Source organism: Schistocerca serialis, chromosome 2 (assembly GCF_023864345.2).
Source record: "Schistocerca serialis cubense isolate TAMUIC-IGC-003099 chromosome 2, iqSchSeri2.2, whole genome shotgun sequence".
Classification (NCBI taxonomy): domain Eukaryota; kingdom Metazoa; phylum Arthropoda; class Insecta; order Orthoptera; family Acrididae; genus Schistocerca; species Schistocerca serialis.
This window is the reverse complement of record NC_064639.1, coordinates 462,610,063-463,542,366: the sequence shown is the minus strand read 5'-3', so window position 1 is coordinate 463,542,366 and position 932,304 is coordinate 462,610,063. Positions and strand designations below refer to the sequence as shown.

Here is a 932,304-nt window from a genome sequence, read left to right as displayed (position 1 = left end):
GCGCTTCTGGATGGTCATGTAAACACTTCAAAATCGATTCTGGAAATCTGCTTCTGGTTGCCGGTTTTCCAATTCCGCAATCGATTTTCGCTCCCATGTAAACGAAACCGGTTTTGAAAGGTGCCTGGGCTATCAGGTTTCGTCTAGGTTTTAAAAATTTTCGGCTAATATGGACGGAGTCGCACTTTGTGCAGTGAAGGATGAGTAGAAATATTAGACTGAAGCTGTTTATACCTCGTCTAATTGAAGATAAATAGCGATTGTGCTGACTAAATCACGAACTGAAACAGCTGTTTTCCAGGCACCACATTTAACTGGGCTAGCAAATCCACTTCAGACCTTCACATGTAAACGCGACAGCGAGCAACTGTTTCCGAAATTCGGTTTTCGTCTTCTGGAAGATGTGTCGCATGTAAACGCAGTGAGGGGCACTCAAACATTGCATCAAAGTATTCGCAGTTCGCACAACTTGACTGTGCACGAAGATAATACCGATAATGATTTTCTTATAGAAGTGGAAAAAAGACAGACGCTTGTCGACAAAAAGTTGGATTATTCGGATATAACTATGAAAATTAAAGGACTGGATGAATAATGTTTTCAATTTCTTGTGTTCATCTGGCACAGACAATCTCATGTTCGTATTTTCCTGTCTTAATGCAGGTAAAATGAGAAGTAAGCCATCAAAAATTTCAACACACATTTGAAAAGGACTCATGACCATAGATGTTAAGTCCTATAGTGCTCAAAGCCATTTGAAAATAATGAAAACGTTCCTCTGTACGTTGTTAAAGTTTATGAAATATTGTGTAAAACTTTCCACAAATTAGCCTGTCACTCGAAAGGTGTTGTACCCACTATTCTTTGTTATGATACATCTTATCAGTTAGCAAATAATGACCATCTCTTCAAAATGCACATCAATGAATTACGCTTGGATTTTGAAAAAAAGTTTAGTTATTGCCACCTTTTGTGGGTGCAGTTCACTTTGATGGCGTGACGTGAGAGTGATAGAAGCATTTTTTTCACTATGACAGGACTCACCCATGCGCGTTAGCCCTGAGGTGACATCACAGTTAGATGGTGGAGCGATCACACCAGTAGTAAAATTGACACGTCGCAAATTCGCTTAGTCCTGTACCGAATGGTGAAAGTGAGGATATGGGATACAAAAACCAGAATACAGTGCCAGAATTAAAAAAACTTGCAATAATAAAGTTTATTAATGGCAAAAACAGAATTTCATAAAAGATGTTCTTGTTCAGTTTTGCAAGGTAAATTTCTGAGAAATGAAACAACATTTCAAACAGTCAATTGCTAGCAGGTGGCTGCAGAACATAAAATAGCCTACATCTCAGTACAAATGTATCCTGTGTTAAAACAGTCCTCCATCAGATCAGCAGAAGAGGGTGGTTTATTATTTAGATTACTGGTATGGCTTACATAGATTTGGCATAATATATAAAAATAATATTTAGAAAAAACTGATATGATTTTCCTGTGTAGTCACAAAGATAAAGCAAATCATACAAACAGTGTACATATAAAATGAAATGTTAAAGTTGGGTCTATTAATTCAATCAGACTCTTTAGTCTGATACTTCGAAGAAATCACATTCTTCTCTTGGTTGTGCTGTAAGAGTGCATTTGTTGACAATGTGGTGAACAGCCTGACAAGGTGCTCACACTTGCAGGTCGGTAATTCGGTTATTTCCCATTTATAAAATAAATTACGATAGATTCCATGTGACACTCTGTTTCTGTTGATTGGTTTCCATGTGTGGCGAAGCAGTTCCATTCCTGGCTGTAGTGAAGGTGTCGATAATGGAGTCTGAGTAGGTTTCAAGGCTTTCAGTGTTCTCTTCACATATCATTAACTTTTGAAATGGTCCCTCAAAAGTTCTGTTGATCGTAGTGGGGGAGATCTAGACTTATGCCTCTGCAGAGTATCATCCGCCTTGTCACTGTGCAGTGGAAGGTGGGGATTGGCTAAAATTTTGTTCTATTCCTTATCTCATTTTTCCTGTTTGCGAATATGAGGAGGAGCAATATGACTCAAAACAGGTATCCAAGGTAGGTGAGTGCTTTTAAGACAGCCATTAATATTATCATGGTCTCATTCAGTTTGTGTCACTGTTCTTCACATGCTCGCTGTTTGACTAGACTGTAGAGCAGTATTTGTCAATCAATTGCATAAGACTAAATGCTGGTGTTCTGAGGCTGGTTGCGTTTGTACCTCAAGTGTCACCACACAGTTTATGGATTTCACTGTTCCTGGTGTTGAGTTTTGCTAGTGTCTTTTCTAGATCTTTTTTAAACGATGATGTTCAGTCCATCGTTATCCCTAAATATTTTGGGAAAGGCTTATAGCAAATTAAGTAGTTCTGGAATATACTTGGAACGCTAGATGTGCTTGTTTATTATTGAGGTGTAAGCACGACATTTCTTGTTTAGAATTAGTCTCCAGCCGGAAAAGTATCTCCCCAGCACTGTAGGGTCTTCCAATACGATATTGCTGCCTTCCTCTATCAACTCACTGCACGTGGCAAGGACAAGTCTGTCATCTAGTATAAATACTGTAGATGTCATATTTGGTATACCACACACACACACACACACACACACACACACACACACACACACAGTGTGGTGAGTACTGAGCTTTAAGGTAGCCCATCACGCCCATCATGATTTACATGTCTCATTTTACTCTTACTGTTTCCTGTATTAATTGAAAAGGCATGCCGCAACCACATCATATGCCACAGTAAAGTCAAATACTGTAGTTTTCAACTGTTCCTGAAACCTAGCCGCAATGTATGTTAGTAAACTGAGTACCTGTACGGCACAATTGCGATGGGGATCTGAATCCAGCCTGTTAATTGGAAATGTGTTCTAGTATTAATGGCTTATTCGCTCTAGAATCATTCTTTCTAGGACTTTGAAACATGAACTTAGTAGGGCTATAGGCTGGTAGCTTTCAGGTTGGTTCTTTGTTATGTTCAGCTTCAGTACTGAAACGAATTTATTGAGCTCTCAGGGATATATCCTGTTACCAGGATCATCATCATCATCATTTAAAACTAATTATGCCTTTCAGTGTTCAGTCTGGAGCATAGCCCCTCTTATAAAATTCCTCCATGATCCCCTATTCACTGCTAACATTGGTGCCTCTTCTGATGTTAAGCCTATTACTTCAAAATCATTCTTAACCGAATCCAGGTACCTTCTCCTTGGTCTGCCCCGATTCCTCCTACCCTCTACTGCTGAAACCATGAGTCTCTTGGGTAACCTTGCTTCTCCCATGCGTGTAACATGACCCCACCATCTAAGCCTGTTCGCCCTGACTGCTACATCTATAGAATTCATTCCCAGTTTTTCTTTGATTTCCTCATTGTGGACACCCTCCTGCCATTGTTCCCATCTGCTAGTACCTGCAATCATCCTAGCTACTTTCATATCCGTAACCTTAACCTTGTTGATAAGGTAACCTGAATCCACCCAGCTTTCGCTCCCATACAACAAAGTTGGTCGAAAGATTGAACAGTGCACAGATAACTTAGTCTTGGTACTGACTTCCTTCTTGCAGAAGAGAGTAGATCGTAGCTGAGCGCTCACTGCATTAGCTTTGCTACACCTCGCTTACAGTTCTTTCACTATTTTGCCATCCTGTGAGAATATGCATCCTAAGTACTTGAAACCGTCCACCTGTTCTAACTTTGTTCCTCCTATTTGACACTCAACCGGTTTATATTTCTTTCCCACTGACATTACTTTCGTTTTGGAGATGCTAATCTTCATACCATAATCCTTACATTTCTGATCTAGCTCTGAAATATTACTTTGCAAACTTTCAATCGAATTCGCCATCACAAATAAGTCATCCGCATATGCAAGACTGCTTATTTTGTGTTCACATATCTTAATCTCACCCAGCCAGTCTATTGTTTTCAACATATGATCCATAAATAATATGAACAACAGTGGAGACAGGTTGCAGCCTTGTCTTACCCCTGAAACTATTCTGAACCATGAACTCAATTTACCGTCAACTCTAACTGCTGCCTGACTATCCACGTAAAGACCTTTAATTGCTTGCAAAAGTTTGCCTCCTATTCCACAATCTCGTAGAACAGACAATAACTTCCTCCTAGGAACCCAGTCATATGCCTTTTCTAGATCTATAAAGCATAGATACAATTCCCTGTTCCACTCATAACATTTCTCCATTATTTGCCGTAAGCTAAAGATCTGGTCCTGACAACCTCTAAGAGGCCTAAACCCACACTGATTTTCATCCAATTGGTCCTCAACTAATACTCGCACTTTCCTTTCAACAATACCTGAGAAGATTTTACCCACAATGCTGATTAAAGAGATACCTCTGTAGTTGTTACAATCTTTTCTGTTTCCATGTTTAAAGACTGGTGTGATTACCAGGATGCCAGAAAAAATTTGCTTAGCCTTGTTTTGTATGTTTTCTTGAGTTTTGGAGGAATCTGGGGCGGATTCGATCAAATCCAGGAACTTAGTCAGGGTTAGTGTTTCCTAGAGATTTATTTACATGACAGAAAATACCCTGGAGCACACAGAATGAGCTGTTGTTGCTTGGCGGCATACTTTCAGTTGTATCGAATATCTTTCTTACACTGCTCAGTACTTGGAATCTTAGAGAGCATTGCAACTCGCATTACAACTTGGTCGATCAATATTTCTTGAGGTTGCTGTTCAGGTGGGCTACACAGCTGCGTAAGGAGGCTCCAAGCATTCCTACTTGATTTTTTGAAGTTCCATTTACTGATTGTTTGTTCCCATTTTTTGGGATGTTGTACATCTGGATGCTTGAGGACTTTGTCAGGTATTTCAGAGTCTCCAGTGTTCTAAAACTGTTGGTAAAGTATCTCTGTATCATCATTACAACCTGAAACACATTCCGTTCGGAAACCATGGGGTACATGCCTTTTAGCTATTTTTGTAACAGCCTTGACATATCTGTCATAGTTCGTATCTTTTGGAGGATCTATCGTACGATTGTGTCTAACTGTGCAGCCAATGTGTCCCACTGAACTTTCTCAAAATTTCACCTTATCCTCGAGTGCATAATGGATGATCCAGATTTGAATTCCAATTTCAATGCTAATGAGACGGTGTTGGCGTGAGTAAAATCGTCCAGAACTCTCCTTGAACCTGGACTCAGTCAGTTTTGAGAAACCTCTGAGGCAAAGCACAGGTCCGGATTCGATTCCAACTTCCACTCACACGATTTGAACGAATTACATTGCTTGGCACAAAATTTAATTAAGATCATTGTAATCAGCTTAGTTTATAAGGTGTTGGCCATTTTCGTCTGCAGTTCAGTATACCCAGGCAGTGTGGTGACTATTAAAATTGCTGGAATATATTGCGGGGTGTGTGTTTATTTCTAACACATTGTCAGGTCGAGATATTTGAGGTGGCTTATAAACTTTGACAATGATGACATCAGCTATTTTTGTTGTTATTGTTCAACATTTGAGTTTATTCTGGAGCTTAGTTTATCGCTACTGACGTCTCTAGAGATGTTGTGACTCCATATGAATGATGGTAGATGGCTCCCAGCAGGTCATATCCATGTATTTTGCATCTTTGAAATTACTGGTTTATGTTTTGTGTGTGGGTTTCCTGGATAATAGCCACGTCTATATTTTTGTCTAATATGAGCTTTGATATGTAAAATCTGCTAAGACCTTCAACATTTAATTGAAAGATATGGACAATGCCTACGAGATTTTTTGTCATTCGGCCCTGAGAATGGCTGGTGTGAGAACCCATGTTTATAATAAAGCCAGGAGATCTTAAGATATTATCTGGCTGCCGAAGGCCGCTCGGACTCATTTAGCATTATCCAGGCTGCACGTGTGGCGTTCTTGCATGATCGTGAGGCAATCTACATTTCAAAGAAGACGATTAGAAAAAACAACGAATCATTAAACATATTACAATCGAATGCCAGAAGATGTCTTAAACTAAAAAATATTAACTAGTCTTAGGTCTTTCAGTGCTCTGTCAAACTCTTCACGCATTATTATATCTCCCATTTCATCTTCATCTACATCCTCTTCCATTTCCATAATATTGCCCTCAAGTACCTCGCCTTTGTTTAGACCCTCTATATACTCCTTCCACCTTTCTGTTTCCCTTCTTTGTTTAGAACTGGGTTTCCATCTGAGCTCTTGATATTCAGACCAGTGGTTCTCTTTTCTCCAAAGGTCTCTTTAATTTTCCTGTAGACAGTATCTATCTTAACCCTAGTGAGATAAGCTTCTACATCCTTACATTTGTCCTCTAGCCATCCCTGCTTAGCCATTTTGCACTTCCTGTCTATCTCATTTTTGAGACGTTTGTATTCCTTTTTGCCTGCTACATTTTCTGCATTTTTATATTTCCTCCTTTCATCAATTAAATTCAATATTTCTTCTGTCACTCAAGGATTTCTACTAGCCATCGTCTTTTTACCTAGTTGATCGTCTGCTGCCTTCACTACTTCATCCCTCAAAGCTACCCATTCTTCTTCTACTGTATTTGTTTCCCCCATTCTTGCCAATTGTTCCCTTATGCTCTCCCTGAAATTCTGTACAACCTCTGGTTTAGTCAGTTTATCCAGGTCCCATCTCCGTAAATTCCCACCTTTTTGCAGTTTCTTCAGTTTTAATCTATAGTTCATAACCACTAGATGGTGGTCAGAGCCCACATCTGTCCCTGGAAATGTCTTACAATTTAAAACCTGGTTCTTAAATCTCTGTCTTACCATTATATAATCTGTCTGGAACAAGTTATGCTCTATGCAAAATTCTACCAGGCGGCTTCCTCTTTCATTTCTTACCCCCAATCCATATTCACCTGCTACGTTTCCTTCTCTTCCTTTTCCTACTATCGAATTCCAGTCACCCATGACTATTAACTGCAAATTAAATCGACGATTTCCTAACTATGTGAGAATGTTCTGTGACTCTTATCTGAATAGGGAAAGATGGGCAATCGCAAACGTAAATTACGTCCTATGATCGAGGTGCTAGAAATATGTAGATCGGTATATATATCTCTCTCTCGCTCTCTCTCTCTCTCTCTCTCTCTCTCTCTCTCTCTCTCTCTGTGTGTGTGTGTGTGTGTGTGTGTGTGTGTGTGTGTGTGTGTGTGTGTGTTCGAGAAATGAATGGATGTACTGCACAGTCATCTGTCTACATTCAAAATCTAGTATATGGTACTTACCAAGTAGTAGAATGGCGGTTTAGTGATGACACAGAAATTGGGAAGCATTCTGCTATGTCAGTGGTCAGGGCTGAAAAACTGGTAAAACTGCTAAAATCGATTGCACTATCAACTGTGATGCTTATTACAGTACGTCGACAGTATCTCTTCCATCTCCCCTGGCCACTGGTACGATGGTGATTGTCATATAATGACTGACTGAAACCACTTGTTTGAGATGGGGAAAGAGTTTTGGTGGAGGGGCAACAGCTTCCAGGAATGGCTAGCACTGAAACAGTGATTGCATTGTTAGGAATCAGTCGAAACAGAACACTGAGCCAAGCACTACCCTATCACCGTGAAAGATTAGTTTAAATGTAGAGGTCATCAATCATCTTCAGACAACTGTTTGGAAACGCCCAACAATGCGAGTAAACTCTTACAGTTTCCTTATATTGTGACTGTCTTTTATTTCAATCATCACCATGTGATGTCCAGTTTTCTGTGAGAGTCATTTTATCGAAACTCGTTAACGTCAGTTTAGAACCAGACACTTATCTCAAAGTCATGGTGGAGAAAACAAAATTATGTCTGTGTGCAAAGCTGTAGCAATACAGTGCTTGGACTTGTTACAGCAGAAAAACAACGTAGTATCAGACAGCAAAACAGGGACCCTCTCTTGCAACTGATAGTCAGTGGGATAGGGTCCTCCTACAGCACAGGCGATGAAACTTCACACTGGTCTGTGCAAGCTACTTTAATCACTGGCCAACTGCTCCAGTGGACCAATACTTGTATATTTACTACGATCGCCACACACACTCAATGCCAGCACACAGACGGTATGTGTTTTCGATATCTATATGAGAAGACAGGAACCCAGAAAAACCTTATCGAGTTCTCTGCCAGATGACGTTAACAGGGCTTTTATAGTTCGTAACTTTTCTCTGGTGGATGGTACAAAATAACGATGATAGAATGTTTGGGTGACAAACGTGAATGCACCCTGAGGAATGCTGATCTTTGGACTGCAGTACCTGTATGTAGTTTGGAGACACACAGCAATGCAAGTTGCAAAACCGCCGTCCTTCTTCCAGTTCCCATACTGTCTTTTATACTACGTCGTGTTGCAGGAGAAAGCTTCGTTTTGGCGCTGACCTTACACAATATAGGTCGTTGGTGGAACTACGACAAAAGTCCTCATTTCCACCGAGTGGTCAAAAAAGACGGTCCTGTCGCATTAATTCAGCTCAACCACTATCTCCACAGGATGCAGAATATGGTAGATATGGTGCTGTCCGACTTTTGGGCAGTTCCAATTTAAATTGGAATGGTCAGGCCAAGCTGACTAAGCTGCAGGAAGGGCAAGGCAGAGACTGAGGAACAGTTACAAGATGCAGAAGGACTGTCTAAAGCCACATTAGAGTCTTGCTATTGCAGATAAGTTCGAAAAAGGTGAGTCTATTCGTGACATGAGAGTGACATGTATATAATTCACCAGTGGTTGTAATCATAAAGGACATTTCCATAGTGTGCTTCTCAATACATTGCAGTGAAGTCTGTTTTGCAGTGGTATTTGTTGTTGACTCTGTTCTATCACACAGAGAGAACCTTCTTCCCTCCTTCTGAATGTAGTGGAGAGAAGTAACGTAAGAAGTCTATAGCACTTTTAAAAATCCAACCGTGACATCCAAGTGGTCCATTCATTATTTAAAATAATTGTACTGCATTCATGCATGCGTTCGGTATGGGCAGGTGTGGCTAGTGCAGGTGTGGGTCTCTCTCTCCCAGACAGTGTGGACGAGGCTACCCTGCAGTCAGTGGACAGTGAGCATTTGTGATCCCGAGTTTGTGTGATCATCAGGACTCTTTTTTACCGGATATGTTTAGTGGCAACATTGTGGTGGAAAAGAGTAGTACGACAAACTATATATGGCCCAACTCTGCATTGTTGCCAGATTTATGCAAGATGGCGGATCCAAGATGGCGGAGATAGATGTGACAACGTCGCAATGACATCATGGTGGGAGGTTCAAATTTTGGCAGGAAAATAGGTCAACTGGGCTACTTCCACTAACCTGACACATTCCCCTCACCCCTTCCCCCCTTGGCGGGAAGCTCAAACTTAAGTGAAAAAAAGGTCAGTTGGGCCACCTACACTAACCTAAGAAAATGGCGGGAGAGATCACTTGAGCTACCTCCACTAACCTAAGTCTTCCGATCACCATCTCTTCCTTGGAATAGGGGGAAAAGAATTCAGCCTGTGCTACGCTGCTGGAGAGGAAGGACTGTACTTGATTTATTTTCAGTGTGAAGTTGGAGCAATTTATCTAGCGATGGATTTCACAACTTCATTTATTACACTGATGCAAAACACTCACTCTGACGAGCTTGGGATCACAATACACAGCCGACAGACCAGCAAACCACTCGTAAATCACCGAAATAATGCACTATACTGATGTACAGACACACAAACAACTCGTAAATTACCAAAATAATGCAGTACAGACAATGATGTACAGACAAGTTCACTAGGAGTAAAATTGGCGAGATAATGCATGTATAACGATCTGCAAACACACTCACAATGCTTAAACAGCCAAAATAATGCAGTGCACAAACACTTATTGTATGTAAAAACGGTTAGTGTTCTGCTATTTACCTGTGTTCTGCTTCATGTCAGCCACTCACCAACCCCCTCCCATTAACTATTGTACCACTAACACCACGTTGATATAAAAAATTCATGCTAATTAACTGTGCACATTAATTAAATTGATATCCTTCATGTGTGTGAAGTAGTTTTTTCCCAGCATCTCATTGGTGGGAGAAATCGATGGAATATAGTTTAGACACAAATCGTATAGTTTAAACACAAATCGCTAGCAAAAAACACATACTGCCATTCGACGCCTGACACCGTCTCTGCCAACTCCCCACACATGCTTTGTAGGGCCAGCCGGACTCGAGCCTCCGCCGAAGAGGCAAAAGCCAGGGCGCGAGCCAACGCTCTCACGACACTGCTACCTTCAGCCAGCAGGTGAAAGTCGTGTCAATTTTTGGGTATACAGTTAGAATTCTTCAAGTGTTACATTGACATCACATCTCTATGTAAATAACAGCCAAGTCTTCCGTTGGCAATCGTAAATTTTCGTAGAAATAGTTAACGGTCGCTTTTATTGCTATAGGCGCCTCCATGATGTCTCAGTTTGTCTGCATGGAAATTCGCGCCCTACCAGGACACGCTTACGAAAACAGTCCAGAATAACACCGAACACATTCTTTGTGATGGTCCTAACGAGGCATCCCATGCTACCCTTCCTGGAAATCGAGACATCCTGCTTTCAACATATGTTCATCATGTATGTGCACGCTTAGGAAAATAAGATTAATCATAAAAGCATTCTTGTTGTTTAGAAAGAGAGGACTGTCTAAGCACAGACGGGAAAATCAGAACAATTTTACACAAATATAATTCCAAGCACTGCCCTGCAGAAGAGAAAAATGGCCGGAATTGTGAGTGCCCTACAGCTGCTGGAGATGTCACAATGCCACAATGGCGGATGAGGAATGGCATCTCACCATAGATCCTTGTCCCCACCTTGCTAGAACCAGTCTGTAGAGCCTCCTATATCACACCACAAAGGATGTTTTATGAATGAATAGAGCACTCTGATTGGCTCTTACTGAATTTATTTTTTATTTATTTACACGTCTAGTTCCTTAGGATCAAACTGAGGAGCAAATCTCCAGGGTCATGATATGTGTCAGTACATGAAATTATAACATAAAAGTAATAACAAATAAAAATAAATGTTCATGAACCCGAAAAAAGTCAGTCCATAAGTTCACATAAACACAATCACCAATACAATAACAATCAGCTTAATTTTTCAAGGAAGTCCTCGACAGAATAGTAGGAGTGACCCATGAAGAAACTCTTCAGTTTAGATTTGAAAGCGTGTGGATTACTGCTAAGATTTTGAAAATCGAATGGTAGCTTATTAAAAACAGATGCAGCAGTATACTGCACACCTTTTTGCATGAGAGTTACGGAAGTCCGATCCAAATGCAGGTTTGATTTCTGCAAAGTATTAACCGAGTGAAAGCTGCTTATTCTTGGGAATAAGCTAACATTGTTATCCAGAAATGACAGTAAGAAACGTATATATTGAGAGACCAATGTCAAAATACCCAGACTCGTGAACAGGGGTCGACAAGAGGTTTGTGAACTTATTCCACTTATTGCCCAAACCGCCCGTTCTTGAGCCAAAATATCCTTTTAGAATGGTAAGTGTTACCCCAAAATATAATACCATATGACATAAAGAGAATTAAAATAAGCAAAGTAGAAAAATTTTCGTGTCCAACGATCACTCACTTCTGATACTGTGCGAATAGTAAAAATGGCAGTATTAAATCTTTGAACAAGATCCTGAATGTGGGCTATCCACAACAGCTTACTATCTATCTGATCACCTAGAAATTTGAACTGTTTAGTTTCACTAATCATATGACCGTTCTGTGAAATTAGAATGTAAGGTTTTGTTGAATTGTGTGTTAGAAACTGTAAAAACTGAGTCTTACTGTGATTTAGCATTAGTTTATTTTCTACAAGCCCTGAACTGAGGTCATGTACTGCACTATTTGAAACCGAGCCAATGTTGCACACAACATCCTTTACTACCAAGCTAGTGTCATCAGCAAACAGAAATATTTCAGAGTTACCCGTAATACTAGAGGGCGTATCATTTATATGTATAAGGAACAGGAGTGGCCCCAACACTGATCCCTGGGCTGCCCCCCCCCCTCCCCCACTTGACAGTACCCCACTCAGACCCCACATCACAGCCGTTATCAACATTGTGAATAATGACGTTTTGATGCCTCTTGCTAAAGTAAGAGGTGAACCATGTGTAAGCTACTCTCCATATTCCGTATTGGTCCAACTTCTGGAGCAATATTTTGTGATCAGCACAATCAAATGCCTTAGTTAAATCAAAAAATATGCCAAGCGTTCGAAACCTTTTATTTGGCCCATCCAGAACCTCACAGAGAAAAGAAAATATAGCATTTTCAATTCTTAAATAGCTTCTAGAGTCGAACTGTACATTTGATAGCAAATCGTGTGATATAATATGATCAATTATCCTTACATACAAAGCCTTTTCAATGACTTTAGCAAACACTTATGGTATAGAAATAGGTCTAAAATTATCTACATTATCCCTTGCTCCCTTTTTACAAAGTGGCTTTACTACGGAGTACTTTAATAGCTCAGGAAACTGACCATCCCTAAAGGAAAAATTACAAATATGGCTAAATACAGGGCTAACATGTGCAGCACTGTACTTTAATATTCTACTAGAAACTCCATCACAACCATGAGAGTCCTTAGTCTTCAATGATTTAATTATTGACTCAATCTCCCTCTTGCTTGTATCACAGAAGAGTATTTCAGACATCAATCTCGGAAAGGCATTTGCCAATAAAGTTATACGATTTCCTTTAGAAACTAAATTTTTATTTAATTCACCAGCAATGCTCAGAAAATTATTGTTAAGTACTGTACATACATCTGATTTATCAGTAACAGAAATATTTGTGCTGTGAGCTGACTATATTGTCGATCTTGTGCCACTGACCAGACACTTCCTTCACAACTGACGATATGGCTTTAATTTTATCCTGTGAATTAGCTATTCTATTTGCATACCACATGCTCTTTGCCTTCCTAATAACATTTTAAGCACCTTACAATACTGTTTGTAATGAGCTACTGTAACTTGATTGTGACTGCTTCTAAGATTTTGATATAATTCCTGCTTTGTTCTTCAAGATACCCTTATCCCACTAGTTAGCCACCCAGACTGCCTATTACTGCTAGTGCCCCGTTTAGAACGTTCTAATGGAAAGCAACTCTCAAAGAGAATGAAAAATGTGTTAAGAAAAGTATTATATTTAATATATATGTTATTGGCAATATAAACGTCCTGCCACTCTTGATCCTTGATAAGGCTTAAAAACTCTCTATTGCTGTTGGATTAACTTTCCTACATAGTTTGTAATTAAATATGACATTGTTTTGAGTAAAAAAGCCTTTTAGTGTTAAAATTTGTGCATCATGGTCTGAAAGGCCATTCACCCTTTTACCAACATAATGCCCATCTAGTAATGAAGAATGAATAAAAATATTGTCTATGGCTGTGCTACTTTTCCCCTGGAGCCTAGTTGGAAAAAACTCAATCTGCATCAGATCATATGAATTTAGGAGATCTACCAACATCCTTTTTCTTGCACCATCATATACAAAATTTATATTGAAGTCACCACATATAACTAGTTTCTGGTACATCCTACAAAGTGAATCAAGAACCCACTCTAGCTTGAGCAAAAACTCTCTGAAGCCAGAGTTAGGGGACCTATAAACAACAACAATTACAAGTTTAATTTCACTAAATTCAACTGCCCCAGAACAACATTCAAAGATCTGTTCAGTGCAGTGTCGTGATACGTCTATGGACTCAAATGGAATACTTTTATGTTCATAGCCACTCCCCCACCCTGCAAGGAATTCCTTGAGAAACACCCAGCTAATCTGTATCCTGGTAAAGGGAGCCTCTGAATTCTCAAATTATTTAAGTGATGCTCTTATATACCAATAATTTCACAGTCAAGATCTATAAGCAGTTCACTAACTTTATCTCTAATACCTCTTATATTTTGATGAAATGTGCTAATTCCTTCTCTACGTGGAAACATTACATCTTTGGAATGTGAACATTTAGTTAGAGGGACTTCCTTTAAGCAGGTATACCTATCAGCTGACTTCAGTCTAAAAAAGGTACAGCTCAAACAACAACTACTACAGGAATTTTTCCATGAGTAACCCCACCACCACCACCATCACCCATTACACTGTCACCTATAAGCTTAGCCAGCCTCCCCTTCCCATACCTATTGAAGTGCAGGCCATGCCTAGTGTGAAACCTGATCAACTGATAGACCCAACTGGCACCACTGAGATGTGACCCATGCCCTCCGCCATTAGCACCCTCCCCAGCCCCATGTTGACGTGCCCAACAGTCACATTAAGGTGAGGTCGATCATGACACTGAAACACTTGCACAAAATGTACATTAGTGCCACCAGTTTGAGTAGCTATCTTTACCAGGTTACCACCTACACCATATTCCCCATCCCTATCAAGACTGTTCCCTGCTCCACCCACTATCACTACCTGATCCTCCTTCGTAAAATTCCTATGTAACTCCCCTATGCAGTCAGTCACCTGAGCCAACCCTGCACTAGAATTCGCAATGCTGGCGACCTGGTACTCACTCCCCAACACTTCCTGCAACTGCTGGCCCGCACTTCTACCATGCGAACTACCTAGCAGCAGAACCTTCTCTCTGTTAGACTTTGCAACTGACCTAGGCCTCATAACTGCTAAGAACTGCTGCATGTTCCCTACATCTACAGTTACACGAGGCTCCTCTCCACTCAACTCTGACAGTTGGTCAAATCTATTGCATATACACAAAGTAAAACTGTCTGAATACCTCCTCTTCCTACCTGCCTTCTCGCCAACTGCCACTTCCCATTCCCCACCACCCTTCACCCTCCTCAACCTATCTAGTTCCTCCATTGTGCGTTGTAAATGCACCCGAAGGGCACAGATCTTACGCCCTATTCCTGTATCAATTTACTTCTACTACAGATTCTGCATTCCCAGGAGAGAATCTCACTTAAATGACCACTGGCATCCCCACTGCATTCCCACCAGTGAAAATACTTTCAACAAATCCCACTCCATAACTGACTACTCACAAACCTATGACAGAGCCCACACTTCTCACTCATAGTAAAATTTTACAGTTACTGAAATAAACTATATATCTACATTACCAAAGTTCAGTTACACCAGTAGAACTATTTATAGAACTGACAATAATGGTCTCGAAATTCACTGCCTACTAAGAAAGCAACTATTTGTATTGATACTACTACACCACAGGTAATGCCAATACCAACAAAATTTCACAAAATTATTAGCTAAAACAAAAAATTCAAACGGGCACTGGAACGCTAATCGAAGTTAAAACACTGAATGAAAATTTGACTGAAATATTTCACTAGAAACAATAAGAAACGTCAGTTGAAAACTAAAGCACGAAATTTACTAAACGACTTCAATGCACAGAATACTCTAAAAAACACAGCGAGCAAACGATTCAAAAAGTTTATTAAATCGTTATTTCGCCAAAACGGCACGAAACACCACTGAAAACTATTAAATTTACTAACTGTATAACATTGCACAAATAAGTTTGTCATAACTTAGCTTTATAACCACTACAGTTCCAGTGCATGTCGCAAAATGTAAACAAACTACTGAAGCCCATTTTACCTGCCAAATTACTAATGCTGCCAGTGTGGGAGCACTGCCTAACTTTTTTTCTGCAGACGAGACTTTCAGCTATTTTGTACAGATCACCATACTGCATTGACAGTTAAACCTTGCAAAAGTGGTCGACAGATCGTCAAATATGGGAAGACACTTCCTCAATTACACTGCTCGGGCATTGACGATGGAACTTGAATATTACAGTGTGAAACCGATCTCCAACCCACCTAAATATCACCAAATATTTTATCGATGTATTATACATGCAATTTCTATCCATCGCAATAGAAAATCATCACTTCTACATGCTACATATAGCTAGCGACCACCAGACACTCGCACATATGCCGTGAAGATTGTTGTACAAAGGCTGGGTCGGTTCCCCTCGGCACAAGGGCGTCACTGTTTCTGGCCCCAAACTGCTTTTCTTGCTTTCTTTCTACCCCACCTCTAGACTCTGGGGTTACCACAACATAAGCATTTTAACAAGGTTTGCCAGAATATTATAACATTTATGTGATACTTCTCGATATCAAGCACATAGAAATATCGCTTGGATAGCGGTATCACTTTCACTGTATAATTCCGAAGATATAGACTCGAAATTATTTCTTTAGAAATCCAAAACTTTAGCGAGGTGCTGCGTGCTGTAAACCATTGAGTAGCTAGAAACTTACCCCATCTGCTAAGATCCTTACGTGAAAACACAAAAAAATAGAGGAAATTGATATTTCCACTCGCGAATACTGATGTCGGTGTGTAACAGATTCGGAATCATCCTTATAATTTATGAAAACTAAGGTGTTTCTCATGTCTAGAGAACCAGCAAAGGTGTCTTCCACCTGTATTTCACCTACAAGATGCGCACACCACAGTCTATGTTCTCTCAACCAAATAAAGGCAGGAAATGGGCAGAAGCAGTCAGTCAGACAATTTACATGTGAGGCAATAATGGTCCAGCGCAATCACAAGTCCACATTGAATCTTCTCGAATTTCCACGGAGAACACACGCGATCACGAAGGCTGTCCAACACATACTGAGTATTAGTGCACTATTCACCCTTCTAGAGGGCGACATGGTTAGGTCAGCTACGTTCCTGTACCCCAATCGGTCTCTCCATTTGGAGGGCTCCTACCTTTAGCGGAAAAAGTGAATCATTCCCGCCACAGGCCACTATCACTGCACGTCACGCCCCCTCCTAGACAGCATCCCCTAGGAAACCGTGTATATATGAGCGAAGTATCGCAAATACCCCCTGCTGACGGCAGTCTCTCTGGAATTAGATATATGTACCATTCTTCTGACCTGACATACTTTTACAAGTAAAAAAAATCTTTCCTTGCCTTTACTATCACAGTATCCCACATCAAATCCATACCTTCCTTATGACTGGACATAATCATTTTCTTTGCAAATGTAGGAACAGACACACAGATACTTTATAAACCTGATGCTCAAGGCGAACCTACCATGCATCCCCTACTACTAAGTACAATACTTCGCCAATAACTGATTGCTGGCGTTACGAAACCATACTGAGCGAAAAATCAGCGATGGGTGGACATGTTTCATAAGTTTTTCCTGCGATTGATAACCACTGTATCTTAGAAAGAGAGATGTAATCGTCTTACAAGCCACCAGATGTTAAAAACACAATTACAACGACCATGTTACTGTCACAATCGGTCTTCGTTCTACCAGAGTGCACAAGTATCCATGTTAAAAGCTATAGTGGCTTTATAAATCGAAATACTGCATTACCTCTGAATAAAGCGGTATCTCCAGACGAAAACAGCAACACTGAATATAGACAGTGATCGCCAGAGTGTAAATTATCAGACCAACAGTGTGGTTACACGACGACGACGGTGCAACCTTGTAATAAAATCACCATATTTAGAAAGTGGTTCGGCTAAGGAACGTGGTATGAAGCCAGTATTTGCAACTCCCTCATGCTGCCACTAGATACGAGGGTTGGAACTTGAATAGTGGCAACTATTTTCTTACAGTTCGTACAAAACAGATACGTATTTCAAAGTTTTACTGACCTTCAGAGTAGTCACCAGCATTGTGTATATCCCATTGCCAGCGATGTAGAAGTCGTAGGATACTCTTAGCAGTGCCAGTTGTGTTGACAGATCGAGCGGCGTAGTCTATTACGCGACGAATTTGTAGCAGTACTGAAGCGAATACCATGAAGTATTTCCTTCAGTTTAGAAATCGAGTTGAACTCACAAGAGCTTACGTCAGGGGAGTGTTGTAGATGGTATAGCACTTAGCATCAGTAACAGCTTGCACTGTACGTGCTTGAGAATTATCCTACAAAATGATGGCCAAGTCCTGCAGAAAGTGTCATTACTTCTGTCTCTATGCCATTCATTTTTGGAACACAACCTACGACCAGCTTAGAGACAGAAGTGATGATACTTTCTGCAGGGCCTGACCATCATTTTGCAGGGCAATGCCCAACCACGTACAGTGCAAGCTGTTACTGATTTGTTTGACTGATGGGGATGCTAGGTGAGAAAACTCAATGTGGACGCGTGTTTGCGATGGACCCTTATTACCTCCTGTGTGAATTGTCCGACTGACTGCTTCTGCGCATTTCCCAGCTTTATTTGGTTAAGAGATCATCGATTGTGGTGAGCACATCTTGCAGGTGAAAGACAGATGGAAGACATGTTTGCTAGTTCTCTAGACATGACAAACACTTTAGATGACTTTGTAAATTATAAGGATGATTTTGAATCTGTTATACATCGACATCGGTATTCGCGAGTGGAAATATCGGTTTCCTCTATTTTTTTCGAGTGTTCACATAATGATCTTAACAGATGGGGTAAGTTTCTAGCTAATCAGTGGTTTACAGCACGCTGCACCTCGCTGAGGTCTCGGGTCTCTAAGGAAACAATTTCGAGTCTATATCTTCGCAATTATACTGTGCAAGCAATACTGCTATGCAAGCAATATTGGAATGTCCTTAATATTGAGAAGTATCACGTAAATGTTATATTATTCTGGCAAACCTTGTTAAAATAACATGTGTTTTCGTAATCCCAGTGTCCTGAGATGGGGCTGGAAAGCAAGAAAGCAAACAAGCAGGTCGGGACAGAAACAGTGACGCCCTTGTGCTGAGGGGAACCGACCCAGCCTGTGTACAACAGTCTTTGCGGTATATGTACGAGTGTCTGGTTTCCGCTAGCTATATACAGGATCCAGAAGTGTTGATTTTGTATGGCGCAGGATACGAATTGCATGTTTACTACATTGCTACAGTATGTGGGGATATATAGCTAGTTTGGAGATCGGTTGCACGTTGAAATATTCAAGCTTTCATCATCAGTGGCCAAGCAGTGTAATTGAGGAAGTGACTTCACATATTTGACAATCTGTCGACCACTTTTGCAAGGTTTAACTGTCAGTGCAATATGGCGATCTGTACAAAATAGTAGTGCCACTGATAGTCTCGTCTGCAGGAAATAAAGGTAGTCAGTGCTCCCACACTGACAGCATTAGTAATTTGGCGGGTAAATGCAGTAAGAGCCAATCAGAGTGCTCCATTCATTCACAAGACATCCTTTGTGCTAGGAGTTCCTACAGACTGGTTCTAGCAATGTGTGGGCAAGGTATCTGAGAAGAATGCTTTTATGATTAATCTTATTTTCCTAAGCGTCCACATACATGATGAAGGCTTTTAGTGGTGAGAACGTTTACCATTTCCAAGATGCCTTGGTAGGACGATCACAAAGAATGTGTTCGGCGTCATCCTGGACTGTTTTCGTAAATAGGTCCTGGTAGGGCGAGAATTTCCATGCAGACAAACAGAGACATCACGAAAGCTCCTACAGCAACAAAAGTGACCATTAACTATTTCTGCGACACTTTACGATTTCCGACAGGTAGACTTGGATGTTATTTACATAGACATGTGACGTCAGTATAACACTTGAAGAATTCTAACTGTATACCCGAAAACTGACGCGATTTTCACCTGCTGGCTGCAGGCGGCAGTGCCGTGAGGGCAATGGCTCGAGCCCCGGCTTTTGTCTCTTCAGCGGAGGCTCGAGTCCAGCTGGCCCTACAAAGCATGTGTGCGGAGTTGGCAGAGACGGTTTTTTGCTAGCGATTTGTGTTTAAACTACACTCCTGGAAATGGAAAAAAGAACACATTGACACCGGTGTGTCAGACCCACCATACTTGCTCCGGACACTGCGAGAGGGCTGTACAAGCAATGATCACACGCACGGCACAGCGGACACACCAGGAACCGCGGTGTTGGCTGTCGAATGGCGCTAGCTGCGCAGCATTTGTGCACCGCCGCCGTCAGTGTCAGCCAGTTTGCCGTGGCATACGGAGCTCTATCGCAGTCTTTAACACTGGTAGCATGCTGCGACAGCGTGGACGTGAACCGTATGTGCAGTTGACGGACTTTGAGCGAGGGCATATAGTGGGCATGCGGGAGGCCGGGTGGACGTACCGCCGAATTGCTCAACACGTGGGGCGTGAGGTCTCCACAGTACATCGATGTTGTCGCCAGTGGTCGGCGGAAGGTGCACGTGCCCGTCGACCTGGGACCGGACCGCAGCGACGCACGGATGCACGCCAAGACCGTAGGATCCTACGCAGTGCCGTAGGAGACCGCACCGCCACGTCCCAGCAAATTAGGGACACTGTTGCTCCTGGGGTATCGGCGAGGACCATTTGCAACCGTCTCCATGAAGCTGGGCTACGGTCCCGCACACCGTTAGGCCGTCTTCCGCTCACGCCCCAACATCATGCAGCCCGCCTCCAGTGGTGTCGCGACAGGCGTGAATCGAGGGACGAATGGAGACGTGTCGTCTTCAGTGATGAGAGTCGCTTCTGCCTTGGTGCCAATGATGGTCGTATGCGTGTTTGGCGCCGTGCAGGTGAGCGCCACAATCAGGACTGCATACGACCGAGGCACACAGGGCCAACACCCGGCATCATGGTGTGGGGAGCGATCTCCTACACTGGCCGTACACCACTGGTGATCGTCGAGGGGACACTGAATAGTGCACGGTACATCCAAACCGTCGTCGAACCCATCGTTCTACCATTCCTAGACCGGCAAGGGAACTTGCTGTTCCAACAGGACAATGCACGTCCGCATGTATCCCGTGCCACCCAACGTGCTCTAGAAGATGTAAGTCAACTACCCTGGCCAGCAAGATCTCCGGATCTGTCCCCCATTGAGCATGTTTGGGACTGGATGAAGCGTCGTCTCACGCGGTCTGCACGTCCAGCACGAACGCTGGTCCAACTGAGGCGCCAGGTGGAAATGGCATGGCAAGCCGTTCCACAGGACTACATCCAGCATCTCTACGATCGTCTCCATGGGAGAATAGCAGCCTGCATTGCTGCGAAAGGTGGATATACACTGTACTAGTGCCGACATTGCGCATGCTCTGTTGCCTGTGTCTATGTGCCTGTGGTTCTGTCAGTGTGATCATGTGATGTATCTGACCCCAGGAATGTGTCAATAAAGTTTCCCCTTCCTGGGACAACGATTTCACGGTGTTCTTATTTCAATTTCCAGGAGTGTATATTCCATTTATTTCCCCCACCAATAGGATTCTGGGAAATAAAAATACTACTCCACACACATGATGGATATTAATTTAATTAATGTGCATAATTGACGTTCATGAATTTTTTATTTCAACATGGTGTTAGTGGTACAATAGTTAATGGGATGGGGTTGGTGAGTGGCTGACATGAAGCAGAACACAGGTAAATAGCAGGACACTAACCGTTTTTACATACAATAAGTGTTTCTGGACTGCATTATTTTGGCTGTTTAAGCATTGTGAGTGTGTTTGCAGATCGTTATACATGCATTATCTCGCCAATTTTACTCCTAGTGAACTTGTCTGTACATCATTGTCTGAAGTGCATTATTTCGGTGATTTACGAGTAGTTTGCAGGACTGTCGGCTGTGTATTGTGATCCCGAGCTCGTCAGAGTGAGTGTTTTGTATCAGTGTAATAAATGAAGTATGTGAAATCCATCGCTAGATAAATTGCTCCAACTTCACACTGAAAATAAATCAAGTACAGTCCTTCCTCTCCAGCAGCGTAGCACAGGCTGAGTTCTTTTCCCCCTATTCCAAGGAAGAGATGGTGATCGGAAGACTTAGGTTAGTGGAGGTAGCTCAAGTGATCTCTCCCACCATTTTCTTAGGTTAGTGTAGGTGGCCCAATTGACATTTTTTCCGCTAAAATTTGAACTTCCGCCAATTTCTTGGGGAGAGGGGAGGAGGGAGGGGGGGGGGGGGTGTTAGGTTAGTGGAGGTATCCCAATTGACCTATTTTCCCACCAAAATTTGAAATTCCCACCATGATGTCATTGCGACTTTGCTACATCTATTGCCGCAATCTTGGATCCGCCATCTTGAATAAATCTAGCAACAATGCAGATTGGGGTCATACATTGTATTGTATTTATTGTATTGTATGTCAACTGGGGGCCTAGAAACGATGGAGAGGATCCGCCCCTGCCACAGCCGCATTGGTCCACAATCCCACGATGTAGGTGTAATGAAGGTGTACGTGTACATGGAGAACTTGTTTGCACAGCAATCGCCGACACGGTATAGCTGAGGCGCAGTAAGGGGAACCAGCCACATTCACTGAGGCAGATGGAAAACTGCCTAAAAACCATCCACACACTGGCCGGCTCACGGGACCTCGACACAAGTCCGCCGGGCGGATTCATGCCAGGGACCAGGCACTCCTTCCCAATACAGAAAGCTGTGCATTAGACTGCATGGCTACCTCGGCGGGCAGAGCCATACATAGTTTGCTCTGCTACTGAGGAGGGTGTTTAAGCTCTCAAACGTCAGTACACACAAGACTTCAGATATATTTAGCGCTACAATCTATTTGTGACACAAATTTCATTATTTGATTTGCATACTGTTTCCTTGTGATACTCAAGTATTGAAAATATATATATATTTTTTATATATGATGAAGGTGGAAGTGAGCGTTTTAGCGACGTATTTGAGTCCTGTAATTTGCTGTACAATTAATTTTTACAGGTAGTACAAATGGATTATTTCACTCTATTTTTGATATCGAAATTGCGTCAGCTGGCCCTTTGTCTCCAGTATTCTGAGGAGAGATGAAAAACTGCATCTTCATGTTTGAAGATGTTGGTTCACACAGAAGTGACCTGTTGAGAGAGACAGAGACTGGAAGCAAGTCTGAAATTTGTCGATCAACAGAATGCCTCCACTTGATACTTTGTTTGGGGGGAGGGGGGGGGGGCAGGAGATCTAAGGAGGCCGAGATATCCAGTCCGTGGTCAGTGGTATTCAGTAACATGATCTGTAATTAGGAAACTGGGCTGTTTTGACGTTCGTAGCGGCGCCATGATGACGGACATACACGTGGAAGATCCCAAACGGTGGCTACTGTACCGCACATCATTCCATTCCGCGGTGATTACAGTTATTATCTTATGCGGAACAAAGGGGGGGGGGGTGCTGTCATGATGCCTACCCAAGTGGATAAACCCTGTCTCCCACAAATTGACTAAGTAAAGAATATGTATCAATATGTTGCTGACTTTGATTTCAATTCCGCCTGTTGTGAGATCCTTCTTCTCCAGCACAGAGTGAGTCATTTCCCTACCAATTTTTCTGGAATGGGTGGGTGTGGGAGAGGTCGAGGGGTAGCAGGTGGGATGTGTTTGGATGGTGGCATTGTGCACTAGCTCAGTCGATCCTTGCATGTCAAGGTGAGCGCACAGATGAAAATTTTCCAATAAGACGACACCTCCAGTCTGCAGCAATGTAATTACATAATTAGAACATCTAGTTGCTGGATATGAGCTTTTATGACCACATAAATGTAAGATACAGCCCCTGCAAATTGAATTTAATAAATAAATATTATATCCTATGCTATATAATTGAATTTCCTGTCGTGAGACCGATCCTCCCTAGCACAGACGGCAGCTTAGAGCCCACGGCAGAAGCCATTCTCATTCGGGCGTTTGCCTTGGAAGGAGTTCTCGCGTGTGTCAGTATTCTGCAGGGGTTTACCAGGTAAATGCTGCTGCTTTGTTTGTGGTTCAATCCGACGGTGCGTGCAGGCCCGACAGTGGGATGCTACAGGACGAGAGAGAGAGAGAGAGCAAGAGCATGTATTCCGAGAGGAATTTCTCAAGTATCAAGTGTCAAAGGCTTACCGCCACCCGATGCTACTGTTCAGAGATTAGCATGGCATCCAGGCTTTCAGTTGCGGGGCCCTAGCGGACACTCTTGGAAGTGGCGTGTGGGGCAGCCACAAATATACACGTCGCTTTGCAAGACCCTGAGCAATCTTCCTGTGTGAAGCGAGCCGGCACTAAGTGCAGCACGGCGTACGACGAGTGCTTCGCGATCGAACGACTTTTAACGGTATAATTACGTGTAATGGATGTTTCATGATGGTGTTCCTTGCGCAATCGGGATGGAAAAGCATCGCCAGTGTTTAAGTATTTCATATATAACCTTCTATCGTGTAAACTGTTTAAATAAGCAATATTCCACACATTTTCTAAATTGATTAAACAATATTCCATACATTGCAAACGATTTCCCACCCAAGTTCTTACATAAATAAATAAACTACAATATATGCCATACACAGTCTCGTATCCCATAAATTGATGAAATAAACAATATGCCACACGTTGTCTAAATTGTTTAAATAATATTCTATACACTGCAATCGATTCCCACCAAATTCTTTAAATTTATAATTAAACTATATTGTCTAATTTGTTTAAATAATATTCCATACACTGCAATCGATTTCCCTCCAAATGGCAGATCAGCTGCGTCTTTTTCTCGCCAATTTTCAGGCTGGAGGGTCTCCTGAGGTGGGATTTAATTAATTGATAGATTTAATCAATTAGTCAATCAAATTTATATCAAACGTGGTGCCAGATTTCCGATAGAGTGGGCGGCGGAGGAGGACGGAGAGGGGTGGGGGAACAACAGGTTGAAGACCTGTCAATCATAAGGATGCATTATCCCCAGTGGGTCATTATCGTCTTAGCAGAACGATAAGTTAAGGACCTGTTAATCAAATGAGAACAATAGGTTTGCCCCTGAATGTATGCTTGCCTCTGACGTATGCAACCCACAATGTGGGATGATGCTCTCTTTGTCCCCCTTCTGTCGTTAACAGTTCTTCCAGAACACTGATAACTGGTGATTTTAATGCTCAATTTCGTTCCATTAGTTATCAAAATGTTAAGGGAACTGAGAAAGTTGGTGAAAAGTACATTTGTTCAAATGGGATACAACTTACACTTACATGACCACCAACTTTTTGTACATATAAGCCCGTCCACGCTGTAGCAACGTCACCTTGTGAGGAATGACTGGTAATCAGTCACACACAGTGTATGTAGTATCAGAGAGCGTGCTGTCCATGTGTAGAATGGTGAAGGCGCGCGATCTGAGTTTGACTGAGGACAGATTTTGATGGCCCATACGCTTGGCAAAAGCATTTCGGAAACTACACGACTTGTCACGCTTCTAGGAGTGCTGTGGTTGAGTGTCTTCAGCACGTGGCGAAACCAAGATGAAATCACATCCATACGACATGGGGTTGAAGACAAGATGGTGCGGCTCCTTTATGCTCTGGGGAACATTCGTGTGGGAATCCATGTGTCCAGTAGAGCTCATGCAAGGTACTATGATGGCCAAGGAGTGTCGTACACTGTTCGCAGACTACGTGCACCCCTTCGTGATGATCATATTTCCCAACAGTAGTGGCATTTTTCAACTAGAGAATGTGTCATGTTGCAAGGTCAGGAGTCTGATGGAATGTTTTGAGGAACACAGTGGCGAATTTCAGTTGATGTGCTGACCCTCCCCCCTCCCCCAACTCGCCATATCTGAACCAGATCGAACACATCTGCGATGTGATTGACTGTGGCGTCAGTGCTCATTACCCCTCCCCAGAATGGTGACTTGTGTGTGCAGATGTGGTGCCAACTCCCTCCAGCGACTTGCAAAGGCCTCAGTGCTTCTATGCCATGATGCGCTGCTGCTGTTATCCATGCCAAAGTTGGACATACAGGGTATTAGGTATGTGGTAATAATGTTCTGGCTGATCATTGTATATATAACTCCACTGACATACACTCCTATGTATCCTGCAATTGTACTATAACAAACCCAGATTTAACTTCGACATCTTCTGAGATTGCTGCTAAAATAACCGGAAAAATAATAATTGATCCTGGTAATAGGCACAATATGGTAGTACAAAATAAAGCAAAAACTAGACTAAGTGTTGTACTGATACAAAAAACCGTAATATTGTATAGTTTGTACATATGATATCGTACAAGCCAAGTATACATGTTTTACAAGTAAAGTTTTGCAGTTTAATCTGTTCTGTGAAAGTCTGTGCAATGTTACAAGAGTGTAACAGGAATCACATTCACTTTCACTAGTTTGGCAGGTCTCAACTTGTTTTACAGTAAGTTGAAATAGTCTATGATAGAATGGAAAATAAAGGAATGAAAAAAAACGGAATAAATACAGATCAATATATTATGTACATTAAGTAAATATACCCTATACACAATTCATCAGGCATAAGTGAATCTTATTAAGGGATTAGTTAATATTTATAACCTTTGCCAAAAGTCATTTACTCTATAAAAGCTTTGCCCCAATATTTTTTTATTTATATGTCAAAGCCCTTGGTGCTTCTGTTCCTTTAATTTCGTCTGGTAAATTAGTATACATCCATATCTCAACACATAGAAAAAAATAACCAGTAACAAGTTATTCTAAACTAAACCATATGTATGACAGACTGCAGCCTCATTTCATTATTACGAATATGTTCATTTAATATTAATGAGCTGCCTTTGTTTAATAGGTAGCTCTTAAGGAACGATATCATATTGTAAATATAAACAGATGGCAGAGTCATACAACCTATTTTTCTGTAATATTGCCCCCGCAATTCATAAGGTCTCAGGTAGCATATTACCAGAATTATCATATTTTGCATTCTGAGATTATCTCTGCTGCAGGATGAGTGTCCCCAAATTAGGATTCCATGATCTAATACGAAGTGAAAGTAAGAATAATACCATTGTAGTAGAACTAAATTGGTGACTGATTTTCTGAGTACCATGAGAAGATAACATACAGTGACAGCATATCTGAGATGTAGCTGACAAGAATATTTCATTTAAATTTCTTCAATACATATACATATACAATTAACAGTACTTGCATTAGACATTCATGTTGACTTTGTTCATATTCAATAACTCACATATACCGGGCAGCTACCATGCAACAAATGCCAGGTCGCTGATTATGTCAGCTGTGGAAATCAAAATATCGTAGTAACAAAGTCTGTAAATAATGTTGATATTGGTGTTGTTATTTCGCTTACTTTTCTGTAAGTGTAACTTTGTGGTCATTTGCCACCGTTATCAGAAAATCTGAAGTAAGTTCCTAATTTTTAATTTCCTCATTTCCAATAACTATGTCTTCAAACTTCCCTTATTATATGCAAACTATGTATATTTTAGGGTATGACTCGAAGGAGAACGTAAACAGGCCAGAGTAATAGACGCAGAGCTAATAGGCACATTTTTGTGTACAGAAAGGAAGAGGAATGTGGAAATTCATTATGATAACACACCATTTTTAATTGACCAATTATTTTATTAATAAGCAAACATCGCAAATTGCAGTATCGATTTGTAAAATTAATTGTACGTGGAGGACAATGCATCTTATATAATTTGAAAGGTACTTTGCAATAGTTGTGCACAAAAAAATCAAGTGCATACATAGCCACCAGGAGAGATAAAAGGAAGTAGACATATGCAAATGATAGAAGTTTTCCTCTGTCTCTCACATTGCTACCAATTTCTACCATGCCTACCGATCAGTTGCTATGATAGAATTGACATACGAAAGTAACAAGGTTTCGTGAAAAAGCATTATAAGGACGTTCATATTTAAATGTTGCATACATTATGTTTCCAGTAACATATGCAATGCTACAGCTGCTACATCATTGATGTTGTCAGGAGAGGAAAATGAAATTTAGTAATGAAGTCGTTGGGAACAACAAACGTTCTTCATTAGCTTCGTTTTTAGGATTCCGTGCCTCACCCTGTGAAAACGGAACCGTTATAGGGTCGCTTTGTTGTCCATCTGAGTGTCTGTCTGTCTGTCTGACTGTTAAGAAACCTTTTTCTCAGGAATGAGTAGATGTATGAAGTTCAAATTTATATATTAAGTGTATGGTCCCTTGGGACTGGAAAAATTGTAAGCTTGTAAGTCAGTTCGGTCAAAAGATCCTAGCCATTTGTGTCACACATTTTGATAGTCTACTCGAAAACTTGTTCATCAAAACTTTTAGAGGACTTTCTGCTGACCTAGAATCGTGAAATTTGGCAAGAAGCAAGGTTTCACATTAAAGTAAAGGAAAAATTCCCAAATATCTTGATTTGTAATTATGTGACACGAAAAAATATTTATTATTTTTTTATCCTTATGTTTGTTTGTCTATCAAGACCCTTTTTCTCTGGAACAGGTTGTCGAATTAAATTCATATTTATATCACATAAAGTCTTTAGTCCCTTGGCCGTTTAAGAATTTTAAGCTTCTAAGTCAATTCAGTCAAAAAATATGGTCATTTGTGACACACATTTTGACACTCGAAAACTAACTTATGAAAACCTATGGCATACTTCCAATTGACAAAGAATTATGAGATTTGGCAAGAAACTAAGTTTCACAGTAAAAGTAAAGGCAAAAATCTGAAATTGTTAATCTTTAATTATATCACACGAAAAATTACTTCTTTTGTCATTTGTTATTCGACATCAAACCTGAAATTAAAACATTCTCGATGTTCTTGTAATTTCTGAAGTCAGATAACCCGCCAGTATCAACGTCGATAACACGCAAAAATCGGAAATATCCTCGATTCCTGGAATGGGTAAACTGCCTATGTGCATAATTAAGTTTGTATGAACCACTGAGCGTGTGAGCTCTACTTGCACCTGGCCAAATATTTCCCTATCTTTCGTCTAAGAGTAAAACAGAGGTAGCTGTGTTCGTTTGCCCCCATCACCACAAAATGCGAAGTGTTTCTAATTTTCATTCATTTTGAATAGCTACAACTTTCATTGCCATAGGGAAACCATATTTGTCTTAGGCTTTTCCTGAAAGAGGAACAGTTCGGACTGAAAGCCGAAAAGCTACAGAGACAATTTTTGCATAGACAATATTATAGGAATAATGTGGACATTTATAACTATAAGCGTATTGTTGTTTTGAAAGATATATTTAAGTGTGCATTGAACTTAATTCCAAATAATTTTGAGACTTACAACTGCAGTTTGATTAATTTTAGGTCCAGATTTTGAAATGCAAATCATTTCACATCTGAGGTTACTTTACACGATACAACAAAATTCACATTGTGCTGTCATTAGCTAATTTCCAACTGTTACCACAAAATTTATTTTTCAACGCACTGTATCAAGAACTTACTTCAAACGATAGAACAGTTAAAGGTAAATCAAAGAATTATTTCAAGAATACTCACAGCTACAGTGCAGCATTTGCTATGGATCAGTTTTGAGGATAAAATTTCGGTTTAATGTAGAGTGTATCTCGTTAAGATGGGTGATATTTCTTATCACAGATCAGATTCACAGACTCAATTGGTCGAATTTCGACCACAGGCGATACTAGTCAATACAAAGCAGAAACAGTATGGGACTAAGGATTAAATTTTGTGATGCACCACACACAACAGGCATTACCACAGAGAAATACACAGTACACTGATGAAGATCATATTCTCTTTTCTTCAAATTTCATTTTGACTTCTTTTTAAGGAGTTTAATGCGGTCAATAACACCAAAGGGTTTTGACAGATCTAAAAAAAATGCAGGTAGTAATTTTTTTTATTACACAACACTTTGTACTTTTGGTAGTCACAACTGAGAAAATATATCTTAATAAATGAAGAACCGCAACAGCTGTTAAATGATACTTCATTGAAAAAAACGATTTTACATGTTATTGCTGCATCCTCAGATTTGGATCTGAGTAGAAAATTGGGAGAAAAAATAAAATGAAGTGTTGTCTACAGCTCAAGATGAAAAACAATGTAACAAATATCGGATAAGAGTACTCAAAATCAGATCGTATAAGATCCAGACCGAGGTTAGATGGATGACCCAATATTCTCAGTCAAATCAAAACAAAACCTCCATTGAAGGAACAGTAGTCACACAATAAAATCATCAGAACAATGGAGTAGACCACCACAGATAACAAGGGAGCCTAAAATTTAAAAGTCAAGAGAACTGTTGAGCTCTGAAATTCACAGAATGAAAATGTGGAATTAAAATAAAGATATTTGATAAAACGGGAATTTAATTACATAAACTCACCATTGGGAGAGCGACATAATGCGGAATAGACTCATGTGACAGTAACATACGGTGTTATTCAGGCAGAAGAACAGACCAGATAAAAACCACAGTAAAATAGGAAACCTAAAATAAAAATAGAACGTTGACAGCCATTAGAGAAAGGATGGGGAGAAAATAAGTACAGAGAAACACACTAACCCAAGGATGCTGAAAAATAGAAGAATGAAGGTATTAGGGATTTTACCAGAGTGTTTCATGTAGACAGAACAAACATAGGCGAGAACCAATGGAACACTGATCTTGCAGGAACAAAGAATTAACCGGAAAGTCGCTTGAGACGTCCCAGGTGTCGCTTGCTGCGTCCGCTGACTCAGCCGCCGAGGCACCTTCTAGTGTACCCGGCCCGTTGAGGCCGCCCTCACCTCAGGGTGAGTGGCGGACTGCAACGCGTTCGCGTCGCTCCAGGTGGAGGGCCAATGTGGAGGCTGGCCGGCTGGCCTCGCCCATTCATCCTGTCAGTGGGCAGGTGGCCGCCCCTTCAGCAGGGCCCGAGCAGACAGACGGGGGCAAAGGCTTGGTGGTTATTGGGAGCTCCAACAGTAGGCAGGTGATCGTACCCCTTAGGGAAATAGCGTACAGGGCTGGAAAGAAATCCAACGTGCACTCGGTTTGTCTGCCGGGGGCCTCAACCTAGATGTGGAGGCGGCCTTGCCTGCGGCTACCGAGCGTACGAGGTGCAGTCATCTGCAAGTAGTTGCTCATGTCGGCACCAATGATACCTGTCGCTTGGGTTCTGAGGTGATTCTCAGTTCGTACAGGCGGCTGGTGGATTTGGTGAAGACCGCTGGCCTCGCACGCAGGGTGCAAGCAGACCTCTCTATTTGCAGCATCGTTCCCAGAGTGGATCAGGGTGCTTTGGTTTGGAACCAAGCGGAGGGTCTCAACCAGAGACTTCATCGACTCTGTGACGGTCTTGGCTGCAGATTTCTAGACTTGTGCTATTGGGTGGAGAATTGTAGGACGCCCCTAGATAGGTCAGGGGTGTACTACACAAAGGAAGCGGCTACTCGGGTAGCAGAATACTTGTGGCGTGCACATGGGGGTTTTTTAGGCTAGGCAGTAGTGCGAGGTGTCCTGATGAACACTCACCAGTCGACGTGCAGGCTGGGAAATCAGGATGCGCTCTGTGTAAAGACACTTCAGCTATCAAGATATTAGCAGTAAATTTTCAGAGTGTTCGGAATAAAGTTCCTGAGTTTACTGCCCTCCAGGAAGCGTGTGGCGCGCAAATTATTCTCGGGACTGAGACCTGGCTGAACCCTGAGATAGGAAGTTCTGAAATATTTAGTGAGGTTTGGAACGTGTATCGGAAAGACAGATTAGACAACGTAGGAGGTGGTGTCTTCATTGCAGTTGACAAAAATATGGTGTCTACTGAGGTCGAATTAGAGTGTGATTGTGATGTTATTTGGACACGTTTAACAGGGCTAGGGGAAATAAAGTTAATTGTGGGGTGTTATTACCGGCCACCACGTTCCATCGTGACAGTTCTAGAATCATTCAGAGGGAGTCTACATTCTGTATCGCAGAAGTACCCGGATCATGCTATATTAGTCGGAGGCGACTTCAACCTACCTAGTATAGACTGGGATGTCTTTGGATTCATTACAGGTGGTACATACAAGCCGTATGAATTACTTTTGAACACATTATCCGGAAACTGTCTTGAGCAGCTAAATCGACAACCGACGCGTAATGGAAATGTTTTAGATCTGGTAGCAACTAACAGACCAGACCTCTCGACGGTGTCAGTGTTGAGACACGGATTAGTGATCATGATGTTGTCATTACGACTATGGTTACGAAAGTTAAAAAGTAGGTCAAGAAGGCTAGGACAGTATTCTTACTAGAAAGAGCAGATAAGCAGTTGTTAGCATCCCACTTAGTAAATGAATCGACTTCATTTACTTCCGGTACGATGGACGTGGAAGAATTATGGGCAAATTTTAAACACATTGTAAATCACGCATTGGACAAGTATGTGCCGAAAAAGTGGGTTACGGACGGAAAAGACCCACCGGGGTTTTAACAGCGCAATTCGGAGAATGCTCAGGAAGCAAAGGCAGTTGCACTCGCGGTACAAGAAAGATGAGGACAGGCAAAAGCTAGAAGAGATTCGTGCTGCTGTAAAAAGAGCGATGTGCGAAGCATTCAACCACTACCACTGCCATACCTTAGCAAAAGATCTTGCTAAAACCCAAGGAAATTTTGGTCTTACGTAAAATCGGTAAGCGGGTCGAAGGCTTCCATCCAGTCACTCACTGATCAGTCTGGCCTGGCAACCGAAGACAGCAATACGAAAGCTGAAATTTTAAATTTAGCATTTGAGAAATTTTTCACGCAGGAGGATCGTACAAACATACCGCCGTTTGAGTCGCGTACAGATTCCCGTATGGAGGACATAGTGATAGACATCCCTGGGGTTGTGAAGCAGCTGAATGGGTTGAAAATAAATAAATCGCCAGGTCCTGATGGGATTCCAATTCGGTTTTACAGAGAGTACTCTACTGCATTGACTCCTTACTTAGCTTGCATTTATCGCGAATCTCTTGCCCAACGTAAAGTCCTGGGCGACTGGAGAAAAGCGCAGGTGACGCCTGTATATAAGAAGGGTAGAAGGACGGATCCTCAAAATTACAGACCAATATCCTTAACATCAGTTGTTGCAGGATTCTCGAGCATATTCTCAGTTCGAATATAATGAATTTCCTTGAGACAGAGAAGTTGCTGTCCATGCATCAGCACGGCTTTAGAAAGCATCGCTCCTGCGAAACGCAACTCGCACTTTCTTCACATGACATCTTGCGAACCATGGATGAAGGGTGTCAGACGGATGCCATATTCCTTGATTTCCGGAAAGCGTTTGACCCGGTGCTCCACTGCAGACTCCTAACTAAGGTACTAGCATATGGGATTGGTTCCCAAATATGTGACTGGCTATAAGACTTCTTACGTAATAGAACCCAGTACGTTGTCCTCCATGGTGAGTGTTCATCGGAGGTGAGGGTATCATCTGGAGTGCCCCAGGGAAGTGTGGTAGGTCCGCTGTTGTTTCCTATCAACATAAATGATCTTTTGGATAGGGTGGATAGCAATGTGCGGCTGTTTGCTGATGATGCTGTGGTGCACGGGAAGGTGTCGTCGTTGAGTGACTGTAGGAATATACAAGATGACTTGGACAGGATTTGTGATTCGTGTAAAGAATGGCAGCTAACTCTAAATATAGATAAATGTAAATTAATGCAGATGAATAGGAAAAAGAATCCTGTAATGTTTGAATACTCCATTGGTAGTATAGCGCTTGGCACAGTCGCGTCTATTAAATATTTGGGCGTAACATTGCAGAGCGATATGAAGTGGGACAAGCATGTAATGGAAGTTGTGGGGAAGGCGGATTGTCGTCTTCGGTTCATGTGTAAAGGAGACCGCTTATAAAACACTAATACGACCTATTCTTGAGTACTGCTCGAGCGTTTGGGATCCCTATCAGGTCGGATTGAGGGAGGACGTGGAAGCAATTCAGAGGCGGGCTGCTAGATTTGTTACTGGTAGGTTTGATCATCACGCGAGTGTTACGGAAATGCTTCAGGAACTCGGGTGGGAGTCTCTAGAGGAAAGGAGGCGTTCTTTTCGTGAATCGCTACTGAGGAAATTTAGAGAACCAGCATTTGAGGCTGACTGCAGTACAATTTTACTGCCACCAAGTTACATTTCGCGGAAAGATCGCAAAGATAAGATAAGAGAGATTAGGGCTCGTACAGAGGCATATAGGCAGTCATTCTTCCCTCGTTCTGTTTGGGAGTGGAACAGGGAGAGAAGATGCTAGTTGTGGTACGAGGCACCCTCGGCCACGCACTGTATGGTGGATTGCGGAGTATGTATGTAGATGTAGATGTAGAAGACGCGCAGATTAGCTAATAAGTGACATCACATGAGCCTAACGGAAGCAATTAAGTAAATGTTTTCATCATTATTCCAAGCCAATGATTAGTGGCTGCAGTTAATGTCTTCTTTTTTCTATAAAGATTATTTCATGTTCCAGGCTTTAGTTTACTTTGCGTCTTTGTATTAATCATCTGTGTAAGGACTACCGCTGTCCTGATAATTCATGGCATTTGTTGCTGCTGTTACGTTCATGTGGTGTCGCTTATTACCTAGTCTGCATGTGGTGGTCTTTCGAGTCTATTCCTTGCCCCTCCACACTCGGTGTTCCACTGGCTCTCTATTTCTTATGGCTAGATGACTACCAAGTTTCACTTCCTGGTAATTTCCATAATACTGCTCTTCTTCCACTTTTCAGATTTTCTTTGTTAGTCTGTTTCTCTATGTCTGTTTTCTCCCCATCCTTTCTTTATTGGCTATCGATATTCTTTTTTTTAATTTTAGGTTTCGTATTTTATCGTACTTTTAATCTGATGTGTTTTTCAGTCTGAACCACTCTATACTCCTGCCACATCAGTCTATTTTGCATTACTGCTCCCCCAACAGTGAGTTTACTTCCTAAAATCCCATTTATCGATTACCTTCATTCTAATTCGAAATTTTCAAACGTTAATTGCAGTTCTATTTCTTATTGTAGGATCCCTTGTTATCTGGGGTGGTCAGTCGATTCAGTTGTTCTGCCAGTTTCGTTACCTGCCTACCATTCCTTCAACGAAGGTTTTATATGGATCTGACTGACAATACTGTGTCTTCCATTTATATCCAGCCTTGATTTTATATGAATTGATTGTGAGTGTTCTTATCTATTATTTTTATTACACCATTTTTCAACTTGAAGTACTGACGACATTGTTTATTTTATTTTTTCCCATTTCAGCTATAAGCTCTTAAACTGGTTGTTTCAATCAATTATTGCGTAACAGCTGTTTGTGTTCTTCATTTATCAACATGAATTTCCTTATCAACTAAAGATTTTAGGGTTGTGTTGAGACAGTCATATAATACTATGGTTGTCATTTCTGATTTATAAGTCCATGCTGGTGCTTTTATATCAATGAAAAAGTTGCCAGTAAAGCTTTCCAGTTTTGTGTAAAACAATTTCTCAAATATTTTTGAATCTGTTCTCTGTTGTGCTCATGGCCTATAATTACCTACATCATTTTCAGTTCCTTCTGTGTGGAATGATGTAACTTTAGCAACTTTTAGGACGTCAAGGAAAACTCCATTACTAAACGATGCATCAACTGCATGAGTTAGTGGATCTGCAGTGTGTTCCCTATATTTCTTTACTATCAAATCTGGTATGTTATCATCGCCACAGAAGTGTTTATTTGTTACTTTTTATAACTGTGAGCACTTCAGTTTTCGAGGCTTTGTGGAGAAGCAATGATGCTTTATGGCTTCCATATATGTTGCATTCTCAGTGCTCACTCTATGGCAGAGCTCCTTTATCAAGTCTCCATTCATTTTCTGAAGCAGCCATTGAAAGCATTTACTACTTCTTCTGGCTCTCAAGTCAACTCATCAGCTGGGATTTTGTTTCAAAGTTTTTTTATAGCATTTTGCTTGTTATTAGTTTCATTATTCACAGCTCTCTCCCTTTCATTTTATTGTTAGTTTATTTTATTAACTTATCATTACATATTTTTTCCTTGTTAAATTGTGTTTTTGTAGACTGTACAGTAAGACCTACGGTATGTTCTAAACTTGTCATCAACTTCATGGTGTTTCATGTAGTTATTCAAATGGCGCCTTTTTTGGCTAGAGATTTTCTCTCTTTTGTCCCCTATGAATTTGCGCATTTATTTCCAATTTTCCATGATGTCAGTCGAAATGCAGTATTGCAGTAGCGGAGAAATATGTTGTGAAATGAAATAAACAACTGTTAATGTCTCTTTCTTCATATACCTCTGTCCAGTTCTCATTACTTAAAAAAAAATTAAAAACTCTTATGCTTTCATCATTAAATTGCCTTTGGATTGCAGTTTTTGTAGGACATTGGTTTTTGCTGTTCAGATTCATTGTTAATATTTGGGCTTCAAGGTCAATGTAATCTGTATTAATGATTTCAACTGAGTGGTTTTGCTTAGGTATATTTACTGAAATCTGATCAAGAACTTATTTTGAATTTTCGAAATCCCAACTGGAGAATCAGCAGTTGCGGTCAAGTTGAATGAATTAGTAATATTTAACCACTCGTCTTCGATTTTCACAGGTTTAAGAATGTCAGTATTAAAATTTCCACATATTAACAATATTTTGTTGAGTGTGTGAAGTTTATTTAGTTCTATTTCAAGGGAGAAGTTGAAAGTTTAGAGATTTGCAATGGAGGACCTGTACACATTAAAAATTTGTTAAGTCAATCAAACAAAATTTAAATTCATTTTCTGTTAGATATTCTTGTACTTTGTGAACCATTTATAATTCACTTTTTAATTTATTTAATTTATAGTTATTTCATTTTATTAATTTAATTTATAATTCACTTTATCTTTTCTATACCACCTCTCATACTATAATTTTTAGAATGATGACTAGCAAGGACATGATCTCCACAGGGGTGTAGAGTTTTTCCTTGGGGGTGGGGGTTCAGTTCTGTTCACGTACAAGATGGTCATTCAGATCAGTATCCCAAAACGTTAGCAGCCAAACTTTCATAATTTCAACATTTAGAGTTGGAACACAAATTGCAGGTACTGAAAGTTCTGATACAAGTGATTGGGAATGAAAGTAGTGTAGTAAAAAACTGTGATGCTTATTAGAGGTGCATCGTTCAAGAAAGAGCAGGTCCAAAGGATTGCTTAACTACAGTGAATGGAAGGACTGAGGAAAGAGTTATAAGGACTGGTCGTTCACTGTTCTATTTGGTCGCGACCAGTCTCATTCCAGGATCAGTCACAGCCAGTCTTGATCCTTGAATGGTTGCAGCTGGTCCTAGTTCACAGAACCATCACTCCATCTTCCAGGAATGGTAGCAGCCAGTCTCGCTGACACCTTGTACCTTTTTGGGTGGTCATATAAGTTATATAACAATGAAGTTGTATATAATGTACACATTTTTTCAGCCAGCAGACAAAGAAGTCTCCTTCATTGTCGTTCTGATCAACTGTAGAAAACACAATTATCACAAAAAAGTTTTGTTTTCTATTCAAACATTTTCTGGTATCATTTGCTTGATTTAACAACTTGTTTTTAAGGAAAGTTTTTATAATTTTTTTATTGTAGTGAAATAAAGTTCACATAAAACCAAGACACTTAGGGAGGCTCTTATTTTTTACATTTGGTTGTTTACTTTTGCTACCCCATAGTCTGGCTTCTTTGCACATAAAAATGACGAACTTCCAACATGCTGGAATAATTGCAAGTAGGCAATAACTGTTAGTCAGTACATCGAACAGGCAGACAAAGTTGCAAATTTCACTTTATTTATTTACTTGGTATCGAGTTTTGGGCCAGGACCCATTTCAAGTCATCATAACAGATACTCAAAATAGTGTTTCTGAAAATGCAAAATCCATGTCAAAGATATATCTGCATTATGAAGTGCAAATGAACAGTTACAGTGCACACAGTTATCTGTATGCACACTAAATATTCATTTACACTTCATAATATGTATCCATGCAGAAACTTTTCACCCTTGCAATCTATGGCCAGTTTTGGACAGCGCAATTTTGCAATGCATGGTATACTTACAATGCTCACATGCAAACAGTTTACAGACTTAGCTGTTTCTGAAATGATTGCACCCTTGGCCGAAAAGCCAACGACTGTCCCTTTTTGACGTCAGATAAATCGTTCCATTTCCACATTAAGACAATGACTGCACTATTTTCCGTGAACCACTCCCCTCTTCCCTTCCCCCTCCCCCCGCCCCCACCTGACATGCTTTAAGTACCGACTACTGTTAGTGCTGCCATCTAGCATCTATGAGTTTTTATTGCACATTGACACTGCCAACATATTTATGTAGTTGCTAATACAAACCTTCTATGTAATATAAGCATGCAGTTTTCATCTTCTGTACCAGGTCGTTAATTTTCTAAATAAATCTTCATTTCCCACAATGTGTGATATTTTCACACATAGCTATTTTACATACCCACAAACTGGTAAAGAAAACTAATATTGTTGCTTTGACATTATATTTTACTTCCAGTTATTTCATGCTAATAATGCCCACACAAATACATATAATTTTCTGTAAACGAAATGAAAACCATGATATTATACTTGCTACGACTATAAATTTCCTTCAAAAGTGTGAAACGATTGGGGGGGGGGATGCAGTTGGTCGTAAACAGGTTTCATAATTCCATTCAGCTGTGGCCATGGCCTGTCACATCATCTGTTTAATGTGATACATTCTGAGATAACATTCAGCTAAGGAAATCGAAGTAAACAACCTATCTGTATAAGGTAATCATAACTTGCAGAACTAATGCTTATTTTACATTTCTTCATGAAGTTTTTCTGAAATCCATATAACAGACGATTAGATAAAAAAAGGAACTGTGAATGAGTAAAAATTAACAGTTACCAAAAAGGAACCAGCACCTGTGAATTAGTTCCCAAAGATGATCAAGTCTGGCCATCTCCAATGTTTTTTTTTTTTTTTATATATCAATGTAAATCACTCCATAAATCGCAAATATTTTGAGCCTATTAACTGCATGTTATGCGACAATCTACTTCAAATGCTTTACTTCTCAAAATGGTTACCTATTTATTGGTTCATATTTCGAATCAGTTAGCATCATTTAAGTTACTTCTGTCAATAAACGAAGAAATGGCATTTTTTACGGATGGAGATGGAAATGGAGAACTATTAACACCACCATACCTATCTTCTTAAGTGACTACATCACACTGAGAATAAGAAATTAAACTAGAGCTAACTTCCTGCATTTCTAACATATCTGTATCATTTTCTTTAAAGTCTTCATTGGGTCATTACAGTTTTCCTACTTTACTTTGAAATAATGATTTAACTGATACTTGCGAAGGACATTCTTTTCTTTTTTTGAGCTGTTCAATCTGTGATAGTTCCTAAAAAGAGTCAATAAACATGTGAAATGTTAGGAGTTGAAATATTGTCAAACTACAGGCCTGAAACAATCATAGCTACTCTGTGTTAAAGTAAAAGAATGAAAGTAGTTCAAGTAAGGTGATTTACTAGTATATGTGTCTTCTAATGCATAATGTTTAAAGTGAGAACTTATATTAAATGAAATGTTTAAAAATTCCACAAATGGATTTTTATAATATTCCACAAAATTCGAAAAAAGCATATCAGCGCAACTTTTTAATTCGTTGCAACAAGATACCTAGTAATTTTTAAGGTATTAGTGTGGCAGGCAGTAGATTATCATTTTTTTTCATTGATTAGCTCTGTCGGGGTGTGCCGAGTTGTATTTCTGTGACTTACACTTCTAGAGAAAGTCTGATTGCCGTATCACTGTTCATGGGTAACTCCCTGAGTTTTTCTTTCTTTATTTAAAATCGTAAAACTTCCATACCTAAGTGAAAGCAGCAGGCATGTAGCATACCATTCCCATTTCTTTCACACTCATGCTGCAGCTATCCGCATCATTGGCCCTCATCATCATATGTAAATGTCTGCATCAAGTAACCTTGCAATTTCTTACTTTGTACGCTAAGGGCCATTGCATCTGCGTAATGTGGCCAAACTATATAATTTGTCTAACTTTTCTTGAGGCAATGACTCTTAGTAGTGCTCAGAGATCGTCGACAGAATTCGGAAGTTTTCGTGACACTTGCCATCTTACTCGCTAGCCTGCACAACTTGAGGCTAAATGGCACCCACTAGCCTTTACACAGTGAACTGCTTCACCTTGAACCGTGCCAGTCTTTTGATTCCATTTCATATTCAAAACTGCAAATAAGTACCAGAACATGAACATAGCTGTAATGCGCTTTCACAAAACCTTGTTACTTCCTTGTGTTGTTTCCTACACAGGAAGTGGTCAGATCGTAACATGAGCTGCAAATAGTTTCAGCTCTGCGGGAGATTTCCCCCAATAATATTTCATTGAACAAGCTATACTGCTATTGGTTTATCTCAGATAAACAGGTCCACCATAGTGAACTTACATGATATCGCTGTGTTTAACAGTTTTCAGTTTTCTTCGCCATCTTATCAATTTTTGCTGTTTTCTGTATGAACATAATTTGAAAGTATTCCGAAAACTGCGCGTTTTAAGGCGTAATTTATAAGTGTAGCACATCAGGGAAAGGATCGGCAGCCATTTGGAGCTATTACCGAAATGTAATATGAACCGAAGCAAAATATTAGATTTAGTTATACCAGCTGTGGGATGGCATCTTTGTGTCCTCACCATTTCTCCATACAGCAGATGCTGTGGGTGTGGTAATTACATTCCTGCAATTAAGTGAATAATGAAACATTTTTCACTCGTTTATAAACATTACTCTGTAAGTTTAAGTACATATAAAGAAACATTTCCACCCTTAAACTTTTTTTTTCAGCGAGTCTGTCTTCTGGAGCATTACCCTAATTTGTAATGCATTTCAGAGACCACTAGGAACAGACTATTTATGGTTTATTTAAGTGGTAGCCCCATAACCTTAACACCAAAAGAATCATAGGAAAGTTACATTTATTGTCATATAAGGTTAACATGGTTAAATTAACACAATTATTTAATGACACTCTTCCAAAATATAAATAAAAAACTTACCATCAAATGTCACTTCAGTTGAAGTGGACAAGCAACACAATCACCATTACACTAAGTGTATACTAGAGTCTTTTACCTCTTCTTATAATCTCATTTACTTTGTACAGCTTCCAACCAAGGTTATGGGTACCACCAGCATTGCTATTGAACATTTTCATTGGTAGTATCACGCTTGCAAATCATAGTTTAAATCCAATATTTAATTGCCTTTCAGATCATGATGCCCAGTTGCTTACACTTAATATAGTGGGGTCTGATTCAACTAATAACAGGAAGTGAGGAACTATACAAATAATACATGAAACAAGAATTGAAGGTATAAAAAACTGTTTGAGGAATACAGACTGGAAAGGTGTATACAATTCACCCAGGATAAATGAAAAATATAACTGTTTCTCTAATATGGTCATAGGTCACATTTAAAATTGCTGCCCTAAGAAAGTAATTAAGGCAAATAGATTAAATGTTTCAAAACCTTGGATTACAAATAGAATAAAAGTATCTTGCAAAACAAAAAGGAGATTGTACTTAATGTCAAGGGAAAACGATGACTACAGAGCTAAATCACATTACAAAATATATTGTAAAATTCTAAACAAAGTAATGAGCTCCTCAAAATGTATTTATTTTCAAGACAAAATAAATGCCTCTAATAACAAGACAAAAACTATATGGAACATAATAAAAAAATGAAACAGGAAAAACTAATCAGGCAAATGAGGAAATTATGTTAAATGTAAATAATGAGTTGATTAGAGATACCTCTAAAATTGCAGAATCTTTCGACAACTTTTTCCTTTCAGTAGCTGACAGCTTGGGTTTGCATAGTTCCTCAGAATACAGCTTAAAATATTTAAAAAATGCATTTCCACAGAAGTTTGACGAAATTCAACTATATCCTATCTCACCAAAAGAGATTTCTAATATTGATAGCTCGCATAAAACAAATGTTCCAGTGATTATGATGAAATCAGCACTACTATAATTAAATGTTGCTCCTCAGAACTTTGTGACATATTGAGTTACTTATGTAATGAATCCCTCCACAGTGGTACTTTTCCAGAGACTTAAATATGCTACTGTCAAACCATTACACAAAAAGGGAGACAAATCATCAGTGGAAACCCTCTGCCCAATTTCATTATTGGCAATATTTTCAAAAGTGTTTGAAAGGGTTATGTACAATAGACTTTATAAACACTTAGTACAGTAAATATTCTCATTCATGATCAGTTGGGATTTCAGAAAGGATTGTCAATCGATCAAGCTATATTCACTTTTACAGATGATATATTAGAATCAATAAATCAAAAGTTATTACCACTTCGAATAGTCTGTGATCTGGCGAAAGGTTTTGATTGTGTTAAGCATGATATCCTTATACAAAAGTTAAAATATTATGACATAACAGGAGTAACAGGCTCATGGTTCTCATTCTATCTTTTTAATAGAAAACAGTGTGTGTCTGTATCAGGCTTACCGCATAACAATAGTCATTCAAAATATAAAACCATCAGACAAGGGCCACCCCAGGGCTCTATTTTAGGTCCCTTGTTGGTTCTATTTCGTATGAATGACCTTCCATATGCCGTGTCACAAAATGCAAATTTTGTCTTATTCGCAGACGATACAAGTATTGGTATAAAAACAGTACCCATGATCTCTCACTGAGTAATCAGCTAATGAAATATTTGTAAGTATCAATGGGTGGTTCACAGAAAATGGATTGTCACTGAATTTTGACAAGACCCAGTACATACAGTTTAGTACCTCACAGAGAATACCTGACCCTATAAGTATCCTTATACAAAAGTTAAAATATTATGGGATAACAGGAAACAATGAAATTAAAGCTGTAGATAGCGTCAAATTTTTAGGGCTAAAAATGGAGCACAACCTAAATTGGAAAACTCACACTCTAGACTTAATGAAACGCCTTAGTTCAGCTACATTTGCAATATGCATGATAGCAGAAATAGGTGATTCAAAAATGAAGAAGTTAGTTTATTCAGCCTACTTCCATTCACTAACGAGTTGAGGCATCATCTTTTGGGAAAACTCCTCTCACAAAGCTAACATTTTCAAAATTCAGAAACAAGTCATTAGAATTATATTTGGTATCAGTCCTAGATCACCATGCTGAGACCTCTTTAGGAACCTTGGTATTTTAACTACTACTTCTCAGTACATATACTTGTTTATGTCCTTTGCCATTTCCAATACGTCTCTTTATACCCAAAATAGTGCAAAACACGATTATAATACCAGAACCAAAAACAATCTGTATAAGGACTATAAAAGCTTAACATTAGTACAAAAAGAAGCCAAATACATGGGTACTCATATATTCAATAACTTACCAGAGCATATCAAAGGTCTTGTTAGTGATAAAGATCGGTTTCAGAGTGAATTAAAGAACTTCTTGTTGGCTAACTCCTTCTACTCCATCGATGAATATCTTCACAAGGATTATAGCTCATAACTCTGTCTGCATATTACACAATATCCATGTATTTGAGTAAAAAAAAAGTATCTAAAAAAAAACTTTGACTCTTTCCACATCCCAGAGACTCCTCTCCTAGGGATCTATGGACAACGATAAATGTAATGAAATGACCCTAGGACACAGCCACAGCACGAGACGTTGTTACACAATTGGGAATTTCCGACTTAAGTATCTGGTATACTCATGGGCAAGACTTAAGAATTCTAATTTTGTTGTATAAATGAGTTGGTCAGTTTCCAGATATGTCATGCTATAACAACTAAACTGAATATGTGACACAAAAACCACGCACGAAATTGTCTACTATTAGCTCAATATTTGAAGAGAGAAAAAAAGCCCTGTGTTCCTGATTCTGGGGGGGGGGGGGGGGGGGGGGGGGAAGTGGACCAAGGGCATTCTATTGTCTCCCCTTGCCGACACCTATCGGAGTAGGCCTACTGCTATTACAACACTACGAATTAAACTCTTGAGATAGTCTATAAAGTCTAAAACTTTAAAAGTTTTCAAGTTTTTCGTAATCGTTATCTTACGTAACTCACCTTTTTTTTAATTTCAAGTTTTAGTGATCTTGGACGCCATAGTTCCACTCTACAGACAGAGACAGAAGTCGTTTTAAGTTGTTGGTGCTATGTCAAACTTCAGCCTCAGTGGAGTGTGAGGTGCGAAGAAAGCAGGAAAGAGAATTTTGTCCCCACATTGAGGAACGACGTAAGAGAGTGAATGTTATCTGTCTGATATACAATGGTGCCACATTATGCATGCAGGTGATCATCAGCTATGAAATAAATTACACAGGAAAGTAAAAAGGTTATGTGAAAGCATATCATAGAGTTGTTCATGTTCGAACATACTCGTTACACTATTTATTTTTCAAAGTGACACACACAAAACGAGTTCCTTGCTCTGGTATTGTGCTACGTCTGTTAGAGCACTAGAGTTGGCAGCAGTTGTAACCTAACCCTAGTTCGTTTAAAACTGATTGAGGACAACAAATTTCTAATTTTTTGTCTTAAATTTTGGAAATTTCCCAACATAACTGAAGTAGCGGGAATGTTATAAACATTCTAGATCTCAACTGAGTGCAGTCAAATCTGGGATCAATTATTTATTTTATGTAACTGTAAGAAAATGTACTAATAAAGATGTGAAATTATTTTCTGGTGCAAATGAGTTGTTCCTTGAATTCAGAAATTAAGCTGTACTGATGGGACACATGCCAAAGCAGCAAACTATGTCATCTGAATAATCATGGTGTTATTTCGTTCCTGTGTTAACTGAAATAGCTTTATAATGAGAAATAAATCTCATATTTTCCAGCATCTACTTTCGTCAAAATAAGTAAATACTTGTTAACTAACTATTCTGTGTGCTTTTGAAAACGGTTTTGTGTTGTAGTTTTTCCGGTTTTTTTTCGTTTTTCTCCCCATTTGCTTAATGTTTTTACTGTTTGATTTGAAATTATTATTATTTTTTTATTATTATTATTATTTACTTTTGCCGTCCCTAAAATTTCGCCGCCCTAAGCGGCCGCCTAGTCTTGCGTAATGGTAGAAACGGCCCTTGGTAGCACGCCTGGTTCCGTTGACTTTTCGGACCGGGAACTAACATCACATGACTCGCTGTTGTACACACCTGGCTGTAACGACAGATGAACTGATGATGCAGAGTTCTGTGCTCGAGTGGAGTATTATTATATATTCGCATAAATGAAAAAGTTTCACGATGATCTCTCCGTTGGCAAAAGATTCCGGAATAAGGAGGAGGAGATAGTTTTTAACGTCCCGTCGGCAACGAGGACATTAGAGACGGAGCACAAGCTCGAATTAGGGAAGGATGAGGAAGGAAATCGGCCGTGCCCTTTCAAAGGAACCATCCCGGCATTTGCCTGAAGTGATTTAGGGAAATCACGGAAAACCTAACCCAGGATGGCCGGACGCGGGATTGAACGATCATCCTCCCGAATGCGAGTCCAGTGTGGTAACCACTGCGAAACCTCGCTCTATGATTCCGGAATAGTGACCCGATTCGGATATCTGGGAAAGAATTGCCAAGGGGAAAGAGACCAAGAGGAAACGACTGAATATCTAACGAAAGGATGACGTACTCCGAATCGGGGAGTGGAATATCAAAAATTTAAACGTGGTATAAAAGCTAGAAAATCTGAAAACGGAAATGGTGAGGCTCAGCCTCGACATAGTGGGGGTCAGTGAGGTGAAATGGAAAGGAGAAAAGGATTTCTGGTCAGACGAGTGTAGGGTAATACCAACAGCAGCGGAAAATGGTATAATGGGAGTAGGATTTGTTATGAATAGGAAGATAGAACAGAGATTAAGTTACTGTGAACTGTTCAGTGACAGCGTAGTTCTCATCAGAATTGACAGCAATTGACTGATTGAGTTCTGCAATAAATTTCAGATGGTAACAGCGAATACTCTATTCAAAAATCACAAGAGGAATAGGGATACGAAGAAAACGCCGGGAGATACGGGAAGATTTCAATGAGATTACATCATGGTCAGGCAGAGATTCCGAAATCAGATATTGTTTCAGAATGGTTCAAATGGCTCTAAGCACTATGGGACTTAACATCTGAGGTAATCAGTCCCCTAGACTTAGAACTAAGTAAACCTAACTAACCTAAGGACATCACACACATCCATGCCCGAGGCAGGATTCGAACCTGCGACCGTAACAGTCATGTGGTTCCGGACTGAAGGGCCTAGAACCGCTCGGCCAGAGCGGCCGACGCAGATACTGGATTGTAAGGCGTATACCCAGATCATAATTTAGATGTGATGAAGAGTAGGCTGAAGTTTAAGGGATTAGTCAGGAAGAATCAATGTGCAGAGTGGGATACGAAAGTACCAAGCAATGAAGAGGTACACCTGAAGTTCTCTGAGTCTGTAGATACTGCAATAAGGATTAGTTCAGTAGGCAGTTCAGTTGAAGATGATGAATATCTCTGAAAAGGACAACCACTGAAGTTGGAGAGAAAAACTAGGTACAGGGAAGGTAATTGCGATGAGACCATGGTTAACAGAAAAAATACTTTAGTTAATTGACGAAAGAAGGAAATACAAAAATGTTCAGGGAAATTCAGGAATACAGAAATACGAGTCACTTACGAATGAAATGATCAGGAATTGCACGGAAGCTAAGGAGAAGTGGCTACATGAAAAATGCGTGGAAATCGTAAAAGAAGAGATTGTCAGAAGGACTGAATCAGCATATACAGGGTGTTACAAAAAGGTACGGCCAAACTTTCGGGAAACATTGCTCACACACAAATAAAGAAAAGATGTTAGGTGGACATGTGTCCGGAAACGCTTAATTTCCATGTTAGAGCTCAATTTAGTTTCGTCAGTATGTACTGTACTTCCTCGGTTCACCGCCAGTTGACCCAATTGAAGGAAGGCAATGTTGACTTCGGTGCTTGTGTTGACATGCGACTCATTGCTCTACAGTACTAGCATCAAGCACATCAGTACGTAGCATCAAAAGGTTAGTGTTCATCACAAACGTGGTTTTGGAGTCAGTGCAACGTTTACAAATGCGGAGTTGGCAGATGCCCATTTGAGGTATGGATTAGCACGGGGCAATAGCCGTGGCGCGGTACGTTTCTATCGAGACAGATTTCCAGAACGAAGGTGTTCCGACAGGGAGACCTTCGAAGCAATTGATCGGCGTCTTAGGGAGCACGGAACATTCCAGCCTATGACTCGCGACTGGGGAAGACCTAGAACGACGAGGACACCTGCAATGGACAAGGCAATTCTTCTTGTAGTTGACGATAGCCCTAATGTCAGCGTCAGAGAAGTTGCTGCTGTAAAAGGTAACGTTGACCACCTCACTGTATGGAGAGTGCTACGGGAGAACCAGTTGTTTCCGTACCATGTACAGCGTGTGCAGGCACTATCAGCAGCTGATTGGCCTCCACGAGTACACTTCTGCGAATGGTTCATCCAACAATGTGTCAATCCGCATTTCAGTGCAAATGTTCTTTTTACGGATGAGGCTTCATTCCAACGTGATCTAATTGTAAATTTTCACAATCAACGTGTGTGGGCCGACGAGAATCCGCACGCAATTGTGCAATCACGTCATCGACACAGATTTTCTGTGAACGTTTGGGCAGGCACTGTTGGTGATGTCTTGATTGGGCCCCATGTTCTTTCACCTACGCTGAATGGAGCACGTTATCATGATTTCATACGGGATACTCTACCTGTGCTGCTAGAACATGTGCCTTTACAAGTACGACACAACATGTGGTTCATGCACGATGGAGCTCCTGCACATTTCAGTCGAAGTGTTCGTACGCTTCTCAACAACAGATTCGGTGACCGATGGATTGGTAGAGGCGGACCAATTCCATGGCCTCCACGCTCTCTTGACCTCAACCTTCTTGACTTTCATTTATAGGGGCATTTGAAAGCTCTTGTCTACGCAACCCTGGTATCAAATGTAGAGACTCTTCGTGCTCGTATTGTGGACGGCTGTGATATAATACGCCATTCTCCAGGGCTGCATCAGCGCATCAGGGAATCCATGCGACGGAGGGTGGATGCATGTATCCTTGCTAACGGAGGACATTTTGAACATTTCCTGTAACAAAGTGTTTGAAGTCACGCGGGTACGTTCTGTTGCTGTGTGTTTCCATTCCATGATTAATGTGATTTGAAGAGAAGTAATAAAATGAGCACTAACATGGAAAGTAAGCGTTTCCGGGCACATGTCCACATAACATATTTTCTTTCTTTGTGTGTGAGGAATGTTTCCTGAAAGTTTGGCCGTACCTTTTTGTAGCACCCTGTAGAAAAAACAAACTTTGGTGTAATTAAAAGCAAGGGCTGTGACATTAAGACTCCAATGGGAATTCCACTATTAAATGCAGAGGAGAGAGCGATCAGTTGGAAAGAGTACACTGAGAGCTTCTATGGGGTGGAGGACTTACCCGCTCACGTGATAGAAGAAGAAACAGGAGTCGACAGGGAATAGTTAGTGGATCTAGTATTAAAAAATGACTCTGAGCACTATGGGACTTAACATCTGAGGTCATCAGTCCCCTAGAACTTAGAACCACTTAAACCTGACCAACCTATGGACATCACACACATGCATGCCCGGGGCAGGATGCGAACCTGCGACCGTAGCAGTCGCGCGGTTCCTGACTGAAGCGCATAGAACCGCTCGGCCACCGCGACCGGCTCTAGTATTAGAATCAGAATTTAAAAGAGCTTTGGAGGACTTAAAATAAAAAAAGGAAGAAGGGGTGGATAACATTCCATCGGATTTCTAAAATGATTCAGGGAAGCGGCAACAAATCGGTCATTTATATGATGTGTAGAACGTATGAGACTGCCGATATATCAACATACTTCTGGGAAAACTTCATCCACACAATTCCGGAGACTGCAAGTGCGAAAATTATCGTACAATTGGCTTAATAGCTCCTGCGTCCAAGTTGCTCAAAAATGGCTCTGAGCACTATGCGACTTAACTTCTGAGGTCATCAGTCGCCTAGAACTTAGAATTAAACCTATGGACATCACACACATCCATGCCCGAGGCAGGATTCGAACCTGCGACCGTAGCGGTCACGCGGTTCCAGACTGAAGCGCCTTTAACCGCACGGCCACACCGGCCGGCTCCAAGTTGCTGACGAGACTAATACACAGAAGAATGCACAAGAAAATTGAATATCTGTTACATGACGATCAGATTGTCTTTAGGAAAGATAAAGGCACCAGAGAGGCAGTTATGACGCTGTGGTTTATAACGGAAGCAAGACTGACGAAAAATGAGTACATCCTCATACGCTCTAAGAAGGAAAAATATTCGACAGTGAAAAATGGTGCGAGATGTTCGAAAACCTGAGAAAAATGGGGGGGGGGGGGGGTAAGTTGTAGAGACAGACATGTAAAATATAAGATGTACAAGAACCAAGAGCGAACAATAAGAGAGGAAGACCATGAACGAAGTATACTGATTAAAAAGGATGTAGCCCTTCACCCCTGCTGTTCAATCTGTATGTCGAAGAAGTAATGACGCAAATAAAAGAAACGTTCAAGAGTGGGGTTTTAAAAAAATCAAGGTGACAGGATATGACTATTAAGACTCGCTGATGACGTTGCTGCCCTCTGTGAAAGTGAAGAAGAATTACAGGGTCTTCTGAATGGAATAAACAGTCTAATGAGTACACAGTATGGATTAAGAGTAAATCGAAGAAAGGCGAATGTAATGAGAGGTAGTAGAAATGAACACAGCGAGAAACTTAACCTCGTAATTGGTGGTCACGAAGTAGATGAAGTCCAGGAATTCTGCTACCTAGGCAGCAAAATCATCCATGACGGAGGATCAAGGAGGACATAAAAAGCAGACTAGCACTGGCAAAAAGAGCATCCCTAGCGAAGAAAAATTTACTAGTGTCAAATACAGGTCCTAATTTGAGGAAGAAATTTCTTAGAATGTACGTTTGGAACACAGAACTGTGTGGTAGTGAGACATGGATATTTGGAAAATTGGAACGGAAGAAAACAGAAGCGTCTAAGATGTGGTGCTACAGGAGAACATTGGAAATTAGGTGCAATGATAAGCAAGGAATGAGGAGGTTCTCTACAGTATTGGCGAGGAAAGGAATATATGGATTTGTGACAAGAAGAAGGGACATGATAACAGACATCTGTTAAGGCATCAGGAAGTAACTTCCATGGTACTAGAGAGAGCTGTAAAGGGTAAACACTATAGAGGAAGACAGAGACTGGGATACACACAGCGAATAATGGGGGACATAGTTTTCAATTGCTGCTCTGACGTGGAATTGTTGGCCTAGGAGAGCAATTCGTGGTGGGCCGCATCAGACCAATCAGAAGACAAATGATTTCAAAATAGGCATAGCTATGAAAGTCGTGTACGTTTCCTCTTTTTGATCCCTCAGTTATCCATATGCACTGAACAAATTAGCGATTATGCGAAAATGACAGACTGCTATTAAATTGAAAAATATGGTGCTAATTACTTTTCAGTTGTGCTTAAGAACTTTCGCCTGCAGAAAGGAAGTGTGTGTTCGCTATTTTTGTAACACATGTGTGTTACTCTGTTGTAGAAGTAGACCAACGATTAAACAGTAGACAGCATCTGTTGTAACATACGTGGCCAAGTTAATTACCATTGTGTGTTAAATATTCAGCAATGTACTACAATACTGAAGCTTTTCTCGGAAAATTAATACAACAAGATCACACCATACACTACTGGTAACACATCTCTGTTAGCGCTTGGTATATGACACGAAACTCCCCCCCCCCCCTCCCCCACCCCCACAGGAATACTGTTAGAGGACAGCATAGTCGCTAAGAGACTACTACAAACAAGATAACTTTAACAGTTCTTTCTTTTAAGATTGTAACTGTTTTTCGCCTACAATAGTTCCTAATTTGTGAAGGGTGGAACCACTTTTAATAGCTTGCTATGTACCTGCTGAGTGTGTGCGTGTCTACCACGTCAATTTGAGATCTAAGTGTATGACTAGCCATTTGACTGAGCACACTTATTAACTGTGTTACTGAGTTTGTGATTGAAAATGCGAGTAGCATCAGCTTCAGTGGCATTTAATATATGGATCTCATATGAAAAAATAATGAATAGTGCCTGTTGTGCCCACTTTCTATCTCACTTTAACTATAGGCTCATATTTTGGGGTCATTCGGCAGCAGATAAGAATACAAAAAAAGGGCATTAGACTCATAAAGGATGCAAACCTACAAACTAGTAAGCCCCTGTTCAAGAATTTAAGTTTTGTTGAAAGTATTTGTATGGAGTGTAGCCATGTATGGAAGTGAAACATGGACGATAAATAGTTTGGACAAGAAGAGAATAGAAGCTTTCGAAATGTGGTGCTACAGAAGAATGCTGAAGATTAGATGGGTAGATCACACAACTAATGAGGAGGTATTGAATAGAATTGGGGAGAAGAGGAGTTTGTGGCACAACTTGACAAGAAGAAGGGATCGGTTGATAGGACATGTTCTGAGGCATCAAGGGATCACAAATTTAGCATTGGAGGGCAGCGTGGAGGGTAAAAATCGTAGAGGGAGACCAAGAGGCGAATACACTAAGCAGATTCAGAAGGATGTAGGCTGCAGTAAGTGCTGGGAGATCAAGAAGCTTGCAAAGGATAGAGTAGCAAGGAGAGCTGCATCAAACCAGTCTCAGGACTGAAGACCACAACAACAACAACAACAACAACCGTTACCATATATTGACAATATGAAGAATCTTATTTTTAAAAGTAATTGTGGTGAAACAAGCGCTGTATCATTTAAGAGATACAGAGACGAGCAAGTGCGCCGGGACTTACCCCAGTTCACTGCTACTAGCGCTACGAAATCACAACGCACCTGTGCTTAGCATACAAAGAATTGGGCCATAATCTAAGAATGAAACTAAAAATTGAAATGCCTTTTACAAACTTTGTCAGTATGTGCTTCAGTATATTAAGGTTAACATTTTTAAATCTCAGAATGATCAGATGAATACGTTTCGCTAAAAATATTTGTTTTAAGAAAAAAAAGTGGTGCTAAATAATGCAGTTGCCAAAAACTGTTCAGAATGTGCATATGCATATCACAATCAACTGTTACAAACCATAGTTTGCTCAAAATCGACGTTTTTACGAATATTTGAAGGCGCTAAATATTAAACTCAAAAACCTGGAAATTCGTATGTAGCCTCAGTTTGATATAAAAAATTAACTATGTTACTCCATTAAGCTACCTCTAATAGTATTCAAGTAATTTACTAAAAACCAAATTTGGAACAGAAAAGTTCCTATTCGTATTTGATTAAGTATCGTTTGTATTTATGAGAGAAAGTTATAATTACAGCACTCGGTTACATTTATTAGATATGCATCTGTTCCAAGTTTCAAGACTTTAGTATAAATAATAATTAATGCAAGGAATCCTAAAGAAATAGTTCAGAGATCGTGTTCTACTGCCAGTTGCGTTATAAAAATTCTAGCCGGCAAAGTTTAAATGCAGTTGAGCTGAAACTTTTTCAGCAACTAAAGCCTACTAAACTTCATTCATATAAAAAATATGAAGATTGTAAATTGAGACCCAACAGAGTTATTAAAAAACATGTGTCCAAAGAAGCGGCCATGTAGTTGCTGCTGACTGTGCCTAGAGCGGTTGACAGCAGATGTTCTGTTTAGCCGTCCGCTACGCCCATATATAAATATGGCCAGACGGGCAGTTGAGAGATACACTTCATACCGAGCTATCAATCTGTCCACGTCAGTCAAACGCCGACATACGCACTGCCTCGGATGACGTCAGAGCTAGGCAGCTACCACATGTGTTCAGTAAAAATAGGAAGTGAACTCGCAAGGACTGTACACCGTCCTGGATCGCTTAGATTTCATGGAAGTAACTGTTTATGTGCCTCCCGTAATGTTGAAAAAGCTGTGTGGCAAGTGGTGAGATTATTTTTCACTTTGGTGATGAGCAATTGACTTTGATGATTAGAAGTCAGGGCGATAGACCATTTTAAATGTAACTAACCATACAGGTCGCCTCAGAGCCGCTAATAGTACTGTTTCTGACGGGGGCAGCAATGTTGATATATTTGTGTGTGGGAAATTTTGCTGGATATATTAATCAGTTAAAACTCAGAGCTTTTATTTATAATCATAGTTCCTGATCCTGCTAAGCAATTAGCAAGTAGGAACATTTTCTTTTAGTGAGCACAAGAAGAATGTGGATTCGCAGATGGAAATTATGGTCAGTATGTTCTCCAGCACTTTCTGGCTGACCGCAAAAATAATTTTCAGGCCCTTGTAAAGACGACGAAGATAATTATTTAACACACCGCCCCACTTACTTGATGGACAAGGACTAGTATACTATTTAAAAAGTGACAGTCGTGTTGTTGTTGTTGTTGTTGTGATCTTCACTCTGAAGACTGGCTTGATGCAGCTCTCGACACTACTTCGTTCCGTCCAAGCCTCTTCGTCACCGAACAACTACATCATTTTGGACCTGCTTGCTGTATTCACCTCTTTAATATCATAAACTATGTTAAAAATAAGTAGATCACAGCAGTAAATGTAAAACAACAAACAAAAAGTAACAAAGAAAGCAAGCAAAATGTTGAATAAGCAAGCCATATGGATGCAGGCAAGCGTAGCAAACATCTTAGAAGCTACTTTCGGAATGGTTTCCGGTATGAAATGTCAGCACTGCGAGGCGTTTTGGTGGTACAAGACACTCTCGGTGGGCAAGCAGGCTGACCTGGCATCGGCATTTGTGCCTTTCTGCGGCGAGAGGCGGGGGAAGCTGAGGCGACGTCACGCTGCATCACGGTCAACGGACTGACGTGTAGTGGTCTTCTGTTGATACCCCTGGCAAGGGCAGAGACGGCTGGATCCTCACGTTGTGTTCCCGGGACAATGGCAAGGCGTGGGGGCTGCCCTGGTGCCCAGATCTTCGGCGGCTGGCAGCGATTTGTGTCCGGGTGGTGGTAGATGCTTCCACATCATCTGCGTGGCGCTGAACAGCACAGTCTCCACGTCGCATAATTGTCCACTGGTTCGACGATGACGAGCTGTTTCAGCCACATTTAATTATTGCTGATCTGTGCTAATTTCGTGGTAACAGCAGTGTTAGTGTGCCATGTCAAATAGTCTGGAACGGGGCGTCGACTTAGTTGTAATCAGGCTCCAAAGCTCCCTGCAGGCTGACCTGGCATCGGCATTTGAGACGCGTCATTATAAGACACGATTGCAAAGTTGCTGACAATCCAGTCCACTGGCCAGCACTGGCTGACTTCTGCGGTGGCCTGATTTCGTCCTGGTGCAGCACTGCTTGGTTCTAAGTCTCGTTTTTAATTTTACCCTTTACAGTTTCCTCGCTTCTATAAAGAAAAGTCTCCTCGAATTTTGTTAAAAGACTGACACTTGTTTATTTACAATTCACATTTCCACCTCCACTCATGGTATCATTAGTTCTTTGCCACTATTTATATTATATGTCCAACTTCACTAGCATTTTGCTCTGCACAGAGGGCTTTGTTCACGGTTCACTTGCTCTTCATTTAACTATTTATCATTGGTGAGCAGCTCTTGATTCAATTATGTGGGAGAGAACATGTTACTAGGCTGCATACTATCAGTGCTATCTGATTTGTTCTTATCTACTCTTTTGCATATCATGTTCTACTAGTGTAGATTAGATTAATACTTATTCCACACATAATGAGTACGCTGCTTCGTTGATATGTGGAACATGTCAGTTTAACAAAAGTTTCTTTACATATCATAATTCAATGCTGATTTTTTAAAAATCGTGTGATTGCTAATTCACATCTAAAACATCATCTGCTGAGTACAGGGGTTTCATTCAGGAAGTCTTTTACTGTGTTCTTTAATGCTGATTGGTATCTGTCAGACATTAGATGCTATTTGTTAAGTGACCAAAGACTTCTTTGGCAGCATAATTCACCCCTTTGTGTGCCAAAGTCAAATTTGACTCACAGTAGTAAATATTATCCTTTGTCTAGTGCTGTAGCTATGCACACTGATATTTCTGTTCAAACTCTGTATTTATTAATGGTGTTGTGCTATTTAGTGTACAGAACTCGTATATCATTTTTATTAAAATTTAATGAGAGTTATTTGCAGAGAACCACTTAATAATTTACTGAAACACATTATTTACAATTTCCTCAGCCGAGTCTTGTTTATTGGGTGTGATTGCTGTACTTGGATCTTTGGAATATAGTGAGACAAGTCATTAATATGTATATTAAAAACATTAAAGGACCCAGGACTGAACTCTGTGGGACAGCATTCTTGGCATGTCCCCAGCTTTTTTTGTGCTTTATCTGAACCTTCTGCATTCTTCCAGTTAAATATGAATTGAACCATTTGTGCACTGTGTTTAAACTCATAGGAGTGTTACTGGAGCCACTCTGCAGCAATTCTATATGTGTGCGGTGTCGCATTGTCCTGCTGCAATTACCCAAGTCCTTCGGAATGCGCAATGGACATGAATGGATGTAGGTGACCAGACAGGATGTGTCACCTGTCACAGTTGTTTCTAAACGTATCAGGGGTCCCATACCAATCCAACTGCACACGCTCCATACCCTTACAGAGCCTCCTCCAGCTTGACATGCAGGGTCCACGGATTCATGAGGTTGTCCCCATACTCGTACACGTCCATCCGCTCGATACAATTTGAAACGTGACTCTTCTGACCAGGCAGCACGTTTCCAGTTAGCAACAGTCCATTATCAGTGTTGGAGGGCCCAGGCGAGGTGTAAAGCTTTGTGTCTTGGAGTCATAAAGGGTGCACAAGTGGGCCTTCAGCTACGAAAGCCCATATAGATGATGTTTAGCCGAAAGGTTCGCACGTTGACAATTATTGATGGCCAGCATTGAAATCTGCAGCAATTTGCAGAAGGGTTGCACTTCTGTCACGCTGAACGATTCTCTTCAGTCGTCGTCGGTCCCACTCTTGCAGGATGATTTCCTGGCCGAAGCGATGTCGGAGATTTGATGTTTTACCGGATTCTTTATATTCACGGTACACTCGTGAAATGGTCGTCCGCAGTTCATCGCTACCTTGGAGATACTGTGTCCCATCGCTCGTGCGCCGACTACAGCACCACGTTCAGACTTACTTAAATCTTTATAACCTGCCATTGTAGCAGAAGTAGCCGATCTAACAACTGTGTCAAACACTTTTTGTCTTATATAGGAGTTGCCGACAGCAGCGCCATATTCTGCTGTTTATAGATATCTCTGTATTTGAATACGTATGCGTATACCAGTCTCTTTGGACCTTCAGAGTCAAGTCAGGACCAGGGTTAAGATGGTACCTCAGGAGAAATTCTTGTTACCATGATGCTGTGCTGGTACCTGCTGCGGTATCGCTGAATATGTTCGAACCCCTAAAGTCTCCCATCTTACACGATAGGGATGAATCTCATAGCATTTGTACCTGGCGTTGGTACCCGCTCCTGGTACATGTATGTGGAGGTGCGTGGTCGTCACTGACCTCCGCTGCTGCAAAATATTAGTACACTGACTACGGAATTTCCTCTGGAAGTACAATGAATTTCAGTATAGTTATCACTTCAGCTTGTGCCTGGCATAGACCGGCCAGAAATCGACTCATCAGTAGCAGGGTATGAGTTAGCTGTCTGCACTCTGTATGGAATATGGCTTCCCATAACTTGGCTACCTCTATGCAAGCACTTCATGTACAATAAGCAAGAGCTGCAGAAGCCTTGCCGTGGGTAACCAGCTATCTAACAGGTCTATTCAGGCCTCCAATATACGCAGATCTCGATTCATTGCACTGGTTGCCAACCTTACATAGTTACTCAGCTCAGTCGTTAACCACTGCAACAGTTTAGTATTAACACCATGGTTGGGAAGTATGCCATTCCGCCAGGACTCTGGTGCCTTCTGCTTCCATTTGCATCCGAATAAACAAGTCATTTATCTGTCAGTGTCAACTGTACCAAACACAACTTTTAACAACCCAACTCCCGCAGATATCCAGCCCCATTTATGCTTATCAGAGTGTATAGAATCAAATCCATGGCCTGCTGCAACTGATTCTGAAGATGATAATAAGAGATTTGCAGCACCTTTTACTCCCCATGCACCTCTCTGAATACCCCTTCTCACTGGCTTCCCGATGCTTCTCTGAGGAGGCTTTATCCAGCCTGCAAAGTTCATTCCTTAATACCCAAGTGCTGTATGTCAGTTTCAGAATCCATCATGATGACATGCTTTTCTTGGGTGGAAAGTATTCCAACTTATAGTGGTCATACCAGTACGGTACCTACCCCTGAACGGCTGTAGAGGTGCAGCAGCACCAATAACACAATGCTCTTCACGGTCATCATTGCTGCTGGTGTTACCCGAAGCCTCAATCAGTCACACTTTTCCTCCACTTCTCCTTGGCTTAAGCCTACGTCTTCATGCATAAGGCAACGCCCGTAAATAGTGCACGAGTGGTCTTCTCCACTTGTTGTGTCATCTTCCCCTTTCTGCCATCTGTCCCCTTTTCTTGGGACTGATGCTGGTAATGATGGTGAAGAATCCAGTATGTCCTGAAAGGGATGAACATGTCCAAAGTGGATGATTTTTGGGTCAGTAGGAAGTTGTAGCTTCACTTTCACCAATGACGTCATCTCAGTCATTTGGTACGTACACTGATAAATAGTGAAGAAGTTTCTTTCGTCTTCCTCTTCTGGGTTTATGGGCTCATTAACATGGTATCCAGGTAACTTAGCATTCCGTCACCCCATCCATTCCTGCCATTCAAGGGCCTTCGTATCTGCTCTTTGTACATGATTCCATACCTTTCATAAAGTTCTTGCGAAATTCTATACTGATTCTCCATTCCTCCCTACTTTAGGCTTCACTACCCCAAATGGCATGACATTTTCGAGCCATGTACTATGTCATGTAGTGACAGAATTTCCTGTTGTTCCGTGAACTCACTACGTTCCCCAATTTGCTCTTGGGTGTAACGTACTTGTCCTTAATTTACGCACCCATAACAAGTGACAAAGTTGCTCCGTTAACTCTGACATGAATTTGTCGCCCAGATCCATAATAAACGTTTCTGAAGCATCTTCGACAATCAATAGTTCCTCATGTACTTTTTCACATACCACTCCTCTGTTCACCAACACTATTGTCCAGCTACATACTGCCCCGTGGTTCTTTGACGACTACGGTCTGCTAACACGTTATCATGTGCCTGTGTCATTATTTCCTCCAGTAGCGTGGCCGGAACCACAACACAGGTTCGAATTTTATTTTGTTACATAACAGTCCGTCATCCACAACGAAATACGGCTGCATTGCAAATAGCTTGCAGTCTTCATCAGCTGCTTGTGCTTTCTGTCACTCTGCAGCTGTGTGGTCCACTCTCTCTAACACCTAAACCTTTCAACTGAGGCCATCCCTATTCCTGTGTGTTCTGCCTGTTCGATGAATTACCTCAAAATCAAACTCACTAAGTCGCAGTGCCCAACACGTTAATCTGCTTCATGGATGCTTCAAGCCTAATAGCCATTTCAGTGCCGTATGGCCAATTAGTGCTTTAAATGCCCTTCCATGTAAATAACATCGAAGATACAGAATGGCTATAATTAAACATTCGCTACATGAGTCAATGTAGACGGAGAATTATTTACTGTATGGGCACAAATTTTATAGGAATGATGTTCAGACTGTGCGCTGCAGGATTTGCGCTGTTAGTAATGTTAGTGTCATGGCTTGCCATTAGGCGCCGGAACTGGTACGGAGATGTAGAGTTGTTGAAACATAAGCACCAGTGTGCGTGACAGCTGCAGACAGTCATCATGGGTCTGGACAAGGTGAGCAGGGCTGCACACGTAAAGCTTTTTTTTATCAAAACAGCGGTAATAGTGTTACTACTCTTCCGGATTTAGGGAGTGATCCTCTTTCCTCTCCAGGTTTGAAGAATATGATTCTGAAGATCATGAAGTTTGGATTAACAGGAGAATTGGGAAGTGCTGCTGGGAGATGTCGACGGCCAGTTGCGCCACAAATTACTGAATAAGTTAATGTCATGGCTGACAAAGCTGGACACAATATGCGATATTCAAGCTCTGCATCAGCTGTGTCACAACACCTGAACATTCCATGGTCTACCTGAGATGTTCCAGGAAACAGTAGAGCAAATTATAGTGCAGTTACAGTCTATTGTGGACCCAGATGGTCATCAAATTGACCAAAGTTTGTAGCCTGGAACATAAATATGGTACGCAGTTAACAACTGTTAGCCTCGCATGTGGAAATTAAAATATGTTTCTTTCAATGATCAGTCGTTATTTCTCTTCCGCATGACCTTACAAATGTTTGCACAATATTTCATTGACTGCGGTCTCTCATTTTTCATGGGGACCCCTCTCAAGTAGCAAAGTATTAATTATAACCCCCCGCATTGTAAGCCCACATAAGAGGCTCAACACTTCCATCTTTGTTGTAGAGTAATTTCTTTCCACTTTATTCAGTTGACGTGAGCCATAGGTTACTGGATGCTGTGCTCCATCGATTTCTTGTCTCAGTACGCAGCCAAGCACATGACTGCTTGCATTGCAGTGCAATACGAATTCCTTTTCATAGTTCGGGAAAACCAAGAATGGTTCAATTGTGAACAGCTCTTTTTTTCTCTGTATGCGGTGTCAGAAAACCTTTTGCAGTTTTTACAAAAGTAGGGTCTGATAGGACTCTTTTGTGACTAATCACGCGTCCCACATAGTGACAATTCTCTATACTGTGGTAGGTGCACTGCACACAACCGCCTAAAAACCTCTCTTAGCTGTAACGCATGTTCTTCCATATATTCTGCAATGGCTGTTATGTCATTCAAATACGTCATACACTGCTTTGTTTTAACCCTCGCAAAACTCTGTCTAACAAATCCTGGGATGTGACTGGAACATTCTTTAATCCAAATGGCACATGACAATATAGATAGTGTCCCAAAGGAACCATAAACACCGTTTTTGGCCAAATTTCTGCTACTACTTTTAGCTGACGATAGCCATGCCTTGGATACATAGTGGAGAAATACGTGCACTGTCCCAGATTATTCATTGTTTCTGTAATACAACGTATTTCGGATCGGATAAGCCTCTGCAATCATACGACAATTGAGATATCTATAATCACAACAAAACTGATGTTTTCATGCCATTCATACTCTTTTTTTTTATGATCATTCATGTTCCTTTTGAAGGACTGGTACTCTATGCTGTGTCACTGGGGCCACTGGCAAAGGCTCATGAGGATTAAACAGATCCTGAAATTACACTAACAATTCTTCCATTGCTAACTCTTCCATTCCTTACAAACGTTTTACCTTCTCCTGGAACGCACTTAAACTGGCGGCTTGCTTATGCTTAGCGTCCAAATTTATTCTGGCCAGATCATCTTCTCTAAAACCTCAGAATTGGCGACCATCAACCCCTTAGATTAGCGCATGTCTTTGTACCAAAGTTACCTATTTCAACGAACACTACCTGCTTATTGTGTATCTCCTGCTCTTGTTGCACACTCCTGCATACAAAACACTGAGCCTAGTCTAACTTTTTATTCTCCTCAACCACAAACAATACATTTGTTGGCAAATCAGCTCACCCACAGCAATTTCCCTTGAGGTCCCTTATCACGTGAATTAAACTTTAGTGGCATTGCACACAGTCTAACTGGGCCGCTAAAGCGATGTACCTTGTGACAGTGTGGCATTGACCTGTTTCCTCCAGGTGAAACGATGTCCCATCGGCTACACTATACACGTCGTCGAATTTAGTGTGATGTTCACGTAGGAAATCTAACCCTAAGATTGCGCAGTAATCAACACCCATACGAAGCAGCATCTGCATACATCCCTGAAAATGTTTCACCACCATCTGAAAACAATATCGCATATGATGTGGCTGCACACCACTATTACCAACTCCACATAACCTATATCATGGTGGACCCAACTCCTCTTTCCCAATGGGTGTAAAATTGTGAGATACTTGAAAACCTGTGTCCAGTAAAAATTTATGTTCACTTGCATTCACTAGGCCAGTTAAGCAAAATATCGTCTCCGCATATGTTTTAATTGTGTTAAAATTTATTTCGAGCGCCATTCGACTTCCCTGAGATCCCTAGTGCCGTGTAGCGGTGGGTTATCAGTCCCATCCTGTGTCTTTTTGTCAGACCCTTTATTCTGTCCACAATCTCGTTCTCGATGCTCTGATCTTACATATTTCCTACACTGCGGCTCTACTCTCGTCATATGTGTGGTCCAACTGCCCACAACAGTAACAATACCCCTTCTATTGTGGACTCGAGTCCCTGGGTCTGCTTCATTCAAACTGTTGCTGTTCTTGTGTCTCCAGCCTCTACCCACACGTTTCGTGATATGTCAGTTGGAAACTCCCAAAAAACTGGGTTCTACGCTCTCTGCTCTGCCTCTAGCAGGAGAACCCAGTTAATGACATCACTTCCCATCAGTTCATATGGACTGATGTTAACTCTTCTAATCTTGTTCACAAAGCTCTTGATGAAATCACCTTGCTTTTGTGATACACTGTTGAATTGCTCCCAATAGCCGCCCGCTGTGACCGAGCGGTTCTAGGCGCTACAGTCGTAGATTCGAATCCTGCCTCGGGCTTGGATGTGTGTGGTGTCCTTATGTTAGTTAGGTTTAAGTAGTTCTAAGTTCTAGGGGACTGATGACCTCAGATGTTAAGTCCCATAGCGCTCAGAGCCATTTTGCTCCCAGTAGAATCTACAGGGTGTTACAAAAAGGTACGACCAAACTTTCATGAAACATTCCTCACACACAAAGAAAGAAAATATGTTACGTGTACATGTGTCCGGAAACGCTTACTTTCCATGTTAGAGCTCATTTTATTACTTCTCTTCAAATCACATTAATCATGGAATGGAAACACACAGCAACAGAACGTACCAGCGTGACTTCAAACACTTTGTTACAGGAAATGTTCAAAATGTCCTCCGTTAGCAAGGATACATGCATCCACCCTCCGTCGCATGGAATCCCTGATGCGCTGATGCAGCCCTGGAGAATGGCGTATTGTATCACAGCCGTCCACAATACGAGCACGAAGAGTCTTTACATTTGGTGCCGGGGTTGCGTAGACAAGAGCTCTCAAATGCCCCCATAAATGAAAGACAAGAGGGTTGACGTCAGGAGAGCGACCGAGCGAGGTGGCGCAGTGGTTAGACACTGGACTCGCATTCGGGAGGACGACGGTTCAATCCCGCGTCCGGCCATCCTGATTTAGGTTTTCCGTGATTTCCCTAAATCACTCCAGGCAAATGCCGGGATGGTTCCTCTGAAAGGGCACGGCCGACGTCCCTCCCCATCCTTCTCTAATCCGATGAGACCGATGACCACGCTGTCTGGTCTCCTTCCCCGAAACAACCAACCAACCAATCAGGAGAGCGTAGAGGCCATGGAATTGGTCCGCCTCTACCAATCCATCGGTCACCGAATCTGTTGTTGAGAAGCGTACGAACACTTCGACTGAAATGTGCAGGAGCTCCATCGTGCATGAACCACATGTTGTGTCGTACTTGTAAAGGCACGTGTTCTAGCAGCACAGGTAGAGTATCCCGTAGGAAATCATGAAACTAAAATGAGCTCTAACATGGAAATTAAGCGTTTCCCGACACATGTCCACATAGCATCTTTTCTTTATTTGTGTGTGAGGAATGTTTCCTGAAAGTTTGGCCGTACCTTTTTGTAACACCCTGTATAACTATTCGTCTTCCCATATCGCTATAACAAGCCAGTCCTCAGAATTTCAAATGTTAGGGCATTCCTCAACTCCTTGAAGTGCACCATGTATGTTTTAGCATCTCCCACAAAACATAATTTGGCCATATGCCACAATGTTCCCTCTGATCAGCCGGCCAGTGTGGCCGTGCGGTTCTAGGCGCTTCAGTCTGGAACTGCGTGACCACTACGGTCGCAGGTTCGAATCCTGCCTCGGGCATGGATGTGTGTAAAGTCCTTAGGTTAGTTAGGTTTAAGTAGTTCTAAGTTCTAGGGGACTGATGACCACAGATGTTAAGTCCCATAGTGCTCAGAGCCATTTGAACCATCCCTCTGATGAACATCGCACCTTGATAGATGTTAATAGCTTTGCGTAAACGCTCACACATCTGCCATTTTACCTGAAAAGGAGAAACTGGGTTAGTGGCACTAGCTTCTAAGATTGGTGCTGACATCCTGGACGAGAACCTATTCTCTCTCAATGCATTAATATCTTATAAAAGTACATGTTGTCTTCCAGCATTTGCGCTGTTTGGTTCAGCATGGTCTGGATAGCCTCCTTAGTGGTAACGCCCTCTACCCCTGGTTGGCAAGGCAACAAAAGAAAAAAATACAACAGGAGAGGACTTAATTTCACCATTACTATTCTTACTGAAGACACTTCTAATCCTTAATTCTAATGTCACAATTACTATTCTTACTGATGACATTTCTAATACTTACTACTCAGCACCAACCATGTGCATTCTCTACTGGCGTAATGCAACCGTCTCATACATTTAAAGCAAAACACTGCTGATGATGTGACACTTGGAGCACTGACCCCAACAAGTTACACTGGCCACACCTAAGTCCACGTTCACTAGTCCCACCTTCCATTCAGCCCTCCAATCCACGCGATTAGTCGTTGTCGATGTAAATGCATGGAAGAAATTCAAAAAACGGTTCGTTACCGCTCACTGCATTGAAATGATACTGCTAGTCGCTGTCCATACTTCGCCCATTATTATCGGCTTTGTTCTGACGCTAAATATGTTGAGTGTGCGGACACCATTACCAGCCAGGACAGACGCCACTGCCCCAGAACGGCGCGTGTGGCAGCTGTGGGTTACATTCCACGGAGCACACGAAATGGGGAGAGCATGATCAGTAACAGCATTCTTTATTCTGTAAGTCCTCCATACTGAGGTTGGTGACGGTGTCTCGGTGGCTTGTGTGGTCACCCGTACAGTGATTGCTACCTCATTATAACTCCCAGCCACGTGCTCGGCTCGTGGAAGTGTGTGTGTGTACAAAAGGCCGTGGTGTTTGCCTTAGCAGAAGGCTGTAGCCAGTGTGGTAGTTGTACTGATGTACTACAAGTGCCGCTGGTGACCAGTGGGCTTACATTGCTGTGGTAGTGGACATGAACAGCAGACCTGATGCACAGATGTCCAGTGCTGAACCCAGGATCCGTGCTAAATCCCAGATTGCTGGATGAGTACACCTTAGAGCGAGGGTGCTAAACTCGCAGTATGCAGCTGGCAAAGTCTATCTGTGTGGACCGTCCCAACAGTATAACAGTATCTAAATGGCGTGTCACCTGAAGGGTAGGCACATGAGACCCGACCTGCAGTGAATGTTTTGAAGGGAGTACCAAGTGACAAACGAAAGGAGTATAAAAAATTCTATTCACATGTTTTGTCTTCAGAATGCCCTGCAGTTGAACCCACGGAGCAACAGGTCTTTGAAAAACTGCAGTCCACTGCCGCGCATTCAAGCACAAATAATAAACCAATCTCGACCAAAGCCTTTGTCAGTACAGTTTATCGTCATTTCTGTCACAGCTATTTTCAATTACGGACGGAAATAAATGACCTATCTGGTCCAAAATTTCACGCATTCGCCTTGGGTCAGCTTTGAAAGTAATTATTGTGGATAAGTTTCCTCCATGAACAGGGAAGATAGTAGCAGAAAAGAGATGTCAAGTGTCAGGAAGAAAATACTAATAGTATTGTTATTCTTGTGATTTCTATTTATTTTTTTTTCTAAATAAATTTACGTCTGTAAGGAAATTGTATTTGAACCTTTTTTATTTTGTGGTCTGCCTAAACTTAAACCCTGTGTGTTTCATTCATGTCAGCCTCTGAATTTGACATCCTTGCTGTAGAGTAAGTCTCCCCTCGGTGGCACCAGCTCTAAACCCAGAACCCTCATGTCTAGTGGCAGCTTGTAGGCCAGAGACTAGCTGATGACACTGCTAGGCGAAGCTGAAGCTGTTTGGACTCACATAGGACTATTGGCTAGTGTGGAGATGGTTTCGGCTGTAGCAGAAGTTCCTGGACCAGTCACAGAATACAAGCATTTCTAGGGACTGAGTGATGAGTATTGCTTGTCGCTCTGCCCGGCTGTGTTGAGACAGGACCGTGGCTCTAGCACAAAGGTGACTGTGGAAGTGCAGCACTGTATCATGGCATGTAGAAATTCAGCCCACCACGGCTGTGGACTGTGATCTTGCAGCACTCTGTGCCAGTAGTATCGTAGCACGTGGCAGCAACATTTCGTAGGGAGCTCGCCAGCCCGCCTCTCAAAAGGTTGTGAAGTCTGGACTGTGGTTGTTGCCTTATCACTCCTGCCCCCTTAGGAAGTTTCGGTTCTCCAAATCTCAGGCAGCTGTTAAACCTGTGAATCATTGGTTGTTGCCACAATACATAAAAACCTTACGAAAACAGTTCTTCAGAAAACCTGCCATCTAGTATTTTCTTTACATCACTCTTACCTAACAGTAACTCTAAAAATTGATGTTAAATATTTACAGCATAATGAACACCCGAAATATTTACGGTTATACACACATAAAAAGCTGCCAAATCAACATAAATACCGTTTTTGAGAAAGCAAAAAAAAAAAAAAAAAAATTTAAATAAATGGTTCAGCATTTTGACGAGATTAGCTGGTAGCAAATGGGATGTTCAATAACTGTGTTCAACAATATCTACAAAACCTACATATGGTCAATTTTAACATATAGTAGTGAAACATTTGGTACTGTTACTACCTGAAATTTCAACAGGTTAGAGACAGTCCAGGACCAAGCATTACGAATGGTTGTGCCTCACCTATATTCCTCTGCTCAAACATTAAGGTTGCTTGTACCTCGCCTATATTTACCTGAATACAACATTCCTCTCTGCTTCTCGCCATAATCGTGAAAATACACCTCCAATCTCGTCACTTCGTTTCTCATCTTCTACATATTAAAAGTTAGTCTCAGCATCCAATGGTGATTGGTGAGAAGCACATCCTCTTGGATGGTGAAAAGTACTCCACTTTCCAACTGCTGATTCCACAATACTCCCACTCCAACCTCGATGAAAACGTGAAGCACTGCTATGACTAGGATTCCTTCAGCCTTCCCTCTAGTGTATAGCAACATGGGAACAGGGAACCGCAGTTATCCTCCCCTTCCCCCCCTCCCTTTTCCCTTCCCCCCTTCGAGAAGGTCTTCTGTCACCCGATTTAATTATCTCAACCACACCGATAATGAGCCTTTAACATAAAAACTACATTAATTGCAGCAAACAAAACTCTGATTCCCTACATTCTTTTTACAACAAATTGTTGCCTTCTGATAATCGCTCACCTTAACTAACGCTACTACTAAACCTGATTGCATAATTAGGTTACAAAATAATAAAAAGTAAAATATTCCGCCCTGTTTCCTCGACCTTATTCCATATGGTGTTTGAAGCACGGGTTGGGCATAATCCTATCACTCACCATTTTTGTTATTTACCTTTACCTTATTCTTAGCAGCGGATGGCGATACTTGTGGCGATTAATCTAGAGCTCCTTGAAATGCTTGTAGACGTCCGATGTGAATTACTGTTGTTCTAGTTGGCAACAGAAGCTTGACAATGTCCAGTGATGTTGTCTCTGTTACCTGGCACAATCCGTGGTATCTTGTAACAAACTTTTTGTTTTATTCTTTGGGGTATTCGAGCTTGATAATATTACCCATTGCCCTATCCTGTACTGCTTGCGTCTTCCTACTAACTGCTGGCGTTCCATGGCCTTAATGCTTGATCTCTGTAAATGCCTCCATACATATTTTAGTGTATGTCCAAATTTCGAATTGACTTCTCATCCTAGCCTATTCTATATATGGAGATGATGGAGATGGTATCTGTTCTTTCGGACATGTCCGAAATAACAGATACCATCGGTGACCATGCAGCTCTCTAGAATGTCGCAGATTATGAAACTAGTGCCATGTCTGGCTTACGACAGAGTCAAAAGGCTCTGTAAACTGAAGCAGCAAATCAGTACCGAGGTAATGCTGCAGATCTGATGATGGTCATTAAGGACCGAAACCGGTAATCTGTCAAACAGAACAAAATTGTGACCATAGACGGAAATTAAAGGAAACTTATGTTCTACTGTTTATTAACCGGGGTGCTGAACATTGGGGAAGGGACTATGTTTATGTGAACAACCCTGGCATGATATTAGCATTTATAACATCTCTTGAGTGGTCTGAAGAACCTGAATAAAGTAAAATATCTTCAATTCCTAGTGCTGTATCGCTGAAATCATTAGGACTATACTATCCATTGGTGGCACACTGTTAGTTTATACGCTTGTTATTTATTACATCTTAAGATTGAACACTTAGATTGTACAAGATCACACTGGGTTAGTATATAAATGACGGAAGACGCAAGCATGAATCCAGTATCTTATGGGACTGCTGGTACAATTCATCATATCTCGATTGTGGGGCCACAAGGAGAAGGAGGTGTGAGAAAAGAATTTGACCGTAGCGCTTCTGAAAGTGGAGTCACAAGGCTTTTTATAATTTGGCGGCTACAAGAGACAGTTGCTTCGATCAATCACATATCAAGAACAACTGTTCTGCCAGTATTAAATTACAAAATGGGTTAACTTGTAAGTAGGCTGTTTAGGTTTTTATGTTGGTAACGCCACGTAGTGCTCTGAATGAAAATCGCTGACTGTGCTGTGTGCAGTCTGTGGCTGGTTGGACTCATTGTTGGAATATTCGCTATTGTAGTGTTGGGCAGTGGGATGTGAACAGCGCGTAGCGTTGGGCAGTTGGAGGTGAGCCGCCACCAGTGGTGGATGTGTAGAGAGAGATGCCAGAGTTTTGAGCGGACGATCTGGACCTGTGTCCGTCAGTAAAAGGAAATTTGTGTAATTGGTTGTCACAAAATTATATATGTATTACGACTGTTGAACATTATTAAGGTAAATACATTGTTTGTTCTCTATCAAAATCTTTCAGTTGCTAACTATGCCTATCAGTAGTTATTGCCTTCAGTAATTAGAATCTTTTTATTTAGCTGGCAGTATTGGCGCTCGCTGTATTACAGTAGTTCGACTAACGAAGATTTTTGTGAAGTAAGTTATTCGTGAAAGGTATAGGTTATTGTTAGTCAGAGCCATTCTTTTGTAGGGATTATTGAAATCCAGATTGCGTTGCGGTAAAATATTGTGTCAGTTTACTGATGATCAGAATAAGTAAAGAGAAAACTGTTTGCGGCCTTTGAGTTTTGCTCAGCTGTTTTAAAATCAAATAACGTAGAAGTTTACCAGCACAGTAGTCATAATTTTCAAAGGGAACGTTTCATAAACTCATTCATTCAAAAAGGAAACCAACATCACCCAGTCAGCATTATGTGAGCAGTTCCTTCAAAGTAAGCATATAGACACGATCAATTAAGCTGTGGTTCATTCATGAACTCAAGATACAGAATTCAGCGAATTAACTGAAATTAAACTGAATAAACAATCCTTACCATCATTTCACTTCACCAAGCACCGGTTACCATCTGAAGAATCGATGCTACATCTCAGGTTTGTGTCTGCCTTCTTCTGAATTGGAAACAATGATGCGTCACGTCTGCTTTCTTCTGCGACCAACACCAGAGCTAGAATAAGTACTTTTACTTCCTCCTTGAGATCAGCTTAGGCTCTGCGGAAGAAAATGCGTACGTTTGTTTACTAGTCAATCACATAACAAGAACAACGGTTCCTCCAATTGGTCGAGAGGCTGTTTTAAGATCACCTCTCCTCTACGTTAATTTTTGGAGACTATACAGGACAATCCGAATTTCTGACCTCTCCTCCCAGTAAGCTCGAGAGGAAAATTACCACGTAAGGCCAGAGAGAGCAACATGTTAAGGAGCAAGAGAAAGAATGTATGTCTACACAGCCAACACCCTGGCCCCTCGTTGTCGTGGAATTCGTCTTTTAGAAAATATTATGTTGTTACATTTGCATCGAACCTACAATGAGGGCTTCTCCTTTTTCCAAAAAGAGTGGGGAATAATGTGGTGTACTGTAATCCTGAATGAAACCAACCTACATTCAGAAAAAAACTGTGTCACGTTACGTATTGAACTCTATCAGGAGAACTGAAAGATTGATCATTTTACAAAATAAAACATTTTTTAATTATACTGGTCCAATTGTTAATGGTAAAGCGTTACAATGGATGCACTTCCACTTATATCATGCTGCTGCCAGAAAGGAAAGAAGGAAACAATCTAGTGTCGCTTTTTTCATATATAATACGACTATACGTTCGTGAACCGAAATTTAGTAAAACATCAGAAGTTTACAGATGTTAATTTTCCAAAAGACTTTGCCTTTTAATAATTCACTTATAATACATACTTCTTTAGTGTCCACTGGTCCGCAGCTCGTGGTCGTGCGGTAGCGTTCTCGCTTCCCGCGCCCGGGTTCGATTCCCGGCGGGAACAGGGATTTTCTCTGCCTCGTGATGACTGGGCAGAGCTGTCCTTAGGTTAGTTAGGTTTAAGTAGTTCTAAGTTCTAGGGAACTGCTGACCATATATGTTAAGTCCCATAGTGCTCAGAGCCATTTGAACCATTTTTTTTAGTATCCACTCAATGCAGTTACCATAATTTTGTAAATATTTTAACTGAAATGACATCAGAATTGTTACATAGCAGTGTATAAGCAGGAATATCATCTGGAATTAATGTTATTATTACGCCTACTCAGTAAGGCACAGGAGTTCTCTTTTGTGGTTTTATCAAAATGTATGTTATAGCAGGTTTCTTGGGCATCAATATTCTCGAGGGCAGACTTAACTATCAGCTACTGGACTGCCAGCTGGCTGTCGCATCACACCACTTGCCATCCAAGGCGCAGGCCAAAGGGGAAGTGGCTGTCACACTAAGTGCTACGACTGCATTTGCAGGAACCTCAACAAAATATTTGAGTCCTGATGTTGTTTCCCTGAGCTGCCAATGGCCTGCACTCTTGCCACGTACCCACCGATGCAACCCAACCCTGCACAGGAGCGGCTCTTCACCAAGCTACTTCAGTTGGTTTCAGATAAGTCGAGCTACACACAGCCCGATGTCACAGTCGCAGCTCGAACGAACTGTTTGTTTCTGCTTTCGTGTGCAGAGGAGATGGGGTATCTGCAAGAAATTCACCAAAATTTAAAGCTCAAGCTAATGAAGCCGTTAGAACTGGCCTACATGTCACAATTTTGGAATAATACCAGAGAAGAGTATTTGCAATCTGTAAGGTGTTCTCAATTTGATTTGTTAGAGCACGCTGTACCCTGTGCTGAGTCAGTGCCAGTAGTGTGGTTTAGTTATATGGCCTTATGACTGGGCAAGGCACTGAGTTTACGTGGCTCATGATGAGACGTAAAATACTGTTTAATATTTAATAATTGTGAGCCTGTGAGCTATTGTCGATTTTGCTGTATTATATTTATTTGTGTACTCGGGACGAAGGTTCCACAATTACAGGGTCTGGTATACACAGTTTTGCCCCGCAAGAAGCGCTGCGGTTTTTACTTAATGAGGTAGCACAGCTGAGAGTAGAGAAGACGGAATTACTAGGACAAATTGCGGAAAAGGATGATCAGTTAGTATCACCGGAAAAACCTAGTCCTCCAATAGATCCATCTACTGCCAATTTGGTCCCTTCCTTTTCTGAAAAGGAAACTGAGGCTGTAACGTCGCTGGAGGATGTCCAGAAGATCAGTTAGTGCAAGTAATAAATTACGGTACGTATGAGAGTCAAAAACCTTTTCCAGATGTACGAAGGGGTTGATAAACACATGAAGCGTCCCCATATGTATTTTTCACGAACATTTTTATGTTTGTTACGAATTAATGAACTGAATTACTTAATAAAAGAAACTCTGTATAATGTAATAACTAGTGAAAAACAAAATCAATGGACAAGGAATATAAGAGTGTTAGTTCTAGGAAATGCTACTTTGGAGAAAACTAGTGACAATAGAGACTCGATATAGTGTGCTACCAAACAGTATATTAATATTTGTGACTCTTACAATTTAGTATACGTATAGAAGCGCTATTGTGATAGCGTCTCCCTCCTTCACATTCCCTCTCTGCCGCCCTTTCTCTGACAGTGTTGTTATAAGATCGCTCTGCGTCTTCCTGGTCTGTAGGACTGTACAATGTGTTGTTAACTGTGAAATAGGTTTTTAACTTAAACTGTTATTTAATACTTTCAATCGCGCTGCGTCAGATAACTAAACATTTACAGCAATCCTGACGCTGGGCTTTCGAGGCAACGTAGCAACGCAGGAGCTATACAAGTTGTCTCTTTACAGCAGCACTACAGCTCGCGCATCTAGTATAACATTTCTCTTTCAGCCTGCCGACCTGGAGAAGATTTTATTTACTTCGAAACAAATAGATGTTCAATAAATGATTGATTTTTCAGCTGGCCTGGTTACGAACCAACAAAGACGTAACTTCAAGTTCTGTTATAAAGGAGGAGTCTGAGACTATGCTCTGTTAAACCATTATAATGAGAAATATTTACAATGATAGTCGTTTACAGTAGCGTAGTTGATTTTGTGGTGCGAAATTAGGTACTTTACATAGACGTAGTTACGGACGCGCATCGTCACGAGATTGGTTTTTTGTTGGTCATTACTTATAACAGCATTTATGAGATGTAATAGCAATAATTCGATGCAAGGCTCAATTCGTGATGATTAAAGTAAATGTGGCTAAGAACTGCCCTATAATTTACGTCGCAAACAGAAGTACTAGGCTCAGAACCCATGCAATATTTTACGAGATACATCTTTATTCAAAGAAAACCATAAAAGCATATCATTACAAAAAACGAAAATAATCTTCAATCATGATACACCACACACACAGAGATTTGATCAACTAAAACAAGGCCTCCAGCAACAGCATACAAAACGAAGTAGCATGAGGTTTTCCTGTGAACAATTAAGTAGCGTTACAAAGAGGGACCATGAGAAAGTAGAAAGTTTTGCGGAGAGGATATACAATATTAATGTGCAAACGTATAAGTTGGGAGACAGTGACGAGGCAGATATGACTATATGCCAAGAAGTCGAACATAGGGCACTAAAGCGCTTCCTGAGGGGCCTGTCACCTGATTGTCTAGAAGGGTTCACAAAAGTACTCCTGAAAGATCTGTATGCTATGGTCAGGTTGGCTACAGAGTTTGGAGAAAATGACATGGCAACAAGGCTTTGTCATATCCAAACGGTGTTTTTCGCTAACTTAAGATGTACAGGTATGGATGGTTACGGTATATCCACAGACTCTGCCAGCAGTCTCAGTGAGGTAAGAATGGTGTGGGTGGACACCAGATTGTAGGAATAATGGTTGGGACAGACAAGGGGAAATGGACAAGCGTTAAACATGGGAGGAAACCCCAAGTCCGCCAAGTGGTGTTCCCATTAAATTTTGATATTACAGATGCAGGTGCAGAATGCAGTATAGTGGGAATGGTGGGAGGCAGTTTTTAATGAATACAGAGGCGCATGTGTCAGTAGGTTGGAAGCAACTGAACCCACCTCGCTATAGTATGTGAAGGGTGGGAGATAGTGGTGTGACTCGTTAGATTCAGTGATATTAAATTTTCAGGTTGAGGCGGTTCAGTTTAGGCAATGTGTGGAGGTGATGCCTCATGTTAGGTAAGATTACTATATGATCTGGAGCTAGACTTTACATTAGAACATCATGCCAAAATTGACCTTTGATGCCATACCATAGACCTTAGCGAACAACGTTCCAGCTAAGGGAAACTGTTTCCCGAGAAGTACTGTCATAGGCTCTGTCTGACTTAAGGGATAAACCAGTTAAATTGCGAACAAATATGCTGATACTGTGCTGGAAGCAATCAGAAAGTTCCTTTTAGTGAGTGTAGAACTGGAGCTGCTTGTTGATTGTTATAAGTATTAGATTCATTAGAGGAGAGCAATGTATTGCACAGTTCACATTGTTGTGTGAGAAGAAGCATTGTGTGTATACAGGAGAGAGATTGTGGGACAGTGGTTCTATGAGTATGGATAATACTGGTGCCGATGAGGTAAAACTAAGAAAGCTGCTGATAGTATCCAATTCAGACATCCTAGAGGAGAATGACTGGAACATAACGAATGTGGAACATGGTCAGATGCAGGCCATCACTAAAACTCCATTATGTAAGCAGGTAGGGTATCTGAAACGAACAGAAAGGTTGGGGATGGAGAAACTACTATTAGAGTGTGAGGATTAATTTTTTCCTCTGGATCTATTTGCAAGCCACGCTTGTGACACAAGATTGAATACTGACAGCGAATGAAGTGCTTGTGTATCAGAACCCGTATAACATAGCTAGGAATTTATGATCAGTTATGGAGGATTTCATTAACCATCAGCTAGCTGATGGAATAATGGAGAAGAGCACTAGTCCATGGAAGACCAGGATTGTGATCATGTTGAAGAATGCAGCAACATCTTAATAGTAAAATGGTAAACAAGTAACCAATATGCAAAATCATGGAGGCCATCGATAGCATGAGACAATGCTGATACTTCTTTATTATGGATTTAAGGACTGGGTAACATCATTCAGAGGTGGTTCCAGAGGACTGACTGAAGGCGGCATTCTCAGTCCCCTAGAGACATCAGCAATACCAGAGAATGGCATTCAGATTAAAGAATGCACCAGCAACATTTCAACAGTTGCTGGATGCAGTACTGAGGTTGTCATAACCTTGACAATGTTTGGTGTAGCTTGATGATATAATTGTGTTCTCAAGGGATATGAGTGAACATATACAATGGTTAAGAGACTTTTTAAAAGGTTACCTGCTGCACATCTTACTTTAATTAAGCACATAGCAGTGTCATTTTGCCTTGGAGGAAGTTGCTTACTTAGGATGCATAATTAGTAACAAAGGAGTAAAGATGTACCCAAGGTTGGTACAAGCAACACAGCATTTTCCATTCCTAAAACGAATAAAAAGCTACAATAGTTTTGGGGCTTGCCTGCTATTAAAGGAAATTCATAAAGGGGTTTACAGATGTTACATGGCCACTCACGGGAACTATTAAAAAAGAATATGTAATTTGAGTGGACAATGGAGTGTCAAGCTGCATTCGAGGGGTTACAAAAAGCTTTGACACTGAGCCCAGTTTTGATTTCCCTGTACTATCAGATCGAGTTTGAGTTGTCATGTGATATTTGCAGTGAGGCATTGGGGTGTGTTTCAAGTCAGATGGTAGATGATGAGAATTCTGCAGCTTATGCTTGTGACAGATTATTAAGATGGCAATAAATTATTCCACAACAAAAAGAATAGCTTAGCTTGATATATGGAATTACATATTTTCAATGCCATTTGTATGGAAACAAAATTCAAGTTGGGAACCAATCATCCAGCTCTAAAATGGCTATTAGGTTAAAGGACCCTCCTAGCAGGCTCATAAGGATGGTGTTGAGACTGAGCAAATTTGATTATGAAGTTCTGTGTACACCAAGAAAGAAGCATGGAGATGAAAATGGTTTGAGCAGTAAAGTAACAGTGTTACAATCACTGACCATGTTGAGTGGCAAGCAGGGCAAACTGATAATGCCAGCTGCAAACTGTACATAACACAACTTCTGTTCAGTTGGTGTGATGGTCTGTTATGTATGTCATCTTGGTTGACCCTGGATGGGATGGTGCCAGCCAAGCTCAAGGAGAAGTATTAAACGAAAAACATGGTAACGTACTGTCTGAGCATGGAGGTCGTAGTGCAACAAACTGGAATGTAACTGAATGGTACAGGTGGAAGCTGACATAAGTTCACTTTGAATAAATATGCTGTACTCGACTTGTGGATGAAGAAATTTTACACTATTGACAACTTGTGGCAGACATAGCTAACTATAATCAGAGACCCAACACAGGCATATGTCTAAGTTCACTGAATGTTTGCTAGTAGAACTAACTACCAACAAATTGGTGTAACGTCCGGCACCAACTGGCAAATGGAAGCACTCTCGCCTAGAAGACTGGTGACCAAGTGCCCGTCACTTACAACGTCGTCTAAGCAGTCTTCGTTGGTCGGCAGCATGGAGGTTCTTCATTGGTAGCGCCCACAGGAATCTTTGAGGCACTGGCTACAATATAGAGTGAAACTAGAAAAATATGTAATAATGTCACCAAATGTTGTGAGTAGGAGATCAAAAGTAAAGAGATGCTCCACACTCTCTCTTAGTCAATGAGACAAACAGTGGCATATGCGTACACAGGAGAAAGGTTCGGCACTGTGAGAAGAATTCGGAATCTAGATGTGACCTGACGAAATGGGATCAGACCCTTGAACACAATGACCAATAGCTTATCATGCTGTGTTGCTTGAGATTTATGTATATACAAGTGGTTTAATGAAGATGAGTACGAAAACAAACACATAATGTTCGAATACATTTGTAAGTAGCCTGTTTATGTGTTTGTATGTTGGCAGTGTGGTATCGATAGCTACAATGCCATGGCGTAGGTGCAAGTTCGTAGGATGACACTACGACACCAACACCGACGACAGCGCCCTCTAGCAGGCGCTGTCCAGATCTACGAGCTCCACTCCAGATTCTGCCCATTTCATCAAGAGCAGACGGCCTGGAAACCGCTTGAACTTCAGAGGGTGTTGGCTTGCTATTGAGACTTTGTAATACTTACGATGGGAGTACGGTTTTGCACCTACGGGCTCTTCAGCTGCAAAGTTACGTATGTCATTGACTAATATTCTCTATAAAATGTACTTTCAAGTAAAAAGCTGTACCGAGAATCTTATTTCACCTACTCAAACTCACTTCCTACATTCGACCTACCCATACAGTTTACAGGAGCAGACCCACGCGCCGCCTTCTAGGCGGGATAAAAAAGGCAGCGCTATGTAGCGCACTGTGCACACTCTATAAGAGACTCTGTAGCAGGTCGGACTCGCACTTGGAGGTGAACAGCCAGCAGTGATGGAAGTTGGGAGTGAGAGTCAGCAGTGATGGAGGTTAGAGGTTAATAATTAGCAGTGTTGGAGGTTTGCAGTATCAGCGCGAGTGGACGGTCTGAATGTGTATCCGTCATGGAGATTTTTTACTGATGATTATATAATTTTTTGAACTGGTTGTCACTTGATTAAGGTAAAAATCTGGTAAATACGTTGTTTGCTCTGCAACAAAATCTTTCTTTTACTAACCACATGCCTATTAGTAGTTAGAGCCTACACTGGTTAGAATCTTTTATTCAGCTGACTTTATTGGTGTTTGCTGCATTGCTGTAGTTCGTGTAATGAAGCGTTTCCGTGAGGTAAGTGAATTACGATATGTATAGGTTATTGTTGGGATTTCTTCTAATTCAGGGCCATTCTTTTGTATTAATTATTTGAAGTCAGGTTATCATTTATGAGCAGTCAGATTGCGTTGCGCTAGAATATTGTGAGTCAGTGTTGAAATGATAAGAATAAGTAAAGAGAAAGTAGGCTCAGTACGTTCAGTTTCACTCAGCAGTTTCAGAATTAAGTAACGTAGAAGTTTCACCTTCTCAGTGATTTCTATTTAAGTAAAAATTTAAATAAAGAAGTTTCACAGTATTAGTAGTGTACTGCTTGACACAGTTATAGATTAAATATCTAGGCATAAAGCTGGAAAGCAATATGAAATGGAATTCTCTCGAAAACTGTATTTCTATGTATTATTATCATTTATTATTTATTCAAAATCTCCTATTTTCTCGGTGAGAAAGCCATTCTCCTTACATCCATAACAAAAATCTATCACAAGTTCAAATCCCCGACACCATAATTGATCACATGTACGAGCTTTCTCCGTCACTTATCTTTTTCACTGGTAGCCTATCATAATCGCGTCAAATAATAAATTGCACTTATAGTAACGTAATTCACGTCCTTTGATTTTACATGGGGGGAGGGGGGGGGGGGGGGGGAGGGACTGAAGACTTTATTTCAAGCAGTACGGTCATCACTTGTTCTCCAACACAGTCAGCACACAGATCTTTGATATCGCAGTGCAGTCACCATGACGTCCGCGCTCCAACTGAATTAGTTCAAATCCTCGCCACCCCCTGGCCAGCACGCAGAGACACTGCCTACGCCTGTCACGTGAGGTGTCCGGCCACTAGCGCGGGGGGCGAGCCCAGCGATCGCTCCCACGTCGTAAACATGTTTTCGCTGGACACGCTGGAACTTGTCGAGTTTGACGTCACAGCGGCCCCTTGCCCGCTCACCACGTGCATTCGTCGCCTCCACACGTTTTCCGCCAAAATTGACTCCCTCGGAGCTGAATCACGCAACGGTTGGCCGTTTCCCTGCAACACTTCCGGCACCACGTTCAAACTCTACCGCCGGTCCTGGGAGCCGTCCGCGAGGCGTGCATGTCCAAAGAGATACAGAAAACAGAGCAAGCGCTCTCCGAATGTGGAGGTGACTGGATACGCCTTGGTTACATTTAGAGACAATTTTAGAACACAGAACGATAACTTATGTCGTGGTCGCATGGATGGATCTGACGTAAAATCGAAAGAAATGCGAAAACTGATTAGCGCTTAGATATAAACTAACCTAATATACACCGAAATGTGGTGAAAATGAGAACGTACTAGCTTATATTCTGGTTCGCAGGGGGGAATTTGTACATGGAGTCAAGTATGCTGCGACTAGAGGAACGCAGGAAAACGACGACATCGAAGGGAGCGAACTAAGGAAGGTAGTCAATTTTTTCTCGTTGAGTTCGTATTATAGTGTACATCTACTGAGGTAGCAATGATACACGCGAGTTGAATACTGTATTTGATGCTTTTGAGGAGGGCAGAGAATCATTCACGTCTAAACTTACTCACCTCTGTGTTAAAGGATAACAGAGAGTGTACGGGATGATCGATTGAGACAGAGCTGTAACTAGGTAGGATTTAAACGTTGACTCATTTATTCTGGAGAAATACAAGTTGCTGAAGGTCGATTTTTTTCCAGTGTTCTATCTGGATGCTTTAGTCACGTGATATAACCTGCGTTCTAGCAATATGCGGCTACAGTGCTTTACACATGATAGATTGGATGATTTACGTAAATATGTGTTGAACTACGTTATGTATAAATATCACTCCGTTCTTGTTCTTCTTAACCGTATGCTATTAAATTAAGGCACTTTGAGATCTGTTACTATAGATCGATATGGTGTGCTAAGCTCCAATACTTGGGCACATCTCGAGAAATGTGGTGCACTTGGAGGGGTTAGGTCTAGGAAAGCTCTATTCAGACAAGAGAGGTGAAGTGTAGCTATATTCCTCTGCTCGGTTGACGATTAATTGGGTAGCGACGTTGCGGGGTAGAGTGGTCAATGCCGAAGTGAGGATGGTCTTTTAACGTAAGAGGGCGAGATTGCTCTGTGACCGCCATAGGCAGAGAGATTGATCGAGTACTATGTGCGAGGTCTTAGAAATATGTATATCGTTGTCTGGTATACTTTGGTCATTTTTATGTGTTCGAGAATTAAGTGTGAATGGACGTACTGAGCAGTCATCTATCAATGCTCGCAATGATACTTGCAAAGTAGAGGAGGTATGGTTTAGCTATGACACTGAAATTAGGAAAACATGCTGTCACATGAGTGGCCAGTGTGCTTTATTACGAGGACAAGGTGCGCGTCAGAATATGGTTATCATTGGTTTGTGTTTAAGTATATAATATTAAATGCCCTATCCTCAGTGAGAGGTGTGTGTATGTCGGTAAAAGTATTTGCTTATTTGATTACATGTATGCGTAATTTAGTACATTTAAGTGTTCACCGAATATGGCTGTCTGTGTAAAAAGGAATTATTATGTTCTATTGAGCTGGGTTGTATGTGGGGGCGTAAATGCTTGTTCAAAATTATTATAACAGGGTGGGTGGCATATAAGTAGGACAAGTTCTGCGAAAGCGTGTGCAGAAGGAGTGAGCGAGTGGATGACATGACTCGTCTACGACTGTTTCATTAGGACATGTAAATAAATGTCGGATGATCTAAATTGAGGTCATTTTTTTTTCTTTTTAATCATATTGGAGTTATGTTTGTCTATTTGTTCTAAATGTATACTCATCTTTGCTTAGAAAGTGAGTGTTGACAGAATTTTCGGTGCAACGTGAATGACGACGGGTTCACTGGCTGGGGGAGACACTGTTTACATGTCGAATTGGAGATGCAGGGGAGGATAGAGATCTGCGCTATTCAGGAATCCGTCTGTGCAGTGTATGTCGTTAGACAATAGCTGGAGAGCAGGTATAGAGAGAGAGCCCACTACGGCATGCTGGTCCTGGGGCTTAGTGGACGGGTGTTTAAATGGACAGATATGTGGCTTTGACATGCCGCCAGTGGCGCTTGAATTTCAGGCGACTGGTCAAGACAAGGTCCTGTTGCAGTAACTGAGGTCATTCTGCTTGTAGACAGGCTGCAGAAGGTAACTGATATGTCTTTCTCCGACTTAAATTGCATATATCAGATGCGCAAAGATCTGGAAATGGGATCAGTTGAACGATGTGTAGGGTGTGACTAAAGCCAATTTGGAATTTTAATGTAGCATGCAGGTTCGGGAAAGGTGACACGTTTCGCACTGGGTGCAGCCGTCTTGAATAATGGTAATTGCGTAATCAACTGACGTGATGACAGAGCACTCTGGTGGTTGTCATAGGAGCTAATCATAGTTGAACTTGGAGCCATTTTTGTTAGGTAAAATGATATAAATAATAATAAATAATACATCGTAATAAATAATAATAAATGATAATAAATAACTGGAGCAGCTGTCCGAATGCAGAGACCTGTTGGGTTGTATGGATCTGTAAGAGCAAACTTTGATGTCCTCTAGACGACCGAATAGCAAAGTAATATTATGTGTTGGGCAGCTTTGGTGATCAAGTCAGAATTTGAGAAGATGATTGATTTGGGTTGGAGTGTTATTAGATGGGATGTAGATTGTTCCGTTGGCTACTTCTGCACATTTGCTTCCTTTATTTAGCTGAGTGAAGTTCGATTGTGGTGTGTTGGATACATGCTTGTCTGTTCTCTAGACCTGGGACAGACCTTAGTTGACGTGTAAATTATAGCCAAGATCTCGAAAATGTTACATGACTGAGACCGGTATTCGAGAGTGGAAATATCATTTTGCGTATGTTTGTTTCTAGTTAGTCAGTGGTTTACAGCATGCTGCACATAGATAAAGTTCGGCGTTTGTATACAATTAATTTGAAGTCTATATCTTGGGAATTATGATGAACTAGTGATCGGTAGGGTGTAGCTTAGTGCATGATATTGTGAAGTACAGCTAAAATGGTGTAATATTATGGAGAAAGTACATGTGTTCTTGCAGTCTATGAGTCTGAGGATGTTTGAAGAAAAGCGAACAGATAAGGAAGGAGAGACAGTAAGGCGTTTGTGCTGAGGAGGGGACGATACCGAGTTTGTAAAAAAGAGTTCTGAGGGTGACTTAGGTCCGCTGATGTAAGAGGGAAGATTAGCTCTGAGTGTCAGGTCTGTAGAGAGAAGAACAGGTTGACGGTGCTTTCCTAGGATTGGGGAGCATTGCTGTATATAGACACTATAGGGATAGAATATTTTTTTCGCATGCTGTAGAGATATACTGGATAAGTGCACTGTTTGGTGTCAAATGTGTATATACTGTATTGTGAAGTTAATGTGGTTTACATTGTGTAGCGTTTGTATATACTGCACTGTAAAGTTAATATTGATTATGTTATGTGACGAGTAGAGAGGAAGTCGTAAGGACGGTAGAGATATTTCCAGAGTAACAGCGGTCAAGAGAGTGTATTTCCGATACTTAGCTCATTGTGGAATGCCAATCAAATGAGACAGCGATCGTAAGATTTAACTGTATAAGTATAATGAGATCAACGACTTCGGTATTCGAGAGTGCGAATATAATTTTTTGGTCTGTTTGTTTCTAGTTATTGAGTGGTTTAAAGGATACTGTACTTAGAAAAAAAATGGTGTGTTCTTGTAGTCTATGAGTCTGGATAAGTTTGTAGAAAAAAAGCGAGCAGGCAAGGAAGAAGAAGAGAGAGTAACGCATTTGTGTTGAGGGGAAGCGATCGCCGAATTTGTGGAACAGTTCTGAGAGGGACTTCCGTCCGTTGATGCAGAAGGGCTGATTACCGCTGAGTGTGGCGTGTGTAGAAAGAAAGAGCAGGTTCACTGTGCTTCCTTAGGAATTGAGAGAATTGGGGCATGTAGTGGGTATTGTAAAGTTAATGTGGTTTACATTGTGTAGGGTTTGTATATAATGGATTGTAAAGTTACTAATGCTTATGTTATGGGATGAGTAGAGAGGATGATAGTATGTGTGTGTGTGTGTTTGTGTGTGTGTGTGTGTGTGTGTGTGTGTGTGTGTGTAGATTGAGGGAGGCTGTGGAGGTAATTTAGCGATCTCTGTAAAAGTAAGCACAGGAAGCATCAGAAAGAAAAGCAGGATGGTACTTCGATAACGGGTCCTTAGGAAATTAGACCAGTAAATTCGATAATAAGGAATAAGAATGATTAATCGGTTGTGCTGGGATATAGGAGGGTTGAGAACATTTGCGTATGTTGAGAGCTGGAAGGTAGGAGGTGGGGAGCGCATTCAGTATTATTTTGGTGAAAAAGTTCTGTTAGGGTAAGAATTTGAATTTACAAATAAGCTTGGAAAACACGAAAGCGAGCGTTAACTATTTTTGGGGGCACTATACAATTTCGGAGAGGTTGACTGGGCTCTTATTTTTTTTTTTTTTTTTTTAATTTTCAAATGATCGTTTTAGATTGAGAGGGGAGAGAAGCGCTGGGATGTGTGCGGACGATGTGTGTGTGAACTCGCTCTCGGCTATTCTGACAACCGACGTGAAGGTGGAAATGTGTCGCATATAGGCCGGCGAGCAATGGAATGCGGCCTTAACATGTGTGTTGGACCGCACTGAGTTAGGACGGTGACAAACGACTCGCGTGGCCTGGCTTGGATAGTCGTGTTCGGCGTGTAGGTGATATGAATTTCTCAGGTGTTCGATGTCAATACGATTGTCATCAAGTCATGTTTGAAGGGTCGAACAGAGGCCTTTGAGCGAATTGAGAGCTGTCGGACGTGTGACTTAATGTGGGATAGGTTGATTGCGCGCGTCTGTTGAGTTAACTTTGCTGTGCGTTATTTGGACAGATTACGAGTACCGATGGTGTTTACAGTTATGTGTACTACATTATTTAGGAGCTGTTTGATATTGTGCACTGAAATTTGGAGCTGTTTGCGTGTCTGTCGCCTGTGGAACATGACACCAGGTATATCAGGACGAGTGTTTTTTGTATGCGAGTGATAGGTATACTCGATGCGTAAATAAAATGTACGTTAAGTATTTGTGGGACGATATAGAATATGAGAGAGTTCGAGTTGGTTGTTATTTTTTCTCCTTGGAAGGTTTGTTAGATCGAATTGCTGAGGTGAGTAGCTACGAGAGCGCGAGGGATGTGATTGCAGCATATCTCCGTCTCTCAGCGGTTAACTAAAGATGGGGCGAGCAATGTTCTCAGCTTAGGTACTGGGGGTGTGCTCTGGCCATGTGCAGCCATGTGCTGGATTGAATAACAGTATTAGGGTCATAGTTTAGCTAGAATATTTATACAGGAGTATGTCCGACGCTAGTATAAAGGTCCAGACTGTGATGTGGGCGGTCTCGCGCTCGTGGTGTGTGAGAGAGGCAAAGCAGACGATTTTGAGTCATCACAGGTGACTTAGGTTAGTGGCTTCGTTTGCCACAATTTTCTTGTGTTTGTTAGCGAAACACGAACTGGCCATCAGAATTGAAGCTTGGCTTATTTGTATAGACAGAATGTGATATAAGTTAATATGGGTTAGTATGCGTTAGTGCACATTAGTAAACGGAAGCAAGCAGTAGTACATGTTAGCCAACGAACATGGGTTGGTAAAAGGACGTGGTGGTCGGTAGGGGCTTTAACCATTTCAAGTCCAGGTGGGTTTGGCAGTGGCGAAAATTGATTCCAGGTCTAGGTGGACGTGGCAGTTTTCGGCATCAGAGAGGTTAATTAATTGATCAGATTAATTAAATAGTCATGTGGACTCTGTTACATTCACTTGCGGAGGTACTAAGCTAGGTGCGCGCAATGGCTCATATGTATGGACGTGTGTTTTCGCCAAGATCCTGGATTAGATAATCGAAGCATTTGGGCTGAATAATGAGAATCAGGTGATCAGTTAACTTAGTGAGAGCGTTCTTTGTCTGACAGAGCCACGTGGTCGATCGCGTGTTGTGACGTCAAGGAAGTTTCCAACTCGGTAGAAAAAACATTCCGTTTACCAGAAACGTGTAGGAAGAGGTTGAGTGCTGGTGGCTTAGTTTGAAACAATTTTCTTAAGTTGGTGGCGGAAGTGCAAGTGAGCTTCATTTACTGGCAGATTTCAAACTTGGCGCTGGTTCCTAGGAGGGGGAGATGGCGTTCTGGTCCTCGAAAAGTAGTTGATATTAGGGAGTTGAACACGTTTGAATATGTATATGAAATTGTAAATGGAATTATTTAATACAGCGGGGTGGTGAGAGTGAATTAGCGAGCGTTCGCGCGACGAGCAAATACGCACGGCATGCGGTCGGCAGGAAACATCGTGTCCGGTGTTAAGTGCTCGCAGCCGACTGTTGGTGGCGCCGCTCGCCGCCGCGACCTGGCGCCCTACCGGTTGGGGTGTGCTTGACGTCAGCCGGCCAGGGAGCGGGCTCAGCCGGCCTCGCGTATGTCAGCCGCGCTCTGGAGTTTCGCTGTGTGAGCATGGAGAAGTCAGTTGGGACACACCTGCATGACCATAATGTCTGAAATAAAGAGTCATTTTCGAGGTATTTACAGTAGCCTATGTCCGTCGAGTGTATGGTGGGTGTGTGACGTAAGCGGGGCGACAGTGCAGCGATTGTACAGTTATTATGCGCGCGCGAGTTAATTAGCGGGCATTCTAGTGCGGTCCAAACGTGCTGTTATATAGTCATGTCGGATTCCACTGTCGAGCAAACTTTGCCGCCAAAACTGTAGCACAGCGCTCTTGATCGCACAAGGACACGTGGCAAACGGCTGTGTGAGGTCGGTATCTGCAGGTTTGAACGTGGTGCCAGAAGTATTGCAGGGAAACGGCCGACCGTTGTGTGATTCATCTCCGAGGGAGTCAATTTTGGCGGGAAACGTGTGGCCGGACGCCTCACGGGACAGGCGAAGGCAGTGTCTCCGCGTGCTGGCCAGGGGGTGGCGAGGATTTGAACTAATTCAGTTGGAGCGCAGACGTCATGGTGACAGCACTGCGATATCAAAGATGTGTGTACTGACTATGTTGGAGTACAAGTGATGACCGTACTGCTTGAAATAAAGTCTTCATTCCATCCCCCCCTGTAAAATCAGAAGATGTGAATTATGTTACTATAAGTGCAGTTTATTATTTGACGCGATTATCAGACCAGCTGTGTGGCTGGATTGAGGAGTTTTTGGCAAACAGAACACAGCATGTTGTTATCAATGGAGAGACGTCTACAGACGTTAAAGTAACCTCTGGCGTGCCACAGGGGAGTGTTATGGGACCATTGCTTTTCACAATATATATAAATGACTTAGTAGATAGTGTCGGAAGTTCCATGCGGCTTTTCGCGGATGATGCTGTAGTATACAGAGAAGTTGCTGCATTAGAAAATTGTAGCGAAATACAGGAAGATCTGCAGCGGATAGGCACTTGGTGCAGGGAGTGGCAACTGACCCTTAACATAGACAAATGTAATGTATTGCGAATACATAGAAAGAACGATCCTTTATTGTATGATTATATGATAGCGGAACAAACACTGGTAGCAGTTACTTCTGTAAAATATCTGGGAGTATGCGTACGGAACGATTTGAAGTGGAATGATCATATAAAACTAATTGTTGGTAAGGCGGGTACCAGGTTGAGATTCATTGGGAGAGTGCTTAGAAAATGTAGTCCATCAACAAAGGAGGTGGCTTACAAAACACTCGTTCGACCTATACTTGAGTATTGCTCATCAGTGTGGGATCCGTACCAGGTCGGGTTGACGGAGGAGATAGAGAAGATCCAAAGAAGAGCGTTTCGTCACTGGGTTATTTGGTAACCGTGATAGCGTTACGGAGATGTTTAATAAACTCAAGTGGCAGACTCTGCAAGAGAGGCGCTCTGCATCGCGGTGTAGCTTGCTCGCCAGGTTTCGAGAGGATGCGTTTCTGGATGAGGTATCGAATATATTGCTTCCCCCTACTTATACTTCCCGAGGAGATCACGAATGTAAAATTAGAGAGATTAGAGCGCGCACGGAGGCTTTCAGACAGTCGTTCTTCCCGCGAACCATACGCGACTGGAACAGGAAAGGGAGGTAATGACAGTGGCACGTAAGGTGCCCTCCGCCATACACCGTTGGGTGGCTTGCGGAGTATCAATGTAGATGTAGATTATGATAGGCTACCAGTGAAAAAAGATAAGTGACGGAGAAAGCTCGTACATGTGATCAGTTATGGTGTTGGGGATTTGAACTTGTGATAGATTTTTGTTATGGATGTAAGGAGAATGACTTTCTCACCGAGAAAATCGGACATCTTGAATAAATAATAAATGATAATAATACATAGAAGTACAGTTTTAGAGAGAATATTGTGTTGGAATTTGCATTTGGCGCAATTTTCTAGTGGAGGTAGGCCTGTAATAATAAATGATAATGAATGATAATAAATGTAAGTGAATGATAATGGCCGGCCGCGGTGGTCTCGCGGTTAAGGCGCTCAGTCCGGAACCGCGCGATTGCTACGGTCGCAGGTTCGAATCCTGCCTTGGGCATGGATGTGTGTGATGTCCTTAGGTTAGTTAGGTTTAAGTAGTTCTAAGTTCTAGGGGACTGATGACCACAGAAGTTAAGTCCCATAGTGCTCAGAACCATTTGCACCATTTTTTTGAATGATAATGAATGTTAATAAATGATAATGAATGACAATGAATGTTAATGAATGATAATCAATAATAATAATAAAGACAAGTACGGTCTTTACATGCTTTATCCTGTTGGAATTCAAACTGCCCGCCATTTTTTTCTACTGGAGGCTTAGGTTAGTGCATGTAGCACAATTGGACTATTTTCCCGCCAAAATTCTAACTTCCTGCCATTTTTTTCTGAAGGTTAGGTTAGTAGACATAGCACAATTGACCTATTTTCCCGCCAAAAGCCGCCATCTTGGATGACGTCATGCGCCGTTGCCACTTCAAGTGGTCATCGTTCATTAGGACTTAAGTGGTAGCGTTGTTGAGTTTTACATATTTACAGATTTCACTGTTACGTTATTACAAACTGTATTCTCCTTTCTCAGATACAGATACATAAATGATGAGAAAATCTAATGCGGAGAAATGAAATAATAAGAGAGAAGGTCTAGAAACCAAGAAAAAAAAAAAAATTGGCAAGATAAAATTTTCTGACACAAATATTTTTCCATTGATCTAAACTGCACCGCCTCACATAAAGTAAAGCTATCATTCCTCTGCCTATGCGTGTGATAAAAGATTTTGTCAGTCAAGCAGATAGTTCATATCCCACAGTTTACCTCTAATCTAGTGTAGAAATTTGTAAATTAATTACTTTATTCATGAGCTTAGCGTCAACATATGGTTAACTTTGCGCACAGCATGGACGATATGCAATAGCATACAATCTTATTTCTGCAGAGTGATAATTTCTTGTTGACAGTTCATCCTTTGAGTCAATATCGCTTTTCGGATACACGAAATTAATTAAAACAATTTCTGTCATTGGTGGCAGGATAAAGTTAGGTAACATTATTAAGGGAACCCGGAACCTAAAAATGATGAAATTTTGGATTTTCAGTTTATTGTGAAATAAAATACTACAGATCTTCCTCTTTAAAATGACATATTAATCTTACCTGTAGCTCAACTCCAAGTATTGAAAATATTATTTTCAATGATGTGCTGTAGAGGGCATGTCGCGACATTGAATTTCCATGGATACATGTTCACTGAAAACATCGTTTTTCAAAACTTCCGGTCTTTCCAAAGACTTTATATTATGTTGGCAACACGATGTGATAGGCAATTGTTTTTTCTATGTATTGTAGTTTTTGGATACTGTTGTTTACATTGAGCATTTGGTGGTTATTGCACGATTTGCGTTGTATTTCTGCTGCGTAACTGGAACTTATCAAATATGCCTCGATTTAGTAACAGAGTTTACAGGAGGAAGAAGCCTCCTCCGAGGTACACTAGTGGAACTGTGACAATTTCTCCGACCTTGGGAAATGATTCTGAAAATAGTGAGGTTATTCATGAAGTGAAATCTACTCCTGTCTCTAGCACAAGCAAGAAGTTGCATGGATGAACTGAAAAACACTGCAGTTTATCGGAGAAGTGTAGTAAGGATAATGTGAACGAAATAATTAACATTTCATTGCCCTCAAAGGTGATTGAGAGTTCAGTACTGTGTAAGGAATGTTGCAAATTGAGTATGTCAGTAAATATCAAGCGACACATAGGACTTGCAGCAGAAATCTGCCTCCATTGTACTAGTTGTCATTACAATGTTTCATTTTGGAACTCAGAATATGTCGAAATAGGCCAAGGTGAAACTGATAGTGAGAAAAGCAAGTACTATGGTGTACATATTAGATGTGTTTATGCTCTAAGGCCAATCGATAAGGGATACTCTGCTGGTCAAATGTTTTGTGGTGTAATGACTCTACCACCACCAACAACGAAATTCTCAAAATATAACTCGGTTGTAGGATCCTGTGTTGAAGATATTGGCCAAGAATCCATGAAAGAAGCAGTTGAGGAGGCTGTGGCGGTGAATGAAGAAATTCCAGATGTTCAGAATCCTCGGGACCTGACTGTCGCACTAGATGGTATGTGGCAGAAGCGCGGGCACACTTCACATAATGGGGTAATAACGGCGACAAGTACGTATACTACAAAAGTTATAGATGTTGTAATTAAATCCAAGCACTGTAGGTGTCCTAAAAGAGTGAAGGATGAGCATGCAGAAAACTGTGGAAGGAATTACAGTGGGTCTAGTGGGGCCATGGAAGTCTCCAGTGTGAAAGACAAATCAAATGGTTCAAATGGCTCTGAGCACTATGGGACTCAACTGCTGAGGTCATTAGTCCCCTAGAACTTAGAACTAGTTAAACCTAACTAACCTAAGGACATCACAAACATCCATGCCCAAGGCAGGATTCGAACCTGCGACCGTAGCGGTCTTGCGGTTCCAGACTGGAGCGCCTTTAACCGCACGGCCACTTCGGCCGGCTTGTGAAAGACATTTTCAGTCGCTCTCATCTGTGGTACAAGGTCAGATACCTACAGTTCCTGGGTGATGGTGATTCGAAGTCCTTTGCTGCTGTATCTGAGCTGAAACCTTGTGGAAATGATGTTACCATTCCTAAACAGGAGTGCATAGGTCACGTTCAGAAACGTATGGGAACAAGGCTGCGTCGACTGAAGACCACAATGAAAGGCCAAGTACTCAGTGATAGAAAACCTTTGGGTGGAGCTAAAAGATTGACAGACGAGGTAATCAACAGATTTCAGAGAGACTACAGACTGGCAATAAGACAAAATACTCACAGTGTTGATGCAATGGAAAAGGCTGTAATGGCACTTTACTACCACACCTTATTGACTGACGCAGAACCACTATATGGACTATGCCCACAGGGACCCAATTCCTGGTGCAAGTACAACAATATCAGGGATCTGAACGTGTATACAAGCATCATCACAGTCTACCAGAAACTGTCATTAAGGCTATAAAACCAATTTTCAGAGATCTTTCTGCAACTGAACTTTTGAAGAAATGTCCCCATGGACGTACACAAAATCAAAATGAGAGTGTGATTAATGTAATTTGGACCAGAATCCCAAAAAATGTGTTTGTGGAAATTCATACTCTTCATTTTGGAGTATATGATGCCATTGCTACATACAACAAAGGTAACATTATAAAGTGCAATGTGCTGCAGAAGTTGGATGTGATGCCCGGAAAGTACATGGTGAGTGCAATGATGTCGATAGACAATGAGAGGAAACGGGATGCTGAAAGAAAAGAAAAGGAGTGTGAGAGGCAAGTCAGACAAAGAATGAAAGGTGTGAAAAGCAGGCTAGTTGGGGAGATGTCTAGTGACAGTGAAAACCCCTCCTATGTTGCTGGACTCCACTAAAATGTTAGTGAAACTTTGAAACTCGTTTTCCACAAGTTCACTTTTTTGCCATATAAGGAACATTTTCTGCTAAACTATTAGAGATAAAGACTTAAAATTTTCAAGGAATGTAAACAGTAGCAATATACACCTTATAACATAGCCTTTTTGTGATACATAATTGATAACAGATTTTATTTCAAAGATACTATGCCAAAAAATGTGTCAGTTATTTTCAGTAACAAAATAATTAATATCTTCCCAACAAAACCAATAAACTAAAATCCATATGGTACATGGTATTAAATATATGTAATAGTATACTGTAAAAGTTCATAAGAAAATTTTCCTTACATTTAACATTGGAGGTATAGGACGTTCTGGGTCCCCTTAATATGGTATCTGTGAAAAACAGTGATCGGAAAGCACATGCCGATGGCAGCAAATTTATTGATCTGGCAATTGATAATGTAGAGCATTCAGCTGGTGAAATCGATTCATAAGTTGAAGGCGAGAAGTTAATTCCTCACGATGGCCATACAGTGGGTCCATTTGTGGAGTTATGCAAAAGAACTGAAACAATGATTCAATAAAAAACAGGCAAATTTCAATTGCTTATCATTAAAACAGGACATCATTTAGCCCAAACTGGAAGATAGTCAGTCTAAACAGTCTCCTTTGAAACCAAACTGAACACCACCCCTGATGCTATAAGGAAATTCCAGAATGAAATTTCATTCTGCAGCGGAATGTGCGCTGATATGAAACTTCCTGACAGATTAAAACTGTGTGCCAGACCGAGACTCAAACTCGGGACTTTGCCTTTCGTGGGCAAGTGCTCGTCCTCACAGATTTAATTCTGCCTGTGTCTTATCTTCTACTTTCTAAACTTCAGAGAAGCTCTCCTGCGAACCTTGCAGAACTAGCACTCCTGGAAGGAAGGATATATTGGAGCCATGGCTTCTATAAAGAAATCAACAGTTGAGGTGAGATACATACAATTGGAACAATCCAATCAAAAGGGACTGTCTAGGAAATAAGAGAAAGAGTGAATAACTTAACTGCTGAACAGGAGATAAAATTAAGAGAAAAGTTTGATGTATAGAGCCAGAATTTTTTTCATGAATTTACGAGATAGATTTCTGAGAAAGTCTCATAGATTAATGAAAAGCTGGACTCTGAATTAAAAGTTTCTGTACAACAGTCTGGTGCTAGAGCATCACTGGAATGAGATGCTTCAGAACTAATTCAATCAGAGTTGCACCAAATTAAAGGACTAAGTAAGGACCTTTGTGAGTTAGTTTACTAAAACATAAACAGTTCTGAGTCTTTTCGTGTGATAAAAAGAACACATATCCAGTCGTTTTTATAAAAAATCATTTACATGAGTTTTACCAAAGACATGGACTTCTTGAAAAAAATTCCAGTTGACTACAAGATTCATGTAGGTTTGAGCATCAGAAACTGCCAAATGTCATACATATGAAAAATATGAGAGGCTTTCTTGTCCAAGTGTTAGGTCTACCTGTGTACTGGAAAGGCTCAGAAAAGCAAGTTTTAATCCAGAGCTATTCTACAGCCAACAGTCAAGCTTACGTAAATACTTCGGAAAATATTTCAGCAAGACACTGTTTTATATCGATATTGGACTCAGTTGACTTAGTACATGAAGATTCTAAAATGAATAATGTTGAAAAAATGATTCCTTCAACAGCTGTGTAGTGCTGCCAGTAAGACCTCTGATGAATAACCATGTGCAAGGAAATCAGAGTCGTCTGAACCTAAATAAGAAAAGAAGATGTGATAGTAGGTACAAACACACATACCAGGGTAATAGGTGAAGTCAATGGCATAGCAACAACGACATTAATAATAATAATAGTAATAAGAATTGGTGGAATCGTAATTTAGGAAATAATCAACAAGTTATAGTATATAATGGTGTCTCTGCAACGGAGCAGTAGAAAGTGGACTTGACTACCTCTGGTCTTTGTCACTCGTACTACATCAAAGTCAGGTCATACTCAAGCTATTTTATATAATACTGAAGAAATACACGGAATAAAATCGTATCACAAAATTTCTGGTGGGGCCGGACCCCTCTGGCCCTTAAGAACGAGCTGTCCCTAACAGAATGAAAATCTGCTTCAGCCTGCTGTTAATGTGTGGTGGGAAATGTAGCAACTATGATTGTACTAGATACTGGAGCTGCTACCAATGTATTCTCCGTTGTCCTAGTAAGTAGAATTAGTGAGGTTAGAAAAGTGTCTACCTTGCCAGTTCAGAATTGTAAGATTTATTAGGTCGCACAATATGAAGGTGCAAACACAAGTGCCTGTAATTCTTGGAAATGTAACCATTAGACACGTAGAAAGTTTAACTGTAATTTGAATTCTTGGTATTGAATTTTTACGAGAGAGGGATGCAAAATTAGAACATTCTAATGGTAAATGCCACCTGTGTATTGATGGGAAGAGTATTACTGTAGATTTATTGAAAACAAAATCTGAAGATGGCAAATATTACACTATTCATTTATGTTTAATTTAATATTTCAGTTCAATTTATTAATTCGCAATTTTAGCCAGTAAATAGACTATGTGACTGCAGGATCATAGATACATGTTATTATTTGCAGCAAGTTTAGCTACAGAGCAAGAAAGCAGACATGTGTAACTCCACCCTACAATTTTATTCAGCCATCCTTCTCAAACAGACATGTCCAACTGAACAGACACTACTTATATGTCTGTGATATCCTGACAGTTCTATTGCATTTGCTTTGGTGTGGATTCATTAATATTGTCTAGACTTCTATGGGAATCAATAATCTGTGATTAGAGGTTAATGAATTAAAATAAATGAGTTCTTTTTACCTCACATTCTGTGCTTTTTCTTATTCCTTTTCCTTGTTCCACTATGATATTGTTTTATCCAGATACATCTATGGTTCTCCTCAAGAACTGATGATATAATTTACATATATTTGCTATATGTCTTTGGAAGCAGACACAGTCATATGCCTCCTGCTCCCAAAAACCTATATGAGCCACCCGATATGCAAATCTCTAGGCAACAGTTACAAGTACTTTGTTTTATCCAGCTCCAACCGTAGTCTTTTCATACTATTACTATTCCCTCAGCACTCATATTCAACTGATACTGCATTTAAGTTTCGCGATGTTTATGTGTAATGCCTGTGACTATCCCCTTTCGTACATACCTGCATCTCTGGTGATGAACCCCTCTCTACAGTGAAGTATCTGAAAATGGTGGTAAAAGCATGTCTTACCTAGATATCTGTGTACAATGCAGATGTAACTGCTCATTGTAAGAGAGAAATACGTTTATGTGTGTCTCAATATGTCCCTTCTTATGGAGAGGGCATGTGCAATGCAGATGTAGATGCACATTGTAAGAAAAATACATTTATGATTCCCTCTTTATAGAAAGGATCCACTTTACAGAAAAATTTGCAAAATAAACTATCAGGATGATGACTGGGGTTTTGTGAAATAACAGCCACAAAAAATGATGTATGGTTAACAAATAACGATTTTTTTGTTCAGACATAAATATTAACAGTATTAATACCGATTTACCTCCACAAATATTGTTGTTTTTAGAAATAATAGTAGTACTGATTTTTAAAAAAACTTTATGTTGGAATATTGATTATAGATATTGCAGAGGTACAGTTTTTCTTGCACTAATACTATTACTATTCCTATTACGAGTGAAATTCCACCCAAACAGAAAACTTAATTTATACACTGAACTGAGTGGCTCTAAATATTTTCCACTTCAAGCAGCTGAAATAATTTAGTAATACAATGAAGTGGGTGGCTGTAAGATGTCCATCACAAACAGCTGCACTAAAATGAACTGGATGGAATTCACACTTAAAACTAGTATGACTTGGAAGGCTAGCAGTAGGTGAAACTTAAAAACTATTCTATTTACGCATGTTCTCACACAATCACAAACATGCGTAAAGTGCAAAAGAGAGAAATACTGTAAAACTATATTTTTTCCATCTTTTCATTAACAATTTTTTATCTTTTTTGATGATTTTTCTACAATTTTTAAACTTTTTGTATATACTTTAAACAATTTTTTAACTTTTTAAATAATTTTTATAATGTTCTAAAACCTTTTTTCAGCATATGGTGCTTACATATATTCGTGCATACATAGGAGTGTTGCTTATTGAGAAAGCTGACTGTATTAACATATTTACACACAGGCATACATATTTGGAGTCCCCACCCCTTCTCACACTTCAAGTAAGTAGAGTGAGTACAGGAGGGTTTCGATCCTCTCATCACAAATGGTTCTTTTGTTGTCATGAGGTGACAATACAACTTTAGACTGCAGCAATATGTGCACCTCATGACACAGTGATCGAATACTAGTTCGCCTTACCATATGTGCAGATTACTGTGGAGCACTACAAACACCACCATTCAGGCTCTGCAAGTAGTCTTTGATCGTGAGGACACGTGATACTGCATGTCGCATACCCTTTGTCTGACTCTGGGTGGCCCCATCCATTGTAAGATATGCTATCATACCCACAAATTCCACAATCGGTAGTTCTGTACCAGAATGAGTCCCTGTTTAGCATTCGTAATAATCTGCTGCATGTCCTCAAAGTAGCCCATAAGCATTTTCAGACACACACTAAATCGTTGGTACTCTGCAACTGCTCTGTCCACCGGATTGTCTGTGAACCATCCTGCATTTTCTAAATCATTCAGATGGTTCAGATGGCTCTAAGCACTATGGGACTTAACATCTGAAGTCGTCAGTCCCCTAGATGAATAACTACTTAAACCTAACTAACCTAAGGACATCACACCCATGCATGCCCGAGACAGGAATCGAACCTGCGACTGTAGTAGCAGCACGGTTCCAGACTGAAGTACCTAGAACCGCTTGGCCACAGCGGCCGGCTAAACCGTTCAGCTCCATGGGTCAAGCAGAGGCATATGATTTAGATGTTGATGTTATGCTGACACCGTGTGTATGGTCAGTCTCAGACCCACTGAGTTAATAGCGTATCTCTTGAAACAGGAATAATAAAACATTGAGTGTAATCTTGGATCACGCTGTAATGTTACCATCGGTTTTCATTAGTGATACTTCCAAATATATGATACTCTTGCATGGAGGGGTCGGCGCATCTTGGTGCTGGATGACAGTCCTAATTTCGTCATTCTTGTTAAATGTGGTTAAAGCATAAGGTTTATGCAAGAAGTATTCCTGACGAATAATTCGCTGATCATACTCTACTGGACTGGCAATACTGAGTCATAGCGAGGTTTCAAGCCAACTGATTTAAGAAACTCATAGTTCGCACGTGTTATCACTTTGTATTTGGCGGCAAAGCGGCATGCTATGAACTGTATGCACTGGTTGTACACCGTACATCCTTCCTACCTTACATGTAATTATACAATGATTTCCTCACCGTGATAGTCAACAAGTTAATTATTCTGATTTACAATACACAACTCCAAATAGTCCAATGTCTGAACTGTCACTGGAAGATGAGAGTCGCAGCAATCTTATACCCTGCGACAACTGAGAGGAAGAATCTGTAAATAGTACAAATCAGTTTGTCGTTGAGGTAGGAGTTCGTTGTAATGATACGCTCGACGTGGATTATACTGACAGGCAGTCTGATCTGACTTGTAAAATTTACTAGAATCCTTCTTCAAAAACCTCTCCTTTTATGAAAGCCAATAGTCGCCCTTTTGAAACTTTTTGGTTAAAGTCAGACGTTGTGTTGAAATGAATCTTATTATTTTTTGTCGTTCTTTTCTTTTGATATATAGTTATTTTGTACCAGCGATAATCTTGTGATACAAACAAAATAAGTAGAGATACGGTCTTCAGTTGATTAATTTCTGTATCTTCACCTGTTTGTCTCTATAAGTGGTAGCGGGCGGACGTATGAAGAGTTCCGCCGCATTAATATTGTTCAAAAATGTGTGTTGTAACCATACACTAAAGAAGTGTTACAGAGTTATTAGGGAGACGAAATTTATTAATAAGCATATATGTTCATCATTTCGTTCGCCCCAAGAATCCTGCATCAAGAGGATCGAAGCAGACAAGAAGAATTTGCGGGAGTAGAGGAGGGGCGACCCGGAACCAGTATTGTCATACCAAGCTCTGTCCACAACATTTAGGTGACAAATATGAATCTAGAAATGTATTGACTTTAAAGGTCCTTTGACATTATTGTCAGTTAAAGTTCACTCAGGATATGTGTACCTTCCAATTTCTTTCAATTATTCTTTCCAATTTTTTTTGATTATTCAAGCAGCAATTATTAATCAGTTTCCATTACATATTATATTTTTATCCCCGCCCCCCGCATCTGTGCCCCTATTCAGTATTCACAGTTCTTATTTCAGATTTAAGTGTATTGATGTTTGCACATAGCTCAATACCTTTTCCAGACTGTTGTAAGACAATGTTTAAATGGTAGCTATCATATGTACCAGGTTCTATTTCCACAATGTCGTTTTTACTATTAATATACAGAAGCAGTTTGTTGTTAGCCTTGGTGATGTTTGGGATGATGTTGTATGTCTCCAGTCCCATCAATGTAATACTCTATTCGCCAATGCTCAAATCAATTGGCGGAAAGTAATTTGTACGCAATACAGGTGATCATTCTTTTAAAGTCAAAGTGTACGACATTTGAACCTCAACTGATGAAGGAATGTTTAAGGCTCCTCCTTATATATTCTTCTTTGTAAACGTCAAGATAAACATAATGCATAGATGCCCACAGAAGTGTGTATTAAACTTTTCTATTGTAGAACACACGTCTTCTGCGAGTGAAGTATCGCTGTAATTCTTCTGGTGGTTGCAGGTCACCAAACGAGTCGAAATAGTACACGGTATTTGCATTTTTCATAACGTATGACACACAATGGGTGCTGGGACCTCCAGCAACATCTAATTTCACAATAACACATTCACCAGTTTTCCACGTAGTCTTCTCGTAACGTATCCCGCATAAACACACCACAGAATCTTGAAATGTTTAATTTTTTTCCAACAAATTTAAGTAGATTAGCATTTGTTAGTGCTCGATCTGGTAGGACAACTGAAGGGCCCTTTTTTATTTGTGAATAGACCAAGCCTTTTCCTGTATGGTTTCAATTATAGTCCTTTTCTGGTGGCTGCGACTTCCATCATGCGATTATGTCTTCTCGGTTCTTCCGAGCTTGGGACTTTTAGTGCGTTCGTGACTGCTCGAACAATAGTTTCAGCACCATCAGCGTGGACTGGGATGAGGAATGGTAGAACTCGAGGTGTTTTATTAACCGATCCTCTTGTTCGTTTTCCTGCTCCTTTGTTCTTCAGAGAGTTTTTACGTGCATAAATCGCTGCCAGGATACAGTTCTTCAAACACCTTTGCCTCTCATTCTTTTTCTTCTTTAGTGCACAACATGCAGTGTTCATAACTCGTTTGAAATTCATCACTGGTAAACCCAAGCTAATTTTTCCACTCATGGTTTTATCAACTGTAAGGACCGCAATCCATTGACATACACCAGTATCCTTTCTTCTGCATATCCTCTCAGCCTTATCTGCTACAATCAGGTCTACAATGTGACGATATGGGACGTCTTTATTTGCAGCATATGCAGTGTCGTGTTCCATACACGCTTCGTCGAGCAGACTAATCCCCTATCACCTCGTGCCAAGCGTTTTTGAAGCTTTATTCCAGGTCCACAGTAATTATATCCTGGAATGTGTAATTTCACTGGGAGTTTGTCTGGAAACCCGCCATCTCCTCTGATGCTTCTTCTAGCACGTATTTTATGGTAATGCGGTGGTTTTGGACTGCGCACCCCCATTATAAAGCATATTGTTAGCATCAATCAAACGGTTTTGTGATGCAAGAAAACCAAACCATTTGACTAGCGCTCTATTTCCTCGACGTCTTATGACTCTCTCCACGAGTAACACATCCGGTTCTGAGTTTTTCTGCTAGTCTTGAGTGTAGAAGCAACCTACAATTACTCCACTCTTACTGTCCGTTAAGATATAAGTTCTAGGATTCGTTCTTTTCTCCTTAGAACCCGTACCTATCTCTGGCAGGTATGTTTTCTCAAAGGCAGTCTTATACTTTGAAATCCGCACTAAATCACCCATAGCAAATTTTTGTTTGATTGGAGCCACCATTTTACTCTATTCAGAAGCTCACTTTTATCGTATTTTGTTGAGTTCGGATATACTGGTCAATTATTTGTGGGAGAATATCTATCCATTTGTATGATCCACGAAGATTAAAACACATCCACATTTGACCTTTTATTGTTCAGTCCAGCAGTTCAACGACGCTATCCATCAGGTGGATGAACGTTGTGAAGTGGTGAATCCCCTACAGTTTTGAAATATCTGTTGTAAAGCTCTCCACCAATATCTGTTTGAATATTGTCAGGGCATCGATTCATACCCGTCTGTAGCAATTGTTCAAACACCCTGGCACGTTCACTCCAGCTTTTGTTTTCACAGGTAAAGCCCAAGCAAATTTAGAGTATGTGTCAATAACCATTAAAATATATTTGAAGCCATTATTCGCACGTGATTTCTCCTGGATGTTTGCAAGATCCGCCTGACATAAGTCATTCTAACTTTTAATCATAACATGGCCGCGAGGGTATGTTTTTCCTGTTGGTTTGTGTAGCTCACGAACCACCGCCTCCATAATTATTCGATGGTACCTCTCTCTCTAAGCTCAGAGACTACTGAAAAACCTCATGTTATTCACATTTCTTTTGTTGTTATTGATCTGGTGAATCTCATAAAACATGTCCCAGACGTGTATCTGCAGTAGTTTTCCGGCATCCCTATTTCATAAATAATCTACAAACTACAACAGTTACTTTGTGGTTTCAGTTAAATACGCTGTTGTTATTGTGTTCTTTCACTGTACAATACACAACACTAACCCGTTTCATGGTTAGGAAACGACTGAAACAACTCACTAACGGTTGCCAAGAATGACGTAAACTTTCTACATTCTTAATGGAAAGTAAGCAAATTTACATGTAATAATCTATGCTTTCCTGGGTGTTCTGGGAAGCTACTGCAGACGCACGTCTGGGACATATTTTATTAGATTCACCAGCCCAATAACAACCAAATAAATGGAAATCGTGCTTTTCTTTAACATCGTACAGTTTTGCGATAACTTCATATCAGCGAAGTTGCTAAATTTCAGGCAAAATATTTTATTAGCCGTAACTCCGTAACTAAACATTTGCGGACCTATATTTGTATGCACTTTTTCTTTAGTTTTACTTGTAGAATAACATATTAAAATATTTGCATATCTTCTTGAATCGCCCTGTATATATTGCAGGTTTCGATTGTTCACTGCTTTATGCTCAGTGTCCATAACATCACCCCTGCTGCCGTTATTGTTTTCACTATCGAGTAATGGTTTTATAGCGGTTTTGTATTTCTGGGTGCTCTGGATTTTTGCGATCTTAGGTACATCAGTCAAATGTAGTACTTCACGATACATTTCCCTGCCATTACCTGAATAATTTCTGTTTTTTTTTCGTGGTTCTTAGAAAAATAAGGCTGATTAAGCTAGTTGTTCTCTCAAACTACCTATCACCAGTCTGTATTGTACCATTAGTTACATTTATAAGCTGCGTGCCCAGCATAAACGGTCTTCCCCTTCTAATGTTCCATCTATTTGGTCATGGGCGTGAGGGTTAATGAATTCGTCAATGGCCACACCATCGTTATCATGTGGTATTGTGTTTGCTGAGAGCTGCCCGAAAGATTCGCTAACCGACTTAAATGTCTGTCTTAGTGTTTGCTGTCGATCCATATGCCCTAACCCTAGCAATCGTAGTTTCCCTTTAACGGCTTTCCGCACCTGAATGACTTTGCAGGCCGGTGTTACCGAGCGGTTCTAGGCGCTTCAGCCCGGAACCGCGCTGCTGCTACGGTCGCAGGTTCGACTCCTGCCTTGGGCATGGATGTGTGTTAGTTAGGTTTAAGTAGTTATAAGTTCTAGGGGACTGATGAGCTCAGATGTTAAGTCCCATAGTGCTCAGAGCCATTTTGAACCTGAATGACTTTCTGCTTCAAAAAAATGGCTCTGAGCACTATGGGACTCAACTGCTTAGGTCATTAGTCCCCTAGAACTTAGAACTAGTGAAACCTAACTAACCTAAGGACATCGCACACATCCACGCCCGAGGCAGGATTCGAACCTGCGACCGTAGCGGTCTCGCGGTTCCGGACTGCAGCGCCCAGAACCGCACGGCCACTTCGGCCGGCTGACTTTCTGCTTCGTCGACATCTCGATGTATACTTACTAATCAGGCTTCTCTGCAGCGTGAGGCTTTATACACTGAAGAGCCAAAGAAACTGGTACACCTGCCTAATATCGTGTAGGGTCCCCGCGAGCACTCATAAGTGCCGCGCCAGCATTCATTCAGTTTGACAATGACTGGTGAGGAGGTGTTTGAGTCAACCGTCTGCTGCTGTGTATAATACGTGTAGCACTGAAAATAATGATATTAATTAGTTCAATACTTGGACTATAATGAGATAGGTATGAAATTAAACACAAACAGAGTTTGAGATTATATATACACTTTATTTAAATACTGTACATCAGATGCAGTATTTCAGAAAAATCATCAGACTCTTTTTTTACCTTCTTTGCACCTTTAGAATATTTACCAAATAAAGCTTTTTGAAATGCAACGAATTCCAGGCATATCTCCTTCAAACCGATGATCACCTCACAGTACTCTGGTGTTTCACATGTTCATTTAACCTGTTTCTCTTTTCGCTCTGCGTTGATGCAGAAACAAAGGTACTGTTCCAAATCATCAGCATGAATGCTATGCAAAAGTAGAAAGTTTACATCACTGTTGCGGCTTCTATACTTGGCAACCACCTACGCAATCTCTCCCATGCAAGGTGTAACACAGTATCCACATAGTGTAAGTTCTTAACTGTGATGTACCATAGATAAAGACACGTGTCATTCACAGTGATCACCATACACTGTTGTAACACGCTGGTGTCCAAAATTAAGGCAACAAACCGCTATTTGCCTGTCCTGTGTCTAATTCATGATGTAACCGTACAAACTATCAACAGATGTCTGTACGGTCGTGTTCTGCATGGAAGAAAGCATTCCAGTCAATGTACAACCACGTCAACGTCTTCGTCAGGGCACCTATCAAACAGGGTAGTGCTTGCCAGGTAGTCCTATACCAACAATCGCTTTGTTGACAGTCACAGAAGGTGCAGTATGGCACAGAAAAGACACCTACCAGACTCTCTGCAGTAGAGGGCCAAAGGAAGAGTCGAAAACTGATGTGAACCAATGGCTTAATCTGAATAAAATGATGTGACCCAATGGCTTAATGTGAATCGTTTTGCTGTTCCTTGGACGTGGCGACAGGATGTGGCAACAGTTTATAGAGACGAAACTGTATCCTGAAGTCCAGGAGAGGGCCGACCATGTGTGACATCCAAACGGGAGAACCGTTATTTGGTTGCAGGGCACGACGGTACCGCCTTAATATTGGGCGACAACTGGCATTTGATCTCGTAGCATCCACTGGATGTGTTGTATCGAGGCAAACGGTGTACGAAAGGCTTTGGCAGAGTGGCCTTTATTGTCAGAGACCTGCTGTGTGTCTACCTCTGAAGTGTCTTCACAGAAAGGAACGAGTAGACTAGAGTAGTCAATATGCCACCTGGACGGTGGAATAGTGGGCTGATGCTCTTTTCACAGATGAGTCCCGATTTGGTCTGAAGAGGGGTTCTCAACGGATTCGCATCTGGAGGAAACGTGGAACACAAACATTCGGGACACAAACATTGTGGAAAGAAACTGATATTGAGGAGGATCCTTAATGGTGTGGGCAGGGACTACGTTGACCACTAGAACACCTGTTAAAGAAATTGTATGGGTTAATCGGGAAGGTTAACTGCTGTCAGGCATCGTGACGAGCTCTCGAGATCTCATATGCAGTTGTCGCGAGATGCTATGAGCCCAGACTTGGCACTGATGGACCACAATACCCGACTTCATGGATCACAACTAGTTGATGTTTTCTTGGAAATGGAAGATATCGCATGTATGGCGTGGCCTACTCACTCTCCCAATTTGAATCCCATAGAGCATGTCTGAAATCATGTAACAGTATTCAGCATTCCTACTGGTTCCCACCCATTTTTCTGGACCGCCATCTTGGACTACGTCACGGAAGGGGGTGGTTCATTATGCTAATTAATTAATTTGATAACAATTTGTATCAAACTTGGCACACTACTCTCATCACACAACTACTTTGTAGTGCTTCTGAATTTCTTTGTGCAACCTGTTTACACTCTGCATGGTTGTGAATTTCCTCCCGTAATTTAGTGTGCTATTTTTCTCATTGGAGGGCTCTCTATTTAGTCAGTGATGGATGGAGGACTATACATCCTTCTAACTATGAAACAGTGCTGCCACAACGTGATGGGATTTCGAGAGCATTAGCAGCGGTCTATAACTTGGTTGGAGGTAACAGTACTTCCTGCTCTGGCATACGCCGACTATTGTGCAAGAAAGTACATACATAAGTAAGAGATGCGAGAGCTTGTGACTTGTAACTATGTTCCTTATCCCTCAACAAATGTGAGATAATGACGATGTGGCGAAGAGTTTCGCTACTGGGAAGCTACGGTAGGCCCTGAAAAACAACACTCAGCTGATGTGTGTGTGCACATACCCTAATTTTTCGGACACTATACACTTATGAATGATGATCATACTACTTATTGGGAGCGTTATGTTGTTGGAACTTAAGATTACTGTGGTTATTGTTCCGACGTATCCCCAGATACTATTCCTGTAAAAAATTATGTATGTCCAGCCGTCTGGGACGACAGATTTGACGTGGGGAATTGTGATTTCAATGCATTGACGAGTATATCCGACCGTAAGAGATGATAGATTCACTTCATAAACAGCTGCACAATATAGCAACGCAAGGATTCAACAGGATCTGCTATATTGTACGAACAGGTTAGGCAATACGGCTGTAACATCGTGGATACACAGAATGTCCTCTCATTGGCTACCCTAAGCAGATCATCACAAGTTTTTTGTCGCACTACCGACTGCGCTCTTTTTTACAGTACACTGACCCATACTGATGATGTCTTTCCAACCCTTTCGTCCACTGTAGCTCTACTGACTGTCACAAAGTGCCAGACACCTGTGCTTTATAACACTTGTTTGTTTCGTGATCGCTTGTGTTGCGAGTGTTCTAGGATTCTTACGTGGAAATTTGAGAAGATTCAGTATGGTGAGTGTTTGTGCTGGACGATTACCGCCCCTCCCCCCCCCCCACCCCCCACCCCCCATCCAAGTAAACTGACTGGTTGAGGCTTGGTGATCATGGCAATAGTCTCTCCAGCCTCTCAGCGTCTGGTATGACCGGTATGTGGATGCCAGGGGATGTGTGTGCAAAGACGACTGATGGCGGTGGCCCATGGAAATTTCCGCGATCTCTGACATCTAACGTGGCAACTACTATGGAATGGATCGTAGTTTAAGTGTATGTGATTACCAAGGGTTCTGTCCATGTGTTGATGGCCGGCGTGTGTGGCGTTGAGTATTACTCAGTACATCCCAGTGGACTCTGTCTTGCAGCAGAAAGCTGGAAATAAATAAATGTGGATTTGTTGGTGTTACTATCCAATGATGCGGTAGGCCCTTTCCCCTCCTCCTTCTTCTGTTGTAAACATAGAACAAACTACTGAATTCTATAACCCTTTAAAAAATAAACTTAGCAGACCTGTAGGTATTCAGTAATTACACAACCATGACGTCACAAATCCCCTCTAAAATTTGAAATTAAAACTACAGTTTTATACAGCACTGTTTCCAGTCACGATGTCAGTCTCGTAATTGATCAATTTATTGTTTCCAATAGTGATATTGTGAGCACGCTCCAGTCAGACCCCTGCCATGTCTCCAGCACATTGTTTAAGGACATAGCTCAATTGAGGTGACATTTGAAATTCCTACTACCATTCTCAACTACCTCCAACATAACGGATTACAGCCAAACGACCTAACTGTGCCAGTATCCACCAATAGGAGGAAAGGAAAATCCAGAAGTGGAAACCATGCAGCTGTGGGATCGACTCCTAGACAGCCCCAGAATTTCCTGCCAAATATGCTAGTCCCAGTATCCACGACTAGGAAGCAAGGGAAAACCGTTCCACACAGAGGGTATCGATTTAATTAATTAATCAATCAATTCAATAGAGTGGGAATATCGCAAATGGAGTATTTCCAAGACATCCACAGCCTGTGGGTACCAGGTACCCTCTGCTTCGTTCAGGATAAAAGAGGGGCTAGTGTGGTTTGCAGTGGCATGCGACAGATGCTCGGTGGTCAGGAAGTAGCCACTTGAGGTAGAGAGAGAGAGCATGGGTGTCGACAGGAACTTGCCATGTATCAATATCAAAAGGTTGCTGCCACCTCATGCATTATCCAATAGGAAGTAATAATGAGGGTGAGGGTGGGTAGATTCCTTCTCCCATCGTCCTCTGCTGGTAGTATTGTGAACTAACTCAGCTAGTGTCTGCATAGCAGGGTGAGCACACAGAGCAGCTGCATCCACTGACCTGATATAGAAGGTGTGTCTTTGGGAGCAAAACAGGAAGTGCATCTGATATTATATTTCAGAGGAAGCCGACATATGGTATCACACATTCGTCCACAGGCTTGTGGTGAGTCCCAGTACAGTGATCGGGATTCAAAGGGTTGCTGGTGCTCTGTCACATGTGATGTGTTATGGCATGTATGAAGACGCGATTGGAGTTTGTCTTTCCACCAGTATGGGTTGTGGTGGGTGAGGAGGGCACATATTTAATCACACAAGACCTGGGGTATATGATGAATGTTTTTCCTGCAAATTGCAATATTCCACACAATCAATCAATCTGATGAGGTATTTCCCACCAAATATGCAAGTGATCAGTCAAAAGTGCCAAAGTATATCCGAGGAACTATTGGATTGAGTGATCGCTATAGTAAGGTTTTTGACCTATCTACACCAGTATCAACCAACAGATGTAAAGTGATGTCTTAAGAGTGAGGTACCACAACTGAGTTATTTTCCATCGATTTTTTATATCAAAAGTGGCAGTGTTTCTGAGAGGAGAGATGGACAGGTGGGGAAGGAGGAAGACTGGGGGTAATTATGTCAATTGACATTGATTTCAATTTCGTGTCATGAGGTCATTCCTCTCCAGCAGAGACTGAGTCTTTTTACCAACAATTTCCAGTTGGGAAAGTGGGGGAAGGGAGGGGAAGCTTGGGTGATTTTCCAGAGGGAAGAGGTTAATTAATCAATCGATTTTTATTAATTAGTAAATTAATATGATTTCAAAAGCGTGCTTGTATTGGCCAGGGGGAGGGGGGATTAGTAGGGTATTTTCCAGAGGGTTGGAGAAGGAGGTGGAGGAGGGGGAGGGATAGGAGATTTCTCAGAGGGATGGATTATTCCCAGGGGGCCATAAATCAATTAGAATAACAATAGGTTAAGTGGATGGGTAGAGGGACAGTGTGCCCTAGAATGTATCCTTGCTTCTGAATGTATGGAGCTCACACAAAAAGTGCTGTAGCACTCTCTCTATCCTACTACTACCATGTCTGGATAGCCAAACCCGTTAAGGCAACTACTCATGAGAAGCGGAAAATCTGGGTTTGAGTCCCAGTCCAGCATAAATTTTCAACTTTCGCCATTGCATTTCTACAATGCCCTATGCAGCTGGAAGTCACTAGATTCCCTTTCCTTCCCATTCCTCCATGCCATTTGTGTAACATTACATACATTTGACAAGCTACTGTCTATGTTTCAGAGTGATGAGTTTCTGTCCACGTACAGCTATTGTAACAAGCATTTTCAATTGGATGGAGATTGCTAGTTTGATAGCCCACCTCCTATTAAACTGTGATGTGAAGGTTGTAAGCAAAGGGATTGAATGAAAAACAAATGGATTTCTTAATGTATGTACTTATTATTTTCATATGAAATGTGCAACTGATTTGGCACAGTTGGCTGGTAATCATGGTGGCCACTCCCTTTTCTCTATATGCAGGCACCTCACTGACTGCCCCAAACCATTTACATGTCTGTATGCTCTTTGAAGAAAGTGTACACACTACAGCAGGGATTGAGTGTTCACTCTATAGACCGGCCTGGAGGAGGAGCTGCTGCATAACCCCATCAGGTTCATGCCGATGCACCGCCACAGCACCCACGATTCATGCGCTTCGCCTCCATCACCCATCCACCAGCCCACTGCTGCTCGAGCACAGTATCAGGATATGAATAAAATAAAGTTTGTAGCTAACATACCACAGTGTTATTTGCTGTGATATTAGAGCAACAACGGCATATAGATGTGCCACGAAATTTTAACCCTGGTCAGCTGATGCCAGTAGGAACCAAAATTACTAATATTGTGTAGGTCGACAACGCACAATTTTTAAACTATGGAAACTTGGCGCCACGCTTTCCAGTTGGCGGCGGGATTGCCTCGTTGCTGGATGCTCTGGACAACGCATGACCGCAAATCCTTTGCCTGCTGGAGACCACGATGTATCCAAGACGGCCTGCACGCTCAGTGGTAGCGTGCCAGCCTTCCACTCTGGCAGCAAATCCGCAGTGGTCCCGACACATCCACTGTAGTTTCATGATAAGACGTACCGGGAACAAACCCATCAACAGCTGTTAGGTCGCGTACAAATTGTGTTGGCCCTGAAAAGGGCCTTTTTTTGTAGCTAAGATTTTGTTTGCTTAAAGCAAGTGCTCGAAGTGGCGACCCTCTGACGCGATACAAGCTTGGCAACGTCGAACGGTGTTTTGCCGAACTCTTTCAAAGATTGATGGCATTACCCTGATGTGATTGGCGGCATGTTGAATGCGATCCATTAATTCCTCTTCGTTTCTAGGTGGTTCGCGTCCGGTTGGGTGAACTAGAACGTTGAAGAATCCGCACAGGAAAAAGTCTGGTGGCGTGAGGTCTGTTGATCACGGTTGCCGTGTCCTACGAGCACCTCTGCCAATTACCCCGCCGTCAAAGAGTTCATTTAAATATAGGCACACAGCGCGACTGTTATGTGCGGGTGCCCCATCATGCTGCAACCACATGTGCAACCGTATGTCCAGGGGAACATCTACCAGCAGGCTGGGTAGAGTTTCTTGCAAAAAGTAAGTAAAGAAACACACGAGTTTCAACACGTCGTTAAATACGATAAAAAATTGTTAATCTGCACCCTTCAAAAAAATTTTTTGTAACACGTAATGAGTTTCATGGCATTTTGACCTGCTATATTATGACATACATTGTATAATTACATTTATGTATTTGACTTTTTCGTTTCAATGTAACATTTTACGTAAATGGCGGTTACTGTGTTATAACAAATCTGTTATATTTGATGTCATGTTTTTTGTATATTTTTCTTCATTTCTAGTCTTGTAATCTGACACCATATGACTTCACCTGCTGATTTTTATTCTGATATGTTTTTTAAGTTGTTTGAAAATAACACGCCAGCGTATGTAGGCAAGATGTGCATTTGGCCCCTGTCTTTTCTTTTCTAAGCGTTTTTTAATGTACAATTTTAAAATTGAAATATTCAATTAATGATTTGCAGGTGCACGTTGTTATTTTGTGGTAATCTCTTGGGCAAATAAAGAATTGTTAAGTCCTCACGTGACACACTCGACATAGAGGGTGTTCCAAGACCCTGTCTCACCGAGGTCTGCTGTATAGGTGAATGTAAACAGCGGCTTCAGTTATTGTGATCGCTTCTCAGTTTTGGTTATTGATAACTTGATAGCAGTGTCTGAGTTTAATTTCTACACCACAGGTATGTTCTTTCCAACAGTTAGTTTATAGTCAGGTGTATTTGTGGTATTTTGTTTTTTACTCATTGATCGCTATGTAAAATTTTTAACTTCCAGCACTGAAGATGATCACTGTTGTTGTTGTTCCGGTCTTCAGTCCCGAGTCTGGTTTGATGCAGCTCTCCATGCTACTCTATCCTGTGCAAGCTTCTTCATCTCCCAGTACCTACTGCAACCTACATCCTTCTGAATCTGCTTAGTGTGTTCATCTCTTGGTCTCCCTCTACGATTTTTACCCTCCACGCTGCCCTCCAATACTAAATTGGTGATCCCTTGATGCCTCAGAACATGTCCTACCAACCGATCCCTTCTTCTAGTCAAGTTGTGCCACAAACTCCTCTTCTCCCCAGTCCTATTCAATACCTCCTCATTAGTTATGTGATCTACCCATCTAATCTTCAGCATTCTTCTGTAGCACCACATTTCGAAAGCTTCTGTTCTCTTCTTGTCTAAACTATTTATCGTCCACCTTTCACTTCCATACATGGCTACACTCCATACAAATACTTTCAGAAACAACTTCCCGACACTTAAAACTACACTCGATGTTAACAAATTTTTCTTCTTCAGAAACGCTTTCGTTGCCATTGCCAGTCTACATTTTATATCCTCTCTACTCTGACCATCATCAGTTATTTTGCTCCCCAAATAGCAAAACTCCTTTACTACTTTAAGTGTCTCCTTTCCTAATCTAACTCCCTCAGCATCACCAGACTTAATTCGACTACATTCCATTATCCTCGTTTTGCTTTTGTTGATGTTCATCTTATATCCTCCTTTCAAGACACTGTCCATTCCGTTCAACTGTTCTTCCAAGTCCTTTGCTGTCTCTGACAGAATTACAATGTCATCAGCGAACCTCAAAGTTTTTATTTCTTCTCCATGGATTTTAATACCTACTCCAAATTTTTCTTTTCTTTCCTTTACTACTTGCTCAATATACAGATTGAATAACATCGAGGATAGGCTACAACCCTGTCTCACTCCCTTCCCAACCACTGCTTCCCTTTCATGCCCCTCGACTCTTATAATTGCCATCTGGTTTCGGTACAAAATGTAAATAGCCTTTCGCTCCCTGTATTTTACCTCTGCCACCTTTAGAATTTGAAAGAGAGTATTCCAGTCAACATTGTCAAAAGCTTTCTCTAAGACTACAAATGCTAGAAACGTAGGTTTGTCTTTCCTTAATGTATTTTCCAAGATAAGTCAAGATAAGTCGTAAGGTCAGTATTGCCTCACGTGTTCCAATATTTCTACGGAATCCAAACTGATCTTCTCCGAGGTCGGCTTCTACCAGTTTTTCCATTCGTCTGTAAAGAATTGGCGTTAGTATTTTGCAGCTGTGACTTATTGAACTGATAGTTCGGTAATTTTCGCATCTGTCAACACCTGCTTTCTTTGGGATTGGAATTACTATATTCTTCTTGAAGTCTGACGGTATTTCGCCTGTCTCATACATCTTGCTCACCAGATGGAAGAGTTTTGTCAGGGCTGGCTCTCCCAAGGCTATCAGTAGTTCTACTCCCGGGGCCTTGTTTCGACTCAGGCCGTTCAGTGCTCTGTCAAACTCTTCACGCAGTATCATACCTCCCATTTCATCCTCGTCTGCATCCTCTTCGTTTTCCATAATACTGTCCTCAAGTACATCACCCTTGTATAGACCCTCTATATACTCCTTCCACCTTTCTGCTTTCCCTTCTTTGCTTAGAACTGGATTTCCATCTGAGCTCTTGATATTCATACGAGTGGTTCTCTTTTCTCCAAAAGTCTCTTTAATTTTCCTGTAGGCAGTATCTATCTTACCCCTAGTGAGATAAGCCTCTACATCCTTACATTTGTCCTCTAGCCATCCCTGCTTAGCCATTTTGCAACTTCCTGTCGATCTCATTTTTTAGACGTTTGTATTCCTTTTTGCCTGCTTCATTTATTGTATTTTTATATTTTCTCCTTTCATCAATTAAATTCAATATTTCTTCTGTTACGTTAGTTTTCTACCAGCCCTCGTCTTTTTACCTACTTGATCCTCTGCAGCCTTCACTATTTCATCTCTCAATGCTACCCATTCTTCTTCTACTGTATTTCTTTCACCTATTCTTGTCAATCGTTCCCTAATGCTGTCTCTGAAACTCTCTACAACCTCTGGTTCTGTCAATTTATCCAGGTCCCATCTCCTTAAATTCCCACCTTTTTGCAGTTTCTTTAGTTTTAATCTACAGTTCATAACCAATAGATTGTGGTCAGAGTCCACATCTGCCCCTGGAAATGTCTTACAATTTAAAACCTGGTTCCTAAATCTGTCTCTTACCATTATATAATCTATCAGAAACCTGTCAGTATCTCCAGGCTTCTTTCATGTACACAGCCTTCTTTTGTGATTCTTGAACCAAGTGTTAGCTATGATTAAGTTATGCTCTGTGCAAAATTCTACCAGGCGGCTTCCTCTTTCATTTCTTCCCCCCAATCCACAATCACCTACTACGTTTCCTTCTCTTCCTTTTCCTACTACCGAATTCCAGTCACCCATGACTATTAAATTTTCGTCTCCCTTCACGATTTGAATAATTTCCTCATACATTTCTTCAATTTCTTCGTCATCTGCAGAGCTATTTGGCATATAAACTTGTACTACTGTAGTAGGCGTGGGCTTCGTGTCTATCTTGGCCACAATAATGCGTTCACTATGCTGTTTGTAGTAGCTTACCCGCACTCCTATTTTTTATTCATTATTAAACCTACTCCTGCATTACCTCTATTTAATTTTGTATTTATAACCCTGTATTCACCTGACCAAAAGTCTTGTTCCTCCTGCCGCCGAACTTCACTAATTCTCACTATATCTAACTTTAAACTATCCATTTCCGTTTTTAAATTTTCTAACCTACCTGTCCGATTAAGCGATCTGACATTCCACGCTCCGATCCGTAGAACGCCAGTTTTCCTTTTCCTGATAACGACGTCCTCTTGAGTAGTCCCCTCTCGGAGATCCGAATGGGGGATTATTTTACCTCCGGAATATTTTACCCAAGAGGACGCCATCATCATTTAATCATACAAGAAAGCTGCATGCCCTCGGAAAAAATTACGGCTGTAGTATGCCCTTGCTTTCAGCCGTTCGCAGTACCAGCACAGTAAGGCCGTTTTGGTTAGTGTTACAAAGCCAGATCAGTTAATCATCCAGACTGTTGCCGCTGCAACTACTGAAAAGGCTGCTGTCCCTCTTCAGGAACCACACGTTTGTCTGACCTGTCAACAGATTCCCCTCCGTTGTGGTTGCACCTACGTTACGGCCATCTGTGTCGCTGAGGCACGCAAGCCTCCCCACCAACGGCAAGGTCCATGGTTCATGGGGGAGGAGATGATCACTATGTGATCGAAAATCGTTTCTGCTATCAAAATGGTTCAAATGACTCTGAGCACTATGGGACTTAACTGCTGAGGTCATCAGTCCCCTAGAACTTAGAATTACTTAAACCTGACTAACCTAAGGACATCACACACATCCATGCCCGGGGTAGGATTCGAACCTGCGACCAGAGCGGTCGCGCGGTTCCAGACTGTAGCGCCTAGAACCGCTCAGCCACTCCGGCCGGCGATTCTGCTATCAATAAAACATCAATAGTATGGCCAACGCTGACCTTCCTTTTAATTTAACGTATATTATTATTATTATTATTATTACAAGCGTTTATTTTTTCTTTAAAAGTCCATTGCACGCCAAAACCTGATGTAGTCAGTATCATGGCCAGGTGGGTGAAGCATCAGGACTTTGTTGTGAGTGACTGGTCCTGTGACGGTGCGGAAGAAGACCGGAAGAAAAAGAAGAAGAAGAAGAAGAAGAAGAAGAAGGAGATACTCGTACCCGATAATGTAAGAGTTATAATTATAGGTTCATCCAACTGTGGCAACACTAATGTTCTGTAGTCACTACTAACACTCCCAGATGGAGTCCACCTTGAACATGTATGTGGATTTTCAAAAACGCCGTTTGAACCCAAGTAACAGCTACTGCAAAAGATATTGCAGTGTGTTGATGGTGTAAATACAAGACATTCAGTCAAAGCAGTCAAATCCCCCTCACCAGAAAAATTAAAGCTAAACACAGTGTTCGTGTTTGACGATGTTGCTGTGGAAACCCAAGATTAAATTCTACGATATTTCTGTTTTGGTTGTGATATACGTATTGCTGTATTTCATTTGAGTCAGACATGTTCCAGAATCCCGAAACAGTTGATAAGGGATAATGCAATGCTCATTATAGCTTTCAGACAAGAAAATTTGAATCTAAAAAACATTTGCCTGGCACATGTAGTATCCAACACGTCATTCAATGATTTTGTAAAGGTATGTGCACATTGCTGGAATCACACACTGTGGGTTTCTTGTTACTGATAAGCCAAAAAATCGGAATGACGCTAGGTATGGATGGAACTTACAGGAGTTTCTGTCTATGTAGCTATGAAATACGTGATGAGTATATTAATACACATCACACCATGGACAGTTTGCACTTGTGTCAGCCTGAGTGGATAGGTCTCTTAAACAGAGAATACGTCTGTACACAGATGGAAAATTTCAATCTCTCGAACTTAAAATTAAGAAGCTAGGGACGTACGCCCAGATCCTTGTGAGACTGATCAGTGAATTAGGCGCTATGGTGAAGGAAATAGAGATGTTCCCGCATCCTTCTGAGAAAGAAAGCAGATAATTTAGCTGTAAAAGCTGGGGGAGCTCAAAAGAAAGTACATAACTTAACTGTAAAGCTTGCAGCCTGTGAAGCGCCCCGCTTAGTACATAGCAAGATGTCAATAAAGCATAAGGTCATCACTGTACGGAAGGCCGTTCGAGAGACGTTATAGTTGCTGAGGTTAGGACATTTGGGTCGAGAGCAGACACCGCGAGAAATAGTTGAACCAGATACTGAATCTCTCGATGAACTCCCTGCGAAATTACACAGCGACAACGATGATGCTATTGCTAGTTTCATTAACCATCATAGCATTGCTAGGATAGACAAAACATTCGGTGTCAGTGTTGAAAAGCTGTTTGGCACGCAGCCTATAACCTTAAATGAAAAAACAACACAGATAGGGGATAGGGAATTCCAAAGAACACTAGGTCTACGGATCCTCATTTTCCTAAAACCCTGAAAAACAGTAAAATTTTCACCCAAAGATCTGGGGATGTATGGTGAAATACTACAAGTGACTAGTGTACAGAGGAAAGTAAGAAACCAGTGCAGTGCGAAATGCAGAGACATTATAAAACCATTATCATTAGTCGGCCGGTACAGCAATGGTGATGGTACTGACATTCAGCATAAAAGTGTCAACAATGTCTCCTCAGTATATGTACTACGACGTCCCCAGCAAGATCGACTACGACTGCTCATGGCATCAGCTGCTGCAGCCACTACAGTTCATTCGAATGAGGTTGTCTCAACAATTTCAGAGCTTAGGGAGAGATACATAATTGAATAAGTATGGACGCAGTAGTTCGAGAATAGCACAAACCAGCTCGCAAAATAGAGTGTCGCGGGCATGTTACGATTAAAGATTTGGATAACTTATGGCAGGCTGATCTTGTAGTTACAAGAAGTTATTCACACGAGAATAATGAATTCAATAATATTTTAATGGTTACTGATACATACTCCAAATTTGCCTAGGCATTACTTGTTAAAACAAAAATGTGCAGAAATGTTCTAGATGTGTTTGAGCGTTTGTTGCAGACAGGGAGGAGTTGATACCCAGACAACCTCCAAACCAGTCACGGTGGAGAGTGTTACAATAGGTATTTCAGGACTGTGATGCAATAGTATGGGATACATTACTACTCAACATTCACCTGCATGAAGGCAAGTGTCGTGGAACGTCTGAACATGACAATAAAAGTACGAATGTGAATGCGTTTTCATCTTTGCGGCGCATACAAATGGACAGATATCCGCCCAGAAATAACTGCACAGTATGATCGAGTCAAATATAGCAAAATAAATACAAGGCCAATCGATGTTCGCAATGATGGAGTGATGTATACGGCATACTATGGTATAAAAATGATGGACCCGCGTAAACAGAAATTTAGTGTAGGTGATTTGGTACGTCTCTCAAAACACAAGGCAGCATTTGAGATGCTATACCTCTCGAACTGGTCGAGTGAGATATTCACAGTTTCCAAAGTGCAGAGAAAAAAATCTCAGAACTTACATCTTAAAGGATAGGAATGACACTGAAATTTCGGGACGCTTTTACACCGATGAAATGCATAAGAGCTCAGAACCACAAGTGTTTCTCATGTAGCGGCTCATAAGACGTCGAGGGAAAAGAGTACGAGTTAAATGGCTTGGTTTTCTCGCCACACAAAACAGATGACTTGACGCTGATGATTTGCTGTATAATGGGGTGCACAGAGTACAACCAGAACAGTGGTATAACTTGTGTGGTAGAAGGCGAATTAAAGGAGGCGGTGGTATTTTAGACAGACTATCAGTGGAATTGCACATTCCGGGGTATAACTGCTGTGGACCTGGTAGAAAGCTCGAAAAACGTTTGGCCCTTGGTGATAAGAGGATTAACTTTCTTGACGAGGCGTGTTTGGAACGCGACATTGCATACGCAAAAAATAAAGATCTCCCAGGACGTCACGTCGCGAATCGAGTTTAGATGATAAGGCTAAGGCGATACGCAATAGAAAGGATATTGGTATAGAATAGCGCGTTGTGGCACTTGCAGTTGATAAAACCATGTGTGGTAAAATGAGTTGGGCTTGGAGGTGATGAATTTCAAGCAAGTTATGAATGCTGCACGTCGTGCACTGAAGAAGAAGAAGAAGAAGAAGACAACGACGAAGAAGAAGAAGGGGTGTTTGTAAAACTGTATCCTGACAGAGTTGTATGCAGCTAAATGTGCCCTGAAGCATAAAGGACCGGTTAAAGCACCCAGGGTCCTACCGATGCCCAAGACATAAGGTGGAATTATCCCCTTCATCATTTCTGCCCTCGCAGGACTCTCAGCTATGGGTTCACTGGCTGGTGGCGCTGCGGCCATTGCCACAACAGTGAAGAACGCACAACACCCAGGAACAGCTAGAAGAAGCAAGAAGACATAACCGCACAATGAAAACAGCAGCTACTGGAAAAGGACTATAACTGAAACCATACAAGAAAGGACTAGGACAAATAAAAAAAAGGCCCCTTAGCTGTTCTACCGGACAGACCGCTTACAAATACAGATCTGTTCAAGTTTGTCAGGAAAAATTTCAGCATTCCAAGATTCCTTGGAGTGTATATGCGGGATACGTTACCGAAGACTATGTGAAAATACAGAGAATGTAGAATTGTGGATTTAGATTTTGCTGGGGGACGAGAAACCCATTGGGTGCCGTATTTTAAGAAAAAATATAAATAGCGTCTACTCTTTCGACTCATTTGGTGATCTGCAACCTCTGGAAGAGTCACAACGATACTTCACCGACAGAAGACTTGTGTTCTACAATTCTGATCGCTACTAAGTCCTCAATACATGCTTATGCGGGCATCTGTGCATCATGTTCCTGCTAAGGTTTACGAAGGAGCATATATGTAAGGAAACGCATTAAGCATCCATCCGTCAGTTGAAGTTCCTATACAATGTCGTGCACTCTGACTTCAAAATAACGATCATCAGTATTACCTGTGAATTACTTACCACCGATTGATTTACGCAACGGGGAGTGGAGTATAGCTCTTATTGGACTGGAGACTTACAACAGCATTCCAAATATCACAGAGGCTAACGATAAACTTCATCTGGAAATTAATGGTAGAAAAGAAATTGTGGAAATAGAACCTGGGGCACACGATATTGACGATTCAACGAAGTTTTCAAACGGTCTGTACAAAGGATTACACTACGTGCAAACATAAACACACTTAAATCTGAAATAAAGACAATGAGTACAACGACTGAGTTAACCGGAAAGGATCAATAGGAAGGCTACTGAGTTTCACAAATCACAAGTTTTGAAGAAGGATCCTAATAAATTCTACAGATCCGACCAGTCAGTGGATGTACTTCCTGTCAGTACAATTCGCGTCGAAAGTAACGTAGCGACAAACTCTTATCTCAACAACAGACTGATTCATACAATTTACGGACTCTTCCCGTCAGTAGAGACAGGATATAAGATCGTTGAGAGCCCTACCAACGATCCAAATAGCAGTTCAGGGTTTGAACTATCTGGACCTGCGTATTGTGGACCAGGATAACCAACTTACCGATTTTCGCGGCGAGGAAATCATTGCGCGGTTACATCTAAAGCGGAACCACATTTATTAAAAACTGCCATAATTTCAAGAACATTGACATTAATAAATTCTGTTTAGAGCAGCATCTAGAAGCATGTGCAACAGAAGTAGAGTTCCATAACAGATCCTATATAATAGTAACTATTTACCAAGCACCTGCAGGAAATTATAATCTATTCATAAATCATCAAGAAGCTCTTTTGGGTTATTTAACAGAAAGAAGCAAAGAAATTTTGATTGCTGGTGACTTTAATAGAGATTTTCTAATGAAATCTTCCAGTAAACATTTACTGCAGTTAGTAATGTTGTCTTTCAATCTAACTCAAACTGCAAACTTTCCAACTAGGATCACTAAATCCTCCAGGACAGCCATTGATAACATTTTATAGACAAATCAAAGGAACAAAATCATATCATAAAACTTGTAAGAAATGGACTATCAGATCATGACATGCAGCTCCTTGTTTTAGATGTAAATTCTAAGCAGATTATCAAGACTGCTAAGTCTGAGTGCAGGAGAGTAGTCAATCAACCAAAAATTGAGTGTTTTAGAAAACTGCTCAAAGAAGTTTATAGTGCTCATGACATGAATGAAATATATAACATATTCATGAACAATGTCAGTACCATGTTTGAAAACTGTTTTCCTCTAAAAGTTACTCAAATTAAACAGAAGTCTATAATAAAACCACAGATTACACAAGGAATAAAGATTTCCTGTAAGACAAAAAGGAAAATGTATCTGTCGACCAAGAATAGCTCCAATGCTGCTGGTTTAACTAACTACAAGGAATACTGTAAAATATTTTAAAAAGTAATTCAGACATCTAAACAAATGCACTACGAGAAGAAGATAGCAATGTCAGGGAACAAAATAAAAACAATATGGGATATAGTGAAAGAGGAGACTGGTAGAACCAGAAAGGAACAGGAGCTAATAGCATGAAGGTTAGAGGACACATTAGTATCTGATGGGCATAGTGTGGCAAATCTATTTAACAAGTACTTTATATCAGTTACTGATAAAATGGGATTGTCAGGATCAGTAAATAATGCCCTTGAATATCTGAAACTAGCCTTTACAGATAGCTTCAGATACATGAAAATGTGATTCACTTCACCAAAAGAAATAACTTCCACAACAAAATCTTTCAAAACAAAGCATTCTAGTGGTTATGATGAAATATCAACAAAGTTAATTAAGGCATGTTCTTGTGAGTTAAGTACAATTCTAAGTTACTTGTGTAACAAGTCAATTATAACTGGGACATTTCCTGACTGGCTAAAATATGCAGATGTTAAGCCTCTATTCATGAAAGGGGATAAAGAGATACCATCAAACTACAGACCGATTTCACTTTTACCAGCATTCTCAAAAATTTTAGAAAAAGTAATGTACAGGCAGCTTCTCAAACATCTGACCAAAAATAACATATTATTTGTATTTCTAAAGGGTTCTGATATCGAGAAGGCCATTTACACCTACAGTGAAAATGTACTTAATTCATTAAATAACAAATTTCAAGCAGCAGGTATTTTCTGTGATTTGTTAAAGGCATTTGATTGTGTGAACCACAACATCCTTTTAAATAAATTAGAATTCTATGGTGTCACGGGCAATGCTGCCAAATGGTTCAAGTCATGCCTCACTAACAGGAAACAAAGGGTGTCAGTGCAAGAGACTAGTAAATTAAGTCATCAGTCATCATCAGAATGGGAAGAAATTACATGTGGTGTCCTACAAGGATCCATCTTAGGGCCATTGCTTTTTCTTGTGTGCATTAATGATTTCTCATCAGATACACTGCCAGAAGCAGAGTTCGTCATGTTTGCAGATGACACAAGTATTGCAATAAATAGTATGTCAAGTGTAGCTCTAGAAAGATTTGCTAATGATATTTTCATGGACATTAATAAATGATTTAAAGCCAACTCACTGACATTAAACTTCGAAAAGACTCACTATATGCAATTCAGAGCTTGTAAGAGGTTTCCACCCAGCATATGCATAAAGTATGAAGAAGAGCAGATAGAAGAGGTTGACAGTCTTAAATTCCTGGGATTACAACTTGATAATAAATTCAGCTGAGAGGAGCACACCACAGAACTGCAGAAACGCCTTAACAAATCTGTATTTGCAATTCGAGTGTTAGCTGACATAGGCGACATAAAAATGAAAAAGCTTGCATACTTTGCCTATTTGCATTCCATAATGTCATATGGTATAATATTTTTGGGTATCTCTTCAAGTCAAACAAAAGTTTTCAGAGTCCAAAAGCGTGTAATACGTATTATTTGTGGAGTAAATTCATGGACGTCCTGTAGAAATCTCTTTAAAGAACTGGGTATACTAACTACTGCCTCTCAGTATATTTACTCCATAATGAAATTTGTCCTAAATAATATATTTCTTTTTCCAACAAACAGCTCAGTTCATACATACAATACCAGGAACTAAAATGATCTGCACAAGAACTTAGAAGCACTTACTTTAGTTCAAAAAGGGGTCCACTACTCAGGAACACTCATCTTCAATAATTTGCCAGCAAACATAAAAAATTAGTTACAAATAAATATCTTTTTAAAAGGAGCCTGAAAGACTTACTAGTGGCCAACTCCTTCTACTCCATTGACGAATTTTTTAATAGAAACAAATGATGTATTGTATATATTCGTACTATTAGTATTGTTATTTCAGCTTAAAAAAATTGACATGTTCCACATCCCCGAGGATCTCCTCAGCACGGATCTATGGAACGAAAAACTAATCTAATCTAAACCAGTGACCTCGAAAGTGCAGAGGTCCAGAATCGGTGGCGGAGAACTTCAACCAGTCAGGGGATCGCAGCAGCCCTGTATTATCAAGGAAGACAGGATGGGAGTAAGATATAAAATCAAAGTGCATATCATGCAGTGCGGCACTTCACAACAGAACAGCAAGGTGATAACACATGCAAACTACGAGTTTCTTAAATCAGTGGCTGAAGTCTCGCAATTATGTCGTTCGATATAACTACCCCGGTGGAATATTATGAGAGAACCGTAAACCAAGAATACTTCTTCCATAAACGTTATGCCTCAACCACATTTGACAAGGACAGTGAAATTAGGATTGTCATCCAACACCAGACACTTTAACCTTCCCATGCAAGAGTTTCATATGTCTTGATGGATCATTTCCGAAAAGGGATGGTACTGCTAGAATGGCATCGAATCCTACACATAATGCTTTAGCGTTCCCGTTTCATGAGATACGATATGAACTTAACGGGGCCGAGATTGACCGTACACGCAATGTAGGCAAAACGTCAACTCTTGAAACATATGTCTCTGCTTCTCCTCGGATTTGAACGATTTAGAAAATGATGGATGGTTCATTGACGAGACAGCCGATAGAACAGTGGAAGAATAGAAGAGCTTTACTACGTGTATATCTTTCAAATTGCTTATAGGGTACTTTGGGGACAAGCGGCGAATTGTTCTGAATGCTAAACAGGAACTCATTCTGGTATGGAGTGCAACGGATAACAACTCAAACATTCAAGAACTAAATAGGAGAACGAGATCACCATCAATAAACTAATATGGAAAATGTCACACAACACAGTACCGGATGAGCAGCGTTTGAAGCTTTTAAAAGTTCTGAATGGCAGTTTATTTCTACCGCTATCTTTCCGTTCATGGGAGGTTTTCGAGTACCCAGTGCTATGCTGTGGCCTGTTATGGGGTTGTGTACCACTGAGGGCTACGGCGGGACGAAGCCTCTCCATCGTTTCTAGGTCCCCAGTTCAATACACAATACACACACCCAGTGCTGCCGACGGCAAGCAGACAAACGGGATCTATTAAAACCTCCTCTCAGCTGGAGACGCCCAGATTCATCATACTTGTGTTTCAGACCAGTATAAGAGGTAATATAGGAAATGATTCCAATAAATTTGAAAATTGCAAGTTAACTAATGCTGGAGTTTACCTAAACTCTGAGTTCTGCCCATATGATAATTTACTCCTGCGGTGGAATGAAAATGAGTACTGTCTAGCATATGACATGTATGAGAGGTTCTGTGCTTCATACTGTGAAGTGGAGGAGTGTCTACTTAGTCCACGGAAATTCAAGGAGCTGACGCAGTCATCGTAATAGACTGCTGAAAGCAGAACGAGATAATTAAATCTGGACCTGCAGATGCACGAATCGAATTTGAATCTTTGGCAAATTTCCCGAAACGCACTGCAACGTATGCTCTAGTCCTACATGACCTTATGGTCAGTTACTGCCCGATCATTGGTGTTGTGCAATGAGCTGTATAAATGGAAAGGTGCTGCGCCATACCCAGAGCAATCCACAATGTTGTCTCAAGGTGTGAACATTATTGCAGGCGTTCAGGATTTCTATGATGATGAGCGTAAGCAGTCAATATTTAAAGATGTTGCATTCTTAGCGTACACAGAAGATGCCGTAATAATATAGACATTCTCAGCAAAAATTGCATCACCTTGGGCTTGCAAACATGTGAGGTGCGCTAAAACATGGAAGAGTGCAAAGTGATTAACACATTTTCTAGTATGGAATTTACTGGGAAGATCCTGGTATACGAATTTACTGGGATGATCCTGGTATACCCTACAACGATATGGTGACTTTGTTTCGAGTATTCGACCACACAGATACCATCATCGACGTTAAGAGGATGTAGAAGATCTCATGGATGTGTCCAATCTTCAAGTTTGCTGCTATTCAAGACCTGGAATTCTATGGGTGTCTTGTTCTCCAGCGACTCAAGAAGAAGATGTGTGAAAATATTTTTTCTGTGTCTGCTTATCGATAAGCAAAATTACTTTTAAGCTTTATGGGAAATAAATGTATTTTTACCTCACAGTCCGTGTGTATTTTTTCCCACCATATTCCCCCTTTGATAGTATACAGTTTTACTCAGATACTATGCCTGTGGATTTCTTCAAACACAGGAGATATAATTTTAGATATGTTTGTTATATGTTTTTGGAAGCAGACACTGTCGCTCGCCTCCTGCTCCCATAAGCCAATCTGTGTTGCACGATAGGGGTAATCCCATGGGACCGTTCTATTTACTTTGTTATCTTCGATCTTAAACTTCACCTCGCTAATAGCACCCATCTTCAGAAAAGTAATGTCATTTGTAGAATGAGAATTTCACTCTGCAGCGCAGTATGCGCTGACATGAAACTTCCTGGAAGATTAAAACAGTGTGCTGGACCAAGACTGGAAGTCGGTAGCTTTGCCTTTCGCGGGCAAGTGCTCTACCATCTGAGCAACCCAAGCACGACTCACACCCCTTCCTCACAGCTTTACTTCCGTCAGTACCTCGTCTTCTTCTTTCCAAACTTCACAGAAGCTCTCCTGCATACCTTTCAGAACTAGCACTCCTGGAAGAAAGGATATTGCGGAGCCAAAGGCATAGGTCCCAAGTTCGAGTCTCGGTCTGGCACACAATTTTTACCTGCCAGCAAGTTTCATATCAGCGCACACTCCGCTGCAATGTGAATTTCTCATTCTGGAAACATCGTCTAGGCTGTGGCTAAGCAATGTCTACACAATATCCTTTCTTCCAGGAGTGCTCGTTCAGCAAGGTATGCAGGAGAGCTTCTGTGAAGTTTGGAAAGTAGGAGACGAGGTACTGGCGGACTTAAAGCTGTGAGGACGGGGCGTGAGTCGTGCTTGGGTAGCTCAGATGGTGAGCACTTGCCCGAGAAAGGCAAAGGTCCCGAGTTCGAGTCTCGGTCCTGCACACAGTTTTAATCTGCCAGGAAGTTTCAACGTCATCTGTGTCATACACATTCTTTTTATATACACAAAGCAATAGGGGATAAGTTGCCTTTGTAAACAACAACGACAATGACACATGGTAACGAATTTTTCATTTTATCAATTCACACAGATACCATTTGATTTTTGAGATACAGTTCAGTTCTTGAGATACAGTTCAGATCTTGAGGTAGAGTTCAGTTCTTGAGATGCAATTAGACTCTGATATTTCAATGCAGAAATACTTCTTACGCACTATAATGGTAACACTGGATGGGAATATTTCTTAGAACTTTTTTTTCCAGTAGTACAGGATGAGAATGTTTTATACAATTTTTTGTTATAAGTCTGCATTACAAATTAATGCGGAGATACTTTTTCTTTTCCACAGTCCCAATATCATAGGTGGCACAGTAATTCTGATGGACTGTGTATACTTAGAAACTAATCAGTCTTGGACAGCTAGCGGCAGGTGAAACATAAAAATTATTCTGTTTACATGTCGCACATGGGGCGTAGATATATATATTACACGGTACACATACGCAGTGTATGAATAAATAAATATACAAATATGTTTGGCTTGTTTATGTTTTTGTTTACATATTTTAACTTTTTTTGTCACGAGGCGACAGGCCTATTTTAGACTGCAGCACAGTGTACACCTCGTATCCTCTCAATCGCATACTACACTGAAGAGCCAAAGAAACTGGTACATCTGCCTAATACCGTGTAGGGCCCCCGCGTGCATGCAGAAATGCCGCAACACGACATGGCATGGACTCGATTAATGTCTGAAGTAGTGCTGGAGGGAATTGACACCATGAATCCTGCAGGGCTGTCCATAAACCCCTAGGAGTGCGAGGGGGTGGAGATCTCTTCTGAACAGTACGTTGCAAGGCATCCCAGATATGCTCAGTAATGTTCATGTCTGGTGAGTCTGGTGGCCATCAGAAGTGTTTAAACTCGGAAGAGTGTTCCTGGAGCCACTCTGTAGCGATTCTGGACGTGTGGGGTGTCCTGCTGGAATTGCCCAAGTCCGTCGGAATACACAATGGACATCGATGCAGGTGATCAGAGAGGCTGCTCATGTACATGTCACCTGTCACAGTCGTATCTAGACGTATCGGGAGTCGCATATCACTCCAACTGCACATGCCCCACACCACTACAAAGCCTCCACCAGCTTGAACAGTCTCCTGATGACATGCAGGAACTATGAATTCATGAGGTTGTCTCCTTACCCGTACACGCCCATCCGCTCGATACAATTTGAAACAAGACTCGTCCGGCCAGGCAACATGTTTTCAGTCATCAATAGTACAATGTCAATGTTGACGGGCCCAGGTGAGGCATAAAGCTTTGTGACCAGCAGTCATCAAGGGTACGCGAGTGGGCCTTTGGCTCCGAAAGCCCATATCGATATTTTGTTAAATACGCTGACACTTGTTGATGGCCCACCACTGAAATAAGCAGCAATTTGCGGAAGGGTTGCTCTTCTGTCAAGATGAAAGATCATCTTCAGTCGCCCTTGGCCCTGTTCTTGACCATCTTTCTCCAGCCGTAGTATTGTCCGAGATGTGATGTTTACCAGATTCCTCACATTCACTGTACACTCGTGAAACGGTCGTACGGGCAAATCCCCACTTCATCGGTACCTTGAAGATGTTGTGACCGCCAAGTGCTCAGCAGCCGGCCGAAGTGGCCGTGCGGTTAAAGGCGCTGCAGTCTGGAACCGCAAGACCGCTACGGTCGCAGGTTCGAATCCTGCCTCGGGCATGGATGTTTGTGATGTCCTTAGGTTAGTTAGGGTTAACTAGTTGTAAGTTCTAGGGAATTAATGACCTCAGCAGTTGAGTCCCATAGTGCTCAGAGCCATTTGACCCAAGTGCTCAGCAAGAAAGTGAGCGTGAATAATGTCTGATAGAATAGTGGGGCGTGCATAAAATATAATATGTAATGGTAACTGATAAAAAATTACTGCTAAAATAATTAAGAAAGAGATTTTGAAAGAATAATTGAAAGAAATTGGAAAGTACTCATATCCTGAGTGAACTTTAGCTGGCACTAATATCAACAGTCCTTCAATATTCAATGCATTATTAGATTAACATTCGTAAATTTACGTACATCCTTTCCCCGGTACCGCTATTGTGCATAGCGATTGGTATGACAATATTGGTTCCAGATTGCCTCTCCTCTGCTCACGCAAATTCTTGTTTGCTTCGATTCACTTGATGCAGGATTCCCGGCACGGGCGAAATGATCAACAGAATATGAATGTACGAATAGAAAGTGCTTTCGTAACTTTCTATAACATTTCTTTAATATACGGTTGGAATACGCATTTTTTTAACGATATTAACTCGGCAGAACTCGTAGTGCGTCCGCCAGCTACCACTTAACAGAGACAAACAGGTGAAGATTTAATCAGTTGAAGGGCGTATCTATCCTTGTTTCGTTTGTATACCAATATTATCTATGGTACAAAATTATTATTATCATATACACTCCTGGAAATTGAAATAAGAACACCGTGAATTCATTGTCCCAGGAAGGGGAAACTTTATTGACACATTCCTGGGGTCAGATACATCACATGATCACACTGACAGAACCACAGGCACATACACACAGGCAACAGAGCATGCACAATGTCGGCACTAGTACAGTGTATATCCACCTTTCGCAGCAATGCAGGCTGCTATTTTCCCATGGAGACGATCGTAGAGATGCTGGATGTAGTCCTGTGGAACGGCTTGCCATGCCATTTCCACCTGGCGCCTCAGTTGGACCAGCGTTCGTGCTGGACGTGCAGACCGCGTGAGACGACGCTTCATCCAGTCCCAAACATGCTCAATGGGGGACAGATCCGGAGATCTTGCTGGCCAGGGTAGTTGACTTACACCTTCTAGAGCACGTTGGGTGGCACGGGATACATGCGGACGTGCATTGTCCTGTTGGAACAGCAAGTTCCCTTGCCGGTCTAGGAATGGTAGAACGATGGGTTCGACGACGGTTTGGATGTACCGTGCACTATTCAGTGTCCCCTCGACGATCACCAGTGGTGTACGGCCAGTGTAGGAGATCGCTCCCCACACCATGATGCCGGGTGTTGGCCCTGTGTGCCTCGGTCGTATGCAGTCCTGATTGTGGCGCTCACCTGCACGGCGCCAAACACGCATACGACCATCATTGGCACCAAGGCAGAAGCGACTCTCATCGCTGAAGACGACACGTCTCCATTCGTCCCTCCATTCACGCCTGTCGCGACATCACTGGAGGCGGGCTGCACGATGTTGGGGCGTGAGCGGAAGACGGCCTAACGGTGTGCGGGACCGTAGCCCAGCTTCATGGAGACGGTTGCGAATGGTCCTCGCCGATACCCCAGGAGCAACAGTGTCCCTAATTTGCTGGGAAGTGGCGGTGCGGTCCCCTACGGCACTGCGTAGGATCCTACGGTCTTGGGGTGCATCCGTGCGTCGCTGCGGTCCGGTCCCAGGTCGACGGGCACGTGCACCTTCCGCCGACCACTGGCGACAACATCGATGTACTGTGGAGACCTCACGCCCCACGTGTTGAGCAATTCGGCGGTACGTCCACCCGGCCTCCCGCATGCCCACTATACGCCCTCGCTCAAAGTCCGTCAACTGCACATACGGTTCACGTCCACGCTGTCGCGGCATGCTACCAGTGTTAAAGACTGCGATGGAGCTCCGTATGCCACGGCAAACTGGCTGACACTGACGGCGGCGGTGCACAAATGCTGCGCAGCTAGCGCCATTCGACGGCCAACACCGCGGTTCCTGGTGTGTCCGCTGTGCCGTGCGTGTGATCATTGCTTGTACAGCCCTCTCGCAGTGTCCGGAGCAAGAATGGTGGGTCTGACACACCGGTGTCAATGTGTTCTTTTTTCCATTTCCAGGAGTGTATAAAAAGAAAAGAACGACAGCAAAAAATAATATGATTCTTTACAATTTCCCCCATACGGGTTGATAACTCTGGCCGGTATGGGGCATAGCTTTTATGTTTCAGCCATTGTAGTTATCCTATATGGTTTTCAGTTTATATAGGCATGTCAGCTCCCTTAACACATACATACATACATAAGTTTACTTTCTTAACAAAGTGCTTGCTGTCACAGCAAAGTCCCATTATTGTCAGTCAGTATCTGCCCAGTGTTTAGCTTGCGAAGCATGCGCACGCAGCTCTACGTCCGTTACCGCCCCAGCTCGCTTTCACATGTTTAATACAAAGTCAGAGTGCCCGTGTCGTGCGTTCACATACCCTTCACTGCACAAATTCGTGAAGGTCGTGTTCAGCGGCATGATCCCTTGTGAAATCTTCGATGCGGTGACAACTGGTTTCCATATCGCTCGCACTTATTCAGTGGGGATTCCAGCCGTACATCCGACATTCGCCTACAAGGTGTTTCTTGCCGCTTGTACGAAGTTGTCTAGCACAAAAAATCATGTTTTTACGAGGTTGTAGAGCACAGGAAATCCATGTTACGCGAAGTATTGTCCTTTTTAGTTCATCACGCGCACACTTAACACTTTGCAGACAGGTTTCGTATGTTTTCATGCTTTGTTTTTGAGCGTCTTTCATTCCATTGCATTACACATTGTAGTTGTAGTATAGTTTCTCCCTTAATTTTCTGTGTCCCCGTTTATGCAATAGGCTTTAAAAAATGCTAGTGCAGGCTGCAGCTCACAGGGTTTGTTTGCTTTGGGTGCTCCAACACTTCCAGTTGTGGTTGTCTGGCGCGCACGCGCTTGCAGTTTGTTGACTAGCTTCGGCGGGTTGTGTAGTGCATTGCGCGCTACCGTGCGTATCACAAGTTCGTTTATTCATTTACAACTGGGCTACGCGCAAGGTGAAGCGTTGTGTTTAAAGTATCATCGTATTTAGACACATTAAAGTAAAATTCTTCCTTGTTACATCCACTAACCACATCATTTACACATTTGACGTACAAGAAAAAAACACAAACAAAAATTTTCCTTATCAACTAACAACATAAATTCTAGAATATGATTTTCCAGCATCCTAAATCTAATATTATTATACAAATATACAGCTTAGAGGGTATACCTACCTTGATCATATCTGATAAAGCAAGTGTTGAACAAGCTCGTGCCCCCGCTCCCCTCCAAGGTCATAGAACGGAGGCCTACCGTGACCGGTTCAAGCTTTCCGGCGTCGCGGTGGCATCGGTCTCTGTATTCGGCGTAACTTCCACTATGTGGACTGTTGGTGTTTGATTACGCCAATTACTATCCTGCGAGGCTCTCGACTGAAATTCTCTATGCCTCTGCGTGTTATTCGGCATATGTGTGTTACTTTGCTGGCCGAATTCCGCTGTCTGTGGGTTATCCGGTTGTTTGTTATTGTTTTGCGTTTGCCAAGCGATCGAATGATTAATGCCGGTAGCTTGTGTCTGTACATATTGTACAGGCTGGCCATACCTACTCGCCCGTTGTAGTTGTTTTTGTTAGATCTTTGCGCATTTCTTTTATATTCACCTTCGTATTTACGGCTTTCTCCATCGCCGTTGTGATTACCGTCACCATTACCGTAGGCTTGTGTGAGGTTAAGATTGCCATCCGTGTTGTACTACGAATACCTTGTCTACTTGTTGGTCCGTAAATCTCTTTGTCGCTATCGGCGTATTAACAGGCTTGGGTTGTACTGGTCTCGCTGCCTATATCAAATCTATTGAGTCCAGTACAGATAGAAAGTATTCGGAGTCGTGTTCCGGGATGATAATGAGTTTTTCCCTAATGTGGAAAAGAAGATGGCTCTCTAAAATTTTCAGCACGTCTACTTGAGATACCGGGTTCGCCCAGTACCTGGTTTTATTCAAATATTTTTCAAAATAACCCCTTAAGCTTCCATACTTGCTATTGAACGAAGCTGGGTTGAATACTTCACGTCTGAGCCTCTGTTGTACGGCCTCAGACCAATACTTATCCAGAAATGCTCTCTCAAACTGTTCATAAAAAAAAAAGTGTGTGAAATCTTATGGGACTTAACTGCTGTGGTCATCAGTCCCTAAGCTTACGCACTACTTAACCTAAATTATCCTAAGGACAAACACACACACCCATGCCCGAGGGAGGACTCGAACCTCCGCTGGGACCAGCCGCACAGTCCATGACTGCAGCGCCTAAGACCGCTCGGCTAATCCCGCGCGGCAACTGTTCATAATAGTAGCAACGTTCCGCCATGTCCGTAGCCCATAGCAGAGCGTCACCCTGTGTACGCCCAACAACAAACCTAATTTTTTGGGCTTCGATCCAGGTACGAGGTAAAACATTTCGAAATGCTCTGATAAAGAGAACAGGGTGTGTTCTTTTACCTTCAGAGGTAAATATCGGAAATTGTCGATGCCTAAGTAATCCCTGCAAGTAATGTTGACAAACACGCCGCGCTGTCGGTGACAGGCGTTTTTGTGCTCGCCCGTGGCGTAGCGAATGGCAGCTACGCTTGCTCGACAGGTGCAACTGTCGACAAGTGTTGTTGCATTGTGCAAACTTCGTTATTTTCCTTCGACGGGCTCACCCCGTATTGTGGGTAACCAGTGAAGGTATCTAACTTCTCCAAAAGCATGGGTTTGTTTTCTGTCATATGTTGTATTGGAATGTCAGTAGTTTTATCAGCACTGCCTCGAAACCTTTCCTCTGCTTCCTTTAAACCCGAATCTACACTCCTGGAAATGGAAAAAAGAACACATTGACACCGGTGTGTCAGACCCACCATACTTGCTCCGGACACTGCGAGAGGGCTGTACGAGCAATGATCACACGCACGGCACAGCGGACACACCAGGAACCGCGGTGTTGGCCGTCGAATGGCGCTAGCTGCGCAGCATTTGTGCACCGCCGCCGTCAGTGTCAGCCAGTTTGCCGTGGCAAACGGAGCTCCATCGCAGTCTTTAACACTGGTAGCATGCCGCGACAGCGTGGGCGTGAACCGTATGTGCAGTTGACGGACTTTGAGCGAGGGCGTATAGTGGGCATGCGGGAGGCCGGGTGGACGTACCGCCTAATTGCTCAACACGTGGGGCGTGAGGTCTCCACAGTACATCGATGTTGTCGCCAGTGGTAGGCGGAAGGTGCACGTGCCCGTCGACCTGGGACCGGACCGCAGCGACGCACGGATGCACCCCAAGACCGTAGGATACTGCGCAGTGCCGTAGGGGACAGCACCGCCACTTACCAGCAAATTAGGGACACTGTTGCTCCTGGGGTATCGGCGAGGACCATTCGCAACCGTCTCCATGAAGCTGGGCTACGGTCCCGCACACCGTTAGGCCGTCTTCCGCTCACGCCCCAACATCGTGCAGCCCGCCTCCAGTGGTGTCGCGACAGGCGTGAATGGAGGGACGAATGGAGACGTGTCGTCTTCAGCGATGAGAGTCGCTTCTGCCTTGGTGCCAATGATGGTCGTATGCGTGTTTGGCGCCGTGCAGGTGAGCGCCACAATCAGGACTGCATAAGACCGAGGCACACATGGCCAACACCCGGCATCATGGTGTGGGGAGCGATCTCCTACACTGGCCGTACACCACTGGTGATCGTCGAGGGGACACTGAATAGTGCACGGTACATCCAAACCGTCGTCGAACCCATCGTTCTACCATTCCTAGACCGGCAAGGGAACTTGCTGTTCCAACAGGACAATGCACGTCCGCATGTATCCCGTGCCTCCCAACGTGCTCTAGAAGGTGTAAGTCAACTACCCTGGCCAGCAAGATCTCCGGATCTGTCCCCCATTGAGCATGTTTGGGACTGGATGAAGCGTCGTCTCACGCGGTCTGCACGTCCAGCACGAACGCTGGTCCAACTGAGGCGCCAGGTGGAAATGGCATGGCAAGCCGTTCCACATGACTACATCCAGCATCTCTACGATCGTCTCCATGGGAGAATAGCAGCCTGCATTGCTGCGAAAGGTGGATACACACTGTACTAGTGCCGACATTGTGCATGCTCTGTTGCCTGTGTGTATGTGCCTGTGGTTCTGTCAGTGTGATCATGTGATGTATCTGACCCCAGGAATGTGTCAATAAAGTTTCCCCTTCCTGGGACAATGAATTCACGGTGTTCTTATTTCAATTTCCAGGAGTGTATTTTAGCTGGAAGTCGACTTTCTCTTTTAAAGCTTCTTCTACAGTATCTACATTAATTTTGGATTCTGACACTATCTTTTCAGCAAGGGTGCTGCCCTTATCCAGTATCCTGGCTTCAGCTTTTTCAGTTATTTCCTTTACATCTTTAACTTATCTCTCTGTTTTTTGGCACATTCTGACTCTAAACGTAACTGATCTACTCTTACACTCAACTTGTGTATTTCTGTAGGTAGGTTTTTGTATACGTCTTGCAGCTCGCTGACTCCGTTCGTCGCATTTTTACTGACGCATCCACTTCGGATTGCGTCTCCTGAATTTGAGAATATGCTTCAGTAGGGTCTTGTAACTCACCTACAAGTTGTTCCTGTTTATAGTCTACGGATGTTACTTTTTCCGTTAATGTATTTATATTGCGGGACATGTCGATAATTATTTCTTGTCTTAGTTGTTTACCGAGTTCTGTGAACTTGCCGGATAATTCGTCAGTGCGTACAGTTTTGGCCACCCCACTGAACTGTTGATTAATCCTATTCTTGAAATCCTTAAATGCCTGATTTTTCGGTGCAAACTGTTGTGTTATTAGTTGCATGAGATGTATCAAAGTGTGTGTCTCACTAGTATTAGCACTGCTTTTGTGAACTGTTTCGTGTTCTTGCGTTCTCGTCGTCGTGAGCAAATAATCAAAGGAAGTCTCGCTGTCGCGCGCTTCAGTTTCACTATATGAAAAAATGTTCCCCGGAGAGATCTGAGAAACTGTCTCATCGAGCGTCATATAAGTGGCATAATGTTTAGTTATATTACCAGTGTCATCATTTTTCGATAGTGGGACACCAACCTCGTTGTTTTGGTAGCCATCGGCCAGTTCACGAGTTGGCGCATTACCTTCAACTGTTGACAAGCTCGGATTTCCGACATCTTGGCATATTGCATTTTGTAATGAGTTTTCAACCATGGCCATTCCCTTTGACTCCATTGTGAAGAATGTTTAACAAAATTATGAAAAAATATTTTCAAAAACGAAATTTTGTTTGTATAAGTACCTTTCAATTAAAGCAGTTTTAGATGCATATTCATTAATGAACCTGATTATTCTCTGATACAGTCTTATAGAATTTTAATAAATTATTTTGCGCTTTAATGTTCACTTTACACAAATTTTCGTCTTTCCTATAGAAATGAACTTTCTGTAAAGGATATTAATTATAAGCAAAAGAGTTTATTTACGTCGAGAGAGACGCCGCCAAGCTCGGCCATTTAAGCATACAGCATAGCAGCTTCCTACCTTTACTACTGAATCAGCAATCCTGGCGCGTCTTGTTTGCAGGCTGAATTTAATTTTAGTTTGCTCCTTCAAGTTTTTGTTAGTCCCAGTCTCACGGACATTTAACAAATGCAACAAAGGCCTCATTAGTTTCTTATAACGATAGAATGGACCATTTATCTCTAAAATATTTATCTCAACAATTGAAAGGGCTGTTCCTTTGAAAATGGTTCAAATGGCTCTGAGCACTATGGGACTCAACTGCTGAGGTCATTAGTCCCATAGAACTTAGAACTAGTTAAACCTAACTAACCTAAGGACATCACAAACATCCATGCCCGAGGCAGGATTCGAACCTGCGACCGTAGCGGTCTCGCGGTTCCAGACTGCAGCGCCTTTAACCGCACGGCCACTTCGGCCGGCGTTCCTTTGAACGGTCGCCATTGAATAGTGTCTAGAGAGAATAGGGGGGCGTGCATAAAATATTATATATAATGGAAACTGATTAAAAATTGCTGCTTGAATAATTAAAAAAGAAATTTTGAAAGAATAATTGAAAGAAATTGTAAAGTACTCATAACCTGAGTGAACTTTAGCTGGCATTAATATCAACAGTCCTTCAATATTCAATACATTATTAGATTAACATTTGTAAATTTACGTACATCCTTTTCCTGTTACCGCTATTGTGCATGGAGATTGGTAATACAATACTGGTTCCGGATGGCCTCTCCTCTGCTCACGCAAATTCTCGTTTGCTTCGATCCTCTTGATGCAGGATTCTCGACGCGGGCGAAATGATGAACAGAATATAAATGTACGAATAAACTTTGCTTTCCTAATAACTTTCTACAACACTTCTTTAATGTACGGTTGGAATTCACATTTTTTTTAAAAAACAATATTAACTCGGCGGAACTCGTAGTACGTCCGCCCGCTATCACTTACAGAGACAAACAGGTGGCGATTGATCAATTGAAGAGCATATCTCTCCTTGTTTTGTTTGTATGCCAATATTATCTATGGTACATAATTGTTATTATATTATATAAAAGAAAAGATCTAGAGAAAACAAACAATATGATTCTTTACTTGCTTAAATTATGGAAGAAAACTGTTATGTGCCTTCGCAACTGGTACTTCAAACTGCATGTGTTGTGAGTTGTGCCACAGAACTTACCCATAAAATGGCAGTGCTACGAGTTTCCTTTTTCCAACCTAACGGAAACCCACAAATATGACTGTCCACAGCTTTATTGTACAGATCTTCATTCTGCTTCGATTTGGTCATGGGAACGTTCTCGCTATAAAGCTTATTAACCTCCCATGAAAGTTTTCCAAGCTCAGTGAGCAGCCAAACCGCAGGATTAACCCCGACATAAGATTTGTAGCTATTAAGACTTGAATCCTAGGACGATACAATTTGATACGTTGTCGCATATGGTCCATGTTTTTCTGTAAGGATGGTATGTAAGGCCCTAGGGTCACCTTCACAGCGGGTCACAGCAGCGAGGAGACATTCAAAGTGGGCTTACACTACGAACGGGCATCTCTCATAGCCGTGAGCATTTTTAAACTTCATGAATTTCTATTCCTCGGTAGGCATAATTACATGTACCAGGCCCTTGAAAGTGCAGTCTACTAAATGTGCTGCTAGTAACTTGTCTGGGGAAAAATAATTGTGACACTTTAAGCAAATATGCCTTTTTCACTTGTAGTTACTCAGTTGAGAGAACCGAAGTCTAGACGTGTCTTTAATCCAAACATAATGATAATTATTACTCTCAGAGGGAAGCAACATGTTTACATGCATCTTTTGCTCACCAGCAAATTTTGAGGACTGGAGGGGGCGGACGACAATATGCTCGTCTTGCTCATTTGGCTTTCTTTCCTTCCCCAGGTCATAAACATGAACCTGTATTCCGGTGTACTTGGCCTCAAATTTAGGTATGTCCTGGATCTTGACGGAGAGCTCAATATCGTCAATTTTATAACACTCATAAATGTCAAGTTATCTGCCGTACTGAGATGTGCGTTGCGGATTTTTCTCGTAATTTCTCTCTCAAGCCAGGACTGCCCATGCAAAACGTGCCTGATCCTTTTTATTTTCGACATTAATGCATGCCCTCTGATCATTGTACCTTTAGGAAGCTCTATATAACTAGACCTTTCATTTATTGGGTCATCACATGCACTGTTACAAAACCAGCAGGGTCGCGGTACCCTCCAACGAATTCTCTATCCTCGTGAACGACATTCGCTCCTCAAAGGCATCTACAATCACCGAGTATTCTAACTATGGAACTTGTCTATACAATCACCAAGGCTATGATCAAATTAGAACTACGGAAGTGGCTTAGGAAACAGCACGTAGGATATTGGACCAAGGTCCATAAACAAAAACATGGTAAGGTAATGATGCCCAAGCCATGTTTTAAAAGAAGCTCTGTAATCCTGGGATTGAGCAGGAAAGAGATCAAACTCATGACTGGACTGATGCCCGGCCATGGGAACTTCAAAAAACACCTACACACAATGGGTGTAATGGAAGAGGACCCTAAATGTAAGATCTGTGACGAGGATGAAGAAACTGCACACACCTCTTTCAATACATGGCATTGGAGAGAAAAAGATACAGAATCTTCAGGACAACTAGACCTGAAGAAATTGTGTCTAACAAAAAACTGGTAGAGGGACTCCTTTTTTTAAAAAAAATCTTTATTTCCAGAATCTTAATAATTATACAATTTTAACCCACTACCTTATATGATTAGTGGGTCCAGATAATGATACAATGCTTACAATTGCAGCTAAATCCTAAGTTATATTTAAGTAACCAATTAGTAGAGTAAGCTGCAGGATAATTGCAATAGGCAAAACTAGTTGATTTTGATTTTATAGGAATTACTTAATAAACCTAACTATTAACTAGTTACTACTGCCTACAGTGTTACATATGTATCAGTCAAAATATAAACCTACTTGTAGAGCCTTGCTCATTGAGCTAAACCCAATGAGCGTGCCCCTGACACTGGGCAGGCCAAATTGTTAGTCTCTGCAGGTTTCTAGAGATAAGTACCAAAAAACTAAGTCCTGCAACTAATTCTATCCTAAAGTCAAGTTCGGTGCTTGTCATTGATTGGTAGTGTTGCACCCCACTCCCCCTAGTCCCGAAACGCGGCGGATTCGACTGTAGAAGTCGGCCTGTCCACGCTCAGGCGGTATGGGAATAGGGTACTGGACTCAGTAGGTGTTACGTATTTCTCAAGTTCTTGCTTAGAGGGACTCCTTGCACTATTTAACGGCACTGGTTGGCTTTGCTAGATATACAGGGAGCGATAGCGCACAATAAACCTAGTTTAGGTGCGGACAGTGGCGGGTCAGACCTAAGCTGTTTTAGCTCTCCTGTTAAAATCAGTCAATCAATCAATCAATTCTAACTATGGTATGGTGTCACTGATCTGATGTCCTTCACTGAATGACAGGAGAGGGAACTACCACTAGCCACAGGATCTTTGCTATTTCAAACACTATAACTACAACTAGATTACGAAGTCGCTTGTTATGATGTGTTGTGGGGTATGTGTCGTAAATTGCGAGATCAGCAAGGACGAGATGGAGGAGGAGGAGGAGGAGGAGGAGATGCTGTAGTACCAAGCCAGTACGATCAGCCTCGTTGCTGCAGCCCTGACCCACTCGCCAGAGGCAGGGTGGCCCATGGACGCCAGAGCGGACCTGTGGCGTCGGCGGGGGCGAGGGTGGCAGCGGCGGTGGCGACAGCGACTTCTAGCGGCGGCGCCCTTGTCGGCGAGGCGTGTCTTTCTTCGCCGCCCCGGTACCCACAGCACGTCGTATTGCAAGGACGGTGGTGCTGTAGAGAAAGAGAAACTAACACAGTTAAGCACAATGTTTCAGACATCGCCAGCGGCTGCAAAGAAAGAAAGAATACGTACGGTTCATTTGTAAGCAGAGTGAGTATGTATTACCTATTTCGCTCTGGCTCCTTGGCATCTCCCTCGTCTCCTCAAGTCGATGAAGGTCTTTCTCCGTCTCCTCCAACCAAGGTGGCATTTCGTCCTCGCCTGAATTGGGGAAGACCCATCTTTCCAGCTCCGTAAATCAGCTGCAACATAATTATCGAACAATAAACAGATACACACGCAAAACATTAAACTTACAGGAGTATAGCAATGGCTCCAGCTTATCCACAACACATATCCCTCTCTGTTTATATTCTTCTGTCACGAAGTCATCTGCAACAAAGAATGTGTGATATATTTTATTAATACGATGAAAGTTTTGTCATACAGCAACATGCCAGGTACACACAGTATCACGAAGAAGAAAAATGTATATACTACTGTTGCTGCTGCTGGCTTTCAACAGCCAGGTTGTCAGTTATCCGCTGGACATGCACTGAAACAAAACAAATTCTTAGTGAAAATAAAAGAAGTAACGTTTTATCGATCCTCGTAATTATTTACAACAACAACAACGTATTATGTATATGATGAAATTTTTAGAACGAAATTACGTACACGCAGTACTACTATGAAAAAAAAATTAATGGAGATGTACGGAAAAAAAGAAGTAACATTTATCGATTTTGATTCTCAAAATCATCTACAATAAGATACTGTGTAAATGTTGATTTTTTTTTAGAAAGAAATTACGTATGCAAGATACTATGATGAAAAAAATTAATGGGCATGTAAGTATTGTGGCCCCAAAGTACCGTTGGCGGCGATGACGTCATCCAACATGGCAGTGATGACGTCAACCAAGGCGGATTTTGGCGGGAAGTTTCAATTTTGGTGGGAAAGTGCCACGCCCCCCTTGTCCAGAAAAATTGCGCAAAGTTCAAATTCCAGCATAATAATGCACCACACCTCACTTATCTCTACTATGCAAAGAAAATGGGGGGCAAAAATTACTCGTCTTTATAACTTAACCAGTTTCAAGCAGATGTGTTTGTCACTAGTTCTGGACACCAACTGGCTTAGTTGATATCGGCGTCATCAGAGGATGCCAATGTGATGCCAGGTTATGACGCAAGTAGCATTACTCAAGATAGCGGTACCTAGTGTGTTCACAACGAGCTCCAGAGCCCAACTGGCTTAGTTCATATCGATGCCACCAGAGGGCGCTCTCCTGACGTCAGATCATGACACAAGTACTGGTATTCAAGATGACTTCACCCAGTGTGTTCAATGCGAGCTCCAGAGCCCAACTGACATAGTTCATATCGTGACCACCAGAGGGCGCTACCGTGACGTCAAGTGATGACACAAGATCCTCTGCTCTCTCTCGCACCACACCACCGGCCCGCGGGTGTCTGACCACTTATGTCAAACACCCTCGACCGCCACCTCAACATACACGCTGGATATAATCTTCTGCAAATATGCTAACTTAAGTAACACCCGCATCACGCATCTAACCTATCAATTACCGAAGTACTTAATTCCACTTCAATTTTAATCATATTCAATAAGTCAATTTACAATTTCAATATTCAATGATCAAATGAGAAGTTCCTCATTTTCCCACTATCAGCGTGGTGTTCATTCATGACCTAGCACCCCCCCCCCCTCCTCGAATGCCCCACTTCTATTGGCTACTGCATTAGTCACGTGATTCGACTTCGTAGAACCTAGGACTTGGAATCAATTTTCACCAATGCCACACCCACCTGGACTTGAAATCAAATAATTAAATTTTCCACCACGATCCTCAGCCCAGCACCACACCACCTTAGCCACCCATGTTGGTAGGCTAACGTGTACTAATGTGCACTAAAGCGCACTAATGTGCACAGCACATGACGTCATCCAATATGATGGAGCGAAATGACGGGAAAACAGATCTGAACACAAGTCGTTATTTTACAGGCCATGTCTTCACCATTACATATACTGTCCAATTGACATAGTACACATTACTGCCATCAGATCGTACTGTCATCCCTCCTATGACCTAATCCAAGATAGTGGTCTGTAGGGGCGAGAATTATGCTAAAATTTCTCAGGCTGCGCTACGTTGCTGGGGAGAGTAAGGAAGGAGTCCACTCTATTTACTTTCGAACATTTTATTTAGAGATGAGATATATTTATCACACTGAGGCAAAACACTCTCCATTTTATCCTTGCGCTCACAATACACGCTCTGCAGACAAGCAAAAAACTCCTAATTTACGCAAATAATTTAATTACAGACATTCACACTCCTCCTAAATAATTCAGCACAGGTGTGTCTAGACACGCTCAGTAGTCGTAAACTGTTCAAATAACTCATAGCACAGCCTACACACCTGCTCCCAAAATAATTCAATCAACGCCCGCAAGCACCCGCCGCCAACCCCTATCCAGTACAGCGTACAGCCAGCCCCAACGACGTGGTGCTGCCGTCAACTGTCAAACCATGCACAGGCCCCTGCCCGTGTACTGCAAGCGGCGACATCTCATTCATACTTCATTTCTTTGAAATTCCTATCCAAATACGTGTTGAAAGGTGGCTACACTGAGCCACTGCGCCAGAGATTGCGCCAAAGAGTATTATTCAGCCGCCTCCACAGTGCTTGGGGAGAGCTCGTAGTAGTCAGTGCCTGTTAAGAACTCGTAGCAGTCAGTGTTTGTAGGCAGTGCTTGCTGAGATGTGATATTGGAGAGTTCTGGTTGAGATGTGATAGTAACGAGTCGGTGTGGAGAGATTGTAATGATTAGAGTGCTTTTCATCAATATAAATTAAGGTAACAAACTACTTTTCTTTTTTTTCTCATTATTTCAGTGTCCTAAAGAATGCGTCATTACAGGTTCAGTCAACAAAGCATCTGGCTTGTGTTCTTGTATTAGAGTGTAATCCTGGTTTTCTTGAGCAATTATAGTATTTCTATTTTTTTATCAGTTCAGTATAAATGGTATTTGAAATTTCTTGTCTTATTGAAGAAGAACCGTGCCAGATGTGTACGTTGAGTCATACTTCCACACACAGAACAGTTACTCTTGCGCTTGTTGTTGCGTTGGTTTTATAGTTGCTGGGGACTTAATTAATTAATTGTGTTAACGAAAACTTCATTTCATTCTTCGTTGTTGTTCTTTGCAGTCAGATAGCGTAATAATACTAGTCAGGGCCAACCGTTTACGAGACAGCGTAATCGGACACACAGCTACTAAAAATTTAAATGATTTTCAAAATTATTTAATTAAGCCCCCATGCACGTGGCGACCGCTGCTTCGGATCGTCCCTTGGAATTCTTCTGATTGCAAAAATAGTAGACAGTAGTATTGTTGTAGTAATTTGTAGTTTAGTAATTGTAGTCTATTTTGCATGTGTAGATTTGGTAATTGGCATTCTTCTAATGGTATTTTTTTTGTAGAATTTAAATGTGTTGTCTTGTCTACGGGTTTGACAATTTAGTGCAATTATTTCAATTGTTCGATTAATCGTGTTTGAAGGAAACATTTCGTGTGAATGGTATTGTTGGAGATAAAGTGTCATTGTGTGCAAGTTTCATATAGTGACGAGTTTTGTATATTTTGTAAATGATTACGCGATCAATGAAAAAGGCAAAAATGATGAATAGTGAGAATGACGAAATTGTTAACATGGCGAACTCGCCAACACAGGAGAACAGTATGATGAATAATGAAGTGGGAAACAATTTAATAAATCGGGAAAATAGTCCGGAACCATTTCAAAATTTTTCTCAATCAGAAAATTCACAGAATACGAGATTAACGATAGAAGATTCTGAAATAGTATCGAACACAGATAGCCTTACAGCTATGACCAAGGAAGCTGGTTTTGTGGGAAATGTTAGGGGTGAAAAGAATTTTGAAACAGTTACTATGGAGCAGTTGATGAGTGCTATATTAAATATGGGAACAATGGAAACACGGTTTAGATCTGAGTTAAAAACACAGGTGGGAACAATGGAAACACGGTTAGACTCACTGGGATCACAAATAGGAACAATTAAAACCGAGATGGGAACTTTGGGATCTGAATTAAAAACTGATATGGGAACACTGGAAACACGGTTAGACTCACGAATAGGGACATGTTTCAAAAATATGAAAGATGAATTAAAGAAAGAAATCAGAGAAGAAGTACAACCGATTTTGAATTCTCACAATAATAGATTAATTGCAGTAGAGATTAGACAAAGGGAACAGGATAGAGAACAGGAAGAAAGAGATCACGTGATAGTACAGAAATTTTCAGAGTTAAATTTAGAACGTGCAAAAGATAAGGAAGAAATATTTGAGAGAATCGAGAAATCCGTACCAAATGACAGATTAAATAACCTAACACAACAGTATGAACAGTTAACTACTAAATGTGTTAATACTGAATTCCGAGTCGCGACACTTACGGAATACGTAAATAAACAGAAAGAACAAATAGGTGATTTATCGGAAAGAGTTGAGGAGATTTCAGACAAATTGACAAATCTTAGTTTAAATGGGGACAGAGATTCAGATGATACAGCACCATTGCCATTTGCAGAAACCGAAGAGTACCAGAACATAAATAAGCATGTTGAAAATCAGGGAAAATTTAATGAACGTGTTAAAAGGGAAGTTGAGGCATTACGAAAGCAAGTCAAACAAATCGAAGGCGAAGTTGTAGGAAAAGACAGGAAAAGAAATTTCGAATCATAGATAGCAGAGGGGTTTGAAGAAAATAATTTGTTTCATTTACGGGATGCGACAAGAGAGCGCCAGGCGCGCGAACTTGACAATAATCGTCATTGGGACTGGGACAGACGCGGTAGGTCTTTGTCGCCACGAGGCGAAAACTTTCACTATAAACACTTTTTGACTGTTCGGAAATTTAACATCTTCCGCAATTCTAAGAATGACATACATCCATGTTCATGGTCAGGTCAATTTACGTACGCACTTCCGCCAAATTGGCCACTAAGTCACAAACTAGAAATTATGTGCAGCTATTAAAGTCCTCAGGGGATTCACTACTCTAAGTGAATATGTGCCGTAGGGCCCCGAGCTGTAGTGGTGCTATTTCCCTTTTAGTTTTCTGCACCGCTGCCTACTCTTTTACTATTCTTTGCATCTGTCAAAACAACTCTTCGACTATCAATCTATCTAGACAGTAGATAAACAATAACCGGATATGACTATTTACCCAAAAGAGATTTCGGAAATTACCGTTTGGACTTACTGTATCTTCATCAGCATTCATTCCTAGTTTAAACGAAATTTTACCTGTTTATCTTCGTGACAATATTACTTCATATGTTGACGATATTCTTATTGCTAAACGTTCTTGGAGTGAGCACAACAAAATTTTGGATTCATTATTACGAATTTTTGCACGAGTTGGCATTACAGTAAACTTAGAAAAATCTGAATTTGGTCGTTCTCAGGTGAAATTTCTCGGTCACATTATTTCTACAGAAGGTATTCTTCCTGATCCAGAAAAATTAGACGCTGTTCGTAATTATGCTGTTCCTACCACACAACGTGAGGTTCGTAATTTCCAAAATTTTTGTGGAATGATATACTTTTAAAAAAATTTTGTGGAATGACATACTTTAGAGAAACTAACAGCTACATGTAAACATGCGGAGAGTACAAGGATACCGCGCTGTGTTTTGGCGGCGGCATATACTCAAAGCAACAGTCAAGTCTGCGCGCCGCACAAGGCAGTCGTTGACCGCAAACAATTGGTTCCTACGTCACACGCCTACAGCTGATCGAGCGCTCAGTGCGAATGCACTGACAGCCGTAAACAAATACACAGTCTAATTTCTCCGATTAAATTCAGTATAAAGCTATAGTGACTTGATGAATTATGTTATTAACATTTAGTATTTTTCAGGATACGGTTCTATAAAATATTTAAGAACTTCAGGTAAATTCTGTGCGTGTCCGACGTTAAGACGACTTGCTATCGAGAAATTTTCAGGAAGAATGTAATTTCGAAGAAGAAACTAATAAACTAAAAAGGTATCTATTAATTGAGTTCATTTTTCAGGTAACATATTTTAACTTAGGTACGTACTTTAGACGTAATTTGCTGCTCGCGATTACGTGATTCATACTTTGTGCTAATTTCATGTTCTATGAAATTACTTGTGAAGCGACGTGCTTGCGTACATTAACTGATTTTGACAATGATTATTAATGAACAGGGTTGTTATTTGTATATATTATGCATCGCTTGGCTGCACTGCTCTTTCGCTGATGTTATATTTTTTTTATTATTTGCTTGCTGTGCTTATTTATTTAAATTATAATTGTCACCTGATTAGTTGTGCTGATATGTATGTAAGTGATACTTTGTGATTTATCTGCTTGCGCCTTCATGTTTACTTATTAAGATGACAGATGAACATTTATTTGCTTATGCTGATATGATGCTAATGACCTGTTTATTACGTAAGATATATGTTTACTGCTGTGCGTATGGATTGCATATTTATACATTTCTGTTTGTCGTCACAACTACTCTTTAATTTGGTATATAGAAATGCTGATATACTGTGTATGAACATAGAGTGTAGATCACACTATTGTATTAATTATAGATTGTTCGCTTGGCAGAGCCTCGTTGTAAGAATTGTGCTGCATCCACTTGTTGACATTCTGTTCTCTACTGGTATATTTACTCGCTATTGCATGTTTTGCTTACGCTCAGTGCCTTATATTTTTAAGATAAGAAAATGAACTGCTATAATTCGACGAACGACATTAGTACAAGAAACTTCATAGAAGTCACATGAGCTGGAGGTTTTATGAAAGCTGTATAAATGTATGCTAATAGGAAGGAAGCTAACGACATGACATACCGTTACTAGGTTTAGACCATTAACAATTATTACACTGCATTTTTCGTGAGCAATTGAAATAGCAAGTGACACTTGACACAAGAAATACTCCACATGTTTGCTTCTGTTTGCCATGATTCTCGAAGTGGTGTACACACTGTGAAATATTATGATCATTCACACTACGTAATCGTACTTAATTACTGAGAGTTATTCGAACTAAGTCTGTTAGAGGTCATGTATGCATTTCTTTTGTTTATAATTTATAATGAGTAGAAGATTTGGTAGGTAGGTAGGTGGTTAGTGTTTAACGTCCCGTCGACAACGAGGTCATTAGAGACGGAGCCCAAGCTCGGGTTAGGGAAGGATTGGGAAGGAAATCGGCCGTGCCCTTTCAAAGGAACCATCCCGGCATTTGCCTGAAACGATTTAGGGAAATCACGGAAAACCCAAATCAGGATGGTTGGAGACGGGATTGAACCGTCGTCCTCCCGAATGCGAGTCCAGAAGATTTGGGTCAGATGGATTACACAGAGGTTGTGTGTTGACAGTGTGTCTTCGGATTGTATAGGATGATGAGGTTTGCATTAGGATTTTATCTGTACTTGTCCGAGGAGACTGACTAGAGGAAAGAGTTGTTTTGGAAGTGAAATGATATTGGTAATAAGGCTTATATGTATCAACGTATTGAAGAGGTATTATTGAGGTATTATTGAGATTATGTGAAGTTGATGATTATTGGAGTTTTGGTGGACAAGAGGTAAGGTAAATGCTATTAATGATAAGATTTATATGTATCGACATAAGAGGTATTATTGAAGTATTGAGATTATGTGATGCTGATGATTATTGGAGGTTTGGTGGATAAGAGGTAAAGTAAGTGAGGAGCATATTTTTTTTTGTTGGTCTATATGGAACAAGGAGGATGAAGATAGCAGACTAGAACACTAAAGTGGAAGGAAGATTGTCTACACACACTTTGTTAAATCACTAAGCAGTATATACTTTTTTTGGAGAGAGGAAGTAATTGCATATCTTGGCTCACTGACAGTTGTTCAGCAACAGTACATTTGATCTGGCTTGGCAAACATTGATTTGACATGATGACTATGACACTGACTTAACTATTATTGACTGTTATACATTGCTGCCACTACTACTTGATACACATGATGAACATCAAATTTTGACAGAATTGCATTTACACAGTTAACACTATTTAATTACACAGTAGTACTTAATGTGGATGAAAGATGAGTGAGTGTGTTTTGTGTGTTTTCATTTCCTAATCCTACCCACCTATCTCCTAAATATTATTTTATTTGTTTGTAGTGGCTTGCACTGACACCCATAAATATTATAGGTTTACTGATATTTGAGTATTTGTAATAGTTAATATGACAATTATCTGATATCATTTGTGTGTTTATTAGAATTTGTATGTTTAGTGTAAGAGCGTTGTAAAAGCATTTGTATGTGTATTCAAACTATTGTTCATGCTTGAACTGTCTGATTAGTGATGGTGAATATTATGAACTGTTACCTGCACTTTTCAACATAATGGGTGCCACTTAGGAATGATTAATTTCTGCTGATGAACTGTGTGATTAGGATAGTGAATAATATGGACTGTTACTTGTACTTTTTCTACATGATTGGTGCCACTAGGACATGTTTAATTTCTGCTGATAAACTCTGATGAACAGTGTGATCAGTGATAGTGAATATTATGGACTGCTCTCTGGACCTGCTCATCATTGCTAGGTGCAACTGATGGACTGCTTCTGCTGAAATAATGACTTGTTGGTGTCTGTACCTGCTCAACATTGCTGGGTGCCACTGATGGACTGCTTGTACTGAAATAATGTCACTTGTTGGGGTCTGCACCTGTTCAACATTGCTGGGTGCCACTAATGGAACTGCTTCTGCTGAGAAATGTGACTTGTTGCTGTGTGTACCTCTTCAACATTGCTAGGTGCCACTAATGGACTGTTTCTACTGAAATAACGTCACTTGTTGGTGTCTGCACCTACTCAACATTGCTGGGTGCCACAGATGGAACTGCTTCTACTGACATAATGTCACTTGTTGGTGTCTGCACCTGTCAACATTACTGAGTGCCACTGATGGATTGCTTCTACTGAAATAATGTCACTTGTTGGTGTCTGCACCTATTCAACATTGCTGGGTGCCACTAATGAACTGCTTTTACTGAAATAATGTGACTTGTTGCTGTCTGCACCTGTTCAACATTGCTGGGTGCCACTGATGGACTGCTTCTACTGAAAAGATGTCATCTGTTGGTGTCTGCACCTGTTCAACATTGCTGGGTGCCACAGATGGAACTGTTTCTACTGAGATAATGTCACTTGTTGGTGTCTGCACCTGTTCAACATTACTGGGTGCCACTGATGAACTGTTTCTACTGAAATAATGTCACTGTTGCTGTCTGCACCTGCTCAACATTACTGGGTGCCACTGATGGACTGTTTTTTACTGAAATAATGTGACTTGTTGCTGTCTGCACCTGCTCAACATTACTGGGTGCCACTGATGGACTGTTTTTTACTGAAATAATGTGACTTGTTGCTGTGTGTACCTGCTCAACTTTACTGGGTGCCATTGATAAACTGCTTCTACTGAAATAATGTCACTTGTTGCTGTGTGTACCTGCTCAACACTACTGGGTGCCACTGATGAACTGCTTCTACTGAAATAATGTGACTTGTTGCTGTGTGTACCTGCTCAACACTACTGGGTGCCACAGATGGAACTGCTTTTACTAAAATGATGTCACTTGTTGGTGTTTGCACCTGTTGACCATTGCTGGGCTGGAATTATCAACTATTTGTTTTTTTTTTAATAATTAAAAGTATTTTATGTGAACCTTTGTATAAACTGATTTTTTGTGTATTGTGTAAACTATTATGTAAAGCCATATGTATGAAAGAATTTGTATTGCCTACTGTATTTTATATATTAGGTTATTGAAAGGTCAGTGCAAAGCCAAAATTTTAACTAATTATGTGATAGTTACGTATTAATATTATCTTTTATTTTTGTCTGTATTTTTGTGTACGAATTTGGTGGTATTTTCACCACCAATGCTGGCAAAAATACCATCAAATTCTGGCCTGTGGAGGAGGGGCATATGAAAGGTGGCTACACTGAGCCACTGCGCCACAGATTGCGCCAAAGAGTATTATTCAGCCGCCTCCACAGTGCTTGGGGAGAGCTCGTAGTAGTCAGTGCCTGTTAAGAACTCGTAGCAGAGAGTGTTTGTAGGCAGTGCTTGCTGAGATGTGATATAGGAGAGTTCTGGTTGAGATGTGATAGTAACGAGTCAGTGTGGAGAGATTGTAATGATTAGAGTGCTTTTCATCAATATAAATTAAGGTAACAAACTACTTTTCTTTTTTTTCTCATTATTTCAGTGTCCTAAATAATGCGTCATTACAGGTTCAGTCAACAAAGCATCTGGCTTGTGTTCTTGTATTAGCGTGTAATCCTGGTTTTCTTGAGCAATTATAGTATTTCTATTTTTTTATCACTTCAGTATAAATGGTATTTGAAATTTCTTGTCTTATTGAAGAAGAACCGTGCCAGATGTGTACGTTGAGTCATACTTCCACACACAGAACAGTTACTCTTGTGCTTGTTGTTGCGTTGGTTTTATAGTTGCTGTGGACTTAATTAATTGATTGTGTTATCGAAAATTTCATTTCATTCTTCGTTGTTGTTCTTTGCAGTCAGATAGCGTAATAATACTAGTCAGGGCCAACCGTTTACGAGACAGCGTAATCGGACACACAGCTACTAAAAATTTAAATGATTTTCAAAATTATTTAATTAAGCCCCCATGCAGTGTTCACCTAGACACGCATGCTTACGTGGTCGGGCGGGAGCACGGCCACGAGCTGCCCCTGAATGCTGGCGAAAGTTGCGTGTATACAGTGTCCCTTATACCCATGTCACAGAACTCCAAGGCGCAGCCCCATACTCGAGACACCTCAGGCCAGTATTGTCTTTACCGTGGATGGAAGAATTGCTTCCATCTGACGGAACATACGTGACGTGTTCAACTGTGCTTGCCCGCCACAGCATGGCTCACACCGTGTCTCCTCGCGAAATGTCTGCGCCGCGGCTCGCCATGTATGAACGGTCCCTATCTTATTCTTGCATCACATTGCCTTGTAAAAAAAAAAAAAAAAAAAAAAAAAAAAAAAAAAAAAAAAAAAAAAAAAAACCTCCTCCACCTCTCCGGAATGTATATTCTTCCAGATATAGTTAACTCTAGCTTTCTATATGTCCCAGCTTGTATGCACGGAAATTCCTACTCTAACAGAACCTCCTTACGAAAATAACATCGAATGCACTCATCCCAGCGTTCCTAACGTCTTTTCCCTCCAGATTTCAACATACGCAAACGTTCCCTCCGCTATGTACAGACCCCTATATCCCAGCACAAACGATGCAGCATTCTGATTTGCTCTTATCGAATTTACAGGCCCAATTACTTATGAAGCCGGTATCGAAGCATGATCCACCTATTCTTTCTGGTGCTTTCAGTCGTTATATTACACAGAACGCTAAATTTCATTCACAGTTAAACCCACAAAATTGTCTCCCCATTATCAAATACATACCAGACTCACAAGAATATTGCAAGCCAGGAATATATTTACCACTGTAACTACAATTAAATATTACTGTTCCTGCTACAGTCCGACACCTATCAATGTACAAGTAATCTCTCCTCTTGACGACTGTACTTCAGTATTTATAGCGAATATACTTTTCCACTTAAAAATTCTCACTCATACCCTCGTCGTTATCAACCTCCTCAATCTATACGTCCCTCGTGATAGGACACGCAGTCATACACCCTAGTCATGCCATAACATTATCCATACTATCTTTACAATGCAATATATACACAGTTTAGACAGTGTAAGACACAGTAGCTTTACAATACAATACACATACATTTTAGACAAACAGTGCAGTTGTCTTTTATATCTGTACAGCACCCGAAAAAATTTTGTCTACAGATCATGAAACATATAACAGACTCGCAAGAATATTGGAGCACGAAACCGATCAACATCCCAGCGATATATCACTGAGTACCTTGTCGATCTAGTAAACATACAGTTCACATCGCCCGTCGTACAAAATCACCCTTTTACATCAGTGAACCAAAGTCACTCTCAGAACTGTTCCACAAATTCGCGATCGTTTCCCCTCGACACAAATGCGTTACTGTCTCTGCTTCCTTGCCATCTCGCTTTTCTATGCACATCTCCAGACTTGGGGATTACAAGAACACACGTATGTTCGCCATAATAGTATACCATTTTCGCTATACATCTCGATATCAAGTACACAGCAGTTGCCTCTCAATAGCTAACGCAACATAATTCCCGACATATAGACTCGAAATCATTTCTCTACAAACACGAAATTTTAGCTACGTGGAGCATCCTCTAGACCACTGAGTAACTAGAAACAAACATATGAAAAATCATATTTCCATCTGCGAAAACCAATCTCGCTGATCTAACATACTCCAAATCGTCCATATAATTTACAAGCCAACTAAGGTCCTTCTCATGTCTAGAGAACAGGCAAACGTATCTTCCACACACCACGTTTGATCTTCTCTCAACTAAATAAAGATGCGAAATGTGCACAAACAGTCAACGGAACAATTTACATGGGCTGGAATAACACTCCATCGCAATAATACCATCTTCTCCAAGTTCCACTTGATCACGAAAGCTGCCCAACACATACTAAGTATTAGTTCGTTATCTGGCCGTCTAGACAAGGGCAAAGTTAACTCATATACATTCCAGCAATCCAACAGACCTTTACATTCGCACAGGAAACGTGAATCATTACCACCACGGACTTTACATACACTGATTCATTCCAGAAAATCGGTACTTACAATTAAATGTTACAATCGCGGTCTCATCTGAACGGTATTCGGCATTGAGCGAAGCATGTGAAATACACTCTGTTGATTGCTGTGTCTGTGGAAGTACCTGTACCTTCCTTACGACTAGACATACTCTTCCCTTCTCTATCGCAGTACTCCAAGTAAAATTCATACACCTCCCCCCCCCCCCCCCCCCCCCCCGCCTACAACAGGACATAGACATTTCCTTTACACAAAGACATATACTTTATAAACCTGATGCTCAAATGCGAACATATCACACATTCAGCAGTAATACTAAATATAATATTACCTCATCAATAACTGGATGCATATGATACGAAATAATACTGACCGAAAATCAACGATGGGTGTGCACGTCTCTTACATTTTCCTGCGAGTCATACCACCGTGTCATAGACGTAATCGCGCAAATGTTAAAGAAAAAACACGATCCCAACAACTACTGCACGTTACTGTCACAATCAGTCTTGGTTCAACAGGTGCACCAAGTATACATGTTAAAACCTATACCCGCGTTTCGAATGGAGGTAAGACATTACCTCTGAATGAGGTGGTGTTTTCCGGACAAATACCATAACGGTGATCGTAGAAATGTGTCTATTAATAGCAACCTCAGGATAAAATCACTGAACTATGAAAGTGATTCGGCTAAGGAACGTGGTATGTACGCGCTATTTGCGACTCCATCACACTACACCGAACTAGATAATTCTTTACTATTTGTAACGCACTCTGTCTCGACATCATATCAGAGGTTCCGCGATATATCCACCGAGTTATAGGTGGTGACAGGCAGTAGTAGTAGTTGATGTGCTGATCGAGGTCATAAGAAGAAAAACATACACTATCTTCTCAGATCTATAGCGTTATGTTATATGTTAGAAATTACGTCCGTTCAAATACGTACTTGCATAGGCTCACACCCACAAGTCAATCATATTTCACGCACTCTCATATCTCTAAACGAGTCACCTTCCTCGAACCTGTCTACTACAGTAAAATTACAACCTGGTTTTAATCACACCCTACACATCTTGCAGTCACACCCATTTCTACAGCTTCCCACAAGTGCTCGTTCCAACTAAAGTCCGAACTGAGCAGAAGTCGGAGAAAGACATACCCAACACCTTCTGCAACACGTGTAGAAACAAATCGAGCTGAGTTACTGCAGCAGGACCGTGTTTTGAGCATTCGGTGGAAATGCGCGCAATGTGGTACGTCCCCAAACTAGATACAAGTACTACAGATCCCAAACATGCTATCTTCGTTATTCTATACCCACCCCAACATAGAACAATTACGAACTATAAAAGCTCATCCTATTTACAAGTCACCTAGGCATCGATGCGGGCGCAGTGATATATGGCTGTGGTCGGCCTCCAGCGCGAAAAAAGAAATTTCACAATACTTCCCCAGAATAGCGTAGCGTGTAGCCATCCAGGAACTCCTAACAGTTCACCAAGTCCCACACCTCAAGCTGCAGCTGCCTATGTGGACACGATCATATTAAATATACAGGCACCGCAGAGACCACTTTAAAGTTTTATCACCTATACTCTAAGCGAATTATCGTAGGAGACGCTCCCTCTGGTCCTGATTCAAACACTGTTTTCTAACATGCTTTTGTACATTGTCAAACATTTCGTTTTCTACCACGCCTTCGAGGTCTATGTCACATTTTAAACTGACATTAAGACGCTCTGATCCACGACCTCTCACAGAAAACTAGACACCGCATGGTGTAAATCATATTCTTATGGCGAATAGCACAACACTGGATGATTTTTAAATAAAAGACAATTACAACATAAGGAAACTAGAACAGTTTGGCAGCGTCGTGGAGAGTTTCCAAACTACTGTCCAAAAGTGATTGAAGACCTCCACATTTAAACTCGTATGTCAGAGTGACGGAATAGATGATGGCTCCGCGTTCCATTTCGAGTTATTCCTAATTTTGCACTCATGTACGCGATCACTGTTTAGCTGCTAGCAACCCCCAGAAATTGTCACCCATCCACAAAACTTCTTCCCCAACTCAAACAAGGGATCTCACTCAATCATTATGTGATAACCATCGGCGCACCAATGCACGGATGTGATGGAAAAGACACCGCTGATGTACTGTAATATTAAGCAACACACTTCATAGCGCGAAGAAATTTACATTAAATCCAACACTGGCCAATCATGTGACAGCATGTTACCTCAATTTCAGTATCATAGCTAAACAATCTCTTCTCTATTTGCAAGTATCATTACGAACATGGATATATGACTGCTCAGCACGCCCATTCACAGTTAATTCTCGAACACATTAATCATCAAAGTATACCAGACGGCGCTCTACATATTTATAAGACCTTGAGTATAGTACTTAATTTACGATCCATCTCTCTGCGTGTGGGAGTCACAGAGCATTCTCGCCGTCTTAGGCTAAAAGACCATCCTCACACTGTCATTGACCAACCCGCCCTGCAGCACCATTACCGAATTAACATGCAACCGATCAGAAGAAGACCATTACACTGCACGTCTCGTGTATGAATAAAGCTTTCCGAGTCCTAACCAATCCAAGTGCATGAGATTTCTCGAGATGCGGCCATGTCAAGGAGTTAAGCACTCCTTACTGCTGTATAGTAACAGATCTCAAACTGCCGTCATGTAACAGCATACAGTTAAGAAGAACAAGAACCGACTGATTTTTATATGCAATCGAATTCCAGACGAATGGAGTTCGATACATTTTTACTTAAATCATCCAAGCTATCAATTCTAAAGTATTGTTCTAGAGTCTAGGATCGATACCAAGAAGGTATTGGCAAGAGAGAGAGGACATAAACACACGCACTCCTATGACTACAACGTTCTGCACTTAAAAACTGGCTATAATGTTAGATCGCATACGTTTCCGACATATCAGACACACATCCTTCTTCCTGGTTTCTCTATGCTGAACTATCTTATTGAATCGTAAAACATTTGCGTTGCATGATACGAACACAATATAGTTTTGCGGAGACGTACAATGTCCACTGTTCACATCCGATCACGGTTCAGAAATTATACGATGCCGGCATCGGGTCTATATATAAAATGTATGTTAGTAGCGGGGGATACATCCTACAAGGAAACAGATAAACGCATACCAGCAGCGTCCGACATGTGAAAATTACAACTCATTCCATCACTGACTCTGTAAACAGCACACCAGTCGGGCAAATGTGTACACAGGGATTGCAGCGAATCACAAGCTCTTACCGCTAAGTTAGTTATGACCCTGAAGTCTCGATTTTACACACAAGATGCGACAGGGGGATTGCATAAAATCAAAATTCGTTTAGAGGAATGTGTCAAGTTTCATCACACATCTGATGGAAGTACTCTGATGACCGAAAGGTTTACCGTTAACGATTGCAAGTAGACACTACTTTAAACCACATACTAAACACGTAGCTGTATACGAGTAGAATGCAGGCTGTCACGTGACTCACGCATCCGGTTAGAACACTGGAAAAAAAATTGACCTGCACCAACTTCTCCTTCTCTAGAATGAATTAGTCAACCTTTAAATCGTACCTCGTTATAACCCTTTCTCTATCGATCAACCCCTCCACTCTCTGTTATCCTATAACGCAGATGCAAGGAAGTTTAGAGGTGAACCGATCTCCGTACTCTTCAAAAGCACCAAATACAGTAGTCAACTCGCTTGTGTCACTGATACCTCAATGAAATGTAATGTCGTGTGACGAGGGCCTCCCGTCGGGGATATCGCTCGTCTGGTGCAAGTCTTTCGATTTGACGCCACTTCGGCGACTTGCGCGTCGATGAGGATGAAATAATGGTGATCAGAACAACACAACACCCAGTCCCTGAGTGGAGAAAATCTCCGACCCAGCCGGGAATCGAACCCGAGCCCTTAGGATTGACAGCCTGTCGCCCTGACCACTCAGCTACCGGGGGCGAACGATAATTCAATAAATATACAGTGTAATACTGACTCAATGGGAAAAAAATGACTACCTCCCTGATTCCCCTTCGTTTCGATGTCAACGTTTTCTCGCATTCCTCTTGTTGGCGCATACTTTATCCCATGTACAAACTGTTCGGCGCGATCCGGAACATACACAAATACTTCCTCAATTTCCCCACATTTCGGTGTATATTTGATCAATTTATTCATATTCCCTAGACATTTTTCGCAACTCTATCGATTTTATGTCAGATTTGTCCATGCGATCACGACGTAACCGCTCGTTCTGGGTTCTAAGGTTTATAAAGTATATGTGTTTGTGTAAACGAAATGTCTATGTCCTATTGCAGGGAGGGTATGGATTTTACTTGGAGTACTGCGATAGCGAATGGCAGAGTATCTCTGGTCGTAAGGAAGGTACAGGTATTTCCAGAGCCACAGCGGTCAACCGAGTGTATTTCCCAAACTTGGCTCATTGCCGAATACCGTTCAGTTGAGACCACGATTGTAACATTTAATTGTAAGTATAATTATAAACATATATGCGACCGGTTTTCCGGAATGAATCCGTGTATGAATAGTCCCTGGTGGTAATGATTCACGTTTCCTGTTAACAACAGCATCCGTGTGTATGTAGGGGTCCGTTGGATTGTAGGCATGTATATGAGTTGACTTTGTCCTTGTCTAGACGGCCAAATAGCGAACTAATACTTAGTATGTGCTGGGCTCCTTACGTGATCAAGTGGAACTATGAGAAAATGGTATGATTGCGATGGAGTGTTATTACTTCCCAAGCAAATTGTTTGGTTGACTGTTTCTGCACATTTCGCGTCTTTATTTAGTTGAGAGAAGATCGAATGTAGTGTGTGGAAGATATGTGTGGAAGATACGTTTGCCTGTTCTCTAGACTTGAGAAGGACCTTAGTTGATTTGTAAATTATATGGACGATTTGGAGTATGTTAGATCAGCGAGATCGGTATTCGCGGATGTAAATATGATTTTTCATATGTTTGTTTCTAGTTACTCAGTGGTCCAGAGGACGCTCCACGTAGCTAAAGTTTCGTGTTTGTAGAGAAATGATTTCGAGTCTATATGTCGGGAATTGTGTTGCGTTAGCTATTGAGAGGCTACTGCTATGTACTTGATATCGAGATGTTTAGCGAAAATGGTATACTATTATGGCGAACATACGTGTGTTCTTGTAATCCCCAAGTTTGGAGATGTGCATAGAAAAGCGAGATGGCAAGGAAGCAGAGGGGAAACGATCGCGAATTTGTGGAACAGTGACTTTGGTTCATTGATGTAAAAGGGGTGATTTTGTATGATGGGGGATGTGAACTATATGTTTGCTAGATCGACAAGGTACTCAGTGATATATCGCTGGAATGGTGATAGGTTTCATGCTCCAATATTCTTGCGAGTCTGTTATATGTTTGATGATCTGTAGACAAAATTTTTTCGGGTGCTGTACAGATATAAAAGATAACTGCACTGTTTGTCAAAAATGTCTATATATTGCATTGTAAAATTACTGTGGTTTACACTGTGTAAATTATTTGCGTAAATTAGGAGTTTTTTGCTTGTCTGCAGAGTGTGTATTGTGAGCGCAAGGATAAAATGGAGAGTATTTTGCCTCAGTGTGATAAATATATTCGATCTCTAAATAAAATGTTCGAAAGTAAATAGATTGGACTCCTTCCTTACACTCCCCAGCAACGTAGCGCAGCCTCAGTTATTTTAGTATAATTCTCGCCCCTACAGCCCACTATCTGGGATTAGGCCATAGGAGGGATGACAGTACGATCTGATGGCAGTATTGTGTACTATGTCAATTGGACAATAAATGTAATGGTGAAGACATGGACTGCAAAATAACGACTTGTGTTCAGATCTGTTTTCCCGTCATTTCGCTCCATCATATTGGATGACGTCATGTGCTGTGCACATTAGTGCGCTTTAGTGCACATTAGTACACGTTAGCCTACCAACATGGGTGGCTAAGGTGGTGTGGTGCTGGGCTGAGGATCGTGGTGGAAAATTTAATTATTTGATTTCAAGTCCAGGTGGGTGTGGCATTGGTGAAAATTGATTCCAAGTCCTAGGTTCTACGAAGTCGAATCACGTGACTAATGCAGTTGCCAATAGGAGTGCAGCATTCGAGGGGTGGGGGTGTGCTAGGTCATGAATGAACACCGTGCTGATAGTGGGAAAATGAGGAACTTCTCATTTGTTCATTGAATATTGAAATTGTAAATTGACTTACTGAATATGATTAAAATTGAAATGGAATTAAGTGCTTTGGTAATTGATAGGTTAGATGCGCGATGCGGGTGTTACTTTAGTAGCATATTTGCAGAAGACTATGTCCAGTGTGTGTATTGAGGTTGCGGCCGAGGGTGAGTGACATAAGTGGTCAGACGCCCGCAGGCCAGTGGTGTGGTGCGAGATAGAGCAGAGGATCTTGTGTCAACACGCGACTTCACGGTAGCGCCCTCTGATGGTCACAATATGAACTAAGTCAGTTGGGCTCTGGAGCTCGCATTGAACACACTGGGTGAAGTCATCTTGAACACCAGTACTTGCGTCATGATCTGATGTCAGGAGAGCGTCCTCTGGTGACGCCGATATCAACTAAGCCAGTTGGAGTCCAGAACTAGTGACAAACACATATCCTTGAAATTGCTTAAATAATAAAGACAAGTAATTCTTTCCCGCCATTTTCTTTGCCTAGTAGAGATAAGTGAGGTGTGGTGCATTATCATGCTGGAATTTGAACTTTGCGCTATTTTTCTGGGCGAGGGGGGCCTGGCACTTTCCCACCAAAATTGAAACTTCCCGCCAAAATCCGCCTTCTTGAGTGATGTCATCGCCGCCATCTTGGATGACGTATCGCCGCCATCTTGGATAACGGCTCTTTGGGGCTGTATTGGCCTATCCCCAATACTCATATACAAACTTCTTATGAAAAAGTAACATTTATGGACTATTATACACGTAATCATGTACAACAGCAAAGACTCGTTGTGTGACCGTTAAATAATAGCAACATATTACATATAAGAAGAAAAATATACGTATACTACTTATGACAATATTGCTGCTGGTGCCACTGTTGGACCTCTGCCTCCAACTCTTCCGTGACTTGGTGGTTTTATGCTGAAATAATAACAAAAAAAATTTACGCCTAAATCTGAACACACATGCTACAAAACTTTTCTTAACTTCGAAATCTGAAAGCATGAGGGTTTGATACTATGCTTTTTTACGAAAATCTATTTCGAAATCTGAATAGGCAGTGACTTGATACTGCAAAACGTTTTACAAAAATATGCACTGTGAAATCCGATCTCACGCTGTTGTTGTTGTGGTCTTCAGTCCTGAGACTGGTTTGATGCAGCTCTCCATGCTACTCTATTTTGTGCAAGCTTCTTCATCTCCCAGTACCTACTGCAACCTATATCCTTCTGAATATGCTCAGTGTATTCATCTCTTGGTCTCCCTCTACGATTTTTATCCTCCACGCTGCCCTCCAATACTAAATTGGTGATCCCTTGATGCCTCAAAACATGTCCTACCAACCGATTCCTTCTTCTAGTCAAGTTGTGCCACAAACTTCTCTTCTCCCCAATCCTATTCAATACCTCCTCATTAGTTACTTGATCTACCCACCTTATCTTCAGCATTCTTCTGTAGCACCACATTTCGAAAGCTTCTATTCTCTTCTTGTCCAAACTAGTTATCGTCCATGTTTCACTTCCATACATGGCTACACTCCATACAAATACTTTCAGAAACGACTTCCTGGCACTTAAATCTATACTCGATGTTAACAAATTTCTCTTCTTCAGAAACGATTTCCTTGCCATTGCCAGTCTACATTTCATATCCTCTCTACTTCGACCATCATCAGTTATTTTACTCACTAAATAGCAAAACTCCTTTACTACTTAAGCGTCTCATTTCCTAATCTAATTCCCTCAGCATCACGACTACATTCCATAATCCTCGTTTTGCTTTTGTTGATGTTCATCTTATATCCTCCTTTCAAGACACTGTCCATTCCGTTCAACTGTTCTTCCAAGTCCTTTGCTGTCTCTGACAGAATTACAATGTCATCGGCGAACCTCAAAGTTTTTATTTCTTCTCCATGAATTTTAATACCTACTCCGAATTTTTCTTTTGTTTCCTTTACTGCTTGCTCAATATACAGATTGAATAACATCGTGGAGAGGCTACAACCCTGTCTCACTCCTTTCCCAACCACTGCTTCCCTTTCATGCCCCTCGACTCTTATAACAGCCATCTGGTTTCTGTACAAATTGTAAATAGCCTTTCGCTCCCTGTATTTTACCCCTGCCACCTTGAGAATTTGAAAGAGAGTATTCCAGTTAACATTGTCAAAAGCTTTCTCTAAGTCTACAAATGCTAGAATGTAGGTTTGCCTTTTCTTAATCTTTCTTCTCAGATAAGTCGTAAGGTTAGTATTGCCTCACGTGTTCCAACATTTCTACGGAATCCAAACTGATCTTCCCCGAGGTCGGCTTCTACCAGTTTTTCCATTCGTCTGTAAAGAATTCGCGTTAGTATTTTGCAGCTGTGACTTACTAAACTGATAGTTCGGTAATTTTCACATCTGTCAACACCTGCTTTCTTTGGGATTGGAATTACTATATTCTTCTTGAAGTCTGAGGGTGTTTCGCCTGTCTCATACATCTTGCTCACCAGATGGTAGAGTTTTGTCATGACTGGCTCTCCCAAGGCCACCAGTAGTTCTCATGGAATGTTGTCTACTCCCGGGGCCTTGTTTCGACTCAGGTCTTTCAGTGCTCTGTCAAACTCTTCACGCAGTGTCATATCTCCCATTTCATCTTCATCTACATCCTCTTCCATTTCCATAATATTATCCTCAAGTACATCGCACTTGTATAAACCCTCTATATACTCCTTCCACCTTTCTGCTTTCCCTTTTTTGCTTAGAACTGGATTTCCATCTGAGCTCTTGATATTCATACGAGTGGTTCTCTTTTCTCCAAAAGTCTCTTTAATTTTCCTATAGGCAGTATCTATCTTACCCCTAGTGAGATAAGCCTCTACGTCCTTACATTTGTCCTCTAGCCATCCCTGCTTAGCCATTTTGCAACTTCATGTCGATCTCATTTTTTAGACGTTTGTATTCCTTTTTGCCAGCTTCATTTATTGCATTTTTATATTTTCTCCTTTCATCAATTAAATTCAATATTTCTTCTGTTACGTAAGTTTTCTACCAGCCCTCGTCTTTTTACCTACTTGATCCTCTGCTGCCTTCACTATTTCATCTCTCAATGCTACCCATTCTTCTTCTACTGTATTTCTTTCATCTATTCGTGTCAATCGTTCCCTAATGCTCTCTCTGAAACTCTCTACAACCTCTGGTTCTGTCAATTTATCCAGGTCCCATCTCCTTAAATTCCCACATTTTTGCAGTTTCTTTAGTTTTAATCTACAGTTCATAACCAATAGATTGTGGTCAGAGTCCACATCTGCCCCTGGAAATGTCTTACAATTTAAAACCTGGTTCCTAAATCTGTGTCTTACCATTATATAATCTATCTGATACCCTGTAGTATCTCCAGGATTCTTCCAGGTATACAACCTTCTTTTATGATTCTGGAACCAAGTGTTAGCTATGATTAAGTTATGCTCTGTGCAAAATTCTACAAGGCGGCTTCCTCTTTCATTTCTTCCCCCCAATCCATATTCACCTACTATGTTTCCTTCTCTCCCTTTTCCTACTGGCGAATTCCAGTCACCCATGACTATTAAATTTTCGTCTCCCTTCACTACCTGAATAATTTCTTTTATCTCGTCATACATTTCATCAATTTCCTCATCATCTGCAGAGCTAGTTGGCATATAAACTTGTACTACTGTAGTAGGCATGGGCTTTGTGTCTATCTTGGCCACAATAATGCGTTCACTATGCTGTTTGTAGTGGCTAACCCGCACTCCTATTTTTTTATTCATTATTAAACCTACCCCTGCATTACCTCTATTTGATTTTGTATTTATAACCCTGTATTCACCTGACCAAAAGTCTTTTTCCTCCTGCCACCGAACTTCACTAATTCCCACTATGTCTAACTTTAACCTATCCATTTCCCTTTTTAAATTTTCTAACCTACCTGCCCGATTAAGGGATCTGACATTCCACGCTCCGATCCGTAGAACACCAGTTATCTTTCTCCTGATAACGACATGCTCTTGAGTAGTCCCCGTCCGGAGATCCGAATGGGGGACTATTTTACCTCCGGAATATTTTACCCGAGGGGGCGCCATCATCATTTAATCATACAGTAAAGCTGCATGTCCTCAGGAAAAATTACGGCTGTAGTTTCCCCTTGCTTTCAGCCGTTCGCAGTACCAGCACATCAAGGCCGTTTTGGTTAATGTTACAAGGCCAGATCAGTCAATCATCCAGACTGTTGCCCCTGCAACTACTGAAAAGGCTGCTGCCCTTCTTCAGGAACCACATGTTTGTCTGGCCTCTCAACAGATACCCCTCCGTTGTGGTTGCACCTACGGTACGGCTATCTGTATCGCTGAGGCACGCAAGCCTCCCCACCAATGGCAAGGTCCATGGTTCATGGGGGGGGGGGGGGGATCTCACGCTATGAAATTAAATATATGCTTATCTGGTAATTCTGGATGCCTCAGGCATTTGCCACCTAATGCAACTGATCGCTTCATTTTTTTCCCGAAGTAAACCATAGCACATGCACCCACCATTACACTCAGGGTGTCAGTAGGAGTGTGGCACATTTCACACACTTTCGCATGCGGTTTCTGGCACATTCTGGAAATACCACGTTCTTCCACTGATCCAGTCTTTGTGCTGGACGTGCTCTTCAGTTCAACCAGGAAGACTCCTGTTCACTCTGCGGCGAGCTGCGGCCACTGACGGACGTGTCGCTATTCAGCGCACGAGGCAACTGGCTCTGTGGCAGCCAACATGACATCGGCTGTGGGGTCCCGAGCTGGCTTAGTGCCTTCTCTTGGGTGACAGCGAACGGTGCGTGCTTCACGATCTAAAGATTTTTAACAGTGTAATTACATGTGATGAGTGTTTCATGATGGTTTTCCTTGTGCGATCAGAATAAGAAATAGCGATCGAATTAATTAATTCTTTTCGATGTATTTTACAAGTCCTGCATCTTCCCAAACAGCAAAGAATGATTAGCAAGAGAGATCCAACCCCTGAAAAATAAATTTTATAAATAAACGATATACCCTTTGCTGTGTGGTTGAATTTCTTGTCATGAGATCCCTCCTCTCCAGCACAGCCCCGCCAGTTCCCAGGTGAGAGTTTGGGAGGGTGGGTTGAGGGATTTACCAGAGGGTGAGGGGTTAATTAATTGATCAATTTAATTAATTAATCAATCAAATTGATAGAGTGGGAGGGGCTATTCGAATAAGTCAGCCTGAAGGTGTACTTATATTGGCGTGTGGGAGGGTTGGAGGCTTCTGGAGAGGTTGATAGGAGGAGGGGGAGGGTTAGAGGCAGGTTTCTGAGGACAAATTATCCCCAGGGGGTCATAATCCAAGCAATAGGTGAAGGACCTGTCAGTCAAAAGAGAACAATAGGTTTGCTCTTGAATGTATACTTGCCCCTGATGTAGGTAACCTGCTGATGCCTCTGTTGTCCTACTGCTACTAGGTTATTCTTTACAATATACACACAATCTACATTATGGCTATATACAAAATAAATTAAGCGCTATAGTATAGGAAATCTGTATATACCATGAAAGAATGAATAATTCTAGAAACATGCTCACACTCTGAATAAGTTGCAAGAGGGGATAATGACACTGTACCCTATCTAGGTAGATACTTATTACTTTTATGTGCACCTATTGTATGAATATGAAAGAGATTGAAAAAGTAAGGTAAAATGATAGACATGCTATTAATATTTGCAGTCTCACTAAGAAAGGCTGAAATCTGAGAATCAATCAGAAAATAATGAATTAAAAACATTTGCATTATATATATATATATATATATATATATATATATATATATATATATATATATATATGTGTGTGTGTGTGTGTGTGTGTGTGTGTGTGTGTATAACACTAAAACTTACCACATGGAAATTCCCCAGCGGAAAGCAAGAACTACAAATCGACCATGTAATAGTCCAGAAAGACTCACAAAAAGAAATTTTGAACATAGGCACACGTAAAGGCTACTTCGACTCAGACCACCACCTACTACTGATCAGGATTCGTCTTTTGCGCAAGAAAAAGCTCCAGAAGAACAAAATTGTTGGATCAGATCCAGAATACCTTACTTTAAACCAGACACAAATATTACACAAAATTAAAATGGAGAAAACGACAGACTGGACACAACTTTCACAAAGAATCCGAGAGGCTATGAAACTAGCACAAGCACCACGCACAAGGTAACACCATTGGTGGAACCACACATGTGACCTAGCTATTGAACAACGAATCAGTGCATCGAAAAAATTTAGTAGCCATAAATCCCAAGAGAATTGGATGAACTTCTTGAAAACACAGAAGCAATCAAGCAAAATCATTCGTAGTGAAAAACGACAGTATGATAAACGGCGACTGACGGAGATCGAATCGGACTTCATGAAGAACAATACAAGAAACTTCTACAGAACGTTCAGAGAAAATATGACTGGATATCAATTACTCAACTTGTGCTTCAGAAGACTGGATGTAACCCTAGAAACCAATACCAAAAACAATTGTGGCATTCTGGCAAAGTACTTTGAAAAACTGCTGAATACGGACCCCCTATGGAAGAAATGATGACAGAAACGAACACATACAATCCAGATAGTGAACCTCCAACTCTAGAAGAAGTTAAAGAAATAATCAAGTCACCCAAGAATCGTAGAGGACCAGGAGAAGACGGCATCATCGTGGAAATCTGGAAGTTACAAGACCCAGAACTCACCAGAGACGTCCATAGGATCTTGGAAGACATCTGGAAGACCATGAAAATTCCTGATGACTGGAAAACTGCCCTGATACACCCACTACACAAAAAAGGTGACAAGACTGACCCGAACAACTAAAGAGGAATATCCCTACTACTGGTCACATACAAGATCCTCTCTAAAGCTTTACTGAACAGACTAGAATGCCAGACCGACCACTTGATTGGGGAATACCAAGCAGGCTTCCGTAAATGGCGGTCTTGTGCAGAACAAATTTGGAACCTGAAAATGATTTTACAACACAAAGAGAACATGATCATTACCTTTGTCGACTTCAAAAAGGCGTACGACTCTATCGACCGCAAACCTCTTTTCAAAATTCTAGCAGAATACAAAGTAGACAACAAAACACGGGCTATCGTAGATCAAACTTTAACCAACACGACCTCCAAAGTAAAGTTCTGTGGGGAACTATCAGAGCCCTTTGAAATTCGCACAGGTGTCTGACAAGGCAATGGCCTCTCCTTTTCAATCTGGTGTTAGATAAGGTAATAAAGGAATGGGAAACATCACAACAGGCGATAACCTTAGGAAACCTACAGATTAAATGCCTGGCTTTTGTAGACGATTTGGCGATTGTCACGAAAGATATAAAGGAAACAAAAGAGGCTATTGAAAAACTGCACGAAATCGCTTCCAAAACTGGACTACAGATCTCTTACGAAAAGACACAGTTTATGAGCACAAAGAAACTCTCATCTCTGAACACAAAGTATGGCACGATTTACAAAATGGCAAACTTCAAATACCTCAGTGAAACACTACAAATGAGTGGACATAACAGAGACTCAAACGAAGAAAGAAAGACTAAACTGGACAAGGCATTCAAAGTAGTGGGGAACCATTACAACAAGAAGTCTATCTCACAAAAAGCCAAATTACGCCACTACGACACCGTGGTGCTCCCCGAGGCACTATATGCAGCAGAGGCCACACTAACCCTACGGCATACACGTATCAGACAATTAGAAAAAGTAGAACGGAAAATACTAGGAAAATATTTGGTGCAACTAACAACAATGGAATATGGATCAAGAAACCTACAGAGGAACTATACAAACATATGGAGACAATCACAGAAAAGATTAGAAAACGCAGACTACAATTCTATGGACACCTATACAGAATGCCATCACACAGGCTGACCAAACAGATCTTTGACTGTGTAACCACTAGAAACAACAAATGGGTGGCAGAGGTAGAAAACGACCTGAACCAACTCAACATAACAGCAGACACAATAAACGACAGAATAAAATTCAGAAACATCATTAAGAAAAGTAAACTACATGAGATACAATGTGACAAACGAACAGGCGTAAAATGGACCAAAGATCGCAAGCAAGATCACAGCTGGAAGATGGGAGAAATATGGATAACCAAAAAGGCAATCAAGATGAAGCCGAAGACACAAAGCCGACAAGAAGCATAGACAGAGGACTGGAAACAGAAACACAGCGAACGAATGAGGGAAGTTTGGACAGCAAGGAAGGCAGCAAAAGGAACTGGCCATGTAGTTGAGTCCAAATGCGCTCTTTAAGGGCAAAACACCAATAATATATATATATATATATATATATATATATATATATATATATATATATAGAAAAACTCATAAAGTTTTGTTCGGCTGAAGCCGCACTTCAGGTTTCTGCCGCCAGAGTGCTCGAGAGCACAGTGAGACAAAATGGCGACAGGAGCCGAGAAAGCGTATGTCGTGCTTGATATGCACTCACATCAGTCAGTCATAACAGTGCAACGACACTTCTGGACGAAGTTCAACAAAGATCCACCAACTGCTAACTCCATTCGGCGATGGTATGCGCAGTTTAGAGCTTCTGGATGCCTGTGTAAGGGGAAGTCAACGGGTCGGCCTGCAGTGAGCGAAGAAACGGTTGAACGCGTGCGGGCAAGTTTCACGCGTAGCACGCGGAAGTAGACAATTAAACCAAACAGGAAGCTAAACGTACCACAGCCGACGGTTTGGAAGATCTTACGGAAAAGGCTAAAGCAGAAGCCTTACCGTTTACAATTGCTACAAGCCCTGACACCCGATGACAAAGTCAAACGCTTTGAATTTTCGGCGCGGTTGCAACAGCTCATGGAAGAGGATGCGTTCAGTGCGAAACTTGTTTTCAGTGATGAAGCAACATTTTTTCTTAATGGTGAAGTGAACAGACACAATGTGCGAATCTGGGTGGTAGAGAATCCTCACGCATTCGTGCAGCAAATTCGCAATTCACCAAAAGTTAACGTGTTTTGTGCATTCTCACAGTTTAAAGTTTATGGTCCCTTTTCCTTCTGCGAAAAAAACATCACAGGACACGTGTATCTGGACATGCTGGAAAACTGGCTCATGCCACAACTGGAGACCGACAGCGCCGACTTCATCTTTCAACAGGATGGTGCTCCACCACACTTCCATCATGATGTTCGGCATTTCTTAAACAGGAGATTGGAAAACCGATGGATCGGTCGTGGTGGAGATCATGATCAGCAATTCATGTCATGACCTCCACACTCTCCCGACTTAACCCCATGTGATTTCTTTCTGTGGGGTTTTGTGAAAGATTCAGTGTTTAAACCTCCTCTACCAAGAAACGAGCCAGAACTGCGAGCTCGCATCAACGATGCTTTCGAACTCATTGATGGGGACATGCTGTGCCGAGTGTGGGAGGAACTTGATTATAGACTTGATGTCTGCCGAATCACTAAAGGGGCACATATCGAACATTTGTGAATGGCTAAAAAACTTTTTGAGTTTTTGTATGTGTGTGCAAAGCATTGTGAAAATATCTCAAATAATAAAGTTATTGTAGACCTGTGAAATCGCTTCAATCATTTGTAATAATCCTGTATATATATATATATATATATATATATATATATATATATATATATATGTGTGTGTGTGTGTGTGATAAGTGTTAATGATAGATTAGTTGGCCTTACAGCAACTATGTACTTACTTTATAAGTTAATATTAATTTTTTTACAGGGAACGATGCAAGGATGCATCTGTGTGATGCGAAGAAAAAGAATTTACGTAGCTGGTACCAAAAGAAACAGGCCATGCAGCAATATGAGTAATATTTATATATAGATTTGTGTATGAATGTGACAGTTTGAATGTTATGTGTGAATATAAAGAAGTGAAAGGAAGCAAAATGTTATGAAATGGAGTCTTGTACTACTGAAGGATAAAAATAAGGTGTTGGACTGTACATTGAAGAATGCTAGTGTCACATATGAACACCAAATACAAGAGTTCCAAGTCACAATTACACATGATTATAGCTCATCTGAATGTCTTTCCACAAACGTTTCTTTTGACACAATTTTCATTGTAAAGTATTTACACATACACATTTTATAGTTTACACAGCAGCTATACGCCACAGCAAAAAGTACAAATTTAGTACATGGAAGTACAATCATTACAAGTACTTATAAGGAAACGACATTAATAAACTTATATGACACAATGATGTTAGAATTTTATCAATAGCACTGCAAACACTGAATAAATAGTTTGTTGCAAAACACAAAGAATCGTTCACGGAGAATTTTCTCAATTATTGTGTGATGTGTAAATGATGGATTTCAACATTCTTTATCAGAAGTCCCTGTAGATTTGTACACCACATCCTGGTAGAATTGAGAGAGGTGTGGCTAAGCACAGTTTTGCTTGTTTGTGCTGGAAACGTGACAGTGAAGTTCTGTTTTACTTTCGTTAGTTATCTTCAATTAGAAATCCTTGAGTTAAATGAGATGATGTAGTAGTTCACACATGTCATCAGATTGCAGATATGTATATTATTTTTTCCATCCTGACATAAACATGTTTTGCAAATTATTCATGTAAATAAAGATTACATCATAAGTTTATAAGTGAAAGGAAGTACTAGCTCATCATAAAAGTTTTAAACATAAATTATGTGTGAGGATAAATATGAAATAACTTATCACTGCAACGTTGCCTCACGACTTTTGAAGGTGAAAATGACTTTTTAAATGTTATTAACTCGTACTTAAATATTGTCATGCAAATATCGAAAATGATATGACAAATTCACATATAAACTTGCATATTAGTGAAATTTATTAGACCTCACATGCCATCTAATTTTAAAAGGACATGTATGTGTAGTTACAAGAGCAAATTTACATCATGTTTTAATTTCTTTATGTAAGTCATGTAAAATTTTATGGACTTGTATAAAGATATGTAAGGAAAAATGTATATGAAAAGGGTGTTTAACATATGTGAAACGAAAGGGAGCTTCAATAGACATATCACATATTTATCATGTGTTAAATGAAGGAGACACACTTGTGTGAAACAGTGATCAAACTTGTATGTGCCTACAATGATGAAAACATTCTAAGTGTCCTTTGTAGTGGAGTTGGACGGCAAACTTTACTACACTAGTGGAATTAAAACATTTGTGGACTTACCTGGAAAATCATTTAGGACACTGAAATATATGATGGATGACGTGTTCTATATAAACATGGTTGGAACTTTCTGGCTTGTCTATCAAGGCGTTGAACTTTTTAACCAAACACATATCAACATGCACTCATTCTATGGAGTTACCCTCTGGACACTATAGCAACTTGCAGTTCGTCATCATCTACAAAGTTACAGACCTGAAGCTGAACTGTTCTCTGTAGATGCACTGATGGTACCACAAGGCATGTGCACAAAGAACACCACTTAACATGTGGATTTGTGGTTGCAGAAACTATGGGTAGCGGTCAAGCCCCAATAATGGAGCAAAAGTTTTGTAAATTTCGTGTAAACTAATTGCAGTATAAATAAAACTGACATGTGCAATGTATAAATAAAATATAAACTTGGCCATAAATAATTGGTGTGATCCCCAGCCAGGCAAAAAAATAATTTAAGTGGTACTTTCATATGAAATTTGATTATTTATATTAGGTATGTTTGTAAAATGCACCACTACTATATAATGTCGTCCAGAAATCATGGACAACGCCAGCATACATTAGGGGGGCAGTTGTAATACACTCCTGGAAATTGAAATAAGAACACCGTGAATTCATTGTCCCAGGAAGGGGAAACTTTATTGACACATTCCTGGGGTCAGATACATCACATGATCACACTGACAGAACCACAGGCACATAGACACAGGCAACAGAGCATGCACAATATCGGCACTAGTACAGTGTATATCCACCTTTCGCAGCAATGCAGGCTGCTATTCTCCCATGGAGACGATCGTAGAGATGCTGGATGTAGTCCTGCGGAACGGCTTGCCATGCCATTTCCACCTGGCGCCTCAGTTGGACCAGCGTTCGTGCTGGACGTGCAGACCGCGTGAGACGACGCTTCATCCAGTCCCAAACATGCTCAATGGGGGATTGATCCGGAGATCTTGCTGGCCAGGGTAGTTGACTTACACCTTCTACAGCACGTTGGGTGGCACGGGATACATGCGGACGTGCATTGTCCTGTTGGAACAGCAAGTTCCCTTGCCGGTCTAGGAATGGTAGAACGATGGGTTCGATGACGGTTTGGATGTACCGTGCACTATTCAGTGTCCCCTCGACGATCACCAGTGGTGTGCGGCCAGTGTAGGAGATCGCTCCCCACACCATGATGCCGGGTGTTGGCCCTGTGTGCCTCGGTCGTATACAGTCCTGATTGTGGCGCTCACCTGCACGGCGCCAAACACGCATACGACCATCATTGACACCAAGGCAGAAGCGACTCTCATCGCTGAAGACGACACGTCTCCATTCGTCCCTCCATTCACGCCTGTCGCGACTCCACTGGAGGCGGGCTGCACGATGTTGGGGCGTGAGCGGAAGACGGCCTAACGGTGTGCGGGACCGTAGCCCAGCTTCATGGAGACGGTTGCGAATGGTTCTCGCCGATACCCCAGGAGCAACAGTGTCCCTAATTTGCTGGGAAGTGGCGGTGCGGTCCCCTACGGCACTGCGTAGGATCCTACGGTCTTGGCGTGCATCCGTGCGTCGCTGCGGTCCGGTCCCAGGTCGACGGGCACGTGCACCTTCCGCCGACCACTGGCGACAACATCGACGTACTGTGGAGACCTCACGCCCCACGTGTTGAGCAATTAGGCGGTACGTCCACCCGGACTCCCGCATGCCCACTATATGCCCTCGCTCAAAGTCCGTCAACTGCACATACGGTTCACGTCCACGCTGACGCGGCATGCTACCAGTGTTAAAGACTGCGATGGAGCTCCGTATGCCACAGCAAACTGGCTGACACTGACGGCGGCGGTGCACAAATGCTGCGCAGCTAGCGCCATTCGACGGCCAACACCGCGGTTCCTGGTGTGTCCGCTGTGCCGTGCGTGTGATCATTGCTTGTACAGCCCTCTCGCAGTGTCCGGAGCAAGTATGGTGGGTCTGACACACCGGTGTCAATGTGTTCTTTTTTCCATTTCCAGGAGTGTAGATTTTGTTTTGTTTTACTCATAAAGCATAAGTCATTGAATGAATATCGAAATACTATGCAAAAGATGCAATATAAACATGCCCATGGCAAAAAGAGATATGTACGAAAAGAAAGACGAACATATATTTGTATTCTCATGTTTCCTCAAACTGACATCAAATTTCTCATGCTTCAAGTATCTATCACTTCCCGTCTGTGATTCTGGGTGGATGTGTTGTGTGTGTGAAGGACAGTTATGTGTATTTGTGTAAAAGTGTTTACAATATATCTTCTGGAAAGGGAGGCAGTTTCTTTCATTTCTAAAGTGTTCACAACGAAAATGATAGCTGAATGCACCACAGCCTGCGATTTTCAGATGTAATGGCGACATTATTTATGACCATATTATATTGCATTCTCAAATACGGCGATGAATGGCGCTCCCTTTTATTCAAGAAACAAGCGGTAAATATCACTCTGTTAGGAGAGTTAATATATTAATCAATTTTGACTGTTTGAGAGGTAATCATAACGAGAGATCGTGGAGGTGCAAACTTAGACCTGTGAATTGCTGATGGTGAAAGTATCCACCAGTCACACACCTCGAAATAATCCGCATTATTCTCACTTCCCTTATGGCGCCAGTATGTAAATGCCCATATATTGGGAATGTTAATGAACTGGCATGTGGCATCGCTAGAAAAATTTCGGATAGAATACGGAAAAGCAATGGTATCTAATTTTCAGCAGAATGCTTTGGTGAATGAACTAACTTTATGGAAGGCTGACAACGCGTATTTGATGCATTTTTAAGAGGATTAACTTTAGAGATGTCGAGACTACGAACAGGGGTTCCAAAGGATTTGCTTGCAGCTGTTAGACTGGCAGTAGAATGCAAGGAAATTAACATGTCAACCGGATTGCAAGCTACACAGACACTGTCTTCAGTGAATAAAAGGTGTTATGGATTGGGCATGTACAGAAGAAATGTCACCAGCCTCAGGTCAGTGGAAGTAGAAGCAGAGGTTAGCATAGTGGGAACAGTAGTTTCAGAGATAGGTTACCAGGAAAGTGGTAGATGATAAACGCCAAAGGGAATCAAGGTGCACCTATCTGCATTTCCAGTAAACGTAGATACCACTTAGTCATATGCAGAGATAGATTATGCAATCAGGGGAATAGTAGGAAAAAAGAATTGCAATGTATTGGTGGACACAGGGGGTGTATGCATGTGTCAGTTTCCAATGGAGAACTGGTGGAACAAGGCAATGGAACCCACTATGGTATAGGCTGTGTGGAATGGGTGAGAGAGACATCACACCGTAAGGATTTCCTAGAGGAGAATGAATGAGACACAAGGAGTGTTGGCCAATGACATTCGCCAAACTCCTTTGGAACTATATTATGAGCGAAAGTGAAGTTCTTAAAGGGAAGTGATAATGAATATATGGAAGAGTCGCTGTTGGAATTTAGGGATTTGCATTTCCAAAAGAACTCTTGCCAGCAACATACAGTGTGAATATAATTATAGTTAAACTTTCAAAAGACAATAGAAATGACACCACTGGTCAGAAGGACGTCAAGTTGCAACGGAATATTATCGAAGGAGTGGAATAACTTACGGTAGAAGAAAAAAAATAGTGTGAAAATTGATCAATAGATGGTGCTGTATGTGTCAGAATACGTAAATGAAAACACCTGGTCATGTGCACGACCCATTGAAGTTGGTATAAACACGCCGGCCACTCGGCATTTCTCATTTCGCGTCTGCGACGTTCGCCATGACTGCCTCAATACAGGATCGCGCTCTGCTTGTAAGCCTGTATTACAAGAATAATGACTGTGCAGACGTGGCTCTGCATAAGTTCTGTACACTGAAGGGTTTGAAAAAATTACTATCTCTGTCACTTGAAATAAGACATGAAAATGAAGAAGGGAAGAGAGTTCAACGAGCAGTATCAGTGTCAAGCGTTGTGGGTAAGTGAAAAACAGTTCCCCCTCTCCATCTAAACGATTTTTTAGTCGAAGGCAGCAAGGAGAAGAAGCCCATAAGGTAAATAGTGCAGGAGATTTAATAATAATGGTACATTGATCTTAAAATATGCTATCTTAACATTCAAGGAGTGAGGAATAAGGAACGTATTGTATATAATCGGAATAGAAAATGGGGTTGATATTTTGTGTTTGAGTGAACACTGGGCTACTGAGAGTGACCTAACATTTGTTAAATTTGATAATTATAATATAGCCAATAGCTACTGCAGAAAATTGCATTTAAGAGATGGTGTAGCAATCTATGTTAACAAGTCATTTAGATGTTCACTCAGTAGATTGGAAGTAGATTTTTTTGTATGATGAACTGAACTTTGAAGTTGCTGGTATAGTTTTAGACTGTTTTACGTTATTGGTATATCCCTGTACAGAGAGCCTAAGGGGATCATCAGTCTATTTCTAGAGAAACTGGACCAGCTGTTACATGTATTTGGCGAAACTAGATGGATAAATTATTATATTGTAATAGGTGGTGATCTGAATTCAGATTTTGATTTAACAACACACAAACGTAGTGTCACTGAACTTGAAAATCTTCTAAACAATCCAACTCACACTGTGTCAATAATAGGCCCACAAGAGAACAAGCATGTCTTGACAATATTTTTGTGAATTTTAAAACAATAGACGAATCATGTGATGTGTCAGAGTTTGCATTTTCTGATCGTAGTTCTGTAACCTTAAATTATAATAGTAGGTTCTCTCCTGATAAGACTAGTATAACTAAGCCTGTCCTACAAAATTGTGATCACCAGACCTGTCTCAGATGAAAAAATTCATAGATTTTGTAATTCCCTTCCTGACAGAGACTGGTTTGGCCAGTATTATGGAGATACACATTATACTTAAAGTAACGATTTGCCAGCAAATATACTATTTGATAGGTTTTTAAAGTATTTTTGGCACACTTTAATGACTGCATTCCAAAGAAAAAATTCAAAGTAGCCGTAACTGATTGAGTCCTGAAAACTAAAGTTCCAAAAAGACAAAATATGTAGTATACAGAACAGTTGACCACTCTGAAAAACCAAGTTATGTTGTTGCACAATGGTTATTGTAGATTGAAGTGTAATCAAGCTAAACTAGCCTATGTTACACGTAGGAATGATTATAAAAAATTATCATAGAAGCCAAAAAACCACACAATCTCAGAAGTATTGAGAAATCCATCAACAAGTGCAAAGCTGCTTGGAAGCTAATAAATAGTTTTGCTAAAGATGAATGAAGTGTTACAGTTAATATCTCTCCCCAACAAGTCAATGATTATTTTGTTAAGTCAGTTGAAGAAGTAGGAAGTAGTATTGCTAAACCCGAAATCAGCTCATCACAGTTACTGCAAAAAAAAATAGTTGTAGATCATCAACAAATACAAGTATCTTCAGTTTCTCTGATGTCTCACCAGATTTTGTATTAAGAATAGTGAAACAGTTAAAATCATCAGACAGTGTAGACATATATGACTTATCCTGTAACATACTAAAGAAAGTCATAGGCAATATAGTGTACCCTCTATCACATTGTATAAACAAATGTCTAGCTGAAGGATATTTTCCTGATGAGCTTAAACTATCTAGGTTGGTTTCAGTTTATAAAAAAAGGGGATAAGGACTCTGCCTCAAGTTACCAGCCAGTTTCCAAAGTCCCATCTTTTCTAAATTTCTGGAATGCACAATTTACAAACAATTATCTGAATACTTTGTTAATATAGGAATTATTAGTGGATCTCAATATGGTTTAAGGAAAAGCATGTCAACAATCAATGTGATAGATGCTGTTGTAAAATACATCCATCAAGTATTTGAGAATAAAGACTTTGCCCAAGTCACTTTTTGTGACCTAAGCAAAGCCTATGACTGTGTAGAACATACACTACTACTTGAAAAATTGAACTTCTATGGTGTTAGAGGTAGTAGTCTTAAACTATTAAGATCGGTTTTACAGAACTGTAAGCAAGTTGTCTGTGTTGGCAAAGAATTGTCCAGTGTAGAACTAGTTAAGGTAGGTGTCCCACAGGGATCTGTACTGGACCCTTTCCTGTTCCTAATAATGATTAACGACCTGCTGTTCTGCATTGAATCAAAAACTGTACTATAAGCAGATGATACAAATTTTCTGAACAGCAGTAATGAGCTCCATAGCCTTAAAACTTGTGTTAGAGAGACATTTGCTCAAGCATCATACTGGTTTAAAGCAAATGGATTTTTGCTTAGTGAAAATAAAACTCATCAGATAAATGCAGAGAAAATATACATTGCTACAACACTAGGATGAATAGATGTATTTATACTCCATTCCACAGACTCTCAAAATCATTGAACAGTTATGAACTAATGAGGGCACGAATTATTTAATAAACTTCCACTAGCTATGCAAGATTTACCAGAGCAACCATTCAAACAAGCACTGTATGACTGGTTAGTTGCCCAACCATTCTACAACAAAGGATTTCATCAATTGTAATATTATACTGCAATAACAATCCGATTACTCTTTTGCCACAAGAATTATATCGTATTATAAGTATGACTTTGTAGGATTTCACCAACCGTAATATTACACCGTAATAACAAACCTATTGATTTATTGTAACATGAATTATTTTGTATTATATGTATGACTTTCATCATTGCCTTAATGGCCTCACAACAAAATTATTCTATTCTATTCTATTCCAACTCTGTACTCTCATACTTTCAGTTCAGATCACGTGTATTTTCATTTCCACAAGTTTCATTTAAGCATACAAACTCTTGCAAGTCAGCTACACCAATACCCATTAGATACAATTAAATATAATCACAATTGCCTGGTTTTAACAACCAAATAATTTATAGACATCCCAAGCATCATGCTTCGTTCAGAGCTAAGAAATGAAGTAAGTTAAAAGTCTTTAGTCCAATGTTCATTTTTTTTCAACGATCACATTCACTAACACAGCAGAGAATAGCATTTAATTATTTTGTGTCCTCTCACACAGCGTCTATGGCTCTTGAGGCAAACACTTATCAGCGTCGTTCGACTGCCCCACTTATCGTCTTCTCATTACAAACTTCCAACCTGCACACAGAAACCGGAGGCGCAGTAGATACGTTTCTGCTCTCTTACTTACTTTTAAAATATCGGGTGTTCGAGACGGTGGAAGGCCGAGTGTCTCTAGAATTTACACCGAAATTCTCGAGTCACTACAATATACTCCTCCCACCTATACACTTTCCCTTCTGTGCTTACTACCAGTCTTCCCTCTCAACTCTTGATATTCATGCAGTTGCTTTTCTTTCCTCCAAACGTCTATTTAATTGTCCTATGCGTAGCATCTATCTTTCCCCTAGTTACATGTGTTTCTAGACCAGGACTTCCAGGGTATTTGCACCAACGTATCGTGCAGTGCATAGTGCAGGTGATGGCTTTGCTATGTTGTGACAGTGCAACCCCCGACTCCTCGACTTTGCACAGTAGCGCTGTCTCTTTCCTTAAGTTTACTCGCTTGCTCCACCTGTGTTGACGTTCTCCAAGACTTCACCTCTGTTTTCTTCGTCATTGCCAAATGTTTATGTGCAGAGGGCGGAGCGTTTAGTTTGGTAGGACATGACCGCTAGTGCAAAAGATATTTAAATAATAATAATAACTTTAAATTTTTTTTAGAAGATAATTCTCTTCCATTTTCTTCTTTGTGTATTTGCAATTATGATACTAAGATCTGAAACAAGGGGTCGGCTGACAAAACTTCATAGAGAATTTTTTAATTACAATCAGAAATACTTGTATGCAATCTTGTTTGTGTACAGGACAAAACAGCAAAACCCCTAATCATCGCTGCTTCTGTATGCACCAAAGGAAATTCTTCCTTCAACAACGTCTGATAGAATCCGAGCTAACTTTTCATATCGTAAAATAAATCCCGTCAGTGATCACTGGTTTGCAAATCAGTTAGTACAAAAACTAAATCAGGAGGCGCACTTTCAGTTGACATCTATAAGGCCTTTATGAACACATCATGTATTTGCTGCAAGTTAATAATTTCCTGCAATAAAACAAAACCAAATGTTAGTAAATGAAGGTAATGTGTAAAGTTACTTCGAAAAACTAAAAGGCGATATATTTTAATATACAGGTACTGTGGTCTCTTATTTTTAATGTAGTGTTACAATTGTACATTTAACAAAATCGGTTTTATTTTCCTGTTAATGATATATCAGTTATTACCTTGCGCCAGTCGCTAAACTCATTTTAACTCAGTTTGACTGATTGTAGGACCTTGATATATTTTTCAAAGTGCATTCCTTCCCACACAGATCCCGTCAAACAAAACCATAGTACTATTTGGAATAAAGCACTTCAAAAATGTGTGCACCTTATTAAAGGTAAAATTTATATATCACTTGCCTAGCTCACAAAAGTGTTACGTACTTTTCTCTGAGCGACTGTTTTTGAAGGGCTGAAGATTATTTTGAAGAGCTTGTATTTTGTTGACCCTATTGTTGATGAGATTATTTTCTTTTTGAAGTTTCAGTGTACAACTTTTTAGGAGAGTCATATTGTCAGCTAAAAATCCTGAATCAGCTGCCAATTCAGGGCCATGGAAAAGTGGCTCCAGACTTCCTTTGTCCTCCAGAAACTGGGCCACAGAGTGGTGTAGTCGAAAAACTCGGGAAATCACTTTTCCTTTGCTCAACCAGTTTATTTCAGCATGACAGGGAATATCTGGATACTCTTCTTCAAATGAAATCAAAAATTCTTTGAACAGATGTTGAATGATCCCATGAAAACGAATATACTCGTAGTTCACAATACGCATCACTACGTTCATCACGTCTTGTAGACCAACAACTTTTTCACAAAGAGCCCGTTGGTGAGCAAAACAATGAAGAAAAGGTAAATTTGGCGTGTAAACTTTTTCTGCAGCTGATCAATAAACCCTTTTACTGCACTGCACTTGCTGGCACCCCATGTGTGGTTATGGAAACAGCTTTTCCCATGTAAGTCCTATTGCTTCAGCTGCCACTTCAACTGCTTATAAAATATCCGCTCCTGTAGCAGGGTCCATCGAAATCAGATCCAGGAGATCCTCCGTTGCATGTATGTCGTCATCCATGCCATATAAAAAAAAATGGTTAACTGATCTCTGGACTCATCAAGTTCTGTGGTGTACACTACCAGTTTTTGATTTTGGCTGCCCATTGTTCGTGCAAATTCCAGTCTATGCCACTGATTCGCAGAGATAGTGTTATACTGGAAAGTGGTATTCTGCCTTATGCTGGAACTAATGTGTGATTCATTGTCTTTACTATGTCTAAAAAGATATTCTTTATTAATAGCCCTTTGTAAATGGCTTCCTAGCTGTTGGTAAACATAGAGCAATTTTATAACTAGCTCTAAGAATCCTTTCACAGCATCCCTCAACTTCTTCACCCTAAACTAGTGAAAAATATTGTTTTAGGAATAATACAAGCGAAAATGAATACACGTTATTGAGAGGATTATACACAAACTTCACTTCATTTTGAAAGACCTTTAACAAATGTAAACATGTTTAAGTACTTGTGCAAACCTCACTTATGGATACAGAATTATTTTGAGTTTGCAACTTCCTTAAGTCTTCTTCTCTGGTGTCCCCTATCGTTACACTACATTTTCCTATGTGCAGTCTGCAGTAGTCTCTTTCAATAGACGATTTTCTTACAACATAATTACTGTACTACAGATCAGACATTTGGAATTTCTGTCAAAACCAACAAAAGAAAAAAGGAAAATTCACACCCTGATTTAAATGGATGTTCAGAAATCTTTTCTTTCTTTGGAAAAGGTTGTTCCATTGTTCTAGTAATTGTCTTGCCCTTATCTATTTCAGTGTTGAGACAAATTAAGCTGAATTGCACTGATGCACTGCACAAATATTTTCTACACTTCACTTCGTGTGTGTGCAAATTTACATGTGCTTAAGGCCCTGTTCTAGACACTTACATTTGTCCTCTAGCCAATCCTGCTTAGCGACTTTGTACTTTCTGTCAATCTCGTTTTCTAGACATCTGTATTCCCTTTCACCTGCTTCATTTTCTTCATTTTTGCAGTTTCTTCTTCTATCACTTAAATTCCGTATTGTGTGTAATATCCAAGGATTTCTACTTGGTCTTGTCTTTATGCCTATTTGATCCATTGCTGCCTTCACTGTTTCGTATCTTGTCTTCTACTGTGTTCCATTCTACTGTTTCAATCAATCATTAATAATTACACAGTACAAGTTCAAGACAAAAACAGGTTGTAACTGGTTGTATCTGGTTCAACCAACTGATAAGGATGGTATGAGGTTGCAGTTATAAGAGAAGGACTTCTGGTGCTTGGTTACACTTGTTTTTGAGAGGACTATCATGTTACAGCTGACGCAATTGTGCAAGGTACATTCAAGATCAACCCCCATTCCCTCCCACACTTAGGCTGCACCACAATCATGATAAGGACTTCCAGAGTCAGCTTGCACAATTGCGCAACTCATATTCTAGGTCATCCAGCTTCCCCCTCCTCCCAAAACAGTAAGGGTACTGCCTGTTCAAGCAAAGGACCAATAATTATTGGTTTGGATAAGGACTTCCATGATCCTGCCTCCCCTCCCCCCCCCCACACACACACACACGTGTGTGTGTGTGTGTGTGTGTGTGTGTGTGTGTGTGTGTGTGTGTGTGTGTGTGTGTGCGGTATATTCGAAGTCAGGATGTAGCCTGATATATCACCCATGCCTGCAGGGTGGCAAAACTGGTGGAGAAATGAAGGTCAGTCCTGCAACAATGGGACTGAGGTTCCAACTTCTTTGCCCCTCCTGCTTTTATAACTAGAGCACTTGAGTGGGTGAGTTCATTTTTTAGCTGCACACTGTAGGGAGAGGTCAGGGTGTTGGTATTTGTTATAAATAATAATGCATTATAGTTATTCTAATTACGTAAGTTTCATCATTCGAGGTCTAGGGAGATAACAAGAGTGTGGATATTTGTTATGAATTATTATTATTATTATTAATATAATTATGTAAGTTTTATCACTTGACATCTAGTGAGAAAACCAGTGTGCATGTATTTTTTAATAACGAATTAAATTTAATGTTATTGCAATCGAGCGAATTTCATCATTTGAGGCGCCAGCAGAGAGTAATCATCACCCCCCTCCCACAAACAGACATGTAAGTACTCTCGTTTTCCATTTTTTCCGTATTGTTTTGCTCTTTCATTGTTTTTCGTTGTTTCGATATTTTCTACATTTTTCATTTTTTTGTGCTTTTCTCTATTTTCATCATTTTTCGTGTTTTTCGATTTTTCCACAATTTCGCCACTCTTACACATTATTCTACATAGTTCCACATTTTCCATAGTCTAAAGGCAGATGTATAAGAACACATATGTTCTTAATGAACTGTTGATGGTGTACTGCAACCAGGCACAAATTGGTTTAATGTTACTTTATTCAAAAAGTACCATTACTGGTTTCGAATTTTTCACAATTCGTCATCAGACAGTTTTTTCATCATTTCATCAATAGAGATTATACACTGATTTCCTGTGAGTTTCCCTAGAATGAACAATAATTCATAAATTACAAACATATAACCAAAATGGTTCCACTACATGTTTGAGTTGGAATACAACTTACGTTAGATGCCTGCTGGTACATTTCTTTTAGCATTTTCTTGCAATGAAATACATTCTCAAGGATGTATATGTTTTCACAATCACAAACGTTGTACTGCATTGTAAACTACTTTCGTTCGGTCACAAAACGAATGTGCACCAAATGTTTTGGTCTACAGCATATGAAAACAAATACACAGCTTTCAAATCACATAAGTGTCATAGATGTTACTATTCAATGATACAAAGAGATGGAATTTTTTGGGGGGAGGGGGGGCAGGATAATTAAATTACTGTTATGAAAGATTGAAACAGTGTGTTATGTTAAATCTAAGGCATTAAATGCAGACAGAAACGATAAATACATGGGATGTCGAAAATTACAGCATTAAAAACTTATTTTATACAACAATAGAGATACAAGTGTGAGCTAGAAGTGTGTGAAACTCTTACATGCTTTGAACATCGATGATGATAGTATATTAGAATTTATTAGTATTTACTGCCGTAAATAGTACTGACTATTGTACGTACATACAATATTGAAAGATTTGTTACTTGATCTGCAGACAGCTGTACAAATGTTATTTATATTGATGCATAGAAAGTACTTTCTGGAAGTTTTTCAGGAAAGGAGTATTAGCCAATTCAGTCTGCTCATTTTCGATATTATGACATGAAGTGCTTTTGTGTGTATATATTTCTATTTCCTCTAATATATTCACAGTGTCTCCTTTTTCCCTGAAGTGCAACATTTTCATATTGCTTTCAGTATCTTACTGACTGGTTTTCTTCTGCAATGGAGGCTACAAATATAGATTTATTCAAGTTTGCGAGCCTTAAGGCCAAAGTGGTGTTCTTTGTACCTATTCTCAAAACTTCTCACTGTCTGGCCAGTGTAGAATTTCGGGCTGAATCACATTGGAGCTTATTTACTGTAGGGAGCCTTGGAAAATGTTACATTGTCGATCACTTTTTGCTGGAGTTTACTGTTGGTAGAGAAAATTATATTAATATTCTCCCTTTTAAATAAGTTGCAGTTTAACATGATACTGGGCATGTGTATTGGATAACACTATATTCAGATTTGGCTTCTGCAGGAGACTGATTTAATTTGGATTGAATACGCCTAATGTGTGAACTGCTGTTCTATGGAGTTGTGGTTTTGTTTTTATTTTGTTGTGGAGTTTATCAACTATTATAGGATTATAGCCATTAATGTGAGCAATCGTTTTAATTAAACAGATTTCATTTTGTTGTTTTCGCATTTGGTGCACCATGGCTCTGAAATATGACATTTTGTGCTGGTTGAGATTACATGAAGACTTGTCAGTGATGACATCTGTGGTGGTGGGTTTTCTGTGTATGCTAAACCGACGTTTATGGATAATGTTACAGATTTTAAGATCAAGAAAATTTATGCTCTTCTTGCTTCATGCTCATTTGCGAATTTAATAGTTTTATACATTTTCCTGAGTTCTGTTGCCAGTGTACCAATTTTATTGTTTGCACCATCAAAAAGCAGGATTGTAGCATCAACATACTTTTTTAGTATATTAATTTGTTAGTGATTTATTGATTAGTTGAGAAATATTTTTGTTCTGTGTGGTTGATGGGAATGTCTGCTAATATCCCAGCTAAGCTACTTTTCATTGCCAAACAATAATGCTGTTGGTAAACCTTATTGTTGAAGCTAAAATAATGTTGCTTCAGGATGAGTGTGAGTATTTCTGTGTTCAGAGGTCTCTGCAGTACTAATTGTCTTTTAGTTAAGCAGATTTTTTTTATAATGCTAATAGTCTCTTTAACAGGTTTATTTGTGTATCGATCAATTAAATCAAGTGATGCAAGTTTAGCTGTGGGTGGGATGTGGATGTCTTCATTAGAGGCTATGAGTTCATGTGTGTTGTGTATGGGGAAGCTATTTTCAAAGGTATAATATTTAGTAATGATGTCTTTCAGTCACAGGCTATAAAATAAACAGGATTGTTTCTTGAGTTCATGATTGCGTGATTAGAGCAGCTTTCTTTATATATCTTTAGCTGTGCACATAGTTTTGGTGCTGATGGATTCATTGTTGGACAGCTGCACACTTTATATGTGTTCAATAAAGAATTGCAGTTATTTAGAAGCTTACTGAGTTTATTTTGGAATTTCATTGTGGGATCTGACTTTATTGCAGCAGTGTTGTTACTATGGAAAAATTGTAGTGCATCACATATTTCAATATAACATAACAGTAATTTACGTTTCGTTCCACCCTCCTCTAAAACAATGCCATATCTTTGTATCATCAGTTTCAGCATCTTTGATACTCATGTACAATGCAAACTGTGTATCTGCTTTCATATGTCATAAGTCAAAACATTTGGCACAAATTGAAAATTCGTTTTGTGACTGTACAAAAGTGGTTTACAATGCAGTCCAACGTTTCTGACTGAAAATACAAACCTGCTTGAGAACGCATTTAATTACAGGAAAACTGCTAATACAAATGCCCCAGATGGACATTTCATGTAAATTACGTTCCAACACAAATACATAAAGAAACCATTTTGGTAACACATTTATAATTCGTAAATTATTGATTATCCTAAGGCAACTCATAGGAAACCAGTGTATAATCTGTATTTATGAAAGCATGAAAAAACCGTGTGACAATGAATGGTGAAAAATTCCAAACCTGTTAACATTCTCTTTAAATAAAGTGACTAATTTGTAGCTGGTTGCTGTACACCATCAACAATTTATTTTGATACCCCCAAACCATATATATGGTTTGGGAGTATATATACATACACACACACACACACACACACACACACACACACACACACACACACACACACACACATATATATATATATATATATATATGGTTTCGAATTTTTCACCATTCATTGTCACACGGTTTTTTCATGCTTTCATATATATATATATATATATATATGAGGCATGTTTTTTAAGTAGGTACTGTTTTCAAATTTAAAAAAAATGTGCTAAGATATGTCAATAATTTTATTTTTACATGAAAGCCTGTACCTTAATCTACTTTTATACATCATTTCCGTCAATATTGAGGCACTTTTCATAACGTTGTACCAGTTTTTGAATACCCTCCTCATAAAAGTCTGCTGGCTGACTTGTTAACCACTGCATGACCCCTGTTTTGACTTCGTCATCGTCTTGAAGACGCTGACTGCCCAGCTGTTACTTCAAGTGCAGGAACAGATGGCAGCCATTGGGGGCAAGATCGGGGCTGTACGGTGGATGATCTAGAGTTTCCCATCGAAAATATATGATGAGATTTTTGGTCTGATTCGCCACATGCGGACGTTCATTGTCTTGCAGCAAAACGATGCCCTTGCTCAACTTCCATGGACTGTTGCTTTGATTCTCGTATGACGTAGGCCACCCAGGTTCCATTGCCCGTAACAATCTGTCTTAAGAAATCATCACCGTTTTGTGGTACTGCTCAAGGAAAGTCAATGCACTGTCTAAACGTTTGGTTTCGTGTACATCCGTCAACAATTTCGGTACCCAACATGCACACAATTTTTGGTAATTCAAGTTCTCGATCACAATGGCATACGAAACAGTATGAGAAACATTAGGAAAGTCATCCCACAAGGAGGAAATCATAAAGTGTCTGCTTTCTCTCACCTTATTGTCCACTTCCTGCACCAAACTTTCATTATCGACTGAAGGACGCCCACTCCGGTTTCATCATGCACATTTGTGCAGCCATCTTTAAATGCTCTCACCAACTTTCTTACCATTCCATCACTCATAATGTTTTCTCCGTACACTGCACAGATCTCACGATGAATATCGACTGCTTTTAGGCCTTTAGCACTATGAAGTCTTATAACAGCCCATACTTCACAGTCGGCGGGACTCAAGATTATTGGAGGCATCTTAAACACTCAGTACACAACATAAACAACGAAGAATCAGACTGTAATGGCGTCAGTGTGTAGATTTAAGTGCAGGCTTTCATGTAAAAATAAAATTATTGAGATATCTTAACACAGGGTGGTCCATCTGAAGTTTTGGATGAGATTATCTCGAAATCTATACATCGGGTAAAAGTAGTGGGTAAGACAAGTTCGTAAGCTCAAAGGGGGACATCAAATAATACTACACGTATCATTTGAATGATTATTTAGAATGATCCGAGAAAGACACCTCAAATCGATACAAAATGTGCATCAATTCTTTCATTATGCCAAATTAAGCTATTTTTTTACAAAATTTATCCTATCTGCCACAGTTTTTGATGGAGGGATTCGGAATGGTATTAAAATCTCGTTAGAGAACTTTTCACAATTGCATTACTTAACCCAATTGGTGCTGCTGTGGCCAAACTGTGAACTAGGGCTCAGTATAAAGGGCGGTGCAATGCGACCAGACGTCACTTCACGTTCAGATTGTGAATTGTAAACATCAACTGAGGAAAGTAAATTATTCTTTATCGAAACATGGCTCACTATCCACCTACAGAGATTGTTGATGTGATGTTAATATTAGGTGAATGCCATAATAATTACGCTGCAGCTGCACAATTGTACGCTGATCGTTTCCCAAACAGACGACATCCAAGCGAAAACATTATTCGAAATTGCACTCATCGAGCTCGAAATGGATACATGCACCGTCCACCTCGTCATCGCGAATACAATGAAAATGAGGTTTGTACCCGTACTGTGCTTGTCTGTGTTCAACTGGATCCTGAAATGAGTAGTCATGCGATTAAGAGACAAACTGGAATACCGATTTTGAAGGCACATAACTATCATGTGTATCATATCATACTGACACAGGCATCACGCCGAAAGATATGCAAATACGTGTGCATTTCTGCCAATGGACCTTGGAAATGATAAAAGGTGACAATGAATTCTTTACATACGTTATGTTCACTGATGAAGCCACATTCAAAAACAATGGCGAATTAAATCGTCATGATTGTCATTATTGGTCCCCTGTCAATCCACACTAGTACAGACACGTTGACAATCAACACAAATGGTCGTTAATTGTCTGGTGTGGAATTTTAAACGGTTACTTGATAGGACCGTGTTTTTTGACCGAAATGTTACTGGGGAATCTTATTAATAACATCTCTGCATGATTTGTTGGAGCTAATGGTAGATGTTGATTTAGAAACTAGGAACGAATGTTGTTCCAACAGGACAGAGCAGCTCCCCATTATGCTAAAAATGTGTGGAACATTTTAAATTTACAGTACCCTGGTCGGTGGATATTACGCGGCAGACCAATTCAGTGGCCTCAACGTTCACCAGACCTAACATCTCCTGATTTTTTTTCTTGTGAGGTTATTTAAAAAGTATTGTTTATGAAAGACAGTCCACAATCCGAAACGATATGGAGCAATGCATTCGAAGAGCGTGTGCAGCCATACCATGGGATGTGCTACTCAAAACGGTGGACAACTTTCGCAGACGATTGACTTTATGCACTGAAGCAAATGGGGATAATTTTGAACAATTTCTTCGTGGCTAATTTCATTAATTAAGCACCCAAATTGTGAGAGGCAAGGTGATTCACACTAATGAATCAATCCAACATGTGAGAGGCGAGGGACTCACGCTAATGAAGCACCCTATGGCAACGTCATTCTACTAAGTTCATGCCATTGCTCCTGGGCAGCGCTAAAACTAGGATACAGTAGTAGTAGAGTAGTAGTAGAGGGGTTTTTGGGTGCACGACAGCAAGGTCTTCAGCGCCCGTTCAGTAACATAGGGAGACGGGTGTCAAGAAAAATCCCAGAACAGGAATATAAAACGGAACATAAAACACGGGTAACAATCGTTGAAAAATATGTGCTCATCCACACCGAAGCGTGGGATGAAGCAGGGTGTCAACAGTAAAACATGGACAACACAGGAAGAAAATGATAGAGGGAGCTAAAACAATGTAGCAGATGGAAGTGGCTGGCTGACCACAAAGAAAAAAGGGGAGGAGCAGCCACTCTGCAATACACTAAAACCTCCAGCCTAAAAGTTGAGGCCAGAGTCCAGACACGTCACAAAACTTAAAAACCCTAGACACACACGACTCATCATTAGCTAAAACAGAAGGCAGATCCCCATCAACTTGTGCTTCTGCCCGTGCGTCACAATATAAAATGCAGTCTGTTAAAACGTGCCGGACAGAGATGTGCACACCACAAGCATCACAAAACGGAGGATCCTCCCGCCATAATAAAAAGCTATGTGTGAGAGGACAGTGCCCGATCCGAAGACGTGTGAGGGCCACCTCTTTCCGCCTGAGCAACCGGTAGGAGGAACGCCACGGCCGAGTGGTGGACTTTACCAACCGCAGTTTATTGGCCGTCACTGCCAGCCATTCGTCTTCCCACAACTCCATGCACTTCCTGTGGAGTGCAGCAATGACCGACTGCAAGGGGATAGGACACTGGACCACATCCTGCTCTCTGCAGGCCTCCTTGGCAGCCCAATCGGCCTGTTCATTGCCCCATATGCCAACATGACCAGGCACCCAGCAGAAGGATACCTCTTTACTCCGCCGTTGGAGCAAGTACAGTTGGTCATATATCAGCTGGACCATCTCCTCAGTCGGGTATAAGTTCTGCAGTGATTGTAAGGCACTAAGAGAATCGGAGCAGAGAAGAAATCGATCGCCCCGAACACGATGCATCGGCTCCAGTGCCTTCAGGATCGCGTGGAGCTCCGCTGCGAAAACGGTATATTCAGCAGGGAGGCGAATCCGGGTAACATGATCAGAGAACACCACAGAACAGCCAAGGAAATTCTCCTGTTTGGAGCCATCAGTGTAAACGACAGTGAAACCGTGATGCACATCAACAATGTTAAAAAACAGTGACTGGAATGTAAAATCTGGCGTGCCATCCTTCTTAAAACGAGTCAAATCTAAAATAAGTTTGGGTATCCGGAGGAGCCAAGGTGGAGATCTGCTCCAACCGCGACGTAAAACACGAAGACCAGCCATAGACATCGCAGCGAGCCAATCCTGTGTGCGAATCCCATAGGGCTGCGTCGCACGTTGCCGGTTATGAAATAACCGTGCCAGAGGAGGCTGAGCAACGGTATGGTATGCAGGTGTGTATAGTGTGGACAAAGTTTTATACGCCTGGCGTACCGTAAGTAGCCGTCGCCGCATATGAAGTGGCGGTTCACCTGCCTCTGCACAGAGGCTTGGTATGGGGCTAGTTCGGAATGCCCCAGTGGCCAACCGAAGCCCTTCATGGTGGACAACGTCTAAAATCTTTAAGTAAGAAGGCCTCGCGGACCCATACACCGTGCACCCATAATCGAGCCGAGATCACACAAACGCCCTGTAAAACTGGAGCAGACAAGTCCTGTCAGCTCCCCATGTACTGTGGCTAAGACATTTTAAAATACTTAAAGCCTGAAGCGACCGCCGTTTCAGGTCTTTAAGATGAGGTAACCACGTGAGCTTCGAGTCAAAAATGAGCCCCAGAAATCTCACCGTGTCTTTAAAAGTAAGAATAGTGTCCCTCAACCGCAACTCAGGAAAGGTTAAAATCGAACGAGAACGGTTAAAAAGAACACATACAGACTTCTCGGTGGAAAACTTAAAACCATTCTTCTTCGCCCAGTCATCCAAACGCCTAATCGTAAGTTGCAACTGATGAGTTGTCGTTGCAAGGCTTGAAGAAGAGCAGAACAAAGAGAAATCATCCACAAACAAAGAACACTGGACAGGACTTTTCACTATGGACGTAATGCTATTAATAGCGATGGCAAAGAGAGTCACACTTAAAACGCTACCCTGAGGGACACCGTTCTCCTGCTCAAAGCGATCAGACAGGACGTCACCAATTCGGTATCTAAAATATCGTGGCGAGAGGAAAGACTGAATAAAAAGAGGAAGACAACCACGAAAACCCCATTCGTGAAGCTGCTCCAGGATGAGACGCCTCCAAGTGGTATCGTAGGCCTTCTCGATGTCGAAAAATACACCCAGAAGGTGATGACGGCGTAGGAAAGCTTGTTGTATAGCCACCTCCAGGAGGGCAAGGTTATCGAAGGTGGAACGAAACCTCCTGAACCCACACTGAAAGCAACTAAGGAGTTGCCGGGATTCTAACATCCAGACAAGGCGGCGGTTGACCATCCGCTCCAAGGTCTTCCCTATGCAACTAGTGAGGGCAATACTACGGTAGCTACTTGGGCTCGTGCGGTCTTTCCCAGGTTTTAAAAAAGGGATTAAAACTGCCTCACGCCACGCGTCAGGAAAGCGACCCGACGCCCAAATGTCATTAAAAAGTGCGAGGAGGAGTTCTTTGTTGCGCATTGTGGGGTGCCATAGCATACTGTAATGGATCCTGTCGTGACCAGGGGATGTGTCACGAGCTCCAGACAATGCAGAATCCAGCTCCCACATAGAAAATGGGCAGTTGTAAACTTCATGAGAGGTGGACTGGAAGTTCAGACTACATCTCTCAGCAACCGCTCTATGGTGCTAGAAACCTGGATCCTGACTGGTTGTTGCAGTAACTGTGGCAAAATACGCTGCCATAGTCTGGGCAATGTCTCGCGGATCCGTGTGGAGAGTGCCGTTAGCCATTACAGCAGCTATGGGGCACCTCCCTCCTCTGCCAGAAATTCTCCTGATGGTCTCCCACACAATGGAACTTTCGGGTGGCGAGAGCAAGATGTCGCCGCATTATTCGTGAGAGCAAGAAGAGGTCGTGGCAAACGTTCCTGAACACCATTAAGTAGGATACAGTACATTTTGTACAAAAATAGCTTAACTTAGCGTAACGAAAGGACTGGTGCACATTTTTATCGATTTGATACGTCTTTCTCGGATAATTCTAAATAAATCAGAGTTCTTCCCCAATTTTACTTTTTTCTCGATTTCAGTACCATCTGTCAATGGTTTAAAAAATGTTTCAAACAAAACTTGAGTGCTATTTTGTGGAGAATCCGAATCTGCAATAAAAAATGAGGGTTTCCATTTAACATCTAAAAGTTACCCCCCATCCCACCCAAGGTGGCGAGGGTTGGGGGTCATGTGTAGTATCATTTGATGTCCCCCTTTGAGTTTACGAACTTGTCTTACCCACTATTTTTACCCGATGTATAGTGTTTGAGATAATCTCATCCGAAACTTCAGATGTACCATGACAAATTGGCAAATATGTTCTTATTGCAAATTACTGCAACACATTATTTAATGAGAACTACACTCTCAAGAGAATGTAGATGTTAAACAATTATCACAGTATGATTTATAAACTAATAATGTAATATTTAACGATAAATACACTCTTGCAAAGAGCGTAAATATTAACAAATATCATTGTGCTACATATTAACAAGTGAGCTCTTGCTACATCATCCTTACATTACTAGTGTGTATGTGTGTATACATGTGTGTGTGTGTCTGTGTGTGAGTGGGTGAGTGTGTGTATGTGTGTGTGTGTGTGTGTGTGTGTGTGTGTGTGTGTGTGTGTGTGTGTGTGTGATGGCAGTGTGTGCATTAAAATGAGAGTGTTCTCCTAATGGCAGAAATAATGACATCACAACATATTGTGCAAATATTCACAAAATTTATGGTGTCATAGCAAAATTCTGAGGTTTATCTACGAGACATGTGAATACAGTATACACCACCACTGCCAACTGCAGGAGCTGCTATGACTCTACTGTGATAAGTGAGGTCTGTATAGGATATGCAGCACTTTGAGCACTCGTGTGTACAGAGCTGTGATCAACAGAGGACTGCAAACCTAAGCTATCTGACCACCCAGCAAAGACAAAACATTGGAAACATTTTAACAATGCATGTGTAGTCATCCCTGACAGACTGACCTGGTTGCTAGTAGAGAATACACTGATATGGAAGCACGCACTCGAGGAGGACCATCCCACCCATGTGATTATTGGAAAAGAGTTCTGAAAAGCTAGTGTAAAAATTTGGCACCTATGCATATAACTGCAAAGCACTCCCCTCCCCTCCTCCTTTTCTCTCTGGACCAACAAGAAACAAGCTTCCCAACCATCCTGCTTTTAATACTAGGGAAACTGTGTGTGGGCTAGTCAGACAACATTCCCAGGTGGAATAAAAAAGAGCAAGAAAATGATTAGCCTAACACAACATAATATTTTAAACAAATATTTCATGCATTATTAGTGCATGAGGTCAGAATAAGGCTCATGAATAACTATGGAAAAATTCAAAGTGTATAGACATCTCTGCTTCCCAAATGAGACTGAGCAATGACCACAGTGCAGCAAAAATAAACTATTTCTACATACTACGTCTATGACTCTTCAAGGTTACAACACCTCTGCCAATGTAAAATAGATGTGGCCATAGAGATATGCAGTATTCTCATGCTGACGGTTGATAAGCTGAGACAACTCAGTTAATACTGATCACATGCTGTCAATACTGTATATGAGATGTTTGATGCAAAAATCCGAATATGTATACTTTCAACACATCAGTACAAACAAGTGCCACAGCTCATTATTTCAACAAATTGTATCGATATCATACATTAAACAATTTACACAATGCGGTATTTTACCAAGAAAGACATTCTTGCTTGTATCTTCCATAAGCATACACTGACAAAGAGCTCATCCCTCCATTACTAATAAAAGTTTGTACCAGTTCTACAAAGACACACTTGGAACTGAACAATTAGCCACGTACTAAGAGTGGAAGGAACTATACACCACAACACCGCCATGTCACTGACATCTCTGGTAATATATTCCAGTGGTCGCTATGTAGTGTTGTTTGAGACGATCCTATCTGACAAGTGCAATGGTGCTGTATCTAACTTATATGGTAATTGTCTAGCTGGGGGAAGTACCGCCAACTTTTGCCAGCATGAAGCACACCTCTTAAAAGATGATGTAATTTGTAGAGACATTTGCACAGAGAGTTTGTTGCATCTGGACACGCCTTAACACTCATGAAGCCATAGAGGTACCCACATATGAGCAACATATCAATATCTCTAGTAGTATACTTAGCCAAGTGCAAGGATAAAAGCTGATTCACAGTAGATGTCAACAGATCATTACATCATGTCATGTCACTGTCACATCAGGATATATTTACAGTGTACATCACATCACGTCATGTTAGTCAGCTTAGCAAAGTACTGAGTGGTTAAAATGAGACTATGAGCAACCACAAGTTAGAGTATACTGTATTATTGGAACTGTATAACTAGCAATGGTAAAGTTTGTTAATGGTCAGAGTTAACGTCTTAACAGTTGTTTTTGATCAGTTTTGTGTGGTGAAGTGCTGTGGTGCGAAAGAAAACTGCAAAACATCAACATTTATTTGTTAGAAACAAATATATTAATACAACTACAACAAACAATATTCGTAAGGCAAGAAATAAAGTTTGTTTACCTTAACCATCATATCAAAGCAGCCATTTACAGCTTCAGTGGCAATGTAGGAATGTGGCTTAGATCGTACCTAACTGATGGAAAACAGAGGGTATCACTTAATCATGGAGACAGTACATTATCTTCATCTGAATTGGGAACTGTAACTCTACATGTGTCTCAAGGTTCAGTGCTGGGTCCCTTGCTCTTTTTGTTGAAAAAACATCAGAAAACGACGTTTCAAGATCTGCAACAATGGTTTCTCTGATCTGGTTCAGAAGTAATGGTCAAACTTTAAATGTTGAAAAAATCAGTACATTCATTTTTATGGGTCTCAAAAATTTCAGAAGGATATAAGTTAAAATGCAATTATCAAAACTTTTTAGGCCTCCACATCGACCATAAATAAAACTGGTTGTGCTATACCCTGGATTTGACAAAAAGACTTAGTACAGTGACTTATGCAACAATCAACTGTTATAATGGCACTGTTATGGCTGCTTATTTTATTTAGGCTTCTGTCATCATTTTTGGTATTTTCATTCATTGTTGTCCTTATGGCATTATATTTTGGGGTAACCAACTAGTGGCGAAAAAGCATTTGTTGCTCAGAAGACAACAGAGTTAATATAAATCATTAATGAAGAAATCTTAAAAAAACACTAAATGTTATCAATGGTCTCACAGTATATGTCTCATGTGATATCTAATTCAGAACAACTCCACGTACAAAGCCAACAGTGCCAGCATGACTACTGTCATGACCAAAACACAATTTGCATGCTGGCCGTAAAAATTGTAATCTTATGCAAGAGACCATAAGGTCGCACATTATTCAAGCACTAAGGTGTTCAATGTACTTCCCTCTGACACAAAAAGCCTTCCCAGTGTAATGCCAGAATTTAAAAATAAACTGAATAAATATCCACTGGAAAGCTCTTTTTACTCTCTTGATGAATTTTTAATGTTCTTCACTGTAGTTTAGGAATGGCAGAATGTCCATGTAATACTTGTAATTACCATAATGTAAATGAAAACTATAGCCTATCTTTTCACTGAAATTTTTTGAACTCATTATCAGTTTAATGGTTTACTATAATTTTAGCGGATTTATATTTTACACTGTGGAATAAGAGTAATGTGGGATTTTATTGTTTTATAATTACGTTTCAGTGTAGTAAATGATCAAGTTTGTAATTTTTAGCGTATTTTGTTCCTGTGCACATGTTATGTTACAATTTGTAATTATTAACACATTTAGTGGAGAGACACTCAATGGGAAAAATATCCTTGCCGTAATCGAACATTTGCAAACTGACACGAAAACAAATCACAATAATAAAATAAAGATTACAAAGAAACAAAACCACAAAATCCACTACTGTAACATGTGTCAGCTTGATGAAACAGTTTAACTACCCGACGTTAGCAGGCGTACAAGATAATCTGCCTCCTCACCCCTACCATCTCAAGCTCCAGCAATCTTCCATTGACGTTACAATCCAAACTGTCTTCCCGAGAAATCTAGACGGTAACGTGACGTGACGCTTCGTCTCGTTCACGGTCTATGTGAATGCCTCATTGGAAAAGCATTGTAGGACGTTTTGACGTGACGGAAAGTGTGAATTTGCCTTAAAAAGTTGAAATATTGTATGACATTTCTTTCTTTTTACAAATGACAGAATTACAATTTCATTATCGTAATGTGCGTAAAAAAGTTTTCGATTGTGTTGAGCCATAGTCATGCAAAAATTTTAAAAGAGCTAAACCGCCACTTGACTGTGCATTATTATATTTGTCTCTTCTACTACGCAGATTTCGTTTTTTTGTGCTACTATAAAGTACAATTCTAAAAGTTGTTAGACCATTATTAAGTCATGTCTGTTAAGGCAGTCCAAAGCCTTTTGGACTGCTTTAACAGACGTGGCTTAGTAATGGTACAACAACTTTTAGCGTTGGACTTATTATTATATATTTTAAAAAATCAATAAAAATAAAAACCTGATAAATTATTTTTTCCTTCTTCCCTCTTTTTACCTAGAAAGTGCGATGCAGTACTGTCAGGAGACAGTTACCTCCATGGTGTCTCCGACTCTTAAAATTATCTGTGGACGTCGTGTTGTATTAGGGAATATCTTTGACAATTTGTATAATGGTCGTCTGCTGGCGTAGTGTGAAAATGTTATCATGTGGGCTCAAGTAATAGATATTTAATGAAATAAATTTTGCAATGCGATTCGTTTGCTATTGAGGACACATTAGGGACTAATATGCAAAAATATTGGCTGGCTACTCTTCTGTATTTGAAACCGATTGTCGGAGTCTGACAGATATTGCTGGACATGTACGTCTATCGAGTAATGACTGACAGATGTCAAGGGAAGCGCGTCTTTGAAAGACCGAAATGAGAAGCGAATGAAGTGATTTTTCTGAACAGAATATTTGTGCTACACCATGGCGGGGCTGTTCGGTTATGGCCGTGAAGCAATAAGAGTGAAAGTGACGGTACGGCTGTTCATTATTAGGGCAATCCATATTTTGTCAGCGAATAATACGATCATTTAAGTTGCCAATACGAATGTGTAATATTTGTTGCATGTTTTTATTTCACATTCGCTTACGTAAAATAATCTATTTCAGAAATGTGAAGGAGTCATGCCCAGGGAACACAGGAAATTTAGTGTTGATCCCCAAATAACATCATTTGAAGTACTTCAGAGTATCTTGGCGAAAGCATTTGATATTAAAGGGTAAGCGAGCTTTGCAGTGCGGGCCGCATAATGAAATAGTTGTAATTTAACTTCAGCATTCTTAAATACGATCGCTTTTTACCAATTTCATGCGAGGTACATGGGCAGATTCTAGTAAAGCTTTTAATCACTGCATAATGTGTCCCTACAAAAAGTTGTTTATTTTCCCACATTTAATTGGTTAATGTACTACTTGTTTTGACAAGAAATGTAAAACATTCAGGAGACATTTATTTAATGTGAAGCTCCAGAGAAAATAATTATCTAGGGAGAAACCATTATTCAAATGAATCGTTAGCCTAACTGAAATGGGTCACAGACTTTCATGTACACATCAGTACAGAAGTTATCAAAGTTGAATTAGTGTACATACATACTTTGCAAAGCACTGTGCAATAGTATTGGACACGTCAGTTTTAGATGACATTTAAACACAAACAAGTCTATGAATATATTAATAAAATGAATGATAATCTTAATATAAATATCAAAAACTGATGATACATGCAAAGACTTTTTAGCTCCTTACATGAAGTTACTCAAATATATCTCAATAGAAGGCATGCTTGTTTGTTGCGGTCTTCAGTCCGAACACTGGTTTGACACAGCTCTCTGTGCTACTTTTTCCTGTGGTAGACTCTTCATCTCCAAATGACTAATGCAACCTACTATCTTTCAAACCTGCTTGCTGTATTCATCTCTTTGTCTCATTTTACAATTTTTGTCCCCTACGCTTCCCTGTAGTACTAAACTAGTGATTCCTTGATGTCTCAGAATGTGTCGTATCAACTGAGCCCTTTTTATGGTCAAGCTATGCCTCAAATGTCATTTTCCCCAAGTTGCGTTCAGTACTTTCTCATTTGTTATGTAATGTATCCGTCTAATCTTCAGAATTCCTCTGTAGCACTGCATTTCAAAAGCTTCTATTCCCCTTTTGTCTAAGCTGTTTGTTGCCCACATTTCACTTCCGTATGAGGCTACACCCCAAACACCTCCAAAAAAGACTTCCTGATGCTTAAAGCTATGTTTCACATTAACAGATTTCTCTGATATGTTTTTCTTTCCATTGCTGGTACATTTTATATACCATCTAATTTTACTGGCAAAATAACTCTCTCGTGAGTTAAGCCAATTGCTTCAGCATCACCTGATTTAATTCGCTTCCATTCCATTCCCCTTGTTTTGCTTGTTTTGATGTTCGTGTTATATCCTCATTTCAAGACATTAACCATTCCATCCAACTACTCTTCAAAGTCCTTTGCTGTTTCTGGCAGAACTGCAAAGTCATTGGCAAACATCAGTGGTTTTATTCCTTCTCCCTGAACTTAAATTCCTTCTCCAAATTTTTCTTCGGTTTCCTTCACTGCATATTCATTGTACGGATTGAGTAACATTGAGGATAGGCAACAACCCTATCTCACTCCCCTCACAACCACCACTTCCCTTTCATGCTCCTTGACTCTTATAACTGCTGCAGGTTTCTGTACAAATTGTAAATAGCCTTTGATGGCAAATTAACTGTGGCAGCTTGTATTTTATCCCTAATATGCTCAAAATTTCTGAGTTTAGTTCAATCAGCATTGTCAAAAGCTTCTCCTGGCTCCACAGGTGCGATAAATGTAGGTTTATCTTCAACCTGTCTTCTGAGATAAAATTCTGGGGCAATACTGATTCACATTTCATACCTATCCCTGGAACCCAAATTGATCTGCCCTGGGATTAGGTTCAACCCATTTTCTGTTCAGTAAATTCATGTCAAAATTTTGCAATCATGACTTTTTAAACTGACATTTTGGCAATTTTCACATCTGTCAGTGTGCTTATTTATCTTAAGGTAACTACTTTAAAACAGTGATTACACAGAGATGAATTATCACAGGATACAGTGAATTGTTACAACCTGCAACAATTCCAGATTTTTGAACTCATTATGTTTGAACACACCACTTTAGTGTTTAGCTTCATGATATTCTTTAACATCATATGGACAAGTTTTTACTAAATGACATTTGAATTTCATTCTGGAAATATCAATGTTTTCTGTCATCTTTGTAAGGTGGCAAACAATGTATAGAAGTCTTCTTGCATTTACAGGCTCTTTATCAGTCAATAATGAGCCAGTTTCCTGAAATTTGATGATAATTCTTACTTCTTGGGTTTTAATCATGGATATACCTGATTAATGATGCATATGTACATAAATAATTGTTTCAATATAATAGAGGGAAACATTCCACATGGGAAAAATATATTTATAAACAAAGATGATGTGACTTACCATACGAAAGCGCTGGCAGGTCGATAAAACACAAACAGACACATGTTTGTTGTTGTTGTGGTCTTCAGTCCTGAGACTGGTTTGATGCAGCTCTCCATGCTACTCTATCCTGTGCAAGCTTTTTCATCATATATGTGTGGATGGGTGTGTGTGTGTGTGTGTGTGTGTGTGTGTGTGTGTGTGTGTGTGTGAGTGAGTGTATGTGTATACCCGTCCTTTTTTCCCCCTAAGGTAAGTCTTTCTGCTCCCGGGATTGGAATGACTCCTTACCCTCTCCCTTAAAACCCACTTCCTTTCGTCTTTCCTACTCTTTCCCTCTTTCCTGATGAGGCAACAGTTTGTTGCGAAAGCTTGAATTTTGTGTGTATGTATGTGTCTGTTTGTGTTTCTATCGACCTGCCAGCGATTTCGTATGGTAAGTCACATCATCTTTGTTTTTAAATAAATAATTGTTTCATTATGTGTAGTGATGATGCAGTTGATATGCCTAGTTCCCTGGAGGTATTTTTGTTCAAATTATTGGGACAATTTTGCTGCACATCTCACAGATTCCTTTTGAAGTTTTAGTAATATTTGTATGCGCACATCAGCACCACTTCACCGGATCAGGATTCCGTATGATAGTTGTTAAAGGATTATACCATAGTACACTCTTCATATTGTGTGTGTATGTATTGTCCCCAGCATTGTTCTCATCAGAAATAATGTTTAACTCATTTTGCAACAGACATTGTTTATATGATTCTCCCATGTCCAGTACCGATCCACCATCACACCCAGGAATTCATAATTTTTTCTCTGTCAGATCTAAGCCTCCAAGCTTGTTGATAATTTTGTTCAAGTTATGGTTTTGGTTGCATGTATATGCATATATTTGGTTTGATTAACATTTATAAAAATATTATTTTCACTGAAGTAATTGTTTCCAATTTTCATATTTAGAGAAGACTTTAGTCGTCTGTTGAACACTGTTGATGATAAATGAAATGTCATTTGCAAACATGACAAAATAACTGTACCATCCAGTACCAGTGACATCATCAAGATGATGGTCACTGCCATTTCAGCCTCATGCAATATGCCTACCATGACGCCGTGCATTCAGGATCGGAACAGACGAAGACAATCTCATTATACAAAATGTAATGAAAGTGATTCTAATAACTACATGGAACTAACAGGAATTGGCAGATTCAGGGCAAGAACAATGAAAATTTAAAACAATGTATTCACAAAATTAGTGGTAGAAGTTTCACTTGAGCCATATAGTTCAGACGAAGACCACAATACCGCAAAACCTTAATTTGTTCCAAAACTTGATATCAAAAACATCACTTGACCTACCCAGTTCAAGTGAAGTCCATGTGACCACAACTTGCTCCAAAAACCAAACAATAGTCTAGAAAACTCCACTTGCCCTCAGCTAGAACAAAGTCCACAGTACCCAGAAACAACTCCTCATTGCAAGATCTGGTACTGAAATCTTCACTCCACCTAAATAGCTAGAACAAACTCCAAGCTTGCTGAACTACTATCAAAGATCTCACTGAATCAAACAAGACCATGATAGCAATAAACCGAAACTCACTGATCTATCAATAGTTGAAAATCTAACTTGATCAAAATAGCTAGAACAATCTCCACTACCTAAATCAAACTTTATTTTAACAACAATGAAAATGCCTGGGTGGAGCAATACATGAAATAAGGCAAGGGCAATCACTCACCTGTAGTGGATTGATGTGCAGAGCACAGTAACTCATAATAGAAAACAGCATTCATGCTAGTTTTTGAGCTCTAGCTTTTTTTCCAGCAGTAGTACACACATGAACACATGCAATCAAATACACCAAAACACACACACTCGTGGGCGTGGCAAGACAGTCTTGACAAGGCTATGGAAGTGTGCATTTCTGTGTATGTAGTTGTGTGTACTGTTGCTGGAAAAATAGCTAGTGCTGGAAAGTTAGTGTAATTGCTGTTTTCTGTTGTTGTTGTGTTTCACACACCGATCTGCTGTAGTTGAATGGTTGTCTTTCTCCTTTTTACATATTAATCTTAATTTTATTTGTCATTCACAGCAACTAATAACACAACATACAAATTCATTAAAATAAGTTCCATTGACTTAAATTTCCACATACAAACAAAACAATCATGCACATTAAGCACAATTACCATAGTTCTTACAAAAAACATAAACCTACATACCAACCGGAATCAAAGATTGTCATGATGGCGGTACAGTGCCTGATCTGAAGGCAACAACTTTGGGGTCGACAGAAGCGTCCGATCCAACGCGTCGGCTTTGACCCGTGACGTAAGGGTGTTGTCGTGTGTGACGTCATGACGGCGCGGAGTTTGGTTTGAGTGTGGCTGTCTCCAGTTCTGTTTTATCTTATTTTATTTACTTTTCTGATCTGTTCGTTCTATCTCATGAGATTTTCTTTTTTTTTTAATTTAAAAACACTTATTACTTATTTTAATTATCTGTTTCCTCGAATTCCTGTTTTAGTTTATTATATTTATCTTTCTGATCTGTTCGTTCTATCCCGTGAGATTTTTTTTTAAAAAAAGACAAAAAACACTAATCAGCTACTGAAGCATCTTTATCTTCTATGGGTTGCAGGGGTTACGACCCCTGGGGAGGTGGGTGGGTATTCATGCATGGCTGTCTTCACTTACACGTTGTAGCTACGCAAGGCGTCTAAATTTGTTTATATTTAGTTTGCCCCCCCACCCAAAACACCCCATTTCCCGCGCTTGTCCCGTTACTGTCATTAGGCTTCTTGTGGAAAGTGTGTGTGTTTGTTTTCGTTTCCGCCATATTTGTGACGTCATGGGTCAAAGCAGACGGGTGGGATCGGACGCTTCCGTATTTCCCACAACTTTGGTTAGCTTCATAAATTCCCTGGAAACATGTTACATGACGTATTTGAACACCAGACCATATAACTTCTGTATTTTTATGTACTACAAGACATAAAAGATTTGTGTAGGAGGCTAATGTTTTGCTAAGGGCTTCCTATGTCTTATTTATCTTTCCTGTTAAGTATATATCACTCCAGTCTTCAGAATACAATAATCTTTGTTGGTTTTGTTTGTTGCATTCTTTAAAGATTTTTTCTGAGCTTTTTATCTTGTCTGATACTCCAGTTAATACCTGTTAGTGAGCTGCATTGGCTGAATTTAAGACCTGTACTTTTTGTCTGTGATGTGGTGTATTGGCCATTACATGATCTGTTAATGTTTTATTTTTTTTTATTGCACAGTTTGGAACTATTTTTACTGCTAGATTAGAATCTTAATTGTTGATTAGATAATTGCATCTCCTTGGATAACAGTGGTCTTTCAGTGTGTTAATATTTATATCAGCTGCTACTGTTTTACCTGACTCATAATGATCTGCATAGCCCTAATATCAAACATTTTCCCCCTTTGAACATTGTATTGCTGCTGATTCAAATAACATTTATAAACAGTTGTCCACTGATCATGGAATGTAATTCTTTATTTCATTGCATAAATGTACTGTAACTTCTCCACCTATATGTTCAGTCATACAGAAGTAAGCAAATTTTTTATAGTTCTGTAGTAAACACTAATTTCATTTTCTTTTAACCCGTGTTCTGTCACAATAAAAGTGTGTGCTAGTTCTGCGGCTACTGGAACTTTCCTCTCTTCTAGTTTACTTGATGTGTACTGTACATTCTGGTGTAAAATTCTTAATATGGAAACATTTATATCTAAATTTTATATTTCACCTTTTTTCCCAGATACTGGTACAAAAAAACACTGTCCTTAAGATGTTTTGGTTGTTTCTACTCTCCCCAGTTTTTCTTGTGGCGTCTTGCTGGTGACAATGTTTCTTCTGGTAGGGTCATTGGCATGTCTTCTTGTTCTACAAGGCAGAGTGAAGTATCTTTTTTTTTTTTTTTTTTTTTTTTTTTTTGCTTCGGCCTGAATCTGTGAGGATTCTTTTTCTGGAGGACACAATGATGTTTCTTCCTTTTCTCTAAGGCACATCAATGTTTCTTCTTCTAGTTCTTTGTCATTAATCTGTGATGGTCCTTCTTTTCCTGGAGATAGTGATATCACTACTTCTTCTTTCATTGTTGACAGTTGTATTGGTTTGTCAATTTATCTCACGCTGGTTATGCTTACACCTATGCGAGAAACATGGAACATCGTTCCTTGCCAGATGGCTGTAGTGTTTGTACTGCAGAATTGGTAGCCATCTTGTGTGCCCTGGACCATGTCCGCTTCTGCTCAGGACTGTCCTTCACTATCTGTAGTGACTCCTTGAGCAGCTTGCAGCTATCGGCCAGTGCCTCCCTTGCCACTTATTGGTCATAGCTATCCAGGACTCCCTTTCTCTCCTTAATCAACATGGATGCTCATTGGTTTTAATTTGGACCCCAGGCCATGTTGGGATCCCTGGCAATGAACTTGCCAATCAACTGGCTAAATTGGCTACCCACAGGCCATCTCTTGCTATTGGCATTCTGGAAATAGACCTTCGCTTTGCATTATGTTGTCAGTTTTTGGGACTTTGGAATGAAGAATGGCACACTCTTTCTTCGCCGAACAAGCTCTGGGCGATAAAGGATTCTACAACTATGTGGTGGTCCTCCTTACGGGCCTCTTGTAAGGCCTCTGTCGTCCTTTGCTGGCTCCGTATCGCCCATACTTGGCTGATTCACGGTTATTTCCTCCGTCTTGAGGAACCCCCTCTCTGTCGTTGTAGATCAATGTTGACTGTGGTTCACCTCTCACTGGATTGTCCCAACTTAGCCACCCTGCGACGAACTTCTAGCTTTCCTGACTCACTACCCTTGCCATTAGCTGACAACGCCTCAGCGGCTGATCTAGTTTTATGATTTCTTTGTGATGGGGGGTTTTTATCGCTTTATTTAAGGGTGGGACCTTCAACCTTATCAGTGGGTGGAGGGGATGGCAGGCCGTCTTGCTCCCCCCTCTGCCCCGATTGGACTGGCTTCGACTAGGCTTGGTGGTTCACACCCCCGCCCTCTGCCTTCCCACTCCTTTCCTTATGGGGTCTGTTTTATCTTGAGTGTCTATCTTGTCTACCTATGCTTCTTCCTTCATGCCCCTGTCATTACTTTCTTTCCCTCCTCTCTTCTTCTGCCTTCTTCCTTCCTTCTCTGTCAATAGTTTGTAATTTTATGGCCATTGTATTTCTCTCTTATAGTGTGAGGTTTTATAGGTTTTAGTTATTCCATGGTCAGAGGGACTGATGACCACGTAGTTTGGTCCCTTTCTCCAATCCAACCAACCACCCAAAAACACATTTTGAACCCTTTTTAAATTGAAGTCTCCCACTTTTGAGCACTTCAAATAGAGGGCAATAGGCTTGGTAATATTAGTTACTTGAATTTTATTTGTTTGTTTGTCATACAACCTGCTGAACCTCTTCCATGGCTGTCTGAAAATGTGTAAATTTCTCACTTATTATTTTTCATATTTAAAGACTCACTTTGCAAGTACTTAGGTATATTCTTGCAACTTCAAAAGACTTCATGCTGTTGAAAATCATTTTTACTTGTTTGGGTGCAGCTTCAACAGTTGTTAGCATCTAAGATTTGGTTGGTATTTAGAGTTCAAATTTTTTCCGGTTGTGTTTTGGGTACGGGGGTAGGAAGAATAACTCTTGGTTTTACAGTGCCTGTGAAAGTGCTGCATGTGGTGTTGAAGTATATTCCCAGACTTTTAACATAATAAGAGTTCTTCTAACTTTGCCAGTAGCCATTTTCAGGATAACTTGAATAAGTCTTCAAGCATCTTATAATTCATATTGTTGAGCATTTCTCTGTTGCTTGCATGTGAGTCATACAAACCTGTCGCCATTCATGCTTCTTTGTATGTTCAATACCTCCCGTTATTTTATATGGGTCCATTACCCATGTGTAATACTCTAAGATGGGATGAACAACTGTTTTGTAAGCTGTCTCCTATGTAGACAGATGCGTTTTCCGTCTCCTGCCAATGGACTAAAGTCTGTCACCTGCTTTAGCTGCAACTGAGCCTGTGTGATCATTTCATTTCATATCCTCACAGATTGTTACACACAGGTATTTGTGTTAGTGACTGATTCCAAGTGTGTTTTGGGGATATTTTAGTCATAGGATACTACTTTAATGCATTTTTTAAAGTGCAGAATTTTGTATTTCTCTTTGTAGACTGACTGCATCTTCCTAGTATCTTGCAATAAACTGAAGTGTGCTATCTGCTTTACCTGGAATTGAGCTTATGTTATCATTCCATTTCCTATTCCTAAAAATTGTCACATACAGGGAGAGATCCATATTTTGTGATGTATGGCAGCATGTGTTGGTTTCAATTAGAACATTGTGCATCTTACAGTAATCCATGCTTGTAACTCTTTTCAGAAGGATAATATTTTGTGGTTCATCCCCAAGTACTTTTTGATTGTAAATAGGACTGGAAAAAAATGATTTTTGTTAATGGCAGTATTTTGAAAAGGCTAGTTGCTACTCACAAGGCTGAGGCACAAAACACACACACACACACACACACACACACACACACACACACACACACACACAAAAACCACAGTCCCGGCAGCCAGAGACTGTGGTTTTGTTTGCTTGTGTGTGTTGTCTAATTCCGATGAAGACGATGTTGGCTGAAAGATAACTTGTTTGACAGTCTTTTTGTTGCACCTATCTGCGACACAACATCTCTGCAATATGGTGAGTAGCAACTATACTTTTCACCATGCTGTCAGTATTCCATCCTGGATTTTCCATTGTAAGATTTTTATTAGCTCTGTATCCATGTGCCACATGGGTATAGAAACAGAGAAATAAGTGTGTTTACCATCTAATGTACAACCAGCATTTTTCATATCTTGCTACCTCTATTTGTTTGTGAAAGGAGTGAGAGTTTTCTTTGAACTTGATGACACACAGGTAGGCATATTGATTTCTGTTATAGTGGATAGAGAAGTGAAGAGTGATTTTTATGTAAATGCTGAATTTACAAATGTTGCCCACCACTTGCTCTTAATTTTCATTGGATCATAAGACAGTCAGTTGTTCCATTTTCTACCAGATTACAATTCATATCTAGGTTCTTTTGATTTTTATCCAAGAACAATGTCACTTGTTTTGCTGCATGATGGAGTGTTTCCTCATTCGTGTTTCTGTTTAGTTTTTGTGTACCCGTTATTAAAGCAAATTCATCTGGCAACTATCCACCCAACATAATACTAAAAATTATCAACAAAAAGTTAAAAAAAACTTTTCTTAATAAAATCTTTTAATAGTTAAAATTGCAAGTAAATAATGTTAAGTGATTTAATTTTATTTACTTGTGACTTTGACTGATAAGAGTTTTAATGATTTTCTAACTGTTTGTAAAATATTAGATTGCTTGTCTTCATCCTATCAGGAACTAACAAAAGATATCAGGATTTTATTCTTGCCACCATCCAAAAAGACCTCACATCAAAACCAATCTGTACATACAGTGCTGTCTGATGCAACATTTACCATAGGCCAACATCTCCTCATTTCTATATTATCAATTCAATTCATTGTTAAAATGTCTGACATAGTTTTGTTGTGATTTAGTTACTGCATTTGTGCATTTCTCATCTTCATTTCACCTAGATGTTTGTTCAGTATTTTATTAGTCTTTTCTGACCTTTTTCTGTCAGTTTTGATAGTGATGGCAGGACACAAACATATCCATGATATTTTCTACCTTAAACATTGTCATACTTCACCAGATGCACAATGCTTATTTCAAGCACCATGAAAAACTATCAGATTGAAACAGTTTTTTATGCTTAATATGGGAGCTGGCTATCAAGATTTATGATACAATGTAATGGGTGATAATGACATAGAGTGTAATGTGTGATAAGTGTTGCTTAAAAAAAGTTGTATTTTATTGCAATGGTGGAAGCAATAATCATTTAAAAATTCAATTATTTCTATGAATTATTTTTGGTATTGCTGAAACCGTACTTAACTTTTGATGTTTTTACACCAGGGGTAATTTAAGGACCTTTATGTGAGATTGCAACTCAAAACAATTCAATTGGAAATAACTGATGGAACTAATTAATATTATGTGATTCCACTGTGACAGTTTTAGAGTCATTCATGGAAGTCTACTGACAGCATTGTGGAAGTACCCAGATCGTGCAATATTAGTTTGAGGTATCTTTAACTTACCGAGTGTAGGCTGCAATGTGTGTGGATTCACTGCAGATGGTACAATCAGTTTGTCTTTTGTAGTACTTCTGAACACATTTTCTGAGAACTGCCACAAACAACTAGTTACACAAACCACACTCAATGGAAACATTTTAGAACTTACAGCTACAAACTGGTCTGGCCTTATTAACAGTGACAGTATAGAAACAAAGATTAATGATCCTAATGTTGTCATAGCAGCAATGGCTACTAAATTAATAAATCCATCAAAGACATCAGAGAGCATCTATGCTAGAAAAAGCAGATAAGCAGTTGTTAGCACCCCACTTCGATAACGTATGGGCATCAGTTAGCTCGAGTATGATGGGCTTAAAAGGATATGACCAAAGTTTAAAACGATTGTGAATTGCGCTCTGGAGACTTGTATGCTAAGTAACCAGATTAAGAATGGAAAGCACTCTCCATGGTTTAATAATTCAATTGAGAAAATTCTGAGGAAGTGAACTGTTGCACTCTTGGTTCAAAAAAAGTGTGCAAATGTTGACAGGCCAAAGTTAGTAGAAATTTGTGCATCATTAAGAACTTCAATGCATGAAGAATGCAACAATTTTTCTACTGTCGTGCATTAGTCAAAAATTGTGCACAGAATTTAAAAAACAAATTCTGGTTGTATGTAAGATCATGAAGCGGGTTGAAGGCTTCTATCCAGCCACTAGTTGACCAGTCTAGGATGGCAATAGAAGATATCAATAGATAAGCTGAAATCTTAAAATTCACATTTAAAAAATCATACATGCAAGAGGATCATACAAATGTACTGTCGTTTGACTGTTGTGCAGGTTTCCACATGGAGGACATAGAAATTGGCACCCATGGTGCAGTGAAACAACTGAAAGAATTGAAAACAAATAAGTCATCAGGTCCAGATGGAATTCCAGTTCGATTTTATAGGGAGTACTCTGCAGCATTGGCCCCTAAATTAGCCTGTATTCATTGTGAATTTCTTGCCCAGCAAAAAGTCCCAAGTGAATGGAAGAGAACAGGTGACCCTGTATTTAAGAAAGCTACACAACTGGCCATTAAAATTGCTACACCAAGAAGAAATGCAGATGATAAACTGGTATTCATTTGACAAATATACTAGAACTGACATGATTACATTTTCACACAATTGGGGGGCATAGATCTTGAGAAATCAGTATCCAGAACAACCACCTCTGGCCGTAATAATGGCCTTGATATGCCTGGGCATTGAGTCAAACAGAGCTTGGATGGCGTGTACAGGTACAGCTGCCCATGCAGCTTCAACATGATACCACAGTTCATCAAGAGTGGTGACTGGCGTATTGTGACGAGCCAGTTCCTCGGCCACCATTGACCAGACTTTTCAATTGGTGAGAGATCTGAAGAATGTGCTGGCCAGGGCAGCAGTCGAACGTTTTCTATATCCAGAAAGGCCCGTACAGGACCTGCAACATGCGGTCGTGCATTATCCTGCTGAAATGTAGGGTTTCGCAGGGATCGAATGAAGGGTAGGGCCACGGGTCGTAACACATCTGAAATGTAACGTCCACTGTTCAAAGTGCCGTCAATGCGAACAAGAGGTGACCGAGACGTGTAACCAGTGGCACCCCATACCATCACGCCGGGTGATAAGCCAGTATGGTGATGACAAATACACGCTTCCAATGTGCATTCACCGCAATGTCGCCAAACACAGATGTGGCTCTGATGATGCTGTAAACAGAACCTGGATTCATCCGAAAAAATGACGTTTTGCCATTCGTGCACCCAGGTTCATCGTTGATTACACCATCGCAGGCGCTCCTGTCTGTGATGCAGCGTCGAGGGTAACCGCAGCCACGGTCTCCGAGCTGATAGTCCGTGCTGCTGCAAACGTCGTCAACCTGTTCGTGCAGATGGTTGTTGTCTTGCAAATGTCCCCATCTATTGACGCAGGGATCAAGATGTGGCTGCATGATCCGTTACAGCCATGTGGATAAGATACCTGTCATCTCGACTGCTAGTGATATGAGGCTGTTGGGATCCAGCACGGTGTTCTGTATTACCCTCCTGAACCCACCGATTCCATATTCTGCTAACAATCAGTGGATCTCGACCAACGCGAGCAGCAATGTCGCGATACGATAAACCGCTATCGCGATAGGCTACAATCCAACCTTTATCAAAGTTGGAAACGTAATGGTACGCATTTCTCCTCCTTATACGAGGCATCACAATAATGTTTCACCAGGGAACGCCGGTCAACTGCTGTTTGTGTATGAGAAATTGGTTGGAAACTTTCCTCATGTCAGCACGTTGTAGGTGTCGCCACCGGCGCCAACCTTGTGTGAATGCTCTGAAAAGCTAATCATTTGCATATCACAGCATCTTCTTCATGTCAGTTAAATTTCGTGTCTGTAGCACGTCATCTTCGTGGTGTAGCAATTTTAATGCCCAGTAGTGTAAATGAAGTGACCCAAATAATTACAACCAATATCCTTAGCATCATTTTGCTGCAGAATTCCCGAACACATTCTGAGTCTGAATATAATAAATTTCTTCGATACAGAAAGGCTTCTGTCTAGAAATCAGCAAGAATTTAAAATCATCAGTCATGTGAAACTCAGCTTAACCTTTTCTCACATGGTACCCTACAAACGGATGGAGGGGAACTGGCAGATTCCATATTCCTATATTTCTGGAAAGCATTTATGAGATCTATCGTACAGGATGAGCAGCAATGTATGGCTGATTATGGTGTGATGTACAGGAAGTGTCACCACTGAGTGACTGCAAAAGGCCACAAGATGACATAGACAAAATTTGTATTTAATGTGATGAATGGCAGCATGCAAATATAGAAAAATGTGAGTGAGTGCAAATGAGTATGGAAAACTGTCCTGTTATGTTCAAATATGGCATTAGTAGCATGCAGCTTTACACAGTCACTTTGATTAAATATCGAGGCATAATGTTGAAAACTGGTATGAAATGGAATGGGCATGTCAGGTTGATAATAGAGATGGTGAACCCTCGACTACGTTTTATTCAGAGAATTTTATGAAAGTTTAGCCCATCCACGAAGGAGATGATGTATAGAAAGTTAGTGTGAGCCATTTTTGATTACTCTGTGTGTGTTTTTGATCCCCAACAGACCAGATTAAAGGAAGACATTGAAGCATTTCAAAGATGTACTGCTGGATTTGTTGCTGGTAGGTTCAGTGTGCTTCCAAGTATTATGGAGATGGTTTGTGAACTCAAATGGGAGTCCCTAGAGGGAAGACAATGCTCTTTCCACAAGGCACTATAGCACAAATTTAGAGAACCAATTCCAGATTGATGCCACTGCTACCAACATATATATCATGTAAGGACCATGAAGATAAGATGCAAGAAATTTGGGTTCATACGGATGCGTTTGGAGCGTTGTTTTTCCCTTGCTCTATTTCCGAGTGGAACAGGAAAGAAAATGCATAGTAGTGGTACAAGGTGCCCTTCCCATGCACTGTTCTGTGGTTTGTGGTGTTTGTATGTAGGTAGGTGTAGACATGTTGTCTGAAACATAACCAAAGGACTGAAGGAAAATATATTGCCCAGAAGAGAAGGTGAAATGAAACGTGAAAATTTCCAGAGAGCACCTTCATATGCACAAAGTTGTAAAATACAAGGGTAATTTGATAATTAATGCAACATCTTATTTTTCTCAGCCAGTTTTGGTTGAAAAGTGCAGAATTTCTTGTGGGACATTGTGGAATTTTTATGCCTCAACACCTATAGTTTCATGAATTTCTAATAGGTGCCAGCACTTTATGTAACCTTCAAAATGGTGTCTGTAATGGAGGTGTGCTCAAAACAAAGAGCTGTCATTGAGCTGCTTCTGTCAAAACCAGAGCATAATATATATTTGTAGGCACTTGTAGAAGTTTCATGGAGACCTGATAGAGAACAAAAGCACATTGAATCATTGGGCGAGGCATCTGTCATCATCGCAACAAGGTCATGCAAACCTGTCCGATCTCCTGCGTGCCAGCCAGGTGCACACAGCTGTGACTCCTGCAGTGTTGGAACTTGGGGACACTCTCATTTGAGGTGGTTAACAGATGAGAATCAAACACATCACTGCACAACTTGATGATGTGGAGGTTATTGATACAGTAAGACATTAGCTCAGACGTCAAGCAGTAGAGTGGTACCATGCAGGCAGACAGACCCTCCCATTAAGGTGATGTATGGCTGTCACATTGAGTATAGATTGTTGAAAAATGAGTTTTGTAGCCAAAAGAGTGGGGAATAATGTGATGTATTGGAATCCTGAATAAAACCCACTGGCTTTTAGAAAAAAATGTGTTGCATTACTTATTGAGTGCCCTTTTTATATCAGTCAACACATCAAATAATTGTTACGTACAGATGACTGGACATATCAAAAATACCTAAAACCTTTTATTCTATAACTGCAGAATTTTACCTGCACCGGCAAAAAAGAACTGTGCACCTTATCTCTGTAAAACATTAACTTACACCATGCTTTGCACCCTTCCAACACCATGAGAAATGATTTTCTGTGCACACAATGTTTGTGATTTATATGAATGAAGTTTGAGGTATCTTAGGTCTACACATTCTTTAAGTATATCATCAAGAGAGGGACAAATAAAAAGGTACGTGTCTTTCAATGAACTTTGTAGGGTTGTATCTTAAAATGCACAACTGAACAGTTTATCATGTGCGTAAACTGCAAACATGCTGGCCCCTACTGGAAACCCTGTGTTAAACAAATATTTCTGACTCAAACATTGAATACCATAATTACCATGTGTTATGGGAAGACTTTGGTCACATGACTGCCATAAGTTAAACAGTGACAGTCACAAATGTATCCCTAAGTAGGTTCAAAAAGAGGTTGTCACATTATTAATACGGTGTGAGACAGAGTATTCCATAAGAGTGACTGTCACCCAAGAAGTAGTGTAGTAATAAATTGACATTACCCACCTTACACCTCACCTCACGAGTGCCTCATTATGCCAACTGGACAGTGCTTGCTTACATAAGGAGCTATCAGAATTGACATGTGGCAGTGAGTTGGAGTGCAGGAAATACTTCATTAAAATGTGATGATTGGAGAGGCAGTTCATTATTGTACAGAAGATGGTAAATCCTAGAATTTGAGTGCAGACACTGCTGCTTCATTGAGAAGAAACCTTCACTCTTATTTATGTGTGTGCAGTTACAAGATCTAGCCACTAATTCCAGCAATTCTCTGAACAGAAAAGAGAAAATATGTAAACTGTTTCAAAGGCAGTAGCAAAAACTGTCTCATCGCCCTCATAATATTTGATAAAGACTGTGGAATCTTCTCATCTGTTTTGGTATTAGTGTCCAAATGTCCAATGTGCAAACCCCTAAAATGACTTCTTTTATTGGTGTTGTTCCATTTCTACTGCTAATAAAGTGCAATGTGTTGTAAAACTTGATGATGGTTGACATGATCACTTTGAAGGGAATAGCGATCCGAAGTGCAAATTAAAGATAAGATTGTTTTGGTTTTCTCATATGTTGCCAATGTAGAATTCATGTAAGAACCATGAAATTAAGATAAGAGAAATTAGGGCTCCTAGAGAGATATATAGATAGTTGTCTTTCCCTTCACCTGTTTGCAAGTGTAACAGGAAAGGAAATTACTAGCATTGGTACATGGTATCCTCCACCACAACCGTACGGTGGCTTGCAGAGTATTTATGTAGATGTAAATCTGAAACTGATGTAAATTAAAGATATTAATCATCGATCTTTAATGAAATTGTATATTTGATATATCTCTGAGTAACAATAGTGAAATAGATAATCTTTTATTTGTCTTATAAATGTTTACAACTATGAGGCTCATTTTAAAAATAAAGTATATGAACTGAACTGACCTTGCGGTCAAATGGTAAGTGTAAACTCCCACAATTCAAAATATTGATTGATGCTGTGTGCAACATTAAATTCGGCATACAAAGAATAGCTGTCCCATAAGAAAAAGGTAGTGGAGGTCTTGTTGACAAAGATATTCAAAATATAAACTATATCGGATTATTTCATAAACAAGACAATGCGTTGCACTTTCTGAATATTATTTCAAATGTGGAGAGCAGTTGACACTCTGAAACCTGTCAATTTTTACTCCATGATGTCAGACTGACTAAGCTACAGATAGTGAATGATAAGCTTTATAGTTATTAGGGAACTTTTTATTGCTGTAATAGCTTCAGTTAACATGGAATTGCCAGATATTTTGTTATCCATATATTATATATTTGCACCCAAAACCCAAACTTCATACTGTTACTGAAGACTGAAATGCATTCATTAAGACACCAAAGCAACAAGGAAAAAATACCCAAGTTTTTGAACGGACAATTTTGAAAGTTGCAATGCAACCCACAAAACAATCAGTGCTTCTACAGTGAAGCAGACCCAGATTCAATTGCTGATCCAGCACAGCAGTTTCATTCAGTGCTGTAATTCTTGGCTTTAACTGCTTGCCGTACATATCAGATTTTGCAGACAGAACTAGATTATAAACACAAAATATTGGCAGATTGTGAAAACTACAGAGAAAAAGATCGCTACATGTAATAATTGATTTACATATCCTACGATGTGACCTCCAACCACCCCGCCCCCTGCCCAAATGCATTAAAAAAAAAAAATCTTGGGATTGTACAGTTACGTAAACAGAGGGTGACACCATCGGTGACCTGTGTAGACAGTGAGCAAAGCTGTGTTGTATACCACGAGGCCTCCCGGTGTAAAACACAGCTTTGTTAGTCCTGTATGCAGGTCAGTAGTGGTGCCCCCTCTGGTCTGAAGATGATCTACATAGACTAAAGCCGGTCACAAGTAATGAAATAAATCATCATTTGCAATCATGACTGTTTATTTTCATTAAAATAAGATATAAATCAGTGCTGTTCCTGACATGCTTTCAGAAATTATCCTCCAGCTCTACTTATTCTGTGAATCATGTTTTAAATTTGTGTAAGACATATGTGTACCACATTGTGTGTCAATGTTTTGAGCCCAATATTGGCAAACTACACATCTCTTGTAGTGATGTGTTGAGTATTGACCTACATTTTAGGCTGATTTAAGCAACCCAGTACTTTACTGGGCATGGACTTATTGGAGGTGATATGCCTTTCCCTTCCAATTTTGAACTGTCTGACCCAGCCAGGTATAGAAAGACCTATAGTTTAACACAGACTCAGAACTGTGGTGTGTTGCTTTGGCAGTTTTCCCTCTGGCAAACATTGCAAGAGGTGAAAGAAGTAATAGTGTACAAATTGCCGAGGACTTCACTGGCTGGTGAACAAGCCTTGGCCCTTTGGATATGTAGACTGTCACTTAACTATTTAGCCACACAATCTGAATTTTTAATTTTACAACCCATTACACCTGATTTCTCTATTTCTTATATCTTGCCACTCCAGCAATATGGAGGCAGACTCGGAGAACGGCAGCAATATTATTTGTATGGTGCAAAACTGTACCTTTGACATTTGTGGCTCTAGGTATCATAGCAAACACATGAAATGGGACTGTCTGTTAGCTGTATACAAAAAATAAGCAAGTGGATTGACAGTTCATATCTCTTCACCAAAAACCTTTGTTATGCTGATTCTCAAATATAACTCTCACCTCACTTTTCTGGACCTGGTCTGGTCTTTGCTTTGGAATTCCATTGAGTGTGTGTTCCTGTGCATGATAATTCTGGCTTTGTTTGTGAGTGCTATTGGTGCTGACAGTTGTAACATTATGTGGCATCTTCAGCCATTGTCTGTGTCGATTTTTGTTTTGACAGTGTATGCAGTTCATGGTAGTGACCTGTTTACTTGGGGTTAGTTTAAGACACAAAAGTACTGACCATTCCAAGGATTATTGTAGTGTGAAACATTGACATGCAGATCATATTTCTGGAACAAATTTATGGTGAAGACGGATGAAATATAACTGGTGGATGACTTCTTGTTACTGATTGTATGACAATTAAATTTCCTCATAACACTATAGTAATACAAACAGAATACACACATAATTTACAAATTTAAAGACATGTTATTTGTATAATTGATCACTCTGCTGTAGTATCCAAAAAGTCTGAGAGGTTTCCATGGTACAAATTTTGAGGGAACTTTTCAACAATATGGTTGACAGTCTGTCTTCAAAAGCCACGGGTCCACTCCACATTGGTAATCTCTGCCCATCTGTAAAATAGGTCACTGCATTTGCCATGATTATTTCAAATCCTGTTGAGTGTACGCTGTGTCCTAAGGCAGCAGATCATTTGCATGGTTTGTTGCTGACTTGGAGAAAGCTATGGAGCTCTGGTGTATAGTCGTTATACCATTCTTGCATCCAAAATTCATGGAGGTTGAAGTTGTGGTCCACAGGTTGCTACCTGTTCTAAGAGGGGTGTGTGTGGAACAGAGTCTGTTAATTTGGCATGTTCTCATGAATTTGGAGTTGTTGGTTGTCCAGATTTTCTTGTGTTCTCTCTGAAGGATATTCTTTCTTCTCAAGTTAGATGATGGAATGTGGCTCAGGACAGGTAACAAGAATACTGGAGTGGACTTAATTGTATCAGTAACAATCCACTTTGTTGTAGTTGCGAATCTACCAGCTTCATGTGGCTGCTGTTTATCCAGAGTGGGCTGCAATATTTAGCTGCTGACAAGACAAGGCCAAGGGTAGATGATAGGAAGGTCAATGGTGCAGAACGCCATATTGTACCATATCATTTTTGCAGCTTATTATTTCTGAACTTCAATTTAGCTGCAGTCTTTGTCATGTGCTGTTTAAATGACAAAGTTCTATCAACTGTAGCTCCAAGGTACCATGGATGTAGATGTGGTTGCTATCAAAAATTATGTCCAGTTCACAGTTGGCTGGGATTTTTCTCTCAATCAGATTTGGTTAAAAAATTCAAAATTTGTTGTGGGACATAGTGAAATATTCCCACGTCAGTCCCTATAGTTTCATGAACTTCCGTTAGGTGGTTGGTGCTATATGTAACCTTTAAAATGGCATATATAATGTAGGTGGGTTCCAAGCAGAGAGCTGCCATTGAGTTTTTTTGGCAGGTATTTGTAGATACTTGTAGAATGTCTACAGACACCTGGCAATCAACAAAAACACGGTCAATCAGTGGGCAAGGCATCAGTTGTCATTGCAACAAGGTCACGCGAACCTGTTCAGCCGCCCGCATGCTGGCCGACCGCTCACAGCTGTGACTTGTGCAGTGTTGAAATGTGCGAACTTTCTCATTTGAGGTGATCAACAGATCACAAACCAACATTTCACTGCTCAACTGGACACTTGTCCACCAGTTGGGGTACTCAAAGGTGTGTGCCTGCTGGTTTCTCGCCACGTAACAGGAGACTTTAAAGAGCAATGGAGGACCATTTGTGCGGAATTGCTTGTACTGATCATGGACAGTGTTTTGTCGAACATTGTCATAGGTGATGAAACATGGTTTCATCACTGTAAAACAGAACCATAATGGCAATCAATGAGATGGTACCACACCACCTCTCCTCTAGAGAAAAAGTTCAGAGTTGCAGTCTGTCAGAAGGGTCATGGCAATGGCCTTGTGAGACTCTGAAGGGGTTATTCTGTTTGATGGCCTCCCTCATGGTGCAACAATCAACTCTGCAGTGTATGGTGCTGCCCTCAGGAAGTTGAAGAAACATCATCAGTGTGTTTGTTCCCACAAAAATGCAAACTAACTTATCCTTCTCCATGATAATGAAAGGTCTCATGCAAGTCTGCACACTCGAGAGGAGCTAACAAAACTTCGTTGGACTATTCTTTCTGATCTGCCCTACAAAATGGATCTCTCACTTCCTGACTTCAGTCTGTTTAGCCAATGAAGACTGCACTCAGTGGGAAGCAGTAACGGGGTGATGGGGAGGTTATTGGTGCAGCAAGATGTTGGCTCCAACATTGACTATTAGAGTGGTACCATTCAGGCCCAGAAGCCCTTACAGTAAGGTGGCATAAGGCTGTCACATTGATCAGAGATTATATTGAAAAGTAGATTTTATAGACAAAAGAGTGGGGAATAATATAGTGTTTTGGAATCCTGAATAAAATGACATGCTTTCACAAATAAAATGTGTTACGATAATTATTGAACGGCCCTCATACTGAGATGAAAGCATGTGGATTCAGTTTCATTAGGGCTGGAATCCCCAGTCATCAGTATAACCAAACTTCCTGAACTGAGTGGCTGGCATATATGCAGTGTACAAGCTAAATAGTAGCAGAGCTAGGACAAAGGCTTGAGGTAAGCCATTGTTAACAGTCTTCTGATCGCTAGTGGCATTGCCTATAATTACTTTAAATGTTCTGGCAATCAACCAATTGTTGAGTAGTTGTGCTATTCTTCTGCAGGGTAGTACACAGAGCAACTGACAGACAACTCTCTGCCACCACATGGAATCATAAGCTGCAGACAGATCAATAAGTACAGCAGGGGTCTTTAGCTGTTTCTGGATATGGCGACCTCACAAGTAATTTGTACATCATACTCAGAAGGGCAATAGGACAGTACCTTTGTGATTTTTTTGTTGGGTTTTCCTGGTTTTAAGATACAAATGAGCTTTCTGTGTTTCATAAGTTGTGGAATGGATTCTGTTTGCAGAAGATTGGTGAGCTGCCCACATTTTAACATACTTGACACAATGCAGGAGGGATTCTGGGCATATGCCATCATAGCTTGGAGCTTTACCAGATTTATTATCTTCAAAGACTATTGAAACATCTTCAGGAGTGAATGGGAAAGAATATGGACTACGGTGTGAACAATCTGCCACAATGCATCTCAGGTTTCACTTCACTTGTATGGCGTTGAGGTCCGAAATAAATGGTTTATATGTTGAGACAATGTGGGCATCAAATGTATTTGGTTTCACAAGATTGTTATTGCATGTTACTAGCTTTCCACTTCCCAAGTTGCGTAATGGAGACCAGTCTTTTCTGCTTAATTGTTTGAAGTCAAGTTTTTCAACTGTTGTTTGGTTGGTTGGTTGGTTAGTTCATTTGTGGGGGTTGAAGGGACCAGACTACAAAGGCTATTGATCCCTTTTCAACTGTGTCCAGTCATTTCTGGTGGGGCTCAACATCAAGACTGTGCATCAGTTAGCATGCTATTTCTTGTGCTACAGTTGTGAGGAAGTCCTTATACAGGTTCTCACCAATCTCAAGCCACCCAGAAATGTTCTCCTTTTGGTATCCTCTGGGAGTAGACTTTCTTGCTGTGCTGTGAGTGCACACATGAATCTGTCACAGTTATTGATCATGGGCAAATCCATCCCAAGATCGTATCCAGGTTTTTAGAGTAGTTGGACCAGTCTGTTTTCTGAAAGTTTCAGTGTTGAGGGGGGATGGAATTTACCAGAAGGATCTGCATGCCTGCTTCCTGTATTACCGGGTAGTACTGAATTTGGAAAGTCAGACAGGACTTATTGTGATTGCTACTTCTTGGATGACCTAATAACTGCCTTGATAAATAGTGATATCTGGCAGTCTCCTTAATTCTCTTGCAAAGAAAACATTGTAATGTAGTGATGTCTAATAGCAACACATTGTTTTACACATTGTTTCACAGTGTTAAACATATTGACTGCTTATAAACGTAGGCTTCTGTAACCATTTACACAGTCAATAAAATTTTTCTGGGTTTGTGATCGCATTGTCAGCATGTAAAACTACCGATGTTTCAGTCATTGTTGCAAGTGATCTTCTTCAAGGTGGTTTTGTTTGACTGCGTGTTTCAAGGGGTGGTAACCTTAATAACAGAATATCACATGTTACTTGGATTACAATGTTAATGTTTTATACATGTGTTTTCTTGTAGACTGAATGTACAACTAAAATGCCATAGTCCTTACTGAGACAATAGATTTGAACTCAAAATATAAATACAAGATATGCAGTGACGAATTTTATCTTTGAGAAAAACCAGAAATTTCATATTGTTTTATAGAGTAAACTCTGTCATCCGTTGATACAGGCTTTGTGTGTAAACATTCAGTATAGTTGAAGTGAGAGGTAGGAAATTAGCCAATGCCTTATTGGAGAAACTTTGTGCTCATGTGAAGTGAATTAGGGAAAAATTCCTTTCACAGTTTGGAATAGTTGGCTTGGCTGTATCCCTCCCTTGCTGCCTCAATAGTTTAGAGACTAAGTAGATGCAAAATAAATGTAAATAAATGGGGCAGCCTTGATCAGTATGTGTTCTGCAAGTACTGCAAGATCCATAATGTAATCCATATGTAAACAGCTGCATCTCTTAGCTCACTAGCTGAATTCTGAGAAATCAACTCTGCTATAACAGTAATGCCATGTTATCTGATGTAGTGACTAAGACACTGAACTTAAATTTGGGAGGAGGACTGACATCCTCGTCCTGCCATCCTTATTTAGTTATTCCAGTGTTCTTCCCCTACATTGGTTAAGGGGAATATCAGAGTAGCTCATTTGAAAATGACATGGCTGATTACCTCATCATCAAAAGGACATTACAGCCCAATCTTATTCCCATTTACAACATAAATGCTAATGGCACAGCCAGTTTCTGAATCATGCATTTAAGGAATCCATTGGTGTAAATTTTTGCAAATTTGCTTTACATAGGTTGATTTTTCCCAAATTATTTTTTGTTATGATTATGACAATGAGGATGACGATTTTGTTTGTGAGCATTATTACTGAAATGAATAAATAAGGCAGAAAATGATTTTGTGTCTTGCATACAAAAGTAAGTTAAGACAAAATAATTTTTTTTTGTAGAGAAATAGGTCATTTGGTTGAATAACACACACATTCTGTCATCAAATTTGAGAGATAATTTTATCCAACACAAGATTTGGGATGCACTATATTTCAATAGAAATCATATTGACGTTATGATGGATTTTCCATTTTCATTACTTTTGAGTGCGCTGACAATGATTTTGTCTTGAGCTCTGCTGCATTCCTGTTATTCATGGCAAATGTACACCATATATAGTCTTTGTATTTGCTCCTGTTAATCCTAACTCTGAATTAAGTTGTATTTTGTATCTACCTTCAGGGATTTCACAGTGTGCTACAGAGCATATGATGACTGTGGCGAGGAGACCTATTTACCTTTGCTTTCTGACTGGGATCTAGATGCTGCATTTATCAGGTTTGTTTCTTTGGTATTTTAAAATGGCTATTTATGTTAAATTAAAAGGAAAAGTATTTCCAGCTGTTATTCATTCAGATCATAATATGATGCAAATTTGCTGGTAAATATGTCTGCAAACTGATATTAATTTAAACTGTATAATGTGTGCTGTAAATGTGAATAATTAACATTCTCATCAGTCAGAAGGATTGGTAGGAACTCCACAGTGTTTAGCATGCAATGTCCCAATGATAAATAGTGCCCCTCTTGCCTTTATTCATGTACGTGATTTTTCTACTTATCCTGCACTATGGCAAAATTTATTTAGTTAGTGTAGGCTGTTCTGATTTTGGTGCCAATTTTTCTACTTACTACTTTCTACTTGATTTTTCTACTTATCCTGCACTATGGCAAAATTTATTTAGTTAGTGTAGGCTGTTCTGATTTTGGTGCCAACTGGTCCTGCAACTTTTCCCATGGGTACCCACTTTAAAAGGATATCAAAGTTGTGGTTCACTCATTTTCTTTTCTTTCTTTTCAGATCTATCATTTCTTCACTTTAGGATAAGATGACCTGTTATTTTTGAAAATGTTGCTAACCGTCCCCCAACACTCTGGCCGTGCCCTGGCTCTCTGGCCGTGCCCTGCCATTCTGCCCCGCCACCTGCGGGTTCGGGGGTAAGAATAGGCCTGCGATATTCCTGCCTGTTGTAAGAGGTGACTAAAAGGAGTCTCAAATGTTCCGGCCCTTATGTGATGGCCCTCTCTCGGGTTTGACCTCCATATTTCAAAATTATTCCGAGGAGCAACCCAATTGGGGAATGGCACTTTACATGGTGCATTGTGTCCCTCATGCATTGATACTAGCCAGTTTTCTCGTCGCCACATTGCAGTCCCGCTCGTTCTTCATCTCTTAGGTGAGGATACATTCCTGGGAGCTATTTCTGCCATGTACTACAGTGTTGCTTTCTGCGGAGGTGATGACCATGGACTTCCTTGCACCTAATATCCAGCCCGTTAGCCAGTCCATTATGGTGGGGCCTCCATGTACCCTGTTGGTTGCAGCCCCCTGACAACTCAGGGATCGCTCTGCTGATGCGTGTGCCGTTAACTCCCCATGTATGCCAAGGAGTAGATGCCTATCTCCCTGGGGCATCGGGACTCCTGGCAATAGCCTTCCTGCCAAGTGGCCCTTGATGTGTCTGGATGGTGCCCGTGGGGAGGTCCCTCGGTCGGAGTGGGTGGCATCAGGGCAATGAAGTGTGGTACATCATCGCTTGGTGGTGGCCAGCCACCAGCAGTTTCTAAGCATTCAAGGGCTCAATTTAATGCAAATACGGAAGACCCCAAATTGTTCCCCTCCTTGGCCACACCATGGGAGGAACAAAGGGCTAAGGCTGATAGTGAGACTTATTCACCCCAGTATCTAGTATGTACGAGAGCTGATGGGGAATCCTCTGTGTCTGTGAAGCCTCAGTTCTTTGTAGAGCATTTAGAGGACAAGTTTGGGGAGGTAGAGGGCTTGTCCAAAATGCGCTCTGGGTCAGTATTGATAAAAACGGCATCCTCTGCCCAGTCACAATGGTTACTCAGTCATGAGAAGTTGAGGGATGTTGCAGTTGCCATCACGCCCCATAAGAGTTTAAGTATGGTCCAGGGTATTATTTTCCATAGGGACCTTCTTTTGCAGTCTGATGATGAGCTGCGCGCCAGTTTAGAGGTGTGGTGTACATTTTGTCCGACATGTTCATCGGGTTCTGAGGGATAATCAGGTTGCTACTGGTGCCTTCATCTTGGCCTTTGAGGGTGATACATTACCCGAGAAGGTCAAGGTGATAGTCTACCGCCGTGACATCAAGCCCTATATCCCTCCCCCGAGCCGGCGGGGTGGCCAAGTGGTTCTAGGTGCTACAGTCTGGAACCACGTGTCTGCTACGGTTGCAGGTTTGAATCCTGCCTTGGGCATGGATGTGTGTGATGTCCTTAGGTTGGTTAGGTTTAAGTAGTTCTAAGTTCTAGGGGACTGATGACCTCAGAATTTAAGTTCCATAGTGCTCAGAGCCATTTGAACCATTTTGAACTTCCCTCAATGTGGTTCTTTAAGTGCTGGAAGTTTGGCCATATGTTTTCCCGCTGTACTTACAGCCTCCCATGTCGAGATTGCAGACGCTCATCACATCCCAATACTCCGCCTCCAATCTGTGTCAATTGCGCAGAGCATCATTCACCTTGCTCGCCAGACTGCAGGATCTTACAGAAAGAGTGGAAAATCATGGAATAAGACACTGGACCGAATGTCCTACACTGAGGCTAAAAGGAAATATGAACGACTCCATCCAATGCGTATGACTTCCTCATACGTCGCCACTATGACAACAGTATTAGCCCCAACAGTTCAGCGCATTCCATTCGGCTCCTCGAGCCGTAAGACTACACGTACCCCCTTGACTGTGGGGGGCACTACCCTCTCTGTTGCTGCTGTGCCACCTACCTCAGGAGCAACACCCCCCCCCCCCCCCCCCCCTCCTTCCCATCGGGGACGTCTGTCCCTGCTTCTAAGCCGGAGAGGCGCCCAACTTTATCAGCTCCTTTCACTCGCAAGGGGTCTGTTGGGTCCCTCTCCTCTCAGGTTTCCACCAGTGGGAAGGATGATGCCCGCCAGTGGCACAAGTGCCTACAAGCAACTGGTCGTAGGGCTCCACGATCCTCTTCAGTCCCGGAGACTGAATCAGTGAAGCCCTCCCAGCCAGTGAAACCCAAGGAGCAGTGAGAAATGTCAAAGAAGAAGACCACAAAGCCCAAGGAACTTGTGGTGGCACCCACCCCACCACAACCTACAAGCTCTGCATCTGAGGATGAGCTGGAGATTCTGGCATTCACTGAGGACTTAGATCTCGCTGGACCCTCAGACTCAATTGATGTCACTCGCACAGGTACTCAGTTGGTGGCAGCAGGTGACCCTGAGTTGTAACGTGCCTTCTTGAGCACTTTGTCTTTCCAGCCTAATCATGATGTCATCCTCCAGTGGAATTGCAGTGTTTTTTTCCACCACTTGACTGAACCAAGACAGATTTTGAGCTCAACACCTGCTCTCTGTATTGCCCTCCAAGAAACCTGGTTCCCAGAAACATGGACCCCTGCCCTTTGTGGCTATTGGGGTTTTTATAGAAATCAGACTGACTGTAACAGGGCGTTAGGTGTCATGTGTCTGTGTGTCCTTACCTCTGTTTACTCTGAATCGGTGCCTCTTCATACAGCTTTAGAGGCTGTTGCTGTGAGGATAAGGACAACCTTGGATATTACCGTCTGCAATGTCTACCTTCCTCTGGATAGTGAAGTACCTCTTAATGAATTGGCTGCTCTGATTTCTCAACTACCCCCACCATTCCTACTTTTGGGGGACTTCAATGCCCATAACCCCTTGTGGGGTGCTGCCATGATTACTGGCCGGGATAGAGATGTCGAGAATCATCTCTCTCAGCTCGACGTCTGCCTCTTAAATACAGGAGACCCCGCACAGTTCAGAGTGGTTCATGACACTTATTTGGCCATTGACCTCTTGCTTTGCAGCCCAGGATATTCACCATCCATCCATTGGAGGTTTCATGACGACTTGTGTGGTAGTGACCACTTTCCGATCTTCCTGTCACTACCCCAACGTCACACTTCTGAACGTGTACCACGGTGGGCCCTTAATAGGGCAGATTGGCTGGCTTTCACATCTGCTGTCATTGTGACACTCTCGCTCATGGTGCTATTAATGTGGTGGTCGAGCAGATCACTGCATCGATCGTATTGGCTGCAGAACGCGTGGTTCCTCTTTCTTCCGGGTGCCCTCGGCGTAAAAATGTGTCTTATTGGTCGCCGGATATTGCTGAGGCCATCAAAGAGTGTAGGCGGGCCCTCCAACGACATAAGCGGCATCCATCGTTAGGGACTCTATTCTTTTTAAGCTGCTCCATGCCCATCACTTGATACAATGGTGGAAGCAAGAGTGCGAGGAACAATGTTTCCTCCATTGGTTCTTGTATCCCTGCCTCCCAGGTGTGGACTTGGATTTGCCGCCTTTATGGTTACCCGATCCCACTGTGGGTGCCTGGGATTTCAGTCAATGAGGCAGTGTGCACCAACTGAGGTGAAATCGCCGAGTATTTTGCTCGGAGTTCTGCATCTGCCAATTGTCACTTGGCTCTTCTTTCCTTGAAAGAGTGGGTAGAACGACAGCATTTGTATTTTACATCGCACCACCCTGAGCCATACAATGCTCCTTTTACTGAGTAGGAATTCCTCAGTATCCTTGCCCATTGTCCTGACACTGCTCCAGGCCCTGACAGAATTCACTCCCATTTTCTCAAACATCTGTCTGTGGCCTCACTGCGACAGATTCTGTATGTCTTAAATCGTATCTGGGGTGAGGGAGTGTTCCTGTTCCAGGGGAAAGACAGCATCTTCATCCCAGTGTTGAAACCTGGGAAGAACCCTGCAGCGTTGGACAGCTACCGCCCCTTTAGCCTCACCAACATTCTCTGCAAATTACACGAACGAATGGTGAGCCGAAGGTTGTGTTGGCTCCTGGAGTCTCGGGGCCTTCGGGCTCCATTCCAGGGTGGTTTCTACCGAGGCCGCTCAACAACAGATAATTTGGTATGCCTTGAGTCTGCCGTCCGAATAGCTTTTTCCAGACACCAACATCTGGTAGCCATCTTTTTTTATTTACGGAGGGCCTAAGAGACGACCTGGTGCCACTACATCCTTGCCATGCTGCATGAGTGGGGCCTCCGTGGCTCACTCCCGATTTTTATATGGAACTTTCTCTCCCTGCGTACCTTCCGTGTTCAAGTTGGAGGCTCCTTTAGCTCCTCCCATATCCAAGAAAATGGGGATCCTGCAGGGCTCTGTATTGAGCATTCCACTGTTTTTAGTCACTATAAATGGCCTAGCAGCAGCTTAGGGCCGTCAGTGTCGCCCTCCTTATATGCTGACGATTTCTGCATTTACTTCAGTTCCTTCACCATTGGTGTTGCTGAACGCCGACTACAGTGATCCATTTAGAATGCGCTGTCATGAGCTCTTGCCCACGGGTTCCACTTCTCTGCCGACAAGACCTGTGTTTTGCACTTCTGTCGGCAATGGACAGTCCATCCTGACCCTGCACTTTTTTGTGATGGCCATCCACTACGAGTAGTCTTCAAGGTTTTATAAAGACTGATGAGAAGAGAGAAACAGAAAAATTATCATCTTTGTTATTTTTTAGGACTGGTTTTCGAAGCTCGCCTAACATGGCTTCCACAAATTCGTCAGTTTAAGCAAAAGTGCTGGCGGCATCTTAACACGCTCTGCTGCCTGAGCAACACCACTTGGGGGGCAGATAGCTCTACATTGCTATGGCTTTACAAAGCCCTAGTTCAGTCACAACTTGACTTTGGGAGTGTAGCATATGGTTCGTCAGCGCCCTCAGCATTGAAGTTGCTTGATCCTGTGCACTACTGCGGGGCCCGTCTAGCGAAGGGCGCTTTTTGAACGAGTCCAGTGGCCAGTCTACTAGTGGAGGCTGGAGTCCCTCCATTGCACATCAGGAGCTGACAATTGCTCGCCCACTATGCAGCACATGTCCGTAGCTCGCCTCAGAATCTGAATTACTGTGTTTTGTTTCGAAACACAGTGGTTCATCTCCTGGAACGGTGGCCTCAGTCAAGGATAACAATCGCTGTACGTGTCCGTTCCCTGTTGCCTGAACACGAATCATTTCCTTCACAGTGTTTCGTGCGGGGCCATACACATATGCCTCCGCGGTATATGCCTCAGCCGAAACTACGGCAGGACCTTTTGCAATTCCATAAGGACTGTGTTCCTCCTGAGGCACTCTGCAGTCACTTATTATCAGTCCTTGACACGTCCCAGGTTTCTGGAGTCATCTACACCGATGGCTCACTGGTTGATGGGTGCGTAGGCTTTACCTATGCTCACTCGGCGCATATCGAACAGCGCTCCTTGCCGAATAGCTGCAGTGTCTTCACTGCTGTGCTGGTGGCCATTTCTCGTGCCCTCGCCATCTCTCCGTGATCCTCTGCCACACTTGGCTGACGCATGGCTTTCTTCTGCGGCATGAGACCTCACCATGTTGTCACTCCGGTCCCCGTTTAACAGTGGTCCACCTTTTGGTGGACTGTCCACATCTAGCTGCTCTAAGACGGAATTTTAATATCCCTGACTCTCTTCCTTTGGTTGTAGGAGATGATGTCTCCACAGCTAAATTTGTTTTACATTTTCTACGTGATGCTGGTTTTTATTCTTCAGTTTAAGTTTTAGTTCCTATCCTTTGTCTCCCTGTGCTCTCTACCCTAGTACTTTTATGTTAAGAGATTTTAATATGTTGCAGAGTGTCTGGCTCATCTTTTTATATCCTCGTGATCAGCCAGCCCAGGACATCTGCTGTACTGTTTTAATCTCTTCTGCCTGTTTCTTGTATGTCTGTGCTTTTCTTGTCTTCTGTTGTCCCTAGTGTGTTCAGCTTTGTGTTTTTTGTCCATCTAGAACTCCTGTGGTGTGTCTTGTTTGTTTTCCGTTTTATCCCATGGACTTAGTTCAATGGAACAACGGACTGATGACCACTTAGCTTGGTCCATTTCAACATCAAACCATCCATCCATCCCTGACTCTCCGCCCGTCCCCCTCGTCCTCTGCCCGTCCCCCTTGCCCTCGCCCCACAAAACGCACTTTCCTGGTCCACCCAATATTCCTTGTGAGCCGATGCATGCAGAAATTTATTCTCATCTAACCATCACAAATAATGGCACTGAAACTTCAGTAGTGTTGTCTGTAGTAAGGTAACGTAGAAAACCTATTGTAGCAGGATCTAGCTTAGTAATGAAAAAAATATTAGTTCAGAACTCACGATATGAAAAGTGCTTGGTGATGGGCAAATACCTGAGAGGACTTGTTTGTTGTTTATTGCATAAATGTACAATTTGTTAATAGTTGGGATGCAGTAACTAAGATGGAGCATATATTAGTGAGTTAATTGTGTATATTATTCAAACTATAAAAACTCATATTTTCTGAATTACAAGTAATGGTTTGTTCTTTGTATAAAGTCCACCACAGAGTTAAAATTCCCTTTGGGCAGAATTATTTGTTGCCTGTATCAGTGACATATATTATAAATTTTGCTGGCAGATTCAGAAAAGGGTAGGCAACTCACTGAAGACATACAGCAAAAGATAAAGAATAGAAACTAGAAAATATTTGGTAACAATTCAGACTTGTGAGATAGTTTTTAAAATGTGTTTCACAAATAACAGTTTAAGGCATAAATAAATGTCGAAAAATTGACAACTAGTTCTTGATGACTTTCCAATTTTGAATGCTTGTAAAGTATTTTCTGTTTTAGTCTATCAGTTACAGAATTTAGAGCTTCAGCTCTTCCTCATTGTTTGCCATGTATCATGTCTTTACCAACTAGATCCTGCTGGAACTTTTTCATTGTTTGAATTTATTTCTGATTTATCTAAACTTTCATCTATGATACCCTCAGTATTTTCTTTGAGTTGGTTTTCATTCATGATTTTTTGAAACTTCTTGGTTATTATTGATTTCACATTTATGTGGAATAGGCTTGGCTAGAGTTAGCTGAAGTATTTTGGTATTACGAATTTTCTCATTTTGACATTCTGCTACTGATAATGAATTACAAGAACTTTCACCAACTTCTCACCAAATTTCTTTTGACAATGTCACTATCTCTCAAGTTTTATATCCTTTCTAGGGAAAAATTGTGCATTGATTCCATCTGCATTACGCATGAAATCAAAGCCAACCAAGGGCTATCTCCTGTTAACACTACATTTCACACATCTGGTGATTATCATCAACTGCATTTTTGTTTTTGTTGTGGTACACAGTATTATAATTTTGTTTGTTTTCTCCCTATCATTATTAATCATAACATAATTACACATTGTACAAATGAGTGTGACTTTTTTTTTCTTTCATGAGAGATGAAGACTTGTGTGGGTTTTTCAGTGTTAAGGGAAATCAAAAGTGCTCAGTTTTACATTCTGGTCTTTGACATTGCTGAAAGCTGTAGAAATTTATAATATGTAATTTTCAATATTACAACGATGCTGAGGTTCTTGTCAAACATTTCTTCTAGCAGTGCGACATATGAGAACTAATTGTTCATACTTAGATTACCATATGTGTTGACCTATGTTGCAGAGAGCTTTCTAACCACAATAGGTGAACTGCTGACTTCAAATGGCAGTCCTGCTTGTTATTTACCAGCATATATTTTCAAGTTATGTTCATAGAAAATATAATAGTCAGGCAATGTATAAGTTGTTATCACATACTTTTGAGAGTCCAATGATAAATATTGTACTAAGGGGATAACTTCTCAGGAAATCTAGTTTTTCATCAGCTCCAGGAGAGTAAACCTTGCAAAAACTTTTGATGAAATTTTGAAAAATTTATTAAAAATGACAAAGATGATAATTTTTCTGTTTTCTCCTTTCTCATCAGTCTGTTATAAAACCTTGAAGATGCTAGTAGAGATACAAAGTAGTATCTGCTCATTATGATCGTAAAAGTTTCAATACCATGGCTTTTGGTTTACCACGCAAGTAGGATGCTGAGGCATTGCTCTCAAAGATGTTCGGTGAACTGCAAAGTTTGTTATATTTCATTTAAAATAACTTTGTGATTGATGATTCAGGGAGTCAAATGGTATGATTGGCCACCAACCCTTCTTAGTTCTTTCTCAAGTGCCACGTACTCAGTGTGTTGCTTGTTCCACTGGTATGTGCAGTGTCTTGTCAAATGTGGCTGGCTGGATGGTGTCAGCATTGATCTTCTTCCACTGGAATCTATCACAATTTTTTTTGTCAGGCTATAGATCTTTGATACTTGTTACATTTTTAAAATGTGTATCTTGTCCTCACTGAGGATTTGTACACTGTTATAATGTAATAAACTTAATTTTGTATTTCACAATCACCTGGGGACTATGTTCCATCGACAGCTGTTAGTGTTACTCTCCATGTCATCTAAAGTGACAAATAAAGGCTGACTTCATCATGTGAGTCAAGAGAATTGAAAGACAAACGACCATCTGAATCCTTGCTCTGGTCTCATTCCTCGAAAACCTGTTCTACATCTTTGACAATACTGTGAGAAGGGTAGTTTACTACTCACCATGTAGAGGTGACAATGAGTCAGACACAACAAAAGGACTGATATACACTTGATCTTTTGGTCAAAAGGCCTTCTTGTCGTTGGCTGATGAGGCCAGACTGTGAACAGCAACAGTGCCTGTTGGGAGAAGCAACTTGTGGTTTTGCAAGTAAGGAGGAGGCTGGGGTAGGGCAGTGGAGGGATAGTAGGGTAGGGGGTGAGAAGTGGTGTATTGTTACTTGGGGGAGCATGCAGAGATGTGGCAGGGACAGGGTAGAGCTGATAGGTGCAGTTGGAAGGTTTGAGGGAGGGGATGGGGGAAGGGAGTGGAGAGAGTGGAAGAGGGAAAAAAGTAATGAGAGTTTTGGTGAACTAGAAGGCTGTGTAGTGCTGAACTGGGAGCAGGGAAGGGGATAGGTGGATGAAGGACACGAACTAGGGAAGATTGAGGCCATGGGGTTGTGGGAATGTGGGATATATTTTAGGGAGAGGTCCCATCTGCACAATTCAGAAAATGTGGTCTTGATAGGAAAGATTCATATGGCACAGACTGTGAAGCAGTCATTGAAATCCAGCATGTTGTGTTTGACAGAATGTTCAGCAATTGGCTGGTCCATCTGTGTCTTGGCCGCAGTTTGTCAATGGCCATTCATGTGGACAGATGGATTGTTGGTTGTCGTGCTCATGTAGAAGATAGCACAGAGGATGCAGCTTACTTTGTAGATCACATGACTGCTTTCACAGTTAGACCTACCACTGATATGATAGGTGATGCCTGTGACCAGACTGGATTAGGTGGTGGTAGGAGGATCTGTGGGACAGGTCTGGCATCTAGGTCTATTGCAGGGATGTGAACCATGACGCATGGGGTTGGGAACAGGTGTGGAGTATTGATAGAAAAGGATATTATGTAGATTCAGTGGATGGCAGATTACCACTGTGGGAGGTTTGAGAAGGATAGTGGGTAAGATATCCCACATTTCAGGGCACAATCAGATGTAGTTGAAACCATGGCGGAGAATGTGATTCAGTTGCTCCAGTGCTGGGTGATACTGAGTCATGAGGAGAGTACTCACTTGTGGCTGAATGGTGGAAATTTCGGAGGTGGTAGGTGACTGGAGGCTAAGGCTTTCTGATTCTATACAAGGGTGGGAGGGTAATTTCAGCCTGTGAAGGCCTCAGTTAGACCCTTGATATATTTGGAGAGGGACTGCTCATCACTACAAGTACAATGGTCATGGGTGGTTAGACTGTGTGGAAGGGACATCTTGGTATGGAATGGGTGGCTACTGTCCAAGTGGAGGTGTTGCTGGTGGTTGGTTGGTGTGATATGGATGGCAGTACTGATGTAGCTATCTTTGAGGTGGAGTTCAACATTAAAGAAAGGCTTGTTGGGTTTAGGAGGACCAGGTGAAGCAAATAGGAGAGAACATGTTGAGTTTCTGGTAGACTTTGGATAGGGTGGCCTCACCTTTATTCCAGACCACAAATATGTCAGTGAATCTGAACCAGAGTCTGGTAATTAGGAAGGAATCCTCTAGGTGGCCCATGCATAGGTTGGATAGGGTGGTGCCATGCCTGTGTCAATTGTCGTACCACAGATTTGTTATAGGTGGTACCTTCAAAGGTGAAGTAATTGTGGGTGAGGATATAGTTGGTCATTGTGACCAGCAAGGAGATAGTAGGCTTGGGGTCAATTAGGCATTGGGAGAGGTAGTATTCAATAGCAGCAAGGCCATGGGAATTAGTAATTGTAGTGTAGAAAGAGGTGGCATCAACTGTAATGAGCAGGGGGCCGCGTAAAAATGATTTATACATTTTTTATGTGAGGATAGGTGTTTCTCCATGAGAGCACTGATTCTCTCTGGGGGGGGGGGGGGGGGGGGGGCACAGTAACCGGCCACAATGGTGCATCCTGGGTGGTTTGTTTCCTGAACTTCAGGAGGCATATAGAAAATAGGAGTACGAGGAGAGGTTGGAGAGGGGGGAGGGAGAGGGAGGGGGGGGAGAGAGAGGGGGGGGGAGGGGGGATTCTGGGATGGTTCTAAGGATTTGAAGGAGGACTTGAAATCCTGTTGGATTTCTGGAATGAAGTCACTGTGGAAAGGTTTGTAAGTGGATGAATCTGACAGATGGCAGTGTCCCTCCACCAGGTGATTCCTGTTGTTGAAAACCATAGTGAGGAAGCCTTTTTCAGCACTCGAGATTATAAGATCAGGATCAGTTTTTAGATGATGGTTTGTGGTTCTTTCTGCAGATGGAAGGTTAGTTTCCATGCTGAGATATTTGGGAAATGATGATGCAAGGTTTGAGGTTAAGTAATTCTCGAATGTGAACAGGGGGCAATTTGCAAGCATTGGGTGTGGATCACAGTTGGATGGAGGAGTGAAGTGTGTCAGACAAGGTTCAACATTAGCTTTGGGTGGGTTGAGTGTTGTTGGTAGGGTTTGTGGTGAAAACGTGTTTCCATTGTAGGGTCTGTGAGGAGGAGGGAAGGTCTTTAAGAAGTTCAGCATATAGAATTTGGGTGTGGGGCAAAAGGTAAGGGCTTTCCAAAGGACTGTTACTTCTGTGGGACTAAGGCTTTTATAGGGAAGGTTCATGGCTATGTTTCAGGTCTACTTATGTTCTGGATTCTGAATGGTAGTGTGATAATGTGGTTGGTCTGCGAGGTAGGGTTTGTCAGCTATGAGTGGATGTGGGGGAAGTTTGGAGGCTGTTCTAGGAGGTGGATAGTGCGAGTCCAAGACAGATGTAGGAGGTCAACGGGTTGGAGAAGCTATTGAGGTGGAAGTGTGCATGCTGCTTTAGTTCCTGGAGGGCAAGAGTTTCTATGTGAAATATGGGATGCAGGGATTTGGAATAGCAGAACAGAGGAATTTTACAGATGTAGAGGTGGTGTTGCAAGGGAGTTTGGGGCTGATTGACATGAATTTGCAGGACTAGTTTGATGAAGGCTGAACAGATAGAAGTCATTGTGGAAGTGGGATCTACAGCTAGAGAGTGGTTATGTGATGGTATGACCATTTGGGGCAGGGGGAATCCCATGAGTTAAGTAATAACACAGGAAGCACTATTTTGGAATGGTTCTGGCAAGTGATTAAAAAAAAAAAAAAATTCTGTATCGGCACAGGTGGAAGGTGCAAGGCTCCATGGTGGAGGATAAAAAACACACAAAAATAAAAAATAGTCTTCACCTTTTTGTTGTCTGAGGGTATTTCAGCTGTCTCGTACATCTTGCTCACCAGATGGAAGAGTTTTGTCAGGGCTGGCTCTCCCAAGACTATCAGTAGTCCTACTCCCAGGGCCTTGTTTCGACGTAGGTCTTTCAGTGCTCTGTCAAATTCTTCACACACTATCATATCTCCCATTCCATCTTTACGTACATTCTCTTCCATTTCTGTAATATTGCCCTCAAGTACATCACCCTTGTATAGACCCTTTATATACTCCCACCTCTCTGCTTTCCCTTCTTTGCTTAGAATTGGTTTCTATCTGAGCTCTTGATATTCATACAAGTGGTTCTCTTTTCTCCAAAGGTCCCTTTAATTTTCCTTTAGGCAGTATGTGTCTGACCCCTAGTGATATATGCATCTACATCCTTACATTTTTTCTGTAGCCATCCTTGCTTGGACTTTTTGCACTTCCTGTCGATCTCATTTTTGAGTCGTTAGTATTCCTTTTTCCCTGTTTCATTTACTGCATTTTTATATTTTCTCCTTTCATCCCTTCTGTTACTCAAGGATTTCTACTATCCCTCGTCTTTTTACGTACTTGATCCTCTGCTGCCTTCACTATTTCATCTCTCAAAGCTACCCATTCTTCTTCTACTGTATTTCCTTCTCCTGTCAATTATTCCCTAATGCTTTGTCTGAAACTCTCCACAACAATTGGTTCTTTCAGTTTATCCAGGACCCATCTCCTTAAATTCCTATGTTTTTGCAGTTATTCAGTTTTAGTCTACAGTTCATAACCAATAAATTGTGGTCAGTGTCCACATCTGCCCCTGCAAATATTTTACAATTTGAACTGGTTCCTAAACCTCTGTCTTACCATTATATAATCTATCTGTCTCCAGGCCTCTTCCATGTGTTCAACATTCTTTCATGATTCTTAAACAAAGTATTATTGAGTTACGCTTTGTGCAAAATTTTACCAGGTGGCTTCTTCTTTCATTCCTTACCTCCATTCCATATTCACCTGCTACTTTTCCTTCTCTTCCTTTTCCTACTATTGAATTCCAGTCTCTCATGACTAATAAATTTTCGTCTCCCTTCACTGTCTGAAAACTTTCTTTTATCTTATCATACATTTCTTCAATCTGTTCATCATCTGCAGAGCTAGTTGGCATATAAGGTTGTACTACTGTGGTAGGCGTGGGCTTCATGTCTATCTTGGCTACAATAATGTGTTCACTATGCTGTGTGTAGTAGGTTACCCTCGATCCTATTTTTTTATTCACTATTAAACCTACTTCTCCATTACCCCTATTTGATTTTGTATTTATAACCCTGTATTCACCTGACCAAAAGTCTTGTTCCTCCTGCCACCATACTTCATTAATTCCCACCACATCTGACTTTAACCTATCTATTTCCCTTTTTAAATTTTGTAACCTACCTGCCCGATTAAAGGATCTGAGATTCCATGCTCTGATCTGTAGAATGCCAGTTTTCTTTCTCCTGATAATGACGTTGTCCTGAGTCGTCCCCGCCCAGAGATCTGAAAAGAGGACTATTTTACCTCCGGAATATTTTACCCAAGAAGATGCCATCATCATTTAACCATACAGTAAAGCTGCATGCCCTCAGGAAAAATAGCAGCTGTAGTTTCCCCTTGCTTTCAGCCATTTTCAGTACCAGCACAAGAAGGCCATTTTGATTAATGTTACAAGGCCAGGTCAGTCAGTCATCCAGACTGTTGCCCCTGCAACTACTGAAAAGGCTGCTGCCTCTCTTCAGGAACGACTCGTATGCCTGGCCTCTCAACAGGCTGAGTGGTTCTAGGCACTTCAGTCTGTAACCGCACTGCTGCTACGGTTGCAGGTTCGAATCCTGCCTTGGCCATGGTTGTGTGTGATGTCCTTAGGTTAGTGAGGTTTAAGTAAGTCTAGGGGACTAATGACCTCAGATATTAAGGCCCATAGTGCTTAGAGCCATTTGTGCCTCTCAACAGATACCCCTCCATTGCCGTTGCACCTACGGTACGGCTATCTGTATTGCTGAGGCATGCACGCCTCCCCACCAATGTCAAGGTTATTGGTTCATTGGGGGAATTGGTTCACAAATAAAGAAATTATCTCTCTTTAAAAATAGGGAGTGACATATCAGACACCCTGTACAACAGCCTCCAAGCTTTCCCCACATCCACGCATAGCTGACAAACCCTGCCTCGCAGATGTACCACACTTATCACACCCTCAGAAACTCACTCCCATCACAATACAGAATTCAGAACCCAAGCAGTTTTGAAACACAGCCATGATCTTTTCCTCCAAAATCCTTAGTCCCACAGAAGTAATAGTCTTTTGCAAAGACCTTACCTTTTGCCCCACACCCAAATTCAGTCATGCTGGACATCTTAAAGACCTTCCCCTCCTCCTCCTGATCCCTCCCTCCCACAGTGGTATTCTGCCACAAACCAAACTTATGCAATATTCTTGTCCATGCCTACTCCACCCCTGCTACTGACCCATTGCCTCATGGCTCATATCCCTGCAACAGATGTAGATGCAAGACCTGCCCCATGCATCTTCCTATCACCACCTACTCCAGTCCGGTCACTGGCATAACCTGTTCCCTTATATGCAGGACTGCCTCAAAAGCAATCATGTGATCGAACTGTCTGTCCACATGAATGGCCACTAACAAACAGCGACCAAGAGACAGATGACCAGCTAGTTGGTGAATGTGCTGCCCAACACATTGTGATTCACTTCAATGGCTGCTTTGCAGAATGTGCCATCTGAATCCTTTCTACCAAGGCCATCTTTTATGATTTGCACAGATGGGAACTCTACCTGCAATATATCCTGCATTTGTGGAACCCTCTGGCCTCAACCTTCACTAGTCCCCATCCTTCAACTGCCTAGCCCCTTCCCTGCTCACGCTGCATCACTACACAGCCTTGTATTCCACCAGCGTGCCCACTAGATTTCTTTCCTGTGCTCTACTTCTTTTCTTTCCTACTCCCATTTGCATGACCCCCTCCCACTGACTTCTTCCCCTCCCTTAAACCTCGTGACTGCACCTAAAAGCTTACCCCTGTGTTCTCCTGTAAGCAAAACTACACATTCCCCCTCCCCTACCCTGCTGTACCTTCCCCTCACTGCCCCAGCTTCCTCCTTACCTCAACCATCCACAAATTGCTTCTCCCATCAGGCACATTGCTGACCTCAATAGCCAGAGACAATGATCATGCAAATGTGAGTTGTGCTTCTGTGTGTGTGCGTGTGTGTGTGTGTGTGTGTGTGTGTGTGTGTGTGTTTGTGTGTGTGTTTGTTTTCAACTTTAGAAGAATGCCTTTTGACCGGAAACTCAGATATATAGCAGTTTGTCAGTTGTGCCTGTCTGCAGCTCATTGTCGCCTCTGTGTGTTGAATAACAATCTATCTTTTTGAATATTGTTCATATTCCATCCTCGATTTTCCATAGTTCTAATCGTCTTCACCTAGAGCTTGATCAGTGCTTCCTAATTTATCTAACAGTAGCATCACGTTATAGGAACTATTCAAACTGTACACTTGTTGCTGTGGCATTTTTACCTGGGGGGGGGGGGGGGGGGGAATAAATATCATGACTATGGAACTCTAATTGGCACCTCAAAGCATGAGATTTTTTACAATGTTGTAAGATTCAGGACCATGAACACATGCTGATAAAAGAAATTTGCTGTATATTATCTCATATCAGTTCTGGCAACAAAAGAAACTGCAGAATTACCTTATGGTACACATTAGCCCTATCAGGTCTTCCAGCAACCACAAATGCACACATGTCAAATGAGTGCTGAATATATACTGGAGATTAGTGGCATAACTTGAGTCATCTTGAGGCCTCCATCCCCTCTCCTCCCCAAGATCAGTGCACAAACAAAGAGTTAAGGAAAATAAAAGTAAATTATGAATGAGGCCTACAGACCACACATTCCATAGTTTACATATTACTATATCAGCTACTAAAAATAGGGATGGCTGAAAGCTGCTACCTTCATTCATGTTCAGGTAGCTTTAGATCCAATATCTTTCTTCAGCTTTCTTATTTAAAGTTGATTTTTTCTTTAAGTCTGTGTGATGTTTGTTAATTTATTTGCTTAAATGCATGTAGAACATTTTCAAGCAATCCTGGCCTATCTGTTTGTGTTCTCCAATATTGTGATGTGGGAACATGTCATGGCTGAGCCTGTGACCCATAGCACTTGAATCTGAAGTAACAGATGTTGCCAGAGAGTGGGAATGTATCCTTACTTCCTCCTTGCCTTGCCATGGGTGATAGCTACACCATGTAAAAACATGTTCCAACTGAAACCCCATTGAAACAGACATAAAAGTTGGTCTAAAGGGCATAAAATAGCTTATGCATGGGAGCAGAAACTCTTACTTATCCTATCCCACCAACTCCACTGCTCCTTTCCTTTTTTGTGACCCACTTTTCATGTACTTAGCTCTTCACATAGTACACTGACATAGATCCCTGCCAATTTCCTTAAATTACCTTTGACCTCTTGCCACATATTCTCTCATTCAGTCATCTTGACATCCTTTTTTGTTCTTTCTTCCTTCCGTTGCTCTTGCGTTGTGTCTGCCTCCCTCCCTCTCTCTCTCTCTCTCTCTCTCTCTCTCTCTCTCTCTCTCTCTCTCTCTCTCTCTCTCTCTCTCTGTGTGTGTCTGCCCACAACATTTTATACAAATCATCTGTCCACCCAAATTATTGATGGTCACTGCCAAACTGCACGCAAGAGCAGCCATGACAGAAAAACTACTGAAGAATGCTCGTTTCACTACCTGTGCCATCTGGATCCTTCCCCCCAACACCATTTTATCTGAATTCCATAGATTGGAATAATCCTTGCAACACATCCATAGAGACTGTGATCATCCTGGCCTCAATCTCTCGCAGGCCTTGCCCCATCTCAGCCTTCACTCCTGCCCCACAGGCTTAACAGCCCTTACCCTACACTCACACCCTCCTCTCCTCAGTATCCCCCCTCCTTTGTTGTGTACCCTCCTTCGTCCAGATCCATTTCTCCATGCCAGTGGTACACTCTGCACAATGTGCCACATTTTTATCCATGTGCATGCTGCCTCTTCCTCCCTCCCCTCCTCCCCTCCCCCTCCCCCCCTGTTAGTCACACTTCCCAAACCCTCCCACCTGCTATAGCTATTGGCCTCCTTTCTCCACCCACTCAACCTGTCACAAATCCTTTCTAAGTTGTGAGGCAGTGTAGTGCTTATATGATGCAGTCATCCAGGGAACACAGTCACTGTACAGGGGGTGGGAGAGAGAGAGAGAGAGAGAGAGAGAGAGAGAGAGAGAGAGAGAGAGAGAGAGTACTTCTTAATTTTTTATATTTCACCAAGGAATTTCCTAACATAATAATTATTTTATTTATTTAGATCATTTGCATGTTGACTGCACGTATGATAGCTCTAAGTCCATAATTTCACTGTGTGGCTTGTCATTTACAGTGCCTCTGAACCATGCTTGGTACTTCAAGTGGATATGAAACCATTTGAGGAAAGTTCAGATGAATGGGAGACCCCTGGGTCAGCTGACACTAATCGTGTTGCTCTCTCAGAAACAAAATTGCAAAACAGGCTACCAGGCATAATAATGAACCAAGTGGAAAGAACATTTAATATGGTGCAACGTGCTTTAAATTTAGTTGAAGATCAACAACCAGCATTCCTGAACACTCCACCAAGGCCCCCATTGACAGACGCTGAATTTCGCAAATTTCTTGACCCAATAGGGCAGGTTATCCAGACCCGTGAACTACGTACAGTCATCTACCTTGGCGGTATAGAACCAAGCTTGAGGTACGTCTGTGTGAAGAATTATATGATATTGTTTGTGCGTGATTTTTCATCAAATGAACTGATGTTTTTCAAGGATGAATTAATTATTATTTGAATTCAGTTTTTCATTTTTGTAGTAAATGATTATTTCAGTTGCAAATGACTTGTTTTACATATTCAACAGTAGTTCATGTGCTCTTGTTCAGATCCTAATTACTGCTTCTTTTTCCACATAATTTCACATCACTGCTGCATAGATGTAACCCTCACCTTCTGTCGGTATCTGTGCATCTCTGTTTTCCCCCCTCCACTTCCTTCATCCATTGCCTTCACAACCTTCATACCTGGCTTTTGTCACTAAATGTGAATATTTTATGAGCAGGGTATTGCATAATCATATTACATAATAACCAATTTGTGTAGCACTGATGTTGAATGAAATTGAAGTTATCCATAGCTTTAATATGAAAGGTGTTGACTGGCAAGATACAAATTACGCAATTATGATTAGATGTAGAATTATTGGTATATCTGATATGTGGACCAAATGTAAATATTCATTTCATAATCAGAAAAAATTAAAGTCCTCCAAAATAGGTTGTATGTTCAAGCTCATTTTTAATTTTTACAAATAGTGCAAAAACACCACTTACATAAGTCTTGTGCGCAAATAAAAAATTTCACAAGGTTGGGGCAGGTAGTTGACCATGGCTTTGTAGTAGCAACCTTACCAGCATTTTTTTCAAGTAATTAGAGAAAACACAGAAAACATGAATCAGAATGGCAGAATGGGAATTAAAGCCTCCATCCTTCCTAACAAAAGGCCAATCTGCTTAAAATAGCACGTCATCTTCATTTAGTCCTAGTGCACAATATTGTTTTGTTTAGACATTCTTCCAAAGAAGTCATTTCTTGATGTAAAAATCTAGTGCTACACTTTCATTCATGTCTCAACACCAATCACTCCTGCACACACTACACAACCTCCTGAAATCAGGCCATGAAGAAGAAGAAGAAGGTGATGGTGGTGGTGATGGTGGTGGTGGTGGTGGTGGTGGTGGTGATTGGTTTCCACTTTGTAGACTGCAACTTCATTTTCCTTGCCTGATAAACTGAGTCAACATCCGTCCATAATGAGTGAGATACTAAGCATATATAAAGGATAAGATATTATTACCACACAACAAAAAGCTTTAGTGTATGATTTTTGAGAAAAAATAGGTGAAAATTGTTACAGTTTTTGTCAAACTCCTGTTCTGTAATATCTAAGTAATCCTTCACTACGTAAAAGTTGTTGCTTGATAAGTACTTTTCACTGTCTGTTTAACCCTCCAGTCATGGGCAATGAGAACATGTACATTCAGCTCTTTTCGGACAATTTCATGGGGCCTGTGATTATTGTGTTGCACATAACTTCTGCTCTGTTCGCATATTAGAAGTCATAATTTTCTTGTCAAATACTTTTCTGTTTCTCTGGATCATAGCAAGCTGCTATTTTCCTGTCAACTCTTTTACTCTGGAATGTCGTAGGAAGTATTTTGCCGTCTGAAACAGCAAGAGTTACATTTTACACATTCTGCAGTCTCTCTCACATACTTACACATATACGTTCTGATGGCAGCAGTTTTGTAACCATATTCCCAAGCTTGTGTATTGAACACAATTTAAGATACATAACACTTAGAAAGTTTATCAATAAGCTTATTCTTATTTCATAATGTTGAATGCAATTTTAGTGTTTCCCATATCATTTGCATTAAATGTCACTTAAAAATAAACTCTAAAGTAAGTTTTCAGTTCTCTTCTTGTATTTCCATAATCCTATCCTAACTACTATTTGTACTATTGAATAAAAATGTCTTTTGATTTTATACAAAAAAGTAGGAAGATCACCCATGGTTAGAGGGTTAAATAAGATCGTTTTAATAATCTCTGTAATCTCTTCAAGAAATTTATTGTATAATCTTAATTTCTTGCAGCCCTTTTCTCTAGTCTGAAAATTGTCTTCGTATTTTATGCATTTGTTCCTCATAAAAGAATTCCATAGCTAACAACTGAGAGTATGTACAGATAGTATGAAACTAAAAGGTAGTGGCAGCATCCTGATGTAACACTATGTCATCACTCAAATGGACACCTATGCAGATATTGTAGACCAACTATAGACTGAAAGTACCTAAGAATTAGAGATTAAACTGTGAAATGTCTCAAATGATATTAAAAAAATAGTTTATGAAATGTAGATGTGTCTGTGGATGCTGCAACTATTTTCAGTATCATGCAGAAATACAGACTCCAACTGGGTCACTTTTTTGGTTTATTTGGATTATCAGTTTTGACCTTTCTTATGGGCCATTGTCAGGTCCATATCTGAAACAGGAGAAGATTGCACTATAATATAAACCTGATCATATAGTGGCTGTACTCAAATAAAAAAATAAAAAATCATAAAGCAAATCATACCTAATCACTGTGAATTGCAATGTATCAGCAAGGTGAAGAATCTGTTAAGTTTACCATACTGAACTATAAGGAAAGTTGTTCACATCTGAAGACAGGCTGTAGCAAAAGTATTTGTATAAGCATAAAAATTTACCCAGACAGAGTGTATCTTTATTACATCTGATTCCTATTGTATTACAACACAATGTTAATGTACTTTGAGATGTGCAAACAATATGGAATTTAATGCAACCAAAACCATGCATAACCAACATTTCCTTCAGTGTTTCTTACCTTTTCTAGTAGTAAAACAATCCTATATCAACAAAAATCTTAAATTTTGAAGTGAACCATTGTTATGCAACTGGTGTATAATAAAAAATGTGCCCGTCAGGAGTTTTGCAACAGAAAGCCTGGATGGTTGTTTGCAGGTTTGAAGAATAAAAACAATTGTGATAAAAATTTTCAACCAAAATCCATTACTCTGATTGTAGCAATAGTGACACGTGGCAATTTTGATAACACTAAGGTAACTGTTCGGCATTTGGCGTGGTACAGATGTCTACATTTGGTTGTTGGTACAGATGTCTAAGTTTGGTTGTTGGTACAGATGTCTACATTTGGTTGTTGGTACAGTTTGTTCAACTTTGTTGAGAAGAAGCATGCATTTAATGTTTTAGCTAGGTTCCAGACCATTGTACTGGTTGTTACCTTTCTGGTTTCTTAAATAACTGAAGAATTGTTTATAGAACCTTACGCGGTATAGTGTGGTAGGGCGGCACTTTCACCACTTGCAAAAGTAAGAGAAGGAAACATAGTAGGTGAATATGGATTGGGGCTAAGAAATGAAAGAGGAAGACGTCTGGTAGAATTTTGCACAGAGCATAACTTAATCATAGCTAACACTTGGTTCAAGAATCACAAAAGTAGGTTGTATACATGGAAGAATCCTGGATATACTAAAAGGTATCAGATAGATTATATAATGGTAAGACAGAGATTTAGGAACCAGGTTTTAAATTGTAAGACATTTCAGGGGCAGATGTGGACTCTGACCACAATGTATTGGTTATAAACTGTAAATTAAAACTGAAGAAGCTGCAAAAAGGTGGGAATTTAAGGAGATGGGACCTGGATAAACTGAAAGAACCAAATGTTGTGGAGAGTTTCAGACAGAGCATTAGGGAATGATTGACAAGAATGGGGGAAAGAAATACAGTAGAAGAAGAATGGGTAGCTTTGAGAGATGAAATAGTGAAGGCAGTAGAGGATCAAGTAGGTAAAAAGATGAGGGCTAATAGAAATCCTCGGGTAACAGAAGAGATATTGAATTTAATTGATGAAAGGAGAAAACACAAAAATGCAGTAAATGAAGCAGCCAAAAAGAAATACAAATGTCTCAAAAATGAGATCGACAGGAAGTGCAAAATGACTAAGCAGGGATGGCTAGAGGACAAATGTAAGGATGTGGAGGCACATATGACTAGGGGTAAGATAGATACTGACTACAGCAAAATTAAGGAGACCTTTGGAGAAAAGAGAACCACTTGCATGACTATCAAGAGCTCAGATGGAAACCCAGTTCTAAGATACTGTGTGAAGAGTTTGACAGAGCACTGAAAGACCTAAGTCGAAACAGGGCCCCAGGAGGAGACAACATTCCATTAGAACTGCTGACAGCCTTGGGAGAACCAGGCCTAACAAAACTCTACCATCTAGTGAGCAAGTTGTATGAGACAGGTGAAATACCCTCAGACTTCAAGAAGAATATAATAATTCCAATCCCAAAGAAAGCAGGTGATGACAGATGTGAAAATTACCGAACTATCAGTTTAATAAGCCACAGCTGCAAAATACTAACACACATTGTTTACAGACAAATAAAAAACTGGTAGAAGCTGACCTTGGGGAAGATCAGTTTGGATTCCGTAGAAATGTTGGGACACATGAGGCAATACTAACCCACGACTTATCTTAGAAAATAGATTAATGAAAGGCAAACCTACATTTCTAGCATGTGTAGACTTGGAGAAAGCTTTTGACAATGTTGACTGGAATACTCTCTTTCAAATTCTGAATGTGGCAGGGGTAAAATACAGGGAGCAAAAGGCTATTTACAATTTGTGCAGAAACCAGATGGCAGTTATAAGGGTTGAGGGACATGAAAGGGAAGCAGTGGTTGGGAAGGGAGTGAGACAGGGGTGTAGCCTATCCCCGATTTTATTCAATCTGTATATTGAGTTAGCAGTAAAGGAAACAAAAGAAAAATTCAAAGTAGGAATTAAAATCCATATAGAAGAAATAAAAACTTTGAGGTTCGCCGATGACGTTGTAATTCTGTCAGAGACAGCAAATGACCTGGAAGAGCAGCTGAATGGAATGGACAGTGTCTTGAAAGGAGGATATAAGATGAACATCAACAAAAGCAAAACGAGGATAATGGAATGTAGTCCAATTAAATCGGGTGATGCTGAGGGAATTAGATTAGGAAATGAAACGCTTTAAGTAGTAATTGAGTTTTGCTATTTGGGGAGCAAAATAACTGATGATGACTGACATAGAGAGGATATAAAATGTAGACTGGCAATGGCAAGGAAAGCGTTTCTGGACAAGAGAAATTTGTTAACATCAAGTATAGATTTAAGTGTCAGGAAGTCGTTTCTGAAAGTATTTGTATGGAGTGTAGACATGTATGGAAGTGAAACGTGGACGATAAATAGTTTGGACAAGAAGAGTAGTAGCTTTCGAAATGTGGTGCTACAGAAGAATGCTGAGGTTAGATGGGTAGATCACATAACTAATGAGGAGGTAGTGAATAGAATTGGGGAGAAGAGGAGCTCATGGCACAGCTTGACTAGAAGAAGGGATCGGTTGGTAGGACATGTTCTGAGACATCGAGGGATCACCAATTTAGTATTGGAGGGCAGCGTGGAGGGTAAAAATCGTAGAGGGAGACAAAGAGATGAATACACTAAGCAGATTCAGAAGGATGTAGGCTGCAGTATGTACTGGGAGATGAAGAAGCTTGCACAGGATAGAGTAGCATGGAGAGCTGCATCAAACCAGTCTCAGGACTGAAGACCACAGCATGAAATAAAACTTCTGCATTAGGCTTAATGATCTCACTTATTACTTCTTTACTACAAACTGTATTTGTGACACACTTTGTTTATAGTATTGAACACTTCTCTGGCTGCTCTTCTTACACTCATTCTTCACATAGTTCAGCTTTCATTTGACTTCTCTTGAATCTGTGATGAACCTGTCTTAGTTTACTTATGTTTTCTAACATGGATGTCAAACCACGGTGGGTCTTTCATATGCCTTATGGCCTTGCTCAGAACACACTTGTCTAAGGCAATTCTTCGTATTTTTCCCATCTGTGTTACAAATCTTGATCCTCAGTGCCAAATATATGATTCTCCCTACTCAGATACTGTGCAATTTGTTTCCTGTCAGCCACGCTGAGCAAAAATATTCTCCTACCTTTCTTAACATTCCTTGTAAAACCCTTAGTTATAATTGGTTTCACAGCCCTATGATCACCAATGCCTACCTATAAGTTAACTGATTCAATAAGTTCAGGTCTATTTGTACTAGATGATCTAAGACATAACCTTCACAATTTGGTTCTCTAATTATATGCTCAAAGTAATTTTCGGACAAGACATTCAGAATAATGTTTCAAAAATCCCTGTCTCTGGCACCTGTTTTGGTAGTATGACTCTAAATGGGACACTGTAGTCGCCTCCTATCACTGTAGCATGATTGGGAAAATCACTAACAATATTCTGTAAGTCTTCTCTGAAATATTTTACCGCTACAGCTCCTGACATGACTAACCTAGCCTTATGAATAAAAATTCCAATTTTGACTTACGATTTTGTTGCTCTTTACTTCTGGTTTCAACCAGTTTTCTGTTCCTAACACTATTTGAGCATTATAACTTTCAGTAATCGCTGTTAATTCTGGATCTCTCCTTGGATGATCCTACAGATTACTGATGTCATATTAACCTTTCCTATATTCAGTCTGAAAGGGTGAGCATTCTCTGAGATGATTGTGGCTGATGTAACTTTGATTTTGATGCACAGTTTGTCTCTGACCTCAGGTACGAGTTTCTTTAATCTATAAAAAAAAAAGAAAGAAAGAAAGAAAAAGAAAAAACTTTATGCAAGCTACACATACTCTACTACTCTAGTAGCCACTTCCTGTGTGTCGTTCACACCCAACCTTTTAATGGGAACCCAGCAACTCTTCACCTGATAGCAGAGGGGAGAGGAGGGGAGGGGGGAAGGGGGAGGGAGGGTCTAGCTGTAGTGTCTTTAAATGATGCTGTAGGTGATATTAATAATCAGAGCTACAAAATGAAAAGTGCAAGATGCTATATAAACACTGACTCACAGAAAACAACTGTGTAGCACACAGGATTGCCTTATTGTGAATATTTTACAAGTTCATTAATATTATGAGTAGTAAATATCACAGCACTCTCTCAGAATTTCACCTCTATGAACGTGCAAGGTTGCATCAGATAATTCTTAACAATGTTTCTCTGAGATGCCTGGCACTGTGATGTTTGTCATAAGTAACTCTACATTGTAACTATGGATGACATTTACCATAAGGTAAACATTCGTTTGCTTATGTTAAATTTCCCAGATATGTGAGTGGCTCAAAGACTTCTTAGGTAATAGAGCCCAGTACATTGTCTTCGAGTGTGTGTGTGTTCATCAGAGACTAGGATATCATCATGAGAGCTCTAGGAAGAGTGAAAGGACTGCTCTCTCTCTCTCTCTCTCTCTCTCTCTCTCTCTCTCATATATATATATATATATATAATAGAGGGAAACATTCCACGTGGGAAACATATATCTAAAAACAAAGATGCTGTAACTTACCAAACGAAAGCATTGGTATGTTGACAGGAGACAATAAAAAACACACAAACAAATTTCAAACTTTCGCAACCCTAGGTTGCTTCATCAGGAAAGAGGGAAGGAGAGGGAAAGACAAAATGATGTGGGTTTTGAGGGAGAGGGTAAGGAGTCATTCCAATCCCGGGAGCGGAAAGACTTACCTTAGGGGGAAAAAAGGACAGGGATACACTCGTCCGCACACACACATATCCATCCACACATATACAGACACAGGCAGACATATGTAAATGCAAAGAGCTTGGGTAGAGATGACAGTCGAGGCGGATGTACAGGGGCAAAGATGTTGTTGAATGACAGATGAGGTACGAGGGGCGGCAAATTGAAATTAGTGGAGGTTGAGGCCTGGTGGGTAACGGGAGGAGAGAATATATTGAAGGGCAAGTTCCCATCTCCGGAGTTCTGATAGGTTGGTGTCAGTGGGAAGTTTCCAGATAACCCGGACGGTGTAACACTGTGCCAAGATGTGCTGGCCGTGCACCAAGGCATGTTTAGCCACAGGGTGATCCTCATTACCAACAAACACTGTCTGCCTGTGTCCGTTCATGCGAATGGGCAGTTTGTTGCTGGTCATTCCCACATAGATCGCTTCACAGTGTAGGCATGTCAGTTGGTAAATCACATGGGTGCTTTCACATGTGGCTCTGCCTCTGCTCGTGTACAACTTACGGGTTACAGGACTGGAGTAGGTGGTGGTGGGAGGGTGCATGGGACAGGCCTTACACTGGGGGCGGTTACAAGGGTAGGAGCCAGAGGGTAGGGAAGGTGGTTTGGGGATTTCATAGGGACGAACCAAGAGGTTACAAAGGTTAGGTGGATGGCGGAAACATTGTTAAAAGTTAACTACAGGAATTGCAATTAAAACTTAACTCATTCGATTAACATGTTTTCAAGTAGAGCCAAATAGATACTTTAAGATTACTAGTATTTTGTCTTCCAAATGTTCATAATTAGTACAGAATTTATATTTGTTTATATGTCAACAATACAATTTGTTATGAAACAATTACTGATTTCGCCGTATGTTGAAAGAAACTAACTAGGAATAGTCAAAATAAATTAGAAAATTAATTACATACATAAAACTAAGCATGAAATTAGATCTGGTGTTATATTCTTTAAAACTGCAGGCTAACCTTTCTCTTTTATGGAAATGCAGATAATATTCACTTATGCTAATGGTAAATAGTTAAAACTAACAAAACGAATTTAAGGAGGCAGATATGGCAAAACAAGAGGGGAATTGAAATTTTACCAGCTTGCTTTGTCACAGATTGACTTTGGTTTAGTGAGAGAGTTTTAGAAAAGTGTAGCTTACCTACAAGGGAGACTGCATATAAAATACTTGTGCAACCCATTCTTGAGTACAGCTTAAGTGTTTGGAATTCCCACCACACTAGATTGAAGGAAGACAACAAAGCAATCTAGAGCCATGCTGCTAGATTCGGTATCAGTGGGTTTGATCAATGCACAGCTGTTACAGAGATGCTTTGTGAACTCAGATGGGAATCCCTGGAGGGAAGATGGCATTCTTTTCACAGAACACTATTGAGATATTTATACCATTAAGATAATTTAGACAACAGGCATTTTGCAGGTAACTGCAGAATAATTCTATTGCCAGAGGTCCATGGGCACAGGAGAAGAGAAATTAGGGCGCTCATGGAGGCACATAGACAGTCATTTTTCCCTCCCTCCACTTGTAAGTGAAACAGGAAAGGAAATGAATAGTAGTTGTACATGGTACCCTCTGCCAAACACCACATGGTGTTTTGCAGAGTATATTTGTAGATATAAATGTAGATGTATGAAATCAGCGTTCTATCTTGCTCTATGCATCTTGGAAAAAATTCTGTGAAATTAAATTCTTTTCAGTGTATGCTTTCTGTTTAATATATGGCGTACTGAAGAAGAAGGGGGTTGTGAAAGTAACAGCTCAAATGTTCTCCCTTTTATGACTAAATTTTTATTCTTCATTATCAGCCCTGAAGCAAATTGCAATATTTCTGAAATTTTCCTTGGTTTTGGTTTTTTCTAGATTTCTCATCTTCTGCTATTCCCGGAGTACCCTTCAGACTTTTTGATAAATTTACCCAGCAGATAAACAAAATCTGAACATTTATGATTTCTTTGTCCATCAGATGATGGAAACCCTGCAATAACTTGTTGACGAGAGATGTATGAGAAATATGTATTGGCCTACCACCTCTGATGAAAGTAGACCACAATGCCTAGACCCATGTTTAATGTGACTCTTTTCTTCAATAATATCTATCTTTTCTTACTTCTCATAATTATCATAGCTTTATTAGTAGATGAACTGCAACTATTTGCCAAGTAGAGAAGTAATAGTGTTGTCCATATTACTTCCATCAGTTACTTTGAGCGCATCAAGAATCTCAAACCTTCTGTTTCTGAACTCTGCCAGCCATTAGTCCTTTAGACAGACTGTTATGCATATCTATCGATTAGCCTGAGACGATCTAATAATCTTTGTTGTCTAAGTTCTGTAGAAATGATTCCTTCCATTTTTGGTGGTTCAAACTAAATTTTGCAGGACAGTTATCTTATGGTGATTTTATTATTCTCCTCTCATGACCTATTCTGCTCTTCTATGCTTATGGACACACTCATGGAAACTGGGTGGTAATCTTCAGTTAGGTGATCCTTTTCTTCTCTGAACCTGTCGAGCAGTTCTCAAAGAGGAAATCCCAAATATGTGACAGTACCCAGGATACAAGTGACATTTCTTGTGTAGAATAATAGTTTGAACATGTATTATAAAGTGATGTTATTGTGGTCCTCAGTCCAGAAATTTGTTAGATGCATCTCTCCACACTAGTCTAATGTGTGCAAGTCTCTTCACCTCTGCATAATTACTGCAGCCTACACCCACTTGAACCTGGTCACTACAGTCAAGCCTTGGTCTTCCTCAAGAAGACTAAACCCCTCTCCCATTCTATCCATTACCAAATTAACTAATCTTTGATGCATGTGTCCCATTAAGCAGACCCTTCTTTTAGTCAACTGACACCCACAAATTTGTTTTCTCATTTCAATTCAGTACCTCTTCATTAGTTATCCAATCTACCCATGTAATTGGTAGCACCACATTCTGTTTTCTGCTTCACTGAACTCTTTATCATCCACATTTCATTTCCATAAAAGGCTATACCCTATATAAATACTTGCAGGAAAAACTTTCTAACACTTAAATTTATATCCAGTGTTAACAAATTTCTCGTTTTCAGAAACCCTTTTCTTGCTGTCTGCATTTTATGCCCTCTTTACTTCAACCATTGCTAGTTATTTTTCTGTCCAAACAGAAAAACATATCTACGATTTTTAGTTTCTAATTTCTTGTCTTATTCCCTCAGCATCACATAATTTAATTTGATTACTCTCCATTAGTCCTGTTTTACTTTTATGTTTGTCTTATAACTTCATTTCAAGGCACTATACATTCCATTCAGCTGATCTTCCAAGATCATTTCAGTTCCTGACATAATTATGATGTTATTGGCAAACTTAAATTTTTTTATTTCTTCTCTCTGGATTTTAATTCCCTCTCAAAATTTCTTGTTGGTTTCCTGTCCTGCTTGATTAATGTACAGATTGAATAAAATGGGGATAGCTTCACTCCAGTCTGAACTACTGCCTCTCTTTCATGTCTTGTTACTCATATAACAGTAATCTGCTTCGTATGTAAGTTGCAGCTAGCCTTCCCCCCCCCCCCCCCCCCCCCCCCCTTTATGTTATCCATGATAATTTCAAAATACCAAAGAGTGTATTCAATTCAACATTGTCCAAAACTTACTTTCTTTTGAATTTACAAAAAATATAAATGTGGTTTTTACTTCACTCTTTATCTCCTAAGGTAAGTCATAAGGTTAGTATTGCTTTTCCTGTTTCTAGATTTATGTGGAACCCAAAGTGATCTTCTCCCAGGTCCCCTTCTACCTGTTTATTATGTAGATGAGAATCTTCATGTGTTAATGTTTCTAGACAAATATGTTGGAAGAAGATACCAATATGGGCTCTTCAACTTCCATTATAATGCACATTATGCTGACCAAGAGATTGTATTCACCTCTTAATTTGACTCATACATATTGAGAAGAAATAAAGTAAAATTTACCATTACTCCAGTGACTGTTGTAGCTATTTCATAAGATAAACCTTCTGTTAAAGCTTGTACTTTCCAGCTTTTGAGTAAGTTATGCAGTAATTTTCTAGTGGTGTTTCTGTATCTAGAGAGGGAATAGCTGTTATTAGTCAGGAAGATAGTTACTTATGTGGACTATGAATTTTTGCCTTTACAGGAAAGTTGTGTGGAAGCATATATTAAATGTTTATCCAGAAGGAATGTCTGGGAAGGAGAGAATGGACTATATGAAGAAGAAGTCTTATGAATACCAGTCGTTGCGTGATTGTTGGAAAAACATGGTGCAGAATGGACAGGTATAATTTATTACTACTACATGCATATGACAGTATAATTTTATTTATTAGTAATATTTATATTTTCTGACATCCTCCACTGCTTATTATGCGTATGGACTATCTTACAATACTTACCTGACACGTCTAATTTTTACATACTTAGTAATCATAAAATCAATTTATGACATTCAAAGAAGATAGGAATAGGTTAGATGTGTAATGACTGTACATAGAAAAAGTGAGGGGGAGAGGGCAGTTGGATTTTACTTCAGCAAAAGAACAAGCTGGGTTTCAGGAGAGGAAAAAGAGTAGCAATTAGTGTTAATGGAAAATGCCAGTACTGCCACATTTTTGATGACGAAATTTTCCTACAGTGTTGATAAACTTCAACAATGAATGGAAGTACAAAATACAGTAAGTTTCAAATAAATAATAAGACTGAGATAATCAATAGTCAAAATTTTAGAAAGAAAATTGTGTAGTTAATGGTGAATTCATAGAACAATTTGCCTTTTTTAATGTAGGGCAGTTGGAAACAATCAGTAGACTGACAACAAAATAAATAAAATTAGTAAAAATGACATGGAGCAGTAAGCAAAATAGAGATTTTTTAAACTAAACTTCTGCTGTATCTGCAACAGAAAGTTTATTTTGCTCTGTAGATGCCAACAGTTGAGAGATTGTTATTGGCTACACCATGCCATGCTCACCTGACTGCCTCCAAACTACTATGGTAACACGCTGTCAACATTTTTACTATGCTGCACACATGGGGAGTGAATAGATAATCTTAAAACTTCAATTGACTTTGAAATGGATGTAAGTGGGACATTGAGCTCAGCCAGTGGTTGGCAGATGGACCAGAGAAGTTCTTAGTTGGATTGCAAGAGATAATAAAAGGCCAAGATGATGTGCACTTATGGAAGGAAGTAGATTACATTAACATGAAACTGTAAGAATAGAAAATGTGGAGGGAATCATTATCCAGCAGTTGGTTGTAAAATATATGTAATCAGCTATATGACACCAACTGATGGGAAAATTCCTTCATTAGTAATGGGGACAGCCAATTTTCTTTTGGTTTGAAGCAGTATATATAATTTCATAGTCTGCGAAATGGTGCCATTTGGACCTTCTGAGGAGACTGATGACCTCTGTATCAGATTAGATTAGAAAAGTCAGTGTCTTAATCACACACCTCTTTCTTTCTTTCTTTCTTACTTTATTTATTTATTAATGTATGGTACTACACATGAAGTACAGTCAAAAATATGTAGAAGATACATAGACACACGAATACAGGTAATACATAAAAAACTGGTGTTATATTCTAATGTCCAGTCAGCTTATCTTGTCAAGGCATGATATTGTGGCCATGAAAGTGATTTGTATCACACAGGTAAGCTCTCAGCGTATACTCCTCGACAATGTGCCAGATGGTCTGCTTCAGTGCTCCAGTCTCAGCTTGGGATGAGCAGCTTTACCCCATTTGTGCAGGTTGTACGCACACACTCCACTTCCTATTTGAATGCGATTTATGTTCTCCCAGTGATACTGTGGAAGTTCAAAGCCCTTGGAGAGAGCCCGTGAGAGATCACACTTCAAATGGAGCATGTGTAGTCCAGATTTCATGCCATTTGCTGTCAACGTTGAAGTTGTTATCAGCAAGCTGCTGAGAGTCAGTCTCAGAGGTGGATTTCTGGAAGTTGGTTTGTTCTCAACCTAGGAATATTTTCATGGTTGGGAAGTTGAAGATTATTCATTATTTTAGAATATTCTTTCAGCAGGGTTCCTGCCTTCTTAACAAGGAGGAACTATGTGGCTGAGTGTTGGAAGCTAGCATAAGGGAATAGTTATTAAACAAATGGAAATTATTCTTTACTGAGCTGAGTGTCAATCTTATTTATGTGAGGACTCTTCAACAAGCACAATAATCAGCTGCAGAAAACACTAAACTGACCACCAAAGTTTAAAGTGTATCTGCTGTTGCTTCCCAGCTAGTACAGCAGAGTTTTTGGATAAGGCTGTTTCGTGTGCTTAATTTCCAAGAAGTTTTTCTAGATACTTCCTGAAAGACAGCATCTTGTCAGCAGTCATTCCAAGATAATTTGAGTGACTCTGGTAGGGAAGCAATGTGTCATTTATATTGATCACCAGTTTATAACATGCTACTTCATTGTTTAAGTAGAAACTGATGGTTTCAGTTTTAGAGAGATGGGGTACGGGTCTCCACATGGTGAAATATTTACATATTTTGTTGAGATTGTAATTTAGAGTGCTTTCATCACTCTTTGTGTTGAACCACAAGTCCTAGATCGTCACCATAGCCAAACTTCTTTGTGCTGGTTTCAGATATGTCAGAAATATAAAGGTTGAAAAGAATAGAGGGATAATACCAACCCTCCAGGTAGTCCATTATTTTCCTTCTTCGCGTATGAGATTACCCTGCACTATTCATAAGTGACAGTCTGATGAGAGCATTTTATTGATTAGTCTCTATATTGTTTGGCAGGGGATGACTGTGATCAGCTTATATAAGAGCCCTTCTTTCCACTCTGTATTGTTAGCAGCAGTCAAGTCTATGAAGACTTCTGTTGTTTCTGAAATCCAGCTTTTATATGTGTAGTTAGGCTTAGAATTTGGTCTGTGCAGTTTCTGTTCGGGATGAAACCTGCTTGTTTCCCAGTATTCTTGTGGTTACCCAGTCTTATGGAGGTGTGTCCACAAGTTTGTCGCAACAACTAAAAAGTGCTATTGGACGATAAGTTTCTACTCTATCTGAGAGATTTTTTGGTTTCAGGGTAGCAATAGTTTTAGTAATTTGAGTGCATCCCATCAAAACCATATTACTTGTCTGTCTTTACATCCTGAAAGGCTGTTTGTAGTTTCTTCGGTGTGAAGTCCCGAGAGAATTGTGTACCGGCAGATGTTGTTTGTCAAATGCTATGAATTTCCTTTTTTATTTTTCTTGTATGTTTTTTGTTTCATGGGGCTTTCAAGAGTGAAACAATTCTGTTTGCTATTTGGTCTGATGTCACTGAGTAATCTGCATGAATTGTTGGGCTACTTCCACCGAACTTCTTCACCATTCTCCAGGACTGTCAACTTGGTTTCTTAAAATCCAACTCAGTTGTTGTTTTGATCCCCTTCTCTCTTCTTGATTCATTCAGTTTTTGCTTCAGTTCATGAGCTAGACCAGGATCTCGCCATCCACGGTATATGACACACAAAGTTCTTTGAATTCATAACTCCGCCCCGATATATGTTCGTTATGGTATCCAGTTGGTATAAATTTCTTTGCAGATAAGATTACAGCACCAACAAATCATTCATAATTTTCAAATGAAACTGGTATCCAGCTGATAGCTTTATCAATCCTTTGCCAGTTTGCTCATTCGAAATTTCATTTTCATTTAGAAACGGATCGAATAACCAAAATCTTAAACTTCACTTCATAAATGACTGGTTGGTGTTGGCTGTTTGGAAAGTCATGTAGAACTATTCTGCACATATTTAGAGGCTGGTTTTGAGAATTTTGTGATAAGAAGTAGCGATCTGCGTTGTAATCTCTGCTCCATGCAGCAGACCTGAATGTACCCGTATCTTTTGCATAAAAAAATGAGGCTTAAACTGTTTTCTTCAGCCAATTCTGCAAGTACAATAACATTCTGATCATGGGTGGTAGCTTTTCACATTGCACGATACCTGTTAAAATTGTCTGTACAAGTGGCAGGGTGAGGGGAGTGTGGTGGTAGATATTCAGGTGGCCACTGAACTTCGGGTGGCTTATATGTATGCTTCTTTATTAAAACTGATAAGTTTCTGGCTTTGCAGCCATCGTCAAATAACACAAATACAGCAGTGACTTGTAAGCACATCATCAGCACAGTCATATACTGACTATACACCTTTGTATTGGTGCAGTAATTGTTAGATTTGATGATGGCTGCAAAACCAAAACCGGTATCAGTTTAATAAAGAAGCATGCGACCAAGATGTAGACTTTTATAATCTAATGTTATAGTGTGTAGTGTTCTGTGAGAAAAAACTATATACCATAGCTAATCTCATTTCAGTAAGTTGTCTTAGTATGTTTGCATGGTATTTTTAACTAGCTAAGATACCATCAGCAAATACACGTTTTTTTGTGTGTTCCAGTTTGTCTGCTTGAGATCTATTACTGCATTTTAGGTGTGAGAACTACAGTTATAACACATAATTAAGGAAACTGTAGGTTATAGAACTGTGTGTGTGGTGTTGTTTTTTTTTTTCCTTCAAGTAGTGATTCTAAAGTCGGTAGGGTAGGTCGGAGTGATTTACATTTATCGCCTGGCAATTTATGTCGCGTGCTGAGGTATGCAGTCGCACCACTCTGTATGAAATAGAAGCTTCTAAGTTGATGCAATCGGCAAGTACCATGGGTAGGGAAGGAGGGGGAGGGGGAGGAGATGAAAAGCAAACAGATGGTAGTTGATCCTAGTATCATGACAAATTGAAAAGTTTAGAGTGTCATATTACAAGGATATCATTAGAGCTTGAACGAGCCATCAATATGACAGTCAAGTGCAGGATGGCACAAGGTGCCCAATATAAGCTCAGTTGAACTAATATTTAGGGCCATCTGTGAAGTCATGCAAGCACTGGCTTTTACATGGCTGTAGTATGATATAGGTAAAATACCTGCCTCTGGTGTAAAGTGCTGTGGGCAATTACATTTTAATTAGAGGAGCTTCCATCAAGTATTATGAATTGTGACAGTGAATAGATAAGCCACAGTACATCAGAGCACCAATTCAACAACTGAGGAGCAGTTATACAATCCAGCACTACTACTTTGTTAGAGGTTCTAGAGCTACTGCCTCACTTGGGTATCTATGCACTCTGCACATCGTAGAGTACTCTTCAGACAATTCATGAAAGTATTTGTGGATAGGGAGGGTGTTTACAGAGGATAAATGGGCCTCTGATATATCTGCCTTTTTCTCACACCAATGAATATTACAGAAACCTACTGCCTGACAATGTATCCCATACCGTGCACGTGACTTGTGCCTTCCCATTTGCCACGTTCTCTCAGTTTGTGTCAGAAATGTTTGAGGAAGAATCCACAGTCATTTGAGGGCTTCCATCGTATCCACCTTCCCCTGCCCTCCTCTCCTCCCATTGGAGACAACACAGTGTCGTGTGGAGACTCCTAAGGAAAGCTATCCCATGTGTGCTGGTAACAAAGACTTCACAATAAATGCACCAAGGAAATATAATATGCTTTTAGCAGTGGTGGAGCCTGAAGATGACAGTAATGTGCCGCTGAAACTAGTCCTGTGAGACAATAAAGACATTGTCAAGATACAGCAGTGGTGGTACTTTTTCTCTTACATGATCCCATTTGAGTTCCCGAAGCATCTCCGTAACACTGGTATGTTGTTCAAACCTACTGATAACAAATCTAGCAGCTCACCTCTGAATTGCTTCGATGTCTTCCTTTAATCTGCCCTGATGTGGATCCCAAACACTCAATCAGTACTCAAGAATAGGTCAGACTAGCATCCTGTATGTGGTCTCCTTTACAGGTGAACGCTACTTTCCCAAAACTCTCACAATAAACTGTACATCTTCTCTGCCATAATTTCTTACATGCTTGTTCCGTTTCATATTGCTTTATAGTATTACACCCAGATATTTAAAGAACGTGACTGTTTGAAGCAAGACACCACTAATGCTCTGGCCGAACATTATGAGTTTGTTTTTCTTGTTCATCCATGTTAACTGACATTTTTCTAAATTTAGAACCAGCTTTCATTCATCATACCAACTAGAAATTTTGTCTAAATAGTCTTGTAATATCCTACAGTTACTAAACTTTGACATCTTCCTGAACACTACAGTGTCATCAACAGACAACTGGAGCTCTCTGCCCACCCAGTTCACCAGATCATTTATGTATAGAAAATATAATAGTGCTCCTACTACATTTTTAATTCTTTGCTACAGAGCTTTTCATTAATGTTACCCTGTCAAGGAAAATATTGGAATATTTCAGAAGATATATAATGTAAAACATAAAATTACTGTTGATATTGGTAAAAATTTTAAAAATGTTCCTAATGACACTGACCTGGTGTTACAGGTAACCGATGAACTGGCTTACGTTACGAGTATGGTTCGTAAGGATGTGCTTAGGACTGACCGACATCACAAATTTTATGCTGGTAGTGATGATAATCAGAATATTGCCTCATTATTTAATATACTAACAACGTAAGCATTACTGTGAAAATTATATAATTTGCTAAGTTCTAAGTTGTCATATTGGTTTATGTACAACAAAATAATGTTTACCATATACTAATATGCTTGAATTTTTTAATGTGTTGCTAATGTGCTTCTCACAAAATATAACAATGTCAGTTTTTTCTCCAACTAATAATACAGGGTGTCCCACTCAAACCTCCCTTATTTCAAGGACCCAGGAGAGAAAAATGACAGTAGATAACACAATGAAAAATACACCTCATTGTAGAGCATCTCAAAGAATTTATATTCCCACGTCAGAAGTAGCATGTATCGTCGCCAGACTACAGAATGGTCTCATGAAGTGAAAATGGTGACTCCACAGCAGCGCGCGCATCCAGTAGTGTGGTTTGCAGAAACAAAATCGTCGATTGCTGTGCAAAGAAATTATCGTCGTGTGTGAATGTGATCCACTTGATGTGAAAACAATTAAGGAATGATATAGGAAGTTTCTGGCAACAGGAAGTGTTCTGAAATATTCTGGCGGTGCACGTTATGGAGTTTCAGAAGGGACAGTGGAGGACATCAGACAAACGTTTCTCAGAAGCCCACGTAAGTCAATTCGTCAAGCATCTAGGCAACTTGATGTACCTCGATCAACATTGCATCAGGTAGTTCACCAGCATCTTCATATGTGTGCTTACAAAGTGCAAATTCTACAACATTTGATGCCAAACGACAAACCACACCAACAACAATTTGCTGTGGATATGCTGCAGCATATTGATAGGGATGCCTGGAAATATGTTTATTCTCAGATGAGGCAACCTTTCATCTATCAGGAAGGGTTAGTAGGCATAATGTTTGGATTTGGGGTTCGCCAAATCTGCACATTGTCATTAAAGATGTTCGTGATAGCCCTTAAACTAAACATCTGGTGCGGGTAATGCATGACAATTGCTGGACCGTTCTTCTTTGCAAAACAAACAGTGAATGGATCAGTGTATCTGGACATGTTGGAGCAGTTTGTGTACCCTCAGAGACAAGACTTGCAACCCAACATCATTTTACGACAAGTTGGAGCTACGCCGCAATGGTCAACGGCTGTTCACAAGTTACTGGATAGGAAATTTGCCAATAGTTGGATTGGACATGGATGACCCATTGCCTGGCCATCGCGTTCACCTGACATTACGCCGCTTGATTTGTTCATGTGGGGATTCATGAAGGACTGCATGTATGCGACCAAAGTGGACAATATTCCTACATTGCGACATCATATCACTAATGCAATTGCAACAATAACAGAGGAAATGTTACAAAGAACTTGGCAAGATATTGAATATAGACTCGATATTCTTTGTGCTACAAATGGTTCACATGTAGAGGTATAATGATGATAAATAAATAAATTCTTTGAGATGCTCTACAGTGTGGTGCATTTTTCATTGTCGTGTCTACTGTGTCTTTGAAATCAGGGGCTTTTGAATGGGACACCTTGTACTATGAAGATACTGCATGTTTTTAATTTCCCAAGGAGCTAAAAACATGTGATTTGTAAATTTTTCTCCCACTGTTCATTTCAGTAGACTAAATTTCATCTTTTGCTGTCTGTCTGTAATAATATCAGCAAAAGATTATTATCTGGATTAGAAACAATATTACTCTATTTTTGGTTATGAATTTAAAGAGCATATTGGATGAAGCCAAAAAAAGCCATTTGACTCTCTTCAGTGTGATTTTGACAGTATCCTCCTTCATTATCATCCAGTTATCTCTGGATGTAAAGAAACCAGACTGATACAGTATGGTTAAAATATTGTCACTTTTAAATATTCAACACCACTCAATTTTCTTACAATTCCATAAATATTATTAATATTAATTAATATTTTGTGGTTCAATGGTCAAATGCAAGACTTTCAGTTGGATTCTGCTTTGGCCATGATGTGTCCCTAATCTACTCCAGTTATCCATCTGGAGAAAAAGGGAATGTACAATTTACTGTGGAATCTGAATCAAGTCATTCCTGGTGACTCCTCACACAATTGAGAGTTGAAGGTTAGATTAAAGGCAGACTGCAAATTTCCGTAGCCTGGGCAGGGTTTGGTCTGATGATATCCTGGTTTCTGGTCAAGTGCTTTACCACTAGACCACCATACCTGACAACTATGTGAATTATTCAGCATTAAAGAGAGGGAAAATTTTATAATGAAAAGGCAGTAAGGAACTTCATATGTCCTGAACATCCGGGAAAGGTCATAAGTACAATAAGTGGGTAAACATTTTAAATTAATGAACTGCACTCAACCTTTGTATGAAATGTCTAGCCAACTGACAAAACCTGTCAGAATTTTACAAAATTCTCTCCTGGGAGCTCTTCTACAGTAATTGTTTTGATGTAGATCCTTTTATTTGAATACATAACATCAATGTGTGCTTTATGTAGATACTTTTGTCTGATATAGGCACAGACTGATTTGTTTTAGGAGAGAAGGTGCACACAATATATTCATGTTCAGAATGTTTATTTCTACTTTCACATGTCCAGGAGAACCAAAGTTGTCTAGTCTGTCACACATATAAAGTTGAGTTACTTGCTATTCCTTGTTGTGTATATTTTGATCACTATAAAGGATTTCCTCTCTGTTTAGTGCTCGTATAAACCCAGAAAAAAATATTTATGTATTGAGATTCTGTAACTCATATGGAGCATTCTTTCATTTAAGGGGAGACGGAACAATCCATCTCCTCTATGTTAATTTTAGCAAATAGAAGGAACATTTTTTCTAAAACCATTAAACATATTGCTCTGAAATTTGGACTACATGTTCAGTGAATATTTCTCTACAAAGTTATAATGACATGTTAAGAAATATTTATTGGTTTTTGATTTACAATTTTTTCAAACAGATGCTTATTTTTTTCTCTAAAATTTTGCACTTTTTCTTCTATATCTCTTGAATTGTACAATATTTTTTACAATTTGTTATAAAAATGAAGGAAAAGTAATAAACAATATTGTGTATAAATTTCTTTGATATTCTGTTAGCAGTTTTTGAGAAAATGTTCCTCAAAGATGAAAATTTTAAAGTTACGGGAAATGGCTTCCAAAGTTTTTTAAGGGGGGATAGGACGTCAAGCGGGCCGACTTGGAGCACGAGAGGCACCACAGGACATTTTATTTTCTACTGTCTATACTTTTACAAATAAATTCAGAAAACTTTGTCAGCATGACAAGGAAGGAGTCAGGATTCACACTCATAGCAGTGGAAGTGCAAAAACATAACAAAACAGATTTTTTTTAGATATGAAATTTCATCATTTTTTCACTTACTGTTGGCTGCATTTGTTGCTATAGTAACATTTTTCTTCACAAGTAAGAGAGATTCTTTGATGAATTTTGCACAGCATACAAACCATACTTACAGGTGTCTGAAACTCCAGAATTTCCCAAGTCTATTAAAAACTGTGGTAAAAATTGAGATAATTAACTACAAAATTAGATTTTTTTCTAAACATAAAGTTCAAAACGTAACAGCTCATTCATTTTTTCATAAATTAAATAGGTTCTAGAGTTTGACACCTATAAGTATGGTTTGTATGCTGTGCAAAATTCATCGAACAGTCTCTCTTACTTATGAAGAAAAGTGTACCTATAGTAACAAATGCAGCCAATAGTAAGTGAAAAAATGATGAAATTTCACATGTAAAAAAAAAAAATTGTTATGTTTTTGAACTTCCGCTGCTACGGGTGTGAATCCTGAATCTTTCCTGGTCATGCTGACAAAGTTTTATGAATTTACTTGTAAAAGTATATACAGTGGAAATTAAAATGTCCTGTGGTGCCTCTCCTGCTCCAAGTCGGCCCATTTGACGTCCTACCCCCCTTAATACATTTCTGCCCCATATGATGGATTATCAGCATCCTCTTCTTTCTCCAGCATTAGTTTCCTTTTCACTGGTCTTTTCTTTCCTTTTGCTGCATGTTGTAGGCTTTTGTCTCTTCTTCCTGCACCTCTTCGTCTTTCTTCATCAATTAGGCACATTGTGGAAATGGTGTTGTGTCCTGGTTGTAAGCCTAAACGTTTCAGCACATCACATTTGATAATGTTTCCTTCATTGCATGTTGCCACTGCATCATACACTCCAAAATGCAATGTTTTTATCTGTACAAACACTCTTTTGGGAATCCTAATCCAAATTAAATTATTTACACTTTCATTTGGATTTTGTATTTTCCCATGTAAACACTTTTTAAATAAACTTGGCTGTGATAAGTCTCTGAATATGGGCTTAATTACATCAATTACAGCATTTGGCAAACTGTTTTTATGGGCATATTCCTTTCCTGATTGGTACTTAAACCATGAGACATCACCTGTGGGGCACAGTGCATATTTTATGTGCTCATTTGTTGATGTAGTATGAAAAAATAATGCACATACTGCTCTCCTCATATGCTCAATGCTTCTTGTATTTTGCCTAATTGCACACCCACAATACCTCTGCAATCTACCAATTGCTTCATCTGTCAATCTTTCTCTTCTTCCAGGGGTCTTACCATCACTAAGCTTCTGGGATCCTAATGTCAGCTTTAGTTTGCGCAAGCAAGCCCCCATGCGCTTCTGCACATGTCCAATGCACTCCTGTTTTTTAATGTGAATATGATTGCCATACGGTTTCAATTCCTCTACAGCTTTATATCCCTTAGAATCACCATCTGTTAGATAGTATATCATGCATTATACCACTCTTGTGATCTGGAAAAATTGCTTTCACTCCCTCTACTTCCATTGCTCCACTCGTGCTGTGAAAATTTGTTTCACAACTTTCACTGTCTTCGTCTTTGGTATTGACCATACATCTGCAATATTTTTAGAGAACAGCAACATCAATTACTTTGTAACTCTCTCCACTGGTAGCTGTCACAACTCCATTTAGAGATTTATGACCTCTATGTTGCTGTGATCCATCTAAAGCAACAGTTAAATCTCTACAATTCTCATTATCTGTCACAGCTTCTTCAACTGCTTTCTTCATTGTTGCTTGAGCAATATCTTCAGCAGAAGATCCCTCCAATTCATTATAAAATCCAAATTTGGTTGGTGGTTTTGGCAAGTTCATAATTCCACATAACATTGTCCCTGCAGCATTGCCCTTGCCAATGCAACACAGGGCAATACACTAGCCTAACATTTATATCATACACCTTCTTTCCACTATTACCACTACAAGGAATACTGTTAGAATTAGAAAACGAAATTTCTGCAGCACATTTGTTACACTTCAGTAACATTTTACGTGCCAAACCAATGTGTAAAGTTATTTTCAATTCCAGTCCTCTTTCTTTGCAAACTTGGCATAATACATCATGTTTCAAAATATTAGAGAGCAAGGAAATGTTAATTATTTCATTCACATCATTATTGTCACTTTCATAGTTTTCAAATTTTTCTCTGCTGTCACAAAGTTTCTTGCTGGGAGAAGTTCTATCACATTCATTTGGAGTAGTCGGTGAAGCAGTCTGAGCAGCATCTCCCTTCGAAACAACAAAAGATTTCTTCTTCCACTCATTGTGCCTTTTCTTAAACACTCGATTGCTGAAACAGGGCATACTGATATCCACAAACCAAATACATAAAACAGGTACGAGCAAAATTCGTCAAATGCACAAATTGAACAGCTAAACAACACAAAACAAACTCCACAAGTCAACACCCATGGTATGGCGTTTATGTTTATTGGTATGAACAGTCACTTGTCACAGAGATAAAGCCATACAACATAGGAAAACAAAACACTGTCTAATTCCGCAAAGATACCCTGCTTGCAGCCAGTGAGTGGTGCTGTCAGAGGTGACACACCAAGTGACTACAACCACTACAGTGCGTCAACTTTGCACTGATAAAAAACACACTTAGAATTCAGTTAGAAGGGTGAAACTTGATTTGTTTTATTCAGAAAACTCCAAATAATTTTATAATGAAAAAATGTTAATCTTGTCATTTTCATCCTTCCATCTCCCCTTAACATAAAAAAATTGCCGTTATAACTTTATTTACACCTTCATACCTAGAGCAGCATCTGCTTTTAGATCTTACCTTATTCAGTTCCTATTTTAGTTCTTTGTGTTCTGACCCATTTTACTTCACCTGTTTCTGATAAGTGTATATGAATAAGATACTGGAAAATCTTTTGTGAAATACAAACAGTGGAAGGAGTTAAGAGAACCACTTTCCATATAATTGAGGCATTAATTGACAAGAGATTGAGATTATCAGTAATCGTTGGGCAGTGATCTTCCTTAGAGTTAACAGACAACAAATGACATGAAATCTTGAAATTATTACGTCATGAATGGTGAGCACCATGTGGTTCCCAAGTTGTGCAGCGACAGTAACCAGTCGGAAAATCACTTTTGCAAAAGTGAATAAATAAAACATGATTTTGCGACTGGTTGCTGCATATTTGGTAATCCCTCTCTTCCCCTCCCACCTTCCTTGTTCCTCTTCCTCACTCAACCCTACTTAACCTCTGACAGCAGTTGAACTGTGCATGTAATGTACAAGGTGTGATCAGAAATTAATGGGAATTTTTGTTTTTTGTAAAGATTCTTTATTTATTCATCATCATTGTCAACATTTGTGCCAAACTTTTTCCAATCTTGGAAGCACTTCTGGACCTCACTGTTCTTCATGGTGTACAGTTAATCCAGTGATTCTGTTTTTATCTCATCAGTGGTGGCGAAATGACGTACTTTCATAGTTCTCTTCAGCCTTAGGAACAGAAAGTCATCGCAGTGGGCCATGTCCTGTGAATGTTGTGACTGACTTAACATAATGGTCTTGTCTTTTGCCAAAAAACAATGAAGAAGCATTGAGGTGTGAGCAGGACCATTGTCATGATAAATTTCCACATGTGGTTTCACCACAATTCTGGTTGTTTTCTTCGGACTGCTTTGTGCAAATGGTGCATAACTTTCAGGTAGTATTTCTTATTGACTATGTCAGTATAATGCAGGACTCATGATGCACTATCTCATTGTAATTGAAGAAACCAGTGAGAACAACCTTCATATGTGATTGAATTTGTTCAATTTTTTTTTTGGTCTTGGCTCTTCAGGCAGTTTCTGTTGGGACGACTGGGCCTTGGTTTTGATGTCGGATCTGTTTACACATTTTGTCACCTGTTAAAACCTTTCTTAGAAGTTCTGGATCATTGTTGGCTTCATTCAGCAATTTCTGAGTGATGTCTATGTGACATTGTTTTTGGTCAAAAATCAACAATTTTGGAACAAACTTCGCTGCTACACATTTCTCGCCCAAAAAAAAAAAAAAAAAAAAAAAATGCTTGGCATAAGCCAAAGTATATGCCAACATCAGCAACCTCTCTGGTGGTCGATTTGGTGAATTCCCAGAACCATTTTCTTTACCACTTCCACAATGCCAGCAGTAATTGATGTGCTAGGGCATCCAGGTTAGTCATTGTCTTCAGTGACTTCGTGACCCTCTTTGAAACTTTATACCTCTCATAAACCCTTTTGTTACTCATAGTAGATTGGCCAAACATCATAGTCAACATTTCAAATGTTGTGCTGCTCTTTATATGTCATTTTTCAAACAAAATTTGATGCAGATTCTTTGATCCACCTTTTTCAAAAGTAAAAATTCGCTGAACACTTGAAAACAGGTATAACCTTTCCAACCGTCAACAGTAAACTAGATATTCAAAGCAGCTGAAAATACATATATACATCAGGAACAAGTGCATCAACAAGATTTTTAAAAAATTTGAAAATTGGATTTATGAACCCTGTGAAATTAAAAAAATCCCATTACTTTTTGATCACACCTTGTATATGTGTGTTCATCTCCATGCATGCACGCATACATGCATGCATGCATTTTTTAGTCTGTTAGTTCTGAGGAAGAATGTTTCCCAACACCTTAATGATGATCTCTGTCTTCTTTATGTGCCGTCATTGGGTTGCTGAGTAGTTAACTTTACTCCTTCAGTTATTTATATTGCACTTGTGACTTTCCAATATTCTGCAACAGGTCAGTCATATTAATAATTTAGGAAGTTATTATATGCTACCTCCTTTGTTTTAACACTCATTAATGAGCATATATTTGTTACTAATATTTAAACTGGTATCTGCCAGCATAATGTTCACAGCTCAAATGTATAACAGCTAAAAGAATTTAAAGAGGAAGAATTCATCAATACAGAGTTATTCACAGTTGATGATTATAATAGTTGCTAGTGGACTCTACACTAAAAACTAAACTGAAGGTGTCATTACAACTTATTGCTGGAAACCTCTATGAAATATGGTAATGTTGTTGGTACTGTGTTTACTAATACAGCATATTGCTGCAGTGCACTGTCGTAGACTGTAAGCACTCAGTCATTTAGATGCTATGGTTAACGTAAAACAATGGAGTATAAAAATGATAAATTGACCAATATGGTTTTTATTTATGGTCAAGAACATCAGAATTTTGCTGCTGCTGCTCATGTGTGTGCCACATGTTTTCCTGACGGAAAATTTGTCACTAGCTTGTCATTTGAAAGAGACAGGTGACTTTACATCTGTGATCATCAATGCTCATAAGTTGCAATGTTGCAGGACAGTTTCAGTGGCTGGCACAGTTCCGTATTCTATGGGATGCTCACCAAGTGCAAATACTCTGATATTAGCTGCACACCAACTGTCACGGTGGTTTGTGTGGAGTACAGTATGTGAACAATTACTGTATCCCTTCCATGTACAGCCTCTGCAGAAACTGAAGCCAGATCTTAATTTTCAATGCCGTAGAGCATTATGAACCAACAAGCCACAGCTCAACAATTCCTCAGTAGAGTACAGGCAATAGACAAAGAAACATTTACCATAAGTGGAATTTTCAGTCAATGCAATTGCCATATTTAGGCTGGCAAAACTCCACACTTCATCTTAAAGGTTGCCTACATGGACCATTTGAGCTGCCAGGATGTCAGACTGTTCTTCCTGATTTGCTAGAGGATTTACTCCTGGCAATATGAAAGAATATGTGGCTGCTTAATGACAGTGCCACAGCACATCATATGGCTCGCTACTTGAATGGATATTGCCCTGGGAGGTGGACTGGATGTAATGGAGCCATTTTATGCCAAGCCTAATCTCCTGATCTCACACCCTGTAACTTCTGATTATGGAGCCAAATGAAAGACCACGTGTATTCCCAGTGACATAACCCAAGAAAGAATGTGGTAGTAGCTGTTGCAAATATGATCCAGGGTATCTGCAGATTTTCGAACACATGCAACTGTCACAGTTTAGAAGGACAGAGCTATGTTCTGAATGCAATGGTGGACACTTTGAACATCTCCTTTAGATGCTTTGAACATCACATAAATGTGAAAAGTAATCTATATTCAGTATGAAGAATAGAATATCTTTATAACTGCCTCCTGTTTGTAAGTGTTCATAGCAATAAGTTGTAATGACACTGCTAGTTTATGTTTAGCATAGATTCCATTATTATTCTTTGTGGTCAGAAATTAAGGATAACCCTGTTTTAAAATATTTGTTTGTTTGGTTAGATTTCTGTGCTAAAGTGGCTTGAATTACATGAAGTTCTCTGCTTTGAAATAGTCAGAATTTTATTTTTAACTGTCACTAGATTGAGTTTTAGTAGTGTTACACTCGAGTCATGTCCACAAAGGAAACCGAAGTGTTAGCAAAAGGTTTCAGATTTGTTCCTCATCATAAACCTTCCACTAAGCAGTTAGATGTATTAGAAGTTGATATAGAACACAATATAAATAACGACATTGCAACCAGACACATAGCAAGGCTTGAAACACAAAAATGGTTAGAGTGTAACACTACTAAAACTCAATCTAGTGACCACAACACACTGAATAACCTAAAGAAGAAAATCACCCCAAACAAAACAATTACTACAAGAGCAAATAAAAGTAATACCTTGGTCCTCCTGGACAAAAGTAAATATGTTGTAAAAGTGATACTACTACTCACACCCAATATCTACTGTGTCCTTAACAAAGACCATACAAAAACCTTTAATGAAGAAATTAAAAACTTAACCAAGTCCTGCAAAAGTATAATACACGATTATGAAGCTAAATATTTGATCAACATGAATCCAATAGCTCCTAAACTGTCTGGACTCCCTAAACTACACAAAAAAGATCATCCTCTAAGATCACTTGTCTCAACCTACACTGCACCAAACTACAAAACTGCCAAAGAATTACATTCCTGTATCAAAACCAAAACAAATTTCAAATCTAAGTTTGGAATTGTAAACTCAGTGGACCTTGTCAACAAAATTAAAGACCTTCCAATACCAAATAGTGCAAAATTAGTATCCTTTAACATAAGCAGCTTATTTATAAACATACGTACACAAGAATGCCTTGATATTTTGACAGAACTATTATAGAGAGTAGGTGTCAAGCCAGTACAAGTAGAAGACATAAATTTTGCCACCTAAACATGTCTGAAACAAAATTATTTCCAATTTGAAGGTACCCTTTACAAACAGCTACAAGGATTGGCAATGGGGTCCCCTCTTAGTCCCCTCTTAGCTGTAATATTCATGGACAATTTCAGAAAACAGTTCCTAGAAAATGAACCCCTCAGTAATAATATTAAATACTGGTACAGATATGTAGGTGATGTACTGTGTATGTGGGCAGACAACTGAACACACTCCTAGAACATCTAAATTCACAACACAAAAATATACAGTTCAACATGGAGATAGGTGAAAAATCAATTAACTTTTTAGACCTTAACGTAGATATCACCAAAAATACACATACTTTCCAAATTTGTAGAAAATCCACAACAACAGACGTGCCCCTCATGTTAACAACACTCAGTAATACACAAACATGCAGCCTTCCATTCCGTGGTACATCGCCTCACATCCATACCAATGCCAAAATAGAATTTCCAAACAGAAGTAGACACCACTAAATATATTGAATATAACAATGGCTACGACCCTGAATTAGTTGACAAAATCCTGCTCAAGAAACAAAGAAGAAACATCTTGCCCTACATTGATGCCTCCTCTGCAATAAAAACCACACCAAAAACCAACTGGTGTACTATTCCATATCTAGGTAAGCTATCAGACAAACTAGCCAAAACACTGAAATCCCAAAACTATAAAACATCATTTTATGTACAAGGCACTACAGTTAATCTCCTATTCAACAGCAAGGACAAAACAGATAAACTAAGCTACAGTGGGGTCTACAAAATAACCTGCACAGACTGCAATAAACTGTACATTAGTCAAACAGGCCAGGCCATATCAACAAGGATGACTGAACGTTAACACAGCTGGAGGGAGATTACATAAATCAGACTCCACCTTTGCTGAACATGTGCCCAAAGGAGGACACAAATATCTAACACACACAGAAGTGCTACATATAGCCAACAAAGGCAGAAAACTCAGCCTACTAGAACCACTTGAAATTAATAAACACTTAGCCCTAAATCCCCAGCTGGTTCTAAATGACCAATTGCGACTGAGCACATCACTCTTAAACTTTACACAATACAGTAAACCTGCTACTAACCACAAAGTGTCCCAATAGTAAACAAATTCACACCCCTAAATAATGTAATATCCCTTATGTGTTTACATTCCTAACTGTAACTCAACTGTAACTATGTAATATTTGGTATTTATTAATGCACAATTTTTCTAATAACAAAATGTAACCCCCAAAGAAAACATCCCTGTTGTACAACCAACAATTAGTGTCCAGTGCAACTGTTCACAACAAATACCAAAAAATTGTAATTCAGTAATTAAGTGTATTTTAAATAATTCTAATTGTTGTCATACATTGTACTGACAAACTATAAAATGTGATTTATTATGTTAAAGAACAGTTTTACAGAACAAAAAGTCAGAAGACCCATTTGACAATTCCAAAGACAATACCACAACTAAAGATCGTATGTAAGTGCATTGTACCTTAGTTCAGAATGTTTGGTTCTTATGAACACAATCTCCATGTAAACAATAGCCAGTAGTTATCTGAAGATAAAATCGGTAGAACAAAAAACCACCTAAGTGTTATTCAACCCTCAATATGGAATTGTTCTATCAAGAAGTGATGGAAGAATCCATAAATAATACATTCTGACACTTTGTAAGGAGAATGTCTGTAGGCAAATCTGTATAAGACCAGTTTTTCTTTTAAAACTTATACACTTGTGAGACTGTAGTGCTACCAAAGCAGGAAACTACAAAATTCATTGAAAACTTCATCACATGAACGTTTTATTAATTATTTTCTATGCAAGCTTGTTGTACAGTGTACTGACCTAGTGAAAACACTAGCTAGAAAACCCTTATAAGCCTACTCCTTCCTGCCTTTTTGTTGGAGAAAAATTTGTTTTCTGCGTGTCACAATGTCGTATGATATACAAAACAAAAATGTGCTCATCCATTTAGAGGCCTTGTCTGCTAACTGTTCACCAGCTCACCTATGGCTGCATGTACACACCATAAAATATATGGCCCAGCCACCATGCATATAAATAAAGACAGAAATCACTTTCAGTGCTTTATATATTAATTACCTGATTTGATCTTCAAGCATATACTAATATCTTCTCTGTGTAGCTTATGAAAAAACTCCCATAATTTGGTACATGTGTAATGTTACATGGATAGAAGAGTGGCAAACAATGACTTTTTCCTCATAAGCTCATTCACAATTAAATGAAATTGTCATCCTGCTTCCTGTATTTTTTCTTATCTGCCCACCTGAGATATTTCATAACAAAGCCCACAATGACATAACCCATAAGAAGCAGAGACACAAAAATATAGTTAGACATTAAAAACAACAGATTTGTGAAAAGCTGAGTTTCAATATCTCAGTTTTTACTTCTGATGGTGTGGACACACTTGTACAGCAGCCTCATTTTACTTGAAAAATAAAACAAAACATTATCTTTGCAGGTGGGGAAATTGGGAATTTATGTCAAATATGATGTTTCTTTCATAAAATAGTGACTCACAAAAACATAGTGCAAAACATATAATTGAGAATTGTGCAAATGTTTTCAAATTCTCAAGGGCGTTTTTTTTTTTTTATTTTCCCCATACTGAAGAACTGACACTAAGCTGAACTCTGATGTTAAAAATAACATCAAATTAATTTAGTGGGGCAATTTCTTTGGCTATGTTAATTGATCTACCTGACTTTTACAATTTGAATGCTGGGAAACAGTAGCATGGTTATGGATGCTATCTTCTCATTAGTTGTGGAGCACACTGTGAGTAAAGTTAGTAATGGCTTGATGGATCATGATGCAAAAATATTAATACCGAAAGAAATTGCCACAGTCATCTTTGAAGGTAGTAAACAATGTATTGTGTGATATGAGTAGACTTGCAATACAGATATTTAAAGTCAATTTCCAAAGTCACAAGAGACAAGAAGTCTCAGAGACAAGAAACAGTCAAGGAAGCATTTGAATCAATTACTGAATCACTGAAGAGTAAAGACAAACATAGATATGATGACATATTAAGTAAGTATACTGAAGGGCAGTGAACCATACATTAGCTCTGTTCTAATGCACCTGTGCAAATGTGTCTTTCGGATGTGCTTACTTTTTAGATAGATTAAAATGCTTGTACTAACAATTTAAAATGGATAAGAAAGCAATGTAGACAATTACAGACTAGCTTCCTTGCTGCCAGTCTTTCCAAATGTTTTCAAGAAAGCAAGGTATATGTGAATAGTAAACGCAGCTCAGTACAAACAGATTTTTGCTGGACTCCTCACATACCTTAAATGTAGTAGCCTGACAACCAATTAGCTGCCAGTCCATACTATCTGGATTATTATGTCATAAATTGCTAATGTTCCTATTACATTCAGTTTTTTTACATTTAGTAACAGAGGGATACGAACAATTTTTGTCACACTATTATATGTGGAATTATCTGCTGTTCAGAAGTACCTGTAAGATGTATTTTTGCACTTAATAGATTCTGGGCCATGGCTGGTAAGAAATGTGAACCCACAGAAGTTGTTTATTCTATTGACACTGAATTTGGAAATAGTGCAGCATTCAGAAAACTCAGGGAGGAAATTGCTAGGAGCTTCAGTGTTGGACACAGACCAGAGGCTCTCAGAAATGCATTTGGTAAATTTGGAATGAAAAAAATTGCAGGTGTTTGAAATTTGTAATTCATCTCAGCTTCATTACTTGTGTTGTATTATTCTGAGACCGCTTTCTGTTAACTCTGCTAACTGGCTGCATAGGAGAAGATTGGTAGCTTTTAGGCGACTGATGACCTCAGCAGTTGAGTCGCACAGTGCTCAGAGCCATTTGAACCATTGGTAGCTTTTCTTGTGATTTGGAAGCACAGTTCACAGTTTGAGTGAGAAAAATGAACCAAAGACGTTGCCCCTGAATATGTTTCGTTGGGTTCAGATTGAGATTATGAGCTTGCCAGTTCATTTCAGGAACATAATTGCTCACAAACTGTTGCTTCACAGATACTGCTATATGACAGGATGTATTGTCATGATAATACAATCACTGTCTGGTGAACTGTTCCTCTACAGTAAGCAAGGCACAATGCTGTAAAATACGTTCATATCCTTCCACATTTATTGGTTTCTTAAGTGCATTAAGGGGCCGCGCCCTAAACACAAAAAATACCCTATACTGTAACACGAACTCCTCCGTACTTCATTGTTGGCACCACACACGATGCAACGTAGTTTTCTCTTGGCATTTGCTGAAACCAAACCCTTCCATCAGACTGCCACAGCTCACACCTTTCCACTCATTCAACATCCTGGGGCATCACACTGTACACCCTCTTAAGCTTCACTTAGCACTGATTACAAAATGTGTTGCTTATGAGAAGCTACTCAACCATTGTACCTCATTCTTTTTAACTTCCTATGCACAGTCATTGTGCTAGCTGAACTTCTAGTAGCACTTTGGAACTTAGGAGTGCTTCTTTCCACTGATTCCTAGCAATTTCTTGCAAGGACCCTCCGCAATGGAAGACTATCTCTGTCTGCCAGAACATGAGATCTGCCTGGTATTCGTGTAACTGTGGTTGCTTCTTCACATTTCCACTTAACAATCAGATCACGAACATTCAACTTCAGCAGCTTTAGGAGGGGTCTGAAGTTGCTGACCCCTCCTAACTGAGCCATTTTTTTATTTATTTACATGTCAAGTTCTGTAGGACCAAATTGAGGAGCAAATCTCCAAGGTCATGGAACATGTAGTACATGAAATTACAATATAAAAGTAATAACAGATACAAATAAAATGTTTATGAACCTGAAAAAAGTCAGGCCATAAGTTTAGGTAAATGCACTCAAGAATTAGCTTAATTATTCAAGTAACTCTTTGAAAGAATAGAAGGATTGGCTATGAGGAAACTCTTCAGTTTTGATTTGAAAGTGTGTGGATTACTGCTAACATTTTTGAATTCTAGTGGTGGTAGCTTATTGAAAGTGGATGCAGCAGTATACTGCACACCTTTCTGCACAAGAGTTACGGAAGTCTGATCCATATGTAGGTTTGATTTCTGCTGAATATTAACTGAGTGAAAGCTACTTATTCTTGGGAATAAGCTAATCTTGTTAAAGAGAAACGACAGTAAGGAATATATGTATTGAGATGCCAGTGTCAAAATACCCAGACTCATGAACAGGGGTCGACAAGAGGTTCATGAACTTGCATCGCTTATGCCCAAACCGCCCATTTCTGAGCAAAAATATCCTTTTAGAATGGGAAGAGTTACCCCAGACTATAATACAGTACAACATAAGTGAATGAAAATAAGCAAAGTAGACTAATTTTCGTGTCAAACTATCACTCAGTTTTGATACCATTCGAATAGTAAAAATGGCAGCATTAAGTCTTTGAACAAGATCCTGAACACGGGCTTTCCACAAGTTTATTATCTATCTGAACACCTAGAAATTTGAACTGTTCAGTTTCACTAATCATATGCCCATTCTGAGAAATTAAAACATCAGGTTTTGTTGAATTGTGTGTTAGAAACTGTAAAAACTGAGTCTTACTGTGATTTAGTATTAGATAATTTTCTAAAAGCCATGAACTTGCATAATGAACTGCACTACTTGAAACCAAGCCAGTGTTGCACACAACATCCTTTACTGCCATGCTAGTGTCATCAGCAAACAGAAATATTTTAGGGTTACCCATAATACTAGAGGGCATATCACTTATATAAATAAGGAACAGGAGTGTCCCAAACACTGATCCCTGGGGCACCTACCACTTGACTGTACCCCACTCAGACCCCACAACACAGCCATTGTCAACACTGTGAATAATGACCTTTCTAATCTTCAGCATTCTTCTGTATCACCATATTTCGAAAGCTTCTATTCTCTTCTTGTCTAAACTACTTATTGTCCATGATTCACTTCCATACGTGGCTACACACCATACAAATGCTTTCAGAAGAGACTTCCTGACATTTAAATGTTTACTCGCTGTTAACAAATTTCTCTTCTTCAGAAACGCTTTCCTTGCTGTAGCCAGCCTACATTTTATGTACTCCCTACTTTGACACTCATCAGTTATTTTGCCTCTCAAAAAGCAAAACTCATTTACTACTTTGTGTCTCATATCCTAATGTAATTCCCTCAGCATCACCCAATTTAATTTGACTACATTCCATTATCCTCGTACTACATTCCATTATCCCCGTTTTGATCCTCCTCTCAAGACACTGTCCATTCCGTTCAACTGTTCTTCCAAGTCCTTTGCTGTATCTGACAGAATTACAATGTCATCGGCAAACCTCAAAGTTTTTATTTCTTCTCATAGATTTTAATTCCTACTTCAAATTTTTCTTTTGTTTCCTTTACTGCTTGCTCAATATACAGATTGAATAACATTGGGGAGAGGCTACAACCCTGTCTCACTCCCTTCCCAACCACTGCTTCCCTTTCATGCCCCTCGACTCTTATAACTGCCATCTGGTTTCTGTACAAATTGTAAATAGCATTTCACTCCCTGTATTTTACCCCTGCCACCTTCAGAATTTGAAAGAGAGTATTCCAGTCAACATTGTCAAAAGCTTTGTCTAAGTCTACAAATGCTTAATCTATCTTCTAAGATAAGTCGTAGGGTCTGTATTGCCTCCCGTGTTCCAACATTTCTGTGGAATCCAAACTGATCTTCCCCAAGGTCGGCTTCTACCAGTTTTTCCATTTGTCTGTAAAGAATTCATGTCAGTATTTTGCATCTGTGACTTATTAAGCTGATAGGTCAGTAATTTTCACATCTGTCAACACCTGCTTTCTTTGGGATTGGAATTATTACACTCCTGGAAATTGAAATAAGAACACCGTGAATTCATTGTCCCAGGAAGGGGAAACTTTATTGACACATTCCTGGGGTCATTCCTGGGGCACATCACATGATCACACTGACAGAACCACAGGCACATAGACACAGGCAACAGAGCATGCACAATGTCGGCACTAGTACAGTGTATATCCACCTTTCGCAGCAATGCAGGCTGCTATTCTCCCATGGAGACGATCGTAGAGATGCTGGATGTAGTCCTGCGGAACGGCTTGCCATGCCATTTCCACCTGGCGCCTCAGTTGGACCAGCGTTCGTGCTGGACGTGCAGACCGCGTGAGACGACGCTTCATCCAGTCCCAAACATGCTCAATGGAGGACAGATCCAGAGATCTTGCTGGCCAGGGTAGTTGACTTACACCTTCTAGAGCATGTTGGGTGGCACGGGATACATGCGGACGTGCATTGTCCTGTTGGAACAGCAAGTTCCCTTGCCGGTCTAGGAATGGTAGAACGATGGGTTCGATGACGGTTTGGATGTACCGTGCACTATTCAGTGTCCCCTCGACGATCACCAGTGGTGTACGGCCAGTGTAGGAGATCGCTCCCCACACCATGATGCCGGGTGTTGGCCCTGTGTGCCTCGGTCGTATGCAGTCCTGATTGTGGCGCTCACCTGCACGGCGCCAAACACGCATACGACCATCATTGGCACCAAGGCAATTACTTATTCTTGGGAATAAGCTAATCTTGTTAAAGAGAAATGACAGTAAGGAATATATGTATTGAGATGCCAGTGTCAAAATACCCAGACTCATGAACAGGGGTCGACAAGAGGTTCATGAACTTGCATTGCTTATGCCCAAACCGCCCATTTCTTAGCAAAAATATCCTTTTAGAATGGGAAGAGTTACCCCAGACTATAATACAGTACAACATAAGTGAATGAAAATAAGCAAAGTAGACTAATTTTCGTGTCAAACTATCACTCAGTTTTGATACCATTCGAATAGTAAAAATGGCAGCATTAAGTCTTTGAACAAGATCCTGAACACGGGCTTTCCACAAGTTTATTATCTATCTGAACACCTAGAAATTTGAACTGTTCAGTTTCACTAATCATATGCCCATTCTGAGAAATTAAAACATCAGGTTTTGTTGAATTGTGTGTTAGAAACTGTAAAAACTGAGTCTTACTGTGATTTAGTATTAGATAATTTTCTAAAAGCCATGAACTTACATAATGAACTGCACTACTTGAAACCAAGCCAGTGTTGCACACAACATCCTTTACTGCCATGCTAGTGTCATCAGCAAACAGAAATATTTTAGGGTTACCCATAATACTAGAGGGCATATCACTTATATAAATAAGGAACAGGAGTGTCCCAAACACTGATCCCTGGGGCACCTACCACTTGACTGTACCCCACTCAGACCCCACAACACAGCCATTGTCAACACTGTGAATAATGACCTTTCTAATCTTCAGCATTCTTCTGTATCACCATATTTCGAAAGCTTCTATTCTCTTCTTGTCTAAACTACTTATTGTCCATGATTCACTTCCATACGTGGCTACACACCATACAAATGCTTTCAGAAGAGACTTCCTGACATTTAAATGTTTACTCGCTGTTAACAAATTTCTCTTCTTCAGAAACGCTTTCCTTGCTGTAGCCAGCCTACATTTTATGTACTCCCTACTTTGACACTCATCAGTTATTTTGCCTCTCAAAAAGCAAAACTCATTTACTACTTTGTGTCTCATATCCTAATGTAATTCCCTCAGCATCACCCAATTTAATTTGACTACATTCCATTATCCTCGTACTACATTCCATTATCCCCGTTTTGATCCTCCTTATACACTCGCGCTCTCTCTCCCTCCCTCCCTCCCTCTCTCTCTCTCTCTCTCTCTCTCTCTCTCTCCCTCTCTCTCCTTCTCTACCTGTCCTTTTTTCCCCCTAAGGTAAGTCTTTCTGCTCCCGGGATTGGAATGACTCCTTACCCTCTCCCTTAAAACCCACATCCTCTCATCTTTCCCTCTCCTTCCCTCTTTCCTGATGAAGCAACCGTTGGTTGCGAAAGCTTGAATTTTGTGTGTATGTTTGTGTTTGTTTGTGTGTCTATCAACCTGCCAGCGCTTTCGTTTGGTAAGTCACATCATCTTTGTTTTTAGATATATTTTTCCCATGTGGAATGTTTCCCTCTATTATATTCATATCATTAATTTGACTGGTGAAAACATAGACAAGTTATTATTTTAGCTTACAACATAAAACTATTTAACTTTGATTATTAATTCATTTTTGTTGATAGATATCTAAACACTAATGGAAATTTAAGTTTCATTCACTATTATTGTGTGTTTTCTAATTGTAACTGTTCAAGTATTCTTTTAAGTAAATAAATATTATAATTCACTTTATTCCAAGGTGGTGTTATTTCTGAGAGGTTGCAAGACAATTTTAACCATCTCATTAAATTGTTTGGATTATATATTTTATAAAAATCATTATTTTATTCACATTTTGCCATTCTTGAATGTAATTTCTTGGGGCTATTAAACCTTCAACTTCAGCCGAAGGTTAGGACAATAGCTGATTAATTGGTGTTGGCCAGAGATCGACCTTTGCTTGGACACTACCCAGAGTACATACACCATGCTAATAATATTTCAGGACAGGTTAGTCTTTATGAGTCTTCGTTGGCTCACTTGAGGTGGACTGACAGGTGCCCAGTCAAAGTATCGTGCAATGATATGAACAAGGCCCAGCTGCAAGCCCAAAGTTTCATTCAGTAATCAGTTCAGTGGGGAGTTTTGAAAATTCACATTTGTATAGGTGTCCATCTGCCAACTACCACCAGTAAATCTGTGACCTTCAAACGTCCTTTTCTTCATAACCGATTTTCTGTTGAGCATTATGATCATGTCCTTAGCATCAAATTGTGTCTCAATCCGTGTAGCTGTGGCTACGAAACAAAGTATTACAATATATGTCACATAATGCTTTTGTGTTCACCCTCAGCTTCTCTGCCATCACCAACTTGTATAAACTGCATGTGATTAAGGCTGATTAGTATTAATGATACATTTGGGTGCAGTCCAAAGAATGTATGTTCTGGCTCCTAGAGTATACCTGTCTTAACAGGTTGCACATATCTTTAACATCAGTTGGTAAATAGTGATATCAAAACAGGGTGCAGTCTAAATCTTCAAACAGTGGTAAAACTATTTGACTGTTCATAACTTGAGTTAAAATTACAAGAAGGTGTAGTGCTGTATGAGGTGTAGTAACATCGTGCACTTACAAATCCTAGATTTAATGCTGTTTCTTTGTGTAGATTTCCTGGGCCACTGTCCATACCTCAGTTTGAGTAAAAATACCATTGTCAGAGTGAGCTACCATGGCCAGTAACATGTGAATGACAGAGTATGAGATGTTCTGCGCCACAAATATTTACGGTCTTGGGTTTGGGGAATTCTTGTAAATTACGCAGAGCTGCAGCTGGAAGGTAGTAGTTATGGGACCGATTGTCAGATCATATGACCAGTGCGGTTTATGTTGATATTTAGCAAACTATTCCGCGAGGCAGGTTTATGAGACCACTCACAAGAAAGAAGGCATGGCCCGGTGGGCACTGTATATGAGTGTGAAGTAATCAGGGCAGCACCGGGCACTGGCATTCTGTGAAGAACCCATACGTTGCAGTTACAACAGCACCTAGTCCCTGTGTCTAGGGGTCAAAGCAGACTGAGAAAAGCTAGCATTGTAATTATTAAAGAGCATTCCACTTGTGCCCTCCAGAGGAGCTAAGTTAAAGGCATATGGGAAAGACATATAAATAAGCAAGCCCAGAGGCTCAAATGAGGCAGTCGTGTCACCATTCTGTCCATGTCTGTAACTGGACAGAATGACGATTGTTTAAGTTGCAGGTCATGGTGATGTCTGATGATGGATATCAGTAGCCAACCAGCCTGCTGAAACTACCAACAACTTCTGCTGCATGGATGTGCCATAGCTATGGTGGGGTAGGCCATATCTTGGAGCTGCACTGGCATGACGAGTGAGAGGGCTGCTGACCTCCAATCTCTGGGTGACACCATGCAGTGTATTGCAAGCTGCTGTCCACAGGGGTGGGGCTGGGGTGCAAAATTGTGGCCTCCTGGGTGCAGAGCTGCCTGTGGTCACTGACTGAGCTGCTCTGGGCAGATGGCTGGAGTTGATAAGGCTCACGGCAGCAATTTTGGTTGGCTGTTTCCCTTTGATGCTCCACATAGGGTCCACAAATTGCCCTTGAGGAAGGAGTAAGCCATCCCCCAGGCTAATGGTGCAGCCAACACATGCAGCAGTCGCATAACCACGGTGTGAGTAGGAGTGCTACGTCTGCAAGGCTGGGCGACCAGATGCTAACGCAGTAGATTCTGGCATTGACACACACACACACACACACACACACACACACACACACACACACACACACACACACAAAAACAAAATCAAAATGGCAATCACCCACCGCCGTCACCAGGATCATTGAAAGGCCAGCTGTGTACGTTCAATGCAATAAGTCAGTGACACAGTTGCTAGTGTTTCTCTGCACACTTTGGTGTAAGTCACCACTCTCTTCCAAGTCATACCTCTTGGTCATTCTGACATAATACGACCCCTGAGCTTGGAAGGATTGTAACACTTTGGTGTCAGAAGCAGTTGTTTGCTTTCCAACGTGATATGTTGAGTTTAAGTTTTATTGATGTTATTTTTGATGTTTCGTCTCATTGTTACAGTTAGTTCAGTGAGCTAGGGTACAAGATGTTAAATTTACTTTTGTGAAGCCAAGGGAACCTGTGGACTTAGCTTTATTTAGAGCTAATGGTGGATGTGATAATTTAGTGCCAGTGAGATGTTCATTTTGCAGTTTGTCTGGGCATAAGTTACCTTGTACCAGAGCTGTAGCAGTTGTTTGTTCTGCATGTGGGCATATTGGTTATCTGTCTAGTAGTGTACTGAGTGTAGATAGGTGGTGATTCGCCGTAGGAATTAATTTATGATTACTTTTTTTTTTTTTTTTTTTTTTTTTTTTTTTTTTTTTTAGGATTAAATCAGAGTTTGTATTTAGTCTTTCTTTTTCTTTTCTTTCCTTCTTCAGGTGAATTAAGAATATGCAAAATGGTGGAAACATGTGCTACTACCTCAGATGCAGTTGCTGCTTTAACTCAGTGAGTGCAAGTGTTAACAAAACAGTTTGAGAGCATGAAACAGAGAAATTTTGAACTTAATCATGACTTAGAGGCTCTTCAAGAGAGTCACAGTCAGTCACAATCAGAGCCACAGGAAAGTGAGTCTGGATTGAGAGTGCCTTCTATTCCGTATGATGCGGCGATGATCGCACTGATTAATTCCTTCTTGGATAAGGCAATGGAGGACGTGACAGTTTTCATTAAGGATGTTAGGAATGATGTGGAAGCATATGGGTAGTCAGATGAAGTAACCCTGTATGTTGCTAATATGCATTTGAGGAAGACACCAAAGGATATGTTGTCTACCATGAGACATTTAGTAAAGCTCATACATTCTGGGAGTGGGCCACTGGATTGTGTCAGGAGCACCAAAAGCAGAAGAGTGCATGATTTTTTTCAGGCGATATTAAGTATGTTTAGATGGAGCGCAACGAGTCTGTGGGAGCTTCTGAAGTCAAGTGTTATAGATGTTGTCAGGAGTGGCATGTAAGGAAACAGTGTAAGCAACCATAATTCTATGCATGTGGTGTAGTGGGCCTCCAGGCATTTGAGTGTGGAGGTATGAAGGGTGAAAATCACTGGCAAGGAAAGCAGCCATCAATGGAAGGCAGTCTCAGTAGCCAGTAACAAGGCACAAGTTAGTGCACAGATGGATTGCTGCATAGTGGGCTTATTGGGTGGCAGATTTCTGGTGGACAGCGGTGTGAATTTTTCTGTTATCATTCTGGACATAGTGGCAAAGAGGAGACTGCGGCCACCATGGTATAGGTTGCATAGTGTTGGCAATAATGGGGTGGAATCATTGGGTTTGGCAGTATTGGAGTTTTTGGTTGAGAAAACTAAGTTCAGTTAATGCATGGAGGCGTTGCCATGCATAGGTGAAGGTTATTCAGTGATTCTTAGGCTAGACTTTTTCGACAAACATCACACTAAGATTGATCATTTGCAATATGCAGTTGAACTCAATGGGACTTTAACGGGGGGAAACAGTTGCAACTGAGACAATGGTGCACGGTTCACCTGTCATGAGGGCGAGACCAACTAAACTGTGAAAGTTTTCAGTAAAGATCAATCAGCTGGATAAAATACCAGCAGGTACAGGAAAGATACTATGGGTTTCAGTGGATACTGATTTGCCAAGGGAAACATTATTTGTGGTTGAACTGCTCTTAAGCAATGAAGAGACAGATAGTTTGCATTGTTTTATCCGAGGAAAGCCGCAAGTAAACTGTCAGTGTGGAAGTGTTACAAGGAAAAGTAGGTCATTTGAAGGGCTGTGATCGAACGGCCATGGAGAACTTGTTATTGAGATTTAGTGACTTATTTTGTGTGAACAGAGGGTTACCGGCAATCTCTCTGGCACAACTTCACGTACTGAAAGGCAATAGTGCATCAACTTGTAGGAAGCCGTTCTGTATAACAAAGCAGCTGCAACCATTGTTAGAAGAATTTATTGAACAACTTCTATGGGGTGGGATCATAGAACTGAGTGACAGTCCCTTGAGCACAGATACTGTCGTGATGCCAAAGAAATCAGCGGATACGACACGGAAATACAGATTTTGCTGTGACTACAGATATCTGTCTTGGCTTCACAAAAGTAAATTTAACATCTTGTACCCTAGCTCACTCACCTAACTGTAACAATGAGACGAAGCATCAGAAATAACATCAATCCAGACTCCTCCCCCCATGAACCATGGACCTTGCCGTTGGTGGGGAGGCTTGCGTGCCTCAACGATACAGATAGCCGTACCGTAGGTGCAACCACAACGGAGGGCTGTTGAGAGGCCAGACAAACATGTGGTTCCTGAAGAGAAGCAGCAGCCTTTTCAGTAGTTGCAGGGGCAACAGTCTGGATGATTGACTGAACTGGCCTTTTAACACTAACTAAAACGGCCTTGCTGTGCTGGTACTGCGAACGGCTGAAAGCAAGGGGAAACTACAGCCGTAATTTTTCCCGAGGGCATGCAGCTTTACTGTATGGTTAAATGATGATGGCGTCCTCTTGGGTAAAATATTCCGGAGGTAAAATAGTCCCCCATTCAGATCTCCAGGCGGGGACTACTCAAGAGGACGTCGTTATCAGGAGAAAGAAAACTGGCATTCTACGGATCGGAGCGTGGAATGTCAGATCCCTTAATCGGGCAGATAGGTTCGGAAATTTGAAGAGGGAAATGGATAGGTTAAAGTTAGATATAGTGGCAATTAGTGAAGTTCGGTGGGAACAAGACTTCTGGTCAGGTGAATACAGGATTATAAATACAAATCAAATAGGGGTAATGCAGGAGTAGGTTTAATAATGAATAAAAAAATAGGAGTGTGGGTAAGCTACTACAAACGGCATAGTGAACGTATTATAGTGGCCAAGATAGACACGAAACCCATGCCTACTACAGTAGTACAAGTTAATATGCCAACTAGCTCTGCAGATGATGAAGAAGTTGAAGAAATGTATGATGAGATAAAAGAAATTATTCAGGTAGTGAAGGGAGACGAAAATTTAATAGTCATGGGTGACTGGAATTTGTCAGTAGGAAAAGGGAGAGAAGGAAACATAGTAGGTGAATATGGATTGGGGCTAAGAAATGAAAGAGGAAGCCGTCTGGTAGAATTTTGCACAGAGCATAACTTAATCATAGCTAACACTTGGTTCAAGAATCATAAAAGAAGGTTGTATACATGGAAGAATCCTGGATATACTAAAAGGTATCAGATAGATTATATAATGGTAAGACAGAGATTTAGGAACCAGGTTTTAAATTGTAGGACATTCCAGGGGCAGATGTGGACTCTGACCACAATCTATTGGTTATGAACTGTAGATTAAAACTGAAGAAATTGCAAAAAGGTGGGAATTTAAGGAGATGGGACTTGGATAAACTGACTAAACCAGAGGTTGTACAGGAATGGGGGAAAGAAATACAGTAGAAGGCGAATGGGTAGCTCTGAGGGATGAAGTAGTGAAGGCAGCAGAGGATCAAGTAGGTAAAAAGAGAAGGGCTAGTAGAAATCCTTGGGTAACAGAAGAAATATTGAATTTAATTGATGAAAGGAGAAAATATAAAAATGCAGTAAATGAAGCAGGTGAAAAGGAATACAAACGTCTCAAAAATGAGATCGACAGGAAGTGCAAAATGGCTAAGCAGGGATGGCTAGAGGACAAATGTAAGGATGTAGAGGCTTATCTCACTGGGGTAAGATAGATACTGGCTACAGGAAAATTAAAGAGACTTTTGGAGAAAGGAGAACCACTTGTATGAATATCAAGAGCTCAGATGGAAACCCATTTCTAAGCAAAGAGGGGAAAGCAGAAAGGTGGAAGGAGTATATAGAGGGTCTATACAAGGGCGATGTACTTGAGGACAATATTATGGAAATGGAAGAGGATGTAGATGAAGATGAAATGGGAGATACGATACTGCGTGAAGAGTTTGACAGAGCACTGAAAGACCTGAGTCTAAACAAGGCCCCGGGAGTAGACAACATTCCATTAGAACTACTGACGGCCTTGGGAGAGCCAGTCCTGACAAAACTCTACCATCTGGTGAGCAAGATGTATGAGACAGGTGAAATACCCTCAGACTTCAAGGAGAATATAATAATTCCAATCCCAAAGAAAGCAGGTGTTGACAGATGTGAAAATTACCGAACTATCAGTTTAATAAGCCACAGCTGCAAAATACTAAAGGTAATTCTTTACAGACGAAGGGAAAAACTGGTAGAAGCGGCCCTCGGGGAAGATCAGTTTGGATTCCGTAAAAATGTTGGAACACGTGAGGCAATACTGACCTTACGACTTATCTTAGAAGAAAGATTAAGGAAAGGCAAACCTACATTTCTAGCATTTGTAGACTTAGAGAAAGTTTTTGACAATGTTGACTGGTATACTCTCTTTCAAATTCTAAGGGTGGCAGGGGTAAAATACAGGGAGCAAAAGGCTATTTACAATTTATACAGAAACCAGATGGCAGTTACAAGAGTCAAGGGGCATGAAAGGGAACCAGTGGTTGGGAAGGGAGTGAGACAGGGTTGTAGCCTCTCCCCAATGTTATTCAATCTGTATATTGAGCAAGCAGTAAAGGAAACAAAAGAAAAATTTGGAGTAGGTATTAAAATCCAGGGAGAAGAAATAAAAACTTTGAGGTTCGCCGATGACATTGTAATTCTGTCAGAGACAGCAAAGGACTTGGAAGAACAGTTGAACAGAATGGACAGTGTCTTGAAAGGAGGATATAAGATGAACATCAACAAAAGCAAAATGAGGATAATGGAATGTAGTTGAATTAAGTCGGGTGATGCTGAGGGAATTAGGTTAGGAAATGAGTCACTTGAAGTAGTAAAGGAGTTTTGCTATTTGGGGAGCAAAATAACTGATGATGGTCAGAGTAGAGAGGATATAAAATATAGACTGGCAATGGCAAGGAAAGCGTTTCTGAAGAAGAGAAATTTTTTAACATCAAGTATAGATTTAAGTGTGAGGAAGTCGTTTCTGAAAGTATTTGTATGGAGTGTAGCCATGTATGGAAGTGAAACATGGACAATAAATAGTTTGGACAAGAAGAAAATAGAAGCTTTCGAAATGTGGTGCTACAGAAGAATGTTGAAGATTAGGTGGGTAGATCACGTAACTAATGAGGAGGTACTGAGTAGGATTGGGGAGAAGAGAAGTTTGTGGCACAACTTGTGTAGAAGAAGGGATCGGTTGGTAGAACATATTCTGAGACATCAAGGGATCACAAATTTAGCATTGGAGGGCAGCGTGGAGGGTAAAAATTGTATAGGGAGACCAAGAGATGAATACACTAAGCAGATTCAGAAGGATGTAGGTTGCAGTAGGTACTGGGAGATGAAGGAGCTTGCACAGGATAGATTAGAATGGAGAGCTGCATCAAACCAGTCTCAGGACTGAAGACCACAACAACAACAACAACAACAACAACAACATACAGGTATCTAAGGTTGCAAACCATTTCAGATGCTGATCCAATTCCAAATGTCACAAAAACTTTGGATAATCTGGGTCAACATCTGTTCTTTACAACTATGGACCTCAGAAGTTAATACCATCAATTGGAGGTGGTGCCTGAAGATAGACCGAAAACCGTGTTTATCATCCCAGCAGAACATTTTCATTACAAACGTATTGGATTAAAGAACGCACCTGCAACTCACAGCGGTTGTTGGATGGTGTACTGAGAGGATTAAAGGCAAAAACTTGTCTGGTCTATCTCAATGACATAACTGTCTATTCAAAGGATTTACCAGAGCTTTTTAGACGTTTGGAGGATGACTTTAGTAGACTATGATTGGTGTGTTTGACATAAAGTGTGTAGAAGCGCGACATGAGAAGGCTACCATAGGTGCCCAGTCCAGTTTCTATGTAGAGTTACCTGCAGGAAATAGGTACATTCTCATGATCATCAATCACTTTTCTTAATTTTTGGCAATGGTATTGATGCCTGACCAGCAGGCTAGTAGTGTAGTGCAAGCATTAGTAAACAACTGGATATCAAAGTTTGGGATGCTTGAGACCATAATTGTGGACCAGGGTACAAATTTAATGAAACAGCTGTGTCACATGTTGCATATATGGAACTTATAGGTAAGTTCATTTCATCCGCAGACCAGTGGAAGAATGGGACACATACATGGGGCAATTGCAAGGATGTTGAGCTATTACGTAGGTTCCAGGCATGACATTTGGGATAGCTGTTTCTTATCTGCAGTGCAACTATAATTTGAAGGTTCATACTGCAATTGGCTTGTTGCCACTTGAGATGGTGTACAGCAGGAAAATGCTATCTCCCTTTGGCATTTTGATTCCTAACTTATGACTGGGTAGTTAGGCAGTGAGGAACTTTACAAGAAGAGTTGGGAAAGCTTGGAGGAACGTGCAAAAGGGAAACACAAAGGTTCTAGAATGTCAGGAATGACTGAACAAATGCTGGGGCAAATTGCTGCAATACTGCATGGGGCAGTGGGTAATGGTCACTAGTCCCTATAAATCACAGAAGAAAACAAAGAAATTTTTAACAAAATACCAGGGACCATACCAGATCATGTAAATGACCTCACCGGCCAATGTGAAGATACAGTTCCTCACAAAAACATCTGTTATATATGTCAGTCATATACAACCATTTAAAGAGATGGTAGAGAGGACCGTACAGTTATTGGCAACCAACCAGAAGGTGGAAGTTACAAAGGGTAAAAAGAATAAACCTGGGATTGGTGAGCAATGTAAGGTGCAGAATGTGCCGTGTAGGTTAAGGTCACACAAGTAAGCTGTAAAATTATGTGTTTTTTGTGTAAAGTGTGTCATGGAGTGTGTGTTTTTATTGCCACAGGGATTTTTTGCTTTTTTGTGGAGTTGTTAGTTTTTCATGTTGTTGTTGCTGATTCTGTTTTTTCTTTATTTTTTGCTTTCTTGGAAGGAGGAATGGGTGGTAGAGTAATTTGTGACCTGTCTGGGTGGCCAAGTAGGGACTGATATGCGGACATGTGAAGGGACTTTGTTCTGGGGGGAAGTAATGGGACAAGTTGTACGAAGGAGCTTCTACCAGCCCGAACTTGCCTCCAGAGTGTGGTGGGTATCATTGTATATATCCATATTCATGCTGGAATCGGTATGGTTGAATTGCTACAAAGGAGGCAAACTGGTATGGTTGAAAAAACTCAAGATTTGAGAAAGTGGAATAATAATTAATTGCATGACTTGTGAGGTAGTCGGAATGGATTTTTATCTTCTGGTTACACTTATGGGCTCAACTGTTATGACATTGTCTCAGGACATGTTGTAAAGGCCAGAAGGATCGCTGAGGGTGTTGTGTTGTATTGAACTGGGGACCTAAAAACGATGGAGAGGCTTCATCCCCGCCATAACCCTCAGTGGTACACAAACCCACAACAGGCTACAGCAGTCCACTCACCCCACCACCGCCCCACACCAAACCCAGGGTTATTGTGCAGTTCGGACCCCGGTGGACCCTCCCCCCATCCCCAGGAATGTCTCACACCAGACGGGTATAACCCTGCAATGTTTGCATGGTAGTGTAATGTTGGTGTACTCTTACATGGAGACAATGTTTGCGCAGCAATCACCAACATAATGTAATTGAGGCAGAATGAGGGGAACCAGCCCACATTCGCTGAGACAGATGGAAAACTGCCTTAAAAACCATCCACAGACTGGCCAGCACACTGGACCTTGACACTTAATCTGCTGGGTGGATTTGTGCTGGGGACCGGCATGCCTTCCTGCCCAGAAAGCAGTGCGTTAGACCACACAGCTAACCAGATGAGGGTGATGCTCATTCAAAATTTTAACATATTTAAATGACACACACTATCCAGAAGCTTTGCAGTCCTTGGACAGATTGTGTCCTAGCAAGGGGAAATTTTGATGGAACAAATGTGACAACGGTACATCATGTCCAGGAAGAACCGGAGCACAAAGTATTAGTGGTGAGTGTATCAGCTGCTATCTGTAGCTTGTTTCCAGCAGGCTTTTGTGTACTGTATTTCTGGGTAAGATATAAGAAGGCACAGACTGTAGACGTGCAACACACCAATTACTAGTAAAATGGTTGACTGCCATTGTTCGGGGAAGCAATTAGTTTTGAAGTCTTCATTTGTATATGAGGGCATGATAAGAGTGCGTGGTAGTAGCAAAGAGTGAGCAGAAGTCCTGTATGGTGAATTCGGGAGATTGTCCTCAATATGTAAGTTATTAGAGTTAAGCTGATTTAATGGGAGTACTATGTTCAAGATTTGGGATGAATACTCTCTGAAGGGAGGGGGTATGCAGCGCCATGGATAAGTATAGGTGTGGATTTGGGGAATTCTTGTAAATTCCGTGCAGCTATGGTTGGAAAGTAGTAGTTAAGGGACCAATTGTCACATCAGATGGCAGACGTGGACGATGTTGATATTCAGCAAACAATTCTGCGAGGCAGGTTTACAACACCACTCACAGATGAGAAGGCCCAGCCTGGTGGGCACTGTATACAAGTTTGAAGTAATGAGGGCAGGACAGGGCACTGACGTGTTATGAAGAACCCATATGTTGCATTTACAACAATGCCTAGTAACCTGTTTGTAGGGGCGAAGTGGGCTGAGGGAACTGAAGCTGTAATTATTAAAGAGCACTCCACTTGTCCTCTACAGAGGAACTTCATTAGAGGCATGGGGAAAAATGTATAAATAAGTGAGGCCAGAGGCTCAAATTGGACAGTTGTGCCTCCATTCTGTCGGTGTCTAGAACGGGATAGAATGATGATAGTTTAAACTGCAGGCTAACCGCAACATCTGGTGATGGATATCAGTGCCAAACCTGCCCACTGAAACTACCACCAACCTCCACTGCATAGATGCACCATAGCTGTGGCAGGGCAGGCCACACTTTAGAGTGCACTGGCATGAGGTGCAAGAGGGCTTCCTGGGTGACATTTTCCAGTGGACTGCAAGCTGCTGTCAGCAGAAGAGGGGTTGGGGCAAGAAATTGCAGCCTCCTGGGAGCAGAGCTGCCTGCGCTCACTGACCAAGCTGCTCCAGGTGGACAGTCGAAGCTTAGTAAGGCTCACTACAACGACAATGGTCAGCTGTTTCCTTTGGTGCTGTATATGGGGTCCACGAGTTGCTGTTGAGGGAACATTCAGCCATCCCCCAGGCTACTGGTGCAGCCAACATAGTTGATTGCCACTTAGCCATGGCATGAGTAGGAGCATTGCATCTGCAAGGTTGGGTGGCTGGATGCTGAACCAGCAGATTCCGGCATTGGCTTTTGCACTGACCCACACATGCAAGCAGCATGGTGCCATTATCGGGATCATCAAAAGGCCAGCAGTGTACCTTCGATGCAATAGTCAGTGACACAGTTGCTGGTGTCTCTCTGTACACTTTGGCATGAATAACTCCTCTCTCCCAAACCATACCTTATGGTCGTTCTGACATATTACAACCCCTCAGTTTGGGGGGTTGTAACAGCTGTTTTGGATATTAACAGTGAGTAGATGAATCACAGTGGAGTTGATCTCTCCCCAATTTAATGCTGGATGGTAAAAGCATGCAAAAAGCTATGGTGTTCAGAACAGTGTTCCCACTAGGGGCTACAGAAACCACCATCTCATACAAGTAAGTTCACTAAATCCATGTGAAGGGCATAAAAATCTACATAAGTGCAGTGGCGTTACTGCTAGACCCTTACACTATGGGGAAAAGTTAGTTGGATAGCAAAGTTGTGATATATATTGATACACAGTGATAACAGTGCCCAAGTGTGCATGACTAAATAGATCTCAAATTCTCAGTATAGTACATTTTAGGATGTGAATGGAATGATAGTGTTTATAAGTGATGTTTCAAATCACTGTTAAGAAATATCAGTTTTTACTGAGCACATCTGATATGCTATTGCAACGATTGTATAAATGTCACACACTACTCTGATCCACCTCTGAGTTATGGATCTGATGCTGATTAGTCTTGGATCAAAATGTAATTTTGCTGGAAGCAAATTTAAGGAATTCCATCTATTTCTTGATTCCCATTGTTCCTCCACATCAATTGTGCATATAGTATTTACCCACAGTTAACAAATTTTGGCTGTAAGCCATTTTTGTATGGTCAGAAAAGATGTCAAGCATCATAGTGATATTCTTTTATGGCCATGTGCATCCAACTTGTAATGGCAATGTCAATGTACAGAGATAAAACCTGGTGTCATCATAAAATGAGACCAAAGTTTTGTGACACCCACTTTTATCAATCAAATTACTTTCACTAAAATTAATGAATCAATAGATAATCAAGTAAAGATGTAATGACATGAAATATAATCATGAAAAACCTCTCAAAAATGTAATGAATATGTTGTGTCTACTGAAAATTTGTGCCAGACTGAGATTTCAAACCAGGTTATATGAATGTGGCCATTATAAACGTATGCACTGAAAGTATGCCATCTCTCCACTGCTTGACACACATCTTCTGTCCATCTGAAAATTAGGTTTAGCCTAATCGGCTGATTTTAGCTAAAACAGTGCTGATTCCTCAGTCAGTACATGTGAGGTGGAAAATGAATGTCATTTAAAAAAATTATGCCTGTGGTATCAAAATGCAAAATCTTAATCAAATTAACTCAACAGAGGAGACACTAAGCAGTGCTCAGGCTGGACAGGCTTGTAGAAAAATCTGACTAGCAGCTGAGTTGCTTTTGCCTGAAAGCCATCTAACACAAATATGTGACTGTCTACACTCTCTCTCTCTCTCTCTCTCTCTCTCTCTCTCTCTCTGTGTGTGTGTGTGTGTGTGTGTGTGTGTGTGTGTGTGTGTGTCCCTCCCCCTCCCCAGTCCCTCCCCTTTTTCTGAGAATGCAGCTCAAACAGACCAATCAGACCACAGCATAAGAATGGGACAGAATGTTTGTTTATCCTAATGTGGATATTAAATTCATCATTAATTTTTTAAGCTGCAAGCTTTCAAGGTACAGAATTTGTTTGCAAAAATACCAGTGTAATTCTTCAGACTGATAGTTTTGTAAACATCCTATCAATTTTCAGCGTTTCTTGCCATATTTTAACCTTCATCTATAGTGTGAAAGCCAGTTGGCTTTATTACAATTATAATTAAGCACCTGCTGTAGTAGTCTAATTATTAATGTAGAATGACAATTGTGATGCAGCTTAATTCTTGGAACAAGAAATTGTCTTGTTCATTTTTATGGAAGATCAATGTTGGTCTGATATTATATAAGAATTCCCATTTTTCTTTTCTTTTATATATGTATTAAAATTCAATGCTGTTTCATTTCTTCCTGTGTTCCAGATATGCTCTGAATCACCCAACTGTAAGTTACTGCCAAGGAATGAGTGATTTGGCATCACCACTTCTGGTCACTATGGGAGATGAAGCACATGCTTACATATGTTTCTGTGCTTTAATGAGACGATTACAGTCAAATTTTATGCTGGATGGTGTGACAATGACTTTAAAATTTCAACACTTAGCAGAAGGACTGATGTATTATGATCCTGAATTTTACGCCTATCTCAAAATGCATCAGGTTAGTTTCCCCAGTCACAATTGAAGAGTTGGAAGGAAGAAAGTGCTAAATTGCAAGTGCATATTTTGAGTTATGCCATGTTTGTTTAAACTCAAAGACAAGACTATAAATACAAAAAGAGAAACCAATTTATATAGTAAACAGTGTTTTCTAGCAGTTGTGAGGGTTTCTGCCCATGAAGTGCAAATTCTTGCAGATTGGACAACAGAACTGCAAAGTCACAAAAAATCTTTTGCAATGGTTTGCAAGCTACTAAAAGAGAATCTGTGTGCTGGTTAATGACTTGGTTTATCATCAGTGCATTAAATCATAAAATTTCAGAGCATTAGTTTGACAACTTGGATATATTTTCCAGGCTGAGTCAACCTCAAGTCTGAACTAAATGAACCATTTCACATTGAATCTCCAATATTCTTCAGTTGTTGATGAAGACCATAGCAAAGAACTTCCCCAGGAGGGGCTCCAGGACACAGTGCACAGCATTGCAGAGTCTGAGCGGACATTGTATGATGAAATACACACGTCAAATGGAGGCCTTGTGTCACCACACAATGCCCTGGGGAGTACATCAAACATTAAAATTCTCACTAAATGAAAACAGCAACATCAATATCTTTAAATAATAATAATAAAAAACCAGCTGTACCCTCACACAGTATATATGAAACCAAATGCTACCACTACATAGTTTATTTGGAAATACGACAGATAATGTTATCAGACTAATCTTTACTTAATTATGGCTTAGCCCTTTCTTCCACTGATCAATTTAATTATATTGTTTCATTCTTAAAAATATATTTGCATAATAATTAAATATGTGTCTTTTTTTAAATTACAGGCAGATGATCTATTATTCTGTTACCGTTGGCTACTTTTGGAGATGAAGCGTGAATTTGCATTTGATGATGCTCTTCGAATGCTGGAGGTATTATGGAGTTCCCTCTCACAGATGCCCCCTGAAAAGGAATTGCCATTATTTGAGAGAAGATTCTGTGAAAAGTCTCCTGGGGAATCACCACCACCAATAAGTCCTCTGCTGAAGACACCTCGAGAAAACGCTTACACCAAAGTGTGTGCTCTTCGACGTCAGAGTTCAGCTGCATCTCTGCATACATTTGGAAATGGTGTACCTGTCTCCAGAATATGGCATAGACCTGGATTAGCAGTTCGACAGAACCAGAGTTTGGATGAAACTGTTATAGGTCAACGCAACAGCAAAGTTAAGCATCAGGGTCAAGTGAAACTATTTGCTAGTCTCGATGACAGCAATTTACAGTTAACAAAAGCCAATAAATCCCATTCTACATCCCCAAATGAAGCTCTTTCTGAATCAGAAAATGATCATGTGAACAACAGAATAAACAACAGACTCTTGGAAAGAACAAATGAAGTTTTATCTGGCAGCACGGGAAACTTACTTTCTCCCCAAATGAATGAGAAAAAAAGTTACATAAATGACAAGAAACAGAAATTGTTGGGAGATAAAATTATTTTCTCTTCCTTTGAAAAAATCAACACAAGTCCTTCAAAAGATGAAATTGACAGAGCATCTGGTAAAAGGATTGTGAAAAATCTGAATGAATTTTTAAGCTTTGCATCACTTAGCAAAAATCGGAGTCATCCAGAAAAAGTTCCTGATGTTAAACAGTCAAAGTTAGTATGTCACAGTCTTCAGGAAATCTCACCAGAAGGTAAAGAAGCTAGAAATGATGTACCAAGTAATGACATATCGCACTTTACTACTAGAGAAGTGGAAGAACTTACAGACACTGATGAATTGTTGAAACATGAAGGACTACCAGCTCAGGTAAATGGCCTAAATAGTGATACATTTTGTGAAAGTAGTTCTCCAGATGATTCAACAGAGTACTTCCCAATGACAACATCAATGACACGAGAACTAAGACTAGAACTTGAGAATTTGGACCGCCAGGTCTTTGGTTCTACTTATAATCACTGTGCATTGAATTTAGAAGATTCTGAAGACTTGGAGTCTCCCTGCAGTGAGTCTTTCAGATCAATGGAAGCAAAAGTGGGAGGAGAAGAACTCGATCAAAGATGTGACTGTGTGGTATCAAAACAAGAATCAGAACTTCCAAGTGATGACACAACTACTGAAGTTGCTGAAATATGCAGTATTCCTGCTACTCCAGCTTTGAAACTGGATCTTGATATTCGTTCAAAAGTCAGTTCTATAGTAACACCTACATTGTGTGAAAATAGAAAAACAGTTGATATTGAGTGCGCAATACATAATCTGGACATTTCTTCAACAAAAAGCCATCATTTCTCACAAGCATGTAGCCCAACAATGGGAACAGGGGAGGAAATCTTTGTCTGGGAGAACCCTCTTCAGTGTCCTACCACACCAGATGAGCAGGCAGACTTGGAATTTGATGGTGTGGTTGTTAATGCAAATGACTCTGATAACTGTTTTTCATCTGTAAGTGCTGGTGAAATTTTTGAGAATGAAGGACAGTGTATTAAATCAATAACACCAATAAGATTACTACGTAATAGCTCTAGTCCTTTGAATTATCAGAAAAAAGAGGAAACACAATCGGATGATGCAAGTGATAGTTCAGATGGTTGGGTAGGTTCTACAAACAGCACATCTCATCGCCAGCAGCAAAAATCATTGTGTACTGACCTAAGACTTACAGATAGAGTTTCTGAATCAGAACGACAAAATTTGGAAATAGTTCCAGAATCCAAAGAAAAGGGAAGTAGGGAATCATTCCTGCCTGCAGCTAATTCAACAACAAATTCTCTTGCAGAATCACAGGAACAGTCCAGTCTTACAGCACACAAGAACTCCTCCAATGCTACATGTGTTAACAGTTCGTCTGTGCTACCCACTGTAAGCAACTTAACAAAACAAAGTTCTCCAGTCACTAAACAAGCACAATTTGTTGGATCACAGTTACCTCCTCCACATAAATTTGGTGATGGTAATCCGTTCTTAATGTTTCTCTGTCTCACTGTCCTCCAACAACACCGTGATTTTATAATACGTAGTGCTATGGACTATAATGAAATGGCCATGCATTTTGATAAAATGGTAAGAAAACATAATGTTACGAGAGTTCTAAACCACGCTAGACAAATGTATGCTGCATATCTTAGACAGCAAGCTACTCTCAACAATAATGCTGATAGTGGAGTTGATTTAAATGTGTAAAAAGATTATTGTTATTGTGTGTGTTTGGGGGGTGGGGATGGGGGGGAGGGTTTAATTTATTATTTAGTTTGCCGTACCCTGCTCGTATGGCATGTTAAGGTATTTTTTGTCTTATTACTATAGCCTGCTCCCTCTTTTGTTTCTTTCTAAATGGATTTTGGCCTGAGTGACAATGTAGTGAGCTGCCATTTGCAAAAACCATTACACATTTGAATTCAAATACAAAATAAGATTAACATTACAAAGTTGCCTTTATGAGTAACACTGACATGAAATTAACTACACATTTGCTGGCATTCTCACTGTGGCCTCCAGCAGTAAGAATACCTGCTTCTACTACTTCAGACATTTTTAAATTCATGTGTAACAATTTTCAGTGTCTCCAATACATAATAACCACACGCACAGTGTAGCAGGAAAGAAAGAAAATCTAAATTTTAACATAAAATAGGTGAAAGAAGACTAACACCAATGTAAATAGAAAATTAATTTATTGTTAGCAAGATTTATATCAAGTTTTTAACTATATATTAAGAACTCTCAGCAGAATGATGATGATCTTTGAAGCATAAATGCATATTCAAAAAGTATAAAAAATGATAAACAATGTGAGACATATTGTGAAATAATTGCAAGACATTAATGTAATTCTTCACAATTTGCAGAAAACAATTTACAATCCTAGTTTCATTTCCTTCAATGAAAAATAAATAACACTTACTGTTTTAATTATCTACTTACCTTGTATTCTGTCATATCATAGCATCTGGTAATGATCTGATGAAACTTGCTGCCAATTTTTTCCGCTTCTCTCAGTCAAAAAATTATTATATAAAAAGGTGACAATATTGTAGAAATCTTTGAGCGTCATACTATTATAGCTTTTGTAATATGTGGCTGGGATTTGTATATATAAGGATTGTACTTAAAACATAATTGTAAGTTACTTTATTTATGTATATGCTCCGTAAGCATGTTTAAAGAGGCGTTGTAGATGAAAGTGAAAGAAATGTAAGCGTCCTACATTTCTAATGTAATAAATAATTATTTATGTGGCACTTGTGTTAACAGTTAAAATTTGTTGTTATAAATGGTACACATTTATTTGATTTATTGGTGTAAATTTACATTTATTGACTTCTATAATTTATTTTGGACTACTGTATATATTTGATAGTAATGTCCTGTAAATGCATTTTTCTCTCTGTAGCTCAAAAAATAATTTCAGATTAAGGCAGTGGCAATAAATTAACCTTATTCTCCTTGACAGGTTCCTTCTCGGAAGATGCTAGTGGTGAGAAAGTGTGTACACATGATCATATGACTCACTTCATTTTGCTTAATGAGTTAAAATATTTGGCATTACCACTATTGATGATTTGAATCCACCTACTATATATTTTTGTAATGAACAGTTGTGTATTAACTTTATTATCTCCATAGTATGATGCACATTTTCATGCACTGTGTTTATACCTAGAGACCATGTGAACTTCCCACAACAAAGCTGCCCCCCTTTTTTTTTAAGCGATACTGATTAGCATTTCTCTTGCACCTTATAACCACACTTTCTCTAAGATGTGGCCACAAAATTATTTTGTGAACAGAGATCAAACATAGCACAGCCTGTCAATCATGAACCACATTGTTCTGCGGAGGCTATATCCTGTGTTAGGTGATGAGTTGAGTTTTTAAGTAAGTATGCAATTTATACACAGTGGGCATGTATTGTTGTTATAGCAACATTGTTGTGTAGACTTTACAGACATTGCACAGATGTGCACTGAAGTCCACCTGTAGGACATATCATTGGGAAACAATAGTTTAAAGTACTCCTTTGGGGTATTTAGTTTTGTTGCCAAGGATGGTTAAGACTGAAGCTGACAAGGTGTTACCAAGAGAATTACTTAGACAATTTACAGGTAACTTGTAAGACTTAAAGATTGAGGAATCTCTTCTTCTATTAACCATATCTTATTTTTTTCCAGTTAAATGGAGTAAGCTATCTTTAGGGTTGTCAAATGCAAAACCTTTGCCTTCTGAATCTTGAAAGCTTTAATTTTCTACATGAGGTCTGATACCCTACCAAATGGGGGCATTCCAGTTATATAATAAACATTATGGAATCAAAAGCAGGGCAGGTAAAACTAGGCCATAAGAAAAATAATCTCAGAAAGTAAAGGAAAGACTGTGTCACAAAAGACTGTGTGGAAGTGAGAAGGGTAGAGGGAACTGTCCTCACACTACAGAGTATTGAATCTGTAAAATACATATGTATATCCATGTCATTTGCTCTTTACTTCTTCTCCTATAATGTTTCTAATCTTTCATCTTTTCACCATATCTCTCTTTCCTTCTTCAGATCGGGGTGGCGATGGGGAAAAGGGGGGGGGGGGGGGGAGAGAGAGAGAGAGAGAGAGAGAGAGAGAGAGAGAGAGAGAGAGAGAGAGAGAGAGATTGACATGCAGCTAGAGAATGTCTTTGCAGATCAAAGCTGGGCGTCAGTAACCTGAGTTGACTGCAACATACGACACTTCATTCTTTCCCCAGAATCTTTATTTCCTAATTTGTGACTTTACCTCACATCCCTTTAAGTGTTAGCCTGCCGTGTACCACATGACAATTTGTTTCTTCTCATTTGCTCTTTCCTTCTTCTCCCGTAAGGTTTTTAATCTTTCATCTTTTCACCATATCTCTCTTTCTTTCTTCAGAATACTAAATTTAACACTTTTCTTCTAAAAATCTCATTTCTTGCTTCTTCTATGTTACATGAACTTAAAATTGTTTGACTTCTCAGATCCAGCTTTTCGTTCATTTATTTTCCCAGAAATATGTGAAGAGCTCTTTTGTCAGCCTATTGTCATCCATGCTGTATGGATGTCCAAGATATTTATCAGTCTTTTTGTCCTTATTGTTTTTGTTTTTATATGTGTTTATTGATTGATTCTTAATTTCCAATCTTCTTTACTTTTTACTGGACTTAACATTGTCTTCATTCTTCTCTCTAATATTTCTAATTTACAATTCAGTTCTAAGCATTCATTTGCAAAGAGACTTTCTGGTTGCACTGACATCATGCAACACATTTTTTCCATTTATTGACATCCACTTTTTGTTGTAAATATTTTTTGTTATTCCATGTGTGATTTCCACTTTGTATATCCTTTCACTGATGGCAGGTTTTTTCCTTGAATTCCCTCTCCTAGATACTTGAATGAACATTTTGACTTTGTTTGTTGTATCAATGTCTGTCTCTAAAAATTTGTATGTATTTTTTATGTTTGTGATAAATTTGGTTTTCTCTGTAGAGATTCTTAAACATGCTCTAATGTTTGTCTGTTCCAAGAGTGACACCTATTTCCACATATACTAGATTTTTAGACATTACAAGAAAATTATCTTCAAATGCAGATAGTTTACTTCAATACACTGTTTCTTTTGTCCCTGTTTTATTGATGCTATGGTAGGGCATCAATTATCTGAAACAATTGGGCGTGAGAGTAGGGGAAAAAGGAGGTGTGGATAACAAATTTTTTGGTAACCAATCATTTACATAAACTACTGTACCAGTGTTCATAGTGATATGAAACACAGGAATACTCTGGATGTCTAATTCTCCAACTCCGTGCTTAGATCAGAAATGCGTAAGCCATCCAGCAATGTTGTCCCTGTATTTGCTGTTCATTTCAAGAATTTGTAGGCAAATCAAATGGCCGATTTTTGCTTGTCTTTGGCTATGTACCTGCATGAGCTATGTGTAAACTGCAGTGTCTAAATCCTGGTTTCCTGTCATTTTCTATGTTTTTCTGTGCAATCTTCCATCTTCACTGTAAGTACACTTGCAAATTTTGTTGCAGCATCATTTTTATTTTACATCTGATACTGTTGCATTTCCAACTCCCATATTCCTGAGCTAAAATTGATTCACTAGCACATTTCTTGAACTGGTCTATTATTGTTCCATAAAATTTTTGGCAAACATCGGCCTGTAACTCGCTACCATGATATTTCAGTGTAAAATCTACTGGCCATCTTCAGGTGTATACAGACAGAATTATGAGATACACCAAGAATAATACATTTTCATTTAGCACTATTGAAAATGACACAACAGCACAATCTGTTACAAGTAAAAGTTCACATATCAACATGGAACAGCAATAGCGACGGTTTGCAGTCAAGGGTAAACTGCTGAACTGGCCACCCTAGTGCCAGAGAAATTTCTGTTCTGTGCAAGTGAAATTTTTTGTTTGTTGACCTGAATGTTGTTGGATAGCCAATCTTTTAATTGACTGGTGTTCATATAACGTATGCTCTATAGTACTTCATATTTTTTAACTTTTCACTAAAAATTCAATTTTTTTCTAATACATAGTTGAAGAGATTGGAGGGAAGCCATCACACTGCCTTACATTTATATTTATTTTAAAGTACTTTGAAATTTCAGCCATGAAGTTTAATTTTGAGACTGTGTGTGTAATGTTTCAAGGACTAGATTTGTTAGTTTAGTATTAACATCAAATTCTGAGATTTTTTGTTCAATAGCCTGTGACAGGTCAAAAAATTTTGAATTGAATACCTGTTCTGCGCAGAAGCAGCGTTTTAGGCTAGGAGAAAGATTTCTCTGTAGTTATTGGCATATTTTTGTCGTCTTTCTTATGTGGAGGTGCTTTATGTCAACAATCCAACAGGCTACCTGGTTCTTGTTAAATCTGTTTATTACACATCACCAACTCGACTCGTCTGCAAATGGCCATAGGACGAAACTGCTCAATGTTGTCACATATAGACATGGAACAATGAAGGCATATTGTATAATAAAAATTGACAGCCATGGTGCCCTGTGTTTTTTTAAGTTTTGTCATTAAGAAGTTACATTAAGTCAGAAGTTACATTAAGGCTGTGAACCCACATGTGAAGTCATTTGCAGATCTTTGATAATCTTTTTCAGAATTTTAATAGTTTCTGAAATTTTTTCAGTGGTTCTAGATTCTCACAGAAGTCTGATAAGTTTAATTTATGTCTTCACAATTTTTATCATCGGTTAAGACAACAATAAATCTTTCATTCTTGAAGCTAATACTTGGTACTTGGTAGGCCATTAATTTGTTATTGAAGGTGTAATGAGAATCTCTGAAATTATTTGTTGTGAAATTTTCTTGCATTTGAGTACATTGTGATATTCCGGTTCATCTTTTGATTCTCTTTATTATCCTAGAAGTATTTTTTTCCTTTGCTGTGACTTGGTTTATGCTGGCGCTTATTACTGCTTTCTACCACTCTATTCCTGGAATTCATTAGGACTGCTGGTGATTATTAAAAATATCAAAAATATTGCTTGATAATTGTTTAAAATAAAATGTGTTGTTTTTGATTTACTTGTGCTAATGTACAAATAAACAGGCAAAGTGCAGGTTGTAACAGCTATACTCATGAAAAATAATACTCTGGTACTTTTGTGTACCTCCTTTTTCACAGCTACAGCCAAAGAACTCGGTAGAATTCTTTGTTCATTTTAGTAAGTTAATGTTCATAGGTTTTTGGAATTAAAACATAAAAATTCAATAATAATTTAATTGACATCCTTGCTTAAAATGGTATAGAGAGGAATATGAACAGAAATAAATTATATGTATCAAAGCTACAATTGTTTAATTGCTGTTGTATAAGCAACAGGTTTGATTGTTTAGTAACATACACTACAGGGTGTACTAGAAGAGATCTGAGTAATCTTGTCAGGAGTGGTGACCATTCGGGAGAGAAAGAATTACTTGTGCATCTTTACGTAAGTCATATTTACTCAGTCTGTGCTAGTGTATGGCTATGGGTTATTGTTAGACTCAGAGAGAAAATTCACACAAATTTTTACACGAGGTAGATACGACTTTTCTTTCAGATGTTCTGTGTAAAGCATTTGATATTTCCATCATGCCCTTCCCATATTTTCTTTGTATGCCACCTTCTTTTACCCCTTAACACTGTTTTATCTCTATGAGTATTGGTGGTATTTTATTCTCATTTTAATTGTAATCATACTTCTGTGAGAAAAATCATAGAAGTTAAGGTAGCTGGAGACAATAGATTACATAAGAATCTTTTGAACAGACTGTGTGTTGCCAGTTGTCCAATGGGGTTAATTATTCTGTTTTTACGAATAATAGTTAAATAACTTGTTGGCTGTGCCAGGTGCTGCAAATATTGATTTTAAATGGTGTTATGTGCATTCATTACATAGACTCAGTCTGGCTGTTGCCCAGGTAGTGAGCACAGAGCACAAGTTAAACCTTCCATTGAAGGGTATCAGCACCCACGTTTTATGAAAACAGGCTAGTTATCAAAACACTGTGCATAAAAGTAGAAATGTCAACCTGCATTGTGGCAAAAAAAAAAAAAAAAAACTGTCAATCACTCTTTAAAAGTCCCTAAAATAATATCTTTTACATACCTTTCATTATATACTAAATACTGCCCAACTCTTGTGAAATTGAGTCATATATCGGTTTTCCCTTGGTTAAATAACATGACACATTCTTTTAGACACTCTGTATGATGTTACTCTGAAGTATTTAATGATTGTAAATAAAATCTCTAATGCATCATGATTGCCATTACGAGTATTGAAGCTTATTTTGTTTTAACTGTAGAACTCTTGTTTTTTGCTGTGTTCAGTCAGAGCCCCCTTTCATTTGATGCAATAATCTTATCAAGGCCAGTTTAGGTATGGGGCCTAGTTTTACAGGAAACATTTTACAAAAGTTGTTGCCATGTCACTTGCTAACAAATAGTTACTACTATGGAGATTCAAAGTATGAGATACATTCCAAGAGTAAATTCCAATTGTTTATGAAGAATACAGTCCATCCAGTTTTGTGATGTGAAGATTGTTAACTCTCTCTCTCTCTCTCTCTCTCTCTCTCCCTCCCCACCTCCCTCCCTCCCTCCCAACCCCTCTCCCTCTCCTTCCATCTCTTGCCCTCTTCCACTCACTCTTCACCTCCCTCTGTTCTGTTATCTATTCTTCCTTTCTGTCCCCTTCTTTTCCCCACTCGCACATGTTTAGTAATTCTCTCAGACCAAATACTATGTCATCATGAATGTTCCTAAATCCTCACCAACAATGCCTCACTAAGTCATATCACCCAACAGTACTTACTGCCTCACAAAATAAATTTGTATCATGTTTGAGACAGATTAGTTGAAGTGGCTTAGTATTTGCTGTCTTACTGTATTACCAGTTTTGAAAATAACCCTTGCAGTTAACTGGTTCCTAAATTTAAAATATGCTTTCATATTTGTGAAAACCATGAACAGAGTACATGTATCACTAATGTAATATGGTGTCGAGTGTGTGTTACATTCACTAAATACCAACAAATAATAAACTTACTGCACTATCTTAAGATATACCTCAGTTTATTACACAGTTATTGTCACTTTTTCCACTACATATTGTCCAATTATGTATCACCGTAAGTGGCAATTAACAGGAACACACTAAACACTTGCTGAAAACTATGGACTACTTTCTGACATATGAGTTTCATATTATTGTGTATAGAGCCAGTTCTAGTGTTTCACAACATAAGAGATTTGTTTTTGAGAAATAGATCAAATGGGTAGTGATAACACACACAACATTCTCTTTGTCAGTATTATGTCTGCATGCAAACTAACTGTACAAAGGAATCTAAGTTTCAAGCCTGCAATGGTGAGGACATTGAAGTAAATGTCTTTGTGCACCTTGTTCTCATAAGCATGGTATTACAAATCGTTCTCTTCCTAAGAAAAATGTGATTGAGGAACCTTCTGAGCTACATTAAAATTTATGCTTTTCCACTGACTTGTCCTCTTCCAGTATATATTTAGTAACAGCCTCACTCAAGTTTGTAATGTAGCCTAAAATGGAAAGCAACATGCATAAAATTTGTGTTTTTACTTGGGAAAATTGACTTAGATGTCAGGTATGGAGAACATGAAGCATATCATAAATTCAACCAGTTTGCAGTCATTTGATGCTTTGCTTTCAGTACTGAGATGCTATTCATTCATTCATTATGTTCTGCAGTCCCCATCAAAGAGGAAACGTGCCAGCATATGGAATAAGTCAACAAAGTGAAGCAGTTGTTAGAAACTGCATTAATTATTACTAACAAAACTTTGACTTATCTGTGATCTATTTCAGCTTACTCAAGCTAAATTTAACACTGTAAAACTAACAGGAAATATACTGTTATTTTGAAAGGAAACTAAAATAAACTGCTGCTTCCTCAGTTACATTAAATTCCTGCAAAATGCAATAACTTAAATGAAGGCATGCTGTAATTGATTTTTTGGAATTCCTATTAATCATATAGCCAGTTTCTCTGTTCTGCTTTTTAACACTGGTGCCATTTTGTGCAGTGTTCTTGATGGCACAGCGAATCACCTTCATCTCCTATTAAGAAATGTGTATAAGTATATGTTTATGTTACAGAGCTTTTAAGATAATTTAAACTGTTCATAACTAAGTATTACAGGGAAAAAATTTTGGAACTCCTGTGAAAGTGATAGGCAGGAGTTCACCAAATATGTGTATAACTCTAGCATAATTATCACCTGTATTTCTTTAAAATTGATCTCAAAACCAAAGCTAACAGTTGCCACCTTTTATTTTTACTATGTCGTTTTTGTAAATTTGATCTCTTTTGAAAGTAATGATGTTTATTATTTTAGATGAGCAGACTGTTGTTTGTTTGGCACTATTTATTACCAATATTATTGTGATTATTATTACTGTGTATAGAGAATCTCTCATTGTCTTCTTCTGTGTTTTAAAATTATGACCTTAAAACTGATCTGAAAACTGTGCAGACACACATCATGACTTTCCAACCCAAGAAATAAACTTAATTTATTACCTTGGATGATGTACTGAAAAAATAATGTAATGCTTTCTTTTCAAAGAATCATGTAGTAATTTTTTTAGTCAGTGAAACACCAAAGAATACCATTGAAATAAAGCCACAAAATTTATGATTTTTGTGTGAAAAGATAAAATATATGTTGCGTGTATTTTGTTTATAAAGTTTACTGAATTTTAATTTATTTGGTGTTGTTATACTAAAAATTGAGAGCTGTCACATTTGTGAGGAAAAAAGACTGTTTTGAAATTAAAACTGGTAAATAAACTGTAAAAAGTCTCTTTTGAATAATACAATAGATGTGGCACTTCTAGTTGAGTTCATCCCAAGGTTCAGATCTTGTTTGGGACATATTATTCTGTTGCTGTCCACAATTTTGGTTTCTTACTTTCCCCTTGTTCCTCCCTTATCCACATCTAGTTCCAGAAACAGTCCTACCATGGTCACTGCAAATAGTGCAAAATATGCTTCCTTGTGTAATAATACTATTCCATGTTGATTCAAAGTATCCTAAAAGTACATAATGTTTCTTGGAAAAGCATTAATCTCATAATTTTAGTTCAAACGAAACATATGAGAAACATAAACGGCAGTTTAGGTGGTTGCTTGAAAGAGTGCAGAAAATTCACACATATAGGAGATTGAGTATAACCCTCACTCAAGTGGTTCCAAGTATTATTTAAGCTGGGCTGACATGGTTTGCAGTCTTATGAGACACTAGGTAAGGAGTCTACTTATTGTCTACAGTCACATAAGTAACTTCAACATTGTGACTTTTCAGGTTTTCCTGATGGATCTGTTCCAAATACACTGCTCATATTTGCCACCAGATTGTACTGTGTAAATCTCATGATATTTCATTTATGCAACTGCTTGACATCTTTAGGTGGTGATAGCTGCTGCAATCAGTGCTGATGTTGCGTCTTGCAGCAGTGACAGCATTAACTACCACCAACAGAAGATGTCGATTAGTTGCATCAGTGAAATATTGTGGAATTTACACAATACGATATGGCAGCAAACCCAAGAAGTGTATTTGCAACTGCAAAATTGTTGCAGATTAACTAAAGTAGTAACAGTATATAATAATAATAATAATAATAATAATAATAATAATAATAATAATAATACACCCCGTGGAGGCCCGGGAAAAGAATCGGCCTCCGGTATGTTCTGCCAGTCGTAAAAGGCGACGAAAAGAACAAACCAATAATAGGGCTAACCCCCCTTTTAGTGTGATTAGTTGGTTCAGGACAGAACTAAAGAAGCCTCGGACAAGCGCCGTCATGGTCGGGGACGACGCTTGAACCCTATGCCCGCCCACAATGGTAACGACACTGCTAGCCAACTGGAAAATGATTTAAATCCAAATAGAGGTGTTTTGCAGGATATGCTTCCTGCAGCCATCCTAGAAGGAAAACAAAGACAGAGGATGAGATGGTCAGATGAAGTTAATCGACACCTCATGTTCTGTTATTACCAAGCAACAAACCTAGGAACCAACACAACTGGATACAGATCACAAGTATACACAACATTTATTACCAGATACCCAGAATTAAAATTTTTAACAGAACAACGATTAGCTGATCAGATCCGTGTAATAATAAAAAATAACAGGATACCCCAGTCAGAATTAGAAAACATCAAACATCAAGTACAACAAATACTGGAACAAAATAATGTGCAATCAGAAGAAGAAGAAAATACAGTAATGGACTCAAACATCCCAGAGCAAACAAAGAAAGAACAACATGCACCAATTAAACAATCAGAGGAAAACGAAATCTTAAGACAGCCACCAGAACAAGCACAAATAGAACACGAAGTGACACAGATGTTAGATATAGAAGAAAAATTTCAGCTAACATATATAGAATACAAAGACACAAATACAGACATTAGACCATTCTTGCGTAGACCACCAAATAACCCAAAGTCGAAACAACAATAAAAACTATCAACACAGTCATACACAACAAAATAAATGAAAATACAACTATGGAAGAGTTACAACTACTGGTTTATATAGGACGACTCACTACACTAAATATACACACTAGGCAGAGATCAGAACCAACCAACACACAGAAGAAACCCACAAAACCAGCATGGCAACACAGGCTACAGATCAAAATAGAAAAACTGAGAAAAGACATCGGACAGCTAACACAATTTATAAGAAATGAAATCTCGGAAAAAAAACGAAAAAGGTTAGGTAAAATCTCACAACAAGAAGCGACAGAGCAATTAGACGAAAAGAAGCAGAAATTACAAGCATTAGCCAAACGACTCAGAAGATACAAAAAAAGTGAAAATAGAAGGAAACAAAACCAAACATTCAACACAAACCAAAAGAAATTTTACCAGACAATAGATAACACACACATTAAAATAAACAATCCACCAAACATAACAGACATGGAACACTTCTGGAGCAACATATGGTCAAACCCAGTACAACATAACAGGCATGCACGGTGGATACAAGCAGAAACAGACACATACAAGATGATACCACAAATGCCTGAAGTGATAATTTTGCAACATGAAGTCACCCAAGCAATTAATTCTACTCACAATTGGAAAGCCCCTGGAAATGACAAAATAGAAAATTTCTGCTTAAAGAAGTTCACCTCAACACATTCACATCTAACTAAATTATTTAACAGTTACATTGCAGACCCATACACATTCCCTGATACTCTTACACACGGAATAACATATCTGAAACCTAAAGATCAAGCAGACACAGCAAACCCAGCAAAATATCGCCCCATAACATGCCTACCAACAATATACAAAATATTAACTTCAGTCCTTACACAGAAATTAATGACACATACAACACACAACAAAATTATAAATGAAGAACAAAAAGGCTGCTGCAAAGGAGCACGAGGATGTAAAGAGCAACTGATAATAGATACAGAGGTGACATATCAAGCTAAAACTAAACAAAGGTCGCTGCACTACGCATACATTGATTACCAAAAAGCTTTTGATAGTGTACCCCACTCGTGGTTACTACAGGTATTGGAAATATACGAAGTAGATCCTAAATTAATACAGTTCCTACACGTAGTACTGAAAAATTGGAAAACCACACTTAATATCCAAACAAATTCAAATAATATCACATCACAGCCAATACAGATTAAGTGTGGAATATACCAAGGAGACTCATTAAGTCCTTTCTGGTTCTGCCTTGCTCTGAACCCACTATCCAACATGCTAAATAATACAAATTATGGCTATATTATTACTGGAACATACCCACACAAAATAACACATTTGCTATACATGGATGATCTAAAACTACTGGCAGCAACAACTCAACCAATTACTAAAGATAACAGAAGTATTCAGCAATGATATAAATATGGCTTTTGGAACAGACAAATGTAAGAAAAATAGCATAGTCAAGGGAAAACACACTAAACAAGAAGATTACATATTGGATAACCACAGCGACTGCATAGAAGCGATTGAAAAAACAGATGCCTATAAATATATCTAGGATACAGACAAAAAATAGGAATAGATAATACAAATATTAAAGAAGAACAGAAAGAAAAATATAGACAAAGACTAACAAAAATACTGAAAACTGAACTGACAGCAAGAAACAAGACAAAAGCTATAAATACGTATGCTATACCAATATTGACCTACTCATTTGGAGTAGTGAAATGGAGTAACACAGACCTAGAAGCACTCAATACACTTACACGATCACAATGCCACAAATATAGAATACATCACATACATTCAGCAACAGAAAGATTTGCATTAAGCAGAAAGGAAGGAGGTAGGGGATTTGTTGACATAAAAAAAAACCTACATTATGGACAGGTAGACAATTTAAGAAAATTCTTTATAGAACGAGCAGAAACTAGCAAAATACACAAAGCAATCACACATATAAATACATCGGCTACACCATTGCAATTTCATAACCACTTCTACAACCCTTTAGATCACATAACATCAACAGATATGAAGAAAGTAAATTGGAAAAAGAAAACACTACATGGCAAGCACCCGTATCATCTAATACAGCCACACATCGATCAAGACGCATCCAACACATGGCTAAGAAAAGGCAATATATACAGTGAGACGGAAGGATTCATGATTGCAATACAGGATCAAACAATAAACACCAGATATTACAGCAAGCATATTATTAAAGATCCCAATACCACAACAGATAAATGCCGACTTTGCAAACAACAAATAGAAACAGTAGATCACATCACAAGCGGATGTACAATACTAGCAAATACAGAATACCCCAGAAGACATGACAATGTATCAAAAATAATACATCAACAACTTGCCATACAACATAAACTAATAAAACATGTTCCCACATACAAGTATGCACCACAAAATGTACTGGAGAATGATGAATACAAATTATACTGGAACAGAACCATTATAACAGATAAAACAACACCACATAACAAACCTGACATCATACTCACCAATAAAAAGAAGAAATTAACACAACTAATCGAAATATCCATACCCAATACAACAAATATACAGAAGAAAACAGAAGAAAAAATTGAAAAATACATCCAACTGGCTGAGGAAGTCAAGGACATGTGGCATCAGTATAAAGTTGACATTATACCAATTATACTATCAACTACAGGAGTCATACCACACAATATCCAACAGTACATCAACACAATACAGCTACATCCAAACATATATATACAACTACAGAAATCTGTAATTATTGATACATGTTCAATTACCCGAAAGTTCCTAAATGCAATGTAACATATACCGTACAGTTAAAAGGAAGTCACGCTTAATCAAGGTCCGCGTCGCTTTCCATTTTTAACCACACATAACGTCTGAGAAAGGAAAGAAATAATAATAATTTTCTATAAACCCTGTTTAAGATTCTTATCTACTGAACTATTTACAGTTTCAATAACTGGTCATGAATACACAGTGTTTTTCTAGAAGTTTATCTTCTTTAATTTTGCAGAACTGTATTACATGAATGAATTATTATCTCTCTGAATTATAAATTGTTTTAACAGAATGAGAATGTGTATACATCAAATTACAAATGTTTGTAATTTTGCAAATAAAATAGTTTAATTTGACAAATTATTTTCAGAACACTCAATTATTCCAAATCATTTTATGTTTGAATAATAACGGGTAAAGAAATAAACAGAAATATAAATATAGGATAACATAATAAAAGATAGAATGTATTGAGTAATTCTCTAAATATCATGTATTATCTCTTCCTGTATGGAATCTAAGAGTCTTGCATTTTAGGAGACACTGCAAGAGAAATGAAGACCAAGAATGCAGTGTTTGCATTGATGTATCAACTGCATGATAGTTTGATGCTCAAACTACACAGGATAGTAACAGCCATGTAAATAAAAAAATTAAAGCATAAGCGGAAACTTGAAGCTTATGTTATTTCTGAATTCTAACTGTAAATGGAGCAGGCAGGCTGGAAGATGAGTCTTTAATATAATTTAAAACGTCATGAACCTGTACATATGAAACTTGCGTAGTGTTTAAAGTTGAATAAAATATTTAAGTGATTAGAATAACAAAGTGATAATATAAGCTGGGCTTAGCAATATACTTTGAATGACTATATGTACACTTAATACGACAAAAACAGCTCAGCAGAAATCAGCCAGAGTTTCTCTGTCCTGCACAGTACTGATGTAAATATAATGCCATAGGTCAATATTTTGGCTATGTAAGGCACTCTTATGAGGAAATTCCACATGAAATATTATGAAAGAATGCTCCTAACCATATTCTAGACCTGTAACAAAAACACACAAAAATTTCATATTTATAGGATACACTGCCATCATTGAAAGTTATGTCATACAGTAACTGAGAAGAAAATTTTGGTAGCCTCTACAGCTGAATAAGCACTGTTAAAACTATCTGAGAAGAAGTTCACAAGTTTGATTTCAGCTTTATTTGCTTTTTTTCATTTTGTAAAAGATACATTCTTGTAGCTCAACAATTAAGTGTTTGTGATGTTTTCCATTATCCTACATGAAACACATTTGTCAAAGAAGGTGATCATGGTTAATATACCACACTAGACACACCAGTGAATATTGGTAGGCTACAAATTTAAGAGGATCAATTCATGTGGCAAGAATAATAAAACTGAGAACAACACTGAATTTCACTGGCAGCAACTACTGATAGCCCATCAAAGTGAGATGATTTTGACATCTACAACAAATAATAAAGAAAAGAATTTCACTGGCAGCAACTACTGATAGCCCATTAGAGTGAGATGGTTTTGACATCTATAATAAATAATAAAGAAAAGAATATGCTAGTAGTGAATTTATTTTGTCACAGTTATGCAGGTGATTTGTGATTAAAGCTAATATCCAGCAACTGGACAACTGCAGGGGTTTTCTGACTTCATTACTGGATTTAATTCCCACCTTTTACAGCAGAAATAAAGGAACAGAGAAAAGAACTGGCTTAAATATACTAGTTCAGAAGTGAAACTTCAATTGACTGTGATAGTAGCCCTCACAGTGAGAGATAAGCGCTGGACCAGATCACTAACAGAATGCCGTGGCAGCATCCTCAGATTCACAGCTTGTGTTAATTATTTAGAATATTTCATCAATTTGGCAAAAGAATATCAAGTGCATTTTATCAGATACTGCAGCTAAACACGAGGAAAACAGTGAATGCTGATAAAGTTGCCACGTGTCCCATCTTCTCTAAATAACACTTGACAATAGGAATACTCTGTTTCCATCTGATCCATGTGTTGAGCATATCTGAACATTTTACACTGGCATGCACAGCCCTTGCTGTCAGAAGGTGTGTTCAGGTACAAGACTGAAGAATTTCTAAGTGAAAACTCCAGGATGGAATGTAACAATATTATGAAAAGGGAAGTAGCTACTCACCATATACCAGAGGTGCTGTGTTGCAGATAGGCACAGTAAAAAAACTGCCAGAAATAAATGAAGCTTTTGGTCCATAAGGCCTTCATCAAAAAATAGACTCTCTCCTCCCCCCCCCCCCCCCCACACACACACAACTGCAGTCTCAGGCAGCTGTAGCCACACTGCAAGAGCAGCAGCACCGGTACATGATGTGAGTGGTGACTGGGTGGGGGTAAGGAGGAGGCTGGGGTGGGGAGGAGGAGGGATAGTAGGGGGGCAGTGGACAGTGCAGTGATGCTTCTTGCTGGGCAGTGCGGAGAGATGCGGTGGAGAGAGTAGGGCAGCTATGTGCTATCGGAAGCTTAGACAGAGAGCAGGGAAGAGGTGGAGAGTGGGGGTAGCAGAAAAGGAGAGAAATGAAAAGACTGTGTGCGATGGTTGAATGAGGACTGTTTAGTGCTGGAATGGGAACAGGTAGGCTGGACAAGTGAAGACAATGACTAACGAAGGTTGAGGCCAGGAGGGTTATAGGAATGTAGGATATATTGCAGGGGAAGTTCCCACCTGCACAATTCAAGTGTTGGTGGGAAGGATCCATATGGCAGAGGCTGTGAAGCAGACATTGAAATGAAGGATGTCACGTTTGGCAGCATGCTCAGCAACCGGGTAGTCCACTTGTTATTTGGCCACAGTTTGTCGGTGGCAATTCATGCAGACAGACAGTATGTCGTTTCTCATTCCCTCATAGAATGCATCACAGTGGTTGCAGCTTAGCTTGTAGATCACATGACTGGTTTCACAGGTAGCCTTGCCGTTGATGGGATAGGTGATGTTTGTGACTGGACTGGCGTAGGTGCTGGTGGGAGGATGTATGGGACAGGTCTTGCATCTGTGTCTATTACTGGGGTTGGGAGCAGGCGTTGTGTAGGGATGGATGAGTATATTGTGTAGGTTTGAGGATGGCAGAATACCACTGTGGGAGAGGTGGGAAGGATAGTGGGCAGCTGAACACAGATCAAGCATGAAAATAGGAAGAAGGTGTAATCAACTGTGAAAAAAGAAGCAAAATAGAAACATTGAACAGAACAAGCTCATGTGCAACATCAAGCAAAGTTGAAGGGCTGTGGAGTCGTGGTTGTATGGTCACAGGGTTTTACTGTGAAAAGGGAGATCTGTGTTCAAACCTCCTTCATACCCATTAGTTTTTTTTTTTTTTTTTCACAAAATTATGAACTTTCCATCCGGCTGCTGACGTGTCTGTCTGGTGTATTCAGATTTGTGTCTGTGTTGAGGTTTAATATCTGTCTGTAACAGCGAGATGTAATGAAGCCCCCCCCCCCCCCCCCCCCCCCCGACGTACGTACCTCTTATTTGTTCTACATGTTATGACTCTCACGTCCCGTTTTGGAAGTTCTGTCTCTTGCATTCCTTTGTTGCAAAAGAGTTTAGATCTGTTTATTTGTTGTTTTCGTTACTGTTAGAGGTCTGCGCAGCATCTCACCTACTCTCACTATTTACAATAGGGTGCGAGGGTGGTTGAACACAGATTTGCCCCTTCGCAGTCGAACACCGTGACCATACAACCACGACGATGTGGTTCTTGCAGTTCAGTCAATGTTGCACATCTTGAGCTCGGACCGTTCACTGTCTCTACTTTGCTTCTTTTTTCTCAGTTCAGTATGCCTTTTTCATGTTTCCGTGATTGATCTGTGTTCAGTATTTGAAGGGCTATCCACTAGGCCATTTTACGACAAAATCTGAGGGGGACATGATGGGGAGTTTCCCTTGCTAGTAAATACAGTAGACCCTCACATAACGAGCATAATTCATTTCAGAATCTTACTTGTGCGAAACACTCATTAAGCAAAACAATTTATCCTATATATATTAATGCAAAATACGATAATGTGTTTCATGCAGAAAAAGTACTAAAAGTTTTATCTTACTCATTCCATTTATTCAAAGAAAATTATATATACAGTATTAAGTACTTTATTATTCATGGTACATAACTAATTCTGTTTTACTAGGAAGCTATCTATATAGTAATTTGTTTCTGCCAATGCTTCAACACTTCGCAAAAATGCGATGCACCATATTCTCATAAAATAAATTTGTAGTGTGCGTAGTCACTGCTCCAGTGGGGTGACGATTTTTAGTGTATGATGCAATTGATTCCTATGCTTTCAGAGTTTCTCTTATTGTGCCAAAGGATGGCTGGTTTGCTGTTATAGCCTCCTCCTCTGAAGAACTTGTCTTCACAACTTCCTGCTGTGAAATACACTGCTACTCCATAAGCTCTTCTGTGGTCAATTCTTGGGTGTTATTTTCCACAAGCTTTTCAATATCATTGTTATCCATTTCTAGTCCCATGCTCTCAGCCAAAATGCCTCAGAGTCACGTTTGACAACACACTCTGGCCAAAGCTTCTTCCAAGCAGAAGTGAGAGTTCTCTTGGGAGCTCCAGGCGAACGGTCTACCTGACGTGAGGCCCTAGCCACACGACATTTCATTTCATTTCAGTACCTTCCTATGCCTTTTTGGTCATCTTGATGCAGACAATTATGTTGAAGTAACATTTTCAAAACTCTCTGAGAGTGAGATTAGTAGCTCAGTCAATGCAAAGCAATGCTTGAAGAGTGTTTTAGTATAGAGCTTCTTAAAGTTAGAAATAATGTGCTAGTCCATAAGGTGGAATAATGGAATGGTGTTGCGACGCAAAAGTTGCATGTCGATAAATTGAAATTGTTCAAGGAGGTGGTCTTGTAGGTCTAGAGAATGGGCAGGAGCATAGCTCATAACAAGCAAGACATGGAGTCACGTGTTTTCACTGAAGGACCAAACACTTTGTTGAGCCAATCACAAAAAAATATCGTGTCACCAAGCCTTGTTGTTTGATCTCCACATCTTATTTAACCTGCTCTTCTGGGCTTTACACTTCTTGAAGGCTCATGGGGTTTCTGAATAGTAAACAAACTGTGGTTTAATTTTCAAATTGCCACTGGACAGAATAGCAACGTGAAATGGTCTTTCATTGGTTTGTGACCAGGCAATGCATTCTCCTCTGTTGTTATAAAGGTATGCTTCGGCATCCTTTTCCAGAATAGACCTGCCTCATCACAATTAAAAGACTGTTGCAGCAGATAACTCTCAGAATGTAAGAGCATCTTGAAACTGCTGATGAAGTTCTCTGCTGCCTATGTGTTGGAACTGGTGGCATCCCCATGCCTGAAAACACTGTCGATGACGGTTCTTCTCTTAGAATGTCTTGAACCACCCACGGCTTCCCTCAAACATTTCTTCAGCCCCTGATGGTCATGACTACTTCTTAATGAGGTCAATGAAAATCATTCTTGCCTTCTCACAAATACTGTTCTTGTTCATAGTGTCACCTTGCAATTGCTTTTCGTTTATCCATATAAGGAGCAACCTTTCGACATGCTAAATCAGCAAAACACACACCACCTTTGCATTTTTCAGTGACTTTATGTTTCATTTGCAAGATCATTTTCATTCTCTTATGGTCGTCTTCCTGCAGCTTTAACTCCGAGGACTTTATAGAAATGTTATTAAAATTTGCACAAAAAACACTATGTGAACAGAAGTTTAGAAAAATGTGTGATCACAAGCTGCACTAAGATGGTAGCAGAAAGAGCACTAAACCAGACTGCAGTACATACTAAAGACATTGTTCATATGCCACTGCCGATGATGAAAGGTGTTCATATTTTTGAACGTTTCTCCTGCCATTGCGAATGACTGGTGACAACACACAAAATCTTGCCACACGTTATGCAAAATGTTGCTTGTTAACTGAGTCATTTTTTTACAATTTGTTTTGCTTGGAGTACTGAAGTTGTGTCACATCCACTTACGGCGTGAGAAATATGAATGGCCTTCTGATGCTGTCTGCCAGTTTTAAGCTGTTGGTGTTGTTGTTTGTTGTTGTGGTCTTCAGTCCTGAGACTGGTTTGATGCAGCTCTCCATGCTACTCTATCCTGTGCAAGCATCTTCATCTCCCAGTACTTATTGCAACCTACATCCTTCTGAATCTGCTTAGTGTATTCATCTCTTGGTCTCCCTCTACGATTTTTACCCTCCATGCTGCCCTCCAATGCTAAATTTGTGATCCCTTGATGCCTCAAAACATGTCCTACCAACCGGTCCCTTCTTTTTGTCAAGTTGTGCCACAAACTCCTCTTCTCCCCAATTCTATTCAATACCTCCTCATTAGTTATGTGATCTACCCATCTAATCTTCAGCATTCTTCTGTAGCACCACATTTCGAAAGCTTCTATTCTCTTCTTGTCCAAACTAGTTATTGTCCATATTTCACTTCAATACATGGCTACACTACATACAAATACTTTCAGAAACGACTTCCTGACACTTAAATCTATACTCGATGTTAACAAATTTCTCTTCTTCAGAAACGCTTTTCTTGCCATTGCCAGTCTACATTTTATATCCTCACTACTTCGACCATCATCAGTTATTTTACTCCCTAAATAGCAAAACTCCTTTACTACTTTAAGTGTCTCATTTCCTAATCTAATTCCCTCAGCATCAATTGATTTAATTTGACTACATCCCATTATCCACGTTTTGCTTTTGTTGATGTTCATCTTATATCCTCCTTTCAAGACACTGTCCATTCCGTTCAACTGCTCTTCCAAGTCCTTTGCTGTCTCTGACAGAATTACAATGTCATCAGTGAACCTTAAAGTTTTTATGTCTTCTCCATGGATTTTAATACCTACTCCGAATTTTTCTTTTGTTTCCTTTACTGCTTGCTTAATATACAGATTGAATAACACTGGGGAGAGGATGCAACCCTGTCTCACTCCCTTCCCAACCACTGCTTCCCTTTCATGCCCCTTGACTCTTATAACTGCCATCTGGTTTCTGTACAAATTGTAAATAGCCTTTCGCTCCCTGTATTTTACCCCTGCCACCTTCAGAATTTGAAAGAGAGTATTCCAGTTAACATTGTCAAAAGCTTTGTCTAAGTCTACAAATGCTAGAAACGTAGGTTTGCCTTTTCTTAACCTTTCTTCTAAGATAAGTCGTAAGGTTAGTATTGCCTCACGTGTTCCAACATTACTACGGAATCCAAACTGATCTTCCCCGAGGGCCGCTTCTACCAGTATTTCCATTCGTCTGTAAAGAATTCATGTTAGTATTTTGCAGCCAGACTTATTAAACTGATAGTTCAGTAATTTTCACATCTGTCAACACCTGCTTTCTTTGGGATTGGAATTATTATAGTCTTCTTGAAGTCTGAGGGTATTTCGCCTGTCTCATACATCTTGCTCACCAGATGGTAGAGTTTTGTCATGACTGGCTTTCCCAAGGCCATCAGTAGTTCTAATGGTATGTTGTCTACTCCCGGGGCCTTGTTTCGACTCAGGTCTTTCAGTGCTCTGTCAAACTCTTCACGCAATATCATATCTCCCATTTCGTCTTCATCTACATCCTCTTCCATTTCCATAATATTGTCCTCAAGTACATCGCCCTTGTATAAACCCTCTATATACTCCTTCCACCTTTCTGCCTTCCCTTCTTTGCTTAGAACTGGGTTTCCATTTGAGCTCTTGATATTCATGCAAGTGGTTCTCCTTTCTCCAAAGGTCTCTTTAATTTTCCTGTAGGCAGTATCTATCTTACCCCTAGTGAGATAAGCCTCTACATCCTTACATTTGTCCTCTCGGCATCCCTGCTTAGCCATTTTGCACTTCCTGTCAATCTCATTTTTGAGACATTTGTATTCCTTTTTTCCTGCTTCATTTACTGTATTTTTATATTTTCTCCTTTCATCAATTAAATTCAATATTTATTCTTTTACCCAAGGATGTCTATTAGCCCTCGTCATTTTTCCTACTTGATCATCTGCTGCCTTCACTACTTCATCACTCAGAGCTACCCATTCTTCTTCTACTGTATTTCTTTCCCTCATTCCTGTCAATTGTTCCCTTATGCTCTCCCTGAAACTCTCTACAACCTCTGGTTTATTCAGTTTATCCAGGTCCCATCTCCTTAAATTAGCACCTTTTTGTAGTTTCTTCAGTTTTAATCTACAGCTCATAACCAATAGATTGTGGTCAGAGTCCACATCTGCCCCTGGTTCCTAAATCTCTGTCTTACCATTATATAATCTGTTTGATACCTTTTAGTATATCCAGGATTCTTCCATGTATACAACCTTCTTTTATGATTCTTGAACCAAGTGTTAGCTATGATTAAGTTATGCTCTGTGCAAAATTCTACCAGACGGCTTCCACTTTCATTTCTTCCCCCCAATCCATATTCACCTACTATGTTTCCTTCTCTCCCTTTTCTTACTATCAATTCCAGTCACCCATGACTATTAAATTTTCGTCTCCCTTCACTATCTGAATAATTTCTTTTATCTCATCATACACTTCATCAATTTCTTCATCATTTGCAGAGCTAGTTGGCATATAAACTTGTACTACTGTAGTAGGCATGGGCTTTGTGTCTATCTTGGCCACAATAATGCGTTCACTATGCTGTTTGTAGTAGCTTACCTGCACTCCTATTTTTTTTATTCATTATTAAACCTACTCCTGCATTACCCCTATTTGATTTTGTATTTATAACCCTGTATTCACCTGACAAAACGTGTCGTTCCTCCTACCACCAAACTTCACTAATTCCCACTATATCTAACTTTAACCTATGCATTTCCCTTTTTAAATTTTCTAACCTACCTGCCCGATTAAGGGATCTGACATTCCACACTCTGATCCGTAGAACGCCAGTTTTCTTTCTCCTGATAATGACGTCGTCTTGAGTAGTCCCCGCACGGAGATCTGAATGGGGACTATTTTACCTCCGGAATATTTTACCCAAGAGGACACTATCATCATTTAATCAAACAGTAAAGCTGCATGTCCTCGGGAAAAATTACAGCTGTAGTTTCCCCTTGCTTTCAGCCGTTCGCAGTACCAGCACAGCAAGGCCATTGTGGTTTACGTTACAAGGCCAGATCAGTCAATCATTCAGAATGTTGCCCCTGAAACTACTGAAAAGGCTGCTGCCCCTCTTCAGGAACCACACGTTTGTCTGGCCTATCAACAGATACCCCTCCGTTGTGGTTGCACCCACGGTACGGCCATCTGTATCGCTGAGGCACGCAAGCCTCCCCACCAACGGCAAGGTCCATGGTTCATAGGGGGGGGGGGAAGCTGTTGGTACCAAATACTTTTGAAGGGGTTGTTCCTCTTTCATGTTTTGAGAAATGTATGTTTGCTGGTGGTGTGGCAAGGACATTGAGCATGATGAGAAGCTCCATATCCTTATCCACTCTACAACCTTCTAATGCTCCTGTCATACCTCAAGGGCAACAATCAGTTGGGCTGCAGATTCATTAGCTTGCTTTACACACGAGCCTTCACCTTCAAGCCTCTTAGTATTCAAGCTATTGAGATGTGCTGTACGATTTCTGTCAATGGCAAGGAATTGCTCCTGAGTGACTGTCACCACCATTAGCTTGGTAAAGGTGACCTCAGGAGTAGTGTGTCTTTCGCTCTGGCAGAGGCGCTCACATATTTGATGCTCTTGGTGGGCAGCTATCAAACACCACACTTATAGCACTTTGGTTGTACCCCACAAACTCTTTAAACCTGTAGCGTCACTACAGTAACAGTTGGCATTGTCAAAATCCATCTACTCAAGAGTACTGTCTGAAATACCACGACCATAACTGAGTCCCCCGGTACTTTTCAATGAGTGCGTTAAGGTCTGTGCAATCGTCACATCAGACCATAACCTGCTCCAAAACTTATCAAATGTTCTGATAGTAAACCATACATTGGGTGCAAATGTTATTTAACAACATATTACTGTATGCACTAGGTACAAGACTAGTACTATGGTGTGCTACAGTGCTAAGTTTTACCCTTTATCTGACTGCAATACAAAACAGGCTGCAACAAAAAAATTCGCTACTCTTCACCACAGCCTACATAATCAATATAGGCTGGTCCAACTTTAAGGTGGAGCTGTACAGAAATGAGTGGTCCAAAAAATTGACTTTTGGTCTTATTGAACACAAAATTTATTCCTCTATATCTTTTGTATTGGCCATTTCATTACTAGATGGGTTGGTTTAGATGATATTATCAAAAAGTCCAAGTTAAAAAAACAATTATTTATAGATATGTAAAATTTGTCCAACTTTGTTGAGCATTAGTAAGAGAACAAGTGGTCCAAAAAATGTTTGTATGGTCTCATTCAATGCAGAATTTAATCCCCTACAATTTTTAATGGCGCCATGTTTTTGATATTGTGAGTTCGTTATGAGATATAACTGTAAAACCACAAAAATATCCCCTCTGGGGATACATTTTTATCCCACACCATTTAAGCACAACTCTGCCAGAGGGGAAAACCTAGGACAGTCATATTGGGCCCCACGTGAAGCCATTAAAACAATAAAATCTTTTGTAGCAATTATTTACGATTTGGACTCTAAGCTTACTGGTCTAAAGGAGAAATTTAGAAAGGAATTTCTAGTTCAGGCAGGAGAAATAAATACTTTGAGGTCAGCAGATGACATTTTAATTCTGACAGAGAAAGCAAAAGACTTGGAAGAACAGTTGAACGCTATGGATAGCATTCTGAAAATATGTTACAAAATAAACAGGAACATGAGTAATACAAAAGTAATGGAATGTAGTCAAATTAATTCAGTCAATACTGAGGGAATTAGTTTAGGAAATGAGACACTGAAGTCCGTAGATCAATAGCTTTATGCACTTAGTGAGCACAGGGCCGTAGGCTGCAATCTCCATTTTCCTTTCATCTGGGCTGCATCATTTCTTTAGTTCTTTTTTGTCTATTTGTCTCAATCATCTTATCCTATTTCTTCTATGCAAAGATGTGACTGCAGCAACAAAGGCCGGGCAGTTTACCTACCTGTGACATTAATGATTGTCAATTATTACTTCATCTTTTATGAACATATGATGCTTTTCTATTTTGTAAATGCCCTTATTTTATTATTTTACCACTATTAATTTAATTTTATTTGCTTTATACTTATATTTTCATTCTTTTGCCTGATGCGTATGAATTGCCAGAATGTATTTTTATATCCGTGACTTTCTGCATGCCACTTCCTAAATATCTGTCACTATCAAGAAAAGACCAGAAGAGATACACACAGATGCATATTGTTTCCATAAGAAGCGACTACTGAAGTTCTTTCTCCACATGTAACATACAACAGATGCCTCTCAGCTATCACAGAGACTGCGCCTACTCATCATCACCAATTTTGTCCAGATTTATGTTTTACACAGGCCTTGACGTGAAACTGACAGAAGTAGAGTGCCAGATAGCAAAGGGTTAAAAGACTCAGATTTTTGGTGCAAGACCCAGTCACGAGCCATTTATGTATTTTCATATTTTGCATTACTAACACTGCAAATAAACCAAAATAATGCTCAATGTATTGTGTTTACTAATATTTTCATAAAACGAATGAATGAAAAGGCAAAAGAAAAACTGGGATTGCAAATACATTTCCAAGAAAGGACTGAATTTGCAGCAATCACGAGGCTCTGCAAATAATTTTCCAAGAAGGCATTGTAATTAATGTGTGCATAACTTCATATTCTGTTAGTTTCATTTTGAACTATGGGCAGCCCTCAGCAACTACACATGAACAATCGGTTGCCAGTACAGGTAAAAGTGGCCCATTGGCTTTTGGGAACAACGGCTATAGAGCTCATTTGCTTGCTAACTCTCGACTGATAACATTGTAAGAACTCAATGAGAACTTTGTTTTTCTATAGAAATTTCAAAATAACCGTGTGATTTTAAAAATGCTGCATTTATAACATATGCAAGATGCCAACAAAAGTACTCTTTTCCCTGCTTTTACAATGTGTATCACCCCAGCACATGTAAATCATCAAATAATAAAGAGTATCTAATTTTATATGTGGTGTTCTTGTATATGCCTTACGCTTTCTTCCTGGAAATTTATTAGCAATTCCAAATTTTCCTTTGCCTCTGATTTTCTTACCTTTTATGAAAATATTAATAAATGCAATATATTTAGCATTATTTTGGTTTATTTGTGGTGTGAATAAAGTAAAAATAAAAAATAAAATAACATGTCCCCAAAGGACTCGACCCCATGACCCTCTGATTACTGTTCTGTACCCATTCCACTGCACGAAGCATTGTGCGGAATCTATGTTAGCATGAATGCCTCATACCTCTCCTGACCCGCACCAAATTTTTTCTAAATGCTTGGCCATCTGGAGCTCTCACTTCCGTTACTTTCATTTCTGGCCATGCCCTGCATATACCATAGTACTCCCTATTCAGGCCACAAGTGGCCCATCGGGACCATCCAACTGCAATATCTTCCTCAGCTGAGGATGTGGATAGGAGCAGCACACCGCTCACAGTCATTATGATGGTTTTCTTTGACCGGAGCCGCTAGTATTCGATCGAGTAGCTCCTCAACTGGCATCACATGGCTGAGTGCACCCCGGAAAATGGCAACAGCGCATGGTGGCCCGGATGGTCACCCATCCAAGTGCCGGCCTTGCCCGACAGTGCTTAACATTGGTGATGGGAACTGGCAAATCCACTGTGGAAAGGCTGTTGCCGCATAGCGTCAGACAAAATTGGTGATAAAAAGTAGTCTTGGTCCCCTTGTAAGTTTTCGAAATAGTAAAGATCACTGCCTTCAATTAACCACTTAATTTGCATTCATTATCAGAATTAGTGTTCTTATTGCATTAACATGGGAGAGATGGGAGCAATATGTGCATAGTGGATAGAAAAGAATGCAATAATAAATAATTATGTTAGAAAAGTAGATCTGACATTTAGTTAGAAAGCTCAGCAGTACAAAAACAGGTGCTGCCATCTTTTGACGATTATTAGAAATACAGTTCCATGACAGATCTGGCAAACTAAACAATCTACTGGTCATCATCAGAGAGACCACAATATCAAGCAACATGCAAACAACTAATGGTTTCCCTAAACTGAAACGCAGACTAGCAACACGACATTACAATGCCACAAACCTTGTTATAGGACACTGACTAATCTAATTACACTAAGTGATGCTATTCAAGATTTCTGGATGACATGGAGTACAAAGCTGATGTCCCAGCATATGAAGTCTACATAGACTCTATGAAGTGGGCAATTTTTAATGAGGAAAAAAGTTTCAGATGCCGCAGTCGACAAGATGCCAGAGTGATTTTCTACCCCATTTTTTAGTCATATTGTTCAATTATCTCTCATCAAATGAGAGTCGTTTATTAGTAACATTGAGTAATAGAGCCATTTTTAAACAGTTCAAATAATCTATTGATACCGATACAAACTTGTCAATGAGAGAGAGAGAGAGAGAGAGAGAGAGAGAGAGAGAGAGAGAGAGAGAGAGAAATGTACGACTACTTGTGATGAAGCAAGCTGGGATATTTTTTTACTTCCCCTCTTGTTTTGCCATCTGCCTCCTTAAAATTCATTTGTTCATTTTGACTAATTACCATTAAGATACGCAAGTATAATCTGCATTTTCATAAAAAAGAAAGTTTGGCCCTTAAGTCTTAAAATTCATCAAAAGTATTGTTTGTGTAACTATATCTGTTAATTTCATCATTTAAACAAATAATTCGGACTAAACCTTGTAGTAGAAGAACCTGTTAAAAGGAATGTATTTTTTGATGTATTCAGTTAATTTAATGAGTTAAGTTTTAATTGTAATTTCTGTAAATTTAACTTCAAACAATGTGTAGTTTCAGCACCTATTATTGTGAAGATATAAAAGGGCCCGATTATTGGTCCTGAGACAGTCAGTCCATAGCCGAGTTTCAGATGAGAAACTTGTGTTAGTTGAAACAACAATGCATCAACGTAACTGTGAAATAAGTGTAACACGATTAGGCCATGTGTTAAAACAATGACAGTGTGTGTTCCATACGTACTTGATTAGTCCGAAAGAACTGTGAATTATGTGGTTATGTTTTTACTGCTCATAGATCTTCAACAGTAAACTATAGTACCAGTATGTGGATGTTCACCTGAAAAAATTTAATGAGGCTTATTGAAAGTTAAACAATAGTGCACTGGTCATATTAAATGTGTATATGGGGGGTTGTGAAGAGTGAAAGTAAACAACTGTGAAACACAAATGTGTACCTGTCGGCTACATGACTTACAGTATGAGCTCCACCCCCTATTTTTTCAGCCAATATGTCGGCTCCGAGGAGAGGGGGGGAAAAAAATTTAACCTTCAAGTACACGCGCTGTTTCTGGTAACATACAGTCATGTGTGGGGTCTAGAAGTACCCCAACAGTGTTTAGGTGTGCTTACAAGTAATTACTGGAAATAACTTGGATATTTTTATATTTACATAATAAAAGACAATGTATTTATTATTTCAGTCATTTATTGTGCTTATATTAATCAGTCTTATCAGAAACTTCAAGCCATTTACAATAACATATCATTTTGGTTTTCTGTTTGTATAGCTCAGTCAAAATGACATAAAAATCAACAAATACTAACTTCTAACTAAACTTTTTTTTTTATTTTGTACGGAATTGGAGCATAAAATCAAATGAAAATTATAACACAGAAAAACCTAACAAGACAAAAAAATGACGCCACATTATGTGCCTACAAAATCATTTGTTTCCTTTGGCTTCACAGGACAAACAAAAATTGATTGCCTTTGAATGAGGCTTACAAATACATTGTTTGCAAGAGTTACATGTTAGAGAGCTCTTTTTATCTTTCGACCTTGGGCAAATATAACACCTTCGCTTTTTAGAAGCACTAGGACCAGACTTATCAGCATTAGGCGTTGAAAACATTTCTTCTCTGCCAACCAATTTGTACATAATTTCCCGTACATCTTTGTAATCTCCTGCAAACGTATGGCTTTACAAGACTCATTCCAGTGGACTTTATGTATTCTCTCCTGCTGACTTTTTTATATGGATTAGAACTGACCCAAAGAACATATCCGTTAGCAAGAGAAATATTCAACATTGCAGCAAAGATTGCGTTCGGCCACCTTCTTGTTCTGCGTGAGCAAGAATAATTTGAGCATTTCAAATCCAAGGCATCAATCGCATTGTGAAAGTCTATAATTGCAGGTTTCTTCGATTGTTGATTTACAGACACTTTGTGATGCATGGAAGACAGTAAAACTACACTTTTATACTTCTTTGGAATGAATTATACCAAGGTCTTGTCCCGAACAAATCCAAATAATGATGATTCAGTGGGTCTTCTTTTATCAGGCAAAAACTGTCGAGGAATTTCTCGTTTGCTTTTTCGTACAGTACCCACGTATGTTAGTCCTCATTTCAATAATTCGTCTACTAACTCAACAGACGTAAACCAACTGTCTCCATTGATATTGCTATTAGTTCAATAAAATGGCTCTGCGAGTTTTAGCACATCCTGTGTTGGCACTGTGAAAGGGATATTTCTTTGGGTAAGTGGTTTTCCAGAGTATATAAATGCATTACGTAAGTAATGAATTTTTGCATCGCAAATACACTGCATTTTCAGGCCATATTTTCCACGTTTACTTTTGATAAACATTCTGAATGCGCACCTTCCTCAAAATTTTACCAACATTTCATCAACACACAAATATTCTGAACCTACAATTACTAATAAACTTTTCAAAAATTCCTCGTATCAAACCCAGTTTATCTGTAGATTTTCTTTCTTCTCATGTGCTGATGTCATCAAATGAAATGAATGAAAAAAAGCTCTTTATCCTCATTACACCTCGAAAAATGTCTCTTCCAGTAAAATCAGTCGCCCATAGTGATCTAACATTTTCATGATTTGACTTGAATATTGACATAAACAGAAGAAATCCAAGGTAAGCTCGTAACTCACAGCAATCAATGATGTTGGCATAATACAGCCGTAATAATGGAGGTGAATATTTGTCCTCAAGTTTTTTGTTGGTACAGTGCACGATAGTCTCAATCACATCATCAGTAAACAATACTTCCCAACTCACTACAGGCGACATTTCACATTTACAAGCAGTAGGTCCTTTTAGTCCCGCGCATTCTTGTACAATATTGTGCTGTCGCACACGAGATAAATGTGTGGCAGATTTACTGCATTTGAATTTGTTCTTACCATAAAAATAGTTCCCTGAGCTTTCTTCGTCTTCTTCACTAGAAGAAGAGCCTTCACTTAGCTCCATCTCTGAACCAGAAAGGTGTTCACTGTGTATCGAATCACGATCACTGATGTCATCAACATCTTCGTCTGGGTCATTTAGTTCTGTGTCTTCACTTTCTGAGTCAGTGCCTTCTTCCAACAGTCGTGCAATATCCTCATCATGAAGAAAGTCAGTCATTGTTGTAAATATACTGAAATAAGAGGAAATTACTGTATTAGCATATTGTAAATAAATACTATGTAAAAGCACACTTTGGGTCTACAGGTACCCCAACAATAAAAACAGGCACTTACTGGTGCGAGAGCACGACGCACGTCCACTTATTGCAAACGTCAGCGGCACACTGAGAATACCTACAATGATGAGGCTGTAGTGCGCCAACAATGGAAATTATAAACAAAAAATGTAGCGTGGGGTCTGCTGAGACCCCAGCCGTGTAGTTAAAGGTTAAATATTAGGCAAATCGTCGCACATTGGGCAGAAATGTAATATATCTAAAAACAAAGATGATGTAACTTACCAAACGAAAGCGCTGGCAGGTTGATAGATACACGAACATACACAAACATACACACAAAATTCAAGCTTTCGCAACCAACGGTTGCTTCATCAGGAAAGAGGGAAGGAGAGGGAAAGACGAAAGGATGTGGGTTTTAAGGGAGAGAGTAAGGAGTCATTCCAATCCCGGGAGCGGAAAGACTTACCTTAGGGGGAAAAAAGGATAGGTATACACTCGCGCACACACACACACACATACCCATCTGCGCATACACAGTCACAAGCAGACATTTGTAAACGCAAAGAGTTTGGGCAGAGATGTCAGTCGAGGCGGAAGTACAGAGGCAAAGATGTTGTTGAAAGACAGGTGAGGTATGAGCGGCGGCAACTTGAAATTAGTGGAGGTTGAGGTCTGGCGGATAACGAGAAGAGAGGATATACTGAAGGGCAAGTTCCCATCTCCGGAGTTCTGACAGGTTGGTGTTAGTGGGAAGCATCCAGATAACCCGGACGGTGTAACACTGTGCCAAGATGTGCTGGCCGTGCACCAAGGCATGTTTAGCCACAGTGTGATCCTCATTACCAACAAACACTGTCTGCCTGTGTCCATTCATGTGAATGGACAGTTTGTTGCTGGTCCTTCCCACATAGAAAGCTATGTCATCCTTCATAAGATGACAGAAAAGATTTCGAAATGCAACAGTGACAATAACAAACGTAATTGTTGGGTTCAAATTAATGATACGAATATAATAGAGGGAAACATTCCATGTGGGAAAAATATATCTAAAAACAAAGATGATGTGACTTACCAAACGAAAGCACTGGCAGGTTGATAGATACACAAACAAACAAAAAATTCAAGTTTTCGCAACAAATGGTTGCTTCATCAGGAAAGAGGGAAGGAGAGGGAAAGACGAAAGGATGTGGGTTTTAAGGGAGAGGGTAAGGAGTCATTCCAATCCCGGGAGCGGAAAGACTTACCTTAGGGGGGAAAAAAGGACATGTATACACTCGCACACACACATATCCATCCGCACATACACAGTCACAAGCAGACATTTGTAAACACAAAGAGTTTGGGCAGAGATGTCAGTTGAGGCGGAAGTACAGATGTTGTTGAAAGACAGGTGAGGTATGAGCGGCGGCAACTTGAAATTAGCGGAGGTTGAGGCCTGGCGTATAACGAGAAGAGAGGATATACTGAAGGGCAAGTTCCCATCTCCGGAGTTCTGACAGGTTGGTGTTAGTGGGAAGTATCCAGATAACCCGGACGGTGTAACACTGTGCCAAGATGTGCTGGCCGTGCATCAAGGCATGTTTAGCCACAGGGTGATGCTCATTACCAACAAACACTGCGCCTGTGTCCATTCATGCGAATGGACAGTATGTTGCTGGGTGCATGGGTGGGAGGGTGCATGGGACAGGTTTTACACCGGAGGCGGTTACAAGGGTAAGGGCCAGAGTGCAGCGAAGGTGGTTTGGGGATTTCATAGGGTTGAACTAAGAGGTTACGAAGGGTAGGTGGACAGCGGAAAGACACTCCTGGTGGGGTGGGGAGGATTTCATGAAGGATGGATCTCATTTCAGGGCAGGATTTGAGAAAGTCGTATCCCTGCTGGAGAGCCACATTCAGAGTCTGATCCAGTCCCGGAAAGTATCCTGTCACAAGGGGGGCACTTTTGTGGTTCTTCTGTGGGAGGTTCTGGGTTTGAGGGGATGAGGAAGTGGCTCTGGTTATTTGCTTCTGTACCAGGTCAGGAGGGTAGTTGCGGGATGCAAAAACTGTTTTCAGGTTGTTGGTGTAATGGTTCAGGGATTCCAGACTGGAGCAGATTCGCTTGCCACGAAGACCTAGGCTGCAAGGAAGGGACCGTTTGATGTGGAATGGGTGGCAGCTGTCATAATGGAGGTACTGTTGCTTGTTGGTGGGTTTGATGTGGACGGATGTGTGAAGCTGGCCATTGGACAGATGGAGGTCAACGTCAAGGAAAGTGGCATGGGATTTGGAGTAGGACCAGTTGAATCTGATGGAACCAAAGGAGTGTCGGTTGGAGAGGATATTCTGGAGTTCTTCTTCACTGTGAGTCCAGATCATGAAGATGTCATCAATAAATCTGTACGAAACTTTGGATTGGCAGGCTTGGGTAACGAAGAAGGCTTCCTCTAAGCGACCCATGAATAGGTTGGCGTACGAGGGGGCCATCCTGGTACCCATGGCTGTTCCCTTTAATTGTTGGTATGTCTGGCCTTCGAAAGTGAAGTAGTTGCGGGTCAGGATGAAGCTGGCTAAGGTAATGAGGAAAGAGGTTTTAGATAGGGTGGCAGGTGATCGGCATGAAAAGAAGTGCTCCATTGCAGCGAGGCCCTGGACGTGCGGAATATTTGTGTATAAGGAAGTGGCATCAATGGTTACAAGGATGGTTTCTGGGGGTAACAGATTGGGTAAGGATTCGAGGCGTTCGAGAAAGTGGTTGGTGTCTTTGATGAAGGATGGGAGACTGCATGTAATGGGTTGAAGGTGTTGATCTACGTAGGCAGAGATACGTTCTGTGGGGGCTTGGTAACCAGCTACAATGGGGCGGCCGGGATGATTGGGTTTGTGAATTTTAGGAAGAACCTCTGTCCTATCCAAAGGCCTCACCTTCAGGCCCACTCCCACATAGCTGTCTATGTGGGAATGACCAGCAACAAACTGTCCATTCGCATGAATGGACACAGGCAGACAGTGTTTGTTGGTAATGAGGATCACCCTGTGGCTAAACATGCCTTGGTGCACGGCCAGCACATCTTGGCACAGTGTTACACCGTCCGGGTTATCTGGATACTTCCCACTAACACCAACCTATCCGAACTCCGGAGATGGAAACTTGCTCTTCAATATATCCTCTCTTCTCGTTATCCGCCAGACCTCAACCTCCACTAATTTCAAGTTGCCGCCGCTCGTACCTCACCTGTCATTCAACAACATCTTTGCCTCTGTACTTCCGCCTCGACTGACATCTCTGCCCAAACTCTTTGTGTTTACAAATGTCTGCTTGTGACTGTGTATGCGCGGATGGGTATGTGTGTGTGTGTGCGCGAGTGTATACCTGTCCTTTTTTTCCCCCTAAGGTAAGTCTTTCCGCTCCCGGGATTGGAATGACTCATTACCCTCTCCCTTAAAACCCACATCGTTTTGTCTTTCCCTCTCCTTCCCTCTTTCCTGATGAAGCAACCGTTGGTTGCGAAAGCTTGAATTGTGTGTGTATGTTTGTGTATCTATCAACCTGCCAGTGCTTTCGTTTGGTAAGTCACATCATCTTTATATATATCAATATAATGGAAGGAAACATTCCACGTGGGAAAAATTATATATAAAAACAAAGATGAGGTGACTTACCGAACAAAAGCGCTGGCAGGTCGATAGACACACAAACAAACACAAACATACACACAAAATTCAAGCTTTCGCAACAAACTGTTGCCTCATCAGGAAAGAGGGAAGGAGAGGGGAAGACGAAAGGATGTGGGTTTTAAGGGAGAGGGTAAGGAGTTATTCCAATCCCGGGAGCGGAAAGACTTACCTTAGGGGGAAAAAAGGATGGGTATACACTCGCTCGCACACACACACACACACACACACACACACACACACACACACACACACACACACACACACACACACATGCTGCTTGTGTCTGTATGTGTGGATGGATATGTGTGTGTGTGTGCGAGTGTATACCTGTCCTTTTTTCCCCCTAAGGTAAGTCTTTCCGCTCCCGGGATTGGAATGACTCCTTATCCTCTCCCTTAAAACCCACTTCCTTTCGTCTTCCCCTCTCCTTCCCTCTTTCCTGATGAGGCAACAGTTTGTTGCGAAAGCTTGAATTTTGTGTGTATGTTTGTGTGTCTATCGACCTGCCAGCGCTTTTGTTCGGTAAGTCACCTCATCTTTGTTTTTATATATATATATATATATATATATATATATATATATATATATATATATATATTATATATAAAAACAAAGATGAGGTGACTTACCGAACAAAAACGCTGGCAGGTCGATAGACACACAAACAAACACAAACATACACACAAAATTCAAGCTTTCGCAACAAATTGTTGCCTCATCAGGAAAGAGGGAAGGAGAGGGGAAGACGAAAGGAAGTGGGTTTTAAAGGAGAGGGTAAGGAGTCATTCCAATCCCGGGAGCGGAAAGACTTACCTTAGGGGGAAAAAAGGACAGGTATACACTCGCACACACGCACATATCCATCCACACATACAGACACAAGCAGATGTCTGCTTGTGTCTGTATGTGTGGATGGATATGTGCGTGTGTGCGAGTGTATACCTGTCCTTTTTTCCCCCTAAGGTAAGTCTTTCCGCTCCCGGGATTGGAATGACTCCTTACCCTCTCCTTTAAAACCCACTTCCTTTCGTCTTCCCCTCTCCTTCCCTCTTTCCTGATGAGGCAACAATTTGTTGCGAAAGCTTGAATTTTGTGTGTATGTTTGTGTTTGTTTGTGTGTCTATCGACCTGCCAGCGTTTTTGTTCGGTAAGTCACCTCATCTTTGTTTTTATATATAATTTTTCCCACGTGGAATGTTTCCTTCCATTATATATATATATATATATATATATATATATATATATATATATATATATATACTAAGACAGAATATGATTCCAATTTGTTCAAATAAAAATTGCTCACCTAGACAGAAAAACTGCATGAATATGGATTACAAAAGGTCCTACCAGTCTGGGAAAATTAAGCAAATGTGTATCAGATGGCAGCAGCCCAATAAACTTAAATGCAGTATCCCTGATAAAAGAGCTGCAGCTGGAACTCCAATAACTCAAAGTTGACATTTACCTATAAGCACCTTGGTAACACCATCACCTGCTTCGTATCAGCACAGGGTAGCTACAATTCACTATACAGAGTATTTCAAAAACTTCAGGTCATCCATCACAGCACTTGAGACATGCCACTGGTTTCTACCTCACCTAACCGTGCCATACATTACTACACTAGAGATGTCAATACTACAGGTCACTGATCCCATAATCTGATTACAATACTTTCCCACTGAGATCCTCATAGGTGATGATCATTACTGGAGAATAAAGAGAGACTCGCTCCAATATGACATTCCAAATCATTGTGTGTATTGATGCTGAGTGAAAAATGTTCAGCTAGTGCTGTAGAAACAGAAATTATAAATTACATTCACCAGGATGGCACTCCCCCTCCTGGGGATAAAAGGGTTTGACATTTCCGGGAATTACAGATCAACAATCATGCCACCCCAGGGACAATTGTTAATGAACGAAGATTAATTAAAATAAAGCTTTGCTATCTTCCACCGGTCTTTGAGCCATGTAGCACTTTTTTTCTTTTTCACCTTTCTGCTCAGTGCTAGAATGTTATTATGATCATAAGAAAATTACACATATTAAGCTGCTAAATTTGATTCAGAGCTCTTTTTAATTTTTTAGCCTGAATGCGACCCAGGATGTACACTTAAACAATCTTAGTGACTAAGCGTAGTCCTACCTTCTACATATTCAAGACGAGTATGCAAGACCGCAAATAAATATATGTTTAGTATGACATACATTCAGGAACACTACTGCATCTTGACTGGACCAGTACATCACTTGACCTTAATGCCACAAAAAATGTCAGACTCTTTGGAGTAGCGGGGCTCTACGTTCAGCCGAAATTTTTTCAAATAATCTAACAGTGTTCAGAAAGGATAGATTAAATACAGTTGGTGGTGGAGTACTTGTTGCTGTCAGAAGATTTTGCCTTATTGTGAAACTGAAGTAGATAGTTCCTGCGAAAAAGTATGGGTAGAGGTTATACTTGAGAATCCAACTAAACTTTGGATCATTTTACCGACCCCCCAGCTCAGAAGATATAGCTGCTGAACAGTTCAAAGAAAATTTGAGCCTCATTTCATTTCATACATGTACCCCACTCATACAATTATAGTCGGTGGTGACTTCAATCTACCCTCAATATTCTAGAAGAATTATACATTTAAAGCAGGTGGCAGGCCTAAAACGTCATCCGAAATTGTACTGAATGCTTTCTCAGAAAATTATTTTCAATAACTAGTTCATGAGCCCACTCGAAGCGTAAATGGTTCCGAAAACATACTTGACCTGTTAGCAACAAATAATCCTTGACATATAGTGAGATTGTGACGAATACAGGGATTAGCAACCACAAGGCAGTTGCTGCTAGGCTTTCTATCATAACACCAAAAACCATCAAAAAGACACGCAAAATATATCTATTTAAAAAAGCAGATACAAATGCTTTTATCGCATTTTTAAGAGACAGTCCTCACTCCTTCCGATCTGATTATGTAAGTGTAGAAAAGTTGTGGAATGGTTTCAGGGATATAGTAACAGCAGCAATTGAGAGAGATATTTATACCACATAGTACTGATGCCCCATGGTACACAAAATGGGTCAGATCGCTGTTGCAGAAGTAGCGAAAAAAGCATGCCAAATTTAAAAGAATCCAAAATCCCCAAAACTGGCAAGGTTTTGCGGAATTTCAAAATAAACCGCGTACTTCAATGTGAGATACTTTTAACAATTTCCACAACGAAACTCTGTCCTGAAATCTGACAGAAAACCCAAAGAGATTCTGGTCATACATAAAGCACACCAGTGGCAAGACGCAATCAAGACCTTCACTGCACGGTAACAACGGTGAAGTCACTGATGACAGTGCCACTAAAACAGAGTTATTAAACACGGTTTTCCAAAACTCCTTCACCTAAGAAGATGAAGTAAAAATTCCTGAATTCCAAATGGCTGGCTCTGAACACTACGGGACTTAACTTCTAAGGTCATCAGTCCCCTAGAACTTAGAACTAATTAAACCTAACTAACCTAAGGACAACACACACATCCATGCCCGAGGCAGGATTTGAACCTGCGACCGTAGCGGTTCCAGACTGTAGCGCCTAGAACTGCTGGGCCACTCCGGCCGGCCTGAATTCCAGTCACAAACAACTGCCAAGATGAGAAACATAGAAGTAGATATCCTCGGTGTAGCAGAGCAGCTTAAATCACTTCATAAAGGCAAGGCCTCCGGTCCAGATTGTATACCAGTCAGGGTTCCTCTCAGAGCATGCTGATAAAATAGGCCCATATTTAGCAATTACATACAATAGCTCACTCGCAGAAAGATCCATACCTAAAGACTGGAAAATTGCTCAAGTCACACCAATACCCAAAGAGGGAAGTAGGCGTAATCCACTAAACTATAGGCCCATGTCACTAGTGTTGATTTACAGTAGGGTTTTGGAACATATACTGTGTTCGAAAATTATGAATATTGACACATAGTCAACATGGATTCAGAAAACATAGCTCTTGTGAAACACAACTCGCTCTTTATACTCATGAAGTAATGAGTGCTATCGTAGGGGATGTCAAATTGATTCTATATTTTTAGATTTCCAGAAGGCTTTCGACACCATTCCTCACAAGCATCTTCTAACCAAACTGTGTGCTTATGGAATATCACCTCAATTGTGCGATTGGATTCGTGATTTCCTGTCAGATAGGTCACAATTCGTAGTAACAGACGGAAAGTCATCGAGTAAAACAGAAGTAATATCGGGCGTTCCACAAGGAAATGTTATAGGCCCTATATTGTTCCTGATCTATAGGAGACAATCTGAGTAGCCGTCTTGGATTGTTCGCAGATGATGCTGTAATTTACCGTCTTGTAAAGTCATCATATGACCAAAACGAATTGCAAAATGATATAGTTAAGGTATCTGTATGGCGTACAGTTATTCACATGAGTACTAAAAGAAATCCGCTAAATATCGATTACGCGATAAGTCACACAAATCTGAATGCTGTAAATTCAACTAAATACTTAGGGATTATGATTACCAATAACCTAAATTGCAACAATCACATAGATATTGTTGTGTGTAGAGCAAACCAAAGACTGTGATTCATTGGCTTAGAAGGTGCAACAGGTCTACTAAAGAGACTGCTTATACCACACTTGTCCATCCTATACTAGAGTACTGCTGTGTGCTGTGGGATCCGCATCAGGCTGGACTGACGGACGACATCAAAAAAGGATAAAGAAGGGCAATTCATTTTGTATTATCGCGAAATGGGGGAGATAGTGCCACAGACACGATATGTGAATTGCAATGGCAATCATTAAAACAAAGGCGTTTTTTGTTGCGATGGGATCTTCTCATGAAATTTCAATTACCAGTTTTCTCCTCCGATTGCAAAAACATTCCATTGGCATCCACTTACATAGGGAGAAATGATCATCATGATAAAATAACAGAAATCAGGGCTCGCACAGAAAAATTTAAGTGCTCATTTTTCCTGCATGCCGTTTGAGAGTGGAACAGTAGAGAGACAGCTTGAAGGTGGTTCATTGAACCCTCTTCCAGGTACTTTATTGTGAATAGCAGAGTAATCACATAGATGTAGATCTATCAAAACATCATGCAACTTGAGCAGGATATGGCATACCTGAAGAAACCCTCTTCACTGAATGTTGTTGTTATCAAGGCAAGATTTTACATAATATTATGAAAAGGAAAGTTGCTACTCACCATATAGTGGAGATGCTGAGTCGCAGATAGGCACAATAAAAAGACTGTCACAAATAAATGAAGCTTTTGGCCCGTAAGGCCTTCGTCAAAAATAGGCGACGCGCGTGCATACACGCACATGAGAATGCAACTCACACATATGACTGCAGTCTCAGACAATGCCTGAAACAGTCGCAGCTCCGCTATATGGTGAGGGGCAACTTTCCTTTTCACAGTATTGTTACATTCCATCCTGGATTTTCCATTGTTCAAGATTTTATATAGTATTATAGTGTGAGGTCACTTGGGGTTGATTATTTCCATAAGTTGTGATTATATGTGTTATGCTCAAGATCTTTGAAAGGTACTTGCTAAATTATCTTAATCTTCCGCTATCTGTCCCTGCAAACAAGTTATACACACTTCTTTTTTTTTTTTTTTTTTTTTTTGAATCATCAGTCGTTGGCTGGTTTGATGCAGCCTGCCATGAATTCCTTTCCTGTGCAAACCTCTTCATATCAGAGTAGCACTTGCAACCTATGTCCTGTATTTGCTGGATGTATTCCAATCCATGTGTTCTCTACAGTTCTTGTCCTCTACAGCTCCCTCTAGTATCATGGAAGTCATTCCCCCATATCTTAACAGGTATCCTATAATCTGTCCCTACTCCGTATCAGTATTTTCCACATATTCCTTTTCTCACCAATTCTGCGCAGCACCTCATTTCTTACCTTATCAGTCCAGCTAATATTCAACATTTGTCTGTAGTGCCACATCTCAAATGCTTTGATTCTCTTCTGTCCTGGTTTTCCCCCACAGTCCATGTTTCACTACCATACAATGCTGTACTCCAGACATACATTCTCAGAAATTTGTTCCTCAAAGTAAGGCCTACGTTTGATACCAGTAGACTTCTCTTTGCCAGGAATCCCCTTTTTTGCAATTGCTAGTCTGCTTTTGATGTCCTCCTTACTTCGCCCATCATTGGTTAGTTTGCTGCTTAGGTAGCAGAATTCCTTAACTTCATCTACTTCGTGACCGTCAATCCTGGCATTAAGTTTCTTGCTGTTCTCATTTCTGCAACTTATTGCTTTCATCCTTCTTAGATTTACTCTCAATCCATATTCTGTATTCATTAGATTGTTCATTCCATTCAGCAGATCATGTAATTCTTCTTTGCTTTTGTTCAGGATAGCAATGTGATCAGCAAATCATATAATCGATAACCTTTCTCCTTTAATTTTAATTCCACCCCTAAAACTTTCTTATATTTTCCATCATTGCTTTTTCAATGTACAAATTGAACATTAGGGATGAAAGACTAAATCCCTGTCTTACACCTCTTTTAGCCCGAGCACTTTGTTCATGGTTATTCACTCTTACTATTCCCTCTTTGTTCTTGTACATATTGTATATTACCCGTTCCTCCCTATGGTTTACCTCCATTTTTCCCAGAATTTTGAACATCTTGCATCATTTTACATGGGCGAATACTTTTTCCAGGTCAACAAATCCTATAAATGAGTCTTAGTTTTTCTTTAGTCTTGCTTCCATTATTAACCACCATGTGAGAATTGCCTCTCTCATGCCTTTGCCTTTTCTAAAGCCAATCTAATCATCATCTTGCACACGTCCTCAACTTTATTTTCCATTCTTCTGTACATTATTCTTGTCAGCAAATTGGATGCATGAGCTGTTAAGAGGATTGTGTGATAATTCTTGCACTTGGCAGCTCTAGCGGTCTTTGGAATTGTGCGGATGATATTTTTTCGGAAGTCAGATGGTATGTCACCAGACTTAAACATTCTATACATCAACGTGAATAGTTGTTTTGTTGCCACTTCTTCCAATAATTTTAGAAATTCTATGGGATGTTATCTATCCATTCTGCTTTATATGATATTGAGTCCTCCAAAGCTCTTTTAAATTCTGACTAATACTGTAACGAGATGTATGACAAAGGGGAATGGCCTGAGGACTTCGCTGCAACAGTTATGATACCAATACAGAAAAAGAGAAATACTAAAAAATGTGAAGAGCAACGGACCATCAGTCTAATTTCTCATGCAGCTAAATAAAGTCTAGCTGAGAGTGTTGAACAGGAGGTTATATGACAAGCTAGATAGAGGGATTGCAGAGGAGCAGTTCGGATTTAGTAGAGGAAAAGGAACAAGAGATGCTATTGGCCTGCTAAGAACTATAGGGGAAAGATATATGGAAAAGGGTAGAGAAATCTTTGCTGTTTTTATAGATTTAGAAAAGGCTCTTGACAGAGTTCAGTGGCACAAGCTGATGTATATCTTGAAGAGGAAAGGAGTAGATTGGAAAGAGAGACGACTGATACAGAATCTATATTTACACCAGAAAGTAAGGATAAGGATTGGAAATGAAATGTCAGAAGGAAGCATCATTGGACGAGGTGTTATACAAGGTTGTTTCCTTTCCCCACTGCTGTTTAACGTATACCTTGAAGAGATTATTGCGAAAAGTTTAGATGGGAAAAGAGGAATATGTATTGGTGGAAAGAGAATAGAATGTATAAGATTTGCAGATGACATGGTATTAGTGGCAGAAAGTGAGCGGACAGTGAATAACGTGCTCAAAGATCTGAATGAAGCTTGTGTGGAATATGGGATGCAAATAAACACAGCAAAAACAGAGTATGATCATCAGTACAAGACACAGACGGTCCAATATTAAAATAGGACAATCTACCATTAACCAAGTAAGTCAATTTAAATATCTCGGAAGCACAATAACTGAAGACTTGAGATGTCACCAGGAGGTGAAAACCCGAATTGCCATAGCGAAGGAGGCATTCAACAGAAAGATGAGACTTATGTGGCAAATTAGATAAAGGACTAAGGAAAAGGCTTGGCAAACATTTTGTCTGGAGTGTGGCACTATATAGGGCAGAAACATGGACACTGAGACGAGCGGATGAAAAAAGGTTAGAATCATTTGAGATGTGGATGTGGAGGAGAATGGAGAGAATAGGCTGAATGGAAAGAGTGAGTAATGAAAGAGTATTGGAAAGGGTTGGTGAGAGAAGATGTCTGCTGAAGGTTGTAAGAGAAAGGAAAAAGAACTGGTTGGGACATTCATTGAGAAGGGAGTGCTTGCTAGTAGATGCTTTGGAAGGATTGGTTTGTGGGAGAAGACAGAGGAAGAAGGAGATACAAGGTGATAGACAACAAAGGGAAGAGGAAATTATGCAGACCTGAAGAGGATGGCAGAAGACCAGACAGCCTGGCGAACTACCATGTGAAAACCTGCCTTTAGGCAGAACACTGATGATAAATACTGGATCCTGTGCCTCTTCTAAATTGACTCTTGCTTCTTCTTCACTGTTATCAGATTAGCCTTTACTGCAGCTATAGCTTCTTAGAGTTCTACTTGCTCTAGAATTATGGAGTATTATACATTGTTCACATTTTGTTATCGAGTATACAGGAAATCGGATACACTAACTTGTTCAACATTCTCCAGGAGCCAACAAAGTTTACCACAATCTCATGATCCAACATCAGGAAATAGAACAGGCCATTGCCCTACAGTTACATAAGGAAAAGATAGTGGGAAAAGTGAGAAAGATATGCCAAGAATGTTTTGTGAAGATTTCTGAACCTCATGGAATATCTAAAGCTTAAAAAACTAACTTTTTGGTGATTACTAACTAGGACACCTAGGACAGCTCTGCCCATCTTTGTATTTAAACATGTACTTACCGTACACACCTGCATCCTCAATTCTATTTGCCTATTCCAATAAATTTTGTACAATACAAGTGATAGCTTTCCTTTATTTTCATTTGTAGTACAACTATAGTTCATAAGTTTTTTACGTCTAATTCTCATTGAGAGATGACTAATCTGCAGCAGTCAGCATCCTCATGGTGCGAAGTTTGCATGTTGCACTGAGATATGATTTATCTGCATGGTAGATTTTTCCCTTCAGAATGTTATCCTGTAAGAGTCTTGTACAAATAAGGATGAGGTAAAATAATTTTATTCGTTTTCCAAATTTTTTTTGTTGTTGTTAAGATGAACTGGCAGGCACACTGACAAGTATGATGCTCATGGTAGCCAATGGATTAAGAGGCCAACTCTCGGGGTGTGCACAGCACCAGCTCCAAAGAAAAAAAATTAAATTGCTGGAATTGACACATGATTAATTTTTGGGATCAAATACAATTTTTCAACCAATAGGCACATGTACACATTATTCAGAATCTTCTGAAAATCCATCTTATCTAAAAAGGGTTCACTGTCATAACAGACAAACTACAGAAGGTTAAAGAGGGAAGGTGACAAAGGATAGAACATGTAGACTGTCTACAAAATGAAAAATTTAAGAATATAACTGTCTGGGGAACAAAGTGTCAAAAGACTGCCAAGAAAGAGTGACAAAACATGTATTGACACACATTCATTATTGACATTATAACAACTGTTAAAACCTGATTATATTGTTGACTTAATTCACCAAATACTGTAGCGGTAGCCAACACTTCAAGTGCAGACTAGATAAATCTATAAATCAAATTTTATAATACTTTTAACAAATGGGAAAAGGTAATAGGAAAAAAAATTAAACAAAAAAAATCAGTAATAAAGTATTTCTGTAGTTCATCCTAAATAACCACAAAATAATTCTTATCTTGTCATTCTTAGCTTTTTTTAAGCATATAATAAAAGGGTTTCTAATTTACTAACAACCAAAATAATATTACAGTTTGAATTGTCCTGTTGCAATTTTTAAGTTTTTATTAGGTAATAAGAAGTTACACAATAACTTAAGGAAATGAAGTACCAATTTAAATCAATTACAAAGATTATTTTACATAGAATTTAGTTTGATCTTCATTATTTCCTTCTGTTGCTTCCTGAACCAGCTAGAATCATAGCAATTCGTATGAAGATGTTCACTGTATCTAGATAAATAGAGATTGACCTGAAATTAAAAAAAAAGCAGCACAATTAAACCACAGCTGAAAACTGCATTACACTAACCATAACAGTAATCATTCTCTCTGCAGCAGGTATGTGCCAGCAACAAACTTTTTGCTAGATTAAAACTGCTTGTCTAGCATGAAAAATTCATTTTGGAAATACCCCAGTGACTGTGACTAAGCAAATTTCAACTAATAACTTTCTTCCAGGGCTGCTAGTATATCAAGGTATGCAACAGATCTTTTCTAGGGGTTTTGCAAATACGGGGAGAGATCCTGGCAGAATTGAAGATTTAACGACAGGTTTTGAGTCATTCCTGGATAGCTCAGCCAGTAAGAGAATAATTAAGATAGTTTTTTTACAAAGAGACATTACACAAAAAATACACGAAAGAAACAAAACTTTTCATGTTCCTGAGAAATTATTGGATGTGTCATGTTATGTAGTGAAAATTTTCATTAAAATTTATGAACTCTGTAGCAAAGGATGAGCAGTTACCACAGAAGTGTTCTCACTTAGCTGTAGAACGGTATGTACGAGGCCCGACACAAAAGTAACAATATCAATGATAAAAATTTCTATAGTTTGTGTGTATATTGAATTGGTGGTGGATTTATTTTAGGTCCACATACCTCTTTATCAGCTTCTTTTATAGCTCAAAACATTTCTGCAGTTAATTTTCTACGAGGCCACACATGAACATTGGCATTTTTGATTTCTAGTGTAGTAGTATTAATCCACTGCCACTGAGTTGACCAATTTTGACGGAACTTGTCACAGCATAAGAGCACAGTTCAACATTGAAAAGTAACATTTGCTTAATACTGAAAGCAGTCTTCTACTTCTATCGGTTCTATCAATGTTGAAATTACTGATAAAAATAAGCATGTTAATATATAATAGTTGTTTTTAAGAGAGGTAAGCAGGCAGTTAGTTAGTTCTTACTGAATACATCAGCTAGGTACCAAATTACATTGCATTATAAAATATGAAAAACACATACTAACTAACAAACATAAAATTTCAACTCACTGACACATTCTTAAAAACAGATGATTGAGCAATAGTTCAAAATAAACTGTTGGCACAAAGTGTGATGGCCCAGACAGCCACTGCGTCTTCAGGGCAGTGAGGGCAACAGGGAGTCCTGCCAGTCACTCGATGGGCTGGGGTTCCCTCAGAGAGAGAGAGAGAGAGAGAGAGAGAGAGAGAGAGAGGGGGGGGGGATAAAAAAATCCCCTTAATGAATAAACTGTAAAACCAGATCAGCTACTGAGGCATCGTCCCATCGTCCGCTAACATCATAGGTAGCGAGTCAGAAGATTCCACTGCAAGGCGCCTGGGTTAGGATAGTCCAGCAAAATGTGAACAACTGTCAAATGGGCAATGCAACAACACTGAGGTGGATCCTCACAATGGAGGAGACAACCATGAGTCAGCCAAGTATGGCCAATGCATATATTCCAGATTCCAACTCCTCAGAACTTCACGGCGATTAACAATATGATTCTGGACGTGTATACGGCCTGGAACAACCAGGAGATCCGTGAAAAACCTGGGAATTTTTTCATCCGGGGAATCTTTTAGAATTCCAGAAATTTTTCGTTGTTTTAGTTTTCAGTTATATTTTTGTAATTTCGACTGGTAAGAACTGATACTCTAACAAAGGATATTACTGTAGCCCACTACTGCAGAATAATACTGCAGCATTAAAACATGAACGTGCCATATAAAATAGCACAGTGCACATGCAAGCATCTGCCAACAGCAAAATGTGTCTTCCTAGACTATGCAATGCTTCATAACAACAATTTGCCTCCAATGAGTGTGACGTCACAACTGTTTACATTAGATTCATTCAAGCAGATATGAGTGGGCTCATCCACACGCGCAGTGGAGTCGCGTATGAGTACACCTTCTCCCTCTTCTGGCTACAGAAGTGTGGCTGTTGGCTGTGTAAGCAGCAGTAGCAGCAACCAGCCACATGGGGTACCCGGAAAAATGTTACTGGCACGTCCAAGCAGCCAGATTCACACGTGTGCAGCAGGCCCAGCTCTAGTGGAGGGAGGGCGGCAAACTGCAGTATCTGAACCAGGTGGCAATTTTGGGGGGAGGGGAAAATTCATATTCTTGAGGAAAAAAACTGTTTCACAAAGCACCTAGCATCCAGCGCACGTAGGACTATCGATTATTCAATGATTGTGGAACACACCCCCTGCTGGTTTTGGACATTTTTGAACACAGTCTAAGTTGATTTCTGAATGAATTATAAGTTGATTTTTGAATGCGTGCATGATGTGTCTGCCAAGGCTATCCTCGTCGCATCTAGAAATGAATTTTCCTGCAGACAAAACGGGATGGGGCTATACAAGCTGAGCGGAATAAAGCCAAACCAGTGTATGCCAACTGCTGCTTGTTTATGCGATTGATTTGGTTTGCAAATGCTCAGCAATGTTATAATTACTAGTGAAATCCATAGATTCAGACTATCTGAGTAGAAATACACGACTAACAGGAATAACAGGTAGAAAGATTATGTATTATCTTCAAGGTGTATCCAAGAAAGTGAAATGACAAAATTTTTGGCCAGATTGCAACACTAGACAGGGCTAGTTGTAGTCCCCAGCTAGCAGTCACTTAAATTCCATTCTGGGAGTAGTGCGGAAAACGCATTGCACAAACACCTACTAACACCTAACTGGAGAATAATCACTGTATAACTTAACCGGTGATTGTGGCAGGGTTAGTAAAGTTAACCGGAGAATGAGTTTTGACAATGGTAGGAATAGTTACAGAATTAGTGATGACAATATTGTTTGTTAGAACTAGTAAGGAGAAGAAACGGGGACATCACACAAATTATGGAAGAATATGAAGATTCCAAATTTATACAAAAATCTCGTTCTACTACTTTTCGGTCTCGTGCATGAGAAACTGGAGCGTATGAATGAAATGTGAAACTATTTCCTTTTGATTGTAGTAGGCCAAATAGGTACTCCGTGAATTATATTGTCGTACCATAAAAATGGTCGTTATTGCCAAAACAGCCTCGCTTATTTGGTGTGTGTTACAATTGCTGCAATGTTAGAAAGGCCTATTTTCTGTTATCTAGCAGATAGTGACAAAATAGACATAATCAGATCGAGAAACCACACCAGTCTTTGGTACTATTTGTATTAACAGCTTTTTCGGTATTAGATGAGTAATAGTTCTTTTGCAGAAAGGAAAGCATGCCATGTACAGTTGTAGCAAGATTAGAGAGAAAAATCCCTAGGACCTAAGGACTGAAGAAATGTGTACTGTCTGCCTGCGTCTTGTCTATACTGGCTTTAGGTATCCTATATTTAATTTTATGTCACACAGTAGAGCAATTTAGATAATAGGCAATAAAGAGTCCAGATTTTCTGAAGAGTTCTTGTTCTCCCGGTTACAAATAATCCCACACAGTATTAATTGCAATTTTTAAATTTTTTTATATTTTTAAACGGGGCAAATGTCAAACTGGACGACTGGGAGCAGGAGAGGCACTACAGGACTTTTTAATTTCCACTGTCCTGAAATAGTTTGATGGCATCCATTACAAAATACGCATGTTCGAGTTCCACAGAGCGAAATACAGAGACATGTGGTACAAGAATGTTGTTTGAAGAGGCGTGGCATTGCACTTCGGCACGCTTAAGACCAAATAACATGTCTTACATTTCCTCGAAGATATATGTTTTATGCATCAGACTCTTCAGAAAGATGTGCACTACAAAATGAACTTATTTTTGAAAAGTCTTTAATATTTGACGTTCTGATGCGCAGAGCAGTCCAAGTTATATTGCGGTGCGGGGTGGTCTCCATGAGACCCGTGTTTATGTTTATTGATTTTTCTGTTTCCTCTTCGTTTACTGCTCCAACATCACATGAAAACAAGATGGATTTCTGTGGCTGGGAGCTATCAAGTGAATTAAAATACATTCACATAATTACAGAAGGCTAAAATGTGGTACTGGTCTCAGATTTTATTTTATTTTATTTCCACCTTTCCGACAGTCAAGCATTAATCGCCTTGCAGAATGAAGCTATTTTTGTTGGTTTGCTAAAGAAATTTGGCTTTTATTAAGCTTTCCTGCTGAGGCAGTAAATTTATTTGAAACAAAGTGTTTAATTCCACACTATTGGCTAGTTTCAACTGTTCACTGCATTTCAAGGGCACGTTTTCATGTTCTAGCACATATGGCATTATGCCATAATAAAGAACCAAGCATGAGATAATACAGTATGGTACTCTGAGAAAATTTAAGTCCCGAAAATCACACCGAAAAGCTTAATATCAGGTCGAGGCCTACGTCATTGGGAATATGGACATACAAACGTGCGCTTTAAGGCAAACTATGCATTTTAGTATGGTTCACGAAATTCCGATGCTCTTGAAGTATCCTAAGATGTCTTGTTTCTTTTATGACATAATGTAAGTAAGATTTTTTAATGTTTTACACATATTAACATAAGAGCTTCCTACATCACCGTAGCTGCACAAGCACGCCTCTTATCTGGCACTCTCTGGCAACTGCTGAAATGAATGTAACAAGTCGCGGGAAAATATTGCGAATTGGGGTTCGAAAAACGTTATTTTCAAAGTAAATTTCCTTTCATGCAAGATGAACAATGTGCAAGAATGTACGATGAATTTCTTAAATCACAGGGCACTTGCACTCATTTAAAAATCAACTCTTTGATGACAAGCCATTTAGAAGAATTTCGAGCCCAGAAGATCAGAGATTTATGTCGGTATTAAAACTTTTACTGGCGTTTTGTGTAATTTATCTTAAAGTGTAACATGTGCTGAACAGATCAACATTATATGTGAAAGCTTAGCTTCTCTTGTATCTTATTAATCTTCCTGATGAATATGATACGAAAAAGCTTTTCTTTTCTTTTCTTGTAGCAATACTATGTACGAGGGCAGTTCAATAAGTAATGCAACACATTTTTTTTCTCAGCCAATTTTGGTTGAAAAAACCGGAAATTTCTTGTGGAATGTTTTCAAACATTCCCGCTCCGTCTCGTATAGTTTCATTGACTTCCGACAGGTGGCAGCGCTGTACGGAGCTGTTAAAATGGCGTCTGTAACGGATGTGCGTTGCAAACAACGGGCAGTGATTGAGTTTCTTTTGGCGGAAAACCAGGGCATCTCAGATATTCATAGGCGCTTGCAGAATGTCTACGGTGATCTGGCAGTGGACAAAAGCACGGTGAGTCGTTGGGCAAAGCGTGTGTCATCATCACTGCAAGGTCAAGCAAGACTGTCTGATCTCGCGCGTGCGGGCCAGCCGTGCACAGCTGTGACTCCTGCAATGGCGGAGCGTGCGAACACACTCGTTCGAGATGATCGACGGATCACCATCAAACAACTCAGTGCTCAACTTGACATCTCTGTTGGTAGTGCTGTCACAATTGTTCACCAGTTGGGATATTCAAAGGTTTGTTCCCGCTGGGTCCCTCGTTGTCTAACCGAACACCATAAAGAGCAAAGGAGAACCATCTGTGCGGAATTGCTTGCTCGTCATGTGGCTGAGGGTGACAATTTCTTGTCAAAGATTGTTACAGGCGATGAAACATGGGTTCATCACTTCGAACCTGAAACAAAACGGCAATCAATGGAGTGGCGCCACACCCACTCCCCTACCAAGAAAAAGTTTAAAGCCATACCCTCAGCCGGTAAAGTCATGGTTACAGTCTTCTGGGACGCTGAAGGGGTTATTCTGTTCGATGTCCCTCCCCATGGTCAAACGATCAACTCTGAAGTGTATTGTGCTACTCTTCAGAAATTGAAGAAACGACTTCACTGTGTTCGTAGGCACAAAAATCTGAACGAACTTCTCCTTCTTCATGACAACGCAAGACCTCACACAAGTCTTCGCACCCGAGAGGAGCTCACAAAACTTCAGTGGACTGTTCTTCCTCATGCACCCTACAGCCCCGATCTCTCATCGGATTTCCATATGTTTGGCCCAATGAAGGACGCAATCCGTGGGAGGCACTACGCGGATGATGAAGAAGTTATTGATGCAGTACGACGTTGGCTCCGACATCGACCAGTGGAATGGTACCGTGCAGGCATACAGGCCCTCATTTCATTTCAAGGTGGCGTAAGGCCGTAGCATTGAATGGAGATTACGTTGAAAAATAGTGTTGTGTAGCTAAAAGATTGGGGAATAACCTGGTGTATTTCAATGCTGAATAAAACAACCCCTGTTTCAGAAAAAAAATGTGTTGCATTACTTATTGAACTGCCCTCATATATTAACTTAAACCATTAACTTTTCCTGTTGGTGGAATTTGAATTCATACTTTCGTAATACGAAAATATGCAATGTACATGTTGCTACACATCAAAGATCTTTCCAAAACTTGTTTTTCCCCCTGAGTTTTGTTTTCTAAAGTGCTGAGAAATTCTATGCTGCTGTATAAAACCATATCCATTCAAAGGATTGATAAGTTTTACCGTTCCGACGGAAAGTATACTGTCACTTAACATGGAAAAAGTGTATTTTCACCCAGGAGCAAATTTATTTTTAACCGGGAGATCCGGAATTTTTTGCCCTTGTTCGCATATTCACCCTGCTGGAATACTGATCAGAAAGTGGTAGCCGATTTGGCCAGCCTGTCTGAGAGTTCATTCCTCGAGATACTAACGTAAGTGTCCAGACGAAGACCACCAAGCATCCACACTGCTAGAGGGCAAAAAGGGAAGCCCGGATAGCCAGGAACAAGGGATGGCAAACGTAACACTGATAAAGAGCTTGTAAACTGCTCAAAGGGTTGCTACAGATGGGGAAGCACTCACTGGTGCAGGAACGGACACACTTAAGAGCACGAGAGATAGCCATGAACTCCACAGTGAAAAAACTGCAGCCATCTGCCAAGGAGTGGACTTCGTTACATCACACGAATGTAAGCAAAGCCAGGGTAACTGACAACTATTGAGCCATCAGTATAGACAACTTCTAAACCATGAAAAATGCTGAGAATTGAGAGTAATTGGTGACGGAGGGCTTCAGGATGAACCGACTCTTTCGGACTTTGTGACATGTTAAGCAAGAGCTGCAGACAGGGGAGGCACCATGAAGGTGTACATGAACGGGCCAAGAGGAGAAGTGGTAGATGGTAAAGATAGCGTTTAGAAAAAAAAAATGACCTGGGCTGCCACTGCAGGAGGTGGATCCTTGTATCTGGAAAGACCAGATGGTAGTTTGGGTACTCCAGGGAGCAATGGACACACAATGCATAAGCGATCAACTGCACAGAAACCACAATGATGGAACCCCTGCCTCCGGTAGGAGGCTGGTGTCTGGGCAAGTCTGAAAGGTACCAGTTGCCAGTGATACCCCACAATAGACTATATGGTCCCGCAATTGTAATTTCGAAGGTGATGCTGAGCCATATGTGTAATCCAGAAGGGAATGAGCCAATGCTCTGTAGAGTCTTAACGGAGTATAGCAATCTATGCCCCAGTTGGTGTGGCTGAGGCATTGAAGAGCATTGAGGTGCCATCCAAATGTACCGTTTAGTTGATGAAGATGCAGAAGTCATGTCAACCAGGCATCAAAGACCAGTCCCAAAAAATGATGAGAACCCACCACATTGAGATACTGGGCAACAAGGTCCGGATGGGGATGGTTTGTATGGCGATGACAGAAATGCCTCACACTGGTCTTGGCAGCAGAAAAATGGAAGCCATTACTGACAGCCAAAGACTTCACTCTGTGCATTGCTCCTTGCAGTCTACATTCAGCAATTCCCTTCATGGACAAAGAAAATCATCATCAGCATACTACGAGGGGAACACTTTAGGCCCTGCAGCCACCACCAGGCCACTGATAGCCACTAAAGAGACAGACCCTCAAAACAGAACCCTGTGGAACCCCATTTTTCTGCAGAGTGGAGGTGCCACAGGAAACACCAGCCTCTACCTTAAAAGTGCGGCATGGAAGGAAGTTCCAAATAAAAATCAGGAGTGAGCCACAGAGGTCCCACGCATGTAAGGTGGCAAGCATATGGTGGCATCTTTGGTAACTTAAACTTTATGCAGATTGAAGAGAACTCCAACAAAAGATGCCAAGCAAAAGATGTTTGGCTGGCAAATTCCAGGTGGACCACATTATCTGCAGTAGAGTGGCCTCGGCAAAGGACACCCTGGTCGAAGCCACAATGTCCCGGGATTCAACGAACCAATACAGCCTTTGACTCGCCATACATTCAAGTAACTTGCAGAAGACATTAGTTAAACAGATTTGATGATAGCTGTCTATCTGAAATGGCAGTTTACTCAATTTCAAACCTGGAATAACAACCCATTTCTCACCACTGGGAAGAGCGTTCCCCCTCATTGTAGATACAGTTAAAATGGGCAAGTATATGACATTAGCTAGTCCCTGATAAGTGTTCAAGCACTTGGTTGTGCACACAGACCAATTCATGAGCCATCTAGGGACAGAGAGCAAGTGTGCTAGCGAATTCCCACTTGGTAAACTGGGCATTATAAGCCTCAAGGCATTGTGAAACAAAACATAAACAGAAACACAGTGTTTGAGAAGATAGAGCACGGGCAGATGGTGGACCAACACTGAGGCCTGGGCAAAATGTCGAGCAAAGTGCTCTGTGACAGACCAGGCTGATGAAGATATCATTATTCAAGGAAATTCCTGGGACACATGTAGGAGGATGGCGGTCAAAAGCATCCCTGATCTTTATCCATACCTGTAGGGAGGGTGGGAGGGAGGGAGGGAGGGAGATATATATTGGTACCATCTGTAGTGTTGGAGGGCATGACAGTGGTCTTTCATAACTGCAGCAATTTCAGGGTCCACCAAGGGACAGCCTTTGCTTCGGGAGAACCCGAGGAGCAAGGATTCGCCATGCACCAGCCGAAACGATGATGTTGGCCAAATTCTTTAATGGCTCATCAAGCCATTGTGTGGTGGAATAGTTTGGATGGCAGCCAAGGAAAAGGCATCCCAATCAGTAATAGTAAAGGCTCACCTGGAAAGGTGTCCAGGTGAGTGATGCTGAAGAAAATATAAGATTATTGCTGTCACACAACTCATGACTCCCCACTGAATGGAGGGTATGGATACAGGACCACAGACAGAAAGATCAATGGCCAAGAAAGTGCCATGTGCCACACTAAAGTGTGTAGAGACTCCAGTATTGAGGAGGCAGAGATGAAGCCCTGCCAGTTGATCTTCAATAACCTTGCCCTACTTAGTGGTTGCACTACCACCTCACAGACAGTTACGGGTGTTAAAATCCCCAAGCAGAAGAAATGTGGGAGGGAGCTCTAAATGGACCTGAACAGCTGTCACTTCCAGTGCAGTATGAAGAGAAGCACATGATCTAATAATGTCCATGCAGACTGATGTACAGACAACACTGGAGACTCGTAAAGGGCCAGCTTGGTTCTGGCAGAAGGCCTGAAAACCATGAAGAGATGGCGAATGAATATCCATAAAATGAGATACCTGCAATACAACACAAGCTACAGAGCAGAGAGAAAGAAGAGACTCCAATTCCAGAAGGTTACAACAGTAACCGTAGCGGTTCCATCGGATGAGAGTAATACAAGAGGCTGATTGGACAACAAACAGGCCAGAATTGGTCATACTGAGTCAGTGTCCATCACCAGTAACGATGGAGCAACTTCTACGAATGTAAACCATCATGCTCTAAAAGAGAACGAGTGTCCTTGAGGCCCACAGAGTGTGGGTCCTGTGTCTGACTAAGTAACAGACTTCTTGTCCTGGAGACAATTGGTTGGAGGGTTCCTAGAGGAAGCCCCAGCCCTGGCAGATGCCAGAGAAGATAGTTTCTTCTCCAGCCAAGGAGTGGTTCCATGAGGGGAGGGAACAGGAACCACCAGGGAGGAGGAAAGGGAAAGGGGGACAGAACTGAGGTAAGGAGAAAGATGAAAAGACGCAACAGAAGCAAAGGCAGTGGTTACAGGTACCGGATAGAGACAGTTGAATTTCTATGGGGCATCAGTGGGGGACATATGCTTGAGAGTTTTGAATTCATGAACCTTCCCTTCCTTTTTATATATCAGGCAATTCAGCGTGGGAATGATATCCCCCACAAAAACCAGGATGAGGGAACCAGTATCAACGCAATTCCCTTAGGACCTATCTGAACTCACTAGATGAAATGAACACCATAGCGTTCCAGTTTAATTCAGAGTTCTTCATCAGATTAAAGGAGCATAGCCTTGTGGAAAATAACACCTTCAGTCATATTTAAGGACTGGTGAGGAGTAATGGTCACTGAGGGATGTTTCTTAAATATTTGCAAGCACAAAGGGAAGCTGACTGACAGGCAGAAGAGGGTTTAATCAGTAGGGAACCTGGATCCATCCTGGTATCATCAGGGGCTCACCCCTTGGGCACCACCCAGCTGCAGCAAGGGCCACCTGGCACAGTTGCACTGCTGGGAGTTCTGATGCACCGAAAGACAAGTGAACATTCCTAAGCACATAAAAGGTGATGATAGCTCAGGTACCAGAAGTGTGATCCCTGTGTCTTCAGAAGGCTCAGTCAGATGGATACATAAGCAGTTTCACCACACGGGGTGGCTGTATGTGCTGGTGATCTATTGCAGCATTGATTGGTTGGTTGATTTGGTGGAGGGAACCAAACAGCGAGGTCACTGATCTAGAATGGCAGAAATCAAAAGAAACAACAGAAATGGCACAGTTCAGTTAAGGGGAAGGGATAACGTGCAAACAAACAGGGGAGAAGGGGTATCAGGGCAGCACAAAGAAGAACAGGAGGGGGGAGGGGGAAAGGGGGGTGAAAACTGTGAGAACAGGAATGTTCCAAAAATAGTACAGGCGGTAGGGTGCCAGCACCACCACCAATCTGTCCTGACATCTACACCGTACCATTATGATGGTTCAACAGGGATAACAACAGGGGAAGACGACACAAGAAACAGGAAAACAAAATAGCGCAACAGGCCACACAAAATGCAGGGAAAAGGTTGGTATAACCTGGTCAGTGTGGAGGTATGGTCAAGACCTCCATAACCAACACCCACGCTAACTGAGGGACTAAAATTCAGGAGGAAAGTTCAAGGACTTATACCTAAGAGGACAAACCATTTCACGAAGAAAACTGAGGACAGACGTAATCACGTGAGGATCGTCCGCTAACACTCCAGGACAAGGAAGGTGGGAAGGCGTATTTAGTGCAAAGGACCAAAAGGGACAAGCAGTCCAGCAAAATATGGAATATGGATCACTGTGACAGGAGCCACACACCTAAAAAGGGTGTGGCATGGATCACTGTAGAGTAAAAAAACCATGAGTCAACCTAGTATGCCCAATATGAAGACAGTAGAGGACAGCAGGTTCCCGCTGGGAGAGGCAGAGGGAAGATCACCACTTGTCTGGAGTCTTCTAGATGGTGCGAAGTTTATGACATAGGGATGTCATCTCCCAAGAGTTGGCAAAAAGGATTTGATGTAAAGCCGCAAACCTGTCCCCACAGTGAGGTCACGGAGAACAGGTGCCCACAACCCCCAGCCAGATCAGCAGGTTCATTCCCTGAGTTGCCTATGTGGTCAAGAACCCAAATTAAATCAACTGGACATGCAGCATCACCAAGAACAGTGAGAAAGTCATGGATGGCAGATACCAAGGGATGGCAGAATAAACTCCAAGCAATAGCCTGAAGGCCACTCATTGAGTCCATACCTAATAAAACTCTGGTGAGGAGAACCATTTAATAAAGCCGAGGACCCGATAGACGAATACCAGTTCTGCTGTGAACACCCCACATGTGGCAAGCATGAGATGATGATCCATGCCAACAGAGGCTGTGAAGGCATATCCTGCTTGACTGGCAGAGTTTGACGTAAAAAACAATGGCATCTCGTAAATCCCGTAAGAGTGTTTGGAACAAACAGTGGAACACCATTAGACTGATGGAGTCTTTATACCCCCCCCCGAAGAGAACCATCTAAATCTGTGGGCGAGGGGTTATCCAAGCGGATGGCGGTGGGAGTCAGGAGTGAACATGGAGAAGAGGACAAGGAAGGGAGATGGAAGTCACGGCAGAGAGAAGAGGGGCAGAGCCCAATTGGTAAACCTACCTGATGATGGGCAGTGGGTGGGCAACAGCCCGAAGCCATGAAAAGAATATGACAGAGGGGGTAGGCAGGGGAAGAGCAGATACTAACGGCATAGGAAACCAAGAACTCGGACCACCAAATCGAAGAGGAGGGCTCCCCATGTCAACCAGACGACCACGTACAGGGCTGGTGAGAAATGCACCGATGGTTAAACGGATACCACGATAGTGAAGTGGGTCCAAGAGGAGCAGCTGATCCGGAAGCTTGACAACCACATCCACACTGCAAGAGCTGTGGGCAAAGAAGCAAAGAATATTGAATTTACGCAAACAGCCAATCTTCAGATGAAGATATGGGGGCAACCATGTAAGCTTGTTAAAAGAAGACCCAAGAAATGCACATGGAGGACCATGGTCAGGCACTGGGCATCCAGGTACAGCTCCATATCAGGACGAACCATAGTACGACAATAAAAATGGACCACCTTTGACTTAAGGAAGAGAATTGAAAACCATGTGCGAGTGTCGACATGGAAGATTGTCAGATGGCACCCTGCAGCCGCTGTTCTGCAGAGGCCACCGAGTGGGAACTAGCACAGAAATCATCCACATACAGGGAGAGGCAGAAAGTTCATTAATAGCAATGAAAGAAAGGTGAACACTTAATACGGAGCCCTGTGGAATGCCATCCTCCTGAGTTCTCAGAGAGCTGAGAAAAGTGCCAACATGAACTCTGAACAATTGGTGGGACAGAAACAGTGAATAATAATTGGTAGGTTGAGGAGGGCAAGGCATGGAGGGAGAGCAGGCTTCTGGAAGCAAGATCCAAAACTGGATGAAGATGCAAATACCACCGTAAGCCCTCAAAGAGCCAACCTGGTTCCGACAACACACAGAACCCACAAATGGTTGGCGAGTGAGCATCATCAGTAAGATGAGATTCCTCTCGTTGGTAGGTTGAGGAGGGCAAGGCACGGAGGGAGAGCAGGCTTCTGGAAGCAAGATCCAAAACTGAAAGAGAATGGGCAACATTTGTGTGCACAGACTATGTACCCCTGGCAGAGTTGTGGGAGCGAGCCTCCAGCCTGACAGATGCCGTGAGAAGTGTCCTGGGAGGGAGCCCCAATGCCAACAGGTGCTGAAGAAGGGGGGCATTTCTTCAGCCAGGGAGTGGGAACATTACCCTGAGAGGAGGGTGTGGGAACTGCAGGGGAGGGGGAGAGGAGAAAGGGACAGGACTGGAGTAAAGAAGAGGGAGGAGGGGAAAGGCTGTAACAGCGGCAAAAGTAGAAGTCATTGACCAAGGATGAAGTCTTCCAATTTTTTGGGGAACCTCAGTGTAAGATAAACGATCCAGTGACTTATACTCTTGTATCTTCTTTTCTTTCTTATAAGCTGAGCTATCTGCTGAGCATGGAGAGTGACAGTCATGACAACATGCACGGGTGGTGGAACAGAAGGACTCCTTTCATGGAGTCGGTGTCCACAGCCACCACAGAGAGTTCACCGTACATCGGGAAGATATTCCAAAATCCAAGCACTGAAAGCACCTTTTGAGTGACAGGATGCACAGCTTCACGCTACACTGATTACACAACCTTGACATTCTTTGGGAGCGTATATCCCTCAAAAGCCAGAATAAAGGCACCACTATAGATGTGATTGTCCTAGTTTTCTGCACATGCTGAACAAAATGAACACCCTGTCATTCCCGATTGCCCCAGAGTTACTCATCAACTTGAAGTACGAGATCCCTATGAAAAAAGGATCCCTGGACCATGTTCATACACTAGTGAGGTGTAACTGACACCAGGGCACCACCACGATGATCACAAGCATGAAGAGCTGCAGACTGGGTGACAGAAGACATTCTGATCAACAGCGAAAACTATCGCATCTTACTGAGATACTATTTTGCTAAACTTGTCTTTGGTATTTACCACAAAAAATGGTGGCGGTGACTATGTCACATCCATTCTAGAGCAGACCACATTGCGAAGAAAGTGTTTCAATGTAAGCTGGCGAGCCTGGCCCTCCTTCCACTGTGTAACCGTGGAAAGGAAGGCCGCGAGGTCATAAAAAGCAGCATTCAATGATCCTTCCATTGATGGGAGTACTGATTCACCGGAATGACAAGCAACCACTCCTAAGTGTACGTGAAGAGGAAACAGCTCAGGAATTAGAAGTGTGATACCTGTGTTGTCAGGGGACTCTGCCAAATGGGTTCATAACAGGCCCACCACAGGGAATGATTTTGCATGCTGGCAACCTCGCAGAGCAGAGGGGAGCTACAGTGGGGAAGAGAGGAAAGAAGGGGATTTCTTTGAGAGGGGGGGGGGGGGGGGGGGAGGAATGAAAGAAAGGAGTTCTTCCTAAAATTGTTCACAATACAGAAACAGAATTTTGAAAGGGAGGTCAAGTGCCATGGGGGACAAGAAAAAGCTGAGAAAAAGGGGGAGTGGAAACATACAAGACAAGACCGAAAATGAGTAGCAGAACCTAGGTAATAGCTGAGTCGTCATAAAGTGAGTAAATGATGGAGAAAGGGGGTGCAGGAGGAGGAGCTAGAATGGGAATGAGTGGATATGGGGAAGGGAATGCAGCCTTGGAGAGAAGAAAGGCTGCAATAGCTTGGGGCCCCGTGTGAGCCACACACTACCCACAAAAAGAGTTGTGGGCCCCCGGAGGGGGGGGGGGGGGCCTCTTTATGTCGCTGTCAACTTAACCTATCTCTGTTAACAGACAGGACGAAGTTTGTAATGTAGTCCAATTTTGCAGGCTTGATACGAGGGCTATCCACAAAGTACATTAGGTTTTGGAATTAAAATAATTAAAGTATTGGAATTTTTTTTAATTATATACAGATGAAAGCCACACTTAAATACTACTTTTCTACATAGTTGCCATTTAAATGAAGGCACTTATCGTAGCGATGGACGAGCTTGGAAATTCCTTCGTCGTAAAATTCGGCCGCCTGCGCCTTCAACCACGTGGTTACCTCTTCTTGAAGCTGTGCGACTCATTACTCGATCGCATCATTACTGGTGACGAAACATGGGTTAAGCATGTGAACTGCGAGACAAAATTGCAGTCAACGCAGTGGGGCCACACAAATTCCCCCCCAAAACCCAAGAAATGCATGCAGACAATGTCGGCAAGGAAGGTGACGGCAACTGTCTTTTGGGACAGAAAAGGTGTGATTTTTGTGGATTTCCTGCAAAGAGGCACTACAATAAACTCTCGAAGGTATTGCCAAACTCTGCACAACCTCAGAAGAGCAATACAAAACAAGTGCAGGGGAAAGTTGGGCTCATAGATCTTGCTGATTCACGACAACACCTGGGCCCACACGACAAATACCACTCGTGAAGTTCTCGAATCTTTTAAGTGGGAGTTGTTTCCTCATCCGCCGTACAGTCCTGACCTGGCACTGAGCGACTTCCACTTATTTCCAGCAATGAAGAAGTGGTTGGCTATGCAGCGTTTTGATGACGACGCACAGCTTCAGGAAGAGAGAACCACGTGGTTGAAGGCGCAGGCGGCCGAATTTTACGACAAAGGAATTTCCGAGCTCGTCCATCGCTACGGTAAGTGCCTTAATTTAAATGGCAACTATGTAGAATAGTAGCATTTAAGTGTGGCTTTCATCTGCATATAATTAAAAAAAAATTATAGTACTTTATTTTTAATTCCAAAACGTAATGTACTTTGTGGATAGCCCTCGTACATGAATCGAATGACTGCTTAATCTGTCTCTTCACTCATGAAACTGCGCACTCAAAATCCAAGTTATTAGCACCCATAAAGATTTGCTTTGGACAAGTAATCTTAAAAAACTAAGTCTGCCTCAAACTTTCGTTAGAACAGCAATAACTGCACTGAATTAAATAACTTTCAAAGACAGCTTCAGTAAGGTAGAAGCCCAACAAATGTTAAAACCTGTGATTGTATTTTTGGTAGATAACATTTATACTACTGTACAATGACACGACACTGTTGAATGCTGTTTCTAAAAATCTCCAAGAGTTGGTTGGGTGGTTGGTTGAATTAAAAGAGGGGGAAAGGGACCAAACTATGAGGTCATAAGTCCCTTGTTCCGAATAAAACAATGCCACAAGTGTGAGAATAAAACAAACGAGACTGACAACTCAAAATGGAATGAAAGGAAAAATGGAATGAAAGGAAAAATTACAAGAACGATGAAGGGCAACAAACATGTAAATGGACTAAAGGGGACAAGAAAACCACAAAAACGCAAGAAACGGTATGAAGAGATTAAAACAACAAAGCAGATTACATGGCTGGCTGACCATAAGAATAAAAAAGGAGAATCCACCAACTCTGCAACACATTAAAACCTCCACCCTAGAAGCACTAAGGTGGAGGACACACAGGGACAAAGGACATGTGCTAAAACTTAGATCAAATGATAAAACCCACCCTCACAAATAAAACTTAAAACTAAATGGGCCGATGAGGCATTGTCAGATAAAATTAGTGGCAACAAGCCCAGTAACCCAAGATTTCGTCACTGGGCAGTCAAAGTGGGACAGTGCACCAGAATATGGGTCACTGTCAACCGGGTGCCGAACCGACACTCAGGCAGGTCTTCACGGCACAGGACGTAACCGTGGGTCACCCAAGTGTGGCCAATGCGGAGCCGGTAGAGGACAACAGATTTCCTGCGAGAGGTCCACATGGAAGTCTTCACACATTCTTAGTCTCCTTAAAGACACGCAGTTTGTTGTGTGTACTGTTATGCCATTCCGTCTCCCAAAGCCAAAAAACCCCACTGCGTAAGTCAGAATGCAGGTCAGGTTCAGAGATGTCCATCTCCAGAAGCGGTTACTGCATAGCCTGTTTGGCCAGCGTGACGGCAAGTTCATTGCCTGGGATACCGACGCGTCCTGGGGTCCACACAAACACCACTGAACGACAGGATCAGTCCAGGGCATAGATGGACTCCTGGATGGATGCTACCAAAGGATAGCGAGGGTAGCACTGCTCAATAACTTTTAGGCTGCTCAAGGAGTCAGTATACAGAAGAAACGATTCCTCGGGGCATGAACAGACAGATGGCCACCAGCTCTGCAGTGAATACACTGTGGCCATCAGGCAAGGAATGCTGTTCAAAATGGCCTCTGTGGACGTAGGCAAAACCAACATGACCATCAGCTATCAAGCCGTTGGTGTAAACCACTTCAGAGCCCTAGGAAATGTCAAGAATCGAGAGGTAGTGACAGCGGAGTGCGGCAGGAGTAACCGAGTCCATAGGTTCATGCGAAAGGTTCAGACAAATCTGCGGCCTAGGTGTACACCATGGAGGTGCATGCGGACGGACCTGGATGGGAGGTGGTAAAGGGAAGGACTCCAGTTCAGACAGAAGGGATCGCACATGAACAGCAACTGAGAACCCTGACCTGGGCCGCCGATGCGGGAGATAAACTGCCGAGGGTGGAGAAATGAGATGGTAATTCGGATGCTCAGGAGAACTACGAATGTCTGCAACCTAACTGGCGAGCAGTTGTGCACGTCAGATCTGCAATCGAGCGACTCCAGCCTCCACCAGGACACTGGTTACTGGACTCATTCTAAAAGCTCCTGTCGCTAGGCAAACACCACAGTGATGTCCTAGGTCGAGTACATGCAATGCTGAGGGCACTGCTGAACCATAAACCAGACTCCCATAGTCAACGCAGGATTGAACAAGGGCTTTGTAGAGCCGCAGCAGAGTAGAGCTATCTGCACCCCAGTTGGTGTAGCTCATGCAGCGGAGGGCATTGAGGTGCTGCCAGCACTTCCGATTGACTTGGCTACCTCACCTTCTTCAGCATTAAGCAGGTGTCGGGAACCAGTCCTAAGAAATGATATGTCACAACTACAGTGAGTGCATCATCATGAAGGTGAAGTTCTGGTTCCAGAGGAATGGTATGATGCTGACTGAACTGCATGACACACAACTTAGCGGCCCAAAACTGGAAGCCGTGGGCGAGAGCCCATGACTGCCTGCACCTTGTGGATGGCTCCCTGTAGGTGCCGCTCAGCAACACCAGTACTGGTGGAGAAGTATGAAATGAGGAAATTGTCTGCATACAGAGAGGGTGAGAGGGACGGCCCAACAGCTGCTGCTAGACCGTTAATGGTCACTAAAAATAGTGATACACTCAATACAGAGCCCTGTGGGACTCCATTCTCCTGGATATGAGGGAAGGGGGGGAGACTATGGCAGCAGGCACCAACTTGGGCACTGAAAGTATGGAGCCACAGGAAATGCTGGATAAAAATCAGGAGCAGGCGTCAGAGAGCCCACCCGTATAATGTGGCAAGGATATGATGTCGCCAGGTTGCGTAGATCAAAAAAGATGGCAACAAGGTGTTTGCTTCTGGAAAAAGGCTGTTCAGATGGCAGACTCGAGGGACACAAGACTATCAGTGGTAGAGCGACCCTGCCGGAAGCCGCCCTGACAACGAGCCAGTAGGCCACATTCCTCCAGGACCCAACCCAAACACCAACACACCATACATTCCAGCAGCTTACAAACAACGTTGGTCGGGCTGATGGGCCGATAGCTATCCACACCAAGTGGGTTTTGGCTGGGTTTGAGCACCGGAACGATGGTGCTCTCCCGCCATTGCAATGGAAAGACACCATCACACTAGATTCAGTTGAAGGTGACGAGGAGATGTTGCTCGTAGTCAGAAAAGAGATGTTTAATCATCTGACTGTGGATCTGATCCGGCCCAGGAGCTGTGTTGGGGCAATGTGCAAGTGCGCCCCATAAATGGGGCATTATAGGGTTCACTATGGCGTGTAGTGAACGAGAGGACTTTCCTTTCCATCTGTCGTTTGAGGGTGCGAAAGGCTGGGGGGTAGTTCTCCAATGCAGAGGCTTGAGCATAGTGCTCAGTAATCGCATTTGTATTGGTACATAGCACACCACTGATGGTAATGACAGGGACACCTGAAGTCTGATCGTCCAGACTTCGGAAGGTGACGTATGGCACCCAATGGTCGACAAGTACCTCTCCCAAAACTCCTGTTTCTTTCGTTTTATAACCTGGCGTACATGGGCACAGAGCCGCTTCAAGGCTATCAGATGCTTTAGGGAAGGGTGTCACTTATGTGTCTGTAGAGCTCGCCAACGCTCTGTAACTGACTCAGCGACTTCCGGCGACCACCAAGGGACTGGCGTTCGCCGGGGGCACACTGAAGAGAGAGGGATCATGTTTCCTGCTGCAGAAACGATTGTGGTAGTCACCTGCTCAACCATCACATCAATGTTACATGTGGGGAGAGTCAACAGTGACATCAGAGGTGAAATTTTCCCAGTCCGCCTTGTTTAAAGCCCATATGGGGAGGCATCCACGGGCCTGATGCTGGGGCAGTGACAGGAAGATGGGGAAGTGGTCACTACCACACAGGTCATCATGTGCTCTCCAGTGGATAGATGGGAGAAGTCCTAGTCTGCAAATTAATAAATCAATGGCCGAGTAACTACCATGAGCTACACTGAAATCTGTGGCGGCCCCAGTGTTTAAGAGGCACAGGCCAAACTGAGACAGTAAAGTTTCGACATCTCTGCCTCAGCCAGTAAGCATGGTGTCACCCCACAAGGGGTTATGGGTGTTAAAATCCCCCAAAAAGTAGGAAAGGTTTACGGAGTTGATCAATCAGTGCACCTAATACATTCAGGGGTACTACACCATCTGGAGGAAGATATACATTGCAGACAGTTATATCCTGTGTCGTCCATATTCTGACAGCCACAGCTTCAATAGGGGTCTGAAGGGGCACAGTTTCACTACAGACCGAGTTTCGGACATAAACGCAAACTACACCTGACACTCTATTATAGTCGCTACGTTTCCTGTAATAACCTTTATAGCCACGGAGGGCAGGGGTCCGCACTGCTGGGAACCAGGTTTCCTGGAGGGGAATGCAGAAAGCAGGTGTAAAGCTTAACAGTTGCCTTAGCTCAGCCAGGCGGTGGAAAAAACTGCCGCAATTCCACCAGAGGATGACATCATCTTGAGACTGGGAGGGCATGGAACATTCAATGAGGCAGTTTACACCTCAGGGTCACCTGGTGCCACAGACTTTTTGCCTGAGCAGTCTATATCCATTGTGTCTGAGGGTCTGGCAAGATCCATGTCCTCAGCAGATGCCAGAATCTCCACCCCATCCGCAGACGCAGAGCTTGTAGGTAGAGGTCGTGTGGGTGCCACTGCAATTTCCTTGGTCATAGGGGTTTTCTTTTTGGGTTTCTCTCTCTGCTCCTTGGGTTTCCCTGGCTAGGAGGACTTCACTGGCTCAGTCTCTGGGACTGAGGACGAGCGTGAAGCCCTATGACCAGCTGCTTTTGGGCTCTTCAGCCACTGGCGTTTGTCGTCTTTCCCAATAGCAGAAACCTGTAAAGGGAGTGACCCAAGGGACCCATTCCTAGTGAGAGGAGCTGAGGAAGCCTTATGCTTCTCTAGCTCAGAAGTGGGGACTGAAATCCCCAATGGTTGGGGGGAGGGGGGGGGGGGGGGTAGCTCCTGAAGTAGGTGGTGCGGGAGCAACAGGGAGGGAAGTGCCCCCCCCAAATCGGCTCGCTCTTTGGGAAATTTTGAAAAATGGAGGTCAAACCCTACAGGGGACCATCACATACAGGCCGAAATGTGTGAGACTCCTTTTAGTTGCCTCTTACGACAGGCAGGAATACCTTGAGCCTATTCTAACCCCCGGACCCGCAGAGCGATCTCCAAGAGTTCCTGACTGATTTACTGCAACTCTATACTTGACAAGATGGTCCACCAAGACTGTTGATGCAGATATGAGTATATGGAATAGGTTCCCGATATGCACGTAGCTCGAAGACATCTTAAGTGATAGGACATGGCACATTGTCCTCTATGGCAAGTGTTCATCAGAGACAGGGGTATGACCAGGAGTGCCCCCAGGAAAGAGGATCAGACTGCTATTATTTTATCTATACACAGATGATCTGACAGACACAATGAGGAGCAATTTGCAGCTGTTTTCTGACTCTTCTGTGGTGTACGGGAAGGTGTCACCATTGAGTGACTGGAGGAGGATAGAAGATGACTTTGACAAAATTTCTAGCCGGTCTGATGAACAGCAACAATCTCTAAATGTAGAGGAAAGTAAGTAAGTAAGTGCAGACGAGTACGAAAAACAATCCCATAATGTTCATATACAACACTAGTAGTGTGCTACATGACACAGTTTGGCTGATTAAGTATCTAGGCACAATGTTGCACAGTGATATGAAATGGTACAATCACTTAAGGACACTAGGAAGCATGGCAATTAGTCTGCTTCAGTTTATTCTGCTAGTTTTAGGAAAATGTTGTTCATCTGCAAAGGAAACCACATACAGAACACTAGTGCAACCAGCTGTTGAGTTCTGTTCAAGTGTTTGGGATTCCCACCCGTTAGGGTTAAAGGAAGACATTGAAGCCCTTCAGAAGTGTAACGATAGATTTGTTATCGCAAAACACAAATATTGCGAATATGCTTGGGAACTCAAATGGGAATCCCTGGAAGAAAAGTTGTGTTCCATTCAAGGTATGCAACTGGGAAAAAAGATATGTTCTATTTGAGGAATGCAACCGGGAAAATTCAGAGAACTGGCATTTGAAGCTGACTGTAGAACAACAACTGCTACCAACATACAGTTTGCGTAAGGACCACAAGATAAGAAAAATTAGGGCTCGTACAGAGGCATAAGGACAGTCTTTTTCCCTCGCTCTGTTTGTGAGTGACACAGGATGGTAAGTTACCAGTAGTGGTACAACGTATCTTCCGCCACACACGGAGTAGGACGCAAGAAAATACTAGGCCATGTGGTTTCGTTTTCTTTCTTGCAGTCACTTTAACTACAATGGAAGGGCTGTGCAGTGCTGGAATGGGAACAGGGAGGGGCTGGATGGGTGAGGACAGTGACTAACAAAGGTTGAGGCCAGGAGGGTTACGGGAATGTAGGATGTATTGCAGGGAAAGTTCCCACCTGCGCATTTCAGAAAAGCTGGTGTTGGTAGGAAAGATCTGTATGATTAAGATGAGGGATATCATGTTAGACAGCGTGTTCGGCAACAGGGTGGTCCACTTGTTTCTTGGCCACAGAGTCTTGGTGGCCGTTCGTGCGGACAGACAGCTTGTTGGTTGTCATGCCTACATAGAATGCAGCACAGAGGTTGTAGCTTAGCTTGTAAATCACATGACTGGTTTCACAGGGCTACCATGCCTTTCACAGGGCTACCTGTGAAATCAGTCATATGATTTACAAGCTAAGCTACAAGCTAAGCTGCAACCTCTGTGCTGCATTCTATGTAGGAATGACAACCAACAAGCTGTCTGTCCGCATGAACGGCCACTGACAAACTGCAACCAAAAAACAAGTGGACCACCCCGTAGCTGAACATGTTGCCAAACGTGATACCCCTCATCTCAATGACTGCTTCAAAGCCTGTGCCATATGGATCTTTCCCACCAACACCAGCTTTTCTGAATTGCACAGGTGGGAACTTTCCCTGCAATACATCCTATGTACTCTTAACCCTCCTGGTCTCAACCTTCGTTAGCCACTGTCCTCACCCATCCAGCCCCCCCCCCCCCCTTTCCCATTCCAGCACTACACAGCCGTCATTTCACCGTCACACCCAGCCTTTTAATTTCTTTTATTTCTCTCCTTTCTGCTACTTACCCCCTCCCCCCTCCACATCTTCTCTCTTTCCCTCCATCTAAACTGCAACACTTGACTATCTGCCACTCCCACCGTACTATCCCTCCCCTTCCCCACCCCAGCCTCCTCCTTACCCCCACCCAGTCACCACTCTCATCATGTACTGGTGCTGCTATTCGCAGTTGGTCTCAGCTCTCCGAGACTGCAGGCGTGTGTGCAAGTTGCGTTTGTGTGTGTGTGTGTGTGTGTGTGTGTGTGTGTGTGTGTGTGTGTGTGTGCTGCTGACAAAGGCCTTAATGGCCGAAAGCTTTAATTGCGTGAATCTTTTTATTGTGCCTATTGTGACTCAGCATCTCCACCATATGGTGAGCAGCAACTTTCCTTATCTGGTATTGTTACATCCCATCCTGGATTTTCCATTTTTTCATTTAACAACAAATTTAATACTGCAATGAAACTCCAAAAGCTGAAAACCCGAGACTAACTTACGCTTCTGCCTTTTGCATTGACTAGCACATCACATCAAACCCAAGAACGGGACAAAAATACTGAGTTCAACCAACACAGACATGGCAGGTTTAATTCTGTATGTATTTGCCTCCCATAATTAAATACTTTATCTACTTTTCTAAACTGTGTGTGGGTGACTTTATTCACAACATTTATATCCCAACCAGAATCTTTATATCATAGATACACGCATACTTACGCATTTACTGGGTCATATGGACGAGCTGAATTTATGGGGTAAACTTCAGCAAGTTTTATTATTCGCTGAGTATCATACAGCAAAAATCCAGAAAAGAGAAGTAAACCACCATACATGCTGATGGCATACAAGCCTGCACCCAGTGCAGTAGATGGTGGTAGAAACATGGTACCTGCAGAAAAATGGAAAATGCATTAATTTAACATTGGCTTCACAAAATCAATAATTTCAACTGGAAGTAGCCCTTATCACAAAAATGCATTGAGAGTTGTAAAAGAATTAAATACCATACTAAATACACAGGGACATTGAAAATATTCATTTGTGTGACAGTAAAATGGATATGAAACAAGCTTAATATATGTCTTTCAATAGGGATGTGGTAATTTGAATTTGTAAGAGTCAGACTACCTGATAAGGAAAGTGCAAGAATTCAAATATGTGTACAAATCTCATTCTAACTAAAGAGCTTCACACTGCATAGGTTACTTCTGAAGGGAAGATTTTCGTTTTATTTAAAGTAGCAGCATCTCTTAACCCATTTCTTAGTAAAAACAATCCTGTTTTCAAGCATCACAACATTTTTTTAAAGTAGACCTTTCTACAACTAAAGAAAAGAAGCCAATACAGATTTGGGAGAAGCAACTAGACATGACTGTCTAGAATACTGTTAAAAAGTTACTTTTCAACATTATGAGAACATGTAAAAAGAGGCCAACACCTCTTACACAACTTGTTAAATATCAAACACAAAAACTCCACTGTTACAATTCTGTGATACTACCTAGTTATTAGCTAAGTTTCATTTGTCAATTGTCCGCCCCTGATAGCTAAGTGGTCAGCACGACAGAATGTCAAACCTAAGGGCCAGGGTTCGATTCCTGGCTGGGTCGGAGATTTTCTCCGCTCAAGGACTGGGTGTTGTGTTGTCCTAATCATCATCATTTCATCCCCATCGACGTGCAAGTCATCGATGGGAGGCCCTAGTCACACAACATTTACATTTTACTGTCAATTAGATAACAGACAGCAATACTCCTGACATGTATGAACTGATTGGGAAAGTAACTCATTAACTGAAATTTAAAAGTTATGGTGGACAGTTGATACTAATTTTGTGGCAGAAGACATCCAGTAATGACACTTTCCATCCTATAAAACCCGTAACAGTTTTCAGTTTTATTTGTCTCTTGTATTTTAGTACCTTTAGTTTCAAAAGATCAGTGTAAATTATAATGGATGAAAGGACCGACAGAAAAAAAGGCCTTAAAACACACACACACACACACACACACACACACACACACACACACACACACACACACAGATATATACACTACTGGCCATTAAAATTGCTACACCAAGAAGAAATGCAGATGATAAACGGGTATTCATTGGACAAATATATTATACTAGAACTGACATGTGATTATATTTTCATGCAATTTGGGTGCATAGATCCTGAGAAATCAGTACCCATAACAACCACCTCTGGCCATAATAACGGCCTTGATACGCCTGGGCATTGAGTCAAACAGAGCTTGGACGGCGTGTACAATTACAGCTGCCCATGCAGCTTCAACACGATATCACAGTCCACTGGCGTATTGTGACGAGCCAGTTGGTTGGCCACCATTGGCCAGACGTTTGCAATTTGTGAGACATCTGGAGAATGTGTTGGCCAGGGCAGCAGTCAACATTTTTCTGTATCCAGATAGGCCCGTACAGGACCTGCAACATGCGGTCATGCATTATCCCGCTGAAACGTAGGGTTTCGCAGGGATCAAATGAAGGGTAGAGCCACAGGTCGTAACACATCTGAAATGTAATGTCGACTGTTCAAAGTGCCGTCAATGCGTACAAGAGGTGACTGAGACATGTAACCAATGGCACCCCATACCATCATGCTGGGTGATACGCCAGTATGATGATGATGATGATGATGATGATGATGATGATAACACGCTTCCAATGTGCGTTCACCGCAATGTCGCCAAACACGGATGCGACAATCAAAACGCTGTAAACAGAACCTGGATTCACCCGCAAAAAAAAAAAAAAAAAAAAAAAAAAAAGTTTTGCCATTTGTGCACCCAGGTTCGTCGTTGATTACACCATCGCAGGCACTCCTGTCTGTGATGCAGCATCGAGGGTAACCACAGCCATGGTCTCCGAGCTGATAGTCCATGCTGCTGCAAACGTCGTCTAACTGTTTGTGCAGATGGTTGTTGTCATGCAAATGTTCCCATCTGCTGACTCAGGGATCGAGACGTGGCTGCACGATCCGTTACAGCCATTCAGATAAGATGCCCGTCATCTCGACTGATAGTGATACGAGGCCATTGGGATCCAGTACAGCGTTCCGTATTACCCTCCTGAACCCACCGATTCCATATTCTGCTAACAGTCATTGGATCTCGACCAACGCGAGCAGCAATGTCGCGATACGATAAACCGCAATCGCGATAGACTATAATCCGATCTTTATCAAAGTCGGAAACGTGATGGTACGCATTATTTCTCCTTACACGAGGCATCACAACAACGTTTCACCAGGCAACGTCGGTCGACTGCTGTTTGTGTATGAGAAATCGGTTGGAAACTTTATTCATGTCAGCACGTTGTAGGTGTCACCACCGGCGCCAACCTTGTGTGAATGCTCTGAAAAGCTAAACATTTGCATATAACAGCATCTTCTTCCTGTAGGTTAAATTTCATGTCTGTAGCACGTCATCTTTGTGGTGTAGCAATTTTAATGGCCAGTAGTGTGTGTGATTATTTTTCTGTAGTAGCATATTATACCTAATGATGATGCAAACACTACTCCAAGACCAATGGCCAAGGGACCTCCCATCATCAAGAACTTTTCACTTGGTGCACAAACCGCCACGGTAGAGAGTCCGCCAACCACACCTGCTGTGTACCTGTAATGAAAATCATTTTAACTAGATGGTCAACCATAATGCAATGTATAAATTGTTTTAATATATGTGAGGCAAATCTATCTCTCAAGTGACTAAAGAAACAACAAATCACCCAACGTTCAGGCAAATAATATGCGATTTAAAGAGTCTTTTTTGACATTCATAATTATTACAACCCACACAAGACAGATTGCATGGTAATTATTTGCAACTTATGAAAGCCATTTATATTACACTTCTTAGACCAGGGCCATCATACCAGCAACCTGATCTCATCGATAAATAAACGACTTCATTTATCTTATTCATAATCTACACTGCTGTCTTGTTCTTATAGATTACTATTAATTTTAAGTACAAGCTAGAAGTACATATTCAGTATTACAGAATGAAAAATTTCCCGAAGTGCTGTTACAGTCACGAATCCACATAAAGCTTCCTGAAACTACTGTTATCTACAGACAGACATCTTGCTGGAAATAATGCCAGTTTTAGGGACCCAAGTTGCTCAAACATTAGCAGCACAAGAATTTATTGCATTGAAGTTTATAATTACAAATTCTTCTCTGTGCTGGCATCAAAGTCAGTGCCAGTGCAGCACACTGACTCTGAACATGATGATGCCATCTCACCAGTCTGCAGAGGATATGATCCTGCAGCATTCGACTCGTGTAATTATGGTATTGGGCACACAGCATGCCTCACTAGCAGCCAGCGTAGTCCATACAACACGCATTGCTGCTTAGGATAGAGACTGCATATCACTAGAGCACTCTTGCAGAAATCTATGGGTTGTGCTCGGGTAATCTCTCATCAGATATCCACAGTGTGGAGATGAACAGCATAGCCCTTCCACCACAGAAGGCTGGGGATGTCTGTCTGCTTACAGGTACCAGTGCAGGGCAGTAGCAGTTAACACACCTCCTGGTTACAACAACAGAAGGGCAATGCACCAAACACCACCAGTTTGACTTAGCAAGCCAAGTCTTATCATCTGTTGGTTCAAGGTCGGCAGCTCACAGCAACCAAGTAAGTATTACTGTCTGAGGCAACGACGTTATGCCTGGCCAGCGATGACCAAATGTGGCCTCCTTTTCTGGGCTCATCAGCAGGTCTTCACTACCCCTCTATTTTGCAAGAATGGCTTTCAGGCCTTAAGCTTGTTGCCTTTCCATCACATAGGCATGCTGGTAGTTGATCTTTCTGAAACTTTCATTCTCTCTTAGAAAATCAAACTGTGCTATTAAAACAACACAATGTCTTCTCATGCCAAGTTTATGATTTCGGCCTCTCGCTCCCACAAGATAAGGCAGTATCTTCTGTATTTGTTCTGTTTTAAACAATGTTGGCTCTCTGTCTGTTTGTCTTTTGACTGTGACATTGTGTGGGCCTGTTTTGGCTTGATGCTGGCTGGAGAGGATGTTGAGGAAATTTTACATTTGCCTGTAATACTTTTCTGCCGTGTAACATTCCCTCTCCTTTAACAAATATTTTCTGAATTTCTCTTAGTTTGCCTGTGAAATTCATGTTGCATAGGTAACTACACTGTACAATATTCTTTTATTTAAACATCTGAAAGCTTGTTCACAAAGTTTTTGGTCTGTTCTTAATCCTACATTGGTTCTGTTGAGTCAATATTTTCTAATATAAGTTTACAGTCTTATTCTACACTGCACTGCACTTTTTTACTCCTTTTTGCTATTATTTAGCCACTTGACATGTATTTGATGGCTTGACATTTAGGTTTTAGATCTCAAACAAAACAGAATGCATAAACTTTTAGTAGAACCATGGCAGCACTTTAGTGAAGTTATACCACCGTATATACCTAAAATTTTGATTATGCTGGAACATTTGTTCTGACAAAATTCATCTGTTTCATGATGCTGCCAGTTCATTTAGTGAGTGCAAGTTGGGGTTTAAGACATTTTTGAGGAATTTTATGTTTTGTGTGGGTAACACTTCTAATCGTTTTTCTGGCCAATACAATGTAGGTTGTGAGAACTGGATCATGGCCGTACCTGTAATAGTAGCTGGAAAGACGAAACTGCGCTCTTGTTTTATCATTATTAAAATACCACTGTATCACAGTTCTACTGTGGTCAAGACCACGAGATTTCCATTTCGATAACAGTTTACGTTGACAACTTCCAGTGAAAAAACTTAAAAAATACAATGTGCTACCACTCTGGAAATGTGGTTTTGGGGATAGACTTTCCTCTGAAACTCCAATAAATCTGTTTTCTATAATAACCGTACCTTACATGCCTCTACATTAGCCTGTATCACACAAGAGAACAAACTTCCATGCTTTCTCTTATATATACTTTTAACTCTGCTAATGACATGAGGACATAAGCCTCTCTCTGTTCCGAGATTAAACAATATTTCTTGCATCTGTATTTATATCCACTTATTTACAGTTCCTTATTTTATCTGATAAGGGTGAATGGTACAATGCAGGTATTGTGCATTCCTGCCCTTTATCGGAAAGTGAATGGATCACACAGTTTGGCCTATCTTCTGGAGCAACTTCTACTTTGTAATACCTGCTTCTTAGATCCACTGTTTAAAGTATCTACATTGCCCATATTGTCTTATGTGTCTGAATTAATGGGCACAGGATATGCATCAGGGGCAATTTTGGTGTTCAAATATCTCTAATCACAACAAAATACGAGGTGTGGCTAGAAAAAAACCGGACTAGTACTGGTGAAACAATAAAATGAATGCAATAAGGCTGAAAGTCGCGTGGCCTGTCACGTGACTCTCGCTCCGCCTACTGCTCGAGTTTCATCTGCCTCCTGCACTCAGTCTGCCCGTGGCGTCTGTTTTAAGTAGTTGACGTTTTGTCTGTGCGTCGGAAAATGTTGAGTGTACAGAAAGAATGGCGTGTTAACATCAAATTTTGTTTCAAACTAGGAAAATCTGCAAGTGAAACGTTTGTAATGTTACAACAAGTGTACGGCGATGATTGTTTATCGCGAACACAAGTGTTTGAGTGGTTTAAACGATTTAAAGATGGCCGCGAAGACACCAGTGATGACACTCGCACTGGCAGACCATTGTCAGCAAAAACTGATGCAAACATTGAAAAAAATCGGTAAACTTGTTCGACAAGATCGCCATTTAACAATCAGAGCAGTGTCTGAGTTAACAGGAGTTGACAAGGAAAGTGTTAGGCAGATTCTTCATGAAAGTTTCAACATGAACAAAGTATGTTCAAAAATGGTTCCAAAGTGTCTCACAATTGAACACAAGGAACGCCGAAGAATGATTTGTTTTGACATCCTGGAAAACATTGAAAGTGATCCCACCTTCTTACAAAATGTTATTACTTGCGATGAATCGTGGTTTTTTTACTTACGATCCCGAAACTAAACGCCAATCGATGCATTGGAAAACTCCTGGTTCTCCACGACAAAAAAAAAAGCACGAATGTCAAAATCGAAATTCAAGGCAATGATGATTGTTTTTTTGACATCAAAGGGATTCTGCACATTGATCGGGTACTAGAGGGACAAACAGTGAATCAGCATTACTACATTAGCGTCCTGGCTACCTTATGTGAGCGAGTATGGAGAAAACGGAATGATTTGTGGAGAAAAAAGTCATGGATCCTTCACCAAGACAATGCCCCAGCTCACAGTGCGTTGTCAGTGAAGACGTTTTTGGCAAAACACAACATTCCCATCTTAGATCATCCACCCTACTCACCTGATTTGGCCCCCTGTGACTCTTTTCTTTTCCCTAAGGTCAAGTCAGCTTTGAAAGGAACTAGATTTGAGACTGTTGAAGCAGTAAAAGAAAAAGCGACGGAAGTAATGTATGGGCTTACCGAAAATGATCTGCAGCATTGCTATGAACAGTGGAAAATTCGTATGGAGCGGTGTAGAGACCGAGGAGGAGAGTACATTGAAGGAGATAACATGAAATTGTAAATAATTGTAAATAAATGTTTTTTCCAGCATCAGTCCGGTTTTTTTCCTAGCCGCACCTCGTATGTACTACTTAGTACCATCAAGTGATTTTTTCAGGGTGATGACAACATTTGCACTTCCTGGACTATTACTATGTTCTATTATTCCTTCTGACAGCTGTTGGTCAATAAAGTCTTTCATCAATAATTGTGAATGCTAGGATACACAGTACGGTTTCCTACAGACTGGAGCATTGTAACCTATGGGTCTATGATGGTATTATTATGTGTAACAGGTATCACTGGTAAGGGCTTTTTGTGTCAAATCAAAATTATAGTAACAAAGCTTGTTGATCATTTCTTTGCAAGTGATCAATTTTCGAACATAATTGAGAAACACTAATGGTTTCACTGTGGCTCCGATCATTACACATGACCTATCAATGTCTTCATCCAGAACGTCTAAATTAGCAGCCATCCAAACCACCTTTCCTTTACCTAGAGGTACATTATCATGGGAATCCGTCTCTTATCATATGTGTTAGTTAACAGCCTAGTTGGTAACACCTCCACAATAAGTGTACCTTGCAACATTACCTCACTTGCAGTTGTTCTCATTAGAATCAAGAGTTCCACTGAACTCAATCCTTGGATAACAGAAGAAATATTGAATTTAATTGATGAAAGGAGAAAATATAAAAATGCAGTAAATGAAGCAGGAAAAAAAGGAATACAAACGTCTCAAAAATGAGATCGACAGGAAGTGCAAAATGGCTATGCAGGGATGGCTAGAGGACAAATGTAAGGATGTAGAGGCATATATCACTAGGGGTAAGATAGATACTGCCTACAGGAAAATTAGAGAGATCTTTGGAGAGAAGAGAACCACTTGTATGAATATCAAGAGCTCAGATGGAAACCCAGTTCTAAGCAAAGAAGGGAAAGCAGAAAGGTGGAAGGAGTATATAGAGGGTCTATACAAGGGCGATGTTCTTGTGGACAATGTCATGGAAATAAAAGAGGAGGTAGATGAAGATGAAATGAGAGATATGATAATGCAAGAAGAGTTTGACAGAGCACTGAAAGACCTAAGTCGAAACAAGGCCCCGGGAGTAGGAAACATTCCATTAGAACTTCTGACGGCCTTGGGAGAGCCAGTCCTGACAAAACTCTACCATATGGTGAGCAAGATGTATGAGACAGGCAAAATACCTTCAGACTTCAAAAAGAATATAATAATTCAAATCCCAAAGAAAGCAGGTGTTGACAGATATGAAAATTATTGAACTATCAGTTTAATAAGTCACAGCTGCAAAACTAACACAAATTCTTTACAGACGAATGGAAAAACTGATAGAAGCCGACCTCGGTGAAGATCTGTTTGGATTCCACAGAAATGTTGGAACACGTGAGGCAATACTGACCCTACGACTTATCTTAGAAGAAAGATTAAGGAAAGGCAAACCTACGTTTCTAGCATTTGTAGACTTAGAGAAAGCTTTTGACAATGTTGACTGGAATACTCTCTTTCAAATTCTGAAGGTGGCAGGGGTAAAATACAGGGAGCGAAAGGCTATTTACAATTTGTACAGAAACCAGGTGGCAGTTACAAGAGTCAAGGGGCATGAAAGGGAAGCCAGTGGTTGGGAAGGGAGTGAGACAGGGCTGTAGCCTCTCCCCGATGTTATTCAATCTGTATATTGAGCAAGCAGTAAAGGAAACAAAAGAAAAATTCGGAGTAGGTATTGAAATCCATGGAGAATAAATAAAAACTTTGAGGTTTGCCAATGACATTGTAATTCTATCAGAGACAGCAAAGGACTTGGAAGAGCAGTTGAATTGAATGAACAGTGTCTTGAAAGGAGGATATAAGATGAACATCAACAAAAGCAAAATGGGGATAATGGGATGTAGTCGAATTAAGTTGGGTGATGCTGAGGGAATTAGATTAGGAAATGAGACACTTAAAGTAGTAAAGGAGTTTTGCTATTTGGGGGGCAAAATAACTGATGATGGTCGAAGTAGAGAAGATATAAAATGTAGACTGGCAATGGCAAGGAAAGAGTTTCTGAAGAGGAGAAATTTGTTAACATCGAGTATAGATTTAAGTGTCAGGAAGTCGTTTCTGGAAGTATTTGTATGGAGTGTAGCCATGTATCGAAGTGAAACATGGATGATAAATAGTTTGGACAAGAAGAGAATAGAAGCTTTCGAAATGTGGTACTATAGAAGAATGCTGAAGATTAGATGGGTAGATAACACAACTAATGATGAAGTATTGAACAGAATTGGGGAGAAGAGGAATTTGTGGCGCAACTTGACAAAAAGAAGGGATCGGTTAGTAGGACATGTTCTGAGCCATCAAGGGATCACAAATTTGGCATTGGAGGGCAGCGTGGAGGGTAAAAAATCGTAGAGGGAGACCAAGAGATGAATACACTAAGCAGATTCAGAAGGATGTAGGTTGCAGTAAGTACTGGGAGATGAAGCAGCTTGCACAGGATAGGGTAGCATGGAGAGCTGCATCAAACCAGTCTCAGGACTGAAGACAACAACAACAACAACAACAACAACAACAAAAGATAAATTTTGGCATGATGTTTCCAAAGAAAGACAATTCCAAAAATCATAGAATAATCTTAATTAACATTTGACAACACTTCCCTGTATCCTCGAAAACACTTGGCTCCAATGCTAAAGTTGAGCAGTGTTGTGCCTAATGACTTCACGTCATTGCCACTTGCTTCACATAACCTGTACTGTGGAAACCCAAGTCTCTTTCTGCCTCATGGTTCTAGACTAGCTAACGGCATGTGTGTGCCAGTGATCACTAAAAACTTATGTTTCTTTCCCTGCACTACGGCTGATAAACAGCATTTTGTCTCTGCATACATATGTACAGTGTTCCCTTCTACTGGGAATGCCTCCTGACAGGTAATGCCGTCCCGTTTCAGTTTCATGGACACTTTTTTGGTAATATTTTCCTTGTTTCTTATTCCTGCACTCTTGTGCCTTATGACCAACTTGATCAGACTCTTAACAATCTGGTTGGCAAAACTGCTTTTGCAGATGATCCTTACATCCATATCCCTACGGCTACTTCAGAGGCGAAGATTCCATGGTTATTACGCACTTTCATACCAATATCAATTTCCTCCTACAGTGTGGCAATCCTAATAGCTTCGGTCAGGTCAGATCAGTTCTCCACCCTGACTGCATGACATGTCAGCTAGGACACCCTGTAAGGAAACATGGAGCCCCTATTTTCAGCTTCCTGCACAGTAACTGCACCAGCTTCTTCCTGTAGTGTCAGCTTGTATGTTTGTGCATTAATCTTCCAGATTCTATCCCAAAATATTCTGCTGACTCATTAAGATTCTACTCAATTTCCCTCTAAAAATCTCTCACTGTTTTGCACCTGATAGCACTGGTGCAAACCATCATCCAGCTCCTGGAACATTACTACCTTGCTAAGAACATCGCAATACATTACATATGCTCTAGCTTCGCACATTAATTGTAAGTTAGTCATACGCATAACTTTCATTTGTCCAAATGCACCTTTCAGCAGTAGCTAATACATCTCTAATGAACATAGTGATGTCACCATTTCAGGCCTCCAGGTTGTTGCCTTTCCACTATATTGGAAGGCTGATAGGTGATCTTGTGAAACTTTCACTCTCTCTTACAAAATCAAGTTGTGCTATTACAAAGACATGACGTATTATCCTCGCTGAGGTCACATTGCTGAGTTAACGATTGCGGCCCCTCTCTTGCATGAAACGAGGCAATATCTTCTGGTTTGTTCTACATCATGCACTGTCAGCTTTCTGCTCATTTGCCATTTTGATTGTGGCAAGGGGTCTTTGCCTGGCTTGGCTTGATGCTAGACGGAGAGGACTTTGAGGAAATTTTAAATTTGCCCATAATACATTTCTGCTGTGTATGACAATGCACACTGCTAATGGTGTTATTACTCCAGGAGCATAAACATGTACAAATAGCATTTACTTTTAGTCCATGGCAGAGTCCAGAATTATAAGGTTTTTAGCAAATAACTAATTAAAAGGAATAGAGTGAAAAAAATAATTAGAAGGCGAATGCTAGTTGGAAGCAATTATTAAAGGATCCAGAAGAGTTTATAAGAATAGGGTAAAAAGGACTTGCTTAAAAGAAATGCCAGAAATAAAACAGCTGAGCTGATGGCAGTTCTCACAACAAGGACTGAAAATGAATTTTACAGTTTTGGAGGGAAGCCAGTGAGAGTTAATGTAAAAATCTCAAACCCCAGGAAAAACAAATTGGATGTTTGGGTAGCACATCCAACAAAATTGGACAAACAGGGTTTGGCTAGGTTGTAAATATTCAACATGTGCATTTTTATTAGATGACTCTCACCAAAAATAAGATTAAAAAGAAAATTAAATAATTGAACAAGAAAAGACTTATTGAATTTAAAGATTCAAGCATCACATCACATCAAATCATATTCTGAGAGCAAAAAGATGGAAGAAAGTCCTGTAAGCTAATGCAATCATCGTTAAGTCATAATTTTTATGGCTAGGTGTAGTGACTAATTCAATACAATTAGCCTACACGAGATAACTGGTAAGAGTTGTCTTCTGTTTACTTTACTGTTTTCCAGTAATATCAACAACTCTTCATGAACACACAGATCCTGTGACTTTATATTCTAGTTTTTAAATCAAGGTTCCTGAGGCAGCACACATGCAAAGACAACATCTAAGCAACACTACATGTCAAAACTAGGATGCTGTTTTACTAATAGACATTTCCATATTTGTAATAGTATTAATAACAACAGATTTAAAATCATGAGATGAATCAACACATCCTTACCAAGCAGCCCTTATGAGCACTGGCCCACCAACAAAACAAATAGGAGCGATGAAAGCACCCAACACAGCAGAATGTGCAAGCCAAGCCATCTGCTTCACTCCGAAACCTTTCTGATAAGGGATGCTTTGAACAATTACGTTGGTTCCAATAAGTGCTGCAAATGACAAAGCAATTGCCTGGAAATAAATAAATAAATAAATAATAACAACAATAAAATAATAATAATAAAAATAATAACAGTGGTAAAAATGCCACAAGAAATCAATTTCACAGCACAAACTGAGTAATTTTCAGTGCAGCATTATTAACAGAGTGTTAAATTTAAAAGCGAACTACAATTTGCAAGTGTATGCATAAAGATAAATCATTTAACTTACACCAAATGAATTCTTTGTGACCAAACTCATGACTCTGGGAGACCGCAGAGCTGCAGCAGCACTTGCAGCAGTCACCACTATAGAACCACCAAAATACATGTATGTATCTCTAATTCTCTGCTTCACATATTCTGGCCAAAATCTGAAAACAAATGAAGTAATTATAGCAGTACAAAAGCAAATAAAACCTTGCAAATACAGGTAAACAGAGAGAACTTACGTAGCATGGTCAATAGCTCCAGTTTGTTTCGATAGTCCCAAGCCATAGAAACAGAGTGCTCCTAACCCCAGTGCCGCTCCTCCTGCTACAGCTCCTTTGCCAATATTGAAAGCTAAAAATTAAGCACAATGTTTTCTGGGATTTATCAAATGAAGTGGAGCACACTAAGATGTGTTAAACATAACTATGAAAAAGAAGTTAAATTAAAAATCTTAGCTAATTAGTACACCATCACTTTTTAGTGGTCTTTAGTACACATTAGATATGGAGAATATATAGATTTTGTTATTAAAGAACTATTGAGAGTAGGTATGAATGGAAGGAAACTGAATGATATTTTTAGAATTATCAGAACCTGTAACATGTCAAAATAATATTGCACAGTATCTTACGGTACATGTGTTGCCTCAACTCATTACAGATAGAATTGCAGCCACATCTGAAATTAAAAGGAATGGATATGCTAGCCTAATGTTTCACGTGTTGTGTGTGTTGCATGTGTATTGTTGTAGAGGAAGGCAGATTCAGGAGAAAGTGAGAATGCTGCCATGCCTGGTGGAATCAGAGAAACTTGTATAACTATGCATGAGCAGCAAAGATGCAACACAGGCAGCTGGAATGGGCTGCTATTTCACACTGAAGTGGCTGAATTCACTAATCCTTACATTATTAAAAGCAGCCTCATGTTCTTCATTTGTTAGTGTTATTGGTTCCACTATGATTTTACATGTTGGTAAGAGTAGTATAATTCTGAACAGAGATGAATACAGTGTTAGAAGAAATATATGTTGCTCCGTACCAAATCAGGTTGTAGAGGTATTGGTTAGCCAAGTTCAACCTAGATGTTGATTTACTGATGATATTAACAGTTCAGTCATTATAAATCAGGAATTTGGTGACATTTCCTATGGTTCCAGAGGAAAACTTGTGTGAGGAAGCTTGTTATAAAGGGAGTGCATTCAAGTTGGATCCTGTGCAGCTTCAGAGAGCTGCTAAGGCATAGTTATTCAATTCTGATCCAGAAGAGATTCAAATGAGAAGTTGCATTATGACAAGCTGCCTATAGTGGTGTAGGAAGTTTGGGTATTTGTTATTTAGAGCTGGTTTGGTTTCCAGTTCTGTTCCAGTTTTCAAGCTAGTGTCCTGTTGTGACATTCTCGTAGGGAGTGTGTTTCAGTTTCTGACGACCTGTGGTACATGGTGCCCAGAAGATCAAAAGGTGACTCTTTGTGCTCAGTTCGCAGGGCAGGCATTAGATAAGTTGCTCTAGAACTTTTCGATTTTGTGATACCAGACTCTTAGCCCACAAGCACACAAATTAACTCCTTAGTTGACAACGTAATATCTGTATACAGTTACTGACTTGTTATTTTGTCTTTCCAAGTAATGAGATATTTCAATAACACAATTTTTACTATCTGAAATAAAATACAAAGAGAAAAGGCAATAAAAAAGAAAAAGAATATAGTATTTGCTGAATACTTTATTACTCATGATTTAGTTTGCTTTCAACAATGTAGTAACAAAAAAATCAGAACTCAAAAGATGACCACATATATAAAGAAATTACATGTGCTTATATGCACATATAATCAGATATTTTAAGTTATCACTGGTATAACTAATGAGTTCATATTCTAAAATTTATGAAGAAAGGAAAAAAGTGGACATATTATGGAAGGTATTTCGTTTTGCTTACAAGTAACAAATTATTGGGACAGTTGATGCTATATCACTGACTAATCCATAGCCAAAATTTGTTTATGAGAGATATTAAACTTAGATTAGCAGAAGGATTTTCGGAAATATATGCTATTGTAAGTAAATCTGCAAAGGAATTTGCTTGCTTTTAAATACAAAATAAACACTGGGCACATTTCACCTACGATAATCACAGATTACTAGAATTTTTCTACTGTTACGTATTTGTTTGGGAAGGGCTACAGACAGTGATATTTTGATTTTTGTATGCCTTTTGCAAAAGGTTCAAGAATACTACAAATATTTAATATTATAGAATATGATTTTTTAGTAAATAATCAATTGCACTGGAGAACAGAAAATGTTTAATTAAACTAGTAAAGTACACAAAGTAGGACATTTGAATAGTCTGGTACAGTTTTTAAGGCTAAGACAAGGTAGCTGAGAGACTGGTCCTAGTTTTACTATCCAAACTAAGACAAACAGTGGTAGAACAGATAAAAAAATCTGCTGACCAAGTGGCGGCAGAATACGCACATCGAAGGAGGTTATAATTTTGCAAGCTTTTGGAGCCAGTGGCTTCTCCTTCCAGTGGAATGGTTGAAGGGGAAGGAAGACGGCTGAAGGAAAAGGACAGGAGAAGTCTAGGAAAAGAAGCAGCAGATTTCAGAAAAGTCACCCAGGTCAGGGGAGACTTACTAAACAGGATGAGGAGGAAAGACTGATTGTTGGGAACTGCTCCAGATGAGATTTGAAAACCTGAGAGCTTGAAGGTCGAAGACAGAGTAATATGCAAGACAAATTACAGCTAAAACACTGTGCACGAGTTAATAAGAGTGAACAGCTATATACATTGTATGTAACATAGGTGGGAGGGTGCAGCAAAAAGTAGACAAGTCAGAAAATGAAATATGTAGAAAACTAGAGTGAAGAAAGGAGTAGTTACTGTGAAGAAATGCTAATACAGAAGAAATTAACGTAAATTAAGGCCAAGTGGGCGGTGAGAAACAAGGACATGGTGTAGCGTTCGTTCCCACCCTCGGTGTTCTGAGAAGCTAGTGTCTGGGCGAGGACTCCAGATGGCATGTGGGATCTTCATTGCAGATGCAGAGGTGTCAGGTAGCTGGCGTACAGCTTTCCTAACATACTCCTTTTGGTCAAGCACTACAGTGGTAGATCCTTTGCCTGCTGCAAGGATAATGATGGAGTCATCAGCTTCTAGGGAACACTGAGCCTGGAGTTCTGTAAAGGACAGGTTAGGGTCATGTTGTAGGGACCTGAGGAAGGGTTGTAAAGCAATACTGGTTGTGAGGAATTCTTAGCAGGCTTGTAAGGGATGATTTTGAGGTAGTAATGGTGGATCAAGTTGAGATGGTGGCTGGAAGTGTTCAAGGCAGGGTTCAATGTCAAGTTTGCTGTTGGAATGGTTTTTGGATTGGCTTGCAAAGTGATATTTCCACTTGACATTACATGTGAAAAAAGATGGGTCCTTCACCAAGGCAGCATGATTAAATGCAGGTTTAGAGCTGGAAGTGAGACCCTTGGATAATACAGATAATTAAGGAGGGGAGAGTGCTTTAGATTAGAGGTTGAGAATACGCTGCTGTTGTGACTGGTTCTTGTAATTATGGGTTACTCTTGGTCTGGGAGGCAGTGGTGAAGGCTGTGGGATGTTAAGGAGGTTGGCCAAGCTCTGTTTATAGGAGAGGAGTAGTGGTTGATGGTGTGACTGTTTAGGGAGCTGCATAGGGACAGGAAGGGAAACAACTGTTCAAGTAGTTTAGAAGGTGGGATAACTCATTGAGGTGAAGTCTGGAATGTTATTGCAGTTTAAAGTCGACTTGGCAGATGATACCATCCGAGGAAACATAAGGACAGATCACTGTAGGATTTAGTAGGAGAAAAGTGTGGTGAGTGTGAATTGGCAGATGAGGCATGTAGTTCACAGATTAGCCGGATAAGAACAAGAGATTGTAAAAGAACCTGGTCTAGAGTAGGATTACATCCTGGAATGGGGTCTTTCAATGTTATGCATTTTGGAGTAACTCCAAGGGACAAGTGAACCTGTGCCACTGAAGGCCAGCTAACACACTTCTGTCCACATTAAACCTACTGACAAACAACAGTACTTAAATTTGTCAGTTGCCCTCCTTTCCATGTCAAAATTCCCTCCCATACATCCCTGGCATTTAAGACAAACACAATTATTCAGATGCAGACTCTTTACAGCAATACACCACACTCACCTTAGCCTTCACTGGACATAATTATCCCACCAACTTAGATCAAAAACATTTTCTGGGCCCTCACATCCAATCCTGGTACTGGTGATCCCTTCAAAAAAACATCTTTGGAGCACACACTTGTCACACGCTATTATGCTGGCCTTGAATGTATTAATCAGCTATTTTGACAAGGCCATGACTTCCTAAAATCATGCCCTGAAATGAGATCCATTCTGTCAGATTTTGCCCACCAGACCTAGAATAGTTTTTCCATTGTCCTGCGCACACAGCTTAAATCTGCGCACACAGCTCAACACTGCTAGAGGTGAAACCGATTCTTACTCATCACACATGACAGCTGTAGATACTCCCATGAAGCTCAACTTTCCCCACCACAAAGATTTTTCACTTTTCAGTTTACGGACAGGTTACAGTTCCCCGTATTTCCTGTACAGTTTCCTTATACGAGTAGACAAAATAATGTCACCGAATTTGAGTCTATATACTGGAGTTATTTTCAGCTTATTAAATGAGTATTTATTTGCAGCTGTTGAATGAACTTACTGTAAAATATGTTCCTATCAACTATGGCTAAGAGGTGTCTAACTTCAGGGAGGATGTAATGGATTTTGGTCCAAAAAAATCAATTTTTCAAAAACATCATTGTTTTGATCTACACAGTTTAATCTATGTTGTGTGTGAATTTTACGGTGATAGCAGCTTTAGAAATGCCTTTAAATTGTCAAACTGATTAACTCTGTACTGGTGGCACTTCCACCTTTTATGACATTTGGGAAACTGCTTGCTTCGGTGGAGTTTTTGTCAGTGTGAAGCCTATCTTCATTCTATATATTTGCCTGACATCTATATCTCTGGCTAACATCTTTGCTGTAAAACTTTCTTAGATGTGCTTTATTTATGTTTTGGCAATACTAACACACATTAGTAGGTGGAAGACTGAATTCGCAAATCTTTACGTGGAAATCAAGATTTATGCATAATGGGTGGTGGAAAAGCTGTATTAAGGAAACAGAGGTTTCACAGAAATCAATTTACCAACAAAAAAGAGAAAGCAGCTCGAAATGAAGAACATAAGCTCTCGGCTTCAGTGTCGAAACTTGGGACAGGAAAATTGTACAGGTTCGTGAATGATGTTGGTATGGGTACCACTGGAGTCAGACTTATTGATTTAGAGCTTCTCTGCCAGGCTATAAAGGTTTCATGTTCATGGGTTAGCTGTAAAAATATGAAATGCATGATTATTTTTGAAGAAAAAAAAAGTGGGTAGCTTGTGATTTTAAACTGGTGGGTGGATATGAATTTTTATTTCCCTCCTCCAAAGAAAACTGACACTGGTACCTACTATAGCAATTTTAGGTTAGCATATGCTCAGATGCCTTGGACAGGACAGGGAAGGAGGCAATTTATTGTGTGGTTTTCTGAGCATGCCTCCACCCTTGTGCAAAGTTTGAAAAAATAAATAAAGAAATGTCTGATGCCATATGTGATACTGCCAAAGTTTCTATGAAGAAAGCAGTGGAGGAATTGGTGGAAATAGACCAAAAAGAAATGTATCCTGGGGTAGATATTCATGACAGTGAATCTCCTGCATATGTTACTGACCTGTGCTTGTCTGTAGATGGAACCTGGATGTAAAGGGGTCTCACATCTGTTATTGGTATTGACTCTGGCAAAGTTTTAGATGTAGAAATTATGTTTAAATACTGCCACCAGTGTGCAACAAGGAAAATGTTCAACAATGAAGACAGTGAGAAACTGTAGCAAGAAAAGCATGCAGCAGCATGCTCTAAAAATTATAGTGGCTCTAGTGTGGACATGGAGGCTACTGCAGTTGTGAGGATATTCTCCAGATCTGAGGACCAGTACAGTGTTAGATATACTAAATATTTTGGTGATGGGGACTGTTCTTCGTTCAAAGCTGTAACAGATAAAAATCCATACAACACAACAATAGAACAGCTGGAATGAGTTGGCCACATCCAAAAGAGGCTTGGTGGTAGGCTTCTTCGCTTGCTGAAAGAAAGGAAAGGTGAATTACTTGAGGATGGAAAACCACTAGGAGGAAATGGCAGGTTTACTCTAAAATAAATGGATTCTCTTCAATTATCCACTAGGAGGAAAAGGCAGGTTTACTCTAAAATAAATGGATTCTCTTCAATTATTTTATGGGAGAGCTATCAGGAAAAATCACACAATTTAGAGGCAATAAGGCATGCTCTGTAGGCAGTTTTCCCCCACAAACTATCCACTGACCAAACACCAATGCACAATCTGTGTCCGAAAGACAATTGGTTTAAGTTCAACAACAGAAATGAGATGCATTCACATAAACACTCATTCACCCTGATTTACTGAGGAAGTGTCTTCACGGAAAGACAAAAAATGCAAATGAAAGCCTCCATAATTTACTTCGGATTAGATGCTCAAAAAGGACATTTTGTCGACTAAGTACTCAAAATAGGTGTCTATGATGCAGTTTTATGTTAACAATAATGGACATAACGGCAGAACTGAAGTGCTGAAGAGAGTTGGTATAGATCAAGAAAGCTAAGAGATCAGTGTTTTACCTGCAAATGCAGGCCAGGCAGATTTGAAGAGGCGAGAAGAGAAACCTGGAGGGTGAGGTGTATCAGTATGGAGGATTTTAAAATTGAGGTAAGCTTATTACAAGTAGAAGTATGAGAAGAAAAATCTTTGAACATGCACATTTTTATGTTATTAGAAATCTTTTCTCAAAAAGTATACGCGTTAATGCTATGAAATTTTCAGGAACTGTTTGGAATGTGTTGCTGTCTCCCTCTAACTAAAAAACACGAGATCCTCCAATTACATTCTGATTTTTAGATGGTTTTATGTAGATAAGGTTAATTTTGGATGTACAAAATTAAAAACTCTGTTAATGATACAATTTGTACCATCAATTAATAACCGTAGTTCAGTGGTCTTATAACCTTCTCAGGACACTACATTAAAATTTTCAGATTAATTGCATGATTAGAATTTGAATTATGACTTTTTATAAAAAGACAATAAAAAATTAAAAATTCAAGTTTTTGGCAGGATATTAATCCTGCATATTTTTATTATATTTATCCGTTAAAACACATCTCTTTTGCTTTACACATGCAAAATTTTAGATTTGTACATTAATAAATATGGCTATGCGATTTTTTAAATAAATGCTTACATTTTCCATTACATTCCCCCTCCCCATTTATGTGTGATGTTAGTGACCTTTGCAATTTTGAAAGGGGGGGGGGAGGGGGGGGGAGAGATTTGATTGCTACATGTGGCACTTTGCTGCCATCTGTCTTCAACAGGGTATTGTAAAGCTGTGCATTTGTGTTGTCACTCTGTGGTAAATTAATGAACGACCAGAAAGTTAATGAACTTATCTCACTATTAATTACACTACTGGTAGACTGCATAAATCTCTTCCATTCAGTAATTGCCGACACCCGAGTGGGCTGCACTGAGAGGAGCCCCTTACCACAAATCCACAGTATATCTTGCAAAATTGGTGTGAATATGTCTGGTGGAATTAAAAATCTGAAGTTCCAATACACGTAGGACACCTTCCTGTGTTTGAGAGGAGAGATCTACTTGTGTTGCAGAAGCATAAAGAATTTAAGCCTCTGGTCCTCTTCAAACATTTGGCAATACATTTGATATCCCAAATGCTGTGGAGTATTTCAGTCAGTGATAGCAGAGAATGAAATTGACATCGTAAAATATACAGGGTGGTCCACTGATAGTGACTGGGCCAAATATCTCATGAAATAAGCATCAAACGAAAAAAAACTACAAAGAACAAAACTCGTCTAGCTTGAAGGTGGAAACCAGATGGCGCTGCCATAGGCCAAACGGATATCAACTGCATTTTTTAAAATAGGAACCCCCATTTCTTATTACATATTTGTGTAGTATGTAAAGAAATAGGTATGTTTTAGTTGGACCACTTTTTTCGCTTTCTGATAGATGGCGTTGTAATAGTCATGATACTAGAAGCAAAAAAGTCGCAATAAACATACGATTGAAAATGTATACCTTAAGAGCTACTAGCAGTTTTCCCCATCTTCAATCTGTGAAACAAATCTATTTTACTTCAAGTTCTTTGCTTTACATATTTTTGGAAGCTGGTAATATGGGGGGGGGGGGGGGGGGGGGGAAAATCCTATAAGCATGTGCTATCAAATGCATTCCTTAAGAGCTATGAGCACTTGTTCATATTTTTTTACTTTGAAACACAACTCTTCTAATGATCAAGTGCTCGTAACATTTGAGATATGCATTTTAGAGCACATGTTTGCTGGTCTTTTTTTTTCTTGTTTTAGTCCTTACTACCAATTCCCAAAATATGGAAAGCAAACAACTTGCAGTTAAAGATATTTGTTTCACCGTATCAAAGATGAAAAATTGCTCGTAGCTCTTAAGGTATGCATTTTCAACCCTATATTTACCGAGACTTTTTTGTTTCTAGACTCAAGTACGAAGTACTTTCAACTGTATCCATTTATGCCATTAATTATGATAGACCCTGTAAAACACAGGTTCAGTGAAGTCATTTTGTCTACTCATGCGAGACAACTGGACAGGAAATATTGCAAAATGGAAAGTGCACAGTGCTCAAAGTTGCCTTTCCTGAAAGAATGCTACAGCTGCTGTACAGGACAACTGAGAATCAGTTTTCCCTCTAGCAGTGTAGAACAGTGTGCCCAAATTACGTAGTTTCTGTCCATTTGTTTTTCTTGAATTTGTATTATTAATAACTCTTATCTATATTCCATTTATTGCTAATGCACTTTGTACAAAGTTAACAACTGCTAGACACATCTTAGCACTGTGTCGCAAGTGTTTCGTACGCTGTGCTCTGGAGGCTTTGTGTCACTTTGAGCAACACCCTGTAGTTGCTTCTTGTGGTGTAATGAAGTAGACAGAGTGGGGAAGCAAATGCTTACTGTTCAGTTATCAGACCTGTGAAGGAGGGAAGTGCAAGACCACAACGCAGTGACCTACTTTCTCTACCTTCTAACCTTCACCGCGACCCTTCACCGTTCTATAACCTCAGAACACAATTTATCCCGTAATACGGTGTAGTGTAGTTTATCGCTTTGATGAAGTGATGTGTGGTACATGAATTTTTCTAACTTACAATGACTGTCATTATAAAAAGTTTATTTTCGTAATGTATTAGCTAATCTACTGTTTGGATATGTTTTATTTATGCACACACATCGCAAGATAGATGGATGCAGTATACCTGCAAGCTGGGATGACAATAAACATCGTATTTCGTTTGCAATACCTGCTGGCTGGGTAGTTAATTCCGTGACGTCAGTTCCTGTGTTTGAGGTAGGGAGTGAGACAGATGAAGAGCAGCCCTGGCAAAGCTCGAGACATCAAGGGAAAAAGAGAAAATGTGTTATATGGACACTCTTAATTGAAATCTGTAGATTAAGATGGGGCATTGGTGAATTCTTCTCAGGTTATCAGCCGAGTGGTGGCATCGTCTTGTCGCAACCACTCAGCTGATAACCCGAGAAGAATTCATCAGTGGAATACGCTGAGAAAGACTGCAATCACGTAAGATGGACCATTTTTGGACTTCTTCCTTGTCAATGTTTTTGGTTGTTCTGAATAGTTTAACAACTTCGTAACACACAGTTATTTATAAAAAAGTACAGTATATGAGGTGTTGTTAATAAGCAGCCCTGCCTTATTTCAAGAGCTGGATGTTTGTCTTAACTTCCAGCTGTAAATGCACCACTTTGAGGAAAGTGGTTCAACCAGAACAGACTTGTGAGTGTGCTGAAATAGTAAAGTGAGCAAGCTAGAACAACAGGAAGGTTTAGTTCCCGATCAGACTTTACTTCATCACTTGATGGCATGGTAAAATACCAGGGGAGCATCACATGTGACTGTCGACAACGCACCAGATCAAATATGGCTTTGCTGGAAGTAAATAAGATTAATGAAGAGCAAGACTAGTAACAAGAAATTTGAAATTTCAAGGAGAATTGGTGAATTCTAAGTATGCAGATTTGTGGAAATTGACACCTGTTGGCAATGATAACAAAGATGAACAGCAAAGATTACGTTGCAGTGGAAAATCAACTGCTAGCATTGAGGAGCAAGAATTCTGGAGACATATGGGTAGCTAGTGGCATGTCAACCTACAGCAGTGACAATATCTACTGCGCAATCACTTTCGGTGATACAGCATGACCTACACAACGATACAGCTTCCTGCTGGCATCTAGTCATGCTAAAATCCTGGTAAGTTCTTGTTCTTGTTCTTGTTCTTCTTCTTCGGGGGAAAGAGGGGGGAGGGGGGGGGGAAGGGTGTATTGAGTTCGCAGAAATGATGAACACCATACGAGAACAACACCGCGTCACATAAAAAAAAAAAAAAAAAAAAAAAAAAAAAAAAAAAAATAATAAAGTACAAGAAAGAACTGAATCATCTATAGGTATACTACTTCTAACATAGAAAGAGAGAACAGAGAGATAACTACAGAAAATTTGTAATGGGTTAACTAAGACTGAAAAGGAATTATATACATTTGACACTGCATGAGTTTGGAAGGGGGGGGATTTGAAAGAAGTATAAATTTAGCCAAGATCACTAGCAATTTTTGTTACTACTATGATTGGTTGACTGATCTACACTGTCATCATCGGATTTTTTAACGTTATTGGTTGTACATGCATGTTACATAACTGAAAGTAACAGTGATGTTGTATCAAATAAAATCTGGAAGGTAACATCAGCATGTCATAAAATAACACACAATCAAAACATACAACATGTTGTGCCGATGGCCCAGCACACACTAATCACTTGACACCACAATGGTGACCTTACTAGTCGCCACTGCAGTGTCAAGCCATTAGCATATGCTGGGACATCAGCACATGTTGTATGTTTTGATTATGTGTTACTTTATGCAACATCACTACATGACTCAGTACTTTAAGAAGCACGTACAACTAATAATGATACACGATCCAATGATGGCAACACAGATCTGTCAAAACCATAGTAATAAAGAGAACTGCTAGCGATCTTGGACTGTTAGCTGAGCTGATCGAGGGATAGCAACTGCGAAATGGAACTACTCTATTCAAACGGTTCCATAGATTTAAACCAGATGGGGTGGTTAACTAAGCCTTTACCCAGGAGATGGGATTGATTCGAGGAGTATCGATTTCACATCAAAGCAGCAGGGTGGGGAACAGCTCTTGTTCAAGAATTTGCGTTCCTGGAACTATTTTTAGGAAAAATTTAAAAAGAAGTACTGATCTCTTAATGCTCCACAAAAATGGACACTTGAGCTTCTTGATCCAAGGTATTATAATAGCTGAGGAGTATATTTACAAGTAATTTATGTTTCTAATCATGGAGGAAGGTGTAGTACTTAGTCCAGGGGCATCCTGAAGCATTACTAATAAGGTATCTCTCCTCCAACCTCATGCAGGACCACAGAAACTTACAATTAGTAACAGGAGTTTGTATTAATTGGCATTACATTTAGAGTAAATTTTTAGCTACAAATTACACGGACAATAAAAAAAGGATATTGGCAAAGAAAATAAAAAGATGATCTGAAAACTGATCAATATTTTGGAAAAGAAATTTGTATACATTATACATATTGCTCTACAAAACACATGAGCTGAGTGCGAATAATTACAGAGTTTCAAGTTATCCTTAATGAATTACTTTACCTGTCAAGTAGACTTTCTCCAGAAGTAGTACTGAATAAAAAGTTCACAGGAGAATCAGTGTGTGCGTGTGTGCATGTGCTTGTGCATGCTTGTTCCCTTGATGTTGGGAATGGAGCGAACATAACAGGCAATACACTGTGGTGAAACAGAAGTATCATTTTTTTGAAACCCCCATAATTTTCTTCCATTGTGATATTCAAGTTAAAAATTTGGCTCAAAGGTGCCTACAACCTTCCTCTGTAATGGTTCAAAAGTATTGTGGCCTGCGACATCATTCTTGGGTTGGGCAATGGTTCAAATAGCAATGTGACAAAACGTGCGAAAAAAGGCCACATCTCATATTTTCATGTGAGGTGTTAAATAGGTTAATGGTATCTCATTGGCACCACAACTCCACCCAATGCCATCATGGATTGTCACAATGACAAGGCTGTTATACCTGATCTAATCCACATTTCACCCCTTCTTTTGAAAACTCTGCAATGGAAGTCAGAATCTCAACACCCAGTATTGAAATCATGCTGTTTTCTTACAGGTGGCTGAGGAAAACAATTTAGACACACCACAGCACAGAAACCAACACAAAAAGCTCTCAGGAAGTGGCATAAAGAGTGTCAATGAAACCACCCCTTCCGTTGAGGCACTGATTTGCACACTTTTCGCAGTAAAAAATGACAGTTCTCAATGCGATGAGCGACAGGACAATGTTCTTGACAACATTCGACACTGCAGATGATTCAGTCCTCCTCTAAGAAGATTGTGGAGCTGCAACCCTAATGAACATAATATAATCCCTTTGGAGTGTAGTGCAACAGCAATATTTGGTCTATTATTTAGGGTGGAACCATCAGGGCCCATTCAAAACCAATCAGCAAAATTTGAACATGATCTGAAGCAGTAAAGGGTGTTTAAGCCCTTTGGGGGGGAGGGGGGGGGGCTGCAACGTTGATATATGCGCCAATAAAATATAAAATCACAAAAATCTAAGACTCCCAAGTTCGCAACATTCTCTGTGCCACCAATGCACCTTCGTTGAGTAAAGACTTCAACATGCATTCTGTGGACAGTTCCTCGCAGCTGCAACCCCTTTGGTGAGGGTCACTGAAGGGTGCCACGCTTTCGTGCAATTACAGCGGAAGGTTGTAGGCACCTTTCTTCCAAATTTCAAACTTATACGTGGCAATGGGACACAATTGCTGTAGGGTTTTGAAAAAGACTCTTGTAGTGATTAATTTTAGTTGAGATGACATTTTATAAACCCTTCTTTTTTTTTTTAATTTATCTAACACAAACATCTGCCATGGCATGATTTTATGAAACTTCTTTTGAGATCTTAGTTGGCCACGGGTGGCAGTGGGATGCAGCAGCCGATGTTTTGACATTGGGGCAAGTGCAGAGAGACCTCATTGCCAAACTGCAGCGCCAAGGAATACACCAGACTGAAGATTCCATGAACGCCAAATGAAAAATGCCAAACAACAGAATACCAATCTTGGATGTACATTTTTAGGCAGTCTCCTATCTGAAGCCATGAGACGATACACATTGTGTAACCGAAGTCTGAGGGGGGGATATATATATATATATATATATATATATATATATATATATATATATATATATATATATATAAAAAAATAAAACAAAGATGATGTGACTTACCAAATGAAAGTGCTGGCAGGTCGACAGACACACAAACAAACACAAACATACACACAAAATTCAAGCTTTCGCAACAAACTGTTGCCTCATCAGGAAAGAGGGAAGGAGAGGGAAAGACGAAAGGATGTGGGTTTTAAGGGAGAGGGTAAGGAGTTATTCCAATCCCGGGAGCGGAAAGACTTACCTTAGGGGGAAAAAAGGATGGGTATACACTCGCTCGCACACACACACACACACACACACACACACACACACACACACACACATACATATACAGACACAAGCAGACATATTTAAAGACAAAGAGTTTGGGCAGAGTTGTCAGTCGAGGCAGAAGTGCAGAGGCAAAGACGTTGTTGAATGACAGGTGAGGTATGAGTGGCGGCAACTTGAAATTAGCGGAGATTGAGGCCTGGTGGATAACGGGAAGAGAGGATATATTGAAGAGCAAGTTGCTATCTCCAGAGTTCGGATAGGTTGGTGTTAGTGGGAAGTATCCAGATAACCCGGACGGTGTAACACTGTGCCAAGATGTGCTGGCCGTGCACCAAGGCATGTTTAGCCACAGGGTGATCCTCATTACCAACAAACACTGTCTGCCTGTGTCCATTCATGCGAATGGACAGTTTGTTGCTGGTCATTCCCACATAGAATGGCAGGTCAGTTGGTAGATCACGTGGGTGCTTTCACATGTGGCTCTGCCTTTGATCGTGTACACCTTCCAGGTTACAGGACTGGAGTAGGTGGTGGTGGGAGGGTGCATGGGACAGGTTTTACACCAGGGGCAGTTACAAGGGTAGGAGCCAGAGGGTAGGGAAGGTGGTTTGGGGATTTCATAGGGATGAACTAAGAGGTTACGAAGGTTAGGTGGATGGCGGAAAGACACTCTTGGTGGAGTGGGGAGGATTTCATGAAGGATGGATCTCATTTCAGGGCAGGATTTGAGGAAGTCGTATCCCTGCTGGAGAGCCACATTCAGAATCTGATCCAGTCCTGGAAAGTACCCAGTCACAAATGGGGCACTTTTGTGGTGGTTCTGTGGGAGGTTCTGGGTTTGAGAGGATGAGGAAGTGGCTCTGGCTATTTGCTTCTGTACCAGGTCGGGAGGGTAGTTGCGGGATGCGAAAGCTGTTGTCAGGTTGTTGGTGTAATGCTTCAGGGATTCCGGACTGGAGCAGATTCGTTTGCCACGAAGACCTAGGCTGTAGGGAAGGGACCGTTTGATGTGGAATGGGTGGCTGCTGTCATAATGGAGGTACTGTTGCTTGTTGGTGGGTTTGATGTGGACGGATGTGTGAAGCTGGCCATTGGACAGTTGGAGGTCAACATCAAGGAAAGTGGCATGGGATTTGGAGTAGGACCAGGTGAATCTGATGGAACCAAAGGAGTTTAGGTTGGAGAGGAAATTCTGGAGTTCTTCTTCACTGTGAGTCCAGATCATGAAGATGTCATCAATAAATCTGTACCAAACTTTGGGTTGGCAGGCCTGGGTAACCAAGAAGGCTTCCTCTAAGCAATCCATGAATAGGTTGGCGTACGAAGGGGCCATCCTTGTACCCATGGCTGTTCCCTTTAATTGTTGGTATGTCTGGCCTTCAAAAGTGAAGAAGTTGTGGGTCAGGATGAAGCTGGCTAAGGAAGCCCTGGACGTGCGGGATATTTGTGTCTAAGGAAGTGGCATCAATGGTTACAAGGATGGTTTCTGGGGGTAACGGATTGGGTAAGGATTCCAGGCGTTCGAGAAAGTGGTTGGTGTCTTTGATGAAGGATGGGAGACTGCATGTAATGGGCTGAAGGTGTTGAGATGGGAACTTGCTCTTCAATATATCCTCTCTTCCCGTTATCCACCAGGCCTCAATCTCCGCTAATTTCAAGTTGCCGCCACTCATACCTCACCTGTCATTCAATAACATCTTTGCCTCTGCACTTCTGCCTCGACTGACATCTCTGCCCAAACTCTTTTTGTCTTTAAATATGTCTGTGTGTGTGTGTGTGTGTGTGTGTGTGTGTGTGTGTGTGTGTGTGTGTGTGTACGCGTGCGCGCCCCCCAACTAAACAGCAAAATGGATAAACTAGGAAAAGCAATGGAATTAGGCTTTAAACACGAGAACAACACAGATGATTATTTAAACTTTAATGTGAAATATTCAACAGCAGTGTTGAAAATTTTGATTATTAGTTCAGTGAAGGATACTCGAGGGAGTGAGCATGAAATATTAGAAACAGAAAGAATTCAGAACAAGTTATGATTAAGAACGTAGAAACATTTACATTATTTACAAATGAAAGGAAATCACAATCGGAGAAAGCAGAAGCTAGTGTGGAATGCTCTGGCAGTGGAGGAACTGAACATAATACATATTTATTGTCTAATATGTTAATATATTTTATTACCATTGCAAATTTATCGTCATCTGTAACTACGGGTATGTTACTATCACCTGATACTACTAGTAAGCAACATTATTATTTTAATATTATTTTTGTTATTCTATGGAAAATATTGACAACCTACAGCACGCATCACAAGAAGAAAGCAATTACTTCAGGTGAATATATTATTTTTTATATAATACCAGAGGCTCATTGGGGTTTTGTGGCAGTGAACCATGCAAGTCAACCACTTGGGAGGAATGACATATGTTCTTGTAGTTACTGAATGCTGGTCAATCTAGTAACATTATATCCGATTATGAAAGATACAACCTGCACAGAATAAGATAAAACAGGAAGGAGATGGGAAATAGGAACACTAGAGCAATTCAATGTAGAGGAGACCTTATGTTGTTAGAAAGTGACAAAATAAGTCTAAAAAGTGATAAAGTAACAAAGAAGTTCTATTCTTTATATGTGCGATCATTTGTAAACAAAAAATGTGCCTCATCCGAAGGCGGCTGTGCTCACCAAAGATCTGCAAAAGGAAAAATGAAATGTACAGTACTCAGGATAAAAGTTTTTCATACCTGACAGGAAACTCCCCATCGCACCACCTCCAGATTTAGTGGTAAGATGGCCCTGTGGTAAGCCTATCAAAAACTGTACACAGATCAAGCATGAAAACAGAAAGACGGTATACTGAGCTGGAAAAAAAAAAGAAGAAAACTCGAAACAGTGAATGGTACAAGCTGAAGATGAGCAACATCTAGCAAATGTTAACAGCTGCAGCACTGTGCTTACAGGGTCACGGTGTTGGACTGTGAAGCGGGAGGCCCACGGTAAAACCTCCCTTGGTCCAATATTTTCTTTTTTCCCCCCCTTTTTTTCTCCCACAAAATTATGAACTGTCCATCCGGTCATTGATGTGTCTAGAATGAGATTTTCACTCTGCAGCGGAGTGTGCGCTGATATGAAACTTCCTGGCACATTAAAACTGTGTGCCCGACCGAGACTCGAACTCGGGACCTTTGCCTTTCGCGGCCAAGTGCTCTACCAGTGCTCTACCAGGTAGTTTGGAAGGTAGGAGACGAGGTACTGGCAGAAGTAAAGCTGTGAGTACCGGGTGTGAGTCGTGCTTCGGTAGCTCAGTTGGTAGAGCACTTGCCCGCGAAAGGCAAAGGTCCCGAGTTCGAGTCTCGGCCGGGTACACAGTTTTAATCTGCCAGGAAGTTTCATTGATGTGTCTGTTTGCTATATTCAAATTTGTGTCTATGTTATGGTGTAACGTCTATTTGCAACAGCGAGATGTAAGGAAGGGGCCTACAGGCGTATATACCTCCTGTTTGTTCTACACAAGTACCACAAATTACGACCCTTGCGTTACGTTTTGGAAGTTTTTACTCTTTAATTGCTTTGTTGTAACACAGTCCACATTCGACTATTTGTCATTTTCATTTCTGTGAGAGGTCTATGCGACATCTCGCCTGCTTTCACTATTCATCACATTAACTTGTGACAGTAATATATTCTTACCACATGACTCATACTCTATAACCAATGTACAGTGTGACAATTGCCAAGACTACAGAAGGAGAACAGACATTTCAGAGACCACACGGAAAGTTCATTATTTTTTTTTTTGTAGAGAGGGATGGATGATGATGATGAGGAGGAGGAGGAGGAGGAGGAGGAGGAGGAGTGGACACAAGCAAGATTTGAACACTGATCTACCACTTCGCAACCCAACAACGCGATCATACAACCACGACACCATGATTCTTGCACATCTCAAGCTTGGGCCATTCACTGTTTCTACTTTGCTTCTTTCTTCACAGATCAGTAGACCTCCTTCCTGCTTTCATGTCTGATTTGTGTTCAGTTTTTGACAGGTTCTCCACTGGGCCATTTTGTCACAAAATATGAGGGGGATGTGATGGGGAATTTCCCTTGTGAGTAACTCGAAGTTAAGGTTAAGGTTGATTTATAAACTTTTAAAATTTACAGCACAGGAAATGTCAACTGAAACTTCCAGAGACATATTGGACATTTTGTGAGATAACATTTGGGTCTTTTCGTAGATGTAAAAGAATGATGCATACCTGGCATTTTTGGGCATTATGAGACAAGCATCGAATCCACTCTGGCATAGTGGGAGATGGTTGGTTGGTTTAAATGAGGGGGCAAAGGGAACAATCTACGAGGTCATCATTCCTTGTTCCTAATAAAATAATGTCACAGGTGTGAGAATAAAATAGACGAGACATATAACACAAAGTGGAAACAAAGGAAAGACCACAAGAATGAACGAAAGGCAACGAACACTAAAAGGAACTAAAGAGGACAAGAGAACAACAACAGAGAGATACAAAAAACAGTTAGAAGAGTGTAAAACAAGGAAGCAAATTACAGTGGCTGGCCGACCACGAAAGTAAAAAGGAAAAGCCACCCACCCTGCAACACATTAAAACTTTCCTCTAAAAGCACTAGGGTGGAGGACACAGAAGGACAAAGGACAGGCGCTAAAACTCAGATCGAATGATAAAAACCCACCCTCACAGATGAAACGTAAAACCAAATCAATAAATGAGGTGTTGTCTGCTAAAATCAATGATAAGGAGTCCGGCAACCAAAGATGAAGTGGCAGGGCAGCCAAAGAAGGACATAGCAGAAGAATATGGGCCACTGTCAACTGGGCACTGCACCGACACTGAGGTGGGTCTTCACAGCACAGGAGGTAGTCGTGGGTCGCCCATGCATGGCCAATGCGGAGCCTGCAGAGAACCACAGAGTCCCTGTGAGATGCCCTCATCGAGGACTTCCACACATTCGTGGTCCCCTTAATGGCTCGCAATTTGTTGTGCGGACTGAAATTTAGCCATTCTATCTCCCAAAGCTGAAAAACCTAGTGGCGCAATACCGAACACAGGTCAGTTGTGGGGATGCCGATCTCCGGAAGTGGTTTCTGTGTAGCCTTTTTGGCCAGCCTGTCTGCAAGTTCATTTCCTGAGATTCCGACATGACCAGGTGTCCAGATGAACACCACTGAACGACTGGACCATTCCAGGGCATAGATGGACTCCCGGATGGACGTTACCAAAGGATGACGAGGGTAGCACTGGTCAATCAATAGTTTACAGGCTGCTCAAGGAGTCAGTACATAAAAGAAAAGACTCCCCAGGGCATGAATAGAGAAACTGAAGTGCACGAGAAACGGCCACCTGCTCTACAGTAAATACACCCATCTGGTAAGGAATGCCGTTCAATATGGCCACCGTGCACGGAGGCAAAGCCAATGCGACCATCGACAATCGAGCCATCGGTGTAAACCACTTCACAGCCCCGAAACATGCCAAGAAAAGAGTGGAAGTGACAGCAGAGAGCCGCAGGATGAATGGGGTCCTTATGGCCACGTGAAAGGTCCAGACGAAGCTGCGGCCGAGGTGTACACCGTGGAGGCATACACGAACGGACCGCAAGTAGAGGTGGTAAAGGGAAGGACTCCAGTTTGGAGAGAAGGAACCGCAAGCGAACCGCAATCGTTAGCCAGGACCTGGGCCACCGACGTGGGAGATGGACTGCCATGGGCAGGTAAAGGAGACGGTAATTCGGATGCTCAGGGGAACTACGAATGTGTGCTTCATAACTGGCGAGCAGTTGCACACTTCTGATCTCCAATGGAGGGACACCAGCCTCCACCAGTACGCTGGTCACTGGAATCGTCCTAAAAGCTCCTGTCGCTTGTCGAACCCAACAGTGGTGCACAGGGTCAAGTAAATGCAACGCTGAAGGCACTGCTGAACCATAAACCACACTCCCATAGTCAATTCAGGATTGGACAAGGGCTCTGTAGAGCTGCAGCAGTGTAGAGTGATCTGCACCCCAATTAATGTTGCTCAGGCAATGGAGGGCATTGAGGTGCTGCCAGCACTTCTGCTTAAGCTGACGAAGATGAGGAGCCAAGTTAATCGAGCATCAAAAGCCAGTCCTAGGAATCGATTTGTCTCCACTACAGTGAGTGGATCGTCATTAAGGTAAAGTGCTGGTTCCGGATGAACGGTAAGACGCTGACAAAAGTGCACGACAACAACTTTGCGGCTGAAAACTGGAAGCCATGGGCTAAAGCCCATGACTCCGCCTTGTGGATGGCTCCCTGTAGGTGCAGCTCAGCAACACCAGTACTGGAGCAGCAGTACGAAATGCAGAAATCATCTGCATACAGAGGAGGTGAGACCGAGGGCCCAACAGCTGGTGCTAGACCGTTAATGGTTACTAAAAATAGACACTTAATACAGAGCCCTGCAAGACTCCATTCTCCTGGATATAGATGGAACAATGGGAAGCACCAACTTGGACAGAGAAAGTACGGAGCAACAGGAAGTTTTGGATAAAAATTGCAAGTGGGCCCCGGAGACCCTACTCATAGGATGTGGCAAGGATATGATGTCACAAGGTCATGTCGTATGCTTTACATAAGTAAAAAAAGATCGCAACCAGGTGTTGCCGATAACTATCCACATCAAGCAGGTTTTTACCGGGTTTTAGCAACGGAATGACGGTGCACTCCCATCACTGTGATGGAAAGACGCCATCGCACCACAGATCCGGTTGAAGATGACGAGGAAATGGTGCTTGTAGTCAGATGAGAGATGTTTAATCACCTGGCTGTGGATCCGATCAGGCCCAAGAACTGTGTCAGGGCAATTTACAAGGGCACTGAGGAGCTCCCACTATGTAAATGAGGGTGTTATAGGATTCACTGCAATGTGTAGGGAATGAGAGGATGTTGGCTTCCACCCGCCGTTTGAGAGTGCCAAAGGCTGGGGCATAATTCTCAGACATAGAGGCTCGAGCAAAGTGCTCAGCAATCGCATTTGCGTCAGTAGATAACACACCATTTATGATAACACCAGGGACACCTGTTGGTGCCTGGGACCCGAAAAGACCTTTGATGTTTGCCCAGACTTGGGAAGGTGACATATGACACCCAATGGTTGAGACGTATCTCTCCCAACACTCCTGCTTCCATTGTTTTATAAGGCGGCAAACACGGGCACGGAGCCATTTAAAAGCTATGAGGTGCTCCTTTGCCGCATATGCTGTAGAGCTGGTCAATGATGCTCCTTAATTGCTTCCAGCGACCACCAAGGGACTGCCTTACACCTGGGGCACCCTTAGAGAACAAGGGATCGCATTTTCTGCCACAGAAACAATTGTTATAGTCACCTGCTTAACCATCACATCGATGTTACCATGTGGGGGAGAGTCAACGGTGACAGCAGAGGTGAAAGTTTCCAAGTCTGCCTTGTTTAAAGCCCATCTGGGCAGGCGTCCATGGACCTGACGCTGGGGCAGTGACAGGAAGATGGGGAAGTGGTCACTACCACACAGGTCATCATGTGCTCTCCAGTGGATAGACAGGAGAAGTCCTGGGCTGCAAATTGATAAATCAATGGCTGAGTAACTACCATGAGCTACACTGAAATTTGTGGCGGCCCCAGTGTTTAAGAGACAGAGGTCGAACTGAGACAGTAAAATTTCGACATCTCTGCCTCGGCCAGTAAGCATGGTGTCACCCCACAAGGGGTTATGGGTGTTAAAATCTCCCAAATGTAGGAAAGGTTTAGGGAGTTGATCAATCAGTGCACCTAATACATTCAGGGGTACTGCACCATCTGGAGGAAGATATACTTTGCAGACAGTTATTTCCTCCGTCATCCATATTCTGACAGCCACAGCTTCAATAGGGGTCTGAAGGGGCACAGTTTCACTACAGACTGAGTTTAGGACATAAACGGAAACTACACCCGACACTCAATTATAGTCGCTATGTTTCCTGTAATATCCTTTACAGCCGCAGAGGGAAGGGGTCCACATTGCCGGGAACCAGGTTTCATGGAGGGCAATGCAGATAGCAGATGTGAAGCTTAACAGCTGCTATAGGGGACAGGTGTAGTCTTCCGGCTCAGAGGTGACTTGGGTTGTCAGAACTGCTGGTGCCAGAACTGTTGTAGCAGGGGCATAAGATGATGTCATACGCACAGGATGCAGGCGTTCAAATTTTCTCTTAGTCTCAGTGTAGGTCAGTCAGTCCAGGGTCTTGTACTCCACGATTTTCCTTTCTGGAGAATCCTGCAGTCTGGCGAGCAAAGCGCATGGTGCTCTTTGCAGTTGATACAGATGGGATGCGGGAGCGAGTAACTCCCATGACTGGGCAAAGGATGCCGTTTTGATCAAGACGGACCCAGATCTCATTTTGGACAAGCCCTCCACCTCCCCAAACTTGTCCTCTAAATGCTCAACAAAAAACTGAGGCTTCATTGTCATGAAAGATTCCCTATCAGCTCTCTAACATACAAGGTACCGGGGCGAATAAGATCCACTGCCATCCTTAGCCTGATGTATCTCCCATGGTGTGGCCAGGGAGGGGAAAGATTTGGGGTTGTACTTCTGCGTGTTGAATTAAGCTCATGATTGCTTAGAGATTGCTGGTGTTTCACCACCAGCAAGAGATGATGGACTACGTTTCACCGCGCATCATCCGCCCTGATGCCACCCACTCCAACCAGGGGCCCCTCCCCACGGGCGCCACCCAGCCGCAGCAAAGGCCACCTGGCAGGATGGCCATTGCCAGGTGTCCCGATGCCCCAGGGGGATTGGTATCTACTCCTTGGCATACGTGGGGAGTTAATGGCGCAGGCATCAGCAGAGTGATCCCTGTGTGGTCAGGGAGCTACAAACAACAGGGAACATGGCGGCCTCACCTCAACGGACTAGCTACCATGCTGGATATCAGGTGCAAAGAAGTCCACAGCCATCATCTATGCAGAAAGTGACACTGCATAGTGCATGGTAGAAAACGCACCCAGGAAGGTGTCCTCGCTCAAGAAATGGAGGATGGGCGGGACTGCAATGCGATGATGAGAAAGTGGGCTAAAGATCTCAATGCACGTTGGACACTATGCACCATGTAAGGCACCCTTCCCCAATTGGCTCACTCTTCGGGAAAATTTTGAAAAATGGAGGTCAAACCCTACAGGGGCCCATGACAAAGGATGAAACCTGTGAAACTCCTTTTGAGTCACCTCTTACGACAGGCAGGAATACCTCTGGCCTATTCTAACCTCCCAGCCCCGCAGGGGGGCATAGTGGGAGAGTATTTCTCTCATTTTATAAGACCATAGTATGTTGTAGTTAGGCAAATGTTGTATACGTTCCCTGGTTGAGGGGCGGCAATTAGACTGATATTGCACGAGGTATTTTGGTATTACGAATCAAAATTAACCGTAACATGCAATTTTAGGATGATCCCGTAACATGCAATTTTAGGATGATCAGGGAAATAACCCATTTCAGTACTGATGGTGGTGTTTTATGGTTTATCTGTTCCAGTTGTCTATAAGAAACAGCTCCTAGAGTGTTTGCTCATTTTCGGGAGACCAGCGTATATTTTAGGAGCTGAGGAAGGAATTAGAAAGTATCCATTATAAGAAAGAACTTTGTTTTCATAGATAATGACTTGGATAGTAGAGGCTATCGGGATGATTATAGCCGTAAGATGCAAAGGAGCACAAATCCTTCCCTAGTGTCTCCTCTATGTCAGCCATTTTTGAGGCAACAATAAACTTCCCTAAAATGATGTTAACAATTCATGTATCCTCTCTCAAATAAAATTTGTGGGGCAGTTTACATTTTTCTACAGGGTGGCTTCGTGAAGTATAGTTTATGTAAAATTTTTAGGGCAATGTATCCATAGATGACTTCCAGTCTGTTTAGCAAACAATCAGATTTACTTATATTAATACTCTGTATGTGTAGAAGAGAAAGAAGAAAAGTAGCAATGAGTTTATGCATGCCCATTAAGTAATATGATATATGTCTATGTATTGTTAGCATGTAAGAATCTTACATTCTTCTGAACTTTCTCGCAAACTAACTGTCAGCCTAGGATGATAAATAGCTGTCAGATTCTTGCAAGACACTGGATGTTCAAATCAGTAACCTCTTCTCCTAACACTCTCCTCAACAGATAACTGTAATAATTTCTTGCACATGGATAGGCAGATAATTTTGCAGAGCTTTGCACTCAGCTTAACATGGAATACACAGTGTGAAGAATGATAGCACACTGACACTGCTAAAGAACTGCAAGGGATGGATGCCGAAAGATCGGAGGGGTGACAAACTTTATGTCCTTGAAATAGATCAGTCCTTGTGCACTACTTGGCTATAAACAAACGAGGGGTGTGTGGGGAAAACACAGCGACATATTCTAAGGAGGGGTGGGCGGAGGTCCCAGCGGAGTGTCTGAAAGCACATTCCAGTTTGGTAATCCCATCTGAGGGTGAATGTCTATGAGTTATGGAAACAATCCAATGAAAACAATCTAGTTAGTAGATGAAGAACAGTCAACTCATTCAGTTGTAGTTCCACATATCGGTTGGAATATTCAGTCATTCTTAAGAGTAACCAGTCTCTGGGAGCAACCAAAAGATAACAGACGATGCAGTCCAGAGCATTAAGTTCTGAGCAGGAACATTCATTCAATCATTTTATGTGAGCGTAGGCTTCTAAGGCCATTGTCACTGTCAAAATTTTTTTGGGTTGTTGACCACGTTGTCAATACGTAAAACATTCAGACATTTTGGCCACTGTTGCAAGTGGCCTTCCTCATATTAACAATGTGGTCAACAACCCAGAAGAATTTTACTGACAATTCCACTGTTTTTTCATAGTTAAATCATTATAATTGACTATACTCTGTTACTGCCCATTTTCACTGTTTCCCCCATTCTGATATTTATTTTTTATTGAATGACATTAAGTAGCTTTTAGTTCAGTTCTTCGTACACATTTACTAATAGAGTTTTCTTAATAGTCAACTTTGTGTCTGTATCAGAATGCCAAAATGGTCAGGGGCATGGGAATGGAAGGAATCACATCACTGTGCAGAAAGTGATCTTCAAGATGAAATCAATGTTATATACAGAATCGTCAAGGATGATAAATATTTGAGACTATTAAAGAAACTCAGAGACATTATTTATTGTACAGGGTGAAGCGAAATTTACACACTTGGGCTTCACAGTGTGACTCCTCAAATGCCAGCAATAAAAGAGGTCTCTCACAAAATTTCACCTGGAGATTACATCCGGCAGAAAAAGGACATTAAAGAGTGGCAATCTGGCAACACTGTAACAATACGTATGGTAACCAACTGACAGCACATTTCAATCGTGCTGTACCGTTGGCGACGTGGACAGAGTTTTGGGTTAGCATGCAGAAGGTTGAGGGTTCAATCCTGGGTTGGGTTGCATTTTTTAATTTGTTAATTTCATTCTGACATTTCATACTGTAATATACACCATTTCTTATGTCACATTTATCCTAAATTCACAACATTTTGTAATGTTGAACACAACAAATACGTGGTTAGACAAATAAGAAACAGACAGTTTAAACAATTAATGGGACCAAGGTGATAACACATACAAATAGTAACAGAGTTTGGACATTATTCACAAAGCACATTGCTAGTCCTACTGATAACGTTAAGGCCCTAATGAAATGGAATGGAATGGACCTGAACGAGGCAAGAATAATAGTTGGTACTAATCTATGTGACCATTACAGGAGGGTACAAAGAAAACAGGTTTCTCTTCTAGTAGAGGAAATGGTGCAAATAAATTCGAGCCCACGACATGGAAAGTGCATCTTTCAAAGCTGACCACGCTTCCATTTCTAAGATTGTCGTATGTAAGTGCAAATGTTTTCCAGAGGACATGCTGCAATCATTGTTGACGAATAAGATGCCAGATACTGTACCACTTGAGACTACATTTACCACATAAAAAACATATGCTTTAACCAGGATCGAACCCTCAACCTCCTACATGCTAACCCAAAACTTTATCCACTGCACCAACTGTACAGCACAACTACTATGTATTGACAGAGGTAGTTACTATACATGTGATTATAGTGTTGCCAGACTGCCACTCTTTAACGTCCTTTTTCTGCTGAATGTACTCGCCGGACAAAATTTTGTGACAACCTTTTTTATCACTGGCATGTGAAGAGTCGCGCTGCGAAGCCCGAGTGCACGAATTTCGCTTCACCCTGTATAATATATCAAAATCTTTATTCTGATGACAGTACATATGATGCTTGTCGGCTGAACATTTGCTGCCATCACGACATTTCTTCTACTTCACCTAGCTCAAGACCATGGACATCAGGATACGATACACTTACCTGTGGAGTAATGGTGTTGCACTCATTTTGCAGTATAGCCTAATTTGTCTTCTGTTTAATTATTTATTGTGAATAACCCTTTCCTGACTCCCTGATTTCATGTATTTGTATCACATATTGATGGTCAAATACATTTTTTACATAATTCACTTGTATGCATATATTTTTGCATACTTTCTTATGTTACGATGTTAAGTAGATAATACTTAATTCCTTCTTTTATCCACTGTTTACTTGTTGTATTTTATTACATATATTATATGTTCTTATTTATTTTGTGCATACTTGTGCACCACCTATTGACATATTGCCTTTCCCTTGTGGGCCTGCACACTGATTGGTTTGCTTACAACTTTGCATTGGTCACATACTTCTAAATCTACTAGCACTCCTGTACAAAATATGGTTTCCTTGACAAATTTCTGGTGTAACAATATTGTATGCAAAATACTGTAGATCAGCGTGGCCTGTTCAGCTGAGTTTGTACTCTACATATTTTTGCTGGGTTTACTGCATTTTCATATATGATTTTGTGTTGACACTTCTGTTTATTTCTTAGGCATTTAATAAATAATATTTTATCTTAATGGTACATGCATTTATTTTATTGAATCTGTCTCTCACAAGAGTATCCACTAAGATGAAAACTGTGCCTTAGCCTCATTTTATGAGCAGACACTCATGCCTTTGTAACAGTTATGCAACTGACTTTTCATGCTTGTATTATTAACGTTTGTGTAATCTATTCTAGTACTCTACCTTAGTACCATTTTCTGTTATTCTGGACACGAAATTCTGTTCATTTGCAATTTTTACTAGTAAAAGATAAAATCCATATTTAATGTCAAAACTACGAAAAATTTGTATTTAAGTAAATAAGTACATAAATTTTGGAAAAACTTTTTATTCACCTCTCCTTGAAGTAAGATAGATACATTAAATGAAACTATATGGTTCCAGGGACCGTTTCAAATCTCACAAATCTATGCTGTATATATGCAGACTGAAGCGGCAAATGAGGATTTGTACCAAGGCTGGGATTCAAACTCAATCTCCTGCTCACTAGGCAGATGTGCTAACCACTACACCTCCCTGGCACATTGGCTTTACACAACTGCACAGACCAACTTAGCATTCTCCCCCCTCATGTGAATTGGAATTTGGATTGAGAAGGGAGGCATGCTATGATAATCTGTGTAGGTGTGAAAACCTACAATGCCAGGGTGGTTGATTTTTTGTAATTGAATGAAAATTAAATCAACTGACCAATCAGTTGTTAAAAAGCAGTCGATTGTGCCATCATTAGTGTCAGTGGCTCACTATTTTTTTTTGCATGAAAAAGGAACTTGATAAGTGGGATGAATAGGAAATTGTAGTATGGTGATTGCGCAAGTGAGCATGGTAATATTGGAAATCAGGAGGTAAGATCCCCACTTCAGTGGGGGACTGTCTAGAGGAATAGCCCAGAATGTGTCATCAATTTTACTTCATCATGAAGTAGTGGGTTCAATAATTTCAAAGGCAAAGGTTCCGCTGAGCCGTAAATGTGGCAACCACAGCCCAGTATGAATGAATCCACGGCACAATAAATATTGAGTAGAAAAGTGTAGTGTGCACCCAAAGAGGTGTGGGAGAGGAAGCAGATAGTGTTAAACATTCACATCCAGCTGGTCTTTAGTTGATTAATATGGTACGCAACAACATGTTGGCCTTTTATATCAATGAAAGTCCCAGAAATCACGACTGCACAACAACATCAGAGTACCAGGTACCCAAGTAGAGTTATGGGTCAGGATGCTCCGTAGTGTGACGGAACGGGCTGTGTGCATTTTCATGGTAGAGAACTGCAAGCCATGGGGAAGGGTTCAAGCTGAGAGTTTTCAGATAGCTCTTTGCAGCTGGTATTCAGCTGAGGTTACAGATTGATAGCTACAATGAATGCAAAGGTTGTCATCACACAGCACAAGGATTAAGGATGGGGAAGACCACGGTTTAAGAACAAAATTCAGCAAATGCTGCGGAACCAAAGAATGTTGCACTATCGGTTCAAATGAGGATGCACAGAATAACACTAGGCAAAAATCAGTAGTGATTCGTACATCTGTAAAAAGACTTGATACATACAGCATACATTCTTAGTAAAAGATGTTGAGAAGAACTCGAGAAAATTGTGGTCCTATGTAAAATCGCTACGTGTGTCTATCCTGTTGCTCAAACTGTCTGGGGTGGCAATAGAAGACGCAAAAGGAAAGGTGAAGTTTTAAATTTTGTGCTTAATTAATTCACTAAGGACAATCAGCCAAACTGTTGTTTGGCTAAGGCACGGACACTCATACAGTAGACATAGTAATAGGTATCCCTGGTGTAGACAACAACTGAAAGAGATGAAAGCAAATAAGTTGCCAGGTCTGGATCAAATTCCAATTCGGCTTTACGAAGAGTATGCTATGACACTGGCCCCTTACTTAGCTTGTATTTATCTTTAATATCTTGCCCAGCACAAAGTGCCAAGTGACAAGGATAAAGTGCAGGTGACAGTTGTGGTAAAAGAACGGACCTACAAAATTACAAACCAATATCCTTAACAATGGTTTGCTGCAGAATTCTTGAACATAACATGAATATAACAAATTTTCTTGAGGTGGAAAAGTTTCTGTCCACAAATCAGCACAGGTTTAGAAAGCATCACTCATGTGAAACTCAGATTGGCTTTTTCTCACACGATATCCTGTGAGCTGTTGAATGGTAACAGGTAAATTCCGTATTTCTACATTTCCAAAAATCGTTTGACATGGTGCCCTTCTCCCATTTTCAGGCTGTTAAAGGTATGAGAATACAGAATATGCTTCTAGATACATGAGTAGCTTTAAGACTTAGGTATGTTGTCGCTGATGACGAGTGTTCGAAGACATCAAGAGTGCCCCAGGGAAGTGTGACATGACAACTGTAACTTATGTATCCAAATGATCAGACACACAAGGCGAGCAGCAATCTGCGGCTGTTTGCTGATGATGCTGTGGCATGCAGAGAGGTGTCAGAGTGACTGTAGAACAACAGAAGGTGTCTTAGACAAGATTTCTAGTTCATGTGATGAATGGCAACTAGCTCTAAAAGTAGAAAAATGTAATATTCAACCACGGCATTAATAGTGAGCTACTTGACAGTCAAGTTGATTAAATATCTAGATGTAACACTGCAAAGTGATATGAAATGGAATGAGAATATAAGGATTGTAGGAGGGAAGGTGAATGGCCAACTTTGGTTCATTGGGAAAATTTTAGGAAAGTGTGGCTCATCTGTAAAGGAGACCACATATATAACACTAATTCAACCCATTCTTGAGTACTGTTTAAGGATTTGGTATCTCCACTAGGTGGAATTAAAGGAAGATATTGAAGCTTCACAGAGGGACTGCTAGATTTGTTACCCTTAAGATTGAACAACATGCACGTATTATGGAAATGTTTCATGACTCAAATGGAAATCCCTGGAGGGAAGGCAATGTTCTTTTCAAGGAACACTACTGAGGAAATTTCGAAAACCGGTATTTGGAGCTGACCCAAAACAATTCTACTGCCACCAACACACATTTCGTGTAAGGACCATGAAGATAAGATGCGAGAAATTAAGACTTTTACAAAGGCATATAGACAGTTGTTTTTACTCAACATTTGTGAGTGTGAAGTTACTAGCAGTGGTACATTGTATCCTTTGTCACTGACCATACAGTAGCTTTCAGACTATGAAATTCTATGTTTGTAGAACAACGGTCTGACAGAGTACACTAGCTCACAGATGGCAAACAGTAAGAGTGTAACTTTACTCAGCACAGAGCTCTGAGCAATGCCATTTCTTTGGGACATTTATGGAGCTGCATTACGTAATAAATCTAATTTTAAGCAACTGGTGAGATGAAAGCTAACATATGAAACAGCCAGGAGACTTAAAAACCCATATTGGAGGGTAAGTAAAACCAGGTGGTGGTACCAAGTGGCATCATATGTCTTAAACAAGTCTAAAAAACCTGCAAAGAGAAGTTGGTGTTTAAGAACAGACTGCAGATTGCTGTTTCCAGTCTAACCATATGGTCAGTTGGATTGGATGACAACATTTGTGCATTGCAAAGGGAAAACACCTTCTAGCCAAATATGACTGAAGATCCTGAGTAGATGAAGTCTTTGAGTAACATTCAGATGCTGACTCATTTGACTATGAATTGAATCCAGTTTAGAGACTTGTTGTGGACCAAGTCAACAGCTTGAAGCAGTTCTCGGGCACTGAAAAGTTTAGATAATTTACGGTTATGGGGTGCAAAATATAGGGAATGTCACATCTGGTGTTTTATGCATTTGAAAGGTAGTCTGCTAAGACGATGATGCCAGAAATGGCACAAAGTGAGTCGTGAGGTGTTCACCAAGAACTAACGCACTGGTAGAAATACCACCATGAAGAAGGGGACCTGGAACAGTTGCTGATCTTTAGTTGCCCAATACACTACTGAGCTTGACCAACACCAGGAATGAAGAGTTGTATGTTCTCAAGCACTTCCAGCATTTGATTAGGTAGCAAGCCTTTGCAGAGCGCCACTTAAAAGTGATTACCGTGGTCTGTGAAGGATGTCCCTTAAGATCTTTACCTGACCCTGTAACAGTTATGAATAGCTGTCACAGCTGGTTCATCATGTTAGTGGGTGGCTGTAGAGGGTGTCTGTAGAAAGGGAGACAGCAATTCCAGTGGTGTGGGTGATCATATTGGAGAAGTCTCCTAAAAACTCATTGATGTCATTCGACAGAGGGGATGAAGGTGATGGTGACATATACAACTGCCAGTTGGCTCTTCGGAGAGCCCAAAGTGGCGAGTGGTCCATCTGGCAGTGACACGATCACTGGCCATCGCAGGAGAGCAATGACACTGGGGAAGGAAATACAAATAGTCGAAAAGGTGACACGAATGGCAGTAGAGTCAGTAGGAGTACAGTCATTAAGGATATACAGAGCAAGGTCAGGAAGAAGTTGACCAATCAGAAGGCCTCTACCAGATGACTTGCTACTTCAAGAGGGAGGTGCATATGGTAATCCTCGAGTAGGAGAAAAAGGGGGAGAGTTGTTGGAGTAAGGTGGCAATCTCAAGGTAAGTAACTGCCCTTCCTGAGTGGCAAATAATGTTGGAACCGCTCGCACCCACACTGATGTGTGTCCAATGAGGCATGTACAGGAACTCACTCACTTATGACATCTGTGCTAGCCAATGTACAGATCATTCTAGATGCTGCCTTGAGACCAATATTGTTCTGACAGAATGCACAGCAAGTTCTAAAGAGTTGGAGAATGTCCATCAGTGAAATAAGTTTCTTGGAGAGCAACACAGATCACAGTACAGGACAATGTTGTTGTTGTTGTTGTTGTTGTTGGTAGACAACTGTAATAACCATTGCAGTTCCTTTGAATTATCAAGTTTAGGGTCTCTTGGTAAGGTTTGAAATGGCAAAGGGCAAAGAAGGAAGTTCATACACCAGAATCACTGGGTCACTGGTGGGGATGGACTAACAAACAAGATAGGTTTTGAGTCCGATGGTGTGTATGTGTGTGTGTGTGTGTGTGTGTGTGTGGGGGGGGGGGGGGGGGGGGGGGGGGGGGGGAAATCTGGCACCTCCAGGATGAGTGGAACGGCTTTGTCCAGAGATTTCTCCTTTTTCTGTTTAACCACTTTAGGCAGTCAGGACAGATGTGGGCTTACCCTCTGTGGGGATAGGAAATGATGAGGGCGCAGCACCACGACTTGCAATTAATGACTCCTTTAATTACTAGATGGCATCATTTCACTGGCCTTTAGATTGTCAAGGAAAGAGTTAATGAAAGGGATCCCAATCAGTGGTACATACTGGAGGCGGATGCTGCTCTTCCAGCTGTGTATTGAGAGTCGATGACCCTGAATATAGTCTAATTTGCTTGCACAACCTGAGCCAGTTCAAGAACATTTTTCCAAACCAACTTATCATTTGGTACCTTGAGTCCTGGTGAAAAATTATACACCATACCATGTTTAGACTCTTAGGAGGCTTATGGTAAAACTTATGCTAAAAGGAACACCACCAACTTTTTTTAACAGGCAAGTAAAGCCTGTGACAGGGTATGACTCACTGTTTTCATGAAGTTTGAATCATTTTGTAATTTACTAAAGGAAGGGATTTCTTCACATTTTCAGTATTTCCCAGACAGAGCATTGGCTTAGTAACTAGAAAGGACCCTTTGTCTGGGTGCAAACATCGAACTGAAGGGTACAAGTTACTGTATTTTGCTTCGGTTTGCTCTCTAAACATGGTGCATGCAAGGAGGGAAGTTCTCAGGCTCATAACAGTCTGCAATGAAGAATTCCAGTCTATCTGAAAAGACCGTTTCCACCATCTGATCATAAAGTCTTTTCACGGTGCCAGATATTTGCCATTATGTCACCTCTGAATGAGTAGTGTCCCATGGGGCACCACCTAGCCACAGCAATGATTGCCCCCCCCCCCCCCCCCCCCCCCCCCCCCCCCCCCCCCCCCCCCCCCGGTTTGATAGCCAGGTCCAGAGTCTCAATACCCTCAAATGGTTAGGCACTTATTCCTCAGTTTGGACAACATTTCAACATGCCCCACACTTCCGTAAAGTTAAAAAAAAATTGGGACTGAATGTAACTGATGTCCTACAAGAAAGCTGGTTGGAGTCCAGCCAGTGGCCAGTGAGTACACATAAAAGCAAAAACTGCAACACCTGAAAACAACAGCAGGGATCAGTTGTCAAAATATTGTGCAGAAAATGGAAACAACAAATCTGCTGAACACCAGGAAGCTCACTATTACTCACTCATGCCAAGAAAATCAGAGATAACAAACCAAGCTACGCCATCATTAGAGAATCTGTTCTACATACCAAGTGCGAGGAAAGATATAATTAAGACTGCAGCACAGGAAAAGGAGAAGTACTGCAATGGCTTTGGAACCAGTGCTCATTACACACAACTCTTAAAAGGTGTAGAGCCCTCTGGGGCGTGTTGTTGGGCACAGACTGTTTTCAGACCTGAGGGAGAAGGGCATACCGCTTACTGCATTGCTGGCAGAGTACTATCCTTAGCCAAATTTATCTTTATAAACTGAAAAAAACCAACAACAAGGAAAAAAAAATCTACATTTAATTCAGGGCATAGATAGAAAGAAAGCTATATTCACAAATGCCTTCGCAGGAGGAGATGACAAGTGAACATCTAATTACACATATATGTACACATCACATTTTCACTATGAACAGTTACAGTTTATTAGCAACACAATATGATTGCTTATTGCATATATTACCCAATTCATTTTCTTCCTTACAGATATGGGTTTTCTATCTGTCAACTGGTTGGCTACATTGGTCACCTCATATTTCCTGCACCAGATTATTAATCTGGAGAATCTATCACCGTCCTTTCATTAAGTACGTTGAAGTTGTAAATAAATGGGAGTTTTATCACTTATGATTACGAAGTTCTACACCTGTGTCATATTTCATGCAATCTTATCTCATAACCATTAAGCTTGTACATTCCCTCAATTTGAAGCCCTAGCTTGTTCAGGTCACATTTAATGTGCTAATCCAGCACCCTTCACATATAAGCTCAATCCCTAAATTTCTAATGGGACCCACTTTATTCTTTGGAAACAAGACAGGAGTACTTACAAACTGCTATGAAACTAGAAATCCCTGAGAATGGATACAACAGGTAGTCTGACAACCCCAAGGCAGCAGTGAAGTCTTATCAAATCCTTTACCTCATACCACCAGATTATACACTCCTGGAAATGGAAAAAAGAACACATTGACACCGGTGTGTCAGACCCACCATACTTGCTCCGGACACTGCGAGAGGGCTGTACAAGCAATGATCACACGCACGGCACAGCGGACACACCAGGAACCGTGGTGTTGGCCGTCGAATGGCGCTAGCTGCCCAGCATTTGCGCACCGCCGCCGTCAGTGTCAGCCAGTTTGCCGTGGCATACGGAGCTCCATCGCAGTCTAACACTGGTAGCATGCCGCGACAGCGTGGACGTGAACCGTATGTGCAGTTGACGGACTTTGAGCGAGGGCGTATAGTGGGCATGCGGGAGGCCGGGTGGACGTACCGCCGAATTGCTCAACACGTGGGGCGTGAGGTCTCCACAGTACATCGATGTTGTCGCCAGTGGTCGGCGGAAGGTGCACGTGCCCGTCGACCTGGGACCGGACCGCAGCGACGCACGGATGCACGCCAAGACCGTAGGATCCTACGCAGTGCCGTACGGGACCGCACCGCCACTTCCCAGCAAATTAGGGACACTGTTGCTCCTGGGTTATCGGCGAGGACCATTCGCAACCGTCTCCATGAAGCTGGGCTGCGGTCCCGCACACCGTTAGGCCGTCTTCCGCTCACGCCCCAACATCGTGCAGCCCGCCTCCAGTGGTGTCGCGACAGACGTGAATGGAGGGACGAATGGAGACGTGTCGTCTTCAGCGATGAGAGTCGCTTCTGCCTTGGTGCCAATGATGGTCGTATGCGTGTTTGGCGCCGTGCAGGTGAGCGCCACAATCAGGACTGCATACGACCGAGGCACACAGGGCCAACACCCGGCATCATGGTGTGGGGAGCGATCTCCTACACTGGCCGTACACCACTGGTGATCGTCGAGGGGACACTGAATAGTGCACGGTACATCCAAACCGTCATCGAACCCATCGTTCTACCATTCCTAGACCGGCAAGGGAACTTGCTGTTCCAACAGGACAATGCACGTCCGCATGTATCCCGTGCCACCCAACGTGCTCTAGAAGGTGTAAGTCAACTACCCTGGCCAGCAAGATCTCCGGATCTGTCCCCCATTGAGCATGTTTGGGACTGGATGAAGCGTCGTCTCACGCGGTCTGCACGTCCAGCACGAACGCTGGTCCAACTGAAGCGCCAGGTGGAAATGGCATGGCAAGCCGTTCCACAGGACTACATCCAGCATCTCTACGATCGTCTCCATGGGAGAATAGCAGCCTGCATTGCTGCGAAAGGTGGATATACACTGTACTAGTGCCGACATTGTGCATGCTCTGTTGCCTGTGTCTATGTGCCTGTGGTTCTGCCAGTGTGATCATGTGATGTATCTGACCCCAGGAATGTGTCAATAAAGTTTCCCCTTCCTGGGACAATGAATTCACGGTGTTCTTATTTCAATTTCCAGGAGTGTATGAAGTGTGTAGTAGTTGCAAAAGTTTAAAACTGCATGCATGGTCAAAACACACTTACACTTACTTTACTTTATGCAGAAAAAAGAAGCTGCCCTGGATGTTCCACACCTTTTTCTGATGGAAAACACAATGAATGTGTCTATAGTCAAGGCAGTGTAAGAATATCAACAGCTTGCCGCACTGTTGCCAGCTTTCAACTGCGAAGCACTAACAGCTACAGGCAAAAACAGTAGTCTTCTACAGAACTGTGACAACACCAAGGCAATCCCACAGAGACATTTACAAAAACGCATTATGCTATTGGTTGAGATAGCACCGCAATCAGCTTACACCAAATCAACTATAGCACATAGTGGAAATGAAAGAAATTTTCTGTTTTAGTCAAATCACTCCTCATTATGATTAAACAGCTTGACAAAGTCAATTTCCACAGAGGCCAGGTAACTAAGCAGCAAGTTCCACAGACTTTGAGACATACTGTCATGACATCCAATAACTCAACAGGCTATTGCACTAAGCATAGGATGAGGTAGTTGTGCAAGAACTTTAATTATGCTTCCGCTGCCTTAACCATGTCAACCCCCCTTTTTTTCTGTTTATCTGTAGGTACTTCTATTGGATTATTATTTGTCACTAAATTGAACACCTTATTTCGAAACACATTTTACTGAATAGAGCCTCCATTCTTACAACTTTATTGAAGATAAATTGTTCCAAGAGAGGATGCAAGGGTAGGGTTTCACACTTCACCATTCAAGAGGTCCAAAGAGACTGAGCACGAAGTCAGACTGGAGGAGAATACAGAGGAAAATCTTTCAGACATTTCTTGTTCTTTTGTATGGAAGCTGAAATAGTTCTATATACATATTCTTCATTGTGTACTATTTCTGTTTAAACCAAGTGCTCATGTGCATGGTGGTACTACATTCAGAGTTCTGTATAACTTCCACTTTTCAGTCATCTATGAGAGTTTACAAAAGAGCTAATATTTATATGGGGTGCTATGGAATTTGCATTTTTTTTACACTAATTATGGATGGCTAGTCCCATACCAGTGGCAATGTAAAGAAATAAAAGGTTTTATACCTGTGAAAGTTGTTTTATCTTGAGAGTTGTATAAAGTTAATGTCCCAAAAAGGACCCATTCCATAATTTATATGAAGTGACTTGGGAAAACTACCAAAAATCAACATATGGAAGATGAAATGGAAGATCTGCTCTCCACTCACCATGAACAAGAGTCCAGTACATAACTAATGTACCACCTCACTTGATGGTTTGAAAGATGATAAAATCAGTGCATAATGAGATGTGTTCTAAATGAACATCATTTGGTGCCACAATAATATGAATTTGTGTGTTTTGTGGCACCATTATCATTGCATTTCAGTATGACTTTCAGACAACACTATCCTAACACAATTAAGATTATTTATGCCCAGTCACTTGAGTGATATTGGGGCTTCAGCCTGAACTCATGCCTTTTAGAAGCCATACCCTATAAACTTTGTCCCACAAGCCAACTAACCTCCAACTTGTTCTTTGAGCTTCTCCATGGCACTTAAACTAAGCCAGAACATAGATCTAATATGGCATAAACATTTATCTCAGCACACAATCCACTAAAGAGCAGAAAAGTGATCCCTGAATCAATTATTCTGTCCTCCTTAAGACCAAGTTCACTTTTGCCCATCTTTTTTTCCTTGCCTAAAAAAGTACCTTAGTGAGAATATATCATGTTGTAATGTCACCTTACACTTCAGTTGCAGAAAGTGTGAAATCACTTTATTATCAATCACAGTACTAATTTCAACCACAAGATGACTTTAAAAAAACATTTAAAGTTTTAGAGCTAGTAATAATAATACCCCCACCCCCCTCTCTCCCTGTGTCTGTCTGACTAACTTTTGTTAGTGTGTGTGTGTGTGTGTGTGTGTGTGTGTGTGTGTGTGTGTGGTGGTGGGGGGGGGGGGGGGTTTGCACTAAAGATCGCTTTAACTCATTTTAGTAATACTTATTAAAATAATACTTACACCACACATTCTTATGTTCATACAATATTAACAATGGCTACTCACCAGTTTCTCCAGCTGGCGCCAGTAATTTCTCTTTTAACGACCGCCTCCTTGCAAGGCGTTCACTAAATGTATTTCGACTCTCATTTGAAAAACAGCGTACAATTTGAATCTTTGGTGAACACTGTTTCATTGACAGGCATCTCTTACGCAGAGGTTGCAAAGAAGGTGCCACAGACACCCGGCAGACGGTTGTGATTAACATTGTTCCTGCAATAAAAGTATTTTTACTGCATATCAAATATCTCAAATGCATAAAGCACACCCTAAACACAGCTTGTGAAAATGACATCCCAGACAAAAAGTGGTTAAATGTTTTCGAAAGGGCAGAGAAACTGTTAGATAAAATTTAGCTATGGACTAAGCTCATCAGATGCACACAACAGAAGTGTCACACATCCACAAGCACACAGAGACAACAGTGGCCGTGTTTGTGAGAATGTGTGCACATCTGATTGCTTTACCTGTTTCAACCCCCTATCTGTTTATCTTCAGGTACCCATAGTTGCCATACAAACTGCTACTGAGGGTAGAAAAGTAAAATAAAAAAAGCTGAACTTTATTTTCATGTGTTTTATAAGGGAAATTCCAAGAGCATTGCCCCAGTGCTACAAATATGAGCAAAATAGATACTAGCACTGAAATGTTGCAAAACAATGAAAATCATTAAAATTAAAGAAGGCTCCAGAGCCCAATGAAATCTCTACCAGATACCACATAGAATTTGCAACAAAGTTAACTCAACTTTTAATTATCACATAAAGTAGACCCCTTGAATAGAAAACTGTGTCCAGTGGTTGAAAGAAAGCACAGTTTATACGCAACTACCAGAAGGATAGAGGAAGCCTTCCACAAAACATATTCTGATCTCGAAAATAATTATGTATCTCCAACAGAATAACCCCACGGTGACCTGTATTGTGTACAAGATCGTGGGTCACACAACACCTAACTCAAGTTTTTCCACAATACCTCTTGATACCCTTGGATCAAGGCAATAAGGTAAATGTAGGATTTACTGTCTTTGGAAAAGCATTAGACTCAGTACCATAGTAACACTTGTGAGCAAAAAGTATGATAATGTGTGTGAGTGTGTGGGTGTGTGAGTGTGTGTGCGCGCGCATTAGACTCAGTACCATAGTAACACTTGTGAGCAAAAAGTATGATAATGTGTGTGTGTGTGTGTGTGTGTGTGTGTGTGTGTGTGTGCGCGCGCGCGCGCGCGCGCGCGCGCGCGCGCGGGGGTGAGCGCGCGGGTGGGCGCGTGTGTGTGTGCGGGTGGGCGCGTGTGTGTGCGCGGGTGGGCGCGTGTGTGTGCGCGGGTGGGCGCGCGTGTGTGCGCGTGTGTGTGCGCGTGTGGGTGGGTGTGTGTGCGCGTGTGGGTGGGTGTGTGTGCGCGTGTGGGTGGGTGTGTGTGCGCGTGTGGGTGGGTGTGTGTGCGCGTGTGGGTGGGTGTGTGTGCGCGTGTGGGTGGGTGTGTGTGCGCGTGTGGGTGGGTGTGTGTGCGCGTGTGGGTGGGTGTGTGTGCGCGTGTGGGTGGGTGTGTGTGCGCGTGTGGGTGGGTGGGTGTGCGCGTGTGGGTGGGTGTGTGTGCGCGTGTGGGTGGGTGGGTGTGTGGGTGTGCGTGTGGGTGTGGGTGTGTGTGTGTGTGGGTGTGTGTGGGGGGGGGGGGGGGGAATTAATGGTAATTTGTGACTGGATGGAAGACTTCTCGATAGGATGGACACAGTGTACTTCAGGCACGTTCCCATGAAGTACTTTTTTTGTGGGGGTGAGGTGTCTTCTTTCTCTTGGTGTTGTATGTTAATAACATGGCTGACTATTTTAATAGTAACAGCTTACTTTTTAAAAAAAGATGCAGCCGTTTGTAATGGAGTAGCACTTCTTGAAGGAAAGGCTGCAGAAAAAGCCAGTCAGCTCTTGATAAAATCTCAAAGCAGTGCAAAAGTTGGAAACTTGCTTTAAAAGTTCTGAAATGTAAAATTGCACACTTCACAATATGCATAAATGTAGTATGTCATGGCCACAATACCAATGAATCAGCCAATTCATATAAATAACATACTGTAATAATTTGTAGGAATATGAAATAGAAGCATAACATAGGCAAAACAACTGGGGAAAACACTGTTAGTCTACAAAGGGGACTGCTTACAAAATGTTCATCCATTCCATACTAGCCCTTTCAGTCCTGGTGAACTAAATAAAGCATGTCACATCACTTACACAGTTTTACTTTGTGCTACATTCTAAGACACTTTAGCTTGCGTACTCTAAATACAGCAACACTTCCACTTGACAGCTGCCATCTAGTGCCTGTGTTGCAACCTGCAGTGGAAATCAAGACAGAGGACACAAACATAGTTCCTCATAGGTAGTGTATATTAAAGTATATGTTGTTTTTATTGGCAGTTTTATCATTCATAAATAGAGTTTAAATAGTGTAAGTATAGCTAGCACAATAATTATGTCAGGAAAGCACTATAAGACTATTTATGTTCATACAAACCTGGTGTAATAAATATAACACACTGTTACAAAAAATTAGGGGAGCATGTGTCTCAACGTCTGGTATATTAAATCTATTTTGATACAGGTGGTATCTGTGATATTGCATGACCTGAGATTTTTGTTTTCAATATACGCAACAATTAAAAATCATTCTCCATCTACTGGCTTCATAAGCATTAAGGTGTCAGTTGGTGCCTCAGAAGGAAGTCAATAACACCATTCCAGTGTTTTCTATTTAGGTACATAGATGGCAGTTGGCATTTTTGGAAATTGTATTCAACCAAGCAGATGCAATGCAACATCTTAATGTGGTGCAATTTTCATTATGTTGCTGCAGATGCCAATGCCTCTCCATGTGTCATCCAAAGGTGGGAGACACACTACAGGGACACAGGCCGCGACACAATGCAAGTTGGACAAGGTTGCCAATGTATCAATCTCTGTCTTGTGGTGTCATATGGATACTGCCAGATCACTGCAACAAGACCTCAGAAGGTCCGCTGGAGTCAATGTGTCCGGTCAGACTGTAATGAACTGATTACAAGAAAGGACATTATGACCCAGATGCCCTATTGAAGTATCTCACTTGACATATCATTTTTCAATTAACCTTCAGTTCTGCCATCCCCTTGTCAACAGGCAACTTCATCTTGGGCGAAACTTGCTATTTGCAGACTAGTCTGGATAATGTCTGATGGCCAGGTTAGTGTGCAGACACCTGTGGTGAGCGGTACCTGCCACCTTGTTAAGCCTGGACATTAAAGTAATGGAATGACAGGCAGTGAGTGACAACCTAACTCTCACTGAGCATGTGCAAAACATGCTTGACGTATTTACGATTATCTTGTTCCATCACAGACACTCCGAGTTTGCTCATGGGCTCTCATTGAAGAATGGGAATGGTTTGTTTTCAAGACCTATAGGATGTTTCAGCTACTTTTATGTAAATGATGTAGGATGTAATGATTTTTTGAGTACTTAATTTGTGAAAGATAACACTAAAATTTAGTTGCATATCCAGTCCTAAATTATTGCTCAAATGAGTACAGGACACCCGTCATGTTCCTCTAATTATTTCGAGCAGTGTATAATTCTCACCAAGTGGCGGCAGGAGGAAACACATATAAAGGTCAAAGAACTGTGCAAGCTTTCGGAACCAGTGGCTCCCTCTTCTGGCAGAAGCACTAAGGGGAAAGAAGGAAAAGGACTGGCAAGGCTTAGGGGAAATGGGGAGAGACCAAAAAAGCCATTCTGAAACCTGGATCAGGAGAGACTTACCACATTGGATGAGAAGGAAAGCTGGATTGTTGTGAACTACACTGAATGAGATTTGGAAACCTGAGAGCTGGTGTGCAGGAGTTAATGAGAGTGGGAAGCTAAGTGCATAGTATTTATGAAGGCGTGGAAAAATAAATAAATAAAAAAAATAAGAAAAAAAGGACACAGAAAAGTAAAAGGGAGTGAAGAAAGGAATATTTACTGAGAAGAAATTCTGAGACTGAAGAAATTAACATAAATTAAGGCCAGGTGGGAGGCGAGAACAAAGGTCATGTTGTAATGCCAGTTACCACCTGTCGAGTTCTGGGATGCTGGTGTCTGGGGAAGAACCAAGATGGTATGCATGGTGAAATAGGCACAGAGGTCACAACTGCCCTGTCGTACAGTATGCTCTGCAAAAGGATATTGTGTTGCCAGTATAAATCCCTGTCTATGCCCGCTCGCGCTAACTGATGACTTGGTGGTAGCCATACCACTGCAGAAGGCCAAATAGTGTTTACGTAATAGCTGGTACATGATACTTATTGCTTTACACGCGGCTCTCCATTTGATAGTACAAGTTTTGTCAGTTACAGCACTTATATAGGTAGTGCTAGGAGGGTGCAAATGGTGAGCCACAGGGTAGTGAAATGGTTGCAGAAGCAGTATGACGTCAGACCAGGACATAGCGAAGATCGGAGGTGACAAAAAGCTATACCAGGTATGGTGGGAAAAATCTCTGGCAGGAGGGACCTCAGTTCAGGGCACAATGTTAGCAAGACATAGCCTTGCCGAAGTACCTGATTAATGCAGTCGAAACCAGGATAATACTGATCGACAAGAGGTGTACTCCTAAACTGTTTGTTGGGGAGATCAGTAGTTTCAAGAATGGATGCAATAGCCCAGGAAATCTTGCTTTTGAACTAGGCTCATAGTGTAATTACTTTCAATGAAGGCTGAAGTGAGAATGGTGGTGTACTGCTGTAGAAAGTCTGCATCTGAACAAATACATTTGCCTCTAATGCCCACGCTGTATGGGAGGGAATGTTTGACAAGGAAAGAATGGCAACTGTCAAAATGTAAGTAATGTAGTTTGTTAGTAGGTTTAATGGGAACAGAAGTGTGTAGCTTACCCTTGGAGAGGATGAGGTCAACACCAAGGGAAAAGGTGAGGACTTTGGAAACAGGCTATTTAAAATTTAATTGGGAGATTGTATTAACAGATTAAAAAAATTAACAAGTCAACTTCACCATGAGTACGTATGACAAAGGTGTATTTAACAATACCAGAGAAGGAAAGTTGCTACTCATCATATAGCAGAGATGCTGAGTCGCAATAGGCACAACAAAAAGATTTAATGTGCCTAAACCAAACCAGGGGCTGAAGGCTTATGGACTGCAGGAAAGTCACCCCCTCCAAGCGACCCATGGAACATTTAGCACAGGAACGAGTCATTCTTGTTCCAATGGGCATGTCCTTTTTCTTTTTGTATGTTGTCACTCAAAGGTAAAGTAGTAGTTGGCAAATATAAGATTGGTGAGCAGAAAGAATGTCAAAAGTTTGTAATCATGTGGGTGCAGGTTGAGTTAATGTTCAGCAGCAGACACATCATGTACATGGTGGACGTTGGCATAAAGAGAGGTGGTATCAATGGCGACAGGCAATGTGTGTGATGGAAGTGGGGCAGGCACATATTTCAGATGATCTAGGAAATGGTTGGTGTCTTTAATATGTTCAACATTTTGTAGGTGCTTTGAAACCAGCAATTATGGGATTGCTCAGGGTGACTGGTTGTGTTCTATACGGCTCATTTGCCAATTTCCACTTCAACACACTTCTTTCTTTCTACAATATTCTGCAGTTATCTGCCACTTGTGTCCTCAGATGGTATCAGCTGCAAAGTCAACTTCAAACTGTAACAACAGGTCATACGTCAGTCCAAAAAGCTATTCTATCTTTTCCTGAACTACCTCAATAGTGATGTTTCCCTTCCTGTCACACCCCAATTCCCTTAACAGCAACACTGTCAACCACCACTTCTCTCCTACAAACTGAGCTTGGTCAACCTTATTAACAGCCCTCAGTCTTCACCACTGCCTCCCCCACAGCAATGGCAACTCATTATCAGAAAAACAAGCCACAGTTTTCTCAATCTTTCAGCTAAGGCCTCTCTCCTCCTGAATTACTTGTGTTATCCAAGGGTCCCACTTCCTACTTTCCTTCACATGTAATGTCAAATCAAAATATGACTTTGCAAGCCAATTCCACAACCTTTCCAATAGCAAACTTGGCACTGATCCCTGCCTTGAACAGTTCCAACCATGATCCCATCTTGACCCACCACCACTACCTCAAAGTCACCGCTTACAAGCCTTCCAAGAAATTCCTAACACCCAGTATTGCTTCACAACCCTTTCTCAGGTTCCTGCAACATGATCCTAACCCGTTCTCTGCAGAAATCCAGGCTCTTCATTCGCTAAAAACCGGTAGCTATCATTATCCTCCTGGTAGGCAAGGGTTCTACCACTGTGGTACTAGACCAACAGGAGTGTATAAGCAAGGGCCATGCCACCTGTCAGACACCTCTATGTACAGCATCTGCCATCAAGATCTGTCTCTCTTTCATATAAACTGATCTATAGTTCCTCCTTAGAACCTCTGGCCCCACTCAAGGACTAACATCTCAGTCAACAGATCATCTTAACCCAGCCAAATCCCACACTCTGATCTTTTACCTTCTTCCTAAGATCCACAAACCCAATCACCCTGGGCCATCCCATAGTTGCTGGCTTTAGAGCATCCATCGAACTTTTATCTGCCTTAGCTGATCAGCACCTGCAACCAATGGTACAAATATTCCACTTCTATATTAATTACACATTTTACTTGTCACCACTGATGTCACATCCTCCATGTACACAATCTCTCTGCTGCTGAAAAGTTTTTCAGTCACCACCCACCTGATATAAAACCTATGATATCCTTCCCACTCACATTAATCAACTTCCTACTTATCAACAACTAGTTTACCTCTGAGGGGCAGACATACAAACAGATTGGGGTACAGCCATGAGAAGCAGCGTGCCTCCTTTCTATGCCAATTTTTTCATAGGTCACTTGTGAAGGGCTTTTCTGGAATCCATAAGCCTTCAGCCTCTGGTTTCATTTAGATACATTGATGACATCTTTGCCATATGGACTCATGATGAGGCTGCTCTGTTAAAATTTTTCAGATCCTTTTAATACACTCTTCACCTGAATTTCACACAGTCCTATTCCAAATACCATGTTACTTTCTTTTGATGTTGACATCATCACCTAAGAGCAGTACTTACCTATTGACAGTTGCCATCCTTTCCATGTCAAATGATGCCTCTCAAACATTTTTGTCATTCGATGTAAAGGGATTCATTTGGTTGCAGACTCTTTATCGCAATATATCACCATTCTCACTTCAGCCTTTACTGTATGTAATTACCCCACCAGACTACATCAAAACCAGATTTCCTAGGCCATCACATCCAATCCTGGTACTGCTGATGCCTCTAAACAAATGACTTCGGAGCACACTATGTGTCACTCAGTATTGTCCTGGTCTTTAATATATTACAGTGCTACTCTGACAAGGCTACGACTTCCTAAAATCAAGCCCTGAAATTAGGTCCATTCTGTGACATTTTTTCCATCACGCCTTTCTCGTCAGACCCCATGCTCCTTCTGCAACCATTTCCCTACCCTGTGGCTCCTACCCCAGTGACCATCCCTGATGTAAGGTTTGCCATATGTGCCCTCCTAATAATACCTATATCAGCCCTGTAACTGGCAAACATATACTCTCAAAGGATGCGACGCCTGTGAAACACGAAGTGTTGTGTACCAGCTGTTATATGAACACCATTGAGTCTTTTACATTAAGAGAACTCCCACCAGGTTTTCACTTAAGATGAAATGGCATAGATTGTGTAAATTGGCAATGCACAGTATCGTGTTGGACAGCTTGCTCTTCAACAGGAGGGTTGCCACCTCAGTGCCTGTTTCACCACATGTGCCATCTGGATTCTTCAAACAGACACTAGCTTCTCAGGATTCTACAGGTGGGAATTGGCAATACAATATGTCATTGGTTCTCGCCACCCACCTGGCACATTAATTAGTTTCTTTAATTTCCTTTGTTTCAGCATTTTCTCTCAGCAACTATTTCTTCATTCGTTTTAGTTTTCTGTATCTTATTTTCTGACACAGCCAGTTTTACCTGCCCCTACTTCTAGCACATATAAAGCACTTAGCTTTCCACTCTTATTAACACTTTCACAGTGATATGTTTTACTTATTAGCCTACCTTCCACTTTTCAGCTCTCATGCGTTTGAATCTCATTTAGTGCAGTCCCCAACAATCTGTCTTTCTTTTCTCCCCATGCATTAAGTCACCCCTGACATGGTGTTCTGGGTGTCATTTCCAAACTCTCCCGATTTTCCAAGCCTTGCCAGTTCTTTTCTTTCATTCTTCTTCCTTCCCTTTCGGCCCTCCTGGCAGAAGGAGGCACTGGCTTCAAAAGCTTGCATATTTCTTTATCCTCTGAATTTTCTCCTGTCACCACTCAGTGAGTTGATTTTTTGATCTACACAATTACATTATATTTTCAAAACTAGATTATTTTCATTGACGTACTAAATGTTGCAAACAGGTCTAGAGGGTTACAATTTGTGAATGTGTACTGTACATAGTACATATTAAATCTCCCTCATATGAAACCTTCTTTGTCAAACAACGGAAAATCCAGGATGGAATAATGACAATATTATGAGCAGGATAAATTGCTGCTCACCATATAGTGGAGTTGGGTCACAAACAGGCACATCAAAAAGACTGCTAAGCAACTAAGCTTTTGGCCGAAAGACCTTACTCTTGAGCCCACACACACACACACACACACACACACACACACACACACACACAAAAAAAAAAAAAAAAAATCACGAAGACCTTGTGGCCAGAAGCTTACTTGCTTAGAAGTCTTTGTTGTGCCCATCTGCTGTTCAGTATCTCGCCATGTGGCAAGTAGCAATCTATCCTTTTCATAATACCGTCTGAACCTTATTTGTGATTATCAGACAAATGTTTGCTGATATTTACTCTGTTTTCATAATGTCAGGCATTTATGGAGCAATTCCAACAGAATACTGAATGAAAACAAAGAGCGTGTCATGTTTCTAAATGGATACTGTCAAAGACATTACTGCTGATTCCATCACTATTTTCAAGTGTTGTGGAAACTAATGACTACTTTTTCACATTTCCGAATATTCTTTTTTTTTTTTTTTAGGAGTGCACACTGTAAGAACATGTCATTGTCAGAAGCTGAACTTTTAAGATCTGCTGCAGCAATTAGAAAACGGTGATGTATCTGACCTGGACTATATCACTGATTGAGAAAAAAAAAAAAAGTCAGAAACAATTTGGTCTGTGTTTTGTCCAGTTGTTGGAACTGATGGTACTACAGTTACTGGAACTTCCCCCCCGAGACAGAAGAAAATATCAGAAGTGACAGTTCTGATGACAAAACTTCGCAATAGAGGAATTATGTGACGCATGCATCTGTGCGCAGTACATTGAAAGTAAAAGACTGAGAACCCATCTAACAATCTTTGCCTTAGAACACCACACCAAGACAATGGGGAAGATGTCTGCACACCATATGAATATTTTTGAGGGTTTATTCCAGAGGATCTTTATGCAACTACTGCTTTTCATAAAAACCAACTACTGTAAATATAATAGAGGGAAACATTCCACGTGGGAAAAATATATCTAAAAACAAAGATGATGTGACTTACCAAACGAAATTGCTGGCAGGTCGATAGACACACAAACGAACACAAACATACACACAAAATTCAAGCTTTCGCAACCAATGGTTGCTTCATCAGGAAAGAGGGAAGGAGAGGGAAAGACGAAAGGATGTGGGTTTTAAGGGAGAGGGTAAGGTAAGTCTTTCTGCTCCCGGGATTGGAATGACTCCTTACCCTCTCCCTTAAAACCCACATCCTTTCGTCTTTCCCTCTCCTTCCCTCTTTCCTGATGAAGCAACCGTTGGTTGCGAAAGCTTGAATTGTGTGTGTATGTTTGTGTGTCTATCAACCTGCCAGCACTTTCGTTTGGTAAGTCACATCATCTTTGTTTTTAGATATAAACCAACTACTGTGTTAAGAGACATGGGCAATAGTAAGCTTACCAGATAAAAAATTAATCACCTATAGAAAAATCATTACAAGCATCATTTACTACCACGTAATCTGCCCCTGGAACCTGCCTGGAATCTGTTTGAAAGTGAATCCACAAGATAGTTCAGGTATCTACACCCACATTAAGCCACTCACTGAGGATTAAATGGTGCAATTACACTAAATTGCAGGGGGGCTGAGGTCAGCATTTTAGCCACTGTTCCAGCATGTCCCACAGATTTTCTATGGGGTTCCATTCAGGTGATATTGCAGGCCAATTAAGATGTAATAGGGTGGCGGAGTGTTCAAAAAACTAGTCACATATTCTTCCAGCCTGATTAACTTTGATATTACTGTCTTTATATGGCTCTGTGAGCAATGGCCTCTTGCAAGAGGGCCGATTCCAAAAATTCATTGCATGCCATTCCCATTGCAATGTTCCCTCACTAACAGGTTGGGATGGACCTTCATTCACTGCCTGCAGCAATTCCTGTCTGGTTTGGAAGTAATTTTGATTCAAAAGCAGTGAAACAGATCTTAGATCCCCATCAATCAGGATCTTTCTCCAATTGCAACTGTAATGTGTTTCGTGGACATGTGTATTAGACCACTGCTTGCAGAGATGTCCAATACTCCACCATTAAACACCAAGAAATCTAGCAGCATCGCATCATATGGCCATGGGCACAGCCAAACACAATTGCCCCTGTCATGTCCTTACATTTACCCATGTTTACATACAATGTCCACTTTAAACGTAAGTGTCTCACTGGCTACTACTGATTTATGCTCATAGAGGCAGTGCGTGCACGTGGCTGAGCATGCGAGTAATATCACTGCGCCATCTGTAGAGGTTCAACAATTCATCTGTGTGTGCACATTGTGGTGAGTAATCTTTCATCCAGTGAGCTTATTTCAACTGATTCCATAGAAATTTATGAATGTTCTATATTTTTTTCTGGTTGAGGCTGTTTTGGAACCTGTTGACATGCATTCCGTAAGTTGATGACCCAATTTGAAAAATCATGGAACAATCTACATTTGGCAACTGACAAACCAAGCAATAGTAATGGAAGACTACGGAAGGCTAGATCTATCACTGACTGTGTCAAGTCAAAATGCTATGATTGTCACCTTGAAGCAAATTTGAGTACTGATGAGCAAATTATTCCTTTTGGGGGATCTTTGAAGGTAAAGCAATCTATAACAGATAAGGGGTATCCTTAGGGAAAGGGGAGAGGACCAGGAGGAATGTTACCTTCCATATGACAAGAGGGCTGATTCATGATTTCATTGCCTATCAAGGGAAAGAAACTACTCTCAAACCTGAAATGACAAACTTTTGGTGTAACTCGAGCTGCAGTGTAACAATTATGTATTATTACTGTTTAGATGGTACAGATGATATTATATATGACAATGTGAGACAGTGACCAGAAACAGTGGACAATTACGTAAGGTGCACGGAAAATGTGCACCCTTAAGTCAAAAATCAGAAGTAAAAAGTGTGATATTGACTCATATCTGACAAACCATAACAGCTTCAAGTCCTTCCACAATCACCAGGTCCAGTAGCTGAACAATTAATGAAATTAGTGACAACGTAAATAATATCCACATTTTACCAAGATTTTAATAAGATATTTCAACACAGATATTGTTGTGCAGAAAATATTTACTTTATTTCAACATGCTTTCTAATGAAAAATCCAAGTTATTAAATATCTCTATCTCTCTCTCTCTCTCCCCCCCCCACCCCCCCGTGTGTGTGTGTGTGTGTGTGTGTGTGTGTGTGTGTGTGTGTGTGTGTGTGTGTGTAGGGGGGTGGGTGGCTGAAAGAGCTTGAATATTTCTCAAGTGCGTTATATCCATACCAAACAGAACAGACAGCGTAATTAGATGTATGCAAATAAGGGTAGCATGAAAGGTTGCAGGTTTGTTCTACTTATGGGAGGTGAGCAAGGGAATAGTGAAAAATCTGAATTGGCAGGTACTTTAAAATGGATGCCTAATACCATTTGCAAGCCTACTTACCAAGTTTCAAGTACCAGTATGCTGTGAAAAATCTAGGAATATACAACAGCCCTTATGTATTTTCCCAAAACATGCTGAAAAGATGAGATTCAACTCATTACAGCATGCACAGAGATATTTGAAATATCATTTTTCCCAGGGGCCCCACCACACAAATGAAATGGCAATTAAATCTGCAAAAGTTGCAGAATAAAAAGCGTCCTTCACCATTAACTCCACAATGATTTGTAAAGTATAGATACTGATGCAGAGGCACACCATTTTCCCATTGAACAGTCTCAATTTCACAAGTTATTGTCATCTCTGTACACAAAATAATACAAGGAAAGAATGGAATGACAGGATATTGGGCACCCCATTCATGGAGCTATTGATCGATTTTATGTCTCAAAGCAGTGTATTAAACTTAAAGGTTGAACAAAATAGCTATATACAGACCCAAATCTAAAACTGAATATTTCTGTCACTTAAATTGAAATGGAAGAAGGAGATCGTTAGTGTTTTGAAGAGTGATCATTTTACTTCTGAACTGTATGGCCAATTATTTCAATCACATAGAGGAAATGGTTGAATTTCATATTTGATGATTCCATAGGCTTCATAAAGATTCACAACATTTTTGTGGTACCACAGTATGAGCAAAACAGGGAGTTTTTACACTTTGGATGACAAACTAGTAATACCCCACATCCATACAGGGCTGAAGCAACGGGTGCTTTGAGAATTCTGAATGGAACATTGACTAAAGTTGAAACAAGGGCCGTAGGTATTTTCTGCAGGTGGCTACTGTTGTCAGCGTGTACAGGACCTAGTAAATACATCAGGGAAGAGGAATCGCAAATGTTCCTGCCAAATTAGTACAGGTGGTGGACCCTTGCCGAGTATGAATTTTCGTTAGATGTATGTTTTGAGATGAACAAGGATGTCTCCTTAATGTTAAAGGAAAATGTGGCACTCTTAACATAAATTATTGCTTTGTGAATTGAAGATAATATTGTAAAGACACTAAAAATATTTGCTAGTGGTACAAGGACAGTTGAACTAAAAAGTGGAGATCCAGCCTCAATAATGACATTTGTTTAACTTTCCAGAATTTATTTTCCCCATCCATTCTCTTTTTCACATAATTCTCACTTTAAACTTCATATGTAATTTAGGTTAAGATATCTGCAAACATAGCCTATATTATAGCAAATGTAACATTATGTGTCATATTCTATTTGTATTTGTCTTCATAAGAAGTTGTAACATTTCTTTTATAATATATTACATCATGTTTCCACAATTAGTAACTGTGCAGATAAATTCTCATAGAATTCTTGAAATTTTAAGGATGTGAAGGTTGTACCCCATTTTTGCAAATTATACATTTTCTTGCTCTTACTTTATAAAGCTTTTAACAAACTTTGCAGCCATTAAAGTTCTCTCTTCAAACAATATACTTTTGAGGGCACGGCTGTTTTTGGTGGTAGAGAAGTGTAATAATTATCAGCATTTGATACCTTCAGAGTGAAATGACTTTGATAAATGCACTTCAATAAGTACAAATACACATCCTTCCCTCAAATTACAATTTTAATATAAAAGTTTTATTTCTTGGCCTTCAGATCCAGTCATTCCATGAGGATTATTCTTTTAGTAACACTGATTATAATAATTGTCACTTCCAAAATGGCTGCTGGTTCCCAAATATAGCATGCATGCATGCCTCCCATCCATCCCCCCACCCCCCTTCTGCAGTTCTCCTCCAGTATGAGCTCATACAAGTTTGCTCATTCCTTGGGTTACTAATAACTTGATCCAGTCAAGCTATTAATTACATAAAATTGAGAATTGTTAACATTCCGGACAAATGTTCATAGTTACACAGTGTAACACCTTCAACAGACCACAAAACATGCAATTGTTATTCTTGTTACACAAGATTAAAAGTACACAAATTTTCTACACGAAAAAAAGCGCGCTTAGCAATTTCACATAGGTCTAATTGCACAAACTATCTGTACTTGATTACAAACCGTTTCTGTCTAGTCATAAAATGAAAATATTGTTCACCAACTTTTCACATTCTTATAGTGTGTGTTGTGGGCATCGAAATGGGCTTGTTCTCTCTACGATCATTTCTCTATAGTAAATGTGTAGAAGGTGGATTATATGTCTTTTACAGTAGGCATACAATTAAACACAGTTCTACGGTATTCTACGAAGCGAAACAATCTACTAATGACGCATTGGTAAGCTATAATTCTCTCTCTAGATCTTACATTTCCAGAACAATATTTTTTTATTATTATTATTAGCAACATGTAGATTGTTGTAGTAACGCGTATACTTACAAATGAAGGATTTCACAGAGGCTCGAAAATTACAAAAAGGCAGCTAACAATTCTAAGTAGTACCTACAGCACACTATACATTGCAGTAAATTTCGCGGAGTTGCCTCACCTTTATACTCGATGTTTCTCTGATCGAACAACTGCCGCACTCTGTTGTGTCAGACAAAATCACAGTATTATACATAGGAAGCACTGCAGCGTAATATCGCAGAGTCCTTGCGTGTGTTTACACTCTGGAGGACGCTTGGCGGTGTAATTAAAATGTGTTCGCGTGTTGTCATGGATACGGTTGTGTTTTGGTGTCGTGTGAAGTCCTTGTGTAATTCAAAGGGAAGAATGCGAGCAGCGTCAACAGCAATATTCATGAAAAAAATAAAGTAGAGTGACAACCGATGCGGAATAGGTACATTTCTTGCAGCAGTTCCTTTTCTTTTTTTTTTTTTAAAAAAAAAGAAAAGCTCCACTGCTCCTAAGAGTCCGGGAGTATCGGCAGTATCATGCGTTTTCAAACTTCTCTTGCAAATGAGCCACAACATAAGGACGTAGTGACATGTGTTACGTGGAATACTACCGAGGAAATTTATTCCTGTGGGTCAGTATAAATCTGTAACATAGATTTGTATCATCAAATTTATTTACGTGAATTTGCCTTTTTGAGAAAAACGGAATTAAGGAAAATGATAGATCAATTAGATCTAAGGAAAGTGGTAAATAAATTACATCTCTCTTCATTTACAATTAGCTAAATAAGTTGGACGATGGAAACAAAAAAATTACTGAAAATTTCTGTGCGCGGATGAAACAATTTTATGGTTGCCTCTACGTTTGAGTGCGATCTGTTACTTATCACAGTTTTGATAATGGTATATAGGACCTATGTACCCTGCGTAATAATAGTAACTACCAATAGAGCTCGAAAGTTTTATATTTTGCTAGTAGCCATTCTTGAAGTTTTTGCATCTAGAATGCCAGTTTAGTCACAAACAAGCCAACTTTAATTATCTGCTGTAACAGTCGAGCTGATTAAGATTGGAAAATTCTCATGCAGATGAGATTTTGTATTGTATGGAAACACTAATAAGCATAGAGAAAATTTAGATTTATGATAAGATGACGAAAAATGAGCCGCAAACGGTTTATGTAAGTTGTGTAATTAGCTTTCAGCCTGCCTGTCAGACTGCTGCTGATATAGCGAGGAGTAATCTCCATCGTAAAGCAGAACCAACTTGATAAAACTGCTTGGATATGTATATTTTGGTTAATGTTATACATTAGATTAAGTGCCTCAATGTCTCTACATATTTTGAATGTTTGTGACCCACAGTGCATAAAATGCTATTTGTATTTCATAGAAGGATTGCATCTGATGATGATCATGGCATTTATCCAGTTTACATTGTGACAGTAACATGAAAATAAAAAACAGATATGCCTGAACTCAACTCAATGTACAGCGATGGTTTGATGATGCAAGCTGTGCTGATGTGCCACTAAACAAAGGAACAGTAAGCGTCACAGACATAATAAAACATTCACTTTTCCCGCAATGATCCATAAACAATTCATGACTAAATAAGAAAATACAGTCAATTATGCTGTTTTAGCAAGAATCGTGGATTGAATCAAAGCTTCAATTTGCCAATAGTACCTTTCTATATCTTTTAAATTCCACAGAGGCTATGCCGCTGGACAACCATCCCCAGGAGAATATGATATAATGGAAATTTTGACGCAAACAATGCCATAACACACTACCAGCTAAGGACAAAGATTCAAGTTCAAGTACCAGTTAAGTAGACAGTTGTAATCCTTTAAAGCTTATCTTCAGGCATAATGGATATACTGCTCAAATACGTGAAGTCACACAGTGTTAGCCTATCTGTTTCTCATTCAGCAATTGTCAAGGTGTCTGATCCTTGTTTTTAAACAATTTTGTGTAAAACATACCACATAAAGAACTCCATTTTTCACATAATTTATATCAACATCCACATATAAGTTGCATCTAAGTTACTATCCTTCATGAAAGAGAAACTGCATGCTCTATATATCTCTTGATTATCTTTTGACGAAATAGCAGAGATGTTGAGTCACATATAGGTACAAGCAAAAGTTTGTCCAACAAGTAAGCTTTTGGCCAAAATGGCCTTCATCTGAAGACTGCCATCTAATTCAGATTAAGTCCTTTTTGTTGCTCATTTGACAGTCTTTTGTTAGTGTCTGCATTTAACATTTCCATTATATGGTGAGTAGCAATCTATCTTATTCATAATATTGTCATTATTCCATCCTGCATTTTCCATTTCTTTATTAACTTTCATGAATATGTAATGAGCTGAACTGTATAAGAACTTGGATTGCTGAAACAAAGTCACAATCCATGGACATTGGCCACAGCTGGCCATTGCCTCTGTTTGATCAGCACCCCTCAGCAGCAGCAGCAAGACATCTGTGACCCTTTTCTGAGTGTCAGTGATCTGCGGATAGTGGGGCTAGTCTTTGAGAAGTCGCTCTGGCTTGACCGATTTTCATGACATTGATGTGTGCTGCCAATTATGCCAGACACTAGCTATTTCCCTGTACCAAATGGTTCATGGTGGCCCACAAAGGCAACCCTTCTGCAAAATCAGTGCTGAGGACCAACATCTAAATGCCAGTCCTGCTGAGTGTACATCATGTTCGGCACAGCAGGGCTATGCAAGGTGCCTGACATATGCCAGCCTTCTCTATGACTTCTATCGATGCATCCATGGAGTCTTCTCCATAAACTGTACTGCCACCAGACTGTGACCTACATACCTATGCCTGACTGGCCTGAACCTGACAGCCAGTGACTGCGTCCCTCTGCGCAGGATTGCTTGTCATCACCAGATTCCAGCCAGTAAATTGGATTTAGATTTTGGGCAGCACCGCAACCTTCCTGTGTACTGGCTGACATCAGTCACTGTCCATGCTGCGCTGCAGCCGAGCCATGTGCTGTGCTCGAGCTGTCGTCATCGAGTCAGCTCACTTTTTTGGGATTCCTCTGTGTAAGCAGCTTGCCTCCCTGTGCTCTGCCATTGCTATACCTGCCACTGAGCACCAGAATATTACATGAATATGGAAATGCACTTGAATGGCTGTGTGAGATCGCTGGCTTAATGAAAGACTTGTCATGCTCATTGTGAAGCTTATCCACAGCCACTTCAGACCAGTTACATGGTGGGATCCAAACTGTACAAATTATTGAAGAAGCAATAAAGAAGATATTGTATCTTACCAGAACCTCCTTGTTGTTCAATATGTAAGTTGTAGGCCTGAGGATCGAACCTCTAACACCAGTAACTTGTGTGTATTGTAATTTGCAAGGACATTCAACCCCATGCAGTGAGTCACACAATGTGATTCGTTAGCTTTGCCATCAAAAGGTCATTACGCAAACCAGTGCCAGGAATACACTTGGCTAAGATATGGGAAACTGTGGGTGCAGAGAGGATTTAGAAATAGGCCAAAATAACCATAAGTTTTTCTTTTGTAAAACAGACTGAGAACTGTAAATTGTTAAAGTTTAGGTAATAAGTTTGAGAATCTTTTAGATTAGAACCAGATTATAGGGCATATGTGAATAATTGGAATTTGGTGTATTTAATAATAAGGACATGTAGGCCTAACTGGTTGTGGTTCAGCACTGACCATGTATGGTAAGTTTTAAAAGGTGCAATGGAACTGGATGGTTCAGATTTTCTGTCTTTACGATATGAGTGACTGATCCAAAGCAGAAGTATCCTGAGACCCCACATGGATGCCAGGAAAGTCACTGGCCCTGACACATTGTCAATTAAACCGCTCCGGGTTGCTGGGACACAGTCCACTAATGGCAGTAAATCCAACAATGATGTCCATAGAAACCCATTTCTAAGGTAGAACATGATGGAAGTATTTCACAAAATTATTTTAAAAGTGTATTGTGAGCACAGGGGGTAGCTGGAAAGTGACTGTGACCCAGGAAGTAAGTCCATGGTATTGGAGAGCTCAGTTAAATGGACTACTTGTTTTCTCTTTGAATGAGAGATATTTGTTTGTGAAGATATTGATGTTTATTTTGAAGTATTGGAGTTTTGTGTGTGTGTGTGTGTGTGTGTGTGTGTGTGTGTGTGTGTAGAGAGAGATAAGTTAGAATTGTGAGTGTCAAGAAGTATTACATACATTTATTGATGTATTGTGAGGATGAAGTTTGTGAATTGTGTTTGTTAAGGAGTTCTACATGGTCAATACAATTAAGAATGCACTAATTGAAATGCTACCACTGACCTATTTATGCTGTAATAAGTTTTCGTTACTGGGTTGGATCATAAAGTTAAGATAATAAGGTATTGTGCATATAGATAAACGTAAACGAATGCCTGGTCTCTTTCAGGTGTAGTTGCAGAAAAAAGTACACTACTGTTTTGTAAATCCAGGATGCAGCTTAACATGACATTGTAAATGCAGGATGTATCTTAAAATGTCGAACGAATTTTTTTTTATTTTTCTTGTTAATTATTAGATGTACCTGATGTTTATAATGGGAGACAGTGGGAGATGAGAATTTCAGCATGTAAATATTAAGTGGAAAGAAAAGCAAGTTTACACAAATTGGCTATCTTTCCTTAATCCCATTCCTTTCCGATGATGTGAAATGATGTGGCTGCTAATGGAACTCAGTAAATGAGCAGAAATGAAGATCGTGCAAATGAATACATACAGAGTCAGGGGTGAAGCAAGTGCTGATGTGAACAATAAGGGAAACAAGTGCAAATGGTAATAAATGACACCAGAAATAGAAACTTTAATTATAATTATACTTTAATTATAATTCAACTCTAATTATATGTAAATAAGTGACTACATTTCAGCCAAAATTCAAGGGCGAATTTTCTTTGTAGAAGGGCAGAATTGTAACAAGATGAACTGTAGCAGAACTTGCAGTGCTGAAATCAGGCCACGAGCCACAAATATCAGTCAAAGCTGGCTTGTACCTGTGCTTGATCAGCATCCCTCAACAGCAGCAATACTTCTAGGACACCATTACACGTGTCAGTTCCCTGGGACCAGCTTTCTGCCATAAACTCTGCCACTGTGACCTATGAATCTCTGCCTCAGTACCCCAACCATGGCAGCTAGTACACTGCTGCCCCTCTATGGGATCAGTTGCCATTGCCAGAGTCCAGCCAGTAGTTCAGAGGTTGATTCTGGGCACCCCCATGACCTCCTGCTACGACAGGTGACGTCACTTCCTGCCTTGCCAGGCTGCAGCTGAGCACCATGGTGTGCCCTGGACCATCACAATTGATTCTGCATTACTCTGTGTAAGCAGCTCACCTCCCTCTTCTCTGGAATTGCTATGCCTACCACTCAGCATCAGATTATTATCTGAATATGGAAATGAATTGTATGATTTGGCTGGCTTAATTAAAGACTTGTGTTCATTCTCAAGCCTGTCCACAGCCATTTCTAGCCAGTTACCTAGTGGAATCCAAGCTGTATAAGTTAGTGAAGAAATAATAAAGAAGTTATAGTACCCTTGCTAGAACCTCCTTTCTGCTGCTGCTCACATCCATACTTTCTTCAGCAGAGAACCGTTACGCCCACACCCAATGAAGCCACTTTCCTCTCTAACAAATAAGTAAATGTTTGCTGCATGTATTCCCTGTGCTAATTTAAACTAATATTCATAAATAATATTTCACAAATGTAAGGTGTTGCTGACCTGAAGTAGTTGTTTGCTCTTATTAACCTGCTATGGAGCTTCAACACCCTGTTCATTTTGCTGATTGCTGCTCTGGAACTTCACTGGATGTCATAAAGAATTTCATATCTCAGTACAGACAATACTGTGTAATGTTGTTAGTGTTAGTCGTGATCAATAGGTCATAATCTCTTTTTTTAGTATCCTGTTAATAACCAATGTCAAACTGTATGTTGGGTTATTATCTGTGCACAAGCCCATTTATTTCTTTTACAGGGATGATCACGTTCTTCTGAAGTGGAATCTCATCACAAATGAAACAACAAAAGTAACCAACTTTCCAAATGACTTTTATCCAACTGATCTACATTATTTTCCAAAACTGCAGTCATCTATCAAAAAACAAGGACTGGACATTTTACTTATAAGTACAGCAGATGGTAAGTACTTTTTCTTATCGCTTCATGAGCTAGTGCAGATGGTTACTTTATCTTTTGATGGCATTGTGTAAAATGTTGTAAGATATATAAATTGCTCTCAGGGTTAGGATTGTTTTTTTTCTGTACTCTGCCTCTTTATGGAGAACTCAGCTTTCTTCAAATGATATTTAAGTTATATGTAAGATGTTTGTACATGTTCGTTTGTCAGGTTCTGCTCTGTGACTGACTCTTGCTGCTTGTGCTGTAAGTGTTTCCATGGTTTCTTTGTCTTTTATAGTTATAATTAAATACAGCATCCAGTACTTTGTAAATAAACCAAATATAATTTATATGTAGACCAGAAATACACAGTCCCATTATTGGAACATTACTGGTCACACCTAGACACTTTCTGGAAAAAGAGGAGCCAAGTACATAGAAGAAACTCACTTATTCAACCACTCATATATCTTATTCTGTAAATGAGAGAGTAAAGGAGGGCCTTCAGAGTTGTGGAGCAAGTGAAGATATACATGGCTAAGAAAACCAGCTATAGTGATGAGGGCAAATGGAGCAGATATGGTGTGGAGCTGTTGGAGTGGCAGGTTGTGGAGGCAGTGGTGCTAGCCAGGGATGGCTAGGAAAACTCCACAGCAAGATACAGCATATCTCATTTTGTCTTGAGCTACAGTGTCAATGTGCTGAGACACTCCTGGATACTCCCTATGTAGGTGTGTGGTCTGCCAGTGGTGCCGATGATGTCAGAGGGTCAGTGCAGCATGATGGCTGCTTGCCATCCACATTCTGCTTCATTGATACTGTTTACCTCACTCAGCAGCATGTGCCTGAGTTATCACAAGTGGCCCTGAGTGAGCAGTGCCAATGATGTGTATGTCCACTGACTCCTCACAGGTGGCCATTTCTACCAGATTAGAAACTCGCCCTGGTGCAGAAGGATGGAAGCAATACTTCCCTGGCTGTGAACTGCTACCCTTAAAGGCAGAAGTTTGGTGGTGCCATGGAGTCTGGGGGATGGAGCATCTGTTGTGTTGGTCCAAGTCCACAGGTTGGAACTTAGCACTGAGAGCTGGTTTGGTTGAGCTGGCTTCCGAGACCAGTGTTGACTGTTGGGTGGTCCATAGTGTGTTGGAGACTTCCATGGACCCGATGACATGAGAAGGTGCTGTCAGACTGCACACAACTGTGCTAGAAACAGAGGGTATATACAGTAATTAATAGCACACTTGTTGTGCCATTACTCTGCAATCGGCCACATACAGATCAACACCTCTGTGTCTCAACAGTGTGGTAATATCCTACAGGCCGGCTTGTAGTTGCATGGACTTTCCGCAGTGTCATCACAATTCTGTGGCTTGCCCCAGCCACCTCGCAGTGTACAAACAGGTTTGCTTGTGAAATTACATGTCAGCATTTCTGAGCTCACCTGCTTGCTTCACATATGGCCACAAAGGAGCTGCTTTTAATTTAGTAATACCCTAAATCTGGTGATGGCATTACATACCTCATCTCTCTGACCAAGTTTGAACCCATGACCAGTTGGGAACTGAAGACATCACATACAATGTTATGACATAGATAAATAAATTTTCATCTTACATTACACAACAAAACTTCAAAAGTGGGACACAATCTGTCTACGATTTCTAGCCCATTGGTTTCACTGGACCTTACACAATTACATAAAATTTCTGTCCCCATTTTAGAGGCCTCTTAAACATTAACTTGTTCAAAATATTAAACTACTACGTACATGAATATTCCCTTATTGTCCCATTACGGTGTCTGATACTGTAAGCAACAATGCTCATTTCAACACCACTCAAAGTTCCTTGTCTTTTGTACCAGAATCAGTTATGTACCATAATACAACTCTCTTATTACCATATTTAGCTTTTTGCACCCCTTGTACCTTCTCATGTATCAATGGTTACCCAGTCCAGTGGTATCAGATGTACTGCAGGCTTAAATCAAACAATGGAAACTCCAGGTAGGAATATCAATAATGTAGGAAAAGACAGATTGCTACTTACTGTAATGAAAACATGTCAAGCTGCAGACAGGCATGGTTAAAAGACACTCAAGCATAGCTTTCATCCACAGCCTTTGTCATTAAAGACACACACACACACACACACACACACACACACGCACACACACACACACACACACACACACACACACACACACCTCATGCACACATGACCACCAACTCCAACACCTTGGGCTGGAATGCAACATCATGTGGGATGCAAGTAGCAGTCTGGAGGGGGTGGGGAAGGGGAAGGGATAGTAGTATACGTGTGGGGAGAGAAACGAATGCTATCTGGTGGGGTGTGTAGGGACTGGACTGTCAGCAGGTGCAGCGTCAGGAGGTTGTGGGGCAGAGAGATGGGGGAAAAAAGGAACAAAAAAGGAGAGGAGTGGGGAAAGATGGGTGGGTGCTTTGGCAGAGGATTGCAAATAAACAGGGTGGGAGATGAGAATGGGAAGGAGATGACACGACAGAGGGGGTGGAATCTGTTGGGTGAAGGGTGTGGGGACAGTATGTTGAGGTCAGAATAGTTATGGGAGCAGAGAATATGTTATAAGGATAACTCCCATCTGCACAGTTCAGAAAAGCTGGTGATGGAGGAAGGATACAGTTTGCTCGAGTAGTGAAGCAGCCATTGAAATTAACTGTGTTATGTTCAGCTGCACGTTGTGCTCATTATTGTGGACAGCTGGTTGGTAGCCATACCAATGTAAAAAGCTGTGCAATGACTGCTGCAGAGCTGGTAAATGACATGGCTGCTTTCACAGGTGGCCCAGCCCCTGGTGGAGTAGGATAAACCTGTTGCAGACGTGCACAATATGTGAGTGTCTTTTAATTGTGCCTGTCTGAAACCTGATGTGTCTTCTTTACTGTAGTGTCACATTGATTAGTGGCCCTCTGCTTAAGGTAGATGAAGGCTGTGCAAAACAGGATCAACATGGACACAGTGCCTGTGGTTGTGGTGCCTATGGTCTTGACCATGTGCTGCTGCTTCTCATGATATTTCTGTAACATGAAAGCATTTGCTCTATTGAAACCTGTTCCTCTTGTGAGCATATTAGCCAGTTTAGGTATAGGATTAGGTTAGGGTCCAACATTTCATTCCAGTAGTTCAAATTTCTGATTGTAAGGATTGTTAGTTGCTTCTCTGACCAGTACAACTGTGGCTGCATAGTGTTCAACTTGGTTTCCTCTGTGACAGAGGCTGACAATGAAAAGTCTGCTGTTTTTTGTCACAATCTGTCCTGTAAATAATTATTCCACTCCCCTGCAGTTCCAAACATTTAGTTTCCGCAAGCTTACCCTGCTCATAGCAGTTCACTGCTACAACTTTGGTACTGTTAACAGAATAAAACCGGTCCAAACCTGCTGGCTGGAAATAGGGTTGCGGCTCCAGAACATCCTGTGGACAGTCCTGACCATCTGCGTTACCTCAATGCAACTACATCTTGCATGTGTCAGTGCCTGTTTTTTGTTCCTTACCCCTTGCCCCAAACTGTTTAACTGTTTAGTGTGCCATTCTATGGTGGCCTTATTCCTCCTTGCTACATAACTCACTTTATCATACCATTCAGTTCCCAGATGTCCCTGACATCCATAGTCCTGAAAACCTTTTTAATAGCCTACCTCCTGCATCTAACCAAGCTGGCCGGTGTGGCCGTGTGGTTCTAGGCACTTCAGTCTGGAACCGCGTGGCCACTATGGTCGCAGGTTCCAGTCCTGCCTCGGGCATGGATGTGTGTGATGTCCTTAGGTTAGTTAGGTTTAATTAGTTCTAAGTTCTAGGCAACTGATGACCTCAGAAGTTAAGTTGCATAGTGCTCAGAGCCATTTGAACCATTTGAACCGTCTAACCAACCTCACATACAATGCTATAGCATGCATGGCACTACCTCCACTATCTGCTACATTTGCCCCCGCAATTGCTCGTATGACTGATGCAACTTTCTGTACTCACTCTTAATTTCCTTCATCGTGTCTTTCCCTTCAATAATCCTCCTTAATCCCATAAACACATCTTCCAAACACCTCACCTTATGACTCATTTCCCAAATCTTCATAGTCAGCTTCTGTGCCCAACGATGACTTGTGAGTACTGCATCCTCTAACGGAAGTCACTCCATTTTGGAATGGTAGTACTCACAATGCCTCCACTTCACTCTTGACTAAGAGTTGCTAAAATAAGAACCACCCTCATTTTTACTTCAATGTGTGGGATGCTAGGAACAGGAAACTTCCATCACTCCCCTTCCCCCCTTAAAAGGTCTACTGTCTCATAGACATACGAAAATAAAACTTGGCCCTGAAATACCTACTTTATGCACAAATGAACATAGATAGTAAATATAACGTGAACAAAACTCCTCCCTCCTGCCTTCATCCTCTGCTGGTCTATTAATCGTTTATGCCTCTAAATAACATGTATTCTCTGACACAAATGTAAACTATTCTTTCCTACTTCCTTGGCCTTATCTCCTGTACAGATCGTGCAAGGTTCTGTCACATCTTCTTCTTTCTACTAGCCATAGCTTTACCCTCAATGGATTGATAAAATTTGCATCAACACATCTGGAGCTCCTCAAAATTGCTTCAGAAGCCCAACATGAACCATAGTTATGTCAGTTGGTAATTGAAGCTTAATGTTTACCGGCAGTGTTGTTTTAACTACCTGATATGGCCCTTGACAACGAGCTACAAATTTCTTGATCTTACCTTTTGGAACGTACAAGTTTGATAACATTACCCACTAACCAACTTTACACTGTGGTAATAAGCCCACACGATTTCCGAGTTACTCTTGGCTTTCCAGGTCTCTGGTGTTTGCTCATCAAACATGCCTCCAAATTTCCTTCACTGTTTCAGCAAAATACTTGATGAGCTCCCCATCCTTGCCAACTCATAGCTTTACTTCGTCAAACAGCAATGGCATGTGCCTCCTGTAAACTGCCTCATGTGATGATAATCCTGTTGCAAAATGGACTTTTTAATTAAATGTGTGTACAACAAAAGATAAATAAACATCCAAACCATCACGTTGTATGTTCATGTAATTACTCTGCATCTTTCCTACTCTGCTATGCACGCTGTTCATACTACCATTAGCCTGAGAGTGCAATGGACTTGTGCTAAGTTAAACAGCTGCTTTAACAAATCAAATATGAAGTTTGTCCCCGGATCAGTGATCATAATTTTTGGCTCTCCACATCTGAGTGCCCAGCTGTTGACCAATGCTTGCACTAAAGTTGCTGCTCATTGGTTGGGTATTGCAATCATTTCCACATGTCTAGAAAAAAATGATCAGTAATAGTTAATACAAATCAGTTCCCAGCAGAGCCCTGTTGAATAATCCAGTTTCATACAACCCAATCACGTTAACCCTTTCAGACCCTCTGGCTACAGTTGTGTACATTAACTTTTACCGTATCTTCACTGCAACATTAGTATTTCTTCCCAGTGGAAACCTAAGGTACACAATTGTGAATGTTTAATCTTTTCATCATGCGCAAGTGCTGCCAACTGTTGGGCATCACTGTGAAAGTACCAGCAAGTCAATGCAGCAGTGTGTAGAAACTCGTGACTACTAGAATACATGGATGTGGATGGTTTGCAATATTCTACTGTTTACCATACGTACTCAAATAATCTTTGCCCTCAAATATTCCTCACACCCTAATTTTGAGAAAGAGAAATTTTTTTAAACTTTAATTTATTTTATGTACAAAAAAGAAAATGTTTTAATGTAATGATGTGTTCAAAATTACATGTAATATCAATCGGTTTCTTCACATGCTGCCGCACAGGTTAATAAATCATCAAAATGCAACTGATTCAGTGGCTTGCAGCTTGGCTGGCTGGCCGGTCTGCTGGGTGGTCTATTAGCTGGGTGGCCGGCCGGGAGAACATAACCCTCTCCAGCTGAGACTCTAGGCCCACCTACGATAGCCATCACTAGCGAGAGAATAATTGTTGTCGTCACCATCTTCCCATAGAGAGTTCTGTCCCTTCCAGTGAATTTTGAAGCATTTTTCCACAGTGGTTGTGGAATGGTATCCAATGCACTTTTCACCCACTCACAAGTCTGGGACAAATCCGGCCGATTGATTTTTGCACTTCATGTGACCTTGTGGTTTTCATCAACCATCCATTATGTATATCACTGTTTAAGTGCAACTTTGAATGGCCAGTTTATACACAAAGAAACATCTAGTAATTGTAGTATGGATGTTAGGCCTCCTGGAATAATGACCAAGTCAGTTTTCCATTTTTGTAATCGCACTTCCTTAGTTGTATGTCCGCAGAAGTTGTCCAGGACCAACAAGTTATGTAAATTCAGTAACACACCGGGATGGTGTTGCCAAACGTGCATCACTCAGTCAATTACAAGGTCATTGTCCATCTACCCTTAGGGATTTGCTCACTAATATGCCTTTCACTAATATTTTCAGAATAGTTTTCCTTTTAAATATCACGTAAGGTGGTAGTTTTCGTCCCTCGCCAGTTATACACAATATTACTGTACATTTTAGCTTCTCACTGCCACCATTTCATATCATGATGCTGGATTCTCCTTTCCTGTTTACGGTCTTCTTGAGTGGCATCTCAAAATAGACTGGCATTTGATCCATGTTACCAATTTGCGATTATATATAGGACTGTTTGTGTGACAGATTTATCATGTAATGATGAAAATACAATCCCTTTTCTTAGTAATCAACTGGAAGCCATTGAGCGATGGTAGTTTTGCTCTGGAATCCTAATCCATTTCGGTTGAGAAATCTTGATAGCTAGCCCCAGCTAGCTTTGAAAGTGGTAAAGCCTAGTTCTTTAGCTAAAGTCAATGCTTTAAGTTGGCACATTTCACTCGTCACCATGCATCCATGTTGTTGCTTCTCATCTACATATTTGCATAGCCTTTTATCGAGGTTTGGATGCTTTGCTTGTTGGCCGCAAAATGCCCAACAGTTGCTGTGAGTGTTTTGAAGCCGCATTTTGTTTTTTTGCCAGTCGTGAATACAAATCTTGCTCAAGTCATACTTTCTTCCTGCTGCACAGTTTCCAGTGCTCTCAGCATCTTTAATATTTTTTCTGTTTTTCTTTAGCAGTGTACAAGCGATAACAAGAACTTGTCGCCATAATTAGCAAGTTTGAAGACATTGTTAATACTTCACTTCTAATGTGCTACAGATGTGTCACAGACTGAGGCCACAGCAATGCAGTATTATAGTGGGATCTATTTTTGTAGATGGAGCAGTACCAACCTTGCTTAGAATAATCTGCGCATCCCAGTTTTTTGTCCTTAAGTTCAGGAAAAAACATGCGCGGGTTATTCGAGTAGAAATGGCAATTGAATATTGTTATTCTTATTTTGCAAGATAGCTATTGAATGATCATATTACTATTTGTAACAACAGATATTTTTTTGTAAATAATTATTTTTGTTCATAAAATGAAGCCAAGTGTACACAGTAGGTTTTCAAAACAGGTGCATCATTATAGAATCACCCAAGAGCATTATTACACAAAGAAACATTTTCTTTCCTCCAGGAAAATTTCATGCCTGAAAGGATAAAAGTTTCTTTTGCATCTGGTAACCCCTGCAAAGGTATTAACTTCTGGCTCATAACAGCCACTGTGCCCAATTTATACAACCCCTTATGTACTGATCGACATTTTCTTTCCTAGATCCACCTACTACTCGCCAGTTCATTGGTCCACAACTCCCATGTCATGACAGTACCTAGTCATGTGTTTGTTTCAACACTTCCTCTTATAGCCAAGTGTGTGGTACTACCCGCATCCCCAACCTCGTTGTCTTACACAATAATTTGTCCCACAGAGTGAACTGCAGCTTTGATGCACACTGTTTACATTAGGCATCAGCCTATTGTACTACTTACCATTGTGCAATGTTGTGACCCGGTGTGTGTATCACTGCTATGGTTTTACTCAAACTATCTGCTTTTGTGTGTTTCTGTGTAACTTCATACTTGAATTCACTTAACCTTATTGCCCATCTAATCAGGCTACTCAAAGGTTCCTTAAGCCCCAACAACCATGTAAGAGCAGCAGGGTCAGTTACCACTGTAAGTCTCTTTTCATACAAATAATATCTGAAATATATGATTCCATGTAGCACACTAACCATCTCCTTTTCTGTTGTTGGGTAATTTGTCTCTGTTCTGTTCAGCTGCCCCGAAATGGGCTCTCTTTAACTCATTGAGCGCGTCTTGGCATTCATTTGCCCATTCAAACTTAAATCTCTTTTTCAGCAGTTGCATAAGTGGTCCAGCTCTATCTGCAAACCTCTTTATGAACGTTCCATAACAATTCCCTGATCCCGAGAAAGACTATAAGTCATTGATATTGCTAGGAATCAAAAATTTCTGAACTGCCTGTTTCAACCTCAGATCCATCTTAACCCCTTTGCCGCTAACAGCGTGCCCTAAATATGTGATTTCTTCTGATGCGAAGTGACATTTTTCCATGATTTATGTTATATTTGCTGCTTGTAATCTTCTAAAAACCTATCTCAAACGTTACTCTGTGTTATCCTTCATGAAAATCATCTAAATAAACTGGCAAGGTTTCAGTGGCCTCAGCATTGCATTGCAAAAATGCTGAAATGTTGTCAGAGCATTTTGTAACCAAAACGCCAACCTACAATACTGAAAATGACCCCAGGGGACTGAGAATACTGTTTTCAGATGGTCGCTTGGTTATACCTCTTTCTGGTGCTACCCACTCCTCAGATCTAAGGTAGAGAAGTAGTGCACTGCCCCAAACTGTCAAGAGTTTCAGTGATGCTCATGATTAGTTATGGTCTTACTGTAAGGGTTTCTGTAGTCATAACAGAATCTATATCTGTAGGTTCTATCTAGTAACTTTTCCAGTACAAGGTTGCAAACATCACTGTATACTGTAAGGTCTATAATATACCAGTGACTCAGTTACTGTAGAAATACAATGCTGTTCTCTACCTCAAATTGATACAATGGTTTCTCCATCTCTGATCTGTCGATACCGCTAAGATGCTCCAACTTCCTACACACTACAGTTCTATCGGTGGTTTGCACACTGCACTGATGCATGTTGACTGAGACCCTATCCACATCACCCAGGACTTTCAAATTAACTACTAACATTCCTTTGGTGAGCTGTACTCCATTGGCACCAAAATTATCTAAATTCACAAGCATTACTTTCCTGTCAAATTTATTGTGTATGCATGTTATGCTTCTTCTTACAAAGCAACATGATGTGTCTGATACATCATTTTCTGCCAGTGGTTCTACCAAGTACAAAGCATTTGCTCACACTTTCTCCCAGACCAACTTCCCAGTACCTTGCGGCACAATAACATGCTAATTAATCCTTACAAGGGAACTGTCGTATATGACATGTTGAAACCTGCCCTGTAACTTTTTTATACAGGAAGAATACACTGAAAGAAATATAATGATACAATTTTATCTGCTGAGACATACTACAATATTGAGTTGCACACCATATAGTGGAGATACTGAGTCACATACTACACATATTTAAAAAAATTAAAATGCCAGTTGGCAGGCGAAATGTACACTCCTGTCGTAGCTGTAGCAGACAGTGCACCTTCAACAAGGCAGGCACATGTACTTGGTTGACAACACATCGATAAACAAACAACACAACACACTGCTATCTTAATTTTAAAACAAATTTCAAGCAAATTTCAGTTTCTATTGATAGTTTCTCTGACATAACTTTCCAAAATTACTATTCTCTCACATTTGTAGCTCATTTAATGTCCATAACAATTAGCAGTTGCCTTTATGGTATCTCTAAGTGTTAACAATGGAGATAAAACCGAATTAATTTTCTTTCTAGTTTCTTGGTGTATGCTTGCTAATAGAATCTGTCTTTGTGCAGGTTCTGGAGTTTGATAGTGATATGGAATCCAATTAATGGTTACAATTTTGCAAAGATGAAATACAAAGTACATGGTATGCAATTAAAATCACCTACTTCTCCTGGAGACCTACAAATGTGTTACTTATTAGTTAATTTCTTAGACATTCATTTCAATGATGTTAACATTTTGTTAGTAATTGTGGAAACTATGGATGGGAAAAGTTGACTGGTTAAAATAGATACCATTATTTTAGTTCTGAATAACGGGTATTTTTCGGTATTTGTTTTGTCTCATTTATAACAGGTATTTCTTATTTTTTACTAATAACTGAGTAAAAAAGCTGAAATATCAGTCAGCCTTAGCAGCAATGCTAAAACTTTTCATTTTTGAATAAACCTTTTTTTTTATTTGTAAAATTTGCATTGCTTTGAAACATTTTATTATTATAGAAAATGGGAAAAGCAATCAGTGCTATTTTCCAGAATGAGATTTTCACTCTGCAGCGGAGTGTGCACTGATATGAAACTTCCTGGCAGATTAAAACTGTGTGCCCGACCGAGACTCGAACTCGGGACCTTTGCCTTTCGCAGGCAAGTGCTCTACCATCTGAGCTACCGAAGCACGACTCACGCCCGGTCTACACAGGTTCACTTCTGCCAGTATCTCGTCTCCTTAATCTGCCAGGAAGTTTCAAGTTTCAGTGCTATTTTAATAACAGTGCCGATAGAAACAAGCAACAAACACATGACATGAGAGCTGATACACCATTACTGAGACAATACTGCCCCTATTGTTGTGTGTCATGGCTTAAGGTACATGTATACATGCAGTGTGCAAGACTTGACACCATGTGGCCTGTATGGTAGTTTCTTGCTGTCATTGCTGGTTATCTGTTGTATTGCAGAATGGCACCAACGTTAGTCTGGAAATAGTTTTATGAAGTGATGTAGCAATGAAGTACAGGAATTCATTTGCTTTAAAATGTTAAAGATTTGTCTGCCATTTCTATTATGTAATAAATGAGAAACAAAATTATGGTAAGGGTTATAAAATACACTCCTGGAAATTGAAATAAGAACACCGTGAATTCATTGTCCCAGGAAGGGGAACCTTTATTGACACATTCCTGGGGTCAGATACACCACATGATCACACTGACAGAACCACAGGCACATAGACACAGGCAACAGAGCATGCACAATGTCGGCACTAGTACAGTGTATATCCACCTTTCGCAGCAATGCAGGCTGCTATTCTCCCATGGAGACGATCGTAGAGATGCTGGATGTAGTCCTGTGGAACGGCTTGCCATGCCATTTCCACCTGGCGCCTCAGTTGGACCAGCGTTCGTGCTGGACGTGCAGACCGCGTGAGACGACGCTTCATCCAGTCCCACACATGCTCAATGGTGGACAGATCCGGAGATCTTGCTGGCCAGGGTAGTTGACTTACACCTTCTAGAGCACGTTGGGTGGCACGGGATACATGCGGACGTGCATTGTCCTGTTGGAACAGCAAGTTCCCTTGCCGGTCTAGGAATGGTAGAACGATGGGTTCGATGACGGTTTGGATGTACCGTGCACTATTCAGTGTCCCCTCGACGATCACCAGTGGTGTACGGCCAGTGTAGGAGATCGCTCCCCACACCATGATGCCGGGTGTTGGCTCTGTGTGCCTCGGTCGTATGCAGTCCTGATTGTGGCGCTCACCTGCACGGCGCCAAACACGCATACGACCATCATTGGCACCAAGGCAGAAGCGACTCTCATCGCTGAAGACGACACGTCTCCATTCGTCCCTCCATTCACGCCTGTCGCGACACCACTGGAGGCGGGCTGCACGATGTTGGGGCGTGAGCGGAATACGGCCTAACGGTGTGCGGGACCGTAGCCCAGCTTCATGGAGACAGTTGCGAATGGTCCTCGCCGATACCCCAGGAGCAACAGTGTTCCTAATTTGCTGGGAAGTGGCGGTGCAGTCCCCTACGGCACTGCGTAGGATCCTACGGTCTTGGCGTGCAACCGTGCGTCGCTGCGGTCCGGTCCCAGGTCGACGGGCACGTGCACCTTCCGCCGACCACTGGCGACAACATCGATGTACTGTGGAGACCTCACGCCCCATGTGTTGAGCAATTCGGCGGTACGTCCACCCGGCCTCCCGCATGCCCACTATACGCCCTCGCTCAAAGTCCGTCAACTGCACATACGGTTCACATCCATGCTGTCGCGACATGCTACCAGTGTTAAAGACTGCGATGGAGCTCCGTATGCCACGGCAAACTGGCTGACACTGACGGCGGCGGCGCACAAATGCTGCGCAGCTAGCGCCATTCAACGGCCAACAGCGCTGTTCCTGGTGTGTCCGCTGTGCCGTGCGTGTGATCATTGCTTGTACAGCCCTCTCGCAGTGTCCGGAGCAAGTATGGTGGGTCTGACACACCGGTGTCAATGTGTTCTTTTTTCCATTTCCAGGAGTGTATAAGCTTAACGACAGTTCATTCATAATATACATTTAAAATAGAAAGTAGCTGGTCTGCTGCCTGTGTCTACGTAACATGTCTTTATCTGGTTGTAGCCCTCGAAAATTGACAGAGTTGATCGGCCTCAGTTTTCACCTTTTAGCATTGACTATTCGTAATGCCCAAGTAGTGATATGGCCCCCGATTACAACATAATTTTTGAGCAGAGTTACAAAAAATTAAGATCAATAGGAGAATAGTGCTGATTTTTTGTAGTATTCGGCCACTTATCAGTTTTCAAGAAAGCAAGGAATGACGGATGGACTAAGTTTTCTTTTATTTCCCCAAATAGTTATATGGCCCCCGATTACAACATAAGTTTTGAGCAGAGTTGCAAAAAATTAGGATCAATAGGAGAATAGTGCTGGTTTTTTGTAGTATTCAGCCACTTATCAGTTTTCAAGAAAGCAAGGAATGATGGATGGACTAAGTTTTCTTTTATTTGCCCATTTAATTTTATATTTTGTTGCTGTGTATCTTGAAACCAAGAGAGTCATAATTTTTCATCTTTGTTTGATTTCTTTCTTTATTGCAGGAATAATAGGAATAAGGAACCAAAAATCGATTATTTCGGAAACAGGTTATTTTGAGCAGTTTTAACTGTTAGTTTAAACTGGAAAAAAAACCCTGATATAACTGAAATCCAGTTGTTTCAGCGGTAACTGCCATCCAAAGAAAAAACAGGAAATAACTGAAACAGTTCCATGATTTGTGGTTCAAGTGATGATTTCTGTGCTAAGTAAAATCCACAACAAAATAGAGTACCTTCCAAGCCCCCCCCCCACCCCCCAAAAAAAAAAAGCATGGACAGTAATAAGTAGATTCTAGTGAGGAAGGAAAGGCTGTACATTTTTTGATTCTACAAAGAAAGGGAAAAACACTTCAACGTAAGCAATGTGGAAAGCCGCTTTTGTTTTGTAAAATCTGAACATGAATTATATAAACGGAAGAAAGGTTGACACAAGTGTGAAATGAGCTTGGAAGTGAAAATTGCAAAAATGTGAAAGAAATACTATTTGAAAGCTTTAGAACTGAACATGAAAGTCAGGAGCTATTGAATTGCAGACAGGTACAATGAAAGAGACTGCTAAATTATTGAGCTTTCAGACAAATTCCTTCATCTGAAACACAAAACACACACACATCCTAGCAGCCCTATCCTGTCCCTGCATGCTCCCACAGGCAGCACAGCCTCTTCCCCAACTCACCTGCTAAACCTTCTCATTTCATTCCTCCTTCTTACCCCCACTGCCCACCCCAGCAGATTGCTGCTCACATCAAACACATTTGCAGTCAGGCTCTGGCACCCAAAGACAGCGGCCACTTACGTGCAATATATAAAAAGTCAAAACAGTCCAATACTAAAAAAAGCCTCTAGATATAGTATCCCTGGACATAGCTGGTCCATATCCAAGAAGTAAAGGAGGTGTAAGATACATAGTAGCACTAGATGATATTGTCACATAGAAGAAGGTGTAATTAGATGAATGACAAACACTAACTTCACTTGTTGTTGTTGTTGTGGTCTTCAGTCCTGAGACTGGTTTGATGCAGCTCTCCATGCTACTCTATCCGGTGCAAGATTCTTCATCTCCCAGCACTTACTGCAAACTACGTCCTTCTGAATCTGCTAAGTGTATTCATCTCTTGGTCTCCCTCTACAATTTTTACCCTTCACGCTGCCCTCCAGTACTAAATTGGTGATCCCTTGATGCCTCAGAACATGTCCTACCAACTGATCCCTTCTTCTAGTTAAGTTGTGCCACAAACTTCTCTTCTCCCCAATCCTATTCAATACCTCCTCATTAGTTATGTGATCTACCCATCTAATCTTCAACATTCTTCTGTAGCACCACATTTCAAAAGCTTCTATTCTCTTCTTGTCCAAAATAGTTATTGTCCATATTTCACTTCCATACATGGCTACGCTCCATACAAATACTTTCAGAGATGACTTCCTGACACTTAAATCAATACTCGATGTTAACAAATTTCTCTTCTTCAGAATCGCTTTCCTTGCCATTGCCAGTCTACATTTAATGAAGGTTTATTCAGCACTTGCACATACAAGAGCGTGGAGCGAACTGCCTCCGACCAGAACACATATGATATATATACAGTTACAGAACATTCCAGTACAATGATTCTTGACATTTGTGGATACTTCTAGAATGTACTTGAACTGAATATAGAAATTAAAATTTTACAGTTCAGGTGAGTTTTGGACTCGCGACCTTCCATGCAACAGTCTAGTATCATAACCACTACACTACGGTTACTGTGCTACTCAGCTTCTTCTGCGACATTGCTCCCTCCTTAAGAGAACAGCGTCTCGGTGTTACGTCCTCCTAGTCTGGGAACGAGTCATCGGTCCTGCATACTCTGACTCCCGATGTCGCCCTGGCAGTTATCTTAGAACGTCCTTTGCCGTTATGCTCTTTGTCATCTTTCTGCTTGTTACCTGTCACTGGAGCTTTGAATTTACCCTGGATTGCAGGATCCTTATGGGACTTCATTCAAAGGACGTGGACCGTATCTCTGATCTTTTGTCTTCTTGTGTCAAGGTCGAAATCTTCAACTTCAAAAGTTACATCAGACAACTCTCTTACAACCTTATAAGATCAAAAGTAGCGTCTGAGGAGCTTCTCAGAGAGACCAACCTTCCGAACAGGAGTGAAGATCCAAACGAGGTCACCAGGCTGGTAGACAACAGGGCGGTGGCTTGCATCATACCTTCGGCAGTCATTTTCTTGAGCCTGCAGCTTGTGGAGTCGAGCTAACTGCCAAGCTTCCTCAGCTCTGGTTAACACCTGGTCGATGTAGTCGCCGTCCACGTCATCAGGATGTAACGGAAACACAGTGTCCATCGTCGTAGTCGCCTCACGCCCGTACACCAGGAAAAATGGCATAAATCCTGTGGTGTCTTGTTTGGCAGTGTTGTTGGCAAATGTCATGAAAGGTAGCACCTCATCCCAGTTGCTCTGCTCAACGTTGACAAACATTGATAGCATGTAGGCCAAGGTCTTATTAAGGCATTCAGTAAGCCCGTTAGTTTGCGGATGGTAGGCAGTCATCATGTGATGAGTAATGTTCCACCGATGGTTTATCTCTGTCACAAGATTCAATTGAAAAACTTTCCCTTGATTTGTAATTATTGACCTTGGGGCACCGTGTTTTAATACAATGTCTTCTATGATGAATTTGGGTACCTCAAATGCTTTTGCTGTTTTCATGGCTTTTTTAATGGCATAGCGTGTCAGATAATCAGTGCAAACAATCATCCATCTATTGCCGCTAGCAGATGTTGGAAATTGTCCAAGGAGGTCAATGCCAACATGCTGGAAAGGCGTTTAGGCTGGTGGAATTGGTGTGAGTCGGCCAGGTGGTTTCTGAGGAACTGCCTTTCTCCTCTGGCACTCTCAACAGTGCGACACATAGTGACGGACACTCGTAAATAAATCTGGCTAGAAAAATCTCTTGCAGATCCTATCATGTGTCTTAATAAATCCTAAATATCCAGACTCAGGTGTGTCATGGAATCTGTGTAGAACATCTAGGCGCATGTGTTGTTTAGGAATCACTGGTAGCCACCTCTTTCCAAACGGATCAAAGTTTTTCTTGCAAAGTAATCCATTAACTACCTTAAATTGTCTTTTCACATCCTCTGATCGATTTAAGGCAAGCATTGTTTGAGATATCTTGGCATCCTTCTTCTGCTCAGCAGAGAGATCCTGGAGTGCAGCAAGACAGTCACTATCTTCATCAAAGTCTTGATGGTCTTGCACAGGGTTTCTTGAGAGACAGTTGGCATCTTGGTGTTTTCTTCCACTTTTGCACTCTATGGTAATGTCATACTCTTGAAGACGTAGTGCCCACCTGGCAAGTCTACCTGTTGGATCCTTAAGACCTGTCAACCAACAAACTGAATGATGGTCTGTAACAACTGTGAACGGCCTTCCATAGAGATACTGTCAAAATTTGCACATGGCCCAGATCACAGCAAGACATTCTCTTTCTGTAGTTGGATAGTTTCTATCGGCTTTTGTAAGTGTCCTAGAAGCTTAGGCTATAACCTTCTCTTTTCCATCCGAAATTTGCACCAGAACAGCAATGATCCCATACCCACTGGCATCTGTGTGTAGTTCTGTAGGTGCTCTCTCATCATACAGACCAAGTACAGGGCCAGTCGTCAAAGCTTTTTGCAGCACATCGAAAGAATCTTGTTGAGCACCACCCCAGATAAATTTAGCATCAGCTTTTAACAACTAGTGGAGTGGCCTGGCTTTGACATAAAAGTCTTTGATAAAATGACGGTAATAAGAACATAATCTGAGGAAGCTTCTCACTTCTCTAATACTTTTAGGAATAGGAAATTACATTATAGATCTCACCTTTTCTGGGTCTGGCCGCACATCTTCATTTGACACAAGGTGTCAAAGTGTTTTGATTTCTTTTGCCCCAAAGAGACACTTTATTGGATTAAGTTTCGGTCCACCTTGTTGGAGACGCTTAAGAATGGCCCTCAGTCTTTTTGTATGTTCATCAAATGTCTCTAAGAACACTGCAATGTCATTTAAATAACAAAGACACATCGTCCACTTCAGATGACTTAGAAGATTATCCATCCGTTCAAAAGTTGCTGGTGCATTACACAAACCAAACGGCATTACCTTAAAATCATGCAGACCTTCAGGGGTGATGAATGCAGTGTTCTCATGATCAGCTTCATCTACTTCGATTTGCCAGTACCCCGAGTACATGTCCATGGTTGAGAAAATCTTGGCCCCCTTCAGACAGTCCAATGTATCGTCAATTCGTGGAAGAGGGTAAACATCCTTTCTAGTTATCTTGTTAAGCTTCCTGTAAGCAACACAAAAGCGCCAACTGTCATCCTTCTTCCTGACAAGAACCACTGGTGACGACCATGGGCTCTGCAAAGGCTGAATGATGTCATTCTTCATCATTTTCTCTACCACGTCATGAATTATTCAGTGTTCCGTTGCTGACACACGGTATGCTCTCTGGCTTATTGGTTGATGGTCTCCAGTGCTAATCCAGTGCTTCACTGTCAATTTGTCTAATGTGCTTTTCACCTGTGGATTGCAGCATTCAGAGAACTCTTGAAGAATGGCAAGTAGCTTCTTCTGTTGCTCCTTAGTGAGATATGATGATAGTTGAGCTAGAAAATCTTGTCTTGTAGTGGTAGCACTAATTTCGTCCACAGACTTGGCACGGGAGGTTGCTATGATGCTCAGCTGTTCTGCAATTAATGGCTCAGCGTTTGTTGCGCACATGCGTCTTGGAAGGTTCTGCAATTTTGGGCAACAGTTAACTATCCACAATTCACCGAATCCATTCTTAAATGAGATGACAAAGGCTGGTATGACCAAGTTATTCTTCAGTGGTATGCTTCTCTTACATACTACTACAAGATCCATGGGTCGATGCATGGCATGACACATGACAATTACCTTTCTGGCACTGACTGCAGGAATGATCACTTCATCCAGCACACTTAGTCTCCACACACTCAGATGCACATCTTCCTGTCCATAGTATCTCATCTCATCTAGGATAGTCTTCGAGCGACCACAATCCATAATTGCCTGAGAAGCTTTCAAAAAGTCCCATCTGAGAATGACATTATGACTACACTCTTGTAAGATGGCGAATTCTAAGGGCTGTGTGTGGCCACTTATACCCACACTAATGGTAATCTTCATGTAGGTTTTACATATTTCCCATTAGCCACCCTCAGCAGAGATGTTTTGTTGTCGATGAATACAGTTTTCTGCAACTGGTGACGGTGCTTCTCCAAAATGATTGAATATAATGCTCCAGAGTCCACAAGAGCTTGGGCTGGTTGGCCATCCATGAGGATATCAATGTAGTTTCCTATCATTTTTGTAGTGATTGACGGCAGAGGATTTTTTTCTTCGGCATCCTCACCTCCAAGGAAGGTTGCACCCTTTAGTTTTCCAGGTTGTGGCGGCTAGGTCAGCTGGAGCTACTAAATGGTGATGGAGACCTTGATTGACATGTTGGGGAGCGTCCTCTCCAGCGGCTAGCTTGCGCCGATTGTGACCTACGTCGTCCTACACCCACATCGTCTTTTTCATCTTCATCGTCCCAGAGTTGGCGTCAGCTAAGATCGGTCTGCTGTCTTCTGGTGCAGGCGTCGTCAAATATCCGCCGCCTTTCTCGACAATAGCGCACCACATGTCCCGGTCGTCCACAGTGAAAACATATGGGTTGGTTATCCTGGGTCCTCCAGACATCAGGTTCCTCATGCAGCATTGTAGGAACGTAACTTCACCTGGGTCTCGACTTTCTCACAGTTTTAAAGGGAGATGAAGGACAAGTGACTGGGTTCAATGCCTGTTCCACTTCCTCCCTTATGACCTCTTGAAGTGTCTCGGTTTTGTGCTCGCCATGCAATCCAGGTGCCTTCTGAACTTCCTCTCTCACTATCTGATGAAGAACACTCGTGAAATCGGTTCCTTCCTCCATCACAGACATCGATACGACATTTGGAAGCCATTCGAACTTCTTGCATGTAATCCTTTTTTGATGCATTGTCTCGATATACTGGCACCATTTTATGAAGTCTTCTGCTATCGAAACCTCCTTCAGGAGTAGGGCTTGATACATCTCCTCAGCAACACCCCTCATGAGATGTGCAACCTTATCTTCCTCCTTCATTCTAGGATCCACTATTTTACATAGCTCCAAGACATCTTGACTGTAGGATGCTGTAGTTTCTCCTGGACGCTGTGCCCTGCACTTTAATTTATCTTCAGCCTTGCACTTCTGTCATTGTGTTTTGCCGAAATACTTGCACACTTCCACCTGGAATATTTCCCAGCTTGTGAACTTCTCCTCGTTGTTCTCATACCATTGCTTGGCAGTGCCCTCCAAGTAGAAAAATACGTTAGCCAAACACATGGTGTCATCCCATTTGTTAAATTTTTCTATATGCTCATATACCTTCAGCCACTTGTTTGGATCTTGGTCATTGTCACCAGAGTGCCCAGAAGAATGTCTCATGCGATGGCACACAGTTGCTGTCATCGTAACATCCTCTTCTTCTTCTGTCTTCGATGGATTGTGATCTGTTGAGTATGGCTCGAACTCGGGTTTATGCCATGTAAACAGCGGCTCTGTCGTGGCATGATGGGAGCCACTGTGTCGTTGGTAATGTGCACTATCGTAAGTCCCAGTGCCTGGCACCTCCACAAGAATAATGTCATGTAGAAGAAGGTGTAATTAGGTGAATGGCGAACACTAACTTCACTTAACGAAGGTTTATTCAGTGCTTGCACATACAAGAGCGTGAAACGTACTGCCTCCAGCCAGAAAAAATACGGTATATATACAGTTACAGAACATTCCAGTACAATGGTTCTTGACATTTGGGTCATTCCATGTCAGTTCAAGCAGGGGTTCCAGCTCATTGTCTCAGATTTGACTGAAATTCAGTACACTAATTCTTCCATGTGTGGAACTTTCGTGTACAAAGTATTAGTTTCCCCTTCCAATTAGTTCCAGAATTATGACTTGTGAAAGAAGGTGACATGACCCGGAAATTGCAACCCACATCTGGCAATCTTATCTTCAGACCCAACTTCAGGTCTTAATAACTTTGGTACTATTCCACACAGTCCAGTGAAATTTTTACAACCCAGTAACATCCATTTAGAGAACACACACTATGAATCGAAACACCAACAACATATTTCTGAGGGAAAATAAAAAATTCCAAAATGTTATTTAAAAAATGTAATACGTTAAAAGGTACATATTGTAGGTGCCCTCTATGCCAAATATAATTCACCCAAAAAGGGTATAAATTTTTTGTGGTAAGCTTAATGTGGCCTAAACACACACAGAACTCATCATGCCCATACCAGTCACAAAAACTGAGTTACATGCACACAAAAATACAAAAATTTGAAAAATTACCTGAAAAACATGGATTTTTGAAGTGTGGTAGCGCAAAACGGACAAATGGTATCCAAGCCAAATTTCACACACTGCATAAGTAGACCATAATGATATATATCTCAAAATTTCAGCATGTTATTGCAAGACATTTGTGTACAATGAAGTTGACAGATGTATTTGGTGATGTGGCCATTGTTCCACAACACAATTTTTTAAAAACATATCATAAACTGTTCTGCCTCTTCTTATCCACTCCCACAACTGTTTAATCACTAAGCAACAACATATAGACCGATTAACACAACCTGTCATTAATGTTTACTGCACTTTAACTGCTAGAAACCAGTCGATTGTGCTTCAAACATAAGTTCTCCCACACTTTAGCTACTGTACTCTGTACGTTGAGTGGCAAATTGTACTGTCCTTCCTGACACTGTGGTAGGAACTGGAACTGTCATAAGAATATGTTCAAAAGGAATCCAACACCTGTCTGCCAACTGTGGCCAATGAAATGACCTTGCTGGTGCCATGAAGTTCACAAATAACATCACCTTCTGCTTCACAGCACTCGGCAACACATTCTAAGTACCATTTGTCATCATAAACAGCAATAACATAGCAACCTGGTTGTACCGTATGTTGCTGCTTTTGCTTCTGAATCCTGAGTCAGACACACTGTGAAGACACATGTTGTGCGTGAACCTATAGTTATAACTGGACAGTCTGCTCATCTGCACATTGTTAGAGTCCGCTGGCGAGATGTGATGATGGCTCCTTGTGCCTGCAACAGTTTTAACACGTTCTAGTCTGCTTTTTAGCAACTCTTCGACTGATTTCACCTCATCTTTCAAAGCATAGAATGATTGTATGCCAGAGACATTTTTCTGTGCCCAGGTAAATAATTGAAGAGATGTTAGAATGTGACCTTCTGTAGGGTGCTGCAGACTATCTCGTGATGCCATGCGCTTAATGGTAGCACCTATACCATTTTTACCATGACTTGTTGTGAAAAAATTCCATTCTGCACGAATCTGAAAATCATGGTAAAGCATGCATAAATTTTTGAGATTTTTACAGTTTCTGTACTGACTAGCTGCACCATCACTGAAGTATTTTGTGCAAAATGTATGCGAGGCAGCTTGTTTTTCACATATGCCATGACAGTGCAAATGTGGGCATGAACTGCAATGGCATCATGAGTTAAACAGTCACTAAAAACGCACAGGTTCATAACGGACACATCACCTGATTCACCTCTATAGTAAATCACAAGTGGCTGGAGAGTTGCTTGACTGTTGTGCCAATGGTATCCTTGGATGGCACCTTGAACTATAAATGCATAATTTTCAGGAAAGTCTAGTATTACTATAATTTCATCTTGTTTCAAATTATCCTTACAAAACTGGAGAGAAGCCGATTGTGCTGTTGCTGTGAAGCTGTGTGTGGTTAGTTTGTCCGTTTTTTGACAACACATTTCAACAAAATCTTCCTCTGTCTTTGCTTTGTTTCAAGACTTGTGCGATCCATGTGTGTCCATTGTTTATAAGAAACAAGTTCATTGTCATCCATAAGGAGTTCACCATACAGTTTGTTATTCATGTGTTCTTCAAGATTTGCCTTACCAGGACACTTTTCACACCTGTGTATCATGCACTGGTAGGAACTGATGTCACGCACTAGCAGCTTCATTGCACCTTTGTAATTCAGACGAGAATCCTTTATAGCAGCAAACATCAGCTTAGCGTTTTGATGGGTCTCACATACACAAACATTGTGTGTGCCCCTTGCACTTACAGGCACAACCCATTTTGGCCGAAGATTGAAAAACGATGATAAACCTACTTTGGTATTGGGATATTTTTCCTTGAATTCTACATATAGTTCTGGTATGTTGCATAGCAACAGTCTTTTTTGCATCTGTACACATAAATTTCCCATTCTCACCATTACACAGTCTTTTTTTCCAGGCATTATTCGGCTGTAGTCATTGTTTTCATGAAACTCCAACACTAGCACCTTTATTTCTGAACTCAATTGCTTACCCAGAGCCTGCTGAAGTGGTGGAACCACTCCTTGTGTTGCTTTTATTTTCCTAGTTTGCTTTACCATATATATAGAAACATTGAATTCCTTTACAGTGTAGTCAATGGACCAGCTGGAAGGTGCAAGGGTAAGAACAGCTACTTTTTCTGGCGTGTGGATGTGGCACATTTTTCTTTCATATCATGCAAAATTTTGTCCAAATCAGAGCATTTCTGGCATGATTTCTATTCCTTTTGAGCAGATAGTTCTTCCTCTTCCACCATTATGTGTCAGCTATTTTGTGTTTTAATTCCATTTGAGCTTCTTGTAGTTTTCTTCTACCATAGCTGGGCCTGTCTCTTTTCCCAACTTTGTGTGTCTTCATGGGAGACAAACCAAGAGCAGTCACTGAAGTATTTAATTGCTCATCCGCTGTGGTTGTAGGTGGCTGATACTCTCATCACTGTCATGTAAATTATCAGAATATTCTTCACTTTTTAGCAGTGTAACACCTGTAATATAATTTTGTCCTGGTTTCATGTTAAGTCCCATGCACTGATTCACTTTCAATACTGATTTTATATCAATTTCTCTGAGGCTACCCTTCACTGTCTTCTTATGAATCCGAAATGGATCAAAACAACTTCTTTGTAGGAAAGAATACTTTTCCAGAAACACTTTCATATGATGACAACAAACACTAAAGTTTCCGGGAACTGTACTGCTTGTGCCCACAGGGTGTGTCCCAGATCTCCATAGCAACAAATCTTGGTCTGATTCATCCAGATCATACAGTACAAAGTGAATGCCACATTTTGTTCCGTATGTTGTTTTATGACATTCAGATGCTTGTGCTCTACCAACACTGCAACTTGTTTGAACAAAAGCACCACTAGTACACTCTTCTGCCTCCATACTGACTTTCCACAACAGTACTGACCAGTCTGAACTGGAATCTTAAAAACATGAGTAACCTGTAATTGTTGCATGTTTCCTTTGTTGTTCCTGCCTAACAATGACTCATTCTGTCCCTGAAAACTACCATTGTTTAACTTTCTGTTGCCTAATGGTTCCCAACAATTGCTGCAGCTTTATCTGAAACAAGCCGTCTGCATCATCACTATTACTTGCTAAATCATGTTAAAAGAAACGTGACCAAATACATCTGTGTCAACTTTTATTGTACACAAATGCCTTGCAATAACAAGTTGAAATTTTGCCACATATTATATTATGGTCTACTTATGCAGTGTTTGAAATTTGGCTTGGATATCACTTGTCCCCTTGCTACTTGCTACCACACTTAGAAAATCCATGTTTTTCAGGTGATTTTTCAATTTTTTTTATTTTTGTGTGCATGTAACTCTGTTTGTGTGACCGATATGGGCAAGATGAGTTCGGTATGTGTTTAGACCACATTAAGCTTACCACAAAAAAAAAAAAAAAAAAAAAAAAAAAACGTTTTTGAGTGAATTATATTTGGCATAGAAGGCACCAACAATATGTACCTTTAAACGTATTACATTTTTTAAATAACATTTTGGAATTTTTTATTTTCCCTCAGAAATATGTTGTTGGTGTTTCGATTCATAGTGTGTGTTCTCTAAGTGGATGTTGCTGGGTTGTAAAAATTCCACTGGACTGTGCGGAATAGTTCCAAAGTTATTAAGACCTGAAGTTGCCAGATGCGGGTTGCAATTTCTGGATCACGCCACCTTCTTTCACAAGCCATAGTTCTGGAACTAATTGGCAGGGGAACTTAAAATTTTGTACGTGAGTGTTCCACACTTGGTAGCATTGGTGTGCTAAATTTCAGCCAAATCTGAAACTATCAGCTGGAACATTTTCTCAAATTGTTTGAATTGACATGGAGTGACCCATTTGTGGATACTTCTAGAATGTACTTGAACCGAGTATAGAAATTAAAGTTTTACAGTTCAAGTGAGTTTGGAACTCACGACCCTCCATGCAACCATAACCACTACACCATGGTGACTGTGGTACTCAGCTTCTTCTACGACAATACTTTCTCGAAACATTTCAAAATGTATACCATTAAAAATGCAACAGCCACAGATATCAGAAAAAGAATTGTGGAAGACTATTCGAGAAGAGTAGGTAAACCAAATGGACTACTAACCGATAATGTTTCGTATTTCGTTGGGCAAAAGTGGAAACAATTTATGATCTCATAGGGCATAAAACATGTATTAGCAAGCCTTTTCCACACAGAAACAAGCCCAATAGAAAGAGTCTTTAAAGAATTTAACCAGTTTATTAGGACGTACACCCCTCACACACACACCTAATGGGTAGAGTACGTAACTCACTTCATGCAAGTTGTCAATAACCTTCCACACTCTTCAACAGGATTCATACCTAATGAACTGATGTTCTGGGCAAAACAAACTAATGAGTGGTAGTCACCCATACTAAAGGTACACACTACAGAGATGACACTACAAGACAAAATCAACATGCCATGGTTACACTAGAAAACAGGGCTGATTATAGAAAGAAAATTTATAGTAAGAAACTGAAATGTGTTACACGATTTTTTGAAGGGCAAGGAGATCTTACAGAAGCATTCTAAAAAAAAATGACAAACTGAATAAGAAGTGGCAATTCCTCTATTCAGGACAATATCTAATTTCCAAAATACCATACCATGGGATGTACAGGTTAGTTTAAGATAAAACGGAAGAGACAAGGTTCTCCACCCCCACAAAGACATAAAAGCTTTTATGGAAGAATGAAGCTAGGTAGCATTTTTTCTTTCTATCACAAGATCATTGTACATTGTGTACATGACTCTAAGTCTAATTTTTCTTCTGGAGATATGGATATAATAGAGGGAAACATTCCACGTGGGAAAAATGATGTGTTGGCAGAAGAGCCAACCCCGTGTTGCTAGAGGAGGCCAAAAGGCACGCGTTTAAGCTCACGCAAACTGGCGTGAGGTCTGGAACAGGACAATGTAATTAATATAGCCAATAAGGTACGTTGCTGCTGGAATACTTAACTTTAATCCATAATTGGTGTACATCGCTCTTGACGGTACATGTTTTACAATCTCAATATTAACTGGTAATGGCGCCTTGCTAGGTCGTAGCAATTGACGTAGCTGAAGGCAATGCTAACTATCATCTCGGCAAATGAGAGCATAATTGTCAGTGAACCATTCCTATCAACGTCGGCTGTACAACTGGGGCGAGTGCTAGGACGTCTCTTTAGACCTGCCGTGTGGTGGCGCTCGGTCTGCAATCACTGACAGTGGCGACACGCGGGTCCGACGTATACTAACGGACCGCGGCCGATTTAAAGGCTACCACCTAGCAAGTGTGGTGTCTGGCGGTGACACCACATTCCTCCCCCACAAATCGGCGTACGGTTGTGTTATAAGGCTTCTGCCTGCCGTGGGGAGGACCCCATGTTGACGTATGCGACAAGGTGGGGAGCCTAACAACAGGCGAGGCTGTGCCACCCGCACCCTGCCATTCGGTCCGAGGGGAGCTAGGAAACGCCTGAAAACCTAGTCCAGGGTGCACACCAACATGCGGTGTATGCGCCCTTAGAGAGACAGGAGGGGCTGAAGGGTCGACCTCCATGAGAATGGGGCACCTGACGGGCGAAGACGACATTTGGTCCGGAGCGGGCAAGAGGTCCATGTTGGAGGACAGCTGGTCACGGGAAGCGATCGGCAGCGTGTGACCCAGGGAGGCGCTTAGCGGCTGCAGTGAAGTGTCCACTGCGGGCGTCGCCGGCGGGAGAACAGGCGGCGGCGGCTGCGGTGCGTTGCCATGTGGCAAGATGGAAGGCATCGTCGGTAACACCTGGGGATGAGGCGAGCCAGTAGATGGGTCCCCAGGGCACTGACCGGATGGCACTGTCGCTGACAGCAGACGGGGAGCGGCAGAACCCGTGCGACGACAGAGGCACAGCTGATTGAGATGCCGACGCACCTCACCAGAGGCCCCCAAAACCAGATACATAGCGCGGCTGAGGCAGCGAAGAATGCACCCTGCAAGCCAACGCCGTGAACCTCGATAGTTACGATAGTATACAACGTCGCCCAGAGCAAAAGCAGGTGTCTGCCGCTGCACAGGAACCTGATGCGGCAGATGCAGCAAAGACATCAAGGTTCGATGAGGACGACCGTGGAGCAACTCAGCCGGCGAGCGACCATCTCGGGGCTGAGAGCGATACGAAGACAAAAAGAGCAATAACACGTCCTCCCGAGAATGCAACTCTTTCAACTTCAACATCTGTGACTTGAAAGTCCGGACCAATCATTCAGCGGCACCGTTTGACTGAGGCGAAAACAGCGCGGATGGCAGATGTTGAATACCATTGGCCTTGCAGAATGACTGAAATTCTGCGGACATGAATTGTGGGCCATTGTCGGAAACAATAGTCTGTGGAAGACCTTCAATACAAAAGATAGCGGATAACGCTTGGATGGTGGCAGATGACGTCGTGGAAGACATCCAGGCAACAAAAGGAAAATTACTGAAGGAATCTACCACAACCAACCATCGAGCATTCCAGAATGGACCAGCAAAATCGATGTGTAAGCGTTGCCAAGGGGAAGTGGCTTTTGGCCATGCAAAGAATTTCCGCGGCGGTGCGGATTGTTGTTCGGCACAAGCCATGCAAGAAGAGCATACATTCGTAATCGCAGCATCGATTCCGAACCAAGTACAGTGCTGACGAGCAAGTTGTTTCGTTCGCACTATACCCCAATGTCCTTGGTGGAGAAGTCGTAAGACAGAGGACTGTAACGAACATGGGACTACGACCCTGGACTGATCATTATCATAACGCAACAACAAAACACCACGTCGAACAAAAAGTCTCTCCTTGTGAGCAAAAAATCGGCGAACCAACGGATCCTTGATCCGTGACTTTGACAAGGGCCATTGCGTAGCAACAAAACGCAAAATGGTAGCAAGGGCAGGGTCAGCAGCTGAGGCCGTAGCTACACGACGAAAATCAATCAGAAACGATTCGACCACGTCATCGGTTTCCGCATCAATGAACATGCAAGCAAGTTCGGAAGAATCGAATGCTCTATCCTGAGCAACAGGCAAACGGGACAACGCATCGGCGTTTCCGTGCTTAGCAGTGGACCGATACAAGATATCGTAGCAGTACTGCGAGAGGAAAATAGACCAGAGAATGAATTTCTGCGCTGTATGTGGAGGTACAGGCTTGGTCGGATGAAAAAGCGATGTCAAAGGTTTGTGGTCTGTGATGATGGTAAAGTGACGACCATACAAGAAATCATGAAACTTAGTAACACCAAATACGAGAGCCAAAGCTTCTTTCTCGATCTGTGAATAATTTCTTTGCGCAGACGAGAGCAAGTTGGACACAAAGGCAATAGGGCGATCGTGCGAACCATCTTTGTGCGCAAGCACAGCACCGATCCCGAAATCTGATGCATCTACCATCAACAATAGGGGTTTCCGGGGATCGAATGGCGTAAGGCAAGTATTAGAAAGCAACACCGATTTCAACTGGCGAACGGCGCGTTCGCATTCTGTCGTCCAGATGAACGGAACACCTTTACGGCGTAAGCGATGAAGCGGAGCTGAAATGGAAGAGGCGTGGCACACATATCTGTTATAGTAATTGATTTTTCCCAGCACACTCTGTAGCCGCTTCAAATTCTGCGGCGAAGGCAAGTCTTGTATGGCACGGAGGTGCTCGGGACTGGGATGTATGCCTTGGGCGTTGAGTACATGGCCCAGGTAGGGTAAGTCCCGAGCAAAAAACACACATTTGTCCTTCCGCAAGCGAAGACCATTTTGTCGCAAGACCTGAAATAGTGTTCTGAGATTGGCTAAATGTTCGTCTTCTGTCTTTCCGGAGATCACAATATCGTCCAGATAGTTTGCTGCAGTAGGGACTGATGCACAGACAGTTTGTAAATAGTGCTGAAACAATGCAGGAGCGGAGGCACACCCAAATGGTAGTCTTTTGAATCAATACAAACCCAGATGCATGTTAACCACCAAAACGCTGGGATTCGTCATCCACCGGTATTTGCAAGTACGCATCCGCGAGGTCCAACTTCGAAAAATATTTACCCGGGCACAGTTTGTCAAAAAGATCTTCCGGGCGGGGTAAAGGAAAAGTTGCAGTCACTAGCTGGGGATTCACTGTTGCCTTGAAGTCCATACAAAGTCTCAATTTTCCGGAAGGTTTTGGCAAAATTACTAAGGGTGATGCCCAGAGAGAAGCCTGCACACGTTCAATCACACCTTGCGATTCCAAATCGTGTAATGTTCTTGCGACCTCATCACGCAATGCGCGGGGAACTTTGCGCGCTCGGAAAAATTTCGGTTGCGCATTTACTTTCAGTTCCAAATGTGCTTTATAGTTCTTAGCGCAACCAAGGCCCGGTGCAAAATTGTCTGCAAACTCTTCACATAGACGAGAAACACCGGCTGAAGGCACAGTCTGGTTCACCGATAGGACCTGATTGACTATAGACAAGTTAAACAACTGAAATAAATCCAAACCAAACAAGTTCACAGCAGAAGAAGAACGAAGGACGTAAAATGACTCAAGTTTTGTTTGTCCCTTGTATGTTGCAAGAAGGCTGCACTGTCCTAACACAGGGATAGCTTGTCCTGAATAACTATTTAACTGAACATTTGCGGCACGCAACGGAGGTGTGCCCAGCTGTTTGTACGTGTCGTGATTGATCAGAGAAACTGCAGCTCCGGTATCGAGCTGGAATGGTATCACGTTGCCATTTATGACCAAATCTCCAAAAAGTTTATTGTCCTGCTGACGACAAGAGCGACTGTCTCGTGCAACGTGAACTGACACTGGTACAGAATCACTTGCGACTTGACGGGATTTCCGTCGACGTCGATGCACACTATTTGTGGGACGAACACAGTCACTGTTAGAGAAAGTGGCACTGGGCGGAGTGGAATGAACTACATGAATTTCCATGGGCAAAGGTTCACGAGCCTGAGTATTCTTGGTTCGATTCCGATTCTGGCGCGATGCAAAGGGCCTGGAATGGTTGTGAGTGTCCGATCTGAGCTTTTTCTGGCAAACGCTCTGAACATGTCCTTTTTTATGACAGAAAAAGCAAATAGCTTGGCGTGACGGGCAATTGTCACGCGAATGTCTGGTAGCACACCGCGGGCATGATTTTAGCACTGCATTTGCTTGCTTGCACGGCACACATAGCGGAGAGCTTGGCGGCAGCTGCGCGGACGGGCGCGAGGGCTGTTTACTGTTCCGTGCAGCTCGCCCGGCGGGCCGGTTAACCTGACACACGGGTGGCGAAGTTTCAAAAGATTCCTGAGCAAAGTCAAGTATGTCCTGCCAATCCAATATGTCCATCACTTGTAGAGGGGAGGGATTGACCAGTTTCAAAATCTGTTCCCGTATACGAACATCAGAAACGTTCTGTGCAATTGCATCACACACCATAGTACCTGAATAAGGGAGTCCACATTCACACTCAAAAGCACAATCCCTAGTAAGGCCTTGCAAAGTTGCAACCCACTCCCGATTAGTTTGACCGGCCGTACGTTTTGTACGAAAGAAGGTATACCTTTTTGTAACTACATTGACTGATTCTTTGAAATATGCATCTAATGCAGACAAAATTTTGTCGTAGGACAGAGTTGCTACATCGTATCGGGGAAACAATTTCACTATCACACGGTAGGTGGACACTCCTACACAAGAAAGCAAAAAAGGCTGCTGCTTAATACCTTGAATTCTGTAGGCGGCGAGATGGAATCCAAATTGGCGTGACCACTCCATCCAGCTTTCCAGTGCCTCATCAAAAGGACGAAAAGGTGGTGCAACTGCATATTGTGGCTGCGGTAGCGGTGGAGCGGGGGCTGCCGCATTGTTTTGCATTGCACGTTGACCCTGGACGAGCTGTCCAAGGGCTTCCAATAAGGCCTGCGTCTGCTGAGTCTGCAAGCGATAAAATTCGGACAGTACATCTGGAGATTGTGGCGAAGCCATAACACAAGTAAATTAGTGCATCAGTTGGTACAAACGCGATTTAGCTTGTCGCCATGTGATGTGTTGGCAGAAGAGCCAACACCGTGTTGCTAGAGGAGGCCGAAAGGCACGCGTTTAAGCTCACGCAAACTGGCGTGAGGTCTGGAACAGGACAATGTAATTAATATAGCCAATAAGGTATGTTGCTGCTGGAATACTTAACTTTAATCCATAATTGGTGTGCATCGCTCTTGACGGTACATGTTTTACAATCTCAATATTAACTGGTAATGGCGCCTTGCTAGGTCGTAGCAATTGACGTTGCTGAAGGCTATGCTAACTATTGTCTCGGCAAATGAGAGCCTAATTGTCAGTGAACCATTCCTATCAACGTTGGCTGTACAACTGGGGCGAGTGCTAGGACGTCTCTTTAGACCTGCCGTGTGGTGGCGCTCATTCTGCAATCACTGACAGTGGCGACACGCGGGTCCGACGTATACTAACGGACCGCAGCCGATTTAAAGGCTACCACCTAGCAAGTGTGGTGTCAGGTGGTGACACCACAAAAAATATATCTAACAACAAAGATGATGTAACTTACCAAACGAAAGCGTTGGTATGTTGATACACACACAAACAAACACAAACACACACACAAAATATAAGCTTTTGCAACCCACGGTTGCTTCATCAGGAAAGAGGGAAGGAGAGGGAAAGACGAAAGGATGTGGGTTTTAAGGGAGAGGGTAAGGAGTCATTGCAATCCCGGGAGAGGAAAGATTTACCTTAGGGGGAAAAAAGGACAGGTATACACTCACGTGCACACACACACACACACACACACACACACACACACACATATACAGACATTTTGTGTTTGTGTTTGTTTTTCTTCTGGAGAGTATTTTAAGATAAAGTAATGTGTATGGGCATAAGCAATTCTTCTGATTTGTACACGTTGGCAGAAAATTAACAGCAATGAAAGGTGACACACCACTTCATGCGAAGCAAAAGTATAAACAAAATTAGCTTGTGGCTCAGCTGTCTGTGCTCAACAATATGCGCTGACGTCAGTAGTAAGAGAGGAGGCATTGACTTGTGCACATGTGCGACAGGGTGACAGAAGGCGCAACCAAATAGGAGTGCTATATATACAAGTACTTAACATTTGCATACCAATGGGTGGGGTCAGTAACTGACCCTAACGAAGTTTTTAGGCTAAAACTCCTGTCGTGTTCAGTAGTTTATTTAATAAATACATGACATTTATCGCAATTATAATTGCTACAATCGACAATAAGAACAGCTTTTGGTTTATACACATTGTTGAGTTATAGCGATTGTTATAACTGAAGGTGTAGCATGTCAACAATCACCACTCGCAGTCAACCGGTAAACAGTGTGGTGAGTTGAAGGTAATATCTTTGTGGCATTTCACAGAATGTACAAGAAGATGAAATTGACAGAAGACGAAATTAGAAATTTGCTGGAGAGTTCAGACAATGAATTTAGTGGTGAACTATCCTAAAGCTCAAAGAGTTCTGGAAGAAAGAAATACCTGAAAGATCTTGCTCGTGAACTTTGTGACCTCAACATGAAAAGACGTGCTCTAAATGCAGTAGGTCTACACTCAAAATACACTACAGCGTTATCAACTTTTGGGTATGAGTGTAATCAAAATCAAGGTGCTGTGAGCAGAGGAAACAACGTTACAGAGCAGCGACGGAAAGTAATATGCAGCTGTGCATAATCTACCAAAGAAAGGATGCTGTTACTTATGCGCCAGAAGCAAAGACCGTAAGTACATGAAGGCTTGCACTTCTTGCAGGAAGTGTATCTGCCCTGCACACACCAAGAAAGAAGTAGTAATTCGTATTGTAAAGTGTTCTGAATGTGAATCTAAGTAATCCATGTAATTGTGAAATTAATACAAATAAATGTAAAAAAAAAAAAAAAATATTTTTTACTAAAAATGTCCCAGAAACCCTAATAATAATCAACATTTTAATCTTCTAATGTGCCAAAATTATGGAAATACATAAGTAATGTGATTTATCCTAGATAGAGAATGTATAATGGTTGTGGGGTCAGTCGCTGACCCCTCCCATTGGCGTTGGCCAATGCAACATACAGCATTGGTATGCAACTGTTAACTTAGATACAGAATAAACAGAAATACTACACAATTACATCTACTATTTAAGAACTAAGGAACCTATTAATATATGTACACAGAGATTTAATTAAATACAAAGCTATATACAATGTATACACAGGCAAATGGAAATATTATGAAAATCCGTACAAGACGTGTAAGCTAAGGACTAATGGCAAAACACCGTGAGAAATTTCAAATAATTTTCTTTGCAGAGTAAATGATCGTAATGGATAACAGAAAAAAGAATGTCTATGAATTTAAACAAAGTATGGAAATATCTGCAGACGTATGCAATGACCAAATGTATCAGTTGGCACCGAGCTACAAAATGCAATTAGTGTTAAGTTAGCTTTAAATTTTTTCTTTCAGTGAGCAGTGCATCATCATGGCATGAAGAGAATTACGCTGAGAGTGGCAGGTACCGAATGGAGAAGTGGGCCACACCTCGAGTAAACAATTTATAAGGATAGTTATACAAAGGTCATAAGGCAAATGAAAAATTAAATATGCATCATCACAATGTATCTACATGACAGTTATCAGTATCTGTTCAGTGCAGAGTACACACAAACATTTAAGCGTTTGATTTTACAATAACCAATTAACTTTATTGTGTCACCTGAATGCTTGAATAATGACATTTCTAGGTATCGAGAAATATAAGTCTACGTTGATTAAAATATCATGTTTCAATCTAAGCTACACATGAATTAAAGTAAATAACACTAACACATGAAGAAACAACATGATACTACATGGATGATTAGTCAGTACACATTATTTCAATGAAACTAAGTTCCTTGGCAACTAGTCCATCATTGTACGAGTAACATTTCATTATAAATCCTTGAACCAGTGGATGAGTATTTCCTTTCTTCCCTCGCAAACAAGGAGACAGCGCCAAACATAGTTAGACCAGCAATGCACAGTGTTTTAGTCCTATTTCCAATGTTTTTCTCCCTCCTCTACCCAAGTAAGAAATGAGCTCTCATAAATGATAAAAGCCTATGTATAAAATGAAGCATAAATGTATCATATGCTTGTATTGTGTCATAATAATGTGATATGTAATTAACTTGTACATGTGATGTGAATGAAGAGAAGTTGAAACTAACAAACACACTGTAGTAACAGAACCCAGTTAATGAAAATTTATGATGTTTTAAAACTTAAGAAATTTATGTTCATTGCGTAAGCGATGGATGGAATGATAGCCATAGGTATAAGCTGTCATGCTTTGTATATTGTTGAAACTCAATACTTCTATGAATTTTCATTGGAAAACAAAATCTATATGAGAAAATGAACTTTAAGGACAAGTAATTTATACTATGACTTGGATGGCTATATGTCTCTTTCAACAAGTGAATGGTCAAGTGTGGTGACATGAACATGCGTGTGCATCAAAATAATTTCTGAGTATTGTGGCTCACAACGCTTGACACTTTAACAAGTGCACTAAAGTGGCTCGAGCAGGTACTTACCTCATCAACAGATGCTGTTGGTTGGTCTTCTCTTCACTGAAAATGCGAGTACAATGGGTAATAATGATGCCTGGGCCATAAAAATGGAGATCTTCTGCCACAGAATTGGATTTTGAACAATAAGCACACACCCACTGCATCCAGAATGAAGACGAATGCCATGACAATTCATCAGTATGTGACACTCAGGTGAAAGTATGACACTCAATGTGAAATCAACACTAAGAAAACAAGTGCACGCATGTGTGATGGTTGCACAAGGTGAATATGACCCGGGAAAAACTCGGGAATTTTTTCATCCAAGTGAAAACAGGGAAGAACCTGGGAATTTTTCGTAATTCCGGGTATTTTTCATTGTTTTAGCTTTCAGTTAAATTTTTGTACTTTTGACTGGTAAGAATTGATTCTCTAGCAAAGAATGTTACTGTATCATGCCACTGGAGAATAATACTGCAGCAATAAAATACAAACAAGAGGAAAAAAAATAAAAAATAAAACTTTAGTGGCAAAGGAAATACGTCATTTACAACAATAAAACATCATGCACGGACAAGCGTCTGCAAATAGCAAAAATATGTCAAAGGCCGTAGGGCGAAGACTATGTAATACTTCGTAACAATAAACTGCTTGTATGAGCATGATGTCACAACTGTTCCCATTAGGTTCGTTTGACCAGTTGCCAGCAGGCTCATGTGCATGCACAGTTGACTCATGTATGAGCAGTACCTTTTCCCACTTCCTGCCACTTGAAGTGTGGCTGTTAGCTGTATCGGCAGAAGCAGCAAGCAGCCAGATGCAAATGAAAGAAATTTTTCTCACGTGCCCTAGCTTCCAGATTTGCACATGGGAGGGAGTTAGTCTCCACATGACCTGTGTTTGCGTTAAGTGATTTCGTTGCTTCTCTTTGTTTACAGCTCCTACGTCAAATGAAAACAAAATGGATTTCTGTGGCTGGGAGCTATCGAGTGAATTAAAATACATTCACATAATTACAGAGGGCAAAAATATATTATTAGTTTCAGTTTTCTGAGTTTATTTTATTTCCAAGTTATTAGCAATCAAGCATTAATCGCCTTGCAGAACAATGAAGTTATTTTTGCAAGTTTGCTGAAGAAATTTGGCTTTATTAATCTTTCCACGAAGGCAATCATTTTATTTATTCACTGAATTTCAGGTGCACGTTATCATCTCCTGACATGTACGAAATTATGTCATAATAAAGAACCGAAAATGAGATCGTACAATACTGGTACTTCAAGAAAATTTACATCCCAAAAACCACACTGAAAAGCTTAATATCAGATGGGATCTACTTCCTTGTGAATCTGGAAAATATGAATGTGCAGTTCAAACCGAATTATGAATTTTAGTATGGTTTACGAAATTCTGATGCTCTAGGAGTATCCTCTGACGTCCTGTTTCTTTTATGGCGTAATGTAAGATCTCTTTATGCTTTATACATACAAACATGTGGGCTTCCTACACCACTGCAGCTGCGCACGCGCAATAATGCCTGTTTTCTGGCATTTCTGGCAACTGCTAAATCGAACCTATTTGCAACATTCTCCAGATAGTATTGCGAACAGTGGATTGAAAAGTGTTACTTTCAAAGTAAATTTCTTTTTACGCAAGATGAATTATGTTACGTGTGAGAAAGTGTGATGAATTTCTTAATCACAGACCGCTTAAAACTGAACACTTTGAGGCCCAGCCACTTACAAGAATTTTGAGCTCAGAAGACCAGACATTTATGTCATAATTTTAAATTTACTGGCATATTTGTGTGATGTATCTTAAAGTATAACACACACAAAAAAAGATCAATATTACATGTGAAAGCTTAGCTTCTCTTGTAGCTTGTTAATCTTAGAGACCAATATTATATGTGAAAGCTTAGCTTTTCGTGTAGCTATACTATGTATATTAATGTAAACCGTCAACTTTTCCTCTGTGTGTTCATGGTATGTAACAGTGACCATGCTATTGGCTGACTATAACACATGTCCTATGCTCGGAATATCTGCTGTCATCAGCTGGCAAGATCACATGGCGTGAGATACGACTGGCTTACAAAAGGATATCGGAATCTTGATTTCAATGCTCCGGAAACTAATGCACTTTGTTTGGTGCAATTCGAATTTATACTTTCATAATAAGAAAATCAAAGGTCTTTCCAAAACTTCTCTCCCCCATCTTTTCTTCTTTTTTTTTCTGGAAGTTCTACACCAGTGTATAAAACGTTAACCATTCAAAGGATTGATAAGTTTTACAGTTCCGAGGGAAATATAATTAAAACCTACTGACACTTAGCACAGAAAAAGTGTATTTTCACCCGGAAAAAAGCATATTTTTTAAATGGGATACCCGGGAAAAATACGGTTATAATCCGGAAATTTTTTTCTCTTGTTCCCGTACACACCCTGCAGCATCTAACATGTGACCGTTAGTGTCTAGGTCTTAGTCGCCAAATCGGCCAGTGCGCCAGTGTAGAACCTGGCAGTGAGAATGAAGCATACTGAACATTATTGTTAGCTCGCTAAATTCAAATATGTGCTATCATATTATTATTATTATTATTATTATTATTATTATTATAACGATTGCCGGCCAAAGTGGCCGAGCGGTTCTGGGGGCTACAGTCTAGAGCCGCGCGACCGCTACGGTCGCAGGTTCGAATCCTGCCTCAGGCATGGATGTGTGTGTTGTCCTTAGGTTAGTTAGGTTTAAGTAGTTCTAGGGGACTGATGGCCACAGCAGTGAAGTCCCATAGTGCTCAGAGCCATTTTTTTATAACGATTGTTCCCCTTTAGGAGAGCGATTGAACTTGAATTCATAATTTCATCTTCGGATGTTTTTGTTCTTTGCTTCCCAAAACCTCCTCATCCTCTCAGAATGCTCCTTCTTCTGTTCCTCTGTCCATTTTTTACCAGGCTGACGCGATGTTCTTTCCCCAAACTTCACACTTGTGATTTTATGCCGGCACTCAGTGCGATCTTCAAGATTTTTTATGTTGATCTGCTGTAGATCCCTCTGGACTTCTTTCAGCCATTCTGTGCCACATTTACTCCTTGTTATAATATTGAATAATTTCTTTGCTGTTCTGGAGTCTTCCATCCTGTAGATGTGTGTATAAAATTTGGCTTGGCGCTTTCTGATTTCATCTAATACTATGTTGATCTTTCTATAGAGTTCGTTTTGTGGTCTCTTCATCCAAATGCCATTTTTGTTGATTGGACCGTAAATCTTCCTGAGAATTTTTCTTTCCTGCTTTTCTATTTCCTTAATTTTTGAATGACCATCAATCACCATTGTTTCAGCTGCATAGATTGCTTCTGGAAGAATCACTGTTGTATAGTGCCTTAATTTTGCGTCTGTCGAAATGCACTTCTTGTTGTAATGCATCCATGTTAGCTTGAAGGCCTTCTGGAGCTTGGTGATTCTTTGTTCATTGGCAATTCGGTTTAATCCTGAGGACTGTATAGTTACACCGAGGTATTTAAAATGGCAGACTTGTGCTATTTTACCATATTTTGTTATTAAAGGGGATTTATTTTCTGGCTGCCTTTCCATATATTGGGTTTTTTCATAAGATATCTGTAGTCCGGTTTTTTGTGAAATTTCATGTAGTTTTTCCACTGCGTGAATCGCTTCTGTTCTGTTATTGGCGATAATTGCAATATCGTCAGTGAAAGCAAGGCACTTGACTTTAATTCGGTTCTCTTTCTTGATACCAATTTGGATACCCTTTACGTGAGGTTCCCATTCCCTGATTATCTTTTCTAGAACAATATTGAAAAGGATTGGGGATAGTCCGTCCCCCTGTCGGACTCCAGATTTGATTTCGAAGGGTTCTGATACTTCGCCCATGAATTTCACTTTGGCCATTGTTCCTGTAAGTGTCTGTTCTGTGATTTTTCATGTCTTTTGGTCGATCCCAAATTCTTCCATGATTTTAAACGGGGTTCCATGGTGCACTGAATCATATGCTTTCCTGAAGTCGATGAATGTAACTATTGTATTTCTGTATTTCCTCATTTGTAATATTGTCTTTAAGCACCAGATCTGTTCCGCACATGAGTGTCCTTTTCTGAATCCAGCCCGGTATTCACCAATTAGTGTATCTGCTTGGGATTCTATCCTGTTTAAAGGCGCTTTGGAAAGGATTCTGTAAGCGACTGGGAGCAGGGAAATTCCTCTGTAATTGTTCATGTCTGTCTTGTCGCCCTTTTTGTGTAGCAGGTGAATTAGAGCGCATTTCCAGTCCTCTGGTATCTGCTCCGTTATCCATATGTCTGACATTATATGGTGTAATTTCTGCATAAGTATAGGATCGTTTAGTTTCCAGAACTCAGCAATGATCCCATCTTCTCCTAGTGCTTTGTTATTTTTCAACTACTTGACTATCTCCATAATTTCTTCAAGATCCGGGGCATGTGAGTCTGGGTGTGTGAATACTGGAGAAGAGAAGACAAGTTTTTCTTGGGGTGGTTCGCAGTTGAGGAGGGAACTGAAATATTGGACTAAGATTTTGCAGTTTTTTTTGTGTTGGTTTCCAAAGAGCCATCGGGTTTCTTGAAGCACAAGCTAGGTGCTTAGTATCCCTGTAAGTTTTCTCTGAAAGTCTTATAAAAAATTCTTGTATTATTTTTGATGAAATCCTGCTGGATTTCAGAGAGTCTGTTGTTGTCATATCCCCGTTTTTCTTTTCTAATTATTTTTGAGGTCTGTTTTTGAGTTTTAAGAAAGTTCTCCCAGTTTTCTTCAGTTTTGTGACAGCTAAATTTTTTCCATCCAGTTATTCGGTTGTTGACTGCCTCATCACAGGTTGCATTCCACCAGCGATGTTTCCTGTTGCGAGGGGGTTGTCCTAATTTGAGGGCTTCCTGAATTTTCTCTGTTAGTTTCTTCCAGTCTGTTGATTTTTCCTGATTAATTTGCATGATGATTTTTTCTTTGTTGAGTTGCAGATATTCCGGATCTGGTTTGGTACTTTTGGGTGGCCTTTTTAGCTTTCTGTTGGGTTGGAATTTTGTTTTTATTTAGAGAAGATGATGATCTGATTCAAAGACACCTTTGCGGGTTCTGATGTTTTGAATTTCTTTTATGTATATAATCTTTTAATTTCTTGTAGAAATTTAACATACATAGGATAAGCTGACATATCTATTACATTAAATAAAAGAGAAGCTGACAAATAAAGGGCATCGACCCCTAACGGCAAATGTACAGTTTGAGGGCAATTGTATGAGTACATGGTGAAAGGCCCCCAGGATATTGTAAAATTAAGATTTATTAAAAAACAAAAAACTGAAACACCTATAGATCTTAAGTGTTGGCAAAGACGTAATTATGAATACGTGGTAAGGTGCAGACAAATGGAGTAAAAAAAAACATTCATTCAATTTTTTGTACATGTTGTTTTTTTGCTCACTCTCCTGTAAGGAGAAATTCTATTAAGTACTCCCCTGTGGGTCCGAGGGTTAGAATAGGCCCACGGTATTCCTGCCTGTCGTAAGAGGCGACTAAAAGGAGTCTCACATGTTTCAGTCTTTATGTGATGGTCCCCTGTAGGGTTTGACCTCCATATTTCCAATTTTTTCCGAAGAGCTAGCCAACTGTGGAAGCAAACCTCACATGGTGCATCGTGCCCCTAGTGCATTGAGATCTTAAGCCCCCCTTTCTTGTCATCACATTGCAGCCCTGCTCATTCTCCATCTCTTGGGTGAGGATACATTCCTCTGTGCGGTTTCCCCCGTGCACTATGCAGTGACGATTTCTGCGCTGACGACGACCATGGACTTCTTTGCCTGTTGGTTGTAGCCCCCGCACAACACAGGGACCGCTCTGCTGATGCCTGTGCCGTTAACTCCTCACGTATGCCAAGGAGTAGATGCCTATCTCCCTGGGGCATCGGGTCTCCCAACAATGGCCATGCTACCAAGTGGCCCTTGCTGAGGCTGGGTGGCACCCATGGGGAGGACCCTTGGTGAGAGTGGGTGTCATCAGGGCAGATGATCTGCAATGAAGCATGGTACATCATCTCTTGCTGGTGGCCAGCCACCAACAGTCTCTAAGTGTTCCAGGGTTCAATTCAATGCACAGAAGTACTACCTCAAATTGTTCCCCTCCCTGACCACACCATGGGAGGAGCGAAAGGCTAAGGATGGCAGCGAGACTTATTTACCCCAGTACATGGTTTGTATGAGAGCTGATGGGGAGTCTTTCATGAAGATGAAGCCTCAGTTCTTTGTAGAGCATTTAGAGGACAAGTTTGGGGAGCTGGAGGGCTTGTCCAAAATGCGTTCTGGGGCAGTTTTGATAAAAACAGCATCCTCTGCCCAGTCAGGGGCATTACTCACTTGTGACAGATTGGGGGATGTTTCTGTTACCATCACGCGCCATAAGAGCTTAAATATGGTCCAGGGCGTTATATTCCACAGGGACCTTGTTTTGCAGTCTGATGATGAGCTACATGCCAATTTGGAGCGGCAAGGTGTTCATTGCATCTGGCGCATTCATTGGGTCCAAGGGATAATCACGTTGCCATCACTGCCTTCATCTTGGCCTCCGAGGGTGATACATTGCCTGAGAAGGTCAAGGTGATGGTCTACCACTGTGACGTCAAGCCCTATATGCCTCCTCTGATGCGATCCTTTAAGTGCTGGAAGCTTGGCCATATTGTCTTCCCACTGTACTTCCAGCCTCACATGTCAAGATTGCGGATGCCAATCACATCCCAATAATCCATGTGCCCCGCCTCCCATCTATGTCAAATGCGGAGAGCGTCATTCACCTTGTTTGCCAGACTGCAGGATTTTACAGAAAGAAAGAAAAATGATGGAGTACAAGACCCAGGACTGATTGACCTACACTGAGGCTTAGAGGAAATTTGAACGACTCCATCCTGTGCGACTGACTTCCTCTTATGCTGCCGCTACGACAACAGTGATAGCCCCATCAGTTCAGCAAATTCCAGTACGCTCTCCGAGCCATAAGACTACGCTTGCCCCCTTGACCATGGGGGGCACTACCCTTCCTGTTGCTCCTACAGCACCTACTTCAGGAGCAACATCCGCCCCCCCTCCCTCCCCTCCCCCCAACCATTGGGGATGACAGTGTCCACTTCTAAGCCAGAGAAGTGTACAACTTGTTTGCCTGGTCTCGTTAGGAGGGGGTCCCTTGGGTCACTCCCTTCCCAGGATCTTACCAGTGGTACAGCTGACACCCGCCAGTGGCTGAAGCCACCACAGGTAGCTGGTTGTAGGGCTTCATGGTCCTCCTCAGTCCCTGAGACTGAATCAGTGAAGCCCTCCCAGCGGGACAAACCTAAGGGGCAGCAAGAGAAACCAAAAAAGCAAAATACCCCAAAGAGCCAAGGCACTGTGGTGGCACCCACACCACTGCTACCTACAAGCTCTGCATCTGAGGATGAGGTGGAGATTCTGGCTGAGGACCTAGATCTTACCGGACCCTCAGACACGATAGATATAGACTGCTAAGGCAATAAGTCAGTGGCAGCGGGTGACCCTGAGGCGTAAACCACCTCACTGAATGTTCAACGCCTTCCCAGCCTCACAATCCTACTATTCTACAGTGAAAATGTGGCGTTTTTTTCCATCACCTTGCTGATGGATGAGGTGAGCTCCAACAACTTCTCAGCCTTCACCCTTACATCTGCATTGCTCTCCAGGAAACTTTGTTTCTGGCGATGCGAACCCCCACCTTCTGTGGCTATCGGGATTATTATAAGAGATTATGAGATGGTATTTGGTGGAGTCTGCGTCTACATCCTTAACTCTCTTTACAGCAAGTGTGTCCCTCTTCAAACACCTTTATAGGCTGTCGCTGTTAAGGTGTGGATGCCTCATGCTGTATTGTCTGCAGTCTCTATCTTCCACTGGATGGTGATGTCCCACAGCATGTAATGGCTGCGCTGATAGCCCAACTGCCGCGACCTTTTCTGTTACTGGGCGACTTTAATGCTCATAACCCTTTGTGGTGTGGATTGGTGGCAACAGGCCGAGGCACTGTTGTTGAGCAAGTGTTGGCACAGCTTGACCTTTCTCTCTTAAATAATGGTGCCTCCACACATTTCAGTGTATTGCATGGCATGTACTCAGCAATCGACCTTTCGGTCTGCAGCCCTGGCCTTCTACCCTCTATCCAAAGAAGTGTGCATGATGACTTGTGCATTAGTGACCACTCTCCGATCTTTCTGTCACTGCTGCAGCGTCACTCTTCTGGGCACCTCCCCAGATGGGCTTTGAATAAGACGGACTGGGCCTCGTTTGCCCCCATTGCCACTATTGAGCTTCTTTCTCACGACGCCATTGATGTGGTGGTTCGAACGATGATTACCGGCATTGTTTCTGCAGCGGAATCTGCAATTCCCTGTTATTCTGGATCTCCCTGGTGGAGGACTGTGCCTTGGTGGTCACTTGAGATTGCTGAGGCAATTAGTGATCGCAGGCAGGCCCTCCAGCGTCATAAGCGGCACCCATCACTGGGACACCCCATAACCTTTAAACGCCTCCGTGCCCAAGCCTGCCGCCTTATTCGCTGATGCACACAAGAGTGCTGGGAAAGGTATGTCTCCACCATTGTCATCCGTACCTCTCCATCGCAGGTTTGGGCCAAGATTAGGCAGCTCTACGGCTATCGGACCCATGTCAGCGTACCTCTGCTTTCCCTGAATGGAGCAGTCTTTACTGACTCCGACATGATTGCAGAACTCTCAGCGGAGCATTATGCTCAGAGTTCCGCTTCTACCAGCTGGCCTTCTGCTCCCTGAAAGAGCGGTTGGAATGTCGGAGTCTTTCATTCCATATGCGCCACCCTGAATCGTTCAATGCTCCATTCAGTGAGTGGGAATTCCAAAGTGCCCTAGCTGTTTGCCCTGATACGGCTCCCAGGCCAGATCGCATCCACTGTCAGATGCTCAAACACCTCTTGGTGAACTGCCAGCAACGCCTCCTAGACCTTTTCAACTGTATCTGGGTTGAGGGTGAGTTCCCATCACAATGGCAGGAAAGCATCATCATCCCCATGTTGAAACCTGGCAAGAACCCACTGGAGGTGGACAGCTACCACCCCATTAGCCTCACTAACGATCCCTGCAAGTTGCTCGAATCCATGGTGGGCCAGAGGTTGAGTTGGCTACTTGAGTCTTGGGGCCTTCTGGTTCCATCCCAGGGTGGATTCTGTAAGGGCTGCTCTGCCACTGATAATCTGGTCTACCTGGAGTCTGCCATGCGTATGGCATTTGCTTGCCGATAGCATCTGGTTGCCGTCTTTTTTGACATGCAGAAGGCATATGATACAACATGGTGACATCACATCCTCACCACACTTCATGGATGGGGTCTTAGGGGCCCGCTCCCTATTTTTATTCAAGATTTGCTGTTGCTTCGTTCCTTCTGCGTGCAAGTTGGTCCCTCCCATAGTTCCTCCCGAGTCCAGGAGAATGGGGTCCCACAAGGCTCTGTCTTGTGTGTCTGCCTCTTTTTAGTCGCTATCATTGAGCTCACTGCAGCTGCGGGAACGTCTGTATTGCCTTCTTTGTATGCTGATGACTTTTGTCTGTACTGTAGCTCCAGTGGCATTGCAGCTGCTGAATGGCAGCTGCAGGGTGCTGTTCGCAAGGCGCAGTCTTGGGCCTTATCGCACGGCTTCCAGTTTTCGGCTGCCAAGACTTGCGTCATGCATTTCTGCCGGCATCTCACTGTTCACCTTGAACCATGGCATCATCTTGATGGCGAACCTCTTGCTGTGGTGGAGATGCATCGGTTTTTGGGATTGCTTTTTGATGCCTGGTTGACTTGGCTTCTTCATATTTGGCAGCTTAAACAGACATGCTGACGGCATCTTAACGCTCTTCATTGCTTGAGTCACACCAGCTGGGGTGCCGATCGGTCTACCCTTCTACAGCTGTATCAGGCACTGATTCAGTCTTGTCTTGATTATGGGAGCCTGGCTTACGGTGTGGCATCGCCTTCCATGTTGCGAGATCCGCCTTGCATCTGGAGCTTTCCACACAAGTCCTGTAACCAGCATACTTGTGGAGGCTGGTGTCCCTCCATTGCAAATCTGGTGCCAATGACTACTGGCCACTTTTGCTGCACATGTTTGTAGCTTGCCCACGCATCTGAATTACTGTCTCTTGTTCCCCAACTCGGGCGTCCATCTTCCAGAACGGCGGCCCCAGTGAGGGTGTACGATCGGGGTTCACGTCTGGGCTCTTCTCTCTGGGCTTCAATTTTTCCTCTTTGACCTCTTTTCTGGGCCCATATACATATACCCCCATGATGTGTGCCCTGCCCATGCCTTCGGCTGGATCTGGCACAGGGCCCGAAGGACTCAGTCCCTCCTGAGACCCTCCGCCACCGCTTTCTTTCATTTCACGGCTCTGATGTGGTCTATACCGACGGTTCAATGGTTGCTGGTCAAGTTGGTTATGCTATTACTCTTGGGGATCATTCTGAACAACACTCATTGCTGGCTGGCTGCAGTGTTTTTACTGCAGAGCTGGTAGCCATCTCTCATGCCCTAGAGTATATCCGCTCCTGCTCAGGTGAGTCCTTCGTCATCTGTAATGACTCCCTGAGTGGTTTACGAGCTATCGACCAGTGTTTTCCTCGCTTTTGTCTGGTGATGGCTATCCAGGAGTCCATCCACACTCTTGCCCGTTGCGGCTGCTCCGTGGTTTTTGTGTGGACCCTGGGTCGTGTCGGCGTCCTGGGTAATTAATGTATTGACATACTGGACAAACAGGCTATCAGTGCCCCGGCCCTGGAGATTGGCCTTCTGGAATGTGATCTCCAGTCGGTGTCATGGCAAAAAGTCATTGGTGCTTGAGGTACTGAATGGTGCACACTGCCTTCTCCCAACAAACTTCGGGTCATCAGGGAGACTACAGGTGTGTGGTGCTCATCCATGCAAGCCTCTTGCAAGGACTCTGTTGTCCTCTGCCGGCTACACATTGGCCATACCTGGCTGATGCATGGTTATTTATTGCGCCGTGAGGACCCACCTCTATGTCGCTGTGGATCAGCGTTGACAGTGGTCCACATCTTATTGGGCTGTCTGCTTTTAATTGTGCTCAGGCAGACGTTTGCACTACCTGATACACTCCCTGCTCTTTTAACGGATGCTGCTGCAATGGCAGGCTTTAGTTTGAGTTTTATTCAAACAGGGAGCTTTTATTGCTCAATCTGAGGGTTTGTCCCTTTTGTGTGTTGCCTCTGGCCTTTGGCCTACGGTTTTAGATTGGGGGTTTAAGTGTGTCTCTTGGTGGTTGGCTTTTCCTTTTTTGTTTCCATGGTTGGCCAACCACTTGAAAACTCTGGTTGCTTTTTATTCCTTGTTTTCTGGTCTTTGTCTGTGTCTTTCTTGTTCTGTGTCGTCCCTTGTTACCTCAGTTGATGTTTTATTCCTTGTGGGTTTTCATGGTCGTGGAAAAAGGGACCGATGGCCTTTGTAGTCTGGTCCTTTCAACCCCCACAAACCAACCAAACCATCTCTTAAGCAGTGCCGTGCAGAGGATGATGGGCTACGAGTATTTTGTATCACACGTGTTTGAAATAAGAAAGAAATTTAATAGCAGTATTAAGTATTTCTTATTCAAGTGATGTGAAACCAAGTAGGGAGGTTTTTCTTAATTATGACAAACACTGGTGTACTTGGAGTCTGCTGCCAGCAGCTACAATTGAAAAAGTGAGAAACGAAGTCCAATAGCCTAAAGATTCATTAAAGCACAGAACATTTCTAATAATGCAATCATGTTATATCAATTAAAAAAACGTTTTCACATGCATATTTAATAATATTTAGTAATATTTATTTATTTTTATTACAACACACACTTACCATCGTGTTATATGAAACAATTAAGGGCTCTCTAGGGGCAGAAGGGTGCAGTTGTGTAGACAAGAAGCATAAAAATGTAGAATTTTAATAACATTTGTTTCATTTAGAAAGACATAAGTTTTCACATTAAAAAAATTGGAGGCATTACTTTTTGGCATATCCTCGTATGTCTAAGACTACTCACAATTTTCTGGTAGATGGGCAGACAAATTTGTATCTTTGAATTTGGTGAATCCTTCACACGTGGCTCTCTTTATGCTAATTTTGGCTTTATTCAGTTTTAATTTGGCTATGAGGCTTTGGTTACCTTTAAATCTGTGGTGAAGTTCTATTTGCTTCAAGAGCAGCTTTATAATATGGCTTTTGAACCATGATGGGTCTTTCCTTACGTCACATATTTGGTTGTCACGTACCTATTTAATGCATTTTGTTGAGTACTCTTTAAACATTGCCCATTTGTACTCAACATTGTCAGTCTCAGAGATGAATGTTTCATGTTGACTGCTCAGGTAATCTGAAATCTAATTCTTATATCACTTTCTAAGCAGATACATCTTCCTTTACAATTATATTTACACTCACAGTCAAAATGACCTAATGATCACTGATTCCCTGCTGCACGTCAACTGAGTCCAATATTTTGGGCTATGTTGTAAACAGGAGATCTACATCTATTCTCTGAAAACTGCTTTGAAGAGCATGCCAGAGGGTACTCCCATTGTACCAAACCCTCTTCCCATTCCATTCACTTGTCGAGCATGATGGAAAGCATGTTTTCCAGTAGGAGGGGGACGGGAGGACTATAACGAGCTGCACTTTTGATTCCTTTTACCATTTATGGTGAAACTAATCATTCACAAAAAGTCTGTCTGGTTGCAGCTTTCCCTCCGGTGATATTTACAAAACAGCTACAGTGTTGAGACTTGAGTTCCCCCGCCATAGACAGTGTTCAGGTAACTTTCTGGAATGCAGCTGGGTGATGTCATCAGCAACTGCTGATGTTTGGACAGGGGTACACCTTCCATTTTCAATGCATAACTGCAGTGAGTGAGTGCTGTGCAAGGGAATTTAAAACCTGAGTTTTCAGAGAAACCCCTGAAAGGGAAAACACACACATGTGCACACTGTAAACACTAGTGTCATCACAAATCAAAGATGACCAAAGTCAGAAGTTATTGATAGTGAAATTAGTAATCAATAGGTGCAATAGTATTAATTGTGTCCCTCCATTTTTTTTTGACAAGGAAACGGGCAGGGTTCCATGCAGAATTTAAACAAAAACCACCATCTCTATTTATAAGGTTACTTGCTGATTTAATTTGAACTGCTTCCTTAATCCTTTCACTGCTCTGTGTACACATCCCACTACACTGTTTCCCATGTGCTGTGGATGTGTATACATGCACCACTTGGGTCTTTCTGCAGTACTATGGATGTCTGAAAGTGTCCTGAGTTGCCAACCCCTCATTGCTGCAGACGAGTTACTTCCAAACAATGGTGAATTACAATGTGTTTAGCATTTATTGTACAAATTATGTACCTCATTGCATGCTGTCATTTGCAGAAAACCTTGTTTCAGTATCATGAATCGTTGATAAAATACAACCATTGTTGTGACTACATGATTCATGATGCGCAAGGATGTGAATGGGCAAGTCTCATGCAGCCATCGTTTGTATATAAAACCCAATAATTTGAGAATGGAATGAGACATCCTTTAGCTCTCAGTTTTAAGTAAAATTTTACTATCTTACCTACATTTCATTAACTGCAGTGTGTGAGCTAAAATCAACCATATGCAAAAATTCATGACAGTTTACACCAGAGTGCCAGGCCAGAATACAAACTCAGGACCTTTTCCTTTTGCAGGTAGGTGCTTTACCAACTGAGCTACCCAAGTATGACTGACAACCCATTTTCACAGCTTTACTTCCACCAGTACCTTTCCTCCTACCTTCCAAACTTCACAGAAGATCTCCTGCAAAACTTGCAAGACTAACACTCATAGAAGAAAGGATATCATAGAGACATGGCTTAGCCACAGCCTGGGGTGTGATTCCAGAATAAAATTTCACTCTGTGGTGGAGTATGTGCTGGTAAGAAACTTCTTCGCAGTCTAAAACTCTGTGCTGGACCAAGCCTCTAAATCAGGACCTTTGCTGTTCATGGGCACCCAAATATTTATTTCTTGATGGACGTGGAAAAGGATGGCTCTCTTGCCTCCTTTGATGTGTTGGTCAGGAGGAAGGTTGGTGGTACATTGGGTCATGTCATTTACAAGAAGCCTACTCACACTGACTTGCATCCGCAGGCTAATATTTATCACCATCTGGCTCAATGTGAAGAGGTACTTCATACTTTGGTTCACAGGGCCCATGTCATCTTGGACACTGAGAGTTGTCAGCTGAGTTAGCCCATCTCAAAGTCACCTTTCACCAGAACCATTGTAGTGAAAGACAGGTCAGATGTGCACTGTGCTGTCAGCCAACTGTGCACCAGGTGAGTGATGAAAATACTGAGGTCACACCAAAGTCTACGGCCAATTTGTCTTACACAGGGAGCATTTCAAACAGGACTGGTTGCATTTTGCAGAAATATGATGTGATATGTATTTTTTGACCACCATCTACCATCTTGTGGTTTCTGTAAAGGATGATCTGGATTTGCATAAGGCATGTGTCTATCACATACTCTGCAGGTATGACGTATTGTATATTGGTCAGAGTATGAGGACTGAGGAGGACAACTGTACTGGGATTAAGAGTCACACATGCTTACAACACCCAAGCAAATCCACCATTGCAGATCACTGTATTGGTATCGGTCATCCTATGAAATATAACAACATGGAGACTCTGGCATGCACTTGCAAGTACTGGGATAGTGTATTAAGGATGGAGCTGAAATAAAATTAGCAAGTAATATTATAAATAGAGATAGTGGTTTTGTTTAAATTCTGCAGGGAATCCTGCTCTTTCCCTTTTCAAAAAGCAGAGAGACAGATTTAACTCTAAGTCATCCATTCATTATGAATATCGCTATTAGTGGCACTGGTGTTTACGATGTTATGTGTATGTGTGTTCCCTTTCTGCAGTTTCTCTGAAAACTGAAGTTTTAAATTCCCTTGTGCAGCACTTACTTGCTGTAGTTATGCCTTAAAATGGCAGGGTTTGCTCCTGTTGAAATATCAGTGGTTCTCATCAACATCACTCTGCTGCATTCCTGTAAGTTATTTCAGCAGGTACAGCGTTCTTAAACCATCATGGATAAAATAATGGAGGAATGATTGCTTATATGCCAATCCATGAATTCTAATGAGGCAAACTTTGTCTTTATGATCACTAGGAGAACCGTATGAGGGTGTTTGATTTATGTTCTTAGATTCATCTCTTAAAGCTAGTTCCTAGACTTTTGTCGAATACTTGGTGTCTGTCTTCTAGTGTGTGCTACTTTAGGGTTTACAGCATCTCCATGATAATGTCTTATAGTTAAGACAAACTTGAGACCATTTGTACTGCCTTTCTTTGTATAAGTTCAATATCCCTTGTTAGCCATATCTAGTACAGGACCCCACATACTTGAGCAGTATTCTACGATGAGTCACATGAGTGGTTTGTAAGCAGTCTTCTTTGTAGATTGATTGCAGTTTTCTAGTATACTATGAGTGAACTGAAATCTGCCACCTTCTTTATCCATGACTGAGCCTATGTGATCGTTGACTTTCATATCCTAGAACTTTTTACACTCAGGTATTTGTGTCAGTTGACTAATACCAACTATGACTTACTGCTGTTGATAATATATTTTTTGTTTTGTTTTGTGGAGCACACAATTTTACAGTTTGAACACATAGAATGAGTTGCCAATTTCTGCACTGCCCTGAAATCTTATAAAGACCTGACAGGATATTTGTGCAGATTTCTTCAGACAGTACTGTATCATCTGAAAAAAATGACGTTATTATTATTATTATTATTATTATTATTATCTTTGTCTGTGAGGTTATTAACATGAACAGCAAGTATTCTAACACACTTACCTGGGGCATGCGAGAAGTTACTTCTACAACTGTCAATGACTTTCCACCCAAATTAAGACATTCATCATCCCTACTAAGAAGAGCCCAATGTAGTCACATATTTCATTTGATACCCTGTATGATAGGATGCAAGCATCAGAGATGAAATTTCTTTGATCCACCATCCAGAAGACCAAGATGGACAAGTTAAGGAATGAGGAGGTGAGGAAAGAAGCCGGAATAAAGACATCCCTATTAGACTGAATTGACGCATCTAGATTTCGATAATACAGGCATGTGATGAGAATGGAGCCAAGTAGAACAGCCAAAATAAATTTGGGAAGACATTTGGAAGGAAAAGACTTCAAGGAAGACCTCAAACCCTATGGATGGACTTGATTATGGCTGATATAGTGACCAGAGGATGAACAGTGAATGATGTCCTTCGTGAACAGGTGTATTTGGACAGGACAAAGTGGAAGAGGCTCATTACCAGTACCCAGGAAACTGGAACTGTTGAATAATGATGATGATGATGATGACCCTGTATGATCATATTTTTGTAAATAAGCATTGGTGTGGTACTGAGTCAAGTGCTGTATATAACTCAAGAAATATTGCACCCACCTGATTGCCTCGGCCCCTGGATTTAAGAATGTGATATTAGAAAAAAGTGAGCTTTGGGTTTTGTGCAAATGATGTTCTCGTAATCTGTATTGGTTGGCTTGGAGGAGGTAACTGTGTTCAAGATATCTTATTGTGCTTAGAATAAGTTCTAAGATTCTAGAACAGATGGATGTCAATGATACTGAACAGTACTCTGGTGGCTTACTTCTGGTATCCTTGTGGATGGGTGTAACCTGTGTTTCCCTTTAACTACTGGGCACGGTTTTTTGTTTGAGGGATCTGTGATAAATCAAGGCTATAAAACTGGCTTACTAAGCTGCAAATTCTGTATAGAATCTAATAGGATTCCCATCAGGCCCTCAAGATTTCTTCATTATTTTTTATTACAGTTGTTTCCCAGTGTCTGTGACACTACATTACTCATCTTTGGAATGTTGTGAACAATGGACTGGGACAATTCTCCTTGAATTTCATTTGTGAAGGAATATTTGAAAATGAAGTTCAGCATTTCTGATTTCACTTTGCTACTCTTATATTTGGTTCTAGTGTTATCTGTAGGTGTCTGGACACTTACTTTGGTACCACTGATGGCCTTCACATATTACCAGAATTTCTTTAGGTTTTGTCAAAAGTCTTTTGACATGATTGTGTTACGGTACTCATTGAAGCCTGCACACATTGTTTTTCTGTTTTAGCATTTCTCTGTCTTAACCCATAGCTTTATTTGGCACCTATTGTGGAGCAGTCAATGATTCCTTAAAAGTTTTTTTACAGGAACTACATCCAGTGGAGACTTCCTTGTATGATGAACTGGATGAAGTCATTATTTAAATCTGAACATTTAATGTATTGTTTAGTGTAAATATGATTGTGAGACGCAACATAATTATGTAACCGTTTGAAAATGGACACAAGAGGATTGTTTATGTAATATTACTTTATGAAATTTTTGTTTATAAAGTACTTGTACAATTATTTTGGTGACATCTATAATATAACATGGCAGCACAGAGATGATGAGTAACAGAGAAAGCATGCAGTTGCTAGAGGCTACGAGACTTCGTATAGAAGCAAATAAAAACAACTGGGGCAGTGAACACATGGTACAGTATGTCATGGCATAGTAAAATTCTGCTTTGCTTTTTGTGTATTGAGTCTGTTCTGATTGACCCCAGTCAGAATTATTCTGGCATTTCTAAAAGATTCATCTGATTTCATGAGACACTATTTTCTACATGAATGAAAATGGAAACTGAGGTTTGACTGTTAGTGATGTATCGAGTCTAAACGTTTACCTTGGCACCCTGTCCACCAGTGCAGCATAATTTGTCTTAAGAGTACAGAACTATACATTCAGAGCTCAAACCATTCAACGATGGCAACAATAGTTTCAAGACACTGGTTTAAACCATTCAACAATGGCAACAGTAGTTTCAAGACACTTTTTTTCTCTAAGTGGAAATCCACAAGCTGGCCCTGAATGCTTGCTCAAGAGGTAGAATTGATTTAGCAGAATTTTTGCGTGTAGGCCATAGAAGTACATTCATCTTGCCAGCTGGGAATTAACCATTTCTCATGTTGGAGATCTGGCTTCTTCCACAGTTGTGAGACCATACCAAAAATTTCATTTTTCTTTAGGACGGCTCCAAGTCATCCAATCTCACAGTACTTTTTTTGAGTGGGGAGGGGTGAGAGAGAGGATGTTGTGAATTTCTCCATCTATGTGCCTCTTTTTCCAACAGTTTTGGGTTAATTGTGATGCTGCATAGCAACAACAGTAAATACAGTAACTCCAGACATGCTTGTAAAAGTATGGAATGAGTCTTACTGTCATTTGGTTGTTCATCATGCATCCATTGGACAACAGATTGAACATTTGTGAAAAGCAAATGAAAACTATGATCCTAAACATAATTGTAAATAGTACTCCAAGTTTGTACCTTTGCACCTGTAAAATACATGACCTTGTAAAATCAAATGGTTCTTTTGAAAATAAAAACTTTATTGTCCTATGCATAAGTTGAAATCCACCCAAAGTTTCTATCTTCATTCGTGTAAAAGATATAATCTTGTGCAATCAGATGAATCTTTCTAAAATAACTTGTACTTTATGTTAATAAACAGGTATTTTGGAATACTGTATTTAACTTCTTGAGATGCCAGAATCAGCATATGATTTCTGATTTCCAACCCCTATGTGGATGACTAATTACCTCAGGGACTTCATGTCAAATATATTAATTTGCTGAAATGTTTTTCATAAATCTCTACTAACATTATAATATTCTAATACTTCCATTATGATTATGGTTCATATTGGTACCATATATAATTCTATTATCATCAATATATTTTATTTTTTCCCAGGCAAATTCCATTTGGTCAACAAAAATGGAAGAATAGAGAAATCAGTTGATGCTCACAAAGGAGCCATTTTTAGTGCTCGTTGGAGCTATGATGGTGCAGGGCTTCTAACAGGTAACTGAATCTCCCTCTGAATTACATGGTCTCAGCAACTACACTGTGCTTGAAACTTGTCAAATAGATAGTCACTGTTATTTTTTCTATAGATCATATATTATGATTCAAATATATAATAAATAATAATAGTAATTATACTAATCTATTCAAAACTTAATGTCATTTCATAATACTATTAAAACAGTTGGTATTATACATATGGTTTTTGGATCATCTTATGTTTTCTGTGAACTTACAGCCATTGTACTGTACATTGCTCAATTAAACAGTTCTAATAGAAAAAATGTATTGAATTTATATTTGCTGATCATTATGTATAAATTTCTATTTGTTTAGCATTATCATATAGAATTCTGTTAGCAGATAAAATGAGTTTTGTTAAAGTCATTCTTTTTATAGTTTTTATTAATTTATTGGATTATTGGAAGGGTTATGGCTACTGGAAACAATGGACTGGCTAACTTAAGGGTGGACGGAGGGGGATACCATTTTGTATACACAATTTTTAATCAAACTCTATTCATTTACATTGGTTTCATCAAAATGTTGGACTATTTTGTCAGTACATTAAACAAAAGTAAGGATATGTCATCGATGCAGGGCACATAAACATGTGTTCAGTCAATTTCTTTAGCTTTCAGTGAGAGGCTGTTTCTAAAGTTTAAGCCCAGCATCTCACACATACCCATACAACTCCTCCTGCGGTGTTGTGGACTAGAATAGACCCACAATAATTATTTGCCTGTCATAAGAGGTGTCTAAAAGGAGTCTTAAACCTAGTCAGACTTTAACATTGACATCTTGGTTATTATCTGGGCAATCATCAGTTTTAGCCCATTTCACCTTTCCTTCAACCTTTTTGGCATAGTTACATATACTCTTGTGGTTTGACCTCCTTGTTCTATAAACTTTTACAAGAGTGCAGGCCATTTGGAGAAGGACACCTAATGTGCTTTGAATGATGACATAATCAAGTAGCTTGAGGACCAAAATCAGTGTATGGAAGCAGACATGTATACATCTTGTTATATTGTCTATACTATTAGATGTCTTCCACACTATTTGCCAATTGTCCATACAAACTAACCCACATTCACGAAGGCCTATAGGACTCATTTACAGTTCATTAAAAAAAAAAAGTGATTTAAAGTTACATTATGTATTGGGAAGTCAATGCCCCTACTTGACAGTCTTGGCTAACAATTTACAAATCTCAGTCACAATACTGATGTAGGTGACAGATGCTTGAGTACATTACCCAGCACCTAAAATCTCTTGTAATTTGACTGGTCCAGCAGGGTACAGCCATGCAGCAATGTGGGGAGTGGATACACCCACATCTCTCAGTTTGCTCCCTAGAGTTCTCATCACACACTCCAATGGACAGGTAACTTCCTGTCTAGCATTCACATCAAATCCTGAAACATTATTTTGTGTACTAAATGTGATTTAGCCCGCCCAGATAGCCACACGGTCTAAGGCGCTGCTTCCCAAGCGGGAAAGTGAGCCAGTCCCTGGCACAAATCCGCCAGGCGTATTAGCGTCTAGGTGCAGTGTGCAGGTCTGCCTGTGGATGGTTTTCAAGACAGTTTTCCATCTACCTTGGCGAATGCAGACTGGTTCCCCTTATTCCGCCTCAGTTTCATTGTGTCGGCGATTGCTGTGCACCATTTCCATGTATGTGTACCAGGGGGGGGGGGGGGGGGGAGGGGGGCAGTTGTGTGGTTGGGGGGTCAACGGGGGCCACACCACACAATAACCCTGGGTTTGGAGTGGGGTGGCGGTGGATGGGTGGGCTGCTGTGGCTTGTTGTGGGGTTGTGAACTACTGAGGGCTACAGCGGGAAAAAGCTTCTCTGTCATTTATAGGTCCCCAGTTTAATGCAATACAATACAATACAAATATGGTGTTGAATACCTTCTTCACATCACACGGCATATGCTCTCCCTATTTATATTGCAAAAGCAATTATGTAGGATTTACATCAGATAGGATTAAAAAGCATTCACATTTTAAACATTAATAAATAGAGTTAAATGCAATGAAAGAAAAAATGAACTAGCAAGGTGATACACACAGATACACTAAGATACTATTCCTAATTTTTTCAGTACAAAATATGAACATCATCCCATTTCAAAATTGCAAAAGGATATACTTATTTAGTCTCATGGCATATATGTATCAAATTCTGAAGCACAAATCTATTACAGAGCATAATTATGTAGTGTATCATAGATTTTAACTCAGTCAATAGATAAGACAGAACTTTAAAATTTACATCATCTTACATACTAAATTCATGACAAACAAAACACAATCATATAGTCATGGAAATCTGCAAATACATTTAAACTCAGTCAATAGATGAGACAGTACTCTGGAAATCACATCATCTTACATATTAAATTCATCACAATGGAAAAAAATAGGTCCTTATGGATCATGTGTAAATGCTTTCAGTTTAGTGATATTGCATAATCCAAACATCTTCTTAGATTTAGGATACACGAGTCTGTATGCATTAGGATGTGGATTTTCAAGAATTTCGAATGGTCCAATATAAATATCGAAAAAAAATTTATCTCAGATGTTAACACTTTAGATTTTTCTTTGGCTTTCACCGTCACAAGATCTCCTACCTCAGACTTAGAAAATCTGCCTTTACCATCATGTCTCTGCTTTCTCCTATCCCCCTGTTTTTTCATCATTTCCCTAACACACTCTTCCCTGTCATGTGGTGACAGAATTTTACATGGTGGAAACTCAGTATTCTCAGAAATAGTGTTAGCTGGTCTGCGATTAAACACGATTTCAAATGGTGAAAAACTTATTGAAGAATGTTGTAAGCTGTTCATAATATCTTCAAAATCACTGACATAATCAATCCAACTGGTATGATTCCTGCTATAATATGTTCTAAACAGCCTTCCAATGCCTCTCATGTATCTTTCTGCAGTTTGCTCGAAGGATGGCACACCAAGATTAGGATGTGCCTTATTTTGGTGTGATCAACGAAACCTTTCCAAGCTTGTGATTTAAACTGAGAACCATTATCAGATAAAATCACTTTTGGAATACCCACCTGATGAAAATATGCTTTTTCAAACTTAGAGATGATGTGCTTACTGGTAGCTTTCTTAGGAAGAAACAGCTTTATGAATTTTGAAAATATATCAAACACGACAAAAACATAACAGAATCCATTCTTGCACTAAGGCAAAGGCCCATAAAGAGCCACAGACATGAGATCTAGGTTGGTATTTGGCCTCTGCTTGTTTGGTTACTTACCTTTACTCTTTGACATCTGTCACAGCTGGCAATCTTCTTCTTGGCTCTCCTTCCTATGTTATAAAAATACATGTTTTCTTGAATCTTTTGTGTGAATTTGGTTGATCCACAAAGACCAAAGCTCTCATGTGTATAAGTAATTAAAGTATCAATACACTGTTCCGGCCAACATAGTTTTCAATCCTCTGAGTCAGTCTTAAGTCTCCTGAAACTAATGCAAGAGATTTATGTTCAATAACACCTTCAACTTCAATCTCCAGAAATAAATGAGCACCCAAACCAACATCACTATTCTCTGTCATAATACAGAAAAGGAAGAGACAAATCTGGTCTGAACAATATCTGACTTTGACACAACTGTCCTTTGATCTCATTGAAAGCATCCTGACACTCTTGATTCCAAAACTAAATGGTATTCTCTTTCAAAAGTTTGCACAAGCATAGAGCATTCAAAGCTTGGCTACCACAAAATTTTCTGTAAAATCCAGTTAATGCAAAAAAAGGACTCGAGCTTTTTTTTGTTGCGAGGAGTAGGAAAATTACCAATAGCATCAAGTTTCTCTTTATCAGGTGCAGTTTCTTTCTAAGATATAACATGTCCTAAAAATTTAACTTCTTCCACACCACATTTACACTTAGCTATTTTCAAAATCATACCTCCTGAGTCTAATTTTGAAAACACATCTCTTAACAGATCCAAATGTTGCTCCAGAGTCTTTCCAGTGACCAGAAGGTCGTCAACATAAACAATTAATTTTGAACTCACTTCACTTCGCAAGATAGAATCCAGAGCTCTTATGAATTCAGCTACAGATACATTTAGCCTTAATGGCACCACACAGTATTGAAAACACTTACCTACACTCAAAAATGCTGTACACTTTCTAGAATTAATTTCTAGTGGGATCTTGTGAAATCCAGAGGTCAAGTCCAAACTAATCATGTATTTTACATAATAAAATTTGTGTAACAGCTCGTCCATGTTCTCAGGATCGTTATTCTCTCTAATAAGAAATTTATTAAGATGTGTAGAGTCCAAAACAATTCTCACTCCACCATTTCTCTTAATTACCACAACTAAAGGATTATTGTAAGCACTCCTACTTCTCTCAATTACACCCCATGTTTCTGTTTTCTGATTTTCTTTTTCTACATCTTTCCTTTTTGAAAATGGTATATTATATGGCATGAGAAAAAAAGGTTGATGATCTCTAAGGTAAATCATGTACTGATAGCCTTTGACTTTCCCTCGTTTTTCACTAAGCACATTTCTGAATTCCAATAACAAATTCCTAAGTTGTTCCTTTTGTAGGTCATTAAGAGTCGTAGCTTCCCTTACTTTAGGATATACTACACATTCAAAATCTTGATCCTCTGTGTCATCAACATCTATATCATCATCAAACACCTGGCACTCCCCTTGGTTCACAATGTTTTGCAAATAGTTACAACTTTTCCCACAGAAATACAGAAATTAGTTTTCACATAAATATTACTTTTATGTTCCAAAATAAACAATTTTTTCGCACTCCATCCAAAACAAGCCTCAACTTTCACTATCGAATCCATACAGAGAGTTATATTTTCTTCCAGTGTAGGGGTCACCAAGCATCCATGTTCAAAGGTTTTGTCTTCTATACTAAATATTAGGAGTACCTGAAATTTTACCAATTTGCTTTGCTTACCTGTAGCTCCTCTGATCTTTACACCTACTATGAATATTTCCACAAAATTCTGACTGTACTTGATCTTGTCTCTAAATTGTTCAGATATGCCACGAATCTGGGTACCTGTATCAATTAAACAGTTTCCTTCCCACTGATCAATTTTAATCTTAATGTAATGACACTCAAAATGTGAATCATCTCTGTTATTAGACACTTCTTGTAAAAGATCGCCTTCTGTTTCGTCAAATGCTACATCCACACTGTCTTTACAGGGTTTTATCAACTTTACTGGTATCATAGCGTTACTTTGGTTACTCATCTTGTCAGATAAAGGTTGAACACAGTGAGTGAATTCCATAACACACTTAACATCACTTATCCACAACACAACTAACATTACTTATCACAGAAGGACCACATAATATATTTATGTAAAAATTATATTTCCTACTTAGATCTTCTTTCACTTCATTCCATCAATTCGGATACAAATTTTGACTAACCACAGATAACTTATTCCAGAATGCACATTTATCTATGTTATCATCAATCTTGTCCCAAACAAACTTCAAAAAGTTTTCACCTTTATCCTCCAGGCTCATAGATAACTTACATTTACTGTTTGGATCATTGCTCTGCATGACATTAATGAAAAACTACTTTGACTGGACTGGTATACCATGACTGTCACCTCCATCATCACATATATCGTTTACCATATCTGTATCGTCAACATCATTCACAAATAACTCTGAAACTTCATTATTCTCAAACTCCACAAGTACCTCATATCGTCATCATCATCGTATTCTTCCAAAATTACTTCATCAACAACATCATTAACAATGTAAGTCTCATCTCCATCAAAGTCACTTACCTCGCCTACATTCATTTGCAGTGAGCCATCAGTCTCAGACTTACCAACCTCAGTTATTTTACAGCTCTCATTCATATCTACATAAAAAATACCACCTTGTTCACTTCCAATACAGTCATCACCTGATTTACATACATAAATAACACTGTTTTCTGACCAAGAGAAGAAATTATTAGTTCATACTGCATTGAAATTCTCACTACTCTCATGTTCTGGTTTGTGTTTAACACCTACAGCACTATAATTAAACATAGTATCACAAAACTTTTGGTCAAAACATAAATGAAAAACCTGATATTCTTTCTGTTCAACTTCAGATACCTGTGCCATATCATTAACACTGTTATTACTTATTACTTATTGTGTAATTGCAAGTGTAAATTGGGGGTCCTGTGCTTTTTGTGTTTCCTCGTCTAAAAACTGTGGACCTTTATTGAGGCGGACTGCCATTTCTCAAGTAGTTACTTCTATGATTGTTTCTTCTATTAAATTGCCCATGGTTATCCCCATTATTGATGTCCTGCTGATGTTCAAAATTCCTGTCGCTATTAACATTTTGACCCTGATAGAAGTTACCATTATCTCTGTTTCTGTAGTTATTCACATTGTGATCTCTATCATTCCGATTGTTATGGTACATACTTCTTTCTACTACCCTACCCAGCCTGTCAACATGTCATAAAAATTGTTCAAGACGATTGTCAGGTCTGTGTACTAAATCCCACTGCAGCCTTTCCTTTAATCTCCTTTGGAGTGCATCAATCAATGTCATTTCTTCAAATAGTTTGTCAAGGTTGTTAATTTCTTAAGTTGGTTCTTACAAAACTCAATCAAAGTACTGTCCCTATTCCTATAATTAGGACTATTCAAAAATTCACTTTTAATTCTCCCCTGTTCAGCTTCTGACCAAAATTTATTTAAAAACTCTTCTCGAAACTTTGATATGTTTCCCACTGACTTAAATTTAAATTTATCCAAGACAGAGCTTTGCCTACAAGACATTTTTTAACAAATTTAATTTTTTGATTGTCACTCATGCCTGACACAAAACTATTTGTACAGTGGTGCAGAAAATCCGCTGATGGAAAACTTTTGATAGGAATGTTGGACCACACTATACCATTGCTTGAATACAGATTTTTGTGAATGCAATTTTCCTGAACAGCTGAAATTTTTTGATCTAAAACATTTACATTAGTGTGCATATTGTTTTCAACACTTAAAATGTTTTGATCTTAGCTATTAAAGTTTTGTTCCATTTTTTCCTCTACGGCCTTCTGTTGAACTCTAAAATGTGATTAACATTCTTCTCCTGATCTGCAGATTTTCCAAAACAATAAATTTATTTTCCAAGACATCAACTTTTTCATTCAACACCTTGTAAACTCTCTGACAACTTGTTTTTTAACTCTGAAACCTGATTGCTTAGTCAGTCTATTTAGTATTGTACCCTATCCGGTTTCAATTTTTGGGTCATTTAATTGTCCTTTTAGTGCAGTAAATTTTTCTATTAACTATTCATTAACTACACTAAATTTGCTATTGTTATGTCTTCATTTCCTCTAGTTTTGCCAAAATTAATACAAAATATCAGCTTTTACTGTCTTTGCTGCTTACGTTTTCACTCAGCTCAAACATGTCCTGCCTAGATCCCACATCTTTCACTTCTGCATCACTACCACCATTATCTCTGTTCATTTTGTTAACAAGCATATGAGTCCACAAGCAAATTAATTTCACAAATTGTTTGTACGTATCTTTCCTTTTTGATGTCCTTGGTTCTAGTTATAAAGTTCTCTTTCAATTGATCTGGTCTGTCGTTGGTAGTTCCTCGTCACTGTTGATGCGACTTTGTTGGGCAGCTCTCAGTCTTCTTTCTTTGTGTGATCGGAAATTCATTTATATATAAACTGCAAATGACACAAATCACTGTCCCTTCTTCTGCAACAGACAAAACTTCATTATCAGTCAATTGATTCGCGACAACACCTACGCTTATAATCTTTCCCACCCTCACATCACTTGTTGATTGTCACTCTCTTCCAAATTGCCTCTTTTAATAAGCTTCAAGAGGAGTAAGACTTACAATAAACTTTTTTACTTATCTTCTTTTCTCGTAGTTGGCTCCAGTTCTTCAAGTCTAGGGATGGTTGTTGAGGCTGAAATTTTTGACATTGTATGTTACAAATGACATCATAATGCTGAAGTAAGCCTGCTCTGTAATTTCTGTTTCTGTAATTTTTATTATATCACATTTTTCTATATCGCACTGTCTTTACACTCTCCACTTTTAAATCTAAAATTACATTGTTATTGCCAAAATTGAAAACATGTCTGATCACATCAGAGACATGCCCACTACTACCTCATTCTGTGGTACTAACAATTTCCCAAAGAGTTTACAAATTTTTTTCACACATGACTTTCTATTATTATTTTATAAATGAATCCAGAACTAAATTTAATAATCAGCATCAGTTTGTGCAATTAATAGTAGGAATTTTAAGTGTGCTGAATATTTCATAATTTCCAATGTTTCTAAAAGAAGGGTAATTTTAACTGTATATACGGGGTGTATATTAAGTCCATGAACACTTTCAATTATTTATTGCACAAGAACTAAACATTGTACAGATGTCATACATATTGCATTTTGAAGAGAAACTCTGTTTTTTTTTTTAATTTTTTTTAATTACAAACATTCAATATGTGAACCACGAGTGACCCAGCAGATGTCAATACGGTAATCGAACTCTTGGCATACCCGTCCTTGCATGGCATCGTCGCTGTGGCAGTCACTTCCGGTAATCTCTCCTGGGGCTCTGCTACATCACATGGTGAGGGCAGTACATACACCAGATCTTTAATGTGTCCCCACAGAAAAAAGTCACACAGAGTGAGATCTGGTGATCAGGGAGGCCATTTCCTATAGTTTGGATGGACCCTCTTCCATGACCCTAAGGAATGTGCTGACACCACATTTTTCCAATGTAAATTCCTTTAGTATCTCCATGTTTCGCCCAATTCAACAAGCATCTGCACAGTGGATCAAAGTCAACAGCAGATTTGTTTATACATTTGCACACACAAAGGGGCAGGTGAAGTATTCTCTGCCTAACACATATATGTAGCCAAAAAAACAACTTCTTTGTTTTTAGAGACTCCATGACCTGCTTAAAAGTCATATTTCAGAGCTATCCTGGAAATGTTTTGGTTTCTGACAGCTAAGACCTGTTAACTGACTTGCAGCTCCAGAATAGTCATCTGGACACCGAGCTACAGGGGTATTTTGGGAAATGAACTTGCTGACAAATTACCTAAAGAGGCAACGGCAATAGACAAACTTAAACTCAGAGTGTTGGCCACATACCTACAACTGCCACTGTGATGCCAAATTTTGAAAATCTGTGATATGAACGACAGGCTACTACAACTCTAAACAGGCCGAGGGCAATCGAGGGTACCACGAAGGCATGGCATGCTTCACTCCAAACATCTCAAAAAATGCCATCTCACTTTGCTGATTATGTCTTAGCCACATCAGACTTACCTACAAGTTTCCTGTGTGTCAAGAGGAGTGACCCCATTGCAACTATGGGAGTCACTTTACAATAGCCCATTTTTTTCACAGTGTGTGCCCTGCTGGCTGATCTGGGACAAGCTATCGACTTGTCTACCTCTCGACTCCAGATACTTGTGGGTGATGGGACAGCAGCTGAAAAAGACATAAATTGCTTGAGGGGAAGCAGATTATATAAAGAATTAAATGCACCTCAATGTTCAGTGTCAGATCAGAGGTGGATGTGGGGGAAGTACTCCTCACTGCGGTGTGTGCCATGGCTGGCCTCAGGATACTTTCCACCACTGAAGTTTCATGTATTTTAAATTTTTTATTGCATATTGTATTTATTTAACTGTTTAAGCTAATTAGCACTCTAATCTGTACAGTCTTCATTTTCTCACCTCACTTTAATTGTACTGACTATGATGATCCTTCTTGGGTGTTCTTCAGAGACCAGCTACGGTTCTTAGCTGCCTGAGTTTTACCTCACTTTTAACCATTTGACATTTTCAGCCATGACAACAAGGTCACAGACCCTAGAGCTGATGGTCCTGCTTTTCAAATTTCACATATTTGACATGAATTTCCAGTACAATGAAAGGCTAATAACTCAGTCTCTTTAAACCCATCGTCATCATTATCATCATTCAATCACCAAACAACACACGCTGGCCATGTCAACATTGACTGTTTTTGAGTGGTTGCCAAGGCAGATGAATGTAGGAGGAGAGGAAGAAAATAGAGTAAATGACTTGAAAGGGGCAAGATGTAAGGTGGTGGGGGCGGGAAATAATGGACACTGTTTATTCAGTCAAATGTCTTCACTTGAAAGTTTGTACAAGTACTGTGAACACGAATGGAGACATGATAGAAATGCTACTCTTCATTGGAGAATATAAGTTAGTAGAACAGTAATGATCAGGTTGCACATTGCTTGTGTTTCTATTTGTTTACTATCAGCCCCAACAAATGGACGAGTTGTGTTATCCCAGGTACCTGTACAGAGTGCTAGTGCACGAGAATCAAAATCAATTTATGTTAACTTTTTGATAATGTTATGTTTATGTGAGTGGTACATTGTGATATACTTTTTGAACAGGTCTTGAGAAAAAGATGGGGATTACCGATTAAAAAATATAGGGTATTTTTAAAAAAATATATTATGTTTGCATAGCAAACAAAGTTACAAGAAAGACAGTCATGCTGGTGAATGTTCCCCAGGTAGCTATACATAAACTTGATATAGTATTTATTTTGCTTATGGGCAAACAGTTATGTGGGGTGGTCAAGGTAAATGGAACACTCCGTGTGTTGGATATGTAATAAGAAGTTTTATGATTAATCACACTTTTATGTGTATGAATGCATATTAGTCATGATAGCTATATATTTTCCATTTCATGCCAATAAGCTGGAGAAGATGGCCAAGTTAAAGTGTGGTCACGTAGTGGAATGCTTAGGTCAACTGTCGTGCATACTGACTGCCCTGTTTACTGTGCCTTATGGAGTCCAGATTCAAATCAGATTTTATACACCTCAGGCAAGAACTTAACCATTAAACCACTGGCACCAAACAACAAGCCCCTCAAGGTAAGTTTATGAGCTAATCATTTTACAGGGACTTTAAATTTTTTTCTCACTACCTAGTGTTTCCTGTTTTTTATATGGAAACTTCTAAATGTTATGTAACAGCACAAAAGAGTTTGGTCTTTTCTTCATCTCTCATTTCACCTTAGACTTTAAAGATGATGAGAACACAATAATATATCTACAGCAGCAGAATAATGATACTATTATGTACAGCAAAGGAATTTGTGCATACCATTTATGAAGTAGGATCAATAGAATGGTGGCCATTTGTAAAATAATTACATTCTTTTTCAATAGAACTGGGTGGATGTGAACTAGGAATAACTAAGTGCTGGAGGAAAGGAAAAATCAGTCAGATTCCTGTTTTAGTCAGAACTGGGTAATACTAATAGAACCAGTTGTGGTACTATCAGCATCACACCCTACAAAATGAATAATTTCTTTATTAATTCTGGTAACAAAGGACACCCAGCTCAACAAAATGACAACTATAAATCAGACATTAATAAATATTTAGAAAAAAAGCAATGTTATTCGTACTGCACAACAAACCTGCAGCATCTATATTCAAGTGGACACAAATTGCTGTCACTTATATTGCTGTAGCTATGCCAAAATTCAGCAACTCAAAATCAGAAGACTTGTACAGTCTATTAAATTTTGTTGTTAAAATGATTGTGGACATTATACTATGATCATTTGGCATGCTAATAAATTGGATTTTTATGAGTTGTTCTTTTCCAGCCTGCTTAAAGGAGACAAGTTATTTGTTGATGACTACTGTCCTATTTCTCTTGTACCAATACTTTTAAAAAAAGAAGAACATTGCCTGTACCAACAAATTTTCAAACATTTCACCTGCAATAGAACACTGACAAGCACTTCAGGGAAAACTCATCCACACTGAAAGCTGTTGAAAATGTTGTTTCAACAATATTCACTGCCTTTGAAGCAAAGTCATATGTTGATGCTCTACTGATTGACATGAGCAATGCATTTGACTCTGTGAACAATTGGACTGTAATAGATAAACTGAGGTGCTATGACATCAGAGATACAGAACTCACTCTTATAGGATTGTATCTTAATAATAGGAAGCAGAAGGTACACTTTAATAGTATGAGCTCTTGGTTCTTAGATGTTCAAGAGGTGTGCCTCAAGGTTCCATACTGGGATCCTTATTGTTTATAATATATATTGATGACCTACCTAGTATCATGCCGTCTAAATCTGTTCTGTATGCTGATGAAACCACTTTCATTGCAAGTGGAAACAATGTAGAGGGGCTAAGGGAACAAAGCAAAGCCATCCTCAGAATTTCTAGTACCTAGTTTAAAGGAAATGAATTAACTGTAAACCAGAATTAAACTGAAAATGTAATTTTTAGTTTACACAATACCAACAACAATTGTATTTCTATTAATCTTCTAGGTGTCCACTTGGATTCCAAAATAACCTGGAAACTCCACACAGATTCTATGTGCACTAAATTATCTAGAGTAATGTTAATATACCTTTTACAGAAATTTTGAACATTTGTGAGTGAAAACATGATACTCAGCTCCTATTATGCATTTCCTGATAGCCGCATAACATGCTGCTTTGGGGCAACTCCCATGTATTTTAAAAAACAATGTATCTTGTAGGCTGCTTTTCAAGAAAGTAGGCGATAGTCACAACAGTCCACACAAACCAAGAGAGCTACACATTAAGGCAATAATTTAATTGTCACAATATATGTCACAAAGAAAAGATTGACCAACCCTTTACAAGAGTTACCAAAACTCACAACAACTATAAATACCTTTGAGTCAGACTGTTCAATCCATTGCTACCAGAAGCACACACTATCTCATTTAAATCCTTCAGAAATGTTCTGCAAAACTGACACAAAAAGAAGGCTTTATATGCCACAGAGGAATATTTTGTTTGTGCAAAAGAAGATCTAAAATTGTAACTTAAACTCCTTCTATGTTTGTGGGGAAAGCTAACTGTTTTCTGTATTATTATTATATGTATCATTTGTATTGTTCAAGCTGTACAAACTGTTAACATCTATAGCATGCAAAGTGCTCAAAGATGAAAAATAAATAAATAAATAAAATTAAAAAAAAATTAGCAGTCACAATATGTTAATAGAAGTAAAATCAGTTGCTGATTATCTTTACTAGTTGAGTGTGGTGAGAATTTAAGATTTCACATATTGTTCGCTTCCCAAGGTCCTAGTATGGAAGCTGCGCCTTTCTCCATCCTCTGTGTACTCTGCAAAAGAATTAAATTTAATCCATTACATTCATGCCAACTGCTATGTAACTCTCTTGCATGTCATGTTAAGAATTTTATACTTGTTTGGGATTATAATTAGATGACCTTGAGTTGAATGTCATCATGAAACTCAGTTCAGTAATGTTTGACTGGATGACAAGTGCAGTGAGAGACATCCTTTCTATTCAGTTTTTAAACGTTAATAATGTTCATGATCATTTTGTAAGATTACCAAATGTGCTCAAGAAAGCTCACAGCATTAAAGGAAAGGTGACGGCTGCAGTGTTCCTGAAAACAGGAGAATAGCAATAAATGACAACTGAAAGTGGATCATGAATAATTAAAAGAAAACAAAGAACTTTCAGAAAGATTTCGTTCAGAATGCTTTAAAGAAGTGCAAAATGATAAAAATTTTTGGAGGAAGCAGATGAGAACTCAAACAGACTGCACAGAACCAGAGTGAGGACTAACAATAAAGAGCAAGTTCAGAGATAAAATATTAAAGTGCTAGCACTGGAGTATAAATAAATTATTTACATGATGCAAAGGTCTAAGGACCTAAATCCATATATATTATAAAAATGTATGTATGTATTTATGTTCCACATGTATTCATAAACTACTGGACCAGTTTCAACTAAATTTGGTATACATGTCTCTTATTGTCTGGAAAGAGTTGCTATGGCTTGAGAATCACTGACCTATCAAAGGAGTTATGGGTGAGATAGAAGTGCTGCCCATGACACACGGATACTCAGACTTTATTCGTCTAGTATCTGAGAATAAGAGCACTCGGTGACTTACAATGAAGTTTACACATAATTTCAAACTTTAAACTTTTTCTCACTGATAACCCCCACAAGAAGGTAAAAAGGAAAAAGCTTATTGCTCACTATATTTTTGCAGTACATGAAATAAAACTGCTGCATTAGGCTTAATGATCTCACTTATTACTTCTTTACTACAAACTGTATTTGTGACACACTTTGTCAATAGTATTCACATACATCACTGAATATACCTCCAAAACTATGTTGTTGTCTGTCACATAGTTCAGGGGGTATGACATCATAAACAGTTGAGATGCATCAAATGCTGCCACACCATGCAAGACATTTAAATTTACTGCTTCTTTGCTACTAACACTATTTGCAACACATTTAACAGCCAGTATCCATGCATGCCACTGAATCTACCTTCAAAATTAAATCATTGTATGACATACAGATCAGGAGATATGACATAATAAACAATAAACTTTGTGAAAACAAAACTGCAGGATAAAATTGGTTGGAGATACAGGCAAAATATGGCATAAATTTGTGTGAAGTATACTAAACGTATGTGAAATATATGTGACTGATAGTTTGCAGGCAAAGCAGTTGGTAAAAAACTCCACTGAACCCATGGATCAGTTTCAACCAATTTGCTACATGTGTAACTTACTATCTGGAAAGAAATACTGTGGGGGCAAAAATCAACAACCTACTATTGGGGTGGGGGTGATAATGTGGAGAGAGAAGGGGTGGGAAGAGATGGACAGGCAAAGAGGGGGGGGAGGGTGGAGGAAGAGGACATGGACACATTCTGACGGAGGAGGCGATGGACAGAGAGAGGGGATGGGGAAATGAACAGAGAGAGGAAGGAGGAGAAGATGGACAGAGGAAGGAAAGAGGAGATGGACAGAGAGAGGTTGGAGGATGGAATGGACCAAAAGAGGGTGGAGGAGGAGATAGATGGAGAGAAGAGGAGGAGGAAATAAACAGAGAAAGGGAAGAATTCATAGGCAAAGAGAGAGGGGGGAGGGGGAGGGAGGAGGATATGGGCAGAGAAATGCAGGAGAAAATAAAAAGAGTGAGGGGGAGATAGAGGGGGCAGAAGAAGATGGACTCAGAAGGGGAGGAGGAAATGGACAGAGGAGGAAGTAGCAGATGGGCTGAGAGGGAAGGAATAGATGGACAGAGAGAGTGGGGAGGAGCAGATGGACGTAGAGAGGGTGAGTAGCAGCTGGACAGAGAGAGGGGTAGGAGGAGATAGAAAGAGAGTGGGGGCTGGAGATGGTGGTCAGAGAGAGAGGGGAGGAAAGAGATGGACAGAGAGGAAGATAGAGGAGTTGGGCAGAGAGACACAGGGTAGGAGTAGATGGCCTAATAGACTTGAAGTAAATATGTAACCAAGTGATGCCATGTACCCAGCTAGTTGATAATACAAATGGACAAAGGTCAAAAAAGTGTGGAGATGACAGGTGTAAAAAGAAAGAGAATTTCCTTTTTTTGTGTGTAAAATTTATGAGTTTTGTAGGTAGTGGTATTACTGGCCATAGTCAGTAACCAATGTGCTTCAAATTTGACATTGACTTTAGAATAAACAACTGTAAAGACAGTATGTGGAATTTATCTTGAATTTTCCACTCATCTCACTGTCTTGGTTTAGCAAAAAAGCCACTATGCCTAGCATAGTGAAAACATTCAATAACGTTGATACATGGGAATGAACTCCTTAATAAATAGTCTTCCTGACCATGATGGTCAAATGGCAGCAACAAAACAACAAGAAGGATAAAGCACAGTTCACAGAGTTATAACTAATGACTCAGTCACGTTATCCAGGGAGAACTTACTTGGTGAAGAATGTGAAGAAGTTTACTAAGGGCACGGAATAAATAAGATATTTAATTATTTCCTAACAACACTATGAACTTAGTTTTCCTTTACAGTGGGTTAGAGACAAATAAATTTTGAGTTGAGAGAAAGAAGGCTAACATATCGGATTGTAATATTTTGTGCCAAGAAGAGAAAGCCTTGTTTAATGCAAAGGAATAGCTTTAAATACTGCAATCTTCCTCTCTGTGTCATAACAAAAAGATACTTTAAAAAATTTAAAATTCCAAGAAAAAGGCAATGCAATTTACTGATTGTTACACACAAAATGATTAAACTGCTAAATAAATTATGCAGTGTTAAGCTCCCCAATGACAACGGCTGCAAAACAGATGATGTTAGAATCAATTCACTACTCACAGAATTCACTGAATTATTTCTGTCGGTACCAGGAAACATAGGGCAATAAAAGCCCACTGGGTGTATTTAGATAGGTACTGCATACTGTGTTAGTGAACTTCAGTTTTGGCAACCCAAGCATTAAACAGATTGTAGAAATCATTAGATAACTGAAAAGCATCAACTATTCTAAATATGATGGAATTTTGAAAGTACTCATATGAATGCTGTGCCTGTTGCCAAAATTAGGAGATAGGGTCATGCTAGGCACAGCGTACATCTGGACAAGAGAGTGAAGGCTTCTTCCAGAGAATATATGGAGGACCACTGTCCCTATGGTAAGTGACGTAATGTAACAGGTCACTTTGCTAAAGAGAAGTGTTGCATGACATGTACTAAATTGTCTAATGATGATTGGCACCATGAATGTTTATTTTAGTAAAGAGTTTAGAATGATTTGCTTTGTGGAAATTTGCTTTCTTGTTTTTAGATGTAATCTGTTGTGGAATGGACACAGGTCTCTGCAAGCTAGGATGATGCTAGCTATTTTATCATGCTCCATAACACCTGCTGCCTGGCAGTTTATACCATGTCATTGGATCCTGCCTTGGAGATACTGCATGCTCAAGAAGTAGGTCATCGGTGATAATTGCAGTGATGTCACTATCCAGAGTGTCCTAGAGGTCATTCATCAGCTTTCATTTGAGAGAGAATGAACATCAGTTACTATCAAGTGAACTGATATTGAGCATATGCACTACCGCTCATTTTTCATAAACTACTGTGTGAACTGCTGAAATGTTGTAATGAAAAGGTCATTGTATTGATATTAATGAAGAAAAGCCTTTGCAATATTTGTTGGAAAGTTGAGTTTTGCAAGAGACCATTTCAGCATCCCAGCACAGAAGAAGTTGCAGAAGGAGAATAAGTTTACATTGATGAAGACATCCACAGTTATTCTGGCCTTTGCAGTTAAAGTATAAGAAGTCAGAATTATTAATTAACAGTGACTGGAAACGTATCCATGAGTATATCACATCACATAACATACGAAAAACACCTCACTGGTGTCAGATATTTGCCATTTATAGTTTAGAATCAGGACTCAGGCACCCTGTTGTGAAAGAAGTTAAAATAGAAGAGCCCCATTAAATGTTTAAGAATGAACAGCAAAGTAAAGTTACCTTATTTCATCAGAATATTAGGGCACTGAGTATTAACTAAGGTCTTGTCTGTTTCAAAATTTAGAGGGCTCTGAAAAAGTAGACACCCTCTGCCTATCTGAGTACCACATAACCGCAGGCTAGAGAAATTAAATATAAAAGATTACAACATGGCATATTACTCATGCAGAACTAGTATGAGAAAAGGAGTTGTTATATATATTAAGACAGAACACAAGATTGGTTGGTTGGTTGATTGGTTGGTTGGTTGATTGATTTGGGGGAGGGGATCAAACAGCAAGGTCATTGGTCCCATCATATTAGGGAAGGATGGGGAAGGAAGTTGGCTGTGCCCTTTCAAAGGAAGCATCACGGCATTTGCCTGAAGCAATTTAGGGAAATCATGGAAAACCTGTCTGTCCCCGTTAGCTGAGTGGTCAGTGTGACAGAATGTCAATCCTAAAGGTCCGAGCTTAATTCCTGGCTGCGTCAGAGATTTTCTGCAGTCAGGGACTGGGTGTTGTTGTCCTAATCATCATCATTTCATCCCCATCGACACACAAGTCGTCAAAGTGGCGTCAAATCAAAAGACTTGCACCCGGCGAACGGTCTACCCGACGGGAGGCCCTATTCACACGACATTTACATTTATGGAAAACCTAAATCAGGATGGCCGGATGCGGGTTTAAACCATCATCCTTCTGAAACTGAGTCCTGTATGCTAACCACTACACCACCTCTCCTGGAATACAAGGTCAAAAAGATTGAAACAAGTAAACTTTTGTAGTGATCAGCACACAGAAGTAAGTGTTTATTAATTAATACTGAAAAGTTATCCACTTTTAATTGCAACTGCATATTGATCCCCACTGGCAAATTTTGAACTATTTGTAAGGCATGTGGGTTCCTTAGTGTGCTATCTGTCAGATAGCAATGTGCACTTAATAATCTGTGGTGATTTCAGTGTAGATTCTCTAAAGGATTGTGATAGGAAAAATGATCTGGAAACCATATTTGGATCCTAAAATTTGATCTCACAATTGGTAATAACACTTCCACATTGGTGGATGAAGGTAGTAGGACTCTGATTGATAATAATTTATAAATTTATAAATGATAGAGCACAGCAATCAGACGTCCTTTTTTTTTTTTTTTTTTTTTTTTTTTGCAAGTTTTATTATGCAAATCCAGATTTCGGCTAGTGCCTAGCCATTATCAATGCACTATTTTTTTTAATCTTGATGCATGTTAGTTTCCTGTTGTTTGGGCATCATTGATGAAGCTCAAAGCAAGAAAATAACTTTATGCCACATAGCAAGACCTCTCTATGATCATGATGCACAGTTAGTTAGAGTAAATAAGATAGTGTCTTACAGAATAGAAACTCAATGGATATCAGTTAGAATAATTTACTCTAGAATCAAAATAATGATGTACACAAGTCAGTCATTGATTTAAAGTACAGGAGACTCGACAATATAGATAATGTACCAGAGACACATACAATGTGTCAAACAAAGAACAAAAACAATCTTCATTTACAAAAATCATCACAGATTTGTTTCATTACTCTACAAAGAAATCTTCATCACCATTTAAAAATTCTTTGTGTAAATAATAAGATTATTGCATTAGGATGGTACATAATGTTATCTTCAGTAAACCTAGTTTCATGCTGTGAAAGCTTTTCATTTTTAATGTATTATAAATTTTCATAGACAAGTATTGAGGAGTCAGGAGCAGAGTTTTAGCCTATGATATGGCAACGTGAAATTATGTTTCTTGTGTCACACATATGTTGAAAATGGTTTTCTACAGATAATTCTGGATACGTATGGATAAAGACAAACATTTCATAAATTTAAATACATTGATGGAGAAAAAGTCACAACAGCCAAAACATATTAATGTATATTAATGAAATTTCGGGAATACATTTGTCTAGGTGACATACACTCCTGGAAATGGAAAAAAGAACACATTGACACCGGTGTGTCAGACCCACCATACTTGCTCCGGACACTGCGAGAGGGCTGTACAAGCAATGATCACACGCACGGCACAGCGGACACACCAGGAACCGCGGTGTTGGCCGTCGAATGGCGCTAGCTGTGCAGCATTTGTGCACCGCCGCCGTCAGTGTCAGCCAGTTTGCCGTGGCATACGGAGCTCCATCGCAGTCTTTAACACTGGTAGCATGCCGCGACAGCGTGGACGTGAACCGTATGTGCAGTTGACGGACCTTGAGCGAGGGTGTATAGTGGGCATGCGGGAGGCCGGGTGGACGTACCGCCGAATTGCTCAACACGTGGGGCGTGAGGTCTCCACAGTACATCGATGTTGTCGCCAGTGGTCGGCGGAAGGTGCACGTGCCCGTTGACCTGGGACCGGACCGCAGCGACGCACGGATGCACGCCAAGACCGTAGGATCCTACGCAGTGCCGTAGGGGACCACACCGCCACTTCCCAGCAAATTAGGGACACTGTTGCTCCTGGGGTATCGGCGAGGACCATTCGCAACCGTCTCCATGAAGCTGGGCTACGGTCCCGCACACCGTTAGGCCATCTTCCGCTCACGCCCCAACATCGTGCAGCCCGCCTCCAGTGGTGTCGCGACAGGCGTGAATGGAGGGACGAATGGAGACGTGTCGTCTTCAGCGATGAGAGTCGCTTCTGCCTTGGTGCCAATGATGGTCGTATGCGTGTTTGGCTCCGTGCAGGTGAGCGCCACAATCAGGACTGCATACGACCGAGGCACACAGGGCCAACACCCGGCATCATGGTGTGGGGAGCGATCTCCTACACTGGCCGTACACCACTGGTGATCGTCGAGGGGACACTGAATAGTGCACGGTACATCCAAACCGTCATCGAACCCATCGTTCTACCATTCCTAGACCGGCAAGGGAACTTGCTGTTCCAACAGGACAATGCACGTCCGCATGTATCACGTGCCACCCAACGTGCTCTAGAAGGTGTAAGTCAACTACCCTGGCCAGCAAGATCTCCGGATCTGTCCCCCATTGAGCATGTTTGGGACTGGATGAAGCGTCGTCTCACGCGGTCTGCACGTCCAGCACGAACGCTGGTCCAACTGAGGCGCCAGGTGGAAATGGCATGGCAAGCCGTTCCACAGGACTACATCCAGCATCTCTACGATCGTCTCCATGGGAGAATAGCAGCCTGCATTGCTGCGAAAGGTGGATATACACTGTACTAGTGCCGACATTGTGCATGCTCTGTTGCCTGTGTCTATGTGCCTGTGGTTCTGTCAGTGTGATCATGTGATGTATCTGACCCCAGGAATGTGTCAATAAAGTTTCCCCTTCCTGGGACAATGAATTCACGGTGTTCTTATTTCAATTTCCAGGAGTGTATTTAAGTATTAACATATGGTACATTAATACCCAGTGTAATCACAAGAATGTTGAATACAAACATGCATGTGTTGTGTTCTACAGGTGCCATATGTCAGTTTGTGAGCTGAAGTTCCATGCCCGTTGTATTTGGTCAGTCATTATGAAGACAGTTAATCCTGTTTGTGGCTGAGGCTGAAGCTGTTGTCTGATGACGCCCCATATATGCTTGACTGGAGACAGATCTGATGATCAAGCAGACCAAAGCAACATGCTGACACTGTAGAGTGTGTTGGGTTACAACACTGGTACATGGACGAATGTTATCCTGTTGGAAAACACCCCCTGCAATGCTGTGGCAGCACAACACATCAAATCACCAGACTGACATGCAGATTTCCAGTCAGGGTGCATGGGATAACTATGAGAGTGCTTCTGCTGTCATATGATATTGCACCCCAAATGCAAGTCCAGTGTGTCTAGCAAGCAGACAAGTTGTTTGCAGGCCCTCGACTGGCCTCCTCCTAATCAACACACAGCCATCCTCAGCACTGAGGCAGAAGCAGATTCCATCAGAAAACACAGCAGAATGAGCTCTTATTGACACCAATGAAGATGCAAGTGGCAGTGGTTTGTGGTCAGTGGGATGTTTCTGCAGGGCGTCTGGCTCAGAGCTATCCTTGAAGTAACCAATTTGTAACACTTTTTGTGTTGCTGTGGTGCCAACTGCTGCTCAAATTATTGTTACAGATGCAGTATGTTGCACCAGAGCCATAGGCCAAACACAATGGCCTTCCCTCTCAGTAGTTCCATGTGACCGTCCAGAGCCCGGTCTTCTTGTGACCATACATTCTCATGACTACCATTGCCAGCACTCATGCACAGTATCTACATTCCTGCCAAGTCTTTCTGCAGTATCACAGAAGGAACATTCAGCTTCTCATAGTTTTATTACACAACCTTGTTCAAACTCAGTGAGTTGCTGATGTGACGTCTTTGTTGGCTTAAAAGCATTCTTGACTAACATAAACTCACCATCTCCAGTCTCCAATCAGATGTAACCATTATGGCATGTATTTAAACCAAACCTGATTTGCATCCTCTTAGTGGCACAACCAGCACAAATCTTATGCGACTGGTGCTAAATTTTAGTAGGCTTCATCTTTTGGATGTAGAAACATGCCTACCGACTTCTGTTTATGTCACAGTACTCCTTCTTGGTGTTGCGATTTTTTTCCCCATCAATGTACTGGGAATACAAATTGTTAGATCTCTGAATAAAGGTCGGCATGACTATCTAGGCTTAATACTACACATATTTCTAATCATAGTTTTGTGAAGTAATAATATTCTGTTTACATTACATGCATTCCCCAAAAGATTATTCTGTGTCTTGAAATGGCTTCAAAATAGCTGTGGTAAATAACTGTCCTCGTGTCAGTGTCACTTGCATAGGGCAGTATTCTCATTGTGAATTCAAAACTGTTTAGCTTGTTTGGCAAGTAGCTTATGTGCAAAGACCAGCATAATTTTAAACACTCCTCAGAAATTTGACAGATTGTGCTTTTCTAAGTTCCTGATTTTTATGATTATTTAAAAATCTCTAGATTTTGATTGTTTGGTTTTAAATAATGTGAGGTGGGTTTTTTCATGTTAGTTTTAATCCCTTTACATCGAACAAATGTTCTAAACTATTTAGGGTGTCAGTGACTGTTTGGGGAATTTGTTCTGTGGCCTCACTTTCACGAACAGAAATGTTGTCTTTAAATAAAACTGGGTGTGATGTTATATTTAGCTTTCAATCATTTACATAAAATAAAAAGTGGATTGGGCTTAAACTAGAACCCTGTGGGACACCCTGTGAAATAATTTTCTGTTCTGAGAGACAGTTTTCTGTAGCTGAACTTTTGCTTTCTATCTGTTAAATATGATTTGAACCATCTCAAAGCACTGCCATTTATTCTGTATCTTTCTAATTTATGTAACAGTATAGAACGTTTTACACTGTCGAAAGACTTTGTAGGGTCATAGAAAATTCCTGTGACTTTTTGGAATTTTCCCAGAGATAAAGAAATTTTCTCGACAAATTTATTGATGGCACATATTGTACTCTTCTCTTTCTGGAATTATTTCATATGCTGATGTTAGATTCTGCCATGAAACTTTTGGATGTGGATTGTAACAACATTTTGAATATTTTTGAAAATGTTGGGAGAAGACTTACTGGTCAGTTGTTCCCTATATCATCCTTTGAACCTTTCTTGAATAATAGCTTTACTACTGCATACTTTAGGGCATTGGGAAGCAACTTTGTTCAAATGGCTGATTTATTTTTTCAGTTATAGATACTGATATTATACTAGAAACTGTTTTAATTACTCTAGTGGGTATTTCATTCCATCCAGTTGAATTTTTATTTTTAAGGGAGAATACTACTATTTTCTACATCTTTAGCTGTAATTCATTCAAACTGAGCTAGAACTTGCCTGTTATCCTGACTGAAACCAAAGCGTTGGACATTATTAGGTAACCACTTACATCATTATCTGATTTTGATACATTTGCGAAAAACTCATTGAAGTATTGTGGTACTTCTGAGAGATTTGTAATGAATTTGTCACCTATCTTAATTTTGGAAATTTGTGGACTGTGGGTTATCATACCAAATCACTTTTTATGAATGGCCATACTGTGTTTGATTGATTTTTATGCTTGAGAATGAATTTTTTATGTACCATTTATTTTGGTGTCTGTACCACCCTTCTAAATGCAGTTTTATGCATTTTTATACACTCTATAAAATTTAAATTTGCATTACTTATCAATTTATTGTGTAACTGTCTTTCTCTACCACTTCACATTTTTGTACCAGCAGTTATCCATTTCAGTTTGCTTACCATTTTCTTGTGGCAGACTGTGCAGAGAAATATTTTGTTAAAAACATGCAAAAAACTTTCAAGAAATCTGCTATAATTTTTAGAACTTGTACTACAATGACCCACTGGCCAGTTTATTTCTTTAAGACCACAATAAAACAAGTTTATGTTTTCCTAACTGAAGCATCATTTGATGTATGTTTTTCTAATGGCTAGCTCATTTATTTTTGGTAGCTTCAAAAAAATTCAGAATAATCAGAAATACCTAAATCAATGCAGAATTTTTTTGTGTCATCAGATTAATAATTTTGCAGAATGTTATCTGTAGTGGTTGCAGTTTGTTTACTCTCTCTCTCTTGTGGATTCTGTAAAGTTTAGCTTGAAACCAAATTCTTGAATCAGATCAATGAATTCTGTCAATTCAGTGGATTCATTTATTATGTTTATTTAAAATCAGGAACTATTATAATCCTCTTCTTTTGCTGTTTTGTTAGTTTCTGCAAGAGACTCCTTAGCTGGAGCAGAACTACTTTTGTTACTGCTTTACCTGAGATTCTGTGTATGAAAATTATTACCATGTTTTTTGTCTTTAATTCTGTACAGCAACTTTCAAATATGTTCTCATCATTTAGCAAATTAAAATCTTCTCTTACTTTATATGTTAAAGAATTGCTAATTAGTATGCAGGTACCCCCATGAATTTTGACATTTCTTCAAAAGCTACCAGCACTCTAATTTATTAAGAATTTTGATAAAATGCTTTGTAAGGCAACGTTCATTTAGGCAAGGGACTGATACACTTCTCACTTCTGTGAAGAAAATTTGTAGATAATCAATTTTTGCTTCTTTGCCATTTACATGTCTTGTATGTAAGCCATTTATAAGGTATGTTTAAATGCATCAAAACTGTTCTTTTAGAGTTACTTATTATTAAGGATGGATTTTCCTAATTTTTATTGTTTTAGGCGGCTTGTCACTCTCATCATTCACATTTAGTTTCCCTTATTGCTTATAATTGTGCACATGTCAGTAAACATCTTGCTGTATTTTGCTGACTGTAACCTGTTCAAATGTAGGCCATGCAATCTCTGGTTATAAATTTGTTTGGATCTACAAATATTGTTCCTAGACTGTTACACTGTTCTTTACAATTCTGTTTATTTTGTCTATGTATTTATTGCTCATGCGCTTATTGCCACTCTTTATGCTGGATATATGTTTTTTGTTGTCGTGATCACTTTTCTTGTTTCATTGATAATGTTTTCTTCACTGTAGCTTCGAATTTTTATACCACATGGATAAATCTCCTTTGTAATTTGTATTAAAGTTTATTCTTTCCGTAGGCTATGTTTTATTTCAAGAACATTCTTCAAATACTTATTTAATTGAAACTTCCTGGCAAATCAAAACTGTGTGCTGGACCAAAACTTCAACTCGGGACCTTTGCCTTTCGCGGGCAAGTGCTGTACCATCAGATCTACCCAAGCACAACTCATGACCTGTCCTCACAGATTTACTTCCACCAGTACCTCGTATCCTATCTTCCAGACTTCACAGAACCTCTGTGAAGTTAGGAAGGTAGAAGACGAGCTATTGGTGGAAGTAAAGCTGTAAGGACGGGTCGCAAGTCTTGCTTGAGTAGCTCTGATGGTAGAGCACTTGTCTGCGAAAGGCAAAGTTCCCGAGTTCAAGTTTCGGTCCAGCACACAGTTTTGATCTGCCAGGAAGGTTCATATCAGTGCACTCTTTGCTGCAGAGGTAAAATATCATTCTGCGTTATTTAATTGATGAGTTCTTATCCTTGGGTGAACCTCTATTGTGCAGTTTCGAGCTGCTACATTTTTAAGCAAAGGATCTCTGAGTATTAGAAATTCAGTTTTGGCACTGTGTTCAGTACTATGTGTACTTCTTTTGTAATTTATGTTGGTCCATTTATAATTTGTCTGTTGTTTTTGTACGCTGTTTGTTATTTGCAGTTTTGCTATCCACATCAGGTTCTGTCGTATTACCAGTCTTTTTTATTATATCCAGATGTGTTTTTGTTGTATTGTTTGACACACAGTTTGCATTTTCAACAGCACATAAGATTTTTTTCCATTTTTGTGTTGCATTTTCTTCTTTCAGTGAATTTATTTCATCTTTAAGAATTTAAATGACTCTGTTCAGCAACTTGACAATTTTGTTTTCAGAACTCACTACGTTTATCAACTCTACACAGTCTTCACACTCGTATACACAGCCTAACCAATGAAACCCATCATTTAAAAATTTGAAGTTGACTTTTGCACACTTCTCATGGAACCAGAAGTTACAGTCCATACATACAACATGTGATTTTTACATACCAATTTTCTGTGGAGATTGAAGTGTCACTGCACTGATCTGTCAGTTTCATCTTCCTGCAGAAATATTTTTAAGAATAGTTTATAAGGAATGACCGGGGATGAAATTTACAAGAAACCAAATGCCAACATAAAATTTAATCTAATCCATGATAAGCTCATTTAGTAGATTTTCACAAAAGCTTATTCGAAAGGATATTAAGATGCTTTGCATACAATCACTGCTTGCAAGTGGGATTAAAGCATATTGTGAAAGCAAAAGGGAAATACATCTGGCTCCATAAACTTTCCTGGCATAATAATTGGTTGTATTCATTTTGGGTCTCCAGCCATCTGGGCATAATAATTTGGTGGTCCACTGGCCGCCATCTTCAGGTGAGTAGAGTGTCGCACTATCACGCTGGAATATTGTGTCTAGATGATGATATGTTCCATCTGGAGACCCAACATGAATACAACCAATTTTATGCCGGGAAAGATAATGGAGCCACATCAAGAACCACTTTCGGGACGAGATGTTTGAACTTGTAAGGAAGTTTGATAAACTTCATAAGAAGAAGGGGAAGTTGCTGAGCACCCTTGCCTTTCTGCTGGTTCTGGTGAGATAGTGCGATGGACTACTCATCTGAAGATGGTGGCCAGATGGACTGCTGAAATTTTATGTCCAATTGATGATATATTCCGACTGGAGACCTGTCATGAATACAAAGGAAATATATCTGTTGCCAAGAACTGTAAGATCCTGCCCACTCGTCTAATATAGGGTGCCTAGGAAGCTGTTTTCTCAGACAGTTAAACAACAATTCAAGTAAATCTTATTAATGGTGTTTATTACAATACATTAAATTGACAGTACTACTTAACTTTACCTTTTTACAAAGAGGCGCTGCAAGCAATTGGCAACATGTAAATAATCAATGTCCTTTGATACACACAATTTCCATGCTAGCAATTAATATAGATCACAAATCATGGCTAAATCATTTGGATCACGGCTCGTCTTCTAGTGCGACTCTTCTAGTGCGGCCAAGGGTACTGCAGAGTGGCGCTTATATTCTCTTCGTATAGGGGCCGCTCCTGTTGTTGTGTCATCCTAGTTAGCATTCTATTGGCTGACATTGTCTCACAGCCTTCTCTGCTGTATTGTTCCAGGCCTACATGCCGGTGCTTGATGTTACACCAGAACAAGAACTAGTAAATACCCTGCAGCAATTGCATACTACAAAAACTACTCAAAATTACTGAGAAAAGTTATTAAAAAATCAAGCATCATGCAAATTAAGTCAGAAATCAGTAATTTTGATGACAGATTTAAGTCTGTATGGAATGTAATGAAACAAGGGACAGGACAACAGCCCACAGAACAGGATGATATCACTACTGATTTAAATACAAAGGACATAAATGGTCACTGACCAATAGCGGGGATGTCTAATAACCATTTCTTAATGTAATAGAAAATTTAGGGACAAACAGTTCAAGAGAAAAATCAAAGCAATGTGCTGAAAAATCTCCTCACTGTAACAGGGTTTACTGCAGGGTTGGAGTGGGTGAGTGGTTCTCTGCTGGATGTTGGTGATAGGGTGGGGGGGGGGGGGGGGGGGGGGGGGGGAAAGTAGCCAATCAATTGATAGATCACTTTATTGATGAACATGAACAGATATGGTTCAGCACATCTGAAACTGTCACAGAATGAACTTGTTTGTTTTCCCCTTCAGAACGTGTGGGTTAGGTAACATAACCCACTGCCTGACATGATCCCTGGGGTAATTTAGCTTTCTTGTTGTAAGTGTTTTCCCGTCTTTGTAGAGTCTTTGTGTTCATGTTCTCCTTTTTTTAAAGTCTTGAACAGAAGATACATCCTCTCTTGAAATAGATTGACATAATTTAAAAAAATGATATTTTGCCACCAAAAATATCCTCATAGAGTGGAAGACCTGTGTTTTCATTGATTTTTGAGTTGTATGCACTCATGACAGATTGTAATAGGATCTCCCAATTATCATGCCTACTATTCACGTAATAACTTAGCATTTTGCTCAGTTTCCTGCGTACTCTCTCTGTTCTACTATTCGTCTGTGGATGAAGAGCGCTTGTTTGTAACTTCTTAATGCACCGTAGCTCTACCACACACACAGTATTAACTGGCAGATTAGCACCTGCATTGATCCAGACCAGCCTTTCTGTACCTTTTGGTACTGTACCCCAGTCTAAGAGACCATGTATACAGTTTTTATGGGCTTACACAATGCCTTGAATGTTCCTTGTGATAATTCAGCTCTTGGAACAGTAAAACCAAGACAGAACTATGTCCCGTCCAGCTCTACCATGTCTTGCTGCATATTGACTTTAGTGTGATGTTTATTTGGCAAGTCCAGACCTGCAACGATGTCATAACTAACGCCCATGGAAGGCAGGCCTTCCACACATATTAAAAGTCTCTCCTTCCCACTCAGAAAACCCAATAATGTGGAACTGAGAACTGAGAGAATTCAAAATTTTACCACTCACACCACTTAATCTTTGGCACTCAGTATACTCTGGCTCACCACAGATACCTGTGATCATCTATCCAACAACAATTTATATGTCATTACCTTTATATAGCTAAATAGAGAAATACTTGCAACTGATTTTGCACCTGGTTGTCCTGTAGTCAAACTTACTGGGAACACTGCACAGTGGTCACCCCACTCCATGAACTGTTAACAAAGGGGTGTGAGTGTTATACTGATTCTACCGGCTATACACCTGTGGACATTTTTGAACATAGTTCCCACTTACTTGCACCTCTGAAATTGTGGTTTCACACATAAATGTTGAATGTTACCCACAGCACCACTTCCATAACAAACAATCTACGCATTAAACACTACCTGCTTCTCCCTTGGTCTAGTTAAGGAATCAACTTCAGTTAAAGCTACCACATTTGCCAGTGCCTTGTCCAGGGTTCTTGGAAACTTCATGCACACTTTCTGTGACATTCTGGACCAATGGCCATGAAAAAATGCATCAAGTGCCTGTTGATCTGCTTCCTGCAAAATTGCTTTATTGACATGATCGTCATTCATTAATTCATATATATTGATGCTGAATTACCTCATACGATCCACAAAACCTTCTATTGATTCTCCCAGATCCTGTGATCTACTGTTAAGTTCTTCATGAATTTCTCATTGCACATCATATGTCCATCCTCAACCAATTTTAAAAATGCTACATTTAATAATTGTTCATCACTTGAGTTCTCTAGTTTTGCAGTTGTATCCTATCTATCCATGAATACAAAAATATCTTCTTCAGATTTACTGGAAAATAGTGCCACCAATGAGGTCATAGGTTAAGATGTGCCTGAAGATGATCCATACCTTTTTTTGCCCTTCAAACAATTCACTTGTTGTTTCTGGGCTGCAGTCTCAGCTGTCGGTGTTTGATCAGTTACATTTCCTACCCTCTTAGATTAATCTGTTCCTCCAGATTCCCGTTTTTTTGGCATCACTGTAACAGAGACACTTTCGCATCTGTAAGTCTATCTTCATTTCTTGAATAAGCTTTGATGTGTCCTCCATTTCATTTTATTTTAGTCTAGAACAGTATCCCACTCCTAACACCAATATTGTAATACATTTTACTCCAGGCTAGGAGTGGGCGACTGGTTCTCTACTGGAGGTCAGTGATGGTGTAGGTGAAGAAGCCAGCCAATCAGTTGATAGAACACTTTGTCAGTGAGCATGACTAGAGATGGTTCAACAAATCGGAAACAGACAGACTGCAGGTGATGGTAAGTGTTCCTTGGACCCTGGCACACAGTACAGGTGTGCCGACACAGGCACTCCTGTGGATAGTAGCAGTGTCCTGGCTACCATGGCGTGCTGGCAGATGGTGGCTGATGGCTGCAGAATGATTGCATGCGAATGAGGTGACATCCCTGTGCCTAGGTTGAACACTCAGGCAGCGGTCATTGGTTCATGGCATGGCGAAGGCAATTTCACAGCTATGGGGCAGTTGTCACAGCCTGTGCATTATTGGACAGCTCAGCTGTGATGACTTGCTGACGGGCTGGTCCTGATGGCTCAAATCCCATTTCCACAAGCTGACAGTTGCAGAAGGTGCCCTGTATTGATGCTGCATTGAAACATCTGTAGCAAGGTCAATGGCCTGGTGCGATGTAATTCGAAGGTTGGTCGATCAAGTGGCAGGAATCCTTGTGACAGTTCTCATGTGGGAGTGCTGGCTGTAGAAGCTGTGCCTGCTGACACTACTGATCTGGGAGGTGTTGACCCGTAACTGCAGCCTGGTTTAGGTGCTGGGTTGCAGATCCAGCTGTTGGTCTTCACTCATATGGATGTTTCACCCACTTCCCCTTTTGAAATTAAGAAGATTATATATTCTCTCAAAAATAAAAACTCCTCTGGATTTAATGGTGTTTTCAATAGTATTAAAGATGTACTTTCTTTTTTGAAAGATGTATTACTAAATCAGGGTATTTTTCCAGAGAGAGTGAAGTATACCATTGTGAAACTGCTCTATAAAAAAGGCGAGAAGAAAGGTATCACTAAATACTGAACTCTTTCACTACTGACATTAATTTCCACAATTTCTGAGAAGGTGGTGTGTTCTAGAGTAGTATTCTAGCTGGACAACAGTAATATCCTCAGTAAATAACAGTTTTTGTTTCAGGAGAGTTTCTCAACTAATAATGCCATTTATATTGTCATTCACCAAATTTTACAAGCATTAAATAACAGAATAACACTAGCTGGTATTTTATGTGACTTATCTAAGGCATTTGATTGTGTAGATTGCAATATTCCTGAAAGTAAATTGAAGGTTCATGGAAGTGATGGAATAGACAATCAAAGGATAATGTAAGATCTAACTAGAACACTGCAGAAATTTGTACTTCATAATTAAACCAATCTAAGCAGGAGAGATTCTTCTGACTTGGAAGAAAATCATGTATGGAGTTACAAGAAGCTCGCTCTTAGGTCCACTATTGTTTATCACATATTTAAATGACTTTCCATCGAATATACAACATGCAAAATTAGTTCTTTTTGTGAGTGATGTAATAAATCCAAACACACATACAGCAATATTGGAAAGTAAGTTGACAAATTTTGCATATTTTCATTCAGTAGTGTTATACGGAATAATATTGAGAGATAACTCATCTTTAAGAAATAAAATCTTCATTGCACAAAAACATGCTGTTTGAATAACTCAAAATCATCTTGCAGACATATCTTTAAGGCATTAGGTATTTTAACAACTGCTTTTTAATATATTCATCCCATCATAAAAAGTTCAAAAGAACAATGGTGGACATAATTACAATATCAGAAGGAAAAAATGACATTGATCACTCCACATTGCTGTTGTCTTTTAGCCCAACAAGGGACACACAGTGCTGCCACCAAAAGTTTTGGTTACTTACCCAATGACGTAAAATAGTGGTAAACTCTTACATCTGGTTCCCAGCAAATAGCTTAAGTCCTAATCTTGCAAAACTTACGTTACAGAACTCCTGACACATAAAAATAGGTTACAGGTACCAGAGGTTGAGGTCAACAGGTGCGAATTACGTGAAACTGTTAGTGATTGAAATTAATTGACATCCAGGTGGCAGCAGTATGTTGGTAAAATAACCAAACTGTCCAATTCTGCCTGCTTTGCACTTAGAACTCTGTCTCTTTGTGATGATCAGCAGTGGGGATTGCTACCATCCTTTACATACCTTAACTCAATTTTGGCCCATGACATAATCTTTTGGGCAATGCAGCTAACAAGGAGAGGTCCCCAATGGTGGAATTGACTTTTTTAAATCATCTATACTGTGATGTAGGTTAATATCTGAGCTATCATACCCTGCAGTCATTCACCCTGGTAGGCCCTCATTTGCAAGTTACTGATGAAAAAAAATTCAGAATTTTGTGTGATGCTCAATACTCTTAACATAGTAACCTCATATATACTGGTTGCGTAGTGTAATAGATAGGGTAAGACATAGACATGGAGAAGCTCTTGTTAATTAATTTTTTTATTTTTAAATTTTTACCAAAATTACTCTGATCATTATTTTTATTCGACTAATTGGTTTAGATATAATTTTATATTTACATTATTCTGTCACACTATTTTAATCAACATACTGGCTTCTTCATTTGCTGTCATTTTTCTTCCATCTTTCTTTTTCCACTTTAAATCTTTGTTTGCGTGCTTTTAATTAATTTCATGTGTTAATTTTGATTTAATTTCTTTCATTTCATCATCCTATTTTTTCGTCCATATTATAGCAATCATTATTTCTATTCCTCATTTTCTTGAAATTCATTTTACTTATTGTTGTGGCTCGCTGATCTTTCAAAGTGCCGCCGCGCAGTTATGCGCATCCTCTACATGCGGCGCTGTCTCCCAGCCACGAAGCAGCAGCGCCACCTAAGCGGCCAGCCAGCCAGCGGCCGCTAGACTCGGACTAAGTTATGATTTGACTGTTAAAGTGTACACACGTCTTATTCTGTTTACTTGATCTGTGACTTTCATGTATTGTGTCTTCCTTGAAATATATTTGTTCAACCTGAAGTTATAACACTTATAATCTCTTCGTTTTTTTAAATCATCATCTCCGTTGTTTTGTCCCTGGTGCAATAGGAATTTAGGCAATGTTTTAATGCTTTTACAATGATTACCATAAAAAAGTACATCTTGTAATGAAAAATATATTTTTCACACTACTGCACATTCATTACGTAAGATTATTTTATTTTTTGTTTTTTAACTGATAGATCATCATTTTCAAATATTTAAATATTATAACAGATAAATATAATTGAAGTCACATTTACAAAAATTCCAAATGGAAAAAGAGTGATATAAAGAAAAAATGAGAACAAATGAAAAAATTCATGTGACGATTAAAATGTGACAATGGGATGGATATAAAAACTTTCTTGAAAGGATGGTGTAATTTCAGTGTAAGAGTGAAAAGCTGTCAAGCTTTTTGTGACAACACGTTAAACTTCCAGCCATTTCCACTGTGTTTTAAATGTGTGGAATATTAGGGTTTTTTTTAGAGTCATCAGCCTTTTTGAGTGTTTTGATGCATCCCACCATGCCTTCCTCCCCTGCACCAAAACCATCACCTCTGATTAGCATTAACAACAAACATCCTCGTTTATTTGTTGGATGTCCTCTACATCAAATCTCTCTTTTTCTCTACAGTTTTCCCCATCAGCTGTCTTAACACATGTCCTACCACTCTGTCTCTTCTTCTTGCATGTTTCAAAATATTTCTATCCTTACTGATTCTTTGAAGAAGCTTCTTATTTCCTATCTTATCGATCCGTCTAATTTTCAATACCCTTCTATTGCAGCAAATCTCAAATGTCTCAAGTCTCTTCTTTTGTGGATTTCCCTCAGTCCATGATTTACTTCCACTCAATGCTGTGCCCCAAATGTACATCCTCAGAAACTTATCCCTCAAATTAAGGCTTGTGTAGACCTCTTTTTGCAAGAACGTTCTCTTTGCGTATGCTAATCTGCTTCTTAAATCTCCTTGTTTTGTTCATCAACATAGTTTCAGTTCCAAGACAACAGAATTCCTTCATGCTTGGTGATTATTATTACACCATGGTCTAAGGCAGTTATCTGTGCCACATGTTTCATCTCCTGTGGGTAGAGTCCCAATCGGAGGCTATAAAGACTTTGACAATGGTTTCGAACTCAAATAAATATCTTGAGTCTTTATAGCCTCTGATGATGTCCCCAGCCTTAGAAGGCAAAGTATTTGACACAGAATCCTACCTTAGACAACAACTAATGCCCATGTTACAGTAATCACCAAAAATGGAAATATAAGCTGTGAAAACATGCATTGCAGAATTTCTTCACTTAGTTTACTGTGTTCCCAATTTTCATGTTATCATATCACTAACCTGATTTCCACTGTTCCTTATTACTTTAGTCCTTCTTTCATTCTTTTAAACAGGTCTTGTAAGTTTTCCCCACTTTCACTGGTGATAGAAATGTTATTATCAAACCTTGTCATGAATTTCCTATCACACTGATTATTAATCCCTCTCCTGGACCTTTCTTTTATTTCTGTTATTGCTTCTCTTTTATTTCTGTTCTTGCTTCCTGTATGAGCAGATTGAAAAGGTCCACCCCTGGTAGCTGAGTGGTCAGCATGGCAGAATGTGAATCCTTAGGGCCCAGGTTCGATTCCTGGCTGGGTCGGAGATTTTCTCCATTCAGGGACTGGGTGTTGTGCTGTCCTAGTCATCATCATGTCATCCCCATTGACGTGAAAGTCACCGAAATGGCGTCAAATTGAAAGACTTGCTTCTGACGAACGGCCTACCCGACAGAAGGCCCTAGTCACATGATATTAATTAAAAGATTGAAAAGGAGGGGAAAAAGATTGAAAAGGAGGGGAAAAAGACTTCAGTTTTTTCATACATCCTTTGTAATCCAAGCACTTTTGTCTTGATCTTCCATTTTTATTTTTCCCTCTTGTTTCTTGTACATATTGCATATTACCCACATTTCACTATAACTGATACCTATTTTTCTGGAAGTTTCAAACATCTTGCATCATTTTATGTTGTTGAATGCTTTGTCTTGGTCAATGAATCCTGCAAACATGGCTTAATTTTTCTTAAGTCTTGCTCCCATTATCAAATCTCAGAACTGCCTCATCATGCTTTTATCTCACTTAAAGCCAAATTGGTTATCATCTAACTGATTCTCAGTTTCCTTTTCCATTCTTCTGTGTGTTATTATTGTGCGCAACTTGGATGGATGGGCTGTTGAGCTAATTGTGCAGTAGCTCTCTCATTTATCTCTGCTTACTTCGGGGGGGCTTCAGAAAGTAAGTTCCATGTGTTGTTTCACCCTAAGAGCATTGTGCAACAATAACAATAGTGGTGCACTGCCATAAGAGAATACATTTTCTGGGTTTCCTGCAGAGACAGTTCTGCTGCATTACGGATAACAAGCACATCACACTACATGACTGAAATAGTGGGACAACTGGCAACATTACAAAGTTGATATATATAGGAGAGAATGCTTCTTGTGAGCAAAAAGACTAAATTGCACACAATTTCACTGTGGAATGCTGGTGGTATATGGTCCAAGTACAATGTCGCATCCAGCTGTAGTGAAATGGTGTCAACTATTTGACCAAGGCTGCACGAGACATGAGTGATGCTTATTGAGAAGTTTAGATTTTGCGCCATGCAGTTTCCATTTTTTTGGCACCTGAAAGAAAGAGATTTTATGATGAGGATGTTTACTCAGTGGTTGTTAATGGCTCTGCAAATAAGGAGCACATTTCTGTCACAAGGAATTGAATGTTCTGAGACTGGATGACTATATTGAATGGTAATGTCATATAACTGTGTCACTTTGAAGTGTAGCACAGCATTCAGTAAAAGTTTCTTGAACTTCCATAAAAATGCATTACTTACTTTTGGAAATCTCTTGATGTCTTCAGTATAATATTTTCCTAAACGTCTGATGGTATGCCTTCAGTATCATAGGTAACTGGAAACGCCGTGTGGCCAGGGCCTCCCATCAGGTAGACCGTTTGCATGGTGCAAATCTTTTGAGTTGACGCCACTTCGGCGACTTGCGTGTTGATGGGAATGAAATGATGATGATAAGGACAGCACAACACTCAGTCCCTGAGCAGAGAAAATCTCAACCCAGCTGGGAATTGAACCCATTAGGTATGACATTCCATCACACTGACCACTCAGCTACCAGGGACGAACAGTGTCATAGGTACTGCAACTGAACTTGAATAGGTGTTTGGTTGCCATTTAGAAATTCTGAAGGAATGTTATCTATCACTTCTGCTTTATTTGACTGCATTTACTCCAAATCTCTACCAAACCCTAACTATGATAATAGCTCCTCTCTTCCCTTCAAACCTTGTTCTATTTTTTCTTCTGTCATGTCAACAGGCAGTTTGTCCCCCTCATAGATGCTATCAGTGTACATTATACAGCTCTCCTCTGTGCTCATTGTGGAAATCCTTTTGCATCCTTAATGTTTGTGCCTTTGCTTTTAATTTCACTTAAGACTGTTTTGATTTTTCTATATTCTGAATCTGTTTTCATGGCAGCCTTTTCCTTTTGATTTCTTCGCATTTTTCTTAATGTTGTTTCACTCTAGTTCCTCTGCTCTTCCTATAAATTTCATTTGTAAGTGACTTATTGTATTCCTGTCTTTCCAATATTTTCGTACTTCCTTCTTTTGTATATCAGTTGAAATATTTCTTCAATTTCCAAAGGTTTCTTTACAGTCACCCTGTATCTGTAATTGTCTGTCCAACTTCTGTGATTGCCTGTTTTAGAGATACACATTCCTCTTCAACTGAACTGTCTACTTTGATACTCATTCTTGCAGTACATACAACCTGAGAGAACTTACAACACGTGTAATCATTCCTCAAAACTTCAGTATTCCTTTTCTTTATACATTTCTTCTTCTTGATGATGCTTTTAATCTTCAGTTCTACTCTTCATCATTATTAAATCTTCATGTGAGTATATATTTGTTCCTAGCTATGCCTTACAATGTAGCTTCTGATACTGGAATCTCTGTCTCACCATGATGTAATTTAGCTTGTATCTTTCCATGTCTCCAGAGCTTTCCCAAGTTTACTTTCCTCTCTTGTGATTCTGAAAAGTACATTTACTATTGCTACCTGAAATTTACTGCAGAACTCAAGGAGCTTTCCTCCTATTCCTACCAGCAATCCTTTACTATCCTGTAACTCTCAATGTAGACAAGTGTAATGTGCTGCGAATATATAGAAAGATAGATCCCTTATCATTTAGCTACAAAATAGCAGGTCAGCAACTGGAAGCAGGTAATTCCATAAATTATCTGGGAGTACGCATTAGGAGTGATTTAAAATGGAATGATCATATGAAGTTGATCGTCAGTAAAGCAGATGCCAGACTGAGATTCATAGGAAGAATCCTAAGGAAATGCAATCCAAAAACAAAGGAAGTAGGTTACAGTACGCTTGTTCGCCCACTGCTTGAATACTGCTCAGTAGTGTGGGACCCATACCAGACAGGGTTGATAGAAGAGATAGAGAAGATCCAACGGAGAGCAGCGCGCTTCATTACAGGATCATTTGGTAATCGCGAAAGTGTTACGGAGATGATAGATAAACTCCAGTAGAAGACTCTGCAGGAGAGACGCTCAGTAGCTCGGTACGGGCTTTTGTTATAGTTTCGAGAACATACCTTCACCGAAGAGTCAAGCAGTATATTGCTCCCTCCTACGTATATCTCGCGAAGAGACCATGAGGATAAAATCAGAGAGATTAGAGCCCACACAGAAGCATACCGACAATCCTTCTTTCCACGAACAGTACGAGACTGGAATAGAAGGGAGAAATGATAGAGGTACTCAAGGTACTCTCCGCCACACACTGTCAGGTGGCTTGCGGAGTATGGATGTAGATGTAGATGTAGAACTCTGTCTTCTGTTTCTTCCCTTAGTATGATGCTCCAATTCCCCAGGATTATTACATTTTCATTTATCTTTACGTACTGAGTTACATGTTAAATATCCTTATATTCTTCCTCCATTTCTTTATCTTCGGCATGTGACATTGGCATATATACTTGAACTATTGTTGCATTTGTAGGCTTGATGTTGATTCTGATGAGAGGACTTCTATCACTGAGGTGCTCACAGTCACTCATTCTTTGTCCCACCTTCCAATTCAAAACAAATCCTACTCCCATTAAACCATTTTCTGCTACTATTGGTACTACCCTATATTCATCTGACCAGAAATCTTTATCTTCTTCTCATTTCACTTCGTTGATCCCAATTATACCTAGATAGAACTTTGCATTTCCCATTTCAGCTTTCTGGTTTCTATCTTCCGTAGCATGTTTTCATTTCTGCCATTCATGTACATCTGTTTCTATACTCCATAAGTCACCGTTTGGTGCAGGGCAGAAGATACCTTGTAACACAGCTATCCATTTCCTTTAGTGTTCCACTCACTAATGGAGTGACAAGAACATGACTGTCTGTATGCGTCTGTACAAACCCTAATTTCCCATATCTTTGTCATCCTTAAGTGAAATGTACACTGGTGCTAGTAGAATCATTCAGCACGCAGCTTCAAATATGAGTTCTTGAAATTTTCTCAATAGTGTTTTGCAAAAAGAACATTGTCTTCCCTCTGGGAATTCCCATTTAAGTTCATGAAGCATTTTGTAATACTTGTGATTGACTGAGTTAACCAGGAACAAATACAGCAGCAGCCCTCTGAATTGCTTCAATGTCTTCCTTTAATCTGATCTGGTGAGTACCTCAGACACTTGAACAGTACTCAAGGCACTGTTGTATGAGAATTCTATATGTGTTCTTCTTAATAGATAAACTACACTTTCCTAAAATTCTCCCAGTAAAATGAACTCATCCATTTGCCTTCCCTGCTACCATCATTCCATGCTCCAGCTCAAAGAATATTTCCCTTTCATTGATTATTCAATCTTTTTTTCATGCTTGCCTCCACCCTCTCAAAGATCCAAATGGCAAACTAATGTGGAATATTTGGCAATGGAGAAATCGTCATGACATTTTTCTCAATTACAGACAGTATATTTTGTGGATACACACATTATGTGTTTTTAAGGCAGTGGTTTCTGTTGCATTCTGCAGCCTCATGTGATTGATCATTGCTGAGTCTTCCAGCTGTAGGAGCAGCCCCCCCCCCCCCCCCCCCCCCCGCACTAAGGACAAGACAGTGTCATGAACATATTAACTACTTAACTAACTTCATAAAGTTAATAATGAAACATCAGACTGATTGGCTTAAGTGGAAATTGATGTGAAACCTTGTCATATCAGAAGGTGACCCAGCCCTACAGTACACAGCCGAAACTGAGGAATATCAGTTTTGAGAAGATTGCATTGATTTTCTTACTGTAGGTTAAGCAGTAGAATATTTAAGGATATTTGAATTTTACATTAAATGTCTGTTCATTGCTTCCTTTAACAATATTTGAGGAAACAATGAAGATAATTTTGTGTGGTACATGGTGTACATACATATGATGAGGAATATAAAACACATTTTAGGAAGGGTAAGGCCCATTCAGTGTAATAAATATTTAACAAGAAATCTATGCTTCTAAGCCAGAGACAATGGAAACAATGTTCATTCAAGAGCAATCACTTCTGGTTTTTTGTGCTTCCAGAAACGTGATTATCCTTCTCTATATTTGAGCCATACATGAACATGCGGACTATAGTTCAATCCACTTGACTTTTGGAATTGCACAGCATTTGCAAGGAAATATATGGGAACAGAGCTGAATGTCAGTAGTTATAATATTGTGAGAGTTCATTACAAAAACCGCTGTAAACTTTTCAAGACAAAAAAATTATTACACGTATGTACTCTGAAAAAGTATCAAAAACACCTTAGTGAGTTAATTATGTTTGGTAATACCAGAGTGATACATACAAACAAATAAAGAGCACCAAAAAAATAAGTATGCACTAAATTATTATTTTTATTTGTAGAAATGTGTTTAGTTTTGTGTACTTGAACTATCTTTGAAAACAGCTATTCTTTGACTTAATGTACAGGCAAATAAATAAATTACACACACTAGCACCTAATAATGAGATAAATCATTAGTTTCTTGCATAAGGTGGAATTTTAATTCCAGTTCCTCCAATTCATTTAACAGTATTGCAACCAATTGATTTATTGTGTATAAATGCAGACTGAAGGGGCAAAAGAAAATTTGTACTAATGCCAGGATTTGACCCTGGGCCTCCTGCTCTATAGGCAGATGTGCTAACCACTAGGCCACCATGGCATAGGGGCTTTGCACAACTTTATGACTATCCTAGCATGCCTCCGTTCTCAATACAAATTCCCATATTTATTAATTTATCTGGAGACTACTATTCACGTGGTAGTCACATTCTGTTTGGAGCTGCCAGTGGTGGTTGCCAAGTGTGCATGAGATGTACTTACTTGTGTGAATGTGTGTATGTTTTCTTTGCTGAGGAAGGCTTTGGCTGATAGCTGCATATGTAACATCTTTTCTTTGTGCCTGTCTGTAAGTCAGTGGGTCATACTTATGGTGAGTACCAATCTATCCCATTCCTTATAGTGTTCAAATTAAGTTAACTATGAGCTGATTATAAATTGGCAACTAACTAGTTCTCATGTCAATTCAGGTAGTGATTTATATTTAAAGATCTCTGGTTTTACAATACAGAATGTAACACAATTTGAGAAGATTCTAAAAAAACATGAAACAATGGACAGTCCAGACTGGAAAATCAACAATATTACAAAGAGCATAGATTACTACTCACCATAAAAACATCATGTTGAGTTACAACCATCCATGATGAAAAGACTGTGACACATTTGTGCTTTTGGCCAAAGCATTCTTCAAAAAGTAAAGTGCATACTCATTCACATAAGCAAGCACACCTTGCATACACGATTGCTAGTGGTCATGGGTGTACAAGACCAGAGTATCTACATCTACATCTACATCCATACTCCGCAAGCCACCTGACGGTGTGTGGCGGAGGGTACCTTGAGTACCTCTATCATTTCTCCCTTCTATTCCAGTCTCGTATTGTTCATGGAAAGAAGGATTGTCGGTATGCTTCTGTGTGGGCTCTAACCTCTCTGATTTTATCCTCATGGTCTCTTCACGAGATATACGTAGGAGGGAGCAATATACTGCTTGACTCTTCGGTGAAGGTATGTTCTCGAAACTTCAACAAAAGCCCGTACCAAGCTACTGAGCGTCTCTCCTGCAGAGTCTTCCACTGGAGTTTATCTGTCATCTCCATAACGCTTTTGCAATTACTAAATGATCCTGTAACGAAGCGCGCTGCTCTCCATTGGATCTTCTCTATCTCTTCTGTCAACCCTATCTGGTAAGGATCTCACACTGCTGACCAGTATTCAAGCAGTGGGCAAACAGGCATACTGTAACCTACTTCCTTTGTTTTCGGATTGCATTTCCTTAGGATTCTTCCTATGAATCTCAGTCTGGCATCTGCTTTACCAACAATCAACTTTATATGATCATTCCATTTTAAATCAGTCCTAATGCGTACTCCCAGATAATTTATGGAATTAACTGCTTCCAATTGCTGACCTGCTATTTTGTAGCTAAATGATAAGGAATCTATCTTTCTATGTATTCGCAGCACATTACACTTGTCTATATTGAGATTCAATTGCCATTCCCTGCACCATGCGTCAATTCGCTGCAGATCCTCTTGCATTTCAGCACAATTTTCCATTGTTACAACCTCTCGATATAACACAGCATCATCTGCAAAAAGCCTCAGTGAACTTCCGATGTCATTCACAAGGTCATTTATGTATGTTGTGAATAGCAATGGTCCTACGACACTCCCCTGCGGCACACCTGAAGCCACTCTTACTTCGGAAGACTTCTCTCCATTGCGAATGACATGCTGCATTCTGTTATCTAGGAACTCTTCAATCCAATCACACAATTGGTCTGATAGTCCATATGCTCTTACTTTGTTCATTAAACGACTGTGGGGAACTGTATCGAACGCATTGCGGAAGTCAAGAAACACGGCATCTACCTGGGAACCCGTGTCTGTGGCCCTCTGAGTCTCATGGGCGAATAGCGCGTGCTGGGTTTCACACGACCGTCTTCTTGAAACCCATGCTGATTCCTACAGAGTAGATTTCTAGGCTCCAGAAAAGTCATTATACTCGAACACAATACGTGTTCCAAAATTCTACAACTGATCGACGTTAGAGATATAGGTCTATAGTTCTGCACATCTGTTCGACGTCCCTTCTTGAAAACGGGAATGACCTGTGCCCTTTTCCAATCCTTCATAACGCTACGCTCTTCTAGAGTCCTACGGTACACCGCTGCAAGAAGGGGGGAAAGTTCCTTCACGTACTCTGTGTAAAATCATACTGGTATCCCATCAGGTCCAGCGGCCTGTTCTCTTTTGAGCGATTGTAATTGTTTCTCTATCCCTCTGTCGTCTATTTTGATATCTACCATTTTGTCATCTGTGCAACAATCTAGAGAAGGAACTACAGTGCAGTCTTCCTCTGTGAAACAGCTTTGGAAAAAGAAATTTAGTATTTCAGCCTTTAGTCCGTCATCCTCTGTTTCAGTACCATTTTGGTCACAGAGTGTCTGGACATTTTGTTTTGCTCCACCTACCGCTTTGACGTAAGACCAAAATTTCTTAGGATTTTCTGCCAAGTCAGTACATAGAACTTTACTTTCGAATTCATTGAACGCCTCTCGCATAGGCTTCCTCACACTAATTTCGCATCGCGTAATTTTTGTTTGTCTGCAAGGCTTTGGCTATGTTTATGTTTGCTGTGAAGTTCCCTTTGCTTCCGCAGCAGTTTTCTAACTCGATTGTTGTACCACAGTGGCTCTTTTCCATCTCCTACGATCCTGCTTGGCACATACTCATCTAACGCATATTGTACGATGGTTTTGAACTTTGTCCACTGATCCTCAACACTATTTGTACTTGAGACTAAACTTTTGTGTTGAGCCATCAGGTACTCTGTAATCTGCTTTTTGTCACTTTTGCTAAACAGAAAAATCTTCCTACCTTTCTTAATATCTCTATTTACGGCTGAAATCATCGATGCAGTAACCGCTTTATGATCGCTGATTCCCTGTTCTGCATTAACTGTTTCAAATAGTTCAGGTCTGTTTGTCACCAGGAGGTCTAATATGTTATCGCCACGAGTCAGTTCTCTGTTTAACTGCTCAAGATAGTTTTCAGATGAAGCACTTTAAAAAAATTTCACTGGATTCTTTGTACCTGCCACCCGTTATGAACGTTTGAGTCTCCCAGTCTATATCCGGCAAATTAAAATCACCACCCAGAACTATAACATGGTGGGGAAATCTACTCGAAATATTTTCCAAATTATCCTTCAGGTGCTCAGCCACAACAGCTGCTGAGCCAGGGCGCCTATAGTGACATCCAATTACCGTGTCTTAGCCTGCTTTAACTGTGACCTTCACCCAAATTATTTCACATTTCGGATCTCCGTCAATTTCCTTCAATACTATTGCACTTCTTATCGCTATAAACACACCTCCCCCTTCACTGTCCAGCCTGTCTCTGCAGTATACATCCCAATCTGAGTTTAGGATTTCATTACTGCTTACGTCTGGTTTCAGCCACTTTCTTTCCCTAGTACTATATGGGCATTGTGACCATTTATTAATGAGAGCAGTTCTGGGACCTTTCTATAGACGCTCCTGCAGTTTACTATTAGCATATGGCCAGAGTGGCTGGAGGTAGCTGTCATTTGTGTAGAGGTATGCCTGCTTATGTGAATGTGTGTGTTTTCCTTTCTGAAGGAGGCTTTGGCTGAAAGCACAAATATATAACAGTCATTTCATCATGACTGTCAGCCTTGTGTCATCTGTACAGTGAGTGGCAATCTATCGTTTTGATAACATTGTAAAAAATAATAATGCTAGAGCCAAAACTAAATTTGGAACTATTTAATGCAATAATACCATTGGAAATGGAAATGAGCGTTTGGCGTCGTCGGCTGGGAGGCCCCTTACGGGGCAGGTCTGGCCGCCTTGGTGCAGGTCTTATTACAGTTGATGCTACATTGGGCGACCCCTGTGTGCCGGATGGGGATGAAGTGATGATTAAGACAACTGAACACCCAGTCCCTGAGTGGAGAAAATCCCCGACCCAGCCGGGAATCAGACCCGGGCCCGTAGGACGGCAATCCGTCATGCTGACCACTCAGCTATCGGGGCAGACATAATACCATTAAAATAATGGTATTCTGTATCTACATTTACATCACTTCTCTGAAATTCACACTTATATGTGCCTGGCAGAGGTTTCGCCCAACCACCTTCAGATTATTTCTCTACTGTTCAACCCTCTAACAGGACTTGGAAAAAATGAAGATTGAAATCTTTCTGCACACACTCTGATTGCTTTTATTTTATTGTAATGATAATTTCTTCCTATGTATGTTGGTGTCAATAAAGTATTTTTGCATTCACAAGAGAAATTTTGTGAGAAGATCTCCGCACAACAAGAAACACTCCCATCCCCCCACCCCCCTTTCTTTTTAATGATTGTCACCCCAACTCATCGTATCTTTGATATTCTTTCCCCTATTTCACAATAATACAAAATGAGCTACCTGTTATTGGACTTATTCAATGTCCTCCATCCAGATCCATGCCGCAAAGCAGTACTCTAGCAGAGGCTGAACAAGCTTAATGTAGGCAGTCTCTTCAGTAGACTTGTTGTGCCTGCTAAGTGTCCTGTCCATGAAACGCACTCTTTGGGTTGCCTTCCCCACAACATTGTCTCTGTGATTGTTCCAGTTTAAGTTGTTCATAATTTTAATTCCTCGGTATTTAGTTAAATTGGCAGCTTTTTGATTCGCATGCTTTATCATGTAACCAAAATTTTACAGATTCCTGTTGGTACTCATGTGGGTGATCTCACATTTTCCTTATTTAGAGCCAACTGCCACTTGTCACACCATACAGATATTGAGTACAAGTCATTTTGCAATTGGCTTTAATCTTCTAATAACTTTACTAGACAGTAAACGATAGCATCATATGCAAACAATCTAAGAGGGCTGCTAAAGAGAACAGTAACAAAATTGTCTCAAGTTTCGAGCTATATCAACTCGTAGTTATGTAGCCACATACTTTTTCACAAGTAATCCTCAGCCACCGCCACATGGTGCACACTTGGCAGTTGTCAATGGCATTTGGATTTTTAACTACTTGACACTGCTGGAAGCTCAAGAAAATTTTATTCATTTACATCACTGTTAAACCTTGCATTTGTATAAAGAAACAATTATTTTGAAATTAAGGGGAATTACATAAAATATAAGTCAGTATCTCATTCAGTTGAATTAAACAATGAAATGAAATATGTAAGGATACTAAATGGGCTAAAGTAACTTTTGCTGTGCTCTCATCAAATTAACATCTGATCCATGATGATTAAGGAGGTCAAGGAGGTACCTGAAAGAAACTGAACATTTTTTTAAACTTATTCATTCACATTTTAAGTACAAACTTCCAATCCCCTTCAAAGTACTCTCCGCTCGCACACATACATTGTCTAAACTTTCATTCCATTGTTCAAAATATCTTTCATATGTCTTTCATTCTAGGGGAAAGGAAAAAAAAAGTCACCTGGGTCAAGGTCGTGTGAATATTTGGTGCGGAGGGGGGGAGTCATGAGGAACAGAGGTCATACCATTCTTGGTCAAGAAATGTCATACAGACAGGGCTGTGTGAGCAGGGGCGTTGTCGTGATAGAAAAACCAGCTACCCAACTGCCACAAATCTGGCTGCTTCTGCCACACACTGTTGTACAATCTTTTCAAAACTTCCCAAGTAGATAAGCTGGTTATCTGTCTGACCCTGTGGAACACACTTTGAGTGGACAACTCCTCTCACATTGAAAAAAGAAATTAGCATTCTTTTAATGTTTGATTTCACCTGATGAGCTTGCTTGGGGTGAGGCGAACTTGTCGTCCACTGGCTTGATTGTTGATTTGATTCATGATCTTAAGCACAGCACAAAGTTTTGCCACCTGTGATAATTTTTGAAAAAAACCTTGAACCATTTCAGGACTCTTCTTTCAAAGCTCAACGTGATTACACACAACCTTGTCGTTGTCCAGCAGTCAGCAGTCATGACATGAATTTGGCAGCCAGTTTTTCATTCCCATATCTCCTATCACAATTCACTGCACTGAACTCCAAGTCAGTCCCAATAGCTCCACAATTTCTTTAATGGTCCATCATTGGTCTTTGTTGATGATTGCACTAATGTTTTCAACATTTTCATGTGTTTGATCCATGGAAGGATGGCCAGAATGAGGTTTGCCATCAATTGACATTTCACCATTTCTGAAATGGAAAACCACACAGACACTTGAGTTTTCCCCATACAATCATTCCTGTATGTCTCTTTAACATTTCAAGGGTTTCTGTTCCACTTTTTATGAACAAAATCCTGAATCTAACCACACAAAACAGTTTCACTATAAACTCTATCAAAAATAGTCCTCACCACCTTCAATGATGGCACACAGCTTACTGACTCTGGAATGTTTGCTATATGCACTCCTGGTGGCAAAATGTGGCACTATGAAAGCTTTGCCCACGAAGAAATTAGTTTGGTTTTTTTGGGCGCCCCTCTGCAAAGAGATACTTTTTAAGTTATACATTAATGTAAATCATTTTTGAATTGAAATAAATGATTAATAAAAACTAATTCCACTTAACTTACAATTTTGTATCAAACACTATTGCACTATTTATGGATAACAGTATGCCAAAATTTACAGGGTGGCATAAGCTGTCTGTAGAAATATCTGTTGTCAGGGTGCTTCTTCGACAACACAGATTTTATTAAACACCCATTATGTACAAATAAAATAAATCACAGAAGATAATAGTTCCTGACAGTTCTCCAAATACACAAAATGGGAAACTCCTGGAAGTGGATACCTTGTGGCCAATTCAGTGCTCTGGAAGTTTCTTTAAAAACTAACCTTTGAGTACAGGAGGACACTGTTTGTAGGTTTGATTGGGAAGCATTGGAATGAAGCATGCTCTTGGTGCACTCATCAGCTGTCAGTTCATCCACTGAAATCAAAACTGTCAATTAAACTTTGTTTGAAGACAATACTGCATTATCCAGGCAGACAAGTCTGTGTGGTAGCCAGACATCAACAATAGGTAACACAAAGTCCAAATCACAGTTGAGGAGAAAACCATGTAGAGCAAAATCACCATCATCAATAGTTACACTTGAGGGATTGCTGTAAACATCAGCTGGTTGCAGCAAACCTGCTTCGGGTGTTCCGTCACATGACCTGGCATCAGTGAATGTATTCTTTCACACTTCGCCTAGCAGCCTCCCTGGATGTATAAATAATTATATTAATTGATCCCTTGGTACATCCAGCTGCGTTATAAGAATATCGGTGTCCACAAGTAAAGAAACATAGTAGATATATAACTCACTTATGACACTCACGAGTTTATTTCAGTTTACAGAATTTTTAATGGGCACGAATTTTTTCCTCTCTCACACTCTTACAGCTGCAGAAGTACATACATACACTATATGACAAAAAAGGGAAGCACCCAGAAGAGGAGGTGGAAATGGAATGAAACTTCACAGGCTGATTTGGTGTGTGATATTATTTCATGGATTACGAAATCATGTCAAATTTACAAAGAAATTAGCAGTATTGATCCTATTTATCAGTATGACATTGAACCTTCTCTTACTGGATGTGTGTCCTGATTTGGTTGGGAATGGTGTCATAAAGGCAAGTTAGTCTATGGCTGTTTTAGCTGGTCATGATGTCCTTGATACTGACACTCAGACAGAGTTGACATCTGAGCTGGACCCACATGTGTTCTCTTTGGGACAGATCTGGGGGTCTTGTGGCACCACAGTGCTATGACATAAGAAGTAACACAGGAGGAGACAGGATATCTGTGACTTACCATTGTCCTTTCAAGTACCCAAGAACTGAAATCGTACCCAAATGTGACCCTCGCCGTTATTTCAGGAGTAACACTACTGTGTCTCTCTAACACATTGGAAGAATGAGACCTCTTTCCAAGTTGAGGTCACCAACATACCCACTGATGTTGGTCATCTGGGGTAGAACAGTATCACTATACCAATACAATGCAATGAAATTCATCAGCAGTCTGTGCTTCTTGTTCATGACAGCATTCCAAATGCAGCCATGTTTATTGTGGTATTAGTGGTACCCTGTGCATAGAACAGTAATTTCTAGACCAGCTACTGCTAGCCCTAGCCAATAGTGTAGGATGACAAAAATTTGGCAGGGAGTTCAAGTAATGTTCTCGAATGGCAGTAGCAGATGTGAAGGGATTATGACATGCTTGGTGCACAATTTGCTGATGCTCTGGTGTGGTGGTCAGATGTGGATGACCAGTACCTTGACAACAACTATGCGTGCTCTCACATTTCCAAGTAGTCCAACATTGCATGACTGTCACATCTGAATGTCACACAAATCTGGATATTGCATGATTTGACCAGCTGTGCAAATTGAAACTCAAAATGAGGTCTCTTGTAAACTGTCATGTACCAATAATGCTGTCTCAGATGAGTACACAGTGTCTTCTTGTCCATCACATTGTTCACTCAACATCTGACATGCTTCATGCCTTTTATATACCAAATCAGGCTTTGTGACAACACTAAACATGAGTGACATCTGGTCCCCTTTCTACCAGTCACAGAGAATTATAATGCTAATCATTTACATACCCAATGATAGTGTGTATGTGCTTGAAGTTATATTGGCATCCAACCATGCCTTATGGGTGCTTCTGTTTTACTGTCAGACAATGTATTTTTTTCTTACATGTGTACATATCAAAGTGAACAGCTATATTGAGTCTTAACTCACATTTGTAGTTGGCACAGTGCATACTGACATACTGCTTTTGATCACTTGCTCTCCCTGTAAACACCCCCTTCATCTTTGCCTTCCTGCATCATCATAACAGGTTGGTCCCTATCATATTAGTGTCTGAGTGACTTGACCCTTCTTTCTAACCTTCCACAGTTTATCCTCTTTCTTCCTGAGGAAGTAAGTAACAGTTCCAGATGTTAAGGTACAATTTTTCCTACTTTTATGTCTATCGGTTGTACTGCAATTCAGTCCTCTGAAGTGAAGTAGAGGCCAGCTGTTCTATCTTCTTGTAATTTTAAAGTTTTCTCAGGTGAATTTTCCTTTTGATTCAAGTATGACTAACATTTTCAGAAGTAGAACTGGGAAAATTGTGGCAATTCTTGAGGTAGTTGATTCTTTTGTAGAGTTAAGTCATTCATTCACTCTTCCATATAATGGTCCATACTGTGGATAAAGCCTACATGTTTGCAACAGAACTTATGCTACACCTGTTGCTTTTCTGCTATTGACCCACATGTAGAAGAAGTTTATTGTATCTGAGTTATGCATGTCTTGAATGGTTCCATGTCTCTGAAGCCAAATATAATCTGCAGATGCTGAAATAGAACTAATTATTTACATTTTCTGTAAAATGTTAATGTTTCATTTCAAATGACACCATTTGTTCTGTTTATTATTGTTACAGTGGAAAGCACATGATGGATTGATTCTGAAGGCTGCATGGAATTCTAGCAACAATCTCATAGTCTCAGGTGGAGAAGATTGTCGATATAAGGTACATGCAAAAGTAATATCCAAACTCCAGTAATTCATGTATTCAGTAAGTTATAGTAATACTAAAAAAATTATATAATTTGTCATAGAAATAAAAGAAATTATTATGTACTGCTGCCAGAAGAAGAGAGGATCTTCCTTTCATAAATATGTATACAATCCTAGTTCCTTCTCTCCTGCCAAGTTGTGCAACATTTTTAATATTTTGGTACAGGGAAATACGGCAATTCTGGGATGAAAATACATCCTACTAAACAAACTGTAGATCACTGTGACCTCACATAAAATTTGTTTATGGCCTTGAAAATAACATAAACATCATTGACAATCACTAATAACTATCAGCTCTGTCATGCCACAGAACATACAGATGTTTCCACTCAACACAGAATGGAATAAATCAGACCTGAGCAATTTCACTTAGGAAAATATTGGAGTAACTGTACTAAGTAATGTTTGTTGTTAGTGTTACAGTTTATAAACAGTCAGTTACATACACATTGCTTACAAGTGTTAGCATAAGTTCTGTGAACAGACGTAAAATAGTTCATCATCAAACTCAAGTCTTCTGCTCCTCACTGACAACAATGTCAACCAAAGCAGTATAGAAGTAACCTATTGGTGGCTTGAATATGAAGCTTGTCCAACTGAAATTTGATTCTTAGTGAAGCCTGACATTGTGAGGAAGGAGACAATGGTCTTAAAGTAATTTATTAAATAAAATTTTTTAACATAAAAAAACTTCTAATGTATAGACCACAATTTTCATAATACAATTAAATCACAATAATTAGTTTTGGTTGCTTTCTACAACCATCTTAAAATCATTCAAGTTGTAAGAAAGAGTTGGTTATGAATTGAAAAACATTATCATTAGCTACAGTCACGCAATGAAATGCATTCATATTATGGGCCAACAAGACTACAACAGTGTGTAGTTAAAAGCTTGACTGTGGGCAAGCCATGTTGTGAACCACAATCTCGCAAGATGCAGGTAATAAAGAAGGAAAATGATCTGTTGTATAAACCAAAATTGCAATAAATGCCCATTATTTGCAATTGTACAGCTAATACTACAGTGAAAAAAGTACATGCAACAGTAACTATAATTGTCAGCTATTCCATAGTCTAGCTTACAAAGGAGTTATCTAACATGAGTACAAAAAGAGTCATCTTTATAAAATGTCCAAATGTTGAATCTTAAAAGTAAAATGCCACAAGCCCAACCAGCCTGACAAAACACATCAAAATTAACTGAATTATATGAGAGCAAAATTATGCAAGAACCTTTGAAAATAATGAACATATAATTCAATTTTTACTAATGCAACTGGCCATTTTCCTTCTTTATTACCTTCATCTTGCAAGATTATGGTTTACAGCCTGGCTCACTCACAATGAAGCTTTTAATTACATACTGCCATAGTCATGTTGACCCATAATATGAATGCATACCATTGCACGGCTGTTGCTAATTATGATCTTTTTCAATGCATATCCCACTCTGTTTTTGATTTGAACAACCTGAAGATGATCATAGAAAGCAACCAAAACTAGTCATTGTGCTGTAATTCTATAATGAAAATTGTGGTCTAGGCTTTAAAAGTATTTTTACATTAAAAAATTTTTATTTAATAAATTTGAGTCTGGAATTTTTAATCTCTTACTGGCGAAGGAAAACTGGAAAAGCATCGCTACTCAGAACAATTCTGATAGCATGTACATGAGTTTTCAGAGCATCTTTCTTCACTATTTTAATGTAGCATTTCCAAAAGTCGTAAAAACAGTAAAACCTAACAATACTAAGTAATGGGTAACTAAAGGCATAAAAATTTCCAGTGAGAGAAACAGTTTTCTGCAGTACTGTTGTAAGAAATATAGAGTAACCCAAGAATTCACAGATTATTCAAAGGCCTACCAAAGAATCTATGGTAGATAAGTCAAAGAGGCAAACATGATGTGGAATGACAATTTGATAAGAAACTCTTCTAACAAAATGAGATCCACGTGGAGAGTTATAAAGAATGAAACGTGTAGTTCAGTGTCAAAGAAAAATAATATATCATTAACACTAGAAGGCTCAAAAGTCACAGACTCAAATTCAGTTGTGGAAAAATTTTATGAATACTTCACTTCACTAGCTGAAGACCTCATTCAAGTAAACTGTCAAGGACCAGTCCCAAGTTTCTCCAGCAAGTCAGTGATCTCGACTGCTTCTATGTATATTTATGAAACAAACTCCAATGAAATTATAAGTAAAATTAAATCATTAAGCAATAAAATGCCAAGTGGTCTTGATGAAATACCTGATTTCATATTAAAAGCATGTGCTCACCTCATAGCAAACCCCTTGGCAAAAATTTTCAACCTCTCTTTAAAACTGTTGTATTCCAAGATATTTTTAAAATAGCAAAAGCTTCACCACTGCTAAAAAAAAGGTTCTTCTGAAAAAATATCAAACTACCGACCTGTATCACAGGTAAGTTCCTTCTAAAAAATTCTAGAAAAACTCTTCTATGACAGACTTTTAAGTTTCATAAATAAATATGCACCTCTTACAGTACAACAACATGGTTTTGGAAAGTCTAAATCTACACAGACAGCAATTTTCGAATTCTTAAACTGCATTTTAAAATCCCTTGATCAACATAAATTAGCTGCAGGTATTTTTCTAGATCTAACAAAAGCCTTTGATGTCCTGGACCATAACATTCTGCTCGAAAAATTAGAAAGATGAGCAGTAAGAGGTGTAGCACATAGCTGGTTGTGTTCATACCTAAAAAATCGCAAGCACAAAGTATCACTTCAGTATGAATTCAACAAAATGAACAAAACAAGAAACAGCTCCTTTCTTTCTAGCGAATTACCAATAAAATATGGTGTACCACAGGGCTCAATCCTAGGTCCACTGCTCTTTGTCATTTATGTGGATGACTTAGTTGAATATATGAGTCCCACAAAAACTATCCTGTTTGCTAATGACACCAGCATATTGCTCACTGGATCCAGTCCAGAAACTTTGCAGTCCACAGCAGAAAGTTCTATGAAAAGACTTTCTGAGTGGTTCACAAAAAACAAACTCATTATAAATACTGAAAAAACCGTGTGTGTTGATTTTCATTTAATTCCCCCAACTAATCAAATGTCTATTCAATCACAATTCAAAAATGATCCCCTAGAAAATGTAAGTGTCACAAAATTTTTGGGTCTATGGATTCAGCAAAACTTAAAGTGGGACACACATATTAATAACTTGTCTAGAAAACTATCATCTGTGTGCTACAGCCTAAGAATTTTAAAGGCTACAACAAGAAAAACAACAGTACTGCAGCCATACTATGCACAGTTCCACTCACTAGTCCAATATGGGATCGTTTTCTGGCGATATTCAACTCACATTGTAAAGGTTTTTAGAATGCAAAAAACAGCTCTAAGAATAATTTGTTCCCTTAAAAAGATGGAGTCCTGTAAATCCCATTTTACTGAGCTTGGTGTTCTAAATGTTCCAAGTTTATTCATTTATGAAACTATCTTGTTCACTACGGACTACCTCCTGAAAACAGACAAACTGCTGCAGAAAAAAAAACGTACACAACAACAGTACCAGAGGGAAATCAAATATACATCAAAAATATCACAGAACAACCACCTATCAGAGGAGCATAATTAACATTGGTGTAATACTACACAATAAGATACCAGGGGAAATAAAAAATGATACTCATCCAATATTTAAAGCTAAACTAAAGGCATTTCTAATAAAGCACTGTTTCTATTCTGTCAGAGAATTTCTGAATATGTAACAAAATTAACTGTAATAGGTACCTATTTTTAATTTCCCTACTATTTTGCTAATACTATGTATTATTGTAACAATACAACAGAAGGGAAGTTGCTACTCACCATATAGCGGAGATGCTGAGCTGCGATAGGCACAATAAAAAGATTCACACAATCATAGCTTTTGGCCATTAAGGCCTTTGTCAGCAGTAGACACACATACATACACGCACACACACACTCATGCAAGCACAACTTGCACACACTTGTGCCTATCGCGGCTCAGCATCTTAACTGTATGGTGAGTAGCAACTTCCCTTCTCTCGTATTGTTACATTCCATCCTGGATTTCCCATTGTTTGATTGTTATGTATTATTGTAACTTATCTTTGACCTGTCCAATATCAATTGTACAATTTGTGCTGGATGATAAAACTGGATCAATAAAAAATCAAATCTCAAATCAAATGAAATTGGTTACTTGTTCATGTGGAGCTGTGAAATTCTTGTACATGGTACAACACTTCTCCTGAATGGTATATAATTGAATTGTTCTTTATAATGTTAGACATGTAGGTGTCATATTTAATCTGAAGTTAAGATCAGGTAAATAATTAGCAATAAAATATTTTAGTCTGATTTTTAATAGAGTTTATTTGATTAGAGACTTTATCTGGGTAGAAAAGGCAGATAGGCATGAGAAGGTATTTGAAATTTTATTGGTTGAATTTATTACTGCAGTAACTGTTCATCTGATGCTCTTGATCCCACAGTTTTCAACTAAAACTGCTAATGTGTGATATTGATATAATACCTCATTTGTTGTTGATCACGCAACTAATTTTCATAACAAATTCTAGTTATTCCTAAAGTTGAACAGTTGTGGGTACTGACCAAGAGAACATTTCCCTCCACCATTTATTCATGCCCTGTGTGCCGAGGTGATGGGGACAGGCGAGGAAGTGAGAAGCACCTTGGATGACGATACAGAAAACGATACATCTGGATGAACGTGAATTGCACCCAGAAAGCGGACAGTGGGTCTGTGTGGTGGTAACACTCTTGAATTCAAATTCATGTACAAGGGAAGACTAGCAGCATTTCCTGGGGAAATGGGAATGACAGCATGGAATGAATGGCATACGTAAGAGCATGCAAAGAGGAAGGACCAGTTGTAAGTCCTGAAGGGTTCTGAAAGATGTAATGGAAAGTGGGAACGTGAGGTGTGCACAGGAACATGAAACTAGAAAGGACCAATAGAGAGTCCTGAAGTGATATGAAAGATGTCATGGAAACAGGTCAATGTATACCAGGGGATTGAAAGGAAGAAGAAGAAATGAGCTCATTGTCACATGCACCCAGAAGAGAACATTGCACCGGCTTCATGAGGACAGGCCAATCATGACTGCAATGGCTCAGCAAAGGCACAAAGCAGTGGGAACAGCATCAGGAAGGACAATGGCCCATGGGGGCAGAAGAGTCTGTTGTTGTTTGCTGAAGATGCCAGAGAATAGGTGGAAGAGAGGAGAAGCAAAACACTAGAGGGAGTGATGAAACCAACATAGTATTTCATGGAACCCAGACTTGATGAGAGCACAAAGCGCTGTGCCACCCTCATGAGGAAGTCCGACGACAGCTGTATCTGTCTGGTAAAGGCATGAACTGTCACAGGCATTGTCAGACTTGTCTGGAGGAGAGCAAACTCATGGCATGACAGGGTGGCAGCTCAGCCCAGTTGCTGTGACACCAGATGATTACACTGGGAATGCTGACCTTATCCTCAGTGCCAACTTTTGTGTCTTGCAGATGGCATCCGCCAGTGGTTTATGATCAGTAAGAATGAATAAAGGACAGCCCTCGATGTCAGTGCATAAATGTTTGACGGCCTCGTACACTGCCAGAAGGTCTCTATCAAAAGCAAAATATTTCTTCTGTGCTGTAGAGTTTTTTTGGAGAAGAAATGAAGTGGTGAAACTGTGTCGCCTTTGCTCTGTTGTAATACTGCCCCAACCGCAATGTTGCTGGCGTCCATAGTGAAGAACAAATTGACAGACGGATCAGGGTGGGCAAGTACAGCTGCGTGAGCTGAAGCTGTTTCAAGAGCCCTGAAAGCCTCTAGCATGGGTTCAGTCCAATGGACTGGTTTAATGCCCAAAGTTTGTTTGCCGGAGAGTGAGTCCGTCAGTGGGGCCTGCATGGCGGCAGCAGAAGGAAGATGATGGCGGTAGTAATTTATAGTACCTAGGAAACGTCTGAGATCTTTGTATGTAGCTGGCGGTGGCAATGATGTGAAAGCCTGCATGCGGGATTTGGTAGACTGTATACCATCTGTGAAGACAGTGTAACCCAGAAATGTCACAGAAGGCTGACTCAATTGGGATTTTTCTTTGTTGACCTCGACACCATTGGATGCTAAAGTCTGGAGGACCTGGGATAAATTATCTTCATGGTCTTAAGTCAATTTGCTGAAAACGAGTATATCATCCAGGTATGTGAAGCAGAACTTGAATTGTCGTAAGACTGAGTCATTGAAATGTTGCCACGTTTGTGCCGCATTCTTTAAACTGAATGGCATGAAGTTGTACTGGAACAAACTGAGTGGTGTGATGATTGCAGTCTTTGGAATGTCTTCCGGCACTACGGGAATCTGGTGATAAGCATGTTTGCAGTCAATCACACTGAAGATTGTGCTGCCCGATAATATATGAGTGAAATCATTTATGTTTGGAACAGGGTAATTGTTCATGACAGTGTGAGCATTTAAATGTCTGTAATACCACACATTTGAAAATAATTGTTGTGTTTGGTGACGAGGTGAACTGATGAAGATCAATTGCTGTCCGATGGCTGTAGAATGCCTGCCTCCAGAAGTCCGTTAATTTGCTGCCGGGCTGCACACAACTTAATGGGGCTAAGGCATCTAACCTTGTGTCTAATAGGAAGGCCAGCAGTGGTAATTATCTTGTGTGTCATTCCGTCAGTGACAGAAGCGACTGAGAACTGCACACGAGGCTGAGTAACGTTCTGATGTGAAGTTTTGGGACGAGTGGGGCGCAACGAGGCATAGCTGTTAACGCAAGTGGGAAAAGGCAGCATGAAAGTCACATGCCTAATACGCAAGTGCGGCAAGTGCTTGTTTGTAGAGGTTGGCTGCGCATGCAGCACGGAGTGAAGTGAGGTGCGCAGCGACTGTCTATTCTTAACCTTGCCTTGGGTAACTGGCACAGGCAAGAGAGGTACTGGCATCGTGCGAAGGGCAGCGATGGCCACCGAGTTGCTTGGCTGGTGTGTGGGAGAGGGGGAATGTTTATCAACAAGTGGGGTGGCTGCCTGCATAGTGGGCCTGGTCGTGCTGCGCGAGCGACTGTTATTAGACACTGTTTGAAACACGAGGCACTGCGTGTAGTGGGCGCTTGGGTGGTGCAGAGGTCACTGAGCACGAATCATCACTCACAATGAATGTTTTTGAACTAACGTAATGAGTGTTTGAACTGATGCTTGGTGATGAATTTCAATCTGGTGAAGGAACTGCGGATTGCAGTTTCAACACTGAGGTGCAGGCCGCAGCGAGCTCATTGTAAGTGTGAGCAATGCATTGTTTCAGCTCGTCATTCTCGGGGCAGAGTCATATTCTGAAGGCAGGTTACTGATGCAGGTCACAATCTTGCCTGCGAGGGCAGAACACTCGCGAACTAAATCCCATGTTGTGGCGGAAACGGAATGAGGAGTATGGGTGCCGGAGCACGGTATCTGAGCATTAGACGGGTGATGTAACACTGAACACTGGACTACGATCAGGCAGAGCTTGTAATGGGACAAAAATTCCATATCGAGAATTGGTTCGGCGACGTAGAAGGTCCATGGGAAATGAAGAGAAGGGGATAGGTGCACTAACACTTTTACAGAACCGACAGCTTGTAACGTTGATGTGTTGACAGCTCGTAGGAGAGACTTCGTCAGTGATAAGTCAGTAGGAGCCAACAATCGAGGTATGATAGACACGTTAGTGCCAGTGTCAATTAGACAGACAAACTGCAATGAAATGTCTCTGTCACTTATAAACGACTGCTCGGCTGAGGGGATGAGTGGATGGAGTGCATGTTAGGGGATGCCCGTGGAGTTCCCCTCAGTACTCGGTGTCACTTAGTTCCTGCAGTTGGTGTTTGGGTGTTGGCAAGGTAACCTGCACTTCTTGGCCTCAGCCGCAAATATCTTGTGGTACCAACAGTGTGGATGAGCCAGATGTGGCGGTGACGTTGACTGTGATAGCGAGGGAGGCTTGTCCTCATTGATCTGTTCTGGGACATAAACTGGGATGTATGGAGCATGGGCGAGTCTTCAGTGCTCGGAAAGAGGAGAGAGCAAACGAGTACTGCCTGGTGGTGTAGAAGGCATGGTAGCAGAACGGGCCCTGCCCCTGCCTGCAGACGGCTGGTAAGAAGGAGGTGTAGTGTCACACAGCGATGGAGGATGAGCTGGGTGTTTCTGGCGCAGGAGCACATACAGCTGATCTGCGATGTGTAGGCAAGAACTGATAGACTTGAAAGAGTGCGGCAGTAGATGTATCTGTAGGTCGGCAGGTAACTTGGCAGACCATAAGACCCACAGAGTGACGTCTGGCATTGTGTGTTTACTCACGAGTAACCTGAGGCAGCGCCAAAGTTGTGACGTAGTGCGAGTCCTCAGGTCCTCATCGTACAGAATCTTGATTATCAATTCCTGTGGCGAGCAGCCAAGTCGGTCCTATATCGTTTTCAGGGCAAACTCATACTTTGGTCACGGTGGAGGTGAAAGTAGGTGATCACAAATTAAATCTGAGTGGTCGTGAAGGTGTGTGACCAAACATAGGAACTTGTAGTTGTCATCAGTCACTTGATGCAGCTCAAAGAGGTGCTCCACCAGTGCAAAACATGAAACTGGATCGTTCACATATAGGGAAGGTAGCTTGGGTAGGTGGCCTGGAGGTGGAGACGAAGGTGGCTTCGGCATGTCTTGGAAGGCCTGCGGTCCTGCTGCACAAGAGTTCATGCTGGGATCCGGCATCACCGGAGCGGAAATGTTAGTAACACACACATTCAGAACAACGACTGGATTGTAATGTCTCTGAAGATGTCCAAAAACACGACGCGGCAGGCTCGGTCGGTACCATGGGAGCGAATGGTGAGCGGCGCATAATGAGGGCCCATAAACTGGACTGGAAATTGCAGGAATAGCACTGACATTGTCCAACTCAGAAATGAGGTGGAAGGCCGGTGCTGCAGACGCAGACAGTATTGCGGAAGGAGCAAGCAGTTGTATGGTCGGAATCGTGGCCCCCCGTGTGTGAGGGGGGTGGGGTGGCCTGGAGCCTAAAGTTGTGACAACAAAAGTTTTCTACGCACACTGGCCATGCACCCTTGATGGTAGGACCATAAAACGCTGGTGAAACCTGTTGGCGGTCGCACTGTCGTAGTACAACGTTGCTGGATGAACAGGCTATGTTGGGTGCACTTGTACCCACGTGGTCGCGAAACTGTGCCGCTGATCCGATGGTTTGTTCTGGCAAACTGGATGCATAAAAGTGTCTGTTACTGAATTGTCAGGAAGGCAAGGCTGGCATAGCTTGTTAATAGTTGACTGTGTGTGCATTTTGCACAAATTGTGGCGTTGCACGCGGCACTACTGTAACCGATGTCATGGTGTGTAGAGGATCAAAGCACGTGTGCGAATTTCGGTCCCTTTGAACTTTGTACGAGTGATCGATCGTCACACTATTTAGTAGATCGTCCACTTCACTTTTCAATTGTTGTTGTGCGTACTCCGACGAAACAAAGCCTGAGTCCATTGTTTGAGGTAACTGCGTAACACTCGAGCACTGTGGAGTTGCTAAAGTAGAGGTTATCCTCATCGAAGATCATAGATCATTGTCCATTAGCTGCGAAATAACTGATGGCAGAGGGTTGTGTTGGCCTGGTCGTTAAGAGCTGGGCCTCCAAATCTTCATAAAGAATGTTCGGTGATGTAGCCATGGCATTGGATGTGAAACCTGTTGATTCTATACGACCGATGCGGAAGTCACGGAAGACGTAGAACTTTTTGTCCGGGGTCACCAATATTGGATTCTGGATACGGATTGTAATATACATAATAAACATTTCCCAAGTTTTCTATATACACATATATTTTACCATAAAGACTGATACACATGAACACTGCATGAAGTACAAAGACAGACTGAATTAAACATGGCGGCTGGTCAGAGCAGTTAATATTCCAAAGATTGTTATTTGTGGGGTCGATGTGACCTATCGACACCACAATTGTAACACACAATACTTCTTGTGTTATTCATTTCATACTTCAACTGGGATTTATATAAGCTAACAACTCTGTTAAAATGATTATCATAGCTATTATTGCATTATGCCACTGTATTTCTATTGTTTGTATTCTGAATAAAGTCAAAAACTGTAAATTTAAAAGAATCAAACAATGGAAAATCCAGGATGGAATGTGTAACAATATTATCAAAAGGAAAGTTGCCACTCACAATATAGCAGAGATGCTGAGTCTCAGGTGTATATGTGTGTGTGTGTGTGTGTGTGTGTGTGTCTTCTGTTTTTGCTGAGGTCCTTGCTGGCTGAAATCTTATTTGTGACAGCCTTTTTGTTGTGCCAATCTGTGACTCAGCATCTCTGCTATATGGTGAGTGCCAACTTTCCTTTTCATAATACGTTTAAAAGAATGGTATATGCAAAAATATGTGCAAAAATATGCATTTTACAACAATACAGGCATATAATAAACACTACAGCACATAAATAAATTAGTTGTGGGAAAAATACACAGCATTAAAGAAGGCAATATCACTGATACCACCAATAATTATAAGCATTTATCGACTTTTGAAGAAAAAAAATCTGGACAAAACACATCCTAATATATTGTTAAAAAAAACTAAATTTTAATACATTTCATTACAATGCTTTATTAATGTCAGTGAGAGCTGGTACTCATGTAAAAATTCAAATGCTCAAACATACCTATCTAAGTGAAAACAGAAAAACTCATTTTTACGGAGAACCATATGTGTTGCATTTATTAAGTTTTGAAAAAATGCTCCTAAATTTGTAAGCACAACCAAAGCACAACTTCAGTTACAATCCTCACTGAAAGAATGTAATGCTAACAGAAATGTTCAGAATAGGCTGTAGGGTTGCCATAAGGAAATTTAACACAAGCTAGCATGCAACTAAAATTTGTAAACCCAGCTATTCCATTGTTGTCAGAGCAATACGGAAATATACCATGAGTTCGTTGTATAGAGATGTGGCATACACTTAACACTGCAATCGGAGTTCACAAGCAGAGTTCACAGGCCAGTCTTTCCATTTTAACAGTGCCCCAGTGCCAGTCATGAGAGTGCACTGGGACAGCAGTGATGTTGGAGTCTCTACCTCTGTGAGGGCATCACACTGGTCAAGGTGCAGTCACAGGAACTATCATAATGATGCATCAATTATGCCTCACATTCTTCCTTCCTTAGGGCTGAAGTGATGAGAGTGGCTCATTCATACGGTGATAGCCTCAGTGGTGAGGTGTTATGATGCCATTACATCATTGGCAGAGCTGCAGTGGAAGTTTATGGCATGACAGACCTCTGGTCAATCATGTGCTGCAAGTCTGTGCTGCATGGAGCACAACATTTGTATGTAGTCTGCCTGCATTTTGTAGGTGTTGTCATTCTCATTATGCAATTGAGCCATGAGGTGCCTATTTTCAGGAACATGTGCATAGAGGATGAAATAACCACCCTGTGATGGACCCATGATGAGGAACAGCCCACATAAGCCAGTGGCTGTTGGTGGCTGCATGTGGATGCCCAGAATGGCCGACTGCCTCAGTGAGATTGCACTACCAGGTAAAGGAGGGGGACTTTGTGTTGGCTGACACATCATGGCATTTTCCAGCCTCAGCAAATTTTTAAAAGGCAGCAGTACTGTAATGGGGGAGGTGGGGGGGGGGGGGGGGGGGTGATGTCATGTTGTCACTAAGGCAACACTCACCTGTGTGCTGTGCCTGTACAGAATGTTGTAACTTAGCCCTGGGCATATACAGATGCTGGCTCTGAGGTGATAGCTGTAATGACAACAGATGAAGAGTTGACAGTTACTGCCTTTGCCTCCACAGTGGAACTGCTTGTCATCTACAGCAAGTTTAGATGCTTAGAATTCCCCACTCCTTGGTGTTTATGTTAAACATGTAGCGTCCACACATTGTGACGACCATTGCCAGTATCCAGGTCATTCAGAGTATAACAATGGAAAGTCCAGACTGCAATATCAACGATTTTGAAAGGGGTAAATTGCTCTCACTGTAGAGATGACACGTTGAGTTGCAGAAATTGCACAATGAGAAGATAGCTACATACTAAACTTTGGGCCAAAGCTTTCTTCAGAAAAGAAAGAAAAAAACACACAAAAACAACATTAACACAAGCAGGTGCACCTCATGCACACATGAGTGTATCTCCAGCCCAGAGCAGTTAGAGATATAATCGTCATGCGTGCGTGAGTTGTGCCCGCTTGTGTGAATGTGTGTGTGCTTTCCTTTCTTTTCTGAAGAATGCTTTGGCCCAACTGACTGTACAACAGTCTTTCCACTATGCCTGTCTGCAACACAGCATACAATCTTTATAGTAAGTAGCAGTATATCTGTCTGCCTCTAGTGGTCAGAGATAGTGGTCATTTTTATGTGAGATGTTCCTGCTTGTGTGAATATGTATAAGTTTTCCTTTCTTCTCTGAAGAAGGCTTTGGCTGCAAGCTCAGTGTGTGCCACTCTTGTCATTGTGCCTGTCTGCAACTCAGTGTGTCAGCTTTACAGTGAGTAGCAGTCTATTCTCTTCATAATTGTTGACATTTTGGTCAGTGTCTAAATGTTTATGCCTAGATTGGAGTGTTTCAGTTATACCGGGTCTGACACGGGAGTGACCAGATATCCAGGGACAAGATTTCGTCCTACTTGTGGCAAATGTCATCCAATAGTAGTAGTAGTAGTAGTAGTAGTAGTAGCTTTATTCACCCGTAGATCTCTTTTTCAAGGATATAGAACATGTCAAAGTATTTACAAATTTATATTTAAAAACAAAGATGATGTGACTTACCATACGTAAGCGCTGGCAGGTCGATAGATACACAAACAAACACATACATACACACAAAATTCAAGCTTTCGCAACCAGTGGTTGCTTCGTCAGGAAAGAGGGAAGGAGAGGGAAAGATGAAAGGATGTGGGTTTTAAGGGAGAGGGTAAGGAGTCATTCCAATCCCGGGAGCGGAAAGACGTACCTTAGGGGGAAATAAGGACAGGTATATACTCGCACACACACACATATCCATCCACACATACACAGACACAAGCAGACATTTGTAAAGGCAAAGAGTTTGGGCAGAGATGTCAGTCGAGGCGGAAGTACAGAGGCAAAGATGTTGTTGAAAGACAGGTGAGGTATGAGTGGCGGCAACTTGAAATTAGCGGAGGTTGAGGCCTGGCGGATAACGAGAAGAGAGGATATACTGAAGGGCAAGTTCCCATCTCCGGAGTTCTGACAGGTTGGTGTTAGTGGGAAGTATCCAGATAACCCGGACGGTGTAACACTGTGCCAAGATGTGCTGGCCGTGCACCAAGGCATGTTTAGCCACAGGGTGATCCTCATTACCAACAAACACTGACTGCCTGTGTCCATTCATGCGAATGGACAGTTTGTTGCTGGTCATTCCCACATAGAAAGCTTCACAGTGTAGGCAGGTCAGTTGGTAAATCACGTGGGGGCTTTCACACGTGGCTCTGCCTTTGATTGTGTACACCTTCCGGGTTACAGGACTGGAGTAGGTGGTGGTGGGAGGGTGCATTGGACAGGTTTTACACCGGGGGCAGTTACAAGGATAGGAGCCAGAGGATAAGAAAGGTGGTTTGGGGATTTCATAGGGATGAACTAAGAGGTTACGAAGGTTAGGTGGACGGCGGAAAGACACTCTTGGTGGAGTGGGGAGGGTTTCATGAAGGATGGATCTCATTTCAGGGCAGGATTTGAGGAAGTCGTATCCCTGCTGGAGAGCCACATTCAGAGTCTGATCCAGTCCCGGAAAGTATCCTGTCACAAGTGGGGCACTTTTGTGGTTCTTCTGTGGGAGGTTCTGGGTTTGAGGGGATGAGGAAGTGGCTCTGGTTATTTGCTTCTGTACCAGGTCGGGAGGGTAGTTGCGGGATGTGAAAGCTGTTTTCAGGTTGTTGGTGTAATGGTTCAGGGATTCCGGACTGGAGCAGATTCGTTTGCCACGAAGACCTAGGCTGTAGGGAAGGGACCGTTTGATGTGGAATGGGTGGCAGCTGTCATAATGGAGGTACTGTTGCTTGTTGGTGGGTTTGACATGGACAGACGTGTGAAGCTGGCCATTGGACAGATGGAGGTCAACGTCGAGGAAAGTGGCATGGGATTTGGAGTAGGACCAGGTGAATCTGATGGAACCAAAGGAGTTGAGGTTGGAGAGGAAATTCTGGAGTTCTTCTTCACTGTGAGTCCAGATCATGAAGATGTCATCAATAAATCTGTACCAAACTTTGGGTTGGCAGGCCTGGGTAACCAAAAAGGCTTCCTCTAAGCGACCCATGAATAGGTTGGCGTACGAGGGGGCCATCCTGGTACCCATGGCTGTTCCCTTTAATTGTTGGTATGTTTGGCCTTCAAAAGTGAAGAAGTTGTGGGTCAGGATGAAGCTAGCTAAGGTAATGAGGAAAGAGGTTTTAGGTAGGGTGGCAGGTGATCGGCGTGAAAGGAAGTGCTCCATCGCAGCGAGGCCCTGGACGTGCGGAATATTTGTGTATAAGGAAGTGGCATCAATGGTTACAAGGATGGTTTCCGGGGGTAATAGACTGGGTAAGGATTCCAGGCGTTCGAGAAAGTGGTTGGTGTCTTTGATGAAGGATGGGAGACTGCATGTAATGGGTTGAAGGTGTTGACCTACGTAGGCAGAGATACGTTCTGTGGGGGCTTGGTAACCAGCTACAATGGGGCAGCCGGGATGATTGGGTTTGTGAATTTTAGGAAGAAGGTAGAAGGTAGGGGTGCGGGGTGTCGGTGGGGTCAGGAGGTTGATGGAGTCAGGTGAAAGGTTTTGTAGGGAGCCTAAGGTTCTGAGGATTCCTTGAAGCTCCGCCTGGACATCAGGAATGGGATTACCTTGGCAAACTTTGTATGTGGTGTTGTCTGAAAGCTGACGCAGTCCCTCAGCCACATACTCCCGACGATCAAGTACCACGGTCGTGGAACCCTTGTCCGCCGGAAGAATGACGATGGATCGGTCAGCCTTCAGATCACGGATAGCTTGGGCTTCAGCAGTGGTGATGTTGGGAGTAGGATTAAGGTTTTTTAAGAAGGATTGAGAAGCAAGGCTGGAAGTCAGAAATTCCTGGAAGGTTTGGAGAGGGTGATTTTGAGGAAGAGGAGGTGGGTCCCGCTGTGACGGAGGGTGGAACTGTTTCAGGCAGGGTTCAATTTGGATAGTGTCTTGGGGAGTTGGATCATTAGGAGTAGGATTAGGATCATTTTTCTTCGTGGCAAAGTGACCGACCCATCGTCATCTTTGTTTTTAAATATATTTTTCCCGCATGGAATGTTTCCCTCTATTATATTTACAAATTTAGATCAATTTAAAATAAGGTACTTCGTATACACATATATTTACAGACTTCTAGTTAGAGACAATCATTAGATTTACTCCTGGTATACAATAGTTTTTTTTTTACAAATAATTTATTATATAGTGTAATGCCACATTGTTCACTCATATGTCACTATCAGTCACTGCACACACTATACACACATTGTTTCATAGCACTTCAGTCAGTACACACACACACACACACACACACACACACACACACACTGGTGATCTCTGAGCCATTTTCTGTACCGCAACTTCCCATTTGCTATCCTGAAAAACTGAGCCAGCATCCCTCCATGATGAGTGGGATGTTGAACTCAGAAAGAGGAAGAGATGTTAGTATTGTGCTGTGCATAGCTTGGGGGTAAGTATTTCTAGAAAGGAAAAAAAAAGAAGGAAAAAAAACATAAAGTGAAGGTGTTATGTGGAATGTTTGATATTTTATAATCATTCTTATTATTATTATTTATTAGTATTACATTCTTTATCAAACCCCTACTCTGTTTTAGCTAAGTAATCCTTCAGTGCATAAAATGTGCTGCATAACAGGTACTTTTTAGCTGCCTTTTTAAATAAGTGTGTTTTGGCAATATCTTTAACCTCTTTTGGTAATTTATTGTACAGTTTTATTCCTTGGTAGAAAATGCTGTTTTGAGTTCTATGTTTATTTTTCCTTGGTAAATGTCAGTTGAGTCTATCTCTTGTTGCATGGTCATGGTCAGAGCTGTTTGTGCAGTAATTACCAATGTGGTTTTTGATGTGTACAACTGACTGGTAAATGTATTCACATGGAGCAGTTAAAATCCCCAGTGTTCTGAACAGATCCTTACAATGAGCTTGACTAGTATTTTTGGTTATTATTCTTATGGGTCTTTTCTGGAGTTTGAAAATTGTGTTCATATTTTGTGTATTTGTTCCCCAAAAAAAGAATTTCATAGCTAAGAATTGAGTGTACATATGAATAATATGTAACTAAAAGACACTGCATGTTACACACTGATGATAGGATTCTAACAAGGGAACCTCCCCATCGCACCCCCCTCAGATTTAGTTATAAGTTGGCACAGTGGATAGGCCTTGCAAAACTGAACACAGATCAATCGAGAAAACAGGAAGAAGTTGTGTGAGACTATGAAAAAAATAAGCAAAATATAAAAACTGAGTAGTCCATGCGCAAGATAGGCAACATCAAGGACAGTGTGAGCTCAGGAGCGCTGTGGTCCCATGGTTAGCGTGAGCAGCTGCGGAATGAGAGGTCCTTGGTTCAAGTCTTCCCTCCCATGAAAAAGTTTAATTTTTTATTTTCAGACAATTATTATCTGTCCGTCCGTTCGTCCGTCTGATGCGAGGTAACTGCGCCATAGTATGGGGACGCTACACCTAAACACTTCTTTGGGAGTGATTATCACATCCACATGAAAACCTAAATCGGGCAAGGTAGAAGAATCTTTTTACCCGTACAAGTTAGGTGGGTCGACAACATATTCCTGTCATGTGACGCACATGCTGTCACCAGTGTCGTATAGAATATATCAGATGTGTTTGCCTGTGGAGGAATCGGTTGACCTATGACCTTGCGATCAAATGTTTTCAGTTCCCTTTGAAGAGGCAAGTCCTTTCGTCTACTAATCGCACGGTTTTGTGGTGCGGTCACAAAACGCAGACATTAAACTTACTACAGTGAACAGAGACATCAATGAACGAACGGACAGATAATAAATTTGTGAAAATAAAGAAAGTAAACTTTTCACTCAAGTGAAGACTTGAACCAAGGACCTCTCGTTCGGCAGCTGCTCACGCTAACCATGGACCACGGCGCTCCTGAGCTCACATTGCCCTTGATGTTGCCATCTTACGCATGGATTACTCAGTTTGTATATTTTGCTTATTTTTTTCATAGTTCCACACAACTTCTTCCTGTTTTCTCGATTGATCTGTGTTCAGTTTTTTAAGGCCTATCCACTGTGCCAACTTATAACTAAATCTGAGGGGGGTGCGATGGGGAGGTTCCCTTGTAAGGGCTTAACATGCTGATGACATTCTGTTTGCAAGTACCTTTGTGTGTTCACACCACTTCAACTGAGAATAAATATTTATTCCCAGGAATTTGGCATTTGTTACACAGTCTATAGAGGTGCCATCTACATTTAATTTAACATTGTCATTTTTCCTCTTCAAATTGAAATTCATGGCATTAGTTTTCTTTATGTTCAGTGTCACTTTATTACTTATTGACCAATCATAAACTTCCTTGAGAGTTTCATTTACTTTCTTGGCAAGGAGTTCTCTTGTTTTCTCAGTGACTGTAATATTGCTGTCATCAGCGAAGAGGTAACACTACTGGGAAAGTCATTGATGTATAGCAGGAACAGTATTGGTCCTAATACACTACCTTGCGGATCCCCTATATTAATATATTGTGGTTCTGATAAGTGTTTTACTAAATGTTTAGATCTATTTGAAGTATGTGTTATCTCTACTGTTTGTACCCTATCTGTTAGGTATGATCGAAACCAGTTGTTAGCTACCCCTCTTATCCCTAATGCCTTTAATTTATTTAATAGATCCTTTTGGTCGACTGTATCAGATGCCTTTGAAAGATCCACCAATATGCCTGTGACATACTCATCTTTGTCAAGAGCATCAAGTACAACTTTTGTGAATTCTACTATGGCTGACTCCGTATTTTTGCCACTTCGGAAACCAAACTGTGATTCGCTTAAAAGATTGTATTTATTCAGGTAATTCATTAATCTGTCTTTCATTATTGCTTCTATTATTTTTGAGAATGCTGACAGCAGGGAAATGGACCGGTAATTTTCTATGTCTTCTGCATTTCCTTTCTTAAGCAAAGGTACAACTCTTGCCTGTTTTAACTGCTCTGGAAATGTCCCTGATGTGAAGGATTAATTTATTATATTTGTTAAGGGGCCTTGTATAATCCATAAGCATTGTTTCAGTACACACATTGATACTTCATCTAAGTCTACTGACTTTAATACCTGGAAAGCAATCTTATCAGCGATGATACTGACTGAATCCTTTGTCACAAACCTAAAAATAATGAAGGCAGCAAGTTTGATGATATTTTTGATATGGGAATAGTAATGAACTTATACACAATATCAGCAGTGAACTGTTCTGTGACTGGATATGTTGATTGTTATAAATGACAGAATGACCTTGGGTACTTGATAGTGATGTAGATCCCAAATTCCAGTATGTAGCTGTGACTATAAGAGATGCTGTTGCTCCCTTACGGACATAAAATTGTATCTCTATTTATTGGATGCACTGTATAATGTGAGATTGTTGCAGGATATGATAATGTGAGATTGTTGCAGGATATGATTTTGTTGGTGCAGCATCGTCATAACACTGTTTATTTGTATTGGTCACAATGGAGTGGTGTGCCATTGTAGCCACATGGGCCCACTTGTGACAGAATGTGAATAATGTGTTTGTGTGCTGGAAGTGGTTTTAACCATGTTGTCTGAAAAATTGTGACAATAGTGTTGGGTGTGACAGCGTTGCCTGTACTATGTATGAACATGACACTTAGATGTTTTAGACCACATGAAAAATTTTGGTGGACAATGCTGAGGCTATGGATTTTCAGACTGGGTGGGCTTGTGTGATAAAGATGAAATTTCTGCTGCCTCAGATAAATATTTGAATTGTTTGTCTGCTGATTGCAACACTTTGAGCACCTGTAAATGTAAAATGTCCGAATGGACTCCTCTGTGAGGAATGGATTACATATAACAGAATCCTCATAGGAACATTGACACTGAGCATTAGAACACTTAAAATGGCATCTGTGGCTTAAGCCTTGTAGGCCACTAACTCTAGCCTGGTCTGACAACAATGATTTCTTGTGTAGACTGTGGAATTCTTGCCTGTGCACAGTGATATGGCTATTCTCACTATAACAGGGACAGAGTAATGAGGAAATATCTTTGAAAGACAAGACAGTCGGTTTCATAAACAGAGGTAAACAATCCGTAAGTTTTACAAGCTGTTGAGTGCAAGGTCATAAGTTCAATATTTAGTAAGGGTCATTTGAAACTGTTGTGTTAACAATTATGACAGGGAAAATATTAGCTGCTAATGACTAACCATGTTCATCAGGAGGGTGACAAAATGGGTGTCCGTGAGGTGCACAGATCAACCTTCTGTGGGGTGTAACTAAATTACACTTCTCCAGATGGAAACTGTCAACATTCAGGAAATGTTCAAAACAAACCATTAATTTGCACCACAGTGATCACAAAGTTTTGCACAATCAAGATTGAACTTTGGGAGTTACAGACCATGCAGGACATTCAGCAAGGTATCCACTCTTAAAAAATGCATATAGATTCATGTTGGTCAGTAACAGGGTAAATGAGAACTGATGGAATGTGATGGCATGCAATCAAATGCAAAATAGTCTGTTATGGAACTTATCATGAAACTGGCTATCCTATGAGGTGTAGCTGTAGATGGTGCGATGGTGTGTTTTATAGGCACGGAAGAAACAAACATTCAGAGGCTGAATTTGTCCAGTGGTTCCATGTGGTATGAATTGCAATGTCACATACCTTTCAGGAGGGATAGTTTGCTCTAAATGAGTATGATATTATTTGCTGACCAGGAATCATGCAGAAGCAAATTACTTTGACGAGCTATTGGCCAAAAGCAGTACTCATACCATAGCTGTAGTCCTCTTATGCCCATTTTCTCATGCTTGCATGCTATAATGTATATATTCTTTGCTGCCCTTGCAGGATCATGCACACATGAAAGATATATAGGGCGCAAAGCAACTCCAACATCTTGCACCACAATAAAAAACTTTTCAGCGAATTTACCATCCAGATTAACAGTCAGCATGACTGTATACGAATGCATTAAGGCATTGATGTTAGTTGATTTTGATACAACTCTCTTGGTACCTCTGATTTCCAGAGTTCCTATCATATGAATTTCCTCTTCAAATCCTGATTGGTCAGAGTTGAAAACAAATTTTTTACTGAATGCTGGGGTAAGTTTGTTTATCTCATCCTCAATTTTTTGGACTGATTCCGCAGTTTGCTGTACATCATCAAGTTGGCGCTTTGTTTGAAATTGTGTTATCTTACGTCTTCCAGTTCTGTACCAGTTTGCGACCATCCACTGCTTCCCTTTAAATCACTGTAATCTATGTCATGCACAGTTTGATGTGCACAAAGTAGTAGGCCACTATCACGCACATCCTGTAAATTGTATCAAGCATCTCTGAAATGCGCAGGCACCAGTTTTTGTAATAAGTGCACCTTATCCTATCTTGAATATTCATTGTTCCTCTTATGCACTACATGACCATATTGCTGTGGATTTCTTTTTAATCCGTTCATAACTAGTTTTTTAGTATACTGTGGATGATCTTCCATGTATGTAATTATGTTTAGTACCCCACCCACTTCTTGAACAATGATTGTCCTTTACTACATTTCATTGAAGATGGGATTGTCTGACATGGATGGTGAACTGCTAGCCTCAACACCTGTTTCAACATCACTTTCGCTGTTTAGCACATATTGTCATCTTTGTACTTCTCATGTACATTGTCTGCACAGTCAAGCGTGTATGGCAACACCCATACCACTGATTCATCTTGCAGAAGTGCTAATATTTTGTCTGGCACTTCTTTCCCACTCTACAAAATTCCTAGGGTTGCTTTCTGACAAAGTGCCAGTTTCGGCAACTGTTGTTGTAGATATAGTACAGTGTTTGCTTTGTTTATTGTTGACATTGCTCTGCTTTGCTCCATCACCACTAGCAGTGTTGTAAGTTACTTGTCGACTAAGCAGCTCAGCTCCAGTCATATCCCCATGCTGTGCTCACCATTGGATATCTCCAGTCCCACCCTCTGTTGATTATTAGCCAATATTGTGGTTGCATGTTAGGCAATACATTGGGCGTTAAATGCTGTAAACATCATTGGCCTTTTGTGACCTCGCACTCAGATTTAATAATAAGAACAGATTATGGTAGGAAATGTCAGATAAATCCAAATTTTCCACCGGCCGAAGTGGCCGTGCGGTTAAAGGCGCTGCAGTCTGGAACCGCAAGACCGCTACGGTCGCAGGTTCGAATCCTGCCTCGGGCATGGATGTTTGTGATGTCCTTAGGTTAGTTAGGTTTAACTAGTTCTAAGTTCTAGGGGACTAATGACCTCAGAAGTTGAGTCCCATAGTGCTCAGAGCCATTTGAACCAAATCCAAATTTTCCAATTAACTGAGTACCCAGAAGTTTCTCTGATAAGTGAACATGTTGGGTAGTCTAACAGAGTGTTTTATCCCATCTGAGCTCTGTTATCTTATGCTGTGGTTGTTTGTTCCACTGTACGGGTCACTGCAGGCTGTACTGTTCCAGATACACCATGAACAGGTATGTAAACAATGTCCTACCCAACATTCACATTGCTTGTGGAGCAGTGGGATGAAGTGCTAAGGTTGCAAGGAGATGGTATGCTTAACATTTCCCAACAGAAGGCTACCAGCAGTCAACACCTTTAGAACTGCTTACCATTATTTGAGAGAAACGAGCATATTAGCACTCAAAATGGCCAATACTGGATTGCAAAGAAAATTGAGGACTGTAGAATCTTGAATAGTTAGTCCAATGTGATAATGCCTTCAACCAATATCAGAGCATCAGCTCACAAACTGGACATCACTCATTGGTTTGCTTGGAATATTGCGATAGAAAAGGTTTAATATTGCTACCATGCCCAAGAGATCCCAACTTTGAAAGTAGAAGATTATTCAAGGCAAATGAGTAAAATTTAAGTTATGTTTTTTTTTCCAGCATTGCAGTGGTTCACACTCTCAATAAAAATTCATTCATGTTCTCTGTTCATTAACATAAATTGAAATATGTAGCAATTAGATGCCATTATTAATAACATTGCACCTTCCAGTACCACTTGTTGAATATTTTACTACAGTGCTGTTTGTGCAGTACAGCTTATTATCTTAAAAAATAAATGGCATTTTGATACTTTTAGCATAGCTTATTTACTAACCAAGCTTTACCCAGTCAACATCATGGAAAATTCACGTCTAACATAACTTTTCATGAACAGGAATTCAACGTATGACTGTTCAACTGAAATGATTATCTTCAGATATTTTAATTAGTAATTCAATTTGATAGATAGCAGGAATTAGCTGTGTATTGGGACTTATGCTGGTTTATGTGTATATGTTTTAGTTTACTGTGTTAATTTTTATCCATTAATTTGCCTAAGCCCTAGTTTACAGCAAAGATTGAAATTCAGTACGTCCACAGCAATCAAGCTGTGGAGGCAGTAAGAAAAAATTAAGATCATTAATTTTCTTATGTTTTGTAGAAACTCCTATTGGATGTTTCATTGATCTTGTACTGTCTGTCTCTTCCCATCCATGGTAGAGATAGGATGTGAATTTCTGTTTAGTTCGCTAGTATTGTGAAATATGTTAATTCTTATGGTATGAAGCCAGTGTCACTTAGTATTTTTTTATTTCACCTGCTCTTTGTGGAGTGTGTGTCGCTGTGCGTAATTTAGCTGAGACACACATTCCCGGGCAAACTCACTATTGTTCCACCTCTTATGCAGTGCCAGAAAATTTCCTTCATAGTTATTATTCTTAAAATTATTAATTAATCAGTAGAGCTGGGACACTTCAGTTAAATGCATACACTTCCTCATAATTGTCATACATTGTCTTTCATTTAATTTCCATAGCTCCACAATGATGCATTTCTGACCTATGTCTGTCTGTCAAATTTTGCTCAATTTGACATCCCCTGCTGTGCTCTAACCTTATTATCAGTCTTTTTTTCTCTGCCTTCTAGAACCACACACTGTCAGTGTTTCCAGCTGAGTGGAGTTGCCCTCCTTCTGCAGAGAGGACCCCTATTTGCTCCTCTTCAATGATTGAAGGCTGTGTAACAGTGACTGGCTAACACTTTTGCCACTATATGTTACATTGGCTGGGACGTAATAATGTAGGTACCAGCTATTCCATCTGATAATTCCAAGCCTTTCTCAACATTTTATACTGAGCACTTACTGAGACCCATCTGTGCAGTTCCTGCATCTCAGATACAGGATATGTTTTTAATTAAATTCATGTTAATGAGTATATGTGGAGTCTTCCACGAAGCTTCAGGATTGCAGCCTGATGATCGTGGTGTCTTGCAACGATATTTCAGCTAACAACCTAGCAGTCACCCTCAGTTGACTTTTCCACAGCAAATTGCTGCTGTGTGGCACTAAGTTTACACCTCATGGAATACTCATTATGCTAGGAACTTCAAGAGTCACATATGTGGAGTAGTTTAAGGCATTTGTTGCTGTGTTTTTGCAATATTTGATATCTATTGCAATTAAGTCATTATAGTGTTTTATCGGAAAACATTATTGCAGGTGTGGGACACATATGGAAGACAGCTGTACTGCAGTTCAGTTCACGACTACCCAATTACATCTGTTTCGTGGACACCTGAAGGAGACTTATTTGCTGTTGGTTCTTTCAATACCCTGAGACTGTGTGACAAATGTGGAGTAAGTCATATTTTCTTTCTTTGTGTGTGAGGAATGTTTCCTGAAAGTTTGCCCGTACCTTTTTGTAACACCCTGTATGTGTGGCATATATGCTGCTTCCATGGTTCTCAAGAGTAATTACAGATCTGATCATCAAAAGTCTACAATATTTCAGCAGATAGCCATTCCACCACCATCAGGTGGCACAGATGGAGTGAAATGTCTGCTGTGGGCTCATGGTATGTTGGGCCATTATGTCGGCAAGTGAGTATATCACACAAGGAACTCAGGTGATTTCACCTGTTGGCTGAAAGAGCTAATACTGCAGGAGTCTAACATTATTGTCAGCTCTGATGTCATCTCGTTTTTCACTGGATTTGCTTTGGAAGACTGCACAAAGTATCGTGAACTTTTGACAGTTAGATCCAACAGTACACTCAAAAGTCATGGAAGCATTGTATGAAGCATTTGTGTATTGTAACGGATGGATCAATGTAATTTTGTATGAGAAGAAGTGCTTTCTAATAATTTAATAGAAAGTTGAAAACATAGGTAAGCACTTTCACATTTTCAGCACAGATACAGTTACAGCAAAGAAGAAGTCATGCTTTGGAAGAACTTTCCATATAACAGTCAGTCTCTCCCTCTGTTTACTATTTTATTCTACCCTGTACATGAAGAGCCAAGAGTGATCACTTCGCTAATAAAAAAGGACTATGCAGTCTCACTCTTAGACATTTTCTCGTCATCATCTGAACATACAAGACATAAAAAATAGTCATTTTTGTCATATGCTGTAATATTCAGTCGCTGCCATGCAGTTTCTTTCAAAACCTAGACATACTACTCTAGGCCAGGACCCCATAATTTTTGAAGATACAACACAGGCTACATTTCTAAAATAAATTAGAGAAAGCAACAGTATATTAAATGATAATAGCGTCCTCTTGGGTAAATCCATGGAGAAGAAATAAAAACTTTGAGGTTCGCCGATGACATTGTAATTCTGTCAGAGACTGCAAAGGACCTGGAAGAGCAGCTGAATGGCTTGGACCATGTCTTGAAAGGAGGATATAAGATGAACATCAACAAAAGCAAAATGAGAATAATGGAATGTAGTCGAATTAAATCTGGTGATGCTGCAGGAATTAGATTAGGAAATGAGACACTTAAAGTAGTAAAGGAGTTTTGCTATTTGGGGAGCAAAATAACTGATGATGGTCAAAGTAGAGAGGATATAAAATGTAGACTGGCAATAGCAAGGAAAGCGTTTCTGAAGAAGAGAAATTTGTTAACATCGAGCATACATTTAAGTGTAAGGAAGTCATTTCTGAAGGTATTTGTATGCAGTGTAGCCATGTATGGAAGTGAAGCATGGACGATAAATAGTTGAGACAAGAAGAGAATAGAAGCTCTCGAAATGTGGTGCTACAGAAGAATGCTGAAGATTAGATGGGTAGATCACATAACTAATGAGGAGGCATTGAATAGAATTGGAGAGAAGAGAAATTTGTGGCACAACTTGACCAGAAGAAGGGATCGGTTGGTAGAGCATATTCTGAGGCATCAAGGGATCACCAATCTAGTATCGGAGGGCAGCGTGGATGGTAAAAATCATAGAGGGAGACCAAGAGATGAATACACTAAACAGATTCAGAAGAATGTAGGTTGCCCTAGGTACTGGGAGATGAAGAACCTTGCACAGGATAGAGTAGCACGGAGAGCTGCATCAAACCAGCCTCTGAACTGAAGACCACAACAACAACAACAACAACAACAATGGTATAAATTAAAAAAGATGAAGCAACCAAGCCATTTGTGCCAATCTTGCATTAACTGCACAAAATAATAAACACCATAACTATCATATTTACTATAAATACTGTCTAGAGTTATGCTAAGTTACTAAAGCATGTGAGAAATGTCATATACATTACTAAATTGCTCGAATGGCAAAAAGCAAAGTAATGTTATGTAACCTTATAGTCATTACTGCCTCTCTCTAACAGGTGGTTTTAACAGACAGAAAATACAAATGCAATGTCAACTGTGACCAAGATTAAAGAATTAACTACTCAGTTGCAATTGCAGGACATGGGGCTATGATTTTTGTGTTACTTGTTCATAACATATTCAAAATAATAAGCATAAATAATGAACACCAACACTCTAGATTTTTTAATGTATAGTAGAGATTACATAAGGGAATATTTCTAGTTCATTTTTTTGCTAACATCATGTGCATAATGGCTGAAAAGTATATTGGCATAAGCAGATGGTAAATGTGCATGATACTAATGCTGGCTATTAGCAATGCATGTTGAATGGAGAAAGGAAAGGGAAGATAATAATATATGTATATTAACTGTCTGATGTACCAATGTCCAGATAGGATCAGGAGAGAGCTACATAGGTGCACCCAAAGTCACATTACCAAAACACTTTTGTAATGAAGAAAAATAAGCTTAAGTCACATTGAGTTGAACATAGAGGAACATACTTAAGAGAAAGCAGATGAGGAATCTCAGTGACCAGATATGGTTTCTAAATACAGTAAGGGTGAGTCCTTCAAAATATACAGGAAAAGGGGAGGAGAGTACAGTGGTATATAATATTAAATGTAACTGAACCTTCATATAAATGATATGGTTATAATAAAGGGAAACATTCCACATAGGAAAAATATATCTAAAAACAAAGATGATGTGACTTACCAAATGAAAGTGCTGGCAGGTCGACAGACACACAAACAAACACAAACGTACACACAAAATTCAAGCTTTCGCAACAAACTGTTGCCTCATCAGGAAAGAGGGAAGGAGAGGGAAAGACGAAAGGATGTGGGTTTTAAGGGAGAGGGTAAGGAGTCATTTCAATCCCGGGAGCGGAAAGACTTACCTTAGGGGGGAAAAAAGGAAAAAAGGACGGGTATACACTCGCACACACACACACACACACACATATCCATCCACACATATACAGACACAAGCAGACGTATTTAAAGACAAAGAGTTTGGGCAGAGATGTCAGTCGAGGCAGAAGTGCAGAGGCAAAGATGTTGTTGAATGACAGGTGAGGTACGAGTGGCGGCAACTTGAAATTAGCGGAGATTGAGGCCTGGTGGATAACGGGAAGAGAGGATATATTGAAGAGCAAGTTCCCATCTCCGGAGTTCGGATAGGTTGGTGTTAGTGGGAAGTATCCAGATACCCCGGACGGTGTAACACTGTGCCAAGATGTGCTGGCCATGCACCAAGGCATGTTTAGCCACAGGGTGATCCTCATTACCAACAAACACTGTCTGCCTGTGTCCATTCATGCGAATGGACAGTTTGTTGCTGGTCATTCCCACATAGAATGCGTCACAGTGTAGGCAGGTCAGTTGGTAGATCACGTGGGTGCTTTCACACGTGGCTCTGCCTTTGATCGTGTACACCTTCCGGGTTACAGGACTGGAGTAGGTGGTGGTGGGAGGGTGCATGGGACAGGTTTTACACCGGGGGCAGTTACAAGGGTAGGAGCCAGAGGGTAGGGAAGGTGGTTTGGGGATTTCATAGGGTAGGAGCCATAGGGTAGGGAAGGTGGTTTGGGGATTTCATAGGGAAATGAAATCCCCAAACCACCTTCCCTACCCTCTGGCTCCTACCCTTGTAACTGCCCCCGGTGTAAAACCTGTCCCATGCACCCTCCCACCACCACCTACTCCAGTCCTGTAACCCGGAAGGTGTACACGATCAAAGGCAGAGCCACGTGTGAAAGCACCCACGTGATCTACCAACTGACCTGCCTACACTGTGACGCATTCTATGTGGGAATGACCAGCAACAAACTGTCCATTCGCATGAATGGGCACAGGCAGACAGTGTTTGTTGGTAATGAGGATCACCCTGTGGCTAAACATGCCTTGGTGCATGGCCAGCACATCTTGGCACAGTGTTACACCGTCCGGGTTATCTGGATACTTCCCACTAACACCAACCTAGACTGACATCTCTGCCCAAACTCTTTGTCTTTAAATACGTCTGCTTGTGTCTGTATAAGTGTGGATGGATATGTGTGTGTGTGCGAGTGTATACCCGTCCTTTTTTCCCCCCTAAGTTAAGTCTTTCCGCTCCCGGGATTGGAATGACTCCTTACCCTCTCCCTTAAAACCCACATCCTTTCGTCTTTCCCTCTCCTTCCCTCTTTCCTGATGAGGCAACAGTTTGTTGCGAAAGCTTGAATTTTGTGTGTACGTTTGTGTTTGTTTGTGTGTCTGTCGACCTGACAGCACTTTCATTAAGTCACATCATCTTTGTTTTTAGATATATTGAACCTTCATATATAAATTTGTGTAATTATTACTGTAGGTCTACCAGTGACAGTATGATCCACACCAAAATGAGAATGAATGGGCACTGTTGCTGTGAACATAGATGGGTGAATAGGGATTATCATTTTGTGGAAGGAGGCATACTTGATAGTTCCTGTAGGAGAAGGATGCCATTTATTTGGAGGGTTATTCAAAGGTTGCAGAGTAGATGAACCTCCCTGAGCTGTGTTGTCTATTGTGTATACATATTTAATAAATAAATGGTAAGTATGCAAGTGTTTGAGTTCTGAGTGCTGTTCACCAGACAGGGAGGAGTAAGTGGATAATTACAGCATGCAAGGCAATGAAAGTTGTTAGTTGCTCTAAATGTGCAACTCTTCTGGTTTGGTGGCAGTGCTGTAAAGGTTAAAAATATTAGATTTCTATACATGCTGTAATGAATCTTCTGTTATACCTAATGTAGGCATAGTAGGCAGGTTTGTACATTTTGCAGAATTTTGTAGACTTTTCTTTTCGTTAACAGGAACTTGGTTTGGTAAGAGAGTTGTAGTAGGGCTGTTTATACCATTTGTGACAGGCTGAGCTTTAAGGTTGAACTGATACGGAATTATGTAGTAAATCTAGCTACTTACCTGTCTTACTTGATCCAGGGTAGAGCAAGGAAGAGGTACACGTATTGTTGATAAGCCATAGTTTCCTTAAATGTGTAGTTGGTTAAGTGGGTTAGTTAAGTGAATGGCAGTTCCTATTTGTGTTGCTACACTATCCATGACTGGCAATAGCAGAGTATTAAAACCGATTTTCAGGACCATCGGTGATGAAGCCAGTGGTGATGATTCAGTAGAACTGGCAAATCATCTTTCGGCCCATTGGTAAGACTCCTCCCAGTAAGGGGTCCCTAGGGTGGGGAGTGGGATGGGTATCTATCTTTGGTGTCTGTCACCTTTCCTTCGTTGGTTCCGACACTCCTAGTCTTTCTTTTCATTTCCTTCTTCTCCACGAAGAGTACCATGTTAATTCTGCTTATTTCCAGTGCTGAAATCCTTCTCTCATCCATCTTTTAGGAATTATTTTTACAAGACTGCTAGAGACACAGCACACAAACAAGTGACTTCTTGATGATGTACAAAACATTAAACTGGTAACAGTGACTGATCATTACTCCAAGTCCAAAGAGCATGGTTAAGCCATGAGTCCTTATCCTACTTATAAAATGAATTGATGATTAAACTAAATGCATAACAGAATTACCAGTCCTCATTGTGGTCAGTTCTCAGGTGTAGAGAGTTAGAGCCAATGCAATAAATAAATTTATGAGCAGGGCATGTTATGACTGTAACTTACTTCATGAATTTCAGTTAAGCAGTTTACAGCTATAGATGAGCCCTTTGCTTTTCAAGCTGAGGCAGTGTTTGTTACGGCTGTATCGCTCGTCAAGTACTACTGCATGTGCTGGGAGATGGCATTCCAGCTGATATGAAATACTTATCATCCAATTTTTCGAAAATTATTAGGTGAAAAAATTTGATTTTTGCCCTTCTTACAGCCTAATATCTTCAATCAATAAGGAATTGGATTTCATTTCATTGTCAGTCATACTTACTGTGTTCCATCAAATGAAGTGAAGAAGTACATGTAATTTTAGAGAGTTTGCAGAGGTAAAAATGCATTGCATAAACTTTGCATCTGGTTCATTTCAGTTCACACATTGCAGTGAGTGAAATGTAAGTAAGATATTGAAATTTTATTTAAAATTAAAGTCAGAATGATACAAAATTTTGTTCCCGAGGCATTGGGTTTTATATCTGATGGACGGTCAGGCATGACATGCCTAGTTCCGTCCATGTGGACTTGCTGGCTGCTATGAAATACTTATCATCCATTCTTAAAACAAAACTGTTATGTGAAAAGAATTGATTTTTGCACATCTTACAGACTAACATCTTTGCTTGATAAAAGGACTGAATTTCTTTTCGTTATATACTATAGTTACTGTGCCGCATCAAATTAAGTAAAACATTTTGCAAAATTAAAGATTTTGCAGAGGCAAAAACTTTGTATATGGTTGACATTGCTGTAAATGAAATGCAGATAAGATATAAAAAATTTATTTAAAATTGAGAGCAGAAGGATGTCTCACGTGACACACCCACTCATGTCCTTCCACATCAACAATCATGGTTATAACAATCATCATATCTCTTAAACATTTCAAGATATAGAACAAGGTTTTTCGCAAATTATAACAAACAATGAGGCATATATGTTGTGTGATAAATATCTGAAACTTTTTTATTCACCAAGATATGGAAGTAACTTGTCAGGAGCAGTGAGTGATCATCAGCTCAGAATGCATACAGACATCCAGAACACTCTAGGAAAACCCAAGCGGCATGCATATACATGCTCATAACATCTTCAGAATGGTGTAGCAGGATGTGTACATGCCCACAGCAGCAAAAGGGTTGATAGTCCAGTCAAATGATTCTCAAAAAGACCAAATAGTGCAAAGTTGTGTAGATTTTTTTAAATGTGGTTTTGAGGGTGCTAAATCCAAAATTTTGAAGTCCCATCAAAATTTCAGCCTGAAAATACTCTGAAAAGATGCAGTACTCTGCAAAGCTGAGTGTTTGTTAAACTTTAGAGGATAAAAATTTGCACAAAATAGAGGTTAGCATTTTTTCAAAGCTGAGCAGATAGTCCTTCTCAGGACCTACCACCCACACCCTTAGTGTACTTTGTTGCACATCTGTTGCTGTATTCTATCCTTCACTAGTGTCATGATGTCATTGGAGTGGCTGGTAGTTGATACTTGCCATGATGGACGGGTAAGACGTTTGTGTAATGCCAGTGACATCTCCCCCTCCTGACAGTCTGTTGAAGAAGTATGGAAATGATATAGTGACTGCCCCCCTCCTGACAGTCTGTTGAAGAAGTATGGAAGTGATATAGTGACTGCCTCATTTGTGAAGAAATCAGCTGTAGTTTGTTTCAAAAACACTGGATACAAAATTCTTGCAAATAGTTCGTATGTCGAAAAGGTCATCTCCAGAGGAAGAACTACAATGTGTGGTTGAAACAGCAGCAGGCATACATGTTGAAGATATTCAATCACAGGTTTACAACACAACAAAATAGTCCCCTCCAGGCCAGTTTCTTACAGATCATCCCTAGTTCTGTCCAAAATTTCGTTACTTGACTAGTGATGAAGAAGAAGTGAGAAAACTAGAATAAATAGAAGACCAAAAGTGTGGCCCTAGCATGCGACATTGTGGCAGCTATCAGACCCAACACTTTCTTGTCACCATTACAGATTGGCCTGGCCACATTCACCTGTAAGATATATGGCTCTCAGAAAGTGGTTGATGTGCTGTCTGCTTTAGGAAACAGGGCCCCCTACACAGAATCAGTAGGTTTGGAGTGGATGGCTAAGGGATTGGAATTTGACCCAAACTCTTGATGGAAACAATAGCTTCCATGTAATGGGAGGAATCCAGTGTATTACACTACTTGAAGAAAAGCCATATTTCCTGTTGTTCTTATTATAATTTGCCATTGTGAAATCTCATGACCTCATTATTGTAACAGACAGTGGACATTGGTTTCATATCTATTATTTACTTGTTATCTGCTATGAACTGAAATTAGTCATCTTTTATCTTACTTAGCTCTAACATACCTTTACATATTCTCAATCTGCTGATAAATCAAGTAAATACATTGGCAGTGGTGCAAATGTGCAAAGAGGTTGTAACTTCTTTGAAGTTTCATTAAAACTGTTGTATTGTATATAAAAACAAAGATGAGGTGACTTACCGAACAAAAGCGCTGGCAGGTCGATAGACACACAAACAAACACAAACATACACACAAAATTCAAGCTTTCGCAACAAACTGTTGCCTCATCAGGAAAGATGGAAGGAGAGGGGAAGACGAAAGGAAGTGGGTTTTAAGGGAGAGGGTAAGGAGTCATTCCAATCCCGGGAGCGGAAAGACTTACCTTAGGGGGAAAAAAGGACAGGTATACACTCGCACACACGCACATATCCATCCACACATACAGACACAAGCAGACATATTTAAAGACAAAGAGTTTGGGCAGAGATGTCAGTCGGGGCAGAAGTGTAGAGGCAAAGAAGTTGTTGAAAGACAGGTGAGGTATGAGTGGCGGCAACTTGAAATTAGCGGAGATTGAGGCCTGGCGGATGACGAGAAGAGAGGATATACTGAAGGGCAAGTTCCCATCTCCGGAGTTCGGATAGGTTGGTGTTGGTGGGAAGTATCCAGATAACCCGGACGGTGCAACACTGTGCCAAGATGTGCTGGCTGTGCACCAAGGCATGTTTAGCCACAGGGTGATCCTCATTACCAACAAACACTGTCTGCCTGTGCCCATTCATGCGAATGGACAGTTTGTTGCTGGTCATTCCCACATAGAATGCATCACAGTGTAGGCAGGTCAGTTGGTAAATCACGTGGGTGGTTTCACACGTGGCTCTGCCTCTGATCGTGTACACCTTCCGGGTTACAGGACTGGAGTAGGTGGTGGTGGGAGGGTGCATGGGACAGGTTTTGCATCGGGGGCAGTTACAAGGATAGGAGCCAGAGGGTAGGGAAGGTGGTTTGGGGATTTCATAGGGATGAACTAACAGGTTACGAAGGTTAGGTGGATGGCGGAAAGACACTCTTGGCGGAGTGGGGAGGATTTCATGAAGGATGGATCTCATTTCAGGGCAGGATTTGAGGAAGTCGTATCCCTGCTGGAGAGCCACATTCAGAGTCTGGTCCAGTCCCGGAAAGTATCCTGTCACAAGTGGGGCACTTTTGTGGTTCTTCTGTGGGGGATTCTGGGTTTGGGGGGACGAGGAAGTGGCTCTGGTTATTTGCTTCTGTACCAGGTCGGGAGGGTAGTTGCGGGATGCGAAAGCTGTTTTCAGGTTGTTGGTGTAATGATTCAGGGATTCCGGACTGGAGCAGATTCGTTTGCCACGAAGACCTAGGCTGTAGGGAAGGGACCGTTTGATGTGGAATGGGTGGCAGCTGTCATAATGGAGGTACTGTTGCTTGTTGGTGGGTTTGATGTGGACGGACGTGTGAAGTTGGCCATTGGACAGGTGGAGGTCAACGTCAAGGAAAGTGGCATGGGATTTGGAGTAGGACCAGGTGAAACTGATGGAACCAAAGGAGTTGAGGTTGGAGAGGAAATTCTGGAGTTCTTCTTCACTGTGAGTCCAGATCATAAAGATGTCATCAATAAATCTGTACCAAACCTTGGGTTGGCAGACTTGGGTAACCAAGAAGGCTTCCTCTAAGGGACCCATGAATAGGTTGGCGTACGAGGGGGCCATCCTGGTGCCCATGGCTGTTCCCTTTAATTGTTGGTATGTCTGGCCCTCAAAAGTGAAGAAGTTGTGGGTCAGGATGAAGCTGGCTAAGGTGATGAGGAAAGAGGTTTTAGGTAGGGTGGAAGGTGATCGGCGTGAAAGAAACCACCTTCCCTACCCTCTGGCTCCTATCCTTGTAACCGCCCCCGATGCAAAACCTGTCCTATGCACCCTCCCACCACCACCTACTCCAGTCCTGTAACCCGGAAGGTGTACACGATCAGAGGCAGAGCCACGTGTGAAAGCACCCACGTGATTTACCAACTGACCTGCCTACACTGTGATGCATTCTGTGTGGGAATGACCAGCAACAAACTGTCCATTCGCATGAATGGGCACAGGCAGACAGTGTTTGGTGGTAATGAGGATCACCCTGTGGCTAAACATGCCTTGGTGCACAGCCAGCACATCTTGGCACAGTGTTACACCGTCCGGGTTATCTGGATACTTCCCACCAACACCAACCTATCCGAACTCCGGAGATGGGAACTTGCCCTTCAGTATATCCTCTCTTCTCGTCATCCGCCAGGCCTCAATCTCCGCTAATTTCAAGTTGCCGCCACTCATACCTCACCTGTCTTTCAACAACTTCTTTGCCTCTACACTTCTGCCCCGACTGACATCTCTGCCCAAACTCTTTGTCTTTAAATATGTCTGCTTGTGTCTGTATGTGTGGATGGATATGTGCGTGTGTGCGAGTGTATACCTGTCCTTTTTTCCCCCTAAGGTAAGTCTTTCCGCTCCCGGGATTGGAATGACTCCTTACCCTCTCCCTTAAAACCCACTTCCTTTCGTCTTCCCCTCTCCTTCCCTCTTTCCTGATGAGGCAACAGTTTGTTGCGAAAGCTTGAATTTTGCTTGAATTTTGTGTGTATGTTTGTGTTTGTTTGTGTGTCTATCGACCTGCCAGCGCTTTTGTTCGGTAAGTCACCTAATCTTTGTTTTTATATATAATTTTTCCCACGTGGAATGTTTCCTTCCATTATATCAAAACTGTTGTATTAATAATATAACATCATGATACTTATTATTATTATTATTATTGTTACCAAATAAAAACTAAACAATTAAGTATTATGTCATTTACATAAGTTATTTGAACACCTTTTAATGGTAGGATTGATGAAAGTTTTCATTTTGCCATTTGAATGAACATCATAGCATATTGAGATGTAAGGAGTTGGGTTTTGGTGGTGGCGCCTGAAATTATGCTAACTTCAACATTCACTATACACTGTATGGTTGATCTGATGAAAAAAACATTTGAACTTACTTTGTGAGAAATTTAATGCTCTTTATTTTCATAAATAGTCAACTTAACAAAAATTGAGTAGTTTCTGAATTGTAAGCAAAAACCCCAGAAAAGTTCCATTTTTTCATGGTTTTTATTATTTTTGACCCATTTCAAGGACTAAATTTTGGTGGGTCTTTGAAAATTCAGTTTCAGCACCCTCAAAAACATGTAGAAAACATGTCAAAAACAAAAATAGAAATTTACAATACTTTGCTCTAAGAATCTCCGTTTTAATGTTGAATGAGTGACTCTTCCTAAATTTGTTTTTGTGACTGTGATCAAAGAAATACATCATCAGGAACATTGTAAGGTTTAGGGGTTACTAGCTCTAGGCGGGCAATCCACTTGTGATAATCAAGCAATGGTATGACTGTATCACTCTTAAAAGTTTTAAAAATTTGATTCTACAAAATAGTTTTCAGTTCCGAAGTTGGAAAAGATGAATATGTTCTAAAGACTAATTGTAATTAATTTTTTTTTTGGTATGAATTTCAAAGTGTGTTCAGCACTACTAGTATTATTTGTTTGTTTATATTCAATATCTGTGATGACATAGTTCTTCTAAGGAGAGTGATATGTGGTGTAAAATATCACTTAGGTAGAATGATGTGTTGCACATACCTACAGTACTGACAAATGATAATTGCCACCCAGATAAATATAATTTATTTTAGTTAAGTGGTTTAGAATTACATACTGTGTAGAAACCTGTGTTATCAGGAAAGTACACAGGTTCTGGGATGGACACTGTGTTTCTGCAAGGCAGGACGATGATAGCAGGTGTATCATAATTCACTGTACCTGCTGATTGAGTTATTTATACTCTGCAGTCCTGTCCCAGCTTAGAAATGTGCTGCATGCCATAGAGCAATGAATGCCATGACAATCTATATTACATAATGGGAACAAAAGTTAAGTGTTTGTGTATAGTAACTGATGGCACAATATCATTTTATATAAGAAATAATGTTTTCTAATAATATGTAATGCTATACAGGGAGGTCAGAAACGGTCTGTGAAATTTTGGAAGGGTTCTGCTGGACAGAGCGTGCTGACAAGTAACTGATAACAAAAAAAATTGATGGAATGTGCCATCTCTGAGTTCTTTAGAATTAAAGTTAGCCAATCAGTTCGTTGTTAGTGCAGGTTCAAACACTTACATGCACTAAAATGTGGTAATGCAGAGACATCCTGTAGTCCATGAGTTATCAATTGTTGAAATGCTCATACCTGTTAAAAATGTGCTTTTTTTCAGAAGTCATAAATTTAAGCTAGGTTAGGAAAAACTACAGTCAACAAAAGACGACACACACACACACACACACACACACACACACACACACACACTCTCTCTCTCTCTCTCTCTCTCTCTCTCTCTCTCTCTCTATCTCTCTCTCTCTCTCTCTCTTTTTGTTGTGCCTATCCGCAACTCAGCATCTCCGCTATATGGTGAGTAGCACCTTTCCTTTTCACAATATTGTTTGCAAAACCTACGTTTCTTTGGTTTGAGGATACACATTTAGTGACACCACGTCTGGAAGGCTGCATGAATTTGTGTATGCGATGACGTGATTGCCTAGCTTCAATGTTAATAACTTGGAAATGGTGCAGCATATTGAATTTTTTTCTAACAGTTTTTGTCTAGCGCAACCTTGCCCGTAGCACACTTACAAGCTTTTCAGACTGTTTCTGACCACCCTGTATAAAGATAAGTTGCTTAACATTATTACCAAAAATCTCAAAAGTTCTTCACCAATTTAATTCAGATTTTTACACTATGCTATAATAAATATCAAGACAGATATAAGCTATGTATTTTTAATATACATGATATATAAATCCATACTCATATTATAAACACAAAAGTAAGTCTGTCTGTTATGCTTTCATGACTAAACCACTCAACTGACTTTTAAGGAAATTAGATATTGTGATAGCTTGAATGTTCAACAAGAACATAGGCTATTTTAAAAAGTGTGTAGTACAAGATATTTATTGATTTGAGGAGTGTAATGTGAAATATGTGACAATAATTACTCCTTGAAAAAGCTGTTTACTCTTTGATTTTTGAACTCTTATCATATTTGTGAAAATGTTTTTATTGTTTGATATTTTCTACGTAATATGATTCAACATAATGAATACAATGGTTATACAATCCTCAATGTGTTTAATCCGTACTTCCATACTAAAATCATTCACAAACCCATTGCATTTTAACCACTGAGCATCATGTGTATCTTAAAGCCTCTGAAACACTTGAGAACTCGTAACAATGGCACCATTTAAATACTGTCTGACAAAAAGAGATATGTCATGCCTTTACATGTAGACTATGGGATACTTTTAGTGAGTCTGCATTTGATTATGATTAACAGGCACACATGTGATGGCAACTGATATGGCACATGCAAATATTATAAAATTTGTGCATTTGATTATGATTAACAGGCACACATGTGATGGCAACTGATATGGCACATGCAAATATTATAAAATTTGTGCTGCATCAAACTACAAGTTACTTAGTTTCTCTATTTGCCAGTTTAACACTGATTAATGATTTTAGAAACTCTACATTTTATTTTAGTACTGTCATCATCACTCATCATAACAAAACTATTGATATGTATCAACAGCTTGTGGTCTTGTGGTTTGATTTTCTGCTGGGTTGAATTTACTCCTCTCAGGACAGAGTGTATGCATTGTCCTCATCATCATTTTATATTCTCTGACACACAAGTTGCCAATGTGGAATCAAATACAAAGACTTGCACCAAGTGGCTGAAATGGGCCCCCTGGCCATTAAAACTGTACATGGATTTCATTTCATTGTACTGAAGTTAGACCCCAGCCACAGTTAACAGCTAGATAGGATGCTTATATAATCCTCAATGTGTTGTTGCGGTTAGAGTCCAGCCACAGTTAACAGCTAGCATACAATGCTTATATAATCGTCAATGTGTTTAATCCATACTTCCATATCAGTATTACTAAATGTGAATGTAACATTTTCGGTTACATTTTCATGACTGCTAAACCGATTTCAAGGAAATTTGATACAGAGAATTTTGAACCCCAAGGAAGGACATAGGCTACTTCAGGGGGGGAGAAACACCCACACACACGACTAAGAGATGAATTAAGGAATGGAACATTTTTTTTAATGATTTCTTGAAGCGTTTAGCTGCCATTTTCTTTATTTCCTGTACGATTGTACAATTTCAACAACTGCTCAAAAGTAACGTGCTCCTAAAATAGCGTGAACACCTCAAACTGATTAATGAGCATAACATGATGTCATAGGAGCAATGACATATAAGAGGTAACCACAATTAGCCAGTGAGTGTTCCAGATGGGTCCCACAAAGTCTGTGTGCACACATTGCCATGGCGATTTTGTGACAGGAGCGGTGCTTATATTCACTTCTTTCAGATGTCGCTCCTGCTGCGATGTAATCCAATTCCGCACAGCATTGGCCGACGTTTCCCCACTGCCTTCTCAGGTCTTTGATTCGTCTTCATTCTGGGCTTGTGGTTATGCCAGAATGCATTTCATTTCCATAATATTGCCTTCAAGTTCATCTAGTTCATCTCTCTTATATAGACCCTCTACATACTCCTTCCACCTTTCTGCGATCCCATCTTTGCTTAGGATTGGTTTACCATCTGACCTCTTGATGTTCATACACCTGCTTTGCTTTTCTCCAAAGGCCTCCTTAATTTTCCTGTAGGTGGTATCTGTCTTTCTCCTTGTGAAATATGCTTCTAAATCCTGACAGTTGTCCTCTAGCCATTCCAGCTTAGCCATTGTGCACTTTCCATCTATCTCAATCCCTTCATTCCCTTTTGCCTTCATCATTTGCTGCATTTTCATATTTTCTCCTTTCTTCAATTAAATTTAATATCTCCTGTGTTATCCAAGGATTACTATTAGGCCTTGTCTTTTTACCTACTAGGTCTTGTCTTTTTACCTATTTGATCCTGTGCTGCCTTCACTATTTCATCTTTTAAAGCTACCCATTCATCTTCTACTGAATTCCTCTCCCCTGTTCTGGTTAGTCGTTGTCTAATGCTCCTTCTGAAACTCTCAACAACCTTTGGTTCTTTCAAACTATCCAGGTCCCATATCCTCCACTTCCTACCGTTTTCCAATTTCTTTAGTTTTATTCTGCAGTTCATAACCAATAAACTATCATTAGAGCCCACATCTGCCTCTTGAAATGTCTTACAATTTAAAATCTGGTTCTGAAATCTCTGTCTCACCACTATATAATCAATATGAAACCTTCCAGTGTCTCCAGGTCTCTTCCACTTATACAACATTCTTCCCTGATTCTTAAATGAATTGTTAGCTATAATTAAATTGTGCTCTGTGCAAAATTCTACCATACGGCTTCCTCTTTCATTCCCTCAGTACATATTCACTTACAATTTTTCCCCCTCTTCCTTTTCCTGCTGCCAAATTTCAGTCCCCCAATCCCCCAACAACCTTCATGAATTCCTACTTTTCCTGTTTAAATTTTCTAACCTACCTACATGGTTAAGGGATTTAATATTCCACACTCTGATCCATAGAATGCCAGTTTTGTTTCTCCAATGATGACATCCTCCTGAGTAGTCCCCAACTGGAGATCCAAAAGGTGACCTGTTTCACTTCCAGAATATTTTACTCAAGAGGATTCCCTCATCATATAATCATGAAGTAGAGATAGATGCCCTCAGGAAAAATTAAAGCTGTAGATTCCTCTTGCTTTCAGCTGTTCGCAGTACCAGCACAGCAAGGCTGTTTTGGTTGATGTTACAAGGCCAGATCAGTAAATCACACATACTGTTGCCCGTGCAACTACTGAAAAAGCTCCCACCCCTCTTCAGGAACCACACATTTGCCCTGCCTCTCAATACATACCCCTCCATTTCGGTTGCACCTGTGGTATGGCTACCTGTATCGGTGAGGCACACAAGCCACCCCACCAGCAGCAAGGTCCATGGTTTGTGAAGGAAGCTTTTGTATCAGAAGTGGACAGTGGAGTGATAAGAAGGATTTACCCCATTGTGAAGTCTGTGACTTGTTCATGCCAAGTGCCGGTGCTATGGACCCAAGGTTTCTTGAACTTTGGCAACTACAGCTGTCATGCAGCAACAGAACCAAGAACAACAAACATTGCAACAAGAACAGTGTACTGCTGCCATTCAGCCCTTGTCTCAACAGCAGCAACATCAGTCAGTAGTCACAGCTGCACCCCAACACCCTTCATCTGCTTTGACAAGGCTTCAGAGGGCTGGTACGTATACCCCAGTGTTTTGAACTGCATTGTATTCAAAAAATGGCTCTAAGCACTGTGGGACTTAACATTTGAGGTCATCAGTCCCCTAGACTTAGAACTACTTAAACCTATCTAACCTAAGGACCTCATACACGTCCATGCCCGAGGCAGGATTCAAACCTGCATTGTATTGCTTATAGCATTTCCAGTAAGCAACAAACTGCTTTACTCTTGTGTTCTAGCAGACATTTGTATTAAGTGGTGCAAAAACTGTGACCATTCTCCAACTATAGTGATTTATCTTTCAAAGAACTATTTCTAGCTTCTGAATACTACGGTCATCTGTCACACCTTGCTGTAACTATGCTAAAATTTAGTCAGTGTCATAAACAACATGGACAGTCTTATGAAGCGTAGGTTGCAGACTTTTAGGCTCTCACATGTCAATTCCAGGGAAGTTATGGCTAAAGCGTTAGCCACATCTGATCCTAGGCTCTGTGAAATTCTTAAAAATGATAAATCCTTGGAGGTCACTTCCAAAGCTTGAAGTCTCAAAAATTGTTAGTCTCCATCTCAAGCAACAGTCAGCTGACGATTGTGATTAAATGTCTTCTTTTTATGTCAGTAAGTCTCATCCAAGTTCAATGTCATCCGGATCATTGGTGTCACTTGAGAGTACGTCAGTCATAATGGTCCTCTCTTAGTGCTGAATAAACACTTTTTAATTTTAAATGAGTGGGTTAGGAACACTTTCTCCTCTCAATGCTAAAGTATTCACAGCTCCAGTCATGCCCAGACTGTGGCAGATGCCATTCAAGAAGTTGTTACCTGCATCACACTGCACGCTGCTTGATGTGTGGCAAACTCAGGCACCTGGCATCTGTGTGTCAATAAGTTGTCCACCATCATCTCATACCAACAGTGTCTGGTGACAGCACTTCACTCCACACACTCACAACAGCTGACCAGGTAGTTCCATGAGCATCACTGAAGCTGACCTGGGCTCGTACTATTTCTAGCTAATCAGTGGAGTCCTAGTTGGACACCTGAGCTGCCATGTCAGTAATCAATGAAGACACATATCAGTAGCTTGGCTTATCTTTTCTGCAAAGGACTCAGTGGCAGGTAATGTCTTATTGCCAAAAGACAATTCCTCTCCTCAGTGAATTGTCATTTACAACTAAGCACTAAGCACAAAAGTATCAATGGCTTACTAACATTATTAGTAGTGAAGTTACTTAATGCTGTTAAAGTTTTCGATGCAGATGCGGTTATGGGATTTGGTTTGAGAGTAGTGAATTATGTAAATTTAGTGTCCAAAGCAGTGCCGTTTTCTGATCTCACTTTTCTTAGCAAAACATGCAATGAGATTGCCGGCCGGAGTGGCCGTGCGGTTCCAGGCGCTACACTCTGGAACTGAGCGACCGCTATGGTCGCAGGTTCGAATCCTGCCTCGGGCATGGATGTGTGTGATGTCCTTATGTTAGTTAGGTTTAATTAGTTCTAAGTTCTAGGCGACTGATGACCTCAGAAGTTAAGTCGCATAGTGCTCAGAGCCATTTGAACCATTTTTTTTGCAATGAGATTTTCAAACCACTACTGTATTGTGCAAATAATTGTGCTGCACATATCCCCATGAAACCAACAGCAGAACCAAAATTTTGTAGAGCTCATCTGATACCATTTGATGTTAGAGATGCTGTTCAGACTCAGCTTGCATCGCTTCAGGAACTAGCCATCATTCCATGCATGATACCTATGGTTTTAATTAAAAAATATAATGGATATTTACACATTTGTGGAAATTTTGAGGCATCTATCAATGTTCAGTCCAACATTAATCTCTATCCTATGCCTTGCCCAGAGGATTTTTTAATAAAGCTAGCCATAGACCAATATTTTTCAAAAATCAGTTTTAAAGATGCTTATGTCCAACTTCCATAGGATAACAAATCAAAACAGTTGCAGGTTTAAATACACCATTCAGCTTGTACAAGTATGACTGGTTTTCATTTGGGGTCATAGTGCCCCTGCCATGTGGGTCATTCCATGTCAAGTGTCCCAGTTTAGATGGTGATCCCAGCTCGATCATCTTCAATTTTGATGAAATTTGTACAGGATGTACCTGAGGACCCTACTTGAACTTAGCCTCACCTGTATTTTGGTTGAGATGCTAGAGCCATTTTCGTGAAGACCACTTTTACAGAGACCGAAAAGTCGTGAAGAAATTGTTAAGTTTAGCATTACACTGTTCCTAATGTAAAAGAGCTAGGCTCTTGCTTCTGGGCATAGTGGTACAACTTTGTGTGCTCTACACACAAATGTTGCAAGTAGAGTTCAGAAAGGAATGCATTTGGCATAATCTCAGTTCAAAGTGGGCAACAAACCATGTCGCGAGAAATTTGCCCCATAGTTTAATGAGGGATAAGTAGTGGAGAAAGTGCACTATGGACCTGGTCTGTTGCCAAACTACTGTCTGTCTGGGTGTTTAGTATATGACAAATTTTGGCCTGGCTTGTGTGTTTAATTACTGTGTTACCATCCTGTAAATTTGCTAAAAAACATGAATGTATCAAAATATACCTGTGTTCAAAGTCATGTATCTCAAACTGGATACCTACCACATTACATTCATTAACACCATTCAACAGATCACATTTCATTCTATTAAAAAAACTTATTTTCATTTTGGTGTCTCTTTGGGTAAGGTGCAAAAAATTTACCTAAAGTATTGACTTTTTTGATAATTCGGAGAATCCTTGCATTGGTCCATGGTGGCTATGCCACTACCAATCTCAAGACTGGTAACCCCATCGCCAAGGGGTCACGCCCGGTAGCCATGCATGGTCAGCAATGGGTGGGTTTCTTTACTACAGGTTCCCAAGCCTGAAAGTGGGTGTCTAGCAGGTTCCCAAGCTGGAGTGTGAATATCTAGCAGGTTCCCAACTCTGAATGTGGGTATCTAGCAGGTTCCCAAGCCCTTTTTGGGTCTCTCTTTGGTTCCCAAGCCATAATACAGAATTTTCAGTTGTTAAATGTTTTAAATTTTTTGCTGATGTCCGAAACTATTGCTTCTGGCAAACTGTATTGCCGCCCCATTAGTGAAGCAGCTGGGACTGGTATGACTGTAATTATCCATTGTTCTGATATCCAGCATATGTCTCTTCTAGTAGGCCAACGAAATGATTGAGCAGCTCCATGAGCATGCATGAAATTAATCAAGGCATCTCTTTCTTCACAGGAAACTTCACAGATATTTCCTATCCACCATTTTCCATGATCAACGCAAGCAACATACTGGCCAGGCTGTAGTTCATTAATGGCAACATGTTTAGTAGCAACTTTTGCATGTTGGTTAACATTTGCTATAAAGGGTAATGTATCATTTGATACTCTGTGAATCTTAAGTCGCTTTTCATCAATTGGCACAAAATGGTGATGGTCTCTTGTGCCAGACACTGTACGTCCATCCTCAAAACGTTTCTATTGACCAATTTTTGTATCTTCTATAATTTCTTTTTTAATATAAATAAATTCAATGCCATGAACGCTTTCTTTTTTTCCAATATTCATACAGATGAGTTGGTATTGTCAATTGGGCTTTGAAGGCTAGGTCTTGCTGCTAAATGCTTAACTGTGCCCCCAGTTCCGTCACTTGGTGATTTCCTATGGCTTGTTCCAAAAAAATTCCATTCTGCAATAATGCCAAAATCTTTTTGATGGTGGCAAAGATTTAGGGAACTCTTAAAATTTTTGTTCTGTGCTGCAGAACCATTGCTAAAATAATGAATTTGCTTAATTTCTTTAAAAATGCACTTAAGGGATTTAATCAAGTACATTAAAAACACAAGCACTGTAACTGTGTAAGGTCGGAGGCAATCACTGATTGTGCAGTAACTGACACTCTTTAGGTCTACATTACCTTTGTCGTAAATGACAAGTGGATGTATTGTAGCTTGACTATTTTCCCAATGGAATCCCTGCACTGCATCTTGGACAATAAAGGAGTAATTATCTGCAAAACTCATTAATATAATCAATTCTCCTGGTTTGAAACCTTCTTTAGTGAACTGCAAATGCTTGCTCTGATGCTTTGCAATGTAGTGGTGAGTAGAAAGGGCCAACAGTTTTGTAACTAATAGTTCAATGAATTCTTCAACTGTCATTTCTCTGGTTTCAAGTATATCTCTAGCAGTGTGAGTCCATTGTTTGAACTGAATTGTATCCTCAGGATCAATATCTGCAAAAAGCATTTTCCAAATATTCATTTAGAGCTTCTGTTTCTGGACATACTTCACAGCGAAGAAGGAAGCAATCCTTTGTTTCCAAATTACAGACAATTTTGCTCAGTAAAATTTTGTAATCTTCTTTTATTGGGCTATGTGCCAACATTAGTTCCACATTTTGATGTATTGTGCAGACACAGATTGAATGTGAACCAGCTGTGCCTACAGTCACACACCATTTTGGCCTTAATCCACAAAATTTGGAAAATCCAATTTCCGGTCCATTTTTATTGTGGTATGCAACAGACATTTCTTTTAAGTTGCTCAGTAATAAGTATTTCTGTTTTTTAACGTTTTCTCCATCTATCCAAACAGTAATACAGTCCCTTTTTGCTGGACAAATCTGACTAAACTCTCCATCATAAAAATGTTCTGTGACTCTTGCCTTCACAACCTCAGAAAGCTTTTTCCTACATTTATCTTTGGGCTGTGCCTTCCGTACCATTCTTTCTGAAACTCAAATTTCTTCCATAGTCTTTTTGATAGACCAGCTTTAGGGAACTGAGGTCAAAATTTGAATTTTCTCGTTATTATTTCATATATGTAGTTTTTCTTTCAATTCTTGGATCAGCTCAATGCAATCTGAACAAATCAAGCATTGCTTGCTTGTGGATGGTTGCTCCAATTCACTGGAATCTAGTCCTCCCATTTCTCCAATTTTCTTAATAATTGCACCTTCAACTTGATGTATTTTGCACTTTGCATATCCTTTTGTACCCCTTGCACCAATTCGTTGAAATTTTAATGGTGATATTCCAACAGATGTTAAGCTTGTATTCAAATTGTGACCAACATCAGTCTCATCATCTTCATCTGACTGATATGTAATGTCCATTTGTGAATATTTCACTACATCAAATTCTATTCTGCAGGAAGGGCACATTTTTTGGCCTGGTTTAATATCAGATATGGTTATCCTGTTTAGTGGGTCAGCTGTTTCTACACTCCTGGAAATTGAAATGAGAACACCGTGAATTCATTGTCCCAGGAAGGGGAAACTTTATTGACACATTCCTGGGGTCAGATACATCACATGATCACACTGACAGAACCACAGGCACATAGACACAGGCAACAGAGCATGCACAATGTCGGCACTAGTACAGTGTATATCCACCTTTCGCAGCAATGCAGGCTGCTATTCTCCCATGGAGACGATCGTAGAGGTGCTGGATGTAGTCCTGTGGAATGGCTTGCCATGCCATTTCCACCTGGCGCCTCAGTTGGACCAGCGTTCGTGCTGGACGTGCAGACCGCGTGAGACGACGCTTCATCCAGTCCCAAACATGCTCAATGGGGGACAGATCCGGAGATCTTGCTGGCCAGGGTAGTTGACTTACACCTTCTAGAGCACGTTGGGTGGCACGGGATACATGCGGACGTGCATTGTCCTGTTGGAACAGCAAGTTCCCTTGCCGGTCTAGGAATGGTAGAACGATGGGTTCGATGACGGTTTGGATGTACCGTGCACTATTCAGTGTCCCCTCGACGATCACCAGCGGTGTACGGCCAGTGTAGGAGATCGCTCCCCACACCATGATGCCGGGTGTTGGTCCTGTGTGCCTCGGTCGTATGCAGTCCTGATTGTGGCGCTCACCTGCACGGCGCCAAACACGCATACGACCATCATTGGCACCAAGGCAGAAGCGACTCTCATCGCTGAAGATCACACGTCTCCATTCACGCCTGTCGCGACACCACTGGAGGCGGGCTGCACGATGTTGGGGCGTGAGCGGAAGACGGCCTAACGGTGTGCGGGACCATAGCCCAGCTTCATGGAGACGGTTGCGAATGGTCCTCGCCGATACCCCAGGAGCAACAGTGTCCCTAATTTGCTGGGAAGTGGCGGTGCGGTCCCGTACGGCACTGCGTAGGATCCTACGGTCTTGGCGTGCATCCGTGCGTCGCTGCGGTCCGGTCCCAGGTCGACGGGCACGTGCACCTTCCGCCGACCACTGGCGACAACATCGATGTACTGTGGAGACCTCACGCCCCACGTGTTGAGCAATTCGGCGGTACGTCCACCCGGCCTCCCGCGTGCCCACTATACACCCTCGCTCAAAGTCCGTCAACTGCACATACGGTTGACGTCCACGCTGTCGCGGCATGCTACCAGTGTTAAAGACTGCGATGGAGCTCCGTATGCCACGGCAAACTGGCTGACACTGACGGCGGCGGTGCACAAATGCTGCGCAGCTAGCGCCATTCGACGGCCAACACCGCGGTTCCTGGTGTGTCCGCTGTGCCGTGCGTGTGATCATTGCTTGTACAGCCCTCTCGCAGTGTCTGGAGCAAGTATGGTGGGTCTGACACACCGGTATCAATGTGTTCTTTTTTCCATTTCCAGGAGTGTATGTTGATTGAGCACAAGCTTTTTCGTGTAGTGTGGTTTTTCTTGCCAAAAGGGTTGCAGCATGATCATTGCAAAAATTCAAATCTTTTTAGGAGTAAAGCTTCATAATGGAAGCATAATTGAATATTTTCAGTAGAATGTAAACCACTCCATCTAGTAAGTAATTCTTGTTCTTCTAAGGAAAGTTGCTTCGCAGCTTTAAGGCACTGTAAGTCATTAAATGGCATGGTGAATCAGTATTTCCAAAACTGCATAAATTAACTTGATTTTGTTCTTCCATTTTAGCAACAACTTGATATGCTTCAGACACTTAAATCAAATTGTCGAGTCCTAAATAGAGAAAAGAAATAAAATTAACTAGCATTCAGCTTCCCAAAAATAGTGTAGCAGTCTCTAGTACAGTTAAATGGTTAAATTTAGCAATGAACCTGGCACAAACAGGTTTAAAATCACCGAATAAACAGCAAAATGAATATTTAAACAATGAAGACATAATCAACAAAATTCCAAATTTTAGACGACATTTTTGCACCTTACCAAAAGAGACACCAAAATGAAAATAAGTTTTTCTAATAGAATGAAATGTGCTCTGTTGAATGGTGTTAATGAATGTAATGTGGTAGGTGCCCATTTTGAGATACATGACTTTGAACACGGGTATATTTTGATACACTAATGTTTTTTAGAAAATTTACAGGATGATAACACAGTAATTAAACACACAAGCCAGGCTAAAATTTGTGATATACTAAACACCCAGGCAGACTAGTTTAGCAAAAGACCAGGTCCATAGTGCACTTTCTCCACTACTTATGCCTCGTTAAACTATGGGGCAAATTCCTCGCGACATTATTTGTTGCCCACTTTGAACTGAGATTATGCCAAATGCGTTCCTTTCTGAAATCTACTTGCAGCATTTGTGTGTAGAGCACACAAAGTTGTATCACTATACCCAGAAGCAAGAGTCTAGCTCTTTTACATTAGGAACAGTGGAATGCCAAACTTGACGATTTCTTCACTACTTTTTGGTCTCTGTAAAAGTGGTCTTCATGAAAATGGCTCTAGCACCTCAATAAAGTTACAGGTGAGCCTGAAACTTTGCATAAGTTCATGTAGGGCCCTCAGGTACATCATGTAAAAATTTAATCAAAATTGAAGGTGGTCGAGCTGGGAGCCCTAGGACACTTCACGTGGAATGACCCATATTCCAAATATCAAAGATACTTAGAGCATTTGTTTCAGGGATTCCCAACTGAGTTAACTATTTAGACAATAGCTTAAGCTTATCCAGTACGTATATTTTAGAACCCATGACTGCTAACTGAATCCAAATACATAAAACTGCAACCTTCCACTTTTCTGAATATTATTTATTACTCCTTGAACTGGGTTTTGAAACTATTCAGGTTCATCTTCAGCTGGTTTCCTGGATGTTACATCATTATTTCTAGCATAATGCAGGGTGCTGGTATTTTAACGAAATTGCTAAAAAAAATTTCGTTAAAGAATTATAAATTTTGCTTTTAAGTTAATTTTCTTTACCTTACTTTCTTTGCGTGCGAACTTTGTTGTAGAACCGCTCTCTTATTTACGTGTGGTAATAAAAATTTTTCACTTTCAAAGGAATTACATACATTTAAAAATTACGTGAACTCATATTAACTGATTAAGAATATTTCGTTGAAAATTAAATTCTTTACATCATTCGGCCTTGGCACACATTTTCTAAATGCAGTGGATTTTTTTTTTTTTTTTTTTTTTTTTTTTTTTTTTTTTTTGTTAAAATATTTACTGAATTCTTTCCCGGCGTTAGCTTTTGAACACAAGATTATCACTATTAGCAGAAAATGGTTAATTATTACCAAGCCGGCATTTGATTATCACTGATCAAACCTACTTCGCTATACATTTAAGTTATTTGAAAGAACCAAAATTGTTAAATTTCAATGTTAACTATCCGGCTAAGAATGCACAAATGTGTAACTATTTTTAAAATTTCAGTCAGTCTCTGGATCGCTGTAAAAGAAGAACATTCTCTTAATTCACTGTTAATTTTTATCTATCTGTTCCCGATTTACGGGTTTGGTTGATTTTTCCTTTAGCGGAACAATTTTTTAAATGTGCCGCCGCCGCAAATCGATCGGTCGCGGCACAGCCCAGCAACACCGCTAAAAAATGCTGAAAACTCTTTAAAGAAATATTATAGATGACATGGGCAAGCTAATTTACATTAATAATACACACTTTTTATAAATTTAAATACATTTTTACCACAACAAATATTCAACTCACATTAGTTCGTAATTTCTCCTTCAATGGCGGCTAAATCTAGATACAGACAAATGACGTCTACCCATTCACCAAATACATCGACACAGCTTCCTACCGCTTTCAGCTCTAAACGAGGAAGACCAAAGAATACATAGTGCATTGTGCTTTTATAGTATTGCTGACTATTAACATTTCTTTGTAATTTCACGACATTATTTCCCACTGACTGAATTTCACATCTCTGTTATCACAAATATTGACACATTTCGCAATTACATTATTAATATAGAAATATTACCATCCTAAATACAGAGAGAATATTACTACAAAAAAATATTACAATAATAACAAATGTCTTTTACACAAAATTCAATAATATTTTTTGTTAAATAATTACAATATATACAAATTGCTCAGAGTGGCGTATATGGTACAAATAAATTTCAGTTTGTTAATGTGTGAGTTTGCCAGGGAACGTTACATTGCCCCCTGGCAGCAATTGGCAAAGAGTTTCTATACTTTGACACAATGGTGCCAGTAACGTTCTTTACAATTCTGTATTTTTTATGGAATGGCTCTTTTAATTAGTCCCAGGGTTATATATGTTTATGGCTCCCCCATTTGGGCGAAGGCAGACAGGAAACCTGGGCAAAACTGTGCCGGAGCCCAGCCATCCCAGTTGGTTCATGATTAATCTTGTCTCTTTAATAGTCATTCTCTTGAATTGATTTAACAGTTTATCATCAACGGTTACATAATATCACTGTCACATACAGTTCAACGATATACTGCAAGGTCACTTGTCCTAGGATATATCACTTAGTTTTTGAAATCATTTAGCACAACATCACTTTTTATAATGTTCCCACTACCTACGTGTTACAAATCCATCTCCTACACTTGTTAGTGTTCATTTTCTCCTAACAGTTCACAGGTATACATAATAAATGTTCAATGTTTATCAAAAATGGAGTCATTGGCATGTTATGCAGTTTGTGTAAATATTTTGGAAAATGACAACAATGCTGTAGTCGGTGAGCGGTGCGGAGTGATTGTTGAGCGGCGCTCGGCGCGGCGCGTCGGCTCCGTGTAGGTCACCGCCCCCGGTGTTGACAGCTACGGTGCGGAGGGGCGTGGCTGTCTGGTCTGCTACGGGCTGCTGCGGCCGCTGCATGGCTGATGTAGCCGGATGCGCGTTGGATATCAGCTCGCCCGTGTGACGTCTTCTTGCAGTGCTCCAGCAAACATGCAACAAGTTCACAAACAGTGTACTATCCTTATGGGCATTTTTCCTGCTGTGGGAAAGAACGCACACAGTTATTGGCAGTTATTATTCAGTAGGCCTTCACTAGTCTGGTTTGCACAATGTTTCGTTGTCACAGTAACACGTTTTATGGGCACACAATATTTTTCCACCATGTCATGACTTGTCATTAGTCACACGCAAGTTTTCACCTTAGGACAAATTGTATCTCTGCAGTCAATGCGCTTTTCTGGCGTCCCTTGACACACAAAGAATTAAAGTTTGACACTAACTTGGTCCACCGTCCGTTATCGGCTCACTGTTCGTGTCGTGCTAGTTCCTTGTCCACTTGCACACACGGCGACGATACAGTTTTTTATTACTTATTTACAACAACTTCGTGACGTATTGCTGCAGGTTTAACAGTCACTGTCTGTCTCTGCCACACAATACTGCACTTTTGTTTAAGTTCCTTTATTTTTATTTACAATGTCCGCTGTGCAATTTTTGTAACAGCACATTCGTAACTCTTTACCAAGGTGTGTGATATTTGCGTACATGGTAACAAATATTAAAATTTCGTATTAGTTTGCCAAAAATCATCTATATTCGTGTTCGAGTAGATTTTATTTGTGCATTCCAGCCGGATTCAGGCATAATGTTCAATAACTCCTTTGAAATCACGTCTCACTTTACTATCAAGGTCCTACGTAACTACAGTGTAGTCTCTGTAGGTTAAAATTGACTTGGACTGTATCAGGCTAGCTCCTTTTTTTTTTTTTTTTTTTTTTTTTTTTACTGATTGAATCTGCACATGCTTCAATTGAAGCTTCTCTGTGCGTAACTTTGCGTTACTTAAATTTGCAATAAGTTTGCCTCCCATGGTGCCCTCGGGTCACTACTGGGTGCATTATTCTTTCTGATAACATTGGTTAGATAATAAGGTTCTCAGGGCCTCATATTATTGATATTATTATGGGTTCGAATCTGTCAATCTGACAGCTACACATATATACACATATACACATATAATAGAAAAGATTGTGCCAAGAAATATTTCAATTTTGACACACATATAGAAAATTATGCAGTACACTAACTAATCATTACGAAAATGTTTCTCTTGATTGAACTCTGTCACAGCTCAACACTACAAATAATTGCACTAATCAGATTATCTGTGCAGACATTTAGAGCATGTTTTAGCTAACACAAATTAAAAAAGACATAACAAAAAAAATGGTTCAAATGGCTCTGAGCACTATGGGACTCAACTGCTGAGGTCATTAGTCCCCTAGAACTTAGAACCAGTTAAACCTAACTAACCTAAGGACATCACAAACATCCATGCCCGAGGCAGGATTCGAACCTGCGACCGTAGCGGTCTTGCGGTTCCAGACTGCAGCGTCTTTAACCGCACGGCCACTTCGGCCGGCAGACATAACACAAATATTCATACACACATGAGAAAGTCAATCATATTCTTATAACTAAATACTTCTACACTAGTACATTATGTCTACAGATCACACATCATTAATGTTCATTCATTTACAAAAGAAAGGTGTCAACATAGGACTATTAGTCTTTTACTGTAAGAATATTTTTACATCCTTACGCGGATACAGTCCTCGTACTCTCCTTGAGTGGGGATCTGCTAAGAGATAGCTACACTCATGTGGCACACTTACTACTCTAAAAGGTCCATTGTACACCAATTGCCACTTGCTATTCTGTTTCAAGGATGCCGAGGACTTAGGATGATTGCGTAAGAGTACCAAGTCCAGTCCCCAACACTAAATTTTTGGTTATTCGTCACATGTCGATTATATTTTTCTTTCCTTTTCTGAGCGCACCTGGTAAGGTTGCACCCTGCTTTTCTTATCTTCTCTTCCTTAGGCTCAGGAATGACTGGGACCTTAGGTAAAGGTGCCAGCCACTCATTCAGAACTCTATTATTATTCATTATAATCTCGTTTGGTGGGTACCCCGTAGAAGCATGCGGGGTTGCGTTGTGAATTTCCACAAACTTAGGTATCAGATCTGGCCATCTTGTGTGCTTATATGCAATGTATAACCTGAAAAATTTATTTAACTCTCCAAATGTTCTCTCTACTAAACTTGCTTGTGGGTGAAAACGGGAAATTAGTATGTGCTTTATATCTTGTTCATGTAAATAGTTTTTCCAGGTATGGCCTGTAAAATAGGAAGCATTATCCGATATTATCGCTTCAGGCTTACCCACTTGTGTAAAATATTCTTTCCCTAACCATTTAACTATTCCACGAGCAGTGGCTGATTTAAGGCAGTATATTTTTAAGTATTTAGAGAAAAGGTCATACACCGCTAAAATGTACTTTAATCCACCCCTGGCTCGTGGGTAGGGTCCTGCTATGTCTATAGATACTAACCGAAGTGGCCTATGAGGCACTATAGGATGCAGTTCAAACCTTGTGGACTTATTTTGAAATTTAGCTTTTTGGCACAGAGGACAAGTCATGATAATGGTGCGAGTCTGCTGGCTTAATCCCTTAAAGTAACAGAATCTGGATAAAATCCTTATTGTTTTGCCTATCCCAGCGTGACCCCATGCCAAATGCGTGTGCCACACTACAGCTGGGATAGCCTGTTGCGGTATACACACGACTCCATGATCATTTGACACACCTGTTTTATAATACAGAATATCATCTATTATTTTGAAATTCTGAACACTTTTAAGATTGGTTCCTTCTTTAATTTTGCTAATGATATCTCGCCAAATCGGATCAGTTTCCTGCAATATAGACATATTCTTACACATATGTAAAAAGTCCCTCCTATGTACCTTATCTTGTACTAAGAGTATTCGATATTCCTCCGACTGTTCCAAAATCTTTGACATTGAGGATTGCCCTAGTGCAAGCCTCGACAAGGCGTCAGCTACAACATTATCTTGTCCTTTTAGGTACATAATCTTAATTTTATATTCCTACAATGCTAACCTCCATCTTAGCAAGCGGGTATGGTATAATTTGCAAGACATTAAATAGCTCAGAGCCTGGTGGTCACTGAATACTTTGACTTCTTTACCATAGATGTAATAATTGACTTTCTTTACCGCCCAAACCACTGCAAGAGCCTCTAATTCGGTAGCGGAATATGCTCTCTCACAGCTGTTTAGTGTGCGGCTGGCAAATCCGATTACATTGATTGTTGTGGGGTCGCTGCTCCTGTCCCACTGAAATAAACAAGCGCCCAGACCGTATGAACACGAATCTGTCGCGAATTTCTTTACCGCCCAAACCACTGCAAGAGCCTCTAATTCGGTAGCGGAATATGCTCTCTCACAGCTGTTTAGTGTGCGGCTGGCAAATCCGATTACATTGATTGTTGTGGGGTCGCTGCTCCTGTCCCACTGAAATAAACAAGCGCCCAGACCGTACGAACACGAATCTGTCGCTATGCAAAAACCTTTTGTCATGTTTGGGTGTCGCAGTATGTTTGCATTCACCAAGGCGTTTTTGATAGCGTCAAATGCGCGTTGACATTCTTCTGTCCACACCCAGTGCGCATATTTACGCAACAGGCTCAATAAAGATTCGTTATTCATTAATTGGTTTGGAACAAACCGTCTAAAAAAGGATGCAAGACCTATAAACGCTTTGAGTTGTCTCTTAGTTCTCGGACTAGGAAACCCACGAATTGCGTCAAGTTTTTTGTTGTCAGGTTTGATGCCTTGTGGTGTTATTATGTGACCTAGAAATTTAATCTGATTACGTCCAAATTTGGATTTCTCAAGATTCGCTGCTACTCCCGCTTGCTTAAACCTTTCTAAGACTCTACTCAGTAGTTCTACGTGCTCCTCCCAGGTGGCAGTAGCAATCACCAGATCGTCTACATACACTGTTACCCTTTGCAGCAAATCCGGACCTAAAACCGCGTCGAGGGCTGTTATGAAAACTCCTGCACTTACATTTAAGCCGAAAGGTAGTACCCTAAATTGGTAGCTCCTTCCCCCAAATATAAATGCAGTATATTTCCTCGACTCGGGTGTGAGCAGGATTTGCCAGAATGAACTTTTCATATCAATAGATGTCAAATATTGCACTCCATGGAATTTTTGAATTTGCTCATCTAAGTTTTCCGGATGAGTCCTGACAGGTACAATAATTTCGTTTATGTCTCTCGCATCTAATACTAACCGTACCTGTCCGTCTGCTTTTGCTACCGCCACCAAAGGACTACTATAAGGGGACAAAGACGGTTCTATTATTCCCCACTCGATCAGTTTTCTTATTTCTTTAGCTACTACTTCCTTTTTGGACCAAGGAATGGAGTATGAGGCTCGACAGTAGGTTTTGTGAGGTTTCACCTCGATATTGTACTGATATCCCTTAACAATTCCTGGTCGTTCTGAAAATACATCTGCATAATTAGATAATAACTGTACCAAATCCTGCTGTTGCATTGAATTCAAATTTTCGGACTGTGATACTTTGTTCACAAGTGCGTCCACATTTGCTTTTAATTGATCACTTTGTACGTCTGGATAATAGAGATTTTGTCCTTGACAATGATTATCTAAATGTAGTATCCACTGATTCCTACACTTTATGTTAATAGTATTACAATTAGGCACAGGTACCTCTTCAGATCTGAGCATGGACAATTCTATCCTCCTACCAGCGTTCATCAAACTTAATTTTCCCCGAGAAAGGTCGATTATTGCGTCCCTTTCTCTTAAAAAATCTACCCCCAAAATGCAGGCTACCTTTAAACCCTTTACTACCAGGAATGAGCTCGCTATGGCTTCTTCCCCTATATACATCTCTACCCGCACTTGGAGTTTAATTATTTGTCGCTGTGCACTTATGGCTCCAGTGACTTTACAATTATTAACGGGAAAAGTCAGCATACGCTTTTCTTTCCCCAGTACTCTGAATAAGTCCATACTCATGACACTGACAGTAGCACCTGTATCTACGATTGCTTGCACATCAATATTGTTAATTTTGATCTCTATTATCGCTTGTACTTTGTCTTTGTGCTCCTTTATGCACGTGGATGGTTCAGTTATTAATTCATGTCCCATCTGTACCCCGTCATTATACCTAAGGATACAGACTCCCGATGTTTTGTTCTGTGTAGGGCTGCTCTCACTCCAAACCTCAGCCGACGATGGAGAGCGTATCTCGGCTGAATCTAGTTTGTTGGATTATTGCTAGTGGATGGGTGTGGCTGCTCTGTGTCACTGACCTCCACTATGTGTAAGTTGTGTTGCGTCGGCCGCCACGGTTGCGCAATTGGTGCATTTTGTGGTGGCGGTCTGTTATTGTCATATCTTTCACTGTTTTGCCGGTCCGGACTGGGCCTCTGGTTCTGTGGCCAAGTTCGGTTTGCATCATTATAAGTACACTCCTGGAAATGGAAAAAAGAACACATTGACACCGGTGTGTCAGACCCACCATACTTGCTCCGGACACTGCGAGAGGGCTGTACAAGCAATTATCACACGCACGGCACAGCGGACACACCAGGAACCGCGGTGTTGGCCGTCGAATGGCGCTAGCTGCGCAGCATTTGTGCACCGCCGCCGTCAGTGTCAGCCAGTTTGCCGTGGCATACGGAGCTCCTTCGCAGTCTTTAACACTGGTAGCATGCCGCGACAGCGTGGACGTCAACCGTATGTGCAGTTGACGGACTTTGAGCGAGGGCGTATAGTGGGCATGCGGGAGGCCGGGTGGACGTACCGCCGAATTGCTCAACACGTGGGGCGTGAGGTCTCCACAGTACATCGATGTTGTCGCCAGTGGTCGGCGGAAGGTGCACGTGCCCGTCGACCTGGGACCGGACCGCAGCGACGCACGGATGCACGCCAAGACCATAGGATCCTACGCAGTGCCGTAGGGGACCGCACCGCCACTTCCCAGCAAATTAGGGACACTGTTGCTCCTGGGGTATCGGCGAGGACCATTCGCAACCGTCTCCATGAAGCTGGGCTACGGTCCCGCACACCGTTAGGCCGTCTTCCGCTCACGCCCCAACATCGTGCAGCCCGCCTCCAGTGGTGTCGCGACAGGCGTGAATGGAGGGACGAATGGAGACGTGTCGTGTTCAGCAATGAGAGTCGCTTCTGCCTTGGTGCCAATGATGGTCGTATGCGTGTTTGGCGCCGTGCAGGTGAGCGCCACAATCAGGACTGCATACGACCGAGGCACACAGGCCCAACACCCGGCATCATGGTGTGGGGAGCGATCTCCTACACTGGCCGTACACCACTGGTGATCGTCGAGGGGACACTGAATAGTGCACGGTACATCCAAACCGTCATCGAACCCATCGTTCTACCATTCCTAGACAGGCAAGGGAACTTGCTGTTCCAACAGGACAATGCACGTCCGCATGTATCCCGTGCCACCCAACGTGCTCTAGAAGGTGTAAGTCAACTACCCTGGCCAGCAAGATCTCCGGATCTGTCCCCCATTGAGCATGTTTGGGACTGGATGAAGCGTCGTCTCACGCGGTCTGCATGTCCAGCACGAACGCTGGTCCAACTGAGGCGCCAGGTGGAAATGGCATGGCAAGCCGTTCCACAGGACTACATCCAGCACCTCTACGATCGACTCCATGGGAGAATAGCAGCCTGCATTGCTGCGAAAGGTGGATATACACTGTACTAGTGCCGACATTGTGCATGCTCTGTTGCCTGTGTCTATGTGCCTGTGGTTCTGTCAGTGTGATCATGTGATGTATCTGACCCCAGGAATGTGTCAATAAAGTTTCCCCTTCCTGGGACAATGAATTCACGGTGTTCTTATTTCAATTTCCAGGAGTGTATTAGTGTTCCACGGCCCCCTGGCATTTTTCCATCTACAATTGCTTGGTGGGCCTAGACAAGAAATGTTCCATGTCATTTTCGGGCACGTGTATAAGTTTTACCTTTACGTGTATTGGCAAGTGTGATTTCAAAAGTCTGATCAAATCCCGGGATGAAATCTGCTCGTCCCAATAACGGGTCTTATTAATGTACTTCTCAAAATATTTTCGCAAATTGCCTAATCGTGGAGAATACGGCTCTGGATTATATACCTCCTTCCGTAATCTCTCCTGATTACATGTTGACCAATATTTGGCCAAGAATGCCTTTTCAAATTGCTCATATGTATCGCAACGGTCAGCTGCTTCGGTTGCCCATAATGCAGCATCTCCTTGTATGTAAGATATAACGAACTGTATTTTCTATGTATGACTCCAAACGCTAGGCAAAATGTTTCTAAATCCCTTGATAAACACTACAGGGTGAACAGATTTCTTCTCCGTTGTAAAGATCTGAAACTGTCGGTTTCTAATCAGGCTTTCTTCAATCACTACTTTGGAATGGCATTTATTTGTTTCGCTTACATTGGTTGCCTATTCTGTCTCGCAGTCGCAATTTTTTACTGCTGTATTTATACGCCTATCATTGTTGGACCTGGCTGGCGTGACATACAGCTGTGAGTCGTCATGCCGCAAGCTGATTTCTAGCTCGGCAAGACGACGGTTGACATCCCGCTGCCATAGCGGAATGTCAGTGTGCACCGCTTTTTTAAGGTTCTGCACTTCCGCATTTGAGCCCGCATCTTTGGCTTCAATCGCGGCGTGCACTTGTTCGGACACTTTGTGCTCAATTACTTGATTTGTGTCAATCTCTAATTGTTCCACTCTGTTGGTCAGTACACTGATTTCATCTACGATACTGGCGTTAGCCACTTGGATACTATCTACTCTTTCGCTTAGTTCTTTCACCGCTTTGGGTATGGTTTCATAGTTTTGCTTCATACTAACAATCTCACTTTGCATAGCTTCCAAAGATTGCATTAACTGCAAGTCTCTCTCTGCTTGTTTAGCATTACGTTCTCTATCGCGTTCTGCTTGCATACATGCAAATTCAGCTACCATTCTCTAGTCACGCTCTGCTTGTTTACATGCAAATTCAGCTACCAATCTCTGGTCACGCTCTGCTTGTTCAGCATCACGTTCTCTTTCACGTTCTGCTTGCATACGTACAAATTCAGCCTGGAAATTGAGCATGCGCTCGAACATAACTCTTAATGATTGCACTTCTGACACCTCACCACTCTCTGGTCCGTGTCCAGTGCTTGCGGGTGGCACAGTATTTCCGCTGTCAACTGAATCACTGGGTGGCAGTGGCAACATTTCTTGCCCTTCTGCCCCCAGATTCTCACATTGTACTTCCTGAACTACGTCACTAACATTACTTTGTGTCCCACTTTCTAACTCGGTATCACTACTTACTGACTGTTGTTCATTATCCATGTTGATATCCTTCTGACTACGCAATCTAACCATAGTAAACTAAAGAAATAAGATCTGAACTAAATATCCTAACACTCAGGTTTCGCTGACATAATCACACAAGAAATGGTCATTTGTTAAAACACACTTATCTTATACTACAGTGACTAACTACTCAAATGTCCTGTTATTTTAAAACAAAGCACTAACAACAAGCACACCACTAATGATCCGAGAACACTGCACTGAGGCTACTTTACTACCCACAGGACAACTACACTGTAGCTTTACCTTTTGGTGATCTATCTTGGGTGCAGCTGCCCCCTGATATTGTGGTAGGTAATTAATTTTTCGAAATAATGAGCTCTCTTCTTCAGCTTGCCTCTGGGTATATAGTGTTCTCATGCAAAAAATCATATACAGGTATTACCACACAATATTGGTTATGCAATACATACAATACATGGAAAAATTATTAAATGTTCTCCAACAAAGTTCGACTATAATAATTCCCTAGTTATCTCATGGATATTTAGTGGCCACTGCATATTCGAGCCCCACGTTGGGCGCCAATTTAACGAAATTGCTAAAAAAAAATTTCGTTAAAGAATTATAAATTTTGCTTTTAAGTTAATTTTCTTTACCTTACTTTCTTTGCGTGCGAACTTTGTTGTAGAACCTCTCTCTTATTTACGTGTGGTAATAAAAATTTTTCACTTTCAAAAGAATTACGTACATTTAAAAATTACGTGAACTCATATTAACTGATTAAGAATATTTCGTTGAAAATTAAATTCTTTACATCATTCGGCCTTGGCACACATTTTCTAAATGCAGTGGATTTTTTTTTTTTTTTGTTTGTTAAAATATTTACTGAATTCTTTCCCGGCGTTAGCTTTTGAACACAAGATTATCACTATTAGCAGAAAATGGTTAATTATTACCAAGCCGGCATTTGATTATCACTGATCAAACCTACTTCGCTATACATTTAAGTTATTTGAAAGAACCAAAATTGTTAAATTTCAATGTTAACTATCCGGCTAAGAATGCACAAATGTGTAACTATTTTTAAAATTTCAGTCAGTCTCTGGATCGCTGTAAAAGAAGAACATTCTCTTAATTCACTGTTAATTTTTATCTATCTGTTCCCGATTTACGGGTTTGGTTGATTTTTCCTTTAGCGGAACAATTTTTTAAATGTGCCGCCGCTGCAAATCGATCGGTCGCGGCACAGCTCAGCAACACCGCTAAAAAATGCTGAAAACTCTTTAAAGAAATATTTTAGATGACATGGGCAAGCTAATTTACATTAATAATACACACTTTTTATAAATTTCAATATATTTTTACCACAACAAATATTCAACTCACATTAGTTCGTAATTTCTCCTTCAATGGCGGCTAAATCTAGATACAGACAAATGACGTCTACCCATTCACCAAATACATCGACACAGCTTCCTACCGCTTTCAGCTCTAAACGAGGAAGACCAAAGAATACATAGTGCATTGTGCTTTTATAGTATTGCTGACTATTAACATTTCTTTGTAATTTCACGACATTATTTCCCACTGACTGAGTTTCACATCTCTGTTATCACAGATATTGACACATTTCGCAATTACATTATTAATATAGAAATATTACCATCCTAAATACAGAGAGAATATTACTACAAAAAAAATATTACAATAATAACAAATGTCTTTTACACAAAATTCAATAATATTTTTTGTTAAATAATTACAATATATACAAATTGCTCAGAGCGGCGTATATGGTACAAATAAATTTCAGTTTGTTAATGTGTGAGTTTGCCAGGGAACGTTACAGTATGCGACAGTATGGGCATCTTTTTTCGTTAGAGTCCATCTGTCTGCTTCCATTTTGATGGCCAGTTGGTACATCACTCCACACTCTTTTACTCAATCTGTATTCATTTACACTGTGACAGCGAGACTCACTGTCATAGTGCAAATGAATACAGATTGAGTGAAAGTGTGTGAAGTGATGTACGAACTGGCCATCAAAATGGACACTAACGAAAAAGCCACCCATTGTGCTGCATGCCAGCACCTAGCATTATGCTAGAAATAATGATGTAACATCCAGAAAACCATCTGAAGATGAACCTGAAAAGGTTCCAAAACTGGTTCATGGAATAATAAATAATATTCAAAAAAGTGATGGGTTGCAGTTTTATGTATTTACATTTAGGTGATATCATTGTAAACAGAACACCGTAGGTGCCTTGAATATGTTTTCAAGTGGTTCCTGGAAATGGTTCACGTTGTCCCTTAGACAAATACCATCTTTCATTTTTTCTTTTTTTCCCTCAGCATTAAATACAGAAGTACATATTCAGTAGCAAAGGTGTTATGTCTACATGTGACCATGACACTCTATAATAAATATGCCAGCTGCTACCTCCAGCTTTAAGATGCGGAAAAGGCATGTCATCTGGACCATGCCTCTGTCATGGATGTGGCCCAGCCAGGTGGCCAGTAATCACTTGTTCCATACTGTATGAAGTCATCAATATCTTGTCATATTACTAAGCATAAAACAACACTACTTTGGTCTGGTCTGTTTGGTTTTTGAGACTGTGATATATTCAGTCTGCAGCTTCAGTAACTCTTGCTCTATTTAAGGTTTACACTTTTGTGTCAGAAGTGGACAGAATATTTCTGTCATACTTCACTAGGGAACTTCTGGTGTCTAACTTTGTGTCTGATGAGCACCTACCATCCATAACAACTTACTGCTTTCTATTACTCACAAATTCTTCTCATCAGTCACATATAGAACCTATTCTGTATATCAGACTTTCATCACAACCGTACATTGTGGCAGAGTGTCAAACACTTTCATGAAGTCTGTAATTATATATCTGCATGTTGACTTCCATGTGTAGTTCTCAGGATGTCATTTTTGAAAAGAGCGAGATATGTTTCACATAAAAGATGCTTTCTAAATCCATGCTGATATATGGAAAAAGATTTTTACTCTCTATGAAACTCGTTGTATTTGAGCTTAGAATTAGCTCATGGATCATGCAACAGAACAAAATTAAAGATATTGGTCTAGAATTTTGCACATCAATTCTTTCTCATTCTCATTTGTGGGAATAGCTTGTGCTCCTTTCTAGTCACTATTGAATGTTTTCTGTGTGATAGGTTCACAATAAAATCAAACTAAGAAAAGTACACTGCCACAAAGTACTACTATCTGTAAAATTCAAACTGAAATTTTATTAGGGTCTGATGCCTTGTTTATTTACACATCAGACAGGTACAAGTGCCTGAATAAAACATTTGTAAACTGCATTACTGTTATTAAAAGTTGTTTCGTAGTAGCTTATAGCAATCTCTTTGGGCTAACCCTCGCTGCAGTGATTCATTCAATATGTAACACAGAATTTGCGTTGTTCCCTACATTCTATGTGTTGATTTTCATAGTTTTGTTTGCAACTGATCTACAGTTATTGGACAATGATGATCTTGAGCATTACCATGCAAATCTCTTTTGGAGTCTGGAATACTGCTGGATATGAGATGCTTTAACATAACATCTAATTCTGAGGAAGAAATAACAAGAGTTTCTTCTTTGACATTCTTCATATATTGTTTGATAACAGTACAGTGAATCCTTTTGGACAAGACCTTCGTAATACAAGAACACGAAAGACACTTTTCTCTCCATAGCTGACATAAGACTATAAAAAGTTGTCTTCACAGTTATAAGTATGACCAGAAAATAAACATGTTTAAATAGTTCATTTGTTTTCTTCCATTAGTATCAACATTGTTGACTGAGAATCTTGTTCCATTGACAATGCACTTCTCCTGCCTGGTGTAACTCTTCATGGAGCATGCGCAAATACCCTCACAGGTATTTCCTTATTACAGTGAAACCCCTATTTTACGTTTTCCTGTGGTCCAAGCTTAAAAAACTCAGAACTGAGAGAAATGCAGAATTGAGGAAATGGTTAAACCGCCCCAAAAATATGAGCTAAAATATATTAATTGTCATATATGATTGACAATTGCAATGCTCTCCAATACTTTGTATAACATAGTCTAAGTGAAAGATATTAAATGTATGGTCCAATGTTTATACAATAATTTTTGGTAATGAATTTCATCAGCTCTTAAAAAATCATAAATGTCTAACAGCAAGTACAAACTCACCAAAAAATTAAAATTGGTATCTGGTTGCAAGGTAATTGAGCTGTTTTCTGACATGCTACAACAACAAATTATTCATTCAAAACACAATTATCTGAGAGATCATCCTTTGTGCTCACCCAGAAAAAAACAAAAATTGATTAACATCCTGAATTAAACTAGAAACTTCACAGCAGCTAAGTGGTTAAACCACAACCATTGATGTGGACATCTGCTAAATGACATACTTTGTCACCATTGCTGTTATTGCTTAATGCTCTTCTTATGAGCCACGTTTTGTATGATCAACACCATTAAAACATTATTTTAGGCTTGGTGAGAGAAACAGAGATATGAAATAATGAATTTACTTTCCTAGTTGACATTATAAGCTTATTCAAAGTTGGTTCAGTGAATTTCTGTACACTGTATAAAATGTAAATTTAAAAGAAAACAACTCAGTTGCTACAGCTTCATTTCATGCCCTGTGTGTGTGTGTGTGTGTGTGTGTGTGTGTGTGTGTGTGTGGTACAAACTACACTCCTGGAAATGGAAAAAAGAACACATTGACACCGGTGTGTCAGACCCACCATACTTGCTCCAGACACTGCGAGAGGGCTGTACAGGCAATCATCACACGCACGGCACAGCGGACACACCAGGAACTGCGGTGTTGGCCGTCGAATGGCGCTAGCTGCGCAGCATTTGTGCACCGCCGCCGTCAGTGTCAGCCAGTTTGCCGTGGCATACGGAGCTCCATCGCAGTCTTTAACACTGGTAGCATGCCGCGACAGCGTGGACGTCAACCGTATGTGCAGTTGACGGACTTTGAGCGAGGGCGTATAGTGGGCATGCGGGAGGCCGGGTGGACGTACCGCCAAATTGCTCAACACGTGGGGCGTGAGGTCTCCACAGTACATCGATGTTGTCGCCAGTGGTCGGCGGAAGGTGCACGTGCCCGTCGACCTGGGACCGGACCGCAGCGACGCACGGATGCACGCCAAGACCGTAGGATCCTACGCAGTGCCGTACGGGACCGCACCGCCACTTCCCAGCAAATTAGGGACACTGTTGCTCCTGGGGTATCGGAGAGGACCATTCGCAACCGTCTCCATGAAGCTGGGCTACAGTCCCGCACACCGTTAGGCCGTCTTCCGCTCACGCCCCAACATCGTGCAGCCCGCCTCCAGTGGTGTCGCGACAGGCGTGAATGGAGGGACGAATGGAGACGTGTCGTCTTCAGCGATGAGAGTCGCTTCTGCCTTGGTACCAATGATGGTCGTATGCGTGTTTGGCGCCGTGCAGGTGAGCGCCACAATCAGGACTGCATACGACCGAGGCACACAGGGCCAACACCCGGCATCATGGTGTGGGCAGCGATCTCCTACACTGGCCGTACACCACTGGTGATCGTCGAGGGGACACTGAATAGTGCATGGTACATCCAAACCGTCATCGAACCCATCGTTCTACCATTCCTAGACCGGCAAGGGAACTTGCTGTTCCAACAGGACAATGAACGTCCGCATGTATCCCGCGCCACCCAACGTGCTCTAGAAGGTGTAAGTCAACTACCCTGGCCAGCAAGATCTCCGGATCTGTCCCCCATTGAGCATGTTTGGGACTGGATGAAGCGTCGTCTCACGCGGTCTGCACGTCCAGCACGAACGCTGGTCCAACTGAGGCGCCAGGTGGAAATGGCATGGCAAGCCATTCCACAGGACTACATCCAGCATCTCTACGATCGTCTCCATGGGAGAATAGCAGCCTGCATTGCTGCGAAAGGTGGATATACACTGTACTAGTGCCGACATTGTGCATGCTCTGTTGCCTGTGTCTATGTGCCTGTGGTTCTGTCAGTGTGATCATGTGATGTATCTGACCCCAGGAATGTGTGAATAAAGTTTCCCCTTCCTGGGACAATGAATTCACGGTGTTCTTATTTCAATTTCCAGGAGTGTATATACATGAGTAGTGCACGTAGCTGTTGCAAATGTATCATGTCAGATTTAAACACAAAAGTCTTTAAAATGTGCTACTGCAAAACCCTTATTCTGTTTCCATGTCACATCTCTGTCATAGCACATCATCTGTACAAAAAGGATATTTTCAGCACTTCACAAAATGCTTTCACCCCTACCAGTGCTCTTGTCACTGAAGGGCCACTCCCCACTCTCCACACATGCAGTAGGTGAGCGCATTTTGTGTGTCGCTTAGTGTGGTGTGGTGTGATAGCTGCACTGGATGTTGCATGACTTGACAAGTTGCCAGCCAATAAGAGTTCACTAGGCAGAAATAGGGACCGTTTCCTTGATTATTACCGAGCATATTCTATGAGACTCAGTGTTTGAATTTAAAAGGTTGACAATTGATATTGTTGCTGAATACAGTACCTCAAAAACATGTGCAAAAAGATGAGACTGATATATAAGTGGCACAATGAAAGGTGTTGGCTAAGCCCCTTCATCACATACTGGCTTGATTCGGAACTCTGTACGTAAGCTGTCTTATTTTTCCATTACCACTGCAACCTAGCAGCAATTGTATCATAATTACACAGTGAAGCTAAATGTTGTAACTTGTGTTGACAACATCAATTGTGGATGACATCAGCATTTCCTCTCAACAATGGCCTAAAATATTTCCTTAATTCTGCCACCACTTGTGGTGCAAAACATCTGCCTTTGAGCCACTTATAACTTGTTCCCGCCCCCACCCCATGAACCATAGACCTTGCTGTTGGTGGGGAGACTTGCATGCCCCAGCGATACAGATAGCCATACCATAGGTGCAACCACAATGGAGGGGTATCTGTTGAGAGGCCAGACTAATGTGTGGTTCCTGAAGAGGGGCAGCAGCCTTTTCAGTAGTTGCAGGGGCAACAGTCTGGATGCTTGACTGATCTGGACTTGTAACACTAACCAAAATGGCCTTGCTGTGCTGGTACTGAGAACGGCTGAAAGCTATGGGAAACTACAGCCGTAATTTTTCCTGAGGGCATGCAGCTTTACTGTATGGTTAAATGATGATGGCGTCCTCTTGGGTAAAATATTATGGAGGTAAAATAGTCCCCCATTCGGATCTCCGGGTGGGGACTTCTCAAGAGGATATCATTATCAGGAGAAAGAAAACTGGTTTTCTATGGATCGGAGCGTGGAATGTCAGATCCCTTAATCTGGCAGGTAGGTTAGAAAATTTAAAAAGGGAAATTTTTGGTTAAAGTTAGATATAGTGGGAATTAGCAAAGTTCGGTGGCAGGAGGAACAAGACTTTTGGCCAGGTGTATACAGAGTTATAAGTACGAAATCAAATAGGGATAATGCAGGAGTAGGTTTAATAATGAATAAAAAAATAGGAGTGTGGGTAAGCTACTACAAACAGCATAGTGAATGCCTTATTGTGGCCAAGATAGACACGAAGCCCACACCTACTACAGTAGTACTTGTTTATATGCCAACTAACTCTGCAGATGATGAAGAAATTGAAGAAATGTATGATGAGATAAAAGAAATTATTCAGATAGTGAAGGGAGACGAAAATTTTATAGTCATGGGTGACTGGAATTCGATAGTAGGAAAAGGAAGAGAAGGAAACATAGTAGGTGAATATGGGTTGGGGGTAAGAAATGAAAGAGGAAGCTGCCTGGTAGAATTCTGCACAGAGCATAACTTAATCATAGCTAACACTTGGTTCAAGAATCATAAAAGAAAGTTGTATACATGGAAGAAGTCTGGAGATACAGGTTTCAGATAGATTATATAATGGTAAGACAGAGATTTAAGAACCAGGTTTTAAATTGTAAGACATTTCCAGGGGCGGATGTGGACTCTGACCACAATCTGTTGTTTATGAACTGTAGAAAAACTGAAGAAACTGCAAAAAGGTGGCAATTTAAGGAGATGGGATCTGGATAAACTCAAAGAACCAGAGGTTGTACAGAGTTTCAGGGAGAGGATAAAGGAACAATTGACAAGAATGGGGGTAAGAAATACAATAGAAGAAGAATGGGTAACTTTGAGGGATGAAGTAGTGAAGGCAGCAGTGGATCAAGTAGGTAAAAAGACGAGGGCTAGTAGAAATCCTTGGGTAACAGAAGGAATATTGAATTTAATTGATAAAAGGAGAAAATATAAAAATGCAGTAAATGAAGCAGGCAAAAAGGAATACAAACGTCTCAAAAATGAGATCGACAGGAAGTGCAAAATGGCTAAGCAGGGATGGCTAGAGGACAAATGTAAGGATGTAGAGGCCTATCTCACTAGGGGTAAGATAGATACTGCCTACAGGAAAATTAAAGAGACCTTTGGAGATAAGAGAACGACTTGTATGAATATCAAGAGCTCAGATGGAAACCCAGTTCTAAGCAAAGAAGGGAAAGCAGAAAGGTGGAAGGAGTATATAGAGGGTCTATACAAGGGCGATGTACTTGAGGACTATATTCTGGAAATGGAAGAGGATATAGATGAAGATGAAATGGGAGATATGATACTGCATGAAGAGTTTGACAGAGCACTGAAAGACCTAAGTCGAAACAAGGCCCCGGGAGTAGAACTACTGACGGCCTTGGGCAAGTCAGTCCTGACAAAACTCTACCATCTGATTAGCAAAATGTATCAGACAGGCGGAATACCCTCAGACTTCAAGAAGAATATAATAATTCCAATCCCAAAGAAAGCAGGTGTTGACAGATGTGAAAATTACTGAACTATCAGTTTAATAAGTCACGGCTGCAAAATACTAACGCGAATTCCTTACAGACGAATGGAAAAACTGGTAGAAGACCTCTTTGGATTCCATAGAAATCTTGGAACACGTGAGGCAATACTGACTCTATGACTTATCTTAGAAGTTAGGTTAAGAAAGACAAACCTACATTTCTATCATTTGTAGACTTAGAGAAAGCTTTTGACAATGTTGACTGGAATACTCTCTTTCAAATTCTGAAGGTGGCAGGGGTAAAATATGGGGAGTGAAAGGCTATTTACAATTTGTACAGAAACCACATGGCAGTTATAAGAGTCGAGGGGCATGAAAGGGAAGCAGTGGTTAGGAAGGGAATGAGACAGGATTGTAGCCTCTCCCTGATGTTATTCAATCTGTATATTCAGCAAGCAGTAAAGGAAACAAAAGAAAAATTCGGAGCAGGTTTTAAAATCCATGGAGAAGAAATATAAACTTTCAGATTTGCCGACGACATTGTAATTCTGCCAGAGATAGCAAAGGACTTGGAAGAGCAGTTGAATTGAATGGACAGTGTCTTGAAAGGTGGATATAAGATGAACATCAACAAAAGCAAAATGAGGATAATGGAATGTAGTCGAGTTAACTCGGGTGATACTGAGGGAATTAGAGTAGGAAATGAGACACTTAAAGTAGTAAAGGAGTTTTGCTATTTGGGGAGCAAAATGACTGATGATGGTCGAAGTAGAGAGGATATAAAATGTAGACTGGCAATGGCAAGGAAAGCGTTTCTGAACAAGAGAAATTTGTTAACATCGAGTATAGATTTAAGTGTCAGGAAGTCGTTTCTGAAAGTATTTGTATGGAATGTAGCCATGTATGGAAGTGAAACATCGATGATAAATAGTTTGGACAAGAAGAGAATAGAAGCTTTTGAAATGTGGTGCTACAGAAGAATGCTGAAGATTAGATGGGTAGATCACATAAATAATGAGGAGGTATTGAATAGAATTGGGGAGAAGAGGAGTTTGTGGCACAACTTGACTAGAAGAAGGGATCAGTTGGTAGGACATGTTCTGAGGCATCAGGGGATCACCAATTTAGTATTGGAGGGCAGCGTGGATGGTAAAAATTGTAGAGAGAGACCAAGAGATGAATACACTAAGCAGATTCAGAATGATGTAGGTTGCACTACGTACTGGGAGATGAAGAATCTTGCGCAGGCTAAAGTAGCATGGAGAGTTGCATCAAACCAATCTCAGGACGGAAGATCACAACAACAACAACAACATAACTTGTTCATTCACATCAAACATCGATAGGAAGAAAGTGAGATGAAGTCAAGTGAGACATCAAGTAAGAACTTAGAATCGAGGTAAACCTTACTAGGAGGAAATGTAAAATCAGGGAATTTTTAGCATTGATCTTATGGGTTTTTCACAGGGCTACGAATTTATGGTATAGAATCGTGTAAAATGTAGAATCGGAGAGTGTAAAATTGTAGTTCCACTGTGTTGTGAAGTTAATGGGATTGTTGTCCCATCCCAAAAGACAGGTACATCTCTCAAAATGACCTACTACATACAAAGCACGTAACAAATCTACCCAACTGATTCTCTCTCCTATTCATTAAACCACTATGTTGCTTTGCTTGTTCACAAGCATCATTTGTTTGAAAGGTTGACATAGGGTTCCACATCACTTTTCCAGAGTGATATGTAACACCACAGATTCCTCCACTTAGATGAATGACTTCGTGATAAGTTACTTATACTTAAGTTGGTACGCATTTAGTTCTAGACAGAAATGATTAGCTTAGCATGTGTAGTTAACGCCTTGTATAAAACCTCTACATAGCAACATGTAATACAAATTAAAACTTTCTTCGTAGGATTATGGTAATAGGTTTTTGTCGGCTTTCCTTTTATAATCCTCTCTATTTTATTTTTAATATTAATACACTTATAATAAGAAGTTTCTGTTGCCCTTAAGGACAGTGTAATTCCGTATGTACACTGTATGTTCCTAACAGAAGCCACAATCAGAATTTACCCCTATATCCAAATACATATTTTGATATAATGTTTTGTACCATTTTTTCTCCATAGTACAACTACGTAGACACATCATATGGTCTTAACAGAAGTTACATTTACATTATACACTCAACCACATTATAGCACTTGGCCATTACCAGAAACAAGTGGTAACGTTACAGTAAACATGTACAGTGGTGAGTAAGTAACATCAGCCCCAATTACATGCTGACTCATGATAAGCTGTCCATAGAGCCCTTGCCCCAGGTGCATAGTATTGTGGTCAACTAATATGTCCATACACTTATTTTGTTTTGTTTGTTCATAACATTTAGTACCGTTTCTTATCCACAGCATTTCCCCTCCAGTTCAATAGAATTCTGTTTTCCTAATGCTCTTTTTCAAGCCTAAGTAATAGAGATAATTATCTGTGATAGACAGCTTGTATTCTAAGCTATTGGTTCTGGTTGTTGTCTGTTATAAAATAATTTTATTCCTTTTTATCACCATAACTAGACATGTGGCTATACATTTTTGTACTTAGTAACTTTGGTGTTACATTCTGATTGTATGGTATGATTCATTTATCTCCTAAACCATCATTATTTTTCACATACAAACTCAGTCACTTCTTTTCATTTTCAATAATTCACTATTTCATTATACTTACATGGGAATGGTCCAATAAGACATGTCGAAACCTACCATGAAGTTTTTTGCACAGGAAGAAGACAACGAAAGAAATGCACTGCCAAAATTTTTGCTGCTAAGAGGCACTGCAAGTATTTTGTAAAAAAATGTTGAAGAATAGTTTATAATAGTGGTTTGTACAGCCCTGCCCACCTAGCGTTCGACTCGGCGAATCACTCATGCAACGCCACATAGCGGGATTACGCGGAGTCCCCTGATGCCAATTCTAATCACCTAAAGCCTGGTTTACAATGGAGTGAATGGAAGTGAACACGTGCAAATGAGCATTTGCAGAAAATTCGTTACCATTCGCTCGTATATGAGTTGAATCATTTATACTAGAGGTAGCGGAAGAGAACACGAGATAGTGAACATTGCCTATGAATGCTGTGTTATTAGTTTTTAGTTTTTTGAGTAATATTCAGCGTACAGGATACAATTCTATCTTGTTAAAGTCACACTGTGAAATTCTGCTATTCAGTGAGGATTATTTTGCATGTCAAGTGCACTGTTCTTGACTGAGTATGCAAAATAGGACAGGGAAGGAAGAATTTAAGTGCCTCAATTTGTATGGAAGTGTGACATGCATGGAGATTATGCACTTTACATGGAACTGCACCTCCATCTCTCCTTAGCACTGGTCCAAAATTTTCCTTGCATGTCGGTTGCCATTTTTCCTTGGCTTCTCATTACCATTGAGGGGAAATTTATAAACAGAACACTAATTACTGACATTGAACATCATCTCAAGAGGTGACACAGCTACCTTTTCCACTATGCATGTAAGGTCTAATGGTTGTATTCTCCCCCACAAAACAAAAATGAACTAGTGGCAAAGTGTGAACTTTGAGATCCAGAGGCACAGGATCAAATGCCATCCACACCACAACTTTTTCACTATGATTTTTAACTGAGCATTGACTTCTCACAGATGTTGGAGTGGCCATGAAAGACATGTGGTTCAGATTCCATGTTAAACTGCAGGTCTCCCTCCAAAATTAATAGACTAATTTTCATGGGGTGTTTGCAGGTAGCTTGAGCATAGTTTGGGGCACTGTATAGACTTTGGTTCAGCAAAATCAGATAAGGGAAAAATATTCCATGATTTATAGTTTTACTAAGACTTTCATGGTGTCTGTCTGTCTGTTCAAACACACTAATCTCCAAAACTAATGGTGAATTTTCATGGCTTTTTTGCAGGAACTTAAGTATAGCTTGAGGCACCATACAGGCTTTATTTTATCAAAATCAGATCTTGGAAGAAAATATATCCGTACATATTACAAAAATGTATGTATGAACATTCCACATGTCCTCCAAAACCTCTGGGCTGATTTCAACCAAGCTTGTAAACATATTACTTACCATCTGGAAGGAATCACTTTACGGGTAAGAAACAACAACCTATTGAATGGGTGGGGGTGCAAAAGAAATGTAGGCCACAACATGCAAATACCCAGATTATTCATCCAGTTTTTGAGAATGAGAGCACTTATTGACTTGCAACAAACTTTGTGGATAATTTCAAACCTTAACGAAACTTTTTCTCATGGACACCCCAACAATATGATGCAAGGAAAAAGTTTATTGCTTACTACATTTTCTTTGTTCATTTTTGCATCAGGCAGGATATTTTAATTTTTTATTTCTTTACTACTAACTAGACTTGCAGCATATTTTTCAGACAGTGAATACACATACGACTTTGTGTGACATCACGTGTGCTGGGCTGCTGTTGAAATTGCTCGTCAATATTTTATGAAGTTTTAGTCTTCAATTACTTATTTTAAAGTTTATTTGTGTTAATATTTGCTGTGAAAGTAACTTATCAATGGATTTTCATTAATCTCAGTCTTTCTTCCTGTGTTACTGACTCAAGTGGTCTGTTATTCGTGAGTGTGCTTACATTGTTCGTCCAAGCCTCGCGCCTCAGTAGCATGTTTACATTTTGTGGCGTGCAGGTGCAGCTGTAGCAGTGATAATGCTAAGTACTGACAAAGTTATTTGTTCACGGTTATACAGTCATTAAATTTAATAGTTTTCAGTGGTTTTTCAGGCTGTCTGTGGTAAAATAATGATTTAATAAACTTTTGGAAACGTTCGCTCGCTGTGTTTTTTAGAGGTTTCTGTGTATTGAAATCGTTTTATAAACTTTATGCTTTAGTTTTCAGCTGATGTTTCTTATTATTTCTAGTGAAATATTGCAGTAAAATTTTCATTCAGTGTTTTAACTTCGTTGGGTATTACAGTGGCCACTTCAATTTTTGGTTTTAGCAAATAATTTTGTGAAGTTTTCATCCCGAAGCTTCTACTTTGGGAGCATTGCCCCACCCCCCTTCCCTTCCAAATGCTGGGGACATTGGTCCCCAACCTCCAGCCAGAGAAGAAGCAGCCTCCTCCAGCTCCTATCAAGTGGAAGGGGTCCCTTGGGACTTACTTTCCATGAACCCCCCTTCCCCCCCCCTCGTCGCCCTTCTGCTCTGTGTCAGAGACAAGGTGGAGATTGTGGTGTCCCCCAAAAACCTAGATCTCGCCAACACCTCGGATGCAGTAGTACTGCATACCAACACTCAACCGGTGGCTATAGACAATGCTGAGGCGTAATTTGTTCCTGGGTCACTTCATACCTTCCCAGATGACAGAAAGCACTCCACCAAGATTGTCTTTCCGCCGTCCACCTAACCTTGGTAACCTCTTGGTTCATCCCTATGAAATCCCCAAACCACCTTCCCTACCCTCTGGGTCCTACCCTTGTAACCGCCCCCGGTATAAAACCTGTCCCATGCACCCTCCCACCACCACCTACTCCAGTCCTGAAACCCAGAAGGTGTACACGATCAAAGGCAGAGCCACGTGTGAAAGCACCCACGTGATTTACCAACTGACCTGCCTACACTGTGAAGCTTTCTATGTGGGAATGACCAGCAACAAACTGTCCATTCGCATGAATGGACACAGGCAGACAGTGTTTGTTGGTAATGAGGATCACCCTGTGGCTAAACATGCCTTGGTGCACGGCCAGCACATCTTGGCACAGTGTTACACCGTCCGGGTTATCTGGATACTTCCCACTAACACCAACCTGTTAGAACTCCAGAGATGGGAACTTGCCCTTCAGTATATCCTCTCTTCCCGTTACCCACCAGGCCTCAACCTCCGCTAATTTCAAGTTGCCGCCACTCATACCTCACCTGTCATTCAACAACATCTTTGCCTCTGTACTTCCGCCTCGACTGACATCTCAACCCAAACTCTTTGCCTTTACAAATGTCTGCTTGTGTCTGTATATGTGCGGATGGATATGTGTGTGTGTGTGTGTGTGTGTGTGCGCGCGAGTGTATACCTGTCCATTTTTCCCCCTAAGGTAAGTCTTTCCGCTCCCGGGATTGGAATGACTCCTTACCCTCTCCCTTAAAACCCACATCCTTTCATCTTTTCCTCTCCTTCCCTCTTTCCTGATGAAGCAACCGTTGGTTGTGAAAGCTTGAATTTTGTGTGTGTGTTTGTGTTTGTTTGTGTGTCTATCAACATGCCAACGCTTTCGTTTGGTAAGATACATCATCTTTGTTTTTAGATATATTTTTCCCACGTGGAATGTTTCCCTCTATTATATTCAAATTTATACTTTCGTAATACAACTCCTCCTCCCATGAACCATGGACCTTGCCATTGGTGGGGAGGCTTCCGTGCCTCAGTGATACAGATAGCTGTACCTTAGGTGCAACCACAACGGAGGAGTACCTGTTGAGAGGCCAGACAAATGTGGATCCTGAAGAGGGGCAACAGCCTTTTCAGTCATAGCAAAGTCAACAGTCTGGATGATAGACTGATATGGTCTTGTAACATTAACCAAAACGGCCATTCTGGTACTGTGAACAGCTGAAAGCAAGAGGAAACTACAGCCGTAATTTTTACCGAGGGCATGTAGCTATATTGTGTGGTTAAATGATGTTGGTGTCCTCTTGGGTACAATATTCCAGAGGTGAAAAAGTCCCCCATTTGGATCTCCAGGCGGGGACTACTCAGGAGGACGGCGTTATCAGGGGAAAAAAAAGTGGTGTTCTATGGATCGGAGCATGGAATGTCAGATCTCTTAATTGGGCAGGTAGGTTAGAAAATTTAAAAAGAGAAATGGATAGGTTAAAGCTAGATATAGTGGGAATTAGTGAAGTTTGGTGACAGGAGGAACAAGACTTCAGGTCAGGTGAATACTGGGTTATAAATACAAAATCAAATAGGGGTAATGCAGGAGTAGGTTTAATAATTAATAAAAAAAAATAGGAGCTACTACGAACAGCATAGTGAATGCATTAGTGTTGTCACGATAGACACGAAGCCCATGCTTACCACAGTTGTAAAAGTTTATGTGCCAACTAGCTCTCCAGATGATGAAGAGATTGAAGAAATGTATGATGAGATAAAAGAAATTAAACAATGGAAAATCCAGGATGGAATGTAACAATACCAGAGAAGGAAAGTTGCTACTCACCATATAGCAGAGATGCTGAGTCGCGACAGGCACAGCAAAAAGATTCACACAATTACAGCTTTTGGCCATTAAGGCCTTTGTCAGCAGCAGACACACATATATACACACACACACTTACGTAAACACAACTTGCACACACGTCTGCAGTCTCAGGGAGCTGAACCCACACTGTGAACACCAGCACCAGTGCATGATGGGAGTGGTGACTGGGTGGGTGTAAGGAGGAGGCTGGGGCAGGGAGAGGGAGGGATAGTATGGTGGGAGTGGTGGGCAGTGAAATGTTGCAGTTTAGACGGAGGGCTGAAGAGAAGGTGTGGAGGGGGTGAGGGTAAGTAGCGGAAAGGAGAGAAATAAAGAGAAATTAAAAGACAGGGTGTGGCAGTGAAATGACGGCTGTGTTGTCCTGAAATGGGAACAGGTAGGGGGCTGGATGGGTGAGGACAGTGACTAACGGAGGTTGAGGCCAGTAGGGTTACGGGAAAGTAGGAGGTATTGCGGGGAGAGTTCCCACCTAAGCAATTCAGAAAAGCTGGTGTTGGTTGGGAGGATCCATATGACACAGGCTGTGAAGCAGTCATTGAGATGAGGGATATCATGTTTGCAGCTTGTTACAGCAACAGGGTGGTCCACTTTTTTTTTTTTTTTTTTTTTGCCACAGTTTGTCAGTGGCCATTCCTGCGGACAGACAGCTTATTGGTTTTCATGCCTACATAGAATGCAGCACAGAGGTTGCAGCTTAGCTTGTAAATCACATGACTGGTTTCACAGGTAGCACTGCTTTTGATGGGATAGGTGATGTTAGTGACTGGATTGGAGTAGGTGGTGGTAGGAGGATGTATGGGACAGGTCTTGCATCTAGGTCTATTACAGGGGTATGAGCCCCAGGGTAAGGGATTGGGAGCAGGGGTTGTGTAAGGATGGACGAGTATATTGTGTAGGTTCGGTGGACGGTGGAATACCATGGTAGGAGGGGTGGAAGGATAGTGGGCAGGACATTTCTCATTTCAGGGCACGATGAGAGGTAATCAAAACTGTGGCGGAGAATGTAATTCAGTTGCTCCAGTCCCGGATGGTACTGAGTTACAAGGGGAATGCTCCTCTGTGGCTGGACTGTTGGACTTTGGGAGGTGGTGGGAGACTGGAAAGATAAGGCACGGGAGATTTGTTTTTGTACAAGGATGGGAGGATAATTACGGTCATTGAAGGCTTCAGTGAGACCCTAGGTATATTTTGAGAGGGACTGCTCGTCACTACAGATGTGACGACCATGGGTGGCTAGGCTGTACAGAAGGGACTTCTTAGTTATGGAATTGGTGGCAGCTATCGAAGTGGAGGTACTGCTGGTAGTTAGTAGGTTTGATATGGTCAGAGGTACTGATGTAGCCATCTCTGAGGTGAAGGTCAATATGTATGAAGGTGGCTTGTTGGGTTGAGTAGGATCAGGTGAAGCAAATGGGGGAGAAGTTGTTGAGGTTCTGGAGGAATGTGAGTAAGGTGTCCTCACCTTCAATCCAGATAGCAAAGATGTTATCAGTGAATCTGAACCAGGTGAGGGGTGTAGGATTCTGGGTTTTTAGGAAGGATTCCTCTAGATGGCCCATGAATAGGTTAACATAGGATGGTGCCATGAGGGTGCCCATAACCATACCACGGATTTGTTTGTAGGTAATGCCTTCAAAGAAGAAGTAATTGTGGGTGAGGATATAGTTGGTCATGGAAGGAGGTTGTTGGTTTGGAATCCATAGGGTGTCTGGAAAGGTAGTGTTCAATAGCAGTAAGGCCATGGGCATTAGGAATGTTAGTGTACAGGGGAGTGGCATCGATAGTGACGAGCAGGGCACTGTGTGGTAAAGGGACAGGAACTGTGGAGAGTCGGTTGAGGAATTGGTTGGTATCTTTTATATAGGAGGATAGGTTTCGGGTAATAGGTTGAAGGTTTTGGTCTACGAGAGCAGAGATTCTCTCAGTGGGGGCACAGTAACTGGCCACAATGGGGCGTCCTGGGTGGTTGGGTTTATGGACTTTAGACCATGATAGATACTCCCTACAGGAAAATTAAGGAGACCTTTGGAGAAAAGAGAACCACTTGTATGAATATCAAGACCTCAAATGGAAAAACCAGTCCTAAGCAAAGAAGGGTAGACAGAAAGGTGGAATGAGTTTATAAAGGGTCTATACAAGGGCAATGTACTTGAGGGCAATATTATTGAAATGGAAGAGGACACAGGTGAAGATGAGATGGGAGATATGATACTGCATGAAGAGTTTGACAGAGCACTGTAAGACCTAAGTCGTAACAAGGCCCCAGCAGTAGACAACATTCCATTAGAACCACTGATAGCCTTGGGAGAGCCAGCCCTGACAAAACTCTACCATCTGGTGAGCTAGATGTATGAGACAGGTGACATATCCTCATACTTTGAGAATATATTAATTCAAATCCCAAAGAAAGCAAGTGTTGACAGATGTGAAAATTACCGAAGTACCAGTTTAATAAGTCATGGCTGCAAAAAACTAACACAAATTCTTTACAGATGAATGGAAATCTGGTAGAAGCCGACCTCAGGGAAGATCACATTGGTTCCATAGAAATGTTGGAAGATGGGAGGCAATACTGACTCTACGACTTATCTTAGAAGATAGGTTAAGAAAGGCAAACCTACATTTCTATCATTTGTAGACTTAAAGAAAGCTTTTGCCAGTGTTGACTGGAATATTCTCTTTCAAATTCTGAAGGTGGCAGGGGTCAAATACAGGGAGCAAAAGGCTATTTACAGTTTATACAGAAGCCAGATAGCCAGATATCAGTTATAAAGAGTTGAGGGACACAAAAGGGAAGTGGTTGAGAAGGGAATGAGACAGGTTTGTAGCCTATTTCCAATGTTATTCAGTCTGAATATTGAGCAAGCAGTAAAGGAAACAAAAGGAAAATTTGGAGTACAAATTGAAATCCATGGAGAAGAAATAAAAACTTTGAGGTTTGCTGATGACATTGTAATTCTGTCAGAGACAGTGAAGGTCCTGGAAGAGCAGTTGAATGCAGAATGGACAGTATCTTGAAAGAAGGATGTAAGATGATCATCAACAAAAGCAAATCAACGATAATGGATTGTAGTCAAATTAAATCAGGTGATGCTTAGGGAATTAGATTAGGAAATGAGACACTTTAAGTAGTAAATGAGTTTTTATATTTGAGGAGCAATATAATTAATGGTAGTTGAAGTAGAGAGGATATAAAATGTAGATTGGCAATGGCAAGGAAAGCGTTTCTGAAGAAGAGAAATTTATTAACATCAAGTATAGATTTAAGTGTCAGGAAGTCGTTTCTGAAGGTATTTGTATGGAGTTTAGCCATGTATGAAAGTGAATAATGGATGATAAATAGTTTAGACAAGAAGAGAATAGAAGCTTTCGAAATGTGTTGCTACAGATGAATGCTGATGATTAGATGGGTAGATCACGTGACTAATGATGGGGTACTGAATAGAACTGGGGAGAAGAGGAATTTGTGGCACAACTTTACTAGAAGATCGGTTGATAGGACACCTTCTGAGGCATCAGGGAATCATCAGTTTTATATTTGAGGGAAGCACGGAGGGTAAAAATCATAGAGGGAGACCAAGGAATGAATACGCTAAGCAGATTCAGAAGGATGTAAGGTGCAGTAGTTACTCAGAGATGAAGAAGCTTGCACAGAATAGAGTAGCATGGAGAGCTGCATCAAACCAGTCTCTGAACTGAACACCACATCAACAACAACAATACAAAAATATGCAGGAAATATGTTGCTCCCCATCGAGGGTCTTTCCAAAACTTATCTCCCTTCTTTTTCCCTAAAGTGCTGGGAAGGTCTATGTCAATGTATAAAACATTAACCATTCAAAGGATTGATAAATTTTACATTTCAGAGGGAAAAATCTGTGGAAAACTTGTTACCACTTAGCAAGGAAAAAGTGCATCTTCGTCCAGGAAAAAGTATATTTTTTAATAGGGATATCCAGGAAAAATCCGAGAATTATATTTCCTTGTCCACTTATACACTCTGAGTCCTTTTCCAGCTCTGCATTGGCCATATGTGGCTAACATATGGTCACCTCCTCCATCACGAGGATCCACCTTGGTGTCGCTGTGGCTCTTGTATGACTGTCGTCCACCTCTTATTGGACTGCCCAATTTTAGCCACTCTGTGGCGGACTTTTTACCTTCCCAACACCCTGTTTACAGTGTTGGGTGACAACGTCTCCACGAGGATTTAGTCTTACGTTTTATTTGTGTGGCAGCGAGGGGGGGGGGGGATTTATCGTACAAACTAAGGCCTTCTCTCCTAGGCTTCCACACTCCCTCCCTTTTACCTCTTTGTAACTCTTTGTTTGATTTTGTTTCCCATAGTGTTCGTCTTTTCCCTATATGTGTTCTTCTCACCTTGTCTTTTAGACTGGCAATTTTAGTATGTTGCACAGTGGCTGACTCATCCGTTTTTATCCTTGTGATCAGCCATCCCTGGCCATCTGCTATGTGATTTTATTACCTTCCTCTACCTTTTATTTTAGTGTCTGTTTCCCCCTTTGGTTTGCTTCTTTCATTTTTGTGTTTGGTGTGGTTCTTTGTTAGTTTTATGCCCTTTTACCTTCCCCAACTCGTTTGTTTTTAATTGTTTTTCCTTGAGACTTGTTTGCTTGAGGAAAAAGGGACTGATGCCCCTGTAGTTTGGTCCCTTTATAACCCCAAACCAACCAACTAACCTTGGCAGCAATGCTGCACATGCTGCTGCATCATGCTTTGGGACAGCTTGTGGGGGGAGAGAGTGGGAATCACATCATGAGGTATGCTTACCAAAACAGGCTAGCATATGAGGGCAACTGATGTTATTGTGTGTTCATTAGCTTACTTACTCGCCATCATTTATCATAACAAAACTACTGAAATGTTAGCACAACCATGATTAACAGCTATTTCATTATAAAACCCGCATTAGATTACTGAAAAATTAGGTAAACTTATGCTGCTATGGATTCTCGCACTCTTTTTAATGTTACTGTGATGTTAGTTTGTCATCAAGCATTTTCTATCAGTACTTACATCCTGCCAAATCTTACCCTCATCATCATTAGCAAACTGATCTCATACTGTAGTGCACACTATAATATCACACTATAGCATAAAACTGGGTAAACATGTATCGTAAGGACACATTAGAACACAGTGTAAATTTCTGCATGCTGTGCAAATATTTTAAGAGAGGATAATTGATGACATGAAACTGTTTCAGAAAATATTAATAACTATTGCTATTCCAGCTGAATCTTTTTGTGTCTTCTGACGGATAGAATACCTACAAGAGAAAAAGAGATTTGACTGCTGTTAAATCCGAAGCAGTACTTCTTCATATTAAATACAGTGCTGTACCACTTGTGTCTGAGCAAACATTTCTTCTGACAAGATTGTAATCCTGGTAAATTCCTAAAAAAGAGTTAACTTTTGCGAAAATAAAACAGACAGAGAAAAAAGGTCTCACTAAGTTTACTATTGAACGTGGGATGAGCAAGGATAGAACCAGTACCCAAAAGAGGAAAGTAACAAAGGAAATGAGGAAAGAAGATATCCTCAAAGACAGACAGATTCCCCCACCCCCACCCTTTCCCTACTCCCCTCCACAAAACCACACACAGTTAATTGTCATTGGTCTGAAATAGTAGAGTGTAGAGGCCCCTTTTTGTGGGCCAGTGGTCTCAACACCCTTCTATTTCAGACCAATGTCAATTAAGTGCTCACCAACTGAGAGTTAAAAACTACTTTTACCAGTTCACATTTCTTTTCCAAATATTCAGGTTGGACCTTGCAACAGTATTGATATAAAACTTCCTAGCAAATTGAAACTCTGTGCCACACTGGGGCTCATACCCAGTACCTTTGCCTTTTACAGGCAAGTGTTCCACCAAATGTTTGCCTGCAAAATTTGAAGGTCCCAGGTTCAAGTCTTGATCTAGCAAACAGTTTTAATCTGCCATGAAGTTTCATATCAATGTACACTCAGCTGCAGAGTGAAAATTCATTATGCCCCCAGACTGTGGCTAAGCCATGTCTCTGCAGTATCCTTTCTTCCAGGAGAGCTAGTTCTGCAAGGTATGCAAGAGAACGTCTGTGATGAAGGTACTGACAGCAGTAAATCTGTGAGGACGGATTGCGAGTCCTTGCTTGGATAGCTCAGTGGGTAGGGAGAGCAATTGCTTGCAAAAGGCAAAGGTGCAGGGTTTGAGTTCTGGCCTGACACACAGTTTTAATCTATCAGGAAGTCTTATATCAGCATACATGCAGCTGTATAGTGAAAATTCATTCTAGTATTAATATAATTCTCATTATTTGATTAAACATTTATGAAAGTTACATCAATAAAATTAAATTCATTTTGTAATTAATTGAAGTGTTTACGTATTATTTTATAAGGAAATAAGTGTATAACTGCAGTTGCCTGCTATGAGATTTTGCTCAGATTGTTACATCTGTGTTTTTCATCTTCAGTTTGTATTAAAATTATTTGAGAGACAAACCAAAAACATAATATTGCTTAATACTACAACCAAAAATAATGAAAGGCATAGAATTGCGCATCAATAGTATAAATATTTAATAGAAGGATCTTAAATTGTAGTTGTGTATTTGAATATCTTCATTAGTTAACTCAGGCTCATCTGGATAGTGTTCCATAGCCACGTGGACTCACGGTGAGTAATATCATACCTCTCAATGGTACTTTCTTACCTAACATTAGGAGTATAAAATGGTGGATATATAATATCATCATATTTATTTAGTGGCATAATTCAGCATTAGGGTAGACCTACAGTATGGCTTACAAATTATATGATGTATCAATAATTCTTTAATGTGGTCATAAATAACAATGCAAACTTCTCTCAAACTGTGACTCTTCCAAAGTGCAAACCTAAGTAAACATGTGAAGTTGTTTCAAAAAGGGAATGTAAGTGACTAGTCAAATCTCTGAAAATGTGGACATGAATGGTATTGTCTGAATGTGAGTGGTATACACGATAAATGGAAAATCTCAAAATGGGAAATCGGTAAATACATGAAATTATTTTTACTTGAATATCATATATGATGATCTGTAAATCTCAAAAGTGGACTTGGTTGTATACATGAGATTATTTCATTATGAGTATCATACATAATGACTTGAAATATCAAAAGATGGCATAAATATGTTGATAGGAGGTAGCTGAATAATAAAATATGAGGGGATCTGTTGTATACTGTGCTTGTGACATAATTGAACAAATCTACAATTAATTGAATTATTTGAACAATGCAACATACATTTCTCACAGGAATATGTGGGGAAAGTATAAAATATGATAGACAATATCTTACTGAGACTGGATTTAAATAAGGACAATAGATTCTAACAAAAATGAATGGAAATAATGAATGCAATTTGCCTGGCACCAAATCATCAAATTTTAATATTCCATCAAATGGAGTGATTTCGGACACTAGGGCGAATTCGGACAGTATGGCTTATTTGCTCCTTGCCACTGCATAGAAACAAAGAGTTACTTATTTTAACGTCTGTGCACCAGTTATTTTAAGCGCAAGATTGCATTTATCACTTTCCACAATTTTTATTTTGCATCTATTGTTTCCCTAGGTGAATAATTGGCAAACAGTCTCAGTGTTAAAAATCCGTGCGTTATCGTAAAGTGGAGCTTTCAATTGTTGCGCCAAGTGGGAAGTTATTGTAACCATAATTGTCAACGCACTCAGTAACTAACAGCATTGAGACAATTTCTGTACAAGTTTTTCAAGTTTCTCATGCAAGGTTATAAAATAACGATGGTTTTTGTTAAACTGTGTACTGTCTGGGGTGATTTTGGACAATGCCAAGAACGTATAAGGGCAGGAGAGGTGCTACAGAATGGTGTAATTATGACCTGGAACTTTTAGATAAAGCTGTTCGTGATATTCAGAGTGGTAAATTATCATACAGAAAAGAGCGTGATTTGTATGGTATACCTAAATCAACCCTACAAAATAAAGTGCAGGAAGCACATCTGAAAAAAATGGGAGGACAGCCAGTACTAAATAAAGAAGAAGAAATGTTGAAGCAAGGTATCTTGAGGGCTGCACATTGGGGATTTCCCTTCATCAAATTGGATATTAGATATTTAGTTAAAGGCTACCTTGGTAAATCTGGCCGAAAAGAGAAGAAATTTCGTAATAATTTGCCAGGAGAAGAATGGGTGCATTTATTCTTCAAATGACAGTCAGAAGATTTTTCCGTTCGCTTATGCGAAAATATAAACAAGCTCGTGCAGAAGTGAACAAAGAGACTTAAGATGTTTTTTTTCCAATATCAAGGCAAATACTGGAAAATCTCCCACCTAGCAACATGATCAACTATGATGAAACCAACATGTCAGATGATCCAGGCAAGCAGCAGTTAATTATGAAACAAGGGAGTAAGCATGCCGAAAAAGTGATGGACTCATCAAAATCTAGTGTCTCAATAACGATGGCAACTAGTGTTGATGGTAAACTGCTTCCTCCATAAGTCCTTTACAAATCAGAGCATTTGTTGGACATGTGGCAAGAAGGTGGACCACAAGGAACCTGTTTCAATAGGAACAAAAGTGGATTGTTTGACCTGCCAGTATTTGAAGACTGGTTCTTTACAATCGCTTTGCCCTATTTGAAGAGGCAAAACTGGCCAACAGTCATGATTGGAGACAACTTATCCAGTAACGTGTCTTTACGTGTTATTGAAGAGTGTGAATGGAACAATATTTCATTCATTCTCCTTCCCCCCAATAGCACGCACCTCCTCCAACCTCTCGATGTAATCTTCTTCAGGCCAATGAAAGCAGCGTGGTGAGCTATATTAACTGATTGGAAGAAACACACTCGTGGTACCATTTCCAAGGATGCCTTCCCATCTCTTTTGGAGCAGACACTGACTAAGATTTCAGCAAACTCCAAGGAAAACATAAAGGGTGGGTTTCGCGCATGGGCCTAATCCCTTTTGATCCAGATCATGTCTCACAAAAATTTCCTGATAATGAGGAGAGCCAGCAAAGCAATGCAGACGCATGGTCTTCCGCTTTTGAAGAAATGCTCAAAGAAATTCGTTATCCTCCAAATAAGCTTTGTAGCTCCAGCTGCCACTGCAAACTAGACGTTCAGCCTGGAAAATCAATCACTGGCTGAGATTTTCAAGGAAACGAAAACAGTGCTGAAACAAGTGACAGTGCTTCTAGTAGTAGTGAAAGTAGAAACTACACATCATCCAATGAAGTTTAACTGCTGGAAGAAGAGGCTTTTCTTGTTGCAGAGTACAAATACAAACATGGAAACAAGGAGCAAACAAGGCAGTATGTTGGAGTGGCCACAAATGTTGGTGCTATGGAAGTAAGTGTGAAATTCTTGTGCCCACACGAGAACAGTAAAAACATATTTGTGTTTCCTAATGTCCCCGATGAAGACACAATACAAAAATTGCAAATTTTGAGAATAATTCCCACACCAGTTGAGAAGAGAGGAATGTTCATTTTTCAAGACTCAAAGACAATTGTTTATTTAAAGTGTTTGCAACGTAATTTAGAATGATGAGCGAGAAAAATTATTTTGACCTTTTAGTTAAATTACTTTATTTGTTTCTGTCTGTTTCTAATATTTCAGTAAAGTACTGTAAAAAATTTTTATTTAAATTCTTGTAAAATAAAAACTTATCTGTAATATATAAAATTCATTATATCGTTCCATATCACTTATTCGGAACAAATGGCTACCCTAAAATGTATAAAATGTCACCAAAATCAAATAAAAAGCATATAGAATTTATAAAAAAGGCAGTAACTGTCCGAATTCGCCCTCTGTGTACTGTAACTTTGAACAGAGATTTACAAAACACATGTGTCCGAAATTACCCCAATCCATGGGGTGACATCAGGCACTTTATTTAACTGCCTCAGATAAATATACCTACACATACACTTTCTGGTTCTTGGATATTTTATTCATTACACATATACCCTACCACTTCCACAACAATTAATTTAATCTAACAATATATACGAAAGTTACAATCAAAATAATGACAAAACCATCCGAAATCACCCCGTTTGACGGCACCCATATATCTCCCCATGTGCACGTTGTGTGTATCATTATACACACCCCTTCTCTATATGCACCTCCACCTCAGAGTAGGCTAGTCAAATAAAGATTTGACAATATAATTTCTACGGAGGGTAGAGGATCATTCTACTGAAAACAAATATGAAGAAATATTATGATGAACTTGGGTCCTTGTAGGCATCACAAAGAATGTAAATCCCTGAGGAAACATAGCGTGTAGTTATTACCACTCTACATCACTGATCAGGTAGATTATATAATGGTAAGACAGACATTTAGGAACCAGGTTTTAAATTGTAAGACATTTCCAGGGGCAGATGTGGACTCTGACCACAATCTATTGGTTATGAACTGTAGATTAAAACTGAAGAAACTGCAAAAAGGTGGGAATTTAAGGAGATGGGACCTGGATAAACTGACTAAACCAGAGGTTGTACAGAATTTCAGGGAGAGCATAAGGAAACAATTGACAGGAATGGGGGAAAGAAATACAGTAGAAGAAGAATGGGTAGCTCTGAGGGATGAAGTAGTGAGGGGAGCAGAGGATCAAGTAGGTAAAAAGACGAGGGCTAGTAGAAATCCTTGGGTAACAGAAGAAATATTGAATTTAATCGATGAAAGGAGAAAATATAAAAATGCAGTAAATGAAGCAGGCAAAAAGGAATACAAACGTCTCAAAAATGAGATCGACAGGAAGTGCAAAACGGATAAGCAGGGATGGCTAGAGGACAAATGTAAGGATGTAGAGGCTTATCTCACTAGGGGTAAGATAGATACTGCCTACAGGAAAATTAAAGAGACCTTTGGAGAAAAGAGAGCCACTTGTATGAATATCGAGAGCTCAGATGGAAACCCAGTTATAAGCAAAGTAGGGAAAGCATTAAGATGGAAGGAGTATATAGAGAGTCTATACAAGGGCGATGTACTTGAGGACAATATTATGGAAATGGAAAAGGATGTAGATGAAGATGAAATTGGAGATACGATACTGCGTGAAGAGTTTGACAGAGCACTGAAAGACCTGAGTCGAAGCAAGGCCCCAGGAGTAGACAACATTCCATTGGAACTACTGACGGCCTTGGGAGAGCCAGTCCTGACAAAACTCTACCATCTGGTGAGCAAGATGTATAACCTCAGACTTCAAGAAGAATATAATAATTCCAATCCCAAAGAAAGCAGGTGTCGACAGATGTGAAAATTACCGAACTATCAGTTTAATAAGTCATGGCTGCAAAATACTAACACGAATTCTTTACAGACAAATGGAAAAACTGGTAGAAGCTGACCTTGGTGAATATCAGTTTGGATTCCACAGAAATGTTGGAACATGTGAGGCAATACTGACTCTACAACTTATCTTAGAAAATAGATTAAGGAAAGGCAAACCTACATTTCTAGCTTTTGTAGACTTAGAGAAAGCTTTTGACAATGTTGACTGGAATACTCTCTTTCAAATTCTGAAGGTGGCAGGGGTAAAATGCCAGGAGCAAAAGGCTATTTACAATTTATACAGAAACCACATGACAGTTATAAGAGTCGAGGGGCATGAAAGGGAAGCAGCGGTTGGGAAAGGAGTGAGACAGAGTTGTAGCCTGTCCCCGATGTTATTTAATCTGTATATTGAGCAAGCAGTAAAGGAAACAAAATAAAAATTTGGTGTAGGTATTAAAGTCCATGGAAAAGAAATAAAAACATTGAGGTTCGCCGATGACATTGAAATTCTGTCAGAGACAGCAAAGGACTTGGAAGAGCAGTTGAACAGAATGGACAGTGTCTTGAAAGGAGGATATAAGATGAACATCAACAAAAGCAAAACGAGGATAATGGAATGTATTCGAATTAAGTCGGGTGATGCTGAGGGAATTAGATTAGGAAATGAGACACTTAAAGTAGTAAAGGAGTTTTGCTATTTGGGAAGCAAAATAGCTTATGATGGTCAAAGTAGAGAGGATATAAAATGTAGACTGGCAATGGCAAGGAAACCGTTTCTGAACAAGAGAAATTTGTTAACATCGAGTATAGATTTAAGTGTCAGGAAGTCGTTTCTGAAAGTACACTCCTGGAAATGGAAAAAAGAACACATTGACACCGGTGTGTCAGACCCACCATACTTGCTCTGGACACTGCGAGAGGGCTGTACAAGCAATTATCACACGCACGGCACAGCGGACACACCAGGAACCGCGGTGTTGGCCGTCGAATGGCGCTAGCTGCGCAGTATTTGTGCACCGCCGCCGTCAGTGTCAGCCAGTTTGCCGTGGCATACGGAGCTCCTTCGCAGTCTTTAACACTGGTAGCATGCCGCGACAGCGTGGACATGAACCGTATGTGCAGTTGACAGACTTTGAGCGAGGGCGTATAGTGGGCATGCGGGAGGCCGGGTGGACGTACCGCCGAATTGCTCAAGACGTGGGACGTGAGGTCTCCACAGTACATCGATGTTGTCGCCAGTGGTCGGCGGAAGGTGCACGTGCCCGTCGACCTGGGACCGGACCGCAGCGACGCACGGATGCACGCCAAGACCGTAGGATCCTACGCAGTGCCATAGGGGACCGCACCGCCACTTCCCAGCAAATTAGGGGCACTGTTGCTCCTGGGGTATCGGCGAGGACCATTCGCAACCGTCTCCATGAAGCTGGGCTACGGTCCCGCACACCGTTAGGCCGTCTTCCGCTCACGCCCCAACATCGTGCTGCCCGCCTCCAGTGGTGTTGCAACAGGCGTGAATGGAGGGACGAATGGAGACGTGTCATCTTCAGCGATGAGAGTCGCTTCTGCCTTGGTACCAATGATGGTCGTATGCGTGTTTGGCGCCGTGCAGGTGAGCGCCACAATCAGGACTGCATACGACCGAGGCACACAGGGCCAACACCCGGCATCATGGTGTGGGGAGCGATCTCCTACACTGGCGTACACCACTGGTGATCGTCGAGGGGACACTGAATAGTGCACGGTACATCCAAACCGTCATCGAACCCATCGTTCTACCATTCCTAGACCGGGAAGGGAACTTGCTGTTCCAACAGGACAATGCACGTCCGCATGTATCCCGTGCCACCCAACGTGCTCTAGAAGGTGTAAGTCAACTACCCTGGCCAGCAATATCTCCGGATCTGTCCCCCATTGAGCATGTTTGGGACTGGATGAAGTGTCGTCTCACGCGGTCTGCACGTCCAGCACGAACGCTGGTCCAACTGAGGCGCCAGGTGGAAATGGCATGGCAAGCCGTTCCACAGGACTACATCCAGCATCTCTACGATCGTCTCCATGGGACAATAGCAGCCTGCATTGCTGCGAAAGGTGGATATACACTGTGCTAGTGCCGACATTGTGCATGCTCTGTTGCCTGTGTATATGTGCCTGTGGTTCTGTCAGTGTGATCATGTGATGTATCTGACCCCAGGAATGTGTGAATAAAGTTTCCCCTTCCTGGGACAATGAATTCACGGTGTTCTTATTTCAATTTCCAGGAGTGTATTTGTATGGAGTGTAGCCATGTATGGAAGTGAAACATGGACAATAAATAGTTTGGACAAGAAGAGAATAGAAGCTTTTGAAATGTGGTGCTACAGAAGCATGCTGAAGATTAGATGGGTAGATCACATAACTAATGAGGAAGTATTGAATAGAATTGGGGAGAAGAGGAGTTTGTGGCACAACTTGATAAGAAGAAGGGACTGGTTGGCAGGGCATGTTCTGAGGCATCAAGGGATCACAAATTTAGCTTTGGAGGGCAGCGTGGATGGTAAAAATCATAGAGGGAGACCAAGAGATGAATACACTAAGCAGATTCAGAAGGATGTAGGTTGCAGTAAGTACTGGGAGATGAAGCAGCTTGCACAGGATAGAGTAGCATGGAGAGCTGCATCAAACCAGTCTCAGGATTGAAGACAGCAACAACAACAACAACAACAACAACAACATCACTATACACCCCATGTAGCTCAATATTTTGAATAAAGACATGAGGCTGACCTTCTGCATCAGATCTTCTTTCTCTTCCTTTTAATTTGTCATAAATATTGAAATTCATCAATGTTCAGTTTACACTTAAAGGTACACCTGTATCTCTATCTTTTATTTTCTTTGTTAACCACCTCACCAATACATAGTTATGATTACAAAATTCTGTACAAAAATCACACATTTCAGATGGAACAATATCAAATACAAATTGACCATCCGGTTTGTTGTTATTAGTTCTGAATTTAAATAATGTCTCCCAAATAGACTGTTCACCTACAAACTTGACAAAGGAGGCACGTCAGCATATAATGCAATATTTGTTGAACCTTTCGTTCAAGTTAACTGTCCACACATTCCTCCAATGTCCTTAAACTAGAATATGAGGTTACTAATTCATCTGAATCTGTACCTTGTTCTGAATCTTGAGTGTGACACTATTGTGTGAAATTTGTTGGGGATCTGTATTTAGTTTGATAGCATATCCATTTATCAGATTGATAACTAAATCAAACTGTCCAAGTAAGTCAGAATGTAACCCACATTATATGTTGAAGCTAGTGGATTCAGATAACTTTTTATTTATTTCTAATTTTTTCTGACATGAGTCATTAAAAGATTGACCCATCTTAGTGGTAGTCAAATCTAACCTGACATTTGTTTCAGAAATACCTTGTTCAACTTTAGCAACCCTGAGCCTCTATTTTTGTGTTTAATTCATTAGTTATACCAGCAAGAATTTAAGTCATCACCCTGAGACTTTAAGACTGCTTTTAACTCTGCTTCTAAACCAGCAATAGTAATATCTCTTTGATCATTAGTTGTATCTAGCTTTTCATTCCGGTTATCATCATGGGGCTATAAGTCAGCATTGTATTGACTAACTGTCCTGTTCTAATGTTTATCTCATACACAGCCTTGAGCATTTCCTCCATCATTTTGGTCAGTACAGGCAGAGAGTTGAAGCAACGATATGTTTACAATTACTTTTCGGCCACCGAGAACAGTGTAAGTGTCAGTAACCTCCTTAAGAAACCTTAGTAGCACAAAATCAATTTCGACTACACCAAACACCCACAAGTATTGAAAAAAAAGTTAATTTGGCTTCAATACAGCTCAATGAATTCAGTTGAGTAGCTTGCCAGTCCAAGGGAATGATGACTAGTTGGGTTGTTGCACTCACTGAGACCATATTGTTGTAGACTGCCATTGATACCTCTAGCTGCTGCATCATTGCTGGGGACCCGATGAACACAGTTGTCACAATTTGTAGTGTTGGTCACCAATCTCCCAACTCATGGACTTCAAATAATCTTCTGCAACACATCTTTTGCTGATACCTTCGGTACTTATCAACAGAATTATTCCTTCTTAAATGCTTGCTTTTTCATATGTGTATTTAGCTACTCACTTCCCCTCAACAGTCTGTTGTTTACTCAGTTGTTGATGACAACAGTGATAACTGTCCTGTTGATCTTCACTTAAAATTCCAAATTGTTCTGAAATACTTCCTAGTTTCTAGTTATTATTGACATTCTCCAGCAATCTGACACAATTCCAACATTAATTGTTCTGGGTCTTGTCACCAGGGTGTCAGAATTTGTTGTTCCATTCACTGAGTATATTGACTTTCATAGGTTTGTATGCAACTGATCTTCAGTTAATGAATAATATTTAGTTCCATGGTGTTCTTGACTTAGACCGCAAATCTCTTGGACTTCTTCTCTTCTCCAGTATGGAATATTGCTGGAAGTGAGATGCTTTAACATAACATGAAATCCTTGGAAATAAATATGAAGAGTTTCTTCAAAGACATCCTCTGTATGTTCTTTGATAACAGTGCAGTAAATTCTTCTATGCAAGACTTTCTTAATGTAAGAATATCATGTATAATTTTCTCTCCATATCTGACATAAGAGCATAAATCAAACAGTGGAAAATCCGGGATGGAATCTAACAATATTATGAAAAGGAAAGTTGCTACTCACCATATACCGGAGATGCTGAGTGACAGATAGGCACAACAAAAAGACCCCATTCCAGAAACCAGCAGGATTTCCAGTCCTTCCTCAAATCCTTAGGCCCATCCCAGAACCTCTCCCAGGAGTCCATGTCTCTGCTCACCCCTACCACTCCCCGTACACCTACCTTCTGCATGCGTGTTAAAGTCCATAAACCCAACCACCCAGGATACCCCACTGAGGCCAGTTACTGTGCCACTACTGCGAGAATCTCTGCTCTTGTAGACTGACAGCTTCAGCCTATTACCTGGAACCTACCCTCCTATATAAAAGATACCAACCATTTCATCCACTGACACTCCACAGTTCCTGTCCCTTTACCACCCTCTGCCCTGCTCGTCACTGTTGATGCCACCATGCCCTTTACACTAACATCCATGACCAACTATATCCTTACTCACAATTACTTCTCCTTTGAAGGCATTACCTACAACCAAATCTGGGGTACAGCTGTGGGCATCCACATGGCACCATGCTGTGCCAACCTATTCATGGGTCATCTAGAGGGATCCTTCCTAAACACAGAATGCTAAATCACTCACCTGGTTCAGATTCATTGATAACATCTTTGTTATCCTGTTCAAAGGTGAGGACACCCTATCCATATTCCTCCAGAACCTGAACAACTTCTCCCCCATTTGCTTCAGCTGGTTGTACTCAACCCAACAAGCCACATTCCTAGATTGGCCTCCACCTCAAAGATGGCTACATCAGTACCTCTGTCCATATCAAACCTACTAACCACAAGCAATGCCTCCACTTTGACAGCTGCCACCGATTCCATACCAAGAAGTCCCTTCTATACAGCCTAGCCACCCATGGTCGTCACCTCTGTAGTAACAAGTGGTTCCTCTCAAAATAAACTGAGGGTCTCACTGAGGCCTTTACAGACCGTAGTTATCCTCCTAACTTCATACAAAAGCAAATCTCCCATGCTTTATCTTTCCAGTGTCCCATAATCTCCCAAAGTCTCACCATCCAGCTACAGAGGAGCATTCCCTCATAACTCAGTACCACACAGGACTGGAGGAACTGAACTATGTTCCCTGCCACGTTTTTGACTACCTGTCATCGTGCCCTGAAATGAGAAATGACCTGCCCAATATCCTTCCTACGCCTCCCACAGTGATAATCCACCATCCACTGAACCTACACAATTTATTTGTCCATCCCTACAAGGCCCCTGCTCCCAAACCCTTACATCATGTTTCATATCCCTGTAATAGACCTATATGCAAGTCCTGTCCCATACATCCTCCCACCACCACCTGGTCCTGTCCAATCACAAACATCAGCTATCCTGTCAAAGGCAGGGCTACCTGTGAGACCAATCAGGGGATCTACAGGCTAAGCTGCAACCACTGTGCTGCATTCTACATGGGCATGACAACCAGCGAGCTGTCTGTCTGCATGAATGACCACTGACAAACTGTGGCCAAAAAACAACTGGACCACCCTGTTCCTGGGCATGCCGCCCAACATGACATTCTTCACTTCAGTGAGTGTTTCATAACGTGTGCCATCTGGATCCTTGCTGCCAATACCAGCTTTCCCTTCAACATATCCTACGTTACCATAACCCTCTTGGCCTCAACCTTCATTAGCCACTGTCCTCACCCACCTAGCTCCTTCCCTGTTCCCATTCCAGCACTATACAGCCATCATTCCACCATGACACAGTCTTTTTTCTTCTCTCCTTTTCTGCTACTCCCTCCCCCCAATCCGCTCTCCCCACCTCTGTCTAACCTATCGATTGCACCTGGCTGCCCTACCCTCTCTTCACTTCGTCCTTGTGCACTCCTCAGCAGCACTTCACTGTCTCCCACCATTATCCTGCTACCCCTCCCCCTCACTGCCCCACCTCCTCCTTATCCCCACCCAGTTGCCACTTCCATCATTCACTGCTGCTATTGCTCGCTGTGTGGCTTCAGCTGGCAGAGGCTGCAGTCATGTGTGTGTGTGTCTATCAGCTATTTTCAACAAAGTCTTGGTTGGTTAAAAGCTTATAGTGTGACAATCTTTTTGTTGTGTCTATCTGTGACTCAGCATCTCCACTATATGATAGGACTACAAATGTCAGTTTGATAGTTGTAAGCATGGTCAGGGAATGAATACATTTAAATTGTTCATTTATTTTTTTCCATTTCTATCAACATTATCAATTGTGGCTCTTGCTCCAGAACTAATATGCTTCTTTGACCTGGGGTGTTGACCAGTGGAGCAAGCACAAACGCCTCACAAAGACCTTCTCTTATGAAGGTAATGTGGCCATTGTCCAACCTTGAAGACATGCATTGTCTCTTGAACTGACTCACCACATGCAAAATACATAACAAACTTGCCCAACAGTTGTGCTTTTCTATTTGCTACATTTTTGTATCAATTTTATTTGTATATGAACATCATTAGTCAGAACTGTGGATGTAGAATTATACATCATTTTTCCAGTGTTTTATGTTATATGACAAATTGCACATCTAAGTTTGTGATAATTTTTTGTGTATTTCTAGCAATAGGGTAAAATACAGAAGACTTTTTGATTTTTAATGTTTTGATTATCTGTTTTACCTTACTAACTGTAAATGGATGTATATGCTGGTGACTGATTTTGTTGCAGTCACATCTCTATAGAAGCCCATAGTCTCCTTCAAAAAAATCCTTGCAACCAATTTCCTCTTGTGCTTCCAGGACAGTGGATAAAGAGGCAACTATTGTAGATAAGCACAACTGCATCTTTTGTAATAATAGCCTATTATCTCGTGGTGGTGCAGGAAAAATGTAGTATCAACCAGAAAGAAACTTTTTGCGCAAAAAAAGAGAGAAAAACCACAGGCAAATAAGTTGGTTGTCTTCGGTTTCACTTGCCAAAGCAATGTTAGTGTATTAATGTTTGTTCTACAAAAATATGCAATTCTAATTTCTTCCAGTTTTATTTATTTTTCCTCATTTACAATATAAATGTACAACAGATAGTATGAATACAAATTACTTAAAGAGCTGGAAAAAGATTATCATATTTGACGAAGTTATTGTTCAGTTATAATCAATATGAACAAATAATTACTTTTAGTATTGTGTGTGTGTGAGTTGGTCTTGTGTGTGTGTGTGTGTGTGTGTGTGTGTGTGTGTGTTTTCTATTTCTGAAGAAGGACTTTTTTGTCTGATAGCTTAAATATTTACCAGCCTTTTCACTGTGTCTGTCTGTGACCCGCACCTCCTCTTGCGGTGAGTAGCAGTTTATTACTGTTAGAATATTATTATTACATATTGGACTTTCCATTGTTTGTCGGTAACTAGAATATTTATACAAGTTTTTGTAATGGAAGCAAGAAGCAAGTCATGTTTTTTCTGTTACTGGGCTGAGAGGAACTATTACTTCATTTATGTGTATCCAGCAAAAGATGACGACACGCTATAGATAGATGGTGGATTGTAAGGTTGTTTTTAATTTTTACTTCCCTACTGGCTATTTTTACTCTATAAAAACTGTATTTATGTTATTATCTGCTTGATTGTAGTGGTCCTATTCTTTGGAGAAGGTCAGAACTGGAAGCCTATTTAATATATCTTGGTCAAGTGATGGAACCCACATTGCAGGTGCCTGTGGAAACGGGCATGTAATATTTGCTCACACTGTTGAGAGGTATGTACTGAGTAAGTTATTTTTGTGCAAAAGCTGTTTAAAATCACTCATTTTAATCTTGTTTCTTTATTTATGCATCTTCCTTTTTTTCCCTTAAAGGAGGTTGGAATGGAAGAATTATGAAGCAACGGTCACTGATCGTAAATCAATTTCAGTTCATAATGTGAGTGATGATACTTGGGAAAAACTTGAATTTCCAGATCGAGTGATAAGATTATCTTTTGGATATAACCATTTAGTAGTGATCACACCCACACAGTGCCATATTTACAGTACAAAGAATTGGAATACGCCAGCCATTTTTGATCTACGAGAGGGAACAGTGTCTATGCTGCTACTTGCTGAAAGGTAAAATGTGGCACTAATTTGTAATTTTAGTGTTTATTAAGTGAATAGTGTGAGTGTATAGAACCTCACTGTACAAAATATTAATGATCCACTTAAAAGAGCACACTAGTCACTTTGGTGCCCTGTAGATGGCTGATGTAATTCAAGACAGTAAGTGATACAAATGAGAAGTGTTCAAATGAAAAGGTACTAAACAACACTGTGGCTATAATTGAAGTCTTTATTCAAAAGTAATCATCAGGGATCTGAGCAAAACTTTTCCACTGTTTCACAAGCCAAAGGTTTCCCTATTCCCAGAATTCCTGTGGCTGTGACAGGAGCCAGTCCTCCACTGTTTCCTTCATTTCATCATCTAATGAGCGAAGTGGCACAGTGGTCAGCACTCTGGATTCACATTTGTAAGGACAGTGGTTCAAACCCATGTTTGACCACCCAGATTTAGGTTTTCCTTGATTTCCCTAAATCGCTCCAGGCAAATGCTAGGATGGTTCCTCGGAAAGAGCAATGCCAGTTTCGTACCCATCCTTGACACAATCTGAGCTTTTGCTTTGTCTCTAATTACCTCTACGTCAACCTGATTTTAAATCCAATCTTCCTTCCTTCATCTGAGTTGAAGTGCCTCCCTTTACTCATCAAACTCATTGAGCATGAAAAAACTGTAACAGGGAAGTGTACTGTGAAACACTCCATAGTCTATGTAAGTCCATGAAGAACAAATGGCCTGGGCTGCTCACAGAGGGAGTGATTGTGCTCCATTATGATGTGCACCCACACATCTCCCATGTCACACAAAGTGTAATGGCCAAGTTGTAATGGGAACAGCTTGAGCGTCCACGCTACAGCTCGGACCTGTCACCCTGTGACTTCCGCATATCTGGTCTGCTAAAAAACATATCAGAGTTACACAGTGAACTGAAGGACATAGTGGACTGACCCCTGTCACAGCCACAGCAATTCTGGGAATAGGGGATCCCTTGGCTCATGAAACAGTAGGGTAGTTGTGCTCAGACCTCTGATGGTTACTTTTGAATAAGGACTTCAGTTATGTCCACATTGTTGTTCCGTATTTTTTTATTTGAACACCCCTTACATGTGCCAGTGGGCTGTATGGAATTAATGCAATATGGTAGGTCGGTGTAAAGAGGTGACAGAAGTGCAGAGAGGGGCTATCATCTTTGGATGTACCTATAACCATCCCATGGACGAAGTTCCCTGATTTATTGGTTAGTTAGTTATTTACATGATCCATGGATCTGTTGTGACTTCTTGCTATGATGTGAAATGAGTCTGTGTTATTATCACAGAATACTTTTTCAGTGAGAAATGTGGCAGAATGCTGCACATTTACATGATTGCTGATATTTAAGATTTAAAAAAAAAAATACATACTTGCAAATAGTGATTTATACCTCATTGTGTTCAGTCTCTCTCTCTCTCTCTCTCTCTCTCTCTCTCTCTCTCTCTCTCTCTCTCTGCCCCCAAGCCCCTTCTCTGTTACAACACATTACCCCCTTGCTTACGACACATTGCGCACAAGCACGCATGCATGTGCCCAGACACACACACACACACACACACACACACACACACACACACACACAATACAGCATGCTACTGCACACATTCAGAAATTTTGCTGTGGAGTAGAAAGAGTTGTCAAACATTTATGATTGTGGACTGTATTTGAAGTTAATTTCAGTACCCACAAAATTCTTTACATTACTGGGTAGGCATTCAAAGATTCCTGTGGCTGAATACCTCACTCCTCCCTGTGCTGCACCACGTCTGAGTGTTAAACAGTGTAAGTCACGTTTCCTCCAAGTATCAACAATATTAGGAAAAGGATAGATTTCTACTCACCATAAAGATGACACATACAGACAGGCACAATAAAATATTGTTACACATGTAGCTTTTGGCCAAAGCCTTCTGCACATTTACGCAGGCAAGCACACCTCACACACATGTGATCACCATCTCCAACAGCTCGGAGTGGACCAGTTACCAGCAAGATCTCTCTCTTACATCTTTGCCACTGATAGATGAAAGACATATCAAAGGCAGAGACAATGTCCATTGTAGGATTAGCAAGTCTACCACAAGCAGTGGTAACTATGCCACATGACCACCAGCCACACAGGACAACCACCTGGGAAACTATAAAACTGGCAATATAACTGACTGCAGAGTGGGCAGAAGTTCTTTTAGGGCAACTTTCTCAAGTAGATCATTGCCTACTACAGTAAGCAGCTTTCTTTTTTACCACCACTCCTGTTGGACTCTGAGCACAATATCTCTCTGCTTCACTGGACTCTGCTGAATTTGTCATCATGTTTTACTGTACTACTAAGGGACTTTGTCAGCAGTACTCAACTGTAGGTGATAAATTTTGAAACATTTCTGCTGTATATCTGTGCTGCTGTACTCTGTGTCATATTGTACACTTTGTACTTGCTCTCATTACTATCAAGTGTCACTAATTCCATACTGTGTAGATGCTGAACTTCAGGAATTTCAAGTTTCCATTCCTTCCACTTCATTTATTTTCTTGCTGATTTTAATTTTTCCCAGATCCAAGGATCCATGATTTAAGTTGTATTTATGTTTGATGGCCAATAAATACTCTAACTGTAAAGTGTTTGTTAATTTAAGCTACAGCCATCTCTGATACCATAATATTTGAGTGTGGTGTGTTAATGCAGACTGTTCGACATATTTACAAGGAATGATGTACCATTCACAGTGATGTATCATGGCATAAGAAGAGTAACTGTAAAAAGATCATAACCAACTGGAGACAAGTGCCATGCTGTATCAGTGATGTTGGTTTCAAACCTGACAGGCGTTTCTGCTGTTAGTGAATGTTGATATATCTCAACCACTTTCTGAGTGTACATTTTAAAGGGAACTGCAATTAGTGGACATTTGGTGCCAGATATCTGGCAAAAGACCACTTGTGACTGTGGTACATAAAGCTGCATGTTTTTAGTGCACAAAGATCATTGAAACTAGACAAATGCTGAATGGGCCCATGTAGTGTGGTCTGATAAATTATGAGTTTGCTCGTTTTCAAATGGTGCGAAACACTGAGTATGCCAATCACCAAACAAAATATTTAATCTGCAGTGTATCTAGAGCATAATTCAACCCAGGTAAGGTCCTGAGATGTTTTTGGTGTGTTCTTCATAACAGCACTCGAGCCCACTCATTCAGGTTACCAAGAACACGAGCCAGGATATTTTTTTCATCATTCTTGGTGATCAAGTGTAGCCCACGATGAGTATCCTATGGACATTTCTATCTTCTAAGATAAAAACAAGCATGTTATCAGGGCTGCATACTTACTTTCATAGTTCAACAAACACTCTGGCACTCTATCACATCTCGACTGACTCACTAAATCACCTGATTGTAATCCCATAGAAAACTTCAGGAACTATTTGGAACAGTAGGTGAATGTAACAGTAAGTTTACTAGCTGCATGGCATCCAATTACCAAAGTGTGGTTTTAGTCGGATTTGTCATAACTGAAGAAACTATTGTACTCTCATGCTCACAGAATTGAAGCCATTATCAAAGTCAGAGGCAGTGTTACATGTTATGATTATTTCTATTTGGAGGAAGTAACATTTTGTTCAGTGTGGTTATATATACCTATTTTAGATTTACCTCTCACACTAATTTGTTAAATTAATGGTAGTAGTGTATCCAGGACTGGATGAGCGTAAGGCTACTGCAGGAAGTAGGAATCTGGCAGTGCACAAAATTTGTGAATGAGAACAGTAATGCAGTTTTAGAAACTGACTGTTGTGCCAGGTTTATTCAGAAAATGTACGACTAGAGGAAACAAACTATGGTGCCAGAGAGGCCACCAACAGATTGAGGGAGATGTTGTGCAAGAGAGGGATGGGAAGGCATGCCTGAATGGGTTGAAGGCTGGCAACTAAGAGACATTGAGGTCTGTCCCAGCTCACTCTTACCAGTCCATCCTATGGCCCCCACGTAACCATTTGGTTACTTGAGGGTACTCTGGAGTCATGTGGTAGTACAGTACCAGCCAAGCATGGTCATGACTCTTCAGTAAAATGCAATTACTCTTTGCAGAGAACAAAAATTGAAAAAGTAAAAATTTTGTTTGAAAAATAAAGTTTCCATTTAATCTGTTGACCCACTATGCACATTCCCTCCCCCTTATGTAGGAGCAGTTTGACTGATTACAAGAATTCAAATGCAGTGATTGAATTATTTAAATGATTTCTATTTTTAACTAAAGAAAAGTGCTCCCTTGGACAGGGGGCATTTAGTAAGAGATGGTATTTTCTAATGGAGAGTAATTTATTTACTAAAAAATGTCTGCAGTTAGTAAAAAACTGCACTAACTGCACAAAGTTTTGTAATTTCATTGTCTTTAGAAATAATATTATAATTACTTTCAAGGTCTCAGTTGGCTTATTTTAGTTAATAACAATGGAAATATATGGCCAGTTCAAGCAGTAGACTGACTTGGTTATGTGGTGGCCTGGAAATGACACTAAGTGGTGCAACAGTGTACTAAGCTGGCAAGACAGTATGAGGCATTTCAAGATATTACTAGCTGGGTAGTGGCTACACTGGCATGTTGGCAGTGCATGAGTACGGAGATGGAATACTACAGTCAGGAACGACAGCATTGGGGTTGCTGAGGGTAGTTGTCTAGTGTGACAGTCAGGCCTCATAGGTTATGAGAGACTGTAACACTCCATCAAAGGGGTGCATAGATGGAGGCACATGGTAGTATATTTCAAATGCGGCTAAGGGGGTGAGAGGCTAGTCTGATGAAGTTGACAAAATTTTGCTACATCTTCTATAAATTCCTTAGTTATGTTGTATAAAAGTTACGGTCTCAAAAGATTTGTAATATCTGGTCGCTTTGGGGTTAGGGAGGATGCCTTGTGACACCAGTCACAGCCTGAAATCCTAAATTGCTCTATTATGGTTCTCCATCTTTCTCGATACAGGAAGCAGCAGCGTGGCTGAGGCATCCAATAGCCTCCTGTGTATTGTCACCCCGCAGTGATGATAGTTGGGTGACTCAGGATCCGGATGGTCTTGGTTAGTTGTGGCCACATGTGTTGTGACGTGGCTCATGCAATCTGAACTGTGCAGAAGGCGGCAGGCAGGGGAAGTAATGGCAGTGACCTGCTGCCCCAGCTGATGCTGGCCCTATGTGGTGGCAGCTCCTGGTCCTGTGTTTTCATGGTGGACTGTGCTGATGCAGAGTTAAACTATGTTTCACGAACGGCATTTTTGGATGGTGCCCAAGTCACAAAGTCCTATGGTGATAAAGCTGCAATACTAACAGAAGTGACTTTAATGGAAAATAGCTAGGTATTTATATGTTACCGAGCTGTGCTTGCTTGGGCTTTGTTATCCTTTGCAACATGTGTACTAAACATTTTGGCAGATGCTGGTGTGAAAAGACTTCCGTCCTCTTCTACATAAGTACTGTTATGTCAACTGTTTCCATACCTTGCCTGGCCGGCTTGCCTCATAATGTAATGTAGCAATGGCTGTGTCATATTTTGTAAGACGTAACACCCATATTTGCCTGCACCTGGTGCTATTGAAAATCACTTCCTTTTTTGCGTATTTCTGACCCAGTGTGGTCCGTGTGCTGCTTTGCACTCCTCTTTAACAAGACCCAGTCCCTCAGGTCTACTATATTACATATATGCACTGGCAGCTGGCTCAGTCATCTTTAGTCCAGTCTTTTCTCAAGATTGCATATACCGCTATCTTTCCTCATGCACTACTTATTCAAAGCTCCACTAGTTCCTTTTCAGCTTAACTTAACTTACAGATATAGTTGATTCTACTACGTTTTAGTCTCTGGGAATCGAATACACTGTGTTTTGAAAAGTGGCTGGGTCCAAACTTCTTCTTGTGTTTTGCTTTTTGTAGATGTAAACAAGGACTGTGCTTGACAGAGCATGTGACACTGCAGTACTTACTACGACAATGGTCAGATTGTTTCTCTCTGATAGTGGTTTTTCCTGTACTCGTCAACATGCTGCCTCAGCATCTCCACAGGGATTTTTCCCTCTCAGTTTGTGTACAGACTGAATTACCCTGGGTCCTAAAGTCCAGATCAATGTAGTAGATTTTCAGCTGGTAATACTGCTATAGGTTCCTCTGGCCATTACAGTCAATGCTGCAAAATGCTCAGATGGATTATTCGTGGCATTGTGACAGGTAGACATAGAGCATGCATTATGACTCATTTATTAGGAATCTGCTTTTGTCTGGCTCTAGTCTCTTTTCTGCAGTGCGCTTCCCCTGTTTGTAGCAACTGGTTACTACTATCATTCTCTTGAAGGTACAGTGCAGCCGATGGGCCTCAATCTGCTGGAAGTACAACTCAGGACCAATCACATCTTTCTTGCAGCCATTTTCCACTTCATGACACAGCTGTGTCTTCACTGATCTGGAGTTCTGACCCTCTCTCAATACCCAGTGTGGACAAACTGTAACTTCATCCCTGTAAGACTTCTGTAACTCCTCTTCTACCTTGCCTCATGCCCACTCTTGTCCTCTGCATTCAATAACAACCACTGTTCTCCAAGGACCGTCACCGCTCGGAGAACAGGGATACACTTTACCCTTACCTCCCCCTAAAAGTCCCCTGCTAGCCTGCTGTAGTTCATTCAGCCTATCCTATACATTATGCTATACTTATACTGAACAAACTCAAAATATAAGTGTCCTGTTATCTGCAAGGCCTTAACCCATATGGATTACTTCTCATTGGATCATCTAAAACTTCTCACTCCCTCCTCCTAACCACCTTCTTCACATTTTTCTTCCGTTTCAACTTCACAATTCTTGGCCTACTTCTGTACTCTCACAAAACCATTTCAAACATGACGCGTGTACAATTTTCTTCCTCGTGAGCAGGTAGATCTCAACATTCACTGGTGACATACTTTCCACAACTTGATATGACCATGGCTATTTTGCAAAAATTTCTTTGTATTTCCATTTGGATTATAAGAAGTCACTAACGTTACTCAGTGGCCAACCTTGTACTGCAGCATTCTTACTGAACAGCTGACTGATTCTTCTTGTTTTTCTAGTGCCCTGGTATTAGCCTTGTGCACTCTGTTCCATATTTCCCATATCTTTCTTGTGAACAATTTAACAGGTTCTCCTGTCTTACCCTTCTTGGCACTTAACATGTCGATTGGTGATGGCATCTTATGACCATATACTACCGCGTTTGGTGACAATCCTGTATTCATGTGCTGCTTCAAGTTGTTCATTGAGATCACATACCTCAAACAAACATCCCAGTTGGTATGGTATGTACCCACATAATATCCCAACATGTTCCCTATAGTTCTATGCCCTCTTTCTGTTCTTCTGTTAGCTTAAGGATGAAGAGGACTCATTCTCAATTTTTTTACACACAACAGCTTACACTACTCCTTGAACAAATCTGAAATACAATTGGTTTCCTGATCCATCACTATCATCTCAGGTATGCCGAACTTCAGTATCCAATTGTTTACTAGTGCCTGCACCACTGTTACTGTCTGTTGGTTGGGCATTGTAACCATTTCCAGGTATTTCAAAAAATGGTCTATAATCATGAGTACTTATTAATTCCCCACAGGTGTTCTATTCAAAGGGCATAAGACATCAATCCCAAGCAAATGAACTGGTGCTAATGCTTCAGGTAACTTCTGCAGTGGCACTCTTGTCTGACACAAATCAGCTCTCTGTGGACACTGTATGTAATTCTGCACATATTAGTCCATGTCTGCGCTTGTATTCCTGCACCAGTACCTCTCCACTACTCTCCTGTTTGCAGATCTACATCCCTCATGACCTGCTAACACATGACCGTGTGTCACTTGTGATACTCTATCTCTCAGCTTTGCTGGCACCACCACTCAAGGTCCTATCTTAGTTTCTCTGCACAACTACTCATCCTGCACACAAAAATGTGATTTTTCATGAAATTGCTCACATTCGTTGTCCATTTTCTGTCCTGTCTGCCATTCCTTAAGCTCATTAGCTCCTGTTTGTAGTACTACCACTTTTCTACTTGATCCATCTGTGTTTTTGTTTCTCTCCACATTTATGTAAAGATCTCAAAACCAAATTCATTCAGTCACACTACCCATCACATCAATCTACTAAATGAATCCTTCAACCCCAACAACCATTCAAACACTGCATGATCCATTATCCTTCAAAAAAATTTTCCCATAGAGGTAGAACTTGGAGTAGGTAATTCCACAAATAAGGCTAAACATTTCCTTTTCCATCCTTGAGTAATTCTTCTGCACTGAGTTCATCTTCCTTGATGACTTGACCAATGGATATTCCATGCCCTCATCTTCTTGAGACAACACACCACCAAGTGCTTGGTGGATGCATTGCATGACAGAGTGAATTCCTTATTAAAATTTTTAAACACTAAGGTAGGACTGAGTGACAAAGCTTCTTTCAATTTGTTGAAAGCAAATGAATTTTGAAACTTCCTTCAGCAATTGCATAAATGATCTGTCAATATCCACATATCTTTTTACAAACTTTCTGTAATAAATTGTGACTCCAACAAATGATTACAGTTCTTTCATCAGTTTGGGTCCATAAAATTCATGTATGGCTTTAACTAACCTCAGGTCTGTCCTAACCCCATCCTTACTAATTATATGACCAAGGTATGCCGCCTCTTCTAACACTAAATTACATTTCTCTGTACTCATTGTTAAATTTACAGTCCTCAGCCTCAACCTTGCATCACCTCCATAACAAGAACTCCCAAAGACATTGACTGTGGATACTCTATCACAGACACAGTCCCTTTGACTGTTCAGAGATGTCACTAAACCCACCCAACGATGTAAACAACCATGCATGAGCAGCGCCTATTAGACGGAGGGGGTCCGACAGCCGATCAGTTCCAGTCATTCCTCCAGAAAGGAGGTACATGGCTCATGTTGTCTGCAGTTCAACCATGCCTAGACGGTCAAACAACACTTTGATTGCATCCGCATTGTTACTTTGTGTCAGGAAGGGCTCTCAACAAGGCGTCTCAGAATGGACCAAAGCAATGTTGTTCAGACAAGGAGAAGATACAGAAAGATGGGAACTGTGGATAACATGCCTCACACAGGCAGCCCAAGGGCTACTACTGCAGTGGATGACCGCTACCTGCAGATTATGGCTTGGAGGCACCCTGACAGCAACGCCACCATGTTGAATAAAGCTTTTCGTGCAGCCACAGGATGTTGTGTTATGACTCAAACTGTGCACAATAGGCTGCATTATGCGCTACTTCACTCCCAACGTCCATGGCAAGGTCCATCTTTACAACCACGACAGCATGCAGTGCGGTACAGATGGGCCCAACAATGTCGTCAGCAGCAGAAGAGTGGGAGTAGAGGCAGAGCTAAGTATTTTGGTAACAGTAGTTTCAGGGGTGGGGAACTGAGGATGAAGCACACAATAAACACCAAAGGAAACCCAAGGTCCACTTATGGGCAAACTCAGTAAAATTACAAGCTACAAAGTCATATGCAGAGCTGGATTGTACATCAGAGGCATTGTGGTGAAGAAGAATAGTGGGCTACAGTTGGACACAGGGGCACATGTATTGGTTGCCAGGGGAGATCTGGTGGAACATAAGCTATGGAATGCACCAAGGTATACTTTGTGTTCAGTGAAGGATAGTGATGCCACACCATTGGGATCAGTGGACACAGATTTTCGCCGTGGTACAGTTCAGTTCAGACAACGTATAGAGACTGTGCCACATTGAATGAAATTTTCACTCTGAAGCAGAGTGTGCACTGATATGAAAATTCCTGGCAGATTAAAACTGTGTGCCGGGCTGAGACTCGAACTCGGGACCTTTGCCTTTTGTGGGCAAGTGCTCTACCATCTGAGCTACCCAAGCACAAAACAAGCCCCATCCTCACAACTTTACTTCTGCCAGTACCTTGTCTCCTACCTGCCAAACTTCACAGAAGCTCTCCTATGAGCCTTGCAGAAAGTTCTAGCACTCCTGGAAGAAAGGATATTGCGGAGACATAGCTTCTACAACAGCCTGGGGGATGTTTCCAGAATGAAATTTTCACTCTGCAGTGGAGTTCTTGAGTTCGAGTCTTGGTCCGGTACACAGTTTTAATCTGCCAGGAAGTTTCATATGAGCGCACACTGTGCTGCAGAGTGAAAATTTCATTCTGGAAACATCCCCCAGGCTGTAGTAAAAGCCATGTCTCCACAATGTCCTTTCTTCCAGGAGTGCTAGAACTTTCTGCAAGGTTTGCAGGAGAGCTTCTATGAAATTTGGAAGGTAGGAGACGAGGTACTGGCAGAAGTAAAGCTGTGAGGATGGAGCGTAAATTGTGCTTGGGTAGCTCAAATGGTAGAGCACTTGCCCGCAAAAGGCAAAGGTCCCAAGTTCAAGTCTCGGTCCAGCACACAGGTTTAATCTGTTGGGAAGTTACACTGTGCCACATGTGAGTGAGTGCTATGATATAATTCTAGGGTTTGATTTCTTGAATCAGCATTGTGCCCAAAATTGACCTCTGGCAACACATTGTGGAGTTTTGTGGAAAAATGTTACATCTGGGCAAAACTACTGCCAGTGTGGCAATGTCACAAGGGGAGTCTGTATGAATCTATATAGTATAAAAAACTGTTTAAACTGTGAACACTCGGCCGGCCGAAGTGGCCGTGCGGTTAAAGGCGCTGCAGTCTGGAACCGCAGGACCGCTACGGTCGCAGGTTCGAATCCTGCCTTGGGCATGGATGTTTGTGATGTCCTTAGGTTAGTTAGGTGTAACTAGTTCTAAGTTCTAGGGGACTAATGACCTCAGCAGTTGAGTCACATAGTGCTCAGAGCCATTTGAACCATTTGTGAACACTCACACTAAGACTCAGTTCACACAACTATATACTTAAGGTTATTAGGAAATTGCTTTGGGTTAATGTTAAATCTAATTTACAGCTAGGGGTTTTGTGTGTGGTAGAAATATTGGAAGTATACTTAAGGGTACTAGGAAATTGCTTTGGGTTGGCATCTCCTTCTCTTCACCAATGAGTGTTGAATATGCCTTCAACCAGGCAATCATCGGAGGCTTGTTTGGAGGCAACCTGGTCAGGCTGAACGCCTTACACACACTGTCCAGCAAGTGTAGCAAGGTGGAGATTCCATAATGTTTTCGGGTGGCATAATGTGGGGCTGACATATGCCGCCGCTTGTCATGGAAGGGGCTCTAATAGCTGTACGATAAGTGAATGCCATCCTCCGACCGATAGTGCAGCATATTGGCGAGACATTCGTCTTCATGGATGACAAATCGCGCCCGCATCATGCACATCTTGTGGAGACTTCCTTCAGGATAACGACATCGCTCGACTAGAGTGGCCAGCATGTACTCCAGACATGAACCCTATCAAACATACATGAGAGGGATTGAAAAGGGCTGTTTATGGATGGAATGACCCACCAACCACTCTGAGGGAATCAACGCTGAATCGTCATGGAAGAGTGGGACAATCTGGATCAAGAGTGCCTTGATGAACTTGTGGATAGTATACCACAATGAATACAGGCATGCATCAATGCAAGAGGACATGCTACTGGGTATTAGAGATACTGATGTGTACAGCAATCTGGATCACCACCTCTGAAGGTCTTGCTGTGTGGTGGTACAACATGCAGCGTGTGGTTTTCATGAGCAATAAAAAAGGCATAAATGATGTTTATGTTGATCTCTACTCCAATGTTCCAGAACTCTTGGAACCGAGGTTATGCAAAACTTTTTTTGATGTGTGTATAATCAAGATACGCAACACATTGACATGGTTTCAGACCATTAAGAACTCTGTCCAACAATCTCTGAAATGTTGCAGCTGCATTTTTCAGTCCAAAAAGTATTCGTCTGAATTGATAATATCCCAATGATGAAGAAGATACTGTTTCTCGCTGATCCTCTGAAATGACTTCTAGCTGATAGTAGCCACTCCTCGAGTCCATGATTGAAAAATATTTGCACTGTCTTAAATAGGCTATGGTTTTCATGATATTCGACAAAGGTTAGGCATCCATTATAGTCATGGCATTCAAGTGCCAGTACTCACAACAAAACCTATGTTTTTTTTATCCATCCACTGACATTTTGGCCATAAAAACAATGCTGAACTGCAACAGGCTACTACTTTCCTCAATATCCCATCCTTTAGCTGCTGATTGATGAATTCCTCCAGAATTGGCTGCAGGTAACTCTGTACTCTATATGGTTTGTGGTAAACTGGTGATCCATTTCCCGTTGATATTTGGTCTTGCATAAATATGCAATGCTCCCAATGGTCTTTTTGGAAAAAACAAAGACCAAAATTCCAACAATGGCTCTTATATCTGTTGCTTGGCTCTCCCCTTTAGGTGCTTCACTTCCCCTCATAATGCAGTTTTAGTGGTGTTTGGTCATTGTCTGTGGCTGGTATTACATGTCCCATTTCTTCTCCTCCAGGATATCCACATTAGTGATCAACAGACTCTTTCTTAACCTTAAATCCTTGGCGCTGAAATTATCCGCAGACACAGGTACCATTTTTTTACCATTCACCGCTTGTACATGTGCAACACTTCTTTTCACTAAGGAACCGCATGACCCAATACTTTATTTACTTCCAACATTTCTATCACATACAAAACCCTTAGCTGTAAATTAGATTTAACATTAACCCAAAGCAATTTCCTAGTAACCTTAAGTAACAGTTGTGTGAACCGAGTCTTAGTGTGAGTGTTCACAGTTTAAACAGTTTTACACTATACAGACTCCCCTCATGACATTGCCACACTGGGAGTAGTTTTTCCCAGTTGTAATATTTTTCCACAAAACTCCACGATGTGTTGCCAAAGGTCAATTTTGGACACAATGCCGATGCAAGAAATCAAACCCTAGAATTATATCATAGCACTTACTCACATGTGGTACAGTGAAACTTCCTGGCAGATTAAAACTGTGTGCTGGACCGAGACTCAAACTTGAGACCTCCGCTGCAGAGTGAAAATTTCATTCTGGAAACATCCCCCAGGCTGTGGTAGAATCCATGTCTCCACAATATCCTTTCTTCCAGGAGTGCTAGTTTTGCAAGGTTCACAGGGGAGCTTCTTTGAAGTTTGGAAGGTAGGAGACAAGGTACTGGCAGAAGTAAAGCTGTGAGGATAGGGCTTGTTTTGTGCTCGGGTAGCTCAGATGGTAGAGCACTTGCCCGCAAAATGCAAAGGTCCCGAGTTCGAGTCTTGGCCCGGCACACAGTTTTAATCTGCCAGGAAGTTTCGTATCAGCGCACACTCTGCTGCAGAGTGAAGATTTCATTCAATGTGGCACAGTCTCTACACATTGTCTGAACTGAACCGTACCATGACGGAAATCTGTGTCCACCGATCCCAATGGTGTGACATCACTATCCTTCACTGTACGCAGAGTATACCTTGGTGCATTCCATAGCTTATGTTCCACCAGATCTCCCCTGGCAACCAACACATGTGCCCCTGTGTCCAACTGTATTCCGCTATTCTTCTTCACCACAATGCCTCTGATGTACAATCCAGCTCTGCATATGACTTTGTAGCTTGTAATTTTACTGAGTTTGCCCCTAAGTGGACCTTGGGTTTCCTTTGGTGTTTATTGTGTGCTTCATCCCCAGTTCCCTACCCCTGAAACTACTGTTACCAAAATACTTAGCTCTGCCTCTACTCCCTCTGCTGCTGACAACATTGCTTCCACACGTCTCCCATCTGTAACACCTTATTTTTGCCCAAAACACTGTCCAACTAATTTTCAATCTGGTTGACACATCAATTTCCTCGCATTCTGCTATTAGCCTAACAGCTGCTTGCAAATCAATAGGTACCCCTGTTCATGCTCCCCTCAGCATTTCGGAAGACAACTCTCTTAAAAATGTGTCAAGCATCCTCTGCTCAGTGCCCCGTAAAATTACTTAATTCACTATAGGGTTCTGCCTCAACTTGTATGTGCAACCATTGATCTTCCATATTTTATCTGCAAGTTTTTCTACTGATTTCATATGCCTCTTTGTTATGATGCCCAACTGTTCCATAAATTGCCGGTCACTGTTCTGCTTTGTATACCTTTGAACAAAACCCTTTTTAAATTCTGCAGATGTTCCAGCTCTGTTGAGAGCCTCCATGTGATATAACCCACATAATCTTTTGCTTCTCCAGTTAATCTTAATTTTACTACCCTCAGAAGTTTTGCATCAGACCACCCTTCCATTTCCACCAAATTCCCAAGATCCTCCATAAACCCTGGCACATCCTCAGTTGTTTTACCAGAGAAAGGAGTATTTAAACTTGCAGCTGACAAATCTATATTACACTCTGGCAACTATACCTCTACTAGAACATGTAATTCTGTATTAATTGTGCTACCCTTTCCAACAATATATGAGCTGCCTCTGGTTCTAATACTTCTTGCATCTCTGTCTCTGCCAGAGCATTTCCCTTCTTGAAACTCATTTTGAAACACCAAGACAAATAAAATAAAGTACATTAACTCAATTCTTATGTCTTGTCATCAACCATTTTGATTCACGGCACTGTCTGGCCACATTCCTGCAATATTTACTAGTAAAACATGCTACTGATATTGATTCTGTACATGGTGCCAAATGACCTTCCAAATTACACTATGTACATCTGACAGGTACTAGCCAGTTGTGTCCACATTACCTCTAAAGTGTGACAAATCCACTGGTTTCTTACTTTGAACAAAATTCGCCATACAAAGAGCTCGGCAGACAGCTTCTTTTCCACTATCAAGATACTTTTGGCAAGAACAATTAAATTTCTTGATTCACTGTACTGTAAGCCATATGTTCAAATGTTGTGTTGAAAAAGCGATGCCAGTGTTCTGACACCAGTTGTAATAATAGGTGACAAGTTCCAAATTGCTTTATTATTGCTCCCTGACACGTATCAGTACATGAAGCAGCAGCATGGCTGAGGCATCCAGCGGCCCCGAAATACTGACAGAGCACAATGTTAGCCAGGCATTTGCTTGTGCTGCCTCTGTCAGCAGTGACTCTGGATCCTGGCAGTCTCGGCTAGCTGAAGCCATGTGTGTTGTGGCAAGCTCACACATCCTGTGACATCTAGAAGGTGGCAGGCAGGTGATGTAACGTCAGTCACTCACTGCCCTGCGGCTGTTTCCCTGGGGCTGATGTGGTGGCGACTCCAGGCCCTGTGGTTTCAGGGTGGACTGCTCTGACTCAAAGTCCAACTGTGGTCCATGAACAGCATTCCAGATGGTGCCCAAGCATCACAGCCCCATGGTGATAGAACTTGCAGTCCCTCAGAGTTTTACACGGCATATACCTGTCTAAAACGCATTTTACGATTGCCTTGAACTTTTTCCATAAACACTCAACATTGTCAGTGTCGGAACAGAAATTTTCATTTTGATCTGTTAGGTAGTCTGAAATCTGCCTTCTATTACTCTTGCTAAACAGATAAACCTTCCTCCCTTTTTTTATGTTCCTATTTACTTATGATTACTGATTCCCTGTTCTGCGCTTACAGAGTCAAAAAGTTTGGGTCTGTTTGTTATCAGTAGGTCCAAGATGTTATCTCCATGAGTCAGTTCTCTGTTTAATTGCTCGAGGTAATTTTCAGATAGTGCAATCAGTATAATGTCACTCAATGCTCTGTCCCTACCACCCGTCCTAAACATCTGAGTGTCCCAGTCTATATCTGGTAAATTGAAATCTCCACCTAAGGCTATAACACGCAGAGAAAATTTATGTGAAATGTATTCCAGATTTTCTCTCAGTTGTTCCGCTACTAATGCTGCTGAGTCAGGAGGTCAGTAAAAGGAGCCAATTATTAACCTAGCTTGGTTGTTAAGTGTAACCTCCACCCAAAATAATTCACAGGAACTATCCACTTCTACTTCACTACAGGATAAACTACTACTAACAGTGACAAACACGCCACCACCAGTTGCATGCATTCTATCCTTTCTAAACACCGTCTGTGCCTTTGTAAAAATTTTGGCAGAATTTATCTCTGGATTCAGCCAGCTTTCCGTACCTATAACGATTTCACCTTTGGTGCTTTCTATCAGTGCTTGAAGTTCCGGTACTTTACCAATGCAGCTTCGACAGTTTACAATTACAATACCGATTGCTGCTTGGTCCCCACATGTCCTCACTTTGCCCCGCACCCTTTGAGGCTGTTGCCCTTTCTGTACTTGCCCGAGGCCATCTAGCCTAAAAAAAAATGCCCAGTCCACGCCACACAACCCCTGCAAGTTTAAACGCAGCCAAAACCTCTCAGACAAACAGAAGCTAAATGATTTCAAAGTTAGCATAAGGAGGGCTATGCGTGAAGCGTTCAGTAAATTCGAAAGTAAAATTCTATGTACCAACTTGATAGAAAATCCTAGGAAGTTCTATCTGACCTTAAATGAGTAAGTGGCTGAAAACAGCATATCCAGACACTCCGGGATGACGATGGCATTGAAATAGAGGATGACACGCGTAAAGCTGAAATGCTAAACACCTTTTTCCAAAGCTGTTTCACAGAGGAAGACCGCACTGCAGTTCCTTCTCTAAATCCTCGCACAAACTAAAAAATGGCTGACATCAAAATAAGTGTCCAGGGAATAGAAAAGCAACTGGAATCACTCAGCAGAGGAAAGTCCACTGGACCTGACGGGATACCAATTCGATTCTACACAGAGTACGCGAAAGAACTTGCCCCCGCCTTCTAACAGCCGTGTACCGCAAGTCTCTAGAGGAACGGAGGGTTCCAAATGATTGGAAAAGAGCACAGATAGTCCCAGTCTTCAAGAAGGGTCGTCGAGCAGATGCGCAAAACTATAGACCTACATCTCTGACGTCGATATGTTGTAGAATTTTAGAACATGATTTTTGCTCGTGGATCATGTCGTTTCTGGAAACCCAGAATCTACTCTGTAGGAATCAACATGGATTCCGGAAACAGCGATCTTGTGAGACCCAACTTGATTTATTTGTTCATGAGACCCAGAAAATATTAGATAGAGGCTCTCAGGTAGATGCTATTTTCCTTGACTTCCGGAAGGCATTCGATACAGTTCCGCACTGTCGCCTGATAAACAAAGTAAGAGCCTACGGAATATCAGACCAGCTGTGTGGCTGGATTGAAGAGTTTTTAGCAAACAGAACACAGCATGCTGTTATCAATGGAGAGACGTCTACAGACGTTAAAGTAACCTCTGGCGTGCCACAGGGGAGTGTTATGGGACCATTGCTTTTCACAATATATATAAATGACCTAGTAAATAGTGTCAGAAGTTCCATGCAGCTTTTCGCGGAAGATGCTGTAGTATACAGAGAAGTTGCAGCATTAGAAAATTGTAGCGAAATGCAGGAAGATCTGCAGCGGATAGGCACTTGGTGCAGGGAGTGGCAACTGTCCCTTAACATAGACAAATGTAATGTATTGCAAATACATAGAAAGAAGGATCCTTTATTGTATGATTATATGATAGCGGAACAAACACTGGTAGCAGTTACTTCTGTAAAATATCTTTGAGTATGCGTGCGGAACAATTTGAAGTGGGATGATCATATAAAATTAATTGTTGGCAAGGTGGGTGCCAGGTTGAGATTCATTGGGAGAGTCCTTAGAAAATGTAGTCCATCAACAAAGGAGGTGGCTTACAGAACACTCGTTCGACCTATACTTGAGTATTGCTCATCAGTGTGGGATCCGTACCAGATCGGGTTGACGGATTAGATAGAGAAGATCCAAAGAAGAGGGCACATTTCATCACAGGGTTATTTGGTAAGCGTGATAGCATTACGGAGATGTTTAGCACACTCAAGTGGCAGACTCTTCAAGAGAGGCGCTCTGCATCACGGAGTAGCTTGCTGTCCAGGTTTCGAGAGGGTGCATTTCTGGATGAGGTATCGAATATATTGCTTCCCCCCACTTATACCTCCCAAGATCAGGAATGTAAAATTAGAGAGATTCGAGCGCGCACGGAGTCTTTCCAGCGGTCGTTCTTCCCGCGAACCATATGCGACTGGAACAGAAAAGGGAGGTAATGACAGTGGCACGTAAAGTGCCCTCCGCCACACACCGTTGTGGCTTGCGGTGTATAAATGTAGATGTAGATGTAGATATGACAGAATATGCAAAGGACGAAGATATTCAGTGTAAATGAACTAATTTATAAACATCTTAATCCCTAGTTCTTAGCAATAATTGAGGTCTATGCCTTGATAACACCATGTTTCGAAATATCTTTAATTATGACAGTTACCTGACAGCTGCTGATCAGGTACAGCAGTTTTCAGTGTGTTGAACTGCTTACATTACCTTCTGTTACATATGATCCAAATGACCAACTCAAAGACAACCAGAGTTAGTAGAACAGATATGACACTGGGTATAACCACTTCATGCATGTATACCAGTGCGTTCCAATCAGCAATCTGCGCGGTGGTATGATCAAGAGTAATTTGGGCTCACTCTCACAGTAATAATTCACCAATTCATTGTGGCAGGTGAACTTTTGAGTTATTAGGCATTGTAGGAAAACTGTCAGGTTGTGGCAGCACAAAAATATTTCAGGCAGGTACAGCAGGAAATATTTGTAACTTCTATTACGTTTGTAAGTTAAATGATCAGATAATCTAACAGTGGATGTGATTCCATCATCATAAGAACTGTCTGCTGTCAGTTAATGTAACCCAATAAATTTGAGACATAAATGCATGATTATAGCAAAGAAGTGTTATTACAGTTGGCCTTGCTACAGAACGTAGCAAGGTATTTACACTGGGTACAAACAAGCGTTCAAGCTTTGTGACAGATGTGTGGGGACAAGGGGGAGCCTTGATTTCCTCTAAAAATAAAGCAATTTCATGATTCATGGCACTAGTGTGGAGTGATAATGCAGAAAACTTGTAATAATTTATATCAGTGCTAACCTGAACCTCAGCACAATCTACCAAAGCTAAAACATGTCTCAAACAATATAATAATATGATCTGCATGAGGCATCTTGCAGCAGTTAACTGTGGGACGTTGCAGCTACTTAGTAAAATTATTCACGATGTGTATTGATTTGGCTTCACACTTAAATAATTAACTGGATATTCACAGGGTGGACAGTGTCCATAATATAAAGAAGGAGAACAAAGTAAACGTGAAAACGTAGGAGTGGACAGAGATATTCTCTTGTTATTTTCTCTTGGAAGTCACAATAGTCAGCAAGTAACACTGAAAAAGCAGATAAAATACCTTTCAGCACTATCAAAAATTTTTCACCATTTAATATTTGCTAATTTTGAATATGTAAGCTTTATTACAAAAACTGTATTTAGTGTGTAATGGAAGCAATAGTGTATTTATTTGTGCATTTATATAATTGATTGTAATTATGATGTAAGTATTGTAAATTGCTGGCTAATAGCCAAGGGAAAGCAATAATGAAATGGCAGAAGCTGCATTGTTGTTTATCTTTGTGTATGGAGAGTCTCTGTCACACTGCAAGCAGAGAGGACAGAGCAGCTTGAGTCCTGAAAGAGTGTGGAAATGGCTCCAGAATGAGATTTTCACTCTGCAGCACAGTGTGCGCTCATATGAAACTTCCTGGCAGATTAAAACTGTGTACCGGACCAAGACTCGAACTCAAGAACTCCACTGCAGAGTGAAAATTTCATTCTGGAAACATCCCCCAGGCTGTGGTAGAAGCTATGTCTCCGCAATATCCTTTCTTCCAGGAGTGCTAGAACTTTCTGCAAGGTTCGCAGGAGAGCTTCTGTAAGGCTTGGAATGTAGGAGACGAGGTACTGGCAGAAGTAAAGCTGTGAGTACCAGACGTGAGTCGTGCTTCGGTAGCTCAGATGGTAGAGCACTTGCCCGCGAAAGGCAAAGGTCCCGAGTTCGAGTCTTGGTCGGGCACACAGTTTTAATCTGCCAGAAAGTTTCAGTGTGGAAATGGTTTTTGGGCACTCCTGCAGACACAGTGTGGAGCTATGATCACTCCATTGTAGACGCACCTAATTTGTTAATCCATGGGTATTGAGAGCATTTTCAGAGTGGACAGGCAAAGGAAGCAGCAAATCTAACTACTGCATGTCTCATAATTATCCGTGGACCTGGAAATGAATTGTGTTTTGCAATCACCAGCAACAGCAGCAGCTCAGCATTGTCATTGGATACATTCTCCACCATCCGCACAGCTACAACAGTGTACGACTGTTGACTGACGAAGTGTAACTAATGTTGTACAGGCATTACCTATGGGCATTTCTTTCACAAACTTTAATAACTAACTTTCTTGAATAATAATCTGCAATAGTTAAAAGTGGTAGAGTACCTGTGTTGTCATTGTTCTCAAACATTATTACCAAGCAGGGTCCCACACCTTTCCATTCAATACCCAAGTGTCATAAAAATATGAAAGCTGATAACTACACTCCTGGAAATTGAAATAAGAACACCGTGAATTCATTGCCCCAGGAAGGGGAAACTTTATTGACACATTCCTGGGGTCAGATACATCACATGATCACACTGACAGAACCACAGGCACATAGACACAGGCAACAGAGCATGCATAATGTCGGCACTAGTACAGTGTATATCCACCTTTCGCAGCAATGCAGGCTGCTATTCTCCCATGGAGACGATCGTAGAGATGCTGGATGTAGTCCTGTGGAACGGCTTGCCATGCCATTTCCACCTGGCGCCTCAGTTGGACCAGCGTTCGTGCTGGACGTGCAGACCGCGTGAGACGACGCTTCATCCAGTCCCAAACATGCTCAATGGGGCACAGATCCGGAGATCTTGCTGGCCAGGGTAGTTGACTTACACCTTCTAGAGCACGTTGGGTGGCACGGGATACATGCGGACGTGCATTGTCCTGTTGGAACAGCAAGTTCCCTTGCCGGTCTAGGAATGGTAGAACGATGGGTTCGATGACGGTTTGGATGTACCGTGCACTATTCAGTGTCCCCTCGACGATCACCAGTGGTGTACGGCCAGTGTAGGAGATCGCTCCCCACACCATGATGCCGGGTGTTGGCCCTGTGTGTCTCGGTCGTATGCAGTCCTGATTGTGGCGCTCACCTGCACGGCGCCAAACACGCATACGACCATCATTGGCACCAAGGCAGAAGCGACTCTCATCGCTGAAGACGACACGTCTCCATTCGTCCCTCCATTCACGCCTGTCGCGACACCACTGGAGGTGGGCTGCACGATGTTGGGGCGTGAGCGGAAGACGGCCTAACGGTGTGTGGGACCGTAGCCCAGCTTCATGGAGACGGTTGCGAATGGTCCTCGCCGATACCCCAGGAGCAACAGTGTCCCTAATTTGCTGGGAAGTGGTGGTGCGGTCCCCTACGGCACTGCGTAGGATCCTACGGTCTTGGCGTGCATCCGTGCGTCGCTGCGGTCCGGTCCCAGGTCGACGGGCACGTGCACCTTCCGCCGACCACTGGCGACAACATCGATGTACTGTGGAGACCTCACGCCCCACGTGTTGAGCAATTCGGCGGTACGTCCACCCGGCCTCCCGCAAGCCCACTATACGCCCTCGCTCTAAGTCCGTCAACTGCACATACGGTTCACGTCCACGCTGCCGCGGCATGCTACCAGTGTTAAAGACTGCGATGGAGCTCCGTATGCCACGGCAAACTGGCTGACACTGACGGCAGCGGTGCACAAATGCTGCGCAGCTAGCGCCATTCGACGGCCAACACCGCGGTTCCTGGTGTGTCCGCTGTGCCGTGCGTGTGATCATTGCTTGTACAGCCCTCTCGCAGTGTCCGGATCAAGTATGGTGGATCTGACACACCGGTGTCAATGTGTTCTTTTTTCCATTTCCAGGAGTGTATTTACTGCCAGTTTTGTTTGTATGCTAATGACCAGTTTCAGTCTAAATTTTGGTGCCTCAATAACTGTTCATTCTTGTATTCCTTAATGGAGTCTTAACTAATTTGCAATTTTGAGCATTAACTTCACTCACTCAAAGTAACATAAAATTTTGCTGGCAAAAATAATATCTAAAGATATAGCACAAATTAAGAGTGTGCAATTTCATGTATTTTTGTATTTAGCTTAGTGAGTGACTTCTGCCAGTTTGGTATGTATTTCATTGTTCTCACATTAAAGGCAAATCAGCTGCTCATTTGCTTAAAGTAAATTCAATTCAATCTTTCAATAATTAAAAGTAAATACCTTGCCATTTTCCAATTTTTACATAAGAAAATTTCAGTTGCAACCAGTCATTCATTTAACCAGCAACTTCTTTTAACTTTACTTTCAAAATTTAGCACTTCAGAATAAGTAATTGCAAACTCAGTGCTTTCTGATTCATTTATTTTATCATGAAATGTTGTGTTGTGGAAAAGCATGACAACCTCCTGTTGGCACACCTGTGATCATTTGCTTGATTTTCTTTGCCATTACCTTTCTTAGGATTTTGGATATTTATTACCCTAGTGGACTAGTGACCATTTAATTATTGTTTTTTTGCTAATCAGTATTTTTTTTGTATTAAATATTATGTGGTACTCTTTCCTCCCTGTGTGATTTGTGAGTGATTACACTATATTCCACCATCTCAAAATTATCAGTATTTAGATTAGGTTTCCTTCACCTTGTCTGTATCTTTTGCAGTTCCCACCCAGAGATCTGATTGGGGGACTACTTTATCTCCGGAAAATTTTACAGAAATTACTGGCGTGATTTACTGCTGGTGCTTGGGATATCCATAGTTCTTTAATGTGGTGGTTTCCTATTGCCTTACACACCTTATACTGTTTACCATCAGCTGGTTTTTCCCCCTTTGAAAATGATTTCTCATTTCCAGGGCAAGAGGGTGCCCTGCCCAGCAAATGCTGGTGTGATGACTTATCCCAGTCACCTCTCGGTCCCTGTCTGCGTTAGCCATCACATGAAGTGATGTTTCCCACTCTCTTCCTTGTACAAGTTTAGATCAGAAGTTTCCCTTCATCAAGTCTATGACCTGGGAAGCAAAATCACAAGGGATGGTAGAAGTCAGAAAGAAATTGTGAGCAGAATACAACAGGCCAAAATTGTATTTAATCTGAGGAGGAACTTACTCATTGAAACTTGGACAATGGGAAAAGAAGAGAGAAGATGGCTAGAAGCCTTGGAGATGTGGTGCTATAGATGGATGATGAAGATCATCCATCTTTTTTTTCATGTCAACTAATTACCACTAACATGCATGAGCATAATCTGCATTGACCCTCAGTTTTAAAGAATAGAACACCAGATCTAATTTTATGCTTAATTTTGTGTATGTCATCAATGTCCTAATTTATTTTGCCAATTCCTACTTTATACTTTTGTTAGAGGGTGAAATCAGTAATTGTTTCATGACTTAAATTCTATTGTTGACTTATAAACAAATATAAATTCTGTACTAATTATAAACATTTGGAGGAACAACTAATAGAACTCTTAAAGGATCTGTTTGGCTCTATTCGAAAACATGTTAGTAAACTCAGCCCTTAATTAATTCCAAAGTAATTACCAGTTTTGTCAAAAGTATTGTTTGCGTAACTATATCAGTTAATTTCATCATTTAAACAAATAGTTCAGCTTGTGTCTTGTAGTAGAAGAAAATGTTAAAAAGGAGGAAGTTTTTGATGTATTCAGATGTTTGAATGAGCTAAGTTTTAATTTTAATTTCTGTAAATTAAACATCAAATAATGTGTAATTTCAGTGCCTATTATTGTGAGGATGTATAAGGGTCTGATTTTTGGGCCTGAGACTGTCAGTCCACAACTGAGTTTCAGACGAGGAACCTGTATTGGTTAGATCAACAGCAATGCATCCATTTAACTGTGAAATAAGTGTAATAGGCCGTGTGCTAAAACAATGAGTGTCTGTTCAATATGTGCTGTATTATGTGGCAAGAACTGTGTGGTTAGGTTTTTACTGCTTGTAGATGTTCAACAGTAAACTACTGTAGCAGTGTGTTGATATTTTCTTGCAACCTATTAATGAAACTTATCGAAAGTTAAACAGTAGTGCACTGGCCATATAGCTGTGTATTACTGGTGGGTGGAGAGGTGGTGGTGGTGGTGTGTGGGGGGGGGGGGGGGAGGGTGTTATGAACAGTGATAGTAAAGAACTGTGAAAAGCAACTGTGCACCTGTCGGCTACATCATTTACAGTAGTCAGTACTGCACTTCCAACCTCTATTCTTGCAGCCAGTATCACAATGCAGTATGTCATCACCGAGGACAATCAACAAAGAAATAAAGCAGGTGAACATCACAGAAACAAATGGGACATCATTGTGTGTGTCAATTTAGTGTCTGGGTAATGGGCCATGATACATAGAACATTGTAAGTGAAAATGATATGTTGGAGGGTGCAGTAGCCACCAGAAAGATCGTGCTAGGTGCATATCGGCAAGGTGCATCACGGACAGTAGTTGCCACAAGTAAAGTCCCATCCACCAGAGGGCACGCGAGAATTCGGCTGCACCCTCTGCCGGCAGAACAACAACAACTCAGGCAGCACGGGCCACGGCCAGGCAGTTGACATCGGGCATGCCTAGCAGACAGTTCCCGGTCTACACTATGTGAAGTGCGACGGGAACATGAATCGTGTTACTGCACAAAAGGTGGCGAGGAAGAGCGTGCCCACCACCAGCGGTGTCTACGCGGTTATGGTAAACAGTTCATTCCCCTACTGGGTCAATTCACTACCGACGTTACTTACAAATCAGTCACTTGGCCTCTTACTTTTATTGTTGTCAGTGATGCAAGCTCCGCTAACCTTTTTGGATTGGGTGCCTTTCAAGCTTTCGGTTTTTCTATCGCAGACACCATACAGATGGTCTCCGAAGACACTCCCTATCAATCATTGGAATCTTTTACCTCTGACTTAAAGGATATCTTTGAGGAGGGTCTGGGACGTGTTTCAGACTTTGAAGCTCACTTAACGTTGAAGGTGTCGGCTCGCTCGCGTTTTCTACACGCGAGGCAGATCCCCTTGGCTCTCCGCCCTCAGGTGAAAGCAGAGCTAGACCGGCTGACAGCCCTCGGGGTCGTTCGTCCCATTTCTTCTAGTGAGTGGGCTTCACCCCTCGTTACTGTCAGGAAACCCTCGGGAACATTACGTCTTTGCGGTGATTTCAAGGCCACCATTAATTCCCAATTGGTGGTGGACACCTATCCCTTGCCTCGTTCTAATGAATTGTTTTCTGCCGTGGCGGGAGGCCAATATTTTTTTGAAAATTGATCTTTCGGAGGCTTATCATCAGATACCACTTGATGAGGACTCCAAACGGCTGGCGGTCGTTAACACCCCGTTTGGCCTTTACCAATACCAGCAGTTGGCCTTCGGAATATCCAGTGCCCCGGCGATATTTCAGCATTATCTTGAGCACGTCACGTTGACCATCCCTCATTGTATTAATTACCTGGACAACATAATCATCACAGGTCACAGCACGAAGGAACACTTGCACAACCTTCGAACCCGCTTTCTCAAATTCAGGTCCGTGGGCCTGCGTTGCAACCTGCGTAAGTCGAACTTCTTCCAACCGTCCATTGAGTATGTGGGCTACACCATCTCTCAGCACAGCGTCCAACCACTAGGAAGTTTGGTCCAAGGTATCGTCAACAACCTTCCGTGGCCAGCTTCGCTGAAGGAGTTACAAGCTTTCTTAGGCAAGATTTCCTATTACCACCTGGTTCATTCCCAGGGCTTCCACCATAGCCCGCCCCCTGTACTGCCTTCTGCGCAAGGGTGTTCCTTTTGATTGGCCCCTGCATGCGAGCGCGCGTGCACATCGTTGAAGGGCCTCCTCACGTCGGTGCCTTGTTTGGCTACTTTTGACCCCAATAAGCCATTGGTCCTGGCTACAGATGCTTCGCAGTATGGGCTGGGGGCGGTCCTGGCCCATCATAACGTGGATGGCTCCGAGCAGCCACTGGCGTTTGCGTCTAAAACTCTTAGTCCCCCACAGGCTCATTACTCCCAAGTGGAAAAAGAGGCGCTGGCCATTGTCTATGCTGTTACCAGGTTTCACCCTTTCTTGTATAGCAAGAAGTTTCAGTTAATCACTGACCATCAGCCATTAATATCATTATTTGGCCCCGCCTCTCAGATTCCGGATAGGGTGGCCCACAGACTGTAGCGCTGGGCCTTGTTCCTCTCTAAGTACCATTATGACATTCATTTTCACCCTACCGGACAGCATGCCAATGCCGATGCTCTTTCCCGTCTTCAGGTGGGCGGCCCAGATCCTCAGTTCGATCGGGAGGAGATATGTGTTTTCATCTGGATATGGCATCCCGCCAAGCAGTTGATGGCTTCGTGATCACTAGCTCTTGAGTCGCCAGGGAAACGGCAGCTGACCCGGTTCTCTGGCAAGTAGTTCGCCTCGTTCAGCAGGGGTGGTCATCATGACCTCCAGGATGGGCCTCAGACCCTCTTCATAATTATTTTGTTCTACGAGCCCACCTCTCAGTTTTGGAGGGAGTTCTCCTTCTGCCTACCGATGATACAGCTCCTTGCGTGGTTCTTCCTGCAAGTTTTTGAAGGGAGGTCCTCACGTTATTACATGAGGGGCACTGAGGTGTTTCCCATGCTAAAACCTTGGCTCGCAGACATGTGTACTGGCCCAGTATTGCCAGAGAAATTGAGTGCTTGGTGGCTGCCTGTTCCCAGTGTGCAAGCCAACAGGCATCTCAAAGGTCAGCATTCTCTTCATGGCCACCTGCAACCCAGGCATGGGAACGTGTTCACATAGATTTTGTGGGCCCGTTTCTCAATGGCTTTTGGCTCATTGTCATTGATGCTTATTCCCGATTCCCACATGTGGTTCACTGCTCCTCAACCACTCCAGAAGTTGCAATCCAGGCACTCACAAAAAACTTTTCTGTGGAAGGTATGCCAGTCACCCTGGTATCGGACAATGGACCTCAGTTTATTTCACAGACCTTCCAGGATTTTTGTTGGCGCTTCGGTATTCAGCACGTTTGCTCTCCCCCCTTTCATCCACAATCGAATGGGGAAGCCGAGTGCATGGTGCACACATTTAAGTCGCAGATGAAAAAGTATGTGCACGAATTTCGTGTGGAGGAGCCGTTGACGTTTTTCCTGATGGCATACCGGACCACACCGAGCTCCTCCATGGGCGCCAACCTACGACTCTACTGCACCTCCCCCGGCTTGGTCCTCACCAGTCTTCGCAAAATGGGGTACCTGGCTTTCCACTGGGTATGTCGGTCTGGGCACGTGGGTTTGGTCGTAATCCACATTGGATACTGGCGGTGGTCCTGTGCCGCAATGGCCGCCAGCTCTATACCTTGCAGGCAGGGACCGGGAGGTACGTCGTCACCAAAATCAGCTATGTCCACTTTTGGGCACCCACCCTCCGACCTCTCGGGCGCCGGCTTCCCCATTGCTGGCACCCGTGTTGTTTTCTCAGGGGACACTACCGCTCCTCCCACCTGTGACTCCGCCACACTGCGATGGGTCTCAGGTTTGGCAGCCTCCAGTAGCTCCAGCACGGGCATCGCCATTGTTAGAGATACCCCAGTGAGAGCCGGCCCCCTTCGCACCTCACACGCCTGGTTTCTCAGGAGGCTGGTTCACCTGTGGTCGCCCTTCCCCATCCTCCCCGCCACTGGGTCTTGCCCCTCCTGAGGTGGACCGGGATCTGAAGTTCGACGGCTTGTCAACTATCTTGTCCGGGGCTCTGGTGGTGGGATGACGGGGGCCTCTTCGTGTGGGTCACTTCCAACCGTATTCGAAGGTTCCGGCTCGAGGGTTGGCAGGTCCCTCCGACTCCAGCCTTCCAATGGACATGGAGCTCATTGCTACTGCACGATGCTCCACCTTCCGAGGTAGTGGATCACAGTGGCTTCAGCCCCTGAAGGAGGAGGAGTGCAGTAGCCACCAGAAAGATCGCGGGAGGCGCACATCGGCACAGCGCGTCACGGGCAGTAGTTGCCGCAAGTAAAGTCCCGTCCACCAGAGGGCATGCGAGAATTCGGCCGCGCCCTCTGCCGGCGGAACAACAACAACTCAGGCAGCACGGGCCACGGCCAGGCAGTTGACATCGGGCATGCCTAGCAGACAGTTCCCAGTCTATACTATGTGAAGTGCGACGGAAACGTGAATAGTGTTATTACAGAGGGGGAGGGAGGGTGGGATTCACAGATAAGTATTAACATTAATGACCTTAGCCCAAGTGTTACTGACTGATAGGAGGACTGGAAGATACAGTAAAGGTAGATTGAAAACTGAATAACTTTGAGGGATGTCCAAGTACATTTGCATTAAATACAAAGTTTGCATTGTTGGTGTAGGGGAAGCTACAGCAACCCAATTGAGTCAGTAAAGTGCTTAATGCTTGTGTGAGATGTGTGTGTAACTGTATGACAATAAGACAAAAGGGGGTAGAACAGATCATGGAATGAAAATGAACTGGAAGTGAGTACCATGCACAGCTGAGAGTCTGTGTAACTCCTAATTACATCACACTAGCTCCATACCACTGGAGAAGAACGGAAGGCCAGTCAACAACTTCATAACTGCCTTATAAATTGGGACAAGTTTTGAGGAGCAACACTGATAGTCTGTTTAGTGAGCCCCATGTACTCATTCATCCTCAGCTTGTTCAATGGGGAATGTTACAGAATAAACCAAAATAATTTAATTGGATAGATTAAAAATACACTCACTAAGCAGCAGCAGAACACACACACTTCAAGCTGCAACACCATGCCAGACTTCACCTCAAAAAGCTATCCCACCTTCTCCTAAACTATCTGAACAGTGATGTTTCCCTTCCTGTCCCTCTGCAGCTCCCAAAAAAGACAAACCAGCAACCACCACTCCTCTCCTACAAAGTGTGGTTGGCCAAACTCCTTAACATCCCATAGCCTTTACCTCTGCCTCCCAGACTGGTAATAACCATTAATCACAAGAACCAATCACAACAGTACAGTGTACTCAACCTCTCATGTAAAGCACTCTCCCCTCCTGAATAATCTGTATTATCTAAGGGTCTCACTTTCAACCCTAAACCTGCATTTGATCATGCTGCTTTGATAAAGAACCTATTTTCATTCTCACGTAATGTCAACTGGAAATATCACTTTGCAACCCAATCCAAAAACCTTTCCAGCAGCAAACCTGACATTGAAGCTTGCCTTGAACAGTTCCAATCGTGATCCCAACTTGATCCACCACCACTACCTCAAAATAATCCCTCACAAGCCCTCTAAGAATTCCTCACATTGGGCATTGCTTCACAAACCTTCCCCAGGTCCATGCAACATGACCCTAACCTGTCCTCTGCAGAACTCCAGGCTCTACTTCTCCTGAAAGCTGATGACTCCATCATTATCCTCCCAGCAGACAAAGGATCTACTACTGTAGTACTTGAGCAAAAGGAGTATGTTAGTGAAGATCTACACCAGCTGTCTGACACCTCTACAGTCAGCATCTGCCATAAAGATTACATCCCTGTGATTCAAACTGACCTGTATTTCATCCTTAAAACCTCAGCTTCTCACAAGCTCTAACATCTCAATCCATAGAACTGCTCACCCCACCAAAACTATGCACTCCTACCTTTTATCTTCTTCCGTAGATTCACAAACCCAATCATCCTGGCCATCGAGTAGTTGTTGGCTTCAAAGCACCCACCGTATGTACATCTTCCTTAGTTGATCAGCACCTGCAACCCATAGAACAAAGACTTCCCTCCAATATCAAAGATACCAACCATTTCGTAGATTGTCTGAAATCCATGCCTGTCCAGTCCCACCATACCCCTTACTCATCACCATTCATGACATATCCCTTTATACGAGGGTAATCCCAAAAGTAAGGTCTCCTATTTTTTTATAAATACATAGACCTGTTTATTCCTGCAATGGTTTACATCAGTTTACAACTTGAACATTTAGCTATTTTTTGACATAATCACCATTTCTGTCGATGCATTTTTGTAGACGCTGAGGCAGTTTTTGTATGCCCATGTCATACCAGGTCACTGCCATGCTGTTCAGAATGTTATGAACCTCATCTTTCACCTCGTCATCGGAGCTGAATCACTTTCTGGCCAAACCTCAGGAACAAACATGCAGAGATCATCCAGGGTGATCCACCAATCTTCACACATGCTTTGCTCAACATTCAACACTGTCTCCTGAGAAATTGACGGTCTCCCACTCCTTTGTTCATCATGAATTTCAGTCCAACCAGCTGCAAATACTCTGCACCATTTACAAACATTTTTGACATCCATACATGACTCACCATACGCTTCCATCAATTGATGATGGATTTCAATTGGCACAGTGCCCTTTGCGTTCAAAAATTGAATAACTGCGTGACATCCAACGGGCACTCCATTCTCAACGGCTGCCAAGCCAAGACTTAGCACCTCATCACGGCATGCACATGTTCACACACAGCGCATGAAGCACTCTTCGTAAGAGTGTGACCAACTGCCACACAAAGAGTTCTATACTTATAAAAAAAAATAGGAGACCTTACTTTTGGGATTACTCTTGTACTAACATCCCCCATGTCTTACTGCTGCTGAACATTTCCTCAGTCAGTGCCCACCTGATTCAAAACCTATGACATCCTTCCTACTCATCTTAATTAACTTTATACTTACCAACAAGTACTTCACCTTTGAGTGGCAGACATACAAACAGCTCAAGGGTATGGCCGTGGGGACCAGGATGGCTCCTTCCTATGCCAACCTTTTCATAGGTCACTTGGAAGGGGCTTTCCTGGCATCCAAAAGTCTTCATCCCCTGGTTTGGTTTAGATACATTGATGTCATCTTTACCATATGGACTCGTGGTTAGGCTGACCTGTTAAAGTTCCTGGAATGTCTGAATACATTTTCCCAATTAAATATCCCATGGTCCTATTCCGAATCCCATGCCACTTTGCTTGACGTTGATGTCATCCCCACCGAAGGTCAGGTACACACTTCTGCCGACATTAGACCTATTAACAAACTGCAGTACTTACATTTTGACAGTTGCCATATTTTCCATGTCAAATGTTCCCTCCCATACAGTGTTGGCATTCAAGTCAAACATGTTTGTTCGAATGCAGACTCTTTACAGCAGTACACCACCATTTTCACCTCAGCCTTCACTGTAGCTAATTACACCATGGGCCTAGTTCAAAAGCAGATTTACTGGGCCATCACATCCAATCCTTGTACTGCTTATCCCTCCAATAAACAGCTTTGGATCACATCACATGTCACTCAATATTATCCTGGTCTTGAATGTATTAATCAGCTACTTTGATAAGGCTATGACTTCCTAAAATCATGCCCTGAATGAGATCCTTTCTGTCTGAGATTTTGCTGGCCAAATCTAGAATAGCTTTCCGTTGCTCTCCCATTCTCCACAACATCCTTGTCAGACCGTATGGTCCTTCTGTACCAATCTCCCTACCGTATGGCTCCTACCCCTGTGTCCATCCCCACTGCAAGACATGCCCTATGCAGCGTTCTGCCACTGTCTATATGAGCCCAGTAACTGGCAAAACATATACTATCAAAGGAAGAACCACCTGTGAAATGACACATCATATTGCAACAATCTTTAAACATTACCACTTAACTTGCATTGGCCTGTGGTTCATCGATGTTGTGGATGCTGTGAATAATGAGAACATCATGAAAATTTCAAGCTTGACAAATTATTTATTGACATCAGCTGATCGACAGTACTGACAAAAGTGAAAAACAACTGATGAACCCGAGCTAAACCAAACTGAACTGCACTAACTCCTGAAGTAAACAAAACATGACTGACTGCCCACAAAACACCGCTGCGTTGCTTTAAATACCATTTTAACAACCACTACCATTGTTAATTTATTACAAAATGTAACTTACAATTAAAAACAATTTCATCTACACTAACTGCTGTTACATTCGTACAGGTTATAAAATATAATGTCAAATAACATAATATTTTTATCATCATCTTGGTTTTATGTGTGAAAATTAATTCACAATCTGGATTTCAACAATTATTTTGATTTTCCTTTAATTCCACAATTAGTGACTGTATTGATTTTATTGCTAACATTTGTTTGAAGTCTACACATCGTGCTTCGCCAGATTACATAAATTAAATACACATGTTTTCTCAAATATTGGAATTTCGTAAATTTGGATGGTCTAACTAGCAAGAGGTAAATTGGCATATGTATGAGGTGCGACAATAAAGTAATGAAACTGATGTGAAAAAAATATGTTGCTTACCATTTTAGTCAAGTTTAGTGCTGTGTCCTTCAAAGTAGTTCCCTTCTGATTGCACACCCTTTTTCCAGCGCTTCTGCCATTGAGGATAACGTTTCTGGAACTCATCTTCTGTAATATCCTCCAAGACCCTCGTCACAGCTTTTTGGACAGCTTGCGTTGTTTGAAAATGGTGTCCCTTGACCGCTGTTTCAACTCTTGGAAATAGAAAAAAGTCACACAGAGCGAATCTGGTGAATAAGGTGGCTGTGATAGTACTGAAATTTGTTTTGAGGTTAAAAATTGCTGTACTGACAGAGCAGTATGGGATGGCGCAATATCGTGATGCAGAATCCAAATATCAGCAATGTTGGCACGGACACGAAGAACTCTTTTACGAATTCTTTCTAAAATTTCTCTGTAGTAATATTGTTAACTGTTTGCCCAGGAGGCACCCACTCTTTATGAACAATTCCCTTGGAATCAAAGAAGCATACAAGCATGCATTTTACTTTTGACTTTGACATGCAAGCTTTTTTTGGTCTGGGTGATCCCTTTGAGCACCATTGCGAACTTTGGCATTTTGTCTCTGGATCATACTGAAAAAACCAACTTTCATCACCAATGATAACATGGCTCAACAATTCTGGGTTGATTTCAATTTGCTCTAACAGATTGGCTGCCACATTTTTCCATGTTTCTCGCTGTTGTGGTGTGAGATTTTTGGGGACCCTTTTTGCACAAATCATTCTCATACCAAGATCTTCAGTTATTATTAGACGAACCATTTCTTGATTGATGTTCAGTTCTTCTGCAATCATTTTCATGGATAATCTTCAGTCAGATCATATGAGTTCATGCACCCTAGCCAAGTTAACATCCGTCCATGAGGTTGATGGTCGTCAACTGCGGTCTTCATCTTCAACATTCATTCTGCCTTCACTAATCATTTTATGCCAATGAAAAGCTTGGGATCTTGACATAACCTCCTCTCCAAAAACCTTCTGAAGCTTACCATAAGTCATCGTCACGTATTCACCCAATTTACCGCAAAAAGAAATGGCATACCATTGCTCAATATTATGCGGTTCCATTTCTGTGACGAGAGAGACAAACACATGTTAACTTATTACAGCACAACTCATGACTGAGCAGTTGCATCAGTGTGTCGCTTGGACTAGAAGCAACTTATAGACCAAGGTCAAAGGTATTGTGCCTATGAAAGCCTGCAGGGTTGCCACAGTTTGCAAAGAAAATCAGTCTCATTACTTTATTGTCGCACCTCGTACATATTTTTGTTAATGACTACAATCTATTAACAATCATGAGAATGTACATCATTCCAGAATATTCTATATGTATTTACAAAGAAGAATATGTTTTTGGGCAAACTGAACTAAACAATACCTATGAAAATACACATAGAAGGCCCTAGGAAGAACTGAATCATACGATAAATTCATGCATGCGTATAAAAAAGGTGGTGTCGGACAGTTCATAATGATCTTGAGGGAGACTGTTGCATAATACATAATACATCCCCCCCCCTCCCCCAGCCACTCTTACAAGTATTACTTGTATGAATGGCTGCTAAATACATATAGACAATCTTGTACTTTCAAATCACATGTTTTCAATACATTTAAATTTTCATAGTATTAGTTTTAATAGAAAAAAAATCAAGTTTTATTGTTCTTAGCTCTCACTCCAGTTACTGGTTCACATCACACATCTTAAGCAATTGGCAGCTTGCAATCATCAGTCCTTTTGCGCTGTCCATCTTGTATCTGCAATCCCTCTTTTTCTGGCAGTCTCTATGCTCCAATAGCACAGTCCACTATTAGTTTCACAATTTTTAGTTTTTACTTCCAGGTCAGGTAAGGATCTTGGATACAGTTCTCTAGGTAGGAATTACACAAAGATAAGCATACCTAAACTGTAAAGATTTAATTATATACAGATTAAAGTCAAAGAACAAAAATAAATTATATAAGTTTCCTTTCTTTTTGATTAATATTTCAATATATTCCACTATACGGTATATTTACCCCCCCCCCCCCCCCTCCCCTCCAGATCTCATTTTACTCTTTATCATCTCAAACATAAACTCACAGACTGTTCCTCATCACACAATCTCGTAATGACATACTTTTCACAAAATGTCTTTTGTCACAGTGCAACTTGTCCATTTAATAACATGTGTACATCTTTAGCAATGTCCATTTGTACATCTCATTACCAAATTCATAAAATCATGACCATGCCTGTAATTCTCCTAGAAACACCTTTGAACTGCTTCATGCTATCACTTCCCACAGATCAAATACGTGTTCTGCAGAATATAACTACAACAATCTCCATTATCTCATATACTCCCAGATTCTATTTTGTCATGAAAATGCTAACACTAACTTATCTGTAACTATTATACACTGTACAGTACACATGCATATGGATCTAGAAAATTGTCTTTTACTCCCAGAATTATACATTGTCCCACCAATTACCTCCTGAACATCGTCACTGGTTCATAAGGCTAATAACATGCACAGAAAAAGTAAACATTACTAACAGATTTTCTACAGAGTATGATGACCAGAAAGTAGTTTCTTAACAACACTTACAATACTTATCATATACATCGTACACACTTTAACCTATTATCATCCGTATCTCTACAAAGCTGTCGTAACTTTCTCACTATGTTTTACACAAATCATTTCTCATGGACTAGTTTTAAAATGTCCTTTTCACTTATGTTTCTGCTATAGTCATAACCATTGTTTGAAATGCTTAAAGAATTATTATTTACACATCTTAAGAGTTACAAAATAATTACCAATTATTGAACAATCATTACTGTAAGAAAGTCAAATTTAGTTCACAGTTTATATTTTCAAATTAATCCTCAAATAATGTCACTCAGTATTCATATTACATACAGAAAAGTTATACTACAGAGAATGGATAGTATTTACAGTAAGAGATAACTTCATTACAGGTTTATAGATGAGTGAAAGATGTAGCATCCAAAAACAAAAAGAAAAAAATTGAATGCTACATAGCTTGGAGACCTAGTGCTCACCACACGCTTGACACAATGATGTGGTGCCCTCCTGAGGGCATTTACATCATCTTAAGAACTTATCTACAGAGTCATCTGGTCCATAAATCAACTCCCACTGTACTCTTTTGGGTAATCTCCTTTTTAGGGCATCTGTTTGTATTAATTCATCAAAAGGTTTGTCTAAGTGCACTAATTTCCTCAACTGGTTTTCACGAAAACACTTCAAGCTACCATGACTTTCCCTATACATTCAACCATTTGGGAACTCACTTTTAATCCTAGCTTGCTCAGATTCTGACCAAAACTTATTTAAGAACTTTCTTTCAAGTTCATCATATGATGTGGTAGAATTAACATTCTGAATGGCCCATGAGAGTTCTTCTTCAGCCAAAAATCGCTTAACAAATTTAATTTTAACATTGTCTGTTATGTCATTACTAAAATTAACCTGACAATGCTGTAAAAAATCAACAGGAAGAAATTTCACATCTCCTGGAAAGCACTTTAAAGGTATGCCACCCCATATGCAATTAACATTACTAACAAAATGTCTTTGAGCTACACCTTCTTGTAATTTTACAACTTTCTTACTTAAATCTACAAATAATTTTTCCACAGATATATTTTTTCACCACACTTCAGTTCTACATTACTAATTTGAATGGTAATGTCTGTAAATTTTAACTCAGAGTTCCTTTTATAAGCTTCTACTTTGTCTTCTAAAACTCTCATAGTCTGAACAACCTCTACTTTAAGTTTAGAATTTTTTAATTCTACATGTTTATCTAGTTTTTCTAGTCTCTCCATGTTTTTGAGCAACTCTAGTGTGAAATTAGTTTCAAATATATCTACCCTTTCTTCTACTGCTCCCACATGAGTGCTGATTTCACCCTGCCCTGCCTCAACAGCAATTTTTAGTGCTGCCAAACCCTCCTGGATTTCCCTTATCTGATTAGTATTTTCAGTAACAGTATTCTTTAATTCTGCCATTTGTTCACTTAATTGCTGACTTAACTCTTGGTTTTGCTGACCAATATCCTGCCTAATCTGTCCCATCTGTTCCTTCGCTTCTTCCATATGCTGCATTAACAACATTAACAAATTATCTCCGCCTACTCTTCCCTGGTTGATTGGAGTACTCGTGGTGACATTTTCACTGGAATCCTCTCCACCAAAACTTTGATCTACACTTGGATTACTGCTGGACAATAGTTCACTGATCCTAGGTCCGAAGTGTTTTCTACAGATTCACAGCCTACATGCTTCTCTTCATTCATTTTTGTGTTCTCGCTGTTATTCATAGTACACAAATGTCACACATCATTATTTAAAATTAGGAAATTAAAAATATCAGTTACTCATCTGAATTCCAGTGGCGCACTCCGAGAATTTGGTCCATTATCATCAGGTAATGATATCCAAAGCAGACGATTTTGCGATCTTCCCACAGCAGGTAATGATTTCTTTTCTTTTTTTTTCTGGTCTTTCCATAAACGGTCACCACAAACAGTTCTCTGGGCAAAAGTTTTTGTTGTTTAGATGCTGCATTCATGTTTTTACATAACCTGAAACAATCACTTATTAAGCACATTTCCAATTTCAAACATCAGTACCAGCTCTACTCCATCACATGTAATGATCTTTAAACATCACTACTTAACTTGTGTTGGCCTGTGGTTCATCAATGTTGTGGATGCTGCGAATAATGAGAACATCATGAAAATTTCAAGCTGGACAAATTATTTATTGACATCAGCTGATGGACAGAACTGACATAAGTGCAAAACAACTGATGAAACTGAGCTAAACTGAACTAAACTGCACTGACTCCTGAAGTAAACAAAAATTAACTGACTGTCCGCACAGCATCGCTGCGTCACTTAAAATATGCTACCATTGTTAATTTATTACAAAATGTAACTTACAATTGTAAACAATTTCATCTAAACTAACTGCTGTTACATTTGTACAGGTTATAAAATATAATGTCAAATAATATTTTTATCATCATCTTGGTTTTATGTGTGAAAATTAATTCACAATCTGATTTCAACAATTAGTTTGATTTTACTATAATTCTGTAATTAGTGACTGCATGGATTTTATTGCTAACATTTGTTCGAAGTATACACATCGTGCTTCACCAGAGTACATAAATTAAATACACCCACGTTTTCTCAAGTACCAGAATTTTGTACATTTGGGTGGTAAATATCTGCGTAATTTACAAGTATCATTAATTACAATGAATTTCATAAAAATGAATAACGATTGAAATTAAATCACTGGATAATGATTGTTATTTTCATTTGAATTGTAATGTGGTTTTTGTGTTAGCGAATTTACAAATTGCATTTATGGTAATTAGGGGCGTTAGTTATTTATGCTAACATTTCCAAAGCCTCTTAATATTTGTTGCTAAACATTTATTACTTCAATTTAATGATCTGATATTTAATTTGGCATATGTACATATTTTTATTAATGACAACAATCTATTAACAGTCACAAGAATGTACGTCATTCCAGAATATTCTGTATGTATTTACAAAGAAGAATAGGTTTTTGGACAAACTGAATTGAATGATACCTATGAAAATAGGAAGCACTGAATTATACACTAAATACATTGATGCATACAGAAAAGGTGGTATCCGACAGTTCATAATGATCTTGGGGGAGCCTGTTGTATAATAATATACCAGCTGTTATACAATAACTGTTTGGCCTTTTACATCGGCATGACTACCACCAAATTATCAGTTAGGAAGAATGGGCATAGGCAGAGGGCATATATTGGCAATATGCAATATCCTGTTTCAGAGCATGCTCTTCAGCATGACAATCATGACCTATGTGCCTGGTTCACCACACGCACCATCTGGATTCTCCCCCCCCGGAAACCAGTTTCTCAGAACTCCACAGCTGGAAACTAGCGCTACAACATGTCCTTGGTTCTCGCCACCCACCAAGCCTTCATTTATGTTGATTTCTTCTGTCTCAGCATTTCTTCACAGTAACTACATTTTTCTTAACTGCTTTGTAGTTTTCTACCTCTTTCATTGTCTTACCTGTCTATTTTTTACATTCCCATTCCCACCTCTGTTACATGCACTGCACTTAGCTTTCACTCCCATGCGTGATGTTTAAGCAATAATCTGTCTTGCATATTACCCTGTCTTCCGCCTTTAAGCTCTCAGGTTTTCAAATCTCAACCTATGCAGTACACAACAATCAGTCTTTCCTTCTCATTCCGTCTGGTAAGTCTCCCCTGACCCACCATTTTGGGAGACTTTCCCAAAATCTACCCCATTTCCTAGACCTCTCCAGTCCTTTTCCTTCATCCCTCTTCCTTCTCCTTCAACCCTTCTGCCTGAAGAAGAAGCAACTACCTCCAAAAGTTTTCCAATTATAACTTTGTTTTGTGTGTGTATTCTACCACAGCTTGGTGAGTAGATTTTCTTATCTATCCAATTAAATTATTTTGTCAAAATAAACAAAAAAGATTTTATCATCACCAGAAGCATAGTATCTTTCCCACGTTGTATTACTGCATGATGATACTGCACCCTTGTGCTGAATGTAGTTGAACATGTGATATACCTGTTCATGGGCATGCACGAGTGCAAGATTTCTTTAGTTTTCATATGAGGGATAGAGTCATAAGTAACAGGGTGCTCACCCAATTAGTGATGCACATGAATGGAGTGACAGTATTCCCATTGTTGTTTGTCATTTTTAGGTTGTTCTAGCCATGACAATTTGAATAGGTCATGGGAGACATATCTTGGGTGAAGATGAAAGGAGTTTCTTCCAGCTATCATACGATGTTGCCCAAACACTTACTGATTGATGATGGTATACTGAATCATTCTGCTGGAAAATGACACTGACCACTTACTGTGCCACTTAAGGAAAGGCATAAAACCACTGTTTAAAGGAATATTAACTCCGCAAAAATACTTTTAAGTATATGTTCCCCACTATTTCAAATAAACATACAAGAAAAGGTGCACACTATCTACACATCATTATCCTCTACAATCACAAACAATTGTCACCATGTATGTTGTAAAGTAAATGCCTTAAGCTTCAGCATGACTTCATTTACCTCATACTAATACCATGGACTCCCTCTCAGTACATTATAGCAGCTCCTATAAAACCTCAAACTTCAACATAATACACGCATCAAAAAAAGTTTTGCATCACCTCAGTTCCCAGAACTCCTGAAGACAGACGTTGACTGTGGCTATTGTATCACAGACACAGCCCCTTTGGCTGTTCAGAGATATCACTAAACCCACCCAAAGATGTAAACAACCATGCATCAGCACCACCTATTAGACAGAGGAGGTCCAACAGCCGATCAGTTCCAGTCGTTCCACCAGGAAGGAGATACATGGCTCGTGTTGTCTGTAGTTCAACCATGCTTAGACAGTCAATACTGCAGTTTGATCACAGCTGCATTGTTACTTTGTGCCAGGAAGGTCTCTCAACAAGGGAAGTGTCCAGACATCTCAGAGTGGACCAAAGTGATCTTGTTCGGACATGGAGGAGATGCAGAGAGAGAGAGAGACAGGAACTGAGATGACAGTCAGGCCACGTAAGGGCTACTACTGCAGTGGATGACTGCTACCTACGGATTATGGATTGGAAGAACCCTGACAGCAATGCCACCATGTTGAATAATCCTTTTTGTGCAGCCACAGGACATCGTGTTACGACTCAAACTGTGCACAATAGGCTGCATGATGCGCGACTTCATTCCTGATGTCCATGTCAAGGTCCATCTTTGCAACCATGTCACTATGCAGTGTGGTACAGATGGGCCCAACAACATGCCAAATGGCCTGCTTAGGATTGGCATCACATTCTCTTCACCGATCACTCTCGCATATGCCTTCAACCATATAATCGTCAGAAACGTGTTTGGATTCAATCCGATCAGGCTGAACGCCTTAGACACACTGTCCAGCGAGTGCAGCAAGGTGGAGGTTCCCTGATGTTTTGCGGTGGCATTATGTGGGGCTGACATAAGCCGCTAGTGGTCATGGAAGGCGCTGTAATGGCTGTACGATAGGTTAATGCCATCCTCCAACTGATAGTGCAACCATATCGGCAACATATTGGAGGCATTCATCTCCATGGACGAAAATTCATGCCCCCATCATGGACATCTTGTGAATGACTTCCTTCAGGATAACGACATCCCTCGAATAGGGTGGATAGCATGTTCTACAGACATGAACCCTATCAAATGTGCCTGCAATAGATTGAAAAGGGCTTTTTATGGACAGCATGACCCACCAACCCGTCTGAGGGATCTACGCTGAATCACCATTGAGGAGTGGGACAATCTGGACCAACAGTGCCTTGATGAACTTGTGGATAGTATGTCATGTTGAATACAGGCATGCATCAATGCAAGCAGACGTGCTACTGGGTATTAGAGGTACCGGTGTGTACAGCAATCTGGATTACCACCTCTGAAGGTCTCACTGTATGATGGTACAACATGCAGTGTGTGCTTTTCATGAGCAATAAAAAGGGCAGAAATGATGTTTATGTTGATATCTTTTCCAATTTTCTGTACTGGTTCTGGAACTCTTGGGACCGAGGTGATGCAAATTTTTTTTGCTGTGTGTATTTCACTTAAAAGTACTCTCATATCTATATTTCATATCTTACTAGTTTCAGGGGAGAGGGACTGTTGCAACCTGGTCTCTATCTCACATTGAATACAGTATACAAAATGCTGAAAAAGTAACACATGATACAGTAAAGCAAATGCTCATAAAACGTGTAAAATAAAACACAAGTGATACACTTAAGTTTAACGTGCATTTCAAAGTAGGTGGAACAGTGATGTAAGCAGTTAGCTCAACATTGTGCGTTTATAATAGTCATAGTATCTCTCCATCATTACTGAATCATAATTATCTCACATAATTCTTATTCATCCCTTCAATAATGAGGGGGTGTGACTGTTGCTTGAAAAATCTTATTTCTTAAAATCATGTAGGAGCTGTGAGTAATCAATGTTAACCCTTCATGAATCATTACTGTGAAGCTGCGCTCACTACCTTCTGTATTTTTGGTTTCTTTCAAGTACCATTGTTTGTCAGTCAGATGGAGACATTGGTGATACAAATTTGGTGATAGTCATCTCTTTGGAAAGTAGTCTCCTTTATGGAATTCCAGTTCTCAGATGCGTGAACGTTCATAGTCTCATTCTGATTCCTCACAATTTCCTTATACCCACTTTTTCCTGACTTACCTGCACTAAGACTGTATTCCCATAGTGCTGGATCAGCAATCTCAGTGTGCAGCAGCAAACTTATGATGGTGAACTTACTTGTGCTGTTCTGGATTTCACGAATGATACCTTTTGTAGATTAGGTGAAGACTCAAGAAAAAGGTAATTTTTAAAACTGTAAGACATTCCCCAAGGTGGCGAATGCCAAGAACTGTAGCTGTAATTTGTTTTGCTAGTCATATTTGTTTCCAGTGACAAAGTGATTGACTTGAAAATCTCCTTTTATGGCTGTATATATTCGGATTTGAATAAGCTGCGGCTGGTAGCATGTCTGTGGCCAAGAGGTGATGTAGCCTCCTACTGAGTCGGCTGGGCCTTCGTCCAGTGACGCCAAGCTCTTGCTGTGTCTCTTTGGGCATGTACATGTATGGTCTGACTTCAAGCTTCATATGATTTGCTTGAAGTTCAATCCACTGAGCTGCATTCTTCAACAAGGAGGGGTCACAGGGAACGTGAATGTGTCTCGCTTACTGTATGTTAAAATGTATGTGCACATTATCCCTTGGATACTGATGTTCCATTGAAATGCAACAATCTGCTTCTCTTCATCATGTAATTGTTTCAACAGTAATATAGATTACTGTAGATAGTATCTGTATGAACAGATGGCTATGGTTTGCACTGGTGTTATTGCCAGAAAATAATTCTTAGAATTGTGGGTTCAAAATAAGATAAGTATTGATGAATGTTTTTTTTTTCTTTCCAGTTTGTTTTTGTGCAATGAAATTGTACAATTCTTGTTCTTTTTCTTGTAGAGTATTCTACAATATTGTATTGTTGTCAGAATGTTGTGCTACAATCAGAGATACAAAGTTGGAATAAAAACTTATGTTGTGTTGTTCATAGTGACTTTCTGAAGTGCGTAGGAATGAGGCACATGCGTTAGCTTACATGTAAGGTGCCAAAGGTATCTTTTCACAAAGGTGAGACATCTGGTCTTCTTCACTTGTGATCCCAGCAGCTGCACTGTCCAGGTGTTCATCCTAAGCAAACAAAAGACATGGGCTCATCCATAAGTGGATGGGGTAGGAGTGGAGGGCTGGGGGTATTTGAGGATGTCTACAGGACAGAGATAGGTCCTTGGGAGCAGAAAGGTTAGATGGCTGCTTAGTCAGTCGCAATAAAAGAGTCAAATATGAAGTCAAGTTTCTTCCAAAAGCTAGGTGACGAGTGGTAATCAGTGTATGGAAGTGGTTGTATCAGTAGGACACATGGCAAATGGCTAGTACAATGTGCTTACAGGTTATAATGATGCATAAATTCTGTTAATTTTAATGTCCTAGCAACAACACACTGAGCCATGGCACAGTGCACCTCTTGTACATAGGTATGTACACAGCTGAGCACACCTGTCACACAGTCTATTTCTTCAGTCCCACTTGTGAAGTATAATGTAACTGAGAGGAAGATTTATTGCAGTGACATAAAAGTAAAATGATGTAAAACCTAGATACGACTATTAAGAACCACACTTACTCTGGTTAGCATGTAGAAGTCATTTACCAAACCTTCTAACACAGTTGTGTGTGAGAGAGGTATAAAATCAATCCCCCATGAATTTAGGCAGGCAGTAGTTAATAATAGCTGAGAAGTCAGGTCAATGAGGGAAAATACTCCACTCTTGGATGTTCATTGTCCACTGGGTTAGTATCTGTAGTCGATTGTTCAGATTCATATTGATCTTTCACTGGAAATGTTTTTATTAGTTGCTCAGTGATGCTAATTGAGTGAATATGTCAGGTGCCAATTTGTTTTGGGTTCAACATTTGATCATCAATGAGCAAAGGTTATATATCTGGCTGTAACACATTTATATTTCAAGTGGCCCATCTCAAGAATGATGAATGAAAGCAACACAATTACACACTGACAATCTATTGTTGCTTCATGTAGTTGTTCTTGAGCATGTGAAACTCTTGGTTTTCAAGTTAATGAACTGAAAAGCTTTATCAAAAAGGTAACTGTTTACAAGTATTGTAGCAGGTTTAGAATAGATTGACAAATAAGGATAGAGGCCAGGTATGGCAGAAAATTATAATTTGAATAATTATGTGCAACCTCGACACCTCAGCACAAGATTCCGAGGTTGGCCTCTCTACACAAATAACATGTTGTATGCAAAAATACATACCGTAGCAGCCGGTTTCCCTAAAATATGTATCTCTGCTGCTTACTCCTGCTATAAATGGCAGAAAAGTACCCTGAACCTGCATGAATTCGTGGTCCTATCAGAAATTGACAATAATTTTTGCTATGAGAGTAGGGGAAAAATTCTCTATCCATACTTTACTTAAACATAGATTGATGTAAAATTGGATTAATTAAGGTAGAAGGTGAAGGGAGCAAAGTTCCAACTCATGGTCAAAACACCCTATCTTCATTCCTTCACAGCCTCAACACCTTCTCTCTCATCTGCCTCACCTGGCCCTCCTCAACCCTGCATGCCACCTTCCTGGACATAGCAAGGTCTATCTTTAGGTACTGTTTTGCTTGTCACCAGTTTTCTATTTCAGTTAGTATTTATTAGGCACTCACCGCCTACAAAGTTCATAAGGTAGTCTGAGGCACAGCCTGATGCACAGCAAATACTCTTTAGTTGGGAGGGTAATTTATGAACTGAGTCCATGTCATAGTGATGTTAACAATGATGTGAGAAACTTAAGGCAGATGGAGCATGATGAGAATCAAACACAGAGTTCCTGTACCTAATTCTGGCCAGCCTTGTATACAGCCCTGGATGAGTGAACTGCACAGGTCACATGGTGAGATCATGTAAAGACTGGCAGTGCCCTCTCACTATGTTCCGATAGTGCAGGAACTAATGTCGGTTTGGAGATGTGCTACATATTCTTGTCGGAATCCTCCATAATCAGCTCTGCGTCAATGCTAGCTGGCTGCACACCTGCCTTGATAGTGCCCTCTCTGCTGTTGTGATTTTTGTCTTTAATTAACTCCGTATTGACACATTCTGTTTCTGTCAAGGATGCAAGAATTATTCCTACACTTCATTCATGAATGGAACAGGAAGAAACAAAACATGTGGTACAGTAGCAGTTACTCACTGTGTTGCTCGTCACAGTCATTTAAAGAATTTGCAGTTGTAAATACTGCTGTGCAGGCGCAAATATTTCATTTTTCTGTTGTACAAACTGCATAGTGTGTTTTGCCCATGCATTTTTTGTGTACCGATGCAACTTAAATTTTTGTGTAAAGTGTTGTAGCCACATCAGATGTCTAATTTGGTTATCTTGTTTAGTTTGTGAGTTATTACTATTCTTCATACTATGTTTTGTTGTATCTCCTGCATTATGTTGCTTACCATTTGAGTGAACAACTCTGCTAAGAAATTCCAAATATTGACAGTCATCTGTTGTAAATAAAGAGTTGAATAAAAAATAAATCAATTTTATCTCTGTCGCAGACACTTTGTTATTGTTGGAAAGTCATACTTCACATTACATGGTTATGATGGTCGATTGCTGTGCTCTCCAAAATGGGGAGGAATGCAACCAGAAACTCTTAGCCCCATGTTTGTCAGCACTAGCTGTGATACACTGGCTGTCAGAGATCAAGTGGATGATAGGGGTGAGTGAAAAAAATTAAGAAAATTTTTCTCTGCAACATTTTTTAATTTTTTAAATTATTTATGTTTTTTTAGTACTGCAGTGACTGTAAATTGGTCTTAATGAAGTTTTGCTGTAATCATATTAATTTTAGTAACAAAGTAGACAATTCCAATTATAGCTTTTACAAATTTTAGATCCCAAGATCCATGTACAATATTTAGGTTCATAGAATTTCAATGTAGTTTATAATATGTATAAACCTTTATAAATGTACATACCCTCCATATATAATTTTTTAAAAACTTTATTGCAGCATTGTATCTTTACACAAGCCTGCTGTAATTAAGATATTTGACAGCATTATATAATAGACAAATTACTCTGCTTTTCCCAGTTATTCCAATCTTCTATTAGGCAGGAATCAAACGCCTCTATAATTTTACTGAAATGTACATTTTACATTATATAAATCATAAAGTAAAATGTTTTACAAATTCATCATAATATTAATTAAAAAAAACTGGATTCTAAACAACATTTTCAATTTAATCACTAGGACAAACAATAAACAAAGTCTTGGGTGAACAAAGTTGATTTTGTGTAAAAGTACGCACATTCACAATCACACAAACATGCACTCCCCTTGTGCATTTGTGTTTCTGCGTGTTTGTGTGTGTGAATGTATGAATTTCTATTAAAGAGAAACAATAAGAGCTTAAAGTTAACATGAATACTGTTTTCTGTTACTTGTTTTTATGCACAGCACATCAGTCTGTTATAGGTGAGTGAACTACATATGTACATATCACTAGGGATAAAATATCATCAGGACTCTCAACAGTCATGTAGTGACCTAGAAACTGTGGATTCAACAATAATGTCTGTCAGCTTATATTATTTCTACATGTCACCTCTTTGTCTCATGTGTTAGAGTAACTAGCAGCACGTTTCTTTGTTCCAGCTATTAAGACATAGAACAACAAAGTTATGTTAAAGTTGCTCTAGGCATTCCATAATTATGCTAATTTTTACATACTACCTATTCCCACCCCTGTAGTGTGAGACAAGGGCTGCTCTTATAAACAACCACTGGATGTGACTTTTTAAGGGGTATTCAAAAAGAAACAAGCTGGAGTCAGAAATGCACAAACTGGTGACAGGAGAGTAATATTGTGGCATGTGTAATGGGGTGTGGTTCCGACCAGAGTGTGGAAGTTCACAGCCCATTGATAGAGGGCATACGTGCACGTCACATGACAATACAGAGTTAGCAGCAGCATGCATCAGTCGCCCAACATTGCCAGTCACATTGCAAACAGTGACATGAAGGCATCAAGTGAAGAGCAAAGAGGTGCTGTTCATTTTATGACAATGGAAGGAGTCCAAATGTCACAAGTGTACAGCGAACACTGCATTTCCTTGTAAGGGTCAAGGCATGGCACAAGTACTTCAGGGAAGGACGGGTGTCATTAACCAATGATACACGGTCTGGAGCACCATACTGCATTACCGATGACATTGTCCAGCTGGTGGATGCACTCACTACCCAGGACTGCCTACTGACAGTGAAAGCCATAGCCACCGTGGTCGGTTTGAACGTCAAAAGTGTTCACACCATCATGAAGGAACAACTCCACATGTGCAAAGTTTGTGCCCAATGGGTGCCCCACAGTCTTCAACCACACCAGGAAGCATGATGAATGGCCCACTGTCTTGCTCATCTGGAGCACTATGCTCAGGAAGGGAATGCATTCCTGGCGCGAGTGGTGGCTGGAGATGAGTCATGGTGTCATCACTTCGAACCAGAATCAGAACGACAAAGTCTCCAGTGGAAACATCCAGTGTCACCACCACCAAAAAAAGCCAAGGCCATCCACACAAGTGTAGGAAAGGCTATGCTGACGTTCTTCTTTGACCAAGATTGCCCCCTTCTGATTCGCTTCCTGCAACATGGGACAACTTTGAATGCCCAGTGCTACTCGCAAACCTTGACCTACCTTCGCCAAGTGATCAAATCAGAATGACCAGGCAATCTCTCCCATGGGGTCATTCTGCTCCATGACAATTCAAAGCCTCATATGGCCAACAAAGTCATGGCACTCCTGCAGAAATTCAAATGGGAGGTTCTCAGCCACCCTCCATACAGTCCGAACCTCTCTCCATGTGATTACGCCAATTTTGGTCCCCTTAAAAAGGCTCTGAGGGGCAAATGATTCACCTCACATGATGACGTCCATCTGTACACATGGAACTGGTTAACATCCCAGCCCCAGGAATTTTATGAGACAGACATTCACCGCCTTTTGTCACAGTGGGACAAGTGTCTAAACAGTTAGGGTCAATACCTCTAACATACAGGTTCTGGTTTCTATAATTATGCCTCTGGCTTATTTCTTTTTGAACACCCCTTATACTGTTGTTTTAAAATTGTTATAATAAACATTGGTTGCTCAGAAGCTGGTTGAGTAGTTTGTCTACAGTGAATATTTAAAGAAACAATGTTGACAAAATGGACAATTTGGGTGAAGATTTTTATTGGATGATTTTTTAAATGATGTTCATGAGCAGGCATAGAGTGCAATATGCAACAAGTTGCCTTTTATAAATTCGATTTAATTTATTTTTTGTATCAATAATTAGTTTCCAAGCCAATGCAGGCTTATCGACCGATAGAAGTGTTACGTGAACATTATGTGAACTGTGAGCAGCTAGACACTATAATGTTGATGCTTGTGGAAATAATGGATATTTAGTTGACAAAAAGTTTATGAAATGAAAAGGTTGTTATGTTTTACAACATCATAATTAAAAAAGAAAAAAAGAAAAGAAGGAAAAAAAACCATGACTGACTGTATTTTATACCCACATAAATCGCCAACACAATTTCCTACTTCTGGCCTTGTCAGAGTGAGCTTTTCTGGTGCTGTATTCCCATTCCCTTCACCTTCTGTTGTGCTAGCTCTTGCCAGTCCCTTCCTTTTCCTCTCTTCTCCTTTTGACTTATTTATTCATCTTGTCTCCTCCATTCATGCAACCCTCCTTCCCAAATCCCCTCAGGCTACAGCTTGTGGTGTAACATGTTGATTCTGTGGAATAATATGTTCCACTTCTAACCACTTAGGCCAACAAAAGATGTTTGTGAAAACTGGAAACGTTTTTAAATGCATAACATCACACTGTTCATGCTCTGGTTTGCCATATGTGCAGATTTTGTGTGAAAGATGTCATCTTAGAACACTGACAAGGCATAAAAGCAAGTGAGCATGTCCACCTGTTGTGGAGGACCACTCGTGCTTTGGCATCACTGCTTGGGGTGGTACCTTGGAAAACATGGAGGAAAGGGTGCAAGTGATAATGACAACACCAGAACAACTGAAGATGTCAGATGGGAACTCTCAATCTGTAATGTCAAATCAGTACTGCAATACATCTTATGTGAGAGCTGCAAGTTGTGAGAGATCTGATTCGCCTGTAATTGTAAATGAAATTGTACAGATGATACAGTGTGATTATAATAAACTTTGGAATGTGAGTGGAGAAAAATTCTGTCAATAACAAAGGAGAATTCTGTGTTGTGATTTTGAGATTACAATTATGCCAGTAATCTCCGACAGCATCCTTGCAGTGGCTGACCACAATGCTAAAAGCACAGCCCTGCTTTTCAGTGTAACATCTTATCAGTTGACTACAAAATGACTACACAGTGGCTCATCACTACTTTGCATAGTCCACGTGTGAAAAACATGCAGCTAGGTTTATGCCTGATTAGGTGAACTGTATACAGCACCAACCTGAGATTTTTTTTTCTTTAGTAATTTATTCTTTGAGCAATGTAAAAACACATTGCACTTGTTTTGTCCAATGGTGTGATTACCAGCAACATTATCTAAATGCTATTAAGGATACATAGATCCATGTCTTTATGTATGCTGGTGACTCTCTGCAGAATGGAAGGCAGTTTACCAGAAATATTAAAGAAATTAGAAGAGTAGTCTAATAGTATGACAACTCAAGGACAAGTGCTGTCAAATTTAAAAACAGACAAAATTTCTAATACAGGGATGATATTACAGTTACCTAAGGAGTTACAAATGAAAACATAAGGAACACATTGAAAAGGTAAATGATAAGATTCCACAAATTTCCCACCCATGAATTTGAAAGTGCGGAAAATGAAATCTCAGATATATGAGGCTGAGTGCAGGCATTAGAACAAAGTAGAAAATTTGGTGAAGTAATTAGTGACACAAACACTTTTATCAGTTGGAAGGAATGTTTACAACAAATGGGTGCACAAAAAGTCCAGGAGAAAATTAAATCTACTAGCACTACCCACAATTCTTCAGGCAATACTGCAGAACACCAGAAGGAATTCCGGACGTTGTTGGAAGTCTTGGATTAGAGATTAAATTAGATTCAGTTTTCATTCTGTAGACCCAAAGAATGAGATGATTCTCGTCGATGTGGAACATGTCAGAAACTGTAACATAAAAAACATAAAACATTTGAATATAATACTTAATACCCTGATAATCTGTCAGGAGATTGTCAAACTAGGTGAATACAATACATTAAACTGGAATAGCTAATATGTACAGAATTAATACACAGTCAGAATAAAATGTTGTTATGCGCCATTAATAAATTTATCATACACAAGATACCTAATCTTGACTGTTGTGACAATGTGCTGTCAGAAATGAAATCTAACCGACATTTTAACTTAAGCTGGCCTAACAGTCTCTGTTAAGATATTCATCTTAGAGTACAAGGAGTTGCCGATCAAAAAAGTCTTTCATTCTGTTTAAACAGTGCTTTATCTGAAACCAAGATTTTAAAGGTTGCTGGCAATTTATTGAAAATGTGTGTTTCTGAACATTGGACTTCTTTTTGGACAAAGGTAAGTGATTTTAGGTCTTTATGTAATGTGTTCTTATTTCTAGTATTGATACTATGTATTGAGCTATTGGTTGGAAACAGAGCTATATTAGGCCTACTTGCAACAAATTTCATTAAGGAATAAATATACTGAGAAGCTGTGGTTAGAATACAGAGTTTGTAGAACAGGTTTCTACATGATGTTATTGAATTTACTGCATGAATGGTTCTTATTACATGCTTTAGCATGCTAGAAACTTTTGCTCAGTTTGATGAGTTACCCCAGAATATGACCCCATATGACATAACAGAATGAAAGTAAGCAAAATATGCAAGTTTCATTATACCTATATCTCCTACATCTGACACCATTCTCACTGACAGACTTGTTTAGCCACTTAAGCAGTTCTGTGGTATGCCCTTCCCAACTGAATTTATTATCAAGTTGTAATCCCAGAAATTTAACACTGTCAGCCTCTTCAATCTGAATGTCTTCATATGTTACACACATGCTGAAAGGAAATCTCTTACAGGTTATGAACTGCATATGGTGGGTCTTTTCAAAGTTTAATGAGAGTGAACTAGCTTTAAACCATTTATTAATGTCAGTGAAAATTTGATTAGCAGCCATTTCTAAATCCGTACTTGACTTGCTACTTATTGCAGTGTTTGTATCATCTGCAAACAAAACAAACATAGCATCTGGCAATGTAACAGACAAGAGGTCATTAATGTAAACAAGAAAAAGCAATGGACCCAAGATGGAACCTTGAGGAACACCACATGTAATTAATTCCCAATCAGATGAAGACTGACTGCTTACTGCACAGATATTTTGAACCAGTGCCCTTTGTTTCCTGTTAGTCAGATAAGACTCAAACCATTTCACAGCAGTGCCAGTAATGCCATAATATTCTGATTTACTTAAGAGAATGGTGTGGTTCACACAGTCAAAGCCTTTTGACAGGTCACAGAAAATGCCACTAGCCTCTAATTTATTATCTAATGAATTAAATACATTCTCACTGTAAGTGTAACTAGCTTCCTCTATATCAGAATTCTTAAGAAATCCAAACTGTGGCTTGGATAATATATTATTTGCAGTCAGATGCTTAAAGAGACACTTGAACACAACCTTTTCAAATATTTTTGAGAAAGCTGGCAAAAGTGAAATTGGTCAATAGTTTGATGATATCTCTTTATCCCCCTTCTTGTAAAGAGGCCTAACTTCAGTGTATTTTAGCCAGTCTGGAAATGTTCCGCTGATAAGAGATTCATTCTTTATAAATTACCCAGTGAGAACTTAGTAAGAAAATGACTTATCAATAATATTGGAGTCTCAAGTGATTTGGTAGAGGAATTTCAACTAGAAAGTGGCCTAAATTTATCAAAACAATTTCTAAAGTTAGAACTTGATGGGGATGTTCATCCAATTTATTTTTTATGGTTTTTTTCTGGGTCATGATCTAATAAATGGGAGTATCATAAGAAAGGACATTTTGCACTTAATTATTTAGTAAGGGACATAGCAGTCTGGGGAACTCCTCATTCAGAACATTTTAAATCTTGGGTCAATTTTCAGGAAAAATTCAAGAGAAAATACTAGTCCTCCAGCACACAGGAAAAGCTGACTTTAGAATTACTAGACCCAAAATATTATAGTAGTTTTTGGGGATCTACAAAAAATACTAAGTGGCATCTGACTTGATCTAAATATCTAGATAACCCATTAGAGGAACCACATTTTGCGAAAATATTGGTATGTACACTCCTGGAAATGGAAAAAAGAACACATTGACACCGGTGTGTCAGACCCACCATACTTGCTCCGGACACTGCGAGAGGGCTGTACAAGCAATGATCACACGCACGGCACAGCGGACACACCAGGAACCGCGGTGTTGGCCGTCGAATGGCGCTAGCTGCGCAGCATTTGTGCACCGCCGCCGTCAGTGTCAGCCAGTTTGCCGTGGCATACGGAGCTCCATCGCAGTCTTTAACACTGGTAGCATGCCGCGACAGCGTGGACGTCAACCGTATGTGCAGTTGACGGACTTTGAGCGAGGGCGTATAGTGGGCATGCGGGAGGCCGGGTGGACGTACCGCCGAATTGCTCAACACGTGGGGCGTGAGGTCTCCACAGTACATCGATGTTGTCGCCAGTGGTCAGCGGAAGGTGCACGTGCCCGTCGACCTGGGACCGGACCGCAGCGACACACGGATGCACGCCAAGACCGTAGGATCCTACGCAGTGCCGTAGGGGACCGCACCGCCACTTCCCAGCAAATTAGGGACACTGTTGCTCCTGGGGTATCGGCGAGGACCATTCGCAACCGTCTCCATGAAGCTGGGCTACGGTCCCGCACACCGTTAGGCCGTCTTCCGCTCACACCCCAACATCGTGCAGCCCGCCTCCAGTGGTGTCGCGACAGGCGTGAATGGAGGGACGAATGGAGACGTGTCGTCTTCAGCGATGAGAGTCGCTTCTGCCTTGGTGCCAATGATGGTCGTATGCGTGTTTGGCGCCGTGCAGGTGAGCGCCACAATCAGGACTGCATACGACCGAGGCACACAGGGCCAACACCCGGCATCATGGTGTGGGGAGCGATCTCCTACACTGGCCGTACACCACTGGTGATCGTCGAGGGGACACTGAATAGTGCACGGTACATCCAAACCGTCATCGAACCCATCGTTCTACCATTCCTAGACCGGCAAGGGAACTTGCTGTTCCAACAGGACAATGCACGTCCGCATGTATCCCGTGCCACCCAACGTGCTCTAGAAGGTGTAAGTCAACTACCCTGGCCAGCAAGATCTCCGGATCTGTCCTCCATTGAGCATGTTTGGGACTGGATGAAGCGTCGTGTCACGCGGTCTGCACGTCCAGCACGAACGCTGGTCCAACTGAGGCGCCAGGTGGAAATGGCATGGCAAGCCGTTCCACAGGACTACATCCAGCATCTCTACGATCGTCTCCATGGGAGAATAGCAGCCTGCATTGCTGCGAAAGGTGGATATACACTGTACTAGTGCCGACATTGTGCATGCTCTGTTGCCTGTGTCTATGTGCCTGTGGTTCTGTCAGTGTGATCATGTGATGTATCTGACCCCAGGAATGTGTCAATAAAGTTTCCCCTTCCTGGGACAATGAATTCACGGTGTTCTTATTTCAATTTCCAGGAGTGTAGATTACTGCAGTATGTAAGGAAGGAAATTTTCGGATAGAGGGTGGACAAGAGTAAGGAATTTGCTGACCATCATTTTAGGGCTATATACTTTATATAAAGAACATCCAAAGATAAAACTGGGGAAATAATGAGGCAGAGGGTATTTTTCTGATCAGTTCACAAAGAAAAGAAAAACTAACTTAAAGCAAAATAGCAATTGGAGTCATTTGAAATACAGGGGAAAGAATAATATACAGTTGCAGGTGTTTGTACCAAACACAGTTAACAGTCATGTGGGAAACACAATACCTTTAAATGGGTCTGTGTCAAATAATGGAGTAATTGAGGGAAATGGAAGATGTGGAAAGTCTTGGGACAGAGGCCAGGATACAATAGAACCATAGGTCCATATATAGAAAAATTTATTTCTTGTACACATAAGATATCTATGTGAGAGGGGTTGTTGTACAAGGAGGAAGAAAAGGAAGAAAATCAGTCAAAACCCATAATAGTTGGTGAAATATGCGACAGGAAAGTGGATATTTATACAGATTCTGGTAGTGAAATTTGACTGAACTCACAAGATTTTTTACAAGCAATGAAAAAAAAATTACTTGTGTGACATTCTACCTATCACCAGTGTATGCATCATAGAGATTATGGGAAGCTATTTTATGTTAATCAGACAAGAAATGCATTTACCTACAACTGTAGGAAATGCAAAGTTTCCTTTTGCAACAATATAGTTGTGCAAGACTGGGTTTCAGCTGTGGCAGCTATGAAGTTGAACTACCAACGTGAGCAAAGAACTTTGAGTGGCTGTTTCTGCAATTACATCGTGTCTTGAGAAACTTTCTTCTCAAAAGCAAGCTCATCCATCACACAAAAATTTTGTAATTTAAATTTTTAATGCTCTTGTAAGCCTTGTTTGCTGAATTATAAATGTTGTTCATTTCATTTTCTTAAATGACTGTAAATGTGGTAAGGATAAATAATTTATTCAGTATTTTAATTATAATAAGTCATGGAGTTTTAGTTTCTGCTGCATAAAATCTTGTAAACTGAATTTGGTAAATAAGGCAGAAAAAATATTTTTAAAAAATGACTGTTTTTATTACTAAAATGGGCTGTGGGGGTGGGGGGTCAGAGGAAAAACGTTTGAGAACCACTGACCTGTACTGAACGTCCATCCTATGATGTACAAGACCTGTAAATTAGAAACTGATTATTCAGAATATGGAGTTGTTTTGGAATTGTTTGGAGGGGAATGGAATCTTTCTGTAAGGAAAAGCCTTAATAAGCATGAGTTAAATTACAGTGCTATGGAAAAGGAACTACTAGCTCTCAATTTTTTAAGAACTCCAAATGGAAATTAGTTACATGAAGAGTAATCAGAACTATGTTTCCAATGCATTGTCAAGATGTCCTTTAGCTGTGAATGAGAAAAGAGAGACTGAGATAGCCTGGTGTCAATTTTGCAATCAGTTTCCAAAACTTAAATTGTACTGTTAGAACCCTATCTTTAAATACAAAAATAAATGAATATTTTTTCAGTAGTGCAAACAGATGTTGTTATCATCATCTAAGGTGGCATTGTGGTCAATAGTTGATAGTATCTTGTTCTGGACATTAAATGCTATGCCATCTGGTTGAAAGTTATACATAGGTTCCGCAGAGTGTTGAAGAAGACCTAATATGGTTTATCCATATGGGTCATGGACATTTGGGTATAGTTAAGTGCACAAAGAAAAAATTTATTACTTCATGAAACTGTAAAACTACTATGATCTTTGGAGTATGGCAGAAGTTTAAAGGTGGTAACAGACATTTACATTATTGTAAAGTATATCCACAAATAACAGAAGGATTGCACAGTTTAGCCACTGCCAATTTTTTTTGCGACAGTTACCTACAGGTTGAAGAGGGGTCACTTATGTCTTCGTACTGATAGAATGTTGGTCAGAGTACATAAAAGCTTTTCCTATCAAGCAAGCAAATGGGCCTCTATGATCTTTATCTCTTTGATCCTGCAAAGCCCATTCTTAATTTTCCTTTCTTACTTCTTTTACAGGAATAGCTATTTTATCACCCTCTTTCCACATTTATATATTTCCCTAGTTGAAACTCTTGTCTTGTGCAGCTCAAATGGTGATATTTACAACCCACTAACGAGGACAGCATGGGGAAGTAACACATGTACAATGAACAAATATATTCACTGTTAAGTAAGACAGATTATATGTCTGATGTTAAAATACACGTTAGGCATCTCATGTAAACAGGGGGAAATGGTGGGAAAGGAAACCATTCCCTAAGTGAAATACGACATGGTAACATGCAATCAAAAACCAGTAATTTGGTGAGTCATAGTTAAGGTTATAGTTATCTCTGGTGAAAGAGCACTAATGAATTGTGTAACAGGTGCTGCGCAAAAATAATACAATAGAATCGAGCAATCTCTGATGAGAGAGTGCGCTACTGGATAAAGGATGTAAGTAAATGAAATAGGAAGGCTAGAGTTAGTAATATATTACATTGAGAGGTGTAAAAGTGAATGATTGATTAGTTATTAAGTAGATGTGTCTTATTTTATTAAAAAAATAGGAAAGATTAAATAGAGATTATGAGCAGACTTAAAATTATTCTCAACAGATGTCAATATAGTGAGCATTTGTCTAAAGAAATGAAGAAAAAATGTATGTTTCACATAGGTAAACACTCTGAACTGCAGTTTTGCATTGTTTTTTGTGTGGATGGAATGTGACTGCCTTGATAATAAAGAATAAAGATAAACTTTTTTACTCTAGTAGCAATGAATAGATCCCTGCCAAACAGTCATTGTCCACAAGTATTTATTGGAAAGTTAAGACTACTTGTAGAAGCATGCATGTACAAACACTGGAGGAATAACATGAGAGAAGGTTTATTATCAGATGATTTAATAAACATATTTAAATTATGGCATTGCAAGAATGACTGGATAGAGCTGATATACTGTGAAGAAACTTTGTTGTTGGGCTGTACAAAGATAAGGGTCTGTGAATGTGCACACTGCTAAAGATTTTGTACCTATGTGGGCAACACACATTGAAAACATTTACACAGTGTCTGCCAGATGTAGAAGAAGGTGTAAGTGCAGCTCTTACAGAGTTAGTGAGACTGTTGAAGTTTCTCCAAAATAGTTAAAAGCTAATGGACTTATCTGGCCATTGATGATTTCCACACATGGTTGACTTACCACATATCTCAAGTCTGAAACTGCAGAGAGTGGTGTAGATTAAAACGTCAGCAGCATGTAATCCTTATGGTTGTACATGGGCAGGGAGAGGGATGAAGGTTGTTACATATGCCTTGTGACGAAAATGTACAGGAGGGCGAGTGGTCAGGACTTGTGAGTGGGCATCCAGGGCTGCCATTAAATGACAGAACAGGAAATTAGGTAAAATAAAGAGAATATATTTCAGTGTACAGTATACAAGGGGCACACCTAGGTTCAGAAGTTACCAGGTTTATGCCAGTCTAGGAGGTCGAACAACTAATTGAAGTGGGCAACAGAAGGGAAGGCCGTTCACGTTAATTGATGTCAGTGGGTGGTCATGGAACACAGAGCCAGAGGCTCTGCCTCCCAAGAAAGACATCTGTTGTGCTCGAGGTCTGGATCACAAGAGAGGGAAGCAACTGTGTTCTCCACTGCAGAATCCTCCAGTCTCACACATGTGATCTGTATCCAACATACGCTATTGACTAAAACTAATGGTGTGAATTCACTAGTGAGTTCAGATGAGGGTTTAAGGCAGCTCTCCTCAGCAGCTTTAACTGGATAGAACTGTCTCGGTTCTGAAAGACAGGCAATTTGTGTCATGTAGGCAAAACCAAAGTTGCTCTGGGAGAAAACTTGTAAATGTATTCCTTCACTGGCTGCCACCCTGTAGAATGGCAAACATGAACCTAAACATTTTCTATCTTAATAGATTTGAGGAACTTATTCTGTTCTGATCAATCAATTAAAAGCAAAGTAAATGCAGTTGCCTTTGAGTAAGAGCCTGTAATACTGATATAGCTTGATCAAACAGCACAAATATCTCTCATTTTCTTATCTACAAAAAGGAAATAATGCACATGTAGAATAATTGGATGATGGTATGAAAGGGAATCCAATACAAATAAAATGCAAAATGGGAAGGTCAGTTACTAGATTATAGCATGTGATGAACAAAAGTATGGTTGAATAGACATTCACTAGAATTTTGACCAAAGTATGTTAAGCATGAAATGAGGTGGTCAAGGAGGTATTTTGTCTTTTATCCAAGCAAGCTAAATTATGTGATAAACATTTTTCTAAATTGAAAATGCAAAGGGGAGAGCTAAGAAATTAAATTTTGAAACAAGTAGGTATGTGTAAGAAATGATGAGTCAGGGCATATGTTACAACAGAAAGAAATCGTAAAAGTGATGGTGATTTTTGTAATATGTACAGATAAATAAGAAGGGCCCCTGTGGATGATAACTTTCACGTTCATCCTGAGAAATCTAATATTCATTAACTACAAGGACTGAAAGAAAAAAAAATATGTTTTTACATGTTTTGGTTTGGTTTTAAGGGACTTTAACTGCAACTACTAATAATGATAATAACTGAATGAAAGTTAAAACTGTTGTTATTTGATGAACAATTTTTAATGTTATAATATGTTTGTAATTAGTCAAGTAAACTGTATTACATGACATATTTCATCTCAGTGGGGACATTGTTGGTGTAACATGTTGATTCTGTGAAATAAAATGGTATTCCACAATTTGTACATCGTTATTCCACAGAACCGACATGTTACACTTCTAACCATGTAGGCCAAAGAAAGATTTTCATGGAAACCATAAACATTATGTGGATACTCTGGTTTGCTATACTGGTAAGTGCAGCTTCGGTGTAAAAGGTGTCAGCTCAGAACACTGATAAGGCATTTGAGTGTCCTGAGCTCTTGTGAACATCCACTTATGCTTTAGCATCATGGCTTGGTGATGCCTTGGAAGCCACAGAGGAAAGGTTGTGGGCGATAATGTCAATAACAGAACATTTGAAGATGACGGTTGGGAACTCACATTCTGTAATGTCAGATCAGTACAGCAATATGTGTAATAATCGATTTGTGAGCTACAACTTGTGTCAGATCTGTATCAACCACAATTTTAAATGAAATTGTATGGAAGAAACAGAGCAGAATGCAAACTTGTAAACTGAATTAAATGACATTTGGTTCCTTGTGTGGTATATTTTCTTTGATGGCTCCTTGACATCTTACATGTCAATTGTGTTTCTTATTTACTCAGTCAGCTTCACATTTTGCATTATGAAGCTCTCTGGACAATCATTCAGTGGACACAATCGGTAATGTTTATTATGTATTCAAATAAATGTTTTCATTAGCAGTTTTTTATGTTTCACAATGCCCTCAAACAACATATCTATTTTGATTCCCACTGACAGTGATTTGCAGGAAGTAGGGACTACATGCTAATGAATGTGAAATAAATATAAAAAGAAAGTAATAGTAATTTACTGTTGTTTGAAAATGAAACATTTGTCTTTGGAAATCAAAGATGATGATCTGTAACGTGAGAAGTTTGACAAGCAGGAAACTATTAAACGAATAGTGTTAATACAGACAGATAAAGAATGAAACCTGCAAAGACAGTACACTAGAAGAAGAGAACTGATGTGATTGGTTGGATGACAAGGGCGGGCCTTGTGAGAGGTATGAACTGCAGATGAAATATTTTTTGAATATGTAACACAAATGACTCAGCACACCATTTGAACCAAACTCGCAAATGAAGAGTGAAGGAGAATGGGAAGCAACAATGTATCATATGAAACCATTTAAAAACTGATGTCCAGAAAAAAAATTCTATCTCTATATTCATGTTTATCTATCTTGCCATTTCCTTGCATCTTCTTCTGAACTGAAAACCTGTTACCGATTTTTTGATATTAGTACAATACAGTATGTAATGGTGGTAGCTGTACAAATGCCTGTTATATTTGTTTTGAATTTTATTCTTCTATTTCCGGTGAGGGCCAAAGGTTCAAAGTGCATTTCCCAAGCTGTGAATGCTACAGTTTGTGTAGCTCATTTTGATGTTTGAAATTTCTTTCTGTTCCATCATTATTCTAGTTTCAGAATTTTACACTTGTATTACAAGATTAAGGCTGATATATACTGTTTACAGCAGTGTCCTGCTTTGTTATAACTTATGCATTTCCAGTATCCAAGTACATTAATCACAATTTAATGATTCTCCTTTACAGTCTTGCATCTTTTTGAAATAGGAAGTACTCGCTCTATAGCAGAACTTCCAACTATTTCACATAGCATGAGTGTCATGGAGATTGCCTTGAATCAAGCGGGATCTTCCCTGATGAGACAGCTTGCCATTATTGACAAAAATCGTGATTTGTATGTGTCAACCATAAGAGGAATGGCAACACGGAAACTAAGAAAACTTGGTAAATACACTTCTAGTTTTGGAGATCATTAAACCTATTGTAATTTTACACAATGAATACATCAAATACTACAGCAAAGACTACATGAGTCATTATTACACTAGGAATATATTTGAAAGCAGTGTTCACATAACTAAATTCGGAATAAGATAAAAACAAAGGACTTGCAGCAATAGGCCATTGCCAAAAACACAAGAACTGAAAATGAGAAACAACAATGGCCAGATACAGTAGAAATATACATATACATGACATATGTTTAAATGAAGTTTCTGTTCAGTGCACAAAAGAGCTGCTACTTTCAATATAGTCAATGATTTTAGAATTTTTGCATCTCATTTTCTATTTGCTTATGGTGACAATCATTAACTACAGTATTAATAGAGCTACTTATAAAAATGTTGAATAGAAAATGGAGGAGTTTAGCAATGGTGGCATAACTATTACTATGTTAATGTATTGTTTGACTCCAGTGGTTGGCAATTGTTGATGTACATAGACTATAGTTATCCAGTTTTCTGACTTCTGCCAATTGAGGACAGAGCACTTGATGTGGTAACAAAAAGTGTGCAAATAACATGCGTACAGAGATCGAAAATGTAAACAAGTTCAGCGTAGCTGAAAGTCATACATATTTGAAATTTTTATTGAATCTCAGGAGACAATTTGTAACTAACATAGGAAATTAAAAGCAACTTTAGTAAATGAAGAAAACTTTTAGAAAAACTTGAGAGAAAAGAAAAGTATGCAAGATAAAATAAACATTACAAGATGTTGAAACAATGGTAGGTAGAGCTACATCAACCAAGAAACAAATGGTGCAGAAAGATGGCACACACCATAAACAACTCGCACCACCATACAACCAATAAGACCAACATGTGAACCATGTGAAGAATGAAAATATCGAGGTGGTACCTATATCTGTAGCATTTCCAATAGGATTGAATGTATTCTGCAGAAATTCGGTGTTAAGTGTGTTTCTCAAACACCAAGATAATGGCCCTTTTAGGATCTGTAAAATGATTTTGGTTTGCATAAGTGCAGTGTCTACTGTATCTCATACAGTTGTGGCATGTCATACATTGCTCAGACCATTATGACCAGCGAAGACCAGTGCACAAAGCAAAAAAATTGTCTCAGATGCATACAACAACTGAGCAGATCTGTTGCTGGACATTGTCATAGTACCAGTCTTCCTACAGAATATAACACAGAGATTATGGCATGCACTTCCAGCTATTGGGCTGATGTTATTAAGGAAGTAGGTGAGATTATATTAGCAAGTGGCCTTATAAACAGAGATGGAGGATTTTTCTTGAATTCTGCATGGAATCCTGCTTTCTTCCTGGTGAAACAGCAGAGAAACAGAGTCAATGCTACTTGCTCATCTCTTGGTATTTACTATTCCCTGTTGATAAATTCAGATCTTGGTCAGCTTTGGTTTTGTGGTGGCGTGATCTGTTTACAGTTTGTGTGCTGTCTTTCTGCTTATGCTGTTTAATGGCTCTTGGTCAGTGCACTCTTGCCTGCTGAAACTTTAAATTTCCATACCAGCTACTCTCCCGCTGCACTTGTGCCTTGAAAGTGATGGGGTGTTCACCTGTCAAAATATTAGTTGTTGTTGAATGCATTGCACCTGCATTCCTGTTAAAAAATTTTAATTTGATGAAAAAAGGAGAAAGAGGAAAAAATGTTGTGGAAGAGAATGGAGAACATCTCTAGACTTCAGAAGTTCCTGTATTAGCTTACAGGATCCAAATAATTTGAGCAATAAAACAGGAACCTAGATCCCTCCCATGTGACATACAAACATGTGAATATTTGTGCTGCCCTTCAATATCCCATGTTAATGATTAATTTCCATTAATCATTTAGATCACCTATATGGTCCACATCCTTCATTGTTTTGTCCCTTTTGTTAGCTATCACTTACGTCTGTCATCTTAACACTTTCTCTTCTTCAGTGTTTTATATATACATAAATAAATATTTTCGTCACCAACTGTGCTAGTTTCATCTTCCTCCTATTATCTTGTTCCGTTTATAGTCCTCTTCTCTTTTTTATTTATTGATTTATTTATTCAACATTCCATAGTTTTAACGTTCGTTATTCGCTGTTTCCCAGCCAACAATCACTGCCAACAATCTCTTTCACACCTACCAGTATCATCCATTTCCGTCGATTTCTTGTTGCTGGCGATATTTTTGTGCCATTGGCTATCTTTCTCTGCCACAAGAAAAATTTTTTGGGACATTTCGGCGCCACCCGCGATCTTTTTTGCGGCACGCGCGATCTTTTTTGCGGCACGCGCGATCGCTTTTGCGGCACGTGCGATCTTTTTTCGCCACTCGCTATCTCTGTTTTATGAGCTACATGTGTTCTTTTTCCCCTGATCTGGACATACTTGCTTGGTCTGGTCAACTTTTTCCGTATTTTTCTTATTTAGTGGTCTTCCTTTGGTATTGAACATTACCAACACAATTTCTTTCCTTCTCGTCCTTCCCTCCGTGTTTTACTCCTTCTTATGATTACTATTTCAACTTTAGTTATTTAATTTCCCTACCCACCAGTTACCCACTATGTACCCTAATCCTATACCACATTATTTACATTCATTCCAGAAACATGCATTCACTGTAGCCAAACTGCAATCCCACATACTTTTCCTCCAGTCCTGCTTAACCTTTGGAATTACCCCTAAAGGGCTTACCTTAAAAGTTCCCATCTCCGGGTGCAATTCCTCCTTCCACCAGTCTCTCCTGGACTTCCAGAACCTTCAATCCTTAGCCCTTACCCAACTTGTCCTGAATCTCTACACTACTTCATCTAATCACCACTCCCAACAGCTCCTATCTCTCTTCAAAGTCCTCCACCTCTCAAACCGTTGCTTGGAGAACACACTGAGGAACATCATCCTAGAAGCCAGCTGCAAACTTGAGTTCCATGCCACACACCCCCTGAAAAAACTATCCACAGTGCTAGTGCAACACCTAAGAAGTGGGGTCCCTCTCCCTATCCCTCACAAACACCAACCACAACAGAACCTTCAACAAACCCCCCTCATAGCCAACAAACCTAGCCTAGCCACCCTACTCAATCTCCCCATCCCAGCACATACCCCACACAGACCAAATCGCAACTATAACCACAGTCAAATGCCACATATCACCAGTCCCAATTCAGTCCTAAACCTCTCATCCAGATCCCTCTCTCCTCCAGAGACATCTGTTCTATCAAAAGGCTTAACCTTTAGCCCCACACCTAAATTCAACCACACTGCCCTGGTTAAAGATCTCCTCTCATTCACCCGGAACCTCAACTGGAAATATCACTTCACTACCCAAACACAGCCCCCAAGTACTAGACCCAGTGTTGAACCCTGTCTAGAACAGTTCCGACTGCCTTCTCAAAGGGATCCTCCTCCCCTCCCCCAAAACCATCCCTTGCAGACATTTAAGGAATTCCTCACATCCAGTGTTGCCTCCCAGTCCTTCTTGAAGAACATCCCGACAACCCCCAACATCACCCCAGCTGAATCCCGTGCCATTAAGGAGCTGAAAATAGACCGCTCTATTGTCATCCTCCTGGCGGATAAAGGCTCCACAACTGTCGTACTTGACCGTGTGGAGTATGTGGCAGAAGGACTACGTCAACTCTCTGACACCTCAACCTACAAAGCTGTTGCCCAGGATCCCATTCCCTCCATCCAGACTGAGCTGCAAAAAATCCTAAAAATCCAAGGTCCCTCACAAGGCCTCACAACGGCTTCCATAGACTTACTCACTCCACCTGAGCCACGTACCCCTACCTTCTACCTATTACCCAAAATCCACAAAGAGAACCATCCTGGCCGTCCCATTGTAGCAGGCTTCAAATCCCCAACTGAACGTATCTCAGCTCTGGTAGACCAGCACCTACAACCTATCACCCGCAGACTCCCATCCTACATCAAAGACACAAACCACTTCCTAGAACGCCTCAAATCCATTCCCACTCCTCTCCCACCTGAAACCTTTCTTGTCACCATAGATGCTACATCCCTTTACACAAACATCCCACATACCCATGGTCTCTCGGCCCTTGAGCACTACCTCTCCCAACGCCCACCCGAAGATCTTCCAAAAACCTCGTTCCTTATCACACTTACCAACTTCACCCTCGCCCATAATTACTTCACTTTTGAAGGCCAGACCTACAAACAAATGAGGGGAACGGCCATGGGAACCAGGATGGCTCCCTCCTATGCCAACCTCTTCATGGGCCACATGGAGGAGGCTTTCCTGAAGACCCAACAGCTGCTTCCCCTGGCCTGGTATAGGTTTATAGATGACATCTTTGTGGTCTGGACTCATGGTGAAGAAACACTCCTTAATTTCCTCCATAACCTCAACTCCTTTTCGAATCTGAATTTCACCTGGTCCTTCTCCAAAACCCAAGCCACCTTCCTGGATGTTGACCTTCATCTTGTTGAAGCTCACATCCACACCTCTGTCCATATCAAACCCACAAACAAACAACAGTACCTTCACTTTGATAGCTGCCATCCTTTCCACATCAAACGCTCCCTTCCCTACAGCCTAGGTATTCGTGGCAAACGTATCTGCTCCAGTGACGAATCCCTCAACAACTACACCAATAACCTGACCAGTGCTTTCCTCTCCCGCAACTATCCTGCAGACCTTGTCCACAAACAGATTTCCCGAGCAATACATTCCTCCCCATCCAACAACAATGTTCCTACCCCCAGACCACACAGAAGCATCCCCCTTGTCACCCAATATTAGCCTGGCCTCGAAAACATCAACAAATTACTCCGCCAGGGATATGACTTTCTCAAGTCAACCCCTGAAATGAGATCATCCGTTGACAAAATTCTCCCCACACCACCCAGAGTTGCCTTTCATTGCCCCCCTAACCTCCGTAACATCCTTGTTAAACCCTACAATATTCCCAGACTACCTTCTCTACCCAGCGGTTCCTACCCCTGTAACCGACCCCGCTGCAAAACCTGCCCCATGCATCCCCCCACAACCCCTTACTCCAGCCCCGCTACTGGTAAAACATACACAATTCAAGGCAGGGCTATGTGTGAAACTACACATGTCATTTATCAACTGACATGCCTGCACTGCACAGCCTTTTACATCGGCATGACAACAACCAAACTGGCTGAGCGCATGAACGGACACAGACGAACTGTCCACCTAGGAGATGCCCAATACCCAGTAGCGGAGCATGCCCTCCAGCATAATTCTAGGGACCTAGGAACCTGCTACACCGTATGTGCCATTTGGCTTCTCCCACCCAACACCAGTCCCTCTGAACTGCGGAGATGGGAACTTGCACTCCAACACATCCTTTCATCCCGCCATCCCCCTGGACTGAACCTACGTTAAACAACCTCACTCCCATTCACTCTTCAGTCTTCTCCTCTTTCCCTTTCCTCTTTAGCCATTCACGCATCTTTTCATCCTACATAGTTGTGTTTATCTTTATACTATATACCTCTTTACTTCTGTATGCATCCTCTTTGGTTTGAAGCTGGCACAGTACTTACAGTAGAATATCTTTGGCTTCCCTCTGACAACCATGCCTCCATCCTTGCTATCCTCCCTGTTTACCTTTCCCTGTTGCTTCATAACTTGGGTTGTGAGTAACTGAATCCACTTTCCCTTCTTCCCTTTTTTCCTCTCTCTCCTCCCTGATGAAGGAACAAAGTTCCGAAAGCTAGGAATGTAAATTTTCAGTTCTGTTTTATGTGTATCTATCGGCTGTACTGAGCTGAGGTAAGTACTGGCCAGCCCCTCTATCTCTTTGTTAATATCCCATGTTAATCTTATTCGGTACAGGACCTACAAACATGGGGAATGTTCTAATAGGTGTTGTACTAGTGTGTCGTGAGCAATCCCTTTAGTAGATCGATTGCATTTTTCTACTATCCTACCAATTAACTGAAGTGTGCCATCTGCTTTACCTCTAAAAATGCAACTATATGACAGCCTTCATCTATAGCTTCAGGGTGTCATTTGAGAAAAGCATGAAATGCATAAATAACCTGAAAGGAATTCCAATGGGCCCTGGAGCCTCATTTATTTTTTTCAATTTTAGCTGTTTCTCTGTGCCATTGATATTAGTGCAGCCCATTCTTGAGTACTGCTTGAGTGTTTGGGATCTCCACCAGGCTGGATGAAAGGAAGACATTAAAGCAATTCAGAAGAGGGCTGCTATATTTGTTACCAGTAGATTCAGTCAACATGCCACAGATGCTTCGGAAACTCAAATTGCAGTCCTGGAGGGAAGTTGATTTTCTTTTCAATGAAAACTATTGAGAAAATTTAGAGAACTGGCATTTGAAACAGACTGCAAAACAATTGTGCTGCCGCCAACAATCATTTCACATAAGCACCATGAAGATAAGAGGAATTATGTCTCTTATGAAGGCATATAGATAATCATTTTTCCCTTGCTCTATTTGCAAGTGGAACAGGAAAGTAACTGATTGATGGTGGTACAGAGTACCCTCCACCACCATACACCACACATGGCTTGCGGAGTATGGAAGTAGATGTAGACATTAAGATCTATATCACTCATGTCTGAGGTCATTTGAGAATTAAACTGGGTCAGTACTCCTTTGTAAAGGAACTTTTGTAAACAGAGTTCAGCATTTCTACTTTTTCTCATCAATCCACAATTTCAGTTCCTGTATCATCCATGAGTGTCTGGAAAATAATGTTTGTGCCTTTACATAATCCAAGAATTTCTTTGGGTTCTGTGAGAGATCTTTTGATAATAATCTGCTTCAGTAGGTGTTGAAGGCAACATGCTTTGCCTTCTTAGACAGCAAACACATTTTGTTTATCTTTTGTCTGTCTATATCCCTATGCTTCCTTGTCTTTATTTCATTAGAAGTTTCTTTACAATGAGTGTGTTCCACGGAAAATCCCATCATGAACTGCTCTACCAGCTATATACTTATCCAGTGCTTGGCCAGCTAGTCTTGTAAACTGTAGCCACATTGCTTCTATAAGCTTCTGTCCTGAGTTAATTGTTTCAAGTTCCTTCTAAGGATAAGACACTAATGCCCTTTAATAATTTATGGAATGTTCTGGTTGAAAATTGTGAGTTACTTATGAATAAAGGAGATGACTCACTCAAAGGCAGAAGCACTGCATGGTTGGCTGGCACACAAAGAAAAGTTATGGAGCTTGGCTAGCTTTCAGATTGCACTTCCTTTTTCTGGCTGTAGGAAAAGTATGCACACAAACACACACACACACACACACACACACACTCACATGCACGTGGCTGTCTACCTACATTGTCCTCAGTCGAAAAGGCGTGCACATTTGTGTGTGTGTGTGTCTTTTTGCTACAGCCAGAAAAAGGAAATGCATTTCAAAAGATAGCCAAGCTCCATACCATTTGTTTATGTTTATCAACAATGCAGCACTTCTGCCTTTCAGTGAGTCGTCCCCTTTATTCCTAAATAATTACTAATGCCTCTTTATTTAATTTACTGAATATATCAATCTTTTAACTTGTATTAGCAGCCATTTATATTTCAGTAATCATCGTTGGTACCAGTGCCTTGTGGTTAGCAATAGTCAGACCTGAAGACCAAAAGTCATGGGATCAAATTTCAGTCAGAGCAAGGAATATTTCAGTCTACCTGTAACATAGTTTTCACATCTCAGTGATGTGAAGATTCACCAAGAACACCATGTGGTTTGGACCCCATGTTAAACTGTGATCCTCTCCATGATGGGATTACTGGGGTAGGTCAGCGACATGCAAGTCGCCGAAGTGGTGTCTAATTGGAAAACTTGCACCAGCCTGTTGGTACCCATTTCGATGAGGACATCCTCAAAGAGGTCAGTTCTATTTGTTGCCATTGGATCCAATATATTTCCATTATGAGTGAGCAGCCAAACTGTCTCTTCCAGGTAGCTTTCAGGAACAAACCTGTATTAATCACAATCAATGGCTGATGATTGAGTGTACTCCAATGATGACAATGTGAATGTGTAACATATATCTTGGTAAGCTGATGATTTCTCTAAACTTCTCAGTTACTTCTGAGGATGAATCTGCTGGTCAATAGAAAGACCAATCACTCATACTGAGTCTTGCTCAATCTCACATGCCTCCTCAATTTGTAAGCAGTGGAATTGAATTTCCTGTCTACTATTACAAATATGACATGTCTGTTTTCTATTTGCCTATCCTTTGGTTGTACACTTATATTTTACCCCAAAATCTCACTGCTATCAATTTCAGATTTTAACATTTTCTGTACTTAGTATTAAGGGAGCTGCTTTAATTTCTGGGAACACTTCAAACTCTGGCATTATGCTCAGAGCGCTTTGACAATTGAGCATTAGTATATTAACACACTAGCCTGTGTGGAGCATTTCTTTGCTTCTCACACTGATATGCTGTGATCATCTCCAACTATTGTTATCTCGACTGAACAAAGTGTCACCTAACCTTAAATAACCTTGTGCACACACCCCACTTAAATACCTGGATAGTAGCCTCTGATTGATGTGTAGTGCACACCTGACCCAATGAGGGGGAGCCTACAGTTCTCAGTCATACATCATAAGTGTCATAAAAACTTCAAAGTCTCTGGTTTGGCCTTCCTCTTCGTTCAGAATCAAGGAGCCATGGCCAGTTCTTGGACAGTGATGCAGGCTATAAGTTCCATTAAAATTCTGAGAGCAAAGCTAGTCTCCTCAGTCTTCTCTATAAATCACAGGAATGATCCAAGTATGAATCAGAGCCCAGACAACAGACATCAATTGTTCCAATGAGTGCCACAATCTGCAGTTGGTTCTACACTGTTCCCCCCTGGGGGCTGCTGGAAAAGCCTCTTCAGCACATTGAATGAAGCATCGAGGGATGCATTAAGAGTGTATAAGGTGATCCTCCCCATTCTTTGCTGCCACTTCCCTAAGGGGTTCCATTTTTGCCATTCATGTGAACTGCTGACAATTAATGGATTACTATCCTTTTGCATTTGCCTGCCCTTGATATGGGTCACAACATGTTTCCCAACAAGTGAAGTTAGTCTGGTTGGCTCAGTTTTAGTTTCAGTGGGAGACAGTATCTCAAACTTGTTGCTTAGAAATGTAGTTGTCTTGAATAACACTTAGGAAATAGCTGGAACGACACTAGACCCAATTTACAGCTGATGCAATAGATGATGGGGCTCTTATTAATATTCCCTACATACATTTGCTAGAAGTAGGATGTGAGTATCTAATACTGCTGACTGCCCAGGTTGGGTTTAATTGCTGGACAATTCAGAGGAGGAAGTTCCATGATGTGTGTGGTTATCTTTACTCATATCATTAGGATGTAGAGTTTCCCATAACAGCAGCATTTCTGCTAAATGTGTTATGTTCATTTATGACTTTTTCTAAATATTGCTATAGTAAGTCATAGCAAAAATATTAATTGTAAACACATTACACAACTTCTTCATTCTACAGCGCTTCATAGTGGAAATGCCTGAATTACAGTACTTGTCCAAATAAATGAATTCTGTATGAGGGTAGTTAATTACTGACTGGGTAGATGAGGTACTGATCAGCAGTCAGGCACATAAATGGGCCAGGTAACTGATGAGCTTTAGTAGAACAAGGTCTTTAGTTAGAGAAATAACAATGATGCAAAACTCATCTAAATTCAGTTACTCACTTCACCTGCATCCCTCCTCGAAATTGTGGTCCAGTTAGATTCAGTAGTGATATTATCCAGGGTGTATGATAGGGAAATGAAAGACATTGATTGCGGTGGAACACAAGAGGAGCAGGTTAGGAAATATTATACAGGTATGAGAGCTGTAGATACACCTACAGAAAAAATTTGGGGGGAGGGGGAGGGTGTATAATACCATGAAGAAAATGTACAGGGAAAATCTGGAGTTGTGTATGTGTGTGTGTGTGTGTGTGTGTGAGAGAGAGAGAGAGAGAGAGAGAGAGAGAGAGAGAGAGGAGAGAGGAGAGAGAAACAGGTGACTGGGTGCATTAATGTAGGGAAGAAAACAGGAGTCAGGCTACAAATCGAAAATTTTCCATTCTATCCTCAGCCAGTACAAGCATATTGTTGGTCACGTATTACTTCTTTTATTTCATTTGAATAATCAGAGGATAGTGTGGACATACCATCTCCAATAGCACTGTGCCTTGTAAAGCAGTGTGATGTTCATACCAATATTTCAATTGAAGAGCACTTTACTTTTGAAAAATATCAAAGGGTGTGTGCATCTCATACGAGGGCAGGGAAGTGTGATCAGGTGTGATCAAAAGTGAGGGGTAGAGGTAGATGAAGGGCAGGAGCATGTGAAAGATGAGGCAGGCGAGGTTGCAGGAACAAAGAATATTTTGGATTTACAGTTTCCAAGCTCACATTCAGGAAATCTGGCATTAGAGGTGAGACTACCAGTTCTGAAGATGTAACTGTCTACTTACCTGCTGGTTACAGCTGACTGCATTGTGCTTGCACTGCAGCTCTGCAGGGACATAGGATTGGGCCATGTGTAGTGGGCAAGGATAGAAAGGAAACTAGGTGCAGGAATGAGGGTTGAAAGATGGCTGATGAATAGAAGGGAGATTTAGCAGGTGCATAGGGTAAAGGTGTGACGCCAGTAAGCTTGTTCTGGCCTCAGCCTGGGGGACTTGTGTGTGGCACAAGAGTGTATTGGTTGGGGGATATAGAACAGAGGAAGATGGATATTGTAGATGGAAGAGTATGGGTGCAGGATGAGTGAATTAGGGTCCTGCAGCAGGGTGGAGATGGATATGGGGCAGATACTAGTAGAGGCCAGGAGGATTATGGGATCAAAAGAAGTATTGGGAAGACAGCTTCCATCTACTTAGTCCAAACAAGCTTGTATTTAGGAATTGGAGGGGGGGGGGGGGGGGGGAAGATCCAGGTGACATGGATTGCAGAGCAGTCATTGAAATCAGACATAATACGCTCAGCAGCATGTTCTGCCAATATGTGGTCAACCTGGCCACAATCTGATGGTGCCCAATCATTCAGCTGGACAACTGATCAGTGGTCATATTCACATAAAATGCTGTGTAGAAATCACAGAAGTGCCGGTATATGATACAAGTGTGTCTGCTTTCACAGGGGCTCTGCCTCTGATAGGATAGAATAGTGCCTCTGATAGGATAGAACAAATGTCAAATGGACTGGAGTAGTATGGCTGTGTGGGTATATGAGACAGGTCATGAACCTGGACCTTCCTCAGACATATGATCCATGTGGCATGGGGATGGGATTAGGTGTGGTGTAAGGTTGGACTAAGATACAGGGTCGATTTTGGGAGGGGTTGAAAGGACTGTGGGTGGTACTTTCCTTATTTCTGGGTACAATGTTAAAGAATTGAAGCTGTTGCAAAGGATATGGTTTAATTGTTCAATCCAGGATGATACTGAAAAGGGTGGGGCCTCCTTTGTGGTTGGTTCTTGGGGGTGGTTGGAGGATTAAAGCTGCATGTGGATCTGGCACAGAACATCTCTTTGTGGAGTAGGTTTGGAGGATACTGCCTATCTATGAAGGCCATAATAAGAAGTTCTGTTCCTCAACACTGCAGGTGCACTATCCACAAGTGCACTTTCACCCTTCCCAAAGTAGTGTTCCACCACCAAACCAGTCAAAGAGTATCCTAGTCAATGTTATGTAATTGGATAGATAAAAAAATCTACTCACCATGAGGCAGCAGGAAAACACACACATAAAAGAAGTTTATACTTATGCAAGCTTTTGGAGCCAGTGGCTCCTCCTTCTGGCAGAAGGGTTGAAGGGGAGTGAAGAGGGGTGAAGGAAAAGAAGTGGATAGGTGTAGGAAAAGGGGTTGATCTCGGAAAAGTCATGCAAGATGTAAAAATGTGAGAGCTTCAGAGGAGGAAGACAGGGTAATATGCAAGATAGAGATTACTGCAGAAGCATTGTGTATGAGTTAATAAGAGTGGAAAGCTAAGTGCACTGTACGTAACAGAGATGGGAGGGGGATGGCAAAAAATAGACAGGACATAAAATGAAAGATTTAGAAAATTAAAGCAGAGTGAAGAAAGGAGTAGTTACTGTGAAGAAATGCTGAGACGAAAGAAACTTAGCCTAAATTAAGGCCAGGTGTGAGGCGAGCATCAAGGACGTGCTGTAGCGCTAGTTCCCATTTGATGATTTCTGAGAGACTGGTGTCTGTGGGAAGAATCCAGATGACAAATGCGATGAAACAGACACCAAGGTCATGACTGTCATGTTGGGAGAATTAAATTTCATGTGGTCCTAATCTGAATTCCATGCCACTTTCCTTGAAGTTGATCTCACCCTCACCAAAGGCCAGCTACACACTTCTGTCCACATTAAACCTACTAACAAACTATAGTATTTATATTTTGACAGTTTCCGTCCTTTCCATGTCAGACATTCCCTCCCACACAGCCTTGGCATTCGAGGCAAAGATATTTGTTTGGGTGCAGACTCTTTACAGCAATAAACCACCATTCTCACTTCAGCCTCCACTGAACGTAATTATCCCATCAACCTAGATCAAAAGCAGATTTGTGAATGTATTAATCAGCTACTTTGATAAGACTACAACTTCCTAAAGTCGTACCCTGAATGACATCCATTCTGTCTGAGATTTTGCCAACCAAACCTAGAATAGCTTTCTGTTGCCCTCCCAATGTCCACAATATCCTTGTCAGACCCTGTGCTCCTTCTGCACCCACCTCCCTACTCATATGGCTCCTATTCCTGTGACTGCCCCCACAGCAAGACTTGCCCTATGCACCCTCCTACCACCACCTGTGCCAACCCTGTAACTGTCAAAACATATACTATGAGATGGAGAGCCACCTGTGAAACAACACATGTCATATATCAGCTGTTATGTAAACAGTGTTCAGCCACTTCATCATGACTACTACCAGTTTATCATTTAGGATGAATGAGCATAGGGAGAGAATGCATATCAGCAATACACAATATCCTGTTGCAGAGCATGCTGTACTACATGACAGTCCTGTTTCACCATATGCACCATCTGAATTCCAGACACCAGTTTCTCAGAACTCTGCAAATGGGAACTAGCACTACAGCATGTGTGCTCACCATGCACCTGACCTTAATTTACGTTAAGTTTCTCCTGTCTCAGCATTTATTCACAATAACTACTCCTTTCTTCGCTCTCCTTTAGTATTCTACATCTTTCATTTTCTGATCTGTCTATTTTTTGCCATCCCCCTCCACCTTTGTTACGTACAGTGCATGTATGATGTTTTTTCGGTAATCTCTGTCTTGCATATTACCATTTCTTCCACCACTAAGCTCTCAGGTTTTCATATCTCTTTGGGTGCAGTCCCCAACAATCAGTTTTTCCTTCTCGTCCCATCCGGTGAGTCTCTCCTGACCTGTTGTTCTGGGTGACTCTTCGGAAATCTACCCCTTTTCCTAAACCTCTCCAGTCCTTTTCCTTCCCCCCATTTTCCTCCCCCTTCAACCCTTTTGCCAGAAGAAGGAGCTACTGGCTCCTAAAGCTTGCATAACTATAACTTTCTTTTTTTGTTTGTGTTCTCCTTCTGCTGCTTGGTGAGTAGATTATTTTATACTTTCAGTTACATTATATTGTCAAAAATTGATTATTTTCATTGTAATATCCCACTCCAGCCACACACCACACCTACACTCAAGTCAATAATAACTGGTTCACTTTATGGATTTCTTATTCTTCATCTTCTTCTGCTTCAGTCAGAAGATGTACATTTTTAGTGCTGCACATTTTCATAATTTTGGCTGAGGTAAACTGATGCTGCACTGTTCATTTTTGAGATTCCAGTGTTGAAGTTGTCACAAAATCAGCTAAGTAAAAAGTCCATGGAGTTCGCATGTTTATTTATTATGTAAAAGCTGACTTAGGACTTTGCTTTGTGGGGGACCACACATGCCAGGTTCATCTGCCAATTTGAAATTATATTTTACTGTTCACATTGCTTCTCCATTATCTTTCATTGATTGTATTAGTAGCCATTTGTGTTGTGATATATCGCAAAATTTTGAACATTTACGAGTGTCGTGATAAACTTGTACTATTATTGACAATTATATGCTTAAAATTACTTCTGCTCATTTAAAATGCCAGCCTACTGTTGTTCTAAACATCATTCTCTAGTGAAACTTCCTGGCAGATTAAAACTGTGTGCCCGATCGAGACTCAAACTCGGGACCTTTGCCTTTCACGGGCAAGCGCTCTACCATCTGAGCTACCGAAGCACGACTCACGCCCGGTACTCACAGCTTTACTTCTGCCAGTACCTCGTCTCCTACCTTCCAAACTTTACAGAAGCTCTCCTGCGAACCATGCAGAACTAGCACTCCTGAAAGAAGGGATATTGCGGAGACATGGCTTAGCCACAGCCTGGGGGATGTTTCCAGAATGAGATTTTCACTCTGCAGCAGAGTGTGCGCTGATACGAAACTTCCTGGCAGATTAAAACTGTGTGCCCGATCGAGACTCAAACTCGGGACCTTTGCCTTTCGCGGGCAAGCGCTCTACCATCTGAGCTACCGAAGCACGACTCACTGATTTCATAGCAAAACAGCATTTGTGATTCACAATTACTGTCAAGGAATAGATCACCCCAATTTCTAGTGTATATCAGTGGAGATTGATGTACATTTTGGAGAATTTTCAGAAGGTACCATTGTTGTGTTGTATGCCGCTAGTGGTCATGGAAGGTGCCATAACGGCTGTACAATACGTGAATGCTATCCTCCGACCGATAGTGCAACCATATTGGCAGCATATTGGCGAGGCATTCATCTTCATGGATGACAATTTGCACCCACATCATGCACATCTTGTGAATGACTTCCTTCAGGATAATGACATTGCTCAACTAGTGGCCAGCATATTCTCCAGACATGAACCCTATCAAACATGCCTGGGATAGATTGAAAAGGGCTGTTTAAGGATGATGTGACCCACCAACCACCCTGAGGGATCTACGCCGAATTGCTGTTGACCAGTGGGACAAACTGAAACAACAGTGCCTTGGTGAACTTGTGGATAATATGCCAAGACGAATACAGGCATGCATCAATGCAAGAGGACATGCTACGGGGTATTAGAAGTATCGATGTGAACAGCAATCTGGACCACCACCTCTGAAGGTATCGCTGTATGGTGGTACAACATTGAACATGTGGTTTTCATGAGCAGTAAAAAGAGCAAAAATGTTTATGTTGATCTCTATTCCAAATTTTTGTACAGGTTCCAGAACTCTCAGTACCGAGGTGATGCAAAACTTTTTTTGAGGTGTTTAGTTGTGATAAGTTGGTTGAAAACTGAAATTGATTGCAGTGAGATTCCTGGCAAAAATTTAAGTGTATATCAAAAGGCTAGGCTAATGGGAAATGGAAGTAGTGTATTTTTTGCACTACACAAGAAACTTAAATCACTGAGACAGAAACTGAAGGTGCATGTGAGATGTTTGGGCAAGTTTCAGTATCAGGATTAGGCTAAAATGGCAACTGGATCCTTCTACTGCCCTCCAGACTCACCTCCTGATGTAATCATAAATTTTAGAGAAAACCTCAGTTTGCTTGTACACATGTTCCCCAGTCATACTGTAATCATCAGTGGATACTTTAATCATTCAACAATCAAGTGAGAAAATTACAGTTTTGTTAGTAGTGGATATGTCAAGACATCCTATGAAACATTACATCTGCATCTACATCGTACTCCACGCGCCACCTAATGGTGTGTGGAGGAGGGTACTTTTTGTACCAGTAGCTGAGGCCTCCAACCCTCTTGCACTCGCAAATAGCACATGGGAAGCATGATTGTCGGTAAGCCGCTGTATTGACTCTAATTTCTCGAACTTTCTCCTTGTGGTCACTACGTGACATTAAATGTGGCGGGGGTTAGTAATAATATGTCTGACTTCCCAGAAAGTGCTCCCTTAAAATTTCAGAAGTAAATCTCTCTGTGATGCACAGCATTTTGAAATGTGCCACTCTTCATTGGATCTTCTCTCTCTCTTCTATCAGCCCTTTCTGTTAGGTATCCCAGATAGATGAACAATACTCAAGAATTGGTTGAACAAGCACCTTATAAGCCACTTCCTTCATGGATGAGTTACATTGCCTTAAGATTCCTACTATGAATCTGAGTCTGGGATCTAATTTTCCCACTATTTGTTTTGTGTAGACATTCCACTTACATTCGCCCTGGATAGTTACTCCTAGATATTTTTTTGTAGATACTGTTTCTAGCGGTTTGTCATCAATAGTGTTAGCTATGCAGTAGTGGATTTCATATCCTATTAATGCATAATACATTAAATTTTATTTACATTCAGGATCAACTGCCAGAGACTCCACCATTCATCAATTCTCTGTTTGCAGAATCCATGTTGATTCTTATAGAGGAGATTCTCTTTCTCCAAGAATGTCGTTATTCTTGAGCATAAAACATGTTCCATAATTCTACAAAAGATTTACATCAACGATATAGGTCTATAATTGTGTGCATCTGTCCTATGGCCCTTCTGAAAAACGGGAATGAGCCGTGCTTTCTTCCAGTTGCTAGGTACCCTTTGTTGTTCAAGCAATCTACAATAAATTACTGCTAGAAGGGGAGCTAGCTCTTTCACAGAATCTTTCTAGTATGTTATAGGTGTCTCATTTGGTGCTGACACCTTTCCACTACTAAGCGACTTGAGTTGTTTGTCTATTCCATGATCAATTATCTCAATATCTGCCATTTCAGCATCCATACAATGATTGAAAGGAAGGACTGTGCTATGATCTCCCATGGTGAAACAATTTTGGAAGACTGAAATCAGTATTTTGGGCTTCTGTCAGTTACACTACTGGCCATTAAAATTGCTACACCAAGAAGAAATGCAGATGATAAATGGGTATTCGTTGGACAAATATATTGTACTAGAACTGACATGTGATTACATTTTCACGCAGTTTGGGTGCATAGATCCTGAGAAATCAGTACCCAGAACAACCACCTCTGGCCTTAATAACGGCCTTGATAATCCTAGGCATTGAGTCAAACAGAGCTTTGATGTCATGTACAGGTACAGCTGCCCATGCAGCTTCAACATGATACCACAGTTCATCAAGAGTAGTGACTGGTGTATTGTGATGAGCCAGTTGCTTGGCCACCATTGACCAGACGTTTTCAGTTGGTGAGAGATCTGGAGAATGTGCTGGCCAGGGCAGCAGAACATTTTCTGTATCCAGAAAGCCCTGTACAGGACCTGAACATGTGGTCATGCATTATCCTGCTGAAATGTAGAGTTTCGCAGGGATCAAATGAAGGGTAGAGCCACAGGTCGTAACACATCTGAAATGTAATGTCCACTGTTCAAAGTGCCATCAATGTGAACAAGAGGTGACCAAGACGTGTAACCAGTGGCACCCCATACCATCACGCCGGGTGTTACGCCAGTATGGCGATGATGAATACATGCTTCCAATGTGCGTTCACTGCGATGTCGCCAAACACGGATGCGACCATCATGATGCTGTAAACAGAACCTGGATTCCTCCAGAAAAATGACATTTTGCCATTCGGTCACCCAGGTTCGTCGTTGAGTACACCATCACAGGCGCTCCTGTCTGTGATGCAGCGTCAAGGGTAACCGCAGCCATGGTCTCCGAGCTGATAGGCCATGCTAATGTTGCTAATGTTGTCGAACTGTTCATGCAGATCATTGTTGTCTTGCAAATGTCCCCATCTGTTGACTCAGGGATTGAGACATGGCTGTACAATCCATTACAGCCATGCGGATAAGATGCCTGTCATCTCAACTGCTAGTCATACGAGGCCGTTGGGATCCGTATTACCCTCCTTTTATTTTATTTATTTACTTGTCAAGTTCCGTAGAACCAGATTGAGGAGCAAATCTCCAAGGTCATGGAATGTGTCAGTACATGAAATTACAACATAAATGTAATAACAGATAAAAGTAAAAGTTCATGAACCTTAAAAAAGTCAGTCCATAAGTTTAAGTAAACGCTATCAGCAATAAAATAACAATCAGCTTAATTTTTCAAGGAACTCCTCGACAGAATAGAAGGAGTGACCCATCAGGAAACTCTTCAGTTTCGATTTGAAAGTGTGTGGATTACTGCTAAGATTTTTGAATTCGAGTGGCAGCTTATTGAAAATGGATGCAGCAGTATACTGCACACCTTTTTGCACAAGAGTTAAGGAAGTCCGATCCAAATGCAGGTTTGATTTCTGCCTTGTATTAACCGAGTGAAAGCTGCTTATTCTTGGGAATAAACTAATATTGGTAACAAGAAATGACAATAAGGAATATACGTATTGAGAGGCCAATGTCAAAATACCCAGCCTCGTGAACAGAGGTCGACAAGAGGTTCGTGAACTAACACCCCTTATTGCCCGAACCGCCCGTTTCTGAGCCAAAAATATCCTTTCAGACTGAGAAGAGTTACCCCAAAATATAATACCATATGACAATAGCGAATGAAAATAAGCAAAGAGACTAATTTTCATGTCGAACGATCACTCACTTCTGATACTGTTCAAATAGAAAAAATGGCAGTATTAAGTCTTTGAACAAGATCCTGAATGTGGGTTTTCCGTGACAGCTTACTATCTATCTGAACACCTAGAAATTTGAACTGTTCAGTTTTACTAATCATACGCCCATTCTGTGAAATTAAAATGTCAAGTTTTGTTGAATTGTGTGTTAGAAACTGTAAAAACTGAGTCTTACTGTGATTTAGCATTAGTTTATTTTCTACAAGCCATGAACTGAGGTCATGTACTGCACTATTTGAAACCGAGCCATTGTTGCACACAACTCCTTTACTACCAAGCTAGTGTCATCAGCAAACAGAAATATTTTAGAGTTACCCGTAATACTAGAGGGCATATCATTTATATAAATAAGGAACAGGAGTGTCCCAAACACTGATCCCTGGGGCACCCCCCACTTGACAGTACCCCACTCAGACCCCACATCACAGCCGTTATCAACATTGTGAATAATGACCTTTTGCTGCCTGTTGCTAAAGTAAGAGGTGAACCAATTGCGAGCTACTCCCTGTATTCCATAATGGTCCAACTTCTGGAGCAATATTTTGTGATCAAAACAATCAAATGCCTTAGTTAAATCAAAAAAATATGCCAAGCGTTTGAAACATTTCATTTAACCCATCCAGTACCTAACAGACAAAAGAGAATATAGCATTTTCAGTTGTTAAATGACTTCTAAAGCCGAACTGTACATTTGATAGCAAATCATATGATATAAAATGATCAATTATCCTTACATACATAGCCTTTTCAATAACTTTTGCAAACACTGATGGCATAAGAATAGGTCTAAAATTATCTACATCATCCCTTTCTCACTTTTTATAAAGTGGCTTTACTACTGAGTACTTTAATCGTTCAGGAAACTGACCATTCCTAAAGGAAAAATTACAAATATGGCTAAATACAGGGCTAAAATGTGCAGCACAGTACTTTAATATTCTGCTAGACACTCCATCATAACCATGAGAGTCCTTAGTCTTCAGTGATTTAATTATTGACTCAATATCCCTCTTGTCTGTATCACAGAGGAGTATTTCAGACATCAATTTCGGAAAGGCATTTGCCAAGTGAGTTATACACTCCTGGAAATGGAAAAAAGAACACATTGACACCGGTGTGTCAGACCCACCATACTTGCTCCGGACACTGCGAGAGGGCTGTACAAGCAATGATCACACGCACGGCACAGCGGACACACCAGGAACCGCGGTGTTGGCCGTCGAATGGCGCTAGCTGCGCAGCATTTGTGCACCGCCGCCGTCAGTGTCAGCCAGTTTGCCGTGGCATACGGAGCTCCATCGCAGTCTTTAACACTGGTAGCATGCCGCGACAGCGTGGACGTCAACCGTATGTGCAGTTGACGGACTTTGAGCGAGGGCGTATAGTGGGCATGCGGGAGGCCGGGTGGACGTACCGCCGAATTGCTCAACACGTGGGGCGTGAGGTCTCCACAGTATATCGATGTTGTCGCCAGTGGTCGGCGGAAGGTGCACGTGCCCGTCGACCTGGGACCGGACCGCAGCGACGCACAGATGCACGCCAAGACCGTAGGATCCTACGCAGTGCCGTAGGGGACCGCACCGCCACTTCCCAGCAAATTAGGGACACTGTTGCTCCTGGGGTATCGGCGAGGACCATTCGCAACCGTCTCCATGAAGCTGGGCTACGGTCCCGCACACCGTTAGGCCATCTTCCGCTCACGCCCCAACATCGTGCAGCCCGCCTCCAGTGGTGTCGCGACAGGCGTGAATGGAGGGACGAATGGAGACGTGTCGTCTTCAGCAATGAGAGTCGCTTCTGCCTTGGTGCCAATGATGGTCGTATGCGTGTTTGGCGCCGTGCAGGTGAGCGCCACAATCAGGACTGCATACGACCGAGGCACACAGGGCCAACACCCGGCATCATGGTGTGGGGAGCGATCTCCTACACTGGCCGTACACCACTGGTGATCGTCGAGGGGACACTGAATAGTGCACGGTACATCCAAACCGTCATCGAACCCATCGTTCTACCATTCCTAGACCGGCAAGGGAACTTGCTGTTCCAACAGGACAATGCACGTCCGCATGTATCCCGTGCCACCCAACGTGCTCTAGAAGGTGTAAGTCAACTACCCTGGCCAGCAAGATCTCCGGATCTGTCCCCCATTGAGCATGTTTGAGACTGGATGAAGCGTCGTCTCACGCGGTCTGCATGTCCAGCACGAACGCTGGTCCAACTGAGGCGCCAGGTGGAAATGGCATGGCAAGCCGTTCCACAGGACTACATCCAGCATCTCTACGATCGTCTCCATGGGAGAATAGCAGCCTGCATTGCTGCGAAAGGTGGATATACACTGTACTAGTGCCGACATTGTGCATGCTCTGTTGCCTGTGTCTATGTGCCTGTGGTTCTGTCAGTGTGATCATGTGATGTATCTGACCCCAGGAATGTGTCAATAAAGTTTCCCCTTCCTGGGACAATGAATTCACGGTGTTCTTATTTCAATTTCCAGGAGTGTATGATTTCCTGTAGAAACTAAATTTTCATTTAATTCACCGGGAATGCTCAGAAAATGATTGTTAAATACTGTACATACATCTGATTTATCAGTAACATAAATATTTTTACTGCGAACTGACTTTATATCATCGACCTTGTGCTGCTGACCTGACACTTCCTTCACAACTGACCATATGGTTTTAATTTTATCCTTGAATTAGCTATTCTATTCGCACACCACATACTCTTTGCCTTCCTGATAACATTTTTAAGCACCTTACAATACTGTTTTTAATGGTCTACTGTAGCTTGATTGTGACTACTTCTAACATTTTGATATAACTCCCACTTTGTTCTACATGACATCCTTATCCCACTAGTCAGCCACCCGGGCTGCCCATCATTACTGCTAGTACCCCATTTAGAATGTTCTAATGGAAAGCATCTCTCAAAGAGCATGAGAAATGTGTTAAGGAAAGCATTGTATTTATCATCTATGTTATTGGCACTATAAACATCCTGCCACTCTTGTTCCTTGACAAGGTTTAAAAACCTCTCTATTGCTGTTGGATTAATTTTCCTACATAGTTTGTAATTAAATATGACATTGGTTTGAGTACAAAAGCCTTTTAGTGTTAAAATGTGTGCATCATGGTCTGAAAGGCCATTCATGCATTTACTAAAAGAATGTCCATCTAGTAATGAAGAATGAATAAAAATATTGTCTATGGCTGTGCTACTGTTCCCCTGCACCCTAGTTGGAAAAAACACAGTTTGCATCAGATCATATGAATTTGGGAGATCTACCAACATCCTTTTCCTTGCACCATCATATACAAAATTTATATTGACATCACCACATATAACTAGTTTCCATTACTTCCTACAAAGTGAATCAAGAACCCTCTCTAGCTTGAGCAGAAATCCTCTGAAGTCAGAGTTAGACGACCTATAAACAACAACAATTAGAAGTTTAGTTTCACTAAATTCAACTACCGCTGCACAACATTCAAATATCTGCTCAGTGCAGTGTTGTGATACCTCTATGGACTCAAATGGAATACTGTTTTTTACATACAGAGCCACTCCCCCACCCCGCAAGGATCTCCTTGAAAAACAGCCAGCTAATCTGTAGCCTGGTAAAGGAAGCCTCTGAATTGTCAGATTATTTAAGTGGTGCTCTGATATACCAATAATTTCATAGTCAACATCTATAAGCTGTCCACTAACTTTATCTCTAATACCTCCTATATTTTGATGAAATATGCTAATTTCTTCTCTACTTGGAAACATTACATCCTCAGAAGATGAGCCCATAGTTAGACGGATTTCCTTTAAGCAGGTATACCTATAAGCTGAGTTCAATCTAAAAAATGTGCACCTCTAACACCAACTACTACAGGAACTTTTCCACAAGTGACACCACCACCACCACCACCACCACCACCACCACCCACTACACTATCACCTATAAGCTTAGACATATTCTGTTGACAGTCATTGGATCTCGACCAACGCGAGCAGCAATGTTGCGATACGATAAACCACAATTGCGATAGGCTACAATCAGACCTTTATCAAAGTTGGAAATGTGATGGTATGCATTTCTCCTCCTTACACGAGGCATCACAACGACATTTCGCCAGACAATGCTGGTCAACTGCTGTTTGTGTATGAGAAATTGGTTGGAAACTTTCCTCATGTCATCACGTTTTAGGTGTCACCACTGGTGCCAACCTTGTGTGAATGCTGTGAAAAGCTAATCATTTGCATATCACAGCATCTTCTTCCTGTCGGTTAAATTTCGCATCTGTAGCACGTCATCTTCGTGGTGTAGCAATTTTAATGGCCAATAGTGTGTCTTCCGCTTCGCTGCCAGTATGATCACTGAATAAATTAATAGATGATTTTGACCCACTTACTGATTTTACATACGACCAAAATGTCTTAGGATTTTTACTCAGATAGGATGACAGAGTGTTGCTTTCAAAGTCATTGAACACTTCTCTCATTATTCTCCTTATGCTCATTTTCACTTCATTCAGCTTTTGTTTGTCAGCTAGGTTTTTATTTCTCTTGAATCTGAGATGAAGTTCTCTTAGTTTACGTAACATGGCTGCTAAACCATGGTGGTTCTTTCCCATCCTTTAAGACATTACTCAGAACATATTTGTTTAGGGCGTATTGCATGATTCCTTTGAATTTTTTCCATTTGTTTTCCATATCTTCGTCCTCATCACCGAATAATTGATACTGGCTGCTCAGATACGCTGAATCTGTATCCTGTCACTTTTGCTAAACAAAAAAATCTTCCTACCTCTCTTAATATTCTTTGTCACACCCATTGTCATAGATGCTATCACAGCCTTATAATCTATGTTAATTGATTCGATAAGTTCAGGTCTGTTTGTTGTCAGGAGATCTAAGCCATTACCCTCATGAGTCGGTTCTATAACTATCTGCCCAAAGAAATTTTTACACAAGACATCCAGAACAATGTCAAATGAATTCCTGTCTCTGGCACCAATTTTGATAGCATGACACTCCCAATCCATACCTGGCAAGTTGAAGTCACCCCCTATTACAACAGCACGATCAGGAAAATTATTATCGGTATTCTGCAACTTCTGTTTGAAGCACTCTACCACTAGAACTCCCAGGTATTCTCTAAAAGCATCTTATTACCATTTTTGACTGATCTTTAATACTTAACTTCACCGAGATTAATTCACAATCGGAAACTGTGATAACCTTGCTAGATTTTATTGAATACTTTACTGCAATAAACACACCACCAACATTGGAGACTTACCTATCCTTACAGTAAATATTCCAACCTCAATTTAGGACTTTGTTGTCTTTAATATCTGGTTTCAATTAACTTCCTGTTTCTAACATGATCTGTGAATTATAGCTTTCAGTAAATGATACTAATTCTGACACCTTTCCATGGATGTTCCTGCACTTTGCTGAAATGATATTAACCTTTTCTATATCTGATCTGTGATGATGAACGTTCTCTGAGGACATTGTGGCTAATTTATCAGGCAAATCATCTTTGATCCCGAGCGAGGGTTTCTCTAACCTAGAAAAGCCCCTTGTGCACACCATAAGTACTACGCTATCCTAGTAGCTGCTTCCTGCATGTAATGCATGCCTGACCTATTAAGGGGAACCCTACAATTCTGTAACCAATTTTGGCGGTCGAGAAATTCACATCCAGTATCATCGCAGAATCATCTGAGCCTCTGCTTTACACCTTCTACTCTGCTCCAAACAAGAGTACCGTGATCAGTCCTGATTATCATGCTACAAATAGACTCCTTAGCTTGCATCCCATGTGTAATGGTGTCTGCCTTCACCAAATGAGCCTCCACCAGAATGAGCTGAGGATGCCCTCAGAACCCAAGCAGCAGGCATTGTTCATGCTGACTTGCGGTACTGTATGTAGCCGGTTGCACCCAGTACACATAATAGCTGCCAGCAGCACCTCTTCCACAACTTGGATGAGACCTCCCAGATAGCATACTGAGCACAGACTGGCATGTTTTCCCACTTTCCCTGCTATATCCCTGAGGGGCTCCATCACCCGCCTAACATTGGAGCTCCCAATGACAAACACACCCATCCACAGTACTTGTCCGGACTGGGCAACAGGAGAGGCATCCCTTCCTGGCTCAGAGTTATCATCAACACTGGGTAGAATCTTGTACCTCTTGCTAAGGCATAGGTAGACAGCTACATGACCTGCTCTCTCTTTCTGCCTACCACCCAGTGACCCACGAACCCACCACTGTTTGCTGCCCACTCTTGAGTGAAGATGGACTGGTCAGATGTTACGTATCTGAAAATGCAGTGACACCCAGCTCACCAAGGGATTTCAACGGCACCAAAGATGTTGCAGGTCTTGTTACCAGTGCCCCAATATCACTGCAACTTTGAGAATTAGCCAGAAGCATGTCAACAGTAGCCAACACTGCTATCATCTGTTTACAGACATCAGCCAATTCTCCTTGAGTTAAAACGCAACTTAACTACTCGTATTGTTTTTACTTAATAATGGGGTTACTCATAGTTACTCATGATCTGCCACAGTGGTTGTCCTGAATCCATTAACAGTCACTGTAAATTTAACTGTAACACTAAATTAATAATTAATCTTGCATAATGTTTCAATATATTTATTATACTTTCAAAACAAAATCAAAGCATTATTACAGAAGTAAACAATACTTACAATACAAATGGAGCAGCTACATGCTCACTGCTCAAAAACCAAAACCAGACTGACTCCCTGTGCCAATGTGGCTACCCCTATATATATATTCCAAACAATCCTGAACAATATTCAGCATTGTTTAGAATCATTTTTTGATTAACTAACAATTAAAATTAACATATAAGAACTGAAAATACATACATAAACGTATGTTCACTCCAGAACAGCAAGTACAATTCTATGTTGGATCGTATTTGTGATACTATTCGAGTATAATTTTTCGAATACATAATTACAATAATGCATTTACATATTTCGTTAATTACTTGAGGCTTCCTTCATGGAAAATGTTCCCTTCATTTACAGAGCTTCTACACTTTGAGTTAAATGAAATCAACAGTTATTTTTGCAGGTATAATTTTTTCTAGAGAAGTTACATATTTTGTATGCATGTGTAATCCGAATTCATCTGGAGAATGTATATTTTAAGTGGGTCTAAATGAGCTGTTATGTTTCAACACCCCAAAAGGATTTCTGAAACTGAAAGTTGAACAAAACCTTTTCTGACACATGGAGGAACAAGCATTTTACTTATGGTATGAAATAAATCCAATATCTGATTAAATATGTAAATTAATATGAAGCATAATACAAAATTATTACTCAATAGTACAAAGATCCAGTTATTTCTTAATTATATGAGGTAATTTGCAGTACACAGACCGCTTTACAGAAAATCTTGATGTTGGCAGTTCGCAGACTGCTGTGTAGAATGGAATGCCTGAACAATGACCAATTATTCTGTTTTTCATTCATAAAGACTCTTCCGATGCTTAATTTCCATCATTACAAACATATAACTATTACTCACAGGAATATTTACGCAATACAATCATTGCTTCTTCCTTAATAGTAAGTGTCAACATATAGTAGTATTGAGACATCATGAGTGTGGTTGCAAATTGCTCATTCCTCACGATAATATGGTTACATAACAGAGCATATTTGCATATAAGTAAGTTTTTGCAACTTACGTGTAGATACACAATAAATGAATCATAAATTACTGGTACATCACGACAACAATATGAATAGGCTATATATATATGTGACAAACAGTAGTATAGTTACATTTAATAACACATAAATGCCAACTTGTTCCCTGGATCATCCTATAAAATAGGCTTTAGTCACTTAATTAAAGCTGACACGATAAGTGAGAAGGGTCTCAGCAATAGAGACATATGCATATGGACAGAGGGAAAGATAGCTTGGTACTCTGATGAGGAGTAAGAAATGAAATAGAAGATTTGGAGTGTTGGAGTTGAAGAAGAAAAGATGACAGACCCCAAAGACAGGAAACCCCCCTACCCAGGACCCCAACTGTTCCAGTACTTCACTGTGACGTCAGAGGGAGAGGAGTGTTCAGCATTCCCTACAGAATGGACTTGCCACTGCGTCACCTTCTCAGTCCCCAAAAATTAACCCCAACACTCCCTATTGACTGATCAATGAAGGGTGAACAATTAGCATTCTGCAGGACAGAGTACATGACATATATAATGCTATGTTGGTTAATTCAAGTAACAAATGCTAGATACTACCAGCTGACGTACAAGCAGTCCCTCTAATATCTGAGTTTGATCAAACATAATTAATTACAAAACAATGAAAATATTGAAACCTGTGACATATCTGACACATAAACATGGAAAAACTAAAGTGAGGTACAAAATTACTGTGTTCCTGTCATATCTCCTGCTGCTCAACCATAAATTAGTACATAAACATGAAAATATAGAAGTAAGGTACACAAATACCATACTGAATTATTACATATCCCATGTCGATAAATAAACAAAGTGAGGTTTCTCTTTGGACAGATCATCCAAGTGTTATAATGCTTATATTATGAGAAGTATTTTCTCACACATCAGTATATTTACTAAACACCATAAAGTCAAGTGTGAAAATGACAAAAAAATTATGTCAAATTTTCAAAATTAAGCAGGAGGCAGGTCTGAGACATAAAATTCAATTTTATGGATTCTCATCCAAACATCATATATGTTCTCTTCTCAACTGACTATGCATATGAAGGACCAAGGACTTTCATTAAGTACACTTAACAAAATTATTTCAAGTGGCAGCTCATACAAACAAGCAGAAGTAAGTTTGAGAGTATCTTGACGATGAGCGATTACAGAGAATTAGGTTGCATGTGACATTATATCATGATATAATTATGTTAATACATCGCTAGTTCTAATTTTGTGCATGTAAGTTGTAGATCTAATTAAAGTAAATATATTTCTTTTGAAAGGAATAGAGCATTGATGAAAGGTGGTTACTGAGAACCATGTTGCACTTGACAGTATATCATTGTGTCAAGTAGAGGTAGAAGATATTTCAAGCAGCAGCACATATGAATAAAACACTCGTAAGTTTTAGAATACAATGACAGTGGGTAATTATAAAGAATTATATTGCATGTAACAGTATATCTTTGTATTAAGTCTAGATAGACCAGATTAAACTGATGATTATAGTGTACATCGTATCATGTAAAGGTAGTTGTCAAGCAATTTACAAGAAATGGTAATTGTTAGCCTTTCAGACATCTATTTTCATGGAAAAATTATGACAGTTTTCAACTGTTGAAATGCATCTAGAAATAATGACTGTACCACTTGTAGGACCAAACGTTCTTCTTTCTTTACAAGTCAAACTCAGACTTTAGAGTAACTGAAATGACATGAACATTTCAGGTCAGGAAATCATAAGAATGGATAGAGGAATTTGCCCACAATAACTGTCAAAGGCACCTTGTTCTCGTGGCTTAGTAGTCGTCATCCCAATTTTTTCTTTCTTTCTTTCTCTCTCTCTCTCTCTCTCTCTCTCTCTCTCTCTCTCTCTCTCTCTCCCCCTTCTCTCCCTCCCTCTCTCTCTCTCCCTTCTTGTAAAGACTGAATGCCACAATGGCAACAAGCCATAAAATCAGATTTATATTGCTAAGTACCAGCAGGGGACTTCCAGAATATATACTGCTCAAGAACCAGTTGGCAGACTTCTCGTTGATCATCACCACATTAGACATGATGTAGCAACATCAGATCAGACAGTAAATAACATTGGGCACAGATAAAGGTAAATTCCAACATAGGTTAAGGTAAAGGGTGAAGTATCACAGGTTACATTAAAACAGGTTAAACATTATTTAAAAAAAAAAGTTAGTTCATCCATTCTAAAGGTGTGATCTATGCTTTTCCTCACCAGGTAAGGAGTGTCTGCTCACAACAAGCTTGGTCCCTAGTCATATCGTAGTGTGTAAAAATAGATATAAAATCGCAAATGGCGCTGTCGGATTTGGAATGTACACAAAATATAATTAGGAGAATAAAGAAACACTAAAAACTGCTCTGCAGTTTCTTGCTGTGCCCTAAGGTGGCAAGCTCTTAAACAGAAATAAATTTCTCTACTGAAGAGAATGTATCTACACTTAACTGTTACCAAAAAGTCTGCTTACCCAAAAGCTGCTGCACGAGATAACTATTCTAAACTATATGCTGTGTACCAGCACAAGATTTAAACTTAGTGCCATGATGTGGCAGTCTGACAGCAGGAAAATTGCACTAGGAAGCCACCTTACACAAGGACATGCACCAATATTTACACAAAAACAAAAACTTACAGTAATTTGCTAATCAATGGTCTACATAGTAAAATATACAGATATAGTTCACATCTATGCAGAAGCAGGTCAGAAATAAAGAACCTGAATTACTGTATATCAGTAAATGCTACTCTGCTACCACTGCTAGTGCTTCTGTTAGGCTCAGTGCCTACTGGTACATTATTAAATTCCTCCATTGAAAACTGTCTAGAACAGATAATTTGAATCCCCACTCATGATGAAAATATATTAGATCTTCTGGCAACAAGTAGACCTGACCTCTTTTAAGATGTGCACATCAAAACTGTTAACATTCACCATGAATCTGTTCTGGCAGTAATGATCACAAATTAAGAAAAAGCATAGGGCAATAGATAGAGATGCTGAATGAAATGTGTTTCATTGTCAAGAGAGCAATATGTGAAACCTTCAGTGATTACCATTGCAGAATATTGTTAAATGACCTTTCACAAAACACAAAGAAATTCTGGTCATATGTAAAGACTGTTAGTGGCAATGAAGTTAGTGTCCAGTCTCATATGGAGAAGACTGGAACTGAAGTTGAAGACAGCAAAGCAAAAGCAGAAATGCTTAACTGTGTTTTTAAAGCAGAAATGCTTAACTGTGTTTTTAAATATTGCTGTACAAAGGAAAACCCAGGAGATTTGCTCCAACTTAATTCTCGTACCACCAGAAAGATGAGTGAAATAAGCGTTAGTGTCAGTGGCATTGAGAAGCAGCTGAAATCATTAAAACCGAACAAAGCTTCAGTGCCTGATCGAATCACTATCAAATTCTATTCTCAATTTGTTGCTGAGTTCTCTTCTAACTGTAATTTATCATAGATGCCTCAAGTAAAAGAAAGTGCCCAGTACTTGGAAATAGCATAGGTCACACTCATTTACGAAAAGGGTAGTAGTGTTGATCCACAAAACTACCATCCAATATCATTTACATCAATTTTTTGTAGAAGCTTAGAACACATTCTGAGGTATCTCAAACAGAATGGCCTCCACCATGCCAATCAGCATGCGTTCCCAGACATTAATCATGTGAAACCCAACTCGTTTTTTCAAACAATGAAAAATCCAGGATGAAATGTAACAATATTATGAAAAAGAAAGTTGCTACTCAACATACAGCAGAGATGCTGAGTTGTGTGTGTGAGATGCGTTTGCGTGAGTGTGTTTGTGTCTGTAGTCTATTTTTGACAAAGGCCTTGATGGCTGAAAGCTTATTTGTTACAATCTTTTTGTCATGCCTGTCTGCGACTCAGCATCTCCGCTATGTGGTGAGTACCAATCCTTTTTTTCTCGCATGACATACTGAAAACTTTCAATCAAGGGAGTCTGGTAGATGAGGCATTTCTTGATTTATAAGAAACATCTGACTCAGTACCAAATCTACAGCTATTGTCAAAAGCACAATTATATGGAGTACCAACCAAAATTTGTGACTGGATTGAGAATTTCTTGGCAGGGAGGATGCAGCAAGTTATCTTGGATGCAGAGTCATTATCAGATGTAGAAGAAACTTTGGGTGTGCCCCAAGGAAGTGTGTTGGGATCCTTACTGGTCAAGTTGTATATTAATGACCTTGCAGACAAGATTAATAGTAACTTCTGACTTCCTTTACATGAGCTGTTATCTATAATGAAGTACTGTCTGAAAGAAGTGGCACAAAATATTCAGTCAGATCTTGATAAAATTTCTAAGTCTTGCAAAAATTGGGAGCTTGCTTTATATACTTAGAAATGTAAAATTGTGCAGTTCACAAAACAAAAACAACATAGTATTCTATGACTATAATGTCAGTGAGTCACAGCTGGAATTGCCAAACTCCAACAAATACCTGGGTATTACACTTTGTAGGGATGCAATGCACGTATGGTCAAGGGGTAGTGTCTTTGATCAGTAATCAGAATGTCCTCAGTCCCAGGTCCAAAATCCACCACCGCTTAAATTTTGATTAATAATCAACATCGCCAGCTGAAGACTTCCAGCATAAGAAGTCACCCCCCAGTCTATCAACTGCCTTGTCAAAGAGGGCAGAGAAATGGACAGAGGTTTAGGTCACTCTCTTGTCCTTGGGTTGGAAAACTGCCTCTACAAGCAGAAGAATCAGCAATGATCAATTGCATTAGGATGCAGAAGGCAATGGAGACCACTGCATTAAAGACACATGACTTGTATCTACAGGATATGTGGCCTGTAATTGAAAAAGTGTCGTAATGATGTCCCCATTGGCAAAAGATTCCAGAATAGTCCCCCATTCGAATCTCTGGGAGGGGACTGCCAAGGGGAAGTTGACCATGAGAAAAACATTGAATAGCCAATGAAAGGATAATGTTCTATGAGTTGGGGTGTGGAATGTTAGAAGCTTGAACATGGTGGGGAAGCTAGAAAATCTGAGAAGGGAAATGTGAAGGCTCAGTCTGATATAGTAGGAGTCAGTGAAATGAAATTGAAAGAGGACAAGGATTTCTGGTCAGATGAGTGTAGGGTAATGTCAACAGCAGCAGAAAATGGCATAATGGGAGTAGGATGTGTTACAAATAGATCAGTAGGGCAGACAGTGTCTTCCTGTGAACAGTTCAGTGATAGACAGCAAACAAACATTTACAACAATAGTTCAGGTATACATGCTGCAACTGTACTCGGGCTCATTCACTACCTATTTTTCAGATGGCTCATCTGCAAAGGGGGTTGGTAGTGAACGGTTGCATTTGCACCCTGCACACCTAATACTGAGTCATATATTGGCTAGCCTTTGAGCAGCAGTGAACTGAATACACAATTGTCTATAGCACAACCTTGCGCAAGATGAGGTACACTATACAAGTTCAGATTGAAATGTTTCTAACTTTGTGGCCATGGATGTTAATAATAATCGATGCAATTTGTACACATGGTGTATTGTCTCGCACCTACACACTTTCACGTTGTTCCTTCACAGTTTATTGACATACACCGGTGTCCATGCTTACACTCATGGCACTTTGCCACTCTGAACACTCTGAACTTACCACCACAATGGACGAAGAACCAATTTTTCTGCTCATATCCCCAGTCCTGAATCGGGTCCCGTGACACTACATTAATCAAAATAGTTCCTAAACATGGCCACAATTCGTTTACAATTTTTATATGATTTAAATACTTAAACCTAAATACATTATATACTTTTACACACATTTATCACCACATAATTTTATAATTCATTGCAATTTAAAAAAAAAAAAAAAAAAAAAAAAAAAAAAAAAAAAAAAAATAGAAACACTATGTAACAGAACTATGAACACTCATCAAAAAACAAAATAAGTATTTTCATGTCCATTTTGCATTACACTATTTTCACTCTGTATTTAATACATAATTTTATTCTTAAGCCCAGAAAATTAAAATCAGAACTAATTTATGACATGCTATCAGATTTACATAATGAGGAATAACTCCATGTTTTGGCACAGTTTCACCCTCAACCTTTATTTAATGAAGTCTTTGCACAAAATATGAGACATACAAATATTTGTGTGGCATTACAAAGATCGAAACTGAATGGTGTCTTCATAATAAAATAACGACTTACTTTGCAGTTGTTCTAAACATCTTTATTACTTAATTCCACTATGAAACATTTTGATTGAAGTGCACCAGCCCAACATATTATTTCTGCTGCTGTACTTTAAATTTAAATTACGAACTACTTGAAAGAGCTCCATATTATCCTCCGTTACCTTACAATGCCGATGTCGCAAGCTGAAGATGAAGAGACAGAGAAAGTGTATGAGGTTATTGAAAGAGTAATACAGTACGTAAATTGAGATGAAAATCTAATAGTTATGGCAGACTGGACTGTAGTTGTAGGGGAAGGAATACAAGAAAAGATTAAAAGTGAATATAGGCTTGTGACAAGGAATGAGAGAGCAGAAAGACTAATTGAGTTCTTAAATAAATTTCAAGTAATAACAGCTAATACTCTGTTTAAGAATAACAAGAATAGGAGATGTTTTTGGAAAAGGCCAGGAGAAACAGGAATATTTCAGTTAGATTATGTCATGGTAAGGCAGAGAATCCGAAATCAGATATTGGATTGTAAGGTGTACCCAGGGCAGATAAAGACTCAGATCACAATTTGGTAATGATGAGCAGTAGGGTGAAATTTAAGAGACTAGTCAGGAAGAATCATTGTACAAAGTAGTGGGATGTGAAAGCACAAAGGAATGGAGGGATACACTTGCAGATGTCCAAGGGATAAGGAATATCTTAGTAGGCAGTACAGTTGAAAAGGAATGGACATCTCTAAAAATGGCGGTCACAGAAGTTGGAAACAAAAACATATGTTGTTGTTGTGGTCTTCGGTCCTGAGACTGGTTTGATGCAGCTCTCCATGCTACTCTATCCTGTGCAAGCTTCTTCATCTCCCAGTACCTACTGCAACCTACGTCCTTCTGAATCTGCTTAGTGTATTCATCTCTTGGTCTCCCTCTACGATTTTTACCCTCCACGCTGCCCTCCAATACTAAATTGGTGATCCCTCGATGTCTCAGAACATGTCCTACCAACCGATCCCTTCTTCTAGTCAAGTTGTGCCACAAGCTCCTCTTCTCCCCAATTCTATTCAATACCTCCTCATTAGTTATGTGATCAACCCATCTAATTTTCAGCATTCTTCTGTAGCACCACATTTCGAAAGCTTCTATTCTCTTCTTGTCTAAGCTATTTATCGTCCACGTTTCACTTCCATACACGGCTGCACTCCATACAAATACTTTCAGAAATGACTTCCTGACACTTAAATCAATACTCGATGTTAACAAATTTCTCTTCTTAAGAAATGCTTTCCTTGCCATTGCCAGTCTACATTTTAATTCCTCTCTACTTCGACCATCATCAGTTATTTTGCTCCCCAAATAGCAAAACTCCTTTACTACTTTAAGGGTCTCCTTTCCTAATCTAATTCCCTCAGCAGCACCAGACTTAATTCGACTACATTCCATTATCCTCATTTTGATTTTGTTGATGTTCATCTTATACCCTCCTTTCAAGACACTGTCCGTACCGTTCAACTGCTCTTCCAAGTCCTTTGCTATCTCTGACAGAATTACAATGTCATCAGCGAACCTCAAAGTTTTTATTTCTTCTCCATGGATTTTAATACCTACTCTGAACTTTTCTTTTGTTTCCCTTATTGCTTGCTCAATATACAGATTGAATAACATCGGGGACAGGCTACAACCCTGTCTCACTCCCTTCCCAACCACTGCTTCCCTTTGATGTCCCTCGACTCTTATAACTGCCATCTGCTTTCTGTACAAATTGTACATAGCCTTTCGCTCTCTGTATTTTACCCCTGCCACCTTCAGAATTTGAAAGAGAGTATTACAATCAACATTGTCAAAAGCTTTCTCTAAGTCTACAAATGCTAGAAACGTAGGTTTGCCTTTCTTTAATATTTCTTCTAAGATAAGTCGTAGGGTCAGTATTGCCTCACGTGTTCCAACATTTCTACGGAATCCAAACTGATCTTCCCCGAGGTCCGCTTCTATAAGTTTTTCCATTCGTCTGTAAAGAATTCGCGTTAGTATTTTGCAGCTGTGACTTATTAAACTGATAGTTCGGTAATTTTCACATCTGTCAACACCTGCTTTCTTTGGCATTGGGATTATTATATTCTTCTTGAAGTCTGAGGGTATTTCGCCTGTCTCATACATCTTGCTCACCATATGGTAGAGTTTTGTCAGGACCGGCTCTCCCAAGGTTGTCAGTAGTTCTAATGGAATGTTGTCTACTCCGGGGGCCTTGTTTTGACTCAGGTCTTTCACTGCTCTGTCAAACTCTTCACCCAATATCATATCTCCCATTTCATCTTCATCTACCTCCTCTTCCATTTCCATAATATTGTCCTCAAGTACATCGCCCTTGTATAGGCCCTCTATATACTCCTTCCACCTTTCTGCTTTCCCTTCTTTGCTTAGAACTGGGTTTCCATCAAAGCTCTTGATATTCATGCAAGTGGTTCTCCTTTCTCCAAAGGTCTCTTTATATCTCCTGTAGGCAGTATCTATCTTACCCCTAGTGAGATAAGCCTCTACATCCTTACATTTGTCCTCTAGCCATCCCTGCTTAGCCATTTTGCACCTCCTGTCGATATCATTTTTGGGACGTTTGTATTCCATTTTGCCTGCTTCATTTACAGGCAATCATAAAAGTTGGAAGGAAAAACATGGGTACAAAGAAGGTATCAGCACAGAAACCAAGGGTAACTGAAGAAATACTTCAGTTGATTGATGAGAGAAGGAAGTAGAAAAATGTTCAGTGAATTTCAGGAATACAGAAATACATCTCACTGTGGAATGAAATAAATAGGAAGTGCACTGAAGCTAAGATAAATGGCAGAATGAAAAATGTGAAGAAATCGAAAAAGAAATGAGGATCAGTCACGGTAAAGCAGGTGGCAGACTGCAGTTTATTGATAGAGTACTGGGGAACTGCAAGAAGTATACAAATGAGATTAGTTACAAATCACACGTGTGACCCATTCTAGAATATTATTCAAATCTATGGGACCTGTACCAAAAATAATTATATGGGGATACCAATGTATACAGAGGAAGGCAGCACAAATGGTCACGCTTTTGTTTGATCCATGAGAGAGAGTCACAGAGAACTCGAAGAAACCGAGTTGACAGACTCTTGAAGACAGACAAAAAGTATCCTGAGATAGTTAAAATGGTTCAAGAACTGGCTTTAAATGGTGATTCCAGTAATATAATACAAACCGTTACATATTGCTCATGTATGGATCATGAGGCCATGGTGAAATCAATTACAGCAGCACAGAGGCATTTAACAATCATTCTTCACACACTCCATACGTGAAGAGAATGGGAAGAAACTCTACCAACTGGTACAGTGGGGTGTACCATCTACCATGCGCTTCACCATGGTTTGTGACATATAGATGTAAATGTATATATGTATAACACAAATTTTTAGCACACTGTTCATTTTTTTCTCAAACATATACAAGCTAATACATTCTCTCAATTCATTACAGTACTCTTCTCACAATGAACAGTTGATTCCATGAGAGCATTAACAGTAACATCATAGCACAGAATGTGAATGTCAATTTGACAGTCTTGGTTTAAAGTTTTGAATACTAATTATATTACACTGTGCTTTGCCTTCAAAAGTAAATCTCAGCATTGTTTAGTTTTGGCTTTTATTTCTGAACTGAAGCACTATACTCCTTCCTGGGCTGGCAATATATGGAGCGTACACAAACTCCCATGCAGATACTTCTTCCCGCATGGTTACTGTGAGCTCCATCTCACCTTGATAACACACTTTGTCCCTTGACATGGCTTGTCACATGAAAGTAAATAACAAATCAGCACAGTACATGTGCTATCATATGTCATATTTCATTGTATTGTTTTATCGTTTTTGAATATCATTCTTTGGAAAAGTAGCCATCACTCTTCCAGTGTGTTGTATAACATCACATATTGTCCCACTTAGGTGGATGATCTTATGACAAAGTCATTTATTATGCTTAAGTGATATATTAATTTCTGCAAATAAGTAATAACTTTCACAAGTGCATAATATTTTATCACATTACTTGCACGATAAATAATTACAGACTTTTCTGTAATTTTATTTTTTGGTCCACCTGCCACTTTTAACAGAGTTATCAGCACTGTACCACTTTGTGTTGCTGTTACATAATCTGCTTCTCACAGCTACATATTCTGTAGACAGCCAACACTAGAACTGATTATTCCACCGCTTGAAGGCTACACTGATATTTTATTCTCTCACACCATGGAGCTGGGAAGGAAAGGGGCGGGGGGTAGCTAGGTATACATGGGAGGAGAGAAGAGCAGAGTCTGGTGGAGCATACATGGACTAGAAGGTAACAGGGAAAGGCTGCCAGCTGCAGCTTCAGGGTGATGTGGGGTTGGGGGTTGAGAAAGGGGAGCGGAAAAGGAGAGGAGCAGAGAGGCAGAAAGACTGGTGTATGTGTTGGGAGAGAGTGGCGCACAATGAGGGTGAGGGAATGTGAATTTGGAGGAGGGCATTGGACAGAGGAAGTGGAAACTGTTGGGTGGAGGTTGTGGGGCTGTAGGTTACCACAGGTTGAGCCTGGAATAATTTTGGAAGTGGAAAATGTATTGTAAGGATAACAGGATAATTCCCATCTGTGTAGTTCAGGAAAGCTTGTGGTGGAGGTGAGGATTCAGATGGCCTGGACTGTGAAGCACTGTTTGAAATCAAGTATGTTATGGTCTACTGCATGTTGTGACATAGGGTGGTCCACTTTGCTCTTAGCCACAACTTGGTTGTGGCCATGCATTCTGGTGGTCTGCTGGTTGGTAGTAATACCAATATAAAAAGCTGCATAATGATTGCTGCTGAGCTGGTATATGACATGGCTGCTTTCACTGGTGGCCTGGCCTCTGATGGGGTAGGATAAGCATGTGACAGGATTGGAATAGGAAGTGCTGGATGGATGGATTGATTGGGCAGGTCTTGCACCTGTTTCTCATGCAGGAATATGATCCTTGAGAAGGATTGGAATTCGGAGTGGCATATGGATGGACTAGGATTTTGTGGAGGTTGGGTGGGTGACGGAACACCACTTTAGGTGTGGTAGGCAAGGTCTTGGGTAGGCTGCCCCTCATTTGAAGGCATGTTGATAGGTAATCAATGTCCTGATGAAGGATATAGTTCAATTGTTCCTGTCTGGAGTGTTATTGGGTGATGAAAGTGCACTCCTTTGTGCTGGTTCTTGGGGTGTGGGAAATGGCATGGGAGATCTGTTTGCGCATTGGGTCTGGGGGATAGTGCCTGTCTGCATAGACCTTGATGAGAGTCTGAACAAAGAAGTTCTTGTCACAGCAGGTATCCTGGCCCTGGGTGGCCAGACTCTGTGGGAGCGATTTTTTGGTGTGAAACGGATGACATTTATCGAAATGCAAGTACTGTTGATGTTTGTTGGCTTTAATGTGGACAGAAGTGTGGATGGAGGCATCAGAAAGGAGGAGGTCAATGTCCAGGAAGGTGGCACATAGGGTTGAGGAGGACCAGTTGAAGCAGATGGGAGAGTAGGTCTTGAGGTTGTGGAGGAATGAGGATAGGGTGTCTTGGACCTAAGTTCAGATGATGAAGATATCATCAGTGAACCTTAACAAGACCACAGGTTTTGGGAAGTTAGGAAGTTTTCCTCTGGATAGCCCATAAATAGGTTGGCATAGGATGGTGTGATGCAGGTGTCATTGGCTGTGCCGCATTTGTTTATATACCTTGTAGTTGTGTTAGGATAAAGTTAGTGAGTTGTATGAGGAATGAGATAGTGGGTTTAGAATCTGAAGTGGGTTTGACAAGGTAATGTTCAGTAACAGCAAGACCATGGTCATGAGGGATATTGGTGTATAGGAAAGTGTCATCAACAAGGGTATGTAGGGGTGCGGGGGATAAAGGGGTGGGGATGGTGAAAAGTCGGTGGAGGAAGTGGGTGGTATATTTGAGATAGGAGGGCTAGGTTTTGTGGAATCGGTTGGAGGTGTTGGTCAGTGGGTGCACAATTAATGAGCTACAGGATTGTTGGGTTTGTGGACTTAAGGGAGCATGAAAAAGGTGGTGTATGGGGTGTCATATAGATAAGGAGGGAAGAAGATTCAGGGGAGAGGTCCTGTGAAGGCCCTAAGGCCTTAAGCGAGGATTAGAATTTATGTAAGACTTCTGAGATGGGTTCACTCTGGCAGAGTTTAAAGGTGGACAAGTCAGACAATTAGCAGAAACCTTCTGCCAGATAGTCACTGTGGTTCATCACACCAGTGGTGGAACCTTTTTTCCACAGGTAGAATTATTATGTCAGTATGTGTTCTTAGGCTGTGTATGGCTATTCTTTCTTCTGCTGAAAGGTTGGTGTTCTTAGGAAGAGAAGTATGGTGACACAAATTTGGAGGTGAGGAATTCCTGCGGGGTAGATGGTGTAGATGGTTAGGTGGGTAACGGGGGCCGCATTGGGGAGAGGGGGGGGGGGGGGGGGGTTGTGGTCGGATGGCAGTATGAACTGGGAGACACAGGGTTCAATTTTGGGATTTGGTTGGAGGGATTGGTGGCAAGGAAGTGTTTCTGTTGTAGGGATCAGGTGAAGGAAAATAAGTCTTTTAAAAGTCCATTATGATCAAGTTTGGGTGCAGGGCTGAGGGCAAGGCATCTGGATAGGATAGAAACATCTATGGGCCTGAGGATTTCAGTGGAAAGATTAACAGCAGTGTTCCAGGACTGTTTTGACTCTGGATTTTGTGGAGTGTTGGTAGGGATTTTTGGGAGATGTAGCAAGCTGAAGAGGTCAACTAGGCTGGGGCCGGGTGCTGTGAAGAGTTGACAATGAGGAACACTGTGGATACAGTCGGGGTTGGAAAGTGGAGCCCCAAGACTGAAGTAGGATGTCAACAGATTGGATAACTTATGGAAATGTTGTCTGTAATGCTCTTCCAGGTGCTTGGGGGGCAAGGGATTCAGTTTCAGGAATGTGATATACACTGAAGCACCAAAAAAACTGGTATAGGTATGCATATTCAAATACAGAGATATGTAAACAGACAGAATACGGCAGACAGATAGAATATGGCGCTGCAGTTGGAAGTGCCTATATAAGACAAGTATCTGGTGCAGTTGTTAGATTGGTTACTGCTGTTACAATGGCAGCTTATCAAGATTTAAGTGAGGCTGATCATGGCGTTACAGTCGGCACTCGAGCGATGGGACACAGCATCTCTGAGGTAGTGATGAAGAGGGGATTGTGTCTTATGACCATTCCAAGAGTGTACTGTGAATATCAGGTATCTGATAAAACATCAAATCTCTGACATCGCTGCAGCCAGAAAAGATCCTGCAAGAACGGGGCCAACAATGACTGAAGAGTATCGTTCAACATGACAGCAGTCCAAACCTTCTGCAAACTGCTGCAGATTTCAATGTTGGGCTATTAAAAAGTGTCAGGATGCAAACAATTCAATGAAGCATCATCGAGATAGGCTTTTGGTTTCGAAGGCTCACTCATGTACCCTTGATGACTGCATGACACAAAGCTTTACGCCTCACCTGGGCCCATCAACACTGACATTGGACTGTTGATGACTGTAAACATGTTGTCTTATTGGACAAGTCTCATTCCAAACTGTACTGAGTGATTGGACATGAATGGTATGGAGACAGCCTCATAAATCCATGGACCCTGCATGTCAGCAGGGAACTGTTCAAGCTGGTGGAGGCTCTGTAACTGTGTGGGACGTGTTGAGTTGGAGTGATGTGGGACCCCTGATACATCTAGATATGACTGTGACATGTGAAACGTACGTAAGCATCCTGTCTCATCACGTGCATCCATTCAAGTCCATTGTGCATTCCGACAGACTTGGGCAATTCCAGCAGGACAATGCAACACCCCATATGTCCACAATTGCTACAGAGTGGCTCCAAGAACACTCTTGTGAGTTTAAACACTTCTGCTGGCTGCCAAACTCTCCAGACACGAACATTATTGAGCATATTGGGGATCCCTTGCAATGTCCTGTTCAGAAGAGATCTCCACCCCCTCATACTCTAATGGATTTATAGACAGCCCTGCAGGATTCATGGTATCAATTCCCTCCAGCAATACTTCAGACATTATTTGAGCCCATGCCATGCCATGTTGCAACACTTCTGCTGCTCACAGTGTCCTACATGATATTAGGCAGGTGTACCAGTTTCTTTGCTCTACAGAGTATGTGGTACGGATTGCACAGCAGCAGGATCTTGTGGAGAGAACAGAGGTGGTTGTTGGATACCTGTGCCATGGAGATGTGTTTTTGCAGTATCAGCTTTGTGAGAAACAGAGACTGTCAGAATCTGAAAAGAGGAAGGTCATTGTGAAAGGAGGGGTAGGATCCAGAGTAAGGAATTTTTATGGTTGGTTAAACAATTTGGGGGGATTCCTTGGCTTAGGCAACATTCAAGGAACAGTACATGGGTCTGGTTTTAGCGAGAGGAAGGGACACTTTTCTGAACTAGTTCATAAAGTTGGGGCGTAGGTCCAATGTGCTGGGGATGGCATTGGGGAAACAGGAAATGACATAGGAAATGGATGAATGAAGGTGTTAGGTGGTTGTGAGGGGAGCTGGATACCAGAAAAATACACATATAAATACTTTAAAACGCAAATACATAAAAATATGTACAAGTACTTACAAATATGTAAAAATGCACAAATAAATGTGTGAAAAATGTAAAAATATGTGCAAAAAATGTATGGAACAAATGAGCTGTGGGAATATGCACGTACTGGGATAAGGGAAGTGAGAGTGGGGAGAGGAGATTCGTTAGGACAATGTTGAAAAGTTGGTGTGGCTCAGGTACGTGTTGAGAATAACATGCAAAATTATCAAAGGGCAGTGGGGGAAATGGGATGAATAGGAATAATTATAGTTATCGGCAGGAAGAATTTGGGATATGAGAAGCTGCACCAACAATGTGCATGTTCATGTTGCCGTGTGTTCTTGTGGATGAGGCCATTGATATAGTGAGCTTGGCTGTCAGTACTTGTACGTATATCAAAGTAACTCTAAATATGGCTACAGGACCTTCAGTTCTACTTTTATTACTCATATCTTACGGTTATCACAGGAGTGGGCCAAGAAGCTTTAATCTAATTAATTTCTGTTTTATTCTTGTAAAAATTAAACCTGTCCCACTAATCAACTGTGTAATAATCTAATCTCTATTGAAAATGACAAAACTTGATTGGTCCATGTTAGATTCTGAAATTTTTTTAGCCTCTAAACAATAGATAGCGATTATTTTTCAGTTGCTGAGTAATTCAACTCATGCTAACTGAGACTTAGACTGGTAAAGGCTATATTTCTATGTTCACCCTTTTGTGGACCCTGTCATGGTCATCAGAATTTAACGGGTTGCCACATGACAATAATGAACAAATCTGAACAGTGGGTGCACTATCCTATATGATAATTCATTGTACTGTTTCATTGTTTGTGAGTACCATTTGTCTGAAAGGTAAAACTTAGGGTTACACATTACCATTCCTAAGTGATATGTAACACCACTCCTGCTCCAGCCCCAACTGTGCTCATCCTGCATCCACACCCTCTTCTCCGTGGTCTCCGTCTTTCTCTGTTCTATATCCGCCACCCATTCTAAATCAGTCCTTTACGTCACCAAGCACTAGGGCCAACTACCCCTGCCTGCACCAATGGCACATCCATATCCCATGCCACTGTTGCCTCTCCCTCCCAGCTGTCAGCCTCACTATACCAAACCTCCATTAACCAAAGTACTTTAATTTTGTGTTAACTTGATATCACTGAGAGAGCATTTATTTCCCAAATAAAATACATTTGTTGTCCTGCTAGTGATGAGTTGATATCCCATGGTAATATGCATTTATATAAAAACAGAAATAAGTGTATGACGTTCAACTGCCTAACCATCCCCAGCCTTCCATGTTCTCAAACATTTTTGATTAGTTAGCCTATAACAGAATTTTGCACCACTTCACTGGCAATATCCTTTTGACAGCTGGTCAGTTTGCCTTCTGTTAAGGTTTTTCTATAGAGATTGCAATGTTTGTTTGCACTGGCTCTCTTATGGGAGAACTAAGCAAGGATATCATCAGCTCACATTATCTGTGCCACTGACAAGACCATAAAATTCTGTTTAAAAAAAAAAAAAAACACAAGACTGTGTTAAAAATGATATTACAGAAATGAAACTTAATTCGGAGTGAGGAGACCTTACATGTGCTGCCCTGAAAAGTTCAATATTTGGACTAGATCTGTTCATTACCTACCTACTTTACCTGACAAGAAAACTGAAGTGCCCAGAATGGGAGGAGAAAACAAAATACTGATGAGCTCAGGGCATATCTTATGTTACTTCAGAGATTACAAACTCTTGCTGGCAGTAGAGTAACTCAGCATCATGCCAACAGATCATAGACACACGATGTGTGCACGAGCATTGCCCAGATAAAAGATGACACACAATACTGTCACACAAGAAGTAACACATAAGGACATGGAATGTACGTGATATACTGTTAAGCTGGCACAGTTCTTTCAATGACTATCAGCTGTGACCTGAAAGCATACCTGATGGATCCTCGCACCATGGTGCCAGGAGTAACACCACTGTGCCTCTCCAAAACATTGGAAGAATGAGTCTTCTTGCCAGGTCTCTGCCATACTTGCCAGTGATGGCCACCAAGGGCAGTGCTAGACTGCAGTTAATCAATGATCACAATGTGACACCATTCATCTGCAGTCCTGAACCTAATGTGATGCCATTAATCAGCAGTCTGTGCTTTCTGGTCACAACACCGTTCTAAATGCAGTCATCTGCCTTATGGTGTTGACAAGAGCCTACTTGTCATATGATAAGTAACTAGTCTGGCTAGTCTCCAACCAATGGTGAGGGAGACCATTACTTGTTCCTGGATTGCAGGTGCAGATGTGAAGGGGTTATGATGTGCATGGTGCATAATATGGCAATCTTCCCTTGTGGCTGCCAGATGGCTTGACTGGAACTTTGATGATGAGCCCTCAAGTTTCCATTCAGTCCAGTATTGGGCCACTGTGACATCTGAATACTCCAGAAATCGGGATATTACATGTTTCGACCAACCAGCCAAATGCATATCGACAGTGAGGTCCTTTTCAGTATCAGGCAGTGCTGATTGCTCTGTCACAAACAAATACACAGCATCTCCATGTTCTTCACAGTGATCACTCAACATCTGATGTGATTCACACCCCTTATATACCCCAACAGTCTTGGTGACAGCACTAAACACAAACAACACTAATACCCTCTTGTGGCTATTCAACCTGGTGCAAAGACTTGCAGCTCTAATCCCTTATCTACCTACCTACAGTGTGAATGTGTACAATGTGTACAAAGTTACCTTGACATCCTGCCATATCTTCTGGGTGCTTCACTTTTTTGGTCAGGCACTGTATGTTCAAAAGCAAATCATCTCATTCTCATTTAATTTCTGTGAATCACATGAACTAGTGACCACATGTCAAAATGGTTGGCTCAGCAAGAACAATGCTGTTTCTTCTTTCCATCCATGTATAAACAGATGTACTGCTTCACATCCAGTGTTGTTAACAGAGGTGGTGCACTTACAGAGGAAGAAACCCAACTGCTCTTTCCATACTTGAATTCTTTTTTACAATTGTGTATGTATAATATGTCCTTTCCACAGTTGTGTTTGTTATCTTCCATTGCTAATACTGTTATTTACAACATTTCTTACTAAATTAACCATTGTATCTCATGCACAATTTGTGAAATCAAACACTGAAGCTCTATGTTCTGTTTAAAGGATCAATGGTCCAATGTCTGAGGTGGAATTGTGATGCCAACATTTTGGCTGCCATTCAAGATACAAGACTGTCTGTCTGGTATTATCCTCCTGTTTTGCACATTGATAAGAGGCTTGTTAAGAAGACAGTGTTAGTAAAAGACATCAGGTGAGACAGACATTTTTGAGAAATGTATTTGTTAACACTATGTTTAATGCATTACTATTTCAAGTTAATGCATATTTTATTACTGTATTATTTTCTTTAAAATTTTTATTTGTCTTACGACACTCGATAAGGTTTCAGTACTAGTGTAAAATATGTTAATTAGAAAATGTTTAAATTGAAACCCAAAAGACTATTATTTCTTTCTTACAACAACTGTCTAAAGACTCCAGATGTCACTTCCTTTTTTCACCATATCATTTTTCTTTCCGTAGACTATTTCACTCTTTTCCTCTAACTGTTTCAACTTTTGAATGATGATAGTTTGAAAACAATCATTTTGAAAACATGTATTTTATCCGTCTTTTTTTTCCATGGTTTTCTAGTCAGTGGTCCATGGTCCATCAGCCATTTGTTCCAGAATAATTGTTTTTACATACAGTTTTTAGGGTTCACTGATTTGACTTAATTTAAATTTCAACAAACATTCAGCATTTTATTGACACTCTTTTAAGATGGGTTTATAGGACTTCTTATGTTTCTATCATAAAGGACTTTTACTGTTGTTTCAAAGATATTTTGTTTATTCTAACCACACTCAGATTTCACTGAAAACGGTAAGGACACTGATGATGAAACTGTCATGTGCCATAAACACAAACCATCATCATCATATAGTTTACGGGAGTGCCACATGAATTTGATGTAAGTGATACTGCATTGAACTGTGACTGTGCCAATCTTACAGTACTTCTGTACAGTTTTTGAACTTTAGTACAACACACAAAACAGTAATTTGCACATTCTACTTAAATCAGTAGACAGGGCGTTCTCATTGACAAATTACTTTAGTTTCAGACTCAATTGCATTACACATGATGTCACAAGAAATGCTATAATAAGGGGTCTGTCCCGAGACTTAAGACAAGAGACTGCCTAAAGTATACATCCAAGCTTGACATTCTCTTCATCAGCGTTGTTCATCTGGGCTCATGGAATCATCTGTCTGGCATATTCCTTGGAGCTGTGGTTGGTGATGATGTCTGTGTGCACTTATTCTGAAGTCATAACATTTACTGCTGCACTGCAAAGCCACCTGTAGCCCAATGAATACTTCAGACAGAAGGTGCACAAGTCCAAGCTGAAACAAATATAATGTTCAATACATAAAAAAACATGGGTTTACAGAACAACATCTTACGTAAGATTAATGGCTACAAGAGCAACACTATGACTCACTAAGTTTACTTACTCATACCTAACACTGAGGGAGCAGAAATGTTAGCTTGGTAACCTTTGCATACACTTTAAAATTTCTGTGATCTCAAACTTTCCGCTCCCTTTTGACCTGCCACCCGTGTGAATGAGTGAACATAACTAATTTCTACATTTTTATATAACTACCTAAATTATTAGAATATAATAGAGGGAAACATTCCACATGGGAAAAATATATCTAAAAACACAGATGATGTGACTTACCGAACGAAAGTGCTGGCAGGTCGATAGACACACAAACAAACACAAACATACACATGAAGTTCAAGCTTTCGCAACAAACTGTTGCCTCATCAGGAAAGAGGGAAGGAGAGGGAAAGACGAAAGGATGTAGGTTTTAAGGGAGAGGGTAAGGAGTCATTCCAATCCCGGGAGCGGAAAGACTTACCTGCTTGTGTCTGTGTATGTGCGGATGGATATGTGTGTGTTGGCGAGTGTATACCCCTTTTTTCCCCCTAAGGTAAGTCTTTCCGCTCCCGGGATTGGAATGACTCCTTACCCTCTCCCTTAAAACCCACATCCTTTCGTCTTTCCCTCTCCTTCCCTCTTTCCTGATGAGGCAACAGTTTGTTGCGAAAGCTTGAATTTCATGTGTATGTTTGTGTTTGTTTGTGTGTCTATCGACCTGCCAGCACTTTCGTTCGGTAAGTCACATCATCTGTGTTTTTAGATATACCTAAATGATTATGTATATTATTCCTTTCTTCATATATATAATGCCTTGTTTGCTAGATCTAATCTATTCAAAGAAAGGCATCAAAGAATCCTGTTTCAGCATGACCTTAACACAAAATTACTATCTTTCTTTTCATAGCAATTATTAATGTGTAACTTTATATTTGTCTGCAACTGCCTGTAGTGTGTTGCTGGTTAAATTAATTAAATTATTGTATAAAATGGTAATGAATCATCATCAAAAGAACCAGTTCCATTATTACAATTAGCTGCTAAGGAGTGTTGGAAGAAGGGGATATTGATTCATACACCCAATGCCTTGCAAAAATCTGACTGCCATTTGCTATCATAGATTGATATTTTATCTGCAAGAAACTTCGAGAGATCATGATGGGATTATGTGCTAACAATCCATAGGCACGCATTATCTTCTTTCCCTTTTACACATACAGAGCAGTAATACTATCTAAATGCGTTTGATATTCACTAAATAGACTGGAAGTCATCTGTGGATATAGTGCCATACAAAACTTACATAAACTACTCTTAATATAGCCACCCTGTAGAAAAATATAAATCTCTCATATGTAGATATTCAAATAAATGTTCCCTTAGAAAACTTATCATACTGTAGTAAAGAACTTAAAGTTGTGCACAAATTTTAGTTCAGGTGGGGTACATGAATTCTGAATGTTATTTTAGGGACAGGTATTGTTTGCCTCAGAACATAGCTTATGTAAGATAGAGACTCAGGAAGGATTTATGGTCCTTTGCATCTTACTGCCATTTACATTGATAATCATCGTAACAACATCAACTATCCAAGTAATTGTCTATGAAAACAAATTTCCTTGTTATAAGGGATACTTTATAGTTCAAACAATGGAAAATCCAGAATGGAATATAACAATACCAGAGAAGGAAAGTTGCTACTCACCATATAGTGGAGATGCTGAGTCATGGTTAAAAAATAAATAAATGGATCCTTGCTCCTTCCATCTGTGTCAATACAGAAAGGTTTCCTTATCCCTAGCCAGATCCCAGCCCACATACTTTTCCTGCATTGTTGCTTGGCTCACGAAATTCCGCCTAATGGCCTTACCATCAAATTACCTCCACCTGTTCAGATTCCGCCAATCCTTAGCCATCACCAATGTAGTCCTGCAAAACAATATCAACCAAGACCAATCCTCCTTGCAGTACCTTCTCTCCAGCCACAAAATTCTCCTGCTATGTAATCCCAAATTCCTGGAACCCATAACACACATTGAAACCCTTGCCCTGCAGGAACTTGAGCAATATGCACAACACCACCACAAAAATCTCTCCATCCTACTCACTTCCTACTCCCGCCTTGGAGTACCACTGTCCAGCACTTCTACAACAACCTCCAAACCTCCCCCACCCCCTCATAGCTGACAAACCCTGCCTTGCAGACCTACTACACTTAACCCACCCTCCAAAACTTCCTCCCACCACCACACAAAACCCAGAACCTAAACAGACCCGCAACACAGTTATGAACCTTTCCTCCAGAAGACTTAGTCCCACAGAAACATCAGTCCTTTCCAAAGGCCTCACCTTTTGCTCCACTTCCAAGTTCAACTATGCAGGACTGTTTACAGACCTTCTCTCCTTCTCCCGGTCCCTACAGTGTAAACACATTTTTGCCATCAAGCCAACCAATCAGACTCAACCAAAGACCAATATTGAAGCCTGCATAACTCACTTCACTCCTCCATCCAACTGTGATCCATACCCACTGCCTCCAAACCACCCCATTAACTTTCCAGAATTTCTTAACCTCGAACCTTGCCTCAACATCATTCCCCAAATCCCTCAACATGAAAACTAACCTTACATCCACAGAAAGAACCACAGTCCACCACCTAAAAACTGATCCTGACCTTATAATCCTACCTGCTGACAAAGGCTCCACCACCATTGTTTTGAACCGCAAGGATTACGTGGCAGGACTCTGTCAGCTGTCAGATACTTCCACCTACAAACCATGCCACAGTGTCCATTCCAGTAATCCAGCAAGATCTCCAGTCACTACTCAAATCCTTAGGCACATCCCAGAACCTCTCCCCACAGTCCAGAGTCTACTTACCCCTACCACTCCCTGCACTCCTACCTTCTACATGCTTCCTAAAGTCCATAAACCCAACCACCCAGGACACCCCATTATGGGCGGTTACTGTGTGACCACTAAGAGAAACTCTGCTCTCGTAGACCAACACCTTCAACCTATTACCCGGAACCTATCCTCCTATATAAAAGATACCAATCATTTTCTCGGCCGACTCTCCACAGTTCCTATCCCTTTACCACACGGTGCCCTGCTCATCACTATTGATGCCACCTCCCTGTACACTAACATTCCTAATGCCTATGGCCTTACTGCTATCGAACACTACCTTTCCAAATACCCGATGGATTCCAAACCACCAACCTCCTTCCTAGTCTCCATGACCAACTATATCCTCACCCACAATTACTTCTCCTTTGAAGGCATTACCTACAAACAAATCTATGGTACAGCTATGGGCACCCGCATTTCACCATCCTATGCTAACCTGTTCATGGGCCATCTAGAGGAATCCTTCCTAAAAACCCAGAATCCTAAAACCCTCACCTGGGTCAGATTACTGATGACATATTTGCTATTTGGATTGAAGGTGAGGACACCTTATTCACATTCCTCCAGAACCTCAACAACTTCTCCCCCATTTGCTTCACCTGTTCATACTCAACCCAACAAGCCACCTTCCTAGATGTTGACCTCCACCTCAGAGATGGCTACATCAGTACCTCCATCCATATCAAACCTACTAAATGCCAGCAATACCTCCACTTCGACAGCTGCCACTCATTCCATACCAAGAAGTCCCTTCCGTACAGCCTAGCCATCCGTGGTCATCACATCTGCAGTGATGGGCAGTCCCTCTCAAAATATACCGAGGGTCTCACTGAAGCCTTCACTGACCATAATTATCCTCCCATCCTTGTACAAAAACAAATCTCCCGTGCCTTATCTTTCCAATTCTTCCACCACCTCCCAAAGTCCAACAGTCCGGCCACAGAGGAGCATTCCCCTCGTAACTCAGTACCATCCGGGACTGGAGCATCTGAATTACTTTTTCCACCAGGGTTTCGATTACCTCTCGTCATGCCCTGAAATAAGAAATGTCCTGCCCACTATCCTCCCATCCCTCCTACTGTGGTATCCCGCAGTCCACCGAACCTACACAATATACTCGTCCATCCTTACACAACCCCTGCTCCCAATCCCTTACCTCATGGCTCATAACCCCTGTCATAGATCTAGATGCAAGACCTGTCCCATACATCCTCCTACCACCACCTACTCCAGTCTGGTCACTAACATCACCTATCCCATCAAAGGCAGGGCTACCTGTGGAACCAGTCATGTGATTTACAAGCTAAGCTGCAACCACTGTGCTGCATTCTTTGTAGGAATGACAACCAACAAGCTGTTTGTCTGCATGAATGGCCACTGACAAACTGTGGCCAAAAAACAAATGGACCACCCTGTTGCTGAAAACGCTGCCAAACATGAAATCCCTCGTCTCAATGACTGCTTCACAGCCTGTGCCATATGGATCCTTCCCACCAACACCAGCTTTTCTGAATTACTTAGGTGGGAAATTTCCCTGCAATACATCCTATGTTCCTGTAACCCTCCTGGCCTCAACCTTCATTAGTCACTGTCCTCACCCATCCAGCCCCCTCCCTGTTCCCATTCCAGCACTACACAGCCATGATTTCACCACCATACCCAGTCTTTTAATTTCTTTTTATTTCTTTCCTTTCCGCTACTTACCCCCTCCCCCTTCTGCACCTTCTCTCCTGCCCCTATCTAAACTGCAACACTTCACTGTCCGCCACTCCCACCATACTATCCCTCCCCCTCCCTACCCCAGCCTCCTCCTTACCCCCACCCAGTCGCCACTCCCATCTTGCACTGGTGCTGCTGCTCGCAGTGTGGTTTCAGCTCTCTGAGACTGCAGACGTGTGTGCAAGTTGCGTTTGCTTTAGTGTGTGTGTGTGTGTGTGTGTGTGTGTGTGTGTGTGTGTCTACTGCTGACAAAGGCCTTAGTGGCCAATAGCTATAATTGTGTGAATCTTTTTGTTCTGCCTACCACAACTCAGCATCTCCTCTGTATGGTGAGTAGCATCTTTCCTTCTCTGGTATTGATACTTTATAGTTCCCTGCACAACTACTAAAATGTAGACTGGTCTCCTGAATATGAACATACTCTCCCTAGGAGCAGTTACTTGTATAGATCTTGCACAACTAAAATTGTGTGCTAAGATTAATTCTGAACCTCAGCACTCAAATCTTCTTCCATACAAGTTGTAGTTTCTTCATTGTTTATAATGCTGCTAGCTTATACCAGCGTTATATCACTACAAGGATGTATGTCATTCCTTCCCACTCTCAAGGCAGGGGTTCATAAGGGTCCACGGCCACTAAATCCCAGAGGTTATGAATCATTGGCTAAAATAATGTATGTGTTCCACTTGTTGATGTTTCTAGAGTTTGATACAAACTAGAGGTTCCAAGTAATCTTTTTACTTGTATGTACATTTTCTTAAATTAATAGTATTCTTTATACACAGTATACCTTCCTTTGCTCCAAATTGTGCATATTCTAGATGTATGTGCTGTACTAGTATGAGTACCGCACATCATGGTATACACACCACCCAATTGTTCATTCTATTATTCTTATGGAATAAGACACCCTTATGTATTTTCCATTTACCGTCTCTTTGTGACTCTGCTTTTTTTTTTTTTTTTTTTTTTTTTTTAAAAAAAGAAAGATGAGCCTGTAAAAATGTATCTTCTCTTTGCGTACTTCCTACATTATTTGCTAATTGTCTACTCTCCCAGTCAGGAAACATATTGCAGATTGTCACTCTTATTGTCACCCCTTAGCCAGCGCAGATACACAACACTCTTCTACCAACAACACACTATGGTATTGAAAAATGAGAACAATATTCTCCCACTGCACTTGAGTGGATTTTAGCCTACATTTTAGTAGTTGTACAGGGAGCTTAAAACAAGGAACCCTGTTTTCATAGATAATTACTTGGACAGCTGATGTTATTAGGATGGTTATCAATGTTATTAGCAGTAAGATGCAGAGGATCCTAAATCTTAGGTCTCCTACAATGAATTGTATTGGTCCCATTTCCTTTTTCTTGTATCTCCTTCCATACAGGTTGTAGCTCTCTCCATTGTATACAGTGTTAATAGCTTATTCCAGCATTTAACCACTACAAAGATGTGTTGTTCCTTCCTGCCCACTAGGCAGTGGTCCATAAAGGTCCATGGTCACTACTAAATCCTGGAGGCATTTAGATATAATTGGGTACAATAATATATGTGTGCCACTAGTTGATGCTTTTCTGTTTTATGTAAAATGCAAGTTCTAAGTAATCTTTCTACTTGTCTGCACATGTTCTTAAAGTAACAATATTTTCTTACATGCAACATACTCCAGAAAGTGCATTATCCCAACAGCTTTGCCACAGTGGTAACACCAGTTCCCATCAGATCACCGAAGTTATGTGCTGTCTGGCTGGGCTAGTACTTGGATGGATGACCATCTGGTCTGCTGGGTGATGTTGGCAAGTGGGGTGCACTCAGTCCTTGTGAGGCAAACTGAGGAGCTACTTGATTGAGAAGTAGTTACTCTGGTCTCGTAAACTGACATATGGCCGGGAGAGTGGTACGCTGATCTTATGACCCTCCATATCTGCATTCAATGATGTCTATGGGCTGAGTATGACATGGTGGCTGGTCAGTACGATTGGGCCTTTATAGCCTGTTTAGGTGAAGTTTAGTTTTAATGTCCCATACTGCACATAGTAGTATGCACAACACCCAACTGTTTGTTACATTAGTCTTATGGAATATGACATCCTTATGCATCTTCCACTTATCATATTCTTGTGACTGAGATTTTTCAAGTTCCTCAGTATGACCCTGTAAGAATGTCTCTTCTCTTTGTGTAGTTGCTATATTATTTGCTAATTGTCTTACCTACAGAAAGCATTTATTATTTTGTAGTATGCAGACTACAAATTGTCATCTCTTGGCTGTATCTCTGTCTGTTTCTACACATATTGGCAGTTGTGGTGACATATCTCATACTATGTTGTTGTGATCTTTTACATACTCTGTTGTGAACTTTGAATAGTGGCTAGAATAGGGAGATGGGCATAAAATGGAATGTATAATGGAAAGTGATTAATAATTGCTGCTTGAATAATCAAAGAAATTGGAAAGAATAATTGAAAGAAATTGGAAGGTACACATATCCCAAGTGAATTTTAACTGACATTAATATCAACAGACCTTCAATATTCAATACATATATTCAGCATTTAAATTTACATACTTCTTTTTCTTGTTATTGCCATTGTGCATAGAGCTTGGTATGACAATACTGGTTCCGGAATGCTCCTCCTCTGTTCATGCAAATCATCTTGTCTGCTTCAATCCTCTTGATGCAGGATTCTCGGCACGGGTGAAATGACGAACAGACGCAGTTCATTATATAAGTAGTCATATATAAATTGCTACTTCTTAATAAAATAAAAGATATTGTACTACGGTATTACTGTCTCATTCCATACTAATAAATATTTAAATTATTTACAAGATCATACTGCAGCAAACGTTTCCTTTTTCGTTATACTATAATTCCTTTGCTTCCTTTTTAACATTCTGCTCATAAGAGCTATTGGACTGTGTTTATTATTAATCTTCTGGAGAATCTGGCAACCCAAACCATGGTCTGGAATGAAACAGCTAGAAAAAATTTGGGTGGTATAGTAATTGTGCACACAATAAACTATTTTGAATTCTGTTTCATATTGCTGAGTCCATTTCCAGGGCATTTTTCTGTTACTGATGTTAATAAATTTGTTGTATTCGAAATTGCATTTGTCATGAACGTATGGTAAAATCCTATCACACCTAAATATGTCTTTGTTTTTGTGGTGCAGGATATGGTTTTATGGCATCCAGCCATTGTGGAGCAGGCTTTATTCCTTGTATGTTAATAATATGTCCTAAGAACTCTACTTCTTCCTTGCCAAACTGAGATTCTGATAACTTAATGCTGGTGCCTTCTGATTTGAGGTTTGTAAACAGTTGTTCTAAGGTTTTGCAATGTTCAGTCTACATTTTGGAAATAACAACAATGTTGTCTACACAGATTAACACTTTTTCAATGTTGTCTACACAGATTAACACTTTTTCTCTGAGGTCTTGTCCTGTAATATTATATAATGCTCACATAATAACAGACACAGGCATTTTCAAACCAACACAAATGCTTTGAACTGATAGCATCTCCCCTCAAAAAGAAATACAGTTTATTTCCTTGGATGTTTTGATAGAGATATTTGCCAGTATCCTGGTCTCAGATCCAGCTGCTAAGGTGTTTAAGACCTGCAAAAATTGTCAATAATTTATTGATTATAGGTGTTCTATCTCTTTCTATTCCCATTATTTTATTTACATTTCTTGCATCTGATACTAATTGTGCATAGCCATCTGGTTCCTTCACTACTACCACAGGATTATTGTAACAGCTGCCAGATGTTTCAGTTACAGCCCAGTCTTTCACTCTCCCAGTTTCTTGTTTGACTGCTTCTTTCACCACAAGAAAACATGATAAAGTTAGATGAAAAATGGTTTGTGTTGTTTTATTTTAAGCTCACACACATAACTTAAAAATGGAAATGGATAGGTTAAAGTTAGATCTAGTGGGAATTAGTGAAATTTGGTGGCAGGAGGAACAAGACTTTTGGTCAAGTGAATACAAGGTTATAAATACAAAGTCAAATAGGGGTAATGCAGGAGTAGGTTTAATAATGAATAAAAAAAATAGGAGTACAAGTAAGCTACTACAAACAGCATAGTGAACGCATTATTGTGGCCAAGATAGACACAAAGCCCATGCCTACTGCAAGAGTACAAGTTTATATGCCAACTAGCTCTGCAGATGACAAAGAAATTGATGGAATGTATGAGGAAATAAAAGAAATTATTCAAATAGTGAAGGGAGACGAAAATTTAATAGTCATGGGTGACTGGAATTCAAGCGTAGGAAAAGGGAGAGAAGGAAACATAGTAGGTGAATATGGATTGGGGCTAAGAAATGAAAGAGGAAGCCATCTGGTAGAATTTTATGCAGAGCATAACTTAATCATAGCTAACACTTGGTTTAAGAATCATGAAAGAAGGTTGTATGCATGGAAGAACCCTGGAGATACTAAAAGGTATCAGATAGATTATATAATGGTAAGACAGAGATTTAGGAACCAGGTTTTAAATTGTAAGACATTTCCAGGGGCAGATGTGGACTCTGACCACAATCTATTGGTTATGAACTGTAGATTAAAACTGAAGAAACTGCAAAAAGGTGGGAATTTAAGGAGATGGGACCTGGATAAACTGAAAGAACCAGAGGCTGTACAGAGTTTCAGGGAGAGCATAAGGGAACAACTGACAGGAATGGGGGAAAGAAATACAGTAGAAGAAGAATGGGTAACTTTGAGGGATGAAATAGTGAAGGCAGCAGAGGATCAAGTAGGTAAAAAGACGAGGGCTAGAAGAACCCCTTGGGTAACAGAAGAAATATTGAATTTAATTGATGAAAGGAGAAAATATAAAAATGCAGTAAATGAAGCAGGCAAAATGGAATACAAACGTCTCAAAAATGAGATCGACAGGAAGTGCAAAATGGCTAAGCAGGGATGGCTAGATAATAAATGTAAGGATGTAGAGGCTTATCTCACTAGGGGAAACATAGATACTGTGTATAGGAAAATTAAAAAGACCTTTGGAGAAAGGAGAACCACTTGCATGAATATCAAGAGCTTTGATGGAAACCCAGTTCTAAGCAAAGAAGGGAAAGTAGAAAGGTGGAAGGAGTATGTAGAGGGTCTATACAAGGGCAATGTACTTGAGGACAATATTATGGAAATGGAAGTGGATGTAGATGAAGATGAAATGGGAGATATGATACTGCATGAAGAGTTTGACAGAGCACCAAAAGACCTGAGTCGAAACAAGGCCCCCGGAGTAGACAACATTCCATTAGAACTACTGACAGCATTGGGAGAGCCAGTCCTGACAAAACTCTACCATCTGGTGAGCAAGATGTATGAGACAGGCAAAATACCCTCAGACTTCAAGAAGAATATAATAATTCCAATTCCAAAGAAAGCAGGTGTTGACAGATGTGAAAATTACCGAACTATCAGTTTAATGAGTCACAGCTGCAAAATACTAACGCGAATTCTTTACAGATGAATGGAAAAACTGATAGAAGCTGACCTCGGCGAAGATCAGTTTGCATTCCGTAGAAATGTTGCAACACGTGATGCAATACTGACCCTAAGACTTATCTTAGAAGAAAGAGTAAGGAAAGGCAAACCTACATTTCTAGTGTTTGTAGACTTAGAGAAAGCTTTTGACAATGTTGATTGTAATACTCTCTTTCAAATTCTGAAGGTGGCAGGGGTAAAATACAGGGAGCGAAAGGCTATTTACAATTTGTACAGAAAGCAGATGGCAGTTATAAGAGCTGAGGGACATCAAAGGGAAGCGGTGGTTGGGAAGGGAGTGAGACAGGGTTGTAGCCTATCCCCGATGTTATTCAATCTGTATATTGAGCAAGCAATAAGGGAAACAAAAGAAAAGTTTAGAGTAGGAATTAAAATCCATGGAGAAGCAATAAAAACTTTGAGGTTCGCCGATGACATTGTAATTCTGTCAGAGGCAGCAAAGGACTTGGAAGAGCAGTTGAACGGAATGGACAGTGTCTTGAAAGGACGGTATAAGATGAACATCAACAAAAGCAAAATGAGGAGAATGGAATGTAGTCAAATTAAGTTGGGTGATGCTGAGGGAATTAGATTAGGAAATGAGACACTTAAAGTAGTAAAGGAGTTTTGCTATTTGGGGAGCAAAATAACTGATGGTGGTTGAAGTGGAGAGGATATAAAATGTAGACTGGCAATGGCAAGGAAAGCGTTTCTGAAGAAGAAAAATTTGTTAACATCGAGTGTAGATTTAAGTTTCATGAAGTCATTTCTGAAAGTATTTTTGTGGAGTGTAGCCATGTATGGGAGTGAAACATGGACGATAAATAGTTTGGACAAGAAGAGAATAGAAGCTTTCAAAATGTGATGCTACAGAAGAATGCTGAAGATTAGATGGGTAGATCACATAACTAATGAGGAAGTATTGAATAGAATTTGTGAGAAGAGGAGCTTGTGGCACATCTTGACTAGAAGAAGGGATCAGTTGGTAGGACATGTTCTGAGACATCGAGGGATCACCAATTTAGTATTGGAGGGCAGCATGGAGGATAAAAATCGTAGAGGGAGACCAAGAGATGAATACACTTAGCAGATTCAGAAGGATGTAGGCTGCAGTAGGTACTGGGAGATGAAGAAGCTTGCACAGGATAGAGTAGCATGGAGAGCTGCATCAAACCAGTCTCAGGACTGAAGACCACAACAACACACATAAGTTTTAATCACTTCTGGAGATAACGAAAAAATATCTTTATGCTTTATCAAAATGTCTATTAATACATTCTTTTCAGTCTCATTTAAGTATCACAAAGTAATTTAATTTGTTAGATAAAAAATCTACTCATCAAGCAGTAACAGAATAGCCACATAAAAGACAATTGTAATTGGCAAGCTTTTGGCCAGTAACTCCTTCTTCAGGGAGAGGGGTGGGAGGGGAAGAAAGAGGGTTTGAAGGAAAAGTACTGGAGAGGTCTAGGAAAAGGGGTAGATTTCAAGAAAGTCACCCAGAACTGCAAGTCAGGGGAGACTTACCACTTGAGATGAGAATGAGTTGGGCTAATGAGCCTAGTGACCAACCACTACCACTTGGGTTTTCGATGGGTTAAACTTAAACCCTATATTTTGCCCCCATCTTTATAGTGCACAGAGTTCAGTATTGAGATCCTCAATATCTGTCTTCAGGTTTATTGGCTTTTCACTTAAATACAACTGGAAGTCATCAGCGTACTTATGGTATTTGATGCAGGACAAAACTAATGACATATCATCTACATACAATGAAAAAGAGTATAGGACCTAATACCGAACCCCGGGGGCACCTGATACTACCTGCCTCCATTGTGGCTTCGTGGTAATGAGCATGACACACTGCTGATGACCTATCAGATGTGAGTGAAATCATTGCACTTCACTTGGTGAGAAATTTAGGCTGCAAGTTTGGCAATTAAATTGTCAAAGTTAACTTGAGCCTTGTGAAAGTCTAAGAAGTCCATGATAGTGGCCTCATGTGCCTAATAGTCAAATAGTAAATACTTGCTTTAATTAAAAGATTAACAAACAGAATAACAATATTGATTGATCACTGTAAGTAGAGCTAGATTTGTGGAGTAGGGAAGATGCTGGAAATTGATTAACATGTAACTACATTCACTTAAATCTTTATTGAACATTAAACATCTAGACCTGGAATATCATGTGACTATTTTCTGAAAAACTCCCTTGCAACAATTCAGTGCCACAAACTTCAATTTTAAAATACTGACCAGCTAAAATTCTGAAAAAAATTTCCTTAACACCTGTAAATGGCATTGAATTCTTAAAAATTTTGTACAGTTATGTAAATAGGATAAAGTTCTCAAGATTTCTTATAAGATCTCAAAACACAAATGGGCATAATCCAGTGATATGCAATGTCTTAAAATTTCTTGTACAATAATTTTTTACACGCCTCCAAAAGGGACATTCTGTAATACACTGATATACAAGTGCCTTCTACAGGCCAGAATTTTTTTAATCATTCAGATAAATATAATCAGTGTCATGCTCTGAAACAGATGCTTCTTTACACTTGGGAGACTGGTCAGATTATGATCCAATACAACTGCCAACTAGCCACCTCCCTGCATGGCAACAGGATCCACATACCATCAGTGCAATAGCAAATCACAACACAAAGTAAGGCCTAGAGAAACACATAAAACTTGTTAAGCACTGCAGTATGAAGTGAACAGATGAACTGAAATTGCCTATACATGGTTTCAAAATTTTAATCCAAAACACTGATAAATTTTACTATTAACAAACATGGAACAATCCCCAAAATTAATCACTACTAATTAGGATGACCCATAATGGCACAAGAATTTAACATACAATTGGGCTTTAATCACAATTCCAGATGGGAGACATGATACTGCGAGAAAAATTTGACAGAGCACTGAAAGACCTAAGTCAAAACCAGGCCCCTGGAGTAGACAACATTCAGTCAGAATGACTGATAGCCTTGGGAGAGACAGCCATGAGAAAACTATTCTATCTGGTATGCAAGAAGTATGAGACAGGTGAAATACCCTCAGACTTCAAGAAAAATGTAGTAATTCCAATTCCAAAGAAAGCAGTTGCTGATAAGTGTGAAAATTACTATCAGTTTAATGAGTCATGGTTGCAAAATACTAACAAATACATTCCATACTAACACAAATACTTAATACAGTGGAAAAACTGGTAGAGGCTTATCTCAGGAAAGATCAGATTGGATTTTGAGAAATGTATGATCATGCGAGGCAATACTGGCCCTACAACTCAGCTTGGAATATACGTTAAGGAAAGGTAAACCTACATTTGTAACATTTGCAGACTTAGAGAAAGCTTTTGATAATGTTGCCTGGAGTACTGCCTTTGAAATTCTGAAGACAGTAGGGGTAAAACACAGAGAACAAAAGGCTATTTACAACTTGTATAGAAACAAGACAACAGTTGTAAGAGTAGAGGGGCAGGAAAGGAAAGCAGTGGTTGAGAAGGGAGTGGGACAGGGCTGTAGCTTATCCCTGATGTTATTCAATCTGTATATTGAGCAAGGAGTAAAGGAAACCAAAGAAAAATTTGGAGTAGGAATTAAAGTTGAGGGAGAAGAAATAAAAACCTTGAGGTTTGACAATAACATTGTAATTCTGTCAGACAGCAAAGGACTTGGAAAAGCAGTTGAACATAATAGAAAGTGTTCTGAAAGTAGGATATAAGATGATCATAAAAAAGCAAAACAAGGATAATGGAATGCAGTTGAATTAAATCAGGTCATTCTGAGGGACATATATTAGTAAATGAGACACTTAAAGCAGGATCAGGTTTTACTATTTGGGCAGCAAAATAACTGGTGATGGATGAAGTAGAGGTAATATAAAATGTGGACTGGCAATGATAAGAAAAGAGTGTCTGAAGATGAGAAATTTGTCAACATTAAATATAAGTTTTAAGTGTTAAGAAGTCTTTTTTGAAGGTATTTGTCTGAAGTGTAGCCATGTATGGAAATGAAACATAGATGATAAATGGTTTAGACAAGAAGAGAGCAGAAGCTTTTGAAATGTGGTACTACAGAAGAATGCTGAAGATTAGATGGATAGTTCACATAAGTAATGAGGAAGTACTGCATAGAACTGGGGAGACAGGAAATTTGTGGCACAACTTGACAAAAAAAAGGGATCAAGTGATAAGACACGTTTTGAGACATCAAGGAATCACCACTTTAGTACTTAAGTATCAGAGGAAAGTGAGAGAGGGGGAAATTGTAGAGAGAGGCCAAGAGATGAATACAGTAAGCAAATTCAGAAGGATTTAGGTTGCAGTAGGTATTTGGAGATGAAGAGGCTTACACAGGATAGAGTAGGATGGAGAGCTGCATCAAACCAGTCTTTGGACTGAAGATCACAACAACAACAAACCTTCCATCTGCAGCAGACACAACCTGCCACTAACTGGGCTAAAGATCAGTGGTTTGGTTTGGTGACCAAATTGCAAGTAGAGATTTGTGCGTTTTCCATATCTATTTAGATAAATGCTAAACTCAGTACCCACTTCCGACCATCTTAAATAGCACACAGTGCAGGTGTTTTATTCAGGGAGACAGATCATACTGTCTACACATCTTCATTAAAGAAGGCTGAGATGGTATGTTAAAAAATAATTAATTGCCAAAAATGCCACAAATGCAAGGATGAGTGAGCATTGTCTGAAACAGTGACACAATAAAGAGAAATGCATGAACTGTTGAAAAATAAAAGAAGGCTTTCTCAAATAAAATGCTTTAATTTTACCTTGAAGTTCAACTATGATCACCTGTGAAGCATAATACATATAAGTTTATTTCCACAGTATTTATATTAGTGAAGACTCAAACTGAAAGAAGTACTGAATCAAATTCACACATTAAAACATGTAAATTTCGGACTCCAGAAATGTGGACAAAAAAGTGTGGTCCTTGCATTATAATCACAGACAAGAAAGGTATTATTTCCGAGAGATGGAGGAACTTTTGAAAACACAGTAACTAAAATAGATCAAGGTTTAACATCAACAATGAGCTTGCTAAAGACAGAGACAAGTTCTGTTTGCACAAGGACAGAACAAGAAACTGTTCATAGTATTTCTGGAGGTACAATATGGCAAACCATTCATTGCAATGATGAGTAGCAATGGACCATAAATCAAGTCCTGCAGGTTTTTAGTCTGAACTTCCTTCATTGAAGAGCATGTGTTTTTAACTGAGATGAACTATCATATTTCCTTAAACAAGACTTGATTGCAGCTAGAAATGGGTTGGATGTGCCATAATATTCCAGTTTTACAAGTATTGTGTTTTAGGATGTACACTCAAAGGTTTTGCTGGGATCACAAAGGGCAAAGGATACCATACATATCCTTATTTTCAAAGGCATTTAATGATTGGTTTAGTAGTAATATTTTTACTGTATTAAGATTCAGACTGACTGTTGGAGAGGATATCATGCTTTTTGAAACAGTTATTTAGCTGGTTGTGTATTAGAGACTTGAAAACTTTGGAGAAAACACTCTCTGTATGAACAGGCCACAGAAGGCCCAAGCTACCGAACATCCACTGTGTCATCCTCAACCAATATGCGTCTCTGAGTGTGGATATGGAGGGGCATGTGGTCAGCCCACTGCTCTCCCAGCCACTATCTTGGAGAAAACTGGGACAATAGAAATTGGTTGGTAGTTTTTGGGCAGATTCTTCTCTCCATTTTTTGAGATTGATATCACTTTAGCAGTTTCATGTACATCAGGGAAAATTCCAGATTCTAAATATGTGTTAAAAGTGAAAGTAAAAGGTTAACACATAAGAAGCATTTTTTTTCAATAATAATTTGATGAACAGTAATAGACCATATTATTGGAGTTAGCACTGCTTTTATATAATAAACTAGGGGGTGACAACATTCCAGTGGAAGGCATCCCTCCAATGCAGCTCAGCACCAAGCAGCTCAAATGTATGTGTGCCGTTTTGCTTGATTTTGTTTTTCAGTTCACATGCTGAGGTTATCAAGTAATCATTCACTTTTGAGTCCAGCACTGCAACCTGCTGTGTGGGTTTGGGAATTTTTTGATTGATAATGCCCCATGCTTCTTTGCATTTATTGGGAACACCATATGTGTAATCTCTGTGAGGACAAAAGAATGTAGAAACACATCACAAATTCGGAAATATTTGTGTCCACCGAAGTGCAAGTGTGGGCTTCTGTGTCCACAGACACAGACACAGCAAAGAAACTCCATTAACATAGATGCATGCTGAAATTAAGGAATCATAAAGAAAATACCAGGCAAAAACTTCCCACCCCTCTTGTGGGTCATGCCATAAATGGCACTAAAACATGTCATGTTGCTGTACTTTTAGATTCAAAGATTTAATGTGTTGCAGAGTGGCTAGTTCACTCCATTTTAGTCCTGTGGTGAGTCAGCTGCATTTATAGTGTTGCAGACCTCACTGTCTAGTGGTCAAACCAACATATCATTTTCATCATTATCATTATCATCATGTCACCAGCAGACACCATTTTTTTAATCTGTTAAAATACAGGAGTGAATCAGTGACTGTAAGGCTCTTAACAGCATCTCTGACTAAAGATGTAAAAAAGAATTTTAAGGGAGGTAGGAAACATATTTGCTTATCATATGTGAAAGAAAATAGATTGCAGATTATCTGAGGGGTTGCCTACAAACATTCATCTCTGAGCACAAACATGTGGAGCTTAAATGAATAAAATTCTAAGTGTTGTACAATACACTTTAGACACCTATGTACCATAAGAAGGTGTGAAGGATGGGAATGGTTGTTGACTAGATGCACATAATTGTAATCCTATATCACTGATGTTGAACTGATGTAGAATTATGGAACATTTTATGCTCATGCATTTTGATGTTTTTGGAAAGTGAAGTTCTTCCATATAGGAATCATCATGTACTCCACAAATTAAAAATCTTTTGAGACTCAGCTTACCCTCTGTTTGTGAGATCTAGAGTGCCACACTGCCAGCTCCATGAGGCTGTTTGTGGATAGTGTGTTGTATATACGAAATTTGCAATGTTAGTGTAGCAAAATGTAAGAAAATCTGTAGAGGATCAACACATGGTACAAGAAGTGGTAGCTGATCCTCAAAATGTAACATGTTGCACATAAGTATGTGAAAAGATCCAGTACTATTTGATTACATTAGGGCAATAAATCACTGGAACCACCAACAGCCATACAATATCTGGGAATGAGCATCCAGAGTGATTTAAAGTGGATCTACATCATAAGGTTTGCTATAGGGGTAGCAGATGTTTGGATGAGACTCATGGAAGAAACTTAAAGAAATGTAACTCATCCACATATAAAAGTGACTTACAAAACTTTCATTCGACTGCTTCTTAAGTATTGTTGATCAGTCTGGGACATTAATGCGAAGGATTAATAGAAGGTATAGGGAGGGTCCCCAATGAGAGGGGTGCATCTTGTCACAGGTTCATTTAGTAAGTGCAACAGCATTATCAATATGTTCATCAAACTCTAATTTCGGAAGCTACAACAGAGGTGTTGAGCATCATGGCGTTGAAATTCTGGGATTGTGTGTAACATCTAGAGTCAAACAACGTATTGCTTCCTCCCACATACTCGTACATCTTGTAAAGTGATCACAGTGGGAAAATTGTAGAAATTAGGGCTCATAGGGTGGCTTACAAATGGTCATTATTCCTGCATATCTCTTGTGAATGGAACAGGAAAAGTGGGAAATACAGCGATACAAAAAGTACTTGTTGCCACACTCTGATGGTGACTTCTGGAATAGAGATGTAGATTTATACATAAGTACAATGAATACTGAATCACTCTGCAGTGAGATGAGGCTATACAGGATTCAGTTCAAAGGAGTATGACACTACGAATATAGCATGCAAATAAAACTTCATTCACATAGGGTGTGGGTGATGGAGTCTTTCTGAATATTCAGTTTTCATTTATACCAGTTAATATGTTTAAATTATATATAATGCATAAAAAAGTAACAACAATAAAAGTTGTGGATCTCTTTAAAAACTGACCAAAGAAATGAATCAAAATGAAATAGTTGAATGTGTGAACATGCTGATTGATTTTATCAAGAAAACACCTGTATATTGATTTCTGCATTTGTCTCCCATTTATTAATGTATTGCTCATATGTTTACAGTGAATTTGGAAAAACCCCAGTGATTGTTAGTTTTGTAGGGAACCATTTAGGCATCAGACGTACTGATGGCTCTTTGGTTAACTGCAGTATTTCACCCTATCCATCAGTTCTGCATAACTATGCTGCTTCTTCTAATTGGAGTGATGCTTTGAAACTATGCCGACTTGTGAAGGTTTGTATTAAAAAAAATCATTTATCACTCAGATTAACTGCTTCTGAAGTGTACCTAATGAAAATTGTTTTGAATATTGTAATGCTTCGTTACTGGTGTCTGTAGGATCCAATTTTATGGGCTTGCCTTGCTGCTATAGCAACACATGCCAAAGAGTTAAATACAGCTGAAGAAGCATATGCAGCTATTGATGAAGTGGATAAAGTTCTCTATATTCAACGTATTAAGGTATGTCACATGAAAGCTGTTCTGTATGTAGAATACTTCTAACATCTGTAAGAGTATCTGTGGTCCATATAATTATGTTTGTTTTAATTATCATTTTAAAAAAGAAATTGAGAAAATTCATGAAATATTGTTTTGTTAATGATAACTGATATGTATGGCAGTTTTCCCATTTTAGTCCAAATAATTCCAAAAATTATGCAACCACATTAGTCTTGTAGAATAAGACCCAGTTTTGATAGATTAGCTCAAAGTGCACTTTTAATAAAGTATTTGCTGTAGGAGATTACAATAAATAGGAGATTATAAGTATGCTGAAGCTTAGCATCAAGAACACATTATATGCAGATTTATGCTGCAAAAAAGCCCAAGTTCTGTTGTGTAGCCTGCAGGTTAACAAGGAAGCACATGAATAGCCATCAGATGAAGTGGAAACATGAAACCTTAGACATCTACATCTATGTGGAACTGAATAATATGTCTATGGAAAATGGGTTTGTCCTTCCATGACATTTAATCTTGCACCATGCTCACACTAGCAGTGATGTGTGTTTGGAACTAGTAGATGGAAGAGAAATATATGCAGTGATGGCCAAATACCACAACACGAAGTGTGACTTGATCATGGAATAACTGAATCTTGTATGTGTGAATGAAAGGGCATACAATATCATCCACAGTGTTGGCCCAAAGGTGGAACACTGCAATGATTGTGTGTGTCTCTGCAGTGGCAGTTACAAGCCACTTGCTGCAGGCTATACGGGTAGCACCTATGCTGCTGTAGCAGATTCTCTTGCCTGCATGTTTGCCTGTCAGCTGATATGTAACTCAGTTGTGCAATCAAGAGTACTTCTTTCCTTATAAGAGAATAACCATATCACATATGCCAGTCCCACCTAGTTTTATATAGAACTGTTTCAGCATGTAGCTCATAACAAAATTGTAACTATTCAGTTCTAGTTGGTTGAAAAAAAAAAAAAAAAAACTAGTTTTCAGCTTAGCTGTATTATTATGTAGAAATACTGTTGAAGCAGTCAAAACTCCACGTTGGAATATCACCAACGTAGGAAAAGATAAATTGCTACATAAGTAGCAGACAGGCACAATTAAAAGACAGTTATATAGAAGCTTTTGGCCACAGCCTTCATCAGAAAAAGAAGGAGAAACACACACCATACATTCACTCAAGCAAGCACACCTCATATATGCATGAATGCCAACTCTTGCAGATCATACCTGAATGCAGCTTTTATGTGGAATGGAAGCAGCAGTTGGGGGGGGGGGGGGGGGGGTCAGGGAAGGGAGGGGGACAGCAGTATGTGGGTGAGGAGAGAGGAGAGTACTGCCTGGCAGAGTGTGAAGGGACTAGATGGCCAACAGGTGTACTATCGAGAGCTTTGCGGCAGGGAGGTGGAAAAAATGGAGTGAAAAAGGAGAGGAGTGGGGAAGGATGGGCAGGTGCATTGACAGGGGGTGGCAACACAAAAGGGGGTGGCAGATGAGACTGGAAGGAGGAGACAGGACAGAGGGGATGGAAATTGTTGGGTAGAGGGAGTGGGGACAGTATGTTACTGTAGGTTGAGGCTCAGATAATTATGGGAGTGGAGAATTTGTTCTAAGGATAACTCCCATTTGCATAGTTCAGGAAAGCTGTTGGTGGAGGGAAAGATCCAGATGGCTCTGTTGGTGAAGCAGCCATTGAATTCAAGGATGTTATGATCAGCTGCATGCTGTGACACCGGGTGGTCTACTTTCCTCTTGGCCACTGTATGATGGTGGCCATTCAGCCTGGTGAACAGCTGGCTGGTAATCAAACCAATATAAATAGCTGTGCAATGATTGCAGCAGAACTGGTGTATGACATGGCTGCTTTCACAGATGGCCTGGCCTCTGATGGTGTAGGATAAGCCTGTGACAGGGTTGGAATAGAAAGTGCTGAGTGGATGGATTTGGCAGGTCTTGCACCTAGTTCTTCTGCAGGGACTGGAACTGAGAGTGGCATGGGGATGGACTAGAAAGTTGTGGAGGTTGGGTGGGTGATGGAACACCTCTTTAGGAGTGGTAGAAAAGATCTTGGAAAGGGTGTCCCTCATTTGAGGTCATGGTGATAGGTAAGTAAGGTGAAAGATGTGGTTCAGCTGTTTCAGTCTCGAGTGGTATTGGGTGATCAAAGGGGCACTCCTTTGTGGCTCATCCTTGGAGTGGTGGGAGCATTGGGAGTGTGGGAAATGGCACAGGAGATCTGTGTGCAGACTAGGTCTGAGGGATGTTGCCTGTCTGTGTGGGCCTTGGTGAGACCCTCATTATATTGGGCAAGGGAGTTCTCGTCACTGCAGATATCCTGGCCCCCAGCGTCTAGGCTGTATGGGAGGAATTTTTTGGTGTGAAAGGGATGACAGCTATCAAAATGCAGGTACTGTTGGTGTTTGGTTGATTTAATGTGGACAGAGGCGTTGGTGGAGCCATCAGACAATAGGAGGTCAACATGCTGGGCTGGCTAACACAATTACTTGTAAAAGTGGTCACGCTACCAACATGCTTTCAGATTGTTATAGCACAGAAACTGTATGTTTACAGACATGGGTTTAAGTTCAAAATATATCTACTGACTCCCTTCAACAAGTCCTACAAGTTTGTAACTGGTATTTCCGAACACCCTGTATAAAAATATCTGAGGATTATTGGTGTTTTCATTTAAAGTGGACAGTTTTAAAAGATGTAGCTGGGCTCTTAAAGTACGTCATACTTCTTAGCTTAGTCAGTACTATGTAAAGTGACTGTTGTACAAACTGATGTAATCTCGATAGTTTTGCTTAATAAATGTTGTCTATTGAAATAACTCTGTTTCATATTATGTATTCAGTAGAGGTAGATTATCTAAGATATCTAAATGTTTTTAATTAGGCAGCTAATGAATCTCAAAGATTTTGCCTGTTATTGATATTGATACAGGCAAGATATTGCTTCCAGGAATTCCAAGATCACATCAAAATCTCTGCAGTGGTTCCTCAGGCTAGTCCAGGCGCATGGTGCAGGGAATGGCAATTGAATCTCAATGTAGACAAGTGTAATGTGCTGCGAATACACAGAAAGATAGATCCTTTATCATTTAGCTACAAAATAGCAGGTCAGCAACTGGAAGCAATTGATACCATAAATTATCTGGGAGTACGCATTAGGAGGGATTTAAAATGGAATGATCATATAATGTTGATCGTCGGTAAAGCAGATGCCAGACTGAGATTCATTGGAAGAATCCCAAGGAAATGCAATCCAAAAACAAAGGAAGTAGGTTACAGTACGCTTGTTCGCCCACTGCTTGAATACTGCTCAGCAGTGTGGGATCCGTACCAGATAGGGTTGATAGAAGATATAGAGAAGATCCAACGGAGAGCAGCGCGCTTCGTTACAGGATCATTTAGTAATCGCGAAAGCGTTATGGAGATGATAAGTAAACTCCAGTGGAAGACTCTGCAGGAGAGACGCTCAGTAGCTCGGTACGGGCTTTTGTCAAAGTTTCGAGAACATACCTTCACCGAAGAGTCAAGCAGTATATTGCTCCCTCCTACGTATATCTCGCGAAGAGACCATGAGGATAAAATCAGAGAGATTAAAGCCCACACAGAGGCATACCGACAATCCTTCTTTCCACGAACAATACGAGACTGGAATAGAAGGGAGAACCGATAGAGGTACTCAAGGCCACACACCGTCAGGTGGCTTGCGGAGTATGGATGTAGATGTAGATGTAGATGTAGATAAAAAGAAGTGGGCATGCGACTTCAGTTTGTATATGTAGAGGGAGAAAATTTAATAAAACGTTTTTAATTTACATACTAAAATAGCAGTACAACTTACGTTTTATTTATGCATGCAGTAGATTTTCGTCTATTATGCTTTTGACAGATGATGAGTGCTATGTATGTTCAGATGGCAAATGATATTTTTTATGTTATATAATAACAATTTAACAAGTTTCAGATTTTTGCTTTACTTGTACTGTGAAACCTTGCTTCTTGACAAGTTTCATTACTTAAGGTCAATGGTAAGTGCCCTATAGGTTTTTATTAGTGAGTTTTTGAGTATCAAAATATGTAACATAAATGATTCAATCTTTTGACAGCATTGACTTAGCAGTTTAATTTTTTTAGTGCCAAGGGACAATAGAGTTTAATATGTGACATCAGTATGAACTTGACAGTGGTACACCAAAATGTTCTAGAGAAAAAGTGGTCTTAAAAGACTGACGGATGGATGGATATGAAATGACATAAAAATTATTTTTTTCATGTGATATAATTGCAAATTAACAATTTTCAGATTTTTTCCTCTACTTGTACTCCGAAACCTTGTGCTCTGCAAAATTTCAGGGTTCTAGGTCAACAGGAAGCACCCTGCAGGTCTTGATGTGTGAGTTTTCGAGTATCAAAATATGTGACATAAATGGCTGTATCTTTTGATTGCATTGACTTAGAAGCTTACAATTTTTACACTGCTAAGGAAACATAGACCATAGTATGTGACATAAATTTTAACTCTTCCAGACAAAAAGTGTCTACAAGTGCCAAGATATATTACATAAATGGCTAGTGACATACAAGCTTAAAATTTTTACTCCTCTAAGGGACCATAGGCCTTAATATGTGATATAAATTTGAACTTGATACATCTCCCTGTTTGTGAAAAAAAAGGTCCATAGTTGGGGCAGCAGACAGACAGACAACAAAGCGATCCTGTAAGGGTTCCATTTTTACAGATTGAGTCATGGAACGTGAAAAATTAACAAAGTTGTATGTTGATGTCATACAAGCTGGGTTGTTTTGTAGATGGCATATATTATTAAATAATTGGATTGTATTCAAACAAGTAGCAAATATACACTTCAAAGAGCTATTTGGCATGGTGGTGATCACACTAGTTACATCCTATAGTCCGTAGGATTTCCTGTGTCTTACCAATATTCCTTGTGTTGTGTGTTACCAAGAACATAGCTGTTGTATGTTATGCATTTCTGAGGAAGTTACAATTAGTTGTCTTCATATTTATGACTATGCTAACTCGTAAGTAACATCACAGTTCTCATAATGAAAATGAACATCAGTTAACTTGATAATTTTATGATACAATTTTGGCGAGACAGTATGGTGAACATTACAATGGATTTTTGATTTTAGCAGTTGCTAACTGACAAAAAATGTACAAGATGGTAGATGCATATGTATGTCACAGGTACTAGTGTTAGATTTGTGTATAATGTGTATGTATATACATACTGTAATATCTTTAGAAATATTTTATTTTTGACTGTTTCACTTAGATACTGTGACTGAATGGTGTACCATGACTATTTTGCCATAGATTGGGTATTATACATTTTTATGCATATATAGGTGAATTTAAGATTTTTGCTTGACCAAAACTGGTTGTCTGAAAATATTTGTAAGGGTGTTGGCAGCAACACACAGTGTCTACTGTGTTGAATGGTTGGGGAGCAAGTGTAGACTTGTCAAGATGATCATTTTGTTCTCCTCATACGGGATGTGCAGATTCACTAGTGGGAAAAAGGAACAAATTCACCAATGCTCATGTTGCAACCAGACTCATTTACTGATGTTGTAGAGTACACAATGCTACTCCAGGCACACACTCAGCAGGCAGGAAGGATGCTGAACTCTTGGTCCTTGACGACAGTGCATTATCAGAACTTAAGCAGTGGCCCACCTGGCTCAAGAGTGAAGTGTTCTAGCTGGGTAGTCAGCTCTGATGGCAGTTGGTGTTGAGTCAGTGCTGGCAGTGCAGCTATACCCCTCAGCCGCACGGTGAGTGGATTGTGTCAACAGTGTGCCGATCAACAAGGCAATGTCCTCCAGGGAGTTAACTGCAGCCCCCAATCTTTGGCAGGAATTATCTGGTGAGGGCTGTTGTTAAGTGAGTTTGTGGGTAGTAGGGACACAGTTCAACACTCAGGCCCTTCAGCCCTGCAGCCAAGCGACTAGCGCGAGGTTTGGTGTTCTCGTAAAGATAAGTTATTTTAGATTATAAAACACATAGATTAGTACTGATTACGTGGTAAATAAGTGTATTAGTGTGCCGTTTAAGTGTACCATTAAAGGTTTCATTTCTCATTACGTAATATAGCAGAAAACGCGAAAAGACCGTACAGTCGTATTTTCTGTTTACGTTCTGCTGCAGCAAATCTATAGAATTTCGTTTAGTTGTTCCTTGCTCTCTCCAGCAATTTAACTTAGCGTACCTCTTCATTATTTAACTAGCATTTCCGGAAAGTAGCGTAAAGTTTAACTTGTTGTTTCAGAAACTTTGCACTTTTGTTTTTGTTTACACACAGTTGCATATAGGCCAAATTTGTGTAACCATATTTTCGTGTTTATCTGTAATTTAACTGACTTATTCTTAATAAATTATTACGTTTATCATGAGTGAAAAGTGCTTGACTTGCCGTAGAATTGTTAGGTCGGGGCTTTGGTGTGATGGGTGCTGTAGTTTTTTCCATGTGGGTGACTGTAGTGGCGTGGGAATAGGGGAAGTAAATGAGACTCATCAGTGGTTTTGTAGGATTTGTAGTAGAGATAGGAAGATACTGGAACAGGAGGGGAAAACTGCTGCCCTTCAGGCTGAGTTAGACAAGGCCAGGGGAGATCTTGACAGGTTAAGGAGGGAGAAGGGTAAAGAGAGGTGGGAAGTGGCAACAGGCAACAGGAGGAACAGGCCTAGAACTTTGTCTGACAGCTTTATGGTGAATGTGGAAAATAGATTTGACCTGTTGCTTCAGTTAGAAGCTGGTGAGCCTCAAGCAGTTACAGGTGTAGACAGGGCACAACAAACTTTCAGCAGCAAATTGAAAAGTAAGAATGTAGGGAAATCAGTAAAGAGAAAGAAAGTGTTGTTGTTAGGTAGTTCCCATGGAAGAGGTGTTGGCCAACTCTTGCAGGATGAACTAGGATCAGAATACCAGGTCACCAATTTTTTTAAACCTAGTGCTGGTCTGGAGCAGGTGACAGAGGATTTAGGATCACTTTGCAAAGATTTCACTAAGGAAGACACCGTGGTTATAGTGGGTGGGGCAGGTAACAGTATTGACAGAGATCCTGGGTACAGCATAGAGTGTGACCTGGCGAAGATTGCATCAGCATCGAGGCATACCAGTGTTGAGTTTGTATCTGTTCTTGGGCGCCATGACCGACCTCATTTGAACTCTTCTGTCAAGAGAGTTAATTTGGAGCTGGAACGGCTGCTCATGTCGGGTGCGGGGTCACACATTGGTGTGGTTCATGTTGATTCTGTCAGTAGGTGGGATTATACTAGGCATGGCCTTCACCTCAACAGGAAGGGGAAGGATAAATTGGCTGGGGAAATAGCAGGAAAGTTAAAGGGGGGAGGCACTGTCATGAGTGGTAAAATACCAGTGGTTATAGGATTCAGAAAATACCCTTTTTTAGGGTAGGGAGGACAGAAAGAAAACAAATTTTAAGAGAGGTTAGAACTGAGACAAACCTCCAGTTTGAGAAAGAAATCAAAAAACATAATTCCAGCTTATTACATCAACATAAACAGCCATTGGTTAAGAATTTTCAACTGTCAGCAGATATTTTAACTCCATCCAATTTTAAGTCAGTCAATGTGAAATGTCAGCTATCTTTATTGCATCAAAATATTCGAGGACTGAGAAATAAAATTAATGAATTAACTATCTGCATAGATGAATTAGAGTCTTCAAACCCAGCTGACATAATCTGCCTCTCTGAACATCATGTGACCACTGGTATAGAACTTTTAAGTGTTACAGGGTTTAGGTTAGCATCTCACTATTGTAGATCAGAAATGGAGAAAGGAGGAGTTGCCACATTCATCAGGAACTGTCATAAATTTAAGAACATAGACATTCATAAATTTTGCCTAGAGCAGCATATGGAAGCATGTGCAACAGAATTAGATTTTCACAAAAAATCTTTCATAATATTAAGTGTATATCGAGCACCTGCAGGTAACTTTAATCTGTTTGTAAACCACCTTGAAGCTGTACTGGCCCATTTAACAACCAAAAACAAAGAAATAGTGGTTGCTGGTGATTTCAATGTAGATTTCCTTAAAGACTCTCCCAATAAGAACCTATTTGAGTTAGTAACACTATCATTCAACTTAATTCCCACAGTAAAGTTCCCCACTAGGATAACCACTTGCTCACAAACAGCCATTGATAATATCTTTATAGAAAAGTCAAATGAACAAAATTATATTACAAAACCAATAGTCAATGGCCTCTCAGACCATGACATGCAGTTCCTTCTGTTAAATGTTAATACTGAACAGGATATAAAATCTGTTAAATCTGAGCTCAAGAGGGTAATCAGTAAGCCAAAAATTGATTATTTTAGGACACTCCTCAGAGACATTCACTGGACTGATGTTTACAGTGCTCATGGCATGAATGAAAAATATAACATTTTTGCTAATAAAGTGCTTACCTTATTTGAACACTGCTTTCCCCCAAAACTTACCAAGGTTAGAGCAAAGTCTACAAAGAAGCCATGGATTACTCGAGGAATAGGGGTATCTTGTAAAACAAAAAGAAAACTGTATCTGTCAATCCGAAACATTTCCAATGTTGATGCTATAGCACATTATAAGAAATACTGCAAAATATTAAAGACTGTAATACGGATGTCAAAGCAAATATATTACAAGGAAAAGATAGTCATATCAGATAACAAAATAAAGACAATATGGGATATAGTGAAGGAGGAGACCGGTAGAACCAGACATGAAGAGGAACAAATAGCATTAAGAGTAAATGATGCATTGGTGACAGATGTGTATAGTGTTGCAGAACTTTTTAACAAACATTTTATAACTGTTACTGAAAAGATGGGGTTGTCAGGTTCGGTAGATGCTGCTATGGATTACCTTAGACCAGACATTTCAAGTAACTTCCATAATATGAATTTGACCCTCACTACCCCAACAGAAATAATGTCCATCATAAAATCTTTAAAATCAAAAACATCTAGTGGGTATGATGAAATATCAACAAAGTTAATTAAAGAATGTGATTCTGAGCTAAGTAACATATTAAGCTATCTGTGTAACCAGTCGTTTATCAGTGGAATATTTCCCGAATGGCTGAAATATGCTGAAGTTAAGCCACTGTTTAAGAAGGGAGATAAAGAAATAGCATCAAATTTCCATCCAATTTCACTGTTGCCAGCATTCTCAAAAATTTTCGAAAAAGTAATGTACAGTCGTCTTTATAACCATCTTATCTCAAATAACATACTGTCAAAGTCACAGTTTGGATTTCTAAAAGGTTCTGATATTGAGAAGGCTATCTACACTTACAGTGAAAATGTACTTAATTCATTAGACAAAAAATTGCAGGCAACTGGTATATTTTGTGATCTGTCAAAGGCATTTGACTGTGTAAATCACAATATCCTTTTAAGTAAACTAGAATATTATAGTGTAACAGGAAATGCTGCAAAATGGTTCAAATCTTATATCTCTGGCAGGAAACAAAGGGTGTTATTAGGAAAGAGACATGTATCAAGCTATCAGGCATCATCCAACTGGGAACTAATTACATGTGGGGTCCCACAAGGTTCCATTTTGGGGCCCTTACTTTTTCTTGTGTATATCAATGACCTTTCATCAGTAACATTACCAGATGCCAAGTTTGTTTTGTTTGCTGATGATACAAACATTGCAATAAATAGCAAATCAAGTGTAGTCTTAGAAAGATCAGCCAATAAAATATTTGTAGACATTAATCACTGGTTCCTAGCCAATTCTTTGTCACTAAACTTTGAAAAAACACACTACATGCAGTTCAGAACTTGTAAGGGGTGTCCCAAGAGTATATGTCTAACATATGATGACAAGAAGATAGAAGAAGTGGACGGTGTTAAATTCTTGGGATTACAGCTTGATAATAAATTCAACTGGGAGGAGCACACCACAGAACTGCTGAAGCGTCTTAACAAATCTCTGTTTGCAATGCGAATTTTGTCAGACATAGGGGATATAAAAATGAAAAAGCTGGCATACTATGCTTACTTTCATTCCATAATGTCATATGGGATTATTTTCTGGGGTAATTCATCAAGCCAAGCTAAAGTTTTCCGGGCACAAAAACGTGCAGTAAGAATTATATGTGGTGTGAACTCAAGAACATCCTGCAGAAGCCTGTTTAGGGAACTAGGGATACTAACTACAGCTTCCCAATATATTTATTCCTTAATGAAATTTGTCATTAAAAATATATCACTTTTTCAAACCAACAGCTCAATTCATGGAATCAATACTAGAAATAAGAATAATCTTCACAAGGATTTAAAGTCACTTAGTCTTGTACAAAAAGGTGTGCATTATTCAGGAACACACATTTTCAATAACTTGCCAGCAGCCATAAAAAGCTTAACAACCAATGAAATTCAGTTTAAGAGAAGCCTAAAGGATTTATTGGTGGCCAACTCCTTCTACTCCATTGATGAATTTCTGAGGAAAACCAACTGATTTGTATATAAGTACAACATAACTTCTGCACAATTTCAGTGCAGTAATGTGTTCACTGAAAATTTGTGTGTGTGTGTGTGTGTGTGTGTGTGTGTGTGTAAGTATAATCTAACTTCTGCACCATTTCAGTGCAGTAATGTGTTCACTGTAAATAAGTATTACAGTAGTTGTATTACATGTTTCTTACCTTATAAATAAATATAAAACTTTTTTATTTTAAATTCAGTGCAATAGTATTTGTAAAATGACTCTTAGTGTTCATTAAAAAATGACGATCATTCCACTTGGGACCTGTGGAATGGTACATTAGCTTATTTGTTTTAGTTTAAATATTTGTCATGTATTGTTGTTTTTCTGACATGTTCCACATCCTGGAGGACCTCCTCACTACGGATCAATTGGAATGAAAGTAAATCTAATCTAATCTAATTGCCCAATGCAGGAAAATATGGCAAATGGTCCTGTTGAGCATTGTGGAATGACATTAGTGGTTAGGTGGTTGCACCAGTTGACAGTGACTGAGTGATGATGTTTCTTCATACCACATGGCGGTAGCATGCTTTATAGTGATTACCGACATGATCCTCTTTGCCATCTGGCTAGGCAGTATTTATATGTCCCCTTGCCTGACACATCATCATGTACACATCTCAGATGTCATATAGTCACATTGTCATAATGTTGAAATGTTGTGGATTTTCATAATACTTCTGGTTGCCAGATAAGTGATAACACCAGTGTACTATAGTTCAATTCTTTTATCTTGGCGGTTCGCGCATGCCCGCCCAGACGCGGGAGATTGCTGCGTTGCCAGTTGTACGCGCTAACAGAAGCAGTGCCATAGTATAGTTCGCAAACTTACGTTTAGGGGGGAGCGCGCAGTTTATGAAGTGAAGCCACCACAGCTGCATTAACCGTTTCGCTGCTACAGAGACGTGCTCCCCGCATTCCGCAATGTGCGCGATTTTGTCATCATTGCATTGCTCACCTGTGCAGACACATGGTGTTTCAACTGTTTTGACACACTTTATCATTTGATTTCATAAAAACTATTTGGCCCAAAAACTTGATTTTTACACATTTTCTTGACTTCTACCTTCCCCCCACAAATGACTTAATTTTGTTTCGATGTTCAACGCAGTTATTGTGCAGCATTAGATGTAGTAAACCATTGCACAAAATTTTGAAGAGTTTGCAGAGGTAAAAGTCCATAGTGTATACTTTCCATATGGTCGATTTTAGTTGTCACTAGAAATTTCAAAAAATTACATTCAAACGAATAAAATTCATGAAGTAAGACACTTTGATATTGTTTTCAAATAAAGAAAATATTAAGCGCAGAACAAGGTTTGAACTCAGCACCTTTCGCTCAGTAGCCATACGCATTAACCATTACGCTAACGCAGCTTGTCATTCAATGTATCTCCCGGAGGACTTTAAAAAATCACGCAAAATACCGACAAACACTGTTGGTATGACTATGAATTACTCACGTTTCGTCGAAGTACAATAGGAAATAAACAATTACCACTGTTCTTTATTGTGAAAAAGCGGTTAGTGAGAATGATACAAACACCTTTCCTTGCTATCGCCTGAATTAGGAGGCTTATTGCTTGTTTGGTTTAATTAATTAATAGAATATGAAGCAATTGGTATAAAGAATGCTTTTTCCAAACTTTCTATAAAAGAAAGTCTGCTATCAAGACATTGCTTTTGTTCAATTACTTTATTTATGACTGAACGTTTCTAAAACTGAAGACACTCATCAGTGCTCTGCACTGCAGTCGAGCTCTTGCAACGTCGTTCTCTGTTCATTGGCTGACTGTGTTTTGTGACGTCAGATGCGCAGAATGAACCTAAACTCGGCCGCCGTCATAAATGATGCGCATTTTAGTGCCAAATGGTGTGGCATAATTCTAAAATAGCTGCTTGCTGCAGTTACCCAATCATCAGTGATGACCTACAACAGCTAGCTAGTGCTGTTACATTCCTCCCCCCTTTGAGAAATTTGGCCTTTGAATTCCAAGCTGCTGCACAACATGTAACTATTTAAATGATGATTTTTTATTTCAACAAAGTTTCTGCTGGGCATACATCCTCCATTTACACTGAGTCTTTAGTATCTGTTTACACTTAGAACATTGTTCCTTATTTATAGTGAGCACAATTCCTTATGTGCACTGATAGTACCAACAGTATAATCTGTTCAAGCAGGCTATGTTTGTGTACCACTAATAGTCTCTGGGCATTTAGGTACTTGTTCAACACAGTGTGGATGGCTTTCTACTGTTGATAGTCATAGGCCATGCAGGCTGTGATCAGGTCCGAGGTGTCCATGATGGAAGTACCAGTAAATGTTTCTCAATAGTGGTGGATGTGTTGAAAAAATTATCCCATATTCATGCAGCGATTTTGAACTGTTACCATCTTGTCTAGAGAGGTGACAGGTTGGAACATATGGAGGCACTTTTTTCCAACATGCAGCATCCTAGATTGTAGATTCAATAACTACAGCAGAAAGCCCGTACCATTCAATATGATAGTCCCTGTTATCGCTGCTGGTAGCAAGAAGGATGAGCTGAAAATGTCACAAGTTCCATTCAGTATGTGGTCCACTATCCCATAGCTCTAAATATTCCATCTCACTGGGACACCCTTGATCTTAGCTGATGGTGACCATGACAACGGGTTCCAATACAGAGTATATTCAGTTAGGTCCTATCTTCTAGACATGGAGACAGAGGCCAAGAATTACACATGAGCATTCCCTCATAGGAGTCTTCACAAGAAATAGGTTGTTTCACGTGTCTCCATGAGTGTTTGTACTATGTGGAGGAACAATCTGTAATTCACTCCATCTGGCATATTATTTCTTGTTGGGTGTAAGTAGTAAAATTTCTTCTGTTTTCAGGCACTTAAATTTACCTAATGTTTTCTGGGATATCACAGAAGAAAATCATGTAAAGTTCTTAGGCTTAAATCTTGATAAAAGTTTTCATTGGAAGATGCACATTGGCTACATAGCAAATAAACTTAACAACTTAGCATTTCGCAATTTGTATTTTGCCAGGTGCCACAAACATATACACCAGGATTATAATGTAGCACTGGTACTTCAGATCAGTTATTCATTCTGTCATAATTTTCTGGGGAAATTCAGGAAATGTTGTGAGGCTCCTAGTACTACAAAAGAAAATAAATATAAACATGTGTGTTGACAAACATTGTGTATCCGGTTGACCACTGTTAAAAAATTAAAAAATAGCACCTATTCCCTCCCTTTACACATCTGAGATGTTTTTATTACTGTATATGAGGGTGGTCTGAAAAGTAATGCATCCAAATTTTTTTACATGAAAATAGCTTTTTAAGTAAAACAAATGTTATTATAGTCTACACCTTTGTTCTTTATGTCTACATATTTGCAGCCTTCAGTCACTGGAGGGCTCCAAACTGTAGCATGTAACATAGTAGTATGTAACATAACTATATCAGTGTGAGTTTTGAATTCGAATAGTTTGTCCACATGTGGAGCACCCTTTCCTTCAGCCTGACAATGCCAGACCACACACAAGTTCTGCGACATCTGCAACAGTCTGATGCCCTGGGTGCACTGTCATCAATCATCCACCATGCATTCTCGACTTGGCCCCATCCAATTTTCATGCCTTTCCAGGACTTCACATCAATAGCGATGAAGCAGTGCCAGCAGACGTGGAGGCTGTAGCCCCATCAGTGAAGTCAGACATTGTACAGTGACAATATTAACAGTTTAGTCTCTCATTGGGGTAATGTGCTTGTCATCATGTGACTATGTTGAGAAATAAATATGTAGACATGTAGAAAAAGATGCTGGTGTTAATAACATTTGTTTTATTTGAAAAGCTTAAAGAGTTTTCACATAAAAAATTTGAAGGCATTAATTTTCAGCATGCTCTTATAAAAACCAGCATACAATAAACTCTTTCCATTTTGATCACGACTACAGCATTTGCCATAGAGAGAATTTTAACTCCCAATATACCATTTAAAACTCTATGCCTAAACAGCAGAGTATATGAGATTAAAATACACAGTAAAATACAAGGCAGTAATATATTTAATGAGGATCTTGATTCACTGAAAACATTACTCTTTACTCTTCTGGTGGAAAAGTGTTATTATTCTATTGAAGAATTCATTGAGGACAGTTTCACAATGTGAACAACATAATTCTACATTTTATTTTTGTGCACTGGAAACTGTATTATGTGTTTGTGTAGCAGTGTTTCAAAAATGTGTATGAAAGAGTATAAATGTTTGTATCTATGTTAAAAAATGTTTCTTATTGTAAATCTTGGCATGTCCCCTATACATCAAATCAAATGATTTGAAAATTGTATGTTGTGAGATGAATAACACACATTTCCATACCACTGAGTATGGGTGTACTGTGTTACATTCATACCCGCCACTGGTACATGCTAAGGGTACCCAGCCCATCAAATGGAAACATGCACACTCTGTACTAACCTCCACAGTGGTGATATGGTGAGAAAAAGGCCTGAGCTCTCTTCCAAGTTTGCAGTTACTTTCAAAGTGACTTTTGAATCTTCCTGTACCTGTCTCAACCCTGCAAGAAACTGTTCTGGTGGTAGTCATTGGAGTGAGATATCCCCGAACTTCTCAGTGAAGGGCTTCCAGCAGTGCTGCCACTTCAGTGCAAGCATTGGCCATGATCTCTGTCAAAGTGTGCAAGGATCTTGCTAAAATCGATCAGGTGTTGAGTGAATCTTGTCATATCCAAATAACATCTATGTTTTGATTTATTGTACCAGCAGAGCCTTTATCATGACCAGTCAGTGTAACAGATAAGTCTCTCAATTTATTGGTGTTATTCAGTATCCCACATTCTGTATTCGGTAATGGTTATGTATTCTATTTCATTGTGATGCTCTTCCCTGCTTCTCCACCCATGTTTTATTCAGTTACTCTATATCTCCTTAGTCAGCTGTCCTGAAATCGATCTTCAAACTTCTATCTCTGGCATTTATCCTCCTGAAGGTGTGTGTCCTGCAGTTGATCATACAGGTGACTATAAGTAGCTTGCTGTATCTTGTAGGCCTTTGTACCTCCTTGAATATGCTCTGGCTCTCTTCCACCTGCTGGATTAAAAAAAGATAAAAAAAAATAAAAAAGAGAAATAACTGCCATCCAGGCTCCACATCTCATTTAAAGTGCACAGTTATTAAGCAAGCTTTTTCGTCCACTGGTGGTCTGTCAAGTGAACAGTACTGCACTGCATAATGGTTTTATCCACAGGACAATCACCTCTCTGAACTGCAGAGGTGATACAGCACCACCAATATGACAACACCTCTTCTGGCCACAGTGAAAAGATATCCTGTAGAGAGAGCAGAGTGGCTGATTCTGAATTTGCACATTTTTTGGTTTATGTGGACAATGGTTCAAGTGCCAGATGGCCCTGCACTAATGGCACACAGGAGGATCATGGTGGACCCATGTGGTAAAACTGGGAGCATGCAGTACTGCAAAACTAAGCATGCCACTCAGACATGACTTCATGTCCGTCCAGTAGTGCTCACAAAGAGCCATAGAGCATAGTTTATGTCTGCACATGTGCAATGAAAAATAATAATACTTACAAAATAGCATGATGCACCATTGTAAAAAGAGATAGATGTGCTGTGAAAGTGATATATCTGATTAGATACAGAACCAAGTAGGTTTCTGTAACAGATTTTCAGCAAATAATTGATAACAATTATAATTTTGTACCCACAAAAAACATTGACCCATCTGTTTATAATGCACTTTGATGCACATCAACTGAGGTAATATATGTTTGATTGAATATATAATTAATCAGTGAGAGACAATTTAATAGGGCACTGAATTAAAGTGAGCTTAATTAATGAACGAAAACAACTACAGTATCAGAATGACAGGATGTGTTGGCGAATGTTCATAATATTTATATTATAAGAATTGTAACAATATTATGAAAAGGCAACTCACCATATACCAGAGACGCTGAGCCACTCAAAAGGAAAGTTGCTACTCACCATATAGCAGAGATGCTGAGTCGCAACTGAGTACCAACTTTCATTTTCGTACTGGTGTTACATTCCATTCTGGATTTCCCATTGTTTGAGTATATTATAAGAATTGTATGTTTAATTGTCAGTTTTAATTAATTATTCAATATTTTGCATCAATTTGCCAATAAATTAAATATGGTTAGATATGCTTGAATTCTGAAACAGCAGCCAATTTACTATAAGAAAGAGATGCCACACATGTGTACAATAATTATTCAATGCACAAAGAGAGAAGACTGAAAATGATCATTGCAATTAAAATATGTATTTATTCAACTTTGATTTGTGGTCAAACTACTTGATGTAGAATCAAGTGCGATATTTCCAATGCTTCTGATGATACATCTAGTTTTAAAATTGAACTGTTGTATAAAAAGTTGTAAATAATGCATAAAAAGCTGTAAATAAGACTGCTAACTGCTCAGAGTCATGAAATGTTATAGATGCTTGGAATTTCCACAGAAGTGTGGACTGAATTATAAAAGTGTAGCAGCACATTGTTCATTCACACTCGCTTGGACAGAGTGGAAGTGGCAGGACCTATGCTGTTCTTGGTGGTGATCAAGCTGCATGCTTTTAAAACATGGAAGTTTTTAGTTATATTTGTCACAAGACCTAGAAATATTCTGTGCAGTAGCCGATTGGCGACTTAGAGAAAAATCAGCAGTGGTGAGCATTCTGATTTATACTGATGATCCAAAACATTATGCCCACCTGCTTAATAGCTTGTTTGTCCACCTTTGGAATAAAATACATCACTGATTCTGCCTATCACAGATCTGGCAGTTTCTTCATAGGTACATGGAAATATGTGGCATTAGAAGTCTACTGACAGGTCATGTAATGACCTCTGATTTGTGTACACAATGATACCACCTGTTAGTGACCCAGATGGGTCCATTGGAGTTACACTATGTGATCAAAAGTATCCAGACACCTAGCTGAAAATGACTTAAAAGTTCATGGCGCCTCCTTCGGTAATGCTGGAATTCAATATGGTGTTGGTCCACCCTTAGCCTTGATGACAGCTTCCACTCTCACAGACATCAGGTGCTGGAAAGTTTCTTGGGGAATGGCAGCCCATTCTTCAGGGAGTGCTGCACTGAGGAGAAGTATCAATGTCGGTCGGTGAGGCCTGGCACAAATTTGGCATTCCAAAGCATCTCAAAGGTGTTCTGTAGGATTCAGGTCAGGACTCTGTGCAGGTCAGTCCATTACATGGATGTTATTTTCGTGCAACCACTCCGCTATAGGCCGTCCGTTATGAACAGGTGCTTGATCATGTTGAAAGATGCACTCGCCGTCCCTGAACTGCTCTTCAACAGTGGGAAGCGAGAAGTTGCTTAAAACATCAATGTAGGCCTGTGCTGTGATAGTGCCATGCAAAACAACAAGGGGTGCAAGCCCCCTCAATGAAAAACATGATCACACCATAACACCACTGCCTTCGAATTTTACTCATGGCACTACACACGCTGAGAGATGACATTCACCAGGCATTCGTTATACCCACACCCTGCCATCGGATCACCACTTTGTTTACTATGATTCATTACTCCACACAAGGTTTTACCACTTTTCAATCATCTAATGTTTTTGCTCCATACACCAAGCGAGGTGTCGTTTGGCATTTACTGGTGTGATACGTGGCTTATGAGCAACCACTAGAGCATGAAATCCAAGTTTTCTCACCTCCTGCCTAACTGTCATAGTACTTTCAGTGGATCCTGATGCAGTTTGGAATTCCTGTGTGCTTGTCTGGATAGATGTCTGCCTATTACACATAACAACCCTCTTCAATAGCCGGCGGTATCCGTCAGTCAACAGACGAGGTTGGCCTGTACGCTTTTGTGCTGTACATGTCCCTTCATGTTTCCAATTCACTATCACATCAGAAACAGTGGACCTAGGGATACTTAGGAGTGTGAAAATCTCATGTACAGATGTATGACACATATGACACCCAGTCACCCGAACCTATTCAAAGTCCACGAGTTCCGCAGAGTACCCCATTCTGCTGTCTCACAATGTCTAATGGCTACAGAAGTTGCTGATATGGACTACCTGGCAGAAGGTGGCAGCACAATGCACCTAATATCAAAAATGTATGTTTTTGGGGGCGTCCGTATACTTTTGATCACATAGTGTACATCAGGCAGATTTGGTTGCCAAGACATCTACTTGAATTCGTTGTAATGCTCCTCAAACCACTGTAGTATGATTCTGGCTCTGAGACACGGACAATTATACTACTGAAGGATGACATTGCTGTCGGGGAAGACATCAAATATGAATAGATACAGGTGGTTCGCAGCTATCTGCATGTCTTCAATTATTACCACAGGTCCCATGCAAGCCCAGGAGAATGTCTTCCATAGCAGATACTGCTCCCACCAGTATGCTTCCTTGGCACACCACACATTTTGAGCCACCATTCACCTCAATGATGACATTTTTTGGGACAACCATTGACATAGTGTAGCAAAAATGTGATTCACCCATAGAACCGATATGTTTTTGGTGATCAGCAGTCGAATCCCAATGCTCCTGTGCCCACTGATAATGTCACTGGGTCAACATGTGAACACATATGAGTGGTCTGCTATGGAACTCCATGTTCAACAGTGTGAAATAAATGGTGTGTGCTGAAGCAATTGTGCATGTACCAGCATTATGCCCTTTCAGCAGAGGTGCCGCAGATTACCCTCTGTCCTAATTTACAGAGCCGACTAGCCTCCAAACCCCACATTCTTTGAATTATTGTGGGCTTACAACCATTTAGCATCTAGTTGTAGTTTCACTGTCGTGCTACCTCTTTCCATAGATTCTCACGGCAGTAGCATGTGAACATTCAACCAGCTTCACCATTTTCGAGATACTCGTTCACAGGCTCTTTATAATAACAATCTGCCCTTTGTCAAAGTCACATATCTCAGAGTATTTCCTCATTTGCAGTCCATATCTTCGCTAGGGTGATAGCCTGCCCATGTCTGCTCTACTTACATATTTTTGCTATCGCGTCACATGCCTGCAACACCACTAGGCAGCATCCATCAATGCACTGGGCAGTGGCCATAATGTTTTGGCTTATCAGTGTATTCTGCCAGTAGTATGATGGGGCTTGCATATTTTGCATATTAACCTTGTTCAGACTTAGAGTCATCTGATACTGAATCGAACTCTGACTCTTTGTAGGGAGTCTGTACATTTCAGCACAGATTAATACTTATAATCAGTCCATCATATGACTGTTGGATTATTTGTGTTGATCCTAACTTTGAACAATTTTAAGCTGTGGAGACATGCTGCGTTACCTATTATTTTAATTATATAGTGATTTTATTACACACTATATTGGAGGCTCAAGCTATTTAAATCTGCTTAACTTTGCTGATGATTTTAATCACCATTCTGCATTTGTGTTTGATTAAGCAGAGTAAACTATTATTATTGAACACTACAAACTGTAATTATTTAGAGTACTGCAGGTATATTCAACTGAACATTGTTTAATCCGATACACACATCAAGAACAATTTATTATTTTATTTACAAAATGCACACACATATGGTTGACAGCACCCCCTAAAGACAATGCAGAGACAGAGCCAAACAACTTCTATTTCAAAATATTTAACTGTGCAAGTTGCATCATCCCAGATGGTACCATTGCTTGCCATCACCTGTGGGCTTGCCTTGAGGAGTGGTGCCCCAACCATGACCTAGGGAACTCCATATAGCTTGCACAACCAAGGTGTTAGTAGGGAGTTTCAGTTTAACATTAATGGGTAGGTTCATCTTAATGACATGGCAAGGCCTCTGGTACCATATGAAGAATTTCTTTAACTTACCTTATGAGCTATATAGGCAGGTTAACATTATCCACAGCAGTGTGACTTTTGGCATATGTACCTTCTTGCCACTCTAGTGCTTTTATGTTGGCTTTCTCTATTTGATCCCATATTGCTTGGAAAATTTTCACAAAATCTTACACAGCTGACATACTCTTCTCAGTCCATGATTTCACTGTCTGGAAAGGTGAGAGCATCTTCTGATTGTGGAGTACCTTGTATGCCAAGAGCCCCACACTCCTGTGCATCTTTATGTTTTCATGTTATAGGCAACATCTTCTCTATAGTCCAATGCACATGTTAGATTTTGCAATTGGTCTGTGGATGGAAAGCACTTGTTCTCAGTTTATGGATCCACATTAACGGACATAATTGCTTCACTAACTCAGACATGGAATTGGATCCCTTGACCCATAATTAGTGCTTCTTGGGTTCAAATCTTCAATAATTAGTGTTTAACCATAGCCTGTGGTGCTGTTTCAGTCAGGTGACTAAGTTATCAGATAGTAATTTTCAGTGGCCCAGCAGTCTCTGTCTGTATTATCTCCATGACCTGCTAATCCAAAATCATTTGTTTGCTTCAGTACTTCAGCTCACAAAACAGCCAGTACAACTATTCAGGGTCCCACATCATTTACTTAGATAGCAGACTATCATCAATAATGAACTGCAGTTGTGACATAAACTGCTTGTGCTTATTTTGCCATTTTGCTGATAATACATGTACATGCAGTACAGTATGCGCTTTACAGCTTAGGGCATCTGCAATATCATATGTCTTACCCAGATGATGTATGTTGCTGAAATCAAATTTACTAAGTGTAAGTGCCCACAGTGTCAAACTTTGTAGCCACCTTAACTCTGTGTGGGTCCATTATGGCTTCAAAATTCCTTGCATATAAACAGCAGCAAAAATAAGTTGTGCCATAAATTAGAGTTAACATCTCCATTTCTGTGGGGGAGTTATTTTCCTCAGCTTTGTTCAACTATCTTGAGGTGTATGCCACAGGATACTCTGACTTGAAACACACCCAAATGTGTGATTACTTGTATCATGGTTTTAATCTCACGATGTTCCATCTAACAAATGCTGAAATGTGACTGGTGCATTCTTTAATTCAAATGGCATACACCAATACTGATATTGGCCTGATGGAACAGAAACTCTGTTTTCAGATAATCTTGTAGTGCTACTTCCATTCTTTAATTCAAATGGCATACACCAATACTGATATTGGCCTGATGGAACAGAAACTCTGTTTTCAGATAATCTTGTAGTGCTACTTCCGTCTGAGGCCAGTCAATCTGTAGATCTGTTGTCGTAAAATATCTGCATTGTCTCAACTTATCCAATGTTTCTATAGATGTGTGTGTCAATAACTGTATGTTTATTCAGGTATCTCTTCATAACAAAACTAATAGGTGTTTATTTCATTAGTGCTCTTTTTTGGTCCAACCGTTACTGGTAAATGCAATAGTCTAGTACTTTATTCAGTGATCCCATCTCGTAACTGCTGGTTGATAAACTCCTTCACACATTGATGGTGATAGTATACCTAATAAAGTTTTTGATATACAAGCAATCCATTGCCAATTGGGACTTTCTGTTGTGTCACTGGAGCGACTGGTACGGCTTCAGGAGGAGTAAATAAATTTTCATGTTCTACTAGCAATTCTTCCATGTTTTTTCCACTCACTTGTCTGAATGAGTTCCTTTCCCACGTAATCAAGCCTTCTTGCCATAAAACTCTCAATTGGCTATCAATAATCCTTTAAATGACTCCACATCTGCGATTCCAAAAGCACCAGCCCAGATGGGCACTACCCAATTCCTGTCTAAGTCATGTATCCATACCACAATCTGATCCATGAAATGCCTCATCTTATCCAGCTCTCTCTCTCTCTCTCCCTTTTTTTTTTTTTTTTTTTTTTGCCTCCACTACACATAATATATTCAAAAGCATATCAGCTCCTAAATGTGCACAGACTAGCATTCCTGTCCAGTCTCAGTATCACAATGTAGAGGTTGCTTATGCAGAACCAGACCTCCATGAAAGGCTGGAAGTACCTCTCATCTACCAGAAAACTCAATACAGGTTATCTCAGTGAATCTACAATCTACATTACTCGCACCTTGAAAGATCCTACTTTTTGTTATTAATTGAGAAGAGCCCCCATAGATGTAAAAGCAGGTGGTTATGATAGGGATACTAAGAAATAAACTCCACCTCTTGAGCAGTTCTGTCTAAATAAAATTCTGAAGTGTAGGCTTCAACTAACTCCCAGGCATCAGAACTAAAATGGAAAAAAAGCTAGTACTCAAAGAAGTGTTACCTACTGTGAAGCCTAAATTTCTGGTGTAACAGTCTTTTCTGATGGCACATTGATGCGAGCTTAATTGACCGACTGCAAGCATTTGGCACATGACTCAACCAGCTCTTACTGGTGGGAACTGTCCACAGTGATTCCTGGGTTGGTTTAAATAGTCACTCTTCAGAAAGTAATGAGCTGCCCCCTAGTCACTCATGACTGGATGGACACATGTTCTGTCAAACATTTTTTTTATTCCAGTCTTTGATCACAATATAAAGTCCTTCGACAATGACTAGTTTGAGTCAGTAATGACCATCTTCAGAACTACAATATAAAAAACATACAACTAGTGGGCAGTCTATCTTTCAAAGCAATACAGTGTTTCATATCACAATATACTCTCATACAAACTGGGAAATGTACAGATAAAATAAGATAAAACATACCTGTTCTACACCATCTCCTAATGTGAGAAAGCCATAATGGCACCGTCAAAATGTATAAATACACTCAGCAAAGCATAGTCACGTAGAACTAAAATATGTCATTTTGCAACTGGCATTACTGTACAAAACATACTGAAGTGCAGTAGCTACCAGAAATATGTTGGCCTATTTGCTTCATAGATGCCACTACTGCGGACTTAGATGCATTCTTCATTTACATAAGAACCATAATGTGATGAAAATACATTAGGTAAAATACTTGTAGCAGACTTTTAAATTTTGATAATTATTATAGAAATTAACTGTGATAAAACAAAAGAAGATTACAGTTAACCATATAAAAATATTTAAAAGAAATATATAAAGATAATAGGTGTGACACTTTTATGGTTAATTTACAGTCAAAAATAAAATTACATAATACACTGCCTATAGCAACCTATATATTACCTATGAAAGATAAAATGTCTATATGACAAAATAACTGTACGGAAGAAAAGACAGATTAGTGATCAGCTCCCTCTGTTGGCTCAGCTGCCAGGATGTTCCATAGGTACACCATGATTGTAAGAACGTAATGACTAGAGGTTTTTTTTCTGCATCGTGATATGTCGCCCACAGAATAGGTTTATGCAACATCCAAAAAGTCAATAAATAAAATTATATAGTCTGGCCATGTTGTTGTTGTTGTCTTCAGTCTCGAGACTGGTTTGATGCAGCTCTCCATGCTACTCTATCCTGTGCAAGCTTCTTCATCTCCCAGTACTTACTGCAACCTACATCCTTCTGAATCTGCTTAGTGTATTCATCTCTTGGTCTCCCTCTACGATTTTTACCCTCCACACTGCCCTCCAATGCTAAATTTGTGATCCCTTGATGCCTCAGAACGTGTCCTACCAACCGGTCCCTTCTTCTTATCAAGCTGTGCCACAAACTCCTCTTCCCCCCAATTCTATTCAGTACCTCCTCATTAGTTATGTGATCTACCCATCTAATCTTCAGCATTCTTCTGTAGCACCACATTTCGAAAGCTTCTATTCTCTTCTTGTCCAAACTATTTATCGTCCATGTTTCACTTCCATACATGGCTACACTCCATACAAATACTTTCAGAAACGACTTCCTGACACTTAAATATGTACTCGATGTTAACAAATTTCTCTTCTTCAGAAACGCTTTCCTTGCCATTGCCAGTCTACATTTTATATCCTCTCTACTTCGACCATCACCAGTTATTTTGCTTCCCAAATAGCGAAACTCCTTTACTACTTTGAGTGTCTCATTTCCTAATCTAATTCCCTCAGCATCACCCCACTTAATTCGACTACATTCCATTATCCTCATTTTGCTTTTGTTGATGTTCATCTTATACCATCCTTTCAAGACACTGTCCATTATGTTCAACTGCTCTTGCAAGTCCTTTGCTGTCTCTGACGGAATTACAATGTCATCGGCGAACCTCAACGTTTTTATTTCTTCTCCATGGACTTTAATACCTACTCTGAATCTTTCTTTTGTTTCCTTTACTGCTTGCTCAATATACAGGATTGAATAACATTGGGGATAGGCTACAACCCTGTCTCACTCCCTTCCCAACCGCTGCTTCCCTTTCATGCCCCTCGACTCTTATAACTGCCACCTGGTTTCTGTACAAATTGTAAATAGCCTTTTGCTCCCTGTATTTTACCCCTGCCACCTTTAGAATTTGAAAGAGAGTATTCCAGTCAACATTGTCAAAAGCTTTCTCTAAGTCTACAAATGCTAGAAATGTAGGTTTGCCTTTCCTTAATCTATTTTCTAAGATAAGTCATAATGTCAGTATTGCCTCACGTGTTCCAACATTTTTGCGGAATCCAAACTGATCTTCGCCGAGGTCGGCTTCTACCAGTTTTTCCATTCGTCTGTAAAGAATACGCGTTATTATTTTGCAGCCGTGGCTTATTAAACTGATAGTTCAATAATTTTCACATCTGTCAACACCTGCTTTCTTTGGGATTGGAATTATTATATTCTTCTTGAAGTCTGAGGGTATTTCGCCTGTCTCATACATCTTGCTCACCAGATGGTAGAGTTTTGTCAGGTCTGGCTCTGCCAAGGCTGTCAGTAGTTCCAATGGAATGTTGTCTACTCCCGGGGCCTTGTTCCGACTCAGGTCTTTCAGTGCTCTGTCAAACTCTTCACGCAGTATTGTATCTCCCAATTCGTCTTCATCTTCATTCTCTTCCATTTCCAGAATATTGTCCTCAAGTACATCGCCCCTGTATACACCCTATATATACTCCTTCCACCTTTCTGCTTTCCCTTCTTTGCTTAGAACTGGGTTTCCATCTGAGCTCTTGATATTCATACAAGTGGCTCTCTTTCCTCCAAAGGTCTCTTTAATTTTCCTGTAGGCAGTATCTATCTTACCCCTAGTGAGATAAGCCTCTACATCCTTACATTTGTCCTCTAGCCATCCCTGCTTATCCATTTTGCACTTCCTGTCAATCTTGTTTTTGAGACGTTTGTATTCCCTTTTGCCTGCTTCATTTACTGCGTTTTTATATTTTCTCCTTTCCTCAGCTAAATTCAATATTTCTTCTGTTACCCAAGGATTTCATCTAGCCCTCGTCTTTTTACCTACTTGATCCTCTGCTGCCTTCACTATTTCATCCCTCAGAGCTACCCATTCTTCTTCTACTGTATTTCTTTCCCCCATTCCTGTCAATTGTTCCCTTATGCTCTCCCTGAAACTCTGTACAACCTCTGGTTTAATCAGTTAATCCAGGTCCCATATCCTTAAATTCCCACCTTTTTGCAGTTTCTTCAGTTTTAATCTACAGTTCATAACCAGTAGATTGTGGTCAGAGTCCACATCTGCCCATGGAAATGTCTTACAATTTAAAACCTGGTTCCTAAATCTCTGTCTTACCGTTATATAATCTATCTGATACCTTCTAGTATCTCCTGGATTCTTCCACGAATACAACCTTCTTTTATGATTCTTGAACCAAGTGTTAGCTATAATTAAGTTATGCTCTGTGCAAAATTCTACCAGACTGCTTCCTCTTTCATTTCTCTCCCCCAATCCATATACCCACTATGTTTTCTTCGCTCCCTTTTCCTACTCTCGAGTTCCAGTCACCCATGACTATTAAATTTTCATCTCCCTTCACTATCTGAATAATTTCTTTTATCTCATCATACATTTCATCAATTTCTTCATCATCTGCAGAGCTAGTTGGCATATTGTCTGGCCATACACTCCATGAATAGGTAAGGTATAATCAGTTACAGGATTAGAGTGACGAATGTATGGAAGTAAAGCAAATTCATATTGTTCTTGACATAAATCAGCAACAAGGCTAGATATAAAAAAGCGAGGCATTAAGTGGTTGTTGTAGTATGTTATCAAACAAAGCAAAGTAGGCGTTGGGCACAAAATCGCTTTGCCCTTTGAGTACCCTTGTTTTTTGGCTTTGTAAATCTCCAACTCCTCCAACAAATCAAGAACACAACTCTTCTCTGCCCTGTGTAGAACGCACATACAATTCTCAATATTCCCTATAGTGTGGTCAGTTTCTGCTAAATCCACTCACAATGCAGTTTTGTTATGTGCCTGGAAATGCTCCTTGAATCTTAGTTTAAAAGAATGTCCAGATTGACTCATATAAAATTTGCCACAACTACAACAAATGACCTTGTAAACCCCAGAACGATCAAATTTATCAGAATTATTACTCAAATTATGTTTACATGGAGTTTAAAAGTTTTGTTAACTTGAAAACCACATCTAACCTTAGATTTCCTGAAACACTTTTCTATTTGCTGGGAAATTTTTCCATAAAATTTCATTGGAATAGTTTTCAGTTTTTCTTTATTACTTCTTTTTTTCTGGTTAATTATGGGTCTGCATACTATTTATATTCTGTTTTTTATCATATTGTACGGGCACATAACATCATTTTCAGAATAACCATTGGCTAATGCAATTTGCTTTAAGATACTAAGTTCTTGGCATATTTCATGGTAACCAAAACAGTTGGTGGATCATTGAAGTGAAAAAGGCCCTTTTATATCATGGTGGATGGCATGATTTGACACCACTAACAGTATCTGTAAAAGTAGGCTTTTCTGAAAATCAAAAATTTATGTCTATTATCAACTTTCTTAATAGTAAGGTCTAAATAGTTAATTGAGTTAGCTTCTTCTACTTCTGTAGTAAAAGCTATTTTTTGGTGGATGCTGCCTATGGCTTGAGCAAATGTGATAACCTCATTCTCGTCACCCTCTAAGGGTAGCAAGATATCATCGACATAATGTTTATAATATACAGGCTGAGTCACTAACTACTGCCACCTAGAATATCTCTGAAAATATGATAGCAGCTGAAAAATTTGCAGGACAATGGGGGCCATAATATGACATTGGTTTTTTGTTGCTAGGTGGCGTCACTTCATAGATATGAAGGTCAACTTCGTTATTTTAAATGGGATTCTATAGTTTGGTACTTATTTTCTGATAGCAGCTATCAATATGAATCCAATGATGTGTACCAGTAAGATCTTTGAAGGCCAACAAAGGTCAAAAAGGTGGCATGAACGTCCATTTACAGAAGGTATTCGAAATGATGACAATTGGTATCAGTGCCATGCTGCAATCTTCTTATCAGGGATTGAGTGGTATTCCTTATCACTTTGGCACTTATCAAAGCACATGCTCTGACAATTCTCTCTCGTATACCATGCAAATTGTAAATATTTGCCCAATATGGCGTATCCATCTAACGTGCCATTGCCATGTAAACACCATGTGACACTAATAGAAATGGTAAGACAAGTATTGTCGAATCAAGCGAATGTGAATGATATCTTCCTTCGAAGAACAACTCAATATGCTTCTCATTTATGGAGAATGCCAACGAAATTCAGTGAGAGCTAGAGGCTTAAACGCCGAAAGATATCCTCAGTGTACTCACCCTACACATCATACATTTAAATATGTGTATGATAAATTGAGAACAATTGGATCTTTGACACATCAGAAACATATCCAGCAAAAGAAAGTTACTAACATGGAAACCGAAATTGATACTCTTGCCACTTTGGTTCGAGATCCTTGTGTTAGTTCGTGTCAAATCGCAAGGGAATCTGGCATTAGTCAGAGTAGTGTTGTTCGTGTTCTGCATCACCATAAATATCATCCTTACCATATCAGTCTCCACCGAGAATTAACTGGTACAGCTCGTATGCGTCACATTGAATTCTGCCGATGGGCTCAATTCAGATTCAGAGGGATGACAATTTATTAATTTGATTTTATTTACTGATGAGGCTAATTCATGAACCATAGAAATGTTACTTTGCATAACATGCATTACTGGGCAACTGAAAATCCATGTTGGATTCTGGAGGACAGAATTATATGCCCCTATTTCATCGAAGGAAATCTTAATGGTAGGAAGTGCACCACATTCCTGCAAGAAACATTAGGTCTTTTATTGGAAGAAATACCTTTAGGAACAACGAACAGAATATGGTATCAACATGATGGGTGTCCGGCACATTTTTTGCTGATGGCTAGAAATGAGTTGCAGAGACAATTCTCAAATCATTGGATCAGACACAGAGGAGATGTTTGTGGCTGGCTTTTTCAGCAGACTTGACGCATCTGGATTTTTTCTTGTGGGGATTCATAAAAGACATTAAAGATGTTCCAACTGCACCTAAAGATATGCGAGAGAGAATTGTCAGAGCATGTGCTTTGAAAGTGCTGATATGATAAGGAATACCACGCAATCCATGATAAGGTGATTGCAGCGCTGTATTGATACCAATGGTCATCACTTTGGACACATTCTGTAAATGGATGTTCATGCCACCTTTGTGACCTTCGATGACCTTCAAAGACCTTACTGTTACACATCATTGGATTCGTCTCAATAGCCACTATCAGAAAATAAGTACCAAACTACAGCATTCCATTTAAAAAAACAAAGTTGACCTTCATATATCTGAAGCGACCCTACCTGACAACAAAAAACCTACATCAGATTATGGCCCCCATTGTCCCATGCAACTTTTGTCCACAAACTTTTCAGCCTCTATCATACTTTCGGAGATATTATAGGTGGCAATAGTTAATGGCTCACTCTGTATAGTCTTGTCATTTAGTTGCAGAAATTTAGCAAAGAACTTACATTCTAAGTCATTCATAAAAAGTATGCTAATGTATCAGCCAAACTGTTACCCATCCCAAGACCATTTTTTGTTCCTATATTTTGCCATTGGAGGTAAAAAATGTATAAGTTAATGTAAATATTAAAAGTTCTATTAATTCTGTGTATTCTGCAGTACTGACCTCATTATGAGTTAGCAGATTACATGTAATGTATCTGCATGAATGACCATTGCCTTCTCTTTTTCCAACTTTGTATTAAGGTTTTTTTAATATATGACTCTCGTGATTAACGGCAGTAGAAGAGTTACACTGATTGGATAAAGCTGTATTAACTTTAATGGCTGTGTCTGCAACTTCTAGTTTCATCATCTTAGCTGCTTTGCACACCATTTTAGTTTCAACTATGACTCTTGTTATGGTTCGATTATTAGTATTTGGAGTGGCGTTATGTAGTAAACCTTTATTCAGCAAAGTATTTTCGTCCTCACTCAGTTCGATATTTGTGAAGTTAGATATCCTATCAGAAAAACGATGTTGTCGAATGCCACCCTTATGTTCTACTACATTAACCTTCTGATTCTTTTGCAGTATGCCTAACTTTTTGTTATGCCTCTTTATGTTTACACAATTCAGGTAATTGGGTCCTAATCCAGATCGTCTAACTTTTGGCTTTAATTGACAAGACGAGGGCTGACCACTGTTTAATTTTCATTTTCGCATTGTTGGGTTTGTTTGTTTTTATGATAGGGTAGCTAACTTGACAAATATTGAATTCATTTTTATCTCTTACATGTGACAATAAATCATGTGCAGTTGAATTTATTTCATTTGCTTGGCAATATATATCATGCGTAATCAGATATACCCCAGTCAAAAAATTATCCCCTATCCCCAACACAATTCCTTTCATTCCTTACACCCATCAATGTTATTCAGCACCCTCTATAACCACCTGACACCTTTACTTGCCACTTCCAACAACAACTTCCTTCCCAGCACTATCTCCCCCCCCCCCCCCCCCCACAATGGCTCCTTGCTGTATTTATCTGCACCAGTTCAGAAAAGTTTCCCTATCCCTAGCCAAAACCCTGTCCCATATCCTGTTTCTTAAATGCTGCCTAAGCCATGGAATCCCTCTACCTCCAATGTCCTAACCCTAAAAATCCCTACTTCTGGATACCACCCCTCCTTCCACAATGACCCTCATCTTTTCAGACTCCACCAGTTCCTTTCCTCACAAACTTGGTTGTACAAAAACACATTTCCATGGCACAGGGGCACAGCTTAACCACCTTCACTCCCTCTGCAAAATACTGTTACTATGCAGTCCCCACAACCGACACTTCATCACCCAAATTGAAATCCTGACACTCCAACACCCAGAAAAACATTCCACACACCATTTCCACAAGCTATTCAGCCTGCTGCCATCCTACTCCTGCCTTGGGGCACCACTACACAGCATCCATCCTACCTTCAGTGTTCCTCCTCATCAATCTCGCATACATCCAGACCCTGCCTAGCTGACCTTTTCAGCCTACAAAATTCTCCAAAACCTCCTACCAACACTCCACAAAACCCAGAGCAGAAACAATCTCAGAACACTGTTGTTAACCTCTCCACCAAAATCCGCAGCCCCACAGAAGTTCCAGTCCTATTGAAAGGCCTCATGTTATGCCCTACTCCCAGATTTAACCATGTTGGACTTGTGAAAGATCTACACTCCTTCAGTAATGGAAAAGGCCAGTACAATGCTGACAGATATGACCCCAAATCATTCCCTTCCCTGGCAACATCATAGGAGGAATGCAGGGCTAAAGATCATGGACAGACATATTCTCTTGGATAATTAGTCTGTGCAAGTTCTGATGGGGAATCCTTTTTAATGAAAAATCTCTGATTTTTGTAGAGAACTTAGAGAACAAGTTCAGGGAAGTAGCAGAAATCTCCAACATGTGGAACAGGTCAGTATTGATACAGATAGCATCCCCTGCCCAGTCACATGCATTGCTCACCTGTGACAAGCTGGGTGATGTCCCAGTCTCCATCACTGCCCACAAGAGCTTAAACATGGTCCAAGGGATTATATTCCATAGAGATCTCCTCTTGAAGTCTGTTGACAAGTTGTGAACCAACCTACAGTGAGAGGTGTCCATCAGGCATGTGTGTAGGGGGCCTAAGGACAACAGGGTTGCTACCAGTGTCTTCATCTTGGCCTTTGAAGGAGATTCATTGCCTAAAACAGTCAAGGTGATGATATGCCAGTGTGATGTTAAGCCATATGTTCCTAGCCGTATGCAGTGATTCAAATGCTGGAAATGTGGACTCATGTCCTCTCGATGTAATGCCAGTCCCACATCTTGGTACTGTGGACATCCATCACCCATGAACATACCTTGTGCCTCTCCTCCCATTTGTGTAAATTGTGGAGAGCACCATTCACCCTGTTCACGGAACTGCGCCGTTTTTCAGAAAGAGTGGAAAATAATGGAATATAAGACACTGGACAGACTGGCCTACACAGAGGGCAAAAAGAAGTATGATCACCTATACCCTGTGCCCTTGATCTCGTAATATGCTGTAGCTATGATGATGTCACCCTCTCCTACAATGGTAACCCCACCTGCTGTGCCTCATGTAGCAGATCCTCAGGGTCGCCAGACTACGCTGCTCATCATAGGGATTCACAATCTTCATCATTTCCTGAGACAAACTCAGAGAAGCCCTCACAGCCAGAGAAACTGGAAGAGAAGTGAGAGACCAGAGAGAAGAAATCTATCAAGAAGAAAGAGATTCTGGTGGCCCCCACAGCACTTCTGGCAGGTTCCAATTCTGAGGTGAGGTGGAGATTGTAGCATCCCTCAAGGACCTAGAGCTCTGTGGAGACTCAGAACCAACGGACACAAAGGCCATAAGCCCTCACAGATGGCAGCAGGTGACCCTGAGGTGTAAACTGCCTCCTTGGTCCCTTCATGCCTTCCCAGCTGGCTGAGCTATGACAACTCTTGAGCATTACACGTTTTTTTGTTTTTTTCCCTCTTCAGGAAACCTGGTTTCCAGCAATGCGGAACCCCACCCTTCATGGCTATTGGGGACATTACAAAAATCGTAACAGGATGTCAGGCAAAGTCTGTGTATATGCTCTTACTGCTATATATAGTGAACCTGTGTACCTTGAAACATCTTCAAGAGCTGTAGCTGTCAGGGTGAGCACAACACAGGAAATTACCATCTGCAACATCTAACTTCCTCCAGATGGTGAAGTACCACAACATGTTTTGGCTGCACTAACTCCTCAACATCCCCCAACTTTTGTACTTCTGGGTGATTTTAAGGCTTGTAACATGTTGTGGGATGAAACCAAGATTGCTGGCTGTGGTAAAGCTGTCAAGAATCTGCTAATTCAACTCACCCTTTTCCTCCTTAATACAGGAGCCCCCATTCATTACACTGTGGCACATGGTACGTACTCGGCCATTGATCTCTCTGTTTGCAGTCCTGGCCTTCTACTGTCCATCCACTGGAGAGTTCATGATGACTTGTGTGGTAATGACCATCTTCCACTCCCTCCCCCAGTGTCACTCACCTGGATACTTGCCCAGATGGCCGCTAGACCAAGGCTGATCTGGGACACTTTCATCTCGGCTACAACCATTGGATCTCCATTGCTTGGTAACATTAACATCTGTGTGGTGATCCAAGATGTTACTTCAACCATTGTTTCTGCAGCTAAATCAGCAATCCTTTGTTCCTCTGGTTGCTCCTGGTAGAACACATTGCCTTCGTGGTTGCCTGAAATCGCTGTGGCCATTAGGGATTGTAGGCGGGCCCTACAATGTCAAAAGCAGCACCTGTCAATGGAGCAGCTCATTGTCTTCAAATGGCTCTGTGTCTGTATCTGTCAACTAATCAAAAGACAGAATCAGGAGTGGTGAGAACAGCAAATCTCCACCACTGGAACACGAACCTCTCCTTCCCAGGTTTGGACTAAGCTTTCATGCCTTTACAGATGTCAGACCCCTGCAGGTGTTCGTGGGATTTTCACACCTGGAGCTGCATATACTGACACATGGAGATGCATATACTGACCCAGACACAATCGCAGAGTGTTTTGCTGATCACTATGCTTTAACCTCTGTGTCTGAGAATTACCACCCTGCCTTTCATACCCTAAAACAGGAAGTGGAACAACAACACCTAACTTGTACTACACACCACCCTATGCCACACAATGCTCCATTTAGTGACGAGGAATTTCTCAGATCAATTGCAGATTGTCCTGACACAACCCCTGAGCCAGATCGTATCCATCACCAAATAATTATACATCCATCAGTGGGTTACCAGAGTCACCTCCTTGGCGTCTTCAACGGCATCTGGAGTGACAGCAAATTCCTGTTGCAATGGTGAGAAAGTATCATTGTTCCAGTGCTAAAACCTGGTAAGAACCTACTTGACATGGATAGCTATTGTCCTATTAGCCTCTATAACATTCCGTGCAAGCTGCTCCAATGTATGGTGAGTTGACAGTTGTGTTGGCTCCTTGAGTCCCAAGGTGGTTTTCAGCAAAATCACTCCAACACTGATGACTTTGTATACCTGGAGTCTGCCATCTGAATGGCCTTTACTTGCCGTCAACACTTATTGCTGTCTTTCTTGACCTGACAAAAGCCTATGACACTACTTGGTGGCACCACATCCTCACTATTTAGCATGAGTAGGGTCTTCGGGGGATCACTCGTGATTTTTATACAGAATTTTTTGTCTCTCCACACCTTCAGAATTCAAGTCAGTGCTTCACACAGTTCCCCTATATCCAAGAGAATGGGGTCCCACATGGGTCTGCACTGAGTGTCCCACAACTTTTAGTGGCCATTAATGGTTTTGTAGCAGCTGTGGGGTCAACAATATCACCCTGCTTATATGCTGATGACTTCTGTATTTACATTTGCTTGTCTACTATTGGTGTGGCTAAACATTGACAGCAGGGAACCATAAGAGTGGCACAGTTGTGGACCCTCACCCAAGGCCTTCCCTTTTTGGCTGCCAAGACTTGCATCATGAACTTGTGTCGCCATCGCACAGCTCACCTGCACTTTATCTTGATGACTACCTCCTTAATGTTGCGGACTCTTATCACTTTTTAGGACTGGTTTATGATGTCGGCTTAACTTGGCTTCCCCATCTTCATCACCTTACGCAAAAGTGTTGGCAGCACCTTAACATTCTTCAATGCCTGAGTGACATGGACTGGGCTGCAGATTGCCCGACACTGTTGTACCTGTAAAAAGCCCATGTACAGTCCCGTCTTTACCATGGGAGCCTGACGTATGGTTCAGCATCGCCCTCAACATTGCGAATGCTGGACCCTATACACCATTATAGAGTTTGACTTGTGATGGGAGCTTTCTGAACGAGCCCAGTGAACAGCCTATTCGCTGAAGCTGGGGTTCCTTCACTGCATCTCAGATGGCAACAACTGCTTGCAAAATATACTGCACACATTCACAGCTCACCTAAACATCTGAATTACCATTTCCTTTTTCTTAACACAATGATTCATCTCTGCAATGGCGGCCCAAATTGGGGATTACAATTGCAGTCCATGACCAGTCCCTTCTCACTGAACTCAAGTCTTTCCCTCTACCACCTCTTCTCAGGGTCCATCCTCGTAGATCTCCCTGGCATATACCTCAACCACAGATTCATATGGCTCTCTCAAAAGATCAAAACGACTCAATTCATCCTGCAACCCTCTGCCACCTGTTGCAACCCTCTGCCACCTGTTTCTCTGTGTTCTGTATGTGTCCCAGGGTTCAGAGGTAGTTTACACGGATGGCTTGATGGTCATGTTGGGTTCACTTACGCTCATGTGGCATATACTGAATGGGGCTTCTTGTTAAATGGCAGCAGTGTTTTCACTTTAGAGCTGATAGCCATCTCTCATGCTCTAGAGCATATCTGATCCTGTGCTAGGGAGTCCTTCCTCATTTGTAGTGACTACTTGAGCACCTTACAACCTCTTGACCAGTGTTATCCTCACCTTTCTGTGGTAATTGCCATCCAAGAGTCCATTTACATCCTTGAACAATGTGGATGGTCAGTAGTCTTTGTATGGACCCCGAAACACGTCAGAATCACAGGAACTGAACTTGCCGACAGGCTAGCTAAAGAGCCTACTCGCAAACCGAGTCTGGAGATCATCATACTGGAATCTGATCTATGATTGGTATTACGCTGCCATTTTTTGGACGTTGGAATATGCAATGGCGCACTTTGACTTTGCCAATTAAGTTATGCAAGTTAAAGGAGACAATGAATGTGTGGCAGTCCTCAAAGTGAGCCTCTCATAAGGACTCCATTGCCCTTTGCTGGCTTTGCATCAGCTGTACTTGAGAGTGGTCCACATCTTATTGCACTGTCCAGACTTAGCCATCCTGAGACAGGCTTTTAACCTTCCTGACACACTACCTATGGTGTTAGGTGACAATACCTCAATGGATGATCTAGCTTTTTATTTTACTTTTGGAGGGATTTTTTTATTACTCGGTCTAAGGGTGGACATGAGGCCTTCTCTCCAAGGCCCTTACCCTGCCTCCATTTTAACTCATCCTCGCTTCTGTGGTGCTGGCTGTTTGACTTCATGTTAATCTTTTCACCATTTGTGTTTCTCTTGTCCTGTGTTTTTAGGCTGAAGATTTCAGTGTGTTGCAGAGTGCCTGGCACATCCTTTTTTATTCTTGCTATCACCCAGCCCAGGCCATCTACTATATTGTTTTAATACCTTCTTCCACTTTTTTCCTTTCAGTTAATGTTTTCACTTTTGGCTTGCTTCCTTCATTTTTTTTTCTTTCAGCGTGCCCCATTTAGTTTTAGGCATTTTGTTCCTTCCCCAGATTTCAGGTGAAAGAATTCTTTTAGGCTATGGTTTGAATCCTATACCTGTGGGACTAAGGGAAAAGAGGCTCATGACCACGCACTTTAATCCCTTTACTCTACAAACCAACCAACCAACCTCCCAAAGTGATGTTCCGCCGCCCACCCAACTTCCACAATATTTTAGTCCACCCCCGAGATACTCCCACACCCAACCCCTGCCACAGGAATCATACCCCTGTTGAAAATCCAGATGCAAAACCTACCCAGTCCACTCACCCAGCATCACCTACTCCACTCCCAGCACAGGCTTATCCTACCCCGTCAGAGGTTGGGCCACCTGTGAAGGCAGCCATATTATATTCCACCTCTGCTGCAACTACTGTACAGCATTTTATGAAGGTACATCAACCAACCAGCTGTCAACCAGAATGAATGGCCACTGGCAAACTGTCACCAAAAGCTAGATATACCACCTAGTGGCACAACATGTAGCAGAGCACAACACGCGAGATTTCAGTGGCTGCATCACAACCCGTGCCATCTGGATCCACCACAAAGCCACCAGCTTTTCCAAGCTGTGCAGATGGGAGCTGTCGTTCCAGCACATCCTTTGCTCCTGTAACCTTTGTAGCCTAAACCTAAGGTAACTCACTGTCCTCCCCCATCCCCCACCTGCTAGTGTGTGTATGTGTGGGAGGGGGGTGGGGGGGGTGGGGGGAAGGGGGGGAGGCATGCGCATGCGTGTACGCATGCGTTTATGGGTGGGCATGTGCATGTGGGAGTGGGTGGGCATGGCCACGTACACCATGCACTGCCCCTGTATCCCCACCTAATTTGTGTGCTGTCATCTCTTGCTGTAGCCTATGAAATCATGTGCCCACCCATCTGCCATCTGCCACCTCTACCTTCATCCCTAGCTAGCTCACAGTGGCTCCCCATTTTCCCATGAACTGCTAGACACTTCCCCCCAATCCCTTCCCTGTCTCCTGCCTCTCTCCATCCCTCACCCAACCCCACACTGCCATTTCACCCCAGTACAGTCACCGTGGACCAGTAAAAAGCTGGCAGTCAACTGAGCACAATATAGTAACAAGGGTGCACATGGGAGTGTGTGTGTGTGTTTGTGTGCATGTTTTCCCTACAGCTAGAGAAATGAAGTGCATACCAAAAACTAGCCAATCTCCATACCTTGTGTTTGTGAACCTATCGATGATGCAGCACTTCTGCCTTTTGGTGAGTCATCTCCCTTATTTCTAAATAATTCATAATTTTCAAACTAAACTTTCTTTACACTTATGAAATTCTCTTTAACGTGTTTTTCAGCTCTCCACAGTCTGTTACCAATCTATCATTTACTCTTAATACCACCTGCTCCTCTTCATCTCTGTTTTTACCTGTCTTCTTATTTGCTATGTTCGATATTATAGTATTTTGCAGCATGTAAGACTCACATTTTTCTTCAAAAAATTGCCTCCAAAATTCAGGTGCATTTTATACCAGAAATTAACATAAAAATGTCCAGCATTTGATTTAAAATTCCCACATTATAAAAATGGTCATATATTTGCTATCGCAAGAACCCTATCTCTATTTGGCAACAGTTGGATCAACTAACAGCAGCAATGTGGTGCAGCGATGTGAAGAACATAAATTGCAAGGAGCTGAGGATTGCTTGCTAAAACTGTCTTCACCCACCCTATCATCACAACCCCAGAACATTGTCTAGCCTATGATGTGTCATTGCAGTTTTTGGTGCTAGTGAACATGAATTGAAAGGGATTTGTGTTATCAGTAACAGTACAACATTTTTGTAAGTAGCTAGTTTCGTAATGGAAAAAAATAAAAGGTATTCATATTATGCGGGCTGTAAATTGAAAGTGATAGCATATGCAGAAGGAATTCACTATTGTTGGGCTAGTAAAGGAGAACTGAAAAAAATGAGGATGACTAAATGTGCAAATAAAGAACTGAATGCAAAATGGCCAAAAGTAGAAGATGACGTATTGAAATGGATTCAAGAACATCATCAAAATGGCATTGGAATTAATAGAAAAATGATTCAAATACACACTAATAAGCTAGCACTACAGTGGAACCTAACATACTTTAAGGGTGTAGTCAGTTGGTGCACCAGTTTCATGAAGTATCATGGGCTTAGCACGCAAATCAAAATCAAAATATCTCAGAAAGTACCACAAGAATATGGAGAGAAAATATTATCTTTCCACTGCTTTATTATTCAACATTGGAAGAAAACCAGTGTGGAACTAAGCCAAATAGCAGATATGGACAAAACTCCTCCAATATTTGATGTGCCGAGTAACGAAGCTGTTGCCATGAAAGGTGCAAAAACAGTAACTATAAAAACACATGGACATGACAAAAATGCACTACATTGTTGTCCTTTCATGTTGTGCTCATGGTACTAAACTTAATCCAGTGATCATTTTCAAGCACAAAACAAATGCCAAAACCTTCTGAAACACCACCATGTGGTGTTGTTCACTTACATGACAAGGGTTGGATGGATGAGGCTGGTGTGAAACTATGAATTAACAAAGTGATGGAGAGAAGGAAAGGTGCTTTATTGAAGAAGAGTTGTCCTCTTGTGCTGGATCAGTTTAGTAATCATTTGAAAAATTCTGTGAAAGGAAACACTGAGCCAAGGAAATACAAAGCTTGCTCTTACTCCAGGAGGACTTACTTTACAATTGCAACCTCTTGATGTCTCAATAAATAAACTATTAAGGTGTATATAAGAGAAGACTGAAACAAATGGATGATGGATGAAACCCTACATGAATTCACACCGAAGGGAGCTTTAAAATGACCTACAATAAAACAGTCATGACCTAGAATGAGAGAATACATTATTGTTAAATCTTTCAAGAAGTGCATCATAAGTAATGCTCTTGATGGCAGTGAAGAAGACCAGGTTATATGAGAAGAGGACAACAATGACAATGAAGAAAGTTCAGGTGACAATTTTTACTGATTTTAAAGTTCAGTTCGGTTTTATAAACAAAAAATTTTTTTAGTCTGGCTTTGAAATCTATTAATAAAAATGGTAAAAATGTTATTTTTTTGAAAAACTGCTTAAAAATTAAGGACATCTTGTAGTCTGTAGTGTCTTATGGCCCATAAAATATGTTATCTTCTTTTTGTTATCTGATGTGACCATAATTTTCTCATAATGCATTTGCCTTGATGTTTTGAATGGTGATATATGTGGGGGGAGATAATGGAAATTAATTAATAATTGCTTGAAATATTGGAAAAATTGATAGGAAAGAATAGTTGAAAGAAATTTGAAGGTAATTTATGACTCTGTACACAATCCCGGTTCAACTTTAACTCATACCAGTAGCAACAGATCTTCAGTATCAATATATTCAAGGTCAATTTTCATAATTTGTGTTACATACTGCTTCAAATTAATTCCATAGTGTGTAGTCTTGATTATGACAATGTCAATGCAGGATTGCTCCTCCATTGTTCACATAAATTCTTCTTGTCTGCTCTGAACCTCTTCATGCAGGATCTCGACAGCAGGTGGACATCTTAAATGTGCTAATAAATTATGCCTTCTGAATATCTTTTTATACCACTTTTAATGTACAGTTGAAATACACATTTTTTAATGATGTTGGTATGATGGATCCAAGCATATGTCTGCATGCTACCACTTATAGGAACAAATGGGTGCGGACCCAGCAATTAATAAACTGAAGAGCGTACTTCTTATTTTGTTTCATACAGATGTATCAAAACGTTATCCTTACCACAAAACAACTTACCAATTTATCTTTGCCAGTATTTGTAACCCATTCAGTTTACATATAGCTTACATATAAGAAAAGAAAAGAATGAAAAAAATTATATGATTCAACACAGTTGGCATTACTATCTTAAGTATTTTGCAATATGTTTTGTAATGAGCTATAGCATCAACATCAGAGCTGTTTCTGACTGACAGATAGTTCCCTTAAGTCTTACAAGGTATCTTTATATTGTGAGTAATCCATGGCTTCTTTGTAGACTTTAGTGTGGGCTAATTTTGTGGGAAAACAGTTTTCAGATATGGTAAGCAACTTTTTAATAAAAGTGATGTAGTTTCCATTCATGCCATCAGTACTGTGTGGGGCGGCGGATAAGTTTGTAAAAATAATTAATTTGCTGATTGTTGTATAAATGCTTGCAAGTTGAATCAGTTTCTGGCTTTTAGAATGTTGTTAATGCTGTCCTTCGCCGTTCTCAACACTGGCTCTCTATTTACTTTTAGCACCCAGAAAGTGATTTAACAAAACATGGAACCAGTAATTAGAGATCCTAGTGCCCACTTTATCTGAGAATGTCATTATAGCTGCAGCTTATAGCTCTGAGGAATTAGGAGATTGTCCGGGATTTCTAATCAAAAACGGTTTTCCAAAATAGTTGAGTATATTCTGAAATTCATTGATAAAAAACACAAGTATCCCTACAACCTAACTAACAGAGCAGTTCAGAGTCTAATGCGCTGATGCAACTATAAATGTCCGAATTAAATGTTAAAAAGAATGCTCGCCATAATTTGATGAAAATACTTCATCAAACGCCACACTAAATATTTGGTAGAATGTCTGTACCGCGACGGCACGTGAAAATACGACAATACGCAAACTGAAGCTAGATAATGAAAATCATCCAAGAATTAACACTTCACATGAAATGTTTTCATGGTTCCGCGTATCTCTAGTAACTTAATACGGCACCCGAGGCTGTTTGTAGCAGTGACACTGACGCGACGCGACTCCCGACACAGATGGCGTGTCATTCAGTGTCTGGAGAGAACTGGGGCCTTGCTTCCTCATGCAGCGTTCTTATATATAAAGCCGCGGTGCGGACGGCTAATGGAACGCCTGATCAAATCGGCTCTTCCGACTAGCCGCACCACTTCAAGTTACATAAGAAATTATAGCTTCTTTTGCTGATGGCCGATGAAGCTCTTAATTTAAATGTGCATTCAGCACGCAGGTAAGTATTGATAATAAAATTTTGACGTGGCTAAGTTAAATATTTTGGGCGGGAGAATTAATTTAATTGCCCTGCACGCAGTAGATGAGCTCTGAACTGGCCCTTTTGAGATCCGCTGTCGCTATAATTTTATAGGTATTCAAAAGAAACTTTACACATCTTCATAGTCATAGCGGACCTCCATCCTATTTAAATCTAAACATCCTAGCCTTATTTATTAGCGTACTTAATCTATCTTGCTTCCTTCAGTTTTGAGACGAAAACCACAAAATCATGAATTTCCACTAAAATCTTAATTTGTGAAATCCAAAGTACTGTTTTTATTAAATCATTATGAAAGATGAATCTAAATATAAATTTTGAAGTCTCTAGCTCTTTTCTGTTGCACCAATGATTTTTCAGAAAAACGTCCAAATTTCGAAAATGACTTAAGTTATCGAACTGATATTCAACACACATTAATTTAGTATTATTCCTGACATGCTAGAAAAGTTTTAGGTTCTTTGCTTGATTTTTACAGTATTGCGCAACATTTATGACGTCAGAGCTAGTTACAGCAGACTGGCTGGCACACAATGGAAACTGATGTGAATTTACTACAGCGTGAGTAGGCTGCTTCCCTACAACTGGATACAACACTCCAGTTCATTTCTTTGAAGAGCTTCCTAAAACAATCAATTTTTGGCTTATTGAACTCATATTTAGGAGATTTTGTATCCTGATCAGTATTAACATTCAAGAAAAGAAATTACATGTTGTCATCTGAGAAGCCTTTGAGTAGTTGGGAAGAGGTAACCAAATTGTATTATAAGGTTAGTGAGTGCAATTAATACTTACTGGAAGAGTTTTTAAGAAAATTTACCATAAAATTGAAATCAACAACTTTTTAAATTGTTGAACAGGGAATAAACTTCAAGGTGACTTATGAACACATTAAAATTATCTGCAGGTGTTTGGTATACACTTTCTATTAGGAAGTATGTATTAGAAAACTCTGGTTCTGTCGTATAGGCTTCCATATGTTGCTCTTGCCAACATTTACAGATGTTCACGTGTTTTTTTTTTTTTTTTTTTTTTTTTTTTTTTTTTTTTTTTTTTTTTTTTTTACAACTCCTCCTTTCTCCATTTCTGCTCTACAGAACTGAGATGCTAAACTAAATCCTGTAACAATTAAGACATCTATACCAGTATCAGACAGTGGAAAATCCAAGATGGAATGTAACAATATTGTGAAAAGAAAAGTTGCTACTCACCATATAGCAGAGATGCTGAGTTGCAGACAGGCGCAACAAAAAAAATGTCACAGATATAGCTCTCAGCCAGTAAGGCTGTCATCAAAATTAAATGACAAACACATACTCACATGAACGCAACTCACACACACATACCATACACATATACCACAGTATACATGATGTTTAGAGATACAGATTGTGGTGTCACCGCCAGACTCCACACTTGCTAGGTGGTAGCCTTTAAATTGGCCGCGGTCCGTTAGTATACGTCGGACCCGAGTTTCGCCACTGTCAGTGATTGCAGACCGAGCGCCGCCACACGGCAGGTCTAGAGAGACGTCCTAGCACTCGCCCCAGTTGTACAGCAGACTTAGCCAGAGATGGATCACTGACAAATACGCTCTCATTTGCCGAGACGATAGTTAGCATAGCCTTCAGCTACTTCATTTGCTATGACCTAGCAAGGTGCCATTACCAGTTTATATTGAGATTGTAAATCCTGTATCATCAAGAGCGATGCTCTCCAATTATGGATTAAAGTTAAGTATTACACCAAATGCATCCGTTTTTCTAAGTTCTCAAATACTTGTCCTGTTCCAGACCTCACGCCAGTCTGCGTGAGCTTAAACGCGTGCATTTCGGCCTCCTCTAGCAACACGGTGTTGGCTCTTCTGCCAACACATCACAGATTGTGTCACCTGGATTGATGAGTCTAATTCATCATCCTTACAAAGTGATCCTAAATCCTCTTGCCACCTTGCCCAGTCCAGTACTAGGTTTAAAAATGGTGGTGACATGGTATCCCAATCCTCGTTCGTTCTGCAAACATTGGCCTACACCTCTAACAACGGCGAAACTTTCTTTCTCTTTACCAACTTCCCTACATTCTTACTTTCCAATTTATTGCTTAATGTTGTGCCCTGTCTATAACAACATCTACCTCAGGCTCCTCAGTTCTAAATAATTGAAACAACAGGGGAAACATTTTTCAAATTCACCACAAAGCTTTCAAATGAAGTTCTAAGCCTGTTTCTTCTGTTTGTCAGTGTCACTTTCAACCTCTCTTTACCATTCTGCCTCCTTAACCTTTTCAGATCTTTCCTAACCACAACTAATTCAACCAGAAGGGCAGCAGTTTCACATCTTGTTCCACTGTCTTCCTATCTGTACTGCATATCCTACAAAACTACTGATGTGCCTGATTTACTTCCCGAATTCCCACACCACTACAGTCATCTCAATGGAAAAAAAGCTATAGCATCCATCACATTACATCTGAACTAACAATTGTATAGCAAGTTGGGCACTTTTTATTCTTGGTCAAATAATACTTTAATAAGAATAAGTCAGTTATATTACTGGTAAACAAGAAAACACGTTTACAAAAATTTGGCCTATATGCAACTGCTTGTAAACAAACTACTTCTGCAAAGTTCCTGAATTAGGCAGCTTAAAATTTACACCATGTTCTAAAAATATGAACTGAATAATGAAGGGATATGCTCTACTTAAATTGCTGAGAGAAAAAAGAACATTAAAGAAGAGTGTCTAAAGTTACTGCACCAAAATGTAGACAAAAACATAACTACAAGCCGACTTAAAGATCTTTTCATTTTTGCTGTTGTAATACATCAAGAAAAGTAAATCATTTAAAAGTAAGCTTATAAAACAACAAAAAATGTATTTATGAGTAGTCTGTGCTAAATTTTTATTACAGTCTAAATAACTAATCTTTGAAAGAGTGCAATACTGACTTGACTCACCTGGCACAGGGCTGCCAATGGGGCTAAGAATGGACTATTTTACATCATGCATAGAGGAGTTTAACAATAATTCTTCCCACACTCCATATGTGAATGGAACGGGAAGAAACCATAATAACCGACACAATTGGGAGTAACCTTTGCTATACACTTCACAGTAATTTGCAGAGTATTGATGTAGGTGTAGAATGGAAATTAACTTGATTCCTTTACTGGCTGGGTGGGCACTATTTACAAATGCCCTGGCCTGTCATGTCCTCAGGTAGTCAACATGTCATAATGCTGAAATTATATCCTTTACTTCAGTAACACCATTGGTTGCCAAACGGGTGGTCGTACCAACCTACTCGTGCTGGACAGGGTAGTATATAAGGTATGTTCAAAAAATTCCAGACTGTTCATAATTTTTGGAGCAAAATGCAGTTGGCATCCCTGCATATGCCTGTGTGTAGCTGCTGGACGTTTCATTGTTGTATGGGTGTTAGTTATTGTGCTTTATTGTGTAGAACACTGTGTCACACAGTCTGCGAATTTCAAAATGACATGAGTTAGAGAAGCAATGCGCGTGTGTTAAATTTTGTGTGATACTTAAGAAAACTGTTACAGAGGCACATCAAATGATGCAAGAAGCCTACGGTGCTGAGTGCTGAGCCGTACTCAGTATTACAAATGGGTCACATCTTTAAAAATTGCTGGATGGGAGTTAAAGATGACGCTCATTCAGAACGCCCTTCGATGACTACCAATTGTACTCATGTCAGGAACATCAACAAAATTGTGCATACCAATCAAAGACTGACTGTCTCAGAGATTGCAGAAGAATGTAACATTTCAGTTGGATCATATCACGAAATCCTAATACAGCATCTTGGAATGCATTGTTTTGCTGCCAGGTTTGTCCCATGGCTCATGAGTCAAGACCAGAAAGACCTACGCCTCGCGGTCTGTGAAGAACTTTTGGATCACACAAATGAGAATGAGATGTTCCTTAACATAGTCATAACTGATGTTGAGATGTGTGTCTATGGTTATGATGTTGAGACCAGGGTTCAGTCTTCACAATGGGTCGGGAAAGGTTCTCCGTGACCAAAAATAGCATGTCAGGTCATATCAGATGTCAAATCCCTGCTGATAGTTTCCTGTGACTGAAGGTTTAGTTTATCGTGAATTTGTGCGACAGGGAAAAACTGTTAATCAATGGTACTATTGGGTTGCATTGCAATGCCTGCGAGAAAATGTGAGAAGGAAACAGTCTGAAATGTGGTGTGACACAATTCGTGGCTCTTGCATCATGATAACGCAACTGCACATTCATCCCTGTTGGTGTGTGACCATTGCACAAAGAACAAAATCACTGTGCTGCCTCATCCTCCGTTCTCTTGAGACCTGGCTCCTGCGGACTTTTTTTTATTTCCAAAGCTGAAAACCCCATTGGAAGGACAAAGGTTTACAATGATAGATGAGATGAAAGAAAATTTGCAGACAATGCTTCACACACTCCACCAGGAGGTGTACCAAGACTGCTTCCGGAAGTGGGAACGATGTTGGGAGCAGTGTACCAGTTGTGAGGAGAGTATTTCAAAGGAGACCATACACAATAAGTAAAAGATAAGCATAGAAAAATTCTGTGGACAAAGTTCCAGAATTTTTTGAATAGACCTCATAATTCTGAAATATCTGCTTGTTGCAATCTGTGGAGGTTAAGCAATCATCAGGTGGTGACCTGCAAGAGCTTGAAATCTGTCATTACAGTAAACATCACAACAGCTTTTGGTGGTTCCATGTGCTATACTTTAAAAACTGGGATAAACTCATCAACTTTGATCAAAAGTAAGGGTTCTGCTCATTAACATTTGATTGCATGGTTAATAAGGGGTACCACCTGGAAGTTCTACACCATTTTCATGAAGTAATCTGAAGAAAATTTCCCCATTAGTGACAGAACAATTCATTGTAGTTGCACCACAATTTGATACTAAATCATGAAATTTTGGCCAAAACCAAAACCATAAAACAACTGACATGACCACCTGTGATTTCCTAATACTACTAAAGCTGAAAAGAACCATGAAAGTATGACATTTTTCCAATCTTGATGAGATGTGGAAATTATATACACTCCTGGAAATGGAAAAAAGAACACATTGACACCGGTGTGTCAGACCCACCATACTTGCTCCGGACACTGCGAGAGGGCTGTACAAGCAATGATCACACGCACGGCACAGCGGACACACCAGGAACCGCGGTGTTGGCCGTCGAATGGCGCTAGCTGTGCAGCATTTGTGCACCGCCGCCATCAGTGTCAGCCAGTTTGCCGTGGCATACGGAGCTCCATCGAAGTCTTTAACACTGGTAGCATGCCGCGACAGCGTGGACGTGAACCGTATGTGCAGTTGACGGACTTTGAGCGAGGGCGTATAGTGGGCATGCGGGAGGCCGGGTGGACGTACCGCCGAATTGCTCAACACGTGGCGCGTGAGGTCTGCACAGTACATCGATGTTGTCGCCAGTGGTCGGCGGAAGGTGAACGTGCCCGTCGACCTGGGACCGGACCGCAGCGACGCACGGATGCACGCCAAGACCGTAGGATCCTACGCAGTGCCGTAGAGGACCGCACCGCCACTTCCCAGCAAATTAGGGTCACTGTTGCTCCTGGGGTATCGGCGAGGACCATTCGCAACCGTCTCCATGAAGCTGGGCTACGGTCCCGCACACCGTTAGGCCGTCATCCGCTCACGCCCCAACATCGTGCAGCCCGCCTCCAGTGGTGTCGCGACAGGCGTGAATGGAGGGACGAATGGAGACGTGTCGTCTTCAGCGATGAGAGTCGCTTCTGCCTTGGTGCCAATGATGGTCGTATGCGTGTTTGGCGCCGTGCAGGTGAGCGCCACAATCAGGACTGCATACGACCGAGGCACACAGGGCCAACACCCGGCATCATGGTGGTGGGAGCGATCTCCTACACTGGCCGTACACCACTGGTGATCGACGAGGGGACACTGAATAGTGCACGGTACATCCAAACCGTCATCGAACCCATCGTTCTACCATTCCTAGACCGGCAAGGGAACTTGCTGTTCCAACAGGACAATGCACGTCCACATGTATCCCGTGCCACCCAACGTGCTCTAGAAGGTGTAAGTCAACTACCCTGGCCAGCAAGATCTCCGGATCTGTCCCCCATTGAGCATGTTTGGGACTGGATGAAGCGTCGTCTCACGCGGTCTGCACGTCCAGCACGAACGCTGGTCCAACTGAGGCGCCAGGTGGAAATGGCATGGCAAGCCGTTCCACAGGACTACATCCAGCATCTCTACGATCGTCTCCATGGGAGAATAGCAGCCTGCATTGCTGCAAAAGGTGGATATACACTGTACTAGTGCCGACATTGTGCATGCTCTGTTGCCTGTGTCTATGTGCCTGTGGTTCTGTCAGTGTGATCATGTGATGTATCTGACCCCAGGAATGTGTCAATAAAGTTTCCCCTTCCTGGGACAATGAATTCACGGTGTTCTTATTTCAATTTCCAGGAGTGTATAAAGAGTCTTCTTTGTACCATTTATTTTAGTCTTATATAAGGGGTTTAAGTTGGCTGTTTGGCAATATTTTACATAAAATTTCCAAATTTAATCACCCATGTGACCGATTCTAAGTTGATTATGGTGAAGGAGACTCTATTGGAGAGATAATGGCAAGACCACTCAAGGAGCTAAATCACATTCTTAAAATTGTATTCCTAAAGTGTTCCAGAGATTGGAAAAAATACTGATACAAAAGCATTATTTACCATTGGGAGTATATTGAAAAGAAAAAATAAATATTGATGGATGAATAAAGTGTTTTATGAAATATGAGAATTGCAGTAATATTTGGATCAACTTTGATGTTTCCATTTGTTATTTTCACGTATTTCTCTTTGTGCTATATTTGGATAACATAACTTCAAAATTCACCCCTTTGAGGCAACTTAGAAAATTAAATTTCTTTTTCAGGAAATCCCAGTTGCAGCTGCTAAAGTAGCTGAAGTGTCACTGCTTGCTGGAAGTACACAAGATGCCGAAAATACACTACTGCAAAATGGACTGACATACAGAGCTATTATGATGAATATTGATTTTTATAATTGGACAAGGTATATTATGTGTATAATTGTGATACCTGTTAGAATCAAAATATTAATGGGTGTAAAATATGGTAATGTTACATCTTACACAAAAAACTAAAATAATATATAATTAATAAGAACTTATATACAATGAATGATTCATATCCTTTATTTACCATTGACCATCTGTGGTGGAATAGGCATTTTACATTGATAGCACGCTACATTTTCCTTCAATAGTACCTTAAAAACTAAATTAGCTTTACATATTCCAAATAGAACTAGAAATGACAGGAGTAACAATAAAATAATTAATAAATTCACTCAGCCATGTCATATAATAAAAACTTAAAAATTAATGTTAGTTGATTTTATATTCTTAAATTCCAGTGTATCATAAACAGGATTAGTAAGTAGCCATTTTAATACTTTGCCTCTGAAGCTAGTTATGTGGACTGACCAAACAGAAAATTGAAGTTTATGAAATGTTCTTAAGTTATTGATTGGATGGGAATTCTCCATTTTTGCCAGCCTGTGCCTAGGTATATCTAATTTTATTTTGCATCTAGTGTTATGATGGTGTATGTTTTCCCTCATTTTGAAATCTGCTATATTGTTTTTTCACATACAGTGATGAGACATGTATATAGCGGTTAATGACTGTTAATATTTTGAGCTATATGAATAGTAGCTGAACGTGCTCTGATCTGCCAGCATTGCTCGTTGCCTTTACCATGTTCTTTTGAATTTTTAGAATTTCACTGATGTGAGGAGAAAGTCTCCCTATCAGCAGTCTATACATTATATGTGACTGAAAGAGTCCAAAATAAATAACTCTTAAGCATTCTTTTGTTATAAAGCCTCTCAGTTTCTACTTTGAATAAGTAACTCGAAATAATTTTGTACAGGCGTGGTTGATTTGGAGAAAATAGAACCACCTGTATGAGTATCAAGAGCTCAGATGGAAAACCAGTCCTAAGCAAAGAAGGGAAAGCAGAAAAGTGGAAAGAGTATATAGAGGGTCTATATAAGGGTGATACACTTGAGGGCAATATTATGGAAATGGAAGAGGATATAGATGAAGATGAAATGGGAGATATGATACCACATGAAGAATGTTAGCACTATTGACCACATTCTGACCATTAGTGAAGTGATAAGCAGAGCAAATGAATACCAACAGCCTGTCTGCATTGCCTTTGTTGATTTTGGAAAGGTGTTTGACTCCATTAGCAATATGGCTGTCCTCCAAGCTTTGAGTGAGCAAGGAGTGGGAGCAGCATACATTGAAGTGCTCATCAATATCTGTGAAACTTCTTCAGCTTATGTTAATATCGGCAAATCAGCTCAAGAATTCCACATCATGAAGGGCATCAAGCAAGGAGAATCCATCTCCCCAAAACTATTCTCGACTGTACTGGAAATGGCTATGTCAAAGCTGAGCTGGTAAGGTAAGGCAATTAGAATTAATGGAAGAAGGCTTACCAACTTGAGATTTGCTGATGATATTGCCTTACTGACTAATGACTTCGCAGAGCTCCAAAACGTAGTTACAAATCTTGCATTGGAATGTCAGTTGGTTGGCTTGAACATGAACCTTTTCAAAACAAAAGTAATGTCCAAAAAATGTGTACCAGCTGGAAATGTGAAAGTCAAGGACAGTCCATTAGAAGAGGTCATTGAATATATCTACTTTGGCCAGATTATAAATACAAAGGGAGATGTAAGGCCAGAAATCTACAACTTGGCTGGTAAGCATTTGGGAAGAATTCAACAGTACTCAGATCAAAAATACCAGTAACTCTGTAGAAAACAATATTTGATCAATGCATTCTTCCTGTCCTGACATATGGTTGCAAGTCACGGACACTGAACTCATTTACAAAAGAGAAACGTAGGACAGCACAGAGAGACATGGAAAGATCAATGCTGGGCTATACAAGAAAGGGTAGGAAAAGCGCAGATGACATCCCATATGTGATGAAGGTTAAGGACATCGTAGAGACAATAGGCTCCTTGAAATGGCCGTGGGCTGGCCATGTCGCAAGAAGAAAAGGTAGTAGATGGAAAACGCTAGTACTTGGAGTGGAGTCCGAGAGAGCATCGGGGGCTAGGAGGAAGACCACTGGACAGATGGGACAATTATATCAAGAAGATCGCTGTTAGCACCTGGCAGAGAACTGCCCAAGACTGTTCCACTTGCAGAGGACTGCTGAAAGCCTATCTGAATCCATGACTTGAAGAGGCCACCTCATTTAATGACTGAGTTGGCTAATGATGATGATGGTGATGATGATGAAGAATTTGACAGAGCACTAAAAGACCTAAATTGAAACAAGGCCCCAGAGTAGACAACATTCTATTAGAACAACTGATAGCCTTCCAGCCATGACAAAACTCTTCCATCTGGTGAGCAAGATGCGTAAGACAGGCAAAATAACCTAGGACTTCAAGAAGAATATAATAACTCCAATCCCAAAGAAAGCAGGTGCTGGCAGGTGTGAAAATTACTGAACTGTCAGTTTAATAAGTCATGCTTGCAAAATACTAATACAAATTCTTTACAGACGAATGGAAAAACTGGTAGAAGCCGACCTCGGGGAAGATCAGTTTGGATTCTGTAGAAATGTTGGAACATGTGAGACAACACTGATTCTACGACTTATCTTAGAAGATAGGTTAAGCAATGGCAAACTTACATTTCTAGCATTTGTAGACTTAGAGAAAGCTTTTGCCAATGTTAATTGGAATAGTCTCTTTCAAATTCTGAAGGTGGCAGGGGTAAAATACAGGGAGCGAAAGGCTATTTACAATTTGTACAGAAACCAGATTGTAGTTATAAGAGTCAAGGAGCACTAAAGGGAAGAAGTGGTTGAGAAGGGAGTGAGACAGTTATTCAGTCTGTATACTGAGCAAGCAGTAAAGGAAACAAAAGAAAAATATGGAGTAGGAATTAAAATCCACGGAGAAGAAATAAAAATTTTGAGGTTTGCTGACAACATTGTAATTCTGTCAGAGACAGCAAAGGACCTGGAAGAGCAGTTGAATGGAATGGACAGTGTCTTGAAAGAAGGATATAAGATGAACATCAACAAATGCAGAATGAGGATAATGGACTTTAGTCAAATTAAATCAGGTGATGCTGAGGGAATCAGATTAGGAAATGAGACTCTTAAAGTAGTAAATGTGTTTTGCTATTTGGAAAGCAAAATAACTGGTGACTGTTGAAGAAGGGTGGATATAAAATGTAGACTGGCTATTAACATTGATTATAGATTTAAGTGTCAGGAAGTCTTTTCTAAAAGTATTTGTATGAAGCATAGCCATGTATGGAAGTGAAACATGGACGTTAACTAGTTTGGACAAGAAGAGAATAGAAGCTTTTGAAATGTGATGCTACAGAAGAATGCTGAAGATTAGATGGGTAGATCCCATAACTAATGAGGAGGTACTAAATAGAATTGGGGTGAAGACAAATTTGTGGCACAACTTGACTAGAAGAAGGGATTGATTGGTAGGACACATTCTGACACATCAGGGGATCACCAATTTAGTATTGGAGGGATGCGTGATGGTGGGAGGGGGGGGGGGGGGGTAAAAATCATAGTGGGAGACCAAGAGCTAAAAACACTAAACAGATTCAGAAGGATCTAGGTTACAGTAGTTACTTGGAGATGAATTGGCTTGCACAGAGTAGCATGGAGAGCTGCATCAAACCAGTCTCTGGACTGAAGACTACAACAACAACAATAACATTGGTTGGTTGATGTGTTTTGCTGCAGTTAACTTAGAGTCTATGTGAATTCCTAGAATTTTAACTGCTTTCACCTCTTCCTCTTTCGACAGTCCTAGCATAATTTGCTTGTTTTTATTGGGGCTACAATACAGAGTATTTCATGAGAAGCAATTTAGTACTGCTTCCATGCCATCTTGCAGAACTAATGTGTTCTCATGTTGAGCTAGCAAAGTTGTGTCATCAACACAACAAATAACAAAGTTGGGAACACAGTGGGTAAATCGTTGGCCGTAATTGTAAAAAAGAATGGCACAATGACAGAACCTTGTGGGACCTCCATTTTAACTTCTTGCAATTGTGAGTGCCTTTTTCTCACATAGACAAACTGTTTCCTATGTTTTAGATAATATATAATTACTGCCATTGCAGAGTTTGTACACCATAGAATTTGAGTTTAACAAGTAATATATCATGAGAATATTTTGGGTTAAATTTTTTATCATAACAAAAACTAATATAAATGGCTACTTTTGTTGTGCCTGTATATTATTTATGAAGGGAATATGAAATAACCATAACTCTTACACCTGATCTGTGTTCTGACATTAGTCTTGTCAGTAGGCAAGTTTTCATTGGTTCATGAAATTAATTTGCACAAACAACTGATGGATACACTTAATTTTTTTTCCCAAGTTATTGATGTATGTGAAACCATCACTACATATAATGCTGCCCTCTTTGCTTAGCCATTTTCTCTCTTATTATTTTTCTTGTTTATAACTTAGTTATTTACATGTTCCATTGATAATAATCTTGACCTACTGATATGAAATGGCACGAGTCACGTTTTCACACACACACACACACACACACACACACACACACACTCACAATGTAATAAACACTCAGAATTTCTTCTGTGGAGTTGAAGCAGCTGTCAAGCATATGTGGTTTCATTTTATGTTTGAAGCTGACTGTGTTATGTATTAAGTTCCTTACATCACTACTTAGATGGTCAAAGATTTTTATGGCTAAATACCTAATTCCTTTCTGTGCCACATGAAGGGGGTGTGTGGTGCGTAGTGGAAGTTGTTTCTCCTTCTAGTACATATGAATGCTCATTTTTAAAACTGTTATTGATTGTTGTCAATTAACTTCATAAAGGAGAAAATGTACTTTGAGGATGTTGACAGTATCCCCAATTGCTTAAAGAACTGCCTACAAGAGGTTCTTTAGTGGACCCCACATATTGTCCTTATTACTTGCTTCTTTACAACTGACACTTACCCCAGAATATGATGCAATAAAATGTTAGTGAATGAAAACAGGAAAAAGTAAATCAAAGTTTTGTCAGTTTCATACCCATGGTGTGATATCACCTGTAATACAAAAGTTTTGCAGAGAACAGGTTTACGATATGAAACATGTAACTTCCAGTTTAGGTTCTTATCAATATAAACACCTAAGAACCTTGAATGTTCTGTTCCGTTTATTGATTTACCCTCATGCATTCTTTCTAATGGCATGGTCAGGCCTGTGTAGTACAGAATTGCATGTGTTTGTTTTGAGGTAATAATGTGGGAAAGCTACCGTAGAATGCCTAATTTTGGGAATGGGGATGATAAAATGGTGACATGTAATCATAACTCTGTAAAGTCTGGAGCAATTTCAACAAAACTTGCTCTGTGTTTGATTTACTATCTGGAAAAATATTCATGGTGTTTCATAAAGATGCATCTGATTTCACAGTACTATATCTTCTACTTGAATAAAGGTTGAAACTTAGGGGGAATTTCAACTTTTGTATTTGACTAAAAAGTTTTTATTTCTAACGGACCATCCAGTTTTACAAGGCACATACAAGATTGAGGTACTTCTTACAATTAAATTTCAGATCAAAGTTTTCATTTACCTCTTACCAATGTTCAATGTGCTCCCCCACCAGATGCAGGACAAGCATCGAGACAACATTCATATTGTTTCAAGTGTGTCTGTAGCTACAGCATTCACTGCTGGTATTATGCAACATCACAGTCTGTGGGTAGGCACATAGACGAAGTCCTTAACAACCCTGTGACAGAAAAAAAGAGATACTATGAGATCAGATGACCTTTGAGGCAGGAGTAGAGGAGTAAGGTGTGGACAGCAAGGAGTTGACATGTTCATGTAACTGGAAATGTGTGATATTCATGTTGAATCTCGAGCTTTGGAGTTGCTGTACTAATTAATTAGTTAGCTATTTGAATGTTTCATGGATCATAGTTGTATCCTGTCACTATTATATGGAATGAGTCAGTTTTACAGTTATAGAACATCTTCTCAGTGCACAATATGCCAACATGCTGATCACTTATATGATTGATTAAGGCCTTTTTCCTTGTTACATGCATACAGGGATATCTCAAGCACATATGATTTTAGGTTGTGTTTGCTTGCTATGTGTTCACAGTTACACAGAGTTACAGTTCTGATGATATTTCACACATAGAAATTTGACTGGAATAAAGGTGGTAGAACAGTTTTCAAAAATTGAGAATATTATAGTGGTGTACACATAAAAAGGCAAATGATGGGCTGATATGCCATGGTAAGCAGGCCTGTATCTAGCGGGGAGCAAACCGGGGTATCTTCCCTGGGCAGCAATTTCAGGAGGCACCAAATTCATATCCTTGAAGAAAAAAACCTTGTTTCATAAAATGCCTATCATCCAGCACATGTTTCTCCTTCAATTAGTCATGTGATTTTGACACAAATCCCAGTTGGTTTTTGAACCTTTTTTGAATACATTCTAAGTTGATTTCTGAATGAGTCATAAGTTGATTTTTGTACGCATGTATAGTGTACGTGATGTCTCTGCCAGGGGGATCCCCATTGGATCTAGAAATAAAAACCTTTCCCACAGACAAAAGGGGATGGGGCTATACGAACTGAGCTGAATAAACCCAAATGGGTGAATGCCAATTGCTGTTTGTTTATATGGTTGATTGGGTGAGCGAATGATCAGCATTGTTATAATTACTAGTGGAATTCGTAGAGTCAGATTACCAGAGTGGAAATAAGTGACTAACAGGATAACATTCAAGAAAGATTACATATTATCTTTGTGGTGTATCCAAGAAAATGAAATTTTTACAGAAAATTTTTGCCAGATCGCTACACTACTAGTTGTACAGTCCCAGGTTAGCAGCAACTTTAAGTTCTATTCTAGGAATAGTGTGGAAAACGCATCATATGAACACATAATAATGCCTAACTGGAGAATAAATGTGGGATAACTGAACCTGTGATTCTGGCAGAGTTAGTGAAGTCAACCAGAGAATAAGTTTTGACAATGGCAGGAATAGTTACAGAATTAGTGATGACAAGATTGATTGTTAGAACAAGGAAGGAGAAAAAACAGGGACATCACACAAATTTATATAAAAATTTCATAATACTAATTTTTGATCTCAAGCTTATGAAACTGGAGTGTATGAATGAAATGTGAAACTTTTTGCTTGTAGTAGGCCTAGTAGGCATTCAATATTGGTATTTTGTGAATTATGTTCTGTCGTGTTATTTATGTAAATGAGGTACGTAAAAATAACCATTTGTGCCAAAACAGGCTTTTTTTTCTTGGTGTGTGTTACAATTGCTGCAATATTTGGAATGCCTGTTTCATTTTATCTATCAGACAGTAACAAAATAGACGTAATCAAATTGAGAAAGCACACCAGTCTTGGTCCTATTTGTATTAACAGCTTTTACAAGACAACAACGTTTTGATTTTTTGTGTAGCAAAATATTTGATGAAGTTTGAGGTGATAGCTTGTTTTCCAGGAAGGAAAGCATGCCATGTAAAGCTGTAGCAAGATTAGAGAGAGAAAAATGCTGGGCCTAAGGATTGAAGAAATGTGTACTGTCTTGCTTGTCTCTTATCTAAAAGAGAAAGGTATTGGCTAATGGGCCAATAAAGATTGCAAATTTTCTTAAGAGTTCTTATACTCCTGGTCACAAATAATCCCACCAAGTATTAATTGTGAGTCCTTTTTCAAGTGGGATAGGATGTCAAACCAGCCAACTGGGACCAGGAGAGGCACCACTGAACATTTTAATTTCCAGTGTCCTGAATATAAGTTTGACAGCTTCCATTACAAAATATACACATTTTAATTTCATAGAGTGAAATACAGTGATGTGTGATAGAAGAATACTGTGTGAAGAGGCATAGTACTACACTTTGACACACTTAATAACAAATAATACGCCATACATTTCCTTTAACATATCAATCTTTGGTGTCCTATCTCAGTGGGAGGGGGTGTCATTATCAAGTTTTTGCCCCAGTTTGGAAATATTGTAGATCCAGGGCTGGTGGGAAGGGGCAGTGTGCTGCATGACACTCCAGATAATTGTATAATTCTGTTGCATCTGTCAATTACATACACTTTAGGATGCAAATAAAATGCTTAATGCTGATTTTTGTGTTAGTTTAGGTATTATAATGGCGCTTACCCTCTGTAATGTTCAGTATAGGTATCATGAAGCAAAAATGAAAAGTTTATGTAAAGAAACAACAGCTGTAGTGTTTTCTGTGGAGAGCCAATACAGAAACAATGTCTCAGTATGGTGTTTACCCCTGTGTCACCAGTTACAAAGGTAAGCAATGGTTGAAGTGTAGACCAGAGACAGAAAGCACACTGGTGACACCATACAGTATTCTCTCTCTCTCTCTCTCTCTCTCTCTCTCTCCCTCTCTCTCCCTCCCTCCCTCCCTCCCTCTCCCTCTCTCTCATTTTCACACACACACACACACACACACACACCTACACCTGCCTTCTTACTTTCAAACCACGGTAGTGTTGCCATCCATGATATTCGAGGTTAGTAGGTTGAATGTTAACCCTAGGATCCATGAGTGTTTGGATTAACATTAATGCATGAAGGGGTCCCCAGAAGCTCCCATTGAAATTTCTATAAATATCATAATTTTTATCCTTCTTACATTTATTGTGAAAATATACTTTTATAAATAAGTGAATGCACTCTTGTAAAACATATCTGTAGTTAGTTTAAATTTGGAAAACATTAAAGAAAAGGTTTGGACATTAATTTCAGAGGAGTAAGTTTCGACTGATGACCATAGATGTTAAGTCCCATAGTGCTCAGAGCCGTTTGAACCATTTGAGTAAGTTTCAGTTTAATCTTTATTAATTTTATTATTTTGGCATATAATAAATTATTTTAGCATTTATATAAACTAGGAATTGCACATTGGTGAGGTACAATGCAAATCAATATGCATAAAGCATCCAAATACAGAATAGAAAGAAAGAAAGTGGCAAAGTTGCACATTACATAGACACAACAAAAATTAAGCTACTCGGCATTTTATCCTAATAAAGATTAGGTGGCCAGTCACAAAAGTCTACACGTTACTGAAAACATTCTCCACAGATAAGCACACTACGTTCATTGCATATGTTCTTGGAACATTTTGAACAACACTGAGCAGTTTTCTTTGGCAGTTCACATGAACACAAAAACCATTTTCTGGGTATTTTTCTTTTCTGGATGATATCTGTTTCTTGGCCACATCTTCTCAATGCTTGTAGGATATTTCTTTGCAAATCTGGAGTTATGCTCCACACACCATATGTGAATGAATAAGTTCTAGGCCCAAATCTTTCAAGAAAATCCTCCTTTTATGTGATTTTACATTATACTCTGGGCATTGATTCATTAATAAATAGAAAGCATTTATAGCTGCAACATCCATTACATTAGCCCATAAAACAAATGACCCTCTCCTTGTCTGTCTTTTACAAGTGTAAGCATATACCTTTTGGTCAAGAGAATCAACGCCTGATTTTGTTTTGTTATAAAATAGAATCATATTTTGTTTTTTCTTTCTGTGAGTCTCATCACCTGTGACATCGTGATGCGTGGAACTTAGTAACACCACATTCTTCTTTGATACACAACTCACAATAGTCATATCATCTCTGAATCCAAATGTTGAAGATAGAACCTCTTGTACCAACTGGTGCAATTTCATCCTTCAATAAATCTTGAAACAGGGATACATTGGGAAAGTAGTTGTCCATCATGAGATTGGTTGAGCTTACTCTAAGCATCTTTACCACATGAGGTGCAACATTAGCTTGATGAGGACGATCTGGGTTTTTTCTTGAGTACACTAGCCCATCTATAGTGCATGATCTCAATGAGTTGCAGAACCAGAATGTCTTTATTCCATATTTTCCTGGCTTGCTTGGGATAAATTGTAAAAATCTGCAACACTGTCTGAAAGACACTAGCTGCTCATCTGTTGTGGAGTTCTCTCCTGGTTGAAATCTTTGTCTGCAGTTGTTTGTGAATAGTTCCTGCACATTGTGGAAATCTGTTATATTATTGTCTTGACTCCTAGCTCGTCAGGTGCACCTATCTTTGAACATTATGGCTCTCCTCTTTCTTCAGAGTTGTTCACAGAAGAATTTGCCATATAAACAGTAGAGCTGTGAAACAATTCTCTTATAGAAACATCCCAGCTTTTGTGACTGTCAGCTAATAGGAGAAGAGAGATGTATTCTCTACTACAACTGTGGAGAGAACCGCACATAGCAGCAGAGAGCATTTCGCCATCAGTGGGAGGAGCAGACACACATGTCCATAGGGTAGGAGGGCTGATAGACAAGAGAGTGATCCGCTACTGTGGGCACTGGCTTGCTGGCCAACCCGCACACCCCACGTGACTGATTCTGCTCCCTCATTGGTTGGCTTTGAACTTTCTGAAAGTGTTACTTCCTCAGCAGCCCCATGGATAGTGTCCTTAGCTCAGCAGAACCGAGCATGGGATCCATCCCCAGTGCTGTGGGGCTGCTTATGTGACCTATATCTCGCCACTGAGGCACATTGGTAATTGCAAGAATGTATTGCAAAATTTGAAAAAGAAAATAATTATCTTTTGTACCCTAAACACCACTTTGGGCTGCACAATTTCCTCCCCATTCCATGAGAGCCATATATGGGTTCTTAATCGATTTATGTCAAGTTTGATAACCAACAAAAATATAGCTGTTGAAGTGGCTGTCCAGAAGTTTGTTGACATTTAATGTTTTAGGAAAAGGGCTTATCCTAATGGAGGATATAAATCAAAAGTTAATAACATACTAGGGGCATTGGGTACAAAGTTTCAGTATTGTAATAAATCTTGTTCACAAGTATTATTTCTTGAACAATCTTGCTTAACAATTTTGCTTGAAATGTTACTTCCCAAATGTGTGACATTGTCGAAGGTGGTGCAGTGGACGGTTGTCAACCGGTTATGGCTGGGAGCATGGTAGCAACAGACAGCTGGGCTGTAGCTGAGCCATCGCAAAGTTATGCGGGCACCATGATAAGGTCCTGGTATCAAGGCTGACGTGCAGCAAGTGGATTGGCTACCAGCGAATGCAGCACTCATGGACAGGTGTTGCATCAGTGGGGGTGTGAGTAGTTTGCAATTTATAAAAAAAAAGGGAGGTAGAAGGGTAATAATGACTAACACTAGAATTACAGTAATTTGCTGTTAAATGCAGGATTACAAAAGAAATTAATAAAATAAACTTTACATAACTCATAATAGTTAGTAAATACTTGAGATTTAAAGTTAACAAATGAAGGTAGTTTGTCATTTGCAAATCTGGTCTTATTCGACCTGTAGAAGAAATGGAAACAGAGTTCATATCTTAACCCGAAGGAGGACTGTGCCAATGAAGTGACATTGTTAATATCAATATTCACCGACCTGTGGTGCTGGTTTATGTGATTTACCATAGCCATATTTATATAAAATCTGTACAATAAAGCCAATGTCAAGTAGAGATAAAGGTACTGATGTAACACTCAGGATGACCACTCAATTGTAATAATTGTGAGTGTGCCATTCAGCAAGGTGTGCAGATTACAATCAAGAGAAATTTGGAGAAATTTGTCCATGCTCCTTTTCTAGCAATTAATGATGGACTCAAAGAGGTGACTCTGTAGTGTGTTAGATAATGTCAGAGAATTATGTAGGGGGACTGGCAGTTCAGGTGGATACAACATTATGGGCCTAAGGTTAACATTAAGGGTGTAAACTAAATGTGCTAAAAGTTTAACCGTATGTGAATAATCCACTGTAATCCATTAGACAGAGATAATTACCATAAACCAAATATAAATTAAATGTGTCTGAATGCAAATTTGTGTCTCGGGTTGGACACAAAAGCCATCCATAATTTGTGGAATGAAAGTCCCTTTATGGGAACAGTAATGCATTACAATATTAAGTGCAAGAAGGCATTTCCGTTAGATATTACTTAGAAATAAAGCAAGTTGCTATACCATGGACTAACTACATTTATTAATTCCCAAAGGCTCATGTTGAGCGATATCTGACTGCATTGAAATATTCACCCATACTGACATAATAAAATTAAAACACATCTTCAAATGGCGGTCAAGCTCAGAGAGAAGGGGTACACTGTCAGGTGAAATACATCAACATATTACATGAAATATAACACTCTAAGGCAGAACTCCAGTCCTTAAATTAGCAAAACGTATATATCCTTAAACAAAACTTGTAAATGGCAGCAGAGCAGGAGGAGATGAGGTATTGGTTTAGTCCTTATGAGCAGTATTGCACATTCTGACTCTTGATCAGCATAACGTACATGAAAGCACTGAGCAGTGTGTGCCTAACAGCTTGTCTCACAGTCTGTTATGTTTGCATACTTCAATATTATTCTCATGGTGTAGAATCAAAGGCATGATTTTTCTTTACGTATTCCTAGCAACTTCTGACTCTCTCAAATGTATTAATTATTGCGTGATATATTCATCATTGTTTGGTATCTGTGCGTGTTTTTATTCCTTGCATCTATGTTCTTTCTTGTATATTCTTTGCTGCCAAGTTATCATTGATTGCCAACTCCTTAGTGGTTTTTGACTTACTTCCAGTATCAAATAAGTTATAGAGGCAAATTAAAGGTTCTTGTAGACAGTGAGTGCTGATTCTCCAGCAATAACTTACCTTGATGCGTTCAGGTTGCTTGTCGGCTTGCTACATTGTAAACAAATTTCTTATAGCCTAAGGTATTTGTTCAAGACATTGTGTGTAGCATCTGGTATATGGAATAAAATTAATTCAAATTAAATTGATTGTTTGTATCAGATATATTGTTCACAGGTGTGTAGATAGTTATGTACAATGACATTACTGTGGTTTGCATATGTAGAGGGATGAAATGTCATTTTTATTCAAAAATTTCTAAGTTCATTATGTATGCTGTTGAGGACTGCAGTGAGGCTACGCTCGATGTTGTGATTCTGCTCCTCAGTGCTTATCAGAAATGCTATGCGAGGCTCAGCAGGTCGGATGTCCTTCTGGTGGCTAGAGCATCACTTCTGGAGCATAAGCATAAGTGCATATAATGTGAGCAAAATACATTCAGTGGTCTGTTATTTATTTACACAGTAGAGATATCAGTATTGATCTGTGGTATGCCGAGATTTTGTTTAATTCTGCGTGCAAAGCATTAAGTTCCTCAAGGAAAATGAAATGCAAGTAAAAATGACAGTTTAATGAACTGGTTATGCATAGTTCCTTTAGAGGTTTAGGTTCTCCCATTTCAAGTATAGCTATTAACCAATGACAAATTTTATCTCATTAGATGAAAAATTATTGTATATTGTCAATAATAAATATCATTCACATCATGCTACAAAGTAAGATTTCCTGATTTTGCATTTCCAGTAGAAATCACTGCTTGGACTACAGTCTGTGTTAGACATCGATCTGCCTGGTGAGCTCAGATTATACTGTTGTGTATTGTACTGCCCCTCTCTCACTCAGTGAGAACTTCCATGAAAATGCATGCTGCAGCGGTGCCTGCTAAAACCTGAACCTCCGTTACTCGTATTGGCTACAGTGACAGGTAGGACGGCCAAATCTGCTGGCAATCAGTAACTGAACAGAGGTGGAATAATTCTGTTTATTCAAGGTTATTCACATTAATATCCTGAGTTTCCAGTCACACAATGCACTTAAATTGCATGTGAGGTCTCCAGTATGCCTATTTTTTTCCTCTGAAAGAGACTCAAATATTGGCTTGCTATGCAAGGAATCTACCAAATTACCTGGGCGAGCACTGTACCTTCCAAAATTTGTTTTATTCAAGCCATTAGGCGAATGCATAACTATTCATGCAACGAGTGGATTTAATTTACAATTTCCTGTTTCAAAATATCATTGTTAAAGTACATTACAACCTAAAAACTTGGTGAGAAGAATTAATCTTTCGATGTTTGTTAAGTTAACCTTAGGCATGTGGGTGTGTTCTTGCACAGGCAGCTCTCCAACATGTCAAGCATCGGGGTGGAGCTTACAGTTAAAGGCTCTGTGACATCCGATGGCAGGTATTTTGTTCTATCACAGAGCCACGCACTTAGGCTGTGCTCTTAGTGACACCAACAACAGTCCTCAGACACCACCGCCGGCAGTGTGGTCATAGTGCGTGTCTGTTCTCCTTCGTCAGCTCTTGGCTGGGTCAAGGAGGTTAGGTTAGGTTAGGTTAAGTTGGTTAGGTTAGGTTGGAATTTATTCTATATATGAAGTTGATTAGATTTTAACCTCGTAGAGTGGGGTGGATACTAGGATGCCTATGTGTTTGGATATTAGTGTTGCATAGTGGCTTCTGTTAATTAAAGAGACACCAAATGCATGTGGATGAGCTTTCTTGTCTTGGAAAGAATGTTTCAAGTACTGTACCCTCTGTCCTCTGTTATCGGAGTAACCAGACAAATTTTACAAATATATGAGATGACTGAAGAAACTTTATGTTACATATTTGAGATAATTCATTGTGACATTGAAAAGCAAGTTAGAAACACTCTGTTTCACAGTATTCATTTAAAGTTGTGCAGACGTACATCAGTTAACATTCAATGACTGTCATTTAGCACTCGAGTGAAAGACAAGCTTAAAGTGTAGCATAAGATACTCAGAAAACCTAAAGCACTTGAAAGTGAAAATATAGTCCATACACCACATTTGTAACTTAATTATTACCCTACAGGTATAAAATGCCAGTAAACACTAGTAATAATTTGTAGACAACTAATGACAACCTACGCCTAAAAAGATCCTGTACCGTAGCTATAAGCATATAAGATATGCCACCCTTTACACATGAATAAATTATTTTTGAGGTTATAATCTATGCCTAAAATTTCCAGTAAAGATTTTGCCTGTTCGAGATTTCAAATAAATCTGTGATTTCAGTCCATATGTTCCGAACTATATCCTGATTATAATATTTTCATCCTCAGACTGTCACAAATTCACTCTTTCTTCAACTAAACTTATCAGTTCCTCTCATTCCATATTTCATGAAATGATTTTAATTTCATCAATTGTCATCTGAAGTCTGTACATTCAGGTGATAAGATCAGCAGCAGTGTGACTGCACACGTAGTCACTTAATGATTTGAAAAAATTTGCCATCACTGGCCTGTGTCGGGCATCACAAGAATCGACCAATATTGGAACCACTGTGACCACGGCCTTATGCAATCTGCTGTTGTTCATGATGTCATGCCTAGTGGCAACAGAACTTTTTCACTCATATTTTCTCCCATATTCCTTATGGAGCAGGGGTGAAAAGCATTTAATGATTAACCTGTATGTGATGCTATGGTTTGATGGCCTATAGTGACACATTCGAAGTTCTGTTGTCTTCAGGCTGGCAGATGTAACTTACCTTGACAGACCTGTCATTGTTCTAATTGTTTTTCATAAGTAGGCACAGGGGTGATAAAAAACATTAATGTGATGTAGAACTTCAGTGGTACGTACGAATTATTTCAGTTCCATATCAAGTGATCTGAGTGAATGAGTAATCAGTGTTTACTAGTGCTGAGCTGGCTGTTTTCTATCATATATAAGTATCCTTAAAAGCTTCCTCGTGGTGTTAAAAAAAATCACTGAAAACATTTGTAGCTGACTCTGGTCAGAACTGCAGTGCATGTAAAGTACTCAAAGAAAGTGTAAAATACTGGTGTAATGATGTACAGATGTTTCACTTAAGTGTGTAGGTCTTGGCTCATTCATAAATCAAGATACAGTGAAGCATTGATCAATCCATATGTGTTGCAGCTTATTTGTTGTTAACAGTGTGATTACAGTGTAATGGTGTGATTTATGTGCTTGGGTAGCTTCAGCATTTTGTTACATATCAATTAACTGAGAATGAATGTTAGACTGAAATGTAACTCAATATCAAATTTGTAAGTTGAATGTTGGATCCTCCTGTAGGAAGGCTGACTTGTTAAAATTCAGCAGATATTCTCCAAAAACGTTCAAGGTGTAGCATAAGAAGCAGTTTCTGATCAATTCTCTGACAGAGAGCAATTTGTAGTCCTTGAATGTATTTAATGTTCAGACTTGACTTGCAATTATGTATTCCTGAATGGTGGTTACCAGTAAGCATTTGAGAGACCTTTTATGAAATCTTACGTCTGCTTCTAGTGCCAATAATATCATATAAACTAAATACTTCCTAAATGCCTCACAGAGGTCTTTTGTCGTACATGACTTATGAATGCAATGACCCTTGTAATTACGTAGTCTTTTCTGTGTGAGGTATCCTCGTCCATGACCATAACCAATTGGTTGGCAGATACTAGTCTGCATAACGTAGTGATTGCTGTTTCAAATGCTCAGTTGTACTTCCATGTTTTTCTGCAATTGGCATGATTTGTCATGAGTGCAAAAGCAGTTACTATGACTTCCATTAACATTTATACTCATTTCCTATGGTTAGTTACAAAATTATTTCTCTCTGTTCTGGCTGCTAATTATGGAAACTATGTCTTATAACATGACACAAGTACAAACATGTATGATCACAAACATGAAAAGCACAAGCAAATTCTCACTGTGTGCAGGGGACAGCAATGCATCTCCTTGGCTATTGTATTCATCCTCTGAGTACATTGCATAAACAAAACATCCATTAATCTTCATTCAGTAATAACATTGATGTTTTTGCTCACCGACAGAATGTATTTAGTCCCAGGAGCATAAGGGTGCTTATTCCTAAAGGCATATTGGGGACAGGCTGGCATCAGCTGGTCCTTCTTTTTCTTTTGCTTCACCATTGCAGCATTTTTACATGCCATAGTTGCTTTAGAAGGAGAGGCAAGTAGAACTAATTGAAATGGTGTAGCTGGTCCATGATATGGTTTTTGTCAATCAAAATGTACTATGATAGTATGATCAGAATAACTGTATTTCAGCTTTTACTGGAGAATTTATCCATAAGAGTGGATAAGGACCCTCATAACAAGGAGCAAACTTCTTGGTTCACCCTTACTTCACCATGGGATTTTGAAGCATACTGAATTGCTGGGCTTGTACTGAGGAAGTGTAGTGCTTTTGTTGTTGTGTTCCAACTGTTTTATGTGGTTTTGGAATTACTGTATTTAACCTATTCCAAAAGGCTCTGAGACTGCGAGTTAGCCTTTTCAGTTCACCTACATTGATGCCAGGAGACAATTTGTCAATTTCAAAAGGTGAATTCATGGGTCTTCCACAAACAGCTTCGTATGGATAGTATCCTGTGGCCTCATGGACACAGCTGTTGTACACAGAAGCGACAAATCTTACATATCTGTCCCACTCTAAGTGTGTTTTCAATACATAATACAATAACATTCACACAGTAGTTTTGTGCACACACTGAGTCACCTGTTGGATTTAGGATGAAAGGGCATAGTTTACAAGTTTTTGATTTGTAACTTTTGCAGATTTGTGTAAACAGTGCTGACATAAAATTTGAGCATTAGTCAGTGAGTGTTGCATCATGACTTCCCAATGGCAACACCAAGTGATCGACAAAGCTGCAAGCAACAGTTTCAGCAGTCATATCTGCAAGTGGGATCAAAATTAAGTACCTTGGAAAGTGCTCAGTAATTGACAATATATATTTATTATTCTTGGTGCTTTGTGGGAATGGGCTGCAGATATCTAAGGCCACAATTTGAAATGGTTTCAATGCTTCTGGTAATGTTTGTAAATGAAGTTTAGTCCTTGGTGGAGGTGCTATTTGCACACAAGGCAGACAATTTAATATATATTCCTGAATGTCAGTTTATCGACCTCTTCACCATTAATTTGAGGCTATTCTTGCATTTTTGTCTTGTCACCCATTATGGCAGGCCTGTAAATTGTAAAGACACAGTGCAATTATTTGTTGTTGCAGTTCTTTAGGTATTCCTACTCTGTTACCCAATGGTGTCTTGCGATATAGTATACTGTCTTTTGTAACAAAATCAGAGAGTGATGCATACCAGTGAAATTCTACATCTCTCTCTTGTGATTCTTGCAATTCTTCTATGGTAACACCATCTATTTGTGCAAGTCTAATTTTCCTGCTAAGCGTATCAGCATTTCAGTGCAAACAGCTGGGTGTATGCTGAACTGTGTAATCATACTCAGATAATTTCAATGCCCACCTTACCAACTAACTGCTGGGTTCCTTTAAACTCAGCATCCACACTAGTGTGGCATGGTGGAGGGGCAGACTACCTTTACCTCACACTCTTTTTTTGGACTGATTCCACATATGAATAACTCAACTGCTCTCACTTCAGCTTCTTCAACTAACACTTCGTTACATGTATTGCCCCTTCCTAGGGTGTATGTGCGACAACATACTGCCCAAATCTGTATGCATATGTTTCAAAGTCCTCCCCGTTTTTCTGTCTAAGAGTGGACACCCGATCACGGTAACAGCTACACCCACACTTGTCTGAGTAGCACTAATAGCTAACCCCACACTTGTCAGAGTAGTGCTCTGCCAACCTCTTTACCAAGAATTCAAAAGTGAGTGCTTCCCGCAACGTGTCTACTGATTTAACGTAAGTTTGTGCACTAGCCAAAAGCTTCAGCTTGGTGACATTTAACAAAAATGTCCTGGCCGTGTGCATGTATGTCCCACGTACCTTATGTCTTGCAAAAATGTTGTTACATTTTCGCCTGGCTTACCAGCGAGAGAAGATACTAAAGTTACGGCTGGAAGCATACTGGCTTTATCTGGTACTAGTTTCTCTGGTTCAACTTCAGGGGCTCTTGAAGGGCCCCGAGTTGCTGCATTGTTGGTAGCTCTGGCTTCACATTCATGAGTTATCATATTAGGCCATTCTGTAGCTCAATTTTTTCAAGTGACAGAGTGCTTATCTACTGTTGCAGTAAAGTAATGCTATCAGACTCATTTGGAGCTGTAGTTGCAGCATTGGGAGCCAATTCAGTCCTCCCCACTGGTTGACAAGGCATGGCTATAAAACTGGGACTGAGACCAAACAGATGTACAAAAAAAGAGGTCTCACTATTCTAGATGATGGAGAGATCTCTTAGCAGAAGTTTGCTGGAGTTGTTAACTAGCAGACTGCATTGCTGTGACACATCGTTTGTAGGTAGCATCTGCACCAGTTGCAGCGGAGGCAGCAGTGGTGACCTCAGCAGCGACATGGTGGTGTCAGTGGTGGTGGAGGCAGCAGCACTGGAGGAGATGGTGGCAGGAGCAGTGGTGGTGCGCTGCATCTGTCAAAGTGATGTGGCCCCCGGCAGTGCAGCAACTGCCAGTGTCTCACCTCTGCATGGCTTGGGTGGCAATGATGTGTGGCTGATGGTGTGCTTTGCAGCATTACTTAGCCATCCCAGCTGACTGCTGTGGCAGGTGTGCTTGTCATGAAAACTTACGTGCGAGAACATCAGGCACACATCTCATGCAGGCGTACATGTAACCTGCGGCAAGGTACTGCCCAGCATGAGTGTGCCTACCAGCTCATTTGAGTGAAGAGGAAAAGGTTGGGTGGACATAACGATGGTGATCCCACTTCTAGACACCACTTGTACGTGTCAGGATGGGTTAAGGAATGTAAGTGGGCATCAAGGACTGATCCTGTTCACTTTAGCATAAGGAATGAAACAGGGAGTTTCTAAAAATGGAGATTTATTCTCCTTTTCCTATTCTATGGGGTACATTTGGTCTACCATCTGCTGTGACCACTGAGGGAACTGCGCATAGTGGCAGAGAGCATTTCGCCCTCAATGGGAGGAGCAGGCAGATACGTCCATAGGGTAGGATGGCTGATAGAGAAGAGAGTGATCTGCTGCTGCAGCCACTGTCTTCCTGGTCAGCCTGCACACTCCACATGACCAATCTCTAAACTCCCATTGGTTGACTTCGAACTTTCCGAAGGCATTACTTACCAAGCAGCCCCGTGGATAGTATCACTAGCTCAATGGAACAGAGTATGGGGTCCATCCCCGTTGCTGCGGAGCTGCTTGTGTAACCTACATCTCACCATCGAGGTGCAGTGATAATTACAAGAAAGAATTGCAAAATTTGAAAAAGAAAATAATGCTCTTTTCTACTCTTAACACCATTTTGGGCTGTGCAATTCATTGACTTCCTCATTTGTTGCATTACACCATTTTTGACCTTTTATAGATGCTGAGCATCATCTTCCCAGATTTGTGCAATAAACTATTTAATTACTTGTTACAACATTACTCCAAGCTTATTTTGGCATTTGTTTATTTGTTCCCCTAACAGGACTGGGAGAAACTTTTATTATATTATGAGCAAGCGTTCTATTAGAAGGGGGTGGTGGTTTGCTCCACTGATTTCCATCATGTCTGGTAAAGGAGTTTGCAGACTGGGGTGGACTTGCTATATTATTTGCATATTCAGGTTAGGTTGTGCTTGGTATATTATTTTTATTTGCAAGTTGGGATGCATTTGCTTATAGTGTTTGAATTTGCAGGCTACACTATATTAGCAGGCCAGGCTATCATGGTAATCCTACGTCATTTACATCCTAAGATTCGCCACTACTTTCTTCAGATTCTGAGCTGCACAATATAGATCTATATGCAGGATCAATTTCATCTTCAGAAGCAATACTAGTTTCACATTTGTCCAACCATCAGAAATAATCATTGATGCTTATGAATCATCTACATTTATAGTATAAGCAGGTTCTCTTTTTTGAGTAGTTCTAGATGATTCCATACTGTAATGAACATTCCTTGTGTAAAAAAAGTCTAAATAGTTACTCTGTCAGAGGAAGAGAGAAAAAAGAAAAATAGAGAGAGTAACAAACATAATTACTTTCATCAGCTATGAGAGTAACAACTTTCACTTCTGAGGTCAACTTCAACAATGACCATGAATTCTATTATTGTTGTTGCTAGAGTTTAGCAATTGAAGCAATTGCCAGTATAAGAATATAACAGGTACCAAGTATATATGATTTTAATATGATTAAATGAATGATTAATTCACTCTCAGGCCTGAAAGGACCCCATCGTATACACAAGGTTAACAGTGCCGATCACAACGAAGCCATAGGGGTGGGTGAGGGTGGAAACAGGGTGACATGTGAAGCATAAGAGCGGAATGCCTGAAACAGTTTCAACCAAACTTAGCACACACATCACTTACTGTCACAATAAAGACTGGGGGTGAGACTTGCTTTGCACTCCTGTATGGGAGGCGAGAATAGGGAGGAGGTAAAGTGAGAACTATCATAATGGGTGACATTAATGTCACATCCAAAGACCTTCAGGGTTGTTTGTGTTGATTGTGTTGATTGGTGATAGCCTCAGTGGTATCTTATACCCATTGGTGAAGTGGGTGACATGCTGGCCTGCTATTAGACAGTAAAATTAACTTCAAAAGCAAACTGAAATCATATCTGCTCAACAACCCCCTCTATTCCATAGAAGAAATTCTGGGATGGTACAGTTATGTGTGTTAATATATATTAGAGAGAGAGAGAGAGAGTGAAAATTATAATAGTAAACTAATTGATATGTTCCACATCACTGTTATTATGATCCATGGAACATGAAAATAACTAACTTACATATTTTGTTAATTTTTCCCTAATTTGCAAACTCTGTTGCATGTGTTTTATTCTTTAGAGTTCACATATTTTGTCAATGCTGTTTCTTTAAAGTGAGCAAGCACAGCCTCACACAGTGACACTAACAGAAGAAAGTATGTTTTTGTTTCTTCCAAGCACCTCCAAAATTAAAACCAGTTTGCAAAAGCAATGAACAATAAACTCTGTAATACAACTGAATATGGAAATTATTGATTATCTGATGGGCAGTTTGTACAAATATACAATGTGTTATAAAAAAGTGTATTGCAGTTCTACAGGAAATAGGTTGAGTCAAAACTAGAGAAAAATTTGCGCTATAAACACACATCCAAAAGAAACTACTTGTTGAAATATGGGCCATTTTATACTTGTGCCATGTGAGTTCACTACTCAGTGGTGTTAGCTGTCTACATGTTGATCTTCATTGCTCTTTTCTCATAGGTTATTTGTCTCTGTACTTATTTCTCTGATTGTGATGCTGTTGACAGATATAGTGCTTATAATCACCTACACCATCAACTTTGTATATATTACTATAGTGTTGTCCTAACACCAGTGATCACCAGTGATTCTGTAGAGTATGACCAACATAAACAGTGGAATGGAGTACTATTATTCCACGCAGGAAGTGGCAGACATAATATTATGTGATTGATTGACTTCTTTATTAATCCATGAAACAATTTACATTAGACAGATTTCACCAATTAAAACATAGACAAATTAACAGCTTAAAATTAATTTATTGGACTGTAATTGACACTAAAATTTATTTTAATATATAATTATATTTATTTTTTACTCTTATATTATTTGTACATATATTATAATGCAGAACTTCTTAAATCAAGTAACCTGTTTTAATTCAGGTAGTCCATTACTATATAAAAACTTTTAATTTGCAAATATCAACCAATAGAATATCCAGGATGGAATGTAACAACAGGTGACAATAGGTGAGGACACTGTATCCACATTCATCCAGAACCTCAGCAACTTCTCCCCTGTTTGCTTCACTTGGTCCTACTCAACCCAAAAAGCCGCCTCCTTAGATGTTGACCTCCATCTCAAAGATGGCTACGTCAGTACCTCCGTCCATATCAAACCTACTAACCACCAGCAATGCCTCCATTTCAACAGCTCCCACCCATTCCATACCAAGAAGTCCCTTCCATACAGCCTAGCCACCCGTGGTCATCTCATCTGCAGTCATGAGCAGTCCCTCTTGAAACATACCAAGGGTCACACTGAAGCCTTCACTGATCGTAATTATCCCTCCATCTTTGTACAAAAACAAATCTCCCGTGCCTTATCTTTCCAGTCTCCCACCACCTGCCAAAGTCCCACCGTCTAGCCACAGAGGAGCATTTCCCTTGTAACTCAGTACCACCCAGGACTGGAGCAACCAAATTACATTCTCCACCAAGATTTCGAATACCTCTCGTTGTGCCCTGAAATGAGAAATGTCCTGCCCATTATCCTTCCCACCCCTCCCACAGCGGTATTCCGCTGTCCACTGAACCTACACAATATACTCATCCATCCTTACACAACCCCTGTTCCCAGTCCCTTACCTCATACCTCACACCCCTTTAATAGACCTAGATGCAAGACCTGTCCCATACATCCTCCCACCACCACCTACTCCAGTCTGGTCACTAACATCACCTGTACCATCAAAGGCAAGGCTACCTGTGAAACCAGTCATGTGGTCTACAAGCTAATTTAGAACCACTGTGCTGCATTCTATATAGGCATGACAACCAACAAGCTGTCTGCCCACATGAATGGCCACCGACAAACTGTGGCCAAGAAACAAGTGGACCACCCTGGTGCTGAATACGCTGTCAAACATGATATCCTTCATTTCAATGACTGCTTCACAGCCTATGCCATATGAATTCTTCCTACCAACACCAGCTTTCCTGAATTGCACAGGTGGGAACTTTCCCTCTAATTCATCCTACGTTTCCGTCCTGTTCCCATTCCAGCACTAAACAGCGATCATTCCACCAACACACCCAGTCTTTTTATTTCTTTCCTTTTCTGCTACTACCTGTTCCCTGCAGGCTAGAGCCTGCAGCACTTTGCTGTCTGCCACCCCCACCATATTATCCCTCCCCTCCCTGCTCCAGCCTCCTCCTTACCCCCACCCAATCGCCACTCCCATCATGCATTGGTGCTGTTGCTCGCACTGTAGTTTCAGTTGCCTGGGACTGCCGTCATGTGTGTGAGTTGTATTTGCGTGTGTGTGTGTGTGTGTGTGTGTGTGTGTGTGTGTGTGTGTGTGTGTGTGTGTGTGTGCGCGCCCGTGCGTATGTCCATCTATTGTTGACAAAGGCCTTAATGGCCAAAAGCTATAATTGTGAGAGTCTTTTTGTTGTGCCTATCTGTGACTCAGCGTCTTTACTATATAGCAATATTGTTAATTTGTAAATAGTTCCTTAGTTTTGTTTTGAAAGAGCATATTGTATCTATGTCTTTTATATGTTGTGGTAATTTAGTATATAATTTGATAGCATTGGACAATAAACTCTGCTGAGTTTCAGCCTTATTTTCGTCTGTCTGGATGCAAATTGTAACTGTGTCTAATTTCATTATCATGTACTAAACAGTTTTTATGTAGAAGTTCATAGTACTTGTTTTGGATGTATCAAGTGTGACTTTATTGTTCATTCCTCACATACATACACTGCCAGTGTTTCGTCAGCTTTCTCTCTTAGTACTTCTGATGACTTGCCAGTGATCAGTACATTACAATAATCTGCAAATAGTATTGGCTACCCCTGCTTGATACTTTGTGAGAAATCATTAATGTAAATTAGGAACACCACTGGATCTAGCACTGTATCCTGTGGCATGCTTGTATTTATATATATAGGGTCAGAATAGTGTGTTTCAATATAGTTAGAGCTACTTGATTTAAGTTTAATTTCACTCAACTGTATTTGATTTTCTATGACTGGAACCACTTGCTACCACCTCCTCCCCTATTTTCAGTTTATCTAGCTTAACATTATTTTGTGATACACTGTGTTGGTTGTTTTAATTACATCAAAGAATATACCTGCTTTTATTTTTCGTGGTTTAGTGAACAGTATTAATCAACTGGTACATGTTACAAGTGCCAAATTACATCCTCAGTACCACATTTCTTCTGATAAATGTTCACAAGGTCATCTGAGGAGACATGGGGTCATTTACTACAAGGACAAGGAGTCATGATGGACTTTGCATAGTTTGCCACATTGTAGTTGTAGGAGCAAGTCTTAAGACAAGGGGAAGGTAATCCATGAAAAAAGTGCCTAAAGTATTGAAGCTGTTAAAATGATAAACCACAGCCTTGCTTGGTCAGTTCTGCCAAATGTGTTGACTGACATGGAGCGGGACGATAAATTACCATAATAGCCACATCCGGAAAAATGTGAATCCTCGAGCAATCGAGGAATCAAGGCATCCAAATCACTCTAATGTGTGGACAGAAATTGACCATGACAGACTCAAAAGGCCATACAGGTTCCCAGAAAAACTTAAACGGTGGAGCTTATGACCAGTTTCAGTGCAACAAATTACCCAGGCCATTAGAGTATGTTACCCTTGCAGAAAGATGTGAGATGTGGTTTATCTGTAAGGGTTACTACCACACTTTCTGTACATCAGTATGAAACACATGCATTTAATGAGCAATGGATTGGTCAAGGTGCTCCAATAGCAGGGCCTCCTTGTTCACCTAACTTGATCCCTTACGTCAGTTGTGTTCACTGATCTGCTAGTGTAAGCTGGCTTGTGCTCCTCACGCCTCATCAATGAGCAATGAGCCATCTCAGTGCAAGTAATGAAGGAAAAGGGGAAGAGGAGGGAGGAGGCACTGGAACCAGCCAGCTCAGCATGAGAATTTATTGTCAATGAATCTACTCTTCAGCAGCTAAAAGCTCTACAGAGATGTACCGTGTCATGGTGGCTAATTAATGCCTTTTGTGGCAAATTTCTTTCCTAAAAATGTTGCATTGATGAGAAATGTCCATGAACTGAAATTTACATTTCTTTTAATTAATTAGACGAGGAACACGAGGCAGCTAAGTATGAAATATGGTATTTGTTACAACTGATGCAGCCTTATGGTAAATGTCGTTCTCAGATGTAGTTTGAATTGACATCAACATGTATTTTGTGACTCTTTTATTCATACGTTAAACATAGAAAAATGGCATTTCAATTACTACTACTTATTTTGGTTTTCATTAAAGCAATAGTCATCAGTTTCTACTCACTACTAATTTGAAGACAAGTTTTTAAATTGGAATCAGTCAGTGCTCTTCTGTGGGTAGATTTCATCCTTTATCATTGCAGAAAGAAGTTTGTCACACAAGTTATGTAGGTCCAGATCTTGATGTAATCATAACTGCAAACTTGTGAAGCTGTGGGAATTTATGTTGAAGAAAATTTTTGTGCGAGTTTACAAGATTTATTTTGTTATGGAACTTATCATTCAACTGTGTGTGACACTGCAGGTCTATAAGCGGCGTCTGTTGCTTGGGATCCTATACTGATGTTATAAGCTGATACAGGAGTGTCTGACCTTTGCTTTGAAGTTTCCAACATGGCCATAATGTTGCTTTTCATCTATTTTAAAAGAGCCACTCTGTGCTTTAAAGCACTGAACCATTAAGTTTATATGCTTGGGTGTAAAACTATGGTGAACTTAACATGTTGCCATTCCTCTGAAGACAGTGCACTGTTTGCATTTCTCCTGCACTACATAATGATGTCTGACAGCCATGTTTACCATGAGAACTCACTACTCAAGCAGCAAGCACACATGAGCACCCTTGCCCATCTAACAGGCCTTCCTTAGATTTCTGGTTATGGAGACATTTAAGACACTGCTGTATACCAGATCCATCAACAATGGGCACAATTTATGAGAGTGTGCATCTCATTAATATGACCAAAATTGAGGTCAGCCAGTGTGTTCCCATGAGTTTGTAATCATTTAGTGTATGTATGAGACAGAGTGATAAACACATTGAGCATCTCATGTAGTGTCAAAAAACAGATTGTTAACATAGGGCAAATGATACATACCTCAACAAGCATTTCATTACAGACAAATGTTAAGGAAACTCTTTCTTCTAGCTTTGGTCAGTATTCTTTCTTGTGAAGTTTGGAAGACCTTTTTTGAACATTTTGTGTATTGCTACCTCATATAAATGTGGTCACATAAAAAACAATCATTAAAGATGTAAATCATTTGATAATGGAAACATTCATAATGCAATTCATTTATGTTCTTAGCAACTCTCGCTATCGCCATGTGTGATCATTTGAGAAAACTATCATAATAGTGTTAGAAACAGTGTTAAAATATTACTATCAACAGAATTTTTAATGGCAGCACCACATATCCAGTATTCCCCTTAATTTGTGCATTACAGTGTACATTCCCACTAATCAACTTTAAAAATGAAAAACTGTTAGTTTATGGGAATTTACAGACACACTTTTATCTGTGGTACTGTAGGCCCTAATATTTCTCTCAGTTTTTTTCTTGTGTTTATGTCAGAGCATTTAAATTGCAGTTGAATAGTGGCCGGGTTTCTGTACGACTTTCATTTTAACTGTGCCATAACAATGCAGAATTTAAGAGTTTATTTTGTGATCATGTTGAAGTGTGTAAGCACTCTTTCCTTCTACTCTGTCCACACATAATGTCTTTTCTTTGTAACTGTTTGCTTATTCATACTGTATTAACACACTACGAGGCTCTCTTTCACATGTAGAATGATCAAAATAACAAACTGGAAAGTGATACCAATCTTCTGTGTTATCGCTTTTGTTATTATTTTCCTCCTGCTCCTTTGCATACATTGTGTGAATATGAACAATGATCACAGATTATAATGATGATCAAAATTTTATACTGCTTGATTTTCAATAGTTTACTCACTAAGACATGTCTTTGATGTGTTTTGTTTGTTTACATGTTATTTCTTTGTTTTCAGAGCAATGGAACTGGCTATAAAGCATAAAACACACATTGATACTGTGTTATACCACCGTCAAAAATACTTAAATGACTTTTCTAAAACTGAAACACTAGAAATGTTCCTGCAGTTGCATAATGAGGTATGATGCACTTAATGATAGAATAATCTGTGTCTTTTGTGTGCCTTATTTTTTTCCCATGGATTTTAATTGTTTGTAATTCTGATGACATTGTCCTTTTTCATATTCATAAATTAAAATAGTATTCTGCCATTTGGATTGTACTATTTTTCAGCTTCTCTAGTGGGAAACTCATTGGGCATAGTTGTTGCAGTGTTTTTCAACTCATTGTGAGATATGACAGTCCGAACAGTGTCAATATTTTCTGGAGCTGATGCGTTGTCCAAAATCCAGACCCTTTTTTTTTTTTTTTTGGCTGTTCTCACTGTCAGTTTGTTGTAAGTTGGCTCTGAATTATATCAGGGAAACACCGTGTCATTTTACCAGGCATAGAAAGGAATTGAATTTTATCTTTATTTTTCATGGTTTCCCCAAATCACTTGGTACAATTGTCAGAATGATTCTGTTGTGGTTGGCAGGAGAGCCAATACTGTGTTACTAGAGGAAGCCGAAAGGCACGTGTTATAGCTCACGCAGGCTGGCGAGAGGTCTGGAACAGGACAAAGAAATTAGAACTTAGAAAAATGGACGTAGATGGTGGAATACTTAACTTTAATCCGTTAATGAAGAACGTCGGTCTTGACGGTACATTATTACAGTATCAATAGTAACTGGTACTGGTGCCTTGCTAGGTCGTAGCAAATGATGTAGCTGAAGACTATGCTAACTATCGTCTCGGCAAATGAGAGCGTATTTTGTCAGTGAACCATCGCTAGCAAAGTCGGTTGTACAACTGGGGCGAGTGCTAGGAAGTCTCTCTAGACCTGCCATGTGGCGGCGCTCGGTCTGCAATCACTGATAGTGGCGACACGCGGGTCCGACGTATACTAACGGACCACGGCCGATTTAAAGGCTACCACCTAGCAAGTGTGGTGTCTGGCGGTGACACCACAGATTCCTTCAAGAAGACCATAGTCAATTTATTCTTTTAACCTTATTCACATGGCCAAATGTTTAGTCTCCAAGGGTCCTGTCATAAAAGGGACATTAAACAACTAACCACCATTCTTCCTTGCATTAGACACACACACACACACACACACACACACACACACACACACACACACACACAATTTCTTTAAGGGCTTATTACATGGTGCATATCTGCACTCATGGTTTCATTTTTCCGTGTTTAAGTAGCTGCCAAGTGAACCTCACTAGATTTACTCAATACAACAGTACACAGTTATGTGTTGATGAAATTTATGGATGGTATGAGTAATTAACAAAGAATTAAGTATATGTTGTTCTGTCTTCATTGCACCAGATCATCTTTTATCAATATTCATTGCTTATTCATCTTCTTCATCAATATATTCATATGCATGATTATTCTGCAGTTCACGCTAAGGTGTTTGGCAGCGTGTTCAGAAAACTACTTGCAGACTGTTCCAGTCTTGAGTAATGTGTGGGAAAAATGAACACAGAAAACTTTTCATATAAACCTTGATTTTTCTTATGTTACTGGTGATCATTTCTTCATGTGTAAGTGAGAGTGGCATTTGGAGGAGAAAGTTGCTAACTGAAATTTCATGAAAACATCTCATCTTTGTTTTAATGATTGTCCTCCTCACTCTCTTATTGTTTTCATGGCACACTCTCCACAGATTCATGATAGTACAAAGTGAGCTGCCCCTCTTAAAATTTTTCAAAGTCTTCTGTCAATCCCATCTAGAAAGGATCGCATTCCATGCAACAACACTCCAGAAGAGGATGGAGAAGCATAGTGTTGGCAATCTCTTTAGTAGATCTGTTGTACCTTTTAAACTTTCTGTCAATAGAACACAATCTTTGATCCACCTTCCCCACAACATTTATTAATTGATGTTTCCAATTTATTGGTAGGTAACCTGCAACCTTTAAACTTGTGTTATTTATTGAGTAACCTGAGTTTAATAGAAGTTTTTTCATATTCATTAGAGGACTTCACACTTTTTATTGTTTAGAGCCATAATCACTTTTTGCACCATTTAGATATTTTGTTAAAATCAGTTTGCAGTTCATTTTTATCTTCTGATGACTTGACTAGATAGTAAACAGCAGTATCATCTGCAATGTAAGAGGGCTACTCAGACTCTCCTGAATCACTAACATGGATTCAGAATAGGAGAGGGCCTGTAACACCTCCCTTAGGTACACTTCAGTTTCACTAGATGGTGTCCTGTCAGTTACCATGAACTGTTACCTTTCTGACAGGAACTCACAAATCCAGCGACACAACTGAGAGATAGTCCATATGCATGGAATTTGAGTAGAAGCCACTTGTGAGAAACAATGTCAAAATCCTCCTGGAAATCTAGAGGCATGAAACCAGCTTGAGAACTGCTGCCAGTAGTACCCATTACTGCATATGAATAATGAGCCAGTTGTGATCCAAAAGGAGGATATTTTCTGAATCTGTGGTGGTTAGATATAAATAGATAATTATCTTCAAGATGTTTCCTAATGTTGGAACACAGTATACAGTCCAAAACACCGCTACAAATGAATGTCAGTGATAGGGTTCTACAATTCAGCAGATCCTTCTATTTCCTTTCTTATGTATTGGTGTGATTCAGTTTCTGTAATATTTACTGCATTTCCTTTGCTAAATCAATTTCTGATAACTGTGTTTAGCAACTCTCCATTAGTAGTGTTTTCACTGATAACATTGCCATTGCACACTGAAAGTTCTTTATTGTGTTTTGCTGCTGCTATTCTTTACACACAACCAAAATTCTTTGGAATTTCTGTCAGGTTTCAAGACAGAGTTTCATTGTAGAAATTATTAAAAGTATCCATGCTAAGTTTTTGAACATCTGAAAACTGTTGCCAGTCTTCAAGATATTGCATCCTTTTAAATCTGGCACTTTTTAAAATTAATTCTGCAAAAGTGTCCTAACCTGTTTTATATACTGTCAGGGATCTGTTTTGTCTCTTATTAATGTACATGGTACAAAACTCTCAATCCTCATCAACACTTTTTTTTTTATTTATTTATTTTTTTTTCCCCCAAGCCCCACTTGACCAAAGCTTATCCAAGTTAGTAGAGGAGGAATGGAGATGGTCATTTAGGAATTTATGGTATTCAGACTCGCTACAACAACCTTTTAGAGGAGGAGGAGACTAGTGTCTAACGTCCCATCGACAGTGAGGTCATTAAAGATGGAGCATAAAACTTGGATTACAGAAGGATGAGGAATGAGATCAACCATGCTCTTTCAAAGGAACCATCCCAGCATCTGCTTGAAGCAATTTAGGGAAATCACAGGAAACATAAATCAGGATGGCCGGACATGAGTTTGAACCATTGCCCTCCTTAAAAGGTTCCATCACATGCCTTATATTGGAGCTCTCCAATACCAGTAATCCCACCCTTTATGAATGACTGGAGCTTTTGGGCTAAGAGGCTTCCTCTGAAACTCACACAGCTACATTATCCAGGCTATCTACATTGTACCAGTGCTGCAGTGCCTCTGGCTTAGTGGCTGTGTTGGGTGGAATGGGTGAGAGGAAAAAGGAGGTGAGAAGGGAGGTGGGGGAGGGAGGGAAGGAGGTAGGGAGGAGTAGGAGATGAGCAGGAGCAGAGTGAGGTAAAGGAAAGGATGGCTGAGGACTGGGAAGAGATAAAGCAAATTCCACACTGTGGCCCATAGAATGCAATATTGGTTTCCTTTTGATGATTAAATCCTCCTGAGTAGTCCTCATTCAAATATCCAAAATGCCCCCCAGAGTAATCTTCACCCAAATATCCAAATTGGGGGTGGGAGTGGGGGTATTTTACCTCCAGAAAATTGTGCCGAAGAGTATATCAACATCATTGAAGCATACAGAACAGATGCATGTTCTTAGGAAATATAATGTCTATAGTTTGCATCTGCTTTCAGCCTTGTCACAGTATCAACATATAATAACCATGTTGACTGCTTTTAATTTGGAATATTCTCTTGTTAATCCACCCCTCAAAAGTTCATCTTATGGGTTCTTATAACAACATTTTTGGCATAATTATTCTAAAGTCAGCAGAAAATGCAAGAATAATAAATTATGAAGCTATTCAGGTGTTCAGTTCACACTCCAAGGAAACTGCCCAATGTATCTTGCAAAATATGCTAACTTAAAGTTTAATTTATTCAGAACAGAGAATGGAACAGGTTTTGGAAGTGTATTTCATAAAAGGAAATACATATTAGGAACTACAAGGTGTGTTAAAAACCTCCATAAAATGAAATACAGATTTGAAACTATAAAGTCTGCTAAAAACCTGTGGCTTGCTAAGGACAAACAGAATCCTATAGGACAGAGAGACAACTCTACAATGCATTAAAATAGTCCACTAATCCTATACAGTTAAGACATCATAAGACCTGTTATAAATTTGTATTCGAAAATTTTGAGAAGTCTAAGACTGTATGCGTATTGTATGAAACTAATAACTCAAGTAATAAAGTCAAAATGATCTGGGACATTCTTAAAGGAAATAGAGCTACATTCTCCTCTAGATGGCATGAGTTGTGAAGCAGACATTGAAGCCAGTCAAGATGTGTCCTAGTCACCTCACTACCTATTCTATAAATCCTCCATTCTGCCCCCTTTTACCCCAACCCTCTCATGCATTTCATTGTGTGATGCACATAACTCCCTATGACAGTGCCATGGCAAAGCTAACTAGTTTTTCTAACAGCAACAAATATGCCATAACCAACTGAAATCAGTCTTATCCTTGATGAACAAGGCTATTTCCTTGGTAAAAACTTGTTTGGTATAGTGAGAATTAGGTATAACAGGATTTTTGTTCAGATGTGGAAAGAGTTGCTAATACAAAATTAAATTACCCAATATAATATGTGAGATGCTGAATTTGATTGAAAAAAGTAGGAAATGTAAAAATGCAGCAAATGATATGGACAGAAGGGACTAAAGACATGTACAAAATAATATTACTAAGACATGTAAAGTGGCAATGCAAAATGGCAAAATGAGAAATGCAAAGCTGTAGAAGTAAGCTTGATTGTGGGAAATTCGTTTGCCACATATAGCAGTGGGACTCATGGAGAAAAGAGAAGCAGCTGTATAAATAACAAGAGCTCTAATACCAGGCCTGTACTAAGCAAAGGCAGGAAGGCTGAAAGCTGTAAGGGCTATACAAAGCAAAATAAACTTGAAGACAATATTATGGAAAGGGAAGGGGAAATATATGAAAATAAGATGGTAGACATGATACTGCAAGAAGAATTTGACAGAGCGCTGAAAGTTTTAACTCAAACCAAGGCACCTGGAGTAGATGACATTTGCACCAAATTATTGAGATCCTTGTGAGAACTTACATGACAAAACTATTTCACCTGGTATGCAGGATAAATGAGATACATGAAATACCCTCAGAGATTTAAGAATGTAATACTCCCAGTTACAAAGAAGGCAGGTGCTGACAGATGTGAATATTATCAAACCATGTGTTCAATAAGTCATGAAGTTCTGAAGGTAGCAGGGATGAAATATGTTTGGAAACCAGACTGTAGTTCTAAGTGTTGAAAGACATAAAAGTGATACAGTAGTTGAGAAGGGAGTGTGACAGGGTTGTAGCCTATACCCTATGCTATTAAATCTGTACATTGAGCAAGTGGTAAAGGGAACCAAAGAGAAATTTGGAAAACAAATTAAATTTAAAGTAGATTAAATAAAAACTTCTGAGTTTCACCAATGACATTGTAATTCTGTCAGAGGAAAGAAAAGACTTGAAGGATAATGTGATTGGAATGGATAGCATCTTGAAACGATGTGCAAAATTAACATCACCAATAGTGAAATAATGGAAATGAAGTGATGCTGAAAGAATTAGATTAGGAAATGAAACTCTAAAAGTAGTAGACATGCTTTGCTATTTGGTGAGCGAAATAAGTGATGAGCACCAAAGTAAAGAGAATTTAAAATGTAGACTGACAATAGCAAGAAAAATGTTTCTCAAAAAGAAAAGTGCTGTAGCCTCTATTCTAAATTTATGTATCAGCAATGGTATTGTCAAAGTGTTTGACTGGAGCATATTATAAGCTGGAATGAAATATAGACAATGAACAGTATACACAAGAAGAAAGAAGGAATAAGATATTTACTCTGCAGTGGAGTGTGTGCTGATATGAAACTTCCTGCCAGATTAAAACTGTATGCCATACCGAGACTTGAACTTGGTACATTTGCCTTTCGTGGGCAAGTGCTCTACCAAAGGTCCTGAGTTCAAGCCTCAGTCCAGCATGCAGTTTTAATCTACCAGGAAGTTTCATATCAGTGCACACTCAGCTGCAGAGTGAAAATCTCATTCTGGAAACATCCCCCAGGCTGTGGCAACCAATGTCTCCGCAATATCCTTTCTTCCAGGACTGATAGTTCTGCAAGTTTCACAGGAGAGCTTCTGTGAAGTTTGTAACATAGGAGATGAGTTACTGGTGGAAGTATAGCTGTGAGGACGGGTCATGAGTCATGCTTGGGTAGCTCAGTTGGTAGAGCACTTGCCCGTGAAAGGCAAATGTCCTGAGTTCGAGTCTCGGTCTGACACACAGATTTAAACTGCCAGGAAGTTTCAGAAAGAAAGAGTTATTGAAATGTGGTGTTACAAAGAATACTGAAGATTTTATATATAAATCAAGTAACTAATGAAGAGGTACTGAATTGATTAAGGGAGGAAAGAAATTTATGGCAGAACCTGACTAAAAGAAGTTATTAGTTGACAGAACACATCCTGAGGAATCAAAGGGTAGTCAGTCTGGTAATGGGGGGAAAACATGGCATTTCAGCATTGTAGAGCAAGCCCAGGTCTCAAGTACAACAGTAAGTTTCAAGTGGAAGTAGGCTGCAGAGATTATACAGAGATGACAAGACATGAACTGGATAATCTAGAGTACAGAGCTACGTCAAACCAGTTTTCAGACTTTTGATCACAACCACAACATCTCCAGTTACTGTTGGTTGGTTGGTTTTGGGGCAAGAGACCAAACAGCGAGGTCATCGGTCTCATCGGAGTAGGGAAGGACAGGGAAGGAAGTCGGCCGTGCCCTTTCAGAAGAACCATCCCGGCATTTGCCTGGAGCGATTTAGGGAAATCACGGAAAACCTAAATCAGGATGGCCGGACGCGGGATTGAACCGTCGTCCTCCCGAACGCGAGTCCAGTGTGCTAACCACTGCGCCACCTCGCTCGGTCTCCAGTTACTGTCTGCACCTTATTTTTTTCTAGTCAAGTTCAGGAAGACAGAATATAACTATTGAACAAGAATATTAAAATTGCCAGAGAATTCCATTTATACTGCCGCAGTTGCAAATTGGAATTTATTTTTGACATGTCAATAACACATCCTTCAGAGTGTAAATCTATGCAGAACCTCTGTACGTCTATTGCATGAAATGATATATTGCTTTTTACATAAATGGTTACCTCACCTCTGCCCACATGTTTCCTCTGAAATATCCAAAACATAGTTTTTAGAGTATTGAGCTTTTCCTTTTAAGCAGCTATGTGATGTGATTTTTCATTAAACACAGAGTGCAGACACAGTTAATAACTTCTAATTATAAATCTACTGTGAGCAGATGAAACTTAAAAAAAAGATAATTCTGATGAAATACTTTAAACTTATGGTCGCCAGAGCCCTTTTATCATATAATGTAGACTTACAAAATCTGTTCTCTGCTGAATCTGTGAATGGAGGCACAATGAATAATAGGAGGTGTGAGTAAGCAACACAGTTTATTCCCTCACAAGAGAAGAAATGTACATAACTTCGATGATGGGGCTACCATTGCCATTCGGACAGCAATTAGCAAAGTCCATGGATGAATCTGGTGGTCAGATTGCTGAATTGCAGAACTCCCAAGAAAGTCCAGTTTCAAACGTAGTCAAAGACCAGATGAGGGTTGATCTGCATGGTGTGGTGTCAAGCTAACAGCAATAGCATAGTCCAAGGAGAGCCTACTGGAGTGTGGTACTGCATGTTCTTATAAAGCCGTGGTGGCTTATGAATATGCCCACCATCAGTGAGACTGTAGTGGTGTGATTTGAGCAGCATTGGCGTGTAACTGTTTCACAAGGGTAGGCCAGCTGGTGTTGCTAATATACTGCAGAGGCAGCTGTGTGCAGGCACTGTTCAGCTGGGTGGTGCTGGATATGGGCCAGAAACTGATAGATCTGGACTGTGTGATGTGTGACCTATGGCTGCATGGTGGCAAGTGCCATGGTATAGGCACCGATGATAGTGTGCTCTCTATGTCTGTTGACTTTTGTGAAGCTGTTAGCTTGGAATCCTTGCTGTACTGTACACAGAAAAATCTGGCTACATACTGGAGGTGTGCATTGACATGTGAAAGTTTTTGTTAAGAGGATCTGATGGGGACAATCCAGAATGCAGCTGCATTTTTGTTGTTGTATCTGGATCAGCTTGTGGTAAGGAAATTTCCTGCATTATTCTGGGAGACTGGGTGCTCATGCTGCTGGTGGTACTATATCCAGACCAAATCTTTACTAATTTCTTCTGTTTTATCCTAATTTCACAAGAAAATGTATTGGTAGCACATTTAATGTAAGGACTGAAGGTAACAAGTCACTAGACAGTGGAGGCACTGGGTCATCAATAGACAGATAAACAAAACTGAGAACTATGCAAGCTTTGTATGAAACCTTCTTCACACACACACACACACACACACACACACACACACACACACACATTTGTATGGTTTCATTATTGATCCAACTGACTATGTTGTGTTAGCACTGCAACTGAGCTGTGCTGAAGAATTGTGTAGAAAGGAGTAGGTGAGGGGAGAAATAAAGCTAAAATTGCAGTGGGTGGTGGGGAAGGATGGTTGACAGCTGAGAGGGAGAGGCAACAGGTGCATGGAGGAGGAATGTGGAGCCAGTTGGATCACTCTGGCTACAAGAAGGGGCATTTCTGAGCAGGACACAGTAATATGGGGGAATGAGCTGGATGGGGTAGATAGAACAGAGCACTAAGGGAAAAGAGGGTGTGTGCACTAGGGTCATGGGGCAGGGGTGGGAAGGAAGGATTGTGGGTACAATATTCCTCATTTGTGGCCACATACCTGCTGTGGGACAGATGGTCAACAATATGTTCCCCATTTTTGGCCACATGATCAGGGTGGAAAGACTATGGACAGGCTTTTCATCATTTTTGGTCATGTGCCCAGAAATGAGGAACATTCTACCCACAATACTTCCTTCACCTTTAATACTGGTAGTTGTATTCTCCACCACCCAATCTATACAATATTCTAGTCCACCCTATGCCACATCTACCCCCAATATCCAGCCCCCTGGTGTGAGGGTACATGTTTACTTTTAATAATGATAATAATAATAAGTATTAGTGTGATGATGTTTTCATTTGCTGGTAACGTTTATGTTTGAGGTACTCTTGGGGCATCATGCAGTGACCCAAGTTTGCCTTGTGACATGCTTACATCATCATACAGTGTGTCCTGAGAGGCTGCAATGCCATGCACCATTCTTTGCCTTGGACTTCTCAACAATTCAAATATATATCAGAGATTCGATGTAAAATGATTCATTTAGCCCAGACTTGAAGTTGACTCAACCTTGAAGATATATCAAGTTGTTAATTGAATGTTCCAATGTTTTAAGACTGAATGCAGGGACTATAAACTAATTTGTTATCCTGTAGACAGGCTTCCTGTCAGTACCTTGGAAACCATCACAAGGAGATTTTTTGAGACTTTACAGGGTTGTCATCTGGGCTGGAGGCTAACTGCAAGAAGCTGCACTTTGTCAGAATGAACCCTCGCAATGGGTCATACCTCTCTGAAAGATCCAGGTACAAGACATATCTGAAAGACCCTAGTGGCACGTCCTATTCCACTACCATCACAGGCTTACTGTATTGTATAAAGGGACAGGGCCTCCCATGAAAGCAGTTCTGTCATATACCAGCTCTGCTGTAATTTCTGCAGAGAATATTATGTGGGCATAACTAGTGAGCAATTGTGTACTAACCACCCATTGGCAGAAAATGCTACTGAGCACAACTTACTAGATTTCAATGGCTACTTCACAACCTAAGCCATGTAGATCCTTCTGCCAAATCTCAGCTTCTTGAATTACATAGATGGAAATTGTCCTTTCAACACATACTTTGATCTTGCAGTCTTCCTGAATTTAATCTCCACTAGCTTCTGCCTCACATCTGCCTCTACCCCTGACCCTGTTTATTTCTTCTTCTGTTGAGGCTTTCCCTCTCGATCCACTCCTATCCCTCTCACTTGCAATGATCAGGATATCACAGAAGCAAACCACGTGAAGTTCTTAGGCCTAAATCTTGACAAAAATTTACATTGGAAGGTACACATAGATTTCTTAGCTAATAAACTGAACAACTTAGCATTTGCAATGTGTATTTTGTCAGGTGCCACAAACATGGATACCAGAAAGATAGTTTATCACTGCTACTTTGAGTCAGTTATTCGTTATGGCATAATCTTCTGGGGAAATTTAGCAAATGTCACTAGGCTCCTAGTATTACCAAAGAAAGTAATTAGATAGAAACATGTGTGCTGGAAGGGAAAAAAAAAAAAAAAAAAAAAAACGGGAATCCTGTCGACCACTGTTAAAAAAATTTAAAAATACTATCTATCCCTTCACTTTACATATATGAGATGGTGATGTTTCTATGTAAAAATCAACATACACTAGACACTTTCTGCTTTGACCACAACTACAGCACTCGCCACAGAGATAACTTCAAACATCCAACACATCGTTTAAAACTTTATGCCCAAATGCCAGAGTATATGGGGTTAAAAATTTCAATAAAATAAAGGGCAGTAATGTATTTAAAATGGAGCTTGGTTCACTGAAAAGACTGCTCTTTACTCTTCTGGTGGAAAAGTCTGATTATTCTGTCAATGATTTCATTGAGGACAGCTTCACAGTCTGAACACAGGGATTGTATTACATGTATTATTTTATGTACATGTGTATCTGTAACTTAGAAAAGTAAAATATAATGTAAACTTTTGTATTTCTCTTTAAAAAGTGAAAAAAGTCTCTTTTGTAAACCTTGACATGTCTCCTGTACATCAAATCAAATGATTTGAAAATTGTACGTAGTGAGATGAATAAATCACAAATCACATATCAATCCCCCCTTCACATTACTGTACACTGTGTGCAACCTGCAGTCAGATTGAGCTCATTGCTGCCACAATCATATCCCAAATGTGTGCTACCTCTCCCTCTCAGCCATCAACCTGCCTCCCTAACCCTTCCTAATGACTCCAGCTTCATTTTCTCCTTCACCTACTCCATTCTACACAACCCCTCACCTTGTTTGAGCTGCAGTGCCAGCACAAGTAATCAGCCAGGACAATGTAGTTATACAAGTGTATGTTTGTATATGTATGTGTGTCATGTGAACTCTTTAGCTCTGAAAAAGGGTTTGTCCAAAAGGAAGCAAATTTCTGAACCTTGTTTATGTGCCAGCGATGAGTCAGTGCCTCTTCTGATTGGTGAGATGTTACCTTTACCTCTTAAATTATTTGTATTGCACCAAGGACATCCTTACCATCTTGGTAGTAAATTTGTTAGTTACGGTATAACTGGTTTTAACACTAATGCTTACTTGTTTTCCTTTGATTTCACAATTTTTGTGACATCCAATGTGTCTTATTTTCAAAGTGAGCAACATTTCTGTTTTATCATAGTCAAAGGAGTTCAGTTACTTCTCTGTAATTTAGGTTGCTGACAATTTTGTTTTAGAGCTTTTACTTAACCTTCCATTCCTTTGACATTCTCCTCCAAATGCAAAAATATTTTGTTGATGCCTACCTACATAGAGGGAAATGATCATCAGAATAAAATTAGAGAAATCAGAGCTTGCACAGAAAGATCTAAGTTTCTCCTGCATGCTGTTAGATAATGGAATGGTTGAAAATGTTCAATAAGCTCTCTGCCAGGCACTTAAAGTTGAATTGCAGAGTACCCATGTAGATGTAGATGTGAATATAGATTGAGACTGAGTTGCATTCCATATACTACATACCATTCTCAGTTTGCAGAAACCTACATATGGAAGTTGCATTTTAGAATCATCTTGTCCTTCCTACAAAATCTTCTAATAGTTATATAGTCTTTTTGTTTATTAATATTATTATTTTATATTAATGTGATGACACATTTTGATCGACATGTCTAGGTGGTTCTTTCCCATTCCAAATCAGATTTAAGAACCGGAGGAGCTGATATAAATATGACTGTTATGAATTTTTATCGAACTCTCATTTTGTACCATCTTCATCTACATTTTCTTAGTTTTCATATTTTAAGTGCTGCTTTTAGTCCATTGAATTAAATGTCTCCATCTTTGATGTTTTCAGACTCTTGCACTATTTGTGGAGTAGTGTCTTTGTGCTAGACCTTTCCATAACGAATCAGCCATTGAATGTCAATCTGAATTAAACATTTTATTTAACTTTGTTGTTTATAAACTTTAAGATTTTATGTAATTAGTGTTGAGGTCTTCTTCTATTGTTTTAGAAAAATTATACAAAATCTTACCAATATTTCTGGTGATGTTTCCCACCCTCTTATTTTGCAGTAGATCTTTGCTGTTTGTGCCAAGTAAGGTGTAGCAGTACTTATCACACTAGGCTGACGTCTGGGAGGATGTCAGTTCAAAATTACGTCCAGAAATCCTGATTTAGGTTTTATGTCATTTTCTTAAAGTAGTTCAGGCCAATGCCAGAATGGTTCCTTTGACAGGTCACAGTCAATTTCATTCTCCACCCGTGAATCAGTTCAAGCTTGTGCTCTATCTCTAATGACCTCAATGTCAATGGGATGTTAAATCTTAATCTCAATGGGATGTTAAACCCTAATCTTCTTTCCTTTTCTTCTGTTGGCAGTTTATGTTAAGATATTTTCTACATTCTCCATCTTTATTATCAATTCCCTTTTTTAAACTTTCATCCCACTTTCTTAGTCTTCTTATTCTTTGTGGGCTAGAATAGACATGCATAATGCCTTGCCTGTTGGAAGAGGTGGTTAAAAGGAGTCATTTACCTAGCCAACCTTTTACACTGACAGCACAGCTATTATCAGGATACCCATCAGTTTTAGCTCACTTCACAGATTCTCCCTCAACATTTTGGCTTGATTACTTATGGTCTTATTTTAGAGTTTCACATCCATTTTTCTAAATTTGAAAGAAGTGCAGGAGGTTTGGAGAAGGACACCATAGGTGATGCAATATCTGTTAACTGTGCATTGTGATGTTCTGCACCTATAATTAGAGTGAATTTATGTTCACACCCAAAATTAGCATGCAGTAACCAACCCATCATGGGGAATTATCATGTATGCTCACAGTTGTAACCACCTGACAGTGTACGAATCACACTGCTGCGCCTGAGATGCAACCTCCCCTGGTATGCCGAGAAGTAGGTGACTGTCCAATCTGTGATATCAGGACTCCTGGCAATGGCTACTAAGCCAGATAGTCTTTGCTGTCGTGGGTGGAGTGTTGCAATGTACACTTACTAACACTCTTTATTTCATATTCACTGGATAAAAATTGTGAACAAAAAGTACTGAATCACATGGTCCAAAAGTAGGTAGTTGTCATCACAAGGCAAATGGTGTAATAAGTGTATCATAAGGAGCACCAACAAGAACTGCTTTTCCTGGCAGAGTACTCACTTATTTCAGGCTGGTCGGCCACAGGATCCCACCAGGTGACTCGACGATCGCTTTGAGGGTGCGATTTCTTTCTGGTGTTTGTCTTGCTGTGACCGTTCATAGCTTGCAGCACCACTGGCGGTGCAGGCAGCAAGTATGTATTGATTCAGACAGTTGCAATAACTTCATCTCACTGTCCGAGTTGGTTACATCCACCCTCCCACTCCACAATGGCACATAGGTGCGAAAGTTGACCCAACAGTGCCAGCACCATTGGCGGTGCAGGCAGCAAGTATGTATTGATTCAGACAATTGCAATAACTTCATCTCACTGTCCGAGTTCGTTACATCAACCCTCCCACTCCACAATGGCACATAGGTGCGAAAGTTGAGCCAACAGTGCCAATTGCAATGAGAGGGTGATGGGACAGCAATTAGTGTGGGGGCCAGGAGGGCCCACAGTGGGGCTGAGTCCAGGGACAGAATGAATCTCTATGTTGACAAGCACAGGATCACCCGGAGCAGCAAGGCCACACATGGAGTGGCCAATGGAGGTGGACCACCTCTGCTGGGGCTGGAACAGAGAAATATTGTGGCATCAGGCCCCACTATGTGACTTCTGAGGCACCAAGCACCTGGCCAGGGTGAAGTGGAGCTGGTGGCTCGAGAGGTGGAAGAGGGTGAGGCAGCAAGGCTGGGGCTACTGACTGTGACAATCTGGTGCATAACTGGTTCTGGTGGCACCACCAGAGAGATCCCCAGCAGAGACTTTGTACATCCGGTCACTGTGGGAGCCATGGAATGTAGCAGGAACCTAGGAAGGAAGGACAACGACTGAATGATCATGCTCTCATCATGGGGCAAAGGCAGAACTGGCAATAGGCTCAAGGTAGGGTGGTGGGGGTCAAGGTCCCAGTGGAGACAGCAGCATAAGGAGAGTCCATCCGTGTAGTAACTCAGCAAGGCTCTTCCCAGCGATGGGAATGATCCAATAGGTGGCCAAAAACAGCATGGTGGTCTCATCCTTGGAAGAAGAGTGCACCATGGCTGACCTATTCTCCTTAAAGTCCACACCCTCAATTCTGCCCGCCCATTAGATTACAGATGGAACATGGTGCTGAGCATGTGTATGATCCCTTGAACCTCACAAAAGCAACTGAACTGTGCAGAGGTAAACTGGGATCATTGTCTGAAATGATGGTCAATGGGAGACCCTCAGTAGCAAAGATGTGAGACAAGGCCCAAATTACATTTGCCGACATGATAGATGGGGCTGGGTGGATATAAGGAAATTTGGAGAATGAGTTGACCACAGTGAGCCACATCCACTGGAAAAAAAAGGGAGGGGAGGGGCTGGCAGAGGCATTGTGAATATGCTCCCCGGGGCTTGTGTGGGGCCAGGACAGAAAAACATGAGGAGGAACTGACTGCTGGCAGGCACATGTTGTTTTTGTTGTGGTCTTCAGTCCTGAGACTGGTTTGATGCAGCTCTCCATGCTACTCTATCCTGTGCAAGCTTCTTCATCTCCCAGTACCTACTGCAACCTACATCCTTCTGAATCTGTTTGGTGTATTCATCTCTTGGTCTCCCTCTACAATTTTTACCCTCCACGCTGCCCTCCAATGCTAAATTGGTGATCCCTTGATACCTCAGAACATGTCCTACCAACCGATCCCTTCTTCTAGTTAAGTTGTGCCACAAACTTCTCTTCTCCCCAATCCTATTCAATACCTCCTCATTAGTTATATGATCTACCCATCTAATCTTCAGCATTCTTCTGTAGCACCACATTTCGAAAGCTTCTATTCTCTTCTTGTCCAAACTAGTTATCGTCCATGTTTCACTTCCATACATGGCTATGCTCCATACAAATACTCTCAGAAACGACTTCCTGACACTTAAATCAATACTCGATGTTAACAAATTTCTCTTCTTCAGAAACGCTTTCCTTGCCATTGCCAGTCTTCATTTGATATCCTCTCTACTTTGACCATCATCAGTTATTTTGCTCCCCAAATAGCAAAACTCCTTTACTACTTTAAGTGTCTCATTTCCTAATCTAATTCCCTCAGCATCACCTGACTTAATTCGACTACATTCCATTATCCTCATTTTGCTATTGTTGATGTTCATCTTATACCCTCCTTTCATGACACTGTCCATTCCGTTCAATTGCTCTTCCAAGTCCTTTGCTGTCTCCGACAGAATTACAATGTCATTGGCGAACCTCAAAGTTTTTATTTCTTCTCCGTGGATTTTAATACCTACTCCGAATTTTTCTTTTGTTTCCTTCACTGCTTGCTCAATATACAGATTGAATAACATCGGGGATAGGCTACAACCCTGTCTCACTCCCTTCCCAACCACCGCTTCCCGTTCGTGCCCCTCGACTCTTATAACTGCCATGTGGTTTCTGTACAAATTGTAAATAGCCTTTTGCTCCCTGTATTTTACCCCTGCCACCTTCAGAATTTGAAAGAGAGTATTCCAGTCAACACTGTCAAAAGGTTTCTCTAAGTCTACAAATGCTAGAAACGTAGGTTTGCTTTTCCTTAATCTAGCTTCTGAGATAACTCGTAGGGTCAGTATTGTCTCACGTGTTCCAACATTTCTACGGAAACCAAACTGATCTTCACTGAGGTCAGCTTCTACCAGTTTTTCCATTCATCTGTAGAGAATATGCATTAGTATTTTGCATCCGTGACTTATTAAACTGATTGTTCGGTAATTTTCACATCTGTCAACACCTGCTTTCTTTGGGATCGGAATTATTATATTCTTCTTGAAGTGTGAGGGTGTTTTGCCTGTCTCATACATTTTGCTCACCAGATGGTAGAGTTTTGTCAGGACTGGCTCTCCGAAGGCCGTCAATAGTTCTAATGGAATGTTGTCTACTCCCAGGGCCTTCTTTCGACTCAGGTCTTTCAGTGCTCTGTCAAACTCTTCATGCAGTATCGTATCTCCCATTTCATCTTCATCTACATCCTCTTCCATTTCCATAATATTGTCCTCAAGTACATTGCCCTTGTATAGGCCCTCTATATACTCCCTCCACCATTCTGCTTTCCCTTCTTTGCTTAGAACTGGGTTTCCATCTGAGCTCTTGATATTCATACAAGTGGTTCTCTTTTCTCCAAAGGTCTCTTTAATTTTCCTATAGGCAGTATCTATCTTACCCCTAGTGAGATAAGCCTCTACATCCTTACATTTGTCCTCTAGCCATCCCTGCTTAGCCATTTTGCACTTCCTGTCGATCTCGTTTTTGAGACGTTTGTATTCCTTTTTGCCTGCTTCCTTTACTGCATTTTTATATTTTCTCCTTTCATCAATTAAATTCAATATTTCTTCTGTTACCCAATGATTTCTACTAGTCCTCGTCTTTTTACCTACTAGGTCCTCTGCTGCCTTCACTACTTCATCCCTCAAAGCTACCCATTCTTCTTCTACCGTATTTCTTTCCCCCATTCCTGTCAATTGTTCCCTTATGCTCTCCCTGAAACTCTGTACAACCTCTGGTTTAGTCAGTTTATCCAGGTCCCATCTCCTTAAATTCCCACCTTTTTGCAGTTTCTTCAGTTTTAATCTACAGTTCATAACCAATAGATTGTGGTCAGAGTCCACATCTGCCCCTGGAAATGTCTTACAATTTAAAACCTGGTTCCTAAATCTCTGTCTTACCTTTATATAATCTATCTCAAACCTGTCAGCATCTCCAGGCTTCTTCCATGTATACAACCTTCTTTTATGATTCTTGAACCAAGTGTTAGCTATGATTAAGTTGTGCTCTGTGCAAAATTCTATCAGGCGGCTTCCTCTTTCATTTCTTAGCCCCAATCCATATTTACCTACTACGTTTCCTTCTCTCCCTTTTCCTACTACCGAATTCCAGTCACCCATGACTATTAAATTTTCATCTCCCTTCACTATCTGAATAAAATCTTTTATTTCATCATACATTTCTTCAATTTCTTCATCATCTACAGAGCTAGTTGGCATATAAACTTGTACTAGTGTAGTAGGCATGGGCTTCATGTCTATCTTGGCCACAATAATGCGTTCACTATGCTGTTTGTAGTAGCTTACCCGCACTCCTCTTTTTTTATTCATTATGAAACTGACTCCTGCATTACCCCTATTTGATTTTGTATTTATAACCCTGTATTCACCTGACCAGAAGTCTTGTTCCTGCTGTCACCGAACTTCAGTAATTCCCACTATATCTAACTTTAACCTATCCATTTCCCTTTTTAAATTTTCTTACCTACCTGCTCGATTAAGGGATCTGACATTCCACGCTCCGATCCGTAGAATGCCAGTTTTCTTTCTCCTGATAACGACGTCCTCCTGAGTAGTCCCCGCCTGGAGATCTGAATGGGGGACTATTTTACCTCCGGAATATTTTACCCAAGAGGACGCATCATCATTTACTCATACAGTAAAGCTGCATGCCCTCGGGAAAAATCACGGCTGTAGTTTCCCCTTGCTTTCAGCCGTTTGCAGTACCAACACAGCAAGGCTATTTTGGCTAGTGTTACAAGGACAGATCAGTCAATCATCCAGACTGTTCCCCTGCAACTACTGAAAAGGCTGCTGCCCCTCTTCGGGAACCACACATTTGTCTGGCCTCTCAACAGATACCCCTCTGTTGTGGTTGCACCTACGGTATGACTACCTGTATCCTTGAGGCACACAAGCCTCTCCACCAACGGCAAGGTCCATGGTTCTTGGGGGACGCAGGCACATGTAGTACAGGACAAAACCATCAACTCAGTATCCGTGTTGATAGCCAGCCAGTAAGTTTGCCAACGTGCCAGCTGTTCATCCGTGAGATACCACAGTGACCAGTATGTAAGAGATCAAGGACCTTCAGGCAAAGAGCTGGCAGAATAATGACCGGAGACCAGTTTTGTTCTGTCTAGAGGAGGAGCATTCCATTACAGAGTGAGAGTCAGGACCGAGGCTGTCTGTGGGCAGTCTCTGAGGCCAACAATGCTGAATCCAATGGACAACAGAATGGAGTATGTGGTCCACCTGTGTCTGAGCTGCGACTTCTGACGCATCAAGGGGGAATTCCTGAAGGGCCAGTGATGAAATCTATTTGAAAAATGATGACTTCATGAGCATCAAACTCAGGATCCAAGCCAGCTGGCAGACAAGATAGAGTATTGGCATTTTAGGTTTGTAGAGGATGTCATACATATATGCAGACAGAAATAATGCCCTGTGCTGAAGCCTTTGTGTCATTTTGGCCCAGAGTCTGGATCAGAGACCAAACAATGCAAGTAACAGCTTGTGGTCTGTGCTCAACTGAAACTTCATGCTGCACAGTTAGGTATGGAACTTCTTCACTGCATAGATAATAGCTAATGCCTCTTCCTCTATCTGCAAATAGTTGCACTGAACCTGGGTGAGAGTTTTGGAAATGAAAGCAATGGCATGGTCAGAGCCATCAGGCTCCCACTGGGAGAGGACTGCACCAATTCCATGCATAAGGCATCAGTGGTGATGAGAAGAGGCTGTCCCAACAAGTACGGGACGAGGCACAGCTCTGACTGCAGTGCCTAATTTAGAGTGAGAAATGCCAGCTCATATGCAGGTGACCACACAAAGCTAGCCGCCTTCTTACACAGGGTGTTGATAGTGGCCACAAGCATGGCAGGTGGGTGTATAAAACGATCAGAATAGCTCATCTTCCCTAAAAAGAACTGTAGTTTTTTCAGAGTTTGGGGTGGGGGACGTTTTCAATGGCCTACATATGGGCTCAGGTTAGTCGGATGCCTTGTTTAGGTACTCCACCAAGTGCTGGAAAAAGCTACACTTACTGAGGTTACATTTCAGACTCTCAGCCAATAAATGAGAAAACAAGGAATGAAAATTCTGGAAGTGGTCAACCATAGATGCCCCTGTTATAATGATGTCATCTAAATAACTGCCATATGAGGAAATGCCCTGAATCAACTGTTCCATGCAGCACCGAAAAATAACTGGGACATTAGCAATTCCAAATGGAAGCCAGTTATACCAGTACAAGTCAAAAAGTGTGTTAAGCACCAGCATTTCACATGAATCTGAATGTAATGACAGCTGTAAATATGCCTCCAACAGATCAATCTTTGTCTAACAGGCCTCATATAATAATAGTCTTCATATAACAGGATCCTGGAGAACAGGTCCTCTGGTCATGGAATTGGAAAAGAATCTGTGATTAATTGGTCATTCACAGCTTTAAAATTGCTGCACAGCCTGAGAGAGCCATCCTGACAATGATGAGGGGATAAGCTTGCTGACTGGAAGAAACTTGGATGATCGCATCATGGGTGATATGACCAACCTGTCCAGTTCTGCCTTCACTGCATCCTAGAGGATGTGAGGAATCAGCACACCCATTCTCCGAAACCTGTTAAGTAGAGAAGAGCCCAGCATCACATAGGTAGAAACATTGGTCAGAGAAGAAGAGGCACCAGTATCCACCTGGAAAGAGACCACCCAATCCATCATATGCAAGATGTGTAGGAATTTGATGGGTTTCTCTGATGCCAGATGAAGCACAGTGTCAATGATGTGAATGGTGTGAGCCGTAAAAGATGACTTTGTGTGCATGGCCATGACTTCACTATGTGCGACAGCAAACTGAAGCAATGTGCCTGCAAAGGCCACAGGCAAAACTGATAGCTTACTTATGAGGGCAGCACAGTCATGAATGCTGAGAGAAACACTGGTGGCATGAGGGAAATGACACTGCCAAATGTGCTTGCCAGATAGGCAAGTAGACACAACCTACGAAAAGAAACTATGACTAGAAACACTTGGTGTGTCGCTGTCCATTTCAGAATGATTGTGGAGAACAAGTTGTTCACTCAGAATGCTGGGATGCACTCCAATTTTCCTGGCACTTGTTCACCGTGTGTGTACTGCTGGCCTGCTGTCCTGGCCGATATGGCAAAACAGGACTCCTCTCTACAGTCTGAGTCTAGTGTGGGTTCAAAAGCCATGGCAATTTTAGGGATTTTGTTCAAGCAATTTGTATACGACCCGGGACAACCGGGAGATCCAGGAAAAATCCGGAAATTTTTTCATCCGGGAGAAAAGCGGAAAAAACCTGGGAATTGTTTAGAATTCCGGGAATTTTTCATTGTTTTAGTTTTTAGTTAATTTTTTTTTTTTAACTGACTGGTAAGAACCAGTGCTCCAACGAAGAATATTACTGTATCACGCTACTGCAGAGTAATACAGCAGCAATAAAACACGAACGAGAGAAAAAAAAAACGAAAATAAAACTTAAATTGCAAAGCAAATGCACCATATAGAACAACAAAACGCAGTGTTCATACAAGTGACTGCCAACAGCAAAATGTGTCAAAGGCTTTAGGAATACTATGCAATGCTTCATAACAACAAATTGCCTCCGATGAGCGTGACGTCACAACTGTTTGCATTAGATTTGTTTGAGCGGTTGCGACCGAGCATATGCGCATGTGCAGTTGAGTCACATATGAATAGTACCTTCACCCGCTTCTGGCTACAGAAGTGTGGCAGTTAGCTGTATAAGTAAAAGCAGCCAGATGCTATCCGGAAAAATTTTACTGATGCGCCTAAGCTGCCAGATTCACGTATGCGCAACAAGCCCGGAACTAGGGGGCGGGGGCAAACCGGGGTATCTGCCCCGGGCGGCAGTTTAAAGGGGGGCAAATTCGTATTATTGAGGAAAAAGACCTTGTTTCACAAAGCGCTTAGCATCCAACACACATTGGTCTATCGATTACTCATATGATTTTGAATGCATCCCTGTTGGTTTTGGAACAAATTCTAAGTTGGTTTCTGAATGAATCATAAGTTGATTTTTGAATGCGTGCATAGTGTATGTGATGTCTGTGACAGGGGAATCTAGAAGTAAACTTACCTGCAGACAAAAGGGGACGGGTCTATACGAGCTGAGCGAATAAAGCTGAACGGGTGAGTGCCAATCGCTGTTTATGTGGTTGATTGGGTTTGCAAATGATCAGCGTTGTTATAAGTACTAGAGAATTCCATAGATTCAGACTACCAGAGTGGAAATAAATGACTAACAGGAATACGTATTGTCTTCTCCGTGTATCCAAGAGAATGAAATTTTGACAGAAAATTTTTGGCCAGACCGCTACACTACTAAGGGCCAGTCATACAGTCCCCGGCTAGCAGCCGCTAAAGTTCTATTCTGGGAGTAGCATGGAAAACGCGTTGTACGACCAGGTAATAACGCCTAACCGGAGAATCAATGCGGTATAACTAAACCGGTGATCGTGGCAGGGTTAGTGAAGCTAACCAGAGAAGAAGTTTTGACACTGGCTGGAATAGTTACAGAATTAGTGATGACAAGATTGTTTGTTAGAAAGAGGAAGGAGAAAAACGGGACTCACACAAATTACGGAAGAATATGACGATTCCAAATTTATATAAAAATTTCATACTACTACTTTTCGATGTCATGCTTCAGAAGCAAGAGAGTATGAATGAAACGTGAAACTATTTCCTATCATAAAACTTTTTGCTTGTACTAGGCCTAATAGGCATTTGAAATTGGTACTTTGTGAATTATATTCTGTCGTGTTATAAAAATGATGATTTGTGCCAAAACAGTCTCGTTTATTTGGTGTGAGTAACAATTGCTGCAGTATAAGATGAGCTTATTTCGTTTTATCTAGCAGACAGTGACAAAATTCACGTAATCAGATCGAAAACCACACCAGTCTTGGGTACTATTTGTATTAATAGCTTTTCTAGTATTAGAAAATGACGTTTCATTTTTTCATGTAGCAAAACGTTGATGAACTTTGATGAGGTAATAGATTCTTTCCCAGAAAGGAAAGTGCACCACATAAAGCTGTGGCAAGATTAGAGAGGGGAAAAAAACCTAGGACTTATGGATTGAAGAAATGTATACTGTCTTGCTTGTCTCCTGTCTTTACTCGTTTTATGTATCCTATATTTAATTTTATGTCACACAAAACAGCAAGTTATTAGCTAATAGGCAAATTTTCTGAAGAGTTCTTGTTCTGCCGGTTACAAATAATCCCATCCAGTATTAATTGTAAGATTTTTTTTAAAGAGGGGCAGGATGTCAAACCGGCCGACTGGTAGCAGGAGAGGCATGACAGGACATTTTAATTTCCACTGGCCTGAATATAGTTTGATGGCACCCATTACAAAATATTAAATGTTTGAACTCCACAGAGCGAAATACAGAGACGTGCGGGGGAAGAATACTGTGTGAAGAGGCGTGGCACTGCACTTCGGATCACTTAAGACCAAAAAACACCGTCATACGTTTCCTCAAACATATGTCTTATGTATCAGACTCTTCAGAAAGAGGTGCGCTACAAAATGAAAATATTTTTGAAAGATCGATTTTTTAAATTTTTGGCGTCCTACCTCAAACACTCGAGGGAGGGGGAGCGCCACTATCTAATATTGCCGCGGTTCGGAAATGACGTAGATCCGGAGCTGATGCACAGATCACTTTGAGTTGTAGTGGGGAGGTGGTAGTCTCCACGTGGCCGTGTTTACGTTAAGTGGTTTTGTTGCTCTCACGTCAAGTGAAAACAAAACAGATTTCTGTGAACAGGAGCTATCAAGTGAACTAACATATTTTCACATAGTTATGGAAGGGTCTCCCGCATCGTCCCCTACGCTTCTCTGAGTATGGGACCTCACCATCATCATCATCATCATCAAAATATTTTATTAGTTTAAGATTTTATTTTGTTTCCATTTTTCTAACAGTCAAGCGTTAATCACCTTGCAGAGCAATGACGTTATTTTTGTCGGTTTTTTAAAGAAATTTGTCTTTTATTAGTCTTTTCCGCTGAGGCAGTCAATTTACTTGAAACGAAGTGTTTAATTCCACACTATTGGCTGGTTTCAACTGTTCGCTGTATTTCAAGTTTCTAACAGGTTGCGGTAAAATATTCTGAATGGTTGTTTGAAAAGCGTTACTTTCAAAGTAAATTTCCTTTTACGCAAGATGAACTATGTGCACGAATGTCCGATGAATTACTTATATCACAGAGCGTTTGACTCTTCATTCAAAAATCAAATCTTTGAGGACGACCATTCAGAATATTTTCGAGCCCAGAAGATCAGACATTTATGTCATTGTTAAAAATTTTCCTGCCACATTTGTGTGCTGTATCTTAAAGCGTAACACGTGCAAAAAATATCTGTATTATGTGTGAAAGCTTAGCTTCTCTAGCAGCTTATTAATCTTATACATCTACATGGTTACTCTGCAATTCACACTTAAGTGTCAGGCAGAGGCAACACTATGTATATTAATTTAAACCATTACCTTTTTCTATTTGCCTGTTCGCACTACTAAACAGTGATGTTGCTATTGGCTGACTACATCACGTGTCCTATGCGCTAAATATCCGCTGTCATTGGCTGGCGAGATCACTTGACATGAGCTGCGACGGGCTTACAAAAGCGCATCGCAATCTCGATTTTGAATTCGAATTTATACTTCCGTAATATGAAAATATGCAGTGTATATGTTGCTGCACATCAGACAACTTTCCAAAACGTGTTTTTTCCCTGGGTTTCGTTTTCTAAAGTGCCGGGAAATTCTGCACCGGTGAGAGGATTGATAAGTTTTACAGGTCTGAGGAAGAGTAGTGTTACTCAACACGGAAAAAGTCTATTTTCATCCGGGAGAAAGTGTATTTTTAACCAGTAAATCTGGGAATTTTGTTTCCTCGTCCACGTATACACCCTGTCAAGGAATGATCTGCATGGCACATAGTTTGTGCACACACTTCCCTATCTGGTGCAAAATGAAGAAGCAAATCTCCTAGTCATAGAATCGGCATGCGATTTTCGACTACCATCTGCCAAACAAGTGAAAGCACAATGATGACTAAGGCTGCGAAGTTCAGTGAGCCAATCCTTACACGATGCTGATGCCAACTTCTGTCATCAATGAGACTGTCTTCCACAGTGGTTTGACAACAAAGTGCAAATATCAGGAAACGATAAAGTATCCGAATTCACTGTAGGAGACAACTTATGGAGAAAAGCTAACTTATCTCGAGAGGATGGCAGAAAAAATGATCGCATCCATTCAGTGTTGGTTAGCTGGTATGACGCAAAATTATTATTGAGGTGCTTGGAATACATGTATCACAGTCAACAGTGTCCACAAAGGAAGGAAACAGAGGAAGAACTGTGGGAAAGTCACCTCTGACTGACAATACTGATCACTTTTGTAGTAAAATCAAGTGCTGATGCTGTTGCTACATTAACTGCCTGTCCAACTAATGCTGTTCCTTTTTTGCACCAACCACTTCCAGGCCTATGATGTCAGAGGAATGGAAGCATGGCAGGTCCAAAAATACTCTTTGGCACTGTTGATGTTTACACTTACTAACACTCTTTATTCCATATTCACTGGATAGACAAATGGTGAACAAGAAGTAAAGAATCACACAGACCAGAGTAGTCCAGGTCTAGGGCAGTAATTGTCATCACGAGGCAGCCAGCGTAATACACTCCTGGAAATTGAAATAAGAACACCGTGAATTCATTGTCCCAGGAAGGGGAAACTTTATTGACACATTCCTGGGGTCAGATACATCACATGATCACACTGACAGAACCACAGGCACATAGACACAGGCAACAGAGCATGCACAATGTCGGCACTAGTACAGTGTATATCCACCTTTCGCAGCAATGCAGGCTGCTATTCTCCCATGGAGACGATCGTAGAGATGCTGGATGTAGTCCTGTGGAACGGCTTGCCATGCCATTTCCACCTGGCGCCTCAGTTGGACCAGCGTTCGTGCTGGACGTGCAGACCGCGTGAGACGACGCTTCATCCAGTCCCAAACATGCTCAATGGGGGACAGATCCGGAGATCTCGCTGGCCAGGGTAGTTGACTTACACCTTCTAGAGCACGTTGGGTGGCACGGGATACATGCGGACGTGCATTGTCCTGTTGGAACAGCAAGTTCCCTTGCCGGTCTAGGAATGGTAGAACGATGGGTTCGATGACGGTTTGGATGTACCGTGCACTGTTCAGTGTCCCCTCGACGATCACCAGTGGTGTACGGCCAGTGTAGGAGATCGCTCCCCACACCATGATGCCGGGTGTTGGCCCTGTGTGCCTCGGTCGTATGCAGTCCTGATTGTGGCGCTCACCTGCACGGCGCCAAACACGCATACGACCATCATTGGCACCAAGGCAGAAGCGACTCTCATCGCTGAAGACGACACGTCTCCATTCGTCCCTCCATTCACGCCTGTCGCGACACCACTGGAGGCGGGCTGCACGATGTTGGGGCGTGAGCGGAAGACAGTCTAACGGTGTGCGGGACCGTAGCCCAGCTTCATGGAGACGGTTGCGAATGGTCCTCGCCGATTCCCCAGGAGCAACAGTGTCCCTAATTTGCTGGGAAGTGGCGGTGCGGTCCCCTACGGCACTGCGTAGGATCCTACGGTCTTGGCGTGCATCCGTGCGTCGCTGCGGTCCGGTCCCAGGTCGACGGGCACGTGCACCTTCCGCCGACCACTGGCGACAACATCGATGTACTGTGGAGACCTCACGCCCCACGTGTTGAGCAATTCGGCGGTACGTCCACCCGGCCTCCCGCATGCCCACTATACGCCCTCGCTCAAAGTCCGTCAACTGCACATACGGTTCACGTCCACGCTGTCACGGCATGCTACCAGTGTTAAAGACTGCGATGGAGCTCCGTATGCCACGGCAAACTGGCTGACACTGACGGTGGCGGTGCACAAATGCTGCGCAGCTAGCGCCATTCGACGGCCAACACCGCGGTTCCTGGTGTGTCCGCTGTGCCGTGCGTGTGATCATTGCTTGTACAGCCCTCTCGCAGTGTCCGGAGCAAGTATGGTGGGTCTGACACACCGGTGTCAATGTGTTCTTTTTTCCATTTCCAGGAGTGTATGTGAATCATACAGAGCACCTACAAGAACTGCCATTCCATGTGAGGCGGCCACTTATATCAGGCAGGATGGCTGCAGGATCGTACCAGATGATGCAGCAAACACTTCAAGGGTGCCGCTTCTTTCTGGCATTTATCTTGTGGTGGCCACTTGCAGCTTGCAGTGCCATCAGTGGTTCAGGCTGCACGTATGTATTGATTTCAGATAGTTGTGATAACTCCACCTCGATGTCCTAGTTGGTTACATCATGATGCCTCTGATTGAAGTGAGTGGCATTGAGGTGGACAATCTGCAGTGAAACTGATCAAACTCACCCATATCAGTGCCATGCCAATGCAGCCGTCTCTACAGACATAAAACAAGATTTCAGTGCAGAGACTTATGACATCTGGTGTTTCCCTCTTTGGGCACACCACAGAATGAGAGTCAGGCTCAAAGCAATGGAGGTAGACAGTTTGCCCATTTCTTGATATGCCCCAGAACTGATTGAGATTCTTTTGCAGCAATGAAGCCACTAGTTCTTGTTGAAAATATTGACAGTAGGATCAGAAAAGGTGCCCTGGTGGGGAAAATGAGAAATGAATGTCTGTTTGTCAAAATTATTTCTTCTTCTTTTTTCCATTTTAAGGAATGGGTTTTGGCATATTCCAGGACCAAAGGAATTTAACAACACTGTTTGTCCATATCTTCACTGTCTGTCTTATATCACATTTTTCTGTTTGGTTGAAGGGTAATGCTTGCCATGACAGGCACTCAGTTGGCATCCTTCTGATGTTGTCAAAGAATTTTTGGTATAGTGTCTAATCTCTTCTGTCTGTTTTCATGTCTGGTTGTTGCCTATACATTGTGTCCTCTGCCTTGTAGTGTTAATCTAAAAGTGACCTGCCAACCAAAACTTTGAGTGATAACCAATGTGCCTGAATGGTCTGAGGCTACTTTACTTTTAAATTTTTGTCTAATTGTTTAAGTTAATTCACTGTTTAGTCTATAAAATCTTATCTTCTCATCCCATTTTAATTGCAATGGATATGAAGACCGTGTATCCTTCAGTAATGCTGGTATGGGCCAGGTGTGGGGGGTGCACTTCCTGCCACAGATACCTACCACAAATAGCCTTCAGCTGTGTCCACTTCCACTCCTACACTGGCATTCATTCCCCATGTCCAGCTACAATTTCTAGCTGCCTTGATTTTATCTCACTTTCAGTTATGTAATACAAGTTACTGTTATTAAAATTTTCAACCATGACAACAACTGACCATTCTTCTTATCTTGCTTCTCATCACTCCACATGATTTTCCGACAAAATGGGGGATTGTTAACCAAAATATGTAGCCCCATTATGTTAGCTGATTTCTGTTTTCTTTTGTACCATGTTGGATTCGTTCTGACAATGCTCATAAGTAAGCTGTGATTTGATTCTATTTTTGGTGTTCTGAGTACTCTGATATCTAATACCAATTCTACAACAACAACAGAAATTTGTGGTCGGAATAAATAATGAATGATTGAGAGGTTAAAATTATTCTGGACCATTAGCAGTACACATGCTTCTCCTCTTCTTCCTTCTTTCACACTTTGGCAAAACTGTACCTTATATATTGTTTGTAGTGTTACAGCTACTGAAACACCTCTTCCTCCCCCCCCCCCCCCCCCCCCAAAATTTCACTTGTTCACCCTTATGAGCTGTCTCCTGTGCAAGAAGTACATACAAGGCCTGTTACTACTCTTCAACTATACTGTGAGTGCTAAGTCAGCAGTAGTTGTAGTTTCTGCACAGTTGAAGCATGGATGATACTACCCTTGTCCCTCTTACCAATAAATTTGAGGTGCTGTCTCCCACAGAAATTGAAACCACTCCAACACATTTCACATGTCGGGTGATCTATTGGTTCCCTTGAGATGGAAAACAAAAGTGAAAAAGTAAGGACCAGTTAAATTCCTGCGAAGAAAATGCATGGTAAATAGTGGTACCCCATAGAAGAATACCAGCAAGGGATAAAAAGAATCATCTTGTGCACTCAGTGTTTATGCTTGGAGGCCACATTTAGAATGTCAGTCACCAAGAGAACAGGGTGTAACCAGCTGCAGATTGTGGTGCAAGTTGGAACGAGCAATGCATGTCATCTGGACTCCAGTTCCCATAAAAACAACTGAAATTTGTGGTCAGAATAAATAATGAATGATTGAGAGTTTTAAATTATTAGCGACTGACTATGTTCTCAATCTAACAATGGAAACTCCAGGTAGGAATATCAACAATGAAGCAAAAGACAGATTGCTACTTACCGTAAAGAAGACATGTCCCATCCGAGAAGTCCAACACAAACTCCAATACCTTCTTAAAGCCTTAGACCCTTCCCAGAACATCTCCTCCGAATCCATTTCCCTCCTCATCCCTATGACACCCTGCACATCCGTCTTCTACATGGCCCCCAAAATCCACAAACCCGACAGTCCTGGATGCCCCATTGTGGCCAGTTATTGTCCCCCCATTGAAAGAGTTTTGGTTCTCATTGACCAACACTTCCAACCAATTGTCTGCAATCCAGTCCCCTACATCGAAGACACCTTCCACTTCCTTCACTGACTCTCCACCATCCTCACCCATTCACCGGCTGGATCCCTACTTACCACTGTTGATACCACCTCCCTATAAATCAACAGCTCTCATGACCTTGGTCTTACCATTATTGTATGCTACCTTTCCCAGACTCCACACCCACTACCTCTTCCTCATACACCTCACTAACTTTATCTTAATCCACAACTACTTCTCATTTGAAGGGAAAGTATGTAAACAAATCTGCAGCACATCCATGACCACACATAAGGCACCCTCCAATGACAACCTTTTTATGGGCCATATAGAGGAGACCTTCCTAGACTCTCAACACACCAAACCCCTAGTCTGGTTCAGGTTCATTGATGATATCTTCATGATCTCAACCCAGGGCCAAGATACCCTATCTTCATTCCTTCACATCCTCAACACCTTCTCTCCCATCTGATACATGTGGTCCTCCTCAACCCAGCATGCTGCCTTCCTAGATGTTGACCTCATCTTCTGTGATGACCCCATCCTCACCTCTGTCAACATTAAACTCACCAACCACCAACAGTACCTGCAATTTGACTGTTGTCATCCCTTTCACACCAAAACATTCCTCCTGTACAGCTTGGCCACCCAGGGACAGCATATCTGCAGTGACAAGAAATCCTTTGCTCACTATGCTGAGGCTTTCACCAAGGCCTTCACAGACAGGCACTAACCCCAGATCTCCCACACCATTTTTCCTCACACTCCCAATCCTCCCAACCACCCCCCAGAACCAGCCACAAAGGAGTGTCCCCTTCAACACTTGGTACCACCCCAGACTGGAACCATATCTTTCACCAAGGCTCTGATTACCTATCATCGTGCCATGAAATGAGAGGCATCCTACCCGAGATACTTCTCACCCACCCTAAAGTGGTGTTCTGCTGCACACCCAACCTCCACAACATCCTAGTTCATTCCTATGCCACTTCCAATCACAATCCATTGTCACAAGGATCATATCCCTGTGAAAGACCCAGATGCAAAACCTGTCCAACCCACCACTCCCTATTCCAGTCCTGTCACTGGTTTATCCTACACCATTAGGGGCTGGGTCACCTGTGAAAGCAGCCATGTCATTTACCAGCTCTGCTGCAATCATTGCACAGCTTTTTATGTTGGTGTGACTACCAGCCAACTGTCTACCAGGACGAATGCCCACCACCAAACTGTGGCCAAGAGCAAGGTAGACCACCCTGTGGCACAGCATTCACGTGAATATAACACACTTCATTTCAATGGCTGCTTCACTACCCGAACCATCTGGATCCTTCCCCCACCACCAGCTTTCCCAAGCTGTGCAGGTGGAAGGTATCCTTACAGGACATTCTCCCCTCTTGCAACTATCCCAGCCTCAACCTATGGTAAATACTGTACCCAAACCCTCCACTGAACAGTTTCCACCTCCTCTGTTCTATCATCTCCTCCCCATTCCCATCTCCCACCCTGTATATTTGCAGCTCTCTGGCAATACACCCACCCATCTTCCCTGCTCCTCACCTTTTTTGCTCCATTTTTCCCTACCTCCCTGTCCCACAACCTCCTGGTGCTGGACTTGTTGGCAGCCTAGTCCCTGTACCAGACAGTGTTAGTCTCTCTCCCGAACCACACAATACTGTCATTTCCCCTTCCCTTCCCCATCCCATATGGCTACTTGCATCTCACATGATGTTACATTCCAGCTGAGATGCTAGGGTTGGCTGTCGTGTGCATGAGGTGTGTGTGTGTGTGTGTGTGTCTGTGTGTGTGTGTGTGTGTGTGTTTTACTGACAAAGGCTGTGGCCAAAAGCTGTATGTGAGTCTCTTTTAGTTGTGCCTGTCTGCAACATGGCGTGTCTTCTTTATGGTAAGTAGCAATCTTTCTTTTCCTACATTGTTAAGTTCACAGCCTGCATTACTGTCCCCATAACTGAACGTGACTCATTACTTCTTAGTCAAATAGAAGACATGAACTAGAGACTTTTTGGCTTAGGAGTGCACTACACATCACAAGCTGCTACCCAGGTATGTGGGGCACTCAAAAGGTTTTATTTTTAGATCCGGCAACTCTCGGGCAAGACTCAGTAATAAGGATGGGCAAAATCTTGTCATTGGATCCTTCTATTGACCTCCAGGCTCACTCCCAGATGTAACCAACTTTAGAGAAATCTCTGATTACAGGTACATGCATTACCCAATTAAACTGTCATTACTGGAGGAGATTTTAGTCATTTACTAATTGATTTCTTTAATAATACTTAATGCTTTCACTGAAAACTGCATAGAGAAATTGTAAACCCACTGATGATCGAAATACTCTGTGGGCCATTAAAGATGCAAAATGAAGAATGATAGCAAATAAAAAAATTTAATTACTGTTTGTATACAGTAGATAGATCATAAGACTAAATTTTTACGTGACTTGGGGTATCCAGGAGCCAGAAATTAGTCCACAGTGCTCCCACCACATGCAGCAGCAATGGCATTAACCAAGCTGGGCACTGAGTCAGACTGAGCTTGGATGACAGACATGAGTATGTCATTCCATGATGCTTAATCTGAATGATCAAGTTCATCAATTATAGTGGCTGGCAAGTGTTGGTGTGCCAGTCTCTTGGCAACCTGTGACCAGATGTTTCCAATGGGTGAAAGATATGGAAAAGGTGTTGGTCAGAGCAAACAATAAAACACCTTCTGAACAAAGGCAGATCAGGACAGGATGGGCAACATGTGCTTATATTATCTTGAAATGTTTTTAAACTGTGAGAGAGAATTGCCAGCCATTACTTACTTTCAGGAGTCAAAATTTATTAATACCAACAGACACATGTAAAAGTGTAACACCTTAATATATCTATCAGCATACTACACTTTTTGCCTTCTGTTGATAAGTACTGACTTGTAATTATGCCAAATGATTCATTAGTTTTCCTTGAAATGTGTTTAGCTCTCAATAGTGCAATGCTTGATTCTTTCAGTGACTACAATGTCAAAGTCTTATTGAAGAACCTCACACAAAACCCAAGGAAATTCTGGTCATATGTAATGGCTATCAGTGGCAAGAAAATTAGTATCCTGACAGTTATGGACCACAGAGAAACCAAAGTTGAGGAGCAAAGCAAAAGCAGAAATGCTCATACCACTGCAAAGATGAATCATGTACATGTTAGTATCAGTGCCACTGATAAGTAGCTCAAATCGCTAAAATGAACAAGGTTCCAAGGCTCAGTGGAATCCCTGTCAGATGTTATGTGGAATTTGCATTTGAGTTTGCTCCTCTTGTAAGTTTAGTGTGCCACAGTATAGTACAACATATATATGAGAATAGTGTTATAACCTTTAATCACTACTAAAGTGCGTGGAGATACAAAAGTAGAAACACTAGCGGGTTACATGTTACTAACTCCGTATCTGTCATTCGACTGCCGGGCCGTGACATGCGGCCGGCGCCGTTCATAACCAGGTGGCGCTCCCGCGCTCGGCCGAGCTGCGGAGCGCCTCTATCGCCGTGTTCGCGTACTAACGTAGCGGCACTTTTGAATGTCGTGGCACTGTCACAACACTTTTCCCCCCTTGAAAAAAAACGCTCACTTTCGTGGAGACACGGACAGTGCGGAGACATCCATGGCCTCTTGGGAGGTCCCGAGAAGATCCCGCGGAGAAACACGAGACTATGGTCGAAAATGTCCAGGACGGAAGCTGGCGCGTGGAACGTGCCTCCTGGACGAGATGATGGGTGAAAACTCCGGAGCAGGATCCATAGGTGTCGTGGACCTGGGGGTGTGCTCCAGCGAGATGGGTCCCGGAGAAGGCGGCGTCGCGACTGGGGCCGGTTCCGGCGTACTCGGAAGCGGTAGCGACGGCGGCGGCAGCAACACGCCCGGAAGATCGGCAGCAGCGACAGGACTGGCTTCTCGGGCTGGTGGAGACGAAAAAAGGGGCGGTGGTACCGGTGTGGCCACCACTCGTGGGCGCATCTGGTCGTAATGGCGAACAACCATGCCGTCGTCCGTACGTATTTCACAAAGCCGGCGGCCGCGAAGAGCCTGGACCACCCCTGGAATCCATTTAGGGCGAGATCCATACCCCCGTGCCCACACGTCGGCGCCCACCTGGTATTTTCCCGCACTAGGGGACACAGTACAAGGCCTGACAGGGTGAAGCAGATGCAGTAGGGTGCGCGGTTGGCGGCCATGCAAGAGTTCAGCAGGGCTGCGATCACCCAGAGGCGTGAAGCGATAAGAACTCAGAAATTGCAACAGAGCGTCATCCGTGGAAAAATCACTAAGGAATTTTTTCATTTGGCTTTTGAAAGTGCGGACAAGGCGCTCGACCTCCCCATTCGATTGCGGATGGAAAGGCGGTGCTGTAACATGATGAATCCCTTGTCCAGTACAAAAATCACGGAAGGCCTGCGAAGAGAACTGAGGGCCATTGTCCGTGACAATCGTGGATGGAAGACCTTCTAGCGCAAAGATTTTTGACAAAGCCAGCGTCGTCGCCGCAGTGGTGGGCGACGGACAGCGAACAACAAACGGAAACTTCGAGAAGGCGTCAATCAACAGTAGCCAATAAGTGCTGAGAAAGGGGTCGGCAAAGTCAGCGTGCACCCGTTCCCACGGCTGCGCCGGGTCAGGCCACGGAGAGGGCAGAGTACGAGGCGCAGCCAGTTGTTGAACACACTGATCACACGCAGCGACCATGTGGGCGATGTCCGAATCGATACCGGGCCAATAAACGTGCCTGCGGGCCAGGGACTTAGTCCGAGAAATCCCCCAATGGCCCCCATGCAATAGTTTGAGAACAGCTTTGCGAAGAGAGGCGGGCACCACAACCCGTGGAGATGCGCCATCCGTGGCCAGAAGAACAACACCCTCACGAACAGACAGACGAAGGCGCAAGGCATGGTAGTTGCGAAGGGGATCCGACGCCCGGCCCTTGGTCCTGTCCGGCCAACCACGCTGAACAAAACTGATCACCTGACGCAGGACCGGATCCCGCGCAGTAGCCGACGCGACCGGCGAACCTGTAAGTGGAAAACCCTCGACCGCACGACGTTCTTCCTCATCAATGTGGAAACAGAGGAGTTCATCGCGATCGAAAACCGGGTCGGGGCCCATCGGCAAACGCGACAACGCGTCAGCGTTGGCGTGCTGGGCCGTGGGGCGATAGTGAATCTCATAGTGAAAACGAGACAAGTATAAGGCCCAACGTTGCAGGCGGTGAGCTGCCTTATCCGGAAGTGACGCCGAGGGGCTGAACAGAGAGACCAGCGGCATGTGGTCGGTGATGAGGTGAAACTTAGAACCATACAAAAAAACGCTGAACTTTTTCAGAGCATAAATGATAGCGAGCGCCTCCTTTTCTATTTGAGAGTAACGCCGTTGGGCATCGTTGAGGGTCTTGGAAGCGTAGGCGATGGGTCGTTCCGAACCATCCTCATACCGATGGGCGAGAACAGCCCCTAGGCCATACTGTGACGCGTCAGTCGCCAGAACCAAGTGCTGACCCGGACGGAATGTGGCAAGACAAGGCGCCGACTGCAAATGAGCCTTCAGGCGGACAAAAGCCTGCTCACACTCGGCGGTCCAACAGAAAGGAACGTTTTTGCGTAACAGCTGATGCAGAGGATGAGCCACCGCCGCCGCAGAGGGAATGAATTTGTGATAATAAGCAACCTTGCCTAGAAACGCCTGAAGTTCTTTGACCGTAGACGGCCGGGGTAGAGCGGTAATGGCCGCAACGTGCTGTCGTAGAGGGCGTATACCCTCACGGGACAAGTGGAAACCAAGATACACAATGGAGGGTTGGAAGAACTGAGACTTGTCCAGATTGCACTTCAACCCTGCTGAATGCAGAACCCGAAACAGTGAACGCAAATTGCGAAGGTGCTCCTCAGTGGAGGCCCCCGTGACAACAATGTCATCCAGGTAGTTGATGCAGCCGGGAACGGAAGCCATGAGCTGTTCCAAAAACCGCTGAAAAATGGCCGGCGCGCTAGCGACGCCAAATGGTAACCGCTGGTACTGATACAACCCACAAGGAGTGTTGATGACGAGAAATTCCTTGGAAGATGCATCCAACGGCAACTGATGGTACGCCTCCGATAAGTCAAGTTTGGAAAAGAACTGGCCCCCAGCGAGCTTGGTAAATAACTCCTCAGGACGGGGAAGAGGATAAGTGTCAATGAGGCTTTGAGCGTTGACAGTGGCTTTAAAATCACCACACAATCGCAGACTCCCGTTTGGTTTAGAAACCACCACGATGGGTGATGCCCATTCGCTGGAGGTAACAGGAAGGAGAATCCCCGAAGCTGTTAACCTGTCTATCTCAGCTTTGACAGGCGCACGCAACGCCATTGGAATAGGGCGTGCCCGGAAAAACTTAGGGCGAGCCGTAGGTTTAAGAGTAATGTGGGCTTCAAACTCCTTGGCACGACCCAGACCAGCAGAGAACACGGACGAGAATTCAGAACACAAGCCATCCAGCTGTGGATACGGAATGTCCTCAGATATGAGGTGCACATCATCATCAATGGAAAACCCGAACAACTGGAAAGCATCATAACCGAACAGGTTTTCAGTGCCCGCATGATCCACCACATAAAACGTGAGGGGCCTAACAACAGACTTGTAGGCAGTGGAAGCATCAAACTGGCCAACAATAGGAATTTTCTGCTTATTATAAGTTCGTAGATTTCGCGTAACGGGAGACAAGGGAGGGGAGCCCAACTCCAAATACGTGCGAGAATTAATGAGAGTTACTGCAGAGCCAGTGTCCACTTGCATGCGAATGGCTTTATCCAGAACACGAACAGTAACAAACAACTTATTCGTTTGAGAAAGCACACAGTTAACATCCATGTCCGATGCCTCGTCCTCGTCGACAGGAACTTTAGGGGACTGACACACAGAAGCAATGTGGCCTCTTTTCCTACATGAATTACACGTGGCCCAACGTTTTGGACACGCGGCTCTGTCATGCTGTACGAAACAACGTGGACAAGAAGGAAGGGCGGAACGAACCTGCTTCTGTGGTTGCTGTTTTCGCTGCGAGCGTGGCGGCCCAACGCGACGTTGTTGACGCGAGTGCACCGCCGCCACATCGTCGTTTCCCTGTGAAACAGGCACATTGTCTGCGTCGAAAGTGGTCTGGATAGCGCCTACATCACACCACGCATCTATTTGCGCACCAGCAGCGTGAGACACTTCAAAGGATTGAGCGATGCTGAGAACTTCCGACAACGACGGGTTTGGCAATTGTAAGGCACGTTGCCGAACTTCTTTATCAGGAGCAAGCCGTAAAATAGCGTCCCGAACCATTGAATCAGCGTAAGACTCATGATGAGTGTCCGTGACAAACTGACATTTCCGACTCAGACCGTGGAGTTCCGCCGCCCAAGCCCGGTAAGATTGATGGGGCTGTTTACGACACCGGTAAAAAGCCACGCGGGCGGCAATGACATGGGTGTTTTTTCGGTAATAGTTAGACAATAAGTCACACATTTCTTGGAAGGACAGAGAGGCAGGTTCCCGCAGAGGGGCTAACTGAGATAGCAGCTGATAGATCCGTGGGGAAATCCAAGATAGAAATAACGACTTACACATAGGAGCGTCGACAACGCCAAAAGCCAAGAAGTGTTGCCGCAAACGCTTCTCATAATTCTCCCAGTCTTCAGCGGCCTCGTCATAAGGAGGGAACGGAGGCGGAGAAGAGGAAGACAGACGATGAGTAAGCGACGTCGACAACGCCTGAATAGCAGCCGTCAGCTGTGTTTGTTGTTCAATAAGCGCTTGCATAAGCTGTTCCATGTCTGCCCCGACACGAACACACAAGTCCACAACGCAGGAAAAGAAAATATCCGACCTCGTCGCCAAAAAGTGTTATAACCTTTAATCACTACTAAAGTGCGTGGAGATACAAAAGTAGAAACACTAGCGGGTTACATGTTACTAACTCCGTATCTGTCATTCGACTGCCGGGCCGTGACATGCGGCCGGCGCCGTTCATAACCAGGTGGCGCTCCCGCGCTCGGCCGAGCTGCGGAGCGCCTCTATCGCCGTGTTCGCGTATTAACGTAGCGGCACTTTTGAATGTCGTGGCACTGTCACAACAAATAGTACACTGTGTTTCCAAGAACCTGCTCACAGTGATTGGAAGAAAGTGCAGGTCACACCCATCTACAGGAAGGGTAGCAGAAGTAATCTACAAAACTGCCATCCAGTTTCATTTGCACCCCTCTGTTGTAGAATCTTAGAACATATTCTGAGCTAAAATGTAATGAGATATCTTGAATAGAATAACCCTGCCCATGCCAGCCAGCACGAATTACAAAAACAATGGCCATGCGAAACACAATTTGCATTTTTCACTTCAGATCCTGAAAGACATATACCATGACAGTTAGGAACATGTGGTATTTCTTGACTTCTGAAAAGCATTTTAGTAAATATAACAACTTATTAATGAAATTTTGAACATACAGGATATCAAATTAAATTTGTAGTAGTGGCAGTGTATTATGTTATCTTGGATGGAGAGTCATCAACAGATGTAGAACTATCTTCAGGCATAATTCAGAGAATTTTGTTTGGACTTTTACTGTTCATTTTGTATATCATTGACCTATCAGCAGAGCCATATGCTTTGGACTGCTAGCATTGTGCAGCCCGTCACCATGGGCTGGCCTGTCTTGAGCAGGCCGCCCCATCCTTAGCAAGCTGGCCCATCAGTTGGACTCAGTTCAGCCTGTCACTGGTCTGGGTGCCCATCCAGCTGGTAGCTCATGTGCTGTGGCCAGGCACTGGGTGCAATGCTCATTCTGTGAGCTACATCTGCAGTGCTAATCTCATCTACATATTGAAGGCTCATAAAGTTTCATGTAATCTGCCCAAGTGTGTAGGAAAACCTAAATCTGCAAGAGGTACTTTGTTACAACATAAACAGTCACATATACTTTTACATTTCCAAACAAGAGATTTGATGAAATATAATTAAAAAAATACTTCCAATACAAACATAGCTACCAAAAAATATGTCATGTGGATAAGTCTCCAGAAGCAAGATTCAAAAAGCTTATGTTTCTTGGAAGCACTCTATATCAAAATCAGCTTGACAATAAAAATAAAATAAATAAACATAAAAATATTTATCTTGTACTTACATAAAATAAAACTATCTATACTTGCAGTAATTAGTGTGAACCTTACCAAATTATTGTGTATAAATAGAATGTTATTTACATTTTGAGTACACTCTGTATTCCTTTTTTTGAAACAACATGTCCTACTTGATTGTAATAATGTTCTACGGAGGCATTACATTTACACCTACATATATGATTACCCTACATTTCACAATTAAGTGTTTAGTGGAGGGTTCATAGGACCATTTTAGAGCATTTCTTGACTGTTCCATCTTGAGTAGCACAAGGGAAAAATGAACACCCAAATCTTACTGTGCGAACACTGATTTCCCTTACTTTGTTATCATTTTCATTTCTCCCTACGTAGATAGGAGTCAACAAAACATTTTGGTGTTCCAACTAGTGAGCTGGGGAGTGACATTTTGTGAAAAGTTTAGGTCATATCAAAAAATGCCTTTGTTTTAATAATAATCACCCAAATCGTGCATTGTATCCATGGTACTCTGTCCCTTATTTTGCTATGCTGTAAAACTAGCTGTTCTTTCTTTGAACATTTTTGATGTCTTCCATCGATCCAGTTAGGTTAGGATCCCATACTGCACAGTGATACCCCAGAAGAGGACAGGCAGATGTAGGGTAAGCAGTACCTTTAGTAGATTTATTGCATCTTCTAAGTATTCTGTCAATAAAACACCATCTTTGATCATCTTCCTCTTAACCTTTTCTGTGTGATGGTTCCAGTTTAAAATGTTTGTAATTGTAATCCCTTCATATTTAGTTGAATCTACAACCTGTTAATTAATGTAGACTGTGGTGTTTGTAACAGGAAATCGCAAAGCCAAACATACACCTAACACTATGATTCTTAGACACAATTTGTTGAGAAGCCACTTGTGACGAACCGTTTCAAAAGCCTTCTGGAAATCTATATTTATGGAATTAGCTTTAGATTCTCTGTTGATAGTACTGTTACTGCATGTTAATAAAGAATGAGTTTTGTGTCACAGGAACAACATTTTCTAGATCTGTGCTCTTTGCATGACAACAGAGAAACACATCAGTTTCTTCGAGGTAATTTCATTTCTTGTGTATTTGTGTAACTTTCCAATCATTAGGTATGGATTTTTCATTGAGTAACTGTTGTTCATTATAGCTGAAACTGGAGCATTTTATCAGCATAATCTGGGGTGGAATCTAATTGATATACAATCTGGACTGGAAGACTTGCCTTTTTTAAGTGACGGAAGTTGGTTCACTATGCTGGTGGTATCTACTTCCAGATTATCCAAATTACTCATGTTGGCATCTTTTGTTGATCCAAGTTCTGGAATACTTACTATGTCTTCTTTTGTGAAAGTATTTTGGAAAACTGTATCTAGTAACCCTGCTTTAATTGCAGTGTCTTGGGTAACAGTACCACTGCAATCATGCAATAAACGTATTGGTTGTGTATACATTGTGTATGACACGAATCTCTTTGGATTTCTGCCAGATTTCAAGGCAGAGTCTTGTTGTGGAAACTATTAAAAGCATCTCGCATAGAAGTCCACACTAAGTTTCAAACATCTGAAAACTGTTACCAGTCTTGGCGATTTTACCTTCTTTTAAATCTGGCCTGCTCTTTTCATTGATTCTCTAACAGTTCCCTGATATGTTTTGTGTACCGTAGGGGATTTGTTCCATCTGTTAATAATTTACTTGGCATAAAATGATAAATTTCCATTGACACTATTTCTTTGAATCTAACCCACATGTAGTAGGCTGTTAAGTAGTTAGTGTGGAATCAGTGAAGAATATCTGGGTATCCAGACTCACTAAAACCACCTTTTGGTCACTGGTTCCTATATCTGTCAAGATTCTCTGCTCTCTCATTGTTCAGCATTGTTTGTCACTAAGGGGTTTTGTATGTTATCACAATCATTTACCCTTTGTATGGGCTCCTGAACTAATTTCTCATAATATACTAGCAGCATGAATGGCTAAAAATCTTGTGTGCCAGCCTAAAAATGTTTAGAAGTAATTATGCTGTAATTTTCAGCAGTAAAGTGACATATTTTGGTCTTCACTATCTGGCTCACTTGTTGTTATGTTCAGTCTCATTTTGTCTTTAAAACATATACTGACATTCTCAACTATATCTTTCTCAGAATTCCATTCTCCAAATCCACTCTTCTTGGATGATGGGCTTTTATTCCCTTATGTAGTTTCATTTTGTACGTCTAAAAAAGACTAAACCATTTTCAAATGTCTGTTATAAGAATTAGAAAGTCAAAGTTTGAGATTTTGTTCTAATTTGATGCAGAAAGTTAACTGAGAAGCCTTCATCAAAAATTATCTCTCACTCCCATTTCTTCCAAAGTCTAACAGTTCACACGTAGATGCAGTAGCTCATTGTATTTTATATAGAAGCTTGCTCACAGTGTTCACTCATTACGACTTGGCAATTACGATACCTCTCACTAGGTTACAGCCACCTTAAACAATACCAATCAGAAGATCGAAATGAAAGTTGATTCATGCGGTTCAGTGATACCACATACAAAACTGTAAAGGCAGTTCCCCTTTTGTTTATTGACTACATTCGTCATCTGATATGGACAAAAAATCTGTGGACATGCTATTTTCTTTGTGGCTCAGAGTGTACCATTTCCACTAACTTCCTGGGCTGACCAATGAAGGACTCTTGTTACCATGCTGTACCATGCAGCAGTTTCATCTCCTCCTTGTCATTTCTGACATCCAAAATCACTCATCTCTCACATGCAAAACATATTTACAACAATTATTAGTTTTTTCTCAAACAGTTAATCTGGGTGCCCAAACAATTATACTTACCAGACAATCGCATATTGTGTAAGGTGCAAATGCTTCACATAGAGATGACAAAAAAATTAATTACTCAATGGATTGCCACAAATTCTTTTTGGTAAGGAAATGCAAAAAAAGTGTGACAACACTTTATTGTTAGGAAACCTTCTCGAGACGATGAGAGGCGTTGGCTCTGTAGGCTAGCAAGTGGATTAGTGATTTCAGCCTGTGTCACTATGCATGAGCCATTAAAGGCCCTTCACGCCAGCCCAGTAGAGCAGAGCCCATTGGGATGGCCCAGGTACAGTGCACCAAGGCGACCCAGTCTGAGCTGTGTCCACTTGCTCTACATGATCAAATTTGCGTGGGGTGGGCTGCCATGGGCTGGATGTGCACATCTGCCTGACAGACAATATTAACAGTAACCTCAGACTTTTTGTAGGTGGTGTGGTTATGTATAATGAAATATCGCATGAAAAAGTTGCTCATTTACCCAAGCAGACATCTTTAGATTCTAAAACAGATGCAAAGTTTGTCAACCTGTTTAAGTGTTCAGCAGTGTGAAATTCTGCACTTTACAAAGTGCAAAAATTGCATTCAGTGACTAGATTGTTGTGGATGACAACTGGAATGGAAACATAAGTAAAGCATCTAGCTACCTTCAGCTTTTTGGCAACATAATGATAAAATGCAGTCAGTGTACAAATCACTTGTGCATCCCATCTTAAAATATTGCCCAAATGTTTGGAACAACTCCAAATATGATCAGTCTGTACACTCCATGTAGCAAAGTGAATAAGGACTTTTTTTCCATTTTTAACCTTGTTCCTGTCTGGGGCATCATAAGAGGGATCCATGTGTTTGTTTTTCTTTTTAGATGTGAAAGCAATAATGTGAGGGCTATCCAGAAAGTAGATTATGTTTTCACCTGCAGCAGGCTCATCCAAGATCTGCGCCCGGCAGGTGCAAGGCAGTGTAGTTCAGCGTCCCGTACACAACTGTGTGTCGCTAGTGTCGGCATAGGAGTGAGAGACAGCTGCAGAGTGAGCAGGACCGCACACCAAAGCACAGCTCTGAGTTGGACTGTCCAGCGGTCAGATCCAACATAAACAAAATAACAGAGGTAGTGCAGATATGTAAAAGTTGTCGATGAGCGGTAAAACAAGCTAACCATTTACTGTTTAGATAACAATTAGTGTTCATGTGGCAGAATTACTACACAAAGCTTTAGAAGACAATGTCCAAAACAACAATCAAAGAACAACTTAGTAGTTTTCTGACCCACAGGTTGAGCCTATTAGTATGGCACATGCATATTTGTCATATGTACAGTAGGCATCTTCTGAAAGATATATCAATATCGTAAATGAACTAGTGTCATAAATATTCTAATTTCGAAATAATTTTATGTAAGAGATATAGAATCTCATTCTTACTTTTAGTAGTTACAAGTAAATATTTTTTGTTGTACTTCGTGCTACAGCTTTTTGTATCCCTTTGCAGAGTTTAGACATCGGATCCTTAGTTTGCTGTTTTGTACACAATAATTTTAATTGGCCAAGTTTGAAAACTTATTAAAGAAATAGAATTAAGGTTATAAAGACTTTTAAACCTTACAGTCAACATTGTTAAAGAAGACAATGTTTTGCACATTTTTCTTTTTCGAGGAAATGATTTTGTCTAGGTTCGCTACAATATTGCAGGAGACTGCAAATCTCAAGGAAACAGTCAAAGTTTTATTGCTAAGTAGTGAATGCTTATTAGTTTTAACTAGCCTTAAAAGGGAGAAAAAGTGCTCACATATATATGTGGAAACAAACATTGAGAGAACTTTGGCCACGTGCTTGTGCAAAAGAGGATAATTCTCTCAAGGAAAACAGTTGTAAAAGTCATCCAAAATCTTACACATAAGAAAGTGGTCCTTCAGGCAGATATCGCTCTAGTTGAAACACTTGTGAGACATCCTCTGCCCAAAGGGAAAAATGGGCCAACAAATATATCTAGGCTGGTTGAAGCTCACTTATCTCCAAAAATCTGTTTTCAAACTCTTCTTACAATTATCAAATTATTTGAACATAATCTAAAAAATCCACATCTTCTTTAATGCTGACAAATGCAGGGAAGTGTCCATGATTCTCCTCGCACAACTGTTTTTCCCACAAAATAAGTTTTTTTTTTTAAATGCCTGAATCATCTGCACTAAATCAACAACATAGTGATTTCCACCTTTGAGTGAAATGTTCAACGTATTTAAAATGACTCAAAAAAGCCAAATTCACCACCCACTTAGGATCACGAAGTAATTCTACAGGACGTCCTTTCATTTCCAAAAAAGTATTAATTCCTTCTCTCAAGGAGAAAAACCGATAAAGCACCTTTCCTCTGCTCAGCCATCTTACTTCAGTGTGGTCGGGGATGTCTGGATATTCCACTTTGATATCAGCCAGAAATTCTCTAAATTGGCAATATGTGAGTCCATGCCAGCAAAGATAATTAACTGTTCGAACAATTGTTTCCTTAACATTTTTTATATAGACAATCTTCGCACAAAGTGTCTCCTGGTGTATCAGACAATGGATTGCCGCGAATAAGGAACAGCCTTTCACCCATTTTTGACCTGACGTAACCCAGGTATTCAGTGTGTACACCTCATAGTGCAGGGGCTCCATCCATTGTTACACTGATCAGGTGTTCCCATTTTAAGCCCATTGGTCGTTTTCCATGGCTACAAAAATATCCAAATCCGTGGTTTTGTCTTTTAATGGTATAAGGTCGAGAAATTCTTTGGTGACACACAGTTTGTCTTCGACACCCCAAATGAATATGACGAGCTATAAAAAATGAAATGAAGTTTGCCGCTCTGTCCACTAATCGCTGCTCCATATCTGAGGCTATATGTTCAACTTGGGGAGCAACAGAATGAGGCAAAAGAGCTACTTTTTCAAATTTGCAGTGAGGTCTGCTGGACAAATACAAGCCACCGAGTCGACCAAGCAATCCTTAATGAGGTTCCCACCTGCAAAGCGTTCCCTGCTTTCACAATTCTCAGCAAGCATTTGTAACTCGCATGCAAACTTTGCCCACCTGTTTCCTGCTCCAACCACAGAAAACAAAACTTTACAATGCAAAAAAAACTTTACAGTTAATTTTGTGCAATCCTGTTTTTAACACACTTTCATCATTTTAACAATTAATTGTTTCATTCATCGAAACCCAAATAAAAAACTAACAAAAAAAGATTGGTTTTAGGTGCATTTTGTCCCAGCTCCTCTGAAAAGCAGGCATAGACACTAGAAAGGACAGCGAAGTGTGGTCGCAAATAAATTTGTATCTATTGGAATATTTGTTTTTTAATTAATTGAAAACATAGATCAAAATACAACATATGTTTTCGCATCCATCAAATCACAAATACAGAAAAACAAAGAATGACTCTTAATGACACCTTGCTGTCCGAGAGAGCATTTGTGACTGCTTTTCAGAAAGTGGGTAAAAAAAATGTATCTGAAACTTTTCCTTATGTCTGTGCGATGCGATTTAATGCCACCCAAATGTAAAAATTAACTGAAAAGAAATGTTCCTTGTTGCTGATAATCTGACATTCGATAACTGGCACATTGATAAGTGACATATCAGATTATAAAATATAGTTTTATTTATTTATGATGTTTATAAATTATAAAGAGTCATATATACGATAGGGAACAGTTACTTCACTGTAATGCTGCTTGAAATTTTCTTTCTGTTCTTCAAGCTGTGACTGATGTTCCTCTTGTGACAAGTGTTCGAACTGATCTTTGTGTCAGGTATTAAAGTACCGTTCAGTCGTGTACTTTTTTAGATACATGATGTTCTGATGACATACTAAACATTTGGCATGATTTTCGACACCAGTACAAAAGAAATTAATTTCCCAGTCGGATTTAAATAGTGCAGACGTGCCACTCCCTTACATCTGTTGACTAACGACTTTGTACCGTATCAATGCTTTTGACTGCTGCGGGTGTGGCAGTCTGTCTTCTATACGGAGCATGCATACAGTGGCATGGTGAGGCGTGGCAGGCAGACTTGATGGTCTGCAAAGTGACACGGCTCAGCCACAGCACCCCAGGGGCACAGTTTGGATGAGCCTTACCTACAGCAACAATGGGTGGGGCTAGTATGGCCATATTGTTGTCTCAGCTTTTGTCCATTCACTCAGCATCCAGCCTTGCCAATGTGAGATTCATGTCATTTCCCATTATTTAACACCAAAAGTTGAAAATGTGTGCCACAACTGAAAATCCCACAAATTGTGAAGTGCAGTCAGTAATAAGGTTTTTGTTGGCAAAAAACCCTAGATAGATTGAAATTGTTTGCAGTTGTATGAAGGTGGAGTGTGCCAGTGGTGTATTAAATTTATAAATGGCCAAACTAATGTTCACAATGAAGAATGAGATGAATGACCAATAATTGCAACTGATAAACTGGTCCCAAAAATTGACGAGAAGATTCAAGAAAAGCATCAATTCACTATGACACAGTCCTCGTTCGGTTTTCCATAAATTCCACAAAGTTTGTTGCATCAGATCATTTCATAGAAGCAAGGCTATCATAAATTTTGTGTAAAATGGATTTTAACAACCTTGACAGAAAATCACAAGAACCAACGTATGCCTACATCATTGACCTTTCTCGATTCTTATGAAAAATATGGTGACTTATTACTTGATTGAATCTTACCTGGAGATGACACTTGGGTCAAGTATGTGAATGTGAGACCAAATTGTAATCTGTGGGGAGGAGGGGGGGTAACAAACTTCCCCAAAGAACAAAGTAAATGCTAGAAAACATTGTCTGCAAGAAAGAATGTAACAATGTAACAATGAAATTTCAGAGCTTCTTTGCTGCTTTGATAAGTGCCTAAACTTGAGTGTGATGTATTTATCTACTTTCTGGGTAGCCCTTGTACTTCCCTCCAGCTAGTTACTAGCAAGGAGCTGTACCTAGTGTTTGGGGTGCCATTTCATTGTGGTTACTGAAACCTTTGGAATTTGAGTTCCTCCGTTCCTGGCATTTACAAACCAATTTGATTTACTGCTTCAAAGAATGTTCTTCTTGTCGCTCCTTACAATAGTTATTCTGCAGATGTCAAATTATAAACTTTTTTGTGAAATGCAATGCATTTATCCTTCTCTTTTTTTTCCTTCTAATGCACTTACAGATAATGTACATCAAAACTCTATTGGACTATTTCTCATATGTTGCCTGACTGACAACATTGGATAATGATCACAATCATCATTTTCTTGAACGTGCTCCAGTTTTCCAGGAGCAGTGAATAAGTATTACAATCTGCTTAGATGTCATCATCCATAATCTGCCAACCATTTTAAGGTGGCTTCAACATAGAACTCATTAAGGGGTTGTTTCACTTGGACAAGATGGCAAGTATTTTTTGTTATTTGTTTTTTACTTCATCATTTTCTACAACTTTGTCCTTAAGAACTTCACCTCACAGCTTGTTGTTTTCTAATGTTTCTGTTGCTTTGGGTGCAGGTTTCTAAACTGTATGGTGGTAACTTGTACATAAAAGTCTTGCGGAATATTAATTTTTATTTCCCCTAAGGAACTTCCCTATCCCAAAGAGTCTAATTCACAAGGTAATAAAATTGACCTCACTATGAACCCGACTAGTGAATTCTGCAGATGCTCAGTCACATGTTATTACTACATTGCAAAGTCAACATAACTGATGTACTTATTCCAACTTTGTTTCATCTATAGTGGTGTTAGCACAGAAGTTCTGTTGCCTAACATCCAGAACTAATGTTTTGGACTTGCTGGTATAATCTTGAGACTGCTTGGATTTAACATTCTAGTTGTTTAGCTACTGTTGCACATTAGCCTTGTTTTCATCCTATATTGCAACATCATCCGCAAAGGCAAAGTTGAGTTTCTTGAGTCTCTTCATTATTTATTCTATTATTCCCCATAGACAAATACAGGATTTGTTTGGTCATCCTGGTGGCAGATGCCAAGGAGTTGATATGTTCTATAACAGAGAGCAAAAAAATAAGATTCACACATAATATTTTATGAACTTCTTTTACTTAACTTGATTGCCAAATGCAAGTCCAGAGCGATATCCAATACAAGTCGATGAGATGGATTGAGTCCAATATCCACAGTAGTAACAGAGGCTGAGTGACAACACTTAGGCTAGACAGAGAGCTGAACTGACTGATAGTTGAGACTCACTTTCTTATCTGAATTTTTATTCCATAGAAGCACCACAGGGCTTTGCTCACCTGACTTCTAGATTGACAAAAATTGTACTCCAGGCCTGGGTTTTACAACTTTGTTTTCATCTTTTTAAGTATGTACCATAGTTTTATCATTATTTATACAGATGGATCCCAGCAGGAGAATGCTCTTAGTTGTTCTGTGGCTTTCTCTGGTAGGGTTTTTAAAGTGTGTCTTCCAGAACAATTTACAAATTATGATGCGGAGTTATATGGCATTCTAATGGCACTGGAGAGGGTTCACAAACATCACCATATGAGTTTTCTTGTCTGTTCCGACTCTCTTAGTGCACTGCAAGCATATCACCAAATGTATCTGATAGACCCACTGATTCAGCTCATCCATGACTCCTTACAAAGGCTCCAGTGCCATGGAAAGGAGGTGACCTTTTGCTGGGTACCTGGCCACGTTGGGATACGACATGGCTGCCAAAGCTGCCAAGGAAGCATCCATCAAAGTCCCATGCCGTTGCACACCATTATCTCATTTTCTGACAGATGCATCATGTGTCAGTGGGAGACTGAATGATTGCAGGTGTCAGACAACAAACTGCAGTTAAATCGACCACAAAGGCTTGGTGGACTTCGTGTCAGCCTCGCCACTGGAAGGAGGTTTTGCTTACCAGACTGTGCATTGGGCATAGCCCTTTCACACATGGCTTCCTCCTCCAGCAGGAGGATCCAACATTCTGTGAAGCTTGTGGCGTGTCGCTTTCAGTTTAGCATATTGTGGCTACCTGTGTCCTGTATACTGATATTATGGCAGCCCTCAGTCTCACTGGAGATCAGCCCACCATCCTCGCAGATACCGATACTAGGGTTAACAGAGTGGTGAAATTTTGCGAACTGTCAGACCTCATCCCTAAACTGGTGGGGAAGCAGACTTTAGTACATTATAAACTGCTCCACATGTGGGGACAGCCTTCATCCCCACCCATGAGATTTCATATTGACTTTTTGACAGGGTGCTGATGACCATGATGTTGAGTGCCCCCTCAACCCAAATCATCATCATCATCATCATCTAGCTTGACTGAATGATGTGTGAAAATGGTTTTGCTGTTTATCTAAATTTTTCTTTGTATGTATGACTGTGTATTTGTAATCTGTTATGCCCTAAATTGTCTCATTCATGTGGAGACTGGTTTCTTATCTGGCTAGACCAGTACAGTGTCCTTTAAGTTAGCTCCTTAGTGGCTCAGGCTGAGGAGGGTGTGTCTCAGAGCTGGCCATGGATTGGTGGCATGATCACATGGAAGCTGCCAACTTCTAAGTGTGGACTGGTGCTGCATGGTATCAATAGCACATGATACTGCAAGATTTTCTGTGAATTGTGGACATATTTTACATTTCTGTCAAAAATTTGTGGAGAAATTACAGAGAATAAAAAAGCAGTATATCTCCTTATTATTGGTGCTTATGAATAGCATTGTTACAAATGAAAATATTATATTGCTCTGAAACAAATTCCTTTGTACTGTAGGAACATTTATTGGTAAGAAACTCCATCAAGGCCATTTGAAAGTGGCTTACACTTGAGCTTTTTAAATTCTTTGGAAGTTTGTTACAAAATCTGATCCTCATGTAATAGGGGCTGTTGTCTGTTTGGATGATTCATGGAAAGAAAATAAGGTATTGTACGTGCAATAAGGTCAGCTACTCCTATACATGCCTGCCTGTTCCAATAACCACAGGTCATAATTGCTCATAATTAACTTGTGGTGTTGTCCTCCTTGGGTAAATTGATTTTCTTAGTTTTTTGTGTAAAAGATAAATGTGATGTTTCCAAGAGAGAGAGAGATGCGTGTCTAACACTACACCAGGGAGGGCAGTTTTATCATCCAACTTTATTTCTGTACCATTATCAGTCATAACATTCCATTGCACTCCAGCAGGTTGATGGTTTACTTGAAAGACCATTAGACTTATTTTACTAAGGTTTAAGCCCAAGTGATACTGTGAAAGTAATTCTTCAAGCCAAGCAAGACACAACAACAAATTAGGGCCAGATCATTCTCATTGTGTTTCCAGGTAACAAATGTTTTGTTGTCTGATAGTTACCTTGCTATTGTGCACTGTGAGTAGATTATTAATATATAATGTGAACAATGAAGGCCCCACAACTAGCTCTTGGGTCAAACCACACTGCACTGTAGCTGGACTGCAGCTGTATATTTTAATAATGTTGCTCAATTTGTGTGTAAGTTGTGTAACCTGATATCTGTGTTATATGTATGATTGTAAGAGACTTAGCTATTTATCTGATGACAGCTCATAGCAGCTCATGAGATAGTATGACAAAAGCTGGTGATAAGTTTAGGAACAAATATGGCACCCTTTCTTTCTCATCTAATTTCATTAATACTTTGTGCACTAGATCACATATGGCAGATGATTTTGAGTAGCCTTTCCTAAAACCATGTTCGATGACTTTTAACATTTTTTCTGTGACAAAGGAGTTTTCTAATTTCAGTGCAACAATTTTTTCTAAAAATTAGGATCAGAATTAAACTGATTGGTCAATAGTTCTCAACTTTGTCAGTCCTACCTTTTTTAAGCAGTGACATGACTACTGTAAATTTTAATTCAGATAGAAATACACCTTCATTTAAACTTTTATTGAACAGGGGAACCAGAACAGCAAAGAGTGACTGTTTGCACCTCTTTAAGATAATGGAGGGAATTGCATTTTATTCAGTGCCTGTTGTAAATTGATTCCTTATTTTATTTATAATTCTCTCTTTTCCAGTTTTATTTATTTCATAAACATTGACCATTTTTGTACCTGGTTAGGAGTTCTACGATCATCAGAACCAAAGGCCACAGATATTGTACCTGAGTTACTAAAAGCATTACGACTATATAAGGGTCACACTATCATTCCTCAGTTGGATACTGCTGATGCTACGTTTCGGTTTTCTACTAAATCACTTACTCACACAGTTCCATATTGGTTTTTTAATGTTAACTGAGTTTGTTATACAGTTTTTTGGTGTATGTATATAGACTTTTTGACGAGATAGGTAATTATCTCTAGGTTATCGCTCTGGGAACTGTTTACATATTTTCCAGCTAGTAAGTATTTTCTACTTCATTTGTCTCACTCTAGAAGACACTCTTAAACAATTCTGGGCATTTTTTTCTTTTTGAAAGGGATTGTAAATGTTACGTTGAAATGGATAAAGTGTTAAAAAAGTTATTTCACTTGTCTGCAACATTTTCAGCACAATATACATTATTTCATGTCTCAGACTACAGTGAAGACTTTAACTTCTACAAAGATTTGTCATTTATACATCAAATTTCCTTTGTCTCATGAATTCTTTGTGGACCGTTTATATTCAATATTTCAGCTGTCTGTCAAATGTGATCTGAGAGGTGGAAGTATACTGTATCAACTCTATGTATGTATCTATTTTTTGTCTGTACAACTAGAGGTGTCTCTAGTTAGTTTGGTTGGCACATGAACTCTCTCTGGGAAATTTTTAACTACGCAGAATGTCATTTAGCTTTTCATAATCTTCAGTGTACTCTAAGGAATCCATATTACAATCACTATCTAAAACAATACCTACATCCTTATATTTCCTACTTAGAATGTCAATCATTTTTTCTATGTTTTGTAAGAAATCATCAACTCTGTTATTAGGAGGTCTGTAGGTCTATAATGATCAGGGGAACTTTATTTACCACCAGCTTTATTGCTGAAATTTCAAATGTCATTTATACACCATTTCTGTAATGAAATACAGTTTTGCAGAATGTAGATGCTATGTGCAATACATGGCCTCACTCCCACTTTTATGTTCTGATTGAAATTAGTGGACATAGCATAGCTGTCAGGTTTAGTAATAGTAATTCAATTATTGAACAAAACATGTTCTGTAGGAATGACTATATCTGCATTCTCCTCACTTAGAGTTTGCTGTAACTTGCATTCGCTTGTTGCTTAGGTGCTGAATATTTTGATGTAACATTTTCAGGTCTGTTTGTTTTTGTTTTTTGTTTTTTTGTTTTTCCTTTCCTTTTTCTTCAGGACGTTTCTCCTGAAAGTATATCTTTTCACAACTTTCTTGTGATCTGTAAAGTTTAGATGCTGTGGTATTTTGGACATTTTTCTGTTTACTATATAGTTCGAGTCTTGGTCGGGCACACAGTTTTAATCTGCCAGGAAGTTTCTTATTGTTTTTATTTTCTACCTCAGTAAAGGAATCCCAAAATGTGTTTTGAACTTCGTGAGTCGCAGTTGATTCAGTCTCATCTCCTCTACTTCTTTTAGTGGGTGTGGTAATGAACTGCTACTGGTGGAAGATTCTTTGCCAAATTCCAGAAGATATTTTGTTGAGCTGTTTCATCTTCAACAACACTCAGATAGCCTGCCTTGAATCTTGTGTTGCAAATAAGTGATTTGTCATCTTTATTTAAGGATCTGAGAGAACTTTCTAATTCAGCTTTCAAAGAGGCTCCCTACACATAGTAAGTCACTAGATCCTTGTGCTGTCTCCTCCTTGTCTAAGTACATATTTACTGCCACAACATACAGTCTTACCTTGTATATGCAGGAGTTACCAAAACTTCTTTCTACGAAGGGCTTCTAAAGCTTAGCACACTACTCCATCAAAAACTACTGACAATACATCAAAAAGTAAGTGTATTTTGATCAGCCACATACAGCAACAGAGCACTTTTTCGTTCCTATAGGCGCTCTGCCACATAAATGGTGGAATTCTGTCTTGGGCTGATATTTGCGCCAATGGATACTCCAGTAAATTTAGCTCCTTTTTAATCACCAACAGCTTTTCTTGAGATAAGCTCTAATGAATGAAGTGCATTACAAGTGGTCTACCAGCAGCAATTATGGACCTTCAGTGACTCAGTTACAGGCAAATAAATAAAACGTCTACCAAAATCAGACTCGCACACTCCAAATCTTTGACCATATTAGCACCACTGTCATGCTTAAGTAAATGTACTTTGCATAGGTCAGTATACCAATGGTCTGTGATAGTATTAATCTCCCTTGTTATATTTTCTCCAGTGTCAAAACCTAGAAATGGCTTCATAGCAATAACTCCATGTTTCAGCTAGAATTCAGGAGACACCCAATGAGCTGTGAAATTCAGGAAGCTGCCACTGTTATGCAAACAGGTTCATACAACAGAAGTTATGAGAGCACCTGAAATATTTCTTTTGATTTTTTCATAAATTATTTTGTAGATATCAGGAACAATTGTTTGGGAAATGTATATATGGCTTGGCATTTTATGGGGAGTAACGCTTGTTCTAGGAGTCTTATACGAGGGTTGGAACTTAAATAGTGGCAACTATTTATTCATAACTGATACAAGAGAGTTACATGTTTGCACCTGTTACTGTCCTTCAAAGTAGTCACCAGCATTTTGTAGAACCCATTGCCAGTGATGTGGAAGGCATAGTATACCATTAGCAGAGCCTGTTCTGTTGATAGTGCAAATGGAGCGGTCTAAAGTTATGGTGATTCTCATGTACGACTGTGATGGTGTTATCCTAACGCATTATGTTCCTCCATGGCAGACCGTCAATGCACAGTATTACTGTTTGTTTTTGGAGCATCACCTGTGACCAGCTTTGCGAAAGAAGCGGCGATACTTTCTGCGCAACCCACCCATCATTTTGCGCGACAATGTGTGGGTGCATATAGCGCAAGCTGTGGCTGCTCTGTTCGGTCGATGGAACTGGTAAGTACTGTACCATCCACCATACTCCCCAGACTTAAGTCCTTGTGAGTTTGATTTGATTCCGAAAATTAAGAAACCACTTTGTGGCATTCGCTTCAGAACTGTTCCAGAGATTCGACAGGCAGTAGACTGCTCCATTCGCACCATCAACAGAACAGGCTCTGCTAATGGTATACTACTCCTTCCACATCTCTGGCAACAGGTTCTACACAATTCTGGTGACTACTTTGAAGGACAGTAACAGGTGCGAACATGTATCTTTTGTATCAGTTGTGAATAAATAGTTGCCACTATTTAAGTTCCAACCCTCGTAAATATGGTCCTTTCAACAGATAATAAGCTCACTATTTAATGAAATATTCTCTGCTATTAAATAATGATTTTTTAAACTTTCATAACATTTGCATCCCAAAGCAATTGCTTTTCAAGTGATTCTGACATAGTCAATTGCATCTCTGCCAGTGTTGAAGACAGATTTTTATTGGGGATGGCTAAACATGGTGTTGATATACTAGCAGTTACACCTTTGTTAACGGCTTGAAATTTATCTAGAAGTTTCATTTTCAAATGATTCTTCACAGGTGAAGTATCTGTTAGATAAAAAATATTTTATTAGGTTTAAGATAGGTTTGGTATTTTCTATTAGTTTAAACTGTTTTTATAGCTATATTTTACAAAAACATCTACAGATCACAAACAAGTTTAATTAAACCAAATATTCCATAAATCATCACGTCTGTGAACACACACCAGTTGATCAGTGTTAGAAAACATTTCAAAACAAAAGAATAAATGTCGAGTTAAGGCTGTAGTATGGACATACTTTTTTTCCTTCTGAACCCAGTACAACAAACAAATAACCAGCATACTTATTGTTGTCACTGTTTGGATCAAAATATTCACAAACAGGCAATCTTTTCTTTACCAATGACAGTTTTTGTAAATCCTCTTGCATTTAACATATTATTTTAGTAGTAATCTCAAATAACACGTGAAAGTGATCACAATTTACAAAAAATCAAACAGGTAAGTTAATAAATATGTCAATCACTCCCTTCAGTTATGAATGACATTGTCTGAATTTACCAAATACCTGACCGTCTGTGGCTCACCTCCACGTGCTTGCTCAGACCTACACATTACAACATGCTTCATGACAATGTTTGGCCAAATATCTGGTCACCAGATCTATCTGGCTTGTAGGATGGTCAGTCAGCTGGTTTCCAGCCAAACAGCTGTCTGTTTCATCTGTCGTTTTTGGTCTGCGCATGATAGTGCACCATAGCAAAATGATCCAAAAATCCATGTGCAAAAATGTGGTTTTTCAGGGGCTCGTATCTCAGGTTCTTTTGATCCCACAGATAAGGGGCAGGTGTTTTGGATGGCCCTTGGTCTAGCAACCACTTGTACACCTATCAGAAGAATGGGCATACTGTAATTATCCTACACTATGGTGTCACTGTTCAGACATTACACATTTTCTCCAGCGCAAGAAAATTGAGCAGAACAGTTGGTTTCTTTGCATTAAGGGCGTTCTAGAGTGGACCTTAGGTGGCTTACCAAAGACCCATTTGATTGTGGTTGGTTGCTGAGAAAACCCCCAAAAAACTCTGATTTTTGGATACCAACAGTACCAATTGTGGGGATGGCTACTGATGGAATTTATATTTGTGGAAAATCATCCAGATTTTTACCATATCTTCTTAAGATGATGTTCTTGGGGAAATATGAAACTTTTTTCAAAATTATTATCCATCACCAATATCCACATGTTCAAAGTTATTGTATTTAGGCAGAAAACTGCAAAAACCGGTTTTTAACCATTTTTTGCGCAGTAGGCTACAGTTGACCATAGAAAATGGCTTAAATTTTAACTTACATTCTGTAAACTTTCATCTAGAAACACCATCTTCTCATTTTCAAAAATCCTTACCCACTATTAAGATACACCCAAAAACCATGATTTTTGGTTACCAGAAGTGCCAGTTGCAGGAATGGCCTCGTCAGTAATTTCCATTCATGGCAAATCATCGATATCTGTACCGTATGTGTCTTAAGATGATGTTAGCAGTGATCTTGAAACTTTTTTTGAGATGCTTAGCCATTAAAGAGACCCAGAGGTTCAGAGTTACCATACTTATGCACATAAATATGTGCATAACAACTGGTCAGAGTAATATAGTTTTACCTGACATAGTGAACACATGGTAAGGATTCTGGGGTCATTGCAAGGGTTCTGAGGTCACCAAACTATGTTTTAGCCACAATTTTTTCACCAATAAAACTTAATGAAGTGCTGTCTGTATAATAGGTGTCTCACATATACTGGCTGTCTTCACCTGGCAGCAAAAGCACCCCACAAAAATTATTTTTCCATATGAATTTCTTTGTATTTGCAAGTAAAATGCTACTTTTTTGGTATATTGTAGGTGTAGCCAAAAAAATGTTGTGCATTCTCATGTAAAGTAGTGTAAAGTGAACTTGTGTTGGATGAGAGACAAGTGTTAACCTTACTTTAGGCTTACTTATTTGTTGTTTATATGTTTGAAATTACATAAATCTGTCAAAATACATAAATAAACTGTCATAATTATACTGAAATACAGAATTCATTTTAAATAAGCAGCACACCCTCCTGTAATAGGGAAAAGAAGGGAACAAGCTGAAAAATGCTCCTGTTGGAGCACACAAAAATCAAAAATTCTTCTAATCTGACAGGGAACCAGCTGCCTCAGTCCTCATTCCACCTTCTGGAGACCACACACTGGCTTGGAGGGAGGGGGGAGGAATAACACGATAAAATTTACCCACTTTCCCCCATTCCCCATACAGACACGTTAAAATTTCCCAGTCTAGGGTTCAAAACCATCCACAAGGACATGTGTGGAGAGGAGACAATGGTGGTTAAAGACAAAGACAGCAGACTGAAAGCAAGAAAGAAAGAGACAATGGCAATGGGAAAGAGAAAATGGGATAAAGATAATGGCAGTGGGACAGAAAGACAGTGAAAGTAGCAGAGAAGACAGTGGGAAGGAAGAGCAAGATAGGGGGATGATGGCAGTGACAGTGGGAGAGACAGATAGGAAAAAGAGCCAACTGGAGAAAAAGGGAACAGTGGGAGAAAGATAGATATGTAGACAATGGCAGTGAGAGGGAGATTCTGAGTATGAATGTTTCACAGGGTACAAGGGTTTAGAATGTTTTGTGTTAAAAGAATGTGAATATGTTCACATGCCAATATTTTTGGCAAGGACGGCAGAATGAGACTAAGGTAGCTGATCCACCATTTGTCTGTCAAAGTCTTTTAAAGAGGAACATATTAGCCCATTTTGCACTACATCAGGAACATTTTTCCACTGGTAAAATGTATTTCATTTTAAATGTTTCAATTCCATAATTAAAAATATAATGTTGGTAAAGTATCATGCAAGAGAAGATCCAGGATTTAAAACTGATACACTTTTAAAAAATTAGAACTATGCAGAATTTTCAAGAGTAACTGTTAAGGTCACTCTAAACTGGAACAGATATGTTGCTGTGTAAAAATACAATGATCATGCTAAGTAGTCGCTACAGAAATAACCAAATGTTACAGATTATTTGCTGACTAACGAACAAACTGCATTTTAAAAGCAATATTATCAACTAAGTGTTCACAAAAAATGTGGTGTGAAACCTACAAAATGACAACTCCAAAAGCAAACTGAAATGCTCTCTTAATTCCCTAAAATTCTACTGTACCTATATCTCAAGTTAATCAGTACATTCTCCAGTGTAGTCACATATTGCATTTCCTCCTACAAACAGTCAAAACATAACTTTAAGCAAAAATGAAAGAAAGGTGACTGTGTAGTAATTCATTTTAGTTATTGGTAACTTTTATAGTTTCATGCAAAATGTGACAAAATAGTCACATTACTAGTGAGTGGATCTTTGCAAGTAAAAAAAAATAAATGTATGAAGAAAGAAGGTGTGGACAGAGTGTAATTTTTATATTTGTTTTAGACATATAAAGTAAACAGTGTAAATTGTGTTTGTATTTTGTGCTATTTTATCATTAGGTTGAGATTGATGAGGAGAAAATCACAGCAAAAGAACGGATGGAGCTTGAAGCTGAGCAGCAGAATTACTCCATAAAATAAAGTTCCTGTTGTGAAGCAACTTGGTCTCATTACATGAAGCACCATGGCATGTTGTAACACTGTGTTTGTAATAAGGAGTTCAAAAGTTCCTCCTTTACTAGTAGTTTATTTCTAACTTATACCAACATTATTGTAATGCATGTTAGAAGCTTGTAGCAGGCATAATATACCATTTTCAGTCAGTAATGCAATAAAGAGTTACTTTATTATTTTTAACATATACTGACCTTGTTATTAGTATTTCCAACATCTACTGTGGATGCAAGTGTGTGTGTGTGTGTGTGTGTGTGTAAAGCTAATGTGCTTGACAGAGTCGTGCACCCGGGATCATTCCTTTCATGGGCAACTCTTTTATCCAGTGAGCTATTCAGACATTGCTCATGACCTGCCCTCAACTTCACTTCTGCCACTAATTCATTCCAGTTGCTTTCCATATGTCACAGAAGCTGTCCCGCATATTTTGCTGAAATAGCAATTTTAATTTACCAAGTAGTTTCATAATAGTGCACACTCTGCTGCAGATGTCTGGAAATAATCCTATGGGTTATGACTAAGCAACTTCTTTGGAATATTTTATTTTTCAAGAGTACTAGTTCAGCAATTGTGCAGGAGAACTTCTGTTAATTTTAGAAAGTAGGCTAGAGCGACTGCCAGAAGTGAAGTTGTAAGTGTGGGTTGTCAGTCATGTCTGGATAACTCTGTTGGTATGAGTATTCTTCATTAAAGGCAGATTTACGGTTGAAGTACCAGCCAAGTACATTATTTTAATCTGCTAGGAAGCTTTAAAGCAGTTCATACTCTTCTAATGAGTGAATGGTTCAATCAGGAAATAAAAGTAATTCTTTGTTGCCTTCTCATAAAGAAAAATAACTATTCTTTTTTCAGTGAAAGAATGGTTTGGGTCATTAATCTCATCAAATCATTGTGCACTGAAGTTACTCATCATGATGTTTCATTATTAGTCTTAAAACAATGTAATATATTTGATTTTCTAGTTTCCTTGACCTTGCTTCTTTTTATGCCTTATTGAACATTTCATTTGTGTCTGAGGGTATTGAGAGTATTATTCCTTTTGATTTTGTATTTGTATTGGACAGTACCAGTATTACTACTGCTACCTACAAAAATTGATCATGATATGCTATTTAGAAAAACCTAGAACTCACCTGGAACGTATAGCATTTGAGTGTCAAAACTAATTTTTAATTTATTGTGCTGCAATATCTGCAATAATGTAAAACTTCAACTATTTAGACATTTACGGGGCAATAGATAACATTATTAATATATGGAAGAATGGAAAGGATAGATTGCTACTTACTACATAGAGGATGAGTCATTGAGACCCAGGCAAGCACAGTGAAAAAGAATGATACAAATATTTAACGTTTTGGACAAAGCCATTTTTCCAAAGTAGAAAACAGACACACATTCCTTGAGTGCAACTTATATGCACACCCACTCCAGACACTGAGGCCTGACTGCAGCCACGTCTGATGTGAGTGCTTGACCTGTGTGGCGAGTAGCAACCTACACTCACGTGTGTTATTATTAGTAATTGATTTACTTGGTTAAAGTTATTTTGTTAATTTTTTGTGCATGCACCTAATAAATTTGCGTTCTTTTTAAACATATATCTGACTGTGGAGCAGTTGTTTACAATATGGTATATTTTGAAGAAAATGGATGGAAAATATATTTTTAGTGGATGCAAGAGAGAAAATTCTTTGTGTTTACAATATAACATTTTAAATATTGTTTTGACAAAATTATGCAATTGGATAGATAAAAATTCTACTCACTAAGCAATGGCAGAACACACACACAAGAAGGTTGTAACTGGAAAACTTTCCAAGCCAGTGGCTCCTTCTTTAGGCAGAAGAGTTGAAGGGGGGTGGGGAGGGGGGGAAGAGGGGTGAAGTAAAAGGACTGGAGAGGTCTAGGAAAAGTTGTAGATTTCGGGAATGTCACCCAGAACCGCATGTCATGGGAGACTTACTGTACGGGATGAGAAGGAAAGACTCTACGGTAAGTCTCCCCTGACCTGCAGTTCTGGGTAACTTTTCCAAAATCTACCACTTTTTCTAGACCTCTCCAGTTCTTTTCCTTCACCCCTCTACCTTCCCCTTCAACCCTTCTGCCTGAAGTAGGAGCCACTGGCTCCAAAAGCTTGCCAATTACAGCTGTCTTTTATGTGTGCGTTCTGCCACTGCTTGGTAAGTAGATTTTTTTATCTATCCAATTAAATAATTTTGTCAATAATTGATTGTTTACGTTGCTATAAATACTGTTTTGGGATTATATATTGTACAATGTTTAATAAACTTTAAAAAGACACTGTGGTATAGGTAGATAATCAACGTACGTCATTGTAAGCATTGACACTATTCTTATAACAATAAGAACTTTGCATATAGCTTCTACTTTTCAGCTGCTGAAACAGGAATAAGGTTAACCTACAGATACAGAGCCCTGCTTGAAATGTTCTTGTTTCAGGAGCTGGTATGCAGATGCTGCTTTCTGCCTGAAATACTGTTAATACCGACTTCTGTCTTTCATTTCGAATCGAAGACTTATGTAAACATTTCCATTGCACCTGAAATGGTAGTAATATATCTGAATAAAAATGCGTGGTGTGACTGCATAGGCTTTCCAGGCATAATAATTCTTGGCAGTCCCTTATGGTTTGCTATCAGATCCTAAAATCAACATGACTCAATATTTCAGCAATCCATTTGTCCACCATCTTCAGGAGAGATGCTGCTGCTTAGTCCTTTTAAAATCTCACACCAAGACTGGACACCATTATCCTTTATACGTCCCCAAACTGTACATGGCACTTGTGCTACCCACCACCAGTGCTGCCCTCAAGACTAGGTTTGTGGCGCCGCATGTAGTAGTAGCCGATTCCAATGATGCATTGCAATAAGAGACTATCATCAATTACTTGGATGACCACACCAAAGAACATTGTGCTTTGATGCAAAATAGTAGAGAGTTTCACATCTATTAATCAAGCTGTCCGCCAAGCTAATTTCAACTGACTCCTTGAACACACTGTTCCAAAAATTAGAAATACTGGTATCTACCAGGATCTTGTCAAATTTCATCCTATGTCCTTCATTTGAACAGTGATCAACTACCACCCATTTTCAGGCTGTTACACTCTCGTGTGATAATGATGTTCCACACACCTGTTCTGAATTGTGCAAATTGAGCCAATGTAAGCCTTCTCACACTGATATGAAATTTTGTGAATGCCAGGCTTCTCTGTTAATGTGGGAGGGATCAAACCATACTTTTTTACCTCCACAGGGAAGTGAATATTTGGGAAGATTGAACTGAGATTTTTTGAGAAGCTGCCATGAGACCAAATAACAATATTATTGTCTACTTAAAAAATAATACAGGTTTTAATACAGCCAACTCCAGGGTACTTTCCATAAAGTCTTGCATAAAGAGGTTGGCAACAATATGTGACAAAGGCCTCCCCATAGCAGTTTGGTCTGTTTGCTCATACAATTGATCAATGACTAAAAAGTAAGTGGGAGTCAACACATGTGTGATCCAGTCAGCTAATTCAATGCCTATGTAACTGTAATGAACCCAGCAAGGGAATGTAAGTGATTACACCAAAACTTAGTAAAACATGTCACTCAAATGCAATCTCTCTTAAATGATACATGAAATTTACTGAGTTTGTAACATCATGTACACACTGGATTACTAGAGGGTTCAAGAGTGTAGCAAGGTGTTTTGCTACATGATATTTCAGAACATCTACATTATTGACAATAGGCCTTAGAGGATCCGCTTCCTTGTGGATCTTCAGAAAATCATATAATTTAGGATGGACAGTACAATACTAGTGAAGAGTCATGATAGTACTTTATGACAAGGAAGTGAAATGGCAGCAAGTGGAACTGCAACATTTCTTAATCCACATAAAAACACTAATGTAGACAATGAAAAGTGCAGAAACTACGAAAATGTGTTGAAAACCGGCATCAGGTGTGTAAAATGTAAACATTCATTCCATTTTCGACATACTAAAATTGATCAGTCAGTGAAAGAAAATAACGAATTCGTGACAAACTGTAAATGTATTCAGTGCTGCCTCAAAAACACAGGTAAAATAACGACTGTAATTGCACATTTTCAGCAACAGCTGGAGACTTAATAAGTAAAATTCAGTGTCTACAGGCTGAGGTTTCTCTAGTAAATGAAAAGGTGAGCGAAACTGATCATGAGTGACTGCTCAACAACTGTAAGCCTAAATCAAGAACAAAAAAAAGGTTCCAGTTGTTATGGCTAAAAACAGGTATCAGATTCTTGATGAGATAGTGGAAAATGTACCATTTAAATCTGTGCAAACAAAGAGCAACACTCCAAACTGCAAAAAAGCTGCTGGTAATAATTTAAAAAAACAGGCCCTAAACTTGTGTGCTAACCGAAGTGAATGTAAACAACCTGTCCAAGATAACAACAGTGAAATCCAGGAAAGTGGATGGAAGAATCTGGTCCAAGAGAACAATAGAAGAAGCAAGGTGAATCGGAAACACAAGAAGGGACAGATCCTAATATATGGAGACAGTCACGGTCATGGAATAGTGCAAAACATTTTGAGTATCCAGGATGACTTTACAGCTGTGGCTCACATTCAACCTGGACCATCTCCTTCTGCTGTGGAGAAGTTGTGTATCAAAATAGTGAATCTTTATCATCAAATGATTGTTTCGTAATCATGGGAGGAACAAATGATATAGCAAAAGATCAAACAAATGACACTATCATGCACATGAAAGTGGCACTCGGTAAGTTGATTAACACTAAAGTAATTATCATTAATATTCCACAGAGGCATGATCTAATAGAACAATCTATAGTGAACTTGGAAGTGCACAAGTAAAATGATAGGCCTAAAACAATATGTAATACATTTCACAATTAATCCCTGGTAAATGTCAGCAATCTAGAAAGAGACCTGCATACAACTCAAGGTAAGCACATGAATAAAAGAGGCAAAAGCACTGTCAGCTAATTAATTGTCAAGGAAATTAGACGAAATTCTCCACTAAGCAGTGTAAATGTGTGGATTGCCATGGAATGGCACAACCCACTAAATCAGAATCTGGCACACAAACAGCCACTGCAGGCAAGCCTGGGAAACTTGTAAACCCTGCTGGACAGTTTGGTAGCCCTAAATCATTCTGTATTGTTCAGCAGGAGAAACTCAGACTTAATGTCGTACATCAGAATTTTGGTAGTCTTAAAAGCAAGCCCAATGATATGAATATTATTACATATGAGAATGCAGGCTTTCTCGGCACATCTCAATGATAAAGTCTTCTTGGGTTGACAGCCGAGCCAATGAATTGTTCTCCAGCAATGTTTCAGCATGTTTTTTACTTGTCATCTTCAGGCAAAGTGTCGGGTTCACATCTTATCCAGATCTTTATAGCCATTGGACCATGGGCTTCTCTGCATCCTCGGTACCAGTCGAACCAATCAGGCACAAGCAGAACCAGCATGGCGGTGCATGGTGGGGTGGAGCCGTGGGCACTAGGTCCTGGTGTCTCATCTCGGTGTGACCTGTTTATTCTATCTGCCGCCACTGACCTGCCTCCATCAGTGTGCTCCCATCTTATTCTTGATAATGTTGTGTTCCACGTGGTGCTGAATTGGAATGTTGTGTTCCACGTGGTGCTGAGTAGGAAACCACTATCCCAACTGACCAGGTTATCAATTACCTGTATCTCCACTGCCTCTTTAATAGTCGAGTCCCAGAAACCTTTTGCTCTACATAGTCTCTTGGTTTCTTCAAATTGAAATATGTGTTCTTAACTGAGGCTGTGCTTAGCTACCGTGGATTTTTCTTTTTGTCTGAGGCGAACGCTTCTCACATGCTCAGAGATGTGTTGTGTTACGCAACACTGCATCTGTCCAATAAATTGTTTCCCACATTCACAGGAAATGCTATAGACACCTGGTGTTCTTACACCCCAGAATATTTATGACTTTTGCTGGAGGATGGAAGATGGTTTTTATCTTGTTCTTCTCCAGTATCCTGGCAATCTCTGGCCATGGACGGCCCTGCATACGGGAGGAATGCCAGACCTTTGTTGTTCTCTTCTTCCTGAAGTTCCTCCTCCTCCTCCTCCTCCTCCTTCTTCTTCTTCTTCTTCTTCTTGATCATCTTGAGAGTGCATATAATCTGCATTTCAGTCTATCCATTCTTCTGGAAGGTTTCCTCCAGGTGCTGAATCTCAGTAGATAAACTGCCCTTGTCACATATGTCATGAGCTCTGTGGACAAGGGTAGTGAGCATTGGTTTCCGTTGTGCTGGGTGATGGCAGCTGTTGGCATTGAGGTACAGGTGTGTGTGTGTTTTCTTTCGGTATACTGAGTGTCCCAGTGTGCCATCTGTTTTCTTCTTTATTAGGATATTGAGGAAGGGTAGGCACTCATTTTCTTCCAGTTCCATTGTGAACTTGATGTTCTCGTGTATGCTGTTCACATGATTGAGAAATCCCATTAGTGTACTTGCCATGTGGCCAGACCATAAAAGTATCGTCCATGTACCAATAAAAGACCTTGGGTTTAAGGTGTGCTGTTTCCAAGGTGATATCCTCGAAGTATTACATGTACAAATTGGTGATACAGGGTGCCAGTGGGGATCCCATAACAACTCCATCCGCCTGTTGGTAAAACTTGCCTCCACACTGGAAATATATGGTCATGAGTGCATGGTGGAATAATTCCACTGTCTCTTCATCAAAGTGATGCTCCTGTAGTTTCAAGGAGTCCTCTAACAGTACTCTCGTGAAGAGGCATGTAACGCCAGAGCTGACCATAATATCATTTCTGTCAAGATGCCACTCCCTGAGTGTCTTAACAAACTCCATGGAATTCTTGATGTGGTCGGGACATTTACTCATGAGAAGCTTGAGTAGTTGTGCCAGGTGTTTGGATATACCATAGGTAGGAGAATTGATCGTGTCTACTATCGGGCGTAGTGGTACCTCCCTCTTGTATATCTTGGGGAGACTGTATATCCATGGTGGAACCAAAGCTCTGGGGTAAAGCCTTTTTATTAGGATCTGACTCAGACCTGAATTGTTGAGAAGACCAATGGTCTTTCTAGTCACAGCTGTTGTAGGGTCCTTCTACACTTGTTTGTAGGCCTGGTCCTGCAGCAGCGAATTAATCTTGTCCCAATAGTCAGCCGCTCGTAGTAGCATTGTCGTGTTCCCTTTGTCTGCTGGTAGAATGACAGTATCCTCATCTTCTCGGAGGCTGTGTATCACCCTGTGCCCTACTCCGCTCCACCACATACCGCTGCACCGATTCCGCCTGCGTCTGATTGGCCCGACCAGTGCTGAGGATGCAGAGAAGCCCGTGGTCCAGCGGCTATAAAGATCCAGATGAGATAAGAACCCGACACTTCACCTGAAGATAGCAAGTAAGAAACTTGCTGAAATGTTGCTGGGGAACAACGCATTGACTCTGCTGTCAACCAGAGAAGATTTTACCAATATGTGTCTTGATAAACCTGATATTTTAATCATAACTGAACATTGGTACACTGAAGGCCTAATTAGCATTAGTCAAGCACTCTCCATGAAATACTGTTCTGCCTTTAGTAGGAAAAACAAGTCTGGGGGTGGCGTAGCAATCTTCACTGTTAAAGCAAGTAATTTCAGTGTTATTGACTTCAGTGCATTCTGCATAGGAGGAATCACAGAATTTGTTGCTATAAATCTAACATGGGGTAGAGAAAATATAGCAATTATCAGTGTGTGTAGGCCACCTGGGGCATGTATGGATACATTTTTCAAAAATCTGTCTGGCTTGCTGATATATATAGCCAGTACATTTTCTGGGTTAAATGGCCATGCAAATACTATAATAACAGGAGATATAAATATAGACTTATTAACCAATGACGCCAATACCGAAAGGCTACACCTCCTTCTTGATGAATTCAATCTGACCCCACTTATCCATGAGGCAACTAGAGAGACTAACAACAAAACATGTCCAGATAACATGACAACAAACATGGCCCATCTTTCCGACAGTACATCTGTTCTAAAACTAGCCATCTCTGATCACCATGCAGTACAGCTTCAGTTGGAGGCAAATGAGATGCCCTATGTCACCATAAAGAATCTGTATGCAAGCAAAAGAATTATCTATTATGAAAACATTAATAGAGTGAACTGTATGTTAGCACACATACCATAGATTGAGAATGATAGCTTTGCTGCTGACTTCTACTACTGCTTTGATGCCACATCCCCAGTTGTAGCCACAAAAGTTAAACAAACTAAAAATATAAACAAAAGTATCTCAATAAATGATTATGTCACTGAAGCAAGGGGAAAATTAAAATTATTCCATAGCACAATGTTGAATAATAGACAAAATCTCAAGGTAAAGGAGGCCTTCAAAACTTATCGAGAATACTGTAAAGATTTATTAGTACAGCCTAGGAGCAACTATGTTGCAAATAAGTTTCAGGCTTCACATAATGTTACTACTGGTGTCTGGAGAGTGATAAACAGTTTTAGAATAGACAAGAGACAAATCCTGTATGGAATTTATTATTTAGCACAATGGGATAGTAGTAAAAGATCAACTTGAAATTGATAATACGTTCCATGCAAATTTTTCTTCAGTAGAAGAAGCCATCAATGAGAAACATAATAAGCTGCAGTATAATTTTAAAGGCAATTCATCTGAGCATAGCAAAGCTGCAAAGAAATAATTAACATCATTAGCTCTCGAAAATCTTCCAGTTCCACAGGGCATGATGGCCTCAGTTTTAATGTATTAAAAGTGTACAGACAAAATGTCTCTGTACCTCTGTCTGTAGCAATAAATAATATAATAGAATCATTCACCTTTCCACATTACTTGTTAAAAGACTGCAGCCCAACATTTGTTCTGGTTTGTAACAGCACAATACCAGAAACAAAGAAAAAATTTACATCAGCAGCCACAGAACAGCACTGTATGAGAAGGGTCCACAATATGCAGCCAAATTAGCCAAAGCACAGCCCAATAAAGTTATGACACTATCCACATTGAAGCGTAAATTTCAGCTAAGGAAATTCCTGTTACATAATCCCCTTTACACACTAGAAGAGTACCATACTTACATGCAGAATAAAAAGAGCTTTGAAGAAATATGTAGTTAGTGTCAAGCAAACCATTTTAATTGTAATTTAATTATTTTGTTAATCAGTAACATATTCAGAAGAATGTGTTATTGTGCTATGTGTCAGGAATTGTAACCTGTTTTTATACATATGCAATGAATCATTGAGTGTTCAATAAAGTGTTATTATTATTATTAACTTTTCTTCAAGAGGTTGTTTGTCTCCCTCCCAACTCTCTTCTCTCTTTACTGGGTCATCACTAAATCTGTGATATCCTGGATCAGATGATAAAAACTGCATCTTATGAATATAATCCTGGTTGTGGTTCTTGTGTACATAATATTTTACAGTAACTTCAAGAAAAAGATAAGCAGTGAGACTGTTTGTAATTATTAATATCTATTGTACCCCTTTCTTGTAAATGGGTCTGACACCATCATATACCAGGTGCACTGATGCTTGTTATGGAGCTTGTACACCAGAGGAGTTGGTGTTGTTTGCTTTATTTAGCACTAAGGGTGCACAACTTCTCTAACTTCAGTCCCTCTTCTTTTCTCTTAAAGTTGTTTTTGTATTTCTGAATTTCTATGGCCTCCTCGCTCATCCTAACACAGTACCTTGAACCTTACTAAAACTTTGGTATTTGGCTTTTAGTAGTTATTATGTACAGTTGACCGTATGTGCAAGGGATTTTGTAGGCTTCTGCCATTGCAACTATTGGGTGCAGATCCTTAGCAGTATTCCGACATTCACATGTACTTTTCTTACGTTGGGACAGTGTTTCAATACCATGCCTTTTAAGTACTCTGCTGATGCAGTCTGTGACCATTTTTATTTTATTTTATTTTGTTTTCTTTTTTCGCTTCTTCTCCAGATCTTTCAGGATGTAGTGCCCCATATCTTTGTCAAAGATGCTGTTTCTTCTGAAAATAATTCTTAAATTAAGCTATTCCTCCAAATAATGTCACTCAGATTGCTTTAGCCTAGTACACCAATGTCTTAAATACTCCTTTTATACTTGGGATGGTAATTGGAATTTTTGTGAGCTAGAGTGGGCTTTCTGTAGGCTTTCTGCCATGAAGTTCATATAAATTTTTATAAGTAACTGTAGGCCCCAAAATGAGATTTGATCTTTATTCTCATTTTGCATTGTGAACTTTCCATCAGAATTAATATCATTCAGAAAATTTAAATTCGTATACTTCGTTTCATGCATGACATCATATAACAAAAGTGTCATCAATGTAATGAAACTAACCAGTGGGCATCTATACAAATCTGTTACAACTGTGCTTCTCAGGTTACCAGAACCACAACATCAGTTTACTTGTAGAATAGCTTCCCAGTCCCTGATGATGTATCCTGCAGTAGGAGACAAAGCACTTTTTCTCATTCATCATGAGGGACCTGTATTTCTTTTTTAACCTTTCTGACCCTATCCTCTCCTCTCTTTGATGAAGGAACTAGTTCCAAATGCTATGATAAAGTCATCACTTATATATGTGTGTGTCTGTCAGCAGTACTAAACATTTCAGTTTCTAAAGGTAAGTACCACCAGAAATCCAGTGTCATTTTTATTAGTATACTGAATAATATACAATAATGAGACAAAACATTATAACTACGTGCTTAATAGCTTGTTCATCTGTCTTTGAAACTAAGTACAGGGTTATTACAAATGATTGAAGCGATTTCACAGCTCTACAATAACTTTATTATTTGAGATATTTTCACAATGCTTTGCACACACATACAAAAACTCAAAAAGTTTTTTTAGGCATTCACAAATGTTCGATATGTGCCCCTTTAGTGATTCGGCAGACATCAAGCCGATAATCAAGTTCCTCCCACACTCGGCGCAGCATGTCCCCATCAATGAGTTCGAAAGCATCTTTGATGCGAGCTCGCAGTTCTAGCACGTTTCTTGGTAGAGGAGGTTTAAACACTGAATCTTTCACATAACCCCACAGAAAGAAATCGCATGGGGTTAAGTCGGGAGAGCGTGGAGGCCATGACATGAATTGCTGATCATGATCTCCACCACGACCGATCCATCGGTTTTCCAATCTCCTGTTTAAGAAATGCCGAACATCATGATGGAAATGCGGTGGAGCACCATCATGTTGAAAAATGAAGTCGGAGCTGTCGGTCTCCAGTTGTGGCATGAGCCAATTTTCCAGCATGTCCAGATACACATGTCCTGTAACGTTTTTTTCGCAGAAGAAAAAGGGGCCGTAAACTTTAAACTGTGAGATTGCACAAAACACGTTAACTTTTAGTGAATTGCGAATTTGCTGCACGAATGCGTGAGGATTCTCTACCGCCCAGATTCGCTCATTGTGTCTGTTCACTTCACCATTAAGAAAAAATGTTGCATCATCACTGAAAACAAGTTTCGCACTGAACGCATCCTCTTCCATGAGCTGTTGCAACTGCGCCGAAAATTCAAAGCGTTTGACTTAGTCATCGGGTATCAGGGCTTGTAGCAATTGTAAACGGTAAGGCTTCTGCTTTGGCCTTTTCCGTAAGATTTTCCAAACCGTCGGCTGTGGTACGTTTAGCTCCCTGCTTGCTTTATTCGTCGACTTCCGCGGGCTACGCGTGAAACTTGCCCGCACGCGTTCAACCGTTTCTTTGCTCACTGCAGGCCGACCCGTTGATTTCCCCTTACAGAGGCATCCAGAAGCTTTAAACTGCGCATACCATCGCCGAATGGAGTTAGCAGTTGGTGGATCTTTGTTGAACTTCGTCCTGAAGTGTCGTTGCACTGTTATGACTGACAGATGTGAGTGCATTTCAAGCATGACCTACGCTTTCTCGGCTCCTGTCGCCATTTTGTCTCACTGCGCTCTCGAGCGCACTGTCGGCAGAAACCTGAAGTGCGGCTTCAGCCGAACAAAACTTTATGAGTTTTTCTACGTATCTGTAGTGTGTTGTGACCATATGGCAATGACTGGAGCTACAGTGAATTTATGAAATCGCTTCAATCATTTGTAATAGCCCTGTACATTACTGAATCTGCATATCAGTAATCCAGCAGATTGTTGGTGGGTTTCTGGATCTATGTGGCATTGGATGTCTATGCACAGGTCATGTAATTTGCATTTACATTAGGCAAATTTGGTCACCCAGACACTGACACAAGTTCACTATAATGCTCCTCAAACCACTGTAGCACTGTTCTGGCTCTGAGACACAGTCAAGTAGGGGCCTATACTGCTGAAAGATGACATCGCCATTGAGGAAGACACCAAGCATGAAGGGATGTAGGTGGTTCACAGCTGTCAGTGTATCTTCTGTTTCTACCACAGACCCATGCAAGTGCACGAGAATATCTTCCTTAGCACAAAACTGCCCCCACCAGCCTGTGTCCATGATGTGATGCATCTTCGGAACTGCCATCCACCTTAGTGACTGTGTTTGTGGAGATGACGATCAACCTAGTGTACCAAAAATGTGATTCAGTCAACAAGGCTATATGTTTCCATTGATCCCACTGCAATCAGATTTGATGATGTCGCTGGGTAAACATGTGGACACATATGTGTGGTCAGCTATGGAACTCCATGTTCAACAATGTATGATGAACAGCGTGTGCCTAAACAATTGTGCATGCACCAGCATTGTACTCTTTCAGCAGAGGCACCACAGATCACCCTCTGTCCTACTTTACAGAGCAGACAAGCCTCTAAACCCCACATTCTGTTGTAAAGAGTTATGGTCTTGCAACCATTTAGCACCTAGTGGTAGTTTACTGTCCTGCTACCTCTTTCCATAGATACTCATGACAGTAGCATGTGAACATTCCACCAGATTTTCTGTTTCTGAGATACCCATTCACAGGCTATACCTAATAATAATCTGCCCTTTGTCAAAGTCACTTATCATAAAGCATTACCCCATCTGAATCCCTTCGCTTCATTAGGGTGATCCTCTGTCTGCGTCTGCTCCACTTTCATACTTTCATTACCTCCTCATGCTCCTGCAATGCCACCAGGCAGCTTCCAATGTTGTAGTGGGCAGTACTCATAATATTTTGGCTTATCTGTGTATATGTCAATACTATAGATTTCATTGGGATCTATCATCAGGACAGAGGGATATTTTGAATTGAGAAAGGCATCAGACAATGAAGCTCTGTATCACCAATACTTTTCTCAGAAGCCCTATAAAAAACTGCTGTACTTCTAGCTCTCTAAACTTGATTTATCGGTCAGGGTGAAGGATGACAGTTTTTGGGGGCAAGACATTTTTAGGAAGCCAGTTCACCCTGATTTGTATTTTCAGGCTGATAGGTCTTCCCACCTGTCTCAGGATGAAGGGGTAGTTCATATCTTGTTTCATAGGTGAAGTTTCTTTTGCCAGTAATGGTATACTGAGAGACAGATTAGATGCATGTTACACTATCAACCGACCATGAATTGGGTATATGATGAGAATGACATGGCACCTAAGTCTACAGTTTCACTGCCTTATGCATGTAGTGTTTCCAGCTGGTTTGTTAATACTCTGAGGAAACATAGTGTGAAGTATGTTTTTTGACCATTATCTTAGATTGGGGCTCTTTGGGTTCTGTAAGGATGATCTTGGTCTGTGTAAGGCACATATCTACTGTATCCAGTGCAGTTGTAGCAAGTCGTACATAGATTAGACAATCAGGACAGTGGAGGTCTGCTAAAACATCACACACTCTTACAAAACACAAGCAAATCTGTGATAGTGGAACATAGCTTGGTACTGGTCATCTGATTGGATATAACAATACAGAGATTCTAGTATGTGCTTAGTTACTGGGATACTCATATTAAGTAAGCTGTTGAGGTGAAATTAGCAAGTGACCTTACAGGCAAAATCAAACAATGGAAAATCCAGGATAGAATAATCACAATATTTTAAAAAGGATTTCATGCAAATGCACTCACACCCATGACCACTGTCTCTGGCTGGGCTGCTAGGCCAGACTGTGAGCAACTGTGCGTGATGGGAGAAGCAGTATGGGTGGTGGAGTATGGAGGAGGCTGGGAGGGGGAGGGATAGCAGGGTAGGTAAAGTGCTGCTTGTGGGAACATACAGGGACAAGGTGCAGAGAGAGTAGGGTGGTCAGGTGCTGTTGGAAGGAGAGAAGTAATGTGGAATAGAAACATGTGTAGTGGTTGAATGGCAACAGGAAAAGGGATAGGTGGGTAAAGGACAATGACTAATGAAGGTTGAGTCCAGGAGACTTATGTGAACATAGGATATATGTTGCAGGGAGAGTTCCCAACTGCGCAATTCAGAAAATCTGGTGTTGGTAGGAAGGATCCAGATGGTTCAGGCCATGAAGCAATCATTGAAATGAAGAATGTCATGTTGGGCAGCACGCTCAGCAACTGAGTGGTCCAGCTGTTTCTTGGCCACAGTTTGTCGGTGGCCATTCAAGTGGACAGCAGATTGTTGGTTGTCAGGCCCACATAGAAGACAGCACAGAGGTTGCAGCTTAGCTTGTAGATCACATGACTGGTTTCACAGGTAGCCCTGCCTTTGATGGGATAGGTGATGCTTGTGATCAGACTGGAGTAGTTGGTGGTGGTGGGAGGATGTATGGGACAGGTCTTGCATATAGGTCTTTTACAGGGATATGAGGGCTTGGGAGCAGGGGTTGTGTAGGGATATTGTATAGGTTCAGTGGGTAGTAGAATGCTGCTGTGGGAGGGTTGAGAAGAACGTTGTGTGGGACATTCCTCATTTCAGGGCGCTACGAGACGTAGACAAAACACGGGAGGAGAATGTGATTCAGTTACTTCACTCCTGGATGGTACTGAGTGATGAGGGGAATGCTCCTCTGTAGCCAGTGGGTGGGACTTCGGGAAGTGGTGGGTGACTGGAGAGATAAGGCACAAGAGATCTGTTTCTGTACAAGGTTGGGAGTGTAATTTCAGTCTGTGAAAGCCTCATTAAGATCCCTGGTGTATTTCAAAAGGGACTGCTCATCCCTACAGATGCTATAATCACAGGTGGCTAGACAGCCCCTCTCAAAATATACCAAGTGTCTCAATGACACTTTTACAGACTGAAATTACCCTCCAAGCCTTGTACAGAAAGAGATCTCCCATGCCTTATCTCTCCTGTCACCCACCACCTCCCAAAGTCCCACCATTCAGCCGTAGAGAAGCATTACCCTCTTGACTCAGCACCACCCAGGGCTGGACCAGCTGAATCATATTCTCCGCCAGAGTTTTGTGTACCTCTCATCATGCCTTGAAACGAGGAGTGTCCTACCTATTATCCTTCCCAACCCTCCCACAGTGGTATTCCGCCAGCCACTGAACCTAAACAACATCTTTGTCCATCTCTACATAATCCCTGCTCCCAAACCCTTGCCTCATGGTTCGCATCCCTGTAATAGGCCTATAGGCAAGACCTGTTGCATACATTCTCCAACCACCATCTACTACAGTCTGGTCACAAGCATCACCTCTCCCATCAAAGGCAGGACTGTGAAACCAGTCATGTTATCTACAACCAACAACCTGTCAGTCCCAAAATGAAGCCAAGAAATAACTGTACCACCCAGCTACAGAGCACGCTGTCCAACACGACATTCTTCATTTCAATGACTGCTTCATGGCCTGTGCCCTCTGGATCCTTCCTACCATACTTTTCTGAACTGTGCGGTTGGGAACACTCCCTGTAATGTATCCTACATTCCCGTGACCCTCCTGGCCTCAACCTTCATTAGTCATGGTCCATTACCCATCTGTCCCCTTCCCTATTTCCATTCTGCCGCTACACAGCATTCTATTCCACCAACACCCAACACACCCACAGAGTCTTTTTACCTCTCTCCTTTTCAACTCCTCACCCCCCCCCCCCCCCAAAAAAAAAGGAAAAAAAATCATCCATCTAAACTCCTGACTGCACCTAGCTGCCCTAACCTCTCTGCACTTCGTCCCTGTATGCTCCCACAAGCAGCACTTTACCATCCACCATCCCTATGCTGCTATCCCTCCTCCTCCCAGCCTCCTCCTTACCTCACCACCCAGGTTGCTTCTCCCATCATGCACAGTTGCTCACAGTCTGTCCTCAGCAGCCCGAGACAGTGGTCATGTATGCGACTGTTGCATTTACGTAAATGTGTGTGTGTGTGTGTGTGTGTGTGTGTGTGTGTGTGGTGTCTAATTCAGAAGAAGGCTTTTTGGCTGAAAGCTTACTTTTTAGCAGTCTTCTTGTTGCGCCTATCCGTGACTCAACATTTTCACTAGATGATGAGTAGCAATCTACCCTTTTTGTAATGTTATTCCCCGAAGATATTTAAAAAGATTTGAACCTAATACTGTTTTGAACACAAGTTATAATTCCTACTTTCTTCATAGTTTTCTTACAGAAATAAGCTGCTAATTCGTGCTCATTTATGTTTAACTCATGCCTTTGTGTATTTGTGTTGTTCTCAGAAAGAGATAATATAGCAACCTCCTTCTGACATCCTCAATCGTGTAAACAGACAAGAAACTCATTTTAAATTTGTTTATTAGTTCTCTAGCATTCTTATACAGTATGTATCAAAAAGAATCATCCAATTTTAAAAAATCATAACTATTATGTTGTTTGAGATATGTGCATGAACAACATACTATTGAAAAGACCAAATTCTCAAGTTTTACATGGTTCTTGCTAGGTAGCAGCAGTGCGCACCTACCTCAGTTCTAGTAAAAATGGTGTTGGGACAACAGAAAGTGTTTTGTGTTCTACATTTTGTGCAGTGCGGGTCATTAATAAATGTTCAGTATGACTTTTGTACCTTACCTGGTGTGGATCCTCCTACAGCACAGAGCATTAGATGATGGCATGAACAATTCTGAGAAACAGGTTGTTTATATAAATGCCAATCACTGGGCCATCCCCAAGTGTCTGACACAGATGTCGATTGCATCCATAGTTTCACAAGGAGTCCGTATAAATCTGACTGTATGTGATTATTTCTTATAGGGGTTTATAAAAGACTTTTTTATGTGCCTCCATTATCAGCAACAATGAATGAGCTGACACATCGCATAACAGCAGCTGTGGAAACTGTAACTCAAGACATGCTTGCTGCAGTATGGGAACAGTTTGAATACCGTACTGACATATGCCTTGCATCTCACGTGTTGCATTTTTGAGTTTCCCATTTATCAAAAAACAAAATTCATTGTATATGTTTATTAGTTTCAGAAATATAGACATGCCAGTTTCAGAAGTATAGACATGCCAAATTGGGTGCTTCTTTTTGATACACTCTATATATCACAGTAAGCATTTTCAAACAAGTTTCTTTTTTGTGTTACCTTTCATTTATTTTGACCTAATTTTAAAGCAGTCTTTGTGAATGAAGTATTTAGCCTAGAATAGGATCACCTCTTATAATGACAGTTGTACTACCACTGCTAAAAGTGGAACCTTATTTTTTCAGCTATTAGTTCAGCTAATCTGTCTATCACTCCTTTTAATCTATAGGTCATGTTTCACATATCCCCTTCTCCCAATAGCAGCCACTGGTGCAACACCATTGTGAGCCCCACCCAATGCCAACACCAACACAGTTAGTTCCTGCTAAACTCATTTTTGATCATCCAAGGTTGATCTTGCCACTGAAGAATCTCAACAAAACTCACATTTGTGTGCAAGGTTACTGCACCTACCTTATCTAGGTCACTTCTATTTGATCTTCTACATGGTGCCCCAACCAAAATCAGAACATATTTCAGTTTAAATTTTCTGCCACATTAGCCTTTCATTGGAGCTCATCATTGGCACTATGTGCTGCTTATTGTTTTTAGTAAACATTCATAATATGAAAATAGTGAATATGTTGAAATGAAGTGCACTAAAAGACCAGTGATTGTTAGAGGCCCTCACACTGCTCAATCAGCAGCAAATGTAATCACTACTTTACATGCCTGAAATCCACACACATGATGTTTTGGCAAAATATTCAGCTTCAGAACAGTCGAACATAGATTAGTGAACTGGCAAGGGAGCACTAGCCAGAAAGCCCCACTTTGAGAGTCTTTTAAGTCATAAGGAGAGCAGAGGGTCTTCAATACAGATCCTACACATTGAAGGTAAGACAAATGCTGTCCATGAGCATTTCAAGTCAGTCACTTTAAATTGCTCCTGTTTTCACTGAAAGATAATGCCGCCAGGCAAATAAGATTCTTTTCTGGTGCAGGAAAAAAAAAATTGTTAGGTGATTCTAAATGTGAAAGTAAACTGAAAAAATCCTGTGATTATGTGTCTGATTTTCGATCATTACTGAACTGGAGAGGCTGAAGACTACACACATCCATAAATGAATATGAAGACAAGTGTGAATATTACTTACCCAAATGCTGTGTAGGTGCTGTGGTGAGTTGATGACTGATCCATCCTACAAGAATTATTGGGGTTTTCCAACAGATGGCAGCACTGTGACATTGCACCAAGGCTACAGCTGCAAGCGTACACCGTGTGCAATTGTGGGTCGGATCAGCGAGCAGTCGTGAGGCTGAGCACATGTCATGGTTAAGTGTTGTTTGATTGAGCAAGTCTATTGTGTCCATGAATACCAACATGATGCATATGTTCCTCCATGTGGAATATGCAGACGTTGTTTGTGTAAAGGTACTGTAATGGCACGCCAGTGCAGCTGTGACAGAATGCCAGAGATGTTTTCCTGACCAACACATGCCCTGTGCCAGGGTATTTTCCAGGGGTTTTCAAACATAATGTGAATCCAGAACACTACCCAGCATATATGTAATATCATAAAGTGAGGCCATCTGTTCGGAAAAGGGAAGACATTATTAGAATCGTACAGTTGTATCCCCCCACCAGTACACAGCTTGATACTTCACAAATGCAATGTGATGTACATTATATTCTGGGGGCTTGTACTCATTCCATGTGCAGCTCATGCAACATCTACATCCAAGTGGCTCAGTAAGCGGACAACAATTTTGTGAATAATTAGTGTACACAGAGATGTGCAGCACACTAAATTTACAGATGAGGTTACATTTACATGTAATGGTATCATAACACCTACAGTTTTCATCTACATCTACATCTACATCCATACTCCGCAAGCCACCTGACGGTGTGTGGCGGAGGGTACCCTGAGTACCTCTATCGGTTCTCCCTTCTATTCCAGTCTCGTATTGTTCGTGGAAAGAAGGATTGTTGGTATGCTTCTGTGTGGGCACTAATCTCTCTGGTTTTATCCTCATGGTCTCTTCGCAAGATATACGTAGGAGGGAGCAATAAGGGCAATGGAGACAAGGAAAACAAGATTCCAAATTAAGTTCTCAGAGAATGTCTGATGTGGTGTGATTGATGACCTGGTGATAGGGCCTGTGTTCCTGCATAATCACAGGATGGCTGCAGCATATGCACATTTTCTGGTAGAAGACCTACCTGTACTTTTAGAAGACATGAAACCAGAGCAATGATGGCAGATTTACCTACAACATGATGTATCACCATTCACTGTACCAGATGAGTATCCCAGTATCTGAATATCACATTTCCTCAGTGATGGATTGGCAGTGATGGACTTGTTAACTGGCCTGCCAGATCATCTGACCTAATCCCATTAGACTTCTGTTGATGGAGTAAGTTAAAGGAGGATGTGTACGCTACAAAGGTGGATAAACATGAAGAACTTGTTGCTCGCATTACTGACACTGTTGCCCTCATTGAAGCCCCCAAGATGATGTTTGATAATATGCAACACAACACACCCTCCAACACATTGACATGTGCACTGAGATTGGTGGGGGACTTTTTGAACAGCTCTTGTAGGGTGGATCAGTCATCTGTCCCACCATTATTCTGTCCAACAGAGTGGTATCTTGAATTCCACATTTTCATAAACACGATGCTGTGGCCCATATGAGCCACTGGGCTCAAAACTGAATGTCAGACAGTTTTCATATGTTTGAGATGGTTTGGCCTCCCTATATCTCTAATTTAAATCTCCTGGGGTGTTATACACGGAGAGTGGTTGAAAGGGTCTCCAGCAAATCCTGACACTGCATTAAGGATCACCACTGAGGCAGCATTGATTGACAGTGTCTCAGATGCATCAAGTTGTGCATGCACACACTTCAAACTGAGATTGGACTGATTGCTCTGTAGAAGTCCCCTTGTACCATGCTAAAGGATTTTTAGTTATATTTTGCTTACAAAATTTTGTTTGAAGAAACATTTAAATTTGTCCAGGTTTTGGTGTTGCTTTGTGAGGTCACCACAGCTGAACTTCAGTCATTAAGAGAATAAATGTAGCCTCAGTGAGCCATAACAGTACATGGCTAAACCACTCTGGTTGCAACAATAAGATATTAAGTTATTCATTTCTGGGTGTATATACCATCAGTGCAACTTGTCATTCATTGTCATCTGGGATCGTTTTCAGCAGAAGCATTTGCAGGAAGACATTAAGAGCACCATTAAAGTGGTAATGTAGTGTGCTTGTGGTGGCATGCATGAAGAATATTTAACCTTAATGCAATTATAAGGAGTACTGTCCAGTACTGAATCATTTCTAAGTACAAGGCGTCATTAGAATCTCATAGCATAAGTTCATTATCATGCTTCCATAACTGCTGCCAACAAAGGAAATAATAAATCAACAGTAGCACCTTAGCCTGTTGTACCTTTCTGAATCTCATCCACTGGTAATTACATGGTTTTAATTAAGAAATGACTGATCATCAAAAAGAAGAGGCATAATTCTCCACAAAAAAGAGGCAAACGGCACCTCACAGTGTGCACCCCAACAATCAACACTGTGTCGTCTTAGCTACAAGGTCTGCAATCTTCCTATCATTAAGCTTACCATACCTATCCTACATTACTAGCAAACCTGTGACTGCATACCTTAGTCACCCACAGGCACACTATTACAGATAATTACACGTGTGAGGTACACACATCAAAAAAATTTTACATCACCCCAGTTTTTAGCATGGATAGGGACTGCAACTGCTGTGTTCGGATGCAGGCTGAGTTGGCATCCCTTCGCTCCCAGCTTCAGGCAGTGTTGGCTTCGGTCACACAGCTTGAGGCTGTTGCCAATGGGCATCACTGTGGGGGTCGGGATGGGGGTTTGTCGGGGACGGCCAGCTCGTCCCACGCATCCCCTGATCGGACTACGACTGTGGTTGCCCGGGATACTGCCCGCATTGAGGCTGATCCCTCACCTGTGGTAGAGTGGGAGGTCGTTTCAAGGTGTGGCAGGGGGCGAAAGACATTCCGGAGGGCTGAACGGAAAGCCTCTCCAGTTTGTCTGACGAACCGGTTTCAGGCTCTGTCTCAGGCTGATACTGATCTTCGGCCTGACATGGCTGCTTGTCCTGTTCCAGAGGTTGCCCCTCAGTCTGCAAGATCCGGGCAGTCGCAGAGGGTGGGCTTACTGGTAGTTGGGAGCTCCAACGTCAGGCGCGTAATGGGGCCCCTTAGGGAAATGGCAGCAAGAGAGGGGAAGAAAACCAATGTGCACTCCGTGTGCATACCGGGGGGAGTCATTCCAGATGTGGAAAGGGTCCTTCCGGATGCCATGAAGGGTACAGGGTGCACCCATCTGCAGGTGGTCGCTCATGTCGGCACCAATGATGTGTGTCGCTATGGATCGGAGGAAATCCTCTCTGGCTTCCGGCGGCTATCTGATTTGGTGAAGACTGCCAGTCTCGCTAGCGGGATGAAAGCAGAGCTCACCATCTGCAGCATCGTCGACAGGACTGACTGCGGACCTTTGGTACAGAGCCGAGTGGAGGGTCTGAATCAGAGGCTGAGACAGTTCTGCGACCGTGTGGGCTGCAGATTCCTCGACTTGCGCCATAGGGTGGTGGGGTTTCGGGTTCCGCTGGATAGGTCAGGAGTCCACTACACGCAACAAGCGGCTACACGGGTAGCAGGGGTTGTGTGGCGTGGGCTGGGCGGTTTTTTAGGTTAGATGGCCTTGGGCAAGTACAGAAAGGGCAACAGCCTCAACGGGTGCGGGGCAAAGTCAGGACATGCGGGGAACAAGCAGCAATCGGTATTCTAATTGTCAACTGTCGAAGCTGCGTTGGTAAAGTACCGGAACTTCAAGCGCTGATAGAAAGCACCGAAGCTGAAATCGTTATAGGTACAGAAAGCTGGCTTAAGCCAGAGATAAATTCTGCCGAAATTTTTACAAAGGTACAGACGGTGTTTAGAAAGGATAGATTGCATGCAACCGGTGGTGGAGTGTTCATCGCTGTTAGTAGTAGTTTATCCTGTAGTGAAGTAGAAGTGGATAGTTCCTGTGAATTATTATGGGTGGAGGTTACACTAAACAACCGAACTAGGTTAATAATTGGCTCCTTTTACCGACCTCCCGACTCAGCAGCATTAGTGGCAGAACAACTGAGAGAAAATTTGGAATACATTTCACATAAATTTTCTCAGCATGTTATAGTCTTAGGTGGAGATTTCAATTTACCAGATATAGACTGGGACACTCAGATGTTTAGGACGGCTGGTAGGGACAGAGCATCGAGTGACATTATACTGAGTGCACTATCCGAAAATTACCTCGAGCAATTAAACAGAGAACCGACTCGTGGAGATAACATATTGGGCCTACTGATAACAAACAGACCCGAACTTTTCGAATCTGTATGTACAGAACAGGGAATCAGTGATCATAAGGCCGTTGCAGCATCCCTGAATATGGAAGTTAATAGGAATATAAAAAAAGGGAGGAAGGTTTATCTGTTTAGCAAGAGTAATAGAAGGCAGATTTCAGACTACCTAACAGATCAAAACGAAAATTTCTGTTCCGACACTGACAATGTTGAGTGTTTATGGAAAAAGTTCAAGGCAATCATAAAATGCATTTTAGACAGGTACGTGCCGAGTAAAACTGTGAGGGACGGGAAAAACCCACCGTGGTACAACAACAAAGTTAGGAAACTACTGCGAAAGCAAAGAGAGCTCCACTCCAAGTTTAAACGCAGCCAAAACCTCTCAGACAAACAGAAGCTAAACGATGTCAAAGTTAGCGTAAGGAGGGCTATGCGTGAAGCGTTCATTGAATTCGAAAGTAAAATTCTATGTACCGACTTGACAGAAAATCCTAGGAAGTTCTGGTCTTACGTTAAATCAGTAAGTGGCTCGAAACAGCATATCCAGACACTACGGGATGATGATGGCATTGAAACAGAGGATGACACGCGTAAAGCTGAAATACTAAACACCTTTTTCCAAAGCTGTTTCACAGAGGAAGACCGCACTGCAGTTCCTTCTCTAAATCCTCGCACAAACGAAAAAATGGCTGACATCGAAATAAGTGTCCAAGGAATAGAAAAGCAACTGGAATCACTCAATAGAGGAAAGTCCACTGGACCTGACGGGATACCAATTCGATTCTACACAGAGTACGTGAAAGAACTTGCCCTCCTTCTAACAGCCGTGTACCGCAAGTCTCTAGAGGAACGGAGGGTTCCAAATGATTGGAAAAGAGCACAGATAGTCCCAGTCTTCAAGAAGGGTCGTCAAGCAGATGCGCAAAACTATAGACCTATATCTCTTACGTCGATCTCTTGTAGAATTTTAGAACATGTTTTTTGCTCGCGTATCATGTCATTTCTGGAAACCCAGAATCTACTATGTAGGAATCAACATGGATTCCGGAAACAGCGATCGTGTGAGACCCAACTCGCCTTATTTGTTCATGAGACCCAGAAAATATTAGATACAGGCTCCCAGGTAGATGCTATTTTTCTTGACTTCCGGAAGGCGTTCGATACAGTTCCGCACTGTCGCCTGATAAACAAAGTAAGAGCCTACGGAATATCAGACCAGCTGTGTGGCTGGATTGAAGAGTTTTTAGCAAACGGAACACAGCATGTTGTTATCAATGGAGAGACGTCTACAGACGTTAAAGTAACCTCTGGCGTGCCACAGGGGAGTGTTATGGGACCATTGCTTTTCACAATATATATAAATGACTTAGTAGATAGTGTCGGAAGTTCCATGCGGCTTTTCGCGGATGATGCTGTAGTATACAGAGAAGTTGCTGCATTAGAAAATTGTAGCGAAATACAGGAAGATCTGCAGCGGATAGGCACTTGGTGCAGGGAGTGGCAACTGACCCTTAACATAGACAAATGTAATGTATTGCGAATACATAGAAAGAAGGATCCTTTATTGTATGATTATATGATAGCGGAACAAACACTGGTAGCAGTTACTTCTGTAAAATATCTGGGAGTATGCGTACGGAACGATTTGAAGTGGAATGATCATATAAAACTAATTGTTGGTAAGGCGGGTACCAGGTTGAGATTCATTGGGAGAGTGCTTAGAAAATGTAGTCCATCAACAAAGGAGGTGGCTTACAAAACACTCGTTCGACCTATACTTGAGTATTGCTCATCAGTGTGGGATCCGTACCAGGTCGGGTTGACGGAGGAGATAGAGAAGATCCAAAGAAGAGCGGCGCGTTTCGTCACTGGGTTATTTGGTAACCGTGATAGCGTTACGGAGATGTTTAATAAACTCAAGTGGCAGACTCTGCAAGAGAGGCGCTCTGCATCGCGGTGTAGCTTGCTCGCCAGGTTTCGAGAGGGTGCGTTTCTGGATGAGGTATCGAATATATTGCTTCCCCCTACTTATACTTCCAGAGGAGATCACGAATGTAAAATTAGAGAGATTAGAGCGCGCACGGAGGCTTTCAGACAGTCGTTCTTCCCGCGAACCATACGCGACTGGAACAGGAAAGGGAGGTAATGACAGTGGCACGTAAAGTGCCCTCCGCCACACACCGTTGGGTGGCTTGCGGAGTGTCAGTGTAGATGTAGATGTTTCCAGAACTCCTGAAGATAGATGTTGACTGTGGATATTGTATCACAGACACAGTCCCTTTGACTGTTCAGAGATGTCACTAAAACCCACCATAAGACGTAAACAACTATGCATGAGCAGCGCCTATTAGACAGACGGGGTCTGACAGCCGATCAGGCAAGTCACCAGGAAGGTGGTATATGGCTCGTGTTTTCTATAGTTCAACCATGCCTAGATGGTCAATACCATGGTTCGATCGTGCCCGCATTGTTACTTTGTGCCAGGAAGGGCTTACAACAAGGGAAGTGTCCAGGCATCTCAGAGTGAACCAAAGCAATGTTGTTTGGACATGGAGAAGATACAGAGAGACAGGAACTGTCGATGACATGCCTCGCTCAGGCCACCCAAGGGCTACTGCTGCAGTGGATGACCACTACCTACAGATTATGGCTCAGAGGAACCCTGACAGCAACACTACCATGTTGAATAATGCTTTCCGTGCAGCCACAGGACGTCATGTTATGACTCAAACTGTGTGCAATAGGCTGCATGATGCACAACTTCACTCCCGACGTCCATAGCAAGGTCCATCTTTGCAACCATGACACCATGCAGCGTGGCACAGATGAGCCCAACAACATGCCAAATGGACTGCCCAAAATTGACATCATGTTCTCTTCACTGAGTGTCGCATATCCCTTCAACCAGACAATTGTCGGAGACGTGTTTGGAGTCAACCCTGTCAGGCTGAATGCCTTAGACACACTGTCCAGTGAGTACAGCAAGGTGGAGGTTCCTTGCTGTTTTGGGGTGGCATTATGTGGGGCCGATGTATGCTGCTAGTGGTCATGGAAGGCACCGTAATGGCTGTACAATATGTGAATGCCATCCTCTGACCAATAGTGCAACCATATCAGCAGCATATTGGCGAGGTGTTCTTCTTCGTGGACGACAATTTGCACTCCCATCATGCACATCTTGTGAATGACTTCCCTCAGGATAACAACATTGCTTGACTAGAGTGGCCAGCATGTTCTCCAGACATGAACCCTATCGAACATGCCTGGGATAGATTGAAAAGTGACAACGTGACCCACCAACCACTCTGAGGGATCTACACTGAATCGCCATTGAAGAGTGGGACAATCTGGACCAACTGTGCCTTGATGAACTTGTGGATAGTATGCCATGATGAATGTAGGCATGCAGCAATACAAGAGGATGTGTTACAGAGAATTAGAGGTACTTGTGTGTACAGCAATCTGGGCCACTACCTCTGAAGGTCTCTCTGTATGGTGGTACAACATGCAATGTGTGGTTTTTATGAGCAGTAAAAAGGGCAGAAATGGCAACAGGTTCTGCACAAAGTTCGTGACTACTTTGAAGGACAGTAGCAGGTGCAAACATGTAACCCTTTTGTATCGGTTGTGAATAAATAGTTGCCACTAGTATGTAACTATGAGTACACCTAGTGAGATCGCATCTCAATAAAACGGTAATAATGGCAGTGTACCAAATAATTATCTGCAGTGATGGCAGATATGCGTCCGCTCTGGATTGCTACAAGTACAAAAAGGTGGCGCCTTCTCGGCAAGACAACTGAACTGTGTAATTATTCTAATGTGTCAGCAGTTTCATGCCACAATTGATACAATTGCTTATACTACTTAATATCTTAAGTAATTCTTTATTTATATTCTCAACTTATATATACGTTTTTGCAGTACGTCAATGCCCATCCTGCAAATGTGCCTTTAAATGTGGTATCATTTTGTCATAACATTGTTTAGTGCATAATGCTTACCTCTTCTTGTATAATGGCAACTTATTGCACTTTCAATGTATCAGTACTATGGCCACTATAATAGAAATAATAAAAATAATACTAAAGCTATGATAAGATCTTTATGGGTAACATACTTTACAAAGCCTGTACATAACATTCTCTTCACTATTTATGACACACTTGGTGTTGTAATGCAAGAGACCCAAGAAAGAAAACTATTAGCCAGTTGGCTCACAAAAACAGTTTGGCTAATAGTTTTCAAGTAATAAAGCCAGTCGTTTTGAGATTTGGTAAACCCGGAGGGAAATGCCCAGCAGGAAGAACTCGAAATGTCACTGAGTCATTCAACATTATTATTTGGTCACAATGTTGGAAAACTTACTTATTGAGTATCACACACTCAAGTGTGGGGTAAATGATGATGTCATTATTGTCATTATATTTTATCCTGGAAATAAAGGAAGAATAAGTTCTGGAAGTACTCTTATTAAAGGCTGGCTGCAGTGCACAGCAGAAATGTATTATGGGCAAATGTAAAATTTTCTCCAAGCACTCTCCAGCTAGCACCACGCCAAGGCAAGCCCAGTCAATGGCCTGTGTTGCAATCTGAATAACAAATGGGTAGGAAGCCAGCATTGTGAACAGCAGAACAATTCTGGAAGATACTGTCTCATCTCGCGTGAGTGTGAGGCTTTTTTGGTAAACTTAGTTACATGAGCTCAGTGAGGAGAAGGTATAATGTCATTCTAATACCACAGCCTGCTTTCACAAGAGAGTGTAAAAGCTCCATGAGAATACCTATCAGCCTGCTGATATGGCAGACCGGCAACAAGCTGAAGCCCAGAAAGCCATTCTTGTGAACTAGAGAGTTGGTGAAGACCACTGGTGGGCCCAGAAAAGTAGACCACATTCAGTCATCGCTGGCCAGACATCACATCACTTCCTCAGATGAGCAGTAATAATAGTCAGGAGATCACCTATGAAGCCAAAACTGTGAGGTGCTGCTACCATTCACCAAGATGACACCTTTCTGGTCAGCTGTACTCACTAGCTGTGAGCTGCCGACCTCACTACCACTGATGAGAAGACTTTGGAGACTTCTGCCTCCAGCTTGCTGCGCTGAACTGATGGTGTTCGGTGCACTGTCCACCTGTCCCAGTATTCGGGAGGTACAATAACCACTACTGCCCCAAATAGTCACTGTAAGCATTAATCGATTTTCACCAGCCTTCCTCGCTGTTAGGGCTATGCTGTTTTCCCTTTCTGTGCCGTGCAGAGCTCCTGAAAGTTTATCCGAGCACACCCCTTTGGTGGCCACGAGAGTGCTATGGTAACAGGCAGTCACTGTCCTGGGCAGCAACGCCTGCTGTGTGGGTCATTCAGGCTGCCAGCAGGACCTGCTGCCCACCAGGCAATGGTGTTTACATGAAAGGACACTGCCGAGCACTGCTGCTGGCCTAGCTACCACCACAGAGAAGAATACATGAGTGTATTCTTGCTCCACCGCATTCCACACTCTGTCATCTCCTCAATAGTGGGGTCTCAACTCAGACCCCTAAAAATTAGTATCAGAAGTGTTTATGTCAACCACTTCTACAGCGTCATCATCATCAACCGGAACTCCATCGCGATGTAATGCAGTACGATGAGTGAGCATTTTTCTGCAGGCCTTTCTTATTGTGTTATTGTTTATGGCCGTGTTGAATAACAGGGACATTAATTCCATTCTCAATGTGTTATTTGTTAAACTGCAAGAACTTGTCATTGTTAACAGGAAATACCAGGGAAATGTATTCAATACCGGTAAGGTGCAAATCGTGTAATTTTTCAGGCCATGAGTAGCCATGCTTTGTGTGAGGACCATCTACATGCGAAATTTATATAAGATTTGGGCACTTGATGCAGTACTGTACAGATTCACGCTGGGCTATGATCCGACATAAAAATTAATTTGTTTCATTGTTGTGTGTACCAGTTTGTACCTTTTTTGAGTGAGCACTGTATTTTGTTGTGAGCAAGGCTCATCACACATTATATTTAACTATGGGGTAGTGATATTCATGAAGAGCCATGTTGGTGAATCGTTAAGTAGTAAAAAAAGTGTATGATGTGGTGTATTTAAGTGTCTACCTCATCGTTTTGCATTGTGAGGTTTTGTGAGATTTGTACAAATGTGAGGTTTTGTACAAATGTTAATGGGTCAACCATCTCGTTGCCGAGTCCATAGGGAGCTATCCTGGAGGAAACATTGAGATTAGATAATGTTAATAGGTGTCAGGAATCAAAAGTTGTGGTTGTTGCTGGAAATTTATTGCAACACAAAGTAATCACATTGAGTAAGCAACAAAAAATAATGTAAGAGTATCAGCTCCAGTATCTTGTAAAAATGTGGAGTCTGGAGCGCCAAATGAAGTAAGAATGTCCTGTAAAGATACAAATGGGTTTGTGGGTAACAACAAGGTGATACTGAATTAGCTGCAGTAGTATTTATGCCACTAGGTGATAATGGTTGTAGTGTCAAGGCTGTGGAACGTGGACCAGACTTACAGGTAAGTTCCATATTTATCCGAATACAAGATGAGGTTTTGTCCGAGATTCGTCATTCGAAAAACACAGAATCGTCTTATATTCGCAGATTAAACTATTGCTGCTGAGTTCAACATTTTTACGTTGTTTAGTAAACTATCTAGGGGTGTTCTAACATTTATAGGGATCGTCTTACATTTAGAGATGAAGCTTTAGCTATTGAGGTCACGTTTATATTTATTTTTAAGAATTCGGATGCGCAGAGCTCGGCAACGAGCAAACGTTATCCGCCCTCCAACAGGTTCGAAATTTCTCGATATGCCGAAGCGCTCGATACAATATCGATGTTGCTCGATCAATTACGCAATGCGGTAGTGCAAGCGCCACTCGAGAAACTATGAACTGGCCACTACAGTAGTCTATTGCTCTGATTAAAATTTGATAATTTTGTAAACCACAAGAGAAAGTTGCAATAAATTCTATCTTCTTGCAAACTTTTCGTGTTTGAAAATGTTTGCATTACACGTTCTCAAACGTACCGGTACCGTATACTAACATCAATGCCGCTTATTAAGTAAATGTAACATTCAAAAACGGAAATGTTGTCCTTCGAAAAATATTAATTGATCCAGAACCCAGACCAATATTTTATTTGTATATTAGAGACTGTAATGATTTACTAAGTGGATTGTAAATGAGAAATTCGGTGTTTGTTCGTGTTTTAGAATACCGGGTAATAACATTACCAGATTTTAATCAGCTTTAAACTTGGTGATATTCTGTTGAAATAGGAAGGAAAATTAATCCAGAATGAAATGTCTAACAGAGAAAATAAGTCATATTAAATTGTCTTGGGACGATTGTACAATCTCCATTCCTGGAATAGCGCGAGAAACGCGTTGTACGAACCCGGAATAGCGCCTAACCGGAGAATAAACTCCCGGGATAACTTAACTGGTGATTTTTGGCCGGTCAGCCAACTTAAACAGGAAATAAATTTTCAAGATGGCAGGAATAGTGACAGTTGCAGCAACAATGACGAGATTTTATCTGAAATGTTCTTGAGAATGAGGAACAAGAAAAAAGTTAGACGACGCCGATTCAGAATTTTTACCAAGATTTCGCTTATCAAAGGAAGCAGTTCTTCGCCGTTTCAATTGTGTATGTGAGAAAGTGGACCATTTGATGGACAGGTGAGATTATTTCTCTGTTTTGTATTTGTAAAATTGTAGTAATATACATTTGATTTCACTGCTTCACGAATTCCGTCGTGTTATTTATGTAAATAAGGCACATTCAAAAATAGTCTTATTTATCTGGTGTGTTTTACAAGTACTGCAGTATTGGAGAGGACTCTTTCGGTTTATTTAGCAGTGCCTTAAATACATAACCAAATCGAAGAATAACACCAGTTTTGGATACTATTTGTATTAACAGCTGTTTCAGGTTCATACAAAAACATTTATTATTCACGTAGTAAAACGTATTGATAAAACGGTACCGCCAGTGTACAAATTTCATTCAGCCACATTACTTCAATAGCAGAAAAATTTGTTCCACTTTTTGTAAATATCACGACAACTTTCGCCTCTTAATGAAAATATTGGGATTATAGGCCCATTAAGCTGAGTTTACGTGCAGTAAGATTACCAGCAAAGTTAGTATTTAAAAACATGGCGATGGCTCCCCAGCTGTTGTGTTTTTCAATTATCAGTGTTATCCACATAAGCACATCCATATTTATTATAAAATAATAGCTATATATGTGTGTTAAAGGAGGATAACAGGACTTTAGTTAATGGATCAGTGTAGTTGTAGGGTGGGGAAGTAGTACCTGGAATGCTATGTTTTTATCTGTTCTTGAATATCAAGTTATTTTCAGTGTCCTCCTTTATTTCAGATTGTAATTAGCTGAAGGTAACTTATAATGATATATCTTATATTGCACTTCTGTGAAGTAGCATTTTTTCTGAAATTGATGGCTTAGTATGACTGCTTATTAACAAAAAGTTTGATAGTATACTAATATTCAGAGTTCACTCAGCCACATCTGTAACAGAAAATATTCTTCACTCTTATCTCCCATTGGGACAAAAAGTTTCCATCTTTTACTTAATGCTTCAGAGCAAAAAAATTATACGCCACCTAAATCATTCCTGTAAACATATAAATTATTTGTGCTTACTCAAGCTAGGTTTAACACAGTCAAATTAACAGGAAAGTCAGTCTTTTTATGGAAGCTATAGGATATAGCTGTTGTGTTTCTCGCTTATTAGTATTATCCACACAACCAGACCCATATTTGTCATAAAGTTATTGTTATCTGTGTGTCATAAGAATATAGGAACTTGTCATCAGCTAACAGGGAATCTTTCGTTGCTGAATCTACGTAATAGTAACAGTGGAAGGAGTGACTGGCAAGTTATGTTCTAAAGTTTCTCTTGAACTGTCAAACAAATTGTCTCATTTCATTCTTTTTCCTTCTTTCAGAAATGACTACTCCACTAATGAAGCAGCTGCTACAGACACTCAAATATTTTGCCTCTGGTGATTTCCTCTGTCCATTCGACACTTCATTGGTATTGACAAGGGGCCAGCCAGCAACATTATTAGAAGAGTGTGTATGACGCTGGACAACATATACACACTACAGTTTTGTTAATTATTTCAATTGTTGGATGTAATTAAGTGAAAATAAAATAAACACATGTATGTGGAATAAAATACGTTTCTTCTGAAATCATTTGTTTAATTTGTATTTTCTAATCTTAATTTTGAACTTTGTGCTGTTTCTTTTTTAACCAATGCAGTTCTTTCTCCATTCTCTGGTTCTTGTCATGCTACTTTGAATCAGCACCATCAGCAACTCTGCTAATTCTTCCACATTTGAAAACAGCTATTTTTATTCTCGAAACAAACCTGACAGTTTTAAACTGAGATAACTGTTGAAAAGGAAGACATAGTTGAATTATGTGCGGAATACTGTTCCTCAAACATTTAGGATGAGATACAATAACAGCTTCCAGTTGGGATATTTGTCATAGACACGTTTCTACTCAAGCATTACAAAAAAGATTATAGTTGTTTATTGTAAAAGTTGGCATTTTATTTTTAATACATATACTGAATATAATTATTGGCAATCACATCATAGGAACAAGATTTATACGTCCCCAATAACTGCAAAAATGGATCCACAATATTCAGGGGGCGCCAAATTCATATACCGAGCGAGGTGGCGCAGTGGTTAGACACTGGACTCGCATTCGGGAGGACGACGGTTCAATCCCGCGTCCGGCCATCCTGATTTAGGTTTTCCGTGATTTCCCTAAATCGCTCCAGGCAAATGCCGGGATGGTTCCTTTCAAAGGGCACGGCCGACTTCCTTCCCCGTCCTTCCCTAATCCGATGAGACCGATGACCTCGCTGTCTGGTCTCTTTCCTCAAACCAACCAACCAACCAACCAAATTCATATTCTTGAAGTAGAAAACCTTGTTTCACAATGTGCCTAGCGGCCAGCGTACGTTGGCCTATGGATTCTTTGTATGATTTTGAAACGCATCCCTGTTGGTTTTTTTAACATTTTTGAACACATTGTAAGTTATATCTGAACGAATTATAAGTTTAATTTTGAAGGTATGCATAGTATACGTGGTGTGTGCCGTGGGAATCCCCGTCACATCTAGAAACAAAAACCTTCCCATAGACGAAAGGGGATGGGACTATGAGAGCTGAGTCGAATAAACCCGGACGGGTAAATGACAATGACTGTTTATTTAATTGAGTGAGTGTGCTAATTAGAAGTGTTATTATAATCATTAGCGACATCCTCAGATTCAGGCTATGAGGATGGAAATAAACGACTACCAGAAATAACGGGTACCGTAATAAAGATTCACATTACCTTCTCGGTGTATCCAAGAAAATGAAATTTTGACCGGAAATTTTTGACAGACCCCTACACTACTAAGGACCAGTTGTACAGTCCCTGGTTAGCAGCCACTTAAGTTCTATTCTCAGAATAGCGCGGAAAACGCATTGAACGGACACGTAATAACGCCTAATCAGAGAATAAAAGCAGGATAACTGAACCAGTGATTCTGGCAGGATAGTGAAGTTAACAGGTGAATCAGTTTTGAAAATGGCCAGAATAGTTACAAAATTAGAGATGACGAGATTGTTAGAACGAGGAACGAGAAGAAATGGGGACATCACAAAAATTATATGGACGAATATGATGGTTCCAAATTTATAAAGAAAAAAAATCGTACTGCTACTACTACTACTACTATTGCTATCAATAACACTTTTCGATCTCATGATATAGTTCAATTCTTTTATCTTGGCGGCTCGCGCATGCCCGCCCAGACGCGGGAGATTGCTGCGTTGCCAGTTGCACACGACGCACGCGCCAATAGAAGCAGCGCCATAGTATAGCATAGTTCGCAAGCTTACGTGTAGGGGGGAGCGCGCAGTTCATGAAGTAAAGCCACCACGGCCGCATTAACCCTTTCGCTGCTACAAAGACGTGTTCCCTACATTCCGCGCAGTGCGCGATTTTGTCACTGCACTGCTCGCCTGTGCACACACATCGTGTTCCGACTGCTTTGACACTCTTATCAATCGATTCCACAAAAACTATTTGGCCCAAAAATTAGATTTTTACACATCTTCTTGACTGATGCCTTCCCCCCATAAATGACTTAATTTTGTTTCGATGTTCAGCGCAGTTATTATGCAGCATTAAATATTGTAAACCATTGCACGAAATTTTGAAGAGTTTGCAGAGGTAAAAGTCCATAGAGTATACTTTCCGTATGGTCGATTTTAGTTGCCACAATGTTGAGAATGAAATGTGGACAAGATACCTAAATTTCATATCAAATTTACTGTATAACAATAGCTCATTTAAGTACCACATAGGTGTCGTATGTAATATTGAGAAATATTCCGTCTTTCGCGACTGTAACAAAAGTGCTATTTACACTGAGCACGTTTGGCTTTATTTGAAAGCACTTCAATCAATCAAAAGGAAGTAGACAAAATACATTAAACTAAACTGTGGACTTACAAAAGCATTAGGACTTGAATATACCGTCTATCAGTGAAGTGCTCTGAGCTATGTCAAATATAATTTTTGTGTGTGGCACACACAAACATCATTTATTTGCTAAAACACTGGTCTGCCAACACAAACATTGAATATTGTGTTACCGCAGCGCAAAACTACGAAAGGTGACCTGGCAATGGAGGAGACAAAATACTGTCCACTGAAGATGCTTCAAAACAGAGAAACGCGTCTGGTCTAAATAAGTCCCTTATTACAGTTGCAGAAGAGGAATATATTTCAGTACCATTGGTAAAACTGCGACTGTGGAACAAAAACGAGAAAGAGAACATGAGTACCATTGTGTATGTGCCATACCTTTCCTTGATTGAAGTGCTTTAAAATAAAGCCAAATGCGTCCAGTGTAAATAATACTTTTATTACAGTCGCGAAAGATGGAATATTTCTCAATATTACATACGACACCTATGTCGTACTTAAATTAAATGAGATATTGTTATACAGTAAATTTTATATGAAATTTAGGTATCTTGTCCACATTTCATTCTCAACATAGTGGCAACTAAAATCGACCACACGGAAAGTATACGCTATGGACTTCTACCTCTGCAAACTCTTCAAAATTTCGTGCAATGGTTTACTACATTTAATGCTGCATAATAACTGCGTTGAACATCGAAACAAAATTAAGTCATTTATGGGGGGAAGGTATCAGTCAAGAAGACGTGTAAAAATCCAATTTTTTGGCCAAATAGTTTTTGTGAAAGCGAATGATAAGTGTGTCAAAGCAGTGGGAACACCATGTGTCTCCACAGGCGAGCAGTGCAGTGATGACAAAATCGCGCACAGCGCGGAATGCGGGGAGCACGTGTCTACAGCAGCGAAAGGGTTAATGAAGAGACAAATCACTAGAAATTTCAAAAAATTGCATTCAAACGAATATAATTCGTGAAGTAAGGCACTTCGATACTGTTTTTAAATAATGAAAATATTAATCACCGCATAAGGTTTTAACTCATAACCTTTAACATAGCAGCCCAACACCTTAACCGTTACGCTAGCGCATCTCGTCTAAAGACACAGCGCCATGACGACTATAACAAGTGACGCAAAATATTGACAAACACTGTTGGTATGACTATCAATTACTCACGCTTCGTCGAAGTACAATAGGAAATAAACAATTACTGCTGTTCTTTATTGCGAAAAAGCGGTTCGTGAGAGTGATACAAACACCTTTCCTTGCTGTCGCCTGAATTAGGAGTCTTATTGCTTGTTTGGTTTAATTAATTAATAGAATATAAAGCAATTGGTATAAAGAATGCTTTTTCCAAACTTTCTATAAAAGAATGTCTGCTATCAAGACATTGCTTTTGTTCTATTACTTTATTTATGACTGAACGTTTGTAAAACTGAAGACACTCGTCCATGCTCTGCACTGCAGTCGAGCTCTGGCAACATCGTTCACTGTTCATTGGCTGACTGTGCTTTGTGACGTCAGATGCGCAGAACGAACCTAAACTCGGCCGCCATCGTAAATGACGCGTACTTTAGTGGTACTTGGTCAATTATATTCCATCGTGTTATTTATGTAAATGAGGTGGATAAAAATGTTAATTTGTGCCAAAATAGTCTCGCTTATTTGACGTGTGTTAAAATTGCTGCTGTGTCCGCAGCTCGTTGTCGTGCGGTAGCGTTCTCGCTTCCCACGCCCGCGTTACCGGGTTCGATTCCCGGTGGGGTCAGGGATTTTCTCTGCCTCGTGATGACTGGGTGTTGTGTGATGTCCTTAGGTTAGTTAGGTTTAAGTAGTTCTAAGTTCTAGGCAACTGATGACCATAGATGTTAAGTCCCGTAGTGCTCAGAGCCATTTTTTAAAATTGCTGCAATATTAGAAAGACCTATTTCGTTTTATATAGCAGACAGTGACCACATAAGTCGTGGGTACTATTTGTATTAACAGCTTTTTCAGTAGGGAAAAACGACATTTTGATTTTTCATGCAGCAAACCATTCGACGAACTTTGAAAGGTAATAGATTCTTTTGCAGAAAGGAAAGCACGCAAAATATTGACAAACACTGTTGATATGACTATCAATTACTCACGCTTCGTCGAAGTACAATAGGAAATAAACAATTACCGCTGTTCTTTATTGCGAAAAAGCGGTTCGTGAGAGTGATACAAACACCTTTCCTTGCTGTCGCCTGAATTAGGAGTCTTATTGCTTGTTTGGTTTAATTAATTAATAGAATATAAAGCAATTGGTATAAAGAATGCTTTTTCCAAACTTTCTATAAAAGAATGTCTGCTATCAAGACATTGCTTTTGTTCTATTACTTTATTTATGACTGAACGTTTGTAAAACTGAAGACACTCGTCCATGCTCTGCACTGCAGTCGAGCTCTGGCAACATCGTTCACTGTTCATTGGCTGACTGTGCTTTGTGACGTCAGATGCGCAGAACGAACCTAAACTCGGCCGCCATCGTAAATGACGCGTACTTTAGTGGTACTTGGTCAATTATATTCCATCGTGTTATTTATGTAAATGAGGTGGATAAAAATGTTAATTTGTGCCAAAATAGTCTCGCTTATTTGACGTGTGTTAAAATTGCTGCTGTGTCCGCAGCTCGTTGTCGTGCGGTAGCGTTCTCGCTTCCCACGCCCGCGTTACCGGGTTCGATTCCCGGTGGGGTCAGGGATTTTCTCTGCCTCGTGATGACTGGGTGTTGTGTGATGTCCTTAGGTTAGTTAGGTTTAAGTAGTTCTAAGTTCTAGGCAACTGATGACCATAGATGTTAAGTCCCGTAGTGCTCAGAGCCATTTTTTAAAATTGCTGCAATATTAGAAAGACCTATTTCGTTTTATATAGCAGACAGTGACCACATAAGTCGTGGGTACTATTTGTATTAACAGCTTTTTCAGTAGGGAAAAACGACATTTTGATTTTTCATGCAGCAAACCATTCGACGAACTTTGAAAGGTAATAGATTCTTTTGCAGAAAGGAAAGCACGCTGTATAAAGCTGTAGCAAGATTAGAGGGATAAAAAAAATGCTGGGACCTAAGGACTTATGAAATATGTACTGTCTAGATTGTCTCTTGTCTTTAGTGGTTTTATGTTTCCTATATTTAATTTTATGTCGCCCAGAAGAGAAATTTATTAGCTAATAGGCAATAACGAGTGCAGATTTTCTAAAGAGTTCTTATTCTTCCAGTCACAAATAATCCCACTTAGTGTTAATTATTAGCTTTTTAAGGGGTAGCATGTCAAACAGGCCGACTGGGAGCAGGAAGGCACCACAGGACATTTTAATATTTTAAGTCATGAAAATATAACGTTTGAGTTCCACACACCGATACACAGTAACGTGCGGTAGAAGAATATTGTATGAAGAGGCGTGGCACTGCACTTTGGCAGACTTAAGACCAAATAACATGTCTTACATTTCCTCATACACTACAAAATGAACATACTTCTGAAAAATCGTTTTTTTAAATTTTAAACATTGTATTTAAAAAGCTTGAAGGGAGGGTCCACCATCAAGTTTTTGCACCGATTTGGAAATATCATAGATCTGATGCTGATGTCTGTGTTGTCACTGCTGGAAACTCTGAAAAGACCAACACAAGGTAGACCACATTTCACTGTTGCTTTAATATCATGTCCCTACTTGGGCTGTGGCGTCCTTCCCTTGACAACTTCATCAAATCGTCAATTTCATTGTACACAACTTGAAACTGACATTCCACCTATGGGGCACCGCCAATCTGTGGCCTCTGCTACCTTTTCTAAGCACAATATTTTCGTGCTTCTTTCTTTATGGAAACTGTTGCATTTTTCGGCAGTCTAGAAAAAGCTCCTTCAGGTTAAGCAGCAATACCTGATCCTTTAATTAATTTTACGATGGACCGTTGTACTGTCATACATGCAAATACCCTACATACTTAATTACATGTTTTTCTCTAATGTTTTCATTGAATGGGAGCGCAGAAGTTTTCGTGTTTTCTACTAGACTCTTTAACTCTTCTACTGTATCTACCAACTTCAAAATGTCCTCAAACAAACGATATGCGGTCTGGAATGCTTATCGCTCACGTTAGACACACTATTTGTGCAGACAATGGGTTGTATGAATAAAAACGAGAACATTCTCCAGAGTTGATGACTACAGTAAATATGAAATGACGTACGCGAAAATCCCCAGTGCGCTCGTAAGTTGTTGCCAACTTAACTGGACGGAAACGCTATTCTCGGAATAATCGCAGAACAAAATGGTGTCGTACAACACGCGCTCCAAGTTAACCAGTGATTAGCCCATCCCCAGATTTAACCCGAGTTTGTACAACTGGCCCTGTAATTGTTATCGCAAAAATAAATCACAGCGCCAAGACTCCAGAGATTGTACCAAAAGACGTCATTAGACCGCGGGACAAGTGCAAGTTCGAGAATGGAACTGAATCGCAGTTGCGATCTTTTATTTATGTACTAGTTGGTGGTATTGCATACGACTGCACGTTAGAAGATATTGCAGTCTGTTATTCACAAGCTCAGCACTACGAAAGGATTAGGAGGATAGCAGTGACACCTGCTTGGCTGAGAGCGAGCAGCTAATTTTGTTCTGTTGCCCACGATGTCAGTCTGAACCATGTATTTTGGCTTTTATGAACATCTACCACAATTAAACTGCGGTTTTACATGAAACCGTTTGTAGTAGGAATGGAACTGATTTTAAAATTGGACAATACGCTCAACAACAGTATTCATTTCTCCAGGGGATGGTAAATATGTAGTTGGGGGTCAGTGATGTATCTATGTGTTTCTTCCTGCAATGTTGTAGATTCTTGCCGTGAAGTATGGCGCGAATTAAGGTGGTGGGGCTGCTGGTTCTACACAGTTCCACGCCGACTGGTGGCGATAACCAGTGCAGCAGTTGGCAAGGACAGAATGCAAACAGACAATCAAACAATCCACAAACAGTTGATCATAGTCACATAACCACAATTATGTTTCAAACAGTGGGCAAGGCCATCGAGATTTCGAATCTAGAGCTGTACAAGACACCAACTGGAGCATCCGAACCAACAATGTTCACTAAGTTGGCATCACCTCAGATGAGGTGGTCAATATGGAGGTTAGCCAGGAAAACTTAAAAAACGTCTTAACAGGTCACCATTGGACAACCAATGAAGAGGAGGAGGGGGGGAGGGCATAAAGCTAATTAGAAAATGTTTTACTAGATGTGATCAGAGTTGTTGTTGTCATGGTCTTCAGTCCTGAGACTGGTTTGATGCAGCTCTCCATGCTAATCTATCCTGTGCAAGCTCCTTCATCTCCCAGTACCTACTGCAACCTACATCCTTCTGAATCTGCTTAGTGTATTCATCTCTTGGTCTCCCTCTACGATTTTTACCCTCCACACTGCCCTCCAATGCTACATTTGTGATCCCTTGATGCCTCAGGACATGTCCTACCAACCGATCCCTTCTTCTAGTCAAGTTGTGCCACAAACTTCACTTCTCCCCAATCCTATTCAATACCTCCTCATTAGTTACGTGATCTACCCACCTAATCTTCAACATTCTTCTGTAGCACCACATTTCGAAAGCTCTATTCTCTTCTTGCCCAAACTATTTATTGTCCATGTTTCACTTCCATACATGGCTACACTCCATACAAATACTTTCAGAAACGACTTCCTGACACTTAAATCAATACTCGATGTTAACAAATTTCTCTTCTTCAGAAATGCTTTCCTTGCCATTGCCAGTCTACATTTTATATCCTCTCTACTTCGACCATCATCAGTTATTTTGCTCCTCAAATAGCAAAACTCCTTTACTACTTTAAGTGTCTCATTTCCTAATTCAATTCCCTCAGCATCACCCGACTTAATTCGAATACATTCCATTATCTTCGTTTTACGTTTGTTGATGTTCATCTTATATCCTCCTTTCAAGACACTGTCCATTCTGTTCAGATGCTCTTCCAAGTCCTTTTCAGTCTCTGACAGAATTACAATGTCATCGGCGAACCTCAAAGTTTTTATTTCTTCTCCATGGATTTTAATACCCACTCCAAATTTTTCTTTTGTTTCCTTTACTGCTTGCTCAATATACAGATTGAATAACACCAGGGAGAGGCTACAACCCTGTCTTACTCCCTTCCCAACCACTGCTTCCCTTTCATGTCCCTCGACTCTTATAACTGCCATATGGTTTCTGTACAAATTGTAAATAGCCTTTCGCTCCCTGTATTTTACCCCTGCCACCTTCAAAATTTGAAAGAGAGTATTCCAGTCAACATGGTCAAAAGCTTTCTCTAAGTCTAGAAACGTAGGTTTGCCTTTCCTTAATCTTTCTTCTAAGATAAGTCGTAAGGTCAGTATTGCCTCACGTGTTCCAACATTTTTACGGAATCCAAACTGATCTTCCCCAAGGTCGGCTTCTACCAGTTTTTCCATTCATCTGTAAATAATTCGTGTTAGTATTTTGCAGCTGTGGCTTATCAAACTGATAGTTCGGTAATTCTCACATCTGTCAACACCTGCTTTCTTTGGGATTGGAACTATTATATTCTTCTTGAAGTCTGGGGGTATTTCGCCTGTCTCGTACATCTTGCTCACCAGAAGGTAGAGTTTTGTCAGGACTGGCTCTCCCAAGGCTGTCAGTAGTTCTAATGGAATGTTGTCTACTCCTGGGCCCTTGTTTAGACTCAGGTCTTTCAGTGCTCTGTCAAACTCTTCACGCAGTATCGTATCTCCCATTTCATCTTCATCTACATCCTCTTCCATTTCCATTATATTGCCCTCAAGTACATCGCCCTTGTATAGACCCTCTATATACTCCTTCCACCTTTCTGCTTTCCCCTCTTTGCTTAGAACTGGGTTTCCATCTGAGCTCTTGATATTCATAGGTCTCTTTAATTTTCCTGTAGGCAGTATCTATCTTACCCCTAGTGAAATAAGCCACTACATCCTTACATTTGTCCTCTAGCCATGCCTGCTTAGCCATTTTGCACTTCCTGTCGACCTCATTTTTGAGACGTTTGTATCCCTTTTTGCCTGGTTCATTTACTGCATTTTTATATTTTCTCCTTTGATCAATTTAATTCAATATTTCTTCTGTTACCCAAAGATTTCTACTAGCCCTCGTCATTTTACCTACTTGATCCTCTGCTGCCTTCACCACTTCATCCCTCAGACCTACCCATTCGTCTTCTACTGTATTTATTTTCCTCCATTCCTGTCAATTGTTCCCTTATGCTCTCCCTGAAACTCTGTACAACCGCTGGTTTAGTCAGTTTATCCAGGTCCCATCTCCTTAAATTCCCACCTTTTTGCAATTTCTTCAGTTTTAATCTACAGTTCATAACCAATAGATTGTGGTCAGAGTCCACATCTGCTCCTGGAAATTCCTATAATTTAAAACCTGGTTCCTAAATCTCTGTCTTACCATTATATAATCTATCTGATACCTTTTAGTATCTCCAGGATTCCTCCATGTATACAACCTTCTTTTATGATTCTTGAACCAAGTGTTAGCTATGATTAAGTTATGCTCTGTGCAAAATTCTACCAGACGGCTCCCTCTTTCATTTCTTAGCCCCAATCCATATTCACTTACTACGTTTCCTTCTCTCCCTTTTCCTACTGCCGAATTCCAGTCACCCATGACTATTAAATTTTCGTCTCCCTTCACTATCTGAATAATTTCTTTTATCTCGTCATACATTTCTTCAATTTCTTCGTCATCTGCAGAGCTAGTTGGCATATAAACTTGTACTACTGTAGTAGGCATGGGCTTCGTGTCTATCTTGGCCACAATAAGGCATTCACTATGCTGTTTGTAGTAGCTTACCCGCACTCCTATTTTTTTTATTCATTATTAAACCTACTCCTGCATTATCATTATTTGATTTCGTACTTATCTGTATACACCTGGCCAAAAGTCTTGTTCCTCCTGCCACCGAACTTTGCTAATTCCCACTATATCTAACTTTAACCTATAAATTTCCCTTTTTAAATTTTCTAACCTACCTGCCCGATTAAGGGATCTGACATTCCACGCTCCGATCTGTAGAAAACCAGTTTTCTTTCTCCTAATAATGATATCCTCTTGAGAAGTCCCCACCCGGAGATCCGAATCGGGGACTATTTTACCTCCAGAATATTTTACCCAAGAGGACGCCATCATCATTTAACCATACAGTAAAGCTGCATGCCCTCAGGAAAAATTACGGCTGTAGTTTCCCATAGCTTTCAGCCGTTCTCAGTACCAGCACAGCAAGGCCATTTTTGTTAGTGTTACAAGGCCAGATCAGTCAGTCATCCAGACTGTTGCCCCTGCAACTACTGAAAAGGCTGCTGCCCCTCTTCAGGAACCACACATTTGTCTGGCTTCTCAACAGATACCACTCCGTTGTGGTTGCACCTACGGTACGGCTATCTGTATCGTTGAGGCACGTAAGCCTCCCCACCAACGGCAAGGTCCATGGTTCATGGGGGGAGGGTGGGGATGTCAAAAATGAATTGTGCCAGGAAGACACCACTAGCCACGGGAGAGAAGATGAGGAAACAGTGCAAGCAATAGTTTACACCCAGATATTGGACATCCCATTACATCTAACAAGACATTTCAGGGACTATTTGATGAATTGAAAAAGCATGGCTGCATACCAATGTTTCCAGTTCAGAACTGCAAAATACAGACAACAGTAGGAAGCAAGTTAGCAAAAGTGTGGGTGCATATCATTGTTTCCAGTTCAGAACTGCCAAATACAGATAACAGTAGGAAGCAAGTCTACAGGAATCAAACTGCAAGCATTAATCCCTGTCAAAATTGATAATTTTTCTTTGCAATGTATTTTCTAGTGGTTGGGAAATTGATGGTAAATCAACTTATTGGTATGGACACTTTTAGAAAATATCAGGCACAAATTGATATAAATATCAGGCACAAAATTGATATAGGAAAAGGGAAACGGCATTTTACAATTAACAACCAATAATTCTCAGTAGATTTGGTTAAAATGAACTCCATTGTAAATAAACAAGAGCACACCTCAAATATCTACATGCAATTATTTTATCCACCTGTCTTGTTTTTAAATATACAAGGGGTTGAATAGCTTCCAGAGGAGGACATAGATAATAACATTGTACGCAACAAGGCAAGTTAATTTGTGTGTTTGACCGAAGACCAAAAAGACAAGCTTCAAGAACGGACAGTCAGATACACATGTTTCTGGGAGACGTCCTGTTGTAATAAATGGATATAAATATAAAATGGAGGTATCCCCGCAACCAAACTTTCTGTTTCTGTTCATACCCCATTCTGTGGGTGAAGAAGAAGGTAGTGAGAAGGAAAATTAATAGAATGACAGATTGAAAAATTATACAACCTTTTTTTCTCCCCATACTGCAGTCCTATCTTGGCTGTTGGTAAGCCAGATGGTAGTGTCTGCCTTGTGTTTGATGCCCGAGGGACAGAATTATTGTACCAGTTAGGAAGCGCCCAGACAAGCTAGATGAACAATTATGAGAACTCCATAATGTCAACTATCTCACAGTAATAGATCTGAGAGCCTCATACTGAAAATAGACTGCCTGTGTGCACGGGGGCAGAAGTTGTGAATTCTGCATCTTATCATTCGTCCTGAACATAATTGTGGTTGTGTTCATTCCCACCCCAGATTGAGTCCTGGTACCTGATTTACTTAGCAGGGTCACTGTTTGTGTTGATAATCTACTAATAATCACCCCCACCTGCACAGAACATCTAAGAGTGTTAGTGCAAGCCCTATGCATATTTTTGGAGTTTGAAGCCACAGCCAATACAATGAAACCACGTTTTGGTAAAGAAAAGGTTAAATTCCTTAACCACATAATATCTTCACAAGGTATACTCCCAGACTGACAGAAACTTGATGCAATCAGACACAGTCCTGCACCTCAGAATAAGAAGCAGCTAAAGGCATATCTAAGTGTAGTATCATTGTTTAGAAAATTCATACCCAAACAACTTTTGAATAGTGACTCCTTGTTAAATCTTCTAAGAAAGAACCACCCATGGATACAGACTGACTAGTGTCAGGGTGATTTTGACAGTATAAAGGAAGCCCTGTTGAATTCCAATATCTGGATCTGAATGATCCTATTCCATAACATAACTGGAAGCTCTTGCAGTGGGCATTTAAAAAGTTTGAATACTACCTGTAGAATAGACAGTCTAAAGTTTATTGTGACACTCAGTTCATGTCCTTTCTTTTAACTTGCAAGTGGTTACATTATAGAATAGCCAGTTGGTGCTTGTATTTGCAAGAGTTCCACTTTGAGATTGTATATATTAAAGGCAACCAAAGTGTAATTGCAGATGCCTTGTCAAGGCTACCTCATGGACTTGACGAATTCCTGGTATTTATGGAACATAATTCGGAAATCAGAGTTTTTTATAGCAAGATAAGACACAACAGCCATATTACATTAAGATGTATAAGAGTATGGAACAGCTGCAACAAGCAGATCTGAAATGGTGAAAGGTAAGATTGAAACTATTACAAAATGGTGATGATAATTTAAAGAAATTGTTTACTATGTATTTGCTTCACATACACCACTCAAATCAAAGCCAGTGGTGTGACTGTCTGCCAGAAGACAAAGTAGACCATTTTATATTGCATACTCACAATGTCTGGGGTAACTATGGTGTTTCCAAGTGCACTAGCAAAATAAATACCTACTGTTACTATCCTACTTTGTGACAGAAGGTCCTTTAGATGATACCAAAGTGTATTATATGCCGAAAGACAAAACATATCTACAAGCCCAAACTAATTGAGTTGCATCCAAGATTACCAGAAAGATCTTGAGAAACAATATCTTTGGATGTGGCTGGGCCCTGTCCAAAAGTGAAAGGGGGCATAAAATATATTGTTGCTTTGTAAGATGTTTTTTTCTTCAAAATATGTTAGTCAGTGACTGCAAGTAACATCATTAGAAGAATCACAGAAGACCATCTCTCAAGGGTAGGAAAGCGAGAAATATCATTAACTGATAATGCATCATATTTTTTAGGCAACTAATGCAAAGAATTTATCAACGCAAACAGAATTAAACACATACTAGCGTCCCAACCCTACCCAGAAGCAAGCCCGATAGAGAGAACATGCAAAGAATTTAATAGATTCGTCTGCACCTATACCCCTCAAAAATGCACAAAATGGATTGAGTATGTTATGCCATTTCAACAAATCATCAACAACCTTTCACATACATCTACTGGCTGTACAAGAACTGAATTAACATTTGGAAGAAGACCGCTAGATGACGGGAAAAACCACTGCCTAAAATTCCTCGAAAAGAAATGCCATTAGAGGATAAAATACGCTAGGTGTTGGTCAATCTTCAGGAAAGGCAGAACACAGAATGAGATAGTACAAGGGGGTACCCAAAAAAAGACCTAAATTATTTTTTAAAAGCTATATATATTTTCAAATTGCTTACAAAACAACCTTATCCCCTCAAAATACTCTCCGTTAAAACAAATACATTTGTCCAACAGGTGCTTCCACTGTTCAAAACATTTTTTTGTAGTCATCTTTAGAAATGGCTGACAGCTCCTCCCTCGTTTTTTTCGTAACTTCTTCAGTGTTGTCAAATTTGTGACTTTTCATGCACTTTTTCATGTGAGGAAATAAGAAGAAGTAGCACAGAGCCAGGTCAGATGCGAAAGCTGCATGGGGCAGCAGAACCATGCTATTTTTAGCCAAAACCTGTCTAACAGAGATGGCTGTGTATGTAGGTGCATCGTTGTGGTGGAACAACCACTCTCCAGTCTGCCACAAATCAGATCTTTTTTATGAAAACAGAGCTCCAAGATAATCCACTAATCTCTGACAATTGATCAGTTGTCTGTTGATGGTCTGTGAGCACAAGCTCTCAAATTTTTTCAATATTTCTGTCAATTTGGGTAGTTGATGGATGCACAGAACGAGAATTGCCATCAATCGACATGTTGCCATTTTACAATCAAGCAACCTACTTGTACACTTGAGTTTTTCCCACAGCATCATCTTGGTAAGCTCTTTTCGCATTTAAGCAGTTCATTATCATTCTTACTACATAGAAAACAAATTTTCACATGTGCACATTGTACACTTAAACTTGTTATCATAATAAACAAAACAAGAACAAAACAGTCAGGGCAGATAAACAGAACAAGCCAGATCAACAACACAGGTGGCACTGAATTGTCAATGAGTTGCGCTATAAACGCATAGTAGCAGAAATGCATACTACACAATTTGCGCCCTTGGGACTGTTATTCTTTTTTTTTTTTTTTCTGGGTACGCTGTCATACAATATGAAATTAAGACACACTGTTCCATTCCATGCAAGACAACAGGTATCCTAAGGACATGCTCAAAATCTGCAAAGTATCGGAAGTTAAACTGCAGATCGCCACCTTCTGTATATGGGTCCATTTGTCATATCTAAAATCACACATCCAGGCTGCTTGTGCATTAGCCTACCTGAACAGTGGAAAGGACAAAGGACTCCATCCACATAAAGATTTGAAGATTTGCAGGAATTTGTGCACTAGGCAAAGTTAGCATAGGTTAAAAAACCTAGAAGTAGCATATACACAAGATGACACAGTTGATTTGAACCTGTATATCACAATTTTATGCTTAGTATTTTTCCATACTTATAGCATGTTTGCTAATTGAATAGAATGTAAGTTTTACTTATTTAAGAAATGTTGGAACACGTGAGGCAATACTGACCCTACGACTTATCTTAGAAAATAGATTAAGGAAAGGCAAACCTACATTTCTAGCATTTGTAGGCTTAGAGAAAGCTTTTGACAATGTTGACTGGAATACTCTCTTTCAAATTCTGAAGGCGGCAGGGGTAAAATACAGGGAGCTAAAGGCTACTTACAATTTGTACAAAAACCAGATGGCAGCTATAAGAGTCCAGGGACATGAAAGAGAAGCAGTGGTTGAGAAGGGAATGAGACTGGGTTGTAGCCTGTCCCCAATGCTATTCAATCTGTATACTGAGCAAACAGTAAAGGAAACAAAAGAAAAATATGAAGTAGAAATTAAAATCCATAGTGAAGAAATAAAAATTTTGAGGTTTGCTGATGACATTGTAATTCTGTCAGAGACAGCAAAGGACCTGGAAGAGCATCTGAACAGAATGGACAGTGTCTTGAAAGAAGGATATAAGGTGAACATCAACAAAAGCAAAACGAGGATAATGGAATGTAGTCAAATTAAATCGGGTGATGCTACAGAAATTAGATTAAGAAATGAGATGCTTAAAGTAGTAAATGAGTTTTGCTATTTGGGGAGCAAAATAACTGATGATGGTCAAAGTAGAGAGGATATAAAATGTAGACTGGCAATGGCAAGGAAAGCATTTCTGAAGGAGAGAAATTTGTTAACATCAAGTATAGGTCAGGAAATCGTTTCTGAAAGTATTTGTATGGAGTGTAGCCATGTATGGAAGTGAAACGTGGACAATAAATAGTTTGGACAAGAAGAGAATAGAAGCTTTCGAAATGTGGTGCTACAGAAGAATGCTGAAGATTAGATGGGTAGATCATATAACTAATGAGGAGGTATTGAATAGAATTGGAGAGAAGAGAAATTTGTGGCACAACTTGACTAGAAGAAGGGATCAGTTGGTAGGGCATATTCTGAGGCATCAAGGGATCACCAATTTAGTATTGGAGGGCAGCGTGGAGGGTAAAAATTGTAGAGGGAGACCAAGAGATGAATACACTAAACAAATTCAGAAGGATGTAGGTTGCAGTAGGTACTGGGAGATGAAGCTTGCACAGGATAGAGTAGCATGGAAAACTGCATCAAACCAGTCTCTGGAGTGAAGACCACAACAACAACAAGATTTCTATTAAATGTCCATGAGCCATAAAAAGCTCTAACACTTCCATAGCCGAGTCCAAGATTTACTTTAATAATCTGTGCATCTCTAAACACTCTGTAATAATATGATGCCTGAGACACAAAACAGATGATGTTATGAAGAGAGAGAGGCACTACCCATACACAGTGGGGCTTGCTTATAGGTCAACAGCCACTGCACATGGGCACAGTACAGCATAATTTGACACACTGCATCACCAGCAGACTGAAGCTGCTTAGCAAATGAACGCCAACCAAACTGTATTTTAGAAACTTTACAATATAAGTTAACTACCATGGAAATGAAGAGTCTACACTACAAAGCTAAAACTAAAAAGAGAGAAGAATTAATCTCGGAGTATTTACAGCAGACAAAACAAAACAAAAACTTCATATGAAAAAATATCTACACACTGTATTAATATGCACAATACATATGCATTTACAAGTGATTATATGCAAGCAACACCTAACACTGTAGTAGGATATCTATGTGCAATTAAGGAAGGAATAGATGTAAAATTTTGAATAAGCTGTGAAAGATAATGAGATTGTGTCCTGACTATGACAACACTTTTATTTTCAGGTAAAAAAGGTAAACCAAAAGAAAAGTTGCACTATAAACATCTACACTCTTATGAATGAGATGACTGATGAACACAGCTGCATACTGATGGAAAATCTGCTATGTATATACTGAAAAACTGATGTGTTAGTAGCCATCAAGCAACTACATGTCTAGTTTTAAATCAGTGTTAAGTTTCCCTCTAGAGAACATTGTATGGACACATCCTGGGATAGACAAGGAACACAATGGTTAGTTGCTAGGTACCAAAGCAAAAGGGATGCACCATAATATGAATAATTATAAGTATAGAAATATTTTTGTGAATGTGTGTTTATGAAAAGGCTACAGTATATCAGCTGTTACAAAAGTTAAATTGAGGTCTCTTACTATCAAACCACAGGGTCACACCAGATACTGTAAGTATAAGTTGCTGATAAGAGCACAAAGCACATGTGTTCATGGTGCATTTGCAAATGATCACGAGTTACCCAAACATTGCCTTACAGCTATTCACTGACACAACCTTCGTACCAACATACATACACATCATAATACACAAGAGTGATATCTTTTAGTGAAAATGTATATGTCACAAACACCAAAGAATTGCAGATATTTTCAAACAGTTGATGTTGTTGACTTGTATAACATGGTATTGTACAATCAGAATTTACCAGTAGGTAGGAAACACTAAATAAGTGAGTTGATACAAAAATGAGTAAATGTTCACGAAGAATGCACTCAGTGGTTCTCTTATATATAAATGAAGGTCTGTACTAACATAGTAAAATGAATTCTTCTTCCTTTCCATATACTCATATCTGTAGACTTGTATACACCTTCTAGCAGACTTGCAAAAGGCATAGGTAAGTGTAGCTATGTTGGCTTATCACAATTTAGATGCCATGGAGTTTTCTTCTCTTCAGTAAATGCTCACATAAGATAGGATGTATGAATGGAGGATTATGCATCATCACGTGGAACATGTACACATTTTGTCCTGTTAATATTGAAATATGAAACTTAAATTGGGTTGAATAATGTCTTATGTACAGCAAAACTATGTGAAAATGAAACTTCAAAATACCAATCACTCGTAATGAACATCTAAAATAACAACAGCAAACTAGTGTACCCATGTGTCGAAGTGAAAAACCAGTGCGAGTGCTTACCAAAAGCAAAACATTTTGATCCTCGGTAGAGTTGTGGGACGACAGACATTTTACAAAAGGGTGGGTTCAGAATAAAGTAGAAAACATTGTAAACTTACCTTGACCTTGACCAAGTGTCAACATGGTGCTGATTGCACAAGTTGATTTCAATTCCTGAAATATGTGAGTTATGACAGAGAACCACTGCCCTAGGCCATAAATGATGAACCTACTCATCACAGCATAGATAATCCAAGTATGCACACACCATGGTACGTCACTTTGAAGCAACATAATGAACACTTTCCCAGCAAACTTCGTAATAAAAAGTGAAATGGTATCACAAACTTGGACAGCGTATCTGTAGTTGCACTTCCAATGAATTCACAACAAATGCGCACAAAGTACATGATGTGATGTGCATGTGCTTAACCGTGCCGGTAGCAGGCAATGGTTATACTCCAATATGGGGAACAAAAACTTTGATCTTCAAATGTGCTTGTTGTAAATTATTTGTAAACATAAATTTACATATTATGATGCTGACACATTCTGGGTAAAGAACAAATTAAAAATTTTGCACCAATAAAGTTCTTCTGTACCCATGCAGGCAAAAAGTCGTAATTTAAAATTTTAGAGCCAGGAAATTGAAGATGTTGGATTGCACCACAATTGTTTCCTGTCATCCAGTTGTAGTCAACCACGCCAGTATACAATAGTGGGCAGTTCTTTAGGTACCTGTAAGGTTTATCTGCATAATCAATGCTTGTAAAATAGCTCTTCTGTTCTCATCCACCGTGGTTTACAGTTGTATATTTGTTCTCTTTGTGCTAACAACTGAAAAGAAATAAAAATATCTTATAGCTACAAGCCTCAAGTACTCTTGTTCCCCCTATGCGCACCATAAACCATTCCAGCAAATCTTCGGATGCACAGGAATAATCCTCAAGAAAATGACCACTGCATCATCATCAGTGTTGTCGTACTATGAGAGAGAAAAGGTAATTATTATTAATAGGAAGAGAACTTCCAAGACTAATCATTTTGAGTTCATGTTGCAGAAGACTGAAAGCAATACCTATCACCATCTCCTGCATAGTGTTTGTGGGGGGAAAAAATCTTTAACAATAGACAGGCACTGCTGAGTACAACACTATCACCATACCGTTCTCTCTAGCCAAATTAATTGTATTTTTATATAGAACCTGCGATTTGCAGCTAACGTTTGCCAAGATGACTTTCTCTATGGAAACTTCTATCTGTATGGTCTGCTGGACTCACAACCACTAATGAGAAAAACCTTGGAAATTTCTACCCCTGGCTTGCTGATCCAAACTGATGGCATTTCCACGCACTGTCCACTTGTCACAATATTTGGACAATGTGCTAGCTGCTGATGCCCCTGACTAGTCCTGTAAGCATTTGTCAACATCCCCAGCCTTCCTTCGTGGAATAGCTATGCTGTTGTCCATCTCTAGCTGAGAGTTTACCTGGGTACATTGCTTTGATGTCTATGAAGTGGTCTCGCAATATGTAGCTGCTGTCTTGGGCAGAAACGCTTGCTGTAGGGCAAGCAAGACCTGCCATCTGCCTGACACCACATTTATGTGGATGTACACCACCAGGGTGATGTCCTCTGAAGATTGTTGAGAGTGTGTCAGCACATTCCAAGGTCGTGCACTGCACTGCCACTGTCATGGATGCCATCACAGAGAAGAATACACAGTTTTATACTTTTAAGTCAGAACAAGTTGTACCACTAATGTCATATCATTAGTACTCAGTGCACCACATCTGGCCTGCTCCACCGCACTCCACACTCTGTCATGCCAACATAACTAGGGGTCTCAATCCAAAGTCCTACAGCTGTAATACACCAACAATTCTTGAAGATTTGGACAACCATGAAATATCAAGAGCAGACAAAATCATTAAATAAGAGAAGAAAATTAAAATTGGGTGGCATAGAAAGATAACAAGGATTGCAGGGGTGATGTATTTTAGCTGTTTCTTATCCTTGTAGCTATATATTTTTATTTTTTACTTCTGTTTCTGGTAAACTTTATTTTC

At 40.5% G+C, this 932,304-nt stretch overlaps 3 protein-coding genes, 1 long non-coding RNA gene and 1 other non-coding gene across 7 annotated transcripts; 4 read left to right on the top strand and 1 right to left on the bottom strand.

Annotated features, from left to right (window-relative positions):
• The first annotated feature begins 190,063 nt into the window (after window positions 1-190,063).
• Window positions 190,064-287,466, top strand: LOC126457368 (uncharacterized). The gene is made up of 8 exons (XM_050093611.1): window positions 190,064-190,409; window positions 190,545-190,654; window positions 214,266-214,361; window positions 232,201-232,551; window positions 244,232-244,370; window positions 250,480-250,610; window positions 284,030-284,267; window positions 285,109-287,466. The coding sequence occupies exons 1-8, from the start codon at window positions 190,359-190,361 to the stop codon at window positions 287,449-287,451; spliced, it is 3,459 nt and encodes a 1,152-aa protein (XP_049949568.1). The 5' UTR covers window positions 190,064-190,358; the 3' UTR covers window positions 287,452-287,466.
• A 43,865-nt stretch (window positions 287,467-331,331) lies between these two features.
• Window positions 331,332-419,220, bottom strand: LOC126457366 (growth hormone-inducible transmembrane protein-like). 2 transcript variants are annotated; one of them, XM_050093610.1, is made up of 8 exons: window positions 419,093-419,220; window positions 404,626-404,832; window positions 367,351-367,462; window positions 367,131-367,272; window positions 366,754-366,929; window positions 357,853-357,974; window positions 355,051-355,222; window positions 331,332-331,544 (listed from the first exon to the last, which is right to left on the bottom strand). In XM_050093610.1, exons 2-8 carry the CDS (start codon window positions 404,825-404,827, stop codon window positions 331,457-331,459), a joined length of 1,014 nt encoding a protein of 337 aa, XP_049949567.1. In that variant the 5' UTR covers window positions 404,828-404,832; window positions 419,093-419,220; the 3' UTR covers window positions 331,332-331,456. The 2 variants fall into 2 exon arrangements, with proteins under 2 accessions (XP_049949567.1, XP_049949566.1); XM_050093609.1 differs by having other exon boundaries at window positions 418,984-419,136.
• Window positions 384,197-384,271, top strand: Trnas-cga (transfer RNA serine (anticodon CGA)). The gene has a single exon. It is a non-coding gene; the product is annotated as a tRNA-Ser (tRNA).
• An 87-nt stretch (window positions 419,221-419,307) lies between the features above and the next one.
• On the top strand, window positions 419,308-881,129 carry LOC126457365 (intraflagellar transport protein 80 homolog). 2 transcript variants are annotated; one of them, XM_050093608.1, is made up of 17 exons: window positions 419,308-419,575; window positions 424,967-425,130; window positions 478,043-478,153; window positions 488,965-489,143; window positions 527,367-527,456; window positions 551,377-551,514; window positions 621,899-622,023; window positions 622,123-622,371; window positions 667,492-667,655; window positions 681,992-682,189; window positions 726,588-726,735; window positions 746,286-746,457; window positions 746,563-746,685; window positions 794,965-795,104; window positions 822,777-822,900; window positions 862,291-862,354; window positions 880,154-881,129. In XM_050093608.1, exons 1-17 carry the CDS (start codon window positions 419,481-419,483, stop codon window positions 880,156-880,158), a joined length of 2,289 nt encoding a protein of 762 aa, XP_049949565.1. In that variant the 5' UTR covers window positions 419,308-419,480; the 3' UTR covers window positions 880,159-881,129. The 2 variants fall into 2 exon arrangements, with proteins under 2 accessions (XP_049949565.1, XP_049949564.1); XM_050093607.1 differs by lacking the exon at window positions 862,291-862,354.
• A 29,276-nt stretch (window positions 881,130-910,405) lies between these two features.
• On the top strand, window positions 910,406-912,254 carry LOC126455598 (uncharacterized). Its single transcript, XR_007585342.1, has 2 exons — window positions 910,406-910,707; window positions 912,005-912,254. It is a non-coding gene; the product is annotated as an uncharacterized LOC126455598 (long non-coding RNA).
• Window positions 912,255-932,304: the final 20,050 nt, after the last annotated feature.

What these genes read in the sequence shown, in the direction of transcription:
- LOC126457368 (XM_050093611.1), top strand. Translation starts at nt 190,359, where the DNA reads ATGGCGGGGCTGTTCGGTTATGGCCGTGAAGCAATAAGAGTGAAAGTG. An exon ending in AAAGCATTTGATATTAAAGG is followed by an intron (nt 190,655 to 214,265) that starts GTAAGCGAGCTT and finishes ATCTACCTTCAG; the next exon opens with GGATTTCACAGTGTGCTACA. An exon ending in CCTATCTCAAAATGCATCAG is followed by an intron (nt 284,268 to 285,108) that starts GTTAGTTTCCCC and finishes TTTAAATTACAG; the next exon opens with GCAGATGATCTATTATTCTG.
- LOC126457366 (XM_050093610.1), bottom strand. Translation starts at nt 404,827, where the DNA reads ATGTTAATCACAACCGTCTGCCGGGTGTCTGTGGCACCTTCTTTGCAA. An exon ending in GGCGCCAGCTGGAGAAACTG is followed by an intron (nt 367,463 to 404,625) that starts GTGAGTAGCCAT and finishes CTTAATTTTTAG; the next exon opens with CTTTCAATATTGGCAAAGGA. An exon ending in TCACAAAGAATTCATTTGGT is followed by an intron (nt 366,930 to 367,130) that starts GTAAGTTAAATG and finishes ATTTATTTCCAG; the next exon opens with GCAATTGCTTTGTCATTTGC.
- LOC126457365 (XM_050093607.1), top strand. Translation starts at nt 419,481, where the DNA reads ATGCGTTTTCAAACTTCTCTTGCAAATGAGCCACAACATAAGGACGTA. An exon ending in TTTGCTCACACTGTTGAGAG is followed by an intron (nt 622,024 to 622,122) that starts GTATGTACTGAG and finishes TTTCCCTTAAAG; the next exon opens with GAGGTTGGAATGGAAGAATT. An exon ending in ACGGAAACTAAGAAAACTTG is followed by an intron (nt 682,190 to 726,587) that starts GTAAATACACTT and finishes TTCTGTTTAAAG; the next exon opens with GATCAATGGTCCAATGTCTG.